This window comes from Lissotriton helveticus, chromosome 5_1 (assembly GCF_964261635.1).
Source record: "Lissotriton helveticus chromosome 5_1, aLisHel1.1, whole genome shotgun sequence".
Lineage (NCBI taxonomy): Eukaryota > Metazoa > Chordata > Amphibia > Caudata > Salamandridae > Lissotriton > Lissotriton helveticus.
Genome location: NC_136065.1, coordinates 2,041,876,140 through 2,043,029,572, shown reverse-complemented (window position 1 = coordinate 2,043,029,572; position 1,153,433 = coordinate 2,041,876,140). Strand labels below are relative to the sequence as shown.

Below are 1,153,433 nucleotides of genomic sequence, written 5' to 3'. Positions count from 1 at the left end.
TTTGTCAAAATCAGTATCACTGGAGCAGTTTCTTCTAGCTCTAATCATTTCCCCATATGGGATTGAGTTGATCTGGCTCTTAGGGTGGCAGCTGTCCGCTCGTAAAAGAGAATTGCAACTAGTCTCTTTACGAAACATACGACTGTTAAGTTTCTTACCCTCCACAAATAATTCAATATCAAGGAAGGTTAGCTTCACTTTATCATAATGTGTTGTAAATGACATATTAAGATCATTTGTATTAAGAAATTCCAGGAACATCTTCAATTCATCAGTAGTACCTCTCCAAAATAACAAACAGTCGTCAATGAACCTTCCCCAGTAGTATATATGATCTATCCATTGGCTGCCCCTCGGGCCCCAAATCCACTCCGCCTCCAACCTCCCCATGAAGAGGTTCGCGAAGGATGGAGCAAATTTGGAACCCATCGCAGTCCCAGTCATTTGCTTGTACCAGGAGGATTCAAAGAGAAAGTAGTTGTTTGCCAAAACCATTCTGGTCATCTCTAATAACATAGAGGTGTGATCCAAATATTCGGCTGGTCTTTTGTTTAGAAAACTCTCAATTGCTAGTATGCCCTGTTCGTGATCAATATTTGAGTACAAAGATACCACATCAAGAGTTACTAGGATCATATCATCGTCCCACACTACATCACTCATAATGTTCAGGACATGTTTCGTGTCTTCTATGTGCGAAGGTAAATTATAAACAAAAGGTCTTAAATATGAATCAACAAATTGAGACAATCTCTCCGTAGGCCCCCCAATGCCCGATATTATCGGTCTACCCGGTGGTTTCTGTCTATCCTTATGTATTTTGGGTAGACAATACATACAAGGGGCCCTAGGGGATTGTATCTTAAGATACTGAAATTCATCGTTATCCAAAAGACCTTTATCATACCATTCTTTCAGTTTGGTGTTGATTGTACCTTTAATCCTTTCCAATGGGTTAACAGCTACCTTCTCATAATATTTAACATTTCCAAGTTGGGACAAAACTTCATTGTTGTAGTCAATACGATTCATAACAACAATGTTGCCACCCTTATCAGCACTGCGTATTATTAATTCAGGGTGATCAGTAAGTTGACGTAGTGCCTCCCTTTCATCTGTTTTCAAATTGTCACGTTGAGATCTCTTATTTTGTTGTCCTTCTCTTTTAATTAAATTGTCTATGTCCAGAGTAACTGCTTTGTAAAAAGCATCGATAACATTACCAGAAGACAGTTGTGGTGTCCATTTTGATTTATCTTTAAACCCACTAGGAGATGCTAGACCAGGATTAATCTCAAGATCTCTAAAAAGAGAGTTCATAGTTACAGGGTCGTCTTCTGATTCAGTCAAAGACAATAATAGTTTCGTGTCACACAAGTCTTGAATAGTAATCTCAGTCAGTATTGGTTTATTTGGTGTTTTTGTAGTTACATTATCTTTCAAAGAAAAAAACTTTTTTAGTTTCAGTAAACGTACAAACTTATACACATCAATTTTGGTTGAATACCAGTCAACATTCTTGGTCGGACAATACCCCAAACCTTTCTTTAATACATTACTCATACTGACAGACAATTCCACAGATGAAAGGTTAATTACTTCAATTTCTTTGGAACTGGTATCTATTTCCTCCATGACCTCAGTCTCTCCCTCATCCCCGGGACCGCTTCTCCTGCGTTTGCCACGGCTCCCTCTCCTTGTCTTCCTGTTTGGACATTGCCAAATCTCCCTCCTGTATCTCGAATTCCTCTTTTGAACCTCTGAACCTCTACTAAAAAATTGTTAGTATTTGTGGTATCCCCACCCTGGGCCACAGGAGCTCCTACGCTACCTCCATCAGTGGATATACTGCTAGACGAAGTATTAACAACCGAGCTTAAAGGAGTCAAGTTTCTTTTGTTATTATAATTTTTTTGAAAAAGATAATCAAATTTACGCGCAAAGGTAAACACCCTACCTGATGTATAATCTAATTCGTCCCTTTTTAGTTTACGCGCTTTTCTCCTTTTGATGTCTGCTTGCAGGTTAGTCAAAATCTCATCCAACATATTGTAGTTCTTAATAGTTGCTTCGGGTAAATTTAGTTGTTTAATTTCCTCTTCACATGTTTTAATCTCAATCAAAAGTTTCTCGATTTTGCGTTCTGCATTATCTATGAGTATCCTTATTAAATTACTAGAACTGGAGGTGAGCTCCTGTTCCCATTTATCCAATAGATCAGGTTCCAAGTCTTCATAAGTAGGAATAATGGTAGATCTGAGACCTCTAGGAATGCGGTTGAGGGAAATGTATTGTTTTAGTGTAACCGCGTCCCACCACTTATTTAGTTCTGTTCTTTTAAGTTTCTCTAGCTTTACGAATTTGGCTCTTAGACCTTGGATGGAGGTAGCGTAGGAGCTCCTGTGGCCCAGGGTGGGGATACCACAAATACTAACAATTTTTTAGTAGAGGTTCAGAGGTTCAAAAGAGGAATTCGAGATACAGGAGGGAGATTTGGCAATGTCCAAACAGGAAGACAAGGAGAGGGAGCCGTGGCAAACGCAGGAGAAGCGGTCCCGGGGATGAGGGAGAGACTGAGGTCATGGAGGAAATAGATACCAGTTCCAAAGAAATTGAAGTAATTAACCTTTCATCTGTGGAATTGTCTGTCAGTATGAGTAATGTATTAAAGAAAGGTTTGGGGTATTGTCCGACCAAGAATGTTGACTGGTATTCAACCAAAATTGATGTGTATAAGTTTGTACGTTTACTGAAACTAAAAAAGTTTTTTTCTTTGAAAGATAATGTAACTACAAAAACACCAAATAAACCAATACTGACTGAGATTACTATTCAAGACTTGTGTGACACGAAACTATTATTGTCTTTGACTGAATCAGAAGACGACCCTGTAACTATGAACTCTCTTTTTAGAGATCTTGAGATTAATCCTGGTCTAGCATCTCCTAGTGGGTTTAAAGATAAATCAAAATGGACACCACAACTGTCTTCTGGTAATGTTATCGATGCTTTTTACAAAGCAGTTACTCTGGACATAGACAATTTAATTAAAAGAGAAGGACAACAAAATAAGAGATCTCAACGTGACAATTTGAAAACAGATGAAAGGGAGGCACTACGTCAACTTACTGATCACCCTGAATTAATAATACGCAGTGCTGATAAGGGTGGCAACATTGTTGTTATGAATCGTATTGACTACAACAATGAAGTTTTGTCCCAACTTGGAAATGTTAAATATTATGAGAAGGTAGCTGTTAACCCATTGGAAAGGATTAAAGGTACAATCAACACCAAACTGAAAGAATGGTATGATAAAGGTCTTTTGGATAACGATGAATTTCAGTATCTTAAGATACAATCCCCTAGGGCCCCTTGTATGTATTGTCTACCCAAAATACATAAGGATAGACAGAAACCACCGGGTAGACCGATAATATCGGGCATTGGGGGGCCTACGGAGAGATTGTCTCAATTTGTTGATTCATATTTAAGACCTTTTGTTTATAATTTACCTTCGCACATAGAAGACACGAAACATGTCCTGAACATTATGAGTGATGTAGTGTGGGACGATGATATGATCCTAGTAACTCTTGATGTGGTATCTTTGTACTCAAATATTGATCACGAACAGGGCATACTAGCAATTGAGAGTTTTCTAAACAAAAGACCAGCCGAATATTTGGATCACACCTCTATGTTATTAGAGATGACCAGAATGGTTTTGGCAAACAACTACTTTCTCTTTGAATCCTCCTGGTACAAGCAAATGACTGGGACTGCGATGGGTTCCAAATTTGCTCCGTCCTTCGCGAACCTCTTCATGGGGAGGTTGGAGGCGGAGTGGATTTGGGGCCCGAGGGGCAGCCAATGGATAGATCATATATACTACTGGGGAAGGTTCATTGACGACTGTTTGTTATTTTGGAGAGGTACTACTGATGAATTGAAGATGTTCCTGGAATTTCTTAATACAAATGATCTTAATATGTCATTTACAACACATTATGATAAAGTGAAGCTAACCTTCCTTGATATTGAATTATTTGTGGAGGGTAAGAAACTTAACAGTCGTATGTTTCGTAAAGAGACTAGTTGCAATTCTCTTTTACGAGCGGACAGCTGCCACCCTAAGAGCCAGATCAACTCAATCCCATATGGGGAAATGATTAGAGCTAGAAGAAACTGCTCCAGTGATACTGATTTTGACAAAAACATTAGGGATATGAAGATGAGGTTTAAGAACAGAGGATACTCGAATAGGGTCATCAATCAGGCTGTGGATAGGGTACATAAACTTGAACGATCAGTGACTCTTAAACCTAAAATTAAGAGGGGTACGGATACTGCTAACCAGACTATCAGAATGATAACGAATTTTGGTGTGGGGAGTAATAAGATTTTTGGTATTATGAAAAAATACTGGCATATGCTTTATGCTGATAAAGATCTTAAACCTTACCTTAAAGATAATCCAAGTATTACCTTTAGAAAAGGATTGACGATTGCCAATTTTGTCAGCCCGAGTTACCCTAAACCCAGTGTTCACCCAGGATACAGTGAATGGTTACGTGCTCGTCCCAAAGGCTTTCATTACTGTGGTAACTGTAGTTCATGTTGGTGGGCACGGAGGAAAGTTTTGACATTTGAATATAACGATACAGGTACTCATTACATAGATACCTTCATCAATTGTGATTCTAATTTTGTTATCTATGTCATTGCCTGCGCCTGCGGAAAAATTTACGTAGGGAGTACTGTAAGGAGGCTAAAAGATAGGATGGTGGAGCACTATCGGGCACTCAAGAATGGAGATACGAGATATCCGATAGCGTCACATTCTATACAACACAGCAATGATAAGGAGAACCATAAATTCTCATTCCATGGTATTGAACAGGTGGTACTTGATAAACGTGGAGGAGATAGAACACTGAAATTAAGACGGAGAGAGGCACGCTGGATTATGGTCCTTCGGGCTGTAGAAGAAGGACTTAATATCGATACAGAACTACAATATTTCTTAGGAGATTAATCAAGTTTATTGTGTAACAGTACTTGATCTGGCTCTTGTCTGTATGTATGGTATTAATACAGTGTTACAACTGAAAATCTTATTACCTAATGAAACCTGGGTACTTCAAATGCTTATGCCATGACCCCTTATGATTGTTACTGCCTGAATTTTATTAGATTTTAATATAAGAATGACGCGGGACGCTCAACACACTGTCACCACATAATCAAACTAGTTACTTCATACTTTGCTTAGTTCATCGCTTATTAACTGGATTTGATGATACCTCCAAACTATATAGATTCGTGACCCCTTTCTCAATAGTACTGTAGTAGTTAGTTAGTGGAATCTCGCTCTATTGAATAGTGATAATACCGACCAATCCAAGATGGCGGCGGAAATCAGACCTACGCGATTCATGTAACTCCGTTGTGATAATTCGGCATATTGATTATATAACTAATTTAGTTTATTTACATAATAATAATTTTCTCAGAACAAATAGTTTGATAGAAATTTGTAGATAGAGATCAGTGGCCTGGCGACCGTATACTTCTCACTCGCAAATACTACCCGTCCCAAGATGGCGGTAGGAAACTGGCAAACGCGACCGAGTATGATAGACAATGGGATATTTGATATATGGAGAAATACTGTCGTAATGCCTGTTTATTGATATATTTTTATGCCTAAATACAATGGGGCGAATAAATTATAATGTAATAGACTAACGTGTCTTACGAACATGCTTTAAGATGGCGGCTATCAATTCGGTAGTACCTTACTTGGTACTACTTTAGGAAGATGGCGGCTACTACACACGCCGGTTGTTGATACACGAGGAGTCTTCGTGACAGAGGGATATAGGTAAGAGTAATCCTCTGTACCGCTATCTAGACCAAGTATGTTTACTGATAGGAGATCTTTAATTAGTGGCCCCTCTTTGACAGACCCTGTATACCGGACTCATCTCGGAACGAGAGTGCGGGATGTCTTACGGGTGCAAGATGAGGTAAGAGAGAGTATGGCGAACTAGTATTATGGCTAATGCCTCTCACACACAGTAAGATAACTAAAAGAGGCATGTTCTGATTTTTTTGACAGACTGATTAACGTGAGATAATTTGCCGCATCAGATATAGACGCGAGTGAGAACGGAGAGAGGTATACTTTGATACTTATCGTTTTTAGAAGTTGTGAATATAATCACTTGAGATATTGAGATCAGTTTTATTATATAATCTCTAAGGGTCGTGTATGGCTTATCTGATGTACTTGGACCGAAGTAATATGGTCCTAGATGATTGTGGTGACACTGCTCAGAGCCTCCCTATGTCATTCCAGGAACTGTTGCTTGCAGAGCCAAATTAGAGCTCGAAACTGCTAGAGAATAAAGGACAAAAATTAATGGAAGAAGGTAATAAAATTAGGCGGAATGAATTTGGCACAAGGACAGAATGTTTTTTCTGTGTGTTATGTTTCTTTCACTGGGATCCACTTAATGTACATTAGATGTGTCACTATTAAAAGGGTGCTGTGTTTATGCTCTCACCTAGGTGGTGAACTTTTGTAACCTGACTTAACATCTCTTAAATTGCATTTATACTCTGGAGTATATACTTGATTATCATACTATATTATTTTGGCTTGCAGCCCTGATGAAGTTGGTTGGCATTGATAATTGCCCAACGAAACACGTGTTGGCTGGTGCTGATGCACATTGGAAGTTGTGAATTCTTGAACTTTTGCTTTGAAATTTGTTAACGTGGAACTTTGGAACTCCTCGAGTGAATAAAGAACTCGTGAGACAGAACAGAACTTTGGACTGACATTTCTATTATACTTTGGATTGATGTACTTTGAATCTGGTGCATGAAAGCCCCTGTATGGACATTGATCCTGGTGCTTTAATACTTACGAGTTGAGAAAGTGTTTAAAAATTTTTTTAATACTCTTGATTCATTGGTCTTATAATTGTCTTGTTGTTGCTGAGATATACAGCAACTGATTTTTGATTGCTCGACAGGAATCTGAATTTAGTTTTTATCTTGGAGTGTCCAAGATTACTTAAGGAAGTTTGGTAACCTTCCTTCCAGTCTTGCAGCAGTCAGTTGGATACTTTTGAAATTACAATTTAGCCAAACTTACAGCTGTGCGCCCTTTGTCCTTGTTGCCTTCTTTTTGCTGATAAACAAATCAGTATGGCACAAAAGGGTGCTGATTATACAATCCTGAGCATTGAGAAACTCGAAAGATTACCAGTGACAATGTCAGAACGACCTGTCAGTGAATGGATAATACATGGGATAATTAATATTCCAATATCTACCTTCAGGTTTCAATACTGCCAAAAATATATACAGGCTGGCATGTACGAAAAATTAGGAAAAGGGTACATTAAAACAACATGGAACTTGCCCTATTCACATGAATGTGTCAGTAATAAAGGCCAGAAAGTGTTTCTTAGTGGCAATAATTGTGCAATGTCACTAAGCGGTACACTTCTGTGTAATGGAATTAGTTTGCATGGAGCCTGTGAAGGGAACTCAAATAACCTTTCATGTCACCAGCAAGGCGCACCTGCAACAGAGATAGAACCATTCTTTCAAAGACTCTACAATGGGAGTTACATTCTAATTGTAGATCGCAGATGTTGTAGTCTTATGCCCGGGACTCCTTATCTCGTAACTACGACTGCGAAGGTCAAGTGCTGTGGACATTCATTGTTCCCCAGCTCCTTTCCAGACAGGGAGGCAAGGGCATGGCCCAACTTGAAAATTACTTCTATTCGAATAGATACTTTAAGCAGAATGAAAACAGTGCTTCTTCAGACGCCGACCAGGCTCACGTCATCAAAAGAAACGTATGATCTCCTAGTCGCAAGGACGACTGCAGAGATTCACTCTTTGTTATCAACTAATTCCCCCATACATTTCGCAGAAATCCTGAATGAAATCTTAAATATTTCTGATACCAGTGGAGTCTCACAAGTATTTAAGACAGTATTTTCGATGGCATTAACACCATTCAAAGCCATACTGGGTATTTTTCCAGATTTCGTCCATTCGATTTTTGGCGGACTTCCCCTCATTTTGGGACTAATTGCAGGAATCCTATTCTTGGTCCTAATATTTCGTTATGGCAAACCATGTCACAGACAAAACACCTGCGACAAGGGAAGAAACAATCCGAGCCATTGGATACCGGGACCGGATATCAAAAATCCTGGGACTATCCCGGCTTAGAGACCTGAACATGACTTGGTTTCTATCATTTCGACCAATGTGGCATCGATGTGTTTTACCTGTATTAAGGTGCCTGCTATGCGGAGAAGAATGCGTGTTAGACACCTGTCTGACGCTACAATCGGATGCGCCAATGGATGCAGAAACATTGTTGAGTCCAATAAAGGCTCATGCTTTGTGCTGCCCTCAACGGCTACCAATCCTGATGACGGCATTCGTGGAAGATTCACCATCACGATTAAGGGGTAGTGAAGTTCAAGATGAAAGCAGCATCGATCAGGTACGACCTTCTGTCATCAATCCAAATCAAAACGCCAGTGGAGACAATCATGCGAACGAATGCATGGTTACCCCTTTTTCCGAGTTAGTGGAACTCTCCCAGGAAGCTGTTGACAGCTTTTTCGACAGTCTAAATGATATGATGTTCTCTCCAGAGCAGAAATAGAGACTTTTGAGCAAGCTCGCACACGGCGTTCCCTGAATTTGGCCTTCAACTTTAATAACAGAATACCATGAACAATTTTCCCTCCAGTTCACGGACAGCAATTTTTTCAGCAGCCCCAAAAATATTTTTACGATTTTTTCGGGACACTTATCTTCTGCTTAAAGTAAGAACTATTCTTAGAGAACTAAAATTTCTATTTTTAGATACTTTATAGACATTAGTTGCCCGCTGGTATGTTCATAATTATTCTATTCTGTGATGGAATGGTCTCGAACCTTTTTTTTCTGTATTAAGAGCCATTTCATGTGTAAATTCTCATATACCAATTAGCAATAATGTATACAAATGCGTGATTACTTTAGCATTATTCTACAGCTTGAGTGCATATAATACATGTGACTTTTTCCGTATATTAGATAATTTCAAAATGCATTTATGTATTTTGGGGTGGTAAGGTATACACTATACTCTACAGTATGTTTTACTATGCCTAGATTAGTAAATGTGTCCATAGTTAGCGTGGAGTGGGTGTGATGTATTCCTATAGGTTCTGTATCGATCCCCCTATTCCTGACCCTATTCTGGTTAACAAGTTAACTAGCAGCCAGCCCATGATGCTGAAAACCCCCATGATGCAGGAACCGTTATCTGATAAAGCCACACTACGGCACAGGAACGTGTTATCTGATTAGGTCATAACGCTTGCCATCTAATTAGACAAGCGATATTCCTCCAGCCCCTGATAAGGCATACGGAGTTCTCAAAACAAATCAAACCTATGACAACCTGGGAAAAACCCTGCGGCCATTGTTTTGATTTCATCGAGAACTTCAGCAAAAGAATGTGCTAACGACCAAGTCGTATGACATCCTTATTGACGTATCTATGTCCATCCTTACGTCAATCTCGGCACCTTAAAGGTATAAATATTACCGATATTGCCCTATGCAAAGACACGCGGTGGTGACGAGATCGGAGCAGCCAGACTTGCCGAAGCCCAGAGCAGAGCAGACCCCGCTGCGCAGCCCCGCCTTCCTGACGCGCTGAGAACGACACGCTGCCTTTTCTCCTGCCGAGAAATCCAGCTCCGGCGCTTCCGGGTAGCCCTCGCAGGCAGCCTGGAATATCGAGACCAGAGACGAGAGATGCCATCCCTCATTCATCCTAGATTGCAGGTACAGAACTGAATAACCCCTCACAGAGAATTCTTTAGTCAGTCACTTGGCAAAACAAACTTAACTTAAACTGCTATTTTCTATTCCCGCCCACGTATTAGGCTTAGGTCAGGTACACGGGGTAGGCGTAGTTAGAAACACCAGTTGAGTACGATTAGTCAAATGTATATGTGTATGTATATATTTTATCCATTTTAAACCATCATATGGCTTAGAAACCATATCAATGTTTTTACAGTATTATTTTATACTTCTGCTTTTAATATATGCACTTTACTTAACCATAAGTATTGCAATAATATCGTTCCATTTCTCTTGTATGAGAAAAGAGACTGATCAATAAATAACATCTTTTATTGAACACGCCCGTCTCTTCCTTTTCTCTACAATCTGGTGAGACTAAGAATGCACGTACTGACTGAGTAAAATAAGTCGTCTTTTGTTTTCACACGACTCTAGAGATACACTCTTGATTAGGGGAGAGCAAAGTTGTCATGTTCTATGGTTGTCAGAAACTAAATCCCTTCTTGTCTATCCAGGGAGGTTCAACTCCTCCTTGCCTATTCGAGAAAGTTTCTAGTGAACTCTGAGCTAGCTGGCAAACCCAAAACTTTAAGTCTAATATCGACAGTAGTAGACCTAGTTAACGTCTGGTCTAGGCCTATACTATTGAAGGTATTATTCCAATGCGCAGAGCCTATTGGGATAATAGGAACTACACTACACTATTTGAGAATTGCAAAATTGTATGTATATAAAAAAATCGCTTTTTTTTTAGAGATTTCTTAAAATTCCTTAATTGCGATTAGCAAATTGCTAATCGCAATTAAGGAATCATTTCCCATTCATTTCTATGGGCCAGGAGGCCCATATAAATGAATGTGAAGTTATTCTCAATTTGTGATTCGCAATTTGAGAATCGCAAATTGAGAATATTTTCAAGGGCGTCATAAGGACACCCTGATGCACCCCTGAAATTTACATGTGTGTGCGTATGGCGCACATACATGCCCTAAGGGCATGTATGTGCACCATATGGCACCTTCACAAATGCCAAAAATTGCATTTGTGAAAGAAATCGCAAATTACCACCAACGTGAAGTTGGTGGTAATTTGCGATTTCTTAAGGAGAAATCGCAATAATTGAATGCTTGATGCATAGCATTTAAGGAATCGCAATTTACGATTCCTTAAATGCTAACGCAAAATTAAGGAATCGCAAATTTTGCGATTCCTTAATTTTGGTATGCAATTTCCTTGATACATACCATTTAGGAAATTTTTTGTCGCAAACGCTGCTTTTATGCATCTGCCCCATACTCTAGCAGTAGGGTATTCAGGGTAACTCAGTATTCAGGCAGTGCTCAAACGTTTATGAAGAATCAGACATAAAAAAGGCAGACACCATATGATTTACACAAGAAATAGAGGAGGGGCCATCTTTTAAGGTTGAAATGCAACCTCGAACCTACTTAAAGTCAGGAGGAAGTGAGGAGATTGGCTGAACCCTAATTGGTTCGATTATTAAGTGTGTTAATGTCAGTGTAAGCACAATGCAATTGCCGGATATCACGGAAATCATAAGCTATTACAAGTAGAAGAGCAGTGTGCTTAATTTGTTAATGATAATTAAAACTATTAAGAACAAGCATTGGCAAAGTCAATATGTCTGGTATCGGCAAGCATACATCTTTTTATTCAAACATATGCAATATGCAAGAATAAAATAGCAATCATATAAAAAATGAACAAGCTGTACTGCAGCCACCCACCCCCGACACTTAAAACCATTCCTAATCAGGCAGCTTTGCATTTGTAATAAGGCAAAATGCCATCACTCACAGCAGTACACAGCCAATGCTGAAGTAGGCTGACCAATGGCTCCATGCAGTGGAGTGTTGTGATCGGAAGCAAAATGTGGATGATACTTGAAATTACTAATAGATGAAGAGTGATGACTGATGTATGTACATGTACAAGTTTAAATGTCATTACTTTAAAAAAAAAAACATGGGTCTGGTCAGAGGCTAAGGTTGTCTGGAGGTCACACCTAAAAATTTACATTTGAGGACGGGAAGGTAAGATGTTAAATTGTTTCGGATTACGGAGAAATTATTAGGTTTACCATTGAAACTCGGATATCAGAGTTTTGGGCCAAAAGACCTATGAAATGCATTTTTATATAGGTCAAAATTTACCTGAAGGTATTGGAGCACTTGGAGTCAGATGTGACTTTGGCACATTGATAGTGAACCCCAGCGAGTGTTGGAGGTCCTCCGTAGTCTAGAGATGGGAGACTACCTGGGGCAAGCCCTCCATTAACAGTCAGTCATCGAGATAGGGGAAGACTGGCACCACTGATCTGTGCAGATGAGCTTCAACCACTGCCATCACCTTGGCAGGAGAGGCTGCTGACGTATTGGTGGGGTGGGGATGACAGACAAGGGTAAGTGAGGGGAAAAGGATATTAAACATTTAAAAATAAAAATAACTTACCTTTTGCCTGCCGCTCAACGCTCTTTGTGTCCTCTCCTCACTACAGCAGAGGCTCTCAGCCTACCCTGCCGCCATTACTGACTCTGCTTTCGAGTTAGAAACCAGCATCAGGATTGGCCTGAGCGCTGGGACTTTGCACTCCCAGGGAGACTGGGAGCCACTGCCTGCTCTCGCTCCTACACAACAATGCAGCTGGGTTGACAACAGCTCAGCATGTGGGTTTGGCCAGCCTGGGAAGGCCAGCCTAACCCCCATGCGCACTGACCACAGTGCTGCAAAACCACTCCCTCTCCTCACTGCACCTTGATTGCCCAGCCCCCAGGACGTAGCAGGGAAAAGTTGAAAAATAAAACAATAATACATTATTTTTATTATCGTTATATTTTTCAATTTTTGAAGGTGGCGGGGGGGGGCGACGCTCCTCCACCATAACGGAGGAGCTGCCACTGCACCTTGTTGAACACCCAAGGGGCGCTGGTAAGACCAAAGGGGAACACAGCAAACTGAAAGTGCTTGTAGACTACAGTGAATCGCAGGTAACGTCTGTGTGCAGACAAGACGCGAATGTGGAAGCATGTGTCCTGCATGTGTGCTACCATCCAGTCTCCCCGGTTCAAGGCAGACAGGACTTGAGGGAACGTGAGCATTTGAAATTTCTCCATCTTCAGGAAGAAATTGAGAGGGAACTTGTCTAGGATAGGACCGAGGACTCAGTCCTTCTTGGGCACATGAAAGTAGCAGGAAAAACAACCATAACCTCCAAAGCTGGCACCCCGTCCATAGCTCCCTTGGCCAACCAAATGCCACTTCAGACGCAAAGAGATGTGGCCTGTGTTAGCCTGTAGCAAGTCACCATTTCACAAATGGGTGGCATGAGTGGAGGAGCAGTCATGAAGAGGAGTGTGTAGCACCTTCGGACAATTCTGGAGAACCCAGCAGTCTGATGTTATCGACCTCCAGTGCTGTTGGTGATGGCATTTCCTACCCCCTACTGGATGCCAAAGATGGTCGGAGGGCACACTAAAAAGACCTGGAGGCTACGGCTGCCGTGGTGTTTGTGTGAACAGTACCGACCTCTGGCTACTTGATGCACAAGGTCTGTGGGTACCGTGTCCTCATCCAAGCAGGGGCTGGGAAGCTTGCCTGTTGTAGTGGCTGGATGGGTAGAGATGTGGCTAGAAGCCCATTCTCTGGTCACGAAAGCAGCGAAAGGCGCACACGAAAGCAGCGAAAAGCGCCATGGAAAGGCCCAAGGACCTGGTCGTAGCTCTGCTGTCCTTGAAGCACTCTAGCGCTGAGTCCCCTTGTTTACAAGGAGATGGAAGCCTGTTAATGAGAGAGGCCTGGATATCTCCCAAAATGTCAGGAGTTCTCAAAGAGGTGTGGCACCTAAGGGCCACCAACAATAAAACCGTTCTGGCTGGTGAGTTGGTTGTATCCATCCCACAGCATATGGCGAAGTTAGCTGCATCCCTTCCATCAGAAATAGCTTGGGTGAGTATGGCTCGGTCCTCCTCCGAGACCATAGGCAGCACCTGTTCAACCAAGTCCCAGAGCGAATGGGAGTATCGGCCCAAAAGGCACACAATGTTGACTGACTACAGTGTCTGTCTGGCAGAAGAAAACATCTTTTTTAAGGTATCCAGCTTCTTGGATAACCTTTCCATTAGTATGGTAGGGAATGCACCAGTATTTACTCTAGCAGTGGAGGCTCAGGGGTGGGGGCTAAGTGAGGAAGTTGGGGTCCCCTGGGGTGGGGTGATAGCAGCAGGCAAATGTCCAATTCACAGGAGCCCCTGTGCACGGCTTGGACCAGACCCTGAGTAGGAAGTCTCTGAGGGCTTCATTAAATGGGGAAGCAGTTCAGAAGGGGTGAATTCAGGCTAAAGCACTCTGTCAAGACATTCTTCTTGACATGCATGCATTTGTTGTCGTAAAGGTAACGCATTGCTGGAGTCGGGTGGCAAGCGCGACACAAGTCCAGCAATGCCTATTCCTATTGTGCTGTGTCACTCCTTAAACCTGCTTGAAGCAGGTTTAAGGTTATGACGCAGTGGCGCCGTAGAAGTGATGCAGTGAAAACTTGTAGATTTTACTGCTTCACTTTTACGAAGCTTTACGTTGTGGGAACACCCACCCTGCATACATTATACCTGACGCAGGTATAATGTGACGCAGGGCTTTCCAATCACTAGTTATCTCGAGGATTGAATATGGAAGTCCAACTTTAGCAGGTCTCCCAAAAATGTACACAGCACCACTAAAAGCATGTCTCAATGCAGCTGCAAGACTTATCACCGGATCGAGGAAATTCGACCATATCTCCCCACACCTGAAAGCATTAAACTGGCTACCCTGCGAATCCAGAATTCAGCTAAAAATAGCATGTATTACCCACAAAGCGCTCCACTACAATACACCAAGATACCTTGCCCAGAAAACTGAATTATCTGGAGGAAACAGACCAGCCAGGAGTGCCAAGGAGCTGGTGCTGAGGCCACCCATCTTCCCAAAGAAGAAAACTTATGATAGAGCTTTCTCAGGAGCAGCCCCCAGAATCTGGAACTCACTTCCTCCAAACATTAGGAAAATTCCAAACACAGCAACCTTTAAATTAAGATCTTCCTAATGGCAAGACAGTTCATCACTAGCACCGCGACATAGATGTTACCAAGACAGAACAACAATGTAAGTGAAGAGAAAGTCACCAACATTGCTGGGGATACCCTCGGTCGGCACTATACTACTCCTGACCCAGGATTGTAGAATGTAGAATGCACAGGAAAAAGACACTTAAAAACTATTGCATACTGGAAGTCCCAGTACACCATATATATAGTTGTATCCTAAATCTACCTAATGTCCCTGTATATATTTTTTGTTAACCCTTTATATTTGTTTACCCTTTATGGCTGTATACTTACGTACGTCATATTACTGTGAATCGTTATACTATACAAGACTTGTCTCTAACCTAACTCATGTAATGTGAAGCGCTCTTATACCCAAGGGTCATGTTTGTGCTATAGAAAACTATTTAAATAATTAAATAAATAAATAAAATACAACGTGTCACATCTCCCTAGATGCGTCACGTTGTAAATGTGTCGCAACGTTGAAATGTTTACGACGACGCTGCATCACAAAAGTGATGCAATCGTGGTGTAATAGTGTTGCAGGGGGCTTGTAAATCTTCCCCTGAAAGTTTATGAGCTACTTCTCATGGGGGCCGATTCCTATTGTGCTGCATCACTCTTAAGGTTTTGACGCAGTGGCGTTGTAGAAGTGGCACCGTGAAATCTTGTAGATTTCACTGCATCACTTTTACGAGGCTTTCCTTCGTGGGAACACCCACACTGCGCTCATTATACCGGACGCAGGTATAATGTGAAGCAGGGCTTTACAACGTGACATCTCCCTAGATGTGTCATGTTGTAAATGTGTCACAACGTTGCGAAATGTTTACGACGACGCTGCGTCACAAAAGTGATGCAACGGTGACGTAAAAGTGTCGCAGGTTGTTTGTAAATCTGCCCCTGAAAGTTTATGAGCTACTCCTCATGGGGGCCATAGTCAGATTTTTTCCTTGAATCCCTTCGCCAGAATGTTAACAAGCCTGACAGACCTGGCCAACGTGTGTGTGTATACATGCTTGTAAATAGGGTAGGTGAGCCTGTGTGGGTTGGGGTGTGAGAAGTTATGTGTGGTATGCGTATTTCTGTGTATGTGTGAGTAAGTATATGGGGTGCATATATGTTTGTGTGTGTGTGAATGGGGCAGGTGTATTGATGTGTGGGTAGGCGTGGGGTGTATGCTTTTTTATCAGAGTATACAGGGGTTAAGCGTGTATGGTGCGTTTGTATGAACTTATCTGTTTGTAAAAGAGGTTGGTTTGTTTATGTATGTGTAGGTCGTGTGGGAGTGTGTGCATGTATGAGTGACTGTGTTAAGGGGATAGGAGGGTCTATGGTGTGCATGTGTGTGTATACACACACTAACGTGCAAGGCAGTGTGGGCAGGTGTGCACTTGTAAATGGGGTAGGTGAGCCTCTGTGGGTTGCGGTGTGAGAAGTTATGTATTGTATGTGTATGTTTGTGTGTGTGTGAATGGGGCACGTGTACTTAAGAGTGAGTAGGCGTGGGGGGTGTATACAGGGTTAAGCGTGTCTATGGTGCCTTTGTGTGAAATTAACTAATTGGCCATGTGTAAAAGAGGTTGGTTCGTTTATGTATATGTAGGTCTTGTGGGAGTGTGTGCATGTATGGGTGAGTGTGTTAAGGGGATAGGTGGGTCTATGGTGTGTGTGAGTTTAAGTGAGCATGTATGTGAATGGGGTAGGTGTGAATGTAGTATGTCTGCGCACATTTATGCGTGTGCAGGAGGGTAGGTCTCTGTGTGGATAAGTGTGTGTGTGTGTGTGTTGGGAAGTATGTGTGTATGTGTGGTAGTTGGGTTTTATGTTTGTGAGTCTTGAGCATGACGAGAACGTCCTGGCTTTGAGTGTGCATGACTCAGACTGTATACAAGGGAAATGTGCTGTAAATAAGTTGTTGGAACTTTGAGGCTAGGATCTGGAGAGTGGAATGTAAAGGCCTGGTGTACTGGGATAGTTTTGTAAAGGTCACTTACTCTCTGGGGGCTGTGTGGTGAAGCAGCTGTATAAGGTTACTGCTAATGACCTGGGCACTTTTTCAATCAAGAAAAAAAACGAATGCCTGAAGTGTCTCCGAGTTTCCCCTTCAAAACAGTAGCCTCTTTTAGCAAAACCTAGGTTTCGCATGGAACGACCTTGTTAAATATGTGGAGAACATTCAGAGTACTGGCAGACTGTGGAGTCTGGAATGCAATATTGGACAGGCAGAAAAAAAAATCTAGGTTGGCACACCTTTCTCAAGTCATGCAGAGTATGTCTGTACCAACAACCAGAGCCTTCAGGTCGGAAATCCATCATACAGGCCACAGTGTGAGGGTACATCCAGGAGTACAGTGGAACACTGTAGGAAAGTAGGATCTGCTTTGATGGTCACCTCCACCTTCTGCTGGTATCATTCTGTTTTCTGATTAGTCTGACTGAGATACAGCTAATCAAGACCCCAGTCTCAGTGCTTCTTCCCTAAATTGGACATGGTGAGTACTTAGGTACCCTCCAGATTGGATACTGGTGCACCCTGATGAGTACCTAGTAAATGGTACTAAGGTACCCTGGACATAGGTACACCAGAGGTCTCCCATGGGCTGAAGCGTGTTTTATGCCACCGATGAGAGACCACTCAAATTGTGACGCCAGGCTTGCCATTACAGCCTGTGTATGCTTGTGCTAACGCCACTTAAGACAGATATAGGTTTCCCTATATCTGATGTCACTATAGTTAAAACTTATGTCACCCCTAAGGCAGGCCTTTTATTCCTGAAGGCAAGGTGCTGGGTCCTAAGTGTGAGAGTACCCCTGCATGAGCCAGGCATCCCTACAACCTTCGGAGTCCATTCTCCCAGGTTGCAAGTTTATCAGCCATTACGACATATAGAGTGTCCATGCGTCATTACACGATGACCATCGCTAAACAGGCTGTAACGAACCCTGTCATGTTTGATATCAAACATGTTTTATATCATACCTCCACACCGTAAATGGTGTCAGATGTATGATTCCATGCACTGTAAAGCTCCTCCGGGAGGCCATTAGTGCTCCCAGTACCAGTCTTCCAGAGCAGGACAGCAAGCTAGGGCTGCTGCCGGCCAGAGACAGGCTTCTCCCCTCCTGCTGCTGAGCCAATCTCGAGCAGGGGAAATCAGACCAATAGGTATCCTGTCACAGGGAGGTGTAACCACCTCCCAGACAGGATTTAGTGTATTGGGACAGGGTGGGGGCACTTGCCAGCACCACTGAGACTGCTTGAGGGGCACATTTGGTGCCCTCCTTGAACAAACCAGCTCATGAGCCGTTGGCTCGGGTTCTGGCGGGAAACTGGACAAAGGACATGGGAGTATCCTCCCCTTTTTACAGCCACTCCTCCGGGAGGGACCCCTGAATCAATCCCAACCCTTTCCTAGGGGTACTTAAGGGCTTACCTGAGGGTGGGTCCCTATATTCGTTGTGGGATTTGATTCTGGTTCAACTCCGCATCATCTTAAACTGTCTGGACACTCTGACTGCGTCAGACTGACTGCATTGAACTTTGCTTTGGGAACCGAAACAGCAACCGGCAAGACTCTGACTGCTCCAGGTTTCACCGTCCTGCAAGTCTGTTGCACCGTCAGTGTTCCGGCTCCATACAGGTTCCTCACAGGGCCTGCTGACATCCAAGACACACAAGAGAATCTCCCTTGGAGTGAAGGAGTCACTCCCCTGCCACTGCAGACACCACAACGTAGCTGACTTGTATGCTGATCCTGCACTTCTACGGACTCCGACAGGCTCAGTAACACAGGAGGCGGCTCTACAACTCCCTCCAGGCCTGCACTGTCTTCAGACAGAGTCTGAGGACAGTATTCCTCGTCGGCACTGATGGAACCGAGCGACTGTGCACCATGTCGACTGGCCGTTGCTAAGGCTGGGCGACTCTCGTCTCCAGAGATCTTCGGGTCCTTTCAAGGGACTTCTTTGATTCCAGTGGGCTCTCCTGCTTGCTCAGGGCCTGCTCTGACTTACCTAGTCGCGGCGAGTCACTTGGACCTTGCTGGTCCTGACACTGTACCTTCTTCGATTTCTATGCCTGTAAGCGAAAGTTCTTCCTCCCGCTCTGGCTCTGTGGATGCGTGGAATTACGGCCAGGGCAGGGTCGGCGGAGAGTAGGTTCCTTTTGGGGGCGTAGAAGAAGATTCTTTCATTGATGTACTGGGGTCCGGTGTTGTGGAGGGCTTTGTAGGCATGTGTGAGTCAGTGGAGCTCTGGTAGGTGCTGGGTGATGTGGCCTTGTCGCGGGATGCTGAGGATGTAAATTGATACTTGTATAGCGCACTACTCACCCGCAAGGGTCTCAAGGCGCTTGTACGAATACTGCTGTGGAACCCATCCTGGCGTTGTGGGGGCCGTTGTGGAGATTAAGCAAGCTATTGCCCAGAGTTGGAGAGTGGGACTCCATGATTGGAATAGGCACCGAGGCGAGAATTATCAGGTCCGTGGAATTTTGAGCCCAAGACCCGCCGAGGCGGGGAATTGAACTCTGGTCCCGGGCTAGACCTCTGCATCAGGGTCTGCCGCTCTAACCATTGAGCCACACTTCTCCACTCAAAGGATGAGTCTGGCTGCTGCGTTCTGCACGGTCTGGAGATTGTGGAGTAGCAATTTGTTGATTCCGGCATAGAGGGCATTACTGTAGTCAAGTCTGCTGGTTATGAGTGTGTTGGTGACAGTCTTTCTGGACCCGGGGGGGGGATCCATTTGAAGGTCTTGCGGAGTATGCAGAGGGTGTTAAAGCACGTGGATGATACGGCGTTGATCTGTCGGTTCAAGGTGAGGGAGTGGTCGATTATGATGCCAAGGTTGCAGGCGTGGTCCGTGGGTGTGGGAGAGCTGCTGGGGGCTGGTTGTGTCCCACGCAGAGGGGGTGAATCCGAGGATGATGACTTCCGTCTTTAGTTTCAGACAGCTTCTGCTCATCCAGAGTGCGGCGTCCTTCATTCCTTCCTAGAAGCTGTGTCTGGTGATGTCAGGTTCCTTTGTGAGGGAGAGGATGAGCTGAGTGTTGTCAGCGTAGGATACTGCGACCACTGCGCCTTTAACGAGGCCGGGTCACCCCCTTGCTTCCCACGCCTGCCGCTGCCTGCCTCCTGTTTGCCGCTGAGCGACCCAGCCGCCGCTGGGCCGCCCGGATCTCCCCCTGCCTCCCGCGCTTGAACCAGGGATCCAGGGACACCGACCCAGCCAGCCGCCTGCCGTCCAGAGGTTCCCGCCGCTGCCTCCCTGCGGCCCCGCCCACCACCAGACCATTGGCCGCCCCGCTCCCGCCACCCAGCTGACCCGCCCACCCGGCTCCTTACTTATGACGCCCCCAGAGCGACCGCGCAGCGGGAGCACCGATTGAGCGCCGAAGGTGTGCCAAAGGTAAGCCCGTCTGCGCCCGTCCGGGCCTGGCCCGCGCCTAGCGCCAGGACCCCTGGCCCCCACCGACGGAAGCCAACCCGACGGACCTACGACGCCACCGAACTCAACGCACTCAACACCGGCCGAACCCCGGGCTGCTACCGAGCCACACCGAGACGCACCCACGGACCCTTCAGCTGCCACTCCTGCAAGTTCACCTGCAACCGGACCCACGCTACACCAGCACCCACCAAGCCGAACTCCAGCAGCACCCACCTGGAGTGCATCCTGCTCAACACCCGCTCCGTCCACAGACACGCCGTCGAGCTCTGGAACCTGCTCGACACCACAGCCCCAGACATCGCCTTCCTCACGGAAACCTGGATGAACGCCTCCTCAGCGCCCGACATCGCCATCGCCATCCCGGACGGCTAGAAGATCATCCGGAGGGACCGCATCAACCAGATAGGAGGAGGCATCGCCATCATCCACAGGAACACCATCCGCATCACGACCGACACCGACGATACCCTCGCACCCACCGAACACCTGCACTTCCAGATCCACGTCAACCCCAAGACCACCCTCAGAGGCACCCTCATCTACAGACCCCCGGGACCACGCACACAATTCAGCGAAGACATCGCCGACTTCATCAGCCCACACGCCCTCCCCTCCACCGACTACATCCTCCTCGGGGACCTCAACTTCCACGTGGAGAACAACAACGACCGCAACACCACCACCCTGCTGGACAACCTCGCCAACCTCGGACTCAAGCAACTGGTGACCACCCCCACCCACTACGCCGGACACACACTCGACCCGGTCTTCTCTTCCAGCAAGGACATCGCCTTCAGCCACGCCACGGGACTCCAATGGACGGACCACAGCTGCGTCCACTTCAGCTTCAGAAGGACCACGTTCCACCATCACCAGCAACAGGTTCCCCGCAGAAGCTGGAACAAGATCACTGCAGACCAGCTCGCTACCTCCCTGAGCAAGAACCCTCCCACCAGCACAACGAACCCCAGCCAAGCGGCCACCAACCTCACGAAATGGATCAGCGACTGCGCAGACGACCTCGCCCCTCTGAAGACCCCACCGAGCAGACCCCGCAGCAAGAAAGCCCCTTGGTTTAACGACGAACTCAAGAGCTCCAAGAAGAACTGCAGAGCACTCGAGAAAACCTGGCGCAGAGACCCAACACCGGACAACATGACTGCCCTCAAGCTCGCCACCCGAAAACACCACCAACTGATCCACGCCACCAAGAAAACCGCATTTAAGGAATGACTGGACAACAACGCACACAACAGCAAGGAACTCTTCAACATCGTGAAAGAGCTCTCCAACCCCAATGCCGGAAACAACGACATCACCCCTTCGCAAGACCTCTGCAACTCCCTCGCCTCCTAATTCCACAACAAGATCACGGACATACACAACAGCTTCAGCACCCAACCGTCGCACGCCACGACCGAACCACCGCCCCCCACCACCACCCTCCGCGCCTGGACCCCGATCAGCACCGAAGACACCATCCGCACGATGAACTCCATCCACTCCGGATCTCCGACAGACCCCTGCCCTCACCAAGTCTTCAACAAGGCCGACGCTGTCATCGCACCCCACCTGCGGGACATCATCAACACCTCCTTCGACACCGGCACTTTCCCGGAGAGCTGGAAGCACACCAAACTCAGCGCTCTACTTAAGAAACCATCAGCCGACCCCACCGACCTCAAGAACTACCGCCCCATCTCGCTGCTCCCGTTTCCGGCAAAAGTCATCGAGAAGACCGTCAACAAGCAACTGGCCGCCTTCCTCGAGACGAACGGATCCCTCGACCTCTCGCAGTCTGGCTTCCGGGCCAACCACAGCACCGAGACCGCCCTGATTGCAGCTACAGATGACATCCGAGCCCTGCTCGACAACGGAGAAACAGCGGCCCTCATCCTCCTGGACCTCTCCGCAGCCTTCGACACTGTATGCCACCGTACCCTAGTACAGCGCCTCAGCAACGTCGGAATCCAGGAGAAGGCACTGGAGTGGATCATCTCCTTCCTCGCCGGAAGGACACAGAGAGTCCGCCTCCCCCCGTTCAGATTGGAGGCCACCGAAGTCATCTGCGGCGTTCCTCAAGGCTCCTCGCTCAGCCCAACACTCTTCAACGTCTACATGAGCCCCCTCGCAACCATCGCACGCCGCACAACCTCAACATCATCTCCTACGCCGACGACACCCAGCTGATCCTCTCCCTCACCAACGACCCCGCCACCGCCAGAGCCAACCTGCACGAAGGGATGACAGACGTAGCCAAATGGATGTCGAACAGCCGCCTGAAACTGAACTCGGACAAGACGGAAGTCCTCATCCTGGGATCATCACCCTCCGCCTGGGACGACTCCTGGTGGCACCCCGCCCTGGGCAGCGCACCCAAACCCACAGACCACGCACGCAACCTGGGCTTCATCCTGGACTCCTCCCTCTCCATGACCAGACAAGTCAACGCCGTCTCCTCGTCGTGCTTCAACATCCTGCGCATGCTGCGTAAGATCTTCCGATGGATCCCCACAGAGACCAGGAAGACGGTCACCCAGGCCCTCGTCACCTCGTGGACTACGGCAACTCCCTCTACGCCGGAACCACCGCCAAACTCCAGAAGAGACTCCAGCGGATCCAGAACACCTCAGCACAACTCATCCTGGACATCCCCCGCCGCAGCCACATCTCCGGACACCTGAGAGACCTGCACTGGCTCCCGGTCAACAAGAGAATCACCTTCCGGCTCCTCACCCACGCACACAAAGCCCTACACAACCAAGGCCCAGGATACCTCAACAGCCGCCTCAACTTCTACGCTCCCAAACGCCAGCTTCGATCGACCAGCCACGCCCTCGCCGCCGTCCCCCGCATCCGAAGAGCCACCACAGGAGGAAGGTCCTTCTCCTACCTGGCCGCCAAGACTTGGAACTCCCTTCCGTCCCACCTCCGCCTGACCCAAGACCACCTCGCCTTCAGGAAGCAGCTCAAGACCTGGCTGTTCGAGCAGTAGCGGACCCCCTCCCCCCAGCGCCTTGAGACCCTCCGGGTGAGTAGTGCGCTATATAAATGCTTTGATTGATTGATTGATTGAGTCCATGCTTTCTGACGATGGTTGCGAGTGGGGCCATGTAGATGTTGAAGAGTGTGTGGCTGAGGGAGAACCTTGGGGTACTCCGCCTCTGATCTCTGTGGGTACCGAGAGGAAAGGCGGGAATCTGAATTTTTGGGCTAGGCCTGCGAGGAAGGAGCAGATCCAGTCTAGGGAAGTTCCCTGTATACCTGCGTCATGGAGTCTGGCAGCTAGGGGCGGTGGAAGACGGTGTCGAAAGCTGCAGAGAGGTCTAGAAGAATGAGGGCTGCCAAATGGCCTTGGTCGAGGAGTGTGCGTATGTCATCTGTGGCAGCTAGGAGGGCGTTCTCCATGCTGTGGTTGCTGCAGAATCCAGATTGCGAGGTGTTGAGGATCAAGTTGGATTCTATGATGTTTGACAGCTGACCGATGACGATCTTCTCTGTGACTTTGGCGGCGAAAGGGAGGAGAGAGATGGGTCTGTAGTTCTTGCAGTCTGTCGCTCTGCAGAAGGCTTCTTGAGTAGGGGTTTAACTTCTGCACATTTCCAGTTGTTGCAGAATGTGCCTGTTTCGAAGGTGCAGTTGATTGTGCATCGCAGTTCCGGAACCGTGGCAGAGGTGGCCATGTGGAAGATATGCGCTGTGCAGGGGTCAGTAGGAGCTCCGGATTGTATGCGCTTCATTGTCTTTGCAGTGTCTTCTGTAGTGACAGGGGTCCAGTTGGTGATGGTCGGCTAGGTTGTAGCACTTGTGTGCGGAGGGATTTGAGAAGGAAAAGTGGACGCAGTGGTCGTCCATCCAGAGGAGCTGTGTGGTGTGTTTCCTCCTGTGAAAATGGAGTCAAGGGTGTGTCCTGCCTTGTGGGTGAGGGTGGTGATTAGCTGCTTCAGTCCGATGTTGGCGCTGTTGTCCAGAAGGGCGGTGGTATTGGTGTCGCTGAGGTTGTCGAGGTGAAAGATCCGGTCTCTGAGCAGTGCGTATTCCGTGGAGGCGAGGCCGCGGGGCGCGATGAGGTCTGTGAGGGTGTTCGTGAACTGGGCACGTGTCCGGGAGGTCAGTAGGCGAGGATTCCGTGTAGCGTCGTTCTGGGGTCAATCTTGATCTGGAATTGGAGGTGTTCCATGGAGGGCGAGGAGTTGTTAAGGATGGCGGTTGTGAGTCTGGGGGAGTTTTTGTGTATGATTGCTAGGCCACCTCCAGGGTAGTTCGGGGCGGTCTTTCTTCTAGATCTTGTACCCGATGGGGATGGCGGTTGCGATGTCGGGAGAGGAGCTCTCGTTGGTCCAGGTCTCTATGAAGTCCCAGATGTCTACTATGTGTCTGTGCAGGGAGCGTAAATGGAGGAAGATGCAGCTCAGGGGTTTTGGTGTGTTGATGTCTAGAGGGTTGGCGTTGGCTGTAGGGGCCCAGAGGTGGGTGAAGGTGCAGTGCCAGTGTCGACAGGAAAACTGGCCTTGGGTGGTGTTCGGCGTTGACAGCTGGCAGTTGTTGTTTCTCCCTCCCCCCGAACCCTACTTGATGATGGCTGCTGTGCAGCTACACCAAAGGTGTGCCAAAGGCAAGGCCACCTGCGTCGGTCCGCAACCAGCGCCAGGGACCCTGGTTCTCTGGCCCCCCCACTACTATGACTCAGCAACTCTCAACGCACTGCCTAACTACAGGACTGTGTTTTTACAGCGGGAATCTCCCACTTGTAGGAAACCACACAAAAATAGCACAAGAAGAGCAATTGGAAGCAATTGGAAGCAATGACAGGCACAGTCTGGTCACCCATATGGGAAAGTAGGAAAATTAGTCTATAAACCAGTTCTGCTTGGGGGCACCTCCTTCCTTGTTCATGTCAGAATGTAGATAATGAAGTTGGTGGCTGGCAAATGCTAGAGTCATGTTGTTTAGCTAGTTTCCAGGGATGAAAATACAGCAGGATGCACCAATTTTGGCACACACCCCACTCTCCATTGCAGTCATCAAGTCCAAGACATACCGATGTTGTATCACCATAAGGCGGATGGCTCTTAGTTCTTCCTTGATAGTGATTAGGCCAAGCTCAGTATTGTTGATCATCTTCAGCATTCTATACCTGGTTATCTGCAACCAGTGAGCATTTGCCTTTGTTTGCAAGGTGAAGAAGGGTATGGTTCCTCCCGCGTTTACTTGAGTGTCAGAAACCAGTCTGACTTCTTCTGGAATGTCCTTGTACTGAGCCCAGCAAAAGTAAACAGCAGTTCTTTTTTCTCAAGCCTGATGCAATAGAGTTGTTTTCTTCTGTAGCAGATTTTAGAACTCGGAAAGATCTTCTCCAGGAATGGCCAGGGTAGGGGTATGTATGGTTACGAGGATTAAGACGCCTTGCCATCCGGGGACCAGCTGGGTGTATGCAAACTCCCCACATTGCCAGTAGTTATCCATCTACACGTAGGTGCCCCATTGCATATCTGGTAAATGCAGTATTGCTTCACAATTCTCATTTGTGCCAAGCAGAACTGTTCCTTTCGCTCTGAAGCACAAGGAATACAGTGTACGTTTTCGTACAACTAAGGCTTGCCCCTTCCCTTCTAGCCATGTGCACCTATCTATCTCAGTGTCCCAGATTTCCTGACATGGGGTATCCATGCTGGCATTCAACCATTCCCTTCTAGACTCATTTTTCCTAGTATCATCGACGTGAATGGCCCTGCACTGGATCTACATGTCTGGGGTCCATTTGATATTAAATACTGCCCTAGATATGCTAAGGACCACCCTGGGACCACAGACAGAGGCGGACATGTTTGTGCACTGGTGCGGTGGCCTTGTTACCTCTGAGAACCTCTTCTCTGTAAAATCCCAGGGCCAAATAGTGCGCCCCCCACTATAGTGCCTCGCCTGCTCATCCTGTTTAGCTCAGTTTGAAGGTTGCTAGGCTCGAAAAAAAGATGTATTGCTGAGGGGTTGGTTTCATACCGGGTGATGTTTACCACTACTCTATGGGGTTGTACTCTACTTAGTTGGCCCTAATACTACATAGGTACAGGCGGATGAGACATTTTGCTTTTTCAGGGGGCTATTTGTTGGATAAGTAAAGTCTGTCTGTGCCCACGACGCGTGGTATTAGCAAGCAGACATAGCACGACCTAACTGATGTCAAGACGGCCATGGCGGTCATGTGCTGCTTCCATATGTTGTGCAAGAGTGCGCTGTGTAGCGCATGTGAAATACTAGTGTTTGGCTCAGTGCAAGTAAGGTGAGAGAGATCCCTATGCAAGTGCTTTAGAAATGTCGAGGTAGGCTCCATATGAATAGGCAGATGATTTCTCACTATGGATGGTTTCGGCCACACCCATGCTATGGTACAAAGGTGCAATAATAAATAGCTCTTGAAAAATTGCTGGTCTTGGGATGGTGTCTGGAGGGGTTTTCTGCAGCTTTCTTTGGTTCAGTGTAAATGTCTGTAAAAATAAGTCTGCGATCTTTGGGTCGAACACTTGGGCCTCGTTGAGGTTTGGGAAGTTGAGGCGGCAGAGGTGGCGGGCCGCGGTAAACGTGGTGCTCTCGTGCCTCGATTGCAGGCCTGTCGAATAAGAGCTGTGGGTTGTAAGTTAGCTTTGAAAAAACATATATCATCATTCAGTCTAGTGAAATTCCAGTGCCTTTCTTTTTAGGGGCATATTCTGTACATTAATTTTGTGCAACTTTTTAGTGAGTTACCAGAAGGTGGCCCAAGTTGGGGCAGCTAGTTAGGAAATGACGAGTGTTTAGTCATGGACCACCTCAGTTTAATTTTGTGGGTCATTTGGTCCTACACCCTCGCCATGACAGAGGGGAGTTGGTTCCTGGGGTGATTTTCGTGGGCGCATGGATTATTCCTTTTATTTGCCAGGAGGATTCCAGCCCTATCGCTCGCTCCTCGCTGTCTGGTTATGTATTCCTTTAGATCATGTTTCCATAACCTAATTGTCACATCTAACTTGCTAAGGACTTGAGAGTGTCAACATCTCAGTCTGGCGCATGGTCTGTTCTACATCGAGGGGCAGATTTACAATAGCTGGCGCATCCCCAGGGATGCGCCAGTTATTGTGCGCCGCAGCTCCGCCACCCATGGTGCGCCGCATTTACAATGCGGCGCACCATGGGGCAAAAATGGCACAGATGCGTGACGCTTCTGTGCCGTAAAGGTGGCGCATTGCTGGAGTTGCGTCGCAAGCATGACGCAGCTCCAGCAATGCTCTGGGGGGCCCTATCTGTCCAATGCTGCATCAAGCCTTACGCCTGCTTCAAGCAGGCACGGGGTTTTGGTGCAGCATTGGCCTAAAAGTGCCTGCGTGAAATCTTGTAGATTTCACGCAGGCACTTTTGCGAGGCGCACCTGCCCCGGAACGCCCACCCTGCGCCGAAACTCCCACATGTGGCGCAGGGCTTTACAATGTGACGCATCTGCCTAGATGCGTCACGTTGTAAATGGGTCCCAGGGATGCGCCACGTTTACGCCGCCGTTGCGTGACGCAACGGCGGCATAAACGTGGCGCAAGTCCGACATAAATCTGCCCCCTAGTATCTCCCTGTGCAGCACTCGTTTGATCCCTCACGACATACTCATGCAGTAACACCTTGCAACCACCCTGAACACCTCCTACTCTGTCGCTGTAGTGGAGGTGGAACATTCCTTGTCTGTGAAGTACTGCGCTATGTGTGTCCCAGTGCATCACGAAAGGGCATGTCATGGAGCGCCTCAATGCACAGTTGCCACAGTGGAACTTCCATTTTAGGTCTACCCCAGTGTATTATCATCTCCAGCGAGCAGTGGTCCAAGATTGTACGGGCCAAATATCCTGCTTCAGTCATTTTAGCGCATATTAGGGCAATGCAAAAAAAAAAGTCCAAGTGCATGTGCAATCGGTGTACCAACGAATAGTAGGAGTATTCCCATGTTCTGGGGTGTAGTAACCTCCGTAACTCGGGTACCTGGCTATTACCTACCCAGCACCTAAAGTGTCATGCCTGTCTACAGCTTCTGATGTTCGGCTTTGGGGGAGTGGCCAAATCCCATTACAAGTCCGGGATTCAGTTGAAGTCTCCCCCATAAGCATGGTGCTTGCCATTTGCGCTGAAGGGTCAGTTTATCTAATGATTTATGCTAGGAGCATAGATCGGTAGGAGCGTTAGTGGTTCCCCATCCAACCGTCCCTCCACTACCACACACCTTCCCTTAGGAATCTGTGACAATAGGGACCCCTGGAAGTATCCATAATATTATTATTTTTTGTGGAGTTTTATATAGCGCAAACTAGACCCGAAGGTATCAGAGCGCTTTACATGAGCATCAGGTGCGTTACAGACGGACACATTCATGTTAGGCATGAGGAGATTACGTGATTTGCCCAGAATCACAGAATGTTGAGTGTCCCTGCCGAGACTCGAACCAGGTTCCCCGGCTCCGAGGTCGGCCACCCTAGCCGTTAGGCCACATTCGTGGCCATTAGGCCATATTAGCACTCCTTGGGCATAGTGCCCACACTCCCAGCGCTTACTCCCCTCTGCGCCCCATAAACTCACATACCAAGGAAACCATGAGACAAATTCGTGGGAAAGCAGTGGTGCAGGTTTATTTTGCACAACAAGTGGAAATAAGGTGGGTCATCTTACGGGCGATCCAATGCGGCAGCCCCTCGCTGTCCCGCATGCCTAATGAGCCATTCTTGCACGGCGAGTCGATGCTCTGACGGTGCAGTCCCTTATCACTTTCTTTCGTTCACTCCCGCCCCCCCTGTCAGGGCGGAGCGATGAGGCACACCCCCGGTCGGTTCAGGCCCCCCGACCGCCCGAAGGACTAACGGGGCGCCGACGCTGTTCGCTGGAACCCCCTCGGCTCCAGGTTCTTGGCTCAGGCACCCCTACTGTGCCAGGCAGAGGTATTGACTGTGTCCTTCTGCCGCAGAGGTACCCCTACTGTCCATCTGCCTCCAGATCGCCCTGTGACTCCGCCTGCAACACAAAATTAGACCGTTAACAGTTCCAAACATGCCTGCCTGCCGCTCTGCCGCTGGGTCTGGGTCAGGGAGGGAACAGCGCAGAGCAGCCAGGAACACGACGGCAGGAAAGGCCGAGCCTCGCTGCCGCTCCAGATTTAAACCCCTTTGGGGCCGCCCCTCGCACCTGGAGGCCCGCGCCCATAGGACAAGCATGGAGGGGGGCGGGCCCGAGCTGGCGTGCGCGCGGAATGTGGGACTAAGATGCTGTCTTCGCTTAGCTCCCCTTCGCGTCGCGCGGCCAGCGGCATAGTGCCCACACTCCCAGCGCTTACTCCCCTCTGCGCCCCATAAACTCACATACCAAGGAAACCATGAGACAAATTCGTGGGAAAGCAGTGGTGCAGGTTTATTTTGCACAACAAGTGGAAATAAGGTGGGTCATCTTACGGGCGATCCAATGCGGCAGCCCCTCGCTGTCCCGCATGCCTAATGAGCCATTCTTGCACGGCGAGTCGATGCTCTGACGGTGCAGTCCCTTATCACTTTCTTTCGTTCACTCCCGCCCCCCCTGTCAGGGCGGAGCGATGAGGCACACCCCCGGTCGGTTCAGGCCCCCCGACCGCCCGAAGGACTAACGGGGCGCCGACGCTGTTCGCTGGAACCCCCTCGGCTCCAGGTTCTTGGCTCAGGCACCCCTACTGTGCCAGGCAGAGGTATTGACTGTGTCCTTCTGCCGCAGAGGTACCCCTACTGTCCATCTGCCTCCAGATCGCCCTGTACTCCGCCACAGCTCTGGAGGAGGCCCCCGTCGATGACAGAGCCCCCCACCCACCTAGCTCCTTTCGGCCGCTGTTTAGTGCACCTCTATCATAGTATCCTCCACCACCACCACCTTTGGAAAATTTCTCGGGACGGTTCTTAGGACTCGCCCTTGGTTACATAGGCCGCACCCCAATGGGGCCCGCCCTGAAACAAAATCAAATTGCGATTGACAATTCCAACTCATTTGCGCCTGTCTGTGCCCTGCTAGAACCACCAGATATATTAACCAATAAACTGTTCCAAAACGTATACCGGGCCATGCATGTACCACAAGAGCTCACTCTTCACAAATGGATGCATTCTCCATGCATACCTAGACTCACTCCGACTTAATGATGGAACTGTTAAATTAGAACTACAGCACATTTGTGACGTTGCCAGAAATGCTTCTCTTAGTTAGAAAGACACATAAGCTAGCCTGAATTGTCATACACATCGTGTATATGACCTCTATCATAGTTCCCTTTGCCACTATGGAGATATCTTAAAACCGTTCTTAGGACACGCCCTTAGTTACATAAGCCGCACCTCTAATGAGGACTGCGTAGACACGCCCTTAGTTACACAAGCCGCACCTCTAATGGGTATTGTGTAGATACTGTTCTTAGGCCAGGTCTCACTCTCACGGACTCGTTACCACAACATTGATCTTGCCACCTTGGGACCTGAATAACCCATAATTCACTGCTCGGGGCGCCCTCTTAATAGTGTACCTGGCCCAGGGCCCTCCACCTCTTGTGAATCCTGCCGTTTTTTCATTAGGCTGTTTACCTGCCAATATCTACAAGAGGAGCCGCACATCCTTGCTTAGCCCTGCTCCTCTGTTGCATTCTGCCTGTTATTTGCAATATTTTATGGATGCTAATGGAAGACCGGTGATATTGGTCCCGAGTTCTATCTGTTGCTGTCGATACATCTGCCTTTCTAACTCATGCTTACAATCGGTCCTTGTTTTCCTTCCTAACACCAATTAGCACGACAATCTCAGTGGAGCGAACTAAGATGTTAGAACACCGTAATTGGGGCAACAATCTGGTCACAATAGTGAATTGTCGTATGAGGTAAGAATTCTGGCTATGCAGGGTCTGGACTCAGTCATTTTATCACATTCCCATGCTGTACCCGTTTACGACTTCACCTCCGAGACACAAGCACACGGTAACGTGGTTGGAGGCAGGGGAAGTGTATTATTTCTGATGCCTTCTGAACACTACACAGGCTCTTACAAGAAAGAGACCCATTACAATGTTAGCTGCTGCAGTAGCCGCACACTAACATAGTTGCCCTCTTTATGACCCCCACCCCTAACACGCTACTGGGTTCCTGTTTTGGCTAAACATGTAGCTGGAAGGGAGGTGCTGGTGAAGGGTCTCAACTAAATGCCTTCAAAAGACCTCCAGGCATCCCCTGGAAGTCCTTTAAAGGCATCCAGCCGAATTCCCTCTGTGTTCCGCCTGTTAGTTCTCACCCAAATGCAGCAGGGCGATGACCAGCTGAGCTAACTCACCCGCTTAGTGACCCTGAACCCTGGCTAAACGTGCAGTATGTTCAAGTTGAAAAGAATTTGTACGAAGGGATAGGGGGCAGCGCCATCTGTTGACGTAGATACCCGCTGAGGAATGCTACATCAAGCTGAAAGAACCTCCGAACAGCCCAACAGTTTGTCCTGCCTTCGCCTAAATCAAAATACCCTTCATTGGTCAAATACACCGCATTGCCCTGGCAGGGATATGTCGCCCGCAAACCTGAAAACACCTGCAATATTCATAGCCCAGACCTAATTAAACGCGAAACAGTGTACATTGGCGGCCTCGAGCACCCAGCCAGAACCATGGTAACATATATAACTAAATAACCTTGAAAACTGGAATACGAACCACGCACTGCGTATAAGCCTGCCCAATGCCCTGCAGGTTCGTGCGCGAAACCAAACAAAGTAAAACGGTTAAGCTGGCCGTCAACTGCGGACAACGAACGATTGCATAACTAGTCGGACACCCCAACCGCCTCCACGCTTATTGACATGCCAACACCCATAACAGCAATCTGTACAACTGCCACCTAGCCACAGTTAGCTGTAATGCCATGACCTCTGCAATTACAAAATTCCTTGAGTCACACGTTTCCCGCAACCCAATAACTACCTAGCAGATCCCCACTCGCGGCCTAGCCAGCAGGCACTGTAAGGATAGAGTGCTATTTCAGAATTGCATTAATATGTCAAAACATCCGAAATGGACAATCCTAAAGTGATGTGGTTTACTGCATAATACTGCAGTGCCTTTTAGGATTACATGTGTGAGTTAGACACATTTGAATTTATGCTTGCAGGATTAATCCCCCTTTAAAATATTTTTCCACGTGTCCTACCCACCAGATCTCTTAAGTGTTATTGCTTGAAGTTACTTCGCATAGTTGGACTTCACAACAGATAGATTTTATTGGAAGGGAAGTGTAAAACACGCTGCGATGGTTTAATGTTTCATATCTCACTCTCCATCATACCGATGAAGGCTGTATCACAGATGTGTGGCTCAGCTTACAAGCCAGGGCAAGATTTCTAATCCCCGTGGCAAACATGCGTGACATATAAACAATGATGTCAGTCCCTTCACTGAGGGGATACTCAAGGCCACTCAAAATACCCGTTTGGTAAATTATGTTTACTTTGGGAGTACTCTTAATTTCGAATTTTGACCTTGTGCCGCACTTGCGAAGTTTAACGCTTCATGACATCGCTGGGCCTGTTGTGGGTGCTGACCGGTCACGCTCCACAGAGCAGCCAGGAACACGACGGCAGGAAAGGCCGAGCCTCGCTGCCGCTCCAGATTTAAACCCCTTTGGGGCCGTCCCTCGCACCTGGAGGCCCGCGCCCATAGGACAAGCATGGAGGGGGGCGGGCCCGAGTTGGCGTGCGCGCGGAATGTGGGACTAAGATGCTGTCTTCGCTTAGCTCCCCTTCGCGTCGCGCGGCCAGCGGCATAGGCCGAGTAGTCCATGCCATATATCTGTTTTATCTCTTGAGGAGCTTAAGTAGTTCCGCTTGTACTAAGTGGTTTTCCTGCAAGAAGGCAATGTGTATATGTTGGCATTGAGATAAGTGTGTACTGCCTGCTGCCTCTTTGGTGTTGCCATACCCTGTATATTCCAAGTTATAATGGTCTAGGAGGGGGTTGGGTTGTAGTGGTTTGCATCAGCATGTGGTACTTTGCTTACTCGTGCCTCTGTGTGTATAGGCCCCTTACTGTAATTTGCATGTGAACTCGCCCGCTTAGTCCCTCTCGGATAGGTTTTCAGATGACCAAGTCTGTCCGTCAATTGAGACTGTCTGCCAATCCAGGCATCAGGAGTGACCTTGCTGCTTGGTACCCTCCAAGGCCCGAAATCTCCTGGTCTCGGATGAAGAGTCAGATCCAGATTCTGATCCCAATGCTACAAAAGAGTTACTACTGCATGTGTGATGCCTGCTACCATGTGGGCTCTCGCTTTGGCTGCCTGATCTGCCATTGGGCGGTGGTGGAATTTTTTGCTCCGCCTTCTATTCGGTTTCATGTGTGTCCGTCTCTCCACAGTTGATCTCATATCCGCTGGGTTCAAGGCTCCCTTTGAATGCAGCCATGTACAGGTTTCCTCCCGGGTTTGGAAGAAGTGTGACATGTCTCCTTCTGTCACCTGCAGTTTGGGGGTGGGGGGGGGGGGGGGGCGGGGGGGGGGGGAGGACAGGAGTACATATTCAGTCCCATGCGAAGTTGTTGCTTCACAGCCGCAAACGAGTTGCTGTGTTTTTGTACCTCAGCAGTGCAGTCAGGATAGGCCACGATTGTCACTTTTTCTAGGAGCCAGGACACTTTAGTGCGGAAGAGATGCAGTATAAGGTCCCTGTTCCAGTATATCCACAAGGGGGATATTATTAAGTCTAAAGCTGCCTTTTACATCCTCCACCCAATGCTGCAGCTCCCTTACCTCTGCTCGTATGTCCTGCATTTGGGTACGCATCCCATTAAGTGTAGGACGCAACAAGCATGCAGCCAGATTCATCAAGCCAAAATCGGCTCGCAAAGGGCCAGATTCTGAGAATCTGGCCCTTTGCGAGTGCTATTTTTGCATTTGGGATTCATCATCCCAAATGCAAAAATCGCAATTCTAAAAATCGCTAAATTGCGAATAATTGCATTTAAGGAATCTCAATTTGTGATTCCTTAAATGCAATTTATGAACCATTTTAAAATTGCGAATTCGCAATCTGGGGCCGCTATTTACCGCGAAGTCTAACTATGTGGTAAATAGCAAAAACTTGGAAAAATGCACTTTAGTGCATTTTTCTAAGTTGTATGTTACACACACACATGTCCTTTGGACATGTGTGTGCGCAACACCAGTGTACATTACCATTTCAGGGGTGCTACAGGGTGTCCCTTGAAATTTCTTCCCCATTCATTCCTATGGGCCTTTAGGCCCATAGGAATGAATGGGAAAGCCATTCCTGATTTGCGATTAGCAATTAGCGAATCGCAAATAAGGAAGCAGTAGAAATCGCTAAAAATATTGCGATTTCCACATGAATACCGTTTTGCAAGTCTTTAATAGCGAATCCTTAAATTTCGCTATTAAGGACTCGCAAAACATGACCATGATAAATCTGGGGGATGATGTCGACTCTGTGTCATCCACTCAGTCTACACATTTTTTATGATACGCTCGCAGTATGTTCACATCTATGGGGACCGCATCTATTTTGGTATCCATCACCATTTTGGTTTCCTGTATCACTTGGAGGCCCCTTTTCACATTCTCCTGTGTGCTTCTCAAGCGTGGTTTCCAGCTGGGTCAACAGGTCCCCCCTGTAAGGGAGGGAGGACCTCTTAAGGCACGAAGAATGAGTGGTAAATCCCAGGAGGGGACAGAATAATGAATTGCCAGCCGCTGAAGACGTACACTTCTTAAAAGATGGGAATACAGAGGAGCAATCAAGGAAACACTCTCCCCCTTAAAGTTTGGATAGCTATTCTTTTGGGTTCTGACTGTAGATACTGCTACCTCCAACAAGAAGCCATCTGGAAAAGAATCTAGGGGCATATTACCAACAAGTATTGATAATTATCGCTAAATAGGCTTAGCGACGATTTTTTTATCGCTGCCTATCGCTGGATATGTTAGCAGAGAAAACATGCTATTAGCAACGTTTTTCTCCATTGTGCTAAAATATCCAGCGATAGCGGCGAAATGCGTGAATATCGCTGAGAATACAGCGATATTCATGCATTAGCGACGAAATACTCTTAGCCATGTTATCCACCTCCCATTGGATAACATGGCTAAGAACTGGTCTGGGCAGGTGTTTGTATTTGGAGATATCCGCGCTTAGCGCGAATATTTCCATCGCTACGCTTGCCGTGCTAATAGGCGATAGCGACGTTAGCGACTGCTTTCAGTCGCTAACTGGTTGGGTACGCCCACTTTGCATGTCATTAGCGATAAACATCGCTGACATGCAAAGCGGGCCCCAAACCGCTCGCTATCGCCTAAAAGCTGTTGCTAACATCAGTTAGCGACAGCTTGCTAATAGGGCGATAGAATTATCGCCGCTTAGCGGCCGACAACGGCCGCTAAAGCGGCGATAATTGCCTATCGTCCTGCTTGATAATATGCCCCCTAGAACCTTATCTGGCTCGAAAAAGAGGTAGGGTTAAGATTCTTATTATGACACAAAGATTCAAAATTTCGTCAATGGACGCTGTAAACGTACAAGTTGAAGGTTTATAGGCACTAATATTGTGTGAAAAAATCTCCTTTGGCGAAGAAGCAGCTGATGGTGGACTTAAGTTTTCTCACAATTGTTGCAGAATTTTTGTGAGTCCTGGACCCTGAATGCTGCCACTTCTTTCCTCCTCACCAGGATAATTAGTTGCATCATCCGTATCCTGTACTTGAGGTATTTTAGGAGGGGGCGGATCAACCCTTGCCTTGAATTCCACCTCCACAGCTGCCTCGATCTTCTGTTGTAAGTACGTCATGCTTACTCTATGAAACTGTGGAAGTATGCTCAAAAGAATTTCACACAGACAGTGCCACAGGCTGCAATCAAGTTAGTAGAGCAACAAGAAGAAGGATCAGTCTCCCACAGGCTCAGCAATCTCTGACATTCACCTGTGTAGCTCTAGGGTTCATTTGTCGCCACTAAATGGCTTTAAAATAGGCAATTACTAATGAGGCTGGTCTTTGTCCATTTGGGAATGTCGCCCCTTCAGTCATACCTTGCCTTCCCATTCACTACCCATCATTTTTTGGAAAGCGACTTTGCATGTTGCTATATTAGTTGCAAGGATGCAATAGCAACCTTTGTAACTGACCCCCTTTTTTGTTTTAACCTACAGATGGATAATGCTTTAGGCTTCTGAGGGGCTGCCATCCTACAGTCGACCAGATCCCAAAGAACACCATGAGAGTTGAATGTATCACTATCTGTGTGAGCTATTAACATGCCACTATTGCAGACTTTCTGAATATGTTAATGTATGCCCACTTGTGGTATAGTTGGCAAACTGTACCTGTACAATGTCAGTTGGAGTTCCTTCGCACACCTTTGGTGCCCCTAGGTAAGCCGTGACCTTGTAGCCTAGACTATTATCACCTTCTATTGCGCTCATGCAGTTAAAATGATGCCATCTTACAGCTTAGCATAGCAATATGTTCACTGGATTTGCATGGTGGCTCTAGTGGACTGACTTGCTCCTTTTTTGGCATCTGGGAAGCCAGATCATGGCCCCACTAAAGATTAAGATCTGCATTCCATGGCTCCATGGCAGACAGGACTGAAATTTACAGGGGACATGTGTGGTTCTAAGAGAACCCTCTGAACCACCCTCTACTTCAAAGGCACACTACAGTATAACTGCTGGTACAATACTTCAGCAGGTCAGAGATACATGTGTGGGGACGTGAGACCAGACGTCCTGAACTGCATGGTGCACACTGCCAGAGGAATCTGTAGTGCACAAGAAGGAGACTGCCATTGGAAGGGACTGTGCACCCTGCTTGAATAGTGGCTGGCCTGAGCTGACTACCATGTGCTGTATGGCACCCTGAAGTGTGGTCTCCAAGGGCTTGTTGGCTTACCCTCTGTTCTTTGTGGAGGTCTCAGGGACATCAAAGACCTCCTCTAAGAGACCTACACCATCTATGTGTCTCACCTGGAGAGCGGTGCCCTCTCAAGTGTCCACTTTGTCTACTGAAGCGCGGTGTGAACGTGGAACTAAGAATTGTGCCTGGAGACCGGAATGCCTCACTTGAAGCCCCCAAACCACGCCCGCAATAAGGAGTATGGCCCCTGCATCGTGGACCCTCAACATGCACAAGCATCTTGTTGGTGGTGAGAGGATTCAGCGGTAGAGGGACTCAGCGGGGTCCATTTTGTCATCTGTGCCGCATCTCTCTCGTAAGACACGCGGACTGCATGCTCACTGCGTGTGGTGTCTGATTCACAGGTAGCGACCCTCGGTCTGTAGTAGTGCCTCATTCTACCTTGTGTGGTACTACTGAACTTGTGACGGTGTGTGTAGGACAAGAGAGTCTGGTGTGACTCGTATAATCTAGTGCCAGACATTGTGCCTCATTCTAGGGAGATACAGCAAACCCGACCGTGGGTTGATGGTGACCGGATTGTCTGACAAGACTTGTATCATTGTGCACCCGACCTTGAGCCTCATTTCTAAAAAGGTACGACAAACCCGACCCTGGGATGATTGGGACTGGATTGTCTGGTGCGGCTCGTATCATCGTTTACCAGACATTGTGCCTCATTTCCAAGGAGGCTCGGCAAACTCAACGTTTGGCTCATTGTGACCAGATTGTCTGGTGAGACTACTATCATTGCACACTAGACGTTATGCCCCATTTCCAGGGAGGTACAGAAAATGCGACTCGTGATTCATTGTGACAGGATTGTCCGGTGCGACTCAGATCAACGCGCACCAGATTTTGTGTATCACTTTCTGGGGGGTGAGGGGACAGCTGCACTCCCCATTCCCCGAGTGTTCCGTCTTGCCCTCAGTGCGGCAAATCAACTGCCCTCTCCTCACCCAGTCCTACAAGTTCATTTTGCTTAGTAGTGTCTCCGGGATCGGGCCTGGGTGGTGAGAGTAGGTCTGAAGAACACTTCAGAGAGCGATCGGAGGTGGGTTGAAAGACAAATTGAGGGACTTCTTGATTGAACTAGGACAGTCAATAGACCATTGCTGCTCCTCATAAAATGGGTAAACTCCTGGGTGGTTGCCAACCCTCCATTTGTCGACTGTCGCCTGGTTCCTCTGATAGTTATTCCAGCCTTCTCCCCTGGGCCCCTGACTAAGTGCGACTCTAGCCATAAAACGGTATAGTAAGGGGGCGGGTGGTTTTTACTCTAAGCTGTGGGCAGAGTAGTGGGAGGGTATCTGAGCGGTGTGGATGGTATTGTGCCACAGGGTCCAGATTCATATTATCAACTGGCCTTTCTGATATCATTTGCACTGCGGTGCCGTGCTGAGTGCGTATGTGTGCGAGTGTGCCTCAAACGGACTTGCCAATATCCTTAGCACCACGTTATAGCACTGTGTGAGTGTGGGAGAGTGTGCTGCATGAGATTAACCTGGTAATAATAGTTTCACCGTGCAGCAGTGTTGTTTTACTTGTTTGGTTCATTACCTAATGAATACTCAGTTTTAACATTGGTTTTACCCGTGCAGCCTTGGCCCATGGTGCTGTTGAAAAGTGTTATAAATTCCTGTGTACACATTCCTGAAATCGTTGTGACCTGGGGTGCACCCTTGAAATGTGTGGATTTGAACTGTGTTATTAGCCAGTGTGGGCCCTGTTCTGACAACGTATCACACTGCAAAAGGGTGCTGGGTAAAATAGGGTTTTACCCAAGTGCGCATATTACTGATGTCATTTTAACACTGTTAGGCCTAGTATTGTTAGTAATATTTCTAAGTGTGATTTCTGCCCTGAATTAAATGATTGCAAAAACGGAATGTTGCACAATGGCAAAACATTCACCCCCAGACACAGATCTGGGTTTAATCCATCGTTATTTTGCTCACCACACCACCCCAGTTCAGACATGCCATATGAAAATTAATCTTGACCCTGTGCCTCATGGGAACAGTCCAGCCCGAACTGCCAAGCCATGTCTTCCCTGGACCGGAACCAAGCATCCTAGGACCAGTTTATGCAAATCTGTCTTTGACCCTGTGCCTCATGGGAACAGTCCAGCCCGAACTGCCAAGCCATGTCTTCCCTGGACCGGAACCAAGCATCCTAGGACCGGTTTGCTCAGTGGGATGGGTATGCTCATTCCAATTGATGTTTCTTTAGCCACACCCCTTTCAGAGACCCCCACCTTTTTCGTGCTACTTAGAGCAATGACAAAGGCAGTTTCCATCATGCACTGCTTGTTATTTTAGTAACGTTTGACTTATTAGTCCTTTCACGATCTAGTTAGTACAGTGTTGATTTTAATATGTGTGCTATGGGTTGGGGCTGAAATGTTAAAAGTAAGTAAATGTTAGTTCTGTCTGATTCAGTTAAAAAATATTTTGTCGACGTGCCATTCCTAAAATAATTCTGTAATAGGTAGGTAGTCGTTTCTTTTATTAGGTGAAATGCAATTTTACTTCTTCACACTAAACACCTTTTTGTGTTCTTGGAACACTGATGCATCATGTTGCTTTGCTTCCTCTAAAGGCCACATAGATATGGTCTCAAGAGGTAAAATAGCATCTTTCTGTGTACTCGTCTGTTAATCCGATAAAGGGTTCACTTTCTAAAACATAGTTGCACCATTGCTCAAGGTGCTCTCAGATAACATAATTTCTAAAGTTTATGGAGATACAGGGTTAATTTGATTAATTTAACTGTGATGCACGAGTTCTATTATTCTATAATAAAAAATATTGATTGTGATAGGGAATCCAAAACATGATTTTCTAGAGTCATAAATCACTCACCAAAAGAACAAATTGTGCTCAATACCTGAAAACATGCAAATAAAGCATTAAACTTGAAACATTGGGCAGCAGATGCAAGAGGCTTGTCAAAATTTAGGCCACGCCACTATTTCTAGAAAACAAGCAGCAAATTGTCAGCTCCTGAAAGCAAAGCAAAAGAAGCAAAAAGCATGGTAGCAGTGTGTAGCTGCCAGCCCTCAGAAATAATTTTAAAAAAAAGTAAAGCACAAGCATGAATGCGAAGACTGGCGAGTGACGGACGAGCTCGAAAGTGAGTGGGTTTGCAGCTGCTAAACTGATAGTAATTTGAAGGCGGTGCATAAATTAAAAGTGTAAGTTATAAGTATAGCTTTAGAATGTCTACTGTTTGTGTAGTTTAAATTGGGTTTGTATACAAAGAATTAATAAAGTTTTCCGATCCATAACTTATCCATAACCTTTGGTATTTTGTTTTTTAAAATATATTTTTATTGAGTTATGCAATAACAATTACAAGAGAAAATCTCAACTGTCCAACCTTTCCTCCAGCCCATGAAGGAGAGGGCTCCAATGGTGGCCTTTGAATGTCCAATAAGGTCTAGGAGCAATACAGTACATGTATTTTCTAAAAGTCCTCATATTCATATGCCGTATGACAAGCAATATAAAGCGACAGTACACATTCAAGGTTCCACCTCACCATCATCCAGTTCCACCATCAGACTGTTCAAAGTCCGCTGTTGTTGTAATGCCGCCAACTCCCATACCATCCTCTCATTCTGACCTTGCCCAGAGTAAATTAGTTTGCTTCTCACCCCACATTCAGCAAGAAGCCATCACACGTATTCCCAAACCCATTGCTTACTAGTAGGTTTTCTGGGTGTGATTCAGCGTCTAGCGATGCATTTTTTTGTACCCACCTCAGTTCAGCAATTTTTCTCTGCATGATTGGTGTGTTTGGGCCCAAGGTACCAAGCCCAAAAGACATAGGTGGATGGAGGGTGTAGGGGTAGTTCCGTAAAATCTTTCAGGACCTCGATGACATCCTACCAAAAGGCTTGTATCTGAAGATATTCCCACCACATATGGATAAATGTCCCAACTGCAAGCTTATATTTAGGGCAACTTTCAGGCTTAGAGGGTTCTATCCTATGCAGCCAGCTTGGTATAACACAATCTTAGCATCTAGGCATTTGTAGTGTATCAGCTTGAGTCTCGTACTGTGTGAAACCCTCCTGCAATTTCCGTGGGTACGAGCCTCGTCCCGTGCCTGTTGCGATCCACTCATGTCTGTTTCTCACTGCAGCCTCAATGAACCTATACAGGAGTGTCTTTTAGCAGGAGTATTGTGTATAATCTAGTAATTAGCTTACCTTCCCCTCCCATATCTTGTAGTACTTGATTGAGAAAATGTGTATCAGGTTTCTGTGGAAATCCCACCCAGGCCTTGCGAATGGTCACAGCCAACGCTGCATAAGCTGGGAAACACCCACCCCCGACACTTCCCATTTGTCTCAGAAAGTAATAAAGCTCATCAGTCGGCTATCCTCATACAGGCCCCCCAATGTGTGTGGAGAATCGCCCCCTCTCTCTAAGTGTCAGGAACATTGGCAGCATAGGACTAATTCCGATTAAACATGGTATCGGATATTGTAATTACACATAGTCATAATTTTTTGTTCTCGGCCTGATCCAGCGCATGCGCTGGTCTGGCCGAGACATTAAGTTGGGCTTTTAAAAGTGCTACTTTCCCAGCGACCAGCTTGCTAAAACACGCACAAGAGCGCGCGCGCATGCGCTTAATAGCAAGCTGGCGGCCGGCAAGGTAGCACTTGCGCACCACTCGCGTCACCACTCGCGTTTTTTTATTTTATTTTATTTTGTGCCCACGGGGCTTTACTTTTACGGCCACGCGGTCAATGTTTGTTTGGTCTCGCCTTGGCAGCGCGCATGCGCTGCAAAGGCAAAAAGACCTTTTCCGATCGCTTTGGCTTTTCAGCCAAGCACGTGCATGTGTACTATTGCCTTCAATGGCAACGTGTGCACGTCAGGAGATTCACTTGCAGGAGCGCACGCCGCAATCTGGCTGCAATTATCGCTCCCGCAAGTGAATCGCGCCCGCCCCCCTCCTCTCCTCCGTGCCGGTGAGCGGCTGGCATGGGTTAGCAGGATTTCCGGGAGATGCTATCCCACGCCAGTGTAAGGAAGATTATCAGAGGTAGTCGACTGAGTTTATTATGACCAGTAACATGGTAGTCATCTAGTAATCCTGTGTCCACTGAATGTCTTTTAGAAGTAAACGTTTTTGCTGCTTCTTAAGTAATCTGGATGTGTAAATACACGGTCAGCAACTAATTAAAATAACTGTTAAAAAATTAAATAGTCTCTGCTATTTCCCTATGAATCAGTCATCCTGGTTTTACGAATGTCTGAACATCTGCAAAGTAAATGTATTTCAAAGATTAGATTCTACTTTGCTGTCAGAGAAGCAGTTTATGCCTGACTGCCCTGAGAATATTTTTAATACAGTTTCTAGTTGCTGTCTGGTCCTGCACACGCTGTACTGCTACCATTGGGTCTTGCTGGCTAAAATCTCTTTTTACTCATGCCAGTTGTTGAGCTGTCAGATACCAATATGCCAGCCGTGTGGCGTCACTTCCTCCCCCAAGGTTCCATTTGGCGCGGGGCACCAGTACTGTGTGCCCAGGGGCATGGGCAAGGGAGGAAAGCAGATTAAAAACCTTTAAACCTGTGATGAAAGATTGCAGGAAATGTTTTCAACACGTTTTAATTATACCCGAGTCCAGGAGGAGGGGGTGCTGAATTCATAAGGAATGTGTAACTTGGGCTGGACTGCTCAGAAAGGAGATTGCAGCCTTTGGAAGGAGGGATGGTACAGTCACACGCTAGCGCTGACGTCACAGCCCTACCGACTCTGCAGACAGGCCGTTCTATCAGGAATGTTGGTGTCCCAATGTTATGTTCCGCAACTCTGTAAGGAAGCGCTCCCCAGTTTTACCTCCTGGTTCCCACGTGAGTAAAAGCTGCGAGCAGTCGTGGGCGTAACTGGGGCCTTTGCACGTGTGAACATCAGCAAACGCACATTCTGGGTTTTTACATATTTGTGTCCGACATGCCTTCAGACTCTGGAAAAAGTAGGAGATTTACTCCTGCCGAGAGCAGGAGTAAATCCCTTTTCTGGATGGGAAGAGAGACAGAAACACCCCCAAACCCGGCGTGGGCTAGGAACGTATGTCAGAGGAAAAATATTTTCTTCATGGATAAAAAAAAAATGCGCGAGAGCATTTGTAATCGCGTTGGTGACTTTCTCATGCAAAAATATGTGTGTACCTTACTCATGACAAAAAGAAATACCCAGAGTTCCCAAAGGTGTTTTCTTGAAAACCCGTGTCTGTTGTAGGTTTCCATAAATAACCTTAGAAACATTTGTTTTACCTCATACGCCATTGCTCTCCCGCTATGCTGTTCCTTTTTAGAGATTTACTCCTGCCGATGTTCAAAAACATCTGGGCCTGTATTTTTTTTAATAGGGCCTTTTGCCCTCTGGAATAAACTCATTTCTTTCACTTTCCCTCCTTTGATCTGATGTTTGAATGTCATGATGTTTGTCATCAGATGAAAGGGAAACAAGATTGCTGTGGGATTCCAACCAGATTCAGTTCTGCGCAGAACATTAACAACAAGTTAGCCAATCAGAGAGCTTCTTTGCATTTTTTTAATTGTTCCAAACATTTCAAGCAAATCAAGTGATATTCCAAGAATTAGCGCATGACTATGTGACAGCTAATTTTTTGTCTTTTTCTGGCTGCGTTAAGACATCACTATATTTGAAAAGGGCAGAATGCGTGGGACCTAAATCTAGTGAATTTTTGTTCAGTTTGCTTTTTTTAAACTTTTGCCGAGGAGGAGGATACGTATGGAAACTCCTATTTTACCCATTAAAAACATTTTTGGGGCCCAAATGTATGTAGGCTTTCCTTGATCAATTTGCTCCAAATTTGGCAGAATAGTCACATTCCAAATTGAAGTTTGGAGCAGATTGTTCAAAGGGGGGCAAAGTTTTTAGGGCTGCAAATCCGAATTTGCAAGGTAGTAATGTGCTATGAGAGACTCGAAAGTTGCCAACATGATGCACACAGCATACACACAGGCACGCACACACGCAGGCGTGCACCCCTCCTGCTGTTGTGTTATCAAAGAACTAGAGAAGGAACTCTCAGGACCTTTCAATATCAAAGCTTGGTTGAGGATGAGGAGTTAACTAGAATTCTCCAAGAGTTGGAGAAAATATTAAACCTGAAGGAGAATCCGCAGGTGGAGATTCCTGTACAATACCCATAATAAAGTGGGGGAATTCAGCTGTGGATTAAAGGTCACAACACACAAAAGAAAGGAGAGAGAGGTCCATCTCCTTTTCCGTCCTCCCTTTCCAAAGACCAGACACTTAGAGGAAAGAGGAAAAGGAGTGAATAACGTTCTTTATCAGAATGACAACCTCTCAAGGATAAATGCAAGGTTTTTTAAAATTGCCCTCACCCACTAATAGTGGCATGCTTCATCACTGGGCGTACTACAACATCCCTGCGCAGACCAACGCCTGGGATGGAGCAGAGGATAATGGGGAAGATAAACCACATATGGAGGGATCCACAGTGCAAAAATGGCCAAATTGAAACTACCTTGAGGACGTCCCTTGTTCCTCTTTAAAATTGGGCCCCCCAGATAGGATTAAAATGAATAACAGTAATGTAATGGGGATATTAGTGCCTCTTCAACCCAACTATCTGCTATCTCATCAACATGTTTCTCCCAGTTTTCATCACCCTACTGGGTCGTTCGGCCTTCCTCAGGCCTAAATATCCCTCACTTATAATCCCCCCATTATTTGTTCATTATTAAATGGGTGGAGGTATATTTCCAATACGCGGTGACCTTACTTTTCACTCCTATGTAACCACACTTGTAGTTATCCAAGGCTCATTAGGATATTCTCTGGAAGCGGGAGCATCTCCCTGTAGTCACACAGCTTTCAAGGGACGGACACCGCTCAGTCTTGCTGCTCACTGCCCTCCGAAGGTTTAAAAAACACTTGCGTTTTTCCTTGAGAGGTTGTCGTTGTGATATAAAGTATTACTTCCTCCTTTTCCTCTTTGTGTGTAAGTGATTTTATGTCAAGACCATGGAAGTTTGAGAATTTCCTTAGCTACCCAACTCTAAATCAGGTTTTAAAGGTACTGAGCACTTACAGTGCTTCCTAACACTGCAGTAATGGAAGAACTGCGTAGAGCCCTGCAGAACTACGAAACAGTGTGTGTGGAAATGCTGCAAGTGCCAACATTCAGAGGGATGCTCATTAGAGCCACGGTGGAGCATAAAAACACAACGGATAAACGCACACAAGATAGTGCGGATCAGTATTATTAGAAACAACATCTATCACGTTCCCTCTATTTTTAACATGAGTAACTGGCTGCTGTAGCCAGGTGGCATGAAAACTGCTGAAATACATCAACATCTGCAGATAGAAGACAGTGCCCCAACCCACAAATGAATGTTTGACACCCCAGTGCATGCCGGTGAGACGTGGTATATTTTTGGATTTTTGTTGCAAGGCAGTTGATATTACTAGGCAAACTTTTAAACTACAAAGGACAGGATCAGTCTAACTGCTGAAAGGGACGTGAGTCCCATGCTCTCCACACCACTGAAGTCAAGCTATCCTGGCTGAAGACGGCTGATAGCCAGAAACCGGTCCTAGGATGCTTGATTCCGGTCCAGGAAAGACATGGCTAGGCAGTTCGGGCTGGACTGTTCCCATGAGGCACAGGGTCAAGGCTGATTTGCATGTGGCCATGTCTGAACTGGGGTGGTGTGGAGTGCAAAAAAACGATGGATTTAGGCCCAGATCTCTGTACTGGGGTGAATGTATGACATTGTTCTGCATTCTGTCCATCAACTGTTGTTTTTGTAACTGCTGAAAAGTACATATGATGTGGCAGTCTCATGCAGGAGCATAAAAATAAATAAAATAAGTGCAACATGTGGGTATGAAGATAGTTTAGGAGGAAAGAAATGCAGGAGTTCCACTCAACAGGGGGTTGTGCGATCACAGTTAGAAAGATTCTGCGATGATGTTTAAGTACTAGGACCCAGCGCAATTGGAATGATTTTAAGCATCTGTAAAACAAGTTTACAACCAAATAACAAACAAAGAACATATCTAATTGGAGGGTGAGATGGGTTCCAAAGGAAAACAGTTGGGAATAGTTTTATGTATTCGGATGCCACTGTGTAGTTATAGTTAGGACCTCGTTATCATAGGAAGAACATTTGTGGGCTTGCTAATAACTTTGTTGCCCTTAGAGGAATCTTCACAAAACTTTCCGAAAAAAAGTTCATTGGCCTCAGCTTCTTTCTGGAAAGTTTTAGGGTGATTCGTTAAGGAGCAAACAAGAAAAAAATAGGCCGATTACGCAATTTCCCCATTCAATTTTCCTTAGGAAGATTGAACAGCGATACTGCGGAAACCGCTGAATGGAATTGCACCAGATTTGGTAGAATGGTAGATCTTGATTCAGAAAGCGTACTCTATGAGATTTGGTGAAAATCAGTTGAGGCATTTTTTAGAAATTACTCTTCATAATCTTTGTGTATCTGGGTGGTTGGTTTTGTAGCTGGCTTGTGAGAGACCTGCGATCATGCAACCTCAAAGAACAGAGCGATCCGATTGGCCATGGGTGCTTTTTTTCTAGGCAGCTACCTCCATCCCACGCAGTGGCGTTCGGCACGGATCTGGGCTGGCGGGGCAGGGAGCAAGGGGGTAAAGGAGTGTAAAAAGAGAAAATACACTTACCTCTTCGCCGCTCTGTCCCACGTTGTGTCGTCTCCATCGGCCGAACTGGAAGCAGCCAGGCTCCACTGAGCCTATCACAACACTGCAATGCAGAAATGCAGCATTGTGATTGTCTCACCTAAGCCAATCAAAACGCTGAAATGAAACGTTGTGATTGGTCGCAGCGCTGTAATTCAGCACTCAGATGAGGACTGGGGGCCTGGGCATGTTCTCCAACCAGGCTGTAATGCATAAATGAATGGAGAACATGCTAAGTGCACATGACTGTTTAGCCGGTCCGAGACAGCCGGCCAAAGTGTCATGCGCACTTCAGTGTGCCCACCACTTCTCTTCTGCCCTGCTCAGTGAGCAGAGCATCTCCGCCCTCATGCTGCAACCTGGACTGCAGCAGCAGGAACAAATAAATTTACAATAACATCACGTTATTATCATTTTATTTTTCCTTTCCTTCACTGCTGCAGTCCAGTGGGGCGACACTCCTCTGCCTTAGCGGATGAGTCGCCACTGATCCCATGTTTGTAATTAATTTTACGTGTAAAACATAGCATGCGATTGTGCGGGTAAACCATCTGTTTCAAAAAGCAATAAAGCAGTCAGATTGTGTGAACTGCGCAGTTTCAACTGATTTCATATTACCGATCCTTAGAGAGGGCTCCCAACTAGCACTAGTATAAGGCCAGCTCCATGCCCCAGTGCCCCCAGACATCTAATGAGCTCTCAACATGCTCAAAGTGCACACTAGCCAGTTAAGTAAGTGTGCAGACGGAAAGTTTTAGCAGGACTGGTGAATCTACGGCTAGGTCAAACATAGTCTAGAACACATGTTCTTCCCCCTCTCTACCTCCCTCTTGTCTCCCTCTCTTTTTTCCTGCCTCCGCCGTTCTTTTTCTCTCCAGCTGTCTATTGCCTCCTATTTCACGCCCGTCCTCCTCTTCACCTGCCTTCCCTCTCCCACGCTTTCCTTCCCCCTTCTTTCCGTCTCTTCTGCTCTTTCCTCTAGCTGCCTCTTCTCTTCTCTCCCACTCTTAACCTCCCACCCCCCCTTTCCAGGAGCTTAATTTTCACAGGTGTCTTACGGAACGCTTATTATCAAAAAGTATGTAAGTAATCAATAAAACATACCATCAATTGTGCGGGTAAAATATCTGTTTCAAAACGCAATAAAGCAGTCAGATTGTGTGAACTGCGCAGTTTCAACTAGTTTCATATTACCGATTCTTTTAGAGGGCTCCCACGGAACGCTTACTATTAAAAAGTATTAGCAGTTACAACCTAATTACAATCTACTCAATACAACATAAATACAACCCACATAATATCACTCAGTGCCACGTAATAACACGCCACATAATTAAACTCTACTCAATGCAACATACACTCCACATAATACCACTTAGTGCCACATAATTACATGCCACATAATTACACTCTACTCAATGCAACATAAATACACTCCACATAATACCACTCAGTGCCACATAATTACACTCCACATAATTACACTCTCCTCAATGCAACACAAAAACACTCCACAAAATACAACTCAGTGGCACATAATTATATGCTACATAATTATACTGCACTCAATGCAACATGCACTCCAAATGATACCATTCACTGCCACATAATTACATGCCACATAATTACACTCTACTAAATGCAACATACACCCCACATAATACCACTCAATGCCACATAATTACATGCCACATAATTACACTAAACTCAATACAACATGAATACAAAACACATAACAACGCTCGGTACCACATTATTACTCACCATGTAATTACACCATACTCAATGCACCATAAATACACTCCACATAATACCACTAAATACCACATAATCACACATCACAATTACACTCTATTAAATGCAACATCCATACACTCTACATACAACTCAGTGCCACATAATTACACACAACATAATTATACTCTACTCAATGCAACATAAATACACTCCACATAATACCACTAAGTAACACATATTTACACATCACATTATTACACTCTATTCAATAAAACATAAAGACACTCCACATAATACCACTCAATGCCACATAATTACTCCACATAACACTCAGTACCACATAATTACTCACCATGTAATTACACCATACTCAATGCACCATAAATACACTCCACATAATACCACTAAGTACCACATAATCACACATCACACTTACACTCTATTAAATGCTACATAGCTACACTCCACTTACTAGTCAAGTCAGTCAAAAAGATCTTTATTTCGGCAAAATGCCTTAAAAGCACAAAATAAAAAAACATACATAAAACACCAAATTACTATTACACTTTGATTTGAGCATGTTAAGACCAATACAAGTATGCTTAAGGAGGCCGCAAGGCAAAAAGAACGAGGTTGTAAGATGTGTTGAAGCCCAAAAAGCATATATATGACAATGATAAAGGGCATTAGATGCCAAACAAAGAACAGGGCAAGTATACACGTGTTTAAAATCATTAAAAACCATTGGAAATAAATAATATTAAAACCAGTATAACCAGTTTAAAAAGATAATAATTGGAAGCAGTTTTCGTTCAGGTTTACTCATGAGAGATTGTGCAAATTTGAAGTAGCAACAGACTCATTAGGTGGGCAAACTTGGATTAATCCCGAGGTTTGGTTCTCTGTAACGGCTCTATGCGAATGCCACATTGCAAGCAAGAATCTGCAAGTTGCAACGACAAATAGTGGGTGTAACTCATATTTTACTATTTTTAGTATTTTAGTCGTCTATAGGCCTCAGTGTGATCTCTTATTCCCATGTTTCTACACAACTGAAGCACCCATTTGGACCTTGGCCTTCTATAAGCAGGACAGAAGAGAAGAACATGAAGTTCAGACTCTTCAGTCAACATACACCCTGGGCAGTCCAATTTGAGGCTACCCTTCCGTTTGTAAAGACTTTAAGAGGAAGCACCCCATGTCTGAATTGCAAAAACAATTTCTTAGCTAAAAGTGGTTGGATCATATTGAGTACTGGTTCAAGCTTATATTGGAGTTTGACATCCAGAAACCTGGAGGTCAACGTGCAAGAATTGGTACTCTCCGTGAGCTGTGCTATTTTATGTTCTTTAATGGCGAGCTGAAGGTTTTTTATAGAAATAGAGGAGCAAGTCTCCTTAGGCAATAGCCACATGTTTGCCCTCCCCATTGTTTAACATGTATTACGAATATAGGACAACCATGGGATATTCCCTGCTCCCAGAATAGACATTACATCCTTCAGTTGCTTCCTATAATTTGATAGCTCAGGCGTACTCCATAAGCGAAGCCAAAATAAGAGCGGACGGGATGCTATTATATCACTAATCGGGCCGATCCCCATATCCATCCTCAGTGGTGTTAAGGGAGTACTTTTGGGTAAATTCAAGAGTTGTCGTAGGAAGGCATTCTCTGTTATGGATAGAGCATTAGAGGGGGAAATACCCCAAAGCTCAGCTCCATAGAGTGAAGCGCCCCTGGCCTGAATTTTTTAGATTTCTGCAGGTGGGCCTACCACTTTTTGGGTAAAATTTTTGTATACTTTTAATATGCCCCCAATGGATTGTGTGAGATTTATGTTTGCTTTGTTTACTTGGGTCCTCCAGTCAATCTTATCATTAAGAGTAAGACCCAGGTAATCAAAAGTAGATATCCTTTCTAGGGACTTACCTTCCATTTGTGGCTGTGGGAAGTTGCTGGTATTTGCATGGAATACCATATATGTCGTTTCTTGGAGATTTATCTCCAAATCCCTCTTCTTACTAAATTTACTGAACTCCTCCAATACCCCCTGCATACCCATTGGACTCTTGGAGAGTAACAGCGTATCATCTGCGAACAATAACGCAGGAATTTTTTGATTCGCTAACCTTGGTGAGTCTATATCTTTTATCACCAGCAGAGTCTCAATTAAGCCATTTAAAAAAAGTGAGAACAGGGTCGGTGCAAGTTCACAGCCCTGTCTCACCCCTTTCTCTACTGGAAAGGGGGCTCTCAATTCTCCTTTCTTACCATGTCTAATTCTCGCATACGTGTCCTGGTGCAAACGCTTCAGCATGTGGCATTAATACACTGGTGCTCCCATATCCTGGAGAATGCCCCATAGCTAATCACCCTGCACCATGTCGAATGTGGATTTAAGATCCACAAAAGTTAGGTATAAACTGCCACCCTCCAAGATCACTGATTTCCAGTGGATCAGTTGCAGTCTGAAAATCTGGTCAATAGTAGAGATTTTACTTCTGAAACCAGCTTGTAAAGGTGTTAAAATGTTATTTTCATCAATCCAAGACTGCAAGCGACCCAAGAGAACATTAGCAAATAACTTTTGGGTCACATCAATTAAGCTTATTGGGCGATAGTTGGCCGGGTTTAGTGGGGAGCCCTTCTTGTAAATCGGGATAATTTCTGCGCCTGCCCAAGTAAGAAGGTAAGACCATCCCTTGAAGGATGGCGTTAAATAACAACCAGAGATAGGGTGCCCACACAGAACCTTAATTTTTCATATAAATAAATCATCAGGGATTTTATCCAGCCTTGGCACTTTTGCTGGGAGCATTAAACCCAATGCTGCAGTAACTTCCTTCATAGTACAAGGAGGAGCTCTAATGTCCAGGGGTGTATTATAAGATATTGAATCCTTTACTAATACAACTTCATCCGCAGGTTTGGAGTATAAAGTTTGAAAATGCAATCTACAGACTTCCTCCCCCAGGTTCGGTTCGATTGCCGAGTTGCCTTCGGACTTCCCAGTTCTCACTAGGCTCCAAAAGCGTCTCATATCTCTATTATCTAGAGCTGATTTAATTGCTTCCCATTTTTCTGACTCCCATGTTACCTTTGGTTCGCCTACAATTTTTTTAATATACATCCCTGGTTTCTTTGGTACGTTGAATGTCCTTATTTTTAACCGCCGTCACCAATGCACACTTAGCGTCCCTACACGCGTTATTATACCAGGAGTGCCTATTTTTGGAATTTGGCCGAATTTTAGTCTCTCCATTATAAAAATACCTGGCAAGTTAAGAGAGTATTTCCTGATGGTTCTTACTTAGTTCCTGTAGAGAATCTAAGCCTTGGTCATTTGCTGACATTTGGAAAACCAATTCCAAATGGGGGATAATGTGTTCATATAGGATAGCCACTTTTTCAGGTGACTGTACAAATGTTCCCCACCGAACTCTTCTACCTCCTTCAATTGCTACCAAGTCTGGGGCAGGTTGTACAGGTAGATTCTGGTGTTGCTCAATTTTTGGCAAGATTATTTCTAACACCAGTGGGTTGTGGTCATTTTCACAGCGAGAATTAACAGCAAAATCTACAGTTCTATGCCATAATTCCACATCTACTAGTATATAATCAATAATAGATGTGTGGCCCAGCTTGTTGTAGGTAGTACTGCCCGGGCTGTCGGAGGGGAACCGACCATTACATGCCCTTAGCAGATTGGTAAGAATAAGTGAATTCATCTGCAGGACTAAGGGAGTCCAACCTCTTACCTGGTAAATGTTACATTCAGGAATTGACCAGGCCGAGTTCTCCTCGTTGGTAATATCACTCAGACTGTTTAGCGGTTCAAAGTGGCAATTAAAATCACCGCCAATGATTATATGCGAGGACTCGGGCAGTGTGTATAAAAATGTTGCACGGCAATCTAAAACCTGCGATGTCAGCCCCTGTTTCACTGGGCGTGAATATACATTAATAATGGCAATTTTCAAATTATTGGAAAAGGTAAGAAGGATGCACAGAATATCTGGGGATGGTGTATGTATAACTTTAATATTGCAACCTAGGTGTGTACCAACCCAGATACAGAGGCCACCGGAGGGTCTCCCCCTGAACAGCTGGAGTAAAGTATGCAACATACCCCACTCTATATAAAACCTTCCTGGACCAAGTTTCCTGGAAAAGGCATAGCTCATGGGTGTCTATATATGCTCCCCAATCTGGGAGACCCATTTTTGAGCTGAGCCCAGCAATGTTCCAGGATAAGATCTTAGTATTCTGTGCAGGAAACCGGTCTTGATGCACTGCTGGATAGGAAATTTGCTCATATCGCCCTGCTTCATCCTGTATAGTACAGTCTAGATTACCTAAGAGGATAGCAGGTGCTCCAGAGGAAACTTCCGGAGAAGAAATCTCAGAGAAATTTCCATACCACTCAGTGCCACATAATTACACACCACATAATTATACTCTACTCAATGCAACATAAGTACACTCCACATAATACCACTAAGTAACACATAGTTACACATCACATAATTACACTCTATTCAATAAAACATAAAGACACTCCACATAATAACACTCAATGCCACATAATTACATGCCACATAATTACACTATACTCAATACAACATAAATACAAAACACATAACATCACTCAGTGCCACGTAATAAGACACCACATAATTACAATATACTCAATGCAACATAAATACAATCCACAAAATACCACAGAATTACACATCACATAATTACACTCAATGCAAAATAAATACACTCCACATACCACTCAGGCCACATGGTTACACACCACATAATTACATTCTACTCAATGCAACATAAATACACTCACTATATTAACATTTAGTGCCACACAGGTACACGTCACATAATTACATTCTATTCAATGCAACAAATACACTTCACATAATACCACTATACTACATACGTACAAACAAAAATAAAAACATGTTTTATATTAAAATCTGTATTTAATCAGGTTGTTCAGTTGTATATAATATAAAAACATTGTTTATATTAAAATCTGTATTTAATCAGGTTGTTCAGTTGTATATAATAATATTGTCATGGTTTTTATAAAAGTAACAAAAATACTTAACACTTTTCATTATAACTTTTCAACATAATGCACATCAGCCACAATGCTCTACAACATAGCCAAAACTTCAGGATAAACACATAAGGTCCCTATTGGCTATGCCAATGCTTGTTTTTATTTAGTTCCCGGCAGCGCACGCGCGGCCAATGCTTGTTTTTCTACTGTCCCCGTGACGCCACAGTAGCCCTTTCCACCAGCTTTTCCTTGCTGTCTGTTGTGATTTGCTATCTCCTTTGTAGAACATGGAGTGCTTTGCATCATAATAAGGATGTACCATTCCAATGTATTGATGGTCAGTTGGAGAGCTGTTTCTGTTGGTGGTTGCAACTAATAAACTTGCTCTTAAAACATCATGGAACTGAGCATTTTATCATTGGCGATGACGACCGAGGCTTGATTGGGAACAAGCACTATCAACCACCAACTCCCCTGTGGTCTGCTGATTGGATTGGAGACTTTGATATTGAATTTTTTTTGAGATTCTGTAATTTGGATTCCTCAGAATCAAAAGACTACCGACTTTTACTGAGTGGTTTTACTACACCAGTGAGTGGATTTGCCATACCAGTATCACTCTTGTCTTTGCCTCGTATTTCATTTCTGGGAGAGTTTGCTTGAAACGGACTTTGGAGACTTTCGAGGAACAAGCGTTTCGAAAACATTCAAAAAAGACGTCAGCAGGTCAAGATGATTAGCGGAACTATGTGATGCATGGAAATCTTAATGGGTATTTCTTTCTCGTATTTTGACATTTTCTGTTATTTCGGACTTACTTGTTGGCCGTTTTGTTTTGCTCGTGCCCTCCCACGCTGTAGTATGTATACTTATTAATTTATACTGTTTCTTTAAGGAATCTCTAATTAGGAATCTTTCATGTACATTCTGTAATATGTCATTAGTTCTTAGAATGTGATGTTTCTAATATTACAGTTATTATAATCCTGCTGATCTTCAGAGCTGGTCGTGGGTTACCTTATCTGAAAATAAAACCTTAACTTCAAACTCTACAATATCGGGATTCCTTACTTATTTAGTATGCAAGCTCATACTACATTTATTGGCGACGTTTTTTGAAAGAACCTGATCTACAAACCCACCGACTTAAGCAAAAATAACCAAAACGGATACTGAGATGCATTTCGAATGGATTATCGATGCTTCCTGGATTACAATACCGGAATAAGCGTTCCGCTTAAGAAATAAAAACAGTGAGTACATTGGAAATACCTTAAATTGATCGCGTTGTTTAAAAGCACTCAGATTCAGTGCTCGCGATCCAACTGTACGACCTCGCGCTGATGCATGCGCACTCATCGCTTTTCATTTAACTCGCGCACCACGTCACAGCAACCGCGCTCCATAACAACGCGCGTTGTTAAGCAATTGACGCTGCTAACGTAAGCGTCACAGCACAAGCGGCCATTTTGAGATCGTATTTCCTCAAACAAACGCGAGTGAAAGTATTTATTCAGATAAACGCGAAAAGCGACATTTACTCTACATTAATCCCAGAAAGAAGGAAAACAAATATAAGAAGTCAAAAATACATCTACCAACTGAACAAGTAAGATTTGTTAAATAATTTTATTTTAAAATGGCAACATCAAACAATAATAACAGTGGAATTGTAGCACCACCTTCATTTTTAATTGCTCCTGGAAAGCCTCCAACTCCATGGCACAAATGGTTAAGAGTTTTTACTAATTACTTGGGAAGCAATAGATGCTTTGGAATACTCTGCTTCAAGGAAAAGAGCCATCCTATTTAATCACTTAGGAGACGCAGGACAACAATTATTTGATAATTTGGCTGTGGTACAAGCACCAATTGATGATGACACATGGAATGTTTACACTGAGGCATTAACACGTCTTGGCAAACAGTTTAAAGATGAACCATCAGTCATGGTAGAAAGACATGTTTTCTTCAAAAGGAAACAATTGCAAGAAGAGTCCATAGAAGACTATTTGGCAACTTTAAGAGTACTTGCATCGAAATGCGAGTTTGGAACCTATTTAGAAACTGCTCTACGTGATCAGTTAGTTTTTAATTGTTTCAATAAAAAAATCCAGGAGCGGATTTTGACCTGTAAAAATCCAACATTGGATGAAGTGATTGTAATTGCGAAAAGTATAGAATGCTCTGTAGTTTCCTCCAAGATTTTAGCTGAACACGCTTCCTCAACAACAGTGTGTAATGTTTCACAAGCGTCTAGTGATGATTGCGTTGTTAATGCTATTTCAAACCGCAATACTAGCAAAAAAGTTTATGAACAGAAATCTAATGTATTTTGTTACAGATGCGGTTCAAAGTTTCACGTGGGAAACAACCCTAAATGTCCAGCACAAGGTAAAAGATGTTCAAACTGTAAACGTATAGGTCATTTTGCGGCATCATGTCGTTTATCAAAAAATAAGACTAAGGTTAATATGGTTTATTCTGAGGAAGAAATTTGTGACGCACTAAATGTAGCTTCTATTTAGTTTATTCAAATTAATTCTTTATATGACTTCAGTATCAAAGGTCCTATTTGTGAAATATCTATTGGTATACAATCTTTAAAAGTTATGGCGGATTCTGGGTCCCCCATTACCATTTTGGATGAAAGTACTTTTCAGTGTTCTTGGAATGACAAAAAGCTGCTTTCCACAGATGTAAATCCCAAAGCATTTGGGGGTTTCGATATTACAATGCGTGGTTATTTCCCTGATAACATAGATTTTAAAGGGAGAGTAATTTACACAAAAATTTATGTGGCATTGAATGGCAGAGATATTCTAGGTTGGCAAGATCAAGCCAACCTAGGCATTGTTTTAAAACCTGGTCATCCCGAACCTGTTACTCTGGGTGATTTACCCATTTTGTCTGTTTTTGATTATTGTAATGACCCCATTCTATGCAATGTTTTAGAAAAATACAAAGTAGTGTTTGAGGACAGAATCGGTATGGTAAAAAATTTTAAACACAATATTAAATTAAAAGACAAGGCGTGTCCTGTAGTTCAAAAAGTACGCCCAGTACCTCTATCAATAAGACAAGATTTGAGGAAGCACATAGAATCTCTTATTACTCAAGACATCATATGTCCAGTTGATTCTTCAGAATGGGTTTCGGCTGCAGTCATAGCGCGAAAATCTTCTGGAGAAATTCGTTTATGTGCAGACCTTCGGGTACTTAATCGTAACATTGTTATTGATGTGCATCCTTTGCCAAAAATACATGATATGCTAGCCAACATTGGTAGTAGCAAATATTTTTCTACTATTGATTTACGCTCAGCGTATCATCAAATTCCATTATCCAAAGAATCTCAGCCTCTAACAACTTTTGTAACACCTTTTGGAGTATTTATGTATAAAAGATTACCATTCGGGCTAGCTTCAGCAGCCAGTATATTCCAAAGGTTAATGGATTCCATTTTTAATAATTGTCCGGGAATTCAAGCATTCCAGGATGATATTTTAGTACATTCTGAATCTTTGGATCAACACTACATTTTAATGGAATATGTTTTAAAATCACTGCAAAATCATGGTCTTACTGTCAACAAAAAGAAATGCAAATTTTTAACAAATGAGGTTGATTATTTAGGCCACAATCTGTCTAAGGAAGGGATCAAACCTAAAGCTTCTTTATTAGAAGCTATAAAAAATGCTCCTTGTCCTTTAGACAAAGACTCCTTAAGAGCGTTCTTGGGTTTGAGTGAATATTATGCTCGTTTCGTCAAGGGCTATGCCCTGATTGTCCAACCTCTAAGAGACCTTTTAAAAAAACATGCTAAATACGTTTGGTCCATTGAATCACAAAATGCTTTTGATTCCATAAAAAATATGATTTTGTCGGCTCCTGCTATCAAACCTTTTTCCCATGGTATTCAGAGTATTATTACAGTGGATGCCAGTTCTCGAGGTTTGGGAGCAGTCTTGAGTCAAATGATTAAAGGCGAAGAATGCACTATTGCATTCGCTTCACGATCTTTGACTTCGGCTGAACTCAATTATAGTACCATCGAACGGGAAGCTTTGGCTTGTTCATGGTCTGTGGAAAAATTTAAAATGTACATTTGGGGAACTAGATTCCTTTTATACACAGATCACAAACCGTTAATTTATATGCTTGGGGAGAGCTCCTCAAATAGAGCTTCTTCTAGGTTGGTTAGATTGTTGGCACGTCTCCAAGAATTCAATTTTGAAATTAAATACGTACCAGGTGGTAAAAATATCCGTGCGGATTGTTTATCACGTTTACCGTTACCTACACAAGAATTAGTAAAATCTGATTCGGATTGTGTATTTGCTATAGAGGATGCTCTTCAAGGAGATAAGATAACTAAACAAGATTGGTTCCATAATATGGAAAATGATTCTTGCCAAATAAATGTGAAAAAGTTTTTGATTAAAGGTTGGCCAATGGATAGAAGCATGTCTATTGAAGAGAGACATTTCGCACAAGTTGCACCCGAGTTATCTGTTTCAGGTGATATTTTATTCAGACAAGACAAGATTGTCCCACCTACTGGTATTAGACAATCTATCATTTCACTAGCACATGAAAGTCATCCAGGTATTACTGGCACTACCAATAAGATTAAAGCCACTTACTGGTGGCCTGGAATAGATAGTCAAGTAAAGTTGTTCATTAACCAGTGTCCCCAATGTTTATGCTCTGATAAACACTGGAAGTTATCCAATTCACCACTTGTACCTGTAGAATGGCCTGAAGCTCCCTGGCAAAAAATTGCAATAGACTTTTCAGGTCCATTTTCTGTTTTTAATTCTGAATATAAATTTTTACTAGTGACTATCGATTATTTTTCTAAATGGATTTATTTTACTTGTGTTAAGACTCCAAATTCGGATTCTGTTGTATCATTTTTAAAGCGTTTATTTGTAATTGAGAGTACTCCTCATGAATTAGTATCCGACAATGGTTCACATTTTGTTTCACAAGAAGTAAGTGTATTTTTAAAAAGAGTGGATGTTAAACATACGTTTGTTCCTCTTTACAGTCCTTCATCAAATGGTTTAGTTGAGAGAGCAAACCGTTTGTTGAAAGAAGCAGTTCAAACTGCTTATGCCAACAAACTTGATATTGCAGAATTTCTTGGCGAGAAAATCTGGAATTATAATTGCACTCCACACACTACCACAGGAGTTTCTCCATTTGTTTTACTTCGTGGTAGGATTCCAACTTCAAAGTTAAACCCATCTTGGTTAACTAAAAATTTCGATGTCAAGGTTGATTTAGCAAAAATTCGTGAACGTGTAAAAATAAAACAAGAATGTTACAAGAATCATTACGACGATCGTATGCATGTTACAGAAAAGCCACTAGCTGAAGGTGATTGGGTCATCATAAAAAAACCAGTTAAAATTACTAAGGGTCAGTCTAAATATTCTTCTCCTGTGAAAGTGATAAAAGTTTCTCGAACCGCAGCTCTTTTGTTTGATAGGGGTTGGTGGAATAAAAATGTTCTCATTAAAATTACTGACCAACAAGCAAAGATAATTTCCTCTAACAAAAAGGATACAGATGTAGTTGATAGTTCTAATGCAGATTGGTTTGGAGTTGCTGAACCTTCAATGAAACCACCAATAAATTCTACTTCAAATGTTAGTATTGATACTCCGTTGTTGGCTCAAGGAGATTCTGAAAATGTTCCTAATCATCCTACTTTACAACCTATTGCAAATACCATTGGTGCAGGGGATGATATGGGTGTAGGTCGTAGAATCAGATCAGTTCCTTTAAGACTGCACGATTATGTTTTAGATTAGTTTGTATATAGAAGAGTTTATTTTCACACTCATATTACTTTACTTCATTTAATGTATTAATTTAAATTTTATGTCTGATTATATTTATCTTTAGTTTAAGTTAATTTATAAAGGGAAGGATGTGTAGTATGTATACTTATTAATTTATACTGTTTCTTTAAGGAATCTCTAATTAGGAATCTTTCATGTACATTCTGTAATATGTCATTAGTTCTTAGAATGTGATGTTTCTAATATTGCAGTTATTATAATCCTGCTGATCTTCAGAGCTGGTCGTGGGTTACCTTATCTGAAAATAAAACCTTAACTTCAAACTCTACAATATCGGGATTCCTTACTTATTTAGTATGCAAGCTCATACTACACACGCGCATTGTTTTCTTTCAACTTGGTCGCGTGTGCTTGCCTTTGCTGGGGAGATCGCAAAGGACGTTCCATCTTCGCGTGTCGGTGTTGGTGAGGCTCCTGGATCAACTCTGACCCTGACGTGTGTGCACACTACGTACGACGTCAGAATTACGTGGCGGCCATTTTGGTGAAGTTTGTTTATTCCAGTCATCTGTTCAATGCTACGAGGAACGAACTGATTTCTTGATGCTGATATGTTTTCCGCTTTGCACTCATGAGGTGAGAATTCAATTGTACTGTACTTTGACGTATTTTTGGCAATGATCTTCATTTTTGTGTCATATCATTTCACTTTGTGAGACATTCTTGGATAAATTAAAGTGATCTAGGAGGAAATACATCAAGGGTAAATCAATTACAGTCGACAACTGATATCTGTCTGTTTTTGCTTGACTGTGTCTACACTTATTAACATTATGGCCTCGACTTCAAGCATGTGGCAAACCCCACCATTCCTCTCTGAGGAAGGAGAACCCATCCCTCCATGGAAGAGATGGAGGAATTTATTTGACTCCTATTTGGTGGCCATTGGGGGAGAGAAGTTTTCTGCGTTTAGGAAACAGGCAGTTTTGTTACACAATTTGGGTGTGGAAGGAATGAATACCTATGACAGTATGGACCTTATACCAATTGGTCGAGGAGATGGTGAACCTTCGGACATATATGAGATGTCCATGACCACGTTAGAACATTATTTTGGTCCCAGGATTAATGTTTTCCTTGAACGACACAGGTTTTTCACACGTACACAAGGGTCTACTGAACGTGTTGGAACGTACGTTGCTGCTCTTAAAACTCTAGGGCGTACATGTGATTTTGGAGAATTGTCTGAGTGACTTGTGAGAGATCAACTTGTAAGATGCAAAAACAGCTCAAGAGTTCAAGAAAAACTTGTTGTCGAAAAACCCAACATTGTCGGAAGCACTGTCCATTGTGGAGGGCATGGAGAATACTTCCTCCTGGGTCAAGGAAATAAGGAAGAACAAGGAGGAGGGTAATCACATTAGTAGTGACAACAAGAAGAAAAGCCATGATAATGTGCATTTGCTGGAGGATAGTGACATTATTGAGGACTCTCCTGAATGAGTGGCCAAAGTGTCTGTTAGTGCAAAGAACAAATGGGTGTAAAAAAATTCTCAGAAGAATGTTTCGGACAGCCAATCTCGCCCTTCTTCTAATAGAGAAATTCCTATGGCCAAGGAACGTGATGTTCGCCAACAACGCTCATCTGTCCACCAAAGAATACAATGTTATAGATGTGGACGTTTTTCGTACAGTTTGAATTTCCATAATTGTTATGCAAGTGAAAGCGTGTGTAATAATTGGGGTGTCAAAGGGAACCATGCTCGTGTCTGTAAGTCTAGGAAAAAAGATGCGAGTGATGCTGCTTCGGATGTTATTCGTACAGTAGTGGTATCAAATGTGAAGGTGAGTGAGGGAGAGATTGACTCGGAGCAAATCAGTATGCCTTTCTGTGACATTGGTGTGAATAATAATGTATTTAAACTCATGGCGGATTCAGGGTCTCTATTCACTCTGATAGGAAACAAAATCTGGGATGAAGTTGTGGGATTGGAAAATGTACCACTTTTACCTCCAGGCATTACCCCTGTAAGTTATGGTGGGTCAAAAATTGACATCCTGGGGTATGTGGTAGCTAGAATCACATTTAAAGGCAAGGAGACAACTGGAAAAGTATATGTAGCTGTGAGGGGTGACAATCTCCTTGGCTGGAGACACCAACATGACTTGGGGATAGTTCTCAACCCAGGGGCTAAGAATCCCAAGAATCAAGTGATGTTGATGGAATAGTTGGTTGGTGGTTTTCACTCTGATACTGTTGATATGGTGTGTGATTCAAGTAGATATTTTAATGAGTATCCCAATGTGTTTTCAGATACACTCGGATGTTTATTAGTGTTTGAGCACAGAATAATTCTTAAGAAATCCGCCAAACCATGTGTTCATGAAGTGAGGATAGTACCTAACATGATGGTTGAACCCTTGAGACTGGAGATTGAAAGGTTGTTGAGGTTGGGGGTGATTGAGGAGATCGAATCTTCTGAGTGGTTGGCTCCGGTCGTATTTTGCACCCAAGGATGGTGGTAAGTCGTTGAGGATGTGTGTGGACCTATGCGGATTGAATGAATGGATCTGGGTTGATCGCCAGCCGCTTCCTAACATTTTGGAATCCATCAGCGTTTTGAAGGGAGCAGGAATCTTTAGTGTGCTTGACCTTTCGTCGGCGTATCATCAAATTGTGCTCCATAAAGACTCAAGGCATCTAACATCCTTCGTTACCACTCTGGGGGCTTACCAGTTCTTGAGGAGGCCTTTTGAGCTAGCCTCGGCAGCGGCTTGTTTTCAGAGGGTAATGAAGTTGGTTCTTGGGAGTCTACGCAATGTAATGTTTTTCCAAGATGATATCTTGATTTATGGGAAGGATGCGTGTGAGCATGAGGGGGTGTTGAGATCTTTGTTGGATAAGTTAGGTGATAGAGGACTCACAGTTAAAAAGGAAAAGTGTTGTATTGGTTTAGAATCGGTTACATATCTTGGACATGTGATATCTGTGAGTGTAATACAACCCAAGTTGGAACTTGCTGAGCGTATTGTGAAAGCCCCTGCTCCAGAAGATAAGGAGCAAGTTAAATCATTTTTGGGGATGGCAGAGTTTTACTCTAAGTTTGTCAGAGGTTTTGAGAGTATTGTTGAACCCATAAGAGTTCTTTCGAAAAAAAGGTGTACGTTTTGCATGGTCAAACAATTGTGAGAAGGCTTTTGGCACTATTAAATTGGAAATTGGAAAAATGCCAACTTTGGGTCATTTTGATGCCAAATTAAAAACCATTTTGACAACTGATGACAGTCTTAAGGGACTTTAATTTTGTTGTGCAATATATTTCTGGACAGAACAATAAACCTGCTGATTGTTTGCCGTGCTTACCCATTGAAAGAGAGCATACCTTGGATGTTGTTGAGTGTGTGAATTGGGTTGTTGAATCGTCTGTGCCTAAAGATGAATGGTTGATGTGTGTCAAGAAGGACAAGGTCTTTCATTCTCTCAAAGGTGTTATAACGAGTGGTTGGCCTGCTTATGAAATTCTTGATGGTGATTTAAAGTTGTACTGAACAGTAAGCAATGATCTTACTTTTTGGCAAGACAATCTAATGAGGGGTGACAGGGAAGTTCCACCTGGTGATTTGAGGGAAAGGGTCGTGAATTTGGCTCACAAGGGTCATTTGGGAAGAAGTCTCACTAAAGCACGTGTCAGGGAAAGATATTGGTGGCCTGGGATGGACCGAATGGTTGAGTCAGTTGCCAAAGATTGTCATTTATGTGCTGTCAATGACAAGTCACGCACCACTAATCAGTCTCCTCTTTCGCCCGTGGAAGTTCCTGCTGCAGTTTGGACTAAAGTGGGATTAGACATTGCTGGTCCTTTTAGTTAATGCCTTCACATGAGAGATTTGTGATACTTTTGGTGGATTTTACCTCGAAATGGGTGGTCTCAAAGTGCATGGGTGTGGTTAACTCTAAGGCGGTGATTGAATTCCCTAAAGATGTATTTGTTTCTGAAGGGGTTCCTAAGTACTTAGTTACAGATAATGGGGTGCAATTTACCTCCAATGAGATGGACGTTTTTCTTAAAAGTCTTGGAATCGTTCATCAAAAGACAGCTCTGTATTCTCCTCAGGCCAATGGTCTTACAGAGAGGATGAACAGGGTTGTGAAAAGTTGTGCCCAACGAGCTTTGGATTCTAGAGTGTCATTTAGCAGTGTGTTGAGTGAAACGTGGTGGGCGCATCGCACCGTTCCTAATGCTATCATGCAGAGGTCTCCTTTTGAAGCCTTGAGGGGTAGAGTGGCCAGTTCCAAACTGAATCCGGCTTGGCTTCGAGAGAGGAACTGTGATGATAGTGTGGAAAGTGGTTTGATGAGGAAGGATGTGCTAGCCAGGTATCAGCAAAAGTACAAACAACGGTATGATGCTAGGATGGTGGTCAAAGTGCCGAAGTGGAATGTAGGTGACTGTGGGTGGGTGAAGAAACCTAAGCTTGGTCACAAAGGCACTTCTAATTTCTGTGGTCGTTTCATCATTGTTGCAATAAAGAAGAATGTTGTAACATTTGATAATGGTGGTACCTGGAACATGTCTAGGTTGGCAAAGTGCACTGATCCTAAGAGTGGTTCCATAGTTACTGATCCTAAGAGTTGTTCCACGGTCACTTCTCCTAGCTTGAGTTTGGACACTTGTGATGGTGAGAAAAGACGTAAACACTTGCCTGGAAAATTCAAGGATTATGTCATGTTTTGACTCTTTTATTGTTTTCTGTTTTTTTTCCTATGTTATTTAACTTTGTTTATGTTTGAGAGAGCGCAAACTGACCTAAATGTATGAGTGCATCACACTTACCTGTAGTAAGCACAAATCATGAGGAGAAATGCCATGAGTGCTAGTAGTATCTGCAATTATATTCTGAATGTATAGCTAATGTAGAGGTTTAAGTAGAAGTGGAACTAATACAAAAATGTGTGACACTATATGATTTTATTAGATGTGATTATTCCTGAATCTATGTCGTGTAGCTGCTAAAATGTAAGATGGCATGTGGTTAAACGCAGAATGTGGTAGGCCTCAGGGCCAGAGCTAGAAGGTGTTTCTTTTCACGACATAGATTGAACTAATGTTTTGGTCATTGCATTAATGGGCCATGATTTATAGATGTGTTTACTGAATAATAGAATAAGAGTATTAACATGCTTTAATTAATGAAGAAGTTGAATGCTATAATTATTATGAGAAATGCTGTAGGCCTGAAATGTTTTAACATTGATTTACACGTACATGTCTGGGCCGAGAAATGTTGCGAACCTTTTTGGAAGTCTATGAGAGTTGGGTTCTTGGCTGCAGATGTCTGTCTGCAAGAGAGAAGGGAGGATCCGATTATTAATAAAATGAATAGAGGTCTGTTCAGTAGACGGCCCAGACATGGAGGAGGGTTCTGGAATGTTTAAGGGGTATCAGCGGGCCGGAGAAGAGTCTGAGAAGCAAGGTCAACTCCAACGTATGAGGCCCAATACAAAGCAGCATGGAAAAAGCCAGAAGCTACACCACGTGAGGAGCGTCTCACGAGGGGCGTCTCAAATGTTGTTGACTGTTTTGTATTAGGGACAGCACCCCTGGGTGGAGTTAGAGCAGATGCCTGAGGACCCTTTAGAGAGCGGATGGGTAGGCAGAGAGGGGTCATGACTGGAGAACTATAGGTTTTCACCAAGAGACTAAGAGTGAGTGACTTCCCTTGGGGGTCATTCACTGCTGACACCTTTTGTTAGGTTGAGACTTGGTTAAGTAGGGATACCATCTAGAGCAGGGTAGGGACAGCCTAACCTGTGTGTTTTCCTCCAACTTAAATGAAGGAGAGATCTCAATATGCGTCAATGTTGATAGCTTTATTATTCTTAGAACTTGTGCTGGTAATTTCCGTTGCTCGTCTGAGGGCTTTCAGAGAGCACATGTATGTAGTTGGACCTGTGTATCTCGTGAATCTCATTCTGAGATGCCTGTATTTGCAGCTTATCCTATCCTTACAATAAACTTTTGAAAGCTAGAAGTTGTTTGTGATCTTTTGGAGCGGGGTCCTTTATTGGGTGTACTAACTTGGTAGCAGAGGCACTTTCTTCCTTCAATGACAGGCAACAAAGGTTCAGTCGACCAGATCGGGGTTTAGATCAATAGTGATAAGGTATCGATCAAAATCTCGCCCTTCCAGTTGGTAGCTATAGAGGATGGTTGCCTTCTTGAGGACGGTGACCTAGGCCAGGTTAGCTTACCCCAAGGCCCCTAGAGATTGATGATCGGAAGAACCGCCCGCCGAAGAAGATCCGGATGACGTGAGACAGAAAAAGCAGCAGTATCGGTCGAGAGTGAGTATAAAGGGTCATGCGTGTTAGATTGCGGTGTTTTTGTATTGTATCTATGTTGTAATGTCTGGCGGAGTTGAATGTCTGTAGAGTGACTGTGGAACAGGTTGTGAGCGCGCGCAACCGGTGGAAATCTTAAGTGAGAGCTTAAGTGGTTCGGGTGTATCGGACACCCAGAGTAATTGTCAAATAGTGTGAAGGGGGTCATGAGGTACCATTGATCACCCGAAAGACCGAGATAGGGGGAACGTAAGAGTGAGTGCGTGAGTAACGGACGCTGGTCGGAGGTTACTGTGTGTGTAAGCAACCTATCAGAGAGACGATAGACATTTCGTCAGTTGTGTTGACAATTACATATAGACTGTGGACGTACAGTCGAGGGAAGTGACCGCTTGGTCGGAAGTAGTCATTTTTCGGTGTATGAATGGGACGCATGCATGACCGGGAGACGAGTTGAGAAAGGAGGGGTGCTGCTGCGAAGCGGAGAAAAGTGACGTCAGGAAGTGTCGCGCAGTGATTGGCTGACCGGAGAAAGACCGTGCTGTGATAGGCCAGCTAGCAAAGACGTCAGAAAGTGGCGAGCTGGGATTGGCCGACCGGAGAAAGACCGCGCTGCGATAGGCCAAGTTAGCAAAGCCGCGACAGGATTGGTGGATTGTCATCAGGAAGTAAACAGAGTAGCGAGGCTGGATATTGTGCGCATAATTATGAAGTGTTTTAAATGGCTGAGAGCGGCGTTTAAAAAAGAGAAGCGGGGATCGGATGAAGGGGAAGAAGCCCCGCCGGAGGGTACGCCGGCTCGTTACATGGCAGTGAATGTTGGGCTGCATACGATCCTTTGGATATCAGAGTGGAGTAAGATTACGGAAGGAAATGAGGAACTGACGTTCCCGAAGTACGGGACGTTCAGATTAGAGGTGTTACATCGATTAAAATCAGTCATGACCTCAATGAGACCCTTGCCTAGACCGACCCAGTTTGAAGCCCTTGATGCATGGATTAGGGCAGCGCATGTAAAGAATATGAACAGACGACAAGAAAGGGTGAAACGATCGGTAAGGGCAGTGCAGGATGCCAGATGGGATGCGGATGCTAAAAGATGGAGAGTGCATAACATGGAAGTAAATAAACTGTACCCAGTGTTAGAGGTGCCCGGAAATAAAAGCCCCCTAGAAGAAGATGATGAGAGCGAAACAGAGGACAGCCTGATAAACAGATTATTGACAGACAGGCCACCCCCGTATAATCGAGCAGGGGGAGAGGTCGAGCATAGTGAAAGAGAAAAGGGGGGCAATGCAGGGGAGCATGGACCGCTTCCCAGTTCAGAGTGGGATCCTGAGGCAAAGAAAGAGCTGTCCCAGCCTAGTCAGGTGCAACAGGTAGTCGGGAGGTTTGTGGTACAAAGAGCGCCGGAAACGGAGTGCGCCACATCCTACGGATTACCAGCTGCACTACAGGTACCTGTTACCATAGGTCCTATAGTATCGATATATGACCCAGAGAGAGCAAGAGGGGAAGAACGGGTACGGAAGGACGGAGAAAGAGCAGAGACGGCAAGGAGGAACGATACGATCAATTCCCCAAGTCAGATGCCGATACCCAGAGAGTGGAGCACCCCGATGCACACAGCAGGGGACCCAGGAGGGGATCCCGGGGGCCCTAGATGGCCAGTGGATCTGAGGGGATCTGGACGAAAATCCTTTCAAGAGCTAAATGAGTACATGAAGAAGTGGGATGAGGCAGTGGAGGCTCACAAGAGCATCATAGCTGCAGAAGCTGAAAGGGAAAGTCAGGACAGCAGAGCTCGGACTCACTGCGGGGCTGGGGAGAGCAGCCCGGAGTGGGACTGGAGAGAGAGAGAGAGTAGGGGAGTCACCCATTGGGCCCGGAGTGGAGATAGAACGGACCTGGAAAACGGGGGCCCCGGGAGTGAAGGGGTGGCGCGCCCAATACTCAGTGAAGGGGAGAGGAGAACGCAAGAGTACAGAAACAGCTTTAAGTGTACCCACTGTGTGCCCGGCACCAGAGAACTGAATGGGAGTTGTGAGAGGTCGCACCATAGTCCCTGTGATGACGGAAATGAGCGCAGCCCAGGGAATATGGGGAACCAGGAAGGATCGTATCGGATACTGAGCGATACTAGGCAAAGGGAGAGTAGCGACCAGAGGGAAAATAACAGAGAGGCGTACGGTGAAAGGAGAGAAGCAGGAGAGAGTGGGGGTAATAGGCCCGTGTTCCATCACCTTCCAAGATCGGATGGCCGAGCATGGGACCTGGAGAGATGGGAGCAAGGGAGAGCACTCATTAACTCTCCCGAGCCCAAACGTAGAGCTCGGAGTTGGGATGGTAGGGAGACCAGTGAGCCCCCTTCGAAAGACATATTGCGAGCTGAGATAAAAGCTAAGAGACTCGATGTCGCCAGCTTAAGGTCAGACCTGGATGACATGGTAGATGGTACCCTGCCTTTAGAGAGAATGGAAATGTATGAGCAGGATGAAATACTGTATATGGCAAAGGACATCACTCGAAAAGCGAGAGCAATCCATGAGAAGTTAGTCGAACTAGCAGGCAAATATATGGTGGACCTGTCAAGAACCAAAGCATTACAGGGTAACCACAGGCTACATTATACAGATCGAGACCTAGATGAGAGGAGAACGATCGGGCTGAAAACGCACATAAGGGAACTGATCACTGGAATAAGGACATGGAGGGCACTAGATAAGTGGGAAGAGAGGTGGTCCAAGAAAGGGACCGTCAGGAGAAGCACGCTTGGTACGACACCAGGAAGGCTGCAGGGAATAGAAGCATACCCTTTGCGTGAGGTCGCAAATGGGAATTATGTACATGTCCCTTGGAGTAGGGGAGATTTAGCTGCTTTTACCACCTCCTTCCCCAAATTGCGGGAAAGCCCAGTGGAGTGGTACAAGCAAGTTGAGAGATTTGTAAAAATCTCAAAGGTCCTATGGATAGATCTGAACACGCTGTTTGACATTGTAGTACCAGGAGATCTGTGGACAGCATGCAAGGTTAGCGCTGAGTGGCCCACAACGGAGCCGGAGAGAGATGCTAAGACTAATGGGCCGTCCGAGATTGTGATGGCAAAATTCGAGAGAGTGATGACTTGGCTGAAAGAGAAGGTGCCAATGCAAGACATAGATTGGGTCAAAATAGACCGAACCAGACAGGAACCCAAAGAGACAGTCCACGAATATTATGAGAGATTGCTGAAGGCGTTTAAACAGTATAGCGGCTTGGATGTAATGGATCCAAAAGACATAGGGCAATTTGTGTCCAAGTTCGTCCTGGGACTGAGACCGGATATTAGTTTAATGATTCAGCAACACTTGATTTGTTGGCAAAATAGACCCCTAGACGAAATACTGAGATATGCCAGGTACTGCTGTGATGAGATAGACTCCAAGGCTAAGAAACTAAAAGAAAAATTGATGGTGGTACAGATGCAGGCAGCAGGGAAGGGGGGACAGCAGCAACAGCAGCAAGGAACAGGTACAGGAGGAAAGAAGCAGTACAGTCAGAACAAGGGCAATGAGGAGAGTTCCACCTTTAGACCCAGAATAGACATAGCTGCCTTGAAGAAAACGACTAGGTGCCACCAGTGTAACGAGGTGGGGCATTGGAAACGCGAGTGTCCCTACAATGTAGAGATAGGAGAACAAGAGGAAGAGGAGGAAGAGGTCCAGAGAGCGCCCACGAGAGGGGTGACGCCATACCAGGGAAAGGTGCTCAAAGGGGGGGGGGCTCCTCCCCGAGCCCAGTTCCCGCAACCTCCCCGAGTAGGGAATATGGGTAAGACCTATAGACAGATGCCCCTGTTTGTAGAAGGAGAAGAGTGCTATTATGTGGACCCATTAACAGGACAGAGAGTGGAAAGAGAAGACTGCACCCTCGGGGCAGCCTTGGAGGTGGACCAGAGGGGACCCTATGTCGAAGCAGAAGTAGCAGGGTGCCCCACGACATTTCTGGTGGACACAGGAGCCACTAGATCCACGATCAGATCAGCTGCAGTTCCAGACCTGCCCATGTCTGGAGAGACCATACAAGTGGTGGGGGTCGCAAACAGGAGAATAACCAGCCAATTGACAGAACCGGTACAGGTGAAAATAGGGAAGTACAGCGATGAGCACCAGTTTGTGGTTTGCGATTCAAGTCCTGTGTGTCTGCTAGGCAGAGACCTGTTGTGTAAATTGAATTGTACAATATACTGTACACCTCAGGGAGTGGAGGTATTGACCAATGATGATGACGCAGACTTCAAAGTTGCAAACTCAAGAATATGCGTGGAGCTGTACCCTACTTTGACAGTAGATGAGCTCCCCTGGGACTTGAGAGAGACAGTGGCACCAGAAGTATGGGACTTCACTGGGGAAGAGATTGGATTGGTCAAAGGGGTGGACCCAGTGAAAATTGTAGTGAAACCGCATGCTGAGTTCCCAAGAACACCCCAATATAAATTGACTCCAGAAACGATTGCAGGCATAAAACCCGTGATCGAGTCCATGATTAAACAGGGAATACTGAAAGAAATCGTGGGTAGTCCATGCAACTCCCCGATTATGGGTCTGCAGAAACCAAATGGGAAATTCCGGATAGTACAGGACCTTCGAAAGATTAATAACATAGTCGTTTCGTGTTGTCCAGTGGTACCGAATCCATCAGTGATACTGTTTCAGATTCCATTCCAAGCTGAGTGGTTCACTGTGATTGATCTTTGTCAGGCTTTCTTTTCGATCCCTCTGGACGAAGAAAGCCATTTTCTTTTCGCATTTAAGCTGGAAGGTCGCGTCCTAACATGGTGTCGTATTCCTCAGGGGTATACAGAGAGCCCATCGATCTTTAACCAGCTTTTGAAGAAAAATCTTGAAAGTCTAGTGCTGCCCCAGAAGTCAGTTCTGGTCCAGTACATAGACGACCTCCTCGTGGCGTCAGAAACAGAAGAAGCTTGCAGGGAGGACTCCATTGCTTTGTTAAATCACCTAGCTGCCAATGGGCACAAGGTGTCCCCGGGAAAGTTGCAGTACTGCCTGACAGAAGTGCAGTACTTGGGACACAGAATAGAGAAAGGCAAACGAAAGGTGTCACCAGACAGGATAGAGGCGATCATGAAAATGAATGCGCCTAAGACACAGAGAGAGGTCAGGATGTTCCTAGGGATGGTGGGTTATTGCCGACAGTGGATCGCGAACTTTTCACTGAAAGCAAAGCCCTTGCAAAAACTGACGCATAAGGAGGTGAGCGATCCGGTACCATGGGACAAAGACTGTTTGATGGCATTCCTACAGCTGCGAGAGGACCTGTGTCGTGCTCCGGCATTGGGAATGCCTGATTACAATAAACCATTTTTGCTTTACTGTTGTGAGAGAGAAGGTTGCGCGTTGTCTGTGTTAGTCCAAATCCATGGGAATGCCCGTAGACCAGTTGCTTATTTCTCGGCTACTTTAGACCCAGTAGCCGCAGCGTTGCCCGGATGTCTCAAATCCGTTGCTGCAACGGGTGTCAGCATTGAAAGATGTGAAAATATCGTCATGGGGCACCCGTTAGAGGTGTGCGTGCCCCATTCTGTTGAACTGTTGATGACCAGGACCAAAACACAGCATCTGACCAACAGCAGGCTCACGCGCTATGAGCAAGTTATTCTTGCTGCAGAGAATGTGACCCTCAGGAGATGCTCTGTTTTGAACCCTGCCACCTTGATGCCACTCCCAAATGATATCGAGGATGATGATGAATGTACAGACCATGACTGCCTCGATGTGACTGAACTATGCACCAAACCCAGACCCGACATCGTAGATGAGCCACTGACCGACCCAGACGAAATTTTCTTTGTCGATGGCTCATGTGTAAGAGACGAAGTTGGGCAGTTGAGAGCAGCTTACGCTGTTTGTACAATTACTGGAGTTGTAGAAGCTGGATGCCTGGAAGGAGTACACTCCGCTCAGGTAGCCGAGATTATTGCCTTGACACGTGCTTGCTTGGCAAGCAATCAAATTCGAGTCACCATATACACCGACAGCCAATATGGTTATGGGGTGGTTCATGATTACGGGCAGTTATGGTCTCAAAGAGGGTTCATGACCTCTTCAGGCTCTCCCATTCGCAATGGAGAGTTTGTGCGCCTGTTGTTAGAGGCGTTGCAATGTCCAGCAGGTATCGCAGTTGTAAAGTGCACCGCACATACCAGAAATGAGGACTTCGTCTCGAAAGGCAATAGATATGCCGACGAAGTCGCGCGGTATTGCGCAGAACAAGGGTACTCTTTCACAGAGGTGGAAGTGGGTGGAATAAATGTAAGGACTGAATTAGCCATGATATTGGAAACTGTTGATACTTGGGACGAACTGGCAAACATGCAAGAAAATGCTCCTGATTTTGAAAAAGAAACATGGGAAAAGGCAGGATGTGTAGTGGGTGAGTCCCATTTTTGGGTCTCAGCAGATGGCAGAGCAGTGTTGCCCAATGAGATGGTGAGCCCAATGGCCAGACACATACATGGTCCCGTACACCTAGGGAGAGACGCTATGCTGAGAGTGTTTAGACAGACTTGGTACAATCCTAAGTTTAGAATAGCAGCAGAAGCAGTGTGCCAGCGTTGTGTGACCTGTCAGCAGCTGAACGTAGGGAAAAGAACACCAGTTGCACTGAGTCACATAGGAAGGTCTGGAGGTCCATTCAATCGAATGCAGATAGATTTCATTGAAATGCCGAGGTGCAACCGCCTCCGCTATGTCCTGGTGGTTGTTTGTGTATTCTCCAGATGGGTTGAGGCATACCCTACACGTAGGTGCGACACCCTCACAGTGGCCAAGTTACTGCTTAGGGAACTCATTCCGCGCTTCGGGGTGCCGGCCTCTTTGGAATCAGATAGGGGAACGCATTTCAACAGCGAGCTTGTGAAGATGATTTGTGCGGCTCTGAACATAGATCAGAAATTGCATTGCAGTTACCGACCAGAAGCCTCAGGAATTGTGGAGCAGATCAATGGCACGATCAAAGCCAGAATTGCAAAAGTGTGTTCCTCAACGACCCTGAGTTGGCCTGACGCCCTGCCATTGGTCCTCATGAGCCTTCGTAGTACCCCAGACAGAAGAACGGGGTTGTCACCACATGAGGTGTTAATGGGGAGAGCAATGAGGCTGCCATCTGTCCCAACTACTGCACTGTTAAATATCACAGATGATATGATCCTGGACTATTGTAAGGGGCTGTCTGACGCCATTCATTCTGTGTCCCTTCAGGTGCAGGCTGCCGAGGTTCCATCGTGCCAGGGCCCGTGCCATGACCTGTATCCTGGGGACTGGGTCCTGGTGAAAAAACATGTGAGAAGAAGCTGCTTGGATGTTCGTTGGCGTGGGCCCTTCCAGATCATCCTGATCGCGAATACGGCTGTGAAGGTGGGAGGCCTGCCCAATTGGATCCACGCGTCACATACGCGAAGGGTTCCAGCACCTCGGGAAGAAACAGCTCCTCTCTCGGATAGACGTCCAGCAGAGGACCGAGAAGCCATAGAGGGGGCTAGCCAAGCTGTAGAGGTGCCAGCGGAAGCAGGGAACGAGTCTGACCAAGCTGAGGACGGTCAGTACAACAGTGAAACAGACGACGCTACAGAAGGAGAAAGTAGCTGGGAGTACGAGTCAGACACTGACAGGTCTGACAGAGAGCGAGAACAGACAAGAAGGAGACGGAGTAGAAGGGCACGTGGAGAAGCTAATTGGCCGCAAAGAAGGAGCTCTAGCCTGAGGTCAACTCCAGAGATAACCCTTCCTCCGATATCAGAAGACTCAGACCCGGAAGAAGGTGCTCAGGGCGCTGAAGCACCGGACCGAAGAAGGTCAAGAAGAGTGCGTGTGCCTAGCAGAAGATACTCCACCCCTGAGTGGACATATCTGGCGACAAATGTCTTTGAAACAGGAGACAGGGAGGATTCGAGCGGTGGTGGTGTCCAGTTCTGAGCCCATCGTCACCGTGGAAATACGACTGTTGGTACCCGGAGTCGAACAAGAAGGGTCACTAACATTCATGCTCCCCAGACCTCCCCGCCTCAGCAAGTTAAAACACATGTTTCTTTCAGAATTGCAATTCCCCGACTTTGGTACAACGATAACAGCCCATGAAGAGCACAATCTTCGTTTGGAAATACTGAACTTTGCTATCGAAGCTGCAGGCACAAACTTGATAGTAGATGCTTAAAGGACTTTGTAAATAAAGCGAGCAGAAAAAGAAGATTACCTAGCGCCCAGGAAGCAGAGAATATTAGGGAACTTCCCTTGAGTTGATGGAGAAGGGCTAGGGTTGTCTTTATTGAACTGTTAAAGGACCTTTTGCGAAGAAGGTTGTCAGCTTCCAGTTGTGTGGATTCTAAAGACAAAAGGAGTAAAAAGAGACTGTAAAGGAACGAGAAGAAAAGAACTGTGTGCCAAGATAAGAGAGAGCCATATTGTCTGACGAAATGGAAGCCGGCACCCAGAACCGCAGAGCTAAATGTATAATAGGTACACTAATAGTAGGAGTGATAATATTAATAGCTTTAGTGGTAACAATTTCTTATGTAAAGGGACATGAGGAAGAGGCGAAGGTAACTGATGTGAAATCTGTAGAAACGCTTACACCCACTGTTGCTGGTGAGAAAAGGGAAAACACTCAAGAGAAAGCGTTATTAGCTGCAGAAGCCCGCAGGTTACATGTAGATGAGTCCCAAGGAGACTTTAGGTCAAATGCTTATGCTAAACTCTTATATGAATACGTGGATGCCATGGAGGTTAAGGACTGTTACGTCTGCATGCAGTTGCCGGCGTCTGTAGATGAAGGCATTAGATATCATCACCTCCCGCTGACATATGGCATTACATGTAGCTTATTGCTTAGTATATTTTATGGGAGAGATAGTTTTGAATACTATTTCTCCAACTATGATTCAGTGTTGCCAGAAGTCCCAAATTATAAGCAGATGAACAAATGGGACTACTGGAAGAGTGAAGACAGACTGGCCAAGTTCTTCATTCCTTGGATTACCTTAGATACTTCACATGCCCGTAGAAATAACCTGACATGCAAAGTGTCAGAAGTCGAGAAGAAGTTCATAGGGCAGGTGGATGATCGTTACAGGAGACAAAAGATTTTGAAAAAATCAGGACAATGGAAAACAGATTGGACCGAGGAAGAGAAGGCACACAAGAGAAAGGGTAGTAGTGGTCCAATAGCTTTAGATAAGACGCAGAGAGGAAAGCTATGTCTTCACCGAGCCAAAACGTATTATGAAAATGTATACGTGGGAGAAGTCAGCTGTGAACATGCTTTCAATATAGAGTACTATACTAAAGATTTCCTGAAGGGAATGCAAGTGATTCCAAATGTGTATTTTGTATGTGGAAGAAATGCCTACGTGAGACTACCTGACAACTGGTATGGATCATGTTACCTAGCAATTGTCTTCCCCAAAATATATCATGCACAAGACTTAGAGATCATCGAGGGCAAGACATCATCGAGGGGAAGGAGAGATATAGGAGATGCAGAAATGGTTGGAGATGTCTTTGGAGCTATGTTCCCTCTTTTGGGACTAATCCTTAATGATGTTAAAATTAGACGACTGGCAACAGTCGTCGACAGGTTGTCTGCCAGCACTGCTCAGTCCTTAATGCTGGTAGAGGGAGAGATGCAATCGATAAGGGCTATGGTTCTTCAGAACCGTCTTGCGTTAGACGTCCTACTAGCAAAAGAGGGCGGAGTCTGTAAGGCTTTGAAGGTCCAGGAATGTTGTACTTACATTCCAGACAATTCGAAGCCCCTTGAGAAAGTTATTAGGAACATAACTGATATTCACAAGGAGATCGAAGACTTGAGTAGAGAAAATGTCTGGGAAAAGGTGGGCCACGGAATGAGTGAAGTTGGAGGGTGGATCTCCACCTTAGGCAAAAGCTTTGTGTGGTATATACTAAAACCTATCATCATAATATTGATCTGTGGGATTATATTGTGGGGATTGGTGAGGGTATTCAAATGGTACAGAGCAAAAAGGTCAGAAAGGGCCCAAAGAGAGCAGCTGCAGAGATTGGCTGCCATACAAGATAATCAGTACAGGAGTCTGAGGGCTCTGGAAGCGCAGAGACAAGTTATGCTAGCAATAACTGCAGTTTAAATGTTAGTGATGACCCCGAGAGGTCATCAAAGGGGGGAACTGAGAGAGCGCAAACTGACCTAAATGTATGAGTGCATCACACTTACCTGTAGTAAGCACAAATCATGAGGAGAAATGCCATGAGTGCTAGTAGTATCTGCAATTATATTCTGAATGTATAGCTAATGTAGAGGTTTAAGTAGAAGTGGAACTAATACAAAAATGTGTGACACTATATGATTTTATTAGATGTGATTATTCCTGAATCTATGTCGTGTAGCTGCTAAAATGTAAGATGGCATGTGGTTAAACGCAGAATGTGGTAGGCCTCAGGGCCAGAGCTAGAAGGTGTTTCTTTTCACGACATAGATTGAACTAATGTTTTGGTCATTGCATTAATGGGCCATGATTTATAGATGTGTTTACTGAATAATAGAATAAGAGTATTAACATGCTTTAATTAATGAAGAAGTTGAATGCTATAATTATTATGAGAAATGCTGTAGGCCTGAAATGTTTTAACATTGATTTACACGTACATGTCTGGGCCGAGAAATGTTGCGAACCTTTTTGGAAGTCTATGAGAGTTGGGTTCTTGGCTGCAGATGTCTGTCTGCAAGAGAGAAGGGAGGATCCGATTATTAATAAAATGAATAGAGGTCTGTTCAGTAGACGGCCCAGACATGGAGGAGGGTTCTGGAATGTTTAAGGGGTATCAGCGGGCCGGAGAAGAGTCTGAGAAGCAAGGTCAACTCCAACGTATGAGGCCCAATACAAAGCAGCATGGAAAAAGCCAGAAGCTACACCACGTGAGGAGCGTCTCACGAGGGGCGTCTCAAATGTTGTTGACTGTTTTGTATTAGGGACAGCACCCCTGGGTGGAGTTAGAGCAGATGCCTGAGGACCCTTTAGAGAGCGGATGGGTAGGCAGAGAGGGGTCATGACTGGAGAACTATAGGTTTTCACCAAGAGACTAAGAGTGAGTGACTTCCCTTGGGGGTCATTCACTGCTGACACCTTTTGTTAGGTTGAGACTTGGTTAAGTAGGGATACCATCTAGAGCAGGGTAGGGACAGCCTAACCTGTGTGTTTTCCTCCAACTTAAATGAAGGAGAGATCTCAATATGCGTCAATGTTGATAGCTTTATTATTCTTAGAACTTGTGCTGGTAATTTCCGTTGCTCGTCTGAGGGCTTTCAGAGAGCACATGTATGTAGTTGGACCTGTGTATCTCGTGAATCTCATTCTGAGATGCCTGTATTTGCAGCTTATCCTATCCTTACAATAAACTTTTGAAAGCTAGAAGTTGTTTGTGATCTTTTGGAGCGGGGTCCTTTATTGGGTGTACTAACTTGGTAGCAGAGGCACTTTCTTCCTTCAATGACAGGCAACAAAGGTTCAGTCGACCAGATCGGGGTTTAGATCAATAGTGATAAGGTATCGATCAAAATCTCGCCCTTCCATGTTTAATAATTACTATGTAAGGGGGATGTGTTGTGATTTGCTATCTCCTTTGTAGAACATGGAGTGCTTTGCATCATAATAAGGATGTAACATTCCAATGTATTGATTGTCAGTTGGAGAGCTGTTTCTGTTGGTGGTTGCAACTAATAAACTTGCTCTTGAACCATCATGGAATTGAGCATTTTATCACTGTCACTATAAGTCTCTCTCTCTGTGAGCCTTCTGCCACTCGGAAAACGTATTATGGCAGCTGTATGATAGGCCCCACGCTGCCATAATGCTTCGCGGTAACCCTGATTTCACCCAGCTCCGTTGTATTGTACCGTGCGCCTTGCTTGGCGCTTAGGTCTCTTTTGCCCAATTACCCGCCATTAGTGCACCATCCGCCTTTGCGATCATGATGTCATTTTCTTTTACCCTTCTTTCACCTCTCACTCTCTCTGCTTCCTGGTCAGCCTTCTATTGCCCCCTGCCCCCGACTGTTTCAAGTCCTTCTTTCTCTCTGCTCATCCTTTTTCCTTGGTGTTTTTGATTCAAGTCCCCTCCCCCCCCCATTACTGTTATTTTTTGTGTTTATTAACCCCCTCCCACACCCGACCTCCTCATTTGTTTCCTATGCCCTCTCATCTTACTTTCAGCCCCCAACAGCACTTACCCAGTAACTTTTCAGGATTCCCTCTTCGTGTGTTCTTTTCTCTCCACCTGTGTCCCCTTTCCTTTCCTCTACCCTTCTTCACGCCTGCCTGCTTCCCTTGCTGATTCTTCGATCCTTTCACTGTACCGACCTCTGCTCCATGCCGCCTCAGTACTCCTTGCTGTTCCCTTTCTCATTCTCTCGCTTCCCCTTTCTTTGCCCTGGCATTTGTTCCTGATCTGCTTTCGCTTCCTCGTGCGTCTACCTTCGCTTTCCACCGCCTTCTGTGATCCCGTGCTTCCTTCCCGGCCTGCCTTTTTTCCCTGTTGCTCTACCTCACTGCCCACCTCTTCTACCCGCGTTCCCATCGCTTGCTGTTGTCCTCTTTCTGGCCTCCGGTTTTCTCACTTTTCCGGGACGGGTTTTTGCCGTCTTGGTCCCTTTCCCTGGGGAGACCCTGCCCTTGCTACATCGTTAGCTCCTCGGGGCAAGGGTCAGAAGGGAGGAGTGTGCCCCCCACAGGCTTTCATCTACCACTTGAGGGAATATTATATAGTGCTCTCAACAATATGGCTAGAAGCTCTTAACCCATAAGGAGGCGGCCCCCCAAGGTGCAGTTGATGTAAATTCCTCACTATTAGGGTGAAGGTCCCCTGGGCTTGAGGGTGCTGAACAATAGACCCCCCCCCCAAACACCCACCACATGTGGCCCCTCCTCCGGGCCACTTGCTGCTCCGGAATCCCCATTGGCCCACATTTTCTCAGTATATGCACCAGGGGCAGCGGCTGGTTGTGCTGCAGGTGTATTGGCCCCGGATCCCAACCACTGAGGGCCCCTTTGCACAGCCATTATATATGTTTTAACCACGCGGCAGGGGTAAACGAGGCCCACTCCCATGCATGCATTCGGTACAGTGCTAGATTATGCTCTAGAGGCAGTATACATAAGACATTCCAAATATTTAAAAGGATTGTGAAGAATAACGAGGCCTTAACTGTGCCTCTGCTCGCCTCCAGGACCTGGAACACCCTCCCCCTCTATCTGCGACAAACCGAAGACCTGCTGACCTTCAGGAGACAACTCAAGACCTGGCTCTTCAACCAATAGCTGCAGCCCCCCCCCCCCCTTGGAACCATCACGGGTATGTAGTGCGCTTTACAAGTTATATGATTGAATGATTGTTTGATTCTGGACTAAGCTGGTAGGCTGCTCTCCACAGCGACCACTTAGAGAGCTTTCTAAGGTTGTCTAAGACCACTAAAATCCCCATAAGTGTGAGGGCTTATCCAGGCCCACAGTGCGAAGTCAGGGAGCATTCAGGCCTACAGTGAAAGAGCCAACTAGGTCTCCAGGGTGAGTTGCACCAGACCTTACGGTGCAGACCTTACGGTGCAGTGAGGGGGCACATGAACCCAGAGTGGAGGAACATGAACTTCAATGTGAGGGAGCGCTTCAGGCTTTCAACGCGAGGGAGCCTCTGGGCCTCCACTGTGAGGGTACATCAGGGCTTACAGGGTAAAGGAGCATTCAAAGCCTACAGTGCAAAGGCATTGTTGCTCAAATGTTAATTTACCTTGGAAAAATAAAAGACAAGAGGCCTTTGGCAAAACAGAAACGCAGCGGCCGAGAGAGCAGTCTGAAGATTGTCTCAAAGCACATTGGTTTTGGCCATCATTTTATACATTACATGAAACGTCATAAAGTAATTTTGTATATTCATTTGGAGACAGAAATCAGGGTCTTTTCAAGGGGCCATGAATCTGGGCTTTTTGATAAGAAGCGCAGATGGGTCTCAACTTTGTGTGGACACAATGTGGGGCCAGTGGGTACATGTCCAGATGTCCAACATGGGGAGCGCGTGATCACTGTGCGCATGGTGTGTTCTGATTGGCTCGGTGTTCCTAACTTAGTGTGGCATCTGACTTTATGGTATTTTGGGAACTCGTGCCCCTCTGGCCAAAAGTTTTGTATTGGGGCCAATCTCCTATCTGTGGGTTAATGTCCAGATGTCCGACATGGGGAGCCCGTGATCACGGTGTGTAGTGTGCATGGTGTGTTCTTATTGGCTGTGTGTTCCTAACTTAGTGTGGCATCTGACTTTATGGTGTTTTGGGACCACGTGCCCCTCTGACCAAATGTTTTGTATTGGGGCAAATCTCCTATCTGTGGGATCGATATGGGGTTTCCTGTTCCGCATTTGTCCAAGGGTTACAGGTAATCAGTTGCTTCAGGCATAGGCTGCATGGCCTGCCGGACCACGTACTTCTGACTCAGGGTTGAGGGGGAGGTCATATCGGGTGAATTCAACAACGGTGATGCAAGTTCCTCATTATATGTACATATATCAAAACATTCATTGATATCATATTTTCTAATATTAACATTCCCCCTTCTAGTCGAATTTTCAACTACATAATTTATCCCATACTTCATGACAGTCATAATATTCGAGGTTTGCTGTCTATTGCAGTGTCTATTACTAATTCCCTATTTACTGGAATTCCACCTAACTGGAGGACTGCGTTTTTACAGCAGAAAACTCCCACTTGTAGGAAACCACACAAAAATAGCACACGAAGAGCAATGACAGGCACAGTCTGGTCACCCATATGGGAAAGTTGGAAAATTAGTCTATAAACCAGTTCTGCTTGGGGGCACCTCCTTCCTTGTTCATGTCAGAATGTAGACAATGAAGTTGGTGGCTGGCAAATGCTAGCGTCCTGTTGTTTAGCTAGTTTCCCGGGATGAAAATACAGCAAAATGCACCAATTTTGGCACACACCCCACTCTCCATTGCAGTCATCAAGCCGAAGACATACCGATGTTGTATCACCATAAGGCGGATGGCTCTTAGTTCTTCCTTGATAGTGATTAGGCCAAGCTCAGTATTGTTAATCATCTTCAACATTCTATACCTGGTTATCTGCAACCAGTGGGAGTTTACCTTTGTTTGCAAGGTGAAGAAGGGTATGGTTCCTCCCGCGTTTACTTGAGTGTCAGAAACCAGTCTGACTTCTTCCGGAATGTCCTTGTACTGAGCCCAGTAAAAGTAAACAGCAGTTCTTTTTTCTCAAGCCTGATGCAATAGAGTTGTTTTCTTCTGTAGCAGATTTTAGAACTCTGACAGATCTTCTCCAGCAATGGCCAGGGTCGGGGTATGTATGGTTACGTGGGTTAAGAGGCCTTGCCATCCATGGGACCAGCTGGGTGTATGCAAACTCCCCTCATTGCCAGTAGTTATCTATCTACACGGAGGTGCCTCATTGCATATCTGGTAAATGCAGTCTTGCTTCACAATTCTCATTCGTGCCAAGCAGAATTGTTCCTTTCACTCTGAAGCACAAGGAATACAGTGTAAGTTTTCGTACAACTAGGGGTTCCCTTCTAGCCATGTGCACCTATCTATCTCAGTGTCCCAGATTTCTTGACTTGGGGTATCTATGCTGGCATTCAACCATTCCCTTCTAGACTCATTTTTCCTAGTATCATCGACGTGAATGGCCCTGGACTGGATCTCCATGTCTGGGGTCCATTTGATATTAAAGAATACTGCCCCTGGTATGCTAAGGGCCACCCTGGGACCACAGACAGAGGCGGACATGTTTTGCACTGGTGCGGTGGCCTTGTTCCTCTGAGAACCTCTTCTCTGGAAAATCCCAGGACCAAATAGTGCCCCCCCCCCCACTGTAGTGCCTCGCCTGCGCATCCTGTCTAGCTCATTTTAAATGTTGCTAGGCTCGAAAAAAAGATGTAGTGCTGTGGGGTTGGTTTCATACCAGGTGATATTTACCACTACTCTATGGGGTTGCACTCTACTTAGTTGGCCCTAAGCCTACTTAGGTACAGGCGGATGAGACATTTTGCTTTTTCAGGGGGCTATTTTGTTGGATAAGTAAAGTCTGTCTGTGCCCACGACGCGTGGTATTAGCAAGCAGACATAGCAATGCCTAACTGATGTCAGGACGGCCATGGCGGTCATGTGCTGCTTCCATATGTTGTGCAAGAGTGCGCTGTGTAGCCCATGTGAAATACTAGTATTTGGCTCAGTGCAAGTGAGGTGGGAGAGATCCCAATTGCAAGTGCTGTAGAAATGTCGAGGTAGGCTACATATGAATAGGCAGATGATTTCTCACTATGGATGGATTCGGCCACACCCACGCTATGGTTCAAAGGTGCAATAATAAATAGCTCTTGAAAAATTGCAGGTCTTGGGATGGTGTCTGGAGAGGTTTTCCGCAGCTTTCTTGGGTTCGGTGTGCCTTTGCTTGGCACAGTAAACACGTCTGTTGTAAAAAATAGTCTGCGATCTTTGGGTCGAACACTTGGGCCTCGTTGAGGTTTGGGAAGTTTGAGGCGGCAAAGGTGGCGGGCCGCGGTAAACGTGGTGCTCTCGTGCCTCGATTGCAGGCCTGTCGAATAAGAGCTGTTGGTTGTAAGTTAGCTTTGAAAAAACATATATCATCATTCAGTCTAGTGAAATTCCAGTGACTTAATTTTTAGGGGCATATTCTGTACATTCATTTTGTGCAACTTTTTAGTGAGTTACCAGAAGGTGGCCTAAATTGGGGCAGCTAGTTAGGAAATGGCGAGTGTTTAGTCATGGACCACCTCAGTTTAATTTTGTGGGTCATACTCATTTGGTCCTACACCCTCGCCATGAGAGAGGGGAGTAGGTTAATGGGTTGATCTTCGTGGGCGCATGGGTTATTCCTTTTATCTCCTGGGAGGATTCCAGCCCTATCTCCCTCTCCAGGCGGTCTGGTTATGTATTCCTTTAGATCAAGTTTCCATAACCTTATTGTCACGCCTCACTTGCTAAGGACTTGAGGGCTTGAGGGTGTCAACCTCTCTGTCTGGCGCATGGTCTGTTCTACATCTAGTATCTCCCTGTGCAGCACACGTTTGATACCTCACGACATGCTCATGCAGGAACACCTTGCGATCAACTTGAATACCTCCTACTCTGTAGCTGTAGTGGAGGTGGAACATTCATTCTCTGTGAAATACTGCGCTATGTGTGTCCCAGTGCATCACGAAAGGGCATGTCGTGGAGCGCCTCAAAGCATAGTTGCCACTGTGGAACTTTCATTTTAGGTCTACCCCAGTGTATTGTTATCTCCAGCGAGTAGTGGTCCAAGATTGTACTGTCCAACTATCCTGCTTTAGTCATTTTAGCGCATATTAGGGCAATGCAAAAAAACATGTCCAAGTGCATGTGCAATCGGTGTACCAACGAATAGTAGGAGTATTCCCATGTTCTGTGGTGTTCATGCTCATGCGTTCCTTGCCTAAACGCCGCGCTCTGCGCTACCACTCACCAATCTCGGACCCAGCCTTCCCAGCCTTCTGTGAGCCGCCACGCCTCGCCGGACCCGCTCCGCGGGTCCCGCTTCGTGGTTTGTGGCTTCTGTTGACTCCAGGGGTAATTTCTTCACCACCAAGACCGGCAGGGCTGCGAGGGTAGAGCGGAGGACTCCAGGGACCAGGAGTCTCCTCGCGCCCGTTTCCAGCTGGGCTCCTCTCCCTGCCGGCCACGCCCCCAACATTGCAAGTCTTAACGGTCTGAGAAGGGCTTGCCCGGCGGATTCCTTGCCTAAACGCCGCGCTCTGCGCTACCACTCACCAATCTCGGACCCAGCCTTCTGTGAGCCGCCACGCCTCGCCGGACCCGCTCCGCGGGTCCTGCTTCGTGGTTTGTGGCTTCTGTTGACTCCAGGGGTAATTTCTTCACCACCAAGACCGGCAGGGCTGCGAGGGTAGAGCGGAGGACTCCAGGGACCAGGAGTCTCCGCGCGCCCGTTTCCAGCTGGGCTCCTCTCCCTGCCGGCCACGCCCCCCCGGTGCAACCTTCAAAAGGAGGCACTAGACCCGCTGCGCGGGAGCGCGCGGGAGAAGCCCGGGACAAGGGCGGGACCGTCTGTGGCCGTCCGGGGCCGAAGGAGACCGGGCCGGGCCCATTCCCTAAAATCTTGTTAAAACCACGAATCTGGTTATGCCCTCGCCACCACCGTGTGAAACCCCATCAAGGGAGGGGGCTTCCAGTATTGGGACGTTGGACAATTACTTTAAACCTTCTAAGGGAGAGGTGGCTAAAGAGACCTCATTAGAGAAGCGTAGGGCGGAGCGTAGGCGCTCCATTGAATCTATGAAAAATAGATCTCTGACAGATATTGTTCCCTACCCAATCTCGCAAGAGGAAGGTATGCTCCTTGATAGCCCAAATCCCCTGACCCTTGAGGACTTTCCCCTTTTACTCAGGGAAATTCCCTGTCCCTCAGGGTTGGCACCTGGAAACCAACCGGTCCTAGTGGTTGATACTCAATCTGTTATTCCAGTCAACCCTGTAGCCCAATCCCCTCCTTCACAAATGGCTAAGAAGAGTAAGTTAAAACCTACTGTTGCGGTCGAGGTGCATAGGCCTCCGCCCAGCAAACGTATTAGGAAATCAATAGGGGGTGGGGGGAAACCCAAATTATCTCACCTTGATTTTGGTAAGAAACATACCAATCCACTCTTACCAGAGAAGGTGGGTGAGAAAGTGCCCACTATTCCTCTTACAAAGGCTCAAAGCCCTATTATAGAGGCTACCAACATGAACCTAGAGGCCAATCTTTCGACCAAAATCCCCCCACCCATATCCCTAGAGAGTATTGAAATTCTATTTCGCTCCCTCCTGCAGCCCATCAGCGATAGTTTAGAAAAAGTGGAGACTAGGCTCACTTCACTAGAAACATCCCTTACTACTTTGAACACCCTAGTAAGTAAGCAAGTGGGAACCCAACTCTCTGCAGGGGACCACCTGGAAGCAGGAGTTCTAAAATTAGCCAACGAAGCCCTACCCCAGAGTGTGCCTTCTGCCCCCCCTCCTCAGCCACTTATGGCTATTAAATTCCAGGCACAGCACAATAACCAAGCTAACGGGCTACCGCAATTATCAGACTATCCTCTCCAAAGATCCCAGATAGAGCCTAAGGAAAGAGGCCAGGAAACCGGTAAAGGCACCCCACATTCTCCGGCTGGGCCATCCCCAAGACCACGGAGACCAGATCTCCCGCCAGAAGCCAATAGCCTTACAGTAGTCTTAGCAGGTGCCCCCCACTTACGATCAGGGGAAAAAGAAGATTATTTATCCCTTAAGAAAAAGGTTATCAAATGGCTCAATTGGAACCGACCACTACCACCCCATTTTAATAATGAGATTATCATGGTTAGAAGGGTCCCGTGGTTAGGGAAGACCAGAAAATCAATAATAGGGGACTGCGTCCTGGTAACTTTTAAAGATCGGGGTACAGTGCTGCATATCTGTGAAGGCGTAAATAGATCCCTGGATTCCACCATCCAGACCCTGCCAGTTTCCTTCTTCTTCCCCCCTATTCGCATGCATAGGGTCCCACTGCATGATGAATGGACAAGGGTGGATCATAGACGCAGTCGTAAGGACTATAGACAACGTCAGCATTCCCAAGTGCCAGAGACACCGTATTCTCATTTTAATCGTTTCAATTGTTTGAGTGCCCTGGATGGGGTCGATTGACTTGCTGCTCATAAGCCAGATACCTGGGATAATGGGGCCAGCAGACTCCCGGCACCCTCTATCGTAGCCACTGGTATAGTCTCTGGCTTGTCGGATGATCTAGTGGCTCCTGAAATTGACACCTGTGGCCCTTTCTATCTACCTGTGGATAATGAGGACATAGCTGAGGGAAGTGTACGGGACTCTCTGTCAATGGTCAACGGCTTGCTCAGCCATTCTGAGCCATCTGTCTCTATCGCTGTTCCTGTCTTAGGCCCCCCGATGGAAGGGGTGCCCGGATCTTATGTCCCCAATCCCCATGGCTTGGCCACCGTGGCTTCTGATTATCTGAAGTTAATTTGTTGGAACATTGCGGGTCTGGCCAACAAACTGGGCGAGCCAGATTGGGAAAATTACATTAAAACGGGTGACATTTGTATGTTCCAGGAAACTTGGGCACGAGAGGACTACGGACACCAAGGCTATGCATCATTTTTTATTCCAGCAAGGTGGGAAGGCAAAGGTCGTCCGTCTGGGGGGCTTACGACCTGGGTAGCTTCTCATTTGGGCTGTGTGGCCACTCGTCGACCGCTTAATTCCGAAGACATACTTGTGGTCTCACTACTTTGGCCAAACAAAGCTAAACTTGTGCTGGTTAATATCTATTCCAGGCCGATGGGAAGGGCAAAGGAATCACCAACCATTGATGAACTTTCGAACCTTTTATCTGAACTGTCGAATGATTCATATTATGTGGTGGGTGGGGACTTTAATTCTCATTTTGAGCCATTACCCGGCCTTTTGGAAGGGCTTTCAGTGGAAGAAGATGCAAGGTGGGCAGTTCCCGCGGTGGAAGCATCTCCCGCGAAAGCTTGGTCTCCACTAGCACTACAAATTACTGCTCTCACCCTAAGGTTCGGAATCAGAGCCTGTAATGGGCGGATGAAATCCGATACACCAAGTAAAACCACCTATAATAGACGGGGGAGAGAGTCTCGTTTGGACTATGTTATGGTCCAATTAACGAGGTGGACTACAATCCGGGACTTTAGGGTGATGGAAAGGAGCGAGAGTGACCACAACGCCCTAGAGCTTGACCTGGTGCACCCAGGCCCCATAGCCTTAGGGCCTATAGTGGAAGGGAATAAACCCGTGCTCCTCCTGGATAACAGCAGGAGAAGAATTAGGTGGGAAAACATGGTCGCAACCAAGGATAAACTCCCCCTTCTATATGCTGAGATTGTCCCTATTTTGGAAGCCGTGGGGAGTTTTGACATTAAGGATAATAATATAGACTCCCAGATCAGATTGTTCAATGCCCATGAGGACCTCACAAAAATTGCGGCACTACACTTTACTAGTAGCTCACGTAAGATAAGAGAGAGGCCCCGAGGCAAAGCATTGTGGTACAATCTAGCATGCAGACGGGCTAAAACAGAACTTCTCAAAGTAATCAAGGAGGGGGTAGGAGGAGAACGCCTGAAACATAGCAGGCGAGCCTATAAAAGGCTCCTTGACCAGGCTAAATTAGAATGGGAGGAAAATCAGTGGGAAGAACTCACGAAGGCTTTAGCACTCCAAAACCAACGTTTGTTTTGGAGGATAGTGAACGGGGGTCAGGGAATCTACAATCGGCACTAGAGCCAAATATAGCACCTGGGGTTTGGCAGGCCCATTTCCAGTCCCTCTATAGCTCTGAGCCAGGAGAACTCCCTGCATCTACCGAGGTGGAGGGGCCGGGCCACCAAGGGGAGGCAATTACGCTGGGCGAGGTCACTGCTGCTATCTCGGGCCTGGCTTCTGGGAAGGCGCCGGGACTGGATAGCTTACCGGGGGACCTGTTTAAACAGGAGCCCACTGTCTGGGCACCTTATCTCGCTGCCCTTTTTAACAGTGTTCTCGGTGGGATGGAAATCCCTGGTACTTGGCTGGGGGCAGAGGTGGTCCCTATCTTTAAAAAGGGCTCCCCTCTTCTCCCAGCCAACTACAGGCCAATCAGCCTGATAGATGTACCGCAGAAACTGTTCGGCAGGGTCTTGCTGAACAGGCTTCAGGACTGGATAGAGGAGGTGGGAGCCCTCAGTCCCTATCAGGCGGGGTTTAGGAAGGGGGTATCCACAGTGGACCAGGTTTTTAGATTAAATCTAATCTATTGGAAGACAGCAAAGTTCGACGGCGGCAGTTTGTACACAATTTTTGTGGACTTACGGGCCGCTTTCGACCTGGTCCCCAGGGGGAAACTCTGGAGCGTCCTGACAGAGATGGGCGTCCCCCAGACATCCTGTCAATCTTACAGAGGCTCCATCATGGTAACTATGCCCGAGTGAGGTGTGGGAGGTCGGGGGAGCTGACTGATAGATTCCCCGTTGGCCGAGGGGTAAGACAGGGCTGTGTGCTGGCGCCGACCCTGTTTTGCCTTTGTCAACGGGGTAATCGCCCATCTCAATGCCACCGATTACACCGACGCCCCCAAACTAAACGGCCGCAGGGTGCCCGCAATTATGTTTGCGGATGACACCCTGCTGCTTTCAAAAACCCCTATGGGTATTCAAAGGATACTTGACTCCTTCACGGCATTCTGCCTTGATAGAGGGCTAGAAATTAATGCTACTAAAACCAAATTTATGGTTCTAAACCCGAGCCACAAATTGCGCCAGAATCCGCAACTGGGAACCGCGCGGCTCGAGAGAGTAGCCACCTTTGAATATCTGGGTGTGACCCTCAACGAAACTATGACCTGGGGAGCCCACCAGAGCAGGGCAAATCTTAAACTCGTACAAACCACTGGGGGCATTGCACGAATAATGATTGGCTCGACGTACCGTCCATTGGGCTCTCTAATTCAGATATACAAGGCCCAGGCGAGGGGAGCGATCATGTACGGGGCTGAACTGTGGGGGCACATGCCCTGTCATAGCCTCTCAGTAACAGAAAATAAGTTCATAAGAAGGGTGGCCGCTCTCCCCCCGAGCACACCGCTTCTTCCATTGAGGCTTGAATTAGGATTACGACCACTAGCTGATGAGATAGGCCTGAGACCCATAGCCTTTTGGCGCAGGCTATGGAGCAGCAACGATCTCGCGGATTACAGGGCAGAACTGGTCGAACTATTGAATCACCCCAAGGTGCTTAGCGTCCCTTGGGTTAAAAACATTCAAGCCACTTGCATGGACTTGGGGCTCCCTGATCTATGGACAGACCCGGCTACGGCAGCACTCAATATCTCTAAGAAGTCTCTGTCGAATCTATACCATGAACGCAAACTGGCAGGGGCCATAGCTGCCCAGCCAGATGGGTCTTTATCAGCTGTGTTCTTGCAAAGCAAGGACACCTATAGGCTCGAAAAGGCCCTGGACCCTATCTATCCCATACTTGCCAGAAAACTGTTCCTCCAGTGGCGGTATGGCACATTGCCCCTCCGGTCTTTTACTAGTTTGTGGTCGTCGGCTTCCCCTGTAAAGCATTGCCCTGTGTGCGAGGATAAGGAGGAAAACGACCTGCATGTGGTCTTTTTTTGCCCAGCCTACAGGGCAGCCAGAAAGTACTGGCTGCTTCCGCTGATAAGGAACATGGGTGGCAGGGAATATGCACCAATGTACAGGATTTTAAAAACTGATGTTACTGGCCCAACTGTTTTCGCACTTTCTAAGTTTTTTACCAATGTGTGGTACACACGAAATCGTTTTTTAAAAATGTTGGGTAGTGTCTAAACATTTTTTAACCCCTCTATAAAGTTGTTTAACCCTGTACAGAGCCTTTTACATATGTATTTAATATTTTACCTGTAATGATACCCTTACATGTGCTTTTCTTTTTGTATTCTTTTATGACCAAATGGTCGAAATAAAGATTGGAAATTGAATTGAATTGAATAGGCAGATGATTTCTCACTATGGATGGATTCGGCCACACCCACGCTATGGTTCAAAGGTGCAATAATAAATAGCTCTTGAAAAATTGCAGGTCTTGGGATGGTGTCTGGAGAGGTTTTCCGCAGCTTTCTTGGGTTCGGTGTGCCTTTGCTTGGCACAGTAAACACGTCTGTTGTAAAAAATAGTCTGCGATCTTTGGGTCGAACACTTGGGCCTCGTTGAGGTTTGGGAAGTTGAGGCGGCAAAGGTGGCGGGCCGCGGTAAATGTGGTGCTCTCGTGCCTCGATTGCAGGCCTGTCGAATAAGAGCTGTTGGTTGTAAGCTAGCTTTGAAAAAACATATATCATCATTCAGTCTAGTGAAATTCCAGTGACTTAATTTTTAGGGGCATATTCTGTACATTCATTTTGTGCAACTTTTTAGTGAGTTACCAGAAGGTGGCCTAAGTTGGGGCAGCTAGTTAGGAAATGGCGAGTGTTTAGTCATGGACCACCTCAGTTTAATTTTGTGGGTCATACTCATTTGGTCCTACACCCTCGCCATGAGAGAGGGGAGTAGGTTAATGGGTTGATCTTCGTGGGCGCATGGGTTATTCCTTTTATCTCCTGGGAGGATTCCAGCCCTATCTCCCTCTCCAGGCGGTCTGGTTATGTATTCCTTTAGATCAAGTTTCCATAACCTTATTGTCACGCCTCACTTGCTAAGGACTTGAGGGCTTGAGGGTGTCAACCTCTCTGTCTGGCGCATGGTCTGTTCTACATCTAGTATCTCCCTGTGCAGCACACGTTTGATACCTCACGACATGCTCATGCAGGAACACCTTGCGATCAACTTGAATACCTCCTACTCTGTAGCTGTAGTGGAGGTGGAACATTCATTCTCTGTGAAATACTGCGCTATGTGTGTCCCAGTGCATCACGAAAGGGCATGTCGTGGAGCGCCTCAAAGCATAGTTGCCACTGTGGAACTTTCATTTTAGGTCTACCCCAGTGTATTGTTATCTCCAGCGAGTAGTGGTCCAAGATTGTACTGTCCAACTATCCTGCTTTAGTCATTTTAGCGCATATTAGGGCAATGCAAAAAAACATGTCCAAGTGCATGTGCAATCGGTGTACCAACGAATAGTAGGAGTATTCCCATGTTCTGTGGTGTAGTAACCTCCATATCTTGTGTACCTGGCTATTACCTACCCAGCACCTAAAGTGTCATGCCTGTCTACAGCTTCTGATGTTTGGCTTTGGGGGAGTGGACAAATCCCATTACAAGTCCAGGATTCAGTTGAAGTCTCCCCCATAAGCATGGGGCTTGCAAGTTGCACTGAAGAGCTGGGGTCAATTTATCTAATGATTTATGTTAGGAGCATAGATCGCTAAGATCGTTAGTGGTTCCTCATCCAACCATCCCTCCACTACCACACACCTTCCCTTAGGAATCTGTGACAATGGGGACCCCTGGAGTTATCCATAATATTATTATTTTTGTGGAGTTTTATATAGCGCAAACTAGACCCGAAGGTATCAGAGTGCTTTTAATGAGCACCAGCCAGTACGTTACAGATGGAAACATTAATTTTTGTTAGGCATGAGGAGATTAAGTGATTTGCCCAGAATCACAGAATCTTGAGTGTCCCTGCCGAGACTCGAACCAGGTTCCCCGGCTCCGAGGTCGGCCACCCTAGCCGTTAGGCCACATTCGTGGCCATTAGGCCATATTAGCACTGGGCATAAGCAGAGTAGTCCATGCCATATATCTGTTTTATCTCTTGAGGAGCTTAAGTAATTCCGCTTGTACTCAGTGGTTTTCCTGCAGGAAGGCAATGTGTATATGCTGGCATTGAGATAAGTGTGTACTGTCTGCTGCCTCTTTGGTGTTGCCATACCCTGTATATTCCAAGTTATAATGGTCTAGGAGGGGGTTGGGTTGTAGTGGTTTGCACCAGCATGTGGTACTTTGCTTACTCGTGCCTCTGTGTGTATAGGCCCCTTACTGTCATTTGCATGTGAACTCGCCCGCCTAGTCCCTCTCGGATAGGTTTTCAGATGACCAAGTCTGTCCATCAATTGAGACTGTCTGCCAATCCAGGCATCAGGAGTGACCTTGCTGCTAGGTACCCTCCGAGGACCGAAATCTCCTGGTCTCGGATTATGAGTCAGATCCATATTCTGATCCCAAAGCTACAAAAGAGTTACTACTGCATGTGTGATGACTGCTACTATGTGGGCTCTCGTTTTGGCTGCCTGATCTGCCTTTGGGCGGCGGTGGGATTTTTTGCTCCGACTTCTATTCGGTTTCATGTGTGATCGTCTCTCCACAGTTGATCTCATATCCGCTGGGATCAACAGACTGCCTGTTTCTCTCAGTTTGTAAGCAACACAATCATGTTCACATCTCCACGGGAGCCACCATCTTGGATTGGTCAGGAATACCTGATCGGCACAATACCCAGCGTTTCCACCCCTAGCCCTTCTGTCATTTGACATGTTTACTCACGTACTTTTGTGACAAAATGCAGTTGCATCATCAACAAAATAGAAAACACACTTTTTTTGTGGGAAAGTTAATTCATATTATGTTATGCAGTTCACAGGTAGGGTTAACTTACGGGGGAACATAAGAGTACAGCACTGTTTAGGACTAAGCGCTGACACCCATTCTGAAACAATCTCCAGCATTAGATTTCTGTTTTATTATTCATCCAGCACTGTATATTTCACATTGGGTCTGCGGCTTAATGATATAAAATGGTTGCTGCACCCATGCCACAAAAGAGCGAGGTAAGGCCAACCCCCAGATGTTAGGACAACAACTGTCCCTTACGGGATGAAGGGGTGGCCGTCGCATTCTTTTCATGACCCCCTATGGCCTGAGGATCTCATATTCAGCTGCCCATTTCCACCTAACAGTGTATTCATCGCTTTTTGCATTAGGTTCACCCATTAGAATCGCCATGACTCAGGGTGGCCTCCTGCTACCCCGGGTCGCCCACCTGTGTAGCTCTAGGGTACATTTGTCGCCACTAAATGGCTTTAAAATAGGTAAGTACTAATGAGGCTGGTCTTTGTCCATTTGGGAATGTTGCCCCTTCAGTCATACCTTGCCTTCTCATCATTTTTTGGAAAGTGACTTTGCATGTTGCTATACTTAGGTGCAAGGATGCAATAGCAACCTTTGTAACTGACCCCTTTTTTTTGTTTTAACCTTCAGATGGATAATGCTTTAGGCTTCTGAGGGGCTGCCATCCTTCAGTCGAGCAGATCCCAAAGAACAACATGAGAGTTGAATGTATCACTATCTGTGTGAGCTATTAGCATGCCACTATTGCAGACTTTCTGAATATGTTAATGTCTGCCCACTTGTGGTATAGTTAGCAAACTGCACCTGTACAATGTCAGAGTTCCTTCGCACACCTTTGGTGCCCCTAGTTAAGCCGTGACCTTGTAGCCTAGACTCTTATCACCTTCTATTGTGCTCATGCAGTTAATTGATGCCATCTTACAGCTTAGCATAGCAATATGTCCACTGGATTTGCATGGTGGCTCTAGTGGACTGACGTGCTCCTTTTTTGGCATCTGGGAAGCCAGATCATGGCCCCACTAAAGATTAAGATCTGCATTCCATGGCTCCATGGCAGACAGGACTGAAATTTACAGGGGACATGTGTGGTTCTAAGAGAAACCTCTGAACCACCCTCTACTTCAAAGGCACACTACAGTATAACTGCTGGTACAATACTTCAGCAGGTCAAGGATACACTTGTGGGGACGTGAGAGCAGACGTCCTGAACTGCATGGTGCACACTGCCAGAGGAATCTGTAGTGCACAAGAAGGAGACTGCCATTGGAAGGGACTGTGCACCCTGCTTGAATAGTGGCTGGCCTGAGCTGACTACCATGTGCTGTATGGCACCCTGAAGTGTGCTCTCCAAGGGCTTGATGGCTTGCCCTCTGTTCTTTGTGAAGGTCTCAGGGACATCAAAGACCTCCTCTAAGCGACCGACACCATCTATGTGTCTCACCTGGAGAGCGGTGCCCTCTCAAGTGCCCACTTTGTCTACTGGATCCTGACTGCAGCGCGGTGTGAGCATGGAACTAAGTATTGTGCCTGGAGACCGGAATGCCTCGCTTGAAGCCCCCAAATCACGCCCGCATCTAAGGAATATGGCCCCTGCATCGTGGAGCCTCAACATGCACAAGCATCTTGTTGGTGGTGAGCGGATTCAGCGGTAGAGGGACACAGCGGGGTCCATTTTGTCATCTGTGCCGCATCTCTCTCGTAAGACACGCGGACTGCATGCTCACTGCGTGTGGTGTCTGATTCACAGGTAGCGACCCTCGGTCTGTAGTAGTGCCTCATTCTACCTTGTGTTGTACTACTGAACTTCTGACTGTGTGTGTAGGACCAGATAGTCTGGTGTGACTCGTATAATCACGTGCCAGACATTGTGCCTCATTCTAGGGAGATACAGCAAACCTGACCGTGGGTTGATGGTGACCGGATTGTCTGACAAGACTTGTATCATTGTGCGCCCGACCTTGAGCCTCATTTCTAAAAAGGTACGGGAAACCCGACCCTGGAATGATTGAGACGTGATTGTCTGGTGCGGCTCGTATCAACGTTTACCAGACATTGTGCCTCATTTCCAGGGAGGTTCGGCAAACTCAACTTTTGGCTCATAGTGACCAGATTGTCTGGTGAGACTCCTGTCATTGCACACTAGACGTTATGCCTCATTTCCAGGGAGGTACAGAAAATCCGACTCTGTGTATCACTTTCTGGGGGTGAGGGGACATCTGCACTCCCCATTCCCCAAGTGTTCTGTCTTGCCCAGCCCTACAACTTCGTTTTGCTTAGGAGTATCTCCGGGATCGGGCCTGAGTGGTGAGAGTAGGTCTGAGGAACACTTCAGAGAGCGATCAGAAGTGGGTTGAAAGACAAATTGAGAGACTTCTTGATTGAACTAGGACAGTCTCTAGCCCATTTCTGCTCCTCATAATATGGGTGAACTCCTGGGTGGTTGCCAACCCTCCTTTTGTCGACTGTCGCCTGGTTCCCCTGATAGTTATTCCAGCCTTCTCCCCTGGGCCCCTGACTAAGTGCGACTCCAGCCATAAACCGGGATAGTAAGGGGGCGGGTGGTTTTTACTCTAACCTGTGGGCAGAGTAGTGGGAGGGTATCTGAGCGGTGTGGATAGTATTGTGGCACAGGGTCCACATTCATATTATCAACTGGCCTGCCTGATATCATTTGCACTGCGGTACGGTGCTGAGTGCATATGTGTGCGAGTGTGCATCAAACGGACTTGCCAATATCCTTTACACCACATTATAGCACTGTGTGAGTGTGGAGAGTGTGCTGCATGAGCTTCACCCGGTAATAATAGTTTCACCGTGCAGCAGTGTTGCTCAGACGTGAGTCCCGTGCTCTCCATGCCACTGGAGTCAAGATATCCTGGCTGATGACGGCTGATAGCCAGAAACCAGTCCTAGGATGCTTGATTCCGGTCCAGGGACGACATGGCTTGGCAGTTCGGGCTGGACTGTTCCCACGAAGCACAGGGTCAAGGCTGATTTGCATATGGCCATGTCTGAACTGGGGTGGTGTGGTGAGCAAAAAAACAATGAATTTAGGCCCAGATCTTTGTACTGGGGTGAATGTATGACATTGTTCTGCATTCTGTCCATCAACTGTTGTTTTTGCAGAATTAAATTATGTCATGTTTTGTTAATGTGTGTGTGGAATACAAGCTTTATTTACATACACATATGGAGTCTCTTTTATGACGCTCAGTGTATTTATTGAGTGAGAGTGCTGTGCCTATGCTCAATACATTGCCTCTGTGATAAGTCTGATTGCTCAGTTCCAAGCGACCCAAGGGTGAACGCAGGTTATACAGTGAGTGAAATCACCTAACCCTGACAGGAGTGGTAGGTTCTGCCTGGCTGGGGCACTGCCTCATCCATCCAAAAACAACCAGTAACAATAACTTCCAAAACAATTTTCACACATTATTTGCACAGTTAACATTTTGTTTAACTCTTTAACAATATTGTACTTGTACTTGATAGCGCTTACTATCCGTGACGAATAGCAAGCTTCTCCAACCTAAAAGTAAAATATAAATAGTTTGTAGATTTCATTCAGTTTTCCTTGTAGGATTCGTTGTGGTAAGTTTGTTACATTTGTGCACTTGCAATCTTATGTTTGCTGTTCTGTGAGTCATCTCAATGAACCAAGAGAATACGCATATAATGCACATGAAAACAGGTTTAGTGGCATGCTGTGTCAAGCACAGGGTTCTACTTCACATGTTTTATGTCATGCCTGTACTTAACAAGATCACGCTTTTCCTAAAACATTCCAATTGATGTTTCTTTAGCCACACCCCTTTCAGAGACCCCCGCCTTGTTCATGCTACTTAGAGCAATGACCGAGGCATTTTCCTTCATGCACTGCTTGTTATTTTAGTAACTTTTGACTTATTAGTCCTTTCACGATCTAGTTAGTTCAGTGTTGATTTTAATATGTGTGCTATGCGTTGGGGCTGAAACGTTAAAAGTAAGTAAAATTAGTTCTGTCTGATTCAGTTCAAAAATATTTGTCGACGTGCCATTCCTAAAATAATTCTGTAAAAAGTAGGTAGTCGTTTCTTTTATTAGGTGAAATGCAGTTTTACCTCTTCACACTAAACACCTTTTTGTGTTCTTGGAACACTGATGCATCATGTTGCTTTGCTACCTCTAAAGGTCACATAGATATGGTCTCAAGAGGTAAAATAGCATCTCTCCGTCTGTGTACTCGTCTGTTAATACGATAAAGGGTTCACTTTCTAAAACATAGTTGCACCATTGCTCAAGGTGCTCTCAGATAACATAATTTCTAAAGTTTATGGAGATACAGGGTTAATTTGATTAATTTAACTGTGATGCACGAGTTCTATTATTCTATAATAAAAATATTGATTGTGATAGGGAATCCAAAACATGATTTGTAGAAAATTCGATCAGCAACATGCATTGCCAGAGTCATAAATCACTCACCAAAAGAACAAATTGTGCTCAATACCTCAAAACATGCAAATATAGCATTAAACTTGAAACATTGGGCAGCAGATGCAAGAGGCTTGTCAAAATTTAGGCCACACCACTATTTCTAGAAAACAAGCAGCAAATTGTCAGCTCCTGAAAGCAAAGCAAAAGAAGCAAAGAGCATGGTAGCAGTGTGTAGCTGCCAGCCCTCAGAAATAATTAAAAAATAAATAAAGCACAAGCATGAATGCGAAGACTGGCGAGTGACGGACGAGCTCGAACGTTTGTACCAGTGTGCAACTGCTAAACTGATAGTAATTTGAAGGTAATGCATAAATTAAAAGTGTACGTTATAAGTATAGCTTTAGAATGTTTACTGTTTGTGTAGTTTAAATTGGGTTTGTATACAAAGAATTAATAAAGTTTTCCGAACCATAACTTATCCATAACCTTTGTTTTTTAATTTTTTTTAATATATTTTTATTGAGTTATGCAATAACAATTACAAGAGAACATCTCAACTGTCCAATCTTTCCTCCATCCCATGAAGGAGAGGGCTACAATGGTGGCCTTTGAATATCCAATAAGGTCTAGGAGCAATACAGTACATGTATTTTCTAAAAGTCCTCATATTCATATGCCGTATGACAAGCAATATAAAGCGACAGTACACATTCAAGGTTCCACCTCACCATCATCCAGTTCCACCATCAGACTGTTCAAAGTCCGCTGTTGTTGTAATGCCGCCAAATCCCTTACCATCCTCTCATTCTGACCTTGCCCAGAGTGAATTAGTTTGCTTCTCACCCCACATTCAGCAAGAACCCATCACACGTATTCCCAAACCTATTGCTTACTAGTAGGTTTTCTGGGTGTGATTCAGCGTGTAGCGATGCATTTTTTTGTAACCACCTCAGTTCAGCAATTTTTCTCTGCATGTTTGGTGTGTTTGATCCCAGGGTACCAAGCCCAAAAGACATAGGTGGATGGAGGCTGTAGGGGTAGTTCAGTAAAATCTTTCAGGATCTTGATGACCTCCTACCAAAAGTCTTGTATCTGTAGATATTCCCACCACATATGGATAAATGTCTCAACTGCAAGCTTACATTTAGGGCAACTTTCAGGCTTAGAGGGGTCTATCCTATGCAGCCAGCTTGGTATAACACAATCTCTGTGTATGCATTTATAGTGTAACAGCTTGAGTCTCGTACTGTGTGAAACCCTCCTGCAATTTCCGAGGGTACGGGCCTCGTCCCGGGCCTGTTGCGCTCCACTCATGTCTGTTTCTCACTGCAGCCTCAATTAACCTATACAGGAGTGTCTTTTAGCAGGAGTATTGCGTATAATCTAGTAAGTAGCTTACTTTCCCCTCCCATATCTTGTAGTACTTGATTGATTGATGTGTATCAAGTTTCTGTGGAAATCCCACCCAGGCCTTGCGAATGGTCACAGCCAACCCTGCATAAGCTGGGAAACAAGCCCCTTCCAGACACTTCCCATTTGTCACAGAAAGTAATAAAGCTCATCAGTCGGCCAGCCTCATACAGGACCCCAATGTGTTTGGAAATCGCCCCCTCTCTCTAAGCGTCAGGAACATTGGCAGCATTGGACTAATTCCCGTAAACCATGGTATCGGATGTTGTAATTACACATAGTCATCATTTTTAGGTCCAGTGCATGCGCTGGTCTGGCCGAGACATTTAGTAGGGATTTTAAAAGTGCTACTTTGCCGGCAACCACCTTGCTAGAACGCGCACAAGAGCACGCGCGCACGTGCATAATAGCAAGCTGGTGGCTGGCAACGTAGCCCTTGTGGTGACGCGCGTGCGCACCACTTGTATAACCACTCGAGTTTTTTTTTTTATTTCGCGCCCGCGCTGCTTTACTTTTAAAGCCGCGCGGCCAATGATTGTTAGGTCTCGCCTTTGCAGCGCGCATGCGCTGCAAAGGCAAAAAGACCTTTTCCGATCGCTTTGGCTTTTCAGCCAAGCACGTGCACACGTTCCATTGCCTTCAATGGTAACGCGTACACATCAGGAGATTCACTTACGGGAGCGCATGCCGCAATCTGGCAGCAATTATCGATCTTGCAAGTGAATCGCGCCCGTCTTCTCTGCCCCCCCCCCCGGCGCGCGAGCCGCGGGTGTTTGTGGTGAAGTGGCACTATACAAAACTAATCTAACATACCTTAAGACACGCGCAAGTGAGCGGCTGGCATGGGTAGCAGGGTTTCCGTGGGCTGCTATCCCACGTCGGTTTAAGGAAGATTATCAGAAGTAGTCGACTGAGTTTATTGTGACCAGAAACATGGTAGTCATCTGGTAATCCTGTGTCCACTGAATGTCTTTTAGCAGTAAACGTTTCTGCTGCTTCTTAAGTAATCTAGATGTGTAAATACACGGTCAGCAACTAATTAATATAACTGTTAAAAAATGAAATAGTCTCTGCTATTTCCCTATGAATCAGTCATCCTGGTTTTACGAATGTCTTAACATCCGCAAAGTATATGTATTTTAAATATTAGGTTCTACTTTGCTGTCAGAGAAGCAGTTTACGCCTGACTGCCCTGAGAATATTTTTAATACAGTTTCTAGTTGCCGTCTTGTCCTGCACATGCTGTACTGCTCCCGTTGGGTCTTGCTGGCTAAAATCTCTTTTTACTCATGCCAGATTTTGAGCTGTCAGATGCCAATATGCCAGCCGTGTGGCGTCACTTCCTCCCCTAAGGTTCCATTTGGCGCGGGGCACCAGTACTATGTGCCCAGGGGCACTGTCGAGGGAGGGAAGCAGATCAAAAACCTTTAAACCTGTGATGAAAGATTGCAGGAAATATTTTCAACACGTTTTAATTATACCCGAGTCCAGGAGGAGGGGGTGCTGAATTCATAAGGAATGTGTAACTTGGGCTGGACTGGTCTGAAAGGAGGTTGCAGCTTTTGAAAGGAGGGATAGTGCAGTCACACGCCAGCACTGACGTCACATTCCTACCGACTCTGCAGACAGGCCGTTCTATCCGGAATGTTGGTGTCCAATGTTATGTTCCGTCCCTCTGTAAGGAAGCGCTCCCCAGTTTTACCTCCTGGTTCCCAAGTGAGTAAAAGCTGCGAGCAGTCGTGGGCATAACTGGGGCCTTTGCACTGTGAACACCAGCAAACGCACATTCTGGGTTTTTAAATATTTTTGGCCGACATGCCTTCAGACTCTGGTAAAAGTAGGAGATTTACTCCTGCCGAGAGCAGGAGTAAATCCCTTTTCTGGATGGGAAGAGAGACAGAAACACCCCCAAACCTAGCGTGGGCTTGGAAAGTGTGTCGGAGAAAAAATATTTTCTTCATGGATAAAAAAAAAAGTGTGAGAGCATTTGTAATCGCGTTGGTGACTTTCTCATGCAAAAATATGTGTGTACCTTACTCATGACAAAAAGAAATTCCCAAAGTTCCCAAAGATGTTTTCTTCAAAACCCGTGTCTGTTGTAGGTTTTCATACATAACCTTCGAAACATTTGTTTTACCTCATACACCATTGCTCTCCCACTTTGCTGTTCCTTTTTAGAGATTTACTCCTGCCGATGTTCAAAAATATCTCTGGGCCTGTATTTTTTTTTAACTGGGGCTTTTGCCCTCTGGAATAAACTCATTTCTTTCACTTTCCCTCCTTTGATCTGATGTTTGAACGTCAGGATGTTTGTCATAAGATGGACGGGAAACAAGATTGCTGTGGGATTCCAACCAGATTCAATTCTGCGGCAGAACATTAACAACAAGTTAGCCAATCAGAGAGATTCTTTGCATTTTTTTAAATTGTTCCAAACATTTCAAGCAAATCAAGAGATATTCCAAGAATTCTATGTGACAGCTAATTTGTTGTCTTTTTCTGGCTGCGTTAAGACATCACTAGATTTGGAAAGGGCAGAATGCTTGGGACCTAAATCTAGAGAATTTTTGTTCAGTGTGCTTTTTAGGTTTCGCCTGGGGCACGGCGCACCTAGCTCCGACCCAGGAGAAATCTTATGTCTCTACAGTGTACTGCTTAGTCCCGCCCTCTGTTCCATTGGCTAGCTCCATAAATGGAGGCTAGCCATTGGAACAGAGATCTGTCCGTCATGGCTGGACCAGATTCGTGGGCGTTCCCGCGATTTTTTCCGTCTCCGCCTCTGTGATGTCGTCATCGCGGCGGTGGGTGGAGTTTTTTTTTTTTTTTATTCGTTTCTTTGCCTCGTTCCATGCCAACCACGGCCGCCGGAAGAAGTACAGGTGAGTGCTTTCCGTGTGTTCCCGCACCCCCCTCCAACGGAGGAAGCCTTCCCGACCACCCCCCCGTCCGTTCCCACCCCCCCCGTCCGTGTGCTTCTCCCCGTTCCCGCCCCCCTCCTGCTGTCCGTGTCCCACTTGTAAATGCTTGTTTATTTGTGCGTCTGCCACATCCGTCTCTCCCTTCCGCCCCATCCCTTCTGCAGCCTCGATTCATTCCTTCACGGCCCCTCGTCTCTGACAGTGTTTTAGGTGTTCCATTTGTGTTCCTAGGGTACAGGGGGGGTTGTAGATGGGTTATGGAGGGCGAGGGATGAAGGCACGTCTATTAGGAATACACAAAATGGGGATGAATAATCGGGGACTGCCAAATTCCCGATGGGTGCTTTGACTTCCGTGATCTCAAGTTTCTCGTGCTTTGAGCACATTTGATTCCCATTTTCAGAGGCTAACCTATTGTGTTTCTAAGTACTCTGAGCTTCGTTTTTACCCGAAATTTGAATACTGAAATGGCACTTTGCTGGTGTTAGTGATGCCTGGAAGCCTTCTGCTGTGTGGAAACCAGCTGATCTGCTGCGCGAAGCACTCTATGGATTCGACAAATTTTCAAAACACATGCACACATTTCTTAGAAAAATGCTGCTTTTCATAGCCACGGGAGAGAATTTAATTCAGTAGCTACCCAATGAGCATTCAGCCCAGTCAGGGCGGCAACAAGGGTTGTGCGTGAAAATCCCCCACACACATAGCACACTTGCTTGCCGTTTCTCTACGAGCCGGTGTTGCACTTTCATTTATTGTTCGTAGGGGCATGACTCAGAGGCAACGTTTCGTGCAAGCAGTATTGGCTGAATCAAAAAATGTTTACTTTGGTGGCTTGTGTAATTGCACAGCATATAAGTATGTCTTCTAACAACAGATGTGTCTTCCGACGCTTCAGTAAACATCTAACAGTTTGTTTTATGAGGTGCGCCATAGGTCTGTGTAGAAGAGGGACATTTACTTTTATAAGCGCTTCTGCAGACTGTATTTTACGTTGTTCGACGTTAGTACATTCCACGCCTCCCAGAGCTTCAATCATTCAGCATTTTTATAGCGCGCTTATCACTTCGAGGGGTTTCCATGAGCTTAATTGCACTGCTTAGAAAGCTTCCTTTACGTAGGCAAGCACAAACACCCTTTAGCATCAGGAGGTGTAGCCTATCCGGCCTCAGTTGGTTACATTTTAAATATTTTAAGAATTATTACAAATCTTTCATGGCCAGGTAAATTGTGGACACTGGGCTGTCTTTTTTGCTCTCACTGCGGCTTAGTGAACCATGAGCAGACTAGCCCTTGGGGAAGCTGATTCATTGTATTAAAAATGTAACCTAAACCTTGTGAATAGCTGGTGGTTATAGGCGTTGGTCACCCATGTCGGGTATGGTTGAGTTGAGGGTACTGTTTATCAAGTAATGAGCATGGGCGGGAGGTTTTTAGGTTTCGCCTGTGTGTGTGTGTGTGTGTGTGACTGCTCCTGTGTGTGTGTGTGTGTGTGACTGCTCCTGGGTGTGTGTGTGTGTGACTGCTCCTGGGTGTGGGTGTGTGTGACTGCTCCAGAGTGTGTGTGTGTGTGTGTGTGTATGTGACTGCTCCAGAGTGTGTGTGTGTGTGTGTGTGTATATATGTGACTGCTCCAGAGTGTGTGTGTGTGTGTGTGTGTGACTGCTCCAGTGTGTGTGTGTGTGTGACTGCTCCAGTGTGTGTGTGTGTCTGCTCCAGTGTGTGCGTGTGTGTGTGTGTGTGACTGCTCCAGTGTGTGTGTGTGTGTGACTGCTCCAGTGTGTGTGACTGCTCCAGTGTGTGTGTGTGTGACTGCTCCAGTGTGTGTGTGTGTGTGTGTGACTGCTCCAGTGTGTGTGTGTGTGGGGGGGGCTCTGGGTGTGGCTGGCTCTGGGTGTGTGGGGCTGGGTCTGGGTGTGTGTGTGTGTGTGTGTGTGTGTGTGTGGTAGTAATTGCTGTCTGCTGCGCTCGTCCGTAGGAGACAATAGTTCTCACATTTGCGAGAGATTAAACTGTTGGCAATGTAAATGACAATGCCATTTATTTATCTGTTTTCAAAACCAACACATAAATACAAATTTTGTCATTTACAATGCCAATAGCTCTAACTTCTCCAAAGGCGAAACCGTTGCATTGTAAATGCTTGTTTGTTACTTTTGCTGAGGAGGAGCATACGTATGGAAACTCCAATTTTAACCATTAAAAACATTTTTGGGGCCCAAATGTATGCAGGTTTTCCTTGATCAATTTGCTCCAAATTTGGCAGAGTAGTCACATTCCAAATTAAAGTTTGGAGCAGATTGTTCAAAGGGGGGCAAAGTTTGTAGGGCTGCAAATCCGATTTCGCAAGGGAGTATTGTGCCATCAGAGACTCGAAAGTTGCCAACATGATGCACACAGCATACATACAGGCACGCACACACGCACACACACGCAGGCGTGCACCCCTCCTGCTGTTGTGTTATCGAAGAACTAGAGAAGGAACTCTCAGGAACTTTCAATATCAAAGCTTGATTGAGGATGAGGAGTAAACTAGAATTCTTCAAGAGTTGGAGAAAATATTAAACCTGAAGGACAATCCGCAGGTGGAGATTCCTGTACAATACCCATAGTAATGTGGGGGAATTCAGCTGTGGAGTAAAGGTCACGACACACAAAAGAAAGGGGAGAGAGGTCCCTCTCCTTTTCCGTCCTCCCTTTCCAATGACCAGACACTTACACAGAAAGCGGAAAAGGAGTGAATAACATTCTTTATCAGAATGACAACCTCTCAAGGATAAATGCAAGGGGCCTCATTTATGAAAAGTGATGCATCGCTGCGTGAAAACCGCGATGCTTCACTTTTCACTGCACCCTCCTTGCGACACCAATGATGCGTCATATTTACAGTATGACGCATCATGGTGCAAGGAGTTACAGATACGTCAGTATTTCTGACGTATCTGTATGGCGCAAAAGTACACATTGTTGGAGTGTGTCACAAAAGTGACGCAACTCCAGCAATGCATCCTTTCACCTGGGGCAAGCCCCATGTGAAAGGGCCTACGTCAGTCTTACGCCTGCTGTGAGGCAGGCGTAAGAAATTGACGCATTTGTGTCCTAGAAGTGGCGCAGTGAAATCTTATAGATTTCACTGCGTCACTTCTATGACCCTGTCTTGCGTCAGAACGCCCCCCCTGCATACATTATACCGCAGGTATAATGTAGCGCAGGGGTTTACAAAGTGACGCATCTAGGTAGATGCGTCACTTTGTAAATATGGTGCAACGAGGCACATTTTTTACTGCGCTGGTGCATCACAAAAAGTGGCGCACCAGTGGCGTAAAAATGACGCAAGGGCTCATAAATGAGCCCCAAGGTTTTTTTTAATTGCCCTCACCCACTAATAGTGGCAATCTTCATCACTGGGCATACTACAAAATCCCTGCTCAGACCTACGCCTGGGATGGAGCAAAGGGTAATGGGGAAGACAAACCACATATGGAGAGATCCACAGTGCCAAAAATGGCCAAATTGAAACTACCTTGAGGTCGTCCCTTGTTCCTCTTTAATATTGGGCCCCGAAGATAGGATTAAAATGAATAACAGTGTTGAAATGGGGATATTAGTGCCTCTTCAACCCAACTATCTACTGACTCATCGACATGTTTCTCACAGTTTTCATCACCCTACTGGGTCGTTTGGCCTTCCTCGGGCCTAAATATCCCACACTTATAAAACCCCCATTATTTGATCATTATTAAATGGGTGGAGGTATATTTCCAATACGCGGTGACCTTACTTTTCACTCCTATGTAACCACACTTGTAGTTATCCATGGCTCATTAGGATATTCTCTGGAACCGGGGTGGAAGCGGGAGAATCTCCCTGTAGTCACACAGTTTTCAAGGGAGGGGCACCGCTCAGTCTTGCTGCTCACTGCCCTCCGAAGGTTTAAAAATACACTTGCGTTTTCCCTTGAGAGGTTGTCGTTGTGATATAAAGTTTTACTTCCTCCTTTTCCTCTTTGTGTATAAGGTATTTAATGTTAAGACCTGGAAGTTTGAGAATTTCCTTAGCTACCCAACTCTAAATCAGGTTTTAAAGGTACTGAGCACATACAGAGCTTCCTAACACCGCAACAATGGAAGAACTGCGTCGAGCCCTGCAGAACTACAAAACAGTGTGTGTGGAAATGCTGCAAGTGCCAACATTCAGAGGGATGCTCATTAGAGCCACGGTGGAGCATATAAACACAACGGATAAGCGCACACGAGATAGTATTATTAGAAACAACATCTATCACGTTCCCTTTATTTTTAACATGAGTAACTGGCTGATGTAGCCAGGTGGCATGAAAACTGCTGAAATACATCAACACCTCAGATAAAAGACAGTGACCCACAAATGAATGTTTGACACCCCAGTTAATGCCGGTGAGACGTGGTATATTTTTGGATTTTTGTTGCAAGGCAGTTGCCATTACTAGGCAAACTTTTAAACTACAAAGGACAGGATCAGTCTAACTGCTGAAAAGTACATATGATGTGGCAGTCTCGTGCTGGAGCAAAAAAATAAATAAAATAAGTGCAAAATGTGGGTATGAAGATAGTTTAGGAGGAAAGAAATGCAGGAGTTCCACTCAACAGGGCGTTGTGCGATCACGGTTAGAAAGATTCTGCGATGATGTTTAAGTACTAGGACCCAGCGCAATTGGAATGATTTTAAGCATCTGTAAAACAAGTTTACAACCAAATAACAAACAAAGAACATATCTAATTGGAGGGTGAGATGGGTTCCAAAGGAAAATAGTTGGGTAGAGTTTTATGTATTCGGATGCCACTGTGTAGTTGTAGTTAGGACCTCGTTATCATCGGAAGAACATTTTTGGGTTTGCTAATAACTTTGTTGCCCTTAGAGGAATCTTCACAAAACTTTCCGAAAAAAAGTTCATCGGCCTCAGCTTCTTCCTGGAAGGTTTTAGGGTGATTCGTTAAGGAGCAAACAAGAAAAAAATAGGCCGATTACGCAATTTCCCCATTCAATTTTCCGTAGGAAGAATGAACAGCGATACTGCGGAAACCGCTGAATGGAATTGCACCAGATTTGGTAGAATGGTAGATCTTGATTCCGAAAGCGTACTCTATGAGATTTGATGAAAATCAGTTGAGGCACCTTTTAGAAATTACTCTTCATAAACTTTGGGTATCTGGGTGGTTGGTTTTGCAGCTGGCTTGTGAGAGACCTGCGATCATGCACCTTCAAAGAATGAATATGCTACTTACCAGTATGCATCTGTTCTTGGCATGTAGGGCTGCTGACATTCATATCTATAGCATAGATCGCCGCCTAGTGTTGGGTCCGGATGATTGCACATTGTTGTCCTGGAAGAGTCTTCGAAGTATCACGAGATAGGTGGCTCCTCCCCTGGACTATAGTGCACATGGGCATCAACTCCATCCTTAGATTGTTTTTAGCCATTGTGGCAAAGATGGAGTGCAATAGTGTAAACGATGACCATGCCCAAGAGTAAGTGTAAGAAGAAGTCTGCAACCCCTACGGGCGCCGGGGAGGAGGGCGGGCGATATGAATGTCAGCAGCCCTACATGCCAAGAACAGATGCATCCTGGCAAGTAGCATATTCAGTTCGAGGCATGTGGGCTGCTGAATTCATATCTATAGCATAGAATACATAGCAGTCCCTCCATTAGCGGCGGCTGCCCGTGCCAGTTGCAGAAGTTTGAAAAAGTGTTCTAAGAACAGCCTGTCCTACAGCTGCCTGCTGTTTGGAATGCACGTCTACACAGTAATGTTTAGTGAACGTATGTGGTGTAGACCATGTGGCTGCCCTACAAATGTCTTCCAAAGGAATATTACCGAGGAACGCCATGGAGGCCCCTAACTTGCGTGTGGAGTGGGCCCTGGGGGGGACCGTTAAAGTGCGCTTAGCTTTGTGGTAGCAAATCTGAATACACTTAACAATCCACCTGGCTATTCCTGCTTTGGAAATGGGGTAGCCTTTGTGCTGGGCTGAGAAGGCAACAAAGAGCTGTTGTGTCTTTCGAAAATCCTAGGTTCTGTCAATGTAGTACATTAACGCTCTTTTGACATCAAGGGTGTGGAGCATTCTTTCTGCTACTGTTTCAGGGTTTGGAAAGAATGCGGGCAGTTCTATGGTTTGATTAACATGAAACTGTGACACCACCTTCGGAAGAAACTTAGGGTTAGTACGAAGCACCACCCTGTTAGAATGGATTTGTATAAATGGCTCTTGTACTGTGAGCGCCTGTAGCTCACTAACACGTCTTAGAGACGTGATGGCAATGAGAAAAGCCACTTTCCATGTCAAGAACTGAATCTCACATGAATGCAGAGGCTCAAATGGGGGACCCATCAATCTGGTGAGGACCACATTGAGGTTCCACACAGGGGCTGGCGGGGTCCTTGGAGGGATGACCCACTTCAGCCCTTCTAGGAATGCTTTAATGGCAGGAACCCTGAAAACAGAGAGATGCTGCCTGTTTTGAAGATAAGCCGCTATGGCGGATAAGTGTATCCGAATGGAAGCATATGCTAGATTGCATTTGTAAAGATGTAACAAATAGCAGATGATATTAGGAATGGATGCATCTAGCGGGTTGATGTTGTGCTCTGTACAGTAAATGACAAACCGCTTCCATTTTGCTGCATAGCAAGCACGGGTAGTGGGCTTTCTTGCCTCCCGGATGATGTCCATGCATTCAGGAGGCAGATTAAGGTAGCCAAACTCTAAGACCTCAGGAGCCAGATCGCCAGATTGAGCTGTTGCGGATCTGGATGCTGAATGTCGCCATGGTTCTGCGTCAAGAGGCTGGGTGTGAGGCGCAGCCTTTGATGCGGCACCACGGACAGTTCTAGAAACGTGGTGTACCATGGTTGGCGTGCCCACGTTGGAGCATACAGGATGAGCGTCATCGAGTGTCGCTTGAGCTTTCTTGCCACCAGCGGAATGAGAGGTGCTGGTGGAAAAGCGTACGCAAATCTGCCTGACCAGTTCATCCATATCGCATTGCCCTGCGACTGTGGGTGAGGCAACCTGGCGGCAAAGCTTTGGCATTTTGCGTTTTCCTTTGTGGCAAACAGGTCTATCTCTGGATGACCCCACTGCTGGAAGTACTGGTGGAGTACTGATGGATGTATCTCCCACTCGTGCATTTGATGGCTGTACCTGCTGAGCAGATCCGCCATCTGATTGTCCTTGCCTGGGAGGTGTTCCGCCATGAGGACGATGTTCCTCTGAATGGCCCACTTCCACATGCTCTGAGCCAGATGAGACAGCTGTGGAGAGTGTGTACCTCCCTGTTTCTGGATGTAGTACATGGCCGTCATGTTGTCCGTCCGGATCAACACGACTTTGTTGCACAGATGTACTTTGAAGGACTTGAGTGCCATGAAGATAGCCATCAGTTCTAGGTAGTTGATGTGCATCTTCTTTTGCTGAGTTGTCCATAGTCCTTGCACCGTGTAGTGGAGCACATGAGCTCCCCACCCCTGGAGAGATGCGTCCGTCGTCATGATAATCTGTGGCACAGGCTCTCGAAACGGTCGGCCCTTGCAAAGGTTGTGTGGATTCCACCAATGCAGAGAGGCGTATGCCCGACCGGTCACCAACACTAGGTCTTTCAATTGTCCTTGAGCCTGAGTCCACTGATGTGCCAGGCATTCCTGGAGCGGACGCATATGCAACCGTGCGTACGGGACTATGAAGATGTAGGAGGCCATCATGCCTATCAATTGCATGAATACTCTCGCAGGAAGTGAGTGTTGTGGTCTGAACTGTTGTATGAGCGACTGGATGTTGCTTATCCTCGCTGCGTTTGGCTGAGCCGTGGCCGCCAGAGTGTCTATCGTCGCGCCCAAATACTGCCGCACATGGGCTGGCTGAAGGTGCGACTTTGGATAGTTGAGGGAAAACCCCAGACTGTGAAGAAGGTGAATAGTGTGGGACATGTTGGCGGCGCACTGCTGGGCTGACTTTGCTTGAACAAGCCAGTCGTCCAGATAAGGGTAGACATGGACGTTCTGTCTCCTGAGGTGCCGCCACTGTCGCCAGACATTTCGTGAACACCCTGGGGGCTGTGGTCACCCCGAAAGGAAGGACCTTGAATTGGTAATGCTTGTTTTGGATGGTGAACCTGAGGTATTTCCTGTGGGAAGGGTGGAGTGGGATGTGAAAGTAAGCATCCTTGAGGTCTAAGGTTGCGAGGAAGTCTCCCTGGTTTAGCAATGGAAGAACCTGTTGCAGTGTCAGCATGTGGAAGTGTTCTGAGAGAATGTACTGGTTCAGGGGCCGTAGGTCCAGAATAGGTCTGAGTGACCCGTCCTTTTTCGGGATTAAGAAGTACAGGGAATATACCCCTGTGCCGCCTTCTTCCACTGGCACGAACTCTATTGCTCCTTTTTGCAGCATGGCAAGAACCTCCTGCTGCCATAAGTGCAAATGCTCTTGTGACATAGGACGGTGTTTTGGGGGAATGTTGGGTGGAGTGGCTGTTAGCTCTAAACAATAGCCGAACTGGATAAGTTGCTTGACCCACCTGTCTGTGGTGATGGACCTCCACACTGACAGGAACCGATGGAGTCTCCCCCCGACAGGTGTTGGATGGTCGGGGAGCAGTGACAGGGAGTCACTGTTTGTTGGCGGCAGAGGAACGGGAACTGTTGTTGCCTCTGCCTCTGCCCTTGGAGCTGTTTCCCCGGTATCCTCCTCTACTCTGCTTGGGGTACGATGATTGCGCCCCACCCTTGTTGAACTGCGACTGTTGCGACATCTGGCCTCTGGTAACACCTCGATTGCCTGAGCGACGAAAAGTGTTGTCACGAAACTGCTGGGACTGGAGACCCCCATGGACTTGGCAGTCTCAGTATCTTTTTAAATTTTTTCTAGGGTGGTATCAACCTCTGGACCAAACAACCTGTCTGGGTTCACCGGCTGGTTGAGGATGGTAGTCTGGATCTCAGGCTTGAATCCGGAAATTCGGAGCCAAGCCTGATGCCTCAACATCACGATTGTGTTGATTGCCCTTGCTGCCGTGTCCGCAACGTCTAGTGCACACTTTATAGCAGCGTTGGAAATTAGCTTTCTCTCTTGGATAAGCATATCAGCTCCCTCCTTAAACTGATCAGGTAGGTGTTGCAACAGGGTCTCTAGGGTGTCATAGTATGCCCTGTCGTATCTGGCCAATAGTGCCTGCGTGTTTGAGATACGCCAGATGTTGGCCGCCTGCGCTGCTACTCTCTTCCCTGATGCCTCCAGCACTTTTGACTCTTTGTCTGGGGGAGGAGCTTCACCCGCGGTCTGTGAGTTCGCCCGTTTGCGGGCATTAGAGACTACCAAAGAGTCCAACGGCAGCTGGCCCCTTATGTAGGTTGGATCACCAGGTGCCGGTCTGTATTTCTTCTCAATACGAGGGTTAACAACCCTAGACCTCGTGAGCTCTTTAAAAATGTCGGCAGCATGCCTGAGGACCCCTTTGAGCATTGGAAGTGTTTTCACAGTTTTTTCAGCAGTTGAGAAAGTGTCAAAAAGGAAGTCAGCCTCCACAGGGTCAGCATGCATGTCAACATCATGGTTTTTAGCCGCCCTCTCAATCAAAGCATGAAATGCTGTGGAATCCTCAGTGGGAGACGTCTTGACGTTGAACACTTGAGGGTCAAGGGCTGCATGCTGATCCCCCTGATCACCAGCGTCCACCCACGAGTCCTGTTGCTCATCAGGCTCCGTGTTGGTTGGAAAATTGTACTCCTCATCCTGCTCCTCCCCATCCTCTCCATCAGAATAGGTGGCCGAGGGTGATGCACCTCGGAGAGGTTGTGCAACTATCGGCTCCACTAAGACCGGTGTGTCTTGTGCAGGCTTCTTGCGCTTCAGAGGAATAGTGTATGACTCCAAGGGCTTCGATGGCGTAATCTTCCTCTTGTAAAGCGTTAGCGTTCTGGTGTTGGCATCGATAAAATGCTCCGACTGCTCCGCTAAAGCGGGTAGTCGATGCTTCAAACCCCCAGCCGGGGGAGTCGTCTTCGATACCACCGAGTCTTTGGTCACCGAACGTGGAGCAAAGGCCTTCGGCGCCACCTTAGGCGGTAACGTGAAGAGGATAGGCGTCGAAGTCTGGGGCGTCGGGACAGCAAGCTTCGGTGCGGAAGGTGTCTTCGGTTCCGACGTAGAAGCCTTGTCCCTAAGTCGCTTGAGGGAGTCCGAGACCTGCTTCGTAAAGGAAGCGGATGGTTTTGTCGAACCGACCGACGGCCTCGGTCCACCCCCAGGGGAAGACCCGAGCGATGTCGCCTTCTGTGTTTGTGATCGAGGCGCAGGAGCATCCTTCACCGATGCGCCACGATCTTTGACCACTGTTGCTGACGTCGACGCCGACGGCTTCGGATCGGCAGCCTTGACCTTTGGCGTCGGGACCCCAGACTTCGGCTCCGCGCCCTTGGTTGACTTCGCCTCGACAAGCCTCTTGGCTTTCGGCTCGACGGCCTTGTCCGCTGCGGTCTCGACAGCCTTCTTTGACTTCGGGTCGACTGGCTTGCTCGACACCGATTCGACGGCCTTTCTTGAGCCCGGCTCCTTGGCCACTTTCGGTGCCGTTGCTGGCTCGACTGCTTTCTTCGGCTTCGAGGCCTTCGAAGACGACGGCGTCGATGGGGGACCAGACGTCTTCGGTTTCGATGGCGTGTCGGCCATCTTTGTCTTCGTCGATACCGTTGGTTTCAGTTTCGGTTTCGATTTTTACAATGGCGGCTCCGCTGAAGTGTCCGTAGCCGGGCCGGAAGGCGGGGCCGTGGATTTTGGTGGAAGGTCTCGGGTAAGGCCATGTGGCGATCCCTCGACCTGAGCCTTAGTAAAAGTACGAACGGGGTATAGCTCTTCCTCCGAGCTATCTTCCATGGCCCCGTAGGCCTCGTCGATGTCCCCTACCTCGTCGACGACTCCCTCCACGCCTTGGTCTTCAGCGTCCGCTTCGTAGTCGGACTCGACGACCACCGGTGGAGGTGAAATTTGAAGTTGAACTTGCTGCTCGTCCGCGTCTTCGTTGACGAAGATGTCCACTGGTGCCGGAGCCGATCGCCGGGCCTCGAGGCGCGCCGCGCGCCGAAGCTTGATGGGTTTCTTGGAACGAAACCTGGAACAGGCCATACAGTTGGCCTCGTCGTGGTCCGGTGACAGGCACTTGTTGCAGACCGGGTGGACGTCGATGTGTGGGTACTTGGATCCACACACGGGACAGTGCTTGAACGGACTCCGCTCCATGCCGTCGAAAGTCTTGCTGCGTTGACTGGGCCTCGATTCCCGAAGAGTCACACGACCCCCGGATATCCGACTCGATGAGTTGGAGAAGTCGGGCACCGAACGCAAACAATACCGACGGTTCGAGGAAGGCCTTTTGGTCTTGAAAAAGTTTGTTTTTTCGATTCCGAACCGGAGTTAACGAAATCACATCCGAACCCAATGGCGGAAAAAAATAATCTAAGGATGGAGTCGATGCCCATGCGCACTGTAGTCCAGGGGAGGAGCCACCTATCTCGTGATACTTCGAAGACTCTTCCAGGACAACAATGTGCAATCATCCGGACCCAACACTAGGCGTCGATCTATGCTATAGATATGAATTCAGCAGCCCACATGCCTCGAACCAGAGCGATCCGATTGGCCATGGGTGCTACCTCCATCCCACGCAGTGGCGTCCGGCACGGATCTGGGCTGGCGGGGCAGGGAGCAAGGGGGTAAAGGAGTGTAAAAAGAGAAAATAAACTTACCTCTTCGCCGCTCTGTCCCACGTTGTGTCGTCTCCATCGGCCAAACCGGAAGCAGCCAGGCTCCACTGAGCCTATCACAACACTGCAATGCAGCAATGCAGCATTGTGATTGTCTCACCTAAGCCAATCAAAACGCTGAAATGCAACGTTGTGATTGGTCGCAGCACTGTAATTCAGCGCTCAGATGAGGACCGGGGGCCTGGGCATGTTCTCCAACCAGGCTGTAATGCATAAATGAATGGAGAACATGCTAAGTGCAGATGACTGTTTAGCCGGTCCGAGACAGGCGGCCAAAGTGTCATGCGCACTTCAGTGTGCCGACCACTTCTCTTCGGCCCTGCTCAGTCAGCAGAGCATCTCCACACTCATGCTGCAACCTGGACTGCAGCAGCAGGAACAAATAAAATTACAATAACATCACGTTATTATCATTTTATTTTTCCTTTCCTTCACTGCTGCAGTCCAGTGGGGCAACACTCCTCTGCCTTAGCGGATGAGTCGCCACTGATCCCACGTTTGTAATGAATTTTACGTGTAAAACATAGCATGCGATTGTGCGGGTAAACCATCTGTTTCAAAAAGCAATAAAGCAGTCAGATTGTGTGAACTGCGCAGTTTCAACTGGTTTCATATTACCGATCCTTAAAAAGGGCTCCCAACTAGCACCCGTATAAGGCCAGCTCCATGCCCCAGTGCCCTCAGACATCTAATGAGCTCTCAACATGCTCAAAGTGCACACTAGCCAGTTAAGTAAGTGTGCCTATGGAAAGTTTTAGCGGGACTGGCGAATCTACGGCTAGGTCAAACATAGTCTAGAACACATGTTCTTCCCCCTCTCTACCTCCCTCTTGTCTCCCTCTCTTTTTTCCTGCCTCTGCTGTTCTTTTTCTCTCCAGCTGTCTATTGCCTCCTATTTCACGCCCGTCCTCCTTTTCACCTGCCTTCCTTCTCCCACGCTTTCCTTCCCCCTTCTTTCCGTCTCTCCTGCTCTTTCCTCTAGCTGCCTCTTCTCTTCTCTCCCACTCTTAACCTCCTACCCCCCCTTTCCAGGGGCTTAATTTTCACAGGTGTCTTACAGAACGCTTATTATCAAAAAGTATGTAAGTAATCAATTTTACGTGTAAAACATACCATCAACTGTGCGGGTAAAATATCTGTTTCAAAACGCAATAAAGCAGTCAGATTGTGTGAACTGCGCAGTTTCAACTGGTTTCATATTACCGATTCTTTTAGAGGGCTCCCACGGAACGCTTATTATTAAAAAGTATTAGCAGTTACAACATAATTACAATCTACTCAATACAACATAAATACAACCCACATAATATCACTCAGTGCCACGTAATAACACGCCACATAATTAAACTCTACTCAATGCAACATAAATACACTCCACATAATACCACTCAGTGCCACATAATTACACTCCACATAATTACACTCTCCTCAATGCAACACAAAACACTCCACAAAATATAACTCAGTGCCACATAATTATATGCTACATAATTATACTGCACTCAATGCAACATGCACTCCAAATGATACCACTCACTGCCACATAATTACATGCCACATAATTACACTCTACTAAATGCAACATACACTCCACATAATACCACTTAGTGCCACATAATTACATGCTACATAATTACACTCTACTCAATGCAACATAAATACACTCCACATAATACCACTCAGTGCCACATAATTACACTCCACATAATTACACTCTCCTCAATGCAACACAAAAACACTCCACAAAATACAACTCAGTGGCACATAATTATATGCTACATAATTATACTGCACTCAATGCAACATGCACTCCAAATACTACCACTCACTGCCACATAATTACATGCCACATAATTACACTCTACTAAATGCAACATACACCCCACATAATACCACTCAATGCCACATAATTACATGCCACATAATTACACTAAACTCAATACAACATAAACACAAAACACATAATATCACTCAGTGCCACGTAATAACACGCCACATAATTACACTGTACTCAATGCAATATAAATACACTCCACATAACAACGCTCAGTACCACATTATTACTCACCGTGTAATTACACCATACTCAATGCACCATAAATACACTCCACATAATACCACTAAGTACCACATAATCACACATCACAATTACACTTCATTAAATGCAACATACATACACTCCACATACCACTCAGTGCCACATAATTACACACCACATAATTATACTGTACTCAATGCAACATAAATACACTCCACATAATACCACTAAGTAACACATATTTACACATCACATTATTACACTCTATTCAATAAAACATAAATACACTCCACATAATACCACTAAGTAACACATATTCATACATCACATTATTACACTCTATTCAATAAAACATAAAGACACTCCACATAATACCACTCAATGCCACATAATTACTCCACATAACACTCAGTACCACATAATTACTCACCATGTAATTACACCATTCTCAATGCACCATAAATACACTCCACATAATACCACTAAGTACCACATAATCACACATCACACTTACACTCTATTAAATGCTACATAGCTATACTCCACTTACCAGTCAAGTCAGTCAAAAAGATTTTTATTTCGGCAAAATGCCTTAAAAGCACAAAATAAAAAAACATACATAAAACACCAAATTACTATTACACTTTGATTTGAGCATGTTAAGACCAATACAAGTATGTTTAAGGAGGCCGCAAGGCAAAAAGAACGAGGTTGTAAGATGTGTTGAAGCCCAAAAAGCATATATATGACAATGATAAAGGGCATTAGATTCCAAACAAAGAACAGGGCAAGTATACACGTGTTTAAAATCATTAAAAACCATTGGAAATAAATAATATTAAAACCAGTATAACCAGTTTAAAAAGCTAATAATTGGAAGCAGTTTTCCGTTCAGGTTCACTCATGAGAGATTGTGCAAATTCGAAGTAGCAACAGACTCATTAGGTGGGCAAACTTGGATTGATCCCGAGGTTTGGTTCTCTATAATGGCTCTATGCGTATGCCACATTGCAAGCAAGAATCTGGAAGTTGCAACGACAAATAGTGGGTGTAACTCATATTTTAGTATTTTTTGTATTTTAGTCGTCTATAGGCCTCAGTGTGATCTCTTATTCCCATGTTTCTACACAACTGAAGCACCCATTTGGACCTTGGCCTTCTATAAGCAGGACAAAAGAGAAGAACATGAAGTTCAGACTCTTCAGTCAACATACACCCTGGGCAGTCCAATTTGAGGCTACCCATCCATTTGTTTGTAAAGACTTTAAGAGGAAGCACCCCATGTCTGAATTGCAAAAACAATTTCTTAGCTAAAAGTGGTTGGATCATATTGAGTATTGGTTCAAGCTTATATTGGAGTTTGACATCCAGAAACCTGGAGGTCAACGTGCAAGAATTGGTACTCTCCGTGAGCTGTGCTATTTTATGTTCTTTAATGGCGAGCTGAAGGTTTTTTTTAGAAATAGAGGAGCAAGTCTCCTCAGGCAATAGCCACATGTTTGCCCTCCCCATTGTTTAACATGTATTACGAATATAGGACAACCATGGGATATTCCCTGCTCCCAGAATAGATATTATATCCTTCAGTTGCTCCCTATAATTTGATAGCTCAGGCGTACTCTATAAGCGGCGCCAAAATAAGAGCGAACGGGATGCTATTATATCACTAATCGGCCCGATCCCCATATCCATCCTCAGTGGTGTTAAGGGAGTTCTTTTGGATAACTTCAAGAGTTGTCGTAGGAAGGCATTCTCTGGTATGGATAGAGCATAAGAGGGGGAAATACCTCAAAGCTCAGCTCCACAGAGTGAAGCTCCCCTGGCCTGAATTTTGTAGATTTCTGCAGGTGGGCCTACCACTTTTTGGGTACAATTTTGTATACTTTTAAAATGCCCCCAATGGATTGTGTGAGTTTTAGGTTTGCTTTGTTTACTTGGGTCCTCGAGTCCATCTCATTATTAAGGGTAAGACCCAGGTAATCAAAAGTAGATACCCTTTCTAGGGGCTTACCTTCCATTTGTGGCTGTGGGGAGTTGCTGGTATTTGCATGGAATACCATATATTCAGTTTTTGGGATATTTATCTCCAAATCCCTCTTTACAAAATTTACTGAACTCCTCCAATACCCACTGCATACCCATTGGAGTCTTGGAGAGTAGCAGCGTATCATCTGCAAACATTAACACAGGAATTTTTGATTCGCTAACCTTGGTGAGTCTACATTTTTTATCGCTAGCAGAGTCTCATTTAAGACATTTAAAAAAAGGGAGAACAGGGTCGGTGCAAGTACACAGCCCTTTCTCACCCCTTTCTCTACTGGAAAGGGGGCTGTCAATTCCCCTTTCTTACCATATCTAATTCTCACATACATGTCCTGGTGCAAACGCTTCAGCATATGGCATAAATACACTGGTACTCCCATATCCTGGAGAATGCCCCATAGCTGATCACGCTGCACCATGTCGAATGCCGATTTAAGATCAACAAAAGTTAGGTATAAACTGCCACCCTCCCAGATCGCTGATTTCCAATGTATCAGTTGCAGTCTGAAAATCTGGTCAATAGTAGAGATTTTACTTCTGAAACCAGCTTGTAAAGGTGTTAAAATGTTATTTTCATAAATCCAAGACTGCAAGCGACCCAAGAGAACATTAGCAAATAACTTTTGGGTCACATCAATTAAGCTTATTGGGCGATAGTTGGCTGGGTTTAGCGGGGAGCCCTTCTAGTAAATCGGGATAATTTCTGCACCTGCCCAGGTCAAAGGTAAGACCATCCATTGAAGGATAGCGTTAAATAACACCCAGAGATAGGGTGCCCACACAGAACCTTCATTTTAAAATAAATCACCAGGGATTTTATCCAGCCCTGGCACTTTTGCTGGGAGCATTTTACCCAATGCTGCAGTAACCTCCTTTATAGTACAATGAGGAGCTCTAATGTCATGGGGAGTTTTATAAGATATTGAATCCTTTACTAGTACAACTTCATCCGCAGGTCTGGAGTATAAAGTTTGAACATGCAATCTCCAGACTTCCTCCCCCAGGTTCGGTTCGATTGCTGAGTTGCCTTCGGACTTCCCAGTTCTCACTTGGTTCCAAAAGCCTCTCTCATCTCTATTATCTAGAGCCAATTTAATTGCTTCCAATTTTTATGACTCCCATGTTACCTTTGCTTCGCCTACAATTTTTTAATATACAGCCCTGCTTTCTTTGGTACGTTGAATGTCCTTATCTTTAACCGCTGTCACTGATGCATATTTAGTATCCCTACACGCTTTATTATACCAGGAATGCCTATTTTTGGAATTTGGCCGAGTTTTAGTCTCTCCATTATAAAAATACCTGGCAAGTTTAGAGAGTATTTCCGGATGGTTCTTACTTAGTTCCTGTAGAGAATCTAAGCCTTGGTCATTTGCTGACATTTGGAAAGCAAATTCCAAATGAGGGATAATGTGTTCATATAGGGTAGCCACTTTTTCAGGTGACTGTACAAATGTTCCCCACCAAACTCTTCTACCTCCTTCAATTGCTACCAAGTCTGGGGCAGATTGTACACAAAAATTCTGGTGTTGCTCAACTTTTGGCAAGATTATTTCTAACACCAGTGGGTTGTGGTCACTTTCACAGCGAGAATTAACCACAAAATGAACAATAGTTACTTAGCTGTAATCTGTGGTTCTCCAGTATTGGTGTCTTTCATAGATTCACATGCCTGAATCATTCCCCGTCGTTTGGAGTGGGAGTCCCACGGTACATAAAAAGCAATAATATGCTAATAATTGCCAAAAAACCTTAGAAATAAACAACCAGGATGTAAAGTGGCCCAAAGCTACAGAGCAAAAAACTTCCACACTCATGACTATCATAGTAATTTTGTATAGTCCAAACTGCAGCCAATCAGGGGACAGCACCCACTAGAAAGTCCCCCCCCAGAGGCTCAGGCTCTCAGAGTTTCTCGCACAGGAGTGGAGCCAATATCCTAGCCAAAGAAGCCTCTGAGGGGAGGTGGGTGGGTGCATGTGAATCTATGAAAGACACTAATACTGGAGAACCACAGATTACAGGTAAGTAACTATTGTTCTTCTCCAGTATTGGGGTGTCTTTCATAGATTCACATGCCTGAATCAGAGTAGATAGCAGTACATAACATAATGCTCGTTAGACGCTCTTTGTATCATAGTATACATATAATAAAGAAGCATAAATAATATCATAAAACATACATAAATACATTAGTGCCTACATATGCATACTAGATTACGATATATATCAGCATGTAAATAAGCGTCTAAAAAGAGCATAGTGGAGGAGGGAGAACAGAGGGTCACCTTATTGAAAAAGATTGCGGAGAACTGCTCGTCCCACTGATGTATCTGTATCACTTGCAGTGTCCAAACAGAAATGTTTGGTAAACGTGTGTCTGCTGGACCAGGTTGCCGCTCTGCAGATCTGATGGAGAGGCACCCCAGCAAAGAGAGTGGTGGACGAGGACATCGCTCTCGTAGAATGTGCTTTCGGCGTGGTGCGTAGAGGCCTTCCCGCTTGTTGATGACAGAGACTAATCGTCGAGGACATCCATCGAGCTATGGTCTGTTTGGATACGGAGTAACCCTGACGTAGCCTCCCCTACGCTACAAAAAGTTGATTCGATTTTCTAATTGTAGCAGTTCGTTGCAGGTAGAACTTGAGACATCTCCTGATGTCCAGTGAATGTAAAGCTTTCTCTGCTGTTGTCTGAGGATTTGGGATTTTTTGTTTTTAGAATTACCGGTTCATTAAGGTGAAAATCTGAAGGAACGTTAGGCATGAAGCTGGGATTGATACGAAGCACCACTGAATTAGATGTGAATTGCAGAAAAGGTGACTTAATCATGAATGCTTGAATGTCGCTGACCCTTCTTGCTGATGTCTGCACCAGCAGCAGAGATACCTTCCAAGAAAGGAACTTAAGGTCCACCTTGTGAATAGGTTCAAAGGGGTGTTGCATGAGGTGAGTGAGCACCACATTCAAATGCCAAGATGGAGGTGGGCGCCGAATAGAGGGAAACATGCGAAACAGCCCTTTAAAAATTTGTTGAATAACTCTAGTAGAGTATAGAGAGTTAGAACCATCTTGACGGAATCTGGAGATAGCTGCCAAAAACACTTTTAACGTGGAGTGAGATAATCCAGACTTTGCCAATTGAAGAAAGAACGGTAAAATCTGTTCTAGCTTGGCCTGAATGGAATGTAAATTGATCGATTGACACCAAGTGCAGAACCGTTTCCATTTGAGCTTATATGTCTTGATTGAGGCAGGTGCTCGAGCATTGGCCAAAACTTCTTTACACTCTGCGGGAATATCTAAGTGCGCAAATTCAAGGTGTTGAGGTGCCATGCAACTTATTTCAAGGATGCTGGGTCCGGATGATGGATCTGACCCTTCTGCATGGATAGAAGATTCGGTATTGGTGGATACTGAATGGGATCGCACTCCGAGAGGAGGATAAGCTCGGTGAACCAGTATTAGTGAGGCCATCTGGGGGCAATGAGAATGAGGCGACAAGGCTGCTTCTTCATCTTGGAGATAACCTTGGGTATCAGTGGAATCAGAGGAAAGGCGCAGGCATATATTTGTGACCAGTTCATGGAAAGCGCATTCCCGCACGAATCCTTGTGGGGAAGCCAGTTTGCGAAGTATGGGCATTTGCGGTTCTGGTTGGTCGCAAACAGGTCCCGTTCGGGACTGCCCCATTCCCGGAAAACTGGATCCAATGCTGGTTGTTGCAATTCCCACTCGAGGTTGGATATCTGAGATCTGCTGAGAGAATCCGCTAGGACATTGGAAATCCCTGGAACATGGGCCGCTGTGAGAGTAATCCCGCGACATAGTGCCTAGTCCCAGATCTCCTGGGCTTGCTGAGAGTGACGGGCCTACCTTATACTGCCCTGTTTGTTAAGGTAGTGCATACTTGTCGTGTTGTCTGTCTGAATCAACATTGATGTTCCTAGTATGATTGGTCAAAAAGACTTTAGAGCCAGGAAAATGGCTCACAGCTCCAGAAGGTTGATTTGCCATGTCCTTTGTTTCACATTCCATTTTCCATTGAATGTCATTCCCTGAAGGTGGGCCCCCATCCTTCGAGGGAAGCGTCTGTCGCGAATGTGAAACTTGGGACTTCCGATAGGAATGCACATCGCTCTCGTAAGTTCTCCATCCGAGTCCACCACAGCAGTGCTTTTTTCATTCGAGGCGTTATGAGAATGATATCGTCGAACAAACCTGACACCTGTAACCATTGGATGTTGAGTTCCTCTTGCAAAGGCCTCATTCTGAGACGGCAATTTGGTATCAACGGGATGCAGGATGAAATCATTCCCAGGAAAGATTTGAATAGTCGAACTGAAACACACTCTTTTTCTTGCAACAGGAGAGCTAATTTTCAGATCTTGTGCTGCCTTTCTTTTGAGACGAAAGCCTGCGTGAGATGGGTATCCAGTGTGGCTCCCAAAAAGGTCTTCCTTTGTGATGGAAGTAGATGAGATTTTTCAAAATTGATAGAAAGACCGAGAGATTGGAACAGCGACAGACATTTTTGAAATTGTGCTTCTGTCTCCGATAAGGAATTTGCCTTGATAAGGCCGTCGTCCAAGTACGGGAAGATTTGAACACCTTCCAGGCGTAGGTGTGCGGCCACTGGAGCTAGCAGCTTTGTGAATACACGGGGTGCTGACCGTAGTCCAAAGGGTAGGACTTTGAACTGAAAATTCCTGCCAGCCACTCTGAACCGTAAGAACTTTCTGTGCCTGGGGAGAATCTGCACATGAAAATAAGCATCTTGAAAGTCGAGGGTGGCCATGTGATTCCCTACCGAAAGAAGCTGGAGGATTTCATGAAGCGTTAACATCCGGAAGGACATTTTTTTCAGGTATTTGTTGAGGGCACGCAAGTCGAGGATGGGGCGCCATTCCCCTGTCTTCTTGCGAATGAGTAGAATCCCGTTCCTTTCCGCAATTGAGGCACCTTTTCGATCGCTCCTTTCCGAATCATTACATTTATCTGGGAGAACAGCTCCTTGAGATGAGCAGGAGGTGGGCCTTTAGGAGGAGAATTTGGAGGGGTCTTGATGAATTCCAAAGCGTGGCCCCTTGCCACTATAAATAGGACCCACTTGTCTGTAGTAATCTTGGACCAGTTCGAGTAGAAATGGGATATTTTTCATCCAACCTTTGATTGAGGAACGGGCAGAGATGGTGGCAGGTGGCACATTTCATTGTTTATTGGAAAAATCCCGTCCACGATAGGAGGACCTCCTCTTTGATTGCGAGAAGTTGTTACCTCGCTGACCGTACGTTTGTTTGTATGGTTGATATCTCTGGTTACCCTGAGAAGCTTGATACAAACTTTGTTGATTGTAGCCCCCCTCTATTGGAGAAGGACCCACGTCCTTTGGCACCATGAAAGGACGACTTTCGAAACTGATAGCTTCCCAGAGACCTTGCCGTTTCCGTGTCCTTCTTTATTGCCTGCAGTGCCTCATCGACATGTTGGCCAAATAGAAATTCCCCATCATATGGCATGTCGATGATTTTTGCTTGATTCTCTTGGCAAAAGGATGTTGACTTCAGCCAGCCCTGCCTTCTTAGTACTGCTGCTCCCGCCAACTGCCTGAAACATGTAGATGCCATATCTACTGCTGCATCAATCATTTCCTCAGAAGTGCACTCCCCTTCGTGCAAGATCTTCTTAGCTTTGGATTTTTCAGGCTCTGGTAGCAGTTCATTATATGGTGAGATGTCCGACCACATCTGCATGTCGTATCTCCCTAGTATTGCTAGGGAGTTTGCAGCACGAACCATAGTTGCCGCCATAGTGGAGACCTTTTTGCCATTGGAATCCAGACATCTGCCATCCCTGTCTGGTGGCGCAGTTACTGGTGAAGAGGGGTTCCTGGCTCGTCTCTGAGCCGCTTGAGTGACGACTGAATCCGTTTTAGAGTGTCCTATAAGGCATGCAGGTGAGGTATGAGGTGCCTTATACTTTTTGTCCAAGCGAGGCAAGACAGCGGGAAGAAAATTGGGCGTTGACATGATTTTCAGCCCCTCTTTCCAGATGAAATCTATAATGGGAATTGTTCTCACTTGTTTTTGAGGGTGATCTTTAAAATCGTAAAGGAAACAACCGTTCTTTTTTGTTTCCATAGGAATAACAAACCTCTTTGTGGCTCGTTCCATTATAAGATGGAAACCACCAATATCCACAGCAGGTGGAACAGATGGGGATGGAGTTTGAATCTGACAGTCATCCCACTCCGACAAGTTAGACTTATCATTAACTTCTCTATCCTCCCTGTCGTCATCAGTGTTGAAAGCCTTCCTGGAATGGAGAGAGTGTGCTGGAGAAGGTGAACACGCAGATATTACTGCGGATACTGGTGCTGGTGCTGAAGAAGGTTGCCTTGGGGATTTGTACGCAGAAACAGATACTTGAGGCATGGGCATCGGAGGAAGTGACTCAGCCGATTCAGATGGAGGAAATCAACGATAGTAGTCGTCCAACATATATTGTAAATTGTTGAGGAGGGCTAATGGGATCTGTGCTGTAGGCACCGTAGCAGGCTCCTGAACTGCTCCTCTTCCTGATCTTCATCCTGATATTTGATGAGCAGCTCAGATGGACTCCTAGCAGTGCAGAACCTGTCATCCACATCTGACTGCTCCTCGTCATCCTCAGAGTCCAATATCTGGTCAGGTAGCTTTAGCGGGGAGAGAGCCGCTAGTGAAGAACCCCGTCTTTTTTAATAAAGTTGGTTTTGTAGACGGCGGGGCAAAGGAGATCGTAGACAGTGTAGCAGACCAAACTTGTAATTCCTTACAAGACGATAGAAGAGGCATCGACGGTTGTTCCGTCGACGGTGTCGCCGATGAAGATGGTGTGAGGATAGTGACCGCCGCTGAAACAGGTAACTTCGTCGATGGGACAATTGTCGGCGACGATGTTTTCGACGACGAGGCAATCTTCGTCGACGATGCTTTTGACGACGAGGCAAGTTTCGTCGACGATGTGGCAGTCGACGATGAGGTAGTCTTCGTCGACGGTGAGGTTGTCGACGGAAAGCTGATCTTCGTCGACGAGGAATCCATCGACAGAGGGGTCTTCATCGATGGGGCAGCCGTCGTCGAGGTGGTCTTTATCGACGATGAACCCGTCAATGAGATCTTCTTACCTTTCGTCGCCGATGTCGAAGCGTCGACGATAGATGGCATCACTTTCATTGATAAGATGGGTCGAACTGTCACAGAGACCAGTGTCGACGGAGAAGAGGCCGACGACATTATCATTTTAGGCCTCGGCGTCGAAAAGGTGACTGTCGACGTCGAAGCAGTGTTGGCGATAATTATTGTCGACGAAGTAGTCGTCGTCGATACCGTCGACGACGGAGTCATTTTCTGAGGTAAAACTTTTTCAGGAAGTGTTTTTGAAGCCAGAGACTTTCCTGACTTTCTCGGGGGCGTAACAAGTCTAGATTTTGAAGGTGGAGAAGCCTTTTTTGATGAAGAAGATGAAGGCAAGCTAAAACCCTTAGTGGATTTTGCGTTTCTCAACACCTTAGCCCATGGAGAAGAAATCTCTTCCTCAGCCATCCTCTTCCTGGAGGATACATATGACCCCGATGCCACACTTCCTACCTCAGATGGGGGTTGTCCTGATCCTTGATCTTCTGCAGCCAGAGAAGAAGGTGACCCTCCCTGTCTCTGAGGGTCTTCTGAGGGAAGGTCCTGCAGATCTTACAATCCCTCACCTCATGATCCGGGTACAGGCAGTAGATGCACTTCTTGTTGGGATCTTCTGAAAACAGCCGGAGCTTCCCACAAGATTCACAAGGCCTGAAGAGAGATTTTTTTAGAAGATGACATTCTAAAAATAGGTGAGAAAAACCATCCAAAGAGTGAAGTACTGAGCAGAGATCAGGGAGACTCCCTTCACACGACGTGCAGTACAAAATCTGAGAGCCTGAGCCTCTGGGGGGGAACATTCTAGCGGGTGCTGTCGCCTGATTGGCTGCAGTTTGGACTATACAAAATGACTATGATAGTCATGAGTGTGGAAGTTTTTTGCTCTGTAGCTTTGGGCTACTTTACTTCCTGGTTGTTTATTTCTAAGGTTTTTTGGTAATTATTAGCATATTATTGCTTTTTTATGTACCGTGGGACTCCCACTCCGACGACGGGGAATGATTCAGGCATGTGAATCTATGAAAGACACCCCAATACTGGAGAACTACAGTTCTATGCTATAATTCCACATCTACTAGTATATCATCAATAATAGATGTGTGGCCCAGCTTGTTGTAGGTAGTACTGCCCGGGCTGTCGGAGGGGAACCGACCATTACATGCCTTTAACAGATTGGTAAGAATAAGTTAATTCATCTGCAGGACTATGGGAGTCCAACCTCTTACCTGGTAAACGTTACTATCAGGAATTGACCAGGCCGAGTCCTCCTTGCTGGTAATATCACTCAGACCGTTTAGCGGTTCGAAGTGGCAATTAAAATCACCGCCAATAATTATATGCGAAGACTCGGGCAGTGTGTATAAAAATGTTGCAAGGCAATCTAAAACCTGCGATGTCAGCCCCTGTTTCACTTGGCTTGAATATACCTTAATAATGGCAATTTTCAAATTATTGAAAAAGGTAAGGAGGATGCACAGAATATCTGGGGATGGTGTATCTATAACTTTAATATTGCAACCTAGGTGTGTACCAACCCAGATACCGAGGCCACCAGAGGGTCTCCCCCTGGGCCCCTGAACAGCTGGAGTAAAGTATGCAACATACCCCACTCTATATAAAACCTTCCTGGACCAAGTTTCCTGGAAAAGGCATAGCTCACGGGTGTCTATATATGCTCCCCAACCTGGGAGATCCATTTTTGAGCTGAGCCCTGCAATGTTCCAGGATAAGATCTTAGTATTCTGTGCAGAAAACCCGGCTTGATGCACTGCCTGGTGGGAAATTGCTCATAGCACAATATCCTTGTTGCACCAATGATATTGTGCTGCAAAATTAAATACTTATAAGGTCCCACAAGCGAGACCTATTGGCTATGCCAATGCTTGTTCATTTTATTTCGCAGTAGCAGGAGGAATGTAAACAAAGCAGCCATGTCCCTTCCCCCCCAGCGCCGGTGAGGAAAGAAGACAATGATCTGAAGTGCAGCGTCCCTGAAGCGGGTGTCGTGCTGATAACATAAAAGCCGCGTGGTGTCCAAAAGTATATAAATAAACACATTTGGTGCAGTTCAAACAGCTACACACACTTCCTTTTATTTAAAAAAAAGTAATTTAGAAAATAGCTTACAACTGCAAGAGCTGCAATTAATTAACAACTGTACGCACAAGAGCAGCTGTTAAAAAAAAAATATTAAGAAGGGAAGCGCATGAACATGCGTAAACACAAGCCCGAGGCAGACCCAAAAATAGTGTGGACTAAGGAACATAAATTAAAACAAGACGGAATGGAAGGCAGAGAAGGGGAGGGGGGAGGAGAAATGGGACACGGCGGGCAGGGGAGGGGCCGAGTGGGGAGAGCGCGACAAAAATGTGAACAAATGCGTGCGCCGGGAAACTGAGCCATGAATAATTAGGGGAGGAGAAGCCTAGAAGCCGCAGAGCGCACGCTGGGCAAAGCCCGTTGATGTGCTGTGCGGCGGGCGTTAAAAAAATGCAATTAGGAGGGAGGGAGGCTGATGCGCGTGCTTGTTTGATCACGTGATTCACGTGAACTTAAACAAAACCGCAGCGCAAGAAGCCCTTGGTTTCACAAGGATTTCGAGCACTTGAATTCTCGCTCCGCTCGATGCGCTTGCGCGCATCGATAGGTCGCGAGACCTAAAAACACATAACATCACTCAATGCCACGTAATAACACGCCACATAATTACAATATACTCAATGCAACATAAATACAATCCACAAAACACCACAGAATTACACGTCACATAATTACACTCTTTTTAATGCAACATAAATACACTACACATAACACTCAGTACCACATACTTACACACCACATAATTACACTACACTCAATGCAAAATAAACACACTCCACATACTACTCAGGTCACATGATTACACACCACAAGATTACATTCTACTCAATGCAACATAAATACACTCAATATATTAACATTTAATGCCACACAGGTACACGTCACATAATTACATTCTATTCAATGCAACAAATACACTCCACATACTACCACTATACTACATAACTACAAACAAAAATAAAAATAAGTTTTATATTCAAATCTGTATTTAATCAGGTTGTTCAGTTGTATATAATATAAAAACATTTTTATATTAAAATCTGTATTTAATCAGGTTGTTCAGTTGTATATAATATTGTCTTGGTTGTTACTAAAGTAACAAAAATAGTTAACACTTTTCATTAAAACTTTTCAACATAATGCACATCAGCCACAATGCTCTACAACATAGCTATAGATAAACACGGCCAATGCTTGTTTCTCTACTGTCCCCGTGACGCCACAGTAGCCCTTTCCACATGTTTTCTCTTGCAGTCACAATAAGTCTCTCTCTGTGAGCCTTCTGCCACTCAGAAAACATATTATGTCAGCTGAATGATAGGCCCCACGCTGCTATAATGCTTCGCGGTGCACCCGATTTCACCCCGCTGTGTTGTATTGTACCGTGCTCCTTGCTTGGCGCCTAGGTCTCTTTTGCCCAATTACCCGCCATTAGTGCACCATCCGCCTTTGCGATCATGATGTCATTTTCTTTTACCCTTCTTTCACCTCTCACTCTCAGTGCTTCCTGGTCAGCCTTCTATTGCCCCCTGCCCCCGACTGTTTCAAGTCCTTCTTTCTCTCTGCTCATCCTTTTTCCTTGGTATTTTTGATTCAAGTCTCCCCCCCATTACGGTTATTTTTTGTCTTTATTAACCCCCTCCCCCACCCGACCTCCTCCTTTGTTTCCTATGCCCTCTCTTCTCACTTTCACCCCCCTCCGCACTTACCTCGTAACCCTTCACGATTCCCTCTTCGTGTGTTCTTTTCTCTCCACCTGTGCCCCCTTTCCTTTCCTCTACCTTTCTGCACGCCTGCCTGCTTCCCTTGCTGATTCTTCGATCCTTTATCTGTTCCAACCTCTGGTCCATGCCGCCTCAGTACTCCTTGCTGTTCCCTTATGGTCTGGGACTACCGACCACCCACTCCCTGTCCTGTGCACCACCACATCAAGCCTTAAAGTATTAGCCTTGCGAGGAAGGCACGGGGTCTCACGACCCCCCGGCCGTATTTATTAAAACATGAAAACAAATAAAAATTGTTGAAATAAAACATTATTTACACAATCATTAATATGCAAAATTCTGACATTAGATTTACAGCAATGTAGACAGGTATGAAAGGGCTAACCTTAACAAATGTCTAATACAGCGTGTTTCCTAACCGAATCTAACATCCTACATATGAATTTTGCATCCTAGCATTAATGGGCCTACGGCAAGGTCCCTAACCGGTGTCAGATCCTTATTATCCAGCTACACCCTCACGTATGAGTGCGCATGCGCGACAGGGCCCGGTTACCGGGAGAGTACGTCCCTCTCCTGGTTACCCCGTATGCTCCCTGAACTCCATTAAACCAAAAGGAGGGCCCTTTCACTCTGCGCCGTTTATGACGTCATAGTGTACGTGCGGGGTGGCTAACAGCCCAAAGAAAGCGTGACTTCCTCCCCCGCACCCTTTCAACCAAGCGGATGTCCTGCCCCTGAAGTTCTAGGAGAGACCATTGACCCCCCCCCTGGGCGACCCCATTCGAGAATGGTGAAGCCCCATAAGGACCTTAAATTGCTGCTCACCGATCATGAGCTTACCGCCACGGGCCAGCATAGTTGACCGTCAATCTGGCCCTCCCACAACTCCTACACTGAAAGGTCATACCTACCTCGCAAAACCCTCCAACCATGCCAAAATATTCTTTGTCAGTAACTCATTGCCTGTCTCAGTCAGGTGGACCCCATCCTGCAAGTAGAAATGGTCCCCCAAGATGCACCCATGTGGAATACTCTGTAATTGAGGTGTTTGAAATAGTTTCTCTATCTTGTTTTTGATCCTCTTTACCGAGTTATTCAACGCCCTGACAGAATCCCCCCCCTCCACTGCAGCCTAGGTATCAACTGGGACCACACTATGGTGCAGCCTGGGTATGTCTTTGCAAGCCAACCCGCTACCGAGATAATCTCTTCCAAAAGGACCCTCCAGCCCTTACCAAATTGTTTCTCCCCAGGTGTATGATAACCACTGAGGGCGGCAGGGTGTGTTTGTCGAGTAATTCTGAAAAGAACCCCTAAGCTGGCTGAGGCAGAGCCCCCCCTACCATGAAAGGAAACCTTGAAACCCTCTTGCTCCGCCCTCCATCTACATTCGCCTGAAAGGAAAAAGGGTTTAGCATGTTTAACATATGAGTGACCAACAACCCATACTACATGTGTCCTACTTCTGTCTCCTTGCGTTCGCTGTGATGATGACGGATGCTGTTGATGAACCGGTACCAGTTTCCCCCCTGCGTCACAGGCACGAGAAACTGACACATAAACAAAACCACAAGGCAGGTGTCAGGTGATTTAGTTGTACCTCACAACATGTGCAGCTGCACATAACGTTTACAACTGTTGGAAGACCATCTCCCAATCCTCTTTACACTGCCGGCATGCAACCCTCTCGCTGTTGCTTCAGTGGCCGCTCCTATTCTAAAAGAATGTGTCCCAAAATCCTTAGGGTTTAAACCCGCCTTGCTGATCGCCATTGACAGGACTCTTTTGAACTGAAACCTGGTCAATGGGGTACTGTCTGCATGTATTAACAATGCTCCCACTGCCGCACTCACCCGTTGCCTGATGAATGCCTCTACATGGGACACAGGGCAGCAAGGATTAGTCCGTGACCGGTGGAGTACCAGGTAAGCATGGGCGTAAAATCCGCTCCGCTCGCGGATTTTTCGGATTTTCGGCAAATCCGCAATCCGCGAACGCTCGCGAATTTGTCGAAAATCCGTGAATCCGCTCGCGGCGGATTTTTTGCTTGGTTGCGGCGCGCGGCGTGGTGCACGGCGTTCACTTTCCGTCATTTTAGCGTTTGCCGAGTTGTTTTTCTTTGCGAGTGACGCGCCATTTTAGATCTTGCTGCGTGTTCCCGCGGGAGTTTGTCGCCCGCGAATACGTACTCGCGGCTTGCCACCTTGCACAGCACACCTCGCGAGAGTTCGCAATTGCGAACACGTAGTTGCGGCGGAAAGGAACAATCTCGCACTTGCGAAATAGAGATTTTGCAATTTCGCACAAGAAAATCACCAGCAAACAGGATAAACCTTCAGAAAATTATGATTTTTATCAGAATCACTCCTCAGGTTGACATTTGCATGGCCTTTTTTTTTGCAAGGAGTCCATTTTGGGGGGGGGGGGGAGGAAGGAAGTGCCCCACAGTCTCCAACTTCCTGTTCCTGTCCAGCAGGCTCCTCCCAGTGCTTTGTCCATCTCCTGGTCACTTTCATTTGGATCTGGAGCTGGAAGGATTACTTTTTGTGGGTGCTGCTGGATATTTGGATTTGAGGCCTTTTTGACTGTCTTTGGATCACTTTTGGATTAGAAATCAACTTTCACAAGTAAGTTTGTTTGGGGCATTACAGTTGCTGCAAGTACAATTTTGGAACTTTTTCAGAAAATTAAATAAATTATATTGTGGGTAGCCACAGTATCCAGTAGGACCAGGGTTGGTTATGGGTGCATGATACAACTGTTTTGTTGAATTTAAACACCATTGAGGCCATGGATGGGCTGGGATTGTGCAGATTTTATTGTTTTTTGTCGTTTTTTTGGGCCTGCTGGTGTGGCCCTTTGCCCAGGGGTGGTGAGTGTTGCATGGGCCTAGTCTTTCTGTGGGGTGTCTTCTTGAATTTAAACATAATTGAGGCCATGGATGGGCTGGGATTGTGCTTATTTTATTGTTTTTTGTCGTTTTTGGGGGGCTGCTGGTGTGGCCTTTTGCTTGCCCAGGGGTGGTGGTGGTGCATGGACTGAGTGTGCCTGTGGTGTTGTCTCACTCTCTTTGATGTAAACATCATGGATGGCATTGGATTGTGGTGATTTCTGGCTGTTTTTCTGTTTTTTGGGGGTGTACTGTTGATGTGGTCTGGCCATGTGGGTGGTGGTGGTGGCCATCTTGAGTGCTGGCTGGTACAGGCAACATGTGCTTGGGGTGTAAGGGGGCCATTTTGAGGAGAGGCAGTGTCTGAGGCCTGCACTTATTTTGCCTACTTTTCATCCCTTATGCCCAGGGGTAGTGAGTGTTGCATGGGCCTAGTGTTTCTGAGGGGTGTCTTCTTGAATTTAAACACCATTGAGGCCATGGATGGGCTGGGATTGTGCAGATTTTATTGTTTTTTGTCGTTTTTTTGGGCCTGCTGGTGTGGCCCTTTGCCCAGGGGTGGTGAGTGTTGCATGGGCCTAGTCTTTCTGTGGGGTGTCTTCTTGAATTTAAACACCATTGAGGCCATGGATGGGCTGGGATTGTGCAGATTTTATTGTTTTTTGTCGTTTTTTTGGGCCTGCTGGTGTGGCCCTTTGCCCAGGGGTGGTGAGTGTTGCATGGGCCTAGTCTTTCTGTGGGGTGTCTTCTTGAATTTAAACATAATTGAGGCCATGGATGGGCTGGGATTGTGCTTATTTTATTGTTTTTTGTCGTTTTTGGGGGGCTGCTGGTGTGGCCTTTTGCTTGCCCAGGGGTGGTGGTGGTGCATGGACTGAGTGTGCCTGTGGTGTTGTCTCACTCTCTTTGATGTAAACATCATGGATGGCATTGGATTGTGGTGATTTCTGGCTGTTTTTCTGTTTTTTGGGGGTGTACTGTTGATGTGGTCTGGCCATGTGGGTGGTGGTGGTGGCCATCTTGAGTGCTGGCTGGTACAGGCAACATGTGCTTGGGGTGTAAGGGGGCCATTTTGAGGAGAGGCAGTGTCTGAGGCCTGCACTTATTTTGCCTACTTTTCATCCCTTATGCCCAGGGGTAGTGAGTGTTGCATGGGCCTAGTGTTTCTGAGGGGTGTCTTCTTGAATTTAAACACCATTGAGGCCATGGATGGGCTGGGATTGTGCAGATTTTATTGTTTTTTGTCGTTTTTTTGGGCCTGCTGGTGTGGCCCTTTGCCCAGGGGTGGTGAGTGTTGCATGGGCCTAGTCTTTCTGTGGGGTGTCTTCTTGAATTTAAACACCATTGAGGCCATGGATGGGCTGGGATTGTGCAGATTTTATTGTTTTTTGTCGTTTTTTTGGGCCTGCTGGTGTGGCCCTTTGCCCAGGGGTGGTGAGTGTTGCATGGGCCTAGTCTTTCTGTGGGGTGTCTTCTTGAATTTAAACATAATTGAGGCCATGGATGGGCTGGGATTGTGCTTATTTTATTGTTTTTTGTCGTTTTTGGGGGGCTGCTGGTGTGGCCTTTTGCTTGCCCAGGGGTGGTGGTGGTGCATGGACTGAGTGTGCCTGTGGTGTTGTCTCACTCTCTTTGATGTAAACATCATGGATGGCATTGGATTGTGGTGATTTCTGGCAGTTTTTCTGTTTTTTGGGGGTGTACTGTTGATGTGGACTGGCCATGTGGGTGGTGGTGGTGGCCATCTTGAGTGCTGGCTGGTACAGGCAACATGTGCTTGGGGTGTAAGGGGGCCATTTTGAGGAGAGGCAGTGTCTGAGGCCTGCACTTATTTTGCCTACTTTTCATCCCTTATGCCCAGGGGTAGTGAGTGTTGCATGGGCCTAGTGTTTCTGAGGGGTGTCTTCTTGAATTTAAACACCATTGAGGCCATGGATGGACTGGGATTGTGCAGATTTTATTGTTTTTTGTCGTTTTTTTGGGCCTGCTGGTGTGGCCCTTTGCCCAGGGGTGGTGAGTGTTGCATGGGCCTAGTCTTTCTGTGGGGTGTCTTCTTGAATTTAAACACCATTGAGGCCATGGATGGGCTGGGATTGTGCAGATTTTATTGTTTTTTGTCGTTTTTTTGGGCCTGCTGGTGTGGCCCTTTGCCCAGGGGTGGTGAGTGTTGCATGGGCCTAGTCTTTCTGTGGGGTGTCTTCTTGAATTTAAACATAATTGAGGCCATGGATGGGCTGGGATTGTGCTTATTTTATTGTTTTTTGTCGTTTTTGGGGGGCTGCTGGTGTGGCCTTTTGCTTGCCCAGGGGTGGTGGTGGTGCATGGACTGAGTGTGCCTGTGGTGTTGTCTCACTCTCTTTGATGTAAACATCATGGATGGCATTGGATTGTGGTGATTTCTGGCAGTTTTTCTGTTTTTTGGGGGTGTACTGTTGATGTGGACTGGCCATGTGGGTGGTGGTGGTGGCCATCTTGAGTGCTGGCTGGTACAGGCAACATGTGCTTGGGGTGTAAGGGGGCCATTTTGAGGAGAGGCAGTGTCTGAGGCCTGCACTTATTTTGCCTACTTTTCATCCCTTATGCCCAGGGGTAGTGAGTGTTGCATACTTGCATGTCCCTAGTCTTTCTGTGGGGTGTCTTCAATGTAAACATCATGGATGGCATGGGATTGTGCTCATTTTTCTGTGTTTTGTCGATTTTTTGGGGTGTATAACTGAACTGATGTTCCTCTGTCTTCCATTGCTTTTAGGTGCACAAGAAGACTCAATAGAACCACCAGTGCCAGGAAGAAGTCCTGCAGCGGTGTGTGCAGCATAACGTCACGCGACGTCACGTCTGGACACAGAACCCTCTGCAACTCGTGCAACTGCTGCCTGCTGACCTGCTCTGAAGAAGATGGCCCCAAAAAAAGTAACCCGTAGCTCCTCTAGCAAGAAAGGTGCCAGTAAGGAGCAGAAGAAGCAAGTTACCAAGGACACTGGTGTGCCGCCCGCCCCTTTTTTTGTGAGTAAAAAAAAAAGTATGCCTGCAGCAGCTGCAGCGGGATCTGCTGGGGACCAAGCTGGCAGCAGCACCCCCGCTCCATTGGGCTCAGTGCCACCACCACCACCACGCCAACTTAAGTCCAAGCCCTTGAGTGCTGCAGAGGCAGCCAGTATACTTCTTCAATCACCATCGACCAGTGATGTTGGCTCATCGCAAGAAAGCAGCAGCAATGTCCCTCAATCAACACAGGTTGTTGTAGCTCATCTGACGAGTGTTGAACAACCACAGCGGCAACAACAATCACATGTGCAAGTACAAGCCCAAGTACATGTGGAAGGAGAGGCAGCGCAAGGAGATGCGCATGCAGAGGTGCATGGAGGGTCACAACAAGTGCCCACAATAGTTGTTCCTCCCGAAGTAGGGGCACATCAGGAAATCGACAATCAAGGCGAGGTATCATTTGAGGAAGCCACTCCTCCTGATGATCCTTCATTGTCTTCCACAACCCTAGCAAGGAAGAGATCAAGGGTGGTGTCTACATCCTCTTCAAGCACACCTCCTTCTGATGATACGGATCAAACTTGGGAACCAGCACCACAGCCGTCTGAGAGTGAGGCACACCATGATCCAACAAAGGTACTTAAGCGTAAAAGGAAGCTCGTCCAAAGTCTCAGACTTATGGAGTGTGATGAGGCTCAACAAGAAGTGGCGGATACTGCTGCTGATGAAGACTCTGCCAACGACGACCCAGTCATCATAAAGGTCACTGCAGCCCCAGCGGGCATGCAGCAAACAGACATTTTGACCCTAGCCCGAAGAGCTGCTGCGCGTGATGATGATGATGATGATGTTGTCGATGAGGAGGCAGTGGAAACACCACAATCATTGGAGTTAAGTAGTACACCAACTCGTCCCGCTTCCATATTTCTTTCTGGCAAGAAGAGACCTGCGTCAACCTCGACCTTAATTAGTGGCGGTGAAAGTGGAAAACGTACAAAAGTTGGCCAATCCAGATCCTCCACTTCATCTGGCATTAGCTTCATGACCACCACCACCACCAGTATCGCCGCCTCCTCCAGGTCCCACAGACACTTCAAGTCCCCAGTTTGGGACTTCTTTACTGTTTGTCCCAAAAATCCAAGGTTTGCCATTTGTACCCTTTGTAAGCTTGCAGTTAGTCGTGGTAAGCCAGGTAGCAACTATGGTACCGGCGGCCAGAGTGGTCATCTTGACAGAAAGCACGCTGTCCAATGGTTTGCGCACCTAGCTGCGATCAAGAAAGGCCAAAATCAAGGAAACGTTGATGTTTCATCTGATGTTGACGAGCAGGAAGAAGACGTGTCAAACACTTCCCTTACACCCAGTACCCCTCTCAGCAGCACACCCAATGTGAGGCACACTAAGAGTGTTGGAGCGAGTGAGACACCAACGCACAAAAGTTCACCAGCGAGCAAAATTGGGTCAACGAAGTCATTATCAGCCCGTAAATGCTTGGTCCAGGGCAACATTAGAACAATGCTTACTTCAGAGGTGCCATATGAACGCAACCACCCACTGACGCGTCTGTATAACACTAAGCTGGCTAAAATGCTAGCTGTGGACCTTCTACCTTTTTCTTTTGTAGAAGCGGTAGGTTTTCTTGAATTAGTTGCAACGCTCTGCCCTAAATGGAAGGTTCCGAGCCGGTTCTATTTTGCCAGAGTTGCGGTTCCAGCACTACATGAAGATGTGCTGCAGGCGATTGGGGCAGCTTTGCAGAAGAGTGCTGTTCACACAATACATCTGACAACAGACATGTGGACCAGTGGCCCAGGCGATGATTACATGTGCATCACTGCACACTGGGTCTCTTTTTCAGGTGTTATAGCAAAGCTAAACGCAGGTGTTGACCCGGACCAAGTTTTCAAAGCTGCTCGGAAACATGCAACACTAGCCATGTTTGCCTTGGAGAAAAGTCACACAGCAGAAAACCTTTTGGAAGAGTTTGACAAAAAGGTGTTGTCAATGCTATCCCCCCTAAAACGCAAGATTGGTTATGTTTCCACGGATAATGGCGCCAATGTAGTTAAGGCCATGTTACAGGGTCACCATGTTAGAGTGCCGTGTTTGGCGCACTGTATCAACCTGGTAGTTCAAAAATTCTTGAGTGATAAAGAGAGTCCAGCGTTCGAGGTAATGGCCACCTGCCGCAAAATGTGCAACCATTTCAGCCATTCTTTTAAGGCCCGGAAGCATCTGCGGAGACTGCTACTTCAACGTGGAATGCCAGTGAAAGCACTCATCCAGGAGGTGGCAACACGTTGGAACTCAACCTTCTACATGCTTGAGCGTCTGCATGAGCAGTATACGGTACTCGATCACTATTTCTTGACAGAGGCTACATCTCAGAAGGAGGACCTGCGGATGAGTAAGGCGCAATGGGCCATAGTTAAAAGCCTGACAGACATGCTTCGTCCTTTTGAGTTCTTCACGCGTGCAGTCAGCCAGGAGGACTGTAATTTGGGAAAAGCTATCCCATTGTTGTGCATACTGGAGCACCAACTGATGGCGGTTTCTTCTGAGTTTGAAAAAGATGAAAAAAAAAAAAACCATTTCATTTTGTCTGAGAAATTATTACATCGCCTACGTGGTGATGAACGTCTTAAAAACATCAACTCAGATCAGCATTACATTTGTGCTACTATTCTGGATCCACGCTACAAAAAGGCGCTGGCAGACAACGCATTCTTTCCTTTCGCTGATGCAGATGTTCAAAAGTACAAACATTGGTTAGCCTGGTCAGCCAAGAGGTTTGAAAAAGAACGGCAGGTTATTGAAGGAGAAGCCAGTACATCAGCATCAGCATCAGCAGGCCATCCGCAGTCACAAGAATCCACTTCTGCACCTGTGGCTGGGGCACAAGTGACCTCTCAGCCGTTAAAGACACCGGCAACTGGATCATCTGCACCACACACAATGACAACACTAACAGTGGCTGGGGAGGAGGATTGGCTAAGTTTGATGGGGTGTGGTTCTCGAAAAAATGTCACAGGCACAGCAAAAAGTAAGCAAAGTGGAGGAACAGTTGATGACCTTGAGTCGATGGTGCAGGACTATCTGAATGACTCAACAGTGGTCTTTCTTAATGAGGAGCCATTGCAGTATTGGCATGGCAAAAAACAATTGTGGCCACAGCTCTACAACCTGGCTATAAACTATTTGTCTTGCCCACTCGCAAGTGTGTCTTCTGAACGTGTTTTCAGTGCTGCTGGTGGCATTGTAACTGCCAAACGGAGCCGCCTATCGCCCAAAAATGTGGAGCGGCTGACAATGATCAAGATGAATCAGCACCTCATACCACCAGATTACAAAGTGCGAGAAAGCACGCCACATGAAGACGATGAGGACAGCAACGTAGATGAGGGGATTTTTTCTCTGTTCGGTGCCACTGACCTCATCCAGCCTGAATTCGCAGAGTATGATGACGAAATCTTGTTCTTATTCCCTGACACCGAGCCCTGAAAATGAGACAATCAATCAAGAACTTTCTTTTTCGTCCTTATTCACTTTTATTCCTGTGTGCTTTGTGTCTCTCTTTCTTTGTTTTGCACAGTTAATTTAATTCAAACTTTAATCACCTAATCCCAAAAACAAGACCATCATCAGAACTGTCTTCACTTGTTTGCTTATTGATTTGAAGGTGCCGCAGTCTACATTCCTCAGGTTCTCAAGTTCTGAAGAACATGCTCCTCTATCCTCCTCCTCCAGACTGCGATTTCCCTCCAAGCAGAGTGCTGGATTACGCACAATGAAGAAAGACTCAGCACTTGTGGGGGTGTTGTACTTCTTTGCGGGTGAGTTGACGGTTTTGGGCCCATTGCTGTGAAGCTCTAATAATGGACAAAAGTGTTTTGGACCAAATATGAGGTGGAAATTTCTTGCCGTTTTTGCTGACTTGCTTGCCTTTGAGGTGCTCTTTGGCGGGGTTCCGGGGGTTTGTGTGTAATTTTTGGTGTCTGTCGAAGCACTGCTGCGACAGTCTAATCTTGATTGCATTTGCTTTTCAGGAAATCCGTGGTGGAAAACAGGAGTTATGATGATTGATGATGACCTAGCTGCACAGCGCGTTACTTTGGACCGAAGGCCGAGAGATATTGTAAGTATGAGATTTAGCTTTTTCGCTGTTTGGGGGTGTTGTCGGGTGTTTTTTTGCGGGTGGGTTGGCGCCGGCGGGTCTTGCCTGGGGCATTCCTGGGAAGGTCTAATACCGGATACAAGTGTTTTGGACAAAATCCATAAGGAACAGCCTTTTTTTTGCCATTTCTTCAGACATCTTGCTCAATGTAGCGTTTTGGGGGGCTTCCTGCTGTTCGTGGGTGGGTTGCGGCCGGGGTCTCTGTCGAAGCACTGCTGCGACAGTCTAATCTTGATTGCATTTGCTTTTCAGGAAATCCGTGGTGGAAAACAGGAGTTATGATGATTGATGATGACCTAGCTGCACAGCGCGTTACTTTGGACCGAAGGCCGAGAGATATTGTAAGTATGAGATTTAGCTTTTTCGCTGTTTGGGGGTGTTGTCGCGTGTTTTTTTGCGGGTGGGTTGGCGGGTCTTGGCTGGGGCATTCCTGGGAAGGTCTAATGCCGGATAGAAGTGTTTTGGACAAAATCCTTAAGGAAAAGCCTTTTTTTTGCCATTTCTTCAGACATCTTGCTCAATGTAGCGTTTTGGGGGGCTTCCTGCTGTTCGTGGGTGGGTTGCGGCCGGGGTCTCTGTCGAAGCACTGCTGCGACAGTCTAATCTTGATTGCATTTGCTTTTCAGGAAATCCGTGGTGGAAAACAGGAGTTATGATGATTGATGATGATGACGACCTAGCTGCACAGCGCCGCGTTTGGACCGAAGGCCGAGAGACATTGTAAGTATGAGATTTAGCTTTTTCGCTGTTTGGTGGTGTTGTGTCGCGTGTTTTTTTGCGGGTGGGTTGGCGGGTCTTGCCTGGGGCATTCCTGGGAAGGTCTAATACCGGCTAGAAGTTTGTTGGACAAAATCCATAAGGAAACACCAGTTTTTGCACTTTTTGTAAGTTAGGGTTCGTTAGGGTTAGCCCTAGCAGCAGGATTGCATGTGTTTAGGGGGGTTCTATTGCAACGCGGTTCTGTTGTTGTAGAGCACTGTTGGAGCGATGCTGGCTATGGATACTTTTGCTTGCAGGCAAGTGGTTTGAATACAATCCACGGTCTGTATTTGGGTCTACTGTTACTTTCAAAGTACGTTTTGTAACCATTTTTCTGCTAGGCATCGTTTTTGGAGATATGATTGGGTTCTTCTACATTTTTGCGACTGGCTTTAGTAAGGGTCTTGGTGGGAGCATTGCTGGGAAGGTCAAATTTTGTTCTAAAACACAGTAGTACACCCACCTTGAGGGGAAAGATCCGCTATAATATTTTGGCCATACTTATTGATCCTTAAAAAGGTGACTCAGACAGAGCACGCAATTTCAAAAATATTGTACTGTCTATTAGGGAAATCAAAGTGTCACTTTTTGAACCACACAGCGTACATACCTTTTATTTATTTATCAGTGGTATTGTAATAGCACTTCCTGTTTTCCGTTCAATAATTACAGGCCGGGTTTCAGTCAACATCCGCCAGGCAGGCAGTGGACAGGGTGTCTCTTCTGTCAGTGGTCACCACCACATTGATGGACGAAGCGTCAGCTGGAATGGAGGAGTGCCGCCAATAAGAGGAATTGTTTGCTGCATGCAACTTACTTACCAATTTCAACAGGACAACTCCAACAACATACGCAATACAGATACAGTATCCATTGTTGTCTTTTATTCTATGAGTGTGACTGCATGTGCTTACCTTTACTTTGTAACCAAAGATTGTCTGTAAACTCTGTATCTTCAATTATTGTTTGTCCATGCTCTGCTTTTTTTTTCTTCTCTCAACAAAACCTACCCAAAAAGAAACCCCCATTCCCATCCATTTTACAAACCCTAACCCTCTTCCCCCGGGCTGTGTTGTTTTGCTTGATGTCTGACTAAAATGACATCAATAATTCCACACACTTGCTGGGGAGGATAAGGTGATAGCAGCAACAGGCTGGTGAAGGAATACGAGGATATCTTCTAGACTTACTCAGCTTCAGTACTATATCTTCTAGTAGTAGTAGCCAATGTCAAATAAATTCAACGCAAGTACTAGTTATACTTGCAATACTTTACCATTTGTTAGGCTACATTATGGCACTGTTCTAGTGTACTGTCACCTGCTATTTTCTCGATCGTACCGTAACCGTTGTAATGCTACAGTAAGGAGTACAAACAAGGTTTCGTTTTCTTTTTTTCCATAGGCATGCAACTGCCACTGTGTCACACCACTAGTAACACCGCAATGAGGAAATGTCACCCGCCCAGGAATGACAACGTTAATCCCCATTTCACCTGGAGCCAGCCCTGGGCCTAGCCCTAATTTCTAACACAAATTACAGGTAAGATAAGCGTTTGGTGGGAGGTAGTATAATGGAGTATTATTTCGGAGTAGACAAGAGATTGACGGTTGTACTACTAAAGTCCTACGACTGTTCAGGAAAACAAAGTTACTGTTACACCCCCGCCCCCCACCCACCAGACTGAAAAGCAGTAAAAAACAGGTATGGTCAGATAAAGTAGTTGAAAAATATATTTATTTATCCCTAACAAAATAATCTCCCTCACCCACCCTAACCCCAACGATTGTCTCTGAAACGTCCCAAAACGATCCCAACTCCCAAATCCCACCCCCCAAAAGTCTATAAAAAAAGGGCAAGGGACACTCCACTACTGGAGGGTGCTGGTGCTGGTGCATGATGCGGCATGGGCATCATACTCCTTGCGGAGGGTGGCAAGCTCGGAGCGGAGGCCCTTAACCAAGGTCTTATACCTCAGGACCTCCTGCTCCAGGTTGGACATGCGGACTCGTAGGCGGCGTTGGCGTTCCTTGCAGCTCCTGTGGGGGGCAGCTGGTATTTCGGGTGCTTGGCGGTGGCGGTCGGCTTTCTTAGCCCGGCTCGGTCCCGCTGGTTTAGTCACGGAGGAGGATGCAGTGGTCACAGTCGAAGATGTTGCCCCGCTCGACTGCGTGTCCTCCTCCTCCTCCAGGGCCACCAGCCGCCGATACTCGGCGACTGTGGCCTCCAGCCTCCGTTGCCGGGCCAATCTAGCCTGCTCCCTCCTTGTTGTTGATTTGGAAGGAGCAACTATATGAAGAAAGAAAGACATAGTCTGTAACCAATGCTCCTTATTAATAACACAAAGTGATTGAGCCGAAAGTTGGGTCACAGAGTACAAGTAGCAAATTGAAAGCACAGTACATAACTATTGAGGACAGTATCTATGTAACCTCCCACTTCTGCATCCTTGCTCTAACAGTAGTGGTACTTTAATGAACTAATTCTACGACCACTATGGACTTCCATTACAGTCGACTATGACAGTACACCAGTCTTATTCTTCTTCTTCTCTCTTGTTTAGGGAAATGGGTACGTTATCTTATGCAAGCCGGCAGAATGACATGGACACAGCACAGTGAAGTTGCACCCGAGAAAAAAAGTTGCACACCATGATGATGGAGACAGACTTGCGTTACTGTACCGGTCCAGTACATGCAGGTGGTGAAGCTATTACTTTTCTATTACGGGTGGCACTGAGAATACTCTGTTACAAGGGCTACTGCTTAATTAATTTACCTTTCACCCTACAGTGCAAATGAGTACTAGAAAAGGAAACTGAAGAAGCTAACTAATTTGATTATCTATCACTTCACATGGGACGTATTTAATGACAGATGAGATGACTTTAGGTGCTTTGCTTAATATTGAGTGAACACAGTGATACACCCACACATGAATGACGTACTACAAGTAAACTAAAGTTATTAAGAGAGGTACGGAGTGTCCACCGTAATAACCAGATATATGCTGTGAATGCAAACGCAATACAAAGTACTGCTACTATTCATGGTAGTATTGGACACATTTACAATTTCTTTTCCTTGCCTTCCCTGCACTGGGACGGACGTGCGGGTGCGGTGGTACATGCTCTTCAAGGTAACACTTACTTCACCTGGCGACCATCTACTCTCTCTAGATACACATTTGCTATGTAAGAGTCAGAGAATACCATGCTCCAGGCATCCATTCATTCAAAGTATACGCACACATACAGTTTCTGTTTCACCCACCCAGGCTGCTGTCCTTCCACCCATCCTTGCTTCATCATTGACCCAGCCATGCACCATACCATATTCTTTCCTTCCCAGCCACCTCTGGGTCCAAGCAAACACATATCGTTCTTCTTTGCCAGCCATCATACAAGTTCGCGTCCCACTTACTTACACCCTTCTTTCGCTTTTCGTTCATCCCATCCATCACGTTCGTCTAAGAACTTATTGGGATTCTTCTCACCAAAAACTTCACAGCTAAGTCGAAGTACATTTCGAGGAGGCTACTACCTGGTTGATTTGTAATTGTAATACACCCGTGCAGAAAGCACACTATGCAGTCTTCAATCTCAATAAGTAAGGAATATATAGCTTACCTGTTTCCGCCACCACCGTTTGATCCCCCACAGGAACGGCCACCAGCTCTTCTAACGCCTCATCCTCCCCAGAGGCCTCCGAGTCCAAGTCCAACACAGCCACCTCCGCGCTGGCCCCGTCACCAGATGTTACACCTACAAAGTACATTTAAGAAAGTTAGAATACACCACTCACTACTATATAATATTTGGTCTAGGAGAAATGTTAAAAAAACAGAATACAATGTAATAATTTGTGACTGTCTACTCCATAGTAAAAATGTCCCATTTTCCAGGGAAGGCTGTTGTCTTGCTGCACTTTTATGCACAACTGATGAATGCTTGCTTTTGATTTTTAACACGCACCACTTTTTCTCCTAACAGACAGAAGCTTGACTCCTGAGTCCTAAGAACACGACCAGGATCAAGTTCAAAGTAGGTGAGAGTTCGGCTCGACCACAAGAAATGTGTCCAATTAATCGTCAGCACTAACCACTTTTCCGTTTACAGTTAAATAGTTTTATGACAAAGTAGATTTTAATAAATGTGTTTACTTTTAATAAAGCTTTTACACTTAAATAGACTCTGTGGTTTTTGTTCCTCTAGACTAGAGTGGATGAGCTAAAGGTTTTGGAATTTTTGCAAGCATGAGTGCCTCTGACACTTCTTGACTGTGCTGTGACTCCGTACTACTCTCTTGTCCTGCGTATGATAATCTAGAGATCATTGGGGATCTATAATCGGTGACTTCGGGAGCTGAATGACTCTGCCACACTATCTAGTCAGTAAGGAGACAGTGCATAGAGGTATTGCTGAATATAATGGGAGTCCAATGGAATTGCCAAATGTCCAATCTTAGTTAGCTACACAGACAGACTAATAAGAATAGTCTAGTAATACCACAGGGAGTCATATTCGAGGCAGGATAAGAATTTATATCCAGTCTACAAGAAGATCAAAGACGATTTAGAAAAAATCGAATGAGGAACGCTAGGAAAAAATAGGTACTGTTTAGTAAAATGTAAACTTACTGGGGCCAGCAAAGGAGCCCTCGCCTGCCCGATCCTGGCCTGCATCCTCAGCACCCTCCTCCTGTGTCCTCTTGCCCTTGGGGGGAGCTGATGTACAACATGAAAGAAAGAAAAACCATAAAACATGGATGAGATTTTTCAACCAAATCAAACATTTCAAAAGAACAATAACAACATATTTTGGAAAAATAGCAAATAGATAGACAACTATTCCACGGGATCTATCTCATGTGGTATACTACGTTATTCGTATTGCCTGATTTGCGGAACGTTGACTTAGAAAGTTCCTATGTAACTCAATAAACAGACTACTAAAGAGGTTTGCCTAGGCCTGGCACTGCAGGCAGTAGTGCGCAACACGTGACAGACAAAGTCCATCCTGCTTGCAGATCAGTGAATACTCAAACTATCAATCCACCCGCCACCACCGCCACTATTTCTTCTGATAGCCATGTGACTGTCTAAAGGAAGGACACTGGACTTCAGTCTGTTGGGGCTGATTTATAAGTCCCTTGCGGAAGTTGCGGCTGATTTTCCTCCATTGTTGCGTGCCTTTTCTGACGCAGCGGCAGAACAAAAGACTCGCCATGGTGTTGGTGCGGCGTATATATTAAAAAAAAAAACACATATGGGCATATGGGCGATGCATCACGTTGTAAAGCCCTGCGCCATCAGGGGGCGTTCCGGCGCAAGGGAGGGCGTACCTGCGCAGGAACGAATCCTAAAAGTGGCTGAGGGAAATCTACAAGATGTCAATCAGTCATTTTTAGGACAATGATGCATGACTCAAACCCTGCGCGCTTGAAGCCGACGTACGGCTTGATGCAGCATTGGGGAGATAGGGTACCCCAGAGCATTGCTGGAGCTGCGCCATCGTTGGCACGCAACTCCAGCAATGCGCTGCCTTTACGGCACAGATGCGTAAGGCTTCTGTGACGTTTTGGGCCAATGGGTGGTGGTGGCATGGCACACAATTACTGCCGCATCCCTGCTACTTTGCAGGGATGCGCCGGTAATTGAAAATATGACCCTTACTGTCTAGCATTACGCAGTTCTTTTCTTTACAGTACACTGATACATAATTTCTCAGGCCAATGAAATGCTTCTGAACACAACATACAAAACAAAGAAGCATAGTAGCAAGCAAGGCTACTGAGAAGGAGAGCAGTGCACCTGAAAATGAAATGCATAGAAGATTTTGAAATATAATTTACCTCAATGTAATCGGCAGCATTATTGCTCTTGGTAAAGAACAAAGATTTGCAAATAACAGAGCAGGATAAAACAGAGTAGTAAATGTACTACTACTACTACTCACCAAGCCCGGGGACCTCTATGCCGAGCGCGTCCAGCAAGTCCCGCTCCCGGTCCATGACATCGGTCCAGCGGTGGGTGGCCTGGTTATATGTGCGCCGGACCCCAGAGATCTTGTACATGGCCCGGCACACCTTCTCCCACCGCTGGCGGCGCTCCCGGATGCCATAGCCGGTCGCGATCTTGCCGCCTCCCAGGATCGTCTTGGGGAGGCGGCGCTGGACATGGAAGATCAGTGCCGCCACTTCCTCCGCGCTGAAGATCTCCCTCGGGACCACTTGCTCCCCCCTTAAACGCCCGCACGGGAGCCGGGCACGGGGTGCGGGACCCTTCCCCTTCTCAGGGTGCTTCCCGGCTCCCTTTACCATGGTCTGGGCAGAAATAAACTTAAATGATAAAGAAGAAATAGAATAGTGAAGAAGAAAAGAAAAGAGTTTAAAAAAGTAGTTTAAAAGTAAATAAAAGCTGCAGAAAACACAAAAATATAGAGCTAGAAAAATAGAGGGTTAGATAATAAGTAAAATTAGATCAAAAAAACTTCAAACAAGCAAAGGATGGCAGAGATTGAGAGAGGATACAGAAAGCATGCCCAGAACCATAGCAATGAATGAGAAACAAGATGGCCGCGCCCGTTCACGACCGCGTGGGTAAGTTCGCGCGAGATTTTCCTTGCGAGTACGCGCGAAATTGTACTCGCGAGCAGCACACTTTGCGAGATTACACATAGCGGGCGGAAACGGAATTACGTCACGCCAACAAGATGGCCGCGCCCGTGTACGACCGATAGGGTAACTTGGCAAACGAATAGCTAGAAGCGCCTCGCGAACACGCGCAAGATCACGCGAACATACACGTCGCAACAAAAACAATTTTGTATTCGCACGTATTCGCGGCTTCCGAAATCGATCTCGCACGGATTCGCGCCCCAAATAACGCGCGAAATTGCAAAAAAAACGATTTTAGCTAAAATGAAAGCAATGAGCAGGTGCAAAAGTTCAAACTTAACATTAGTAACATTCAAGGTAGTGCTTCCTGATGGGCCCCTCCAGAGTTTGCAACAATTCTATGACCCTGCTATGACCCAAACAGCAGGCTCATAGAATAGCACCATGAAGGTCCTGTAAAAAAAAAATTGCACTGCAACAAAAAGCAAATTACAGATAAGGAAGGAAGCAGGTGCCAGCCAGACTGGAACTTTCAAAATTACTGACACATTAATGAAACACAAATTAATTGATGGCAGTTGAAGAAGGGCAGGTGTGCTAGCTTTTTTCAACCACCATAATCTACAGTAATAAATAAACCTAATAGGTGCCTGTGAGGATGTACTAGAGGGTGGCATGGGTGTCCCAGAGGGTGGCAGTGGTGAAACAGAGGGTGCTGTGAACCTGTGATGATAAACCAGACGTAGAAACAACATAGTCGCGGCCGTTGCAAGCCGAAAAGTAAGTTCGCAATTGCGAACTTGTCCCAAAATCGGCGCGAACACGCGCCAACACAAAAAACGGAAAAATCCGCAAATCCGCTAGAGTTCGCGGATCTTCGCGGATTGCGAATCCGTAAATACGCAAGTTCGCGGATTGCCAATCCGCAAAATCCGCCCATGCTTAGTACCAGGCCATCCCCCGAGCCTCCTGATCTGTTTTTGATTTGAGTATGGTTAACAGCATTGTATCGCCCATTATTTTTGTGTTGTTGAGCCGGAGACCACCTAACGTGTCCAATTTGTTGTTAGCCACCAGTTCGCTTACTCGTAATGCCCCATAAAAGGCCAATGAAAATGCGGCTTTAAATAGGAGCACCTCACCCGGAGAGCTACAAGTGTCAGACAAGGCCTCAAATAGTGCTGTCAGCCGCTCTAAACCTATTGGTTGTCTGGAGTCAGTGGTATTCGCTTGTAGGCGCCGCCACACCCTCAATGCCTTCTGGACTATGAAACTGTTTGTGGGATCTCTGGCCCCTTTTAGCTGTGTAAAGAAAGAGACGGCCGCCTTGTGTCTGCTAGCTGTTGCCGCTGAGCGCCCCTCCTTGTGCAACATGTCCATGTACGAGGTAGAATTCCCCTCTTGATCCCACTTAACCTCCCAGTCCTGCCCCAGAAAACAGCAATAAGACCTAAACGCCCCTTCGTAAGCTGTCCCGGTCCTGGGGGCTAGGCTGGCTGCCACGAGGTTCTGTAGTTGGGGGCACCAATTTGCCAAAGTGTTGTTGGGAAGTGTGCCGGTGTAGCCTCTGCAGATGGTAGATGTTCCCTGAATACCTGCATCTTAAAGCAAGAGAGTGCGTCAGCTGCGTTATTCAAGACCCCAGGGACATGTTTGGCCCTAAACTGTACATTCAATTTCAAGCATCTCAACACAATCTCCTTCATGATGCGGAGTATAAACTTACACCGTGCTGCCTGTTGATTAATACATTCAACTATGGTCATATTGTCTGACCAGAAGATCACAGATTGATTATGCAAATGTTCAGGCCAGACCGTTAATGCAACCCATATTGGAAACAGCTCCAGAAAGCCGATGTTCGCTGTCAAGCTGCCCTCTTTCCACCAAGCCGGCCACCGTTGCGCCACCCACTTGTTTCCAAGTATGGCACCAAACCCCACACTGCCTGCAGCGTCGGTCCAAAGACCTAACTCCGCCGACGTAGTGGGGGTTCCGCACCACACTACTCTGCCGTTGAAATCCTCCAGGAATGTCATCCATATCCGCATGTCCTGGTGAACTTCGACTGACAGTCTAGTGTGATGGTGTTTTTCCCGCAGGCCCTTCATGGCCTGTGCGATTGAGCGGGAGAAGGGGCGTGCAATAGGTATAACTCTCAGTGCGAAATTCAGCTGACCCACGGTCTGCTGCAGCTGCTGTAGCGTCACTTTCTCTTTAGCCAAACATTGCTGAAGGGCTGCTCTGAATCTCGTGATCTTTTCCTTGGGTAACCTGAAACAACCCTCAACTGAGTCCAGTTCAATGCCTAAGAATTCCAAGCATGTTGCTGGCCCCACCGTTTTTCCTGGTGCCAGCGGGACCCCAAAAGCCCGCATGAGCACGCAAAATTCCTGCAATGCCCACGCACACTCCTGTGAGCCCGCTGCGCCCAGCAAAAGAAAGTCATCCAGGTAGTGCATGACATGATGGTGACCCGTTGTCTGCCTCAAAACCCATTCCAGGAAGGAACTGAATGTCTCAAAGAAAGCACATGAAACTGAGCAACCCATGGGCATACACATATCCATATAGAATTTGCCTTGAAAGGAAAAACATAGCAGGTGTTGATCTAGGGGGTGTACTGGCAGCAGCCGAAAAGCAGATTTGATGTCTGATTTAGCCATCAATGCCCCAGGCCCAAGAATCCTCAACATATCCACTGCCTGGTCAAAAGACGCATACTTCACACTACAAATGCCTTTGTCAATAGCGTCATTCAATGATGTGCCCCTAGGTGCTGAGAGGTTGTGGATGAGTCTGTACTCGCCCTTTTCTTTCTTTGGGACCACTCCGATGGGTGAGCAAACAAAATTAGGTACAGGGATTTCATTAAAGGGACCCGCTATCCTACCCAGGCGCAGCTCCTTCTCAATTTTTGTAGCCACCAAAACTGGGTTGTGCCTAACTGACAGTTGATTCCTACATTCTGGCATCCCGGTATATCCCACCGCTGGGATACGGAAGCCATGTGAGGAACCTTCCTGTAGCATCCTTGCAGCGTCATGGTCTGGGTACCTGTTCAACCAAGGAATCATAGCCAGCACATCAATGGGTGAGTGAGCGTCCTGCAAGCCTCCCCCCTATTCCTGTTTCCTTCTTCCCCTGTTTCCCGAGGTGTTACCTTTTGAGGGGCATGCTGTTTCTGGGTGGGAAGAGTGGCCACATATGTAACATGCATGCTTGAACTTACAAGTGCCCGCTGCCCTGGTGCATGTACGTCTGTTAAAATCCCAACACACGCCCTTTCGATCTCCACTGCCTCTGGCCTTACCGGCCGCTTCACCCCCTTGCGCTGGCCGAAAGGGCTGCTGGGGTTTGGAGGGATAGCCCTTGTTCCAGCTTGTGCCCGCACCCGCTGTCTGCCCGTCTGTGAACTGGCCATACCATGAAATAGAATCAACCTTATCCCAGGATAATGAGTGGTCGAACTCTTTAGCTTTCCTGAAGGCTATGTCATACTCCTTCCACCCATCTGCTCCATGCTTGTCACTGAACATTGTAATTCTACTCTGGTAACAAGCCATTTCTGCCTGCAAGTTGGGGGAACATTCGGCCGTGATTGCCATAAATACAGAGAAGGCTCTAATCCAATTAATTAGTGTCTCCTCCACCCTGAATTTAGCCAAGTTGGTCCGCCATTCGCTAGGAAACATCCATTCCTTCTGTGACTTGGCATACTCCATTTCCCTGTTATCAACCAGCAATGAAAATATATTCACATATTTGCCCGCCGAAATCAACTCCTTCACCCCTTGTGAAACATGCTGGGCCAGGCTTTCCCTCCTGGAGGGTATTGTACCTGCCCCTAGTACCGGCAAAGCAACCTCCTTACCACTTTCAGCGACTCGCGTTGGTGCAACACTCTTGTCTGTCCCCGCATCGCTGCCCGAACCTGTTTGAGGAGAAATCGGTGCGCTTGGCAGCCCACCGCCACCTCTAGCCATCATGATTTTTCCACCATTTTTGTGCTTCTGTGGACGGATCCTCCGAGGAGGGCAACATCCCCCCAATCCCCAGCCAGGGGAGTACTGCCGCTATCTGTGCCGCCAGCTCAGGGGGCACCTGGCCAACCCCGGGTGGTGCACTCACTGGGGTGGGTGATGCTGTGTCGGGCACCGGGGTAGGAGCCATTGCCACTGGTACACTTGTCGGGGTTGGCGGAGTAGGTATGGGCACTGCCAGTGGTGCGGGCACTCCGTCGGGGACCATCCCAGGTGACCCCCCTACGACTCGTGACTTGGGGGCCCGACCATAACTCCTCTTGGCTCTGCTCCGTTTAGGCAACGCATCTGGTTCCCCCCTGGGTTGAGGGGGCACTATTACCCGCTTGGGTCTCCCAGATGGCCCTGCTTGACCATCTAACCTCTGACTTATATCCGCCACGTTCTTCCCCAACTGATCCACTTTCCCTAACTTCCTGTCCATAGCTGACATTCTGCGCATTATGCCCTGCAACATGAGCTCCATGCGGGAATGCTTAGCGCCGCGCCCACTAGACAATCCCCTTCCTTTGCGATTGGTAAACAACGTACACTGAAAGCCAATGACACACCTATGGGCACGATGTGCCTTGTACCTGTATCAAGTTGGAGGTTCACAGGCTGCAGCACGCAACTGTGACCGCAACACACCAGCTAGCCTGGGTGCTTGGGCGAGCGCACTCTAGCCCGGCGGCCCAACAGAAGCAGTGAAATGCAGGTCTGCCTGTGTCCTCGGAATAGCGTTGTCCACCGCGCCACTCTCCGTCAGCTCAGTCCGCAGACCCCCTTTGTGATGGCCTACGATGAAAGGAAAGTTAGCGCACAATACTATCACTCGAGACAGAAAGTTGCCCTTTGCTGCTGTAAACCTTGGGCCCCCCTTTCTGTACCCAAAAAGTACCACAGGACCACCCCTGAATGAATGCCCATGATGAAAGGCAAGTGAGAACACAGTACTGTCTCCTGTAAGTAAAATTGTAGCTCGTAGTTGAACCCACGCCCTTGTGTTGCCCAATGTTAGAAGGCCAGTGCCGTATTAAACTACAACTAGCTCGCTTCAATACACTAGGGTGCTTGACTATCTGAGCGTAGTATTACTCAACTGTAATTTTAGCATTTTGTAAATGACACCCAGGTAGCTTTCAACTTTGGTCTCCCATCCATGTGCTACCCAGGACCGACCCTGCTTCGCCTGACTAACAATACCTAGTCATACACAGTGGTTGAGTGCTACGCAGGAGCGTTTATTTCTGGCCGACTGCAACCTCCACAATGCCCGCAGTTGCTACAGTTGCTACAGCCCCCACCACGCAACAATGCCGTGCCCTGCAATGCGCGCCCCCGAGCTCCTGCAGCAAACACGTAACCTAGACTCCGTAGCCCGTAAGTGCCCTCGTTGCCAACCGCAATTGCCAATGCGGGCCTCCCCCACCAGCTCCTGCCGCCTTACTTGTAAATGCCCGCTTTTTCTTGATTCCGCCACCACGAGCGCGAGGTAGGGATGCCTAGCCTACTGCCTGGTTTCACAACCCCCCACGAGGGAAACTTTTTTACTACACCGCAAGGAACGTCGTCCGCCGCCGCCAACCGTGAACTTTGATGAGCTCCGATGCCAGGCGAACGATACGTCTGCACGGCCTCTGGAATCCGCGAAACCTGAAAAACAAAGCAGAAAATTATTCATCCCCTAGCTGGGGGCACAGAGCGGCCATCTCCCAGCCTTTTATCTGGTGGCATACATGGGGGGCTGACCAGGTCTAGCTGGCCCACCTCCCCCTGGCCCCTCCCCTTGACCCGGAAGCATTCCTATCGCTTCCAGGTCAACGGTGAGCCGGACCAATCGGTGGTGGGTGCCCCCACAGCGTCATCAGGATGCGGCAAGTGGGGCACGCCCCACCACCGAGGATACGGGGAAGGGGGGAAACCGGTGCCCTGCCATATGTGCGAGGGGGCCAAGCGGCCCCCCTTTCCTTTCTCATTCTCTCACTTCCCCTTTCTCTCCCCTGGCATTTGTTCCTGATCCGGGTTTTTGCAGTCTTGGTCCCTTTCCCTGGGGAGACCCTGCCCTTGCTACTTCGTTAGCTCCTCGGGGCAAGGGTCAGAAGGGAGGAGTGTGCCCCCCCAGGCTTTCATCTGCCACTTGAGGGAATATTATGTAGTGCTCTCAACAATATGGCTAGAAGCTCTTAACCCATAAGGAGGCGGCCCCCCAAGGTGCAGTTGATGTAAATTCCTCACTATTAGGGTGAAGGTCCCCTGGGCTTGAGGGTGTTGAACAATAGACCCCCCCAAACACCCATCACATGTGGCCCCTCCTCCGGGCCACTTGCTGCTCCAGAATCCCCATTGGCCCAAATATTTTCAGTATATGCACCAGGGGCACCAGGGGCAGCAGCTGGTTGTGCTGCAGGTGTATTGGCCCCGGGTCCCAACCAATGAGGGCCCCTTTGCACAGCCATTATATATGTTTTAACCACGCGGCAGGGGTAAATGAAGCCCACTCCCATGCATGCATTCGGTACAGTGCTAGATTATGCTCTAGAGGCAGTACACATAAGACATCCCAAATATTTAAAAGGATTGTGAAGAATAACGAGGCCTTAACTGTGCCTCTGCTTGCTACTTCTTGTCTAAAAAAGCTGGTAGCACTAGAATATGAGTTAGTGTTGTGAATGGTAGAGAATACCACTGAATATGTTTCGAAAGACAAACTGTGGTACCAGAATATGTGTGTTACAACATCCTCTGACATAAAGATTGTGTCCTAAATATAGTTTACAAAACTATCAGCCCAGAGGAGTTAATTACAGGATAAACCTTTATTTTTGTTAATGATACTTTGTCCATGATGCTTAAGCAAGCTTCAACATTTCTATATACAATATTCTGACACACAGAACTAACGGCAAAATGCTTGAGCTTCATCGTGGATACGTGCATTGTTGTATACATCTTGTGAGCATCAAAGGAACCTTGTCAACGGCCAGCCACATGTACTCTTTCTTTAACACAGTAAGGTGTATACAGGGGATATCTGCTTAATGGAGTACCAACCCTTGAAAAGTAGGCAGTGCAAGCTTAAATCTCTACACATTTGCAGAAGAGCCCAGCACATGCTACCATTATACAAGAGCGGTACAAAAGGGGGTGGTGATGGACGGAGCATCTGAATCAATCAAACACTCACACTCAGTCAAAAGTTCTGGGTTTAATCCATCACCGTTCTTTATCCCACTCTGCCACCCCAGTTCAGACATGGCTATATGCAAATCAGTCTGTCCCTGTGCCTCATGGGAACAGTCCAGCCCGAACTGCCAAACCATGTCTTCCCTGGACCGGAAACAAGCTTCCGAGGACCGGTTTCTGGCATTCCAGCCGTCTTCAGCCCAGCTTGCTTGAATCCAGTGGCAAAGTGAGCAAGGGACTCACGTCTGAGCATACCATGCCACACTTATGGCGGCCAAAAGCGGTACAATAGGGGGTGGTGATGGACGGAGCATCTGAATCAATCAAACACTTTGCAGCGGAGTACAGCGGTGGTCACAACCGCTTACTTCCATATGCATAAACATTGATCCTATGTGTTTAAACGCAGTTCTACAGCGGAATACAGCGGCGGTCGTAACCGCGTATTCCAGTGCGTAGATTGGAGGGTTATCCTTATGCTTGGTGTTTAACCCTATAGTACTTTGATATAATCATTTATTTCTCAGCTTGCTACAATTGAGGAACTCTTGACTTTTGTTCAGAGGTGAATTCAACCCTGTACGAATAACGCTATGCTGTGGTGTAAGAAGTACAGTTCACTAGTTTTCACTCTTTCTTTATGGGTCTGCTGCTGAATTACTATGGGTAGGTGGTGACATGATTGAACAAGTTTATTTGGACTCAGAGGAGTGTATGATTGGGACTTAACGATATGAATGCTTTCATTTCAGGTCAGGTGTTTATTGTATACTGAAGCCCATATGCTTGATCTTCAGCGATTATTCGCTCAGGTATATGTTATTGTTTGGTGAGAATCAAATGAGAGTAGATTATCTTCTGTTTGTTAACCCCTATTTTTTGTTGTTTTAGGTCCTACTTCCCTGCTGTCCCTTCCCCCTCCTTTCCCTCACCTGATACGTTGAAGGCCCTGTGGATAACTCCTTATCAGGGACTTGCTAATATCAGGAGGTGGACCATACGTTCTACTGCGGCTGAATCCAGCAGAGCTGGGCCTGACAAAATTACGCGCCCACGTATTATAGTTCCGCCCAGTTCAGAAGGAAATAATGGCTACTATGGATGACGTTCTACAAGCACTAGTTTTAGTGCAACAAGAATTGGCATCCTCAAAGGCTGAAACTGCAGCCTTAAAGGAGAAAGTAGAACAATTGTCTAGAAACCCATTTGATGTTAACCCAGGAACCTCTCAGATACAGGTCACGGTCCCTCCGCCCATTCCTTTAGCCAGTCCAGAAAGATATTCAGGTGATCCAGCTAAAGTGCAAGTGTTTCTGACTCAGATAATGTACACTTCTCCTTTAAACCAACCTCTTTCCCCAACAATCACTCAAGAGTAGCATTCGCTATCTCATACTTAATAGGAGATGCAGCCAATTGGGCACTCCCTTTAGTCCGTAATAACGATGTGGTATTATCAGACTGGGCTGCTTTTAGGGCAGAGTTCAAGAGGGTTTTCGACCACAGAGCCACCACCTTTAGTGCTGACAGAGAGTTGTTGGCGCTCAAACAAGGGAGAGGTGATTTGGTTACTTATTTAACCACCTTCAATAGATTGGTGGCTGAAACAGCTTGGCCGGAGGAAAAGAGAATGTCCTTGTTTTAGCAGGGACTAAAAGATGAGCTAAAGGATGTATTAGCGCAAATAGACCCCCAGCCCCCCAATTGCACGGACATGATAAACTTGACCTAAAGGTTAGATGGGAGAATGATGGAGAGAGGGGGTGATCGACGAAGGTGGGGAAAAAGGGTCTTATAGAACAGAGCGACCTGTACGTAGATTGATGGCTAGCCCCGAAGCTCCTGCTGAACCTATGGAAATAGGAGCTGTTCGTACACCTTTGTCCAAGGAAGAAAGAGACACCCGAAGGGTACAAGGCCTATGTATGTACTGTGGAAAAAAGGCCCACTATGTAAAAGAATGTCCCTCTAAACCTAAAGCTTCAGGAGCCTGGTCCTGAAATAAAAGAGTGGCCGCATCCTCTTCCAGTTTCCCGACCCTTTCAGGGAATTCGTCAGTTAACAAAGGTTTGCAACTCCCCTCCTTGGCCACCTCTGATTTATTAGATACGGAATCACACATAATACTTCATATGGACCTTATTCATAGCGATCAGTCACACAAGGTTCATGTTATGTTGTATTCAGGGGCCACTGGTAATTTTATCGACAGTGGTTTGGTCACGCATTTTGGGCTACAGAGTGCACGCCGAAAAACAGCAGAAGTATTTGCTGTGGATGGTAAACCTCTGAAGTCCGGTTTGGTAGTTGAACAAACCAAAATCGTTCTGTTGACTTTCAACATGATAAGGAGAGACATACGGAAAGATTGTCTCTTAATATAATTGAAGCACCACAATATGAAGTAATATTGGGGATGCCGTGCATGTGTCATCACAACCCCGCCATAGACTGGAAGACTAAATCTGTTCAGTTCCTTTCAGACGAATGCCCAAAACACATAGTACCACTCTCACAGTCCCCAGCTGTGGCTTTAATACATCCTTATATAGTGGCCAAAGTGTCAGAAAAAGAAGTCAAATTGCCCTTGGATTATGCCCAATTCAAGAATGTGTTTAGTGAGGTGCAGGCTGAGCAATTACCCAGCATAGGGAATACGACTGTAGAATAGATCTTGTCGATGGAGCCACTATACCCACCTGTAGAATATATGCACTGTCTGAGCCAGAGACTAAGCACCTGCATGAATATTTGGATCACTACTTGGAAATTGGATTCATTAGGCCTTCACGGTAACCTGCTGCTTCCCCTCTTTTTTTTATTTTGAAAGCCAATGGTGATCTCATGGCTTGTGTTGACTATAGAGTGTTAAACAAGAATACGGTGCGAAACAGATACCCCCTGCCTTTAATCTCTGTTTTTCTCGTCCAAGTAAGAGAGGCTCAAATATACACACGTTAAGACCTGAGAGGGGCTTATCATTTGGTGCGTGTTAAAAGTGGGGATGAATGGAAGACCGCTTTTAAGACCAGATATGGCTTGTTTGAATATACGCCATTTGGCCTTTGCAACGCCACGGCGGCATTTAAATATTTTCTTAATGATGTGCTTAAGGAATATGTGGATGTGTTTGTTGTCGTATATATATAGATGACATCCTCATCTATACAGGATCTTCGGAGGAACATGTGGTCAAAGTAGTGTCCAAGTTGCGGACTCACAGGCTCTTTTGTAAACTCAGTAAATGCGAGTTTGGGGTAAGGAGGGTGGAATTTTTAGGCGTTATGCTTTGCCCAGAAGGACTGCACATGGCAGAAAGAGAAGTCGTAGCAGTACAAGAATGGCCAACCCCAAAAAATTAGCGAGACGTCCAATGTTTCCTGGGTATCGCGAACTACTACTGGAGGTTTATTCTCCAATTCTCTCAAGTAGCCGTCCCAATCACCAGGCTGCTCAGGAAAGGAAGTACTTTTCAGTGGACCCAGGAGGCTGCGGAAGCATTCGAATACCTGAAAAAGGCATTTGCAGCAGCTCCTGTGTTGGCTCATCCTCTCCCGAGAATCTTTTCATAGTAGAGGCTGATGCTTCCGATGAGGCAATCGGGCCATTTTGTCTCAAAGAAATTCCAGTACTGGCCAGTTGCATCCTGTGGCATATCTATCGAGGAAATTGAATCCGGCAGAGAGGAACTATACCGTTGCCGAGAAGGAGTTGCTGGCAATTAAAAAGGCTTTTGAGGAATGGAGACATTACTTGTGGGGGGCCTGTCATCCTATCACTGTTTATACTGATCACAGAAACTTACAGTACATGAAAGCTGCTCGACATCTCTCTCAAAGGCAAATGAGATGGATGTTATTCTTTGCAGAATACGATTTTGTCGCAACCTTCAGACCTGGAGCAGATAATCGTAAAGCAGATTCTTTGTCTAGATTGGAGTCTAAAGAAATCCCTCTTCAAGTCTCCAAACCAGAGGCTATTATTGAACCTGCAAAGGTGTTATGTGTGGTCAGAGTAGAAAACTTTCTTGATGAGGTAAGGAAACATCGCACTACTCAAGGCTGGGAAGCTTGGGCAGCAAATGAGAATGAACGTACATTGAGACAAGTGCTGCCAATTTAAAGAGAGAAGTTATTTCTTTCTTCCATCGACTTACAAAAGAAGGCTTTTCTGTGGTGTCATGTGTCCCCGTTAGCAGGTCATCCTAGAATAAGAAAAACACAGCAGCTGGTACAACGATATTTCTGGTGGCCTAAACTAAACACTGATGTAGCTGCATGGGTGGCCTAATGCGAGGAATGTGCCAGAGCCAAGAATGAGACTGTTGGTAAGAAAGGTAAACTCGTACCCTTGCCTACCCCACGCTGCCCAAGGCAAAATATCAGTTTAAATTTTATCACTGGGTTGCCTGTGGAGAAGGGTTATTCAGCTGTCCCAGTAGTCATTGACAGTCTCACCAAGATGGGACACTTCATTCCTTGTGGAAACCTTCCTACAGCTAGTCAAACAGCTCAGTTGCTGTTGTCTAACGTCATTTGGATACATGGACTACCTGAAATCATAGTTTCCGATACGGAACCCCAGTTTATAGGCAGGTTTTGGAAAATATGGTGCAAGGTTTTGCACTTTGAACCATCGCTGTCAACTAGCTATCACCTCCAGACAGATGGACAAACGGAGAGGTTGAATCAGACCTTAAAGAAATACCTCAGGTGCTGCGCAAAAGAAGCCCAGGAGTCATGGGTAGGCATGCTGTGGATGGCGGAACTGGCCTACAATAATGCTTGGCATTGTTCTATTGGTTTGTCTCCTTTCCATGCCACTTATGGTTATGATGCTCAGATACTACCCATCAAAATTCCCTCAGAGGTGGTCAATCAGCCCGTGGTCTTGTCCCAGGTCAAAAGGCTTCATGCTCTACAATGCAAGGTACGGAAACACCTGGCTAAGACCAAAAGAAAATACAAACAATGGGAAGATTGTGAAGGGCCTATGTACCAAGTGGGAGATAAGGTATGGTTGTCCACTAGAAACATACGCTTTAAGTTGCGTAGCATTTTCCATCCCCGATTTATCGTCCATTACATGGTTGTAAGACAAATAAACCCTGTCACGTACAAGCTGAGGTTGCCTGGATCTCTAAGGATCCACCCTGTGTTTCATTGCAATCTGTTGAAACCTGCCCTGGGGGCCCGTCGACGAGCACCATCTCCGGTGGTCTGTGATGGTGCTTTGAAATACGAGGTCCGAAGCATCCGGGATTCCAAAATACGCCCAGGGGTGCTGTGGTACTTGGTATTGTGGAAGGGATGCGATGCGGAAGACGACTCATGGGCACCCTGCCATAATGTGCATGCTCCGGTTGCTGTTCGCTCCTTTCACAGGCGTTTCCCGATGAAACCTGGACCTAGGAGGTGCTAGGGAAGGGAGATGTACTGACAGGATTTCCGGCCGTTTGCGCCTACCTCGCACTACAAAACTACATTTCCCAGAAAGCGGGCTGGAATTGTGTATTTAGGAGCGAGAGTCGCGCAGGAAGTTGCACGTAATTCTGTTCCTGCTACAGTGTTCTCTCTCGGCTGAAAGAGAAGGACGTTGCCCGAGAATCTTCAGGAGTTGGAATTCTCCTTATTCATGTTCCTGCCCAAACCGCCCATGAGTACAGTTGGGGGCCTTTCTGTTGGGAGGAGTGGAGCGGAGTACGGTGGTATTCTATTACTGCGTATTGCCGTATCCATCGATTTTTTACCTATCTGAGGATTGACGGCTTGCGGAACACAGCGGTGACTGTAAACCGCATGTTACCGTTAAGCCGATTTGGTTAAGGACTTTAATCTATTTCCACGGCAGCGGTGTACGGCGGTGGTCACAACCGCATACTACCGTGAGCTGATTTACATTCCTGGTGATCTGTGGAGTTTTTTTACATGCAACAGTTTTCGGCTGCTTTACCGCATTCTACCGAGTGCAGCAACTGTTTACCTTTGTATGGATGTCACTTTGCAGCGGGGCACAGCGGTGGTCACAACCGCGTACTTCCGATATGCATAGACATTGATCCTATGTGTTTAAACGCAGTTCTACAGCGGAATAAAGCGGTGGTCGTAACCGCATATTCCCATGTGTAGATTGGATGGTTATCCTTATGCTTGGTGTTTAACCCTATAGTACTTTGATATAATCATTTATTTCTCAGCTTGCTACAATTGAGGAACTCTCGACTCTTATTCAGAGGTGAATTCAGCCCTGTACGAAGAATGCTATGCTGTGGTGTTAGAAGTTTAGTTCACTAGTTTTCACTGTTTCTTTATGGGTCTGCTGCTGAATTGCTATGGATAGGTGGTGACATGATTGAACAAGTTTATTTGGACTCAGAGGAGTGTATGATTGGGACTTAACGATATGAGTGCTTTAATTTCAGGTCAGGTGTTTATTGTATACTGAAGCCCATATGCTTGATCTTCAGCGGTTATTCGCTCTGGTATATATATGTTATTGTTTAGTGAGAATCAAATGAGAGTAGATTATCTTCTGTTTGTTAACCCCTATTTTTTGTTGTTTTAGGTCCTATTTCCCTGCTGTCCCTTCCCCCTCCTTTCCCTCACCTGATAATTTGAAGGCCCTGTGGATAACTCCTTATCAGGGACTTGGTAATGTCAGTAGGTGGACCATACGTTCTACTGCGACTGAATCCTGCGGAGCTGGGCCTGACACCACATACGTGCAGTGAGTAGATTACAGACTTGTCTGCATTCAACATAAACCCCAAATGAGTCCCCACGTCTGTGATCATGTCATGTACCACAGGCCATGAGTGCTCGGGGTCCAGCAGGGTCAACAAAATATTGTCGGCATATAGGGAGACGGTCTTTAACCTATTCTCAACCATCACACTATCCCCCTTGTGCTTTGATCATGTCAGCCTCACCAAGGGCTTGATGACCAGAGCAAAAACCAACTATGACACAGGGCACCTCTGTCTAGTCCCTATCGCCATCGGCAAGCTGTCCAAAAACCTATAGCCCGCCTTCAATCTGGCTTTACTGTCCATGTAGAGTAGTTGTATCAATTTTAAGTAGGTGTCACTTAGGTCATAGCATCTCAGCGCACGATTCATGAATATCAATCAACAAAATTGAATGCCCAATGGGCATCCAAGCTGACAAGCGCACAAGGCTCTTCCCCTTTCAAAATCTGCTCTAAAAGGATAAATGCCTTCCTGATGTTGGTGGTGGTAGGGCGCACCCCCACAAACCCCGCTTGGTCTGGGTGTATTAGGTCCCCCACCGCCTTACCCAAAAGATGAGCTGGGATTTTCCCTGTAATTTTTGCATCCACATAAAACATGGATGGTGACTATATGATTGGCATTCGGATGCACCCCACCCTGGTTTAGGTAGAACCACTATATACGCCTCCCCGATACATGGCCAACAATGGTGCACACAATATCTCTATATATTCCTTATAAAATTCAACAGTCAGGCCATTATTGCCCGGTGTCTTCCTCTTCCCTGTATTTATGTTTTGTAACCCACTTTATATCTCACTCATCAATCGGGGCATTTAGTATCTCACTCACTGCGTCCTCTGCCACTGGTATCCACACTTCACTAGTATAGTGATCATACCCGCCTCATTGTGCCCACCGTGTCGTGTGCATAAAGTAGAGTAAAACTATGTAAAACGGTGCAGGATATCATCATGGCTTGTGAACGTCTCTCCATGTGCATCTTTTAGTGTAACAACTGCATTCTTTCCACCCCCCTCTATTGACCAACCATGCCAGTAGCTGGCTCAACATTTCTACCTGTTCATATTGGATCTCCGTGAATATCTTGTAATCATGGTGACTCAGGATTTCACATGCCTCGTCCATCTCCTCCTGTAATCTGTGTCGGTCCTCCCAGACTGCTCCTGTATGTGGTGCCTTTCGATATATGTCCCCTATTTGACGCTCCAAAGTCGTGACCCCGCATGGTAATGATTGATGCTCCACATAAGTGGTGCAGTCACTTTAATGGCCTCCCATAGGAACCCAGCTGAGGTAATTGAACCTGTATTAATAGCAAAAAACCCTCTCACCACTTCTCGGATTACCTACCTCACTCACCGCCACCACCCCCTGGACAACCCCCCACCCCTACTACCACCAAGGCAGCGCAGAAGAGGACAGCAGACCTTCATAAAACGCAGGACCCCTCACCCACACAATAGCTGAATGTTGGGAGAGGTGGGAACCAAGTATGTGTGAAGGAGGCAAGTCACCCATCAATAACAATGCACACAATGCCAAGTGTAGCGGAGATGTGCTGGAAAGACCTCATTAAGCAAAGCACAGACCTCTCCATGTGAACATATACTGCTGGTGCTTGTAGTGTTGTGGAGCAGAGTGGGCTGGTCCAATGTACACCACTGCAGCGCAGGATTGTGAATAAATAGGCCGGGCCTCTGGGTGTGGTTCACTTCTGGGAAGGCCAATGCATCTGCCAGAGCGGCGGCCCTCACCCTCCCACGAGGCAGCCGCTATGAACGCCGGCCTCCTTGACACAGGCCCCCTGCGAACCCAGCGGCACAGCACCACAGAGTTATGTCTGTACAGACTACTGCCTTTGATGTACACTGCGGACAGCAGGGCTCACAATTCAGATCGGGTCGCGATTGCAGAGGATTCAGTCCAGTAGAAAACAGACATTGCTACCAGTGCGGCCCGCCCAGAGCACACATCATCGCTGGCTGTGCACACGCTGAATGCTTCTGGTGCCACTAACTGTGCAGCTCAACTCACGTGGCTGTGGGCCCTTGTTGACCGCTGCCTCCGGCCTACACTGTGGACAGCAGGGCTCACAATTCAGATCGAGTCGCGATTGTAGATGATGCAGTCCAGTAGGCAACAGACATTGCTACCAGTGCGGCCCTCCCGGACCACGCATCATCGCTGACTGTGGACACGCTGAGTCCTTCAGGTGCCACTAACTCAGTGCACCACAAGTCACCGCCACGTAGCTTTATTGAGGCAGAATATATTAGACAAAAGACATTGCTCCCAGTGTGACCCGCCTGGACCACGCATCATCGCAGGCTGCGCAGACGCTGAATGCTTCTGGTGCCACTAACTGTGCAGCTCAAGTGAACGCCACATGACTGTTGGCCCTTGCTGACCGCTGCCACCTGCCTACACTGCGGTCAGCAGGGCTGACAATTCAGATAGAGTCGCGATTGCAGATGACGCAGTCCAGTAGTTAAAAGACATTGCTACCAGTGCGGCCCGCCTGGAGCACGCATCATCGCTGGCTGCGCACACGCTGAGTGCTTCAAGTACCACTAACTCTGTGCAGCTCAAGTCAACGCCACGTGGATGTGTGCCCTTGCTGACCGCTGCCTCCAGCCTACACTGCGGTCAGCAGGGCTGACAATTCATATAGAGTGGCGATTGCAGATGACGCTGTCCAGTAGGCAACAGACATTGCTACCAGTGCGGCCCGCCCGGACCACGCATCTTCGCTAGCTGCGCACACGCTGAGTGCTTCAGGTACAACTAACTCTGTGCAGCTTAAGTCAACTCCACATGGCTGTGGGCCCTTGCTGACCGCTGCCTCCGGCCTACACTGCGGTCAGCAGAGCTCACAATTCAAATTCAGTCTTGATTCATTAATTGCAGTCTAGTAGGCATTGTCATTGTCAGTATGCTTTATTCGGTATATATATATATATATATATATATATATATATATATATATATATATATATATATATATATATATATATATATATAACCAGGTAGCAACAGAATTACAAGACAATTAAATTGCATAGGCTAACAATCAATAACAGCAGGACAAATTTAGTCCCAAAAAAATAAAATAAGACATACTGTGCAATTTCTAAAGACATATGTGCAAAATTGGCAATAATAAGGTGCGATTTTCATCTTAAGATACATGTGCAAACCTTGCGGGGATAAAGTGCATATAGGTTTCGGACGCAGATTTAAAATTCACAATATCGCTAGTGCATCATCGTTAGTAGCCTTAGAACACATAATAAGGCCAGAAAGAGTTGTCATCTTTCCCTCTTACAATAACATAAGATCTATGTGTACTACGTGTTCATACAATAATCGATTTCCGTGCAAATATGCATTTTAAAATATATGTGGCTACATAAAAACATACATCTGGGCTCTCTAGGTTAAACATTATCTGCATTGCTGCCTTAGTGCATCGTACCTTATGTTTTACAAATATGGGTTTTAAATAAAATTTCCTAAAAGAAGTATAAAATATGCAAAACAGCATAAAATGACAGCTACTCTGCTTAGAAGGGCCATCGCAAGGGCATAAGGAGGTGCTATGCTGCTTAATCAAAGGGAATGCAACTAGGTGGTGCACTATGCCCAGGCGTAAGCGAGTTAGTACAAAACGGTGAGAGCTTCCTGTAACTACTGTTAAATAAGATTGGAAGCCTTCGCTTACATTATACTCCTGATAAAGAGTGAAAGTGCTTTGTTTCGCACATTCGGTCATCCTGGCATTCCTTTTATATTTTAAAAAAGATTCTTTAAGCTCTTTTTTTGATATAGAAGCACCCTGCTCCAGCTCTTGAAAAGGGCCAAATTCGTAGAGTAGTTTGTACCAATGTTGGATGTGTCTAAGCCATGGAATACAAGAACAATAGTCAAGCTTTAGACAATCAATTATCACATCATGGGTAAATTTGGTTTCAATTTTTGACCAAATTGATCGCCATAAGGCCAGCGGGCGCAAGGCTATAAGATCCTTGACATAGTTTAGGCCCACTTCCCTATGGATTATCTCAGTGGAGGCTGAGGCCGGAGCACAAAGCATACGTTTCAGAAATAGATTTTCCTCTTTCTGAATTACCTTGCCACTGTGAGTATGATAACCCCATATACCCGCCCCATACAAGGCTGATGACAGACACCTTGAGTTGTAGATTGACACCATCTCCTTAATTCTGCGGCCCCCAGTTTAGCAGCAAATCTAAAAACACTGTTAGTGTTCCTAACCATTTTAAAATGCACACTTTCCTGTTCATTGGCCCACCTTCCATCTCCAGAAAACGTAATGCCAAGGTAGCAGAACTTTTAACAGTTTCCAGTCTCTCCCCATCTAGATAGAAAGTCCTATTTTGTCTGGTCTTCTTCCCACATGACATTACGTATGTTTTTCCTTTATTAATTAACAATTTCCTACTAGTTATAAAAGACTGGAATTTGTTAATGAGGCATTGGAGACCATTTTGAGTGCGTGACAGGAGGACCTCGTCGCCCGCGTACAAAAGTATTGGGATGGGATTTCCATTAATAATAGGGGCATCCGCTGGGATTGATCTGAGAATTAGATGAATTTGGTTTATAAATAAGGAAAATAAAAGGGGTGCTAAAACGCATCCTTGCCGAATGCCTCTATTAATCTTAAAAAAGGGGGTACATTCACCCGCAGTGCCAAATCGGACTTTGCTAGACAAGTTTTCATAGAGTCTTGCCAGGAAGTGGATAATCTCTGTCGGTGCTCCCATTTCTAATAAAACCGGCCATAAAAGAGAATGTTCAACCAAATCAAATGCAGAACTTAAATCAGCAAAACACAAAAATAAATTACCTTCTTTTGCCCTTGTGTATTTACTAATAATAAGCTCGAGGTTTACACACTGCTCCATCGTTCCCATCCCCCTTCTGAATCCGTACTGCACTGGTGATAAAATGGTGTTTTCCTCAACCCAGGTTTCCAATCTCTCTAGGAGGACTCTGCTTAGAACCTTAATTGACGAGTCCAGAAGGGAGATGGTACGGTAATTGCATGCCTCTGACCTTGAACCCTTCTTAAATAGAGGAACAATGATCGACTGACCCCATGTCGGTGGCAAATTTTCTTCAATAGCAGCATTAAATAGGCGTGTCAATATGGGTGCCCATAAGTTCATCTCGTGCTTACAGAGGTCCACTGGTACCCCATCGGGGCCCGGGGCTTTGCCACCCTTGCTCTTTCTTAGTCCCTCGTATACCTCAGTCAAACTAATAGAAATCTGCTTTGCCTGCCATTTCGATTTGTTTTCCATAATTACATTTAAAATCAACCCATCTGAGTTAAAAATCCTAGAAAAGTGAGCTATCCAGGCACTACAACTTACATGGGAGGTTATGTCGGGAATGTTTTAGTTTTTTAAAAAAGGACAGTTAATAATCTCCCAAAATAACCTAATATTTTTTGTAGTCGCTGCCATATCTAAATTAGACCAAGCCTCGTTTTGTAATTCTTTTTTCCGCTTTACCAACGAGTTCATATAGTTATGGCGCTCCTCCCTGATTTTTACTGTATCTCTTGGCTTGGTATCTAAAGCCAATTTTAGTTTAGTCAATGTTTGGGCACAATTTTAGTCAAACCAGACCACCTGTGTTGTCCTCATCTTCCGGCTCCTAGCAGTCAATAAATCCTCAATTACCATATTTATTTTACAAAAATTAGTAAGCAAATTACCAGAGGTCACCTCATCACTCAGACAGTAGCTTATTTCTGCACTACATTTGAGTTGAAAGTCCACCAAAAGTTGATCAGGATTAATACTGACCCATTTTATTCTCATGCCGTTCGGTCTTTCGGCTTTAATCCCTCTAATGGGTCTCCCATGAATATTGGTTTTACGCCCCCAACCATACAGTGTCAGTGAAAGGCTATTATGATCACTCACAGTCTGTTCAACTACGCATAAATTGGAGTAAGCAGAACCACAAGACACGAGAATATGGTCAATATTAGAATGGGCACCCCTTCCTTTAAATGATGGACACGCTCTATTATCACTATTTTTAGCGCAGTCCAGCAACTCCAAATCCAATTTGGCAACTAAGTTGTTCAGTACATTTCCATAGTTGGTATGAGGGAAATGATTGTATGGGGCATTGTCTCTACTATCCTGCTCACCTTGGTGACCGCAGATCCCCTTTTGTGCATGTCTACAAGCTTGTATGTTGAAATCTCCTGTCCAAAAGATGACCGGTAGATCTCTGAATTGGGCTATGATTCCATCTATTGCCGTCTCTATGTCTTGGATTATCAGTCCCCTTTTAACACTGAAAATGTTGTTATAAAAATTAATTATAACCAGGTCCCTGCCTTTATCATGCTCCAAACGCAATAACTGTGCATACGGGGCAACCTCGGTACAACTCCCAAATTTAAACTCGGTCAGCATAGTTGACACCAATGTTAAAAGCCCACCTTTCGCCCTTCCTGCTGCAGGAATTGCTGCATCTACACAATAGGAGGTATAGCCCTCTACATGGATTTGTTCTCTGTGCCATGTCTCCTGTAGACAAATTATATAATACCCTTGTGTGGTAAAGCTCTTACAAAATGGGGTATTTAATTTCCCAGCAATACCTGCTATGTTCCATGTGGTGACATTAAGGCCTTCATCAAGTATGTCATGTAGGATGGTATGAGGTTGAGCTGTTACCAGACTGTCAGTTAAGCTGGCATCTGTAGCAAGATAGGTATTGCATTGGGCTATAGTTACAGTCATGTGCATGCCATCTCTTGCTAACCCCTCTTTAGTTTGACTGTCTGCACTCTTCATGCCAACCACTTCTGAGTCAGTTTCAGGTCTGGGCAATGTCTCCCTAGAGTCAACTGTACATCCCTGAGAAATCTTTCCCCTGCTATCGGCTATTACATCAACTACATGCAATGGTATAAGTTGGTCCCTAAGTCAATCAATCTCATCAATTGAATCAAATACCTGAAATCTATTGTGGGTAGGAATTGAAAAGCTGTCCCAATGTTTAGATAAAGGGGCAAAGTTATGAGCTGTAATATAATGGTTAGCTCTGGCTTGATCATTCATTTGCACTTTGAGTTTATTGCCTGACTGGCCCCTATAAAAACAATCTAATGGGAATAGAGTTGTATTGTATTCCCAGCTGGAAGGCAGAGGTGCATTTAAAATTGAGTCCCTGGCCCAGTCTGGTGTCCTGAAATTGATAATGATGCAGTCACCATCAATTTCCTTTTTACTGGGGCCCAACCAACCTACTTTCTGAGTCATGATTATCTGATTTGCCCCATACATGGGAAAACCACAGTTTCTAACAAGCCAATGCAATGTTTTATTTTTAAGTGTTTCGTGGGTTGGCTTTAGCTTGGGGACATTTGCAAGAATAGCTACATAAGCACTGCATTCAGGGGGCAGATTTATCACAGCAGGAATGGAATTATACATTTTTTGTACAGGCGCTGCCCTACTCGTATTAATAAGTTCTGTACTGCCTTTCTTCGTTTGTTGTGCTGACCCTGTATGTCCTGTAATAGTAGTAGGAACATTGGAAGGTAATTTTTCCGGTTCAGTAGCTGTACTAGTTGGTACGGGACAACTAATTTCTCTCGGGCCACCATTAACCAGGTTGTTTGTAGATCTTTCCATGTGTGCAATTTTCTGAGCTGTGGCATGTCTGGGTGCAGTTGTGCTGTTCTGATCCTCCTTTGTTAATGTAATTCCTTTCTTGGATACTTCAGCATGAGTTATGGTGCTGTATGTCTCCAAATTATTACTGAGTTTGTGTATTTCCTTAGCCATATTATCAATTTTGTCATGGATCGGTTTCATTAGCTCAATTAGTTTACGATAAATACCTTCCATGTCAATGATATTTGGGGGTACTGGGGTAGTTGATTTGGACCTTGTTGTAACCATATTTCCTTGTGGTAAGTTGTTGTTAGCCGTATTTTCACTTGTGCTTTTCAGTCCCCCTTTTTTTTGTCTCTTAGATTTCTGTAAAACAGCAGGCACAGTTGTATTAACGGGGATTACAGGGGCAGCTACTAGTGATAAGTCAGGGGTTGTAGTATTAAAATTTTGGACTCGTGTTATGAACTTCGTCGTAACATGACGATTTTGGTATCAAAAGACCGAAAATGACAAGTACACTATGCATAAGCATTTTCGTCATATTCGAGTGACGATTTCACCCCGAAATTGTCATTTTCGTTCTGAACCCTTGGGTTCCATTTTGTATACGACAGCCATTTTGTGAGTTGCCCTCACATAGGCAGATGATTAAAGCCAAATTCGATTCCAAAGGACACGTACACCCTAATTGACTTCTCTGCGACCTGGGCAAGCTGGAACCATTGCCCCAGGCTGAACCTGCCGGGCCAGTTCCTTTCCCAGTGGCCGAGCGAGATAGCATCAAGGCACAGCCTACCATAAACCTTTTCATCACACACACACCCTGCCTAATCTTGCTCACACCTGTACCTGTTCTTTTTCTCTGACTTGCTTTACGATGAGGAGGTGCCCGTTTTTATTGAGGGTCCGTCGATATCTGATGAAAATACTGGGCCTTGCCGGATAATTTATTGTGGGCTGGACAAACTGAAACATGGGCTTGTCATCATGACTCTGCTTTTCCTTTGTAGTGAAAACATGTGAATGGTATACTAAAATGTAAAGAATGTTTGCCTAAAGCATAATATTTCGTATAAAAGGAGAAGCCTGGCTTTGTAAGATTGAGCAGTCTCCTGATAATATACACACCGTGTTGTTGTACTTCTAGGACGCCTGTTACTTGGTTGCAGCCAATAAATTCGATCTTTGACTTCACCTAGAAGACTCCGAGTTTCTGTGTCTGAATCAGGTAGAACTCATGAAGTCTTAGGGTGTACCCTGACACCGCTGGGTTCCGAAAAACCCAGTACTTCAGTTGGCGCCCAATGTGGGGCGATACCAACGGTACCGGTCCAAGCCTGAGGTTCGTGAGGAGCTTCGTATGGAAATTCTGGAGGAAGGCCGCCACTTCATCGACCCCTGCATGTCGACATGGTCCGAAAGTCTTTGCTGCGAGGTTCCCCGCTTCCCGACGGCTACGAAGGACTGCTGCCCTGGCTATCGCCCTGATTTGGACCCTAGATGATTGGTAGAGCGAAATGATAGACGAGTCTTCTGGTGACGTCATCGACACCTCAGTTAAGTATAAGTGGAGCGTCTCCCAGTCCTTAGTTTGGTTCTTAGTTTGGGTATTCCTTCGGGATCTTTGATTTGGAACTTGCAAGTACCAAAGCCGAGGGACTCGTGTATTCACGAGAATATCGTATTCGATAATCCTTTGAAGTTTGAAGCTAGACTAGAGAGCGAAGATGCCTGGTCTTAGCAGACTTGGAAATTTGTTTTGTCTTGGTTGTAAGAATAGGGATTCCCGGTTGGAGGACTCCTGTCCGGTTCCTCCGATTGGAACTCCAACATATGAACTGTATGTGAAACATGGAGTAGGCCCCATCACATACAATGAAGTATGGATCAAATACACCAGAAATGATGGTGTTTTAAAATGGCCCCAATACGGTAGTTTTGACACGGAAATCCTAGATAACCTTGAGGTCAAACTTTTTAAGAAGAAAGCCCGGCCGGCAATGTTTGACTCTTTCCGCCTATGGCGTAAGGAAGCCAAACAGAAGGAAATTAAATTAGCGAAGAAAAATAAGAGAGAGAAGGGGTATATCGATAATGCAAGCTGCTATGCAGTATAAAGATAACGAAGAAGAACAGATGAGTGAGCAGTTGCACAGGCAACGTAAAATGGGAATCGATAAATGTTATCCTGTTTTGCCGCCTCTTCAGCAAGATGCAGCAAAAGACCTTGAACAAGATCCCCTAATGTCATACTTGTTAAGTTCGCCACCCCCGTATGCGCAGAATGCTACGGCACCTCCGCAACCTTTAGTTGCGCAACCTGTGGTTGTATTGCCTCCTGCTCCTCCACAATTACCAGCTGCTCTTCAGCTGGCCCCTGCTCTTCCGGTGCAGCCTCCTCAAGGGCCACCGGCCTTTACATCTGCTCTGCCTTTGCTTCCTACAACTTTGACTACTATAACGACTACCACTCCTGGTATTCCTCCTGACACTGCCTCTGCGTCTGCCTTGCCTCACTCTGCTTTTCCGCCTGTCCTTTCATCGACTTCTCCTTCTGTTCGTCAGAGAATGGCTAGTACCGTTACTAGTCTTCTGTATCCTTTCTTTGGGGCGACAAGTCCGACTCCAGTCTCTGAGCGTAAACAGTTGCGTAGTCAACTGCCTAATTCTAGGGAGAAGGAAACGTTGAAATATTTGGCACATAGATGGGTGACTGACCCGACAAAATATGATCTAGAGTCTGTTATGGATGTCTTCCATCAGTGGGAAGCATCAAAGCAGAGATACGTTTTTGAGAAAATGTGTACTTTCCTTTCTGAAGATTTAGAGGAGAATGATATGGAGCCCAATCCATCTGAGTTGTGTCATGTACGGTTCGAGTTTGGGAAAGGCGCAATTGTGGGTTCAGATGTTGAGAAAGCAGTTGCGACGTTGTTGTCGCTTAGGACTGAAGGTGTTTCTCGTTCATTGTTTGAGTCTGATTCTTCTGTCAAGAAGAAGGGAAGACAATATCCCATGAGAGAAGTTCCCCCACAATGGAGAGATGGTGACCCAAATGCTAATCCAGCTATTCCGCCACACTTTCAGCGTGTGTGGGTACATGTTCCATAGAAGCCAGCTGACGTTTTAGCCCTTAAGCAGACATTGCCTGATCCCCGTAAAAATCCTGCAGGGTATTACAAGGAGTTGTCGCAGACTGCAGGTTCATGCATCATGAATCTAGCGGATATAGACATGTTGTTTGGGAATGTTGTTCCACAGCCTTTATGGGGAAAGATTCGTCATGCGGCTCATGATCAGGAGTTAGGTGACACATGGGTTAATATTGCTGCTGCAGATGGCCGACAAGTTGGTGGTGCTAAACCTGAGCCTTTAGTAGCAGAACGTCCTTGTAAGATAATTGATTACATGAAAACTATAATGCCTGCGATGCGTGTAAATTGGGATAAATTGACTGCGTGTAAGCAGAAGAAAGACGAAACAGTGTCTGATTTCTTCACCAGGTTTGAAGAGACGTTTGTCGACCACAGTGGTCAAGATATGAGTACAGAAGGTGGTCAACGGTTGTTCGTCGATAAACTTGTGCACAATCTGCTTCCCGAGTTGTGTAAGAAGTTAAAAGATTCAGAGACTTCTTGGGCCGTTTCCTCTTCAGCACAAATATTGGCTACTGCACAATATTATGAAAATCGAGATAAAGATGAGAAAGATAGAGCAGAGAAGAAAACTAAAGAGTTAAAAACTAAAGTTCTGTTACAGCAAGCGTATCCGCCACGTGGTGGTGGAGGTGGTCAAAATAATGGTGGTCAGAATAATTATCAGCAACCTCAACAGTTCCAAAGACAAAGAGTCCAGTATACTCAACCACGTGTTCCTGTAGGTCCCAATCAGTGTTCATACTGTAAAGAAGAGGGTCATTTCAAGTATAGTTGCCCTGTTTTGATTCAACGCACGAATGGTGTCTCAGGTGCACGAGGTCGAGGTGTTCAGCAAGCGCCTAGAGGTAGAGGACGTGGAAATATCGCTCAGAACGCACGTTCCCTTCCGCCGCAAAATTCTATGAATAGTTTTGATCAGCAGAATAACGCGTCTGGTAGGACGGCTCAGTACTATGCTGATGACTACTATGCAGAAGATGAAAATATGGGAAGTAATGAATGCTAGGACAGCCATAGACAAAGAGAGGGAGTTGTTTCAGTTCCAGTAGATCAGAATGGACCCTACGTTGAGGTGATTACATCAGGTGTGTCAGAGCCTTTTCTGTTGGATACTGGTGCTACAAAGAGTTCTATTATACCCTCAAAACTCCCTGGCGCAGCTTTGTCTGGCGAAATGAATGTTTCAGTAGGTTTTTCTGGCGCCCCGGTTAGGAACCCAATTTCTAGTCCTATGTCCCTTTCTGTTGGTCCTTGTGAACTGGAAGCACCCCTTATTCTGACGACAGGTTGTGGTGAGAACTTGTTGGGATTGGATCTGTTGAAAAGATTGTATGCCACATTGTATTGTTCTCCTTCGGGAGTACAACTTACACTGGGTAAGAGAGTGGTTTCCTCAATGTATTTGTCGAAGGATAAACTCTCGACTGAATTGTCGTCCCTTCCTGATATTCTTTGGGCTACTGGTCCTAATGATGTGGGTCTTTTGGAAATACCACCATATGTTGTGACATTGAAATCCAAAGTTAAAATGCCACGCATTACCCAATACAAGATTTCTAGCGAAGGTGAGAAAGCGTTGCTAGCGATCGTTTACGATTTGATTGAAAAAGATGTGATTGAAGAGACAAGAGGCAACGTTTGCAATAGTCCTGTTCTGCCTGTTTTGAAACGTACGGATCCTTCTCAGCCACCTGTTTACCGGTTTGTGATTGACCTTAGAGAGGTCAATAAAATAGTTGTGCCACAATTTCCAGTTGTCCCTGATATCACTGCTATATTGACTATGATTCCAGCTTCCGCGACTTGGTTTTCGGTGATTGACTTGAAGAATGCTTTCTTCAGCATCTCGATTGCCGAGGAGAGTAGGGATATTTTCGGCTTCAGTTTAGGAGGACGAAGCTTCCGCTTCAAACGCGCTCCCCAGGGCTACTGTGAAAGTCCATCAATATATAGTCAAGCTCTAAAAGCACAGCTTGATATGATTGTTTTACATGATGGTGCCACCCTTGTGCAGTACGTTGATGATTTACTCATCGCTGCTGATACTGAGGAGGTTTGTAAAGAAGCCACGTTGTCTTTGTTGCGTCATCTGTGTGATTTGCATCACAAAGTGTCTCTCTCGAAATTGCAATATTGTCGACAAGAAGTGACCTACTTAGGTCATCTCTTATCGAAGGAGGGAAGGAAACTGACCCCAGAAAGAATTCAGGCAATAGCGAAATTGAGTGTGCCAAGGACACAGAGAGAAGTGCGTGCTTTCTTGGGTATTACATCATATTGCAGACAATGGATACCGAATTTTTCTTTGCTGGCCACACCTATGGTGGCATTAACGTGTAAAGATACACCGAATCCCGTTCCGTGGTCTGAAGATTGTCAGAAAAGTTTTTCTGAATTACGCGATGCACTATGTTCGGCTCCTGTGTTGGGTACCCCTGACTACAGTAAGCCTTTTACATTGTACGTCCATGAGAAGGAAGGTTGTGCATTATCAGTGTTGACACAGTTGTTTGGAGACAAGCAGCGTCCATGTGCGTATTTTTCGTCTACTTTAGATCCGGTAGCTAAAGCGTTGCCAAGTTGTTTGAGAGCAACAGCAGCAGCAGCTGTTTCTATTCGACAGTCTTCTGGCTTAGTAATGAATAATACGTTGATCGTGATGGTTCCACATGCAGTGGACACGTTGTTTAACAGAACCAAGACACAGCACTTAACTAGTGCTCGATTGACAGGTTACGAGTTAACATTGTTAGCGAGTCATGTGCACATAAAAAGATGTAACACGCTAAACCCAGCTACGTTGCTGCCGATTGTAGAAGAGTTAGACACTTCTGAACAGCATGATTGTTTTCTCAGAACAGAAGAAGAAACGAAAGGAAGAGTAGATCTTCTCGATACCCCTCTTGCTGAGTGTGATGGTACATTATGGGTGGATGGTTCATGCTTAAAGCTTCCGAATGGTGACACGACTGCAGCATATGCTGTGACGACTTTGCATACAATTGTTGAAACTGCACGTATTCCACATAATTCAGCTCAAGCAGCAGAGTTGATTGCACTTACACGAGCATGTGTGTTGTCGAAAGAAATGAAAGTGACCATACATACCGACAGCCAGTATGCATTTGGTGTGGCTCACAGTTTTGGACGATTGTGGAAAGAACGTGGGTTCCTGACTTCGCATGGAGCTAAGATACAGCATGGTCAGTTAGTGAATGAGCTTCTCGAGTCACTGACCTTGCCGCTAAAAGTTGCGATTGTGAAATGTAGTGCTCACAAGAAAGTGAATGATGATGTTGGTCGTGGTAATGCATTTGCTGACGAAGTCGCAAAAGAAACAGAAAGGAATGTGATGAGTTGAATGTATGTTGCAGGCCCTGCAAGATGGGTTGGTGATGTTGGAATGTGTGAAGACACGATAGAGAGTGTGAAGTCTATTCAAGCTGAAGCTACAGAGAAAGAGTTGAGTGTGTGGAGAGAAAGCACGGGTAGAATGGATGCAAAAGGTTGTTGGGTTGAATTGTCAGAACATCAGAGATGGTTGTTGCCCGATGCGTATGTGCTTGCAGTGGTTACAATGGCACATGGAATGGCTCATATCAGCGTGAAAGGGATTTGCAAGTTGTTGGCTCCAGTATGGCAAAATGCTGGAATTCCTAAGTGTGCCGAGAATGTGGTCAAGAATTGTATGGTGTGTCTGAAATACAATCCTGGTAGGGGAACCCCAACTCCAGCTGGTCATTTTGCACCTCCAACGTATCCGTTCGAGGTTTTGCAGCTAGATTTCATCCACATGGAAAGGTGCAACAATTTAAAATACGTACTCGTTGTTGTTTGTGCCTTTTCAAGATGGGTAGAAGCATATCCCCTCAACGACAATACTGCCTTGTCCACAGCGAAAGCCCGTGTGAAAGAGTTCTTCCCTAGATTTGGAATGCCGAGAATGGTCTGGAGCGACAATGGGAGTGAATTTGTGGGTCGAGTGATGAAGAAAGTATGTGAAGGGCTAGGCATACAACAGAAGTTCCATGCTGCAAATCACCCCCAATCAGCTGGACTAGTAGAATGCTATAATGGCACGCTAAAGTTAAAATTGGCCAAGATTCAAGCGAGCACTGGTCTTAAATGGCCTGATTCTCTACCCTTAGCACTCCTATCCACCAGAATGACTGTGCATTCGCGAGTGGGACTTAGTCCTTATGAGATTGTTTTTGGCCGTCCTGCCAACATATGGGGAGTGCCAAGGCCTACGAAATTCAGTGAGATCGAACACCCTGTACTGCTTGACTATTTGTACGAATTGACGGCTAAATTGCGTGTTTTGCACCAACAGGTCCACGACTCTCTGCCTCAGGTCTCTGAAGTTCCAGGACATCCGATCGATCCTGGATCCTGGGTGTTGGTGAAAAACTTCCAGCGAACAAAGAACGACCAGCCCAGGTGGACCGGCCCACACCTCGTCCTTCTTTCAACGAGATCAGCTGTTCGAGTGGAAGGAAAGAAGCACTGGATCCACGGAGTCCACTGCAAGAGGGTACCTTTGCCTCTGCCATTCGACCGGTGGGTCCAGGAGGGTGTCGCCGATTCAGAGACTGAAACTGTGCCACGTTTTCTGCCCTTCAGTGATGCACGTATAAAAGGAACAAATCCTGAAAAAGAGAGTGACAATATTTTGCAATCAGCTGTATCACCGTCAGTTCGATTGGACACTACAGAACCTGAACTCCTTTTCCGAGATAATACAATACCAGGAAAACAACGATATACTCTGAGGCCAAGAACTATGAACTAATAAAAGTGTATTTTTCTAAGTACTATTTTTGAAAGTGCAGCTCTCCCATCTGAGAAACTTTTTTATTTTTGTTTTTCGAACCACCTTCCGGGTTCCGCTGTTAGGGTCGCGGTTGCCCAAAGTCTTTGGGGTGCAGCTGAAGACGTTAGGTCGACAGTTCTGGTTGGTCCAAGGGAGTTGCCCTGGACTGACAGAAGCATTCCTTAGCATAGAACACCCAACCATCGCGAGCAGCATTGTATAGAGGATGGAGTTTTTCGAGATGGAGAGACCTGCCAAGGAAACGAACTTTAAAAGCAGAATATGTAAAATAATGACAAAGAAAAGCTTTTTGATATTGTGCATTTTCATGTTATTCAGTATAATGATGTTTTTAATAGGATATGTTTTATTCTCTTTTCGAGTAACATTTGCACCCACTACATCGCCCGTACCTCCTCCTACTGTTTCCTCACATTCTTTTCAACCCCTTCCTGAACACGAATCAGCTAGGAGATTAGAGTTTATTAATAACTCCTTCGTTCAGTTTTTGCACCAACACCAACTAGTAATGAACATGACTAACTGTTGGGTGTGTGGTCTTATGCCTCACACAACGGATAAAGGTATCCCTTATTTGGTCCTGCCATTCAGCCACAATGGTTCTGTGTGGGCATACAGAACGATGTTCATTTACGCACACGAAGTCTACCCCCTACGTTCTGTGAAAGACAATCCTAAGAATAGTGCTCTAGTTAAGGGTATAGTAGACATGATTAAGGAAGATATTTCCTACGAGACTACCCCGAGAGATGAGACACTAGTTTATATAGGATGGAATGTAACAGGATATGGAGCTACTCTGAGTGAGAAGCAGCAAGCTAAGAGATCTTCCCCGATTTGGATTGTACCCCATCAGGGTCATTTCTGTCTGCAAGGAAATGGCAAGAATCCCAGAGCTCAGCTAGGGAAGAGTATCTGTACCGAAACGTATGCTTTTGCGTCTCAGACTTCCCCTTCGTTTTTAGCAGCTAAGGGTACCTATTTCATCTGCCATGATAGAGCCTATACATGGTTGCCCCCTGACTTCTCGGGCACATGTTTTGTTTCATTCCTGTTGCCTCCCACCTACACCGCTGCGGCAGATTACCATAAGACAAGGATAGTTAGAGGTGTCTTGAGTAAAGAAGACACTGCAGGACAAGAATTTGGGGACTTCGTAAAGGGTTTTCTGCCGTTCTGGGGACCAATGGTTAACAGCAGGAACATAAGGCAATTGACAAGGGTGGTTGAATCCACCGTGATTGAAACTGCCGGTGCCCTTAGTAACTTGACTGCTGAGCTCTAGTCGGATCGTCTTATGAGCCTCCAGAACAGGGTCGCGTTAGACATCATACTTGCAGACCGAGGTGGGGTATGTAAATTGATCCAATCGAGTTGCTGCGTCTTCATTCCAGATAACGCTCCAACAGTGTACCAGGCCATCTCCAAACTGCATAAGATTTCCGAATCTATTCATGTGGATAAAGGAGATTGGTCGTTGATGGGATGGTTCTGGGAACTGATATCCGGCTGGGGTTGGAAAATTCTGATGGTCATTGGGGTGATCTTAGCTATCCTTTTCCTGTTTTGTCTATGCGTACAGTGTGCTCCTGCAATATGTGGCCTCTGTGCTACATCATGTGTAAGGAAACCTGTATCAAGAGACAAGCTAAGTAATAGGATGATGCTACAGCAACATCTCAATGACTTTAGGAATATAGACCTGGACTCAGATTAGCATGAGGATAGGTTAAATTGCCTATGTAAGAGCAAAAGGAGGGGCTGTAGTACTTAAAATTTTGGACTCGTGTTATGAACTTCATCGTAACATGACGATTTTGGTATCAAAAGACCGAAAATGACAAGTACACTATGCATAAGCATTTTCGTCATATTCGAGTGACAATTTCACCCCGAAATCATCATTTTCGTTCTGAACCCTTGGGTTCCATTTTGTATACGACAGCCATTTTGTGAGTTGCCCTCACATAGGCAGATGATTAAAGCCAAATTCGATTCCAAAGGACATGTACACCTTAATTGACTTCTCTGCGACCTGGGCAAGCTGGAACCATTGCCCCAGGCCGAACCTGCCCGGCCAGTTCCTTTCCCAGTGGCCGAGCGAGATAGCATCAAGGCACAGCCTACCATAAACCTTTTCATCACACACACACCCTGCCTAATCTTGCTCACACCTGTCCCTGTTCTTTTTCTCTGACTTGCTTTACGATGAGGAGGTGCCCGTTTTTATTGAGGGTCCGTCGATATCTGATGAAAATACTGGGTCTTGCCGGATAATTTATTGTGGGCTGGACAAACTGAAACATGGGCTTGTCATCATGACTCTGCTTTTCCTTTGTAGTGAAAACATGTGAATGGTATACTAAAATGTAAAGAATGTTTGCCTAAAGCATAATATTTCGTATAAAAGGAGAAGCCTGGCTTTGTAAGATTGAGCAGTCTCCTGAGAATATACACACCATGTTGTTGTACTTCTAGGACGTCTGTTACTTGGTTGCAGCCAATAAATTCGATCTTTGACTTCACCTAGAAGACTCCGAGTTTCTGTGTCTGAATCAGGTCGAACTCATGAAGTCTTAGGGTGTACCCTGACACCGCTGTGTTCCGAAAAACCCAGTACTTCAGTGGTTCCGGGGATACGCGAGCTATCTTCATCTATTCTAACCACATCTGCTTCTTGATTAAAACTAAAAGAAGCCACAGAGGCTACTGTCAGATGCGGGCTTAACTCTGTTTGTTCCCCTGGAAACGGACTTAGCCCCAGTGAGAAACGCCTTTCTATGCGGTCAATTTCTTTGGCCAAAGCACTCACTGCCTTAACTAAGTAATTGTCTATGGTGTTACAGGCACCCCCAGAAATGAGCTCTTCTCTCTTTTTCCCCATTGTTGGCAAATGACCGAGTTACCGGTGGATGAATGCAACAAAAACCACTTGCACACAAGCATACGATAACAACACACTAAGCGGTTGGCTTACCAATTAGTCCTCTACTATATAGGGCAACAATATATTGTCCATATAGGTCCTGATTGTTCCCTCGGGGAATGTACCTATAAACAATAAGGGGGGTGGCCCAGCCCAGCCTCGTCCTGCTCCGTACGGCCACAGATGGCCCGCCCTTTGCCCGGGCTTAGCCCGGCGCGGCCCGCGTGCGACCTCGTGGGGCGAAGGACCAGGCGGCGCTTTATGCACCTCCTGGCGCGTGGTATTCAGCGTCCTGCCCCAGGGGATCCTGGGTCTTGTAGGCAGCAGGACCGGCGGAGCTAAGCCCGGCCGGTAGGTAGAAGCCCCAGTGATGCAGGTCAGATGTAACAGGGGGGAGGACAAGGAAGCCAGAAGGCGACACCTCGGCACACTCGAGGAAACAGAGATGTAACAGGGGGGCGGAGCCAAGCCCGGCCGTGGGGGTGGGGGGAAGGAAGCCAGAAGGCGACACCTCGGCACACTCGAGGAAACAGCAGTCTAGTAGGCAACAGACATTGCATCAAGTGCAGCCCACCCGGACGACGCATCATCGCTGGCTGCGCACACGCTGACTGGTTCAGGTGCCACTAACAGTGCAGCTCAACTCAATGCCACGTGCCTGTGGGCCCTTGCTGACTGCTGCCTCCGGCCTACACAGCGGTCAGCAGGGCTTACAATTCAAATTCAGTCTTGATTCATTAATTTCGGAGTCCGGTACAACTAACTCTAACGTCCCTGAAACATACATATTTCATCTTTTGATCCATACGCCTACACTGCGGTCAGCAGGGCTCACAATTCAAATTCAGTATTGATTTATTAATTGCAGAGTGAATTGTACTCTATGTCCTCGGATTTTGTCAAGAGGAAGTGACAAAAAGCATTCCTCGATTTCTATGCTGATTACTGCCTTCCATCTACACTGCGGACAGCAGGGCTCACAATTCAGATCGAGTCGCGATTGCAGATGACACAGTCCAGTAGGCAACAGACATTGTTCGCAATGCGGCACGCCCACACCATGCATCATCGCTGGCTGTGCACACGCTGTATGCTTCTGATGCCACTAACTCAGTGCACCACAAGTCATCGCCACGTGGCCTTATTGAGGCAGAATTCATTAGGCAGAAGACATTGCTTCCAGTGTGGCCCGCCCGAACCACGTATCGTCGCTGGCTGCGCTCACCCTGAGCGCCACTGTTACCACTAACTCAGAGCACCACAAGTCAACACCACGTAGTTGTGGGCCCTTGCTGACCATTGCCTCCGGCCTACACTGCGGTTCGCAGGTCTCACACATATCCAATCCAATCCTGACCTGCAAGGACACGCCATCATCACTGGCTGCGCACACGCTAAGCTCTTCAGGTACCACTAACTCTGTGCATCACAACTCATGCACCCTTATCATTGACTTTCGTGCTGTAGACACCGAACGCAACAATGTCACCTCAGGCAGCAAGAATATAGCAAAGGAACATTAACAATTTCTTCACATTAGCACGCTCATCTCTGGTCCCCCTACCTCAGTGCACCACAAGTCATGGACCCTTTACGATAAAATGTTTTGTGTGTGATTTAAGATCTGGTGCCCCTATCTTAAATCTCTGTGTGTGATCCGATGATCACTGTTGTTGTTGCCAGCACCAACCATTCTCTGAGGGCTGACTTACACTCACCCAACACGCATCCAGCACAGACGTCACTGGACATTTGAGCCTGGTAATAAAAAGGAGCCAGGCACACGTGCCCGTAGCCAGTTCCACTTTCTATCTAACTGTGTCCGTGTGTTCATTATGTATGGATGATGGCCCTGGGCCCTACCACACTATATTGTGCTGTTGACTGCGCACGCAACCATATTTCCTCTGGCAGTGGGGAAGACCTCGGTTTTGTAACTTTGTCTGGGTCATTCTATGAGTACATTGGTAGAGACTGGGTGATTAGAGTACTTCAAGGAGAGTGTATGGTGTATTTGTTAGTGCTTGGGGATTGGCGGAGTGATTGGATAAGTACATATGTTGGCGAAGCCTAGCCCCCCAGCACGAGCTTGGCTCTAATTGACTGTTAACAGTGACAACCCCGGGGGAGCGTCAGGATTCCAAACCAAGCCTCGGGAGAGCCAACGCTATGCACGGAGCGTGAGTAGGCACCACACCGGTTCCTGAGGCACCCGCCTTCTTTGCTACGGGATCCCCACAGCCTTTGCTCTAGTACCCTGGGTTCCCACCCACTAAAGTCTGGGCAACTGGCTAGCGGGAATACCACTGGGATGCCTGGAAAACCGAGTCCAGGAACTTGGAATTCTCATTGTGGTATACTGCATTCTCATTCAGTGGATACCCTCCCAGGTCATTGATCTCTGGATCAAGCAATTCTGACTGTTGGATCCCCGGAGTCCCTTCCACTGGATCCTAACGGGCAGCTCCCCTTGGCCAAAAGCAATCATGCTTTGGTTCATTGAAGTAAGAGCAGGTTTTCCTACTCTCGCTTCAACGAAGCAAAGCAGGGTTTGCTCTGACAGGATGGGAGACGTGCTTCAACCCTGTCATAGCAAACAACAATGTCCCGGGGTGGGCTCCCCAGGCCCTGGGGGTGGCGGTTCCCAGGGCCATCAAGGTCTCCAGGAGGGGAGCCATGCAGCCACCCTCCCTCTATTTTCAAAGCCCCGGGGAGGTGGTGGGCCCTGGGCTGTGGAGGCCACGCAGGCCACCACAATATAATTATATGATTGTCCCCGGAACCTGGCCCGCCAGGGGACTCATTTAAATTAAGTGGGGGAGCCCCCGCTTCATTTAAAAAAAAAAATTCATCCGGATTCACGCACCCAGCGCGCATTCGGACATTTTATTAAAAAAATAAACATTTGGGCCTGGGGGTCCTTGTGGGACCCCCTAAGCAGGACTAGGGGGTCAGTGTGTTTCCACCCTGCCTCCTTTTCTTCTTTTTTAATCTTATTTTGACTGTTTTCTTGTGACTCGGTTCTATCGAGTCACAAGATGGCTGCTAACAATTCCTGGTTTGGAGTGTTGGCAGCCAATCACAGTGAAGCTCGAGGTCGGGAGGGTGCGCGAACCCACCGCTGCCCAAGATATCAAAACATTTATTTTTTGAATTTCTCAGCAACTACTGAGCAGATTTACACCATTTAAAAAATAAGCTGCTTTCTGAATCAAGCACTACCTCTTTTACCAAATTTGGTGTAATTCCGTTCAGCAGTTCGGGCTGTAGCCTTGGCTAAGGTTTCCTATGGGACATTGATTTTTTCACTTTTTTTTTAATTTCTCAACAACTACTGAATGGATTTACACCATTTAAAAAAAAGGTCACTTTCTGAACCAAGCTTTTGCCAAATTTGGTGTAATTCCGTTCAGCCCCAAACTTTCAGGATAGGAGCTGACCTGGATAGACCTTTTTTTTTGGTTGAGAATTTCGCAAACATTCGTCAAACAATGGCAAAGTTATTAGCAATCAAAATATGCTTTTCCTATGGAAACTAGGTTCTAAGTATAACTACCTACTGGCAACCGCCAGTAGGAAGGAAGGAAGGAATGAAGGAAGGATGGATATATATATATATATATATATATATATATATATATTACCTACTGGCGGTTGCCAGTAGGTAGTTATAGTTAGGATCTACTTTCCATAGGAAATCCGCAACATTCTATTGGGAATAACTTTGGCGCCGGTGGACGAATCTTCGCGAATTTCTCAAAGAAGATGGCCCGCTCCGCTCCCCTCCTTCCTTGAAAGTTTGGGGGGGATTCGTCAAGCGGGGGCCGAGATAAAAGGGGGTCCCAAAACGTGTTTTCCCCATGTTAATTTCCATAGGGCGGTTGGACTCACTTTTAGCCCGAACGGCTGAATGGATTTCCACCAAACATGGCAAAATTGTAGGGACTGGTAGCCCGATGTGCCTTTGCTATGTCTCAAGATATGCGCTCCAGTGGATTTTGAGTAATTTAGATTCTAAAAAATATATATATCTATAAGCGCGCCCCGGGGGCGCTTACCAGCGCGCTACGCGAGTTCTGATTGGCTCTCGGGTGTCTGTAAACATTCTAACAGTCCGGAGCGGCCGCCATCTTGTGTCTCGGTAGGATCAAGACACAAGAGGTGGCGAAAACAAAGGAGGAAATGACCAAAATGGGGCAGGGTAGACCCCCCCCTGACCCCCTAGGTTTGATGTGGGGGCGATAAAAGGCCCCGCGGGGCAATTTTTATTTTTTTTCGATTTTCGCGGGGGGAGCGCCAAGTGTGCGCACCGGGGAGCGTACCGGGGAGCGTACCACGGGGAAAACCCAGTGAAACAGTAAAATAATAATTTAAAGTGTTTAGAGGTAGGGTAGCTCTGCATAGAGTTGTTGTGTTGTGTGGGTGATATAAGTACCAGCATGTAAGTACCAATGCAGAGTTTTAAATTCAATGTAGACTGTCTCCTCTGTAGATAATTTGCATGTTGTTACAGATGTTATTGTGGTATATGGAATCTATACTATAGTCTGTCAGGAAAGCAGAAACAAAATGGAGGCAGGAGATGAAAAAGAGATGTCAAATACACATTGGAGATAATATAGTGGGAGAAAGGAAGTAACTATGAGCAAAATTACTATGTAACATAAAAAAGTTGCACAGTATACTATAAGTCTCACTTTATATTATATTCATTTTGGTACTATTTCATGAATTACATATAAAAATGAATAATGTGTCAAACAATTTTTAATTATTAATTATACATTTATTGTTGAGATTGTTCATAATTTAATAACACTTCCAACATTACATCATCCGGAATGTCCTCCAAATTTGTATTGCATGATTCCATATTTTCTAAACAGTCAATGAATTGTTGGTCATGCGACTCATCCATGAAGTCAAGAAAATCTTCTTGAGGAATCTCCTCAACGGTAATTTCGAAAGAAATATTGGAGGTCTGTTGTGTACCTTCCATTTTCTTGCTGTAAATTGCTTAAAAAATAACTATATCAGTAGAGTTAGGGCACTGTTGGGTTTAAGTTCAGACAGGTACTTCTGAGTTTTTAACAGTCAAGTTATCTTTGGGCAGTGTATGGTATCAGGCAGGAATTATAAATATAAAAAAGTGCATGTGATGAAGCCTAAGTAAATTCATAATTATACCAGAGAAGTCTAACTTAAACCATAAATATAACAGAGAAGCCTATCTCAATCTATAACTATAACAGAGGGACAGTAAATAACTATCAGAAAATGTTTTTACAAATTAACTTAAAGTGCCCCTTACAAATTAAGAACTTACCTGACAGAAAGGTGAAGAAGAAAAATGAGAAAATCCTCTCAAGATGTACTTCAGGTAGTTGTAGTCAAAATGGCTGTGTTTCCCTCTCATTTTTCATTTATACTCATGTACATAACCAATCAAATGTCAGGAAATAATAGTAGAAAATGAAAGTAACATTTTAATTCGTTGTAAATTCTAACACTTCATATGTGTTTTTGTCATGTAATTTACCTCAGGATATTTAGACAGGGCTACAGGCCAAATGGCTCAATGGAATTCCACCAAATTTGGGAAAATGGAAGGGACTGGTATGTAGTATGGCCTATTCTATATTTGGTGAACATCTCTACAGAGGTTTCTATGTAAATCAACGTTTACATTTTTTTGGGAGCGCTTACCGGTGAGCGCCCCGGTACGCGTACCGGTAAGCGCAATGGGAGTCCTCCATTTTGTGTTTCGGAAGAATTGAGACACAATATGGAGGACAAACCTCGTTGGGAATGGGTAAAAGGGGGTACGGTAGACAGTCCCTGACCCCCTAGGTTTTCTGAGGGGGTCTTAGGAGGCCCATATAGGCAAAAAAAACATTTTTTTTTTATTTTCGCGGGGGGAGCGCCCGGTACGCGCACAGGGGAGCGTACCGGGGAGCGTACTTTGGTGAAAAATAGTGAAAAAAGTTAGAAAAAGATAATCATTTGGAGTGATCAGAGGTAGGGTAGCCCTGAACAGAGCTTTTGGGTTGTGTGGCTGATTTAGGTACCTACAAGTAGGTACCAATGCACAGTCTTAAATTCAGGAGGAATATTCTATTCCCCTCATCTGAGAAGTGCACACCATCTCCTCTGTAGATATCTTGCATGTTGTAACGCAAGTTATTGTTGTATATTGAACCCATTCCATAGTCTCTCATGTAAGCAGAAACAGATTTATTCACATGTTTCCGGGCTTTCTCAAATTGTGGACAAAATTGGTTGGACCACTTCCATTTCTGTCTTTGGCATATATTGGAATATACCAAGGCAGTTTGTGGAAAAAGTGTCATCAATTGCCCAAAGGTGTCCTTTAAAACCATTTCCAGACCTACCCCAGTCAAAGTGCCTGGGTCATTTCCACCACAGTGCAAAATTATACGGTCAGGGTGTGGCAGATGGTGAAAGGTTTTCACCAATGGTATCAATTGATGACATCTCAATCCTCTTTGGCCAATCCATTTGATGTGCACATTTGGTAAATCAAGGTTGTGAAAATTTCTGAGAGCTGCATACCTTTGAGCCCAGTGGATGTAGCTATGTCCAATACTCCAGACAGAATACATGGTGAGAGGAGCTTCTGGTGCAGTCAGATGAAGTGTAGGAATACAATGGCAGTTGGAACAGTAAGAGTTTGCAAAAAAAAAACTGTGGAGTTTCAGTGCTCTTGAATCACAAGCAATGATTGTTGGATTCAGAAAGTTGAAAACGTAAAGTTAGGGTGCATGGTTCTGTTCTGTGAAAGAAGTAATTTGAATGGTTAAGAAAAAGTCATTTAAAGAAACATTGCACCTCATAAGCTGGTGTATTGAGATGTCAAACATCCTTGCTGAGTTCATTTGCAACATTGTAGAATAAACTTTTAACCCTGAGAGCTCAATGAGGAGGGAGTTGCTATGGTAACAGGTAGAAAGGGCTGAGGGGGGGGGGGGGGGTGTTGGTTTGAAAATAGAGAGGGAAGAGTTTTAATTGGTTAGCAAAAAGGGATATGTGTGTAGAATTAGAGGTTTTCTGTGCCATTAATGGTTGCAGTGCCTGGAGAACATACCTTTTGCTCTGCTAAAGAAATATTGGTGTGTGTATCTGACACTGTTCTCAATCTCCCAAAGCATTTTTAAAGGTGAGTTATGATTCATTCAATATAGAAAGAGAGTTCAGATTAAGAAGCACATTGAGTTTCTTTGCTGTTGGTTTGTGTGATGCTTTTTGAAAATGCATGGTTTCAATATTTGCAAGACAGAGGATTTGTATTTTGTGAAATAGTGAGGTTTCAGTAGTGAAGTTGAATGGCTGTACATATGACCTGCGCTCTGTATCTAAAATGTTAATTGAAAAACGATTTTAGGGCAAATCAATGGGTTTCATTAGTGAAAATGAATGTTTGTACATAGGACCTGTGGTCTGTTCCTAAAATGTTAATTGAAAAACGATTTTAGGGTAAATCAATGGGTTTCAGTAGTGAAAATGAATGCTTGTACATATTACCTGTGCTCTGTTCCTAAAATGTTAATTAAAAAACGATTTTAGGGCAAATCAATGGGTTTCAGTAGTGAAAATGAATGTTTGTACATAGGACCTGCGCTCTGTTCCTAAAATGTTAATTGAAAAACGATTTTAGTGCAAATCAATAAGTTTCAGTAGTGAAAATGAATGCTTGTACATAGGACCTGTGTTCTGTTCTTAAAATGGTAATTGAAAAACGATTTTAGTGCAAATCAATGGGTTTCAGTAGTGAAAATGAATGCTTGTACATAGGACCTGTGCTCTGTTCCTAAAATGTTAATTGTAAAACGATTTTAGTGCAAATCAATGGGTTTCAGTAGTGAAAATGAATGCTTGTACATAGGACCTGTGTTCTGTTCCTAAAATGTTAATTGAAAAACGATTTTAGGGTAAATCAATGGGTTTCAGTAGTGAAAATGAATGCTTGTACATAGGACCTGTGCTCTGTTCCTAAAATGTTAATTAAAAAACGATTTTAGGGCAAATCAATGGGTTTCAGTAGTGCAAATGAATGCTTGTACATAGGACCTGTGTTCTGTTCCTAAAATGGTAATTGAAAAACGATTTTAGTGCAAATCAATGGGTTTCAGTAGTGAAAATGAATGCTTGTACGTAGGACCTGTGCTCTGTTCCTAAAATGTTAATTGTAAAACGATTTTAGTGCAAATCAATGGGTTTCAGTAGTGAAAATGAATGCTTGTACATAGGACCTGTGTTCTGTTCCTAAAATGGTAATTGAAAAACGATTTTAGTGCAAATCAATGGGTTTCAGTAGTGAAAATGAATTCTTGTACATAAATCAATGGCTTTTACATTTTTAAGAAGGAATAAATAGTGTGTGCATGATTACATAAAAATATTTGAATCTTTTAGAAACATGTCACCTGTGTTACCTCAGATTAGGAAGTAGACTGAGTTTCTTTGCTGTTGGTTTGTGTCATTTTTTGGGTAATGCTTGGTAGGAATGTTTGCAAGAGAGAGGAAATGTATTTTGTAAAATAGTGAGTTTTCAGTACTGAAATGGAATGCTTGTACATAGGACCTGCACTCTGTTTGTAAAATGTTATTCAAAAATCAATTTTGGGGCAAATCAATGGGTTTTACATTTTTGAGAAGGAATAAATAGTGTGTGCATGATTACATAAAAAAATGTGAACCTTTCACAATCATGTCACCTGTGTTACCTCAGATTAGGAAGCACACTGAGGGCCTTATTTATGAAAACAGCGATGCGTCATGTCGCAAGGATTTACAGATAACACAGTATTTCTGACGTATCTGTAAGAGCAAAAGTGACGCATTGCTGGAGTGTGTCACAAAAGTGACGCTTCTCCAGCAATGCATCCTTTCACATGGGGAAAGCCCCATGTGAAAGGGCTTGCGTCAGTCTTACGCCTGCTGTGAGGCAGGCGCAAGATTTTGACGTAACAGTGTCCTAAAAGTGACGCAGTGAAATCTCATAGATTTCACTGCATCACTATTACGAGGCTTTTTGCGGGGCAACGCCCCCTCTGTATACATTATACCTGACCCAGGTATAATGTGGCGCAGCGGTTTAAAAAGTGACGCATCTACCTAAATGCGTCACTTTTTAAATATGGCGCAACAAGGCACATGTTTTATGCCGCCGATGCGTCACAAAAAGTGACGCATCAGCAGTGCAAAACTGACGCACACTACTCCAGTTTAGTCCTGTCCACTGCACTCTTGGACACAAGCCTCACCTTTTGTGCTCCCCTGGACAGGCTTCTTCTCATCTGCACTCCTGCTTAGGCCTCACAATCTTTTTTTAGTATAACATTTGAAAAACAGAGAAAAGGTCATATGTATAAGCTTTTCATTACACTACTGAAACATCGCTCATTTATAAAATACAATTCCTTTATGCACCAAGGTTTCTTTATCAATTATTATGAAGAATGTATAAGTCTCTGTTATATTCTGTTCCTGACTTACTGTATTTTTCCATTAGTCCCCTTCTAACATCCTCTCTGTCACTCATTCCTTTTTACATCCTGATTCTGTGTTATACTCTCTTATACTTTCTCTTTAACTTACTTTCTCTTACACCCTGTCTATGATTTATTCCCTTTCTCTCATTACTCCTTGTTACATCCTCTCTCTGATTTAGTTCCTTTTACACCCTGTCTCAAACTTAGTCTCTCTGTCTATCTTTTACAGCCTCTCTGTGTTTTGGTCTCTTTTACATCCTGTCTCCTTCTAACACCGTCTCTCTGTCTTACATTCTCTTACACCCTCTCTCTGTCTTACACCCTGTTATATCCTTTTTCTAACTTATTCCCTATGTCCATTTCTTTGACTGATTCCCTCTCCTTATTACATCCTTTTTCTGTCTTATAACATATTATACACTCTTTCTGTCTTACTCTTTCTCTATGTTTTTCTTGCCTCTATCTGTTTCTTTGTCTGACTCTCTCTGTCTTTTTGTGTTAGTTCCTCTAGATCTTTTTCTCTGTCTTAATCCTAGTTACATAGTTGTTGTGATATAAACTTAGATATGTTGTAAAGTAGTGTTTATATAGTTTGTTTATTGTCATTGCTTTGTTCATTGGTAATAGTGGTCTAAAATGTGTTATCTTTTTTCTTTATGACAGATTGAAATCAAGATTTGCATAGTAAGGAAATATCCCCTCAAGGCAAAGGAAAAGAAAAGATGTGAAGCGGAAAAAATCAAAAACAGCAACGGAATTAAAGCAGTCCTCTACAACAAATACTTCAAAAGACAGGAAAAAAGCTCCTGGTAAGACAACTAAGTCTTTCTTTCGGAACATATGTAGATAAAAAAACCAATGTTGATGAGAATGTTAATAAACAGAAGGAGAGAGGAAATTTGAAGAGGAAGGAGAGGTCCCCTAAAAATGTTAATCCTGCAGGAGCAGAGAATAATATGTATAAGAATAGAAGGCAAAACCAATTTAGGGACATTCGCAAACGAATGTTTCGCAATAGGGTAGTTTTAAATTTGTTAAAAAACATTAAGGGGCTCATTAGGATGGCGGACGGACGCACCCTAGAGTAGGAGGGACCGTCCGCATGGGCTGCGGCGGTCCCTCCGTGCAAATTAGGATGTGACCGCCACCCTGGCGGTCACATCCTGGATATTTAACATTGCGGTGGGTGCAGCTTCAAGCTGCACCTGCCGCAATGTTAAAAAAGCATACATTGCATATGTATGCAGCAAGCAGCAGGCACCGCGCGGTGCCTGCCGCTTGCTGCATACATATGCAGGGGGGTACCATAGGTACCCCCCATGTGCACCCCCCACCCCCCTTCACCCAGGGGGCCCGCAACGGGCCCCCGCAGTGAAGCTCCGTATGCTTTTACACGGCGGAATATCCGCCGTGTAAAAGCATTTCTTTCTGTGCATCCTAATATGGTGGACGGTGTCTGAGAGACACCGTCACCATATTACAGCTTTTCCGCCGCGGTTGTAAGCCAACCGCGGCGGAAAAGCTGCGGACGGAAACCAGGACCCACCAGCCATCCTAATGTGGCGGTGGGTCTTTGGTGGGTCCGCTGCGGTTTTTCCGCATCCTCCGGGCCGGCGGTGGATTCCGCCGGCCCAGAGGATGCGGAAAAACCGCCATCCTAATGAGCCCCTAAGAACGGTAAACAGAGAGCTGCTTTTTACAAGAAAAAGAAAAATGTAGAGAAAGTTGTTGATCAGGCTTTTGAAGTTAAGAAAAAATTATTTATTTTAGTAATTAATAGAATTAGGACACTTAACAAGACAATTGATGTTTTCAAATCAAAGAGTAGATGCAAGAGAGTAATTAATCGGACTAATTTTTGTAAAGTTTTTTCTGGAGAATGGATGCATAGCTCAAGTTGTGAGCCATTTTTTAATGAGGAGAGTTACTTTCAGGAGAATGATTTGGTGCATGCAGTTGACACCAGTGGTCGAGCATATGAGGTGAAAGATGGTTGTCCGATTGAAAAAGAGAAACTTGTGTCTAGAGATGCAGAAGAGGTGTTAGCTGATGAAGTTTTAAGGAGACGTACTAAGGGTCCAGTGTACACTTGGAAGTGTAGTAGTATTTGTAGTGTGCGACAGGAATCAATCAATTTGCTTCGTAATTTCTTACGTACATATAATAAGAAAAGTCTAAAACAGAAAATGAAGATGTTGCAAGACTTAGATCCTTGCAGAGTGAGAGAAAAGACAGGTTTGCAAGGCCATTCACTGGCTTGTCTTTCAAGAAAAGTATGTCAGAGTCTTTTTCATCATTTTAGGATGTTAGCAGTGCATCATAACAAAATGAGGAAATTAGTGAGAAGGTTGTATTATGCAAAAAGTCCAGCACTTAAGCTGAAACAGTTAAACAGTGCTCTTTTGCATGGAACTGAATTAGATGTGAAGATGATTTGTGAAGACATTGAGTTTTGTTATTTTGGTGAAAAAGAGGACAGTGTAGAAATTGACACAGTAATAGAAGGTAATGTGGAAGACAATGTACAGATTTCAAGTACAGAAAAGTTTGACCAGGAAATTACTAAGTTTAAGGTAAAATCAAGTGAAAGGCCTAATTTTACTTGTGTGTGTTGTCGACGGACTCATTATAAGATTCAGACTAGGTTAGTTGATTTATATGCAAGAAGTGAAATGGAAAATAATAGTGAATGGAAGAATTTTGCAACTTATTTGTTTGTGGAGAATTCTTTTGATTTGAGTTCTGATCAGCGTATTTGTAAATATTGTTATAAGAAATTAAATGAAAACAGAATGACTGCTAGAGCTGTTCAAAATAATTTTGAGTTGGTAGACATTCCTGCTGAATTGATGGATTTAAATACATATGAATCTATTTTGATTCAATGTGTCCATCCTTTTCAGGCTATTGTTTGCATGGAGCCTAAGATAGGGAAATTGCCTCCTTCAGATTTGCAGAGAGGATTAAAGGGAAGAGTTCTTTATTTGCCTCTAGATTTCAAGAAAAATATTGATACAATTGGTATAGAAAAAGTAGAAGAGGAACCTTTAGTTATTCTAGTTAATGGGGTTCCGACAAAGAGTAAGAAAATCTGGCAAGATTTAGTGGATGTTAGGAAAATCTAAAAGGCAACGTTGTATTTAGTCAAAAACAATGAGTATTACAAACATGTATGTGTTGGAGCAGAGGAAATAGCTGCAGAAGAAGACAGTGATTGTTCAGCCGGCCAAATTGAAAAAGTTGATGTGTCTAGAAGTGAAGAAATATATGAACATTATACTGTTCATCCTTTGCATTCCAAAGATGTAATGGGGAATGCAATTGAATTGTTTCAAATGAAAGCAGCAAAAGGAAGTCCCATTAGTGTATGGAAAGAAAGTTTGGAAGCTCGTTCTTTTCCACAGCTATTTCCAACAGGTCGAGGTGGACGATATGACGATCGACCACTTCAAATTCCTGCATCTGAATACCGGACTTTAAGATTATATGCTGAAGATCCAAGGTTTCGTCAATGCATTCCATATTTGTTTCATCTACTGTATGAAAGTGACTTGTCTGGGCTTTCTTATGCAGTAAATCATATACTGAAAAGTGGAGCACATCTGCAAAATGTTTCGGCGAGGGATTTTATGGAGAAAGTTATTCTGTAAGATAATATTTTGAAATCTCATCTAATCAATCTCATGGCATGTCAGCGTGGTACAAACGAGTATTGGTACCGTCGTCATGGGGAATTGAAATGTATGCTAAGAAACTTAGGAACTCCTACATAGTTCCTCACTCTTAGCTGTGACGAGTATGCATGGGACGACTTACTTCAATTTATACGCGAGGCAAATGCAATATACAAAATATAGAATTCAAAACACCTGGAGAACTGTGTTCTTTGGATCCAGTGAATGTTTGCAGATATTTTATTCATAGATTTGAAACTATGATGTCTTTTATTACCAACAAAAAAAATCCTCCCCTTGGAGAGGTTTTGGATTTCTTTTGGAGAAAGGAGTATCAAGCGAGAGGTGCTCCTCACATACATATGTTGTTGTGGATTAAAGATGCACCCAAATTTGGAACAGATTCGGATGAAACAGTGATGAGTTTCATTGAAGAGTATTCAACATGTGCTGTTCCGAAAACTACAGAGGAAAACAGTTTAAGGCAACAAGTTTTACGCTTTCAATCCCATCGTTGTGGGAAGTATTGTCGTCGAAAATTCAAAAACAAGGAAAAGTTCTACACAAAATGTCGTTTCGGCTTTCCACGACCAGTGATTTCTAAAGGAAGAGTAAATAATTTGATGTCTACTCTACGACATACTGTGATGAGGAAATCACCAAAAAATACATACAATTTAAAAAGAAACGAAGAGTCCAAGTACATCAACGACTACAACCCAGTGATTTTGTCCATGTGGAATGCTAACATGGATATTCAGTTCGTTGCTGACAACTCTATTGCTGTGGCTCGATATGTGACGTCTTACATCACAAAAAAAAAAGACAGAACTGAAGGAAATGTGGGAGGACATTTCACATGAAAAGAGTATAAGCAAGAAATTATACAGTTACAGTCTGAAGATGTTGTCACATCGAGAAATTGGAGCATATGAATGTTCTGATCGATTGTCATCAGCAAGTCTATATGCCAAATCTAGAACCATCATTTGGGTGAGTCTAGGTCTTGCTGCAACACGAAACCGAGTTTTGAAATCTGTAGAAGAAATAGACTATTTGGCGGAGAAAGAACCAGAAAGTACAGATATTTTGAAGACAAACATGTTGGATACATACTATCCAAATAGAAGGCCTCACCTTGAGAACGCTTGTCTCTATGAACTTCGGCAAAGGTATATTTATAAGAGAAACATCAGAGAAGATATTAATAATGGAATATATGCTGTCATTGGATGTGTAGGATGTCTAGTGAAACAGAGAAAAGGTCATTTGATTAATCATCAAAAATTGAGTTGCGAAAATTCAGACAAAAGGGAATTTTACTATTTGGCTCTTTTGCAACTCTTTAAACCATGGCGTACAGAAGAGGAACTACTTGGCGATTTTCTCTGTTACGAAGATTCTTTTAATGCAACCAAGGATACCATAGAATGTCCTGTTTTTCCAAATTATCTGCAAATGTTGAACGAAGAAATAGAGCAAGAAGCCACAATTGCTGCAGAGATTGCTAGAGACAGTTCTCAAGGCAGTCAGAGTTCTACTTCTTTGAGTCAGGATCCACTAGGAGGACCAATTATTCAAAATGAGGCTGCCACTGCCATGGATGCGGTGGAAAGAGCTATGAAACAAGCTGAAGAGGATGTAATTAACTTAGAAGATTTGGTGAAACAACTAAACATTGAGCAGAAACAGATATATGACGAAGTCACAGAACAGATTGAACATGGATTCAGTCATGAGAAAAAAGAGTGCTCATGTACATCATTTAAGCCTGTCCGACTGTACGTGAGTGGAGAAGCGGGAACTGGAAAAAGTTTTCTGATTAAAGCAATTGCAACTTATTTGCAGAAAAGGACTGAATCACCGCTGTCTTGTGTTGTAACCGCTCCAACTGGGCTGGCAGCACATAACATCAAAGGGATTACATTACATCGTTTACTGATGCTACCAGTTGAGCCTGATAATAAATTGCAATACCACAAGTTATCTGGAGATGCGTGTTCTGAAGTTTCGAGAATCCTGAAGAAAATGAAACTTCTTATCATTGATGAAGTAGGCATGGTCTCAAATCTAATGCTTGCTTTTGTGCATTTGAGAATGCAAGAAATTCTTAGAACAGACTATGATGTCTTATTTGGAGGAAAACACATTATTGTTTTTGGAGATCTACTGCAGTTGACTCCAGTGAAAGGACAACCTGTGTTCAAAATTCTCACGCATGAAGATACCAGGAAGTGCCTAGGAAGCATTGGAAACGTTAATATATGGTTAAACTTCAAATATGCAGAACTGCTTCAAAATATGCGACAGGCAAAGGATGAAGATTATAAAATTATTCTACAAGATGTAAGAATCGGAAAACTAAGTGAGCATGGGAAGGAAGCTTTACATGCACGATTAATTTCAAACTTGTATCCAGATGAAAACATTCTTCCAGAGGATATTTTTAAGAAAATTACTGACAACAAATCTGGGATATGTTTGATGCCAACTGTGAAAGAATGTTCCATGTTCAACAACAAAATGTTAAAGTTAGAAAATGAAGAGATTGTGAAACTGGAAGCTGTAGATAAAATAGAGCATATGGGAGCAACAATTATTTTGTCTGCAAATTTGAAATCAAAATTGGATTAATTAGAGAAGAGTATATCTAAAACTGCTGGTTTTGAAAAAACTCTGAATGTGTGTTTAAATTGTCGTATCATTTTGAGAAGGAATTTACATGCTGAAAGAGGTCTGGTAAATGGAGCAATGGGTCATGTTGTTGATTTTCTGAATTACAGAAATAGAGATGGAATTGAATTTCTAAAAATTAAATTTGATGGCATTGAGGAAGTACAACAAATCAGTTGTTGTTCTGCTAGATATTTGCTTGTGAAAGACTTATATGTTCGCCGAAAACAGTTCCCTATATGTCTGGCATATGCGGTGACAATTCATACATCTCAAGGTTTAAGTGTAGATAGTGCTCAGGTGAACATTGGAACTTCTGTGTTTAAAGAAGGTATGGCATATGTGGCATTATCACGAGTCAGAACTTTATCAGGATTGTACTTGGTTGAGTGTGATGAGACAAAGATTTGTGCAGATCTAGATTGTGTTAAAGAATACAATAGGTTAAGAAGAGAATATGCTCCACATTTGCCTCAATATCCTCTGTTTGAAAAACGTGTGGTAGGTCGAAAAAGAAGAAATAAGAATAATTGCAGTGAGGTACTAGCAAAAAGACAAAAAGTAGATGAAACTGTAATTGTAAGCAGAAAGAAAAAGGATTCTGTTGAAGATGTTGTTGGATTTCAGTTTGAAAACAGTTCTGGTGTCAACTGTTATGCTAATGTAGTGCTTAATGTTGTTTTTTTTCTTCAAAATTTACAAGAACAGATTGTTGAAAATCGGGATGAAACATTCTGCTGTTTATTGAATTCTGTGTTTCAGAAATGTAGCAGTGATAGAGCAAAAATAGAAAGTGTTTCAGAAATTCGAAATCTTCTAGACATATGTTCTGGTCAAAATCAATTTTCACAGAATATTCAGCAGGATTGTCAGGAATTTTTAATGTATATGTTTGATGTATTGGAAGATGAAGGAGTAGATATAAAAAATATTTTTAGTCTTTCTTATCAATGGCAGCATGACTGCGACAATTGTAGTTTATCAAGTAGTACTAGAATAGACACTGAAAGATTTATATATTTGACTTTAACAGACTGCAAATCAGTGTCTTTTAATAATCTAGTTAAAGCAGCTGATCACAATATAGTGTGTACTCAATGTAAGTCTGCAATGCTGTCTACATTATTTTTACAAAATTATGGTAAATATGTCATTTTAATGTTCCAATGATGTAGACCTGATGGAAGTAAATTGACAACTTCTATTAAAAATGTTGTTGCTTCTCAGTTATCAATTTCAGGAAGAACTTTTACAACTGTAGCTATTATTTATCATGACGGTCCTTCAACAACATCAGGGCATTACACATGCTATTTAAAATGTCGTAAAGGTTGGACCCACTGTAATGACACTCATTTGACTTTCAAACAACGTTTGCATTTTGACTTAAAAAATTCTTACCTAGTGTTTTTAGAACCAAAATTTAAGTAAAGGTAATTGGCCTATGAAGACGGGAGCAGTTAATAAAAGTTAGTTTACTGTTTAAAATTATATTGCGAGTAAAAGTGATCCAGATAATATAAATAATTGAGTTGTCATATAGGTACTGTAAGTGGGTGTCATAGTAAGTGATATCAGTATCATACAAAATGATGAACATGAGTGAGTCAGAGATGAAATTACGAATACTTAAATATTGTGAAAATGTTGTATGAGCCTTTCTTTCAGAACGTCGGAAAAACGGTAATTTCAGAGTTTCTTATAATTAATTTGAAAATATACTCATACATCTGACACTATTTGGCCTAAAGGAAAAGTAAAGGAATGAGTAAAGAGTCATGACTGAAAAAAAGGAGTATATGAAAATAATGAAAAAATTTCAGATATTCTTGGAGCTTTTCTTCTAGAAAGTCGATGAAATGGATTTTTTAGTGAACAGCAGAGTACTTTCCAACGAAAAAAGGACCTTCATGATATACTATTTGGTCTAAAGGAAAAGTAAGTGAATCAAAGATTAGTGTACATTTGTCATTTGTAAGTTTCCAAGGTTTTTTTTAAAACACAATCTTTTAGATTGTTTTTTTTTCCCGCTGTCATATGATGAGTAATTTGAACTCACTGTTTTAAGTGAAATTCAATATATTCTGAGAACAGCAAAAATAAACTATGTAACATGTTGTACAAGTTATTCTATACTTTGTATTGTGTAATTTAAATTGTATTCCCATTGTCTGACACTCACTTTCCTTTTTCCTCCCTCTTTCAGCTCTTTTTACTCACTTATAATGTCTTTCTCTCACTCTCTCTCACCCCGTTCCTTAACTCCACTTCTTTCACAACCCCTCGGTCTCATTTCAACTGTCTGCATCCCCTCTCTCCCTTGCATAACTTTTCAGCTTTCAGTCTCTCTGCTTTACTTCCCTTTTCCGTATTTTCCTCCTTTGCTCTTTTAGTAATTCCTCTTTACTCACTCAGCAGTATTGTCGCACTCTATCACTATAAATCACCCACTCTCCCTCGCTTATCTTTGTTTGCTCCTTTCTTTTGATCTCTTCTCTCTATTTTTCGTTCACTACCTCTATGTCCTCAGTGCCTCACTCTCCTTGTGTTATGTTCACTTGTGTTTATCTACCTTCTATCATTTCTCTTACAACAACTTCACTGCTCCTCTCTCATCGTTCTTGTGTCCTCTTTACTTTCATCACCGAATCATTTTCTCTCAGTACCACTGTTTTAGTCCTCTTCTCCTCTCTTTCCTTTTTTGCTCCCTTACTCATTTCCTTTGCTCACTCATTGTACTCCACTTCACTCAGTTTTTCTCTTAGTCTGTCTGTCTACTAACTTCCTCACTCCTTTTCCCTCAATCCTTCTATATTATCCTCTCTCCCTTCATCCCTTCACTCTATGACTGTTCTTCACTTACTCTCAGTTATCTTCCATTCCTCATTCTTCTAAATGCATCCTTAATTAGACTCTTTTCCGTCTCAGTCATTATGTTATGTTATGTTATGTTATGTTATATCAATCTTTTATAGCGCACGGCTACTCCAAGGAGTGTCCCGGCGCTTTTATTGTAAACCTGTAGCAGAAAACACAACAAGGAAAATAAGAGGCCCAGACATCAGAAAAAAAGAGCGTGTCTACAGAGCAAAGAGCCAAGTTTTAATGCCCTTCCTGAAAGCCAACATATTGGAGGTACTACGCAGTGCCAAGGGCAAAGTGTTCCAGAGCTGTGGCGCCAACAGCCTGAAAGACCGGCCCCCAATGCGTGCCCTTTTTACTCGCGGGACCACGGCAAGGAACAGAGACTCAGATCTCAGAGATCTGGCAGGACGGTAGAAGGCTAGCCTCTTTTGGAGATATTTCGCTCCAGAAGCGTGAAAAGCCTTATGGGCCAAGGTCAAGGCCTTAAAAACTATCCGCTTCCGGATGGGCAGCCAATGAAGTGACTGCAGGAGGCCGGAGGTTCTAGCTCACCGGTAAAGGCCAAAAATGGCCCGTGCAGCCGAGTTCTGGACCACCTGCAGCCGTTGCAAGAGATACTCCGGCAGGCCGAGATAAAGGACATTAGAATAGTCCAATCTCTAGCCAATTAAGGCCTGCACCGTGATCTTCCTGGACAAAGGAAGAAACTTACGGAGCATCCTGAGGAGGCCAAAACATGTACCCGTTAGACCCAGGATCTGAGATCTCAACGTCAGGCCATTATCGATCTTAATCCCCAGATTCTTGGCTAGCTGGGAAGAGCCCGATGGAGGAAACATGTTGACAGGCCACCATTCCTGCCAATCTGGGTCCGACCGGCAGCCGAAGAAGAGTACCTCAGATTTATCTGAGTTGCACTTGAGGCTGTTAAGCTGGAACCAATTAAAAACAGCCCAAAGGCACCCGCGGATACTCTCTCCGTCAAAATCTGCTCCTTTCCCACACATAAAGAGGAGCTGGGTACCATCGGCATAGGATACGATCTGGGCCCCAAACGACTCCGCCAGTGCCGCCAGAGGGGTCATAAAGATGTTAAAAAAATTTGGGCTCAAAACTGAGCCCTGCGGGACTCCGACTCCCAATGGCGGCATCACGGCAGAGCTAGGAGAGGCCCAGACCATTTGTCGGCGGCCAGCCAAAAATGATCTAAACCAGCTGAACACTGTCCCCCTCAGACCGATCTCATAAAGTCTGGCGAGGAGACCCTCATGGGGGACGGTGTCAAAAGCCGCCGACAAGTCCAGCATCACAAGCATAGCTCTGCCTCCTGAATCCAGTACCTCCTTGATAGCCTCCGACACCTCCAAAAGCGCCGTCTCGGTGCTTAAGTTGGTGCGGAAGCCAGATTGGGTGGAATGCAGCAAATTATGAGATTCTAGAAAATCTGAGAGCACAATATGCGCATGCTTCTCCAAGATCTTAGCAAAAGCCGGCAGGAGAGAGATGGGCCTGTAATTGGCCAAAACCTCAGGATCTAGACCAGGCTTATTGAGAAGAGGAATGATCATCGCCTGCTTCCAGGCCTGCGGGACCACCCCCCCCCCCCCCACTCAAGAAAAGATTCAGAATGGAATTCACCAAAGGATTAATGACTTCCGCCATTTTTGCCAAAAATTTGGCAGGGCACGGGTCAAGCGCCGACCCAGATTTAAGTTTGGCCATAAGTACCAAAGACGAGGGAACTGAGAGTGGCGGAAAGTCCGCCAAGACCGGATCCAGGCAAGCTGTTAAATCTGGCCCACCCTCAGTGCTGGGAAATACTCCAGCCACCCTCAGGGGGAAAGAATCCTGGATCGATTTTATCTTGGTGGTGAAAAAGTTGGCGAGGGCACTTACCCACGGCTCCGAAGGAGCTGCCTGGGTCAAATTAGTGCGTGGGGCCGTAAATTCCCTGATGATAGTAAAGATCTCTTTGCACGAGTTGGAGGCAGTCTCAATCCTCATTGCAAAATAACCTTTTTTTTCAAGGAGGATATCACGATGGTAAACTTTCACAGCCGTCCTGTAAGCAAGCCTGGCCGCGGAATCATACTGTAAGCGTCAGGCCCTCTCAGCCACCTTGCACTGCCGTCGAGATGCCGCCAGTGCTTCAGTAAACCAAGGGGCAGAAAGCCGTTTGGCTGTTTTTCGGGGGGCCATCACAGGGGCAAGATCGTTCAGCCTGTCCGTCAGCCACGCTTGGGGAGACTCTAAATCCTTTTCCAGGTCTCCTGTCATAGGACAGGGATGGTCCAGACATGCCTGTGCCAGCATTTCCGGGGTCACCCGATGATACGCCCTAGGTGCTTGACACAGCTGCCGAAGAGCAGCACTAGATGGTTTCTATGTACCCAACACATGAAATTTGACCAGCCTGTGATCTGACCAGAGCACCGGCAAAAATGCCGGCACCTCTATAAAAGTAGTAGAGAAGACCTGATCCAGGGTATGGCCTTTTTCATGCGTCGGTCCAAAGAGATAAGGGGAGAGGCCTAGGGGAGCCGTAACATCAATCATTTTAATCGTGTCAGGGTCCAATCCATCGTCCATATGGAAATTAAAGTCCCCGGCCAATACACAGTGCTCGGACCTCAGCACCAATGCAGAGACTACCGACTGGAGCTCTTCAAAAAAGGAGCCTACCGGTCCAGGGGGCCTGTAAACTAGAAGCCCTTTGAAAGATTGGTGAGGCGCTAATGCTATGGAAAAGGCAAGAGATTCAGATCCTGTGATAACATCAATAGGGATAGTGGAACATGTGGCGAGTTTCTTCACCACAAGTGCCACACCACCGCCCCTCCCCTTCAATCTATCTTGCCTGAAGATATTATAATCAGGGGGAATTGCTGCGGCAATATCGGGATTAGAAGACTCCCCTAACCACGTCTCTGTCAACATCAGACATAGAGGCTTTTCCGTGACCAGGAGATCGTAAATATCCTGCGCATGTCTGCACAATGATCTAGTATTTAAGAGCAGGCAGAGATGCTTCACACTGTCTACCTCCCAGTAAGATATAGTGGCCGGGGCATTGCCTGGCAACCACCCACAGCCAGGACACCGCCTCTTACCCCTATATCGACCCGGAAAGACTTTGTGACAGGAGCACGCAACCTTTTGCAGGGACCGGAGCTCCAGCGATGTATATCGAAGCATAATGGCGGCAGGAGTAGATATCCCAAGTAGACCAGCCCAACCCGTCGCCCCGATCGCCTCCGGGACGCTGACGGGCGCAGAAGGGCTGGACTCTGGCGTGACTCCGGCGAGAAAGCTGCGCGAGAACGCTGCGCGTAAAAGGGTCGCTTTATATGCAGGCCAGCGTGTCCTTGTGACAGCTGGTCAGCTAGCACAACTGCGTCCAAGAAAACTACCCCCAAGATGACGGCCAAAGTCAGGAGGAGCCGGGGTATCCAGCGACCCGCCAAAGTGCGGTGTACAAACAATTATCGTGCAAGTGAGGGACGACGCTGCAGGCTAAAAACAAGGTACAATGCAACCAAATAACAAAATAAAATACAAAACGGGGTCAATTAAAAACGCTACTGCGTAATTCACTGCTATGCGCTAAAATGCGCTGTTGGTAACGGTAGTTGTAGATGTTGTTAGAAAGGGAGCCCGCCTAAAATGCCCTCCTTATATGCAGGCCAGTGTGTCCTTGTGACAGCTGGTCTGCTAGCACAACTGGCGCCGCCCGGCGTCCAAGAAAACTACCCCCAAGAAGGCGGCCAAAGTCAGGAGGAGCCGGGGAATCCAGGGACCCGCCAAAGCGCGGTGTACAAATAATTATCGTGCAAGTGAGGGACGACGCTGTAGGCTAAAAACAAGGTACAATGCCCTCCTTATATGCAGGCCAGCGTGTCCTTGTGACAGCTGGTCTGCTAGCACAACTGGCGCCGCCATATCTTTTTACTTACTACGGTTTCCTGATTTCGTTTTGCTAACTCACATTGTTTTAGTATCTTTCTTACCTTCAGTTCATTTCTCTGTTCTTCTCTTCCTCTCTGTCAGTGAATCTATATGCCTTACTCTTAGTAATTTGCTCTCCTTCTATTTCTTTTTCTCTCTTTTTGTCCTTCTACCTTACTTTATTTCCCTTTCTGTGTCCTTCACTCTTACTTTATTTCTAAATACACTGTTATGATTTTTAACCTCTTCATTTGTATCTTTTAATTTAAAATACATATTTTACTAATTATAACTTATTTTTTCTTCTCTCTTTCACAGATACAAAGTGTAGTAAAAAAATGTAATTAAAGTTACATTTATTATATGGTAAGTGTGACTAAAAAATTTAGTTTGTCATCACCCTTTGCTTTAACCTCACTAATATTTTCTCAACCAACCTCACTCCTGTTTCTTTACTCTGCTTCCCTCACTTATTCTTATTCTCCATGTTTACTCCCCTTTCCCTATTTCCCCTCTCATATTCAACTTCTTTCAGTCCCCATTCTTTACTTCACTTACCCTCTGTTCCCTTCCTTTGCTTCCTCACTCATTCTCTTTTTCTTAATTATTTACTTCACTCCTACACACACACCTCATTCCCCTCCCAACACATACACACACCTCTGACATTCACCCCACACACACACCACACACACACCTCACACACACACACACCCACACACACTCCTTACATACACACACACACACACACACATTTCACACACATCCCACACACATACCCCCCACACCCACACACACCCCACACATATCTCACACACCCACACCTCCACCCACACCAAAACACCCCACACACCCACACCCACAGACACACCTTACACACCCACACCCCCACCTACACCCACTGACTCCCTATAAGTCACCCACACTGCCTTACTTACCTTTCTTTGCTGTTTTACTCAGACCCTTTCAGGCACTGTTTCCTTTACTCTCTCTGTCCTTTCTCTCTGTCACTCCCCATGTCTTATCCTAATTCAATTTTTTCACCCTCTTTCACCCCTCTTTACTTACACTCACTGCTCTTTTCTCACCCTCCCTCACCGTTGTTCATTTATCCCGGTTCCGTCACTACCCTTCATTCACCATTTTTTACTGTCCTTTCTTTTTCTTTCAACACCCACTCACATTCTCCCAGTACCTCTACGTTAGTCTTCTTCCTCTCTCTTCCCTTCTTTCGCTCCCTTATTCATTTTACTTTTCTCACTTTCACCCTATTACACCTTCTCTGTTTTTTACTATGTAATAAACAATCCCTCTGTGTTGCTCCCTCTAGCTCTCTTTCTCTTAACATTACTCTCTCTGTGTTCTTCCCTCATGCTAACTCCTTCATTCATTTTTTTTTTCGGGTGCGCGCCCCGGTGCGCGTACCCTAAGGAAAAAAGATTGACAGAGATTCTTTAAAAATATAGGTTTATTTTTATAAATTAAAGGTAGTTCTAAAAAGAACTGTTTTTTTAATTCTTTTTTTTGTTTTTTATTTTTTTTATTGTTTTTTTGAATTTTTTTACTTTTTTTGGCTTTTCTGAACAGTTTTATATTTTTTTTGTATTTTTTATGGGGAGAAACAAAAAACAGGGAATTGTAAATGGCTCAACTGGAGCAAAAAAAAATCAGGAAAAAAGTGGGTGTTTTTCGGGCACTTGTGGTTATCACCAGCACAGAGGATACGTTTTAGACTTTGCTCACCATAGCAAAGTGTCTTCCCACAAAATTTGCACACGATTTTAAAATCAGCAAACTTGGGTTGAATTATAGACATTGTCTCTCTTGCCTCTGGATCCGATGGAGTGGGTTGCTTTCTTTGGGAGGTGCTTGGTGAAGATCGAGAAGGGTTCCTGGCCATTTCTCGGACCTCTGCCCTAGCATAGTTGTTGGGATGCTTGCGCTCCATATGCCGAATCATGGTGTAATTACCAAATGAATATTTCCTATTAGGGTTCCCCCTTGAAAGTTCCATGCCACAGATTAGGCAAGTCACCTTTGGTGCATTGACTTTCTTTTTGCCCTCTGGAATGGAAAAAACTCCCATACTATGTGCTCCTTTGGCCTATATGGGGTATTGTCTTCTGGGAGGAATGTCCTTCTCCCCTCCTCGTCCTCCTCCTCCTCTTCTTCTTCTTGAACACCAATGTGATGTTGTGGTGGTCCTCTTGGTGGTGGTGGTGGTGGTGCAGATGCTCCAGCTGCTGCTGCTACTGTAGCCATTTTAAAGTGGAAAGATTAGAGACAGATCTCCAAACAGGTCTTCCTCAGTCAAAGGACAAAGTCAGAATAAGGAAAAAAGGTGGGGGCTTTCATCATTTGGAAAACAAAACTGTTCTGGACCAATGAAAAGTGTTATTTTCAATTCACATGATCCAGGCTTTCATCATTTGGAAACCAAAACTGATCTGCACCAATGAAAAGTGTTATTTTCAGATCACATGACCTGACGCGCTTACGCTACGCGCCCTGGGGCGCGCCCGTACCGGGGGCGCATAGCGTAAGCGCGTCGGGACGTTGCGCGATCGTATGAGCTCGCGTGCTTCCGGGTGCGCTTATGCAGTGCGTGATATGACGCATCACGCGGCTACGCGATACGTCACAATGTTGTTTTCGTTCGCGGCAATAGCGCTAACGGGACGCTCACCGGTACGGGCCCCGGGGCGCGCCGCAACACTGCGCTTACCGGTGAGCGCATCGGTACGCGCCCCGGGAGCGCTTCGGGCAAAAAAAAAAAACTATTACATAATTATACAATATAAAATTCGTTATAAAAAATATTACTTTTCATACCTATAAAGATTTGCTATTAAAAAAACATTGAAATTCACTGAAAAAACCATAGGTTTCACACCAGTTATAGTTAGGAATTAGCATTTAAAAAACCTATTAAATTCACTGAAAAAAACATAGGTTTCACACCAGTTATAGTTAGCTGGAAATTTTACTGGCATAAAACCAATTACATTCCCACGTTATAGTTAGTTGGACTCACTATAACTTGCGCATGCAATGCACTGCTGATGACGTCACATATTACATCACTCATGACATGGTCAGTGACATTACTCATGACATCACTGATGACACCATCCTTGTGACAGAGTGACAGACCTCCTTTCACTGTAATGTAACCCTTGAAACACATATTCAAAAATAGAAACTAAAATTTTCAAAAAAATGGAGATACCCATATCAGTTACAACAACCAATTCAGTAATTCCACCATTTATATACACATCCACTCATTCACAAACAGTTCTATATAGTCACTCATACATATACTCACTCATCATATGTAGTGATACACCTACACATCCTGTTACACACCGACAGTCATCCAAAAGTTACTCACACACATACTCACACATGCAAATAAACTATTGAGCATCCATTTATTTGCATATGGAGCTATACACACACTACCACCTTACTTCTAAGGAAATTTACACATAATTATTCTCTTAAACAATCACTTATAGAAACACATACTAATTTAAACAGGAACTCTTACAATCCCTCACTCTCACATATACTCACTTATATACATCAATATTCGCATATACTAGATTAAAACATATGTAGTTACTGATAAAGACACTAGTGAGACAGTCATTCACTCACTAACACACACATATACACACTCATCCACCCATACAGTCCTGCACATATGCTGTCTTCAAAACACATACAAAGAGAGAGTCAGTCATTAATGCATCTATGTGCTAAGTAATACCCCCACCAAACCATACAAACACTCATACTGATACTAAGAAAAACATCTAATAACCTATATACATACACATGTACCTACTCCCCAACCCATGCAGCCACGTATACACAAAGTGAAACACTAATACATATATTTAAATATTTAAACATTACTCACTAATATTTATTTTTCAAAAAGACACACATTCACTGGATGGTGTCATCAGTGATGTCATGAGTGATGTCACTGATCATGTCATGAGTGATGTAATATGTGACGTCATCAGCAGTGCATTGCACGCGCAAGTTATAGTGAGTCCAACTAACTATAACGTGGGAATTTCATTGATTTTATGCCAGTAAAATTTCCAGCTAACTATAACTGGTGTGAAACCTATGGTTTTTTCAGTGAATTTAATAGGTTTTTTAAATGCTAATTCCTAACTATAACTCGTGCGAAACCTATGGTTTTTTCAGTGAGTATATATATATATATATATATATATATATATATATATATATATATATATATATATATATAAATGTATATATATCGTGTTGGCAGTCCCCAATGTGTAGTTATAGGTAGCACCTGGTTACCATAGGAAATGGTTCTTTGTTTTGCTAATAACATTTGCGCCGCTTGATGTATTTTGACAAAACCTTTTTTTTAAAAACTAGTTATCCTACCTCAGTTGCTGCCTGGAAAATGTTGGGGTGATCAGTCAAGCGTGGGCTGAGAAAAGGGGAGGGATCACAAAATGCATTTCCCCCATGCAATTTCCATAAGTTTTTTTTATTCAGTCTGATGGAGTGCTCAAAATAAAATGTTTCAAAGTTTCTTGATGTCACCCGTGAAAGAATATAACTCATCTAATCAAAAGGATGGCAAAGAAGAAATGTTTTAGGGGCTACCCAGAGCGATAAAAGGGAGGAAAGTCAACAAATCTGGAGCATTTTAACAGAAATAGACAATAAAGATACTGAATCTAGGCAAGAGGGCGATCCAAAAACTATTCTGTGTACTATTATATTATAGACAATAGGCCTTTCAAAAACAGACAGCTAAGCAAAACACACACATCTTTAGTAGGATCTTGGGCTCACAAGGTGCCCTTCTTGGGTTTTATCATTCCCTTGAGGAGAAAGTCTCATGTGAAACTCCTGCGGAGACTCAACTTGATTATCATTGGTGCTGTCCTGAATAACCTGAATAAATCAATAGTGCATATGTTGGTTTGTGAATTACCGAGGCCAGCGCTGCCTACCAGGCGCTTGTTTCAAAAAGAAAAAGTGCGTTGTTGACCGTAATTTTGCATATCTTACTTTGAAGTCATCTTCTGGCTTTCTCTAAGAAGTCTTAGTGATCCTCGCTGAGATACCCTTGGTTTCCTGCGCCTTTCTGTCTTTGTGATACTGAACTACAGTCCTTTCTCTTCTGTAGTCCATCAGGCCCTCCCTTCTCTTTTGCCCCATCTCTTGGCCCTGTCTTCCCCCTCACCCTACCTAGGCTGCCTGGCCAGGGTGTCTTTCACTCTCTCCCTTCTCTCGCCCTACTCACTCTGCTGGCAGGGCATCGGGTAAGGGAAGTCTTCCTGTGGCATACTCTTTGTTTGGGCCTTACAGGGCCAGATAGGACTGCTGAGTCATACCAGTTGCCCCCTCTCGTTCACCTTTCCTTGAACCATGTCCTTCCCTCTTTTGTTCTCTAACCTACATGCACTCCTACCATTTAATCACTGATTGCCCAGTCTGTCCTGGTCCCTTTTTGCCACTCACATCAATGGGTCATGCTATCACCTCACCTGGGCGGTCCGAGGTGACATTTATACTTCTGTAGCATCTTTTGATTCCTATGGTTATTTGCATGTGTCACCTCATTAGCACCAGTTTAACACACAAATACAGCAATAAGCAACTGAAAGGTGGCCAATAAGTCTGTGCGAAGGACATTCCACTGCACAACAATGCCTGTGCCACATTTTGAGTACTTTTTGATCCTCTGAGCTATAAACAAATGTTTTGTTAAAATCTACAAATTATGCAGGAAATGAGGGATTGTTGGCAAATGCGGCAAATCCAAAATTATGCAGAACACGCCATGCCTGATATACATTTATTTATGTATTTATTTAGATTTATAAATTGTTATATAGCACAAACATGACCCGTGAGGGTATTGTAGTATAATGCCCATTCTATGGCCTTACGTGGCATCACCCAATCCCTTTCTTTTTTTACCCCACCCTCAGGGGACCAGAGCAGGTGTGGGTCGCAGCCCATGTGGCAGCTCAGCAGATGTCCAGGTCCAGGACAGGTGCACCCATGGCCAATGCCGAAGAAGCGCTCTTTGCCCTCGTAGAAGAGGCCCTGATAGAGTGAGGGGCTCTTTCTTTCAAAGGCAGAACAGATCTTGTCAATCCAGCAGGAAATCGCCCACCTCTGGATTGCCATGCCCTTCTCAGAACCAGCAAAACCAAGGGAGAGCTGCTCATCTTTCTGCTGTGCCCGGGTCCCATTGATGTACAAATGGAGAGCTCTGAGAGTGCATCCTTGGAGATATATATAAAGGTAGATAAAAGGTCTTCAAGGTGGACTGGACACCGAGTGTGCAGAGATGAAAATGCTTCCGTTTTTAGTTGCGTCCAGGAAAATCATTACTTAGGGCTGATGGACCCTACAAGCTTTAAAGCACTTAATTTACCATAAATGCCTCCAAAAATAAGCTCTCTGCCTGATATACACCATGAAGCACACACTGTAATTTCCGTATGTTTGCAACATGTAGTAAATGTAATGTGTGGGTAATGGGGGGAGGATTGCTACATTTAAGTTTTCTTCCTTCACTGTATTCCTACTTGTTTTAGACAAAGGAATCTCTTCGTAAGGTATGTATGAATATGTATTGTAAAAACAACAACAAAAAGATTTAAATTAACATAGCTCCCAAATAACCAAGTAATGTTTTACGATAGGTAAAACACTGTGTCAATACAAGTGTGTCAATTCAACCACAGTCGAGACAGGCAGCCCTCCGTGCGTCTCTAAAACTAGACCCCAGACACAGCTCTGACACTGCAGCTCTATCCCAGCACAGCTCTGCTACAGTACTAGACTCATGATCAGAGCACATCATGAAATTCCAGACAAATGGGCCCATGAACAACAGTGTGCATTTAGAACTAGACCCCAGACACAGCTCTGACACTGCAGCTCTATCCCAGCACAGCTCTGCTACAGTACTAGACTCATGATCAGAGCACATCATGACCTTCCGGACATGTGTGTGTCCATGAACCTCAGCGCTGACGGACAGCCCTCCGTGCATCTCCAGAACTAGACCCTAGACACAGCTCGGACCCTGCAGCTCTATCCCAGCACAGCTCTGCTACAGTACTAGACTCATGATCAGTAGCACATCATGAAATGTCAGAAAAGGACCCCAGACTCAAGAGTGCACTGCACGCCGATGCTGGCCGGCAACACCCCCCTACTATCCAGAACAATTACTGCCAATAATGCATTGCGTTTACAAGAGTGTTTCCTTTCACTGTTCTATGCAGCAGTTTGCTGCTCCAATAACGCACACAGCTCTGCCTGCACACCTCCGCCTTGGACGCAGCTCCCTCTTCCCGCCAACCCTCGCTCCCACAAGGAGGCATTGAGCCGATGCCAGGTAACCTCGGCTGCCGGGCCAGGTTTGATCTCTGGGACTCAGAGCCCCTCTGTGTCCGGCGCTCTGTAGCCCTTTCTCCAGCGGGACCCACGAGCCTACCAATAACACGTCCATAATTGCCAGCCTCCTCCTATCCAGGCTGGCACGCGCCCTGTTTTCCTTGGCGACCCCTCCTATAAAGCCCTTGACCGCTCAAACATTGTGGCCATTCACAAAGATCACACCACCTCGCTGTCGGCGCGCTGGAACTTTGAAAAACAGCTCTTGATGTCTCAGCCCGAGGGCCCTCGTTCCATCAACAGCGGAAAGATGAAGGCCTGATTAGGACGTGCTCGACTGAAACATGCGGCCTGCTACGAACTGCCTCTGAGCTGTGCCACAGGTTAAGACAGAGGTGCATTGGCAGAGCCGCGAGACAGGCTTACATCGTGCAAAGGCAGCTTGCACTGTGTAGCAGAATGCTGCCGTGTGCTGTGAGATAGTAGTAGCTCGCCTCGTTTCTCCCATCCAGTTGACAGCACAGTACAGAAGCTCGCCTGACACTGCGTCTAAAGCTCGCATTGCTATGGTCGATGAAGGCTAGCACTGCTTTCTTGATAGCATGTCAGCCTGCGTTTCATTTCTCTTCCATAGAAGCTCTCCCGACTCTGAGGCAAGAGCCCTTCACCGAAGCTTGCCCGGCTCCCTTGGATACAAACGGCCCTTACTTGGCTGACTATCATATACACCTGCTGGGTTCTTTATCACAGAAACACATTCCTTTCTAATAGCAGGGCAGCTCGGGCTCTTCAATAGAAACTCGTCCTGCTCGCTTAGAAAGAAGTGCACGAGGCTCTCTTTAAGCGACACAAACTCATATCTCTTGTAAAAATCCATAGTCTTCTCTGCTATAGAAGCTCGCCCTTTACATATAATAGATGTTCACAAATCTCTCTGTTAGAAGTTCTCCAGGCTCTCTATAATATAAGAAAAATCAGCTCTCTTGTAAAAACTCGCATTCCTCTCTTCTATAGAAGCTCGCCCTTCATCTATATAAATAAAAATGTAAATGTTCGTTTGTTCAAAATCGTAAATCTCCGAAAGTTCTTCACTGATTGCTTTGAAATTTTGTCACAACTTTGGATTTGAAAGTTTTTAATCGAAAGTCCAAACAGACACAAAAAAATGTAAATGTTCGTTTGTTCAAAATCTTAAATCTCCGGAAGTTTTTCACCGATTGCTTTGAAATTTTGACACAACGTTGGATTCGATTAAGCGCGTGTTTATATATACACAACGTTGGATTAGAATACGCGAGAGTCCAATACGAGCGTGCTTTTAATCGAAAGGCAGAACAGACCCTACCGATTTGGTTGCTGAGCAACAACTACAAGGGAGGCATAGAGAGAATAGTCTAGATATATTAGGATGGAGAGTTGGTGTCAGGATGGCAGAGCTGGAAGTGGGTGGAGGGAGGAGTTGGTTCACTTTGCAACATTAAGAAGGGACGCATAGAGACAATAGTCTACATATATTAGGATGGACAGTTGGTGTCAGGATGGCAGACTGGGAAGTGGGTGGAGGGAGGCGGGAGGAGTTGGTTCACTTTGCAACATTAGCACGTGTTTATATATACACAATGTTGGTTTGCGCTTACTCTTTTCTTTCTCATCCATTTAACCAGACTGAGCCACAGCTACGCGTGGCCGGGTACAGCTAGTATATAATAGATGCGCACAAAGCTCTCTGGGAGAAGTTCACCAGGCTCTCTTTAAGGGACACAAACTCCGATCTCTTGTAAAAACCCATAGTCTTCTCTGCTATAGAAGCTCGCCCTTCATATGTAATAGATGCGCACAAAGCTCCCTGAGAGAAGTGCACCAGGCTCTCTTTAAGGGACACAAACTCCGATCTCTTGTAAAAACCCATAGTCTTCTCTGCTATAGAAGCTCGCCCTTCATATTTTCATATATAATAGATGCGCACAAAGCTCTCTGAGAGAAGGGCACGAGGCTCTCTTTAAGAGACACAAACTCGTACCTCTTGTAAAAACCCAGATTCTTCTCTGCCATAGAAGCTCGCCCTTCATATATAATAGATGCTCACAAAGCTCTCTGATAGAAGTACACGAGGCTCTCTGTAATAGAAGCAAACTCAGCTCTCTTGTAAAAACTTGCATTCCTCTTTTAAATATAAGCTCACCATCTATGATAGCGCGTTAATAAAAGATTGCCAGCCAAGCTGTAGTTGACAACAACCCACTCTCTCTGATAGAAACTTACTGCCCTAATATCAACAACGTCAGTTGCAGCTGCATTTCAGCATCCTTGGTGCACCTGCTTATCCATGATAAAACCTAGTGTGGCTCTTTATGGCACTCAACAATAAGTATACCAGGCTCTCTGTGACAAAACCCTTGTTAGGTTTCTTTGATACAAGGCTCCTCGGCTCTTCTTGACTGGAACTCGTACTTCTCTCAGTTACAGAAGCTTGTGTAGCTGCCAGGCTGTGGGGCGCAGCCACTGCAGTTTCTAAACTCCTACAGGTAACAACACATCTGCTGTATAAGGCAAAACCAGAAAATGGAGAGATAAAAAAAAATAAAATCAGCAAAACTCTATGGAGCTTGCCAGTGGAGTGGATTCATCTTGGAATTGTACAGGGTGGCCTCCTCATTGGTGGAATGAAAAGTCACCCAACCGGCTGTTAGTTATGTAGCAGACCACAGGTAAATACAAAGGACAAACCATATTGAGACAGTGTAGTGCACAACAGAAGAACAAATTACTTACATTTGGTAACACCTTTTCTGGTGGATATTCTATATAACCGCAGATTCCTTACCTTTAGAATAACCTCCAAGTACCAGACTGGATCTGGAAGTTTTCATAGCAGTGCTCCTGTGCGCCACCAGCTGGCAAGGTGCAGGTCCCCATTGCCTTTGTTCTGCCCCAAGTGATTGAGCGGAGCTGCATATAAGTGCCATCTCTCAGCAATTGCATCAGTTTCTCGCTTGACTCTGCCTGCCCCCACAGACACAGAGCCCAAACAATTGGGAGTTTCAGTGTGAAAACTGATTTGGGATCTATCTGGCAAAAGTTGAAGTCTATGTTAAAAGGAGACTACTCCGCAAAATGGAGACGATTGTTAAAGTAACATTTGCAGCCGCGTTTGTCTAGGATTTCAGCATTGTCTGCCAAAACCCCTGCTTCAGACTGCCAACATTAACAGCCATCCGGGAACTGCCCCAATCACATTGTTGATTTTACAGCAATCGGCCTCTCCTACATGCAATTTAGGCACATCAGGATCAAAAGAATGGCTAGCATCTCTATGCATGGCATTAGATGCCATCCCTATACTATAGCCTTTTAAATAGAATATATTTTTATTATTGAGAGTTCATTACACAATTGTTCATATAATTCGTCTCGACAGAGCGAAAAAGCAGGGTGGTGACCTAGCTTGTATTCATCAGAGCACTCTCTCGGTCTCTCACTCTGAGACTTCTGCGCCCTCCTCCAGTGAATACCTCTGTCTTTAAGTAATCACATCCCCATATGCAAATGACACACTTTCTATCAACCCCCGGGGGACAATCTCTCCTTCATCGAACAGTTACTAGAAATCATCTTCGGTAATGTCGATTCCACAGTTCCCCAAATCTTCCTCGGTGATTTCAACCTTCATTGGTCTGACCCCAATGACCAAGCTGTTACATGCCTTAAATCCTTCTAAGATGATCACAAGCTCACCCAATACTGTGACAGGCCAGCACATAATAAAGGAGAAATCCTTGTTCTCATCATCTCCAAAGGAAACACCATATCTCTGGATAACATCTCCCCTTGCAACTGGTCTGACCATCACATCATCCGCTTTTACATTAACCGGAAGTTGTCCGCAAAGAAGCTTCAATCAAGGAAGCTAAAGGTATGGAAAATGGACCTTAGACAGATCAACACAGCTGAACTAGCAACCCAATGTAAACTTGCCCTTTCCGCCCAAGTTGTCAAGCCTGAGGTTCACTTACTCACGGACTTTTACAACTCTACTATTTCAAGCATCATGGTCTCCGTTGCACCGATCCGGCCTGTTTTTCTGCTTGTTGTCTTGCTGTCTGCTGCTCTCTAGCTTTGCTGAAGGAAAGCTGGACTCTACTTTCACTCCAAGCGTACTCCAAGGGTTTGTTGGCTTGCCTTCTTTTGTTTGAGACTCAGGGATATTAAAGTCTCTACCCCTGCACCTGGCTCACTAGTAGTGGCTCAGATACTTGCAATATAGACTTTGACACATCTCCTGTCTGCGTGTAGCAGAACCGGCCCATCGACCCAGTTGCGGTAGTAAAGCCGGCACATCGCATCGGAACCCGCACTCGACACATCGAACAGCACATCGCCACAGCTGCAGCTTAGAGAGATTGATCAATCCCCTCGACTGCAAACGATGCATCTCCATCAGCGCATGGAGAAAATAGACACATTCTCAACTTGCGAAACCCGCATAGACGCATCTCATGACGCATATAGCTGTTGCTCCCAGGAACGTACTTTGTTCACCGGGCCTGCGTGGGTCCTGTAAGTGGCCGGCACTCCATCATGGTGAGCTTGAACTTTGACTTTGCCCCGGTGCAGTGCGACCTCAAGTAACCTCTAAAGCGTTATTTACTTCTGAGTGCTATTTTTCGCTTATGCTTTTTGAAATTCAATATCTCAACTTTGTAACATTAGATTTTTGTTGTTGTGGTCTTGTTTTGTTCAGAATATAATAATATATATTTTAAAACCTATGTTGAGTCTTTTTGTGGTGTATTTATTTTGTTACTGTTGTCGTGCAATTTCCACCCTATGGTAGGAACTGCATGTTTGTAGACTGCACCACCGTGTTGCTGGTGCCAGACTGATTCTATGTACCCCCTCAGGATATGTTGTCCTATAAGCCAGCCAGCTCTTAGTGCCACCATGAGTACCCCTAAACCTAGGTGGGTAGCAAATGGGTTTTGCAACCACTGACCATGACAATTCTGATCCCCAGGAATTTTGGTAACAGATCTAGAACCCTTTAGTTCAGTCACTCGTGCTCTCTTATTCTCAGAGAAATATACAAGGAATACACTGTGGGCTATTTTCAATGTTAATTGAACCAACATGATTCTTGTATAAAATATATGTGCTGCAATGGGGAACCTGAGCTTTCCACTGAACTGGGAGGTTACTTTAGGGGGTTGAGGACAGCTGCAGACAGAGCGCTGCTCCTCTGACAAACCGGACCTCGCAGCCTGCCGCACACCGATCACCGCGGCGAGGCGGGAGAACTACACTACCCAGCACCCCTTGCGCCCAGGAAAGCGCGCATCCAGCATCCTGCCCCGCCCCCGGAGGTGCGCTTAAGGCGAGCGCGAGCCCCCGCGTCGCGGGACCGCGCGCGGGCTAAGCCCGGGCAAAGGGCGGGCCCTCTGTGGCCCTCAGAGGCACGAGGAGGACGGGACGGGCCACCCCCCTTGCCAATTCACTCAAAGAGGTACTGTGATTCCCCTTACTATTTCTATCAACCCATATCTTTGGAGACTCGCATCACACCATGTCTATCTGGGAGGAGCTCAATGCTATGTGTGGATCTAAATATATCCCTGACTTTTTATCCCCCATAAGCACAGCTACCAATCCTGACGATGTTAGCGCCACCCTGCAGATGTCACCTCTTTGCTCGAATAAACTCCAATCTCCAATCAAACCACTCCCGGGTGGGCTCAACATCAAGATAAAGAACGATGATGTCACTGTTAATGGGAACCGAGCCAAAACTCCAAAACTATGCTCCTGTCCCTCTCAACATCACTCCAACTTCAGCTCTGTGTCGGTGGATATGGATCATGGAAAAATGGTGAACTGCCCATCATCCCCCCAACCAACTTTATTGGCCCAGCTTGAGAATCTATTAACCTCCCCAATTTCACCACTGGTGGAAAAAATTAATGATCTGGGGGACAGGATATCTAATATTGAACTGATAATCAAAACACACATTCCATCTGGAACTAAACCAGTATTATCAGACCCTCCTATTCCCCTCACTGTCCTGGAAAAACCCAAATTGATTTCCTGCAGGAATGCGCATTCTCAAACTACACCGCTTGTACAAACAAACCACATCAAGGCTAAACCTGAACCTGTTAGAATGCCACGAATAAACTTACCCCCTGAAGCCGCCCCTTATGTGACCGTTGTCTCTGGGATCCCACCACTAACTCACGGAAAACTTGAAACTCGTCAAGATTTATTACATAAGGCTATGTTTTGGTTACAGACCAATAGACCCCTGCCACCCAACCTAGATGGGGGGATCCTAAGCGTTAGGAGGGTGGGATGGTTGGGCACTTTGCCAAAAGACATTCCAGGGGACTTGGCACTAATTAGATTCAAGCATAGGAAAATAGCCCGCTATTTACGATCCTGCAAGCATAAAGAGGGGGATGGCCCAATTCGTATCTGGGATTTACATGACTTTTATCCGAGTATTCCACCCACCCAGTTACCTAGAACACAAGGGCCAATGTAAAAATGCTGCTCTCCTTTTTTTTTAGAATTCTGCATAATATATTTTTTTACTTATGAAAACTTTTGGTTCCCCTGATCCCCTTTTCAAAATGTTAACTTTTTCCTTACAAAATTTTTATATTTTTATATTTTTATCTATTTTAATGAATTGACTAAATGTATTGTTGTATATTTTTATTTTATTATGATTGCTTGTATGATATTCTTTGAAATATCGAATAAAGCTTATTTGGATTTGGATGTGCTGCAATGTCTAATAGACAGAAGCAGATAAAAGTTATTAGAGGTATTAGGACACTGAACATAATGAAAAGTTCCTCCATGATGCTAAGGAAATGTATATATGCCGGCATATAACACAATATAGAACTCTAGCGTACTCCTACTAAACAGTCCCTAACCTAAGTGTCTAGTGTGTGTGTATGTGTGTGTTCTGCCAAGAATCCTCGTACTGGATGATCGAACCCCAGTTACTTGAAGGGAAAGAATGTAAGTCCCCGTCTTGGTCACAAGCTGGACACCATTCCCAGAGATAGCATCAAGCTGCTGGGCCGAAGCTTCAGCGTGTACAGACCTCGCCAATGATAGCAAAGCGCTCCTCCGACTAAACCTGGAAATGGTTCTTTATTTATGATGAAAAGCATCCTTGCGAATCCTTAGGCAAGCCAACATTGTTATAGATAGCTGTGTCGTCTCGTGGATGAAAAATAGAACAACAACTGCACAATGCATGTTGAGGCCTTGTACATGGGGTCAAGGAGTCATGAATAACCCTGGGCAAAGCACTACACTACGCTTGCGTAGTTTGCGAAGTTTCCGCTACTTCGCACTATGCGACCTGCACGTAGCACAGTGCAAACACGCGTAGAGTAGCGGTTATTTTTTGCTTGCTCGCGGTCCTCAACGTCAAGTTGATGACTGTGAGCAAGCAAAATGACATCCCGGCGAGACTTTTTCCTCGTTGGCGACCAGCAACATCAAGTTGCCGATCACGAGCGTGGAAAATAAACCTCCTGGCGAGATTCTCAACACGGGGAGATCAGGTTTCTCATTGCGAGTGGTCGAGTATGCTCACGACCGCTCGCGATGAGAAACTACGGTCCGCGTTGAGAAAGCTGCAGCTCAAGTAAAAATCTACTCGAGCGGCAGGAAACTACAGCTCGCACTGTGCAAGATGCCGATTGCACAGCGTCGGATGCTTATCCGCACTGTGCAATCATTGAAAGAGGCATCTTGCACAGTGCGAACAGGGTACTACGCAGTTCGCGTAGTGCTACGTGTAGCTCACATAATGCGAAGTGCACTTCGCGTAGCTATGCATAGCGCTACTTCGCGAACTACGCCCAGGGTTAATTGTGATAATGGTCTTGTATAGTGGAATCTGTTAGTGAAGCAGTTTCAGAGAAACTAATCCAGCATTGTCACACGAGCAAATATGAGTAAAAGGTTATTGTGTGTAAGAGAAGGGAACTGAAGAAACGTGTTCATGGTGAAAGATGGCCGCGTTTCCACATGGACCTAACTGAGATACATGACACCCACTCCTCAGACAAAGGGACGACCAATAAGCTATCTAAAAATAGAAAAGCTTTACAAAAACAATGGCAAATAAAGCTATGATATAAAATCATCTAAAAGTAATTTTAAAAAGGCAATCATACAATTTGAAAATCAAAGCACATAGAAAACTGTTTGCTAAAAAAAAAATGAAACCTATAAAAGTCAATTAAATCAAATTTAAATTAATTTTAGAATAAAAATCAGGCAGAATGAAAAGAGTTCCCACCAAATGGAATAGCCCATTGTTTACATGTTCTGAGTGGGTAGATAAAACATTTCTGTTCCCAGCATCTACAGATGAAGTTCCCACAGGCGCACCTCGAAGCAGGTTTATGGAGAAAATGTGTTCCCATCCAGACCCCACAGCAGCCACAGAGGGAGTGACCACAGTCTGTAGAAGGTGTGCAGAGCCAAGATCCATTTCACTAAGAACTGACGTATCCCAGGATGGCTCAAAAAATGCTTTCAGTAGCAATGGAATACACTAGGGACAACTATACAAATGGGCCTTTAAGGGGTCCACAAGTACATCAATGTCCGGCAGCCCAACCAATTGCGATCTGAGGCATAAATCCAAGGCACATTCGAAAGTGCACAGCAGACAGCGGAATACAGGTTGCACGCGGTGCAGTCAGACAGGTCCAAATTACAAGAACCAATGCTCATTCAGTTTTTGAAACAGAGGTGTACCGAAGCAATGCACCATGCGTTAACGGCACAGCACCATATGTGGTAGTGCTCGTTCAATTTTGTTTTGACCTAAGACTTCTATTACAGAGCAGTAAAATTAAAACCACAGTCCCGGCAACCAGAGCAGGACAAGCGGGAGACCTCCAAAAATGCTTCAGATGTATAAAGGATGGAATTACTCTGAAAATAATCTGGAAGGTAGAAACCAACCCAGAGCCTACAAAAAAAATAAAAAGGTGTGCTATTCCCTTCGTATTAGACATGTTAAAAAGACAATGGACCAGCTCCCCAGTGGTGTTGCAGACAATACTGGAAATGGAATGTCTAAATTGGCACAGAAATATACCTATGGGTTATCCAATCCAAAGACGGAGTGTCCGCAATGGTGAAAGGTAACTTCTCTAGATGTTCAATGTGTAACATGGTGTACTTTGCATCTTTACATGCCATGGGTATCTGCAGTTCAGTCAGGTGATATAGGAAAAACAGACTAGTTGCATTAATATGTTGCCATGGCACATGGCCAGAAGTAGTGTTTGAAGGGTCCAGCTCAATACTATAAAAGACTTATGACTGCCCATGTTGTAATGTGGGCATATCCTACTGTATGTTCTTCATTAAAGATCACACTATGTTGCCCAAACAGTATGTTCTAGAGGATAAGTTAGTCATATCGTTGTCAACCACTGCTAAAGCCTTCTCTAAATTAACTATATCAATCTCTCAGTCTTTCAGCAGCAGCCTACTGACAAACCTTCCATAATTCGTTGTATATGAAATACAAGATATTGTTATTAAAGACAAGGGTCCTTAGCTTTCAGAATTTAAAAAGAAATAAGATATAGACCATGATAGGCGACTATATGCATCACTGTCCAGCCGGACAGGATATTTATTTTCAACAATGTAAGAATTGTAGTTCATCAAAGTAGTCAACAGGCACAATCCTGTACCAAAGAATTCGGAGAACATACAAGAAGGTTAGAGAGAAATTCAAAAGTTTAGAGCAGGCAAAAGAAATGAGCAAAAATGGCCACTTTTAAATCAGTGTCAAATTAAAGTATTGCCAAAAAGGCGCCAGACACAACTGAATTAGACATAATAGTTTGGTTGTGAAGGCACTTTACAAAGTCGACGTTTCGATCCCTTGTGCTCAATTGTATGGGATCATCATCAGGACTGACATATTTTACAGCGTTTGCCTGACAGGTTAAAATACAATTGATTAACCGCCTGTAAGAAGGGGGAGAGAAAGAGAGGTAGGTAGCTTAGAAAATTATTCTGAAGGGGATACATTCAATTAGTGACTCAAACCTAAAGTAAAAGACAATATTCCTGATAGTCCAAGTACTTTTTAGAGGTCCATCACAGTTACTCGGATTCGACTTATTCGTGCATAATACAGTGTGTTTCACTCGTGGGTGGCGGGCAGGAGCCGGTCGGTGTGCCTGTGACTTTTGAATACTAATGGGTAAAAATCTCTTAAACAGATATGAAAACTTGGTACATGAATGTCTCATGCCTTACATTCGGCCTCGGAAATTAAAACGGTTTAAGGTATTAATAAAAGAGCGCCTATTTACATTTCAACTGTATTCCCGATCATGCACGTAAAACCGTGATTCTGTCATGCATTGTGCGTCGGCTGGGGCGCGGTGTGTTTTAGGGGGCTTAGACGGTAGGCCTTGCGGGTGGAGGACTTACCCTGATTGGGGTTAGGATGACCCTATTCAATAGGGTTGCGTGTTTTGGGCGCCCACCTGGAATAGAAGAGGGACCTAGTAAGTAATATCCCCGGGCGGGAGAGAGATACAGGGGTGCCATGCGTAATGGAGTCTCGGGATTACCTGTGGGAAGTCCTAGTGTTGTGCGGATGTCCACACTTCTTTTTGGATAGCGGGGGACAGGTTTAAAGTTAACCGGATACTTTTCCTGTTGGAGAGAGAAGGAATGAGTGTGCTGTTCTGTCGTGGGGACAGAAAGCTTACATATCTAGAGGGTTCCTGGATGGGACGAATCTTACCTTGTGGCGGGGCGCCCTCGTGTTGCATCGATCTGCAACAAGAAGCACTTTGGTCGTGGTTTCCGGGGACCCAACAAAAAAGTCAATGAGTTTCAGGTCATCAGATAAAAAGGACTGAGACAGTGTTGAAGTTTTTAGCCAATCAAGGCACAATTTCCCAACACTGTAAGATGTCACCACCTGAGCTACATAAAGCATTTCAGATCTATTAATCTTGAAACCCTCAGTGTTACCCAGGAATCTTGCCAGACATCCGTTAGTGTCTAGTGGCCAAACAAGCCATCCCTTCTACTTCAGGCCAGATGAATTGTATGTGCCATTACACAGCATGGCATCCCATGTGTCCTTACTGATTGTGCACATTGTTGCCAGTTTTCAAAATGTGCATATGTGGGAATTCGTTGTGCATTCAAATCTTTCATCTTGGCTATTCCAATACATGTTGTTTGTTGCATAGTTTTGTTCAGGAAAATCATTTGTTGTGGTATCATGCATGCTCTAAACAAAGCCTCTGTTCCCTGAACCTTCCAGTCTCTTGTCCCCCAAATAGATTTTACATTATGGTGTCCCTCCTTAAGTAGAAACAATGTACATACAGCTGGGAAAGAAAAAACTCAGAATAAACCAGCTTGGTGTAAGTTATCATATTTTTCTTTGCAGGTGATGGTGTGAGCCTATAAAAATATGAGATCAGGTCAGCTGTATTGTAACCTGAAAAATAAGCAACCTTCTGTGCAAATGCCTTTGAACTACCCCATGTCTTGAAGGTATATTTGTGCAACAATCAATCGATATTGCTGGTAGAATTCTTTTGCCAGCAAGCTTGAGAGCTCAACATTACAAGACTTTATTGAATCTTTATCATACACCTGTAAGAATGATGAAGTGGGGTGGCACATGATGGGAAATGTTTTAGATGCGCTATGGATAGGGCTGACATTGTACATATTTTCTATGTATGTATAGGTCTCCTTCAGCTTAGAAAATGCATTGAGCAGTTTTTGTCAGAAATTACGGGGATGGATGTACATATCTCAAAGAGGTAATGTTAACAGGAGTAGTAGAAGCTACCAAAGCGGGTCAAGTTTGCTATCCATTTAGGTACCTATTATTTATAGCAGCTGCAGTAGCACGATTATGTGTTGTTTCAGCCTGATGCCCCCTCGTTTGAGATGTGGCGTGCAAAGTTCTACAATATTTTTAATCTGGAATATAATCTGTACTGCATAAAATCATTGAAGAGGAAAAAATTGGGGGTCCAGATATGGGGACCTATGCTTGAGCATATGGGGATGGCTGTTTGAATATAATTAATCTGTTATATTGTTGAACTTAATTTTGTATTTCATTGTTTAAGTGAACAAATCTGATGTATATGCTATGAATTGAATAAAAAAAAAATGCACTACCCCATGGTGGTGTAGGGCAATGTTTCCATTGAGTGTAACTGTAGACAGCATGTGGAACACTTGCTTTATGCAAGAAATGATGGCCGCAATGTTGTAAACGGAACATGTCATCATAATTAGATGTACCTTCATACAATTCATCAGAGGAAAACACAGTTGAATGTTCTAGATCTTCTAGCAGTTCAAGCACTGTAACCATGTCCCAATCATCAGCAACAGTACAAGGGGTAAGGTAATCATTCAAAGACATTTTTAACAAATGTGGAATTCATAAGAATTCAGTGGGACCATACACATCATATGATACCCTATTCCAAAGAATCCCCTTGAGAACTGGAACAGCTGAAATGTTCACCAGGGAAAGGTCTCTTCGTTCACAGTGTGATGATGCATGTGGTTTAAGAACTAAGTTCACCATTTGTAATGCAGAGCATTTAGAAGATAATGTTCATTCAGAAACAGGAAAAAGACTGTCACCAAACCAATCAAGAGGACCAGGGAGAGTAACCCAATTGTAATCCAAAGATGTAAACAAGGGGAATTCAGCCAAAGACTTTGGTCGTGGTTTTCGGGGACCCAACAATAAGTCAATGAGTTCCGGGTCATCAGATAAAAAGGACTGAGACAGTGTTGAAGTTTTTAGCCAATCAAGGCACAATTTCCCAACACTGTAAGATGTCACCAACTGAGTGTTCAGACTGTACATAAAGCATTTCAGATCTATTAATCTTGAAACCCTCAGTGTTACCCAGGAATCTTGCCAGACATCCGTTAGTGTCTAGTGGCCAAACAAGCCATCCCTTCTACTTCAGGCCAGATGAATTGTATGTGCCATTACACAGCATGGCATCCCATGTGTCCTTACTGATTGTGCACATTGTTGCCAGTTTTCAAAATGTGCATATGTGGGAATTCGTTGTGCATTCAAATCTTTCATCTTGGCTATTCCAATACATGTTGTTTGTTGCACAGTTTTGTTCAGGAAAATCATTTGTTGTGGTATCATGCATGCTCCAAACAAAGTCTCTGTTCCCTGAACATTCCAGTCTCTTGTCTCCCAAATAGATTTTACAATATGGTGTCCCTCCTTAAGTAGAAACAATGTACATACAGCTGGGAAAGAAAAAACTCAGAATAAATGAGCTTGGTGTAAGTTATCATATTTTTCTTTGCAGGTGATGGTGTGAGCCTATAAAAATATGAGGTCAGGTCAGCTGTATTGTAACCTGAAAAACAAGCAACCTTCTGTGCAAATGCCTTTGAACTACCCCATGGCTTGAAGGTGTATTTGTGCAATAATCAATCGATATTGCTGGTAGAATTCTTTTGACAGCAAGCTTGAGAGCTCAACATTACAAGACTTTATTGAATCTATATCATACACCTGTAAGAATGATGAAGTGGGGTGACACATGATGGGAAATGTTTTAGATGCGCTTTGGATAGGGCTGACATTATACATATTCTCTATGAATGTATAGGTCTCCTTCAGCTTAGAAAATGCATTGAGCAGTTTTTGTCAGAAATTACGGGGATGGATGTACATATCTCAAAGAGGTAATGTTAACAGGAGTTGGAGAAGCTACCAAAGCGGGTCAAGTTTGCTATCCATTTAGGTATCTATTATTTATAGCAGCTGCAGTAGCACAATTATGTGTTGTTTCAGCCTGATGCCCCCTCGTTTGAGATGTGGCGTGCAAAGTTCTACAATATTTTTAATCTGGAATATAATCTGTACTGCATAAAATCATTGAAGAGGAAAAAATTGGGGGTCCAGATATGGAGACCTATGCTTGAGCATATGGGGATGGCTGTTTGAATATAATTAATCTGTTATATTGTTGAACTTAATTTTGTATTTCATTGTTTAAGTGAACAAATCTGATGTATATGCTATAAATTGAATAAAAAATAAATAAATAAATAAATAAAAATGCACTACCCCATGGTGGTGTAGGGCAATGTTTCAATAGAGTGTAACTATAGACAGCATGTGGAACACTTGCTTTATGCAAGAAATGATGGCCGCAATGTTGTAAACGGAACATGTCATCATAATTAGATGTACCTTCATACAATTCATCAGAGGAAAACACAGTTGAATGTTCTAGATCTTCTAGCAGTTCAAGTACTGTAACCATGTCCCAATGGTTACAGTACAAGGGGTAAGGAAATCATTCAAAGAAATTTTTAACAAATGTGGAATTCATAAGAATTCATTGGGACCATACACATCATATGATACCCTATTCCAAAGAATCCCCTTGAGAACTGGAACAGCTGAAATGTTCACCAGGAAAAGGTCTCTTCGTTCACAGTGTGATGATGCATGTGGTTTAAGAACCAAGTTCACCATTTGTAATGCAGAGCATTTAGAATATAGTGTTCATTCAGAAACAGGAAAAAGACTGTCACCAAACCAATCAAGAGGACCAGGGAAAGTAACCCAATTGCAATCCAAAGATGTAAACAAGGAGAATTCAGCCAAAGACGTTTGTGGTGGTGGATCCGATGCGTCAGACGAGAAGTCATCAAAGTCGATGAAGTAGCCGGAGGCAGTCTGATACATTTTTGGCAGCACGGCAGGTGTTGTAGAACTGAGATACTACTCAATCTGTGGAACATTGACGTAGACCTTATTCTTGTGTTGATTCTGAATTGAAATCTGACTTTCTGTACTATTTGACTTTACAGTAATTGTTGTGGTAACAGGTAGAAGAGATACTTCATTTTTGTTGTTTGTTGTCTCTCGTTGGAGAGAGGATGCTTCTTCAGTTATTAGAACATTGGAATGTTGGGAGCTCCATTGAAAACAATGGAGTGCTCTGGGCTTATAATGGCTGGTATAAGCCTGGAGCTCCAACATTCCAATGTTTCTTTGTTCACAGCTCTGGCTGTGAACAAAGGCTTCAGGGAGCCTGAGGAGATTCCAATCCCCTGACGCTCCCATAGGGCTTTGTTTTTTTTGTTAGAACATTCTGTCCTCTAGTGACAGAATGTTATAATAGCCTTATAGCCCTTCGTAGATGGGCTATACCGCTATTAAAGTCCCTCTCCCTTGTTAAAGGCCCTCGCCTTCGGCTCGGGGCCTTTAACGCGGGAGAGGGCCTTTAATAGCTGGTATAGCCCTCTACGGCGGGCTATAAGGCTATATTAAAGCTTCCATCTGAACTTCCTGTATGGTAGCGAGAGGAGGCAGGTAGCGACCTAGGACCCACGTGGCTTACTGTTGAGAATCGGGCACATAGTGTGGTTTGATCAGATCAACGGTGACAAATCTTTGGTCTTTGTGACCGGCAAGGGGTGGAAGAAGTACGGTTCTGGAACCTTCAACAGCCAGGATAGGTACAAGCTCTCTGTAGGATAGCCAAAACTATTTTCTGTCCACTATTTTTACCCAGACCAGATCCCCAACCTTCCAGATCCTGCCAGGCCCCGCCGGGACTACCTTCACTTCTCTAGCTGCGGTGCGGTTTACATGGACATTGCTATGTTCGTCCCAGAATTCGTTCAGTTCCTTTACAACAACCAAACATTCACTGATGCCAAATAGTGTTTCTGCCACCACTATGCTGGGATTGTCAATGTCTCGGACCCACATTTTTACCCCAAACAGGACTTCATAGTGAGTCCGACCACCCAAGGATTTTCTCAGGATGTTGTTGTGTTCTTTGGAACCCATATAGGTGATGGTCCCAAATGCGAACTGAGCATAGAACCCTTGTTTTTAAAGACTGCTTTAAGTCAAGATTTTTCCTCTCGATACACAATTTACCTCGGGATGGTATGAAGCTGAGAAACGTAGGGTCACACCCAAACCTCCCATGGCGTCTTTGTAAGCCATAGAGCTAAATACCGGATGCTGGTCGGAATGTAATTAACCTGCTGCATATGTCCCGATAAAGACTCACAGATCCTTTATAACAGTTCGGACATCAGCTGACCTCTGTGGCCATACCCACAGGAATCGAGAGCAGGAATACACTACCACCAAGATGTACTTGTAGGCCCCATCTGATTGTAGAGGGCTGCAGTGGTCCAAATAGACACAAGCCAATAGCTTGTTTGAAACCAGTAGAGGTGTCTGGGATGGCGCTACAGTGGTAACCATCATCTGCTGGCAGAAGTTGCATCTAAGGACAAAGTCCTTGGTCTGTTTGTAGAGACCTGGACACCAGTAGCACAGCTGCAACAATTGAACTCTAGCAGTCACTCTCGCATGTGCAGAGGCCCTACCCTTGTGAGCAGCTACTATCAACCCCAGTCAGCAATCAGAGTTTGGTATTACTCTATCCCTCACTCAAGGAATATGAGCATATTGTATGTTCTGTGCATCTAACATGTAGGAGTACTAGAGTGGAAAGCGTTCAGGCAGGTGTTGTCACGTTCAGCATTGACAGACCACTGTGATGCCTCTGTCTATTCTCATGCTAGAACGAGTAGGTTCAGCAATGGCAGCAGTGCAAACTGTTGCTTCTGAGATTCATCAGCCATGGAATTCCCTGCAACATGAATGCCAACAGGTTAGTGACTCAATGTGTGTATTACATGAGTCCGTGGCAAGCAATCTTTCCCTTTGCCACCTTTTCCCATAACAAATTGTACTTTATTGTGCAACCCTTTGAGTCTCTGCATCCATTCTGGCTCCAATATGCAGGTATTCATTATAAGACTGTACAAAGTAGGACAAATCTCACACTATAAGTGTGGGGAATCCATGATCTGTATTTTCTAGTGCCAGAATAGAGCCTTTAGGTCTGTCAGCTGCGCTGTGTAGTCACCAAGTGACTGCATGCAGGTTTTCTCAGAATGGAATTCACCATCGTGCATGTGCCCTTTCACAATTGCGCACGTCTCTGAGTTTTGGTGCTTTGTCCCTATGGTAGGTAAGGCAGACCCATCAGTATATATGAAGTAATAAAAGTCCACATTTGTAAAGCGCACAATCACCCGTAAGGGTCTCTAGGCGCTGGGGGCCGTCGGGAAGATTAAGCAAGCTATTGCCCAGAGTCACATGGTGCTGGGCTAACCTGCCGCTGGAGCCGGGGATCGAACCGTGGTCCCCAGATTCCAGCGTCAGTCGCCCTGGCCGCGGCGCCACACCTCATAGTGATCTTGAGGCATTATTTCATTAGGCAGAGGATATTCTTGTTCATATTGCAGAAAGGCTTGTGTTTGTAGTGTAGAATCAAATCTGTAGTCTACATCTGCTGCAGTGAGTGAGTCAGCCCATTGTATTCATCGTGGATGTAAAGCCTTACAGTTTGAAATGCTTGCTTTGGTGATAGCCTCTAAGTCGGCACTGGGGTCACGACAATTATGCGTTTACCCTGAGTCAGGGCTCGCACTTTAACCACAACAGTCTGTATTGCTGTTAGGATTGTTTCAGCAGGTGCAAAACAAATTCAGCATTAGAATAAAAATGCAATTTATATGCAATTGGTACGGTGTCACCTTTGCTGAATGTGATGAAAGTATACCTTGATGTTCCCGCATTAACGCGTATCACAAGGTTTGTTGTGTTCACACATGTGTATAAATGTTTGGAAGATATCATGTCAGCTTGTACAGAAAGCAAAATATTAGTGTTTTTCTGTGTTCAATGTGTGCTTCAGAAGTCTGGACGAATCAAGTCATAGAAAGGTTCAACCCTTTCTGCACAATCAGAATGTATGTTCTATCACAATTTACGAATCCCAATATAGATTGTAGTCTTTTCAATGTTGTTGGTGGTCGAAGCAGCGCATATTTCTCTAAGAAGTGTGTCGCAAGGCTGTTGCCTTTACATGACAGCTCATATCCCAGAAAAAGGACATTGAGATGGGCAACTTTTGATTTTTTTAAATTTAATTTGTAGCCCATGTGAGCAAACTCTACAACTATATGATCTACTTTTGTCACGTGTTCCATGAGGTCATCAGCCATCAGATATATGTCATCAACATAGGACAACGCCTGTTCATCAAAATTTTGTAGTAGTTCCGTTACTCTTGCCAAAAACAGCCTGGGGCTATTCTTATACCCTCGTGGAAATTAGCACACCTGCTTTTTAGAACCTAGTGCACTGAATGCTGTCAAATATCTGCTTCCAGGTGCTATATTTTGGCAAAACATTCGAGATATCAAGTGTTATATTTCTTCCACACAATATTGTTAATTAATGTGGCATGGTGTGCATTCTGTACTGCAAATGTGTGAGAAGCTGTATTTAAGTGTGCTAACGCGGGATTACTGGTTACTAGTTACCTTACCAAATCCCAAACTAAGTCGACTGAATCGTTGGTACCTGTCATTGAGTAAAAGGTAATCTTACAATAAGTCAATCACTTTAAGAACTTACACCACTCTAAAGGACCACTGACCAAATTTTAAGTTTCAAAGATTTAATATAAAGTCAGAGATAACTGAAGGTACAAACTTCTCAAAATGAGATTCAAAAGATAAATTGGTATCACTATGAACATGAACTTCTTGAGTAGTCTAAGTCTGAAAAACAGAATAATAAGTACAATCTCGAAAACCATAAGGGTTGTCAAAATGGATATAAGTTGCAATCTCAAAGTCATTACAGAAAAGAAAATTAAGGTTAGTCTGTCCCTACACTTAAACTAAGTGACATCCCTACTTAGCAAGATCTTTACCCCTCTAGGTGTCAGCAGTGGTGACTTCCTAAGAAGATCACGCACTTCTCTTTGTCTCTTCACTGATAATGGGTCTCTCCTGATCAGCCTATCTGCCTACCCATCCGCTTCCTTAGGCTCCCAAAATCATCTGCTCTGCTCTCCTCCCGGGTCTCTTTCCCTAATACCAAATCACATTTCTGATAGGAACGCCCCTTGGGACGCCCCTCACGTGGTATCTCTGTGCGCGGCAAACTCCATGATGGTACTCTTGAAGACCCTCGTTAAAGTTGACCTTGGTTCCCAGGCTTCTTCTCCAATGCGCCGATACCCCCTAAATTCCTGGAAACTCCTACAGGCCTGCGCAAGGCGCCACTGAACAAAGTCCCTTTCATTCGAGCTGATTAGGACCCTCGCACCTGCATACAGCTCGTCCTGCAGTGGGCCTCAAATTCCAGACTCCACCATATCTTTAAGTCGTAAAACACACTCCAAGCTCTGTGCTGGACACCTCTCGACTTCTTCCCTAACGAGCACATGGCGGTTCAAACGACATGTCATTATCTGTTCAGGCATACTTGATTTACATGAAGCAGGTCCCTGCACTCTTAAAACGTTAACTTGATTTAAACAGCAAACATTCTTAACTAGCATACGTTTCTAAAATAACACATCTATAAAGCATATACTTTTAACCCTAAGTTCAATAATACATTTGGAAGAACCACGTCAACCTTATCTCACATTATTTTAGCAGCACGTTTAGGTTTGCTGTGAATTGCCCTGAGGCCTACACATTTAACCTGGATTTCAAAATTACATTTAATTCGGACATGTTTCTTTTAACATGAGAACGTGAGGTTTCCATATTCATTTCAACATTTCTACATTAATCTCACACCGTTATAATTATAGTTACTCTACTTAACATTCTATACAGTTCGCTACTGAATATAAGACACTCTGTATTTTTCACTCCTAGATATAAAACACTCGTGTGCAAAACATGTTTAAACTAACTACGTGCTTGTAAATATGGCGCACTTATACATTTTTTCCCAAACTTGTGCTCTCTCAATCCCCCCTTTGATGACCTTCTGGGGTCATCACCATCAAGACACTAAAAATGTAGAACCCGTCAAAGTGAAGTCATGGCTGTGCCACTTCTTTTCATACTCTCTAATGCTTTCAGACTCTTGTATTGAGTGTCCTGCATCGCTGTCAACTCTTCCTCCTGTTTCCTCATAGTTCTCTGCAACCTATTTGCTCTATAACATTGATACAAACGCACCAATCCCCACAAAGTGATTACGCAAATCACAATTATGATGATGGGTTTCAGTATGTACCAAACGATACCCTTTCCTAAGTTGGCAAACCAACCTCCAACTTTACCCATTCCATGACCTACTTTTTCCCACACATTTACTTTTGCCAGATCCTCAATTTCGTAGTGTATGGCAGTGATGTTTCGTATATACTTCTCTAGAGGTTTTGAATTGTCTGGAATGTAAGTGCAGCATTCCTGGACCTTCAAAGCCTTACAGACTCCTCCCTCTTTAGCTAACAGAACGTCTAAAGCAAGTCGGTTCTGAAGAACCATTGCCCTAATCGATTGCATCTCCCCTTCTATCAGCATCAATGATCTAGCAGTACTGGCAGATAGCCTATCCACGACTGTAGCTAACCTCCTGATCTTAATATCATTCAATATCAGTCCTAAGATAGGGAATGCAGCACCAAGTACATCTCCAACTACTTCTGCTGCACCCAGCCCTCTCTTCCACCTAGTTGGTATTTCTTTCTTTGGCGTGTCTAAATTCTCAACATGATATATTTTAGGGAAGACAACAGCCAGATAGCATGATCCGTACCAATTATCTGGTAACTTCACATAGGCATTTCTTCCACATACAAAATATACATTTGGTATTGCTTGCATCCCTTTCAAAAAGTCCTTAGAGTAATACTCCAATTGAAAGGCATGTTCACAATTGACTTGACCTACATAAAAGTTCTCATAATAGGAGTAACTCCTGTGAATGCACAGTTTCCCCCGTTTCTCCTTATCCAAAGCAATTGGACCAATACTACCTTTTCTTTGATGTGCCCTTTCCTCCTTGGTCCAATCTGTTTCCCATTGTCCTGATGCCTTCAAAATCTTCTGCCTCCTGTATCTAGTATCTACCTGTCCTATAAACTTTTTCTCAACTTCTGATATTTGACAAGTCAGATTGTTTCTTCGAGCATGTGAAGTATCTAACGTTTTCCATGGAATAAACCATTTGTGTAATCTGTCTTCGCTCTTGTAATAGTCCCACTTGTTCAAATGCTTGAAATTCGGGACCTCTGGCAATGTCGAGTCGAAATTCGAGAAATAATACTCAAATCCTTCTCGTCCATAAAATATGCTCAACAATAAACTGCACGTGATTCCATATGTCAACGGAAGATGATGGTATCTGATACCCTCCTCTACCGAAGCTGGTAATTGCATACAAACGTAACAATCCTTCACTTCCATGGCATCAACGTATTCATAAAGCAATTTAGCATAAGCATTCGACTTGTAATTTCCCTGTGACTCATCTGTATGTAGCCTTTTTATTTCTGCATCTAACAACGCTTTGTCTTTATCATTGATGTTTCCCTTCTCATTAATAATGGTAGTTTTCGGTGTTGACACTCCCTTATCCTCCTTGACTGCAGTTTCATCCCCCTCGTGTCCCACTAGGAATGAAACAGTTACCACTAAAACTATAAGAGAAACCACTACTCCTAAAAGTGTAACAACTATACATTTTGCCCTGCGGTTCGGGTTGCCAGCCTCCATGTTCTCAAACAGTGTCGTTCTGGACGTTCTTCCTACATCAACTTCTTCCTCTTTTCAAACAAAGTCTTTCTCTCTTGCAATGTCTCTCTTTTGAACACTTGGAAGCTTGACAATTTGTTTCCGCAAAACAGTTCAAAGTCCAGTAGAAATTTGACAACCCTAGCCCTTCTCCATCCACTAAAATGAAACCCCTACCATTTTTTTTCTTCTTCCACTCGGCGCTAGGTTATCTTGCAAGAATTTTACAATTTCTTTTCAAAAGTCTTATTTTCGTCTGAAGTTATGTATGACTCAAGGAGGGACACTACGTCTTCACAAATGTCCATCCGAAGTAACATTCCCTCAGGTTCTGGGCAGTTCGTACCACAACATGGAAAGTCAACTTTTTCTAGGATTATTCTCCTTATTTCGCTCAAGACAAGTGGACGGACGAAATTGAGAGTTAACGTTTTTTCAATTTCTACTCCTGGTACTGTCAGTTCTACATCCACAATTACAAAGGGGTCCGTTCTAATCAAGATCACTTTCTTCACCTTTCCAGTTCTGCGCCCCTTTGAAGACATTCGTAATATGGTATTAATCCACAACAATAAGCGCTCCTAGCATTTCTACTACTCGCTCAAGCATTTCCAAACGAAGAAGAGTTCCCTCCAATATTGGATATCGTGAACAGCAAACTGGAAACTCAACTGTCTCTAAAATCAATTTTCTTATTCCGCTCAGGAAAGCAGGATGAACGATGTTGAGTGTCAGCAACCTTTCGGTCTCCGCTCCTGGCAGTAGAAACCTTATTTGCACTGTGATGATCGGGTCAGTTCTGACCAGTTCCACTTCCCTGATCCTCCCTGTTCTGTGTCTCCCAGACATCTGCAACGAGGTAGGTCCAGTCGGGAGTAGAGTATCTTCTGCTAGGCACTCGCACCCTCCTTGATCTTCTAAGACCCTCCTCGGCTTGATCCTGGATATCTTCTTCTGGATCTGAGTCTTCGGATATAGGAGCAAGCGTTTCTTCTTGGGCCGACCTCAAACTTAGCCTTCTTCTCCTTGCTGGCCAAGTGGCAGCTCCAAGCCTTATTCTCCTATTCCTTGTCCTCTCACTTGGTTCTTGGTCGCTCTGATACGGATCTGAGTCTGAGTCGTATTCACTTCTGCTCTCTCCTTCAGTTGCGTCTTCCGTCTCACTGCCGTCCTGCCTTCGCTCTTCTTCTGAATCCGTTGCGTTCCCAACTTCTTCCGACACCCCCTCAGCTGCCTCAATCCCTTCTTGCGACTCTTCTTCCACTTCCAGGCTTTCGTCTGGGATAGGAGCTGTTCCTTCTAGAGGTGCTGGAACTCTTCGAGTATGGGATGCATGGATCCAATTTGGCAGCCCCCCGCACTTCACCGCGGTGTTCGTTATCAGGATTACCTGAAAGGGCCCACGCCAGCGAACATCTAGGCAGTTCTTTCGGACGTGTTTTTTAACCAAGACCCAGTCCCCTGGGTTCAGGTCATGACACAGGTTCCTTGATGCTGGAACTTCAACCGCATGCACCTGAAGGGACACAGAATGGATGGCGTCAGACAGTCCTTTACAATAATCTAAGATCAGATCATCTGTAATATTCAGTAGGGCAGTAGTTGGAACTGTAGGAAGTCTCATAGCCCTCCCCATCAGGATCTCGTGGGGAGAAAGACCTGTCCTCCGGTCAGGGGTGCTGCGCATGCTCATGAGCACTAGAGGAAGAGCATCTGGCCAACTCAAAGATGTGGATGCCACTACTTTAGCCAATCTATTCTTCAAAGTGCCATTCACTTGTTCCACAATTCCTGAAGCTTCTGGTCGATAACTACAATGCAGCTTTTGATCGATATTCAGTGTGGAGCACAACATCTTCACTATTTCGCTGTTAAAATGTTTTCCTCTGTCAGATTCCAAAGAGGCAGGCACCCCGAAGCGCGGTATCAACTCCCTGAGCAACAATTTAGCCACTGTGAGTGTATCGCACCTACGTGTAGGGTACACTTCAACCCATCTGGAAAATACGCATACAATCACCAACACATACCGAAGGCGATTGACTCTTGGCATTTCGATGAAATCTAGCTGCATTCTATTGAAAGGCCCCCCCGACCTCCCAATGTGACTCAGTGTGACTGGTGTTCGTTTGCCTACGTTCAGTTGTTGGCAGGTAACACATCGCTTACATACTGATTCTGCTGCTATTCTAAATTTAGGGCAATACCAAGTTTGCCTAAACACTCTCATCATAGCATCCCTTCCTAGATGTACTGGACCATGTATTTCTCTTGCCATGGGATTAGCTAATTCTTCAGGTAACACAGCTCTCCCATCTGCTGAAACCCAAAAATCCATTTCACTTCGCACACAACCTGCTGTTTCCCATGCCCTTTTCTCAGTTTCTGGTGCATTCTCCTGCATTACCCTCAAATCTTCCCAGGAATCCACGGTCTCTAACATCATGCTTAATTCTGTCCTTTCTTCTGCACCTTCTATTTACACCTTTGAGAAAGAATAATTTTGTTCCGCACAGTAACGTGCGACTTCATCAGCGTATCTATTGCCTTGTGACACAAAATCTGTATTCTTAGTATGAGCTACACACTTTACTATTGCGATGTCAACTGGACCTTGCAATGCTTCTAACAACAGCCGCACAAATTCTCCATTTCGAATGGGCGAACCAGAGGAGGTCATGTAACCCCTCTGAGACCACAACTGCCCGAAATCATGAACCACACCGAAACCATATTGGCTGTCCGTGTAGATGGTGACTCTCTTTCCGTTTCCTGCTATGCAGGCACGAGTTAGGGCAATAATTTCTGCTACCTGTGCGGAATGTATTCCTTCCAGGCAAGCGGCTTCCACAACTCCAGTAATAGTACAAACAGCATAAGCTGCTCTCAACCGACCAGTATCGTCTCTTAAACATGAACCATCAACAAAATAAATTTCATCGGGGTCAGACAATGGCTCATCCACAATATCTGGTCTGGGTTTCGTGCATAGTTCAGTCACATCAAGGCAATCGTGGTCTTCACATCCTTCGCCTTCTATCACAGTGGGTAATGGCATCAAAGTAGCAGGATTCAAGACAGAGCATCTCCTGAGGGTCACGTTCTCTGCGGCAAGAATGACTTGCTCGTAGCGCGTGAGCCTACTATTGGTCAGATGCTGCGTCTTCGTCCTGGTCATTAACAATTCAACTGAATGCGGTACATACACCACCACTGGATGTCCCATCACAATACTCTCGCTCCTTTCAATGCTGACACCCGTTGCAGCAACGGATTTGAGACATCCGGGCAACGCTGCGGCTACTGGATCTAATGTAGCCGAAAAATATGCAACTGGTCTACGGGCGTTTCCGTGGGTCTGTGCCAAGACTGACAAAGCACATCCCTCTCTCTCACAGCAATAGAGTGAAAATGATTTATCGTAATCGGGCATTCCCAGAGCCGGAGCACGACACAAATCGTCTCTCAGCTGCAAGAACGCCACCAAGCATTCTTCATCCCATGGTACCGGATCACTCACCTCCTTGTGCGTCAGTTTCTGTAAGGGCTTTGCTTTCAGTGAGAAGTTAACTATCCACTGTCGGCAGTAACCCACCATTCCTAGGAACATTCTAACTTCTCTCTGTGTTGTAGGCGCATTCATTTTCATTATCGCCTCAATCCTCTCCGGGGATACTTTACGTTTCCCTTTTTCTAACCTGTGCCCTAGATACTGTACTTCTGTCAGACAATACTGCAACTTGCTCGGAGATACCTTATGTCCATTTTCAGCTAAATGGTTCAGTAAGGCAATTGAGTCTGCTTTACAGGCTTCCTCTGTTTCTGACGCAACAAGTAGGTCATCTATGTACTGTACCAGAACCGAGTTCTGTGGCAGTACTAGATTCTCAAGATTCTTCTTCAACAACTGATTAAAGATGGATGGGCTGTCTGTGAATCCTTGTGGGATTCGACACCATGTTAAAACGCGATCTTCCATTTTAAAAGCGAAAAGGTACCTGCTCTCTTCATCCAATGGGATTGAAAAGAAAGCCTGACAAAGATCTATCACTGTGAACCATTCTGCTTGACATGGTATTTGAAACAGTATCACTGATGGATTCGGTACCACGGGACAACATGAAACAACTATGTTGTTAATTTTTCGTAAATCCTGAACTATCCTAAACTTCCCGCTAGGTTTCTGCAAACCCATAATCGGGGAGTTACAAGGACTACCCACAATTTCCTTCAGTATTCCCTGTTGAATCATTGACTCGATCACAGGCTTTATTCCTGCAATCGTTTCCTGTGACAATTTGTATTGAGGCGTTCTTGGAAACTCAACATTTGGTTTTACCAATATTTTTACCGGCTCTACCCCCTTAATCAATCCTATTTCTTCTCCTGTGAAATCCCATACCTCTGACGCCACTGCATCTCGTAGGTCTTGGGGAAGATCTTCTATTGTCAGAGTAGGATATAGTTCTACACAAGATTTCGAATTGGCCACCTTAAAAGTAGCATCTTCGTCGGTAGTCTGTACCTCCACTCCTTGCGGGGTGCAGTATATGGTGCAGTTCAATTTGCACAACAAATCCCTTCCTAACAGACATACCGGACTCGAGTCACAAACCACAAACTGATGTTCGTTCATGTGGTTTCCAATTTTCACAGACACTAGTTCTGTCAAAGGACTAGTCATTCTTTTATTTGCGACTCCTACCACCTGAATTGTTTCCCCTGACATTGGCAAGTCTGGAACCACCGCTGATCTCAGAGTCGAACGAGTAGCCCCAGTGTCCACTAAGAACGTAGTGGGACACCCTGCCACTTCTGCCTCAACAAATGGCCCTCTCTGATCCACTTCTAGGACTGCCCCGAGGGTACAGTCCTCTTCACTGCTCACCCGTTGTCCTGTCAATGGATCAATGTAATAACACTTTTCTTCCTCGATAAACAGAGGCATTTGTTTAAAGACCTTTCCCCCAGCTGCTATCTTCGGTGGCTGTGGGAATTGGACCCGTGGAGCCGAAGTCCCCCCTTTGGCCGCCTTACTGCTTGGAACTGTCACCTTTTGCGTTGGGACTTCTTGGACCTGCTCTTCTACTTCTAGCTCTCCATTTTCCGGGTTAAAGGGACACTCGCGTCGCCAATGCCCCACCTGGTGACACTGATGACACTTTGTCGTTTTCTTTAAAGTGGCAAAGTCTATCCTAGGTCTCTGCCCTTCCTCATTGTCCTTATTCTGTCCGTTTGGCTTTCGTCCCATCCCCTGTTTCTGCTGGCCACCCTTCCCGGCGGACTGCATTTGTACCACCATCAGTTTCTCTTTTAGATTCTTAGCTTTAGAGTCTATTTCATCACTACAGTATCGTGCATAACGTAGAATCTCATCTAGTGGTTTATTCTGCCAACAGATTAAATGTCTCAACCCCAAGACAAATTTTGACACAAATTGTCCTATATCTTTGGGATCCATTACATCAAGTCCACTGTATTGCTTGAATGTTTTCAACAACCTCTCATAAAACTCATGCACGGTCTCCTTCGGTTCTTGCCTCGTTCGATCTATTTTTACCCAATCTATATCCTGTGGTGGTACCTTATCTTTCAACCAAGCTATTACCCTTTCATACTTTCGCATGACAATCTCAGATGGTCCATTAGTTCGAGCATCCCTCACTGGTTCAGCATTTGGCCATTCGACACTAGTCTTACACGGGGTCCACAGATCAGATGGGACCACGATGTCAAACAACGTGTTCAAATCAATCCACAATACCTTCGAAATTTTAACAAACCTCTCTACCTGCTTATACCACTCTACTGGATTGTCCCGCAACTTCGGAAATGAGTTGGTAAATGCAGCTAAGTCTCCTCTACTCCAGGGCACATGTACATAATTTCCGTTGGATATTTCTCGCAAAGGGAATGCCTCCATCTGCATTACCCTTCCCTCCGGGGTCATCACATTTGTACTTCGCCTAACCGTGCCCTTTTTCGACCACCTTTCTTCCCATTTGTCCAGTTCTCTCCACACTCTTATCCCAGATATCAACTCCCTTATGTGAGTTTTCAATCCAGTAGTCCTCTTCTCATCTAGGTCTTGGTCTGAGTATTGTAACCTATGGTTACTCTGTAGTGCCCTTGTCCTAGATAAATCTACAGCATACCTGTCGGCCAAATTAGATAGTTTCTCGTGGAATGCTCTAGCTCTCCTAGTAGTATCCTTCGCTATGAACAGCAACTCATCTTGTTCGTACAAATCGATCCTTTCTAAAGGCACCGTTCCTTCTATAATCTCGTCAAGATCGGATTTTAGACTGGAGACATCAAGCCTTTTAACCTTTATCGCAGCTTTCAGTACCTCTGGTCCAGATGTACCTTCTGCCTCCCTCCCGTCCCAGCTCCTAGCCCTGCGCCTAGGCACTGGTGAGTTAAAGGGAGTCCTCCCCTGTTCCCATCTCTCTAAGTCCCATGCCTTTCCATCTTCTCGGGGTGGATGGTGAAATACTTCCTTGTTTCTCACCTTCCCGCCTTCCCCATTCTGCCTGTTTTCACTGGGTACATAGTAAGGCATCCCATTGCTCCCCCTTTCCTCACTATTTCCCTGTGATTCTTGATTACTCGAAGTATGGCGGGACCTATCACTGTTCTCTTTCCTCCAATGTTGAACATCTTCCCCGAGTGTATGATGAAGGCACCTAAACCTATTCTGAAAAGCCCGTACCGCCTCATCTCCTCCTTTCCCCCAGAGACGGGACATTTCCTCACATTCTACAATCCTAGTATTTTGTTCCTGCTGTTCTCTCTGATTTGTAGGACATGTATCCCCTCTATTCTCTTGACTTTGGCCTTCCCGGCCCTGACTGCTTTCGCTGGCCCCACAATGAGATACAGTCCCATTACCCCTGCTTTCCCACTCTGGTTCCGTTCTTGTCCTGTTACTCGGAGATACTATGGACCCGTCCCATTCCCTCAAATCAGCTCTTAATTCTGAATAGGATCTTGGCCGCGGTCCCCTTAGATCCATTGGTCCTCTCGGACCTCCCTGTTCTGAATTGGGACCGACAGTCGTGTCCAATGGGGTATTCCATGTTACCGATCCTGGCAATTGTTTCCATGCATTTGTCACATTATTCCTTCTTTCCATCTCAATCCTTTCCCTATCCAATTGCCTTTGTTGTTCCTCTCTATCTCTCTCAGGGTTATAGATCGAAACTATGGGTCCTATGGTAACAGGCACCTGAAGAGCATCTGGCAATCCCACAGACTCAGCCCTTTCGGTGGTTGGCGTTTTCTGCACCACAAACCTTCCCACTACACTCTCTACAGTGTTGTTTTGAGGTATTTCCCCACCTTTGATAGGTGTCCATTCCGATATAGGGAGTGGTGTATACCCCTCTATGTCATTCCCATCTTCCCTTGCGAGCCCTCTATCTTCTATCATCCCCACTCTCGGAGGCGGTCTATCCATTAACAATCTGTTTATCAGATTGTCCTCCGACTCGCTTTCCTCGTCTTCTTCCATGAGGTTTCCTCCTCCTCCTGCCACCTCCCTCATCGGATACATTTTTTCCACCTCAATAGCCTGTACCCTCCAACGCTTTGCCTCCTCATCCCATTTAGAATCCCGCACTGCTCTTACCGATCGCGTCAGCCTTATTTGACGCCTGTTCAAATTTCTATCGTGTGCAGCCTTAATCCATGCATTAAGGGCCTCAAACTGTGTTGGTCTGGGCGAGGGTTTCAATGAGGACATGGTTGCTTTTAGCCGATGTAACACCTCTAACTTAAACGTCCCGTACTTCGGGAATTGCATTTCCTCATTCCCTTCCGTAAGCTTATTCCAAGCCCCAATCCATAATATGGTATGCAGCCCCACATTCGTTGCCATATAATGAGCTGGCGTACCCTCTGGCGGAGCCTCTTCCCCGTAATAATGTTCACTTCGTTTACGTTTAAAAATCCCTTTCAAACACTTAAAACACTTCATGATTTCTCTTTTCTCTGCGTTTGTTTACTTCCTGATGACACTCCACCAATCTCAGCGCCGTTCTCACTAACTGGCCTATCCGTACGCGACTTTCCTCCGACGTCACTCTAGCCGCCCAACCAGAGCGCGGCTCTAGCTAATGTCACACCAACCGCTCAATCACAGCGCGGCTCTAGCCGACGTCACCCGTCCCCCTTCGCAGCAGTTCCCCTCCTTTCTCAGCTCGTCTCCTCGGTCATGCACGCGTCCCATTCATACTCTGAAAAAAAATGATTACTTCCGTCCAAGCGATCACCTTTCTTGACTGTACGCCCACAGTCTTTCTGTAGTTGTCACCTTAACTTGGCGAAATATCTTTCCGTTTACTTCCAGACAATCGCCTTCTCCGATAGGTTACTCACACACAGTAACTTTCGACCAGCGTCCGTTACTCATACACTCACTCTTACACTCCCCCTATCTTGGATCCACGGCGGTCAATGGTACCTCGTGACCTCCGTACTATGGTCGACAACTACCCTGGATGTTCGATACACCCAAAACCACTTAAGCTCTGGCCTGAACTTAAGATTTCACCAGTTCACCCGTTTACCAGGTAACCAGCTTACCAGGTTGCGCGCGCTCACAACCTTCTCTCATTCACACTACAGGCATTCAACTCCGCAAGACATTACAATACAAATACAACACAAAACACCGCAATCTGTTCACGCATGACCCTTTGTTATACTCACTCTCTTCCGATACTGCTGCTTTTCTCGCGCCGTCTGCACCTTTCGGCACACGATTCTTCCGCTGCTCGACTCTCGACGTCTCGGGCCTTGGGGTAAACTAACCTCTCTAGATTACCTTCCTCAAGAAGATAACCATCCTCACTCTGCTACCAACTGCTAACGCGGGATTACTGGTTACTAGTTACCTTACCAAATCCCAAACTAAGTCGACTGAATCGTTGGTACCTGTCATTGAGTAAAAGGTAATCTTACAATAAGTCAATCACTTTAAGAACTTACACCACTCTAAAGGACCACTGACCAAATTTTAAGTTTCAAAGATTTAATATAAAGTCAGAGATAACTGAAGGTACAAACTTCTCAAAATGAGATTCAAAAGATAAATTGGTATCACTATGAACATGAACTTCTTGAGTAGTCTAAGTCTGAAAAACAGAATAATAAGTACAATCTCGAAAACCATAAGGGTTGTCAAAATGGATATAAGTTGCAATCTCAAAGTCATTACAGAAAAGAAAATTAAGGTTAGTCTGTCCCTACACATAAACTAAGTGACATCCCTACTTAGTAAGATCTTTACCCCTCTAGGTGTCAGCCGTGGTGACTTCCTAAGAAGATCACGCACTTCTCTTTGTCTCTTCACTGATAATGGGTCTCTCCTGATCAGCCTATCTGCCTACCCATCCGCTTCCTTAGGCTCCCAAAATCATCTGCTCTGCTCTCCTCCCAGGTCTCTTTCCCTAATACCAAATCACATTTCTGATAGGAACACCCCTTGGGACGCCCCTCACGTGGTATCTCTGTGCGCGGCAAACTCCATGATGGTACTCTTGAAGACCCTCGTTAAAGTTGACCTTGGTTCCCAGGCTTCTTCTCCAATGCGCCGATACCCCCTAAATTCCTGGAAACTCCTACAGGCCTGCGCAAGGCGCCACTGAACAAAGTCCCTTTCATTCGAGCTGATTAGGACCCTCGCACCTGCATACAGCTCGTCCTGCAGTGGGCCTCAAATTCCAGACTCCACCATATCTTTAAGTCGTAAAACACACTCCAAGCTCTGTGCTGGACACCTCTCGACTTCTTCCCTAACGAGCACATGGCGGTTCAAACGACATGTCATTATCTGTTCAGGCATACTTGATTTACATGAAGCAGGTCCCTGCACTCTTAAAACGTTAACTTGATTTAAACAGCAAACATTCTTAACTAGCATACGTTTCTAAAATAACACATCTATAAAGCATATACTTTTAACCCTAAGTTCAATAATACATTTGGAAGAACCACGTCAACCTTATCTCACATTATTTTAGCAGCACGTTTAGGTTTGCTGTGAATTGCCCTGAGGCCTACACATTTAACCTGGATTTCAAAATTACATTTAATTCGGACATGTTTCTTTTAACATGAGAACGTGAGGTTTCCATATTCATTTCAACATTTCTACATTAATCTCACACCGTTATAATTATAGTTACTCTACTTAACATTCTATACAGTTCGCTACTGAATATAAGACACTCTGTATTTTTCACTCCTAGATATAAAACACTCGTGTGCAAAACATGTTTAAACTAACTACGTGCTTGTAAATATGGCGCACTTATACATTTTTTCCCAAACTTGTGCTCTCTCAAGTGTCTGTAGTCTAATACTAGACAATACGAAAGGTCTGGTTTCAATATAAGGATTATTCATAGATGAGATGCAGCTTTCTATTACATTTTGGTATTCAAGTTGTTCTAGGATGTCCTTAACTTGTTTTTTAGCTTCATGTCTAATATGGTATTGTTGCTAAGGTTGTGCATTGTCCGTAATGGGATCTCATGATAAGGGGAACTGTCATCCCACCTCACATGGTTGTGATATAACGCAAGAGCTAGTGCTAATGCCCACTCATTGGCACATGAATGTTTTACTGATTCTAGAACGAGGTCGGAGAAAGCAGGTAACTTTACTGTTTCACTGTTTGGTCACTCCATTACGAAATCAGATGGCCAATTCTATTAATCCAAAAGAATATCGTAACTGTAAGTTAAGCCCTCCCAAAATAGAACACTGATGTACCTGGATATGCCCCCCTCCAACTGGAGTGGTATTTCATATAAACGATGGGGAACACTTACCCTAGTATCAGATGTTTCCACTGTGATATGCTCACTCAGTGCTACCGCCAACAGACAATCCATCAGAATCCGGCAAACTGTGTAGCATTGTCAATGCCCATTTCCCGCTCAGAAGCAGATTACTCAATAACTAGGGCATGCCTGACCTTTAGTCCTGCTTACTTCTTCTTTTCCAATTGAGGCTCGGAAGGTTTTGGTTTATCATGCTGTTTTAATATGAAGTCAGATGAGCGTTGTTAGTTCCTCTTCGGTTACATGTACTCCTCCAAGCTGCACTCTGCCCATCCACCTTCTCTCCCAACGTTTATCGGATCACTCCTGAAAGGAATGGAACGAACATGTATCAGTATCCTGATACCTGTCAGGTGGTTTAATATTATCACGGTTCTGAAGATTATATAGTTTTCAGTGGCTCCTTTTGAAGAGACCCACCCCATAATTTTGTCTAGTCTTTATTTTTGTTGTTTCTTCTCTGTTGAAGAGTCTGGTTATCCTCTTCAGAATTACTCTTCATTGTGATTTACCAGGGTTGGCTCCCAAATTATCTCTACTCAGCGTAGCATAGGTTTCTTTGTAAATTTTAGGTTATTAGTGCTCCTGCTGTGCAGGAGTCAAATCCTGTACGCGTTGGCATATAGCCAATGCTGCTGCTTCCCCATTTATGTTGCTTAACATAATGGCGGATACTGCGGCAAAACTGCCCATCAGTTTCATTCCCAAATCCAGGGCAGGTGCTGCTCCCACTCCTTCTGAAGCTGTTTCAGCGCCTCAGGCAAAACAGCCAAGGAAAGGGTACCATGTATTCTATTATATATAGTACAGCAAATACTGTACCCCAAGTTGTGCAGTCTTCCATAGGGGGAACCATCCCCTTAAGCAAGCAAATTGTCGATATTCTGTGTTTTTCCTGTGGGCTTGTATGAGGAAACACTGCTTTAAGCTGGCTCATTTTTTGTGCAATCCAGAACAAAATCACCTCCCATCTGATGGGAACTTTTCGATTGACTGCATTTAGCATTTGTGGGCTGATGACCAGGGTAGCCAAATGTGGTTGTATAGCTTGAGCAATCTGTGCAGGATTAAGTGTCAATGTTCACATTTTGAACTGTGTAAGGCTTCTATATATTGTTACTAAATCTTTTTTTTTGTCCTCATTTTCCGCCATGGTTTCTAGCCTCTGCGATACCCAGCAAGGGAGGAAGGCGTAAAGGAAAGGAGTCGCGCTGTCTCAGTTAAGAACTGGGTGGGATGCAGGGTAACGAGGGAAGGCCATATCCCGCAGCCACGACATACTCCATGCCCATAACAATCGAAGAGCCTCATTGCCAAGCTTGCTGCTGCCAACCACAGGGCCAGTTACTACCATTACTGTTGCCAGTCGGAAAGTCCACGGAAGGGGACAGGGAAGGACAGGAGAGCGCAACAGGAAGATTGTAGCCATGGCCGCGTAATCATCGGACCTGGGGAAAAAAAATCTTTGTATAGTCTTCGCACCTCTGCTGCTGGTAAATTATCAACATTAGGATGCGTTGTGTAACCAGCTAAGACTGGCCATGTCGCTCTATCATTGCTAAGCATACTGAATCTAAAGTTTGCTTTTGTGTGCGGTAGAACGTCTTTCAAGCAATTTATATGGTCTTAGTAAGTGAGCAGAACTTCTATTTCTGTATATGGAGAGGAACATTTGCATAATGTTTGTCAAGGCCATCTACATGGTGTTCAAGGATTCGTGATACTGGTCTCGCAAAGTGGAATCTGTAAGCGAAGCAGTTTCAGAGAAACAAATCCAGCATTGTTATGCACACAAATGTGTGTAAAAGGTTATTGTGTAAAAGGGAAGGCAACTTAAGAAATGTGTTCATGGTGAAAGATGGTAGCGTTTCTACATGAGACACATGACACTGTGTGAGTGTTTTTCACAAATACTTTACACAATGCCTCTTTCGATAAATCTGACTGCTCTGTGCCAATCTACCACATGGTGTGCATAGGCTATCTTTTAGTGTTTACTTAGCTTACCCTGAATAGAGTGTTGATTCCTGCCTAGCCTGGGTGCATACCTCAGCCAACAAGGAATTCCAATTCTTACATTGGTGATCAGCAGTGAGAATAGGACTTGTGTTTTGCAATACCATATAGTAGTTAATTGTTCACTATATCAATTTTTTTTTCAATTTTCCCTAATTGGCCTTTTGATTTTTTTCTATAAAATGATGTCTCAATCTGGAGAAGCAGCACCTGCTCCTGTACCTGAAGTCGTGAAGTTCAATCCGGCCCAGTTAGAGTCTTATACTGTGGCTCATATGAAGATCTTTTGCAAAGAGTTCCAGGTCACTTGATACCCTTCACCAAGAAGGTGCAGAGATCAAGGTTGCAGGGGACGATGACCTAGACGAGGAGCTAGAAATTCCTGAGGAGGAGGATGACCTGATTTTGGAGCCTCAGTTGCCTCTACAACTACTTGCGGGAGGCCAGCAACTTGCCGGAAGCAGTGTTGGTTCCCACAGCAGGGAGCAGTGTCTCTTCCAGGAACCTGTCCCTAGAGGAGCTCTCAGACAGGTGGGAGAAAAGGAAGCTGAATCTGGAGCTTGCTAAGCTTGTAAAAGAGCAGACTCTGGCTGAGAGGGGGTTAGCTCTGGTGAAGAAGAGGCTCTCCCATGAGTTGACCCTCAGAGAGCTGGATGTAAGAGCCCTGTAAGTAGGGTCCAACAACTGTAATGGTGGCAGCATACCTGTAGTGTCTTCATGTGTCAAGATTCAGAATTCCCAAAGATTTGGTACCCAGTTATGTGGTGGAGGATAACATGGATAAGTGGTTTGCAGCCTATGACATGGCTCTAAGAGTGCAGAAGGTCCAAGAGGAGATTTAGGGTGATAGTCTACGGAGGTATATGCCCACAGTGGGGAGGGACATTATTCTTACACTAGAGGTGGGGGAACAGACTTGGTACACTGCGCTGAAGACCATCATGGCCAGTAACTGTGGCTGACCTCTGAAATGTAGATAACGATTTAAGGCAAGCCACAAGCTATCCACACGGAGCAGGGTTGATTTCCTAAACCATGTTGGTAAGGCGCTGAAGGGCTGGGTGAGGGGCAGCAAAGTAGATGATTATTCAGGGGTATAACACTTAATTTTAAAGGAACATGTTTGCTTTACAACAGAGCCGCACCACTACCTGGTGGATAGTAAGCTTTCTGACCCCAGGAAGCTTGCTGAGGAGGCAGACATCTGGGTCAGCAAGAGTGTCCAAGAAAGCATCTGGGTGGAATTCCAAAAGGGTGGTCAAGATTCACACCAGAAGAAAGAGGGGGGAGATAAAAAGAGAGAGTTCTCTAAAGGCCCCCAAAACAACTCACAGGGGAAAGGGTCTAGTTCTCATTCCCAAACGGGCCCCCAGAAGAAAAACTACCCTATCAGCAACCCAAGCCCATTAAGTGCTATCAGTGCTATCAGTGCTATGAGTATAGAAACCACAAGGGGGATACCAAGTGTACAAAAAGAGTTCCTCCTCCCATTGGAAGATTCCAGGGGGGCTAGTGTAGGAAGGAGTTTGTCCCAGTTAATGGGGGGGAGGTGAGTTTAGTGGGGTTACCTGAGTGTCCCTGGGCAGGGCCGGACTGGGAACCAAAACCGGCCCTGGCAAAGAGCTCGACCCTCCCCCCCTTTGCCGGGGCCGGTTTTTGGACGATTTTGTTACAGGGCCGATTTTGTAGCTATGCTGCAAAAATGGCCCATTAACAAAAACGCCCCGCAGGGGCCCAAAACCGGCCCACACCCTTGCGGCGCACCGGGGGATTGCCCGGTGCCCGCAAAGGCCAGTCCGGGCCTGTCCCTGGGTGACAGTGAGGTGGTTCCTACGATCCATGTGTCATCAAATACTACAAAATATAGGCATTGGGTCACCATCAATGGGCAGGGTGTGGAGGCTCTAAGGTATACAGGGGCCAGTATGACTATGGTAAGGAGTCAGCTGGTTTCTCCAGAGCATTCCACCAGTTGTGCTGGCTGACAACAGAGAGGCTCACTATCCTGTGGCCGTTGTTCCACTTGAGTGGGTGAGGGGGGTTCAGGTCTTCCGAGAGTTGCAGTGAGTCCTGCCATGCCTGTGGACTGTTATTGGGTAATGACCTTGAGCAACTACCTCGAAGGAAATAGAGCTTTGGGTTCATGTAGAGATGTCAGGATTTCCTGATTAGATCTGTGCTACGACAAGGGCCATTGCTGCCCAGTATAGGTGTCAAAAAGCCTGAAGCCAAGAAGAATGGCACAGCCAGCTGCTAAGAAGGGAAGAGGCAGGGTGTGTGGGAAACCAGCTCCTGAATGTACTTCAAGAGAGGTGTGTGGGGCACTGGCGGTGACCACACTGGAGCCCACTGAGGAAGGCATTGCTCCCCTTGGTGACCTGCCTGTCACTGCTAGATGGCATGCAGAAGGAGCACCGGCCAAGGAAGAGTTTTGTAGGGCACCATGAGAGTGTCCAACCCGTGAGGGTATGAGGCAACATGCTGAAACCCAGAGCAGCAAGTGATTTCTCTGGTTGTCACCACATTTACTGGGAGGACAGCGTCCTTTACAGTGTGCTAAGGTTCCTGTGCATGGGACAACAAGGGCCCTGATGGTCCCCCAATGCTATGGGGCCTTCCTACTGGAGCTGGGTCACGAAATTCTTCTGGCAGAACACCTGGGCCAAGAGAAGACCTTTGCAAGGCTTGTCCAACACGTTTATTGGCCCAGGCTTAAGACTTCCTCAGATAAATTCTGTAGGACATGTGTGACCTGCCAGGTTACTGGGAAGATAGGCCAGAGGCTTAAAGCCTCCCTTAACGCACTGCCTGTCATTGCCATAACCTTTGAGAGGGTGGGCATTCACATTGTAGGGCCTAAGGATCCCCAGACTGCTTCAGGCAACAGATTCATCCTGGTTCTGGTAGAACATGCCACTAGGTATCCAGAGGCAATTCCTCAGATAACCATGACTGCACCTGCAGCGGCAAAGACCTTAATGGGAATTTTTTTCCAAGTGAATTTCCCCAGGGACATTGTGTCTGACAGAGACACAAACTTCATGTCTGCATATATGCAGTCCATGTGAAAGGAGTGTGGGGTAATTTACACGTTTTCCACCATGTACCATCCACAAACCAATGGGCGTGTTGAGAAATTCAACAAGACCCTCAAAGACATGATTAGAGCCCTACCCGAGGCCCTGAGGAATAAGTAGGACATCCTCTTACCATGCCTGTTGTTTGCTTACAGGGAGGCACAGAAGGCAGTGGCCTTCAGCTGGATGTATGACGTTACAACGCAGGCTATTACAATGCCTGCCTTTACAACGCGGTTTTTACATCGCAAACCTTTACAGCGCATAGTGCTTTTAGGCGCTGGATAGTGATTTATTTAATTTACTATTCCAACTCCAGTCCCCGTGGATAGTAGGGAAGGTGTTGGATAGTAAATTAAATATATTCCCTATCCTAGAGCGCCCCCCAGCGCAATGCGTTGTAATGGTTTGCGTTGTAATGACCGCGTTGTAATGGTAGTGCGTTGTAAAAGTTTCGTTGTAAAGGTTGTTCACCCCTTCAGCCCATTCGAGCTGCTGTTTGGGAACCCTGAATTTGGTCAAGGAAGGGTTCGGCAAGCTCCCAGGAAAACTCAACAGTATCTAGTAAGCTACATGCTGGCCTTCTGGAGCCAAATGGTGAAGTTATGGAAGCAAGCTTCCAGTAACTTTAAAGCCGGCCAGGCTGTTATGAAAGAGTGAAATTGAAACAAATTACCACTGTGGATTTGTAGCCTGGTCAGAAATTGTGGGTGATGGAGTCTGTAGAGCCCAGGACTCTCCAGGACTGCTGGACTGGACCCTATGATGTGATTGAGAAAAAGGGTGAGACCATCTTAGTTGTGGATCTCAAGACCTCTAGGTAACCTCACCAGGTGAAGCATGTCCATAACCTCAACCCCCAATTTTAGAGGTCTATGGTCACCATGCTGCTAATGACAGATGGCGAAGAGGAAGATGGGTCCGTGGAGGGAGTAATCCTTTCCCCGACTCTAACTTTTAAAAAACAGAGAGATTGCCACCAAATGTTGGGACAGTACTCCTCTCTGTTCTCCCTTATCCCTTGGACTACCCACCTGTGTATCCATGATGTGGACACATAGGACAACCTCCCTGTTAAGAATAAATCTTACAGGTTGTCAGATAACACAAGATCCAGCATTAAGTCTGAAGTGTCAAAATGCTAGATTTGGGGGTGATAGAACCCTCTAGTAGCCCCTGGTTCATTCCTGAGGTACTAGTACCAAAAGCTGCCCCAGCGTGCACCACACCGGAACTGAGGTTCTGTGTGGACTATAGAGGGCTAAACTCAGTGACAAAAACAGATGCTCACTCCATCCCCCTGGCTGATGAGCTGGTTGACCGGTTAGGGGCTGCCCACTATCTCAGTACCTTTGATCTCACATAAGGGTACTAGAAGATCGCCCTAACGGAGGGAGAAAATGGGAGATCAGCCTTCTCCACTCCAGAGGGCCACTATCAGTTTAGGGTGATGTGCTCTGGATTAAAGAATGCCCTGTCAACTTCCAGATTATGATGAACCAGGTCCTTGCTGGTATGGAGGCCTTCTGTGCTGCCTATCTCGATGACATAGTTGTCTTAAGTAGCAACCAGAAGGACCACCTCTTTCACCTCCAGGAAGTGCTTCAGGCTCTGCAACAGGCAGGCCTGACTATTAAGGCCAGTAAGTGTCAGATAAGGCAGGGGTCATTGGTGTACTTGGGACATCATGTGGGCAGGGGGAAGGTGCAATCCCTTTAGGTGAAGATAGAAACCATACTGGCCTGGCTGCCCCCCAAAACCCAGACTAAGGTCAGAGCATTCTTGGGCCTTACTGGGTACTATAGCACGTTTGTTAAGGACTATGGCACAATTGTTGACCCCTTGACTGAGCTGACTTCCAAGAAGCAGTCCATAGAAAAGATATGGGCAAAGGCATGCCAAACTGCATTTGATTCCCTGAAGCAAGCCATGTGCACAGCTCCTATGCTCAGGTCCCCTGACCTCTCCAAGGAGTTTATCACTCAGACAGATGCCTCAGAGCATGGCTTAAGAGGGTATAATCTCAACTTAATGAGGAGGGCCTAGACCAAGGTGTAGCCTTCATCTCCAGGCGGTTACTCCACAGGGAACAAAGGTGGAGTGCTATAGAAAGATAAACTTTTGCTTTGGTCTGGGCACTGAAGAAGATGAGGCCACACTTGCTTGGCACTCACTTCCTGTTTCAGACGTACCAAAGACCCCCTCAGATGGCTCACACAAATGAGGAGTGAGAATCCAAAACTGTTGAGGTAGCCCATTTCCCTACAGGGTATGGACTTCAGGGTGGAACACAGACTAGGGGCAGTACACTCCAATGCTGATGGTCTATCTAGTGTTTTCTGCCTCAGTGAAGAGAACTCCCTAGAGACTGGGTAGATCTCCCCACTTTTAGCCCGAGGGGACACGTCTAAAACCTGCCATCCTTTGGGTGGCCTTCTTCCCTAAACATGTGTATTATTGATGTATAGATGATTGGCATATTTAATTTACCTGTCGGTCCCTTGTCAGGTGGTATAGCATATCCTCAGGATCTGTAAGTTAGATGCTATGAGTGGTCCTGCAGCACTGATTCTGCCTCCAACACAAGCAAGCCTTCAAACCTGTTTCAGGCCTGCCATTAAGGGGCCTGTGTGAAGTTTACTGCAACTTCAACTTGACATTTAAAACTACTTGCCAAGCCTTAAACTCCCCTTTTACTACATATGTCACTCTAAGGCAGCCACGGCCGGTGGTGAGAGTACCTGCAGGGCGGTGACGTGGGGAGGGGGAGGAGCAGGTTGGGGGTAGTAATGTATGGATTACGGAGTTTAATAGGTAAGTAAACATATAAATAAATAAAACAAATGTTGTTGCGTGCACTGCATCACCAAATGCAATGCAGTGGGCGCAACGAAATTTGTTTTATTTATTTATATGTTTACTTACCTGTTAAACTCCGTAATCCATACATTACCACCCCCCACCATGCCCCTCCCCCTCCCACGTCACTGCCCTGCAGGTACTCCCACCACCGGCCGTGGCTGCTCTAAGGTAGGCCCTAGGTAGCTCTAAGGGCAGGGTGGCATGTAAGTAAAATGTAAGACAAGTATTTTTATACTAAACAAATGGCAACTAGGCATAAAAACAAACAACGGCTGCTCTGCAAACTGTTAAGGGAGGTAGTTAAAGCTAATTCGTGTTGGTATTACTAGGCGAGGAAGGGTCGGCTGCCAATTCCACCCCAAACAAAATCCCTTCAAAGAAAGGAACACATCCAACAATGCAAGTCCTCTTTGAGCACACGGTTAATAATAATTTAAAAGTCCCAAATGTTCAAGTCTATTTTTAATCCTTAGACTTTAGTTCAGGGACGTGATTCAAACCTAATTTGATGTCCAAGAACAGCCAACACGTGTTTTGTCGTGTGTTATCTCACACCACGACTTCTTCAGGGCTGTAATTTCAAATGTATAGTGTCACAGGAGTTGTCTTATGCCTCAAGGAGGAGCTGTCCCTCACCAGTGTATCATGCGTGGGACGGTTGTAACTTAGGTTCAGAAGAAAGATCAGTTTTACAACATTACCAGTGTAAGAGGTCAGGATTCAACTAAATCAAGAACGGGCTGGGCCAAACCTGTGCTTGTTGAAAGAGTAGATGAATATGCGATGATATTCTAAACTTTAGACAAAAGGTTCTTTCCATGCAAGAATGTCCTTCTGAAAAGACACACATTTTTACAAAGGGTTCAACAACCAGGAAAGACTATTGATGATTTTCTTGCTTTCTAAAGAATGCTAGCTGTTGCCTGAAATTATTGTGATCTAAAGGACAATGGGGCACATGCATCAACATAAGGAACTGCGGTTCCGTAAAAGCGATTATTAAGGAATCACTATTTAGGAATTGCAATTCCTTATGCATGTAGGAATTGCTAAATAAATTGCGATTCCTACACATTTCCTATTAGTGAATCGCAGATTGCGATTCGCTAATAGGGAATACGTTCCCATTCATTCCTATGGGCCCCAACGGCATGTGTGTGCGCCACATGGCACTTAGTAAAATTGAATTTTTCGCATTTTTCTAAGGAATTGCAAATTACCATCAACTTGAAGTTGATGGTAATTTGTGATTCCTTAATGCAAAGTCGCAATCTGGGATTGCTTCTTGCATTCCATTTAGGAAATCGCAAATTGCGATTCCCTAACTGCATTTGCAAAATAGGTCATTGCAAATTTAGAGATTACCTATTTTGCAAATGACTTTTGGCTTGATGTATACCAAATGGCTAATTACCGGTCGCAAAGGGGCCGATTCTGTGAATCAGCCCATTGGCAACCGGTAATTAGGTTGATGCATGTGCCCCAAAATGATTTGTGATTAAATTAATAAATAATTGATAAAACGAACAATTGAAAAATCCCCAAAACTACTAGCTACAGAAAATCCATATCTGGAGAATGTTTTCAGCACTGCTATGAGCACTGAAACCTCAGACGCAAATTTCAAAGAAATATCAACTCTACCTACCCTAAGGTTTCCTGTGCCCTAGGCCCAGGACCAGCATCTAGCTATTTTCACGCACATTCTGCACCATTTTTCCTGTTCTTCCCACCCCCCCTCCCTCCTCCAAGGACCTACTTAATGGCGGCAGCAGCGCAGGCGTGCTTCCGACACTCGTAAGGCCAGCCTATCTGCACCCGTTCGTGGCTGAACCGCGCCCAGCGCCAGGAACTGTGGCCCTCCTGCCACCCTCTGCTACACCCCCAGGGAGGTCCTGGCTCTGGATGCCAAAACATCAACTGCTGCATCTTCTCCCCGTGAATAACCAGAGGACCCTACATCTGCCACCACTGCCACTTCTCCTGCAACACAGGACCGCCTGTCCACACAGGATCTTAAGCCACGTCCGCCCACAAGACCATGTACATCTTGGTCAATGCACTATTCCTTTGCAAACACGCCACAGAAATCTGGGACACCATCACCACCCTCTCCTCCAACTTCGCCTTCATCACCGAAACATGGCTCAGCCCCTCCTCGAAACCCGACATTGCCACCACAAAACCCATCAACTACAAGATGATCCACTGAGACCTCACCAGCAAGCATGGCGGAGGAATCGCTATCATCTTCGAGGGAACAATCCAATGCATCGCCACCAACAACAACCACACTCCCCTCATGGCACACCTCAACTTCCAGCTACATACCGATGCCAAGAGCACGATAAGAGGCTCCCTCATATCCAGGCCCATAGGACCTCGACTGGCTTTCTACGACACCATCTCCGACCTCATCACCCCCAAGCCATCAATTTCTACCACTACGTCAAACTTGGTGACCTCAATTTCTACGTCGATGACCACAGCAACACCAGCTACACCACCCTCCTGGAGAACCTGAACATCAGCATCACACAACTGGTCACCGAACCCATTCACAGAGCCAAACACACACTCAACCCCATTTTCACCTACAACGACTCAGTCAATTTCAACCTTGTTACAGAACTCACCTGGTTTGACTAAACTATCATCCACTTCACCATCTCGCCCATTCAGCACACCATCACCAAACTTCTCAGCTCCTCCCACCGTGGATGGGGCAAGGTAACACAGACTCAGTGGACTCAAGCTTCCACCTCCACCCAACCCGAACCATCATCAGACCTGGAACAGGCCGTTCAGAACTTCTACGCATGGATCACCAATTGTGCCAACAGAGTTGCCCCAAGAAACCAGGTAAAACAAACATAACCTCAAAACATGGTAGCTGACACATCCCCGAGCTCAGAACCACCAAGCACAACTGATACTGACTTGAGAAACAATGGCCTTCACAAGGAACCCTGCAGAGAGAGCCGCTCACAGAACAGCCCTCAGTGACTTCCACCTGCACATCAAGGAAGCCAGGACAGAAGCCATCACAGCTGCATCTATACAGCAGCCAACCACATGGAAGGAACTATTCAAAATAGTCAAGAATTTCTCCAACCCGGAAGCCATAGAGAACACAATCCACCCCTCCCAAGAATCTGCAACACCCTCTCAGACTACTTCCACAGCAAGATTACCACACTTCACATCAACTTCGACCCCAACCCACTGCTCTTGATCTAAATGGCCTTGGCTAACCAGCCCATACCACCAGAATGATCACCACAGGGTCTCCACTCAGCGCACAGATCACCACGGCCATCAAGTCATCCATCCACTCAGGGACACCCACCAACTCCTGCCCCCACTGTCTTTTCAACCTTGGAACCGACAAAATCAGCTCAGAACCCACCAGCATCATCAATACCTCCATCTCCACTTCAGCCTTTCCAGACAGATGGAAACATGCAGAGGTCAGACCCCACCTAAAGAAACCCTCCTCCAACCCCAGCAAACTCAAAAATGATTGACTGATTTCCTTTCCCTCTAACCTGACCAAAGTACTCCAGTAGGTCACCAACCAACAGCTCATCAAATACCTGGAATAAAACCACCTGCTTGACGTGTCCCAATCAGGATTTCATGCCAACCACAGCATGGAGACGACGTTGATCGCTGCCACAGATGACATTAGAACCCTCCTTAACTGCAGGGAGACGTAGCCTTGATCCTCCTCCTCAACCTCTCTGCTGCGTTCAACACAGTATTCCACCACATCCTCATCAAAAGATTCCACAAAATCGGCATACAGAAAAATGCTCTTGATACAGCAGCCAACCACATGAAAGAACTATTCATAATAGTCAAGCAAGACTCCAAATCAGAAGCCACAGTGAACACAATCCACCGCTCCAAAGACCTCTGCAACACACTCTCGGACTACTTCCACAGCAAGAATACCACTATCCACAACAACTTCGACCCCCAACCCACTGCTCTCGACCTAAACGGCCGCTGTCAACCAGTGCACACCAGCCAAATGATCACCAAATGGTTTCCACTGATGGCACATACCACCACTGCCTCAATGTCATCCATCCACTTAGGAGCAAACACCAGCCCCTGCCCCCTCAGTCTTTTCAACCTCAGAACTGGCCAAATCAGCTCAGAACTCCCCTGCATCATCAACACCTCCATCTCAGCAGCAGCCTTTCCAGACAGATTCAAACACTTAGAGGTCAGATCCGTCCTAACGAAACCCTCCTCCAACCCTAGCGAACTCAAAAATTATTAACTGATCTCCTTGCTTTTTTACCTGGCCAAAGAACTCATGAAGGCCAGCAACCAACAGCTCATATAATACCTGGAACTAAACCACCTGCTTGATGCATCCCTATCAGGATTCTGTGCCAACCACAGCATGGAGACCGCATTGATCGCTGCCACAGATGACATCAGAACTCTCTTTGACTGTGGGGAGACAGGAGCCTTGATCCACCTCAAGCTCTCGGCTGTGTTTGACACAGTATTCCACCACACCCTCATCAACAGACTCCACAAAAACGGCATTCAGGAAAACGCCCTCGATACAGCAGCCAACCACATCAAAGAACTATTCATTATAGTCAAGGGATTCTCCAACCTGGTAGCCACAGAAAACACAATCCACCCCTCCAAAGATCCCTGTAACACCCTCTCGGACTACTTCCACAGCAAGATTATCACCATCCAAAACAACTTTGACCCCAACCCACTGCTCTCAACCGAAACAGCCTATGTCAACCAGCCAAATGATCACCACATGGTCTCCACTCACCGCACAGACCACCACGGCCATCATGGTATCCATCTGCTCAGGGGTGCCTACGAACCCTTGCCCCACCTGTCTTTTTAACCTCTGAACTGACCGCATCATCAACACGTCCATTTCCACAGCAACCTTTCCAGACAGATGGAAACACATGAAGGTCAGACCCCTCCTAAAGAAACCCTTCTCCAACCCTTGCGCACTGAAAAAGTATTGACAGATCTCCTTGCTCTCTTACCTGGCCAAAGTACTTGAGAAAACCACCAACCAACAGCTCATCGAATACCTGGAACAAAATCACCTGCTTGACACATCCAAATCAGGATTCCATGCTAGCCACAGCATGGAAACCACACTGATTGCTGCCACAGATGACATCAGAAGCCTCCTTGACTGTGGGGAGACGGTAGCTTTGATCCTACTCAACCTCTCTGCTGCTTCAACACAGTATTCAACCACATCCTCAAGAACAAACTCCGCAAAATCGGCATACAGCAAAAAGCCCTCAAGTGGATTGCCTCCTTCCTTACAGGATACACACAGCGCTCCTCCTCTCTAGCCCTTGCACACACCCGTCACATCCGTCGCAGCCTGGGGGCAGTTCCTACTCCTACATCACCTCCAAGACCTGGAACAACCTGACTCTCTACCTCTGGACTGCTCTCTGTCTGGCGGACTTTAGAAGGAAGCTCAAGACCTGGCATTTCAATGTAGACCCCAAGCTCCCAAGTACCCTGAAGGGCAACAGTGTTCTGCAAATTCTGATTGATTGATTGATTAAATGATTGATTGAACTGACATCCTTTGTTGCAACGAAATTAAGATCGAACGGGACAAAGAATTCACAAAGAAACAGTGAAACTCATACAACGATGTTGTAGGTGTGGCATTCGTAACCATACCAGCTCAGTCATAGGTTGCCCCGATTTATCAGAGACATGTTTTAAATGCAACCATAAAGGACATTTTGCAAAAGTATGTCGGTCCAGTGTGATACTTAAAGAAGTGGAGTTCAAGGTGAATGATGAATGCATGGGGAAAGAGGACAGTCAGTTTGTGCCATGTATGTCAAAGGTGATGATGTCAGAGGGTGGAGAGCGCGAACAGCAGAGTCGTGAGCAGGTGTCTCTGGTGGGAAGAACAAAAAGCATTGACATAGCCAATAGGACTTGAATTTGGGAGCCTATAAATGATTAGCCAGAGCTATTGGCTTTGCCAATGTCTTTAAGCTATGTTGTAGAGCATTTTGGCTGCAGTACAGCATGTTCAAAAATGATAATAAAAAAGTGTTATATAAGTATTATTGTTACATTATATATAACCTAGAAGACATTATGTACAACTGAACAACCCTATTAAAAAAGAATTAACATATAACATGTCTTCTAGCTTTTGTGTCCTAACAATGCTGGCAACTTCTTCCTGCCTGTTCTAATGCTTGTTTGTTAAAGCTCTTTTTTGTTATGGGGGGTGGCATAAGCAATGGGAGAGTGGAGGTTGGGAAATAGTACCTGAATTACAACACAAGCAGCAGACGGACACTAAAGGAGAATCAACAGATGCCAGATTCCGAGGGCAGACTGAGGAGGTGCTGAGTGAAGCTGAGGTGGCCGGGTGCTAGTGCGAAGGTGATGCTCAGGTGATGCTTAGTGATACTGAGGTGGTGATAAGGGATGCTGAGGTGGTGCTGATTGATGCTGGAGTGCTGAGCCATGCTTAGGTGGTGGTGCTGCTCTGATGGTCATATGGTGCTGAGCTGGAGCCCAGGTGGTGCTGAGTAATGCTGAGTTGGTGCTCTGCTGAGGTGATGCTTCACTGATGCTGAGGTGGTGTTGTGCTGGTGCTGAAGTGGTGCTGCGTTTTTGCTGAGAATGTACTGCACTGGTGCTGAGTGATACTGAGGTGGTGTTGTGCTTGTGCGGAGGTGGTGCTCAGGTGGGGCTGAGTGATACTGAGTTGGTGCTGAGTAATGCTCAAGTGGTACTGAGTGAAGATTTGATGGTGCTCAGGTGGTGCAGTGCTGGTGCTCAGGTGATGCTGAGTGATGATAAGTTGATGCTGCGCTGGTTCTGAGGTTTTGCTGCACTGGTGTGGTGGTGGTGCTGCACTAATGCTGAAGTGGTGCTGCGTTGGTGCTGAGTTGGTGAGGTGGTGCTGTGTTTGTGCTGAGGTGGTGCTGCGCTGGTGGTGGTGCACTGATGTGGAGGCCGTGCTGATGCTGAAGTGGTGATGTTGTGGTGTTGAGTGATGCTGAGTAGATGCTGCGTTGGTGCTGAGTGATGCTGTGGTGGTGCTGAGTAATACTGGGCTGGTGCTGAGTGATGCTGTGATGGTGGTGCTGCACTGGTGTTGAGCTGGTGCTCGGGTGGTACTGAGTGATGCTGGGTTTAAGCTGCAGTGATGCTGTGCTGATGCTGAGGGGGTGCTGCATTGATGTTGGAATTGTGCTGCGTTGGTGCTGAGTTGCTGCTGAGATAGGGTTGCGCTAGTGCTGAGGTGGGGCTGCGCTGGTGTTGGTGCACTGATGTGGAGGTGGTGCTGTGCTGATGCGGATATGGTACTGTGCCAATGTTGAGTTGGTGCCATGCTGGTGCTGAGGTGTTGCTGCGCTGGTTCTGTGTTAGTGCTGCACTGCTGGTAGTGCATTGATTAAGAGGTGGGGTTGTGTTGATGGTGAGATGGTGCTGTCGTGGTACTGAGGGATGCTGTGGTGGTGCTGCTGCACTGGTGCTCAGGTGGTGCTGAGTGATGCTAAGCTGGTGCTGTGCTGAGGCAATGCTGATGCTGAGGTGGTACTGCGCTGATGTTAAAGTTGTACCGCGTTAGTGCTGAGCTGCTGCTTAGATGGGGCTGTGCTGGTGCTGAGGTGGTGCTGAGGTTGTGCTGCGAGGGTGCTGAGCTGGTGGTGCACTGCTTGTGGTGCACTGATGAGGAGGTGGAGTTGTGCTAATGCTGAGAAGGTGATGTGGTGGTGCTGAGGGATGCTGTGGTGGTGCTGAGTGAAGCTGAGGTGGGGGTCGTGTGCTGGTGCTCAGGTGGTGCTGAGCTGGTTCTAAGTTGGTGCTGTGCTGAGGTAATACTGAGCTGACGTTGAAGTGCTGCTGCTTTGGTGATTAGTTGCTGCTGAGGTGGGGCTCCACTAATGCTGAGGTGGGACTGTGCTGGTGGTGGTGCACTGATGTAGAGGTGGTGCTTCGCTGATGCTGAGACGATGCTATGCATATGTTGAGGTGGTTGGTCTGGACTGATGTTAACGTGGTGCTCAGGTGGTGCTGAGTTGGTGCTGAGGTGGTACAGCACTGATGTTGGAGTTGTGCTGTGTTGGTGCTGAGTTGCTTCTGAGGTGGGCCTGTGCTGGTGCTGAGGGGGTGCTGCACTGGTTGTGGAGCTGAGTGATGCTAAGTTAGTGCTGTGCTGTAAGGTATTGCTGATGCAGATGCAATGCTGATGCTGTGGAGGTACTGCGCTGATGAAGTGGTGCTGTGCTGGTGCTGAGTTGGTGCTGCACTGCTGGTGGTGCACTTATGAGGAGGTGGGGTTGTGCTGATGCTAAGATGGTGCTGTGGTAGTGCTGAGTGATGCTGTGATGCTGATGACTGAAGCTGTGGTCGGGGTACTGCGCTGGTGCTCAGGTGGTGCTAGCTTAGTGGTGCAAAGTTGGTGCTGTGCTGAGGTAATACTGATGCTGAGGTGGTGCTGCTGCTTTGGTGCTGAGTTGCTGCTGAGGTGGGGCTGCACTGATGCTGAGATGGAACTGTGCTGGTGGTGGTGCACTGATGCGGAGGTGGTGTTTTTCTGATGCTGAGATGGTGCTGATGTTGAGGTGAAACGGCACTGATGTTGTAGTGGTGCACATTGGTGCTGAGTTGCTGTTGAGGTGGTGCTGTACAGGTGCTGTGTTGGTGCTGCCATGCTGGTACTGCACTGATGAGGAGGTGGTGTTGTACTGATGCTGAGATGGTGCTGAGTGATGCTGTGGTGACATGAGTGAAGCTGAGGTGGTGGTGCTGCGCTGGTGCTCAGGTAGTGCTGAGTGATGCTAAGTTAGTGCTGTGCTGACATAATGCTGGTGCTAAGGTAATACTGCACTGATGTAGTGGTTCTACGTTGGAGCTGAGTTGCTGCTGAGGTGGGGCTGTGCTGGATCTGAGGGGGTGCTGTGCTTGTGCTGAGTTGGTGCTGCACTGCTAATGATGCACTGATGAGGAGGTGGAGTTGTGCTGATGTTGAGATGGTGCTGTGGTGGTGCTGAGTGATGCTGTGGTGGTGCTGCACTGGTGCTCAGGTGGAGTTGATCTGGTGCTCAGGTCGTACTGAGTGATGCTAAGGTGGTACTGTTCTGATGTTGAAGTGCTGCTGCTTTGGTGCTGAGTTGCTGCTGAGGGGAGCTTGTACCGATGCTGAGGTGGGGCTGTGCTAGTGGAGGTGCACTGCTGCATAGGTGGTGCTGTGCTGATGCTGATATGGGGCTGTGCTGATGTTGAGGTGGTGCTGCGCTGATCTTGAAGTGGTGCTGCATTAGTGCTGGGTTACTGCTTAGATGGGGCTGCGCTAGTGCGGAGGTGGTGCTGAACTGTGGGTGGTGCACTGAAGAGGAGGTGGTGCCATGCTGATGCTGAGACGGTGCTGTGCTGATGTTGAAGTGGTGGTGTGGTGGTGCTCAGGTGAGGGAAACATCCTTTACCACACAACTTTTACCACGCAGTGCCTTTACAACGCAGGTTTTACAACGAAAACCATTACAACGCATTGCACTGGGGGGCGCTCTAGGATAAGTAATAGTTTAATTTACTATCCAAAACCTTCCCTACTATCCACGGGGACTGGAGTTGGAATAGTAAATTAAACTATTCACTATCCAGCACCCCCGGTTTATAATGGCTTGCGTTGTAAAACTTGCGTTGTAAAGGCATGCGTGGTAAAAGCATGCGTTGCAACAACGTACATCCCTCAGGTGATGATCAGTGATACTGAAGTAGCGCTGAGTAATGCTGAGGTGGTACAGAGTCATAATGAGGTGGTGCTGAGTCATGCGGAGGTGGTGGTGCTGCGCTGGTGCTCAGGTAGTGCTGAGTGATGCTAAGTTAGTGCTGTGCTGACATAATGCTGGTGCTAAGGTGATACTGCACTGATGTAGTGGTTCTACGTTGGAGCTGAGTTGCTGCTGAGATGGGGCTGTGCTGGATCTGAGGGGGTGCTGTGCTTGTGCTGAGTTGGTGCTGCACTGCTAGTGATGCACTGATGAGGAGGTGGAGTTGTGCTGATGTTGAGATGGTGCTGTGGTGGTGCTGAGTGATTCTGTGGTGGTGCTGCACTGGTGCTCAGGTGGAGTTGATCTGGTGCTCAGGTCGTACTGAGTGATGCTAAGGTGGTACAGTGCTGATGTTGAAGTGCTGCTGCTTTGGTGCTGAGTTGCTGCTGAGGGGAGCTTGTACTGATGCTGAGGTGGGGCTGTGCTAGTGGAGGTGCACTGCTGCATAGGTGGTGCTGTGCTGATGCTGATATGGGGCTGTGCTGATGTTGAGGTGGTGCTGCGCTGATCTTGAAGTGGTGCTGCATTAGTGCTGGGTTACTGCTTAGATGGGGCTGCGCTAGTGCGGAGGTGGTGCTGAACTTGGGGTGGTGCACTGAAGAGGAGGTGGTGCCATGCTGATGCTGAGAGGGTGCTGTGCTGATGCTGAGGTGGTGGTGTGGTGGTGCTCAGATTATGATCAGTGATACTGAAGTAGCGCTGAGTAATGCTGAGGTGGTGCAGAGTCATAATGAGGTGGTGCTGAGTCATGCGGAGGTGGTGGTGCTGCGCTGTGCTCAGGTGGTGCTGAGTAATGCTGATTCGGTGCTGTGCTGATGTGATCCTGTGCTGATGTACAGGTGGTGATGAACTGATGCTTGTGTTTTGCGCATGTGTGCTAAATTACTGCTGACGTGGGGTCGCGCTGGTGCTGAGGTGGGACTGTGCTGGCACTCAAGTGGTGCTGGTGCAGAGGTGGTGCTGCGCTGATGCTGAGTTGGTGCTGCACTGGTGGTGGTGGTGCACTGATGAGGAGGTGGTGCTGTGCTGATATGGAGGGAAGTACAGTGTGTATTTGATACATTTCCAGGCTGTCTTCATTTATTCAGTGCCCTTGATGTCAAAACTGTGATCGGAGTGCCTTGGGGTCAGAGGTCACTGAGTGTGCTGGCATGGTTAAAGATGTTGATAAAAATAAAGTCTTCCTTTTGTGTATTTACAGTAATTTAAGTGCATTATGCTATATGTGGGTATTAAACTCGTACTTATGAAAAGAAATATGCCAGGACAGTGTTTCACAAGTGTAAAAATTGCAAAATAATACACTAATGCTATCACAACATGTACAGCATTATTTAGCATAAGTCACCTTTGTTTGCTGCAAAATGTTGTTAACCCTGCTGCATAACTGGCCTTCTCCTGCCACATAATTCAAGTGTTCCTGTTTATAGTGCTATGACGTCCACGTCTGTGGCAGAAAGCACTGTAAATATGTAAGTCATTATTTTAAAATAGTATTTCACATAGTTTAAGCTGGGCTGCTGCAAATTGATTCAGTGTTTGAGATAAAACAAGTTTTTACAAAATATAGTTTTTAGTAATAAGTAATCAGACTGTATCAAATGCAGACATTTTTTATGTCTCCATTATTCCAGAGCTCCACTGATAACACCCCAACATTATACCTCGAACAGAATAAATAATTGCCACCATGAAGCTTTAAGCAGAGCCACTAGAATTATTCAGCAGGATAGGACCACATTATGCAGCATGGTTGAAAAAATTATTTAGCAAGAAAAGATAAATTATGCGGCACAATGCCGCACATTTTGTGGCTAATATTACTTCATTATTTTGACATTTTAACTCATGGTCATGCTGTTAGGAAAAATATTTCACCTCATTAGTACCAGTTCAACACCCAAATACAGCAATAAACAGCTACAAGATTACCAGTCAATCTTTGCAAAAGGCCTTGCACTGCCCCGGAACACTTTGTCACGTTTTGAGTAACTTTTGTTTCATTTGAGCTGGAATCAATTATTTGGGGGCTTAATTCTGCAGATTATGCAGCAGATGATGGATTATGTAGCAAATGCGGTAAACTCATAATTTGGTGGAAAACGCTGTTGCTGCAGAAACTCATAATTCCAGTGGCACTGGCTTTAAGTGACTAAATCAATTAAGGCTGGCTTCTTCTTTAACTTTCTGCACTACCACCACACCCTTCACTTTCAGGCAGAGGCACCTCAAATACAGAATTAACTGTTCAGAAATAATTTTTATTGTGATAGCTAAATCCATTGGGGGGAGGGGGCAGGTAGAAGGTCAGCAGGGTTTTATTCAGATGCAGAGCCCTAATCCTCTCGATCCCTGGGGTCTCACAGTAATGGTCAAGGAGATTGAGGAAAGGAGCAAGATTCATGGGTGTTGTCAAATAGAAGGCCCAGAATTGACAGCACTGTATGGGGATTAATATTTATGTTTACAAATGGCCAGAGACAGCTTCTTCAGAGCGATACCCCCAAAGAAAGGGGCAATATTTATCCTTTTCTTTTTTTTTAAAGGGCCATTCATCAGTGCAGCAGATACTGCTGGGAAACATCCTTTACAATGAAACTTTTACCACGCAGTGCTGTTACAACGCAAGTATTACAATGAAAACCTTTACAACGCATTACACTGGGGGGCGCTCTAGGATAGGGAATAGTTTTAATTTACTATCCAACACCTTCCCTAGTGTCCACGGGGACTGGAGTTGGAATAGTAAATTAAACTATTCACTATCCAGCACCCCAAAGCGATATGCGTTGTAAAGGTTTGCGTTGTAATACTTGCGTTGTAACAGCATGCGTGGTAAAAGCATGCGTTGTAACGTCATACATCCGATACTGCTACCAGGTGTGCAAGTTGCCACTCTTGGTTATCATTAATGAAGCAGCTGCAGAAAATCTGTGGCCCAGGGGTTTGAGAGGCCCACTGCTTCACAATTATGACTGTCTACCTTTAAAAAAGGGTCATGGGAGATTGTTTTCCTTTCTAGCATTATGACCGAGGGCACCCTTGCAGCAGAAAGGGATACAACGTGGGAGCTCTTTTTTTTCCGAACGGGACAGAGAGCCTGTTTAAAGATTGGAGTGATGGTCAGGCATGATGGGGAAGAGGTGAAAGATGCAGAGGAGATAGCCTGCTACTCAGGATTGCAGTTATCATTAGTACAGTAGGTGTAGTTGCATTGGGGCCCAAGGGTGTGAGGGACTCACAAACAAAGCCAATTCTGGGGAGCAGTGTTTGGGACAATACATGTTTTCATTTGATGCATTTGCTGTTGTATAAGTCTCATAGTCAGTGTGGTTTATGAACTATAGAAAAAGTACTGCTGAAATCATCTCATTAGCCACGCCTCCTGCACGCAGCCATGTCCTTCCTGCGCTCCCAATCTGTGCCATAAAGTTTTGGAGAGGGGCCCGACCTTAAAATATTTTGCTCAGGGGGGCTCAAAGCACACCAGTTTGAAGACCTCTGCTATAGATACATGTATATAAGGAAGGAGATATATTTCAAGGAAGGAAGGAGATAGATTTCAGGTTGCCACACAATATGGTTGGGTCCCGGCATGGAGGTTATGGATTTAGTGTTTGGGAAAGGCAATTTTGTCCGTAGAGCCACTAAGCATGGTGGAGCAGGGCTTACATTTTTGGTGTATATATATATATATATATATATAACCCCTGGTGTCAGGGAGCAACAAGTAATCACTTTTTTATCCTCCCCGATGTGTTGGGTACTGTTGTGACCGGCTGTCTATGGAAGTTGAGGGATGTAGTTTTTTTAATAAATAAATGTATTAGTTCCTGATTGTAATAGGATCGGTGTTGTATCTGTTTGGTCATGATCAGGAGGAGAAGATTCTCAGATGGGGAATGAGGTCCTCCACGGCGTGAGACCTACCCACGTGTGGACCAGGGACAGACTGGGAACCGAATCTTGCCCTGGCAAACTGCTCTGCCAGCCACTCCCCGGGGGCTGGGGCAGAGATGCTGAGCTGTTTTCTAGGGCCGGTTTTAGCCGATTTTGTTACAGGGGGGTGATGTTGCCGCCCCCGTTAACAAAAACAGCCCCCCAGGGGCCCAAAACTGGCTCACACCCTGGAGTCCCACCGGGGAAGCGCCTGGTGCCCGCTACAGCCAGTTCATCCCTGGTGTGGACAACAGCGGATGTTCTGAGTTGCTCTTCCCTCGTCAATAAGCGAGCATTGGGGTTGTATCTACATCCCCTTCTAGGTGTTCTCCAGAAGGTAGACTATTATGTTTGGTATACTTTCACTTTCACACAGGACTACAATACAAGTCTAGACTATAGGGGACGTGAACTTTCTCTTCACATCCTTGACCGTCCCTATTAAAGTAGATGAGGATCTCCTGGTCCTGAAGAAATGCCACAGATCCTTCTGGACGATTTAGGGCATGAAACATGTCGACCATCTCCACCCTACACATATCACTTTGAGCAGCAGCAGGTATAATTTTCCTTACCAGCCACGACTTTAAAAGTCAGTTGTTTTTATTAGTAGCAGAGGAATCGAGCAAATAAAATAGATTTTGGAATCTCCTAGCTATTTTTAACTCACACCTTTTGTTTCCCACTTCTACTCACTACACATACGTCCCCACATCACTCTTTAGCTTCATGTTAGCAACCAGAAAAGACCTCAAGGTAAGAGCACCACCGAGGGGCCCGTTGGGCATTACAGCACCGGCCCAACGAGGAGCTGCCCTATGATGATCTCTATCTATATCAGATTTTATTTTACGGTTGAACTCCTGCTCAATTGATCTAAAGTTTACATCTAACTATGACAGGGAATCTGCTGATTTTTTGGATCTAACTATTATGGCATATGATGTAAAATTGACAAGCAAACTGTACACCAAGCCTACTGCACGGAACACCTTGCTGCAATATCAAAGTAACCACCCTAAAAGTCTGAGAGATGGTCTACCTTTTGCCAGTTTCTTCATATTCGAAGAAACTGTAAATTCAGAAATGATTACTTCCGTGAGGCAAATATCCTAGCGAGGAAACTGGAGGCCCGTGGATACCCTTTACGCTTAATTAAGCGGTCACAAAAAAGAGCATGGTATAACCAACAGGAATTTCTACTTGAACCACGTCCTAAACAACCAGTCGAAAGGGTTGTTTGTGTCACTATGTTCTGTACTCAGAGTAATTCCATAAATAAAATCATTAAGAAACATTGGCCTCCGATGACTTGCCACTGTTTTCTTTCAAGAGGGGTCGTAATATCAATGACCACTTGGTGCGAGCAACCACACCAAGAATAAGTTCCCCCGATTTAGCAACAGCAAAGGGGTTGAATAAGATTGTTGGGCACTTTAAATGCGGCAATTGCATTGCATGTGAATATACAATGAACACAAAACTATTTTCACATGCTAATTTTGTACATAGCTCGAGGGATCACCCAAACTGCAATTCACAACATGTGGTCTATGTAATCTGGTGCCCCTGTGACCTCATTTATGTGGGACAGACATCTCAAACGGTTAAGAATAGAGTACTATAACATAAGCGTCGCATTCAATGTCGTACTCAGAATGGCCCAATAGTGTCCCATTTCCTCGACTCAAAACACCATGAAGATGAAATTAAATGTTAGGTTATTGAGCATGTGAAAAGACCAGTTAAGAGGAGGCAACATGCAGATTTAGTATTAGGAGAGGCCTGACCACATTAGAGGAATGTCATTCTTTTCACCCTATTTGATTTTGTACCAAACTGTTCCTTAACCTCTTGCATGAGTCGGACGCGCGGGAGCTGTCCGACGCATAAGTGCTCATGTGAGTCGGACGGCTCCCGTGCGTCCGACGCCATGGCACAGGAAATTCCTCTGGTGCGGGCACCAGAGGGATTCCCTTAACCCCCCTAACAGCCTCGGGACCTGGGAAAGAGCTTCCCCTGGTTTCCCTGAAATGACGTTCCAAAAAACGAAAGAGAACCTCTCCTAGAACTTTGTATAACAATAGGTAATATATCCTTCAATTTATATAGAGCATCATTGTCCCACACAAGAGATTTTATAAGAACATGAATATTTATTGTTACGAATACATCAAACGGCAAAAATTCATCAAAGACATAAATATATATAAATATACAGTTCAAGTTAATCAAATAAACACAGCGGGTAGCCCCCAAGCAAATTCACACATTCGGACATCATCTCGACCATTCACAATCACAGCATCATACACTACAAAACACAGGACAAAATAGTCAACAGACTATTCAGATGTTATTCCAGCACGGGTCATGTCGCTTTTAAGCGACGATCTGGGTGTGGGAATTCAGCAGGTGGTCAACCTATCCTTGAGTACAGGGGAAGTTCCCCCTGACTGGAAGCATGCTCTGGTGCGGCCTTTACGGAAAAACAACTCCATTCCATGGACTGACTTGACTAACCTAAGGCCCATCTCTCTCCTTCCTTTCTTGGGGAAGCTCACTGAGAAGTTTATAAACCAACATCTATCTAAATATATTGAAAGGGTGGGGGGACTAGATCCATCTCAGTCAGGCTTTAGGCCAAGGCACAGTACTGAGACTGCCTTGCTGTCCGTCGCTGACGATCTTCATTTGCTACAGGATAAGGGGTACTCCGTTATCCTGGTGCTCTTAGATCTGTCAGCGGCGTTTGACACGGTGTCACACGAGATCATGACCACCAGACTAGTTGACATCGGTGTGGGAGGCAAGGCACTGGCCTGGTTAAGGAGTTTCTTTACAGGACGTACCCAAAGAGTCATATTGGGCCCTTACCAGTCTGAGGAGATGGAGATCTCTAAGGGGGTGCCACAGGGCTCCTGCTTGAGCCCAACGTTATTTAACATCTATGTGGCACCCCTAGCTAACATCATGAGATCCCATGGGTTTATCCCTGTATCGTATGCAGACGATACCCAACTCCTCTTCCCCTTTAAAGTTATGACTCCACAAGTACGTAGCTCCTTTGCCCTGGGGATGAAGGAGGTGGCACATTGGATGTCAGCAAACTTCCTCCAGTGCAATGTCTCCAAGACAGAGGTGATGCTCTTTGGGGAAGCCAAACGTTTGTGGACCCCTGACTGGTGGCCTCAAGACCTAGGCCCAGTCCCTGAACCCAAGGGGGTTGTGAAAGACCTGGGTGTTAAACTAGACCAGGAACTCAATCTTAAACATCATGCCAATCAAGTGGTGAGTTCCTGTTTCCATGTAATTGGGCTTCTCCGACGAGTATTCCCATTGCTTCCAGATACCACCAGGAAGACCTTAGTTCAGTCGCTCGTTTTGAGCAGACTGGACTATTGCAATGGTTTGCTGTTAGCTGCGAATGAGGGGGTTACTGCCAGACTGCAAGTGGTGCAGAACACGGCTGCTCGCCTTGTTCTCAATGCTCCAGCCCGTGCTCCCTCTAAACCACTGCTAAACAAACTCCACTGGCTCACGGTGAAACAGAGAGTGTTGTTCAAAACTGGGTGCATCATTCACAAGTGTGTCTCGGGTAATGGTCCCCAGTATTTGTCACAAAAATTTCATCCTTACACTCCCTCAAGATCTCTGAGATCTGGAGATCGTGAACTGCTGACCGTTCCCAGGTTCTGGAAGACAAGACAAGGGGGAAGAGCACTATCAGTAGCCGGTCCAAAGTTCTGGAATGAACTTCCTTATGAACTGAGATCATGCAGGGAACTCCTCCCCTTTAGGAAAAAACTAAAAACTTTTCTGTTTAATTATTAGTCTCTGTTGGACCTTTTTGAAATCATATGATGGGATAATGCTCTGAGATGTTGCCAAAGGCGCGGAGATACTCCTTAGGGAGTCGATTCCTAGCGCGGTACAAGTGTGCAAATAAATAAATAAAATAAATAAATACATCAAAAGAAAAAATTACAAGCAAAAACAATGCGCCGACGCGCGTTTTGGAAAGGACAATGTGTCCAAAAGTTCCTTCGTCAGGGCGCAATCGGGGCCAATAAGTGTACATTAGTTTCTTCCAGATGGAGGATTACTTGAATATTTTCAAAGAACATAGTTTCTTTAGAACAACATTTCCATGACAATATCTTGAAGTGGATATACAAAATATAATCCATTATCAAGAGGAAGGTAGATCACGCTACCTCAGAATTAGCCCAACGTATTGCGAGGTCCAGAGATAAAATTTTCCAAAGTAGGATGAAGAAGAAACTAGGTAAGAACAGGGGCTGCAGTCGTCCAATGCAAAAATACGATGTGAATTATAATAGCGGATACTGGGGAAGGCACCGATGCCCTGCCGATAATTCAACGAGCCTCTCAAAGGTAGCGGGCACTCTAAATGTAATTCCCCACCACCTGGTGAAGTCCTAGGGGAAGGAATACCCAGGAGGAGGTAGCCATCAGGTACGAGTTTTGCGTGGCTGAATGGATAAGCGTCTGCATCCGACTGTAGATCTTCTTCCGACGTGAGGTGCTGAAATGACGATCGGCGCGCATGTCATGCTGACGTCATTTCAGGGAGACCAAAACTGAAATGGCTCAAGAGGCTCATTTCAGTTTTGCTTTCTGTGTGCTCAGGTGGCTCGCTATGCCCCCTGAGCAGGTAGAAATAAGGGCGAGGTATCTCTGGAAAGGGGAGAATCTCCCCTTTCCAGTGGTAGCCCTCCCCAGGCAGTCACCCCCAATCTGCCCTCACGGGGGGTAAAAAGCCCACTAGATGCCAGGGATTTATTTTGGGCAATTGTAATTAGGGTGGGGGCTGCCCAAAACCGGCATGCCAATGACCCCAATCCCCTTAGAAATTACAGTCTTTCTGCTCCCCCTGGGGGGTGGAAATCCCACTAGACGCCAGGGATTTTTTGGGCAATTTTACTTAGGGTGGGGATGCCCAAAACGGGCATGCCAATGACCCCACCCGCTAAAGTTACAGCCATTCTGCCCCCCGGGGGGCAAAAAAAAAAACACTAGACACCAGGGATTTATTTTGGGCAATTGTAATTAGGGAGGGGGCTGCCCAAAATGAGCATGCCAATGCCCCCACCCCCCAAAAGAAATTATAGTCTTTCTGCTGGCCCTGGGGGCACATTGGGGCAGTAGCCCCCAATCTGCCCCCCGGGGGGCAGAAAGCCCACTAGAAACCCATGGGTTTTTGGGCAATTTTACTTAAGGTGGGGGGTGCCCAAGATGGGCATTCCAATGCCCCCACCCCTCCCAAAAAAATTACAGTCTTCCTGCCACCCCTGGGGGGCACATGGGGGCAGTAGCCCCCAATCTGCCCCACCAGGGGGCAGAAAGGCCATTAGAAACCAGGGATTTTTTTGTTTATTCATGTAGGGGTGAGGACTGCCCAAAATGGACATGACAATACCCCCACCCTCCCAGAGGAATTCCAGTCTTTCTCCCCTCCCGGGGGGCAGATGGGGGCAGTCAAGTCACCCGGTCCTGAATTCCCCTGGGTGTATAGTTTTCAAAAATGTATAGGTTTGCTAGGTTTCCTTAGGTACCGGCAGACCTAGGTTCAAAACCTGCAGCTATGCACTTGGCAAAAAAAAGGGTCCACTTTCACTGTGAAAATGTGGTGTGTCCACGTTGCTTTTTGGGCCGCTTCCTGTCACGGGCACAAGGCCTACCCACACAAGTGAGGTACCATTTTTCTTGGAAGAATTTGGGGAACGCGGGGTGCATGGAATTTTGTGGATCCACGCAGATTCCAGAACTTTCCACCACAGAAATGTGAGGAAAATGTGTTGTTTTTGACAAATTGTTTGGTTTGCAAGGGATTCTGGGAAACAGAACCTGGTGAGAGCCAGTCAAGTCACCCCATCCTGGATTCCGCTAGATGTCTAGTTTTTAAAAATTTATAGGTTTTGTCGCAGGGATCCTGTTCTCACACAGAACTGTGCATAGAGACTTGGAACCTCAGTGAATTAGGGTGTACCAAAACTCACCTTAGTACCCAAAATCCCCTACCAGACTAGCAACAGTGTCTCATTGGTTCTTACACACTCCCAATGTTTAGACAAACCAGAACATGGACTTAGACCACCTCAGGTACCGTGGAGCACATGAACACTCTTTCGTTTTACAACCATATCAATCCAGAACGAGGAGTAAATGAAGACACGTGCGCATTTGTAATGTTTATTTTCTAATGCAGTGTTCTCTAGCGCAGTATCTTAGCTAATACAAGCAAACATTTTATAAGAAAGAAAGTAATCAGCAAAGTTACTAGTCCATAGAATACAAAGGGAGACAGCATGTTAAAATGCTAGAGGTAAGAAAGCTAAAAGAAACCTAAATCTCACCCTCCCTTGCTAGTAAATTATATTATATCTAAGAAGGTCTCTTTAGGTTTCAGCAGGGCGGCCCCATACCCCTGATCCTAGTGGAAAGGGATCACATCATCTTCCACCAACTCTCTGCATGTGAAGCATCATCAAGTGTGTGTGTATGCTCTGTGCAGTGCAATATAAAACGCGCCTAAAGCCAGAGTTGGCCGCAGCTGCATGTATGTTATGTCTAGAACGTGCGAAGATCAGACCTCACAACAACCACTGTGTTGAAATCCTGGAAGGCCTCTGCACTCACTGTACAGACATAGCTTACCAAGCAAAGCTAATACAATAGCAAACCATATTCTTGTGTGAAGCAAAACATTCTACTAGGCTCAAAGCTCTAATAACAATATGTGCCGTGTGCAGAAGCAGCAGAAAGGTAAACTGGCATTTAAACTCCTAATAAGCTCATGCTAACTTAATACAGTGTGAAGGCAAGGCATATCTATATGACAGTTTTCTAGGTTTCCCTAGGTGCTGGCAGAGTTAGGGTTCAAATTCTACAGCTAGGCCCATTGCAAAAAAAGGGTCAGTTTTCACTTTGTAAATGTGGTGTGTCCATGTTGCATTTTGGGCCATTTCCTGTTGTTGGCACTAGGCCTACCCACACAAGTGAGGTACCATTTTTCTTGGAAGACTTTGAGGAATGTGGGGTGGGTGGAATTTGTGGATCCACGTAAATTCCAGAACTTTCCACCACAGAAATGTGAGAAAAATTTGTTTTTTGGGACAAATTTTGAGGTTTGCAAGGGATTCTGGGTAACAGAACCTGGTGAGAGCCAGACAAGTCACCCCATCCTGGATTCCCCTTGGTGTCTAGTTTTAAAAAGTGTATGGGTTTGCTAATTTTCCCTGGGTGTCAGCAAAGCTAGGGTTCAAAATCTACAGCTAGGCACTTTGCAAAAAAAGGGTCTGTTTTCACTGAAAAAATTAAAGTGTGTCCACATTGCATTTTGAGCCGTTTCCTGTCGCGGGCACTAGGCCTACCCACACAAGTGAGGTACCATTTTTATCGGGAGACTTAGGGTAATACAGAAATTTAGAGCAACTGTTATTACCTATTGACTTTCGATACATTTCTGCCTTCCAAGTGAAAGACAATGTGTGAAAAAGAAGTCCCTTTGAAAAATGTCTTATAATTCTCATGCTAGTATGGGTACTCACAATTTCGGAAATGTGCAAATATGTACTGTTTCTAGACTCTATATTTTGTACCTATTTCAGAAATACATAGGTGTCTTTCATACCGATGTTTCCATGTATATATTTTCCCAACTTAATTGCTATATACCCGGTACATAATAAAAAACCATTGCAAGACGCTGCTCAGTTATTGGCTCCGAGTTCTTGGTGAACCTACATGTCCGATATAACCCCCAACCAGAAAGGTCCAGTGGACGTAAAGGTATATTGTTTTCAGACATCTGTCATATTTAGAAGAAGTCACTGGTGAAAACGTTGGCACAAATGGCTCGTCCCTAAAAGCTGGGAAAATGGTGATTTCATCCCCACAAACCCTTTTTTGATACCATTTGCAGGGGAAAAAACAGATGCTTTCATTTGCAACACTTTTTCCCAAAAATCCACCCTAACTCCTGGGTCCCCTCCAGGGGAATCCACAAACCCTGGGTACCTTTAGAATCCCCATGATGTTGGAAGAAAAGGACACAAATTTGGCGTGGATACCTTATGTGGTCAAAAAGCTACAGGGGCCTAAGCGTGAATTACCCCAAATAACCAAAAAAAGGCTCAGCACAGGGGAGGGAAAGGCCTAGCAGCGGAGGGATTAATTGTGATGTCACTGTTATTGTGACCTTTTTCGATTATCAACATTTGCTTACTATGTATACTAGATGTGTAATGAGGTTGCTCAATGCAATTTACTATGTATTTATTGTACTATTATCTTCCCAGTGTTAACATTGGTTAACTATGTGTTCTGGCTGTGTGATACGTTTTTTTTTAACATACTTTAGTTTTTCATCACTATTTATTTTGTATGTATTATACCATTCTCCAGTCACGGCCAGCATGACTTGCAGGTGTGAGGGAAGGGGCCGTGCGGGGGAGAGGGTTTAATTTAAAAAAAAAAAAAACGTACCTTCGGTGGCAAGGTCCTGCATCGTCGGTCCTGTGTCGTCCTCTGCAACAGGAAGCAGGCAGCTTCCCTCCCCTCTCCTAAGCCAATCACAATGCTGCAATGGCAGCGTTGTGATTGGCTGAGACACCGACCACACATGCGTCTATGGGGAGGCCATTTTCTCCATGTAGGCTGCATGTATCCTACATGGAGAAAATGGAGAGTGCGCCTGACTGATTTGGTCACCCCAGAGGGCCGACCAAACATTCAGAGCCCACAGCTTTGGGCTAGCCACTCCTCCCCTGCTCTCGAGCAGGCCCACTCACCTGCCTGCCCCCAACCAAACCCTTCTGCTTTCTCGCAGTATGAGAAGGAGAAACATAAAATGGTATTTATTATACCATTTTATGTTTCCGCTTCTCGCACTGCGAGAAAGCAGTGGGATGACACTCCTTCACCCACATAAAGGAGCCGCCCCTGCTATTCACCCTAGTAAGGGTGTCGTAACACATTATTGGATATTTAATTGTGACAGGCTCTAAGTTTGAGTGAGCCTATTTTATGATATGGTCTTGTTTGTATTGCATGCCTTCTTTTAGGCTGTTGAGCATAATTGCTGATGCAAAAATACCATCTGACATTTATTAGTGACCTCCACTGCATCCTAGTTATCTTGGGTCTGGTATGTTGTATTGTATAATATTTTTCTTGTGTGATTTCATGTTTCTACTGACTATTTGTTGGTTGTAATACTACCAATACTGTTGTTTTCTTTTCCAGTATTAAATGATCAGCTATTTTATATGAAGATCTCAGGTCTGTGGAGCCTGTGCACTTAATTGCTCTGTTGCAGGTTCCGTTTAACAGTGCTCCCGCTGTGCACATGTGCACTGGAAAGACCGCTGAGTTCAGTTAGTATTCGGATTTACTTTTAATTTGTAATAATTATTATCATTTCCTGTAAATTGTGGGTCCGATAGGTAAATAATCCTATAATTGCTTGGAATTGGAGGGTTTCACTATTCCGATAGACTTTCCTTGCTCTTTATGGGTGGGCACTGCTGATTTAAATGCGCGGCTCTTTCACCGCATCCATGTACTTCGGAATGCGGTGATACTCGAATCGCTGTTCCATTTCAGGTAATTAGTTATTTGTACTTTTGGATTAGCCCCTCATTGATGCTACGGCCCATTTTTTGCCAGGCTATGTAAGTATTCTGACAGCTGTCCTTCTTTGTGCCAGATTCCAATGGTTGGACTGGACCTGGAGAGGAACCAAACTAACCATGTATTCAATTGCCTCCCCGTCTTTCCCAAGGCCTTGCATAACTGTAATTGGCTAAGCAAGTTCTGTCTTGCCTCTTTTACAGCGCACATGGAAAGGGGCGACCGCTCGGTCCCCCCGAACGTATGGATGGGGGCCCGAACCTCCCGGGAAGCCATTTTGGGCGGGGTGGGCGTGGCCCGGCTGGTATGCCCAAAGCGGCGTAGCCGGAGCGCGCCTTCCCCCGCCCGAGAGGGGTTGTCCTAGACACCTCGAAGGAAGACCACGCCCAGTAGGCGTATCAGGGACGGGTACACGCCCTCCCGCAGAAGGATAAAGGAGCGGGAACCCAGAAGATCGTCCTCTTGTTCCTCGGATCGGAAGGCTGCACCCACTCGTTGCTCGTGAGCCCTCGACGGAACAAGCAGCAATTTTGAACGTGGTAATCCTGTTTTTCTCTTTCAGTTCAACACGGTTTTTCAGGACCTCGTGGATCGACCAAAGGCGGAGGACTCGTAACCATGCCTAGCAAACAAGCAGGAAAGGGTTCCGAGATGGAGAAGATGTTGCACCTATTGTCGAACCGGATGGCTTGTATGGACCGAAAGCTCGGTCAAGTCCAATCGCTCGGTAGAGGTTTGGCGGAGGTAAAGAAACAATTGGCGACAATGAACGACCCAGGTCAGCCGAAAAAGGTAATAGGCCCGGCCTTGCCGGGAGTGGTTCCCGGGTTAAGAGGGAAGCGGATCAAAGAAAGGGCAGTCTCGGGGGGGGTCCCGGCACCAGAGGTGCCACCCATCGTCCCCCTAGTACCGGCTGGTGTCCCGGTTCAGGAACCAGTGTAAGGCCAGCCTATCCCAGTGGTGATCACCTCGACCGAGGATGATGAAATGCCCCCAGAATTGGCCGCACAGTTGACCGCATGGCTTAAGACAAAGGTGGGGGGCACAGCGACCCCGGGAGATCCGGCCGAAGAGGCCAGAGTGTTAATGAAGCAGTTGCGGCAATCGAGAGATGTCGCGAAGGCGAGTGTTCCTCTTGTTCCCCCACAGGTGGCGCCAGGAGTACCAGCAGCTGGTCAGGAGAAGGCGGCGGCAACAATAGCCGATCCGGGTAAGATCGCATTGCCAATGGTGGGGGAGGGCTCGATACCCTCAAGGCGGGAAAAGGTTGCACAGCACGTTCCCTTGGCCACAAAAGAGTTAATATGGGGAGACAAGTATGTCAACATGTTTTCATTGTTAACGGACCATCGTGAGATGGAGTATGCTAAAACGCAGAAGGATTTGTGGCACCCTAGTGTATGGCGCGCCAAGATGGCCGAGTTCAGGGTGGAAGAGACAGTGACGAATTGGGTTAAGGCCTTCTCTATATTTCCCGCAGTTATGTGAGAACGTAAACCTGATGTTATGACTGAGTTGGTTTGCTATCAGAATCGCATTATGGATTTTTATTCAATGTATGAGGGGGAAGAATGGAAAGGCTATGACATGAAGTTCCGAAAAGCAAAGGAATATGATGCTTCTCTGTCTTGGGATTGTTTGGACTCGGTGTCATGGCACAAGCAACTCCTGCCAGGGGCGACAGGTACGTCCTCGCCAGGGGGGAGCGGGTCCGGAGTTGTCCGCCAAAAGCCCAGGGTGCCCTTTCGAGCAGGCACAGGTGGGGGCTATCAGCCTAGAGTTGGCGGGAAGGGCGGACAAGGAGGGGTCTGTTGGGGCTTCAATCGAGGCAATTGTAACAGACCGCAGGGGACATGCAAGTTTAAGCATGTGTGTGCCGGCTGTGGGAATTCCTCACACCCGGAAAGTACATGTAGATCAAAGAATGGCGGGATGGGTGGAAAAGGAGGACCTAAGCAGGAGTGAGGTGGACCTTTGTAACCGATTGCCTACACCCGTTGATCTAATGGTTATGATTCCGTGGTTAAACAAATACCCTGATCATGTGTCCGCTGGGGTGTTGAGGAAGGGATTCTTACATGGCTTCCACATCCCGGTGGGGGAAGTTCGGGGGAATTCCTTTTGTAAAAAGCAGTTATCGGTACGGCACAACCCGGGCGTGGCAGAAAAGAAAATAGCAAAAGAAGTCAGTTTCGGCCGAGTGGCTGGCCCCTTTTCATGCCCGCCGGTGGCCGATTTCATATGTTCCCCGTTAGGGGTTGTCCCGAAGAAAGACCCGGGGGAGTTTAGACTCATACATAACCTTTCTGCTCCAAGGGGTTACTCGGTAAATGACGCCATAGACCCAGAATTTTGTTCGGTACGATATGCATCGTTCGACGATGCTGTGGCCATATTGAACCACCTAGGCCGTGGGGCGCTGATGGCGAAATGTGATATCGAATCAGCATTCCGGTTGCTTCCGGTGCACCCGCAGGATCAGCGCCTGCTAGGTTTTGCATTTCAGGGAAAGTATTACATGGATAAATGCATGCCCATGGGTTGCTCCATTTCATGTGCATATTTTGAGATGTTTAGCTGTTTTTTGGAATGGGCATTTACAGAGGCCACAGGGCATAGACATGTTATGCATTATCTGGATGATTTTCTGTTTTTGGGGGCAGCCGGTGATATGAAATGCGCACAGGCGCTGTATGATTTCTGCATCCTCATGAATGAATTCGGTGTCCCTTTGGCACCAGGTAAGACGGTCGGACCATCTACTTCACTGGAGTTTCTGGGTATTGAGCCCGATTCTGTGGAGGAGTGTTTCCGACTACCAGTAGACAAAGTGATCAAGTTCCGGGCTTCCTTGATGCAATGCCTGAGTGGGGAGAAAGTGACCCTGCACCAGTTACAACGAACAGTGGGTCAGCTTAATTTTGCCTTGAGGGTGATTCCTATGGCCCGCCCGTTTTCGCGCTCTATCGCGCAGGCTATGGGTGGTCTCAAAGAGGCTCACCACCGTACGAGACTGTCTGGAGAGGTTCGCCAGGATATGCGTATTTGGTTGGCATTTCTGGCGGACTTCAACGGGCGAGTCGTCTGGAACTCCCCGCCAGAGTCTTCGGAGGAATTAGGTCTATGGACCGACTCGGCGGGGAGCGTGGGTTTCGGCGCCATCTTAGGTGATCGATGGTCGGCACAAACATGGCCAACATGGTGGCACTCCGACGGCCTCACAGGTAACATTGGATTTCTGGAGTTATTCCCCATCTGGGTTGCTCTGATGACATGGGCTGATGACTTCAGGGGACGCTCAGTGGTGTTTTGGTCCGACAATATGACTGTCGTAGATTGCATAAATCAACAGGCAGCACGCTGCAAAATGATTTTGAGATTGTTGAAACAGATTGTGCTGCTGTGCATGAGATTGAATGTACTGTTCAGGGCAAAACATGTGCCAGGTGTACTGAATCATGCGGCTGATGCACTCTCTCGTTCACGTATGCAGGCATTCAGGGGTTACCTGCCCACAGCAGACTTAGAGGCAGCACCATTCCCAGAAGCAATGTGGCTAATCGGTGCCTCGGATTACAAGACCTCGTGGCAGCGAGTTTAGCCCCCAGGACAAGGAAAGCATACAAAGGAGCGTTTCGTTCTTATTGCACATATTTGGGTCCTGTGGGGAGTCTGCATTGGGGGCAGGAGGAATCCTTCCTGGGGTACCTGGTTGCACTACACAGGGAGGGCCGATCAGTGGCAACGGCCGGTAGGCATAGGGCGGCCATTTCATTCATGGCCCAGGTACACGGCATAAAAGACCCTACGGGTTCCTTTTTGGTGAAGAAAGCCCTTCGCGGCTGGCAGCGCCTTGAGGGTTGCAAGAGAGATACGAGGCACCCGATTGGCTTAGACAGACTGTCTCTGCTTTTAGCAAAGCTGGACGAGACGTGTTCCTCCCATTACGAAGCAGTTCTGTTCCGGGCAGCGTTCACACTGGCATTTCATGGGGCCATGAGGGTGAGTGAACTTGTCGCGAGGAACAAGAGAGATATGGAGGGAGGTTTGTGCAGGGATCACATCCAGATAAGGGGTGATTCGATGGTAATCATGATAGCCAGGTCCAAGACCGACCAGGGGGCTATGGGAGATAGTGTGGTCGTACAGCGCAAGCGAGGGTCCCCCGTCTGCCCGTTGAAGTGTGTGGAAGACTATTTGGCGCTGAGAGCGGCCGCCTGGGGGGGGAGCTTGCTCCGACACAAGGATGGCACCCCACTGACGAGATTTCAGTTTCAGAGGGTGCTGGCACTGGCAATCGCTGACGCGGGCATGGACCCGTGCGATTTTGGGACCCACTCCTTTCGGATAGGGGCTGCTACTGAGGCTACAGCCAGGGGTCAGAGTGCCGAGGAAGTGAAACAATTGGGCCGTTGGTCCTCGAATTGCTTTAAGAGGTATGTGCGATTGCACATGTTGTAAGTGATCAATTGACATGCACTCACGTTTTCTGTCTTTTGTTTACTTTGCAGTTTCGCGGGCCTGCCATGCAGGGCGGAATTGGAGGTCGACCCTACATCAAGAGACCAGCGGTCAGAGATCACCGACTGGGGAGAGGATGGTATGGGTCGTGGGCCACTCATACGTGAGGCGCGCCGGTGACGTATTCAAGGAAGGTGACGCGATTCACGCACCTGGGGAATACGGGTTCAGAGTGGCTTTCCATGGGAAAGGTGGGCTCGTTTTTGACCAATTTGAGTCATATTTCGAGGGACTTTTAAGGCGGCATAGGTCACCGCCATCTATAGTCATAGTACACCTGGGTGGCAACGATTTGGTGACACTGGGTAGACGAGTGTTACTTGAGCAAATCCTGTCGGCTGTTAGCTGGTTGGCTAAAAGAGTCCCGGGGTGCACGATTGCCTGGTCCCACATGATTCCTAGAAGGAGGTGGCAGGGGGGCCTTTCGGTGTCAGCTCTGAACCATTCAATTAAACGGGTCAATAATAAGATTAATAGACTGTTCCGTTCTGCACAGTTGCATGTCATTCCTCATGGGTGTATCCGGGGTGACCATATGTATCTGTATGATGGGGTTCACCTGTCCAGGGAGGGGAATGATTTACTAATAGGAGATTTGGTTGCATGGCTGAGAGGTTTGAGGAAGTATGACCAATAGGAGGAGTTGGGGGGACCGGATAGTCGGTCAACTATCCGGTCTGTGGCGGTAAGGTCATGATCGGTGAGCAGGAATTTAAAGGTCCCTAGAGTGGGGCGCCACCCACAATGGATGGGAGCGCCCGGGGGAAGACGGCCATTGGCCCCTTCCACGGGGAGGCGGCACCCACTAAGGATGGGGCGCCTAGGGGGAGATGGCCATGGGCCCCTCCCAGGGGGGGAGGCGGTTAAATGCCCCTCCTGACTAATTTCCCGGGGGCCGGATATCCGCGGCGGCGGATAAAGAGTATGGGGTGGGGGGGAGAGTCCACGCTGTCCTTCCTACAGAGACCTCATACGGGAACTCGGACGACCCTTAAGATGGCGTCGAGTAGAAAGGGGGCCCCCACCACGACAAGGGAAGTTACAGTTGGCAATGAGGGTAGAGCCCTCTGCGCATGCGCCGCTCACACGGTGAGGGCGGGAGTTTGGTAGTAGGGATCTGACACCGGTTAAGACCTTGCCGTTGGCCCTTAATGCTAGGATGTACAATTTGAATTAGAGTGTATGCATTTTCAGGATGTTAGCCAAAAGTACATGACTGCATCGAAATGTAATCAATGTCAAATTGTACATAATGCATAATGATGAAACTTTTAATTTAATGTTTTAAATTTTGTTTCATATTTTAATAAATACGGCCGGGAGGGTGACTCCCTCCCGTCTTCCAAAAGTTCAACAATTGTCCGACTTCCCATCCTTGGGGATGTGTGTTGGGAGGGGTTGGCGGGCATCCCGGCCATATGGAAAGGGGCGACCGCTCGGTCCCCCCGAACGTATGGATGGGGGCCCGAACCTCCCGGGAAGCCATTTTGGGCGGGGTGGGCGTGGCCCGGCTGGTATGCCCAAAGCGGCGTAGCCGGAGCGCGCCTTCCCCCGCCCGAGAGGGGTTGTCCTAGACACCTCGAAGGAAGACCACGCCCAGTAGGCGTATCAGGGACGGGTACACGCCCTCCCGCAGAAGGATAAAGGAGCGGGAACCCAGAAGATCGTCCTCTTGTTCCTCGGATCGGAAGGCTGCACCCACTCGATGCTCGTGAGCCCTCGACGGAACAAGCAGCAATTTTGACCCACCCACCAGCCCCTGATAGCAAATGTTTGGAGAAAATAAAGTTTTCTGAGTGATGAAAGTATAGGCCTTCTTTTTCCTTGGTAGAGTGAATAAAGGAATGTTGAGAAGGTGAATATGGTTTGCATTGGAGAAGTTTCTTCTTGCAGAAATGATCAGTAATGAACAGTGATGATGCTGATTTTTTTCTTTTTAGTAGGTAAACAACTGTCGTATTTATTTGTCGGGCGGTAAGGTCATGATCGGTGAGCAGGAATTTAAAGGTCCCTAGAGTGGGGCGCCACCCACAATGGATGGGAGCGCCCGGGGGAAGACGGCCATTGGCCCCTTCCACGGGGAGGCGGCACCCACTAAGGATGGGGCGCCTAGGGGGAGATGGCCATGGGCCCCTCCCAGGGGGGGAGGCGGTTAAATGCCCCTCCTGACTAATTTCCCGGGGGCCGGATATCCGCGACGGCGGATAAAGAGTATGGGGTGGGGGGGAGAGTCCACGCTGTCCTTCCTACAGAGACCTCATACGGGAACTCGGACGACCCTTAAGATGGCGTCGAGTAGAAAGGGGGCCCCCACCACGACAAGGGAAGTTACAGTTGGCAATGAGGGTAGAGCCCTCTGCGCATGCGCCGCTCACACGGTGAGGGCGGGAGTTTGGTAGTAGGGATCTGACACCGGTTAAGACCTTGCCGTTGGCCCTTAATGCTAGGATGTACAATTTGAATTAGAGTGTATGCATTTTCAGGATGTTAGCCAAAAGTACATGACTGCATCGAAATGTAATAAATGTCAAATTGTACATAATGCATAATGATGAAACTTTTAATTTAATGTTTTAAATTTTGTTTCATATTTTAATAAATACGGCCGGGAGGGTGACTCCCTCCCGTCTTCCAAAAGTTCAACGATTGTCCGACTTCCCATCCTTGGGGATGTGAGTTGGGAGGGGGTGGCGGGCATCCCGGCCATATTGATTGAAGTGTTCACTCACTATGTGATCATTGGTTTTCCGTAGGTATCATGTTTGACTCACTGAGTGACCATTGCATCCCCATGTTGCCAGAGTTTTTCTTCAACCTCGGTAATCCTTTGTCCTATGAGTTTTGCATGGAGTTTCTTTTTCACGGGGTGCACTCCATATCCCAATAATGTTGTGCACATTGTAGACAAATTAGTCATTCGTTTTGGCTGGATTTATATTATACTAGCTTACGTGTTGCTGCGATCTCGAAAGAAAGGAAATTCAAGGAAACTCGTTATGATACCATTCAATTTACATTGGGTCATTTTTATTGAAACTTATTCATTTTAATTTTGAAAACATTTCAAAGTGTGGTTTTAATTCTATTTATTTATTCGAGTGCTTGTGGATAAACGATTTTTTGTTTTACCGTCTGGTGCGTACATCAGTATTCCAAAGATAATGTGGGCCCTGGGGGGCCGATATTTAAAAAAATGTTATGCCAGAAACCTTCGCGGGAGTGTACTCAACAGCTTCCCAAAGTTTCCTGGTGTTCTGATGAATGCTGTTTTAATTCTATTTATTTATTCGAGTGCTTGTGGATACACGATGTTTTGTTTTTCCGTCTTGTGCGTACAACAGTATTCGAAAGATTATGAGGGCCCTGGGAGGCCGATATTTAAACAATTTTTATGCCAAAAACCTTCGCGGGAGTGTACTCAACAACTTCCCAAAGTTTCATGGCGATCGGATGAATGGTGTTTTAATTCTATTTATTTATTCGAGTGCTTGTGGATACACGATTTGTTGTTTTTCCATCTGGTGCGTACATCAGTATTCGAAAGATTATGAGGGCCATGGGGGGCCGATATTTGAAAAAAAATTATGCCAGAAACCTTCGCGGGAGCGTACTCAACAACTTCCTAAAGTTTCCTGGTGATCGGATGAATGCTGTTTTAATTCTATTTATTTATTCGAGTGCTTGTGGATACACGATTTGTTGTTTTTCCATCTTGTGCGTACATCAGTATTCGAAAGATTATGAGGGCCCTGGGTGGCCGATAATTAAAATATTTTTATGCCAGAAACCAGAAACCTTCGCGGGAGTGTACACCTTCCCAAAGTTTCATGGCGATCGGACGAATGGTGTAGTAATGCATAAAGGACAAACAGACAGACAGACAGACAGAAAGACATACATCCGTTTTTATACATATAGATTATTTTCTTCTATTAGTCTCAGGTTGGTTAAGGATCTTCACTCAGGTTCTTTGGGTCTTTTTAATATGAGTACCTTCTTTCTTGATACTCTATGTATTGATTACAATCAAAAAATAGGATTCAGTGCACTTATTCATGACAATTATTTTCCCCTTTCCTAGTTTGAAAGATTAACAGTTGCTGCCTATGTGTTTTTGTCCTGATGATGACCTGCTAAATGACTATGGTCGAAACGCCGTAGATGCCTTCCTTGGCAAAGAATCAGAGGAAGCATTGAGTGTTTTTTGTTCTTGTGATTCTACAAACCTGTTTCAGTATATAATTTTTCCTTCTTTTGCCACTATTACTATTATTTATGTTTACACTAAAGTTTGTCTTTGTTATTGATAAATGGCTGTGTAATTCTAGGAGCATTTTTTGTATTACCGTGTATTTCTACAAAAACATTTTCTATTATAGAAAAAAAAACATTTTTGATACATTTCTTAAGGGTACCATTTCATTATTTCTTCAATCATTGATATGAATCATTTAAAGGCACTAATGTTTGTATTTAACTAAGAATCAGAACCATTGTAGCTCTTATACTATGATAAAGCATGACACCCTTTGGGGTGTGGGAGGGCCCTTGATCCGTTTTGGAGCTGTTCCAACTATAGTATCCATTCAAGACCGAGAACACCGCACATCCATATGAGCAGTATCCGACAAAGTTCTTTCTTCATTTTCCGGAACACCCTTGGAATTAACAGAAACGGAGTAAAAGAGTAAGCATATACCTTTGACCATTGGATCAAAAACACATTCCCCCAAGATCCCTGTTGGGATAACCAACTGATAAAGTACTGGCATGTGCGGTTCTGAATGGTTGCAAACAGATCCAAATTGGTATGCAATATCAAAAGTAGACTAGGACACTTGTAACTACGTTACACGAAGTAGTATAGAAAACCCTCATAAACGCTATGTCTTTCGTAAGTGCGGTGTATCTTAGTTCTCCGCCCCACATAGACGTTCGTGGCATTTGTCATCGGGTGATCTATTGTGCTACATGCCAGCCTCAAGCCTGAGGACCACTCTGGAGCAGCGTAGCAGTGTCCAGAGATGAATTTAGGTATCACCACACCACACTTTTGATATTGAATATCTCATGTGGGGAACTGACTAGACACATACTCCTCCTCCCTAATCTTGATCGATACCAAATTGGTATGCACCACAATCGAAAAAGGAGCTCCAACGTTGGTTGGTGCAGTTCCCACTCTTGGCTGACATAGCGTGCCCTGCTCAGGGAATCTGCAAGAATATTGGCCACTCCTGGAACATGTTCTGCTGTTAAGTTTATCTTGTGTTGAATTACCCATTTCCATATTTGCTGAAACTGCAGAGAAAGCACAGTCAATCTTGTCCTGCCCTGTTTGTTTAGATAGTGCATACTTGTAGTATTGTCTGTCTAAATAAACACTGATGCTCCTAAAATTTTTGAAAGAAAAGACTTCAGAGCCAGGAAAACAGCCTTGAGTTCCAACAGATTGATATGTAGGGACCATTGTTGGCTGTTCCATTTGCCTTTGACTGCTAAACCTTACAGATGTGCTCCCCAGCCTTTGAGAGAGAGCTCTGTTGTAATTACATATTGCGGAGAGTCTTTCAAGAAGGAGCGGCCTGTGGCTATGTTTGGGACGTGAGTCCACCATTGAAGCACATCTTTCATCTGTGGTGTTATGATATCCTCGAAAACCCCTGAGATCTGTAACCACTGACTGTCGAGTTCTTCCTGCAGCGGCCTCATGCGCAAGAGGCATTTGGGAATGAGGGGAATGCAGGAGGGAAGCATTCCCAGTAGCTGAAATTGGCTTTTGCTCGAGGAGTAGAGCTGCCAACATTCGTATCTTTTCTTGCCTTTCCTGTGATGCGAAGGTCTTTGCCTGTAGGGTGTTTATAGTTGCTCCTAAAAACATTCTGACCTTTTAGGGAATTAGTTGGGACTTTGGAACGTTGATGGACAGCCCTAGAGACTTGAAAAGAGATAGACACTCCTGTGTATGTCTGCTTGCCACTGTGGAGGAGTTCGGCTTTATAAGGCAATCGTCCAGTTAGGGTAACATTTTAATCCCTGTTTGTCGTAGATGAGCTGCCACAGATGCAAATACCTAGGGGAACACTCGAGGTGCCGAACGAAGGCCAAACGGCAGAACCCAGAATTGATAGCCTGTGCCGGCCACTCTGAAGCATAAAAACTTCCTGTGTTTGGGGTGAATGGGGATGTGGAAATAGGCATCTTGAAGATCCAAGGTAGCCATGTGATCTCATGGATTCAAGAGGTGTAGCACCTCCTGAAGAGACAACATACAAAGCCTTTGTTTTTTCAGGAATTTGTTGAGGTGATGGAGGTCCAAGATGGGGCGTCAATCCCCTGATTTCTTTCCTTTGAGGAAAAATCTTGAATAAAATCCTGACCACTTTGATAGCTCCCTTGCGCAACAAGATGTTTATCTGAGACAGTAGTTCTGTTAGATGAGAAGGTGAAGGGCCCCGAGGTGGACAATTTGGAGTAATCTGTTGACATTCCAATGTGTGACGGTTGGAAACTATCTCTAGGACTCATCTATCCGTTGGTATCGTAGACCATTTGGGTAGGAAACAGGAAATCTTCCCAGCAACTTCTAGGGAAGTGGTGTGATTTGTAGCTCACACCAGGGGTGCGTCACTGCTTATTGGAGGTGGCTCTGCCTCTGAAAGATATTTTTCCTCTATAGTGTTTGTAGGAGGCGCCAGCTGGTTGATTGTATGATTGTTGATGTTGTTGTGATGATGAGTATCGGGATTGTCCCTGATACGACTGAAATTGCTTGTACTGGTTGTAACCTCCAGGAAAGAAAGACGAGCCGCGGTCCCAAGCTCCACGAAAATGCTGTCTTTTGAATTGCAAGGTGCCTAACGCCTTTGCTGTGTCTGTATCCTTATTTATTGCTTGTAGAGCTTCTTCAATGTGTTGGACCAAACAGGGATTCGCCATCATACGACATATCGATGTGACCTTAGTTTGCACCTACTGGTGAAAAGAAGTAGCTCTTAGCCATCTCTGTCATCTTAGTACTGCAGCCCCAGCCAACTGACAGAAACCTGTTGATGAAACATCTACAGCACAATCAATTATCTCCGCTGAGATCCTTTCTCCTCCCTGAAGGATCCTCCATGCTTCTGCCTTTGACTCGTCAGGCAGCAGATCAATAAATGGCGAAATGTCCGACGACATTTGGCCGTCATATCTTCCTAATATTGCAAGTGAGTTTGCAGCCTTAACTGTAGTTGCTGGAGAGGTGTGGCGCCGCGGCCAGGGCGACTGACGCTGGAATCTGGGGACCACGGTTCGATCCCCGGCACCGGCGGCAGGTTAGCCCAGCACCATGTGACTCTGGGCAATAGCTTGCTTAATCTTCCCGACGGCCCCCAGCGCCTAGAGACCCTTACGGGTGATTGTGCGCTTTACAAATGTGGACTTTACAGTGGAGATTTTCTTGCCAATGGTGTCAAGACGTCTCCCGCCTCTGACAGGAGGGGCAGATAGGGGTCCAGCAGGATTTCTGGCACAACATTGAGCCACCTGGCAAATCACTGAATTCAGCTTTGGCTGCCCAATGAGGCAGGCAGGAGAGTTGTCAGGTGGCTTGTATTTTTTTTCCAGCTTAGACAAGACTGCTGGAATGGAAGCACTGTGTTCACATTTCCTTCAGGCCTTCCTCCCAAATGAAATCCACTATGGAAATTGAACAAACTTGTCTCTTAGCTTGTTCCTTAAAAGCATACAGGGAACAATCAGAATGTTTGGCAACTGCAATCTCTTTGCCACCCTTTCCATTAGAATATGAAGGCCTCCTATGTCCTCCAGTGGTGGATCTTCGGAGGCGGGGTTGACGGAGATGGTGCCTGAATCTGGTAATCATCCCATTCGTTGGAAAGCGATACTTCTTCCTCTCTTTCATCGTCAGTTGTCTGATGCTTCTCCACCTGCGGATGCAGTGTTGTCGGTGGTGGAGATAGAGGAGGTGACCCTGAGATCAAAGATGACTTAGTGACCAGAGTGTGAGGGATTGAGGAAGCCCGTTCTGATGGTGGGAATGTGGGGTAGTAATCTTCCACCTTGTGTTGCAGAATTGACACTAGGGAAACAGGCATCTGAACAGTTTGCTCCCTCTGTCTATCTTGTTGTTTGAGTTCATGAGAGTAGTAATAATATTAATCGTCATCCTCTTGACATTTTATCCTGAGGTCGGAAGGACTGTGTGCCACACCAAAAATGCCCTCATCATCAGAGTCCTCATCCTCTTGTCACCACAATCAAAAAGTTCTTCTGGAGGACTGGGGGAAACCTTACTAGGAGAGGTGTGAGTAGGTGAAATAATTTCCTGTGAAGATCTTCGTTTAGGCTGGGAAACTGCATATGAGAGAACAGTGTCCTTGGCTGCTTGTACCTTCGTTGATGTCAAATCAGATCCATTACCTTGTGCCGCAGGCAAGATCGTCGACGGTCTAACCGACGACGGAATAGTCGTTGTCAAGCAAACCGTCGACGAGTCTGTCAAGACAGAGCCTTTGCGAACGACTTCCGTCGTCTTTGTCGTCGATGATGTTTGTCGACACAGATCTGCGGTCGTAGGCCTTTGGTCCGTCGACGGAGTCACCGTTGACTATGTTGCCATCAACGCGAAATTCTTGTGTTTGAGGGCCATAGACAACTGCAGTGGCGACGATAGAGCCGTTGACTTATCTTTCAACAGCAGTCCTTTTTTCATCATTGACTTTGTAGATGATGTTGCTGTCGCCGTAGCAGGCCTCTCTTTTACAGAAACTATGGTCGACGGAGACGTAGACGAGGACATTATAAGTTTAGTCTGAGGACATGAGAAGGTCAACGTCATTGTAGTAGTAGTGGTGATGGAAGCTTTCGCCAACGAGGGCGTCATCGACGTGTTTGACGGTACCTCTTTCTGAGGTGATGAAATAGTCTCCGGTAAAGACCTTGAAGTTATTTTTACCTTAGAGGAGGTCCTAAAAAGCATAGAGGGCACAGAACGACCCTTATGAGAGGCAGACTCCCTTCTGGAGGAGGAGGGCTGATCATCAGCTTTCGATGAATGATGCTGCCTTTTTTACACCTTTGCAGCCTTCAGGTAGACAATTTTTACATCACTTGTCCTCTTTTTTGAGGCAGTAGTTTTGAGGAATTAATCGGTGTCGTCGTCAGAGAAGGGATTGTCCTTAGTTTTTAACTTCTGTAGCACCAGAAGAAGCCTTCCCTCTCTATGTCATAAAGTTTTTTGAGAGAAAGTTCTACAGATATTACAATCTCTAACCTGCTGGTCAGGGTGAAGGCAGTACATACACTTTTGTGGTGATCATCCAAGTGTTGTCTGAGCTTCCCACGGATATCACAGTACCTAAACAAGGATCTCTTAGTCGAAGATACTATTCCCTCTAGAGTGCGTGCCTGGGCGGCCGCGCACATTGTCGTTTATTGCCACATAGGGGGCCGTTCAGAGCGCGCATTTCAAAGGGTCTTTCTGCTGATCAGCAGGAGAGCTCTTTATCGGCATCTGAAACTAACAAAGATACGGGCGCCCGCAATAAGAAGGACAACTCATGGCAGGGAAACCTGGCTGGCTTTAGTTAAAGCACAGCAAAATGGACTATATTTGACCCCTTTGGAGGCTAATTACTGTGGGCTGCGTCCAAATGTTGTGGCATTTTTCTGTTGTGCTACAGTAAAGACTAGAATTGAATTAGGGAAAATAGAGTAAATCAAAGGGTTTAACACATTACAAAGAGTTACTTATTTCAGCAGAGACTATACTTAGTTTCTACCTGCCTAAATACAGTTTTCATACCCTATTTTAATTTTAGCTCTAGCCCACTGTTTCCTGAAACTTGATTTATGGTGATACGTCCAAGCTGTACATCAGGATGTCTTTGAATTCTGTGTTTGTTTTGTCAAGTTTGCTGCACGCTTCAAACACGTAGGTCAAAAGTCAGGTAATGTTGTTTGCTGCTTTTATTTTTTTTACACAGAAACAGTGTTTTTAAACTCCTCTCACACTGCAGTGAGGAGAAAGAATAGCAAAGCGAATTATGTGCCAATCTTGCTGGGGTATATGAAGTGTGAAAAATGGAAAGGCTGTAGGATGTCGTTTTTTTGTGGCACAAAGCAAGCATGCTAATACCTGTAAATAAACTGTATAACTTCAGCAGCAATGAAAGCAAAAATAAAGCACATTTCTGAATAATTCTGAAGTGTGATTGAAACTGATTTTAATAGGATTGGAACAAATCAAGACCCTCAAATAATAAATACTCACTGAACTCCGATTTCCACAATTCCACACATGTATGTGCAAAATAGTTTAAAACTGTATGTCTGTGTAAATTTTGTGACCATTTCAATGGAAATGTGCTATCTGTAAATGAAAATGCGCTAACACACCATCCTCTAGCTACATTAAAAAATGTGATCGCCTCAAGTCCATTAAAGTTAGGTGGGCTGAAAAAGTTTGTTGTACTAAAAAGTGGGCTGTGGTTCTAAAAGGTTTGGGAAGCGCTGCACTAAGCACAAGTGATGGCATTTAATGTACTCCCAGAAAGTACTATTAGTAAATATCTTGTCTACATGTATGAAGCACTGGTCACAAAATACTGGTCGCACTTTGCAACCAGTATTTTTGCAACCATTGTGACATTTTGCGAACCGACTTATTTATTAATAGGTTGGTTAGCAAAATGACAAATTGCAGTGAGTCACAATTCAACCTACTTCATGAATACTAATAAGGTAAGTCAAAATTAGACCAACTATGATTCACAGCCATCATAGGGAGAGTGGCCTGCTTGGGGCAGCAGATTACTATGACTGTGAGTGCTTTCAAATAAAGCAATAACATATATGTTTTTTATATGCAGCCCATTTTCCTAAAAAGGAAAACGGTATGCATTTAAAAGAAAACCAAATTAAAGAAAAGTTTAAATATTTTTTTTTCAAGAGTCGGGAGGAGACCACCACTTATTCTAGGAAATGTTTTGTAAACATTAACGAAGGGTTACCATGAAATTTGCGTAGTCATTAATATATGAATGTTTTTAACCTGATTTTGGCTGCAAAAATATTTCATACCATTTGAAATTGGTATTTAAAAAGGAGGCCCTAAATGTACCATTTACAAATACTGATTTGCTATTCAGTGGAAACCCCAAATTGCGATTTGATAACGTGTAACTGTTTTGAAATTTGAATTTGCTACATACCAAAAGGTATTTTTGAAGGTCCAAACAGTCCGATATTGCAAATCGGACCTTTTGTGAACCCAAAATGCCTTTGCATATCTGGCCCTTGTTCTTGTTAGCCCTTTCTTCAATGTCCACCGTTTTCAATTGCATTAATAAGAAAGTTGGATTTTCATTTAACAACCTTGTGCATTCTAATAATTGTGCTCTCGATTTATATGGGTTGATCCATTTTAGCTAACACACCAGGAAACAATTTTCTTCCCACAATTTTATATTGTACAACCCAGGTCCAAGAACCTTGGATGGCTTTAAATGTGCACCTGAAAATGTTACTCGTTATTTAGGTTATGCCTAGGACAGGGCATGCAAGATCTCTTGTTTTATATACAGTGGGCTTGGAGGCCACATATTACTTACCATTGGTTGGCTTTATTGTCAATCAACTTTGCTTGCATCTTATTTGTCAGCTTCCATACGTTTCCATCCTCTTCATTTGTTTGTCTCTCTCCTGGAGTATTGATGCAATACTTGCATCCTTCCACTGCTCATTTTATTAGGTGCTACTTTTTTTTATAGGTTGTAAGCTCTCTACCAGAGTGGGTCTTTTAAATCTGGCTCCCTCAGGCAGGGCCGGCTCTAGAGCGGTGCAACTGATGCCGCCGCACCGGGTCCTGGCTTTCTGGGGGCGCCGTGTTTGCAAGTTTATTATGTTTTTAAGCACTTGCTGCTGCATTTCTTTCCCCTGGCAATTACCAGGCATCGCAAAAACATCAAGATAACTCCTGTGATTAATGTTCTTCCTAGACAGAGATAATTAAGTATATTTGCAGTTTTGACTTAGGTGAAGGTAGTGCAGAGGGTTAATATGCCTGCGGCAAAGGACGTGTACCATGTAGATTACAGATTGCATATAATGTAACTGGGTCGGCAGGTTACTGCTTTTAAAAGAAACATCGTTTTGTTACTAGCAATTTATAACTTAAAGTATTAATATAAAACAGTGAGCTATTAACTTTCCTCATAGAACTGCATACACACTGCAAAGTATACATTAGATCATAGATTAATGTTGCAAAAAGGGTTCATTTGGGTAGGAATCAATTCTTATTATTAAGGAAAACTCCCTACTATGCTGTTTCTTTTTCGATTCTGAGTTTGTTTGTGCTTCTCTACACCAAGCACTCCTAAACAAGTGACTCCTACACTTCTAGACCTTTGGCTTATGTAACAATTCCTATGCACTGATTTACATACATTTGATTGAGTGTCTCAGTGTAATGTGTCTGTGATGCAAAGTGTTCTAATACATCCTTTACTGGTATGAGTTCTGCTATATAACTAATTCAATGCATCTGAGAGAAAGTGGTTATGGAGACTTGGTCACTGTTAAAGGGTGCTAGTTAGAGAATCCGTGGTGAAGGTGGTTATTGGGGGCGCGAACTAACATTGTCGCACTGGGCGCCACCAGTGTTAAAGCCGACCCTGCCCTCATGTACTTCTCCCCTTCCCTGCTTTCTCCAGCCACTGTTATCCGTGTTGTAGCTTGTCCCCTCCCACTTTCCTTCATATCTCTGTGATGTTGCTTGCTACCTCCCACTCTCCGTGCTGTTACGCGCTTGTCTCCAAATGCTGTCCGTGTTCTTGCCGGTCCCTTACCACTCTCTAAATTCTTGCTTGCTCCCTTCCTCTTCCCTGTCGCTGTCCATGTTGCCCCTGCACCTGCCATATAAAAAAAAGAAAGGATATGATGCTGCCAATGATGGCTGCATCATAGCACATATTTAAAAAGCAAACTTTAGGCACTGCACCCCTCCTCCCATGTTATCCCAAAATGAAAGAGAGGTGTTGACTTTCACCTTTTTTAGAGGTGGCACGCTCACTCCTGTTACGACTCAGTTCCGCACACAGCTCATAAAAGTGTGCACATAGACACTCTATTGCAGCACAGCAAAACAAATTATTAAAGGGAACATTAGTCGAAGACATGCTGTTATAAAGTAAAAATCTTGTCAAGCAGGCCAAAAGAGAAAAGTACTGAGCAGAGCTCAGGGAGACACCCTTCACACGATGTTCAGTAGAAAATCTCAGAGCCTGGCGCCTCTGTGGGGAGGATTCTAGAGGGTGCTGTCACTTGATTGGCTGGACTTTAGGCTATTCCTAATGACTAGGACAAGATATTAAAGTGAATGTTTTTTCTCCATTTACTTCAATGTTAAAGTCATTACTTCCTGCTTTTAATGTACTGTGGGACTCCCACGTTTACGATGGGGAAAAATTCAAGCATGTGACTCTATGACAGATCCAATGCCGGAGAAAGAACAAGTTTACCTAGTCCCACTGGGAACAAATCTCTCAAGAACAGAACTTGTATCACTCTTAGAAGCTCAATGCTCTATAGCATTTCCAAGCCAAAAATAACAGACTCTGGCCTCGCACTCTTGAACAGAAGCTCAATTGGGTCTGTATGACAGAAGCTTAACTGGCTCTCTTTGTTTGAAGAGCACACTGCATCCTACAATAAAATAATTATAACATGCATTAGAAGCACACCCCGTACTCTTACACAGAATCTGATCTGCACCTTTTCCAGAAGCTCATCCAGCAGTTTTCCAGAAGCTTGTAAGCAGTCTGACAGTGAAACTCATCTGTTAAACAGCACTGTTAGACAAAGGCGTGCACACACTCCTGCCGAAGCTTTTCAGCACTGTTAGAGGCTCGTACACACTCACAGCAGAAGCTTGTCAGCACCGTTAGAAGCTTGCACACACTCCTGCAGAAGCTTGTCAGCACTCTTACAGTGATGCTCATATGTAAGACAGCACTGTTCGACAGAAGCTCGCACACACGCCTGCAGAAGCTTGCCAGCAGTTTTACAGTGAAGGTCATCTGTTAGACACCACTGTAAGACAGAGGTTTGCACACACTCCTGTAGAAGCTTTCTGCACTGTTAGAAGGCTGCACACAGTCCTGCAGAACCTTGTCAGTACTGTTTGAAGCTCGCACACACTCCTGCAGAAGCTTGTCAGCACTTTTAGAAGCTTGCACATGCTCCTGAAGAAGCTTTTCAGCACAGTTTGAAGCTCATGCGCACTCCTGCAGAAGCTTGTCAGCACTGTTAGAAGCTCACACACCCTCCTGCAGAAGCTTGTCAGCACTCTTACAGTGAAGCTCATCTGTTAGACACCATTGTCAGACAGAAGTTCACACACACTCCTGTAGAAGCTTGTCACCGCTGTTAGAAGCACACCCACTCCTACAGAAGGTTGTCAGCACTGTTTAAAGCTCATGCACACTCCTGCAGAAGCTTGTCAGCACTGTTTGAAGCTCGCGCACACTCCTGCAGAAGTTTGTCAGCACTTTTAGAAGCTTGCACATGCTCCTGAAGAAGCTTGTCAGCACTGTTTGAAGCTCATGCGCACTCCTGCAGAAGCTTGTCAGTACTGTTAGAAGCTCACACACCCTCCTGCAGAAGCTTGTCAGCACTCTTACAGTGAAGCTCATCTGTTAGACACCATTGTTAGACAGAAGTTCACACACACTCCTGTAGAAGCTTGTCCGCGCTGTTAGAAGCACGCACACACTCCTACAGAAGGTTGTCAGCACTGTTTGAAGCTCATGCACACTCCTGCAGAAGCTTGTGAGCACTGTTGGAAACTCGCGCACACTCCTGCAGAAGTTTGTCAACACTGTTAGAAGCTCGCACACACTCCTGCAGAAGCTTGTCAGCACTTTTAGAAGCTTGCACATGCTCCTGAAGAAGCTTTTCAGCACAGTTTGAAGCTCATGCGCACTCCTGCAGAAGCTTGTCAGCACTGTTAGAAGCTCACACACCCTCCTGCAGAAGCTTGTCAGCACTCTTACAGTGAAGCTCATCTGTTAGACACCATTGTCAGACAGAAGTTCACACACACTCCTGTAGAAGCTTGTCACCGCTGTTAGAAGCACACACACTCCTACAGAAGGTTGTCAGCACTGTTTAAAGCTCATGCACACTCCTGCAGAAGCTTGTCAGCACTGTTTAAAGCTCGCGCACACTCCTGCAGAAGTTTGTCAGCACTTTTAGAAGCTTGCACATGCTCCTGAAGAAGCTTGTCAGCACTGTTTGAAGCTCATGCGCACTCCTGCAGAAGCTTGTCAGTACTGTTAGAAGCTCACACACCCTCCTGCAGAAGCTTGTCAGCACTCTTACAGTGAAGCTCATCTGTTAGACACCATTGTTAGACAGAAGTTCACACACACTCCTGTAAAAGCTTGTCCGCGCTGTTAGAAGCACGCACACACTCCTACAGAAGGTTGTCAGCACTGTTTGAAGCTCATGCACACTCCTGCAGAAGCTTGTGAGCACTGTTGGAAGCTCGCGCACACTCCTGCAGAAGTTTGTCAACACTGTTAGAAGCTCGCACACACTCCTGCAGAAGCTTGCCAGCACTGTTTGAAGCTCACGTGCACTCCTGCAGAAGCTTGTCAGCACTGTAAGAAGCTCACATACCCTCCGGCAGAAGCTTATCAGCACTCTTGCGGTGAAGCTCATCTGTTAGACACCAATGTTAGAGAGAAGTTCGCGCACCCTCCTGTAGAAGCTTGTTCGCACTGTTAGAAGCGCGCACACCCTGCTGCAGAAGGTTTTCAGCACTGTTTGAACATCACGCACACTCCTGCAGAACCTTTTCAGCACTTTTAGAAGCTTGCACATACTCCTGAAGAAGCTTGTCACCAGTCTTACACTGGAAGCCCATCTGTTTGACACCACTGTTAGACAGGAGCACGCACACACTTACACTGAAGCCCATCTGTTAGACACCACTGTTACACAGAAGTTCACGCACACTTCTGTAGAAGCTTGTGCATGCTGTTAGAAGCACGCACACACTCCTGCAGAAGGTTGTCAGCACTGTTAGAAGCTTGCACATGCTCCTGAAGAAGCTTGTCAGCAGTCTTACACTGAAGCCCATCTGTAAGACACCACTATTAGACAGAAGCTCGCACACACTCCTGTAGAAGCTTGTCCGCACTGTTAGAAGCTCGCACACACTGCTGCAGAAGCCTGTTAGCACTGTTTGAAGCGTGTGCGCACTCCTGCAGAAGCATGTCAGCACTGTTAGAAGCTTGCACACACTCCTGCAGAAGTTTGTCAGCACTGCTTGAAGCTCGAGCGCACTCCTGCAGAAGCTTGTTAGCACTGTTAGAAACTAGAACATGCTCCTGAATCCCATCTGTTAGACACCACTGTTAGACAGAAGCTCACACACACTCCTGTAGAAGCTTGTCCACACTGTTAGATGCTCGCTTACGCTTCGAAAGAAGCTTGTCACCAGTCTTACACTGAAGACCATCTGTTAGACACCACTGTTAGACAGAAGCTCTCACACACTCCTGTAGAAGCTTGTTGGTACTGTTAGAAGCTCGCACACACTGCTGCAGAAGCTTGTCAGTACTGTTTGGATCTTGCGCGCACTCCTGCAGAAGCTTGTCAGCACTGTTAAAAGCTTGCACACGCTCCAGAAGAAGCTTGTCACCAGTCTTACACTGAAGCCCATCTGTTAGACACCACTGTTAGACAGAAGTTCGCCCACACTCCTGTAGAAGGGTTTCAGCACTCTTGCGGTGAAGCTCATCTGTTAGCCAGCACTGTAAGACAGAAGCTTGCATACACTTCTGCAGAAGCTTGTGAGCACTGTTTGAATCTTACGCGCACTCCTGCAGAAGCTTGTCAGCACTGTTTGAAATTCGCACACGCCCCTGAAGAAGCTTTTCACCAGTCTTACACTGAAGCCCATCTGTTAGTCAGCACTGTTAGAAGAAGCTTGTGCACACTCCTACAGAAAGTTGTCAGCACTCTTGCGGTGAAGCTCATTTGTTAGACAGCCCTGTTAGACAGAAGCTTGCATACACTTTTGCAGAAGCTTGTCAGCAGTCTTACAGTGAAGCTCATCTGTTAGACAGGTGTGCACATCCTCCTGCAGAAGCTTGCCAGTCTCTCTTCCATGTCATTAGGCCACTCGTAAACAAAGTCACCCGGCACATTTAGACATAGGAGTGCCAAACTGACTTCCATTACATCAGTTTGCCAGCCTCTCTTTAACAGAGTGTTGCCACGTTCAATGTATCGATAAGTTCACCTGCCTCTGTGCCAGAAGCTTACGTAGCTCACGCGGCACTCTTGCAGACGCTCACCCCCCACTCTTACATAACCTCAGCATTCTTTGACCGAGTCGGCCTGCAGTCCCCCATTATTGAGGCTTTGGCCAGGATTCGAGCGTTACGCGTATCCTGGATGGCGCCAGAACTCTTGCAGGGCCCAGAATTCCTCCTCTCTTCTGTTTTCAGCATGTGATGATGACAAAGTCTGCGATAAATAAACATGGCCATATTTAAAGCTTAGGCGGGGTTTGCTGCAGATGTTTGGCCTGCAGATGTTCAGCTAGGCTTTGTTTCAAAGGTCCCAGGCCTCAGAGGATCACTGCACAGTGGCGTTGCACAAAATGATGGCCCCCCCGCAGCATGTGATAAAGGGCCTCTGAGGCTCGCATATCTCACGAAATCGCATATGCATTGAGCGGAATGGGGGTCTCCCGAAGGGTGCCCCCCGTGTGCCGCAGGTGCTGCAGTGACGCGCGCTACACCCCTGTTGATGAAGTCCAGTGCAGTACAATGAGTCCGAAGCGAGTGCCATGGGTGAAAACACTGGGACATGTGTCCAGTGCGGTACAGTGAGCCCTGCACCAGTGCTGTAGGTGAAAACACTGGGACATGTGTCCAGTGCGGTACAGTGAGCCCTGCGCCAGTGCCAGTGCCATGGGTGAAAACACTGGGACATGTGTCCAGTGCCGTACAGTGAGCCCTGCACCAGTGCTGTGGGTGAAACCACTGGGACACATGTCCAGGGCGGTACAGTGAGCCCTGCACCAGAGCTTTGGGTGAAAACACTGGGACATGTGTCCAGTGCGGTACAATGAGTCCGGCGCGAGTGCCATGGGTGAAAACACTGGGACATGTGTCCAGTGCGGTACAGTGAGCCCTGGACCAGTGCTGTGGGTGAAAACACTGGGACACGTGTCCAGTGCAGTACAATGAGTCCGGCGCGAGTGCCATGGGTGAAAACACTGGTACATGTGTCCAGTGTGGTACAATGAGTCCGGCGCGAGTGCCATGGGTGAAAACACTGGGACATGTGTCCAGTGCGGTACAGTGAGCCCTGCACCAGTGCTGTGTGTGAAAACACTGGGACATGTGTCTAGTGCGGCACAGTGAGCCCTGCACCACTGCCATGGGTGAAAACACTGGGACTCGTGTCCAGGGCAGTACAGTGAGTCCTGTGCCAGTGCCATGGGTGAAAACACTGGGACATGTGTCCAGTGCGGTACAGTGAGCCCTGCACCAGTGCTGTGGCTTAAAACACTGGGACACGTGTCCAGTGCCGTACAGTGAGCCCTGCACCAGAGCTGTGGGTGAAAACACTGGGACACGTGTCCAGTGCGGTACAGTGAGCCCTGCGCCAGTTCCATGGGTGAAAACACTGGGACATGTGTCCAGTGCCGTACAGTGAGCCCTGCACCAGTGCTGTGGGTGAAACCACTGGGACACATGTGCATGGCGGTACAGTGAGCCCTGCACCAGAGCTTTGGGTGAAAACACTGGGACATGTGTCTAGTGCGGCACAGTGAGCCCTGCACCAGAGCTGTGGGTGAAAACACTGGGACACGTGTCCAGGGCGGTACAGTGAGTCCTCCGCCAGTTCCATGGGTGAAAACACTGGGACATGTGTCCGGTGCGGTACAGTGAGCCCTACACCAGTGCTGTGGGTGAAAACACTGGGACACGTGTCCAGGGCGGTACAGTGAGCCCTGCACCAGTGCTGTGGGTGAAAACACTGGGACATGTATCTAGTGCAGCACAGTGAGCCCTACACCAGTCCCATGGGTGAAAACACTGGGACATGTGTCTAGTGCGGCACAGTGAGCCCTACACCAGTGCTGTGGGTGAAAACACTGGGACACGTGTCCAGTGCGGTACAGTGAGCCCTGCACCAGAGCTGTGGGTGAAAACACTGGGACACGTGTCCAGGGCGGTACAGTGAGCCCTGCACCAGTGCTGAGGGTGAAACCACTGGGACACATGTCCAGTGCGGTACAGTGAGCCTTGCACCAGAGCTGTGGGTGAAAACACTGGGACTCGTGTCCAGTGCGGTACAGTGAGCCCTGCACCAGAGCTGTGGGTGAAAACACTGGGACACGTGTCCAGGACGGTACAGTGAGTCCTCCGCCAGTTCCATGGGTGAAAACACTGGGACATGTGTCCGGTGCGGTACAGTGAGCCCTGCACCAGTGCTGTGGGTGAAACCACTGAGACACATGTCCAGGGCGGTACAGTGAGCCCTGCACCAGAGCTGTGGGTGAAAACACTGGGAGATGTGTCTAGTGCGGCACAGTGAGCCCTACACCAGTGCTGTGGGTGAAAACACTGGGACACGTGTCCAGGGCGGTACAGTGAGCCCTGCACCAGTGCTGTGGGTGAAAACACTGGGACATGTATCTAGTGCGGCACAGTGAGCCCTACACCAGTGCTGTAGGTGAAAACACTGGGACATGTGTCCAGTGCGGTACAGTGAGCCCTGCACCAGTGCTGTGGGTGAAAACACTGGGACATGTGTCCAGTGTGGTACAGTGAGCCCTGCACCAGTGCTGTGGGTGAAAACAGTGGGACATGTGTCCAGTGTGGTACAGTGAGCCCTGCACCAGTGCTGTGGGTGAAAACACTGGCACATGCGTCCAGGGCGGTACAGTGAGCCCTGCACCAGTGCTGTGGGTGAAAACACTGGGACATATGTCTAGTGCGGCACAGTGAGCCCTACACCAGTGCTGTGGGTGAAAACACTGGGACATGTGTCCAGTGCGGCACAGTGAGCACTGCACCACTGCCATGGGTGAAAGCACTGGGACATGCGTCCAGGGCGGTACAGTGAGCTCGCACCAGTGCTGTGGGTGAAAACACTGGGAAATATGTCTAGTGCGGCACAGTGAGCCCTACACCAGTGCTGTGGGTGAAAACACTGGGACATGTGTCCAGTGCGCTACAGTGAGCCCTGCACCAGTGCTGTGGGTGAAAACACTGGGACATGCGTCCAGGGCGGTACAGTGAGCCCTGCACCAGTGCTGTGGGTGAAAACACTGGGACATATGTCTAGTGCGGCACAGTGAGCCCTACACCAGTGCTGTGGGTGAAAACCCTGGGACATGTGTCTAGTGCGGCACAGTGAGCCCTGCACCACTGCCATGGGTGAAAACACTGGGACTCGTGTCCACGGCAGTACAGTGAGTCCTGTGCCAGTGCCATGGGAGAAAACACTGGGACATGTGTCCACTGCGGTACAGTGAGCCCTGCACCAGTGCTGTGGGTTAAAACACTGGGACACGTGTCCAGTGCCGTACAGTGAGCCCTGCACCAGAGCCATGGGTGAAAACACTGGGACATGTCTCCAGTGCGGTAAAGCAAGCCCTGCATAAGTGCCGTTGGTGAAAACACAGCGACACATGTCCAGTGCGGTACAGTGAGTCCAGCGCCAGTACTGTGGGTGAAAACACTGGGACACGTGTCCAGTGCAGTACAGTGAGTCCTGCGCCTCTGCCGTGGGAGAAAGCACTGGGACACATGTCCAGTGCGGTACAGTGAGTCCTGCACCAGTGCCTTGGGTGAAAACACTGGGACACAAGTCCAGTGCGGTACAGTGAGTCCTGCACCACTGCTGTGGGAGAAAACACTGGGACACATGTCCAGTGCGGTACAGTGAGTGCTGCACCAGTGCCTTGGGTGAAAACATTGGGACACAAGTCCAGTGCGGTACAGTGAGTCCAGCGCCAGTGCTGTGGGTGAAAACACTGGGACACGTGTTCAGTGCGGTACTGTGAGTCCAGCGCCAGTGCTGAGGGTGAAAACACTGGGACACGTGTCCAGTGCAGTACAGTGAGTCCTGCGCCAGTGCCGTGTATGACACACTGCTACACGTGTCCAGTGCGGTACAGTGAGTCCAGCGCCAGTGCTGTGTATGAAAACACTGGGATACGTGGTGCGAGACACCCTTTGTTTCAGAATTTGCTACATGGCTAAGCGACATAAATGACCATTTTTACAGATGTTATGGGTCGGGAGGAGAGAGACCAGTGGTTGCTTCAGGGAGTCGCACTAGCTGTTGTCACAGGGAGTGACTAGGGGAATCTTAATATGTAGGCTCATTCTCACTATCAACATGTGGGTATCCTGCCAGCTACCTCGGATGCCAGACATCGCATTCGTAACTTTTAATTCGGAGTTTTCTGTGTCTGCAATGCACGCATGCCCCATCACACGCAGAAGGACCCACCCCGCGCATTCACCAGTTTCCTTATTGAAACAAGCAATGATAAAAGTAACTGGGCCAGTCACCAGCGTCAAGAACCACCCAGGGGAAGGAGGGAGAAATGTGAGCAATTAGCCACAGAATTGCAAGGAATTTTAACAAGCACGCATCTGGTTGCGGCAGCCACACAACTCGTTCTGGTGTTGTGGACTGCTAATCAGCTGCTGTAGTGGAGGAGGGAAGGGGGGCAAGTGGGAGCCTGGCACAAGTAGCTGGAAGAGGCTTTTGCCGGTGAAGACGTGTGAGGAGCATCAAATGGGCAAGCTGTTTAATGAAACTAGAAAGCACAGTGCGAGCTGTGTTTAAAGAGACGCGGGAGTGAAAGTGAAAGCGATGACACGGCAGGGCGGCGAGACGCGCTCTGTGGTGGGGGAGGGGGAGGGACAGTTGTGAGAGGCGCCATGAGCCATGACGAAAGACAGGAAAAGCAAGGCAGACGGTAGATGGCCGCGCGTGCACCGCACGTGCACTCAAGCTTGTTCACCTCTGTTTGAGACCAAGCTTCACATTTTCTAGTCTCGTCTTAGTAATCCGCATTCCTGATAAAAGAAGAAGTATGGACTGAGTCATGCTGTGACATTTCACAAAATGTAATCAATGTCAAGAGAACAGTAGGGTGTAATCCATTTGGCGACTGTTTTGGAAGTGGTGGTGTGCGAGGCGGATGGGGTGGGGGGCAAGGGAGCAGGGGAGCAAGCGAGTGGGAGGGAACCAGCATATGGGTGTGAGTGAGGTCAAGCGCGCGCTGGCGAAGCGTCACGCTTCAATAGATCACATGCATTGGGAGGAATACGCTTGGAATCCGCTTGGTCAAAGAGTTTGTTTCAACTACTATACTCTCGTCTATTTATCCCTGCGGGATAGAATAGTCGAGACCTAAAAAGGAGCCAATCGGGGTGATTTGATCAATAGCTGAGAGGTCAAGGGAAGGTACTAATATTTGGAAAGAGCCTACAGAACAAGACTGGAGTCATTCATAAGTATACCATGATACTCAGGGCACAAGGTCCGCACCGGCAGATTGCTTTCCCCCTGTCGCCCTTGCTGTTCTCCTTGGCTATGGAACCCCTGGCCATGATTCTCCGGACACAGGGAGATGGGTGGGGAATCCCAATGGCGGATGGCCTCCATGTGGTCTCGCTATACGCCGACGACCTGCTATTGTATGTTAGGGACCTAACCAATGTCCCGGAATCTCTCACTGACATTTTCCGAACTTTCGAAGATATGTCGGGACTACGGATCAACTGGTCCAAGTCGGGAGCCTACTCCTTCAGCCCGGATACGCCTGAAAGCGATGTCCGCCTGGGTGGAAAAAGGCTGCAATGGTACCCCACCACATTCCGCTATCTGGGAATCCATATCTACAGGAACCCAGCAGATGTCCTGGAAGGGAACCTTTTGGAAGACCCTGCCCCTCAATGTGCCTAGTCGTGTCACACTAATCAAGATGATAGTCTTACCACGGTTATTGTACTATTTCTCCAATATCTCGACATACGTCCCCAATAAAGCGTTCCGGGACCTTGAGGCCCTAATTCGAGGCCTTGTCTGGAACACGGGCAGGCCCCGTGTGGCACTGACTAAGCTATACATGATCACTGCCTCGGGAGGCCTGGCGGTCCCCAACATGGAGCTGTACTACTTAGCGGCACAGCTGCAATGGGTGTCGGGATGGCTCTGTGGTAAAAACCTAGGAGACACTGCCTCGGACTACTGTCTGGACCCAGACGCAGGTTTGCGCATTGTTCCATCCTCTAGCTCGGCCCACCTGCCCTTCTCAACTGCACCTAGCGGTGGCACGCAAGTGCTTCCTTCGATGACTGCGGCTTACCCGGACAACGACACCCTATGCCCCGATACTCCCTCTCCAGGGCACACCCGGGGCGGCAGGAATGTTGACGGAGGCCCAACTGACCAGCTGGACATGGGCGGGAGTGGAGACGCTGGGTGACTACGCTGACGGTGCGCTGCTCTCTTTCGCGGACCTCGCTGCAAGCACGGACCTCCCAGCCGGGTAATTCCTACTGCATGCGTCCATAGTGCGCACGCTGACCGCCTCCTGGGGCGATGTGTCGGGGGAGTTGCCGATGCATCAATTCATGCAATATTTGCATGTCATGGGCAACGGCTCCCATATAATTCACTGGCTAGTGCAGGCACTGCTGACCCACACGCAGCCTTCCACCTTGCCATTGCGGGAGAAGTGGGCGGCCGACAGAGGAAGGGACTGGACTGACAAGGAGTGGGAGATGATATTAGTGGGGCCAACAAACGTCCCATGCAACCCCCGGTTTAAGCTCATCCAATTTTACATCCTACATCGAGCCTATCTCACACCCGACAAAATTAACAGATATTTCTCACTCACTGACGCGGCCTGCCAGCGTTGCTCCCTGGTGGAAGCGGATCTCCTACATATGCTCTGGCACTGCCCCAACATTCAGACGTACTGGGACGATGTCACAACAATACTCACACAATGTACCGACGAACGAGTGCCACGGACATGGGAAGCCTGTATCCTAGGGCTCTACAAACGCACGAAGCGGAACAAGGTGCTGACACGGTTTTGGGATATGGGTCTTATCACAGCTAAACGCTTACTTACCAAACATTGGAAGGCCAGCAATCCCCCGCACATCCGGCACTGGCACACGTCCTTCATCAACTGGGCACGAGCGGAGAGCACAGTACTCCTCCGGGAGGAAACAGCGGGCCTTCGGAAGTTCCCCATTGCACAACTCTGGGACGATCTCCTTAAATCCTTCCAACAAGCCTGCCAGGAACAGGAGATAGCTTGAGGTGCGCTGACCCACTGCTACCGCGCTGACGAGAGACATTGCGAGAAACCACAACGCTCGCCTCTCCCCCCCTCTAGTCGGAGACGCATCCATACAGATGTTAGCGCTCCTATCTTACACCCGCTTTGCACGCGCTTAAGCCGCACCATACCCACACCCATATTCTCGCCCCTGATCGCCCATAACACACACCTCGCCGCTAACAACAGGCAGACTTCTCCTCTACACCCTGACACACTTCCCGCGCACCAGGTCCTGTCCATGCCCCTCAACACATACCCACTGTCCGACTCCTGGCTGCACACTGGACACATCGTTTGAGGGCCCCTACTTGAGCCCCCCTCACGCCCGCGGAGTGGCCCCGCCGCGTCCCGCCCCAGGACCATAGACCTCATTGCTAAGATTGCAAAGACTCCCCATCTCATGACACGCTGACAGGCGCTCACGTTCTCGTATTTCCCACCCTTTGTTGTTCCATTATTATATTGGTTCATGTATTAGTTCAATCACCGGTCACGTTCTCCGACCGGGATTATTATTGCTGTAGACAACGGCATTCTACATGCCGTGACAATGCTGCGGGACGTCACGTACCTGCTGACACAATGCACTCCCGATACAATGACATGCTACAATCTCCTGCACATTCGGACTGCAAACCACGATTGGGACGGGTGCACCCCCGACACCGGAAGACCGAACCTGAGTGCTGCTTCTTACCCCTGACGCACACGCTTCCGTGGCCGCCATTGGGGGGTTCCACACGCATTAGGCCATCTGTCATCTTGGTCTTGGCTGCCACAGTCATAGCCTGGCGCTATCGCCTATGCGAGCCTGCTCCCCTGCATTAGTGAGCTATACCACTATACACCTGTTCACGTCATAACGGCATCTCAAACACAGGATATTTAAGACCTAACAAACACTACTGCTAACTGATGCTCCTTGTGGATATGGACTGTTGCTCATTTGCTGCAGATGCCGGAGACACATTGATGTACCTACACTAACGAATGTAGTAAATGAAAATCTACTGACCTACTTGTTTACCGTGCTATGTATTATAATATGTCTAAGTGCACTATCTATATTGCGCCGCCGGACCCCAGGGTTGTCGGCTAAATGGCTGTGTTATCTCGCCCATACTTCCTTTGATCGCCAACCCGCGCTGCCGGACCCTGTGGTTTGTAGGCTATGTGCTGTGTATAAACGAAACAAACTGTCTTAAGCAATAAAGGTCTTAAAACATAAAAAAAAAAAAAAATTATACTCAGGGCACAAGTCCTAAAAAAAGAAGTGGGGGGACTGACCTAGTTTGGCAGTATACAAGTGACATCACGACATGCGACATCACAACGCACAACATCACAGTGCACGACATCACACATGGCATCAGAGGAATTGGAAATACAAGCCATGACACTTTACAGGAAGTGGCATCACAAGAAGTAACATCAGATCTAAAGCCCTCACATATATGTTTAGCAGGTCTTTCATGTGTACGTTTGAGCGCATTGCGAGGATAATAGCACAGTGAGCTTTGGAAGATGATATGTGCCTTCTACACCTTGCAGTCCCCCAGTTTTATGTAACACATCCTGTACATTAATTTACAAACGTAGATAATTTATTGTACATGTAATATGCATGTGTTGATGTAAAGCGCTCTGAAACCCAGCATTGGAATGAGTAGGGTTATACAAGAAAAAATAGTGCTACTTAAATTATTTCAACGCCTCCTCAGGGGAAGTAAGATCTATATAAAAGCAATTTGCTTTGTTTAAATACTGGGAAAGACCAACACACCTGATATTCGTACAGTGCATGCATATCTCCTAAACAGGGACTGAACAAAGTGAAAAGCTGCCTCTCTTAAGTATGTGTGAAGTGTGTGAGCCTTTGTTTCCCCTTTGCTGCATTTGCATCAGGTGCGAGACTACAACAAAAGGAGGCCTGATGACCCCTCAAATTCGGCCTTTGTTATGGGGCCAGCAAGTCTTAAATAAGAAAGCCCTGTACCCGCCTGCACGTTGTTGCATATGGAAAGCGGACAACAACGTGCAGGTGCTGCTGAAAGTGTCCTGGTGTTTGGAAATTACACTGCGACCAGTACAACACATTATTCAGTGGGACCCAAATTCATGGCAGGGTGGACGGGGTTCACCCTGTGAAAAAAGTGGGTGGACGCCGTCCACCCGCGTGTACCAGAAAATCGTGGGATTCCTAGCTCAGCCTACCTTCTGCCATCAGAACCAACGCTGCTGCTCCTAGAGACAGGAGCCTCTCTGTATCTTTGAGTCCTTCTTCGGCTTCCGCCTGGGGCAGAGGCGGAACCTTTAGTGCACAATAGCTCCTCACCACTGAACGTACCCACGTCCTGGCGCTTTCTGGGTCCAGTGTTGCACTACGGAGAAAGCCTTCTCTACCTGACTGGAGTGAGCATCGCGTGAGTGTGTGAAGGAGGATGGGTTCTTCTGGGGAAGTCACTGGGACATCTTAGCCTTGGTAGAGGCCAAGAAAGCATGCTTTTTCTCTCAGCTAAAACATCTCCTCTTTGACTGAGGGATAGGAGGCTCCAGCTGGAAACCAGGGGTATAAGGATCATCTAGCCTTTAAAGACTAGTAAAAGGAGTAAAAGATCTCACTTGACCAATGCAGCTTGCAAAGCACAGCAGAGGGCAGAATATAGTGCACACAAGGAAAGTTTCATCACGATATAACTTTTTTTTTTTTTGCGTAAGACCTTTATTAACACAAAGCAAAGTACACAGCATGAGCCTACAACCCTGGGGCCGGCTCGCCACTATACGATGGATATAAGCAACAAGTTTGCCATGAAGAGAAGTGTAGAAACTACAGGCAGAGCCGCCCTGCACTTCCTCCGTAGGTCTCTTAGCAGACAGTCGATATGAGTCTTACATTTTGTCTTTGTATAGAAAAGAAACAGTTCAACATTCCCCAACTTAAGACCTTACATTGCCCTCACACCCAACCTAGACAGTGAATGTAACAGTGGCACCGCTCCCCCTTAAGGCAGCCTCCATCAGACAAGCACTCACGCACCAAACATCTCCCTCGCCAATATATCCAGAAAACGAGCTAGTCCTCCTCACTTTCCTGCAATGCGCTTAGGTAGTCTGTTAAGAAACACCATATGTCCTTCGGTCTTGATTTCACAGGTAAGTGCTCCTCATAAGTTTGCAGTTTATCCCGGCATGTGGACATGTCATGGAGCCACACTTTTTTCGTCGGTACCCTACGGCTGTGCCAGCATTGCGCCACTTGTCTCTTTGCTAACAACAAGGCGATCGCACAGAACTTGCGTTTCAGCGCTCTGAATTGGGGTACTATACCCAGCAAACAGACCCGTGGCGTGCACTGCACCTCCTCCTCCAACATGACCGTTAGTGTGGCGGTGACCTCCTCCCAGTATCCCGCTACCCTCGCACAAGCCCAGGCCAGATGCACAAAGTCCGCACCCTCCCTGTTACAACGCTTGCACCTGTCTTCCTCCTGCAACCCGAATTTAAGCAGTTTTGTCGGTGTGTAGTAGGCCTGGTGTATAAACTTGAAATGAATAATTCTCAGATTTCCGTTTGGCGTCAGTATCTGCGTTAACGCGCAGGAGCTGTGCCATTCCTCATCTGTTAATGGAGCATCCAGTAGCGCATCCCACCGCCCCTTAGCCTTAAGTGTGTGCCCCGCTATCTCTGATTGTGCAGCAGTGTACAGTCTGGATACCAAATGTGACAGGTCCCGTGTAGTAATCAGCAGTTGCAGAGGTGCTAGGCATTCCGGTTCCGATGGGAATGTCGGGTAATGTTCCCTCAACGCCCTGGTTAGCCTATAGTACGTGAAGCGAAACATAGGAGTCTGGTTTTGGATATAACCCAATTGGTCGATGCCTAGGAACGTGCCTCCTTGAAACACGTCACCCAACTTGTCTATCCCAGCTCGAGTCAGCAAAGACATCCCCACCTTTTCGTTAGTGACGGACAGCGCCTGATGATACTGCAATGGCATGTCCGGCGCGTATAATGGGGTTTTGTGAGCCAATTGCCCAAGCTTGTTCCATGCTTTAATCGTGGTGTCTACAGTGTTTATATCCTGCGTATGTAGTGGTGGTCTGGTGTGCGATAAGATCGCCGACAGGGGGACAGGATGGGCATCACCCTCCTCAATAGCCGTGTGGGTGAGATAGGGGACCTCATGGTACCAATACGCCGCATACTGCGCCTGGGCACAGAGGTAATATAGGAGAAAATCAGGCACCCCGAAGCCGCCCTTCGCAAACGGGAGCGTCAGTGTCTGCAGATCAATCCGGGATTGTTTACCCGCCCATATCAGGGTCAGCGTCAGGGATTTTATGCGGCGGAAGACTTCTCGCGTTGGCGTGATGGGTACGTTATTAAAAAGGTATAGCAGCTTGGGCAACATGTTCATTTTGACGATCGCGATTCTATCCGCTAGCGATAGAGGCAAATGGATCCAACAACGGATCTTATCTTCCAGTTTAGAGAGCACCACCCCATAGTTTGCTCGCATGACTTCCTCTGGATCCCTGTGAAACATGACCCCCAGGTAGCGAATCGGATCTTGCTGCCACTCTAGTGGGTAATCCACTTCAAAGGGAGTTGTAGCATCGGTGAGAGGTATGATTGAGGATTTGGACCAATTGATCGCTAACCCCGAGTGTCCCCCGAAGCGGATGTATTCTCTTAGTAGTGGGTTTAGATGAGCCTCAGGGTCACGAACATATAGCAGCATATCGTCTGCGTAGAGCGATATGTGGAGCGGTCTGGCCGCAAATTGCAATGCTGATTCCTTGTAGTTTTGTCGCACTATGCACGCTAGGGGCTCTAATGCCAGCGCAAAGAGCAGGGGGGACAGGGGGCAACCCTGCCGCGTGCCCCGCTCGATGCCAAACGGAGCCGAAACATAGCCATTAATCCGGACCCTTGCACACGGCTGCTTATATAGCAAGGAGATCCACTGGGCAAACCGTTTAGGGAAACCCATCCTGTTAAGGACGGCGAGCATATAACGCCATTCAATTGAATCGAACGCTTTAGCGGCGTCAAGCATGACAGCCACCGCCCTAACCGAGGGTCGCAGATAGTGTGCGAGTGCAAACAGGGTTCTGGTATTATGCGAGGTGGACCTGGTGGGAACAAACCCCGCTTGATCCGGAAGGACCAAGCGGGCCATCAAAGGGGATAGCCGAACAGCCAGCAACTTAGCGAGGATTTTCGAGTCTACGTTTATCAGGGACAGGGGTCTGTAGGAATCGCATTCCTCCGGATCCTTAGATGGTTTCAGGAGTGCAATGACCAGCGTTTCCCGCAGCGTGGGGGGGAGCAATGAGTTCTCGAAGGAAGCACCATACATGTCCACCAAGTGGGGGGCGATGACTTCCACAAATTTCTTATAAAATTCGGACGTGTACCCGTCAGGGCCCGGTGCCTTACCATTTGGCAGCGAAGCGATCACCTCAGTCACCTCCTCCACCGTGACGGGCCTAGCCAAGTATTCCCTTTGTGCGTCCGATAGCCAGCCAATCGCCACATCATGCAAGTATTCATACGTTTCCTCCACTGTCGCCGAGGGCTGTGATTGATATAGCGTGCTAAAGGAGTCCACAAAGCATTTCAATATGTCCGTGGAGTGTGTTTGTAATACACCCTCCCCAGATTTGACTCGGAGTATCGCCGATTGTCCCCGTCCCTCACATATCTTCCGCGCCAGTACACTCCCTGGTCTACCCCCCTCCCCAAACGCTCTAGCCACATGCTTGCGGTCCAAGTACTTAATTTCTGACGCCATAAAATCTGCATGCTCAGAGTGTAAGTCGCGCAACGTGGGCAGCAGCGAAACATCTTGCGTTGTATCATACAGCAGTTCTAAGTCCCTCATTTGCTTCTCGCAGCGGCGAAGCTGGCACCTGATGTCTTTGAGTACCCCTATGGTAGTGCTTATGCAGACACCTCTGATTGTGGCCTGGAAGGCCTCCCAGAGGAGACATGGGTCCTCCGTAGTTCGTGAATTAATATCGAAGTAGTCCTTTATCGCCTTTGTCAAGGTGTCAACATATATCGGGTCTGCGAGGGCCTGGGAATTAAATCGCCATTGGAATGGGGGGGTGTGTAACGTGGAATGTCTAACTGCAGCAGGACCGGGTTGTGGTCCGACAGTGTGCGTGGCAGCACCTGCAGTTTTCGAACCCACAGCGCCACGTCCCTAGATCCCAACCAGTAGTCCAGCCTGGACCAGCTATTGTGAGACGCGGTGATGTGTGTGGCGCCCGGCGCGTCGGTGTGCTGTAGCCTCCAAAGATCCGCTAAGGCCAGATCCCCCATCATGTGACCCACCATCAGTCTTGACTGCTTGTGTTGCTCTAATGAATGTGTGGAGCGGTCCAGTCCGTCCTGTAATGTTACGTTCCAGTCCCCCCCACATAACATGTGTGTGTTGGCATGTTGCTGCAAATGCCCCCAAACGTCCCGAAAGAATTCTGGTGCGTCAGTATTCGGTCCATATACATTAAGGAGCGTCACGTGTTGGCCTCTAAGTGTACCTGTTACAAGCACGTACCTGCCAGAGGGATCCTGTGTCACATGCTGTGCCTCAAAGTTGATTCCTTTCTTAATTAAAATAAGTACCCCACGGGAATAGGAGGAGTATGAGGCCCTGTATGATGACCCTGCCCATCTCGACCCCAATGTAGCGTGGGTGTTTGGTGCGAGGTGTGATTCCTGCAAGAATGCTATATCAATGTTCCATCTGGTAAGGCTAGTAAATACCTGTCTAATTTTCTGAGGGCGCGCAAACCCACGTATGTTCCAAGTAAGAACGTTTAAGCTCAGTCTGCTCTCACTTTCAGAACCTGGCATCCGTAAATAATGCAATACCACTCAACCCTTCACATTCAAGTGTCATACCTGATGCCTTTCCACACTCAGTACAATGAACATATGTATTAACGTTAGTCCCTCTCCGTGGAGAATCTAAGAATGTGTACATGTGCAATGTCTTCGGTCTTCGTAAACATTTAAACTCCTCCCCCCCCAATTCCCTCCCACTCCAGCAACCCCAACCTGCCGAAGCCACATCCCCTCAGAGCACAAATCCCACAACTGCATAACCAACAACTCAGTGCCCATTCTAAGAACTAGTGGTGGGTACTACCCTCATGGAGGACCGCCAGGAGCACAACCCTTCACCCGATGGACGGGCGCAGGCGATACTTGGAAGACTGAACATATTCGCTATACATGTGTCCATTGATCCACAGTCCCCATGTACCCTCTTCAACTCCCCATACGTGTGCAATTAGTGGTGTAGACATAAGGGAAAAGTATCCACATCTCACAGTCAACAGATGAATATGTCAGGAATTAGTCTCGTATCGGCCAGAGTGTGGCTCGCTCTACTGACAGCAATTACAGGACCCCATAGAGCCAGGGAACGGAGGCTGGCAGGCACGAGCTCACATCTGCAAGCCTACACCCCGCAACGTGGTGTACAGCGTAGTGTAAATTGTTCTCCCGCCTCCTTCACTCCCCTACACCCAACAGGAGGGCCTGCGAGCTTACGTATGTGGAAGGGCCTGACCAAACGCCCCAGTATCAGGAAAATGTACAGTCTAACGTGGTCTTTTGACCAACTACACAGTGGGGGGAGCGTGGTAGCAAGGGCCAGCCTCGGGTGTAGGCCACAGTTCAGGACAGGAGTGTATTCCAGCCCCTGCCACCTCAACAGGTCACAACCCCTCCAATGCCCATGGTTGAGTAAAAGCGTCCAACCCCTGCCCTCAGGAGTCTCGCACCAGTCAGCGCAGCCCAGTACGGCTGAGTATGGCCATGTAGCAGTCTCATGTTAGCCATGTTTACAGTAAAACTCACCGCCGGTCAGCGATGGACACCACCAGCAGCTTCAGTCCGAGTCTCCGTGCTGATCGTTCTGGGACTCCGACCTCGCCTCACGCTGTATCTTCTTAACAAAGTCTTGGGCCGCTTTGGGTGTCGCCAGCACGACCGTCTTCTCCTTCCATACCACTCGAAGTCGGGCCGGATATAGCATAGAGTAGCCAATGTTCAACTCACGCAGCTTAGCCTTCACTGCAGTGTATTCCTTGCGTGCTTGCTGAACAGCGACCGTGTGATCCGGGTAAAACTCCAAAGAGTTGCCCTGATGGGTGATTTTGCCCTTCTCCCTTGCGAGCCTTAGGATCGTGTCCCTGTCTCGATAATTGAGAATCCGTGCCACAATCGGCCTAGGTGTAGCGCCGGGCGGTGGCTTGGGGCCCAACGACCTATGGGCCCGCTCCACAATGAAGATCTGCGACAGGGCCTCCGCACCAAATAGATCCTTACATAGACCCTCGACGTAGTGCTCCATCCGCCCAGTGTTGGTCGATTCCGGCAGGCCCGTGATCCTCACGTTATTGCGCCTCGAGCGCGCTTCCAAATCCTCCTCCTTCGCTTTAATCACCTCCAGGATCCGTTCCATTCCCGCGCATTTGGTGGTGGAGGTACGCGCTTCGTCTTCAACGGCCGATATCCTCGTTTCCGCCTCATCCAGACGTTCGCCATGTTTTTCCTGTCGAGCTGCCATGCCATCCATCCTGCATGTCAGATTGTCCAGCTTACCATTTATGTCCTGCAGATTCGATTGAATGGCTAGCAGAATCTTCTCTATGTTGTTATTTGGCGGCGGTTCCGAAGGTCCGCCGGTCTCCGCCATGTCCTCAGCAGGCTTCGTCGCCTTTCTGTTGTCAAAGGAAAGTTTTGGCTGCTGCTTATCTGGCTTCCCCATAGTGGCTGCCGGTGAGTTCACTTTCCGCAATGTGGGCCCAGACGCCCTCGTTATTCTTACCGCTGTCGCCGTGATTCCCCGGCAGTGGTAGCAATCAGCTGCACGTGGAGTTAAATCTGGGACTGTTCAGATGTCGCCGGAAGCCCTGCGCCAGTTCATGCGGGTAATGGGAGGGATACGGCCAGATGATGTCAGCTGCCGCGTGTACCCAGGTGTCAGGGCGCCTCTCTGCCTCCGGGGGGCCCTACCGCGGCCAGTCAAGTAAGGGAGCGCGACCTCCTCCTCGCGATCTCCTGCTGCCGGAGCTTTCCGTTAGATCAGGAATCCACCCCCCGGTGTGCCAGATGGAATGGTGACGGGACGCCGATAGTGAGCACTCCCTGCGCCCTTACGCCCAGCAAGGCTATGCCCAGCAGCTCCCTTCGCCTATCTGCCGGTCAGCTAGTCCGGCACCGCTGAGCTCGTGATCACTGGCGCGAGAACGAAGCTTCCGTTGCCGCAGCCAGATGGGCCGCCATGTTGTCAGGCGCGCTACTTGGGGTGATGGTAGATGCAGCCGGCAGCACCCGGGGGTGAGAGCGACGCACCACATTCACTCTGGGCCAGGCAGCAGGTTCTTACCCCCGGGCTGTTTACGCTGGTCTAGCAGGTCGGCTCCATGCTGAATCCGCAGTGTACGCCTGAGGTCCGTAAGTCGCCGTCGGCCATGTTGTCAGGCAGGCCGTCCTCACGACAATCGCCACGGCAATGATCCCAAAGGCAGGGGTAGTGACCGCGTCTTTCCAGGTCCGCTGATGCCCCACATCTTCCCCCACCCGCGGATGTCCATAAATGCGTGTTAGCGGGGCTGAAGCGGCAATGGATCACATTGTAGGTGATCGCCCGGCGGAGCTGCGGTTCAGGCAGCCATTCCGCTGTGCGCCCCCTAGCGCCTCCCCAATCATCACGATATAACTTCAATGAGCCCAAACATACTCTGAAGAAAAGGTTTAAAGTAGACAAGAAAACGAGGCAAGCATTGGCAATACGAATTGGTCTGTCTTATGAATGCACTGTCAAGCCAGGCAGAAAAAATCCATGTATGTTAAGGGCTGCCAGCTACTATCTGTGCTGCTGCCAGAGAAGCCCTAATACATTTTCTGCTTATCTAATACACTTTAATAGTATCACAATGGCAGGATTGTGCCCCTGTTAGTTCACTCTCAGGCAGCTGGAAAAATAAACAAAAAGATCGCAGCTGTATGGAAGGCCAGCACTTTTTCTGTGGAAGCACACAACTGCTGCTTACTCGAAAAATGTGTTCCTGGCTTCCAACATGTGGGCGGAGCCAAAGCCCCTATCCTGGTGATACTCACATAATTGTCTGATGACAGCTGCACTCTCAAGCCAGACCATTAATAGGACTCTTTTGCCGGTCTGCTTCTCTTGAACTTCCCAATCCAACAGCAGCTCTAATTGGGCAAAATACTGTCACTCATGATCTTTTTTTTTTTTTGTTTAAGAAATTTTTATTAGGCATTTAGTAAGTAATACAAAAAACAAGTCATGAATAGTAAGTAAAAAGTACAATGGTAAATAGCAGTTACATGACATGAATAATCAGAAAAAAGAGCTAAAGGTGAAGAAAAGAAAGAATAAAGAAAGAGAAGATAAGAAAGAGGGAAATGAAAAGAGAGAAAGAAAGAAAAGAGCAAAAAGGAGAAAGAGAGAAGGAAAAGATGAGCAAGAATTACTACGTGGGATTAAAAGCACGTAATAAGGGTGGAGGATTAGAAGAAAGGTAAGAAGTGAAAGGAAGCCAGAGTAGATCAGATTTAATTTTTAAAGGGACAGAGGTGGATGATGCAATAGAGATTCTGTGTTCGTCACAGATAAAGTTCCACCAAGCGTGGACAGAAAGCTTAGAGTTATCCTTCCAACACGATAAAATAACTTTAAACGCAAGAGCAATAAACAGGTCTAATAACTTAGCGGAAGAAGATACAATGTCAATATCATCAGATAAGGAACCTAGAAACACATTCAATAGAGATAACGGGGAGGAAAAGGAAAACATTTGCATGCAGATGTTCCAAATTTCATTCCAAAAGGATACAACAGGGGGAACATTCGTATAGTTGGTGTTTGAGAGTACCAGGTTCCTTGGAACATGACCAACATAGAGGTGAGGAAACTTGAGAGAACTTATGGATACTAACCGGGGTAAGAACCACTCTATGATAAATAAAAAATAAAGATTGCGTAATACGTGCAGCAACAGATATTTTAAAAAGTTTGGACCATAAACGATCCCACAATGTAATAGATAAGGAGACATCCAAGTCAGTCTCCCAAGCCATCTCTACATTAGATTTAGAACGTTCTGAAACAGTAGACAACAAAATTGAATACACAAGTGCAGCTTTAGGAAGTTGAGTAGAGAATAAAGGGTATAGTGGAGTGGTGGGGGTGAAGGGAGAAAAGGAAAGAGATGGGTAGAGGGAAGATAGATGGGATTGGATAGAAGATGTGATAATGGTATATTCAGTAACAAACGATGAAGGCAAATGAAATACAGTTTGCAATGTCGGGAAGGGAATAAGGGAAGAATCAGTAAAAAACTGATGTACAAATAGGATACCCTTTTCTTTCCAGTGTTTAAAGTAAAATGATTTACCTTTGTATCTAATGAATTTGTTGTACCACACCACAGAGGCTAGGAAACATTGAAGAGGGGATAAAGTAGAAGAAAAAACAGAGTGTAGTAGAAACTGGGAATATTTCAAAATGGGACATTTTGACAGAAAAGTACAATTGGACATGAACACAATATGCTGAAATGAGAAATCCTTGAGAAGGGAGCGTTCCAGGAGAACCCACTTAGGAGCAGGGATGTCAACAAAGTCATAAGCTAGGGAAAAGGACTGTTTAATAAGAAAGGCAGAATGGTATGATTTAAAATCAGGAAAGCGAACACCACCTTCTTGTTTAGGTCGAATTAACTTGTGAAGCGCAATGCGTGGATGTTTGTTACTCCATAAAAATGTTATACACAAAGAATTAATACGTGTAAAATAGGATTTAGGAATTTTAAAAGGGAGCATGGAAACAGTGTATAGAACATGAGGGGTAATCATCATTTTAATAGTATCTAATCTACCCCACCAGGAAAGAAATAATGGGGACCAAATTTGAAGGAGGGATTGAATTTTATTAAGTAAGGAATCAAAGGTTAATTTAAGGGTGTCTTTCAGAGAGGAGGAAAACCAAATGCCAAGGTACTTAATTTTGGTGGGGCACCACGAAAAATCAGTATTTTGAAACATGTATTGGAAGAAAAGTGGATTAAGGGGTAGAACTTCTGTTTTTGATAAGTTAAGCTTATAACCTGATATGGAGGAGTACAAACTAACCTCATTCAAAAAATGAGGAAGGGAGGATTCAGGGTTGGACATATATATCAGAACATCATCCGCATAAGCAGACAATTTGGTGTCTGTGGAGGAAAACATGAGGCCAGTAATATTAGAGTTGGAACGAATACGCTCTAAAAAAGGCTCTAGACATAAAATAAATAACAAGGGGGAAAGGGGACATCCTTGTCTCGTGCCTCTATTCAATGAAAAAAACCTGGAAAATTGGTTATTAACAAATATACTGCCACGAGGGAAAGAATAAAGTAGTTGAACCAAGGAGATGAAAGAGGGTCCAAAACCAAACCATTTGAGAGTACCAAACATGAATTGCCAATTAATACGATCAAAAGCTTTTTCAGCGTCCCTAATGGGACTTTAACATGTTTAGCTTGTGCAATTACATTGGAAAACAAACGAGCATTATCAGCAGCGAGTCTGCCCTTCACAAAACCCACTTGATCTGTTTTAATTAAAGAAGGAATAATAGAATCTAGACGAGAGGCAAGGATTTTAGCAAAAATTTTGCAATCATAATTAATTAATGAAATGGGTCAGTAGTTTTTACAGTGCGAGTGGTCTTTATCAGGTTTAGGAATAATGACAATGAGAGCGTCCAAAAAGGACCCAGAGGCTTTGGCATCCGAGATAAATGAATTAAATAATTGGAGGAGCTTAGGTGCAAAAAAGGATTGAAAAGAAGAATAGAATTCAACAGGCAAACCATCAGGGCTGGGGGCTTTCGATTTTTTAAGATGGTTAATGGCTGTAATAATTTCTTGAAGAGTGATTTCCCGTTCCAATAGAGCGAAATCCATCGGAAGGGAAGGGGGAGCTGGGAGGCCCTCAAAAAATGTCGATAAGTTTGCCTCAGAGGGGTGTGTATCATCTGAGTATAAAGCCTGGTAATAATTATGAAATACCTCAGCAATGTCTTCATCAGAGGTGACTAGTTTGTTTGAAGAGTCATTAAAGATCGGACCAATCGTTTTACGTTCAGATTTAATTTTCAAATAATTTGCCAACATTTTCCCAGCTTTATTCTGACCTCCATGGAATTTGGATTTAACTTTAAGAAGAGTGTGACAAGCTTCATTGGTGATAATTTTGTTAAGGTTAGTTTTGGCTAGGATTAGCTCCTGAAAAGCCGAGGAGGACTTAGAGGAAAAATAAGAATGTTCAAGAGGTTTGATCGTTTTGAGCTGATCTTCATATTTTTGTCTATTGAGCTTTTTCTTTTTGGAAACATAGGATATAGTAAATGCTCTAAAGGAAGCTTTAAAAGCATCCCAAGTAATGGGAATGGAAGTGTCCAGAGGGTTATTAAAGGTGAAGAACTCTTTGAAAAATGTCGCACTCTCTTTCATAAAGGTAGCATCAGATAAAAGAAAAGAATTACATTTCCAACGACTGAATTTAGAGGAGATGAGGGAAAGATCCAGGGTATTATATACAGGAGCATGATCAGAGATAAAAATAGAGCCAATGACAGACTTTTGAATGGAGGGCAAAAGAGACTTACTAACCATAAGATAATCAATTCTTGAGCGGGTATGGTGAACATTAGAAAAAAAAGTATATTCAAGCAAATCTGGGTTGCACAACTTCCAAGAATCATATAAAGGACGACAAGCAATGGCAGATTGAAAACTCTTATGGGATTTATCAGGTTGAAATTTACTAGAGGATAATCTATCTGAAAAAGGGTCTAGCCATTGATTAAAATCACCGGCAACAATAAAATCAGGGCAGTCTATGGACGAAATTAAGACTTTTATATCTTTCCAAAATTTTGGATCAGGGCGAACAGTGTGATGTATTCCTATAGATTCTGTATCGATCCCCCTATTCCTGACCCTATTCTGGTTAGCAAACTAACAAGTTAACTAGCAGCCATCCCATGAGGCAGAAAACCCCCATGATGCAGGAACCGTTATCTGATAAAGCCACACTACGGCACAGGAACGTGTTATCTGATTAGGTCATAACGCTTGCCATCTAATTAGACAAGCGATATTCCTCCAGCCCCTGATAAGGCATACAGAGTTCTCATAACAAATCAAACCTATGACAACCTGGGAAAAACCCTGCGGCCATTGTTTTGATTTCACCGAGAACTTCAGCAAAAGAATGTGCTAACGACCTGGTCGTATGACATCCTTATTGACGTATCTATGTCCATCCTTACGTCAATCTCGGCACCTTAAAGGTATAAATATTACCGATATTGCCCTATGCAAACACACGCGGTGGTGACGAGGACGGAGCAGCCAGACTTGCCGAAGCCCAGAGCAGAGCAGACCCCGCTGGCGCAGCCCCGCCTTCCTGACGCGCTGAGAACGAGCAGCTGCCTATTTCTCCTGCCGAGAAATCCAGCTCCGGCGCTTCCGGGTAGCCCTCGCAGGCAGCCTGGAATATCGAGACCAGAGACGAGAGATACCATCCCTCATCCATCCTAGATTCCAGGTACAGAACTGAATAACCCCTCACAGAGAATTCTTTAGTCAGTCACTTGGCAAAACAAACTTAACTTAAACTGTAACTTTCTATTCCCGCCCACGTATTAGGCTTAGGTCAGGTACACGGGGTAGGCGTAGCTAGAAACACCAGTTGAGTACGATTAACCAAATGTATATGTGTATGTAATATATTTTATTCATTTTAAACCTTCATATGGCTTAGAAACCATATCAATGTTTTTACAGTATTATTTTATACTTCTGCTTTAATGTATGCACTTTACTTAACCATAAGTATTGCAATAATATCGATCCATTTCTCTTGTATGAGAAAAGAGACTGATCAATAAATAACATCTTTTATTGAACACGCCCGTCTCTTCCTTTTCTCTACAAACTGATGAGACTAAGAATGCACGTACTGACTGAGTAAAATAAATTGCCTTTTGTTCACACGACTCTCGAGATACACTCTTGATTAGGGGAGAGCAAAGTTGTCATGTTCTATGGTTGTCAGAAACTAAATCCCTTCTTGTCTATCCAGGGAGGTTCAACTCCTCCTTGCCGATTCGAGAAAGTTTCTAGTGAACTCTGAGCTAGCTGGCAAACCCAAAACTTTAAGTCTAATATCGACAGTAGTAGACCTAGTTAACGTCTGGTCTAGGCCTATACTATTGAAGGTATTATTCCAATGCGCAGAGCCTATTGGGATAATAGGAACTACACTACAACAGGACCACATATATTGAGTAATACCATCGTTTTGTTTTGAATAACAACCTTAGCCATTGCCCAACGTCCTTCAGCATCATTACTAGAAGAAACAATTTGAACATTTAACGCTTTATGAAACAGTATAGCAACCCCTCCCTTTTTATGAATAGCAGGTGAAAATACAACCTGGCCCATCCATTGTCTTTTAAGCTTAAGAGATTCAGCATCAGAACAATGCGTTTCCTGAAGAAAAACAACCTGTGAATGCAATTTAGATAAATGAGACATTACCTTTTGACGCTTGACAGGATGACCAAGACCTCGCACATTCCACGAGACAAAATTACACATGGTGGTGAGAGGGGAGGACGGGTGACAGCTGAAGGAAACACTTGGTAAGGAGGTCACTACAGAAGGGAAGACAAAAATTGCATGAGTAAGCAAAAGAAAGGACTCCCAAAACGCTCACGACACTAAGACCATAGAAAACCATGAATATAAAAAATGACAATATGAGAAACAAAAAGAGAAGTAGAGATCGCTCAGGAATAGCACAGCATGGAAAATGAGAAGAAAAGCAAAAAAAACAAAAAGAAAGAGAAAAAAAAGAAAGAGAGAGAAAAAATAGAGGAGAGCAGAGAGACAAGAAGTAAACAGATCAAGGCACAAAGGCCTGAACGGAAAAGGAGAAAATAACCAAAACATCTGAGGCGAAGCTGCGTCAGCGAGAGAACTCAGCCCATGAGCTACCAAAAGACAGGACAGTTACAAGAAGGAAAAACACAAGGATGTGGGGATAGAACCTCAAGGAATAGATCCAGAATAAAGGAGACAAAACAAAAGAGGTCAAAAAGAGTCAAAGAACAACAGTGAACAAATGGAAGAAGAGAAAACACTAATGAGCAGTGTCCATATTGGAAGGAGAGACACTCAGAAGATATTCGTGCAGTTTTTGTGGATCATCATAGGATCTGGTACTGCCATTATGCGTGATCTTGCAGAAACAGGGATGTAGGATTCCATATTGAATGTTCAGTTGTCGCATTAAAGGTCGCAGATTCAAGAACTCTTTGCGTCGTGCGTTCGTTGCCGAGGAAAGGTCCTGTGAGATGAAAATGTTATGACCAGACCACTGAAGACAACGTTTGATCCTGGCAGCTTTCAGGACAGACATTAATTCTGTGAATTCGAGAAAGAGTAGAATGATGCCACATGGTTTGGAGGAGTTGGAGTTAATACGCCCAAGACGGTGGGCCCTCTGGATATTAAGAGGGTGCGCAGTTGGTTGAAGATCCAAAAGTTCCTGAAGAAATTTACGTATAAAGGATACCATATCAGGACCCTCCAAATTTTCCGGAACACCATAAACGCGTAGGTTGTTCCTACGGTTACGATTCTCCAAATCCTTGGTATGGAGTTTGAGTTTGAGGATCTCCTGTTCCAACAATGGAATTTTAGTTGAGACATCTTGAATATCGCTCACACGTTGTTCCAAATTCAAAACTTTGCCCTCCATAACAGCCCAGCGCTCTTCAATTTGTTGAAGTTTTGCATTAGTAGCGGACATAAAAGGTTGGAGACCACGTACCTCTTCAAGAATGGAGTCCAAAACAGGATTAGAAGAAGCCGTAATAGGAGAAGGCGGGTTAGTCTTAGGCCTCTTAGGCGTGGTTCCAGTTTGTGACATTTTAGGAGAGGTGGAATTATTTGCCATATTGATGGAGGCCTGTGAAATTGCCGTAAGCCGATAGGTACCAACAAAGAACAGCAAGGACCAAAGAACTGGCTTAGAGATACTCAGGCAGTAAGAGGGGCATACAGGGCGTGGCTTAAAATTAATCCGCAATAAGGAGCATCCAGAAACGCACTACTCTTGAGTGCTAATACCCTCACTGGATTATGAGTATCAAGAGAAAACTAGCAATACTTTGTAAAAAGAACCACAGCATAAAAATGAGAGCATCAATGTAAGCCAGTACAAATAAATGTCGGTAGTTGGTATAGGCAAAGGCACTTGAAAGATGTTGTCACCAAAGGAAAATAGCAGAGGCACAATGAAGACTTAACCCAGTAGCTCCTAAAATGGCGGCCGTGGTTTCTCCACACAAAAAGGAAAAAACAAGTCCAATATAAAATTAGAGAGCTGGAAGACACAGGAGGCAAAGGATGTGAGCTCAGTTGGAAAATAAGAGCAAAGAATTCCAAGGATAATGTCTCAGAAGTAGGCACATGAGAGACCCTCAAAAAGACGTGAAGCACTGCACATCGATGGAACCTAAAATGGCGGCCATATCTCGTCAGAGAGAGTGAACTAACAGCAAAAAACCAGAAGCAGAGTGCAGTTGGAACTCAAAAAGGGTTAAAGCGCTGTTAAAAATAAGGAAGCCATGCCATAAAGATTCGTCAAAGTCACCAAAAGTAGGCAGGAAGAGGCGCAGCATTAATGCAGGTGGAAGGAGACACTCGCGGCAAACAGGAAACAAAATGGCGGCCGCCCGAGTTGAGTAGACAGCTCAAATTACCGGGTGAAATATCTGCCCGTCCGTCGTTGGTAGGCACTGCACAGCTGTTTCCCCATATTCTGTATCCCTTCCGACGCCACTGCCGCTGAGAAAAGCCGCTCGAAAAATGGCTGGAAAGGACCTCACGGCATCCGCGGTTTTGTCCAGAGCGGAGCTCACGGGAAGTCCGTCCTCTGCAGCTGACGCGCAAGCCACGCCCCAGTCACTCATGATCTTAAACACCCCAAGCAGAGCATGGCTGCCCAGTTAGCTGATCGGCAGTGGCTCCTCCGATATGAAGGAGGAGCGCCCCCCCCTTACCCCCTCCCCCCCCCTCCCTACCAAAAACGGGAAACATAAAACAATAATAAACCAGGATTAAAACCTGTTATATTGTTTTATTTTTCTTCAGTGTGCGTACTCTTCAAGGGCCGGGCCTGGGGGGGGGGTGGGGGGGGGGGGGTGACAGGGGTGAATGGTAGGTGCACTGCCTTCACTGCGCATGACGATTTGGCTGGCTGTCTGAGGCCGGCCAAACCGTCATATCCAGTGAAGGTGTCTCCAACCCGAGCTGCGTTGCCGGGTTGGAGACAGCAGGCACAAGCTCTCAATCTCACTGGGAGCACAAATCGAGGGCACTCAGACCAATCCTCACACTGTAGTGAGAGCAGTGTCAAGATTCGCCACTGGGGATTGTGGGAGCCTGTCTGCAGAGGAGCAGGAGATAGTGTGATGCAACTGGCTAAAGGTAAGTTCTTATTTCTATTTTTGTATAGTCCATTGTCGTTGTGCTCGCCACCCTGCCGCCCCGCCACTCAGCCTTGACACTAGCCACCACTGGAGCTGATACAATTGTGAACAACACTGGCAATAGAGCTAATGGCTGAAGGGGGCTATTTTGTGAGCTGCTCCAACATATGAATGACACTCCAGCTTAGCTGTGGCTGAAGCCCGAGCCAAGGCCATTTTCTCTAGGTCGTATGCATATGATATATTCGTTTTTCGGAAATCAATAGGGTTCCAGACCTAAAAACCATCCTTCCTCTTGAGGAGTGAAATCTAGTCTTAGAGGCCACTGAGATGAGGTGCACAACACGGAAGACAAATCTGAAAACTGCAGATGTACAGAAGAGTAGTGAACTTAAGTTCAAACTAGCCACAGAACGGAGATACTCGCTAGTCAAGCAAGGAAGACATCTTGATTAGGGCATGGAAAGTGTTCATTCTGCGAAAAGAGTCTTGCATAGATGAGAATTAGTGGCCTTCTCTTAGTTTACAGATATTCCTGCTTTTCCTACATCTGCACCCTTACTTTTTTCCATGCAGACTGGCAACATTTTCTCACAGGTACTAGTTGGCACTGAAAATGGATGGGCCAGTTTGTCATGAGTAAACATTAAAATAGTACCACGCATTCGCAGAGCCACCGCCGGAGGAAGATCCTTCTCCTACCTGGCGGCAAAGACATGGAACTCCCTCCCCATCCACCTACGGATGACCCACGACCATCTCTCCTTCAGGAAGCAACTCAAGACCTGGCTTTTCGAGCAGTAACGGACCCCCCCCTCCCAGCGCCTTGAGACCCTCCCGGGTGAGTAGCGCGCTATATAAATAGTTTGATTGATTGATTGATTGATTTTCTGTGCGATTTTGAAAGTGGATAAATATTAGGAATCTTTTTTTTCTAAAACCAACTGGTGGTGAGAATTACCTGACTTTAATAAGAAAATCCATATGCAAAAAGCTTTGCAAAGTACGGGTACTAATCATAGTGTTTGTCGAATTACAAAAAGATCTTAAGAGAAAAGCTTTCCTATCTTATCCTCTGAGCTTTACTCTATCACTACACTCACTCACAGCACTATCACCGTTCACATCCAGGCTGAATTCTGAGCTCTGAGTACTTATAAGTAACTAGTATTAGTAACCTAGTAACTACAAATAAATTACTTAGATATTATATACATTTAAAAAATATATAATAAATACATTTAATTTAAAAATATGTAAATGTACATATATAAAATGTAATATATAAATTTATATTTACTTTAAATTAATTAATAAACGAATACCTTTAATTTATTTTAGGATATTATAAATATATAAAAATGAACTATAAAGTATATATATATATATGTATATGGATTCACCTACAATATAAAATATCAAAATAAAAACATTATATTATAAAATAAAATACTAAAATATTTATACATTTTTAAACTTACATTTTGCACTCCATTGAGTGCAACAGTAGGAAAATTATTGAATTGCATAAGGGTAAAAATTGACTATTCCCACTGCAATTACTGCAACAGCAGGAAAAGTGTTGGCTAGCGTAGGGGTACAAATTACTATTCCCACTCCAGTGAGTGCAACAGTAAGGAAAGTGTTGGATAGCGTAGGATTAAAATGAATATTTCCCAAAAATTAAAATTAAAAGAACAAAGAAAGAAAATACCAACTACAGTAGAAAAGTTGTTAATAACACAAAAAGAAAAAAACATTCAAAAAATTACAAAAGCTTGAAAAATATTTTTATGTTATAAAGTACTCAAAATTAACTACAAACATTAATTTATAAAAGTTTTAAAAAACATTTTAAAAACAAATAACTATATTTAATATAAATATATTATAATCAAAAAATGTATTAATCATTTTTTTAATAAATTACTTCACACCATAATCCCTCATAAATGCACAAACAACTCCTACATAATTGACACAATTAACATATTTACCAATTAATCAATTATAATTAACAAACAATTAATAATGAATTAATAAGAAATGAATTACCACAAACAACACAATAAAATCTTAATATGAAATAGATAGTAATAAATAAAAATTAATAATTACTTTATTCAAATTACATTACTTCCCACCCTATTCCCCTATAAACCCACAACCCGCTCCTACAAAAAACCAAACAATTAACATAATTAACAATTAATTAATTAATTAATTTTGATAACCATTTAATAATTAATTATTTAAAAATAAGTATAAATACTAATAAATAAAAGTTATTAATTACTTCGTTATAATTAAATTACTTCCCACCCTATTGCCCTATAAACCCACAACCCGCTCGTAAAAAAATAACACAATTAACATAACGATCAATTAATTAAATTAATAAATATTCACCCATTAATAATCAACTAATACAATGTTTTACTAAAAATACTAACAAATAAAAATTATTAATTACTTTATTATAATTAAATTACTTCCCATCCTATTCCCCTATAAACCCACAACCCGCTGCAGAACTAAAATACGCAAAATTTCATTAACATAAAATTAATCACTTCTAAAAATTACACACATACATTTAAAAAAACAGCTATACTTATACTAAAAAAATTAGATCGCATACTTTTAACATACCTACAAAAAGACAGAACACTAATATAAGTATCGATATTATTAACAACGATATTTTTACAAATGATATTACTAACTTTGATATTACAGAAAACAATATTTCTTACCTTCAAGTCGATATTCTGGTCAACGATATTCTTGAAGTTGATATTGTGCCACTTCAATATTCACTGCTTGATATTCTGGCACTTCAACATTTGGAACTCAATATTCTGTCTGTAGACCCTTCAGAACACGGAACTGGTTCTGGAACTTACATTACCAGGGAGAGGCCTCGACCTCTGCATGCACAAAAGATTAGCATCACACCAGTGCAAATAAAGGTCAGGATATTAGTTTCACATTCAGTTGTGCACTCAAGGCAGGGGTACGCTCGTGTTCACATACAAGGTGGAGTTGAATTTGTAGCTGTCTCCCTCTTAGTGGCGTGAGTACAAATGTATTAATAAAAGATTGATGTTAATTTTGGTGTGTTTAAGTTAGCATACGTAGGCCGAAAACCAATATACTGGTCCTTGGCCTGGTTACACTGGCAAGTAAAAGAAATGTGGCTTTTAGTAATTGCACCATGAGCATGTTTTCATTTATTCTGTGTTTTTAATTCCATCATAAAATATCAAAATTGTGCCTGCTTGCCTGTTGGAGGAACACACACATAGGGGCCGATTCCGATCTCGGTTGGAAAGCTTTCCGACCGAGCCGGATCCGGGGTGTTTTCCGACCGATCCGGACTCCTTCAGTCCGACCGAGCGAGTACGATGCGGCCGTATGCTGTCGGACTCGGTTCGGTCGGACTCCCATAGAAGTCAATAGAAGCCGATCGTACGACGCATACATAGGCTCCCATTGACTGAATGGGTACGTTGCGGACAAGTGCGCTCCCTACAGTGGGTACGCGTTGGTGCCATCCGCACCATACATGCCTGTGTTGGGGAGACCCATGGGTCTCCCCCTGTGTCCGAGTCGTAAGGCTGCGGGTAACAGGGGGTCCGATGCCGACCCCCAAAGCCCAACTCCGGTAGCTATTGCGACCGGCTGTCCGAATTGAGCATCGTACTTGCTCGGTCGGAGTTCGCCTCCATTGTGCGCCACGGTTAGCTTACTGCCGAGACGTACGGAGCGGTTCGGACCCGGAAACTATTCGGACGGAGATTTCGCGCTTGTTCGCATCGTACTTGGACGTCAGGACCGTGTACGAACCGGACGGAAATTCAGCCTCCGAATCCGATCCGCTAATGCCGAACCCGATTCGGTGCCCTTCCGACCGAGATCGGAATCGGCCCCTTAATGCTTCAATGGTCAAGGTTGATGTAGCTTGCTGGCTAAACTGTGCCATATTCATATTTTCAAGCAGCAATGAAATTTCCACTTGTATGTAGGCGAAAAGTCCTGCTTGACTATTCATTTGGGGAATTTTCTAAAGTAAGCCAATTTTAATTGAAGCAACTTCTAAAACGTTGATTTGTTGTTGACATTAAGTATGGGCGAATTTTGCGAATTCGCGGTTCGCAAATACGTGCGAATTCGCAAAAAAATCCACGAATTTGCGGATTTCCCCGTGAAATCTCTGATTTTTTTGCAATTCCACTATACTCAACTGGAGTACTTTCTACTGGCTAATCAGTAAGTGTTACCTCGTTGGGTAAATGTATATTGCTTTTCCTACCCTGCAGCTGCGTAAAGGGCCAGAAGATTTGCACCTGCTTTATTTGTATCTGTAAGTGCTTCCTGCTGAGGTTTAATTTTTGTGACAGGAGCCTCGTTGCCTAATTGCAACTATTCTCTGACCCTGCTTCGAGGGTCAGAGCTGACTTTGAGCTTCAACTCGGCCACCTGCTTTATTTGTATCTGTAAGTGCTTCCTGATGAAGTTTAATTTTTGTGAAAGGAGCCTCGTTGCCTAATTGTAACTATTCTCTGACCCTGCTTCGAGGGTCAGAGCAGGGTCAGAGAATAGTTACAAGTAGGCAATGAGGCGCCGCTCAGGAAGCACTTACAGGTTTACAGCAGGTGCCCAAGTTGAAGTTAATTTCTTTGTAACCCTTTTGTAAATGGTTACAAAGAAATTAGGTTCAACTTGGGCACCTGCTGCTGTAACCCTGTAAGTGCTTCATGGAAAATTCGTCCCGCTCGCGGATTCGCAGATTTTTCTGCGATTTTGCGAGGTTCGCGGATCGCGAAATTGCAGAAAATCCGCAAATTCCGCAAGCGGAACAAATTTTTTGCCCACACTTTGTTGACATGCAAATTGTACTGGTATGACCAAGGGTGCCACTTCACATTATGCAAAGAGCATGGTTTCCTTCTTGCTATAACCTTTATAATGTGCTGTTCTTGGGATGTAACCCATGAGCTTTTTCCTTATTCTTTAGAGGTAGATTTCATGTCAGTGTTCTCACTTATTTATACTTACAATATTTAAGAAAGTTTATGATTTGACTATTAGAATATTTTTGGAGGTTGACCTTATGTAGTCTTCTTGCTGATTTGAATTGTTTGACTAACTAATCTTTTTGCCTTAAGGAAGGATTCTTAAAACTTTTATTAAACTTTCATGGTTTGCACTATGAATGTTGTCTTGTGAGGATTTTCCTCTGAGGGTTGTCCTTGTGAGGATTTTCATTTATTTGCCTAGGGCCATCTTCCTGTGGGACTCACAGGGCCAAGTCCACCCAAACAACCCTTTTATTAATAGGCTATGCAGAAAGTGGTAAGTACTAAACCCCCATGAATGAGTAAGACTCTACTTGTCTTGTCATGTGAAGTCGGAGAAACCGACCCTTTTATAACTAGGAGCCCGGGACTGTTATCCAGCCTGATGGCTCAAACTTGGGTAATTGGGGCTCTGAGTAGCAAGGCTATCACAAAGGAACAAGTATAAAGCACTTAAAAAGCACAAAAAGAATTGAAGAATTCGAAAAGACACTCAAGAAATCCAACACCAATTTATCAAAATAGACTGTATTTTTATGTATTTTAGTTACCACAACGTAAAAGATTCACAGAGGGTTCGGAGATATAGAATTTACAAGGTATAGTAAAGTGTTTCACTCAAACGCGAACAAGCACTGGCAAATTCAATGAATTTGACAATTGGAAACTTTTTCACCAAAAAGAAGGGCCAGTTTTGTTCCGGTCACTTAAAGTCACTGTAGGCGAGCAACTTCTGTAGTCAGCGAGGTCCAGAGAATCAGTTACCTCCACAGGGCAAGCAGGCCCCAAGCAGTGCAATGGATTCCTATGGAAGTGGTCCAGATACAAGGGACAGCCAGTCTATCTGATAGACATAAGTCTAACCCCTCGTTTAGTATGTCCATTGATCACCAAAGGCAGATGTATAGCACAGCAGAAAGAAGGTGGAGGAAGAGAGAATTTAAGGAAGACACTGCTTGCTGTAGGAAGCCCCAGCAGCTTCATTACTAATTGGAAAAAGCAAAAATATGTATTATATTACTATTATACTATAATATGACATCGTGCTGCTAGGGGGTTCGGTTAGCATACTCATCCATCAGGCCTCTTCCTGATGGTATTGCCTTCACAGAGTTTGGTGATCAACTGGGACTCTTGCCTCTCAACACAAGATCATTATAATCGGGCACAAACTATGAATATTCTCTAGTCAGGAATTCAAATTATTTCTACCTATCTCACTGGGTGAGGCACTATTGGATCCTCGCCTAGCAGCGTGTCATGGTATCTGCCGCTGTTATGGCAAGAGGGTGTTATCTCACAATAGATTAAGCCAGCTGTTTTGCCTCCTCACCTTAAAAAAGAAGGTCTTCCCATGGATGACTGACAGTTTTAGACCAAGTTCTTATTTGCCAGTACTGACCAAGTGTCGGAGGGAGTGGTACATGAAATGATCCAGCAGCATGTTTGTAAGTTTTACTTACTCAGTAAATGTTAATTAGAATTTCAACTGGGACATGGTACAGAGACAGTCATTTTTTTGATTGAACCTGTCCGTGTCCTATGATACAAGAGACAACACTGTTCTTCTGGAAAGGGTGAATTGTTCCCTATGGATTTGAGGTACAAAGCTTGGCTGTAATCAGCTTTACACCAGGTTTAGTGATTAAGATAATTATTCCATGGTAAGGGAGCTTTGTTTGTACGCTGCCACAATGTTCTTCAGTTTATCCATTGTTTTCTAAAGGAGATATCTGGACTTTCAACTGGACTGGCTTTTCAGAACTAGACAGATGACACCCAAATAAGGGTTCATCTGGAGGAAGGTAGTTGCCGGGGTCTGTTCCCACATTCGGACTGGTTCACAGAGATTGTGTCCTCTCGTTGGCAACACTTAATCATCGAATCATTGCCTACATCCAAGAGCCTTCATCAGCAACCATACCAATCACAGAATTAGCTGTTGTTTCCACATGTATTCGTGTCAGTAAACAAAATACAGCAAAAGCCTTTAAGAAAACTCTGATTACTTGAACATGCTCAAGTATCTGTACACTTAAAAATAAGTTTAGCTCTAACTGTCAGTGTTCCACAGCATTTCTTTGTAATATAGAACCTCTCATGGTCATCTACGCATCCTCAATTGTCCTCTTGTTCACCACTGCTCCACATTCTTCTCCTTGCCTACCTCTCAGAGTGTACTCTCTCACCCCTTTAGATGGCCTACAGTCTTTCAGTTCGAGATGGTCCTCTTTGCCTTTTCAGTGCCAGTGTGCTACTTTTCTACTCGCCTAGTATATTTAGCTAGGGTCAGACGGATACCTTTATTACCAGGTATTTTCAGATCAGCATTTCAACTAGCAGTGCGTCACTCCAGGCTTCTGGTTTCTTTGCCAGGTCGACCAATTTTACGGCTGGTCAACTTTACTGCTGATTATTATTTCACTCCAGGACTATTCGTAGTGGCAAGTTCAAAGATGCAATCTTAAAAGGCAGAAATTAGACAGCCATCATCATGAGGCTTGGTGCTGCCTCTTCTTGTAAATCAATAAGCATGCACCATTTTAGAGCGAGGGTTGTTGTATTCTATCCCCTCATGTCTGACAATAGAGAGAGAAAACATAACAGCTTCTTGTGGGGAGGAGAGTAGGTAAACCAATTTTTACTGGCGTAAAAAAGGAAATATCACAAAATGGAGTGGCAATTCCATCTTAAACTCTGTTTTCTAGGCCGGAGTTCCTTACGGCAGCATCATGAACCAGCTCTACTATTAAGAACGTGAGAGTCTATATTGACCATCAACTCTCTTAGCGTCAGGAGACTCCGTTAGGAGTGGCAGTTCGCGCTTTATAAATTCTCATTTCATTTCTTCAGTTCTCAAAATTAGGACAGAAGTGAGAGTTATAGTCCTTACTGGCCTGAAATCTTCTTCCATTCCTGGGCTCAACAAAAAGAGATGCATTTATGAAGATTATCCTTTTACTTTATATGCACTATTACAATGTCCTTCAAGTCAAGATAACTTCTGGACAGATTTACATGTTCCAGGGGGCTTAATACCAAGCTGTGGGATTGATTTACAGAGTGAAGAAACCACGTTCTGTTGTGCTCCATAGAATTAAAGGTACTATGTTTGGCCCATAGAGCTATTTATTACAGAGGCCATTTGTGCCTTAAAAAGTCATTAGAAGATACTGCCCCAGAAGACATTTGAGATATTCAGCGCCAACGAGACCTATCGCTCTGAGATACTGTAAAAGTCATTCAAGTTGAAACTTCTTTGCCATCTTCGTTGTTTCCCTATGTTACATATTGCCTTCGGATAACTAGGCAACTGAGAAACTGTTTACAAATAGTCATTTCAAGAAAATGTATAGCTAAGGATAAATTATTGCTCTACCGAGTGATGTTGTTCTTCGTACAGCAGCCAACACTCTACATACATACACATCCCCATAATATAACACCAGAATGTTGATCTATATTTGTAATAGGACATGCTTACATTTTTCCTTTGTGTTGTACTCCTCTGCAAGTTTCCCCTTCCTATAGCTATTCTACCCCTCTGTGTCTTCTGCTACTAATATTTTACCTCATGTGGCCCTCTCTTTTTACTGTCTCCTTCACGTCTTCCCTGTCTTATGGTTCTCCTCTCCCTTTCTGTCTCTTATCTCACCCCTCTCCTCTGCCCTCTCTTCCATGCATTTTTTCTCATCTCTCCTCCACTGGGTTGTCTGTCTTATCCCCCTTCCATATTACTCATCTCTGTGTCACCTGTTTTCCTCTCTCACTTCTACCTCTCTTTTCTCATGTCTCTTTATCATACTGCTCCCTTTCTCTATCAGTTGTTTCTTGATTACATATACATCTCTTTATTGCCTCTTTCACCCTTCTCCCCACACTTGCTCAGCTATCTCTCACATTATTATCATTTAATTACCTCTTTTCTAACTCTTCTCTGTTCCTGTCAAAGTCAAAGTAAAAGGCAAGTCATGTCTCTTTGTATCATGCCTGTCTCTTTATCAACTCACTATCTTTCCCACCCCTCTGCTCTCTTTCTAACCTGTCTCTGTAGCAACATATTCTCTACTATCTCGCTGCTCTCTCTGCCTGCCTCTCAGTTCTTTCTCATCTGTATCTGTCTCTTGATTTACCTTGCTCTCTCTCCCCAATATCCCTTTATCACCTGTCTCTGATCATGTCCATATCACTTCTCCCCTCTTTCTCCCTACGTGCTGCCCCATTCTCACCTGTCTGTCGCTTAATCACCTCTTTTAGCTTGTCCCGTTCTCCCATCTCTCTCGCTAACCGGTATGTCTCTTTCTCATCCCTCTCTTTTGTGACTACTTATGAGCTCTCCTCTTGGCTATTGCTTTCTTGGCTGTCTCTTTATCACCTCTCTCATCTGCTGACCTTTTTTACCTCTCTCAGTTGTCTTTCATCACTCTTCCTCTCTCTCAAATGCATGTCTCCTCAATATCTCTCTCTGTCTGTCTGTTCTACTTTGCAGTCCTTTTTTTCATTTATCTTTCTTAATCATCTACTCTCTCACTTACTTGTATTTCCCTCCCAGACCTTCTCCCTCACCCATGCCCCCACTGTGTCCTTTAAGCTGTCTCTTTCCGTTATGTCTCTATGTGTTTATCACCTCTCACACAAATCTCTCCTTCCATATCTCTCAGCTGTGTTTAACTTATCTCCCTCCCAACTGTCTCTCTCTTTCTTACTGTTCTAGCTCTATCACTTTTCTCGCCTTCTGATTATAACTGTCTCTCACTTGTCTGCTATCTCTGTCACATCTGTCACCTTCACACTGTTATCCTCAGTTGTCCTTTATAACATGCAAAAAGATATGCATTTGTTCTCACATAGTCACAGACGCTGACAATATTTGCAACAATACTGAGCACAAAGTTACATACACACACTGCAATGCACACAAGCTCCTATTCATATGTACATGCACTTGTTTGTGCATATAGACTTGTACACAAAGGTGTTTCCTCTACACATATACATAAACACAAAAACACAATTTTTTGCAAATACTTGCTCACCCACTCTTTACAACACACACAAAACAAAACATATATACTGCTGAATATTGCACCAAAATTGGCCATTTAAAAAAAAGGTCTTGAGGGAAATCTCTCCCAAACCTCCCTCAGAACAATCAGGCTCACTCACTTTGTTTGCTTGTATGCAATAAATTATTAATTGGTCTTGCGCCCAACCACTTTTAAACTCCACCAGTAGCCACTGAAAACACCATTGCCACCCAAAAACACATACCCACCCTCAGCTCTAAAATTACCCTTGCCACCCCAAACCCATACCGACCCTAAACCCTAAAAACCCTTTAGCACCTAAAAACCCATACCTGCCCTAAGCCCAAAAAATACCCTTGCCACCCATAACCCATGCCCACGCTAAACCCTAAAATTACTCTTGCCACCCAAAATCACAAACCCACCATAAATCCTAAACATTTCCTTGCTCTCAAGTGTACTGAGGTAGGAGACTTCTTTCGAAAAACCAGCAGCATCAGTCCACAAATGTGGGGGTAACCATGTAATTAGAGGCATTTCCTCACACTTACCTTGCTTGGTATTATAGATAGAGCAACATCATTGGCTTTTAAACACAAAAGAGGTTTTAGTACAGCGCACATCCTGAACTCCTGTATTAGAAGGTACTCTCATATGTAAAACTGAACAAAAATGAGGCTTGGTAAAATATTGAATTTGCCTAGGATTATACAATGTTGTCAAGCAGGAAAGTCTGGATTGATTTAAGATTTTCCAGTTTCAGGCTGTGTAAATCAGCCACTAAATGAGTATTTCTTTCTTACATCAAAGACTAATGATTTGTCCTTAATTCTTGGAGGATGACATTACAGTGTGGGTGACAGACAGGACCACATTTCTAAGTTGGGCAGTTTCACATAGCGCAAACCTTTCTAACGGAAATACGAGAGCTTCACAACAGACACAGACAATCGTACTCATTTTTCTATCACAGGACATTTTCTGAGATTCACAGAATGCTGGCCTGATGCCAGGATTCTAACCTGGTCCCCCACGACACCTGGTCGGCAGCTATAGCCGCCAGGTCATTGGCCACTCTCTGAAAGCTCGGCTTGTTTTGCGCTCGAGGTTCTAAGAGAACCTTGAGCTGAGCCAGAGCAAGGCATCTCAGTTTAGCCTGGCTTGAGCTTTCAGTGGCATACCACTTCTAGGATTAGCCCAGGTGTTGCATCTCGTTAACAATGCGCTAAGTAGAAGACACAGTCATACTAAAATGAATGGCCCTGCCCTTTTGAGAGTAAAAATCCATTCATCCAATTAAACCCATAAAATAAAAAACCGGTAGATTAATACATCTTCTGCAGAGATCTGTGTTAAACCTGCTGGTCATGCTTTTGAATGCATACAAAATAAGTTGTTTTCTATTTACTGTACAATTCAGTTGATAATTGACACCTAGTGGCGTCACAGGGCGCTCTGTATCCCGCACGGATGCAATTGTGTGATGTATTCATAATGATACCCCGAAGGGAGCTCGGTAAGCTGCATGGATGCAGTTTTGCAATGTTTTAATATTATACCCAGGAGGGCGCTCTGTTTCCTACTCGGTTGCAGTTGTGTAATGTGTTCATATGATAACCCAGAGGGCGCTCTGTATCTCACACTGTCACAGGTCCACTTACAGACCCACACACACTAGCAGTCTGCCAGATGCAATCAACAGCTTCAACAGCTGGATCACTTCCTGATTCAACAACCCAGCACCCTTTTATAGGGATTATATTTATTCTCCATTTTAGTTTTTCTTTTTAATTTAGCATCTTTTTAAGATTGCGGTTTGAATATGTTTCTTCAGTAACACGAGTAAATGCCATGCATGCATTTATTTTTGGTAGGAGGTTGTTCTGTAGTTTGCACTGTTAGTTCTATGGACACACATACTAGAATGTGATGTCCATCCATTATTATGTACTCTTAGGAGAAGCCTCTTTTCCTCAGACTAGGTAAAGATGTTATTCTGCATCTCTAATATTATGAGATAAGGCCGGTGTTTTATTGTTTAAACAGTGCCCATTTTGAATTAGGCGAGAGGCGCTTCACAACAGAGTTATCATGAATGCTGCAGAGAGCTGTGATTGAGATGCAGCTCTTCAGGCCTCGACATTCAGCCTAAGAATGAAGATAGCAGCGCAACCAGAGATTTGTTCAGGCTTGCACACTGAGACAGAGGGATCCAAGTTAATTCGGCTCCCGGAGACATTACACTGAGGTATGGGGATAGATCATTCCAACTGGGTCTAGCTGAAGGGAATTCCCATCATGGTTTCGTTAGAGTACGGGTATTATTGACAGATAAGAGTAACGTTAGGAATAATTAACATGGTTGAATTGTTTGTCTTTCACCATTCTAAGGACTGGACTGGTCATAACTGGCACCGGGAATTTCCCCGGGAGGCTGAAGGGTAGTTTCTGGTTTTACAGTTGTGGGTGCCGTTTTTGTTTCTGGGGGCTGTTTTTTTAGCGGTGTCGTAATATCGACCCCCAGTAACAAAAGCAGCAGTGCTTCACACTTGCAACCCCCACCCCCCTCCATTGGGCAGGTCCATACAAATTGCCAGGGCTGCTTTGGGTTCCCAGTCCAGCCCTGGCCATTCTAATAATACTTTTTACAATGATTTGTCTCATCGGTCTAATTAGCGCAGTTCAGGTTTTAATTACAAGGATTAGATCTTTTCAATAAACTGTATTACTGTCTCTTCTCTTTGTGAAACTTTGGGCATGCAAAAGTGACAAATGAAAGGGTTTGATCTGGTCCCACCACCTCCCGCAGCAGGTCCCCCGCAGAAACTGGAGCAAGATCACCGCCGACCAGCTCACCACCGCCCTCACCCAGAACCCACCCACCAACACCACGGACCCCAGCGAAGCAGCCCGCAACCTCACACAGTGGCTCACCACCTGCGCCGACGACCTCGCACCACTGAAGAACCCTCCCAGCAGATCCGGCAGCAGGAAAGCCTCGTGGTTCACCAACGACATCAAAAACTCCAAGATCCAAGAAAACCTGCTGCACCCTCGAGAAAGCCTGGCGCCACGACCAGACAACAGAAAACATGACAGCCCTCAAAAACGCCAACCGCAAACACCACCAGCTGATCCGCACCACCAAAAGGACAACATTCAAAGAACGACTGGACAACAACACCCACAACAGCAAGGAACTCTTCAGCATCGTTAAAGAGCTCTCCAACCCCAGTGCCTGCAACAACGATATCACACCCTCGCAAGATCTCTGTGACTCACTCGCCTCGTTCTTCCACCGCAAGATCGCCGACATACACAACAGCTTCGGTGCACAGACCACGCACCCAACCACCGAACCAACGCCCCCCACCACCACCCTCTGCACGTGGACCCCTGTCAGCACCGAAGACACCACCCGCCTGATGAACACCATCCACTCCGGCTCCCCGACCGACCCCTGCCCACACCACATCTTCAACACAGCCGACTCCATTATCGCACCCCAGCTCCGGAACATCATCAACAGCTCCTTCGCATCCGCCACCTTCCCAGAGAGTTGGAAACATGCCGAACTGAGCGCCCTCCTGAAGAAACCCACCGCGGACCCCACGGACCTCAAGAACTTACGCCCCATCTCGCTCCTCCCCTTTCCTGCCAAAGTCATCGAGAAGACCGTCAACAGACAACCCTCTGCCTTCCTCGAGACCAACAGATCCCTCGACCCATCACAGTCCGGTTTCCGAGCAAGCCACAGCACCGAGACCGCTCTCATCGCAGCTACGGACAACATTAGATCCCTGCTCGACAACGGGGAACCTGCTGCCCTCATCCTCCTAGACCTCTCAGCAGCCTTCGATACCGTATGCCACCACAACCTGATCCAGCGCCTCAGCAACACCGAATCCAAGGAGCGGCCCTGGAGTGGATCATTTCGTTCCTCGCCGGAATAACCCAGAGAGTCCGCCTCCCCCCGTTCCGATCCGCGGCCACCAAAGTCATCTGCGGCGTCCCGCAAGGATCCTCACTCAGCCCCACCCTCTTCAACGTCTACATGAGCCCTCTCGCTGCCATCTCACGCCAACACAACCTTAACATCATCTCCTACGCCGACGACACCCAGCTGATCCTCTCCCTCACCAACCACCCCGCCACCGCCAAAGCCAGCCTCCAGGAAGGAATGAAAGACGTCGCGGAATGGATGAAGATCAGCCGTCTGAAACTGAACTCAAACAAGACAGAAGTCCTCATCCTCGGACCATACCCTTCCGCCTGGGACAACTCCTAGTGGCCCCCTGCACTGGGCACCGCACCCAAGCCAACAGACCATGCACGCAACCTGGGCTTCATCCTGGACTCCTCCCTCACGATGACCAAGCAAGTCAACGCCATCTCGTCTTCCTGCTTCAACACCCTGCGCATGCTCCGAAAGATCTTCCGGTGGATCCCCACCGAAACCAGGAAGACGGTCACCCAGGCCCTCGTCACCAGCCGTCTGGACTACGGGAACACCCTCTACGCCGGAACCACAGCCATCTCCAGAAAAGACTCCAGCGCATACAGAACGCTTCTGCACGACTCATCCTGGACATTCCTCACCACAGCCACATCTCTACCCATCTGAAAGACCTGCACTGGCTCCCCGTCACCAAGAGGATCACGTTCAGACTCCTCACGCACGCACACAAGGCTCTCCTCGACATGGGCCCAAAATACCTCAACAGCCGCCTCACATTCTACACACCCACCCGCCAGCTCCGATCCGCCAGCCTCGCCCTCGCCTCCGTCCCACGAATCCGCAAATCCAACGCCGGAGGAAGATCCTTCTCCTACCTGGCGGCCAAGACATGGAACTCCCTCCCCACCCACCTTCGGATGACCCAGGACCATCTCTCCTTCAGAAAGCAACTCAAGACCTGGCTGTTCGAGCAGTAGCGAATCCCCCCCCCTCCAAGCACCTTGAGACCCTAGCGGGTGAGTAGCGCGCTCTACAAATTTGCTGATTGATTGATTGATTGACTGACAAGACAGAAGTCACAATCAGCAGCAAGCACACCTTGCCATTGGCCTCCACCCAGTGGCTGGCATAATTGGGACCCATGCCCAGCACCCACACCAAGAACCTCAGGCTGGCCAAAGACAGCAAACTGTGCAGGACCACGCACGTCAACGCTGTCACAGCATCTTGCTTTCACACCCCAAAGATGATAAGGAAAATCTTTAAATGACTCCTGAACATCACCCGCAAAATTGTCACTCATACCCTTGTTACAAGCACGCTGGACTACGGGAACACCCTCTATGCCAGACTCAGCAAACAACTCACCAGAAGACTACAAACCATTCAGAACACGGCAGCCAGAATCATCCGCAACCTCCCATGCAGCACGCACATCACGCTATACCTCAAGGAGCTCCACTGGCTCCCGATACACAAGCGTGCACTGTTCAATCTCCTCACTCACACCTTCAAAGCACTACACAAAACAGGCCTGGGCTACTTTAACAACTTACCAGACGCCTCTGCTCAGCTGGACTCCGACTTGAACACATCCCACGCATACGCAGGACCAGAGTTGGAGTTCGGACCTTCTCTTACATCCCTTCTAAAACATGGAACGACCTCCCACTACAGATAAGAGCTTCAGCCTCACTTTTTGAGTACCACAATAAGCTGAAGACCTGGCTTTCCCAATAGCTCCCTGCTCACCATAGGTGAGGCTAGACCCACAAGTTCAGTGTCAGGATGCTCTCCCTGTTGATTGAGCGCTCTACAAATTAACATAACATAACAAGACATAACATAACATGACATAACATAACATGACATAACATAACATTACATAACATAACAAGACATAACATAACATGACATAACATAACAAGACATAACATAACATGACATAACATGACATAACATAACAAGACATAACATAACAAGACATAACATAACATGACATAACATAACAAGACATAACATAACATGACATAACATAACATGACATAACATAACATCACATAACATAGCAAGACATAACATAACATCACGTAACATCACGTCACATAACATAACAAGACATAACATAACATAACATAACATCACATCACATAGCATACCATGGATGCAGGTGTGTGATACCCCGGAGGGCACCTTGTTTCCCTCATGGATGCGGTTGGGTGATGAGTTCAGTTCACAAGTTAAGCCCGAAGGCTCTCGGTACCCCGCGAGGATGCGGTTGTGTGATGGGCTTATAATGGGAAGCACGGGCCCGAAGGACAGACGGTTTATTGTGGGTTTACAACAGTTTCATTACATTAAAAGCCACAGACATTCCTGTGGCCACTGAGGTTTCCTCATATCCCAGTGTGGAGAAAGTTAGAGAAACAGCAGCATCAGGCTCTCAGCAGAGAGAGCAATGTGTGTGAGGAAGGGGGCAAAGGAGATCCCGAGCAGGCATCAGCCTGTCAAGATGAACGAGAGGCCAGAGAACGGATGGGGGATGGGAGAGAGGGAAGGGTGAAGACATGAAACGAAAGAATGAATGATGGATAGAATGAATGAGTGAAGAAAATACAGAGTGGTAGAAAAGACACCTTTAAGAATGAGTGAATGGATGAAAGAAGCAGCAACCAATAATTAATGGCGGATTACATACATTATTGTATGAATTAGTAATTGGATCAATCAAAGAATTAATAAGGGAATGGATGCACCATTCAAAGATAAATCAGTGGCAAACAGGCTTCCCGAAGTAAAGAAAATCGCTGAAAATCAATGAGCCAACGATACTAATGAAGCAGACGAAGGACTATACTAAAAAAATGAATAAACCTATCACTGAACGAATAAACGAACCAACGAAACAATGGAAAATGACACATGTTGCACATGAGATATTATCTTACGTCTGAAATACCAAACCCATTGCAAAAGCTAATGGTGGAATTAGTATTGAAAGAATTGTGTGAAAGACAAAATCAGAATACATAAGGGTCCCACATATTCCCAATTACAACCAACAGGCTACATCTATGCATGCCGAATGCAACAACTGAAAGGTGACATCTGATCAACGGAATAAACAGCAGACCGCAGGTGTAATTACAATAGTCTAATACTTATGAAGAAAAATAACTTTGCAACAAAAGTGGGCGGAGTTTTTGGATTACGAAATGTACTGCAAATTCCCAATCCAGCAAACATACCAGCAGGCAGGTGGGTGGGATATTACGCAGGAACTGTTTGTGACAGCAGCATGATGGCCACACAGTGGATGCAAAAACAGTCAATTACAGCCCGAAGATAGGAAGCCAAGAGCAGAGGAGGGTTTCTCAGCCGCAGCATTGAACAGGCAATTAACCCTTTGCTGAGCAATAAAGCTCCAGATCCTAAAATGATATCTCCTGAATGTTTTCACCAGTTAGTAGAGTGGGGCATTACACTCCGTAGGGGAGCCTTTATAGCGTTCACCGCAGCTCAGGAAGGTACATCCTTTTGGCATGAAAGCCTCAATTTATAAGAAGGGAGAGAAATCCATTGCAAAGATCCGACCTGAAATATATACCAAACGTTTTCTGTTCGATTTACAACATTAGAAGGAGGAGGGAAACACACTGACTAGGTGAATTTAGGAAAGGCCTGTCCACTGTCGCTGGTCTTTTCGTATTGTTTCGTCTGACAGAAATGGCAGTAGAGAGACAGTAACGCCACTATATCTGACATTCATTCACTACAGCCCCTGACATTCATTTACTACAGCGCAGAGTTTAATGCCAGAAGCTGCGAGACATTATGGGCAAAACTGGAGAAACAGGAGCACGGCCCAGTTATGAGGTGAACTACATTCAAGCTGTATTCGAACAACACAGCCCCGGTCGAAGAGCAAGCGCTTAAGCAACTGGGGCGTCATTTATGAGGCCTTGCGTCAGTTTTGTGCTTCCGATGCGTCACTTTTTGTGACGCATTGGCGGCGTAAAATATGCCTCCTGTTACGCACTATTTACAAAGTGACGCATCTAAGCAGATGCGTCACTTTGTAAACCCCTTCGCTACATTATACCTGAGTCAGGTATAATGTATGCAGGGGGGGCGTTCCCCCGCAAAAAGCCTAGTAGAAGTGACACAGTGAAATCTATGAGATTTCACTGCATAATTTCTAGGACGTCATTGCATCATAACTTTGCGCCTGCCTCACAGCAGGCGTAAGACTGACGCAGGCCCTTTCACATGGGGTAAGCCCCATGTGAAAGGACGCATTGCTGGAGTTGGGTCACTTTTGTGACACACTCCAGCAATGCGTCACTTTTGCACTTACAGATAGGTCAGAAATACTGACGTTTCTGTAACTCCTTGCGACATGATGCGTCATACATTAAATATGACGCATCAGGGATGTCGCAAGGCGGGCGCACTGGGAAGTGACACATTGCTGCTTTCACGCAGCAATGCATCACTTCTCATAAATGAGGCCCCAGGAGTGTAAGGCGAGGTTCACTTTCAGCTCCACCACTATGTAATCTATACTCTAATGACATCTAACATACAACGAAGATGCTCCAAAAATCAGAAAGGAAAAGATTCTGATACTGTTGTTAGTGAATGACCCTGTGCTTCAAGCACGACCTCAGAAGCACGGGGTGTCTCTTGAAAGAGACAAAACTACTGTGCACACAAAAAGACGAATCGAATAAAGACTAGAATGTACTATATGAATAAAAAATAGAAAGTCGACAGAAAAGAATCCATAAAAAAACAAATCAAAATTATTATCCCTTTACCTACATGAAAAGAGTTAGTGGGTGAAGGGATGAATGAGTCCATCAGCCAATGAACGCAACGATTACAAAGACTGAAAACTGGAATGGATATACAACTGAAAGAACGGATACACTATGGACTGAATGAATTAATGTATTCACAGCACATTTAACTCACAGAATGAATGATGGAATGAACACTGGTGTTAAAAATGTGACACACACAAACACATGACAACAAACGGATCAAAGTGTACCCAAAAACAATTATATTGCTTAAAGAAAGAAGTAGACAAAGGTTGAATGCTGAAAATAATGAAAGAATGAATAGGTGAATACATAACTAATGAGGTGTTCGACATCCTCGCCACTTGTGGCTGTAAGATGTTTTGATGATCTGTTATTGGGTAGGATTGAAGAGGACTATGAAATCTATGATTAAGAACATGAATTAATGATAGAAAAGGACATGTTACTTACCTTCGGTAACGCCTTATCTAGTAGAGACATGAACCAGCTGTAGATTACTTACCTTTGAACTACAAAGGCATCAGACTGGATCCAGAAGATTTTTCTTGAGCAGTACTCTGCACGCCGACAGGTGGCATTGATCGACTCCGCGTGACATCATCAGCATTGTTTCCCTCATCGTGACGTCCGCATCGTCAATATAGGCGCTCCCTCCGCGTGCTGGCACCTGCTCTTTTCGCAACTTTCCACACCAGAAGCACGGAGCCATGACGTTGACTGACAGTGGTAAGTTTAGACAACTAGAGCCCTGAAGGGCAACAGCCCTAACAATAAAAAATGATCCACAGTGCTGGGAGGAAGGGTGGGTTGGTATGCAATCTGCAGCTAGATAATGTCTCTACCAGATAAAGCGATGCCTAAGGTAAGTAACTTGTCCATCTGACAGAGTAACCTAGCCGCAGATACCTTACCTTACCAAGCAATGCCGTCCCCGGAGGAGGAACTGTGGAAAGGTTTACACCAGAAAGTCCTGTAGGACCGAACAGCCAAAGAGGCCCTCCCTACAGACCTGATTGTCTTGGCAATAATGCTTGGAAAATGTGCACAGGGATGCCCATGTAGCCGCCTGGCAGATGTCGAGAACCGGGACACCACACTGGAGAGCCATGGTGGCTGCCAAAGCCCTGGCAGAATGGTCTCTGAGGCCTTTGGGGGCCATTTCTTTGCCAGAGCGCAACATATCTTAATGTAGAAGATAACCCTTCGGGAGATGGTCTTCTTCTGTGCACCTTGTCCCTTCTTTGCTCCAACGTACCCCACATAGAGTTGGTTGTCCTCCCGAAACTCTTTAGTGTGGTCAGGGTAGAATGATAACGCTCTTTTTGAGTCTAGATGATGGAGACATTCTTCTTCCTTAGAAGGATGCAGAGGAGCATAGAAGGTGGACAAGGTGACACTACTTTAGGCAAAGAAAAGCCCTAGTGCAAATCACTACCTTGGCTGGGAAGACAGGCAGGTAAAGAGGCTTATAAGAGAGTGCCTGCAACTTTCTCACCCTCCTGGCAGAAGTTATAACGACTGAGCAGGCTGTCTTAATGGTGAGCAGCCGGAGGGGCAATTGTACAGTGGCTCGAATGGGGCACACATGAGATAAGTCTCACAGGGGCATGATGAAAGGTGAAGAGGGAAACAATTGTGCAAGCCCCTTCAGATATCTATGTACAATAGGGGACTTGAAAAATGACGGTTAGTCTGGCAACCACAGAAAAGCAGAAAGGGCTGACAGGTAACCCTTCAGAATGCCCAGAGCAGAGCCCTGCTGGGCAAGAAACAGGATGAAAATAGATAAACCGTTCTGTGCGATATTGAAAACATTTTTGCCATCGGCAGTCATATATCGACCTAGTAGAGGGATGCCTGGCTGCACGAATAGCATTGCATACTTCACTTCAAAAGGAAGGTCAAATGCTGTCAACTGTCGCTGCTCAATCTCCACGCAAGGAGGCGGAGATTTGGCAGGTTCGGGTGGAGGACCTTTCCCTGCTGCTATGACAGATGATCCTCCGAAAGGGGCAACCTGGTTGGAGGATCTATGCTCACATGCAGAAACTTAGGATAGGTGTTAGACTTGGCATCTTTGGCGCGGTTTCCCCTCACTTTTTGCCTCTAACTCATGTATTTGATGATTCTGTGCTGGATTTCGTTTTTGCTGGCTTATATGCTTTGGGCACTTTGCCACTGCTGATCAGTGTCAAAGTGCAAGTGTTCCTTGTATACATTGTTTTTACAATTGGTTCTCCCTGATTGGCATATTTGATTTACTGGTAAGTCCCTAGTACAGTAAACTGAAGTCTGCCAGGGCCTGTAAATCAAATACTACTAGTGGTCCTGCAGCACTGATTATACCACCCTCATGGGTAGCCCTGAAAAGGGATCTCAGACATGCCACAGCAGTGTCTGCATGCAATCTGGAACTGCCATGTCGACTTGGCAAGTGCACCCACTTGCCAGGCTCTAACCTTTCCTTTTCTTATATGTAAGGCGCCCCTATGGTAGGCCCAAGGTAACCCCCTGGGCAGGGTGCAGTGTATGTGAAAGTAAGGACATGTACTGGTGTGTGTGACATACCCTGTTAGTGAAATACTGCCGATTTTGTTTTTCATTATTGAAAAGCTATCTTGCCCTATAGGGTAGAATGGGAAATGCTTTTTAACATTTTACAATTATAACTTCCCATTGGTACAAGATAGAGAAATAAAGTTTAGGCTCTCTGAACTCAGAATTTAATAACACATCGTTTAGTAAAGATGGTTTCTAAATTGTGCATTTGAATATGCCAATTTAGAAAGTAGGAATTGTCTGGTTTAACCATACGGAATGCCTCTGCCTGTTTGTGTACTGACCGTCTGGTTTTGGAGTGACAGAGGCTTGGGATGTGCATTCACTGTAGATAGCCATTGGGGGGCAAGTGGGTGGTTGAGGTGTGTCTGGCCCTTCCTGGGTGACCCAGAGCTGAGCTGAATGGGTCGTGGCTGCATTTAGAGTAGTAGGGGGAGATTTTCTTGCACCTGAATAGGGCCTGTCTCCCTTGCACAATGCTGACTCCACCCCCTGTGGTCATACTCCACCAGTGACAGCAGAACTGGTTTGGACTGGGCTCAGAGACCCTTGCACAAAGAGAATAAAAACATTTTGGGGTATAAGTATTAGACCTAAACCCCCAGAACTTTAGACTACTTCTGGAATCAAGAGGAACCTTGGTCAAGGAGAAGAGCTGGAGAAACTGGAGGAGGAGTACTGCCCCTTTGCTGTGTGCTGTCTGGGGTTGGCCTGCAGTAGCTGTTTCTGCCAAGGAAAGGTCAAGGACTTTGCTGTGTGCTGTGTCCCCCTGCTTGAGGAAGATTTCCAAGGGCTTGAGTAGAGCTTGCCTCCTGTTCTCAAGTCTCATGAACTGGGCAAAGATTTAAACTAAAATCTTCCCCCTGAATTGGACCAACGCCTGGAGAAGGGCATAGCGCAATTATCAGATGTGATGTAGGGGTTTGGAGTTTTCAATGTTTTGGATAACCGAGCCAATCGCTAATACCCTATTGCATGCCATTTCTCAGCTGCGCATAACCAGAACCCATATCTATTGAAATGTTATGTTCTGGACTGTATTCCAGCAAAAGAGAGGGGAGGAAACAGACAGAGTGAGTTAAGGAGGTTAGAGTCCAAAATTATTATCAAATACGACACAATTGTCCCGGAGGTCTTAACCTTGATGAGGAACTTTCAGTTCATCAGTAAATATAGCGGATGTATGTCAGTACAACGCGATCTTTTAGATCGCGGTACTTTACAACGCTGCCATTACAACGCAAGTCGTTACAACGACTTGCGTTGGATGGCGCGGATTGTGTAATATTATAATTTTATATTCCAACACCAGTCCACGTAACAGTAGGGAAGGTGTTGGAATATAAAATTACAATATTCCTTAACCAACAGCACCATCCAGCGCAAGTCGTAGTAACGACTTGCGTCGTAATGGCAGTGTTGTTAAGGTAGTGTGGTGTAAACACCGCGTTGTAAACGATGTTTCCCAATATAGCTGTAGTGAAACCATTTTTGAGCTGCCTTGCCAGAATGAAATCTTGATTTTAATTGTTTTTAATTATTGATAGCGCTGTTAATTTTGCCACTAAAAGTTGCATTCTTTATTTTCATTTTAGATGTGAAGAATGAATAACATGTGTATTATGGATCGCTTATGCCCACTGGGGCCGAATTGGCTTGAAAGTCTACAATTTATAAATGTTTTGAGATACAGCATTTAATTTTGGTTTAGTAAACACGAAGTGTCCACAGTTACCATTTACTTCAATGAATGGCCAGCCCACTTGGGCAGACTTGTTGTTTTTACAAGACAGTCCGTTTTGAAAGGACATATAGAGATGGTTGTACCACTCGCGTCCTTTTTAATTTTGCCATTTCGTATAAAAGATAATAATGAAAACTGCATTTATAATTTGATTATGCACTTCGTAATAACAGAATACACTGTAATCTTTATTGACTCCGAATCATTGACAAGAATGCCACCCTAATGTTTTGTTTATGTCTATTATCACGTGCGCGTTTTGTAACAATGTGATGTTTCTTTGAAAAAGAATGGCTAAAATGTTACCTCACCCGTGAGAAAGAAGTGAGGAAACTTCGAAACGCGTTGGGTGTTTCTCGTGCAAAATAAATCACGCTGAGCACTAAATTGTGGCCACGGCTCTGGTTTTTCTTTCCCGGACAAGGAGAAGTGTTTACCAGGAGTGGTGTGTATTTTCAGCGGGTGGCGACCCCGCCGCGTGCCCGCCGTTTCGAGCGGCTCTGACACGCCAAAGATTTTGACTGATATATATATATATATATATATATATCGTTTGAAAACCAAAACAGACTTAGGAAGCACGCTCTCAGGACAATGAAAAGGTAGACACCGGAATTCAAGAAGTGCTGTTTATTACAGCACTTCTTGAATTCCGGTGTCTACTTTTTCATTGTCCTGAGAGCGTGCTTCCTAAGTCTGTTTTGGTTTTCAAACGATTCAAATTGTCGGCTTCACTCCGCCGACGTGCACGCCACCTTTCACGGGTCGCTGAGATCCAGAAGGAGTTGCGCTGGTTGTATGGATATATATATATATATATATATATATATATATATATATATATATATATATATATATGATGAAACTTGCCGCTTGATATATATATATCGAAGCTCCAGCTTGTATCCCACAGTTGAGAGGCACACGAATAGACAACAAGGAGCTCCAAGCTTGAACTCCTTTATTAAAAGGTATGAAGGACACCAGCCAGCCGATCTCTTTCACAGCCGGTCCGCCGCTGCCTGACGCGTTTCGAATGTCTAATTCTTCCTCAGAGGCTCACAGTGAAAACGGAAAAGGCACAGTCCGGTCCCCGCCTTTTAAGTACATGTGATTGCGCGCCCTCCAATGGGCCGTTCATGATGATGCTGCGCAAGTGCTTATGGGAGTTGGAGTCCCGGTAGGAAATGCGTTCCATTTGAAGTGCCTACAATGTTCTGCTGAAATATTTTAAACCCGCTGATGGGTCTCAGCGGGCGGGTCTCCCTCTAAATCCTTTGTCGCCACTCCACAAGTGGGGGGTAGTAGATACAATCACCAATGGCCCCCTGTGTTCCCGGGGTGGTGCTCTCTCGGTGGCTGGACCGCCACCTAAAATCGAAGCTCCAGCTTGTATCCCACAGTTGAGAGGCACACAAATAGACAACAAGGAGCTCCAAGCTTGAACTCCTTTATTAAAAGGTATGAAGGACACCAGCCAGCCGATCTCTTTCACAGCCGGTCCGCCGCTGCCTGACGCGTTTCGAATGTCTAATTCTTCCTCAGAGGCTCACAGTGAAAACGGAAAAGACACAGTCCGGTCCCCGCCTCTTAAGTACATGTGACTGCGCGCCATCCAATGGGCCGTTCATGATGATGCTGCGCAAGTGCTTATGGGAGTTGGAGTCCCGGTAGGAAATGCGTTCCATTTGAAGTGCCTACAATGTTCTGCTGAAATATTTTAAACCCGCTGATGGGTCTCAGCGGGCGGGTCTCCCTCTAAATCCTTTGTCGCCACTCCACAAGTGGGGGGTAGTAGATACAATCCCCCATGGCCCCCTGTGTTCCCGGGGTGGTGCTCTCTCGGTGGCTGGACCGCCACCTAAAATCGAAGCTCCAGCTTGTATCCCACAGTTGAAAGGCACACGAATAGACAACAAGGAGCTCCAAGCTTGAACTCCTTTATTAAAAGGTATGAAGGACACCAGCCAGCCGATCTCTTTCGTTCAAACTTGGAGCTCCTTGTTGTCTATTTGTGTGCCTCTCAACTGTGGGATACAAGCTGGAGCTTCGATATATATATATATATATATATATATATATATATATATATACATATATATATATATATATATATATTTATATATATGCGCAAGCGTGCACATACACACATGCACGCTCACTTGTATTGATAGTCGATCTGTGCTAGCAGGTAAATCCAGAAATTGTGGTGCTTTTAGACTATGTGTGAGCCTGACCCACCGCGATTGATCAGTATGGCCTGTGAGGCTCATAAACACAAAGCTGAACTCACACAAAATGAACTTTACAAGATGTGTGAACCTCACCCACCATGACTGATCAGCACAGTCCATGGGGCAGATTTACATGCCCTTGCGCCCCTTTTGCGTCACTTTTAACATGGGAAAAGTGACGCAAAAGTGGCGCAAGGGGCTTGTAAATCTTCCCCCATGAGTTTCTGCTGGAAGCTGGCCAACATGGATGCACAGCAGGGTCTGCGAGTCTCTGCTGTAAACCGAACTCACAACAATGAACAGGCAGCGTGGTCTGTGAGCCTTTGATGTGTGTCTGGCAGGAGGGGACTGTGCCCCTGTAGACCCACGGAACAAAACCTACGTTGACGCTCATTCACTGTGTGGCTTCGCTGCTGAGACTGCAGACATAACTACCTAACTCCGTGAACATAGTGATGGTTTGAACATTCTTCGTCTCTATCTTCTGTACAACAAGGTAAGAAAGAGTGGAATGTTGACAAAAGCATACAAAAGCATACAAAAAGTGAATACAATTTCCTCTAAACGTCCTTTGGGCTTCTCCATCCTGATCTCGAAACTGTCCTTGCCTTTTCTCTTACAGTGCCACTACTGGAGGACGGGTGACCCAGCCCCCCAAACATATCCTCACTCACAAGTGCGACCCAAGTAACACCCAAAGGAGCCTCCCGCCCCACTTTGGGACAGTGCGCCAAGCCTGTCGCCGCGCTCTTCCGGTCCTCTTTTTCCATCACTGTGACATGTCGCAGAACAGAGGGCCAGGGAATGACTTAGGAAGTGTGTGGAGATAGTGCATCGACAACTGTAAAAACAACTCCAGAGCTGGGCTATCGCCAGCGGCTGGGATCGTTCGGGCCAATTTCCTCCCACCGTCTCTGCGCCCTGCACCAAGTGAGACAATTCTGCCATTTCTCCGTGTTTCTGGGTCGGCGGGGCGGGGGGAAGAGGAATGCGCTCCGTAGGTGCGGAGGCTTTGTCAGCGGTGACATCACCGATGACATCATGACTTGGATGCTACCTCGGGCTCTCGTGCCCCTCTCCCTCTCTCCTTTCCATCCTTAGCGCTCTCCCGCGCGCTCCCCGGCTAGAGCAGGGGTGCACGTGCCCCGGTAGGACGCAGCGCACGCTCTCTTCTCGCGCGCCTAATTTGTAATTTCGGAGTTGGAGGCTGGAAGTGCGACAGTCGAAGTCCGACAGCGGGAGCAGGGGTCGGCGAGGCGGCTGTCAGAGAGAGGGGCGCTGCCTTCGCTGGGCAGGAGGCTTCCAAGGCAGGTAAGGGCTCGCGCCATCATCCCACCTGTCTACCGTCGCAGCATGCACCATGCTCTCAGTCAATCAACTATCTATCTATCAGCTGTCATTTATTGCGAGAATAGAGGCACATCTAAGAAGGGTGGTGATACTGCGAATGGGACAGATACAAGAATGGTGGTGATACTGCGAATGGGACAGTACTAGCACCTCTCAGCAGGGCTGTGATACTGTAAATGGGACAGATCTAAGAAGGGTGGTTATACTGCGAATGGGACAGATCTAAGAATGGGGGTTATACTTCGAATGGGACAGTACCAGCACCTCTCAGAAGGGCTGTGATACTGTGAATGAGACAGATCTAAGAAGGGTGGTGATACTGCGAATGGGACATATCTAAGAATGGGGGTTATACTTCGAATGGGACAGTACTAGCACCTCTCAGCAGGACGGTGATACTGAATGGGACAGATCTAAGAAGGGTGGTTATACTGCGAATGGGACAGATCTAAGAATGGGGGTTATACTTCGAATGGGACAGTACCAGCACCTCTCAGAAGGGCTGTGATACTGTGAATGAGACAGATCTAAGAAGGGTGGTGATACTGCGAATGGGACATATCTAAGAATGGGGGTTATACTTCGAATGGGACAGTACCAGCACCTCTCAGCAGGGCTGTGATACTGTGAATGGGACAGATCTAAAAAGGGTGGTGATACTGGGAATGGGACAGTACTAGCACCTCTCAGCAGGACGGTGATAATGTGAATGGGACAGTACCAGCACCTCTCAGGAGGGCTGTGATACTGTGAATGGGACAGTACCAGCACCTCTCGGCAGGGCGGTGATACTGGGACAGTACCAGCAGCTCTCAGCAGGGCTGTGATACTGTGAATGGGACAGCACCAGCACCTCTTTATTGGGCGGTGATACTGGGACAGGGATATATGACGTTACCACGCGTTCTTTTACCACGCAGACCATTACCACGCATTTTTTACAACGCAGGACCCTTTACCACGCATACCATTACAACGCTGGTATTTACAACGCAGGTACTATTACAACGCATACCATTACAACGTAAGTATAGGTAAGTAAATAATATGGTAAAATAATTTATTTATTAATAATATTTTTTAAAATTAATAAATTATTATTTTAATATTTAATATTTTAATTATTTATATTAATATTTATTTATTAATTTTTAAATATATATGTTAAAAATACCCCTGTACCCCAAAACCCAAACCCAGCCCTAAAACCTAAAAATACCCCTGAACCCCAAAACCCAAACCCAGCCCTGAACCCTAAAAATACCCCTGTACCCCAAAAACTGAAAACTGACCCTGAACCCTAAAAATACCCCTGTACCCCAAAAACTGAAAACTGACCCTGAACCCTAAAAATACCCCTGTACCCAAAAACTGAAAACTGACCCTGAACCCTAAAAATACCCCTGTACCCAAAAACTGAAAACTGACCCTAAACCCTAAAAATACCCCTTTACCCAAAAACTGAAAACTGACCCTAAACCCTAAAAATACCCATTTACCCAAAAACTGAAAACTGACCATGAACCCTAAAAATACCCATTTACCCAAAAACTGAAAACTGACCCTGAACCCTAAAAATACCCATTTACCCAAAACCCAAACCTAAAATATTTTAAATAAAATTATATACTTACCAATACTTACGTTGTAATGGTATGCGTTGTAAAGGTACCTGCGTTGTAAATACCAGCGTTGTAATGGTATGCGTGGTAAAGGGTCCTGCGTTGTAAAAGTTGCGTGGTAAAGGTAGGTCGTGGTAAAAGTTGCGTGGTAAAGGTTGTATACCCTGGGACAGTACCAGCAGCTCTCATCTGAGCAGTTAATACTGTAAATGGGACAGTATTAGCACCTCCAAGGAGGGCTGTGATACTGTGAATGGGACAGTCCCAGCACCTCCCTGCAGGGCTGTGATAGTGGGGAATGAGACAGCACCAGCACCTCTCTCGAGGGCGGTGATACTGGGACAGTACCAGCACCACTCTGCTGAGCTGTTAATACTGTAAATGGGCAGTATTAGCTCCTCCCAGCAGGGCTGTGGTACTGTGAATTGCCCAGTACCTGCACCTCTCCGCAGGGTGGGGATGCTGTGAATGGGACAGTAACAGCACTTCAATGCGGGGCTGTGATAACGTGAATGGGACAGTACCAGCACCTCCCAGCAGGGCTGTGATAACGTGAATGGGACAGTACCAGCACCTTCCAGCAGGGCTGTGATAACGTGAATGGGACAGTACCAGCACCTCTCAGCTGAGCTGTTAATACTGTAAATGGGACAGTATTAGCACCTCTCAGCAGGGTAATAATACTGTCAATGGGACAGTACCAGCACCTCTCTGCAGGGCGGTAATACTGTGAATTGGGACAGCACCAGCACCTCTCAGCAGGGTGGTGATTGCTGTCAATGGGACTTTAACAGCACTTCTCTGCGGGTCTGTGATACTTTAAATGAACAGTACTATCACCTCCCTGCGGTGCTGTGATACTTTTAATGAACAGTACTAGCACTTCTCTGATGGGCTGTGATAATTTTAATAACAGTACTAGCACCTCCCCGTGGTCTGTGATACTTTTACTGAACAGTACTAGCACCTCTCTGAGGAGCTGTGATACTTTTAATGAACAGTACTAGCACCTCTCTGATGGTCTGGGATACTTACTAGCACCCCTCTGAAGGGATGTGATACTTTTCATGAACAGTACTAGTACCTCTCTGATGGGCTGTGATACTTTTACTGAACAGTACTAGCACCTCCCTGCCGTGCTGTGATACTTTTATTGAACAGTATTAGCACTTCTGTGATGGTCTGTGATACTTTTAATGACCAGTACTAGCACCTCTGTGATGGGCTGTGATACTTTTAATGACCAGTACTAGAACCTCTGTGATGGGCTGTGATACTTTTACTGAACAGTACTAGCACCTCTGTGATGGGCTGTGATACTTTTACTGAACAGTACTAGCACCTCCCTGCGGTGCTGTGATACTTGTATTGAACAGTACTAACACCTCTCTGATGGGTTGTGATACTTTTCATGAACAGTACTAGCACCTCTGTGATGGGCTGTGATACTTTTACTGAACAGTACAAGCACCTCTCCGACTTTGCGTGATACTTTTACTGAACAGTACCAGCACCTCCCTGCAGTGCTGTGATACTTTTAATGAACAGTACAAGCACCTCTCCGACTTTGCGTGATACTTTTACTGAACAGTACCAGCACCTCCCTGCGGTGCTGTGATACTTTTATTCAACAATACTAGCACCTCTCAGATGGGTTGTGATACTTTTAATGAACAGTACTAGCACCTCTGTGATGGGCTGTGATACTTTTACTGAACAGTACTAGCACCTCCCTGCGGTGCTGTGATACTTTTACTGAACAGTACTAGCACCTCCCTGCAGTGCTGTGATACTTTTACTGAACAGTACTAGCACCTCTCTGCGGGGCTGTGATATGTGATACTTTTAATGAACAGTACTAGCACCTCTCTGATAGGTTGTGATACTTTTACTGAACTTTGCGAGCTGTGCTACTTTTACAGAACAGTACTAGCATCTCCCTGCGGGGCTGTGATACTTTTAATGAACAGTACTAGCACCTCCCTGCAGGCTGTGATGTGTGATAATTTTAATTAATAGTACCAGGACCTCCCTTCAGGGCTGTGTTACTTTAAATGAACAGTACTAGCACGTCCCTGTGAGCTGTGATACTTTTACTGAACAGTACTAGCAACTCCCTGTGGGCTGTGATACTTTTACTGAACAGTACTAGCATCTCCATGCGGGACTGTGATACTTTTACTGAACAGAACTGGCACCTCCCTGCGATGCTGTGATACTTTTAATGAACAGTACTTGCACCTCTCTGGAGGTCTGTGATATGTGATACTTTTAATGAACAGTACTAGCACCTCTCTGATGGTCTGGGATACTTTTAATGAAAAGTACTAGCACCTCCCCGCAGGGCTGTGATACTTTTACTGAACAGTACTAGCACCTCTCTAATGGGCTGTGATACTTTTAATGAACAGTACTAGCACCTCTCTGCGAGCTGTGCTACTTTTACTGACCTTTACTAGCATCTCCCTGCAGGGCTCTGATACTTTTAACGAACAGTACTAGTACCTCTCTGATGGGCTGGGATACTTACTAGCACCCCTCTGATGGGCTGTGATACTTTTAATGAACAGTACTAGCACCTCTCTGATGGGCTATGATACTTTTAATGAACAGTAGTAGCACCTCCCTGCAGGGCTGTGATACTTGTTCTGAACAATATTAGCACCTCTTTGTGGGGCTGTGATACTTTTAATAACAGTATTAGTACCTACCTGCGGGGCTTTAATACTTTTAATGAACCGTACTAGCACCTCCCTGCTGGGCTTTGATACTTTTAATGAACAGTACTAGTACCTCTCTGATGGTCTGGGATACTTTTAATGAAAAGTACTAGCACCTCCCCACAGGGCTGTGATACTTTTACTGAACAGTACTAGCATGTCCCTGCAGGGCTGTGATACTTTTACTGAACAGTACTAGCATCTCCCTGCAGGGCTGTGATACTTGTAACGAACAGTAGTAGCACCTTCTTGCCGGGTTTTGATACTTTTAATGAACAGTACTAGTACCTCTCTGATGGGCTGGGATACTTACTAGCACCCCTCTGATGGGATGTGATACTTTTAATGAACAGTACTAGCACCTCTCTGATGGGCTGTGATACTTTTAATGAACAGTACTAGCACCTCCCTGCAGGCTGTGATGTGTGATAATTTTAATTAATAGTACCAGGACCTCCCTTCAGGGCTGTGATACTTTAAATGAACAGTACTAGCACGTCCCTGTGGGCTGTGATACTTTTACTGAACAGTACTAGCAACTCCCTGTGGGCTGTGATACTTTTACTGAACAGTACTAGCACCTCCCTGCAGTGCTGTGATACTTTTACTGAACAGTACTACCTCTCTGATGGTCTGGGATACTTTTAATGAACAGTACTAGCACCTCCCTGCAGGGCTGTGATACTTGTTCTGAACAGTATTAGCACCTCTTTGTGGGGCTGTGATACTTTTAATAACAGTATTAGTACCTACCTGCGGGGCTTTGATACTTTTAATGAACCGTACAAGCACCTCCCTGCGGGCAGTGATACTTTTACTGAACAGTACTAGCACCTCTCTGATGCGCTTTGATACTTTTAATTAACAGTACTAGCCCCCCTCTGATGGGCTGTGATACTTTTAATGAACATTGCTAGCATCTCCCTGATGGGCAGTATCAGTACCTCTGAGCAGGGCAGTATCAGCACCTCTGAGCGAGGCAGTATCAGATCCCCTGAGCGGGGAAGTGTCATCACCTCTGAGCGGGACAGTATCAGTTCCTCTGAGAAAGGCAGTATCAGTACCTCTGAGCAGGGCAGCGTCAGCCCCCAGAGCAGGGCAGCATCAGCACCTCTGAGGGGGGCAGTATCAGCACCTCTGAGCAGAGCAGGATCAGCACCCCTGAGCGGGCAGTATCAGCACCTCTGTGCAGGGTAGTATCAGCACATCTGAGTGACGGGACAGTCTCAGCACGTCCCAGCAGGGTCGTGATAGAGTGAGCAGGGCAGTATCAGCACCTCTGAGCGGGGTAGTATCAGCACCTCTGAGCCTGGCAGTATCAGCACCTCTGAGCGGGGCAGTATCAGCACCTTTGAACGGGGTAGTATCAGCACCTCTAAGCAGTGGGGCAGAATCAGTACGTCTCAGCAGGGTTGTGATAGAGAGAGAAGGATAGTATCAGCACCTCTGAAAAGGGCAGTATCAGCACCCCTGAGTGGGGCAGAATCAGCACCTCTGAGGGAGGCAGTATCAGCACCTCTGAGCGGGGCAGTATCCAGACTTCTGAGGGGGGCAATTATCAGCACCTCTGACCGGGGCAGTATCAGCACCCCTGAGTGGGTAGTATCAGCACCTCTGAGCGGGGTAGTATCTGCACCTCTGGGCAGGGCAGTATCAGTACTTCTCATCAGGGTTGTAATAGAGTGAGCAGGGCAGTATCAGCTCCTCTGAGCGGGTCAGTATCAGCACCCCTGAGTGGGGCAGTACCAGCACCCCTGAGCTGGGCAGTGTCAGCACCCCTGAGCGGGGCAATATCAGCTCCTTTGAGCGGGGCAGAGTCAGCACCTCTGAGCGGGTCAATATCAGCACCTCTGAGATGGGCAGTATCAGCACCCCTGAGCGGGGCAGTATCAGCACCCATGAGCTGGGCAGTATCAGCCCCTCTGAGCAGGGCAGTATCAGCATCCCTGAGCGGGGTCGTATCAGCACCTCTGAGCGGGGCAGTATCAGCACTCATGAGTGGGGTATAATCAGCACCTCTGAGCGGGGCAGTATCAGCATCCCCTGAGCGGGGTAGTATCAGCACCTCTGAGCGGGGCAGTATCAGCACCCCTGAGCGCGGCAGTATCAGCACCCCTGAGCTGGGCAGTATCAGCCCCTCTGAGGAGGGCAGTATCAGCACCCCTGAGCGGGGTCGTATCAGCACCTCTGAGCGGGGCAGAGTCAGCACCTCTGAGCGGGGCAATATCAGCACCTTTGAGCGGGGCAGTATCAGCACCCCTGACCGGGGCAGTATCAGCACCCCTGAGCTGGGCAGTATCAGCCCCTCTGAGCAGGGCAGTATCAGCAACCCTGAGCGGGGTTGTATCAGCACCTCTGAGCGGGGCAGTATCAGCACCTCTGAGTGGAGCAGTATCAGCATTCCTGAGCGGGGCAGTATCAGCAACCCTGAGCGGGGCAGTATCAGCACCCCTGAGCTGGGCAGTATCAGCCCCTCTGAGCAGGGCAGTATCAGCACCCCTGAGCGGGGTCGTATCAGCACCTCTGAGTGGGGCAGTATCAGCACCCCTGAGCGGGGCAGTATCAGCACCTCTGAGTGGGGTAGTATCAGCACCCCTGAGCTGGGCAGTATCAGCCCCTCTGAGCAGGGCAGTATCAGCACCCCTGAGCGGGGTCGTATCAGCACCTCTGAGCGGGGCAGTATCAGCACCTCTGAGCGGGGCAGTATCAGCACCCCTGAGCGGGGTAGTATCAGCACCTCTGAGCGGGGCAGTATCAGCACCCCTGAGTGGGGTAGTATCAGCAACCCTGAGCGGGGCAGTATCAGCACCTCTGAGCGGGGTAGTATCAGCACCTCTGAGCGGGGCAGTATCAGCACCCCTGAGTGGGGTAGTATCAGCAACCCTGAGCGGGGCAGTATCAGCACCTCTGAGCGGGGTAGTATCAGCACCCCTGAGCGGGGCAGTATCAGCACCCCTGAGCGGGGCAGTATCCGCACCTCTGAGCGGGGCAGTATCAGCACCTCTGAGCGGGGCAGTATCAGCACTCCTGAGTGGGGTAGTATCAGCACCTCTGAGCGGGGCAGTATCAGCACCTCTGAGCAGGGCAGTATCAGCACCCCTCAGCGGGGTCGTATCAGCACCTCTGAGCGGGGCAGTATCAGCACTCCTGAGTGGGGCAGTATCAGCACCCCTGAGCGGGGCAGTATCAGCACCTCTGAGCAGGGCAGTATCAGCACCCCTGAGCTGGGTCGTATCAGCACCTCTGAGCGGGGCAGTATCAGCACCCCTGAGCGGGGCAGTATCAGCACCCCTGAGCCGGGCAGTATCAGCACCCCTGATGGGGTAGTATCAGCACCTCTGAGCGGGGCAGTATCAGCACCTCTGAGCGGGGCAGTATCAGCACCTCTGAGCAGGGCAGTATCAGCACTCCTGAGTACACACTTTTAGAGGGATGGTGACCACTTCTCAGCAGATCTGTTATGCTTTGGATATGACAGTCCCAGCATTTCTCGGCACGAGTGTTCTGTGTTTAATGAGGCTGTACTGTAGCTTTCAGCAGGACGCTGTTTTTTTATTGGGATAGAACTTGATGCACTGGTTCTGGTGCTGCACTGATAATGGTACTGTGAGTGTGCACACACTTCTAATCAGGGTGGATGCTTCTCAGCAGAGTCGCTTCTCCTTTCATCGGCAGTACCTGCCCTTTTCAGCAGGGTGGCGTCCTTTTAAGTGTACAGTATCTGAATGTATGGATGATGGGGTTGTGCAAGCTCCCGAATCATGGCTGCACCCCTTTAGATTGGATGGTGCGAGCCCCTTTCAGTAGAGTTGAAAGGGACGGCGTCAACACTTCTCAGCAGGGCTGCTATGCTTTTAAGGACAGAACCACCATTTTTCACCAGACCCATTTAACATTTAATGGGATTTTGCCAGCACTTGTCTGCAGGGTTGTTTTACTTTTTTATAGGACATTTCCAGGACTTCTCAGCAAGCCTACTGAAGTTTTAAAGGGACAGTACAGTCAATTGTCAGTGGTTGTTTATTTATTTATTTTAAAGTTTTATAGAGCGCAAACTTGACCCGTGAGGGTATCAGAGCGCTTTACAGGTTCAAAGAGTAATACAGAAAGATCGGTTGACAAATGATAGCAATAAATCGGGGGGATATGCAGAAACAAGGGTCATATGGTAGGCAGGGAGTCAAAGGGGTATGTGCAAGGAGGGAGGGGGTGAAAAGGTACATAGGAACATTTTACAGAATATATGGTCATACATTAGGGAGGAAAGTGCATGGGTGCTTTACATTACGAGGCTGGCAAAAAAAAAAGAAAAAAAAGAGAACTATAACACGGTGATCTTTACAGAGTAAAGGATCATACAATAAAATAGGGTATCACAAAGGTAATAAGTCTCTCGGTGCTTGTGGAGCGGGTTAGCCAAGGAATTTAGCCGTGAGGAAGGATTTAGCCTCTTTTTAGGTTTCGACTGCAAAAAGCTGCGCAAGCAGCTTTTGCGCAGGAGAAATCTTATGAGAACTGTAGTGTGGCTTTGGGTCGGCCCTCGTCATTCATTGGCTGGCTCCATAAATGGAGCCTAGCCATTGGACGAGGGGCCTGTCCATCAATGCCGGACCAGATTCGGGGGCGTTCCCGAGATTCTTTGGCTTTTGCCGACGTCACGCGACGTCAGCCGGGAACGCCCCCGAATCTGGTCCGGCCGGGCCGTGCTTGCTGCTGTCCTGCCTTACTCTGTGTCCCTCCTCCCGCTGTCCCCCCTCCCCGCTGTCCCCCCTCCTCGCTGTCCTGTGCACGTTTCCCGTTTTTCGACCACGGCCGCCGGAGGAAGCCCTGGTGAGTGCGTGTTAAATCTTGCCTTCCCGCCCCCTACTCCCCCTCCCCGTTCCGCCCCCTCCCCGTGTGAAAGGGATTTGTTTCTGGAGCTCGGCTCGGGTCCTTTCCCGCCCGCTTCCCGCCCCCCCCCCCCCTGTCCTGTGCCCGTTCCCGCCACCCTCCCTCCCTGTGCTCGTGGTGCTTGTTATATCCATGAAAGACGTGCCTGCAGTAGCTTCACTAGCGTCTTACTATCCAATTGTACGAGTTTCTGGGTTGATTGACGGCAACACACTGGGCCTTCGTGCTGTGACTCCCCCTCCTGGGACTTCCGAGGCAGAGAGATGCAGGTAAGTGTGAATCGATTCTTTTTATGTTTGGTGCATGCGTGTATATTTGAATTTTTGGGAAGGAGTGTTGTGAATGATGTGTGTGTGTGCACGTGTGTAAATGTATGGGTGTGAATGAGTGTATGTGTGCGTGTGTGTCCCGTCCACCCTCCTCTCTCCTAAAACCCTCCCTGGTCCCTGATCTAAATACTGGCTAGGGAGTGTAGTAGGGAAGACTGTTGCCCTAGGCTGTTGTAGAATCCTATTTGGACCTGAAAGCAAGCGGTGTGCTTGACACTTCAAGGCACTAGTCCATAGCTGCACGCCTTCGAGCGGAATTCAGGACGGCGCCTGTCTATTGGGATAGGAATTTACATGAATAATTCTGTCTCACTGACTCCGCCTCTCATCATTCACTACACGCCTGCTTACAAGCTGCAGCGACTCAGCCTCTCATCATTCACTACACGCCTGCTTACAAGCTGCAGCGACTCAGCCTCTCATCATTCATACACACCTGCTTACATGCTGCAGCGACTCAGCCTCTCATCATTCACTACACACAACGCACAACTTGCACTACGCTCAGCGGTGCGTGTTTGCTGCTTTAATGAAGTTAGTAACGTATGATTTGTGTTGTGCGCACAACTGTTTATTTCACACATCGCTCCCCGCGCTAAAGTGTTGCTGGTTTCTTAGCGAGACTTTTTTTGTTCTTTGGTTTAGAATAATGCCAGCGGTGTAACTCCCACGCACGTTTATCGATTTTATCATGATATTTGACATTTCTTTCCTCTGAATTGTTAATTGTGTTGTGTACTTTCTGTGCTGCTGTATGCGGACGTTTGGCCGGACAAACAGCACACCTGCCGTGTCTGTGTTGTCCTTATGCCTCTTGTGCGGCACGCGCTGATGCCCTTGCAACTTTGAATGAGAGAGCATCTCTGGCACTTAACAGTAGGAAACGGGAAGTATGGTACAGGACGTGGCGTTGTGGCCCGAGCTATCGCCGCGAGAGCCAGGATCGAATTAGAGGGGGAGGGGGAGGGGGAGGGGTGACCTTGTGTTATGTAACTTATGCTCTCCGATACCTGCGGGTCGAGCTCGCGCTATGTGCCTTCTCTGCTGCATGCCATCGCTGAACACTCGTTGCCCTCTCTGCCATTTCTGTTCACAAACTGCCCCCGTTCATACACTGCCTCTCTTCTGGGCCCCATCTGAAGACTTAATGCTGTCTCCACTCGCAACCACTTCTGCTCACACACTGCCCTCACAGCTCCCTGTCCCTTCTCCTCACACACTACCCCTTCTCCTGTGCTCCTTTTTGTCTCTGATCAATCACTGCCCTCGCAGCTTCTTGACCCTTTAGTTCACACACTGCCCTGCCCCTCGCTTCCTTAGCTCCAGGCTATATTTCAAAAACATTAAAACCAGCATGGCATTTAGATGTGGGAAAAGTATTTTCCATTCATAAATATCACACCATTATTCAGCTAGGGTGACAGATTTTCCAATGTTGTGAATATTAGTTATAGCCTAGGTTTGGATAATTTTAGCATGATCTACCTACCCCCCACAAATAGACGAATACTTGCAAACATGTAGGCTTGTATATTTTTAGATTTCTTCAGCATGTGGGCTTGCACACAGTGCATTAACACTGGGTTGCTCTAGTGAGAGATACAGGTGACTTTCTTGGGTGAATGGAAGACGCTTGTCTCTAACAGAGGCGTAGGTGAAGCGCTTTTCCCTGGGGAACCATATTCTTTCTATGGAAAAAGTACAATTGTTACATTTACAATTTCACATGATATTCTCTTGTTTTCCACCTCCTGGAAAGTCTGCACGAGTGAGTTGTGCAGGTTTGAGCTTTAAAGAAATCTATGATGGATTTTATGGAGCGATTTACGGAATTTGTGGTGGGAGAAATAATCCACTAATTTGCCATATGGGTGAAAGCTGACCATTTTTCAAATCACTGACATGCAAAGCAAAATTACGGTATAAAAAATGCATAAATTGACTGCAAGTAAACCTTGAGAAGCAGGCAGAATTCAGGTGTTTTGGGCAGCTCATGTATTTTATTGTGGGTCTTCCTGGCAGCAGGATCATGGAGACTCACGCAAACAGCACATCTTTTACAAACTGCCCACAGAATAGGCACTTGTTTGCAGTCTCAGACCTTAATTTGTACCTATGGCAGGCATACAAATATCAGCACGGTGTGATCCGGAAAAAATGTCTGGCCTTAACCACTTTTCCTATTCTTTGTATAGTGTCAATAAATATTGCTGTGCTCCTGCCCTTGCTGTTGCCTGTTACTGAAGCTCGTTGAAACATTTTCAGTATACTAAAGTCAAATGCCTGATGGGAATGAAATAATGTACTCCAGTGAAACTGATGGACAAGGTTTTAATTTAGTATTACATGTGGCTCAAGCAGTAACCAAATTGGTAATGGAGTGGACCATTTTGTAACATTTAAAAACAGAGCAACACAGTGATTGTATGGCACAGGTGACTACTTAAGGTATTGATTGCTGTACTTTTCAGTCCACATTTACAATGTTAAAAACACAAGTTCCGCAATACGAAATGCTGCTACATGAAAAGCCAGCACTGCCTGAAGGCAGGGAATCTCACAATAGGCCATGTGATAACTTTGTTAAAAGTATTAAAAACAAGTTTCAGTTTGTGACTTTAGGCCTTTATTCTTGAAAGCAATCAATTATCGAAGTGGGAAACAGGCATAGATTAAAATTCTAGTGTAAGTCTTGATAAAACATTACTCCCTAATGCACTGAGACCCTCTTGGGTTCTGACTAATGTTATATAGCGCATCCTGCAACTCCCACCGCTCATGTACTTACGCTGCAGAGAAGCAGCAACTGACCGACTCCGAGCAGAATACAGCAATCATGTATGAAGTTTCGTTCCTTAGCAGTTCCCAAGCCTTTAATGTGCTTTAAACTGCTGCAAAGTGGAGCTAATCCGCTGAAATATTGATTGGGCCCCACAGAAGTTGGCGCCCATGTTCAGGGCATGCACACATTTATCTTTACACATGACCAGGTGACTCCGGGCCTTTATTGGGGTTACTTGAATGGGTGTATTTCTATGCAGTTCTTGTTTTGGGCTGCTGTATAACCACCATGTGTTTCTGTTCTGTATACTGCTGGAGTATGCTGTTCTGTTTGCGAGGGTTTACCTTCTCTGAGTGAGTTCTGATGTACATACTGTAGTTCTTCATACAGACTTCATCTTTGTAAACCGCTTGAACCCACTCTTATGTTTTAGCATTTGCGCTTTTGACATAGCAAGCTGTTTGGTATACCTTATTTGCTGTTTTGTCGTTGATTTCTCCCTGCGCTGTGTCACTTTTTTCTTCTTTACACAGCAGACTGCTAAATGTCATCGTACGACGACATTGTAGATCTTGTGTGAATGGTAATAGATTTTACTGCATATTTGTGGCTTGGTGAGCACCAAGCTTCGGTGCTATGAGCATAAAAAAAATCATTACTAGAACACCATGGTTTGTAGTAGTATGAGTGGAGGAAGTGTTTGCGTTCATGCTTTTGTACATGTACATGTATGCACACGTTAGTGACGCCATGAGTTGTTGTGGTGCCAGGGTATGTACCTGTGGAGTTACATGTTCAGTCTGGGCATCCACTTTTTTGTTTTGACGTAGCAATTACATTTATTCCCCATGTTTACATGATTTTTACTAAACTCATTTTCCTGCAAGCCTGTCTGTGAACACCCTTAATAAGACAGTGGTAGTACTCTTCGGAAAGGACTCTCCACTCTGTCCCCAGCCTGCTTATCTGAACTTGGACCCATCCCGTGCTGCTAGGCCAGGAACCTGGGAATCATTGTAGTCAACAAACCAATGTCCAGTCACCTGATTACCTCTTCCTACTTCCACAAGACTTCCCTCAACACCCGTATCCAAATCTTCAGATGCTTTCCTTCTACACCCAGGCACCCAACCAGATTACCATCCAGGCGCTCAACAGCAATCTAGTCTAAAGAAACACGCTGTATGTCAGATTCTCCACCCAGCTGACCAAACTGCTCCAGATCATTCAGAATGCAGCAGCCAGGCTCACTCAACCACACTCCACTCGCCTCAATGACCTCAGCTGGCTTTCCATGCACACTAGTGCACTGTTCAAATTACACACACATATAAAGCACTGCATAATCTAGACTCCTCTTACCTGAATAGCCACAGCAGCTTCCACACCGCCTCTAGACACATCTGCTCAGACAACCTTCTACTTGTTGCTGTCTCGCATCCGACGAGCTAGAATGGTACCTGGCTCCTAAAGCCTGGAACAAACTCCCACCTTCATATTAGGGCTGCTAGCTCAGTCCTTGAATTCAGGAAGAAACTGAAAACATGAATCTTCACGTAGGCCCTGTTAGACCTGGCACCATTGGCCTGGGTCTTCCTTCCATTTTTGTTGTTGCCCCATGTATTTTTGCTGGTATTAGATGCTTTGGGCACTGTGCCACTGCTATTCAGTGCCACAGTGAAAGTGCTCCCTATTGTAAGTTGATGTACTAATCGGTGGTTCCATGTTTGGCTATTTGGTTTACTTGTAAGACCCCAGTCTAGTGCGCTGAGTGCCCAGGGTGTGTAAATCCAAATGCTGCTGGTGGGCTTGCAGCACTGGTTGTGCCACCCACGGAAGCAGCCTTGTAAAATGTGTCTGAGGTCTGCCATTGCAGAGCCTTCGTGCAGGCTGGTACTGTCATGCTGACTGGGCAAGTGCACCCACTTGCCAGTCCCTAAACCTTCCCTTTTCTTCATATCAGTCACCCATATGGTAGGCCCAAGGGCAGGGTGCATTGTAAGTATAAGGTAGGACAAGCCCTGATGTGTGTGGCTCTGTGTGTGTGGCTCTGTGTGTGTGGCTCTGTGTGTGTGGCTCTGTGTGTGTGGCTCTGTGTGTGTGGCTCTGTGTGTGTGGCTCTGGGTGTGTGTGTGTGGCTCTGGGTGTGTGTGTGTGGCTCTGGGTGTGTGTGTGTGTGGCTCTGGGTGTGTGTGTGTGTGGCTCTGGGTGTGTGTGTGTGTGGCTCTGGGTGTGTGTGTGTGTGGCTCTGGGTGTGTGTGTGTGTGGCTCTGGGTGTGTGTTTGTGGCTCTGGGTGTGTGTGTGTGGCTCTGGGTGGGTGTGTGTGTGTGTGTGGCTCTGGGTGTGTGTGTGTGTGTGGCCCTGGGTATGTGTGGCTCTGTGTGTGTGTGTGGCTCTGGGTGTGGCTCGGTGTGTGTGTGTGGCTCGGTGTGTGTGTGTGGCTCGGTGTGTGTGTGTGGCTCTGGGTGTGTGTGTGTGTGGCTCTGGGTATGTGTGTGTGTGGCTCTGGGTGTGTGTGTGGCTCTGGGTGGGTGTGTGTGTGTGTGTGTGTGGCTCTGTGTGTGTGTGTGTGTGTGTGTGTGGCTCTGGGTGTGTGTGTTGAGGTAATTGAAATTTTTATGGTCAATTGTGTCCCCTAACGTGTACCCCAACGGCTCCATGTACGTACTTCAAGTACATGTAATTTCCCTCCACAACCGAATCTGAAGACGCAAATACATTTGCGTCCAACGTTAACATGTCCTCTATCAGATCCACCATGAATGGATCGATAATTCAGTTCCTAAGTATGCCGTGCCACCGTCTTTACATGGTGCACTTTCACGTTTTTTCCTGGCTCTGCCGAGCTAGGCCCTGAATTCTGTCTTCAAGCCACTTCTGTCTCTGCCTCTGAAAGCTGCAGCATGGAGATGCATCCCTGACCTCTGCCTTACTTCCTGCCAAGCGAGCGGTGCCCGGCTCAGCCTGGTCTGCCTGCCAAAAACAGTATTTTACCTTCAAGTTATCAGCGTAGCCAGCTCAGCTCCTCAAACACATTCCAGTCTAGTGATTTAGGTAAACATATCCCCGACTACAGAGCAAAGAGCAAGTCTTCCTGTCTCCGTGCAAGTAATTTACGGTTCCCGTTACCAGAGTAGGCCCATGGCCCCGCACGTAGACACGCAGACACCTATGCACGCACTGACATTCAGTATAGAATAGCCTCTGCCCAAGAGACCTTTTACTCTAGAATAAACATCCTCTAAATACTAGATATCAGATATGTTATAAGGACAGGTCGATCTGACATGCCAGACTTCTGTCTCCTCTACTAGTGCTAAAAGTCAGACCCTTAGCTTCCTCCAGATGCACGTCAATCACACGTCATATTAGCTGCGCGCGCATTCAGGTCACAGGTTTCAGCTGACTCTGCAAGAATTCTTTATGCATCCACCCACTTATGACACTTTTCTGTGACGTTTCTAGTATACGCCTTCGAGCACACCCCTGTTCACGCCTTTTTGCTACGCACATGTGTTCTTACCATATACATTTCACTTGTCACGCCTACTGTATTCACTGCTACTGTGTCATTTTACTATATATGTCATGTACTGTTAATAAATCGTTGACATCTTTCCTGCCATCATTGCATACCCGAACCCTTGTATTGATGGAATAGATTTCCATGACTCGAGTCATCCTTTATGATTAAAGCCCGTATGACTCTGATGCCACGGACTCTGCCTCTCATTTGATTGAGCTATTTCTTTACTTGACCGAAATTATCTGGCAAACTCGTATACGGTAAAATATTTACCACAGTGTGTGTGGCCCTGGGTATGTGTGGCTCTGTGTGTGTGTGTGTGTGTGTGTGTGTGTGTGTGTGTGGCTGGCTCTGGGTGGGTGTGTGTGTGGTAGTAATTGCTGTCTGCTGAGCTCGTCAGTAGGGTACAATAGGTCTCACATTTGCGACAGATTAAGCTAATGGCAATGTAAATGACAATGCCACTAATTTATCTGTTTTCAAAACCAACACATAAACACATAAATACAAAATTTGTCATTTACAATGCCAATAGCTCTAACTTTTCCAAAGGCGAAACCATTGCATTGTAAATGCTTGTTTAAAGCGTGCCAGGGAGTGGATACTTCTAATGTCAGGCGGGAAAGCGTTCCATATTCTTATCACCTTTAATGCGACAGTACACGCAATTCTCGCAATGATGTTAGACTTTTAATTGGAAGGGACCAGTACTTCTCAGTAGGGCTGCTATGCTTTTAATGGGTCACTGCAGCTGGTTCTAAGGGCCAGTACTTCTAGCTGGATAGAGTCAACAGTTCCCTGCTAGACTGCTATATCTTTAATGAGACAATAACTGACAATTCTCACAGTGATGTTAGATCTTTAATTGGAAGGGGGCAGTACTCCTCAGTAGGCCTGGTATGCTTTTAATGAGTACTGCAGTCGGCTCTAAGTGCCAGTACTCGAAACTGGACAGATTGCACACTGCTCTCCTAGGCTGCTATATCTTTAATGAGACCATTCTCACAGTGATGTTAGACATTTAAACATTTTTTTACAGAGTTTTATATAGCGCAAACTTGACCCGAATCGGGTATCAGAGCGCTTTACATAGCACCAGTTGCATTACAATAGGACCTTTAATCGAAAGTACCAATACTTCTCAGTAGGGCGGCTATGGGACTGCAGCTGGTTTAAGTACCAGTACTTCTATCTGGACAGAATCAGCACTTCAATGCTAGACTGCTATATCTTTGAAGAGACAGCTCTGACAACTCTCGCAGTGATCTAAGACCTTCAATTGGACAGAAGGACCAAGACTTTTCAGTAAGGCCTCATGTCTTCTATTCTTTTAAAGGACACACAGGAATATTGTCCAGCAAGGCTGGTATATTTTGAATGGCAAACTAAAAGCACTTCTTAGCAAATGACTGCAATGTAATACTATAATATAATATAATCCACATTTGTAAAGTGCGAACAATCACCCGTAAGGGTCTCCAGGCGCTTCGGCCGTCGGGCAGATTAAGCAAGCTATTGCCCAGAGTCACATGGTGCTGGGCTAATCTGCCGCCGGCGATCGAACTGTGATACCCAGTTTCCAGCGTCAGTCACCCTGGCCGCGGCGCCACACCTACAGTATTGAATTCTCAGTAGCTACACTTTGAACAGGACTGTAACAGTACTTCGCACCAGGGCTACTATGTTTAAAATTTGACTGTATCAGCCCTTATCACAAGGGCTGCAATCCTTTCAATGTGAACGTGATATCACTTATCACCAGGAATGCTATACCTTTAACAGACTGTAGGGGCACTGTTTTTCTTAGACGGACATGACCCGAATGTCTCATTTCTGCAATAATGAGATAGTGCAGGCACTTAGTAGCAGAACTGATTTACTATGAATTGGATATTGCTTTCACTTCTCAGCAAGGCTAAACTCCCTTTAATGGTACCCCTTCTTAGCTGGGTGCTGTTGTTCCAATGGGACAGTACAAAGATTTCGCAACACTGCTCCCAGACAAGTTATGGGAAACTACCAGCAGGGCTACTTTACATTTGAATGGGACAGTAGGAACACTTCTCATCGGGGCTGCTTTACTTCTTAATGGAAAAGGATCAGCGCCTCTCAGCACACTGCAGTAAATATATTAGTAGAGTACCAGAATTTCTCAGCAGGGATGGTTTACGTTTAGTGGGACAGTACCAGCACTTCTCTGCAGGCTGCTGTAAATATATTACGACAGTAGCAGAGCATCTCAGCAGGGATGCTTTACTGGCAGTGGGCAGCAGCAGCACGTTTCAACTGGGCTACATTTTAATGGGACAGTGCTAGGACGCCTCGGAAGGACTGTTTTACGTTTTAATGGGACAGTGCTAGAACGCCTCAGAAGGACTGTTTTACTTTTAATGGGACAGTGCTAGGACGCCTCAGAAGGACTGTTTTACTTTTTAATGGGACAGTGCTAGGACGCCTCAGAAGGACTGTTTTAATTTTTAATGGGACAGTGCTAGGACGCCTCAGAAGGACTGTTTTACTTTTTAATGGGACAGTGCTAGAACGCCTGAGAAGGACTGTTTTACTTTTTAATGGGACAGTGCTAGAACGCCTCAGTAGGACTGTTTTACTTTGTAATGGGACAGTGCTAGAACGCCTCAGAAGGACTGTTTTACTTTTTATTGGGACAGTGCTAGAACGCCTCAGAAGGACTGTTTTACTTTTTAATGGGACTGTGCTAGAACGCCTCAGAAGGACTGTTTTACTTTTTAATGGGACAGTGCTAGAACGCCTCAGAAGGACTGTTTTACTTTTTAATGGGACTGTGCTAGGACGTCTCAGAAGGACTGTTTTTACTTTTTAATGGGACAGTGCTAGAACGCCTCAGAAGGACTGTTTTACTTTTTAATGGGACAGTGCTCGAACGCCTCAGAAGGACTGTTTTACTTTTTAATGGGACAGTGCTAGAACGCCTCAGAAGGACTGTGTTACTTTTTAATGGGACTGTGCTAGAACGCCTCAGAAGGACTGTGTTACTTTTTAATGGGACTGTGCTAGAACGCCTCAGAAGAACTGTTTTACTTATTAATGGGACAGTGCTAGAACGCCTCGGAAGGACTGTTTTACTTTTTATTGGGACAGTGCTAGAACGCCTCAGAAGGACTGTTTTACTTTTTAATGGGACAGTGCTAGGACGCCTCAGAAGGACTGTTTTACTTTTTAATGGGACAGTGCTAGAACGCCTCAGAAGGACTGTTTTACTTTTTAAAGGGACAGTGCTAGAACGCCTCAGAAGGACTGTTTTACTTTTTAATGGGACAGTGCTAGAACATCTCAGAAGGACTGTTTTACTTTTTAATGGGACAGTGCTAGAACGCCTCAGAAGGACTGTTTTACTTTTTAATGGGACTGTGCTAGAACGCCTCAGAAGGACTGTGTTACTTTTTATTGGGACTGTGCTAGAACGCCTCAGAAGAACTGTTTTACTTATTAATGGGACAGTGCTAGAACACCTCAGAAGGACTGTTTTACTTTTTATTGGGACAGTGCTAGAACGCCTCAGAAGGACTGTTTTACTTTTTAATGGGACAGTACTAGAACGCCTCAGAAGGACTGTTTTACTTTTTTATTGGGACAGTGCTAGAACGCCTCAGAAGGACTGTTTTACTTCCTAGTGGGACAGTACTAGCACTTCTCAACAAAGCTTCTTTACTTTTTAGTGGGACAGTAAAAACACTTCTCAACAAGGTTGCTTTACTTTTTAATGGGACAGTACAAACACTTCTCAGCAGGCCTGTGTTATCCATTAACAGGGCAGTCACAGCACTTCCCAGCAGACTGTTGTGAATATATTAAGAAGATGCATGAATATCTCAGCAGGGAGTCTTTCATTTTAGTGGAACAGAATCAGGACTTCTCAGGTGGCTTCTTTACTTTTAGTAGTACAGTAGAAGCACTTCTCAGCATTGCTAGTTTACACTTTAAATGGACAGTACAACAACTTCTCAGCAGGGCTACTTTATTGTGTAATCGGACAGTAATTATCAGCGGACTCAGCAGACTACTATAAATCTATTAACCGACTGTGCCAGACCGTCTCAGCAGGGATGCTTTACGTTTAATGGGGCAGTGCAATAACTTATCAGCAGGGCTGCTTTACCTCCTACTGGGACAGTTTCAATCCCGTTCAGCAGACTGATGTACATATATTAAAAGAGTACCTCAACTTCTCAGCAGGGAGGCTTTACTTGTAGTGGGTCAGTACCAGCATATATATGACCAAATCCGCTATACATGTAGTCCTACACATGCTAGCACTTCACATTATGTAATGCCTGCCACAACTTTAACTGAACAGAGCTAGTACCTACTTTCAAAGAACCCACATTTTCTGGCCTTATCTGAATGGAAGACGAAGGATCGTTTTAGCAAGAGGCATTTGGAAAGACAGAGGAGAAAGCAATGGAGCTAGAAAGAGAGAGGTAGGGAGAAAGAGAGAGAGAGAGAGAGAAAGAGTGGGAGCAGAGAGAAAAAGAGGCACAGAACTAGAGAGTGAGAGGTGAGGGAGAATGGAGAGAAGAGAGAAAATTCGAGATGACAGAGATGAGAGGGAGCAGAGAAGACAGAGAGAAAGAGAACGAGAAAAAGAAAATTAGAGGAAAGATACAGTGAAAGAAATGGAGAGAAAGACATGTAGAGAAAACGAGAAGAAAGAAAGAGTGAGGAAACAGACAAAAAGAGAAAGACGTGAGAGAGAAAAACAGAAGGGTGAAAGAGAGAGAGAGAAACGTGGAAGACGGGAGATAACACAGGGAGAGGAGAAAGGAGAAAAATCATGAGAGACTGGAGAAAGATAAAAGGCGAGAGAAAGGGGTGGGGGGGAGATACAATGGAGAGAGAGAAGCAGCCAGAGAGATATACAGAGTGGTTGAGCAGGGTGAGAGAGAAGGAGAAAGAAACTGAAAAAAAGGAAATAGGACATATTTTCAGTGGACTGTTTACTAATGATGTTATGGATACCAAAAACTATGTTGACTTTAAGAGGAACAATATCTTAAATAATGCATTTACCAATCGCAGTAGCCATATGAACATCGCTACCCGTGATGTCGTAATACTACAGCAATAAAGATTAGAAGGTAACATTTTCTGTGTCCACAAGCTCGTTGTCCTCTCTGGTTAGGTCTGGAATAAACAAGCTGATGCTGGCACCGCCTCTGGGTTCACTGAGGGGAGTATCAGTTCTTCTGTACTCTAGGCAGGACTGTGAATTTAGTACTGCTAAAAATGCAATGGAAGGAGCCTTCTGGGGCTCAGAGCATTCCTCAGCCCTGAGGTCTTCCTTACAGCCTGCCAGTGAGTCTTGTCAAGGCAATCAGAGGAGGAAAAGGGAGTTCAGTCTCCATGACCATTCAATCGATGGCCTCTGTGTGCTCAGCGCGTGCACAGCTAGAGGGGGAAGCTGTGGTAAGGGTCCATTCACACACTGGTCTCCCTGTGTACTCAGCGCCAGTAGTATCTGTGGACAGAGGCCAAGAGGGGAGCCTCTGGCAGGGCACTATTCACCTTTACATGTGGAATCTTATTTGAGAATGGTATCAGAACTTAGAAGAATGCACATATTCACCCCCACCCCCCCGCTCAGCGAGCTCAGAACCGCTCCATAGATCTGTCTGTAAGCTACATACCAACCTGACGTCACTGTACACATTCTGAGTGACGAAAGCTTGCCCCAGCATGCCCCGCTGGATCTGTCTTGCGCATGGGTACGCTTTCCGAACAGATGCACTGCAAGATGCAGACCTGCCAATTTACGAACAGTTTTTACCATGTGAGGAAGAGGCGAGGCCTCGAAGAGGACGTGGCTGTGGCTTAATGCTGATTGTAGCCAGAGGCACTTTTTAGCTCACCACCTCCCACCTCCAGCACAAAACAAGCATTTGCAATGCAATAGGTCTCGCATTAGGAACGTTTGAGCTATTGGTATTGTAAATGACAATTTTTTTATTTATGTGTTGGTTTCGAAAATAGCGAAATTAATAGCTTTGTCATTTACAATGCCAATAGTTTTAACTTTCACAAACGTGACACCTATAGCTTTTGTATTGCAATATGTGTTTTTTAATAATTAATACTTAAATACAAGTTATTGTAATTTATAATGGCAATAGCTTAACATTTTGTGAATAACTTTTGGAAAGATTATGTTCAGTGTATTTTATTGTGATGAAAATCCAAGAACAGAAGTGAAATATTAACATCTTTTTGTGACATTTGTAATAAAGCTTGAAACATTGAGAGAACATATGAGAACCAGTTATTGTTGAATGGTTGAACAGAGTGATGCTGTGGCGTTCAGTGGTGCTGAGTGATGCTGTTGCCTTCAGTGGTGCTGAGTGATGCTGTGGCCTTAAGTGGTGCTGAGTGATGCTGTGGCCTTCTGTGGTGCTGAGTGATGCTGTGGCATTCAGTTGTGCTGTGGCGTTGAGTGGTGCTGAGTGATGCTGTGGCGTTGAGTGATGCTGTGGCATTGAGTGATGCTGTGACGTTGAGTAATGCTGTGACGTTGAGTGATGCTGTGGCGTTGAGGGATAATGTGCGCTGAGTGGTGCTGTGGCGTTGAGTGGTGCTGTGGCATTGGGTGGTGCTGTGGCGTTAAGGGGTGCTGTGGCATTCAGTTATGCTGAGTGATTCTGTGGCACTGAGTGATGCTGTGGCGTTGAGTGATGCTGTGGTGTTGAGTCGTGCTGTGGTGTTGAGTGTTTCTGTGGCGTTGAGTGGTGCTGTGGCGTTGAGTGGTGCTGTGGCATTGAGTGGGGGTGAGTAATGCTGTGGCGTTCAGTGGTGCTGTGGTGTTGAGTGGTGCTGTGGTGTTGAGGGGTTATGTGGCGTTGAGTGGTGCTGTGCCGTTGAGTGGTGCTGTGGTGTTGAGTGGTGCTGTGGTGTTGAGTGGTGCTGTGGCGTTGAGTGGAGCTGTGGCGTTGAGTGGTGCTGTTGCGTTGAGTGGTGCTGAGTGATGCTGTGGCGTTGAGTGACGCTGTGGCGTTGAGTAATGCTGTGGCGTTGAGAGATGCTGTGGCGTTAGGGATGCTGTGGCGTTGAGGGATGCTGTGCGCTGAGTGGTGCTGTGGCGTTGAGTGGTGCTGTGGCATTGAGTGGTGCTGTGGTGTTGAGGGGTGCTGTGGCATTCAGTGGCGTTGAGTGATGCTGTGGCATTGAGTGATGCTGTGGCGTTGAGTAATGCTGTCGCGTTGAGTGATGCTGTGGCGTTGAGTGATGCTGTGGCGTTGAGGGATGCTGTGCGCTGAGTGGTGCTGTGGTGTTGAGTGGTGTTGTGGCATTGAGTGGTGCTGTTGCGTTGAGGGGTGCTGTGGCATTCAGTGGTGCTGAGTGATTCTGTGGTGCTGAGTGATGCTGTGACGTTGAGTGATGCTGTGGCGTTGAGTGGTGCTGTGGCGTTGAGTGGTGCTGTGGTGTTGAGTGGTGCTGTGGTGTTGAGTGGTGCTGTGGCATTGAGTGGTGCTGTGGCGTTGAGTGGTGCTGTTGCGTTGAGTGGTGCTGTGGCGTTGAGTGGTGCTGTGGCGTTGAGTGGCAAGGAGAAGTGTGGCTCACTGGTTAGAGGAGGCAGACACTGAAGCAGACGTCAGACCCGGGACCAGGGTTCGATTCCCGACGCGGCAGAGTCTTGAGCCCAAATGTCCACGGACTTGATAATTCTCGCTTCGGTGCCCACTCGAATCACGAGTTCACACTCTGCAACTCTGGGCAATAGCTTGCTTAATCTCCACTACGGCCCCCCGCGGCGGGATGCCTGGCTTTCACCTTGGGGATGCCCAGTACGGGTTATCTCACAAGGAAAAGCCAGGACGGGTTCCCAAAGCAAGCGCCTTGAGACCTTGTGGTGAAAAGGCGCTGTATAAGAACCTTTGACATGACATGACATGACATGAGTGATGCTGTGGCGTTGAGTGATGCTGTGGCATTGAGTGATGCTGTGGCGTTGAGTGGTGTTGTGGCATTGAGTGGTGCTGTGGCGTTGAGGGGTGCTGCGGCATTCAGTTGTGCTGAGTGAAACTGTGGCACATTGACAAAGCCAATAGGTTTCACAATTGTATTGTGCAGTTTGAGATACTAATTTGTGGACTCCCCGCAAGACCGATGTATTTGAAACATTGATGTTGCTTTTCTGTTGCATTTTTTTTGTTTTTGTTTTCCTCATGTATTTTTGTCCATGCTTGCTCTCTCTGCTCCTGGGACAAAGTAAAATAGTACCTTATGCATTCGGGTGGGGTGCAAGGACATACCTAAATAGGCAATAGAAAAAGCTGACACCAAATACTCCTGTTGACTGATCTAAGATCTCTTAGACATTGTCACGATCTAGGGGGTTGAAGGTTCCAAGGCAAAAGCAGCCAATGGCGGACGGAGACTGACCCAAAGGCCCTTGAAGGGAGTATAGGTTGCAAAGTGCTTGCCGTGAATGGTGTAGGGGCTGGGAGGACTGTGACTGAAAGTGACTGAGGCTAGGTGGTATGTTCCAATCGGCCAGAGGGAGGAATTCCAAGCCACGAACAAGGCTGTAGTCAGCAGCCTGTGACGATCCTGAGAGGAGACAAGCGGGGATGCGAAAGCGCCGTGGAGCCAAGCCAGAAACGGCGGGGGGTGGGGGAGCGGATTCCTTTGAAGTTTTACCATACAGAATGAAAAGGTACAATATTTTCCAGAAGCAAGCTATTTCTTTCTGGAGTGACGCACTCTGCCACCGTGTTCAGCAGCAGCACAATCAGCCCGAAATTTGATTGTGGTGACACAGGGATTCCCCATTAAATTGTTTTATGCCGTGCAAAGACCTGCGAAGTACTAGTCCCGAGTCACCTATTCACTATAAATAACTGAAAGGTGCGTTCGCGATCATGCGACAACCGCCAAATGTGGGTGAGTTGACCGTATGCTGGCCAGCATAATATAGTCATGGCCATGCAACTCACAACCAGGCTCCGTGATAGGCAATTAGGCATGAGGGTTAAACCAAGGAAGGGCACCACATGGGGCTCACAGTGAAGACGGGGGCCTCATTTTTTAAACCTTTCTCTGCTGCATGCGTAATTTAAAAAAATAAAACTAAAGCCCTGCGCAGCTGTAGTGGAGACGGTGCTGCGCTGGGGCAAGAATAGTATAACGGAGCTCAGAGCGGAGCAAGGCAGTGAAAGTAAACTAGTTAAAAATGAAACTGATGTCATTCAGCCACGCTCTTAGTGCAGTCCGAGCAAGCAGCGCTTGGTTTGTTAACATAAATAAATACATCACTAAAAGCGTACAGCGTTCTGCGATGTCATGGATCAAATAGAAAAACAATCCACATGCACCGTGATGTAATCCAAGCAGCGCTTGGCTTGCTAAGATAAATAAATACATTACTCAAAGAGCACATCGTGCTGCGATGTTGTGGGTCAAATAGGGGAAGCTCATTCCGACTTATAAAGCAGACCATGCAAGGACCCAAGTAAACAAGTCGGGTGGGGGGGAGCGGGGGAGCAGGGGAGCAAGTGAGTGGGAGGGAACGTGCATGGTGGTGTGCGAGGCTTCCTTTCAAGTCGGATGGGGGTGGGGGGCCAGGGGGAGCAGGGGAGCGAGCGAGTGGGAGGGAACAAGCTTATGGGGTGTGAGTGAGAAGTGAGGCCAGCGTGCGCTGGCGAAGCGTCGCGCTTGACTACCTCACATGCATTGGGGAGAATCCGCGCTTGGTTAAGAGTTTCTTTTGCCTACTAAATACTCGGCTATTAATCCCTGCGGGATATAATATACGAGACCTAAAAAGCCTTTGAGGCAGCAACCAATGTCCTAGGGAGGTTTCAAACCCTGTAATGGGCATCCACTGCTCAGAGCATACAAACAATTAGCTGATAACCTGCTCTCTGCAGGGGTGTCCAGCTAATTGCTTGAACACCGTGTGATAGCGGTTTCTCACTGGGTGAGTGATGACCATGTGATGGGAGCCAATATCATGTCTGCCCTCCAGTACCGACCTATATTGCTTGGCACACCGCAGCCCCTTCCAGAACATACTCACCCCAGGCCCCCAAAGAACACTCTTCATCGGAGCGGCCTGTCCCGCCACGGACTCTCATGGACTTCTTTACTTTTTCTTTTGTCCTGGCCGCCATTTTGCTGCTGTTCTCAGCTGCTTTTCTCTGGACCCTGACCCGCCATCTTGTCCATTCCCTCGTCCTTTACCCTTTTTTCTCGTTTCCCCTTGATGATCCTCAAATGTTTCTTCCTTTTTCTGTTTTGCCTTTTCTCCATACCCTTGTATCCCTCCCACCCTCCCTTGGTGCTGTGACTGCGTTCCCCCTCCGACCCCACTTAATTGGAACTCGGCTCTCCAGTTTGTTTGTTTTTGGATCTTGACCTGAGAAAATCTACTATGTGTATATATATATATATATGTAGGTATATCGAGTTAACTCTAATCACTAGTATATGCAGTAGACCTTTGTACTCTCTACCATCCCTCTGTGACTCCTAGAGTATATCCATTTGTATCTCTTCCTTTAGTGACTTTACTACTTGTACATTTGCAATTTTTCTTTCTGTCTGTATGTCTTCTTTGTGTGACTGTACATCTTGTACATTTGCAATTTTTTCTGTTTGTATCTTTTATGTAGCGCATGTAATCCTAAGTCCTTATGTTTTGCAACTGGTTCTTATGTAAAGCGCTCGGACACCTTCAGGTAAAGTTTGCGCTTTATAAAATCTCATTAATTAAATAAAATAAATAAATGCCAGGTCTGCCATTGTCCTGCATTTTTCGTCCCCCCCTCTTTAACCTTTTCAAGGAGCAAGCAGCTCTTTTTTTCTTTTTTTTTAGCCCTTTATGAACTGTAAAAGAGATATACCATTTGTTTGGGCACTTCTCCACTTCCCCCAAGTAATACCTAGTCCATTTTTTAACCAGTCGGTTACTAGCAGCTTTTACACTGATTCTAAATACTGCCAAACTTGACAAAAGAGAGAAGAATAAGTACAACAGTGTTTGCTTACACGCTTCAGAACACTGTGTTTAGTTATGGCACACTTAAGTGAAGTGGTAATGCTGATATTAGATATCTGGGGCCCTGGTTCCATGGCTCAAATGGACCAGGTCCTGTGGCGGAAGGTGGTTATTGGACAGTATGTGTGATAGATACTAATATTTACCATTGGTGTTGCAAATATTAGGATTATTTCATTCTACTTGTTAATTTTCGAAACGTGTTTGTCTCCCAAAAGTTTCAATGGTGAATGTTTACTCCAGGAGATGATACAGGGATTAGACCTCACATACAGTATGAAAAGTAATCACGCTCAATAACCTGAATCTCTGGCCAGATGATAATAGCGGTCAGCAGTAGGAGTTACTGCAGGGCGGTGACGTGGGCAGGGGGAGGGACAGGGTAGGGGGTAGTAATGTATGGATTACGGAGTTTAACAGGTAAGTAAACATTTAAATAAATAAAACAAATTTTGTAGCGCGCCCTGCATCGCATTTTCCGATGCAGGGCACGGAACGAAATTCGTTTTATTAATTAAATTGTTTACTTACCTGTAATCATCCATATTCCAGTGTTTATCACCCCCCACCCTGCCCCTCCCCCGCCCCGCCTCCCTGCCCCACCGCAACTCCCTCCACGGGCCGCGGCTGGCTACTGCTATCTGCCCCATACATAATCTTTGTGTTAAGGAAGGTTCAGCTGCTGCTGTCTGTGTTGTACCTTTGTTGTATTGTGAAGCTCGGTATAAACCTTTCCGACACAAAAGACAAAACGATTTGCATTGCCATTGCTTGTTTTAATGCCTGATGCATTTAAGAACACTCACAAAAGATGTGAGCAGAGTTTACTTTTAATTTTACATGTGAAACAAGCCGTTTTTGAGATGGGCTTTACAACTTTGTACATTTTCAAATGGAACCTACAATCGCTCTATGTAATGCATATGTGTCTTGTCTATTCTGCCAGTTCTGGCATTTTAGCTGACAGCACTTTTCATGTTGCCATTTTGAGGCCGAAATTATTTATCAAAGCGAGCATCAGCAGCTGTGTCTGAAGAGACACCGAGAGAGGAAAGACACTGGGCCCGATTCACAGAACTAACTTAAGACAACATCCTAAACTTACTACCATTTTGGTATTCACAGAAGGCCCTTACTCATTTTGGTATTCACAGAAGGCACTTACTCATTTCGGTATTCACAGAAGGTAGGAGTCCTAGCTTTAGGACTCCTAAATGACTTCTGTGAATACTGAAAGTCTTAAAGTTAGGATTTTTCTCAGTTTAGGAGTAGTAGAGTTAGGCCTCCTAACTTTAGGACTCCTAAATGCCTTCTGGAAATACCGAAAGTCTTAAAGTTAGGATTTTTCTCAGTTTAGGAGTAGTAAAGTTAGGACTCCTAACTTTAGGTCTCTTAAACTGAGAACAATCCTAACTTTAAGACTCAACTATACTATACTTCTACAGCTTATAAAACACTCTATACAAGCCCAATTTACCACTTATCTTAAAAGGAAAACTGGCATCAAGGCACGCATATTACAAGAGCTGATAAATGGTATGGGTTTAGGACTGCAAATACAACTGTTTTAGGACCTCTCGGCATATGACAGACTAACTTATTTTATGCTATAGATTGTTATAATCACAAAATGTGTTTTAATGCAAAATTAAATGATAATGATCTGGTTTGGAATTATAAATGAACACACTATTCACTTAAACATATGATTGTTCAATTACCAATCGTTTTTGGTTGATTTGTGGAATGGAATTAATAAAAAATATTACTCACCATTACATTATGACATTTTTATGTATATGTTACAGGCTCTCAATCCTACATTCCTGATCTCTTAGTCAAAGCAATTTCTTATTTTAATACTCATGCCAGTTAAATTCAATAACAGTAATTGGAAAATGGCTGCCAAACGTTCTTTGCACACTCATTGGCCTTTGGAAAGGCTTTTGCAGGTGAAGTAATTGTTTACATTATGCTATAAATCTATATTTTGGGATTATATCTGTTGAAATTTGAATTTTATTGAAAGTTTAACTCTACTTTCATAATTTATTTGAATTTACAAATGCACGTTACATGATATACTTGATTAGGTAGTTCACCAAGTTAAATATGTTCTCATACTTGGATTGTGACATACATTTAACTTAATTGTATATTTTATGTGGTACAGATGGTAAAATGCTTTGTTTGTTGACATTTTATTAATTCCGATATTTTATCGTATTATAAGAACTATTGTCAATAAATAATTGTGCAGTTATGATTTCCATTTTTGATTGTAAGTGTCTTTGTATGTCATGCCGTACTCCAGTATACTTTAATAAAGACCATTCTTTAACTTAAAGCAGGATGATTTGTTAAATATTGAAGTTGAAGATGAGACTTCAGCGAGGCCAAGATTGAGGGAAAGCACAGAGAATGGGAAGAATAGGATGAGGGATAGAAAAACATATGGACAGAGCAACGAGAAGAGGAACAGAGAGAGCGAAGGTCAGAGTGCAGTGAGGAAGGGGGAGTGCCAAGGAGGGACAGGGAAGGAATAGAGAAGGGCAAACAGAATAGAGAGAAGCAGGGTTAGATGGGTGTATAGAGAGAAGAGCGAGTAAAAGGCTGACGATTTGAAGGAGGATAAGAGAGTGACTATGAGGTGGTATAGAAATAGTAAGATTTTTTTAAATGAGATACAAAGAGGAAGGAAGGGATAGAGTGAGGACAACAGGGATAGAGACAGGCAAATACAGATAGAAAGAGAGAGTAGGGAAGAGAGGCCGCAGATAGCAAGACCAAGGGATAGAGAGGGAAGGTGTGCTAGAGAGGGCAATAGGGTGGATATTGAGAGGGAGGGCCGATTGTGCGAGGAAGAGATAGAGGAATGGATAGACATTGAGAAAGAGAGAAAGAGAATGGGAGAGGGATGGAAGAGTAAGTGATAGAGGGAACGGATAGAGAGAGAGAATGAGAAGAGAATGTTGGGGATCGATCGATAATGACATCAGATGCCTCCTCGACCCAGGAAAAACAGCAGCCTTCATCCTTCTTGACCCTTCGGCAGCCTTCGACACTGCATCCCATCACACCCTCATCACCAGACTCCGCCACCTAGGCATCCAAGGCAACGCTCTCAACTGGATCGCCTCCTTCCTCTTCGACCGAACACGGAGGATCCACCTACCAACTTTTTTCTCTGAACCCAAGAACATCACTTGACCCCAGGACTCCTCCCTCAGCCCCACCCTCTTCAACACCTACATGACACCTCTGGCAGACATTGCCTGCACCCACAGACTCAATATCATCTCATATGATGATGAAACACAGCTCATCCTTTCCTTCACAGAAGACACCAACACCACCAGAACACCTTGTCCGACGTTGCCAGCTGGCCTGCCTGAAACTCAACTTGGATAAAACTGTTGTACTCATCTTACAACCGACCCCTTACTCTGGGACAACTCCGTGTGGCCCATCACACTCAGCCCTACTCCTGCACCATCCAACCATGCACGCAACCTCGGAATCATTCTAGACAACCAACTAGCCATGAAGAACCAAGTAAATGCAGTCTCCTCCTGTTTCCACACCCTCTGCATGCTCCACAAGATGTTCCGCTGGATCCCCATATCCACCAGGAAACAGTCACCCAAGCCCTCATCTCCAGTCGCCTTGACTAAGGCAACGCACTCTACCCAAAAGCCATTGAACAACTTCTCAGTTGCTTTTAGACCATTCAGAATACAGCCGCAAGACTCATCCTCACCCCCCCCCCCCAGGGGAAACCAGCACCGCCCCCATCTCAGAGCCCTCCACTGGCACCCCGTACAGAAGAGATGTCTCTTCAAGCTCCCGACTCACACCTACAAGGCTCGCCACGATTCCAGGCCCACTTTCATGAACCTAACGTACCATCGATCCACCAGGGAACTCCACTCCACCTCCCTGGCCCTGGCCCACACCCCATGCATCTGCAGGAACCGCTGCAGAGGTCGTTACTTCTCCTACCTCGCCACCAAGTTCTGGAATTACCTCCACCTTCACCTACGCACCTGGCGTTCACTGGTAGAGTTCAGAAAGAGGCTCAGACATGGCTCTTCGACCAAGGACGTCAGGACTTCGCGCTTGGAGACCCCCACCGTGGTGACAAGTCACACTCTACTAGAACCCTTTGATTGATTGATACTAAACAGAAAGAGAGAAAAATTAGGAAAGGGAAGGGGAGATAGAGAGATTGATGCAGGAGGGATAGAAAGTGAGGGTTACACAGGGGGAAGAAAGAGTAGATTACATGAAGGAAGTAGTAGAGCTATGGAGGTAGTATGGGGTATGGAGCAAGTGATAGAGAACGATGGTGGGATAAACAATGGGAGAGGTGAAAGAAAGAGGGTTAGCGAGGAGCAGTAGAGAGAGAGAGAGAGGGGTCGGAATAAAGAAATGAGAAGATGGCTAGCAAATCAAGGAGGACAGGTCAGGTGGAAGAAGAGAGTTTGGCATACAGATATGAAGGTGATAGCAAGAAGGAGGGGTTGAGGGTAAGAGATTGTAGGAGGGAGATATAGACAGGTAGTTTTAGAGATGCATAGAGAGGGAGAGATAGTCAGAGTTACAAGGGAATGAGGTAAAGTGGAAGAAAAAATACACCAGGGAAGGCATGGGGATACTAAGAGACAGTATTATGGATACACACAGGGAAAGATATATGTAACCGAATAGAAATACTGTAGCGAAAGATAGGTGGGGAGGGGTTAGTCAGAGAAGAGTTAGAGAGAGCAAAGTAGGGACAGATACAGTGGGGGACAGAGGGAGTAGGGGACGGAGAGTGGTGCGGCTGTAAAAAGGGTGATATACAGAGGGGCCGAGGGGTAGAGCGGGAGGAAGGGATATAGAAAATGAGGATGGAACATGGAGATCAAATTAGAAAAAGAGGAGTGGAGAAGGACGTAAAGAGAAAGAGAAATCTGGAGTGCGAGAGATGAGAAGAGGAAAGGAGTAAGGGATAGAACGATTGTTGGAGAAAAGGTTGTAGAGTGTGAGTGATGGAGATATTTAGGATAGAGAGATGCTGAAAGAGGGATGATAGTGATATGAATTGCGGAATGGAGAAAGGGGTGGTAGATAGTGCTCTATATTTAGAGAGAGATGCAGAATGGACAGCATTTTTGATCAAGAGATGAAAGGGGAATACACAGAAGGATACCAATAGATGAATGGAGAGTGATGTTGAAGGCTGGAGGGAAAAAGAATGAAAGCAGGAATCGAAAGAGGGAGGAAGACAGAAGAGGAAGAGGTGGTGAGGAGGGATGAAGAAGATGCCATTGCTAAGCTGAAGGAGTGAGAATCAGGATGCACATTTTCAAATAAAGTGGATTATTTGGAAATAGTGCCTGAAAACAGCTTCCCAACATTTCCCAGAGCTTAGTTTTGCAATTCATTGCTACCACACAGCATTCAGGATTCTTCAACCTTGCAACTCAACGTGATCATTTCTAAACCAAGAACACTAGGGAGCAGATGTGATGTGGTCTAATGGTCAGGCCATAGCTTGACCAGTAAGACGGTGCGGACAGGATACGCTCTAATCTGTTTTTCAATACAGAAAGAAATTAGGAACGGGTAGGCGAAAGACTCAGAGAAAGGAATTTTACAGTATCACATTAAGCCAGAAATGCTGCTCCAGAGCATTACAATGTACTGCAGTGACGGTTTCCTCAGTTATTTGGACAGCTATGACAAAGAAGCCATCTTTTCTTATCACAATTCTCTTGGCTTATTAGGGAGGCATGCAGGTTGTTGACGAATCAAGCTACTCATGAGGAAGTTGGAATACATGTAGCTAAATTTTCTTTCTGGGTTTTCAGTAATATTCACAACAGCGTAGAATCCAGTCTGCATGGCACATTTTTGAATGGAACCACAACTGGGTTCAGCCGCTCCCTCGTCCTGTAGTCTTTCAGTGTAAGACTGACCTCTCCTACTAGAGGAATAGGGGGCAAACACATAGAGAAAACCATCTAACTAGTTAATCAAAGTATTTCCATAGGATTTAGGTTCATAAAACCAACTTATGACGAATGGATCTAACTGTGAGGTCCTACCCTGCACAAAGATTTCTGCTCAAAACTTGTTTTTGATGACCCAGGAATGCTTCTCTGAGAGATATCTGCTAAAGAAGTCTACATTTACAATTCCCACACCTTATTTATTTATTTATTTATTTATTTATTATAGAGTTTTGTATAGCGCGAACAAGACCCGTGGGTATCAGAGCGCTTAACATCGAGGAAGGTTACACATTGACAGTACTGCATCAATATAAGACAAACAAATATGAGATAACACCGACTATGGCTATAAAGGGTGTCTAACTATATATATTCCAAACACATGTGCAATTAGCAATAAAAGGTGAGAAAGGCCTAGCTTATATCACGATCCTTATCAATCGATAAGGTGAGGTAGACGTTATATAGTTTGTATAGTTTGGCGGATACAGCCGAGGCTTGTGTGTGGAGTCAGTCTCCTGTCAGTGATAGTATTCATGAGGAGGCCACCCTTCAGCTGATGCAAATGTTCATACCAGCGATCCGTCGGCTTCCCTATGCAAGGTATTTACTCATCATTAGGCTTTTCATTTCCAGTTTGAATAGTACAATATTTTGAATCTTCCTAATGCTTGGGGGGAGTGAATTACAGACTCTGGGGGCAGCTCCGGAGAATGCTCGGTCATAAGTCTTTTTCTTTCGGAAGAAGGCTGGTCTCAACAGCAGCTCCTTGGAGCTTCTCGCTGGTCTGTTTCCTCCCGATAGCTTAATTTTCTTGGCTAGATATCCTGGCGTGTTATAGTGCACCGCTTTGTGGGTAATACATGCTATCTTCATTTGAACTCTGGCCTCATAAGGTAGCCAGTTTAGTGCTTTCAGGTGGGGAGATATATGATCAAATTTCCTAGATCCAGTGATGAGTCTTGCCGCAGCGTTGAGACAGGCTTTTAGTGGTGCTGTGGATGTTTTAGGTAGGCCAGTTAAGGTAGAGCAACCATATTCGATCCTGGATATCACTAGGGATTGTATAGCCAATTTTAGATCTGCCTCTGAGATGAATGGTTTTAATTTTCTTAAGTAGCTCAGATGGAAGCGGGCACTTTTCGCCATTGAATTAATGTGGGCTTTCATGTCGAGATTCTCATCTAATGTGATTCCTAGTGATTTAGCTGAGTTGACTAGGGTTGGTGTGCAGTTTAGCGCAGTCACCAATTTGGTCCATTCCTTTACTTCAGGGTGGCTCCTTGGAGGTGAAATTAGCAAGAATTCTGTTTTCTGGGCATTTAATTTCAGATGATTCAAAGTTAACCATTGCAAAGCCATCTTTAGTGTCTCATTCATTAGATCTATGTCATCAAGGGAGGCGATCTTTAAGTATATTTGCGTGTCGTCTGCATACATGTGGTAGGATATCTTTGATTTCCGAAGAATGTCTGTGAGGGGTTCGACATACAGGTTGAATAGATCTGGGGATAGTGTTGAGCCTTGCGGGACCCCAATTGCATTAGGACAGGGGGGTGATATTCCTTGGTTAACCAGGAATCGTTGAGATCTGTTTCTTAGCCTTGGAGATGTATTGCTGTGATCTGAAAGCGTTGGGACCAGGAGTCGATGGCGGTTTAGTTGAACACCCCTCAACAGCTTCCAGGATCTTCTTCCTCTCTACTTGCTCAGATACTAGATGGTGCTGTTGTGGCGGTCTGCCCCACTCCTGCCATAATGTGAGTGAGGCATAAAGGAATCCAGGGATGGATGGACCTACAGTCCTCGGCTGTTAATGCAATGTAGCTTTTCTCTCTGTGATCACGTGGCATGCTGGTCGCCCTTGTGAGCTTGCCCATACCATCAGGGAAGCCCGAACGGTGTAGAGGTTGCTTCAAAGATGCTACCTCTTTTAACATGACTTTTTCTCGAAGCAGCATGGATGGGCTGGTAGAACTATACTTGTAAATGTTAGACTGTCCTCCTAGCTCTTTGTCTTCCAGCATCTTTGACCCACAGGACTTTCCTCTTACAAATCGTGCTGTAATGCATGCAGTACAGTGAAGACGCAGAAGTGAAAGCCCACTGAATGCCAAAAAAATGAGATATCTCTTGCATTGTGTTAAAGCGTTGATTGTATCTGAATATAGCCTCAAAATCATTTTTCAGCCTTCATGGACCCCACACCCACAGAGTTGAAGACTGAACTGAGGGATGTCACTGCAGTAAGTACATTGTGGTGTTCTGAGGTAGCCTACCTGCTCTGAAGTACCAGAGTCAGATTTCTCTCTATGAGGCAGCTGCCTAGGTGCTTCCTTTCTATTTACTGTTTTGAAGGGAAGATCATAAAGAGGCTTAAACAGTCCACTTTCTAGAGAGAAAGTAACTGTTGATTCAAACAGATATTTCTTTAAAAAACAAGGTGTTTTTGTGAGAGAGATTTCTCTTGATGAAATTCACTATATAATCTAGCACATAGCCTTACTAATTTTTGCCCTCGATCCCCTGAATGCTCATCTCATGATGGAAATGTTGTGAACCAGAGTTCCATCAGTACCATTTGACTAGTTTTTTACTTTTACAGGTGTAACCTATGAGGTCTTTTGCCTTGCTAGTTCTATATAAAATGTGCCTGTCGTTAAAATTGTCTTTCGAATACAACCCATCATTATTTTACCCTTAACAAGACAACTCAATTTTAGACAAATGTGCAACCCTAACCTTCGATTTCCTCAGAGATGCAGTTTTTATGGAGAATGGGCCTTCCGTCCTGTTACAAATTAAGATCAGGGTACCACTGGAAGGTGGCACATATTTATTAATCCACCGCATAGTAGCAGGTAGAGATTTCCAATTCTCACCTCTACCAATCATCTCCAACTGCCTTAAGTACACCAACCCACACATAAATCACCTCCAACATTGCACCCACATTATTACATTTTTTAAACCATGACAGCTGAGGACACCTTCATCAACTCCCACCATGAAACCACTCATGGGGAACTCACTGTCTAACTTAATACACTTCTCTGCATTATATTACTTTCTTCAAACAGGCGCTCTACTTCCACATGTGTCCCCCTACCACTCTCCCGACATTGTAACAAACCTCTATAAGCCTACCAGGGTGAGATCACACAACATCTTTACCTACATTTACTCTTACGCACAGTCCCACTTTAATGGAATTCAAAGGTTTCCTCTCATTTCTGTTCTTCATTTAGGACTTCGTTTTGTCCAACACTTTGTTTATTTGGGATGGCTGGCTTTGTTGTAGCCAATTTTAGGGAGCAGGCTCCATTCAATGAGTGCTGGCTTGATGTGGATGGGCTTAAAGAGCATGTCACATGGCTGGGGTGGTTTGCTTCAGTTTCTGTGATCTTAGGGAGCCCGAACCCATAGTTGGGGAGTTACATAAACATAGGCAGCACTTTCTGTAGCTGGGATAGCGGTCTTCATTGTACGCGATCTTATGGAGCATGGTCCATGCATGGAGTGGTGGCTTGGTGTGGATGGGCTTAGAGAGCACTTTACATAGCTGGGGTTGTTTGCTTCAGTTTCCGTAGGGAGTTCACTTAGTATCCGTGGTCTTAGGGAGCACAGTCGAACGCTTGGGATGTTTTTTAAAGGGTTTCCATTATCGTAGGGAGCAGGTTCCATGATACTTGGGACAGTTGGCTTGGGTCTGCATGATCTTAGGAAACACTTGTGTAGCTGGGGTGGCTTGCTTCTTGTGCATAATCTTAGGAAGCACGTGGGGTGAACGGCTGGAGTTTGACTACTCTTAGGAGACTCATCTCATAGCTTTGGAGTGTACCGCCTTCGGAAACAAGTTCCGGAGCCGGGGTCCCTGGAACCTTTAATCACAGTGACATCCGGTAAATAGAATGCATAGGTCTGGTTCATTCATGTTTTGTAAACAGAGCATGGAAGACATCTGCTGTGTTTATTGAATTGTGTTTCTGCTCTAGCTGTTGGGGCCTTGCCCTAGAGCTCAGGCAGGAGGGGCTGCAACATTGCAAGGGCAGCAGATGGATCAGCTAAGAAATCCAGACTTCTTGGCTGCTTAGCTGACTCCTTTGGGATCTGGGACCACTGAAATTCATGGAAGGTTAGAACAGCAGACCCCATGCGCTAACAGAAGGCACGTGCGCGCATGGATAAAGGATAGAGAGGAGCCCTCCAGCAGAGAACCAAGAAAAACAAGCATTGGGCAACTAAAGAATGTTGTCCTTTGTATAGTTAAAGAATTCACCACTTTTCACTAAAACACAAGGCTAAAGTAACATGTGGACAGTAGCAATGCAAGCTTCTTCAACACTCAACACAGAGAGCAAGCACGGCATAGGGGGCTGTAGCAAAATAATTTCATATACACTGAGCGGGTACTATATGGGAAACAGCACTGCAGGCTTACCTCACACATTCAATAATTACCCACACACGTTTCAGAAAAAGCAGCAGCAGTTCAAACTTCCCTCACATACATTGATCAGTTACATTAAATACAGCAGTGCACACTTCCCTCATATACAAAGAACACTTACAATAAAAGCAGCAGACCAAACTTCCCTCACATACACAATGCAAAAGTGCAAACTTCCCTCACATACACTGATCAGTTACATTAAATGCAGCAGTGCACACTTCCCTCACATACACAGAACCCTTACAATAAAGGCAGCAGTCCAAACTTCCCTCACATACGCTGATCAGTTACATTAAATGCAGCAGTGCACACTTCCCTCACATACACAGAACCCTTACAATAAAGGCAGCAGTCCAAACTTCCCTCACATACGTTGATCAGTTACATTAAATGCAGCAGTGCACACTTCCCTCACATACATAGAACCCTTACAATAAAGGCAGCAGTCCAAACTTCCCTCACATACACCGATCAGTTACATTAAATGCAGCAGTGCACACTTCCCTCACATACACAGAACCCTTACAATAAAGGCAGCAGTCCAAACTTCCCTCACATACGCTGATCAGTTACATTAAATGCAGCAGTGCACACTTCCCTCACATACATAGAACCCTTACAATAAAGGCAGCAGTCCAAACTTCCCTCACATACACTGATCAGTTACATTAAATGCAGCAGTGCACACTTCCCTCACATACACAGAACCCTTACAATAAAGGCAGCAGTCCAAACTTCCCTCACATACGCTGATCAGTTACATTAAATGCAGCAGTGCACACTTCCCTCACATACATAGAACACTTACAATAAAGGCAGCAGTCCAAACTGCCCTCACATACACAATGCAACAGTGCAAACTTCCATCATATACACAATGCAGTAGTGGAAACTACAGTCACATTCACAGACCAGTTGCGTGAAAGGCAGCAGCAGTGCAAGCATCTTTGAGTTGAGTCTTTGGGCCATATGTATCAAAAAGTCAATTTGCGATTCTCAAATAGCGATTTTTTGCGAATCGCTATTTGAGAATCGTAAAATACTATGTATGTAGGAATTGCAATACATTTTGCGAATCCTACATATTCCTTCATTGCGAATCTCAAATTGCGATTCGCAATTAAGGAATACCTCCCAATTCATTCCTATGGGCCTTGAGGCCCATAGGAATGAATGGGAAGACATTCTCAATTTGCGGTTAGCAATTAGCGAATCGCAAATTGAGAATGCAATTTCAAGGGTGCAAGGGTGTCAAAAGGACACCCTGTTGCACCCCTGAAATTAGCATGGGTGCACATTTGCCACACATACATGCCCTAAGGGCATGTATGTGCGTCACATGGCACTTTGAAAAATGCAAAAAAGTGACTTTTTGAAAGAAATCGCAAATTACCACCAACTTGAAGTTGGTGGTAATTTGCGATTCCTTAAGGCAAAATCGCACTTTTTTGGTGCTTCTTACATTGCATTTAAGGAATCGCAAAATTTGCGATTCCTTAAATGCAATCGCAAAATAAGGAATCACAAATTTAGCGATTCCTTATTTTGCACGCAGATTTGCTTCATACATACCATTTAGCAAAAATGCGATCGCAAACGCCGAAAATTGTGCTTGATACATATGGCCCTATATCGGATAACCCCTAAGTAGGCAAACAATGTGGCAAGAGTGTAGGAAAAGCAAGCTGGTTGAGGTTTGGTGAGATATCTAAAATCAGGTAAAAGGAGAGCTTGTGTTGCACAATGTACACATATTACAGCCTCAGTTCTCCCCACAGTGTTGAATAGCTGACCTGGACTGCTTCTAGAGCTCCACTGTTCCCCTGTAGAACTGCTCCTCTAGAAGCCGCCTTGGACATATTATGTCTCGATTTTAAGGTCACATTTGGAGTGTGCGGTACAGTTCAGGAGCGATCATCTGGAGGATGTTCTTAATATCTGCAGAACGGGCTCCAGTTCTTGATACTGCATAATCTGGAGTCCACCTTTTAATTTCGTGTTTGGTACAGGAGTACGGATGTCAGTTGTGAAGGAAGGCAGCCTCTGCCACACTGTGTAACATTCTGGGGTCCAAGCTGGAGTCTTACATCAAGTTGGGAGGACTCCTTTGGAGTATTTTGTCCAGTTCTAGAGGGATCCTCTGTAATATTGTGTCAAGTGCTTCAAGCTGCCTCTGGATTGGAACAGGATCCATCTCACAAAGTGATTTTTAAGCTCACCACGGACTTTCAGATAACAGCCCCAAGGGGCATATGTATCAATCTTTCATGCATCGCAACGCAACATGCCACCTTGCTGCGCTGCTCTGTGTGAAAGGGCAAGAATTATATGGTGCATTCCTGTCTTTTCCTAGTGCTAACTTACTTTTGGCTGCCTAGCACCCCGCAGCCACCACTGTGTCATACAGAATGTAGAAGGAGGAAAAAACGAGGAGAAATAAAGATATTTCTCCTCCATATGCCTCAACTGGGGCGGCGTAGTATTTTGACACGTTCCAGGATTACTAATGGTGATAAATCTGAATATGCACCAGAATCCATGAGTGGATGAGAGGGAACACATGACATTGCTACATTGTCCCCATTGTATTGACCCTTGACAGAGTCAGTCCACCTTTCTATGAATATCCAAGAGTTCCTTGACGCCATGGCTAATGCCATACTGCGCCCCGTCAAGAGGTTAACTCAAATCCACTTCTTTGCTTTAATTTATATGCTGGGACTTCTTAGTTTCAACAGAACCAACAGGACTAACACAGAATCGATTTATAAAAGCAAGAGGACAGGACTGGGTACATGGCGCTCCTCTGAGATGGAATGATATGGCAACCTTTCAGTAAACTGGCTCTCCTCCAACGTCGCATACCAAGCTAATGAAGAAGGCCTGGCAGTGGAGGCGTACACAGCGGCAAATATTGATCTTGGACTCACCTGTGAGCCCGGAAATGCCTCTGAGCCATCCATTCCAACCCCAATGAATACTGATGGACTTTTCCACATTCCACCTCAATGGTCCAGAGGTTTGGCACCAGTACATACATCCCCGTAACGGGCATAAAGCAAAACAAGCCTGGCTCACCCATGCCAGCTATTTCATTTGATTTGGAAGAGGTGGAGGTAGGAGGTTCTCCCCACCTGCTATCACTGCCAGTCCCATAGTAGGTTTCCACTACAGGATAGAAAGATTTCTGATTTTCTGTTCTGCCTTGTCACAATCAACAAGATATGATTGAGGGGAAAACCTGTGTACCCACCTATGCACCAACTTCTTTGCCACTCCTTCATACCAACGGAAGGGAAAGTTCAGCTCTCTGAGGACTGAGCCAGTGAGACTGTTACAACCTTATTGATAGGCTTGCTGACCGAGGCTGGAGAGGACAACATCCGTACAACCTTAGAGATAGCTCTGGCATTCGAAGGCTGAGCCGGTATGGTTGTTGCATGCGAAGCACATCTGAGGGGCAGTTCTGGATGTGACAACTGAACCTGTAGACTGGCTCTACTGTTTGACACCCGCGCCTGTGTAAGGTCTGTACACGGACCGTTCAGAAGTCTGAATCTGTGTGAAGTATCTAACCTGAAGCATAGTTGTGCTGTCTTCGGACCAAAGCCTGTTAGATCTGTGCTCTCTGTGGGTTGTCCGTGATGTAGAAAAGCTGCAATATAGCTCTAGCGAAGCTTGAGCTTGTGTGACCTGCTGCATAGCTTTGGTGTCGGCGACCTGAACCTGGGTGCACTGGGTGTTCTCTGGTCTGTGCGATATATATAAGCTGAAACCTAGTTCTACTAAAGCCTCAGACTGTGTCACCGTGATCTGTGCTCACAGATGGATCTGACATCTGCACTTGGCAAACCTAGATGACACAGTATTCAGTTCAGTACTTTAGGGCAGGCACAGTAAGGGATTTACCCTAGGTATTGTTTCCAAATGTATAACAGGCAAAATATTTCTGTACATGAGAGATCCCACAACACATTTCAACAAACAAATGTTTCCAGAAAAACCTGCCCACTTAGGCAACATTGGCTGTCTTTTTAGTCAAAGAGCCAAACTGGAATACAAAAGTACATTTGGTTGAAATCATTACTGCGTTATAAACTCTATTATGAATTACTTAATTAAGCAGTGTGGTGAAAACATGACCCTGTCACTTTTCCAGAAGGATACTCTATGTCCAGTGGGGGAGAAAGTTACTTATAAAATGTTGAGTCCTGAATACTATTGCGACAATAGGCCCAACTTCAAAACTGTGCGCAAAGAGGAAGGAAGGAGGTGCCTTTATGAGTTTGGAGAATAATTCCCGTAGTAAAGAATTAGGATTACAGGTAAATAATTTACCCTTACCTTGCTGATAATCATAAATAGAATAAAGTAGTACGCTAACCGAACATTACTCACAACCATGGCTCATGGTGAACACATTTTTGCTTAAATGGTTACGATGAGAAGCCTGACCCTCTAGATTGTCTGAGAAGTCAAGGTCCACACAGTAATGCTTGGCAAATTTGTGAACCAACTTCCAAGTAGCAGCCTTACAAATATCAGGAATGGGGACATTTCTTATCTGTGCAGCAGTGGCTGCTTTCCCTCTTCTGAATGGACCTCAGGTTTACCAAGCCAAGGCTTATTAGCTTACTCATAGCAAGTAACTAAATAAGAGACAATCCATCAACCTATAGTCTGCTTGGATGAAACTAGACCAATCCAAACAGCACCATAATTTACAAAAAGCAGTTTGACTTCACATATATGTTCTTAATTCTGACTAGATAATAACGTAAAGCTTTATGCACATCAAGAGCAAGCAAAGTCCTCTCAGCCAAGTAGTGTAATTCAGGAATAGAATTACTAAATAAATGGTTTGTTTGATATGGAAATCTGAAACAATTGTAAAAAGAAAAGATGGGTGAGTTCGTAAAGATACCTTACTTAAAACAAAATGGGTATTGTTCTTCAGAACAAAAAGCTTCAAAGTAAAGTACCCTTCTAGCAGATGTAGTAGATACTAAGAAATCAATCTTCACAGAAAAGTGTCATAACTCAGACCTGTGAACTGGTGCAAAGGGATCACCATTAACTTTGGAAGGTCAATATTAAATTCCTAAGGAAGAGTAAACAGCAATAGCAGCAGTCAAATGCTAACTAGATTTTGCCAGGCAAAGAGGGTAAGGTAGTGCAGTTTCTTCCGGCCATGATTTGGGGTCCAGCTACTTACAGATACACTAGATGCAGAAACTCTTCCACTTGATGGTATACGATGATCTTGTGGAAGGATGTTTCAAATCCTTGAAGATGGTCACGCATTCATCAGGGAGGTTCAAGTGTTCATACTAAAAGATCTCAGGAGCCAAGAAGTACAGTTCAGTGATCGACGACTGGGTTGAGAATTCTGCCTGGCAGCCTGGAGAGCAGATTTGGCCTGACCGGAAGTTTCTTGTGCGGAAGCTGAGACATCTGATGAAGTACTGGGTACCATGACCGGCATGGCCTAACTTGAGTAATCAAAATTGTCTTGAAATAGCTGTGTCTGAAATTTGCAATCATTTTGAGAAGGCGAGAAATCAGCTGAAAAAGCATACTGAAACCTTCTTGCAGGGCTTTAAGTGCGGGAGGGGGGGTCTGTGGGGATCTGAGCCCCCCCAGTGGGTTTTTTTTTGGGGGGGGCTCAAAAGGGTGCTCTAGGGGTCTCTATTTTCGGGCCTCAAAGGTCAAAGGTAGGGTGACCAGACGTCCCGGTTTTTGTTTGGTGTTACTAGTGTGGGTAACATGTCTTGATAGTAAAATACTGCCAATTTCGTTTTTCACTATTGAAAGGCTATCTTGCCCATAGGATAACATGGGGAATGCTGTGTTACATGTTTACCTGCATATTTTCCCATAACGGCAAGATAGACATATGGAATCTGGGATCCCTGAACTCGGAATTTAATAATACCTCCTTTAGTGAAGATGGTTTTTAAATTCTAAGGGCCTTATTTATGAGGCCTTGCGACAGTCTTGCGCTTCCATTGCGTCACTTTTGTGACGCATCGGCAGCGTAAAACATGCCTCCTGATGCGCCCTATTCACAAAGTGACGCATCTAAGCAGATGCGTCACTTTGTAAACCCCTTCGCTACATTATACTTGTGTAAGGTATAATGTACGCAGGGTGGGCATTCCTACGGAAGTAAGCCTCGTAGAAGTGACGCAGTGAAATCTACCAGATTTCACTGCATCACTTCTAGGGTGTAAATGCGTCAATATCTTACGCCTGCCTCACAGCAGGCGTAAGATTGACGTCTGCCATGTTAAAGGTCACATTGCTGGAGTTGGGTTACTTTTGTGACACACTCCTGCAATGCGTCACTTTTGCGCCATTCAGATACATCAGAAATACTGACGTATCTGTAACTCCTTGCGACATGATGCGTTATACAGTAAATATAACGCATCAATCATGTTGCAAGGAAGGCGCACTGTGAAGTCATGCATCGCTGCTTTCACGCAGCAATGCATCACTTCTCGTAAATGAGGCCCTAAGTTTGGAAATAGCACTTTTAGAAAGTGGCTATTTTCCTGTTCAACCTTTCTGTGTGCCTCTGCCTGGTTGTGTATTGACTGTCTGGTTTGTGAGTGACAGGGGCTGGGGGCGGCTCCAGGAGGCTGGCTGAGTGAGCACAAGGCTGAATAGACCCATCTGGTTGAACTGTACATGCAGATGGGCGCACTCTGCAAGTGCACCTCTTCTTCCTTTGTTAGTGTGGGCCATGGCCATCAGATGCACCGCAGGAGGTGGACCCAGCATTGTGGCAGGCAGGCACAGCCCTATTGAGACCCAGGTGCTACTTCTCCCACCACACTGGTAAATTGTTTGGTATTTTATGGCTTATACTTAATAAATACACCTTTTTGCCTATTTTATTATCCTTTGCTGGATGCAACTTCATGACTTTCTTAAGCACACAATGCTAGTTATCTTGATTTAGACCACTCCCCTACTCTGATAGGCCACACCCCTTTACGAAATTTGCCATGCACCTTTTAGAGCACCACCAGTTTTTTTCCCACTTAAAGCCCGGTTCTTTAACCAAGTCACTGAAATGGCACTTCCCAGACAGCAGGGCACCTGAAACTTGGGGTGTTAATGGTGCATGTCGCATTTTCTTCTGTTACAAGGAGATAGATCCCCAGCTTTTCAACACCATCATTTAATACCCATTCAAGTTGTTGTAACAAATGAATACTTAATTCACTTTTGTATTTCGTCTCATAGAATATTGTCAACAAACTGGTTAGACACACCCCACAATGCACCACAGGCTGAGAACACCAGCAGATATCTGGAACACATTCCTTTGCGGTGCATTCTATTTCCCGCCCTCTTGCTCTGGAGGACTGGATCAACTTGAGCCTACTTTTTTCTGTACAACTGGACACACTTATAAAAGAGCTTGGAAAATCTCCAGCATTGGTTTTAAAATCACTTTTCCAAAAGAACTATTGAAGAGAAACGACATTTGTGCTTTACTGCAGCTTCATTAGAAGGTCTGTAAAAAGAGAGGAGGACATCAATAGAAGTAATTCACAAAGAAGCAGAGATTCTGCCAATACTAGTGATATAGCACGCAATCTGTAAAAGAGATAAAACCAGGCCCTCAAGTAGAATCGTTTCACAAGGAGGTTCACTAGGTCCACTTCAGAAGCGTCCATGACAAGAGTGCTGTTTAGAATCAATGGGCCATATGTATAGACACATTTTCCCATAGAAACAAAATGGGTAAAACACTTTCATACATTTGGCCCAATATCTCTACCCCTCTTGAGTGAAGATCGAGAAGGATACTAATTTCTGGCAGGAAATTGCACAGGAACAGGTGTCAGCCTGTAGTACCACGAGTCTTAGCTGGGAGCTGTAGGTTATTTCACAGGACATTTCATAGAAACCAAAGGATGGGTTACTGTTAACAGGACAGAAACCTTGGCTGGTAGCTGGCAAGGTTTGTAATCTGTAATGAAATACATGTAATGGAAGCTTGCACCACAGTCCCTTCTTTTCAGATGTTAATAGCCACCACATCATCCGTTTATGGTGAATCTGGAGGTGACAGGCCTCTCCAGGCACTATGAGGTCTCCAGGCCTTACAGGAGGAAATCAACCCAGTCCTCCAGTGGCATACCGAAACTTGAGGGGCCCTCCCTGCATAAACGTAATTTATACCCACACACACTCTCTGTTACATAAAAAGACTGTTAGCGGCAAGCACGCTGATGACATACATTTAAAAGTATTTCCTACTTACCTCAGCTGCGGGTGAGGGTCATATTCCAGATAATTGTACTCCATTCTTTATTACACTAATACTTAAAATATTGTATTCAGTATTAGTGTAATGAAGCATTGACAGAAAAAAAGGAAAGCGAGCCCCCACCTGACATCCATAAGGACGAGCTGCCCCTGTGTTCCTAGTAGTGATTTTGCCACCTATGAGGTCAGGGGTACCAGGTGTAGCAAGAGGCAAGGTAGGGGTTGCAGCTTGGACCCCAGGCGCCCCCAAATGACATCCATGCCTCCCTGCAAAGTAAATGGAGGGCCCCAACTCTCCGGAACCAGTCAGGAGCTCTCAGCTGCCGCCCGTGCATAGTGCTGGAGGGGTGCCCCCTGGAGGTGGGGGGTTAAGGGGCTATTTTTATGCCACTGCAGTCATCATTGAGAGGGTGAAACTCAGAGACAAAAAACTTTCCAACATGATATTCTTCTCTGTGGAGAAATGCTATGACATCGACCTCGAGTGTTCATAACCCCTTGACTTTGAAGGTAGACAACACCTCAATGTTGAATGTTTTGATGACAGCTGATGTTCTAGAGAGCTTCTGGACGTCGACCAGAAACAGGAGTGCCAGTGATCTTAAGATGCTGCCCCATACCTCCAGAAGTGGCAACAGCTGTGTCAGGAGAGGGACAGATGGGGAAACTGCCCCCCTCACCTCAGAGGCAACTGTAAATACCTCTGCTGAAATACTCTTCTTAATGTATCCCCTCTTAGTCCTGACACAAATCCCCTCTTCACACACATACACCTGCTCAGCGCCAGGATACCCTTGCAGCGGAACTGATACAAATACACATAACCTCAGACGTTTTTCTAAAATATTATGGTCCTTGCTGGAATTAGGTTCAAGGAAACAGAGCAATCATACATCATGGTCGTGTTTTCTACACACTTTGTCACCACCGGCTAGATAGCTATCAAAATGATTTTCCAGGAAATTAAAGGAAAAAAGTAAAGAATGCTGAAAAACGTTAGTGATGGCAAAGAAAAAAAACTGATAGTGGAGTTTCGAGCCAAAAAAAGCCTTGAATAAAGGCAGAGAGTTTAGAAATCTTACTCACTTGGTGGAAACGAGCTGTCTCCCTACTGGAATGATGGCATAGTATATACTTCCGTAAACCGATAAAGGGCCGGGTCACAGCTCACCTTAGTTAGGAGCAGGACACCAAACCTTGACTGTATCGCTATCTTTCACCTTGTACTTCACCCCTCTTTCTTTTGGCCAAGTTTGGAGTATAAATGCTACATAATTACATCCTATTTTCTGCTGTTTTTTCTTTATTTGTTTAATGAATCCTTTTATTCAGTTTAGTGAATTATACAAGAGATTTCATGTAATAAATAAAAGATAGAAAATGTGTAGACTAGATATTACACCCTTTATCCATGTATGCATGTGAGTTACATTGCTAGAAAGTGTGGAATATCACCTCCGTCAAAAAGAAGCAGTAGCGTGGTTGGACCAAGGCCTTATGCAGGATCCTCAAAGATGCATATTATCTATATTATCCACGGGGGCCTGGTGTCTGGGGCTCCCTTGGGTTTTGAAGCAGTGCCGACCATTCAGCTACATGGTCCTTGGCCTTTCCATCTTGCCTGCATTCCTTCTGCCAATGCCCATTCCAACATATCTTGCACCCATCCCCTAAGGGGCTCAGCCAGTGTGTGGTCATCCTTCCTTTAGCCAGTATGCCCCCGTGGCCTCCATTTCATCGCACTCCTACGAGGGGCAGTCCCTGCTCGGCAAACAGTGCTTTGGTGTTAGCCCCCGTGCTCAGCTGCAACAAGCCCACCTCGTCCGAGGGGGTCTTCTCTCTCCTTCGACATCGTAGGCAGCAGCTGGGGAGCGCCGGTGTTAATGAGCTATGCGGAGGTGGTTACATTGAACTCGTTTGAGTAAGCTGCGTATTGCTGGGTATTCTTTTGAACCAGTGACAAGCGTTATCCCATAAGCGGATCGCCCTAGCCTGCAGCACAGCAGCCATGGGCACTGCACTGCACATCCTCCCGTCTCTTAATTGCTTACCCGTTCGGTATACATCACATCAGCCTTTAACCTTCGACGCTGCACTAATGTAAAGACCACAGTTCCAGTCTGCGTGGTCTGCGAGGCACTGTGGACTGTTCGCCAAATCTCTCGTAAAAGACCCGGGCCTCTGCAAACGTGGCAAATCTCTTCCCCAGGTACAGGCCTCTCAGAGCTGGGCGAGCACCCTCCCCCCACCTCACTGCAGCCTTATCCCGCCGTAGGACCTGCTTAAAGGGGCAGGTGCTTCACAAAGCATCCAGGCCGCTAACCGTGGACGTTTCTTAATGACTTTTAATCACCCTTCCCGGACTCTACACAACTGTCCAATCATGTTTGGATGAGCCCTGGGGCATTCTTGCCCGTTCCTGCCCATCATCATCAGGCCATGGACTAACAGGCTCTCTTGTGCCAGCTGCAGTAGCGTTTCTTTCCGCTACTGTCTTCATTGAACACTGCACATCGTGTTGCAAGTGGGACGCCTCACATTGCTCTGTACCAGGGATCTCCATTCACCCTTCTTCTATGGCTACCCCAAAGTGTACAGCTAGACCCTATTCCATTTCCCAGCCCACAGCAGAGTGACACACACTTGCTCCAGGTTTTTAAAGGCAGTTTGAGGGATTGGATGAATGGACCCCTGGAGAACATAAAGGCATTGAGGCAGAAACACCATTTTAAAAGGCATGGCCCTGCCCATTACAGACAATGGCAATGTATTCCAGAATGCAGTAGAGTTCTTAATTCCGGTCATGACACTACCCATGTTCAGAAAATGTTGAGTTTCAATATCATGTGAGATCTGAATGTCCAAGTAGGGGCCCATAGGACTACGTTAGGCCAATATCTGGGTAACCGCTATCTTTAAGTCCTTTGAGCCAACCTATTGGAAACAGTTAGGATTTTGGACTTATTTGTGGGTAATCCAGCTATCTTCCCTTACGTTGTCATATTGCATAGAAGATTGGGCACAGGGAGCCCCAGATCCTTTAAATACCCAGGTGTGTCATCCAGTTTAGTTACACAGCATGATACACACTATATATCTTGATGTCTCCGTCCTGCAAGACAACTCATGGGCAACTGACCAGTGGTTCCATCACCAATGCGAACAGTAGAAACGAGAGGGGGTGAACCGGTCTAATTCCCCGCATTCAGTCTTAAAATGGGCAGCGGGCATTGCATATAACTGTCCTACTCAGTCCAGATACATTCACCCTATTCCCATGTGTTTCAGTATGCTGCACATGTATGTCCAATCCACAGTGTCAGACACCTCTTCGGTATCCAATAGTACCAAGGCCTCTTCCTCCAGACTGTGGACAGCATGGGTACGACAACGGCGTTACACAGTATAGTACTCAGTAGTATAAACCCACACTGATAGCTATGTACTAGTTGTCAAGGCACAAGTCCTAAAAAAAGAAGTGGGGGGACGCTGCCACCGGAAGTGATGTCACAACAGGAAGTGACGTCACGAAAGGTGGCTTGCACCATCGGGCTCGTTGCCGCCCCTCGCTCACCGCTTAGATGCGATTGCATCTGAGAAGTCAGCGCGTGAGCAGTGTGCTGTGAGCTCCGATCTCGTCCCAGAGAGGCAAAAGAGTGAAGTCCAGCTCTTTGGCAGGGGGGACGGCGTCCACCCGGTAAAATAAGAGGGGGGACGCCGTCCATCCGTATGGTACCCCGACTCGAGTCCTGCTGGTTGTTCTATCACTTTTAAGAGTCTGTTGGACAGGATTTTGTCCCTGCACTGACCATAGACAATGGCGGATAAGACTTATTATCTGAGGGATCTCTTTCAGATTTTGAAACAAGGCCAAAAGCAATCAGCAGGCAGCTGCTTGCTTTTATATGCTACTAGGGTGACCACTAGTAATTTGCCCAATATCCCCATGCATGGTTGATACAGGTCAATGGGAAAACTGTCATTGCCCGATGTTTACCTTTTTGCATTTCCTGCATGGCTTCAACCACTTTACCCTTTGTGAATGGAGATTTGCTCTACAGTGAGACACGTTAGGGGGAGGCCATCTAGGTACTCCTTCATACATCTGTCATCCTTTTGGTAAGGCTGCGTATAAAGCTCTAAAAGGTGGGAATAAAAAACAGCATTGATACCTGCCTGGGTTACAATCTTGCCCCCTACTGTCTTTCAAATGCACACTGTGAGCAGGCTCTTTAATGACGAGGCCAACAGTCTTTCAGTTTTATCAGTCTTCCTCCAAATGATGCAACTCCTTCACAAGTAATAGGTCTACAATTATTATTTTGCTGGAAATCAAGTACTCCATTGTAGCACTTGACTCTCACTTGTAACGAAATTAAACAGTTTAAGGCCTACTATGGGGAAGGGGTTTGGGACCGTAATCCCAATTAGCTAAAAAGCAATAACACCACCCAATAAAATATTGTCCAGTAAGTACTTTTTCTTTAAAAAAAAAGATAACTTACTTTTATTATACACATACTACTGAATACTATGCATTATATTACAAAAATATACATTAAAGTAGATGGAAGTCCTTTTGGTTACACTCTCATATCACATTACATCCCTAGTGGGTCCTGAACCCCATAATCACAATATCACCATTGATACCAGATGCAACATCACAATATAAGGGGGTGTCACTTTGAAATCAAGCAGGCCTATTCGCTTTGTCAGGTTGTCACCACAGTAGCAACATGCTATGAATCACATTTGTATCACTATAACAACCAATTGGAACAACAATCACATTCCAATGCATTCACAATAAGTATAAACTATACAATATTAATCAAGAAGACTAATATAAAACAATTTAACAAAGCATTTCAATGCAAAGCAACCATAAGGGTGTCAGAGTCTTTCTTTATAATCTATAGGCCACATAGTGAAGCCACGGGACCAACCCCAAGGAATCCCACACTCCAAACCACATGAGCAAATGCTCCAGGAGTGCCTTAAAGATATAAACTTTTTTGGGGCTTAAACTTTCTTTGTCCCCATAGACTTATGGATTTAATTTATTTATGCCATCTGGCAGGCAGCTGCACTACCCGTTGCCCCCCTGTGGTAAATAAATAATTAATTACCGGTTCTATTTTTCAGGATACTCTAATAACAGATAGCTCAATAAATAAGAGTCAAGATTCGAGGTAGCTGAAGTATACAGGCTTTAATCAGGCATAAAAGGACAGGAACAGGACAGCCTGCATGGGAATAGGATGGCAGCTGCCGGGGGCAGGATCTGGGAAATTGGCTAGCAAACTTTAATATCGGTGCACAATATTTATAGTTAAAACAATTACATTACATTCAATACAGTAGGCGTAGCAGTAGGCGGGGTTTGTAGCAGTCGCGAAAGATAAGGGCAAAACTGATGCAACAAGAAGGCGTGTACATAGACATGTGATGCAAATGTAACAGAATATGTCATAAAAGGGGCGGAAACATGGAGGGGGCTACCTGAGCAGCTGGGACCTCTAACCTAGTGGTGCGCGCAAATTGGCAATGACGTGTTACTAGGGAGAACTGGGGCTATGACTTCTGCACTAGAAGAGGAGACGAAAGTCTGGAGGGTCAGAGCGACATGTACCTAGGCATATCTAGTATCTGGTGTTTAGAGTACATGTTGATAGAATCCAAAAGTTATCAGGGCAAAGGCTAACAGACACTAAGACTGGTGCATGCATAATTCTACTTGTATTGCGTGTGTGAGGAATATTCTATGAATATTAATACAGTATTTCTCTTACATGGAGACATAAAGGCTAGACCATGACGGAAACTATTGATGCGATTCAGTAACTTAGGAATGCAGAGAAGGAGGGCTGAACTGATAACTAGAAACATAACATACTCTTGGCAGACTGGGAGGCAGAGCCAGGCCTAGCCGGGCACTGCGAGGCATGAAAGTAAGTGAAGGGTCAGGGATACAGGTGGGGGCTGTATCGCTCCTCGGAGAGTTCAGGAAACAGGAGCTGAATCTGAGTCCGGGCCCTTTTGAGGCCTAGAAACGGGGACAATTCAATGAATTAACGTGCACACTGTAAAACGTGGCAACGTAGCTTTACATAGGCCTGATATTCGTTATATTCACGAAAACTGGAAACTGGCATACTAGAGATGGACACAACTGTAATTGCGTCTTTAATCGATCAGAGGGGAATACATGCATATCGATCATGCACATATAACATAAGATGGGGAACACCTAGGCACATATGACATGGCAAAATTTACTTTTCCACATTCCCTCCTTGTGCCCTACGTTTCCATCAGGAAACATCAATATTCATGATACCATCTATCATTTCATATAGCATCATTTGCTCGTCTCGAATTGTCTTGGAACGGGATTTAGGACTAGGAATACAAGAGGTAGCACAAATGCCGCAAATCGCAGGGCCACATTGTATACAGAGGCAGCAACTGAATATGATCATTACTGCAATACCTAGAAATGACAATACTTTCCATCCCCAGGCAGATATAATACTCCAGAGCCAACCGGACCATGTCCAGGTGCCTGGATTCTGGTGTAACTGATGGGCAATTTTGTGAAGTCTGGTTATAGCTGAATAAACAGACGGCGCGTTATTAGGAATGAAAATGCAGCAACTAGATCCGATGACTCTACATGCTCCTCCTCTATCGGCCAGTATGACGTCAAGAACGAGACGATTTTGGAGCACGACAAATCTCACAGCAGATTGCTCTTCGGTTAAGTTACCTAGAGCAGAAGTAGTCTCATTCACTACTGCTTCAAGGGTTCTGGTTAACCTACGGATTAACTTACTATTCTGGATAGGTCCTATAAAGAAGAAGAAACCTTTATTGAAGTCTTGATACTGTTCTAGAGTAGTTTCAGTTTGATCGACAATTGGGGACTCAATCTCCCTTCTATGTCTGACGTGTACTAGATGTGTGTTTCTGTGATAATCAGATGGGGCTAGAAAAACTGGTGGCAGTAGGAAGGCAATGTAACAGGTTCCATCCCAATCGAGGGGCAGACGAACATATGCGGTCTGACCACAAACAAAATAAGAATGACGTGAGGCTTTGAAAATAGATTTCCCACTGTCACTATACTTGACAGTAGTAGTACAATCACTATGTCCTACATGTGCGGAACCATTCTTTCTGACACATAATTCGCCTTTGACTGGTAGTACTGAAATAGCAGGTAAGTCTGGAGTAGTATCAGACTGAACATTCAGGACCATAAAATTCGAAGAATAATTACCTAAATCATATACTTCATTTTCTAGATCTAACCCTGTTCTATGGGGGGAAACCTTGCTTGTCTGGAAAACATGTTCTATTCAGAAGGGACATATCATGGGAGGATGACGTTAACATGGACCATGCTCCACACGAACCATTATGTGAAAACGGATAAGGAAAGAGTGGCAGAACTCCCTTCGGTGTCTGGAAAGGGGGGAGTCGACCACACACCCAACAATTAGTAGCATTGCTGGTCTGGTGTGAATATTGTAACATTCGGATGAATGTATTATTACGCATAGCAAGACGATAGGATAGCTCGTGAGGAGGCAGATCACTAAATGTGTGCTCTACTGTAGCATTAGAAAACTTGTTTACATGCGAAATTGGAAAACATAAATGCAATGCATAACTTGTGCAGGTAACCATCAAACTTAGAAACAATAAGAAACTTAGAAAAACGATACATCGGATAGAGTTTTGACTAACTCTCTCACTATGGGGGTCTATCTCATACATGTCAGAAACCTGTCTAACCGTTTCACCCGAGAGGGACTTAGACAATTAAACTGGCTGACTTATTTTACTAGACCGGAGCTTTAATTTATACTCCTGTTGCGGAGTTTTCTCTAACAGAGGAACTTTTAATTCAGATTTAAGTTCTGGTTTCAGGCAGTTTTTAGTAATGGAACAGTCTTTGGAATTGTTCTTGGCAAAAGTTTTGTCACGGAGTCCATGAAATATCTTGACATGCGACAGATGGACCCAACCCTTGCGGCCCTCCAACTTCACGGCCGTACGGGTGGTCAGGAGGACAAGTCTCGGCTCCTTCCAACGAGGCTCCAGCGGACTTGAACGATCAAAGTTCCTTACAAGTACAAGATCCCCTGGAATGACCTCGTGCGGTTTCACTTCAGTATTGTCTGGAAATGCAGCGGCAACCTGTGAACGACAAGAGTGTAGGGCAGACATCAAGGAAGCTAGGTAATCTGTCAACATATTACTGGAAACATCTGTAATACTGCGGGGTCTAGGTGTACCCCACATGTTTGGGGGGTGGCCGAATACGACCTCATAAGGGGACAGACCGGATCTGGAATGTGCAACCATCCTCATGAAAAATAAAGCAACTGGCAGGGCAACTAGCCAGTCTACACCTTTCTCTTGACATATCTTGGCAATACGGATTTTCAGGGTCTGATTATGTCTCTCTACGAGACCGGCTGCTTCAGGATGGCGCACACAATGGAACTTCCACTGGTACCCTAACAAAAGGGAAACATGTTTCATTAACTCGGATGAGAATGGCTGGCCGTTATCAGAATACACAACCCTAGGGAGTCCATAACGGGGAAAGAATTCACGAACTAACTGCCTGGCAGTGGTCGCGGCTGTATAATCTGGAACTGGATATGCTTCTGTCCACCTGGACAAAGCGCATACAACTACGAGAACATACTTGAAACCTCGACATCGCTCCATCTGAATATAATCCATCTGGAGGACTTCAAAAGGGTGGTCAGGGGGTTGGAATCCACCTTGTTCCACCGGGACACTTTTACCTGAATTGAATTGACAACATATCATACAGGTACGGACTTTCTGCTTGGCTGCAGCTCGTAAGTGCTTGTTGAACCAAAGGTTCTGTATACTGTCTAACATAGCTTTTTCTCCTAGATGTGCTGGACTATGTGCGGTATTGATAATGACTTGAACCATGGAGTCGGGGAGAAACCATGTGGCTTTTCCCTTCGTCACCCATCCTTGATCTGTCTGGACCCCTCCTTGTTCGGACCATTTCTTGATTTCTTCAGGAGTAGCATGTAACTGTATGTCTATGACATCTTGTGTAGGGTCCTTAACTGTCATACAAGTAGTCGGATCTGGGGTGAGTGTCTGTGTCGTGTTAACTGGAATGTCTGGAGTCTGAGCTGTAAGCTTGGCTGTTCCATCTGCTAGATCGTTACCTTGGGAAATGATATCAGTAACTTTCGTATGTGCCTTGCACTTCATGATAGCGATAGCTGTCGGTAAATGTATTGCATCTAACAGAGCTTGAATGAGGAGACCATGCTGAATCTTGGTTCCATGAGAAGTCATGAAACCTCTCTCCTGCCAGAGTACTCCAAAGTCGTGTACAACTCCGAATGCGTAACGTGAATCTGTATATATGTTTACTTTCAGGTTCTTGGCACGTATGCAGGCTTGGGTCAGAGCAACTAGCTCTGCTGCTTGAGCAGACAGGGTGTCAATACGGTGTGTTTCAACAACTTCAGTGTCAGTAGTCACTGCATACGCGGCTACTAGTTCTCCTGTATTAGTTCTCATACATGAACCGTCCACATAAAGTGTCAGGTCGGGATTAGGTAATGCAATGTCTGTCAGGTCTTGTCTTGGCTTGGTCATAGTGTTAATGACTTCCACACAGTCATGTGTGGCAGGATTTGAAGTAACTGACGGTAACAGTGTAGCAGGATTTAGAATGTTGCAGCGTCTGATTTCTATGTGTGGCTGGAACAGTGTCAGTTCATAACCTGTTAAACGTGCAATGGTCAAGTGCTGAGTCTGTGTTCGGTTTAAAAGAACTTCCACGGAGTGTGGAACTTGTACTGTCAAGGAATGTCCTAATACTATGGAATCACTTTGTCTGATTGCTAAAGCTGTGGCTGCAACTGACTTGAGGCACGCAGGCAGAGCCTGGGCTACTGGATCTAATGTGCTCGAAAAATAAGCACAGGGTTTGTACTGACCTGCTTGATCTTGTGTGAGAACAGATAATGCAGTACCATCACGTTCTGTGACAAAAAGTGTAAAAGGCTTACTGTAGTTCGGTGTAGCTAGAACAGGTGCTTGGCATAAGGCTTTCTTCAATTCATTAAAATTAAGTGTATGTTCAGATGTCCAAGGGAGGACAGTCGATACGGCTGCCTCCTGTGTCGTTAACTGTATCAGTGGCTTTGCTAGAAATGCATACTGAGGAATCCATTGTCTGCAGTAAGAAGTGAGGCCATTAAAAGCTCGTACCTCCTTCTGTGTCTTGGGCTGTGGAAGACTCGCTATTAACTGGATACGGTCTGGTGTCAACTGCCTACCCCACTTGGACAGTAAGTGGCCTAAGTAGATCACTTGCTGGACACAGAACTGGAGCTTCGAAGGGGACACCTTGTGCCCCTGCTCGGCTAGGAAATACAGAACTGTAAGTGACGCACGCTCGCAGTCACGTTCAGAACGGGCTGTGATCAGTAGATCATCGACATACTGGAGCAGGGCAGTGTTAGTTGGCATGTGAATATTGTCTAGTTGTCTCTTAAGTGCTTGACTGTAAATACTAGGACTTTCTGTGAAACCTTGAGGAGCTCGTGTGAATTTATAGCTCCTTCCATTTAAACAAAAACCGAAAAGGTACTGGCTGTCTGGATGAATGGGGACACTGAAAAATGCATTCTTGAGGTCTATTACAGTAAAAAATGTAGCTTCAGAATCAATGGCTGTCAATAGGGATGAAATATCTGGGACTACTGGATACTGGGGTATGATACATTTATTAAGTTCTCGAAGGTCAATCACTAATCGATATACTGGAGGTGCATTTGGATCAGTACGTTTCATGACTGGAATGATAGGAGAATTACATACATTGGAGTCAGTTTCTACAACCACTCCTTGAGCAATAAGCTCGTCAATAATTTTGGATAAGGCTGTTACAGCCTCAGGTGGCAATCTGTACTGTCTGATTCGTGGCAAGACTATACCTTGCTTGAGAGTCACACGATGGGGTGTGATTTGCATAAAACCTACATCAGTTGGACCTTGCGCCCATAAATGCTGTGGAACATTTAGTAACCTTGGATCAAAATCACGTAATACATAGTGACCTTTAAAGTCTCTCAAAAAACAATCGGACTCCTTCTGGGGAGCAGCAAATTACTGCACCTAATTCTTTCAATGTTTTAATGCCTAACAAATTTTCTGGACATGATTTCGTAAGTAACAAATCAGTAGTTCGGGACAATGGACCAACTTCTAGAGAAACTGGTTTTGAAATCTCGTTCACAATAGGCTTTCCTGAAAATCCAAGGGAAACATTTTTAGAGCCTGAGAGCGGAGCCCCTGGAACCTCGTCATGACTGATAGTAGTCCTACTTGCCCCTGTATCAATCAAAAACTTTCTGTCTTTCCCTAATACTTGACTGTGTACATAGGGACCCTCTTGATCTACAGGTATCTCGATGAGAGGCAAGCCTACCTCCCTCTCTAGGCTGTTTCATGAATACTGTTGATACTCTGGATACTCTGTCTGAGCATACTGGTACATTTGCTGTGTAACATGCTGTGTTGCAGTGATAGGCTGCGGTGCTGGAACTGTCTGTTGTGCATTCTGTGGTAACTGGGAAGTCTGTGAAACTTGTTCTTGTCTGGGCGGACGTGGTCTTTCTTTAGTCTTACCAGTTGCTATGTTGTGTTTCAGAACTGCACACTCGTTTATAAAATGACCTGGCCGTTTACAATAATTGCATGTCCCTTTAACGGGAGCTGCAGGATGACTGGCTTGATTCGGACCCCTCTTCTGACTGTCTTGTGGAACAGATTGTGCAACTAATACTTTCATTTTCGTGTCTTTCATACGTCTCCTTTCGTGTTCTTGCTCTTCCCTGATTCTGTTCTGGTGATACTGGAGCATTTGGAGCATTTGTGACGGGGTATTAGCTTGCCAACTACTTTCGACTTTCAAAACTCGATTTTTAACTTGTGGACTTGAATTCTCGACTAGTTTAGTAACAAAAAGATGAGGGTATGACTCACTACCTGTCTTCAAACCACTGTTAATTATAAAACATTTTTCAAATCTAGAATAAAAATCACTAGTATCTTCGTCTGGTTTCTGTTTACAGGCTGAGATTGCATCCCAATCTTCCTTTTTCGTGGCTAGTAACCTTGGCAAAACTTGTATCAATAACTCGGGCAATTCTTTACATTTGTCCCCAAGACCGGTATTTTATCTTCAGCTTCTAGAGCTGTCCAATCAATCTTTTTCTCTCCCACCTCCCATTCTTTTTCCTTGAGTTTTTCATATACCCCTGCGGGCAACAGGACCTTTAGCATTTGAATAATATCTGGATACGTGTATTCTCCCATTCTGAGCATGTCTTTTAATTCTCGATGGAACCCTGCTGGATCTTTGTCGTGACAGGGAATTAATTTCTTCATCTCTAAGAGTTCCATCTTGGTGATAGGGGTGTAAACAAATACTCGTTGCATTTCACCACCCGCTGTCCTAACTGGGTGTACTTCTCGTAACGGATGCTGTCTATCTATGTAAAATGGTTTACTTTCTGGAGGTGAGACGTGAACAAAATGCGGATTCAGAAATGTTCGATATTTGTGGCGCTGTTCTAGAATGACACTAATTAAATCGGTACCTAATCCTTTCCATCTATACTGGAGTAACTCGTTCAGAACATCATGTAACGGACCTGGATCAGAATGTTGACCCTCATACAGTGTAATGAGGTGCTGGATCATATACATACCCACCAGTCGCTGCTCGGCTGGGGGCAGTTTCAGAAACATTTGTGCCACTATTTCGTCTGGAAAAGTGGTAGAATCAGTAGTCCATCGGACTGCTGATCGGGCTAGTCCCTATTCGGGCGCCATTATGTGGTAAATAAATAATTAATTACCGGTTCTATTTTTCAGGATACTCTAATAACAGATAGCTCAATAAATAAGAGTCAAGATTCGAGGTAGCTGAAGTATACAGGCTTTAATCAGGCATAAAAGGACAGGAACAGGACAGCCTGCATGGGAATAGGATGGCAGCTGCCGGGGGCAGGATCTGGGAAATTGGCTAGCAAACTTTAATATCGGTGCACAATATTTATAGTTAAAACAATTACATTACATTCAATACAGTAGGCGTAGCAGTAGGCGGGGTTTGTAGCAGTCGCGAAAGATAAGGGCAAAACTGATGCAACAAGAAGGCGTGTACATAGACATGTGATGCAAATGTAACAGAATATGTCATAAAAGGGGCGGAAACATGGAGGGGGCTACCTGAGCAGCTGGGACCTCTAACCTAGTGGTGCGCGCAAATTGGCAATGACGTGTTACTAGGGAGAACTGGGGCTATGACTTCTGCACTAGAAGAGGAGACGAAAGTCTGGAGGGTCAGAGCGACATGTACCTAGGCACATCTAGTATCTGGTGTTTAGAGTACATGTTGATAGAATCCAAAAGTTATCAGGGCAAAGGCTAACAGACACTAAGACTGGTGCATGCATAATTCTACTTGTATTGCGTGTGTGAGGAATATTCTATGAATATTAATACAGTATTTCTCTTACATGGAGACATAAAGGCTAGACCATGACGGAAACTATTGATGCGATTCAGTAACTTAGGAATGCAGAGAAGGAGGGCTGAACTGATAACTAGAAACATAACATACTCTTGGCAGACTGGGAGGCAGAGCCAGGCCTAGCCGGGCACTGCGAGGCATGAAAGTAAGTGAAGGGTCAGGGATACAGGTGGGGGCTGTATCGCTCCTCGGAGAGTTCAGGAAACAGGAGCTGAATCTGAGTCCGGGCCCTTTTGAGGCCTAGAAACGGGGACAATTCAATGAATTAACGTGCACACTGTAAAACGTGGCAACGTAGCTTTACATAGGCCTGATATTCGTTATATTCACGAAAACTGGAAACTGGCATACTAGAGATGGACACAACTGTAATTGCGTCTTTAATCGATCAGAGGGGAATACATGCATATCGATCATGCACATATAACATAAGATGGGGAACACCTAGGCACATATGACATGGCAAAATTTACTTTTCCACACCCCACCCCCACAACACATGGGCAATTTATTGGGGCTGTCTTAGCTAAGCCTGGGGCTACCACAGGCCCCAGAAAATATGCAAATTGGCCTGCTCAGGGCATTACGGGGTGCTCCAGCCACCGGATTTTTGCAAAGCTGATGGGCGGCTTGCTTAGCTCTATTCCTTTTGTTCTGCAGTTCAGCGTCACATTGTATCTTTTGCTTTGGGTGCCTTGGTCCCACCCAGTGCAAAAAGAACAAATGATGGATCGAATGCTGAATCAATCGAACATTCACCCCCCACTCACAGATCTGGGTTAAAACCATTGTTTTTATGCTTGCCACGCCATTCCAGTTTAGACCCAGCCATATGCAAATCAGTCTTGACCCTGTTGCCAATGGGAATAGTCCAGCCCGAAGTGCCAGGCCAGGCCCTCCCTGGAGCAGAAACATGCATTCTAGGACCAGTTTCGGGGCTTCACCCCTCATCAGCCAGGATCATTTGAATCTGGTGTCGTAGTGAGCACGGGACCCACGTCTGGGCATACCCTTCCTATTTAGGGGAACAAACCCAGCCATATGCAAATCAGTCTTGACCCTGCTCCCCATGGGAACAATCCAGTCCGAACTACCAGGGCACACAGTTGCCTGCTTTCATGGTGGGGGCCACAGGACGAGAAAGGCCAAAGTCTCTGTGACCCTGGCTGGCTTTCTTTGAGCCTGGTCAACTCCAGGAGCCAGTGTGGGGGCCAGCCACTCTTCTTTCTTCTGCCCAAAATCCACATGGGTGAAGTGCAGACTATAGTGCAACCTACAATCCCCGTCCTCAAGGACAAGGGTATGAGGGCAGAGGACTTGCGCCTCACTGCTCATGGGGTTCTTGTCACACTGGGAGCAGTAGGTTGAGAATGCAATAACACTCCAGGCTGTTTTTTGATTTTTCTTATATGTCCTGGGAATGGGGTCCCAAGGACACTGATGCTTAAATGGCCCCAGGGAAAAAAAGTGACTCAGGGAGGGGGCCCCAAGGTAGCCGCTCTCCCTAGGAATTAAATAAAGTAGCGCCAACCTCACAAGCCCTGACCCAACTGAGGGTAATCCTAACTATGGTGGCAGAGAGCAACACCCTCATTTTCTTTTCAAATGAAATTTCTTCATGTGGGCATTTCTCTGGACCGTAAAATTGAATCTCTTCATCTCTGGCTTGTTTTGCTCCTAGAGGCCACCAGTGCTGTCTCTTTTTAAGCCAAGGACTATATCCCTAGCTCTGTACCACATCAAACAAAATAATTGAGGGGTCACCTTACCCACAACTGCTTGTGGCATGCTTCATCATAGTCTACCCTCCACACCGAAGTAGGACAGTGCCACTTCAGTGGACTCAACCAGAACCTGAGAGATCTTAGATATTTTCTGAAACAGGACAATACAGGGGTCCAGATGATCTCTAAAAATGACTTAGGGTATAACCTAAAGTATCCTTTTTTGATGGGGTACCTTGGATAGGATTAAAACAACTCTTAATGCTAATGGTGGTTTCTAACAATGTTAAGTCAGACTACCATTAAATTTGCCAACATGTTTCGACCTTAAAAGAAGGCCAAACCTTGTCTTAAGGTCTGCAGACTCCATGCCTAACTAGTGCATTAAAGTCATGTACGAAAGGTGAGGCCTAAGGCTCTCCTACCTGATACCAGGACAAGTATTTTGTTTGGTGTCGGGCAGAATTATAGTCTTTGACTTAACGAGTGACAGGACACAGACCGAAGCATCTTTTTTGTGATATGTAGTATAGTTAAGAGTGTGTGCTTGAGTAAGTCCTTTTCCCTCTGTCTTTCCCCTAATGTTAACAGGCCAGGCCTAGCCACCAGGACCATTTTTATGAGACCTTCTGTTGCAGGGATTCTGCGCACACACAAAACTATGTGTAAGATTATGGGACCTTAGTGTGTAGGGACTGAGTCATCCTACCACCTTCGTACCCATGAGCCCAGGACCAAATAGTGCCTCATTTGCTCTCCTACTCACTCAGAGAGAAACAAGTAATTAGACACCACAGAACACAACACTCCCGACTCTCTCAGGAATCGCAGTTGCAAGACACACCCTTTCCCTTTCGCTCGCACTCTTGTACTTATCTACAATAAGATCTGACAGAGACACGAACCAGTTTAAAACATTTATTTTAATTAACGTGCTCTGATATGCAGTATACTAGCCACAACAAGCAGGAAAATGCATAACACAAATATGGTAAGAAAAGCAATTAGTCTGTAAATCATGAAAGGAGCTGTCAAAATAAAAAGACAGTGCAGCCTAATCTCCCTCCCCTTGTATAAAAGCAGAATGATTATATAACAGTAGATAACTGGGAGTTATCTGCAGACCTCAGTCTATAGATGGTAAATCTATATCGTAGGTGCTGTCTTGCTCTTCTCACTGGTCCCTCTCCAAGTTGGTGCTACCCATTCGTGTATTCCAATAAGACCAAAGTACGTATTCCCAAACAACAGCTACATCGGTATGTTTTGTCTGAGTGTAGGGCCTGACCAGAACAGAATAACAAGGAACATTGTTGTTTGACCTTGTTCACAATGTTCAGACTAAATCCAAGGAATCTGCAGAGTGTGAACACAGCAATAGGTTCTCATGTGAAACTAGCAAAAGAGGCATTTGCAAAATAAACTTGTGTAATAACTGGCGCAAAGCAGCGGACAATCTGCAGCATGCTCAGGCTAACTTAGAGAAGGCGACAATACCCCCATGGCTCATGTGACACCCTCCCCATGGTGAGGTCAGTAACCCTGGACTAAAAAAAGGGAACTCAGAGGTAAGTCAGACGCAAAGCGTCTTGAAGGAAGGCCGAAGTGTCATTCAAATCCAAAGTGGAATCTCGGTAATGACTGAAAAATTAAACGAATGAAGAGAGAAAAAAAATGGTGATGCTCAACTAGATATCCATTCACAGCATATCATCTGGGCCAAAAACTTCACGGGAGAAGTGGAACGCCATAAGCTCCAACAAGCTGTCAGAACCTTCAGTACTAAAAAGGTATGCCATCCCATTCAGACATGCTCCTCATATCCAAAGGCAGTCAGGAGCATTTCAGGGGAACCTGCGTCAAGTTTGATGAAACTCCAATCGAAGAGGCACTGTGTACGAGCACAGGTACTTAAGTCTGTTGATGGTCCAAGCGTAGGATCCTACACAAAGCGCCTACCCACAGAACAGTCCTGGTCATGGGTCATCTATTGACACATCAACAGTGCAGGCTGTGACGTATTGGAGAGGCAGGCGTTCAGGGCCCATTGAAAAGGCACCGGAGGCAGTAGAACACAGGTTGCATGCAGGTGAAGTAGGCATTGCAGAAGGTCAGCCAATAATCGATGTTAAGAGCTTCTAAAGGCATTACACCAAAAAGTTGCAGCATCCGATCATGGTACAGCTGCAGCTGGTACCGGCTTGGCAGTACCACACATCGAGCAGTCATTATGGAGCAGCAGTAGAAGTAACAGAGCTCCACAAACCAAGAGGAGCAGTAATGGAAACCCTCCGAATACCCTGGAAAAAATAGAATGAATAAAAGCTGGGATTACCCCAAAAATAGTCTGAAACGAGGTGACAAGGCCGGAGTCTATGAGCTTAAAAAAGTGGGCCAGGCTTGTTGTATCCGACGCATTAAATATTTGGTGAATTATTTCCCCAAAATGTAGGGGGAGATTCGTATTCAGCAATGACTGAATCTCACTTGATATTCTCGCCACCTGCAATTCGAAGGACTCACAAGCTGATGTGAGAGCCACTTCTTGTTGAAACAATAGAGCTTTTAGTCTGCTTAGCTTATTGAAGTTTGTTTTCTAAGTTGGAATGGAAGACCACAGAGAACTATCTACAATCCTGTGTGGGGCGGAAACAGGACGTTGCTACAACATGTAACACGCTGGGAAACCGTTACTATATATGGGATGCCAGCCCGTAAACCACAGCAGTTTTGGTTAAATCGGATAATATAATTATTGTTAGAAAGCAGAGTGTGGAAATAATAGAAGGGACAGGTGTCCCCTTTCAAAAACAAGCCAAATTAGAGGCCGAAACGTTGCAGGTGCCGTGAAGTTTTACTTGTTTACAGACAAGGGAGTGTCCTACTGTAGAATCACAATCCTCCCCTGTATGGAAAACATCCTTGTCCACCCGCTGACAACAAAATGCGAACGGTAATGACCATAATTCATGAATATAACTACTCCCAAGTGGCTCATATCTACCTACAGGATAGTGTTTCATGCATACTGAAAACCGGAAAAGTGGGATGGGCAAGGAAATAACCCCATGTATTAACCACACTGCTGAATCAGTTTCTGCCACAGAAAATTGTAATTGTTCTAGTTTCTCAATGTGTAACATAGTGTATGTTGCATCTTTCATTGACATAAGTTTTTGTTTATCCGTCAAATTAAATGGTAAAAGCAATGCGGAAGCGTTCAAATAATCCCATGGTACTCTCTCATTTTTTCAGTGTTTGCAAGGTCCAACCAAATTGCATAACCGAACGCAGCTGATTCTGACCATGATACAAAGTAGACACTTTATTTTGGACAATGTCAATAACAGATGATACAATATTATCTAAGGAATATATTCAAGAAGACACAGTATTTATACTGTTGTCAGGCACAGCAAGAACTTTTTCTAATTTATCCTGATCAATTTGACGTAAACATATTGCTGCCTCCATTTGAAAAAGTTTCCAAAATACATTATATGCTGAATATACAAACTGTTTAGTGCGAGGAAATTTGGGACCTAAAAGAAAATCAACAAGATAAGTGTCACCCAACAAAAGGGAGAGATGTTTTATAGACGACAGTGTAGAGTGTCCCAACCACTGTTGACCACCAACAGAATATGTAGTGACTGTATGAGATTGGGGGGTAACGAGGGTCAGGTCCACTTTGAGCGAACTCTCTCGTTGTATTAGTAAAACTCAAATGGCACGCATTGGTGTTCGTGGGCCACAGCAACCAACCTGAGGGGAAAATAGGAGATGAATTAAGAGTACTGTTTAGAAACATAGCAGTCAAATCCTCAATTGTGTAGTTGGTATGTGTTTGCCATGTGTGATAGGCATCCAAGGTCGGAATTGATGGAGTATTTATATTCTTAGCAGTCGCCAACCCCCCACTCACAGATCTGGGTTAAAACCATTGTTTTTATGCTTGCCACGCAGGTAGTCTGCTGAATCGTCTGATTTAAAAATATTAGCTGAGACGGTATTAAACGGTATAAAGCATTAAATACACTGAACCTGCCAACTTTCTGTACCCCAAATAGATTTTAAATCAATTGTGTCCTTCCAATAAGCATAACCTTTCAGGGACGGCTCAGTTAGGAAGGACGACGAATAAACCAATTTAGTGTGGGTAAGCATGTATTTGTTGCGGGTCGTCATATTTAATTTGAAAAAATAGGACCTCTGGTCTGATAAATTATAATCAGTGAAATATGTAAACTTCCTTTTGTGTGTAATTGAACTCCCCTTAGATGGTATTGGGCAAGGCTCCCATTGTGTGTAACTAAATTGCGGTCTCCATGTATTGGTCTTGTGCAAAAAGTGATGGCCATAATGTTGGTAGCACAATAAATCTGCATGATTTGCAGAATTTAAATAAAAATCTTCAGTATCAAACACAATGTAATATAGTAAATCAGAAAATAGTGAGTAAACAGCGTTGACATCCAAATTGTCAGAGTGCATTCCAGGTAACTTGTCATCCCCCAAAAGAAACTTGGAAGATGTATAGAATTTCCAAAATATACATCAAATGGTACTTTATCCCAAAAGATGCCATCAACGACTAGAAAAGATGAAATGTTAACTACTGCTTGATTTCGTTTCATTTTATGAGACGAAGTATGTGGGGCCAGAACTCCATCAACCAAGTCAACAGCAGAGCGTTATGGTTAGTATAGGCCATTAATCAAAAGGAAAAAGACAGTCATGAAGCCTACCCATATGAAGAGGAATAACATCAACAACATAATCCAGATGTACGTCCATGGCGGGACCAGATAAGTTCTTTTTAACCAGGAGATGAAAACACAAATCCGTTTAGGCAGCTCTGCCACAGAGAAGTACAATGAAGATGTATCTAAAGAAAAGTTATCTGGGTCCATATAGTAACCACTGAAATCTAGTTGAAACAATGGGGGCTGTTCTTCATTGGAAGGTGAATGAATGGTACTTTCAGTAACATCAACTATAATTTCAACTGGAGGGGAAGCAGACTCGTTTTCCACAGTTGCAGATGTAGAAGGCAAAACAGGCAATAAATCCATTGTAGTCTCCACATCCAGTACTTGGGGAGAATTCGAGGAAACAGGATGTATTGAATGAAGAGAAACATCCCTCCGCGGAATGCTTGCCGGCATACTATTGAGTATCGGCCATATGGTGTAACTTGACATGTTCAATGGAACCAAATGATTCTCCTTGCGAACAGGTAGCGGAGTAAGATCACAGTACAGGTGCCTTTTAAACCAAGGACTGGAACTGGTGCACGGTACATTGGACCAAATTATTTCTTGTTCTCCACCTTTTCTTGGACCAGTTCACCAACTTTAGGAAGTCAGCCTGTAACCAGGAACAGTACTTCAGCATTTGTGGATGTGGGAAAATGAGCTTTAGCAAGAGCAGCCCGATTCTTATGTAGATCCTGTAACATGTTCCAATGGTTATCTACGTCAAATGTTGTGTCAGCCCCCACAATGTCTAGTGCCGCAGATGTGCCGAAGGTGTGCCAAAGGCAAGCACGACGGTGCCCGTCCACGTCTGGACCATGCCCAATGCCGTTTCCCTGACCGTTCTCATTCAGATCCACATCAAGGGTTCAGCTACTCTCGAGAAGCATTGCTTGATTTAAAGGCTACGAGTAAGTCATCCTCTGTTAAACATAGCAGCTATGATTGAACCATCACCGATCTTCTGTCCCATGTGCAACAGTAATTTTCTGACTGTGCATCCACCCATGGAGGGCCCTATTCCTGAAAACTCCTCCATTAGTCTTGAGCTTTCAGCTGACCAGCCAGCCAGCCATCTTCTGTGCCCTTTTCAACACCAGATCGATGGTAAAACACCATATGGAAGTATCTGAATTCATCTTTAACCAGCGCTTAGACCTGGTGTTTGTAACACAAACTTGGACAGATGACTCATCAGGCCCTGAGGTTAGAGCGGCGACACCTGATGGTTATACCGTGTTCCGTCTCCACAGACCTAACAAAAGTGGTGGAGGACTAGCTATTTTCTATTGAGAACACTTGTTAGTGACTGTCAACCCTGTCACAGCAGACGGTATGGAAGCAGTCATATTTAACATTGAAGTCACAAAGACCCAATCATTTAATGGGGTGCTAATTTATAGTCTCCCTGGTCCAAGAGCAACATTTGTATGAAATCTCAGCCAGCTACTGGAAATCCTTCTATTAAAATCTAACCGCAAGGCCATTAGGGATTTAAACTTTCATTTGGATAATCGTTCAGACCCAGAAACAGAATATGTCTTAGATACGCTGTCAGGTCTTGGCTTACCCCAAGTAGTGGAGGAGCCCACCCATCATGCGGGCCACCCGCTAGATGGGCTTTTCACCAACAACCCCAACATTAAGTTTGTCCACTCTCTGCCACTAATCTGGACGGATCATTTTGCAGTATTGTGGAACATTAAATTACAAGGTAGCTCTCTTTCAATAACACATAAACTGCGCCAGACCAATTGAGCGTGGCATAAAGTCCAAGCCACTGACCTGGACCATCGATTATCACAATCACTTTCCTCAAAATATACCAATCCAGTTCAGATGGCAGAGAATTGCTCTAACTGGATCTGCTTGGCCATTAATGTTATTGCTCCTATTAGGGTTCCAGACAACAAACAAAATAAAGATGTCTCAACCCTGGTTTGATGAATCCCTTAGGACTATCAAATAGGAATGCCAAAGACAAGAGCACAAATGGCGCATGGAATAAAATCTGCCTAGGAAGTTATAAAAAAGGAATTCTTGCCGCCAAATCTAAATACTACACAGAACAAATAAATACAGCTAACGATGTACCTTAACCCCTTTTTCAAACTATAAAAAAATTAACTACCACCACAATAATTAATATAGCAGTCAATAACCAAGATGTTTGTGATTTCTTAGCCTGTTTATTCCATGAAAAAGTTATGAACATCCATAAAATTTTCACTATCAGCTGCTCTGATAATATATCTACAAGTCAGTCACTTTTGGACATTTCAAGCCCCCTTCAGTGGCTCAGATTGCCGAACTTATCATAAAGATTAAAGCAGGGTCTCCACTCGACCCATGCCCCCAGAAGATTGTCCACCTGCTACCAGAAGGTATAGCGCATTATCTATTTGTTATCATCTCTACCATGTTTAACACAGGGATTTTCCCCACTTTCTAGGAATCAGCCTCAGTGCTTCCTCTGGTAAAGAAGCCCAATCTTAATATTCTGGACCGAATAGCTATGGACCCATAGCTCGGCTTCCTTACCCGGCCAAACTAGAAGAAAAATTGATGAATCATCAACTTTCCTTCTTTATTGTGGATAATCATCTTTTGGATGATACACAGTTCGGTTTTACAGAAAATCACATTACCGAAACTGCTCTGCCTACCGCTGCAGAGGAAATCAGAACATCCCTTGGCAGAGGGGGCAATGCAATCCTTATTCTGCAAGATCTTTCAGCAGCTTTCGATACGGCCAACCATGAGATACTGGTAGACTGTATGCAGGACTTGGGATTAGTGACACAGCCTAGGCCTTATTAAAATCCTTTCTCTCGGGACGCCGTCAAATGGTGTCACTGGGCGAATTTAACTCAGATCCATACTTACTAACCTGTGGGGTCCCACAGGGCTCCTTCTTATCCCACACCCTGTTTAATCTTTATGCCACACCACTTGCCTCCCTGATTAAAGCCTTTGGAGTGTCACTGGCGTCATATGCCGATGACACACAAATGATATTATCACTTGCAAGAAGCGAAAATTATTCTGGGAGCACAGTCAATAACTGCATGAGTGCAGTCAGCAGATGGATGGATAGCAATTATCTGAAGCATGACTCCACAAAAACAGAGGTCATCTTGTTCCGCAATAATCTGCCCATCTGGTCTTCGAACTGGTGGCCATCGGATCTGGGCACTCTGAAAAGTAAGGAATTTAGGGATCCTGATGGATAGGGAGCTAAAAGACAAAGACCAAGTCAACAAGGTCACTTCCTCTTCATTCCACTGGTTTAGAACTGTCAAAAATAGTAAAATATTTCTTCAAGGCAGATCTTCTGAAATGGTAGTCATTGCCTTGCTCTTATCACAATTGGTTTACTGTAATATTGCAAAGGGCCCATTTAAGAAACTACAGACTCTTCAAAATGAGGCTGCACGATTCCTTCAAAAAAGTCCTACATTTCAAACAGCTAGATTAGCCATTAGACAACTGCATTGGCTCCCGATTAGCCATCATATCACCTTTAAATCACTCTGCCTAGCTCACAAAACACTCTACGGGAAAGCCCCAGCCAACTTTAAGAAAAACCTTGAGTGGTATATACCTGGTAGAACTCTGCACTCCAGTGCAGCTAGACTGATTAAGGTTGCTACTTTCAAACGTGCCACCTGGGCGGGAGAATCTTTTTCAGAGTTACGGCTCTTTAATGGAACCACTTCCCACCTGAATTGAAAGCAGCGTCCTCACTTCCTGTCTTTAGGAAGCAACTTAAAACCTGGCTTTTTAATCAGTGATCTGATTATATCAACATTCAGGACTCGGACAGATCATCTCTGCTCCACATAGTGCCAAGACGCCTCCGAGTATTCATGCGCTTTAAAAGTTATATCATTTATTCACCCCGATACATCTGAGATGAGAAACGTCAGAACCTATTTTTAGGAAGGGATTAACACCGTTGTTATTCACCATGTAATCTGGCTTGCTCTCAGCCGCGGCCCGTGGAGGGAGTTGCGGTGGGGCAGAAAGGCGGGGCGGGGGGGTGCTAAAAACCGGAATATGAATAATTGGAGGTAAGTAAACAATTTAATCAATAAAACGAATTTCGTAGCGCGCCCTTCATCGCATAACTTCTCATAAGCAGTCCTTGAAAAGGTCTGCCTGACAGCGCCTCTACCCTAACTTGCCAGGTTGGGATCACAATTACACCACTCACTAACGGGGAATGGTCTGACAGGAACCTCTCCTAATATAGATCACCACTATACTTATAGCGAGATTGTCTTTAATCATAATATAGCCCAATCTACGAAGGGTGCTATACGTAGAAGAATAACATGAATATACGTAATCTGTTGGAGTTGCACTTTCCTCAGACCTGTCTCCTCCATCATTTTCACTGAGATACTCATCTTGGAAGTGGAAGGTGTCTATCCAGAAGGCTGGTTATCACACACTTCAGGTAACCAGCCCACACCAGCTAATTACCTATGTAACGTATTGTCACTTCCAGTAAGCCATTGTTGACAACGTTCGGTGCAGAAGACTCAACAAAGCATATATACTGGCCATCTTGTGCATCATACACGAGTATGTACGCTCCCTTGGGTTCAGCATTGACTTTTTCCACCTTGAAAGGGACACCTGCTGCACCCCAGGTCAACAACTGCTGTGCATAACTAGAATAAAATGACACAAACATCTGCCCCTCCATCTTTTGTGTGTCTTCCCCCTATTCTCTCCTGGGATATGTGTGCAGCATTGCGATCCCTATGGCACTTCTTTTCAAATAGGGTATTGTGGTAAATAATAGTAGCGTAGTCCTTGAAGTTACTTGTAAGTAGTTTATTTAGGTAAAATGGTAAGATTAGAATAAGAGGATAATCCCACCAGGAGCAGCCTCCTGCCGCTCAGCAGAAGGAATAAATACAAGTATATTTTGTAACATTTATAGTTCTTCAGACCCCTATCGTTCCATGTTACAAATCTCCATTTTCCGCCATTACAGTACAGGGTCAGTCACATCATTATTTTCCTACACGTCAAATGAATCCAAATGGTTACTGGCATACATTGATGTCCACGCTAGAAACTGTAACAGGTGAAAACTGATGTTCCCTATATCCCCTACCCTCAGACAGTACCCTAAAGACAATGATATTCCTCCCAACACCGAAACTAGGGCCACTGGAATTATGCAGATTTACAGATTTGTTGCATAATACATTACCTACTGCATAATGTGCAAATTTTTACCAAATTTCTAGCTCAAAGGCTCAAAAGTTACTAAGAATGTTGCATTTACCAGTGGAGCAATAAGTCCAGCAAAAGCCTCCATTGGCTTTGCTCCGCCGCTCTCTCACGTGCTGCGGGTCATACCGCTTGATCTTGCTTTTGAAGATAGAGGTCAAGGAGTGGCCAAGACGCTACCAATAAACGGAGAATGGTCATATACATCCTACTTCAACCCTATCAATCGGGCTGTATTCTTGGCTGTGCTACGAGACACCACATACGGCGGGTGTCGGATGCCATTGCCCTTTTGTAGAATCATTTACAACAAGGGGTGGTGATGGACAGAGTCTCTGAATTAAGCAGAGTACTCTCACCCAGTCAAGAGATCAGGGCTAGATCCAACACCGTTTTTTAGCTCATTGCACCATCCCAGTTTCAGAACCTGGCTGTATGCAAATTAGTCTGTCCCTGGCCCAGTGCATCATGGGAACAGGGCAGACCAGACTACAAAAGCCAATTCTTACACTGGGAAGGAAACAAGCTTCCGGGGACCGGTTTCTGCCATTTCAGGCGTCTTCGGCCCGGCTTGCTTGAATCCTGATGGTGCAATGAGCAAGGGACTCACATCTGAGTATACCCTTCCACGCTTAGGGTGGACAAAATTATTTACAACAAGGGGTGGTGATGGACAGAGTCTCTGAATTAAGCAGAGTACTCTCACCCAGTCAAGAGATCAGGGCTAGATCCAACACCGTTTTTTAGCTCATTGCACCATCCCAGTTTCATAACCTGGCTGTATGCAAATTAGTCTGTCCCTGGCCCAGTGCATCATGGGAACAGGGCAGACCAGACTACAAAAGCCAATTCTTACACTGGGAAGGAAACAAGCTTCCGGGGACCGGTTTCTGCCATTTCAGGCGTCTTCGGCCCGGCTTGCTTGAATCCTGATGGTGCAATGAGCAAGGGACTCACATCTGAGTATACCCTTCCACGCTTAGGGTGGACAAAATTATTTACAACAAGGGGTGGTGATGGACAGAGTCTCTGAATTAAGCAGAGTACTCTCACCCAGTCAAGAGATCAGGGCTAGATCCAACACCGTTTTTTAGCTCATTGCACCATCCCAGTTTCAGAACCTGGCTGTATGCAAATTAGTCTGTCCCTGGCCCAGTGCATCATGGGAACAGGGCAGACCAGACTACAAAAGCCAATTCTTACACTGGGAAGGAAACAAGCTTCCGGGGACCGGTTTCTGCCATTTCAGGCGTCTTCGGCCCGGCTTGCTTGAATCCTGATGGTGCAATGAGCAAGGGACTCACATCTGAGTATACCCTTCCACGCTTAGGGTGGACAAAATTATTTACAACAAGGGGTGGTGATGGACAGAGTCTCTGAATTAAGCAGAGTACTCTCACCCAGTCAAGAGATCAGGGCTAGATCCAACACTGTTTTTTAGCTCATTGCACCATCCCAGTTTCAGAACCTGGCTGTATGCAAATTAGTCTGTCCCTTGCTCACTGCACCATCAGGATTCAAGCAAGCCGGGCCGAAGACGGCTGTAATGCCAGAAACCGGGTCCCGGAAGCTTCTTTCCTTTCCAGTAAAGAATTGTCTTGGTAGTTTGGTCTGCCCTGTTCCCATGATGCACTGGGCCAGCGACAGACTAATTTGCATATAGCCAGGTTCTGAGCTGGGATGGGGCAGTGAGATAAATAACGGTCTTTGGACTGGGTAAGAGTGGTCTGCTTAATTCAGACACTCTGTTCATCACCACCCCCTTTTCTGTATCGTTTTTGGCCACTATAGGTGTGGCAGGGTATACTCAGACATGAGTCCCTTTCTCACTGCTCCATCAGGATTCAAGCAAGCCGGGCCGAAGAGGCTGAAATGCCAGAAACCGGTCCCCGGTAGCTTGTCTCCTTTCTGGTGAAGAATTGGCTTGGTAGTTTGGTCTGCCCTGTTCCCATGATGCACTGGGCCAGGGACAGACTAATTTGCATATAGCCAGGTTCTGAGCTGGGATGGGGCAGTGAGATAAATAACGGTGATGGATCAAGCCCTGATCTTTGGACTGGGTAAGAGTGGTCTGCTTAATTCAGACACTCTGTTCATCACCACCCCCTTTTCTGTATCGCTTTTGTAGAATCATCATGCCGAAAGCAATTCTTGCAGGTGGACCTTTGCAAAGCTTTCTATTCCGTCACTTGGTCTTTTTTGTTCACCCCCCTCTCTAGATTAAACTTTTGCCTCCCAATTTAATAGCTACGTAAAACTCATGTATTTGGCCACATCCACCCCCTTTCCGGTTGAGCCTGTAGCTCGTTAGGGTTGCTCCCTCTCCTCACTCTTCTTTGCTTTATCCATCGAGCCTCTGGTGGGTTGTATCCGAACTGACACTCAGGGGCGTGAGTTTAAGTGGGGTCCTAGGTTGGAGGAGAGGTTTTCATTATATTTGAATTTGAATTTGTACTTGTAAAGCGCACTGCTGCCCCAGCAAAGGGGCGTCCTGGCGCTGTACTCATACCGCTGTGGAACCCTTCCTGGCTTTTTCCCTGTGAAATGTCCACTCCTGGGCACCCCCAAGGTGAAGCCAGGCATCCCAGCGCTGTTGGGGCCGTTGTGGAGATTAAGCAAGCTATTGCCCAGAGTTGCAGAGTGGGACCCATGATTAGAATAGGCACTGAGGCGAGAAAATCAGGTCCGAGGAAATTGAGCCCAAGACCCGCCGAGGCGGTTATTGAACCCTGGTCCTGGGCCATGTGCTCATCTTTCTGACCGACCTTCGAGAATCAGGACCATGGGCACTCCAGATCCTTGATATCTGTGGGCGGGTCTCGGGACTCTGGGTTCACCCTGGCAAGTCCTTGGCATACCCGGTGAGCGCGGGCGTGGCAGATTTGTCCGGAGCATCAGGACTTCAGATTCTTTCCCAAGTGTTCCAATATCTGAGGGTTTTTATCACCACAGACGAGGCGAGGCCTAAGCATGGACATCCAACATACAACCACAGTTGGAGCGGCTGCTTTCCGATCTGAAACACTCGGCGGCCTTACCCCTCTATCTTCTTGGCAGATCTGCTATCTTCAAAATGGTTTCCCTCCCCAGGATACTGTATCACCTCCAAAACCTCCCGTTCCCTGTGCTTCTTTTCTGTTATGTTATGTTATGTTATAAATTATTTATAAAAGTGCAGCGTACACCGGGTAGGTTTCTTGGCGCTAGAGGGCGGGGCACTACAGCAAGGGTGAGTTAGTTGAGGTAGGCGGACGTGAATAGCCAAGTTTTAAGCTGTTTCCTAAATTGGAGATGATTATCAGTGAGTCGAATAGAGAGAGGGAGCGAGTTCCAAAGTTGGGGAGCCAACGTCGCGAAGCACAGCCCGCCGTGTTTGATTCGTTTGAATCTTGGAGTGCTCAGGAGACATTGGCAAGATGACCGGAGATTGCGAGAAGAAATATATTTCTTGATCTTGTTAGATATAAACTCTGGGCCGCTGTCCAGCAGAGCTTTGTGTACAATACAACCCAATTTAAATGCACTGTGTTGGCTCACTGGGAGCCAATGGAGTTGCTTCAACAGGGGTGTAACATGATGACGGGAGGAAAGTGAAAAGATTAGCCTAGCCGCGTGATTCTGTATCAATTGCAGGCGTTGCACTTGTTAAGCTGGAATGCCAGCGTAAAGTGAGTTTGCATAATCCAGTCTGGAAATGATTAATGCCTGGACTACCAGGGTGGATGCTTCTTTTGTGAGAAATCTTATTATCTTCTTTATTTTCCTTAACATGAAGAAACAGACCGAGACCACTGAGTTAATTTGTGGGTTCATGGATAAGTCCTTACTTATCGTGATCCCCAAGCTCTTTGCTGTTACGGCAGGAACAGGAGGAGATCCCAAGGAAGTTGGCCAAAAGTTGGAGTTCCATGGGCTGACATTCCCGCCTGTCAGGATCAGCTCCGTTTTGTTTGGGTTTAATTTAAGCTGGTTCAAGTTCATCCAAATGCTGATGAAGATCATTATGTCACGCAAATAGATTTCAGTTGAGCAGTTGGGATGTAAATTAAAATATAGTTACAGATTGTCTGCATAATTGAACACCAGAACATTCATCTCCCTCAAAGCCGTGATCAAAGGTTGCATGTAGAGATTGAACAGGAGGGGGGATAGGGAAGAGCCCTGCGGAACTCCGCAGGGAAGTCTGCCTTTCATGGAGCAATATTTGCCCAGACGGATGGATTGGAACCTGTCTGACAGGAACGACTGGAGCCATTTCAGTGCTCGACCCCCCACACCTGCACTACGGACACGGTCCACCAAGATGTTATGGTCGACCGTGTCAAATGCGGCCGATAGATCGAGGAGGATTAGAGCCTGGGAGGAGTTTTGATCTGCTCCTTTGCGAAGTTCGTCCATGACTGAGAGAATGACTAATTCGGTCGAATGAGCAGGTCTAAAGCCGGCCTGGTTGGGTTCTAGATGAGAAGAAGCTTCAACAAAGGAGCTCAGACAGCCGGCAACATGGGCCTCCAAGATTTTGCTGAGATAAGGTAGGAGGGAGATAGGACGGTAATTACTGATGACCTGAGAGTCTGCACCAGGTTTCTTCAAAATAGCAAGAATCTCTGCCACCTTAAAGGAATCTGGGACCAAGCCACTGATGAGTTAAGAAGAGATATGGGGGGTTCCAGGCAAACTGTGAAAGCTTCCCGCAAGATATGGGGGGGGCACTGTCAAGAGGAGAGCCTGATTTGACTTTGATCATTAATTCAGAGAAGGAGTCCAAGGTGATGAGGGAAAATTGGTTAAGAGCCACAGGAGTCTGGCAAGCTGGACGTGGTATAGTGAAAGTAGTCGGTTGAGGGATGCTCATTTTTATTGCAGTAATTTTATCGAAGAAGTAGTGGTTTAATGAGTCACAGAGCTGCTGAGATTGCTCAGGTTGTGCAGTCACTCTCGCCGGACCTGTGAGTTCCTCAACAATTGAGAAGATCTCTTTAGATTTGTTGGCTGAGTTCGCTATTTTTACGGAAAAGTACTCCGTTTTACATAAGAGAATAGAAGATTTGTCTTCTCCACTTCCGTTCAGCTTGTCGAAGTTTTAATTTGGTTTCTTTAAGTTCTGAGGAAAACCACTTTTGGGCATCATGGGGTCTACGTGTTTTAATATATTTTTGAGGGGCGACTATGTCACATGCGTTCTCCAGCCATATGGTGAGGTTTGCAGATTGGCTGGAGGTGGAGCGGACTTGAGTCTGAGGGGCTGTGTTAGCTAAAGTGGTGTGAAATTTCTCAATATTTGCTCGGTTCCAGTTCCTGGCTGTCATACTGCCAGGCTTGGAAGTGACAGCTACGGTTATGTTGAGTCCCTTTGCAGGGCTTTCAATGGACTTCAGGCCTGTAGCGCATTGCCCTCCCCAAGTGTTACTTTTGATGGTGGCACTGCCACTCAGGACGTGAGATCCTACAATAGGGCAGCGCAGCTGACTGTCCTAAATGGGTGGTGGTTTGGGGGCTTTACTGATCCGACCTATGCGCTCGAGGGGTGGGTGTTGGGCTCACTCATCCTGCTACACCTGCTGTATGGGTGTCTGATCCTTCTACCTCTCCCTCCGGCGACTGAGTGGTACTGGAGACGTGGAGGGTGGGGTCTCATTGAAACCCCCCCCTTATGGGAAGGTACAGTCCTTCGCTAGGTGGCCGGATAGCCCGGCTTCCGTCGCATGGGACTTCATAGGTGTCTAAACCCTTTGCCGTCCTCCAGGATGAATCCCAAGTCCATTGGTTCCCATTTTATAAATACCTGCAGCTTTGTCACAAGCTTATGCCCTACTCGTCATAGACAGCAACTATCCTGGAATACAGCCCGTTGGAGGCCAAAATACTACTGACCAATATCCCACAACACAAAATCTCGGTCATCTGCTACTCACTGGTGGTCAACAGTAGGCACACCTTTCCAGCCCTTAGAGAGGCTTGGGTTCACAACCTCGGCCCCCTGGATCACGATGACTGGAAAGAGGTGCTGGCCTCCACACATGAGGCGGCGATTGCTTCTCAGTACCGCCTCATTCAACTGTTGTACTTGCATAAGGTCTACTACACCAGGAATGGACTACAGAAAAGGGGCCTCATTGCTTTTACCGAATGTCTGTGTTGGTTTACTACACCAGGTGACTTTTTACATATGGACTGGGGCTGTTCCTGTGGCATCCTGGTTCTCTGTGTCTGTGCTGCATGACATAGCTACGCTGATGTCATGGAGCACTAGAATCACCAACACATCTCATAGAATGTTATGCTTTGTTCAGCAGGCAGTTACAGCCAGGCTTGGATACTGAATGGATGTTCACCTGTGGATGGGATCTTTATTCTTAATAAACTACTACTTATAATCATCATCTTGTGGATGTCTATTTTACATTTGGCGACGGAGGACGGGATTTACAAGAAGAAGAAAAGATCTCAACACCTATCTCCAAAATAAAGAAGAAATGTTTCCACCTCTACTTGGATAATATCCTTGACTCTATTTGGAAAAACTTCTTTGAAATACCGGTAACAACATCCAACCTAACTGGATTACAGATTATTCACTAACTTTTACTTCAAAGGTCCGTTTCATTCGACTTCAGAGAGACTTCAGCTTCTCCGTTTGTGGTAAGAACGAACAAACTTAATTAAGTGGAAAAACGAACCCTTTGTTTTCACTTTCTTCTATGTGCTGCGTTTTCACGATCGCTAAATCTGACACTTTTGCGTTACTCAACGAAACGCCTTTCTTCTATGTGCTGCGTTTTCACGATCGCTAAATCTGACACTTTTGCGTTACTCAACGAAACGCACTCAGCGATCTGCATCCTTCAAAAGACGCCTACCTGCCAACGTCTTCACGAGCTGGCTCCTCGGGGACGCCATTGCCTAGCAGCGTCTTCACAACATCGGAACCCCGGGAGGATAATCAACGAGATTCTTTCCTCTTCACCTCCACTCGCAAAGCTTCCTGGGTAAGACGCAAACGTCCCGCAAGGTACTCTGGGTATCACGTAAACGTGGCCGCCATTTTGAATTGGTCACTTTCCCTTCGCAACACACTTTGCGTTTTAGCGCAGTTCGTGACTCAAACCACCGCTAATCTCCACCAATAAATTACACTGAAGTCATTTATGGATTAAAATACACTGAAGTTATTAATGGATTGAACAACTTAAAGGTACTGTTCGCTTTTAAACATTATTTCACCTTCTGTGACACACTTGTGGATGTCTATTTTACAGTTCCCTCCTTGCCCCATTTTGGGAGAGGGTGTATTTTCGCTTTAAGGAGGTGTCAGGCCTGCCCTTGCCACAATCACCGAGGTGTGCTACACTAGACATTTCAGATGACATTGATGGGAACTGTCATTGACAAGCACTTTTGTGGCTGGGTCTTACGGTGGCCAAGCGCAACATCACTAGTGCTCCCGCCCTAGGTGATTTGGAGGGAGGATCTAGACCACTGCATGGGCCTGGAACATCCTATATACTTGGCCAGGGGCTGTCCGAAGAAATGTTACAAAAACTGGAAATGAGGTGCTGACTATTTTATTTATTTATTTATTTATTTAGCGATTTATAAAGCGCCTGGTGACCCGGAGGCATCCCCGCGCTAATGATACAAGTGAAGACCAGAGGGGGAAGGGGAGCTTATTTGGGGAAAAGCAGAGTTTTCAGTTTTTTACGGAAGAGGAGGTGGCAGGGTTCCAGTCGCAGGAAGCGGGGGAGTGAGTTCCATCCTGCAGACGCTTTTACTGCGAACCGTCTACCGCCAGTGCGTGCCTTCCTGAATCTCGGGACGGTGGCCAGGCGTTCGTTGTCAGAGCGTAGGAGTCTAGGGGCCTTGTAGGGGGTGACCATGTCTCTCAGGATAGAAGGGCCAAGACCATTGAGGAGTTTGTGGGCAGTGCACATCGCCTTGAATTCTACCCTCTGCCGCACTGGAAGCCAATGTAGGGCCTTCAGCGCTGGTCTGGCAGAGGTTCTGGAAGGGAGGTCCATAAGGAGCCGGGCTGCCGCGTTTTGAGTTCGCTGGAGTTTGGCCAGGGTAGATTTAGGGGCTCCCAGATAGACAGCATTGCTATAGTCTAGCCGGGCAAGGATCAAACCTTGAATCAAGAGTTTCCTAGATAGGGGCGGGAGTAGTGGGAGGATTTTACGGATGGAACGCATAAGTCCAAAGCAGGTGCCTGCTGTTTTGGCTGCCTGGGTCTTCATGGACAACTCCGGTTCAAGCCAGACTCCCAAGGTCTTGATTTCTGGTTTCGGGGAGGGCACCTCACCGAAAGCGTCTGGCCAGACCGAAGGTGGGATGGTGGACCATTTCTTGCCCATGAGCATGACTTCGGTTTTCGATCCGTTGAGCTTCAATGATGACTCGCACATCCAGTGGTGGATTTCCTGGAGGCAGTTCAACAGATTGTCCGGGTGATTGTCAAGATGAGAGAGTGAGACGACCAGTTGCGTGTCGTCCGCATAGCTCACTATCTTGATTCCGAAAGGGGAGACGACATCCTCAAGGGGGGCCATATAAGCGTTGAACAAAGTAGGGCTTAATGACGACCCCTGGGGAACTCCACTAGTGAGGGGGAAAGGGGCTGAGCGGGAATTGCCGTCCCATACCTGGAAAGAGCGGCCTGATAGGAGAGATTCTATCCACGCAAGCGCCGTGTCCGCGAGTCCCGCCATGGCCAGCCGGTGGAGTAGGACACGGTGATTCACCGTGTCAAAGGCTGCACTGAGGTCCAGGAGGATCACTGCCACTGACCCTCCTGAATCCAGAATGCACCTAGCCTCCTCGATGACAGCGAGGAGGGCGGTGTCTGTACCGTGGCCAGGGCGGAACCCAGTTTGGGACCGACGTAGAAGGTTGTTTGATTCAAGGAACTGGGACAGTTGGACGTTTACCAGTTTCTCGGCTATTTTGCTGATACTGGGGAGGAGCGAGATTGGCCGATAATTGGCCAACTACTGTGGGATACAACCATGTACCCAGCTAGAAGGATCACTAGAGGCTGAGATCAGAGTGTTTACATCCTAAGTGCTGCTTGGGAGGTGGGCAGGGGAAAATGGGTAATGTGGAGCATGTTTTTTCTTCCTTTCCCCCTTTTTAGAACTATGGCTGGTGGCTGTGCTAGCAGTGGAAGTGTTGTTGTTTTTGTTAATGTAATGTTTGCTTTTTGTCTTATTTTAATTTTAGTTTTTGTAGTAATGTCGATGAAGATTATAATTAGCCATGTGATTGAGGTGGAAGACTCTGTTATGTTAACCATTCTGTGGATATGTCTCTTATCACTTGATTATTACCTTCATTGTATTGGTTTTCTTATTTAGGCAAAACTAATAACACGAGTATGGAGAAAAAATGTTACTAAAAATGCAGCAACACATGTTGACGTGCAGAGAAATGCCATTTGGCGCAACCAATGCCCATACAGTGTTATTAAAAATGTGCCATAGTAGGCTGCATAAGAAAAGAAGTTCCTTACCTGTAACTGCAGTTTTCCAGTATTGGTATCTTTCATAGATTCACATGCTTGAGTCATACCCCGTCGTTGAAGTGGGAGTCCCACGGCGCCATAGTAAAGTAGTATAACTATGGTACACTATAATGGCACTAGACCATCAGTTTAATGGCCTATCTATATCCTTTTAAAAAAAGGACCAAACTTGAACTATGACCAATGAGGGGCTAGCACTCTCTAGAACACTCTCAAGAGAGGCTGAGTCTATCCGATTTTCAAGCACAAGTGGGAATAACACTCCTAGTAATAAGATGGGCCTCTCAGGGGAGGAGAGTGAGTCACATGTGAATCTATGAAATATATCAATATTGGATAGCTACGGTTACCAGTAAGTAACTTATTTTCTTATCCAGTATTGGAGCTTTCATACATTCACATGCTTGAATCAGAATAGCAAGCAGTATTATAGGTAATTTAAGTACTCTTAGAGGATGGTGGGTGACAAATAAATGCAACTTTATATTAGTCTATGTATAAATAAAATATATACATTACATGTATATATGAATATATATAAATGTATAATATATACAAATATTGAGATTGTAAGCATTCAGATCTATAAGTTTAGCTCAATAAATGTTAATAGAACAATCAAGTATTAATATATATATATATACACATACATAAATGGTTTGTAACCATTTGTTGCAAATAAAGTTATTTGGAAGCATCCCGGAGTGTCCTGAGTACTTTCTGAACTGGGAAAGTTTGGTTCGAGTTATTTCCAAAAACGCTGTTTTTTTTGAGGGACCGCCGCGAAGTTAAAGCCCTGGACTACCGGCATCAGTGGTAACACATATATATATATATTTACTCGATATGGGCAGATGCCCTATTAGTAGGCACGCATTATGAGGACACCTGAACTACTACTACTATTTAGGGGAATACCTGATGACCTTGTTTCCTGAGACCAGCTGCTCCTGGGGCCAAACATTTGGTAAATATGCCAGGGGCAGACTTGAGGCTGAATGGGAGGACTCTTAATTGGGAATGGGTACCAGCTACAGTGAAACTGAGATAATTGAGGTGTTTGGGATGAATGGGGATATGGAAATATGCCTCTTCCAGGTCTGGAGATGTCATGAAGTCTCCGCTGTTAAGGAGGGGAAGGATGTTGGCGAAAGTATTCATCTGAAAGGATTGCTTGCCGAGGAATTTGTTTAGCTTCCTGAGATCTAGGATGGATCTCCATTCCCCTGATTTCTTGTGTATGAGACAAAAATGGGAGTAGAATCCTCTTCCCTTTTGAAAACCAGAACCTTCTCTATTGCTCCCTTAGCAAGCATTATGAGAGCCTTCTTTCTCAATGAGTGAAGATGAGTATGTGTGCTCCCCTTGGTGGAGTATTTGGTGGTCTTTCTGTAAACTCCAGGGTATGGCCATAGGTAACTAGGTCAATACCCATCTGTCTGAGGTGATGCTTTCCCAATGATGGAGGTAATTGGAGATATTAGTACCTACGGGGTGATAAGAAGGTGATGATGCCGGTACCTGGATGAGGTCACTGTTTGTGACCTGTGTCCTGGCTTTGAGGTGATGGCTCTCTGTGGGAGCCTTGCTTAGAGAAACCTGCTGTGGATGGTTGACGGTATGCTTGCTGTTGGTAGGCAGACCTGTATTGGGGCTGGTAGGACTGGCATTGCAGGGAGCATTGGTAGCCAACACTGTAGGTTGAGAAACCTCATCCACGTGCCCCCCTCCTAAAAGGACAGTTTCTTGTACTGGAGGGTGCTGAAGGATTTGGCTGTGTCGGTGTTGGCAAGAAGAGTGCCATCAATGTGTTTGCCAAGCAGTTTGTCCCCATCATACACCATGTCCAGTATTTTAGATTGGACTTCAGGCCTAAAAGAAGTTGGTTTAAGCCATCCCCGGGGAATTAAAACAGCTGCGCCTGAAAATGTACGGAATTCTGTGGAGGCGATGTCCATGGCGCAATCTACAATCTCACAGGAGGTACGTTTGCCCTCTTGTAAGATCTTCTTGGCTTCAAGTCTTCTGTCTTCCGGTATGAGGTTAATGATTGAACCGATATCTAACCACATCTCCCTGTCATAGCGACCCAGAATAGCCAGGGAGTTGGCCACTTGAACTGTGATAGCAGACATGGTGGAAAACCTTTTGCCAATGTTGTCTCAGTGGTGCCCTTCTTTGTCCGGTGGCGCAGAGATAAGAGTGAGCAGGTTTTTGGATCTAAGTTGTGTGGCTTGAGAAATGGCAGAATCGGGTTTGGGGTGTCCTGTCAGGCATGCAGGGGAATCCCTTGGGGCCCTGTGCTTCTTGTCAATATGAGGCAGAGGCAGGACAACCGTCACTGTGGCAGGGTTCTTCATTATCCTGACACCCTCTTGCCAGACGTAGTCGATGGGTATAGCTCGGACTGAATTTCTTGTCTGGTGCTTAAAATCATAAAGGAAACAGTCGGACTGCATAACTGATACAGGGAGGTGGAACCTGGTTGCCGCTCTTTCCACGAGGCTATCAAAACCTCAGATTTCCTCTGTAGGCGAATCAACAAGGTGTTGAGGAGGTGTGGACAGTGTGGGTATGACGTAGTCCTCCCAGTCATCTAGTAGAGGCTGAGGAATCTCGCCTTCCTCTCTTTCATCATCAGATGATGATGGATCGTCCCTCAGGGGTGCCGCTATATGTGGGAAGCATGCATCATGCAGAGGGATAGGTGCTGCATCAACAGGAGACACAGGTTGTGATGGTGCCACTGGTTGATCCTCTGGAGGTTGCGGAAAATGTTTCCTGTAGTTAGTAAGCATAGCCTAACGCTCCTGGACCAAGGATCTAGGCATTGGTACACCATCCTGTCTAGGTGGAGGATCAGGGTAGTATCTGAAGGGCTCATAATGTCTTTGAGCAGGAGGAGGATAATAGTCCTGCTAATACAGTCCTTTCTCATCAAAGTCATCATCTTCTTCCTGGCATTTTACCTGCAGCTCTGAAGGGCTGTGAGCTGTTCCGAAAGGACCGTCATCTTCCGACTCTTCATGGTCCAGTAAATGGCTTGGTGGCAGAGCTGACACCTTGCTGGGCGAAGAACCTCAGGACGTAATGAGGACTAGATTATCCTTGTAATCTTGATCATCATCGAAGGTAGCTTTGACGGAACTGTGGGTGACGGAGTAACTGTTGATGGGATCATTGTCAGCGGGGTGGTCATCAACGTGGTCATCCCCAACAGGGTTATCGATGAAGTTATAGTCGATGGTGGTAGCGTCGACAAGGTCGTCATAGATGGAAACGTCAACAGGATCTTAGTTGATGCCTCAATTTTGGCCGGCGTGTTGGGAGCGTCTATGTATGCTATCGTCATCGCTTTAGCTGTTGATGGCCTCAACGACGAGCCCGTTGTAACAGTCGTCTTCAACGACCTTGCTGTCGACGGTGATGGTACTGGCGACGGGGTTTTGACAGAGGATTTACGCCTTGTTGGCGACAGGTCTGAGGAGGAGGTACGAGGGTGATCTTTATCCCTGTTAGAAGGCCTTGATGGCGCAGCTAAGGGTGTCTCTGAGAAGAATTGGTTTTGCTTCTCCTTTTTCTGAGAGTACTTAACCTGAGTCTTTAGGAATTTTCTACTCTCCTCAGAAGCCTCCTCATGGGATCTAGCTCTCTTGTGAGATCTAAAAGATGTTCTCAGAATGTTTGCCTTTTGAAGCCACATGAGAAGCCTCCCCTCCCTGTCCTTTAACATTTTTGAGGAGAAGGTCTGACAAATCTTGCACTCTATTACCTTGTGCTGGGGTGGAGCCAGTAAAGGCAATCCTTCGTGGGTCATCCACAGGTACCCTTTTCTTCCCACAGGTGTTACAGGGACAAAAAAGGCCTTTTCTGCCAGACATTGTAGTAGCAGAGAAGCTTTCAATAGTCTTCTTGAAGAACAACACTGAGCAGAGTTCAGGGAGACTCCCTTCACACATGTCGTGCAGTGAAAATCTGAGGGACTCAGCCACTCTTGGTTGTGTTCTGGAGGGAGCTAGCTCCTGATTGGTAATAGTTGAAGTTAAAATTTTTTTTATAAAGGACATAGATAGCCTATTAAACTGATGGCCTAGTGTCATTATCGCCTACTTTACTGCGGTACCGTGGGACTCTCACTTCGACAACGGGGAATAATTCAAGCATATGAATCTATGAAAGATCCGCTGGATAATTTGCCTTTTCTTGACGCATAATTCACTCAACCGTTTCACATAGTTTGTCCCTCTTCTGCCACATAATTCCAGTGGTCCTTACCAAATTATAGGAACCTGGCTAACTGGCCCCTGCTAAAACATGGACCCAATCTCTAGCAAACTTCAACCAAGTAGCTGAGTACAGCAGCCAACCAACCTCATGATGCCCGGGCCAAAATTCTAAGGCAGGTGCTCCCAAGACTTTGATATTAGGCCCCTTAGCTTCAACCCGCTTCCTCTCTTCCTATCAGAACTACAGCACCATTGCTAGGACTGCCTTTATGTGTTAGGTTTTGTGACAGACCTGCAACAAAACAAAAACCTGAGGATTGTGTGAGGAGGGGCCTGGGCCTTGGAGGGGACGAGGCCTGGTGCAAATAAGTATCTGAGCCACCAAACAACCACCTAAAAAAAGGAAGATGTAGATGTTCTGGGGTGTTTTCACACCCCTCAATGGCCATCACAAAACAAGCTGTAAATTCACTCTTTGCAGTGGTTTCCAGCTCGTTTTTCCTGCCACCGTGTAATATCAACTCCTCACTAGGTGACTGTGAGGTGAGCTGATATTGAGTGAGACACAGTGGCACAACGTGAGCACGTCTGAGAGGGAGTTGATACCCAGCTGCCATTTTCAATTTTCAGTCAATAATTTGTAACACAATTTAACCTGTGACTTACTCTATCCATCGGCAGTAGCATAGCCTTAAGGTTCAAGCATACAAAGTTTATCGATCATCTTCCAATCCCCGCACTGCCACACGTTAACAGCCGAGTTGGTGATGCAGCTTGCGCACGGTAATTTTTTAAATTTATTTAATTACTTACCTTACTAAAGTCCGTTATACATTGTACTGCACTAACCCCCCCACTCTGCCCTCCCCCACCTCACCGCCCGCAGCACTGCCTCAGCGTGCCGCCACTGCTCAAACTGGAGTATGCAAGGAGGGCACCAAATGGGCCCTTCAAAGCAGTCTGGTGGGGCTGGCAAGCACCTCCACCCCAGCACAATAAACTCAGTCACACCTCCCTGTGACAGGAAACCTATTGTTCTACCTTCCCTTGCTCAAGCTTGGTTCAGTAGCAGAATTGAGTCTGTTGTCGGCACCAGCAATTAGCTTGCTGGCAGGCCCCAAAAGGCTGTTACCAGGAGTACTGGGTGGTACACCAAGGGAGCCCCCCAGTATATGGTATCATACTTCAACACCGGAATCAGTGTTGGGGGTATGAATCCAACATATTTGATACCAAGCATGACCTGGTTTGGTGCAGCCACTATATAGTTAGACATCTCGTAATGACTGATGCCCACTATATGTATTAAAATGGCTGAACCCACTTACAAAACCTGGAGAATCGACCCCGGGGTATGTAGGGATGTCCTACTCATTCAGGGGCACCTTCACACTTATAACCAAATGCCCTTCCTTCAGAACTGAAGAGCCTGCCGTAGGGGTGATTTATAGGTAGGCTGTCCGGTGTTAGGTTTCAACCTATAATACCTGATAAAACCCCACTGGAAGGGAAATAGCCCTCACCAGTGTAAACATATAAACACTGAAAAAAACCTGCTCAACCACAAACTAAATGCCATTCAAAGAAAGGAAACGGAAAGTGAAAGAGTAATTTTATTTCTTCCTGAAGGGGTCAATACAATGTAACTTTGTTATATAAGGTAGCAGTAAGAAAGACTGGGCTAACATTATTCTGCTTGTGTTTTGTTGTTTAGGGATGTCACAAAAATATTGTTTCTTCTTCCTTTTTTCAGTTTTGTGGTCTTTGGTCTAAAGATACAGGGGTTAGAAGCATGTTTTAGGTGTTGTTTATTTATTTTATAAACTGTAGAGCATCAGAAAATATCAAAATCGCATTTGATTTTTTGGCTATGCTTGAGTCTTTCACTGATAGGAAAAATGTAGGTTTCATAGGAATCTTTCCCAATATGAAACATCACATTTACCCACAGACGATTTGTAAAAACCCTTGATACAACAGCCCCCTTTTCTAGTGAGTCAGTATTGATAGTAGGTGAATTGCCAAACACCCCAGGCTTTAAACATTCCATGCAAGGTATAGTGACAGGTAGATGTGAAAAGAGTGCAATCACAAAGCATCTGGGATACTAGTGAAAACATGACACCAGACTTTTAGAAAACATGGAAGGCAGTGTCACTTGGAATGCTGCTGCAAAAAGTTCTTACTAAGTTCAACAAAGATTGGAGTGATTTTGTTTGTATCTGCAGTGATTCAGCTACATATATGAAAAAGTTGTGTGATGACATGTCAAAATCGATATCTGAGCTGAAGTGCTTCCCTATAAGAGATCCTTGCCACTTGTTAGATGGTATGCTGAAAACATCTTTACAATCTTCAGAGTTAATGAAGAATGCTATTGACTTCTTAGTCCATACTGGCGCACTGTTTTGTTATGCACGGAAACTAAAACGCAAATATTTCTAATTTTGTGCATTGTGTGGCATCAGCGAAAGAGTCATCCCAACTGTGCCACTTAGCTGATGGTTCTCAGTTCTAGAGGCCATGCATGCTATATTATCCACGTGGCAACCATTTACAGAACTTTTGCTGAGTGATGATGCCAAAGGCAAGAAATGTGAGGATCTGTGGTCACATATTGATAGTGATTTGAAAAAAAGTACACTCTACTGCATTCTTAGATTTTTACAGGAAAGCATGACTGCTGTAGTGGACCTAATAAAACAACTAGAGTCTGAAAACACTCTTGTCTACCAAGTGTTCAGCATAATTGGTGTAGATGTGAAACATCTCCTTGAGAGTAGGCTGGGCAACACTTTTTAGTGACTTTGGCACTGCAACATATTCCATTTTAGAGTCCTTGCTACTTGGTAAGCAAAGAAACGTTGAGGAGCAAGTCAGGTACTTTTATTTAAAAATGTAGGCGAAATAGCCCTTCACCAACCATGGCATTTGATGTCAATGAAGCCTTACTGTGGTACTCTGCACAAGGTATAGATCCCTTGGGTAAAGGGAATTTGTTTCCAGAGTTTCAAAAGGGCTGCCTCATTTTTTACCACTTCAATAACTCAGAGGTCATATGTGCCCAGTTCAATGCACATGTTGCAGAACCTGTCGCAGAGAATCACAATCTTCAGGTGCACCAGTATTGGCATGGAAAGATATGTCAGTGGCCGGAGTTAGCAAATTGTATACTGGCTATTTTGGTGTTGCCCGTCTCAAGTGCCAAAGTTGAGAGGACCTTTTTACAGATAAAAGTTTACTTGGGAAGGAAAGAGTGAGCATGCACTGCCAAAGGACTCACTGAAGAAGTATTGTATGGTGTACTACGATAAGTTTGATTTGTAAAAATGTATTTGAACCTCAATTACACCTTACATACACTGTCCATATACCATGCACTATCAGTGCAGAAAGCAAACAATAATAAAAGCAAAAAGTTCCGTAAACACCTGAAAAACACTGTTTCTATTGTTTTTGATGGCGTAAAAATGTGTAACCACTGATAACCACTGCTTTTTTAAGGTATTGAAATCATTTGAAAACACTGAACAAATCCCACCAGAATTTACCAAAAATAGAAACTGAAAACAGGAAAGCCTATTTATAGGTTTAAAGTGCATATGAGTATGAGTGGCTACATGGGGTCAATGAGTGGCTGTATGGGTCTGTGAATGGATATGTGACTGGCTGTATCGGCTACTAAGTGGCTGTGTGAGTGGCTGTATGGGTGAGGTACTGTGTATGTAAGTGGCAGCATGGGTGACTGGGTGGCTGTTTGATTAACCTTATTGGTGTCTGTGTGGCTGCATTGGAGGAGGAGTGTGTGTGAGTGGTTGTATGAGTGAGTGAGTGGCTCTGTTGAGAGGCTGTATGAGTTAGTGACTGGGTGTGTGAGTGGTTGTATGGGTGAATAAGTGGGTAGGGGAGTAGCTGTAAGGGAGAGTGAGTGGCTGTGTGTGTGACTATGGATGTCTGTCAGTCTGCCCAGGAAGCTGTCTCAGCCCAGGCTGACACACACGACCGGGGGAGCTGAAGTGCGTTGAGCCCTATGGGCATTGCACGCCTGGCTACCAGTAACCTGCTCCTGCAGGCCAGTGCACAACATTTTAGTCACGCTCTCTCTGCCTGCCATAGCGCTTTCTCCATGCTCCCGACAGGTAAGGTAAAAAAATATATATTTTCACTTAGTCCCAGTACATGAAAATAGACCAAATTCAGTCCTCAATATACATCCCCAGTATTTTTTTTAAAACCTCCCACTTTCCCTTTCTAAAATGTTGGCATGTATGATAAATGTTGTAATGAAATGAAAATAAATATGTGGTTAACATCACACTGTGCGTCCCGGAGAGGGGGGCATGCAGGCGCCAGGGCTTGGAAGTGGCCAGCATGAGTCGAACACACAAAGCTCTGCCTTCAACAGACACACACATTGCGATTAGCCTGACCCGTTCCAGCGCTCGTAAATGTGCTTGGAATTTGGATTATTGCACTGTGGAAATAAAACGTCGAAAAACACAATGTTTAATTTCCAAACTGTCAATTATTTGTTAGTTCTGAGTTCTTTAGTGGTCTGACATAATTGTAGTCTGGACAAGGATAACCGCAAGGCACAGATAAAGGTGATTCGAACATCGTTAGCCCCCTTTGCTATAGGGTATGTGTATGTATGAAATGTACTTGCTGCATTATGCTTACTTGGGATGCGGCACGTGACCCGAGTGTCACGAGGGACTGGGAACATGGAATGTTGCGGAGGTTGAAGTGCTGGCGGTTACAGCAACTGTGAGCGGACCAGTCTAGGCATGGTGTCGGAAGAGGATTTGATGGGCTCTGATCAGTACATTGTACTGTGAAATAAACGTACATGAAAACAACAATGACAAATGGAGAGCATTTGTACATTGTACTAATGACACACTGGACCCAAGGTCTCTCTTCTCTACTAGAGTAGGCGGCAGGGGCGCAACTAGAACCGAACTTCTTTCGAGGGTTGGGGGGGGCTAACACTCCCAACCAGGCCTGGCCCTAGTGCTGGTTGCACACGGTGCAACAGTCTTTTTTGGCGTTCCCTTCCCCATTGCCTCCTTCTCCATGAATTCCCTCACTACCACTCACCAAAAATGCACCTCGTCTCTCTATAGCACCTTTCTGACAAACATTTTTTTTTGTAGCACTACTCATAGTTTTACTCACACTCAGTTCTGTGATCTGCATGGTACTCGTTCTTTGTAGCAGGCATTAACCCTCTGCTCTATGTGGGTGGCTGGAGTGCACAGGTGCGCACCGTGGCAGAAATCTGGCTGGCCCTCTCTCTCCTTCCCTCTCCCTCCTTCCCTCTGTCTCCCTCTGTCTACTTCCCTCTCCCTCCTCCCCTCTGTCTCCCTCTCCTTCCTTCCCTCTCCCTCCTTCTCTCTCCTTCCCTCTCCCTCCTTCCCTCTCCCTCCTTCCCTCTCCCTCCTTTCCTCTGTCTCCCTCTCTCTACTTCCCTCTCCCTCCCTCTCCTGCCTCACTCTGCCTGCCTCCCTCCCTCTGCCTCCCTCCCTGCCTCCTCTGCCTCCTTCCCTCCTCTGCCTCCCTCCCTCCTCTGTCTCCTTCCCTCCTCTGCCTCCCTCCCCCCTGCCCCCCTTCTTCTGTCTCCCTCCATCTGCCTGCCTCCCTCCTCTGCCTCCCTCCCTCCCCCCTCTGCCTCCCTCCCTCCTCTGCCTCCCTCCCTCCTCAGCCTCCCTCCGTCTCCTTCCCTCTACTTTCCTCTGCCTCCCTCCCTCCGCCTCCTTCCCTCTGCCTCCTTTCCTCTGTCTCTTTCTCCTTTCCTCTGTCTCCCTCTCTCTCTCCTTCCCTCTCCCTCACTGAGGTCTGCCTCCCTCACTCTGCCTGCCTCCCTCCCTCCCCCCTCTCCCTCCCTCCCTCCCCCCTCTGCCTCCCTCCCTCCTCTGCCTCCTTCCCTCCGTCTCTCTCTCTCTCTCTCTCTCCTTTCCTCTGTCTCCCTCTCTCTCCTTCCCTCTCCCTCACTCTGAGGTCTGCCTCCCTCCCCCTTCCTTCTGCCTCCTTCCCTCTGTCTCTCTCCTTTCCTTCCATCTGTCACCCTCACTCACTCTGAGGTCTCCCTCGCCTCCTCTCCCTCCCTGTTTCCCTCTGCGCCCGGGCTGAGACACACACACACACAGTTGCTGCAGGCAGAAGTGCTGGAAAGCAGGGACAGACACAAAACGTGACAAAGTCGTGCATTTATTGTAGGGGAGGGTAGAAGTACTGGAAAAACCAAACGTTTCATGCAGTGAACGCAGAGGTGTATAAAAGTACTGAGCGCTGTGTGGTTAAGGCAGATGGAGTGGGACGGTCATGCAGTTTGTGAGGTGAAGCCGGGAGGTTTGGATGACTCCTACATCATGTCAGGAAGCAGCAGAGGGTGCATGAAAGCACGGGTGCTGTGGGTGACAGTCGAGGTACTGTCAAGCGATACTTTCTCTGAGACGAAGACAGAAGATAGGTATTGTGATGTCTACATTGAGCTCTCAGGAGTTTTGCGAATAGAACACGTTTCCTATGACAACATAATACCTATTGCTTTTATTTTAAAGAATCAAAGTAAACCCCCTGTTCTGTGAGTGTCATGGAAGCTGCTTCAGAGGCAAACAAATGTGTACACAGAAATAGTTGAATGTGCAGTTGGACTAGGTTTGATGCCTTATTTATGAGGCTGTCACAAGGGAAGCTCCTGTACATTCATCTGCATTACAGGTTCCGGTCAATGCGCTGCTTCTGTGTGCTTCTGACGTCATGCTGCTGTCTCTTGCGAAGCATTTAGTGCGGGATCCGAATTGGTTGCATTATGGAAAGCCACTGAGCTCATTTTACCCACAACTGACTGACCCCTTTCACCGCCGGCACACACCGCAGTCAGTACCCTGGTAGTCACCGAGGGCTCTGCTAATATCTAGGTGCCGAACAAATGTGTTTTTCTGCATGAATTCTTTCACAAATATGCAAGTTGGCATGTGCTGAAAGTGGCATGGAGGCGAATCTAGAAGGGTCCTCGCCTCCCCTTCAGGGTGTGCTGCACCAACCTTCTGTAGCCCTGCTGGGTCACACCTCGTCTATCGCACGTGCCAAACCCCACATCGAAGGGGTGCAGTTCGTTATGTGATGAGGTGTCTTCCGGAGGCTTTATATTAGTTTTTGTGCTGCTGTGTAAGATACTTCTGTTCAGGACCACACTGATTAGATTACAATAGCATGATTATATATGTGCAGATAAACACACTCACACGCACGCACGCACACACACACAGACACACACACACCACCGAGTATTTCACAGGTCTTTAAAAGACCATTCGCATGTTGATGAGGCTTTGTTCACCTCTTAGCGCCCCTGCAGCCCCACTCTGACTATCACAGGAATCGCCTGGTCCCCACAGAGCTGCAGTCTCAGTCGCGCTGGCGCAGGGGTGTTTCCTGACACTCTAAAAAAAAAAAAAACTGTAAAACACGGGTACGATGTCTGCAAGGTCAGCGGCCGCCAGGGAAGGCTTGCCAGGCCGCTGGCGGCCCGCGGGCCGTACTATGAGTACCCCTGGTCTAGAAGGTTGGTGCTGTCCATGTGTTGAGTAAGTTGGAGGAGAACACATCTTTCCAGGATTTTAGCTAGGAGACGGAGGTTGAAGACGGGCCTGAAGTTATTCAGATCGTTTGTGTCAGAGCCTGTTTTTTTTAGTAAAGGCGTGACTTGGTCAATTATGAGACAGTCAGGCATGACTCAGGTTCTCAAGGAGCTGTTTATGATCTTGGTCCAGAGTGGGACTAGGGTGAGTTTGAGCTTCATGGCCAGTTGGGTAAGGTATGGGATCCAAGACGCGTAATGAGGGTTTGGAGCTGGAAATCATTTTGATGACCTCTGCTTCGGAGATGAGGTTAAAAGATTTCCAGTAGTTTGGGGGGTGCTTGGGTGTGATATCTTCTGTCCTTGGGGGCGCGTTACTTTAGGGAGGACTGTGATGATCATCCAGGGAGAGTTCGATCTTGGTGATTTTATTGTTAAATAAATTGGCAAAGTGATCACACAGGTCTTTGGAGGCCTGAACTGATGACGAAGCGGGCCTGGAAGTTTGTTGCATAATGAGATTGAAGAGTTCTTTGGGACTGTTTTTTGCGTTGTCTAGAGCATTACAGAAGAAGGAAGATTTTCTTGATGTGTTTATTATATTTCCTGCGTACTGATTTGAGTCGATCAAGGAGGATTGTGGACGGGTTGTTCAGCCAGAATCTTTCAGCAGCTCTTAGTTTTCTTCTTTCAGAGTTTATGTCTGTGTTGATCAACGATCTAGATTGAATGTTCTGGCTCTTTTTTGTTTCAAGGTGGCTATTTGGTCCAGAATGGAAGTCATAGTAGTATTGTAGTGGGAGGTGAGTTCTGCTGTGGGCAGGTCATCTGTGAAGTGTGGTGGAGAGAGCTGATCCTTTCCTCCAGGTAAGAGAGGGGAATCAGACTTAGATTTCAAACCCAGTGGGGGGTCCTTGGATTGTTTGGTTGATGAGGAATAGAATGATATGGTGGTCTGACCAGTCAACAGGCAGGGTGTGGTCTATCGAAACTATGTCTGCCCGAGCAATAATCGCATCCAGGATTGAGCCTCTGTAATGGGTTTCCTCTGTGCAGTGTTGGGTAAGGTTGTTATTGCTTAGATGTTTGTTCAAGGTTTTGATCAGCGAGATGTTTTCCTCATTCCAGTGTAGGTTGAGGTCGCCTAGGATTATGTTGTTGGAGTCCCGGAGTGAGCAGTGCGTTATCAGGTCGGACAGGTGTTTTCCGAATGTGGAGGTGTTGCCTGGCGGTTGGTATAGGTATAAATAGTGGACCCTCAGACCAACTCTTCAGTACACTCTTGGACCTGCAGAAGAGTACCACAGGACAGCCTTGTACTCCAAAGGACTGCCCTGCTGCTTGAGGTGGGGCTTGTTTCTCAGAAGTCTGCCCTGCAGCTTGAGGTCTGCCTTATTTGTCAGAGGATTGCCCTGCTGCTTCAGGCCTGCTTTGTTCTTTTGACGACCGCCTTGCTGTTTTAGGTCTGCTTTGTTCTTCAGAAGACTGCTTTGCTGCTTTAGGCCTGCCTTGCTGCTTGAAGTAGAGAGGACAATCCCCTTGAACCCAGGAGTACCAGAGTGACTCCGAGGGTGAGTTGGCTGACCTCCTGTTGCGAGCTACAGGGACACAACAAACTCCAAAGGCCTACCTGCAACTGTCCAGCTGACCTGCTGCAATGCAACTGGCCCTGCCTAGACCTGCAACTGGACCTGCCTGAGCCCTATCACCCTTTGCTGGAGTGAGTTCCTGATCCCCCAAGAGGTGCCTTCTCAAGTCCTGAAACCTTGGCTGGGACCAGTTGACCTCGTTCTGTGAAATCATGATGTTTCAACTATGCGTGCTGTACTTTGAGAAGCTAACTTTTCAGTGGGACTAACCTGCTCCCTGTATCCTGGCCTCACTCCATTGCCGTCATGCTGAACTTGTGACTTTGACCTGATCTAGTGCGACCAGATACTCATAGTTAGCGCTTTCTGCTTCTTTGCAATATTTTACTTAAACCAATCAAATTACATATCTCTGGTACTCCTGATTGGATTTTAGTCATTTTTGGTTTTGTTTTACTTATTAAAATGTAAACTATTTTTCTAAATTGATTTGTGATTTTTATGGTTTGTGTTGTCTGTGTTTTAACTGTATTACTGTTTGTCTCCTGCATAAATATTTACACTTTGCTTGCCAGCCTAAAGAACCCCTCTCCGTCCATGACCATGAGTTTTAAAAAACTGGCAAAAGAGATGCACTTTTCAGATCTCACAGGCATTGCAAAGTGATTAAGGCCAGATGCATCCCTACCCTAACCTATGGCTCCCTGATATTTAAAGACAAAACTGAGCCATGGCTGGATAAAGCACAAAACAGATGTTACAGAATTCTGTTTTCTCTCCCCGTTGCCACACTATCGTCTCAAATACAATTGGAATTAGGAGTAAGCAAACAATCAACCATGCAGAAAGCTCGCTTCTTTGGATATTGGACCAAGTTTAAGGCGGCTCCTAAAGGATCTCTGAAAGATTTATTAGGGCTCGGCTTTCAGAAAAAGAAATTTCAATGGGGACCTTATGTAAGAACAGCAACTGAACTGTTGGTAGCCAAAAACATATTCAAACAAAATTTCCAACTGACGCTGATGTCCAAAATGCTAGCCAGAAATCCAACAATTAAATCGAAGGAAGAAGACCTGCAAGAGCTAGCTTGAAAGGCCCATGCAGGTCTCTGTACTACTCTCTACCAAGCCCCGGAAAAAGCATAATATCTGTCCAGCCCCATGAAACTGGCGCTCAAAAAATATACCTTTAGGATGCGATGCGGGCTAATCCCCCTAAAAGCATATAAATGTGGGTGCTGGAAAGGTTCTATTAATCAGTATGGTTGTTTGCGTAACTTTAGGCAGGAATCAGTGATGACCATTATCTGTATCTGCCACAAACTAAAAACGTTAATGGTGTTACTGGTTAAAGCGGATATTTGGTTATCTGGGTATCACTCAATGTAATAAAGCAGTAACGATGGCTCAGATGTGCAGCTTTCGGCCAGGTGCATGAAGTTCCTTAGGGAAGCCTTTCAGTTACTGAATCCATGCACTACAGACAATTAAAAAAGGCAGCTGTCCAGTGGTACTTAAGTTAGTACACAGCTGTTTTTAGTGAACAAATGTTAAGTTTTACATTTCTATGGTAGAAATCCCCCTAAATTAAATAAAGCCAATGGGCTGGAACAAACCGTGAAGCATAAAGCTCCTTGGGACATTTTGACCTAATTGACTCAAGTACGATTTTATTAATAATAACATCACTGAATTTTACAGTGTTTTAAATTGCTTAGGTGTTTTATGATATATTGTAATGGTTTTAAATAAGTAAAATCAATAAAAATGTATCATTTATGTTTACACATTGTCTTTAAGTTAAGCCTGACTACTTTTGTTCCATACTACCAGAGGGTTAAGCACAGGTTAATTTTGTGACTTTTGTTGCTCATCCTGACAAAGATTCTGGTTGTTGCTTGAGAAGGGCTAACAACCCCTCAACCAAAAACTCAATTTTTTACACACACCTTCTGAAGTTAGGGCACTCTTAACCCAGTCCCAGGCGCTTTCTGGGGTGTCAAAAAAAGAAAGTCTTGTCCCAAAAGATAACCTTGAGACGAGCAGGGAACAGCAACATGTATCTGAGGTGCAAGACCCTCCTTTTTTTGGCCCTCAATTTTTGCTTCAGTTCTAGAAAGGAATGACGCTGCTCTTGGACTTTCATCATGTAGTCAGGAAAGATGAAAGATCCCAATACAGATGCTATTGTGCTGCGAGTGACCCACAGTGTTTTCTGCGTGTGTCTCCAACTGGTGGACCGCTACCCAGAGGTTAGTGATTTTGTCCTAGAAATGCTGGAAGATGTCCTCCGCTGTCAAGATTTGACCCTCTGTCTTTGTCACCCTGTCTGCAGAGTGATGAAGATCCCAGAGGAGTCGATCTAAGTCTATACAGAACTCATCAATCTTCCCCTTCAGGGACAATCTAGAGTTTTAATGGCCGGTAGGACTGAATTTGTTTGGTCCAGAGATGGTGTCTCTTGCCCGGCGGCAGTGTCCAATGGCTCCTTTTTGGCTGTGAGGAAGTCTTAGTGAATTTATCGATCCGCCCTGGATGAAGTGAGTCCATTAACATTCCTGAGATGGCCCAGAGAGTTGTCCTTTAAATCCCTCCGCTGTGGATGGAGCCAAGGCCAGTCAGTGGAAGGGGAGGGGCCCCACATCAGGTGCATATACCACATTCACCAACAGGCCACCAGTGACCACCGGTCAATGCTACCAAAGGAAGATCTCCAATGAGCGTTACGCTCCTCTGAGGGACCCTCCCAGTGGGCGGTGGCATGGCCAAAGCCCCACGAACAATAGGGGTTCCATATACTAAACAGCTAATAAAGTGGCGAGCAGGCGGGGGCCAAACCCCTCACAGTCAGGAATGATATTCCCCTGTGAGTCGTCAGTGTCCAGGCTAGTGGCAGGTAGCAGCAGTTGGGCATGACCGCCTTCTCAGCAGGGTCAGTGCAAAAAAATCCTAGGGCCGGCCTAGAGACCCTGTCAGGAAGAAGAGAAGGTATGAAGAAGTGATAGGCGGACAGTCGGGGTTAACCTCCCCAGCGGCCCAGTCCAAAGCAGGGCCACCACTCAAAGTCCAGAGCAGAATGAGTTGGGCTGCTTTTCAGTCACCTAGTGCACAGTTCAGTGGGTCTAAATGGGCACAAGGCAGAAGTACCTTCAGGGAGAAAGCCAGGTCCCCCAGAGTCCAGTCCGCAGGTCTTCAAGGCCATCCACGGAGCTAGCAGAGCAAGGCGGCCAACACCACTCTTAATCCAGGCCAGCAAGGACCTCTGGTGGTTGCCACAGATCTTCAGGGGTGAGGAGGGAGCCAAGACCGCTGCACTACATGGCCATACCGCTCCCCTCACCGCCGCTGCTCCAGCTCATCTGTCAGGCAGGCAGACTCTTGGCCTGCTGCTATGCCACACCATCGCCATCGTGACACGTACTACACGGGGAAGGAACCATCCCAGGTTCCCGAAGAAGCGGGTGGCACATCCCCAGGAGTCGGGCAGTCACCTGCAACCCTTTCCCTGTCGCGTTCAGGGCTGCTGTGCTCGGATTGTGTCAGATGATAGTGAGGGTGCGGCTGCCATCTTCAGTGGTTTAACCAAGCACCATGCAGTGGTTTAGCCATGCACCACGTAAAAAAGGTAAACTTTTTTGTGTTTGATGTAACACTATGCCCAGGTGTGGGTCCTTTGCTCACTGTGCCACAAGATACAAGCTGCATCTCACTGACAAAACTGAGTTGGTCTTGATTTGCTTGTGTTCCCTTCCAGAATAGACCTTGGCTGTCAGTTCAGAGTGGATTGTTCCATTAAAGTGCAGTCTCCGTACAGATTTGCATAATGTGGACCTCTATTTAGCCTGGCACAGTGGGCAAAAAAGGATGAGTTGAAATGCCTCTTACTGCAATTTCCAGTGGTTTAGGCTATACAAGCTTCCCTCCCATCACCTTATGGATGTTTAAATGCAATAGAAAACCCCCCTGCCTAACCACCTGGTTTGACTCTTCAGACTGCAGCTCTGGGCTTCAACATTTGAAACCTATCGAACTAGAGGAGCTGTCCCCATTGCTCACATCTGTGAAGTCAGTTTCTCCGCTTAACCCAGTATCACCCTCCATTCTGGATCCTGGTGTGGAAGCTGTCTTGCCCATGCGCCATGAGATACTCAACAGCTCCCTGGCAGCGGGCTGGCTTCCTCAGCGGTGGAAGCATGCGATGGTTGTCCTACTCCTGAAAACCCCATTATTGTGCTGAACCAAACCTGATAACTACCGACCCTTTTCGATGCTACCTTTTTTTGCCAGTGTTACATAGAAGCATATCAGCCAACAGCTCTTTGCATTTATTGAGACCAATGACCTACTTCATAGGACACAGTTGGGGCTCCATCCCTCCTATATCATGGATGTGGCCCTGCTATTAGCCACTGAATCCATATGGCAAATCTTGGACGCCGGCGACACAGCACCTCTTCTGATGCTAGACCTCAGCAAGCCATTCAACACCGTGTCTCACAACTTGCTGATCGTACGTCTGTGATGATGCAGTGTTGGCCACAAAGCCTTGAGGTGGGTTGCCCTTTTCTACAGGGGCGCACTTTCCAGGTGTTTCAAAAGCCATACCATTTTAAAGTGTTCGTCATGCAGCAGGAAGTGCCACAGGCCTCCTCCCCGAGTCCAACCTTATTTAATATGTTCATGCGGCCCCTGAGCTCATTGAACACCACAGTTTCACAGTTAGCACATACATGGATGACACTAAGTTCATCATTACTCTCGCTTAAGATTCGCCAACACGGCTGCCTTGCTACGGTCTTGTGTGGAGGAGCTCATGGGATGGTGGATGGATCAAAACTGCCTTAAGTTGAATGCAGGGAAGACCGATATCTTGATCCTGGGCAAACAACCCAACATCTGGTTGACCTACTGGTGGCCTGATACTCTTTGCTCTCTACCCAACCCCAAGCCCAGCGTTAAAAACTTGGGTATCTGGATCAACCAGTAGCTGTCCTTTGATAGCCAAATCTCAGCTCTGGCAGGAAAATGTTTTGGGACCCTCAAAAAGACCCTCTGCTTTTTGCAAGAATCCCCAAAAAGAACAGTGGTCCAGGCCTTAACCATGCCCAGGCTTGACTTCTGCAACTTGTTGTACCTTGGGGTGTAAACAAAAAACAGGAGAGGTCCCCTGACTAATCCAATGCGGGACTAGGGGTAAATAGGTAAAAAAAAGTTAACATTTTGTGCCTAGGGGTGTCACCGGCTCTTATGAAGCGACTCCGAGTGCAGAATGCGGCAGCCTCCCTGCTGAAATCTCCCCTACCGCGCCTCCATGGGGTCTGAACTTGCCTAGCTACATTGGCTTCCAGTGAAGCAGGGGTTCTCGTTAAAAGCTCTTGCAAATAGTGGGTCCCAGTATTTGCGATGGGAGCCCGTGCAAGCATCATCCGCGGGCGCTGCCAAGTGAGAGGCGGTCGCGGCCAGCAGGAGCGCTGGTCCCCAGCGGCAGCCAGGACTGACGGGCGGGGGTCTTCGGATGACGCTCAGCTGGCTCCGGGCCCATGGACAGGGCTCGGATGTCTGGGACCACGGCCAGGTCTTCCTTAGACAACCGCTGTTTATCTCAATTGGATCATTAATTTCCTGGGGGCCGAGTTGTGAGTCTGCTAATTGGAATCCCGTGCTCGCGGGGAGCAGGCGCCTTTGGACAGGCTCAAGTTGTTTACAGGCCGACCTAGGCATCTGTGTGTGCGATGTTGAAAGAGGAGCAGAGGCGGCGCAGAGGAACATTGTGCGAGAGCAGAGCGCACAAACACAGCTTGGAAAGCGACCCCCGGCACTGTGGGCAACACTCCGCGCCTTCGGACCATTCCCTGCTCGCGTGGGATGTGCCACTGTGGCAAGGCTGCTGCTTGTGCATGCTATCTCACACTGGGTTGCCTACACTCAGTGATCGAAGTGGGCGGGATCGGCAGGGCACGGCGTGCCCCTACTTCTTTAATTTAATTAATTCAGTTACCCTACTTTTTTATTTTAAAAATGCGTCACAGGACGCCATAAATAACCAAGACTTACAGATAAGATCAGCAGTTTGGGGACGGGTGCGGTGGGCGGAAAAGGACTCTGTATTTTCCTTCTTGACCAGAGAAGACAAGGACTGGGTCCACTTCTCCTTCTCTGCCGCTGGCAGCTGTGTTGCTCTCTTTCTGTCTCTGTCTTGCTCCTCCTCACTTGCTAAAAACCCTGACTAAGAGAACGCGTACTCTGTTTCCTCTCCTTTCCTTTATTTGTTCCCCAGTGAAAAGGATTCAAAAAAGAAAAACACTTGTGCTGGAAATGTCTTTTTCTGACATTTTTCTATTTCAAAATGCAGCCTCGGGACGCAGTTAAAAAAAGGTTCAAAATACAAAAAAATAAATAAATAACTGAATAAAGCAAGACAGAGTGCCCAAATTGGTTTCATTCACACCTGCCCAGATTAGTGCCACTTTACAGAGTTTGCCAGTAAAGCGTTCATTTTGTTTCCTTGTCTTTCTTTGAACAGCATTGTTTTCCCTAGGTGGGGAAGTGCACCATTACTAGAGGTACTGCAATGCTTGGTGAATGCGTAGAGTGGAAAACATTTAATGTGATTATTATCAGCTGTTTTCCTTATTTTAGTTTATAAAATGTGTACTGTGACTCTGAGTTCAGGGATGTGGTCTTTACAAACCATACTACTTTAGTTTTGTAAGCATACTAACAGCCTGTCCCGACGTTGTCCGGGTATGAATTGCTGCCGGCCAGTAGTATATAGTTTTGTAGGATTTCGTTTTGATAGCATTTCTTATCTGTGACAGGCCTGTGAAACGCTCCAATTCACAGTGCACTGCTGATGCACTTAAGAGTGTGCGTTCAGTAGTGTGTGAACTCGAGTTTCCCTACTTTATTTTTCCTTGCAATATTATATAGCGCGGACACGACAACATGGCATGAGCACAAATTACATTACAGAAGAACACATTCATTTGTGGTAGGCACGGGGAGACAAAGCGATTTGCCTGGAATAACAGGATGTTGAGCTGATGCCGAGATCCGAACGTAGCTCTCCAGCTCTAAAGTTCGCAATTCTAGAACTTGTGGCGGCAGGTGTGTCTAAAAGTGTATGTCGGTGCTGGCCATCAATGAGAGAGACCTGTGCATTTTTCAAATCGGTGGTGAAAAAATATGAGTATAGTGCTGGAGATGTGGGCCGCCGTGCCACCAATGTACTTACCGGGGGAGGGTAAACACCCATTATTCCGCAACTTTCTTTCCACATACCATCACTCCGCATACTTTCAATACGAAAGTACCATGACTCCGCAATGCCATTATAACGCATGGCATTACATTGTATATGCTTTCACCACGCATACATTTACAACGAAATTCGTTGTAAATGCATAAATGGTAAAAGCATGTCTTTTTTAAATGTTTGGATAAGGTAAGTATGGGTATAGGGGTATATGTTTTGGGTTACAGAGGTATATGTTTTGGGGAGTTTGGGTATTTTAAGCGTTCAGATATAGTTTTGAGTTATGGGGTACAGGTGTAGTTTTAGGATTTAGGGATAGGTATGGGTTTTGGGGTACAGGGGTATTTTTTAGGGTTCAGGGCTAGGTTTGGGTTTTGGGGTATAGGGGTATTTTTAGGGTTCAGGGCTAAGTTTGGGTTTTGGGGTACAGGGGTATTTTAAGAGTTCAGGGCTAGGTTTGGGTTTTGGGGTACAGGGGTATTTTAGGGTTCAGGGGTAGGTTTGGGTTTTGGGGTACAGGGTTATTTTTATGGTTCAGGGCTAGGTTTGGGTTTTGGGGTACAGGGGTATTTTAGGGTTCAGGGGTAGGTTTGGGTTTTGGGGTACAGGGGTATTTTTAGGGTTCAGGGCTAGGTTTGGGTTTTGGGGTACAGGGGTATTTTTGGGGTTCAGGGGGTAGGTTTGGGTTTTGAGGTACAGGGGTATTTATAGGGTTCAGGGCTAGGTTTGGGTTTTGGGGTACAGGGGTATTTTTAGGGTTTAGGGATAGGTTTGGGTTGTGGGGTACAGGGTATATTATAGGGTTAAGATGGGTTAGTGTTTAAGGGTGTTGGGGTATTTTAAGGAGTAAGGGTGGGTTATGATTATGGGGTGCAGGGGTATTTAAAGGGAGCAGGGTGGACACCCGGAGGCGGAATGTACAGAACCTGGGAAGAAAAAACAATGAAATATTGGGCACAACGCTCGCTTTTTTTTCTCCGTAATCCCGCGCCCCGCCCACAGCACAAGATATGAGACATGGCATGAAGGGCGGAACGTACCACACGCCCCCAGCGTTTGTCACGCCCCCAGCACACACCCATAGCACAAGGCAGACACGCCCACAAGGGACTACTTTGCTGGCACGGTTCTTTTACCTTTTAAATGTATATGGTGGGCGTCTGCATAGCCTATGTCCTTCTGCTGCAACTGCCCTTTCCAACGCTGTATTGGGTGTTGTGATTGGTGCTGTGGTTCCTGAGATTACCCGTCTCAAAGGTTTTGGCTCTCTCTTTATTATATTAGTATAGATAAGCAATGGGCATTGAAACCTGTCCCTTCCGGGCCCTGCATTCATTCCTTAACTTCTCAGGCAAAATCACCCATTGATTTCTGAATAATAAGAGTAAATGCGTTAAGGTAACAATGTTGTCTGTAACCCTGGGCGCCCGAATCGGCTACGCCCACGGAGTAGGCGTAGTGTTGCCTCCTACGCATTTTGCGTAGACAGCGTAGCCGGCAACACTACGCCCACTCCGTGTGCGTAGCCGAGTCGGCCGCCACCCGCCTCCCTCCCGCCCTCCCCTACATACAATATCTAAGCAACTACCCTTAATAAAACTGTTTTAAAGCACTTACCGTGTCCGGGGGCTCGTCCGGGGCTCCCTCTGGGAATTGCGTCCTTTCCTGGATACCAATGCGCATGCGCGGGCGGCCGCGCATGCGCATTTCTCCCGAGAAATGCGCATGCGCGGCCGCCCGCGCATGCGCATTGGTATCCAGGACGACGCTATTCCCAGAGGGAGCCCCGGACGAGCCCCCGGACACGGTAAGTGCTTTAAAACAGTTTTATTAAGGTTTGTTGCTTAAATAATGGATGTAGGGGAGAGCGGGAGGGAGGTGCGTAGTGGGGCTACGCGGAGTGCGGGAGTGGGCGTAGCTTCTCGCCCTCTCCGCGTAGCTCCGCGGAGCCCCACTACGCCCACTACGCCCAGGGTTAGTTGTCTGTTGATCCTGCTTACATTTCAAATGCTTTACTTGCATTCTCTACACGTGTTTGCTTTTTCCAGGATGTTACTTTTTTCAGGCAGCATATTACTCTTGTATAGTGGATAATTTGAATTGAGTCGCATCCAGGTGTTTATAGGGGGCGCAATTGGGTTGTATTTGAAGGCACTACGAGGTTCTCTCAGTGGGGCAGTATGGTGTTCAGTGGGGGAGAGGATGTTGCACTACGTCCATAGCGGCCTAATTTGGAACTGGGGTACCAGGTTCAGCCTTCATGACCAGTCCCCCAGACCACTCTCCTGAGGGAGCACATTCCCATGATAGACCTTAGAAAGCCCAGTTAGACCATAGAAGCTCTGGTGTCTAGTAACAGCAGGTGGACCCTAGAAGTGGCAAGGGTGGGTTAACCTTGAAGGCCTCTCCACCACAATCCATACAGATATTAATATTCAGACGTGCAGGCATGCTTATGAAGCAGCACACCCTAGAGCAACAGTGACCCTGTCACTCAGGTCACAGGACCCTTAAGGCCAGTCCGCCTCACCCACTGGTACCTCCATTGGCCTTGTTTCAGCAGTAGTATTGCAACTCACCAGGGATCTGCAATGCAGTATTTACACGCACAGCAAACGAAGGGCCAGATGTACGACTGTTATTTGCAGTCACAAAGGGGATTTCGGCTCATTTATGACCGCAAAATAGGTCAGCCCAATGTATTTACCCTATTTTGCGAGTCGCTAACCTATTAGCGACTCGCAAAAAAGGGTTAGCGACTCGCTATTAGGAAGGGGCTTGCCAAGGGCGTCCCTTCCTAATATTGAGATCTTACCCAATGTATGATTATTTTGCGAACGCAATTGCGGTCACAAAACACTCGCAGATTACCACCCTTCTCAGGAGGATGGTAAGGAATTCGCAAACAAGGATGGGTCCCCAGGGGACCCCTTGCCCTGTCTGAATGAATACACAAATATTTTTAAGAGCAGCAGTGGTCCCAGAGACCACTGCCTGCCCTTAAAAAATAAAAGTGAAAAGATTCATTTTTCTTTTTTAAATGCATCCCGTTTTCCTTTAAGGAAAACGGGCTGCATGTTTTTAAAAAAAAACAGCTTTATTGACAAAGCAGTCCCAGAAATGATGGTCTGCTGACCCCAGCAGGCCACCATCCCTGGGAGTGCCAGCCATTCCCAACGGTGTTGCAAATTGGGACAGCCTCATTAATATTAATGAGGCATGCAATTTGCAACCCCATTGGGAATCGCAAACAGTGTCTGAGACACTGTTGTACATTGAATTTTGCGATTTGCAATTTGTCTCAAATTGCGAGTCGCAAGATTCAATGGTCATACATCTGGCCCCAAGTTTGCAAAAGTATTTTTAATGTGCTGCCTGCTTTGTGGCCATTGGAATTATGCAGCAATTGAGGACAATATTATGCCGCAGTGTTGACTAAATAATGCTGCAAAAATGCTGCAGTGTAATGAGGTATATTTTCTGATACTTTATTATTTTGACAGTTTTAAACATACTAACCGTCTCTATAAAGATGTTGCCTCATTATTTCCTGTGTAACATACAAATGCAGCAATGAGAAAAGTGACCAGTCAACCTTTGCAACGGGCCTTCCACTTCGCAACACAAGTCATCATTTTCTGTAACCTTTGAGCCATTAGCGCTGCAAACAATTTATTAGTTAAGATTATGCAGCAGATGATGTATTATGTGTCAAATATGGCAAAAAAACATAATTATGTGTAATACATTTGCAAACTAGGATATTTTTCCATTCTTGTTTGAACTGCTCTTGTGGAAAGGGGGAGGAGAAGTGCTGATGACAGAAAGTGCTTGGCTCGGCGAGAAACAACACGTGATTCAACTTTTAAGAGTATTTGGGACATTCTATGATTAGAAACGTGTCCCACTTTGTGAATGTATTTTAATGTCAATAATTTATATTAAACCTTCAGTAAACAAGTGCATCCATTGGTTGAATTAAATAATGTAATAAACTGTAACTGGTCAGTGAAATGCCAAACAAATACTAAAATTGGGATGTTTTGCTCTTTCTGATCACACATCTGACTCCGCCCATTGACCCAATCCTCGGGTTATCCCCGCCTACTGATTCTACACCCACAGTTCCCCTACTTTTTTTCCCCCACTTCGACCACTGCCTACACTGCATTATTCCCACAGCAACGGTATAGATTTGATAATAAAGAGAGCACTTTTTATATGGTAATGCTCTGTATTATGGTGCAGTGTTCCCAAGAAAATGCTGACAAGTTAATATTTGAATTTATGTTTATGTGTTTAGGTTTAGGATTTGTAAAGCTTCCCAGCGCTGGTGAGTGCTCTTTGTAAAGCTATACTCCTAAATCTACTTAACAGGAAAATAACCAAGTCTTTAAGTATTTTCTGAAGGTGGTTTCATTCGGTAGGGCTCTGATTTTGAATGGAAGGGCATTCCACAGCCTTGGTACCAGATGGACAAATGATCTGCCTCCCCATCTTGCCCTTTGGCTCTGGTTGTCTTGAGGAGCTGTTACTGGGAAGATCTTAAATATCTAGTTGGGGTGTACCTGGATATCAATTGTCTGAGCTTTAGTGGACCTTTTTTGTTAATGGCCCTGTATGCCATACAGAGGGATTTGTACTTGATTCTGGCTTCAATGGGCAACCAGTGAAGCTGTGTACGTGGTTCTTTAATTGATACGCGGTAGGAAATTTTTAATAAAAGTCTGGCTGCCGCATTCTGCACCACCTGGAGTCTCTTTGTTACATATTTCGGCAAGCTGACATAGAACAAATGGCTGTAGTTCAGGGACTCGGCTAACGAAACTCGATGGTGGCCTCCCTGCAAGTCACCCTCTGGGCTCAATCAGGAGCTCTGCAGCCAGAGTGCTGTGCTGAGGGGGCCCCCTGGAAATTGCCCCCCCGCACCGCAGGGGCTGCGGGGAACTGTGTTTCGTCCCTGAGTCCAGGCATGAAATTATAAGGGACTGAATTACCGCTTTTTTCAGGTGAACAGGGATAAATTCAATAATGTTCCTGATCATTTCGAGTAACAAGAAGCAAATTCCTGATAGTTTCTTTGCAGTTTTAGATAGCAATGCTATGGACTGGGCACACTGCAGTACAGTGTTCTTCAGGCAATACTGTGCAGTTCCCACACAAAAGTGCAGGTTCACTATGGGAATAACGTACTATTGTGTGGCCAGTCACAAAAGTTCATTTTTCTCATATTGTGGTGTTGTCGATTCCCATAGTGCAGTCCTCCCATGGTAATGCTGTGAAATATATCACACATTGTGCAGTTTATACTGGAATGCTGTGGATTGGGCACACTATAGTACAGCATTCCCTCAGTAAATCTATAAATGTTATAACACAACAGTGCAGTGTTTCTGTAGTAACGCTATAGTTTGTATAACATGACAGCGCAGCATTTCCATGATAACGCTATAGATTTTATAACACAACAGTGCAGTGTTTCCCTAGTAACGCTATAGATTTTATTACATGACAGTGCCGTGTTTCCACAGTTAAGCTATAGATTGTATAACATGACATTACAGTGTTCCTGTAGTAACGCTATACATTTTATAACACAACTATGTAGTGTTTTCGTAGTAAAAAACGTATTACGTAACAGTAACTCTCGTTCTCCACTATTGGTATATTTTATAGACTCACATGCTTGAATCATCCCCCGTCGTCGAGGTTGGAGTCCCTCTGTACATTTCAAAGCAGTAATAATAATCAATATAACTTACAATGGCATTAAGACACTGAATTTAACAGCGTATCCATATCATTTCAAAAGAACCAAACTCCAGCCAATCATACGGTAGCACCCATAGAACACTCCCAACAGAGGCATCTTACCTCAGATTTTTACCACACATCGTGTGAGAAGGAGTCTCTCTGAGCTCTGCTCAGATCTTCTGAATTGGTGGTTTCGAAATTGCTTCATTTGTGTTACAGTATGTCTGAACTTGTCAAGACAGGACTCTTTAGACCTTGTGCCACCTGTGGTAAGAAAATGCTTCACTTAGAAGATCCCATAGAAAGTGTATTTATTGCCTTCATCCCTTCCACAAGATGAGAGACTGCAAAATCTGCAGAACCTTTTCCACTAAAACCCTCAAAAACTGCGATGGAAGACTTAAACTATGATTGCAGAAATTAAAATCAAAAACAGCTGTAGTTTCTGAGGAGGACAGTAGTGAGTGCTTTACTTCCTCACATACATCTAAGAAGAGGGAGAGCTCTCACCTTGAGTCGCCTCAAAGGATCAAAACAGCCTTAAAAAAGACCCACCATGGATCTTCGCAAGGCTTCTCTCATGAGGAAAAAAAAGGGGCTTCTGCAGACTCTAAATCTGAGCCTTCTACTCCATTTACAGCCCTTCCATTAAAGCCTAGATCCTCCTCTGAACCAGTTTCTAAACAGAGCAAACTAACTGGAAAAACATTGTCGATGACATCAGCGCAATCGAAACCATCATCGACGCCACCTAAAATTAAGAGATCGACGACGGCTGACATACCGTCAATAATCTCACTGTCCCGTCGATGACTGTATCCACATCGACAAAGACCACGTCAACAATGTTCACCTTGTGGACTATGGCATCTACAAGAACTGTTCCTTCACCCTTGACGACTACATCAACGTCAGTACCACCGTTGACAAAGACCTAGTCGCTGCTGATAATGCAAACTACAGAGAAGTCCTCATCATCATCAAAACTAAAGCAAAAGAAACCGCCCACGTAAGTTTCGATGACCGTGTTCACAAGACTTTATCCTCGTCAGAAAGTGTTTGTCCTGAATGCACATCACCTAGTAAGGTATCTTCACTACCACCCAGCCTCGTGTTGGATCTTGAGAAATACGAGGATCAAGGACCTTTTGGGGCAGCTCATAGTTCTTCTGAGTTGCACGTAAAGTATCAAGACGAAGAGGAAGAAGATGACTATTATGAGCCCATTTATTAAGGTCCATCATTATGCTCCTCCACCACCACCACAAGGACTGGTACAGGTTGTAGCTGTTTTCACACAGTATGGCTTCTGGAAGTACCAATCTACAAATAAGCATTGGCAAGACCAATAGGTTTAGGTTTAATAGGAGACACACAGGAGGGAACCAATAGAAGCAGCAAAAAGGACTATAATCGGAAAGAAGTCCCTACATTCAGTTCAATGCAAGCACTGGAGTGAAGGCAGTAAAGTACACATAAACAATACCATTAGGTGAGAGACGCATACTCCACTGGGCTGAGCCAAGACATGATTGACAAGGTCTCACTCCAATGGCTAAATGAGCCTGGTTGAAGAAACAAAATGGATTAAAGAGGCAGACCCAAACCCCTCTCTATGTATATTGTTAGCAGTAAGTATGTTAGACAACTCTGCTGTTAAACCCAGGCCTAAAAACACAGTCCAGAAAAACTGCACAGTCCTTTAACTATTGCCTTTGGAGCATTGCCATGAAAACCTGATCTAGCACTAACTGTGAAACACACATTTTAATAACAAAGATGAGCCATTCATTCTAACTTGATTGAAAAATATTTATATATGTAGGACAGACATAAGCACTTCTCTCAATCTGTCCATTAGGGACATTGACAACACCTGGGAGAAATATTCCCATGATAGTGCTACATACAGCAATGAAAAGGTGAAAGGTGGTGAGTAAACATATACGTAGTGCTTGGTGTTTCACAGAAGTCAATGTGCAGTTTACTAGTAATCTGACAATTGTTCAGAAGCTGCTGAATTATGTGGAACATGCAGTAAAACCATAACTGCATGTAGGGAAACATCCTTTACAACGCAACTTTTACCACGCAGTGCTATTACAACGCAGGTTTTACAACAAAAACCATTACAACGCATTGCGCTGGGGGGCGCTCTAGGATAGGGAATAGATTTAATTTACTATCCAACACCTTCCCTAGTGTCCACGGGGACTGGAGTTGGAATAGTAAATTAAATTATTCACTATCCAGCACCCCAAAGCGCTATGCGTTTTAATGGTATGCGTTGTAAAAACTGCGTTGTAACAGCATGCGTGGTAAAAGCATGCGTTGTAACCTCATACATCCCTGCATGTATTCCCATGGTAAATCTGTGAATCTGACACATTCCAGGGAAGTGTTACATCTGGCACACTATTGTGAAGTATTTCAGTGACAGTATAGTGGAACTAACAACACATACTACAGGCTTCCTACGACAAAGCTATGAAATCTAGAAGACTAAAGTAGAGTATTCATGTGGCAGTGTTGCGACTTTAGCCCATTAATGTGTAGTGCCCCTAAATTATGTGTGTGAATTTCGCACATTGTAGTGCAGTATTCGTACGTTAACATACTGAGTTTGGCAAACAGTCTTTAGACATTCCCATGTTAATGCTTGGCATTTGCCACACTATAGTACAGTTCTTCCTTGGTAATGTTGTGGTAACAGCACAGTACAGTGGGGCATATCACCAAGGGGGCTATAATTCTATCGCCCTATTAGCAAGCTGTCACTAACAGCAGTTAGCGACAGCTTGTAGGCGATAGCGAGTGGTTTGGGGCCAGCTTTGCATGTCAGCGATATTTATCACTAATGACATGCAAAGTGGGTGTACCCAACCTGTTAGCAACTGAAAGCAGTCGCTAACGTTGCTATCACCTATTAGCAAGGCAGGCGTAGCGATGGAATTATTCGCGCTAAGCATGAATATCTCCAAAAACTAACACCTGCCCAGACCAGTTCTTAGCCATGTTATCCAATGGGAGGTGGATAACATGGCTAAGAGTATTTCGTCGCTAATGCGTGAATATCGCTGTATTCTCAGCGATATTCATGCATTTGGCCGCTATCGCCGGAAAATTTATCGCTTTGGAGATAAACGTTGCTAATAGCAAGTTATCTCAGCAATAAATTCCGGCGGTGCTCAGCGATAAAAAAATCGTCGCTAAGCCTATTTAGCGATAATTATCGATACTTGTTGGTAATATGCCCCAGTATTCTTTAGATGACGAGTAGATTAACCATAGTAAATTGCAGTATTTTCATCTAAGTGTAGTGGATTTTGCATGCTGCAGTTTTTTACTCCTATGACAGGGCTGTGTTTAACGGTAGACGTGCGGTATTCATGTAGCAATGTTGTGAATTTGCCCGGTTAAAATATTGTATTCCTATTCTCGTTCTGTGACTTTGGCACGTTGTAGCGCAGTATTCCTGTTAATATTGAGCACTGGAACACTATATTGAGAGAATCCCGGCAAAAGCTGGGGGTCTGGCACCCTGCAGTACAACATTCTCGTGGTAATGCAGTGGTTTGGCCCACGGTAGTGCAATATTTCCTTCATAATGTTGTGGCTTTGGCACCCATCAGGGCAGTATTTCCTTAGTAACACTGTGGTTTTGGTAAACTGTAATCACAGTATTCTTATGGCGGTACTCGACAGAGTAAGGTCGTTGAGATGTCACATATAGTGCTTAAAGACACTAAAGGTTGCTTCACAGAGCTAGGTGAGATAGTAAAGGAAAGGAGGGCATAGGGGGCTGTCTTTTGAGCAAAAGCTCTCTCCAGTGTGCTCTACTTATGGAGGGGAGGTCCGACGCCCTCCTTGTTTTGGGGTGCAGCGGCCATGCTAGCAGTATCAGGCCGTGCACTGGTGAGTGAATGCTCAGTGTCTGTCTGGGGTTCACTCAGCGGGAGTTACCTTCACTTTCCAAGTTGGCAACTAACCGGATAGTTATTTAAACCCAGAATCTGACCAATGGCTGTTGACCTTACGCCACCCCCGGTGATGACAAAACCCGAGAGTGAGCAGACTAGCAAACAGACCCACTGTGAAGTGACCACAGCAGAGAGACCCTAGGTTTGCAGGTCGAGCTCTTTTTGATTGCATTTTAATGGATCAGGCAGGTCAGCGCCCATCTAGGATTTTAATTCCTCTCTTATGTTTAAAAGCGAAATTCTTTTTTAGCGCACAAACCAAATAAAAAATTAATGTCCATCGATGTGCACAATCCAAAGGCTTCTCTCCGTGCTCAAAATTGAAATCTGTGATTAGAACCTAAATTACCTGCTATGCTGAAAATCCAAATGGCCTACGCACAAAATCCAAATGCTTCTCTGTACTCAAACTCTAAAGGGCCATCTATGATTAAAACCCTAATCTCTCAGTGCTGGAAATTCTCATTCCACGCTATGTTCAAAATTGACATGCTTTTTGTCTCAAAATCCTAATCCCCTCTCTCCAAATCAATCTAAATGGCCATCAAAGTTCAAAATCCAACAATATTGGAGATATTTTGATTGTAATCCCCGGAAATGTACATGTGCGTCCTTATCCTGGATGTAATGGAAGCAGTGTTTAATAAAAAATAAATGAAAATAAAAACGTTAAAATCCTAATTCCCTCTCTCCTCCAAATCAATCTAAATGGCCATCAAAATTCAAAATCCAAATTCCGCTCATTGTTCAAAATCAGAGTTCTATTTTTACCTCAAATCCTAATCTGGCTAACCTCAAAATCCAAACGCTCTTCTGTGCTGAAACTCCAAAAGCCAATCAACACTCAAATCCATAATTCCCTCTGTGCTCAAGATCCAAATTGCACACTATGCTCAAAATCTAGATTCATGAAAGGGCCGTTTTGCGAGTCTTTAATAGCGATTCATAAGGAATCGCTATTAAGGACTTGCAAAACGGGATTCATGTAGGAATTGCTAAATAAATTGCGATTCATACACATTCCTTATTTGCGATTAGCAAATTGCTAATCGCAAATAAGGAATAACTCCCCATTCATTCCTATGGGCTAATCGCAAATAAGGATGCGATTTCAAGGGTGCCAGGGGTGTCCAAAGGACACCCTGTAGCACCCCTGAAATGAACATTTACACAGGTGTTGAGCACACACATGTCCAAAGGACATGTGTGTGTGTAACATGCAAAAGAAAAAAATGCACTACAGTGCTTTAATCTATTTTTTCGCTATTTACCACGAAGTCAGACTTCGTGGTAAATAGCGGCCAAATATTGCGAATTCGCAATTTGAAATCGGTTGATGAATTGCATTTAAGGAATCTCAAATAGAGATTCCTTAAATGCAATTCCTCGCACAATAGCGAATTCTATAATAGCGATCATTGCATTTGGGATGATGAATCCCAAATGCAATAATTGCGCTCGCAAAGGGCCAGATTCTCAGAATCTGGCCCTTTGCGAGCCGATTTTCGTTTCATGAATCTGGCCGTAAATGTATTCTGGCTCAAAACCTCAATTCCCTTGTTTGCTCAAAATCCAAATGCTCTTAGGCTTTTGGTTGGATTCGGCTGATTAATAGTTGCCGAAGAGACTGAGGCCCTCTCAGTATTTTGCCCCCGCACAGGGGTTTGTCAGGCTGCATTGTGCTACCTGAGATCCGACTCAGGGGTTGAAAGTGAATCCAGTGCCAGGGCTCTCCTGCAGAGAGATGGGTGCAGCAGCCCCTGTGACAGAGAGTGAACAACTCACGAGGCTAGAGGATTGCAGACCAAGCAGTTGTATACAGAATTCAGGGCCCAGCCTTGCAGAAGAGAAGGCATGCTGGAAATTAAATGAAGCCCCCAAACTGGGAAAAGATTTGAGTGCAAGAGGACAAACTCAACAACTTAAGATACCAGACAGCCACTGAGCCTGCCTGCAGTATAAGTGGACTTTCTTGGCTCATATTATTCACATTTCAGGTATGCGATGGAATTTCGCCCACCATAACACAATATAAGTCATTTCTAGGCGCACGCACTACGTCTTCTCTGATCTGTACCCCAAAGACATCCCTCCCTCATCCAATTATTTCTGCAGGAACACAGCGAGCAAACTGGGATTCCTCACCCCAGCCCCTGCTGTTCTTTGGTTTTTTGGATGATAACTTAATTTTGTGTTTCTCATGTTTTAGGATTTTTGTACTGTTATTACACATGGTTTTTGGCAAAAACACTCGGGCTGAGTGCGATTCAAAACCATTACAATGAGAAGCGCTGAGGTCACTGGATGCAAATAATCCCAACAGAAGTGGAAAGAAAGCGAGGTGTGACATTTGGCCAAGGCGCCTAGTTGTACTGGTTCCAACCCATGGTGATCTCCCTGTGCTCCCTCACCTCCCCTGGCTCTCTCTCCTTTTTCCTCTCTCTTTTGCTGTTAGACTTCCTCTGTTTTTTCATTCTCTCTACCTCTTGCTTTCCTTCTCATTTCTCTTCCCCTTTTCTCTCTCCTCCGCTTTCTTTGTCCCTCCCTCTCTTCTCTATTTTCTTATCTCTCTCACACCTGTTTTTCATTTTCTCTCATTCCTTTCTTTCTTCTCATTTCCTCATCTCCACCTCTCTTCTTCTCCCTGCCACATTTTCATTCTTCAGCTCTCTTTCTCCTTGTCTCTTGTCACATCTCTCGTTTTTGTTCTTTATTCTCACCCTGCCTCTTTCCTCATTCCTATGCTTCTGCCTTTCTCTACTCCTCTCCTGCTTTGTCTATCTATTATCCTCTCAAATATACACATGCATTGCCCCCTATTCTCTCTTTTTCCATATCTCGTTCTCACAGACCTTCTATTTCTCTAACGCCTTTCCTTCACCCATCTTTCATTGTTCCTTGCTCTTTTTCTTCTTCTTCTGACTCACTCCTTTCTTCTTTTCTCCCTTTTTCCATTTCTCTACATCTTCGGTTAATTCCTCTACTTGTTAATGTGATCCCTTTCTTTTTAGTTCTTCCACCACTAACACCCAAACTTCTACCTTCTATTTCCATTCTTCTTTCCTTCTCACACTTTTTCCTGCTTCCTCTATCGTATATATTTTTACCTGATGAAATTGTATTATTGTTTATGGTGGGTGACTACCTACCTCAAGGGATAATCCCAAGCCTTGTCACGGTAAACCCAGGGTAAAGTCACTAAAGTAACTTCAACTCAACCCCTTGTAGCTATGGCATAGAGCAGACAGGCTAAAACTAGGGCAATATGTGAAGTATTTATGCATGACCAAAACAGTAATAAAGTCAAAATGTTATCCAATAAAAATCCCAAATCAGATTAGGAAAACAGAGTAAAATATATCAAACCAAGTGACAAAAATCCAACAAGGGCATCTGGAGTTGTGATTTTTCCAAGTTTTAAGTAAAAATAGGGCCAAAAAGCACAAAGCGTCATTGATAGTAAATGGTTGTGGTACACTGGGACCTAGGCGCAATTTGAGATAGACCAAAATGGAGCCAGGTTTGTCACGGTCAAAAAATATACCTTCTTAATTAGCCTTTTAATTACAATCTACCACACGAATGCACTAAATCCCCCAGGATCTTCCGGGAGGTGCTTAGAGACTCACAGAGTGTCAGACAGCGGCCAACAGTCCAGGTCCAGTTGCCACTGGTCAGCTGGGTACTTCCAGGAAAAGATATCATTGTTGTATCCCTGTAGCTTGAACAGGAGGTCAACCTTATGACCCTTGGAGACGACTTCCTTTTCCTGGGTACAACATGGAGCAGGTCCAGCTCTTTAAGGCTACTCTGAAGTGACAAACAGAAGGTCCAATCCTCTTTTAATATTGAGCAGGTCTAGGCAGTGTTCTGATGCAGGTGCCAGATGTATGTATGGTGCTTTTAGTGGATGGGAATGACTCCTGTGCATGTCCTAATCAGTGGAGGAAAAGTTCCCAGTGCCAAGCCTTCTCACATTGGGCATTGTCAAGATGGGCAAAGTCTTTGACTACCCTAAACTTTGGCACTGAGGACTGGGTGGGTGGATGGGAAGTGAACTAATTCCTGATAGTGTCCTCCTACATCTAACTCTAAAATCCAGTTTGAGGCAGCCACTGTACCTACAATAAACCTAAAGACACAAGTCTGGCAGGGCAAAAGCAAAGTCCCTCAGTATCCAGACAGTGGAGCCACAAGAATTGTCTTGGTATCCTGCTTTCACTCCTTTCAAGTGTGCCCAAAGTTTATAAGTAAACCCATCAGACCTGTTAAGCAGGATTTGATAATGTAGTGTCAAAGAGGTTGCTCGCTGCCATGACCCTCCAATTCAGGGGCGTTCAAAGGAGTCATCTTTGTCCATTCAGGTCAGCCTATTGTTTGTTCCTGGAAGGCATTTCAAAGCTCCTAAAGGCTAATTGCTGGCTGGGAGCTGGCAGAGGCCTATGTTAATTAGCCTCCTGCCAGGTCAGGCAGGTAAAAGGTAACTTTCTAAAAGTTACTTCTCCTCAAAAAGTATTTAAAATCTGACTTCACCATTGAATTGGATTTTTAAATCTAGATTTATTTGTCGTACGGAACCCTAAATGTGTACCTGATTGTGAAGCCCTAACAGAGAAATACATTATGTTAGAAGCTTTATTATATCAGCTTCCAGGCCCTGCAAGTAGCTGGGTTTCAGCAATAGCTATTGCACCTTATGTTATGAACTTCACCATTTTAGGTGATTTTAATATTCATTTTGATGAGCCTAACAATGGTTTGGGTACTACTTATCTGACAACTTTCGTATCATTCGCCTACTGACTTTAGTGAATTTTCTAGCCCATTCTGCAGGGCATATACTCGACCAGGTCTTCTCTAATATAGACTCTCTCTCAGTGGCCAATCCTATATCTCTACACTGGATGAGCCATTATGCAGTCCCCATGTCATTTCAAATTCAAGGGATAATACAGCCCACATCTCGCCAGACTAGGAGCTCCCGACCATGGACAAACTTGAATGCTGAAATGTTCAGTGCTTATTTACAGGAGGAATGCCCTATCACTACCGGCACTTTGATGAGGATGCTGTTGCTATTGACTCATGGATTTTCGCCTCCCTTGATAGGGTCCTGTGTTTGGTCGGCTATCCCAGGCTGGCCAAAGCACACATACGCACTTAGGTTTCTCCAACCCAGCTGCATTGAACATCCGGGCTGGAGAAACGCCACAAACTCCATGGTCTGAGCGGTGCGTCTTTCCAGCCCTCTCAGTCCAATTCCTGCGCTGCTCTGCAGCATGGGGATTGGATGGCAGTCTGTCCCAGGGGATGCTGGGACCGGGAAGAAAACAGGAGGCGCAATGCAACGCGGGAGGCGGCTTTAGGTACGTTATTTTTTTATATATATTATTTTAACACCCCTCCCCCACGTAATCCCAACTCCCACACTCCCTCTTCTGCGTTCCCTCCACCTGCCCCACCACCCTTTGTTTGTGGCAGCTGCCACTGGTTAGAATGAGCATGGTGCAATACCTGTGGTGTAGAAGCTAGAACTAAACTGAAGGTAGCTGCTAAGGAGTACTCAAAAGCCTGTTGCAACACACAGGTGCACCACTGCTCTAATAATATCTCTAACACCCAAAACTCATCTAAGGAGCGTTTCGGGATCGTTAAATCTCTGTTAGACCCTGCAAGTTTCCAACCCTGGCTTTCTCTCTCAGTCTAATTATAAGGCTATTGCAAAGATTTTTCATGATAGGATAGCTAACACCTATTTCGCCTTGGCAGCCTCTGGAGAACTGGGGCAGAGATCAGATGCAAGTATTCTCATAAGCTCAGTCTATTAACGTTAACATTTAACATTAACATTATCAGACAGCCTAAGTTTAAGTCATTAGGCGAAACCATGCTCACATTCCTGTTAAACTCTATTAGATCATGCTTCCCCTGTGATCCCCTTCTCCTCCTGAGTAGATGAAGAAGATTAATAATGTGCTTGACCCTCATCTACTGTTGCTCCTTAACTGTTCACAAGTAGAAGGCAGAGTTCCTTCAAAATGGAAATATGCTATGGTTGTTCCTCAACTCCAAAAGCCTACTATAGATCCTTAGATCTGGGCTAACTTTCGCTCAATTTTGCTGCAACCAATTTGGACTAACACTGTAAAAAAGCCTGTAAACATCCAGCTTTCATGCTATCTGGAGACCCATGGTCTGCAGCATCCCTCTCACTCGGGATTTCGCTCGGCTTAAGCAGAGAGTCTGCTCTTCTGGGAGCAGTAGAGCATCTCAGGAAACAATTTGATCTTGGGGGCATTGCTGCTCTCATTCTTTTAGACCTCGGTGCAGCCTCTGACACAGTATCTCATTATGTTCTCTATCAAAAAACTGTCAGGTATTGGCATACAAGATTCCGCCCTTTTCTAGTTTTCCTCATTCCTTCAGGATTGTATCTTTCAGGTTTTCTCTAAACCGTATGAGTCATCTATATTTTTCCTTCCGTGTAGTGTGCCGCAGGGCTCTTCATTGAGCCCTACACTTTTTTAACCTTTATTAAAAGAATAGTACAATATCACATTGTGATTGTCATAATTGCACATTCATTACTTCCGTACTGGTGACAGTCCTCCAACTAAACATTACCTCCCCTAAACCCCCCCCAACTTGTACCCCCCCCTTGCGTACCACGGCATCACCATGTGTAACAGATATTAGCCACAGTCAATATCTCGGAACTTGGTATTTAGTTCTGCAGGTATATAAATGTCTCTTCCAGACTTCCAAAGGTTCTGAGTCTGCTTTCTGCCGTTCTCTCTTGCAACAGCTCAACATATGGGCCAGATGTAGGTAATTCTATTTTACCGATTCATAAATACCGAATTTTACCGATTCGGTATTTATGAATCGGTAAAATAGAAGGTGGGAGATGTAGGTAAAATTAAATTTTTAATTACCGAATCGGTAACATTCGGTATTTACCGATTCGGTAAATACCGAATCGGTATTTCCTATTGATTCCTATGGGCTGTGAAGCCCATAGGAATCAGTGGGAAATACCGATTCGGGAATTACCGAATCGGTAAATACCGAATCCTGCCAGGGTGCAGGGGGTGTCACTTTGACACCCTCTAGCACCCCAAATACAGGCATGTGTGACATGTGGCACACAGACATGCCCTAAGGGCATGTCTGTGTGTCACATGGCACAGGTGTGCATGCACAGATGTGCATGCACACCTGAATTCGGTATTTTACCACCCAATAGGATTGGGTGATAAAATACAGACTCTTAAGGGCCTGTGGTACTCCTAGGAGTGTCACCTACATCTGGGATTTACCGAATCGGTAAAAATACCGATTTGGTATTTTACAGAATCGGTAAATTTACCGAATCTGTAAATTTACCGATTCTGTAAAATGTTGGCCCCTACATGCCAAATCCTAAATACCGGTCGGTAACGGCCGAATTCGGCCGTTACCGACCGGTATTTTGTGACCTACATCTGGCCCTATGTCCTTTGTGTAGAACACTCACTTTTTAACATAAATGTTACGCCTTTGGCTGATCTGGTCGAGGGCTATGACCTGTCGCTCTTCATGCATGCTGATGACACTCAGATTATTGTAACACCCAGTGCTGAGAATGGGAAGGGAACTACCAATTTTCGCCCCTGTCTTGCAGTTGTAGAGATGAGACTTAATTTCCTTAAGCTGAATGGTGACAAGACAGATATGTTGGGAGTGAGTAATCAATCCCAGCCTTAACAGAACATAACATGTGTATTTGTAAAGCGCACATTCACCCCTAACGGGGTATCTTTGCACTGAATAACAGATGTTTATTGTTACCCAACTCAATGGTACTCATTTTATTAACCTCAGTTGGATGAAAGGTTGAGTGGACCTGCCGGGATTTGAACCTGTGACCTTGAGGTCAAATACACACCCATGCTGTGGATGCATTAGTTCACTGAGCCACCAGACCCAGCCTTAGGGCCCTAATTGGTGTCCAGCTGATCTAGAGCCACTCCCCGATCCTTGTAAAGCAGTTAATAGCCCAGGCTTCTGGCTGGACCACAGATTTTCCATGGATGTTAAAATATCCCCCAAAAAACCAAGTTACTTACTTGTACACTGTGGTTCTCCAGTATTGATATCTTTCATAGATTCACATGCTTGAATCTTCCCCGTTGTTATCGTGGGAGTCCCACAGTAACAGCAATAGAAAAGCAATGCTAATACATAGGCCTTAGAAAACCCACAGAAAACAATTGAAATTGTTAACCCATTGACCTTATTTTAAAGCATCCAAACTTCAGCCAATCTGAGCAGAGAACCAGAAGCACTCTTCCCCTGCAGTACCACCATACTTTAGATTTCTTACCGCACATCACGAGATAGGGAGTACCCATGAGCTCTGCTCAGTCAGCTTGGGCCTTTTGACCTGTCAGATATTTGGTGACTTATGAACCTCCAGCTACTTCCGAGGTACAGTGTGAGAGATTACTTCTCAACATTTAGGACATATCTGAGTCCAGAAAAAGGCATTTTAGGCCTTTCAAATCTTGTGGAAAATCAAGGCTTTTGCCAGAAGATCACCACAAAGAGTGTTTATATTGCCTATACCCCCAACACAAGCCAAAAGGAGGTAAGCACTGCAGCACTTTTTATGGAAAGACTTTAACAGACAGTGAGTCGAGACTACTTCTCTGGCTCCAGAGAACAAATAAGGCTCAGTCAGACTCTGATTCTGACTGTGATGAAAAAGGACATACATCCTCTAAAATGCGTAAAAAGAAGGACTACCTCATCTGCCAAAGATCCAAAAAGGGCAAAATCCCATTCCAGGGAACCAAGTACTGGGAGGTCGAGTGACAAAGAGCCTCCTAGAGCATTTCACTTCCTCAGATGATCACCATCTGCTCCTCTTTCAGTTCCTGTGATTGCCTTCAAAAAGTCAGCTACTCTAAAACATTCGCCCGACTACGGATTTGTTGATGACCATCGTTGGTGGCTTCGTCATTGAGAGCATCAACGATACAGTCAACTTCTATGCCAGTTACCACTGAGGTGTTGACAACATAGATGACGAGAACGTCGACGACCACCTCCTCATGGAAGGCTCTTACGACGACTGCATCATAGACGAGACCGCAGACTTGCATAGTGTATACAAGAGAAAGGAACACTGCTGATGTATTACTCTATTTCAAGCATACTAGACATGGTATGAGTCTGAAACTGAAGAGCATTATAATTCTGAAACTTGAATATACGTCATGACGTTACTTTAAAACTGAGCGGACAGTCAATGGTTCTGGTAGACAAGTAGCGCCTTTTACTTACACTGGTGGCCATCGTAGTGCAGGTCTGAAACTAGTTGATGCTTCTGAATCTGGGGAGCATGCCACAAATCGGCAACTGATGGACATTTTGTGTTGCCCATAAGTTTGATAAAGATCAATTCAAAATGGTCAGGCGATTTCAGTAGATGTTTCCTAAGTTAAATTTGCCCGGCGTAAAAACGCCTCTAATACCATACGAAGTTATTCAATAAAGAGGCAGGCGCTGGAGACAGGAAGACAGGAAACAAGTTTATTCCGACGGAGTAGAACACATCAGATCAGACAACAAGGTATCGTCTCGAGGTGCTCTCTCAGCCTCTTTGAGACCTGGTCTTTTATACACTGGTTTAAGACATGTGGACGTTCTTTATTACAACAAGGACATTGTGAAGTATGAGAACGACATCCCCGGCACCCCCCAGTTCCGGCCCCTTCCAACACATGACAACAGTAGAGGCCCTTTCCCCTCATATGATTGGGAGGGGCTATCACGCAGCTGAGTGTTCTGCCGATTCCTTTGGAATGTGTGCGCCTGATCGAATCTCAGGGGTTGGGGAGGTCATGATCAATAGTGGCTCCTTTCAGGAAAAGCGAGTGCATACAGTAGTGGCCAATAAACTATATCCTCGGGCTAAAGGATGACCAGCGGTTCGTACAGGCAGTCGGGCTCAGAGGAAGGGGTCATCAAAGGAGGGGTATTCATGGACGGAAAGGAGGTGTTGGTCAGGCGCGGGGTGGATTCCCTGAGACAGAGTCATGGGAGGGGAGGGTTCATGACTTGTGCATGTGAGTGAGGGGGCAGCCAGGGTGCGCGGGGAAGGCTTGCAAGGTTCAGGGAAGTGTGCTGATGGGCGATCGAGAACAGGGAGACCATGGTACCTAAAATGGCTGTCGTGTATGCTCATACGTGAGTCTGCAAGATGGCGTAGATGATGTTCAGTACACGAACTAAAATTCCACAGTCCTCCCTTTAACATGTCTCGCCAGCTTGTCAGTTCGGATCGATCCCCATGAGACCACGCACCTCTATCTCATATAGGGGACTCATGTGCTCAGTTTTAAAGTTCAAAGTCTTTGGGCACATACAGTTGGAAATGAGTGCACATAAAGGTGGTAAACATTGAATACCCAAGCAACACCCACACAGTATCATGATTGGTATCAATAAAAATGTGAACAATCTCCATCCCCAGTTCTTCAAAGTGTCCCAGAACCAGCCTCCAAGCGACCATCCTTCCTGCTCCTGGTGAACCTCCGAGGACAGTCTGTGGAGGTGTTCGATTGCTTTGTAGACTGAAGGTGAGTTATCTGGCACGTAGGTGCAACAGCTGGAGCCGATGATGCGGCATGCACCTCCACGGTCGGCCAGAACCACATCTAGAACAAGGCGGTTCTGAAGAGCCACCAGGCGGACTGCCTGAAGCTCAGCCGTGTTGTTAGCAAGGATGCCAGCGGTGATGTTAATGGTTGTTTCTACTGCCTGAGTCAGGTGTCGGATAGCGCGGCTATTTGCCATTGGTCCCCACAGAGGAACAAGTCCCTTTGCTGCATCCAGGAACTGTGCTCCGGTGGAGTCGGCTTGTTCAACATCTCCTGCGCGCCTTTGCCGGTGGTGGTAGGCTGAAGCCACATACGTGGGAGGAAGAATGAAGGCGATGTAGCACGTACCCCTCCAGCCTTTTGGGAGCCAAATGTAAGCTTTGGTGCCACAAACAAAGTACATATTCGGAGAAGCAACAAAGGAGGGGGGGTCAGCTGAGACCAATGTTTTGGTGATGCGACAAGAACTGTGACCCACCAGCTGCGTTCCTTGTCCTTCGAGGCATACGAGTCCTGTGACATTGATGACAGACAGGGCCACGGTCAGGGTGGCAGCCGTTTGTTTCCGCAGGTGGGAGAAGGTGGGTCTGGCTGGATTGTGGAGCACTTGCATTTCGACCCTTTCTTTGGCAGGGATGTTCGTAAGGAAGGTTGAACCTGAAATTGCAGGACAAAAGGGAGCAGACATCTTTCCTGTTTTGTTCAGCCAGAACCCATAGTAGAAGTGTGACACTGTTTGACCAGAAGTGGCGTTGTCCTTGTGGCTTTCCTGCATGAGGATCAACCAGGCGAGGCAGGAGCCGTGAACTGAGAAAGGAGAAGGGATGAAGGGGATGGAGTGTCCGGTAGCATGTGGGAGCAACCCACAGATCCAGCAGTTCGTGGCATTTGCAGCAAGGTTGTGCTGGTGCAACAGTTGTACGAAGGAATTGTTCCAGAACTCCTTACGCCTTTCTCGGAGCTGAGGTGAAAGGGTGATCAGGTGGTGCTCTTTCATGGTGGTTGGCTGGACAGTGGTTGGCAACATCTGGTGAGCGGGTGTGCTTTCCTCCAAGATCCAGAAGGAAGTCATGAGGAGGAGGCAAAAGAGGAAGACAATGAAGAAAGCGATTGTCTTTGATTTGTGCAAATTATCAGTCTTTGGGTTTCTGTAGCGGGTATTTCCTGTTGCTTCCGACGTCTTCCTATCTGGCGCTTCCATCATCTTCTTATCTGGCGCTTCCATCATCTTCATCTTCAAGGTGCTCGGTAGTGGGCAGAACCACAGACTTTGTTTAGCTTCTCTCCGGGTAACCCTTGGTTGCTTTGGGTCACCGTTCTGAGATTTTTAACTTAGTCAGTGGCCTACTTAGCCGAAGCTCCCTCCTTTCGACGCAGGAAATACCCTTCTCGGGAAGGCACAGTGGGATCAGAGTGTTTTGCAAGTTCAAGTGCCTCGGTATCAGGATAGCAGTTCAGTGATGGTCGGTCTTTGTTCAGGAGCTCTTCTTGGGTGCTGACGTTGTCTGTCGTGGCCAGGGTCGAGGAAACCTTTTTGCAGTGGTGTGCGTGCAGCCAGTTCTTCTTCCCCTCCACTCGAAGAGCCGTCCGAGTGGTGATCAGTACTTGCCAGGGGCCCGTCCACCGGGGTTCCAGACTCTTCGCTCGTTGAAAGTTCCGGACTAGGACGTAGTCCCCCGGTTGGATATCGTGACCGGGACCCCTGGAAGCATCGGGGATGGCCTGCTGCACCTGTTGATGAATGACAGACAACGTTTTAGTTAATTTGTATAAATAATCTGACAGCAGGACGTCGGGGACGTCGTGAATGGAGGTCGGTTTGGGGGCAGTCCAGAGGTTCATAGGCCGCCCAAACACAACTTCGTAGGGGGTCAAGTGGTGCTTAGTGGGAGTGGAGCGCATCAATAGTAATGCCAGTGGAAGGGCATCTGGCCACTTAAGTCCTGTGCTGGCCACTATTTTTGACAGTTTCAGTTTCAGTGTAGCGTTGTGTCGTTCAACCAGGCCAGCGGATTGGGGGTGGAAGACTGCATGGAACCTCTGTTTTACCCCCAACCCCTTCAGGATTAGTTGGATAACTTCAGCTATGAAGTGGGCGCCATTGTCGCTCCATAAAATTCGACAAAGGCCGTAGCGAGGGAAAAACTCTTTCAGTAGTACTTTGGCAGTAGTCATGGCAGTGTTATCCCGGGTCGGATAGGCTTCCACCCATTTGCTGAAGGCACATACAATGACTAATACGTACTTCAAGCCTTGGCACCTCTCTAATTGGATGTAATCCATCTGGAGGACCTCAAAGGGGTGGTCGGGGATCCCAAACCCTCCCCGGGGTACCACAGTTCCTTTCCCGGGGTTGTGTTGTAGGCAGATAAGGCACTGCTGGACTAGGCGTTTGGCCGAGTCGGGGATCTTGTTGTTGTGCCAGACTTTGGAAATGAGTTCAATCATGGGGGCAGAGCCTATGTGTGCAGGGGAGTGTGCCATTGTCAGTATGGGGATCAAATATGCATCAGGCAGCAACCATTTGTTCGTGTCCTTTGTCCGCCAGCAGCCTTCATCGTCCCTTAGACCCACCCGTGCCCATTCAGTCAGTTCGACAGGTGTGCTGGCCGATTGGATGTCCCTGATCGTTTCCCTAGCGTCGGTCCATTTTTCTGCTTGTGACCTGGTCACATACATGCGTGTCGTTGTCCTATTCTCAGCTATGGTTCGGGCAGTGATGTCGGCTAGTGCGTTTCCCTGTCCAACTAAATCTGTCACCTTCTTGTGTGCCTGCCATTTGATCACTGCTAATTGTTTGGGGAGAAGAACTGCTTCAATCAGGGCGGAGACTAAATCTCCGTGAAGGATGGGCGTACCGTGGGACGTCAGGAATCCCCTTTCCCTCCACAGGAGCCCAAAATGATGCACCACCCCGAAGGCGTACTGGCTGTCCGTGTAAATGTTTGTTGTGGTTCCTGCTGCTATGATACATGCTCGTGTGAGGGCAATTAGTTCTGCTGCCTGTGCGGATCGTTGTGTGATGCGAGCTGTTTCAACTACTGTTCGAGCTGTCGTCACCGCATAGGCAGCAGAAGTGGTGCCGTCTGGGAGTTTGATACAAGAGCCATCTACCCATAGTTCTCCATCAGGATCTGTAAAAGCAATGTCTCGGAGGTCAATTCTACTCCTAGTCTGTTCGTCCGTGAGGGTCACACAGTCGTGTATAGGGGGCACATCGGGGTCATTTTCGGGCAGGGGTAACAGTGTAGCAGGATTCAATGTCGTGCATCTCTTCAGGGTGATGTGGGGTGCAAGTAGAGTCAATTCGTACCCTGTCAGTCGTGCACTAGTCAGGTGTTGAGTCTTGGTCTGGTTCAAAAGGGTATCAACTGCATGGGGCACTAATACCGTGAGAGAGTTCGAAAGCACAATTCCCTCACTCTAGCGGATAGAGACAGCAGCAGCGGCTACTGCTCGAAGGCAGGCAGGTAAGGCTCTGGCGACTGGATCAAGAGTGGCAGAGAAGTAGGCACAAGGGCGTTGTTTGGCGCCGATGGGCTGAGTTAGAACAGACAATGCGCATCCCTCCCTTTCGTGAGTGAAGAGGGAGAAGGGCTTGGAGTAATCTGGTGTTCCTAGAACGGGTGCCGAGCAAAGGGCATCCCGAAACTCCTTAAAGGATGCTTGGCATTCGGGAGTCCAAGGGAGTGGGAACGGAACATCTTTGGCCAACAGGGAAAGTAGGGGTTTTATAATGAGACTGAAATTTGGTAACCATTGTCGGCAGAAAGAAGTAAGGCCCACTAATGAACGGACTTGCTTCTGTGTTTTTGGAATGGGGGTGTCTAGGATGGTTTGGATTCGGTCGGGCGTATGTTTCCTCCCTTCTTTGGACAGGAGATGGCCTAGGTATGTCACTTGGGGCTGGCAGAACTGCAGTTTCTTTTTGGAGACTTTGTGGCCATTCTCCGCAAGAAAGTGCAAGAGTTGGATAGTGGCTGTGATTGCAAGTGGAGTGGTGTCGGCCGCCAAAAGGATATCATCGACATATTGGATCAACACTACTCCATCTGGTAGCTGGACGGCGTCCAGCTGTCTTTTGAGGGCCTGGCTGTAAATGCTGGGACTTTCAGTGTAGCCCTGGGGAGCTCTACAAAATCGGTATGAACGGTTTTTTAAAGTGAAGCCGAAGAGATAACGGCTGTCTGGATGGATGGGGATAGAGAAAAATGCATTTTTAAGATCAATAACGGTGAAGGTGGTGGCAGTGGACGGGATGAGAGTCAGAATGGTGGCGATGTCTGAGACTACGGGGTACTGTGGCACCACCACTTTGTTGACTTCTCGCAGGTCGATGATGAAGCGGTACGCTTTCTCATCTCCCTCACCTTGCTTCTTAACAATGGGTAGGATAGGGCTATTGCAGACATTACTAACCACTTCCTCTACCACTCCTGCATCTACCAAGGACTGAATAATCGCTACCAATGCCTTCTCGCCTTCGGGCGATATCCGGTACTGTGGGAGTTTCGGGAGTATTGCATCTGGTCGAACAGTTATGTGTACAGGATCGATCATCATTCGTCCTACATCCGAGTCGTTTCTGGCCCATAGGTACAGGGGTAGGGTATCGAGCAAGGATAGGTCAGCATCTGTTATGGCGTACATATGTCGTGCGGGGTAGGGTCTGGACATGCTCGGGTTGTCGTACAGGATGACTCGGACTCCATCCGGGGAACACCTAATAGTAGCTCGGAAATGTTTCAGTAAATCAATACCCATAATGGCGTCAGGGGAGTTGGAGGAGAGCAGAAACGTGGTGTCAGTGGGATTGTTTCCTAGGTCAAAGGAGATAGGTACAGACAGGGGATTAGTGGAGGGCGTTCCATCGAAACCTATCGAGGTAATGTGTGAGCCAGACAAGGGTGCCCTTGGAATCAGTCGTTTTGATAATACACTACGTGTCGCTCCAGTGTCTACCAAAAATGGAGACTTTGTACCCAGGACCTTAGCAGTGACATAAGGACCTTGCTGGTCAACACAGAGCTCGACTGGATCCCTCCCTTGCCCCTGGCAGTCCTATGCAGAGTCGTGAGCATTGTTACAGTCGGACTGTTGGCACTGATTCTGTCGTGGGCGGTCAAATGTGTTTGGTCTGCCAGGTCGGTCATTGGTGGTGTCGTAGGTCTGCCCTCGCCCCTGCCCTCCAGTTTTTGGGCCATTTGTCATGTCCCTTGTCTCTTTATTTTTAATCATTTCCCGAAGGGCCGGGCATTGGGACTTCCAATGTCCAAATTCTTTGCAAAATGCACACTGGTTCTCATCGAGGTCAGTTCGTGGAGCACCGGGTGTGGGGTTGCGGTCTCTAGTGGGCGGATTCCTAGGGGCATTCGACTGGTAGTTCCCCCTATATCGTTCCCTTCCTGTAGTCACTCCCTGTAATTGAGCAATCATCACTCGTTCCTTTAAGTCCTTTTTCTTTCTCTCAGTCGCCCTCTCGTTCTCATTCTTTTGGTGTTCGTAATACTGAGCCATCTGAAGGATAGCTGCAGGTTTGGAGGCTCCCCAACTACTCTCACTCGTCTGTAACTTTTGGGAGACCTCTTGCGATAGCCCTTTTACGTAGTTTTGCACGAATAGGTGTTGTCCGGTTGCGGTGGTCATGTCTTGGCCACTGTAGTCGGAGAAAACCGTCTCAAATCGGGAGAAGTATTCTGATACGTCCTCCTGAGGTTTCTGGCGGCAAGCCGTGACTACCGACCAGTCTACCTTTTTTTCTGGGATCAACGTCTTTAGCTTCTGCACTATTTTGTCGGGGAGTTCCAGTATGTCCTTTACGGGTTTCTTTCCGGGCTCTCGCTGCCTATCTAGTTCATCGAGTTGTTTCCAGGTGTGTCCGAACAGGTCTGTGTGGTCGGCTTTCCGGATTTGCTTCCACACATCAGCCGGCAGACACAACCCAAAAAACAAATCAATGTCCGATAGAGTCATTATGGTTGAGCCCAAGGCTGTGCCTAGTTCGGTATAAAATGCTGTAGGGTTCTTTCTTAAATCGGGCAGGGTTTGCCTAAAAGTTAAAATATCTTGCCGATCCCATGGTTGGTAAACCCAGTTGTACACAACCCTCCCTTTTGCATCTGCGTGGTTGATATCATCGTTTGTTCCCTGACCTCTTGGGGGAACCCAGTAGGGGGCGGCTTCTCTGATAGGCATCATAGTGTTGGCTGCTTCTAATGAGGGCTCAATCGTCTCAGGGACTGTGATCTTGACCTCTGGTTTCTGTTCCGCGAGGTGGCGGAAGACCTCAAGCGTTTGCATGAAGAGGTCCGTCACATCGCTCTCAGTCCCATCTCCAACATCGACCCTTCTATATAGAGTCGTCAGTTTTGCAGGACCCTTATTCTGGTACCTATCCTCATATGCGTTCAGGGTGTGGTAGCTGAACCGTAAAATGAAATGCCGTCTGTGACTTCCGGCATGTGAATTATGCATATTCATCGTATATTCTTCGCTCTCCTTCCGTTCTACCAGGGTCTTTGCTATCTGGTCGATTCCATCCCGCTCATCTTTGCTCAACCTATTTGGCCTGGCTGTTAGCTGTTTGCCAGTCTAGAGTTCATCTGGTGTTGTTACCAATGCGGCCGGTGCGAAGGCCGTAAGAGTCGGGCACTAGCGCTATGGTCACCCTCGCCTACATTTTGAACTGGTGAGTGTTGTGCTAGAGGTTGGCTGGGAGCATAAGGAGGGGGCATGTAGATAATTGGAGGACCGAGCAGTAACTCGTCATTTGCCCGCTGTTTGGAGGGCATCTCCGGGTAGAGCGTAGGGGTGGTCCTGACAGGGCATTGGCCTGCCAGTCCTGATTCTTGTGTTTGTTTAACTTCCTCTCTTTTTCTTATTTCTTCATCTAGTTCTTTTGCGGCCAGATGGGCTGCTTTTCGTAATTCTTTCACTATTTTTGCTTCTTCTCTTTTCCTTCGCTGTTCTGCTTCTTTGCGCCACATGCCAATACTATCGAGCATAGTGGGCGTTGCCTTATTTATTTTTACAGCTGCTTCTAGTGTTTTTATTTTATTTTCATCAAAAGAACCTATCAGTGGCCACTGACTTTCAGGATCCTTTTTTGTATATTTATGCCATAACTTACTATAAGCTATAGCGACTAGTCCTTGCTTAGTAAACATGTCCTTATTAGGGGTGCCTTCCAGTGGAGCTGGATGGTTCATCTCTAATAAGCGGTCCGGGTTGACCCAACTACTAACCAATGGGGAGAAGATAGGCATGACGGATTACAATGGGGGGCAAAAGCCTGCACTACCTATCTTTTCACTACTTGCAAAGACTGGACAGAATATTCTATTCTACGCTATTTGCAAATAGAGAATACCTCCAGAAAGAACCAATTCCAAACAGTCAATGTTTGGACAAACAATCAATCAATGAGGAATGAAATAGGTACGACGGGTTAAAAGCTTGCGTTACCTACCCTTCACTATCTGCAAAGGGAGAGAGAATATTCCTATTCTTCCCCGTTTGTAGGCAGAGAAGATCCTTAAGAGAACCAACTTCGAACAATTCAATGCTCGATTCAATCAATCAATCAATGGGGAGAAAAATAGGCACGGCAGATTACAATGGGGGACAAAAGTCCGCGTTACCTATCCTTCACTATCTGCAAAGACTAAACAGAGTATGGCGATTCTGTGCTTGTTTGCAAATAGAGAATCTCTCAGAAACAGTCAATAAGTAATACTAGTATTTTCAAACAATCAATCAATCAATTTCACGATTCGTCGTGTGTCACGACCTTACCCGGACCGCATGGACAGTTTCTCGTCTTCCGCTTCCAGCGCCCGATCGTCCTCTACTCTCTGTTGCTATCGCGGCACTCCTGGTGGTTCCCAGTCAGGACCGTAGATCACTCGGGAGAGGTCTGCTCCGAATCAGTGAAGTTCAGATGATCGGCTGTCAGACGAGGGTCTATTGGACAGGAGCTCTCCCGATCGTTGCAGTCGTTCACTCTGTCGTCGGGACCTCTCCCACTGGATCCACGTGTCGCTGATGGGCCCCACGTTGGGCGCCAATTGATAAAGATCAATTCAAAATGGTCAGGCGATTTCAGTAGATGTTTCCTAAGTTAAATTTGCCCGGCGTAAAAACGCCTCTAATACCATACGAAGTTATTCAATAAAGAGGCAGGCGCTGGAGACAGGAAGACAGGAAACAAGTTTATTCCGACGGAGTAGAACACATCAGATCAGACAACAAGGTATCGTCTCGAGGTGCTCTCTCAGCCTCTTTGAGACCTGGTCTTTTATACACTGGTTTAAGACATGTGGACGTTCTTTATTACAACAAGGACATTGTGAAGTATGAGAACGACATCCCCGGCACCCCCCAGTTCCGGCCCCTTCCAACACATGACAACAGTAGAGGCCCTTTCCCCTCATATGATTGGGAGGGGCTATCACGCAGCTGAGTGTTCTGCCGATTCCTTTGGAATGTGTGCGCCTGATCGAATCTCAGGGGTTGGGGAGGTCATGATCAATAGTGGCTCCTTTCAGGAAAAGCGAGTGCATACAGTAGTGGCCAATAAACTATATCCTCGGGCTAAAGGATGACCAGCGGTTCGTACAGGCAGTCGGGCTCAGAGGAAGGGGTCATCAAAGGAGGGGTATTCATGGACGGAAAGGAGGTGTTGGTCAGGCGCGGGGTGTGATTCCCTGAGACAGAGTCATGGGAGGGGAGGGTTCATGACTTGTGCATGTGAGTGCGGGGGCAGCCAGGGTGCGCGGGGAAGGCTTGCAAGGTTCAGGGAAGTGTGCTGACGGGCGATCGTGAACAGGGAGACCATGGTACCTAAAATGGCTGTCGTGTATGCTCATACGTGAGTCTGCAAGATGGCGTAGATGATGTTCAGTACACGAACTAAAATTCCACAAGTTGGTGGACAGTTAAAAATCATAAAGCTATTTAAAGGCAGCCGAGCCTCTCGTCTACTTCTACCCAAACATATCTTTCATTTCAAAAATATACCCAGCAATTGTTTTTTTTAAATGTAAGTATTTGGCTGTTGACTTCTTGAGAGTATCCTAAAAATCCTAAACACTTTTGAGAGGCTCACTGTGTGCCAAAACATGGGCACAATTTCATTAGGATTTGGAGTGATATAATTGAGGGTCGTGTTAACTGCTTCAGTGGGAGTTAAAAAATATTTCAGCAACTTTTCACTGAATGTGCCTGTTTCGAACATTCCCTATAAAGTCATTACTAGTGAGGCATTGAACCAAATGTTATGTGATGTCACTTTCACAGTCCCTATGATTCAACATAGCGAATCAACTCTGTGCCTCTCTACTCGGACTCTTCTTTCTGCCCTGTGCCATTCTCTGCTCTCCCATGCCTCATCGTCTCTGTTTTGTTATACTGCTGCCATCCCTATATTCTCTGCTTCTTTCAGTCTTTAATAATTTCCATTTTTCTTTTATTAGTATGAAATGTCGGGGTCGCATGCCAAAGCAAATTTATGAATTAACTAACATGAGGCAGTTTTTACGATATGTTTCCCGTAAGGCTGATTACCTCTGGTCCAGAGACCACTCACGTTTTTCCAGTGTTGTTGGCTGTGCCTAGCAGAGAATCATTTTATTATTTTTCCAAGAATTCCTTACTTTTTCAACATCGAGAACTTGCCTAGTCTTTTGAAATGTCCCTAGTTGTCTCCAACAGAGGGTCACTCTCAAGGGAGTAGCCAGAAAATGTAAATATCCCCCACTTTGAACTAAAGCACTGATGCCACCATGCAAGTGAAGCAAGTGAGCCGAACCCTACCTAGAAAAGATGCTTCTTTGTCTCTTCCATTTCTGCAGAGCCCCACCCCACTGTAGCTGCTAAAGCAGGAGGTTCGGTACGCCCCTGGTCACTCTGAAGATGCCCTAGGTCTGTCACAGAGGGTCCTTGAAATATGTATGTAGCAGAAGACCTCTGAGGCCCTTTCTTGAACCTTACCAGTACTTCTAGTCTCTGCTGTTGGAATGCCAGTTCCAGTATTCCTTGTTCTATACTCAGAGAGGCCCTTCTCTATAAACAGCTGGAGATCTGGGAGCGAATCGCACCTGTTGTTGGGAAACTGGAACATGGGGAGATGGAAATCTGTGATGCAATCACACCTGGAATTTTACAATTTGAGTTGACTACACTTGATATCGGATATCTGAAGATCTCTGACCGCATGGCACTTTATATGGGGCATGCCTAGATCTGGGAACGTACAGAGATCTGGGAGTTGCAATGGACTTGGTGTAGCTGCAGTGGCACAGCCAGTGCAGGGAAAGAAATGGGTTCCCTGTTCGAAATTTGCACTGTAAAATACAGCAATAATTAGGGTTCTGTTGCCCCTGCGGCCTCTGGGTCATGGTGCCACTGCACCTGCTGCAACAATGGAGGCTACACCCCTGGGTAGCTGGACATCTGAACTGATCACAACTAACGTGGAACAAGTGAAGATCTGTGAACTACTCACACCTAACATGGAACAGCTTGTTTGCCAAGACATAGTTCCAGTGCTCACAATGCCATAGGAATCAAGTGGAACCTCACTCATGAAGCACAACAGCAAAACTAGGCTGAGGTAGCTTGTGTTCCTATCTAGTGGGAACCTGGCCTGGCCGTTAGGGCTGGACTGGTCCTAGTGCAGCACAATTAAGGGCCTGATTTAGATCTCGGCAGATGGGTTACTCCGTCGCAACGTTGTTAGATATCTCGTCCGATTAAATATAAATCCCATTCTATCATAAGGTTTTTATATTTTGATGAATGGAATATTCCTCACTGTCGTGACAGAGTAACCCGCCCGCATCTGTTCCTCGCTGGGCTGACACAGTGAGCAAAAAATTATAGACTGGATAGTGGCTTGAGCAATTGCCGGTGGCTGAGACTTTTGTAAATTTTACTTTTGTGTTTCATTGTGACTGACACTTAGCATAGTGCAGCTGAAGAACACTGGGCTAATAGAGCCGCTGATCTAAGAATTACTAATTTTGTTACTCACGACCATCGCGTATTGCTCACAAAAGCTACAGAACCAAGCAAAGGGCGAAGTTACATGCTAATGAAAATTGGTACAAGCTCAATGTTTTTAGTATTGTATACTCTCCTCTTGGCCACTTTGTATGCGAGTGTTGAATGACTTACCTTTCTTCTCTGAGTGTGAAATCCTGCTCAAGGATAAGCCACGCAATGTATGCTTTCTGGGACAAAACATTGATCTTCAAGCTCTAATCTACAGATTGTCACAACAGGAGTTAAGTGAGGGTGAAAAGAAAAGTTATTTTGAAATTTGAGGCGCTGCTTTATTGAGTACAGGAGCCTGAAGATCAATTGTGTGGAAAACTAGGTTTGAACGTAAGGGAAGCTAAAGCTGGAAACTGTATACCTACTTGGAAGGCTGGGCAGGAGCTTTGCAAACCTCTGCTTGTGAAATTAAAACATGTGCACACCCTAGTTACAAGCCATGTTGGCTGTGACTGCAGCACTTACATCACCTGTAGGAAAGTAGGATCTGCTTTCATGGTTACCCCACTTTTTGCTTGGTCTCAATGTTTTTGACCAGTGTGACTGGGATCCTGCTAATCAGGACCCATTCACTGTGCTTTCTCTCTAAATCGATCATGGTAGGTACTCCTGTACACCCACAATTGGCTACTGGTGCACGCTTGCAAGTCCCAAGTATATGGTACTAAGGTACCCAGGGCATAGGTACACGAGGGGTCTCCCATGGGCTTCCGCATGCATTGTGCCAGTGCAGCCTGTGTGAGTTGGTGCTTGCACCCCTAACGGCAGATATATGTTTCCTTATATCTGAAGTCACTGCATGTAAAACCTTTAAGTCACCCCTAGGGCAGGCCTTTTAGTCCTAAAGGCAGGGTGCTTCGTTTTAAGTGTGAGGGTGCCCCTGCATGAGCAGGCCATCCCTTCAAACCCTGGAGTTGATTATCCAGGCCTTGTAAGTGAAGTCAGCCATTTTAATGAATATAGTGGATATCAGTCATTACGAGATGCTAACTTATACTGGCTGCACCGAACCCAGTCATGTTTGGTATCAAACATGTTGAAATCATACCCCATCACCGATTTCAGTGTTGGAAGTATCATACCATGTACTGGGGGGCTCCCTTGGGGAACCCCCTGTACTTCCGGGTTACAGCCTTTCAGGGTCTGACAGCAAGCTAGTATCTGCCTCCTCTGGGAGAGACCCCTAAGTCATTCCAACCCTTTCCCTGGGGTACTTAAGGGCTTACCTGTGGGTGGCTCTTCAGATTAGTCGTGGGAAAATACTCTGACTGAAACCACGACACTCTTCGATCGTCTGGACACTTGGACTTTGCTGGACTTCGCCTGGAACCAAGACTGTATTGAGAAAGCCTCCTGCTGCTCCTGGTCTCGCTGTGCTGTAGCTCTTCTTCACCATCTGAGTCTGTGCTTCTTCTTACCCGAAGTAATCTCCCTTGGAGTGAAGGAGTCACTCCCCTGCATCTGCAGGCACCGCAACGAAGCCCGATGGGTTTGCTATTCCTGAAGTCCCACAGACTTCGAAAGGCTCAACCACATAGGTGGTGGGTCCTCAACTCCCTTGAGGCCTGACCTGTTATCTCTGCAATTTTGAGGCCATTATCCCTCATCGAAATCGCTGGTACCAAACCCCTATGCACCGTGTTGTCTTGCCGTTGCCAATGCTTATTGGCTCTGCACTCCAGAGATCTTCGGGCTACAAGAAGCTCAAGCATCTCATCCTGCCAAGTACAACATCCTCACCACATCCTCTGCACCGTGAGCCTTCCTTTTTGGTGAACTGCTTGAGATCCTCTTGCGACTCCTGTGCCTTCGGCCTATGGGTTCCCTTGAGGGGCTTCTTCAGCTCCAGTGGGCTTCCCTGCTTGCTTAGGCCCTGCTCTGACTCTCCTGCTTATGGTGAGTCCCTTGGACCTTGCTGGCCCCAACGTTTCTCCTTCTTCATGCCAGTTGCAGCTGCCAAGGCTTGTTGGTGCTCCCACCAGGCACCGATCCCCTGTTTCTCGTATTCCGACATGGGACAGCTTGTGCACAGCTCCTGGTTTTCCTCAACGCTGCCTGGTCCTCGCAGCGACAAGGTCATCGTTCAAAATCAGTGGGCATTGCTCTTCTGTGCCTCCAAGTCACCTCCGAGTGGCATAGACTCTGTCCCTTCTGCTTACAGGTTCTTCACTTCAAGAATCCACCCTTGGATTCTACCTGACTCTTGCACAGACTTCGCCAGTGGCCTCTTTGTTGAAGTCCTCCATCGAGGTCTACAGCAGTTTCCGACGTCACTTCTCACCTATGCACTCGGCTTCCCTGGTGTAGGTATCCTGTTTCCTGGGGAATCCATGGATGGGGTGACTCTCCAACCTTCCTTCTTCCCCTTTCATGTGGAGTTCCACAGGGCTCTTCTTTAAGCCCAACGCTTTTTAACGCCTATATGGCTCCACTGGCAGAGATCATATTGCCCTATGGAGTAAACATCGTAACATATGCTGATGATAATCAGCTAGTGGTTTTGCTTAACCATCCCGATCCATCCACATCTCGTCTTTGTACCTGTCTCGAAGAAGTGGCTAAATGGATGCATTACTCCCATTTGAAGCTGAATGGGGACAAGTCGGAGCTCATGCTCCTTGGTAATCCCTCATTATTTAGACCAACTGAGATGTGGCCGACGGCAATGGGACCAGTACCCATTCCTAAAGCAAATATAAAGAGTTTGGGGTTCTGGCTGGACTCAGACCTTACTCTTAAAGTCCAAGCCAGAAAGTTGGTCGCCACCTGTTTCAGCATGCTTAGAATGCTACGCAAAGTACTGCCTCTACTCCCCTTTCAAGCCAGAAAACTTGCAGTCCAAGAGCTTATTCTATCACGCTTGGACTTCAGCAACGCACTCCACCTGGGTGCTCCAGAGGCAGTACTTTCTAAACTTCAAATGATTCAGAACTGTGCGGCAAGAACCCTCATGGGAACTCCTTATCGACAGTCAGCTAAACCTGCTATGAAAGCTTTACACTGGCTGCCCATTCGGGAGAGAGTCCATTTTAAAGCTCTTTGTATTACTCACAAATTGCTTGGAGGGAACGGACCTAAGATCATCTCCCCTTTAGCCAAACCTTATCAAGCCAATAGGCCTCTTAGATCGGATGAATTGCACTTGGCCTTTGTACCAAGGATTAGAAGAGCTAGAAGCGGAGGTCGGCTTTTTTCTTATAACGCCACCAAGCTTTGGAACTCTCTTCCTCTCCAGCTGCGGAAGGAAACTAACCATCTGATCTTTCGCAAGCTGTTGAAAACCTGGCTCTTCCCCAGATAAGCTTTAAAGGCCTCTTTTATTTCCACGTGCTGGGATGCCCATGGGTAGCCATGCGCTCTATAAAAGCCACTTCTATTCTATTCTATTCCTATTCACAAAATATTAAAAGTGGGCACACCTATTCACAAAATATTAAAGGGTGGGCATGCCAAGTCAAAAAATATTAAAAGTGGGCATGCCTATTCACAAAATATTAAAAGTGGGCATTCCTATTCACAAAATATTAAAGGGTGGGCATGCCAAGTCAAAACATATTAAAAGTGGGCATGCCTATTCACAAAATATTAAAAGTGGGCATTCCTTTTCACAAAATATTAAAGGGTGGGCATGCCTGTTCACAAAATATTAACAGTGGGCACACCTATTCACAAAATATTAAAAGTGGGCACGCCTACTCACAAAATATTAAAAGTGGGCACGCCTATTTAGGACAATACAGTGCCAATGTCTTTTCGCACAGGATGCTACCCTAGCAAAGGCCGGCTCTGGAAGCATGAAAGCATGAGTGCACTTGTTCCGTTTTGAAGCCTAGCCAGATTCAGCTCTGTAGGCTATCTCACCTTTCGAAACCAAGGACAAGAGGCCGAAGGGAGCTTCTTGTATCTTTGCACTATCTTCTCCCACCTACTTCCCTTTGGCCACATGCTGCAAATGACCTGTGGGAGGAGAGGCGAGCTACGGCCCCAGAGCGGACGCTATCAGACCACAGGTATGCGGACACAGCCTTTCTGCAGCCTGACAAAAACCTGCTCCTTAGCAAAAACAGACCTGGGCGAAATGTGTCTTACGCTGGCGTAATTAATGTAATTTCACGTAACCCTTAGTATGCTTTTATGCCACATCGCGTAGGGGGAATACTTTCCTTTAATATCTAGCTTGCCCCGCTAACATACACTGAGCACCCAATCTCATGTGGCAGCATGCAGTTTGGGGTGACTTGTTAATGTATAACAATAGGTTTTTCGACATGGCAGATCACTTTTCTCTGATATTAGTTACAATAATGTTTTAAACTGCAGCCAAACAAGCCACAATGGTATACTCGGATCCACAGTTTTCAGTTATTCACGCGGATGCTATCAATATGCACTACAGCTAATACATGACACTTAGCATCCATGACACTGGCACACTTCCTGTGCCAACTTACCAAAGCCTTACTATAAAGTTAAACACTCATGCTAGATATAGTCAATATTACCTCATGATATATGGACAGAGCACAGAACGCAGTGTCACCATCCAGAGCCAAAAAAGAATCCCAAAAAGTGGAGGAGCCACTGAAAAACAGATGGCTTTCCACAAAACCATAAATGAACACATGATCAATTATTCCGGAATGCCTTGATCCTGCAAATAGGGTCACATGCTTTTAAAAAATGAGAACTGTCGATCCAGGGTTCCATCGTGGCCCCTCCCATGTAAAATGGTTTTGCTGACGTGTTAGCACCTCTCTTTGAGGAATCCTGAATTCAGAGTGCTCCCGACCTTTATTGCACTGTTTTCACAGTGTCAGCAGAACCGTATGCTGTGCCCAAAGCAAACGTTGAAGTTCCAAATGCAAACTACTGGGCACTGCTAGATGTAGAAATATACCCCATGGACCAGGGTGGTACGGTGGTCCAAAAATGGCAACTGATGATTTTTCCATGCAAAGGGAAATAATTCTGTTTCATATGAGAATTGTTGGCAATCGTTTTATATGTACATGATTTTCCACACTAGTGTCCAAGTCTATCTTGGACAGCCTTTCTTTATATTTCTTACCCAAGATGCTTTCCCGACCTTTTAACCAGTGCGACCCTAATGTGTCCTTAATTGCTATGGTTTTGCTTGACACGACAATTAGTTCTAGCCTGATCATCTCAGCGAGGTTTGCTGGTCAAACCTTTGATAACTTTAAAGCCATGCCTAAATTGGGGAAACATGGAGCTCAATCAATTAGAGCAAGGAAGATATTTCATTTGAAAAACCTCCAAATTTAATACTAAAGGTGCTGAGGGCGCTCATCGGACAGGCCGCTTCTTCCCCACAAGGTCTATCTTAGATGCTTATCAAAAAGCAAATCTAGGCTCCCATATGTTTTAATTATCTCTTGGGGAGTGAATACAAGTTTCCAAGTGAAACTCCTGGTGAGTTTCCAAAATACAATGCACAGAACACTTGCCCCCTCACAGTCATGCAGAATGTGGATCTTTTTACATCCAGATGTTGTTAGTTATAGGGAACACCTATAAGTGTCCGAGGTTAAACAACAGCCTTGAACACAAATATCTGCAAAGATTAGCAAAGACACATTCTTTGTAGCCTTGGTCGAGCATCCAAGAGTTTCTGAGTGCGCGGGGGAGTGGTGTAATCGTTTGTACCAGATACCCTGTATTATTTACTTGGCACACTGAGTAGCAGTCTGGTCGGACATATGTATTTTCCGAAGCACTTATCTTTTACATATATGTAGATCAATAGATTAGTTAATTAACCCTGGGCGTAGTTTGCGAAGTAGTGCTATGCGTAGCTACGCGAAGTGCACTTCGCTCCTACAGTTAATGTGAGCACCAAGAGTTCCATCCGGAAGTATCTAGGTCTTACAGCTTCTTAGAGAACACAATAAATAAGCTGAATGAATGGGCCAGGTTTGCTGAATTCATGGAAGCACTAGGAATCACAATCGAAGTGAAGACCACTGGCATCAGGTCTTTGGGTACCCATAGAGCTGGGGATTCAACTAATTAACAGGAAGAGCCGAGCTACAGCCAAGCCACTGGTCATGCCAGCCTCCAAGAGCCACTGCACAAGCTAAGCCCTGAAAATGTTTGACAGATAAATCATGCAACAAACATGTGAAAATATGATAAAGTGTAAATAAAATTCTAAAAAGTGAATTTGCACCTTAGTACATCAGATTATAGCACCGCATAGAGAGGTATTTATTAAAAGTGATAGGTTTTAAACAAGACTTTAGAAATATTCTTGCACCTCCACACCCTGACGAAAATGGCATTAGTGAACTAAGAAGCAAGTCAGTTGTTATGCACACCCAAAATGTGGTCTAGATTCGTATTATACTTGGAGTCACATTATAGTATATTAAATCAAACACAATAGAGGTTTTTGTACAACACAAATCCTGAACTCATGTTTTCTGAGGCTTTCTCATATGCAATAATGACGATAAAAAAGGAAGAGCTCGGTGTGCTAAATATTAGCCTAGGATCACACGATTTGGTCAGGCAAGGAAACAGGGAATGATCACCGGTGTTTTGATTTGTCATTATGCAATTTAGGCACTAGATGAAGCATCACCCTGCTGCTCAAATCCAGCATTTGAAAAATAAAATGATAATACAAAATGTGAGGTTTTTTTAAAGTGACTGACTGAACCCTGCATGTGTGTGGGAGGTGAACGGGCCTTGGCAGGGAGCATGATTGATAGGAACTGTAAGTGATCAAGTCAGTTTGGGCAGCCTTCATAGGATGGCCAAACCGACATGCACACTTAGGTTTCTCCAACCCAGCTACCTTCCATAGCAAGGTGGCGAAATGGTACAGACTGCCTGTGACTGAGAGAGCGTCAAACCAGCCTGCTCAGGCCAATACCAGCGCTGCTCTCATAGCATGAGAGCGGCAACTGGATTGGATGGGGAGCCTTTAATGGTGTCCCAGGCACTGCCGGGAGCAGCAGGAGTGCAGAGGAGTGCAGAGGTGCGAGGCGGCCGGCAGCATCAAGTAGTCTAAAAAAAAAAATACTTATTAATTCCCCTTAACTCCGCTTCCGCCGCCGCCCTGCCACTGTATATTTGCAGCAGCCGTGACTGACTAGATGGGTATCTTTTTCTCTTTTATATTGAAGGTAAATGGCACATGAGCAAAGCTTAATTTGAGCCGGTGGTAGGAGGTGAGGTCCACAGGCACTAATGTTTGGACCCAGCACCTATTTTATCACAACAGACTTTGATCAAGAACAAGAGAGAAAAACATGAAAGGGGGAAAGAAGAAGGAAGAGAAAGACAGAAAAACTGGTGTTGAGAGAGAAAACATGGATGAAAAAGAATTTGCAAGAGTGAGATAAAGAGGCAGGAAGTGTCTGGTGGTGTTTTAAGGAGGCATCAGGGTGGAATCTAAGCTATGCAGCATTGGTGTTTTGGCACCTTGACCTCCAATAATGCCAGTCACAGCTTCTAAACAAAACCTTTGGCCCAAGCACTTATTCTTTTACAAATTAAGCACTGCACATGAGGTTGTTGGCACATGAGAGTAGGTGTAGGTGACAGGAAGAAGCAACATAGAGGCTCAGGTCCTTTTTTAGCTTGAGGGTCCAAGACGACCTCGAGCTGAATCAGAGCCAGGCATCTGGCTGTAGCCTCCCTCGGGCCTTCAGTAGATCGCCCACCTCTTGCAATTCACTACTTCTGTTAGCAAATTGGCAAAAGGTCAATGGGCCAACTGCAAAGTTCTGCAGCTATTGTATTACTGAACCTCTGTGGTACTCTTTGTACGGTTATCACCAAGGATATTTTTAGCCTAATTGCAGTTTGGTCAACTATACACTATAATCTACTGGCCTTGAATTTGGTTTGTTAGTGGGCCCTGTTATAGAGGTGGCCTTTGGGACTACAACCCACAATGACTACCTCATAAACCCAGTTAATCTAAATAAAAGCCTCCCTTTCATGATCAGCGATATAACATACACAGGTGGGGGGCAGAATAATCTTTCTTAGGGGAACTAGAAGGTAGGTGTGTTTCTTAACACTCAAGGACTTAAGGAAATTCTTTAGATATTTCCAAAGATGTCAATTTTCCTATCAGTACTGCACTAGGTACGCTCATGTTCCAGGTTGCTCAGGCCCATAGAACATTCTGTCTACAGGTGGAAATGGGAGCACTTCTAATGGGAAATCCTACTTAGAGCACCCATCAATTCTCTTTAAGGAAACTTTATCATTAGCTACTTCAAAAACTACTGAACAAAAGTCTATCAAATCTGGAAGAGAGCTCACGTTTAATTTCTTTTGTTTCATTTGTCATCTTTTGTATAAATTATGAAACTGAGTTCAGTCGTTTTTAGGTCTAGCTAGATAGCGCTGCTGACACAGACCTTATGTAATGAACCTAAAAAAGAGCTTTCATGAATACTGCAGAAAAGGGCCTCTGGGCATCGCCCTCATGTTGGTAGACAGGAGTGCAAATTTTGATTTGGCATAAGCTATATGCTTTCACTATAAAAGTGCTTACTCTCCGAGAGCTATAATAATTAATTTATCATGTTGCATGTGTCAGTGCTCTTTATTATGTCTAACTGATATCGTTATGGTGTTTCTTCTTCGCTGGCAGCAGCACAGATGAGAGGAGGTATATGCTGCTGTACTAAAAACTCCTCCACCTCCTCCTTCCATCATCAAATTCAGAGAATCCTTAACATGGCAATCCTTGAGAGAATAGTGTTTGTCTTTCAAATGGGTAGGTTTAAAATTAGTGGGCTAAGCTCCTTGGTGCCTAAAAGGGAATTTATGTCTTAAATGTAATTTACTATATAATGTTTAAATATTACATTTCAAATATTATACTTAATTTACTTTAAGTTTCATATTTTTATTTTAAATTAGATTAATTGACTTACTGAATACACTCTAATTTAAAAAAACCTTCCCTAAATCCTAAAAAACCCTTACTACCCATTAATGCTACCTTTCCTTGAACCCTACAAAATCCATGCTATTCGTGAACAACTACCCTACCCTGAACCCTAAACATTGCTTACGATTCATTCATGCTAATTTCTTTGAACCCTAAAGCCTAAGCACCCCTTACTATTGCTTAACTTTACCCTTCCCTGAGACTTAACCCCCCATACTACAATCTGCTTACTTCCCCTTAACGCTCACTTGGGACTATGCCTTCTGAAAGCAGAGGGAACCTAAGGATGAATGAAATACTAGGAAGCGATGGAACTCAATTTACAGCCCTCTAACTCATCATTTCTAAGGTGACCCTGAAGGTCCCAATGGTGATCCATGTTTCCCCCCACACTACCTCCCTCCTTCCCCAAAGTTATCAGTATCCCTGGTATCGGAAACTTTGGGGAGAAGTTACAGGGTGATAGCAGGGATGTCATTATATGGGTATTATTGGCGTCAAGCAACACAGAACAACTTACATCTTTAAAGAGTTAGATGAAAGTTTTTAGTACAACAGTGGAAGCACTTTCAGGACTGCATTCTGCTGGTTGTGTACCGCGGAGCTATGCTGCATTGCCATTTGGGAGCAATGAGCATTGCCCCACTAATGGAGTCATTTGCAGAATGTCTGATGTTGTCCTGTTCTACCACAATTCGATAAAAGCATTACCACAGCCAGTTATCATTTAGAGATAAATGTGCAAGCATTGTTTCTCTGTTATTTGGTGCAAAATTAGCAGCAGCGTTTTGCTGGTACTCTGGTACTAACAGGAACAGGATGCCGTACTTTTCAATTAGTGAAAAAAAAGCATTAAATGCACTTGACCAATTTTCACACATTTCACCAGATTTTTTTTACAGCTTCCTACATATTGTAAATGAGCCCTAAAACAGTATTTCCGTGAATTACAACCTACACCAAATATGAGTGCATGACTTTTCAAAGATTTTCTCAATAATAGACTTTCTTGGTAAGGTTAACTTTACTTTTTAGGTCTGGCTTGACAGCCCATGCCGTCTGGCTGACATATTTTGAGCATTTCCTAAAAATAATCATAGAGTGGGCTTTGGCTTGGCTTCACCCAGAGGAGTATTACTCTCACCCCTGCCTGGGTGCCATGCCAACCGGCGCTGCCTGAAGGTATAGGTAAGGCACCCCTCTAGCAGGCCTCACAAAGGACGGCACACTAAATCACAGGTAAGGGCATGAGCAGATATGCCCCTACAATATTGGGGTCCATTCCTTAATATTGTAAGTGCCAGTGAAGGCATGAAGAATACATGGGCTGGAAACTCAACAACCTGAGCTCCACGGCACCAGGATGGTTTCACTGAACCCAGGAGTGTTTGGTACCAAACTACTCCTCTCAATAAATCCACACCGAGGCCAATGTGTGATTTATTGTACCATTTACCCAGAGGGCACCTCAGAGGTGCCCCCTGAAAACCTACCAATCCTGGTGTGGTCTCTGACTGGCTGTAGGCAGCCAGCCACCACCAGACATATTTCCAGACCCTGGGTAGAGAGCCCCTGCTCTCTGGGACCAGATACAATGCACATCCTGGGCAGAGGTGTCCCTCCTTTGTAATGCGACCTTTGTAATGCGACCCCCAACCTCTACTGCTAGCAGCAGATGGTAGCTCTAGTTTACACGCCCACTTTGGGTAGGAAAACTAGCAGGAAAACTTAGGAGAGTAGGAGATGTGCCCCCCTCTGCCAACTCCACCCCTAAGGTGGGGGAGGTGAGGTGAAGCATATTGTTCACTCTCTGCCATCTTGAAGATAGGAAGACTCCTCCTATCAGGGCTCAGTCTATGCCCCCTCCCACAGGACGGTGGCATAATAGAGGGTTTACTAAATGAGAAATAGGGCGCACTACTTTTTTAACAGTCTTCTAGTTTGTGTGGTTCTCCGGGGTATCACTCTCCGCTACGAGTGTACAAAATAATCCTCTGGTTGCATCCCCATATGCTTGGGGTATGTCCCCCGGGATCCTATGGCCCTCCTGTATCGAGGTTCAATAAGTTCATGCCATAGTTTGGTTGTTAAACTCGATGTTTTATTCAGGTTCCAAATCCATTATGTGGATCTGACATTTATTTTTAATCATTCCATTCATGAGTAAACGTTTGTGTTTATACGCTATATATTTCACTTCTCCCAATGCATTTCGGCATGTAGAATGCCTTTTTCCAGGGAATATTTCTACAAATCAAAAAACGAAATAATACAACATTTACTATCTGTTTCCCAAATGACTATATACACAATTCATCATACGTAATTCTTAATGATCCACATCACTTGCTTAAACATTCTAATTCACATGGTCTTTAACCTTATGACTACTGTAACAAAGATAAAATGAAACAATGCTAACCGAAACAATATTTAGTATTTAAAACTCAATTCTCGTTCACAAGGATGTTAAAAAATTAAATACGTGACTCTCTGTAACTAATGCCTGAAATTGTGTGACTTACTGGCGTTTACTCGAGAAGCCTAACAAAATTAATTCGGCAGATTGCCGAGGGTATTAACCGTCTGAATTCTTGAAAGTACCGAGGCTGTTATGCACTCGGAAAAGTGGGCTTACCTAGAAATGTTTGTGTTTCCCGCAAATAAATCTCCTGCTCCGGAAGCATTAAATGAAATGCTCCGGAAGCTAAGGCTTTAAAGGACGGGTGTTGCTAGGTAACGTGCAGTGGCTGCATAAATGGTGCGTAAAAAAATGGAAAAACCCTATACTGACAATCTCGGTTGAGAATAAACGTGTGCTAATGATGTCTATGAACACTATGCTTAATGGTGGGAACGAAAAAAGTAGTGTGTAAAAAAACGATAAACATGTAAATTATCAGGTGAAATTTAATAGATCCCATAAGGCGCTAAAAATTGTCTGAAAATGTGATGTGGCTTCAAAACTACTCTATGAACACTGTGCGATATTAATTCCCGTTATGTCAATTGGAAACCGATGCTCTTATGTACATGTTCACCCATCGCTTCAAAGGAACAATACACGTGATTACAAATAACAATTAAATTCCATACGGTCATTAAGACCGTGTGGGGTCATGCTGTTCAATAAAGAAATCCAATAATTTTCTCTTTGTAGTAGTCTTTTTTTATGGTCTTGTCCTTCTTTTCTTTGGACATTTTCAAGAACACAGTATCTGAGTTGGCTGATGTTGTGGTTCATTTCCACGAAATGTTGTGCCACTGATGATTTCAACTGTTTAGTCCTGATGTTCGACTTATGTTCATTGAGTCTCGTTTTAATTTTTCGATCGGTTTGTCCCACATATGTCTTTCCGCAAGGACACTTTAACATATAGACTACACTAGTTGAATCACACGTGGCTGTGGCTCTTATCTGAATTTTATTGCCCTTCATTGGATGATTGATGGTTGTGCCTTTAATGACACAGTTACAGTGGTTACAGTTCCAACAGGGTATTGTTCCCTTGTGACTCATTTGCTCGCTGGGTGAAGGTTTCAACCGTTCACCTAAATTCTTTGCTCTAGTGTAGGCAAAAATGGGACCCTCATCAAAGATATGTTGAAAGTCTTGTTCAATTGTCAGGATTTCCCAATGTTTCATGATGATGTTTCTGTATTTGTCGCTTGCTGTTGAAAATTTTGAGACTACCGTAATGGAATCTTTAGCTTTGCTTGTGTCTTGATCAATAATTCTGTTCTATTTTTAGTCTTGATGCGTTCTTGAGCCTGATGGAGGATATGATCAGGATACCCCCGTTTGCTGAACCTATGTATCATATCTCTAGATTGTTCTTCCAACATACTGGGATCTGAAACTATTCTTTTAACTCTTAAGAGTTGACTGTATGGTAAATGTTCTTTCAATGGTTGTGGATGGAAGCTAGAGTAGTGCAATGTATTGTTTCTGTCTGTACTCTTTCTGAATAGATTCGTCTGGAATCCCGTTGAAGTTTTTGTGACTCTTACATCCAAAAATGATATTGACTCCTCTTGTATTTCATACGTGAATTGAACTCGTGAGTCTATGTCATTCAGTTGTTTCAATTGTATTTCCAAGATATTTTTGGGACCTGCCCACAGTAAAAAGATATCGTCAATGAATCTTAGAAATAGTTTAATGTGATTTTTCCAGATTTCTTTGTTCAGAATATTGTCCTCTTCGAATCTACTCATGAAGATATTGGCATACGCCGGTGCTGCTGAATTTCCCATTGATGTTCCAGTTTTTTGTTGATACCATTGATCGTTCCATGTAAAATAGCTATGAAATAGCGTAAATTCCATGAGTTCCATTAGAAATACCTTAAAATTACTTTCCAAATCTGTTCTCAATAAACAGTATTCTATGGCTTCAATTCCTTTTGAATGAGGTATTGAGGTATACAATGCTGTAACATCGATGCTGCATAATAGTATATCATCCATGTTTATTGGCCCTAGCATTTGTAACTTCTGAAGAAAATCGGTGGTGTCCTTGATGTAGGTTTGTGTTGATGTGACGCTTGGTTGTAGATACTTATCCAAGAATTTTCCAACTGGTTCATGTATGCTACCGACCGTGGAAACTATCGGTCTGCAAGGTGGAGCCATTAGGTTTTTATGTATTTTTGGTACCAAAAAGAACTTCGGGCTTCTGGGATGTTCTTGTGTGAGATATTTTTTTGTTTTATCTGTGATGATTGCCTCTTGTACTGATTTCAAAAGAATAGTATCGATGATTGCTTTAAATCGTGTCGTTGGATCTCCTTCTAATCTGAAGTAAGTCTCTTGATCCGAGAGGTGTAGAATTGCTTGACTGTTGTAATAAGAGGTGTCCATGATTACTATTGCCCCTCCTTTGTCCGCTTTTGCACTCGTTATATCAGGATTCTGGGCTATGGTCTTAAGAATACTCATTTGTTTCTGAGTGAAATTCTTGTGCTTTGATGCTCGTTGCCAGTTCATTTTGTTGATGACGCTTTTAACCAATGTTTCAAATGTGTCTAAAGTTTTGTGAGATATTGGAGCCATATATGTACTTGTGGGTCTTAATCCTCTCAATTGATCTTCTGTTGTATCCATGGGTGTTTGAACTACATTGCTGAAAAAGTGACGTAAACGTAGCTTTCTCATTAATTTAAAGAAGGAAATGTCAATCTCAAGTTTGTTCGTGTTGGACGTTGGAACCAATGATGTTCCCTTTTGTAATGTTTGAATCTGAATTTGACTGAATTGAAAATCCGAAATGTTAATGACTAAACTTTCGCTTATTTTATTGTCTTGGGTTTGTCCTTCTTGGCCGTGACTGTCCATGTTTGTGGAGGTTCTTTTGTTTTTTCTTTTGGCCCTCCTGAGTCTTCTTGTCTGTCTTGGCCTAATTCTAAAAAAGGATCTACAGATGTTGATGGTGTTTCCACGTTTCTTTGGGATGTAGTAGTAATCGTTTCTGTTCTCGATGGTGGGTAACGATTAGCTCTTTTTTGTTGTTGGTTAGAAGTATCACCTTCTGAGGAGGAGGTGTCAGTATTGGCTGTATATGGTTTGTTTTGGCGACGTTTGGCGTATATATCCGCCCACGTATAGACTTCTCCCATCTTGTAGTCGAAGGTATCCCTTCTTAATTTTCTTATCTTTCGTTCACTTACTTCAGCTGTGTGCTTAGACAACTGCACTTTAATATCCTCCAAGATTTTAGTTAGTTCTTCCGGTGTGTAGCTGTTTTCAAGTTCTGATTTTATGTTACTAATGTCTCTGGCCAGTTCTTCCAGAATGCTTGATAATTCTTCGACTATTAAAAGTATTAAGTCTAGTGAGCATTTATTTAAGATCGCGAACCATCTATCCTTGAATTTCTGAACATTTTTACAAAGTGATGGCTTAAGTGGTATCCTGAGGCCTCTCGGTATCCGTTCAGCCTTATGGTACTTGATCATAGTGCTCGCATGCAGGCGTTGGTTTATTTCTTTTTTTGACAAATAAAGTAATTGCCTTATGTTTTGTTCCTTAGTGCGATCGGTGACAATGTCTGTTGCTTCTTCGTTGATGAGAGCATATGTCCTGGAAACTTCGTCCTCCTTATATGCAAATGTTTCCGCTCTATTATCTGTCATGCTGAAAATATCCTCATGTTGCATTTTCACGGTTGTGTGCGTTCTTGGGGGTGTGCAGCCCTTTGTGGAACAGATAAATCGTACTACTAAATGAGAAATAGGGCGCACTACTTTTTTAACAGTCTTCTAGTTTGTGTGGTTCTCCGGGGTATCACTCTCCGCTACGAGTGTACAAAATAATCCTCTGGTTGCATCCCCATATGCTTGGGGTATGTCCCCCGGGATCCTATGGCCCTCCTGTATCGAGGTTCAATAAGTTCATGCCATAGTTTGGTTGTTAAACTCGATGTTTTATTCAGGTTACAAATCCATTATGTGGATCTGACATTTATTTTTAATCATTCCATTCATGAGTAAACGTTTGTGTTTATACGCTATATGTTTCACTTCTCCCAATGCATTTCGGCATGTAGAATGCCTTTTTCCAGGGAATATTTCTACAAATCAAAAAACGAAATAATACAACATTTACTATCTGTTTCCCAAATGACTATATACACAATTCATCATACGTAATTCTTAATGATCCACATCACTTGCTTAAACATTCTAATTCACATGGTCTTTAACCTTATGACTAGTGTAACAAAGATAAACTAAAACAATGCTAACCGAAACAATATTTAGTATTTAAAACTCAATTCTCGTTCACAAGGATGTTAAAAAATTAAATACGTGACTCTCTGTAACTAATGCCTGAAATTGTGTGACTTACTGGCGTTTACTCGAGAAGCCTAACAAAATTAATTCGGCAGATTGCCGGAAGAACAGTATGTTGGAAGAACAATCTAGAGATATGATACATAGGTTCAGCAAACGGGGGTATCCTGATCATATCCTCCATCAGGCTCAAGAACGCGTCAAGACTAAAAATAGAACAGAATTATTGTATGGAATTTAATTGTTATTTGTAATCACGTGTAATGTTCCTTTGAAGCGATGGGTGAACATGTACATAAGAGCATCAGTTTCCAATTGACATAACGTGAATTAATATCGCACAGTGTTCATAGAGTAGTTTTGAAGCCACATAACATTTTCAGACAATTTTTAGCGCCTTATGGGATCTATTAAATTTCACCTGATAATTTACATGTTTATCGTTTTTTTACACACTACTTTTTTCGTTCCCACCATTAACCATAGTGTTCATAGACATCATTAGCACACGTTTATTCTCAACCGAGATTGTCAGTATAGGGTTTTTCCATTTTTTTACGCACCATTTATGCAGCCACTGCACGTTACCTAGCAACACCCGTCCTTTAAAGCCTTAGCTTCCGGAGCATTTCATTTAATGCTTCCGGAGCAGGAGATTTCTTTGCGGGAAACACAAACATTTCTAGGTAAGCCCACTTTTCCGAGTGCATAACAGCCTCGGTACTTTCAAGAATTCAGACGGTTAATACCCTCGGCAATCTGCCGAATTAATTTTGTTAGGCTTCTCGAGTAAACGCCAGTAAGTCACACAATTTCAGGCATTAGTTACAGAGAGTCACGTATTTAATTTTTTAACATCCTTGTGAACGAGAATTGAGTTTTAAATACTAAATATTGTTTCGGTTAGCATTGTTTCATTTTATCTTTGTTACAGTAGTCATAAGGTTAAAGACCATGTGAATTAGAATGTTTAAGCAAGTGATGTGGATCATTAAGAATTACGTATGATGAATTGTGTATATAGTCATTTGGGAAACAGATAGTAAATGTTGTATTATTTTGTTTTTTGATTTGTAGAAATATTCCCTGGAAAAAGGCATTCTACATGCCGAAATGCATTGGGAGAAGTGAAATATATAGCGTATAAACACAAACGTTTACTCATGAATGGAATGATTAAAAATAAATGTCAGATCGAAATAATGGATTTGTAACCTGAATAAAACATCGAGTTTAACAACCAAACTATGGCATGAACTTATTGAACCTCGATACAGGAGGGCCATAGGATCCCGGGGGACATACCCCAAGCATATGGGGATGCAACCAGAGGATAATAGAGGGTTTAGTCACACCAGGTAAGGTGCCCATTGGCCCTAACTGCTACTCCCCTATAATGCCCCTAAATTTAGTATATAGGTGGCTCCCCAGACCTAGAAAGCAGATCTATGATGATCTAAGAAGAAAGAAGATATCCCTGCAGACAAGACTGAAGACTACAACTGAATTGGCCCCAGCCCTACCGGCATGTCTTCAGCATCTGCAAATCTGCGATCTGTCTTGCAGCCTGTAACCTCTGAAACCCTAGGAGGACTGCTGCCTTTGAAAAAGACTCCAATCTCCCTTGGACAACGGACCTGTCCAAAAGAAACCAACTCCAAGGGCTCCTGATTCAGCTGGAACTGCGTTCGCTGCCCCCTCTGCACCTGATGCCTACGGGCCAAGTCTAAGTGGCTCACCTGTGCAGTAAAGTCTCACCAGCTATCCTGACCACATGTCCAGTGTTTGCTGGCCTTCCTGATTTCAACAGCGGCGCCTGCAGTATGAATCCCGAGGCTCCCCCTGACCGCGACCGGCCCTGGTAAGAAGGCTCCAACGTCGAAAGGCACCCCTGCACCAAAAGCCCCATTGCCTTCGTGAACTGAACTGATGGTGCCCCTACAACCCCCTACATTTCAGCTTACCTCTGCTGTTATTGGTTTCACTCCTGCAGCCTCCTGTGCATCGTCTGCAGTCTGTTTTTCAAAAGAAGAAACTCATTGGATCTCGATGCTGATTTTGCACCATCGACCTGGTCACCCCTGTGCCACTGGTGGTGTATGTTTGGTACTGTTTTGTGGCTCTCCCTGTGCTTGTCCCAACCCTCAAAGCTAAGCTTGGCCCCTTCAACAGATTCACAAGCAGTGTGGATCCAGGCACCCCCAGTCTCCATTGAAAAACACTGGGCCAAGCTTCAACTTTGACCTCTGCACCCGGTCGCCCCTGTGCTGCTGGTGGCGCAGTTTTGGTCCTCACCTGATCCTTGCTCCTTGCTGACCTTTGAGCCCGAAGACTGAATTTGTAAGTTTGATACTTACCTGTTTAACTGCAATATTGTTTTCCCCAAGTTTCTAAGTGTCGATTTTTCAAAGTGAAAAGTATTTTTATTTAAAAACGTATTTACTTTATGGTGAAACATATTTTTTTTTAATCGGTCTAGATCTCCTTCTCGAGTCGTGTCTTCATTATTGGTCAATGTTTTGCAATAAATGTCTAACACTCCTCTGTGTTGGGCCTATGGCTGCTTGCCTACACTACCACTAATAGAGCACTTTGGGTTTTACATTGAGCCCTGTGCACGGTATAACCACCTAGTGAAATATCACATATAGAGCCAGCTTCTTACATCCATTCCCTTTTTCGCCTATGTGCAGCTGCTTCATTTTATGAACCTTCATTTTTACTGTGTTGTTTTTTTACAATAAACTTGTAGAGGAGTTATAAGATTTGGTTATGCATTGTCAGCATTTTAAAGGAATGAAATAGTTTACCTATCTTTGTGGAAATAATGCACACAAGGGCCATCAAGCATCCAAATTAGCTACATATCGGTTGAACAGGAGGGGCGTTAGAAACCATCCCTACCTGATCCCGCAGTGAGTGTACATTTTTGGAGAAAAGGTGCCACTGATTGCAGTTTTCATTCTCAATCAATTAATCAATCAGGGAATTTGTAAAGCGAACTACATACCCGTGAGGGTCTCAAGGCGCTGGGGGGGAGGGGGGCTGCTACTGATGGAAGAGCCAGGTCTTGAGAAGTCTTCTGAAGGCCAGTAGTCTTGGGTCTGTCGTAGGTTGGTGGGGAGGGTGTTCCAGGTCTTGGCGGTGAGGTGGGAGAAGGATCTACCGCCGGCGGTCATTTTAAGGATGCGGGGGACCGTAGCGAGGCTGGCTGAGCGGAGGCTGCGGGTGGGGGTGTAGAAGCTGAGTCGTCTGTTGAGGTATGCTAGTCCGGCGTTGTGTAGGGCTTTGTGTGCATGGGTGAGGAGTTTGAAGGTTATCCTCCTGTTGACGGGGAGCCAGTGTAGGTCTCTCAGGTGGGGGGTGATGTGGCTGCGTCGGGGGATGTCGAGGATAAGTCGTGCAGAGGGGTTCTGGATGCGTCGCAGCCGTCTCAGGAGCTTGGTTGTTGTTCCTGCATAGAGGGCATTTCCATAGTACAGCCTGCTGGTGACGAGGGCTTGGGTGACGGTTTTTCTCGTTTCGGAGGGGATCCACTTGAAGATCCTGCGGAGCATTCGGAGGGTGTTGAAGCAGGATGCGGAGACGGCGTTGACCTGCTTGTCATGGAGAGGGTGGAGTCGAGGATAACTCCTAGCTTGCGTGCGTGGTCGGTGGGTGCTGAAGCTGGTCCCAGGGAGGTAGGCCACCAGGAGTCATCCCAGGCTGAGGGGGTGGAGCCGAGGATGAGGACCTCCGTCTTGTCAGAGTTAAGCTTCAGCCTGCTGTCCTTCATCCATTCGGCGATGGCCTGCATCCCTCTGTGAAGGTTGGCTTTGGAGGTGAGAGTGTCTTTGGTGAAGGAGATGATCAGCTGGGTGTCATCGGCGTAGGAGATGATGTTGAGGCTGTGCTGTCGGGCGACGTGGGCGAGTGGTGCCATGTAGATATTGAACAACGTCTGGCTGAGTGAGGATCCTTGTGGTACGCCGCAGATGATCTCGGTGGTCTTGGAGCAGAAGGGTGGGAGGCAGACGCTCTGGGTTCTGCCCGAGAGGAAGGATGTGGTCCAGGCCAGAGCCTTCTCTTGGATTCCGGCATCATGGAGGCGTGCTATTAGGGTGCGGTGGCAGACCGTATCGAAGGCGGCTGATAGGTCCAGAAGAATGAGGGCAGCTGTTTCTCCTTTGTCCATCAGGGTCCTGATGTCGTCGGTGGCGGCGATGAGGGCGGTTTCGGTGCTGTGGTTGCTGCGGAAGCCAGACTGGGATGGGTCCAGGATGTTGTTGTCTTCGAGGTAACGGGTCAGTTGTCCGTTGATGATTTTCTCTGTGGCTTTCGCCGGGAACGGGAGCAGGGAGATAGGACGGAAGTTCTTGAGGTCCTTGGGGTCCGCCTTGGGTTTCTTGAGTAAGGCGTTGATCTCGGCGTGCTTCCAGCTCTCCAGGAAGGTTGCTGTCTCGAAGGAGATGTTGATCGCTTTCCGGAGATGGGGGGGGGCGATGACTGTGCTCTCCCAAGACTCAGTGAATAAAGCCTCTGTGGCCTGTAGCAAAGGCAGTGGCGTAATGCAAAATAATGCCCCTCCCCCTGCAGAATGTGATGACCCCCACCCGAGTCTTCCATATCTCACAGCTATTCATTAGCCTTTGGCTGAATAGCGCCCCCTTGAATGTTTGGTGGCCCCCTGGTAGGTTGGGGGCCCTCCTGCGCCGCAGGGCTGAACAAAGGTTTGAGCACTCCTCACTCGCTAAGCTATCTCCAAAGTAGACAGCAGTCAAACGCAAGTCTGAGATCCACAAAGCAGGCTAAGTAATGTTTTGGAGCTGACTGAATGCTTCACAGTCATGATCCAAGCGAGTGAGTTGTCCAAGGTGCCACTCCTCAGTAGCAACCAAGTTTAAAATAAAGAAAAATTAACTTAGCTGAGTGTACCCAACTTTTTAATTTCTTCAATGTCCCTCTTGTACAATCTTGGATTCAATGTATGGGCTAAGGGTTCAGTAGATTGATGAATTCGAGCCTTGAACTTTGTTGTAAACCGTGAAGCGCTGAAGCTCTCCAAAATTCAGATGTCACTGCTAGCATAAGGTAGAAACGCTTTGCCCACACATTTGTGTCCTCTTTAAGAAAGTTAGTGGGAAGTTTGTTGAGGTTTGGGGCACCATCCAGCATACTTATTATAATTATTTCCCATCTCTGTATTGTATTGCAGATATGTTCAGTTGAAAGATCTAATGGAACCTCAACCCCCATGTGCTGAAAGCTAACCATAAAATGAAGCAGGGTATTCCAGATTGCAAGTCCAACATTATTATGCTTGGGTTTTGAGAAGCAGTTATCAAGATTGCTGATATAACCATACGGGCTTTAAGCATTCTTAGGACATATTACAAATAATTCTACCCATTCTGAATCTAAGCTTGAATTTCACATCCCAAACAGCTTCCTTATATTTCTTTCTCTGTTTCAAAACCTATTTTATCCCAGTTTGAGCTAATTTCCTTTTCCACCGTGTTATTTTGAGAAATTCATAAGTCTTTGAGCCTGATCTAGATTTAAGATTTTTTTTTAAAACACTTGAGATCCAAATGCATAGAAACATGCAGAGAGAGTCTATCAGTGCCAAAAATATCCCCTTTCAGCTTATTATTGTTCATCTAGAAAAGCACAGCAGTAGATGGAGAAGCCACGTTTAATTTAGGTTTTAAAGAACAGCTTTTCCCTGGCTGCTGGCAGCAGGCACTGTGACATCAGAACTCAACTGTAATAAGTTATCACAAGTGAGCGGCTATGTTACTCCCAGGTACTATTAGTGAATTATATGCTAGTGCACTGGTAATAAGGCTGGCAGGATATCTGTCACATTTGTGATGGAGTACCCGTCCACAAAATTCTAAATAAGGCCATGAGTCTACTGTACACAAGTGTTCCGCTCCCTAACCTGGTGACCTGCAAAGAAATGCTCAGTAGGGCGTGAGGATGTGGAAAGACGGAACACTGAAGATTTCTCATCCAATTCGTATCTCTGAGAAAACCAATAGCATTTTGCCAGTGTTTGCAGTACCACGTGATTAAAAAGAAGGAAATAAACATCATTGTAATGTGTTAACTGTTAAATATGTCAATCGAAAATAAAAGATAATAATAAAAAACAATTTGTGTCAAGATACCTTGGACTATATGTAAATGATTTACCCTAAAAGTCCCTTCACGTCTCACTTGTAGTAGATTTGTAATTTCAAACACTGGATTCATTGTAAGAAAAACAACTCAGGGAATAATTTGGGAGCTTTCTTTCAAGATACCACTTTTTGTTCTAACTTGAACTAGTCACTCACTTGTAACATATCACACAGCCGCGTACTGTGATAATTTGGAAAGCACTACTGGATTTCGGTCTTTGTCTATAATTCTTAGTGGAAGTACCATTAAAGTCCACTGCAAAGATTTAGCCTGTACCTACATTTAACATTTTACAAACTGTGAGAAAATTATATGATGTCATTTTGGGATAATAACTGAAATATTTTCCATGAGTTTGGAAGATGAAGTTAGTGTGAGCTCATTATGAAAACATGTGAAAACCACTACTTTAAGGCAAACCAAAAAATAAATCCTTGTTAGTGGCACGCATATTGTGTTTTTAGTCACTTGGGAATAGGCAGGAAATAAGGTGGAAGTGTTACTTAAAGATCACTGAGTAAAGCAACATGTCGTCATCCACTCCTAGAACACCAATAAGGTTATGTAAAAGGGGTGTCCCATGAAACTATATACCGAGTAGAAAATACATTGCATGTGTTTACATTGCAGTAGCCACTTCCCATTTACCAAATAAGGAAAAGGTTCCAACCTCACAAATCTGAATAGATACTCAATAAAAACAACAAAGTTCCTTGCATTAGAAAATATCAGAAAGTCTATTTATGAAAGAATAGAAAATTCATACAATTTTATAATTTGAACACATCTTTTGAAGGCGTTAACATTTTGTCCAAAGAACAGTTAACATGTGAGCCCCCATACTCAACAGATACATGGAAAACACGCACAATGAAGGCAGTAGGAACTGTCTCAAGAGACCACCATGGTACTCCATCAAAACACTGCATCTACACACTTCCTTGTGATGATATTTCAGCATGCCACCAGGTAACGGTTGTCTTCTTCTGAACAAACAGCTGGTTAAATACAATTGATAGAGAATTCAGTACACATTTAGAAACTGAAGAGTCAGGATAATCTAAAATATTTCCACCTTTTGTCAGTAATCGCAAGGGTGTATTTTACATGATTTAGAGAGTAATGAAGAATTCCTGCTAAAAACGTAAATAAAGCTTCCCTATGGATAAGGGAGGTGTGCAGAGTAATCTTTTTTTGTCAATTGCTGCGGCCATTAAATTACTCACCCTTCTCCATACTTACTCAATGGTGGTCACAATCTAAAATAGTCCTAATTTGTGACCACCAATATCCTTTAAAAGACATCTGTCTACATCGAAATTATCAATCTGTCACAATTGTACGAGTTAGTTTACAGACTACTGGATAACACTGCCACCAGAACAAGTCAATTGTGTCTTAGAACCCTACTATATCACCGCCCTATGGTCCAGACCCCAATGGGAATCGTGGTTTGGTTACATGCTGGGGCCAGATAAATCAAATATAATCCTTAAATTGTATAATTTGGGCTACAAAAGGGGACTCGTCAATTAGAAAATTGAGGCTCCATGCTTGTTATCTCACAGAAACGAAACACCAGTAGTGTATGCAGACCCCCTCAAAAGGGAACAGGTTATGCAGTCCCCCTTATAACTGTCCAGTTAGAATTTAAAACATACCTTGATCCCCAACATATGTACACCTTTTACAACACAGTGGCTTACACCTGCAAAAGTGAATAGATTTGAAGTCTCAGCTGCTTTATTCACTTTTGACATATGCTAGTTAGGTAATATATGTTTAATGGTCTTCATATGAATATGTTTGTGAGTGGGCTAGCACTGCCTCAGGCTGCGAATCTGTCAGGTAAAGGGTGCTTGCTCTGATTTATTCATGGACTGACAAATGTTTATATCAATAGACCAGCAGAGCAAGGATAACACATACAAACTCTGGAAGGGGATAATGAGCTTCCTGATATATACTGGGATTTAAGTCTTATGGTCTTACTACGAGTTTGGCGGTCCCATGGATCGCCGTATTGGCGGTGGTGGTCTGAGCGTGGAGAGTTCGGCGGTCCGTCCGCCGTATTACAAGTTGAGTGATTCACCTTTTTGAAGTCCGCAGCTGGACCGCAGCTGCACTGCTGAGACATCCAGCAGACCGCCAACCACTGGGTTCACGATCAGGGAAAGGCACCCGTAAAGGGGAGCTGCACCGCTGTCCGTATTACGAGTTGCCTGTTCCACAAGTGGACCACGGCAGTCCGAACATCTGCTTGAAGATGGCATAAGGAATTGGGGTGCGTACTCCCCCTTTTCTTGTTCTTCCAGGCAGATTCCGATGTGGATCCCTTTCTCTAGGTACCCCCTTCACAGCAGGGTCTCATGCCGAGGATTACAACCCTGTTAACAGCAATCTACAGTTAACCCCTTGAATGCTCATGACGAGCTCTGCTCGTCATGAGCCACGGCGCTCATGTGCTCATGACAAGCTGAGCTCGTCATGACCGTTAAAACGCTCGCACGCTGGGCAAATTCCCTTGCTGTGCGAGCGTTCTATGAAAACGGGTGTGGTCATGACGAGCTCAGCTCGTCACGAGCACACGAGCACTGTGCCTCATGACGAGCACCGGGGTGCTGCGCGCGCCCCTCCTCCCCCCAGCACAGCGGGGGAATATGTCCCGCACGGAAGGGGTTTCGTACCATGTATCCATTGCCAGGACTGCCTATGGGCTGAAACCATGGGTAGATGGTATTTTTACACATATATCATGCATATGTGTGCATCCAACACATCTGCAGTCGAAATACACACACAGGCATCGATATATTTGGGGAAAGTACTCACTACTGCTGCAAGATCCCCCCATTTACACCGCTGGCCCTGTGGTCAACTCGTAATACAATGGTCTTTAAACCGCCAGCGCTGGGGGGCTGGCGGGGACGAGGGCGGGTGCGGTCCTATGGCAGTCAGACTGCCAAACCTGTAACAAGGCCCTTAGTTATTGATTTACCACTAATGACTCATCCAGTGTGTTCTCCTGCCTGGTAGACAGACACTTGTATCAGTCCTTAAAACATACACCCATATCATCCAGAAACTGCAATGCCAACAGTCAAATTCACTGACTACTCAGTTGACTGGGATGCAAGGCCCTTAACGACAGTGATAAGGCACTGTCAGACTCGCATGAATAGAAATGTCTTAAGTTATTAAACTTTACCTACTCCAAATTGTCAGAGTTTAGGTAAAATTTCACATTCTTGGTCTATGCTTAGAATTCTTTACTTTTACAAAGTTTTTTGCTAAAAATATTAAGTTATTTCAAACTGTTAAAATAACATTTTAACCTAAATTAGATGAGATTGTTAAATATCCATGGCTGTTTAAATCATGTATCTTAAGTTTGGTGAAAGTCTTTGGAGCGAACTCTGCATTCAGTTGGAACCATTTAACCAATGAAAAAAGCAAACATAATTTGCTTCTGATACACCGCCTTAATTTATATTACATGTTAGAAATCATGCATTTACAAAACTTTCTCATCTTGTCAACTGTGCTGAACCAGACATAGCGGATACCTCATTAACCACCTTTGACTGCTCAAGGAACTGGTGACCTTCCCCACAGCCATGTTCTCACTTGTACGTAAAAGGTGTCAATCACTTCTTTGGGGGTGTCCCAATAGGAGGGAAATGTCAGTAACAGCAACATTTGAAAACTAATGACTAAAGAATATTAATTGCACACGGATGGAATATGAGGCAAGCCATTAGCTACACTGAACCAAATACAGAAGGAACAAAATAAATGCAAAAGATTCTCTGGAGATCTGCAAAGTAAATACATAGACAAAAAAGCAGAATTAAGGGGCGATAAATGCAATGAAAAATAGGGACTTCAAATGACACATCCACTACTAGTGCTGGTTTTCTTTTACATGACCTTAACATGATCATGATAGGTAATGATGTTACAGGAACTCTAATGCAACCATTTTGTATTATTAAAGTTTACTATGTAAGTATGAAATGGCGGCCATATTGGACCGGGTAAAATGTGTTGATAGGCCACCCTATGTATAATTACCATGCCTTTGAAAACAATTTGATTTTGCATAGGCAACCAATGCAGATGCTTTAAACTGAACGATGTTTTTTAAGCCAGTTAAACGTTGGGCTGCCACATTATAAATGAGCTGAGAGGAGCTAGGAGATTACTGGGGGCAGAAAGATACATTGCATTCAATAGTCTAGCCATGACTGCACCAGCACGTTTACTACTGTAATGAGCAGACATTCATTAATAAATAGTAAAAGAATGCACAACAGTTTCACCAGAAAAAATCCTGGCGATCTCTGACCCTGCTTGCAGGCAGTTCGCTCCCCACGCCACCACACGGCCGCCAGCTGCCTCGTACCTGCTCCCTGCCGCCTGCCTGATTTCCCGCCGTTTCCCGCTCCTTCTCGCCGCTACGTCCTTGCGGCCCCGCCACCCTGCTTCCCATTGGCCACCCCGCTCCCGCCTCCCAGCTGCTCCTCCCTCCATATCCCCCCCTCTTATGGAAGCCGCACAGCGACAGGGCAGCGACCGCGCCGCTGGCGCGCCAAAGGCAAGCCCGTCTGCACCTGTCCGCGCCTGGACCGCGCCCAGCGCCAGAACCCCTGGACCCCGCGAACGCCACAACACCAGACTCCGCTACGACGCCAGCACCCTCTACGCACTCAATGCCAGCCGAAACCACACCTGCTTCCAAGCCGCCCCAAAACGGACTCACGGACCTTTCTCCTGCCACACCTGCAGCTTCACCTGCGACAGAACCACCAAACCTCCAAGGACTGTACCCAACCACCTCCGCTGCATACTCCTCAACACCCGCTCCACACGCAAACACGCCGTCGAGCTCTGGGATCTGCTTGACACCTCCGCCCCAGACGTGGCCTTCCTGACCGAGAACTGGTGGAACGACTCCTCGGCGCCCGACATCGCCATAGCCATCCCGGACGGCTACAAGATCACCCGCAGGGATCGCGCCAACGGAATCGGAGGAGGAATAGCCATCGTCCACAAGTCCACCCTCAAGGTCGCCACCCACGCAGACGACACCCTCAACACCCCCGAACACCTGCACTTCCGGATCCACACCGACCCCAACACCACCCTCAGAGGAACACTCATCTACAGACCCCCCGGACCCTGAGCTCAATTCAGCAACTCCATCGCCGACATCACCAGCACCCACGCACTCGCCTCCACAGACTACATCCTCCTCGGGGACCTGAATTTCCTCCTCGAGAACAACAACGATGCCAACTCCTCCACCCTGATCGACAACCTCGCCAACCTCGGCCTCCGACAACTCGTCACCGCACCCACCCACGCCGCTGGCCACACGCTGGACCCAGTCTTCGCCACAGGCACCCACGTCACCTTCGACCACACCACCGAACTCCACTGGACCGACCACCGCTGCATCCATTTCACCTTCAAAAAACCAACCACGCACCACCACACCCAATAGTTACCTCGCCGCTGCTGGAGCAAAGTCACCAAAGTCCAGCTGATCACCATCCTCGCCCAAAACCCACCCACCGATCCCACCAACTCAGACACCGCAGCCCGCAACCTCAGACAGTGGATCGATGACTGCGCCAACACCCTCGCCCCACTCAAGAAACATTCCAACAACCACGCCAGCAAGAGAGCCACCTGTTTCACCGACGAGCTGCAGACCTCCAAACGCCATGCCGAAAACTGGGGAAGATATGGCTCCACGAACGCATCCGGACAACCACGAAGCCCACAAGGACGCCACCCGCAGACATCACCACCTCAGCAGATTAGCCAAGAGATCCTCCTTCAAAGACCACCTGGATAACAATGCACAAGACAGCAAAGAGCTTTTCAGCATCGTAAAGGAACTCTCCAACCCCAACGCCAACGACATACCGCCCTCACAAGAACTGTGCAACTCACTGGCCATCTTCTTTCACCGCAAGATTGCTGACATCCATGAGAGTTTCAACACCATGACTGCCCCGACTACGCCAGACCCCACCTCCCCTGTTAACACCACCAGCGCAAACCGCCTGACCTCCTGGTCCAACGTCAATGACGACGAGACACGCAAGGTCATGAAATCCATCCACTCAGGATCTCCGTCAGACCCGTGCCCACACCACGTATTCAACAAAGCAGACGCTGCCATCCCACCCCAATTATGGAAGGTCATCAACATCATCTTCGAAACAGCGACATTTCCGGAAAGATGGAAACACGCCGAAATCAACGCCGTCCTCAAGAAGCCCAAGGCGGACTCCAAGGACCTCAAGAACTTCCAGCCCATCTCCCTGCTCCCGTTCCCGGCGAAGGTCATCGAGAAAATCGTCAACATGCAACTGGCCCGCCACCTAGAAGACAACAAAATCTTGGACCCGTCCCAGTCCGGGTTCAGACGAAACCACAGCACCGAGACAGCCCTTATCGTCGCCACAGACAACATTAGGCGCCAACTAGACAACGGCGAAATATCAGCCCGCATCATCCTGGACCTGTCAGCCACCTTCGACACAGTCTGCCATCGCACTCTAAAGACACGCCTCCTAGAAGCCGGAATCCAAGAGAAGGCCCTTTACTGGACCACGTCCTTCCTCTCCGGCAGAACCCAGAGCGATCGCCTCCCGCCCTTCCGATCCAAGGCCACCGACATCATCTGCGGCATCCCCCAGGGCTCATCCCTTAGCCCGACGCTGTTCAACATCTACATGGCCCCCCTCGCACAAGTGGCCCGCCAACACGACCTCAATATCATCTGCTATGCTGACGACACTCAGCTCATCCTCTCCCTCGCCAAGGACCCGCACACCGCCAAAACCAACCTCCACGAGGGAATGAAGGCCATCGCCGACTAGATGAGGAACAGCCGTCTGAAGATGAACTCAGGCAAGACGGAGGTACTCATCCTTGGACCCACCCCCTCAGCCTGGGACGACTCCTGGTGGCTGACCACACTGGGAACAGCACCGACACCCACCGACCATGCACGCAACCTAGCATTCATCCTTGACTCCTCCCTCCCCATGTCTAAACAGGTCAACGCCGTCTCCTCCTCCTGCTACAACACCCTCCGCATGCTTCGCAGGATCTACAAGTGGATCCAGACTGAAACAAGAAGAACCGTGACACAGGCCTTCGTCAGCAGCAGACTGGACTACGGCAACACACTCTATGCAGGAATCCCAGCCAAACACCTACGATGACAACAACGCATACAAAACGCCTCCGCCCAACTGATCGTCAACGTCCCTCTCCGCAGCCACATCACACTCCACCTGAGAGACCTACACTGGCTCCCCATCGACAAGAGGATCACCTTCAAGCTCGTCACCCACGCACACAAAGCACTCCACAACGCCGGACCAGCCTACCTGAACAGCAGAATCAGCTTCTACACCCCCACCCACCAGCTCCGCTCCGCCAGCCTCGCCCTCGCTGCTGTTCCCCGCATCCAACGAACAACCTCCGGCGGCAGATCCTTCTCCTACCTCGCCGCCAAGACCTGGAACACCCTCCCTACCCACCTACGGCAGACCCAAGACCTACTCGCCTTCAGAAGAATCCTCAAGACCTGGCTCTTCGAGCAGTAGAGGCACCCTCTCCCCTCAGCGCCTTGAGACCCTCACGGGTAAGTAGCACGCTTTACAAGTACTCTGATCGATTGATTGATTGAACTATTGACATTAGAGACCTGAGTAATCACATCCAGATTAGAGTCCAGGTATATATCTAGACTTTTAACTGAGGGCTCAGGAGTACGGGGAGGGCCTACGATAGGTGGCCAAAGCAGATCGTCAATAGTAACATTTTATGAAGTCAACAAAAACATTGTTTTTGGTGGGTTTCAGTTTACATAGTTTGAGGACATCCACCAATGTGTTAATGAGATGCAAACTGCTAAAAGAGAGGTATTAATGCCACTGTTATCAGAAGAAAGGTGTACTCTAAAAATAATTTAGGAATAGTTGACGTGCAAATAGAACTGTCCTCCAATCTTGCTTAACATAATTGCCAGGGAACACATATAAATATTAAAAAGTTCTGAGTTGCTCTCTGAAGCACACCACAGTTGAGAGACTATGGTTGAGAAGTAAAAAGTAGAAAAGTTATGAACTGCCAACGGTCGAGTAGTACTTACATAAGTCAGTCAAGCAGATTGCCTTGCATGCTTATCAGCTCAATTTTGGAAATAGTTCATTGGAATGAAAGGCCAGCAAAAGGGCTAAAAAGATCAGAGCCCCTGACCCTTTAGCGTCGGCTCAAAGATCAAGTCCTGAAAGCACGAGCAGCAAGCTGTTTTCCTCCACAGATGTTTTTAGTTGAATAAAGCTTTTCTCTTTGACGTGTTCCCAACAATAATTTGTGGTGTGAGCTCCTAATCTTTAAGACACGCATCCATCAAGATTGGAGCATCTCTTTTAGCTGTCTACACCGGTGTCACCCAGAAACAGCTCAGGAAACTACAGAATGTCCAGAACGCCGCAGCCAGACTGGTCCTCGACATTCCCCGCTGCAGCCACATGACACAACACCTCCGACAACTCCACTGGCTTCCTATTAACAAGAGAATCACCTTCAAGCTCCTCACACATGCCTACAAGGCCCTCCACGATGCAGGACCAGAATATCTGAACCACTGCCTCGCTTTCCACACACCTACCAGACAACTCCACTCGGCCCAACTTGCCCTGGCCTCCATCTCTCGGATCCACAAGACCAAAACTGGAGGAACAGCCTTCGCCTACCTCGTCGTCAAGACCTGGAACACCCTATCCCTCTACCTCAGGCAATCTGTGTCATTAACCCAGTTTGGGAAGGACCTCAAGACCTGGTTCTTTGACTGACCCTCCATACCAAGACGGATCAGCTGCTACCCCTCCCCCCAGCGCCATGAGACCCTCACGGTTGTGTAGTCGCACTTTACAACCATTGATTGAGTGATTGATTGAGCGCAGTGTCACTGTTCAATGTAACAGGAGATTTGAGTTTAAAACTTTGATGTGTTATAGTCTCATTTAATAATACTGTGTTTTTTAATGGTATTTTATTGCTTTTATGAAGACACAATGGGAATGGCAATTGTTGTTAAGGACTAATTAAGTTCAGGTAAGCAATTCCAAATGAGGTCGCACACTGCTCGTCCCATCAGCGTGTGACACCGGAGCATGATGGTCGATGTAGTAGGTATCAGCGGGTGCGCTTCTACCCGAGTCTTGAGTCTTGAGGGTATTTACTTGATGTGCTTGGCATCCCTGGACACGTGTTTCGCAGTTATTACCGCTCGTCAGCAGGGATTAGGCGTGTGCACGGAGTTGCTGCGTGGGCTGCCTTAGGGGCGATCCTGCTGGTGTGTGAGTAGTGTGCGACCCCACCCCATTTGTAAGTTCAAATAAGCATAACTGAAATTTAAAATGTATCTCTCCAGGAGCTTAGACCGGCAGGCGAGATTGAAATAGGGTGAAAGGTCAAATCAGCTGGCCGAAGATATTTCTTTTTTTAGCAGAGGTTTAACAAACCTTTCTTCCAAGGACTGAGAGCTATTCCTAAATATAGGGAGCAGATAAAACTGATAGCTCATCATGCAGAGACACAGCAAGCCTTTGAATATTTCTTATAAGGGTCTAAGGGCGAGCCTGTCAGTGGGTTTTGATGAACAACATCCAAAAGGATAGCAGAAGTAATACGAGCACATTTTTCTAATTTTATACCGATCAAGGTCACTTAAGGCTGGTTTGGACATTAATTCAGCCTGGATAAGGAGCAGAGCGTGGCCCGACGGAGCAGGAATAGGAGCATGGTTTCCGGTCTCTGACTTCTATTGATAACTCTGCCTATGGTTCGATTACCTTTTTTTTTTGTATGACTTGATATACATACCCGGAGGTTGCTGGGCGATGGATGGAACTCTTTCCTCCTCTAGGGTTTCTTTTTGTAGACTAGTTCGATGTTAGGGCGACAGGCACACTACAAGTTGGGGTGGCTATTTAGGGCCCGATGTAGGTCGGTCGGTAACGGCCGAAAATCGGTATTTTCGGCCGTTACCGATCGGAATACAGACAACGGGATGTAGGAGGCCGAAATCCTGCGAAATCGGCGATTTTACCGATTCGGAAAATCACCGAGTCGATCGGATACCGATTCGGAAAAATGTAGGAATCGGAAAAAATCTCCGAATAGGTAATCTACCGAATCGGAGATTTTTTCCGATTACTACTTTTTCCCGATTCGGAATCCGACCGACTCGGTGACTTTCCGATTCGGTAAAATCGCCGAATTGGTATATATTCCGATTCGGTGAAAATCCGATTCCATGCGAAAACCCTAAGATTGAGATGTAGGTAAGCACAGAAATACCGATTTTGCTCAAAAATCGGTATTTCTGACTCGGAATTTACCATGGATTGGAATCAGGTGGTAACCAGGTGCAACCTATAAAAAATGACCCAAAATGCAGTTCTACTTGCAACATGGCAGCTTTCTATGTCATAGCTAGACGGCTACGGCTACAGCAGGAAGGTGAGAGGGAATGGCTGAGACAGGAGCAGGTGTACAGGCAGAGGGTGACCCTGTGCATGCTGACAGATCCAGAGATCCTACAGAGGTACAGGCTGGAGGCAGACACCATCAGAGACCTCATCAGGGACCTCCAACCCCTGTTGCAGCACCCCACCCCAAGGGCACATGCAATCCCTGTGCAGGTGCAGGTGCTATGCTGCCTACATCTTCTGGCGTCTGGCAGCTATCAAAGTGTAGTTGCTGTGGCAGGAGGGGTGACCCAGAGCAGCCTGTCAAGGTTCTTCCACAAGTTCCTTGATGCCATGATCCAGAGGATGGCCCACTACATTTCCTTCCCTTCCACCCATGCAGAACTGGCACAGACAAAAGCTGAATTCTATCAGATGGCAAGATTCCCCCACATCATTGGCTGCATAGATGGCACACACATACCGATTTGCCCCCCTGCTGACACCGAATACGTATACCGCAATCGGAAGTCACGGCACACCATAAATGTGCAAGTGTGATGCAATGCCAAGTGTGTGATCACTGACCTGGTTGCAAAGTTTCCGGGAAGTACCCATGACTCCTATATCTTCCAGAGTAGCGGGATTTATGCACGGCTGATGGCAGGGGAATTTGGCGAAGGATACCTCCTAGGTAAGACACAGTGTCAGACCCCCATTACCAAAATTGCAGTGTGTAATACATGTATGCATGTGAGTAATGTTACCCCTTCTCCTTCCAGGCGACAGTGCATATGCCCTACGCTCGTTCATTCTCACACCTTACCTCAACCCCTCAACACCCAGCCAAAGGAGGTACAACCGTGCACACAAAAGCACGAGGAACGTAGTGGAAAGGACCTTTGGCATCTGGAAGAGCAGGTTCAGATGTCTGCACAAGAGCGGAGGTGCAAGGCAATATACCCCCATCACCTGCTGCAAGATTATTGCTGTCTGTGCAATGTTGCACAACCTTGCAGTCAGGAAAGGCACTGAGGTAGAGTTATCCGACTACGAGGACCCCGACGATGACAATGCTGTCCCACTACCACTACCTGCTGGAGTCTCTGCACCAACTGACGGCAGATACAGGCGTCAGGAGATCACAGACAACTATTTCTGAGTGAGTACAGATGCACAAACAGGTCAATGTATGTGTTCAGAAATTAAATTTAATAATGTTGCATCAACGTTACTGCACTGATGTGCAACAAAAGAAAAGTTTAACAACAAGGGGTAGGAATGTCCAATGTCTGGGTTGCCTCACCCGCAGTGGCAGTCCTATTTTTTGCTGCGCTTAGCAGGCCCACTGGGATGAACCTCACCCCCTTCAGAATGCCCTGCAGCCTCAGCTGAGCGCCTGGTGCTCCGGCGCGGCTCTGACGCAGCGCTGGCCGGGCTGCTGCGGCTGCTGCTGTCCCCAGCCTCGCCCAGGACGGGATTCACTGCGGTGTTGGAGATGAGTAGTGTCTCCATGGCTGTTGTTATACGGCCCATGCCCCTAGTGACCTCGGACATGGACTGTGTGAGGCTGGCCTCCATGTTTGCCCCACGTTGGCATGACTGGGCAGTCGCAGCCGCAAGGCGGGTGAGTGACCTGTTCGTGACTCTTGCATCCCTGCGACGACTCAGCTCATGGTCATCCAACCTGGTGCAGAGCTGGGTGATGGCAGTGGTCATTCGGCCAATTGATGTTGCTATGTCCTTGTTGCTGTCAACGAAGGTCTTGAAGCCCTGTGTCATCTCACCCATCTGCAGGTTGTGCAGGCGCAACTGGCGATGGCAGGCCAGGATGGATTTCGCCTGCATCCTCTGTATTGTGACCATGCTGGTCTCCAGCCCAGCGAAGACGCTGCCTCCCGGTGCTGGTATTGGGCTGCTGGTAGCACGTGGCCTACGTGGAATTCTGCTGCCCTGCTGTGTGTGCTCTGGTGTCGCTGGTGTCACGGGGTCTTGTGCAGGAGCCTGACCCGCTGCCCCCTCCATGATGACTAATGGAGCCACTATTCTCCTCCGGGCCGGGGAAGTGGCAGGTGCAGGGTGGCTCTGTGGTGGTGTGTTGTCCGGGGAGAATACCAATGAGGGCGACTGAGACTGAGACAGTCGGGGGGAGTGTGGAGTTGTGAGGGAATGTCCTGTGTCCTCCTCATTTGCCAGGGCACAGCTGTTGTCCTCCTCCTCCTGTGCTGCTGCACTGGTGCTTGCCACTGCCGCACTGGCTGTTGGTGCTGGAGCTGGTGCTGGAGCTGATGCTGCTCCCCCGCCTGATGGTGCCCCTAGGTACAAAGAAGCATTTGTCAAGTGGGTGCTAATGTGTTCCAGTCACAACTATTAAAGCATTGCACATCTCATTACAAACACGTTGATGCTGTATTACAGTTATTTATCTCATGCTTCTGCTGTGGCATTATTGGTAACTTTTGCTGAGTACATTTAGCACGATGCATTGCTCATGTCTGTTGCTAGCTGTACTGGCCTGGGGTTTGGCTGTGCATTGGGTCTGTAGGGGAGGTGTCTGGTATGGTGTGTCAAGTTGCGCATGCTTCTTACCTGTAGCTGTAGCTCGGGATGAGCTATCCAGGTCCCCAATGCCCACGACACTGGCCCTCTCGATGGTCGTCGCCACTAGTTCCTCCAGCTGAGTGAGGGGTGGCGCACGGTTTGGTCCTCCTCCAGTGAGTCCAGCCTGCTTGTGCAGGTCGGCCAGTTTGCGCTTGGTCACGCCACGGATGTCATAAAACCTCTTCTTGAGGTCGTCTAGGCTCCTGTGGGTGACACCAACTGCATTGACTTTCTCCCCGATGTCGAGCCACAGCCTCCTCTTGGTGCTCTCCGGGACAGTCAGGGACTGCCTGCCATATAGCTGGGTGTGCACCCTCACCACCTCCTCCACCAAGGTTTGCAGCTCCATGGTGCTGAATTTAGGATTGCGCTTCCGCCCTGCCTTCTGGCTCTCTGTGCTGGTGTCCATGTCTCTCAGGGATCCTGCTCACAATGCTGCTCTCTCTGTGTCTGCTCAACTCATGCAGCTTTCCAGAAAGTTCTGATGAGTTGCACCTGCCTGGGTTGCCACACCCTGTGGGGGAGGGTGCTTACAGCTCATTGGCTGATGTCTTCAGTGTCACTCAACCAGCTCGGCAAAACGGCATTCTCCGAATCGGTAATTTCCGATTCGGTAATTTCCGAATGTGTTCGGTAAATACCGATTCGGAATGTATAATGCCTTCCTATTGGCCTTTCGGCCCATGGGGCTTATTTATTATTCCGATTCGGCGTTTACCGAATCGGTTGGTTCCGCATTTTTTTTTTTTCGATTCGGACTTGTCCGACCCGGCCTATACCGATTCGGTAGTTGGCGAATCGGTACGTATCGACTCTCGATACCGAATGCTACCGAATCGGTATTTTTCCGATGATTATTTCCTACATATCATTTTCCGATTTTGAAATACCGAATCGGTACGGATCGGTATTTTAAAATCGGTAAATGCGTTTTACCTACATCGGGCCCCAAGTCTTATACAGGAGTGCAGGGTGGGGGGATTTGTAACGGGTTTCTGGTTTGTGGGTGGGGGGTTGTTTGCATGGGTGTGTTTTGGTTTAGTGCCAGGCAACATATTGTTCTGTCAATTGATTGGGATGCTGAGTCCCAGGGAGGGTTGGATCCGCTTTCACTTTCAGGATGGGGGTAAGGGATTGAGACTAATGAGTTGGAATGTGAATGGGTTGGGGGACAGGATAAAGTGAGGGGTTGTGTTGCAACTGTTGAAGCGACTTTCTCCTGATGTCGTATTGTTACAGGAAACGCATTTGATTGGTAACACTTGTCATGCCATGAACCGTAGAGGATATCGCCTGGTCGCCCATGCGGGGTTCTCCTCTGGATCCAGGGGGGTGGGTATTCTAATTAGGAATTTTCTCACCTTAGCAATTGATGCTACACTTTTAAATGATAGGGGGCGCTATGTAGCTTGGAGGGTAGGATTATATCCTTACTCTCAGTTTATGTCCCCCCTGGTCTTCAGTCGACAACCTTTGCAGAACTGGGACGGGTATTATTGGGGCTTCCTGAAAGAATTTTGATTGTGGGCGGAGATTTTAATTCAGTTGTTTCTGGTAGGGAGGATCGACACCCACCCAGGGACCTTGCAGGGTCGCAGAATTGGCTTAATGGTTTAATAGACACACTGGGGTTGGTGGACTGCTGGAGATTGCAGCACCCGGCCAAGAACCAATACACTTTCCACTCGGGTGCACACGGTAGCCTTTCCAGGATTGATTACATCTTGATGCCAGCTGCGCATGCCCCCTCTGTTTCTGAGGTTCGACATCTAGCTCTGGGAATATCCGACCACTCCCCTTTGTGGATTCGGATGGAGTTGCGTGTAGGTGCAGAGGGGCGGGTAGCCCCAATTAATCTGTGGTATCTCCGTACCCCTAAGACCCGTGCGGCGCTGATTAAATCCCTCAACCACTATTTTGTCGAAAATCAGGGATCTGTGTCTTCCGCGGTGTCGCTCTGGGAGGCCTTTAAAACGGTCATCCGAGGCCAGGCGTTGTCACTGACAGCTGGCGCGAAGAAGAGTAGGAATAAGGAGGTGGTGAGACTAGAGACGGAGATCACCGAATTGGAACGTACTCTGGAACAGGGCGTCACCCGCGAAAAGATGCATGTTTTGCGTCTTAAACAACTTGACTACAGGTCGCTGGTCACGGATGCAGCGAAAGTCATGGGCAGGGAACAACAGGGGCGATTGTATGATGTCGGGGATAAAGCCGGCAAGCTGATAGCATGGTTAGATAAAAAAGAGAGGGCTAGTCGCGTGGTTCCCGTGATTGAGAGCGTGAATGGTATGCGTGTGACTGATCCCGAGGTGATTGTCCAGAGTTTTGCGGAGCATTTCCAGGCAGTGTACTCCCCCGTGTCGGGTAGACCGGAGGAAGACTCCCATTTCTTGTTGCGCAATATAGCACTGCCCAGCTTATCTGACTCCGATAAAGAGTTGCTGGATGCTGTAATAACCGCAGATGAAGTAGCTCTCGCTATACGCTCCATTCGTTCGGGAAAAGCGATGGGCTCTAATGGTCTCCCCATTGAACTTTATAAACTGCGCCCCGATACAGTAGCGCCGTTTCTTCGTGACATGTTCTTGGAATCACGGGACAAGGGTTCTCTTCCCTGTGATCAGCGTCTTGCGACCATAGTGGTGATTCACAAGGAAGGGAAGCCAAGGGACCGCTGTGCCTCTTATAGGCCGATATCACTCCTTAATGCAGAGCCCAAGATCCTTGCTAAATTGATAGCTAATCCTATAATAAAGGTGATTGGTGACTTGGTTCATCCAGATCAATCCGGCTTCATTTCTCATCGGAATACGGCTATGAATCTGCGACGGTTGCACGGCGTTCTCGTGAGGACTTCGTTGTTGCGTGAGCCGGCCATCTTAGCCTCCTTAGACTCCACTATGGCCTTTGATACTGTTGAGTGGCCATATTTGTGGGCCGTATTGGCTAAATTCGGTTTTGGTCCTGGCTTTATTAGCTGGGTCAAGCTTATTTATGAAGATCCATTGGCTCAGGTTGTGGTAAATGGTCGGGTTTCCAAGCCTTTCGTTTTTGGAAGAGGTACAGGACAGGGTTGTCCATTGTCTTCACTCTTGTTTGCTCTTGCTCTTGAGCCCTTAGCTGCATGGATTAGATGGGAACCATCGATGAAGGGTGTTCAATGGGCCCAAGACTTTGAAGACTGGAGTTCGCTCTATGCGGACGATATACTGTTGTACTTGACGTCGCCCCAGAAGTAATTAATAGTTTTGTTTGATGTCCTTACATCTTTTGGTAAAAATTCCGGCTTAGTTATTAACTGGACTAAATCTTATTTATATGTCCTTTCGGGTGAAGTCCCTCCTTTGCCGCACGATTGTCCCATCCAGGTGGCACACTCGGGTTTTAAGTATCTTGGGATATACGTGTCGCTGAACCCGACTGTTCGATACGAACAGAATTTGCTCCCACCGCTGAACCGGTTGAAGCTGGATGTGGTGCGCTGGCGCAAACTACCGCTTTCACCACTCGGCCGTGCGGCGCTTTTTAAAATGATGTCATTGCCACGCTTTCTATATGCTCTTCATAACACCTTTGATGTAATCCCCGCAAATTATTTTCGGGCTATTGAGAGTCTCCAGAGGAAGTTGATTTGGGACGGGCATTCGCGTATCGCCCTTGCCAAGCTGACGCTACCATGGTGCGATGGCGGTATTGCTCTCCCCGACATTAAGCGATATTACTGGGCGTCTCAATTAGGGGCCATTAATCATGGTATGTACGGCCCCGAGTTGAACCCCGCTTTTGCAATGGATAGGTGGTTGTTACCAGGGGGAGATTATTATAGAGCGCTTTACTCCAGACTAGATGACGGGAGACTCTCGGGACCCACAAAGATTGCAGTACGGATATGAAACTGCACAAACAGTGCGATGGGTTGGAAAGATCGGCTGACCCGGGCGACCCCGCTTTTCGCTTCCGAGAGGCTGGGTAGCTTGTGGAAAACGAAAGGATTTGAGAAATGGGATATGATTGGGATCAGTAAGGTGAGTGACCTCTGGGTCAAAGGCAAGTTTAAAACTTTTGAGGAATTGCAAGTAGAGTTCCAACTTAGTAAGATGGAATATTTATGCTATGCCCAGGTCCATCATGCTTTGCGGTCGGTTTTTCCCGAGAGTGCTAGTATCCCGGAATCCTCTCCGCTAGAGGATAGAATACTAGATGGGCATGTGCCGGATAGCACTATCTCTTTGATATATAAAAAACGAATCAATGGTAGAACTGACCTGTTAGTGCTCCTCCGAGACCTTTGGACCCGAGACGGTCTTGAATTGGACGACGAGGACTGGCAATCCGCGATGTCTTCTCCTAAAGAGGTCGCGATCCCGGCCCGTCTCCGGTTGGTGCAACTTAAAATTTTACACAGAGTCTATGTGACTGGTCCCCGCTTGATTAGAATGGGTTACTCCACAGATGGTCTTTGTAAGCGTGGTTGTGGGTTGCTCCGGACTTTGTTGCATATAACTTGGGAACGTCCCGTGGTTGCTGCCTTCTGGATTGGGGTGCACAATAAGATGGGAGAGGCTACCGGTGTTGCTCTACAACCTGAGGCTAGACGTTGTCTCCTGAATGTCTGGGAGCCAACTGATTATAATGTCACACAGACGCAGTGGGTAACCCTGGGAAATATGGTTGCTAAGAGAGACATAGCACAGTTGGGGGGTTCCCAGAGGCCACCCATAGTTGAGGCCTGGATGGAAAACATGGATTGGTGCATGTTTAGGGAGAAGACGGTGTATGTGGTGCGGGGGCGACCCAGGAAGTGGGGTAAGGTCTGGGGCCATTGGAACACTTATCGTGGGGATATTTGCACTCCTCCTCTTCTGGATGTCACTGAAGTCCAGCTTTCCCCCTGACCCACCATTCCTGTAATGTAGACTGATTAATTGCTTTGGAGCTCATCTCTCCCCTGCGTCCTCCCCCTGATATAATTATAAACGTTACTGTATGATTATTTTGCTTTTCCTTCCTCCTTCGAACTATATCCTATTGTACTGTATTTTTTGCCTTGTTGTTATTTACCTTTAATAAAAAGATTTACAAAAAAAAAATTCAGCCTGGATAGTATTTCTGATAATAGTGGTTTTATTTTGAAAAAAAGACCACATTTTCACATAAGGCAAAATAAGTGTTTTTGGTTATTTATAATCCTGCTAGATTTTTCAACTTTTTAATGATTCTAAACAACTCTCTGGACAGATGCGGCTAACTTGGCATGGCTTTTGTATTTTTTAGCTTCCACAGTATAGAGGAAATTAAGGGTCTGTGAGTGTGATTTGCATCATTTACATTCCAATTGATGAATTTCGAGTTTTCAGTTTGTGCGCTCAGGTGTAAACCAATGTTACATGTGTGCAGTGCTAACCACCACTGCTGGCAAAATCTGTTGTTTTGTTGGTGCTTGGTTGTGGGTGATTAAAAGAGTTAACACAATGTTGAGTTTTTTTCTTGTGATTTAGTGTGAAAGTAAAATGATTTTCAACTAGGAGGATTTTTTGTGTGTTTTAATTGTAACATGGTGTGTACCGAATATCTTTCCTCAACTGGGGATGATTCATTGTCCATTGCTCAGCCAGAGTAAAGTGCTTTCTATATGTGCATTAGAATCCTCATCAGTATATTATGATATGAAGTTGTGAATGCAAGGGTTATGTTTCTGCTAGATTTCTGTTAGGTTCTATGGTGTGCATTGGTGTGTGTGGTGTGCGGCAGTGCCATTGGTTTGGCAACTTAGTTGGTATTTGAGTGCAGGGGCATCGACTACTCTCTGACCGTGTTTGTATCTTAGACGATTACATTACCCCCACCCCACTCCCGCTCACTCACACATACACACACAACCGAGTCGGAAACAAAGGGAGCAATTAACGCTCATTAAGACCTGATGACCTGTTAATATTCCGAAGTGATGCTATCCCACACCCCCTCATCACATAACTTTAAATGGAGCCTTGCACTCAATACTGCTGTCTGAGCAGCACCTCAAGTGCTGGCAGAATAATGTTGCTACTAAAGAGCCATGCTGCTGCTCCTCGGACACAGGCCTTCCGCGGCCTACATTCCGGCACCCTCTGCCGTCCCTCCGCCACACCACCAGCAGTACCGGCCGCTGATCACGACGGCAGCATGCTTCTATACAGCTTTTAAAATGGCAGTTGGGCAGTTTCTAAGCGGTCTAAATTAAAGGAGTTACTGTTAAACCGTGTCATTGTGCTCAATGTATCGACCTCAGAATGATGAAAGGCTGAGTTGACGCTTGTGGAATTCAAACTCGTGAGCTGCAGCTGCAGGTCACCCAAAGTTATGCATCGTGGAGACATCTTACTGCATGAAAACCTATAACGTCCATGCACGAGGAAGGTCTTGTCAGCAAGATGGCCTGGTGCACCACGCTGAATGCGGCACCGATGCGACGCCCACTGATCCTCGCCTACTGCACCCTACGCTGGCCTGCGCTCGTCCAGGGAGTCCATCAGCTCAGTCGCTCTTAGCTGCTGATACCGTGTGATGCATGTGTTACTGGAACCTACAACCCTAGCAGCTGCATGGACTCAACTGGCACATTCAAAAACTGTCGCAATCCGAACAATTGGCCGATAGCTTGAGCGGTGAGACGTACCTCTTCGTAGGGCTTACAAAGTCTCTCTTTACTGCTACAAAGGATGGTGAAGATATTGAGCGGGGGGTGTTAAGGAGGAGTTACGCAGGCCTCCAACATAGGAAGCACCAAGGCAAGGGGGCCGGACCTGGCAGGGACTCACAGCATTCTCTTCATTTGACAAGACTACTGCACTTCAGGAGGGAGGGCTGGACATCACAGGCGGCTTCAGGGGACTCTCGGTATCGGATTTTAGTTCCACACGTGCATTATTATTATTATTTTTTTAAATGAAGAGACAATCTTTGAGTTGGGTTCTGGAAATAATATCTGGAGTCCTGAACTAAGTTCTGGAGCGCAGGTCAATAGTGGGCGTCTTAGAGGCCAGCTCTGGATTATTATAACCAGCAGTGAAGTCCACATCTGGAGCACTGTAGGGCGTTAATCGGAAGCAATGTATAGAGTACTGTACGCAGTTCGGGAGGCCACAACTGGAGCCTCACATTCAGTTCTGGTCGGCACATCTGGAGCATCTTTGGATGCCCCTCTGTAATATTATGCCCCTGTGCTGATGCATCCAGTTCTGGAGTTCTCATTTAGGATGCTGTGCTGGGCTGTGGAGGTTTCATCTTCTGGATGATGACAGAGACAGACAGCTGGTGGGAGCTGCCAAGGTGCAGGCTCTGAGCCAGGAAGGGCACGTGGGCAGAGATTCATACCAAGTTACATCAACCATCAGTGTAACGTGATGACAGTGCATGCCTGTGGCAGCTTGCCCTCAGTGGTCCTCCACTTCCACTGCTGTCAGTCTGTCATCAGCCTGGCATCGCATCCCTTCCAGCAGACCAGGGGCGACTTACCAAACAGTTTCAGTTTCCATGGCAGCCTGGAGGTTGGATAGATTAGTGGGGATGGCTGTCAGTAGAGTGAAGGACAGACCTTTGTTGGGGAGTGCGTCAGGCTGCGGCACAGAGGCAGGTGGGTCGGTTGGCCATACCAAGGTTGTACACGTCCCCGTTGCCTGGCGGGTGCATATTTGTGACCCGCGCTGCTTGTGGAAGCGTGTGCTCCTGGATGCCTTCGTAACCTGTTAAGTGCAAGTTTCAACAGTGCTGAGAGGACGATGTGTATGATCAGTGTCCGTATTTAGGCAGCTGTGAACGTCGTGTGGTAGGAAGTGTTGTGTGAACGGTGATGCTGGAGTATGTGCTGTAGCTATTCTGGTGTGTGTGTGTGTGTGTGTGTTGCTGCGTTGTGTTGTGCCCAACAAGTGGTGCATGTAGGGTGACCAACTGGCATTGGTGCAAATTCAGGACGGTGAGTGTAGAAATTCAGGACAGAGGGTCAAAATTCAGGACACAAATTCAGGACAGGAGGTCATAATTCAGGACAAAACTTCAGGACAATAGGTAAGTTTTACAGACACATCAGAGGTCGCGCAATAGTATATAATTAAGCCCAGCAATTTCCAAACATATTCAACCATTTACAAACCTATCCATCATGTATCCTTCCATCTATCATTTAACTTATCCAACCCTTCATCCATCCCTTCATCCATTCTTTCACTCATCCATCCATTATCCATCCATCCACCCTTTCACCCTATCCATCTGTACACTTATCCATCCACTCTTCATCCTATCCATCCATTCACTCATCCATCCAGCCATTTACCCGTTCACCAATCCAGCCATCCTTTCACTTACTAATCCTTCCACCCATCCACTCTTTTAGTCATCCATCCTCCCTTTCTCTCTCCATCGACCCTTTCACTTAGCCATCCTTCTTTCCATCCATCCACCCACCCATCCATCTACTAATCCACTCATGAATCCTTCCATTGACCCTATCACTCATCCATCTATCAGTTCACTCCTTCACACATCTATTCATCCTTTTGTCCATCTACCCTCCCTTTCACTCACTCATCCATCCTTACATCCACCCTTTTACTCATACGTACATTAATTCACCCTTGCACTTATCAATCCATCAATCCATCCATCATTTCACTCATCCACCCACCCACCCATCATCCACCCAACCATCCACCCACCCACTCATCCATCATTTCACCCACCCACCCACCATCCAATCCACTCATCCATCCGTTCACCCGCCCACCATCCACCCACCCACTCATACATCCTTTCACCCACTCATCATCCCTCCATCCATCCTTTCACCCACCCTCCATCCATCCTTTCACCCACCCACTCTCCATCCATCCATCCTTTCACCCACCCACTCATCATCCATCCATCCATCCTTCCCCTCATCATCCATCCATCCTTCCCCTCATCCATCCTCCCCCTCATCCATTCATCCTTCCCCTCATCCATCCATCCTTCCCCTCATCTATCCTTCCTTTCATCCATCATCCATCCTTCCCCTCACCCATCCATCCATCCATCCTTCCCCTCATTCATCCATCCTTCCCCTCATCCATCCTTCCCCTCATCCGTCCATCCTTCCCCTCATCCATCCATCCTTCCCCTCATCCATCCTTCCCCTCATCCATCCTTCCCCTCATCCATCTTTCCCCTCCATCCATCCCCTCATCCATCCATCCTTCCCCTCCATCCATCCCCTCATCCATCCATCCTTCCCCTCATCCATCCTTCCCCTCATCCATCCTTCCCCTCCATCCATCCATCCATCCTTCCCCTCATCCATCCATCCTTCCCCTCATCCATCTTTCCCCTCATCCATCATCCAGCTACCCTTCCACCCATACATCCAGCTATTTACATTTTTCTCTCGTCCATCCTTCCCCTCACTCATCAATCCATCCATCCTCTCTCATTATCCATTTATTCAATCTTTCATTCATCCGTACACCCTTTCACTAATTCATCCAGCCATCCACCCATCCCTTCACTTACTTACTCGCCCACCTTTCCATATTAATTTGAGCTGAGCCCTTTGAGAAGAGGCCCATCAAGAACTTCACGACTGGGACAGAAGCCACCCAGGGCGGAGACAGGAGCCATCACAGGCGGAGGGGGGGGGGGGCAGGGGGGACAGGAGCCACCACTGTGGGGGGACAGAAGCCATCACGGGGGGGACAGGAGCCATCACAGGCGGGGAGACAGGAGCCATCAGAGGAGGGGGAACAGGATCCACCAGGGTGGACACAGGGGTGGGCATGCAGTATTCTAGTATCATCTTGGGCTCCTCGCCCCCTCCTGCACAAGACAACAAGAAGACAGGCTATCTGTCCAAAATGCCAACCCCCACTGTGATGTACAGTACTTACAGGAGATACTCTAAGAGAACTGGTTTAACTAATTGTCCTCCATACTTTGTTATTCAGTGTGGGTGCGATTGTGCCATTTCTTAATTTTATTACAATATAGACTGCATGTTTGAAGAACCAAGGTTTGCTTACAATTTAGTGACGGTAATTAAGCTCTGTGAAGAGACCCACGTGCTGCCTCAGTGTAATCAGGGCCGGTTCTAGGATGCTTGGGGCCCTGGTCAGAAATGGAATGTGTGAGGCCCCCCTCTAAATTGCAGAGACATGAGGCATTCAGGGCTGTTTGCATCTGAATAGATGCCCCTGCTCCTGAACCTGCAGCCCCTCCCTCTCAGTCACCTTCGAGCACCTCTTAACAGCTCATCAAGGGCTGAAGGTGTGAGGGTGGCCATCCCGCTGTGCCTCTCCAATGCTGCTGAGTATCTGAGCTTTGGAACAGCATCGGAGTCAAAGAGGGAGGTGGGTGAAAGCTGTGCCTGGTTAAAATAACGGACAAATGGCGTCCGTTAAAGAATCCTTCACGGACAACGGACAGACGTCCAAAATTACGGACTGTCCGTGAAATTTACGGACGGTTGGTCACCCTAGGTGCATGGTATACTAACAGGTGCTTGATTTGGGACGTGTGCTCTCGTGAGAGCCTTAGTGTCCCATAATTGATGAAAAAGGGTTCAGGCAGATCAGGTCGTTTACCCCTTTTCTAGGTTTGCCCGGCGTTAGCCGCTTCTCACCCAACTCACGATTACCCAAATAAAGAGGCAGGCGCTGGAGACTGGAAGGCAGGAAACAGGAGTTTATTTCCGACGGAACAGAACACGTCAAATCAGACAACAGGGTATCTTCTCGAGGTGCTCTAACAAGTTTCTCTACGGCTCCGTCTTTTATACACAGGTTTATGATGTACAAACATTCCTTATTGCAATAAAGACACTTTGAAGTACAAAAAGGGCATGTTTGGGACCCCAGCTCCAGGCCCATTCCCATACTGACGCTCTGATGTTGTTTTCCCCTCCCAAATGTGACATGTGATTGTAATCTGCAGCCGGACATTCCAACAGGGCACGAGGGCAGGAGGGGGTGGTCAGATCTAAGGTTGGGCGGGCGATAAGATCATGTTTCGCTATGCGGGGCCAGAGGGGTACATCCACGAGACCTAGTTTTATGATGTGGGACTGGGTCGAGAGGCCAGGTGTAGCCGGGGGGGGCCACCAGAAGAGAGGAAGGGTGTTCCTGGGAGGGATGCGAGGGGTGTGAAGGCCTTGATTAATCACCGCTCCTCTGAAGTGAGGCGAGGTCCTACTGTAGGAAGCAATAAACTGCATCTGTTGGGCTAGGTGATGGCCTGGGATCAGGCCGGGCAATCGGGCAGGGAGGAAGAGGTTACCAAAAGGGCCCGTTCTATGAGTAAAATGAAAGAGCGAGGGGCAGGGGTTCAGCACGGAGACAAGGTCGTGTTTAGCGGTGCGTTTATGGCCCGAACAGGAGAGACCGGGGGCTGTCGGGGCGCGGGGTGCTTGCGGGGCTGGAGAGAGAGAGAGAGAGAGAGAGAGAGAGAGATGATGGCTATCGGCAATGGGCAGGGAGGTCATGACACAAAGATGGCTACTATCTATGTTCGTGATGGAGCCTAAAAGGGAACAAGATGGCGGGGCCACTGTTTCGTGACTTTCTTTACCTTCAACAGTGGCGAGGGTGAACACAAATGAACGCCACTTATGTACATATACATTTTGTCATTTTCCACAGTCGCCGCTTTTTACATAAGATAGATCATTTCCGTGTTTATCATACATATAGTCGTGTGTAGTCAATGAAATAGCGTTTGTCAATATTGGTAGACTTACATATAACCGTGTGTAGTTGATGCGACATACGAGGTGGAATACATATAAATTTACATTTGTCGTACTTAAAAGTGACCGATGAAACATTTTACAGGCAAAAGTGATTGAGGGAGGAATTTAGTCCAATACAAGCAATTAGTCAAGGGGTGTAGAAAGTTCCGAAAAAGGGGGGTCTTCGCCACAGTGTCTTTATTAGTAGCGAGTCATCACTGGTAGGTTCTGGTAGTTCGTTTTCTTCCGTTGGCGCTGTTGAGCACCGGCGGTGGAGCTATAGGTCCAGCTCGGATCCTTCTTTACACGTCGCAGGGTGTGATCTGTCCTTAGGCCACAGTCCTGTTTCCTAGCTAATCTCTCTTAAGGGTGCCTTATGCTGGGCACCTGCATTTCTTTCTCGGAGTCAGAATCCACGTGGAAAGGATAGAAGGGGTTTTGTCGGATAATCGAGGGAGGAGAGGGCGGGGTGGGACCGGATCTTTGAGACGGACCAGGGGAGCAAAAAGGGTGATGCGCAGGCAGGTCCATCAATCGGGCTCAAAGGGGCGGGGACTTCTGGCACGCGTGGGTCAACAAGTAGAGGGCTTCAAGGCAGCCCCCCATTCCTTCGTTTTCTGCGTTTGAGAGTGGTGCATCGTCCCGCGTCCCGTTGCTCTGCGGCTCCATCTTAGGTCGAGGTCACACGCGCCTCACGATCTGTGGCCAGGCTGTGCGTCACGTCCAGCCCCTCTCCTCCGGTGGCTGTGTATCCTTGAATGGGTACAAAACAGGTTTTAGCGAACTGGCAAGAGAAGGCATTTATACATTTCAATTCCGTCCCAGATCTAGGTAGCTGGGGGTACGTTTCATCGGTCACGGTCAGAAGTTATCACTGTGGAGTATGTATACAGGCGTGTCTACTGATTTTGAACTAGGTCTATTTGGCGTTCATTCATGTCGCATGTGGCTTTCTGACCCTAGCCCTGGCAGTCTTTTATGATCATGAGAGAGGGGTAGAGGCTAAACACTCTTTTCTCGGGGAGCAACAGTTAAGCAGGGTCATCAGTTATACCTCGAGTTTACGGAGCTGGGGTCAAGCGGGAGGAACGGGGATGTTTTGGACATCCGTACTTGGGTGCGGAGGGGTGGGGCAATCTGGGCCTAGGAGATTGTGTTTCTAACGAGCTGAGAGCAGAAGGCCACTGACGTATAGTCCTCCTATAAAAAGGGCCAGATTAGGGGGACATCAGTCATCTTACCTGTCCTTTCCTTATAGCCAATTCGAGTTCTGTCATTTTTACAGAAAAGGAGAGGTAGTAACATGGCAAATTACAATTGTTTTAGTTTCTGGCAATTTTGTCGATCACCTTTGTGTTCGAAAAACCAATTAGGCTCGTGCCGGCGGGGCACAACATTACCACACAGAGGAAGAGGGAGCAGGGGTCGTTCGCATTTTAAATGAACTATTCGGTACACGTACAACATGAAGGGAAAGGACAAGAGAGAGAGAAACGTGTACAATAATAGGCCATTTTGATGCGCACAAAACACAAAACAGTAGGGGTCATATTATATAGAAACACAGACTGAGGGACAACGTAAATCCATATACCACGTACACATGAATTCAGGCGAGGGGGGGGTACATGCATTTACATACAGAATTCAAGACAAAACATAGAACAGTACTTGGCCAAAGACATTTCCTCCTGCATGCTGCGCATCCTTAGTTTCCTATTTAATTCGCCTGGCTGTCTTTTGCTGTTCGTCTCTGTTGCAAATACTTATACTTTCGTCAATTGTTCGGGAACTATCCTGGTCGGGCTAGTACTTACGGTGGGATCTTTGAATCATTTTTAGCGGACGGGTATCCAGGCCAAGGCAACGGAGGGTGTTAGTTGGGGGAACAATGGGCAACTTCGAGTTTCATGGCGTAAGAATCTACTCGTAGGTGCACGTCATTCTTGGTTGCATTATTGGAGAGATGGTCGTTTCTAAGTAAGGGTGCGTTATATCTATGTCTGTTCATCGTGTATAGGTGCTATGTTCAGACCCCCTTTTTCCCCATTCCATCGGCCGTCCAATCATCACTCAAGTCGTACAAAAACATCTCTCTTATCAGGTCAACGCGTGCAACGTATATCCAGTCGAGTTACACACATTCGGTCATACACACATGCATTCATATCACCCAAATCCGCGTTGCTTAGGTCTTCTCCACACTTTAGTCGATGTTCTGATGCGACCTGCAGAAAGAAGGGGAAGAAGAAGGGGTGGGGGCGGCGTTTAAAGACACATTCGCGCGCATAAACCCAAAAGGCTTTTTACTTACTACGTATTTCGACCTATCTCCGCGGGGTGCAATCCCTTCCATCTCGGCGTTTTAAGCCCCGTGGGACTGGTGGTGCGGGAGGCATAATCATTTATGGACTGCACATTGCATAGATCGCCCACGTGTGGTATTGCGGATCTTGTGTGGGGGGGGGTCGAAACAAAAGGGCAATCAGGGTAAAGTGGGTGAACTCGTGTTCTTCTTCGAGGAGTCGGGGTGGTCTACAGTGGTACCGGGTCTGGTTTAGGGGCATCTGAAACAATTTCCCTGAGATATGTGGCATACAAAGTAAAACAGAACATCGGGACCTTTATCGATTGCCACACGCAACAACTTGGATCGTTCACATTTTCAATATTCCTAGGTACTTTGCTTTTTAACCTTTCAGTAATCGACTTGCTTTATTTCGCCTATATTTTACGTAGATCGGAAACAAGGGCTATGTATTCAAAACTTACCAATCCAAAAGCTTACGACTATTTGTTTGTCACAAAATCTTTATTTAAAAAATGTTGACGTACAAATGCAGGCCTACAACCACGTGGGCCAGCCACGGAGCAGACTGGAACTGTACATGAGGGCATATTTATCTGCGGAAAACATAACCGAGTCGGTGGTTGTTTTATTTCATCAAGGTACGATAAGTGCAATAAAATCATATCGAAAATTCATTGTGGGTAAGTACCATCAGTGTCAAAAAGATTCGAACTTTCAATAATACTGTAATCAATGATGCGTCAGAACTTAATATCAAATTCACTGTTCGAATGTTCGAGCAATACTCATCCCCTCCCGCCATGTGCTTCAAAACTGCATACATATCTCACGATATCAAGTCTGAGCATCCGGAACACAACGGGGAATTGTGAGTTTCGTTTGTACCAGCGCCATTTTGGGTGGGGGCAGGCGGGTCCAAGTAAAGTCAAACTGTCTCTACCAACTCGTGGTTGGACCAGAACTTCTTTTCGGCAGTCCAGAAGTTGCGTTAAGGGGCAACAGAAGGGACCGGTGACATGAACCATCAATCAAAGAAAAGGGAGGGGCAATAATCTTTCCTACCGGGTCGTACTGATGTTCCACCGGAACTGATCAAATCGGTAGTCTGCAGTATCTTGGGTCATTCAAAACTGAGGCTGGCGCCAGCATGAGGGCGCCGACGTCTCGTGGCTACGTCTTGGTCGTTCTGCGGGTGATCATGGCAGTTATTTCCCATCGGTGGCGGTTGGGGGCCCGCGGAGGTCGAGGGCCCTCCGCAACTCTCGTAGAATCTTCAAAGCTGAGGAGAACGTTTCTGAACGGAGGACTCGTTTTTCTAGCTGGCCAGCGACTAGGCCATCCTTGCACGTCAGGTTCGTTCCTGCAAGGTCGACCGCCATTTTTAGGAGTTCTGCAGCTACCGGCAGTCACTGGGTCAAATGAGCAGACGGACTCCAGCCTGTTGGGTGAGGCGTCGTAGCACCGCCACAGTGGACGAGACCCTGCTGGGTGTGTGGAGCGTCCCTATACTGCAAGAGTGGACGAACCCTTTGCCGGGTGCGTGGAGCGTCCCTGCACCGCAAGAGTGAACGAACCCTTTGCCGGGTGCGTGGAGCGTTGGGGGTGCAGCTGAGGGGCCTCCACCTGGGGAGGCGGGAGAGGCTCGTCCGCGCCGCCTCTCCCTCCCAGTGCACCCCACGGCGTCACGCTGACATTTGTTATGGCCGGACCAGGCGATGAAGAAGAGGGGGAGGGGTCGGAGGCATATGCCAGACATCCCCCCCCCCGTGGCCTGCAAGGCGCCGGGAGAAGAAGGGAATGGGAGGACCAGTTCATTCCGGGTCGGGCCCATGCCTTCGGCGGCCGGCCGTTCTTTGCCACGGCCCCAGGAACGGGTCCCTTGGTTCATCCCGGGGACAGGCCTTGGCGCGTGGTGTCGCCTCCGGACTATTCGCGTAATGGTTCTCCACCCCAGGCCGCCGGCGACGGCTTTTGTAGACTTTCTGACGCCCAAAAACCTACTAGAAAGTAGCCCAAAGTAGCCCGACATTGCTACTTTGGGGAAGGAGGGACAGGAACGGCGTCAAGCAGACGGCGAAATGCATTGTGGGTTTGTTGTTGCAGCCGTTTGCCGTGTAAATAGTTGTTTAATATATTTTTGTTCAAAATAAAAACGTTTTAACCTGTTACTTTGCTATAGTGTTGTATATTTCTAATATTTGCCTAGGGTTTGTCGTTAATTGGGCGGGGTGGTCGGTGGAGCCGAGCTGTCTCGCAGTCAACATGGCGTTGAGTTCGGCTTTCCTCACTAGTTTCATACTTCCTGAGGGGTTGTTCCTAATGTTTCCATTTCAGTAAGGTTGAAAAGAGATCTCATCAGTGGCCTACTGACTTTACTCGATTCCTTTTGTTTTTCCTAATGATTCTTATGTTCTTTTATTTGCTAGCACGATACCGCGGCTAATCCGCATTTTCTTTATATATGTCCTTTTTATTAGGGGTGTCCTCCGGTGGAGCCAGATGGTCTACCTTTAATAAATGGTCCGGGCTGAACCAACTACTGAGCAATGGGGGGGGAGATAGGCATGACGGGTTACAACGGGGACAAAAGTCAGCACTACCTATCCTTCACTACTTTGCGGAGACTAGGTAGAATATTTCTATTCTACAGTATTCGCAAATAGGGAATACCCAAAGAGAGAACCAATTCCAAACAGTCAAGTTCGGACAAACAATCAATCAATCAAATGAGGAATAAAATAGGCGCGACGGGTTACAACGGGGGCAAAAGCCTGCGCTACCTATCCTTCACTATCTGCAAAGAGAGAGATCTTCCTGTTCCTCTCTGTTTGTAGGCAGAGAAGATCCTTTCCAAGAACCAATTCCGAACGATCAAGGTCCGGTCAAACAATCAATCAGTGGGGGATAAAAATAGGCACGACGGATTACAACGGGGGCAAAAGCCTGCGTTACCTATCCTTCACTATCTGCAAAGACTAAACAGAGTATGGCGGCCCTGTGCTTGTTTGCAAATAGAAAATGATCCAAAAAGAACCAATTCCAAAACAATAAATGCTTGGATAACAATCAATCAAATGGAGAGGGAAGTAGGCGCGACGGGTTACAACGGGGGCAAAAGCCTGCGCTACCCACCCTTCACTATCTGCAAAGGGAGAATACTCCTATCCTTCCCCGTTTGTAGACAGAGAATCTCTCAGGACAAAACAATCAAAAATGCGTAATACTAGTATTTTCCAATGACAATCAAACAATCAATTCGCAATTTGTCGTGTTTCCACGACCTTACCCGGACCGTATGGACGGTTTCTCGTCTTCCGTTTCCAGCGCCCGATCGTCCTCTATTCTCCATAATTGCTGTGGCACTCCTGATGGTTCCCAGTCAGGACCGTAGATCACTCGAGAGAGGTCTGTTCGGAACCGGTGAAGTTCGGATGATCGGCTGCCAGACAAGGGTCTATCGGGCAGGAGCTCTTCCCGATCGTTGCAGTCGTTCACTCTGTCGTTGGGACCTCTCTCACTGGATCCACGTGTCGCTGATGGGCCCCACGCTTGGGACGCCAATTGATGAAAAAGGGTTCAGGCAGATCAAGTCGTTTACCCCTTTTCTAGGTTTGCCCGGCGTTAGCCGCTTCTCACCCAACTCATGATTACCCAAATAAAGAGGCAGGCGCTGGAGACTGGAAGGCAGGAAACAGGAGTTTATTTCCGACGGAACAGAACACGTCAAATCAGACAACAGGGTATCTTCTCGAGGTGCTCTAACAAGTTTCTCTACGGCTCCATCTTTTATACACAGGTTTATGATGTACAAACATTCCTTATTGCAATAAAGACACTTTGAAGTACAAAAAGGGCATGTTTGGGACCCCAGCTCCAGGCCCATTCCCATACTGACCGCTCTGATGTTGTTTTCCCCTCCCAAATGCGACATGTGATTGTAATCTGCAGCCGGACATTCCAACAGGGCACGAGGGCAGGAGGGGGTGGTCAGATCTAAGGTTGGGCGGGCGATAAGATCATGTTTCGCTATGCGGGGCCGGAGGGGTACATCCACGAGACCTAGTTTTATGATGTGGGACTGGGTCGAGAGGCCAGGTGTAGCCGGGGGGGGGGGCACCAGAAGAGAGGAAGGGTGTTCCTGGGAGGGATGCGGGGGTGTCGGTCAGATCGAGGGGTGTGAAGGCCTTGATTAATCACCGCTCCTCTGAAGTGAGGCGAGGTCCTACTGTAGGAAGCAATAAACTGCATCTGTTGGGCTAGGTGATGGCCTGGGATCAGGCCGGGCAATCGGGCAGGGAGGAAGAGGTTATCAAAAGGGCCCGTTCTATGAGTAAAATGAAAGAGCGAGGGGCAGGGGTTCAGCACGGAGACAAGGTCGTGTTTAGCGGTGCGTTTATGGCCCGAACAGGAGAGACCGGGGGCTGTCGGGGCGCGGGGTGCTTGCGGGGCTGGAGAGAGAGAGAGAGAGAGAGAGAGAGAGAGAGAGAGAGAGAGATGATGGCTATCGGCAATGGGCAGGGAGGTCATGACACAAAGATGGCTACTATCTATGTTCGTGATGGAGCCTAAAAGGGAACAAGATGGCGGGGCCACTGTTTCGTGACTTTCTTTACCTTCAACAGTGGCGAGGGTGAACACAAATGAACGCCGCTTATGTACATATACATTTTGTCATTTTCCACATAGCAAGCAGTGCTCCACAAGCACTTTACTTCCCAGTCCAACCCAGGGTGGAGGACAGAATCGTAAGAGTATTCACAAAGACGTGAACCGTTCTCAGTGTGAGAGCAAAGATAGAGTTGGCGCCTAAGAAGGATGTATGGTGAGGTAGCTAGCGCACAAACTAGGAAGTCTGCCGCCCATATCCTTGCATCTGTTCAATTCTCAAACGAGACATTAAAATATTTTGAGGAAATGCTTTCCCAGCTCCCTCTCCCTTCACGTCCCCTCGCCTTGATAGCTCTCCTACTGAGCACAAGACATCCTGAACCACTTGTTCCTAAAAACAGTAACACAACAATAAGAGATGCACCTGTTCAGGCGCCTGGCTGAAGGCTTGTCTCAGCTTCTGGCACGGGTCCTGGCTACAAAGGTTTGCATTGCAGCCGGAGTGTGAAGCTAGCTCCCCAGTAGGATGGTCACTCCATACCATCATGGAAACGGGTCTAACCCTGGGTTTTTCACCTTTATATAATTGCTATTAGGTTTGTTAGTCTAACCAGGTCAATGAAAGCCAACCAAGACTTCAGTATGTAGAATGCATTACATATTGCTGCCATGGACTAGAAAGAATACTGTGGAACATGTGGCGTGAGGAGTCTACCCTACTGGCCAGTATCACCTTTGCTAAATTTTCACCCTTGAACATCGAGTCCACATGTAGAGGAAGTGGGCAGACTTCTTTAAGACAGTAGTATGTCAGTCGACTATCTGTACCGGCTATAATTCCCTTTCTAAGTACAACATTTCTGGGCGACTCTTTGAGGCACAGGTACTACTGGTGTTAGAGAAGCATGACAAATTAGCAAGTTTTAAGTGTACACACTTTGTGCACGGTTCACAAAGGTAAACGGAGACAAAAGTCTAACTTTATGACTTACGGTACTCACAAAGGGCCTTTACGATAAGTAAAGTTAGACTTTGTCTCAGTTAACTTAAGTTTTGGTTTTACGTCTAACTGAGACTAAAATTTAAGTTAATCTGAGGCAAAAGTCTAACTTTACTACTTGTAAATGCCCTTTGTGAATACCATAAGTCGTAAAGTTAGACGTTTGTCTCAGTTTACTTTTGTAAATCGGGCCCTACATTTGGAAGACAAAGTGCAAAACTCTACGGGCCCAATGCACAAGGGCAATCTGAGACAAAAGTCTAACGTTTCGACTTTTGCTATTCACAGAGGTAATTTACAAGTTGTATCGTTACATCCGCAGTCGGGCCGCACTCACTCTACATCATATCCCAGAAAAGTTTGCTCCTTTGCATCATGGTACATACACCCACAATTTGCGCTCCCCTCAGTGTTGACTGTAGTGTCAATACTACAGTCAACACTAAGACTAAGTATACTACAGTCCACACTTAGGGGAGCACAAATTGTGGGCTGCATTTACCATGATGCAAAGAAGCATATTTTTCTGGGATATGATGTAGTGCCCGGCCACATCCTTTTCCCTGCCCAAACTGATTTTCATGACCTCCTCTACTATTTATCATATGTTCCTAATGTTCCTTTTTGTGAAAATTGCATTCTGGCCCATCGATAACACTCCATCTAGCCCAAACTGGAGAGTACGGCCCGACCCGGAGAGATTACAGCCCAGGGTGAGGAGGGTATGGCCCAAGCCGGAGATTCTGGTTTGATTGCAGACATAAAGAAATGATTCATAAATGACCTCTATGTTTACCAAAAGTAGTAAAGTTTGAATTTTGTCTCAGATTGCCATTGTGAATCGGGCCCTACATTTCCTTCAAGAAAAACGTTCGTAAAGTTTTGGGATGGATCCTCCAAATAACCGCTTCCAGGCAACTCCTCACAGGACAGGCTGAAGAGAACAGTAGAATCTAAGATAAATGCTTCTTTCAACACAGGCGCACAAAACTATTTATCTGTGGGCACAAATGTTAGATCACGATCTAAAGAAGCTTGACTTGTGGGCATTTATAAAATTCATTTCCTAGTAGAAAGGAAAAAACAAGTAACCTGCTACTGTGTATTTCTGAAACAGAAGCATCAGAATTAAGGTGAACAGATGGATGTTTGAATTCTACAGTGTAAAAGATTTCCATGACTACTTCTGGCGATTTTTATAAATCCTTTTTGTCAGAATTACATGAAAGTCTTCAGAAAAAAATTGGCAGGGCACAGTTTTGTTTTATTTGTTTTTATTTTCTATGGGATTTTTTTGTATGTGGCACAAGCCTATACAGATAAAATCTCAGAAGAAGATGTACAAGCCTTAGGCAGAGCCGCCAGAGTCTGGGCCGCAGATGGGAGAGGCTGGTTTTAGGTATCTAACTAGAAGACCCAAGTCCTCACATGTCCTGCACCAATCTGCTTGTAGGCTAATCAATGTCTGGAAGAAGAAATGAGTTGTTAAAAGTTTGTTAAAAGTTTTCTGAATCTCAGAAAGTCATTTTCCAGTCTCAGATGAATGGTGACTGAGCTCCAGATGAATGATCCCTGTGTATAAAGGATCTTCAACAAAACTGCTTGATGCAGAATAAGCAAATCAGGTGCACTTTCTAGTTTGTAGGTCTTGGACTGCTGGTGGGAATGGCACTGGGTGTGAGTTATGGGGCCTTGCCTATAGAGCTTTATAGATGGGCAGAGTGCCTTGAAATTTGCTCTGTCCTGTATAGGGAACCAGTGGATGACTTTTAAAGCACACATGTTATTATCAAAGCAATTAAGGTCAAATAGGAGTTGAGCGGCTTGTTTTTTTTTTAACCCGTTGGAGGTTGGCGACTGATATATTCAGCATACCAATATACAAGCTATTGCAATAGTCAATCTGAGCTGCAGCTCACAATAACAAGGTTAATGGCAAATTTGTGCATCAGGTAGAAGAGAGGAATTATGTTATGGGGCAGACAAAAGGGAGGAAAAGCGGTTTTAGTGACAGTGTTTTTCTGTGTATGAAAGTGAGCTCAGTGTCTAACACTGAGACAGATTGTGGAGAGCGTAGGAGCCTTGAGCCAAGTGAAGAGCGGATGCTGAGGGTTGGCCATTCCCATGTGGTGGATCTCTGATTCATCTCCTTTCAACAGAGCCAGTTCTCTTGCATCCATTGGTGAAAATAGCACATGCAAATGATTCCGCAAATTGGTTGCCAGAATTTCCAACACTTTTCAGATGGAGGTGTGTGCCTTCTGAATACAAATGGTAAACAATTTCATAGCAATGAAGAATCTTGGTGAGAGAATACACGAAGAAGCTGAAAAGCAGTGAGCAGAAACCTGAGCTTTCCGGCACACCACAAGTAATATTGGTGGTCCTGGAGAAGAAAAAGCCCCATTTTACTTGGTGGTAGCGAATGGATGGAAAGAGCTGCAGGAGGTGACTGCAGTTGCAATGACACTTGCTTAAGGTTCTAACCTATTGATAAGCATTGATTGATTGATGAGAACGAATTCCCCAGACAAGTCTAGAACTATTAAGGCACAAGGTGAGTCATTCTCCATTGAGCTTAGAAGCTTTACTCTGATATTGTGTCGCATGGTTTTGATTCCCCCTCTTCGTTGCAAGCCTTATTGGAAGTCTCTGAGGAGGCTATTTCCTTCTAGGTGGGAAGAATGTTCTCAAAACAGGATAAGCCTGAGATAGATCTGTAGCTGGCAAAATTCTCAGAGTGCGCGGAGGATGTTTGGAGCGTTGGGCTAATATAATATGTTTGAAAGGCTTTTTTATGAGAGAGTTTCTGTGATTGAGTACTTGAATGTGAGAATCAGTCAATAGCTGGGCGGATGAGTGAGACCATGGGTGAATGACTGAGTGAGTACACAGGTAATTATTGGGTAACTGCATGCATGAATGGAGGAATAATTCAATGAAAGCATGGGGGGAGAGTTTATTTACTCAGCACACGCATGGATGAATGGCTGAGTGAATGGGTGTTCGAGTGTACACATGAATGCACACAGGCTATAACAATCTTATAGAAGAGGCCTCAAAGAGCAGTAATGGTAATATTATACAGTATGTCAGTGAAAGCATTACATCAGGATGGGCACCTCCAAGCCGAAAATGTCAATAACATATGAAGAAATACCACCATTATGTATGTATCAGGCCAGGGATGGGCACCACTGTTCCAAGTGTGTCTACAATGGGGTAGAAACCTCCGTCATTATGCCAGTGCAAATATTACACCATGCCAAGAAGGCCCACCTTTTATCAAGAATTACCGCTATTATGACAGGTCGGGGCAAAGGTTACACCAGGAATGGCAATACTGTGCCCCGACCACCTAAGATATGTAAAGAATTACCACCGTCATTTCAGCGTTATTTCAGGGCAAGCATCGTGGAGTGATGAGCATCATTACAGAAAGAATGCCCACAGTGTGTCAAAAAATTCCAACACTACGCATGCCTGAATTTGCCCCATTGCTCAGTATTCCATCTTGCATTTTCAGATCCATAACTTCCCTCAATAATCCTTAGTGCATGCTCAGATTTCAATTTAGATATGTGCAGTACCATCAAGTATTGCATCATCACCAGTTGCACGACCATGTTTGCGCAATCACGCATTAATTTGTAGTGCATTTTCAGATTTGCATCATCACTCAGTAATTACAGTAGTTTTTCAGATTTGCACCATCACTCCGTAAACACAGTAGGTTTTCAGATTCACACCATCCCTCAGGAATCACAGGTTGTGTTCAGATTAGCATCATCAGTTTTGCACCATCGCTCAATAATCACATTTGGTGTTTAGATTGGCATCTTTGCTTAGTAATTACAGTAGATGTTCAGATTTGCACCATCGCTCAGTAGTCACAGTAGATGTTCAGATTCGCACCATTATTCAGTAATTGCAATAGGGGTTCAGATTCACATAATCGCTCAGCAATTACAGTACATGTTCAGACTCGCACCATCAATCAGTAATCACAGTAGTATTCAGATTTGCATCATCAGATTCGCACCATCACTCAATAATCACATTTGGTGTTCAGATTTGCATCATCGCTCAATAATCACATTTGGTGTTGAGAATTGCATCACCACTCAGCAATTACAGTAGATGTTCAGATTCCCATCATCGCTCAGCAATTAGAGTAGATGTTTAGATTTGCATAATCGCTCAGCAACTACAGTAGATGTTCAGACTCGCACCATCACTCAGTAATCACAGTAGTGTTCAGATTTGCATCATTAGATTCGCACCATCGCTCAATAATCACATTTGGTGTTCAGATTTGCATCATCGCTCAGCAATTAGAGAAGATGTTCAGATTCGCATCATCGCTCAGTAATCACAGTAGGTTTTCAGAATGACCCCGTCATCAATAATCACAGTAGGTGTACAGATTCACGCCATCTCTTAGTAATCACAGTGGGTGTTGAGATTTGCCCGTCATCAGTAATCACAGTAGGTGTTCAGATTCACATCATTTATTAGTAATCACAGTAGGTGTTGAGATTTGCCCTGTCAACAGTGATCAGAGTAAATGTTCAGATTCGCCCCATCAACAGAGAGAAATAGGGCTTGAACAGCAGTTCTAAAGTCACATTCTGGAAGAAACGGTGTAAGGATATGGGCCATTAGTTATGTGGAAAACACAAGTAATGGGTCCACAATCACCCCTTAATTGGGAACCAAACACCCCATTGTAGGTAGCACTTGACTCTTTCAGGATAGCGAAGAAGAATGCCAACTTAAGGGTGGTGTTTTGGGCTAGGAGTCATCAATCACAGGCACCCAATAATAGCACTCAATACATGATAGTTCAGTCTGGGCTTTTTCTTTAGAAAAGGAAAATACATTTATTAAACACACCATTTAATACTATGCAGAAATTTGCAAATGTACATGAGGCTTGTGGAAATGACTTTAGCAACATTATATTTGACCCCTAAAGGGTCACAACCTCAAAATTCAGAGTACCCCCTACCCCCCTGCACAATAAAACACATAAACAAATAGTAGTGTCAATTTCAATAATATCAATGTTACTATACTTGGGGCCAGGTGGATGACGGTTTTAGCGCTCGCAAACCTAAAATCATGCCGTTTGTGAGCGCTAAAAAGGGTTGTAGCATGTACAAACCCTATTTTGCGAGTCGGTAACTTATAACTGACTCACAAACTACCGTTTGCGAGTCGCTATTAGGAAGGGGCATGACAAGGGAGTCTCTTCTTAATAGGGAGTCGCAGGAAGATGTACAAATGATTTGTGACTGCAAACGTGGTCTCAAAGAAATTGTAGCTACCACCAATTTTGAATTGGTGGTAAGCCAGTCGCAATCAAGAAGGAGTCCCATTCTGGCACCCAGCATGGCTCCATCATTGAGGAAAACTCTGGAAGCCCACCTTGGCGGCCCCTGCCTGATTTCTGGCCAGCCAACATTCTCCTTCTGCCACTTTTTTCTCCTGTCCGCTCCTGTTGGCAGGGTGTATCCTCTCTGTGGTGGTCACCATGTTACGCCAAGACAATGGAGCAGGGAGCATGGTTTGGGTCCACCACAGCTGGGAGAGCACAGCAGTGCTCCCCCTCGATCCTTTTTAGTCGAGGGACTGGAGCTGGGGTCCCGGGCATCTCCTCCTCTTCTTGGGGGAACATGATGGTGCTTCCCCTCCGCTACTTGCATCGGGGGACCTGAGATGGGATCCCAGGCACCTTTCTTCTTTGTTACAGAAGGAGCGCACCGGGGCTCCCATGCCTCCCCTGTTTCTTAGATGGTGGTGGGCACAGAGGGCGGTCTTGGGACCTTGTGTACATAAACCGCCCCGGGGATTGTGATCCACAGGCCCCCAAAGTTCTGGGGAGGGGGGCCCATGCACACTCTATCCCTGGGTTTTTAACTGATAAACGCTCCTTACATTGACACGGCCCAGGTGTCACGGCAGAGCTCCACATGCTCTGATCCTGGGCTGGGGAGGGGCGGCCCATGGTCAGATACTTGTTTTCTGGATATCTCGGGTCCCGTTGGGCTGATTATCACAATCTTGGGCTCATATTGCTCCAGATGGAAAGCCCTAGCCACCTGGCACCTTCCCTCAGGTCTTCTGGTCGCTAAAGTGGGACACATTGTAGGGAGCTGGTACCACTGCCTCCCAGCCTTTCTCCTTTTGCTTGCCCTCTGGAGCTTCTCTCCTCTCGTGTGGACTTAGAAGTCCAGTTCTCCTCCAATCTAGTCCCTGGTCTTGGAGAGAGACCTACTGGTTCTGGTGTCAACTGTAGCAGCCTTAGTCCGAGAGGGCATCTGGAGGTTTCTCCTTCCAGTTGTTCTAGGCTGCCGCCATCCATTCCCAATATTCAACTGCAATTAAAATACCTCTCTCCCTCTTGTGCAAGAGTTTATAAGTAGGGGAGGAATGTTCTGAAAGCCATACCCCTCTAACCAATCCTGGGGGGCTATCTTACCTCCCCACCCCTGTCCCAACCCTCCAGCACAGCATGCTTGGACAAATCAAGATGGTACCACCCAAGAGTCACTGCTCACAACACCATCTTGGAGGCCTCAGCTTTGCACCTCACTTGCATCACTGTCGGGCCTTTCCCACCAAAACCTCAAAGAGGAGCCTCCTCCTGTGTTGTCTGCATAAGTTTGGACTCCCTACTTTGACCAGTGGGCCTGGGCTGTACATCATTGGTTCAGTATGGCAGCTAATCAACAGATGCAGAGTTTTCCCAATCCTTCCTCTGCATGAGCTGAGTGAAGCACTGTTAATTGATCCCTTTGTGTGGGGAGGCCTTTTTTTCCTTCTGCTGAAGAACAATTTAATTAACTGGGCCCAGGAGGACAACAGAAGGACTGGGCTCTGATCCTGAACTGAGCCAGGGAAATATGACAATTCTGGATGCCCATAAGGTGTACATATATCTGTTTGGGACTTGCATAATCCATCTTGGCACACATTTCCCCCCATTTTGATCTCGTGATGGATTTTGTAGGTTGAAGGGAAGCAAGACTGCACTCTAACACAGATTTCCCCCATGTATATAATAATGTGTTACTGCAGTCAAACCAGGAAACCACACTGAATTTACAAAGAGTGTCCACTGATATTATAAGGTCTACGCCGTCACTATCTGACCCTACAGAGTCCCCACTGCTCCATGCTGCCTGGGCACAGTTACTGAGCTGCACACAATGGTAGTCTCACATGTGAATCCCTCACACGTGTGCACATGTCACAGGCCAAGTGCCTCCTACACTTGCTGCATTGCAGGGGCCTTATCTTAAAAGATTAACACTAGCGGTAAACACATTCATTTAGCAAGTGTTAATCGTTGGCGAGTCACCATGCAGTGAAGGTTGTCAACGTTAAAAAGTCCAAAACCAGATGGTCGAAAAGGGAAAAATCTAGACAGATTAAATGAACTGAACCCATTTAGCTTCAAATGGTTTGCCTATCTTTAGAAGAGAGCTCTGTACCAGGTCATCTTTATGTTTTGGCAATGTGTTAATTGAGAAAGAGGTTAATGTCCGGTGATTTGGCACAGTACAGTGTACAGTTTTACCTCTTTATTAATGTAAAACAAACATATTATGTTTTGGTATTGGCCAAAAAACTACTGGTATTGGCCAAAAAACTACTGCTGCCCATAATTTCAGCTCCTAGATCAGGAGCTGAAAAACACTTACTCACCCTCACATATGTGAAGGATGCTTACGAGATTGCAGGTATGTAGGTTTTCTCACAAAAGGCTTCTGGGAAAAGGTGCAAAAAGAAATACTGAACGAAATGGATAAAGGTATACATATTACATATAAACAAACAAACTGGAAAATCACAGAGGAGGAAAGTCTCACTAGATGTAAAACATTACTTTGTGTTCTGGGTTTCTGGTTGCGAAAGAAACGTCAAGATATATTAGGGATGGGTGGTGTGAGAACAGAATAGAATGGAATAGAAGAATGGCGGAAAAGAATAGAGGAAGGGAAGGGATATTTGTATGGCAGCCAAAGAAACTATAAATGAAGTAAGAAGGTGACCATATTGTAGTGTAGTTCCTATATTCCCAATAGGCTCTGCGCATTGGAAAAATATATCCTATAAATTAGACGTAGGACTGAGGTCGACTGAGTCTCTATCGAATATACAAAACTTAATTGTGTGTGCCAGCTAGCTCAGAGGTCACTGGAAACTTTCTTGAATTCACAAGAAGGGATAAGTTTCTGACAACCACATAAACATGACAACTTTGTTTCCCCAAGACAAAACGTATCTTCAGAGTCGTGGAAACAATAGATAGACATTTCACTCAGTAAATCGTGCATGCTTTGTTTCACTAGAGGTGCAGAGAAAGTACGGGCGTTTTGAATAGAAGGTTTTATTGAACAGTCTTCTTTCTCAAGCATAAGAAATGAACTGCTACAATCGTAAAACTGTTTGTAAAATATAATGCGTACAGTATAAATAGTAGAATAAAATAATACTGTAAGAGAATTGTATGGTTCCTAAACCATATATAAATACATACATATATAACAGAGGCTAAAAGTACTCAACTGGTGATTCTAAAATACGCCTACCCCGCTGTACCTAACCTAAGCCTAGTACGAGGGAAGAAGTAAGTGAGGTATAGCATAAATGTAGTATTCTAATATCTGCCCAAGATTTCTCTAAGGGTCTAATCAGCTCCGTACCTTAGTTTAGAATGAAGAAGGTCAGGCTCAGGACACGATTTCCCAACAACCCGCAAGGGTAGCTTAGAAACACTGGAGCTGGATTTCTCGTCAGGAGAAAAGACAGCGTCTCTCTCAGTGCGTCTGCTGGAGGGTCGGCTTCCTTCGGCACTTGCTGTAGGAGGGCGAGTCGGGCAAGTAGATAGTCGAACTGCTCCAAACCACCGTGTGTTTGCTTGGGTGAGTGTCGGCATATTTATACCTTGAAGGTGCCGAGTTTGACGTACAGTTGGACATAATAACATCATCAAAGAGTCTCAGTTCTTTGAAAACTCCATGAGTTCTGGGACAAATCAATATTCAAGCAAAGGGAAGTCCCCGGCTGCTGAAGCTGAGTTGTCCACGAAATCGTTGTGGATTTTCGGAACTAGTGGAAGTAGCCCTGCCGTATTTGGACTGCATGAGCTATGCCTAAATATGGTTATGATTTCTATGCCTATATGAGGATATGGTGATTTATACCTATATAAGGGTATGAATCGGGAAACTTACAATAGGGTCCTAAAATAATACATAACAATATAAATGTCAGAAAATACGAGGATCTTCGAGGGCACTCTTAGGGCTGCCAGCGGGAGAACCAATTTAGGAGTGGGGCATAATTAGAACAAAGGAAAAAACATAAAAATATTCAAACGTAATAATTTCTAGCCCAGTACTGTGGTCTGTAGGAACAGGGGAGCAGAGATACTTCATTTACACGATCTTAAGGAGTTGCAGACTCAATTTTAAGGGCACATCAAGTATTAATTGCTTGAACAATGGTGTCGGGAACCGATTGGAAGATGGCTATCTCCACTGACATATATTCTGTTTGGGCATATTTTAGAGATATTACGGAAAGTAAGTAAAGTGTTATAAACACTACAGCTCACAAATATCGACCAAATGCATGAGCATATGGATCTAAATTTGGGAGTGTGAGCTAGAAGATGATGTATTGCAAATTATTCAGTGATGCATTGCATTTCCTTAATAGCAGATACATCTAAACTATCTTACAATGACCCCAGGTTTCTAAAGCGTGTTATGTCTATCCACAAAGGGTCATCTGGATTATCAAGTTATATACATGGGATGGACCCTGCAGTATACTACAAGAACAGCATATATAACCAGTGGTGTTTATATCCTCAAATCACTGGCAAATATTGTGTATACATAGCAACTCTACATTGAAGCAGTGAAATCTTAAGAGAGATGGAAATTTGAACTTGACGGCTGATTTAGAGGTTGACATTGGATGAAGGCATCTTTGCCGGGCCTGCAGATTTAGTGGGACTGTTGAGGGGCTAGAAAAAGGCAAAAGGTAAAGTGAGATCACTGGAAACAAGCAAATTACATCAAACATTCAGAGACCTTAGTTCGGTTTCATTTCTGGAAAATTTGGTCACAAGATGAAGTTTGAGAAAGTTGTTAGAACTATTCTCACAACCTCGAGATCTCAGTTCTTAGGCTCAAAAGTAGTGTGTGCGTGTGTATGTATGTATGCGGTATTTCTATGAGGTGAAGATAGCAAAAAAGGCAGCGGAGACATGCACATGGTCAAAAACATATGCAAAAGAAGATAGAAAGAAAAGGGGTTTGCCATGTCACTCAACGTAACCTGAGCAGTGCAACAGGAACGCGAAAACTGTGAAAATCGTGGGGACAAATTAGTGTACAATACAGTAGCGCAACAATGAAACAATCAATTTTCACACTGGAAAATTAATTTAATTCTAACAAAATCAATTTGTTAATATCTAAACCTGGCTATGCAAAGATTTACGTTCTGTATTAATATTTTGTAGTCCCTGATACTGATACAGCAACAGAAAAAGAATCAAACTCATTTTTAAATTCTTACTCCTTGCTTGCGCCCCTTTGTATGAAACATTTCAACAATCAAAAAATTACCTCAAAAGAGACAGGCTGCATTGCATTCGGGTTCATTGGAATCCAGCTAATTAAATCATTCACAAGAAAGTGCAAAGGTGCAAAAATACCTTCAGATTGAGTTTGCACTACACAAAACTGAAAAAGAAATTGCCAAAAAGCTCGGGATGGTCACAACAGAGACCATATTTATCTAGATGATTCAAAACATCGGACACTGTCTTAAATGTTCCTATCCTCTTAGCTTCTGTTCTCCTTAATAGGTCTTGAAAAGATCTGCCTCTCTGGTTATTTTGATTCACGAAAAGCAATGACCAACTAATCTTATCCTCTGAAGTGTTCATGATGATGTAGTGTTCAACCATGGGTGCCCAATGGACTTGACATTTAATCCGAGATCTATGTTGCAATATGCGTGTTTTCACCAGTTGTGTTGTTTGACCTATGTATAGTTTCTCACATGGACAGTTTACATAGTAGATCACGTTCTTGGCAGCGTTGGGGCATTCCTGATTAATGAATTCAGGAATTTTGTTCTAGATTCTAAGTCCGTAGATGGAAAAGACATATTGCCTTGTTTTTTCTTTTTTACATTTAGAAGTCTGCACTTGGTGAATGGTGTACAGAGTTACTATCATTCAGATGCAAGATTACAAGGACTTTAACAATGGTTCTGAAGACGCATCCTGGAAGACACTGTTTCACTTTCTTTAGAAGAAAGAGCTGTTACCAAGCCGTCTTTGTTTTTGGCAATGTGTTCTAGTGTGTCCAGGGTAAATCCAAGTATCTTGACAATTAGTGAACATATGGGTTCAAAGCCATGACAGTTCATGTCACAGAGAGAGGTGTGTACTGTTTCTTGTTTGTTTTTCTTGGCAAATACCAAACATGATGTCTTGGTTGGGTTGAGCTTCAGGTAGGCACTGGACATCCAGGTCTAAATGATGTGCAGACAGTGTTTGATGTAGAAGAGACTTTCAGTCAGAGTTGTGTATCATTGGCAAATTGGTGAATCTTGATGCTGCTGTTCTGTGAGTGGAGCCCCAAGAGACTCCATGGAGAGGATGAAGATGACAGGGGGTCATATGGAACACTGGTGAGCACCGCAGGTGGTAGTGATCTTTTTGGGTCCTTCAGGTGCCCATGTGAACAAACTGGTGCTGGCTGAAAACGTAGGAGAACAAGTAGGACATTGCCGGCAAATCTCATTCAAGACACCAGCATGATTATGTGGGTGGGATGGTCAACTATGTTGAAGGCAGCTGAGGGGTCCAGGAATATCAGGAGGCAGCATACTTCTTCATCTGTGGTCAGGAGGGCATCATCTATGATGTGTAAGGTAGCATGCTTCATGCTGCAGTGTGATCTGAAGCTGGGCTGAAAGTTGTGCATTAGAAAGTTAGCATTAATGTGTTCTTGGTGTTTTACATGGACTGCTTTTTTAATGATCTTGCCTCTGTAAAGTAGGTGACTGATATGCTGGTAGTCTTAGGAGTGGGAGTCTTGAGAGCTTTTTAGAAGATTGCTTGAGTAAGGGAGGCATTGACAATGGTGGGGAGGGGCGAGAGAGCATTCCAGGGAGGAAACATCTGACATGCCAAGGAGTGAGGTTTTGAGGACCTTCAATGTGCACTCTGTCCTGCCCAGAAGTTCCACTCAATTACAGTTTATATTTCACACAGTAAAATGTTTTGGCCCTTCTTGGACATGTTGAGGATACTGCCAGGTCATTCTGCGTGGTGTCATGCTGAGGTGCCTGTGTAATTAATATTTTTTAAGTTTTGGGTTCATGGCCCTGGTGTCACTATTTCCCTGAGATCGTCATCTTTCGTAAAATGTGTACGGTGACTTCTATTCTCATGAAAAAGGTGTTCTGCAACACAATTAGAGTGCTACAAGGCAGAGCGTCTCTATAATTCTACATAAATCTGCACAATTTGGAAGCAACATTAATACAGAAAAGTCATTGGTGTTAACGCTTGCTAAGTACACAACTAATGTATGTTAGTAGTGCTGATAATGTAATATTGGAAGAAAGAACACTGAAGTAAAACCATGCAGGACATCAATCTGTTTAGAAATGTGCTGTTTGGGGCTTGATCTGCTGCTGATGCCTTCACAATTTTCTGGGAGAAAACCTGTTCTCATAGAGCTTCAACTCAACTTCAACTGATATCGCTCCTGAAGCCTGGTGTGCACCTCTACGTAACTCTTTTCTTATAAATACAGCAAGGAGATAGCAATTAGAATGTACACGCAGGGGTGGAAGGGGGAGATGTGTCAAAACCTGTTTTTATAATATAGGAGCAATACCTCACCACAGTATTTTGCTTTTAATATTGTGCTACCATAAACTCCAAGTAAAACTGTCAACGACCAAAATATTGATAGTACATATAGGTAAATATAGGTTTCCTATGCTTAACTCCATTTATATGTACAGTGACAATATATATCTGTAAAGGTTGATCATTGTTTTATGCTAAATATTTCTGCAAAAGTTGCAGATTGAGATACAGGAGACTGAAGTCCCCTACATAAGTGCCATGCGCACCTATAGTTGTGGGAATTGCTAAATTATGCCTGTCCTATTGGAAGCAGAGGGAGAAGGGGATGGTGTCCTTGTATTGTGTGTGCTACAGAAGATGAAGCCTAGGACAGGAAAGCGCAAGAAAACTTCCCTCCGCGGGGTTCTACTTACTGTTTCATTGCTGCTTTCTGATAGAACTCGGAAAGGTGTTACTTGCATTAGAATATATTAACAGACTGCAGGGGAGACCCATGCATAGCTGTAGCTGAAAGGCATTGTGGGGCATATTACCAAGCAATAGCGATAATTATCGCTATTGCTTGGTTAGAGACAAACTTTTACCGCTGAGCTGCGGCGATTTTTATCGCAGATAAACCTTGGTATTACCAAGGTTTATCGCAAATGCGATAAAAAACGGCCGCAATGCATGAATATCGCTGAGAAGTCAGCGATATTCATGCATTACCGAACTAATGCTCTTAGCCATGTTATCCACCTCCCATTGGATAACATAGCTAAGAACTGCTCAGGGCAGGTGTTAGCTTTTGGAGATATTCGCGCTTAGCGCGAATATCTCCAAAAGTTGGTAATAGGAGATAGCGATGTTAGCGACTGTTTCCAGTCGCTAGCATCTTGGCACGCCCACTTTGCATGTCATTAGTGATAAATATCACTGACATGCAAAGTGGGGCCCAAGATGGTCGCTATCTCCTACTAGCTGTCGCTAACTGGTGTTAGCGACAGCTAGGTAATAGGGAGATAATTTTATCTCCCCTTTCTTGGCTTTTAAAGCCAAAAAAGCGGAGATAAACCCCCTTGATAATATGCCCCTGTGACCCTTATCAGAGTATTAACATTTTCACATTAAACAACTATGCACGAAGACACTAGTTTTTCTTCTGGAAAACTACCTTGTTAAAAATACATACCAAGTTTTCCCCCTTTTGTTTTAAGCCATTGTCATTTAGTATCACAAAAAATAGATCCACACCTTAATATGTGGGTGCAATGCTGCATGTGTCTTTAAAATAAATACATGCTCTTTCCACATTCGTTGGTTTTCTATAGTGCGAATACAATCAGCTTCAAAGCACTAGCAGAATCAGGACATGATCACAAAACCCAGAGATTTCTGGAGACATTTCTATGCCGGCATCTTCAACCAGCTCACAAAAAACTCCATGCCATCCAAAATACTGTCACCAGACTCATCCTAGATGTCCCCAGAAGCTCTCAAGTCACTCCCTACCTCATAGAACTACACTGGTTACCTATGCAGAAGCGATGCCCATTTGAGCTGTTCGTCCACACCTACAAAGCCCTACACAAGACCGAACCTGCGTACCTCAATGACCATCTTCAACCCTACCATCCAAAGAGATATTTATGCTCAGCTCACTCTCCTTCACACAAGTCCCCCGCATCAGTCAAAGCAAGTCAGGAGGACGTTTCTTCTCCTACGTTGCCGCCAAGACCGAATGAGCTCCCTCAACAGTTCAGGACCGCCCCTTCGCTACTCAACTTCGGGAAGAAACTGAAGACCTGGCTGTTCAACCGAGAGCTCCGCCCGACCAATGTTCCTACACCAGTGCCTGGATACCTTCACAGGTGGTAAGTTCTGCTATACAAATCGGCCTAACATAATCATTACATACCATAACACAGGCCTCGGAAAATCATATAAATGTTATAAGACCTGCTGGTCTGATGACTTAAATAGTCTCCTCAACTTCATTATAATGCTCTTGACCCATAAACTGGTTTCAAATTATATGATCCTAGGCAAATATTTTAATACGTTGAGCCGCCATTTTCTTCTTTATCTCCTAAAAGAGCACCTTCACATACACGAGTTCATCATGTCTGCTGTCCAAAAAACACTTTTGTTTGATTTAATAGACTAAACTTTTGCACCATATATAATACTACGCTTGAGAAGAAAAAATACTGGCACTGGCCATGAACTGCTAGAATTGTGTATAGAGCGAATAACACTGAACCACATTGACCATGATGCAAAGAGGTAATTCAGCTGTGACGTGTCAGTGGTGTGCTCCAACCCCCTTTTTTGACTGTTTAAAATGGCTCTCGAGAGCCACGAGCTGACAAGCTCAAGGGCACCTGCATGCTGAGAGTAGTACTATTCCCGAGGAAATTGCAGCAGCACGTCTAGCAACCTATGAGTAATTTCCCTACTGATGAAAGAGGAATCTAGAAACACGTGTCTAGGGATACGCTTGAGAACGAAAAAAATACTGGCACTGGCCATGAACTGCGAGAATTGTGTATAGAGCGAATAACACTGAACCACATTGACCATGATGCAAAGAGGTAATTTAGCTGTGACGTGTCAGCGGTGTGCTCCAACCCCCTTTTTTGACTGTTTAAAAGGGCTCTCGTGAGCCGCAAGCTGTCGAGCTCAGGGGCACTTGCATGCTGAGAGTGGTACTATTCCTGAGGAAATTGCGGCAGCACGTCTAGCGACCTATGAATATTTTCCCTACTGATGAAAGAGGAATCTAGAAACACGTGTCTAGCGATACGCTTGAGAAGGAAAAAAATACTGGCACTGGCCATGAACTGCAAGAATTGTGTATAGAGCGAATAACACTGAACCACATTGACCTTGATGCAAAGAAGTAATTCAGCTGTGACGTGTCAGCGGTGTGCTCCAAACCCCTTTTTTGACTGTTAAAAATGTAATACAGAATTTTCAATGTTAACCTATGAGAGAGAGTAGGCTTCGCAGTAATAAAATACCAATGTGGGTGTTTTTCATTACAAGGACATGCAAAACTTAAAAGTGCATGTCCTACCTTTTACTTATACTGCACCCTGCCCTATGGGCTAACTAGAGACTACCTTAGGTGTGACATGTGTGTTTTAAAAGGAGAGCTTCAGCCTTTGCAAAGAGTTTTAAATGCCAAGTCGACATGGCAGTCGACATGGCAGTAAAACTGGATATACAAGCTCTGCAGTGGCAGGCCGGAGGTTTACAGGGCTACCTGTGTGGTTGGTACAATCGGTGCTGCAGGTCCTCTAGGAAAATGAAATTTACAGGCCTTAGGCACAGGTAGTGCACTCTACTAGGGGCTTACAGATAAATGAAACATCCCAATTGTGGAAAAACCAATGTTACCAATTTTAGGGGAGAAGTACATGCATTTTAGCACTGGTCAGCAGTGTTTAAGTGCCCACAGTCCTAAAGCCGGCAAAAAGACGAGGTAAACAATCAAACGTATGGCTGACAGGATTAACATTACCATTACATAACATAACAATGATGCACTTATGTCGTACAGATCACCCTCATTTCCTTGGCACATATGCATGCACTTGAGACGATACATTATCCATGATATTTATGTAAAGATTTGCATATATAAAGAATGAGAGCATAAGACAGCATTGCTTGAGAAAGTAATACGTCATTACTCAATCTTTATTGTATTGCATAGCATGTATGAATTAATAATTCAAAATGCACACGATTTTCTTCAAAGGGCTTCAGTATTGCGTGTAACATACACATCTGCTTTGCACTGATAGACAAAAATTACATAAATGTATGATTTATATATAAACCTGTGTACTGTCTTTCACACATATATGATCATGTGCATATAATGTATTATTAGCGAAGTTTGAACTTTGACTGGAGCATATGTCCATTCCATTCAAGTGGAAGGTACATAAGCTGTGTCATTTCTTGTAGAAATAAGGCAGTTTCATGGACATCACCTGCGATAATTAGCCCCCACCTATACTTTGGGATTGTTCCTCCTGTCCAGGACTAGGGTAGGAAAACTTGGTTTCAGGGTGCTTTACAAATATAAAGCAACATTAATAAATTAGTGTTTTTCATATTTCAGGGGACGTGGTAAAAGTTGGGATCGCAGGTCTTCTGAACTGGAAAACAGGCCCACGGTTCAAGTCATTCCATGGGGAACACATGTGACTTCGATGGAGGGCATATGACCTAGTGACAATGATCCCTTTGGAGATTAGGACAAGAGTCACAATGACAAGACTGTGAGAATGGGGGAAAGGTTGATTTGTTCAAGACAGGCCAAAACTCGCAAACACTTCCTGGCCCCTTCAACTTACACATGAATGCAACCCCACAAGGCAAACTGTTACATGTATATATATTTATAGCTCCACCCTAGAGAAACTCACCCACCAACAAGTCCCCAATGCCTCCTTTTATCTCTCGACAACATGTCTAGCCTCTTTTTCTCCTTCTTTACTGGACCTCCCTTTTCCCTACCCAGTCTACTAGGTACCTTACATATTTGTTGGCCCTTCCGGTCCTTAGTTCACTTGACCTATTATTGATCTACCAGCCAATCTTCCCCTTTCAGTGGACCAAACTGCCATATCTATTACTCCTTCATCTAAAACCTGTAATTGGCTTAATATCCATCATATAAACATTTAGTCCAAACTTGGACTCACCTGGTGCTATCTTCGCCGCTTTCCTCAAATAGGAGCGATGTGCCCTGTTTTGGCAGCACAAATCCAGACACTTTGAATATGATTTATTTGCTTTTCCACCAGGAACCCATCTTCTTTTGTGAAACCCTGCCACCTCTTTTAACCTATTCCTTGCCTTCTTTATGTTACATCTGGATTCATACCACTACTAGTGCTTGCTGCCCCCTTACAATCAGGGCATCCCTTTTAACCAGTTTGTGGAACTTGTTAACATTGGCTAGAGTTGCTATGACACCGGGGTTGCCATTTGTTCTGCCCCGGTGCCAGCCCACGGAATGTCACCCCTGTGAACGAGACAGGACGTCAGCTCTTTAGTTATTCAGCGGAACAATGTCCTACGCGCAGCACAACATGTTCATTCTTAGACACTGTAGCACCAACGCCCTCTGCACGTCTTTCGCTTCTACACTGCCGTCCATTGCCTTGCAGTCTGCAGCAGACGTCACTCTTCTGTCAGCCAGCTCTGCCCCCATAAATGTACTGCCAATGCCACTGGGAAGAATTCTAGGAATGCCAAGCTGTGCCTCGTCATCCCCCACTGTCTCGGCCAGCCCAGGGCACACGTGCTTTGGAGACTGAAGCTCTTGTGCAGCGTCATCACATGCCAGCACATCCACGTGGCCACACGGTGGTGTTAAGTCTGGATACCCGCCACACCTCCGCATTCCATCCGCTCCTCTTCCCATTATCTCTACTCATAGGGCTTTGAAAACCCGAATAAGCATTGTGTAATTTATGTAGCGCTTCGTATCCTCGAGGACGCTGCGAAGCACTTCAATTATCATTGGGTTCTGGGGAGACTGGTTCAGAGCGCATGCTTGGAAGGGCAGTGGGGTTGTAGTTTGTCCTATATGGGAGTTGTTAGGTGTTGTGTGCGAGGATAGGAGACAGGTTTCATTGTATTGCAAGCTGGTATTTGCACTCAAGCACTGGGTGTAGACGCAGTGGTGCTTGTGAGGATCCACCTGGTAAATAAATAATTAATTACCGGTTCTATTTTTGACTGGATACAATATAAACAGATAGCTCAATAAATAAGAGTCAAGATACGAGGTAGCTGGAGTATACAGGCTTTAATCAGGCATAAAGGACTGGAACAGGACAGCCTGTACGGGAATGGGATGGCAGGGGCCCGGCAGCTGCCGGGGCAGGATCTGGGAATGGCTAGCAAACTTTTAATAACAGTGCACAATATTTATAGTTAAACAAAATACATTACATTCAATACAGGGGGCGTAGCAGTAGGCGGAGTTTGTAGCAGTCGCGAAAGATAAGGCATAAAGTGGGTGTAACAAGAGGTGTGTACAGGGCGTATACATAGACATGTGATGCAAACGTAACAGAATATGTCATAAACGGGGCGGAAACATGGAGGGGGCTACCTGAGCAGCTGGGACCTTTAACCTAGTGGTGCGCGCAAACTGGCAATGACGTGTTACTAGGGAGAACTGGGGGCTATGACTTCTGCGCTAGAAGAGGAGACTAAAGTCTGGAGTGTCAGAGCGACATGTACCTAAAGCCTATCTAGTATCTAGTGTTTAGAGAACATGTTGATAGAATCCAAAAGTTATCAGGGCAAAGGCTAACAGACTCTAAGACTGGGGCATGCATTATTCTAAATGTATTGCATGTGCGAGGAGTATTCTATGAATATTAATACAGTATTTCTCTTACATAGAGACATAAAGGCTAGACCATGACGGAAACTATTGATGCGATTCAGTAGCTTAGGAATGCAGAGAAGGAGGGCTGGACTGATAACTAGAATCATAACATACTCTTGACAGACTGGGAGGCAGAGCCAGACCGAGCCGGGCACTGCGAGGCATGAAGTAAGTGAAGGGTCAGGGATACAGGTGGGGGCTGTATCGCTCCTCGGAGAGGGTTCAGAAAACAGGAGCTGAATCTGAGTCCGGGCCCTTTTGAGGCCTAGAAACGGGGACAATTCAATGAATTAACGTGCACACTGTAAAACGTGGCAACGTAGGATTACATAGGCCTGATATTAGTTGTATTCACGATAACTGGAAACTGGCATACTAGAGATGGACACAACTGTAATTGCGTCTTTAATCGATCAGAGGGGAATACATGCATATCGATCATGCACATATAACATAACATGGGGAACACGTAGGCACATATAACATGGCAAAATTTACTTTTCCACATTCCCTCCTTGTGCCCTACGTTTCCATCAGGAAACATCTATATTCATGATACCATCTATCATTTCATACAGCATCATTTGCTCGTCTCGAATTGTCTTGGAACGGGTTTTAGGACTAGGAATACAAGAGGTAGCACAAATGCCGCAAATCGCAGGGCCACATTGTATACAGAGGCAGCAACTGAAAATGATCATTACTGCAATACCTAGGAATGACAATACTTTCCATCCCCAGGCAGATATAATACTCCAGAGCCAACTGGACCATGTCCAGGTGCCCGGATTCTGGTGTAACTGATGGGCAATTTTGTGAAGTCTGGTTATTGCTGAATAAACAGACGGCGCGTTATTAGGAATGAAAATGCAGCAACTAGATCCGATGACTCTACATGCTCCTCCTCTATCGGCCAGTATGACGTCAAGAACGAGACGATTTTGGAGCACGACAAATCTCATAGCAGATTGCTCTTCGGTTAAATTACCTAGAGCAGAAGTAGTCTCATTCACTACTGCTTCGAGGGTTCTGGTTAACCTACGGATTAACTTACTATTCTGGATAGGTCCTATAAAGAAGAAGAAACCTTTATTAAAATCTGTATACTGTTCTAGAGCAGTTTCAGTTTGATCGACAATTGGGGACTCGATCTCCCTTCTATGCCTGACGTGTACTAGATGTGTGTTTCTGTGATAATCAGATGGGGCTAGGAAAACTGGTGGCAGTAGGAAGGCAATGTAACATGTTCCATCCCAATCGAGGGGCAGACGAACATATGCGGTCTGACCACAAACAAAATAAGAATGACGTGAAGCTTTGAAAATAGATTTCCCACTGTCACTGTACTCGACAGTAGTAGTACAATCACTATGTCCTACATGTGCGGAACCATTATTTCTGACACATAATTCGCCTTTGACTGGTAGTACTGAAATAGCAGGCAAGTCTGGAGTAGTATCAGACTGAACATTCAGGACCATAAAATTCGAAGAATAATTACCTAAATCATATACTTCATTTTCTAGATCTAACCCTGTTCTATGGGGGAGACCTTGCTTGTCTGGAAAACATGTTCTATTCAGAAGGGACATGTCATTTGAAGATGACGTTAACGTGGACCATGCTCCACACGAACCATTATGTGAAAACGGATAAGGAAAGAGTGGCAGAACTCCCTTCGGTGTCTGGAAAGGGGGGAGTCGACCACACACCCAACAATTTGTGGCATTGCTGGTCTGGTGTGAATAGTGTAACATTCTGATGAATGTGTTATTTCTCATAGCAAGACGATAGGATAACTCGTGAGGAGGCAGATCACTAAATGTGTGCTCTACTGTAGCATTAGAAAACTTATTTACATGAGAAATTGGAAAACATAAATGCAATGCATAACTTGTGCAGGTAACCATCAAACTTAGAAACAATAGAAAACTTAGAAAAACGATACATCTGATAGAGTTTTGACTAACTCTCTCACTATGGGGGTCTATCTCATACATGTCAGAAACCTGTCTAACCGTTTCACCCGAGAGGGACTTAGACAATTAAACTGGCTGACTTATTTTACTAGACCGGAGCTTTAATTTATACTCCTGCTGCGGAGTTTTCTCTAACAGAGGAACTTTCAGTTCGGGATTGAAATTAATGTCTGATTTAGAGTCTTGTTTCAGGCAGTCTCTAGTAATGGAACAGTCTTTGGAATTGTCATTAAAAGTCTTTTGTCTGATTCCATGAAATTTCTTGATATGCGACAGATGGACCCAACCCTTGCGGCCTTCCAACTTCACGGCCGTACGGGTGGTCAGAAGGACTAGTCTCGGCTCCTTCCAGCGAGGCTCCAGCGGACTTGAACGATCAAAGTTCCTGACCAGTACTAGGTCACCTGGGATGACCTCATGCGGTTTCACTTCAGTATTGTCTGGAAATGCAGCGGCAACCTGTGAACGACAAGAGTGTAGGGCAGACATCAAGGAAGCTAGGTAATCTGTCAACATATTACTGGAAACATCTGTAATACTGCGGGGTCTAGGTGTACCCCACATATTTGGGGGGCGGCCGAATACGACCTCATAAGGGGACAGACCTGATCTGGAATGTGCGACCATGCGCATAAAGAATAGAGCAACTGGCAGGGCAACTAGCCAGTCTACACCTTTTTCTTTACATGTCTTAGCAATACGGATTTTCAGGGTCTGATTATGTCTCTCTACGAGACCGGCTGCTTCTGGATGGCGCACACAATGGAACTTCCACTGGTACCCTAACAAAAGGGAAACATGCTTCATTAACTCAGATGAGAATGGCTGGCCGTTATCAGAATACACGACCCTAGGGAGTCCATAACGGGGGAAGAATTCACGAACCAACTGCTTGGCAGTGGTCGCTGCTGTATAATCTGGAACTGGATATGCTTCTGTCCACCTGGACAAAGCGCATACAACTACAAGAACATACTTGAAACCTCGACATCGCTCCATCTGAATATAATCCATCTGGAGGACTTCAAAAGGGTGGTCAGGAGGTTGGAATCCACCTTGTTCCACCGGGACACTTTTACCTGGATTGAACTGGCAACATATCATACAGGTACGGACTTTCTGCTTGGCTGCAGCTCGTAAGTGCTTGTTGAACCAAAGGTTCTGAATACTGTCTAACATAGCTTTTTCTCCTAAATGTGCTGGACTATGTGCGGTATTGATAATGACTTGAACCATAGAGTCGGGGAGAAACCATGTGGCTTTTCCCTTCGTCACCCATCCTTGATCTGTCTGGACCCCTCCTTGTTCAGACCATTTCTTGATTTCTTCGGGAGTGGCATGTAACTGTATGTCTATGACATCTTGTGTAGGGTCCTTAACTGTCATACAAGTAGTCTGTTCTGGAGTGGATGTCTGTGTCTTGTTAACTGGAATGTCTGGTGTCTGAGCTGTAAGCTTGGCTGTTCGATCTGCTAGATCGTTACCTTGGGAAATGATGTCAGTAACTTTCGTATGTGCTTTGCACTTCATGATAGCAATAGCTGTCGGTAAATGTATTGCATCTAACAGAGCTTGAATGAGGAGACCATGCTGAATCTTGGTTCCATGAGAAGTCATGAAACCTCTCTCCTGCCAGAGCACTCCGAAGTCGTGTACAACTCCGAATGCGTAACGTGAATCTGTATATATGTTTACTTTCAGGTTCTTGGCACGTATGCAGGCTTGGGTCAGAGCAACTAGCTCTGCTGCTTGAGCAGACAGGATGTCAATACGATGTGTTTCTATAACTTCGGTTTCAGTGGTCACTGCATACGCGGCTACTAGTTCTCCTGTACTAGTTCTCATACATGAACCGTCCACATAAAGTGTCAGGTCGGGATCTGGTAATGCAATATCTGTCAAATCTTGTCTTGGCTTAGTCATAGTGTTAACTACTTCCACGCAGTCATGTGTGGCAGGATTTGAAGTAACTGACGGTAACAGTGTAGCAGGATTTAGAACGTTGCAGCGTCTGATTTCTATGTGAGGCTGGAACAGTGTCAATTCGTAACCTGTTAAACGTGCAATTGTCAAGTGCTGTGTCTGTGTTCGGTTTAAAAGAACTTCCACGGAGTGTGGAACTTGTACTGTCAGGGAGTGTCCTAATACTATGGAATCACTTTGTCTGATAGCTAGAGCTGTGGCTGCAACTGACTTGAGGCACGCAGGCAGAGCCTGGGCTACTGGATCTAATGTGCTCGAAAAATAAGCACAAGGCTTGTACTGTCCTGCTTGATCTTGTGTGAGAACAGATAATGCTGTACCTTCACGTTCTGTGACAAAAAGTGTAAAAGGCTTACTGTAGTTCGGTGTAGCTAGAACAGGTGCTTGGCATAAAGCTTTCTTTAATTCATTAAAACTAAGTGTATGTTCAGATGTCCAAGGGAGGACAGTCGATACGGCTGCCTCCTGTGTCGTTAACTGTATCAGTGGCTTTGCTAGAAATGCATACTGAGGAATCCATTGTCTGCAGTAAGAAGTAAGGCCGATAAAAGCTCGTACCTCCTTCTGTGTCTTGGGCTGTGGAAGACTCGCTATTAACTGGATACGGTCTGGTGTCAACTGCCTACCCCACTTGGACAGTAAGTGGCCTAAGTAGATCACTTGCTGGACACAGAACTGGAGCTTCGAAGGGGACACCTTGTGCCCCATCTCGGCTAGGAAATACAGAACTGTAAGTGACGCTCGCTCGCAGTCACGTTCAGAACGGGCTGTGATCAGTAGATCATCGACATACTGGAGCAGGGCAGTGTCAGCTGGCATGTGAATATTGTCTAGTTGTCTTTTAAGTGCTTGACTGTAAATACTAGGACTTTCTGTGAAACCTTGAGGAGCTCGTGTGAATTTATAGCTCCTTCCATTTAAACAAAAACCGAAAAGGTACTGGCTGTCTGGATGAATCGGGACACTGAAAAATGCATTCTTGAGGTCTATTACAGTAAAAAATGTAGCTTCAGAATCAATAGCTGTTAATAGGGATGAAATATCTGGGACTACTGGATACTGGGGTATGATACATTTATTAAGTTCTCGAAGGTCAATCACTAATCGATATACTGGAGGTGCATTTGGATCAGTACGTTTCATGACTGGAATGATAGGAGAATTACATACATTGGAGTCAGTTTCTACAACCACTCCTTGAGCAATAAGCTCGTCAATAATTTTGGATAAGGCTGCTACAGCCTCAGGTGGCAATCTGTACTGTCTGATTCGTGGCAGGACAACACCTTGTTTCAGAGTCACACAATGGGGTGTGATTTGCATACAACCAACATCAGTTGGACCTTGCGCCCATAAATGCTGGGGGACATTCAGTAATCTTGGATCAAAATCACGTAATACATAATGACCTTTATAGTCCCTTAAAAACAAAGGAACTCACTCTGGGGAGCAGCAAATTACTGCACCTAATTCTTTCAATGTTTTAATGCCTAACAAATTTTCTGGACATGATTTCGTAAGTAACAAATCAGTAGTTCGGGACAATGGACCAACTTCTAGAGTAACTGGCTGTGATATCTCGTTTACAATAGGCTTTCCTGAAAATCCAAGGGAAACATTTCTAGAGCCTGAGAGCGGAGCCCCTGGAACCTCGTCATGACTGATAGTAGTCCTACTTGCCCCTGTATCAATCAAAAACTTTCTGTCTTTCCCCAATACTTGACTGTGTACATAGGGACCCTCTTGATCTACAGGTATCTCGATTAGAGGCAAGCCTACCTCCCTCTCTAGGCTGTTGATACTCTGGATACTCTGTCTGGGCATACTGGTACATCTGCTGTGTAACATGCTGTGTTGCAGCGAAAGGCTGCGGTGCTGGAACTGTCTGTTGTGCATTCTGTGGTGACTGAGAAGTCTGCGAAACTTGTTCTGGTCTAGGCGGACGTGGTCTTTCTTTAGTCTTACCAGTTGCTATGTTGTGTTTCAGAACTGCACACTCGTTTATAAAATGACCTGGCTGTTTACAATAATTGCAGGTCCCTTTAACGGGAGCTGCAGAATGACTGGCTTGATTCGGACCCCTCTTCTGACTGTCTTGTGGAACAGATTGTGCAACTAGTACTTTCATTTTCGTATCTTTCATACGTTTCCTTTCGTGTTCTTGCTCTTCCCTGATTCTATTCTGGTGATACTGGAGCATCTGGAGCATTTGTGACGGGGTACTAGCTTGCCAGGTACTTTCGACTTTCAAAACTCGATTTTTAACTTGTGGACTTGAATTCTCGACTAGTTTAGTAACAAAAAGATGAGGGTATGACTCGCTACCTGTCTTCAAACCACTGTTAATTATAAAACATCTCTCGAATCTAGAATAAAATCACTAGTATCTTCGTCTGGTTTCTGTTTACAGGCTGAGATGGCATCCCAGTCTTCCTTTTTCGTGGCTAGTAATCTTGGCAAAACCTGAATCAATAACCCGGGTAATTCTTTACATTTGTCCCCAAGACCGGTACCTGGTACTCGTGCATTATCTTCAGCTTCTAGAGCTGTCCAATCTTTCTTTTTCTCTCCCACCTCCCATTCTTTTTCCTTGAGTTTTTCATATACCCCTGCGGGCAACAGGACCTTTAACATTTTAATGATATCTGGATACGTGTATTCTCCCATACGGAGCATGTCCTTTAATTCGCGATGGAACCCTGCTGGATCTTTGTCGTGACAGGGAATTAATTTTTTCATCTCTAAGAGTTCCATCTTGGTAATCGGGGTGTAAACAAATACTCGTTCTAGATCGCCACCCGTTCCTCTAACTGGATGGACTTCTCGTAACGGATGCTGTCTATCTATGTAAAATGGTTTACTTTCTGGGGGTGAGACGTGAACAAAATGCGGATTCAGAAACGTTCGGTATTTGTGGCGCTGTTCTAGAATGACACTAATTAAATCGGTACCTAAACCTTTCCATCTATACTGGAGCAACTCATTCAGAACATCATGTAACGGACCTGGATCAGAATGCTGTCCCTCATACAGTGTAATGAGGTGCTGGATCATATACATACCCACCAGTCGCTGTTCGGCTGGGGGCAGTTTCAGAAACATTTGTGCCACTATTTCGTCTGGAAAAGTGGTAGAATCAGTAATCCATCGGACTGCTGATCGGGCTAGTTCTTGTTCATGCATGGTACTAAGTTCACTATAACCGATTCGTGATTTCAGGATTTTATCGGTAGCTTGGAATACTTGTTCTAGAGAACCTTGTTCTGGTGCTGGAAGAGGAAAAACTTTCTTGTGTTCTCGGCGTGAATGTCGGTCGGGAAGTCTAGTTCTACCTACATACGCTATTCTGGTGGGATTCTCGTCGTCTACCTCTTCGGTAGAAGAGTTGTCTTCTTTCTCACTTACTTGTGCTGCTTTACGATTGTCGTGTAACCTTATTATTTCCTTACGAATTTTCTTGTACATACTTTCTATACTACTGAGTGTCTTGTGTCTACCCTCGGCTATATTATCACTCCACCTTGTCAGGACTTTCATTTCGGTCGGATCTTTAGTCGGACAATCTTGTTCCCTTACTAAACAATTGATTAGAAACTTTAATAGCATGAGCTGGGTCTCAGCTTTCCTTAGAGACATGATTTCGCCAATACTTTCTGGATCGTCTCCTGTACGGATGAAACGATATATTCTGTCTAGATCTTCTTTCATATTCGGTAGGGTGTCCAAATACTCGGTCACCCGCCTTACACGCAATGAATATATAACCATATTATCATCGCCTGGGACCGGATCATAACGGCATTCGGTGAGAGCTCGTCTGATATCTGCAACGGACTGATATTTGGGCGTACGCTGTAACGCACGTTCATGTAACTCGACTAATGTTACACGTTTGTGTGGCGGCGGGGTACCAGGAGGACCTCCCCCCGCGGCCCCTAAACTGGAATCGTCGACTGATACTCTTCGTGCTGGCAGAGTGACCGATGTAGCGGGAACTTGTACTATGGGCTGGACCGGGGGTACCGTAACAGGTGCTGTAACAGGTGCCCCGGTGGCTGGAAGAACAGGAATTACATTATTTACAGGAGCTGGCGGAGCAGGATTTGCATATTCTGGGACTGTGTCGTCCAAATAGGACGAGAGAAAAATATCAGCTGCGGTCGGTTTGTGACGTAGCTTAATCGGAACTAATGGCGGCGGAAAATTACATGGTGCTTCCGGGGTTGCTTTTGGCAAGCCCTCGGCAAGAAGAGGATACATACCCTTAATGAGGGCATTTCTCTGTCTGTCTGACTGTTCGGCTTTAACTCGTTCACCTACTTCGATTAATTCCCTTTCTTGGGCTCTTTCTGAGGATTCTCTACTTAATTCTGACTTTCTGATTTCTTTTTCGGTTCTTTTATGAGATTCTTTGCGCCATAACTCGATGGCATCTTTCTGGGACTGTCTGGCTTTCTTTTTCCATAATGCTTCTTCTACTCGCATGATGCACTCGGCATCCCACGTACCTGATACGGGCCATCTATACTTTTCTTCTAATTCTTTGGTGTACTCCACCCATAAGTCTAGATATAATATGGCACTTATGCCATGCTTTTGATACATAAAATGACCTGGACTGTCCCTAGGCGGGACAGGAACTGCTTCCTCGAGCAGACCTTTTCTAGTTTTTAACTGGCGTAACTTTGAGAACAGAGGCATGACTGGACTGGAGTCTAGACACAATACAATACACAATAAACACAATAATAACTGTAATACGAATCATTCATACCACGACATTGAAAACACATGAAATAACATTTACAAAATACTACCTGGAATACTGAGAACAGAAACACATGAATTTCTCGAGAACAGAACTTACTAGAACAGACTAGATGCACTGCTAAAACAGTACGAAACTTACCGGTCTCATAAAGAGACACGTCAGGACCCGCATCCACCTAGGTGGACACTTCGTGTTGGATTTGCGTACCCAAACCCACGGACCAGAGACAAATTAATTGACCCTGTCTAGATACTACCCCAGCAACGGTACTCACCGGGCAGCAAGAACGGAAGGCCTCGGACTGGACTGGACTGCTACGACGACGGACGGACGAACTTCGGACTTCAGTTACAGGTGGGCCTCCGGATACCTCGGACCTTGGACTCTCGGCTTGGGCTCTGGTCGGGACTCGCCGCGTTCCTCCACCGCCTCGTCTGGATGCTGGACCGCAACCTCCGTCTCCTCCGTGGGCCTGAGGGATACTTGAAGCAGAAATATCTGCACGTGCACGGTATGGTTCCGTGACGGCTGCAGAGGATCAGGGGGCCTGCGTGGCTTCTCCGGCGCGTGGGGAAAGGGCAAGTCCCTATTCGGGCGCCATTATGTGGTAAATAAATAATTAATTACCGGTTCTATTTTTGACTGGATACAATATAAACAGATAGCTCAATAAATAAGAGTCAAGATACGAGGTAGCTGGAGTATACAGGCTTTAATCAAGCATAAAGGACTGGAACAGGACAGCCTGTACGGGAATGGGATGGCAGGGGCCCGGCAGCTGCCGGGGCAGGATCTGGGAATGGCTAGCAAACTTTTAATAACAGTGCACAATATTTATAGTTAAACAAAATACATTACATTCAATACAGGGGGCGTAGCAGTAGGCGGAGTTTGTAGCAGTCGCGAAAGATAAGGCATAAAGTGGGTGTAACAAGAGGTGTGTACAGGGCGTATACATAGACATGTGATGCAAACGTAACAGAATATGTCATAAACGGGGCGGAAACATGGAGGGGGCTACCTGAGCAGCTGGGACCTTTAACCTAGTGGTGCGCGCAAACTGGCAATGACGTGTTACTAGGGAGAACTGGGGGCTATGACTTCTGCGCTAGAAGAGGAGACTAAAGTCTGGAGTGTCAGAGCGACATGTACCTAAAGCCTATCTAGTATCTAGTGTTTAGAGAACATGTTGATAGAATCCAAAAGTTATCAGGGCAAAGGCTAACAGACACTAAGACTGGGGCATGCATTATTCTAAATGTATTGCATGTGCGAGGAGTATTCTATGAATATTAATACAGTATTTCTCTTACATGGAGACATAAAGGCTAGACCATGACGGAAACTATTGATGCGATTCAGTAGCTTAGGAATGCAGAGAAGGAGGGCTGGACTGATAACTAGAATCATAACATACTCTTGGCAGACTGGGAGGCAGAGCCAGGCCGAGCCGGGCACTGCGAGGCATGAAGTAAGTGAAGGGTCAGGGATACAGGTGGGGGCTGTATCGCTCCTCGGAGAGGGTTCAGAAAACAGGAGCTGAATCTGAGTCCGGGCCCTTTTGAGGCCTAGAAACGGGGACAATTCAATGAATTAACGTGCACACTGTAAAACGTGGCAACGTAGGATTACATAGGCCTGATATTAGTTGTATTCACGATAACTGGAAACTGGCATACTAGAGATGGACACAACTGTAATTGCGTCTTTAATCGATCAGAGGGGAATACATGCATATCGATCATGCACATATAACATAACATGGGGAACACGTAGGCACATATAACATGGCAAAATTTACTTTTCCACAACCAATGAAAAGAAATTGCCAGAAGAATGCCAGATGCCTGCCGCAAGCTCTCAAGGGCAATCCTAACGCAAATGCATAATTTAGGTGCTTCTACAGTTCTTGCACTTTTCACAAGTAAGCGTTGTTTTTTTTTTTTCCCTCGACCACCGGAAACTTAGGGGCATGTTTACAATAACTGGCGCATCCCTGCAAATCAGCAGGGATTTGCAGGGATGCGCCAGTTATTGTGCGCCACAGCTCCACCATCATGGATGCACCGCATTTATATTGTGGCGCACCATAGTGCAAAAACGGCACAGATGCATGACGCATCTGTGCCGTAAAAGTGACGCATTGCTGGAGTTGTGTCGCAAGTGCGACGCCGCTCCAGCAATGATCTGGGGGCCCTATCTAGTTAATGCTGCGTCAATCCTTACGCCTGCTTCAGGCAGGCGCAGGGTTTTGATGCAGCATGGGCCCCAAAGTGACTGAGTGAAATCTTGTAGATTTCACTCAGCCACTTTTAGGAGGCGTTCCTGCGCCGGAACGCCCCCCCCCCCCTGCACAGGAACGCCTACATGTGGCGCAGGGCATTACAATGTGACGCATCTCCCAGATGCGTCACGTTGTAAGTACCCCTGCACCATGGAGCAGAATTTGTGCTGCCGCTGCGTCACAAAAGTGACGCAACAACGACGTAAATGAGGCGCAAGGGGCTTGTAAATCTGCCCCTTAGTCTTCCAAATTTGTCTTAGGGTAATGGAGGCTAATGCAAGGGCTAAAAATGTTAGCCCCTGCCAGGGCACCTTGGGCATTACCGAGCCTAGTAAATACTGAGCTGAAACTGGGTGCTGCTAGCCTCATTCACAGGTAGTGACAGAGTAAGTGGCAATAGAGAAATTCAGGTAAGAGAAGTGAGGACTAGAGTGGGTCACAAGAGACTAGTGACCCGGAATGCTTCTGCAGTGAAGAGGCCCAGTATCCCAGCACTGCTCCGAGTTGTAAACCTCTCTTCTACAGACCCTTGTGCAATATACTGCAGCACATCTCACCACTCCTGCAGACTATGACTGCCAGTATATGCCACAGGCCAAGGAAGATAACCATGTGCTGTAGAGAGACCAAGAAGCAGCATCTCCAGGGAAGCCTGTTCCCAGACCATACCCAAAAAATACCCTGGAGTGGTCCTGCACTGCCGCAGTGAGATATGAGACTTTCAGCAGTATACACCAATACTGCAGCACATCTCACCCCTCCTGCAGACTAAGACTACCAGTATATGCCACAGGCCAAGGAAGATAACCCTGTCCTGTAGAGAGACCAAGAAGCAGCATCTCCAGGGAAGCCTGTTCCCCCACTATCCCCAAACAATACCCTGGAGTGGTCCTGCACTGCCAAAGTCTCCTATGCAAACCTCTTTGATTCAACATCCCTTCTCGGAAGTTTCCAGAAAAAACCTTTACTTTACCCTCTCTCTGAAGAGACATCTCCTACGCAGACTTCTCCTAATGAATATCTCCTTCACAGACCTCTCTGGAGGGAGAACTCCTTCATACATCTCTCCAGAGGATCATCTACTTCTCAGACCTCTCTGGAGGAAAATCTCCTTCGCAGACTAGTCTCGCAGGGACCTCTTGCTTCATTCACAGGACCTTCACTTGCCCAGCATGTGCTCATGCCTGGCCCAGCTCCACAGGTGACCTCACAAAGGCAAATATTTTTTCCAAATTAAAAGGAAATTCTTAAATATGAACATGAAATGAAACGTCCTGGTCTTGGAGAGGTTGTAGCAGAAACAGGTGCAGGGATGCCAGTGCTCCTGAAAGCCAAACACATGGACCTAAGACCAGAGGCAGGTCTTGAGAGGCTGAGGCCCACAAACAGGGCCTCCTCTGTGAGCACAAGGGTGCGGGAGGCGCACGGGAGAGTACGTGCACCTTTACTCTTTGGAGATGTCTCATTCTATGTACCCTTTTGTGTAGCTGTATGTGTGCATATTAATTGTACGCAGTACGCGTCTCCCAATCTGATTCTGCATGAATGTGGCTGTGTGAATTATTGTATAAGACACATTGTAGATTGCAAGTTTGTGTTTGCATCTATGTTTGCGTATTTGGTGTCGCAGGGCCATTCTTGACAGCTGTGGCAGGAGGTCCTTCAGTCGTCATGGCAGACCTGTAGTCGCAATGGGGGCGTATAGTTGTAGTGGCAGGCCTTCCAGTCTTGGTTGCTGCAAGATGGTTGTGATGTTAAGTCTAATTGTGTCGAGGCAAAAGGCAGCCTGCTAGAAGAGCTGCAGCTTCAGTCTTATCCAGGCAGAGGAAAACTTCTAACCTGCACTAGAAATGTCACGGTCACCCGAGTCTTCGAGATACTTTCTTATCTTCCTTCTCGTTACAGATGTCTCAATGAGCCATCTATAAAAGAGGTGTGGTGTTAGATGACCTCTGCCAGGGGAAGTGGCGGGGATGTGGGGGAGGTGCACCGAAATATTAAACAAGCATCGGCAAAGCCAAAAGATCTCTCCTTTGTGACCTATTGGCTTTGCCAATATTTGCCAATGCTGTTAAGCATTGGTAAAAATCAAACACATACCACTGTGAGAACATTGTTGATTTACAAATCCAAGATGGCAGACGCCATTTAGATCGGTAAATAAAAACCAAATAATTTAGTAGCATGAACACGCTTTTCTTGTACTGCAGAGTGGCATGGTGGCAATTGGCAGCTGCTAGGCCCTTCAAAATAAAGTAAGATTATTAAAAAGAAAATGTTGTGGAATGCGAGAGATTCGGGGGGTATAGACGAACATTTGGGGGAGACCAGATTGGAGGAAAGTAATGTGGAGCAGGCAGGGGACAGAGAGAAACAGAAATACCTGATGCTTTCTTAAATCAGTTTTAGCCACACTGCAAAGCATCTGCGCTGTTGTACAACATGGGTACAACACATTGCAAAATCCAATAGCTCTCATATCCAAGACCTAACAGTTTTGCCAAAGCTTCTTGAATTAAAGGTATAACAACAGGGTACTCCGTGAAACAAAGTTTTCAAAGGGAGCAGTATAAATGTATGTTGATAGCTCTGTGCTGAGGCAGTGCTCCCCTGCCCTCCAGTGAACCAGGCAACTAGCATAGGATGTAAATTAAATATGCAAGCACACTACCATACAGTGGGAATAGTGGATAGAAGCTGCCAAGTGAAAGGATTCAAGACATGGCTAGTGATAAAAAGGTGGCCTGCTAGGGTGGAGTTTGTGGTTGGCTATGCAAGTGAAACTCAAAACGTTTAGCAAAGGAAAGCACATAAGACCCTTAACAATCTACAAAAAAAGGTGATGAACACAAAAAGATGGGAGATATGAAAACATAATTTGGTCCGTTTAAAGGGCAGCAGGAAACAATTTACTGTTAACATTCATCATAGAGGAGAAGAAAATAAGTTACTTACCTGTAACTGTAGTTCTCCAGTATTAGTATCTTTCATATATGCACATGCTGAATCATTCCCCATTGTGGAAGTGAGAGTCTCACAGTACCTTATTAAAGCAGTATATATCACTAACATAGGCTATAATGGAAAGAAACAATTACTTTAACAGCCTATCTAAGTCCTTTTTAAAAAATGACCAAAATGTAACTAAAACTAATCCGGCGACAGCACCCTGTAGAATAATCCCAAGAGAGTGTGAGTCCCTCAGATTTTCAAGCACAAGTGGGAACAATATAATCTGTAACTATAAGGTGAGCCTCTCGGGGGGGAGGGTGTGTTGCCTGTGAATCTATGAAAGATACCAATAGACGAGAACTACAGTTACAAGTAAGTAACTTAATTTCTTCTCCAGTATTGGATCTTTCATAGATCCACATGCTTGAATTAGAATAACCAGCAGTTAACATTTGCAAATATCAACATACAACAATAATGTGGATAGTGGCAAGGAATAAATTAGAAGTGGCTCACCTTAATGAAATAGATGGCACAATACAGATTGTCCCACGGCTGCATCAGCTCTATCACCAGCGTCCAGATAGAAATGCTGGGTAAAGGTATGTCTGCTGGACCATGTTGCCGCTCTGCATATTTGGTGAACTGGCACACCAGCAAACAGAGAAGTGGATGTAGAAATGGCTCCTGTAGAATGAGCTTTAACTCTACGAATTAAGATCTCTCCAGTTGCATTGTGGCAGAACTGAATGGCCATTGCAATCCATCTTGCAATTGTTGATTTAGAAACTGGTAATCCTTTTCTTAAGTTTTCGTGGGCCACAAATAACTGGCCTGATCTACAAAATTCGATTGAAAATGTAATGGACCTTTTAATGCCCAAGGTGTGTAGAGACCTCTCTACAATTGTTTGAGGGTTAGGAAAACATGTTCTTAATACAATTGGTTAGTTAAAGTGAAAATACAAAGGTATTTTCAGTATGAACTTGGGGTTAGTTCTTAAAATAACCATATCCTTCTTGAATTGCATAAATGGTTCTTTTACGGTGAATGGTTGTAGTTCACTAACTCTTCTAGTTGATGTTAGTGCTAAGAGTAATGCCGTCTTCCAAGAAACATTTTTTACGTCCGCTTTGTGGACTGGTTCAAATGGGTCTTTCATTAAGTGGCTTAGTACCACACTGAGATGCCAACCGATGAGAGTTTCCCTCACAGGAGAAAAAGCTCTAAAAAGTCCCTTGATGAACTGTTTTATGATTCTTGGCAACACAATAGAGGGTGATTAATCTGATCTCCTAAAGGGAGCTATCGCTGCTAAATGTACCTTTATAGATGAATGTGCAAGGCCAGATTTTGCTAGTTGTAGAAGATACGGCAAGATCTGCTCTGGTGTTGAAGAGAACGGATGTAAACCTTCATCTTGACACCAAATATAAAACTGTTTCTACTTGAGTTTATATGATTTGTTAGTAGAATCTGCTCAAGCTTTAGCAAGAATTTCTCTGCAATCTCTAGGGATATCTAAAGTTTCGAGTTCATTGAAGTCAGAAGCTAGGCTGACAAATGTAGAGAAGTCAGATCTGGGTGAAGCACCTGGCGCCTGTCCATTTTGAGTAAAGTTGGAATGTGTGTCAGCTGGATGTTCTGAGAGGAGAAGGAGTTTTGTGTACAAGAACTGTCTGGGCCATTTTAGATCAATGAGGTTTATTCGGCATCGCTCTCTTTCCATTTTCCTGAGAATCCTCAGGATTAAGGAATCACGGGAAAAGCATATCCAAATATTTTTGACCATCTGATCAAAAAGACATTCTCCCATGATCCTTTCTGGTGATGCCAGCTTGCATAATATTGGATCGTGGAGTGCTCAAACACAAAGGAAAAAGTTACTCCTAAAACAGGAGCTGTGGATGGACATAAGAACTTGGTCCATGCTCGAGGAGGGAGCTACAAGATGAAGCATGACGTATGCATGCCATGGACAAATGGGGACAAAGTATATGACGGTAGGATGGAGCAAGCAAATGGTAAGCCTACGGGCGTCTGAAGTCCACCGATTGAAAACAACATGTCTCTTCGAGACAGCACATGTGCTGTCTAGCCGAGACCTAAAAAAGTACAAGAAAGTAAGCTACTGAATAAGAACCATGCAAATGAGAGAGACAATAAAGGCAATCAATTGTTAAGAAATGGGCAGAACCATGTAGTTTTTGCTAAATTGGAGAAACCTAAAAAGGAGTGCTGTAGACAAGCGCTGCAGAACCTCAAATAACACTCTGATGGTAGATTGGTGGGAACTGCTCCTAACTTGTAGATTGTGGTTCTGGAAGTATCATGTCTATTCCAACAAGCTACTTCATTTTGTATTGAATAATGTATTCAATTCAGTGTGAAAAGCAAAGATAATTCGAAGATTGGTGAAAAGGGAAAGAAATGTATGCATCACTGTTACATTTATCAGCCTGCCCGCTGTAAAAGAATGGTACTGCCAAACACTATAAGTGACCGACATGATCTAAACTCATTATCTATTAGGCTTTGAAGAAAATAAAATATTGTTTCACCGAAATTATCAAAAGAAGGTGTAATTTCCCCATTCAGGGTTGTGCCAGAGGACGGAATTCTAATTATAGTCCACATGTCTCCACCAAGTAAGAACAATAAACAGAGGAAGAGCAATCTCCAACCCACCAGTTCACAATAGCGTGGAAATAGGGATTGAAAAAAGAGAAAGCATACTGTAGTAGACGTCACATCTTTCAGGGGTTTTATGTTTCCTGACTCGGGTTTGCACTCTCTCCCTTAGAGGTCTTAAAGGATTCACACACGTCAAGGATACAGCAAGTCTGACTATAATGGCAAAGGCAGATGGTAATAACTACTGTGATGTGAGGGTCATTAGTTTTTGCTTTTTTAAAACAAATCCCTGCTTTGCCTTTTTTAAATTGTTGTACCAACAGAGGGCCTGATTTAAATCGCAGAGTATGGTTTGAACCCCATGGGGGTGATGGTGCAAAGTACTCCATCGCGACACAGTACCTATCCTCTGCATTTAGAGACGTCCCCCTGCCCTGCAGACATCACTAATCGCTGGCGGGGTGGTTCCTGTCAACGTGTTAAAGGTTTGATGCAAGGCTTCCTCAAACATGACAGCTGCCCTTCAAATGTTCACGTTTAAAAAAAAAAATCCAAAAGTGGGATTTTATTTAAAAAAAAAAAATGCAACCACTAAGGGCTAGGAGTTGTTTCATACGGAGTAAGTAGGGGGCTTTTTCTGTCCTTCACAAAAACCTAACGGTGACAAACAGCAAAATAAAAAAGATAACAATGTCTACTTTAAATCGAGCAGACAGTGTTATACGTAAACTTCTGATGGCACATACTCCATCAGGCAGCTGGAGTAGTCCGACCGTCTGCAAAATCAGGCGGGTGGACCCAGGGATTAGTGGAGAAAGTACTCTGTCACAGTTGTGCTGGAGTCCTCTGAAACAAACTGTAAACCAGGCCCTGGCTATTAAAAAAAAAATAAAAAGATTCTAGTTGGCCTCCCCAAAATGTTCCCAATCCAGGCATTAATAGTACATGTACCCAAACTGGGACATGTGACAATCTGATTCTCAGTGCCTTTTTGACCCAATTAGGACAGTTTAGACAATACCGGCCTGCAAGTTTGAACCTTCAACCAAAGTGGATAGACTATAATACTGTAATATTCCACTCCTCAAGCCAAAGCCATTCCTGCAGCAAGTAGCCCAAAAAACAGCATAAAAAACACTAAATTAGCATCTGATTTAAAGGTATATTCTGGACCCCAACTAGACTTAAAGCACACACACGCACACCCCAAACAACAAGCATTGCAGCACACAACCAAACGTATATACTCAAAGCATTAAACAGCTCACACTACTGATTATATCACTTATTCAGAAAACAAACACCGAGCTGGTGTCTGGGACTGAATCCCAGAGACGTGGGTGTGCAGGTAACCACCACCGATAGTGCTGCGAGCCCATACTTATGGCAATATGGCTCACCGCTGATAGAAAACGGCGGGGAATCGCCATCCCAGCGCCTTGCTCTGATCACAGGCCACACCCCCTTCGGAGGCCACCCCCACTGCTGAAAAGGGACGCTGAATACGAGCGTCACCACTCACTGTTACTCTGCTCCTGAGGCGGAAAGCCGGGAGAGTGCTCTATTTTTAAACTTGTTTATTGTGTTCTCTTGATTTTAAAAGCTCACCCACCCCAGTCACTTTACCTGACAAGCGGGCTCACCGCTGATAGAAAACGGCGGGGAATCGCCTTCCCAGCGCCTTGCTCTGATCACAGGCCACGCCCCCTTCGGAGGCCACGCCCACCGCCCATCCACTCACTCCCCCATAAAAATGTGCCTCCCAGGAAGCGCAGCGGACGAGCGCAGCGCGCACGCCGATTGCGCGCCGAAGGCGCGCCTAAGGAAAGCCCGTCTGCGCCCGTCCGCGACCGAACGAGGCCAGAGGCAGGTCACTCTGCCCCTCCTATCCAATATTCCCGCTCGCAGCTGACCGAGCTACAAGGCAAGTGGCCATTGGCAAATGCCGCCGTCAACCAAATTACCAAACTTGGCCTCTCATCCCCCCAACCTTCATCTCAACCGAAGGCCCGCTCTCTGCCTCGCGCCAGCTGTCAACCAGTCTCGTCTTCCACTCGCCACCGTCCTTCTACCATCTCAGCAATGTATCTTAACACCCGATCGGCAGTTAAACATCAGCTCGATCTCTTCTCGCTATTGGAGTCCCACAAACCCGACTTACTATTCCTTACTGAGACTTGGTTCTCGGACAGCTCTCTCCCCTCCCTACTGGCTATACTCCCACCATCCTATTATGCTATCCGAGTCGATCGTTCTTCCGGAAAGCCTGGTGGAGGGGTGGCCCTGATTGCCCGCAAAGAACTTACGTTCCAATCCTTAGCATTTTCCTCCCTGGGTTCATCAGACTGTTTAGTTGCTCGTTCACTTTCCCTGACCCCTCCTCTCACTTGTGTTCTCATCTACCGACCTCCATCTTCCCCGCAATCGTTCCTTTCAAACTTCCAAGACCTGATGGCGACCCTAGTTGTTAACCATTCCTCCATCTTAGTCCTTGGAGACTTCAACTTCTGGCCCTCTGACCCCGCGGAATGTGCAACTTCCAAGGAGTTCTCAGACTCACTCTGTTCGCTCAATTTTATTTCTGCGGTCCAAACCCCTACTCATAGGCTGGGACATATCCTTGACCAAATTTGGCACCGAGACTGTCCGGTCACCTCACTTTCCATTTCTCCCTGCGTCTGGTCGGATCACTTTTTGATCACCTTTTCTCTATGTCCCCACTCACTCCCCAAACCTTTCCCCGTCAAAAATGTCATGGCCCGATCATGGAACCGCGTCGATGTATCGGCTTTGTCGGCCACATTCTCTTCATCCAGCCCCGACCTCTCAGGGCTACCATCCTCAGCACAGGCAGAATCTATCGACAACTGGCTACGGGATGGCTGCGATTCCATCGCCCCTCTGAAATGCATCTCGTTCAAACGCCTCAAAGATGCCAACCAATGGTTTTCCAACGAGCTGAAGACTCTAAAACTCAATCTCCGCCAAGTGGAACGCCTTTGGAGACGAGACTACTCCCCCACCTCTAGACTCCAATACACCACCCTACTAGCCCAATATAAGAATTCCATTCTGGAAGCCAAAAAGGCTTACTTCTCATCCAAAATTCAACTTGCGGAGAACCGGCACAGAGAAATATTCTCCATCGTCCAAGACCTGGCTTATTCTGAAAGAGCTTCACTCAAACCCCTTCCTTCTCAATCACTTTGTGACTCTCTTAATTCCTTCTTCCTTGACAAAATCAGCATGATCAAGGCCAAGATCCCTCCCCCATCCCCCTCTTTCATCGATCCCTGCTGTCCTCCTGCTGCAGCTCGTCTGGACTCGATTCCCCCCCTCACGTCTGATTCTTTCACCTCCATTCTTCCTATGGTTAAATCCGGCTCCCCCCTGGATCCCTGCCCTGCCCATATCCTGAAGCAGATTTATACCCATTGCCCCACTCCACCTCTCTTGTTTCTCAACAGCTCCTTATCCCAGGGTGTTGTTACCCCTTCACTCAAATCGGCGGTGATTGTACCTATTTTAAAAAAACCTGGCGCAGATTCCTCAAACCCAGCAAATTACCGCCCCATTTCCCTCCTGCCCTTCCTGGAAAAGGTACTGGAACGCCATGTGGTCAGAACCTTAAGCCAATTTGTGGAAAGATACAGTGTCCTGGCCCCAAGGCAGGCTGGATTCCGCCCCGCACACTCAACCGAGTCAGTAATCATATCGGTCCTGGACAATCTTCGAGAAGGTATGGATTCCAGTCAGCCTCAGGCCTTGGTCCTTCTTGATCTCTCCGCCGCATTCGACACGGTGGACCATACCATCCTACTTTCACGTGTCGAGGCGGCTGGAATCGGAGGGACTGCCCTGCTATGGCTTTCCTCCTTCTTGAGTGGGCGCACTCAAGCAGTCCGCCTGGGCGAGTACTCAGCTGACTTTCGCCAAGTCCAGTGTGGGGTCCCCCAAGGATCTTCCTTGTCCCCTCTGCTATTCAACCTTTACATTGCCCCCCTTATTTTTGCGTTACAGCAACTGGAGGTCTCTGTTTACAACTACGCGGACGATCTCCAGCTTATTTTTTCTCTCTCCTCCTCCCCCCAGTCAACATCTAATTTTCAGTCCATCATGACTTTTATCCAGGACTGGATGAACTTCAACCACCTGAAACTCAATCCCGACAAAACGGAATTGGTGTTGACGGGTGGTTGCTCCAGTCCCTGGTCTTCCTCCTTTTGGCCCCCTTCTCTAGGTCCCCCACCCACGCCGGTCCCCTCTGTCAAAACTCTTGGATTCAAAATCAACAATCAACTCTCCCTCCACTCTCAAGTCAGTGCCGTCGTCTCCTCAGCCTTCCTCTCCCTCAGAACAATCCGGAAAGTATCACGATTTTTCTCCCCATCCGCCCTCAAACTAATACTCCTGGCCATGGTGATGTCTCGCTTGGACTACGGCAACGCCCTCTACCATGGCATGCCTGCGTACCTTGTGAGGCGCCTACAATTAGTTCAAAACCAGGCGGCCCGACTGGTTATTAACTTACCCAAGTCGCAACATGTCACCCCCCTCCTCAGATCCCTCCACTGGCTCCCTGTCCGGCAACGCGCTCTTTTCAAGCTTGGCTGTACCATCTTTAAAGCCCGATCCGGCACTGCCCCGGCTTTTATCAACACAGCCATTCAAGACTATATCCCTCCTAGAGAACTGCGCTCCACAACCCAGCAACTTCTGGTGGTTCCTCGCTTCAAACGGAAAAAGTGGGGAGGTTCCAAATTTTCTACCACGGCCCCCGCCTTTTGGAACTCTCTCCCACTCCAACTGAGATCTTGCTCTCAGTATCCCTTATTCCGCAAAGGCCTGAAAACTTTCCTCTTTACTGAAGCCTTCAAATCCTAAACCACCTTGATCCCTCAGCTGTCACGCCCCTTGAGTAGTAGTAATTACACAGCGCCAAGAAACCGCCGGTGTACGAGCGCTTTACAAATTCTTTAAACTCAAACTCAAACTCAATACAGAACTGTCCAAATCTCTAAAAACAACATATTTTCATTCACATCAGTTTGAGTTCAAATGTTCCTGTGTGTCTGACGAGATGCTTGAACTATAAAATATAGACCCTGTCCTAGTGCAGAAAGATCCTGCTGGCCCAGTGTTTAATTTGAGGTGGTTGGGCTGGTGCTCAGCACCAGCACTTAATTGTCAACACCCACTGATGACAGTCTGCCACAAGGTGGAGCCGTCTGGCTAATTTAGAGAGGACCACAACAACATCTAATTATTAATTCAATATACATCCAAAATTACTATTACCTGACGCCCAAGCAATTCTTATAGCTTTGATGGGCTGAAATAGTCCGAATTGTCACACTTGTAGAAGTGTGATGGTGAGTAGTTGTATTGTTACTATCAGTGGCAGCATGGCAGGGGCACTGTGTGGTGCAAGCTGCAGTGGCCGCCTCGCGAGAGTTCTGCGACTTATTTCTTTACCAATTAGGCACTGTAGCTGGCCTAATTTCAGACATACATCTTTAAATCCTTCTGTGTGTCAAAGTCGCGCTCCTTCCTAATCCGAGAATGACTGCCCACTTTTACTTGGTTGTGATAAAAGAATACTGAGCTCTATTACTCAGCAAAGTGGCATCAAGTAAAAAATCTGACAAATGTCCAGGTGCTTCCTGTAATAGCTAAGTAGCGAGTACTGGGTACAGTACAGTGCTCATAGCAGTATTTTTGTGGTAATGATATTGGCCAGGAACCCTGCAGTGCGGTGTCATCGTGACAAAAATGTGTGTATCTTGCACAAAAACGGGAAATGCTGTGGATGTGGCACACTATACTGCAGCATTCCTTTGATAACATTGCCGAAGTGTCATATAATAGTACACTATTATGTTGTTTAAGCTGTAAATATGGCACTATTATGGTGGGGTATGACCACCATAATAGTGCTGCAAGCTGTAAATGACTGCACATCACTTATTTGGTAATGCTGCGGACTTACCACGCAATAGTCCAGTAATCATTTTGGGAAATCTTTGCTTTCGCACAATTGGTAAAAGCTCGGTACTGCTTTGGTAATGCTGCGTCTTTCACACACAATGGTGCAGTGTTTCTTTGGTAATGAGGTGGCTAAGGAACACGAAAGAGCAGTATTCCTTTGGTATTGTGGTTGACTTTGCACACTGAAGTGCAGCAAAGTGTTGGTAATGCAGTGGCTTTGACAAACTATTGTGCAGTGTTGCTTTGGGAATACTGTCAATTTTGCACAGTGAAATGCAGTGTTGCGTTGGCAATGCTCTGGTTTTGACACACCCTTGTGCAGTATTGCTTTGGTAAGGAGGTTGGTTATACCCACTAAAGCTCAGTATTGCAATGGTAGTGCGCTGATGCTGACATACCACAGTGCAGTGTCTCTTTGGTAATGATGGGGCTAACGAACTATAACGAGAGGTTTTCCAGGGGCAATGTTGTTAATTGTGCATATTTAAGTGCAGTGTTGTTTTGGGAAGGATGTGGCATTGATAAACCATTGCGAAGTATTGTTTTGGGAATGTTGTGGCATTGATAAACCAATGCGCAGTGTTGTTTTGGGAATGATGTGGCATTGATAAACCATTGCGCAGTGTTGTTTAGAGAATGGATTTTCTCTGGGGAATCAACTGGATTACTCAAGTCACTCATGGTGACGGCTGGTGATCTTTGAGAGTGGGGGAGGGCCTAACACTTCCCCCAAATTACAGCGAGTCCACTTGACTTCTTCTAGGGCAGTTCACAGAGGTTCTCCCTCCACTTCCAAAGAAATATGTGAAACAAATTAAGTCAAATAGTGCATTTTAAAACATAATTTTCGCATAAAAGAGTCAAAAAGCAATTGACTGTGAAGGGGCTTCCATTAAATATCCAAGCACTTACGTGGTGTCCCACTGAAGTCTGATGGACCCAAGGAGCAGTCCACATTTATTTTAAATATGGTATAAGTGACCCACCCAATACGTCAATAATTACTTTCAGTGTGCCAGGACCAGTACACTGCTATGGGTGCCCCCTTATGTCAAAACTAATCCAAAATAAGCTAGTAGAATTTGGCACCCTTATGCCAGCAATTGCCTACAGTATTGCAGTGGCAACATTTTTCGTGGATGCCGTCCACATACCGCGGTGCCTCATATATGAAAAATTAACTCCAATATGGCAAGGTCAACATTTTGACATGTTTATCCGGTCCCTGACTCCCGTATGACATGGCTATCCCCCCCTTATGCCAAGGATTACCTCCCATATGGCAGTGACAGAAATGTGTTGTAGGTGTCATGTGTATTAAGAATTACCTTCACTATGGTAGCACCAGTAAGCCAAAAATGACCTCCAGCATGACAGTGCCAGTCACAAACTCATAGTCTTACACAGTCATGCACTCTTACATATTCGCATGATCAAAAACTGTCTCAGTCAGCCTCACGCTCATGCTTATGCACAACACAGGCCACTGTCATGCTCATTTGCATGCTTACTTACTGATTTACGCTTACATGCTGTCTCCCATAGATGTTTACAGTCTCATTCAATTGCTCATAAACTGTTTCACTGGCATGTTAACCCTTTCGGCGTGGGGCTAATTCCCCCTCGGAGCGGGGGGAGGGGAGCCGTGCGCGGCGCCGCGTTGCTCAATGGAACGCCCCGCACAAGAGGGGAATTATCCCAGCGTGGGCGTTCGGCGGCAGTCATGACAAGCTCAGCTCGTCATGAGCACAGCTCCACTGTGCCTCATGACGAGCTGAGCTCTTCATAAGCGCCGAAGGAGTTAACTCACATGTTCACTCACTCTTAGTCTAATTCACACTCACTCACAATGCCTTGCTCTCTCTCACTCACACACATTGAAACAAGTATACACTTGTATTGCATGCCTGGACACCAGGCGCGGTGCGTCCATTAGGGCGCTTGGGTGTTGCCTCCCCTACTGAGCGTTGCCGTCAGCGTCAGTCACTCTCTCTGACTCTCGTCTTGCTCAGTCACACAATACAATCATTCTATCCCAGGCCGCCGAAGCAAGAGGCAATCGGCTCAGAAGGGTCGGGGCAGCACTACAGGAGTTCAGCTGCTGCAAGTGTCTGAATCATGAATGATTCACATCCACATCCATGTATCATTCACAGATGGTCAGTGGAGCGCACAACACCAAGAGTGTGCATGCTCTGTTTAAGTTTCATAAACTTTGGGCCAGCCCGAACATGCGCACTAGGCGGTGCTCACTAGAAGAGCGAGGGATGTTCCATGCCTTCTAATGAGCAGCCTAGTGCGCATGTCTGGGCTGGTTGCAAAAAATGTTATGCCCTAAACAGAACATGCGCACTACTGCTCAAGCCAATCCTGGCGCTGCTGCTGGAGCAACGTCTGGATTGGCTGCGACCAACGCAGGCGGTACTGGCCAAGCCGCCAATGTGGGAATCGGAACCCGGACCAAGACTCAGAGGACTCGCAGTGGTGGCGCGGACCCGGTAAGTTTATTAGTTTGCTTAATAATGCTGCTGCTTTATTTTAATCTTCCCTGCGCGTGACCCCCAACATCCCCCGCGAAAATTGGAGTGCGAGCTCGACTGCGTGGAACAAAAGAAAAGCCTGCTGCTCTTATCTGTTATAGATAAGGAGGATGCTTATATTCAGTCCTGTCTTGTAAGCGTCAAGGTGCTCCAGGAAGCGGCGGACAGGCCCTGGTGCGGGGATATCTCGCTTGACGTTGCCATTGCCAAGAGGCGACAGCGGGGCTTTAAGCTCCCACTCGAGGCTGAGAGACAGAGGCAGGCCTGGGAGGGAGGGCGCAGAGTCAGTTATTAATGGAGGCACTACTAACTTACACCCCTCAGTGCGAGGCATCATCGGCCATATCGCACGCAAACAAGTGGAAAGTGACATTGCAGATAGCTGCCTGGCATTTGCCATGTCTTGTAGGCTTTGCAGGCCAGGCGTAAGCGCTTCTTGAAATCAGGTGTAAAAGTCATGCAGGAATCGCTCAAGTGGCAGAGAGGAGTGTCTTACATGTTACGAAATATATACAGACTTACCCCCAGATGTATAAAGCATCCATTTTGCGATTCCTTATTAGTGAAAAATAAGGAATCGCTAATAAGGAATAGCAAAATGCTATGCAAGAAGAAATCACTTTAAAAATAGCGATTTCTTAAAATTCCTTAATTACGAGTCGCAAATTGCGTGTTGCAATTAGGAATACCTCCCCATTCATATGCCCATAGGAATGAATGGGAAGACATTCTCAATTTGCAAATCGCAATTAGCGAATCGCAAAATGAGAATGCGATTTCAAGGGTGCAGGGGTGTCCAAAGGACACCCTGTGCACCCCTGAATTTGATCTGTGCACATATGTTGCGCACACACATGCCCTTAGGGCATGTGTGTGCGCAACATGAAACATGAAACTTTGAAAAATGCACTTTAGTGCATTTTTCAAAGTTTTACCAAATTACCATGAAGTTGAACTTCATGGTAATTTGCGAGCCCTATTAGCGAAATCGCTATTTTTTAAACTTTCATGCATTGCATTTAAGGAATCTCAATTTGAGATTCCTTAAATGCAAGTAATCGCAATTTAGCGAATTCTTAATTTGCGATTTTTGCATTTGGGATGATGCATCCCAAATGCAAAAATACCGGTCGCAAAGGGGCAGATTCTGAGAATCTGCCCCTTTTTGAGGGCGGATTTTAGCTTCATGCATCTGGGCTATAGTGAGAAAATCAGATGTCACACTGGATTTTACTCTATTTTTTATTATTGTAGGATTAATTTTTTCTTCATTTACAATACCAGACGTTGTTTTGAGACTGTGGGATGGTAGGTGTACTGCTTCCCGCAGCAGCGTGTTTATATGGACATGTGCGTTACGTTGTATTATGCTACTTTGAACCTACATTTGCTACTCTGCATGCAATACGTTTGTGCTCTGCATTATGCCGTTCAACGTTGAATAGATTGCTCGTAAACTGAACAGTGCTGAATACAGTATTCTCTCTGCAAGGTGTAAAATGTTGGGTAATTTTGGCAAATGTATATTGTCCTTTAAAAAGCACCTGCTACCGTGTTCCTGGCCTCCTGCAATTATCGGGCATCAATTAAAATGTCAAAAAAACTCAGGGGATTAATGTCTCCAGGAAAGAGATGGATGTTTGTCTAGTGGAAGTTTTGACTCAACAAAAGGTAGCGCAGTGGGTTTAAATGACTGCTGCTAAGAATGTGTACCATGCAGATAAAGGTCATGTAATGTAAATAGGTCAGCGGGTTACTGCTTCTGTAAGAGAGCTCCTTTTGTTACTTGTCGTTTGTAAGTCTAAATCGTAATATAGAACATTATGCTATTAACTGCCATCAAACAGCTGTGTGTATACTGCAAGCATTATCTTAGATTGATATGTTTTTTTGCCTAGTCTTTCATTATTCTAATCTTGCCAAAAGGGTTCAGTTGGGTAGAACACAATTCTTGTTATTAAAGAAAACCCCTAACAATGGTGTTACGTTTTAAATTCAGAATTTGTGCTTTTCCAGAATATGGACTCTTAAACTATATTGCCTACCAGTATCACTAACATGTCATGGAACTGATGATAGTTTGACGGGAGGCAGTAGCCTGTTTCTGTTTAGCACAGCGGCTTCCGAAAGTCTTGAAAATGCACCATTTCTCCACTCATTTTTCAAAATGTTCTCAGGGGAGAACCCCCACGAACCCTCCTTAGGTCGTTTGGGCTCACTCGCTACGCTCGCTCACCTTTGTGTGCTCCACTACTAATTTTAGGCCCACCACTTTCAAATGTCACCAGCCGCCCCTGCTGGACACCACATGCAAAAGCATTTTTTACTGACCCTTAGCAGCCTCCATAGGTATTGCTCCAGCTCCTCAGCTGCCCCTGTTCAATAGACACTCCGGATAGCACACATCTCCTTCCTGGTCATAGTATTTACGTCAAATGGAAAGCTGGAGCCTGAAAAATGGCCAGATCCATGATGTTGCACTAAGCCAGGCAGCAGCTTTTGGCATCTTGCTTTTTTACCCCATCCTTTTTTAACTTGTCAGACAAGTTGGGGAGCACTGATTGGCGTGAAGTCCGGGGCACTGCAGGAATGAATCCCAATGCATCATTGGCTACCTTTACCAGTGGCACTTCTGAGAGTCACCAGAGGGGATCACCCTGAGAGGTGGCAGACCCCTGAGGCCAGGGCTGGGAGTTTGCCAGCCCTGAAAAATCAGTTGGATGGCTGATGCAAGCGTGTTCAATAGCATACTCAAGCCATCACACAGATGTTATGTTATACTCTTTTGTATAGCGCTCGAATCACCATGAGGCATCACTGCTTCAGACCAGTTGACCCTCGCTCACAGCAAGGACTGGCATTTTAGTTGAATATTTAGAATAGTTCACTATATCATATAAGTATAGTTGAAAAAAAAGAGAGGGTGGAGCTCCAACATCCATATTAGTAAGCTGCCACTGGCCATGCTACCAAGATAAGCTAGGTCACTCCGATGGGAACCATTCACCTCTATGGGTCAGGTGAATAACCATTATTAAATGTAAATGAAAATGTAGCCGCACTTGTAAAGCACACTGATACTCCTGAGTGTCCTGGCACTGTACTCATACCGCTAGGGAACCCTTCCTAGTTTTTCGCCGTGAAATGTCCACTCCTTGGCATCCCCAGGGTGCAACCAGGCATCCCTAGTGCTGTAGGGGGCCGTTGTGGAGACTAAGCAAGCTATTGCCCAGAGTTGCAGCTTGGGACCCATGCTTAGAGTAGGCACCGAGGCAAGAAATCAGGTCCGAGGAATTATGAGCCCAAGATCTGGCGAGACCAGCCAAGGCAGGAATTGAACCCTGGTCCCGGGCCAGACCTCTGCATCAGGGTCTGCCGCTCTAACCATTGAGCCACACTACTCCTCAATATTTATCATCTGACATAACACTATTTAAAGAGAAGACTGGTTATTTAAAAACTGCCCTCATGGTGCCCAACGAGGAGGTGCCCAGCATCAATACATTTCTATTGTCAGCTCTATTTTATTCTTGTGGAGTGACAAGCAAGTCTTGGCAGAACACACAGGACACAGAAATACCCCACCACAATGGAGGTCATTTGGATGGTACTGAGACACATATCACTACATTAGAATATCAGCCCACTAGAATATCTTCTAACCCAGCAGCTGAGCACCAGATCACCATTTTCTTATAGTCACATTCATCATTTGCCACCCACAGACAAGTAATAACCCTGGGTGCTGTGCCAGGCCCAGAAGTATTGGAATTATTTCACTAATTCTATTGAGAAGTATGTATAATACCTACAGCGTTATACCCATTGTATCTAGCATAGTGTACTATAGAATTGTCTGATGCAGTTTTGAAACACAATTCTTAGGGGATTCCCTTTAACCTGCTGAAGAAGTATGAGCTCACCTGCTGGGTTCACTCAGTGCAATACTGGGCTGAGCTTGAGAAATGTTAAAGGCCCCATTTCTGTAACGATCACATGATGTCTAAAAATGGAGTAACAACCAGGGAGTCTGGCAACAATGTCAGGTGATAATAGTGTAGAACTCCTAAAACAATAATGTAATATTCCTGTAGTCATCATGCGCTATGCGATACCATGCGTAAATCTGGGCTCTAACCTATATCCCTGTCTTTTCATCCCCTGCAGAGACCTTGGGCATTTGATTCGGTGACCTACAGCGAGTTCTTCAGCATCTTGAATGATGGCGAGCCCCGCGCTCACCGTCGCCCTCCTCCTGGCCGCACTGCAGCTTGGTCCCGCGAGCGCCGGCCTGTTCACCAAGCGCTTTCGCCTGCCACGTGCAGCCGGCGCCAACGCCACGTTCTTCAGCCACGTGTACAATATCCGGATGCCGCGCTGTGATTCCTGCGCCGCTGACGTAGCCGTGCCCACAGCAGCACTGCAGGAGGCGCGAGGCGAGATGCTGCAGGAGGCGCGAGGCGAGACGACGCAACAGCAGCTGTACGAGCACACCCTGGAGGGCGAGCAGCAGATGGTTTTCACCCACCGCATCAACATCCCGCCACAGGCCTGCGGCTGCCCCAACGCTGACACCATGCAGAGGCTGCTGAAGCGCCTCGAGGCGCTGGAGGCGCAGGTGGCGACCTTCAGAGACCAGTGCCCGGGCGGGACCTGCTGTGCAGCGACGCAGGCCGGAAATGGTAGGTAGCTTGGGTTCTAGAAGGAATGTTTACAACATCATTGACATGAGTGGAGAAAGAGAGTGTAATGTCAAAGATGACTCCCAAGTTTCTGACAAAAAGAGTGAGGTTGTGAGGAGGCCAACGTTTGGGGGACAGGTAGAGGTTAGAGTCTCTATTTGACCTACTCAGTGAAGAGGCCAATGTTTGGGGGACAGGTAGAGGTTAGAGTCTCTATTTGACCTACTCAGTAAGGTTGTGAGGAGGCCAATGTTTGGGGAACAGGTAGGGGTAAGAGTCTCCATTTGACCTACTCATTGAGGTTGTGAGGAGGCCAATGTTTGGGGGACAGGTAGAGGTTGGAGTCTCTATTTGACATACTTTGTGAGGTTGTGAGGAGGCCAAAGTTTGGGGGACAGGTAGAGGTTAGAGTCTCTATTTGATATACTCAGTGAGGTTGTGAGGAGGCAAAGTTTGGGGGACAGGTAGAGGTTAGAGTCTCTATTTGACATACTTTGTGAGGAGGCCAAAGTTTGGTGGACAGGTAGAGGTTAGAGTCTCTAGTTGACATACTTAGTGAGGTTCTGAGGAGGCAAAGTTTTGGGGACATGTAGAGGTTAGAGTCTCTAGTTGACATACTCAGTGAGGTTGTGAGGAGGCAAAAGTTTGGGGGACAGGTAGATGTTAGAGTCTCTATTTGACATACTTAGTGAGGTTGCGAGGAGGCCAAAGTTTTGGGGACAGGTAGGTTACAGTCTGTCAGTTTTCATGCCACGAAGGCATCGTTTGCCATTCATTTATGCACTTTAGTGATGCAGTCTAGGACTTCTCTACGACTTTTGGGGACCCTCAAGATTTTTAGGTGAATCTGAGTTGATTCAACGTACATATAAGGATCAACATTGCTGTTCGTGAGGGTCCGTGTGAGGAGGGCCATGAAAGTGTTCGCAAGAGAGAGAAAAGATCACTGGGGGATGCTGCGTTTCAGATTTTGATTTTTGATGCAAGTGAAACACGATTCATTTGGTGAACACAGTTGACTAAGATCTAAACAATGAAGAATAAGACCTGTAAGACTAAAGGAGAACAAAAAGGAGAACAAGCAATCTTGGGTCGACCACATCAAAAGTACAGAGGGATCCCAAAAGACTAGTTCACAGCTTCCATCATTCTCTGAGGCAGAGAGTTATTCTTCTCTGATGTTCAGAGCTTCTGATTTGGTTTCTCTCTGAGATCAGAAGCTTGACTGAAAGTCGGGGAGGATACTGTTCTCTGAACAATCATAGTGATGAGAGGTTACCACTGTGTCTAGATTGTACCCATGGTGTGGAGGCTAGATAGTGCTCTGCAGCTGGCAAGCACCTGAGTGTCTGTGGAGTGTTTCTTAAAGAGAGGTCTAAAACCTGTGTTTGAGTATGTTGGGGGCATCCCCTGTCAATAGGGATGCATTTACTAATCTGGGGATGATAGGTTCAAATGCAGATTGACAAGGTTTATTGGTTTTTGCACTATAGATATAATTCTGTAACCGCTGGCTTGAGTTTGTCAATTTTCTCTGTCACTAGAGTCCGTGAATTTCTAGAAGGTCTGTGGTTATGAGAAGATCTGGAAGCCTTCTGTGGCCAAAGAGGATAGAGACACATTGACTAGGAGCTTAGGTCCAGATGTATCAAAGAGTTTTACCCATTCTGTGTCTATGGGAAAATGTGTTCATACATATGGCCCTTAGTGATTTTATCGCTAAAGAAAGCCAGGTGTTCACCAGCATGTCATTGTGACTGTGGCAATAAGGAGGTAAAGGAAGGGTGTGGTTTACTCCCGCTTCGGCCCTAGGGGTGCATTCAGAGTAGGATGAGTGCTTGGCATTATGCAGCACTGTTGAGATTTGCCGCTATGTTTCTCCAGTATGGCTCCATTCAGTGGCAACCCTGCTCTTTATATGCCATTCTTACACATAGTGGCACCTCTAATCGACCCTCCAGGATATTTGGACAAAATATTAAGTCGAAATAATGTGTGAACAAAATATAGTGTCAAATATATCAAGGATAAGAATATCGTGAAGGTAAGTTTCTATTGATATGCAAACTTTTACAATACTTAACTCCACGTATGTGTATCTTGAGGGTATATATATCTTGAAGGTACATATATGAGGAGTTAAGAATAGCAGATCTATACTTACCTTCTTGATATTGTCATCCTTGACACTTTGGCACGATATTCTGTCCACCCAATATTTTTGTCCTCAATATTTTGTCAGTGATCTGTCTGTAAATTCTTCTCCACAGTTTTCTTGTGTTCACTATAACACATCACACATGAATGTCATTAGACATTTTAAGTGCCCTATCTTTAGTATTTGTCTCGTCTCTGGGCACTGATAGCAGATGCTAATTATTGCCCAACTGTACTTATTCCATGGACCTGAAAATAAAAAGGCTGAACGGACCAAGCAGCAGGATTTAATCTTGTGACTGTCTGGTGACACTTGGATCTCTACAATGCACACATTGGCCAGCTGTATTCCCCTACCCCTATAAGACGCTTCTAATTGTAAATATAGTTTTCAAAAACATTATATTTCTAAAGGTAATCAGAATGTGTCTGGGTCACCAACCTTAAAGCTTTGGAAGCAGCAGCTCTCACACCAGAGCCTTGGCCACCCGGGGAATACTGGCATCTGTCCACATGCCCATCATAGCAATATGAATATCATGTTCTGGGGTCCACACGGTCATTTCCATCTCCCTGCACATGCTGATGCTTCCACAGGGGCAAAGCTAGCAATGGTGCTGTGGGTGCAGTAGCACTCAGGTGCAGAGGCCTGTGGGTATTATGGACCCTACTTATCATGCTACTTTATTGCGTGTTTGGGTAAGGGAGCATTTCCTCGCCTGGGCGTAATTCGCGTAGTAGCACTACGCCTAGCTACGCGAGGTGGACTTCGCACTACGCAAGCTATGCGTAGCTATGCGATCTGCGTAGTGCGGTAGGGAAAATGCTGTTTGCACTGATTGCACAGTGCCGGATGCTTGTCCGCACTGTGCAATCATTGCAAACTGCATCTTGCACAGTGCAAGCGGTTGTTTTCTGGCGCTCGAATAGATTTGTCCTCGAGCGGCAGTTTTCTCAACGCGGACTGGTAGTTTCTCATCATGAGCGGTCGCGAGCATACGCGACCACTCGCAATGAGAGACCTGACCTCCCAGCGTTGAGAATCTCACCAGGAGGCTTATTTTCCACGTTCGCGATCGACAACTTGATGTTGCTGATCGCGAACGAGGAAAAAGTCTCGCCAGGATGTCATTTTGCTCGCTCGCAGTCGCCAACTTGACATTGAGGACCGCGATCAAGCAAAAAATGCCCGTTACGCTATGCGTTTTTGCACTGTGCTACGTGCAATTTGCGTAGCGCGCAGTTGCGCAAACTACGCGAGCGTAGCGTAGTCCTACGCCCAGGGTTAAGGCATAGGGCATCCATATTACTCCACTGTTCCTGCAGATTCTTTTTCCATACCCCTAAAACCACCTCTCTTCCCTAATTACTGAGGAGCCATGCTGGTCACCGCTAGAAAGAAACACCATGCAGGCAAGCAGGCGAGATGGAGTTGTGCGTAATGAGTGACATGATTTTAATTGGTCGAGTGCATAACAATTAGGCTGAGTAGATAATTCAAGCCTGATGATAATTAGGGATTTTCATTAAAACAGCACTTTTTTGTTTTTTTTAAAGTGCCATGTGGCACACATTCATTCCCTTAGAGCAGATCTGAATTCCCGTAGACGTCAGCCAGAGTGAAGAAAGACTGTTTGAGTCCCTGTGAACAACCAATCTGAACAACCAACCCTTCTAAGACAAGAACCAAGACTTACAAAAGCATATTGAGATATGAAGAGAAATTTTAAAAATTAGATGGAGCCACAATATCCTCAAAGATGGAAGAGGTAGAGGTGTGGCGCCGCGGCCAGGGCGACTGACGCTGGAATCTGGGGACCACGGTTCGATCCCCGGCTCCGGCGGCAGGTTAGCCCAGCACCATGTGACTCTGGGCAATAGCTCGCTTAATCTTCCCGACGGCCCCCAGCGCCTAGAGACCCTTACGGGTGATTGTGCGCTTTACAAATGTGGACTTTAAAGACATGGAGGACATATTATAACTGCAATATAACGCCAGTTTGGATTGCAATCAACCTAAGGAACTTTTTCAATTGAAAAGAACACACCTATTAGGGAACTACTCTTTCAAAGAATACTGTGATGACAACGACCTGGACTACTTAGTACCTTTCTGAATCAGAGACACTTCCATGTCTTAAGACGCATATAGACTCCCAGACCACTATACGGATGAAAAGTATATTGCTCTCTTGGTCCAAAGGAAGGTGATATAAATCAGTTGCTTTCACCGAAACGTGCGTATCTGTGTGGTATAATTGATGGTATGTGTGAGAAGACTGAAAGGTGAGAATGGAAGGATGATGGTGCAATTTTGGAGGATACTATAATTTGTTTCAAAATTGAGAGAACCTAACTTGGGTTTCTTTCCAACTGAAATGTTGATTTTATTGTGTCTCATTTGTAAATGTTTTTATGAATATATGAGTCTAATATAAATTCACAAAAGAGTATCTGAAAATACAGAAATTAAAAAATATATTTTTGATAAATATATAAAACTAGAAAGAATTTAGCTTTTGTGCTGAGATTTTGTCTTTTGGGGAAATGTCCAGTTTGAGTAATTACCACTGTAGAAATTAGACAGGCCAGAAAAGAGGTTGTTTGTATTGTGCGCCACATGTACACACATGCACATTTCAGGGGTGCAACAGGGTGTCCTTTTGACACCCTGATTCAGAAAAGGGGGTGGTGATGGACAGAGTATCTGAATTAAGCAGAACACTCCTACCCAGTCAAAAGATCAGGGCTTGATCCATCACCGTTTTTTAGCTCACTGCACCATCCCAGTTCAGAACCTGGCTACATGCAAATTAGTCTGTCCCTGGCCCAGTGCATCATGGGAACAGGGCAGACCAAACTACCAAGCCAATTCTTTACTTGAAAGGAAACAAGCTTCCGGGGACCGGTTTCTGGGATTACAGCCGTCTTCGGCCCGGCTTGCTTGAATCCTGATGGTGCAGTGAGCAAGGGACTCATGTCTGAGCATACCCTTCCACTCCTATAGTGGCCAAAACGAATCAGAAAAGGGGGTGGTGATGGACAGAGTATCTGAATTAAGCAGAACACTCCTACCCAGTCAAAAGATCAGGGCTTGATCCATCACCGTTTTTTAGCTCACTGCACCATCCCAGTTCAGAACCTGGCTACATGCAAATTAGTCTGTCCCTGGCCCAGTGCATCATGGGAACAGGGCAGACCAAACTACCAAGCCAATTCTTTACTGGAAAGGAAACAAGCTTCCGGGGACCGGTTTCTGGCATTACAGCCATCTTCGGCCCGGCTTGCTTGAATCCTGATGGTGCAGTGAGCAAGGGACTCATGTCTGAGTATACCCTTCCACTCCTATAGTGGCCTAAACGATTCAGAAAAGGGGGTAGTGATGGACAGAGTATCTGAATTAAGTAGAACACTCCTACCCAGTCAAAAGATCAGGGCTTGATCCATCACTGTTTTTTAGCTCACTGCACCATCAGGATTCAAGCAAGCCGGGCCGAAGACGGCTGTAATGCCAGAAACTGGTCCCCGGAAGCTTGTTTCCTTTCCAGTAAAGAATTGGCTTGGTAGTTTGGTCTGCCCTGTTCCCATGATGCACTGGGCCAGGGACAGACTAATTTGCATGTAGCCAGGTTCTGAACTGGGATGGTGCAGTGAGCTAAAAAACGGCGATGGATCAAGCCCTGATCTTTTGACTGGGTAGGAGTGTTCTGCTTAATTCAGATACTCTGTCCATCACCACCCCCCTTTTTGAATCGTTTTGGCCACCACAAGTGTGGAAGGGTATGCTTAGATGTGAGTCCCTTGCTCACTGCACCATCAGGATTCAAGCAAGCCGGGCCGAAGACGGCTGTAATGCCAGAAACCGGTCCCCGGAAGCTTGTTTCCTTTCAGTAAAGAATTGGCTTGGTAATTTGGTCTGCCTTGTTCCCATGATGCACTGGGCCAGGGACAGACTAATTTGCATGTAGCCAGGTTCTGAACTGGGATGGTGCAGTAAGCTAAAAAACGGTGATGGATCAAGCCCTGATCTTTTGACTGGGTAGGAGTGTTCTGCTTAATTCAGATACCCTGTCCATCACCACCCCCCTTTTTGAATCGTTTTGGCCACCACAAGTGTGGAAGGGTATGCTCAGATGTGAGTCCCTTGCTCACTGCACCATCAGGATTCAAGCAAGCCGGGCCGAAGACGGCTGTAATGCCAGAAACCGGGTCCCGGAAGCTTGTTTCCTTTCCAGTAAAGAATTGTCTTGGTAGTTTGGTCTGCCCTGTTCCCATGATGCACTGGGACAGGGACAGACTAATTTGCATGTAGCCAGGTTCTGAACTGGGTTGGTGCAGTGAGCTAAAAAACGGTGATGGATCAAGCCCTGATCTTTTGACTGGGTAGGAGTGTTCTGCTTAATTCAGATACTCTGTCCATCACCACCCCCCTTTTTGGATCGTTTTGGCCACCACAAGTGTGGAAGGGTATGCTCAGATGTGAGTCCCTTGCTCACTGCACCATCAGGATTCAAGCAAGCCGGGCTGAAGACGGCTGTAATGCCAGAAACCGGTCCCCGGAAGCTTGTTTCCTTTCCAGTAAAGAATTGGCTTGGTAGTTTGGTCTGCCCTGTTTCCATGATGCACTGGGCCAGGGACAGACTAATTTGCATGGAGCCAGGTTCTGAACTGGGATGGTGCAGTGAGCTAAAAAACGGTGATGGATCAAGCCCTGATCTTTTGACTGGGTAGGAGTGTTCTGCTTAATTCAGATACTCTGTCCATCACCACCCCCCTTTTTGAATCGTTTTGGCCACCACAAGTGTGGAAGGGTATGCTCAGATGTGAGTCCCTTGCTCACTGCACCATCAGGATTCAAGCAAGCCGAGCCGCAGACGGCTGTAATGCCAGAAACCGGTCCCCGTAAGCTTGTTTCCTTTCCAGTAAAGAATTGGCTTGTTAGTTTGGTCTGCCCTGTTCCCATGATGCACTGGGCCAGGGACAGACTAATTTGCATGTAGCCAGGTTCTTAACTGGGATGGTGCAGTGAGCTAAAAAACGGTGATGGATCAAGCCCTGATCTTTTGACTGGGTAGGAGTGTTCTGCTTAATTCAGATACTCTGTCCATCACCACCCCCCTTTTTGAATCCGTTTGACACCCTGGCACCCTTGAAATAGCTCCCGGTATTTGCGATTCTTTAATAGCGAATCACAAATAGTGAATATCTTCCCATTCATTCCTATGGGCCTCCTAGCCCATAGCAATGAATGGGTAGGTATTTCCTTATAAGCGAATCTCAATTAGCGATTCGTTATTAAAGAATATTAAGGATTCGCTAATATTTCAATTTTGCGAGTCCTTAATAGTGAATTGGTAAAATTCGCAATTAAGGATTCGCAAATTTGATTTTACCTACATCTGGCCCTAAAAAGCTATGCACAGGGCTTTAAACTTGATAAGTTTTGCAACAGGTAGCCATGTAGCTGAACTAAGGTTTGGGATGCTGATTTGTGTCTAGGGATGCCAAGAAGGAGGAGGGCTGCTGAGTTTTCGAGGGTCTAAGCTTGTTTAGGCAATGTTTTTGTGAGCTGCTGACGAGCACATTACAGTAGTCGAGTCTTGAAGATATAAGTGCCGTGACTACCGTTTTCTGGAGGGCTGAGGGAATATAGGGGAGAACCTTCCTAAGAATTTTCTGAATGTCTGAATGAAAAAACAAGCGGATGTAATATGATTAATCTGTCCCTCAGAGGATAGATTAGTGTCAAAAAACCCTCCCAAATTTTGGGCTTTTACACTGCAGAGGGAGCACAGCTGACAAGTTCACCAGTTGGAAGACCAGAAGGAGTGCAGACTTAACCTATTACTTTCTGTGGAGACTCCTGGCTTCTTCCGGGTAGAGGGGGGAAGAACACACAACCCTTTGTTGCAGTTCATCCGTGTCAGCGATGCCACCTGACTTAGTGCCCCGGAGGAGCCACGGTTGTCTCTTCATAAAGTTATAGGTAAAGTCTGCACCTATAAAAACAACGTCACAGAGAGATCAAATGAGCTCAGTGTCGAAATGGGGCAAGTGAATTGACTTACTCTCTTTAAGCAATTAGACAAACAAGTCGCTATCACGCCGGTCCTGAAGAAGGCCCCTCGACCCGTAAGGGAAACCATGGGCTGAAACATGTCAACCAATCACGATCTCACTTTAGGTACTGTGGACCATTAACACATCCACATAAGCACCATTCCTGTTTTAGTGTTACCCCTTTCCTGTATAATAAAATACAATACACAGGCACAGAGATAATTTTAAACCCACTTTTTTTGCCGCACCACGTTTCACTCATGGCTGTCATAAACCAGACGGTCTTCCTCCAGGTGGAGGAAAGTAGATCGCCCGGAGTACACGAAACTCAGGCAAAAAAGACCCCATGATGCAACAACTCACCTAATACACAGGGCGGAGAACCAACATATATTGTGCACCCGGAGCTAGTGTGAATGAGTGTCTTTGTAAAACAAACATTTAAGACCCTGGAATATTAAGACACGTGATGCATTCCCTCTGATTATGACCATAACCTCATGGAAGCTGAATGAATCTCTGCTTCTCTCTCCCTCTATATACAAGATGAGGATCATTTCCAAAGCCACCACAACCTGCAACCCTGCTTATATGTCTGTCGAGTTTGTCATCTTTGGAAGCTCTCTATTTATTTATTTATTTATTTTGAATATTTGTATAGCGCAACTGATACCTTGCAGGCTTCCTGGCGCTGAAGAATACTCTGTTGACGGTTGTGAGAAGTTGGCCTGATGTGCAGTGTTCACTATTCTAGTGATCACTATATATCAGTCCAAACAACCCTTATTGATGATTGGTTGTAAGTCAACCTTATAGACCAGCTATCCTAGTAGCATGGATACGAGCAGTCTAAGGCTAAGACTCTAGAGGGCGTGTTAAGCCAGCTGTTTTACCATCACATTACCCCTTGAACACCCAGTGAAAGGACACCACACAAGTGTTATGAAAATAAACAGTGTATTTATTAGAATCACAACAACCCTGTACTCTTTATGAGGACAGGGTGCTAGGCACACAACAAAACTCTTACGAAAATACTTAAGTTAGCACGTTATACACAAATGCCCGAGGGGCACGAAAAACCATATACTTAAAAAGTGGAATGCGAAATTACTAGCAGGTAAGTACAGTACTAATAGGCTTTGGAATCGCTAGGACTGGACTAGGGAATCGTTAGATTACTACTAGGAGACCCAGGGGACTCGGGTGCAGAGTGTGCACTCTCACGCGGGATGCGGGACAAAGTCTATGGAGGCTAGTAAAGGCAAAGTTAGTGTTCACGGGCGAACCCGACCTGGTAGGAAGAAAACGACAGTGGATCCTGACCCTAGGATAGTGAGGCTATGCTGGGACACCGAAGTGCCGAAGTTACCTAGCCCAGGGGCTGCAGCTGCATAGGTCTGAAAAGACGTCGGGGATCTCGTTGCCGGACCAGGAGCCTGGAAGGAAGAAGTTGCTGGCAGGCGACCAGTGAAGAAAAGTTCGATGGATCCAAGCCTGGATCAAGGAAGAAGAAAACCTGAAAGCAGAGGGGACCAAGTTCTTGAATCACTAGCCAGTGATTAAGTGGGCACCAGGATGGCACCGGGCGAAGTCACCGCAGTCAGGTGAGTGGGCGCTGCTGGGCTCTGCAGTCTCTCGGACCAGGAGGCGTTGTCGGCGACCAGGATGGAGGTGCGAGCTGTCCCACGAAGGTTCTTGCTGTCGACGTCGCTGGACCCAGGATTGGGCAACAAGTCTTGGCAAATGCAAGGCCCACGCGGTGGACCTAAAATGGCGTCTTGGGCGGACCAGGAGGGTCCAGGGTACTTCTCCGATGGAGGGAAGCAAGGGCCAGTCTGGAGCAACCAGACCAGCAGCAGAAATGTCGTCGGGCGTCGTCAGGAAGGCCACAAGCCAGCGGGCTAGTAGCCAAACAACGCGGTGAGCAGTAAAAAGCAGAAGGGCCCCACGCAGATCGTGGAGATGCTGGGGGGCTGCTCTTCGGTGCTGGAGCTGCTCAGGGTGGGGGCTTCTCGGACCCCAAAGCACTCACCAGGAATTCACTCGGCGGGCTTGCTGGAAAGAAGTCGTGCAGTCTTGAAGATGGCCGGTCCCTCGAGGTCTCGTCACACCCACGAATCTCAGCGTGACTGATGATGCAGGTAGAGGTCAGAGGTGCCAGGGAAGCCGGTTCTCGTCGAGCTGGGCAGTCGGATTCCGGAGGAAGGACTTGCAGCAGACCGCAGTGTTCTTAGATGGTGCCTGCGGATGCAGGGTGACTACTCCTTAGTCACAAGGGAGAAATCTTAGGAAGAAGTCTTGAGTTCCTTTCGTGGAAAGTAGTTTCAGGATTCAAAGATGATCTGATCTGGAAGGGGGCCAGTCTCTACCTTTATCCTGTAAAAGGGGGCTGGCACGCGACTAAGTCCTGCCCTATGGGTGGGACTAGGAGGGGGGTGGTTACACCCACTTCCTTGGCGGGCTTTTCCCCAGCACAGGGTCTGGAGTGACCCTGGAACTGGTTCCAGCCAGCCTATGCACAGTGAGCACCGGGGTGCCACGTGCAGTCACCTTCCTCTAAAGCCCTGCCTACCTACAATACACAAAACCCTGTCTGGGACGGTGCTGGCACCGCCCCTGGCAGGAAACCCTTTGTCCTTATCTCCTGCTCTGGGAGGACTCCCAGCAGCAGGAGGGCAGACTTGTGTCTCGGTGGCAGCATCCATTTTGTGGATGCTAAGGCTCTGTCTGACTTTAACCGGGGTTAGGGGTTACATACATGTCGTGTCCCTCTAGAAGGGTGGAATGCTAACCCCGTCGCCAGAATTGGCGAGGGGTTAGTATTCCAATTCGTATGACACCTTACTCGACATGTTTTGATAAAGCGATACCAGAGTTGGCACATAACCGCGAGGATTATAATGCATTTAAGAGTATATGGTATGCGATATCATGGAAACGGCTAAGGGATGGATCCCGAAAGCCGCAGACAGGCTCAGCTCATGCCAGAGCACCATCTCACACGATTCCAAGCACTCTGCCTTCAGGATTGTTAAGGCCTGCCATAGGAGTGACTGATAGGAGATCTGTGTGTCCATTTTTAGGGTTAGATATAGGTATACTATATCTAAAGCAAAGGGTGAGTACACCACCTTGCCCCAGCTGTCGTGCAGCCAGTTGTGTCAGTTTTAGTTAGTCAATCCAGGGGTGGCACAATACATGCTTCAGCCCCTGGGAGACTTCTGGGTGCACCTCAGCCCTGGGTACAGGGACTTGGAGAGGGCCCAGGGCCAATTCAGTACCTGAGTACAATTTGGATAGAGAGAACAGCTAGGCTGTGGGTCTGATTAGCAGGCCCACAGCCAGGGAAAGTCGTAAACCAGTGCAGCAAAAAGCAAAAATCTGGGTGATCATAGGATTGCAGACCCTACTCTCCTACATGACCCCCCCCCAAACTTTGGGACAATAAACTAACCTTGACCAGGTGAGTCTTCTTGCTCTAAGTGGAAATACCTGGAGAGCCCATCAGCATTGCTGTGATCAGTCCCAGGTCTATGCTCCACTGTAAAATCCATCCCCTGTAGGGAAATGGACCACCTAAGCAGTTTGGGGTTTTCACCCTTCATCTGATTTAGCCACAAGAGGGGCTTATGGTCTGTCTGAATGGTGAAGTGAGTGCCAAACAAGTAGGCCCTCAGCTTCTTCAGGGCCCAGACCACAGCAAAGGCCTCCCTCTCGATAGCTGACCAATTTTTCTCTCTGGGTGTCAACCTCCTACTAATGAAAGCAATAGGCTGATCATTACCATCAAAATTCAGTTGAGACAGAACAGCTCCCACACCCAACTCAGAAGCATCTGTTTGGACAATGAATGGCTTGGAGTAATCTGGACTCTTGAGGATAGGTGCTGTGCACATGGCCTGCTTTAGGTCATTGAATGCTTTCTGACAGCTTGCTGTCCACTGAACTTTCTTTGGCATCTTCTTGCTTGTCAGGTCATTAAGGGGGGTCACTATGGACCCATAATTTCTGACAAACTTCCTATAGTACCCAGTCAGGCCCAAGAAAGCTCGAACCTGAGTCTGGGTGATTGGAGGAGTCCAGTCCTTGATGGCCTGTATCTTACTCTCCAGTGGCTGAACCTGGCCTCCACCTACAAGGTGGCCCAGGTATACAACCTGTGACTGCCCTATCTGGCACTTTGTGGCCTTGATAGTGAGGCCTGCCTTTTGCAGGGCCTCTAACACTTTCCTCAGGTGGACCAGGTGATCCTCCCAGGTGGAGCTAAAGACAGCAATATCGTCAAGATAAGCTGCACAGAAGTCATCCAGCCCAGTGAGGACTTGATTCACCAACCTTTGGAAGGTGGCAGGTGCATTTTTCAGTCCAAAGGGCATTACCACAAATTGATAATGCCCTCCAGGGGTAGAAAATGCTGTCTTAGGTTTGGCTTCCTCAGCTAACCTGATTTGCCAATACCCAGCTGTCAAATCAAATGTGCTTAAGAAGTTGGCAGAAGCCAATCTATCTATAAGCTCATCTGCTCTTGGTATTGGGTGGGCATCAGTCTTAGTGACTGCATTGAGGCCTCTGTAGTCCACGCAAAACCTCATCTCTCTCTTACCACCCTGGGTGTGAGGCTTTGGCACTAGAACTACTGGGCTAGCCCAAGGGCTATCTGAGGGCTCAATGACTCCCAGCTCCAACATTTTCTGCACTTCAGTTTTGATGCAGTCTCTAACATGATCAGGCTGTCTGTAGATTTTACTCTTGACAGGCAGACTGTCTCCAGTGTCAACATCATGGGTACACCAATCAGTTTGGCTGGGTGTCAGAGAGAACATATGTCTGAAGGATTGCAAGACTTGCCTGCAATCCTGTTGCTGATGTTCAGTGAGGCTGCCACAAAAGACAACACCATCAACTGATCCATCATCAGGATTCTGAGTGAGCAGGTCTGGGAGAGGGTCACTCTCTTCCTCCTGTCCCTCATCTGTGGCCATGAGCAAGCTCATGTCCTTCCTGTCAACATATGCCTTGAGCCTGTTAACATGGAGCACTCTGAGAGGGCTCCTGGGAGTTCCAAGGTCCACCAAGTAGGTAACCTCTCCCTTTTGCTCAATGATGGTGTGGGGCCCAGACCATTTGTCTTTCAGAGCTGCTGGGGCCACTGGCTCCAGCACCCACACCTTCTGTCCTGGCTGGTACACAGTCAGTACAGCCTTTTGGTCATGCCAAGCTTTTTGAAGTTCCTGGCTGGCCTCAAGGTTTTTAGATGCCTTTTCCATATACTCAGCCATCCTGGAGCGGAGACCAAGTACATAGTCCACTATGTTGGTTGCAGGCTTTCTGAGAGGTCTCTCCCATCCTTCCTTCACCAAACACAGGGGTCCCCTTACAGGATGCCCATACAGAAGCTCAAAAGGGCTGTAGCCAACCCCCTTCTGTGGGACCTCTCGGTAAGCAAACAAGAGGCAGGGGATCAGGACATCCCATCTTCTCCTAAGAGGTTCAGGTAGTCCATGAATCATCCCTTTCAGGGTCCTGTTGAATCTCTCAACAAGCCCATTGCATTGTGGATGATAGGGTGTGGTGAACTTGTAGTTCACACCACACTCTTTCCACATGGCAGTCAGATATCCTGACATGAAGTTTGTACCTCTGTCAGAAACGACCTCCTTAGGGAAACCCACTCTGGAGAACACTCCAACTAGGGCTCTTGCCACTACAGGGGCTGTAGTGGTCCTAAGGGGAATAGCCTCAGGATACCTGGTGGCATGATCCACCACCACCAGTATAAACTTGTGTCCTGATGCTGTCTGGGGTTCCATTGGACCAACAATGTCAATCCCCACTCTTTCAAAGGGAACCCCCACCACAGGTAGTGGTATGAGGGGGGCCTTTGTTGTGCCACCTGACTTACCACTGGCTTGGCAAGTGACACATGAGCGACAAAACTCCTTGGTATTCTCATTCATATGGGGCCAGTGAAAGTGTGAGACAAGCCTGTCCCAAGTCTTTGTCTGACCTAAATGACCTGCAAGGGGAATCTCATGGGCCAAGGTGAGAAGGAAACCTCTCAGAGACAAGGGGATGACCAGCCTCCTGGTTGCACCAGGCTTGGGGTCTCTTGACTCAGAGTACAGGAGTCCATCTTCCCAGTATACCCTGTGGGCACCTGTGGCATTCCCTGCAGCCTCCGCAGCAGCCTGCTGTCTGAGGGGTTCAAGGGAAGGGCAGCTCAACTGTTCCTTCCCCAGGTCTGTTCTGGAGGGTCCCCCTGAGCCCAGAAACTCAACTTGATCAAGTTCAAGCTCTTTAGGCTCAGTTTCCCTCAGCTCTTCTAGATCAGCCTCCTCAGAGACTTGATCCTCAACCTGGGGCAAGGGGGAAGGCAAAGCCTTACCCTTACTGCTCTTCTTCTTGGGAGGTGTCTGGTCCATAATTTCAGGATCCAGCACCTGTTCAGTGGGGCATCTTCTGGCCTGTGACCTAGTCACAGCAAGCACATGTGCTGGCAAGCCTAACATCTCCATGTGAGTCCTCTGCTCCACTTCTGACCATTGTGATGACTCCAAATCATTGCCCAACAAACAATCAACTGGGAGGTCTGAACTGACTACAACTTTCTTTTGTCCCTTCACTCCACCCCAGGAGAAAGCCACAATTGCCACACTATGACTAGTAGTGACATTGCTGGCATTGGTCACCAGGAAATCAGTACCTGGCATGATCTGTCCAGGGTCCACAAAGTTAGGTGTCACCATGGTGACACTGGCACAAGTGTCCCTATAGGCCTGAGCCATTTTGCCATTTATCAAAGGTGTCTGCCTGTATTTGCCCAAAGTATTGGGACTTATTTCAGGGGACATATCCATATCCCCTGTACAGACAAGGACAGCCTGAGTGAGTGTGCCAACTAAGTTGTCAGACCCCTCAGTACCCAAGGTTAACCCAACTAATGCCTTGGGAGTGACACTACCACTACTGACTGTACTAGGGGGTGCAGTTGCTTTAGGAGCTGTAGTGGCAGGAGTTTGTCCTCCTCTTTTGGTGCACTCACTAAACCAGTGAGATTTACTTTTGCAGTACTGGCACCACCTTTTTGACTGGCCTTCTTGAGTCTTCTTCTTCTGGGAAGCCTGACCCCCACCCTCTTTGGTTTGTTGGGGACCTGGTGAAGACTTCTGGTCATTTTGCTCATTCTTAACATTACCCTTCTGGTCTGCTTTCTTCTGACCACCCTGGTTCTGGTTCTGGTTCTGCTTGATCCTTGTCCTGACCCATTTGTCTGCCTTCTTTCCCAATTCTTGGGGAGAGGTCAGATCTGAATCAACAAGGTGCTGGTGCAGCAACTGGTTCTGACAATTGTTCAAAATTTGTTCTCTCATCATTAGATTATACAATCCTGTGTAATCTGTAACCTTGCTACCCAGCAACCAGCCCTCCAAAGCCTTAGTGGCACAATCCACAAAATCAGACCAGTCCTGAGACTGAGTTTTCTGGGTGTCTCTGAACAGCAACCTGTACTGCTCAGTGGTTAAACCAAACCCATCAACCAGTGTGTTCTTCAGGACCTGGTAATTGTTAGCATCCTCCACTCTTGTAGTGAGGAGCTTATCTCTACCTTTACCATCAAAGGAGAGCCACAGTATAGCTGCCCACTGACTCTGGGGAATGCCCTGCACAGTGCAGGCCCTCTCCAGAGCAGCCATCCATTTCTGGATATCATCCCCTTGCTTAAAGGGGGGCACTATTTTAGTCAGGTGTTTAGTATCTAAACCCTTCTCTCTATCTCTTGGGAGATTGCTGCCACCAGTGGGAGCTAGCCCACTCATCTGCTGCTCTCTTGCCAGGGCAAGCTTCTCTTTGGCCAGGGCAATTTCTTCCCTTTCAATCCTCAGTTCAGCTTGTCTCATCCTAGCCTCATGCTCCCTTCTCTGAGGGGAAGTAACTCTCCTCTGTGGAGGATTCCTTCTCCCCTGAGAAGAGGCATTAGAGTGCAGAGATCTATTGGAGTCCCTAGAAAGAGATCTATCTCTCCTAACTCCAAGGTTAGGCCCACTTCGGGTTAGTACTGGGGGGCCCCCAGATCCTAGCCCAAGTAAGTCTAAGTTGGTCCTAGTTAGCCTTCTGACTACCTCAAGACCCTTGTCTACCTCATCCCCAGAGAGTACCTCCTGATCCTCCTCCTCAACTGCTGAATCAGTGTTGTGGAGATCTGGATCCCCAGAGGTTCCCTCTAAGGCTGGCATGTTCTCATGTAACTGAGAAAGCTTTCTGGCATCATATGTCTCTAAGAGACCTATCAGAAAGGGAGTGGTGGGGTTAGACCCCTGCTTCAGTTTCCTGGAGACACAGATTTGTCTCATCTCCTGAAAACTGAGAGCTGCATATCTTGAAGTGACCTGTGGAGGGTCAACACTGACCAGGGGAGTCTCAGTAGAGTCCCCCTGAGTCGACATGCTTTTCTAGTGAGGTGTAAGTGGTGCACTTACCTACACTATATGTTTGCCTACTGATCCCTTGCTAGAGTTGTAGTTTAGGGTGTGCTAGGCCCTAGGAGCTACAACAGCTGGTTCAGTAGAACTCAGAGTATTCTAAGCTAAGTTATATGTACCTTTAGTACTTATGTGATCTTTCACAAGATATTCTTAGGGCATGTGTGGTAAAACAACAGCAAGCTCAAATCCCAACCGCTGCTCACCAATGTGAGAAGTTGGCCTGATGTGCAGTGTTCACTATTCTAGTGATCACTATATATCAGTCCAAACAACCCTTATTGATGATTGGTTGTAAGTCAACCTTATAGACCAGCTATCCTAGTAGCATGGATACGAGCAGTCTAAGGCTAAGACTCTAGAGGGCGTGTTAAGCCAGCTGTTTTACCATCACATTACCCCTTGAACACCCAGTGAAAGGACACCACACAAGTGTTATGAAAATAAACAGTGTATTTATTAGAATCACAACAACCCTGTACTCTTTATGAGGACAGGGTGCTAGGCACACAACAAAACTCTTACGAAAATACTTAAGTTAGCACGTTATACACAAATGCCCGAGGGGCACGAAAAACCATATACTTAAAAAGTGGAATGCGAAATTACTAGCAGGTAAGTACAGTACTAATAGGCTTTGGAATCGCTAGGACTGGACTAGGGAATCGTTAGATTACTACTAGGAGACCCAGGGGACTCGGGTGCAGAGTGTGCACTCTCACGCGGGATGCGGGACAAAGTCTATGGAGGCTAGTAAAGGCAAAGTTAGTGTTCACGGGCGAACCCGACCTGGTAGGAAGAAAACGACAGTGGATCCTGACCCTAGGATAGTGAGGCTATGCTGGGACACCGAAGTGCCGAAGTTACCTAGCCCAGGGGCTGCAGCTGCATAGGTCTGAAAAGACGTCGGGGATCTCGTTGCCGGACCAGGAGCCTGGAAGGAAGAAGTTGCTGGCAGGCGACCAGTGAAGAAAAGTTCGATGGATCCAAGCCTGGATCAAGGAAGAAGAAAACCTGAAAGCAGAGGGGACCAAGTTCTTGAATCACTAGCCAGTGATTAAGTGGGCACCAGGATGGCACCGGGCGAAGTCACCGCAGTCAGGTGAGTGGGCGCTGCTGGGCTCTGCAGTCTCTCGGACCAGGAGGCGTTGTCGGCGACCAGGATGGAGGTGCGAGCTGTCCCACGAAGGTTCTTGCTGTCGACGTCGCTGGACCCAGGATTGGGCAACAAGTCTTGGCAAATGCAAGGCCCACGCGGTGGACCTAAAATGGCGTCTTGGGCGGACCAGGAGGGTCCAGGGTACTTCTCCGATGGAGGGAAGCAAGGGCCAGTCTGGAGCAACCAGACCAGCAGCAGAAATGTCGTCGGGCGTCGTCAGGAAGGCCACAAGCCAGCGGGCTAGTAGCCAAACAACGCGGTGAGCAGTAAAAAGCAGAAGGGCCCCACGCAGATCGTGGAGATGCTGGGGGGCTGCTCTTCGGTGCTGGAGCTGCTCAGGGTGGGGGCTTCTCGGACCCCAAAGCACTCACCAGGAATTCACTCGGCGGGCTTGCTGGAAAGAAGTCGTGCAGTCTTGAAGATGGCCGGTCCCTCGAGGTCTCGTCACACCCACGAATCTCAGCGTGACTGATGATGCAGGTAGAGGTCAGAGGTGCCAGGGAAGCCGGTTCTCGTCGAGCTGGGCAGTCGGATTCCGGAGGAAGGACTTGCAGCAGACCGCAGTGTTCTTAGATGGTGCCTGCGGATGCAGGGTGACTACTCCTTAGTCACAAGGGAGAAATCTTAGGAAGAAGTCTTGAGTTCCTTTCGTGGAAAGTAGTTTCAGGATTCAAAGATGATCTGATCTGGAAGGGGGCCAGTCTCTACCTTTATCCTGTAAAAGGGGGCTGGCACGCGACTAAGTCCTGCCCTATGGGTGGGACTAGGAGGGGGGTGGTTACACCCACTTCCTTGGCGGGCTTTTCCCCAGCACAGGGTCTGGAGTGACCCTGGAACTGGTTCCAGCCAGCCTATGCACAGTGAGCACCGGGGTGCCACGTGCAGTCACCTTCCTCTAAAGCCCTGCCTACCTACAATACACAAAACCCTGTCTGGGACGGTGCTGGCACCGCCCCTGGCAGGAAACCCTTTGTCCTTATCTCCTGCTCTGGGAGGACTCCCAGCAGCAGGAGGGCAGACTTGTGTCTCGGTGGCAGCATCCATTTTGTGGATGCTAAGGCTCTGTCTGACTTTAACCGGGGTTAGGGGTTACATACATGTCGTGTCCCTCTAGAAGGGTGGAATGCTAACCCCGTCGCCAGAATTGGCGAGGGGTTAGTATTCCAATTCGTATGACACCTTACTCGACATGTTTTGATAAAGCGATACCAGAGTTGGCACATAACCGCGAGGATTATAATGCATTTAAGAGTATATGGTATGCGATATCATGGAAACGGCTAAGGGATGGATCCCGAAAGCCGCAGACAGGCTCAGCTCATGCCAGAGCACCATCTCACACGATTCCAAGCACTCTGCCTTCAGGATTGTTAAGGCCTGCCATAGGAGTGACTGATAGGAGATCTGTGTGTCCATTTTTAGGGTTAGATATAGGTATACTATATCTAAAGCAAAGGGTGAGTACACCACCTTGCCCCAGCTGTCGTGCAGCCAGTTGTGTCAGTTTTAGTTAGTCAATCCAGGGGTGGCACAATACATGCTTCAGCCCCTGGGAGACTTCTGGGTGCACCTCAGCCCTGGGTACAGGGACTTGGAGAGGGCCCAGGGCCAATTCAGTACCTGAGTACAATTTGGATAGAGAGAACAGCTAGGCTGTGGGTCTGATTAGCAGGCCCACAGCCAGGGAAAGTCGTAAACCAGTGCAGCAAAAAGCAAAAATCTGGGTGATCATAGGATTGCAGACCCTACTCTCCTACATGACCCCCCCCCAAACTTTGGGACAATAAACTAACCTTGACCAGGTGAGTCTTCTTGCTCTAAGTGGAAATACCTGGAGAGCCCATCAGCATTGCTGTGATCAGTCCCAGGTCTATGCTCCACTGTAAAATCCATCCCCTGTAGGGAAATGGACCACCTAAGCAGTTTGGGGTTTTCACCCTTCATCTGATTTAGCCACAAGAGGGGCTTATGGTCTGTCTGAATGGTGAAGTGAGTGCCAAACAAGTAGGCCCTCAGCTTCTTCAGGGCCCAGACCACAGCAAAGGCCTCCCTCTCGATAGCTGACCAATTTTTCTCTCTGGGTGTCAACCTCCTACTAATGAAAGCAATAGGCTGATCATTACCATCAAAATTCAGTTGAGACAGAACAGCTCCCACACCCAACTCAGAAGCATCTGTTTGGACAATGAATGGCTTGGAGTAATCTGGACTCTTGAGGATAGGTGCTGTGCACATGGCCTGCTTTAGGTCATTGAATGCTTTCTGACAGCTTGCTGTCCACTGAACTTTCTTTGGCATCTTCTTGCTTGTCAGGTCATTAAGGGGGGTCACTATGGACCCATAATTTCTGACAAACTTCCTATAGTACCCAGTCAGGCCCAAGAAAGCTTGAACCTGAGTCTGGGTGATTGGAGGAGTCCAGTCCTTGATGGCCTGTATCTTACTCTCCAGTGGCTGAACCTGGCCTCCACCTACAAGGTGGCCCAGGTATACAACCTGTGACTGCCCTATCTGGCACTTTGTGGCCTTGATAGTGAGGCCTGCCTTTTGCAGGGCCTCTAACACTTTCCTCAGGTGGACCAGGTGATCCTCCCAGGTGGAGCTAAAGACAGCAATATCGTCAAGATAAGCTGCACAGAAGTCATCCAGCCCAGTGAGGACTTGATTCACCAACCTTTGGAAGGTGGCAGGTGCATTTTTCAGTCCAAAGGGCATTACCACAAATTGATAATGCCCTCCAGGGGTAGAAAATGCTGTCTTAGGTTTGGCTTCCTCAGCTAACCTGATTTGCCAATACCCAGCTGTCAAATCAAATGTGCTTAAGAAGTTGGCAGAAGCCAATCTATCTATAAGCTCATCTGCTCTTGGTATTGGGTGGGCATCAGTCTTAGTGACTGCATTGAGGCCTCTGTAGTCCACGCAAAACCTCATCTCTCTCTTACCACCCTGGGTGTGAGGCTTTGGCACTAGAACTACTGGGCTAGCCCAAGGGCTATCTGAGGGCTCAATGACTCCCAGCTCCAACATTTTCTGCACTTCAGTTTTGATGCAGTCTCTAACATGATCAGGCTGTCTGTAGATTTTACTCTTGACAGACAGACTGTCTCCAGTGTCAACATCATGGGTACACCAATCAGTTTGGCTGGGTGTCAGAGAGAACATATGTCTGAAGGATTGCAAGACTTGCCTGCAATCCTGTTGCTGATGTTCAGTGAGGCTGCCACAAAAGACAACACCATCAACTGATCCATCATCAGGATTCTGAGTGAGCAGGTCTGGGAGAGGGTCACTCTCTTCCTCCTGTCCCTCATCTGTGGCCATGAGCAAGCTCATGTCCTTCCTGTCAACATATGCCTTGAGCCTGTTAACATGGAGCACTCTGAGAGGGCTCCTGGGAGTTCCAAGGTCCACCAAGTAGGTAACCTCTCCCTTTTGCTCAATGATGGTGTGGGGCCCAGACCATTTGTCTTTCAGAGCTGCTGGGGCCACTGGCTCCAGCACCCACACCTTCTGTCCTGGCTGGTACACAGTCAGTACAGCCTTTTGGTCATGCCAAGCTTTTTGAAGTTCCTGGCTGGCCTCAAGGTTTTTAGATGCCTTTTCCATATACTCAGCCATCCTGGAGCGGAGACCAAGTACATAGTCCACTATGTTGGTTGCAGGCTTTCTGAGAGGTCTCTCCCATCCTTCCTTCACCAAACACAGGGGTCCCCTTACAGGATGCCCATACAGAAGCTCAAAAGGGCTGTAGCCAACCCCCTTCTGTGGGACCTCTCGGTAAGCAAACAAGAGGCAGGGGATCAGGACATCCCATCTTCTCCTAAGAGGTTCAGGTAGTCCATGAATCATCCCTTTCAGGGTCCTGTTGAATCTCTCAACAAGCCCATTGCATTGTGGATGATAGGGTGTGGTGAACTTGTAGTTCACACCACACTCTTTCCACATGGCAGTCAGATATCCTGACATGAAGTTTGTACCTCTGTCAGAAACGACCTCCTTAGGGAAACCCACTCTGGAGAACACTCCAACTAGGGCTCTTGCCACTACAGGGGCTGTAGTGGTCCTAAGGGGAATAGCCTCAGGATACCTGGTGGCATGATCCACCACCACCAGTATAAACTTGTGTCCTGATGCTGTCTGGGGTTCCATTGGACCAACAATGTCAATCCCCACTCTTTCAAAGGGAACCCCCACCACAGGTAGTGGTATGAGGGGGGCCTTTGTTGTGCCACCTGACTTACCACTGGCTTGGCAAGTGACACATGAGCGACAAAACTCCTTGGTATTCTCATTCATATGGGGCCAGTGAAAGTGTGAGACAAGCATGTCCCAAGTCTTTGTCTGACCTAAATGACCTGCAAGGGGAATCTCATGGGCCAAGGTGAGAAGGAAACCTCTCAGAGACAAGGGGATGACCAGCCTCCTGGTTGCACCAGGCTTGGGGTCTCTTGACTCAGAGTACAGGAGTCCATCTTCCCAGTATACCCTGTGGGCACCTGTGGCATTCCCTGCAGCCTCCGCAGCAGCCTGCTGTCTGAGGGGTTCAAGGGAAGGGCAGCTCAACTGTTCCTTCCCCAGGTCTGTTCTGGAGGGTCCCCCTGAGCCCAGAAACTCAACTTGATCAAGTTCAAGCTCTTTAGGCTCAGTTTCCCTCAGCTCTTCTAGATCAGCCTCCTCAGAGACTTGATCCTCAACCTGGGGCAAGGGGGAAGGCAAAGCCTTACCCTTACTGCTCTTCTTCTTGGGAGGTGTCTGGTCCATAATTTCAGGATCCAGCACCTGTTCAGTGGGGCATCTTCTGGCCTGTGACCTAGTCACAGCAAGCACATGTGCTGGCAAGCCTAACATCTCCATGTGAGTCCTCTGCTCCACTTCTGACCATTGTGATGACTCCAAATCATTGCCCAACAAACAATCAACTGGGAGGTCTGAACTGACTACAACTTTCTTTTGTCCCTTCACTCCACCCCAGGAGAAAGCCACAATTGCCACACTATGACTAGTAGTGACATTGCTGGCATTGGTCACCAGGAAATCAGTACCTGGCATGATCTGTCCAGGGTCCACAAAGTTAGGTGTCACCATGGTGACACTGGCACAAGTGTCCCTATAGGCCTGAGCCATTTTGCCATTTATCAAAGGTGTCTGCCTGTATTTGCCCAAAGTATTGGGACTTATTTCAGGGGACATATCCATATCCCCTGTACAGACAAGGACAGCCTGAGTGAGTGTGCCAACTAAGTTGTCAGACCCCTCAGTACCCAAGGTTAACCCAACTAATGCCTTGGGAGTGACACTACCACTACTGACTGTACTAGGGGGTGCAGTTGCTTTAGGAGCTGTAGTGGCAGGAGTTTGTCCTCCTCTTTTGGTGCACTCACTAAACCAGTGAGATTTACTTTTGCAGTACTGGCACCACCTTTTTGACTGGCCTTCTTGAGTCTTCTTCTTCTGGGAAGCCTGACCCCCACCCTCTTTGGTTTGTTGGGGACCTGGTGAAGACTTCTGGTCATTTTGCTCATTCTTAACATTACCCTTCTGGTCTGCTTTCTTCTGACCACCCTGGTTCTGGTTCTGGTTCTGCTTGATCCTTGTCCTGACCCATTTGTCTGCCTTCTTTCCCAATTCTTGGGGAGAGGTCAGATCTGAATCAACAAGGTGCTGGTGCAGCAACTGGTTCTGACAATTGTTCAAAATTTGTTCTCTCATCATTAGATTATACAATCCTGTGTAATCTGTAACCTTGCTACCCAGCAACCAGCCCTCCAAAGCCTTAGTGGCACAATCCACAAAATCAGACCAGTCCTGAGACTGAGTTTTCTGGGTGTCTCTGAACAGCAACCTGTACTGCTCAGTGGTTAAACCAAACCCATCAACCAGTGTGTTCTTCAGGACCTGGTAATTGTTAGCATCCTCCACTCTTGTAGTGAGGAGCTTATCTCTACCTTTACCATCAAAGGAGAGCCACAGTATAGCTGCCCACTGACTCTGGGGAATGCCCTGCACAGTGCAGACCCTCTCCAGAGCAGCCATCCATTTCTGGATATCATCCCCTTGCTTAAAGGGGGGCACTATTTTAGTCAGGTGTTTAGTATCTAAACCCTTCTCTCTATCTCTTGGGAGATTGCTGCCACCAGTGGGAGCTAGCCCACTCATCTGCTGCTCTCTTGCCAGGGCAAGCTTCTCTTTGGCCAGGGCAATTTCTTCCCTTTCAATCCTCAGTTCAGCTTGTCTCATCCTAGCCTCATGCTCCCTTCTCTGAGGGGAAGTAACTCTCCTCTGTGGAGGATTCCTTCTCCCCTGAGAAGAGGCATTAGAGTGCAGAGATCTATTGGAGTCCCTAGAAAGAGATCTATCTCTCCTAACTCCAAGGTTAGGCCCACTTCGGGTTAGTACTGGGGGGCCCCCAGATCCTAGCCCAAGTAAGTCTAAGTTGGTCCTAGTTAGCCTTCTGACTACCTCAAGACCCTTGTCTACCTCATCCCCAGAGAGTACCTCCTGATCCTCCTCCTCAACTGCTGAATCAGTGTTGTGGAGATCTGGATCCCCAGAGGTTCCCTCTAAGGCTGGCATGTTCTCATGTAACTGAGAAAGCTTTCTGGCATCATATGTCTCTAAGAGACCTATCAGAAAGGGAGTGGTGGGGTTAGACCCCTGCTTCAGTTTCCTGGAGACACAGATTTGTCTCATCTCCTGAAAACTGAGAGCTGCATATCTTGAAGTGACCTGTGGAGGGTCAACACTGACCAGGGGAGTCTCAGTAGAGTCCCCCTGAGTCGACATGCTTTTCTAGTGAGGTGTAAGTGGTGCACTTACCTACACTATATGTTTGCCTACTGATCCCTTGCTAGAGTTGTAGTTTAGGGTGTGCTAGGCCCTAGGAGCTACAACAGCTGGTTCAGTAGAACTCAGAGTATTCTAAGCTAAGTTATATGTACCTTTAGTACTTATGTGATCTTTCACAAGATATTCTTAGGGCATGTGTGGTAAAACAACAGCAAGCTCAAATCCCAACCGCTGCTCACCAATGTGAGAAGTTGGCCTGATGTGCAGTGTTCACTATTCTAGTGATCACTATATATCAGTCCAAACAACCCTTATTGATGATTGGTTGTAAGTCAACCTTATAGACCAGCTATCCTAGTAGCATGGATACGAGCAGTCTAAGGCTAAGACTCTAGAGGGCGTGTTAAGCCAGCTGTTTTACCATCACATTACCCCTTGAACACCCAGTGAAAGGACACCACACAAGTGTTATGAAAATAAACAGTGTATTTATTAGAATCACAACAACCCTGTACTCTTTATGAGGACAGGGTGCTAGGCACACAACAAAACTCTTACGAAAATACTTAAGTTAGCACGTTATACACAAATGCCCGAGGGGCACGAAAAACCATATACTTAAAAAGTGGAATGCGAAATTACTAGCAGGTAAGTACAGTACTAATAGGCTTTGGAATCGCTAGGACTGGACTAGGGAATCGTTAGATTACTACTAGGAGACCCAGGGGACTCGGGTGCAGAGTGTGCACTCTCACGCGGGATGCGGGACAAAGTCTATGGAGGCTAGTAAAGGCAAAGTTAGTGTTCACGGGCGAACCCGACCTGGTAGGAAGAAAACGACAGTGGATCCTGACCCTAGGATAGTGAGGCTATGCTGGGACACCGAAGTGCCGAAGTTACCTAGCCCAGGGGCTGCAGCTGCATAGGTCTGAAAAGACGTCGGGGATCTCGTTGCCGGACCAGGAGCCTGGAAGGAAGAAGTTGCTGGCAGGCGACCAGTGAAGAAAAGTTCGATGGATCCAAGCCTGGATCAAGGAAGAAGAAAACCTGAAAGCAGAGGGGACCAAGTTCTTGAATCACTAGCCAGTGATTAAGTGGGCACCAGGATGGCACCGGGCGAAGTCACCGCAGTCAGGTGAGTGGGCGCTGCTGGGCTCTGCAGTCTCTCGGACCAGGAGGCGTTGTCGGCGACCAGGATGGAGGTGCGAGCTGTCCCACGAAGGTTCTTGCTGTCGACGTCGCTGGACCCAGGATTGGGCAACAAGTCTTGGCAAATGCAAGGCCCACGCGGTGGACCTAAAATGGCGTCTTGGGCGGACCAGGAGGGTCCAGGGTACTTCTCCGATGGAGGGAAGCAAGGGCCAGTCTGGAGCAACCAGACCAGCAGCAGAAATGTCGTCGGGCGTCGTCAGGAAGGCCACAAGCCAGCGGGCTAGTAGCCAAACAACGCGGTGAGCAGTAAAAAGCAGAAGGGCCCCGCGCAGATCGTGGAGATGCTGGGGGGCTGCTCTTCGGTGCTGGAGCTGCTCAGGGTGGGGGCTTCTCGGACCCCAAAGCACTCACCAGGAATTCACTCGGCGGGCTTGCTGGAAAGAAGTCGTGCAGTCTTGAAGATGGCCGGTCCCTCGAGGTCTCGTCACACCCACGAATCTCAGCGTGACTGATGATGCAGGTAGAGGTCAGAGGTGCCAGGGAAGCCGGTTCTCGTCGAGCTGGGCAGTCGGATTCCGGAGGAAGGACTTGCAGCAGACCGCAGTGTTCTTAGATGGTGCCTGCGGATGCAGGGTGACTACTCCTTAGTCACAAGGGAGAAATCTTAGGAAGAAGTCTTGAGTTCCTTTCGTGGAAAGTAGTTTCAGGATTCAAAGATGATCTGATCTGGAAGGGGGCCAGTCTCTACCTTTATCCTGTAAAAGGGGGCTGGCACGCGACTAAGTCCTGCCCTATGGGTGGGACTAGGAGGGGGGTGGTTACACCCACTTCCTTGGCGGGCTTTTCCCCAGCACAGGGTCTGGAGTGACCCTGGAACTGGTTCCAGCCAGCCTATGCACAGTGAGCACCGGGGTGCCACGTGCAGTCACCTTCCTCTAAAGCCCTGCCTACCTACAATACACAAAACCCTGTCTGGGACGGTGCTGGCACCGCCCCTGGCAGGAAACCCTTTGTCCTTATCTCCTGCTCTGGGAGGACTCCCAGCAGCAGGAGGGCAGACTTGTGTCTCGGTGGCAGCATCCATTTTGTGGATGCTAAGGCTCTGTCTGACTTTAACCGGGGTTAGGGGTTACATACATGTCGTGTCCCTCTAGAAGGGTGGAATGCTAACCCCGTCGCCAGAATTGGCGAGGGGTTAGTATTCCAATTCGTATGACACCTTACTCGACATGTTTTGATAAAGCGATACCAGAGTTGGCACATAACCGCGAGGATTATAATGCATTTAAGAGTATATGGTATGCGATATCATGGAAACGGCTAAGGGATGGATCCCGAAAGCCGCAGACAGGCTCAGCTCATGCCAGAGCACCATCTCACACGATTCCAAGCACTCTGCCTTCAGGATTGTTAAGGCCTGCCATAGGAGTGACTGATAGGAGATCTGTGTGTCCATTTTTAGGGTTAGATATAGGTATACTATATCTAAAGCAAAGGGTGAGTACACCACCTTGCCCCAGCTGTCGTGCAGCCAGTTGTGTCAGTTTTAGTTAGTCAATCCAGGGGTGGCACAATACATGCTTCAGCCCCTGGGAGACTTCTGGGTGCACCTCAGCCCTGGGTACAGGGACTTGGAGAGGGCCCAGGGCCAATTCAGTACCTGAGTACAATTTGGATAGAGAGAACAGCTAGGCTGTGGGTCTGATTAGCAGGCCCACAGCCAGGGAAAGTCGTAAACCAGTGCAGCAAAAAGCAAAAATCTGGGTGATCATAGGATTGCAGACCCTACTCTCCTACATGACCCCCCCCCAAACTTTGGGACAATAAACTAACCTTGACCAGGTGAGTCTTCTTGCTCTAAGTGGAAATACCTGGAGAGCCCATCAGCATTGCTGTGATCAGTCCCAGGTCTATGCTCCACTGTAAAATCCATCCCCTGTAGGGAAATGGACCACCTAAGCAGTTTGGGGTTTTCACCCTTCATCTGATTTAGCCACAAGAGGGGCTTATGGTCTGTCTGAATGGTGAAGTGAGTGCCAAACAAGTAGGCCCTCAGCTTCTTCAGGGCCCAGACCACAGCAAAGGCCTCCCTCTCGATAGCTGACCAATTTTTCTCTCTGGGTGTCAACCTCCTACTAATGAAAGCAATAGGCTGATCATTACCATCAAAATTCAGTTGAGACAGAACAGCTCCCACACCCAACTCAGAAGCATCTGTTTGGACAATGAATGGCTTGGAGTAATCTGGACTCTTGAGGATAGGTGCTGTGCACATGGCCTGCTTTAGGTCATTGAATGCTTTCTGACAGCTTGCTGTCCACTGAACTTTCTTTGGCATCTTCTTGCTTGTCAGGTCATTAAGGGGGGTCACTATGGACCCATAATTTCTGACAAACTTCCTATAGTACCCAGTCAGGCCCAAGAAAGCTTGAACCTGAGTCTGGGTGATTGGAGGAGTCCAGTCCTTGATGGCCTGTATCTTACTCTCCAGTGGCTGAACCTGGCCTCCACCTACAAGGTGGCCCAGGTATACAACCTGTGACTGCCCTATCTGGCACTTTGTGGCCTTGATAGTGAGGCCTGCCTTTTGCAGGGCCTCTAACACTTTCCTCAGGTGGACCAGGTGATCCTCCCAGGTGGAGCTAAAGACAGCAATATCGTCAAGATAAGCTGCACAGAAGTCATCCAGCCCAGTGAGGACTTGATTCACCAACCTTTGGAAGGTGGCAGGTGCATTTTTCAGTCCAAAGGGCATTACCACAAATTGATAATGCCCTCCAGGGGTAGAAAATGCTGTCTTAGGTTTGGCTTCCTCAGCTAACCTGATTTGCCAATACCCAGCTGTCAAATCAAATGTGCTTAAGAAGTTGGCAGAAGCCAATCTATCTATAAGCTCATCTGCTCTTGGTATTGGGTGGGCATCAGTCTTAGTGACTGCATTGAGGCCTCTGTAGTCCACGCAAAACCTCATCTCTCTCTTACCACCCTGGGTGTGAGGCTTTGGCACTAGAACTACTGGGCTAGCCCAAGGGCTATCTGAGGGCTCAATGACTCCCAGCTCCAACATTTTCTGCACTTCAGTTTTGATGCAGTCTCTAACATGATCAGGCTGTCTGTAGATTTTACTCTTGACAGACAGACTGTCTCCAGTGTCAACATCATGGGTACACCAATCAGTTTGGCTGGGTGTCAGAGAGAACATATGTCTGAAGGATTGCAAGACTTGCCTGCAATCCTGTTGCTGATGTTCAGTGAGGCTGCCACAAAAGACAACACCATCAACTGATCCATCATCAGGATTCTGAGTGAGCAGGTCTGGGAGAGGGTCACTCTCTTCCTCCTGTCCCTCATCTGTGGCCATGAGCAAGCTCATGTCCTTCCTGTCAACATATGCCTTGAGCCTGTTAACATGGAGCACTCTGAGAGGGCTCCTGGGAGTTCCAAGGTCCACCAAGTAGGTAACCTCTCCCTTTTGCTCAATGATGGTGTGGGGCCCAGACCATTTGTCTTTCAGAGCTGCTGGGGCCACTGGCTCCAGCACCCACACCTTCTGTCCTGGCTGGTACACAGTCAGTACAGCCTTTTGGTCATGCCAAGCTTTTTGAAGTTCCTGGCTGGCCTCAAGGTTTTTAGATGCCTTTTCCATATACTCAGCCATCCTGGAGCGGAGACCAAGTACATAGTCCACTATGTTGGTTGCAGGCTTTCTGAGAGGTCTCTCCCATCCTTCCTTCACCAAACACAGGGGTCCCCTTACAGGATGCCCATACAGAAGCTCAAAAGGGCTGTAGCCAACCCCCTTCTGTGGGACCTCTCGGTAAGCAAACAAGAGGCAGGGGATCAGGACATCCCATCTTCTCCTAAGAGGTTCAGGTAGTCCATGAATCATCCCTTTCAGGGTCCTGTTGAATCTCTCAACAAGCCCATTGCATTGTGGATGATAGGGTGTGGTGAACTTGTAGTTCACACCACACTCTTTCCACATGGCAGTCAGATATCCTGACATGAAGTTTGTACCTCTGTCAGAAACGACCTCCTTAGGGAAACCCACTCTGGAGAACACTCCAACTAGGGCTCTTGCCACTACAGGGGCTGTAGTGGTCCTAAGGGGAATAGCCTCAGGATACCTGGTGGCATGATCCACCACCACCAGTATAAACTTGTGTCCTGATGCTGTCTGGGGTTCCATTGGACCAACAATGTCAATCCCCACTCTTTCAAAGGGAACCCCCACCACAGGTAGTGGTATGAGGGGGGCCTTTGTTGTGCCACCTGACTTACCACTGGCTTGGCAAGTGACACATGAGCGACAAAACTCCTTGGTATTCTCATTCATATGGGGCCAGTGAAAGTGTGAGACAAGCATGTCCCAAGTCTTTGTCTGACCTAAATGACCTGCAAGGGGAATCTCATGGGCCAAGGTGAGAAGGAAACCTCTCAGAGACAAGGGGATGACCAGCCTCCTGGTTGCACCAGGCTTGGGGTCTCTTGACTCAGAGTACAGGAGTCCATCTTCCCAGTATACCCTGTGGGCACCTGTGGCATTCCCTGCAGCCTCCGCAGCAGCCTGCTGTCTGAGGGGTTCAAGGGAAGGGCAGCTCAACTGTTCCTTCCCCAGGTCTGTTCTGGAGGGTCCCCCTGAGCCCAGAAACTCAACTTGATCAAGTTCAAGCTCTTTAGGCTCAGTTTCCCTCAGCTCTTCTAGATCAGCCTCCTCAGAGACTTGATCCTCAACCTGGGGCAAGGGGGAAGGCAAAGCCTTACCCTTACTGCTCTTCTTCTTGGGAGGTGTCTGGTCCATAATTTCAGGATCCAGCACCTGTTCAGTGGGGCATCTTCTGGCCTGTGACCTAGTCACAGCAAGCACATGTGCTGGCAAGCCTAACATCTCCATGTGAGTCCTCTGCTCCACTTCTGACCATTGTGATGACTCCAAATCATTGCCCAACAAACAATCAACTGGGAGGTCTGAACTGACTACAACTTTCTTTTGTCCCTTCACTCCACCCCAGGAGAAAGCCACAATTGCCACACTATGACTAGTAGTGACATTGCTGGCATTGGTCACCAGGAAATCAGTACCTGGCATGATCTGTCCAGGGTCCACAAAGTTAGGTGTCACCATGGTGACACTGGCACAAGTGTCCCTATAGGCCTGAGCCATTTTGCCATTTATCAAAGGTGTCTGCCTGTATTTGCCCAAAGTATTGGGACTTATTTCAGGGGACATATCCATATCCCCTGTACAGACAAGGACAGCCTGAGTGAGTGTGCCAACTAAGTTGTCAGACCCCTCAGTACCCAAGGTTAACCCAACTAATGCCTTGGGAGTGACACTACCACTACTGACTGTACTAGGGGGTGCAGTTGCTTTAGGAGCTGTAGTGGCAGGAGTTTGTCCTCCTCTTTTGGTGCACTCACTAAACCAGTGAGATTTACTTTTGCAGTACTGGCACCACCTTTTTGACTGGCCTTCTTGAGTCTTCTTCTTCTGGGAAGCCTGACCCCCACCCTCTTTGGTTTGTTGGGGACCTGGTGAAGACTTCTGGTCATTTTGCTCATTCTTAACATTACCCTTCTGGTCTGCTTTCTTCTGACCACCCTGGTTCTGGTTCTGGTTCTGCTTGATCCTTGTCCTGACCCATTTGTCTGCCTTCTTTCCCAATTCTTGGGGAGAGGTCAGATCTGAATCAACAAGGTGCTGGTGCAGCAACTGGTTCTGACAATTGTTCAAAATTTGTTCTCTCATCATTAGATTATACAATCCTGTGTAATCTGTAACCTTGCTACCCAGCAACCAGCCCTCCAAAGCCTTAGTGGCACAATCCACAAAATCAGACCAGTCCTGAGACTGAGTTTTCTGGGTGTCTCTGAACAGCAACCTGTACTGCTCAGTGGTTAAACCAAACCCATCAACCAGTGTGTTCTTCAGGACCTGGTAATTGTTAGCATCCTCCACTCTTGTAGTGAGGAGCTTATCTCTACCTTTACCATCAAAGGAGAGCCACAGTATAGCTGCCCACTGACTCTGGGGAATGCCCTGCACAGTGCAGACCCTCTCCAGAGCAGCCATCCATTTCTGGATATCATCCCCTTGCTTAAAGGGGGGCACTATTTTAGTCAGGTGTTTAGTATCTAAACCCTTCTCTCTATCTCTTGGGAGATTGCTGCCACCAGTGGGAGCTAGCCCACTCATCTGCTGCTCTCTTGCCAGGGCAAGCTTCTCTTTGGCCAGGGCAATTTCTTCCCTTTCAATCCTCAGTTCAGCTTGTCTCATCCTAGCCTCATGCTCCCTTCTCTGAGGGGAAGTAACTCTCCTCTGTGGAGGATTCCTTCTCCCCTGAGAAGAGGCATTAGAGTGCAGAGATCTATTGGAGTCCCTAGAAAGAGATCTATCTCTCCTAACTCCAAGGTTAGGCCCACTTCGGGTTAGTACTGGGGGGCCCCCAGATCCTAGCCCAAGTAAGTCTAAGTTGGTCCTAGTTAGCCTTCTGACTACCTCAAGACCCTTGTCTACCTCATCCCCAGAGAGTACCTCCTGATCCTCCTCCTCAACTGCTGAATCAGTGTTGTGGAGATCTGGATCCCCAGAGGTTCCCTCTAAGGCTGGCATGTTCTCATGTAACTGAGAAAGCTTTCTGGCATCATATGTCTCTAAGAGACCTATCAGAAAGGGAGTGGTGGGGTTAGACCCCTGCTTCAGTTTCCTGGAGACACAGATTTGTCTCATCTCCTGAAAACTGAGAGCTGCATATCTTGAAGTGACCTGTGGAGGGTCAACACTGACCAGGGGAGTCTCAGTAGAGTCCCCCTGAGTCGACATGCTTTTCTAGTGAGGTGTAAGTGGTGCACTTACCTACACTATATGTTTGCCTACTGATCCCTTGCTAGAGTTGTAGTTTAGGGTGTGCTAGGCCCTAGGAGCTACAACAGCTGGTTCAGTAGAACTCAGAGTATTCTAAGCTAAGTTATATGTACCTTTAGTACTTATGTGATCTTTCACAAGATATTCTTAGGGCATGTGTGGTAAAACAACAGCAAGCTCAAATCCCAACCGCTGCTCACCAATGTGAGAAGTTGGCCTGATGTGCAGTGTTCACTATTCTAGTGATCACTATATATCAGTCCAAACAACCCTTATTGATGATTGGTTGTAAGTCAACCTTATAGACCAGCTATCCTAGTAGCATGGATACGAGCAGTCTAAGGCTAAGACTCTAGAGGGCGTGTTAAGCCAGCTGTTTTACCATCACATTACCCCTTGAACACCCAGTGAAAGGACACCACACAAGTGTTATGAAAATAAACAGTGTATTTATTAGAATCACAACAACCCTGTACTCTTTATGAGGACAGGGTGCTAGGCACACAACAAAACTCTTACGAAAATACTTAAGTTAGCACGTTATACACAAATGCCCGAGGGGCACGAAAAACCATATACTTAAAAAGTGGAATGCGAAATTACTAGCAGGTAAGTACAGTACTAATAGGCTTTGGAATCGCTAGGACTGGACTAGGGAATCGTTAGATTACTACTAGGAGACCCAGGGGACTCGGGTGCAGAGTGTGCACTCTCACGCGGGATGCGGGACAAAGTCTATGGAGGCTAGTAAAGGCAAAGTTAGTGTTCACGGGCGAACCCGACCTGGTAGGAAGAAAACGACAGTGGATCCTGACCCTAGGATAGTGAGGCTATGCTGGGACACCGAAGTGCCGAAGTTACCTAGCCCAGGGGCTGCAGCTGCATAGGTCTGAAAAGACGTCGGGGATCTCGTTGCCGGACCAGGAGCCTGGAAGGAAGAAGTTGCTGGCAGGCGACCAGTGAAGAAAAGTTCGATGGATCCAAGCCTGGATCAAGGAAGAAGAAAACCTGAAAGCAGAGGGGACCAAGTTCTTGAATCACTAGCCAGTGATTAAGTGGGCACCAGGATGGCACCGGGCGAAGTCACCGCAGTCAGGTGAGTGGGCGCTGCTAGGCTCTGCAGTCTCTCGGACCAGGAGGCGATGTCGGCGACCAGGATGGAGGTGCGAGCTGTCCCACGAAGGTTCTTGCTGTCGACGTCGCTGGACCCAGGATTGGGCAACAAGTCTTGGCAAATGCAAGGCCCACGCGGTGGACCTAAAATGGCGTCTTGGGCGGACCAGGAGGGTCCAGGGTACTTCTCCGATGGAGGGAAGCAAGGGCCAGTCTGGAGCAACCAGACCAGCAGCAGAAATGTCGTCGGGCGTCGTCAGGAAGGCCACAAGCCAGCGGGCTAGTAGCCAAACAACGCGGTGAGCAGTAAAAAGCAGAAGGGCCCCACGCAGATCGTGGAGATGCTGGGGGGCTGCTCTTCGGTGCTGGAGCTGCTCAGGGTGGGGGCTTCTCGGACCCCAAAGCACTCACCAGGAATTCACTCGGCGGGCTTGCTGGAAAGAAGTCGTGCAGTCTTGAAGATGGCCGGTCCCTCGAGGTCTCGTCACACCCACGAATCTCAGCGTGACTGATGATGCAGGTAGAGGTCAGAGGTGCCAGGGAAGCCGGTTCTCGTCGAGCTGGGCAGTCGGATTCCGGAGGAAGGACTTGCAGCAGACCGCAGTGTTCTTAGATGGTGCCTGCGGATGCAGGGTGACTACTCCTTAGTCACAAGGGAGAAATCTTAGGAAGAAGTCTTGAGTTCCTTTCGTGGAAAGTAGTTTCAGGATTCAAAGATGATCTGATCTGGAAGGGGGCCAGTCTCTACCTTTATCCTGTAAAAGGGGGCTGGCACGCGACTAAGTCCTGCCCTATGGGTGGGACTAGGAGGGGGGTGGTTACACCCACTTCCTTGGCGGGCTTTTCCCCAGCACAGGGTCTGGAGTGACCCTGGAACTGGTTCCAGCCAGCCTATGCACAGTGAGCACCGGGGTGCCACGTGCAGTCACCTTCCTCTAAAGCCCTGTCTACCTACAATACACAAAACCCTGTCTGGGACGGTGCTGGCACCGCCCCTGGCAGGAAACCCTTTGTCCTTATCTCCTGCTCTGGGAGGACTCCCAGCAGCAGGAGGGCAGACTTGTGTCTCGGTGGCAGCATCCATTTTGTGGATGCTAAGGCTCTGTCTGACTTTAACCGGGGTTAGGGGTTACATACATGTCGTGTCCCTCTAGAAGGGTGGAATGCTAACCCCGTCGCCAGAATTGGCGAGGGGTTAGTATTCCAATTCGTATGACACCTTACTCGACATGTTTTGATAAAGCGATACCAGAGTTGGCACATAACCGCGAGGATTATAATGCATTTAAGAGTATATGGTATGCGATATCATGGAAACGGCTAAGGGATGGATCCCGAAAGCCGCAGACAGGCTCAGCTCATGCCAGAGCACCATCTCACACGATTCCAAGCACTCTGCCTTCAGGATTGTTAAGGCCTGCCATAGGAGTGACTGATAGGAGATCTGTGTGTCCATTTTTAGGGTTAGATATAGGTATACTATATCTAAAGCAAAGGGTGAGTACACCACCTTGCCCCAGCTGTCGTGCAGCCAGTTGTGTCAGTTTTAGTTAGTCAATCCAGGGGTGGCACAATACATGCTTCAGCCCCTGGGAGACTTCTGGGTGCACCTCAGCCCTGGGTACAGGGACTTGGAGAGGGCCCAGGGCCAATTCAGTACCTGAGTACAATTTGGATAGAGAGAACAGCTAGGCTGTGGGTCTGATTAGCAGGCCCACAGCCAGGGAAAGTCGTAAACCAGTGCAGCAAAAAGCAAAAATCTGGGTGATCATAGGATTGCAGACCCTACTCTCCTACATGACCCCCCCCCAAACTTTGGGACAATAAACTAACCTTGACCAGGTGAGTCTTCTTGCTCTAAGTGGAAATACCTGGAGAGCCCATCAGCATTGCTGTGATCAGTCCCAGGTCTATGCTCCACTGTAAAATCCATCCCCTGTAGGGAAATGGACCACCTAAGCAGTTTGGGGTTTTCACCCTTCATCTGATTTAGCCACAAGAGGGGCTTATGGTCTGTCTGAATGGTGAAGTGAGTGCCAAACAAGTAGGCCCTCAGCTTCTTCAGGGCCCAGACCACAGCAAAGGCCTCCCTCTCGATAGCTGACCAATTTTTCTCTCTGGGTGTCAACCTCCTACTAATGAAAGCAATAGGCTGATCATTACCATCAAAATTCAGTTGAGACAGAACAGCTCCCACACCCAACTCAGAAGCATCTGTTTGGACAATGAATGGCTTGGAGTAATCTGGACTCTTGAGGATAGGTGCTGTGCACATGGCCTGCTTTAGGTCATTGAATGCTTTCTGACAGCTTGCTGTCCACTGAACTTTCTTTGGCATCTTCTTGCTTGTCAGGTCATTAAGGGGGGTCACTATGGACCCATAATTTCTGACAAACTTCCTATAGTACCCAGTCAGGCCCAAGAAAGCTCGAACCTGAGTCTGGGTGATTGGAGGAGTCCAGTCCTTGATGGCCTGTATCTTACTCTCCAGTGGCTGAACCTGGCTTCCACCTACAAGGTGGCCCAGGTATACAACCTGTGACTGCCCTATCTGGCACTGTGTGGCCTTGATAGTGAGGCCTGCCTTTTGCAGGGCCTCTAACACTTTCCTCAGGTGGACCAGGTGATCCTCCCAGGTGGAGCTAAAGACAGCAATATCGTCAAGATAAGCTGCACAGAAGTCATCCAGCCCAGTGAGGACTTGATTCACCAACCTTTGGAAGGTGGCAGGTGCATTTTTCAGTCCAAAGGGCATTACCACAAATTGATAATGCCCTCCAGGGGTAGAAAATGCTGTCTTAGGTTTGGCTTCCTCAGCTAACCTGATTTGCCAATACCCAGCTGTCAAATCAAATGTGCTTAAGAAGTTGGCAGAAGCCAATCTATCTATAAGCTCATCTGCTCTTGGTATTGGGTGGGCATCAGTCTTAGTGACTGCATTGAGGCCTCTGTAGTCCACGCAAAACCTCATCTCTCTCTTACCACCCTGGGTGTGAGGCTTTGGCACTAGAACTACTGGGCTAGCCCAAGGGCTATCTGAGGGCTCAATGACTCCCAGCTCCAACATTTTCTGCACTTCAGTTTTGATGCAGTCTCTAACATGATCAGGCTGTCTGTAGATTTTACTCTTGACAGGCAGACTGTCTCCAGTGTCAACATCATGGGTACACCAATCAGTTTGGCTGGGTGTCAGAGAGAACATATGTCTGAAGGATTGCAAGACTTGCCTGCAATCCTGTTGCTGATGTTCAGTGAGGCTGCCACAAAAGACAACACCATCAACTGATCCATCATCAGGATTCTGAGTGAGCAGGTCTGGGAGAGGGTCACTCTCTTCCTCCTGTCCCTCATCTGTGGCCATGAGCAAGCTCATGTCCTTCCTGTCAACATATGCCTTGAGCCTGTTAACATGGAGCACTCTGAGAGGGCTCCTGGGAGTTCCAAGGTCCACCAAGTAGGTAACCTCTCCCTTTTGCTCAATGATGGTGTGGGGCCCAGACCATTTGTCTTTCAGAGCTGCTGGGGCCACTGGCTCCAGCACCCACACCTTCTGTCCTGGCTGGTACACAGTCAGTACAGCCTTTTGGTCATGCCAAGCTTTTTGAAGTTCTTGGCTGGCCTCAAGGTTTTTAGATGCCTTTTCCATATACTCAGCCATCCTGGAGCGGAGACCAAGTACATAGTCCACTATGTTGGTTGCAGGCTTTCTGAGAGGTCTCTCCCATCCTTCCTTCACCAAACACAGGGGTCCCCTTACAGGATGCCCATACAGAAGCTCAAAAGGGCTGTAGCCAACCCCCTTCTGTGGGACCTCTCGGTAAGCAAACAAGAGGCAGGGGATCAGGACATCCCATCTTCTCCTAAGAGGTTCAGGTAGTCCATGAATCATCCCTTTCAGGGTCCTGTTGAATCTCTCAACAAGCCCATTGCATTGTGGATGATAGGGTGTGGTGAACTTGTAGTTCACACCACACTCTTTCCACATGGCAGTCAGATATCCTGACATGAAGTTTGTACCTCTGTCAGAAACGACCTCCTTAGGGAAACCCACTCTGGAGAACACTCCAACTAGGGCTCTTGCCACTACAGGGGCTGTAGTGGTCCTAAGGGGAATAGCCTCAGGATACCTGGTGGCATGATCCACCACCACCAGTATAAACTTGTGTCCTGATGCTGTCTGGGGTTCCATTGGACCAACAATGTCAATCCCCACTCTTTCAAAGGGAACCCCCACCACAGGTAGTGGTATGAGGGGGGCCTTTGTTGTGCCACCTGACTTACCACTGGCTTGGCAAGTGACACATGAGCGACAAAACTCCTTGGTATTCTCATTCATATGGGGCCAGTGAAAGTGTGAGACAAGCCTGTCCCAAGTCTTTGTCTGACCTAAATGACCTGCAAGGGGAATCTCATGGGCCAAGGTGAGAAGGAAACCTCTCAGAGACAAGGGGATGACCAGCCTCCTGGTTGCACCAGGCTTGGGGTCTCTTGACTCAGAGTACAGGAGTCCATCTTCCCAGTATACCCTGTGGGCACCTGTGGCATTCCCTGCAGCCTCCGCAGCAGCCTGCTGTCTGAGGGGTTCAAGGGAAGGGCAGCTCAACTGTTCCTTCCCCAGGTCTGTTCTGGAGGGTCCCCCTGAGCCCAGAAACTCAACTTGATCAAGTTCAAGCTCTTTAGGCTCAGTTTCCCTCAGCTCTTCTAGATCAGCCTCCTCAGAGACTTGATCCTCAACCTGGGGCAAGGGGGAAGGCAAAGCCTTACCCTTACTGCTCTTCTTCTTGGGAGGTGTCTGGTCCATAATTTCAGGATCCAGCACCTGTTCAGTGGGGCATCTTCTGGCCTGTGACCTAGTCACAGCAAGCACATGTGCTGGCAAGCCTAACATCTCCATGTGAGTCCTCTGCTCCACTTCTGACCATTGTGATGACTCCAAATCATTGCCCAACAAACAATCAACTGGGAGGTCTGAACTGACTACAACTTTCTTTTGTCACTTCACTCCACCCCAGGAGAAAGCCACAATTGCCACACTATGACTAGTAGTGACATTGCTGGCATTGGTCACCAGGAAATCAGTACCTGGCATGATCTGTCCAGGGTCCACAAAGTTAGGTGTCACCATGGTGACACTGGCACAAGTGTCCCTATAGGCCTGAGCCATTTTGCCATTTATCAAAGGTGTCTGCCTGTATTTGCCCAAAGTATTGGGACTTATTTCAGGGGACATATCCATATCCCCTGTACAGACAAGGACAGCCTGAGTGAGTGTGCCAACTAAGTTGTCAGACCCCTCAGTACCCAAGGTTAACCCAACTAATGCCTTGGGAGTGACACTACCACTACTGACTGTACTAGGGGGTGCAGTTGCTTTAGGAGCTGTAGTGGCAGGAGTTTGTCCTCCTCTTTTGGTGCACTCACTAAACCAGTGAGATTTACTTTTGCAGTACTGGCACCACCTTTTTGACTGGCCTTCTTGAGTCTTCTTCTTCTGGGAAGCCTGACCCCCACCCTCTTTGGTTTGTTGGGGACCTGGTGAAGACTTCTGGTCATTTTGCTCATTCTTAACATTACCCTTCTGGTCTGCTTTCTTCTGACCACCCTGGTTCTGGTTCTGGTTCTGCTTGATCCTTGTCCTGACCCATTTGTCTGCCTTCTTTCCCAATTCTTGGGGAGAGGTCAGATCTGAATCAACAAGGTGCTGGTGCAGCAACTGGTTCTGACAATTGTTCAAAATTTGTTCTCTCATCATTAGATTATACAATCCTGTGTAATCTGTAACCTTGCTACCCAGCAACCAGCCCTCCAAAGCCTTAGTGGCACAATCCACAAAATCAGACCAGTCCTGAGACTGAGTTTTCTGGGTGTCTCTGAACAGCAACCTGTACTGCTCAGTGGTTAAACCAAACCCATCAACCAGTGTGTTCTTCAGGACCTGGTAATTGTTAGCATCCTCCACTCTTGTAGTGAGGAGCTTATCTCTACCTTTACCATCAAAGGAGAGCCACAGTATAGCTGCCCACTGACTCTGGGGAATGCCCTGCACAGTGCAGGCCCTCTCCAGAGCAGCCATCCATTTCTGGATATCATCCCCTTGCTTAAAGGGGGGCACTATTTTAGTCAGGTGTTTAGTATCTAAACCCTTCTCTCTATCTCTTGGGAGATTGCTGCCACCAGTGGGAGCTAGCCCACTCATCTGCTGCTCTCTTGCCAGGGCAAGCTTCTCTTTGGCCAGGGCAATTTCTTCCCTTTCAATCCTCAGTTCAGCTTGTCTCATCCTAGCCTCATGCTCCCTTCTCTGAGGGGAAGTAACTCTCCTCTGTGGAGGATTCCTTCTCCCCTGAGAAGAGGCATTAGAGTGCAGAGATCTATTGGAGTCCCTAGAAAGAGATCTATCTCTCCTAACTCCAAGGTTAGGCCCACTTCGGGTTAGTACTGGGGGGCCCCCAGATCCTAGCCCAAGTAAGTCTAAGTTGGTCCTAGTTAGCCTTCTGACTACCTCAAGACCCTTGTCTACCTCATCCCCAGAGAGTACCTCCTGATCCTCCTCCTCAACTGCTGAATCAGTGTTGTGGAGATCTGGATCCCCAGAGGTTCCCTCTAAGGCTGGCATGTTCTCATGTAACTGAGAAAGCTTTCTGGCATCATATGTCTCTAAGAGACCTATCAGAAAGGGAGTGGTGGGGTTAGACCCCTGCTTCAGTTTCCTGGAGACACAGATTTGTCTCATCTCCTGAAAACTGAGAGCTGCATATCTTGAAGTGACCTGTGGAGGGTCAACACTGACCAGGGGAGTCTCAGTAGAGTCCCCCTGAGTCGACATGCTTTTCTAGTGAGGTGTAAGTGGTGCACTTACCTACACTATATGTTTGCCTACTGATCCCTTGCTAGAGTTGTAGTTTAGGGTGTGCTAGGCCCTAGGAGCTACAACAGCTGGTTCAGTAGAACTCAGAGTATTCTAAGCTAAGTTATATGTACCTTTAGTACTTATGTGATCTTTCACAAGATATTCTTAGGGCATGTGTGGTAAAACAACAGCAAGCTCAAATCCCAACCGCTGCTCACCAATGTGAGAAGTTGGCCTGATGTGCAGTGTTCACTATTCTAGTGATCACTATATATCAGTCCAAACAACCCTTATTGATGATTGGTTGTAAGTCAACCTTATAGACCAGCTATCCTAGTAGCATGGATACGAGCAGTCTAAGGCTAAGACTCTAGAGGGCGTGTTAAGCCAGCTGTTTTACCATCACATTACCCCTTGAACACCCCGTGAAAGGACACCACACAAGTGTTATGAAAATAAACAGTGTATTTATTAGAATCACAACAACCCTGTACTCTTTATGAGGACAGGGTGCTAGGCACACAACAAAACTCTTACGAAAATACTTAAGTTAGCACGTTATACACAAATGCCCGAGGGGCACGAAAAACCATATACTTAAAAAGTGGAATGCGAAATTACTAGCAGGTAAGTACAGTACTAATAGGCTTTGGAATCGCTAGGACTGGACTAGGGAATCGTTAGATTACTACTAGGAGACCCAGGGGACTCGGGTGCAGAGTGTGCACTCTCACGCGGGATGCGGGACAAAGTCTATGGAGGCTAGTAAAGGCAAAGTTAGTGTTCACGGGCGAACCCGACCTGGTAGGAAGAAAACGACAGTGGATCCTGACCCTAGGATAGTGAGGCTATGCTGGGACACCGAAGTGCCGAAGTTACCTAGCCCAGGGGCTGCAGCTGCATAGGTCTGAAAAGACGTCGGGGATCTCGTTGCCGGACCAGGAGCCTGGAAGGAAGAAGTTGCTGGCAGGCGACCAGTGAAGAAAAGTTCGATGGATCCAAGCCTGGATCAAGGAAGAAGAAAACCTGAAAGCAGAGGGGACCAAGTTCTTGAATCACTAGCCAGTGATTAAGTGGGCACCAGGATGGCACCGGGCGAAGTCACCGCAGTCAGGTGAGTGGGCGCTGCTGGGCTCTGCAGTCTCTCGGACCAGGAGGCGTTGTCGGCGACCAGGATGGAGGTGCGAGCTGTCCCACGAAGGTTCTTGCTGTCGACGTCGCTGGACCCAGGATTGGGCAACAAGTCTTGGCAAATGCAAGGCCCACGCGGTGGACCTAAAATGGCGTCTTGGGCGGACCAGGAGGGTCCAGGGTACTTCTCCGATGGAGGGAAGCAAGGGCCAGTCTGGAGCAACCAGACCAGCAGCAGAAATGTCGTCGGGCGTCGTCAGGAAGGCCACAAGCCAGCGGGCTAGTAGCCAAACAACGCGGTGAGCAGTAAAAAGCAGAAGGGCCCCACGCAGATCGTGGAGATGCTGGGGGGCTGCTCTTCGGTGCTGGAGCTGCTCAGGGTGGGGGCTTCTCGGACCCCAAAGCACTCACCAGGAATTCACTCGGCGGGCTTGCTGGAAAGAAGTCGTGCAGTCTTGAAGATGGCCGGTCCCTCGAGGTCTCGTCACACCCACGAATCTCAGCGTGACTGATGATGCAGGTAGAGGTCAGAGGTGCCAGGGAAGCCGGTTCTCGTCGAGCTGGGCAGTCGGATTCCGGAGGAAGGACTTGCAGCAGACCGCAGTGTTCTTAGATGGTGCCTGCGGATGCAGGGTGACTACTCCTTAGTCACAAGGGAGAAATCTTAGGAAGAAGTCTTGAGTTCCTTTCGTGGAAAGTAGTTTCAGGATTCAAAGATGATCTGATCTGGAAGGGGGCCAGTCTCTACCTTTATCCTGTAAAAGGGGGCTGGCACGCGACTAAGTCCTGCCCTATGGGTGGGACTAGGAGGGGGGTGGTTACACCCACTTCCTTGGCGGGCTTTTCCCCAGCACAGGGTCTGGAGTGACCCTGGAACTGGTTCCAGCCAGCCTATGCACAGTGAGCACCGGGGTGCCACGTGCAGTCACCTTCCTCTAAAGCCCTGCCTACCTACAATACACAAAACCCTGTCTGGGACGGTGCTGGCACCGCCCCTGGCAGGAAACCCTTTGTCCTTATCTCCTGCTCTGGGAGGACTCCCAGCAGCAGGAGGGCAGACTTGTGTCTCGGTGGCAGCATCCATTTTGTGGATGCTAAGGCTCTGTCTGACTTTAACCGGGGTTAGGGGTTACATACATGTCGTGTCCCTCTAGAAGGGTGGAATGCTAACCCCGTCGCCAGAATTGGCGAGGGGTTAGTATTCCAATTCGTATGACACCTTACTCGACATGTTTTGATAAAGCGATACCAGAGTTGGCACATAACCGCGAGGATTATAATGCATTTAAGAGTATATGGTATGCGATATCATGGAAACGGCTAAGGGATGGATCCCGAAAGCCGCAGACAGGCTCAGCTCATGCCAGAGCACCATCTCACACGATTCCAAGCACTCTGCCTTCAGGATTGTTAAGGCCTGCCATAGGAGTGACTGATAGGAGATCTGTGTGTCCATTTTTAGGGTTAGATATAGGTATACTATATCTAAAGCAAAGGGTGAGTACACCACCTTGCCCCAGCTGTCGTGCAGCCAGTTGTGTCAGTTTTAGTTAGTCAATCCAGGGGTGGCACAATACATGCTTCAGCCCCTGGGAGACTTCTGGGTGCACCTCAGCCCTGGGTACAGGGACTTGGAGAGGGCCCAGGGCCAATTCAGTACCTGAGTACAATTTGGATAGAGAGAACAGCTAGGCTGTGGGTCTGATTAGCAGGCCCACAGCCAGGGAAAGTCGTAAACCAGTGCAGCAAAAAGCAAAAATCTGGGTGATCATAGGATTGCAGACCCTACTCTCCTACATGACCCCCCCCCCAAACTTTGGGACAATAAACTAACCTTGACCAGGTGAGTCTTCTTGCTCTAAGTGGAAATACCTGGAGAGCCCATCAGCATTGCTGTGATCAGTCCCAGGTCTATGCTCCACTGTAAAATCCATCCCCTGTAGGGAAATGGACCACCTAAGCAGTTTGGGGTTTTCACCCTTCATCTGATTTAGCCACAAGAGGGGCTTATGGTCTGTCTGAATGGTGAAGTGAGTGCCAAACAAGTAGGCCCTCAGCTTCTTCAGGGCCCAGACCACAGCAAAGGCCTCCCTCTCGATAGCTGACCAATTTTTCTCTCTGGGTGTCAACCTCCTACTAATGAAAGCAATAGGCTGATCATTACCATCAAAATTCAGTTGAGACAGAACAGCTCCCACACCCAACTCAAAAGCATCTGTTTGGACAATGAATGGCTTGGAGTAATCTGGACTCTTGAGGATAGGTGCTGTGCACATGGCCTGCTTTAGGTCATTGAATGCTTTCTGACAGCTTGCTGTCCACTGAACTTTCTTTGGCATCTTCTTGCTTGTCAGGTCATTAAGGGGGGTCACTATGGACCCATAATTTCTGACAAACTTCCTATAGTACCCAGTCAGGCCCAAGAAAGCTCGAACCTGAGTCTGGGTGATTGGAGGAGTCCAGTCCTTGATGGCCTGTATCTTACTCTCCAGTGGCTGAACCTGGCCTCCACCTACAAGGTGGCCCAGGTATACAACCTGTGACTGCCCTATCTGGCACTTTGTGGCCTTGATAGTGAGGCCTGCCTTTTGCAGGGCCTCTAACACTTTCCTCAGGTGGACCAGGTGATCCTCCCAGGTGGAGCTAAAGACAGCAATATCGTCAAGATAAGCTGCACAGAAGTCATCCAGCCCAGTGAGGACTTGATTCACCAACCTTTGGAAGGTGGCAGGTGCATTTTTCAGTCCAAAGGGCATTACCACAAATTGATAATGCCCTCCAGGGGTAGAAAATGCTGTCTTAGGTTTGGCTTCCTCAGCTAACCTGATTTGCCAATACCCAGCTGTCAAATCAAATGTGCTTAAGAAGTTGGCAGAAGCCAATCTATCTATAAGCTCATCTGCTCTTGGTATTGGGTGGGCATCAGTCTTAGTGACTGCATTGAGGCCTCTGTAGTCCACGCAAAACCTCATCTCTCTCTTACCACCCTGGGTGTGAGGCTTTGGCACTAGAACTACTGGGCTAGCCCAAGGGCTATCTGAGGGCTCAATGACTCCCAGCTCCAACATTTTCTGCACTTCAGTTTTGATGCAGTCTCTAACATGATCAGGCTGTCTGTAGATTTTACTCTTGACAGGCAGACTGTCTCCAGTGTCAACATCATGGGTACACCAATCAGTTTGGCTGGGTGTCAGAGAGAACATATGTCTGAAGGATTGCAAGACTTGCCTGCAATCCTGTTGCTGATGTTCAGTGAGGCTGCCACAAAAGACAACACCATCAACTGATCCATCATCAGGATTCTGAGTGAGCAGGTCTGGGAGAGGGTCACTCTCTTCCTCCTGTCCCTCATCTGTGGCCATGAGCAAGCTCATGTCCTTCCTGTCAACATATGCCTTGAGCCTGTTAACATGGAGCACTCTGAGAGGGCTCCTGGGAGTTCCAAGGTCCACCAAGTAGGTAACCTCTCCCTTTTGCTCAATGATGGTGTGGGGCCCAGACCATTTGTCTTTCAGAGCTGCTGGGGCCACTGGCTCCAGCACCCACACCTTCTGTCCTGGCTGGTACACAGTCAGTACAGCCTTTTGGTCATGCCAAGCTTTTTGAAGTTCCTGGCTGGCCTCAAGGTTTTTAGATGCCTTTTCCATATACTCAGCCATCCTGGAGCGGAGACCAAGTACATAGTCCACTATGTTGGTTGCAGGCTTTCTGAGAGGTCTCTCCCATCCTTCCTTCACCAAACACAGGGGTCCCCTTACAGGATGCCCATACAGAAGCTCAAAAGGGCTGTAGCCAACCCCCTTCTGTGGGACCTCTCGGTAAGCAAACAAGAGGCAGGGGATCAGGACATCCCATCTTCTCCTAAGAGGTTCAGGTAGTCCATGAATCATCCCTTTCAGGGTCCTGTTGAATCTCTCAACAAGCCCATTGCATTGTGGATGATAGGGTGTGGTGAACTTGTAGTTCACACCACACTCTTTCCACATGGCAGTCAGATATCCTGACATGAAGTTTGTACCTCTGTCAGAAACGACCTCCTTAGGGAAACCCACTCTGGAGAACACTTCAACTAGGGCTCTTGCCACTACAGGGGCTGTAGTGGTCCTAAGGGGAATAGCCTCAGGATACCTGGTGGCATGATCCACCACCACCAGTATAAACTTGTGTCCTGATGCTGTCTGGGGTTCCATTGGACCAACAATGTCAATCCCCACTCTTTCAAAGGGAACCCCCACCACAGGTAGTGGTATGAGGGGGGCCTTTGTTGTGCCACCTGACTTACCACTGGCTTGGCAAGTGACACATGAGCGACAAAACTCCTTGGTATTCTCATTCATATGGGGCCAGTGAAAGTGTGAGACAAGCCTGTCCCAAGTCTTTGTCTGACCTAAATGACCTGCAAGGGGAATCTCATGGGCCAAGGTGAGAAGGAAACCTCTCAGAGACAAGGGGATGACCAGCCTCCTGGTTGCACCAGGCTTGGGGTCTCTTGACTCAGAGTACAGGAGTCCATCTTCGCAGTATACCCTGTGGGCACCTGTGGCATTCCCTGCAGCCTCCGCAGCAGCCTGCTGTCTGAGGGGTTCAAGGGAAGGGCAGCTCAACTGTTCCTTCCCCAGGTCTGTTCTGGAGGGTCCCCCTGAGCCCAGAAACTCAACTTGATCAAGTTCAAGCTCTTTAGGCTCAGTTTCCCTCAGCTCTTCTAGATCAGCCTCCTCAGAGACTTGATCCTCAACCTGGGGCAAGGGGGAAGGCAAAGCCTTACCCTTACTGCTCTTCTTCTTGGGAGGTGTCTGGTCCATAATTTCAGGATCCAGCACCTGTTCAGTGGGGCATCTTCTGGCCTGTGGCCTAGTCACAGCAAGCACATGTGCTGGCAAGCCTAACATCTCCATGTGAGTCCTCTGCTCCACTTCTGACCATTGTGATGACTCCAAATCATTGCCCAACAAACAATCAACTGGGAGGTCTGAACTGACTACAACTTTCTTTTGTCCCTTCACTCCACCCCAGGAGAAAGCCACAATTGCCACACTATGACTAGTAGTGACATTGCTGGCATTGGTCACCAGGAAATCAGTACCTGGCATGATCTGTCCAGGGTCCACAAAGTTAGGTGTCACCATGGTGACACTGGCACAAGTGTCCCTATAGGCCTGAGCCATTTTGCCATTTATCAAAGGTGTCTGCCTGTATTTGCCCAAAGTATTGGGACTTATTTCAGGGGACATATCCATATCCCCTGTACAGACAAGGACAGCCTGAGTGAGTGTGCCAACTAAGTTGTCAGACCCCTCAGTACCCAAGGTTAACCCAACTAATGCCTTGGGAGTGACACTACCACTACTGACTGTACTAAGGGGTGCAGTTGCTTTAGGAGCTGTAGTGGCAGGAGTTTGTCCTCCTCTTTTGGTGCACTCACTAAACCAGTGAGATTTACTTTTGCAGTACTGGCACCACCTTTTTGACTGGCCTTCTTGAGTCTTCTTCTTCTGGGAAGCCTGACCCCCACCCTCTTTGGTTTGTTGGGGACCTGGTGAAGACTTCTGGTCATTTTGCTCATTCTTAACATTACCCTTCTGGTCTGCTTTCTTCTGACCACCCTGGTTCTGGTTCTGGTTCTGCTTGATCCTTGTCCTGACCCATTTGTCTGCCTTCTTTCCCAATTCTTGGGGAGAGGTCAGATCTGAATCAACAAGGTGCTGGTGCAGCAACTGGTTCTGACAATTGTTCAAAATTTGTTCTCTCATCATTAGATTATACAATCCTGTGTAATCTGTAACCTTGCTACCCAGCAACCAGCCCTCCAAAGCCTTAGTGGCACAATCCACAAAATCAGACCAGTCCTGAGACTGAGTTTTCTGGGTGTCTCTGAACAGCAACCTGTACTGCTCAGTGGTTAAACCAAACCCATCAACCAGTGTGTTCTTCAGGACCTGGTAATTGTTAGCATCCTCCACTCTTGTAGTGAGGAGCTTATCTCTACCTTTACCATCAAAGGAGAGCCACAGTATAGCTGCCCACTGACTCTGGGGAATGCCCTGCACAGTGCAGGCCCTCTCCAGAGCAGCCATCCATTTCTGGATATCATCCCCTTGCTTAAAGGGGGGCACTATTTTAGTCAGGTGTTTAGTATCTAAACCCTTCTCTCTATCTCTTGGGAGATTGCTGCCACCAGTGGGAGCTAGCCCACTCATCTGCTGCTCTCTTGCCAGGGCAAGCTTCTCTTTGGCCAGGGCAATTTCTTCCCTTTCAATCCTCAGTTCAGCTTGTCTCATCCTAGCCTCATGCTCCCTTCTCTGAGGGGAAGTAACTCTCCTCTGTGGAGGATTCCTTCTCCCCTGAGAAGAGGCATTAGAGTGCAGAGATCTATTGGAGTCCCTAGAAAGAGATCTATCTCTCCTAACTCCAAGGTTAGGCCCACTTCGGGTTAGTACTGGGGGGCCCCCAGATCCTAGCCCAAGTAAGTCTAAGTTGGTCCTAGTTAGCCTTCTGACTACCTCAAGACCCTTGTCTACCTCATCCCCAGAGAGTACCTCCTGATCCTCCTCCTCAACTGCTGAATCAGTGTTGTGGAGATCTGGATCCCCAGAGGTTCCCTCTAAGGCTGGCATGTTCTCATGTAACTGAGAAAGCTTTCTGGCATCATATGTCTCTAAGAGACCTATCAGAAAGGGAGTGGTGGGGTTAGACCCCTGCTTCAGTTTCCTGGAGACACAGATTTGTCTCATCTCCTGAAAACTGAGAGCTGCATATCTTGAAGTGACCTGTGGAGGGTCAACACTGACCAGGGGAGTCTCAGTAGAGTCCCCCTGAGTCGACATGCTTTTCTAGTGAGGTGTAAGTGGTGCACTTACCTACACTATATGTTTGCCTACTGATCCCTTGCTAGAGTTGTAGTTTAGGGTGTGCTAGGCCCTAGGAGCTACAACAGCTGGTTCAGTAGAACTCAGAGTATTCTAAGCTAAGTTATATGTACCTTTAGTACTTATGTGATCTTTCACAAGATATTCTTAGGGCATGTGTGGTAAAACAACAGCAAGCTCAAATCCCAACCGCTGCTCACCAATGTGAGAAGTTGGCCTGATGTGCAGTGTTCACTATTCTAGTGATCACTATATATCAGTCCAAACAACCCTTATTGATGATTGGTTGTAAGTCAACCTTATAGACCAGCTATCCTAGTAGCATGGATACGAGCAGTCTAAGGCTAAGACTCTAGAGGGCGTGTTAAGCCAGCTGTTTTACCATCACATTACCCCTTGAACACCCAGTGAAAGGACACCACACAAGTGTTATGAAAATAAACAGTGTATTTATTAGAATCACAACAACCCTGTACTCTTTATGAGGACAGGGTGCTAGGCACACAACAAAACTCTTACGAAAATACTTAAGTTAGCACGTTATACACAAATGCCCGAGGGGCACGAAAAACCATATACTTAAAAAATGGAATGCGAAATTACTAGCAGGTAAGTACAGTACTAATAGGCTTTGGAATCGCTAGGACTGGACTAGGGAATCGTTAGATTACTACTAGGAGACCCAGGGGACTCGGGTGCAGAGTGTGCACTCTCACGCGGGATGCGGGACAAAGTCTATGGAGGCTAGTAAAGGCAAAGTTAGTGTTCACGGGCGAACCCGACCTGGTAGGAAGAAAACGACAGTGGATCCTGACCCTAGGATAGTGAGGCTATGCTGGGACACTGAAGTGCCGAAGTTACCTAGCCCAGGGGCTGCAGCTGCATAGGTCTGAAAAGACGTCGGGGATCTCGTTGCCGGACCAGGAGCCTGGAAGGAAGAAGTTGCTGGCAGGCGACCAGTGAAGAAAAGTTCGATGGATCCAAGCCTGGATCAAGGAAGAAGAAAACCTGAAAGCAGAGGGGACCAAGTTCTTGAATCACTAGCCAGTGATTAAGTGGGCACCAGGATGGCACCGGGCGAAGTCACCGCAGTCAGGTGAGTGGGCGCTGCTGGGCTCTGCAGTCTCTCGGACCAGGAGGCGTTGTCGGCGACCAGGATGGAGGTGCGAGCTGTCCCACGAAGGTTCTTGCTGTCGACGTCGCTGGACCCAGGATTGGGCAACAAGTCTTGGCAAATGCAAGGCCCACGCGGTGGACCTAAAATGGCGTCTTGGGCGGACCAGGAGGGTCCAGGGTACTTCTCCGATGGAGGGAAGCAAGGGCCAGTCTGGAGCAACCAGACCAGCAGCAGAAATGTCGTCGGGCGTCGTCAGGAAGGCCACAAGCCAGCGGGCTAGTAGCCAAACAACGCGGTGAGCAGTAAAAAGCAGAAGGGCCCCACGCAGATCGTGGAGATGCTGGGGGGCTGCTCTTCGGTGCTGGAGCTGCTCAGGGTGGGGGCTTCTCGGACCCCAAAGCACTCACCAGGAATTCACTCGGCGGGCTTGCTGGAAAGAAGTCGTGCAGTCTTGAAGATGGCCGGTCCCTCGAGGTCTCGTCACACCCACGAATCTCAGCGTGACTGATGATGCAGGTAGAGGTCAGAGGTGCCAGGGAAGCCGGTTCTCGTCGAGCTGGGCAGTCGGATTCCGGAGGAAGGACTTGCAGCAGACCGCAGTGTTCTTAGATGGTGCCTGCGGATGCAGGGTGACTACTCCTTAGTCACAAGGGAGAAATCTTAGTTCCTTTCGTGGAAAGTAGTTTCAGGATTCAAAGATGATCTGATCTGGAAGGGGGCCAGTCTCTACCTTTATCCTGTAAAAGGGGGCTGGCACGCGACTAAGTCCTGCCCTATGGGTGGGACTAGGAGGGGGGTGGTTACACCCACTTCCTTGGCGGGCTTTTCCCCAGCACAGGGTCTGGAGTGACCCTGGAACTGGTTCCAGCCAGCCTATGCACAGTGAGCACCGGGGTGCCACGTGCAGTCACCTTCCTCTAAAGCCCTGCCTACCTACAATACACAAAACCCTGTCTGGGACGGTGCTGGCACCGCCCCTGGCAGGAAACCCTTTGTCCTTATCTCCTGCTCTGGGAGGACTCCCAGCAGCAGGAGGGCAGACTTGTGTCTCGGTGGCAGCATCCATTTTGTGGATGCTAAGGCTCTGTCTGACTTTAACCGGGGTTAGGGGTTACATACATGTCGTGTCCCTCTAGAAGGGTGGAATGCTAACCCCGTCGCCAGAATTGGCGAGGGGTTAGTATTCCAATTCGTATGACACCTTACTCGACATGTTTTGATAAAGCGATACCAGAGTTGGCACATAACCGCGAGGATTATAATGCATTTAAGAGTATATGGTATGCGATATCATGGAAACGGCTAAGGGATGGATCCCGAAAGCCGCAGACAGGCTCAGCTCATGCCAGAGCACCATCTCACACGATTCCAAGCACTCTGCCTTCAGGATTGTTAAGGCCTGCCATAGGAGTGACTGATAGGAGATCTGTGTGTCCATTTTTAGGGTTAGATATAGGTATACTATATCTAAAGCAAAGGGTGAGTACACCACCTTGCCCCAGCTGTCGTGCAGCTAGTTGTGTCAGTTTTAGTTAGTCAATCCAGGGGTGGCACAATACATGCTTCAGCCCCTGGGAGACTTCTGGGTGCACCTCAGCCCTGGGTACAGGGACTTGGAGAGGGCCCAGGGCCAATTCAGTACCTGAGTACAATTTGGATAGAGAGAACAGCTAGGCTGTGGGTCTGATTAGCAGGCCCACAGCCAGGGAAAGTCGTAAACCAGTGCAGCAAAAAGCAAAAATCTGGGTGATCATAGGATTGCAGACCCTACTCTCCTACAACGGTTGACCGGGAAAGCAGTCAGACGGGCATTTATTGGGGGAAGAGCCAGGTCTTAATACGTCTCCTGAATGGCAGAAGCTGAGAAATCTGACGTATGTCGGTGGGCAGGCTGTTCCACAGCTTGGCCGCTGCAACCCTGAAGGATCTGCCCCCTGTTCTGGTTTTATTGAATCTGGGTACCTTTCTCTCTCTGCAAATCGCAGCAATATGGATACAAAGAAGTGTAAAAAAAAAAGCAAGGCAACAGGCCTTTTACATCTATCTATACACCTGGGATGTGAAACAACTTGCTATATGCACCAAAACCACCCTAACCCTGCTCCAATTCAGGAAAGATTTCAAGATGCAATCCTTCAAAAACTCTAAATGATGATGCAGCAACCAGCTAGATCTCAAACCACTTACTGACGGTGTCATTGCCTTTGACCCTGTACTGCGCCTCTCTGCCTTTGGCTTGGTGTGTGCTATCAAAAATACCAAATACATACTTACATGCACTACTACCAGCTTCACCTCAGGCAGCATTTTCACAAATGTCATTCCTTTAGAAGAAAGTAAATTATTTGCATATAATAAATAGTAGGGCATTGCTCCTGCTTTTAAAGGCCATGATTTGCTGTATCTCCGAGCGGCATTACAAATAGCGTTTTATGATAATGCAGACATTGAGGAACAACTGCCATTTTTTCATCACCTCTGGATCCACAAATCAAACCAAATCGCGGCCAGAAACCAGACAAGATTTCCATAAGACGCATAGCATCACCAATACCTTATATATTTCCAACCTTTTTGCAACAGCAGTGGAAGGCAAATAATTAGTCTTCACCCGACCTCCAGGAAAACTAGGAACAGAAAACAAGGCTCTTTCCAGATTTCCTCCAGTTTAAAAGGCCTGAGAGGTAGCGTTCATCAATCCCCTGGAGGGTCCTCAAGTCTGTTTTCCTAAGTCTGTTTCAAGTGTTTCATTCACGTAACTAGGCAGCTGATCGGTGAAACTGTGTGCTCAAATCGCAGGAGTCTCATTCATGTGGACGAACAGTGTCTGGCTCTATTATGAAAATTAGGAAAAACATATTTCGAGAACAAATACAGTTGACAGGCTCCTGGTATTGAGGGGGGGGGGGGGAAGCAACTTTTCCCAGATTAAATTCTTCACTAGTCCGATAATATTTGGCAGCCATGGTTGGGGCAAGGATCACCCAAGAAACAAATAAAAAGCGCACAGCTGCTCCCTGTTCATTTCCGTCCAGATTCCACCCACCCTTCCGCCACAGAGTGCTCTGTTCCAGTCCCATCTCTTTTTTTGTTTACCGCCAGTTACTGTGCTTCTTGATCCGTTTCATTTGCTGGACCCGTCCCAATTTGTGAAGCAGTGAAGTAGTCGCCATAAGAGCCCTCTGCTTGCCGGGATCCCACGGCACACACTTTGTATCCCTCAGGCTTCCTAAACTCAGGTTTTCTCCAGCAGAACTCCATGAGTAGCTACGGGCTCAGATTAGACCTGATGTTCTGCAATTCAACCATGGTTACTAGCAGCCTTGGCCCCATGGGCTAGAAGAGATCAGGCAAGGGCACACCAGTTTAGTTCACAAAGTAACTATAATCTACGATTACACACATAAACCAGTTCATTGGCGATGTGGGAATGCAGAGTGGAGATTAGTAATAAAATCTACAAACCTCGTGGTGTGTGACTAGTGTGACCAGCTGTAACTGCTTGGGGTCCTGCCAAAGGATAGTCAAAAGTGCCAGAAAGGGATCTGACATCGAGCCAACTTCTGCTGTATATTGGCCATTGTTAGCCTACTACACACATATGAAGCACACTCTATAAAACCGTGCTTCTGTACATACATCTTTACATGCAGTTGCTGTAGTCAAGTCTACTTCATTCCTACATTGCATAAATATTATAATTGTCATGCCAATGGTTATGTACTTCTCAGCAAGAAACAAGAGATTTGGTAAAAACCACCGACTGCATTTCACACTATCATGTTCAGTTGTAAACTATCACCAGCATTTAACATATTTTTGTTAAGCAGCTCAAACACCATTCACAGAAAGTATACTGATGTACTACAGAATTTGTAGACTTATGACCAACACCCCAGTCACATACGCCGCTTATCATGTTCTCACACCTACTTTGGAGGCTGCCACATGGAAAGCACCCTCATAATATATAGTTATTTGTCTGGACTACTCATTCAAACCATTCTTTCAAACCACTACATTACGAGCAGGGTCTCTGGCACCAAGGAAATACGCAATCTGCATCAAGAAAAATAAAACAAGAGAATCGTCAAACAAAGCAGACTAAACAATCCAAACAGGGCCAGTTCCTTGAATTTTTGAGGGTAGGCAAAGTAGATCAGTATATAGCAGAAACTCAGGAAGTCCAAGAAGCATAGGAGGTAGAGGTAGCGCCCACCCCATACACACTAAGTGGCAGTGAGATCTTCTATATTTACGACATATATGATACACGCAGAGACAGTGGCACCAGTGTCTCATGAGGCAGAGGTAAAGACAGCCCTTTCTAGAAGCTCGTCCAGGGTCGAACCGGCCTCACCTGCTCTCGGTAGCGACACAAATGGTGTCTCCAACAGGAAACATCATTGGTGTCATCTGCATTCTCCATGCTGTCTCAACATGACTAGCCCCTTGCTTTTCAGGTAAACTAATTTTACCAAAAGTGTTTGATTTTCATGGAACAAACTTTTCTCGAACTCCATTATCCATAACAAACTAACAGCCTGATTCATCAAGGGGCCGTTTTGCGAGCCCCTAATAGCGAATCATAGCGATTCGCTATTAAGGACTCGCAAAACGGTATTCATGTAGGAATTGCTAAATAAATAGCGATTCCTACACATTCCTTATTTGCGAGTAGCAAATTGCTAATCGCAAATAAGGAAAAACTCCCCATTCATTCCTATGGGCCAAAAGGCCCATAGGAATGAATGGGGAGTATTCCTTATTTGCGATTAGCAATTTGCTACTCGCAAATAAGATAGCGATATGAAGGGTGCCAGGGGTGTCCAAAGGACACCCTGTAGCACCCCTTAAATGCACATTTGAACAGGTGTTGCGCACACACATGTCCAAAGGACATGTGTGTGTGTAACATGCAAAAAAAAAAAAATGCACTTAAGTGCTTTTTACACTATTTTCGCAATTTACCACCAAGTCAGACTTGGTGGTAAATTGCGACCAAATATAGCAATTTCGCAATTTCTAATTGGTTGATGAATTGCATTTAAGGAATCTCTGTTAGAGATTCCTTAAATCCAATTCCTCGCAAATATGCAAATTCTTAAATAGCGATTTTTGCATTTGGGATGATGAATCCCAAATGCAAAAATTGCACTCGCAAAAGGCAAGATTCTGAGAATCTTGCCCTTTGCGAGTGCAGTTTAGCTTGATGAATCAGGCTGTAAGGCTCTTTTGGCACTTCTGGATCACCTGGATTACTAGACGGTTTGGAAAACAGCACACCCTCTCTCAGCTGAGGGACGGCTCCCTAGATAAATCATTAACAAAATCAAATAAATGTGACACACCGATATGGTGGGAGGCCATGAATAGTTCCTTGGGGGCAATTGTGACAGATGGACATAATGCAAACGATGGTAGCATATATGGCATCGACTGATACCAAATGAAGTTTGCTAAATGAGCTTGTGCACTGGTGACAAGGTGAGAAGCCAAAAGAGCTCATGAGGCCTGCTATGTGCCCCAATACTTCACAACCTAACAACACTACGGAAATGATGGTGACCCTTATTCAAGACCTAAAGCAAAATACAAAGAACAACCAACACATCAACGGCACCTTACAAAGATAAACAACCAAAAACAAGTATGAACACATCTGAGCTGTCCAAAAAGAGTATCTGGTACCACAAAATAAGGAAAATCGAACAGATATGAAGAGACCAAAAGATAAGCACAGCTCCAAAAGGGGTTTGCCTTCCCCAGAGTTATCTCCATTTACTGCAAACTTGACTTGGAGCCATAAACTGCAGGTATACAATAGAATAATAAAAATTACTTAAAAAATGAAACAAAGAAATTTGACGCAAGACGGAAGTTATACCCAAGCTCCGAAAAAATGTCCACCTCTCCATTTCGTCAAGAACCTGCATTCCCACAATGTTCCTACCTTTGATATCAATAAAAGCATTGTTGTAATGGCCATGGCGACAAAGTAAAGGATCCACTAGGAAAAAACATATTTTTTTGGTAAATAATAGAATAGAAAGTTAAGGAAGTCCCGGAGTACAGATGCATCCAAAATGACAAAGAAAATATGGGAATAGGAATTGTTCTGGAAAACAAGGTGAACCGAAAAAATCTATCATAGAACCTAGCAAAAGAAGTCATTTACATGGTCTCTTGCCAAATATCAGGGAGTATCGCAAAAATGAAGATGGAGGCATCTATGAAAATGGCGTGCCCAAGATGGGCGGTGTTCAGCAGTTACATCAATTGCCAAAGGTTGATCAAGTGATCAAGAAGCATGCCACACTAGAATCAAAACACCAAACAGTGCCGACCAACAAAAGCAATAAAATTACTGAAGTCCCCTTACACTACTAAGATGTACACCTCCCTTAACACCTTTCAGACATGTATTCAGCTTGTAGATCTACATGATCACAATGATTTAATATGTGAGGAAGAACAAATTCTGATGTTCCTTGGAAGGGCTAACCTCAAACAAAGCGAGTCAAACACTAAACTTAGAGCCTGATTTAGATCTTGGCGGACCAGCTACTCCGTCACAAAGGTGATGGATATCCTGTCCGCTGAAATGAAAATCCCATTATATCCTTCGGGATTTATGTTATGTTATGTTATGTTAATAACTTTTATTCAGCGCACAGCTGCCCCAGCGAAGGGGCGTCCTGGCGCCTGATCATGTACAGTAACATAACAGGTCAGAGCTGAAAAGGGAAAGAATCAATTAACCGAAGAAAACAAGTGGGTTTTAATGGCGCGCCTGAAAAGAATTAGACTATTTAAGGCACGAATGTGAACAGGAAGGGAATTCCACAGATCAGCCGCCAGAACACGGAAAGATCGTCCACCCATCCTACTCAATCTGAACCTAGGCTTAATCGCCAGATGGTGAGATTCAGACCTGAGGGACCGTGCGGGAACATACGGAGAGATAAGGCTCGCAAGGGCAGGAGGGGAGGAGAGCTTCAGGATTTTAAATGTCAGACAGAGAGCCTTAAATTTGACTCTCTGTCTGACCGGAAGCCAATGAAGGGAGGTCAGGACAGCGGAGACAGAACACCGTCTCGGAAGGCCCACAATGGCCCGTGCCGCCGCATTCTGCACCCTCTGAAGCCTGGTAGCCTCAGCCTGATTAACTCCCAGTAACAGAGCACTCCCGTAGTCCAGCCGAGAAAGAATAGAGGCCTGAACCACCAGTTGTCGCGTGGGAGGGTCGAAGAACTTGAGGATAGGTCTCAGTCCTCGCAGAATACCAAAACAGGTAGCTGCTGTCTTCTTTGTGTGACTGGTAAAAGAAAGGTTAGAATCCAGCCAGACCCCCAGATTTTTAACTTCGGCCGCTGGAATGGGGGACACTCCCAATTCGGGAGGCCACCACTGGTCTCCCCAAAGTTCCGCCTGCTTCCCTAAAATCAGGACCTCGGTTTTCTTGGTGTTAAGCTGTAGGCAGTTGTTACGCATCCAATTAGCCACAGCTATCAGTCCTGCACGGAATCTGGGCGCATTCACCTCAGGGTCCCCACTAAGTGTCACCGCCAGCTGCGTGTCGTCGGCATACGATGTCATGGTAAGGCCACATTGCCTGACGACAGCAGCCAGCGGTTTCACATACAGGTTGAAAAGAGTGGGGCTTAAAGCAGAGCCCTGAGGGACTCCCAGACCCAGAGAGTGGAAAGAGGACTGGCCAGGTGGAATAGCTACTTTGAAAAACCGGTCCGAGAGGAAAGAGTGGAACCACTGAAGAGCCTTCCCCGCAATACCCACTTCCTCCAGGCGCCGCATCAAAATATCATGAGACACCGTGTCAAACGCGGCGCTCAGGACTAACAATAGGAGCGCCGCAGTCTGCCCCGCATCCAGCACTGACCGCAAATGCTCAGACATAAAGAGCAGCGCAGTTTCAGTGCTGTGTTGTGAGCGAAACCCATTTTGACTCTCGTCAAGAATGTTATTACGAGAGAGATGGGCAGACAGGATTGAATTTACGTGTGCCTCAGTGACCTTGGCGGTCCAAGGCAGAAGGGAGATGGGCCGGTAGTTCTCCGGGAGCAAGGGGTCTAGGTTGGATTTCTTCAAAATAGGGCTGACCACCGCTTGCTTCCAGGAGGAAGGAACCACGCCCTCACTGAGGGAGAGGTTGATCAGGTCCAAAATGGGCTCACGACAAAGGGGCGGGAGGAGGGTAAAAAGCTCCGATTTCAACGGGTCTAAGGGAGAACCAGATTTAATTTTGAGGCTCAGAGTGTCAAATACCTCTTTAGACATGGCCGGAAGGGAGGACAGAGTTTCAGAGACCGAGACCTTCACAACACTAGGAGCATCTCCGGGGCCTGATGGTATAAATCCTCGGTAGATTGCCTGCACCTTCTCCACGAAAAAAGATGCCAAACTTTCGCAGTGCGAGTCCGTGCAGATTTCTAGCGAGGTGGCCCGCTTCCCCATCAGATCTTTAAGTACTTTAAAGATTAATTTGGAAGGGTTGGGGCTGTTGGAAAACTCAGCTGCGTAATAGGCGGCTCGGGTTTGACAGATAGCTCTGTGGTAGATCTTCAACTGGGCAAAGTACAGCGATTTTAACGAGGAGTCAAAGGATTTCCTCCACGCCCTCTCAGCTCGCCGGCAAGTTCTCTTGAGCTCGGCAAGAGTCTCATTATACCAAGGACTGCGGGTTTTGGCATGACATTTAGACCAGCGCAGAGGTATAAGAGAGTCGAGGGCAGTAAGGACCCAGTTACAAAACTGTTCGTATCCCTGTTCCACATTCTGCACTTTGCCTAGAGGATGTGCCTCCAGTATCCTAACAAACTCCTCCAACTTGAGTTTGTGCCAATTGCGCTTTAGGATCTGTTTGTCCACGGGTTTAAGTTGTGGGTTATCTAAGGGGCATGACACTTTAACCAACATATGGTCCGACCAACCCACCACCATCGGGTCGGATGTTCTAGCCCGGACTAAGGTGGTAAAGAAGGGGTCGAGTATATGCCCTCCTGTGTGGGTGGGGGAGGTGACTAGTTGGTTAAGTTGCAACGCTTCAAGGTCCGCTAACAGAGAGCTGATGGGAGGAGATGACGTCTGATCAAAATGTATGTTAAGGTCACCTACTATATTAAAGTTGGCACATCTAGGAGCCAACGAACTAGCCACATCAGCGAGAGCGGCCTTGAAGGCAGTGTCGTTCCCAGGTGGACGATAGATAAGTACGCCACTCAAGGTAAATTGGTGACTAACCATTACCTTAAAAGAGGCGCTTTCGCACATCGGAAGATCTAGAGCTTTCCACTCTGCCGGAAAGCAGGATTTAGTAGCCATGGCTATACCACCTCCCCTAGACGAGCGATTCAAGGTAAACACCGTATAGGTAGAAGGGAAGGCCAGGTTTATTATGGCAGTGTCAGCGTCCTGCAGCCAAGTTTCAGTAAGAAAGATAATATCCGGAAGGTCCGTATCTATCATATCCCGGAGTGACTGATAGTGCTTAACCAAAGATCTAACATTCAAGCTCCATATATTAAGTACTCGCTCGGTACCATCTATAAAGGAGCTGCGGGCAGTCACCTCAACAGGGCGCACCCCGATGGGGGGGCCCAAAGTGAAATAACCACACGTACACTCATAAGGTCCCGAAAGAGGAGGGACAGAGGCATGGTTGCACACACGTAGACTGTCTCTTATAGAACAGAGATCAGCGCGATCATACCTGAATGTCGCTATGTTGCACATGATGACATAAATGCAAAAGGCCAGAGTCCATAGCCCGCGCCCGCTACCTCGACGCGGACGAGCGCAGACGGGCAGGACTCTGGCACGACTCCGGCAAGCGACGGCGTCCCACTGCGCGTTCCCGCGTTGGCAGATGGGATATCTGTCACTGTTGTGATGGAGTAACTTGTCCACCAGGATCTAAATTAGACCCTTAGTTTCTATCCAGGATACCAACATCGGGTGAAAGGAGACATCCTAAACAGAGGCAACTTCCTTAAAGTGTTTAAAGCTCTTTCAAATGCACAACGAGTTTAATGATACAGCAATTGTTGCTTTTAAAGCTCAGTGTCTGGAAGAAAAGAACAGACAAAGGATGTGACTTTCACTAACAAAGAGACTGGAAGACAAATAAAGGATCAACATGAACAACTACAGAGCTGGGGAATCAATATAATAACACCCCAAAAATAGAAATACCTGTACATGGTGGAAGGCAACTCTCATGAATAAGCTTACACTGCAAACTGCTCGAGCTGAGCAACGCAACACATGGAAAGGATGCATGACACTCTTAAGGGGTGTGAAGAGTACTGAGGGTCGCTTAACAACTACGACCACCAGCTAATAAAAATAAACGTTGAAAACAAAGATAGAAGAAACAGTCACATTAAAGCAAATTTGGTGAAGACTGGATATGACTGCTATAAAGCAGCACTCCTCAGAAGAGCACCTCCTTCGTTCAATGGTTCTTTGACAGTTTGCTCTTGCATTGTAAGAGGACTACAGATAACATCCTCAAACCCAGAAATAAGAAGTATATAGAATTATACGACATCATCTGCCTTCAAGAAACATGGTCCTGGAATGCATTTCCATTGTCCAACTTTAGTGAATAATCCAACTTTGCTTTGTTGTGCTTCTTGGGACTTGCAATATACATCATGAAGCGCCCAAAGCATTATATTGGAAGGGAATTGTCTGCTTCTTGTCAAGTTACCAAGTCAAGTGGAGAAGTGTGGCTCAGTGGTTAGAGGCGGCAGACCTGGAATCTGAGATCGACCGTGGACCAGGGTTCGATTCCCCGCCTCGGCGGGTCTCGGGCTCATAAATTCCACGGTCTCGACAATTCTCGCTCCGGTGCCTACTCGACTCACGGGGTCACACTCTGCGACTCTGGGCAATAGCTTGCTTAATCTCCACATGGGCCCCTCGCGGCGGGATGCCTGGCTTTCACCTTGTGGATACCCGGCTTTCACCTTGTGGATACCCTGCCGGGGTTTCTCACAGGGGAATACCAGGACGGGTTCCCTAAGCAAGCGCGGAGATGCCCCAGGGTAAGTCCTGCGCTATATAAGTTTCATACATTTAAGTTTCATACACAAATCAAAGGCCTTTCAGAACAATACACGCTTAATGCTAGTATATATCAATGCGACCTACAAAAGCGAAAGGGTAATTTCATAAGACATACCCAGCATCTTAAGTGATGTATTAGCTATTTATAGTAGTTCCTTGTGGATATTAACTGACGACTTCAATGCAAATGTGTTTCCAGAGTCTGAAATCCAAGATTATCACTCAGTAGAGGTCCAGTTCTGAACAACCCGCCTATCAAGCACTCAACACAGAGAATGGGCAATATTGTATATGCTTTAATAGTGGATTTGCATAGCTTTGGATTTCGTCTATTTAATGGAGGTAAGAAATGGATCGCCCGCCTCTCTTTCGTTCATATTTGGAACCAACGACAAGCAACTTTGGAGTATACTCTGGCCCCAGCTTAATTGTTTTCAGCTAATAAGCATTTATAAGATTATTCAAATCCTAGGCTGTGATCATTTTCCTCAACATTGCTCTGTCACCTTCCAACACACACAGCATGATCCACTGCCTCACAGAGGGTCTCCGGGTCTCCAGCTGACACTGAGCCAATAGTTAAAAGGAGAAGTAGGGAAAACGAATGCCTTAGCTGAGCAGCTGATGCCTAAGACAGAAATGCTGGCCCATAATAAAAATCTTGTCTCATTTGAATCATGGGCTGCTTCTGTTTCGACTCAAAGTGGGATTCTAAATGGCTCAGAAGACATCTCTACCAAGACTATGAACGCAAAATGGATGGGAGACCTTTAGGAAATAAGGCTCTTAAAAACAAGCTAAACAGAGTGCTGAGGCATTATAGGAGAAGGAATTTTGACCTCGACCTTAAAAAAGAAGCAATGTCAATTAGAACAGTATACAGGGAAAACGCTTAGAAGAAAACCACAGAAAAGAAGGGCCAAGAAGGCACGAAACACTTGCACATTTTAAACCTTAGTAAATAAAAGTTTTATCTGATAGTAAGACAGGCGAGATAAACAGTGGCCTGCCTAACCCGTGGTCAATCTACCTTAAACAACTCTACTTTTCCTGGAGATTCTAAGCACTTTGAATCAAAAAAAGCAGTGGCGGCTGTCACCGAGTAGCATGGGTGAGACAGGGGTGGAGGGGGATTGACAAATAAATAAAAAAGTTACTTGCCTTTGTGCCGGCCGCCTCCTAACGACTGTCCTCTGCTGTTCCTGCTTAAAGCAGGAAGCACACACAGGCTCCCCAAAGCCACTCACAATGCTGTAATGCAGCGCTGTGATTGGTCTGAGTGCCGTGGTTTGGCGCTCAGACAGGAAATGGGAGCTTAACATGGGTAAAAATAATGCTATTTCTACATCTAATCATGTCAGAAAAGATTTATATGAACACAGGTCTAAAGCAAGGCTTTGTCCTAGCACGGCTATGATTTAACTTCCATCTTTTTGGCTTACCTTCGGAGCTCACCTCTGCAAACCTCTGTTCGAAATTGGGTTTCTGGTTGGCAGATGTACGCACCCTGTTCAAGCAGGAACCACACTCCTAGCCAGGGTAAGATACACACTAAAAGATAACCTGTGCCCACCCCTCTGGTAGCTTGGCACAGAGTAACTAGGCTTATCTAAAGGGGTAATGTGTAACGTTTTGTGCAACAAACACACACACACACACACACTAAAGCAATGAAAACACCACAAAAAAGATTCCACACTGATTTAGAAACAAATAGACATTACTGTTATGAATAAATCAAGATCAAAACTACAAACATCCAATTAGTAGAAGTCAAGATATGAATTTGTAAAGAATAAAAAGAGTTCTAGTGCTTAGAAACAATAAGCGCCAATGGGGATTATGTGGTAGAGTTGCACCAGAGCAAAGTAAACAGTTCAGGCTGACCACAATAGAGCACTGGATGGGGACAAGAGCTACGCAGTCTCGGTGAACAGAGTACCTTGATCCTGGATCGCAACAGCGAGAACCGGGCTGCAGACCAGCGATGCGTCAGTGTTGAGCCTGCAGTCGAGTTGATGCATTGATTTTCTTCATGCAGCAATGCATCGGGTCCGTTGAGCAAAGTTTAGGTTGTGAGTGCGGAGGTTTCAAAGGTTAATACACGATGGAGGGGCGAAGCATCAATCTTCTCCACACAGGATGTGATGCAGCGGTACTAGTGCAATGTGCCGATTCTACTCCTGCAACAGGGTTGATGCATGGGTTCTGCTACACAGACTCGAGATGCGTCAATTTCTCTGGTGCAAGTATATGGGTCCACTTCGAGTGAACCAGGCACAGGAGCAGAGGCTTTGATAGCCCTGAATCTCAAGCAACAGGAGGTAAGCCAACTAGCTTTGGAGATCACTTCAGTTGGAAGGCTGAGTCCAGCTATACCTCAGCAGGGTCAGAGAGCAGCAGGCAGCAGGGCAGCACAGCAGAAAAGCCTTCTAGTCCATCAGTGCAGCAGGGTGTCATTCCTTGATGCAGCGGGAAACATCCTTTACAACGCAACTGTTACAACGAAGTACCTTTACGACGCAACCATTACAACACAACTTCTACAACGAATTGCGCTCAGGGGCGCTCTAGAATAGGGAATAGTTTTAATTTACTATCCAACACCTTCCCTTCTATCCACGGGGACTGGAGTTGGGATAGTAAATTAAACTATTCACTATCCAGCGCCCCCCAACGCAAGTCGTTGTAACGACTTGCGTTGTAAAAGGTGCGTCGTAAAGGCATGCGTTGTAATAGCATGCGTTGTAACGTCATACATCCGATGCAGCACAGCAGTTCTTCTGACCGAGAGTTACAGCTCCAGAAGTGTCCGGTTTGGTGGGGTTAGAGACCCATTACTTATATCCAGTGGTGCCTTTGAAGTGGGGGTGATTTTAAAGAAGGGTCTTTGAAGTGCCCAGAGGTCCTTTCTTGCCAGGCCTGGCTATGGACTATCAGTAGTGGGTAATCAGCCCTTAGTGAGGGGGAAGGGCACTACCTATTCTAGTGTTAGCTCCCCCCCTTCTTGCCCAGGAAGAGCCATCAGAATGCAGAAGAGTACTCAGACACACTTATCTTTCCTGTCTTAGTGGATTAGGAATGTTAAATCCAACTTTACCAGAGGATTTATCATTACCATTCCAAAGATATAAAACATGGCACAGCTATTCCTTTCTAATCAGGATTTACAGCTTAAAGGTGTAAGAGTAGAGAAGATTTAGGTGTGTTTTCACTACTAGGACATGCACAACTCAAAAGTACATGCCCTACCTCTTACTTACACAGCACCCTGCCTGACCTATGGCCTACCTTAGGGGTGACTTATGTGTAAGAAGCATTTGCAATACAATCGGTCTCGCCTTTTGGATCTACATATTTAGCTATGCAGCACATTAGCCTTGGTGCTGAAACATCTGTTCTTTAACATGGAGGTAAAGTAAGCACCAAAATGCGTGCCACACCAGGTATGGGAACACATGGAGAGAAATATTGCCTCTCAACGGGAAATGGTATAGTCAAAAGCTCTGTTTTTAATACAAAATCAGGGCTTTCGGTCATAGCACTGAAAATACAAGATTTGAAAAAGATATTATTGTCTACTGGTGCTTGTAAAAGACAATTTCTATGGACTGGAATCTAGAGAATGCTAAAGTGAATCTGGTATTTTACTGACCTCTGCTGTTCGTTTTCTATCCAGAAAGTTAAATAGAGGCAGTCACCAGAAAAATAAAAAATATATAGTCCCTCAGCAGAAAGCAATTCTGGTATTTTACTGACCTCTACTAGTCGTTTTCTATCAAGACAGTTAAATAGAGGCAGTTGAATAAGCAGAAAGCAATACTGGTATTTTACTGACCTCTACTGGTCGTTTTCAATCAAGAAAGTTAAATAGAGGCAGTTGAACAAGCAGAAAGCAAGTCTGGTATTTTATTGACCTCTACTGGTCGTTTTCTATCAAGACAGTTAAATAGAGGCAGTTGAACAGAGAAAAGTCCCTAAGCGAAAGCAGACAAGTCCTAGGGCTGATCTCCAGAGCCCACAAAGTACATACACATAGAAGTATATACTAAAGTATCTACAACAGGTCTTGAATTCTTGACCTAATAAAGGAGGAGTTTAAGGCTTGGCAAAGGGTTTTAAATGCCAAGTCAAAGTGGCAGTAAAACTGCACACACAGGCTCTGCAGTGGCAGGCCTGGGCTATATTTAAAGGGCTACCTGTGTGGGAGGTACAAACAGTACTGCAGTCCCAATAGTAGCATTTAATTTACAGACCTGGGTATAAGGTATACCACTTTATTTGGGACTTACCAGCAAATTTAGGGGCCGATTATGATGGCGGACAGACTTGAGTCCGTCCGCCACCATAGAGTAGGAGGGACCGTCCGCAGGGGCAGCGGCGGTCCCTCCATACAGATTAGGATGTGACCGCCAGGGTGGCGGTCACATCCTCTATTTTTAACATTGCGGCGGGTGGAGCTTCAAGCTGCACCCGCCACAATGTTAAAAATGCATGCACAGCATTTGGGTGCACATAGCGGCAGGCACCGCGCTGTGCCTGCCGCTTTGTTCACGCAAATGCAGGGGGGTACCATAGGTACCCCCCATGTGCACCCCCCTTCACCCAGGGGGCCCGCAACGGGCCCCCGAAGGCAATCTCCGTATGCTTTTCCACGGCGGAAAAGCCGCCGTGGAAAAGCATACTTTCTACGCGATCATAATATGGCTGGCGGTGTCTGATAGACACCGCCAGCCATGTTATTGCTTTTCCGCCGCGGTCGGAAGGCGACCGCGGCGGAAAAGCTGCGGACTGAAAAACGATCCCCCAGCCATCCTAATCTGGCGGGGGGTCTTTTTCAGTCCGCAGCGGTTTTCCCGCATCCTCCGGGCCGGCGGTGGCTTCCGCCGGCCCGGAGGATGTGGGAAATCCGCTATCCTAATGAGCCCCTAAATGTGCCAATTACACCAATGTTGCCATGTTTTTTCGGGAAGCACATGCACTTTAGCACAGGTCAACCGTGGTTAATCAATCAATCAATCAATCAATCAGGGGATTTGTAAAGTGCGCTACTTACCCGTGAGGGTCTCAAGGCGCTGAGGGGGGAGAGAGGGGGGGGCGATGCTACTGTTTGAAGAGCCAGGTCTTGAGGAGTCTTCTGAAGGCGAGTAGGTCTTCGGTCTGACGTAGGTGGGTAGGAAGGGTGTTCCAGGTCTTGGCGGCGAGGTAGGAGAAGGATCTGCCGCCGGAGGTAGTTCGTTGGTTGCGGGGGGACGAGGGCGAGGCTGGCGGAGCGGAGCTGCCGGGTGGGGGTGTGGAAGTTGAGTCGGCTATTCAGGTAGGCTGGTCCGGCGTTGTGGAGTGCTTTGTGTGCATGGGTGAGGAGTTTGAAGGTGATCCTCTTGTCGACGGGGAGCCAGTGTAGGTTCCTCAGGTGGGGGGTGATATGGCAGCGGCGGGGTGCGTTGACGATCAGTCGGGCAGAGGCATTTTGGATGCGCTGGAGTCGTCGTAGGTGTTTGGCTGGGATTCCGGCGTAGAGTGCGTTGCCGTAGTCCAGCTTGCTGCTGATGAGGGCCTGTGTCACCGTTCTTCTTGTTTCGGCTGGGATCCATTTGTAGATCATGCGAAGGGTGCGGAGGGTGTTGTGACAGGAGGAGGAGACGGCGTTGACCTGTTTGGACATGGAGAGGGTGGAGTAGAGGATGAATCCCAGGTTGCGTGCGTGGTCGGTGGGTGTCGGTGCTGTCCCCAGAGTGGTAGGCCACCAGGAGTCGTCCCAGGCTGAGGGGTTGGGCCCGAGGATGAGGACTTCCGTCTTGTCTGAGTTCAGTTTCAGACGGCTGCTCCTCATCCAGTCGGCGATGGCCTTCACTCGTCGTGGATGTTGGTTTGGCGGTGCGTGGGTCCTTGGTGAGGGAGATGATGAGCTGAGTATCGTCGGCATAGGAGATGATGTTGAGGTTGTGGTGGCGGGCCACTTGTGTGAGGGGGGCCATGTAGATGTTGAACAGCTTCGGGCTGAGGGAGGAGCCCTGGGCGACGCCGCAGATGATGTCAGTGGCTTCGGATCGGAAAGGCGGGAGGCGGACGCTCTGGGATCTGCCGGAGTGGAAGGACGTGGTCCAGTCGAAGGCCTTCTCTTGGATACCGGCTTCATGGAGGTGAGTCTTTAGTGTGCGATGGCAGACCGTGTCGAAGGCGGTAGATAGGTCCAGGAGGATGAGGGCTGATGTTTCGCAGTTGTCTAATTGGCGCCTGATGTCGTCTGTGGCGGCGATGAGGGCTGTCTCGGTGCTGTGGTTTCGTTTGAATCCGGATTGGGATGGGTCCAGGATGTTGTTGTCTTCTAGGTGGCGGGTCAATTGCATGTTGACGATTTTCTCGATGACCTTCGCCGGGAACGGGAGCAGGGAGATGGGCCGTAAGTTTTTGAGGTCCTTGGGGGTGGTGATTTCGGCGTGCTTCCAGCTTTCCGGGAAAGTCGCGGTTTCGAAGGAGATGTTGATGACCTTCCGTAGTTGGGGTGCGATGGCTGCGCCTGCCTTGTTGAATATGTGGTGCGGGCACGGGTCCGTCGGAGATCCTGAGTGGATGGAGTTCATGACCTTGCGTGTCTCGTCGTCGCAGACGTTGGACCAGGAGAGTCAGGAGGTTGGTGCTGATGGTGTTCGCAGGAGGGGTGGGGTCTGGTGCGGTCGGGTCGGTCGTGGCGTTGAAGCTGTCGTGGATGTCAGCGATCTTTCGGTGGAAGAAGTTGGCGAGGGAGTCGCACAGTTCCTGTGAGGGCGGGATGTTGTTGGCGTTGGCGCTAGGGTTGGAGAGTTCTTTTACGATGCGGAAGAGCTCTTTGCTGTCGTGTGTGTTGTTGTCGAGTCGGTCTTTGAAGGAGGACCTCTTGGCTGATCTAATGAGGTGGTGGTGTCTGCGGGTGGCGTCCTTGTGGGCTGCATGGTTGTCCGGTGTGCGGGAGTGGAGCCATCTCTTCTCCAGTTTCCGGCATGCGCGCTTGGAGGCCAGGAGCTCTTCGGTGAACCAGGAGGCTCTCTTGCTGGCGTGGTTGTTGGGGGGTAAAGTGCTCTGAGTCCTAGGGGCCAACAAAAAGAATACGCAAAAATAGGAGGTGAGCAGGCAACATTTTTGGGGACCTAAGACCACCCTAAGGCTGACAGGTGTAACCCAGCCTACCCCCCAAAATCGGTCATAAGTTAAACCTCCTACAATATGCAGTCGTGATTGATAAGACCCCAGCTAAATTACAGAGACCATTAACAACACTGAAACATTATTGCCTGCGAAACAACATTAGGCTAAATTAAAATACAATGAAGACAATGATCTTCTGTCGTAAGACAATTGAAAAAGGTTTCTGGAGTCTAGAGGGAACGACTCTGGACAGAATCAGACTCAGAATTGTTTTTTCTTTTACAAATATTTAAAATCTTTATAATGTATTACAAACATTCCCATCATTCCTCTTAGGCTACTTGAGCTATAAATGCTACCGGACAAAGAAGATGTACATTAAAATTACTTTGTTAAAGAAACTTACAACAATCCTTTCTTGCTTTAGAACCTGCAATGTGCAGTGAGACTTAAAATATTGGTACCCATCATTTAATAAAACTTTAAAAGAATCCCTAGGATGATTAGAGGATACTGCCCACAGCAGAGCTAGGATGCTGTAGATAATGTTTGATGCTTTGACAAAGACTGGGGCCAACTGGCACTATTGTCCAGTTCCAAAGTTGCTGGTTGGCCTTGTCATTGCCCAGCCTCGCCACTTCGCGGGCCCCCGCCATGAGGACAATTTAAAGTGCCTAGTACAGTAGATCAAGGAATGCTTTGGGTGTCCGCTAGTTCATATAGTGTCGATTTAAAATGCCATGTGCCACAAGTCTGAAATACCAAGGATCCTCCACCATGGAGCTAGCTGAAAGACTGTGGACAGAGTTAATAGCTACAACTGTCTAGTCATCTGGGTTAGAGAGCAGGAAAGTTATGCGACCCATCAAGAGGCACTAAAGATGACTTCACTGGTCCTTGACAGGCCCGAATAGAGCAGCAATGTTGCAAATTGTGGCCAGAAAATGAATGCCCACTCTTAGTTATGGATTGATCCTTTGTTGAGAAGCTATTTAAATAGCTGGAATCAAAGCAGTTCTGAGCATTCCATATGCCCGATAGTACCTTCCAGACATGATTACGATTTCATTTGCCAAATCGATCACATGCGCTACTAGCAACATTTGTGTCCTACTGTGCAAAGTAAAAGATGCAACACCAAGCTATTTGAAAGCAATATTGTGGCTATCCATAGCTAACAAAATGACCTACTTGCAATTTGAGGCGATCTGGAACAAAGGGCTTTCTAATTCCGAGTCAACAGGAAAATTGATTGAAAAAACACAAGCACAGCTACTATCCTATCATGATTTGTTTAAATCTTTTTATTGTCTTTTACAATTTTAACAATGCACTACAGCAATAGATCAACAACAACACATGTCAGGAGCGGATACAATAGCAAATCATATGTTGTGTACTCCTAGGTTATAGCACATGCGTAATATGACCAACATATGAGATGAAAAAAGTCGGCATCATTAGGGCACTTGAGTGAAGACGCCAGTGTATATACTCTGCCATTGAGTTGAGCTTTTCATCACTGATCTATGCATGGTGCAGGGCATCTCTGAACAATGGACAGAGAGTACAACACAATGAGGACAAAATAACTCTACAAAGGGAAGGGGGTAACTGCCCATGACCCAAGGCCTCAAGGTGTTGCATCAGTTGAGAAACTGCTTGTAGTGAGTAGTACGATTCTTTGATACACCTGGCGGGGTAGAGATTAAGGGACGGCGTCCTACCTGAGGCATTGTAGCTGTGACAGATATATGTGGCATCAGAGCAAATTAGGCCTCTGACTCACCCTGTGCATTCTTATTATTTATTTATTTTATTTTATAGCACTTATAAGGCGCGCAGCTACCCACAAAGGGTTTCCCGGCGTCGGAATAGCAAAGCACATAACACAACTAGAGAGAGAGCAATCAACAGGCAATTATTTGTCGAACAACCAACTTTTTACGCTTTTCCTGAATCTCATATGGTTTTCTTCCTTGCGTATATGGATGGGCAGTGTGTTCCAAAGAGTTGGACCCAGATATGAGAAGGATCTCCCGCCCATTCTAGCCCGTTTGTACCTAGGCACCGCGAAGTTCGCTGCTGTACATGAACGGAGGCTGCGATTGGGGAGGTAAGGCTTAGCAAGATCTTGTAGGTACCTGGGGGCAGTACCAGCTTTGATTTTAAACAGATAGTTCAGGGTTTTAAAGCGGATCCGATTTTCTACCCTGAGCCAATGCAGGTCCCTAAGATGTTTGGTGATCCTGGCGGATCTAGGGATTCTGCAAAGCAGTCTGGCAGCAGCGTTTTGCACGAGTTGCAAGCGTCTTATTACTGCTTTGTTTGAACCCAGGTACAGGATGTTACCGTAGTCAAGCCGAGATGTAACTAAGGCATTGACTACGGTCTTCTGGGTGGTAGGTGGTAACATCCAGACAATTTTGCGTAGCCATCTAAGAATGGTGAAGCACATGCCTGCCACTTTGTTGGCTTGCTGTGTCATAGATAAACTGTCATCTATGATGACCCCAAAGTTTCTGACCTGGGAAGCTGGTGGCGGGAGCTTACCTAACGACGCCGGCCAGTGGGGATCACTCCAAAGATCTTTACTATTCCCTAGGAGGAGGATCTCGGTTTTCTCCCCATTTAGTTTAAGTTGGTTAGCCGACATCCAACTAAATACTTCGTGAAGGCCTATTTTTAGTGCAGATGGAGCAGACGGATCAGATTTAGAGAGTGAAAACAGAATTTGAGAGTCGCCTGCATAGGTCATTAAAGTAAGGCCATAATTTTCTGCAAGGTCGGCAAGTGGATGTAGGTACAAGTTGAAAAATAGTGGACTCAGGATAGATCCCTGTGGTACACCATGGGGGGAGTAGAATACATCGGAACATGCCGAGGAAGAGGCGATCTGAAAGGTGCGGAGGGATAAGTATGATCTAATCCACTCTAGTGCCCTGCCCTCGACACCATTCTCCTCCAACCTGGCAAGCAGTCTGGAGTGAGAAATGGTGTCAAAGGCCGCACTGAGGTCCAACAGGACCAATGCTACCGTTTGGCCATCATCCATAAGCTCCCTGATCTTTTCTGTGACCCCGAGCAGGGCAGTCTCGGTGGAGTAACCACTCCTAAAACCAGATTGGGACGAATGAAGCAAGTCATTGTTTTCCACATAAGTTGAAAGAGCCTTATGAATGTGCCTCTCCAAGATTTTGGAAAAAGCAGGAAGTAACGATATTGGGCGATAGTTGGCCAATATCGTGGGGTCGGCGGCCGGCTTTTTGAGCAGTGGACTGACCATAGCATGTTTCCATAAAGCAGGAACTGTGGCCTGTTCTATGGAGGCGTTAAGTATCTCTGCTATGGAAGTCATGGCGGAGTCCTCCAGCTGACAAATGATACTGATAGGAATGGGGTCACGTGGGGAACCCGATTTGATAGATTTTAATAGTTCCTTCAGTTTGTCCAAGTTAATGGGGGGCCACCCTGTGCATTCTTAACTGGTGCATCTAACTTCTGCAGTGTGCTTACAATGGGCCCCCAGTCGATGGCTAGGGGAAAGTTGCAAAGTCCCAGCAGGTCCTCCCTCTGCAGGGCTGCACCTTCTGCTTTGGCCCAGTTGAGTAAGGAGCGATGCCAGGCCAATGCATGGGGTGCCACTAGCGCTTTCCATATTTTAGTAACTAGGCACTTCTCTGTGACCAAGCCCCGGTCTAAGAATTGTGAGGTGACCTTGTGTTTCCTACCCCTCTTAAAAAGGTGTAATATATACACCTCCCAATGAAAAGGGATATCACGCTGGGTGCAGCGGGCTAAAGTGGTCGCTATGTCAGTCCAGTACTCTCCCAGGGCAGGGCAATGCCAGAGCATGTGCAGTAAGTCTGCGTCTAACAAACGGGGCATTCGGAATCAGCGCTGTGGAAGTACTTATTGATCTGGGCAGGGGAGAGATATGCATGATGGAGATTGAAGTATTGGATCTGCCGAAAGTGCTGGTTACGAGGGACTCGTGTAGGGCTTTCCAGCATCGCCACCCACTCTCTCTCTGACATGGCCCGCCCTAGGTCCTCTTCCCAGTGCTGTCTCAGGGAGGTCCGTGGGATAGCTGTGTGCTGATGGAGGGACGAGGCAAACCAGTGTATCTAATGTCCCCCCGAGCCCATTATATGTAAGTATTGCATTAGGAGATGTGTAGGAGGTTCCGACCCTAAGCTACCCCACCTAGATGACAGTGAAGCTATGAGCGCACAATGTACTAGGAAATTCCCGTGGGGAGACCACCCTCCAAGATGAGATTCACATATGGGATTAAAGCACCGTCCCTAAAAATGTCCCCTGTGTCATGGCTGCCAGCCGCTTCCCATCCCTGAATGTCCGCTGCTGTGACAGGTGAACCACCCGTTGGTGTTCCCCATAGAGGAATAGTCGGGGCATACAGCGTGGTGCTATGGATGATGTGGAGGCTTCTGCAGTAACGTTTGTATGCTGTGGAAAATAGCAGGGAATCCGCTTTCCTGGGCTTTGAGCAAGGGTGAAACAGGTAAAGTAGAGTGTGAAGCGCCATTTGGGGTTGCAGCGTGGCTGCGTCTGACAGGTGACGCGAAGCTAACCATCTGGCCACCCATTGCAACTGTGCTGCTAAGTATGAGTGCTCAAAATTGGGCACTGCGAGCCCGCCCTGACCTGCTGCCAAATAAAACTTCCTAATAGAGACCCTGTGCCTAGACGTTCCCCAGAGAAAGTCCCTGACCATTGCTTCCAGCTTGTTGAAGTATGGGCGGGGGTTGTAAAGAGGCATGGCAGCGAAATAGTAAAGAAGGCGAGGGAGGATTACCATCTTCGCAAGGGCCACTCTACCTGAGATGGACAGCGGAAGTGTTTTCCAGATTGCCATCTGCGAGTGAATAGAAGAGGTGGCTCTAGTGATATTCCCATCAAAGAGGTCAGTTTTGGTGTGATATATGCGAACACCTAGGCAGCGGAAGGCATCAGTGCACCATGTCACAGGAACCTCCTGCAGCGTATACCTCTGGTCTGGGGTGGACGTTGAGAACGGGAAGAGAATGGATTTCGATGCATTGACCCTCAGCCCTGATATCCTTGCGAATTGCAACAGTGCTGAGTCTAGCGAGGAGGGTATGGAGTGAAGGTCTCTTGTATACAGCAAGATTTCATCGACATACAAAGAAATTGTATGTGTACCATCTCCCAGGGGAATACCCATATCCACCCGGGCCTGAATAAACTCTGCCATTGGTTCCACTTCTAGGGAGAAGAGGAGCTAGGAAAAAGGCAGCCATGACAAGTCCTACGGCCCACGCAGAAAGAGTCCGAGATGTAGGCACCAGTTTCAACACGGATCGTTGGGCGTTTATATAGTAACCGGACCATGTTGAGGAATGAAGGGCCTATGCCAAACCTTGGCAATACTGCAAAAAGGTAGTCCCACTCAAAGGAATCAAATGCCTTCTCAAGATCAAGCACTAGGTAGCCCTAGCCTGCCCAGCCCAGTGGGATGTATTCTGCCACCCTAAAATAGCAGTGAACGTTCAGCGAGGTGTTCCGGGCTGGGACAAATCCATTTTGATTGGTGTGGACCAAAAAGGGCAGGGCGGAGCGAGTCGGTTGGCTATGGCTTTTGCTGGGATTTTATAATCATTGTTTAGGATCGCTAGGGTTCTGTAAGACCCCAGAGCCGTGGAATCCATGCCTGGCTTCAATAAGGATACCACATTTGCAGCGCAAAGAGAGGTATGTATGGCTGCGTCATTGAGCGCCGATGTGCAGAGTGTGTGTAGGCGCAGTACCAGGGTCTCTGAGTATGTCTCAGTAAGGAACCCATCTGGGCCATGTGTCTTACCCGATGCTAGTGACACAAGTGCTTCCCGGACCTCCTCCACCGACAAAGGGGAATCCAACTCCTGGAATTTATCAATGGATAGGGTAGGCAGATAACAGAGTCAAGCAAAGAGGCTATTTGGTGGGAGTCACCATGCGTGCTAGATGTGTAAAGAGTAGTGTAGTGCTTGGTCATGGCCTCACGTATATCCTGCTGTGTGTATCTCATTTGCCCCAGCTCATCCCTAATGGCGTGTATGGGATGGTGAGGGTGTTCCTGTCTGATGAGAAAAGCGAGCAGTTTACCAATCCTGTTGGAAGAGGAGTGGGCTAGGTAGTTATGACAGCACAGTTTTTGTAGAAGTTCTAGTAAGTTCGCTTGCAGAGTATCCAGCTGCGCCCACGCCTCGGGGTGTGTGGCCGACAATGTTTTCCAAAGTAGGAGCTTCAGTTTGATGGAGGCAAGAGAGGCACCTAATTGCCTGCGGATACTCCTGGTCAGACTTAGACAATGGCCTCAAATTGTGGCTTTAAAGACCTCTCACTCTATCAGGGGGAACCTGTAGAGCCGACATTGTGCTCAAAATATCCGAGCAGTGCTGCCTCCAAGGAGCAGCGGAAGGCCCGATCCTCCAGCGCGGCCGTCTGCAGCCGCCAGGTCGGGATCGGGGGGATTCTTGCCCCCCCAGCTTAGCAACATGATCTGTGGATTGTGATCTGAATGGGTCCGCCCCAGATAGCCAGTGTCACGAATTAAGCGGAGCAGTGCTACCGATGCCAGGATGTGGTCCAGCTGAGCATGGCGATCATGTACAGATGAGTAAAAGGATTCTCCAGTATTGGGCTGTCTTTCATAGATTCACATGCTTGAATATTCCCCGTCGTCGGAGTGGGAGTCCCATGGTACATAAAATAGTAGTAAGAAATCACATATATAAAAATATATATCATAGTAATAATAATAATAATAATAATAAAATAGAATGCTTGAAAGTACCATAGAACATTATTAACACATAAGGAAGCATTGAGGGAGAATCACTTTACTGGCATATCCATGTTGTTATGATATTCCAAATTCCAGCCAATCAGGCTGCAGCACCCTCTAGAACCTTCTCCTCAGAAGCTCAAGCCCTCAGATTTTCGACCGCACGTCGTTTGAAGGGAGTCTCCCTGAGCTCTGCTCAGTTTTTTCTTCAAAATTTCTACTTTCTGCAAGTATTTTTACTTTTCTTCAAAGAAGTCTTTATTTTTCAACACTGCTTCACCTGTGGAAGGCTTCGCCTTTTTTCCAAGGACCCTCACGATCGTCCTGTTTTTTCTTTCTGCACTTGAGGTGAGTCGCCGTGGGTTCTGTGGAACCCTTTTTCTCAAAGGACCTTTGAGAACGGAGAGGCCCGTCTCCTTCTGTGGCTACAGAGGTTGTAGACTTTCAGACACCCCTGTCTCTGACGTGGAGTGTTTGTTCTGGACATGCTAAGTCCTCTCTAGGTGTGGGTGTGGAACTGAGATTCCTTCTCCTTGGCCTCCAAGGATGAAGTAGGATCCTCTGGATATTGTTCCCCCACGGAGTCTGCTGGCCTCCACGCCTACGGGACCTGGTCTCTGGCGTTTCAGACTCTTACTGCCACCTTTACACTTTGAAAGGTGCCAGTCCGTCGACGGGCTCGTCGACACGCCCGTCGACGATGGAAGACTCCGTTGTTGTCGTCACTTCGTCGACGAAGACTTTGAGTGTGTCGACGAGTCTAAAGGCCATCTTCAATTTTTTAGTTGTCGTAGACGGCCTCGTCGATGGTGGCCTCGTAGACGGTGGCCTCGTAGACGGCCTCGTCGACGGTGGCCTCGAAGACGGCCTCGTCGACGGTGGCCTCGTAGACGGCCTCGTCGACGGTGGCCTCGTAGATGGCCTCGTCGACGGTGGCCTCGTGGACGGCCTCGTCGACGGTGGCCTCATGGACTACCTCGTCGACGGTGGCCTTGTCGTCGACGGTGGCTTTGTCGACGACAGTTAGCAGGACAGTATAAGCCTAATCGACGGCCTCGTCGGCGGTGGCCTCGTCGTAGACGGTGGCTCCGTCGACGACCGTGAAAGGCCTCGTCGACGGATGGCCCGTCGACAGTGGGCTCCCGTCGACGGATGGCTCGTCGACGGATGGTTCGTCGACGGATGACTCGTCGACGGATGGCTCGTCGACACATGGCTCGTCGACAGTGGGCTCGTCGACGGTAACTTTCGTCGATCATTGGCCTCGTCAACGATTAGCTTCATTGACGACAGAGCTGTGTCAATGGTGGGCTCGTCGACGGTACCCTCGTCGACGGTCAGCTCCTTAGACGTTAAACTTCAGCAATTACTTGGACTAACAACTTTATCCAACAATGGACTTTGTCGACGACGGAAAGCTTCATCGACAGTTGACTTCGTCGAGGGTTGGCGTTGTCGACAGTTAGCTATGTTGATGCAGATGACCTCATTTACGGGTGGCCTCATCGACGGTTGACCCAGTCAACGGTTGGATTCGTCGACGGTTTACCCAGTTGACAGTTGGCTATATGCAGTGCTCTTGTAGCCTATTTATTAGTCGTAAACTGTTTTTCCGCTACATCCATGTGATGGCGTGATGGCTCCTTACTCAACGCCATAATTTCTTGGACTAACTAAAACTTAGCCACGGGTTCCTCAAGACCAGAATTATGTTTTTCTGACGACGAGGCTGCCATGTCCTGTTCCATGGCGAAATTATACCCTCTCTTACACCTAAATCTCCATTACATTACCCTCCGGTGGATATTGGAAGATCAAACCTCCTCATGGAGAGAACGGCGACTCCCTTTCATCTTCCCCTCGTCACGAGGAAAGAAGCAGACCGTTTTTTCTCTTTGATTTTACAATTAACTACGGACACAAGTTCGTTCAGTTCCTGATACCTTTTATTTGACAAGAGGTCTTTGACTCTCCCTGAGCCCAAGACCTGGCGGTTCTTTCACGCCTCGAACACAAATTTAAAACGCCAGACAATCCACCTGCTTGTCTTGTCTTTCTTTTGATGTTTTTCTCCCGACCGGGAAGGTCGATGCCTCCTATTATTGGGGAAAAAGTTCTCCACAATGGCTGCAACCACAGTTTGAGCAGGCAACTCTTTAGCCATTTTAGGCACGTACCACTGCCAGAGGTAGTCTGGCATGTTGGCGCAGGTAGCCCTTATTCCCGAATCCTCCTCGGCTGACGCTTCAAGGATTCTGCAGAAGAATGAATTAAGTGCATCAGAAACAATAGACCATGCAGTGCACATTGCGTCTCCAAGTTTTTAAACAGCTCGCAGCAGCGGCAGTTTTGCAAAGACAAGGTTGGCTGGATGCTCTGTTTTTCGCCCAGAGGTTCAGACTGAAATAATGGACGTACCTTTTATGGGTAATCCCTCTTGGCCAACATGTTGAGCAGACACTGCCCGCGCTTTTGGTTCCGTCCAGTACAGGAAGCAGCCCTTTCGTGGTGCCCAAGGTTGCAGCTCCACATCCTCTTTTCCAAGGAGTTCCACCCAGTATCACTCCTACAATCAGAACCAACTGCATTATTTGACTCTAAATCTTATACAGTCAAGTCAAGTCAAGTCAGAATTTATATAGCGCACTACATACCCATAGGGTCTCAAGGCGCTTGAGGAACCGGGGGGGAGGTTTACTTATCAAATATCCATGTTTTAAGTTGTTTTCTGAAGGCTAGGTGGTTTTGAGTAAGGCGGAGGTGGATGGGTAGGGAGTTCCAGGTCTTGGCCGCTAAGTAGGAGAAGGATCTTCCTCCCATGGTGGCTTTGTGGATGCGCGGAACAGCGGCGAGGGCTTGGTTGGACGAACGCAGCTGGCGGGTGGGGGTGTAAAAGGAAAGGCGCATGTTGAGACAATCAGGTCCAAGTTCGTAGAGGGCTTTGTGTGCGTGGGTGAGGAGACGGAACGTTATTCTCTTGTTGACGGGGAGCCAGTGAAGGTCTTTCAGGTGAGCGGAAATGTGGTCTGTGCGGGGGATGTCTAGTATGAGTCTGGCTGACGCATTTTGGATGCGTTGGAGTTTTTCTGCAGTTTTGCGGTGGTACCGGCGTAAAGGGTGTTTCCGTAGTCCAGACGGCTTGTAACCAGTGCGTGTGTGACCGTTTTTCTTGTTTCGGTGGGGATCCAGTGAAATGTTTTTTTGAGCATGCGTAGGATGTTGAAGCATGAAGATGAGACGGCGTTGACTTGTCTGGTCATCGAGAGTGAGGAGTCAAGGATGATGCCCAGGTTCCGTGCGTGGTCCGTCGGTATGGGGGCTTTTCCTAGGGCCGTTGGCCACCAAGAGTCGTCCCAGGCGGAAGGGGATGAGCCTAAGATGAGGACTTCTGTTTTGTCCGAGTTCAGTTTCAGACGGCTGTGCTTCATCCACTCGGCTACTTCTTTCATCCCTTCGTGTAGGTTGGTTTTGGCGGTGGTTGGGTCTTTGGTGAGTGAGAGGATCAGCTGAGTGTCATCGGCGTAGGAGATGATGTTGAGGATGTTGAGGTTGTGTTGACGTGCGATGGTTGCGAGGGGGCTCATGTAGACGTTGAAGAGGGTGGGGCTGAGTGATGATCCTTGCGGGACGCCGCAGATGACTTCGGTGGCCTCTGACTTAAAAGGGGGGAGGCGGACTCTCTGAGTTCTTCCAGCGAGGAACGAAATGATCCAGTCCAATGCTTTTCCTTGAATTCCGATGTTTCGGAGGCGTTGTATCAGGGTGCTATGGCAGACTGTGTCGAAGGCTGCGGAGAGGTCAAGGAGGATAAGGGCGACTGTGTCTCCGTTGTCCAGTAGTGTTCGAATGTCGTCTGTTGCTGCGATGAGGGCGGTCTCGGTGCTGTGTTTGGCTCGGAAGCCAGACTGTGAGGAGTCGAGTGATTTGTTGATTTCGAGGAAGGTGGCGAGCTGATTGTTAATGGCTTTCTCAATGACTTTGGCAGGGAATGGGAGGAGCGAGATGGGGCGGTAGTTTTTGAGTTCGGTGGGGTCAGCTGTGGGTTTCTTCAGAAGGGCGCTGAGTTCGGCGTGTTTCCAGCTTTCTGGGAATGTGGTGGAGTTAAGGGAGTAGTTGATGACATCTCGGAGATGGGGTGCGATAATGGAGTCTGCTTTGTTGAAGATGTGATGGGGACATGGGTCTGTAGGGGATCCTGAGTGGATGGAGTTCATCAGGCGAATGGTCTCTTCTGTGGTGATTGGGTTCCATTCGAAGAGGATATTCGGAGGAGGTAACGGTTCGGAGGTGAGTGGGGTGGACTGGTTTACAGGTTGGTTGTCAAAGCTGTTATGGATGTCGGCGATTTTGTCATGAAAGAATGAGGCAAGGGAGTCGCAGAGGACTTGAGAGGGGGTGATGTCGTTAGAGCTGGTGGTGGGGTTGGTGAATTCTTTGATGATGTTGAAAAGTTCTTTGCTGTTGTGGGCGTTGTTGTCTAGTCGGTCTTTGAGTGCTGATTTCTTAGCTGTCCGGATTAGTTGGTGGTGTTTGCGGGTGGCGTTTTTGAATGCGGCTTGGGTGATAGTGTTTGGGTCTGTTTTCCAAGTTTTCTCAAGGGAACGACAGAGTTTCTTGAATTTCTTAAGGTCATCGTTGAACCAGGGGGCGTTCTTGCTTCCTTGCTTGATTTGATGTTTTTTCAAGGGTGCTAATTTGTCGGCGGTTTGGGTTAACCATTGTGTGAGGTTGATGGCGGCTTGGTTAGGGTTCGTTGAATAGGCAGGGGGTTTTTGAAGAAGCGATGTTGAGATCTGGTCGATGGTGATTTTGTTCCAATTTCTTCGCAGAGTTGGTTGAGGGTGGTTGTGGATCGAGGTCTTATTGTAAATAAAGTGGATGCAGCTGTGGTCCGTCCAGTGGAGGGGTGTGGTATGAGTGAAGGAGATATGCTTGCTGGAAGTGAAGATAGGGTTGAGTGTGTGTCCTGCATAGTGTGTGGGGGTGTTAACAAGTTGTTTGAGTCAGAGATTGGCGAGATTGTCCAGAAGGGTGGTGGTGTTACTGTCGTTGCTCTTTTCCAGATGGAAATTGAGGTCTCCCAATAGAATGTATTCTTCCGAAGGGAGGGCGTGTGGGGTGATGAAGTCAGTGATGTCTTCGCTGAATTTTGTACGGGGTCCTGGTGGCCTGTAGAGGAGGGTGCCCCTAAGTGTTGTCTTGGGGTCGGTGTGGATCTGGAAGTGAAGGTGTTCGGCGATAGCGAGGTTGTCATCTGAGCTGGTTGAGACGCGGATGGTGTTCTTGTGGATGATGGCGATGCCTCCTCCTGTTTGGATGGGGCGGTCCTTACGGATGATCTTGTAGCCGTCCGGGATGGCTATGGTGATGTCTGGAGCTGAAGAGGCATTCATCCAGGTTTCTGTTAGGAAGGCGATGTCCGGAGAAATGGTGTAGAGTAGATTCCAAAGGTCGATGGCGTGTTTGTGGACCGAGCGGGTGTTGAGAAGGATGCATTTGAGGTGGATGGTGTTGGATCGCTGTTTGGTGTTTGTGGATTTGGTTTGGGACTTGACGCAGGTGAATTTGCAGGAGTGGCAGGTGAAGGGTCCATGGGTGTGTCCTGGTGCTGCTTGGGCGCAGTTAGTGAGTCGGCCGTGGTTGAGTGCAAAGAGGGAGGAGGGGTCGTATGTAATGCGGGGAGGATGGGTGAAGCGGGGACCAGGGGGTCTGGCTCTGGGCGCGGTCCAGGCACGGACGGGCGTAGACGGGCTTACCTTTGGCGCACCTTCGGCGCTGCCGCAGCGCGTGGACGCTGCGCGTACGTCCATTCGTCATAAATGGAGGATGGAGGGGGGTGGGGCGAGGGGGGTGTCAGCAGGGAGGCGGGAGCGGGGTGTAGAGGCGGTGCTGGGAGGCAACAACAATCAACAAAATGGCAGCGACCCCAAAGCCAAACAGAACGAGGCTGGGATAATAATATTTGGACAGAGAGGAAGCGTCGCAATAGGCAGCAAAAACAATTTACACAGTCACAGGCAGCAATGCACAGACAAAATCAATCACAGTTAATTAGTGCCCCGCTCAGCGTCTAAAATCGCGCTACGATGCAGTACTAATGAGGCACAATGAATGAATGAATGCAGGGGTCAATGCGAGCAAAGGGCAGTACTTTTAAAATGCTTTTTCAGTCTGGCAATGTGGCGATACGATACCAGCTTGGGAGCAAGGGAGCGACCGCTTCTGAAGAGGTTCAGGACGGTCACAGCGCTAGTGGCCGAGGGAAGAGGCTATCCTTTCTGTGGGAGGTGGGTGTCAGCTAGGAGGCGGGAGCAGGGTGGAGAGGCGGTGCTGGGAGGCAACAACAATCAACAAAATGGCAGCGACCCCAAAGACAAACAGGACGAGGCTGGGATAATAATATTTGGACAGAGAGGAAGCGTCGCAATAGGCAGCAAAAACAATTTACACAGTCACAGGCAGCAATGCACAGACAAAATCAATCACAGTTAATTAGTGCGCCGCTCAGCGTCTAAAATCGCGCTACGATGCAGTACTAATGAGGCACAATGAATGAATGAATGCAGGGGTCAATGCAAGCAAAGGGCAGTACTTTTAAAATGCTTTTTCAGTCTGGCAATGTGGCGATACGATACCAGCTTGGAAACAAGGGAGCGACTGCTTCTGAAGAGGTTCAGGACGGTCACAGCGCTAGTGGCCGAGGGAAGAGGCTATCCTTTCTGTGGGAGGGGGGTGTCAGCAGGGAGGCGGGAGCAGGGTGGAGAGGCGGTGCTGGGAGGCAACAACAATCAACAAAATGGCAGCGACCCCAAAGCCAAACAGGACGAGGCTGGGATAATAATATTTGGACAGAGAGGAAGCGTCGCAATAGGCAGCAAAAACAATTTACACAGTCACAGGCAGCAATGCACAGACAAAATCAATCACAGTTAATTAGTGCGCCGCTCAGCGTCTAAAATCGCGCTACGATGCAGTACTAATGAGGCACAATGAATGAATGAATGCAGGGGTCAATGCGAGCAAAGGGCAGTACTTTTAAAATGCTTTTTAGGTTTTGCCTGGCGAAAAGATGCGCTCTGCGCATCTTTTTCGCGCAGGCGAAAACCTGATGAGAACTGTAGTGTGGCTTTGGGTCGGCCCTCGTCATTCATTGGCTGGCTCCATAAATGGAGCCTAGCCATTGGACGAGGGGCCTGTCCGTCAATGCCGGACCAGATTCGGGGGCGTTCCCGAGATTCTTTGGCTTTTGCCGACGTCACGCGACGTCAGCCGAAAGCCGGGAACGCCCCCGAATCTGGTCCGCTTTGGGGTGCTTTTTTGTGACGATGTTGCTGTGTAATGAGGATCTTGGTCCGAGTTCTGCTGCTCTTCTCTGTGAAGCAGTTTTTTTTAAAATGCCGCTTTGGGGTGCTGTTTTGTGACGATGCTGCTGTGTAATGAGGTTCTTGGTCCGCAGTGGTGCTGCTCTCCTCTGTGATGCTGTTTTGTAACGATGCTGCTGTGCGGCGGTGATCTTGGTCCGCGTTGCTGCTCTCTCCCCCGTGACATGCTGCTTTGTGATGCGGTTGCTGGACGACCGCTCACATCCTTCCTTATGATTCGGCGTCTCTGTGACATGCTTCTCTGTGATGCTCGTGCGTTTTAGAGCGCGCTGCTCCGAGGCCTGAGGTTGTTGAGTTCTGCTGCTGCCTCACCGGCTGTGCGAGCTAAGGTCTTTAAAGCTGTGCTCACACTGCCCCCTGCTGGAGCTACACCAAGCCTTCCGTGTCTGTGCAAAGTGTTGTCATGGCCGTGTTAGTATAGCTATAGACAAGTAAAACGCTAGAATTACGTGTGAGCTGTAAATATATTGCTTTATGTGACAAGGAAATCTAAAATCGTAGCCGTCACCCTAAAACTGTGAAATAATCTTCACAAATATGAAACAAGGTTAAATCGGTGTCTCCACATACATGCCAGGGAAAGGGCTTTGCACTGAGGGCACATATAAGTGTTTTCAATGAAAGCACGCTACGAATTGAATAACACTGCTAGAAGGACTACGAGAGGAGTGATGTTACCGTAGCCATGGATACAACCATCCAGGAAGTGCCAACACCCATTCTACCTGCGTGGATACTCTGTGTGAACGGCCGACACTGTAAATACGCATAACATTGAATAGGCGAGTTCCTGCATGTCAGCCTGACGGTTTTCCTATGCACTTTGTATCTATACCAAAATTTACATTTTCTACCAAGGCATGTCCCGATTTCCCTCCGGGCACCATCATTAAAGATGTATCTGGATCTCCATACCCTGACACTTCCACAATCCCTTCTGCGTATCTGGGTACTCTGCGGATATGTCTCTGTAAATATGCACATGCCTGTCTATATACGTACCTTGTTTGTAGGCTCAAGTCAATCTTCAGATCATGTTATCTTAAGTGCTGACTGTTCAGTGTAATCCTAGGCAGCTCTGCATAGCAATGCATAGCCACAGTGCTGCTACCTTTCTTTCTGGGTAAATGGGGCCAGAAAGTTGCATAAAGTAACGCAAATCAGCCCTATGCACTACTTTGCGCAACATTGCATCAAGAGCGCGTTCCATAAGTGGTATATGGGTGTTTCCATGCAAGCACCCATGTTTTTTGATAGAAGGATCTAGGTACTAACATTTTTAGACAGGACTTTGCATAAAAAATATGCCTCCTTGAGGCAGGCGTCAAGTAGGAGAAAAGTCTTGTTGCACTCCGGCACTTAGGGGCCAGAGCCGCAGGGCCATATCTAAATAGATAAGGCACTATCCTTCGCTGTGCCTGAGCCGGCAGACTTTAGGCTGCCATGCGCCAATGCACTGCAAGCGCCAACGCAGTGCATGCGTGTGTGCATTCTGTAAGGAATCATTTTGTACTGAAAGGGTAGCCTTCTAGTGCAAACATGATCCTTTAACCCTTGCCCTGCTTTGTAGGTGTGCTGTACAATACAAAGCAAAAAAAACAGGGAGACATTAAAACATTTATCCTCGTTACACCTGCCTTGAGGAGGTGTGAGATTGTGGCTCTGTGTGTGTTTGTGTGTGTCATTTGCGAGAGATAAAGCTAGTGGCATTGTAAATGACAATGCCATTTATTTATGTTGAAAAAACATAAATAAAAATAATGTCAAGAGCAATGCCAATAGCTCTAACTTTAACAAAGGCAAAACCATTGCGATGTAAATGCTTGTTCAGTCTGGCAATGTGGCGATACGATTCCAGCTTGGGAGCAAGGGAGCGACCGCTTCTGAAGAGGTTCAGGACGGTCACAGCGCTAGTGGCCGAGGGAAGAGGCTATCCTTTCTGTGGGAGGGGGGTGTCAGCAGGGAGGCGGAAGCGGGGTGGAGAGGCGGTGCTGGGAGGCAACAACAATCAACAAAATGGCAGCGACCCCAAAGCCAAACAGGACGAGGCTGGTATAATAATATTTGGACAGAGAGGAAGCGTCGCAATAGGCAGCAGAAACAATTTACACAGTCACAGGCAGCAATGCACAGACAAAATCAATCACAGTTAATTAGTGCGCCGCTCAGCGTCTAAAATCGCGCTACGATGCAGTACTAATGAGGCACAATGAATGAATGAATGCAGGGGTCAATGCGAGCAAAGGGCAGTACTTTTAAAATGCTTTTTCAGTCTGGCAATGTGGCGATACGATACCAGCTTGGCAGCAAGGGAGCGACCGCTTCTGAAGAGGTTCAGGACGGTCACAGCGCTAGTGGCCGAGGGAAGAGGCTATCCTTTCTGTGGGAGGGGGGTGTCAGCAGGGAGGCGGGAGTGGGGTGGAGAGGCGGTGCTGGGAGGCAACAACAATCAACAAAATGGCAGCGACCCCAAAGCCAAACAGGACGAGGCTGGGATAATAATATTTGGACAGAGAGGAAGCGTCGCAATAGGCAGCAAAAACAATTTACACAGTCACAGGCAGCAATGCACAGACAAAATCAATCACAGTTAATTAGTGCGCTGCTCAGCGTCTAAAATCGCGCTACGATGCAGTACTAATGAGGCACAATGAATGAATGAATGCAGGGGTCAATGCGAGCAAAGGGCAGTACTTTTAAAATGCTTTTTCAGTCTGGCAATGTGGCGATACGATACCAGCTTGGGAGCAAGGGAGCGACCGCTTCTGAAGAGGTTCAGGACGGTCACAGCGCTAGTGGCCGAGGGAAGAGGCTATCCTTTCTGTGGGAGGGGGGTGTCAGCAGGGAGGCGGGAGCGGGGTGGAGAAGCGGTGCTGGGAGGCAACAACAATCAACAAAATGGCAGCGACCCCAAAGCCAAACAGGACGAGGCTGGGATAATAATATTTGGACAGAGAGGAAGCGTCGCAATAGGCAGCAAAAACAATTTACACAGTCACAGGCAGCAATGCACAGACAAAATCAATCACAGTTAATTAGTGCGCCGCTCAGCGTCTAAAATCGCGCTACGATGCAGTACTAATGAGGCACAATGAATGAATGAATGCAGGGGTCAATGCGAGCAAAGGGCAGTACTTTTAAAATGCTTTTTCAGTCTGGCAATGTGGCGATACGATACCAGCTTGGGAGCAAGGGAGCGACCGCTTCTGAAGAGGTTCAGGACGGTCACAGCGCTAGTGGCCGAGGGAAGAGGCTATCCTTTCTGTGGGAGGGGGGTGTCAGCAGGGAGGCGGGAGCGGGGTGGAGAGGCGGTGCTGGGAGGCAACAACAATCAACAAAATGGCAGCGACCCCAAAGCCAAACAGGACGAGGCTGGGATAATAATATTTGGACAGAGAGGAAGCGTCGCAATAGGCAGCAAAAACAATTTACACAGTCACAGGCAGCAATGCACAGACAAAATCAATCACAAGTTAATTAGTGCGCCGTTCAGCGACTAAAATCGCACTACGATGCAGTACTAATGAGGCACAATGAATGCATGAATGCAGAGGTCAATGCGAGCAAAGGGCAGTACTTTTAAAATGCTTTTTCTGTCTGGCAATGTGGCGATACGATACCAGCTTGGGAGCAAGGGAGCGACCGCTTCTGAAGAGGTTCAGGACGGTCACAGCGCTAGTGGCCGAGGGAAGAGGCTATCCTTTCTGTGGGAGGGGGGTGTCAGCAGGGAGGCGGGAGCGGGGTGGAGAGGCGGTGCTGGGAGGCAACAACAATCAACAAAATGGCAGCGACCCCAAAGCCAAACAGGACGAGGCTGGGATAATAATATTTGGACAGAGAGGAAGCGTCGCAATAGGCAGCAAAAACAATTTACACAGTCACAGGCAGCAATGCACAGACAAAATCAATCACAGTTAATTAGTGCGCCGCTCAGCGTCTAAAATCGCGCTACGATGCAGTACTAATGAGGCACAATGAATGAATGCAGGGGTCAATGCGAGCAAAGGGCAGTACTTTTAAAATGCTTTTTCAGTCTGGCAATGTGGCGATACGATACCAGCTTGGGAGCAAGGGAGCGACCGCTTCTGAAGAGGTTCAGGACGGTCACAGCGCTAGTGGCCGAGGGAAGAGGCTATCCTTTCTGTGGGAGGGGGGTGTCAGCAGGGAGGCGGGAGCGGGGTGGAGAGGCGGTGCTGGGAGGCAACAACAATCAACAAAATGGCAGCGACCCCAAAGCCAAACAGGACGAGGCTGGGATAATAATATTTGGACAGAGAGGAAGCGTCGCAATAGGCAGCAGAAACAATTTACACAGTCACAGGCAGCAATGCACAGACAAAATCAATCACAGCTAATTAGTGCGCCGCTCAGCGTCTAAAATCGCGCTACGATGCAGTACTAATGAGGCACAATGAATGAATGAATGCAGGGGTCAATGCGAGCAAAGGGCAGTACTTTTAAAATGCTTTTTCAGTCTGGCAATGTGGCGATACGATACCAGCTTGGGAGCAAGGGAGCGACCGCTTCTGAAGAGGTTCAGGACGGTCACAGCGCTAGTGGCCGAGGGAAGAGGCTATCCTTTCTGTGGGAGGGGGGTGTCAGCAGGGAGGCGGGAGCGGGGTGGAGAGGCGGTGCTAGGAGGCAACAACAATCAACAAAATGGCAGCGACCCCAAAGCCAAACAGGACGAGGCTGGGATAATAATATTTGGACAGAGAGGAAGCGTCGCAATAGGCAGCAAAAACAATTTACACAGTCACAGGCAGCAATGCACAGACAAAATCAATCACAAGTTAATTAGTGCGCCGCTCAGCGTCTAAAATCGCACTACGATGCAGTACTAATGAGGCACAATGAATGAATGAATGCAGGGGTCAATGCGAGCAAAGGGCAGTACTTTTAAAATGCTTTTTCAGTCTGGCAATGTGGCGATACGATACCAGCTTGGGAGCAAGGGAGCGACCGCTTCTGAAGAGGTTCAGGACGGTCACAGCGCTAGTGGCCGAGGGAAGAGGCTATCCTTTCTGTGGGAGGGGGGTGTCAGCAGGGAGGCGGGAGCGGGGTGGAGAGGCGGTGCTGGGAGGCAACAACAATCAACAAAATGGCAGCGACCCCAAAGCCAAACAGGACGAGGCTGGGATAATAATATTTGGACAGAGAGGAAGCGTCGCAATAGGCAGCAAAAACAATTTACACAGTCACAGGCAGCAATGCACAGACAAAATCAATCACAGTTAATTAGTGCGCCGCTCAGCGTCTAAAATCGCGCTACGATGCAGTACTAATGAGGCACAATGAATGAATGAATGCAGGGGTCAATGCGAGCAAAGGGCAGTACTTTTAAAATGCTTTTTCAGTCTGGCAATGTGGCGATACGATACCAGCTTGGGAGCAAGGGAGCGACCGCTTCTGAAGAGGTTCAGGACAGTCACAGCGCTAGTGGCCGAGGGAAGAGGCTATCCTTTCTGTGGGAGGGGGGTGTCAGCAGGGAGGCGGGAGCGGGGTGGAGAGGCGGTGCTGGGAGGCAACAACAATCAACAAAATGGCAGCGACCCCAAAGCCAAACAGGACGAGGCTGGGATAATAATATTTGGACAGAGAGGAAGCGTCGCAATAGGCAGCAGAAACAATTTACACAGTCACAGGCAGCAATGCACAGACAAAATCAATCACAGTTAATTAGTGCGCCGCTCAGCGTCTAAAATCGCGCTACGATGCAGTACTAATGAGGCACAATGAATGAATGAATGCAGGGGTCAATGCGAGCAAAGGGCAGTACTTTTAAAATGCTTTTTCAGTCTGGCAATGTGGCGATACGATACCAGCTTGGGAGCAAGGGAGCGACCGCTTCTGAAGAGGTTCAGGACGGTCACAGCGCTAGTGGCCGAGGGAAGAGGCTATCCTTTCTGTGGGAGGGGGGTGTCAGCAGGGAGGCGGGAGCGGGGTGGAGAGGCGGTGCTGGGAGGCAACAACAATCAACAAAATGGCAGCGACCCCAAAGCCAAACAGGACGAGGCTGGGATAATAATATTTGGACAGAGAGGAAGCGTCGCAATAGGCAGCAAAAACAATTTACACAGTCACAGGCAGCAATGCACAGACAAAATCAATCACAGTTAATTAGTGCGCCGCTCAGCGTCTAAAATCGCGCTACGATGCAGTACTAATGAGGCACAATGAATGAATGAATGCAGGGGTCAATGCGAGCAAAGGGCAGTACTTTTAAAATGCTTTTTCAGTCTGGCAATGTGGCGATACGATACCAGCTTGGGAGCAAGGGAGCGACCGCTTCTGAAGAGGTTCAGGACGGTCACAGCGCTAGTGGCCGAGGGAAGAGGCTATCCTTTCTGTGGGAGGGGGGTGTCAGCAGGGAGGCGGGAGCGGGGTGGAGAGGCGGTGCTGGGAGGCAACAACAATCAACAAAATGGCAGCGACCCCAAAGCCAAACAGGACGAGGCTGGGATAATAATATTTGGACAGAGAGGAAGCGTCGCAATAGGCAGCAAAAACAATTTACACAGTCACAGGCAGCAATGCACAGACAAAATCAATCACAGTTAATTAGTGCGCCGCTCAGCGTCTAAAATCGCGCTATGATGCAGTACTAATGAGGCACAATGAATGAATGAATGCAGGGGTCAATGCGAGCAAAGGGCAGTACTTTTAAAATGCTTTTTCAGTCTGGCAATGTGGCGATACGACACCAGCTTGGGAGCAAGGGAGCGACCGCTTCTGGAGAGGTTCAGGACGGTCACAGCGCTAGTGGCCGAGGGAAGAGGCTATCCTTTCTGTGGGAGGGGGGTGTCAGCAGGGAGGCGGGAGCGGGGTGGAGAAGCGGTGCTGGGAGGCAACAACAATCAACAAAATGGCAGCGACCCCAAAGCCAAACAGGACGAGGATGGGATAATAATATTTGGACAGAGAGGAAGCGTCGCAATAGGCAGCAAAAACAATTTACACAGTCACAGGCAGCAATGCACAGACAAAATCAATCACAGTTAATTAGTGCGCCGCTCAGCGTCTAAAATCGCGCTACGATGCAGTACTAATGAGGCACAATGAATGAATGAATGCAGGGGTCAATGCGAGCAAAGGGCAGTACTTTTAAAATGCTTTTTCAGTCTGGCAATGTGGCGATACGATACCAGCTTGGGAGCAAGGGAGCGACCGCTTCTGAAGAGGTTCAGGACGGTGGAAACAACGACTTGCCTTAGAACCCATCCGTATCCGTCCCAAAAAGGGCTGACAGTGGAATTCCTATCTTTTATTCCATTTGGTCAACGATGCCATTTGTCTGTTGGGGGTTCTAATGGTTGTGTCGAAAGGGCACGCTCTAGAATTTGGCAAATTCCCTCTTGCTACACCTTCAAAAGGGACCTCTACCTCCTCATCTACACGAGTCGTTTGCACAAATGTCTATATTCATACACACAAGGACCGTCGGAGTGGTTCAGAATCTCCAAAAACAGAGTTAGGGTTTACTCTCAGTTCCTCATCATCAAGCAGGTCCGGAAAGTAGCACCTGATTTTAGATCTTCTGCAAAATTTTCAAATGTTGTACCGCAAGAAGGTCCTAAAGTTCTACTGCCAGAACAACTTTATAATTACACTCGACCTCCAGGATGTCTATTTTCATGTGCCAATCCTTCCAAAGCACAGGAAGTGGCTACACTTTACAATAGGTACAAAACTTGTTCAATTCAAGGTCCTACCTTTTGGACTTCAGTCCGCTCCACGTGTTTTTATGTGGATCCTAGCTCCAGTGGCAGCCTGTCTACGTCTGCAAGGCTTACAAATTTATCATTACTTAGACAACTGTATAATAAGGGCTCGCTCTTATCAACAGGCAATCCAGCACACCCAGACTTGTCAGTCACTGTTTCAAAACTTAGTTTTCAATAAATCATGACAAGTCCCAACTAGTCCTAGCTACGATATGAACATTTATCGAAGCATCAATCAATACAAACCTAGTAAAGGTGTTTGTTTCACATGAACGACAGGCCTGCATCTCCCACTTGGTGGTTCTTCTACGTATTTCCGTTTCAGTAGATCCTCAGTCATTCCTGGCCACGGCCTCCATCTGCATCCAGTTGGTTCCCAACTGCAGATTACTCATGAGAAAAATGATAGAGGAGCTAGCCAAGCAGTGGCGACAGCTATCTGGCTCATTCAACAACAACATATTATTTGCCTTTCGAATGAAGACACCGCTGGGCTGGTTGGCCCACGCTCCCAGTGTAGCAACAGGCCGCTCCCTCCTCGACGCTCCACCGCTCACCCTTACCAACGATGCCTCTCTGGAAGGTTAGGGAGCGCACCTTCAAGGTTTTTTCCATCAAAGGTAGATGGACGCCTCCAACGCACGTCACACACTAACCGCTTGGAGCTGTTATCCAGTTTTCCTGGCTCTGAAAGCCTTCCGCTTCCTAGTGCGAGAGGAATCTGTGTTAGCGTGTACAGACAATACTATCACTATACACTATCTCAACAAGCAAGGAGGTACAGGATCACGGTCGCCCAAACAAGCACAACATATTTGCGAATAAGCCATTCACCATCTCGTTGATATTTCTGCAATACATGTTCCAAGGGTCTCGAACATCATGACGGACTCCCTCAGCGGATCCGCCTAGGACAACCACGGCTGGGATCTCCACTAACAGACCCTGGACCACATCTTATGCCTGGAGGGGCCAACCAGGCCTGGATCTGTTTGCAACGCCTCTCAAACGTAAATGCCTATACTATGCAATCTGCCTTCCCCACAAAAGATCGTGCGGAACTGCATTCAAAGAACTCGTCAACAGTATTTGCATTCTTTTTTCCGCTGATTCCGTTTGTGCCTCGTCTCCAGCGGAAAATGAAGTGCTTACCATGTCACATCCATCCCATCATTGTGCTCAGACGGCCTCGCCGACCGTGGTGCACGGGTCTCCTCCTACTACCTTGCTGCGAACCTATCACGCTTCGCCCTCTGCTGCACCTTCAGACAGTGCAGTACGGATGGACTCACCATCCGCATTCCTCAGGCCTCAAGCTTACGGCTACAACCTGAGCACTCTGAATTTGCTCACTTGTGCATTGCCTCAGACTGAAGGGAGGTTTCTCGCGAACGCAAGAGCCCCTCCACTACTTAGACAAATAAACTAAATGTAAACGCTTTGGTATCTGGTGCGACTCTGTCTGCATCAATTCCGTGCACGCTACACCAGAGCAAATCCTACCTGTTTTTTTCTCCATATGGCAAAGTCAGCCATTTTTTCTAAGTTCTTTAGGGCCTCTACAGGATGTGCCTGCCCATCGGGCGTTCTCCGCCTACTTGGCTCCTCAACGTCATATTGCCCCAGCTTCTCAAAGCTTCTTTGAACCAATCCATTTCACGGATTCGACGGTTCGAACATAGAAAGTTTCCTTCCTACTCGCTCTCACGTCTTTTCGACGTGTGAGTCCTATTCAAGCTTTTACCATCAAACATATTTACCTTCAACTTCCATATGACTCTCTGGTGCTGTGCACCAATCCACTATTTATGCCACAGGTTCTATCTGACTTTCACCTTTATGAACCAGTCATCCTATGAAACTTTCTTTCCAACCCTCAGTCTTCAGCTGAGCGCACTCTACATTCTTCAGATTCTAACGCTGTATTAAATTATACATACAACGGACAGCTGCCTTCGCAAGCCAGACCACCGTTCTTATGTATGAGCGGATGCGTTTAGTGCATCCAGTGACCATACAAACCATGGCCCCATGGTTTGACATCAGCTATCTTTTTGTCATACAAAGATTGGCAAGCCCTTACCTACTTCGGTGAGGGCACATTCGACAAGGGCAGTTTCATACTCCACTGCCCTATTCGCTGGAGTGCCTCTCCATCAGATCTGCAGATTGGCGATGTAGCCCAGCAGACGTATGTTTCACGAGGCACTACGGTCTGGAGGTAATTGACAGCGCAGACACTGCTGTGGGTCAAGCGGTGCTTCGGAATGTTTTTCAAGTAAGGTGAGCCTCTGTTGCTTCCCTCCTCCTGCCATAAAAGGTTTTGCATTTTCGCATCAAGGTACCATTAATAGTGTTTGTTTAAATATGCGATATGTTCATGCATTACAGTTGTGACCTTTTATGGATATATTGGCTACTGCTTGCTATTCTATTCAAGCATGTGAATCTATGAAAGACACCCCAATACTGGAGAAGAACAAAAGTTACTTACCTGTAAACTGTGGATCTCCAGTATTGGTGTCTTTCATAGATTCACATGTGACCCACCCTTCCTCCCCTCAGAGGCTCTCTTCTCCTCATGCACTCTTGGTCACTTTGGTGCTACGAAAATCTGAGGGCTTAAGCTTCTGAGGAGAAGGTTCTAGAGGGTGCTGCAGCCTGATTGGCTGGAATTTGGACTATCATAACAACATGGATATGCCAGTAAAGTGATTCTCCCTCAATGCTTCCTTATGTGTTAATAATGTTCTATGGTACTTTCAAGCATTCTATTTTATTATTATTATTATTATTATTATTATTATTATTATTATTATTATTATTATTATTATTACTATGATATATATTTTTATATATGTGATTTCTTACTACTATTTTATGTACCGTGGGACTCCCACTCCGACGACGGGGAATATTCAAGCATGTGAATATATGAAAGACACCAATACTGGAGAACCACAGTTTACAGGTAAGTAACTTTTGTTCATATACCCTTGAGTCAGGGTTGCGTGCGCGCCACTCATCTGTTAGGGACCAGTGCCCCATCCAGTTACATAGTGCCTGAGCGTTCGACGGAGCAGGGGTGTGGGTGAGGGGTGGTGGGGCGGCGGTCATATGAAATATCTAGAACCGCTTTGAAGTCCCCGCCCAGTAGCCACGGACATCTCCCCAACTAGAGAGTGTGGCGGAGAGGCTGCCAAGGAATGTGTCCTGATCTGTGTTGGGAGCATAAACTGAGTCCAGCAAAACAGCCTGCCCGTTGAGATAATCACTGATGCAAACATAGTGCCCTGCAGGATCAACCACTACCTCCTCCTTCCATGGGGTCCCCACCTTCACTCATATCAGGAAGCCTCTAGCCTGAGATGAATGGTTAGTGCTGTACACATGTCCACACCAGCGACCACGAAGCCTGTCAGCCTCCATGCACGTCAAGTGCGTCTTTGGCATATATGGAATACCTGCGCGCAGGGGTGTGAATGCCCCTGATGTCCCAGGAAATAATGTTAATGTTCTTTATGTGTCTAGTGCGGGTTTGTAGAACCCAGCTGGTGTAGCAGCTGCGCTGTGTGGATGTGTTAGGGGAGGCTTCAGGTCACTAGGCAGGACAACGTCAACTCAGGGTAAAACAATAGTACTTAATCTAGGGTGAGAAACGACATGAGAGCAAACCCCAAACAGGGATTGACCCAAACAGGTATGCCTAACCATGGCGATTAATACGTAGTCAGATTAAGTCCATAAAGAGGGGGGGTTGTGAGCAAGGGTGGGATTGCTCCTAGTAACGTGTCCCCAGGTACATAGCGCCAAGAATTGGCATGCTGAGGTGTTTCTACTTATGTGCAACGTGACAGTTGTGTGGAACGCTAGATGACCTAATGAACACCTAAAAAGGTACATGACTTTACAACGCCTCTATTAATGTCTGTGGTGAGAACTGCTTCAGTCCATTCTATTAAATGATATTGTCTGATGTTTGAGGCGTAACGACTGGAGGGCGAGGACAGTCGTGACTGGAGGACCATGCCTGTGAGGAATCAGCATCCCCTTTGGAACTGGAAGGCGATGAAACTAACTCCGAAAACGATCTGGCTGAATGAAGGGCAGAGACAATAGGTATTGCGTCCTGGCAATAGGATCTGTTCTGGTCTGGGGCGTTGATCGGTGAGTCACGTCGCTGTGACCCTCTGCCCCTGCCCCTCCGACGTCCGTGCCTGTACCTCTTCTGTGCCATGGGGTTTTCCTGAGGCCTAGAAGTTGTTGCTAGTCAATTTTCCTCCAGCCAGTCCCATGAAAAAACATGTAGGGCCCTTATGGATGACCCAAAGACGGGCTGGAAACAGCAAAGAGGATCATAGATCTTGAGCTCTTCACTGCTGCTTCACTGCCCCAAAATTGGCCTGCCTCCTCTGAACCTGAGCGGTGTAGTCTGGGAAGAGGGAGACCGAAAAGTTTTGTATCTGGGGGCCCAGGGCTCTGCCCACCTCTCTCAGTATCGCATCTCAGTCCTGAAAGTTCAGCAGGCGAATCAGAAAAGGACGTGGGTTAGCGCCGGGAGACGGTTTATGAGCAGGGACCCTGTGCGCCCACTCAACAACAAACTGGGTGGAGTGTCCCGGGGGGGGAGCAGCTCCTTTAACCAGGTCTCCGCATATTTCACCGCCAGAAGGCCTATTACTTGCACATTATTTCAAACTGAGCCCCTCTCTGCGTCGTCCAGCTTCTCTTCTAGTGTGCAGCCCCGGTCGACCAGATCCTGCAAAGTTGCAGTGTGATTGCGGGTTTTAGGTTGCAGTTCTGCTAATGTGATCTCTGTCACTTGCACTCGCTGCGAGAGCTTTTAATGATCTGTGTGCAGGACCATGAAGTCAGATGTGATAATGTCCATTCTGCCCTCGAGGGAGGTGCGGGTTTGATCCAAAGCTGTGCCTATCCGTTCCACCGCAGCCAGCACTGAGTCCAGCTTCATCGAGAGTTTTGATCGGTTTGAGTCTGAGGCCCTCCCTACTCCACCGGGCTTCGCCCCGGCTGTGCTCTGTTGGGGGCCATCCCGATGGTTGGTGGTGCGGAGTTGCCCCATGACTAGCTGCTCCACTCTAGACATAAAGAGCTGTTGGCGCGGCAATCTTATCCGTCACAGCTGAGGGTGGGGACGTCACCCGCGGGCCCCCGAGTATTGAGGGAGGATCCTTGGATGACCGCACTCGAGGCCCAATTGGAATGCTCCAAGGGAAAGTATCCACAGGTTGTGGGATGATAGGGGCGCCGCAGTAGAACCATGAACACCTAACCCTTCAATTCACCTGTTGCAATATGGACGTGCAATTAGGGGCTACAGGGAGTCCTAAATATTGCCACTGGAGTCAAGCTATCCTGGCTGATGACGGCTGATAGCCAGAAACCGGTCCTAGGATGCTTGATTCCGGTCTAGGGAAGACATGGCTTAGCAGTTCGGGCTGGACTGTTCCCATGAGGCACATGGTCAAGACTGATTTGCATGTGGCCATGTCTGAACTGGGGTGGCGTGGTGAGCAAAATAACGATGGATTAAACCCAGATCTGTGACTGGCGGTGAAGGTTTTGCCAATGTGCAACATTCCGTCCATCATCTTGTGTGTTTTGCAGTTCTAAGTATTGTTAATGCTGATCACAGTGCAAAGGATGCTCCTTCGTTTTCTCTGAGAGGGGAAGGGGGCCAGATTAGTTCAGTGGGGTCAGAAGTGACTCCAGGCTTTGCCCCAGGAGCTGTCCCTCCACCCCGAGCCAACCGGGCCAGTGCAGCAAGGCGTACCAGGCCAGCGAGGGGGCAGACAGGCTCCAGCCAAGATCTCAGTCTGTGCAGGTGTTTAATGTGAGGGGGGAAGAGGCCCGGGCCCGATGTGAACCTCGGACCGGATCTGCACAGTCCGTAGTGCAGACCCACTGTCCCCAGTGCTACTATGTCACATGCTGCCTGATGCCACCAGGAAGATCCAGGCTCTGTCAGCACCCGGACCTTTCCAGCTTCATGAGCCCAGTGGTCAACACAGGCTGAGGGAGGGACAGCTTAGGCACAAAATGACCCTTGTGCTGCCAGCAGCATAATAGGACACTCGTTTATTTACGCATCTTGCCCGCCTGATGGGCCTAGGCCCAACCGACCTCTGTGCCCCCCCTCCCATGGCGGGCACCGCAAGTACGCTGTGCAAGCCTACCTTCACCTCCGTATTAAAATCAGCAGTCCTCTTATTCAGCAGCAGTCCATTGAGGTTTGCAAAGCTGCAGTAAAGCAGGCCGCACCCCCGGCCATGTAAGTTCCAAGGTTCCTCTGCCGGGTGCAGCCGACGGTCGCACGCACCATCTGGGGAAGCGGTACAAAAGGAGGTGAGTGTTTGATTGGTTCAGATGCTCCATCCATCACCACCCCCTTTTGTACCGCTTTGTTCGCCATAAGTTGGCAGGGTATGCTCAGTGAGTGTTTGTTTGGTTCAGATGCTCCGTCCATCACCACCCCCTTTTGTACCGATTTGTTCGCCATAAGTTGGCAGGGTATGCTCAGACGTGAGTCCCTTGCTCACTTTGCTACTGGATTCAAGCAAGCCTGGCTGAAGACGGCTGAAATGCCAGAAACCGGTCCTAGGAAGCTTGATTCCGGTCCAGGGAAGGCATGGCGTGGCAGTTAGGGCCGGACTGTTCCCATGAGGCACAGGGTCAGACTGATTTGCATATGGCGATGTCTGAACTGAGGTGGCAGAGTGGGCGAAAGAACGGTGATGAATTAAACCCAGATCTGTTGACTGGGTGTGAGTGTTTGATTGGTTCAGATGCTCCGTCCATCACCACCCCCTTTTGTACAATCTGGGGAAGCAGCGGTCACTGGAGGACTGCAACCCAGCAGGCACCATTCCCGGCCGTCCCGTGTCCGGTCTGCTCCACTCCGCCAGGCGATACTGGCTTGGAGATGTCAGGCCTGGAGCCACTCAATCCAGACGTGCCCCGTGAAGTGTATGTGAGACTCCCCGGTGTGCAGCCCCCAACGGCTGGTCCGTGCTCCAATCTCAGGGCGAAAGCAATGTGCAGAGTCCTCCATCTGGGCTGCAGCTCCGAACGTGCGCAGGCCAGGGACAGCCTCCCATGGGAGGTAGGCCGCGCCCCTCAAGGTGCTGCTCCCATCCCCAGGGAGCCCTCCGGAGGGTGCAGCAGACCTAGACACACTCCATCCGTGCATTTAATTTTGTGCTAGGTCCGCTGGAGGCAAGGATGGCCAGGATAAACGGGAGATAGGGTGTGGAGCGCAATCAAAAGGCGTCCGCCATCTTAGGTGCTTGGCCACGGCCTGCTACTATCCTATCATGGTGACAAGGTAAGTGTTAACATGAAGAGCCACATGTGGATGGTGGAACTATCCTATGAATTTCAGAAAATAGAAACATATCTGAACGTACTATTTTACATGAAGCAAAAAAAGGTCTTTGATTAGGTTTGGCTTCATTCCACTACAAGGGCATTGTCGTGATAGACACTATGAACTGATTCCACCTACCATTTTTTGTGGTATGGCTAATGAATCACTTACACATTTAGTCTGCACTTTCAAAGCCCTGATCACTTCAAGAAGAATATAGCTTTGATCATTTTTTTTTTTTTTTAAACATTCTATTTTATTTAGAATGAAATTTGCAATACATTCCACATAGATATAAGAATACTTTAATCAACAATCCCCCAGACACTCTCCTTCCCTTGAAAGAAAAAGTGGGTCGCAGACAGGCTAGAGATAGACGAGGAAGAATGGTCGCATGCTCTCGCCTCACCGAGGGAGGTAGCGATCTCGGCCCGATTAAGGTTAATCCAGCTGAAAATCCTCCACAGGGTCTACATCTCATGTACCAGGCTGGCAGCGATGGGGAGGGGTGGAGAAGGGCTGTGTAGACGGGGGTGTGGAAGGACAGGGACCTTCTTCAACATACTCTGGGAATGCTCAAAAGTGCAAGGATACTGGAGACGGGTGGTGCACTGCATGCAGGAGGTCTGGGAAGTTGAAATCCGTCTTGAGGCTAAGAGATGTCTCCTGAACATCTGGGAACCCACAGACCTGTCGTCCAGGGGGAGAACTTGGGTGACTCTTGGGCAAATGGTGGCAAAGAGGAATATTGCGAGACTGTGGGGTGCCCCCAATCCACCAAAACTGAGGGACTGGCAAAGCGACATGGATTGGTGCATGCTGCAAGAAAAGACGGTATACACTGCAAGAGGATGCCCCCGTAAATGGGGAGAAATCTGGTCAACCTGGAACGAATTTAGGGGTCACATTTGCGAGCCTCCCCATGTCCCACCGGTTGGCTCCGAAGACTTAGATTAATCTGTGTTTTTCCTTTCCCTGTAAGCGCTACCCGCATGCAATGTACATTACAGAAGCATTACTGGTGCTGAAACAGACTCGAGTCTGATGCAACTCACTGACCACTTTCTTTCTTATACCTGACAGGAGGGGGGTTGTTGGATGTTGGGAGTTGCTAAAACCAAAAACTCTGTTCTACTGCACTGCATCCTGCCATATATGTCCTGTTTCACCACGCGAGCTGACAGGCGCTTCTTGAACATCATTGTTTGACGCCACCGGGCCCCCGGGATGCCGGTTCCAAGGCTGTGTACACCCGAAGTTCGCTTCCTAATGATTGCACTTGCCGCTGCCGGCCTCCGGGTTGTAGGCGTGATAAGCAGTGTATTGAATATGCGATGCAATAAAGCAGTTTGAAAAAAAAAAAAAAAAAAAAAGAATACTTAGAGAACATCTCATCGGGCATTACAATGTACAGTGATGGGCAAATTTCACATTTGCATTCACTACATCTCTTCGTCCGAGCCATGGCCTATAACGGGGGGGGGTACATATATAACCTCTGTATGCATTCCATTTGTCCCAACCTCTCCCCCATTTCTTGGGACACCCTCTGTGACATATGTAGCTTTTTCAGCAAGCATGATCATGTCAATGTCATTACACCAGCCTGTCACAGTTGGGGTCTGCGCTGCTCTCCAGGTCCGAGCTATGTTCTGTTTTGCTACCATCATCCCCATTGTTGCCCACTGACTGTCTGCATGGTTGAGGTCTGTCGGCTCCCATTTGTTCAACAGGCAGCATTTGGCAGAAAGCGGAGCTATGTTCCCGCTAACTTCTGTGATGGTATCCATTACTGCTGTCCAGTACAATGTGATCTCTGGACACTCCCATAAAGTGTGATAGAATGTGCCTACTTCCTCACAGTTGTGCAAACAATACTGGTCCGAGGCTCTTCCCATCTTATGCAGTCACTCTTGTGTAGTAGGTCCTGTGAAGTATTTTTAGTTGGACGAGGTGCATTTTGGGGGAGATCGCTACGTCCCATGGTGATGCTATCGTGTCCTGCCAGTCCGAGTCATCCACGTCCCCAACCTCTGCCTGCCAGATCACTTGTAGTCGCGACAGGGGGTCTATCTGGTTATTAATAATTTTCCGGTATGATTGCCTTCTTGTGCAAATATTCTGTCAGTAGTCGGTCTTCCAAGGGGGGAGATTCAGGAAGTATGTCTGCCACTGGAAGTGCTGTTTCTAGTGCATGTTTTACCTGCCAGTATCGAAACCGTTCCCAGGGGCCATCTCGTATTGTTCTTGCAGGTAAGTAAAGGTGACCACCTTGCCCTTCCTCCACAGATCCCCTTTCTGAGAGATTCCTATCAAGTCCCATTTTTGAAACCCTTCAGTGTTTCCCAGGGTACCCAGTCTACCAGTGTCCCATAGTGGAGTGTTTTGCGTAAGCTTATCGGCCCACCCGAAGTGTTGTGTTGCTGTGTGCCAGACATGAATCATATGTGCAGACGGTCCCGGGAGCCCCTTCATTTTCCTCTTATTGTATAGCATCCTATTCATTCTGCCAGTTCCCAGGGCCACCTTATCTAAGCGAAATGGTGGGTGAGTATCAGGCACATGGAGCCCCTGATTGACTGTCGTCAGTTACGAGGCCCAATAATATGCTCAGACATCGGGCAAAGCTATGCCGCCGTTGTACCAGCTCCTAACGAGTTTGCACATGGCTATCCTCGCATGTTTATTGTCCCAGAGGAGATTAGTAACTTCGGAGTTTATTGCCTTAAAGTAGGAGTCGGGCACATGATATGGCGTGTTGTGAAGGGTATATAAGAATCGAGGCAGAGACATCATTTTGAAAAGAGCCGCCTTATCCAGCAGGGTGACTGGCAGCTTCTTCCAGTGCAGAATATCTCGAAACAGCCTTTGCAGCTGTCCGTTACCATCTTGACCATACAGCCTGGAGTAATTTATGAAGGTGGGCCATACATAATATAGAGAACCGACTTTTCCCAATTAACCGTGTATCCCGACATCAATCCGAACGCCCAGCAGATATCAAGCAGCGGGAAGCTATATGTATCAGAACATCATCTGCGTAGAGGGAGATCCGGTCCTCCCACCCCTCCCTCCACCTTAAGCCTTGAATAGCTGGGTCTCTTCTAATCCATGCAGCCAGGGCTCCAGGACCAGCGCAAATAGGAGTGGCGACAGTGGGCAGCCATTTCTCGTCCCTCGCACCAGAGTAGATTCCGATGATATGTGTCCATTGGCTACCACAGCGCGATAGGGTTTGTGTATAGGAGACATACCCACGAGCAGAATTTAGACCACGACCCCAAGTGTTGGAGGACCGCCGAACAGGAATACCCATTCCACAGAGTCAAACACAATTTTCGAGTCAAGAGATAAGATTGCTGCGTTCTCCCGGATTGTATGCTTCTGGCCCAAAACACTGTGGAGGCGGCGGAGGTTCAAGGCAGTAGTCCTGCCCGGCATAAATCCTGATTGGTCTGGGTGGATCAGTTTAGTGAGATATCGGGCTAGTCGAAGTGCCAGCGCCTTGGCGAAAATCTTGGCCTCCGCGTTGAACATAAGGAAGTGTCGAGATGCAATCATAGCCTGCTTAAATGGAACTTACATATTATTATTATTATTATTTAGGTATTTATAAAGCGCGCAGCTACCCCAACGGGGTGTCCTGGCGCTAGTAGACAGACAGCACGTGGCACAGGACAAGGGCACACCTAATCCTGGCGGCAGAATAGCCAGGTCTTGAGAGACTTACGAACCTCAAGTTCCAACTGGATCAGGCGGCGGTGAAGCGGAAGTTTGTTCCATCGTTGGGTGGCACCCACCTCGAAAGATTTACCTCCTGATCTAGTTTTTTTTCATCTGGGGGTGACAAGCAGATGCTTGGTGTTAGATCGTAAAGCTCTAGAATGATTGTAGGGGCGGAGTCTCTTTCTAAGGTAGGCTTGTCCTAGACTTTTAGCTGCCCGGAAGGCCAATGTCAGTGCTTTGAACTCGATTCTTTTGGTTATGGGGAGCCAGTGCAGCTTCCGCAGAAAGGGGGATATATGTTGTCTGAGCGAGATGCCGCAGACCAGGCGGGCTGCAGCATTTTGGACCGTCTGGAGTCTGTGGCGCAGGCCCTCTGACAGACCCAGGTAAAGTCTATTCGCATAGTCTAGGTGCGCGTAATAAGTGCATGGACCACAGTTTTGCGAGTATCGCTGGGCAGGTAGTCAATTAATTTTTTAAATCATTTTAATTTTGCTAAAGCAGGCGGCAGAGACTGTCTGAACCTGAGTGGCAAAGGACAGACAGTTGTCCCACCTGACACCTAAGTTCCTGACCGACTCTTTGGGAAGAGGGGTAACGCTCAATTCTTCCGGTCACCATAGGTTGGAGGCAAGGGGAGATGGTTGGTTAACGAATAAGACCTCGGTCTTATCCGCATTGAGTTTTAGGAAATTGCGGTCCATTCAGGCCGCAATATTCCTGAGACATTTTTTGAGGGGGTCAAAGGTAGCAGCGGATACATCATTATAGGTGAATAAAAGCTGTGTATCGTCAGCGTAGGATGTTATTTTCATTCCCGATTTCGAGATCATTTCGGCCAACGGGGTGAGGAATACCTTAAAAAGAAGCGGACTTAATGCTGAGCCCTGCGGGACGCCCCATTTAAGAGGTCCCACAGTGGACATGTAGGGATGGGTTCGAACCTGCTGTTTGCGGTCCGAGAGGAAGGAAGATAACCAAGACAATACTGTGCCCTGGACTCCTATGGACTTCAGGCGGTTCAGGAGGATGGGATGGGAGACGGTGTTGAATGCTGCAGACAAGTCTAACAGCACTAACACCGCTTTAGAGCCTCCATCTAAAGCCCATCGTATTGAGTCAGCCATTTCAATAAGGGCTGACTCTGTACTGTAACCGGAGCGAAACTCAGATTGAGAGTCATGGAGGAGATCTCTGAGCTCAATAAAACTGGCCAGTTGTTGATGGACCAGCTTCTCCAAAATCTTGGCTGGCGCAGGTAGTAGGGAAATGGGCCTATAGTTACAAGGGGCCTCTGGGTCTGCGTTAGCTTTTTTTAGGATGGGTACTAGGAATGCGTGTTTCCACGCTGCCGGGTAGATACCCGACCTCAGCGATGAGTTCCAAATAGGATTGAGATGGGGATTAAGAAGTCCTGCCAGGGCCTTATATTGTTTAGCTGGCCAGGGGTCGCCAGGTGAGCCAGACTTGCATTTTTGTAATTCCCGAAGAGAGGTTTCCTCTGAAATTTCAGTGAATTCTGCAAGTACCGATAAAGGGGTCTGTTCCGCCATTTGTTCTTCAAAGGTCTGGGGGTCGTCATGCAACTTGGAAAAGGAGTTTCAAATCAGTGCAATTTTATCTTTGGAAAATTCAGAGAGTTTGTTACATAGAATCTGTGAAGTAGGATGAGTATGAGTCAGCGCCTGTGGATCGGTAAAGGATTTGACAATCTTAAAAATCTCTCTGGAAGAGTTCCTAGCATTATTAATCCTTTCAGATAGAAAGGTTCTTTTGTTCTTTATGAGTAGTTGCTTTCTACAGAATATGTGAGTTTCCAGCTGCGTTCAAGAACCTTACAGGCGGACATTTTTTGTCTAAGCTCCTCAGAGTACCAAGGTGCTGAGGGGGAGGATCTGGGGGATTTTACCAATTTCTAAGGTGCTAGGGAGTCGAGAGCTGTGCCCACCCACTCATTTAAATTCGAGATGCTAGACTCAAGATCGTGTGTCGGGGCCGGTTTAGAATCCTTCATGTAATTGGATAATGATTCTGGGGAGATTTTGCTCCAGTTCCTCCCAAACTCCTTAGGGATCGAGGTGGCTTTATCAGTATGTGTCAACTGAAAATGAAAGGAGATAAGAAAATGATCAGACCAAGTTACTGGCCAAGGAGCCTGGACCGTTATGTCGGGAAAATTAGAGCATATCAGATCCAGCGTGTGGCCTGCTTTATGTGTGGGGAGGGAAACTAATTGCATGAGGTTGCATCCTGCTAGGGTGGCAATAAAGCTTGAACTGCATGGGCAGGATACGTTGTCCACATGTAAGTTCAGATCCCCCAGTATTGTGAAGTTAGCGTACCGAATGCATGCTTGAGTGATATAATCGGCCAAGGCAGGCAATTGGGTCGGGCTAAAGTTAGTAGGTCAATAGAGCAGGAGGCCGGAGCAGGAAATGGATGCGGAAAACTTGATGCAGAAAGAAAGGCCTTCTATACAATCAATCTGCTCAAAGTGAGGTGATGTGATCCCCCATTTAATTTTGTAGACGATAGCCACACCTCCCCCTGTTTCCCGTTTTGTCTATTTGCACACAGAATACCGTAGTCTTCGGGAATAGCCAACTTCAAAGTTGGATTAGTGTCATCACGAAGCCAGGTTTCTGTCAGGAATAAGATGTCCCAATCGTTATCTTTGATGGACTGCAGGATGTCAAATGAGTGTTTAACCAAGGATCTACAATTTATTAACCCGGCCTTTAGAGATACTGTCAAAGAGGAAGAGGAAGAGTATATGGTATGGGGTGAGAAGCTTCTGCCCAGACTAGAAATGTTTAGAGAGAAACCACAATGCATGCATACATATTTCATCTCAATCTCTCCAAGTGTCTGGGTCGTGAGGTGTGGGCACAGATTAGGCCTAAGAGCAGTCATATCAGTATGGCTATAGGTGATCCTGCGAGGAGTAGGGTATCGGGTAGCATCTCTGGCCCTGGCCGCGGTCCGGTCGCGGACGGGCGCAGACGGGCTTGCCTTTGGCGCGCCAGTGGCGTGTCCGCTGCGCGCGTCCGCTGCGCGTCGGCGCCAATATGAGTTTTAGTAGGAGATGGCTTTGCGAGACTAGAGCGCCACCCTGCCACAATGGCCGCTCTAGGACGCAAGTGCCGGAAGTGAGTTGACCAGCCTCGAAGGTACTCCCTCCACACAATCAGCACAGGTTAGCTGCGGTGGACCGGGGAGACCAACTTCGGGCAAGAAGCGTGAGTAGCCATAAAATAGTGCAATCTGCAGTTCAATTTAAGTTGTTTTAAAACAAAGGTTAAAATACCGTAGTAAATAGCAGCGAAGCGCTAGCCCAGCTAGGAGCCTTGTGAGCCTCAGGCTGACTGTCTGCTGCGCGTCGGCGCCATGATGAGTTTTAGGTGGGAGATGGCTTTGTGAGACTAGAGCGCCACCCTGCCACAATGGCCGCTCCAGGACACAAGTGCCGGAAGTGAGGAAAAACGTCCTGAGTTGACCAGCCTCGAAGGTACTCCCTCCACACAATCAGCACATGTTAGCCGCGGTGGACCGGGGAGACCAACTTCGGGCGAGAAGCGCGAGTAGCCAGAAAATAGTGCAATCTGCAGTTCAATTTAAGTTGTTTTAAAACAAAGGTTAAAATACCGTAGTAAATAGCAGCGAAGCGCTAGCGCAGCTAGGAGCCTTGTGAGCCTCAGGCTGACTGTCTGCTGCGCGTCGGCGCCATGATGAGTTTTAGTAGGGAGATGGCTTTGCGAGACTAGAGACTCATTTGGGATGGTGTAGCCTGTGTAAATACCACCCCACACAATTCATAATCTGGGCATGAGGCTACCTTATGACTCTATGGAAATGGTGGTAATGAAGATCAAGAAAGGAAAATGCTACTTACCAGTGTGCATCTGTTCTTGGCATGTAGAGCTGCAGATTCTCACACTGTGCATTAGATCGCCACCTGGTGTTGGGCTCGGATGATTGCATGTTGTCGTCTTGGAAGAAGTCTTTGTAGTCACGAGATAGGTGACTCCTCACTTGGACGATAGTGCGCATGGGCATCGACTCCATCCTTAGATTGTTTTTCGCCATGATGGGAAATGATGGAGTTAGTAGAAATAAAGAAGGGATGTCCATGTGTGTATATTTAATTAAGATTGAACTGGAACAGATACAGGTCCCGGGGAGGCGGGTGGGCATGTTAGAATCTGCATCTCTACATGCCAAGAGCAGATGCATACTGGTAAGTAGCATTTTCCGTTCGAGGCATATGAGCTGCAGATCTCACACTGTGCATAGATTGTACAGCAGTGTCTCCCCTAGCGGTGGTTACCTGTATCTGTTGCAGTAGTTTGAAAGAGAGTTTTGAGGACAGCTTGACCTACAGCAGCTTGCTGCTTGATTTGCACATCAACACAATAGTGTTTAGTGAAGGTATGTGTTGTAGACCATGTTGCTGACTTACAGATGTCTTCTAGGGGAATGTGCCCTAAGAAGCCATGGAGGCTCCTAGTTTGCGTGTGGAGTGAGCTCTAGGAGGAACTGTTCATGTACGCTTTGCCTTTTGATAGCATATTTGTATGCATTTTACAATCCACCTAGAAATTCCAGCTTTAGAGATGGGGTTGCCTTTATGTGGTGGTGAGAAAGCTACAAACAATTGTTTTGTTTTTCGAAAGGTTTTGGTCCTGTCAATGTAATAGAGAAAGGCTCTCAACGTGTAGCGTGTAGCTCTTTCTGCTACAGAGTCTGGGTTTTGAAAAAACACTGGCAACTATACTGATTGGTTTAGATGAAATGGAGTAATGACTTTAGGAAGGAATTTTGGATTTGTTCTTAGGACCACTTTGTTATGGTGTTGCTGTAAAAAATGGTTCTTGTATAGTGAAAGCTTGAATTTCACTTACTCTCCTGAGAGAGGTAATAGCAATAATGAAGGCTGTTTTCCATGTGAGGAATTGCAGTTCACATTTGTGTAAAGGTTCAAAAGGGGGTCCCATGAGCCTGGTAAGAACAATATTTAGGTTCCACACTGGAGAGGGTGGTAATCTAGGAGGAATGATTCTTTTCAATCTTTCTATAAATGCTTTAATTGCAGGTACTCTAAACAATGACAGATGTTGTCTATTTTGTAGGTACGCAGCAATGGCTGCAAGATGACGCCTTATAGATGAATATGCTAGATTGCATCTTTGTAAGCGTAGAAGGTAGCAGATAATATTCTGGATAGAAGCATCCAGTGGATCAATTTGATTATTGTTGCAGTAAATACAAATCTCGTCCATTTTGCTGCATAGCAAGCTCTAGTAGTAGATCTTCTGGCTTCTTTAATGATATTCATACAGTCTGGTGGTAGGTTAAGGTAACCAAACTCTAAGACTTCAGGAGCCAGATCGCGAGATTCAGTTGATTTGGATCTGGATATCTGATGTCTCCATGGTTCTGTGTTAGCATGGATGGTGTCAGGCAAAGCTTTTGGTGTGGAACTATCGAGAGTTCTAGCAGCGTTGTGAACCACGGTTGGCGTGCCCATGTGGGAGCTACTAGGATCGTTTTGAGAGACTGTTGTCTTAGCTTGCGCACTACTAGAGGTATTAGTGGGAGTGGCGGAAAAGTGTACGCAAATCTGCCTGACCAGTTCATCCATATTGCATTGCCTTTGGACAACAGGTGTGGAAACCTGGCGGCGAAGGTTGGGCATTTTGTATTTTTGTGTGTGACCAACAGATCGATGTCTGGATGACCCCACTTGTGAAAGAATGGTAGGAGAACTTGCTGATGTAGTTCCCATTCGTGAATCTGTTGTGTCTGCCGACTTAACAGATCCGCTATCTGATTGTGAACTCCTGGAAGGTGTTCTGCTAGCAGATATATTTTTTGTGGAATGGCCCATCTCCAAATGTTCTGTGCAGGCCGGGACAGTTGCAGAGAGTGTGTCCCCCTCTGTTTTTGAATGTAGTACATAGCTGTCATGTTGTCTGTCCGGATCAGGACAGATTTGTTCTGTACATGTACTTGGAAGGACTTGAGTGCTAGGAATATTGCTAGCAGCTCTAGGTGATTGATGTGGAGCACTTTTTGTTGAGTGGTCCATTTCCCTTGAGTTGTATGACGTAGGAGATGGGCTCCCCATCCTGTTAGGAATGCGTCTGTTGTAAGTACTATTTGTGGAACAGGCTCGAGGATTGCCGCCCTCTGGACATGTTTTTGGCGTTCCACCACTGCAGAGAGCGATGTGTGCGGCTGTCTACCTACACCAAGTCTGTAAGTTGTCCTTGAGCCTGGTTCCACTGATGTGCTAGACATTCTTGCAATGGGCGCATTTTCAGTCTTGCATATGTCACAATAAAAATGCAAGATGCCATCATGCCTATTAGTTGCATGAACACTCTGGCTGGAAGAGAGTGTTGTATTTGAAACTTTGTGAATAAGGCCTGAATGCTCTGTATCCTGGCTGGACTGGGATAAGCTAGAGCTGCAGCTGTGTTTATTGTAGCCCCTAGGTATTAATGTACATGAGAGGGCTGAAGATGTGACTTGGTGTAGTTGATTGTGAACCCTAAGTTGTGCAATGTTTGAATCGTTTGAGATGTGTGTTGGACACACTGATTGAATGACTTGGCTTTTATGAGCCAATCGTCTAGGTATGGGAAGACATGGATGTGTTGTCTTCTGAGATGTGCTGCTACTACTGCTAGGCACTTTGTAAACACTCTTGGTGTAGTTGTTACCCCGAATGGAAGGACTTTGAACTGATAGTGCTGTCCTTCTAGTACAAACCTTAGATACTTCCTGTGAGAAGGATGTATGGGAATGTGGAAGTAGGCGTCCTTGAGATCTAGTGTAGTAAGGCAATTGCCTTGTTGCAACAATGGGAGCACTTGTTGTAAAGTAATCATATGAAAATGATCTGAGTGTATATATAGATTTAGGGGCCTGAGGTCGAGAATTTGTCTTAGTGTCCCGTCCTTCTTGGGTATTAGGAAATACAGCGAGTAAACCCCTGTTCCTTGATGTTGTAATGGAACTATTTCTATTGCGTCTTTTAGAAGCAATGATAGAACCTCTTGTTTGAGCAGCGTAAGAAGTTCTGTAGACATTGGACGCTGTCTGGGTGGTATTTGTGGAGGGGTAGCTGCAAGTTCCAGGCAGTAGCCATCCTGGATAATCTGTCTTACCCACTTGTCTGTTGTGATGGAGTTCGAGACAGGTAGGAAATGTAATAGTCTGCCCCCTACAGGAGTGGAATGCTGTTGGGGAAGCTGAAGGAAGTCACTGTTTTGTGTTGGGAGGGGTTCGATATTGTTATTTCCTCGACCTCTTCCCTTGTTGTTGTTGCTTCTAGAACATCCTCTAAAATATCCTCTATTGGAATGTTTGTGTATTGGTTCTAAAGGAAGCTGTATTGTCAGCTCCAGCTTGTTTGGAGCCTCCTCTGTAAAAGGAGCGACGAAAGGAGCCACGTGCTTGGATGGACTGCAGAGCTCCCATAGATTTGGCTGTTTCAGTGTCTTTTCTTCATTTTTACAAGTGCTGTGTCTACATCTGGACCAAACAATTGTTGTTGGTTGAATGGCTGATGGTTGTTTGCACCTCCTGCTTAAATCTTGAAATGTAAAGCCATGCATGTCATCTAAGTAGAACACTAGTGTTTATGGCTCTGGATGCAGTGTCTGCTACATCCAGTGCGCACTTGATTGAGGCATTTGAGATTAGCTTACCCTCTTGGATACGGTCATTTGCCTGTGCTTTATATTGGTCAGGTAGATGTTGTAAAAGTGTTTCTAGCTGATCATAGTGAGCCCTATCTTATCTTGCGAGGAGGGCTTGTGTGTTAGCTATGCGCCATGTATTGCTAGCTTGGGCAGCTATTCTCTTGCCTGAAGCGTCTAATATTTTTGATTCCTTATCAGGAGGTGGTGCTTCACCTGATATTTGGGAGTTTGCTCTTTTTCTGACGTTTGAAACGACTAGGGAATCTAAGGGTAGCAGCCCCTCCTTAATGTAGGCAGGATCCCCAGGAGCAGGTCTGTACTTTTTTTCTATTCTTGGGTTTATGATCCTAGCTCGTATAGGATCTTTAAACACTTCTGGAGCATGCTTAATGACCCCTTTAATCACAGGTAGTATTTGAACTGACGTTTGGGAGTGTTCAAAAGTATCTAGCAAAAAATCTTCTGCCTCATCTGAGTGCATTGTGACACCATGATAGATGGCAGCCCTATTGAGTAAGTGTCCGAAACCAATATTATCTTCTGGAGGAGATGGTTTGGATGGATATGTATGTGGGTCAGAGATATCTGGTGCATCTTGTGGGTTTGGGTATTCCCAGTCTGGTGCATCACTTGGGTAAGGAAAACGCTCATATGGGTCTTCCCCGTCCCCTAGGTTATACTCTTTATCATTCTGAGGAGGTTTATGTGGCGGTGAAGAATGACAAAGAGAATGTTGAGGTGAATTTTGAGGTGAAATGTTAGAAGGAAGAGGAGGTGAAAGAGAAGGTACAGGAGAAGAAGGGTGCATAGGTGATGTGGCAGAATCCTTCTTCTTGACAGGCACTGGAGTTGTGGGTGCTGTATCTAACTTCCTCTTTCTGTGTGGCATAGTAGAAACATGTCCTGCTTCTGGATCCATGTAGATCTTTTTTGCAAATGATCAGGTTGAAAAAGCTCCTCTTATTGAGGAACCGCTTTCGGCGCAGTGCATGGTTGTTGCTTGTCTTTAGCCTTAGGAGCTGTTATAGAGTCCTATGGTGTAGGTTTCGGCACCGAAGATATTGTCTTTGGAGTCGAGGCCGGTTTCGTGGGCTTGGAAGCATCGGAAGCAGGCTTTGTAGGTTTCTGCACCGAAGATTTCTGGCTGGAAGCTGTTTTGGTCGACTTGGAAGCGTCGGAAACAGGCTTCATTGCTTTTGGAGCCGTCTTGTCTTTAGGAGTCGACGGTTTCTGAGAGTGTTTCGGAACCGGGACTTCTTTCGGTTTCGGTGCCGAGGGAGCTGGTATCGGCACGTGAGGTTTGCTCGGTATGGAGCTACCGGAAGCCTTTAATATTTTCTTCGGAGCCGAGCACAATGGCGGAGCTTTCGAAGCAGTGTTTCGGTCATGACTGGGCCCCGGAGATGGAGTTTTGACCTTTGCCTTCGATTTAGGTGTTGGGGCTGGGGTATGGGCATTAGTACTCACGCGTTGACCCGAAGGTATGAAGTCAACGGAGTCGTCTGCCTCTGATACGATTTGGAGATCATCGGAATCTTCCTCTGGGACGCATGGACCTTCGTCGAAGATATCCACCGGTTCCGGAGCTGATCTCTGCATATCACGTCGACGGGCCCTTTGATCTCGAATGGTGTTCTTGGATAGAAAGGATGCGCAGGCTTTATAGCTCTACTCGTCGTGTTCTGGCGATAAGCACAGGTTACACACCTCGTGATGGTCACTGTGTGTAAATTTTGCTCCACACTCGGGGCATCTTTTGAATGGCGTCCTTTCCATGAGGTGTAGGCCTCATGGCATGAATAGGCCCAACGGCCCGCATCGACGACCGTAATCGAGCTGATGAAGTCGAGTCTATTTATTGATATCGAAAGTTGTTTGGTAAAGTTTTAACGCGTTGAACTACTTAAAAAGTAGATTTCGAACCGGAGCGGAAAAAATGCATCCGAATCCAGTGGTGCAAAAAACAATCTAAGGATGGAGTCGATGCCCATGCGCACTATCATCCAAGGGAGGAGTCACCTATCTCGTGACAACAAAGACTTCTTCCAAGACGACAACAACATGCAATCATCCGAGCCCAACACCAGGTGGCTATCGAATGCACAGTGTGAGATCTGCAGCTCATTTGCCTCAAACACATAATTACCTGGACAAATTTAAATTTTGATTTAAATGATAAAGCTGCCTTCAGGATTAAGCGACCCGACAATGCTAAACTTACAGGCACATGCATCAATATTGCTTTTTGCGATTCCTTAATTGCGAAAAATAAGGAATCGCAATTAAGGAATTGCAAAATGCAATGCATCAAGAAATCGCAAAAAAAATTGCGATTTCTTAATATTCCTTAATTGCGACTCGCAAATTGCAAGTCGCAATTAAGGAATACCTCCCCATTCATTCCTATGGGCCTAGAGACCCATAGGAATGAATGGGAAGACATTCTCAATTTGCGATTAGCAATTAGCGAATCGCAAATTGAGAATGCGATTTCAAGGGTGCAGGAGTGTGCAAAGGACACCCTGTTGCACCCTTGAAATCAATCTGTGCACATATGTTGTGCACACACATGCCCTAAGGGCATGTGTGTGCACAACACGAAACTTTGAAAAATGCACAAAAGTGCATTTTTCAAAGTTTTCGCAAATTACCATGAGGTTCAACCTCATGGTAATTTGCTCCCCCTAATTGCAAAATCGCAATTTTTTAAAGTTTCATGTATTGGACCAAGTCTGTCTGTGTCGGTTCCGGGTGAATTTCAGATAAGCGAGTTTGCCTGAGTATTGGGGATGAGGTAGTTGACATGGTTTTTAGTTCCATGATTAGGTTTTTTTCAAATTTTGTTATTGAGCAGGATACAGAGAGATATAAACTTACCTTATCTTTGTGGGCAGAACTGTTCCTTGGTGCTTCTGATTTATCCTCTATGTAGTTAATAAACGCAGTGACAAACAATAAACCTCTCAGTGCCCTGGGTCTTATTTCCAACATGGGCATTATTTAATACTTGAGAATCGCATCATTCCTGTTCAGCGGTAGTATGCAGTGGAAGCCCTCTAAGAGAGCACTGTCACGCATTCTGCAAATACATTCAATCCTGTTTGCAATCTGAACGATTTCAGCGGCTGAGATGAATTCGAGCATTCCTTCCAGCACTTTTTTGTCAGTAGCACGAGATAACACCTACAGCTAACGTCGCTTGCATTGCCATCCTCGTTGTCCACCTTTTGGTGAGCCTGCGACAAATAGGCCCACCTCTAACCTCTTAGTAGGACATTAACATAACGATTTGATTCTATCGAATTAAGGTCACGTATTTAGGCACCAGGGACACCATATAGCTAATATCAGAGGAATCCCGGGTAGGTGTTTTTAAAATAAACGAATCACTATCGTGCGTCACCTTTGAATTAAACCTCTTTTACAAATCAAAAGAACAGCTTCATACAAAGCCTGACTCAACAAGGTGTCAACTCAAGTCTCAACATGCCATCAAGGGATCACAGACTCTCTTGTAGCAGTAGCTGGCACCACAATGATCCTTGGGTGAAGCACATACATAATTTACACAGGCACAGCTCAATCACAATGTTGAACAATAACAATCAGTCATATTTTTTTTTTTTTGAAGTTCAACAAAAATCTTTATTGTCATATAAGTGCCAAAATGAACACAGCCAATGGCCTACAACCCTGGGGCCGGCCGCATTTAGTAAGTACACAGGATTGTCTACCACACAGCCCTTTAACCGGCAACCCGGGGGTCCGGCGGCATATCTGAAACAATGAGATGGCCTTATACCGTGTGGTACAGTCGCAATTGTCCATGTTGTTTATGTATGACTTCATGTTTTTCAATTTGGATGAGAACATATGGAACAGTAAACCTAAGAACACCAGGACAATACTGCACTCTGTCGCCACCTGTGCGCCTCATGACTTGAAGTACGTTATAGTTAGGTCTGATTCGTCATGTTGTGCTGAGTGTGGTCAATTCGTGCGGAATCATAGTCGACCACTTTCGTCAACAACCCTTTATTCAGCAGCCTCATCCTCCTCAGTACTCAGTAAGTAGTCCGACAAATAGCACCAGTAGTCTTTGGGGCGTGACCTGCTGGGTAATTCTTCTTCGTATGTGAGCAATTTGTCTCTGCAATACGTCATGTCTTTGAGCCACGTCTTGAGGTTCGGTACATTTTTCCCCTCCCAGCACCTGGATATCTGCCTCTTAGCTATTAACAGTGCTACTGAACAGAACTTCCGTTTCCCCGCCTTGACATTTGACAACAGACCCAGAAGGCATATTTTCATGGTACATAGTATGTCAACTCCCACCATCTTACCCAGCATGGCTGTGACGGCCCCCAATAGGTATGTATCCTTGGGCAATGCCAAGCTAGGTGCACAAAATCCGCCTCATTATGTCCACATCTTTTACACCTGGCATCTTCGCGTAATCCATATTTATGCAGTCTTAGTGGTGTGTGGTACGTTTGATGCAAGTATTTCAGATGTGTGATACGTAGGTTCCCATTTGGGGTGAGCAGTTTAAGGAGTGTGCAGGCAGCGGACCATTCCTTCTCTGTTAGTGCTTCTGGTAGGGAAGCGTTCCAGCGCTGCATTGCCTTATCCGAATTATATGGGATTTCGCTTTGAGCTACCGTGTATAGTCTAGATACCAGATGGGATGTGTTAGAGGACGTGATAATTAGTTGTAGCATTTGCAGAGTTGGTGGCTCCGCTGGATAGTCTGTATATAATTCTCGGATTGCCCTTTGCAGTCTATAATAAGTAAATCGGAAGAGTAGTGTGGGGTTGCTTATATAAGACAGGTCCTCTTTTCTGCGAAAAGTTCCTTCATGGTACAGATCACCAAATGTGACTATGCCTATGTGTTTCAGTATGTCCATGCCTACTTGTTCGTTCGATTCAGAAAAGGGGGTGGTGATGAACAGAGTGTCTGAATTAAGCAGACCACTCTTACCCAGTCCAAAGATCAGGGCTTGATCCATCACCGTTATTTAGCTCACTGCCCCATCCCAGCTCAGAACCTGGCTATATGCAAATTAGTCTGTCCCTGGCCCAGTGCATCATGGGAACAGGGCAGACCAAACTACCAAGCCAATTCTTCACCAGAAAGGAGACAAGCTTCCGGGGACCGGTTTCTGCCATTTCAGGCGTCTTCGGCCCGGCTTGCTTGAATCCTGATGGAGCAGTGAGCAAGGGACTCATGTCTGAGTATACCCTTCCACGCTTATGGTGGACAAAATGATTCAGAAAAGGGGGTGGTGATGAACAGAGTGTCTGAATTAAGCAGACCACTCTTACCCAGTCCAAAGATCAGGGCTTGATCCATCACCGTTATTTAGCTCACTGCCCCATCCCAGCTCAGAACCTGGCTATATGCAAATTAGTCTGTCCCTGGCCCAGTGCATCATGGGAACAGGGCAGACCAAACTACCAAGCCAATTCTTCACCAGAAAGGAGACAAGCTTCCGGGGACCGGTTTCTGCCATTTCAGGCGTCTTCGGCCCGGCTTGCTTGAATCCTGATGGAGCAGTGAGCAAGGGACTCATGTCTGAGTATACCCTTCCACGCTAATGGTGGACAAAATGATTCAGAAAAGGGGGTGGTGATGAACAGAGTGTCTGAATTAAGCAGACCACTCTTACCCAGTCCAAAGATCAGGGCTTGATCCATCACCGTTATTTAGCTCACTGCCCCATCCCAGCTCAGAACCTGGCTATATGCAAATTAGTCTGTCCCTGGCCCAGTGCATCATGGGAACAGGGCAGACCAAACTACCAAGCCAATTCTTCACCAGAAAGGAGACAAGCTTCCGGGGACCGGTTTCTGCCATTTCAGGCGTCTTCGGCCCGGCTTGCTTGAATCCTGATGGAGCAGTGAGCAAGGGACTCATGTCTGAGTATACCCTTCCACGCTTATGGTGGACAAAATGATTCAGAAAAGGGGGTGGTGATGAACAGAGTGTCTGAATTAAGCAGACCACTCTTACCCAGTCCGAAGATCAGGGCTTGATCCATCACCGTTATTTAGCTCACTGCCCCATCCCAGCTCAGAACCTGGCTATATGCAAATTAGTCTGTCCCTGGCCCAGTGCATCATGGGAACAGGGCAGACCAAACTACCAAGCCAATTCTTCACCAGAAAGGAGACAAGCTTCCGGGGACCGGTTTCTGCCATTTCAGGCGTCTTCGGCCCGGCTTGCTTGAATCCTGATGGAGCAGTGAGCAAGGGACTCATGTCTGAGTATACCCTTCCACGCTTATGGTGGACTTGTTCGTTCGTCACCGAAAGAGCAGGGTGGTGTTGCAGCGGTAGTGCCGGGGCATATATCGGTAGCTTGTGAGCCATCCTCCCTAGTGTCTTCCACGCTCGAGCAGTGGTTCTATCGTGTTAATGTCCCTCGAGTGTAATGGTGGTCTCTCATGTGTTACTATCGCAGTTAATGGTATCAGTAGTGCGTCTCCCCGCTCAACTGTTGTGTGTGTCAGGTAAGGGGTAGGGTGATACCAATGTGCCGCATATTGGGCCTGTGCGCACAAGTAGTAGAGCCTGATGTCTGGTACGCAGAAACCGCCTTTTTCGTAGGGCAACGTTAGTGTGCGCAGGTCAATGCGCGCTTGTTTGCCTGCCCAGATAAGTTTCAACACCAGGGATGTTATATTTTGAAAGACAGCCTTGGGAGGTGTAATTGGTATGTTGTTGAATAAATAGAGGAACTTGGGTAGGACGTTCATTTTGACTATTGCAATCCTATCCGCCAAAGACAGTGGAAGTTGTATCCACCTTGCCACTTTCCCCTCAAGTTCTGTAAGTACCCTGCCATAGTTGGTCCTTATCACCTCCTCAGGATTCCGACTGAACCAGATTCCCAGGTATCTCGTAGGGTCAGTTTGCCAGTCCAAGGGAAAGTCAGGGACATGTGGTGCGGTGGAGTTGGTAAGTGGAATGATTAGTGACTTCTCCCAGTTTATTTGTAACCCGGAGTGGCGATCAAACCTCACATATTCCCGCAATAACGGGCTAAGATTCTGTTCAGGGTCTCGCACATACAGGAGCATATCGTCAGCATACAACGAAATGTGTAAGGGTCTCCCAGGGAAGTGCAGCGCCGAATGGTTATGTGTCTGTCTAATTACGCATGCAAGCGGCTCCAAGGCCAGGGCAAATATCAATGGTGACAGTAGACACGCTTGTCTCGTTCCTCTAGCTACACTGAATGGTTCCGAAATATACCCATTGACCCTTACCCTCGCCTGTGGGTTCTTATATAGCAGTATCACCCCGGTTATGAACCTCACCGGAAACCCCATTCTCTGCAATATCGTGCGTATATAGGACCACTCGATGGAGTCAAACGCTTTGGCCGCGTCAAGCATCACCACTACCGCTTTAGTCTGAGGAGTTAAATAGTGAGACAGTGCAAATAACGTTCTTGTATTGTGTGACGTGGCTCTCGTAGGGATGAATCCTGCCTTATCTGGTAGTACCAGATTCGTCATCAGGGGTTGTAAGCTCTCAGCCAATAATTTGGCCAGGATTTTTGAGTCTACATTTAAAAGGGATAGCGGACGATATGAATCGCAGAACTCCGGTTGTTTACCTGGTTTTAGGAGGGTGATGATCATCGCCTCCCGTAATGACGGGGGTAATGTCGCCTGATCGACGGCTGCGCCATACATTTCAACCATATGGGGGGCTAGCAGGTCTACAAATTTTTTATAAAATTCACACGTGTACCCGTCAGGTCCCGGTGCTTTCCCATTGGGGAGCGCATGTATTATTGCGGTCACCTCCTCTACTGTTATGGGTTGAGCCAAGTATTCTCGTTGTTGATCTGACAGCCATGCTATTGCTATGTCCTGTAGATAACTAAGTGTTTCCTGCGATGGAGCCGGCATCTGAGAAGTGTATAGTTCTGCGTAGTTACGAACAAAACTACCAAGTATTCCCTCAGGTTGTGTGTGCCATTCACCGTCTTTGTCACGAATTTGTGTAATTGTCTGTACCCCTCTCTCCTCGCTAACACTCTTGCGGGTCGCCCCCCCCTCCCCAAACTGTCTAGCTTGCGGACGTTTGGTGACATATTTCAGTTCATCATCCGCATATTGCTGATGTTCAGTGAGTGTCAGTTTAATCTCGCCCAGCAAATCCACTCGTCCTGTGCGTGCATACTCCTGTTCCAGGCCTGTCAGTTTGTGTTCAAGTCTGGTTATCTGCGTTCTAATGTCTTTTAGTATCCCTGCGGAGGTACTGATGCATACCCCCCGAAGTGTCGCCTTAAATGCCTCCCAAATGATACAGGGGTCCTCAACCGTGCCTACGTTTAAGTGGAAGTACTCCTTAATGGCTGCTGTCACAGTAGTGACATATGTGGGGTCTAATAGTGCTTGTGCGTTAAAGCGCCAACTGAATGGAGGGGGTGTGTGGTGAGGCACTTGTAGTGTGAGCGCCACGGGATTGTGGTCAGACAGTGTGCGGGGGAGCGTTATAATCTTTGTAGCCCATAGTACTGCTGTATCTGTCCCCAGCCAAAAATCTATCCTCGACCAACTGCCGTGTGCCATGTTAACGTGTGTTGCTCCCGGTGTGGTTGGATGTTTCACCCTCCAAATGTCTCTGAGTGTCATTTCTTCCATAATGTCCCACAGTTTCTCCCTGGCTTTCTTGTGAGGTTCCGTGGATGTTGCGGATCGATCTTCAGTGTAACGCAATGTTACATTGAAATCACCCCCTCACACTAGACTCGTACCACTGAACTCCAGCAAATGATCCCAGAGTTCTTGGAAAAACTCTGGGGCGTCAATATTCGGCCCATATACATTCACTATCATTACCCTTTGTCCTCTCAGCTTCCCCGACACAATTACATATCTACCATTTTTATCTACGATTGTGCGTTCAATCCTGTAATCAGTGCCTTTCTTAACCAATGTCATGACCCCCCTAGAGTATGAGGAGTAGGCCGCCGAGTAGCATGACTCCACCCAGCGTGTTCCAATAGTTCTGCGCATTTTAGGGTCTAGGTGGGTTTCCTGCAGCAGCGCTATATCAATATGGTGTCTGTCGAGACAGGCAAATATTTGTCGAACCTTTTTAGGGTTGGTTAGGCCTCTCACATTCCACGTTAATAGATTCAAATTATCTCTGTTCATGATGTCAGCTCTACCATCTTAATACACAATTTAGCACAATGTAACTCTCCTAATCTCAGCACATCAGAGTATAATATTATGACATTTGATTCTGACCAGTTAATATACATTCCAAAGCGGCGTTCAGCAGTGCATCTCAATCGTCCAGGTAGTTAAAAAAACAACAAACCCCAACCAACCCATGCCCCACACACTCCAGCAACCCAATTCTGCCGAAGCCATTTTACCCTTAGAATATCAATTATCAACATAACTGTTCGGGGACCGCCCTTGTAGAGGTCCGCCGAGGGTGCACTACACCATCCTAACTAAAGGATGTGGGCAGATCTATAAGTTGTAAACAGACCACAGTGGGTCATATATTAACATTAACATAGTGAGACGTTTCCAACGCTTATGTTGTCCAGTAAAGTCATAATCTCCATGACAAGAGACATTTATCCCTCTAAAATAGTGTGCATAGGTGACAATCAGGGCTGCATGAGACGTATATATATCCTTGCACTATGGCCCCTCCTATCAAGTAGGACTAACCGGGCATCCTCCCAGGTAGATAGGCAATGTCAATCCGTAGCAGGCCATCTGCACAGCAACGTGCTTCAATGTCCACCTCCCACGTTTCCAGTAAGTGTCACAAGGCCATATTGGCAGTTCCTGGGCACCATGACATTCCCCTCCGTCACACAGAGTTCTTTGTGATATCAGTCGGTTAAGGTCAGCATACTTTACATCAGAGAGTCTTACCTTCAGTCGGAGTCTGTGTGTCTGTCTCTACGATTTGACCTTTTACCTTTGGTTACTGTTGCCTTGATGAAGTCCATTGCAGCCTTGGGCGTTGACAGGAATACCGGTTTGTCATCCCACGTAATTTTTAGTCGCGCAGGATACAGCATGGCGTAGGGAATCTGAAGGTCACGAACTTTGGCTTTGACGTCATTGAATTCTTTACGCGCTTGTTGCACTGCAAACGTGAAGTCCGGATAGAATTCTAGTTTGTTTCCCTGGTGCTGGATTTCACTTTTTTCCCGCGCCATCCTCAACACAGCATCTCTATCCCGGTAGTTTAGGACTCTTGCCACTATAGGTCTGGGCGGAGCTCCTGGTTTTGGCTGCGGAGCTAAGGATCTGTGTGCACGTTCAATAATGAAGATAGACGATAGGTTATCAGCGCCAAACAAGTCCTTACATAGTTGTTCCACATAGGGCTCCATTCGGCCTGTATTGGTTGATTCCGGCAGTCCCGCTATTCGTATGTTATTTCGCCTCGATCTGGCTTCCAACTCCTCTGACTTGGCTTTAATTACTTCGAGGACCTTCTCCATGCCCGCGCATTTGGTTGTTGTGGTGCGTGATTCATCTTCTACCGTCGAGATTCTGGTTTCCGCCGTGTCAAGTCTTTCACCCTGTTTGTCGAGTTTCGCTGCCATGTTGTCGACTCTGCCAGTTAAATGGTCTAGTTTGCCATTAATGTCCTGCAAGTTTGCTTGTATGGCTTTCAGTATATTTTCCATAACGCTCCCTTCTTGAGGTTCTGTGTCCGTGTCTTCCTCCGTTGCCCCACTTTGGCCCCGAGGCGTTTTCCGCGCCTCGAAGGTAAGTTTAGGCTGCTTGTTATCCGGTTTCCCCATTATGTATGGCTTAGAGTTATTTATAGGAACACCAGTGGCATGCATGACGTTGCTGCGAGCACGACACAGAAGTGTGTGTCGCTTTTTCTTGGACCGTTTATAGTCTGCCCTATATTTTTCTCCACTATCAGTGTCCTGTAAGTCGCCCTTAGATTCTGGGTTCCTCGATTGTTGTCCGGCGGGCTTTACCTGGCGATTAATGGCGTCAGAGCGGTCCTGCGATATATAAATGCCGGCACAGATCTGGTGTAGGACGTTCGTGCGGTGTCTTGCCTTGTTGAGAAATCGGAGCAGGTCCGGTTTACAGTTGTAGGTCTGGACCTCCGCGTAACTATTCAGCGGTGCAATCAGCGGTGCAATCCTAGGGCTTCCGTATTGTTCTTCTCATGTAACCCTGCCAGACGAGTCAGTGCCCAACGAGGAAATGTCAGGCTGCACACATTTGATAGATCCGGTACATGCCACCAGCGTCCTCGTTAGCCGGGGTGTATTAGCAACAGTGGTGTGTCCATATAGTAACTCAGCGCTTCATTTTGCCAGGGAGTTAGCCTGTACTCTCCTTCGGTCTTGTTCGCTGTTGCGGGTGTTTATAGTCCCTGGTGTTTTTCGCGCCTTTACAACTGCCCACCTTCAAATGTCGGATCACACCGTTCAGAGGCGCCACTCTTAGCTGAGCACACATGCGCCACCTCACCTCTCAGGGCACTCGTTGGATGTCTGGCTAGCAAGCGTCGAGGTGTCGCTCATGCCCAATTACACTCTTATGCTCAAGTTTGCGGTATAGAGCGCTCCGTACTGGGCCGCACATGGGCTCGCCATTTTGTTTCCTTCATTGTCGCAGTAGACAGAGATCGATCCGTGTAATAATGGGGAGAAATGTCACCATGCCATGCATTGATTGTGCTTCAGTTGACCCCAGAGGCACGCAGGGTGCGCGGTGTTCTGATCGCTACCCGGGCGGGGGGTGCTTGCTATCGGCCCAATTTCATACCTGCAAAGCCGCCATTTTGACAGTGGGAGTCCTTGCCATATATAGTCAGTCATCCATTCCGTAGCCCGCTCTGCTGTTGCGGTTATCGTCCGCTCAAATCCCCGACCCGAACCATAGGCCCGCAGTCCCGGGGTACCTTAGCTAGCCTCCGTTTTCAGCGCTGTCGGAGTCCGCCGCATTTCTTCAAGTCGGACAGAGTGCTGGCCGCCATGTTGGTCTGCGCGTGTGTTCGTATCTTTCAGCTGTTGCGTGGACACCCGTACCTCAAGATTGTTCTTCTACCATCCCGTCTGTGCTCAGCACGTTCCCATCCACACTAGTATGTTCGTTGTCCCGCCGTGATCCGTTTTTGCGTGGTTTTACAGCGATATTACGATCCGCCCGGCGGAGATGCACAGCTAGGCAGCCATTCCGCTGTGCGCCCCCTAGCACCTCTCCCAACAATCAGTAATCTGATTAAAAAAAAAAAAATACATTATACGTCTAACGCAAAATTAAGGCACTCCCTATGCAGCCTATTTATTATTCTGCCGAGCAAGTAACCTGACAATACAATTCACATCTGCCACAAGCCCACTTGCCATTTCTCCCAGAGGCAAAATCTGGGGTTCTCTCATTCACACGTCCTTTACCAGCCTTTGCAAGCTGTAGATGAAGTGATGGATGTAGAATGGTTTATTTGCAGACTTCATCATTTCATGATGTAAAACAGCTAAAACGAATGCAGATGTATAGCAGGTTACTTTAGTAGCCTTCCTTTCAATTCTGAAATATAAATTGTTGCATATAATAATTCTAAGCAGCTTCTTGCTAAAGGGCTGCAGCGGAGGCACACGTCTACTGTGAGACGGCGAGGACATAGTAGTGGAAGCACATTTACAACCGATACCTATATCACTTTTCTTGGCTCGGGCAACTCCTTCATTGACATTGAAAATGGGGATAGGCTCCTTCAAATAAATGGGAAGGGCTCGTAAAGAAAGAGGGAGTACTTTAGTCACGATTAAGAGTGACCGACTAGCATCGACACTCAGTGGGAGGAATCGGCATAAATTATAAATACACTGAATTGTTGTGTGCCACATTAGAGTTACATCTATTTATTGAATAGCCATATTAAGGCACACTGGTCAGATTTCCTTAGAGTGGTCCTCCTGGACTTTATAAGGGGACACTCGCTTGTTTTTGTGGGTTATGTTATGTGTTGTATTGTGTATTGGTCTTATGTATGTGTCATTTATTGTATTGTGTGGTCTTTTTCCACTGCTGACGGGCACTATTGCCTTTGTGGATGTATAAGACATATTCATGATGAACAATAGTCATCTTTGAGAGAGTAATTAATTGTACTCGACTCATTTATAGTTTCCTGTATTATTTCCTTTGAGAACACTTTTGTTTGTATAACAATTTGGTATTTACCAGGTATCGAAGGGTTATTTGGGTATACCCCTGTTGTTTGTTCATCTTGCTAAAGATTCAGAAGGTGGGCCCAAGTATCACAGCCACAGCGTTCATCCTATGGAGTGTCCACAAAGGGTGAAGTTGAGTTTTTGTGGTAGTTGGTTCAATGCAGATGAATAATTTTGGTGAGTAAATTCTGAAAAGTGGGTGATCAGGGGAGGGGAATTCCCATCACTCTGCATCCAGACCATATTGTTGGGGGTCAAGGGCAACACGTATTTAAGTTTATTTCGTCCCCTGGGAGAGTAGGCACACCACTGCTGCAACACAAACATTTTGGCTGCTATTTTACAGCCTGCCACTAAGGCAGTATAGATATCACAATGTGTAAAATGCAAAAAGTTCTATATATGATTCATTATTGCAAAACCTATAAAATGCTGGGCTACAACATTACCAAACGTCTAGGAAGGTACGACAATCACTATAGCACAGATATGGTGAATAAATACATTTAGAGCGGAGAACAGTGCTGTAGTTGTATTTTAAACTCCTAAAATATAATTAATCCAGTTAGATTATACTGAATAGACTGATCTTTAACTGTTGTTTATAGTTCATTGCATCGATCTCATTATAGGTCACCCTCCATTTCCTCTCAGCTTGTCTAACCAGGAGTCTAGACTACTTTAAGAAATCAGAATGCATAAGTGAGATTCGGATTTACGACAAATTTTTATAACATTTTTAGGTAATTCTTGCTCTAAAATATTTAAGCCATCTTTATGGAAAAACCCCCATGCATCTATAAGATTTGCATTTCAGGGCATCTCCTGATGTTTTGCATAGGCTATGGAAGTAGGGAGGAGGGGCGTGCTGCATCACTCCCACAATTGGCATGCTGGAGATCAAAAGGCCAATGAGCAATAAAGATGCCTTTAAATGTTGTTTTTTGTCTTGTCACATTTGCTGTGAGTTCAATTGCAGAGGTCAAATGTCAGGCTATGCCTTTCGACAAATTGCTGCTTATTCTTTTAATATGGAGACTGGTATTTACTTTTCTTTCTCTAAAATGCAGTTAGAGGATTTTTTTCGTAAAGTGAACTATCTAACACTACTGCTGGGGTACGGAAGTGTGAAAGGCTGTAGGATGCCATTTTTTCTGACACATAACATTTAAATACCTCTAAACGAACTGTACAATTATTTCTAAATCTAGCTAGAGTTAGCAAAATCACAAATGAATACATTTTTCGTAATTCTGAAGTGTGACGGAAACAAGCATTTTAATAGGATCAAAATAAATCAAGATACTTAGAGATAGATGTGCAAATGATAAATTGCTGCTGAAACTCGATTACCATGCATTATTTGTGTGATACATAGTTTTATCAGTATAATTACAGGTAAGTGCGAATTTCGTTGCCATTTCAATGAAAATTAAAAAGCTGTAAATGTCAATGCATTTCCACACGACAGTGTGCTCCAAAATGTACCACCGGCTACAAGCCACAACCATAGCACTCTCCTGCTGATTGGTCGTGTCTCACTTGTTTCACTTGTTCTTTGTCTGGCATTCAGATTTTTCACAATCCCTACGGTATTCAGTGATGTAACATTGTGTGCAGCACACCACTCCGAAAACTGTTGCAACACCGGTGATGCGTTGTATATTTTTGCAGATATTGAGTTGATATTGAGCATGTTCCAAGTCAGGCACATCCTTCTGGCCCAGGTTTACAGGAGGGTTTATGAAATTCCGCATGTATTAAAAGAAAAATAGTTCTCTGTACATGGCAAGATAAATCTTGAACCAATGGCGATCAGACCACCTGCTGGCATGATCTGAGAAGCTATTAGTAGGCGTTGAACACAATGAGAATGCTGCCATAGTTTGACTTCTCAATGCAGGCACTTAATGGAACAAGCATTTACAATGCAATAGGTCTCGCATTAGGAAAGTTTGAGCTATTGGTATTGTAAATGACAATTTTTTTATTTATGTTTTGTTTTTGAAAATAGCTAAATTAATAGCTATGTCATTTACAATGCTAATAGTTATAACTTTCGCAAATGCGACACCTATAGCATTTCTAATGCAATATGTGTTGTATTTACGCGACTTAGATGTATTGATATTACAAATAACAATGGCTGTTAATTTTTACAAATAATTAATACTTAAATAAGTTATTGTAATTTATAATGGCAATAGCTTAAACTTTTGTAAATAACTTTTGTGAAGATTATGTTCAGAGTATTTTATTGTGACGAAAATCCAAGAACAGAAGTGAAAATTTAACATCTTTTTGTTACATTTGTAATAAAGCTTGAAACATTGACAGAACATATTTGAACCAGTTGTTGAATGGTTGCACAGAGGGTGAGGGGGTGTGAGGGTTAGGGGGTGTGCAGATGAGACGCTGTGTGTTTTACTTGGTAGGGCTGCTTCTCTTTTGGGTAATGTAAGAAGGGCAAGTCCAAATGTTCTTTCTTGGACATGCAAGATCCTCATGCCCCCATGGCATTTGCTCGCTCATTTGTCACATTCATCCGCACCTGATGCACTGCCTCATCTTTGGGACTAGATACCTTAAGACACTGAAATCTGATGTTCAGTGGTGGGGCAGGTGGAGCGCAGGCGGTGTGTGGCGGCAGCGGGGGATTTAAACATTAAAATAAACAAGTGCATGGGTGGGGAGAGGAGGCAGGGGAGGACGGGTGTGCATGTGTTGGTTTTGTTAATGCTAGAAAAAAACAGCTAGTCCCTTTATATTGCTTAGGAGGCGGAGGGGGGGTTAAAAGGCCAATAAAGATGATAACGGACGAGAGGGGAAATGTGCTGGAAGGGGTGGAAGAGACGGAGGAGAAAGGAGGACACGAAGGGGTGTAACGTGAGAGGGGGAAGCAAACAAGGAGGAGGTGTAAGAGGACTGAATTAGCAAATGGACTGGAAAACACGAGCACACGGACGTACCCTGCGCTCTGACCTTGCTGCTGTTCCCCTGTTTGGCGGAGTCGGTGCAGGAGCTGAGGGCGCCCAACAGCAGGATGTTGGTGGCTGCATGGCCGTGGCGGGAGCTGCCCTGCTGCAGCCCGCCCGCCATGCTGCATCTTCCCCCTCCGCCTTCCTCCAACAGTCCTCAGCTGGCTTCCTCGCTCCCCGCGGGCAGGCTGATTGGATAGAGTGTGTCAGAGCCACGTCCGGAAGGAGGGACAAAGGGCAGGAAGTCTCGGGGCGTGGCTATCATGTAGTGGCCGGAGCCGAAGGGAAATACACGGAGAGCCCCTTAGGGACCGTTAGTGTGCGACCTAACGGGATGGGGTGGGGGTCGGGGGGTAAAAGGGCCGGCTGGAAGACCTGGACACGCTGGCCACAGTGGTGCGAGCCTGGTAAGGGGGTGGTGGTGTTTGCCTGTATGTCTGTGTGCCTGCGTGTGTGTGTGTGTGTGTCTGCCTGCGCGCGCGAGTGTGTCTGTGTCTGCGTGTGTGCCTGTGTGTGCGCGTGTGTCTGTGTGTGTGTGTGTATGTATGCATGCATGGGTGCGTGTGTAAAAAGATCCGATGACTGGTGGGGGGATGTAAAGTGAAAGTAAGCAGCGCGCGTGTGTTTCAGTCTGTGTGGTGGCTGGCTGTGTGCGCATGCGTGGACGGAGGCGACGTGCACGTTCGCGCACCCAAATCCGCCCGCTTTCAAGCTCGTAACACCCTCTTGTCCTTCCTACCCCCGAGACAGACAACATTAGGTCTCCAGCTGGACACCTGCATCCTTTGGATGCAGTTTACCAGCTCGACCTAAAAAGGTGATTAACATAGATTGATTCTATTGTGAATTGCTCTGATATCTTTGGGTAAAGTCTGCACTATATAAAACTGCATTAAATAAAATAAAAAATAAAATAAAGATGGAACGCAGATCAACAGAAGGTAAGATGTGGGTGTGAAGAGAGGGGGCGATGTGAGGGCTCGAGGGCAGACAGGAAAGTGTGTGAGAGGGAGGATGAGTAGGATGCATGTGGGAGGGCAGGGGTGGGAGCACGGGGGAGGACGGTAGCCAGAGGCCAGGGGGGCTTCCGGAGACAGAGATGGTCCCTGGGGCCCACTCTGGGGCCTCTCAGAGGTAAGTTGACCCCAGACCCCCCACTCCTTTAGAGGACTCTTAAAGATGAGGTGGTGTCTGCGCTCCCACTCACGGACGTGGAGGTGAGACGGTCCCCCCACCCCCCTCCCTCCAAGGCCTCTTGGAGTTAAGAGGCCCCCGGGGTGTCACCGCTCAGGGCTGACACGCCATGAAATCCGAAAAGCAGCCTCTCTGCAGGGCTGATCGGAAAACCATGTGGGGACCCGGGGTGGGAGCAGGGAGGGGGGGCAGTCCTCGAGGGGGGAGCCTTGGCGGGGCTTCCAGCAGCAAGAGCACGCGCAACCCTCCTCTGACCCGCCACCCCCTCCAAAAAACATTCCTTCATCCGTGCACTTCTCGGTGACCCCCTTTCTGCAGTATTTAAGGGGCAGTAGAAGTCCCAGAATGTAAAAAAACAAACACACCGGGGTGAGCGAGCTGTCGCACCTGACATGGGCACGTCACTCATTATACTGGGCGCTTGAAGATAGTTTTCTGGCTTTGAGGCGCTGTTTGTGACAGGTGACTGGCTCAGTACCAACCGTGTCACCTGTATAAAATGAAGGGTGAATTCACCTGTGTAATAAATGCAAGTGTCGCTGGTCTCACACAAGGGCCTGCAGTGGTGCATTAACCCGCTGAGCTATTGCACCCGAAATCAATCAGATATTAATAGCGAACCGCTGTAGACTCCCCGGCTCCCAGTGCAGAGACCCCTGGTCTGAACGGAGCTCTCTATTCAGTATAGAGCTCCAGTGAGAGGGGGAAGCAGACAAGGAGGAGGTGTAAGAGGACTGAATTAGCAAATGGACTGGAAAACACGAGCACACGGACGTACCCTGCGCTCTGACCTTGCTGCTGTGCCCCTGTTTGGCGGAGTCGGTGCAGGAGCTGAGGGCGCCCAACAGCAGGATGTTGGTGGCTGCATGGCCGTGGCGGGAGCTGCCCTGCTGCAGCCCGCCCGCCATGCTGCATCTTCCCCCTCCGCCTTCCTCCAACAGTCCTCAGCTGGCTTCCTCGCTCCCCGCGGGCAGGCTGATTGGATAGAGTGTGTCAGAGCCACGTCCGGAAGGCAGGAGGGACAAAGGGCCGGAAGTCTCGGGCGTGGCTATCATGTAGTGGCCGGAGCCGAAGGGAAATACACGGAGAGCCCCTTAGGGACCGTTAGTGTGCGACCTAACGGGATGGGGTGGGGGTCGGGGGGTAAAAGGGCTGGCTGGAAGACCTGGACACGCTGGCCACAGTGGTGCGAGCCTGGTAAGGGGGGGGTGGTGTTTGCCTGTATGTCTGTGTGCCTGGGAGTGTGTGTCTGCATGCGCGCGCGAGTGTGTCTGTGTCTGCGTGTGTGCCTGTGTGTGCGCGTGTCTGTGTGTGTGTGTATGTATGTATGCATGCATGCGTGCGTGTGTAAAAAGATCCGATGACTGGTGGGGGGATGTAAAGTGAAAGTAAGCAGCGCGCGTGTGTTTCAGTCTGTGTGGTGGCTGGCTGTGTGCGCATGCTCGTAACACCCTCTTGTCCTTCCTCCCCCCGAGACAGACAACATTAGGTCTCCAGCTGGACACCTGCATCCTTTCGATGCAGTTTACCAGCTCGACCTAAAAAAGGGACTTTTTAACCAGATAAATGTAGATTTCTAAAGCATCTAATCTCTTTGTCGCAATATATATATATATATATATATATATATATATATATTACAAAATTCCACACACCTGGCGATCTCATTGAAACGAAGGGTAACCACCTTGTAGAGTAACATGGTTGTCTGACCTTAACTTTACTACCAGACAGACCGCTACTATGCTAGACCGGCTTTAGACATTAAAGGTCTGCCATGAAGGTCTGCTTAGTCCTGGTCTCTCCCTTTGGACAGGATTATTGTGGGTTTGTGCAGAAGATGATTCATCTCCATCACTCCAAGACTGGGCTGCCATTATTCAGGCAGCAAGAGCTGGATAGTGTTGTGGATTTAAACCAAAAGGCCAGAAGTATACATGGCCGGCACTATTACGGATAGAATTTCCACGCGACTGAGAGGCTGTGGGTACCACACACCAGGCAGGCTGCTAGCCACTAGAAACCACTCCACTAGATGCTGCCCCAATTCCAACAGCTCTGCTCAAAATAACATTTGCTCTCAGCTAACATCTACCTGAGCAATGCACGTGGCTTGCCCTGGAGCAAGCTAGCTCCTACAAACGTTACTTTTAAATGTCATGCTACGTATGCAGTTTTGTGTGTTACTGTTAAATGTTTTACTTATTTTCTTTTTCTTTCCCACAGGCCAGACTGACATCCAGGGGCTCTGCAGCCAGCATGGCAAGTTCGACTTTGGCAAATGCCTCTGTGTCTGTGAGAAGGGATGGGGTGGTCCCACCTGCTCCGAATCATCCTGCCCAGACAACTGCAATGACCGTGGCACGTGCTTGGACAGCGAGTGCATATGTCACGATGGCTTCACCGGGGAGAGCTGTGAGATGACCACCTGCCTGGATGACTGCAACGATCAAGGTCGCTGTATTGGGGGCAAGTGTGTCTGTTTTCCTGGTTATACCGGCCCAGCTTGTGGAGACCAAGCCTGCCCAGACAACTGTAGAGGCCATGGAAAGTGCATAAAGGAGTCGTGTGTGTGTGATCCTGGCTACACTGGACCTGACTGCAGCGCAAAAGCCTGTCCAGATAACTGCGGAGGCCGAGGGAAGTGCTTGATTGGAAGCTGTGTCTGTGAAGTCGGCTTTGGTGGTCCAGATTGTGGCACAAGGACATGCCCTGAAAATTGCAGAAACCGAGGAAAATGCATTGATGGAATATGTGTTTGCAGCCCCGGCTATTTGGGGCCTGACTGTGGGTCAAGATCATGTCCGGAAAACTGTAAGAACCGAGGACAGTGTATCAACGGGAAGTGCATTTGCAATCCTGGCTTCACCGGCCCTGCCTGCGGTGCTAGGTCTTGTCCCGAAAACTGCCACGACCACGGCCAGTGTATCAATGGCAAGTGCCTGTGCAATCCGGGCTATTCTGGGCCCAGCTGCGGGTCACGAATCTGCCCCGACAACTGCAATAGGAGAGGAGTGTGCAAGGATGGAAGCTGCATCTGTACACAGGGGTTCACTGGGCCCAACTGCGGTATTCGAACCTGCCCTGAAAACTGCCAAAATCGAGGCCGCTGTCAGGATGGCCAGTGTGTCTGTCAAGCAGGATATGCTGGGCCCAACTGTGGGACCAAGACATGCCCAGATAATTGTAGAAACCTAGGACGATGCGAAGATGGCAGATGTGTCTGTGATGAGGGTTATGCTGGGGCCAACTGTGGGACCAAGACATGTCCAGACAACTGCAGCAATCAAGGAAGATGTGAAGATGGCACGTGTGTCTGTGAGACTGGTTTTACAGGGCCCAACTGTGGAACCAAGAAATGCCCAGATAACTGTAAGAACCAAGGCCGATGTAAGGATGGTCGATGTGCCTGTGACGAAGGGTTCACTGGATCCAACTGTGGAACCAAAACATGTCCAGACAACTGCAGCAATCAAGGACGATGTGTAGATGGCACGTGTATCTGCAAGACAGGCTTTACAGGGTCCAACTGTGGAAACAAAACATGTCCAGACAACTGTAAGAATCGAGGCCGATGTGACAATGGCCGATGTGTCTGTGACGAAGGGTTCGCTGGGTCCAACTGTGAAACCAAAATCTGCCCTGGCAATTGTAGTTCCCTTGGCCTGTGTGTGGATGGTCAGTGTGTCTGTAAGGCTGGTTATGGTGGCCCAAACTGTGGCACAAGAACCTGCCCTAACAACTGCAATAGCCGGGGACGATGTGAGAATGGCAAATGCAAATGCGACAAGGGCTATGGAGGGCCCATATGTGGCCTCAAATTGTGCCCCAACAACTGCAACAATCAGGGTCGATGTCTGAAAGGCACATGTATTTGTCGACGTGGCTACACTGGCCCAGACTGCAGAGAAGTGACCTGTCAAAACCAGTGCCAGGGTCGAGGGATCTGCGTGGACGGCCTCTGCCAGTGTCAGGCGGGGTATGCTGGGCCTGACTGCAGCGAGAAGACATGTCCCAACGCTTGCAGCGAAAAAGGAAGGTGTGAGGACGGCAAGTGTGTGTGCCAGGACGGGTTTACAGGAGAGGACTGCTCCATAGGTAACATTGGGTCTGTTGGTCTTCATTGTTTGTTGTTGGTTAACTGTGAGAGGGGGTGGGTTTGCTATGAACAAAATAAGCACAAAATATGTGTAACATCCTGCGAAGCTATACTTTCCCACATGCCACTTCCTGCCAACTAATTTAGTTATTTAGTCAAAAGAAACAATTGCCTTGTCTGTCTCTGCCCCTCTGACCTAAGACCTCCCTCTATCGCACACACGGATTCCCTGTAGTAAAATCATTTTCCTTAACAACATTTTGCTAAAGTGTGTTACAAAACATCTTTTACAAACACCTTAGGGCTCATTACCATAGCAGTAGGACCGCCACCGCCAGTCCTTCGGTGTTAGCCCCTCGCCAATCGTAAGTGCTGATCAGACCGTCACATTACGATGGCGATCGGATCGGTGGCGGTCTGCAATCCGACCGCCACCATTCCGACAGTCGATTGAATCGACTGCCAGTCAGACCGCCCGCATAGCCCAGAATGGCGGGGTTGCCTGTCAGGCACCACTGGTCAGATTAAGATGTCAATCCACGCCAGCATTTCCACGGCGTTTCAACCGCCATGAAAAGGCTGGTGGGGGATGGACACTGGGTGCCCGTAGCAGGGACCCCTTCCCCTCTGGACCTTTCTTTTGGGTTTCGGGGAGCACCAATGGTGCCCCCTACATATCCCTGTACCAAGTGATAGGCACCGCATGGTGCCTGTCACGTAGTGCAGGGATGTGTATAACATCCCTTTTTAACATTGTCACGGGTGCTGCAGCCAGCAGCACCCGCCGCAGTGTTAAAGGTGGGTGATGCGACTGCCATAGTGGCGGTCGCATCCTAATTATTATTGTGGATAGGAGATGATGGCGGACGGACTGAAGTCCATCCATCATCGTAATGAGGTCCTTTGTTTTTTATGTATCCTATTATTTCAGACAAAACATTTTTTCATAAATGTTAACATTTACAGAATGCATTTTTATTTAATTTCGTTTGTCTCTATGTTTTTTCAATATACATATAACATTTCTCTTACTTATTGGCAAGTAGTCATTAACACTAGTAATTATTCTAATGATTATTTGTTTTATGTTTCTAGTCCCAATTAAAAGTGTAAAGAAATATCACTTCATATTTTTAAATATGAGGCTTAAAATATTTACAAAATATTCTTACTGCTAGTTAAGTAGCTAAGTTCTGAAACTGTTACCAAATTGTAAATGCATATTTTAGGCTTCATTTTGTCTGCCCGAGAATGCAAGTGAAATTTGGTTTAAGATTTTACAGGAAAAACAACGTTTTGTAAAAGTTGTTTTCAAAAAGTAATTTTTTGCGAAAAATTATTATGAAAATAATTTATCACATGCTTCTGCCGCTCATATAATCTACAACACAGTCGGATTTATCTCAGGGTTTGTGATTGAAAGGTGGAATCCTTGAATCACATAGACCATCCCATAGAACAAAAATATACTTCAAAACAAAAAACAGGTGTCATCTTCATCGATGCTGGAAAGGCAGACATTGCAATTAAAGGAATTTTTGGTGGCCATTCAATTAACGTACAGCACAACACCACTCACTAGGACAGTTCCGTCTGCCTCCCCAGCTCCATTGGGTTACTGAAAAACCTGCTATGAAAGTTAAGTCCCTGGCAGTCTTATTTGATCAGTGGTATCCCTGAGGAACATGTCAGTGGAGTGGATAGCTCCGGTTGCACTTGCTTTACATTCTGAGGAAACATCTCACCTTCCTTTCAAAGTCTAACCTACCTCCCCAAGTCGCATCCTGTATCCCTTGCGCATGAGCCTTTTCCTGCTCACATATCTATTGGCGACACAGCAGAGAATTCAAAACATGGATGTCCAGACAGTGCATAACCTCCAGATATTGATCAAGTATGGGAGTCTTGTAGAGAATTGCATTAGGTGGCAATTCTACAGCCTTAGTTGTAAATAGAGACTTTAAGTTGTGGGAAATCTGAATTCTAGTAGCAATGTATCCATCTCTGTTTCTTGAAATCATAATGTCTGATTTTGCTGCACATCCCCCAGTTTAGGAGGCTGCTTTCAAAAGAGCACTCTTTCCATTTTAAGTATAAGAAAGGTCTCAAATAGTATTTTCTGTTAATGTGGTTGTTTCTTTCTTTTGCTTGTATTTGGGCCCTGGCATTCTGGTATTACAGAGCCATGGAGCCATTTAAAACTGATAAAATAAATAAAAGCTTTCATCGAATGTCACAAAAAGCTAACAGGCATATTTGCAGGGTACATGTTCTGCCACAAGAAGGTCGTTTGGTAATTTTGACACTTAACAGATGTTTATAGCTAACCAGCAGGCCAGCAGTTCTCATTTTGGTGATAAGAGGATGAAAGGCTGAGAGGACTTCAAACCTTTCCCTTTGTAGTGAAACAAAGTTCTCTATACTGGATATATATTGGTTTCGGGATTTAGGGAGCCACCCCACCCTATGGCTCAATGGGAATCCTATCTGTAAATTTCAAAAAGGTCTGGACAGGGGGCTTTCCAATTCCTAACTCCCCTCCTCATCTCTTGAAGTTACAGCTTCCTCCATCTTCTACTCAACTGCACGTCTCCTCTCACTCTCATCAATATGCCACAGAAATTGGAAACCATGAGTGGAATTTACGTGTAACCATTACTGGATGTCTGCCAAGAGAGGAAAATTATTTTGAAATTTCTTTCCAGGGAAACACCACACTTAGAAGCCCCATTTCCTGCCTCTTCACACTCCATTTGGCCATTCACCCTTTGTGTGTTACCAACTAGACTTTGCTTCATCTCCATTGGCCTAAGGTGCAACCACAGGATGTCGCCCCCTCCTCGGCTCTACAGCCCAGCTGTTGGCAATGTCTGTCCTAACCTCCCAGGTCCCTCTTCTTGGGCCCTCTGGCTGCCCTTCCGAGCGAGGCTACTGTTTATTCGCTTTATTCAAAGACCGTAGTCCTCTGGGATAGATAAAACTAAATAGAAAAAGCAAAGGGAACTTGTTTAATGACTGGGCCATGGGCTTATGAGTTGGCTTGGTTTATCATTGCTATAGACAGTGTGTACATCATTACTTGATGAACCAGGTTGATCTTCCCACTGCGCTTTCATTATTATAATGATAATAGTAGCTGTTCAGCGACAACAGGAATTAATATAGCCCAGTTGCAGCAGTATTTCAGAGGTTTGAATAAGAAAAGGGTAAGTAGGCTCTGTAAAATGTTAAACTTCTGACCTTCAAGTTGCACGCAGATCACTGAAGGAGACACTTAAAATTAGCTTTCCCGTCTTGTGTGTATAATCACCATCGCCACTAAGTGAATCATTGCTGACCAATAAGGTACCTTTAAAGAGCAACCGGTGCTCTACAAGGTGCTCATTTTACCTCTAGAACGGATCACATTTTAAGTACTGTGAGGCAACAGTATAATTTGTGTGTTTCTCTCACATCCCATTCATCCATCAAAGCACCAGGCAGTGCGTCCCATAATACAATTACCGCACCTTGGAGGTCACCACGTACAATTTGAAACATATCCCACACAGGCTCAAAGACAAAAACACCCTTTGACGGATGCAGCGTTTTCTGCATAATTATGGATTGCTGCATTTCTGCCACATAACCCATCATCTGTTGCATAATCTGCAGATTTCGGAAAAAAAAAATTGTAGCTCAAACAGAACAAAAGTTACTAAAAACATGGCAACGTGTTGCCGTGCAATGGAAGGCCGTTCACAAAGGTTAACTGGTCACTTTTCTGTTTATATCTGTATGTGGGCGTCAAAGTGGTTCTAATGAGGTTAAATATTTGCCCAGAAAGTGTTTACGTGTAAACATGCCCAAAAACTACTTATACAGAATGTGCCACATTACGGCACATTCATTTGCCTTTTCTTGATGCATAACGTAGTTAACTCTCCACATAGGAGCCAATTAAGAGTCTGGCGGTCCGCAGATCGCCAGACTAGTGGGGGCACGGCAGTCTCCCGACTACCCTATTATGATTAGGGCGGTCGGGCTGCCATTGTCCCACGACCAGTAGCGGCCGTGGAGGGAGTTCCGTGAGGCGGGGTGGGGGAGGGGCATTTTGCGATGCAGTGCGCGCAATGAAATGTTTTGTTTATTTAATTGTTTACTTACCTCCGTTCATCCATATTCCAGTGTTTACTTCCCCCCAAGTTGCCCCTCCCCGCCCCGCCTCACCGCCCGCGGAACTCCCTCCACAGGCCGCTAATGCCCGCGGCAGCCACCAGGTAACCACCATTCCATGGTGGTGTTGCGGGGGACAGGAGGCATCAAAATGGTTGGCGGGACCGCTGCAGTCCCGCCAAGCATATTTGGAGTTTCCTCTCCCCCATTGTTTTCATGGTGGTTCCTCCTCCATGAAAACCCTGGCGGACAGGAAACGCCCACTTGTGGCTCTGCGCCCTGGGGTGTATGCAGGGGGGCACAACAAGGGCCCTCTTGTGTGCATGCACCCCAGTTCCTGCACGGCATAGACATTTCAGTCCATGCCATGTAGGAACTGTTTTTGGCGTTCCCATTACGGTGCCCATTTTGAAAGGCACCACCGTGGGAACGCCCAAAAAAATCCCGCGAGATAGGAGGAAACTCCCAATCTGGCAGGCAGCCCGATCCCGGATTTGGAGGTGCGACAGACCAGGCACCACAACGCCAAAGTCATAATCAGGCCAATAGGGTCCTCTGCTGCAGAATACCAGTGACCCTGAATACAATAAACTAATTTAAATGAAATACAATACACTCATTTCAGCAACAGCATACCCACGCATGTATTGGTGTGCTTTACAAATTCACATAACATAACCTAATATTCCATAAAACACGATAAAGTAACTGAAATGAATATGCGCTTTTAAAATATTGTGTGTTTTCACAGCTTTAGTGACACCCACCATGCCGGCTCTGGATTGGTGGGATTGGACTTTAATACAAAACCATTGCGTAAGTGCTGCTGTCCTCGTAAAATAAACACCAAGTGGAGTAGTGTTAGAAAATTAAAGTCATTGGAGATGGTAAGTGGTTTATGCCGTTTTGACACCAATTTCATTCCAGGGGTCAGGCCCCCTCCACTCCAAAGTGCGCCCGTGGTGTCGAGCGCTGGATCCGCAAAGTATGCGGCGGGACTCCTGCTGCGGCCGGACTAGCCGCTTTACATACAAAAAACCAAGTTGCCCACGTGGAGTCATCACTCTTGGAAGGGAAACAGCACACAGCCCCCGGCAGTATCAGCACAGCAATCATCCTGAGGACTACATTAACCAGCATGCTATGGGCAACGCCCACATGGGCGGTAACAATAAAGAAAATAAAAATGGCTACATAGCACCTTCCTGCTGTTTCGTATATCTTTGTGCAAGCCAGTGATCAAGAGCCAACTGGGCTCGAAACGCGTATGGCAGTTTGCAGGTGAAATGGCAATGGGAGCGCTGTGCTGATACTGCCGGGGGCTGTGTGCTATTTCCCTTCCACGAGTGATGACTCCACGTGGGCAACTTGGTTTTTTGTATATATATATATATATATATAGATACAAATAATATCAAATCAACAATCAATAATATTAGACAGATTTAAACAATATTAAAATGAGTATTGACCACTTGGTATAATATATATACTAATCTAAATCCAGCCTGTGCAACAGTAGTGAAATCATTAGACTTTGGAAGGCTAAAATGTACTATTCCCCCTCCAGTCTGTACAACAGTAGTGAAAGCGATGTACTCCAGAGGGGTAACATTTACTATTACCACTCTAGTCTGTGCAACAGTAGGGAAAGTGTTGGACTTCAGAGAAGTAACATTTACTATTCACAATCCAACCTGTGCAACAGTAGGGAAAGCGTTGGACTTCGTAGAGGTTAAAGTTTCTATTTCCACTCCAGTCAGTGCAACAGTAGGGAAAGGACTTCACTTCAAACACATTACATATATGAAACATAACCCTATTAATTTTTAACAAATATAAAACGCTTCATAAATTATCTTTATTAATTAATCCAAAAAACTAGTATCTAAAGAAAAAACATTAACATGATTTTTAACCCCTTGCATGCTTCGGAAGGCCTCTGGCCATCCGACGTCATGATGGAAGTGTCGAATTCCAGCAACTAATTAAATCGCCCGCACAGCGCGAAAATGTGAGCAGCATGCAAGGGGTTAAACAATTTAAATAATTAATTATCAATTAAAAACTGGCCATTATTTATTACGTAACACCACACTATACCCCCACAAACCTAGCAGCCCTCACTTAAAGTACAACTAAAATAAATGTAATACAATTACCATAATTTATAACTAATTAAATACTACTTAAGAACTATTGTTACTTACCTGTAAACAGGTGGTTCTCCAGTATTGGTGTCTTTCATAGATTCACATGCTTGAATATTCCCCGTCGTCGAAGTGGGAGTCCCACGGTATATAAAAAATAGCAATAATGCTAATATAACATAAATGATAATATCATATAATAATAAAATAGAGATAATACACTGTAAAAACCTCTACAATGGAAACTTCCATAGGAAGACAGTATAAGAGAAAAAACTCATTTGTAACATATCAGTGTCATTATGTTGGTCCAAACTGCAGCCAATCAGGCTCACGCACCCTCTAGAACCTTCTCCTCAGAAGCTCAAGCCCTCAGATTTTCGTAGCACTAGTAACAATAGCGTATGAGGAGAAGAGAGCCTCTGAGGGGAGGAAGGGTGGGTCGCATGTGAATCTATGAAAGACACCAATACTGGAGAACCACCTGTTTACAGGTAAGTAACAATAGTTCTTCTCCAGTATTAGGGGTGTCTTTCATAGATTCACATGCTTGAATAGAATAGATAGCAGTAACTCCTTAGCACTGGGATTGCAAGCATCTTCACAAGAAGTAAACACATAGCTTAAAAGCATATAGCAATCACAGAAGAGAAAGGAGGAGGGAACAGAGGCTCATCTTATTTAAAGAGATGGCGAAGCACTGCTTGCCCCACTGCGGTATCCGCCTCGTTGATGGAATCCAAACAGTAATGTCTGGTAAAGGTGTGCCTATTCGACCACGTTGCCGCCCGGCAAATCTGGTGTAGAGGCACTCCGGCAAACAAGGCGGTGGAGGACGCCATCGCTCTCGTCGAATGTGCCTTTACAGGACCCTGTAAAGGCTTGCCAGCTTGTTGGTGACAGTAGGATATGGCTGCTGAGAGCCATCTTGCAAGTGTCTGTTTTGTCACTGAATGTCCCCTTCGCATTCTTCCATATGCTACAAAAAGCTGATCTGATTTGCGGAAGGGGGCAGTTCTTGAAATGTAAAACTTTAGACAACGGCTGATGTCTAAGGAATGAAGGCGTTGTTCTGCCGGTGACTGTGGATTCGGAAAGAAAGTCTTCAAGAAGACAGGTTCGTTCAGATGGAAATCTGTAGGCACTTTTGGCAAAAAAGAGGGATTGGTCCGAAGAGACACCCCATCTGTTTTGAATTGCAAATAAGGAGGCTTGATTGTGAAAGCATGAAGATCGCTGACACGGCGAGAAGACGTTAGGGCCAAAAGCAAAACGACCTTCCAGGTAAGAAACTTGTTGTCTGCTCTGTGGATTGGCTCAAAAGGAGGCTTCATGAGCTGTGACAATACCACGTTGAGCTGCCATGCCGGAGGCGGGCGTCTGATAGGAGGAAACTTCCTGAAGAGACCTTTAAAGAATTGTCTGATAATTCTGGATGAGCAGAGAGAGGTTGAGCCATCATGCCTGAAACGTGAAATAGCTGCCAGAAAGACCCTCAAGGTGGCATGAGAGAGGCCAGACTGAGCAAGGCTTAGAAAGAAGGGCAACAGCTGTTCTGGGGCAGAAGTGAGTGGGTGGACATTTGCTTCTGCGCACCAATGGCAAAACCGTTTCCACTTTAGTTTGTACGTTTGAACAGTTGAGGAAGCTCTAGCAGAAGCCAGAATCTCTCTGCATTCCTGGGGCATCTCTAAATTCGCGAATTCGAGGAATTCAGGTTCCATGCCCATAACTGAAGAGTGGTCGGGTCTGGATGGCAGACTTGGCCCTCGTCCATGGACAGAAGATCTGGACGTGGATGCAGACGAATGGGCGTGCATTGGGACAACAGAAGAAGTTCCGAGAACCAAGCCTGTCTGGGCCAACGAGGTGCAATCAGTATCAAGTGGCAGGGTTGCCTGCGCATCTTCCACAACGTCCTCGGCACCAATGGTATGGGAGGAAACGCATAGGCGAACAGGCCGCTCCAGTCCATGAGAAGGGCGTTGCCGCTGGACCCCGGATGAGGATGCCAGCTCGCAAAGGCGGGGCACTTCCGATTCAGTGGAGTGGCAAAAAGGTCCATCAGGGGACGACCCCAACGGCGGAACACCATGTCCAGAGTTTGTTGATGAAGCTCCCACTCGTGGGTAGACGATGTGGACCTGCTCAACGAATCCGCGAGGATGTTTGAAACCCCCGGCAGATGGACCGCCGTCAGGGAGATTCGATGATGAAGAGCCCAGTTCCAGATCTTCTGAGCTAGCCGAGACAAGGGCTGAGATCTTGTGCTGCCCTGTTTGTTCATGTAGTGCATGCTGGTTGTGTTGTCCGTTTGAACCAGCACGGACTCTCCTTGCACTACTGGCAGAAAAGATCTGAGAGCAAGGAAGATCGCCAGCAGCTCCAATCTGTTGATATGCCATGTTCGTTGTGACGGTGTCCACTTCCCTTTGATTGAAAGGTCTAGGAGATGAGCTCCCCAACCCTCCATGGATGCATCTGTGGTCAGCGTCAGATCCGGAGGAAGGGCCAGAAAGGAAACTCCTTCGTTTAGGTTGGATGGTTCTCTCCACCAAAGGAGACTGTCTTTCATGCGAGACGAGACTCTCACTAGATCGTTGAAGGATCCTGACACTTGGCGCCATTGCAGGTCTAGTTCCTCCTGAATAGGGCGAGTGCGGAGCCTGCAGTTCGGAAGCAGAGCGATGCAGGACGACGCCATCCCCAGAAAGGACTTCAACATGCGCACAGAAACTGACTGTTTTGAACGGATGAGGGTGACCAGACGTACTATTTTCACCTGTCGTTCTTGGGAAACGAAGGCTTTTGATAATTCCGTGTCGAGAATGGCACCCAGGAAGTTCCTTCTTTGTGATGGTGTTAAGTGTGACTTGTCCACGTTGATGGTCAACCCCAGTGACTCGAAAGTCCGCAGGCAGAGACTTGTGTCGTGAGCCAGCTGAAGAGGAGACGGAGATTTCAGAAGGCAATCGTCCAGATAAGGAAAAATCTGCACTCCTTGAAGACGTAGATAAGCCATGACTGGGGCCAGGACCTTCGTGAAAACACGAGGTGCCGAACGCAGGCCGAAAGGCAGCACCTTGAATTGGTAATGGACAGTGCCCACCTTGAACCTCAGAAATTGGCGATGTTGTTGCAGAATCGGCACATGAAAATAGGCGTCTTGCAGATCTATCGTGGACAGAAAATCTCCGCTGCAGAGAAGCCGCAAGACTTCTGACAATGTGAGCATGCGGAAAGACTGCTGTTTCAGAAAGAAATTGAGCGCCCTCAAATCCAGTATAGGCCGCCACTCTCCCGTCTTCTTGGCAATGAGGAAAAAACGTGAGTAGAAACCTGTCCCTTGTTGTGATATAGGAACCACTTCGACTGCACCTTTTAGTATGAGAAGACGAACTTGATGTTGCAATTCTAGAAAATGGGGAGGTGGCGGGCCTGATGGCGGAGAATGAGGAGGAATCTCTGTGAACTCCAAGGCATGACCCTTGCGAACAATGTCCAATACCCATTGGTCCGATGTTATCAGAGACCATTGGGAATAAAACTGCGAGATTCTCCCTCCAACTCCTTGTGTGACATGAGAGTCACTGGCGTTTGTTGTTGGCACCCCTATAAGTAGGTTTTCCTTTATAGGGTCGTGACTGATTTTGGCGAGTAGACTGCTGAGAGGAGTAACGTTGATTGCCTTGGTTGAATTGGCGGTACTGAGTGTGTCCTCCTCGAAAATTCGTGGAAGACGAACCTCTTCCACGGGCGCCACGAAAGGGCTGCTTCTTAAATTGTAAGGAGACTAGCGATTTTGCTGTATCGGTGTCCTTTTTAATTGACTCAAGCGCCTCGTCAATGTGAGCGCCAAAAAGTGATTCACCGTCATAGGGCATGTCGAGTATCTTCGACTGGACTTCTTGCCGGAAAGAAGTGGATTTAAGCCAGCCCTGGCGGCGGAGAGCCGCAGCACTGGCGAGGATGCGAAATCCCGTACTCGCCACATCAATCGCGCAGTCAATCATTTCCTCTGACACCCTCATGCCATCCTGGAGAACTTGCTGGGCTTCCGCTCTGGACGCTTCTGGAATTAGAGAAACGAATGCGGAAATGTCCGACCACATTTGCCTGTCGAAGCGACCTAGAATGGCCAACGCATTTGCAGCGCGTACCGATGTAGAGGACATGGTGGAAAATTTCTTCCCAATGGCGTCCAAACGTCGACCCTCTCTATCAGGTGGAGTAGTGAGAGGAGTCGCCGGATTACGGGATCGTCGCTGTGCCGCCTGTGTGACAACCGAGTCCGGTTTGGGATGCGACAGCAAACAAGCAGGTGAACCCGCAGGAGCCTTGTACTTCTTTTCCAGGCGAGGGACTTGTGCCGGCAAGGAGTTAGGAGAATGCATAATTCTTATCCCTTCTTTCCATACAAATTCTATGATTGGTATGGTGTGAATTTGTTTGTATGGTTTGTTTTTGAAATCGTAGAGAAAGCAATCTTCTTGCCGTTGTTCTCTCGGCAATTTAAAGCGGTCCGCCGCTTTATTCATCAGCACATGGAAGCTTGCTGTATCAATGGTAGGCGCATCACCCGCCTCTGGCTGTTGCGGAGAAGGTGTCTGTATCCGATAGTCGTCGTAATCCGCCATATCTGGATCCTGATCATCGTCAGTATCCTGGTGTAATTCCCCTTCTTCACTGTCCGACTCATCCACCCCGTGCGCACCAGGTTGCGGAAGAAGAGGGGGGTGAGGGCGGGGAAGCTCTGTCAAAACAGGCTGCTCCAAAGACTGTGGATGGGTGGCAGGGCCGGAGTCCTCCGCAGGAGCGTGGCTTGGAGTACCCTGAGGGGTAGGCGGAAACCTTCTGTTGTAGTCATCCAGCATATGCTGGAGGTTTGAAAACAAAGAAACTGGAAAAGATGCCATAGGCAACTGGACAAATTGGTCATCCGGTTGGACCACTTCCTCCACGTCCTCCTGGTCAGAACTGGAGTCTTGACATTTTATAATCAATTCTGATGGACTGTGAGCTTCATCGTCATCATCTTCCCCCATAGATCCAGTCTCGTGATCAGTTGCCATCAAAGGCGAGGGTAATTGGAGATCAGGAGGCGGCAGCTGCATAGAAGAATCCCTGCCAGAGGTCAAGGAAGGCAGTGGTACCAGAGGCATGGTGGCAAAAGAACCCGATCCTGACGAGGATCCTGAACATGCCGCTGAAGAAATCGCCATCGTCGACGAGGTAGGGCCCACTGAGGGATTCGTCGTCGACGGTATCGTCGTCGACGGAACGTGCGTCGACGGAGCCGTCTTTGCTGGAATCTGAGGAGACGGAAGCCTCGTCGACGGTGTCTTCGTCGACGGTATCTTCGTCGACGATACTTTCGTCGACGGTATCGTCGTCGACGGTACCTTCGTCGACGGTACCTTCGTCGACGGAACCGGCGTCGCCTTCTTCGACGACGACGCCGTCGTCATGGAGCTGGTCGACGGAGCACTCGACGTCGACGGGGCTCTCGTCGTCGGAACCATCGTTGCCTTCTTCGTCGACGATGCCGACGTCGACGAGGTGGTCGACGGAGAGGCTGACGTCGACGGGACCTTCGTCGACGAGGAATTCTTCGACGTCAAAGAGGTTTTCTTCGTCGACGGCAACTTCGTCGCCGACGAGACAATAGGGATCGTCGACGGGATCGTAGGAGTTCTCGTCGACGTCGAGGATGTCGACATCACCGTCGTCGACGACGAGGAAGCAGACGTCGTCGTCACAGAGGTCGTCGACGAAGACAGCAAAGCCAATCTTGTGGACGGAACGGTCGTCGACGAGCCCGTCGACGACCTGGGAGTCAGGACTGTCAGAATACTGATAGAGCCTGGACAAGACGCCTGAGAGCCAGGTCTCGTGGGCGTTGACACAGAAGGCATAGAATTTGAAGATTGTGCCACAGGCAAAGCCAGCTTTTTCTTTTTCTGAAGAAAAGGAGAAGGCAAGTCTTGAACACTCCCACGCTTGGAAGGAACAGTGGAACAGCCTGACTGAAGACTTACTGCGTCTGACAGAACATCTTCTTTATCTTGGAGGCGCTTCAACCATATAAGAAGGCGACCTTCCCTGTCTCTGAGAGTCTTAGAAGGAAGAGCTCTACAGATTTTACATTCATCCACCTTGTGGTCAGGGTACAGGCAGTAAATACACTTTTGGTGGGGGTCCTTCTCAAACAAACGTAGTTTCCCACATGAAGAGCAAGCTCTAAACAAGGACTTCTTACTTGACATTCTTGGAAAAATAATTTGAAGAGACAAACTTTGAAGAAAACTGAGCAGAGCTCAGGGAGACTCCCTTCACACGACGTGCGGTAGAAAATCTGAGGGCTTGAGCTTCTGAGGAGAAGGTTCTAGAGGGTGCGTGAGCCTGATTGGCTGCAGTTTGGACCAACATAATGACACTGATATGTTACAAATGAGTTTTTTCTCTTATACTGTCTTCCTATGGAAGTTTCCATTGTAGAGGTTTTTACAGTGTATTATCTCTATTTTATTATTATATGATATTATCATTTATGTTATATTAGCATTATTGCTATTTTTTATATACCGTGGGACTCCCACTTCGACGACGGGGAATATTCAAGCATGTGAATCTATGAAAGACACCCCTAATACTGGAGAATAATAATTATGAATTCATTAGTTACTTATTAATTAATTATTGATTGTTAATTAATCAATTATTAACTTCTCACTCAATACCTCTACAAACCCAGCAACTCGCAACTAATTTTAACGTAAAAAATATAATTATTAAACAATTTACATAATTTCATTTTATTTCATTTCATTTAATCTTTATTTCGGTCAATTACAACCATAAAAGACAGATTAAAAATACAACATTTTTTTTCCCCCAATTACGATTAATACAAGAGTTGGGGTACCAAGAAGGAAAGTGACAAAAGTTGATGTACAATTTATATGATCGGCTACAATACGCCATAAAACCTATCTAATATCATGAATACACATTAAAAAGCATTTAAAAGCTAGGCATTTTATCATTATAAAATTTATACACTATATAAAAACAAGAATCACAGAAGGAGATGAGAGAATAATCACGGGATTTTAACCCAATTGGAAAGTGCTAATGCAATATCTCTTCAACTTAATATTCGGATTCAAAGCGAGTAGATTGTTTAACTCTAGAGCTTTAACCCAGCTTTCTTTCTTATCAAGGATACATTAAATAGAAACCTGCTTACACAAAAGACAATTATTTGTGAGATGCCAGTTTTTAAAATGCGTTCGGCATCACTACAGCTTCTGACACCTAAGTGCCTACAGAGAGACCTAATCCAGCTTTTCCAGGCAGAGTTATATGCTGTACAGAAAAAGAATATGTGAGCGTCATTTTCCTTAACTTCTTCTGTACATAAGGAACACAAATCACTTTTCTTGTCCACCTTGTTTCTGCCCCATCTAGATACGTTCACAGTTGTTTGTAAAATCCCATATCTAAACTGCAGGAATAGGGATTTCGCTAACGGGGGTTCTATCTCGTCCAGAAAAGGCTCTAGACAAGCAACGTCTTTAAAAGCTAGAAACTTCAAAGTTAAGGACCCAACAGATGAGCTATATAACATGTATTTTGCCACATAGGTTCAGTATGTTGACTTTAAGTGTTGCTTGCACAGTGCCGTCAGCTGTAGAGGATCCTCCCAATAATGGGATAGGCCTAACTTTTTCATCCATAATGTAACATGTTTTAACCAGGGAATATCCTTACTTCGAACTGTCTTTATGATTTCCTCCAGGCCTTCTCTATAATGAAGCAGATCTGGATTCGACCAAATCCTAATCCAAAATAGTAATGGCCTCAACACAGCATGATGATCTGTACGTTTTAAATTGAGATCCATGCATACTGGGATTAAGGGCGTCCTAATTGGAAGTTTTAGTAGTTTCCTACAAAATTTATTTTCTTCCCGTTCGAAGTTCTTCTTGCAATGTGGCCCCAAATCTCTGCCCCATAAAGTGCTGCCGATTGTGCTTTAATTTTATATACTTCCAATGCAGGGGAAACTGCCTTGGATGTGCTAGCCTCACGCTTTTTCAGTATAGGTAATGAGTTTTGGAGCAGCATTATCCTACTCTTTTCTAGTTGCCCCTGCCAAGACAGTTTACTATCCAGGGTAATTCCTAAATACTTAAAGCTTTCCATATATTCCAACTCTTGGTTATTTAAAACAAGGTTATTTTTAAATAATTTATGTGGGTTTATAGACATGTATTTAGTTTTACTTGAATTGATTTCAAGGCCCTTCGATGTGCAGTAAGTATTAAAGGAATCCACTAGGCATTGGAGTCCCTTGGTGGTTTGCAAAATTAAAATTGTATCATCAGCGAATAGTAATGCCGAGATAGCTTTGCCCCCAAGTTGAGGGGAATCGTGCTTACAGCTTGCTAGATATTTGGGGATGTCATTTACATACAGTGAGAAGAGAGTTGGTGCCAACACACACCCCTGTCTTACACCTCTTCTCACTGGTATTGCCTTAGAAAATTCACCCCTCGTCCCCATCTTACTTTTGCAAAGTTTCCTGAGTGTAACCTAATCAATTGCACAAGTAATTCTTCTGGCACCCCAATATTTTTTAACGTGTCCCACAATTGGGTACGTGGGACCAGATGGAAGGCTGTCCTTAGATCTACGAAGGCAATGTATAAGTTGCCCTTCCTTAAAGTAATATATTTCCAATAAATACATGTAAATCTAAACACTTGATCAATGGTACTTGTTCAAGTTCTGAATCCCGCTTGATACTTAGATAAAATATCTGCCTCATCCATCCATTCTAATAATCTATTTAAAATATGCCTAGCAAAGACTTTCTGTAAAATATCAATTAAACTAATTGGGCGATAGTTAGCTGGATCATAACGGTTGTCCTTTTTAAAAATTGTCACAATCTCTGCCCTTTCCACGTGTCAGGAATTGGTGTCCCTGCAACTATCGAATTACATAAAAAGTTTACGTAGGGGCCCCAAACTTCCAAATTGTGCTTCAATAAGTCTCCTGGGATTTTATCAGGACCGGATGCCTTCCCCGATTTAATTGCCAATATCGCTTTTTTGGTCTCTTTTAAGCTAAAATGCATATCAACAACCGTTGCTTCTATTTCCAGTTCTTTTCCTATTGCACAAGTTTCCCCAGTGTTGTCAAGTTACTGGCGGGTAAAATGATCGACCCAGGTTTTCTCGTCTAGATAAAGGTCTTTGACACTTCTTCCAGTCCTATTTCCCTTCGCAATTAAGCCCCAAAAGGTGGCCTTGTCTTTTTTTGCATTTACAAGTATCCTCTTATAGTTTTGCCTTCTCGCCCTAATTTCTAGTATGTTCTTGCTTTCAATTGCCTGGATTAGAGCAGTCTTTGCTGATCTACAATCTTTACTGTACCAGGGGTTTTCTATCTCTCTTTGTTTATTACTTCCCCCATCTTTCTCTTTGTACATACTACTTAAGAACGTAATCAGTGCATCTACCAAATTATTGTGCATATATGATACACTACCTTCTCCTACTGTTAGATCTTGAAATGGTGTGACAATATCAGCAAAAGCGTTGTAAATATTTGTCATCACTGCATCTTTAGCTAGGATGTAAGGCCATTTCAGATCTCGTCTATTATTACTTGTTAAAAGCTCACTGGTTGCTAAATCAGTCAGTTCGGTCCCAGCTGTGGTGGACTTAAAGGGCTGGGATTCTAATGTCAATTGTAAGGGATAATGGTCACTCTCCACTCTGGGTATAATTTTAAAATCGGTGGTATGGTGCCATAGATTTGTTGAGACCAAAATATAATCTATCTGGCTACATGAGCTGCCTCTGCAGAATGTGAATGCTCCAGGTCTGTCTGAGGGTAGGCGCCCGTTACATGCCCGCAAGTCATGTCTTACAGTAAGCTTTAAAATTTGTGCCGCTGCAACAGTGCACTTTACCTCCCTGCTACTATCTATAGTTGGGATATTATTAGCCCTATCTTGTTCTACAAAGAGATCATTCAAACCCATCATCGGTTCATATTTGCAATTAAAATCACCAACAACAATTACACAGGACGTGGGCCCTACTGTATCTAGGAAGGAGTCAAGTTGCCCTATTACCAGTGATTCTTTGTTAATTATACTTGGCCTATTATAGATATTAATTAAGTATAGGTCCTTGTTATCTCGTGTGATAATTTTTACTCCCTGCAGGTCCTGGGACTGAATATACAATGGGGTTATGTCAATTTCTAGGGTAATCCCTATCCAAATGACCAGACCCCCAGATGGTCTCCCTCTAACAGGCTAACTAGCATTCACGCTAAAGGTTTTATATCCTAGTCTGTGGGGGATTTCCAGTGACCAGGTCTCCTGTAGGAGAATTATATCACTCTGGTTCACATAATCCCTCCATACCCTATCCACTAGGTTCTTAGTAAGGCCTGCAATATTCCAAGAGGTAAGCTTTACTTCCAGGCTACTACTTACCCTAGTTTCATGCTCCTCTTGAACATCCAGGTTTGTTGGTGTGTTTTCAGCTTCCATGAGTCCTATTTGTAGGTCACAGCTCGGTATTTGTAGAGGCAAGACAACCACTGGTCCTCCCCCCCAGTCTGATACGTTTATCCCCAATGCAATCGATGTTATCTCTACTTTTTGGATGTGGTTTAATACCTAACATTCATTTACGCTGGGTACTGCAGGATCAATTGGTCTACTTAGTCAGTCCAAATCATCCAATGTGGAGAACCCAGCAAATCTGTTAGCTAATGGTATATGAGGGGCCAGACCTCCACTGTTACTTCCAGCAACTGATTTGTAGAAGTATCCCAGTGGAAGGGTACTGATACACGTGCTCTGATAGGGAATCTCTTCCTGGAATTCTAATATTCTCCTGGCTAGCTGCGGGCGTCTAAAATTTATCACCACACAGTCGCCTCTAATGTTTTATGGTGACTCCCCCACCCACCCGACTCTACGAGCCATCAAAATGTCACCAGTATTTACCGGGTTGAAGCGTTTAAATTTAATGAGCCAATCCACTGTTTTATTCCGTAGATTGGTCCAAGTTTCTTTTTGTTCTCTTCTTAGGGTCGGGACTCCAGTTAGCACAATCACATATGGACAAGATGCCGGTGGAATCTGTAAAACATCCTTATTGGGCATTAAATCAGTGCCTTTAGGGCTATATGTTACTGTCCTATCGGGGTATGTGCTTGGATTATCAGGGGCTATTTGTATTTGCGATCTTCCGGCAGAAATACCCCGAATATCGTAGGTAGCCTGATGCCCCCCCCCCCCCCCTCAGTAATCTCTGTGCTTTCCCTAATGGCATTATCGAGCAGTGTGCTGGTGTCCCCCCTTAGATCTGATTAGGGATGTGCATTTTCACTGCCCGGAGGAACTTTTTGGTCAGTGTGAATATTTCCCCTTACATCATTCCCCAGTAATTTGCACAGTTGCTCTACCCTATTTTCCAGCTGGCAAAATCTTGTTCTCATACAGTCTTCTGCTTTGTGCATTCTATCCTTAAATGCAGTTACTAGGGTAGATTTTATTTTAATCTCCAATTTCCCAGACATTTCTTCTAGCCAATGGGCATATGGTGCCTGTTCAGGCTCAGTTTGTGTACTAACTGATTTCCTTGACAATGTTTCGATCACCCTCTCGCTAACTGACTTATTCGTATCAAGTTCCCCCCCCTATTTTCCTAGATTTGGAGTTACGTGGAGGTGGGTTTGGTTTCTTTTTTGGCCCACAATCTTGGCCCTTGTTCTCCAATACTGGCCTTTGTTTGCGTAACCTTGATGGCAAAGCAGGGCTGGTTACACAATTTAGGACATCATGCGCATTGGTTGAAAACAAAATGGGGGTAGTGGATAGCCGTGGGGCATTTGAAACGGTTACTGTAGGGCTCAGTGGGACTATGTGCAGAGCATCTGTTTGCCTTGGTGACTGGTCCGAGGTCGGGTAGCTGGAAGCGCTTAAATTTAGCTCTTGAATTGTATCAGTTCCTGGGTTTAGAACAATTGTGTCTATGTTGCCTAGCCCCAGGTCCTGTTGCTCTATGCTTGTACAAGCTAGCGATTGTGGAACTACTACTGGGGATTTGACTCTACTTATAGCTCCTAAAGATGATCTTTTATGCCCGATGGGCCCCAAAGATAGCCTTTTTTCCGTTAAAATAATTTCGTATTGTAAAACGGATTCAGCCCTATTCAAAAAAGCATCCAGGGTTCCGACCACACCGCCCCCCCAGCCCTTTTTTCATTTTAGCTGCCATAGTGACCACTTGCAGTAGATATAGCTATAAAAGTCACTAACCAGGTCCTTGCCAGTCTCGATGCTTCGGGTATTCGAGTAAATGAAAGGGGGGTGGCCCAGCCCAGCCACCTCCTGCCTACGACGGCCTTAGACGGTCCCGCTCTTGTCCCTGGCTTCTCACCGCGCATCCCGCGTTGCGTGGGGGAAGGCAGCGCTTTAAGCGCGATGGCAGCGCCTCCCCCAGCAGCAGCAGCTGTAGACAATTAGGCACTCCACCAGAGGCAAGGGCAGTGCGATGTACCCTGGGACCACAAGTCCCACCAGGGCGTCAGGCAAAGGGCAGGCGAGTTCTCTCCTCGTATCACGGGAGTCTATCCACACAGGTCACAGAACACCAGGTAAGGGTGAATAAACAATTAAATCAGTGTGAATGAGTTATTAATAATAAAATAATAAATAATAGGCACATTTATAAAGCGCAATGGTTACACTATGACCAGTGTGTCCCCGCGCTGCGGTAACATTGCCCAGAATTCTACCACCCTCCTCTACCGCCCTATTTATCCCGGGGGAAGAGATACGTGGGCGTCGTCCCCAGATTCTGGGGCCACCACGCAGAGGACCACACCGTCGGGGCCCTTTCCACCACAAGCACCTCCGTCTTGTTGCCATTCAACTTCAGGCAGTTCTTTGCCATCCATGCAGCCAGTTCTTGCAGGCATGTAGTGAAGTTGGAGGTAGCCGTCTCTGGTGCCTGAGTCAGGGAAACCACCAACTGAGTGTCATCAGCATAGGATACGACCCTGATCCCAAACTCATCAGCAATCTCCGCTACGGGAGCCACATAGAGATTGAACAGGCTAGGGCTCAGGGTCGATCCCTGCGGTATACCCTGACTCAGCTTGATGACTCTTGAATAGTGATCGCCCTGTCTCACCTGGAAGCGCGCCCAGACAAAAAAGATTTTAGCCAGCTCAGGGCACTGCCCGACACCCCTCCATTCCTCAGACATTGCACCAGCATGTGGTGCACCACAGTGTCAAAGGCGGCACTTATATCCAGCATCCACAAATTGCCTGATGGATTCCGTGGCAAAAAGCAAGGCTGATTCTGTAGAGTATCGTGCTCGGAAACCGGGCTGGGTGGGATGAAGAAGATCGAATTCCCCAATATGTGCCGTCAGTTGTTCATTCACCACTTTTTCTGCCACCTTAGCAAAGTATGGCAGAAGTGAGATGGGGTGCAGATTGTCCAGTTGTTCTGGACCAATATGCGGTTTCTTTGGGAGTGGAAGGACCACCGCTTACTTCCAGCAGCTGGGTACTATACAGGTCCTGAAAGATGTCTCCACCAGATGACTTATGTATGGCTCCAGGCTCTCCAAACTCCCTCTCAACCTTTTGGGTGGTGCCGGGTCCCTGGGAGATCCTGACTTTATACCACTGCAGATTCTAATTAGCTGTTCCGGAGGGGCATCAAAAAATTCTTCAGCCCCTCTCCCTCCTCGACATACTCTATCTCCTCCATCCCCTCCTCTCCTACTCTGGCCGAGTCAAGGAAGGTGGAGTAAATTGTCTCCACATTATCGGAGAAAAAGTCGGCTATTCGATTACATAGCTCCTCTGAGCCCACCGCCGGTGCAGATAGAGTTGTTACGGAGGATATCTCCTTGTAGACCTTAAACAGTTCACGAGTAGAGTTACTAGCTGACTCAATTCTCTCCAAATAATGTGCTGCTTTGGCCCCTCTAATGAGCCTATGATAATTCCTTAGTGCCTCTTTAAACTTCCCTCTCCCCTGGTCTGAGAAGTCTACCCTCCAGCGCCTTTCCAGTCGTTTGCACCCAGCTTTCACTACTCTCACGGCGTGTGAGTACCACGGGCCGATTTCTGAGCTCTACCCGGTTTCCTCCATGCCCAGGGGGCAGTACAGTCCAGAGCCTCCATGATCCGTCTCTCCAGGTTCCTACATGCCTCTTCGGCATCTACACCACCAGGAGGGCCCTCCTGTACAAGGGCATTGCTGAACTGTCCCTGCGAAAATCCCCCCTATCTCCGGCAAACTATGGTCTTTTTAACAATCTCCCGTCGCTTAAACCCAGAGCGTATTACCCGAAAGGGGACCAGGGAGTGGTCTGTCCAAGCGACAGGGAGAGGGGGGGACGACTACAATGTCCTCCTAGCAAACAGGGAATCCAGCAGATGTCCCTTTATATGGGTAGGGGAGTTATATCTGAGCCTTAGTTGCAATGTGGCCATTTCTTGGCAAAGTTCTTTGGCCGCGGTACAGGCAATATCCTCAAAATGCAGATTGAGGTCCCCAAGCACCATGAATTTCTCATACCGCAATGCCGGTTGAATAAGATAGCCCAACAAGCTTGCCGAAAAGCCCTTGGAGTGGCCAGGCGGTCTATAAATCAGGATCCCCTTTTCAATATAGCTCGGGTCCACCTTAATCGTAAAGATCCCTGCCTCACTATCGGCAATATTGATATCTTCCAAAGTGCATTGAATGGGGTGTTTGTAGATAATAGCTATTCCGCCCCCCCCTACCGGACCTTCTATCTACTCGACTAACCGCATAGCCCCTAGGAACAGCCTCTAGAATCTCTGGGGCTGACTCCTCGTCCAGCCAGGTCTCAGTAAGAAACATGATATCAAACTGGCCGTCTACTAGCTGGTCATAGACCTCCAGTCTATGTATCCTAAGGGACCGGCAGTTCAATAAACAACAGTTCAACCTAGGAGTTTTCTCCTCCACCTCCCTCTCCACTCTAAATTTAAACTAGCAGTATCTGCAGCCCCCACTCTTGCTGACACCCGCTATACTGTGTTTGCACCGGTCCTTGGTATGAGGACGTAGATCATATAGTTCCTGTAAGCAATAATGGCGTTCTGCTCCACCACGGCCAGGGGTTCTGGCCCGGGCCCCGTCCGGCCACGGAAGGGCGCAGACGGGCTTGCCCCTGGCGCACTTTCGTTGCTAATTCATTATTAAATAATTATTACCTAATTAACTTTCCACCCTTTACACCAACACACCCAGCTGCCTGCACATAAGATATCATTTCAAAATATAATTATTACACAATTAACATAATTAATAGTCAATTATATAATGAATAATACATTAAATATTTAATTGTACCTAATTAGCTTCCCACCCTACAAACCTAGCAACCCGCTACGACAATAGAAATTATTATTAGCTATTCAAATAAAAATGCTAAAATACTTAAATTTACAAACTGGAGTTACAAATTTTATTAACAGTTATACAAACAATAATAACCCATACAATTAATATATAAACTAACACACATAAAGATAATTATAAAACAATATAATATTTTTTTACAACAATAATATTGAATACAGTATTATTATTATTATTATTATTATTATTATTAATTAAATTTATTCAGCGCAACAGCTACCCGAAGGTTTCCCGGCGCTAGGAACGCAAAAGGAACAGATATCTCAGTGCGAGTAAAAATCGGATATACGACATTACAACGCATGCTTTTACATCGCATGCTTTTACAACGCGAGTTTTACAACGCATACCATTACAACGCATAGTGCTTTGGGGCGCTGGATAGTGAATTATTTAATTTACTATTCCAACTCCAGTCCCCGTGGATAGTAGGGAAGGTGTTGGATAGTAAATTAAATATATTCCCTATCCTAGAGCACCCCCCAGCGCAATGCGTTGTAATGGTTTGCGTTGTAAAAGCTGCGATGTAAAAGCACTGCGTGGTAAAAGTTGCGTTGTAAGTGATGTTCCCCGTAAAAATCTATTGATTAAAAAGCCAAGTTTTTAAATCCTTGCAGAACTTCTGATACTGAAGCAGAAGAGGCATTGTATTCCCAGTATTGGAGCCCGATGGGAGATAGAGCGTCCACCCATTCTGGTTCTTTTAATCCTCGGAATTTGAAAATACTGCTGATTGGCAGATTGAAGGGAGCGCCTAGGTCGGTATTGATGCACTAAGGCCTGAAGGTAGTAAGGTGCTACTCCAGCGTTGATCCTATGCATATAGCATAGAGTTTTAAATTTAACGCGGTTCTCAATTTTCAGCCAGTGGAGATCACGTAATGCGGCTGAAACAGATGTTCTAGTAGGAAGATTGCAAAGCATTCTGGCGGCAGCGTTTTGTACCACCTGTAACCTGTGTAGCACTTCCTTGCCCACTCCCAAATACAGAACGTTACCGTAGTCCAGTCTAGATGTTATTAGAGCTTGAACTACCGTTCTTTGAGTGGGCATAGGAAGCATCCACAGGATTTTTTTCAGCCATTTCAGGATGACAAAGCAAACAGAGTCTACCTTGCCAGCTTGTTGTCTCATGGTTAGTTGGTCATCAACCATAAATCCGAGATTCCGGACAGATTATACAGGAATCAGGGTTGGCCCCATCTGAGAAGGCCAGTATTGGGGGCCCCAGAGGGTTTTATTTTTACCGAAAAGGAGTAGCTCGGTTTTACCACCGTTTAATTTTAATTTGTTGTTATGCATCCAGTCTGCGATGTTTATCAACCCGGCTCTCAGCACAGAGGAGTTGTTGTTTGATTTGGTCGAAAGTGAGTAAATAAGCTGGGTGTCATCTGCGTAAGAATACACCGTGAGCCCAGCTTGTTCCGCAATAGCAGCTAAGGGGTTGACATAAATATTAAAAAGCAGAGGGCTCAATATGGATCCCTGCGGAACTCCATATTGAGACACATGAACTCCAGATTTGGAGGAGGTAGAGAAAACTTGAAAGGTCCTATTTGTCTGGAAACTGGATAGCCACTCAAGAGCTGAACCCGTGATGCCACATGATTTGAGGGTTTTCAAGAGGATAGGGTGAGAGACAGTGTCAACCTAGGGGTCATGCTGAACCATGGGCTCAGCATGGACACCCATGTACAGAAAACATCGGCTTGTTGCTTTGCCATCCTTCGCTCACTTAGGAAGGTTCTGCCCCTCTTGCCCCTCCATGCTCGTGCCCAAGTGATTAGATGTACCATCTTGAGCAGGTTGGACTACTGTAATGCCCTCCTGCTCGGGTCCCCTGAGTATCTACTGGATAGACTCCAAAGGATCCAATCTGCGGCTGCTAAATTGGCCTTGGGGCTGCCGAGAAGATCTCATGGACCATCTGCCCTGGCAAAACTACATTGGCTTCCTCTTAGACAGAGGATCCAATTTAAGGCCCTCTGTATAGTTTTTAGGGCTCTCCACGGGTGCGGTCCAGCCCCTCTAAGATCCAAGTTTGTTTGGTATGCCCCTACCAGACAGCTTCGCTCATCTGATGCTAAACTGGTAGTTGTTCCCAGATTTAGGAAGGTCAGATCTGGTGGTAGATCCTTCGAGGTGACTGCCGCCAGACTCTGGAACACTCTCCCCATCGAGATTAGGGCCACTAATGAACTCTTGCAGTTTAGGAAAAAGGTGAAAATCTGGCTTTTCCCTGGCTAGCCTTCTCCCTCGGTATTTCTGCTTTCTCGCTTCTCTTTGGGTTCTGTTAGCGCCAGGATGCCTGCAATGGTGACAGCCGCGCTTTATAAATGTTTAAAATAAATAAATAAAATGCGGCACTTAAATCAAGGAGAATAAGTGCCACGGTTTCACCTCTATCCACTTGACGGTGAATGTTATCAGTGATGCCTAGTAGTGTGGACTCAGTAGAGAAGCCTGCGCGAAAGCCAGACTGGGAATTATGCAGGCGATTGTGTGTCTCAAAGAAATCAGCAAGTTGGACATTGATATGCTTCCCTAAGATTTTTGAAAAGATTGGGAGAAGGGGAATAGGGCGGAAATTAGATGGTATTTCCGGATCCAAATTCGCTTTCTTCAAAAGAGGCATAATCATGGCGTGTTTTCAAGTTGCTCGAACTTTAGCCTCCAATTAGCAACTATATTCTTGAAAAAGATATTGCTTACCGAAAAAATATGATAATCTCGACAACGATATTTCTGCATCCTGATATATTTGTATCACAATATTTTTTTTAACGATATTTCTGCAACTTATATTAAAAATTCGACAATTTTGCCAAATATCCCAATAAAGCAAATTTGGAATCGAGACCAGAGTCGCAAGTGAGCTTCATCTCATCTCTTGCAGTAAAGTGTTGTACTCTGCATTGCATACTTACAACATATCATGACCAGTGCTGCACCTGGGCTCAAACTTTGCGGCAGTTTTTTTTGGGGGGGGGTCAGCGGTGGGGGTTAATATGTCGATCAATGCAGGTGGAGACATCATTCGAGCCAAGTCAAAATTAGCTGTAGGTGGCTCCCTGCACTGTTCTGTTGCGTAAACACAGAGTAATTCTTCAAGACTGCATGTGGCAAATGGAAAATGCTACTTACCAGTATGCATCTGTCGTTGGCAAGTAGATCTGCAGATTCACACACTATGCATAGATCGCCATCTGGTGTTGGGCCCGGATGTATGCAGTTTGTTATTGTCTTGGAACAAGTCTTTGGAAGTCAAGAGATAGGTGACTCCTCCTTTGGACAATAGTGAGCATGGACTCCATCTTCAGATTGTTTTTTTCGCCAAGAAGGGAAATTATGGAGTTTTGTGAGAACAGAAAGAGATGTCCATGTATGTTGTATCTAAGTAAGATAATACTGGAACAGATAAAGGTAGCCGGGTAGGTGGGTGGGCGTGTTTGAATCTGCAGCTCTACATGCCAAGGACAGATGCATACTAGTAAGTAGCATTTTCCGTTCGAGGCATATGAGCTGCAGATCACACACTATGCATAGATTGCATAGCAGTACTGTCCCTTTAGCGGTGACCACCAGTATCTGTTGCAGTAGTTTGAAATTGTGTTTTGAGTACAGCCTGGCCCACACTAGCTTGTTGTTTTGATTGCACATCTACACAATAGTGTTTTGTGAATGTGTGCGATGTAGACCATGTAGCTGCTTTGCAGATATCATCTAAGGGAATGTTTCCTAAAAAAGCCATGGAAGCGCCTATTTTCCGAGTGGAATGAGCTTTAGGGGGAATAAATAGTGTACATTTTGCTTTGTGATAGCAAATTTGTATACATTTGCGATCCACCTTGCAATTTCAGACTTTGATATGGGATTGCCTTTATGTTGTGGTGAGAAGGAAACAAAAAGTGGTTTTGCGAAAAGGTTTTGTTCTATCAATGTAGTAGAGAAGTGCTCTTTTTACGTTTAGTGTATGAAGAGCTCTTTCTGCAACTGTTTGTGGTTGCAAGAAGAATACTGACAACTCTACAGACTGGTTGAGATGGAAGGGAGTGATAACTTTTGGAAGGAATTTGGGATTTGTTCTTTGCTATGATGCAGTTGTAAAAATGGTTCTTGAATAGTTAGTGCCTGTAGCTCACTGACTCTCCTGAGAGATATGATAGCGACTAAGTAAGAAATTGTAGCTCCCATTTATGCAGAGGTTCAAATGGAGGACCCATTAACCTAGTGAGGACGATGTTTAGATTCCACACTGGAGAGGGTGGTACTCTGGGAGGAATTATTCTTTTGAGGCCTTCCATAAATGCTTTAATGGCATCTACCTTGAATAATGATAGATATTGTCTATTTTGCATATAGGCGACTATGGCAGCGGAATGTAATCTGCTTGATGTGTGTGCTAGATTACATCTTTGAAGATGCAGCAGGAAACATATGATGTGTTGAATAGACACATCTATAGGATTAATTGTGTTATTGGTACAGTATATTACAATCCTTTTCTACTTGGCCGCATAGAAAGCTGTAGTGGTGGGACGCCTAGCTTCTTTGATGACATTCATACAATCGGGCGGAAGATTGAGATTACCAAATTCTAGGACTTCAGGAGCCAGATCGCTAGGTTGAGCTGTGCTGGATCTGGGTGTCTGATCTCTCCATGGTTCTGTGTTAACAGTTGTGGGGAAAGATGTAGTTTTTGGTGCGGGACTACTGATAGTTCCAGCAAGGTTGTGTACCAGGGTTGACTGGCCCATGTTGGAGCAACTAGGATCAGTGTTAGTAACTGTTGTTGCAGCTTTTGTACCACTAGTTGAATGAGTGGGAGAGGCGGAAAAGTGTAGGCAAGCCTGCCTGACCAATTCATTATATTGCATTGCCTTTGCACAATGGGTGTGGATATCTGGCGGTGAAGCCTGGGCATATTGTGTTTAAATGTGTGGCGAAGAGATCTATTTTTAGATGTACCCACTTTTAGTCAAACGATTGGAGAATATGCGGATGAAGTTCCCACTTGTGAATCTGTTGTGTCTGCCGACTTAACAGATCTACCATCTGGTTCTGTATTCCTGGAAGATGTTGGGCTAAAGGGAATATGTTTTGAGGAATAGCCCTTCTCCAAATGCTCTGTGCTAGTTGAGAGAGCTGCAGAGAGTACGTCCCTCTCTGTTTTGTAGATAATACATCGCTGTTATATTGTCCGTCCGAACTAAAACAGCTTTGTTTGACACGTGTTTCTGGAATGCTTTTAATGCCAGAAATATTGATAGTAGCTCCAAATGATTGATGTGGAGTAACTTTTGCTGTGGTGTCCACCTGCCCAGTATGGTGTGATGTAGTAGATGAGCTCCCCAGCCGGTGAGCGATGCGTCTGCTGTTAACACGATTTGTGGAACCGGCTCTAGGAACGGTCGCCCTTTGGAAAGGTTTTGGGTGTTCCACCACTGCAGAGAGTGATGTGTGCAGCCGTCCACCAACACCAGATCTGTTAGCTGACCTTGAGCTTGGTTCCACTGACGTGCTAAGCATTCCTGTATGGAGCGAATCTGGAGTATTGCATGAGGTACTATGAATACTACTAGTTGCATAAACACTCAAGCTGGTAGCGAGTGCTGCGGTTGGAATTTTGTTATGAGGGCCTGCATACTTGCTATCCTGGCTAGATTGGGATATGCAAGGCCTTTTGAGGTGTCTAGTGTGGCTCCTGGATATTGTTGGATGCGGGATGGTTGGAGGTGAGACTTCGGGAGATTTTTTGTTAACCCTAAGTCGTGAAGTAGTTGGATTGTGGTGTGTGTGTGATTTACACACTGGGTATGTGACTTGGCTGTTATCAGCCAGTCGTCCAAATATGGGCAGACGTGAATTTGTTGTCTTCTTTAGTGGGCTGCTACCACTGCTAGACATTTTGTGAATACTCTGGGTGCTGTGGTAACTCCGAATGGGAGAACTTTGAATTGTTAATGCTGACCATTCACTACAAACCGAAGATATTTCCTGTGAGCAGGGTGAATGGGAATGTGGAAGTAGGCGTGCTTGAGATCTAAAGTGGCAAGGAAATTGCCTTGTATGAGTAAGGGAAGGACCTGTTGAAGAGTGACCATGTGAAAATGGTCTGATTGTATGTATAGGTTTAATGGTCTGAGGTCTAAGATGGGTCTCAGGGTTCCATCCTTCTTTGGGATCAGAAAATACAGGGAGTAAACTCCTGTGCTTTGATGGTGAAGTGGAACTGGTTCTATTGCATGTTTGTGCAGTAGGGAAAGCACCTCTTGTTTTAGAAGTGTTAAATGTTCTGTTGCCATTGGACGCTGTTTGGGTGGAATGTTGGGGGGAGTGGCAGTGAGCTCCAAGCAATAACGTGATTGGATGATTTGTCTCACCCACCTGTCCGTGGTGATATTGTTCCAGACAGGTAGGAACTGGGTTAATATTCCCCGACTGGAGTATGATGGTCCGGGGGGAGCGGCGGGAAGTCATTGTTTGGAGGTGGGGCAGTACGGATATTGGTAGTCTTGCCTCTACCTTTGGTGTTATTGCCTCTGTAGCCCCCTCTGTAATAACCTCTGGTAGAGGAGGTCTGTGTGGGGATTTTATATGAAGTGAAGGAATTATCGGTGTTAAAGCCTCTAGAGGCGCCCCTATAAGAGGAGCGACAAAAAGAACTTCAGGGAGCTTGCAATTGCAAGGCTCCCATTAATTTGGCGGTATCAGTATCTTTTTTCATCTTTTCTAAAGATGAACCCACCGTAGGTCCAAATAAGTGTTCTTGGTCAAAGGGTTGGTTCAATTCTCTATAGGTTTCGGTGCTGAATGGAACCAGGCTTTGGCGCAGATGAAGACAAGGGTTTCTCTTTTGTCGGTGCAGAGGATGGAGTTTTGACACCGATGGTAGGCTGGCTCGATCCCGAGTGGCCTGAAGGTTTATGTGTAGACTTCATTGCCGGGCCCGAATGCGTGGCGTGGGAAGTTTTATCCCGGTGTTCACCCAGGCCCGAAGGTGAAGGTGTTACCGAAGCCTTTCAATGGGTGGGTGGGGGGAGGGGCCGACTTCAGTACTTACGACCCGTTGCCCTTGGTGGGATGTCTTTGACGTTGGATTCCTCGGCTTCGGAGGCGCTGAAGGTGCCTTCTTCCCTCCGCTCCTGCTCCGGCACATGATGCCTTCCTGGAAGATGTTGTGCGGTATCGATGTCGATGATCGAGCCATGCTTCTTTGAGCTCGACGATCTCTGATGGTTTTCTTGAAGCGGAAAGGGGCGCAACCCGGAGACAGTTTTTGGCCTCGTGCTCAGGTGAAAGGCAGAGGTCACATACCTCATGCAGATTGCTGTGTGAAAACTTGGATCCACATTGAGGACACTTTTTGAAGGGAGTCCTTTCCATGAGCTAAAAAGGCCTGAAGGCCTGCTTCGACGACCGTAACTGAAGTAGAAACTTGTAGAGATGTGCATCGAAAGGGAAAACGCGATCGAAAACAATACCGAAGAGGGTAAGGATTGAGCATCGAAAGTTAATTCGTCAACGATACCGAACTGGAACGCGTCAAACACATCCGAGCCCGATGGCAGAAAAAAACAATCTGAAGATGGAGTTGATGCCCATGCGCACTATTGTCCAAAGGAGGAGTCACTTATCTTGTGACTTCCAAAGACTTGTTCTAAGACAATAACAAACTGCAAACATCTGGGCCCAACACCAGATAGAGATCTATGCATAGTGTGTCATCTGCAGTTCATATGCCTCGAATATTACATTTCTTTAATTATTGTTCATGCTTCATTTACCTGCAGACAATAATTTGATGTCATTTGTAGAATATGATGTTGGTATAGCAGACAACAGTCTGTTGCTGTCTGGGGGAAGCTGCCTCTTATCCACGCTCCATAGCACATAGAATGTTGAATATATACATTATTTGATACTTTGTGACAACTCACACCAAATATTCTTGGATTTGAAATACTTGGGTAGTTATTTAGCCTGAAACACAACCCATGTTAATACAATCTGTTCTAATAACATGCATTATGAATACAAACTGAGCACAGAATTGTGATTTTAAATGATATCTCTACATCACACATGAACTTCAATTTGGTGTTATCGAGAGTAGGAGCTGTTGCCTTAGTTTTCCATTTGGTACTCTTCGCACTGAAGGTACCCCTTGCCTTAGTGTAAGCATCTGAAAGTAAACAGAGCTTTGTAAAGTCCTATTCCAGTCCCTTCACCAAGCCACTGGGCAACTAATAAGTAACTGTTGCAGAGGTAATCATGGTTCAAGGAATCAACTTGTGATGCCACTTCAATTACTGCTGGCAGTTTAGTAAATGAATGCCATGCTCCGGACTGATATTCAAAACCTACAACATACCCCTGAACACAAGTAGGGGCAGATTATTAGAAAGTAATACCATTCATGAAAATATTTCACAATAGAGTTCGAAGAATCACTTGTGTTTACTGATAACACTGCGTATATACATTGTAATTCTTTTGTCAAGCAAAATACATATGAAATATGAAATCATGGGCTGGAAGTTCAGTGCAGCCTGCCAAAGTAATCCCAGAAAGAGCTTTGGTTGCATGAGCCTGTATTCTAACAAGAATGATGGGCGTAAATTAGAACAATTGCAAAAAGGTTTTCGACAAAAAGGACTAATCATAGTCTTAGAAAAAGTCAGAGTAGCTGTCAACCTCGTCTCTACTGTGTTGTAGCAGGCAGGAAATTAGGCACAATTGATAGGGCCCTGCAAACGTAATCGCAACCTCAATTTTCCACATAAACCATTGTTGAAGACAAGGCAACTCTAACCATGTTGCCTTCTGTCCTCAAAGAAGCCCATCTCTTCATTCCGCATTCCCTCCTGCTGTCTCCTCAGCTAAATATTACTATTACAGAGAGGCAATGAGTTTGCCTGGAAGTCCTATGAAGCAGATGGCTTCCTGCTTCCCAGGGGCTCTTCTTCGCCTGCCCCATTATCTCTTAAACAATTCATCCTTATTTGTAACTCTATGCTATTCTCATTCCTCTCACTGTCATCCTTCACTCTGAAAATGCACCACTTTTTAGGTCTCGGCTAGTAACGCGCTGAAAGCGCGTTCTCGCCAGGAACACCGAAGTGAGACAAGACCTGGCCGCGCGCAGCGTTTCGCCATAGTATAACGTTGTGCGCGCGGCCAGGTCTTGTCTCCACAGCATGGCAATGCAGCCCGGATCGCGTCGCGCGCCTCTCTGGAATGCAGGGGGAGTCTGCATACCACCGCGCGGCGCTGATAACACACACATGGCTGCCCCTTCAAGCAGGCTTCTTTTCTTCATCCGCCGCCTACGCTGGTAACGTTAAGCCTTTGAAGTTAACCTGAAAAATGTACAAGGCAACCCGATGGGTATTTAATGAGGTCTGTGACGTGCATTCGCTGCAGGCTCCTGGACTCGGGTACTGTGGGCGTAAAGCACTCAAGGCTCCTCTCCGTCTCTGGGCCAATGGGTTTCTTACTCAGATCTTGGTGATGTCACCGAACCGTACGGAGCTGTCAAACAACTCTTTCATGATGCTGCCAAGAATTCAGATGGACGGCTAGCAATGTTACAGAACTGTCACAAAACTCTTGCTGATGTCACAAACTTTTAAAGAACATCACAAACGCTCCAAGTTACATCGCACCCCTCTCCTGACACGCTACACATCTCTTAGGTGATTTCAGACAACACTGCTGGGTAGTCAAACTTTTTTGTGATGTTAAATCGCCCTCTTGGAATTCACGCACTATAAAGATCTTGCTAAAAACCTAAGTTGTACAGGTGTACCAAAACTACTGAGTTCCTGGGAGTTACCACAGAACTCTGCTGAGATGTCCCACACACTCTGGTGATGTCATGAAGCCCCGCTGATGAGCTGCTCAGCTGTTTGGGCACGTTAAATGGCTGTTTTGACTCATCACGTGACTCCATGAAAATATCACTGAGCTCCGATGAGGTGTCATAGAACACTTTATTGATAATATACATGTGCACAGAGATGTCACGATGCTCTTTATTGGTGGCAAATAGCTTGGTTGAATTGTCACACCACTATGTAGTGATGACGCATGTCCTTCCTGAAACGCCACTCAGCTGTTTGTGTCTGATGATGTCAAGTAGTTCTCCAGAGGTGTCACGTAGCCCTTTGGTGACACCGAATATATGACGTTACAACGAATTCTGTTGCAACGCATGCCTTTACCACGCATGCGTTACAACAGAATTCGTTTACCACGCATAACATTTACCACAATTACTAGCGTGGTGACGTCATACGTCGTTAAGAGAAAATGGAAGTTTATTTTCCGTTTTCTCGACGTGACTTCAGGTGAGACCTCCCCAAGCCCCCCTTTTTTTACTTTTTACCATTACCACATATACCTTTACTACAAACCTCGTAGTAAAGGTATGCGTGGTAAAGGCTTTCGTGTTAACCACGCATGCGTTGTACTGCATGCGTGGTTAATGATTTCGTTGTAAAGGCTTCGTTGTAATGGCTGTTTCCCGTGACACCACCGGTCTCTGGTGAGATGCCACAACTCTCTTCGACCTTACAAAGGGTCTAGTGACATCTACCAAGATGTCACATGCATGCTGTGATGTCACAAGCATTGATTCTAGCAAGCCCTTTTGTGGTCAGTAAGACCTGTCCTGATGTCACACAGGTCTGACATATTACAATGAGACTTTGTTGCAATGTCATGGAGGTCTGGCTATATGATGTCATAAATGATCGTTGCTATAAGGTTACAAATATCTTGTGTTGTTTCACCAGTACTGCTGTGACGTCATCCACTTTTGTGATGAAGTCGAAGAACATTATTGTGAAGACCATTTTTGTGACATCGTGATCCTCATTATTTAATCAGTGTTTTGGGCTTTCAGAGCGTCATTTTGATGCTAGAGATCTGTATCTGATGACACCAGGCATTGTTATGATGTCATGAAACCGTCTTGTGATGTCACAGTAGAGGTCTATTGTGATGTCACAGTACTTTCTTCCAATAAATATCTCCTGTCCCTCCCCGCCGGAGCACGACCCCATCCCTTCCTGCTGCACCTCGACTCTGCGGGAGCAGCCGCATGCCCAGGCCGGCAAACTCTGAGAGGAGGGGGGCAGCATGTGGAGTAGGTAGGTATGTCATAACATCCTTGCTGCCTACAGCCCACACATCTTCGCTCAAGTTCGGCAACATCTCCAAGCGCAACTTCAACGCTCCGCCACAGACACCCGGTAGCACACTTACACAGCAGCATACCCGTCGCCAGAGAGGGCAACAGAGCTCTCCACACAACTCCCAGAGCCGAGTGCACACCACAGTCCCTTAGCCGTGATACATTAACAGAGCCTCCTACCCAATATGACGAGCGCCGACACACGCCTACGCCCAGCACATCCCCACAGACCTTAACACATCACCAGGCTCCGGTACCTGATGCCAACATTCCCTACATCCGTGCCAAAGCCCCACAGCTACATCACATGTCCATGGCCACAGCTCACCCCTCTCTACAGCCACATCTCATTCTTATAACCACCTCACGACTGCAACCATTTTATTCTCAGTCACGTCACCACATACCGACAGCAACATCACATCTACACCACACATCGCATCCCCCTGACACAGCACAACCCCACTGACCCCAATGCATTCGCAAAGAGCAATGCCAATAGCTCTAACTTTAACAATGCCGAGACCATTGCATTGTAAATGCTTGTTCTCTTTTGATCCTGCCTTCACCCATCAATTCTGATTTGTCCTTTGCTCTCGACCTTTTGGCATGATGCCACATGTAAAGCATCATTGAACAGCCTCGTGAGATACAAATGTCTTGAGGAAGTCCAGCTATATCCTCAGTCTTATGTACAACCTTCTATCTTCCATGTTTCTTTTTTTCAAGTCCCTCGCCCTCAGTGCTTTGAGGCAGCTGTGAATGTTGTGACACTAATCTGTGGTTTCAATGCATTTGTATTTGATTTGTTAATAGGTATATGAATGAATTTATGCTTTTAAGACTAAAACTAGTTTCCGCATCCTACTGCCACCAATGATTAAGACTGTGAATTATTTAGAAACACTGTGTTTGCCAAGTTTTAACTGACATCTCAGCATCTGCTAACAATGTAATACTTGGCCGACAATCTATTATCTTGTTTAATATAATATATGACTAAATAGGGCATCTCCTCCCAACATGACCATGTAGATTTAAGCTTCCATAGTTAGGTTAAGTTAATAGTGTGTGTGCAATTGTGTTCACTGTACTCACAAGAGATTTGCAGCATTACCACGCATTTCTCCTTAAAAATATCTTCGTGTGGTTTTGGGTTGTCACAGAAACAGTGTATGGGAATACAATATACTTAATTTTAAATATATATCTAGGTCTCTGAATCCCAGTTTTATGAAAAAGGTAGGCACCCCCTTTTTCCTTAGATGCCTTATGTACAAGTATGTACGTGTAGCATTGAGCTGGGGATCATTTATGTCATCAATGAAAGCCTTTGACCCCTCAGGCATTTATGGAAGCTGAAACATGGCAGTATTCAGATATATGTTTTGAGTCACAGCACTCGATACATTCCAAGTTGTCTATTTTCATCTTACCCATGGGACCCTTAATAAATAGAAAAAAAAAGTATTGGGTTTACCTTGGGGTAAATTGAAAATAATCCTTATCTCTGTTTATGTCCAGTAACCTGCTATAAAGAACTCCCTCAAGAAGAGGTTGTATCTGTCCTGGTAATAACAACTTAAAAGGACAGAGTACTGTTTCTGAGAAAGAAAAAACCCACAAAATATGGGCTGGGTATGTGTTGAGCACTCTTAGGGCCTTATTACAATGTCGGTCCGAGGTGCCTCCGACCGACACCGTCGGGGTCTCAGGACCGACCGACCTCCTGTTGGCGGTCCTGACACCTCACTTACAATGCGACCGCATATGGTGCAATAGCATACCCTCATTTCTCAATGGGAGCTCGTGCTAAGGCCTTAACCCAGCCGTAGCACAAGTTCCCATAGAGAAATGGGAGATTGTATTCATCTCTGCAACGAGTGGCAGGCCCTTAAGGTGCCTACCACGCGTTGCAGGGTTGAACAGGGGAGCACTATAGGTGTTCCTTTGACTGCCAACCGAAGGCTGCAAGGAGAAGGGGGCCCTGCAAGAGGTCCCCAAACTCGCTTTCCGGCAGGCTTTCCATGCCGGAAAGCCCCGCATGGAAAGCCTGTCGGAAACTGAGCATCGTAATCCCAACAACAGAAATGCCGTCCATTGAGATTACGGGGTGATCTCAGACAGGCCGATGGGCTCTGTGAGCCCGTCTGAATCCAGCCGGAATGACTGGTCGGTTTCAAATCCAACTGCCTAGATTGTCATTAGGCGGTCGGTAGTGAAACTGACGATAAGTTCCGGAAAGCCTCAAACCTGAGGTCAGAGGCTTTCCGAAACTCATCGTAATCGGCCCCTTTGAGTCATCATATCTTTGGTGATATTATGTACAAACAGGTAGGAGATGGTTCCTCTCTGTCCCTCACTCTCCATTTGTGATTTCTAGAACTTAATAACACCCCATACGAAATAATAGTAAAATAATGTAATTATTTACACTCTTAAGTTATATGTATATTTCTTAGCATTAATAAAGTAAATACGATGAATAATTGAATATATAATTATTGGAAAAAAGAAAATAAGTTAATTACCTGTAACTGTAGTTCTCCAGTATTGGAATCTTTCATAGATTCACATGCATGAATTATTCTCCGTCATCGAGATAGGAGGCCCACAACGGGGAATTATTCAAGCATGTAAATCTATGAAAGTTCTCCAGTATTGGAATCTTTCCACAATGTACATATACAAAGACAACACTTATATCTACAAAAAAATCATATGTGCAAAATTGAATATAAATTGTTCAGACTTTTTAACATTTATACGTACTTATATCACATGTGTGACCAGTCCCTAACTAGAATCAAAAACACTAGGCGGAAAGTTTAATATTCTCCAACTGAATGTCTGTTGTCTCCTGCCAGTGTATTTAGCTCTGGGAACTCTGATTTAAAGTGTTGTCAACAAGAGAGTACTTTTAATGTGAAATCTCTCCTGGAACATACTGCGGGTATCTTATTCCAGACGTTGGGGTCCACATATGATTTTTTGCAGATATACGTGTTGTCTTTGTAGTTTGTATATGTATATTGTGGAGAAATAAGTCGCACAATCAAGTGTTGCCCTTTATGTTGACATGACTAAAATGCATCTCACACTCTTTTGAATAAGATGAAGAAAAGTGAAATAAATCACATGGGCTTGTGAATTACCGACACATGCTTGTTTATTGATGAAGTTTTGGAAAATTAATGCAACTAGATACCAAGTCTGTATATAAACTTATTTGAAAAAGACAGTATCCGACCACAATCCACTAGAAATAATGCTGTCATGGGTCCGAGGCCCTTCCCTGATTTCCATTTGGCGCCCACAGCCCAACCTACTCAAAGATGTGGTATTCTCGGATCCACTTACTACTTGTACTGATACATACTTCTCAGAGAATTCGGGCACGGCTTCCTCCCCTTAAGTGGAGTGGGAGGCCTTTAAGTGGTGATTAGGGGTGCAGCTATTGGGGCAGTGGTGAGGGCCCGTAGTGACCCTATTTCAGCAGGCAACATACAAGGAGCAATCAAAAAACTCTGGGGTCCGAGGGCCTCCCTGTTGAATTTTACACCACCCATGGAACAGGATTGGTACCTCAATTAGAATTTATTTGTATAATTCCTCACTAGAGAATGGCTCCCTCCCGCCTACCATTAAGGAAGCATTAGTGACCTCACTGCTGAAACCTGGTCGAACACCTTCACACTTCACTTCATGAAGACCCCTGTCCTTGTTAAATACCGAGTATAACATTTTGAGTAAGATACTAGCGCGTAGACTACTAACGCTGCTCCTAGGGTTACTGCATACAGATCAGTGTGGCTTCGTTCCACGACGTAGCACCTCCCTCAATATCCGTTGCTTGTTTCAAATAATGGATGCTGCTCGAGGGCAGAACCCATGTGCTGGCTGTGTGTCCCTGGATATCCGCCACGCTTTTGACACACTGGGTGGGATTACATGATAGCCCCATTGACCAGATTTGGCATACCCCAGGCAATAATTAGGTGGGGGAAATTATTATATACAGCACCCACGGCTAGGGCTCGTATGGTGCCTTATATTTCTGACACATACAATTTCTCGCAAAATATACGACAGGGCTGCCCCCTTTGGCCGCTCCTTTTAATGCTCGCCATAGAGCCTACTGCACAACGAGTCAGACAGGAAGCAGGGGAGTGGGGGATACATGGCCTCACGCTGCAGCTTGGGACCCCCTTTATACCTGTGGCTCCACATACATTCCGATATTTAGGGATTCAAATCTATAGAGACGCAGGACCTCCTTGAGCGATACCTCGTCCACACAGTCAACTTGTCGTGTTCCCAAATCAAATTTTGGACCACATTACCTCTATCAGTAGTGTGGCTCCTGGCGCTGGCAAAGAAGGTCATGCTGCTGCGTCTGCTATACTATTTTGTGAACCTACCAACTGTAGTGCCGGTGTGGGTGTTTAGACTGTTGAACCCCATGCCAGTGGAGCTCGCACAGGGAAGAGTGCGCCCATCAAATAGGCCTTGCGAAGTTACAATTACCGACATATGGGGGTGGTTTGGGAGACCCTGATTTTAAAGCATACTGCCTGGTTGGGCAGCTACAGTGGCTGTCTCATTGGTTAGCTGGCTGTAACTTGATGGAAATCAGATACGTGAAGTATAGGATTGGACAGGGTCATCTCCACTCACCAGTGTGCCGATGGGCTCCCTACTGTTGTACATAGCCCTAACATATTGGAAGATGGTAAGTAAGTACACTAATTCCATGATTTCTTCCGCAGTAAACATACAACTGTGTGGCCTTTCCACACCCTCAGGTACAATGTACAGCATACAACCTGGGCCCCTGGGAGCGGGAGGGGGTACTTACGGTAGGCTCCTTGTTTCAAGATGGCGTACTGCTATCACGCTCTGATTTTAAGCACACACACAGGCTGCCTAAAGACCTCTTTCTTACACATGCCAGCATTCTTTGGTATGTAGGACGATACTATGCACCCAAGAACCAGAGACGTATGTACGACTTCAGGCATTATATACTATGGGACATGGCAGACACCTAGTACGTTGGCTCTACCGTGGTCTCCGAACCAATTTCATGACCCCACTCTCTTCCCTAAAAGCTAAATGGTAAGCAGATCTATCCTGTGACCTTTCGGACAAGGACTGGGCCACTCTGTTGGTGTATCCCACAAAAGTCTCTTGTGACTCGAGATTTAAATTAATTAAGTTCACCATTCTGCATAGAGCATACTTAACTCCTCATTGAATCAGCTGTATGTTTCCGTCGCCCTCTTCATCATGCCCTCGCCATCTTACAGTAGATGCCGACCTCATGCATATGCCATGGACCTGCTCATTATTGTTAGCTTATTGGGCAGAGATTTCGACAACATTAACAGATCTGACTGGCATCACACACTGGGATACCCCGACACACTGTCTCTTAGAGCTATATCCAGGCCAAAGAGTTCCAAAGGGGCAATACGCTTTATTGATTTGGCCCTTTTACTGGCAGAGCGCCTAATAAATAGATGCTGGAAAGTCCCTAGAGCTACACAGATAATTCTATGGCTTTGAGGAGCTCATACACTGGGGACAGCCAGAAGGTGGAGCGATACGGTGGGCAATATATAGGGGATTGCGTAGGAGGCCTATCTCACTCGAATAGGATGCCCTCTTAGAAAGGTTCAGGCTAAAGGACGAGGAGGAATAATGAGCATGAGTGTTCCCACTATACATACAATAGATGTCTGGCCTTATCTATTATTTATGTTATTATTTATTATATTATATTATTTATATCTAATCTATTATATAGAGGCTCTACCTCCTCCCTATCTTACTATTAGTCTTGGTACACAAACTACTCCTTTTGTGCACTAATGCCTGCTACTATCCCCCCCCCCCCACACACACACACACACACATGCACACACAGAGAACCGGTTATACCCTGGTACTTTCCCATTACTCGGCAGCCACTGCAGCCACACACGAGCTTCCACATATGAGTCTTAATGCACCAGGACCCTCATGTAGGTGACATGGTCTACTTACTTTGGGGGGTGGCAGGGTAGAGTTTGTAATGCATTACTATGCAGCAATGGTTTCCTGAACAGTGTACTGCTATATAACCACACTATGCCCCGTATGTATAATAGACTATTATGATATGTATTGCCTATTATATGGACGCAACGGTGATAACTGCAATTTGAATTAATTAAATGCAATAAAGTTTGTAAGCCTGCAATTGGGTGAAAATTCATACTAAAAATATTGAATAGGCTAAATGTGTAGATTTACATCAAGGTGTAGGAGTAGATTTACACATTCACGTGTGAATTTTTTTTTGTGAATGGGTCATAGAGATATTGGATGCAATGGTAACTGCCCAGCGAAACCCAGCAACTCAGGTTTCCCCAGGAAGTCATGTGTAGGAAGACCGATGAGTCACCAACCGATACATTTAAATTACTAAAATTAACCACTTTGGTGGATTTAAAAATGCTTTCTAGATCAATCAGCAAATTGACAGCTGCAGTTGCAATTATACGGTGATAGGTCACAACTACTCTACACTTCAAAGCGGTTGAAAAGAACACTTGAGTACCAGAAATCAATAAATAACTGAAAAATAGACTTTCTAAATTGAAGAAATCAATTTCTCTCTAACCAATAGTATGATGCCTGCACCAGCAGGAGTAAAGTTTGTTCTGGCTGCCTTACCAATGTCAGCCATGCAGGTGCATACTAGTCGTCTTCTGTAGTCTCAAAATTATTGCTGGATTTGCACATGGTTGTGTTTCTTCTAGCAGTAGCTTTGTCGTAGCAGCATTTAGCCATTACAAGGGAGTCTATTTATATGGATCTCCCATCCTGAATTTTTCTTTATCTGCCAAGGTAGGGGTAAAGTAGTTCATTTTAGTTACGACAAAATAAGATACTTCAATAATATTGAACAACATACATATTTCTCATTCAAGAAAACTACTTACATATTTCTGAGTCATTGTTAAGCGGTAGTTTCTCAAAGCGTTGTAGTGTTGTGAAAAGCACGGACAATGCTGCTCTTCCTAGGTAGGTTTGCAAATAGATGTGTTAGCGAGGTTACTGTGCGCAAGGTCCGGCCGTTATGGTCATGGCATTTATTTTTTTATGTTATCTGTGCCAGAAGCCACACAGGCTTCTAGTATGATTTATGTACCATTTAAATATTGTGAAACGTTGAGCAATGTAATTTGAAGTGTCACAGGTTTCAAAAATTGAAAAAACCCTTCCTCTTCTTCGTCTTACAATGTTAATACGTATGAGAAGGAACTGCAGCAGAAGGGGCGTGGAGAGATGGACCAAGCTGTGATTGTGAATTCAATGTGGACTCGGGTGGGGTGCACATCCCAGAAAGTCCCTGGGGGCTACCGAGAAGCTGTTTTTTTAAATGAGAATTCAATTAAATGTGGACATTTTTAACCTGAGGCTGCAAACGTATATAAAAAGTACTATAGTACAAATTCATGTTATACATATATGTATACTTTCTTCAAAAGAGTTTGGTGATCCCCACATGTGGGCGGGACTATTCAGTGCTTGTGTCTATTGATGACATCCCCTGGAAGAGAAGCTCCGGATTTCCACAGAGATGGTACAGTTTTGTTGCATTTCACTGCATCTCCTTTGTTAGGTCTCAGCTTGATCGAGCGCATGCGCTGATCTGGCCAAGACATTTAGTAGCTGCTTTTAAAAGTGCTACCAAAGCGGCCACCAGCTTGCTATCACGCGCACAAGAGCGCGGCTGACATGCACAGCTGGCATTTGGCTTCTTTGATCGCGCACGTGAATGCCCTCCCTTCTCCCATTCCCTCATTAGCTTTATGCTAATCGCAGCACCCGCGCTTTACTTTTAACATTAAAAGTAAAGCGCGGGTGCCGCGATTTCGCGCTTTACTTTTAACATTAAAAGTAAAGCGCGGGTGCTGTGATTATAGCAAAAGTAAATAAATAGAAAAAAAGTCTATTTCTTTACTTTTGCTATAATCGCGGCACCCACGCTACGCTGAGGAGCCCGGGCAGCAGAGAAAGAGAAAGCAAGGATTCTTCAGTGTCCACCCCCCACTCCCCTTTACCCTGCATGATGTCATTATTGAATCAGCTCTTTAAATGTTTGTTACCAGTGTCTACCGTGCAAATAATGAACATTGTCCTGGTCATAAGCAGCGTCCTGCAGATGTGCTGGTCACAAGCAGCGTCCTGCAGATGCTACGCGCACACCCTGACTCAAGAGACATTTACGTGTTTTGTTCATTAAGTGATGTGACAGGAATCACAGGGTGTTGAGCCGACGCCTAGAATCACAGGATGTAGCCATTTTGAGGCCTAGATTCAAACCTGCTCCCACAACCCCCCTCCCCAGCAGCTCTAGCCATTACACCACATGCTCTCCCTACTTTCATGTTCAGTAGATAGGTGCGCAGTGCGCCTGACCAGTGCTGTAACGAGACGAATGCTGGTACAGGCACAACCAGCTTGCTTTAAGACTGTAAGTTACACTCAAGTCACTTACGACACGCACCCACGGGAGCCTAGGAGCCCCACATGGCATCATCTCAGCCCCTCGAGTGCATGCAGGCAGTCTACGGAGCAGAGACACTCTTACTCTATACATAGACTTCAGGCACACTCACAGACTCACTCACAGCAGAATTCCCAACACACCTCAAAGCGGGGCTTCGAGTCTCGGCAGGGACGCTCAACATCCAGTGACTCTCGGCAAATCACTTAATCATTCTCTGCCTAAAAAAATGAATGTATTTGTCTGTAAAACAACTGGTGTCAACCTGGGTTAAGTTCGCGCTATTTACTCAACAAAGTGGGGGATGCCGAAGCTGGACAGAAAACAGCACATTTGGTAGCGAATTTTAAATTACTTTTCTATGCATGCGGAGGTAAGCAGCAGGAGTGGACAAAATATATCATCATAAAATAACCTTAAGCTAGTTTTCCGTATATGACTAGGCATATTTTAAAAAGTAGGTGCTCGGCTTAAATAACCAAGACATCAACTTCTGTTGATTCATACTTGTATGCAGTAGGTCTTACATTGCGTCATAGATACTTTCATCAGGCTTGAACTAATCAAAGGTTTTAGCCTTATTCTGTTAGGCTTGATAGCATAGTTCTTGGCAAAACCTACTTTTAATAATGCTTTAAAATATGCAAACAGTGTTCTTTGGCGCCCCCTTGAGTATTTCTCACTCACCTCAGAGACCCTCCCCCCCCCAGCATTGACTGCCTAAACAGCATTTGTGCATGCAACACATATAAACTTTATTTGTCTGTGTTTACATGCGACAGCGCATTAAACCAGAACCTGTGGCTTTGCCAATGTTTGTTATAATTCTCGTATGCCTGTGCTGCCTGAATTTTAGGTAGGGTCTGGGCGGCTCCAAGCACGTGGACTTGCTTGTTTCCTGAGAGGTGAATGTGACACTTTTTCAGCAGAAAGAGGCAGAACCAGCTGTTGTTGCTCTACCGCAGTGCTCAAAGTCAGAACCAGAGCTGCTCTACACACCAGCAATCACTGCTTCTCCTATGCTCTAAAGGAAGCACACCATTTATCTACCAGGCTGAGCTCGGCTTCTTAAGGGGAGGTACTGGCACCTCAATCCAGGGTTACTATAGTTGTATTAGCCAGTGCTAGCGCGTCTCTGTATCTCTACAATAATTTCTAAAGGAGAGCTGCCTGCCACTCCCATCGGGCAGGGAAGTTTCTGCAATTTCTGACAAGGCAGCTATAACTTTTACTGAGACAGTGAGTGATGTCATTGGGTGCGAACCAACCACATTCTGGTTCTAGCAGATGTTTTCTTGAGCCGGAAGTGGGTCCCAGGCTGGTCCCAGTGCCGGGCTTTAACCCCTTCAGTGCTGCGCGAATTCCTCTGCGGTGCTGAATGTTCTAAAGAACCTATGGACTCATGACGGAACGGTTCCGTCATGAGCACAAGCCAACCGACGCTCATTACGGAAACGTTCCGTCATGAGCACTGAAGGGGTTAAGTGGGCTGGGTCCCTCCAGATCTCAGACTCCGTAGTAATTAAAAAGGGACGGTGAAACGATTCCCATCGGGCCCTATATCGTGTATAGTGTACACTTTGAACTGAGTCTCCTCCAAGGCCCTATTACACATAAGTAGAAAAACATACAATATCCCAACAGGTAATATTTTGTAGACAATTAAGCATGTATGCAGCAAGCATTACAGGTGCAGAAATAAAGAAGACTGTTATTCAATTAAGTTTAGATGGTGCCCAAGTATGTACAAGTGAAAAACGTGGCGACGCAAGTGACAAGGTGAACAGCGTGAATGGCGCAAAGTGAACAATAGTGTAAATATTATACAGTGGATGGCTCAAGAAAGATAACAAATTGAAGTGACTGTATGGGATAATTCGCGATTTGTATTGAGCCAAAGTAGAAGATGGGCCTAGTATTGCGCTGTAAAGTCGACGGCGTTTCGATCCTCATCAATTGGGATCGTCTTCAGGATGAGGTTGTCTGGTTTTCAGGGTGCTGCGGGACGAAAAGGACAGTTCAGGGGGGGGAGGGAAAGGGTAAAGGCGGGAAGGGGAGGTTGGTGGGCGCGGGGGGCATGAACAGAACCAAGGATAATGGACTGCGTGAAACTGGCAAGATACATGGGGGGGTGAGTTGGTGTGGTGGGTGAGGCGATGAAAGGCCTTATCAGGGTATTGGGCGGTACAAGCACGATGTGTGCGGGACGGGGTGAGTCAAGGGTGGGCGGTGAAGGTGCCCGGCGCGGGCGCGGGATGTGAGCGCAAGGCATGGACTGCGTTTGATGGCTGTGTGCGTGTCCAGGAAGGGGCACGGGATATGGAAGTAAGGCAAGGGGAGGAGGACAGGGGTGGCCAGGTATGAGGAGGCGGGGGAGGTGTGTGGATACAGAGGGGAAGACCAAGCTGAAGGCGAGAGTAGGCATACCTGGAGGATACGTGGACATGAATAAGTAGATCCGTGGTGAGGGAGCGGGGAAGTGTCTTCTGGGATGACTCTAAAACGAAAGTGTAACGTTTTGCAGTGAGAATAAATTGGGAATGCGGGGGCGGTGTACACGCAAAGGTAGCGGCAGGTATACTAACATTGAGATGTGGTGAAAGGATCGCTGTCAATGGACGTCTCCAGGGTAGCAAATCCGAGTTGTTCGCATGAGCGAGGTTGCAGATCCTAGGGAAGGAAAGTAAGGGGAGGAGCAGCATGCACAAGGCCAACAGGGACTGAAGGCATCGGGGCGGATGGGCTGCGCAGGCGGTATGCACGTACCTGAGTGAATCCAGGTATCAGCATGGGAGTAGATCTGAGGGCTGTGTTAATCCAGCAGCAGGCGGGACAGGAATGGGCTTCCAGGATTAAGCAGGGGAGAGGTTAGTCATGTGATGTGTGACGTGTACGGAGGGGCGTCAATCAAGACGCAAGGGAAGGGGCGGGGACAGCGGTGGGCGGGGAAAGAATTAAAGGTGCACGTTATCCATAAGGGAAAAACTTTAACAAACTATCGTAGCACAAAAAACTTTAACGGTGGCATGTACACAGTTATTAGTGACAACTGTGGAATCTCACATGGAGTGCCATGCATTCATATTGCATAAATGACATGAGAAAGCACAGTGATAGCGACGGTGATTATTGATGGCTGGTAAAGTGGCTATCGCAGCACAAACAGTGTCTATGGTGGCATATACATGTCTAGGAGTGACAATGATGAGAGCTCGTATGAAGTGCCATGTATTCATATTGCATAAATAACTGGAGAGGGCACGGAGATGACAAAGGTAAATCAAGACAGCTGGTAAATTGGCTACAAGGGCACACTGGAATACAACAAGGAACAGGATACGTGTACAACAAATTTGTAAATCAGTGACAATGTGCGGGATCAAGTAGGCCGACATATACAAAAAGACATCATAAAGCATATAAGCATAGCATATAAATGAGTTACTAGAAAGAATACAGAAGGAATGATCAGCGTATGGAGCAGCGGTTGGATGAATATCAGGGAGGCTGCCAGTGACAGACATAAATGGACCGGGGGAAGGGATTCAGTCAGGGAACGCAAGGTGACAAGGTGTGCCTAACAGGAGGCAGAGAGAGAGGGAGCAACAGATTATGTTGTGACTGTAGTATTCCACTCATCAATAGTGTGTTGAGACCCTGGTTGACGGAGTTGCAGAGGGTCATCCATTTGCACTCTGCCTTGTTCAGAAGGAATTTGATGTCGCCACCCCGAGTGGGGAGGGTTGATTTCTCAATCACTTGCCATCTAATGTCTGTGTCAAGGTGTTTCAGTTCAAGGAAGTGTGCGACCAGTGGAGCTGTGAGTACCTTGCAGTTGATTCTGCTTTTGTTCTGAATGATGCGTTGTTTTAACATCTGTGTCATTTGCCCGATGTATGTGAGGTCGCTTGGGCATCTGATCGCACAGATCACGTTCTGTGACCTACAGTTGGTATGGTTTTTCAGTTTGTGTATACGGCCATTGTAAGTGAAGTCCTTGGTATTGGAAGTGAGTTCACAAACGCTGCAATTCTGGCATCTGTAGTGCCCCACAATGGGATCCAAGCCCCAGGCTGCAGTGATGGTGTGTCTGTCCGTAGGTAGTTGTGGCCAGGTGATGGCATGAACAAGATGGCTGGCGAGATTATTGCCCCGTTGGTAAGAGAAGAGAGGTTCGTCCTGGAATTGTTTGTGCGAGCGTAGCATTGGCCAGTTTTTCTTTACGATTTTACATATCTTGTTGCTGTCAGGGCTGAATTTAGATACAAAAGGTATCCTTGTCTTTGACTTCTTTGATTGGGGTGTGAGGAGGTGCTCGTGGTGGCAATACCAGGCTCTTTTTCTTGCTCTGGTGACCAGGCGACGGGGGTATCCTCTGTGAATCAATTTGTTAGTCAAGATTTCAGCTTCATGGAAATAATCCTTACGCCATTTGCAATTGCGTCGGATGCGTAAGAACTGTCCATATGGGAGCCCATCCCGCAGGCCCCGCGGGTGGTAGCTAGAGTATTGCAGTAGAGTGTTTCTTTCCGTGGGTTTGCGGTAAAGCGAGGTTCCCAATTTTTCGTCTTCCGCATGGATGGTGACGTCCAAGAACGGGAGGTCATTGCTCTTGCAGTCACTTGTGAATTTCAGATGCTCTTGTGACCGGTTAAGCCAGTCGATGAAGGGGTCCAGTGTTTCAGTTGTACCATTCCAAATAAGCAGGGTGTCGTCGATGTACCGACGTCAGAGGTTGATGTATAATATTTACACTATTGTTCACTTTGCGCCGTTCACGCTGTTCACCTTGTCACTTGCGTCGCCACGTTTTTCACTTGTACATACTTGGGCACCAAGTGCTATCCGGTTGTCATATGATTTCTCTCATACAGTTCTGCTATAAGTGTATAAACTTGACTCTATATAATTTTTGTTGAAATATAAGATGAATAACAATCTAAACTTAATCGAATAACAGTCTCCTTTATTTCTGCACTTGTGATGCTTGCTGCATACATGCTTAATTGTCTACAAAATATTACCTGTTGTGATATTGTATGTTTTTCTACCTTTCTACCCCAGTCCCGACGTGGTTTATGGGTCACACTCCTGTAACTTTTCACTATTACACATAGGGGATCACTTACCCTGTTAGTGCCACAGCACATCTTAAAAAAGCATTGGCATAGCCAATAGGTCTCGCATTTGGGACCTTATAAGTGTTTAGCCATGAAACAGTTGGTGTTGTTGCACCAAGAATATTCTGCTGCATAACTAAATAATATGCCAATGCTTGTTCTTGAATGCAACCCTTACCCCACGGCATGAAGCGCTTCTAGCAGAAGATTATTGATTCTCTGTCTGTCCTATCAAGTCTAATAAAAATGACCCCTTATGGTGTCAGCGAGCTGAGGTTGTACAGCCAGGCACACATCAGTGTAGAGTCGTGGGTATTTCCTCTTGCCCATGCTTGTAACTTGACTGGGACTCCTTAGAAGGTATTTGTTCAACCAAGAGCCCTGAAAAAGTGACACTGGGTCACAAAACACACTTTGGCGGAAGCAGCTACCAATATTAATTCACTGTGTTACTAATCAAATATTTATTTGGGTCTTGAGAAATTGCAATTTGGTAAATACTTTGCGTTTATCCTACTTTGAAACTGAACAAATAAATGAAGAATCCAAAAGTAACAGCATATTTAGTTGCTACTTAGTTAAATCTTATTTTAGGGTGCCTAAAAATATATTTTTTGTTTTTGCATTAGTTTACCAGTACCTGAGAGGTAATAAAGCGCTCCAAGTGCCAGGCGCCCATATCACTTTTATTTTCTGAAAAACAGGTAGATTATACGTTTGAGTAAACGTTGGTGTAATTTGATGCAGTTTTGAGAAATTAGTACTTTAGGAGTTCTAAAAACATAATAGTGTGGAAAAATGAGCTTCATACACACGCCATTTCTCCTACAAAAACCTTGCTGTATAACAAATGCTAATGGGAAAGAGAGCACAGTTAGGGGAATGCTGATGGGGAGAAGTGCAATAACGTCTATATACTCCTCCTCAATTTATCCTATGAATGGCTCATTAGTTTTCAACCCTGCAGTTGTGTACAGCCAACATGAGGCTGACGGAAGAGACAAATTGAGAAAGAGAGATCCAGAAAAAGACTGAAAAAAGGAGAGCCAGAAGGATGACAGAAAGACATACAAAGAAAAAGACAGAAACCTAGAGTTAAAGCAAGAGAAACCCCATAGTGTTTGAAAGTAAACACTCTCCTATATAATTCCCCCAATACAGTAGTGAAGCATTCATCACCACTGTCAGCGCTGGGTGGGGAAGAAAAAGTGGCCTGCCACACCACAGATTGTAAATAGTCAGTTATTGCTGCAGATCTTGCACCAACTCCTAGAGACATGGGAAATGACAGAAAGGTGGCAGTCACTGGTAGGCCCCTGGGGCTTTCGGTGCCAATACTGGACTGTCATGCCATCTGGGGTAGTTGACAAGGAGGCTAATGTGCCAAGAAGCCACTAAGCCTCTGTCATCAGGATCTAGAATTGAACCTGAATATCCTGGACTCGCTGCGGCAAAGGAAAAGCCCTGAACTCCACCTTATCCTGGATCACCTCAATGAATTGAAGCCTCTGTGATGAAATCAAGTAGGACTTTGGCTTGTTTATGATAAAACCTAATGATGTCAGGATTACAGCTGTCTCCCAGAGCTGGTCCTCAACTGACTGCCACAAGCCTGCCTTCAGTGACCAGTCATCGAAGTATGGAAATACAGACACTTCTGACCGCTAAAGATGGTCAGTGACCACCACCATTACTTGTGTGAACACCCAAGGTGCTCTGGTGAGGGTGAAGAGGAGCAAGAAAACCGGAAAATCTCTTGCCCTTGAATCTGCAGGCTTGGCATAGGAAGTACACATTCTGCAAGATGAAGGACACTGTGTAGTCTTCTGGATTAAGGGCAGAAAGGATCTGAACCAATGTGAGGATTCTGAATTTGTCCTTCTGAAGGCAGTTGTTTAGTGGTTGGAGATCCAAGATAGACCTGAGACCCTTCTCCTTTTTCAGGACAAGGAAGTAGCAGAAATAACAATCACAGCCTTTTCTCCAAATCTAGTACTGCTCTATGACATCCTTGGAGAACAATAGGTATAGGTCTTGCAGCAGGATGAGCAAATGCTCTTCTGAAATTCGTTCTGGTGCTAGAGGAATATTGGGTTGGGAAGAAAAGAAAGGGTACAGCATAGCCCTGGTAAACAATCTGCAAGACTCATCTGTTGGTCATGATAGATTGACAACCAGGGAGGAAGCTCTGAATCCTGCCCCCCAGCAGTTGTGCTTTAGCTTTTGAAGACCTGTTCAACTGGTTGTTTGGCCACTGTAGGAAAGAGCAGCTAGAGGACTGATGCCCTTGCTGACCCACTTGCTGTCTGCTGGTTCCAGCTCTGTGGGCCTGAAAGGACTGGGTTGTCTGCTGCATCACTGGCTGTTAAGGCTACATCTGTCTAAATGCCAGCTCCTTTGAATAGCCCTTAAATGTTTGGAACTAGTGGGTACATTGCTTTGTAGGGGTCAACAGCTCCAATGAGCATACTATAGGTCTACTATCTTTAAAGTGTTTGAAACCAGAGTCTGCCTTCTGTCAGAAGAGGAGAGAAGCAAAAAAGAGTATATCCATTAGTTATGCCAGATAATTTGTTGGATCTCATTCCGGCATGTCTAAGAAGCACAATACTGGTACCAACTGCCCTGCTATTGCAGTCTGTGGTATCCAACCCTACACAGATGACGTGGTTGGCTGCATCCTGTCCATGTAGCTGCAAAAATAGGAGTCTACTGTTTTCTCCATTATGCGTCTGCTTCAATGCTTGCTGGCCTCTGAACAGGCAAACATCCAGTACAGATCATCTGAAATTGTAAGAACTGTCAGTTTCTTTCTACTTGAACCAGAAAGAACCCCTTACCTAACCAAGCATCCAACTTGGGACAGACCCCGAGGCATCAGAGTCTGCTGAACCACTGCCTTACCCACAGTAGTCTTTGGATGGTGTCTATCCTTTCAGAATGTTGTGCTGCACTTCCACTTTTGGATTCCTGCTAAATGCAGGAATCTCACCTGCAATTTAACATGTCTGCAACCAGATCCAAACTATATGAGTAGGAATTCATTTCAAGGTAGGACAGACTCCATTGGTCCCCACAGTTACTATGCACATACTTATTGTAGGATCTGCTTTCATGGTTACCCCAACTTTTTACTGGTGTTATTCTGTTTTATGACTAGTCTGACAGGGATCCTGCTAATCAGGACCCCAGTCACGGTGCTTCTCCCTAAATTTGACAGTGGTAAGTACCTTGGCAGCTTTCCAATTGGCTACTGGTGTACCCTTCTAACTCCCTAGTATATGTTGCTGAGGTACCTAGGGCATAGGTACACCAGGGGTCTCTCCTGGGATGCAGCATGTATTGTTCCACCCAGGAGTGTTCCCTTAAACTGTGACTACTGGCCTGCAGTTGCAACCTGTGTTAGTTGGTGCTTGAACCTCTCTCAGCAGATATAAGTTTCCTTATATCTGAGGTCACTACACTTAAAAGGTATAAGTCACCCCTATGGCAGGTTCTTCAGTTCTGTGGGCAGGGTGCTTGGTTATAATTGTGGGAGTGGCCCAGATTGAACAGGACATCCCTGCAAACCCCGAAGTCGATTCTTCAGTCTTTGTAAGTGTGGTCAGCCATTTAACACATATAGTGGACATCAAGTCAATTACGAGATGTCCAACTATATATTGGCTGCACCGAAACAGGTCATGTTTGGAATCAAACCTGGTGGAATCCTACCCCAACACTGATTCCAGTGTTGGATATAGGATCCCATATACTGGGGTGCTCCCCTAGGGTGCCCCCTTATATTCCCAGTACGAGCCTTTCAGGGTCTAATAGCAAGCTAGTGCTGCTGCTGACCACAGACCAGTTTCTCCCCTCCTGCTACTGAGCTGAGCTCCAGCAGGGGAAGGCAGAACAATAGGCTTCCTGTCACAGGGAGGTGTGACCACCTCCCAGACAGGACTTAGTGTATTGAGCTTGAGTGTGAGCATTTGCCAGGTCCACCAGACTGCTTTGAAGGACACATTTGGTGCCCTCCTTGCTTACTCCAGTTTGGGCCAGTTCAGGGAGCCCTGGGCTACTGCTCTGGCACGAAACAGGACAAAGTGCATGAGAGAATCCTCCCCTCTATCCAGCCCCTCCTCTGGGAGGGACCCCTGAATCGTTCCAACCCTTTCCCTGGGGTAGTTTATGGCTTACCTGTGGGTGCCTCTTCAGATTTGTTGTGGGACAAGATTCAAACCAGAAACCACTTCAACGATTGTCTGGGCACCTGGACTTTGCCTGGAACCGATACTGCTCCAAGGAAGACTCCTGCTGGTGCCAGTCTCGTTTGTCTCCAAGTCACATGCTGTTTCTTTAGGTTCAACTGGGAAGGGTCCTTCTTCTCTAAAACTGCAACCACAACTTTCCCATTAACTTGCATTGAGTACGCAGCTGTGTTTCCACCCCTCACACAGCCTCTGTGGGGTACCTGGGTACTCACCGTGGGTGGTTCCTTGTTTCCCCAGCTCTTCTGAGTCTCCTGGTCCAAGTCCCGATTTCGGTCACAGTTCGCATTCCACTTCTATAGCATATGGTTTGGTCTCCCCTGGAGATCATTGTGTATTGTGCTTACTTACTTCTTGCAATTTAAGTTTTACTGTGTATTTCTAATATTATTGCAGGCTAGGAGATATACCAATGTGTTAGTGAGTGGTGTGTAATAAATAGACATATTTTTATGACTACCCTGTGTGGTTCTTTTTCGTTTAACCTACTTTGCATAATTCGATCTGGTTCTAACACTCTTTCTGGACTAAGACTGAAGCCTGCTCTCGACAGCTTCCACTTAGAGAGCATTATGTGGTTGTCTAAGACCACTAAAATCACCGTAAGGGTTGTCTGGATTAGTGCAGGGTGCTTCACTTAAATAAGTGTACACCATATACTAAGCCAGCTTCCTACAGTTATTGACAAAGTGCTTGCAATAACCACTGTTTTCCTCCAAGGTTAAGGGATTAAATAATGTTTGTGCAAAGTGCATAGTTTGTATTATAAGTAGAACAAGCATCATTTATGGCACATGGTATTGCCAGAGTTGCACCGAAACCTCTTTCTTTCGGGTGCCCTGTCACATCCATGCTCCTACTGTGAATCCCACTGACACTGCACATTTATTATGATGGTGGTGATCCATCCACATACCTTTCTTCCAGTTGCTGTTAGCCCTGTTGCTTCTCCATGACATGGCTCATGTCACTCCTGTTTTAATACGCCATCCAGTTACTCTTAGAGAGGTTGGTCTATTATGCATCCACATTGCTAACAGTGCCCAAAACCCAGCAACTTTGCAAAAACTAATTCAGTTTGTGGTGTGTATTTACAAATAGACAAAAATATTATCCACGGGGAAAAAAATATTGTTGCTTGTATTTGGGCTCATATTTTCCCACTTTAGGAGAGGCCAGGTCTAGTGGTTTAATGGACTAAAGCGTCCGCTGTAGAGGCCTGTGTTTGACCTCATTTACAGGTTCAAGTAACGGCAGGCCACTCAGCCTTTCATCCTTCGGAGTTTGATACAATGAGTACTATTGTGTTGGGTAACAATAAGCATCTGTTATTCAATGGCTAGATACCCAGGGTGAATGTGCACTTTACAAATACTTGTTATGTTATGTTAGGGTAATGGAGAAAAGAAAATGCGATGTTGGGAGTTGGGTGCGAAGAAGATGGGTAGATTAAGCGTTAAAACAAGTTTCTTGCATGTGCGCTGTGGTTCTATAGTATTCGTAGCATTCATAGATTCACATGCCTGAGTCTTTCCTGTCGCTGAGGTGAGAATCCCACGATAAATATAACTAGTTGTGTAAAATATTCAATTTAGATAGACTATAATTACAGTTCCGCATACAACTGAGTAGCCATCCAACTTGTTTTGTACACAACCAAAGTTCAGCCAATCAGAGCAGAGCTTGGACCCTTTTCCTCCTCTACAGTGGCTTGATACCTCAGATTTCGAAGCACAAGTGCATAACATTGCCCATGATGTGAGAGAAAAAATCCACGAGGTGAGCAACTGAAGGAGAGGTGGGTGGGTCGCATGTGAATCTATTAAATATATCAATATTGGAGAATCACATTGTATAGGTAAGTAATTCGTTTTTTCTACAGTATTCTTTTATAGATTTACATGCTTGAATCTGAATAGCTTTATGAAAAAGAAAAAGGAACCCGCACTTCATAACATTTCACACCATTCAATTTAGGATGAAAGGATAAACAAAACTTAATATGTTTATCTTGGCGATTAGTTGCGCCGTTTTATTCATCAATTTTATCAAAAAGCAACTTTTGATGGATATCACTTAAGTCAAGAGAAATACCACTGTCTTAAACGTACTGACCATAAACGTCGTGATGCCCAATAATTGCAACACAGAACTTAGATCAAAAATACGTAACTACACAACAACTTAAAACAACATACATATAAATTGGGAAGACATGTAACCAATAAATAATGTACAAAAAAGTCTGATACCATTTCACAAAAAAGGGGAAAATGTCAACGTATTTTTCCGTAACATCATTATGAGCACTTAATCACAAAAGAACAATATTTGACAATATTTGACCAAAAAGCAGCCTTTCAATGAGTCTGCATGAGAACAAAACGACCTCTCGGTAGAAATGTTAGTAGGCTTTAAGTTCCTAAATGTTTTATCTATTTTTCAAGACTTAGGACTTGATCCTGTTCGCCTACGCGTTTCGAGTTTGGGAGGTTTCTTCTCAAACTCTCTTCAGGGCCAAATGAATTCCTTTCCCTGTTTGTTAAACCTAATGGTAAAGACACAAACAAATTGTGGACACTCGTTACAAATTGCTCCCCTCAACCTGCTCCATCCTTCTCCTATGTACAACTTTTAAAATGAAACGTACCTCTGGGGACTTGAGGTAAGTTCAGTTCATCCAAACCACTTGTATTGATTTGTCGAGTCTGTGCGTTTTTCTAAAAAAACACGGGATTTTTCATGAAGTGCCGATTATATAAACTTATTTTGCAAATTAAATGAACGGTAGAAAAAAGGCCAATTTTCTCATACCTGGATATAAGGTAAGAGGAGAACCAGGTTTTTGCTGCAATTTTCTGTTATGAAGTTTTTCGTTTTTCGTTTTTCACATAATTCACTGCAAGTAAAATAAGCATATTACTCGCTTTTTCCATAATGGATTTTGCTTGGCCCCAGAGTGTTGTGTGCAGGAGCAAATAGTCACTTACTGAGTTTCTTTCTGACCGTCCAGAGTTGTAGGTGTGGGCAGCTTGCAAAAAGTTTCAAAGCCGCCTTCGTTTTCCAAAGGACCGGGTGTGTGCCGGTTCCCCTTCTAGAATGCCATCAAGTTCCGTGGTTCTGTTTAAAGAAACACGGGCGCTGACTAAAAATCATTCAGTAACTCGGCTTTTGGTTATTAAGACGAAAACCGCGCGCTGGATTGTTTACAAACGGCGCGGCGGCGCTGTCAGAGCCAATTTTATGGAAAAGGGGTTTATAGAAACGAGGGCTCAGTCTAGTTAGTAGATAATATGTAGCCTGATTCTCTGCTACCAAGGCACAAACGCTGTTGAATACAGCGTTGCCGCTGACTCGCATTCTGTCATGTGGTCGAAATATCTGCACGTACCTTTCAAATTGGCAGCGTGTTCCACTTCCTCATTCCATCACACGAAGTGAATAGGATTCAGTTCCCTCGGCCTCTCCAAGAGGCCTGCTCCTTTTTGTTTGACCAATCACAGATGGGATGTTTTGCTCTCCCACACTGTTGCATTGTGGGACCTGAAGTCTAAGTGACTGTGAGCCAAGCTTAAAGCCTGGTGAGTTCGCTAATTGAATTGAGGCCAGTGTTAATGGTATCAAAACGAAGTATCAAATAGGCCTCTTTACGCAACAGCGCCTTCTCAACATTAGGCGATCTGTGCTGCGGGTCAATTCCAGCTAGAACTGTCCATGTGAAGTCTGTTTCTTTGTGGTTCGCAGCCAAAAAATGCTCGACCATTGGGGCATTTTGCACTTTTTTCTTTAGTCGAGAGCGATGTTGGGTTATCCTGACATTTACTTGCTGGCATGTTTTTCCTATGTACAATCTATTGCAAGCGCACAGAATCCCATAGATGACATTTTTGCTTTTACAGTTTGTATGTAGACTGTGTCTCCATTTCCTGCCATTATGGCAAAATTCATCTCCTTCTACAACATTATTGCAGGCCACACAAGTACCACATTTATGGTGGCCTGTGATGGGTTTGAGGTTTCATTTTGATATCAAATCACTTTTTGGTTTTTCTGTATGTAACTGTCAGCTCTAATGATCTGTTGGCCGACGCTCAGATTTTTCTTCATGGCGAAAATTGGCTTTTGCAATCTGAATAGCTAGCAGTATACCATTAAAAGAACAGTGAGGTATCAAAAATTCTATGCAGAGGGGAGTCACGAACATAGATATTTAAGTATTTACAATGTACAGTATCAAATAGTAAACTTTATAAATAAGTACAAACAAGCTCACCTTATTGAAACAGGTTTCGAAGCACTGCTTGACTTATCGCGCATCTTTATTGCTAGAAAGCAAAAGACACACAAGTGATGGACGGAATGCAGAACAAATCAAAACATTCACCCCCAGTCAAGAGACCTGGGTTAAATCCATCATTCTTTTGCTCACCATGCCACCCCAGTTTAGACCTGGCCATATGCAAATCAGTCTTGACCCAGTGCCTCATGTGAACAGTCCAGCCCGAACTGCCAAGCCAAGTCCTCCCTGGACTGGAAACAAGCATCCTAGGACCAGTTTCGGGGTTTCACCCCTCTTCAGCCAGGATAGTTTGATTCCAGTGGCACAGTGAGCCCAAGACCCACGTCTGGGCATACCTGGTGCACTTGGGGTGAGAAAGCAAAAGACACACATTTGATGGACGGAATGCAGAACAAATCAATGTCATAGATCAGACCAAGCTAATGATAGAAGGTATGGTGGAACTTGCATTTGGCTCATAGGAGAAAGGATTACAGTCATTGGCCACATACCAGTTACAACATTGTAGCCATTTAGCTTTGTATGACATGTTTGTGGATTCTGCTCTAGCTTTTGCTGGAATGGTTGCATTGTTGTGAAATATCTAGCTGATGGATTTGATTGTATTCAGGATCATAGCGGCTAAACTGAGAGATTTGGGGTTCAGATGTATCACTTGTCAACCGTTTCTGTAGAGCAAACCTAGGACTGGTTTGAGTTGAGTGTGTTGTTGTTCTGACACTATGAGCAGGTCCGTGAACCAGAGCTGTCTCTCAGCCTCGTCGGTAGTAGGAGTTTCTGCTGGGCGGTGACGTAGGGAGGGGGAAGGGCAGGGTGGGGGGTAGTAATGTATGGATTACGGAGTTTAACAGGTAAGTAAACATATAAATAAATAAAACGAATTTCGTTGCGCGCATTTGGTGATGCAGTGCACGCAACAAAATTCGTTTTATTTATTTATATGTTTACTTACCTGTTAAACTCCGTAATCCATGCATTAGTATCCCCCGCCCTGCCCCTCCCCCTCCCCACGTCACTGCCCTGCAGAAACTCCTACTACCCTCCACGGCTGCTGTCTCAGCCACGGGAGGGCTATCAGGATGATCCAGCATGGCTTTCGTTTCATCTTGTTCAGTATGCGTGGGATTAAAGGTATTGGCAAGAAAGCATACGCGAATATGCCTGCTGAAGACATCTGAAGTGCATTTCCCCAGTATCCCTTGTACAGGCATCTGCTTGTGTAATGTCGACACTTTTTGTTTGTTGGAGTTGGTTGATGCAATAACGGTTCTCCTTGTGGTGCCTCAGCTTGCCCCCTTTTTGAAGGCATTGTTCCCTTAGAGGGAATCTTCCAATGATAGTCCTGCAACATCATGCGAAGATCCATCACCAAAACTATGGGGATTTACATAGTAGGTTCCTGTGATTGTTGCGACTCAAAGGCATCATCATATAGGTCATATTCTAGGAATTCTTCATGAGTCTTCTCTTTTCTTTCTCTGTCCTTAAAAAAAATCACCTTCCATGTATCTTGATTCCTGCTGTTCACCATCATCCGAGACTTGACACTTTACATGGAGTTGAGACAGGCTTGTGGTGTTTCCAAAAAATCTATTATCATCATCATCACCTTCTCCTGTGTCCCCCATTTCAAGAAGGTGCACTGGTGGCAACAGTGAATCCTTGCTAGGTGAGGTGAGCTCTGGCCTCAGAACTGGTACGGCGCCGGTGCCGCAGGCGAAGAAAGTGGTCTCTGTTTCAGCTGTGTCGCTTTCCCTGTCTGAGAAAGTGTCCTCGTCGAAGTTGCCGTTGTTGCATCTGTCGACTGTCTTGTCGATGGCACAGGTATTTATTTATTTTTTTTTTTTTTTTGGAGTTTTATATAGCGCGAACTAGAACCGAACCGAATCAGTTATCAGAGCGCTTTACATAGAACCAGTTACGTTACATGAGGACACACTTTCATTTTTTTTAGGCACGGGGAGATTAAGTGATTTGCCCAGAATCACAGGGGGTTATTGGCGTCGTTACCGAGACTCGAACCCGGATCCCCAGGTCCGAGGTCGAGCGCCTTAGCCGTTAGGCCAACCCCTCTCCCAATGTGTCAATGAAGGTCCCATCTTCGAAAATCTTGCCTTCGACGAAGATGTCAGCGAAACTACATTTACTGTTAACGAAGCAGAAGACACCATGATCATAGGCGTCATCGATGTAGCCATCCTCGTCGTCGAATGTGCCGTCTGTGGTTTAATCGGTGAATTAGTCTGGTACTTGCCTGATTTCTCTGAGGCAGGTTTCCTGGTGTCGGCGGAGGCTAATGCCAGTCAAAAGGTGTTGATGGCTCAGAAATTAATGCTTTTTCCACTTTATTTCTCATTGGGTCTTGGATAAGTGGCCTTTTTCAGCATTGGCTTCCTCTGATCTGTCTTTTTCTGGGTCTTATTGGCAGTCCAGTTAGGTCTTTTTCAGATCTTTCTTTCTTTAGAGACTACTTCACATTAAGGGAGAGTCCTTCATCTCTAGAATTTCCTCTGAAGCCAAAATAAAAGCCTTGCTTCTCTATCTTTGAGAGTCTTGGCTGAAAACGTTCTGAAGTATTTGTAGTCTTTGGGTTTATGGTGGGGGTGCAGGCAGTACAGGCATGCCTTGTGAGGATCTTCAGAGAAGAGGCTCAACTGCCTACAGGTCTTACAAGGGCGAAAGAACCCCCTTTTGAGTCCTCTTACATGGTGGTAGAATCTTTTCAAATATATAGTAAAGGTCAGATAAATATTTAAGTTCGCCTGGAGGTCCCTAGTTTACAAAGTCAGGTTCTGATGAGGAAAAAACTGAGCATAGCTCAGGGAGACTCCCTACCCACGATGTGTGATACGAAATCTATGGTGTGAGTCACTGCACAAGAGGAAAATGGTGCAAGCTCTGCTCTGATTGGCTGAGCTTTGGTTATGTACAAAATGATGTGGCTTGCTACTTAGTCCTATTGGGAAATGATATTATAGTCTATCTAAATAGAACATTTTATACTACTAGTTATATTTACAGGTGGACTTCCACAATGGCTATGGGGAAGATTCAAGCATGTGAATCTATGAAAGATTCAATACTGGAGAAACAGATGAACCAGTTAGTGTTGGGAAGTGGCTATCGAAAATATTAGAGTAGAAATCAAAAATGTCAGACAGTGGAATTGTGAGAGTGGAATCATGAAGTGACAGTGCAAAAAAGAGGTGTCAGCAGGTGAAAACAGTAATACGAGTGGCAAGAGATGTTACAAATCGGAGACAAGAAATGTCCAGAGGGGAAACAAAATGCCGCAGAGCGAAAGTCAGGATGTGTCAGACAGTAGAAATAAGAAGAGTCAGAGTGGAAACAGCAAGTGACATAGAGTGCACTCCGTGAGTATCAACGAGTGAAAACAAAATGTTTTACTGTGAGAAAAGGAGTAGAGTGGATGCAATAACTGTCAGAGAATGGGAGCAGAACCGGCAGGGCAAATGGGAAGTGTTTTGGAGACAGAAAGCAATACAAAGTGGAATTATGAGTGGAAGCAACCATTTTGAGAGTGGACCTGGGCAAAAAAAGAAAGTGTTACTGTTGTATTTTGTTTCCTGGAAAGTTGTACTGCTCTGAAAGTAATGTTGTCTCTTGCAGAGGTACCAGCAGTGCGAGACTTCAGGATGAGAGTTCGGGACGAGACGTCTGTAATCATGGAGTGGGAGCGTCCAACAATTCCAGTGGATGGTTTTGAGATCTCCTTCCGCCCTACAGTAATTATTTGTGTTTGCAGAACCTAAAAGTAGAGTTATAAATGGTTGTGCTTGAGTAGGCTGATTGAGGTCTGTGAAACTGCATTCAGTTACATTAAATTCACGTTTACCTATCAAGGAATAATTTTTTTTATTTGAACTGAGAACTGCCTGGTTCTGGAAGTTCGTGTGGTTTTCCCTATCTAAACTGGGCCTAGCGAGAACCACAAGAACAGGGCGGTTTGTAGGTACTCTGGTCCCCATCCACTCACCTCTTTCAGTAACCTCAAGAAGGCCGCCACTTTCTCACTCCAACCTAGAACTTCAATTCAATAGCAAAAGTTAATCATGTAGTGATAGCAAACTTACAACCTTATTCAATGCCATAAACATATTATCTGATACTATTAAGGCTCTTTCCAGGGAAATGAACCAATAAAATCTCTAAATAGAACTCATTGTAATGTATGATCTTAAATTCACTATTAGAGACAGATACACTACTTTAATCCTGTACAGAAAGAACAAATCAATGTGTTGCCAGAGTTAATAGCTTGGCCTGTTCAGGGAGAATGACCCATTTCTGCAAACTGAAGAAATTAACACCTTAAGGACTGAATATCACTTCCAAATAATGTAGGAATTACGACCCTAAAATTAATAAAGACACAGTAACATCTGTTGATTCCAAAAAGTGGCATATACTCCCTCAATCTCAAAACATATAGAGGGGACTTCCCTGAACTGGCTTTTCAAGCAAAACCAGAGAACACAGAAACCATGTTGATACCCCTTACCCCTTATACATTAACTTCTGCCTACAAGTTACAGTGTTACTTCATCACAGCAGACCCGCCGTCAACCACAAGTTAGGGATAACTTACTCAATCTTGGATATAGACCTAGAGCTCATGCTCCTGAATGAGACATGGACATGGAAGGCAAGAAAACTACAACCCTAGTTTGGACTTACTGACCCCACCTGAATTTGCTATTGTTGGTCTGGATGGGAACGAAAATCTAGTGCCAGAGTGGCTTTAGTACATAAAAAGTCAACTACCTTTAGACAGATAGGGACAGAATAATTTCCCACATTTCAGTGCTTCACTCTAGACATTAAATCCATGGCAACCAAATCTCATAGGCTATTTGTAATGTACCCTCCACATCTGAATAACAAGGCATTCGTTGAAGACTATCTGGACTTCATCACTTCAAACTTATCCTGTCCACCAATAAGCATATTCTGCTGTGTGACTTCATTCTACCATGGGGCAGGGGAACAAATTCCTAAAGATAACCCACATCAAACATATTTTTAATTTCTGGCAGATAATAACTTGTTCCAATACTCCCAGAAACCCATACACATCAAATATTCTACTTGAGATTTGATTATTGCTGAAAACAGTTTCTTCCAAACTGCTGCCCCCATATTCCAGTCAACTCTTCTGATCACGACTACATTCCATACAGTGTATTTGTCTCTAAAACTTTAACTTTTAGACAAACAAACAGACCAAAAACCCAGAATATCTGCATCAAAACATTAATCATAATGCCTGGAGGCATGCTTGACATACTATCTCCCTCATTCGATGGAGAACCAGGACCTTAATGCAGCAACTGACTGTTAGCACCTTAGCTGAGATTATTGGATGAAGTCGCTCCTCTCAAAAACAACGAGAACCTATACATGGTATACAAAACTATTCAATGAAGAGAAACATTTTCTCACACCGATTAAACACTCCTGGTGGCATAAGCTCAATAGGAATCATTTGGAACACCTACATAGCTGCAGAAGAACAGTTAAATAGTAAATTGGGCCATTCAAAAACAGGTCAAAAAACATACTGAGATAGTCAAGGCTGAGACAAAGCCCATCTCCAAGCTCAATCCTTCATGTCCTTCATGTCACTTCTCAGGTCTTTTACCTGCTTATCTGGCTAAAGAGATATGCTGTGCCCTAGTTCAGCAATAGTTTCACCTAGTCAATCCATCCCTACAACAAAGGATATTCCTGCACTGCCAAAAAACGGGTCACGTATCGCCCCTACTAAAAAAGGGATCTCAATTTTTACAGTTGAGTCCCTGAACTTCCATTTCATGCCAAACTTTTGAACAGCTGTGAAAATCCTCAAGTAAAACAATTTATAAATGACAATAACCTCCTTGATGAGTTTCAATCTGGGTTTAGAGGCAGCTGACATCAAGACAGTTAACATGCAAGTCACTGATGATCCTCTTCAGATCTTGGACAACGAGGACTTCTGTCTGCTAATTCTACTTTTGATACTGAGAACCATGACATCCTTATTCACAGCATGAAAGATCACATGAGTTTTGAAGGCAAAATTCCTGAAATCTTTCAAATCCTACATGGCCAACAACATAAAATAAATGTAAACGAATCCTGCACTGTCTAATCCGGTAGCTGATTCTCAATTGGTTTGTTTTAAGCTCCTGTCTTATTTAATCCTTATCTTGAACCTATATGTGATATCTTGAATGAATATGCCATATTCTATCACCAATATGCGATAAGCACCCAGCTACACTGGTAAGTGCCTTCTCCTGGTGATGTGCCCCGAATGGCTTCAGCCATGGATAACATACCGTCTTGAATTATAATTAACCATCTCAAGTTCAACCTGCAAAAGATAGAGTTCTCATTTCACCTCAGGCACCACCTATGCCAGTATTAGAATGGCTAGAATCCACAAACATTCTGGAAAGCTCCACCTCTCTCACTGGCAGCACAACAAGCCGTTTTCCTGCCATTCCTTTTAGATCCCCTGTACCCGAGTTGGTACTGTGGATCTGAGAAATATGTTTGGCTACTACAATGGAAATTGAGTTTTTTGTGGCAGCCGTTACAAATTGCTGGGCAGTTCCTGTGTCCTTCAGGAAAGGGTATACAAAAGGCAGAGCAGGCACACTCAGATCCCTAGGCCATTGTGGGTGATGCCCGAAGCCCTTCCTACTTTGTTTAAATAAAACAAAGAAACAAAGGAAAGTTGTGAGAATAATATTCCATTGTGAAAGCCAAATCCCAGTCACCTAAATGGTGACTGGGGTACACAGTACAAAGACAGGTACTGTTCATCCAATCACCCTTTTAGGCTTCAGGAATTTGAAGTCAAAAGAGAATTGCCAATCAGGAGCAGGCGTTAAAGGCTGAAGCTTAACTCAAATTCACAAATATTATTTAAAATGTTCAATACCTCACACCCCACCCAAAAAAATTAGAAGGCTTGATCATAGACCAGGGTCATTTGTGCTAACCCTGAAGCGCTGTGAAGACTGGCCACCCATGAAGGCAGTCGCGGTCGGTAGTGGGAGTACCTGCCGGGTGGTGATGTGGGGAGGGGCAGGGTGGGGGTAGTATTCTATGGATTACGGAGGTTTACAGGTAAGTAAACATATAAATACATAAAACGAATTTCGTTGCGTGCACTGCATCGCATTTGGGGATGCAGTGCATGCAACGAAATTGGTTTTATTTATTTATATGTTTACTTACCTGTAAACCTCCGTAATCCATAGATTACTACCTCCCACCCTGCCCCTCCCCCTCCCCAGGTCCACGCCTGGCAGGTACTCCCATTAAAGACCGCGGCTGCATGGACTCACTTCCAGGATAAAGGCCAGGCCCTGCGTCCAACCCCTGGTGTGCAAGGCCGAAGGCTATGCACAGTGGTTATTGAGCGCATGGCCAGGCTGTCTAGCTCTAAACCCCCGAAGTGCATGACTGAGGTCGTGCACAGCAGGGTTGGGCGCCAGTGGCCTAGCAACAGGCCATGTGAAAAACACTAATTTGCTATTGAGGCAGAGGCACAAAAACAGTTATCAGAGTGCAGCATGGCGGGTGGTGCTAGTTATGGTGTGTGCTGTGTGCATTGAGCAAGTACTATAACCCAGTTTTTTTGCTGTGTGATATAGCGTAAATTCAATTTATGCATAGATACACCAAGTTTATGGGACATCCAAGAATGGTTCTTAGTTCTTTTTAGGTTTTGATAATTTATGCTACTTTTCATATTTTCTTGAGTCCCTATTTCTTTTACTACTTTGCAGAATTTGCATATGGGTATATATTGTGTGTGTACAGTGCTCAACCGCTCCAAGGCTTAGCACGTGCTATATAAAAATCCACAGTAAATAAACATATTGACCTAATACCTATAAATGGGTCCTAAGAGCATTCCTATTACTATGTTAAAATAATGTCAAGGTGATGGGGGCTGAGCTAGCTCCTCAGTGACTGAGCTCCAATTTCAGATGAGACCATTTCTCTCTGGTCTTTTAGAGTTCTCATTCTATATATTCAAGTGTTCAGTCTGTGGTGCCACACATGTTTAACTAATCTGTTGGGTCTGCTTCTCTTACAGAAGAAAGATGATGGGGTTCTCTCAAGCCGACTGAGGAGCACTGTTACTACATTCAACCAATCGGGACTAGTCCCAGGCGAGGAGTACTTGGTCACAATCTGGACTCAGAAGGACCAGACACTAGGACCAGAAACAACAAAGACTGTGACAACAAGTAAGGGCGGGTTCAGTATATAGTGTTAATTATATGATCTGTTAATCTAGAGGAACTTTGAGAAAGGCTGTAGATTTTCTTCATCTGTTATTCTGCTGATGTTAGTGTACAAATAAACCAATGCTTGCATATTATTGAATTATTGAGGACCAGTAGTCACTGTATGTATATGTGTAAGAAAATGGTATTTCTAGAAGTCAAAGACATGCATAAGCTCAATGAGTGATAGGCGAGGTAGCTGGGTTGTAGACGGGTAATGCATACTGATGCAATGTTCTTTAAAGAGGTGAGTCTTCAACTCTTTCCGAAATTATATTAAGATTGGGGCAGTCCTCATGGATAAGGGGATGTTAGTTATGGGTATTCTTATAGCACCCTATCAAGTGTGAGGGTATCCTCTTGGTTTTGCAGGTGTAAGAGAAGCCTCAAGGGTACTTACTCAAAAGTCAGATTTTCAGCATCTAGTGGCAATCAATAGGAGAGGAGGAGGTTCTAATGTGGTGTGGGAGGCCGTTCAACACTTTGAGAGTATGGGACATGCTAGTGAGACTCCGGCTGAGCGAAGATGCCTTCGTGGGGTCAGCAGAAATGTACGCAGCTCTACAGATAGTCTTGGCCTGTGTTGTCTACTGTTTTGCATATGGTGATGTTGTTCCAGATTCTGGGTACATAGATGGAAAAGGCCAGTTGCACTGTGTTTATTTTTTACACTTCCTAGTCAGCAGTGTGATGATGTCCTGGTGGTGGTGTGCTGAGAACCACTAAATCCGGTGAGCTTGTCTTCCTTGATAAGCAGGGCACTGGTTGTGATGGCTTTGAAAATTACGCAGCTGGTTTTGAAGATGGTGTTGACTGTTAAAGTCAGCCAAGGGAGTTTCATCAGGATGAGAGTGATGTTATCCTGAGGCCCTGGGAATGGTATGTAGTATGCATTTGAGGGGTTCCATTTTGGACTCAGAGTGGCAATGGAGCAGGGTGTTACCAGCATCCAGATGCCGCAGCTCCGAAGTCGCTTTATGAAGAAATGGTTTCACTTTGAAGAGAGAGGTGGTACCAGGTCATCTTCGTGTTTTTAGCAATGTGTTCCTTGAGGGAGATACATACAAAGCAAGGCCCTGTTGGTACCAAAATCAGTTCTCTAGAACCTACATTTATTTAAGGGGCCCAAAGGTATAACTCAATACACAACAAAAGGGAAAACAAGGAGAAGAAAAACACATAGGTAGGGCAGAAATTACTGCACACGACATATATTATGTCCAAGATACATTAGACAATCTATGTACATGTCAATGAAAGTTGCTCCAGCATGTGCAGAAGTGTAACATAAGTGCTCATGCTGGGTGATATTTGAAGGATTATGTGACTAAAGGTAAGTTGAGCTTTTGTCCAGACAGCTACAGAGCCTCAACATTTCAACACCATATTTAGCATGGTCTCATGTATCTTGGGCATAATATATGCTGTGCAACAATTTGTGTCCTGGCTGGGAAGACGGTCACCCACACACTCATCACCAGCATATTCGACTATGGCAACGCACTACGCTGGCATCACCGAAAAACAGATCAGGAAACTACAGAACGTCCACAACGCTGCAGCCAGACTGGTCCTCGACATCCCCCGCCGCAGCCACATAACTCAACACCTCCAACAACTCCACTTGCTCCTAGTCAACAAGAGAATCACCTTCAAGCTTCTCAAACCTGCCTACAAAGCTCTCCACGACGCAGGACCAGCATATCTAAACCACTGCTTTTCATTCCACGTACCGCCAGACAACTTTGCTCCGCCCAACTTGCCCTGGCCACAGTCCGACAGATTCACAAGACCAGGTTCTGGTCTTGTGAATCCGTTGGTTCGGAGGAAGATCCTTCTCCTACCTCGCCACCAAGACCTGGCCCTCCACCTTAGGCATTCCCTGTCACTGACCCAATTCAGGAAGGATCTCAAGACCTGGGTCTTCAACTGAACCTCCACACCCAGACAGATCAGCAGCCCCACCCCCCCTCAGCACCTTGAGACCCTCACGAGTGAGTAGCAGCGCTTTATAAACCCCTGATTGATTGATTGAGTCTAGTCCGGGTCCCTTGAGATTGTTGCTTGCTGAGAGAGGTGGGCGAGCCAACAGATTAATAGGGAGAGCAGACCCAGAGCCGATCCATGTGTATAGCTCAGCTCTTAGAGTCAATGCATGAGCCGAGCCCTGTAAATCATACATTATGTAAAATATGATAAAGTCTCTTAAAAATTAAAAACAATTGTATTTCTTTAACATGTGGAGGCTTTGACAATAATAAGTCACATAATAGCTCCTCTGAGAAGTCCGTATTAAAACTGATTTTCAACAGGAACCATTAGTGAGCCAATAGGCACGTCAGTTGTCATGTAAACCCTGTATGTGCCCCAGATTATTATAGAGCAACAATATAGTCTATTAAATCAAACACAATAGGTGTTTGTACAACTGGTATTCTGAACTCACAAATTTGAAACTGCTCTCATACACGATAATGAAGAAAAATTAGTTTTGTTGAAATAAAATATTTGCCTAAGATTACACAATTTAAGCAGGGAAGCAGTGATCTGTCTAAGGTTTCTGGTTTCACTTTGTACAAATTATCCACTACATGGGTGTCTATTTGTCTTTCCATTTTTTATGTTAACGATTTGTTTTGACATCTTTGTACATTTTTCTGCAGTTTTTATAAAGCACAAACTCGCTGGGCTTTACATGAGTACAGGCTACATTACACAAGGTTGCATTCATGCTTTATAGGTATGGTGAGATTAAGTGTTTCACCCAGAATCACAGGATGTTGAGCTGACACGAGACTCAAACTTGGTTCCCCAGGTCCAGATCTACAGCTCTGGCCGTAATACCACATCTTAAGGAACAGGGCCGGACTGACTACCGGGCGATTTGGAATGCTGCCGAGCTGGGGGCTGATTTCACTGCGATGGGGTCTGATTTCGTTCATGGAGACCTGCGTGTACTTCGAAATAATTCAAGCAAAACGAATTTCGTTCAGTACACGCAGGTCCCTATCAACGAAATCAGCCCCCAGCTCAGCAGCATTCCATAACGCCCAAAGCCAGTCCGGCCCTGCTAAGAAAAGCGAAGGTGCCAGGCAAAAGCCGCTTGGATAGTTATAGCTCGAAGCTCTAAAAGGACCTTGAGCTGAGCCAGAGCCAGGTTTCAGGCTTGAGCTTGGCTTAAGTTTTAAGTTGCTCGCCCAACTCTGCATACCAATGCTTACTCAACCGTAGGTTGAGCGCATGCAGCCCGTTTTCTTCTTCCCTAGTGTGCTGCAGCATTCTGTGTTGTCCTGCGACCCAGTGCCTGTCCTATCAGCTGTGCCCGAGGGCTGTTTCATTTTTTGGTGTATAAGTGAAGGTCTAGTGCTTCTTCAGTCTTCTACCTAAATTGGCCGGAATACAGACTGGAGATCAGTCTAGTCACCTTCGCCTTGGGAGATCTAACAATAGTGAGTTAGACCCTTGTTTACTGTAAAAACGCCAGCTACAGGCAGGTCTTCACATCTGCATTCTGGTTTCTTGGCTAGAGCATACAGTATGGGAATTCTTTCCGCAGTCCCAGAGCAATTGGGGATACTGAGCCTAGATTGTGACAATCGGAGGCATTTACGGCTGATATTCTGGACTTAGTCTTATTATTGAGGCCAAAACTGAGCACCAAGTACACCTCTTTTGCACTTGACCAACTACATTTTAGTAATCATGCTAATACCAGTGATGAAGTAGCTATGCGGTTGTAGCACATGTTGCAGTTGGGCGAGTCCTGTCTTGGGTTCATCCGTGGTCCCGGACACTAGCCCCCAACACAAAAAGAGCTCAAAACCCAGCTTGGTTGCAATAAGTCAGGCAACATGGGCGTCCTCATCTGTGAACATGAGTGGCCGCTTCCACTCTGTGCAGAGCTCAGACTGGTGAAACTCCTGTGCACAGGCCTAATATGATGGGTTTCTCTTGCTTCTAGATACCACCTTCCATTAAGCACTTTGTGATTCTTCAGGAAAGGAATCAACCTCAGGCACTTCCTTAGTACAGTATGTGCTCTAGGTGCACTTGGGTCATCTGGGCCTCACCCGTCATTATTTGTGGTGCAGATCTTTAGAGGACTACATCAGCCATCATAGTCTCCCACCTATTCAGCTCCTTTCTTGTTTTATTGTAGGGCTCTCTGAATGCCCCTTCTCAGAAGTTTGTTGACTCCTTCCTAGGCTTCAAAAGGGTCCTATGTCTCCTCACCTCAGCACACAAAAAGTCTCACCTACTACAAAGGATCCCTGGAATGTCCTGAAGAAGGCCTGCAGTGTACATCTGCTGTATGGGCTCTCTCCAGCCCTCCATCTTAGGTACCAGTGAGAGACAGTAAATGCAAAATAGATTTTAGTATGGCTATATCGATCGGTGTCACACACATGCATTCTCTACCCAAGCAGACCGATTAACCCATGTAACATCCATATCCCACAAGGATGGGCAAAGGATAAACTACATAAGACTGGCAGACCTCTTTAAAAAGTTGGGAGACGCCAGTAGGTAATTTCCCCCAGCAGGGACAGTTAAAAAGGACGATTTTGCCACCAGAAACACTTAAGCTGACAACACAGTCAGTCCTATACACCCCGGCAAGCTTGCGGTAGTCACGTTCAATAAGGAGAGTGCACATGGGATGCCTGCCCAGACCTCAGGGTCCCACTCTTGGTCTCAATCTGCGTCACACAAAAACTTCCAGTACAAGCATGATCGTTGTGTGTTCTGAGGCAGGGTTCTAAAAAAATACAGCTAGCTAGGATGTTATCGAGGCAGAGGTGCATGCTCACCAGAGACATGCAAGGAATCTTTCTCTCTCCCAAAGCTCAGGCACTGACTGAAGGGGGCCAACAGCTGTGATCTGTATCTGCAGTGAACCCGTGTGAAAGAGGCACCAAGAAAAGCAAAACAAAAAGTTAGTTACCTGTCTCTATACTTCTCCTGTGCTGGGCTCTTTCACAGATGCAATTATTAACACAAGGAGGTACCCCTGAAATGTATTACAGGGAGGGGGGTAATCACAACCAAAAGAAATTTTGTATCCCTGTTGTATGGAAAGCGGATTTCATTCGTTAATTTTGTCATAAATGGAAATGGTCTAACTTCAGTGGGGTCTAACTATCTATACCCATGTAAATTCGGGAAATATAAGGCAAAGTGGACAACTACACCAATGAATCAACTTAAGTAAATATACCAAGAAAACAATAATTATAAGAAAGGATACCAAACATTTATTTGTACCTCCCAATTGGGTTACAATCTAAAACACAATCAAACACAAATTAAAAAGGTTAAAAAACAACCACCATCGGTGGCATTACAATGAAATTTCCAAGCAGTCAAAGTTAAAACAGTCGACGCGGCGTTTCGGTGCTTTTTGGTTCTTGACACCTTCTTCAGGACATTAAAAACATTTGACTCCGTATCTACAAATTAGAAAAATATTTTCAGTATTTTATGCAATATTTACGTCAACCCACTTGCCTTACAAATACTTATTAATAACTTAAATCCTGGCCTATTCTAGCATATACTAATAGCTCTTTGTTTTATACTACTGAAGCTTTAGACAGTTCAATTATAAGTAACTCACTGAGTGTTAAAATTTGGTAGATTGTATCAATGACATAATGCTTCGATATACAGTTTGCCGGTTCCCTTTGCAGATTGGGACAATAAAGTGGGTCTCATACCTGTAATTTTAACAGAACTTCTTTAGAAGCGTTTCAAATGGCTTCCAAAGACTGTTACGACTTTCTCAGGATTTTCATATTTCCCTTGGTCTATATAAATACAACAAATATAGAAGGGCTCAGTATCTGGGTTTATCTGCTCACTCATATGTCTGCAACCATTATTGATAGTATGAAATTACCTCGGATCCCCAGAGCTAGAATCTTCTGTGCGCACGGAGGGGCCACCGTCAGTTGTGGAGGGGAAATAATTTTCCTAGCTCTTTAGACCTGGGTGTATAAAGGTCATATTTATCTGCAGTGTTCTTTGGTAATGTTGAGAACTCACTACATACCGTTAATGATTTAACCACTACAATCTCATAGTATACTGACCTGGTTATATGTAGAGAGGTTCTTATTATGCTCTATGCTTTATTGGCATAATATAAATTTTGATGATTCTTAAGATCTTCTCTTCATTGATGGAAGAAGAAATCTGTGAACAATATAGTAGTCTTAGGTGGGAAACTAAACAGAGGTGCAAGTTCATTCAGGCATAATATGGGTGAAAGGACTAATCTGTTCACTTAAATGGAGTGGTATAGATTACAAAAAAAAACCCTTTACCATTTGTGACTTGAGTTTAACAGTAATGGTTAACAGATATTTACTGCCTTTAACGTAAAATATTTGTTTATAAGTTGCACCCGGTTTACTCGTTACACAGAACATACTATCCGGCGAAATCCATGACTTTAATAATGCCAAGATTCGCGAAATTCTAAAAAACGGGCGGGGGTTTTAGCTCCCATCTATCTCCCGCTTTCACAGGTATTGCTCGGAATTCTAAAACAACGGGCGGGGGTTTTAACTCCCATCTATCTATCGCTTTTACAGGTATTGCTCACCTTGTGATAAAGTTGCGGCCTCCCTGCTCCTCCGTGCTCGCGTCTTCATGGGGATTCGAAGAGTGGCTTGAACTAATTATGGCTCTTGTTTATATGCTAACGCTTCCTCTTGTCACCCGGAAGTAGTACCCTATGGATTTTGGAAATACGGATTTGGACAGAGCTTGCTACTCCTTAAATTATTTTGGAGACTCGTATGTGCTGTCTGGCATATTTCAAACAGCATATATATCTCTTTTATCTATTTAGAAAATAAATAACGGGCACTAGCACGGAAGTAGATCCCGACATCGTGAATTCAGGAAATGTTATTTATCTATAATTTGTGGCTTCTAATAAAAAGGGGTTTAAATATCTTTTTTACGGAATTCTACTTGGGTCATGATATGCTCAATACCGGTTATCTACATTGTTAATTTTTGGCGAGTTATGTTTACGTCGGCCATCTTGGATTGGGCACAGTTCCAGAAGCTAGTAATCGAATACAGTTTGAACAAATACAACTGATACTGAATGTCCTTCAGTTATTTATACTTTGTAATTGCATTAATCTTACACATTATTATGTGATCATGCCTCTATTCTTGTATCTTCTGTTTAGTTATACATATAAAAAATGATCAACCTGCTTGATAAGTAATAAAGATACATATCGCCATAAAGCCTACTTTCTAATCTATATGTAGATACTCATTACATCCTATTAGTAATAAACATTATTGTGCACAGATGTCAATTCGCTACTGTATATCACTACAAAGGTTTACAAATGAAGTATGTACACAGTTACACAATGTTCAGATTTAAGCATCGTTATACATTTGTGCTGGTCTTATCATTTAAGCTGTTTGATTTAGCTATAAAAAACAGATACACAGAAATGATAATTGAAAAAACATAGCATCATAAGGTATACTTCATACTGTGTCTCTCGGTGCACATATCGTGATGTTAATAATCAACATTGGTATGCAAATATATTGGTTCACTAATAAAATATTTTTGGTCTGTTTCTTTTCTGTATCTCAAACTAGAGAGTCCAAAAGGATGGAGGCCTTTATACCATTTTACATTCATAATGCCTCGAAATATGGACAATACTCAATCAAGGGAATAGGATATACAGTCCAGAGAGTAGTAGCTTGGATTACTTTTACATTCATAAAATTAATCTCTCCCATTCCTCTCTGTTATTTAACCCGGTACGGAAGGTATTAAATAGAGACATATAGAATTGTTCTCTTTTTTTACGTTTATTGTCCATATTTCCACCTCTGGTATTGTGTGATATTACTTCAACAACACACCATTTTAAATCATCTATTTTGTGGTTGTGTGTTAGCCAATGTTCTACTAATGGAGCAGATCTCTTTTTTGTTCTGATTGCTGATTTGTGTTCTGTTATTCTAGTTTTTATTTCCCTAGCCGTTTCTCCAATGTAAGCTTTGTTACACGGGCACTTGATCATGTAGATCAAATTTTTTGTTCTACAGTTTACAAAGTTTCTTAACTTGTGTTCTACTCCATTGTACGATATTACATTGCCTTTGATAAGTGATGTGCAGTTTAAGCACATGTTACAAGTAAAATTACCAACTGGTAGAGGGGTATTATTGATGGTGTTTTGGGTGATCCGTGTATTTTCTCTAAAAGTGTGTACCAGGCAATTTTTAATGGTTCTGTTCCTACGGAAACTAAACATCGGTTTAGGAATATTCTCTCCAGGTCTTTCGTTCAGTAATGACCAGTTCCGGTTTATGATGTTTTTGATTTTATTACTGGCTACACTGAAGTTGGTTACAAAGATTAGTCTATCTTTGGTGTTATCATTTCTTATGGTGCTTTGATCCCTATCTTTGTTTTTATCAAAGAGGGCCTCTCTGTTGTAATATTTTGCGCGTTTATACGCACGTTTGATCAAGTTTTTGGGATAACCTCTGTTCCTAAGTTTGGCAGATAAGACATCAGCATGTTTGTTATAGTCCTGTATATTAGTACAATTACGTCTTATACGTAAGTATTGTCCAAACGGAATGTTGTTCTTTTGGCTACTAGGGTGGTTACTCTTGTAATGTAACAAAGTGTTACGATCGGTTGGTTTGGTGTAAAGGTCAACCCCTAGGACACCATTTTCTGCTCTAATCATGATGTCCAGAAATTCTATTGCATCTTTGTCAAGGTTGGACGTAAATTTAAAATTTTTGTCGCCCAGATTTAGCCAATCAATGAATTTGTTGAGCGAATCCTTGGTGCCGGTCCATATAAAGAAAATATCGTCGATGTATCTCGACCAACAGGTGATATTTTCACTAAATGGAGCTATATTATTAAAAATATGTTTTTCCTCGAAGGCTGCCACGTATAAACAAGCCAGACTTGGGGCACAGGTGGCCCCCATGCTGGTCCCTTTTATTTGCTTGTAAAAATTATTTTTAAATAAAAAAATATTGTTTTTTAAAATAATTTCAGCACATTCCAAGATGAATGTTGCATGTTGATCTAAGTCATCTGTCTCATTTTTAAGGAGGCCCTCTAACATCATGATGGTGTCATCCTGTGGGATGTTTGTATAGAGGGCCTCTATATCCAGTGTTACCAACCATTGTGTATTACAATCGTATGGTAAACCTTCAATTTTTTCGATCATGAATGTTGTATCCTTTATGTATGCCTTCTGTTTGGTTACTATGGGTTGAAGAAACTTATCTATATATTTACTTAAGGGTTCTGTGATAGAATTAATGGATGACACAATAGGTCTCATTGGTGGGTCGATTATGCTTTTATGGACTTTGGGGAGCCCATAAAGGGCAGGAATGATTGGTGACTCATTTTTCAGGAATTTATATTCGTCTATGCAGATTACCTCGTCTTCTTTGGCAAAATCAAGAAGTGTATTAACCTTCTGAATCAAGGCGTTCCATTCTGCTCTATTAGAAGAACAGTAGTGTTCAGTATTATTGAGAAGAGTCATTATTCTTTTTTCATAGTCTTCGGTATTCATTACAATAATACTGCCTCCCTTATCTCCGGGCTTAATAGTTAAAAGATCATTGTTTTCAAGGTTTTTCAGCGCTACTCTTTCATCTGGACTTAGATTGTTTATACCTACTAGTGGGTGCGTCAGAAGTTCTGAAATGTTACTTTCCACTACTCTTTCAAACAAATCCACTTGTTTGTTAACCATCCCAATATTGGGTGTCCAGGTCGATCTGGGTTTTAGACCCGATTTGTTAGTAGGGCCATCTTTTGCAGGTTTGTCTCTAAAGAAGTCTTGTAATCTGATTTTTCTAAAAAATCCCTGAAGATCCCTTTCTAAGTTGTATTTATTAACAAGGGTACTGATGGCAAAACCTAAACCTTTCTCGAGGACTTCTTTTTCTATCTTAGTTAGAGTAACATCAGAGATATTTATTATTGATGCTTTCTGATTTAGTCCCACTTTGGTTGGCTCCTCGTGTAATATCTCCTCTGTTGTTGAGGTTGAGGGAAAAACTTCCCTCTCCCATTGCCTCTCGGGCGGTTGTGGTGGTTTTGGTTGTTCCCTCGACCCCGTTGGCCTAAAAAAGGTAGAGACTCTCTATTTGGGGTTGAGGTAGATTCTCCTGTCCTATTTTTATCTGTAGTTTTATCTTGTTCGGAGTCTGTACTAGTATACGATGAGTCCAAAAAGGACACTCGTTTTTTGGGGTATGTTCTCCAAGGTTGTTGCCACTGATTTCTAGTGGGGAAATTTTCTCTAGAACGGTCAAAAAAGTCTTTTTGGGTATAAGGATAAACAGTCTCAGTGTTGTAATTAGAGACATCTTTGTTGAATTTATTAGTTTTTTTACCAAATAAATAATCCCTATAGCCAGAAACGTCCCTTTGAATGTCCTCTAATTTTTTCTTAGCGTCTTCAAGAATGGAAGTGTCTAATTTTGCTTCCAACTCTGCTATCTCTTTTCTTTCTATAATCAATATGGAATTAGCCGTTTCGATTATCAGCAACATCCAGTCCCTGCTGCATCTGTTGGCAATCCGGGTCCAGTTTTCTATAAACCCTGCGTGGCGTATAAACACCCCTGGTTCATTTTTAACCTGCAGGCCATTGGGGATTATGCCTTTTTCCATAATTATGCCGTTTTTCAGGGCATAATCCCACATAGTGTACCAAATCCTCACAAATGGACACTTTAAAAACCAAAGGATTCTCAGAAGAAGAATTCAATAAAATTGTAAATGGCACATCTAAAAATTATACTTCCATTACGAACACCAATAATGATGAGGAGAGATGGCGTGAATTGTGGAACAACAAAAAGAAATTAGTGCGTACAGAATTACACGCTGATTTTTTGATTGATTACCTGAAAAAAGGCATAATCCCCAATGGCCTGCAGGTTAAAAATTAACCAGGGGTGTTTATACGCCAAGCAGGGTTTATAGAAAACTGGACCCTGATTGCCAACAGATGCAGCAGGGACTGGATGTTGCTGATAATCGAAACGGCTAATTCCATATTGATTATAGAAAGAAAAGAGATAGCAGAGTTGGAAGCCAAATTAGACACTTCCATTCTTGAAGACGCTAAGACAAAATTAGAGGACATTCAAAGGGACGTTTCTGGCTATAGGGATTATTTATTTGGTAAAAAAACTAATAAATTCAACAAAGATGTCTCTAATTACAACACTGAGACTGTTTATCCTTATACCCAAAAAGACTTTTTTGACCGTCCTAGAGAAAATGTCCCCACTAGAAATCAGTGGCAACAACCTTGGAGAACATACCCCAAAAAACGAGTGTCCTTTTTGGACTCATCGTATACTAGTACAGACTCCGAACAAGATAAAACTACAGATAAAAATAGGACAGGAGAATCTACCTCAACCCCAAATAGAGAGTCTCTACCTTTTTTAGGCCAACGGGGTCGAGGGAACAACCAAAACCACCACAACCGCCCGAGAGGCAATGGGAGAGGGAAGTTTTTCCCTCAACCTCAACAACAGAGGAGATATTACACGAGGAGCCAACCAAAGTGGGACTAAATCAGAAAGCATCAATAATAAATATCTCTGATGTTACTCTAACTAAGATAGAAAAAGAAGTCCTCGAGAAAGGTTTAGGTTTTGCCATCAGTACCCGTGTTAATAAATACAACTTAGAAAGGGATCTTCAGGGATTTTTTAGAAAAATCAGATTACAAGACTTCTTTAGAGACAAACCTGCAAAAGATGGCCCTACTAACAAATCGGGTCTAAAACCCAGATCGACCTGGACACCCAATATTGGGATGGTTAACAAACAAGTGGATTTGTTTAAAAGAGTAGTGGAAAGTAACATTTCAGAACTTCTGACGCACCCACTAGTAGGTATAAACAATCTAAGTCCAGATGAAAGAGTAGCGCTGAAAAACCTTGAAAACAATGATCTTTTAACTATTAAGCCCGGAGATAAGGGAGGTAGTATTATTGTAATGAATACCGAAGACTATGAAAAAAGAATAATGACTCTTCTCAATAATACTGAACACTACTGTTCTTCTAATAGAGCAGAATGGAACGCCTTGATTCAGAAGGTTAATACACTTCTTGATTTTGCCAAAGAAGACGAGGTAATCTGCATAGACGAATATAAATTCCTGAAAAATGAGTCACCAATCATTCCTGCCCTTTATGGGCTCCCCAAAGTCCATAAAAGCATAATCGACCCACCAATGAGACCTATTGTGTCATCCATTAATTCTATCACAGAACCCTTAAGTAAATATATAGATAAGTTTCTTCAACCCATAGTAACCAAACAGAAGGCATACATAAAGGATACAACATTCATGATCGAAAAAATTGAAGGTTTACCATACGATTGTAATACACAATGGTTGGTAACACTGGATATAGAGGCCCTCTATACAAACATCCCACAGGATGACACCATCATGATGTTAGAGGGCCTCCTTAAAAATGAGGCAGATGACTTAGATCAACATGCAATATTCATCTTGGAATGTGCTGAAATTATTTTAAATAACAATATTTTTTTATTTAAAAATAATTTTTACAAGCAAATAAAAGGGACCAGCATGGGGGCCACCTGTGCCCCAAGTCTGGCTTGTTTATACGTGGCAGCCTTCGAGGAAAAACATATTTTTAATAATATAGCTCCATTTAGTGAAAATATCACCTGTTGGTCGAGATACATCGACGATATTTTCTTTATATGGACCGGCACCAAGGATTCGCTCAACGAATTCATTGATTGGCTAAATCTGGGCGACAAAAATTTAAAATTTACGTCCAACCTTGACAAAGATGCAATAGAATTTCTGGACATCAGGATTAGAGCAGAAAATGGTGTCCTAGGGGTTGACCTTTACACCAAACCAACCGATCGTAACACTTTGTTACATTACAAGAGTAACCACCCTAGTAGCCAAAAGAACAACATTCCGTTTGGACAATACTTACGTATAAGACGTAATTGTACTAATATACAGGACTATAACAAACATGCTGATGTCTTATCTGCCAAACTTAGGAACAGAGGTTATCCCAAAAACTTGATCAAACGTGCGTATAAACACGCAAAATATTACAACAGAGAGGCCCTCTTTGATAAAAACAAAGATAGGGATCAAACCACCATAAGAAATGATAACACCAAAGATAGACTAATCTTTGTAACCAACTTCAGTGTAGCCAGTAATAAAATCAAAAACATCATAAACCGGAACAGGTCATTACTGAACGAAAGACCTGGAGAGAATATTCCTAAACCGATGTTTAGTTTCCGTAGGAACAGAACCATTAAAAATTGCCTGGTACACACTTTTAGAGAAAATACACGGATCACCCAAAACACCATCAATAATACCCCTCTACCAGTTGGTAATTTTACTTGTAACATGTGCTTAAACTGCACATCACTTATCAAAGGCAATGTAATATCGTACAATGGAGTAGAACACAAGTTAAGAAACTTTGTAAACTGTAGAACAAAAAATTTGATCTACATGATCAAGTGCCCGTGTAACATAGCTTACATTGGAGAAACGGCTAGGGAAATAAAAACTAGAATAACAGAACACGAATCAGGAATCAGAACAAAAAAGAGATCTGCTCCATTAGTAGAACATTGGCTAACACACAACCACAAAATAGATGATTTAAAATGGTGTGTTGTTGAAGTAATATCACACAATACCAGAGGTGGAAATATGGACAATAAACGTAAAAAAAGAGAACAATTCTATATGTTTCTATTTAATACCTTCCGTACCGGGTTAAATAACAGAGAGGAATGGGAGAGATTAATTTTATGAATGTAAAAGTAATCCAAGCTACTACTCTCTGGACTGTATATCCTATTCCCTTGATTGAGTATTGTCCATATTTCGAGGCATTATGAATGTAAAATGGTATAAAGGCCTCCATCCTTTTGGACTCTCTAGTTTGAGATACAGAAAAGAAACAGACCAAAAATATTTTATTAGTGAACCAATATATTTGCATACCAATGTTGATTATTAACATCACGATATGTGCACCGAGAGACACAGTATGGAGTATACCTTATGATGCTATGTTTTTTCAATTATCATTTCTGTGTATCTGTTTTTTATAGCTAAATCAAACAGCTTAAATGATAAGACCAGCACAAATGTATAACGATGCTTAAATCTGAACATTGTGTATCTGTGTACATACTTCGTTTGTAAACCTTTGTAGTGATATACAGTAGCGAATTGACATCTGTGCACAATAATGTTTATTACTAATAGGATGTAATGAGTATCTACATATAGATTAGAAAGTAGGCTTTATGGCGATATGTATCTTTATTACTTATCAAGCAGGTTGATCATTTTTTATATGTATAACTAAACAGAAGATACAAGAATAGAGGCATGATCACATAATAATGTGTAAGATTAATGCAATTACAAAGTATAAATAACTGAAGGACATTCAGTATCAGTTGTATTTGTTCAAACTGTATTCGATTACTAGCTTCTGGAACTGTGCCCAATCCAAGATGGCCGACGTAAACATAACTCGCCAAAAATTAACAATGTAGATAACCGGTATTGAGCATATCATGACCCAAGTAGAATTCCGTAAAAAAGATATTTAAACCCCTTTTTATTAGAAGCCACAAATTATAGATAAATAACATTTCCTGAATTCACGATGTCGGGATCTACTTCCGGGCTAGTGCCCGTTATTTATTTTCTAAATAGATAAAAGAGATATATATGCTGTTTGAAATATGCCAGACAGCACATACGAGTCTCCAAAATAATTTAGGGAGTAGCAAGCTCTGTCCAAATCCGTATTTCCAAAATCCATAGGGTACTACTTCCGGGCGACAAGAGGAAGCGTTAGCATATAAACAAGAGCCATAATTAGTTCAAGCCACTCTTCGAATCCCCATGAAGACGCGAGCACGGAGGAGCAGGGAGGCCGCAACTTTATCACAAGGTGAGCAATACCTGTAAAAGCGATAGATAGATGGGAGTTAAAACCCCCGCCCGTTGTTTTAGAATTCCGAGCAATACCTGTGAAAGCGGGAGATAGATGGGAGCTAAAACCCCCGCCCGTTTTTTAGAATTTCGCGAATCTTGGCATTATTAAAGTCATGGATTTCGCCGGATAGTATGTTCTGTGTAACGAGTAAACCGGGTGCAACTTATAAACAAATATTTTACGTTAAAGGCAGTAAATATCTGTTAACCATTACTGTTAAACTCAAGTCACAAAAGGTAAAGGTTTTTTTGTTGTAATCTATACCACTCCATTTAAGTGAACAGATTAGTCCTTTCACCCATATTATGCCTGAATGAACTTGCACCTCTGTTTAGTTTCCCACCTAAGACTACTATATTGTTCACAGATTTCTTCTTCCATCAATGAAGAGAAGATCTTAAGAATCATCAAAATTTATATTATGCCAATAAAGCATAGAGCATAATAAGAACCTCTCTACATATAACCAGGTCAGTATACTATGAGATTGTAGTGGTTAAATCATTAACGGTATGTAGTGAGTTCTCAACATTACCAAAGAACACTGCAGATAAATATGACCTTTATACACCCAGGTCTAAAGATCTAGGAAAATTATTTCCCCTCCACAACTGACGGTGGCCCCTCCGTGCGCACAGAAGATTCTAGCTCTGTGGTCAGAGGTAATTTCATACTATCAATAATGGTTGCAGACATATGAGAGAGCAGATAAACCCAGATACTGAGCCCTTCTATATTTGTTGTATTTATATAGACCAAGGGAAATATGAAAATCCTGAGAAAGTCGTAACAGTCTTTGGAAGCCATTTGAAACGCTTCTAAAGAAGTTCTGTTAAAATTACAGGTATGAGACCCACTTTATTGTCCCAATCTGCAAAGGGAACCGGCAAACTGTATATCGAAGCATTATGTCATTGATACAATCTACCAAATTTTAACACTCAGTGAGTTACTTATAATTAAACTGTCTAAAGCTTCAGTAGTATAAAACAAAGAGCTATTAGTATATGCTAGAATAGGCCAGGATTTAAGTTATTAATAAGTATTTGTAAGGCAAGTGGGTTGACGTAAATATTGCATAAAATACTGAAAATATTTTTCTAATTTGTAGATACGGAGTCAAATGTTTTTAATGTCCTGAAGAAGGTGTCAAGAACCAAAAAGCACCGAAACGCCGTGTCGACTGTTTTAACTTTGACTGCTTGGAAATTTCATTGTAATGCCACCGATGGTGGTTGTTTTTTAACCTTTTTAATTTGTGTTTGATTGTGTTTTAGATTGTAACCCAATTGGGAGGTACAAATAAATTTTTGGTATCCTTTCTTATAATTATTGTTTTCTTGGTATATTTACTTAAGTTGATTCATTGGTGTAGTTGTCCACTTTGCCTTATATTTCCCGAATTTACATGGGTATAGATAGTTAGACCCCACTGAAGTTAGACCATTTCCATTTATGACAAACTTAACGAATGAAATCCGCTCTTTCACAGATGCACATGCTTGCATCTTCCTCATTGCGTAATTGAGTAGGGAGTTCCTCAGAACTTATAGAATAAAAGTACAATTTTAAGAGTAGCCTGGAAGTCTTTAAACTTAGCCACATTATTATTTTATAAATTATTTTCAAAAAGACACAAACTTCAGCCAGTCAGGTGAAGACACTGTGAGCTCCACTCCCGGTCAGGTGAAGACACCGTGAACACCACTCCCCCCTAGAGGCCACTATCGCTCCGATTTTTGTGTGAAAGAATTATATTTGGTAGGCGAGCCGTATGTGAGAAACAGTGTGGGTTGCATGCTTGTGCTCAATACTATAAAAGTAATGAAAAAAATAAAAACAATGGGAGATAAGGGTTCTCCACATTGAATTGAAACACCAGAACTGTAGGGGACCCAAAAATAAAGAAACAAAGGTTGAAACTGATAAAAGCAAACAATAATGTAAATGAGTTCAGCACTGAAATCTATATATTTAATTAACTAGATTATGAAAGAGAGAAGTGATGTAAGTAAGCGGAGACAAATTGAGGGCTATTTGTTGGCCTACTGTATGACACAAGGGGAAAGGTTAGCAGCTGCACTCACTCAGTTGGGGTTTGAGGCAGAAGGAGTAAATAGATGATTGACAAGGAAATATCTCCTCCTAGAAATCCATAAATCTATTCCTTGGGCCACTGCAGAGGCCAAAAGGCATAGGGCATGTTTCAGCTCTGTTTCAGGAACCAACCAAACCAGGCAACATGCAAAGAGCACATTGTCTTCATATGGTCACAGTTTTCATCCACTCGTGTCAAGGACAATTGGACAATAGGCCCAACCACACAATTAAGGAACCATTTTTATTGGGAGAGGTATGGTAATGCTGGATGGTAGGGATTTTGTTGATACCCACATATTCTGGGCTTTCCCCTCCGGTTCAGACCCTGAGTCGAGGCAGCCTTCTTCTGGAGCCAGGGGAGCAGCCTGCCCTCCATATCCTTAAGGCTTTTGGCTGAAAATGTGCGGCAATATTGGCATTAGCCGAGTCTGGTGGCTCAGTGGACTAATGCATCCTCTTTAGGCGTCTGTGTTCCACCTCCTTGTCACAGATTCAAATCCCGGCGGGTCCACTCAGCCTTTCATTCATCGGAAGTTGATAAAAATGAGTACCATTGAGTTGGGTAACTATAAACATCTTTTATTCAACACCAAGATACCCTTCTGGGCGAACGTGTACTTTACAAACACACGTGTTATGTTATTCCCTGGCTTTATAGTCAGGGTAAAGGAAATATAGATTTTGCCGCTATCGCCTGGAATTTTATCGCTTTTGAGATAAACGTTGCTAATAGCACGTTATCTCAGCGATAAAATCCGGTGATGCGCGGCATTAAAAATATTGCCGCTAAGCTTACTTAGCAATAAATATCGCTATTTGTTGATAATATGCCCCTCTGTATCTTGAAGATCATGCAATACCATCCTAGTGCAGCTGCAGTTCTTGCATTGTGCCATTTGAAAAGACTGATTCCTCGGGTACTTTTTCAGATGCTGGGGATATAAACTGGCTGTAGTCTGGGTCTTTCGAAGTGTTTAGCCTTTTCAGACCTTTGATGACGGATTAAGCTATCTGAAGGTTTCCCTGGGTCTCCCAGTTCGACATAAGGGAAAGATTCAAGCAAGTGACTTTATGAAGTGGAGATATAACAGGTATTGTTGGAGAATTAGCCATCATTTTCTTCTTTTCTATTGAAAGAAACTTTTATGTTGCAGCAAGCATTAAAACTTTCACTAATGTTTAGGCAAACCCTTTTCTAAGACTTCATGTAATCTAATATGAAATCTACATATTTGTATGCAAATTAGTATTATTTTTTGTGAAAGCCTTGGATACGGTCATTGTATGACATGCGTCGTACAATAGGACACCAACTGCATTATTGATTCAACCCTCAGACTAATTAGAACATTTATATCTCATGATCCACGAAACAATAATTTTATAGCAATGCCCTAGGATTAAGAATGTCTTTTCTTTTACATGTTTATTGACTCAGCAGCTGTATTTTCTCTACTGAAATTAAAACCACTAGACCACCTTTCAACCTAGCCACTAGACCAATGGTCAGTCTTAACACTGGATCAATGCTTCACATCTCAACATACCCATACCATGAGGCCTTGTCTCAACTTTGCCACTAAATATGAGGTAGAGAGTTTTCATACTTTACAGAACATCCTGCCCTCTACTTTCTTTGGAATCCTGCTGTCTCCTAAGTCCCAAAGACTGCATAAAAACAAGCAACACTGAGAACAAGAAACATGCCTGGGCGTGAGACTGAGGCAGATGGGCTGTAGAAAATGAAGAGACGAGAAACTAATGACCCCAGGAGGCTCACCGTGAAAATTTGAATGTGAATGTTCCTCGTGGGGATGACGCGTGACATGTTTTGCTTTGTCTTCTATCTTCAGGGATCGATGGGCCCAAGAACCTCAAGGTGACTGAGGTGACACAGGCGTCAATCACACTGCACTGGGATAGGCCAGTGGCCACTGTTGACCGCTACCTGGTAACCTATGCGTCAGAAGCTGGAGTGGCCCGTCAGCTCACGGTCCCGGCAGGAAGGAAGGAAGCCGTCACACTCATGGAGCTCGATAGTGGAACCGAGTATGCCGTGACGGTGACGGCAGAGAGAGGGAGCGAGTCCAGCATGCCTGCCTCCACTACAGCCTCAACTGGTAGGTTCAGTACCGAGAGACCTGCATGGCAGGCCGATCCAAAGGCAATATCAGAAGTTCCTGTACATAAACCCAGCAAGCGTCTTCTAGTTATCTTTTGGGGGTGATCCAGGGGTAACATGCATTGCAAAACTTAACGTCTTCCCTTTCTTCACAGCATTGGACCACTCGAATCCATCTACATTAACAGTTCTTTTTCTTGTCTACTGGCTTCACAGGGACATTGAAAGGAGAGCCCATATTTCTGATGAAGGGTCACTTTGGCCTGTCACAGCCAGGCCATAAAACTCCAGCACTAGTTGTGGTTGCTGCCACCTCTGTTGATCTGTTGTCCTCGGCTTCTCTCTGCGGCCCAAACCAGGAGAGCATAGTTACTGGCCCTAAGGAGGGCGGATAGAGGAAAGAAGACTCTTCAAATTCTGTTTATCTGGATGTGTCTATGGTTGAGATTGGAGGCTCAGATACAGGGCTCCCTAAATGTAGGCCAGAGTAGCGGCACAGGTTAAAAGCAAAAACAAACAGAACAGAAAGGACAACGGCGGGAAAGGGGAAACAGGTTTTCATGATAAAAAGAAAGATCTTGAGTGGGTATAGATGAAAGTTAGAGAAAGTGTTAGGGAAGAAGGAGCATTTAAAAGAGGAAGGAGACAGAAAGTGAGTAAGAAATGGAAGGGGTTAGAGATGGGAGCGAGAGAATCGTCTGGAAGAGAATGAAGGCAGATGAGAAAGGTAACAGACAGAACGTGAGAAAAAGAAGGAAAATGTAAAGCTCTTGCATAGGTAGGAGAAGAGATGTACGAGGGACAGAGATGATGAAGTAAGAGAAACAGGGTAAGTTAAAGGGAAGAGTGGAAGGAGAACATAAAGAGGTATAAATATATATATATATATATATATATATATATATATATATATATATATATATATATATATATATATATAATATATATATATATATATATATATATATGCCATTGAGTTGGGTAACAATAAACATCTGTTATTCAGCGCCAAGATACCCTTGGGTGAACCTGCGCTATACAAATAAACGTTATGTTATGTTATATTGAGGCATTAAAGGAGCAAAAGATTGAGAAAGGAAGAGGATAAGACACCGAGATTCATGCTGACAGGGAGAGAAAGAAAGACTATGATGTAGGAGAAGAGAGAAAGTAAGGCTATGACGTAAGAATTAGAAGGGCACCCAGGAGCCAATTAGAACAGAAACAGAAGGTGGAAGCAGAAAAGAGAAGGGGGGACAGAGAGACAGCCCAAAAACTAAAAACACTGGAATGTCAAAGAGTCTGAAATGGTAGACTTACAAAAGAATGTTAAGACTGAAGGAGAGCATGAGAGGAAGAAATATGGGAAGAAGTACAGGAGAGACTGGCGGGCAAATAGGAGAGCCGAAGAGATGTGAGAGATTTCAAGCAGACGAGGGTCAGCAAATGTGTGTGCACCATTGTCTGTAACCCCACTCTCACTCACTGCTTCCAGAAACTTTATGACGCTTTTAGTGTTCTGTGCACAGTACTACTGACTGCACATTTGAATTTACAGATCACGTGGCTTGATTTGCATTTAGAGATTCTCTTCTGATTCTGGCCTGTGGGTACATTTTAGGGGTTTCCCAACAGACAAGTGCCTCTGAACAGCTGGAAATGTCAGTCACTTGTCAGGTTCAGGCTAACGGGACTAAAGGGAACCTCCTGAATTCTACATAGGCCAGTCTTCTGCCACTTATAACCCATTGATTATTTTCTCCATCTTCCTTTTTGGCTTCTAGCTACCGAGTATGTATTATGTTCTGATTTCTCTCAGCAGGAAGGCCTTCTAACCCACGACAAGGAAATCCAGATGTAAGTCAAACACTGGGTCCTAATAATGAGAAAACTGACCATAACTGTGGTTAGGGTTGCCGAAAAGGAGAGGCCAGGCTAAGGAGGTCCATCAGTTCATGGTTTATTTATTTTTCTAGGCAAGACTAACAAGAGGTCCCTTTTTATTTGCAACCCTAAATGTGTAGAACAAAAGCGTTAGCATGTCAGAAATTCCAAGCCCAAAGTCCCGCAAAATGTTGAGGGAACGATTTCAAAATAGCCCTGAGAATCCAGTCTGTGGTCGGCTCTAGCATGATGGCAGAAGGTTAGTGATGAAAAGACGAACTAAATCACAACAGTTAGCCACTTCAACAGAGTAGGCATCAACATTCTCACATTTTATTCGAGAGATGGAATGGTGATTTCTATCAGAATGTCTTTGTAATGTGATTAACGTTTGACTCAAAGTAGTAATATACGGGAATGATATCAGATATAGGACAGTGCTATGGTTAAGATAGGTACCTCAAAAGGGAACCTTGAATCATATCAGCAACTTTCCCATATATGTTCCCCTGTGGGTGCACGACTGGGCCTTGGGGAATTTGGCCGAACTCTTTCACAGAAGTGCTTGCATCAAGACTTTGATAGTTCTAATGCCTCCCTAAAGGAATTCCATAGCGCAAAATAGGGACCAGGATTGTACAAAAGTTTTCTCTTTGACTCCCAACATTCCAGACAGGTGCATGATCAAACTCAAAACATTCTTGCAGTCTTATACAGAGAAGTTAGCTTTCTCCTGAAAGATTATTTTGGGAGGCTAGAGTTGCCTTGTATTCACCCACTGTGATAGTGATCAACACGAAAAGGGACATGGCTTTTATTGTAATTAATTTGAAAAAGATTTTTCAGAAAAAGAATCGATGTAGGAGGACGTCTCTTTGCCAAGCCCAACAATGGCCTGTCCCATGGGGCTTAGCCCATCTGGTTAGGAGTCAGCAGAATCACAACGATATTTCCCAATCTCGCTGCAACAATGACCTTGAGTTTTAGGGATCAACGTTCATTAAAGGTTGAATCTAATCTGATACAAGTCTTCTTTCCGTGGTATTTCCTCTCCTTATATTAGGAGGTATAGCGCAAAGATCTAGTGCCAAATCAACGGCACATTTTAACTACCACCACTGAGGTGGCAGAATTGCTGGTTTAATTTTTTAAGCATCCCTTGTGTCTTTGAATAAGCAAAGCTCTAGAAAAGAAGAAAAAAATAGGTACAATTTACAGTGGTTTAGTACCAAAGATGTAAGTGTCTCCCTTAAGACTGTTTTCTGAAATTCACAACTAACTTTTCAAGTTTTCTTTTTCAGAGACCGCAACATCGTTTGCATCTCTATGCACTCTCTCATCAACTGATAATGACAGAAAAGGGCATGTTAATTTAAAATGTTATATTTCGATCGGTAAAATATATTGATTTAACATATATCATCTTAGCAAGATACTTTACAGTTTCGCAATCTGCTGCAGTTCTTTATTGAAACAGTCAGGGCTGTAAGTGCAGAAGTTGACAAGTTACCTGTTCTCTTCGCTGATTAAAAATCACTCATACTTTCACCTTAGCTGCAGCGGATGGTGCAGGTGGACCAAGACAAGAGCCTACGGTGGTGGGTGTTGCTGATGAAAAGACCGCTGGCTATAGCCAGGTGGTAAAGAAGCTGTCCCCGTCCTCACCAACTCCCAAGGTCAAGGTGACAGATCAAGCCGGTGGCAAGTCACCTGAACAAAGGCCACAATTGACTGACGGAGAGAGAATCGTCACTACAGTCATCACTGGAGAGGAACGCCAGAAAGTGCTGCTCCTCAGCAGGCGGCCTTCCACCAGTGAAGAGGAATTAGGAGTCACAAAGGTTATCGCTGAAGGGGAACGCCAGAAAGTGAAGCCTCCCAAGACACACTCATCAATGTTCAAAGAGGAGCGAGTGATTACAGGAGTCAGTACCACACAAGAACCCCCCAAAAGCAGCGGCCCTAATCTAAAACCAGTTGTCATCAAAAAGGGAAGAGTGGTAACCACTGTCATTACCAGACACAAAAACGTGGTGCAAACAAATGAAAAACATTTGCTTACCAAAGAGGAAAGAGTGGACACAACTCCCCAAACAAGGGGACAACTTCCACATGTGCCAACTTCCAGTGGAAGACCTTTGGTTTTGAGAGAGGAAAGAGTAGCGAAAAAAGTGTTGACTGGAGAAGGAACTTCACCAGTTGTGTCAACTGGCAGAAGATCCACAGGTATGAAGGAGGAAAAAGTGGTTACAAATGCAATCACCAGAAAAGAGTTAAAAAAAGAGGTATCAGTCGATGATAGATCTACATTGACCACAGTGGAAAGAGTACCTACAACTGGTTTCACTGAAGAAGTGTCCCCTAAAGGAATGTCTACTAAGAGACCGTCAGTAACCCGAGAAGAAAGTGTTATCACTACTGTCCTCACTAGGGAAGGAGCTAAAAACAAATTGCCAACCCATGGGAAACTACACACGAAAGATGGGAAGTTTGTAACAACCGTGATTACGGGAGATCAGTTCCAAAAAGTTATGTGGCCTACTAAGAGCCCTCCACCACTTACTAAAAAAGAAAACATTGTTACAAGTGTCAGTGGAAGGGAAGGTGCTAAAAAGATTATGTTAACAGATGAAATATCTCAGGTGACAAAAGACACAACAAGAAAGGATATTTCACCCACTAAAAAGCCACTAATCGAATTGTCCTCCATTACCCCCAGTGAAGAGTCTCTAGAGGTTGTGTCCTCTGATAAAAGAATCCCATACGATAAGAAAGTAAGAGTGATCGCTATTAATATAACTAAGACAGGACATCAAACAGACTTATACTCAACTACGAAGCCTTACGTTCCAAAAAAGAATAAAGTGGTCTTGGGTACTGTTACCAAGGAACAACCCGAAAAAACGGTATCCTCTGAAACAAAACCAGAAGAAAGAGAGAAGACCAAAGTGATTTCTGAAAAGCAATTGCCCAAAGTAGGACACCAGGACAAAATGCCATCCCAGATTTCAAAGGATAAAGTGAGAGAGATTCTCATCACAGGAGAAAATTCACGAGAAGTTATGTTACCGGAAAAAAGGCCTACGCACTCCAAGGATGAAAAAGCTACCATATCAACAGTGGCCAGAAAAGAACAAATGCCTGATGTTGGAAAGAAGCCAGCCACAAACGGCAATACGGAGATCACACGTTTGAAGAAAGTAGAAGATACCTACAAAGTTGTGTCCCCCACTAAAAAGCCTGGTGCCTTGAAGGAAAGGGTTGTCACATCAACTGTAACTAAACAAGGGACACGGAAAGAGAGTTCCTCAGACGCAAAACCGACCCCAAAAGTGAGAAGTTTGGTGCCAACAGCAGTGACCAAAGTTGTTGACAAAAAAGTGCCTGCAGCTGAAAAAAAGCATCCATTTAAAAAAGATGGGAGCATGATCACGAAGGCTGTTGAGAAAGAGAAACATCAGAAAGTGAATGAGGAAGTGACAGTAGGAAGACCAACAACACTTGACAAGAAGGGTCCTGGAAGGGAGATTGCCACTGCTTCAAAAATCAGAATGGAGTTTTCCAACCAAACAAGTTCAGTGGGCTCACGAACAAAGTTTCTTCCAACAAATGACCTCATGTTAGAGACCGTGATTCAGAACATCTCGGCAAAGCTCTCGCCATTCAATGGAACCCTGCTGCAAAGACTTGAAAGCTACCTTAGGGCTACCTCCTATCCCCTGCGAGAGAATCAAACCATTAAGTCAGTGGCTAAGGCGATATTTCTCTACCTAATAAACAAGAAGCCAAACAGTGTTAGAGAGATTGTGTATGATCGCTTGGCTGAAAAAACTCCACCTGGAGTAACAATGCCTTTAGCACGTCCCACCCTGTCCAGTGGTAGGGTTAAAGCCCAGGGGACTAGAGTCACCCCTTTAGTAATGCCAGGTGGAGACTCAAACTCAGATGGAAAGCCAAAAGTTGCAAGAAGAGCAGGGCAACAGAAACACACAACAGGTGGTCCACCAACTATGGAAACCAGAAAGGAAGCCAACACAGCTAATAATAGACTACTCAAGACCACGTCAGTTTCGCAGGAAGAAAGTTATAGATCTCGAGATGCCCTGCATGTAGAGCAGACAGCACTTAACAGGACCACAATGGACCACAAGAAGCATGTCCGACCTCAAGTTGTGACCCGTTTACCAACAAGCATTGTGGTGTCTCTGGACGGCCTCAAGGGCCACTCCAACAGTGTGGTAATTTACTACAAAGACATTAGGGCAGACTCCACAGGTCATCGATTGGTATTTCCTGGTGACGCCAATGTGGCCAAGATCTCTGGGTTGACGCCCGGGGCGACGTATCGCATTGACCTTCATGGGGTCTTCAAGGGGCAGTCTTCCAAGTCGTATTCCATCGTCACCTCAACCTCAACAGGTAGTATTTCTCTCCCTCTCTCACTGGGATGACATCCTGCTCATCCCTGAGGCATTTAAAATGCCGGAAGCTCACACATACTCCAAGCCGCATCACTGCACGCTTTTTGCTTGTTCTTGGAGAATGATGGGGAGCTGTCCATCCACAGCTTCGATGGCAAACATCGTGCGATCCTCGATGCTATGAACTGCCACCATTAACTCTTCATGTTTTCTTGTTGTTCTTAGACTAACACATGGAGCAAAGAAGGTGATGCTCGTGATTGAGGCGGAGCTTTTGCTGATGACTGTGATCTTTTCACATCATAGAAAGGGTGAAACTCTTCTCCCACCCTCACGCTTCTTCTTATTCTGCACTTTAACAGCCACTGTTCTGCTTTCGGAAGCGTCGGAGACGTGCTTGTGTTGGGTATTGCCATCTTGGATTGACACTAACGCTAAACAGGAGCAGTCACATTATGGCAAGTGCACTGCTGTGCCTCTGCCATATTGAGCTACCCCTTCACCTTGCTCACAAGACGCACGCAAGTGGAAATACGCATGTATGCAATGTTTCCCCTCAGGGTGTCCACAGCTAATGGCCTGACCTCTTCAGCTCTCTGGCGGCAGATGGGCCATGATGCCCTGCATTCAGTGCAACAATAACTTCCCATCCAAGAGAATGAACTCAATCGTTCCAATGCAGACACCCTGACAGGCTTCATTGTACTTGTAATCCAGGTCATAGGAGAATGTGGTACCAGATGTAAAGGGTGTTTTTTCAAAAGCAACACAATATCAATTTTCACTGAAGGTTAGTGCTATTGCACTACACTGCATTGATAGAGGCTAACTATGTAGTTATGAGCCTTGCTGTTAAGTTATATTCCACCTGTGAATCCAGAGTCTCCTTGTGAAATTTAGACCGGCCCTTAAGGTTTCAGCCTGACTGACTGCAAAGTTAGAAACAGACTGTGAAGTTAGAGTGCAAACATGACTGTGAGCCTGATTGTGCAGTTATTAAGCTAGAGTGTGGAGTTTGATCCACGGCATGGTGTAGGAACCACATAGCAAGGGCATAACCATGTTAGAGCCATACAGTAAGCACATAACTTACAGTGAAGAGAAATCCTGGTAGGGGGGTTAAGAGACTGATTGGGGAGGAAGGTTAAAACAAACTAAAAGTTAGAGACAAAATGTGAAGTTAGGTACTAGTTATGAAAGTGGAGACCAAATTGTAAAGTAAGAGAAACTAATCGGTAAGTCACAACCTCACTGAAAATTAAGAGCCGGATTGTGAAGTTAAAGAGCTGAACAGCAGCGTTAGATCCCTGTATTGTTACGAGAGCCATACTGGAAAGGTATAACCTACAATTTATTTATTTATTTATAACATTTGTAAAGAGCGCTATTACCAAACGGTGTCCTGGCGCATACAAAGAAGTCAGAACCTGACCTGGAGTTTTAAACTTCACTGTAAAGTCTTAGCCAGAACGAGAAGTAAGAACCAAACTGTGAAGCTAGATCCTGATTATGAAGTTATAGATCCCAAATGAGAAGTGAGAGTCCAACTGGATGGCAAGAGTCTAACTGCTAATGTAAAGCCTATTTTTTAAGTTGTAGAGATTGACAGTGGGATTACAGCCTGTGTGCAAAACTGGCTGTCTGCTGTCTAGTTAGAGAACGACTGTGAAGCTGGAGCCTAATTATGAAGTTAGATCAAGGACTGCAAAGTTCACCACACACCGTGAATTATATTCTGACTGGGAAGTTAGAACTCGAACAGTGAAGTTAAAGCTCAACTATAGATTTAAAGCCTAACACTGTGAGGTTGTAGAGCCCAGCTCGGAGGTTAGAGAGCCCTACGGCGCAGCTGGGAGTCCTCATGGAGATGTCATCATGCTCCAATGAGCGATCACTGAGCTCTTTTGTCATGCTAGTGAGCTTAACTGTAATGCAATCTGTTTGTTGTTATTTGAGGAACATATGGCCTGGATTATAATTATTCTTATGTATACATCCATAGCCACATACTGCATATTACATGATATATGAAAATAACATATACATATAACATTGCAAATGTATGTGCGCATGTATGCATAGGCACCCTTAGTGACATGTGTAAGAAACTGTGTAACTTTTGTGTTCATGCTTGCCTTGATATACAGGATCTGCTGAATACCTTCCTAGAAAAGTTTATTTCACATTTTTACGTTGGTTTCCGGGAAAGGCCGAGACTTAGAACCTTTTGCTGCTCTGCAAGATTTTAAGTCCTTCAAGTGGTTACTTGGGAGGGGAGAAATTTATGAAAATATTTTTAAGAAGAACACATTTTCAGGGACATTCCATCAAGTAGTTTACATTTCACCTTATTTTTTGAACCTCAAAATAGATCTCAGGGCATTAAAAAAGCTAAAATAATTTACAAATCAAAAGCATAGCATTTCATGCACAATTAAATTCAAACGTAATAAAATGTGCACCTGCTGGGTGAAATGTTTCAAAGTTCTTCAGGAATTGGGCTTGTAAGCTTAAAAGGTATATATGGATTTCATAAAAAGTTGGAGATTTAAGTAAATAAGTCATATCATTAATATATGAATAAAAGAAAACGGACCTATCTCATGAACATTTCTACAAACTATTTATGAGTTTCATAAAATGGCAATTGTTCACTGAAAGTGTTGAAGCTAGTTAAAATTATTTAAATGTTGTAGTTCTAAATACTATTTCAAAGTATTTATTATTCATTTTTACAAACACTATATATTGTTATTAAAATTGTTACAAATATGTGGTTGTAAAATAAACTTTGCACATGAAAGCTGCCTGCTACCCTTTCGGACTCCATGTTATATAAATTATCTTATTAAAATAAACATATCTTCTAATCTGAACTTTTTCAACTATTTATGTAATAAGTCTAACTACTTTATTCTTAAATAATGTGTATACATTTTAAGTAGGTATGCACACTATTTTTTTAAAACAATAAAACACATATACAACTACTGAACATTTTTAAGAAACACTCAATTTTATTAAACTTTTAAAAGTTGTTGCAAAATATTAAGAGTTTTTAACATGTTGGAATTAAATCAGTTTAAATGTTTTGTGGGAGTTTACAAAAATTGTGCATAAATCAATAATACGTTGTGAACAAATGCATGGATTGAACGGGATTTCTGATTTTAGGTAGTAACTATTACACTTCTCACAAAAAAATACATTTATGGAGAAGAATGATATCTCAGAATTATACTTTGAGCACAAAATAACGAATTATTTAGCTGTCTAAATTAAAAATAAGAGGGTAATTCATTTCTTTTAAATTCATGACATTCCTACAAGAATGTAAACATGTCAGTTTTCACACTGGAATTGCTAGCGGTGACAGGAAGGTGGTACTGCATATGGGATGCCAACGCTTTCTCTGAGAGATGGAGTACCCACTCAACTAGAATTTTAGTCCATATCATTCTTTAAGTGACATCTAAGGCCAATGTTGCAAAATGTATGTGTTCCCTTTCCACAGCAGAGACAATTGTAAGTGCCTCTCTATGAATAAAAGGCAGGCTTGTGACTCCCATTCAAAGTCTCAGCCCTCATTATATTAGCCCTATTGGCCATTAGCTCATATGGAAGCTAATGCCATACTCTGACCAGTCACTAGGCATCACTGCAGCTGATGGGAGATTTTGGCAGCTACTGCGAGCTTGCGAGTCAGACTGATTATCCATTCCAGTACAATCTGTTAAATAGGACAAATGGGGTGTTACGTAATACTTTGCCAACCAAATGTAAAATAAATACATTTTCTGGGAATATATATATATATTTTTTGCACCGAAACGCGTCATGGCGGTATGGTGATGAGTAATTAAAAATCACTACTCACATATATTGGGTTTGCCTCGTCTGTTCTGCTGCTGCATGCTACTGCTGGACGTCTTTATGCCGAATATATATATATATATATATATATATATATATATATATATATATATATATATATATATATATATATTCACAAATATATATATTTGTATGTGTGCTCTGTGAGTGTGTGTATACATACATGTGTACATGTATGCAGATGATGTGTGTTTATAGACTATGGTGCTGAAATTAAGTTTAAACTTAAGTGACTTTATAGAAATGTTTCATGTTTTAATGTTTTACACTTTGTATGTTTTAATGTAGTTGAGACAGAGGACATCATTTGTCCTAACAACCCTCTTTTTAATAACACTGTGAGGTGGTAGAATAGCAGTTATCCATAGTCTGCCCTACTTTGAACCAAGATCAGCAGCTGAAGAGAACTTGTTAGTATTCTCAGAGGAATTTTCAGGTACGGGATCAGCTGTGACTCATTTTGGACATGTCAGCACATATCTTGCACAAACTAAGCATAAGGTACTAAATGCCATTTTACAAGGAAGAGTAAGAAAACACTGCAAGGGGGCAATGTTTGACTAGGCATGGAGAGTTAGAAATGTCTCATTCAAATCCTCAAGGGTCTGCTTCTAGAGGGCCAAGGGCAGAGTGGACATGAAGACTGAACTCCTTTCTCATATCCTGAAAATGATCTCATCAAGGCTAAAGAGGCCAGTTGTTGAAAGGGCTGGAGAGGAAGCTTTCTTTCATCTCTAGGAAAAGATCCATCCAAGGACACAGACCAATCAAAATACAGGCCTGATGTTGGTTTCTTTTCCAGTCCCTGATGGTATTTTCTTAAGGTCAGGCATGAGGTTTACTGGAAAGCCCAAGGTACTGTACATGTTTTTGCTTTATTTTTTAAACCACTATGGCAAATGTAGCTTATGCTTCGCTAGAATATCACCTCTGGATCTGGCCGTGGCTTAAATCGTGTCTTATGAGAAATAAAGTGTGTGAGACGAATACATTAAGTCGACAGCAAGCCAGAAATAGGGATGATTGTTGACATGCAGGATATTCCAAAGGAAAGTGCAGTCTTCAAGCTAGATAATCTATTTGAACCAAGAACACGTTAGAGATAGTTGTAAACTAGATTAAGAGCGTCCAGTACAAAGACAATGGGGCCTATTCACAAAATGCATTTTCTAGTACATTTAGTAGTACTACAATAGTACTGCTAAACGTCCTGCAAAATACTGTTCACAGACCCATGAGTGTAAATCTCTACCTCCACCTCTCCTTTCTTTTCTAAGGCAGATCCTCACACATGCAAGATTATTACTACTTAGCAATCAATGTAGGAGGGACCAGGGGGAGTGGCAAGAAAAAGGGTTCATACTTATTTTAAAGAGGATGAGTTTAAGGAGTAATGAGGTGTGATTTAGGGAGAGACATGTAACCACTCACATAAAAGTAAGTTCATTCCTATTTTCCAAACTGCACTTCTACAGTTACTGTAGACAAAAAATGTTCCAAAACAGTAGTAAATTACTCCATCTCAGTACAGAGCAGGACTGTCCACCACCACTCATGGCCAACCACTGGTAAGTAAGTAAATTTTTTTCAAAACAAGCATATGCCAAGGTGTCTTAGCGCTAAGCATTCCTGAAATGAAAATACCTATCTACTGGGAGTGAACACAGAAGAGCCAGGTTTTTAATACTTTTCTAAAGGAGGATCTGTTGGGTTGGGATCTCAGGATCAGAGGCAAATAGTTTCACAGCCTGCAAGCTAAAAAAGAAAAACTTCTCCCACCACATCTTGCTTTCTTTATTTTGGGAACCGCCACTAAGTTTGCAGTGCCAGATCTGAAATTACGTCTAGGCACATGCCAGAAAAAAAAAATCCTAAATAATGCGGGACCTCCACTATATGGGGCCTTGTGAACAATACAGAGGGCCTTAAATCTGAAACGTTCAGTCACCAGCAACATGCTGTCATAGAAAATTATGAAGGTAGGGACTTAAAACAAAAAATACATAGGAAATAATGTTAATTTAAATACGTTATGCAATTTATTATTTCATAACAAAATATTTTAACATCTTTTTTAATTTATAAATAAATATAACAATTATTGGTATTAAAATATAACTAAAGTACTCTTAATTAATTATTTACATCACTTTTAAAAGTTATTAAAGCATAATACCAACAATTATTGTTTTGATTTAAATGTGTATTTATTTTTGAATTTAAACACCAGAAAATTGTGTTTTGTTTTATTCATTATATTTAAATTATTTATAGATAATTAAGATAATTGCTGTAGCATATTTATTTTTATTCTACATTTAAAATAAATATCTAACATTAACTTACATGAATATTTAACATACAAATATGTATGTAATAACTATTCTTTTATTTTTTTTAAATGAACTTTTTTACTTTCTCGGTACTTGTTCAGAAGGAGCCTTCACGTGCTATGGTAAGGTATAGGAAAAACAACAAAAAAAAGGTTTAATAAACATAATAAATTAGTAAAAATATGTATATGTTAACTAATAACATAAGCTAATTTTACATATTTATTTTAAATGTAGAACAAATAAAAAATGCCACAACACTACTAACCATGGGGCCTATTACGATGGCGGTTGGTCGGACGACCGACTGCCATCGCAGCGGGAATGGAACCGCCCGGCAAGGTCCCACCTGCCGAACTACAATGGGCCTATAGCACAGCAGCTGGAAAAGTGCTCAATAACACTGTGGCTTGTGCAGCGATCCTCGAAAAGCGGCCCAGCATAAATCTGCAGTGTTATTGAGCTCTTTGTGGACATTCATGCACCGTGTGCCAGGCACCATATGGTGCCTGGCACACGGTGCATGAATGTGCATGGGGGCACTGCATGAGCCTCCAGGGCCACATTCCATTGGGCCAGGGTGGGCGGGGCCAGGCTTGTGGCCCCCAAATCCCTTTCCGACAGCCTTTTCATGAAAAGGCTGTCAGCAAGGGACTTCGTAATCTTTATGGCCTTCATTGTAGGTCAGGAATATAGAACAGATCAGGAAGAGATATTTTATTAGATGTATCTTAAGGATAAAAAGGTTTTCTTGCACAAGGACCATCTCATTCCCTTGAATTGGGAGCAAAAGGCCATTAGCTCTAACTTTAAACACCTTAAAGATTAGCTATAACTTTCCCCACATGCATCTTAGTTGTTGGCAAGATCTCTAGACAGCTTTGATTAACCTACATACAGGGAGGAGTCCTTTGACTTTCACTAACCTAGTTACAGACAAGAGCTCTTTAAATGCAATTAATTTAAAATGGATGAGAGATCTGAGCGTGATTAGGCTAGAGATAAACAACAGCTCCTTCACTTCAAGCATCGTAGCAGCATGTAGGAGCTTTGCTATTGACGTATATTATAACCAAAACCTTGTTGATTGCAAACATATTAGGGACTGACAAGAGCTCTTTGAATGAGATGATCTAAGATGAAGAAAAATGTTGGTCCAAAAACTTAATCTGCACGAAAATATATTAGGAGCGCTCCAACTGTAGTTATTTTTAGGCTGGAAAAGAGCTCTACTACTGGAAGTATCTTAGAGGCAGGTCCACGTTTTTCAACTGCAACAATCTTAGTGGTACACTAGAGCTCTACTACTACACTTATATTAGAAGCAGGCAGACACGTTCAACAAGTGTTTTATTATGTAGACAAGAGGTCTTTGTCTAAGATTATCTAAGAAGACAAGTGCTTTTAGACTACAGTCAATTTGGATATAGCAAGAGTTCTTTAACTATGATGTACACTAGAGCTCTTTAGTTCCGATCATCTTTTAAGCAGACAACAGCTAATATACAGAAGCCTATTACCTGAAATTATCTCACGTTAAGCCTGCTCTTCAAATATGATTATGTTTGAAGCAAACAAAAACTACATTGTCTCTTCAAATGCGTGCTGCAAACATCAACCAGACTGACAAGATCAATTAATCTGTAGATATTGTAGAGGCAGACAAGAGCTTTTTGACTCTGATTATTTTACCAGAACATTTAGGCCCTTGTGACCATGATGAGGGGGTATTCAATCCAGAGGATAATCCCAAGAAGCATTCTCCACTCGCCACTATAAGTGGTCTGAGGTCTCCTGGCTCAGAATTATCGGGCCCACATATTCCAGTCCCGGAGACACCAGTCTAGGTTTCACCGGGTGAGGTAGATCATTTAGTGAAGCTGCTTCAGCAATAGGACTGAGGACAGTAGCAGAGCCCAGGTCCTGCAGCAGCCTAAATTGAGCACACAGCGCCCGTAAGGAAGGCCAAAGAGTTCAGGGTCGACTATTCATCCGTACATCCCCCTGCTAGAAAGTCAAACTTGAAGAGCCTGACACGCATCTGGGCATCAATCACAAAACTGGTACCAATGATCACAAGAGTATCCTAGCAGAATATTGTGATATAAATATTGTAATGCCAAAATATTGTGGCCAAAATATCAACTACCAGAACATTGTGATGATAATTATATATAGATAAGTGTAAGTTTACTGGATTTAAGTCCACACACACACATACACCTACTTTGATGAAATACACATAACTCCAAGATACACAAATAACAAGTTACTTACCTTCTGTAACACTCGTTCTGGTACAGACTAGTTACAGATACCCTGCCAATTGAATATTCTACAGGCATCAGACTGTATCTGGTCAAATTTTCGGCAGTACCTCGGTGCATCGTCAGGTGCAGCCATACGACTCCGCACTGACGCCGTTCCACTCTATGCAGGGCCCATACAGATGCCGCTGCTGCTAGCTGACGTCAGTTGCTTTCGAGGCTGTCCGACCCCACAGAACTCGAAGAGCAAATTGGTCATGAGAAGTGTGTAGATTCCTGAACTTGGGATCTTATTAATGAATAGAGTCCAATCATAGAACAGGAGGATGGGAGAGTAGGCGATGAATCTGCAGCTAGATAGAGTCTCTACCAGAAAGAGCATTACATTGCCTTGAGACCCTCACAGGTGAGTATTACGCTCCACAAATCCCTGATTGATTGATTGATTGATTGATTGATGGGTTACCAAAGGTAAGTAATTTGTTCTTCTGACAGATACTACTAACTGCAGATGTTTCACATTATGAATATATGAATAGGTACCAAAGCACTACCTATTAGAGATAAGTCTGTGAATGGACTCCAACTAGAGAGACCTGCATGATTGAGCGGTGAAAGTGTCCCTCTCAGTGAAACTGGCTGTCCAGAGAATAGTGCTTGTGAATGTATGGAGTGTCACCCACGTAGCTGCCAGGCATATGTCTAGGACAGGGATTCCTCATGCTAACACAATGGTAGCAGCTTTCGCCCTAGTAAAATGAGCATGCTGACCCTCTGGAGGCTGCTTTTTGCCAATGCGTAGCAGATCTTAATGCAGAGTATAATCCAGCAAGAGATGATTGCTCCAGCGAATCCCACAAAGAGCTGTTCGTCCACCCAGTGTACTTTTTTATGATCTGTGAGGAAGCTTAGCGCTTTCTTGGTGTCCAAGCAATGGAGTCTCTCTTGCTCCTTAGAGGGGTGAGGTAGAGCATAGAAAGCTAGAAGGGGTGGTGGTCTGGCTGACAAACGGTGTCACAACTTTAGGTAGAAAGGATGCCCAAGTCCGTATTACAAGTTAGTCTGGGGAAAAAGGTGATGAATGGTGGATTAATACAAAGAGCCTGAAGCTCACTGACACGTTGTGCCGAGGTGATGGCAACGAGGGACACCATCTTGAAAGTAAGGAGCAGTAAGGGAAGCTGTTCAGCGACTCAAACTAAGTGCACATCAAATAAGTAAGGACCAGAAGAGGTCCCATTGAACATCAAAAAAGGAGAAGGGAAACATATGTTGACCCTTTCAAAAACCACATCACAACCCGTGACTTAAACAAGGAGGGCTGATCTGGCAACCATAAGAAAGCCAACTAATCTGTACCAGAACGAGTGTTACAGAAGGTAAGTAATGGAGTTATGTGTATTTCATCAAACAAGAGAATGTCAGATAACTTAACCTGGAGGGGGGTTACTCTGGTGTGTGACATACCAAGCCGCAAATCTGTCCCAAGAACATGCGTACATAGTTTTCGTTGAGGGATGTCTGGTTGCTAAAATGACATCAACTTCCTCCAGAGAAAGTTCAAAGGTGGTGAGCAGTTGCCGATCTATGTCCAAGCATGAAGTTGGAGACTGCAAAGGCCTGCGTGCACAATCATCCCTGGTTGCTACACTAGCAGGTCCTCCTACAGGGGCAGCCTTACTGGAGGGCAGATGTTCAAGCCCCGAATTTCTGGATACCATACTCTCTGTGCCGTATCAGGAGCCACTAGGATGACTTGGGCCCAATCAGTCCTGATCTTCTTGAGAACTCGGGGCAGGAGTGGTATATGCGGCAAGGTGTACAGGAGTCCCGAATTCTTCTCAAGGTGGAACAGGTCTCTGAGCGAGGCACCTTGGAAACTCAAATGGGCCGAAGTGCTGCCATTGCGTTGCGATGGAGAACACATCAAACAAAGGTTCTCCGCATTCACGGAAGAGACCCTGAGCTACCTTCGGGGTAACTGCCACATGTGACACATGAGGCATTGAATGGCTGAGCATATCCACCTAGCATTCAACAATTCTGCCAGGTGAGGTGGTTCACCATCAACAATATTCCCTGATGGTCCAGCCCTTTCCAGAGGCACAAGGCCACGAGGCACAGGGTCCATCAAGTCACCCCACCCAGTTTGTTGAGGTACCACATGGTGGTGGTGTTAGTCCTTTCATGGAGGAAAGGAAGGCTTCAATGCCAAGCCTCAGCTCCAGCAGGCTGATATGGAACCGGGACTCTGCCTTAGACCAGAGGCCTTTGATCTCTACCTCTCCCAAGTGACCACCCTAACCCAGAAGTAACGCATCTGTCACTACTGTCAGCTCTGTGTGAGAAAGGGCGAAGGATCTGCAGCTGACCCGAATACAGTCCAGCCACCGCAGATCTTTTGTATTTTCCTCTTAAATCTGATTGTGGTTGGAGAGGTCCCCTTGAAGTTCGGCCCGTAACCATACCATGTCCAGAATTGCTTGGTTGAAAGGGAGGGCCTGAGAAAGAGTCACACGTGACTTCGGCACATTAATAGTGAACCGCAAAGATGGAAGTAAATTTCCCTTAGTCTGGAGGTAGCTAATGATTGCATGGGGCAAACCTGCCTTCAAAAGCCTGTTGTTGAGGTAGTGGAAAACAGGCACCCTTGACCTCCCAAGGTGAGCTGCCATCATCACTTTCGTGAAAACCCGAAGAGTACTGGTGGGACCAAAAGGGAACAACACGTCAAACTGAAAATGCTCCTGTCCCATCACAAACCGCAGATAGCATCAGCGGCCGGCTGGACAGATATACGCAAATAGGCCTCCTGCAGGTCCAACACCATCATCCAATCTCAAGGGTCAAGGGCTGACAAGAGCTGGGCTAAAGTGAGCATTTTGAATATCACCTTCCAGAGGAAGGTACTGAGAAGTAAAATAGGTCACAGGCCTCCATCTCTCTTGGGCACCAAAAAGTGGTGGGGATAACGACCACAACCTATTTTAGGCGCCGGAACCCTACTGATAGCCCCTTCAGCCAAAAGGGCTTGCACTTCTTGCCACAAAAAGGAGGGATGGTCCTCCGTCAGGTGCTGGTAAGACAGCGGAAGATGCAGCAGAAAGAAAGAAAGGGTAGGTTGTAAGCCCTGTGGAAATCTACAGAACACTCCTGTCTAAAGTTAATGCTTGCCAACCAAGGTAGACTCAGTGGATTCTGTCTTGCACCAGGTGGCTGTGCTCCTGTATGGAAAGGCTAAAGAGGTTGAGCAGATGGGATTCAGGAGGAGCAGTAGACTGGGCAGCCCGTTGGCCTTGGCTGAGGGTGGAGTGGGCACCTGCGCCTTGACTGCGAAACTGCTGGGTTTCTTGTGGAGTCCAAATCTGTGAAAGAAGCAGTGGAATTGTTGCAATTTGTGAGATGGGGCAGAAAGGCCCATAGAGCGAGCTGTAGCCCTGCTCTCTTTAAAACATTGTAAAGTGGAATCAGCCTTTTCCCTGAACAGGTGAGTCCCACTGAAGGCCATCTCCATCAGGGAGGACTGGAAATCGCCTAAGAACCCAGCATTTGCAGCTAAGCATATAGACGAATGGCAACACTGGTGGCTACGGCCCACCCAAATTGAATCAGTGTAGTCCAAGCCAAATGAACCATGAACTTGGCATCATCATAACTATCTTGAATCGCCTGAGTGTGAACTGCTCAGAAGGTCTATAGGCACACTATGGAGGACTTGTGCCACCGAATTCCAAAGGGTGTGGGAGTAGCATTTCAATAAGCAAATAAAGTTAACGGAGCAAAGGGACTTGTAGAAGAAAACACGTTTTCCAAACATTTCCACCTGTTTACATTTATTTGATGGGGGTGATGGAAAATATGATGGAATTAGATTGGCTCCTGGTGGTTTGCACCACTAGATTTTCGGGTGCTCTGAGAGAAAAGCGGGGTCGACTGGTGCAGAATAAGGTTTGGCTCAATCGCTGGTAAGGTATCCATAATGCCTCATTAAATGGAGGAAGGGGCTCAAAAGATGTGAGCCAGTATTGAAGGACTTCTGTTAATACATTGGTTTAACATCCAAGGTGGGGAGCTGAAGGTCAAGCACTATGGCTGCTAAGCATTACCATGGAGTAGGAAGTGTATTACTTTCTGGGAAGGTATCCAGACCACTCGCCCCCTGTAAGTCTGTGTACCAATTATCATCCCAGTAGAATTGAGCAAACTCATCACTGGGTGAAAGTCATTAGAGTCCGTTCCAAAAATGGAATGCAGATTGTTTTGTCTCCCTTAATAATGTAGTAAATCTAGTGGGGGGAAGTGTCTCATTGGTCGGAACCAGCTGAGAGGACTACTGGGATGTCCTTCTCCGGTGTCGATGGAGCTGGCATCGAAGTACCTGGTGCCAATGTAGATCGTGGTGCCAGAAGCGGGGGCAAAACTGGAAGTGGAGTTAAGATGGTCTCAGAAAAGCCAAACTGCAACCCGCCGGCGGTATTCCAGATGAAAGGCCGCTCGGCTCCTTTAGACTTAAAGGCATGCCAGACGAGGTCAGTAAGAATACAAAGATCCAGAACATGGGTGTGTGGGACTCTTTGATTTAATGTGGGGTGGCAGGTGGCCCTGGAAACTTGGGTTGTGCCGGCACTAGTTGGAGGCTCAGCTCCAAAGTCAGTCTGCTTCAGGAGCGAGATCAAGACGAATGGCGCAGCCTCCGTGCCTGCTCAGGTAAATGCGCGTGCCACAAGGGAACGGAATCCCACTTCGATTTCTTATGCTTCTTTTTTGAGTTACCTAGAAGACGATATCAGAATGTGAAACTATACTATACATATTTACCTTTAGGATGCTCTGGTAGCTAGTATTATGGCATGTCCATTATTTTGGCGGCATTCTAACATACAAACGATTGGACCTGCAACCATATGCTATCATGGCATCATCGAGCTCGGCTATACTACTTTGAATGGACCATCTTAGAAGTAGATACATTCCTTTAAATTAGAGCCATCTAGCAGATTAATAAGAATTCTGAGGACAGCAGCATGCTAGAAAGATTCCATGGGCCATAATATACCTAATGCCCCGGGGTGCAACAGTCATCTGTGCCTGCTTTGTGCAGCCCCGGTGCATAATGGCATATGGTTGTGCCTCCCCTTTTGTAATACTGATAGTGCTGGCGCACAATTAGCACCAGCACTATTATGAGAGGATGTTCCCTCATTTGCATGGGGGTGTTGCCTCATGCAAATGAGGGAATCTAATTGCCTTTGTGCCCTCACCACATTATGGACAGGGAAGAGCACTGAAAGTGCACCACAAAAGGGTAGTGCGCTTTCAGTGTGCCTCCTAAAGGCAGCCTTCTGGAGGCTTACTGCATCCAACTGCAAGGGGATCTCTTTCCCCTCTTCAGTCTGTAGGTGGGATGTTGCCTGCCCTGTGAAACATGGAGCGGCTTTGAAGTAGCTACTCTGTATTTCACTTGAATGCGCTGCCCCCATGGCAGCACCAGTTTCCAGCTGTTCTGGGGGCAGCGAATTCTTTGCAATATGGAGCGATGTCCCTGTTTGCCTCCGGCGCAACTTTTGAGGTATGCCAATGGCACAAACAATCAATCAATCAGCAGAATTTGTAAAGCGCGCTACTCACCCGTAAGGGTCTCAAGGCGCTGAGGGGGGAGGGGGTCGCTACTGCTCGAACAGCCAGGTCTTGAGTTGTTTCCTGAAGGAGAGATGGTCCAGGGTCAGCCGTAGGTGAGTGGGGAGGGAGTTCCATGTCTTGGCTGCCAGGTAGGAGAAGGATCTTCCTCCGACGGTGGACTTCCGAAATCGTGGGACGGAGGCGAGGGCGAGGCTGGCGGATCGGAGCTGGCGGGTGGGTGTGTAGAATGTGAGGCGGCTGTTGAGGTACTTCGGGCCCGTGTCGTGGAGAGCCTTGTGTGCGTGGGTGAGGAGTCTGAACGTGATCCTCTTGTTGACGGGGAGCCAGTGCAGGTCTTTCAGGTGGGCAGAGATGTGGCTGCGGCGAGGGATGTCCAGGATGAGTCGTGCTGAGGCGTTCTGAATGCGCTGGAGTCTTTTCTGGAGTATGGCTGTGGTTCCAGCGTAGAGGGTGTTCCCGTAGTCCAGACGGCTGGTGACGAGGGCCTGGATGACCGTCTTACTGGTTTCGGTGGGGATCTACCGGAAGATATTTCAGAGCATGTGCAGGGTGTTGAAGCAGGATGACGAGACGGAGTTCCCTTGCTTGGTCATGGTGAGGGAGGAGTCCAGGATGAAGCCCAGGTTGCGTGCGGGGTCCGTTGCTTTGGGTGTGATGCCCAGGGCAGGGAGCCACCAGGAGTCGTCCCAGGCAGAGGGAGATGGTCCGAGGATGAGGACTTCCGTCTGTTTGAGTTCAGTTTCAGACGGCTGATCTTCATCCATTCTGCGACGTCTTTCATTCCTTCCTGGAGGTTGGCTTTGGCGGTGGCGGGGTCGTTGGTGAGGGAGAGGATCAGCTGGGTGTCGTCGCCATAGGAGATGATGTTGAGGTTGTGTTGGAGAGCGATGGCTGCAAGAGGGCTCATGTAGACGTTGAAGAGGGTGGGGCTGGGTGAGGATCCTTGCGGGATGCGGCAGATTACTTCGGTGGCCGTGGATCGGAACGGGGGGAGGCGGACTCTCTGGGTTCTTCCGGCGAGGAACGAGATGATCCACTCCAGTGCCGCTCCTTGGATTCCAGTGTTGCTGAGGCGCTGTATAAGCTTGCGGTACAAAAGGAGGTGGTTCAGATGCTCCGTCCATCACCACCCCCTTTTTGTACCGTATAAGCGTGCGGTGGCATACGGTGTCGAGAGGTCTGCTGCTGAGAGGTCTAGGAGGATGAGGGCAGCAGTTTCCCCGTTGTCGAGCAGGGACCTGATGTCGTCGGTAAATGCGATGAGAGCGGTCTCGGTGCTGTGGTTTGCTAGGAAGCCGGACTGTGAGGGGTCGAGGGATCCGTTGGTCTCGAGGAAGGCGGAGAGTTGTCTGTTGACGGTCTTCTCGATGACTTTGGCTGGAAAGGGAAGGAGCGAGATGGGGCGGAAGTTCTTGAGGTCCGTGGGGTCCGCGGTGGGTTTCTTCAGGAGGGTGCTCAGCTCGGCATGTCTCCAGCTCTCCGGGAAGGTGGCAGTTGCGAAGGAGCTGTTGATGATGTTCCGGAGTTGGGGTGCGATGATGGAGTCAGCTTTGTTGAAGATGTGGTGTGGGCAGGGGTCGGTAGTGGAGCCGGAGTGGATGGTGTTCATCAGGCGGGTGGTGTCTTCGGTGCTGACAGGGGTCCAGGTCCGGAGGGTGGTGGTGGGGGGCGCTGGTTCGGTGGTAGGGTGCGTGGTCTCTGTGCCGAAGCTGTTGTGTATGTCGGCGATCTTGCGGTGAAAGAACGAGGCGAGTGAGTCGCAGAGATCTTGCGAGGGTGTGATGTCGTTGTGGGTGTTGTTGTCCAGTCGTTCTTTGAATGTTGTCCTCTTGGTGGTGCGGATCATCTGGTGGTGTTTGCGGGTGGCGTTCTTGAGGGCAGTCATGTTTTCTGCTGTCTGGTCGTGGCGCCAGGCTTTCTCGAGTGTGCGGCAGGTTTTCTTGGAGTTTTTGAGGTCGTTGGTGAACCACAAGGCTTTCCTGCTGCCGGGTCTGCTGGGATGAGTCTTCAGTGGTGCAAGGTCGTCGGCGCAGTTGGTGAGCCACTGTGTGAGGTTGCGGGCTGCTTCGTTGGGGTCCGTTGTGTTGGGGGGTGGGTTCTGGCTGAGGGCGGTGGTGAGCTGGTCGGTGGTGATCTTGCTCCAGCTTCTACGGGGAACCTGTTGCGGGTGATGGTGGGTCGTGGTTCTCCTGAAGTTGAAGTGGATGCAGCTGTGATCTGTCCAGTGTAGTCCGGTGGAGTGGCTGAAGGAGATGTGCTTGCTGGAGGAGAAGACGGGGTCAAGCGTGTGGCCGGCGTAGTGGGTGGGGGTGTTCACCAGTTGCTTGAGTCCGAGGTCCGAGGGGAAGTGCGCTGTGTACATAATGCAACACCATATTTTAAAGGATAGGAGTACATTTTATATAGATTAGAGCTAATTAAACAACAAGTTGAAAAACATACCACAGGTCTCTCAGATCTGATGCATCTGTTGAGAAAAATGAGCGATAACCTTTCAGTGAAGTAAGACTATCACATATTTACAAACTGAATCACTTTAAGGTGTACAGAAAGGGGTACCTATAATATTAAACATGCAGTAGTCATCGGAAGACAACAAAAGAAGATTTAGATAGTGGTGAAACAAGAACTAAGTGCCCATGTCCAAGTGTCTGAAGTGGAGGTGTGCCTTTCGATTCTTGTGGAGAAGAATGTGTTACATCTCTGTCTGAACGAGGTTGGGATTTTTTGTGGATGTGTTCTCGGTGCAAAGGTTCCTGCTTACGCTATGCAGTGCTTGCCAATCCTGTTGATGTTTTTAGATGAAAATGAGTAAACACAAGCTGGGAGTTGGCTGATCCCTGGTAGTAGCGAGACATTTTGCTTTAAACTTAGGCTGATATTGTGCCTGAAAGGCATTTCAAGATTATGCAAGGCATATCTAGGTTTTACTCACTATTTTTTAATGGATTCTGACTGTCACAGAGAGCTAGTAAAAGCTGCTGATGGAAGTCTTAACCAAGTCCCTGTTTTGTATTTTTGGGAGACAGTACATCTGGTATTAAGGAGGCTTGCTACAGTACACATAGTCACATTTATTTTACAGAGTTTTATATAGCGCGAACTTGACCCGATTTGTGTATCAGAGCGCTTACATAGCACCAGTTGCATTACATGAGGACACATTCATTTTTGTTAGCACGGGGAGAGTACGTGATTTGTCCAGAATCACAGGATGCTAAGCGTTATTGCCGAGACTCTAACCCAGTTCCCCAGATTCGAGGTCGACCGCCCTAGCCTTTCGGCCAACTCCTCTCCCCTACTTGTCTGCTGACTGCTCAATTGTGTAACTGCCTGAAGGGGTTGATGTGTACCTCTATTGTTTTGTGCATGAGGTGAAGCTGGCTGGACATAGAAAAGGTAAGGTGGTTATGGACAGCTGGCTGTCTTTTTGCATGTGTTGTTGTGACTGAGGTGGAGGATTTTGGTTGTGGGGCTGTTTAATTTTAGACAACTGGCTCAACAACGTTTCTTGGACATCAAGAAATGTTGCTGCTTTAAAAGGGCATTGTGTAGTATGGATTGTCAAGTACATTTGTGTTTATCCACTTAGGAGCAAGACATAAAGATGTAGAGCTAGAATGTGTACCTGAGGGCCAATATCTGTGGGCTGAAACAATAGAGAGTGTAACCCGCCCCATGCAGTCAACCATACGCTACGGGTGGCCTTCGACCATGAGCAGCGGAAGGGATTGGCTGTAGGGTCTGGCCTGCAGCCAACTCCGCTCTGCCAGGCCAAGTTACCTTAGCACACAGCCCCACTCCAAGGGCCTACTTGGGCTCAGGGGACCCCATCTCCTGAGGCCTAACCATATTCCAAAGTGGGAGGGGGCATGCAGCCCACCTCCCTATTTACATATATCAGCAGGCCCCAGGTGATCGAGTCCCTGGGTTCAAAATTGGCCCGGGGAAAGGAGTTGCATACCCTCCACACCCTTTGTTATTAAAGCCACGTCCTGGGGGATGGTGTCCTCGGGCCCTGCTCCCCTTATTTAGCAGCCGGGCCCTGGGAGATGGGGTCCCCGGGCAAAAATAGGCCTGGGGAGGGGGGCTATGTGCTCCCTCCCCCTGGGCCCCAGAAATGGGTTCACTGGGTCTGAAATTGGCCTAGGAGCAGGGGCCATGCGGCCCCCCTTTTGGAAATCATCTAGGCCCCTGAAGCCGAAACTGGCCTAGAGAGCGGGGCCATGTGCACCCCATTCCCCAAAGTACTCTTTCTGGTCTAAAATCTAGCCTTCTGCCAAATTTGGTGTCATTCCATTCAGCGGTTCGAGCTGTAGTCGTGTCTAAAATCCCTATGGGAAATTACATGGGGAAATCGTGTTCTGGGAACCCTCCCTCCTTTTTTTCACGGCCCCCACTTGGCAAATCACCCTAAAACTCTCCAAACAGCAGCTGAAGTGAGTGCCAAATGAGTTTTGAAAATATCGTGAAGATTTGTCAAATGGCGCGAAACGCTTTTTCTATGGAAACTAGGTCCTAACTATGACCACCTACTGGCAGTAGGATAGATAGATAGAGAGATAGATAGATAGATAGATAGATAGATAGATAGATAGATAGATAGATAGATAGATAGATAGATAGACAGATAGATAGATAGATAGATAGATAGATATAAAACAATACTCCTTAAGGCATAGAGTGACACATAAATTATGCAAAAAAGAAGCAGAGAGCACTTGGCTGTTCTCACGTTTAGGTGGAAAGCAGCTCCTGTATAGATCACCCTCAACACCAGCGACACTCTACATCTGCTCACCTCAAATGTCTGCTTTTCTATCAAAGTTTTTAAGCATAGGATTAGCACAGTGCCATCCACACTGAGATAGAAAGTCTTTTGCCATTTCTACAGCAAAGTCTTTAAGCATAGGAATAGCACAGTGCTGTCCATGCCGAGCTGTAAAATGACAAAGCATTTTCCCGCTCCAGGCACCGTATTACAGCTTTGAATTGGTAAAATACCAACCAAGCCAACCTGAAATTAATAAAAGCAACCCCTGACACGTGTTTCACTCGGGGTGATTCATCAAGCTGGAGATGATAAAATGGGGTAGGCGGAGGGTGGGGGGGGGGAGAATTAGGAAAATTAGACAGTACTACAGCCAAAACGGCTGTACGGAATAACACCAAATTTAGCAAAAAGTTAGATTTTGGCCTAGAAATCATGCTTTTTGTGATTTGATATGAATCTGTTCAGAGGTTTTGGAGAAATTAGGTTTCAAAATATTAAATGTTTCACACCGAGGAGGATCCGGGAGCGGACACATCAATTTGATTTGCAGCCACCATTTCAACAAAGATATGGCAGAAGCTACTTTAGGACACGGAGACTCTGTCCCCTGCCCTGATAAAAAGTTTTTTTTAAAACACATGGTGGGACAGAGTAGGGATACCTGCCCCTCTAAGCTGCGGGCCCCCTGCAGCCAAAAACATCGTTTTTTTAAGGGAGCAGCAAATTTGCAATGGATCTGTGGTCCATTAAAAAAAAAACCAGTGGCCTGCATATTAAGAAAATAAGGCTCCCGTAGTGGTCTGGGGCCCGGGGGGCCAGTGCAATAGTATTTTGGGAAGGGAAGCACCTCCTCCCAGATTTTTCTAGGCCCCGAGCAGATCTCACGGACAGCTAGATTTTAATGGGATGGTGGCATGGCCCCCAACCACTGGGGTAGAAGGCAATTTTGTAAGTGGGGAGGGGGTGTACAGCCCCTTTCCTTGAGACATTTTTAGAAGACGGGGGCCCAATTCCACGGTGCGCTGGCATTTTTGTAAATGGGCAGAGGGATGTCATGCCATCCTAAGTCTCTGAGGATCCCATCCCTCATGCATGTTGGTAGAAGTGGCCCAGGGACCCCCATCCCCGGGACATTAATGTTTCCTTTCCAGGACACAGAGGGTATTCCCTGCCGGCACTCTCTCGGGGCAGCAAACACAACTGTGCTCATGCCGGGGTGGGCAGATGAGAGCTTACACACAAGGAGCAAATAACAAAAAGAAAGATCTCTAGAATCAGAAGCATCTTAAGGATAAATAGGTTTTTGCAGCAAGTGTCTTTTAGCAATACATGGGAGATCTTAGATCAAAGGCATTTTATGGACCATTTCTTGAATTAAAGGCATTTTAGGGAAATAGGAGAACTCTTAGAAAAAGGGTGATCTTCAAAAAAGAGGAGAGCTCTAGGATGAGACGCAAGTTAGGAGTAGAAGAGAGGTTTTAAAGAAACAAAATGTTAAGATTACAAAGGAGCTTAAAGACAATTAGTACGTAAGAGGTAAAGTGATATCTAGGAACTTGAGCATTTAAGGCATATATGGTGTATCAAAAACACATCAGAAATACACAGGAGATCTACAAGCTAGACAGTGAGCAGAATATTGATACATAGGAACTCTTATACAAGTAGCAGATCAGAGAAGAGTTGGCACATTCTTAGTGGCTATGACTATCTCACAACTACGATTTCCTGCGCCTGACATATTCTAGAGCGAGGTCTGAGCTACTAATGAAAAACCAGGGGGCATATTACCAACGTTAAGCGATATTTATCGCTAACGATGCTTAGCAACGAATTTTTTACCGCTAAGCATCGTCAGAAATTATCGCAGATAAACCTTGCTATTATCAAGGTTTATCGCAAATGCGATAACAAACGGCCGCAATGCATGAATATCGCTGAAAAGTCAGCGATATTCATGCATTACCGAGCTAATGCTCTTAGCCATGTTGTCCACCTCCCATTGGATAACATGGCTAAGAACTGCTCAGGGCAGGTGTTAGTTTTTGGAGATATTCGCGCTTAGCGCAAATATCTCCAAAAGTTGGTAATAGGAGATAGCGATGTTAGCGACTGTTTCCAGTCGCTAACATCTTGGCACGCCCACTTTGCATGTCATTAGTGATAAATATCACTGACATGAAAATTGGGGCCCAAGATGGTCGCTATCTCCTACTAGCTGTCGCTAACTGGTGTTAGCGACAGCTAGGTAATAGGGAGATAATTTTATCTCGGCTTTCTTGGCTTTTAAAGCCAAAAAAGCGGAGATAAACCCCCTTGATAATATGCCCCCTGGTCTCTTTATAGTAAACTGTGTGACACAGGCCAGACGGTCCTGCAAAATTAGTGCAAGTACCTGGAGCCAGAGACAGGTATGACCTAGGTGAACTTCATGTACATAATCTCATAAAAATGTACCTAGTTAATTTACCTCTTGAAAGACACCATCTTTAATATTGATGTGTATGTGATCTTTCTTCTAAAATGCTTCAGAGCAATTATAATTAGATGTGTTCCTCCTTTCATCTAGTCTGTCCTTCGGATTGCTTCAGGAAACTATCACTAAGTGTTCACCAACGTAGTCCATGGAAACAGTTACAATGACTGAACAATGAGAGAGCTTTTATATAACATATACTATTGTAAAGTAGAATGAATGACCCAGTTGCCTATTCTGCCATTGCACTAGATGAAGAAAGGCTAGAGAGGATAAGCGGAGAACAGTTTGACATTTATTGGTTCATTATTATAGGTAGTGTTGGTTTACAGCTGCTAAGAAGCCCTCTGCAAGCTGTTCACACAAGTGTCTCATTTAGTCAAATGAGGCACCTTATTGGAAATACTTAAGAAATAACACTACATCTCCAAAACGTGTCCCTAGTAGTGGAGAGGAAAAGTGTATGGTAGATTGTGGGATATCATACAAAATAAACATAAGTGACATCTCATTGTGAACATTAAAGTCTGTAAAAGCTTTGGTCTCCTGGTTCCTAATGCTCTTTATTGTGTCAGCTCCAGAACCCACCTCAAAGTCTACAGCCAGTGATGAGTCCCCAGTGGGTGCACCATCCACCCAGACATCCCCCAGCAATTCCATGGCAGGCCTGCCCTCTGTCGGAACCGAACCCGACTTCAGATCCTTGGGCAAACTCTTTGTGGCAAACATCACCTATGACAGTTTTTCACTTTCTTGGAGTGCAGACCCCGGAGTCTATGACCACTTTGTCGTACGTTACAAGGACTCTGCAGCCACAGAGCCAGTAGAGGTACTTCTTTCTGGTGACCAACGCACAGCAACACTGTCACATCTCCTCCCAGGCACGGAATACGAGATAGAGGTCCATGGGGTGGTGGACGGGCTTCGTACAATGCCACTAACAACTACAGCAACCACAGGTAAATTAACCACAATGCATCTCTTTATCTTTTAGGTCCAGTGGCAATTTGCCAGCCAGAAGGAAGTCTTTGCTCTATTCTTTTCTCCCATCATAGATATAATGTTTACTATCTCTTGCAGTTTGAAACAGCAGAGTTCTGAGACTACAAATACAAGTCACCTCTATTGCATTTCTACTGTTTAATAATTGTTCATAAAATCTATTTTTTCCTTATATTTTTCACATGGCGGGTGGGTGCAGGACAGGTGCATTTGCTACTGCGCTAGACAACAACTTTTTCATAAAATGGCTTCACATAATTGTGGTCTTATTGTCGGGTATCCTTGCAATGGCATCAACATGTCTAGTCCTGACAATTATATGATCTGCAGTGAGACTGTGCTGTGGTGCAAGATATGATGTTTTAATGTGAAATTCGTAATACGGTTTATCCACACAGTGTGGGCGCTGTTGAGAAAATTCTTGAATGCAAGTATATGATATTTCTATAGCCCCAACCTAACCACAAGCACGTGGAGTTCTGCACATGGGCAAGGACAAGCATAAAGTAAACGAGTAATAGGAGAGTAAGGTGGGTTATGGGTGCTTAATGCATTATGAAGTAGCATTTTTTAAAGAGGTGAGTCTTCAACTCTTTCCTAAATTGGAGCATTGTTGTAGCAGTCATGGTGGAAATGAGGATGCAGTTCCAGATCGTGGGTGTACAGAAGTAAAAAAAAAGAAACTTCCTACTATCTTGTTTTTTCTTTTTTTACACTTCTTAGCCTGCAGTTTGATGTTGTCCTGGCTGCAGATGTGCTGAGAACCAAGAGAATTGGTGAATTTGTCTTCAAGATAATGAGGGGTGCTGGTTGTGATAGCTTTGTAAATGATGCTAGAACAGGCTGGATAGGGAAGCCAATGGAGTTCCATCAGTATGGTGTGAAGTTATAATATTTCTTCAGGCCATGTGTAAGACGTGCTGTGGCACTTAGGATGCCCCCAAGGGGTGCAAGTGTGGAGTCTGGGAGTCCTCTCCCACCATACAAATGCGAAAGTGCAATAGATTGAACAGCAGTTCTGAAGTCGCATTCTGGAAGAAATGATTTGACTTGCTTTAGAAAAGAGATGGTACCAGGCCATCTTTGCTTTTTTGACAATTTTGACAATGTGTTTTGAGCTGAGGTTGGTATCCAGGGTGAATACAAGTGACTTACTATCGTGTGAAAGTTGGGGTTCGAAGCTTTAAGGTTCATGTCATTGAGCCAAGTATGTGCTCTTTCTTATTTCTTGTTCTTGGCAAATTATAGCAATTCTGTCTTAGAGTTAAGCATCACTGGACAGCCAAGTCTGGATAATCTTCTAGGTCTTTGCACAGATACATTCTTGCTCTTGTACTTCTGAATGCCCTCTTACAAAAATGTGACTTGCTTTGTTGGTATTTACATTAATTGTATTTATTTAGAGTATAATCTTCACTCACTCCAATAAATGTGTTGCTTTAAAGAGCAGCAATGCACTACAGAGATAAGGGCCTAATTAAAAGTAATGATCAACAGATTAAAAGAAACAGAATTATGTCACATAGAAAAAATGATTCTGGGTCAGGAAGGAACATATCGAGACTTGGAAAGGACCCTGGGTCTCTCCACTTGGTTCCACAAACAACGATATGCTCCAGAGAATGTGCATCTTCCCAACATAGCATGTGAAACGCGTTAGGAAAATTAAATAAATTAGAAAGGCTCTGAGGTAGAAAACGTACTCAATTCCTGCAAAAACAGCGACTCCAGCGAAAATAAAGAAAGGTCGATACAACTCTTTTGTGAGCAAATCAAGCATGGCTTCATATAACAAGCATGACCACCTGAGCCAGACACTCAAGAAGGGTTCCGAGTGCTGACTCTGGATCACCATAGAATGAGATAAAGATCAGTGTGCCATCAGCATAGGAAACATAGTCTACATGGTGATTAGAGTATTCTTAAAGCCTTATTATGAGCAGCACATCATTTGGAGCGTGGGTACCAAATTTCTGTTTCCGGCTGATATTAACACAAAACATGAAGATTTAACATTCAGACTTTGGAATACCGATTCCTTTACCACCTTCATTCCCAGTTCCACGTCCAGTAACAGGCCATTTACCAATGTCCTTTGCTATTTGGCCGGTGTTTGTAAATGGCAGCAGCAGGAGTCTGGCACAGCAGGACAGTGCTGGCTGGGGTGTTTTCTGCTCTCCTTATGGTGTAGGAGTGAGAAGGCCGAGGGCAGGGCTGCGCCTCGGATTCACCCACAGTTAAACCAGTGTTGGTGCTTCTGAATACTAGAGTGCCATCTCTGGACACACCTGGCCACTTGCAGATATTCAACCCCATCTCGCCCACCGATACTGCTGCAGGCCACTCGTAATGAGGTCCTAAGCCTCTCCCTCCTTTACAACTGGTTGAGAATAGCCTTCAGCTGGCACAGCCAAACAAAGATTCCCGAAAAAAATGATGCCACTTTAAGTCTCTAACAGAGCTTCCCTTAAACCGTGGCACGCCCTTCCCATTTTTGCACCATCAACTATCCCTGTCCGTTTCCTGCATGTTTAATAAAGACCTACAAGGTTAAAGAGGTCTGAAAATCATGTGATTGCAATGTGCTTCAACTGATGGTCCTATGAGGCAGAGTCGAGTATAATCGACCCACAGACACTTGTCTTTCAATCTAGGTAGGATGCAAAAAGGACAAAGTGTTGTTTTGGTGAACCAATCTCACACCTGTGTTTAAAGCAGGAAAAAGAGAATGAGCGTGAGCCATTTTATGCTTTTTCACATCCAACATTAGCTGGATTACCCATTTGGATTAGAACCCTGTTCCTAAGAATGAGGCTAGAAACTACTTGAGACCTAAGAAGATTGCGCTTAAAAAATAACTCTCCCTCCCAGCAGTACTTGACTAACTGCTTGAAAGGGAGCACTAATTAAAAGGTTTGTTTCTTAGGTCCCACCACAAGGACAGTCTAAGATCTGGCTGGAGATGGAAATCCTCTACTGGGTCCATCCTCTCTGATGCCAGAGGAATGACAGATGCTTTTGACGTATTTTCCTCTTTCCAGCACTTTGGATCAATTTTAGGCGAAGGGTTACAGATCTCTGAAACCACCATTCAGCAGTTGGTCCAAGTATACTGAAGTGGTGAATCATCGCTTTCTACTGAATTCAAATCAGATTCCAGTATGCTCATAAATTGATTGACCTTTGATTATAAGATATAGCAGAGGTCAGAATACTTCGGTACCTTGTTATATTAGGAGGTTGTTCTGGAAAATGACACACTTTCACAAACCTATCATCAGGTGCAAAATTGACATGGAGTAGTTATCTAATGCCTTCTGCTACAAAAGACAGTCTTAGAAATGTTGGTGTAAATTACCATCAGTATTAACTACTTAAAAAGAAGCTTTGTAAGGCAAGAGAAATTGCCTTCAGCTGTTCTAATTAATTTATATAAAGGTATGAAACAGAACAGCCACACAAAGTCCTTATGCAGAGCCCCCATCCATGCTCAGAAGTATGTGATGAGACTGATATCTGCTGACATAGAAAAATGAAAGAAAGCTGTATCAGTATGCTGGCAGAATGGTGCCACAGTGTCAAGCATGAAACCGGAGATGGGTGTACGGGGGCTGGTTGTAATGATCTCAGATTTCTGTCAACGATCGTAATACACGCTTGGCACAAGGAACTACCCCGTGTAGGATGCCTGCAGACCCAAAGTAGTCTAGAACCTCCAGGCTGTCATGGATCGGCACAGAATGAAGAGATCAATTTTCTCAGTTAGGAACGTATTCTATCTATGCAGGAGGTAGTCCCATGCCCAGAATGGCCCGTACGACCTCCTAATACCCTGATGGCACCAAGCTCACAGTGAAACCATGGTCGTAAAGGATGCAACCTTCTCCTGCTAGGATTCCAGTACTAGTTAGGCATCGAGGTAAGAGCAACAATCGGTCTTCGGCAGTCACAGGAAGGCACACAGTGGAGCTAGCCTTTTTTGTGATTATGCATTCATACCAAATGGCAGTTATCTTTATTGGTAATTATAATCCCTCACAGGGAATATGAAGAACTGCCAGTGGAGTACATAGTCCGGAATATATATGTATCATGTAATTCCACAGACCATTGTGCTCAACTGCTGACAAAAGCTGGACTAGGTAACCTCATGAACTTCAGATGGACTAGGCACAGGATTAGACTGTATAATCCAGACTGGTGCTGGCCACTCCAACGGATTTTCTTACCAGAGGTAGGGGTACCTGTAAGGCTCCTAATAGAAGTCTTTTCACTTCCTCTAGACGTTCAAGTGAAACCACTGAGCCAAAAATGGCATTGTTAAGGACACTTGTGGGAGCTGTGCAGCACGGTCATTGCAAAACACTCAGGAGTCAGTTATATGAGGTCACTGAAGGTACTAAGAGCAATCCTCATCTGTACTGGAGAGCTGCACATCTCTTTAGGTGGACAAAGGATGGAGCTTGGGTACAAAAAAGTCAATGGGATTTTTAGGTGTCCTTCAGAGAAAGGCCTAGCTTTCCCCTTAAAGTGCCTCCTATTGGGGTGCAAGATCTAGGCGCAAGACAAGCAGCCATGCCTAAACGTGTATGGTAAAATGTTGTTGCCACTGTATTACCTGAAAAATACTGCATCATGGAATGGAAGTGAGTTGACCAGTACCATTGGACTTTACTGTCTGTCATCGTCCACGTTTTCTAACGCAGCAGTACCTCATTTGTTGAAAAAAACAAAGAGATTTTTGTCAGTTGTCAAGTCAATGACTGCCTTGAGTTTCTCGCTTTAAGTCCGAAGTCTTCAGCCAATCTCAGCACCCCACTGTCAGACTGGTGTTCATAAACAATGTAAAGTGTAAACTTGATACACAACATAAGAAACTCCAGCTAAACTGCCTCGAGACAGAGTTATTTTGTCCTTACAATGGTTCAGAATGTGCAACAATTACTAATCATATCATAACACATGTAAGAAGCAGTAGAATTAAAGAAGAAAAATTATAAAAAAATAATAAAAATGAAAAAGCTTTGGCCCATAGAAGAAAAAATTATAGAAGGAATATCTGTGTAATTATAGAAAAAGTATACAAAATGTATTTAAATTTAAAAAGTTACATGAAGCTCAGACATATTGCCGGTACAAAAACACAATTACAATACATATAAAACCAGACAGCTGGCATACACACAGAGGTTACAAGAACACAAGAGTTCTAGAACCATACAAGAACTCTTATAAACAAAACAATGTGTCCTCCTTGAGTTGTGGCCACAATAGCGTCAACGGCGTTTCAACCGTTGACATTAGTACATGGTCATCCTCAGGACAATAAGTTAACTGAGCGTGTCAACAACCAATTTCCACGCTATTAAATCGCGGGCAAGCAAAACCAAAGGGATGCAGTGACATGTTTGTAAGAGGAAACTTGAGGGAAGTTCAAGAAAGAATCTGTGCACTGTTAACTGAAAAGAACGTTTAATGAACCCCTTTGCCGTCAACTCTGGGTAGATCCTAAATAGCACTGTTATACCAACCTGGGGTTCTAGCTGAAACACAGTGCACTATGTGACTGCAGTCAGGTCTACCAATAGATACAGCAATACGCTGGGGTTGAACTTAAACTGGCCCTGCGTTGACCCATGAGGCCTGACATTGCATGTTATGCCCACAGCACAGCCCTATGCAGATTTATATAGACTATTGAAAGGTATGTTGAGAATGATTTCCCAATGTGACCCTCATCTTTGTTATAACCACTTAAATTTTTAATAACCTGCGAATGTACTTTCTAAATAAATGCTGGGTAAAGGACACTCCTCTAAGGGAAATAAGACAACTTCCATAACAGCTTGGAAGCATATCTAAAAAAGAGATTATACGAGGGACTAGACTTTATAAAGATGCGTGGGCCTAATTGATGGCACTGAAGAGCATCTGGGAAAGAGGGGCCGCTCTCTTTGCTTGACTATAACTGATCTTTGTGTGATCCCATTGCAGCCCATAGAAAGCCCAAGGAGCAGCCTAGTCTTTTGGGAGGCCTGGCAATCACCAGTATAGCAGAGGATGGTTTCGGCTTGACGTGGAAGGCCACGAAAGGAGTGTTTGATTTGTTTCTGGTGCGCTACGAAGATGCCGGAGGACAGTTTGGTTCCCAAGAAATCTCAGTCCCCGGAGCCCAGCGGGTCACAACTATCAGGGGCCTGGACTCTGCCACTGAATACATCGTCTCAGTCTATGGGGTCCGCAGGGGACAGCTCTCACGTGCCCTCAAGACCAAGGTGACAACAGGTACACACCTCTGGAAACTACCGATATTCTCACCCTACACTAAACCTAAGGTACCTCATTTCTTTCAGGTTTAAGTCTCAGGAGGGCTTTTCTCAGGTTGCACAAGCCTAACTCATTCATACATTAGACAGTATAGCTGTGCTTGAAGTTACAGTATTCTATAGATTCAGGCCTGAGAAAGAGAGCTATCCCTAAACCTGCACGTTACAGATTTCCCTACCTATAGGTTCTGATTTTAGAGCTATGCAGGTACACAGCCTTTACTAACTCAAGCTTAACGCAGCAGAGCTATGTTTCCGGTTGCATACATCTTACAGACCATGGCAATGATTAGATTCTGTATGAAATACGGGGGACTATCTATCACAACCAGCAGTGATCATTAACCCATACTGAGGCTTTTACTGGGTGTGATAAAAACCTTTTATTCTTAGCATCCAATTGGGAAATTAGGCATAATGTACACAATTGGAATTTCACACACCGAATTCCGTATGCTCCGCTTTTTGCTCCAGGCCTCTGTCGAAATACATTTTGGCATATGTGGTCTGCTGAAATCTGTAATGGGGAACAGTCCGGTTTGATAATTACCTTACACCATGGAATTCCAAACCCTGTGCAACTTCTCTGGGATCAAAAGGAATGGTTTCTAACCTGTAATCCCAATTCTCTCTCAGGGGAATCTCCATTGAAGTCATGAGCACTGAATAGCCCCGCCACACGCAGGGATCCCAGAGCACTTCTTTTTAATATCTCTTTTTAAGTGTAGATGTTCTCCTTTCTTCAGTAAGGCCGGGAGAAACACTGAAGACATTAATGTTCTGCAGCCTATAAGTAAGGCTACATTGGGCAGTTTTTTCAGATTGCATAAAAAAAGGGATATACATATATATATATATATTTTTTTTTTTTTCGATATATATGTGTGTGTGTATATATATATGTATAGTCATTTGAACCTCCCATCGGTGGGTGTGTTGCATATAAAATGGAGAAGTGGGTCGGAGGTTGTGCACACCGCTTCCGTTAAAGCCCCTGAAGAGAAGCATATGGAGCTTCGAAACGCGTCGGGCAGATCCCGTATGGAGCGGCGTCTACGAGTGGATCCCCGTCCTCACCTATACATAAACCAAGCTGCTGTTCGCGTGCTACTCAAAGGTGGACACCTTCGGCTTTGATATATATAAATATATATACATATATATATAAAATGGTTATCGAGATTGGGGCTGAGGGTTACGTGTGAGGATCCCAAATCCCTGACGAAAGAAGCAGTACCTTTTCTAAAGGCGAAGTTCTGGCCTACATTCAGGATTCCTGTTTAATGTTGCCGTACTGGGTACCCTAACTGGAAGGTTCCCAGATTTGAAATGTATATTTTTATTTGAGGCTGTAATAGATGAGATTGAACTGCCACATGCATGTGCACTTTATTTACAATTTAGGTATGGAACCTGGCCTCTGAATTACAGTAGAAGTAAATGGAAGAAAGCTACTGTAACTCCATTGTGCGCTGTAGGTGCCCTTAGCTCTGATTCAATAGACCACTTTATGTTCTTCTGTCACTCTTATGCACAGGTTAGGAAAAAGAGGCTTATACTGACATGTCGCCTTTTATCCTTTACGCTACCCGCAGACGCTCCGCGACTTTTAGGATCAGACACTACAAAATGGTTAGTGTTCGCACTACCACAAGCTTTATGCCTGGCGCATTAGGATTAAGTTACTAGCCTCAGGGTAAAATACTGGACGTTACAGGCTAAGGGTTCTCATGCCAAATGATACACTGATTCCTTCGGCATAGTTCAATTTTTAGCGTTGATGATTACACACTTTTAAATACTTTTTACCATCTCTACTCTAAACATTTATGAACTTGTTATGCTATGTCTACTTTTATTATTGTATAATTCATTTTCATAAGGAAGACTGTTGTGCATGTTTTTGTGAATGATCATTATTTGGTCGAATAAAGAATTAAAGAATGCCAATATGTATATATATATATATATGTATACATAAAGGCTCCAAACAAGCACCAACAACGAGTCACTCGAGCAGCGGGTGCCGTTTTTCGCGGTGGTGCCCCGTGACGTTTAACAGCAGCTCAATCTTCCCAAATAATCCCAGCCGGGTTAGAAAAGATACAGCACTCACGGGGTTCCAATATTCAGCAAAGGGGGTTTATTATCCAAACAAACGCGTTTCGGGAGACACTCCCTTCGTGGGAGTGTCTCCCGAAACGCGTTTGTTTGGATAATAAACCCCCTTTGCTGAATATTGGAACCCCGTGAGTGCTGTATCTTTTCTAACCCGGCTGGGATTATTTGGGAAGATTGAGCTGCTATATATATATATATATATATATATATATATATATATATATATATATATATATATATATATATATATATATATATATGCAGTATATGCAGTTAAACGCCTCGTGATTCAAAAGAAAGAGATGGAATCAGCCCTCCGAAGGCTTTTTCTATTATATATATTTCAGGCAACTTACCTGGAAAAGTGTTATTTGACTGTTTAAATCTCTTTCAGAAACCATTTTTAAAAATAGAAAGATTAAGGACGTGAGGACAGTGTAGCCCTATCGGATACCATTATGTAGATGTGTAAAAAAGCATCTATACCTTTAAAGGTCTAGGCCGGTCGAGGGGCCTGCTTTCTCTATACTGCCGGGCGCCGAGAGATCTCCTTGGGGATGATTCGCTGCGCCATATAAATGTTAAATAAATAAATTATCCAATGGGATATAGACTGTTTGAAATCCTGAAGGACTGCCTTAATTTAGATCACTGGAACAAGATCCCCTGGCTGAACTATGTTGAGCAGTTGTGTATTAAGCTAGGAAGGCCTGAATTGTTCCATAACCCCTCTGCCCTCGTGAAGGCAGACTTGAAGTGGACAAAGAACATCTTTTTGTTGTACAGTGGAATGAATAGGGAAAACAGGGAGTTGTTAAAACCCTCGGTTAGGTCGCATCAATTGATTGTTTCCTCAGACCATGATCCGGAACTGTACTTGAAGGTCGTAAACAACCCAAACCATAGGTACCTTCTTACCAAGTTCCGTCTGAATAAAGTTCACTTGTTAATCTCTGGCCGCCCTGGCTGGACCAGGGACTCGGAACTGAATATATGTACTTGTGATGGACACTCAATTATGGACACTGCCCACTACTTGTTCTTTTGTATCCACTTCAAATCTATCAGGGAAAAATTTATTATTCCCCTGCTAAAAGGGAGGGGGTTTAGGCAGGTTAAACCAGCTTTACTATACCTTCAGATGTTAAATGATATCTGGGAAATCTATAACGTGGCCAAATTTTTAACTGTTGCAGTCAGATTGGGTAAAAAGATTAATTGGGTGTAGAATACCTACCTACAACAATCATGCTTACTGTAAAATTGAATCTAGTTTTTTAAAAATTGTAATGTTTTTATTTGATTGATAATTGTAACTTTTTTAATGATATATTGTGATTTTTGGACCATTGTTTATGTGTGTCTTGTACTTTTATGGTTTTGAAAAATTCGAACCGAATAAAGTATTTCTTGACTTGACTTGACTGTTTGGACGTGGCAAAACATGTACGGACCAGTCCATAGTTTACAAACAATTAGTCGGATTTGCAGATATTTCTTGTTTTGTTCAGATAAAAGTTCAAGACTTGTCGGACATCTAGAGTATGGAGAGTCCTTTCAGCTGGTGTACAAGGGTGCTGAAAGAAAGTAGGCTAGAAAACGGCCTGGTTAATGTGAAAATCCAAAATAACTTTTGGCAAGAATTTTGAATGAATCATCATAACCACCGTACTACTATGCAGCACAGTGTATAGTTCCCAATAACATAATGACCGAATCTAACTAACCCAACGTTCTGATGTGATAGCTACAAGGAAAGCAGCTTTCTAAGAGAGGTGTTCAATGAGGGTTTATGTTGGGCTCAAAAGGGACCAGCATGAGGCCTGCATGAGCCGTAAAAGGACTATGTTCACCTCCAAAAGAGGGGCACTGTATTGAAGGGAAAACTTTTGTCAGACCCTCTAAGAAGTCCTTGATAACAGGAATTTTGAAAAAAGAGGTTTGTGAAGGATGTTGTCTGTAGGTAGTAATTCCCGCCAAATGAACTTCAATAGAAGAGAACTGTAAGCCTGATTTAGCCAGGTGAAAAAACTATGGAAGAATCAGTTCTTCTTGACAGCTCGTTGGATCAAAGTTCTTGTAAAAACCCCAGATACAGAATTATTATTATTATTATTATTATTGACATTTGTTGAGCGCACAGCTACCCCCAACGGGGGTGTCCCGGCGCTGAGGAATGCGGATCCAGGGGGAAAGAAATTAGTAGCCCGAATTGAGATTCGATGTCAATGAGACAGAGGCTAATGGGAAGGGAGTTCCACAGTTTTGATACTGCCACTGCAAAAGCTCTGCCACCCTTTCTCGCAAGGCGGAATCTGGGGGTGAGTAGAAGGCGAAGGTGGTTAGACCTAAGGTTAAGAGAGGATTGGACTGGTTTTAGTCTGTGTCTCAGGTATTTTGGGCCTTTTCCGTTGAGAGCTCTGAAAGCTAGGACCAGGGCCTTAAATTTGACGCGAGCAGTGATCGGGAGCCAGTGCAGTTTCCTCAAGTGAGGAGAGATCGAATGTCGATAGGGGACTTTGCAGATCAGCCTGGCAGCGGCGTTCTGCACGATCTGCAGCCTGTGAAGAAGATAGGCGGGAAGTCCCACATATAGGCTGTTCGCGTAGTCCAAGTGCGAGGTGATTAAGGCATGCGTCACTGTCTTCAATGCTTCCGTGGGGAGAAAGGGGGATATTTTTCTTAACATGTGGAGTTTCCCAAAACATGCCGAGGTGACTTTCTGTATCTGGGTTTTAAAGGATAATTCATTATCGAATTGGACTCCAAGATTGCGAGCCACCTTTACCGGAGAAGGTGGTGGGTTGAGTTCCACGGGCCACCAGGTGGCGGGAGACAAGGGAATCGTTTGATTAAAAAATAACACCTCAGTCTTATCCGTATTACGTTTTAACGTGTTTAAGGTCATCCAGGCAACAATATTGGTGAGACAAGTTCTAAAGTTTTCGAAACCCAAGGAAAAGATAAGCTGCGTATCGTCAGCGTAGGATATCACTCTTACCCCCACAGACTCAATCACCTTTGCTAGGGGTGCAACGTAAATGTTAAAAAAGAGGGGGCTGAGGGCAGATCCTTGGGGCACCCCACAACCAAGAGGTTTCCTATCTTTAGACCAGAATGGTCGGCACCAAACTTGTTGTGTGCGGTCTGTAAGAAAAGAGGTAATCCAGGCTAGAGGGGTGCCACAGATCCCCATCTCGAGGAGTCTGTTCAAGAGGATGGCATGGGAGACCGTGTCGAAGGCTGCGGACAAGTCGAGGAGCACAACATGGCTACCTCTCCCCTGTCCACAGTCTCCCGCACGGTCTCCGCCACCTCCAGAAGTGCTGTCTCTGTGCTATATCCGGTCCTAAAGCCGGATTGCGAATCTTGTAAAAGATCATTGCTTTCAAAATAGTCCGAGAGTTGTTCTTGGACTATTTTTTCCAATATTTTGGCAGGTTTTGGTAGCAATGATATCGGGCGGTAGTTACTGAGAACCGCAGGGTCTGCCTCAGATTTTTTTAAAAGAGGGATGAGAATTGCCTGCTTCCAAGTCTCCGGAAACTGGCCTGATACGAGAGAGGAGTTCCATATCGATAGAAGGGGTTGTACAATCGCAGGAGCAACTGTAGAGAAAACTTGAGCAGGCATAGGGTCTAAGGGTGAACCTGATTTACATAATTGGAGTTTATTCAGTGCCATGTCTAGGGTGATAGGTTTGAACGCCCTAAGCCTAGTGTCCTTGGGCATGAGATCGATAGGGGGTATGCCCTCTGTGTCAGGACTATTCGCTGCATTAAAAGAGGCATAAATGAGATTAATTTTCTCATGAAAGACATTTGATAATTTATCACAGAGTTCTTGGCAGGGCTCTGTCTTATGCAAAAGGGCAGCGGGGTTGGTGAAATCTTTCACAACTTGAAAGAGTACCTTGGCTGAATTATCTGCAGATTTAATTTTACTGGCAAAGTATTTCCTCATGGTAATTTGTTTGAGTTTGTGGAAATTTTTTAGTGCCCCTCTGTAAGTTGTTTTGGCGGCTGGATCATAGGTACGGCGCCAAAGGCGTTCAAGCCTTTTACATTTACTTTTTTCTTCCCGCAACAGCTGGGAGAACCAGGGTGCAGAAGGCTTGGTTCTGGCTGAGGAGAGGATAGTAAGGGGGGCTATGTTTTCAATGGCCGTAGTGAGGTATTGATTTAGATTAGCAACGTCCTCATTTATGTTCGTGGAGGGTTGCCATTTGAGCTTGGCTAAAGCAGGCTCAAACTCGTCCAACGTTACTTTGAACCACTTTCTTCCCGTCCTCTGTGTCCTACAGACTGGGATCAAAGTAGGTGGGAGTTTAAGATTAAAAGGAATAATGAAATGGTCAGACCAAGTCACAGGGAGAGTGGCCAAGGTGGAGAGGCCAGGTGAATTCGTAAAAATAAGGTCTAACGTGTGACCGGCGGTATGTGTGGGGCCCACAACTTTCTGAAGAAGGTTGATGCCCTCCATGGTCTCTACCAGGGAACACGCCTTTGCACAGTTACTGTCATCTACATGTAGATTAAAATCCCCCAGGACAGTAAAATGCGGATGTTTTAGTGAGAGGTCAGCCAGGATCGTGAGTAAATCCGTAGTGTGGATGGGGGGAGTGCTAGGTGGGTTATAAATAAGTACCCCTGCACAAATAAGGAGAGCGGCCTCGGAGATACTAAAATACATGGCTTCAATGGGTCCCAGGTTATCTAGTTTTCTTGAAGAGATTTTCCAATGGGATCTGAGAATAATTGCTATTCCTCCCCCTGCCTTTGATCCAGGTCTATTAAGCCCAACAAATTGATAGTCTGGAGGGACTGCTAGAGCGATATCTGGGTTCGAGACATCTTTTGTCCAAGTTTCCGTGAGGAACATCAAGTCCCAGGCATTCACTGTGAGGGAAAGCCAGATGTCGCTAGCATGTTTAGGCAGGGAACGGCAGTTGACTAGGCAGGCCTTTACTTCCCGCGGGGGAGTGAGGGGGCGTCTCTCTCTGGTATCCCTGCATGCATGAAGTGGCGAAGAACGCAAGGAAAATTGGCAGTTTGGGCAAGTGTAACGTTGCTGGGCTAGCGCAGGGTTATACCTTGTATGGTTGTCAGCTATTGAAGGTCTTAGGTCTAAGAGACTTTCTCTGGACCAGCTACGTCGTTCTGTCAGGCCAATTTGGGCATAGTGACCGGCGCTGGGCGGGGGAAAGGCGCGGACGGGCGCAGACGGGCTTGCCTTAGGCGCGCCTTCAGCGCGCCCGCTGCGCGGGCGCTGACACATGGGATATGTAGAAAACGGAGCTCGAGATCAGCTCCGCCCCATGTGCTGCCGGAAACGCCCTGCCCGTTCTGGTGCCGGTCTCCACGCCCTCCACTCAAACAGCACACAGCTGCGGGGACCGAGGCGGGAGCTAAGAGGTAAAAAGTGTTTATGTGCAAAATAGGCAAGATCATATGTTATTAAAATCGCTAATCATTTTAAAACATTTAAAAACACTGCTAAAGTTAAGAGTAATGCCCAACACTGCTCAGTACATCGAGTAAACATCAGGTGGTAAATCTCAAAGGATGTTGGTGGGGTCAGGCAGCCGCCTACTCACCGCAATCCTCGGCGTGCAGTGAAGCCACCTAACTTATGTAATGAGCGGAGCTCGAAATCAGCTCCGCCCCATGTGCTGCCGGAAACGCCTTGCGCGTTCTGGTGCCGGTCTCCACGCCCTCCACTCAAACAGCACACAGCTGCGGGGACCGAGGCGGGAGCTGAGAGGTAAAAAGTGTATATGTGCAAAATAGGCAAGATCATATGTTATTAAAATCGCTAATCATTTTAAAACATTTAAAAACACTGCTAAAGTTAAGAGTAATGCCCAACACTGCTCAGTACATCGAGTAAACATCAGGTGGTAAATCTCAAAGGATGTTGGTGGGGTCAGGCAGCCGCCTACTCACTGCAATCCTCAGCGTGCAGTGAAGCCACCTAACTTATGTAATGAGCGGAGCTCGAAATCAGCTCCGCCCCATGTGCTGCCGGAAACGCCCTGCACGTTCTGGTGCCAGTCTCCACGCCCTCCACTCAAACAACACACAGCTGCGGGGACCGAGGCGGGAGCTGAGAGGTAAAAAGTGTATATGTGCAAAATAGGCAAGATCATATGTTATTAAAATCGCTTCCATTTAAATGAATAAGCGGTACGCGTTGAAGGTCATTCAGTCCCCTTGAGAATGTTCACGCATTCATGTGCAAGGTTAAAATGCTCAAATTTGAATAGCTCAGGAAATGCTGCCAAACTCAAAGAGGGGAGGTTGGGATTAACCATCTGGCCTCCAAACTTCATGAGTAGGTCAAGTCTGCGCGGCAGCTTGACATGTGGATTCTCCAACATGTGGAGAACATCTGTGTATCACTGGAAGGTAACAACCTAGGCGGAATTTTTTTTAAAATTGCCTACCCAATGGCCACAGGACAAAAATGGGGAAAAGTGCAGTTTCCAATAAAAGTTGTACTATTTATATATATACTAAATAAATTTTATTTTTAAGCAAAACAATATAAAAAATACATATATTTCAATACAATAAAATTACAATTCATAAACAACAAATTAACAATAAAAAACACATAATGTTTTCTTTTACGAATTACGAAAGATGGTGTGTCTAGTTGTATGTCAACGCGTTTCGGCGTCCAGCGCCTTTATCAAGACAGAAGACACTTTTCTGCAGCTGTGAACTGCTCACAACAAGTTAAAAGGGGTTGTTGATGCTTTATTCTGTTTAGATTCTTTAAAATGATTTAAGGAATCACGCAATATTGTCAGCGAAATTCTGCATAATTGCTTTAGCTTGATAACTCGATAAACCTGATTTTAAGACAACCAATGTTCCACCGCCTCCACAGGATATGATGAGTCGCACTGGGTAAAACGTTCAAACTTTCAATTGCACCCAATTGTTTAACTAATTCTGTTGATATATATAATGTTTAAATGTTTCTCGCGTTGTCCCTGTTATTTCAGTCGTCGGGATGTCTTGTTCCCGTTTCAAAAAAAGCCAGCTCGATATCTTTTCTGCTTGTTGCCTGTAGACGATTATTCTGACTTTGCTTTAAGGGCGTTGCCTCACTGCTAACAACGGCCGGTGTCGGACACCTTTGGAAACCCGTCCAGTGAAGACTACCGCCTCCACGCGCAACACCGAAAAATATCACCGGATATAGATAAAATTCAAACACCCATTTGTTCGGCCGTTGTTAGCAGTGAGGCAACGCCCTTAAAGCAAAGTCAGAATAATCGTCTACAGGCAACAAGCAGAAAAGATATCGAGCTGGCTTTTTTTGAAACGGGAACAAGACATCCCGACGACTGAAATAACAGGGACAACGCGAGAAACATTTAAACATTATATATATCAACAGAATTAGTTAAACAATTGGGTGCAATTGAAAGTTTGAACGTTTTACCCAGTGCGACTCATCATATCCTGTGGAGGCGGTGGAACATTGGTTGTCTTAAAATCAGGTTTATCGAGTTATCAAGCTAAAGCAATTATGCAGAATTTCGCTGACAATATTGCTTGATTCCTTAAATCATTTTAAAGAATCTAAACAGAATAAAGCATCAACAACCCCTTTTAACTTGTTGTGAGCAGTTCACAGCTGCAGAAAAGTGTCTTCTGTCTTGATAAAGGCGCTGGACGCCGAAACGCGTTGACATACAACTAGACACACCATCTTTCGTAATTCGTAAAAGAAAACATTATGTGTTTTTTATTGTTAATTTGTTGTTTATGAATTGTAATTTTATTGTATTGAAATATATGTATTTTTTATATTGTTTTGCTTAAAAATAAAATTTATTTAGTATATATATAAATAGTACAACTTTTATTGGAAACTGCACTTTTCCCCATTTTTGTCCTGTGGCCATTGGGTAGGCAATTTTAAAAAAATTTCCGCCTAGGTTGTTACCTTCCAGTGTTTATTTCCCTGACCTAGGGGTACATGTTTCATTTGTGTAAACAGGGAGCCCTTGTTTGATGCAAGTGAACATCTGTGTATCGCCATTGTCGGGCCACTCCAGAGCTATCAAGATCATTCTGGCCCTTAGGAACTGCTGAGAGAAATTTGCCAGGCCAGTCCCGGTCTCTCGGGTTTGAAGTACCTCAAGGTGAGGTCTGGATATTTTTTTGTTTTCTGCGGAGGGAAATAAATCGATGTGGAGAGTGCCCCAAATGCTTTGCACATCGTCGTCGTTTTAGCCACTTGTTGTTTACCTGAAGAACCCTGCTTAAGGAGTCAGCTTGTGCATTTCCAGCTCTTGGAAGAGGAGTTGCAATGATGCGCATGTCTCTGGCTATCAACTGTTTCCAAATTGTCTGGGCATCATGAGACAATGGCTTGGACCTTGTTCCCCCGTGCTTGTTCAAATAGTACATGGTTGTCGTGTTGTATGCCTGAACATGCAGAGATTTCGTCTTGAAGGATGGTAGAATAGCCTTCAACGCGAGGTGAACCACTTGTAGTTCCAAGAGAATGATGTGACATGTAATTTCCCACAGAGACCATGTTCCCTGTATATGAAGATGATCGATATGCGCTCCCCAACCTACCAGAGAGGCGTCTGTAACTAATTTCTGACAGGGAACATTCTGATGAAAAGGCATCCCTTGACCTAGGCTTCTCGGAGAACACCACCATTTCAAGGAGTGTTTTGCTTTGGAAGAGAGTGTGATTTTGTCCTCCAAATTGCCGGAATATTGATCCCACTGATCCTCCAGACATTCTTGAAGTAGTCTCTTATGGAGGCGGACGTTTGGAGTCAGCAAAATGCACAAAGCCATTGAGCTCAGGAGAGATGACACTTTTCTCACTGTGGGGTGAGAGAGTGAGATTTGAGACGGATTGATAATCGTCGCTCCTCAGATCGATACACTCTTGCTTGTATGCTGTTGATGGTGGCATCAAGGTAAAGGAGAAACTTGACTGAAGAAGAGGTTGATTTGTTGTGATTGACATGCAGTCTTAATTAGTGGGGAAGATTGCTCGTCAACTGAAAATTAATTTGGGCGTCTTGTGGTGTTGACGCCTTGATCAGCCAATCGTCTAGATATGGATAGACGAATATTCTGAGGGTTCTAAGTTGTGCAGGGACCCACTGCCACGCAATTTGAGAAAGTTCTGGGGGCTGATTTGAGGCCAAATGGAAGTTCTTAGAACTGGCATTGATCGCGACCTACAACAATCCTCAAGAATTTGCAAGGTTTCCTGGCTGTTGGAAAGTGAAAGTATGCATCCTGGAGGTCTATCGAACAGATTCTGTCTCCTTGGTATATTTGGGAATGAATCTGATGCAATGCAAGAATCTGGAAATGTTCTCTCTGAATCCATTTGTTGGCTAGTTTCAAATCTAGGATGGTTCTGAATTTGTTTTTTGGGGCCTTTCTTTTTACTTAAAACCAACAGGAATCGATCCCTGTGCCTCATTGTTTGGGAGGAATGAACTGCACTGGTTGCTTTTGTAGAAGGATATTCATATCTGATCTCAGCATCTGCAGATGTTGAGTCGATGGATTTGGTGGGATATTTGGTAGAGGGCTGGTAAACCTCAGACAATATCCATTCTGTGCAATATTCAGAACCCAGGCGTCTTTTGTGGTGTGTTGCCACTCTGTCAGGAACTGAGAGCTACTTCCCCCTACCGGAGCAAGTAACGCAAGAGAGGGTAGCAGAGATTGATTGCTTGGAGCCTGCAGGAGGTTTTCCTTCTTGGGAAAGCTGATGGGCACATCTTCCTTTAGGAGGACGGCGTTGGTGCAGCTTCAAAGGTCCTTGTTGTAGTTGCTGATGGTGACCTTGTAACCAATGAGGGTTTTGAACCCTTTGAGGATAAAAATGTCTACCATACAGTTTGTAAGTGTGACTGTTTTTAAGGTCTCCATCCGGTTTTCATCCTAGCCATTTCATCATCAGTATGGCTGCTGAATAAGGTGTTGTCTGAAAAGGGTAGATTAAAGATCCGCTGCTGGGATCCTTGCTTTAGTGCTGTTGAACGAAGCCAAAAATTAGTAGTGAAGAGTCTGCAGCAGCACTAATGATTTGGTTGGAGACTATCTTGCATTATTAACCACCTCAAGAAAATCCTCCCTTCTGTCCCTCGGAAGGTGATCAGAAAACTGCTGCAAGGAGTCCCTTAAAGCTCTGTGTACGTGCCCAGCAGGGCAGACGCACTTGTTGCCTTCATTGTAGCGGTCACCGTGCCACATATTGTATTGTTTTGTATTGTAATTGCATTTGTGTAGCTCTTACTACCCCTGACAAGAATTACGTTTTTTACACTCGTTGTCCAGAGGAACTGTAGACGACAGAGTGGTAGAATGGACTTGTTTGGCAGGTAGAATTACCACAGAATCAATGGGAGGGTCAGAACAGAGGAATATTGAGCCCTGCTTCGGAGCTTTATATTTGGCTGCAGACGGTGTTATGAAGAGTTTCATTGCTGGTTCCAATAACCGCAGGGCTAGGGATACGAGGGGTATGGAGGCTGCTCGTTGGTGAAGAGTTTAAAAAAATAACAGATATTGATAGTGCCCAGACTCCTCTCACGAGCACCTCTTGAAAGGTGTTAATGTGATCGATCAGAGAGACCCTTGGCTGAGGAGAATCAGACAAGGTAGGCAAATATCTTCCCTCGCTGAAGGAAGAAGTCGAATAAGGCGATCTGTTTTGTGACCTTGCCCTAGATTTAGATCTGGACATAGGACGATAGTGGTTGGAATGCCGAAGAAGATTGCCTTGAAGAAGAATGCTGAGACTGGTGATGCTGCCTTGAAGGTGTTAGTGCTCATGACTTATGTCGAGATCTGGAGAGATCTCAGAGGAGCAGTAAAAGGTCTCGCCGGTGTAGGTGCTTCCACAGGTGTTTGTGGTTGTGGAGGAGGAGCTAGTGAAGTAGGTGAAAGAGACGCTGAGGAGGTGCCGGAGGCGATGAAGAGTACAGATGCAAGATAGGCGACGATGGAAAATATGCCATCGAATAGTCAAAGCCAGAGGTGGGTGGTAGACGTCTTAGTTTTGATTTTCTAACTTTTTCTACAGGTCTTCAGTGCCTTGACATCGACAGACTGCTCAACATAGATTTTCTCTTATGCCCCGACATCAACACGTTTCTCAACGTCAAACTTCTCTTATGCCTTGACGTCGTGGTATCCCTCAATGTCGATCTCCTATGCCTCGATGTCTAATGTTGTTTCCTCTTCAATGTCGATCCAGCTCTTGACTGCGAACATGTAGGGACAGTACCTTGTCTCGACGACATTTTTGATGTTGTCTTCTCTTTTTGGATCTCCCATGCCTAGAGTCCTCAGAGGAGGTGGAAGAGCCCTGTTAGAGGGCTGACCCTCTCCTCGCTCCCGTGACCCCCCCCCACCTTCAGATTGCACCTACTGGTCCCTGCGGCACTCCATGAAGGCAAATGTTCTCCCTTTCCCTTAGGGTGCGTCTGGAAAACATTCTGCAGTGTGAACACCTCTCATGAATGTGACTCTCAGGAAGGCAGATGATGCAGACATCATGAGGGCCTGACTTTGCCTTCCTTTTTTCCACAGGCAGGACACATGCTAAAAAAAAATTTCATTTGTCAAATAAAATGCCATCACAAAATGACATAAAAACACAGGTACTGATGAAATCTGCTGAGTGAAGTAGTTGTCAAAAATGTCCTAGTAAAAAATGAAAGAAAGCCAAAAAGGCTGAGCCCAGTGCTCCAAGAGCCACAAAAAAAGAACTAAAGCAACTGTCACCTGCAAGGCATTATTGGATACTGGTGGACTCTGAGCCCATAAAGGCACCAACACTCTTTTCACATTTACATAATGACATCCTATAGGGCTACCCTGTCCCCAACTTCCTGCATCTTTCAACTTTTAAAATGTCTTTGTGAAATAGATTTAAACAGTCAAATAACACTTTTCCAATTAATTTGCCTGAAATGTATACATATATAGATATTTATTACCCTGTTTTAAAATGCAATCCAAAGAAATTGGCCAATGTAGCCTTACTAATAGGCTGCAAAACACTAATGTCTTAAGTGTTTCTCCGGGCCCTACTGAAGAAATGCGAACAGCTACACTTAAAAAGACATATTATAAAGAAGTGTTCCGGAAACCCCACACGTATGCAGGATTATTCAGTGCTTATGACTACCAATGGAGATCCCCTGAGGGAGAATGTCACCTGCAACCCGTAATTACAGGTATAGACATTACAGGGATAGACCCAACTACAAGTAAACTATATAAAAAGTGATGGATGGAATGACTGAATTAATCTCAGCCACTAGTAAATATTCGGGGCTGCATCCCAGTCCATTGTTATTTTGCACAACATGCAACTTCACTTTGGAGCCAGTCATATGTAAAGCAGTGCTGACCCTGCTCCAATGGAAACAGTCAACCCGATTAGGCTAAATCTTTCATGAACCGAAACGCAAGCAACCTGGGACCGGTTTTGCCCTGATTAGGGCTCATCAGTCGGGTATAGCTTGGTTCCAATGACTCAGTGTTGCATGAGATCCATATCTGGGTATACCCATCCCACTTACGGTGAAACACTGAAGGATACAATAGTCTTGGATGGAATGCTTGAATTAATCTCAGCCTCAGGGCCACATATGAGTCTATCGTTATTTTGCACACCATGCCATCTCAGTTTGAACCCAACCATATGCAAATCATTCTTGACCCTGCTCCAATAGGAACAGTCCAGGCTGAACTGCCAGTCCAGGTCCTCCCTGAACGGTAATACAAGCAACCGAGGGCCGTTTTCACCCTAGTTAGGGCTCATCATCAGCCAGGTATAACCTGGTTCTAGTGACGGAGTGTATGCACGGGACCGGGCCGTACTGAGAACATAAATCAGCCCTGGCAATTTTATTGGACTGGCCTTGGGGGAGGGTCAGGGATGATGTGGGGGATGCAAGTGTGAAGTGACCTCCAGCACTGCTGCTTTTGTTACTGGAGGTAGATATTGCAGAAACCGGCCCCGGTAACTAAACCAGCCCCCACCACTCTAAAACAGCCCCCGCCCTTCCAGCCTAACAGGGAAATGCCGATGCACGCTACGGCCAGTCCGGCCCTGCATGGGGCCGATGTCTGTAAATACCCGTCCCACCACTGACTACATGTAGGCTATATGGGAATGAGGTATTACTGCACCCTGTAAATACCATTACTCTTAAGTGTAGTATGTTGTGAGTACAGTAAATACCTCCTATCTGGAGTTATTAAAATTAGGTGCAGCTTTCAGAACCAATATTTAACATACCGAATTCCACATGTTTTTTTTTTTTTTCAGACCTTTTGACCTAATATATCTCAGCAGCTGTGACCTTTTGGAATCTATCAGTGAAAAACGGTGATAAATATCACATGATGTGTCATTCTGATCCCTGTGCAAACTCCTTTTCACAGGGATCAGAATTTAGCTCTGGAGCTGTAATCAGGGCATTAGACGTTAGGCAGCATACGCAGCCCTCAAGTTACAGGTGTTACAAACGTACCCTAGTTTACATATCTTACAGATTCTGACTTTAGAGCTACCGATCAATTCTGCTTTGCTGTTATTGAAGCATGATGGGCAGTATAGCAATTTTGTGTATTTTTCTCAAACAAACCTCCAAAGGACGTTTTTTTATAGGCAAAAACTCAGTAACACTGACGTTCTGGGGACACTGCTTGCTGTTCATGCCAAGGACACAGTAGTTCAAGGCAGGAAAAACATTGCTGCAAACCGTGTCATAAATGGGTCAGTCCTTCAAAACGATTTCCAGAAAAAAAGAGCCCTCGAACCAGAGGGCATCTGCCTTTTTTTGGCAGGTGTCTCAAACAAACTGCCCTCGTCTTAATGATTCGGCATCGCTTTACACCGAAGGTAACCTTTCCAATGTGATGGCTCTTACGGCTCTCTTTAAATAGTAGACTCATTTTTCTGCCTTCTAAAACCTCATATGTTCAGCACAACACCTATATCTTAGAAGATTCGCGCTTGAGACCGCATAGGTGGCCTGATATGTAACTAAGGGCCATATGTTTGAAGCAAATTCGCATTCGCAAACGCTGAAATTCGCAAATTTGCAAAATGGTATGTATAAAGGAAAATCTGGTGCAAAATAAGGAATCGCAAAATATGCGATTCCTTATTTTGCAATTGCATTAAGGAATCGCAAATTTTGCGATTCCTCAAATGCAATGTATGAAGCAAAAAAAAATGCAAATTGTCCATAAGGAATCGCAAATTACCACCAACTTCAAGTTGGTGATAATTTGCGAATTCCGTGAAAAATGACCATTTTTGCATTTTTCAAAGTGCCATGTGACGCACATACATGCCCTAAGGGCATGTATGTGCACCACATGTGCACCCATGCTTATTTCAGGGGTGCAACAGGGTGTCCTTTGGACACCCCTGCACCCTTGGAATTATTCTCAATTTGCGATTTTCAAATTGCGAATCGCAAAATTGAGAATACCTTCCTATTCATTCCTATGGGCCTCCTGGCCCATAAAAATGAAAGGGAAAGTAAGCCTGATTCATCAAGCTAAATTGCACTTGCAAAGGGCAAGATTCTCAGAATCTTGCCTTTTGCGAGTGCAATTTTTGCATTTGGGAATCATCATCCCAAATGCAAAATTCACTATTAAAGAATTCGCACATTTGCGAAGACTTGCATTTAAGGAATCTCTATTTGAAATTCCTTAAATGCTATTCATGAATCATTTTAAAATTGCGAAATTGCAATTTTGTGCCGCTATTTACCGAGAGGTCAGACCTCGTGGTAAATAGCAAAAACTTAGAAAAATGCATTTAAATGCATTTTTCTAAGTTGCATGTTACACACACACATGTCCTTTGGACATGTGTGTGCGCAACACCAATGTAGATTACATTTCATGGGTGCTACAGGGTGTCCTTTGGACACCCCTGCCCCCTTGAAATCACATTCTTATTTGCGATTAGCTAATTGCTAATCGCAAATAAGGAATAACTCCCCATGCATTCCTATGGGCCTACAGGCCCCTAATTGCTAATCGCAAATAAGGAATAACTCCCCATGCATTCCTATGGGCCTACAGGCCCATAGGAATGCATGGGGAGTTATTCCTTATTTGCGATTAGCAATTTGCTAATCGCAAATAAGGAACATGTAGGAATCGCAATATTTTTTGCAATTCCTACATGAATCCCGTTTTGCAAGTCCTTAATAGCGATTCCTTATGAATCGCTATTAGGGCCTCGCAAAACGGGAGAATGATGAATCAGGCTGAGTATTCCTTAATTGCGATTTGCAATTTGCTAATCGTAGTTAAGGAATAGTGGCCCACATGCATCAAGCATTTTTGCAGTCGCAGACGGTGCGATTCCTTAAAATCGGCCATTTGCGAATGCAAAAGTGCTTGTTGGGATGCATCATGCCATTTTAGAAGTCGCATCTTTTTTACGATTTCTAAAATTGCGTTAGCATTTAAGAAATCGCAATTGTGCGATTTCTTAAATGCTATGCATCATTAAAGAAAAATATGCGTTTATTTAAATTGGAAGTGCAATTTACCACGAAGTTCAACTTCGTGGTAAATTGCGAAATTGATTCAAAATGCACAAAAATGCATTTTTTAAACTGTAAAGTTACACACACACATGTCCTTAGGACATGTGTGTATGTAACTTATGCTGAAAAGTACATTTCAGGGGTGCATGGGGGGGTCCTTTGGACCCCCCCCTGCACCCATGAAATTTTCTAAGTGCCACTCGCAATTTCCATTGACTCCTATGGGCCTTTTGGCCCATAGGAATCAATGGGAATTGCGAAAATTAAGTTAAGAAATCGGTATTTCTTTGGGATTCGGTAAAAAATGCGATTTTTACCGAATCCCACAAGAATACCGAAAATATTGATGCATATCATTTTGCATTTCTTAATTTGCGATTCCTTATTTTACGCAAATTAAGAAATGCAAAAAGACACAATGATGCATGTGGGCCAGTAAGAATTCGCAAAAAAATGCGAATTTGTACATACATACCAATTTGCGATTCTGAAATAGCGATTTCTTAAAAATGGCTATTTCAGAATCGCAAATGGGTACCTTGATACATATGGCCCTAACTCTCCCCCAGCCCTGCCGTACATCCACAGGCGCTGTCGGTGGGGAGTCACAGTCTGTGTGCCAGGCCTAGGAGGAGCCCGCATGGGTCTGGTTCTGTCTGCTTCCCTGCGCGTCCGCACATCAGGAGAGTCTGTTTTGCAAAGGTGCCGAGAGGCCCATTGATGCGATCCAGGCGCCAGAGCTCAGGTATGAATGACAGGCTCTGTGCGACCGTGGCGTCGTCCTGGTATTTTTGATTTCCTGCCTTGTCGGTCGCTCCTCACGCGACCCTTTCTTGCTCCACTTGCCAGCGCTCGTGGTCTGGGGGAATGCATCAGAGCTCACTTCAGTAGCACGCATCAGTTGGTGCCAAGCATGTTCTGTACTGGTGTGCCAGGGCTAACAAGACACAGAGCAATTCATTGCCGCGGGTGTTAGAGGTGCCCCAATTACAGGAACACGGAGCCCTGAATCGCGCACTTGTGTGTCCTTACTGGCCTTGCCCATTTTATGGTGCGAGTTTACCCCTACGCTACAGAGCCTTAATTTAAACTACGTCTGTCCTGAAGCCTAATGCCAAGGAAATGCCATAGAAAAAATCCTGCATTAAAACCGACTCACAGCGTTCACATTAAACTTTCCATAAAAACTGCTGAAATATGGCTCATACCTTGCTTCCACTTCAATCAACCAATCAGAGCGCAGTAAATCACCCATGAGGGTCTCTAGACTTCAACTCAGAGTTAAAAGATTCTCACTCAAACTAGCCCACAGTCTGCAGATGACTCGACCCAAGAATGAACGAGTCTCCATTGCTATTTGGAGTAAAGTAATCCCAGTGTATGAGATACCAATTAAATTCCATGTTCTGCTACAATCTAGCCGAGTTTTCTAAATTTTTCATCCGCGGCACGTTTTAGAGTCTGGGAGTAATGAAAATCCTCTGATTTCTAGGAGGAATTATAGGTCCGGAAGAGACACACCCGATTAAATTATTTCTATCATACTATACCTATGCGGAGGAAACTTCTTCCGGTGTTGTCTTGTCCGGGTTTAGCATCTAGAAATCGGTGACCTTTTCATTACCACCAACCTCGACTTCAGCCCACAGGCCCGGCGCATAACCTGATGTAACTAATCAGAATTGGATATTCCAAATAGTAAACAATACATATTCAACTTCAGCATATACATTTTTACATTCAAACTTGGTCACACACCGCAATCACACAAAGCCAGTGTTATGAGATGCTACATTTAAACTGGTGGATAATACTGCTGCGACACAAGATTAGGGCAGCAGGAAATCCATGTAGAATGCACATTCCTTGCTGTATGCAAATCCATGTAGAATGCACAGGCCCTGCTGTAGGAAAATCCACGTAGAATGCACAGCCCTTGCAGTATGAACATCCATGTAGTATGCACAGCCTCCGCAGTATGAATATCCCATGTAGATTACATGGCTCCTGCTGTGTGAAAATCCATGTAGAATGCACAGCCTCTGCAGTATGAAAATCCATGTAGAATACACAGCCTCAGCATGGATAGGTTGAGCTCGCCCAATCTAGCCCCAGTAATTAGGCAATTACTTACTGGTAATCTTAATTTCTGATTAGCACTGGCCAAATAGAGCACTGACTGTGAGCGACTGTTGTGTTTATTGCAGCCTCTGCAGAGGGAGATGGGATGCCCGCACGAGTCGAGGATCTGTCAGCTACTGACATCCAGGAGGATTCCGTCCACCTGTCCTGGACAGTGAATGATGGAGATTTAGACTTTTTCCTCATTCAGTACAGGGACACAGATGGCCAGACTCAGGAGATGACCATCCGTGGGGATCTGACTTCTGCTAACATTTCTGGTCTCCAACACACAAGGAATTACACCTTTGTTCTATATGGCATCACTGACGCTGTGCAAACCAAGCCTATCTCTGTGACTGTGATGACAGGTACCAGTACTCCTTGAAGGCGCAAATCTAACCTTCCGATCTGCTTTGCAGAATATCTACTCATTGCTGAAATCTTTCACAGAAAGAAGTTTCGGTCAGCACTGCTTATCAATGTCTTCTCCTTTTCATCTAACATTTGTCTTGATGTTATGTAGTATATTCGTGCTGTGCCAAAGTGTGCTCATCGACAGGTTAAGGGGCAACTTAACATGCCCTTGTTCAGAGAGACTACTTTGCTGAGATTGGCAAAATAATCACCCTTAAACAATACTCCTCGGGGATTGTTTTGGAAGTATTAAAATAAAGGAAGTAACCATCTTGATAAATTAATTCCTCTATTGCCGAAAGTCTGTTTTCAGCTGGGTTCAAGCTCTGGGTTCTTGTGAGAGATGATGCTACACATAAAAGCAGAGCAGGTTCCTGGGCAAGCCTCAGATTAGTTGGTGCCACCTAGCACCAACTAATCTGTACTAGTTAGGTCTGTAACCAAGGATAGTCCATGCGCACCAGTGTCCAGTGTAGACTTCTCAAGTGCTGAGAAACATGCATATCTACTTTCTGGCTCTCTTCACAATAATTCACAGAAGGGGGTTGTAAAAATTGTAAAAATCAAAATGGATTTTTAGCTCAGTAAAAGTTTCTCTTTCAACAGAAGCATTTCCTTATGTTTATTAATCTCCACCAAAAAGTGGATAGTTCCAAAGCCTTCGTAATGATCACAGTGGCCTTCAAAATCCCCTGCTCTTTGTTTGAAACCTCCAACAGGCATATGGCATCAGCAAATAAAGAGGAAAAACAAACAAAACGAGCTATCCATGCAAATGGGTTGCCTTTTCCCTTGAGCGTTGTTATTAATGCCGTACGCTGTTGGCCTACTGTTTCAGAGTGCTTGTAGGGTAATTTTGAGCTCAATAGGCCTGGGCAGGTTGTAGTTTTATACCTAAATCGTACAACAGCTTTACTGGTTAGACTGGGGTCAATCATGAAATAGGTAGGTTTATGAGCTGGGTTGGGAATTGTGGGTTGCCAAGGTGGTCTGTATAAATCCTATTGGAGGCTGAAGGAGTGATTTACTCTACAAAAAGGAAGCCTCTGCCCTACTAACCTCATACAGGAGCAGAGGTTCACCAAGTGGCTAACTGAGGGATGGGACAATCGCTCTAGTGAAAGAAGTGGATAAGGAAAACAGCAAAACATAAATGTGAGAGCTGTCACAGGTATAACCTTCACCGAAGTCCTCAATCTCACTGCAGGCTTTGAGATGTTGGGCACATCGTCAATTTTAGGAAAATGGTCACTAGTGTCAACAATCTCCCAAAACACAACCATTAACATTGTAACTGGCTTTCTGTCTCGCCCATTATATGTCTATCCTTCAGAGATGCATTGGCATGTCATAGTGCATGGCTATGGTGTCTGGACTCAACAGCGAATATTTGTGTAAAGGCAATTTCCCTCTTGCTCCCACCTGCATACTGTGGTGCACTGAACCCCTGTAACACTCACACTTTCCTCATTGCAGATGATCATCTATTCCCCTGCGCCCGAAAAAAAACCCACCTACATTTGAATCAGCACCATTTTGTCTTTGTTTATTCCAGCTCCACTTACCCCCAGCTTGGGAGATCTCTCAGTCTTGGACGCCACTCAAGACTCCATCCGGCTCTCATGGAGCGTCCAGGATGGGGATTTTGATTCTTTTCTTCTTCAATACAGGGACCCACAAGGAAGGTCCGAACAGATGCCGGTGGATGCAGGCCTTCATGAGGTCACAGTTTCTGGTCTTCAACCTGCAGAGACATATATGTTTGAGCTTGTTGGCATTTCCACCGATAAGCAAAGTGAACCAGTCTCTCTGGTGGCCAAGACAGGTACTGACTAAATATTGTTTTCTTCTCTCTAGGCATTCACTCCCTCTATCGTACAGGCTTCACTCAAGTCAACGCCCTAACTCTTCCTTGAGTCCCAGTGTATGGGTAGTCCCGCCTATATAGTCTTTTCTCTTACTTTACTCCAAATTTATTCTCACATTCGAATACAGTTGGTATTCCCAAATTTAGCTGCACCCTCTGCTATGCACTGAACTCTTCTTCAAATCCCAGTGTATTTCTGCCCTCTACCTTTACTCCACCGTGTATTTGTGCTCTCCGCTTCACTGCCTTTGCTGCTCTTTCTCCCTAGTACTATTGATAACGGATGTATGACATTACAACGCATGCTTTTACCACGCATGCCTTTACAATGCGGTATTTACAACGCATAGCGCTTTGGGGTGCTGGATAGTGAATAGTTTGATTTACTATTCCAACTCCAGTCCCCGTGGATAGTAGGGTTGGTGTTGGATAGTAAATTAAATCTATTCCCTATCCAAGAGCGCCCCCCAGCGCAATGCGTTGTAATGGTTTGCGTTGTAAATACCGCGTTGTAAAGGCACTACGTTGTAAAAGTTGCGTTGTAAAGGTCGTTCACCATTGATAACTTACACTACAACATACTCCCCAATGTATTGAACTCTCTGCTCCATAGTCTTACTCCTCCTTTACCTAAGTATCTGTCTGTCGGCTGCACAGTAAACTTCTCCTTTACTCATAGGTACTGCACCCTTCAGTCCATGACCTTTCCAATTCGTTTACTCTTGTGTTTTGTGCCATAGCTTTGCTTATCTGCTTATCTTTTAATCTGCAGTATCTTTCCCTCCATTTCATACCCTCTGTACTTCAAGTACTCTTCAATGTCTTGCACACTCGATGTTGCTTCTTTACTCCGCAGGGTAGTCACGCTTTTGACTCCACAGCTTTTACTTCTCATTTACTCTAACATATGTGCACGTCCTACTCCCTGGCACTCCTTTAATCACTAGTGTATTGAAATCCACTATTCCAAGTCTTCGCCCACACTTTACTCCTCAGTGTTCTCACTCTTTTACTCTACAACCTTTATACCTCTATTACGGATGTATGTCATGACAACGCGGGCTTTACCCCGCGCTGCCATTACGACGCATCCATTACAACGCAAGTCGCTACAATGACTTGCGCTGTAGGCGCTGGATTGTGGAATAGTTTAATTTTCTATTCCAACTCCAGCCCACGTAACAGTGGGGAAGGTGTTGGAATAGAAAATAAAACTATTCCTTTACCAAGAGCGCCCTCCAGCGCAAGTCGTTGAAACAACTTGAGTTGTGATGGCAGCGTCGTAATGGCAGCGCAGGGTAAAGCCCGCGTTGTCATGGCTGTTTACACTCTATCACCATCCAATGTCTTTGCTCTTTCTGCTCCATTTCTTACTTTCTACTGCAAGTACCCTTCTGTTCTATGGCTCCTCATCCCTCTTTAATCCCTAGTGTACATCCATGCTCGCCTGATGTAAGGTACCAATGTACCTGATCTTTGCATTCTGGGGACTTCCCTTACTCTTTGTTCCCCAGTGTCATGCCTTTGCTGCTCCTTTGCTTCTTAGTGTACTGGCACCATATAGCCTTGCCATTTACTCTTCCTTTACTCTTAAATGTCTATTAACCTCCATTTACTCTATACTTCAACACATGATCCACTCCTTTAATTCCTCTGTACTTGCACCCTTACTTTCTGGCGTCCCCATCTCCTTTATAACAGCTGTTCGCCACCCTCTACTCCAACTCTATAATGCCTATTTTGGACGTCTGGGTATTCATAAGCTTTTTTTCATTGTCTCTGCACCTCCTTTGGTCACCATGTAATATGTTTCTCCTTCCAGGGCTACCAGATTATATCACCACACCACTGTTTCATGGAAGAAACGATTTAGTCACTCATTTCCTAACTGCTTTTAAAAAAAATCAATATCAATTGTTCTAACTGTTAACTACCAATTCTCACTGCAAAACAGGCATGTCTTGTTTTTTTTTTTTTTTTTTGTAAACCTTTATTTGTACAAAAAGGATATACAAATCTGGGCCTACAACCAGACCGGCCGGCCACGACACAATAGAGTAGTCAAAAAATACAGGAGAAAAATATACAGAAACAATCAGGATGATGTGCAATCAATACAGTTCAAAAAAGGAGAGGAGGGGGAGAATCTGGACGGCCCACAAACAGGAATAATGAAGGTTAATGTTATAATATTACAATAAGGAGTATAACAGGCTCGGATACAGCATAAATGAATCCAGGTTCCCAGAGCAAACCATAGGCCATCAGAAAACTAAAGGGGCAGAAATGCGGAGAATTGTCACTACAGTATACATCAGTACGAAAGCAGAGGCGGTCAATTCAAATCAACATACAAGTAGACTCATCTTATGCACATCCACCACCCAGTAGTACATCGGAGATAGAACGAGGGAACCGGAATACTAACATCACTAAAGCCAACCCGTCATACTAACCTTAGGGAGAGAAAGAGGGAGAAGGGGAGGGTAAGGAAAAGGGGAACAAGAAAAATACAGACTGCAAGAGAAGAGCGCCGCGCCGAGACAAGCATCCCGTAGTAAGGACACAGAAAGAGCAGGAGTATTAGCAACAAGGAGGGGATGGGAATCGCCATTGAAATGCAGCATAGCCACAAGAAGGAGAGAAGCGACGATACAAACCCCATCCCCATCATACCACGGGAGGCAGGGACAGTCGCGGCGCTCCTATAAAGGGATACAAAAGGGCCATAGAAAGAAGGAAATTAAACCAACAAAGAAGACCCACCCCACCCATCCCACCCAGCACCCCTGCAGAAGGCTACGGCCTACCCCCCCAGCAGCGTGCCTGTCGCCCTAATCCCGAACCCGAAATGTAGTAAACACGAAAGAGAAGAGGAATAAGGAGACAAAAAGAAGGACATGAAGACAAAAGAAGTAGGAGGGAGGAGTGAGGGAGCAAAGACAAAACGTTCGGCTTCAGCCCTCCGTCCAACCATTCAAACGTAATACGTGTAAACGAAAACGATACAATCTCGAGCGTCATAGAACTTACAAGGGGGTCACCCACCGCACTATGCATATGGGAAAGCTCGCCACGGATATGTACACCAGCAATCCACCGGGAGCAGTGTATCTCACCACAGGCCAGTCTTAGCCACAATTAACATCCCACCGTATGTAAATGTAAATGTACAGGAATTTATATAGCGCAAATCACCGAGCGGTTTCGAAGCGCTTGCTTAGGGAACCCGTCCTGGTATTCCCCTGTGAGATAACCCCGGCAGGGTATCCACAAGGTGAAAGCCAGGCATCCCGCCGCGAGGGGCCGTTGTGGAGATTAAGCAAGCTATTGCCCAGAGTCGCAGAGTGTGAACCCGTGAATCGAGTAGGCACCGGAGCGAGAATTGTCGAGTCCATGGACATTTTAGGACTCAAGACCCCGCCGAGCCGGGAATTGAACCCTGGTCCCGGGCTGACCTCTGCTTCCAGGTCTGCCTCCTCTAACCAGTGAGCCACACTTCTCCACCGTATGACAGCGAGAAGTGAGCAACTCGGTGCGGGGCAATCACACAAACGAAAAGCAGTCCGATGAAGACGTAGGCCAGGGAGGTCAATCCAGAAGCAAGAGAACAAAAGTCCGGATATACAGTTCAAGTGTCCCAACAATGTTAACAGGGGCAGGAAAAGACAGGAGTCCAGTCTCGTCGCTCGGGAAAGCGGGGGTTCCCCTGCAGAACAGAAATACGACCTCATCAAGGCAAAGATATGTAGCAAGCCATCATGTTTCTCGGATACTCGAGTAGGATCGGACCCCAGCACGACATCCAGGCCCCCAAACTCCAAACATTGAAGCGCAGGAGGTCCCAAAGCCACTCGCTCGCATACCTGTCGACGGCCAGCGGCAGTAGCTCTCAGCGCGGCCGAGGGGGGCGAGGCAGAGGCATCACCGAGACGAGAGAGGACTGTGAGGAACCGGCCATCTAAGATGGCGGCGGACCGCACCGATCCCCCAGGGGCATCGGGGGTCAAGGTCGCATGTAAGGACCGCAGTGCTTCCAGAACGTCGCCAATGGTGGGCTCACGCACACATGTCCAGGCCCCCGTGCAGTCCAGTAATCCAGGTCCGCCGTCAGGAGTATATCCACGGCCTATCTCGACGGCCGCCATTTTGTAGATTCAGCCTCGTCACCACCTCCCGGGACTCCCGGATCAGGCCCACAGATGCGGACCTCCACAGAAACCAAGGGGGTCCCACTAATGCAACCTTGGTGCAGAAAGGAGAGCTGCCAAAGTCGGGGTTCAGCCTGCAATATCGTTGGCGTGTTCGATGAACAGATCTCGGGCGCGAGGCTCCGGGGTGGATGGACGGAGCAGCGGCAGGGGGACCCCTTCACACGATCATCCCTCGGTGCACCGCGCCCCACACCAGCCTCACGGCCGCCAAGGCAAGGCCGGATCAGGACCACCGGGATGTTCGCACAACGGTCTCCCGCCAGCAGTTCACTCTCTCGGCCGGGGCCGACGTGCACACCAACGCCAGGCTGGGTCCAATAGGCGAGGCCCCGGTTTCATCACCGCGGAGGCCCCGGTTCCTCAGGAGGCACAACTTCGGAGCCGCGGCACGCAGGAGCCTCCGGACCAGACGGTGAGTAAGAGCAAGACGTTGCGGTTCAATTTCTGCTCGAGTGTATCGTCCCAGGGCAGGATATGTGGCAGGATATGCGAGTCAGGCCGGAAGGCTGACGGAGCCGAGCTACAGAGCGACCATTCCGATCGCGAGCTTGGCTCCTCCCTCATGTCTTGGTTTGTTAATGCATTACATATGCCATCACAGCAGAGGCAAATGAGATCAAAGCATTTACTAGATCCAAAAAATAAAGCCAATACTCCAAAGGTTGGTCAAGTGGTCTTGACAGAAACAAGCGTTCCATAAAAACCATACCAATCTTTTGCTGTAAATCAAGGCAGTCACCAGAGTCCCTTTCAAATACTCTGGTAGGTCTGAATTTGAGCAAACGCTACCTCCATTCTTGTAAAGCTTGCTCATGTTTTGTCCAGCACAATGAGGGCAATATTTAGCATAAAGGCATTACAGGATTTTCTGGTTGAAAAATCCCTTCATTCAGTCTCTTCCTTGAGCGACCAGTGTAGGCGGAACAACAGTTACAGTTTTTCTAGCAGAGTAACTCCAATACAGAAATCAGGGAATGGGGTGGAGAAATAGGTTGTGAAGCAGCTTAGAGAGAGGAAGAGATGAGAACATAAAGGTGAAGCAATTAAAGAGTGGCAGCAGCAGGGCTTGATGAAAAATGGCACTTCCTGGAAGTGGCAAAAGTATTTCAAAGAATCGATGAAACTGCTAAGAATAGTAGGAAGGCAGGACTATGCCTGTGATATCTAGACCTTTATCCTTCTAAGACGCCCATGTTTGCATTTCTGGGAGATTAGCTACTGTTTCACCTAATTTATTAATTCTACAGTGCATATTTGCAGGTAGTCAATACAACATAAAAAAGATTTTCTTTAGATCTCGGACATGTTCTAGAGTAATTTTGTTTCTACCTCAGCGGATTAGTGCGGGCTGGGTACTTGATTCTTAAATTGATTGTCACTGTATTCTGCCAATCTGATTTGTTCCTCGGAAGGTAAACATGAATGGATTGGAACCACAACCTCCGAGTTTAAGATACAAGCTCATGATTTATAGTAGACCGCATGACACACAGCGTCCAGCAACATTTGATGTTTTTCTGTGCACACCTCTGTGAATAATAATAAGTGCCAGGTGTATCAGCTGTATCGTATTGTGACAATACATAAGGATCTACATAAGGATCTGTTCCTTAGATCATGAATGGAATCGCTAATATTGCTCAGAGAATTATATTTGCAGTTACATAGAAGCTGGTTGAGCAGCCCCATTAATATGCCCAATATTTGCAAAAAAATATCTCATAGAAGAGATCTCATGTTTGGCAAGTCTACAGATAATCCTACCTAGTTTAAGAAACTTGCCATTGATGAACCACTGAGAGTGACACACTCATTAACGCAGCCTGAACTCAAATATGTTGGAATAGGTTTTATACTGCTGTGCAATTAAAAAGAAACTATGAGCTAACTTAGAACAGCACTAAAAACATGCAGGAAATTAACATAGCAGTGCAAGCGAACCAGAGCAACTTTGTAATGGTGTAGCAATGACAAGAAACTATGCGATATTTGTACTGATTATCTATGAGCTCAGTTCATATAAGTGCAAAATGAGTCTCATTCTTATCACTATGACGGAAAGCCTATTTATAGCACTATGAAGAAACCCAGTCGTAGCACTATGAAATAACTATTTGGTCTTACTTCAAAGCAGTATAAGACAACAAGATAAATATATCCAATTATAATGGAGACAGTTTTTATAACTCAGCTAACTTTATAGCATGGAGCGAAACTCTGAGCTCTGTAGGGGAACTTCGTAGGAATAGGACGCTCTATATGTAAATAGACCTACCTTACCCCGCAGAAGACTACAGACTTCGTAGCAGCACAATGATTCTCTACTTCATAATAGCACAAAGGAAATGTAATATCAAAAGAAGGAAAATACGAGCTCACTTCATATCGACACAAATACACTTCACTAGCTAAATTCATAGCAATAAATAGAAGTAAACTCCGTGAACTGCAAGACGAGGAAAGTCAAAACCTAATTTGGTAGAAGTGCACAGAAATTCTATGAAAAAACACCGTAGCATGACAAGGAAAACGTGCATCTATCTTTACAGTTTTATTGGCTATATTCCCGAACATAACATTGATTTAGACTTTCTCCATCTTCTAACGTGGGGTCTGGTAGCAGCAGATCTCGCCCAGGTCTCTATGGACTCCTGCAAATTACCTGAGTGACAGTAAACGTAAGTGCCACTTACTACAAAGAAGTTCTCATCCTGACCCAGCAAACAGGCAGCCTCCTGATGTAGTCCCCATAAAGCTGTCTTAGTGCAAGTGTAGAAATCTCCCCAGACTCGTTAAAGTACTGTCAGTTTTCCCAAAATTTACAGGAGTCTCAACTGTGGCTCAAAAAACATTCTTTCATTTGTTTATGTTACCCAAATTGTTTTGATTCTTTAGCTGTCCCACTCACTGGAAAATGACTAAATGATGAGCTGCCAATTGTGTCGTAGCTCCCCAGTGTAAGCTGCGGTGAGGTTGTCCAGATACTCCTGTAAATATGAGGCCTATTTTTTTATTTGGTTACCACCGTTGGCATTTTGCATACATCAAACACACCTAAAAGATGCTGAAAGGGAAGTCCTGCGTAGTTGTAATTCAAGTATTACTTACAGTGGGTGGGAATGCCCCATCCAAACTTGAGTCTGAAAAGGGTATTGCATGATCTTCCTTCTATAAAATATGACTATTTCAAAATGGCATTTAATCAATGTAATTTCGTATTTGTTCTTATCTAGGTCATCTCTTCAAAGGAGACAATCAGAATGGACGCCTGTTAATTAACAATTTCTATTTTTATGCAGATTATGCTTTGCCACCCTCCGACCTTCTGCTACAAAGTTACATGTTTACTTCCTATTCTTCTGTTTTAGCTTTGCCTGAAAAGACTGCCCCCCACTTGTTCAACCTCTCTGCCACTGAGATCACTCGGGATTCCCTGCAACTCTCCTGGAATGCCTCAGCTGAGGACTTTGACTCTTTCCTCATTCAGTACAGGGACGCAGAGGGCAAACCCCAGGAGCTAGCCGTGGACGGGGACCTCCGCAGTGCCACTATCTCAGGCTTGAGGCCTTCCAAGAAGTACACGTTCAGTCTGCATGGTGTCTCGGGGGACAGGAAGGGGACAGAAATATCAACAGAGGTGACTACAGGTACCCAACCGCAAATATTACCACTGTTTCCCCAAAATAGGTTTTACTTTGCCCAACTGTTTTCAGTGCAGATTCCCAACACAGTTGTGGGCGCACCTGAGCCTTTCCCTCTATGATAGGCTTACCTTTCAATTGGCCATTGTCAAATGATAATTCAGCTTCAATGATTAGTATCAGGCGGACAATCCATGGACTACGTTGGTGACAGGTTAATGGGCACCAAGGTGAATCAACATTTGTTGGCCTTGTGCAGCAAGTCTTTTATGGGTCTGAACCAGAAGATCAGATAATGATTTTTCGTAGTAAAATTTGAAAAGAGTATGGTGGCCATAAATTTGATTTCAATGGTTGTGTTATGCCCATCCATTTGGCACATTTGGAATATGTCAGGGGCTTGCACAGACTAGAAAGGTAAGAAACAATAGGGATGGTAAGCAAATGTCATTACTATTCTCATCCTTATAAGGGCATATCTCCATTCGGTGGTTTCCAAAGCAAAGAAGGTAGACTGGTGGGAGGGCACTTTCTGAGAGGGTGCGAAAATATATTCATGATGTACCGATAGTGGGGGGATTAATGGTTCACAGATTTCACTATTTAGCTGTGTGGTGCAGTGGGTGAGTGTATGAGGACTGATTGTTGGTGTTTTTAAATCCTCTATCACCTTCCTTTTCCATGAACCAGTGCTGTCAAGAATAGAGAAACATCTGTGAGCTTATGGGGCACCTCACGGTTATTTAAAAAAATCTGCTGTTCTCACAATCACCAACACCATGTTGAACGAGACATTCACCGCTTTGATTAAGCCACATGATTCTACTAGCACTTTTAAGGCCTAAGAATTCAGCTGAACTTATGTGTGGTCTGGTGGGGCTCCAACGATAGATGGTATCGTTCATAAAAAGGTCTAATCGGGAACGAATTGGGGTTTGCACAACAACATGTAATGTGCAAGTGCCTTGACTTTGCCACTTCGTTAGCACTTATCTTTAAATGTGTTAGGAGTTAGAGCCAACTGAAGTTGCAAAGGCCTCAATATCGCTACATTTCACCGGTAGCTGAAATTCACCAGAAACGTTTTTTTGCAACAAAACAACTTTCTGCAGGATTTGTATCCAGCTATGTTTTTAGGCTTCACCTGCACAGCGCTTCTGCTGATTGCGAAATCTCTTGTAAACCAAAAAAAAGGTTAATATTGGGTTTAGAGACGGCCCAATACTAACCATTAATTACCACTAGTTGGCTCAGATGTCACTTGTTTCCTTGCTTCTAATTGGGCAGAGCCTCCTCCTTGCCTAGGCTTCCTCCTGGGGTCTGCTGCTAGTGTCCTTCCACTGACTGTAGGCTCCTGCAGGTACTCTTTTTTTCTTCTATATTACAATGCCCCCTTGTAGAGTGGTCTGCACTCTCTACCCCTCACTCTCCCTTTCACCCTCCTCCACATGTTACTGCCCCCTCCCTTGTGTTGCTTTCCCCTCGCCCTCCTCCCACTGTTGTTTCTTTCATTCCCCTCCTCCAGCACGCTGTGTTTTGTTGCCCTAGCTCCTGTCCTCCTCCCGCTGTCTCTGTTCTATTGTTTCCCACCCCCTCGCCTTCCTTCCGCTGTTTGTGCTTTGCTGTTATACTCCCACTGTCCATGCTTTGTTTACTACGCCCACCCATTCCAAGATTACCTCCTATGCATAAACATTCATGTACATTCTTTAACACTCATGCAGTAAAAAGTGCTAGTGGGCATTTTGACAGGGTAATGCCAATTAAAAAAAGCATTAGCAAAGCCAAAAGTTCAGCTTTTTAGACCCAAGATCTATTGGCCTTGCCAGTGCATGTTAGTAATTGCTCCCCATCTTGTGATTAAAGATTGCATTTGTTTGTATGAATATAGGTATGCATGTGATATTTCTATAGGTCAAACCTCCCTGAAAGGCAGCAAAGAGCTGTACAGGTCCAAAGGCAAATATTCAGTCAACCAGTGACTGAGGTGTGGCTGATTTTAGTGAGTAGAAGTGGACTGCTATTGCATAGTGATTTAATGTTCTTTAAAGAGGTATGTCCAGATATTTCATAAATTGGTGTAGGGTCGGAACGGTTAGGATAAGGGGATGTTGTTCTGGATCCTGGGTGCAAAAATTGAGAAGGCCTCGTGCCTTATTTTTCGTTTTTGTACTTTTTCATTTCCTGTTTGATAACCTCCTGGCTCTGGGTGTACAACTTGACTAGAAACTGTCCATCCCTGTCCAAGAAGGGGGTTCAGTGTCCATGCTTCTTCAACCAGTGGCCATACCAATAGGAGATACATCTTTAGTGGAATACATCAGAATTCACTCTCCATGCTTATTCAAACATCCAGAGCATCTTTCTCGCATACTTCACTACAATGCCTGTTAGCACACCTTTAATGGATAAGACTTATTCAGTGTCCATGTTTATTTATTCTTCGTCTCTCTATCGAATACTCACAAGGGGTGAGATTGCAAGTCACTCTATCTATTTATACTTCTTTGTTGTTTAAGGGATGGAGCATGAGTGCCAAGTTCAGTATGTGTCCCTCTTATCCATGACCTTACTGGAGTGGGTCTCTCCATATGGTGTACCCTAAAAGTAAAGGATGGATTAACGTGGCTGATCTGGCATTGCTCTGCTGTCCTGCCAGGCACACATGCTTATCTCTAAATCAGATGATTCCATACGTGAGACATCTTTCCTAATAAGAACCCACATATATGTGCCCCAAGTACCACGTTTAACGACATACTACTGTAGAATTCTATCAAGCAATAGAATACGGGTTTGTTACTAGATAAAAGTCGTGAATCAAGAGTTGAGGGTAACTAGCCCCCAATTTCAGAATATCACACACACCGATAATTGATTAACTTCATGCTTGAGTTTATTTTCAAAATCTTACTCCAAGAATCACGAAATAGATGTTTATCAAATAAAAAAACAAACAACGTGTTTTCATATCTTGTAGCTGCTGCGGGAAAGACCCAAGTCCCATCCAGGATGGGTGAGCTCGCAGTCTCCGATGTGTCCCGAAATTCCCTCCGGCTGTCCTGGACTGTCCAGGGCGGGAACTTTGACTCTTTCCTCATACTATACAGGAATGCAGGGGGGAACCCCCAAGAACTGCATGTTCCTGGAGACATGCGGACAGGCACCATCTCACAGCTGAAGCCATCTAAGAAGTACAAGTTTCTAGTCTATGGTATCACTGCATCAAAGAAATCAAAACCGGTGTCAGTTGAAGCAGCTACAGGGAGGGTACACTTTTGTCTTTAACTGGTAGTGCTGGATGTCCAGCTGTCAGTGCTGACATTTCTGCCATTGTGCCTTTTTTGCTACTGCTTTGTGAAAACCATTCCTTGAGAAGATGGTTTTCTCATTGACTTATCAGGCTGCACTTTAATGGGCAATACCAGGAGATGTACATGAACTAGTTTCCAAGTCAAGCTTAGGAATTGACCTGTCTGATTTTGGATAATCTAGAATTTGAGGGGAGGCCTCAAGGATATCTTCCATTTCTAGGGAACATAAGAGGCTAGAAAGATCTGGCTTTAGCACCAAAACATCTTAGCAACCCCAAGCCCTCACGACTGGCTTCAACCCAAACAACAAAAGATACAGGTAGCACACCCCCTGTGCTCTTGTACACTGCTAGTAGAGGGTTCAACATGCCTGGGCCAAAGGACTTTCCTGGAAAACCGCTTTTTCTTTACCTCACTTAGATGACAACATGGTTTCATGATCTTATAAACCATGTGTGAGGATACTTTATGGCCAAGGGACATTCAGCTTTCACATATTTTCTCAGTTACTGAGCAAGCCTTTTGATTTCTTATACCAGGGGTGAGACCAACTTCTTCTCAAACTACTTATGGTTTGCAGGTGTCACATGAGAGGGTGTTAGTGAACACCTTACAACTAAATGTATGATGCACTAGAGGAACAGCTCTAGTCACTAGTATAATTGAGATAACTAATGAAAGGTTGGAGCGGTTAGTTTAGTCAGCCGACCAATAAAAGAACACCGAAGAGGTGTTCTGAATGTCAGATCTTATCTTCCCAACAAATATAAAGAGACACGGACAGTGAATTTCAGATCCGAGTTTACATCGACAGCCCTTTAGCGTAACAATGAAAGTAGTTTTCTTCTGACGGTGGATGATGTCATCACTTGATTTATATGGTTCCAGCTGGCAGGCCCTTGGATAGCTGCTTATATAATTTTGTATGTCCTAAATAAGGGAACCTATATTTAAGAGTATGTGTTAAGTTTTCGTGGTTCACTACTGCCTGCTCGACTTTCCCTTAGAAAAGCTATTGCTTCTCACAGATCCATGAATGGTTTTACCTCGATTAGTGGTACAGCAGGCTTCGAAGATATCAACTACCAAAAACTGCGCCTAAAGCAATATCAACTCCCCAAAACAGCGCCTAAAAGTTATTAAACTTAAGAGAGTGCATGACACAAGTACAAGAAGCATAAGCATAAAAGTTGTACGAATATGTAGAGAAAGCTGCAGACCCTGTATTTATGTATTTTGATCAATGATGTTGGAGGTTCCTTTTGTGAGAAAGTCTGAATTTAAACCATACCTTGTAGATTAGATCACTTTAGGAAAAAAAAGATTGAAATTCTTTAAGCTTTCCTTTGGATCAGTGGTAGCCGTCGAAGCAGTGTTCACTGTGGAACGCCAATAACACAAATGGGTGAAAGCAGGCAAGTACAGCCCACATAACTAGAACGGACTCTACAGCCAAGGACAGCATGATAAGCTTCGAGGTAGGTGTGAACTGGTATGGAGCACATGTGGCTTGGAACACAAGGCACCGTGGGTATTGTGCTCAAGGCAGGGCACTCTCTAGGATGGGGAAACGTTTTGTAGGATGACAAGATGCCAGTCTTCTTAGGTTAGAGACTTTAGGGGTGTAAGTATAAATAGTCAGATTGTGAAAGGTTGCGTTGGTAATTTCACATATTTTTTAAGCCCTGTCATGAGTGTCAACGTGCGGGACAAACCTTGTCAGGAACGAAGTCAGCTTGCATTAATCAAGTGTGGATTGAAGATAATCGATAGTGCGACTTTGGGAAATTACAAGCGAACATTTAAGAACCTTGGACCCGATTCATAGCACATCTAGATTGCACTTAGTTGGACCAATGGCTGGTATTAGGATTAGGCCTGGGCAGTGAACTACACTCCGTTCGCCGAGTTTGCAGAGTTTTTTGCACTCCCGGTAGCTCGCGGAGTGCAGAAAATTCAGCTTTGCGGTGGGCAGCAGAGTTTTTTCCCCGCAAACGGTAAGTGCGCGAGCGGCCGCTAGTGTAGAATTTCTACCCGAGCGGCAGGAATACCAGCACAAAATGCAGTTTGCACTGCACTCCGACACTCGCGGAACTTCGTGGAGTTTTTTCATAACTTCGCGGAGTTCCGCGTAGCAAAACTCTGCGAACTATGTTCAAGCCTAACTAGGATACTACATCACATATTTACAAAACTTCCAGGTTCAAATTCATCCGGAAAGCCAAAACTTAAAATCACTTATGCAGCATCATTTACTCACACGCAACATTATGTGCTCACATGACGGTTAAATGAGCTTTGCCTGCTGCAGCAAGTGAACATCCCAAAACTTGCAAGTTTGTGAGTATTACAAATTTATCACAGGCACGTCTCACAATAAGGTCAGAGATTTACTACTGTTAAGGGCATAAGTAGCTTTCTCTCCAGGATGGGAATAGTAACAGTCACCCCCGAAAATGTAACAAACTCACCATTTACAGTTCCACCGCACATAAACCTGTGAACATGCTTTTGCATATGAGTAAGAAAATAATTTACTTATCCAGTATTATGGGTGTCTTTCATAGATTCACATGCCTGAATCATTCCCCATCGTCGAGACGGGAGTCTCCAGTACATAGAAAAGTAATGTCTTATAGAGAATAGTAGGCATAAAGGCCTCACCTTAGTAACATATCCATGTCTTTTTGTAAAAAGGACCAAACTCTAGAGAAGAGCCAATCAGCTATCACCTCCCTCTAGAACCTTCCTGGCAGGAGCCTCAGTCCCTCAGATTTTCTACCGCACGTTGTGCTAAGGGAGTCTTCTCTGAGCTCTGCTCAGATTCTGTGTTTTTTCACTTCATTAAATGACTTTGTTGTCAAGGATTCTTTTCTACTATGGATTATCTTCAAATACATTCTTTAAAGAAGGTCTGGTAAGGAGAAGAAAAGATTTTTTAAGAGCCTCTGCAACTTGTTTCTAGAGGTTGCTCTGCTCTGATCCTCACACGGACCGCATGTACTTTCTTTACCACAGGCCAAAGACTGCAAGGTATGTCGCACTTTCTCAAGTAAGTTTTTGAGAGGTCGTGAGGGGTGATTTTTAATATGGTGTCAAACACTAAGACCAGAAAGGAGGCTTTTTATTTTCTCCAGTGACCATGATGAGGCGTTATCCTTAACGTCTAGGAGACCTCAAAAGAGAAGAGATTCTCCTCAGACTCATTCCTCAGGGGAACATCCTGAGAAGGCCCTCAAAAAGACCACTCATGGGTCTTCTGGGCGCAGTTCTTAAAAATCCCCTCACTCTGTGGAAAAGGAGATAAAGGACTTGCTTTTGGAGAAAAATCATGTAAAAAAGACGACTTCTGAGCCGTCAAAATCACCTCCTCTGGTCATAGGACCCTTCAGGAAGGCGTCTTCTATACCTTCTGAGGTAAAGACTGAGAAGCAAACATCGTCAACAGGATCGTCGACGAAGAAACCATCATCATTGCCTATTACAGCCTCTTCGTCTACGATGGCCTCGTCTACGATGGCCTCATCTACGATGGCCTCGTCTAGGATGGCCTCGTCTACGATGGCTTCGTCTAGGATGGCTCATCTACAATGGCTCGTCTACGACGGCTCGTCGGCGATGGCTAGTCTACGGCGGCTCGTCGACGATGGCTCGTCTACGACGGCTCGTCGACGATGGCTCGTCTACGACGGCTCGTCGACGATATTATGTTATGTTATTTAATCTTTTGTAGCGCGCTCTGTTACTACAGAGTATCCTGGCTAGTCTACGGCGGCTCGTCGACGATGGCTCGTCTACGACGGCTCGTCGACGATGGCTCGTCTACGAGGGCTCGCCGACGGCTCGTCGACGACGGCGGCCTCGTCTATGGCTGCTCGTCTACGATGGCCTGTTTACGGCATCGACGACGGCCTCATCTACGATGGCCTCGTCTACGATGGCTCATCTACAATGGCTCATCTACAATGGCTCGTCTACAACGGCTCGTCTACGACTGCTCGTTGACGACGACGGCCTCGTCTATGACTGCTCGTCTATGACGGCCTGTTTACGGCGTCGACGATGGCCTCGTCTACGATGGCCTCGTCTACGATGGCCTCATCTACGATGGCTTGTCTACGATGTCTCGTCTACGTCTGCGTCGTCGACGGCCTCGTCTATGACTGCTCGTCTACGACGGCCTGTCTATGGCGTCAACGATGGCCTCTACTACGATGGCCTCATCTACGAGGGCTCGTCTTCGATGGCTCATCTACGACGGCATCGTCATCGACGGCTTCGTCTATGACTGCTCGTCTACGATGGCCTGTCTACGGCATTGACGATGGCCTAGTCTACAATGGCTTCGTCTTCGATGGCCTCGTCTACCATGGCCTCATCTACGATTGCTCCTCTACGATGGCTCGTCGGCGACGGCCTCATCTACGACGGATCGTCTATGACGTCGCCTACGACGGCCTCGTCTATGACTGCTCGTCTACGACGGCATAGTCTATGACGCCGATTTCGTCGACGGACTCGTCGACGAGGGAAATTCCAACAATTCTGAAATCTCTTATAATGTGGTAGAGAGGGCTGCTCAACGTTTTAAGGTCTCAATGGTCTCTCAAGAACAGGTCTGCTTCTTGTATGACTTCACAGAACCTCTCAAGAAGGCAGTAAGGTCAATACCGATTATCGATTACCTATAGTCAGAAGGGGTAAAGGTCATGCAGAACCCCTCCTCTGTATCACCAGTGATCCCTCAGTTGGATAAGAAGTATAGGGCGCCAGATACAGCACCGGCGTGTTTAACAGGACATCCTAAGCCGGAGTCCGTGGTGACACAGGCGGCCCAGAAGACCTCCAGGAATCCTTCGGCCCCTTTGTCGCTTCCTCCTGATAAGGAGGTAAGAAGAGTGGACAACATTGGGAACAGGTTTTCCTCAATATCGGCAATGACGGTAAAGGCCGCAAACGCCCTAGCGCTCTTGGGACGCTATAGTAGGCAATTGTGGGCACACATAGCCCCATAGCTGTCGGAATTGCCAGATTCATCCAAAGAGGAAGTAAAGAGGATTCTGCTAGATGGTGAAGCATCTGCGTCAAAAACTATAGACTGCGCGATGGATATTGCTATGACAGGGTTCCGCCAGTTGGCTGGAGCAGCAGTCTTGTCTTGTGGCTCCAAGGATGGCTAAAGGCAACCTCTTTCCGTCCTGAAGTGCAAACAAAGATTTTGGACCTGCCATATGTTAGCCAGTTACTATTTGGCACAAAAAATTGACGAAGCAGACACTGCGAGAGCTTTGGGCACTCTTCAGTATAAGAACCAGTCCTTTAGTAGAAATAGAGGAAGAGGACAGTCTTCCTACAGAGGAAATTATTAATACAAGTATTCCTGCCCTTCAGGCCAGAGTAGACCGCAATACCAACAGCGCCAACAAAAGCAAAACATACAAACCTCTATTGGGAGGTCGTCCTTTCAAGGTAAAGGACAGCGGAAATAACAAAAATCTACGGCTGCTTCTATGAGAGATCTCGATTATGCTGCAGAAAGGAGCAATAGAGAGAGTACCTCCATCTCAGAAGGGAAAAGGATTTTATTCCTGCTTCTTTTGATCCAGAAAAAAGACAAGAAGTGGAGACCAATCTTGGACCTTAGGTCCCTCAACAAATTCCTGAGAAGCAGTTGTTTCGCATGGAAACGATCCAGGAGGTCTTGCAACTACTATAACAGCAGGATTTTAGGGCGTCCCTAGACATACAGGACACTTACTTCCATATCCCAATTCACAGGAATCACAAAAAGGTACTTGCGATTTGCAGTAGCGGGCAGACACTTGCAGTTTTGCGTTCTGCCCTTCGGGCTCAAGTCTGCACCGCGCATATTCACGAAATGTCGTACCCCGGTGGCGGCATAGCTCAGACAGTGCCATCACCAAGTCTTTCCGTATCTGAATGACTGGCTGGTCAGGGCTCCATCCTTAGAAGACGCATCCAGGTCTTCCAACGCCTGTTTAAAGCTTTTCGATTGCTGGGGTCTCACCCTCAATCAGGAAAAATCGGTCTTACAACATTCTCAGTGCATCAGTTTCCTAGGGGCAACCCTGGACGCACGGTCAGCAAAAGCTTTCCCATCCAGAGAGAGGATGAACAAGACCCTTGCACTAGCTGCTATAGTAGCCTCGAAGAAAGTCTTGACAGTCCGTCTCTTCAAATCCCTCCTGGGGATGATGTCAGCGTGTATCCTCCTGATTCCTCACTGTCGACTACGAATGAGGAATCTGCAGGAGGCGCTCTCGAAGCAGTGGGTCCAATGCACAGGGTCATTCGACGAACACATAAAAGTGAATCCTCAGATGGTCGGAGCCCTACAATGGTAGATGTCATCTCAACACCTGTCTCAAGGCTTGTCATTCCTGCTTCCGGCTGCTCCCGCCAGTAAGGATGTTGCCACCTACCTGGCATCTCAATGTGGTTCTTAACCAGCTCATGAAACATCCGTTCAAACCAGTACACAGAGCTGACCTAAAGTATGCCTCGAGGAAATCAGCACTCCTCCTGACGCTCACATCTGCAAGGGGGGTCAGTGAGCTACAGGCGTTTTCAATCCAGGATCTTCTTCTACAGTTTAATAACGACAGAGTAATCCTGAGAACCAATCCTAGGTTTATCTCAAAAGTCCCATCGGACTTCCACCTAAATGAACTTGTGGTTCTGCGTTCCTTCTTTCCAAACCCAAGCACGGCAGCTGAGAGATCGCTGCTTTCTTTGGATCTCAAGCGATGCTTGAAGTTTACACTGACATAACGAAAACATTCAGGAAATCTAACCAGCTATTCGTAGCTTACAGCAGACCTATGAAAGGTCTACCGCTTGCCAAGCAGAGCATCTCCAGATGGATTTCTGCAGCCATTGCTTTCTGTCATGACCAAGCTGGACAGCCATTGCATTCCAAAGTGAGAGCGCACTCCACGAGAGCTATGTCCACTTCTATAGCTCTCTTTGCAGGGGTGCCAGTCATTGACATTTGCAGGGCGGCAACATGGAAGTCGCCGCATACCTTCACTAGGCACTACTGCCTGGATACGGAGCTGATGAATGATGCAGCAGTGAGACAATCAGTGTTACGCCATCTTTTCAGTAAGGTGAGCCATCCTCCGTCCCTCCATCCTACTCTGGTGTGCACATTTCTTTAGTAATACTTATTGTGGAGGTCTAATGATGGTTCATGCTCGCATGAGGTGTCTTATCTAAGGACTTGTATATGCTGTTCCATCAGAAATGTGCACTCTGCATTGCTTGCTACTCTGATTCAGGCATGTGAATCTATGAAAGACACCCATAATACTGTATAAGAAATGCTTTACTTACCTGTAACTGCAGTTATCCAGTATTGGTCTCTTTCATAGATTCACATGCAACCCTCCCGCCTCCCCTGGATGGACTCACCTAACTCTCTCAGTGTCACGCCTACTTAGCTTAGTGCGTACGAAAATCTGAGGCACTGAGGCTCCTTCCAGGAAGGTTCTAGGAGGAGGTGATAGCTGAATGGCTCTTCTCTAGAGTTTGGTCCTTTTTACAAAAGGACATGGATATGTTACTAAGGTGAGGCCTTTAGGCCTACTATTCTCTATGTATGTCTATAAGACATTACTTTTCTATGTACCGGAGACTCCCGTCTTGACGTCGGGGAATGATTCAGGCATGTGAATCTATGAAAGACACCAATACTGGATAACTGCAGTTACAGGTAAGTAACGCATTTCTTACCAGTAACTGCAGTTCTCCAGTGTTGGTATCTTTCAGAGATTCACATGCTTGAATCATTCCCCGTTGTTGAAGTGGGAGTCTCACAGTTCCATAATAAAGCAATACGTATTACTATCATAGCCTATAATGGCAAAGAAAAAGTCAGTTTAATAGCCTATCTATGTCCTTTTTAGAAAAAGGACCAAACTTGAAATATATACTAATCAGGCAACAGCACCCTCTAGAACACTCCCAACAGAGGCTCAGTCCCTCAGATTTTCAAGCACAAGTAGGAATAAATAATCCCGAGCTACAAGGGGAGTCTCTCATTCGCATTTAAATCTACGAAAGATACCAAAACTAGAGAACTGCAGTTACAAGTAAGTAACTTAAGGCCAGATGTAGGTAAATATCATTTACCGATTCTAAAATACCGAATTTTACCGATTCGGTATTTTAGAATCGGTAAATGATATGTAGCTAATGATTCTGTAAATTTTACCGAATCGGTAAAATTCGGTAAATACCGATTCGGTATTTACCGATTCGGTATTCCCCATTCATTCCTATGGGCCTGGAGGTCAATAGGAATGAATGAGAATTACCGATTCGGTAAATACCGAATCGGTAATAGGGGGTAGACTTACAAGGGTGGACTTACAAGGGTGGCAGAGTGTCACATTGACACCCTGTTGCACCCCTCTATAGTGCATGGGTGCACATGTGGCCCTAAGGGCATGTATGTCTGCCACATGGCACTGTGAAAAAAAAGCACAAAATTGTTTTTTTAACGGTTTTCGTTATTTAGCACCAATTGCAGTTGGTGGTAAATAACGAATTCTTAAATGTGAAAAGCACTCACTTGAGTGCTTCCTACAATAAGGATTCAGTAATTTACCGAATCGGTATGTTAAGAATTTGGTAATTTACCGATTCCTTAAGCTACCGATTCGGTAAAATACCGAATCCTACAATCATGCCACCTACATTCCAAATGTCAAATACCGGTCGGTAACGGCTGAAATTCGGTAATTTCGGCCGTTACCGACCAGTATTGGGCGACCTACATCTGGCCCTAATTTTCTTCTCCAGTATTGGATCTTTCATGGATTCACATGCGTGAATGAGAATAGTAAGCAGTTCCTGTATTTGTATATCTCATAATATTAGCGCAAATAGCAGAATGTGGGTCGAAAATATATACATAACATTCATATGCAATTAAATAAATGTGTGTGTGCATATATATATATATCATACCTTACAAATTGCATAAATACATAAGCAAACACATAGAATTAAAAGAGGCTCCCCTTTTTGAAATAAGTGGTGTAGTAAAACCTGTCCAACCACTGCATCTCTGCTCTGTGCTTATCCCAGATAATAATGCTGCGCGATTATATATACACACTCTTCCAAGTCGCAACATGACGTATCTTCTCCTGAGGCACTTCCGCAAACAAAGTGGTTGAGGTGGAAACTGCCATAGTTGAGCGCACCCTGGTTTTCCCTGTGAGGGGCTTGCCATCCTTTCAGTGTCATACCTGGTTTGCAGCTCAATTTCATTGAGCGATGGTTGCCATCGTGACTGGTGCACCCTTACGAGTGTGTTCATCTGAGTTCAACAGTTGGTCTGATCTCATGAGTTGTTTAATACGCTGCAAGTAGATTTGTAGGTATCTTTTGATACCTAGCATATGAATCGACCTCTCCGCTGGTAATGTTGGGTTCAGGAAGAAAGTCTGAAATATTATGGATTAATTGAGGGAAAAATCCGAAGGGATCTTGTGAATAAATCTTTGGATTGGTTCTGAGAAGTACTAAATTGCCTTGAGGTTCTCCTGGTCGGAAGGGAGTGCTAGTAAAAAGGTGACCTTCCATGTGAGAAATATGAGGTGTGCTCTGTGAATTGGTTTGAAAGAGTTGAGATAGAACTATGTTCAGGTGCCATTCCGGGGAAGGAACCCTTACCGTAGGAATAAATTATGAATAATTATTTCATGAAGTGTTTGATGATTCTGCTAGAGCAGAAAGAGAGAAAATTTGTTGAGCATCTATATCTTGATATTGATGTAAGCCGTATCTTAACAGTTGCATTCACCAACTGGGACTGATCTAGTGAGAGAAGATAGAGTAGTTATCTGCCAGATTATACTAGTAGAGGATGTAGGTTTGATTTCTGATGCTATAGGCAGAAACCTTTCCTTTACTGTTTACATATCTTTATTGTGGCTTCCACCTTGATTTGGAGAGTACTCACCTGCAGTCCTGAGGAATATTGAGATCTTTGAATTCATGAAATTTAGGACCATGCCCATAAGAGAAGAGAGGTCAGGTCCAGGATAAAGGAGGCACCTCCCTTCACACAATGTGCGGAAGAAAATCTGAGCGACTCAGCCTCTGTTGGAAGTGGCCTTCGACACAGTCTCCCACTGCACATTAACACATAGACTCGACAATGCAGGGATCCGGGACAAAGCCCTCGACTGGATTCACTCCTTCCTCTCTGGCAGAACGCACCGGGTCAGACTCTCTTCTTTCCTCTCGGACCCTACACCAACCACCTGCAGAGTCCCCCAGGAGTCCTCCCTCAGCCCCGCGCTCTTCAACGTCTACATGGCTGCGCTCGCCCCCATCGACCGAACCCACGGACTCAACATTGTGCCATACGCAGACGACACCCAACTCATCCTGTCCCTATCCAACGAACCCAACACAGCCAAACACTACTTTCAAGAAGGCATGGAAGCTGTCGCCAAATGGATGAAAAGTAGCTGTCTACAACTCAACACAAACAAAACAGAAGTACTCATCATGGGCCCAAACCCCGATACCTAGAACAACACCTGGTGGGCCCCGCCCTCAGAAGCCCACCCACCCCCGCGGACCACGCACGCAACCTTGGAATGGTCCTGGACTCCGAGCTCAAAATGGACCACCAGATCAACTCCGTCGCATCCTCCTGCTTCCACACCCTCTGCCTCCTACGTAAGACCTTCAAATGGATCCCCTTCGAGCACAGAAAGACCGGCACTCACGCCCTCATCACCAGCAGACTCGACTATGGCAAAGCACTCTACGTCAGAATAAAAAAACCTCACCTGCAAGCTACAAAACATCCGGAACGCTACTGCAAGACTGGTCCTCAACCTGTCAAGACACTGCCACATCTCCCTGCGCCTGCGCACACTCCACTGGCTCCCCATCAAGGCTAGAATCACCTTCAAGATTCTCACCCACTCACACAAAGCCCTCCACAACACTGGATCAGCATACCTGAACAGCTGACTCAAATTTCACGCAACCCAAAGGACCCCACGATCAGCCCAACTCTCCTACACCGTGGTCCCCCGCACCAGAAAGACCAGATCAGGAGGCCGCTCCTTCTCTTTCCTCGCGGCCAGAGCCTGGAACGCCCTATCACTCCACCTCAGAAAGACACCATCATTCCCCATCTTCACAAGAAACCTCAAAACTTGGCTCTTCGACATACCCCCTCCTTGATGGTCTGGCACCTGCACTCCTCCCCCCTCCCCCCCCCCCCAGCTTCTTGAGATCCTTACAAGTGAGTAGTCGCGCTTAACAAACGTGATTGATTGATGTATTCTTCTAGAGGGTGCTGTCATCTGATTGGTTATAGTTCAAGTATAGAAATATATAGGGAAATATATATAGATAGGCTAGGAAACAGACACCTTTGTTGCCATTATACCCTGTAAAAGTGATACATACTGCTTTATTATGGTACCTTGGGACTCCCACTTCGATGACGGGGAATGATTCAAGCATGTGTATCTATGAAAGATCCAATACTGGAGAACTATGGCTTGACCAAAGAATACTCCACAAAGGCTAACATTACAATGCAGGAGTAAACCTACAGGAATAAAAATTACAATCTGTTTAAGAATCGTCTATTTAATCTTTAAATTCGTAATCAAATCTAAAAACATTACACGACAAGGCACAAAAGCAGCATAAGCCATAGTCGTATTTTTGTTGCAAATGCTCTTAGTGGAACCACCATAATATGTTATTAATTTTAAATGCATACTAGAGCAGGACAAACTCAGGAGAGTCAAACGTAACTACCATATATGTGAATATAACTTCTCTGCAAGACATAGCAAGAACCATAAATGAAAGGTCATAGAATGTCCCACTGACCTCAAACATCTTGATATGAAGTAATTATACGTCTATGAGCATTTCTCTCAATTGGTCATGTACCAACAATTTCACAGATTGTTCTGGGTAATCATTTCGTTTTCTAGTTGATGCACACTATGATCACAAGTATTAAAAGCCAAAAACATGGGAAATATGAGACGTTGAGGGAAGTGATCACTCTGCAATCATGTCACTATCCCGTAATCTTCAAATGTCTGCTTGCACAAAGGCATCACTGATAGAAGATTTGGAAGAGGAAGAGCACATTGTAGGGGTAAGCAGAATATCATCTAGTCCAATTCTGCATAAATATCTCCCTGCATTACCTTCCTAGACCAAGAGATTGGGTCTGAGATATTCAGGCTAAAAGGCCTCATTGTCCTCCAAATCAGTAACAAAAATGGGAGGGGGGGGGGGGGGGTAGAACTTAGTCTCTACTTCCTCTAAATCAGTATTGGAATAAGAAATTAAACCAATTCGTAAATATATCACTGGAATATTTATCAAACAAACAAGTGATCTAGAAACAAAAATACTTGTTAACATCATGTATAATTCATAGATGGTGGTATCAAGGTCATGATGTCTTGCTTCATGTCCAGACATATCAAGATTCTGTTATCCAGAAATGAAAAATACTCATTTGAAATATTGCTTCAAATGTCTTGAAGCTATCAACACCATGGTCTTTCTTTTGCACGATGACCATTGTTGTGCCAGAGGTGAAGCTAGTCTACGCAGTCTAACCCTTAGTCTCCTCCTCTTCCTTTTAGCAAGAGGACAGTTCAGATGATCCAGACATGTAACAGACTGCACCAGGTGCTACCAATTCAGAGACACCAGCAGGTCACGAGATGCTCCAATTTCCATTTGCGTCAGCCAGTGTCTGCTCCAAACTCTGCTTATAATGACTTACCTTGTGGTAGATGAACTATGCATCTAAGCATCTGGTTCATTCGTGTGCATTCACAGTGTCCACTGCTTCTGGATATGAAAAGAAGCATTCCTGGACCCACGTTGGTACCACCACATACTGCACTTGTCAAATGTTTTGTGTCTGATTTGTTTTTCTTCATGCGTCTGGAATATTTAAATAAAATATCTATTGAAATGAGTAAGATTATGTATTTTCGTGTCTTGTAGCTACCGCAGTGAAGGCCCAGATCCAGCCCCGGCTGGGGAAACTCAACATCTCAGACATCTTGCAAGACTCACTTAGGCTCTCCTGGACTGTCCAGGGTGGGGACTTTGATTCTTTCCTCATTCTGTACAGGGATGCTCAGGGGAATACCCTAGAGCTGCCTATCCCTGGGGACCTACGGATTGCAACCATCTCAGGGCTGAAGCCATCCAAGAAGTACAAGTTCCTACTCCATGGTATATCTGCATCCAATCGTTCAAAACCAGTGTCAGCTGAAGCAACTACAGGTAGAGTAGGCTTAGCTTTCCCGACAAATGCTAGTTGTTAAGCCTTCACCGCTAGTGCTTTTGCCATCACGCAATTTCTGCTTTTGCTTTGTGAGAACACTTTAAAAGAAAATGGTTCTCTCGTTGGCTTGCTGGCCTAGCTGATAAAAGCAGGAGCCGAGGAGCATGGCTACCATTCTACTTCAAGCTTAGTGATTGTCTCTTTTTTGATGTTGAACAAGATCACCTTTTACTGTCTTTGTGAGAACACAGAATTCAGGAAAGTCTAGTCTGATCAGGGTCTCTCTGATGCCAACATCTGAGGAAGAAGAGGTATACCTGGGATGCTCTACTGCCTATGCATGGCATATTTAAGCCCCGGCCTTCCAGCCCAGACCCAGATAAATCAACTGTTACAAACAGAAACCCAAGAACAATTGACTCTTACTGTGTGGGCTGCCGTTCAGCTTTGTTTAACATTGCCTCAAGATATCAGATGCCATCAGCCAAGTCGCTGCCGGTTTTTAAGGCTACTTTGTGTCCAAGATTATTCTGCTTTGCAGATCTGCAGCAGAGAGAGCCTTGAGATTTCATGGAAATGATCACCTCTCGATGAAAATGCTTCATCAAATATCTGTGAACAACTGCCTGGCCTTTCTCATAATTTCATACTGCTTGTGTTAGGGCAGAGTATGGCAAACATTTACTTTGAGTGTCCTTTATTAGCAACATTTGGTCTCATTATTGCATCTCATATGAAAGAGTTCCCCTTGCTTCTGAGGAAATTTCTGAGTTGATGACCATCACTTAGCTGTTCTCATAAATTCGTCCGCTATGGGCGAGACTGCGCCCTTGTTAATTTTTTTTCAGTTTATGGACCTATAAATAGGTTCCAGCGTTTTTCTAAGCCCCAGATGAAGCCACTGTGTAGATAAGACATATCTGCCTTATAGACATCGCCATCATCCACAGAGACACCATCCGCATCACGACCAACACCGACGACACCCTCACCACCGCCGAACACCTACACTTCCAGATACACACCAACCCGAAGACCACCCTCAGAGGCACCCTGATCTACCGACCCCCGGGACCGCGCACACGATTCAGCGAGGACATCGCCGACTTCGTCAGCCCGCACGCTCTCCCCTCCGCCGACTACATCCTCCTGGGGGACCTCAACTTCCACCTGGAGAACAACAACGACCGCAACACCATCACCCTGCTCGACAACCTCGACAACCTCGGACTCAAGCAGCTAGTGACCACCCCCACCCACCTCGCCGGACACACACTCGACGCCGTCTTCTCATCCAGCAAAGACGTCACCTTCAGCCACGCAACAGGACTCCACTGGACGGACCACAGCTGCGTCCACTTCACCTTCAGAAGAACGACGATCCACCACCTCCAGCAACAGGTTGCTCGAAGAAGCTGGAACAAGATCACAGCCGACCAGCTCACCGCCTCCCTGAGCCAGCACCCTCCCGCCAACTCAGCGAACCCCAGCCAGGCCGCCGACAACCTCACGAAGTGGATCAGCAACTGCGCGGACGAACTCGCCCCTCTGAGGACCCCGCCCAGCAGATCCTGCAGCAGAAAAACACCATGGTTCACCGACGAACTCAAGTGCTCCAAGAAGAACTGTCGAGCCCTCGAGAAAGCCTGGAGAAGGGAACCAACGACGGACAACATGACCACCCTCAAGCTCGCCACCCGGAAACACCACCAACTAATCCGCGCCACCAAGAAAAATGCATACAAGGACCGGCTGGACAACAACGCACACAACTGCAAGGAACTCTTCAACATCGTGAAAGAGCTCTCCAACCCCAACGCCGGAAACAACGACATCACCCCGTCGCAAGACCTCTGCAACTCCCTCGCGTCCTACTTCCACAACAAGATCACGGACATACACAACAGCTTCAACAACCAACCAACGCAAGCCACAACCGCAACGACGCCACCATCCACCACCCTCCGCACCTGGACCCCGATCAGCACCGAAGACACCATCCGCACCATGAACTCCATCCACTCCGGATCTCCGACTGACCCCTGCCCTCACCACGTCTTCAACAAGGCCGACGCTGTCCTCGCACCCCACCTGCGGGACATCATCAACACCTCCTTCGACTCCGCCACCTTCCCTGAGAGCTGGAAGCACGCCGAACTCACCGCTCTCCTCAAGAAACCCACAGCAGACCCCACCGACCTCAAGAACTACCGTCCCATCTCGCTCCTCCCGTTCCCGGCCAAAGTCATCGAGAAGACCGTCAACAAACAGCTGGCCGCCTTCCTCGAGACGAATGGATCCCTCGACCCCTCACAGTCCGGCTTCCGAGCGAACCACAGCACCGAGACCGCCCTCATCGCCGCCACCGACGACCTTCGAACTCTGATGGACAACGGAGAAACAGCGGCCCTCATCCTCCTGGACCTCTCCGCGGCTTTCGACACTGTCTGCCACCGCACCCTAGTACAGCGCCTCAGCAACGTCGGAATCCAGGAGAAGGCACTGGAATGGATCACCTCCTTCCTCGACGGAAGAACACAAAGAGTCCGCCTACCACCGTACAAGTCAGAGGCCACCAAAGTCATCTGCGGCGTACCCCAAGGATCCTCGCTGAGCCCAACCCTCTTCAACGTCTACATGAGCCCCCTCGCGGCCATCGCACGCCAACACAACCTGAACATCATCTCCTACGCCGACGACACCCAGCTGATCCTCTCCCTGACCAACGACCCCGCCACCGCCAGAGCCAACCTGCACGAAGGGATGAGAGACGTAGCCGAATGGATGACGACCAGCCGCCTGAAACTGAACTCAGACAAGACGGAGGTCCTCATCCTGGGCTCCACGCCCTCCGCCTGGGACGACTCCTGGTGGCCCCCCGCCCTGGGCACCGCACCCAAACCGACGGACCACGCACGCAACCTGGGCTTCATCCTGGACTCCTCCCTCTCCATGTCCAGACAAGTCAACGCCGTCTCCTCGTCATGCTTCAACATCCTGCGCATGCTACGTAAGATCTTCCGGTGGATCCCCACCGAGACGAGGAAGACGGTCACCCAAGCCCTCGTCACCAGCCGACTGGACTACGGCAACGCCCTCTACGCCGGAACCACTGCCAAACTCCAGAAGAGACTCCAGCGAATCCAGAACGCCTCGGCGAGACTCATCCTCGACATCCCCCGACGCAGCCACATCTCCGGACACCTGAGAGATCTGCACTGGCTCCCGGTCAACAAGAGAATCACCTTCCGGCTCCTCACCCACGCGCACAAAGCCCTACACGACCAAGGCCCGAGCTACCTCAACAACCGGATCAACTTCTACACTCCCAAGCGCCTCCTCAGATCAACCAACCACGCCCTCGCCGCCGTCCCCCGCATCCGAAGAGCGACAACAGGAGGAAGATCCTTCTCCTACCTGGCCGCCAAGACCTGGAACTCACTTCCGACCAATCTGCGCCTGACCCAAGACCACCTCTCCTTCAGGAAGAAGCTCAAGACCTGGCTGTTCGAGCAGTAGCGGCACCCCCCCCCCCCAGCGCCTTGAGACCCTACGGGTGAGTAGTGCGCTATACAAATGACCTGATTGATTGATTGATTGATTGATAGACCTCGATTAGTGGCGTCCCTTGCATCAGGATTTCTTATGCTAAGTTTCAGCAAAAATACTTCAGGTTTGCAGTCCTTGCTTAGCCAGGTAACTGTGCCTTCCAGCCTTCTGTGTCCGGCATCAGCCAAAGAGATGGCCACTTTCACACCACTGCTGATCTCGGAGTATGAAGGAACTAGGTGTAGTTGATAAAGAATCATTCCCTGTATCATGCTGCCTGTTTGCTATTTTGGGGAATGTCTTTCTCCACTGTGGCACGTAGTCTATGCTTTTTCTGTACAATGGCGACATCCTGACCAACCAATGATGCTATCTTGCCAGCAGAAGGTAACAGAAAGTGAACAATGTTTCATTGATCGCAGGGGTGATTTAGAAGAACTGACACACTCATTATCTTTAGATAGTACAATTCATTGAAATCTTAGCTCACGAAACCTCCTCAATGAACCGATTGAATGAGCAGGGTTTACTTCTTGTCTAGGTCTGGCCAGTTTAGTTAGTCTGATGCTCTTCCTGTAAAGAGAGACCTGGTCAGTAAGCTGGCAGCTATAGGCTATAGCAGAAAGAAATGACTACTTGGAAGATGGAAATAGCAGGATTAATACTAGGAAGAACTATTTTATTTGTTAGTAAACACAGACTATCGAATTGTGCACAGTTGGAATAAACATGACAACAGTGGGAGAGCCTAGTGGCATTCTACAAAACCAGGTGCCACCCTTGTGTTGTTTAACAGTTGTAATCATTTCTAAACAGTATTATGTTGTATGCAGTGACCCCTGTGTTGTGCTATCACTGTTTCTGTGTGGAACACACTGGCCCACTACTGTAGTGTCTCTGACTGAACTTTAAGTTGCACCATCACCACTTCTGGGAGGACCCCCTAAACCTGCTATTGTGGAGTCTCTGGTAGGTTTTTGGACTACGCCATCCCTGCTTCTTGAAAGGAATCATAGACCCATTACAAAGGAGTCTGGTTATATCTGTGTTCCTTCATACCGCTGCTGGGAGGCCTTTTACATCCACCACTCTGGCTATTCTTGTTATCCTCAGGTTGTGCCATCTCAGCACTTCTGCATTTCTGACCGAACACTGTCTTTTCTACAGTGATCCATATGTTGCACCATCAATTCTTCTGGGGGCACCCCACAGACCCCTACTGTGGTGTCTCTGTTTTATCCTTGTGTTACACTAGCTCCATTTCTAGGTGATACCAACCGATCCAATACTGTGGTGTCTCTGGTTAACCTTAGCTGTGCCATCTACGCTCCTGAGCTACTACTGTGGTTTCTACAGCAATCCCTGGGTAGCATCTTCACAATTTCTGGTTGGATTCCATTGACCCTTACAATAGTCTCTATGGTAGTTATCGCTAGGATGCTCCGCTGCAGATTTTATATGGATTGATCCCTGCTTAGCAGCTTCATATCTCGCTGCCAACTTGATAAGTTAGTCATGGTAAGTATACACAAATGTGAATGTATCCCTCAAACATTTCTGTGTTACTCATCATACTTAAATACTGATAGCAGTTTGCAGTGGTACTGACTTCATAGCAATTACATTTTCTTGCTGCAGTAAAGTGGGGAAACCAGTACCCTTTCTGGCACGTATTAGTCTAATTTCTGCAAAGAGGTCAGGTTGCTCCTTTCAATGCTGGACATCAAAAAAAAGGTTCTATTTTAATATGCACTACTGTGGCAGTACCTTCTTAGCTGCTTGCTTTGCTGTTTTGCTGCATAGTCTGGAGAAATGATAACAAACTCTTCATGGGTGAGGACACGCTTTATGTCCATTTCCTATTGCAGCTGCGCAAAAGAAAACAGTGGCCAAGCTTCCCAAGGTGGGAGATATCTCCATTTCTGAGGTCCAGAAGGATTCCCTGGTGCTCTCTTGGGCAGTCTCGGGTGGAGACTTCGACTCCTTTGTCATACAGTACAAGGATTCCGAGGGCATCCCACGGCAGCTGGAGGTTGATGGGCACCTCCGAACCACTAAAGTCAAAGGCTTGAAGCCTTCGGAGAAATACAAGTTTGTCCTGTATGGTGTATCGGAGAACAGGAGAGCCCAACCCGTGTCGGCTGAAGCCATCACAGGTACGGCGATGGTCACAGCGTGCACAGGAGCTTTTTCCAGGAAAAGCTTGCCGAGTGGCCATCCCTTTGTCTTTTCAAGTGTTACTCGTCTTCTCTTGCCTGTTTACTCAGTTGGGACTATGTTTATTACCATTTTCTGCTTTTATACTTTTTCTATAATTTCTACCAAAATCATGTGTACCTGCTCGAGGAAAGAGACCAGGAAAAAACTAAAAGTGTTCCTCCTCAAATTTTCTGACCACCATCCTAACTGGATATCAGTGTGTTAGAAACAGTGACCCCTAAACTCTAAGGCAACTATATGTCAATTCTGTTTTTCACTTCAGGAGTAGTGACTACTGTAAGTAAGATATATTTTCTTACCTGTAACTTCAGTTGTCTCATAGGGGTATTTCTATGATAGTCATGAGCATGCCTGCAGGGGACCCTGGAGCACTTTTTTCAATATATCTTCTTAAGTTCTGAAGGTTTTTCTTTCTTAAGGAAGGCCTTAAAAAGTCACTTAAGAAAGTCATAATGCAGCCTAAGGACCAGGCTACAGTGATCAGAATTCTTCATCTTGGAGTGGCAGAAGAAGAGACTGCAATGAAATATGCACTCAGTGCATTTATAGTTTTGAAGGGCACAGAAAAAGAACCTTCACAAACCCTTTTGCTACGAGAGAAACCGAGACGAAGAAGTGCAGAGCAATGTATCCCATAGGCTGCCATTATAAGTAAAGAAAAATGAGACTTGCCTTCAAGAGCAGAGACCTCCAGCACCCTATCATGCTCAGCCAGTGGCAGTTACCTCAGTTCTTTTTTCTGGCTCCTGCTGACAGGACCCTCAGGTCATTGAAATCAACCTTTTTAGCTTTTTTCTTCAAAATAGAACTTTAAAGTTCCGTGTTTTTTGCTTCACTCAACGTCTTTTGTCGTTCTCTATTGATGAAGTGTTTTCTTGACAGAAGAAAGGCAATTTTTCTTTTTAAAATGCCTTCTCTCTTCGATAAATGTATTTGCTGTGGCAGGAAAAAGGCCAAAACAGATCTCAGCACTTGAGAAGGTATATTGGAAAAAGTCCCCCGGGGTCCCTCGCAAGCAAGCAGGACTATTCAACGCTTATGACTATATATAGAAATCCCCTATGAGAGAAAAGAAGGGACCAGTTTGACACTATTCAATGATATGTCCTAACTTCAGCTTTTTGTCTTTTATCCCAAAGGATTCTTGAGTTTCTCCATCAGACCATGTGCCATAACAAACATTTGCATTGTGCATGTCCACTGAGACAATCATTCCGCTATTTGTAGTTTGGGAACACTCCTGAAGAGCATTAAGAAAATGCAGATATTTAAACCCAAACTATCCCAATGATATAAGTACCAGAGCCACATAGTTATTTGCAACATGACTGAAAGATGAATCTGTTGCAGGAAACTCCCTAACCTTCATACACTACAAACAGAGCAGATGATACTTCCTTCTGCAAACCAGATTTATTCCTGCTAGCTATGTATTTGGGAGGTCATCTGTTGGCGTAACTCTTTGAAGAGCGTCGGACGACTAGACTTTATTAGGTAGCTACGCGGCAACAAGAGACCTGCCAACTCACATGTTGCCACTATGTGTCACACAGTATCAGCTCCCTTCACATGGTAACCCAGTGGGGAGTCGATATCGCACGGTGGCAGGCAAGGTGAGCTAGAAACCACTGCAAGAGTGGATTTCCACCTCCTCTTTTGAGGCTGCAAGCAGCTAATTTCCATTAGGAGTTGTGAAAACACCCTAGGACATTGGCGGCAGCATCAGCAACCTCTTATTTGTGCATTTTTTTTGGGGTGGGTGGGAGGCGGTGGATGGGGGAAGGGGACGGAGGCATGTGTGCCTCTTAGGTGGTTCTCGGCATAAAGCCCCGCCCCTCCAAGCCACACCCCTTCTCACATGGCACATTTTATTTTCAAGTTGGTAGGTCTGCAATAAGTGAAAACCCCAAAGGATTGTGCAGAGGCATGAACGTTCTGCTGGTCGTTTCCATCCCAAAAACAGATAAATTACCTCAAGTGATAGTCCTTCTCGTCACATTCATAAAGAAATTAGGTGACCTGCCACTAGACAGAGAATGTAGCACACTATTTTTGTGTCCTTCTTCGATTTCACTGACTGCAATATAGAAGAATGGACCTCCCATCTCCCTTCCTCCTCTAACTTACAAGTCCGCTGATTGGAGGAGCAGCGTTGGGAGGAAGGGAGCTGACTGGGAGGAGGACTAGGACTCAACATAGTGGAGTTAAACGGTAAGTAACTAAATTATTAAATTTTCATCTTTCTCTTCCTCGTACCAGTCAAAAAAAAATGAGGACGTACCAAGCCATATAAACTGTACCACGAACCAAGTGATGCTATAATTATATTTATTTGGTTGAAAATTGCTTAATTGACAATCTCAACACAGCTGAACTAAAATTCAAATCATCCTCATCAGAAAGAATTAGTGTCTGATGCGAAGACCATGCCGCACCCCTACAAATCACTTGCAGAGATGCCCCACCTGCTTCAGCCCAATTAGCTTATATTGTACCTCCCTTGAATGCTAGATAGAGATACCACATTTTGAAATTTATAGGCTTGTGAGATCGCTTGGTGAACCCATCCACTAATAGTCTGAGTTGAGGCCATTCTGTCCTTTTTTTCTGTTCCTTAAGATACAAAAAGAAATTGTGAACGTCTAAATTCCTATGTCCTATCACATACATGGACAACGCCCCTCTCACATCAAGAGATGTCAGAACATCTTAATCCCCTTTTGACCAGAAGGCAGGCAAAATTAGTATTCGAGAGAGATGAAAAGTGGAATATACGTATGGGACAAACTTTAGGTCTAACCTCAGAACCAACCTGTACGGAAAAAACTTCAGGGAGTGAAAGGACACAAGCAAATCTCCCAACTCACCCAACCACAGTGGTGATTTAATGGCAACCAAAATGACGCATTACATGACAATCAATTCATGCTTGCCTGTTCAAGAAGTTCAAAGTGCAGCTGTCGCAACACCTGTAGAACTATGGTCAAATCCCATACTGGAAAAGGGGATGAAACCCCAGGTCTTTTTAACGGAAAACCTCTAAGAACCCTTTGAACCAAAGGCATTGTTTGTGCACTACATGCTGCACCCTTAAGGGCCTTAATGGCTGACCACTGGGCAGACAAAGTAGAGGGTGCCAACATAATGAGATACGCCTGTCTGAGACATTCCAGGATTTCAAACAAAGCAAGGAACATAGATCCAACCCTTTAGAATCACACCACTTATAAAAGGCTAACAATATTTTTTATTAGACAGGTAGGATCGTTTTCTGGAGGCTTGGCTATCCTGGCCAACCTCTAAGAAACACCCCGTTTGTTGTGGGCCTGTAATAGACCGTCTTTTAATGTGAGAACTCTGGGCATTCTCCAATTTCTATTACTTCATCCATAGTGGGCGGCATCCTGATATTGCAGCACCCACAGAAGATGTAGCCTCCCGTTGGTTGTAAAAAGAAATATCGGACAACTGTATCTCAATGTCCATCTTTGTCAATATAGGAGTCAAGTCAAGTCAAAAATAAAGTTTATTTAGACCATGGGTCTTTAAACCACATAAAACATTACATTTTATATACATATTCTAAGATAATTACAAATTCATCATCCCATACCATTCTGAAAATCTGATTTCCATAAATTTCCTCTCCTTTTTATCAAGACGCTCCATTCATAAATTGTATACGCGCGCATATCACATACATATTCCAAATAGTACTAAAATTCTATTTTATATATTTTAAAACGATAAACGTTTTGCTAAAATCCCTATACATCATTGTTTCAACCTAACTTACAACCAGGCATTTCCTATTCCATAAAAACCTTTTTACAGCCTGCATATACTTTGCAATGGCTATTGCAATTTCAAGATTTACCATATCAGTGAGAAGCTCAATTGCTTGAAAACACGACCTAGTATCAGAAAATTGGGCATAAGGAAATACTACTTACCAGTATGCATCTGTTCTTGGCATGTAGAGCTGCAGATCCACACTCTATGCATAGATCGCCATCTGGTGTTGGGCCCAGATGTTTGCACTTGTTTTTGTCTTGGAGAAGTATTTGGAATTCACAAGATAGGTGACTCTTCCTTTGGATGGGCATTGGTTTCATCTTCAGATTGTTTTTTGCCAGCAGGGAAATGATGGAGTTTTGTGGGAAACAGAAAAGATGCCCATGTATGCTGTATCTAAATAAGATAATACTGGAACAGATAAAGGTAGCCGGGGAGGCGGGTGGGCGTGTGTGGATCTGCAGCTCTACATGCCAAGAACAGATGCATACTGGTAAGTAGCATTTTCCGTTCAAGGCGTATGAGCTGCAGATCACACACTATGCATAGATTGTATAGCAGTACCCGTCCCTAGTGGCGACCACCAGTATCTGTTGTAGTAGTTTGAAATAGAGTTTTGAGTACAGCTTGGCCTACATTACCATGTTGTCTTCTTTGCACATCTACAAACTTTGTGAATGTGTGCGGTGTAAACCATGTAGCTGCTTTGCAGATGTCATCTAAGGGAATGTTCCCTAAGAATGCCATTGAAGCCCCTATTTTGCGGGTCGAGTGGGCTTTGTGAGGAATAGATAATGTACGTTTTGCTTTGTGATAGCAAATTTGTATGCATTTGACAATCCACCTTGCAATTCCAGATTCTGATATGGGGTTGCCTTTATGAGGTGGTGAGAAGAACACAAAAAGTTGTTTTGTTTTACGAAAAGGTTTTGTTCTTTCAATGTTATAAAGGAGTGCTCTTTTTACGTCTAGAGTATGTAGAGCTCTTTCTGCGACTGTTTGTGGTTGTGAGAAGAAAACTGGCAACTCCACAGACTGATTGAGGTGAAAGGGAGAAATAACTTTAAGGAGGAATATTGGATTGGTTTTGAGAACCACTTTGTTATGATGGAGTTGTAAAAATGGTTCTTGAATAGTAAGTGCTTGTATCTCACTTACCGCTATATGTATCAACAAACCATTTTGCATTTCCTAAATAGCGAATTTTAAGGAATCGCTATTTAGGAAATGCAAAACGGTATGTATGTACAAAATCGCTTTCCAATAGCGATTCCTTAGCATTCCTTAATTTGAGATTAGCAAATTGTCAATCGCAAATTACCCCTTCATTTCCATGGGCCAGGAGGCCCATAGGAATGAAAGTGCAATTTGCAATTAGCAATTTGCTGATCGCAAATTAGGGATGTTTCCAAGGGTGCAGGGGTGTCTCAAGAACACCCTGCTGCACCCCTGAAAAAGACATTTGGGGGCATATGGCGCACATACATGCCCTAAGGGCATGTATGGGCGTCATATGGCACCTTTGGTTTTTATCAAAAAAGATTTTTGATAAGAATTCGCAAATTACCACCAACTAGAAGTTGGTGGTAATTTGCTAATCCTTAATGGCATTTTTTGCATTTTATTTGTTTGATACATTGCATTTAAGGAATCGCAAAATTTGCAATTCCTTAAGTGCAATCGCAAAATAAGGATTAGCAAATTTTGCTATTCCTTATTTTGCATCAAACTAGTTTGATACATTCCATTTGTCTAATTAGCATTCGCAAAGGCCGAAATTCGCCGAATTTCGGCCTTTGCGAATGCTAAATAGCTTGATACATATAGCGGTAACTCTTCTAAGGGAAGTAATGGCCACAAGGAAAGCGACATTCCATGTAAGAAATTGTAACTCACATTTATGCAGATGTTCGAATGGAGTGCCCATTAGTCTTGTGAGAACAATGTTCACATTCCATACTGGTGAGGGTGGTATCCTTGGAGGAATTATTCTTTTGAGACCTTCCATAAATGCTTTAATGGCAGGTACTCTGAATAGCGATAAGTGCTGCCTATTCTGTAAGTAGGCTGCTATGGCAGCAAGGTGTAACCTAATAGATGTGTATGCTAGGTTAGACCTTTGAAGATGTAATAGATAACATATGATGTGTTGAATAGACAGATCTAGTGGATTGATATTGTTGTTGTTACAGTATATTACATATCTTTTCCACTTGGCTGCGTAGCAGGCTCTAGTGGTCGGACGTCTAGCTTCTTTGATAACGTTCATACAGTCAGGGGGAAGGTTAAGGTAACCAAACCTCAGGATCCAGATCACTAGGTTGAGCTGTGCTGGGTCCGGGTGTCTGATCTCTCCACGGTTCTAGAGGTGTGGGGAGAGTTGTAGTTTTTGGTACGGGGGTACTGACATTTCTAGCAATGTTGTGTACCACGGCCCATGTTGGAGCAACTAGGATAAGTGTCAGTGAGTGTTGCTGCAGTTTGCGCACCGCCAGTGGAATGAGCGGGAGATGCAGAAAAGCGTACGCAAATCTGCCTGACCAATTCATCCATATTGCATTGCCTTTGGACAATGGGTGTGGATATCTTGTGGCGAAGCTTGGGCATTTGGCGTTTTCAAGGGTGGGGAAGAGATCTATGTCTGCTTGTCCCCACATGTAAAAAAACGGTTGAAGAACTTGCGGATGAAGTTCCTACTCGTGCATCTGTTGCGTTTGACGACTCAACAGATCTGCTATATTGTTCTGGACTCCTGGAATATGTTGGGCTAGGAGAAAAATGTTCTGGCGAATAGCCCATCTCCATATGTTTTGCTGCTAGTTGGGAGAGTTGTAGGGAGTGTGTCCCGCCTTGTGTCTGTATGTAGTAAATTGCTGTCATGTTGTCATGTGGACTAGGACAGCTTTGCATGATATTTGTTTCTGGAATGCCTTTAGGGCCAGGAATATGGCTAGTAACTCCAGATGGTTGATGTGGAGTAACTTTTGTTGAGGAGTCCACCTGCCCTGCATGGTGTGATGCAATAGATGAGCTCCCCAGCCGGAAAGCGATGTGTCCGCTGTCATGACAATCTGTGGAACTGTCTCTATGAACGGTCGCCCTTTGGAAAAGTTTTTGGTATTCCACCACTGCAGAGAGCGATGAGTGCGACCGTCTACCAACATCAGATCTGTTAGCTGACCTTGAGCCTTGTTCCATTGTCGTGCTAGGCACTCTTGTAGAGGACGCATCTGGAGTCTTGCGTGAGGCACTATGAACATGCAAGAGGCCATCATCCCTATGAGCTGCATAAACACTCGAGCTGGAAGAGAGTATTGAGGCTGAAATTTGGTTATGAGGGTTTGCATGCTTGCTGTTCTGGCTGAACTGGGATAAGCAGGTGCTTTTGAGGTGTTTATTGTGGCGCCTAGGTATTGTTGTATGTGGGACGGTTGTAGATGAGAGCTTGCGTGATTAACTGTGAACCCCAAATTGTTGAGTAGTTGAATAGTGGTGTGAGTGTGATGGACACACTGACTGTTTGAGCTGGCTTTTATTAACCAGTCATCCAGCTATGGGAAGACGTGAATGTGTTGTCTTCTGAGATGAGCTGCAACTACCGCCAGGCACTTGGTGAATACTCTGGGTGCTGTGGTGACTCAGAATAGGAGTACTTTGAATTGGTATTGTTGACCGTCCACTACAAACCTGAGGTACTTCCTGTGAGATGTGTGAATGGGAATATTAAATTAGGCGTCCTTGAGATCTAAAGTGGCAAGGAAGTCGCCTTGTGAAAGAAAAGGAAGAACCTGCTAAAGTGTGACCATGTGGAAATGGTCTGAGTGTATGTACAGGTTTAGGGGTCTGAGGTCTAGAATAGGTCTCAGAGAGCTGTCCTTTTTAGGTATGAGAAAATACAGAGAGTAAACTCCTGTGTTTTGTTGGTGCGGGGGGACTGGGCCTATTGCACTCTTTTGTAGGAGGGAGATGTTTTCCTGCATTAGTAGCGATAAATGTTGGGTGGTATGTTGGGGGTTAGAGGTTAGTTCCAGACAGTAACCTGATTGAACGATTTCTCACCCACCTGTCTGTGGTAATGTTGTTCCAGACAGGAAGGAACTGCTGTATTCTTCCCCCGACCGGAGAAGAATGGTCCGGAGGGAGCGGAGGAAAGTCATTGGGTAGGGTGGAGGCAGATTGGGTATTGATGGTCTTGCCTCTACCATTGTTATTGTTGCCTCTGTAGCCTCCTCACCTTCAAATATTCACAAATGGTGTAGAGTTTCTTTCTTGTTGCTTTGGCCCGTTTTAGTTCACTAAACTGAATCTCCTTCATACACCATTGGGACACTTTCGTATCTTCTCCCATTCCCAAACGTTTCCAAAATCTAAGTAGACCCACTTGCACCTGAACATTCTATGAGGTCATCCCTAACTCCAATCTAATTGCCTGAATCATCGAGAAGCTAGGAAGGGACAGTAATGATTTTATGCATTTACCTTCCTCATTATCCCAGGTACTTTTACCGCCTAAATAGAGAATTTCTGTTACATACTGAAGTTACAGGGGAATCATTGCATTATAGGCCATCAACAGTGATCTATGGGACATATCACCATAACTACGATTGAATTTTTTTAGCCCACATACCGATACTTGGGCTTTTACTTTCTGTGCCTCCAAATGCATACCCCACTTTAGCGAATTGTCAAACCATATTCCAAGGTATCTGTACTCACTGATAATATCTAATTTGGTTTGTCCCAAATACCAATTAAACTTCTGGTCTCTCTTCCCAAAACACTGGATTTTCGTTTTATCCATGTTTATTGTAAGTCGTTTTGCCACGCAATATATGCTAAACCCATTTAGCTTCCTTTGTAGCCCCATCTCAGTCTGATCTAAGATTAATAGATAGTCGGCATACAGCAAGCAGGATAAATGCTTCCCATTCACTTTTGGGCTGGCACTTCTAACAGTCTCCAGAGTAGATGGCAGATCTTCTAAAAATATGGCAAAAAGAAGCGGGGACAAAACACAGCCGTGTCTTAGGCCATTAATAATTGCTATTTCATGTCTTTAATAACCTGGGCCCAATTCTGATTGTGCAAGTCCTGAATTACTATTAGGAGATCTTCAGGGACCTCATAGCTTCTCAGGGTCTCCCATAGGCATTCCCTATCCACCAGGTCCGAGGCCGAACAGAAGTCCACGAAGCAGCAATACAACTTACCTTGCTGCTCTATGGACTTCCGTGCCACTGCCCATAGGGCGAAGCAGTGGTCAATCGTAGAATGTCCCTCCTTGTTCCGCAGGCGCAATCGCCCGCTGCTCCACCAACTCACCCACTCCTTCAATCTGCCAAGGATTATTTTGGAAATAACATTCACTCCTATATCCAACAGGTTAATCAGTCTGCAGTTGTTTGGGTCCTTCCTATCACCTTTCTTGTGCAGTTGTTTGATAACCGCCCCTATCCAGGATTTTTGGATATGGCCTGAGTCTAATATAGCTGCGAACATATGGGACAGGAATTCTTCCCACCAGTTTAACTGTGTTTTAATTAAATTGCCGGGCCCTGCTGCGCGAGTTAAATTTGGCTTCATAATGGCTTCCTTTAGTTTTTCTGCAGAAAATGCTATTTTCAAATCTTCTACAGCCCCTCCCCAGTACGTTTTTGCCTTACAGATACTTTATTTGCCTCATAGAGTTCTCCTAAATACTCCTCCCAAGCTCCCTCATCAACTACGCAGCTCATGGTTCCCCGGGTCCTACCCGAAGCATCCTGTATCACCCTCCAAAAATCTTTAAATTTTTTAGCTTCTATTGTTTCCAGCAGCTATTCCCAACATTTTTCTTTAAAGATCCTCTTCTGATTCCTCACTAAAGATTTGTATTCTTTCCTTAGTTTAATCAGGTTAGCTAGACTATCCTGGTCATATCTTATCCTCAGACGTATCTCTATTCTCCGTATTGTCATTTTTGTATTCTTACACACTAGATCAAACCACCTTGATTGCCTTCATTGTCTCGATTGCGTGTCGGCAGCATAATGTTTCTTACTTTTTAAGTGAACTCTAAGGCATTGTACAACCTGTTCCATTTTTTCCCACAAACCATGCTATCTTCTGATCTTTAGCACACTCAACGTTTAATTTTTGTTGGAAACTTACCAACTTGCCAATTTCTCTAAGTATTCATCTGTTAGTTTTGTAGTAATACCAATTTTTGAGGAAGGGCTATTTCTCAGTAAATTATTGGCCCCCTTAATAATTCACAGTACAGGGCATTATGATTACTGTCTTTGCACCAGAATACCCGGAACCTTTTTACTGTAGCATAGTTCCAGGCATGAATGAATACGTAATCTATAGGGCAAGATTGATTACCTATTCTAAAGGTCTGTTTAGCTGGACGATCAGGTTCCGTCCTGTCATTCACGCAAAATAACCCCTTTGATCCTAAAAATTTACCAAGCGCTTCATCTTGTTTGGTTGATGTACACATTAGCAAATCAGCTGTCCTTATATCATAAGAGCTCAGTATTTCCTCAAACCAGGATCTTTAGTTTATGGTTAAATTCTCCCATTATGACCATCAGATCATTTTCATACTTTTCACTTAAAGTATTCATATCATCTTTAAAAAGCCCCATTTCCATTTCGTACTCTTCTTGGGAACCCCAACCAGGTGGACATTCTTCATTTCAGTAACAACTTGTGATACCTTACAAACCAACAACCATTTACATGTTGTATTTATTAACTTCACCTTTCTCGCAATCCTGGTCATGATCACCCTGGATAGTCCTCCAAATCTTTTTTTTTTACTAGCAGGCTTATGAATTTTAACAAAACCTTCAATTACAGGGGTGTTGTCTCATAGCCATGTTTCCTGCAAACAAATAATAGCGGCACACTGTGTGACATAGTTTATACTTTCCACTTTTATTTGCCCTCCAAGCCCATTTATGTTCCAAGATATCATTTTCAAGCTATGCGACAACCCGGTACCCTAATCAATATCGCCGAGACGACCAGGCTCATTCAGATCCCACGAGGATGTACCTATTTAGCTATTTCCAGGGCTCCAGTTGCCCCAGCTTTTACTGGACTCCGGGTTCTCGACTGCTATGTTTATGTTTTCTTTCCCCGCATGGCCCAACTATCAATCTCACTTCCCTTTTCCCCAAGCCTGTATGATTTTTTAAAAAGGCACTCGCTGGTATACCCCTACCAATTCTGCTTCTGACATTATCCTTATCCCTTCTTTTAATATCTCCTTTTCAGCTTTTAGGATTGCCGCCTTTACCAGCCCTGAATAAACTTGTACCTTGGTAAATTAATTGCCTTTATTAATGAGGCTAAAACCTACACGCCTCAGATCTTTTGAACCAATTTCTTTCAGGCTTGGGCATTTTGCGAAAGAGAATAAGAGTTGGGAATGATTTAGAGGTGTGATCTTCCTTTGTTTTTTCCTCCCCTTCTCTATTTCGGTAGGTTCAAAGTATAGCCACATCTTACTGCTGGATTCTATTGCTTTTGTATAGGAGTCGATACATCTTTCTCTTACGGACAGTCAAAGAGGTTTTGGAACTCTTTCAGCAGCCCCTGTTGCATTTGGTGCATACATCTCTGCTCTTATGGCACAGTTGGAAGCTGCATACGATCTTTTGAAGGTTGCTTCCACCTTTCAGTCAACCTCCTCCGGTAATGTTAAGTCCTAGGATGAGATGTCAACGAAGAGGAAGACGCCATTGAGGCCAAAATTGTGTTCATGTTTGATGTGTGGAAACTTTTCATCAAACCTTTGAAGGGCATAGCTCATATCCTTTATACCCAGTCCCTAATCCTCAGTTGTAGTTCTTGTGAGAACTCAGGTATTAAATTTAGGCCCGGTGTCTCCCTACTCCCGACAGAGTACTCAAGGAGCCTCAGAGCGGCCCGTGCAGAACTGCTTGTCTCTAGCAATTGTGCCAAAGAAATATAAACAAAGTTCAATGCAGTTAAATTTTACTTAAACAGATATAAAAGCGTGATACTTTTTCCTAACAGAGGAGGTAATTTCTTTTAATCATGATCAGTGAGAGGGAAGAAGGACAACAAAATATAGCATGCTGCATTCTCTGTTCAGAGGAGCTTGGCTTCATTTTTTTAGGACTGGGACGAAGAGGACAAGACAAGAGGGTAATGCCCCCTCCTCCTAATCAAGATGCCTCCTTTCTGGCTCCCCTTACAAGCACAGCCAGACATTCTTTGATAAAGATTAACCTCCTTGCTGGTGTGTTCCAGGGTCCCTGGTGAGGCATAGAAGCTAAAGCACCGAAAGGCATCAAGAGCAACATTCTCTAAAAATCATAAATAAATGTATAGTGCTGTACACGTCTGCGCGCACTGCACATATAGTGGTGCAAAGCTCACCAGACTAGTGACACATTGAAGATCGTTGCAACATGGACAATTTCCTCTGATCCCTCAGCAGCCTAATGTCTTAGATTAAGTTATTCCACAGGTTTATAGTAACCTGTCTAAATAAGCATTGGCAAAGCCAGCCGGTCTTGTCTGAGTAAAGGAGTGTCATAATAGTGCCAAATGATGATCTGGAATCGTTTATAAGATCAGCAACAAATGTGTCTGCATCCTTCGTCGTTTATACATTATTACTTATCTCTCAAACAACAAGGACACCAATGAGGGGGAGACTGCAATAACTGGAGAGTGAAAAGATGTTGGAGGGCAGACACACTTTTTAGGGGGACGATCTTATTCAAGAATACGGGAGTCATTTTCATAGTTTAGAGGTGCAATGCCTATATGTCTCGGTGTTCCTGTATCTGAGTGATTCTATCTACTTGTATGAGAATGCGTGTATGTGTATTTGTGTCTGCCAATACTTGTGTACGTGACCATGTTCTTCCTTATGTGTTGATGACACATGCGTATACTGCTGCATGTGATTACACAAAGGTAATTTTGACGATCAATTATCAAAGTTAATTGTAGTTCTGCTTAGATAATATTTGTTGTACAGCAATCGTTTAATGATAGTAACAGGCTGCACTGCAAAGTTCACTTGAATTCAGCAGTGGCCCGTGCATCCTAGTTTTGCTCCCCTGCAGGTTGGTCCAGAAAGGGCCATCGTAGGTGGAGAGGACCCCTTCTGTATTTATTGTCCTCTGGCGTTAGCAGGAGAGGAGTGAGGCCAAAAGAGGGTCCTAGAAGGAGCCCTCAGACAGTGTTGAGCCTCTTTGTTATTGTGTTAACAGAATGCCATCTTGTTGGTAAGGGAGGATGTTTGGCAGAGGGTATCGGGGAGCATTAAATGTCGGTAGGGTCACAAAAAAAGAAAGATACCTACAAAGCAGTAGAGTGAAAGAAGTGTGCTTGGTAGGAGCCATCCTATGAAGATAAAAGAGTAGTTCTCATTAGCCAGTCTTGCATCAATAACAATTACAACAATAAGCATGCTATAAGGTTTTTGTGTTTGATGATGACTGCTTGGGTCTTACAATAAATTTAGGGCTCCTGATATATTCGTTTTTTTTGTTTTTGCATTTCAATCTTTATTTAACAATGTTTATTTTTTGCAAATTTTATCTGAATTTATCCATATTCATTTTGGATTTTGTAAAAAAAAAAAATAAAGCTGAAATTTGTATATTTTCTCATTAACGTAACCAATAAATGTGCACTCACACTTGAACGTCTGACAGGTTTCAATGATATGAATACCCACAAATGAACCAATACATGACGTGCAAATTTTAGTATTGCCTTGTGCATATTTACTATTTTCTAAGCCTCATTACTAAACTTTCCTTCTTTTTAACCACGTTACCCACAGTTATCCGCCTAGCAGTCATGACTGACAGCATTTACAATCACTTAAAAAACAACCCGATTTCCTTTTTTATCTATATTTAAAAACTAGCAGCCCGCCTCGACCTTGTCCGGGAGCAATCAGGCTTCCCCGCCCCCGCCCGCCCCAACATAGCAGCCCGTCCCGAAATGAGTGTTCAAGGCCCCCGTCCACCCCGGCCCCCGCTCGCCCCCCGCCATGAGTGTTTAGGGCCCCCGCCCGCCCTGGCCCCTGCCTGCCCGGACCCCCGCCTGGCCCGACATTGCCCCCGGAGCCTTACCTCAGCCGCCGCTCCTCCCCCGCGCTCCTCAGTTCACTGCTCTGCCGCTCCTCGCCGCTGGTCACCGCTCCTCCCCGCCTTTCCGCCGCTCCTCACCGCTCCTCCTCGCTTGTCCGCCGCTCCTCCTCGCGCTCCTGGACGCCGCTCCTCCCCGCGCTCCTGACGTCAGCACGCAGGTCGCGGCCGGCGCTTCTTCCACGGGACTACTTTTTTTTCGCTAAATCTTTTAAATAACGAATATTTTTTAACTTTATATAGCCTATGTCCATCTGCACACCCTGACGATTACAACGATGTATCGGGTGTGTGGATTGGCGCTGTGGTCCCCGAGTTTACCCGCCTCAAAGGTTCAAAGTTCTTCCTTTGTAATAGTAGTATAGATAAATACAGAAAGGAAAATAAGTGTTTTCCTGTCTGTATTTATCTGTACAAATCAGTGAAAATTAAAAACATAGAACCTAAGATATATTACATCATTCACTAGATGACTCCTTTAGTAGGCGTGGGTCAAATCAGAAAGAAAGAAGTTAAAAGAGTGAGAGCTAGGCTTTAAGCCAGATGGATTTGTACGCAGAAGGATTTGAACCGTAGGATCTTATCAAAGACAACACCAGCAGAAAATTGCTAGACATAGCTGGTGGTAGTCTGACCAGCTAAGATTTAGGGAAGCTCTTGACCGTAAATGATTTAGGAAGGACAAATAGAAGGTAGGAGCCGCCAGCAATAAAAACAACAGTGATCCTGTAAAGAGGTGGAGACGCATTAGAAAGGTCAGTACCTCTTGACTGATTTAATTTGGTTTTAGTAGACAACTAGATTTAGATCTCTTTCGCTTCTGAGTGAGGAAATATGTACAGGTGATGAATGTTACTTCCTGGTAAATAATGGCTCACAAGATATACAGGACGGCTGACAAAATTGCTTAAACCTAAATTGGGACCTAAGCTCAGTAATAACCAAGCCCACTATAATGCTCACTTGCTTTTTCTCCTAATACCCTACTGGTCCTGCCATTATCCTCTGATTTAATACTTTTCCAGGCTTCCTGTGTTCGCCTCAGTTCTTATATTCGAGTTGCATGTGCAATACAAAAATTAGAAGCAGAAAATCCAACCACAGGGTTGGGCAGTTCAAAGCCCAACAAGATTAGTTCCCTCTCTGCCGACTTGCTCTGACTGGAAGTCTGCCAGGTTTAAGAGTTAAAATAACTGAACATATCTTGCTACCTTTTGCTTTTAAGTAATGTGCATGGTATGCTGTAAAGTGGTTTTTTTTGCACTGTGAATTTAGCATTTCCATATTTTATTAAAGTGGCAGTTTATTTCCCTTCAAATGGGGGGTAGAGGGTAGAGGTGTTGCAGAACTAAAGTGATCATCAGAGTTCGCTGCTATTGCTTGGCAGTAGGTAACATATGAGTGGGCACTGTAGAGAGGGGTGGCGTCCCTAATCCTGGGAGTAGATTATGGTACACTAATTATTTTATGAGAAGATTTGATCACTGAATAGTCTGGGCAATCCGGAGTGAGTTGGCAGCCCACCCCTTTTCGACTGGGGCTAATATTTCTTCTCCAATACTTGCCAAGATACGGTACTCCAAGGGTCCTTAATAGTGCTGAAATTGAGAGTTGAGTCCAATGAATTGGTGTCTCATGAAGGGACGGAGAGTTATCCAACTGGGTAAGGCCTTGCCATCTGGTACTACAGCATCATCACTACTTTACAGACATGGTCCCACAACTGGGTAATGAGTGCTGAAGCCAAGCTAGTATGGTGTCTGACTTCAGGTTCGTTGGCAGGAGCGCTTGAGGATTGAAGTAAATACAGGACCAGAGATACTAAGGGCCTAATTACGATGTCGGGCAGACTTAAGTCCGCCTGCCATCATTTCAGTACTGGGACCGACCTGTCAACAGTTCCGGCCAACCAAATAGGATTTGCACTCCTATTCTTTACAGTGGGAGCATTTACAATGGGAGCATGCATTCCGACCGGAATGCATGCTTTCATTGTTAAATGGTGAGGTGAAGCTCGTCCCTGCACCCCAGGGTCGGCACCTTGAGGTGCCTGCCCCGGGATGCAGGTATCAACGGGGGGGGGGCACCGTAGTTGCCTCCTCGGGCTCCAACCGGAGGCCATGCTCCCATGGGGGGTAAACATCCTTTACAACGCAACTTTTACCACGCAGTGCCTTTACGACGCAACTTTTACCACGCAAACCATTACAACGCATTGCGCTGGGGGGCGCTCTAGGATAGGGAATAGGTTTAATGTACTATCCAACACCTTCCCTACTATCCACGGGGACTGGAGTTGGAATAGTAAATTAAACTATTCACTATCCAGCGCCTAAAAGCACTATGCGTTGTAAAGGTATGCGTTGTAAAACTTGCGATGTAAAGGTAGGCGTTGTAAAAGTATGCGTTGTAATGTCATACATCCCCCATGGGGGCCCCCAAAGTCAACTTCCTACAGCCTTTCTGTGTCGAAAAGGCCGGCACAGAAAGGCTGTAGAAATCCGACATTGTAATCCCTCGGGCGGAAAGAACCGCTCTTGGCATTACTAAAGTCACTCCGACTGGCGGACGGGCTCTCCGATGAGGTAGGAATGGCTTTCAGCGACGATCAGAGCCATATCCTACCGCATCGTAATCAGCCTCTAAGTGTTAATCTTTACTGTCACACCAATTTACTCAATAGTTTGTTGCAATTCTCAAATGGACAGACATGAATTCTGGAACACTAACCCAGGGAAGGTTTAACTAAATGCTAGTAATCCATCAAATGTGAGTTATGTTTCTTAGAAATGTAGTCTGCACAGTCAAATATGTAATATTAGTGCAGAGCACAACACTTTAGCAGAATCACTGTTTATGGTGTATTGTTCATTTGATGACTTATTCAAACTCATTACTATATGGAACGTATATAAACGATATATTTTTAAATTCTGTATGACCAAAGGAATCTACTGGTGGAAACCAGACCTCCCATGCTCTCACTGCCTGACCAGCAGAATATCCTGAAAATTACGTTTGCCTCCATCATGCAGGAACACAGCCCTGCCAAGGCTTGATCCTCCAATGTTGTACCTCTGGGCCCTCTAAACATTGGGGTATCAGATGTGTATGGTTTTTTTATGGTTGAATGTGCCCATAGGCAATTAACTGGGTGAAGTGAATCTTTGAAATATAGAAAGAAGTAGCAAGCATAATGCCAGTTAAAGCTACCTGCCATTTGGTCGCAAGTATCACCCTATTTGGATGTCCGGGAGATTGCATTGAACGTGCTCTTTGTCAGATTTTTTCGCTTTGTTTTCCTCAAAGCTTGGAAACTCCTTCTAGTCTCCTTAGTGCAGAACCATAACCCTGCCTAGGCTTGACCTCCAGCTTTGTTCCTCTAGGTTCACTGAATGTGTGGTACAAAATGTGTATACGTTTTCTGTGGGTACAGGGTACCTACAAGCAGTAAACTGGGTGTATTGTATTTTAAAAATTGGAAAGTAACTGCTCAAAATGCTGTATGGTCATTTAGTCTCTAGCATCAGCCCTGAGAAACATATCACAGCCATTTATTTTTAACACCAACACATTCGAAGGTTTCTTTTTTTTTTCTTCTTCTTTTTTTGTGTGTTATTCCTCATATACCATTGATGGGTATACCAAATGGGGAGACCCCTCTCCTCTCTCCAATGTAACGATGTTCCGCCCTCAGTTATGCACAACATAGGAGAATAGGAGATTGGGGATACCCCACTGGTCACAACTGCTTGCTTGCTCCACTCCAGCCCTTCGTGTATCCATGGCCCTCTGTTTAACTGGAGGCTAAGCACCAACAGCGCCCAGGTGAAATCATCGGAATATAGTTTTATCTCATCTATTCCGCCACGCCACTAGGGCCGCCCAGATTTTATCATGGCTGGTGCTATCACAATCTATATCCGACTCCGAGATGTAAATGATGTATTTAAGACATTCAGCAAAGACAGGTGGATTAATGTTTTTCCAGGCCTTACATATTTCCCTTCTTGCTAAGACCATTACATAAAAAACAAATTTGGTCTTCAAATCTTTAAGCTGGTATTCTGGAATCAGCCCAAACAAAACCGTGTCAGTAGTAATTGAAAACTGTATGTCTAACACTTCTGCTATGAACCCTTCTATTTGTGACCAAAAATTTATGAGCCTAGGGCATTCTACAAACATATGTAGGTCATCCGCGTCAGGAGCTTTACATCTTGGACAGAGATATTCTAAATTTGCAATCTTGGCAAGTTTTTTGGGTGAAAAGTATACTCTATATAGAGTGAATAGGTGATTCCTTTTAAGGGGTGCTGCCTTTACTATTGCATGTAACATCATAAATTAATCTTTCCACAGGTCTTCTGATTTATTACAGTCCAAGACCGCTACCCCACTCCATAAATTATGGAGTTCTTGTTGCGTAATTCCCTCTTTCTCCAACATAGCCTCGTACCAATAGGATACCTCTCTTTTCCACCTCCCCTTCCTATTTACCAAATCCAACTTACATGCTAGATCCTCCGGAGCCCACGATATTGTAGCCCACCAGCTAGACAGCTGGTAGTACTTAAATTGGGTTAAGGTTCCTCCTGTCAAATTAGAAATGGTCTCCCAGCCTAAGAGCTGTGAGTTATTTTGGAGATCTTGCCATTGTGAAATGCCCGCCATTCTAAGGGGAATCAATAGTTGATCTTTCAGGCATTCAGGTGTCCCTGGGGAATCCCATATTGGAGCCTGAGGCAAATAATACGGGATTCCTAACTTTCTCCTGAAGAATACCCAATTCTTCAGGGCTGTGCCCAATATCTTCAACCTCACTTTTTTGTAGAATCTAGGATCCCCAAATTTAAACAGGAAATATTCATGACCTTGGGGAATACCCTGCAATAGCGCCTGAAATAACTGACCCATTGAGGATGTATCTGCTTTATCTGCCATTAATCTAAAGTTTTAAAAATGAAATGAATGACAGTAGATTAATATATCTGGCAACGCCAGCCCTCCCATTCTTAATTTTCTCCTCAGTTTTTTCCAGGAGATGCGAGGGGATTTTGAATTCCATATAAAGGAACCTATTTTCCCTTGAATGTTCGCTATATCCTTTGGGCTAAAACTCAGTGGTATTGAATTAAACAGAAAGGTCACTTTGGGCAAAATGACAATTTTTATCAGGTTTGCTCTTCCAAAGATATTTAACGGAAGGCCAGACCAACGCTGTAAGAGCCCACATACCTCTTTATAAACTTTGCTAAAATTAGTTCTTGATATCTCTGAGATATCTTGTGTCAAGAGAACTCAGAGATATCTCATCTGTGGCTTATCTATGTACGTTCCTGGTATCTGATTCCACTGCATAATCTCCGTTTTATCCTTGTTTATTTTATACCCTGAAATTTCACCAAAGGTCTCAGCTTGATCGAAAAGTCGGGGAATTGCAATTTCAGGATTGGTGGTGTACATTAAAAGATCATCTGCATATAATGCAATTTTTAAAACAAGTTCATGCAAAAAAAATGGCATAATTAACATATCTGATCTTAACTGGGTGGCCAACGGTTCAATGTATAAATTAAACAATAAAGGGGACAGGGGACACCCCTGTCTTGAGACCCAATCTGTGAGAGTGCCGTTAACTAAGATTCTGGCTTTTGGGTTTAGGTACAGTGTTTGGATTGAAGATATAACTTTTTTTGGAAACCCAAACCCAGTTAATGCTTCCCAAAGGTATGGCCAGCTGACTTGGTCAAATGCCTTAGCGGCATCTATTGCCACTATTGTTAACGGGAGTTTCTTGTCGGTGGCATGATCTATTGCGGCAATTGCCTGGAAAGTTCATTCATTTAACTGCCTCCCTGGCATGAACCCCCTCTGATCCTCGTGCACAACCGATTTAATCACCTTCGCCAATCTCGCTGCCAACACCCCTGCAAAGATTTTATAATCCGTGTTAAGCAGCGAGATCGGCCGGTAGGACTCGATAGACAGAGGATCCTTATTAGGTTTCAAGACCAATGTAGCTGTAGCCTCCAACCAAGTTTGAGGGATAGGTTCTCCTGTCAAATATATTTTATTAAATAAGGCTGTAAGGACAGGCACAACGATATCTGAACCTACTTGGTATATTTCAATTGGAAGCCCATCTGGGCCTGCTGCTTTTCCCTTTGCCATTTTACTCAGCTGGTTATATACCTCTCCCTCCTTGATAGTAGAACTCAGAAAGGAACTATCTGACGCTGTTAGTTGTGGTAGATCAAGTTTTTCCAACCAATTCCCGGCACCTTGGGGTAAGGGGTCACTATCCCCTGCATATAGCTTTTGCATATACGTTTTAGCCTCTTCGGATATCTGGTCATTATTAAACGATACGGTACCTGTGCTATTAATTTTTAACCCACTTATTTGGTTTCTGGCCCTATCTGTCCTAGCCTTCCATGCTAAGAGATGTCCACACTTTTCTCCGTACGAGAAATTCTGCAGCTTACTCGCATCCCATCTATCTTTAATGATCTTATCAAGGCTAGCCTGATATTTAGCTTTTAATCCCTCCAATTCTTTCTGAATAGAGACCAGATTCTCCTGCTGATCTAACGATGCCGTCTGCAGCTGCTGTTCCTTTTGTTTTATTAAGGATACAGAGTCCTCCTCCGCTTTTCTCCTGGCCTTATTCCTACTGATCATGACAGTAGTAAAGTAACCCCTTAAGTATGATTTAAAAGCTTCCCACACTATTTGGTCGGATGCAGTGGTACTATTAAACCTGAAATATTCAGCCATCTGCTTCAAAATACCATCTTTTAAATCGTCTTGAAGAAGTAGGGATCTATCTAGAGTCCACCGTCTACTCTGCGTCCCCTGCTGAATTACTATCTCAACCATTGAATGGTCAGATAAAATAGCTGGGGTACATTCTAAGGTTTCTATCGCTGGACGTCCGACAGCCTCTCCTGAGTGGCTGGCATGGACAACACACTGAACAAGACGTATGTCAGATTTTCAGCATGTTTTGCCAAAACACTGTAATTTCCTTCAGCCTTCTCTCACTGGACAATCCATGACCAAAATCTGTGTTCCCCTATATTTTTTTTAGTGTAGAGTTAACAGATGTGCAGGTTTTACATGCATCTGAGTGGTCACCCAGTCACTAGACACCAGGGAATATTTTGGATGGGGTGAGCAATGTCTGCATAATTTGTGCCTGTGGTCAGCTGGCACCAAGAGAGACCTACCAACCCAGACATTTCTGAACCCTAGAGACACATGGGGAATCTATTGAGATGTGACTTTAATAAATACCAACACTTTTTATCACCAGAATGTTATGGAAATGTCGAAGCATGGATTAAAAATCATTTAAATAAATTAACTTTTCTATGATAGAAAATGTCAAACCTCCAATGTTACACACTTCTCCCACTAAAAATGGTACCCATCTTGATTATACCGGACATGAATAGGCCAATATTGTGGCTGTGTGAAGACCACATTAACATTATACACTTTAACACGGTCACAGATTTTGCATGCTCCTGTCAGTTACAAGAGACCCACCAGCACTTGACATAATGTGTATTAGTAAAAGTGAGAAAACACTAGGTGTGAGAGTTTTTCTGATGAGGAAATCATTTATTTCAACCATTTATCCCGATCAGGGAATCCTGGATAAGGAAAACTGATGTTTGTACCCAGCAAAGAGCCAGGCACTGTTTGGCTTGTCTTTACGATAGGAAAAAATGGTGAAGTGTCTGGATTCTTGCTGGGGCATGGAGCATAGTGTATTTGCCCCATAAACGAATCAGACACTATTTGGCTTTTTTCTTAGATAAAAACAATGTCTAGCTCGTTACTGAGGCACAGACACACAGCCCCTTCTGGTAAAAATGATTCTCTTGGTCAGAGAGGCATAGGGAGATGAAGAAGCTGTGTGAAACATTCAGGAATTGGAGATTAGAAGGTGGGTACTAGGAACAATTCTAGTCCATCCTATTCCAATCTCCAACTCAGATTTGTTTGTTTTGAAGGCGGGATGGGAGGGAAGACTAGAGATGAGCTAAGGCAGTAATCCATGCCTATAACCCCTCCAGTAGACCTACGGGCCAGCACGATCCTAGTAAAGACCTAAAAAGAGCTAGGGAATTCCTCGTAGGTCCTTCCTATATGTGTATAAAGCCACTCAGGAGTATGGCAATGTCCATAAAGATTTGGGAACCAGTAAACGCCTTTCTCCAGTATTAGGGGTGTCTTTCATAGATTCACATGCTTGAATATTCCCCGTCATCGAAGTGGGAGTCCCACCGTAATAAAATATCAAAAATGCTAAATACATATATATATATATATATATATATATATATATATATATATATATATATATATATATATATATATATATATATATATATATATATATATATAAAAACATAATACGTAATAAAAGAGGAAATACAACTGAAAACCTCCAAAAGATTCCTACATAGGAATGCATGGTAAAGAGAAAAACTACCTGTAACACGTTAGTGTCATTATGTTAGGCCAAATTACAGCCAATCAGGCTCCAGCACCCTCTAGAACCTTCTCCTCAGAAGCTCAAGCCCTCAGATTTTCTACCGCACGTCGTGTGAAGGGTGTCTCCCTGAGCTCTGCTCAGTTCTTCACCTCAAATCTACTAGTTCCAGTTTGTTCAACATGTCAAGTAAGAAGTCTTTATTCAGACCTTGCTCTTCTTGTGGGAAGCTGCGCCTTTTTGAGAAGGACCCCACCAGAAGTGTATCTATTGTTTATACCCGGATCATGAGGCTTGCAGCTGCAAGTTCTGTAGAACTTTTTCTACTAAGACGCTCAAGGACAGAGAAGGCCGTCTTCTCCTTTGGCTTCAACGTCTAAAGGACAAAGATTCTGCCCTGTCAGATGTTGAAAGTTTTCAATCTGGTCCTTCTTCAGCAGCCTCTAAGCGTGGTAAAAAAAAGAAGAAATTGGCCCTGCCTCTGGCTTCTGTGGTGTCTCCTACCACTACGCCCACGAGACCTGGCTCTCAGGCATCTTCTACTGCCTCTCGGGGTGTTTCCACGCCTCTTAGAGTTCCGTCATCGACGGGAGCGTCTACGAGCGTTCTGACGACGAGAACCGCAATGTCTGCTTCGTCGACGACGACGCTGACGACGACATCAGCCTTTACTTCGTCGACAACGATCTCGTCAACAGCCTTCACGTCGACGAGAGTTTCTTTGCCATCTAAGCCTGTCCCGTCAACGATTCCCATCACCTCGTCGACGAAGAAGAAAGAATCCTCGTCGACGAAAGTCTCGAAGAAATCTTCGTCGTCGACGGCTCTGTCGACCAAGGTCTCGTCGATGAAGACTCCGTCGACCAAAAGCCCATCGACGAGGACTCCGTCTACGGAGGTTCTGCCTGCGTCGACGACTGCACCGTCGACGGCTGCACCGCCGACGACCGTACCGTCGACGGCTTCATCTACGATGGATCGCCCGTCGACGATGACCCTGACGACAACTTCGTCGACGGCCATACCGTCGACCATGAGTTCTTCGAAATTGTCTTCGTCGACAGCCAAATCAGCTCCGACCACGATAGCGTTGACGGCGCCGTCGACGGTGGCATTGGCTTCCTTTGCCTCATTGCCATTAGTGCCTTTGAAGACTTCAGGATCATCTACTGATACATCCCATCGTCGCAATAAGGCTCCGTGCCGACAGATCTCTGCCCCAGAGCAGCAACCACCTTCTCCAATATTTGCCACTACCTCTGAGCATGACACTGACTCTGAAAATGACGGTGACACGTTTGGGGTGGCCCATAGTCCCTCTGATTTGATTATCAAATGTCACAAGTCTTACACTGACGAAGATGGCGGAGACCAAGACTCTCACCAGGAGGAACAGCTGGTCCAAGTGCCTATGGCTACGATACCATTAACCTTGATCTCTAATCTCCAACATATGCTGGATGATTATAACCGTCGTTTCCCAGCAACGCCGCAAGATGCTCCTGTGCCATCTCCTGCTGCCGTTGTGTTGCCTCCACCGTCTCTTCCGCCAACATTACCACCCACGACTTCGTCTCAGGTTCAGACGTCAAACAGAATCCATTCTACAGATGATGAGGCGGTCCCAGAACGTGAGGACGGAGAGGTCCCTGACAATTTGGACGAAGATGCAGGCGACCAGGATATGGCGGAATGGGACGATTACAGAGCGCAGACGCCCTCTCCTCAGCCAGGAAACTCTGGTGAATCATCTCCTGTAGATATCGCCAGTTTTCATCTACTAATGGATAAAGCGGCTCAGCGTTTCAAATTACCTAGATCGCAACGTGAAGAGGACTGTTTCCTCTATGATTTTAAAGACAAGCCTTATAAGCAGGTCCACATGATTCCAATCATCGACTTTGTGTGGAAGGAGGGGATAAAACTCATGCAAGCTCCAAATTTGTTACCTGCTCAAATACCGCGCCTTGAGAAAAAATACAAGGCACCAACTGGTTCTCCGGCTTGCTTGATTTCTCACCCTAAACCGGACTCAGTAGTAACTCAAGCTGCACAGCGTCGAGCCCGGAACCCAGCGTTTCCAATCACCGCACCTCCTGATAGAGAGGGTCGACGCCTAGACGCTATTGGCCGTAAGTTTTCAACCATGGCTTCCACTTCTGTCCGAGCGGCTAATGCCTTGGCCATTTTGGGACGCTATGACCGGCAGATGTGGTCGGACATATCTGCATTGATAGATCTCATACCTGATGCTTCCAGAGCGGACGCTCAGCAGATTCTTCATGATGGGCAGAGAGCTACGGAGGAAATGATCGACTGTGCAGTCGATATTGCTAATACAGGTTTCCGTCTGCTTGCAAGTGCAGCTGCCCTCCGACGCCAGGGTTGGTTAAAATCCACCTCCTTCCGGCAGGAAGTCCAATCCAAGATACTTGATATGCCGTATGATGGTGAGTCGCTCTTCGGATCTCACATCGATGAAGCCATGGAGTCCATTAAGAAGGACACCGATACGGCTAAGTCTTTGGGCACGTTGCAATTCCGGAAGCAGTCTTTTCGAGGTGCACGCGGACGCGGCACTTCTTCCAATTTTCGAGGAGGGCAACAATACCGCTCCTACAATCAGGGCAACCAGCGTTACGCATCCACTCAGCAGAATCGTCAGCAGCCCTCCAGACCCTATAGGGGAAAGTCCTCCTATCGCGGATCCACTCCTAAGCGCCAATGACTTTTGTCATCCCCAAACTGTTGGAGGTCGAATCTCTCTGTTTTATTCTCGGTGGTTCTCCATCACCTCGGACCGCTGGGTTTTGGACATTGTACGGCGGGGTCATACCTTAGAATTCGTCAAGATTCCTCCTCGTACTCCACCTTTTGGCCCGCCTCCTCCACACCTCGAGGAGCTTTACCATCAAGTCCGTCTTCTTGTTTTAAAGGGTGCAGTCGAAGTGGTCCCGAAACATCAAAGGGGAGAGGGGTTTTACTCTCGATTCTTCCTCATACTCAAGAAGACCGGAGATTGGCGACCCATTCTGGATTTGAGGGCTCTCAACCAATTCCTAAAGTGCCAATCCTTCCGCATGCTGACATTGCTGGAAATCCTGCGTCTTCTATCCAGCGAGGATTTTATGACCACCATAGACCTTCAAGACGCGTACTTTCATGTCCCAATTATCCAACAACATTGCCAGTACCTGCGTTTCAAGGTGGGACAAATGCACTATCAGTTCAAGGTCCTGCCCTTCGGGCTGCGATCAGCTCCTCGTGTGTTCACAAAGGTACTGTGGTGGCTCACCTGCGTCTCCAAGGAGTTCAAATCTTTCCATATTTGGACGATTGTCTCCTCAAGTCTCAATCCCACCATCAACTCTGTCAGGACACTCGCCTTTGCCAGCAAGTGTTTCAGTCACTGGGGTTGACCATCAATGTCGAAAAGTCACAGCTTGCGCCTCTGCAAACCAGAAACTTCTTGGGAGCGATCTTAGACACGAAACTTTCAAAAGCGTTCGTCTCGCACGAGCGGCGACAGAAGATCCTTCGTCTGGTCTCCCGCATTCGAAAAAGACAGTCCGTTTCTGTTCGGACGTTAAAGTCATTCTTGGGGATGGCATCATCTTGTATCGCATTGATCCCAAATTGCAGATTGCGAACCCGTCCCATTCAAGAGGAACTGGACTTACAGTGGCGTCAGGTCTCCGGGTCCTTCAACGACTTAGTTGCTGTCACAGCCCGCATGAGAAAGAGCTTGCTTTGGTGGGCGCAGCCCACCAATCTGGAGACGGGAACGTCGTTCCTCGTTCACGCACCAGATCTCACGCTCACGACGGACGCCTCTCTGGAGGGGTGGGGCGCTCATCTCCAAGGCCTATCCATCAAAGGCAAGTGGACTCCGCCCCAACTCACGTGGCATATCAACAGGCTGGAGTTGATGGCAATCTTCCTAGTGCTCAAGTCATTCCTTCCTGTAGTTCACGGAGAGTCAGTGCTTATCCAAACGGACAATATCACCAGCATGCACTACGTGAACAAACAGGGAGAGACCAAGTCTCCACATCTGTCTCGCTTGGCCCAGTCGATCTGGGATTGGGCTCTCCGTCATCAGATCACTTTGACAGCTGTCCATCTGCCGGGCGTGTCCAACATCCTGGCGGACTCTCTGAGAAGGTTCACTTCCTCAACACACAAATGGGAACTGCACCAGCCGACTCTGGATCTTGTGTTCCGCCGATGGGGTCGCCCACATCTAGACCTCTTTGCGACACCGGAGAATTGAAAATGCCCGTCTTACGCAAGTTGGCATCCCCACCCCGGGTCGTGCGGGAATGCCCTTTTGATCAATTGGTGCGATCTATTCGCTTACGCTTTTCCGCCGATCCCATTAGTACCGCGGGTGCTGTGAAAAATGCTGAGGCAGCCCTGCCACATCCTATTGATCGCACCTCGTTGGCCCAGACAGGCATGGTTTTCGGAATTGCTTCTGCTGTCCCAGTGCGAGCCCATTCCTCTGCGTCCCCGTCCAGACCTCCTAACGATGGACAGGGGCCAAGTGTGCCATCCGGACCCCTCCACGCTACAATTGTCGGCATGGAACCTGAGCACCTTGAATTCGCAGACTTGAACATATCTCAGGAATGCAGGGACATCCTTGCTCATGCTAGGGCTCCGTATACCATCAAAACTTACAAACTCAAGTGGAAGAGGTTCTGTCATTGGTGCGTGGCAGCGAATGTCCATCCCATCCATTCCACTCCGGAACAGCTTCTTCCGTTCTTCTTAAGTCTTGCTCAGTCAGGACTTTCACATGCTACCCTGAGGGTTTTCCTAGCTGTAATCTCTCGTTTTCGACACGATGGCTCTTCTTCCCTCTGTTCGTCCAGAATCATACGTCAATTCTTCAAAGGGCTCTTCCGAAAATACCCACCTGTTCGGCGCCCTCCTCCATCTTGGCACCTCAATGTTGTCCTCTCTCAACTTTTGAGCCTATCCACAAGGCTGATATCAAATTCCTCACCTGGAAGGTTGCGCTGCTTTTGGCTTTGAGTTCTTCTCGTCGCGTGAGCGACCTTCACGCTTTTACTGTCCAGCCGCCTTATCTCCAGTTCAAACCTAACGGAGTGGCGCTCCGCACTAACCCTTCTTTCCTACCTAAAGTGCCTACGGATTTTCATCTGAATGAGCCTGTGTTCCTACGAACTTTCTTTCCGGACCCAAGGTCTCCGGCGGAGCAGCGCTTGCATTCTTTGGACAACAAAAAATGCCTTAAATTTTACATTGCCAGAACTGCCTCCTTCCGCAAGTCCGATCAACTGTTCATTGCTTACGGACGACCGCGTAAAGGGGCATCCAGTTTCCAAACCTACAATTGCCCGTTGGCTTTCTTCAGCCATTACCTTCTGTCATCTACAAGCTGGCAAACCATTGCAGTCTTCAGTGAGGGCTCATTCTACGAGGGCGATGTCTTCATCCACCGCCTTGTTTGCTGGTGTGCCACTTCATCAGATCTGCTGTGCAGTGAAATGGTCCAGCAGGCATACCTTCACCAAACACTTATGTTTGGATGCCATCAATGAAGCGGATACCGCAGTGGGACAGGCAGTGCTTCGTCATCTTTTTCAATAAGGTGAGCCTCTGTTCCCCCCTCCTTGGTGTTTTTGCTGTGATTGCTACTGATGTTTTACATGACTGTATTATTATTACTGTCTTGGCTTTTTCCATATGTGCCTAGCAATCTCAGCTTTCGGAGATTACTGCTTTCTATTCTATTCAAGCATGTGAATCTATGAAAGACACCCCTAATAATGGAAAAGAACAATTGTTACTTACCTGTAAACAGGTGGTTCTCCAGTATTGGTGTCTTTCATAGATTCACATGCGACCCACCCTCCTCCCCTCAGAGGCTCTCTTCTCCTCATGCACTCTTGATCACTTTGGTGCTACGAAAATCTGAGGGCTTGAGCTTCTGAGGAGAAGGTTCTAGAGGGTGCTGGCGCCTGATTGCCTGTAATTTGGACTAACATAATGACACTAACGTGTTACAGGTAGTTTTTCTCTTTACCATGCATTCCTATGTAGGAATCTTTTGGAGGTTTTCAGTTGTATTTCCTCTTCTTTAATATGTATTATGTTTACATATATATATATATATATATATATATATTTAGCATTTTTGCTATTTTATTACCGTGGGACTCCCACTTCGACGACGGGGAATATTCAAGCATGTGAATCTATGAAAGACACCAATACTGGAGAACCACCTGTTTATAGGTAAGTAACAATTGTTCTTCTCCTGAGTGGTGGCCTGGAGAGCTTTTAAAACTGTATAAATTGATTTTATATATATATATATTATATATATATATATATATATATATATATATATATATATATATATCAGTTCCAGTTACCCCGTAAGGGGAGTTAATTCTCCATGCACTCCTGGATATTTTTTTCAATTACAGCCATACATCAAAATTAGTAGATCGGTTTTAAATTTATTTTCATTTTCAGCAAGCCAGCAACACCTGACGCGTTTCGGTCTCTACGGAGACCTTGCTCACAGGAAGGTCTACTACTCATCCGGTGCACTCATAGGCCGGTGCGGTTCGCGGCCGTGGACAGCCGCAACATCTCCATCTTTTCACATCAGGCTTCTTTATTATGTTCATAATAAAGAAGCCTGATGTGAAAAGCTCCCCATGAGTGTGGTTTTTCTTTCGAAAAGGTAAAGAAATTGAGCTGGGTATATATATATATATATATATATATATATATATATATATATATATATATATATATATATATATATATATATATATATATATATATATATTGTTGTGCAGACACCTTTTTAAGTTATAAAAAAATACATAATTGGGCAGCCTAGGAGTGAGTGAAAGCATAGTAAGGTTAGCAGACCTTCCTTGCACGAGATTATGGAAACATCTGTTCTACACATTACCCTTAATGGCACACAAGGGAAGAGACTGGGAGCAGACAAAGTCTTTTCTAAGAGCTAAAGGAACATCTTCCCAGAGTTCTGACACCAGGTACCAGCCAGACAAAAGGATTGCAAGCCTTAACAAGACGATGCATTATTTCTTTAGGAACGCCAGGCACCAGGATTACCTATGGTTGGTTGAAGCAAATTATGCCTCCACACAACCCTACAAGAACTTAGATGATACTGGTGACCAGTTATTCTTTAAAATGGTTGATGGGCCTAAAGGTGGATAGATATTAATGTTCTGTGTTCTCTTTAGCTGCCCTTGAAGTCCCACCAACTTCATCCCCCTGGCTGGGAGAACTCACTGTCTCTGATGTCACTAAAGACTCTGTCCGTCTATCTTGGACACAACAGGGTGGGGACTACGACACCTTCCTCATCTTCTACCGGGATGCGGATGGCCGGCCTCAGGGACTGCCAGTCAAAAAGGACCAGCGCACTGCTCGCGTGTCTGGGCTGACGCCTACCACAAAATACACATTTCTGCTGTATGGGGTGAAAGGCAGGAGACGCAGCACACCAATAACTGCTGAAGCCACTACAGGTATCAATGGCACTATAAAATATACAAAATGATATTGGGGCGAGGGCCTGATTTTTTTCATTTGCAGGGAACAGTTAACCAAAGATTTTTGAGTTTCAGGGTAATGGGGATGCTAAAACCTTTGATGTTACCTGGTTTCACATTAACCACGTTTTATTTCCCCTGCTGCTACCACTATGTGTTATTTAGGAAATAGAAACTGGAAATCTGAGAAGCTAAAACATTTAAAAGCACCAGGTTTCCGCACTTGCTTGTATGTAAGAAAACCTTATGTTGTTACTTAAATGAGTAAGTTCGGTTAGAGAAAACCAGAGACTCCTTTCAATCTAACACTGTTCAAAAGCAAATTCAGGCCGTCTCTGTGGAGGCATCATATCACCTTTGAATAACTCATAGCTATCCTTGTCAAACTTTTGAATGAAAAGAGTAATGTTGCTTTCTTTCAGGACCAGACATGGTACAGGCTCCGAAACCCACTCTGGCAAACCTCGCCATTTCTGAAGTCACTGAAGACTCTTTACAGCTTTCCTGGGCGGTCCAGGGAGGGGACTTTGACACTTTTCTCATTCAATACAGGGATCCAGAGGAAAACCCCCTGGAAGTGGAAGTCGATGGGAACCAGCACACAACCACAATCTCTGACCTGGTTCCTTCAAAGAAGTACACATTTTATCTCCAGGGTATCATCGGCACAGAACGTGTTGGACCAATATCTACTGATGCTGTTACAGGTATTGATCAGCCAGTGGCAGTCTGCATTCTCACGTGGCGCTTGCTTTTAATTTCCCACTCTTTCTACAGATTGACAAAGCTGATCTATTCCAACATTTCCAGTTAAACTTGCCTCTGTATCCACTAACCATGTTTTCTCTTTAGAACAAAGGACACACTCAATGCGAGATTACATTTGTCTTCCCACTGTAGCTTCACCGTGGAAAACCCCTAACCATCTGCCTCATTTAGGGGATCTGTGTACCTCCGATGTCACTGACCAGTCAGTTCACCTTTCATTCCTTGATGGGCAGTTTGACGCTTTCTTCATTCAGTACAGTGATTGTAATGGGTAGCCACAGTGGGTGATGATGGATGGGAACCAAAAGGATACCACTATCTTAGCTCTAAGGTTATCCATTACTCCTTTGTCTCCCAACGGTATATCCCATGTAAGGTGCTGTAATCCCAACTCAACAGAAGTTAAACTGGACTGCCTTCTTCTCTCCAGGGCAGAGTGTGTGGGGCCAACTCTATCTTGAGTAAAACACTTAGGGGTCTATTACGATGGCGGGCGGACTTTACGGTATGCGGGACCATCCGCCAGGGGTGCAGCGGTCCCGCACCTGCAATCAGGATGCCACCGCCACCGTGGCGATGGCATCCCCCATTCCCAGAATTGTGGTGGGCGGTGCTCACAGCACCACCCGCCACAATGCTGGGAATGCACGTTGTGCATTGGCATGCACAAGGTGACAGGCACCGTGGAGTGCCTGCCACCTTGTCCATGTCAATGTTGTGAACTGGCCACGCCCCCCCAACATCCTGGGGGCCCACTACGGCCCCCCTACAGCGAACACCGCATGGCTCTCCGCCGGCATGTTAATATGGATAGCGGTGTCTTGCAGACACCACCACCATATTAAGCCCCTTTTCCGCCCGGTAAAATCTCTGTGTAACAAGAGACGCTGTCCCTCTGCACTTAGAACTGTACTCACATTTCAGTGATAAATTGCAAGTAATGAAGAGACAGCCCTCAGTGTGCACAGATGTAGCCTGGAAAACTGACCATGAGTGGGTAAATGAGATGCCTGTAACCAGGTAGCGATTTCCAGAAACAAATGTGGTTACGTGTAACATTATGAATATAGGTCTGAACACAGATAGCAGTACCCAAGCCTTCCACACCAAAGGGAGCTCTCCCATACATTGAGTTGAGACTTAATCTGTCACGAGCACTCAAAAGGTGGCATTCTCCTGATAAACTTTGAACTACCTACCTGTATACAGCTGTTGTTTCTTAACGAGATAGCCTTCGAAAACCATACATTGAGACTTTATGTACCCTATGTACATTTCCACATAAAGAGGCATCATTCTGTCACAGTGACTAGTCCATGGAATGTGACTCTCATCCCAAATATGTTGCTCACCACATTTATTTACAAATTAGGGCAAGCATGATCATGAAAATTCTGGAAAAGAGATCAGGGAGACACACGGACTGTGTTTGAGGTTCTAATAGGAGGCGTAGTGAGTAGGTGTGGGGGGGATTTCTCAGTTACTGGTGGTGAGTCTTTCCTCCTACATACTGTATAGTACCGGCCATCTCCACCAAATACTATTTTGGAAATGAGACCAAATTGGGTCAACCAAAACAAGCATTCACTTATCAACTTCCCATCCTGAAGGCATCCCGCATAGAGACTGCTGCAGGGCTTCCTGGATTCCTTAATGTTCTTATGGTGGTGAAGGTCTGGGATCAAGTCTTCTCCTCTGGCCTATTTTTTCTTTCCATCCATTGCATCCAGCTCTCTATTTTTAACAAAAACTACTTTTTCCCAGGAAGAACCACTCCCATTCATTAAAAGGACATACACTGAGTAAATTGTCGCAGGAAGGGGGCGGATGAGCACTGTTTCCATTTCAGGTGATGACATTGTGCAGGTTATGTTGCAGGGCCATGGATATGGCACATTCTTGTTTTCATTTCTAGATGCAGAGCACATGTTGGACCCATGGGACCTCTGGGTAGCTGTCTTGTTCACTAACAGGCTTTCACCGGGTGTCTAGAAGAGAGTGGAACTGTACCTTCCTATGATCTGGAAAAATGGGTCAAAAGATTCACACAATATTACTTTTTTAAGGGCTTTTGTGCAGGAGGGCCATCAAATACAGACACAGACTCCACGAATGATCTGCCTTTGAATGATAAATTTCTGTGTATTTCAGAGGGAGTTTTGTAAAGAAAAGGTTTATCAATCAATGTGAAAAAAGACCTGCCAATATATAAAACCATTTTTTCATTCAAGTATGGCATTAAATATTAAGAGACAAAGGGGCTAATAAGCGTCTATGTTAGAAACCTTTCTCATGGGCTGAAAACAAGCAGCGTTAGTGTTGTAGATCAAATATTTGTTCAGGTTGAGTGCAAATTGAACCGTTTAGGTTCAAATCAACAATGGCATTTATTTATTTATTTATTTTAAACAATTTTTTTATTGATTTTGTGCACACAACATACATACATGCTTCATAGGTATCTCAATCTGCAGGATGTACAGTGAAGCAACATCAAGAACAATCCCAACCAGCAAAGCCCTATCCACTGAAGCCCACCTCCCCCACTACCCCCACCCCCCCCTTGTCAGCGTGCCTCCATCACCCCTCCTTCGGCATGTCATAACCATCTTGGTGCAGCAGGAGGCCCCCCCCTACCCAATTCCATTCCCAGTTCAACAGCCATATGGAAGTCCAGGTGTTGTACAGTGCTGCGTGTGTTATCCACTCCGCCCATGACCATATGCGACACATGCAATCCGTCCCCGCTCGCTGCAGGTCACACTGTCTAGCGCCCCTCCTCCCCAACCACTGCCCCCACGCTCTCTGCCCCTGTGGGCCCCTCCTGGCTCGCCTGCGCGCCGTCCCCTCCACCCTCCTCAGCCTCCGAGAGTGATTGTAAGTCCGTCACTAGCGCACTCCACGCCCTTGCCGTATCTAGGGCTTTATCGTTGGTGGTGCGCCTGGCTAATTGCAATCTAAGAGACCCTTCACTCGCAGCCCATTGCAGAAAGCACCCCCGCCACCTCAGGAAGTTAGGCCCCCCTCTAGTTTTCCAATGCAGTGTTAGTTCCCTCTTGGCCATAATTAACCCCAAGTCGAAAAATTTGCTGGTAACCTTCGTGGCTGGAGTATGAGGAAACCAGAGCAGCAGGCAAGCCCCCGCGTCCGCGTCGATCTGGCGACCCGTAACCGCATTCAGGCAGGATATAACTTCAGTCCAGTAGGTGCCTAGCCCTGTGCACGACCAGAACATATGCTCAAAGTCAGCACCTTCCGCGGCACAGCGGGGACATATCGATTGCGCGCCACCGAAGATCCGTTGGATTTTGGCCGGCGTCCAGTACGCCCTATGTAGAGTGTAGTACTGAACCAGTTGGAACCTAACATTGCGCGTGCCCTTCCAGGCCCTACGTACAAGCTGAGGCCAGGTCGTCTCCGGTATCTGCCGACCGAGGTCAGCCTCCCAGCGCTCCCGCAGCCTGTCTAGGGGGGGAGGTTCAGCCAGCGCCAGTCTCCGGTACAGGCAGGTGATGGCCTTATAAGTGCCAGCTGCCATCACAACGTACTGGCAGCCCAGTGACGTGGGCGGTTCTACCAGCCCTTTCCTCCAGCGCTTCTGAATCCCAGACACCAGAGCTGCATGCAGCAAGAAGTCACCTCTCGGGAGATCGAAGGCCTCTTGCAGGGCGCGGAACGACAGCAGAGCACCATCCCTGGACAAATCCCCTATCATGTGGACCCCGCAGTCCTCCCAGTTGGCCAGTGCCGACCAGTCCCCGCCATGCGGGAGGGCCGTGCACATACCCAATGGGATCCCCGGCGCATATGGAACACGACATCCCACCCGCCTGTGGCCACGTAGCCAGCACCGGCAAAGAGTGTGCTCCTCGAGAGTCAGCTGCTCCGTCCGAAGCTCCTGTTGGAGCACGATGAAGGACAGGACATGGCGCTGTATAATCCGACCCTGCCGGCCGTCCGGGCCTCTAAACTCCCGTGCCACAGCCTGCGTGAGCCACTGTAGCTGTGCAGCCAGATAGTACCATTCAAAATCCGGCACCGCTAGGCCACCTTCTTCTCGGGACCGAAGCAAAGTATTCAAAGCCACACGTCTCCTACCAGTACCCCATATAAACCCTATCACCATGGATCGCAACGTGCGGAAAAAGGAAAGCGGGATCCACACCGGCAGCGTGCGGAAAAAGTAAAGCAGGCGCGGAAGGACCACCATTTTCAACAACGCTATCCGTCCTGCCACAGACAGCGGAAGAGTGCGCCAAAACCCCATGCTGCCTCTGATGCCCCTCAGGGCCCTGCCCACATTCCCCTCATATAGGAGCGAATGGGTGTGATAAATGTGGACTCCAAGGTACTGCAGGCAATCCGGTTCCCAGCGCAGTCCATCAAGCATCTCAGGCTGGACACAGCGGGAGGCCAAGGGGAATAGGCAAGTCTTAGACCAGTTAACACGAAGCCCCGACAAGTTCCCGAACTCCTGGAGCAAGGCCCGTGCACCCGTCACCGACGTTTCCACATCAGCCAAGTACAGCAAGAGGTCGTCGGCATACAAGGAAATATAATGCGATTCACCGCGCAGTGAAACCCCCTCATAGCACCGGCCTTGTCGGGCCCATGCTGCCAGTGGCTCAATCGCCAAGGCAAAGAGGAGCGGGGATAGCGAACAACCCTGTCGGGTGCCTCTTTCCACCGAGCACGCCGCAGATATCGAGCGGCCCGTAGTGACCCTGGCAGTAGCAGACTCGTACAACAACCTCGTCCAGTGGACAAAGCCGTCCCCAAGCCCGAACCGAAGAAGCACGCCGAACAAATACGGCCATTCCACACTATCGAACGCCTTTTCGATATCCACAGAAAGCACGGCTGCACCCGCGGGACCCTCCCCTTCAACGTCCATGACCCGTATCAAGCGCCGTATACACGTCGAGGTGTTCCGAGTGGGGATAAAGCCCGACTGGTCTGGGTGTATCAGAGAGCACATATGGACAGACAGACGCGTTGCCAAGATCCTACTCAACACCTTATAGTCCACAGTGAGCATCGATAGCGGGCGATACGCCGTTCTAGCCGTGGGAAGCCCGCCCTTCTTCAACAACGGCACTATGATCGCCTCTCTTGCCGACATCGGCAGCCCGCCCTGCTCCCAGGCCTCCCCATACACCTGGTGTAATCGGGGCGCCAGGAGATCCACATACGCAGCGTAAAACTCCACCGGAAGGCCATCACCTCCCGGCGTTTTCTTCCTGGCCATATGTTTAATCGCCGCTCTGATCTCCCCCAGTGTGATAGCCGCCCCCAACGCAGTGCCCAGCCCCGGGTCCAGCCGCGCAACTGAGCCTCTTCCAGAAAGGCATCCAGTTCCGCCGGTTGCGCCGTCATTCTGCTCCGATAAAGTTCCGCATAGTAATCCCGGAACTGATCATTGATTTCTCGCTGTGAGTGGACCAGATCCCCGGTCAGAGTGGTCAACGACAGTATTGGCGTGCCTCTAATCTCAGGATTGGCCAGCCACGCCAACAGCGAGCCGACTCGATCCCGCTCCGCGTGCGCATGGACCATGTATTCCCGATAATCATGGCAGCGGAGCCTCTCCACCTGGGTGGCAACCCGCTCTCGAGCCGCCAGCACTTCCTCCCTATTGCCCCCTGGCACATGACCGTTCCTCTCCGCCTGCCGCAGGGCGGCCTCCTCCCGCTCGACATCGTTCAACAACGTCCGGCGTACCCCCGACGAGGACGAGAGGCACGCGCCTCGTATCACCACCTTGAAGGCGTCCCATTCAATCGCTCGAGTGGTCGCAGTACCCGAATTCTCATGGAAGTAGCGTTCAATGCACTCCTGCACTTCGGTGTGAAAGACCGGGTCCTCCAACGCCAGCGGGTTCAACCACCACGTGGGGACCGGCTGCCGCTGTCTGGTCCATAGGACCGTAAGCAAGCAAGGGTTATGGTCCGATATGGTCCTCGCCAGGTACTCACAGTTGCACCAGAGCTCCTGGGCCCCCGCCGAACAGAGAAAGGCGTCGAGGAGCACATGTAGGTCATGAGGCGCAGAATAAAACAAATAGTCCCTATCGGTGGGGTGATACGTCCGCCATGCGTCCACGAGCCCCCATCGCTCCTGCCAGTCCCTCCGAGCCTTAGCCACCCTGCGCACTACCGACTGAGCCAGCGGCGGGTGGGAACGGTCCATCTCCACGTCCGCCACAGAATTAAAGTCCCCCCCACGAACACTGTGCCCACTAACATAGGTGCCAACCTCCTCGACAGCGCGGAGAAGAACGCAGCCTGATCAAAGTTTGGGGCATAAACGCAGCAAAGCGCAACATCTCGGCCATCCAACCGCCCCAACACTGCCACAAACCTCCCATCCGAATCCACCCTCGTCGTTAAGGGCTGAAAGGGGGTACCCGCCCGCACCTAAATCAACACCCCCCATGCATGCGCAGAATAAGTAGTATAGAAGAGTTGCCCTCGCCATCGCCGCTGCAGCGCCTGTCCCTCTGCCAACGTTAAATGCGTCTCCTGCAGAAAGGCCACCTGGACCCCCCTGCGGACTAAGTATGCATGCACTTTGTATCTCTTTCTCATGGAGTTGAGCCCCCGCACATTCCAGGTGATGCACTTCAGTTCTAATCTAGCCGCCATCAATGGGCACATATCGGAGTCCAATCCCTGACAGTCCCATCGGCACACTGACATTCCCCAAAAACCCGTAACAACCCCAACCAACCCCAATCCCACCCACCCCCAGAACAGGCACCAAACAGTTGTCACCCATCCAAACCCTACCCCCGAATACGAGGGAAACTCTGGTAGTTACCAGAGACTCACAAGTTATGTGAGATCGAGGGGGTGACTCCCCACCAGCCGGCCGGACAGCAAAAGACCCACCACACCAGGAGAGGTTGATCCCGGCAAAGAGTAGACCATCCCCAATCCCCCACCCAGCAGCACCGCCGCCCCATCAAAGAGGCCAGGGACCTTGCGTACCCCGGCACTAACCCCAGTAAGCAGATAACAACTTCAGTCCCGCCATCCCAGACTGCAGGACCCCATCAACCCAGGCAGTGCCATCCCCACAGGTCGAGCGCACCCCCTTACTGTCCGCAGGTCAGCTGCCTGGACATCATTCGTCCATTAGTCCATCGGCAGTCTGCGGGGTGACCTGAGGCAACTCCCCAGGTTCCTTGTCCGATCCCCCATCTGAGCCTCCTGGTTCCGCCTCATCAGAGCCCAACCGGGAGCCCGAGTCCACCGCTGGGGTGTCCGGCACTGCTCCAGAGATGTTCGACACCGCTTGTAGGGCAGCCTTCCTCTCCAGTTCCGTCTGTGACACTGATGGAGACCTCCTGTTCTGCTCTCGCCTCCGATTACACCTGCTCCTGCGCGGTTTCGGCCGGTCCTCAGCAGCCTCCGTCCAGGTACCTGTGCCGTCTATGCCTGCTCGATACCGCTCCAACCACTGCCAAGCGTCCGCCGGTGTGTCGCAGAACGTTGCCACTCCATCCACCAGTACCCTCAGGCGTGCTGGGAACAGCAATGAATACTGCACCCCCTCATCGCGGAGAGCTCTCTTGACAGCGACGAAGGAGAAGCGGCAGCGCTGGACCTCCTGGGAGTAGTCGGGAAATATCGACACTGATGCATTGTCCACCTTGTATGGGCCAGCCAACCTGGCCTGCCGCAGAATAAGGTCCTGATCCCTGAAATGTAGCAGCCGGGCTATCACCGGCCGGGGGGGACGGCCCGGGGAGCCGGGACCCTATGGGCTCTCTCTAGGGTATAGAAGTGCGTCAGACCCTCAGGGACCACCACATCCCGCAGCCAGTTCTCTAGGTACGCAACCATGTCGTCTCCTTCAATATTTTCGGGCAGACCCACCACACGGATATTATTGCGTCTGTTGCGCCCTTCCGCGTCGGCCGCTCTCCGCTCCAGTTGCTGCAAACCTGCGAGTTAAGGCCTCCAACGCGTTGTCCGACGCTTTCTGGGCCGGTTCCAATGTCTCTATCACCAGTTCCGCAGCCTTGACGCGGTCTGCAAGCTTGTTATGGTCCGCCTTCAAAAGGCCAAGGCCCGTGGAGACTTGGGCAATGTCCTGGCGCAACGCCTCTCTCGTGTCCCCTACGGCCTTAAGGATCTGGTCCATCTGCTGCTGTTGCAACCCCGTCACCTGGCCTTCCGTCGGTCACAGCTCATGGGTCTCAAGGGGGTCCTCAACCTGGTCCGGCGGCAACGCGCCCGCCCCTTTCCGCGGTTTCCCCATGGATAGTCACTGGTAAGCGCACTGGCGCCAAGTGCCGCAGGTCCGCCCCAGTGGACCCTCCAGACGATGGTGGGAGCCTCCGTCCCGCAGCCCGGCCAGGCAGGAGGTGAGGGTCGCACTCACAGAAGAAAAGACCTCCAGCAGGCGTAGCCAGGTCCAAGGCACTCGGTGCTCCCGTGGGGCCTCTTCCGCTACAGGTCCCACAGTCGTCAGCAAGGGCCACCAGCGACACCGCGATCGTCGAGGTGCCAAAACGCCAAATCCCGGGAAGGCAGTAGTGCGTTCTCAGGCCCCCACTCAAAACAAGGGGGCCGCTCCGGGAGGTCAGCGGTGCTCCCAACACCCGGAGTCCAATGGTGCTGGCACCAATATCGCCACCGCTGGTGTCCACACTGGGCCAATGTTGGGGTCCCCCCGATCGATCCAGGGCACTCCTCCAACACCACGGCCTCCAGCCACTCACCACCACGATCACTTCCCGGCAGGCCCCCAGTAGGCCAGGCGCCCTCCCAGCTCCTGCGTGGGTTCCACTCATCAGCTAAGCCTGCCGGGCCGGTGCGCCAAGCGTCTGTCGCACCGCCGACCGCCGAGAGGGGCCACCAAGGGGCACTCCCGACGGGGCCGCCGTGCACAGGGCCTCCATCCAAGACTGCTCCGCTCCCCGGGTCTGCGGTGAGGACGTCACAGCCCCCGCACTCCAGCACCTCCGCCCGTCGTTTCCGGCCAGTCGGGACCCCAGTTCGCGGTCCGCTGGTCCAGAGACCAGCGTCCTCCCCGGCAGTGTCCTCCGGTCGCCCTCGAGGATCCGTTCGCCGAGCAGCTCCTCTGTAATTGAGGCCGGGGATCGGCCGTGCTCCAGAGGCCCTGGCAAGATGGCCGACCGTCGCCGTCCCGGCTCCCTCTGAGGAGCAGATTGTCGAGCGTCCGCAGGTCCCCACTCACAGCTGACCGGTGCTGGCGTGCCCCGCGCCAGTCAGGAATCAAGCCTGGTCGGTGGTGCCGCCGAGGGGGTCCTCGGTCAGGATAATTACCGAGACCGACCCGGAGCTCGGGGCTCAGGCGACCATGCTCGGTAGTGTCGTAGCCACGCCCCCAACAATGGCATTTATAGTGGTGAAATAATCAGTTCTCCGTTGAAGGAAATAGCTAACATTTCCACAATTATTACCCTTTTTAAAGAAAAAAGACACCTTGTTTTTAATTAAAAAGGCATTCATGGAAGTTTTTTTAACAGGCTTTGCTAACGGAGGGCACAATTAAAAGGGGATATTAAGTCACATTCAGGAAATCAAACTGGTAAATATTATGTGTACTAGAGCCAGATAAGAGACTCCAAATCAGATGATAAAACAAATAAAAATGTCTAAGAGTAATATACTATGTTCAGACCCTGAGGTTAAATATTGCAGCGGAACTGGACTGAAGAGAGTCAGAAGACAGACGGCGTATTCAATATTATAATTCATTGAAGAAAAAAACTAATGCTTTGGTGCATGGACATGTATTGATGTATGTATGTGGTATACTAAGAGCACTTGTAGCAAACCTAGCCAAAAGGTAGAGGAGCACTATACACGATCAAAGACAAGCAAAACGTGAATGATAATAGGAGAGAGATAGCTGATTTGTTAACTGTTCATTTTGGGGTGTGTCTATATATATTTTTTTTGGTTTTTTTTTGGTGTATTATAGAGCGCAAACTTGACCCTTTAGGGTATGAGAGCGCTTTACAGTAATCATAGGATTGTACAAAAAGACTTAGAATTACAAGAGTAAAAAATTAATTAGGAGGTGGCGGGGTGCATAATACATAAGAGATAGGACGAGTATTTAGAGATTACATTCACAATTACTCAAGACAAGACCACAGGTTTCTTGGTGGGGTGACTAGGAAATCCGAAAGGAGGCAATAGCCAGACGTATATCAGGGTCATAGTGGTGGTTGATGGCAACATTTAAATGAGGAATTTACCCATAAGGAAGGTTTTGGTATCATTTTTGAAGCAAGACAGAGATGGGATTCTTCTGATGGCAGGTGGGAGTGAGTTCCATATTCTAGGAGCGGCCCCAGAGAAAGCATGATTGTAGGTTTTTTGTTTCTGGAAGCAAGCAGGTTGTAGCAGGAGGTCTCTGGCGGACAAGGACTTTCTGATACCTCAAGAAATCACATGTTTCCGTGCAAGATATGCAGGGGAGTTTAAGTATAAAGCCTTGTGTGTAATGCAAGCTAGTTTAAGCTGTATTCTTGCCTCAAGAGGAAGCCAGTTCAGAGCTTTCAGGTGTGAGGAAATATGGTCGAATTTCCTTGTGCCGGTAAGTAGCCTGGCGGCCACATTGAGGCATGCTTTTAAAGGTGTCAGGGAGATCTTAGGTAAACCCAAGAGGGTAGAACAGTCAATCAAAAAATCAATTATTTGTAAAGCATACTACATACCGCGAGGGTCTCAAGGCGCTGGGGGGGGCGCTACTGATCGACCAGCCAGGTCTTAGGAATCCTCCTGAAGGTAATCAGGTCTTAGGTCTGTCGTAGGCTCAGTGGGAGGGTGTTCCATGTCTTGGCGGTGAGGTGGGAGAAGGATCTCCCACCGATGGTTGTTCTTCGGATGCGCGGGACGGTGGCGAGTGAGAGGTCGGCGGAGCGGAGCTGGCGGTTGGGGATGTAGAAAGAGAGCCGTCTGTTAAGGTAGGCTGGGCCTGTCTTGTGGAGTGCCTTGTGTGCGTGGGTGAGGAGCTTGAAGGATATCCTCTTGTTGACGGGGATCCAGTGCAGGTTTTCAGGTAGGGGGTGATGTGGCAGTGGTGTGGTACGTCGAGGATCAGTCGTGCGGAGGCATTTTGGATGTGTTGTAGTTGTTTGATGAGCTTGGTCGGGGCTCCCGCGGAGAGGGCATTTCCGTAGTCGAGTCTGCTGCTGACGAGGGCCTAGGTGACTGTCTTTATTGTATCTGTTGGGATCCATCTGTAGATCTTGCAGAGCATGTGGAGCGTGTTGAAGCAGGAGGAGGAGACGGCGTTGACTTGCTTGGTCATTGACAGCGTTGAGTCGAGGATGATTCCCAGGTTGCGTGTGTGGTCTGTGGGTGTCGGGGCTGCCCCCAGTGCTGTCGGCCACCAGGAGTCGTTCCAGGCTGAAGGGTTGGAGCCGAGGATGAGGACCTCCGTCTTGTCCGAGTTCAGCTTCAGACGGCTGGTCTTCATCCAGTCGGTGATGGCCTTCATTCCTTGGTGGAGGTTGGCTTTGGCGGTGATGGGGTCCTTGGTGAGGAAGAGGATCAGCTGCGTGTCGTCGGCGTAGGAGATTATGTTGAGGTTCAGTCTAGAGATGACTAGTGCTTGGACTGCCATTTTTAGGTCGGGATGGGTCGGTGGAATGTGGTTGATCTGGCCATTGAGTTGACATGGTCTTGCATGTTCAAGTTGCTGTCCAGGGTGATTCCCAAGGATTTGGCCGAGTCCACGATGGTCGGTGGGCAATTTATGGCTGAGATAGCCTTGTCCATATTTGCATCTCAGGGTTGGTTTTAGGGGGGAAATCAGGAGAAATTCTGTCTTCTTTGCATTGAGTTTGAGTTGATTGGAGGCGAGCTATTGGACAGTCAGTTTTAGGGCTTCGTTCAGGGAGAGGATCTCCTCAAGAGATGAGGTTTTGATGTAGATCTGAGTGTCCTCAGCATACATATGGTAGGAGATATTGGCAGTGCATAGTATTTCGGCAAGCGGTTCAAGGTAAAGGTTAAAGAGGGTGGGGGACAAGATTGATCCTTGGGGGACTCAAACCGTAACGGGGAGGGAGCAGATAGGTTGCCATTGATTAGGAATCTCTGTGATCCGTTATTGAGGAAGGATCTAAACCATTCTAGAACAGAGCCTTCCAATCCCATCCTGAGTTTGAGGCTTTCGAGTAGTTTTTCATGGTTGACTGTGTCGAAGGCCGAGGATAGATCTAGGAGGATTAGGAGACATGTTTTGCCTTGGTCAAGGGTTTGTAGGGTATCATCAACGATGTGGAGCATGGTGGTTTCAGTGCTGTGCCCAGGTCTAAATCCGGATTGGAAGTCATTGAGTAGGTGGAAGTTGTTGATGTGTTGACTTATCTGCTGTTGCACACCCTTCTCCAGCACTTTGGCTAGGAGGCGGATGTTGGAGATGTGTCTGAAGTTGTCGGGCGAAGCAGGATCTAGAGTCGGCTTTTTCAAAATGGGGAGGACTTGGCCGGCTTTGAGAGAGTCAGGCATTGATCCCTGCCAGAGAGAGGCGTTAATTATTGCAGTCCAGCTAGGAATAATGGATTGGGCAACGGCGGCTAGGCAGTTGGAGGGGAGCGGGTCATTAATATTGTTGTTCAGGTTTAAGGTAGATAGGATTTTAGAGATGGAGTCTTCGTCTTAGACTTTGAAGTCGGTCCAGTGAGCTTGATTTTTATGTGAAATCTGTGGGGAAGTTGCGGCAGGAGGAAGCAGGTCCCGAAGGAGTTGAGAGTATGTGGCGGGACTGAGTTTGTTTCCTAACGCTATGATTTTGTCCGAAAAGAAGGAGGAGAATTCCTCGGAGGATAGTAGAGCTTTGGGGGTTTCTTTAGATGTTTTGTGTCAATTTATGTTTGACCAGTTCGAAGAGTTTGCGGGGTCTGTTCTTGGTCTTCCCTAGTTCAGATCTGAAGAATTCTTTTCTGAGTTAAGGATGTTCCTGTTGTAGGCATTTCTGGCCTGGCAGAGAAGATTTAGATGTGCGGCAGAGGGGTGCTGCCTCCAGGTTCTTTCAGATTGCCGGAGGGATCTCCTTTCATTGTTGAGGGATCCCGTGAACCAGGGGTTTCTGTCTTTGATGTGGGTTCTTTTCAGTTTTAGTGGGGCAAGATCATCCAGAATGTTCTATATAGTCGCAGAGTAGTGATTGTTGAGGTCACTGACTGTTGTGATAGGGGGGGGTCAGATTTGCAGCGAGCCTCAAGTTTCCTATGGTCCAGGTTCTTGGTGTCTCTGATCCAGCATTTGGCGATCACCGGTTGAGGTGCCCTTGTGTAGTGGGTGCCAGGTAGTAGGAAGGTGATGGCGTGGTCGTCAGACCAGTCACAATGGTCTATAGAGATAAGCTTGGCTGCTGATTCTTTAGAGATGATCCAATCAAGAGTGGCCCCTTTCGAGTGAGTTAAGAGTGAACAGGTTTGGGTCAGGGCTTGCTTGGCCAGGAGGTCTTTGACGGTGATGACATGTGGATCCTTGGGATCGTTCCAGTGCACATTAAAATCACCAAGGAAAATGTCTTTAGTGTTGGGGTAAATCTTAGCTGCGATGATTTCCATGAGGTGGTCAGTGAAGGAGTCGTTCATGCCTGGGGGGTGGTAAAAGATGTGCAGGTTGCACAGTTGGGTGGAATTGCTGCAAATAGCGAGGGCGATGTATTCGCAGGATTCAGTGGTATCCACCAGGAGTTCCGTATGGTTGGAGCGGTAGATGCAGGCGATGCCTCCTCTTTTCTTGTTAGATTGCCTGTCCAGCCTTGCAATGTTATAGTTGGGAGGGACTAGAATATATATATATATATATATCACAGAAAATCACCACTCCTTTTTGAATGACCCAAGGACACAGCGGGGATTCTTTCGGGAGTCCTTTATTCACAAATTGCGCAGCGTTATGCATTTCGGCCTGTGCGGCCTTCCTCAGACGCCTTTACAATTAAATGGTGCCGTCTCCCTCCTTCATTTATTTATACAGTACTCCCATTGGTGGGAGAGCAGCTGGCCCCAGTCATTTTGCTGCAGCTTTGATTAAATACGAGACCACAGCTCCCAGAGTGCAATATGCTGGCAAGTGCATTGACCGGAGAATGAAGTTCCGAGTTGACGCTGCAATTCCGTGTGAAGGGGGGGCCGTGTAGTGGCAGGAAACATCCTCGCATTAAAGTGTCAGGGCTCCCTCGGGTCCCCAATGCCCCAGCCCTAAGTTCAAAGCAAAACGGGCCGTAGAGAGCTCTACAGTGAACCCTCTCTCCCGTGTAGTCACGGTCTGCCGTCTGGCAGCAGCCACAGAGTTGATCCGTTCTCGAGGCGGTCCCGGCAATCACCAATCCCTTGGTATCCATAGGAACATTGCCAGCAGCATCCAGGACTCTTCGCAGGACGGGTCCTTGTACCGCGATTCTGGCTTACGTGGAAAATATCACTGAAAATGACCACTCGTTTTTGAATGACCCAAGGACACGGCGGGGATTCTTTCGGGAGTCCTTTATTCACAAATTGCGTGGCGTTATGCATTTCGGCCTGTGCAGCCTTCCTCAGACGCCTTTACAATTAAATGTGCAGTTTGCACAGTTGGGTGGAATTGCTGCAAATAGCGAGGGCTGTCACAATGTGCTCCTCCTCGGGATCAGGGTGATGCTGAAAGGGGTCCACCTCCTGATTTCCCCACACTCTGACTGTAGTATAAACACAGAGCGTAGAGGTAATCAAGCGAGGGAAAAGTCAGGGAAGGGTAAGGGAAGGGACAGCAACGGAAGGGATAGCTGAAACGAGAAGAAGAAAGAATTAACACATCATTTCTAACTACTCTCATTCAATTCTCGCTAATGAACCAATACCTACCCCAGTAATCAGGAGGTGACCTCTGCCTCTCTATGTCATAGATACTTCTCTATACATTAGTGCTTCCTGTAAGAAAACCAATGATTACTATTGGTTTAACAACACATGTAGAATGCATTTATGGACAATCATACAACACACCTACCCATATCTCACTTCCCCTAAAAGTATAACAACTCTCTCCAGTAACCCAGTGAGGGATTTCTTTATATCCTTGAAACGTCAGATCAAGCCACTGGAGAAGAAGGATTCAGTAAAGTCTTTCAAACGATACCAGTTCATCCATGGACAGAAAAATAACACCAAATAGCATTCCTAGCTGGGCCCAACTAATAATGGAATACTAACAAAAATAGGAATAAAAGTTTCAACCTCCTCCGAGGCTTACCAGCTGTCGAATACCTTAGGAGGCACCTTTTAGTCTTTTGTCAGGAGCGGGTTCTCGCACTCCATATCCCAGGTGTCCTTTGCTGCACAAACCAAATCCTTCCTCGCGGCAGCCGCACGCGGGAAAGAAACGAAAGTCCAAGAAATACCCCGAAGCAGGTTTCCTTTCGGTACCACTAAATCCAAATCCCAACCGTTTCCCGGTCAGAACACAAGAGCGATGAATCCTCCCTCGCGGCAGCCGCACGCGATAGGGTAGTTCAGCAAGCACGGAGACACTTCCTCTTTGTCCGCAGTCTACAAACCAAGCTCCTTCGCCGAGACCCGCTTTACTTTGCTCGCGGCAGCCTCCCGCAGGAAGAAAGGACGAAGAAAAGTTCCTTTCCTGAATAACTTCACCAAACGGAATCTTCATGCATCAGAAAAGCCTAAGTTCGCAGGCATCTATTCTTTGATCCTGAACAGCCGTTCCCAAACACGGAACTCGACACTAACACAACCAGGTTCAGAAGAGTAATCACTTACAGCGCCCCCTGGTGGACGCTGAGAATATAAAGGTTAACCTTCAACCACCTCTGCATTCTGGGATACGTAGTCATGTAGGCGCAAGTAGGCAAATCATGACAAGGGCGATGTATTCGCAGGATTCAGTGGTATCCACCAGGAGTTCCGCGAGGTTAGAGCGGTATATGTAGGCGATGCCTCCTCTTTTCTTGTTAGATTGCCTGTCTAGCCTTGCAATGTTATAGTTAGGAGGGCATAGAATATACATGTATATATATATATCCGCAATACCTCGCGGCGCTCCACCTGTTTAGGCGTAAAAAACGAGGCATGGACCACTTCTTTGGTGCAATCTGTTTATTCTTCCCAACAGCGAGTCACTTATATATACACACTGGTGATGGTTGTAATACCAATGGATTAAACAAGCCTTGTAAAACAATCACCTGGAGTGCGAGTGAATACTTCTCTGGTGATCATAATAATTGCGGATCTCGATTCCCTTGCCACTTCACTCGCACTGATCGTGCGCATGCTGTCAAAAGGAACCATTTGGTGGCAATATTTATCTGCCGGGGAAGGTGCTTTGATATATATATGTGTATATATATATATATATATATATATATATATATATATATATATATATATATATATATATATATATATATGTGTATATATATATATATATACAAACCAGTCCCACTCGAAAAAGAAACGGGTCCGACACATGCTCAGTGGCTCGTAAAGGATTTATTGGAAGGTTTCCCAGTGATAAGTCTTTTGTGATCGTGAATTGAGGGCAGACGCGTTTCAGTCTTTCGACTTTCCTAAGTGCCCGCTTCACCTGGATACAGTTCTGCCTGGGGGCTCGTTTTTAAAGGTAGATGGAACTTCCCTTATTAGAGCACGAAACTCTTGGCCACGCCTCCCACAGCTTGCCACTCCACCTCTCCTGCTGAGATCCATTTCGGGTTTTGGTGTCCCACGCTGTATACGCAGATGCAGTGATCTACTCGAGCAAACACACAGTGGTGTCCCATTCCTGGCTGCGTGTTTCACTCCAGCCGTCGACAGTCTCAGCAGGGATCAATGCTGTCATAACCATTTTGTGCCGCCTCAAGCAGCATACTGCTGCTTCTTCACTCCCCAAGCGGTCTCCAACTCAGGTTATATATATATATAAGGCCTACTGCCCTGTGTGTTCTTTTTGATTCTTAGTCTGCAGTCTGATGGTGTTGAGGCGGCAGGTGTGCCAAGAACCAGCGTAGATGATGAGCTTGTCTGCAAGATAAGCAAGAGTTCCGGCTGTGATGGATTTGTAAATGATGCAACTTGTTTAGAAGATGATGCAGGCTGCCAAGGAAGCAAAGGGGTCTGTCTGAATAGGGGTGAAGTAATATTTCTTTAGGCCCTGGATAAGACATGCTACTGAGTCTAGGATGATGTTAAAGGTGCCAGATACAAGTGTGTGAGAGCTTGAACAGCTGTTTTGAAGTTGCCTTGTGGAAGGAACGGTTTTATTAGAATAGAGAGCTGGTACCAGGTTGTCTTTGATTTGTATTTACAGTATGTTCCTTTATAGCAAGGTTGGGGTTCAGGGTGAATCCAAGTGATTTAGTCTTCAGTGAAACCTGGGATTTGAAGCCACTATCTATTATCTGCGAGCAGAGCACTAAGCTGCTCCAATAGAAGTTGACAATGGCAGGATATTTTGGGACCTGGAGGTGCCCATGTGAACAAACTAGTGCCAGTGGAAAATTAATAGGAAAACCAGTGAATACCATTTGAAAATGCAGGGTGAGCATGAGGGTGGGACGATTGACTGAAATAAAGGCAGCTAAGCGGTCCAGCAATAACACTCGGCAAGGGTCATCATCTGTGGTCAGGAGGGTCTTATCTATGATGTGGAAGGCAGTGATCTCTGTGCTATAGTGTGACTGGAAGTCAGGCTGGTAGCCATGCAGTAGAGGGATAGCATTCATTTGATCCTGAAATTTAACGTAGACTTCTCTTCATTGATCTGGCCAATGAATTTTAGGTGAGTATGGGACGGTAGCTGGTGAGGTCATCAGGGTCGTAGGCTTCTTAAGGTATGGGAGGATCTGGCCTTCCTTGAAAACTTCAGGGAAGATGCCCTTAGTGAGGGAGGTATTGGCAATGGGGGGAACTGGCCTTCCTTGAAAACATCAGGGAAGCTGCCCTTAGTGAGGGAGGTATGGCAATGGGGGGAATATGTGAGAGAGTCTTCAGAAAGAGCTTAAATGATGGACTAGGGCAAGACATCATCTTAATAAGAAGTGCCTTTTATATATTTTAACTGAAGAAGTGGTTGATGTTGCTGCACTTTTGTTTGGAATATGGAATGGGTGAGTTCGGCAAAGGGGTTAATACAGTACCCAATTGCATAGAAGCGTTCTGATTCTGTCTGTTACTTCTTTATTGGTGTTAATATAGTACTTTGCTTTAGTTGATGCGATGAGTGCGATGAGCTATCTGGGTGTTGTGCGGTGGGACTCAAGTATCATGAGGTCTTCAGGAGTATTGTTTTCTTCTATTCGTCATCAATTAAGCCCTAGTGGGAGAATGGCATTTGTCAGGCCCAGGATCTCTGAAAACTTTCCCTTCCAATGACTGGTGTGCAGTGAGTTTGAATTTTGTAACAGTGTAAATACATAAATGGTAATAAGAAAGAATTTAGGGCAATACTTTCAAATCTGAGCCAACTGTATCAAGAGTTTAATAAAATACATAAGCACAGGAAACCCAAAATTTCAAATAATAAAGTCATGAATCTTATCATACCAATTTGAAAAACTGAAAATCACACTTGTGGAAAAAACACACATATAATTTCTGCTAAGTGAAAAGTAATACTTTTTATTCCTGTCTTATCCTAAATGTAAGGGGAAATTAACCCACAGAGGGAGAGGGTGTACTTCCCTACTGGTTCATGCTTCAGTAGTGTGTGATGCAATCGTGCCAGAGACCCATGGGGTCAAGGGTGGATGTGATAACATGTGGCCCAAAAACCTCTGAAGGTGCTTCCCAAAGGTACCTAATTCTGTTGCGTACACCGCATACTCTTATAGAAAGATAGATCACAAAATTGAAAGCATAGTTTGGAATGTCCATGCATGTGACATTTCGTGTGTGTACCAGGTACTCCATCATGAGAGTCATTAGGTATTATTCAGTTGTATCCATAGTAAATTGTCATTCAGGCCCATGATGTGTGCTTTCATTCAATACACACACTGCTGCTCTTTTCTAGTGGAATCTTACTTAAGTCCTTGTGGTTGTAAGCAGGTTGTAAATTCTTTAAAATGACCCATTCCATATTGTTTCCTTTATTGCCTATTTCTATTCAATGATTGATCATTTTAGTAGCACTCCATCCATCTGCACCTAATGTTACTGTGTTTCTCCAATTCTATTAATGGTGTTGCTGGTGTTCATCCCAATTTATCTCAAACCACGCAGGAAATAGATCATATAAGTTAAATTGTGAGAATTGCAGTTAGTGTGTTCAGTTAGACACCAAAGATTGAGGTAGGTCTAGATCCAGAGCCTTTGTGGTATTGGACATTGGTAAACCACACCAAGTTGTTTCGATAACAGTGATATTTTTCAGATTCGGATGAATGTGTCTATCAGCATGTCCTGCTGACTGGAACCCTTTTCGAAGCAAAAAGGCAGTTTTAAAAGTGTCACCTTTCCTGTGTCTAAAATTCAACAATTCTTGTTAATAATATATTTCAGGTGGCTGGAAATTGTGTTATAAGTTGTGATGCAAGTTAGTCTCTGAGATTGTATGTGTGAATGAATCTGGAGTTAGGCTTCTTAGTTGTTGTTGTGGGCACATGTTCTTGCCCAAATGGTTAGAATGGTTGCATAACTATGAATTTTACGTTTTTCTGTGAATTTCTTAATCATCCCTGGTAGACTAATTATGTCGTAATCTGAGAAACTGACGCACTGGTAGGTTCTCCCTAAATACCCTAGTGTGGACACTATCAAAAAGTAGGAGGCTACTCCTATCAATCGGTATGTGGTAAATATCTGTTTGCAAAATGCTATTTTATGTTATGAGTCTGGGGTCCAAAATTTGTAATTTTAATTAGTGGGTCTTTAGTGGGTTTACAGTTTAGAATTTTATAAATGGCAGTATCCCCCGGTAGTCTTAAGCACTCCTGCCTACAGGCAGTCGCTGATTGCAGGCTGATATCCCCACCTTTATCAGTTGGTTTTCTGACTAAATCAATGTTGCCTAATTCTATAGGACTTCTCTCTCAATGTTAGTCAGGTTATTTAAATTCCTATCTCATTGGTATCAATAGAGTCAACATCCATAATAATGGCTTGCTCAAATGACGCCAATTTTAGTTCATTACTCTGCGGAGGTGCTAGAATGTAGATTTGTTATATAATCTTATATTGGTCATATCAGGGGGGAAAACTGACTGCCTAAAAAAAAAGCAAAATCGCCGTCTACAATTCAGACAATTTGCACTTTACACTAAAGAAATCGGCTCAATGAGTCAGGAAAAATCCCAGACCCTTGCATAGGATCTCTGATTGAGTTTCAGTACTATTCATATCTGCAAGATTCACAACTAAGTTGTCCTGTCACTCTGGCCTGGTTGCGGACCTCTCATTATGCTTCTGGTTACTCTCTGGGAAATATCTTCCAACTGGAAATTTGGATTTTCTTTTTTTTTTTGCATTTTCTGTGCCCTCGGATACCTCCTAAAAAAGTTTGTGTGTTGTATGGGCAGAGCACCATTGGCGCTGGCAGACTATACAGGTTCAACCAGAATATCTAGAGACTTGGTGGTCGTGGGGCAAAGCTTGGAGTGGTGTTCTCTATTGGCCTCAATCTCCATTAATTGTAATTTCCACTACTCCAATCATCAGAACTGGAAGATCAGCTCTGAATGAATTTCCTTTGGATTTTGTTCCTAAGAGGAGCTTGTGGTAATGGTTGTATTCATCTGAGACCTTCAGATTTGTGGCATCATGTGAAAACCTTTAGGTCTTTTGTAATTTGGAAATCTTCTGCTAGATTAGGATTTCGCCTATCTGTGACAAATATTTATTTATCTCATCTAGTCTTCATTTTTAATAGACAGTAATCTGAACAGTGGTTTTAATATGATTCTCACTGCTTTGTATTTGTACAAGCATGGGTCTGAATGTCTTTCAGTGGTATAGATGATCAGTACCAACCAGCTCCTGAAGATCAACTGAGTACCAATCCCTTAAATTGCCTCCCATTGGGAAGACAAAGTTGGTGAGGACAACCCTTGAAAACACTTTGAAAACCCCTTTGAAGAAACATAAAAACCTTGCAGGGATCAACTGAGACTGCCATATAACCCTTACCTTTGCACCATTTCTCATAACTACCCCAGTGTTGTTTATACACCATTAACCCCTTGCATGCTGATGACGGCCCCCAGCCGTCATGCACTACAGTGCTCGTGTGCTTATGACGGCTGGGGGCCGTCATGACCACACCCACGCTTGGAATGTCCAGCACAGGAGGAGAATCACGGCAGCATGGAAGGGGTTAAGGTAGATGGCTTCTTTGACTGTTGTATGGCTACTGCAACCTCCCTAGAACAGTCTAATGGCTGTTCCCCCTTCAATTTCCAATCTGACAGGCATAGAACTCCCAATTAATCAATCAGTCAGAGATTTGTAAAGAGCGGCAAATCACCGTGACGGTCTGAAGGTGCTCAGGATGCTCATACTTCATAGGTGCTCAGGATGCTCATACTTCATAGTGGACTGTTCATTCGAACAGCCAGGTCTTGAGTTCTTTCCTGAATTGCTGGAGCAATGATGCGCACCTGAGGTGCAGGGGAAGGTTGTTTCATGCTTTGACTGCCAGATGTGAGAAGGAGAGTCCTCCGCTGTTGACTTTGCTTATTCAGGGAGTGTCTGAGAGGGAGGCAGATAGAAGGAGTCTGGTTGGATGGTGGAAGGTCATGCATTTGTTGATGTGCTGGTCCTTGGTTGACATCTTTTCTGGATCGGAAACAGTGTAGTTTCTTGAGGTGGGGTGCGAATGTGGGTGCGACTGGGGAGGTCGGGCACAAGTCTGGCTGCTGAGTTTTTGCATTGTCTGTAGCCTCTTCAGGAGGCACGCGGTGATTCCTAAGTTGAGTGTGTTCCGCTGCTGGTGATTAGGGCCTGTGTGACGGTCTTTCTGGTGTTGATTGGAGCCAGGTTTTTTCTCAGTTTAGGAGTAGTAAAGTTAGGTCTCCTAACTTTAAGTCATAAGTCAGATGCTCTTATAGAGCGCACTTTCACCGTGCGGTCTCAAGGCGCTTAGCAGCGAAGAACACACACTTGACAAAGGCATGGTTCTGATACAGTACTGGTTATTTTGGGAAAAGCCAAGTTTTTAGGTTTTTGTGAAAAGATAGGTGATTGGTGATCGCCAGTAGATGCGGAGGTAGTTTGTTCCAGAGTTGAGGGGCAACATAAGAAAAGGACCGACAACCGTTATGTGACGTACGTACAAGTGGCTGAACCAAAAGAAATTTAGAGCTGGATCTTAATGATCTTATGGGACGATACCAGACCAGTTTATTTGCAAGATAGGTAGGACCGACACTATAGAGTAGCTTGTGGGTCAGACTTAGCACTTTAAACTGGCTTCTTTGGTGGATTGGGAGCCAATGCAGTTTCCTAAGACTAGGAACAGAGGCTGATCTGGGGGGAGGTCTAGAACCAGTCTGGCCTCAACATTTGCAGCGTTTGCAGCTTAGAAAGTAAATTCTCATTAAGTGTTGCGAACAGTGCATTGCCATAATCCAAGCGGCTTATGACTAAACCCTGCACCGGTGGCTTTCTGGCTTCTAAGGGTAGCCACTTGAAGATTTTTCGTAGCTTATGCACAATCCCATAGCAAACGCCTGATACTTGATTATTATGGGTCTTCATGGAGAGAGAGCAGTCTATGGTAATTCCTAGGTCACGTACTGCCTCCTTAGGGGCGGGCATGGTCCCAATTCTGGGGGCCACCAGTCCTGTGACCAGACTTCTTTAGCTTTGCCAAACAAGATGATCTCCGTTTTACTGCAATTCAGTTGGAGCTTGTTATTCCACATCCAGTTACTAATATCAGTCATGCATTTTCTGAACCTGGAGCAGGTTTCAACAAAACTGGAGTTGCAGGTGATAAGCAACTGAGTGTCGTCAGCATACGATACTGTTGTGAAACCATGGGATTTTATAATTTTAGCCAGCGGCGTAAGGTACAAAATAAATAGCATGGGGCTGAGGATCGACCCCTTGGGGACTCCTACAGTGAGAGGACGACTGCTAGATACTAAGGTGTCAATTTTAATGGAGGTGAGGCGGTCCGCAAGGTAGTTTTCAAACCAGGAAAGGGCTTTTCCTCTGATACCTATCTCCCACATCCGATGTTTCAAAGTGCTGTGGGAGATGGTATCAAAGGCTGCAGATAGATCTAGCAGGACAAGAATTGCGGAATCGCCTCTGTCTAGCGTTAATCTGATGTTATCAACAATCTCCATAACAGCTTTTCAGTGCCACGTGCAACACGGAACACCGACTGAGAGGAGTCCAGGAGCCCGTGTAATTCAATGTAGGCGGTAAGGCGCTTATTCACCAGAAATTCCAGTACCTTACCAAAGTAGGGAAGAAGGGAAATGGGGAGATAATTTGTCAGGAGAGTAGGATCACTAGAAGGCTTTTTTTAAATAGGTTTAACCTGGGCATGCTTCCAACTACTGGGAATGGTGGCTAGCTCAAAAGAGGTATTAAAGCTATTATTGAGAGAGCTGGCCAATAGCGGAATTATTTCCGTGCAGTTGAGGGGGGAGAAAAGGTCGAGAGGGGAACCAGATTTAATTTTTCTAAGACCTTCCAAGACTTCAGTGGTGGTTGTAGGATCAAATTCTATGAGGGACGGTGTCCCAATGGATTCAATGGTGGGGACATTGCGATAAAGATCATTACCATGTTGTAACAGATCTTGACTGCTTTCAGGAAAGGCGGAATACATTGATTTGATTTTATTATCGAAGTAGGAGGACAGAGAATCAACCCATTCCTGAATAGGGATAAACACAGATTGTTCAGCCGGAGGGGAAATAAATTCATTTAATATTTTATAAAGTTCTTTGCTAGAGTGGGCCGCTTTGTTTATCCTTTGAGTTAGATAGTTTGTTTTGCACATTAAGGTAGAGTGTGCCCGTTTATAATCCTCACGATTCTCCAGTGTATTCGTTTTTCTTCATAGGCGTTCTGCTATTCTACTAGTCTGCTTATCTTTTTTCAGGGCGGCAGTAAACCATGGGGAAGCAATGGATTTTACATTGACACTAGTTTTGGGTATAATTTTATCCAGAGTTTTCACAATGGAAGTTTCTAACTGAGTTAGCATTTGTTCGACATTATTCGTTTGCGCTGTAAGAGGTTTAAAATGAGTTAAAAAAGCCTCTGGGGTCATTTTACGCCATGGTCGAATTAAAGCTGTTTTTTTCTTCTAAGATTTGTCATAATGTGTTTTGGAAGGCTACATTTTAAAAGAAAGTGATCAGTCCAGATCATAGGAATTGGGGCTTCGTTAATTATATTAGAGAAATTTGTAAAAATTAAATCAAGGGTGTGGCTGGCCCGGTGCGTTGGTCCGGTTACCCTTTGAGTTAGACCTAGGGTTTCCATAGTGGTGATCGGATGACTGGTGTCCGGGTCCGAGAATAGTTCTGCATGATGATTAAAATCTCCCAATAAAATAAAATTATCGGTTGCTAACACATGTGAGGCTATAGTTTCTAAAAGATAATTAACAAATTTGGCTTTTGAGCCAGGTCTATATACCAGAGCTACTCTCCCATATGTAACATTATTAAGTCTGACGTTGATGATCATAATTTCCAGTATAGAGTTGGAAAGAGACTCTAGCTTAGTAATCACAAAGGGGGCTTTTGCTGCTGCTGCGATACCTCCTCCTCGGTTACCTTCCCTATCCAACCTAATCAGGTGATATTCCTGGGGGAAGGCAATTGTTATATCTGGTGAGGCTTGGCTGTGGAGCCATGTTTCTGTAAAGAAACAGATATCACGTTTTTCAGACTCTAAAAGGCTCCACAGCTCCAGTGCATGTTTAGGTATTGACTTAGTGTTAAGGTAAAGAGCAGAAAAGGGTTTACCATCCATTTTAACATTGGTAATCAACATTTCAGGGGAATAAGATTTAGGTGCATTTTCCGAATGCATTTTAAGGGTAGTTGTAAGGAGGGTTTTTGAGAATTCACTGGAGGGTGTAGGTGGCAGGGATTGAACCCCGAGACGTTCTTCTGACTCCGATGCAACAGAAATGTTACGGGTATTTAAGGAGATTAACTCCTGTCTGGTGTGGCGCAACATTGTGTAAAGACCAGCTTACCCTAAATATGTTGAGAATTACCCAGGGGGTCAGGCGGCAGGCGACGTCCAGACGCGGACGGGTGCAGACGGGCTTGCCTTTGGCGTGCCGCTGCGCGCGTCCGCGCTGAGGAGGGTGTTAAGTAGGGAAGAAGGCGGGATCAGCACCGATGACGCTGCCCAATGGAGGTCTGCTTCCTGTCCCTCCGTACAATCAGCACTCGCCGTGACGGACCGGGGACCCAGCAGAGAGAGATATGTGCACAGGTAAGCTGATAGTAGTCTTTTAGTCAGTGTGCAAAAGGCAAACAATTTACAATCAGTGAGCAGCAAAGTATTTAAAATAAATATCAGGAGTGAAAACGAACTTCAATAAAAACGATACCACACATTAATTGCTAAAGACACCATTTCTGTCTATATTTTCAGCAAACTTTGACCATTTCCTGGACCTACACTGAAAAAGGTGTAAAACACTACTCAGAGTCATTAACATTTACACTCATCCTTTTATCTGTTTTAGCTTCACTGGAGAAACATAGGACTCGGCCTGCTCGACTGGGTGACCTGTCCATTTCCAACATCACCCAGGATTCTCTTCAGCTTGCTTGGACCATACAGGATGGGGACTTTGATTCTTTCCTCATTCAGTACAGAGACGTAGACGGCAAAGTCCAGGAGCTGCCCGTGGACAGGGAACTCCGCAGTGTCACTATCTCAGGCTTGAGGCCTTCCAAAAAGTACAAATTCATCTTGTATGGCCTGACTGGGGATAGACGAAGCAAATCAATATCCACAGACGGCACCACAGGTACTAGAAAGTCCCAAAACAAGCTTCCTCATTGGGTTTATGGTTCTGATGAAAAACATTGATCACCAAAGATTCTACAGTCCTAAGGTCTTGCACTTAAAATAGACTTCCAAAGCAATCCAAAGAAATCATGACCATAATAGGTCAGCTGAGCACGACAGACACTGTCTCATCCTTAATTGAGCATCCTTTACACCCCCTCTCCCGAAAACACCAGATTCAACACATTCACAGCGTTGGACATTAGCCACCACATTCTACTTGGCCTATCTGAGCTTCAACTTGGAATGCCTCAGAGAACTTTGTAGTAACTTCATGATGGGGCATGCAGGAGAAAACTGCTTCTGACACAACAACATGCTTTCCGTGGGAGTAGCATTACTCGAAAATGCCATTTCCAAAGAACGATGTATACTGACCAGAATGGGATCATGGCTGCTTCCGAATGAATTCAGTTTCAGATTCCAAAATTCAAACTATGTTTGATGGTTGTGGAGGCAGAGGCACTTTGTAATTCTATTGGTCGAATCCAACAGGCGAACATGATTTACTCCTACCATAGTAAAGTCCTTATTTGGCCTGAAAGCAGTCTCGTTAAATCCATGGTGTATTTGTGGCTTGCTTATTGCTTCCAGTAAATTGTCTGGATTATTTATATATATCAGTGAGTGGTCAGGCACCGCAACAGTCCCTCGGATAAACAATTACTGAACAGAAGGCCCCATTGTGTCCTTAGTAGCAATATTTCCTTCATCATTTCAACATATCAGAGATCGAGTGAGGGAGCTGGGGCCACAACACCCGTGCGCTTGGCAAGAGCAGAAACCAGGGTCCCTTGGAGCAATGAACTCGTTGTTCATTCTCACATAATGGGTACAGTATATTATAAAAGACAGGATTCAGAAGAAGGAATTGAGACCTGCTGTTATAGAAAAATATGTTTTGACAAGAGCCTCCTGGTCCACTCATCACTTGTAAATGTATTTTTCCACAACTGCAGTAGACACTCAAACCTAATAATACCAACCAGAATCAGGAATACATTTCAGGTTTTTTATCTTTTAAGCATGGTTAACACAAAGGCAGATGTTTTTAATAATGGTGTATTCCTGTTCACTGCCTATCAGAGACAGCGGTAGGAGGAAGGTAGAGTTCCCTGGTTGTGAGGGAACAGATCAGTCACCATTACTGAGTTTTGGCTTTCATAAAAGTCTTTCTATAGGAAAATAAGGGGTCCAATAAGTGAGACATAACTGAAGCTCACCAGGCTGATTGGGCTGCGAACGAGACTGTTTGTAATATTTAAATGGTTAAAATGGTCTCCATTCTGGATGTGAAGGAAATTATCTTCGATGAGTAAGAGACCACGGACATTTAACAAATTACTGACTTTGCTATTGCAGAGACTGCCTTCCCATGAGCAAGTCTGTGGAAGTTTGTACGAACACCGACTCTGGGCATGAAAGAGACTGTCTTCTGATGCCAGATTCTCCTTGGAAAACCATGGGGTTTTTCATCCTGACCATGTGTGAGACTGTTTTCCGATCAGAGATAGTCCTTGAGATATGGGTTCACTGAGTTTGGTCATGTGTGAGAATGTGTTCCAATAAGAGATTCTCCTTGGAAGACCAATGAGTAAATGCGACTAGCCATGTGTAGGACGGTATTTTGATGAGTGAACTCTATGACAGCCTTTGAAACCACTAAGTTTGGCCATGCGTGAGGCTGTCATCAGATGAAGGAAATCCCTTGTGATGATTAAAATACATTAATAAAGCTCACTGCTGATCTACAGTAGCATTGCTTTTTACAACAAAGGGAGACTAGTTTTTGATGAGAGAGACTGTAAAAGTCGCTATGGTCACTGAGTCTGGCCAGGCTGTAGACCTCTTCTTATGACTGATACACTGATTCCAATTATGAGTAAATCTTTCTTCTGTAAGCACGGTCCTTTGCAGTGATTTTGATGCAGATACTGAGAATGAACAGACCATTAAAGAGCTATTTATGGAAGTCTATATGGCCAGCAAAGCTGGTGAAGAGTGACTTCCAATTTATTTCTGTTTTTATAAAACTCTCATACACCAATAATGGATTCATTTCACTAGTCTTTGGAGGTAACTGGGGTTGTCAATAAATCTTTGAAGCTTTGTCGCAGCTAGGAGCAGAACTTGTTCTAGTCACAGCGGACCTCTGTGACCATAGACCTGTGCCTCCATCATACAAAATGGGGAATTCACTCACTGCTGTATAGTGTAATAGATTTACACTTTAAGCCAGCATTTCTATTCCTTGGTAGTCATTACCACTATGGCTATACCCTAGCTGAACTCTACCGGTTTTGTAGAAAGTTCTTTGCTTTGTGCTCCAGGCCCAATAAACACGTCTGGTCATAACAGAGCTTATTAGATTTTTTTGTTAGTAGAGTCACTAATTCTCGGCAATAACTTTAACATCCATTGCCTTCATCCACAGGGATAGCACAGGCACAATCATTCTCATAACATTCTTACCACACTCGTTGATTTGGAAATCAGATTTTCCTCAAATTGGGAATTCATATTGTTTGGTCCAAAACAGATATTTTTTACACAGATATTTTTTCATGAGATCAACACAAATAAGTAACACTTCTCGGCCGACTTAAATGCTTAGGGGACCTCTATATAGGTCACTTAACTATTCCAACTCCAACCAAACTTTATCAACTTTTACTTTTACTTACCCCATTCTAGTGCCGTTTGAAAAAGTAACGACGCGGTTACCCAGGTTGAGTGACCTCTCAGTTTCTGACATCACCAAGGACTCCCTCCAGCTGTCCTGGGACGTTGAGGATGGAGTCTTCGGCTCTTTCCTTATTCAATATCGAGATGCAGATGGAACACCCAGGGTGCTCACAGTGGATGGGGACTTCCGTACTGCGAGGATCGTGGGCCTCAAGCCTGCCAAGAAGTACAAGTTCAGCATTTATGGGGTCTCTGGAGACCGGCGCACAAAGGCTCTAGCGACAGAAGCCATCACAGGTATTTGTCACCCTATGCAGTCAGCTTCTTCATGGAATTCTTCCCATAGCAGAGCAAGACTCATGCTTGGCAAAACACCTTCCACAAGAAGATGTTTCTTTGCCCGCTGCTTATTGCTTGGCTGCCCATGCTGCTTTTCCTCTAAAGCGAATGTTATTAAGGTTTTCAGGCTAAAACATTGATAACATTTGAAAGCTGTCAGAGATTCTGATACTGTGCTGACTGTGAAGTGAAAACACACGAGGTACAAACTTTATTGCAATCAACAGGGTTAGGATTTGCAGAGAGTGGTGTGCCTGCTGAAAGTTTTCATCTAACAACTTCTAAACTAAATAAGATTTTTTTTCTTGAAACATGAGAACTTTGTTTTTCAGTCCCTGAAGTCAAAAATATTTCTTCGCTCCCAAACCAATTTTAATCAGACATCTGTCTTTTGGCATCACCTTCATCCTCCATAGCGGTATATGGTGGGAACTACCAAATACCCGGGTATGTAGTATTTTTGAATAGTTCCATGCATCATCTGATTTTAATCCAAATTTTGTTTCTGTAATAAAAGCTACAGATAGTTGTGCTCTTTTATTTGGTAAGGGGGGTAAAATATAACACCTCCACAATTGTACAAAGCCCCTGAAACAATTCTCCAAGCTTTGCATTAGCAGTTCCTTCTTTAGAGGCTTGAAGACTGAAAAAGGCTGCTGTTGTTCTTTTGCTGCCACCTTGCTGAAACATAGGCTCGGCTTTCACATTGGCTATGACAGCTCTTACCTCACTAACTACAATTTATTTTCTTCAGGTTCATAAATTGGAAACCATCTCAATCGTGTTATGATGACATCATTTGTATATTGGTTTTTCTTTTGTTGCTTCTGGTTTGAGTTATAATGCGGGTTATAATGAGTGGGCAAATTCAGTGATACAGAAAGTTCACTAACAAATCTGGTTGCGTGCCAACAGGGATAACCACAATCTATGCCCTTCTCAAAGAAGGTTCCAAATGAAGCAGGTTTCACATTTCCTTCACTACGGTGCTTTAGATGCACCCAGTTGCTCTCCTAGTTTTCTTTTATCGTTGTCCTTTATCTGGTCTTATTTTTTAGACTTATTTACACGCTTTAGTCATTGTTTTTTGCCTACTTCGTTTTTCACGGTGTTCGTCTCGTTCTTTATTTATTTTGTCTTTATTTTCTGTGTTATTTCTCAATGTTCTTTAATGAGTTTTTTTTTCTGTTCCTCTCGTTGTCTTTGTTTCCCCTTTGTTTCTCATCCTGCACTTAATTTATTGACAGTTTTGTTAACTTGTCTTGCTCTCTGTTTTTTTAATCTTAGTTTTTCTTATCACTGCGCTTATTCTTACCTTGATTCTGGCTACCCATTTTATCTTTCCCATTTTTGTCAATATGTTCATTACTATTACGTGTCTTGCATTCTCAATTACAAGCATTCTGTTTGGGAGAGTATTTCCACCACGTCATTTTCATGCATTCTACGAATTTGTGGTCGAGTGGCTTGGGTGCCATTATGTATAGAAATATTAGGGAATTTACCTGCTTGCTTCCTTCCTCCTTTCGTCATCTCCATGTCTCTTTCCATTTTCCCTCCCAATTTCACACTAACTGTATTGTCTTGTTTTTTCCCATACTTCACTCCTTCATTACATCCTGCATTCAAAAATCTCCTAAAAATACCAAGAGTCCGTTCGGTCAGAAATGGAGATAGGAGTTTCTCGAAGGTAGGCCCTATGGCATGGAACTCCCTGCCTACGGTTTTAAGAGCAAATCACAACCACAAAACCTTCCGGTGAGAACTCAAAACTTTACTATTCAAGGCAACAGTATAACATCTCCTCTCTCTCGCTTTTTCCATACCCTCTGTCAGCGCTGTGAGAACTTATGGTGAAATGTGCGCTTCATAAAAAACAAATACATACATACATAAATCCCTACTCCCTTTTCTTCTGTGTACAAACATATGTGGATTTACATCGTTTGGAATCGCATACAACACAACAGACTGCTGTAGAAGTAGACGTCAGCATTACAGAGATGGAGGGAAGGGGGAGGCAAGCAAAAGAGACAAAGGGTGAGGACACGTGGAAGGGCATGGAATTGGAGGGCTCAGGGGGTGCCTGCCAGGTTTGGGAAATAGTGCAGGGTTTTTGAGTATCTATCTAGACGCATGATGATCAGGTGTTACATAGACCAGATGTGGCAAATTGATGAGATGTTGTTTAAAGAACAAGGCCTTGCGCTATTTATGTGAAGCAGAGCATGGATGGAGCTCGTATATCTGTAATGGGAGTTCCTTCCATAATCTGGAGGAAACGCAGAAAGAGGCCTGCCGTTTTGTTTCTTTTTTTGCATGTTCCGGATTTTGTCGATTTATCAGACCTTCTGATATCCTGGCTTTTAAACTTACCTCACCTTCCTTAGCAGTATGATACCGGAATGACCTCGACGAAATATTGTGATATAAAATACTGAAAACAAAATATCAACTCCCAAAATACTTCAAAGACAAGTAGATTTAGTTAAATATAGATTTACTATACTTAACTCCTGTTATATGTACCTTGACACTGTATCTTCAATATAGGTGGATAGGGAGTTAAGAATAGTAAAGCTACACTTATATATAAATACTTACCTTCAGGATACTTTTATTCTTGATATTTAGGTCACAATATTTTTGTATACGAGATTTCTGTCCTTGATATTCTGACATAGAACCCTTAGTTGAACTTTACATTTTTCCCACTATAATTTTCTGTGTCCCCCCCCACCCCTAGCTTTCCCTTTTGACCAATTGGGTTCCTCTTCTCCCTTAATTCCTTACTTTATCATTCTTTTTAATTTCTCATTTCTGTTTTCTCTTCAACACCTTCTTTAGTCATCTTCGCTCTGTCATTCTTTCTCACTTGCCCTTACTTTCATTAACTTTTGTCTCTCTGTTTTACTGTCCTCCCCCTATTTGTTCTGCAGCCAAAGTAAATTGCTAACAGCGGACTATGTATGCATCCCATAAGGGGATTTATTGTTCAGTATTACATATTTTGATTTACTCATTGAATTATGACTTGTGCAACCTTTTTCAGCATGTCTCATGGACGGTTCCAGCAGTGGACAATGTTTCTGTTAATTCCTTCTGGAAAAAATGCTCTAAGTACAAATAAAACCATTACATAAGAGGATCACATAAGAAAAAAGCATAACTATTATTCATTATTTCAAGATCGTGTTTTTTAGGCATAATGGAACACATATCACAAACAGCAAGTCCGTTATTTCTCACTGTAACAGAATTTTTTTACATGAAACTAAAGTAAGAGAAGAGAACTGAGTGGGTTTGGTGTTCACTTTTTCCTCTCAGTCTCGAGACCTAAAGTTTGAAACTGGACATAGTGAGCAGTCAACTGGGACAAACCCTGGGTTGGAAAACAAAATTTAACTCTCTGCTCTTTCATTACAGCCCCACCAGAGAAGGCCATTACCCACTCACCCAGACTGGGGGAATTCTTCGTATCTGACATCACCAAAGATTCCTTGCAGCTGGCCTGGACCGCTGAGGGCGGTGACTTTGACTCTTTTGTCATTCAGTACAGAGACACCGATGGGCAGACCCAAGAGGTGGTTGTGGACGGGGACATCCACTCCACTACGATCACTGGGCTGCTGCCATCGAGGAAGTACCAGTTCAACCTCTATGGCATTTCGCGGAATAAGCGCACTAAACCGATATCGACCGAGGCAACGACAGGTAGACCACTGCCAAAGGGCATTAACACATTTCCTCCTTTTTTATCCCACAGGAGAGACTTTGTTTGTTAGACCTATTACAAGGCTTCACTCTGGTGCAAACTCTGGTGTAGATAGGTTTTGAGGTCTTACTTTCTATTTATTTTTCTCCAGTGACATTTGTATTTATAGTAAGGCCTTTTGTCTCATATGCAGTGTCTGAAATTGAGCTACTTTTTTCTTTGCTTACTAAAAAAAAGACTGTGCAACAGGGCTCAAGCTGCAACTCACTGATACGGCCCCTCATGGCCGAAAGTGGTCTGGTGTTGCTTATTTTACTGTTAGCATGGGATCTGGCCTGGGCGTCTGGTCCGAGCTGTCACTTGTGGGGTGCCATAAAGACCAGCTTGCATGTAGCTGGAGTCCATCTATAAAGCACAGGGCTACAAAAACAATGGGCTAGAATGTAGCTGAGTGACTATCAAAAGATGAAATTAACTGAAGCATTCAACCGGTCTCTTTCTGCTGTCCATGAATGTGTAGCAGTTAAATTACAATGAAGAGAACAATCTAACTGTGTCCTTCATTGAGTGTAATGTCTCGCAGCAGGCTCTAAACCTTGCAGACTGTGCACTTGCCGCATCCTTGCAACCATCTTGCTGATGGCAAATGCTGTAAAGCAAACATGTACAATTCCAAAAAGAGATTTCATTTGCAGTGTGTGCATGGCAGGCATGGCGACTGCGCAGTGGGTACAGTACCCATTCTGTTGTACTGTACTGTAATATATGAGCTTGCTATCCCCATGTGAGGCACTGAAGCACTTGCCTTCTTGGGCAGAGTGTAGTTGGATGTGTGTTGTCTTTATTATGGATCATATGTGGAAAGTGACTCTTTATTGTACAGGCATTTTTGATCAGCTCTGCGGTACCTTTGTGGCATTTTTTATTATCACAGTCCTCTTAACTGGTTACCGCACATAGTTGCCTATTTTGAGTTTTAGTTTGTGTTTATGGTTCTGTGCAGCAATAGGTTGGAGTGAGAGATGATCAGGAGATCTGCTGTGATTGACTTTGTAATAGTCAACCCTTATATGATGGTAATGGTGAGATGTCAAGAAGCCGTCTTAGTATCGTTAGTTGGGATCTGCTTCAGGGGACTAAGTTAGAGTTTTCAGGTGGTCAGCCATATGTTGTAAATCTCTTCAGTTACTGCAAGCATGTTCAGTTAGTGATGGGTGGGGTGTTGCTATGGACTGGTACAGCACTGTGTGATAGAAGCGACCTTTAGCTGTTCTGTCTTACGTAAGAATAAGAGAGCCAAGCAGCATAAGGAATTATTATGCAGCCTATCTGCTACACAAGTGTTATGGCATTAACATTAGTGAGGGTTATGAATGACTGTAAATTACTATAATTCCCGGCTAGACAAAGGTCAGCCCTTCATAAATACCCTTACTTAAAAAGATGTATGCCGGTCAAGCGGTTCCATATCTGTAGACTAATCACTGTACTTGAAGTAGCGATTATTGTTCTGGGTTCTATCTCAGGGTTGTGGGATGATGCAGTTATCCGGGAAACAGCCTGTGTGATACATGTTGTCGGTTTTCACGCGCACGAAGATTCAAAATGTGTGCGTGAAGACCAGCAATATATTATCAAGGATTGGACGGGAACTGGTTTACCCTCATCGTGGGGTGCCATCGTAACAAACTACACGTGCAGACTAGAGATAGATATACATTTTGTGTCTTAAACTTGAGGACTTCGGACGTACTGTATTGAATACAAATTGAGTGACTGTTGACCTTGAGCGGGGAATCAGTGTTTCCTTTGCTAACATTTGAGCCCTGATGAAGTTCCCCCAGTGGAACGAAACGCGTTGGCTGATGTTCATCTTTTAGTACCAATTATAATAAAGTGATATTTTGAATATATTTGGAGAAAATCGACTCTATCCTTGGTGCACCTTCCACTTTCTACAATGATTTGCATATAATCTACATTTATATTTAATTCAGCCGATAGTTTGCCGTTGCTCCTTCCTTTTTTTATTTCATCTTTACCATGACTTCCTAGATGATTTTTTTTCCTCTTTCATTGGTTGCTTCCCCAAGCTCTCTGCTGCAGTCTGGAGGGAGAAGTCTATTCAGTTTGGCATGGGGTTATGCCTCTTCGATCTTCCGCTAACTTTCTTTTACTCTTTAGCATCTAAATAGTCTTACCTCAGGCAAATGAAGGCGAAACATCTCCGATGTGGCAATCTCTTTCTTGATTTATTCCCACTCACTCCCTTTCACTGCTACCTCCCCTATATACTTCTAATTCTAATTGTTTTTATTTATTATTTGGTCCTTATGGCTCTTCTCCTTCCTCTGTTATGTCCTCTATTTCGTTCTCCATTTCTCCTCTTGCATTCTCTCTACCCCTTTATCACTTTCTATACTCTTTAATATGTTTCTTTCGTCTTTCCACATGTCCACTTCCACATGTACCTTTTCGTCTCCTCTTGCCTACTCGGTCTTTCACTCCCTGCTCTCTCCTCCCCTCCTCGCTACCTTCGCTTCTGTGATACTTTCTCCTTTTATCTCCATCTCCCATTCTCTTTTTTCTGCAGATTTTTTCATGTGCTCATTATTTTCTTTTGGTTTGCTTTCCCTCTCCTTATTTATTAACATTCACTGTATTTGTTACCTCCCCTCTTTATATCTCTTGATGCCATTTAGTCTAAGCACTCTGCTTTTCACTTCTCTTCAACCGTATTTTTGTCTGTTCGCTCGTGTTGTTACTCCACTCTCTATCTGCTTCTCTCTCCCCAACAGCTGTATAATTCCTGTGTCCCAACAGCTGTATAATTCCTATGTGTTCTCCCTTGCCTAATTTCCTTTCCCCTTTATTTCCAACTCTGATCGTTTGCACACTCTTTTTTCTCTCACTTTTTCCCCACTGTTCATCTCTTTGGTCCAGTTGGTTTTTCTACTCCAGCATGACTTCAGCATGGCCCTATCTGCGTGGGAGGCGCCACCACTGTCGATTCCTGCACTTCACTGTGACAAGGTTGCAGTAGGACGGCCTCCTGATATCTATTTTATATCTATCCTCAAGATACCTTTGCCCGCCAGCTAGTATTTTAATTTAGCTTTACTAGTCCTGTAAATAAACGTTCTAACATGCTATCTCTACTTCAACCTCTTCATTGTCTTCTTTCTTTCCTTCATCATTCTTGGATACTTTAAAGATTTCTGTAATCTCTTCTTCGCTTTCATTTGTGTTTCAACATGTGTTCTTTTTGTTTTAATCCTAGCACTATTTAGTTTTTCCACATATGCTTCATTCCATTCCCTTTCTTCATTTGCATTTTCATTGTTTCCCTCACTCCCTTTTATTCTTGTATTCTATTTCTTTAATCTTTCAATGTTGTTGTTTTATTTGTTTTCTCAATCATCCAATGTTTGTGCTTTCTCCTTTTCTGTGTTAATGTTTCTACTTTCCATCTTTCACTAATTTACCGTCTGCATATCTTTTGCCACCTTTTATTACCTTTACTTTTACTTTCCACTTTTTCGGCTTTCATATTCCTTCTATTTTTCCCTTTTAATCTTTAGCATTTACCTCTTTTTTCTTAGCTTCAATTTGTTCATATTTTCTTTTCATTGCTACTTTTTCTCTCCCTACATTTGTTCCTTTTTCTTTCCTGTTTTTTGTTTTTATTCCGTACATACACTTGGAATGTCGACGACTTTCCCTGTCTACATTCACTTGACAATTTCCTTTTACTATCCCCCTACATATCCGCATGCGCAGCATTTCCAGAGGCGGTGGGTCAACAGGCAGCCATGCTCGATGACCTCTACCTGTCTGACGTGGGCCCTCACACCGGCCAGCTATCCTGGGAAGCCTCGGAGGGGGCCTTTGATTCCTTCCTGATCCAGTATGCAGACTCTCATGGTGTGGCCCCCAAGAGTGAGATGGTGATGGCCGGAAACGCACGGACGGCAATGATTGAAGGCCTGGAGCCGAACACTGAGTACACCTTCACACTGAGTGGCCTTCACAGAGGGCAGAAAAGAGCCAACCTCAGCACCGTAGGACGTACAAGTAGACTAGGTAATTCTACTTTTCATATGTCCAAAAACTCTGAAAAAGGATGTATGAGTGCTCCATAGCTACCGTCATTACATTTTATTAACTTTTAAAACTACTCATTTTTTTGTTTAGATGAGCTAAAAGAAAAACTCTAAAAGCAAACTACATCATTTCCTGAAATAATATTAGGGTTTGCTTCTAAAGCTAAAATGTGGGCTTTCAGCAGTGAAAACCTCTGTACTCATTCCCTTTCTAGTGTATCAATTCAGTAGGGGTGTAATTTGTCACAAAGGCATATGGTACTAGGGCGTTTCATTTCTGATGCACATTAAAATTAGGTTTTTCCATCATATTTTGTCACCTTGTCACTGCCTCTGACCCTCTGGGCCGGTCACACCATGCACCGCGCACACTCCCCGTGAGTGAGCCCAGGCTGCCCCGATCCTGCCGAGTGCCGCCGTTGCCCGCAGCTGTGCTCCTGACCACTGGTGTGCTCCTGACCACTGGTGTGCTCCTGACCACTGGTGTGGTATCCGCCTCTGTAGCGCAGCGCTGTTCTTACCCTGCTGACTGTTGCTTTCTCCTCTGGTACCCGTATCGTGCCCAGCCACTGTCTCCTGTTATATTTAGTTTGTTTCCCCGCTGACTGTTGCTTTCTCCTCTGGTACCCGTATCGTGCCCAGCCACTGTCTCCTGTTATATTTAGTTTGTTTCCCCGCTGACTGTTGTTTTCTCCTCTGTTGCCCGTATCGTGCCCAGCCACTGTTATCTGTTATATTTAGTTTGTTTCCCCGCTGACTGTTGTATCCTCCTCTGCTGCCCTTACTGTGCCCAGCCATTGTCCTCTGTTTATTTAGTTGTTTCGCTGTTTTCCCTCTTGCTGTGCCCCCGCCACGTTTCCCGCCACCTCCCGCTCCCCGCCGCTGCTCCCCTGCGGACCCGCCCCCTTCCCGATCAACACCGAAGAAACGCAACGCACGATGAACTCCATCCACTCCGGATCTCCAACCGACCCCTGCCCCCACCACGTCTTCAACAAGGCCGACGCCGTCATCGCACCCCACCTGCGGGACATCATCAACACCTCCTTCGACACCGCTACCTTCCCGGAGAGCTGGAAGCACGCCGAACTCAGCGCTCTACTGAAGAAACCATCAGCAAACCCAACCGACCTCAAAAACTACCGCCCCATCTCGCTCCTCCCGTTTCCGGCCTAAGTCATCGAGAAGACCGTCAACAAGCAGCTGGCCGCCTTCCCCGAGACGAACGGATCCCTCGACCTCTCGCAGTCTGGCTTCCGGGCCAACCACAGCACCGAGACCGCCCTCTTCGCAGCCACCGATGACATTCGAGCCCTGCTCGACAACGGGGAGACTGCGGCCCTCATCCTCCTGGACCTCTCCGCGGCATTCGACACTGTCTGCCATCGCACCCTAGTGCAGCGCCTCAGCAATGTCGGAATCCAAGAGAAGGCGCTAGAATGGATCATCTCCTTCCTCGCCGGAAGGACACAGAGAGTCTGCCTCCCCCCTTTCAGGTCAGAAGCCACCGAAGTCATCTGCGGCGTTCCTCAAGGCTCCTCGCTCAGCCCCACCCTCTTCAATGTCTACATGAGCCCCCTCGCGGCCATCGCACGCCAACACAACCTCAACATCATCTCTTACGCCGACGACACCCAGCTGATCCTCTCCCTCACCAACGACCCCTGCCACCGCCAGAGCCAACCTACACGAAGGGATGAAAGATGTAGCCGAGTGGATGATGAACAGCCGCCTGAAACTGAACTCAGATAAGACGGAAGTACTCATCCTGGGATCATCACCCTCCGCCTGGGACGACTCCTGGTGGCCCTCTGCCCTGGGCAGCGCACCCAAACCAACGGACCACGCACGCAACCTGGGCTTCATCCTGGACTCCTCCCTCTCCATGACCAGACAAGTCAACGCCGTCTCCTCATCGTGCTTCAACATCCTGCGCATGCTACGTAAGATCTTCCGGTGGATCCCCACCGAGACCAGGAAGACGGTCACCCAGGCCCTCGTCACCAGCCAACTGGACTACGGCAACTCCCTCTACGCCGGAACCACTGCCAAACTCCAGAAGAAACTCCAGCGGATCCAGAACGCCTCAGCAAGACTCATCGTCGACATCCCCCGACACAGCCACATCTCCGGACACCTGAGAGACCTGCACTGGCTCCCGATCAACAAGAGAATCACATTCCGACTCCTCACTCACGCACACAAAGCCCTACACAATCAAGGCACAAGATACCTCAACAACCGCCTCAGCTTCTACACTCCCACACGCCAGCTCCGTTCGGCCAACCACGCCGTCCCCCGCATCCGAAGAGCCACCATAGGAGGAAGGTCCTTCTCCTACCTGACCGCCAAGACGTGGAACTCCCTCCCGACCCACCTCCGCTGGACTCAAGACCACCTCGCCTTCAGGAAGCAGCTCAAGACCTGGCTGTTCGAGCAGTAGCGGATCTCCCCCTCCCCAAGCACCTTGAGAACCTCCGGGTGAGTAGCGCGCTATAAAAATGCACTGATTGATTGATTGATTGGGGTAAATAGAGAGTATTCATTGTGCATGCCTGTCACGAAGAGCTTGTTGAAGACAGAGCCTCACCATCTGGAGCTCTTTGTTTACAGTGAAGCATAGATTACCTCCACTTACAAACACTAAATGCAGAATAACCCTACAGAATAACAAACCCTAACACTAAGCCACTCTGCAACTAGGCAGGGACAGTAGAGCAGGCACACTCTTGTTCTCTATAAACTGATGAATCAGTTTTCGAGTGTGACCGGGAGTATAAATAGTATTTTCAGGGCACTGGGCACAGTAAAAAAGAAAACACAAAAGGTTACGACAGTCAGATGAAAGCTACAAAATAGTCTTTCTACACTAAAGACTACATCTAAGCAAAGATGTATTTGCATAGCACAGAATATTTAGACCCTACAATGGGTATGAGGGTTTATAACAAGTTAAAGATGACCTATTTATTGTTAAAGATAGGGGAGCACGAGAGGACGTCACGCTGAGATATAGGAGAGAAGGGAGTGGAAGAAAAAATAACCCATGCCTCCAAGACTGTGCAGAGACATTAAAGGGGAGAATGAATGAGTCATGCTTCCAGGACTCTCCCAGACACAAGAGGGGGAACGGAGTGTTCCCACTCGGCAATATAGACTCCTCTGTTGTGGAACCCCTCTAGTCTTCACTGTTTCATGAATAGTTACGCACAAACATTTCAGTCTTTTGATTTTGCAAAGAGGTGGGAGAATGCTGACTTTCTAAAATTACTTTGTTCAGTTGTTCCTCAACCCCATATCAGTAACTGTACTGAAATAGAAGGGAAAAGTAGGTTATATATAGGAAAGAAATTGAGGGACACATACGGGCTAATGGATATCAAAGCTCTGGCCAATGTTGGAACAAAGCATTAGGAAATGCAGATGAAGTTCGCTGCACTTTTTTTTAAGTTCAACTTCTTGTCTCATTAACGTTGGTGAATTGATAGCCTCTCTAATTCTTTATCTTTCCTCTAGATCTGGAACCACCCAGAAACTTGGAGTTTCGTAACATTAAGGAGACATCCTTAATGGTCACCTGGACTCGTCCTTCTATGCCAATTGACACCTTTAAAGTTTCCTACCAACTGGCAGATGGTGGTAAGTTGACGTTCTAAGCTTTTATCTCAAATCGTCCATTCTGAGTTATGAAAGCACGGGCATTCCAACTCCTGGGGTCCCACAGAAAATCTGGTGTTAGAAATCAGGACCTGTTTGCAGTGCCCCCCCTACTTTTTGCCCCATTTGAGACCCCTAGATGCTGGTTTTCTAACTCTGAGAGTGCCCTGGGCTCTGCTACGCAGGCCCAGGACCAGTGCTATGGTGAAAACCTAACTAGAATACAGTGAAAACACCTACGTAGACTGGGGTACACTATGGGTTAGGGTACCCCTATGATTGACATGACCTCTACTAAAAGGCTCTAGTACACATTAGGACAGAGGAACTAAAACTACCTTTAAGTCCCTAGTATATAACCGGGTATGCCACTTTAGAGGCCAGCAGCATTTGTTGCACTTGCATGTGTGCAGTGTTGAGCGCCTGAGGTCATTTTAAAAGTCAGCCCTGTGTTGCAGAACTGCTTTTAAACGTAAATTGTGCCCAAACTTGACTTTGGTGTTAGGGGCATTTTAACATTTATAAACTACAATATTGTGGCATATTAGGTATCCCCAGGGTATCCCCTATGTGTCCCAAGGGGTATGGGGGTCAGGGACTTTTAAGGAAGATCCTTATAAAATAGCTTTTATATGCCTTGCTGATAGACATGTTGCACATTTCCCTTCCCTCATTGTAGTAAAGTGCTTCCCAAAATCGACCTTTGTGCTAGGAGCACTGTGGGGTGAGAACCTATATTATTTTTGGATAGACAGGATCCCTAAAGTCTCCCCTAGGTGTCCCAGGGTAGGGGGTCATGTAGTGATAAGCAGGGTCCTTATAGAAGCAGTTTTATAGGCCATGGTGTTGGAGAAATGAGACATTTAATTTTCCCCATTGTAGATCCCCAGCCACATAGGTTAACATTGCAATAGTTTATTAATTAAATAACTACGTCGAGGAACAACCAAATAATATCATTGGTCTGCACTAATTGGTCAGTTAAGTGGATTAGCCAGGCGGCTTTGGTGAAGTGATAAGTGGCACCTGGGGTGAGGAGCTATCTGGGAGGAGAGGGTACTGTTGCACAGGAATGCCAGGGCAAAGGGAAGGGGTCATACAGGGGACAGGCAGAAGAAGCCAGGTCCATCTGCATCCATATCCTCTGAACCTAGCCAGATGTCAGGTTTAAGGAAGGAATGTGCAGACGCCATTGGGAGGGAGACTATGGAGATGAGCCATTCTGGAGGATGGTTTTGCTAGCTCTTCCCGCTCTGCTGAGACTTCATTACTAGTTGCCTTTTCTGCAGTATGAGCCCTATATCAGCACAACTGCAATACAATAGCTGTGGAGTAGGGAACTGAAGAGCTACTGTGATTCAGCCCTGAAAGCCACAAAACTCAATTAGAGGGCATGTAGACAGACCTCAAGGAAGGGCTTCTGGTAGTAAGGATAACATCGACCACCTCAGGCACCACTTCAGACACGTTCAAATGTTGCATTCTATCTCAATGTAAGAATGTATAAGTTGTGGAGATAGGTGCAGGGCACTGCCCTGCTGCGTGGTCTGAGGTGACATAATCAGCCTCAGAGGTTCTAGGTACCACAGTCTCCTGGCCTCAACTGGCGTAATAAAGTTACTTGGGCTTAATCTTTCTTTATTTTCTTCAGAACCCAAGGCAGGAGGGGAAACTACAGGAAGATTATAGCAGTCCCTCCCTCTATCCCACTTAAAAAGAATCCCCCTAAGGAATGCCTTGGGAAACTCCACGACACAACATTTCTGACACTGTGCATTTCGAACTCTGGTAAACAGATCTAGCTGTGGTATGTTCCTAACGAACAAGTTACTACCTTCGGTGACGCTTTTTCTGGTAGATACTATATCTGCCTGTGGATTCCTCACCTTGTGAATATCCCCCTTGCGTCAGCAACGTTCGGAAATTTTCTTCGTAGTACGCCGACGTGGGCGACGTCACAGGAGCACGGCATCGCGCGCGACTCCGTCTGACGTCACCGACCCCATATCAGGCCCATGCCGGCGTGATGACGTCAGTTCCGCCCTTTTTTCCGTGCCTTCGAGGCACACGGACGGACCAACGATAGCAAATATGCAAATATACAATGTACACAGTACATATAGAACAAAATCAATACAATAGTATAAACCATATATACAGAAAGACCAGGTATAGCAGAGTGGACAACGGGGAGGCGGGTGGGTCAGTGAGGAATCCACAGGCAGATATAGTATCTACCAGAAAAAGCGTCACCGAAGGTAAGTAACTTGTTCTTCTGATAGATACATCTGCCGTGTGGATTCCTCACCTTGTGAATAGATTCCCACAGCAGTCCCCACTCCCGGAGGAGGGTGTCCACTCTGCTACACCAGGAAATCTTGGAGGACAGAGCGCGCGAAGTGGCCATCCCTCCTCACCTCGGTATCCAAGCAGTAATGCTTCGCGAAAGTGTGGAGGGAGGCCCAAGTCGCGGCCTTGCAAATATCCTCAACAGGTACACCCCTAGACAAAGCAGATGTTGCAGACTTTGCTCTAGTTGAATGAGCTCTAATACCCTCAGGAGGGTCCTTACCCGCAAGTGAGTAGCAGATTTTGATGCACAGGATTATCCACCTGGAAAGAGTGCGCTTGTGCACCGCTCTGCCCTTCTTGCAGCCAGCAAAGCCAACAAACAGCTGGTCGTCCATCCGGAAGTCCTTAGTCCTGTCCAGATAGAAAGACACCGCCCTCTTAGGGTCCAGGCGATGCAGTCTCTCTTCCTCCTTAGACGGGTGAGGGGGAGGATAGAAGGTAGGAAGGGTAATGGACTGCCCAAGATGGAAAGGAGTCACCACCTTAGGCAGAAAAGCAGCCCTGGTCCTAAATACCATCCTTTCAGCATGAATGGTCAGGAATGGGGGTTTGGAACTTAGAGCTTGAAGCTCACTTACCCTCCTTGCCGAGGTGATTGCAACGAGGAAGATAGTTTTAAAAGAGAGAAGCCTCAATGGACACTTGCGCAAGGGTTCGAAGGGAGAGCCCATTAAGAAGGTCAGCACAAGATTCAAATCCCAATGAGGAACAACAAAAGGAGTAGGAGGGAACATATTTATGAGACCCCTCAAGAATCTCAAAACCACCGGAGATTTAAAGAGAGATGGCTGATCCGGCAAACATAGAAACGCCGATAAGGCTGAAAGATACCCCTTGACCGTGGCCACAGCCAAACCTTGCTGCGCCAGATAAAGGGCAAATTGTAAAATATTAGACAAATGAGCCTTCAAATGGTCAACATCTCTCTCCCTGCACCAAGAAACAAATTTTGACCACCTATAGGAGTAAATGGACTTAGTGGTATCACGCCTGGCAGAGAGAATGACATCCACTACCTCGTGAGGGAGAGAAAAAGAACTCAAGTTGCCCCGTTCAATCTCCAGGCATGAAGGTGTAATGTCTGGAGGTGGGGGTGTAAAACCTGCCCCTCCATCTGAGAGAGGAGGTCTGCCCTGTGAGGGAGACGGAGCGGCGGGTGAGAGGAGAGGTGGAGTAGGTCCGAATACCACACCCTTCTTGGCCAATCCGGAGCGACCAATATGACTTGGGCCCGGTCTTGACGAATCTTCCTCAGAACCCGAGGAATCAAAGGTATGGGAGGAAACGCGTAAAGGAGTTGATCTCCCCAACTCAACTGAAACGCGTCCCCCAATGCTCCTTGCATTGGATACTGGAGGCTGCAGAATGACAGGCAGTGCGCATTCTCGTGAGTGGCGAATAGATCCACCCGAGGAGTCCCCCACATCTGAAAGATGTCGTGAACAACCTCCGGGTGAAGCCTCCACTCGTGGTCGGCAGAGAACTGCCGACTGAGACTGTCTGCACGAACGTTCAGAACTCCGGCCAGATGATTTGCCACCAGACACATCTGATGGTCCTGAACCCAGGACCAGAGACGCAGAGCCTCTCTGCAGAGACACTGCGACCCTACTCCTCCCTGCTTGTTGATGTACCACATCGCAGTCGTGTTGTCCGTCAGGACTTGAACCGAACGACCGCGAAGGGAAGGGAGGAAGGCCTTGAGCGCCAAACGTATCGCCCTCAATTCCAGAAGGTTGATGTGAAACAACCTTTCTTCCGGAGACCAAAGACCTTTGACCTCCAGGTCTCCCAGATGAGCACCCCACCCGAGAGTGGATGCATCCGTTATCACTGTGGCCACTGATGGAGGCAGTTGAAAAGGCTTTCCTTGCGACAGATTGCCTTCCACGCCCCACCAAGACAGATCCGCTGCAGCTTCTCCGGAGATCTTCACTGACTCCCTGAGATCTCCGTTGTGCTGATACCACTGCCTGCGGAGGCACCACTGGAGTGCCCTCATGTGCCAGCGTGCATGACTGACCAACAGAATGCAAGAAGCCATCAGACCGAGCAGACGAAGGACCTTCAGGACTGGAACAACCGCTCCATTGTAGAATAAGGGAATCATCTCCTGAATGTCGTGAATCCTTTGAGGTGGAGGGAATGCACGACATACAGTAGTGTCCAGTACCGCACCTATGAACAGGTTGCGCTGGGAGGGCACCAGGTGAGATTTGGGTACGTTTATCGAAAAACCCAATTTGTGTAACAACTGAGTTGTCTCTTGCAGATGATGGAGCACCTTCTTCGGCGACTCTGCTTTGATCAGCCAGTCGTCTAGATAAGGGAATACAGGAATCCCTGATCTTCTGAGATGCGCAGCCACCACTGCCATCACCTTGGTGAAAACTCGAGGCGCAGTAGTAAGTCCAAAGGGAAGGACCGCAAACTGGTAGTGTTGCGATCCCACCGTAAAACGGAGATACTTCCTGTGCGACTGCAAGATTGGGATGTGAAAATACGCATCCTGCAAGTCGATCGACACCATCCAGTCTTCTTCCATCAGCGCCAGAAGAACCCGAGCAAGGGTGAGCATTTTGAACTTCTCCTGTTTGAGATAGAGGTTCAAAATCCTGAGATCCAGGATCGGCCGAAGCCTGCCATCCTTCTTGGGAATCAAGAAATACCGGGAGTAGCACCCTTGACCCCTCTCCTGCTCTGGAACCACCTCTATTGCACCCTTTCGAAATAGAGCCAGGACTTCCTCCTGCAGGAGAAGCAGGTGGTCCTCCGAACAATAACCTTGGCAAGGAGGGTAATTGGGAGGGAACTCCTGAAAAGGAAGTGCATACCCATTCTCTACGAGATTGAGAACCCAAAGATCTGATGTAACCGATTCCCAATCTCGTAGAAAATGAGTAAGCCGACCCCCTACTGGCCCGACATGATCCAGAATGGTGGATCTAGGGCTGCTTTGCTGATGCGGGCGGGGGTTGGGCATTATTGGAGGAAGTGGAGGAAGAGGAGACTTGACGTCCACGTCCACGACCCTTCTGTCTACCTCTATAGGACTTATATAGAGGGTTCTGCTGCTGCTGCTGTTGCTGTTGGCCCTGCTTGAAGGGAAGAAAAGAAGATCTACCGAATCCTCTGAATTTTCTAGTCGTAGACCCTCTCATTTGCAGACCCAAAGATCTTGCGGTGGCACGGCTGTCCTTAAACCTTTCCAAGGCTACATCAGCCTTCTTACCAAAAAGGCCAGTTCCTTCAAAAGGTAAGTCCAGCAATGTAGACTGCACATCCGCAGAGAAATCCGAGGACTTTAACCATGCGGCTCTCCTGGTCGCAATAGATGAACCCATAATTCTAGCAACAGAATCCACAGTGTCCATGCCGCTCTGAATGACCATGCGGGCAGCAGCCTGAGTGTCAGAGATCACTTCATTAAAGTTCTTCCTATCCTCCTCAGGAAGTTTTGATGACAATTGCTTCACTGAGTCCATTAGTGCATGCACATACCTACCTATAAGGCAAGTAGCATTTGATGACTTAAGAGCCATGCTCCCAGAAGAGAAAGTCTTCTTCGCAGACTGATCTAATTTCTTAGATTCTTTGTCAGCTGGCACTTGAGGGAAAGAGCCTGCAGCCCTATTAGAGCAAGCCGCCTGTACCACAAGACTTTCTGGAGATGGATGTGTAGAAAGAAATGCAGGGTCATCAGGAGCCACCCTATAGCGCCTCGCAATAACTCTTGAAACTGCAGGAGCAGATAATGGCCTCTTCCAAATATCCTTTATTGGATCCGTCAAGGCATCAGTAAATGGCAGTGTAGGCTCAACAATTGAAGAGGGAGAGTGCAAGACTTCAGTGAGGATGTTGGGCTTGTATTCCACTGTGGGCAGCTTTAAGTTAAGAAGATCAGCAGCCTTCCTAATAACCACGTGATAGGGTGCCACATCCCTAGACGGAGCATCAGAAGTCGAAGGTAGACCCCACTCGGGAGAGAGTTCCAGACCACTAGCATCCCGAAGTTCATCGAAATCATCATCATGATCAGGAAGCTCGCCTTCTTCCACGTCAGAACTTTCATCATCTCTTTGCTCGAGAAGACGCTGAGCTCTTCGCCTCGACCACTCCAATCGAATCGAAGTCGACGGATCCGGTAACCACTCCGACGGAGCCGGTTCCGACGTCGATCGAGGAGCCGGAGCAGTAGGACGAGAATCATGAACAGGTGTGGTACCTCGATCTCGACTACGAGGTCGATCCGGAGTCGGCGAAGCCGCATGCGGAGTCGAAGACCTCGGTGGAGCCGTACCGAGCCAAGGTGGAAGAGGCGCCGGCATGAAAGGCATAAATGGAGCTGGGGCGTACGACTGAGGAATACCCAGATTGTACGATAATGGACCCATGGGACCAACAGGCGCCCCAGCGGGGTACATTGCCCTAGAATATACTCCAAACATCGCATTGAGAAAATGCGAGGGATCCTGACCGGGACCAGGAAAGGGAGGGTACGGACCTACCGGATGTTCCAATGGAGGCCGTTCCGACACATTCTCACTCTGACCTTCTGGGTCCACAGGAGTCTCCATTGGAGCCGGATCTTGAGGAATCACCTCTTCTTCCTCTTCATGCTCCGAAGGATGCGAGGATACCGGATCCGGCGCCGGAGTCGGAGAACCTTCTTTTGACAAGGCAGGCGAAGGAGAGACAAAGTCTTTACGGTGTTTGTGAGACTTTTTCTTCGAGTCAGAGGATTCCTTGTCCGAATGATGCTTCGAACTGTGCTTCCTCCTCTTATGCTTTCTCCTCGAGGAGCTCGAAGCGTGACCTGAAGCCGACTTAGATCTAGACCTAGATCTTTCTCTGGATCTTGACTTCGCTTTAGATCTCGACTCCTCTCCAGATCTCGAACCCGCTCTGGATCTCGACGCCGATCTCGACTTCGATCGAGACCTTTGCTTCGACTTCGATCTTCGTGACGTCGATCTCGAACATCTTCCAGTATCCTGTTTTACTTTCGCCAAAAGTAGTTTAGCTTCACGCTCCCGAAGCGCCTTTGGATTCATTTTAAAACAGGAATTGCAGTTTTTGACGTCGTGACCCGAACCAAGACACCACAAACAATCCTTATGTGGGTCAGTGATAGACATCATGCGGGCACAAGACCTACATTGCTTAAAGCCTGTTTTCCTCGACGACATCTTCGGTGAAGAATCAAGTCGCAAAAGAGAAACAGTGACAAATAATTAACAGCTAGATACTAAGTATCGCAGAAGATCCCGAAAACCGTTAGCGTCGAAGACGCGGAAAAAAGGGAACTGACGTCATCACGCCGGCGTGGGCCTGATATGGGGTCGGTGACGTCAGACGGAGTCGCGCGCGATGCCGTGCTCCTGTGACGTCGCCCACGTCGGCGTACTACGAAGAAAATTTCCGAACGTTGCTGACGCAAGGGGGATATTCACAAGGTGAGGAATCCACACGGCAGATGTATCTATCAGAAATGAAAATATGGGAATGTTTCATGTGTTCATATCCTTTATCTTGGCCAGGCCCAGGTAGGATTTTTGTTGCACAATTTTTTTCAGGCAGAATATTTGTCTTGGTATAAGACATACTCTAAACAAAGCCTTGAACTTGCCAGTCTTTTTACTTTAAAGTATTTTTTATTGATTTTCAACACACACAAACAACCCCCCTCTTATATGACACATTTTCAAGGGGGCGCATTTTCTGTTGCATTGCTGGAAATGTCACTGTCTGCTTTCGGGCTATACGATACCACCCCTCAGCATAGTGATCCCCAAACTTGGTGCCCCCCGCATACTCTTATCCCTCCCTCCCTCCCCCTTCCCCCAACCCCTCCACCGGTGTGCTCCTTGTAATCTAAGCAAGGATAACCAATCATCAGCATTGTGCTAGGTTGGGCGTGTCTCCAATATTATCTGGACTGTACTCATACTGTCTCCGCACCTACCCATTTTCCCTCACATTTCCCCCAAGCTTATCTATTCTCTGTGCTCTCTGACGTTTTCCTACGGAGCCCCCCGAGAGTCAGTATCCGAGTCCTGCTCTGGGAGATTCAGCAAGGTTACCAATGCTTCCCATGCCTGTGCAGTTTCCATCGCTTTTTCGTTGTTCGCTCTCCTGGCCTGTTGGAGCCTAATCATTCTCTCGCTAGCCGCCCAATTCTCGAATTCCACCCTCCAGTGCGCCACGCTGGGCCCCTGCTGGGATTTCCACTTCCTTGTTTGTACTCGTTTGGCTAACAATAGCCCCAAATCAATGAATTTGCTTGTGATCTTAGTTCGCGCTCTATGCGGAAACCAGTGCAGTGTACATGCTCCCATGTCGGGTATTATTTGCCTAACCGTCACTCCACACAGGACCCCAACTACCTCCTGCCAATGTGTCCCAAGCCGCGGGCAACTCCACATCATGTGTTGGAAGTCTGCTGCTTTCGTATGGCACCTGGGGCAGCATGCAGAGTCCACATTGAAATATTTAGTTACCTGCTCCGGGGTTAAACAAGCCCTGTGGAGAATGTAAAAATGGATGAGTTGGAATCTGGCATTCCGTGTGCCTTTCCACGCCCTTTCCACTAGTTTAGTCCAGGTTGTTTCAGGAATATCCTTACCCAAGTCCACCTCCCACCGTTCACGCAAGTGATTCAATGGCTGCAGTCCCTCTTCCACCATTCGCCTACACAGGCACGTTACTGCCTTTACCGTCCCTGCTGCCATCACAACATATTGACATGTCAAGTATGTCTGTGGTTCCAATTACCCTTCTTCCCAAGGTTTCTGAATCGCAGACACCAGGGCAGCATGCAGCAAAAAACACCCCTAGGCAAACCATAACTGTCCTGTAGTACCTGAAAAGGCAAGAGGGTCCCCTCCCCATATAAGTCTCCAATCATTTGCAACCCCAGGTCTTCCCAGTCTGCTAGCGCGGCCCAGTCTCCTCCATGCGGAGGGCTGCACACATGCCTAGGGGTATCTCCGGTGCGTACGGTCGAGCGACGCCGCCCCTGCACTTGTATCTATTCTAACATGCTTGAAGTGTTCTCTCCTCATTCGTCAATGAGTCAGCTCGCAACCGCTGGCCAAGGCCAAAAACCGACAAAACGTGCAGCGGCAACCATCGGTCCTCTGGACCATCCGGTTCTCTAAACTCCCGAGCCACCGCCTGCGTAAGCCACTGTAGCTGGGCTGCTAAATAATACACTTCAAAGTCCGGGACTGCCCATCCTCCCTCTGCTCTAGGCCGCATCATCGTAGTCAGTGCCACTCGCCACCTGCCATTCCCCCATAAAAATCCCCCTATCATTGACCTAAGCGTCTTAAACACCGACCCTGGGATCCAAATCGGCAGCGTTCTGAAATAGTATAAGAGTCTAGGCAGTGCTATCATTTTCAGTAGTGCTACTCTGCCTGCTACCGAGAGTATCAAAGTGCTCCAAAATACCATGCTCCCTTTGACCCCTCGCACTGCTCTTGTCATATTGCCCGCCAATATATCCCCCTGCTCGTGGTAAAAGTTGGTCCCCAGGTATGGCAGGCAGCTGGCCTCCCATCCTATTCCCTCCAGTCTAGCAGGAATTTCCATGGCCCGACACACCGGAACAAGCAAGTCTTCTCCCAGTACATGCGCACCCCTGATACTTCCCCAAGCGTCCGCAACAGCCCAGTCGCTCCTGTGAATACCTCTTCAGGGGTGGCCAAAAACATCAGCAGATCGTCTGCATAAAGCAATGTGTAATGCACTTCTCCTCACATTTCCAACTCAGCATAATGACTCCCTGATCTAGCTTGCGTCGCTAGTGGCTCGATTGCCAACGCAAACAGAAGTGGAGAAAGTGAGCAACCCTGACGCGTCCCACGGCTCACTGAGCAGGGCGATTACACCGTCCCACCTGTTCTTACCCGGGCCGTCGCTGAGTGATATAATATTTGAATTCACCTCACAAACTTTTCCCCCAACCCCAGCTTGCGCATTACTTGGAAGGGGTACGGCCATTCCAAACTGTCAAAGGCCTTCTCTATGTCCACTGAAAGAATCAAGGCAGTCGAAGTCGGATCCTGGCAGCCCTCCAAAATTCGCAATAATCGTCTCAAATTAACAGACGTGCTACGCTTACGAATAAAACCCGATTGATCCCGATGCACTAACTGCGCCATGAATGGAAGCAGACGGGCTGCCAGAATCCTGATCAGGATTTTGTAGTCAATTGTCAGCATCGATAGAGGGCGATATGCCTTCATACCTGCAGCTTCCCTCCCAGGTTTCAGGAGAGGGATGATAATAGCCTTCCTAGTCGTCTCTGGCAGCCTCCCTGGTTTATGCACCTCCTTGTAGACCACTTGTAATTGAACTTGCCAGTCTTTAGTTCCCCAAACAGACTTCAAATCAATATTGTCTTTCCAAAAGTCATACCCTTGTATTGACAACTGGGAAATACAGGGGGCTGAATAAAGTAGCGTTGTATTTGTTAGCATAATTTTTTTCATCAGGGAATGGAGATGATTATAATAAGACTGGGTCTACGGGGTTATTGGAAGAAAAGCATGAACATTTCTGTGAAAATGTTTAGGAGATACCCAAAGGTGGTGTAGGGCATTCTGTGTAATTAAATACTGCACATTGAGTACTAGCCGTGTGTAAGTAATGGTGTGCATAGCGGTAAAAATAAAACATTTAATCATAATTAGACGTCCCACTATACATGTCTTCACATTCAAATGCATTATACAGTTATAGCTCATTGAGCATAGATTTGACTGTATGAATATCCCAATCATCAGAGATGCTGCTAGGAGTTATATCATTCAGTGATATTTTAATACATACAGTATCTGTAAAGTTTCTGGTGGTCCAAAAGTACCATATGGTACCTTATCCCAAACAATTCCATCATGTACCAGAACTGCTGAAAGACTCACCAGGGACAGGTCTCTTCACACTTTGTGTGATGACGAATTAAGCCTCAATACCTCTATTACCAGTTCAACAACAGAGCATTCTGGAAGACAGTGTCCATTCAGAAGCAAAACGAATACTATCACAAAACCAATCCAAATGAAAAGGAAGAGCAATGAAATGGAAATCCAAATGTAATCCACTTTAGATCAAAATATGTATTTTTGTGCCAAAATATAAATGCACGAATTCCATGTGGTGGTGGGTCTGATGAATCCGAAGAAAAATCATCAATGTCGGCAAAATAGCCAGAGGCAGTCTGTGCAAAAACAGGTACCTCACATAGTGATGCTGAACTGGTAGTCGATTCTAATGGTGGTTCATAATAAACTTCCCTGTTGGCATGTGGTGTTGAAGCCTGTGAACTCGCATACGGTGATTGTGTGGTGATGGTAGATGTAACTGGAAGTAGCAAGACTTTAGAATCAGATATCCCCAGCCGAGGAGTAAAAATCTCAGCGTCGGTAAAAGCTTGTAGTGGAATTTCCTGTACGGCTTTGATAGGAGGCAGGTAACTATCCAGGAGCCCTTGTGGCCAACTACGTAGAACCGGCCACATGGTGTGGTTTTACGAGATAAATCAATACAAATCTCTTGTGTTTACAACCAGCAAGGGATGGCAAAAGTACAGTTAAGGTAACTTCAACTGTCAGGACAGGCACAGGTGCTCGGTGTAAGTAGCCGGGGAGCTATAGTACAAGTAGGTTCCAGCAGGGCAGGACCTTTGATGAATGTGTGACTACAAGGCCTCCCTCCTGCGCTCCCTTGGGAATCTTTAGCCTTGAGTTGTTGGGGTAATTCATCATCCAGACCAATGGCAAGTATTAGGCTTGTTCCAATTTTTAAAACACTTACAAGTGCCCTTGGAGGGGAACCAGAAATTAGCCAAAATACAGCCAAATTTTGTTTTGTGGGGGAAAAAATGAAAAAAAGTGCTGTAGATGAAAGCACCAGTTTTTTCCCTGCAAATGGTATCAACATAGGGTTTGTGGTGCCGAAATCACCATCTTCCCGGCTTTCAGGACCAGACTGACTTTTGTCAGAAAACCAAAATATTTTACATGGTTTTGGCATTTTACTGGGACATAGCCTATTATTGCTATTTGCTTTTTTTTGTGCTTTCAACCTCCTTCCAGTTAATGGTACAAATGGGTATGAAAGCAATAATGGATCCTGGAAAGCTATCCATTAAAAAAAGTAGACAACATTCTGAATTCAGCAAGGGGTCATTTGTGTAGATCCTTAAAGTTTTTTTTAAATAGAAACTAGTAGTTGAAAATAGGAAAAATTGAAAATAAGTTGAATGAAACAGCCATTTGTACCAACGTTTTCACCTGTAACTTCTTTTAAATATGAAAGATTTTTTAAAGGAATATACCGTTACATCCAGTAAACTCTTCTGGTTGTAGGGATATATAGGATTTGTAGGTTCACCAAGAACCCGACGAACCCAGAGCCAACAACTGAGCAGCGTCTTACAATGGGTTTTTTATTGTACACCGGGTATTGAGCAATTAATTTGGGAATATATAAACAGTGAAAAATTGGTATGAAAGACACCTATGTATTTCTGAAATGGGAACAAAATATAGAGTTTAGAAACAGTTGCTATTTGCACATCTCCGAAATTGTGGGTACCAATACTAGCATGTGACTTATAGGATATTTTTCAAAGTGATTTCTTTTTTACACATTGTCTTACATTTGGAAGGCAGAAATGCATTTAAAGTCAATAGGTAATAACAGTTGCTCTTCAATTATGCGTTTCCCTAAGTCTCCCGATAAAAATGGTACCTTACTTGTGTGGGTAGGCCTAGTGTCCACGACAGGAAACGGCCCAAAATGCAACGTGGACACCCTACATTTTAACAGTGAAAACTGACCCTTTTTGTGCAAAGTGCCTAGCTGTAGATTTTTAACCCTAGCACTGCCTGCACCTAGGGAAACCTAGCAAACCTATACATTTGTACAAACTAGACACCCAGGGAAATCCAGGATGGGGTGACTTGTCTGGCTCGCACCAGGTTCTTTTACCCAGAATCCTTTGCAAACCTCAAACTTTGTAAAAAAAAAAAACACATCCCACATTTTCCTTATATTTCTGTGATGGAAAGTTCTAGAATATGCGTGGATCCACAGACAATTCCCCCGGTCTCCCAATAACATTTTTATTTCACTCTTGTGGGTGGGTCAAGCACCCGCGACAGACAAGGGCCCAAAACATATTGTAGAGACATCATAAATACCTATCACAAAACGATCTGCTTTTGCAAGGGGGAGTCCCATGAGTTGTTTGTCCCGGGTTTGGTGGACAGCTAGGGAAACCTACCAAACCCACACATTTCTGAAAACAAGGGGGCAGAAAGGCTGTCTGGCAAAATGTAATGGGGGAGCAAAGGTCCTTGCCCAAGGGGCTGCTTCCCCCTCCCTGGTGGCTAGTGGGTGGATCCCTGGAGGTTGATCCCCAAGTAGTGATCCACTAGGGAGGGGTACCATTGAAAAGGTGAGATTCTCTCCTTTCCAACAATACTTCTCCCAAGTGTTTCGGTGCTTGGGGGGCTGAGATATCTCCACAAGCACCGAAACATTGAAACTGAAACTAAGTTTCAGTTTTGTTTTCAATGTAATGATGACAGCACGCCATCGTCATTATTTTGCAAATCAGCAAAGGGCCTTGGGAGGTTGGGAAAGCTCTTTCCCACCTCTTGAGGCCCCCCTTCCCCCAAAAGAAAATCCCTCTGCTGTTTGCAGCAGAGGGATTTAGTGCCCCTGTCCTAATGACAGCATGGTTCTGAGCACAGGAGCACCGGTGCTCATGACGGAACCATTCCAGTTCCATGAGCACTGAAGGGGTTAAGGACATAGTCTTTGGTCTGTTTGTATAGACCACCAGAATAGTTGCTGTTGGAGTGAAACTGGGGCCGCCCCACTAAAGTGTGCAAAAGATAACCCCTCATGTGCTGCTAAGATTAATTCTGACCTGCAGTCCAAATTTGGTATCACTCTATTGCCCACTCCAAGCAGACAAGCAAAGGGAATGTTTTGCACACTTAGTAGGTAGGAGTATTTTTCTGGAATTTATTTAGTTAACGGGTGTTAGAACTGGCTATTTCTGGTAGGCTAAGGCTGACGCCAAAGCCAGGCAGGAACCACCATTCTAGTCAGGGCGAGGGAGTCACACGCCAAGATAACCCCTACTCACCCCCTTGGTAGCTTGGAACGAGCAGTGAGGCTAAACTCGGAGGCAATGTGTAAAGCATTTGCGCAAGCACACAACAGCAACAACATACTAGGCACACCACAAAAGGAACTCCACACAAGGTTATATGAAAATAACTTCTGTATTGTCAAAACACATTAGATAGAAATCACACATGTACATTGTGCCAACTGGCCCGGGCAATATTCATAAGGGATTATTTACAAGACAGGGCCACATGGGCCACTGTCAGCATCAACACTTTTAGAAATAGAAATACTGTCAGAAATTAGAATAAAAGGATATAAACTCACTGTAGCACAAAATAACAGTTAGAAAGAACAACCACCTAAGAATAAAATACACTTAGGGGTATCAGCAAGAACACATTACACATGATGCATCAAACATTCAGCGGTGTAGGGAAAAAGGTAAACACATGATGCATAAAACATTCAGAGGTGTAAGGAAAGAAAAACACATGATGCATCAACCAACACATTCAGAGGTGTAAAATCAAGGAGGACACATGATGCATTCAAAACTTTCAGAGGTGCCAGGAAAGAAAACACAACTCAATAGCGCAAAAACACATGATGCCTAAACATTCAGAGGTGCAAGGAAAAACCACACAATTGCGCAAAACCTTACATAAGCCACCACCTGTGGCAGTCCCTAGGCCAACTGGCCTTGTTGGGGCTAGGACGCCCTGTGTCTCAATGTCAGGGCCTAAACGGTGCAGCTGCCCACTAATTGCTGGGCAGCTGGGATAACAAGCAAACTAGGGCATGGGCTCTCACTAGCCCTTGAACAGTACTGCGCCAAACGGCAGGAGCCCCACAGGCTCTTGAACCAATATGCCCCCATGAACCTCCCTGGTTCATCTGCACCTGTATTATCAGGAAGTTTCTTGATAAAAAATAGTCTCAAGTCTCTAGCATCAGTAATAATGCTAAGGCTCCTAAAATGCCCTTAATATGCAATGTTCAAATAATGCCCGCGTGTGATTTGCTTCTGAATTCCCACCTTCACTTCTATTACGCCCACACAATGCGGGCGCGCCTCACCAGCGAATTCGGGCGCACCGCGCCGTTCAGAACAGGCTTGCTTCAGCCCCCGGCACGCTCAGCGCGCCTCTCCGTTTATCTGCGCACCTTCGCGCCAGCAATGCAGACTTTCTCTCTGCCCCGGCGGTCCCAGCAGCCCTCCGCCCGCTCTCAGGTCCTCGGGGAGCAGCGGGGAGCTGGCTCGGGCTCCAGCGCAGGGACGCAGGCCAGGGGCAGAGATCACACACACGGGATCCCTCGGCGAGGTTGGGTCAGTCTTCCCCGGCTTACGCCCCTCTCTTACGGCTCGCGGTGGCTTCCTGAAGGTCCCGGTCCCGCCAACCAATCCTGTCGCGGCTCTACAGACGAGCCTCCGGATGACGTCACGTAGCTTCCAGGAGTCAGCCACTCGCAGCGCGGCTCCTGGAACAAGCTCCTATGACGCGGGGCGACTCGACCAATCGGAGCGCGGCTCTCGGGGCAGGCCTCCGGCAAAGGGCCAATCAGAGCGCGGCTCTCCTCGCGGCTTGGCCAATCAGGTCGCGGCCTCTTCGTGGTTGTCTCTGTAGCTCCGGGAACACTCGGGTCAGTTTCAGGCCCCCGGGCCGCGGCGGTGTATTGCGGGCAGATGAAATTAATGCGCCCAAGGACAGTAGGGCGATCTGAATATCGCGAATCCCCCACAAGGATTCCTTCGTCCTGGAAATGGTTTCGGGCGCACTACCACCACTTCCCACGTGCCGATGAGCACGTCGATATCCCGGCACAGCAGCGGATGGGCAGGCAATACACAGCGCGGCGCTCTCAAGCCAGACAGAGGGCAGCCAGCGCTTCACACGGGCAGATGATCGATAGTCTAGGCAAACAGCTCACGATCTCTGCAGCACACAGCAGGGCTTTGTAGTCTTCGGTAACCTTTCTGTTCCTGAGTTACCAAACAGGAGGCCAGCTCTTCTCAGGCCCTTGGAGATTCAGTTTAGGAGACACAGCACACAGCAAAGTCTCTTAGAGTTCAAGTAAGCAGGGTCACATCACACAGCAAAGTCTCTCTTCTCCTCAGCTTCAGTTGGTCAGCAGAACAGGTCAGCCCTTAGAGCACACAGCAAGGTAATCTTCCTTCAGTTCTTCAGCAGTCCTTCTTCCAGCAGAGGTTCCTCTTGATTGTAGAATCTAATCCTTCTGTTGTCAGGGGTCCTTCTCTTGTACCCCAAAAAGTCTTTGTAGTCCTTTGAAGTCTTTGTGCAAGTGGGCCCTGAGCCCGGTCTAAACCAGTTCTGGGTGTTGCTGGAGCACTGGGGCTTTCCTGGCTTCCTTCTTCCTCTCAGTATCAGGGACAGAGGTGACAGTCGCCCAGCAGGGAGATGGAGCCAGCATTGTGGTCAGGCAGGCACAGCCCTATTCACTATCAGGTGCTATCTCCTCCCACTTCCCTGGCAGCAGATGCTGCCTTTCATCCACGGGCTGACTCAGACAACCTCCTGGGGGCTCTGCAGCCCCTGTCATCCTCAAACCAGACAGTCAATCCACAAGCAGGCCCAGGCACTCTGGGCCAGGCTCACCAGCCAATCACACGCCAGCCACAGACTACACAAATATGCCAACTTCTAAAAATGGCACTTCTAGACTAGACACAATCATGCCGCATACACCATTACACAGCATTCAATCTCACGAGTTTGCACATATCAAACTCGACCCTGCACTCCCCACACATCAGGAACTACCATGGGCATACATATTACCCATTCATTCCTATGGGAGGGCAGGTCACTCATCACACATACACAGAGAGCTCACACACTTTACACTGTACCACAGTGAAAAAGTGCGCAAAGGCCTAAAACCATCAACACTAGGTTCCAGAAACAGGCTAGGAAAAAGCAAAAAGTTTCGGGGTGAACCTGCCAAAAAGGGCCAGGTCCAACACAACCCCCTTCCAGCCAAAACGCAGGGTAGACCAATCACTCCACTGATGGGCTTCCTTGCTTTGGGCGACAAAACACGGACACGGGCCCGCACGGCAGGGACACCTTCCGGTTCTACGCCACTCTGAACCCACCTGGTTACCTCCAAACCAGAACTCTCTGACCCAACTAGGGTACCCCACTGGTACACACTAGTCATCCACAGCCAGGACCAGGCCCTAGGCCATCCAAATATCACTGGTCCTGTCCAAACCACAGAGTGGGGGGCAGTAACCCCTGGTACACAATAGCCACTCTCCACTCTCTCTCTCAGGGTAGCTACAACTACCACTGATCCAACAACCTAGGGTCCACACCCCCAGGCTGACCAGAGGTCACGGGCAAGAATGCCCCACCCTACCTCTACTTCTGGGTTTCCGCACCCTCACAGGGAAGCACCCACCAGAATACAATTCTCCTACCAGATCAGGACCTCACTCCGTCACTGGTCTACCACCTGGAAACCATTTCACTCCTGAGGTACAAAGCACACAGCACAGTTCCTCTTCAAGCAGGTGGGGGGACACAGCACACAGCAAAGTCCCCTTTCCTCTACCTTAGTGGAAACAATAAACTGCAGGTGAGCCCCAGATCACACAGCAAGGGCAGCCCCCTCAGTCTCTTCAGCTGATCCACTTTGGTAGAGATTTCTCTTGACCTGGAAGCTTCCTAATCTCCCAACCTAGGATCTAAACCCTCAGGTTGCACTGGGGTCAGAAGTAAGGACACCGTCCCTCTGCACCCCCTTCCACAGTTCTGCACCCTCCCACCTTGGAGTGGTACCCCTGAAAGCCAAACACCAGGACCGCCGGAGTTCTGGTTACAGACACTCCCCGTCCTTTAGACACAGAAAGATCCTCCTCAAATGACCTGTAAGTACAGCCTAGGCCCCTGACCTGGCGCTCCCTTAAAGAACCCTCCAGGCCCTGAGATAGGGTTTCGGGCCAACGTGGGACACACCGTCCCACACTCACTCCGCCTCCACTGAGACAGGACGTGAGCCCCTACACCCCTACCATCCTACTGGGACCTAGCTGGGCTACACATGAACCTCTTCACCTACACAGGATCATCAGATACACAAGCCACTACTTTTAGAATCACTCCCTAATGCCTCTGCAAGACATCTAGCACACCGCCAGACATCCACCTTCTTGTCCAGTGCCTCTGCAGGACTTCCTACACACCATCAGAGGTACACCTCACTTGCAAGCTCCTTAAAAAAAACTCACACCAACTCCTCCACTTCAAGACACCACTCATCCACACACTCCCCCTCCAGACTGGTGAGACAGTTCCTCACTGCCCCTGACTCTCAACCTGTACCCCTCTTACTGAGCACCAGGCACCATACTCTGGGAACTGGGAATGGGACTTCACGCACTGGACACATTTAAGCTGCCACCACTGGATCCTACCATACTGGGGGATCCAGACACACACACTACACTCAGGGGATAACCACCCTCCCAAGCAAGCCATTTCTCCTCCACACTCCCTCTCTTCCATCTACCCACACAGGGACAGGAACAGGATTGGCCACTGGACCCAGCAAGGGATGCCTAATCTATGGGAACCTCCCCCTCTACTGGCGTCCCGCCCTGTCATTTTCCCTCATCTGCCACTAAACATAAAGCGCAGGAACACCATCTGAAAATGACACTTTTGAGGAAAAACAAAATCAACAACAATAATCCCAAACATGTGACTATCTGAAAAATGCAGAGTTTTGTAATGTAGCCAGTTGTCGCTGTGGCACTGCGCAAACACAAGTCCAAATCCGCACTGCTGACCAACAATGTTAGAACTGGCTATTTCTGGTAGGCTAAGGCTGACGCCAAAGCCAGGCAGAAACCACCATTCTAGTCAGGGCGAGGGAGTCACACGCCAAGATAACCCCTGCTCACCCCCTTGGTAGCTTGGCACGAGCAGTGAGGCTAAACTCGGAGGCAATGTGTAAAGCATTTGCGCAAGCACACAACAGCAACAACATACTAGGCACACCACAAAAGGAACTCCACACAAGGTTATATGAAAATAACTTCTGTATTGTCAAAACACATTAGATAGAAATCACACATGTACATTGTGCCAACTGGCACGGGCAATATTCATAAGGGATTATTTACAAGACAGGGCCACATGGGCCACTGTCAGCATCAACACTTTTAGAAATAGAAATACTGTCAGAAATTAGAATAAAAGGATATAAACTCACTGTAGCACAAAATAACAGTTAGAAAGAACAACCACCTAAGAATAAAATACACTTAGGGGTATCAGCAAGAACACATTACACATGATGCATCAAACATTCAGCGGTGTAGGGAAAAAGGTAAACACATGATGCATAAAACATTCAGAGGTGTAAGGAAAGAAAAACACATGATGCATCAACCATCACATTCAGAGGTGTAAAATCAAGGAGGACACATGATGCATTAAAAACATTCAGAGGTGCCAGGAAAGAAAACACAACTCAATAGCGCAAAAACACATGATGCCTAAACATTCAGAGGTGCAAGGAAAAACCACACAATTGCGCAAAACCTTACATAAGCCACCACCTGTGGCAGTCCCTAGGCCAACTGGCCTTGTTGGGGCTAGGACGCCCTGTGTCTCAATGTCAGGGCCTAAACGGTGCAGCTGTCCACTAATTGCTGGGCAACTGGGATAACAAGCAAACTAGGGCATGGGCTCTCACTAGCCCTTGAACAGTACTGCGCCAAACGGCAGGAGCCCCACAGGCTCTTGAACCAATATGCCCCCATGAACCTCCCTGGTTCATCTGCACCTGTATTATCAGGAAGTTTCTTGATAAAAAATAGTCTCAAGTCTCTAGCATCAGTAATAATGCTAAGGCTCCTAAAATGCCCTTAATATGCAATGTTCAAATAATGCCCGCGTGTGATTTGCTTCTGAATTCCTACCTTCTCTTCTATTACGCCCACACAATGCGGGCGCGCCTCACCAGGGGCTTCGGGCGCACCGCGCCATTCAGAACAGGCTTGCTTCAGCCCCAGGCATGCTCAGCGCGCCTCTACGTTGATCTGCGCGCATTCGCGCCAGCAATGCAGACTTTCTCTCTGCCCCGGCCGGTCCCAGCAGCCCTCCGCCCGCTCTCAGGTCCTCGGGGAGCAGCGGGGAGCTGGCTCGGCGCTCCAGCGCAGGGACGCAGGCCAGGGGCAGAGATCACACACACGGGATCCCTCGGCGAGGTCGGGTCAGTCTTCCCCGGCTTCGGCCCCTCTCTTACGGCTCGCGGTGGCTTCCTGAAGGTCCCGGTCCCGCCAACCAATCCTGTCGCGGCTCTACAGACGAGCCTCCGGATGACGTCACGTAGCTTCTAGGAGTCAGCCACTCGCAGCGCGGCTTCTGGAACAAGCCCCTATGACGCGGGGTGACTCGACCAATCGGAGCGCGGCTCTCGGGGCAGGCCTCCGGCAAAGGGCCAATCAGAGCGCGGCTCTCCTCGTGGCTCGGCCAATCAGGTCACGGCCTCTTCGTGGTTGTCTCTGTAGCTCCGGGAACACTCGGGTCAGTTTCAGGCCCCCGGGCCGCGGCGGTGTATTGCGGGCAGATGAAATTAATGCGCCCAAGGACAGTAGGGCGATCTGAATATCGCGAATCCCCCACAAGGATTCCTTCGTCCTGGAAATGGTTTCGGGCGCACTACCACCACTTCCCACGTGCCGATGAGCACGTCGATATCCCGGCACAGCAGCGGATGGGCAGGCAATACACAGCGCGGCGCTCTCAAGCCAGACAGAGGACAGCCAGCGCTTCAGACGGGCAGATGATCGATAGTCTAGGCAAACAGCTCACGATCTCTGCAGCACACAGCAGGGCTTTGTAGTCTTCGGTAACCTTTCTGTTCCTGAGTTACCAAACAGGAGGCCAGCTCTTCTCAGGCCCTTGGAGATTCAGTTTAGGAGACACAGCACACAGCAAAGTCTCTTAGAGTTCAAGTAAGCAGGGTCACAGCACACAGCAAAGTCTCTCTTCTCCTCAGCTTCAGTTGGTCAGCAGAACAGGTCAGCCATTAGAGCACACAGCAAGGCAATCTTCCTTCAGTTCTTCAGCAGTCCTTCTTCCAGCAGAGGTTCCTCTTGATTGTAGAATCTAATCCTTCTGTTGTCAGGGGTCTTTCTCTTATACCCCAAAAAGTCTTTGAAGTCCTTTGAAGTCTTTGTGCAAGTGGGCCCTGAGCCCGGTCTAAACCAGTTCTGGGTGTTGCTGGAGCACTGGGGCTTTCCTGGCTTCCTTCTTCCTCTCAGTATCAGGGACAGAGGTGACAGTCGCCCAGCAGGGAGGTGGAGCCAGCATTGTGGTCAGGCAGGCACAGCCCTATTCACTATCAGGTGCTATCTCCTCCCACTTCCCTGGCAGCAGATGCTGCCTTTCATCCACGGGCTGACTCAGACAACCTCCTGGGGGCTCTGCAGCCCCTGTCATCCTCAAACCAGACAGTCAATCCACAAGCAGGCCCAGGCACTCTGGGCCAGGCTCACCAGCCAATCACACGCCAGCCACAGACTACACAAATATGCCAACTTCTAAAAGTGGCACTTCTAGACTAGACACAATCATGCCGCATACATCATTATGCAGCATTCAATCTCACGAGTTCGCACATATCAAACTCGACCCTGCACTCCCCACACATCAGGAACTACCATGGGCATACATATTCCCCATTCATTCCTATGGGAGGGCAGGTCATTCATCACACATACACAGAGAGCTCACGCACTCTACACTGTACCACAGTGAAAAAGTGCGCGAAGGCCTAAAACCATCAACACTAGGTTCCAGAAACAGGCTAGGAAAAAGCAAAAAGTTTCGGGGTGAACCTGCCAAAAAGGGCCAGGTCCAACACAACCCCCTTCCAGCCAAAACGCAGGGTAGACCAATCACTCCACTGATGGGCTTCCTTGCTTTGGGCGACAAAACACGGACACGGGCCCGCACGGCAGGGACACCTTCCGGTTCTACGCCACTCTGAACCCACCTGGTTACCTCCAAACCAGAACTCTCTGACCCAACTAGGGTACCCCACTGGTACACACTAGTCATCCACAGCCAGGACCAGGCCCTAGGCCATCCAAATAACACTGGTCCTGTACAAACCACAGAGTGGGGGGCAGTAACCCCTGGCACACAATAGCCATTCTCCACTCTCTCTCTCAGGGTAGCTACAACTACCACTGATCCAACAACCTAGGGTCCACACCCCCAGGCTGACCAGAGGTCACGGGCAAGAATGCCCCACCCTACCTCTACTTCTGGGTTTCCGCACCCTCACAGGGAAGCACCCACCAGAACACAATTCTCCTACCAGATCAGAACCTCACTCCGTCACTGGTCTACCACCTGGAAACTATTTCACTCCTGAGGTACAAAGCACATAGCACAGTTCCTCTTCAAGCAGGTGGGGGGACACAGCACACAGCAAAGCCCCCTTTCCTCTACCTTAGTGGAAACAACAAACTGCAGGTGAGCCCCAGTTCACACAGCAAGGGCAGCCCCCTCAGTCTCTTCAGCTGATCCACTTTGGTAGAGATTCCTCTTGACCTGGAAGCTTCCTAATCTCCCAACCTAGGATCTAAACCCTCAGGTTGCACTGGGGTCAGAAGTAAGGACACCGTCCCTCTGCACCCCCTTCCAGAGTTCTGCACCCTCCCACCTTGAAGTGGTACCCCTGAAAGCCAAACACCAGGACCGCCGGAGTTCTGGTTACAGACACTCCCCGTCCTTTAGACACAGGAAGATCCTCCTCAAATGACCTGTAAGTACAGCCTAGGCCCCTGACCTGGCGCTCCCTTAAGGAACCCTCCAGGCCCTGAGATAGGGTTTCGGGCCAACGTGGGACACAGCGTCCCACACTCACTCCGCCTCCACTGAGACAGGACGTGAGCCCCTACCATCCTACTGGGACCTAGCTGGGCTACACATGAACCTCTTCACCTACACAGGATCATCAGATACACAAGCCACTACTTTTAGAATCACTCCCTAATGCCTCTGCAAGACATCTAGCACACCGCCAGACATCCACCTTCTTGTCCAGTGCCTCTGCAGGACCTTCTACACACCACCAGAGGTACACTTCACGTGCAAGCTCCTTAAAAAAACTCACACCAACTCCTCCACTTCAAGACACCACTCATCCACACACTCCCCCTCCAGACTGGTGAGACAGTTCCTCACTGCTCCTGACTCTCAACCTGTACCCCTCTTACTAAGCACCAGGCACCATACTCTGGGAACTGAGAATGGGACTTCACGCACTGGACACATTTAAGCTGCCACCACTGGATCCTACCATACTGGGGGATCCAGACACATACACTACACTCAGGGGATAACCACCCTCCCAAGCAAGCCATTTCTCCTCCACACTCCCTCTCTTCCATCTACCCGCACAGGGACAGGAACAGGATTGGCCACTGGACCCAGCAAGGGATTCCTAATCTATGGGAACCTCCCCCTCTACTGGCGTCCCGCCCTGTCATTTTCTCTCATCTGCCACTAAACATAAAGCGCAAGAACACCATCTGAAAATGACACTCTTGAGGAAAAACAAAATCAACAACAATAATCCCAAACATGTGACTATCTGAAAAATGCAGAGTTTTGTAATGTAGCCAGTTGTCGCTGTGGCACTGCGCAAACACAAGTCCAAATCCGCACCGCTGACCAACAATGTTAGAACTGGCTATTTCTGGTAGGCTAAGGCTGACGCCAAAGCCAGGCAGAAACCACCATTCTAGTCAGGGCGAGGGAGTCACACGCCAAGATAACCCCTGCTCACCCCCTTGGTAGCTTGGCACGAGCAGTGAGGCTAAACTCGGAGGCAATGTGTAAAGCATTTGCGCAAGCACACAACAGCAACAACATACTAGGCACACCACAAAAGGAACTCCACACAAGGTTATATGAAAATAAATTCTGTATTGTCAAAACACATTAGATAGAAATCACACATGTACATTGTGCCAACTGGCACGGGCAATATTCATAAGGGATTATTTACAAGACAGGGCCACATGGGCCACTGTCAGCATCAACACTTTTAGAAATAGAAATACTGTCAGAAAGTAGAATAAAAGGATATAAACTCACTGTAGCACAAAATAACAGTTAGAAAGAACAACCACCTAAGAATAAAATACACTTAAGGGTATCAGCAAGAACACATTACACATGATGCATCAAACATTCAGCGGTGTAGGGAAAAAGGTAAACACATGATGCATAAAACATTCAGAGGTGTAAGGAAAGAAAAACACATGATGCATCAACCAACACATAGAGAGGTGTAAAATCAAGGAGGACACATGATGCATTAAAAACATTCAGAGGTGCCAGGAAAGAAAACACAACTCAATAGCGCAAAAACACATGATGCCTAAACATTCAGAGGTGCAAGGAAAAACCACACAATTGCGCAAAACCTTACATAAGCCACCACCTGTGGCAGTCCCTAGGCCAACTGGCCTTGTTGGGGCTAGGACGCCCTGTGTCTCAATGTCAGGGCCTAAACGGTGCAGCTGTCCACTAATTGCTGGGCAACTGGGATAACAAGCAAACTAGGGCATGGGCTCTCACTAGCCCTTGAACAGTACTGCGCCAAACGGCAGGAGCCCCACAGGCTCTTGAACCAATATGCCCCCATGAACCTCCCTGGTTCATCTGCACCTGTATTATCAGGAAGTTTCTTGATAAAAAATAGTCTCAAGTCTCTAGCATCAGTAATAATGCTAAGGCTCCTAAAATGCCCTTAATATGCAATGTTCAAATAATGCCCGCGTGTGATTTGCTTCTGAATTCCTACCTTCTCTTCTATTACGCCCACACAATGCGGGCGCGCCTCACCAGGGGCTTCGGGCGCACCGCGCCATTCAGAACAGGCTTGCTTCAGCCCCAGGCATGCTCAGCGCGCCTCTACGTTGATCTGCGCGCATTCGCGCCAGCAATGCAGACTTTCTCTCTGCCCTGGCCGGTCCCAGCAGCCCTCCGCCCGCTCTCAGGTCCTCGGGGAGCAGCGGGGAGCTGGCTCGGCGCTCCAGCGCAGGGACGCAGGCCAGGGGCAGAGATCACACACACGGGATCCCTCGGCGAGGTCGGGTCAGTCTTCCCCGGCTTCGGCCCCTCTCTTACGGCTCGCGGTGGCTTCCTGAAGGTCCCGGTCCCGCCAACCAATCCTGTCGCGGCTCTACAGACGAGCCTCCGGATGACGTCACGTAGCTTCTAGGAGTCAGCCACTCGCAGCGCGGCTCCTGGAACAAGCCCCTATGACGCGGGGTGACTCGACCAATCGGAGCGCGGCTCTCGGGGCAGGCCTCCGGCAAAGGGCCAATCAGAGCGCGGCTCTCCTCGTGGCTCGGCCAATCAGGTCACGGCCTCTTCGTGGTTGTCTCTGTAGCTCCGGGAACACTCGGGTCAGTTTCAGGCCCCCGGGCCGCGGCGGTGTATTGCGGGCAGATGAAATTAATGCGCCCAAGGACAGTAGGGCGATCTGAATATCGCGAATCCCCCACAAGGATTCCTTCGTCCTGGAAATGGTTTCGGGCGCACTACCACCACTTCCCACGTGCCGATGAGCACGTCGATATCCCGGCACAGCAGCGGATGGGCAGGCAATACACAGCGCGGCGCTCTCAAGCCAGACAGAGGACAGCCAGCGCTTCAGACGGGCAGATGATCGATAGTCTAGGCAAACAGCTCACGATCTCTGCAGCACACAGCAGGGCTTTGTAGTCTTCGGTAACCTTTCTGTTCCTGAGTTACCAAACAGGAGGCCAGCTCTTCTCAGGCCCTTGGAGATTCAGTTTAGGAGACACAGCACACAGCAAAGTCTCTTAGAGTTCAAGTAAGCAGGGTCACAGCACACAGCAAAGTCTCTCTTCTCCTCAGCTTCAGTTGGTCAGCAGAACAGGTCAGCCATTAGAGCACACAGCAAGGCAATCTTCCTTCAGTTCTTCAGCAGTCCTTCTTCCAGCAGAGGTTCCTCTTGATTGTAGAATCTAATCCTTCTGTTGTCAGGGGTCCTTCTCTTATACCCCAAAAAGTCTTTGAAGTCCTTTGAAGTCTTTGTGCAAGTGGGCCCTGAGCCCGGTCTAAACCAGTTCTGGGTGTTGCTGGAGCACTGGGGCTTTCCTGGCTTCCTTCTTCCTCTCAGTATCAGGGACAGAGGTGACAGTCGCCCAGCAGGGAGGTGGAGCCAGCATTGTGGTCAGGCAGGCACAGCCCTATTCACTATCAGGTGCTATCTCCTCCCACTTCCCTGGCAGCAGATGCTGCCTTTCATCCACGGGCTGACTCAGACAACCTCCTGGGGGCTCTGCAGCCCCTGTCATCCTCAAACCAGACAGTCAATCCACAAGCAGGCCCAGGCACTCTGGGCCAGGCTCACCAGCCAATCACACGCCAGCCACAGACTACACAAATATGCCAACTTCTAAAAGTGGCACTTCTAGACTAGACACAATCATGCCGCATACACCATTATGCAGCATTCAATCTCACGAGTTCGCACATATCAAACTCGACCCTGCACTCCCCACACATCAGGAACTACCATGGGCATACATATTCCCCATTCATTCCTATGGGAGGGCAGGTCATTCATCACACATACACAGAGAGCTCACGCACTCTACACTGTACCACAGTGAAAAAGTGCGCGAAGGCCTAAAACCATCAACACTAGGTTCCAGAAACAGGCTAGGAAAAAGCAAAAAGTTTCGGGGTGAACCTGCCAAAAAGGGCCAGGTCCAACACAACCCCCTTCCAGCCAAAACGCAGGGTAGACCAATCACTCCACTGATGGGCTTCCTTGCTTTGGGCGACAAAACACGGACACGGGCCCGCACGGCAGGGACACCTTCCGGTTCTACGCCACTCTGAACCCACCTGGTTACCTCCAAACCAGAACTCTCTGACCCAACTAGGGTACCCCACTGGTACACACTAGTCATCCACAGCCAGGACCAGGCCCTAGGCCATCCAAATAACACTGGTCCTGTACAAACCACAGAGTGGGGGGCAGTAACCCCTGGCACACAATAGCCATTCTCCACTCTCTCTCTCAGGGTAGCTACAACTACCACTGATCCAACAACCTAGGGTCCACACCCCCAGGCTGACCAGAGGTCACGGGCAAGAATGCCCCACCCTACCTCTACTTCTGGGTTTCCGCACCCTCACAGGGAAGCACCCACCAGAACACAATTCTCCTACCAGATCAGAACCTCACTCCGTCACTGGTCTACCACCTGGAAACTATTTCACTCCTGAGGTACAAAGCACATAGCACAGTTCCTCTTCAAGCAGGTGGGGGGACACAGCACACAGCAAAGCCCCCTTTCCTCTACCTTAGTGGAAACAACAAACTGCAGGTGAGCCCCAGTTCACACAGCAAGGGCAGCCCCCTCAGTCTCTTCAGCTGATCCACTTTGGTAGAGATTCCTCTTGACCTGGAAGCTTCCTAATCTCCCAACCTAGGATCTAAACCCTCAGGTTGCACTGGGGTCAGAAGTAAGGACACCGTCCCTCTGCACCCCCTTCCAGAGTTCTGCACCCTCCCACCTTGAAGTGGTACCCCTGAAAGCCAAACACCAGGACCGCCGGAGTTCTGGTTACAGACACTCCCCGTCCTTTAGACACAGGAAGATCCTCCTCAAATGACCTGTAAGTACAGCCTAGGCCCCTGACCTGGCGCTCCCTTAAGGAACCCTCCAGGCCCTGAGATAGGGTTTCGGGCCAACGTGGGACACAGCGTCCCACACTCACTCCGCCTCCACTGAGACAGGACGTGAGCCCCTACCATCCTACTGGGACCTAGCTGGGCTACACATGAACCTCTTCACCTACACAGGATCATCAGATACACAAGCCACTACTTTTAGAATCACTCCCTAATGCCTCTGCAAGACATCTAGCACACCGCCAGACATCCACCTTCTTGTCCAGTGCCTCTGCAGGACCTTCTACACACCACCAGAGGTACACTTCACGTGCAAGCTCCTTAAAAAAAACTCACACCAACTCCTCCACTTCAAGACACCACTCATCCACACACTCCCCCTCCAGACTGGTGAGACAGTTCCTCACTGCTCCTGACTCTCAACCTGTACCCCTCTTACTAAGCACCAGGCACCATACTCTGGGAACTGAGAATGGGACTTCACGCACTGGACACATTTAAGCTGCCACCACTGGAGCCTACCATACTGGGGGATCCAGACACATACACTACACTCAGGGGATAACCACCCTCCCAAGCAAGCCATTTCTCCTCCACACTCCCTCTCTTCCATCTACCCGCACAGGGACAGGAACAGGATTGGCCACTGGACCCAGCAAGGGATTCCTAATCTATGGGAACCTCCCCCTCTACTGGCGTCCCGCCCTGTCATTTTCTCTCATCTGCCACTAAACATAAAGCGCAAGAACACCATCTGAAAATGACACTCTTGAGGAAAAACAAAATCAACAACAATAATCCCAAACATGTGACTATCTGAAAAATGCAGAGTTTTGTAATGTAGCCAGTTGTCGCTGTGGCACTGCGCAAACACAAGTCCAAATCCGCACCGCTGACCAACAATGTTAGAACTGGCTATTTCTGGTAGGCTAAGGCTGACGCCAAAGCCAGGCAGAAACCACCATTCTAGTCAGGGCGAGGGAGTCACACGCCAAGATAACCCCTGCTCACCCCCTTGGTAGCTTGGCACGAGCAGTGAGGCTAAACTCGGAGGCAATGTGTAAAGCATTTGCGCAAGCACACAACAGCAACAACATACTAGGCACACCACAAAAGGAACTCCACACAAGGTTATATGAAAATAAATTCTGTATTGTCAAAACACATTAGATAGAAATCACACATGTACATTGTGCCAACTGGCACGGGCAATATTCATAAGGGATTATTTACAAGACAGGGCCACATGGGCCACTGTCAGCATCAACACTTTTAGAAATAGAAATACTGTCAGAAAGTAGAATAAAAGGATATAAACTCACTGTAGCACAAAATAACAGTTAGAAAGAACAACCACCTAAGAATAAAATACACTTAAGGGTATCAGCAAGAACACATTACACATGATGCATCAAACATTCAGCGGTGTAGGGAAAAAGGTAAACACATGATGCATAAAACATTCAGAGGTGTAAGGAAAGAAAAACACATGATGCATCAACCAACACATAGAGAGGTGTAAAATCAAGGAGGACACATGATGCATTAAAAACATTCAGAGGTGCCAGGAAAGAAAACACAACTCAATAGCGCAAAAACGCATGATGCCTAAACATTCAGAGGTGCAAGGAAAAACCACACAATTGCGCAAAACCTTACATAAGCCACCACCTGTGGCAGTCCCTAGGCCAACTGGCCTTGTTGGGGCTAGGACGCCCTGTGTCTCAATGTCAGGGCCTAAACGGTGCAGCTGCCCACTAATTGCTGGGCAGCTGGGATAACAAGCAAACTAGGGCATGGGCTCTCACTAGCCCTTGAACAGTACTGCGCCAAACGGCAGGAGCCCCACAGGCTCTTGAACCAATATGCCCCCATGAACCTCCCTGGTTCATCTGCACCTGTATTATCAGGAAGTTTCTTGATAAAAAATTGTCTCAAGTCTCTAGCATCAGTAATAATGCTAAGGCTCCTAAAATGCCCTTAATATGCAATGTTCAAATAATGGCCGCGTGTGATTTGCTTCTGAATTCCCACCTTCACTTCTATTACACCCACACAATGCGGGTGCGCCTCACCAGGGGCTTCGGGCGCACCGCGCCGTTCAGAACAGGCTTGCTTCAGCCCCAGGCACGCTCAGCGCGCCTCTCCGTTGATCTGCGCGCCTTCGCGCCAGCAATGCAGACTTTCTCTCTGCCCCGGCCGGTCCCAGCAGCCCTCCGCCCGCTCTCAGGTCCTCGGGGAGCAGTGGGGAGCTGGCTCGGCGCTCCAGCGCAGGGACGCAGGCCAGGGGCAGAGATCACACACACGGGATCCCTCGGCGAGGTCGGGTCAGTCTTCCCCGGCTTCGGCCCCTCTCTTACGGCTCGCGGTGGCTTCCTGAAGGTCCCGGTCCCGCCAACCAATCCTGTCGCGGCTCTACAGACGAGCCTCCGGATGACGTCACGTAGCTTCCAGGAGTCAGCCACTTGCAGCGCGGCTCCTGGAACAAGCCCCTATGACGCGGGGCGACTCGACCAATCGGAGCGCGGCTCTCGGGGCAGGCCTCCGGCAAAGGGCCAATCAGAGCGCGGCTCTCCTCGTGGCTCGGCCAATCAGGTCGCGGCCTCTTCATGGTTGTCTCTGTAGCTCCGGGAACACTCGGGTCAGTTTCAGGCCCCCGGGCCGCGGCGGTGTATTGCGGGCAGATGAAATTAATGCGCCCAAGGACAGTAGGGCGATCTGAATATCGCGAATCCCCCACAAGGATTCCTTCGTCCTGGAAATGGTTTCGGGCGCACTACCACCACTTCCCACGTGCCGATGAGCACGTCGATATCCCGGCACAGCAGCAGATGGGCAGGCAATACACAGCGCGGGGCTCTCAAGCCAGACAGAGGGCAGCCAGCGCTTCACACGGGCAGATGATCGATAGTCCAGGCAAACAGCTCACGATCTCTGCAGCACCCAGCAGGGCTTTGTAGTCTTCGGTAACCTTTCTGTTCCTGAGTTACCAAACAGGAGGCCAGCTCTTCTCAGGCCCTTGGAGATTCAGTTTAGGAGACACAGCACACAGCAAAGTCTCTTAGAGTTCAAGTAAGCAGGGTCACAGCACACAGCAAAGTCTCTCTTCTCCTCAGCTTCAGTTGGTCAGCAGAACAGGTCAGCCATTAGAGCACACAGCAAGGCAATCTTCCTTCAGTTCTTCAGCAGTCCTTCTTCCAGCAGAGGTTCCTCTTGATTGTAGAATCTAATCCTTCTGTTGTCAGGGGTCCTTCTCTTATACCCCAAAAAGTCTTCCAAGTCCTTTGAGGTCTTTGTGCAAGTGGGCCCTGAGCCAGGTCTAAACCAGTTCTGGGTGTTGCTGGAGCACTGGGGCTTTCCTGGCTTCCTTCTTCCTCTCAGTATCAGGGACAGAGGTGACAGTCACCCAGCAGGGAGGTGGAGCCAGCATTGTGGTCAGGCAGGCAGAGCCCTATTCACTATCAGGTGCTATCTCCTCCCACTTCCCTGGCAGCAGATGCTGCCTTTCATCCACAGGCTGACTCAGACAACCTCCTGGGGGCTCTGCAGCCCCTGTCATCCTCAAACCAGACAGTCAATCCACAAGCATGCCCAGGCACTCTGGGCCAGGCTCACCAGCCAATCACACGCCAGCCACAGACTACACAAATATGCCAACTTCTAAAAGTGGCACTTCTAGACTAGACACAATCATGCCGCATACACCATTATGCAGCATTCAATCTCACGAGTTCGCACATATCAAACTCGACCCTGCACTCCCCACACATCAGGAACTACCATGGGCATACATATTCCCCATTCATTCCTATGGGAGGGCAGGTCACTCATCACACATACACAGAGAGCTCACGCACTTTACACTGTACCACAGTGAAAAAGTGCGCAAAGGCCTAAAACCATCAACACTAGGTTTCAGAAACAGGCTAGGAAAAAGCAAAAAGTTTCGGGGTGAACCTGCCAAAATGGGCCAGGTCCAACAACGGGGGTGCCACAACATGAGGCTGTGACAGTCTTCATGATGTCTCCATCTATCCTCGTATTGGAACGAGTCACTGCAGCCACAACAGCAGTTTGCACTGTTGCCTTTGTGGTTTCACCAGCCAATAAATTTCCTGCAACATGTATTCCTACAAGTTGATGGTTCAGTTTGCGGTTAACATGAGCCTGTGGCAAAGTTGTTTTAAGATTTGGCACTTGTTCCCAAAGCAATTTATGCTTGATAGTTTAAACATTTGAATCTCTGAATCAATTCTGGCTCCAATAGTGTACATACTCATTGTAAGACTGGAGGCAATAATATGAATCATACACAGTAAGTGTGGGGAATTCTTTTCAGCATTGGAATATACATGTATTATGTGGCTACCATGATAGTTTGTACTACACACAAAATATGTGTATGTTCTGGTGCCCAATGTGTGCTTGAAAAGTCTGGAGGGATCAGTTAATAAATTGGTTTTACACATTGTGCATAATCTGGTATGTATGCTCTATCAAAATTTAGAAAACCCAATAAGGATTGGAGTCTCTTTAATGTGTTTGGGGGTTGTAAGAGCACATACTTCTCTAGGAGGTGCGTCACTAAGCTCTTGACTTTATTTGACAACTCGTATCCCAAGAACAGGAGACTAAGATAGGCAATTCTCAAATTTTTTTTATTGAATTTTTAGCCAATATGAGCAAATCCTAGAATTATGCGATCTAATCTGGCCAGATATGTTTCTAAATCATAATCTGAAAGATATTTCATACACATAGGACAATGCTTCTGTCTCAAAGCTCTGTAACAGTTCTGTTGCCCGGGCAGAGAACAAGCTTGTGCTATTCTTATAACCTTGTGGCAATCAACAGAAATATTTTATGACCCAAGGGCGGTATTTAAATACCTGCTTTTAGGCACAATGTTGTGGCAGAAAAACCCATTTGAAATTTCTAATGTGGTTTTGTATATGTACGCACTATATTGTTCATTAGTGCTGTGCTGTGTGCATTTTGTAGTGCAAATGTGCGTCTGACTGTGACTGGTTTCATTACTGGAAACAAAGGAGTGTTCATTGGTCAGCTGCAAGTTTCATTTAAACCTTGATATTCAAGTTGCGCTAGAATTTCTCTAACCTGTTGTTTAGCTTAATGTTTGATGAGGTATTGTGGTAGCACTTGTTTACTGGACCTTAAAGGTAGAATATGGAAGGGGACTCTTCATCCCAGCCCACGTGATTGGGGTATAACGCTGGGGCACGTGCAAGGGCCCACTCCTTGGTGTATGCATGTTTAATTGATTCTGGAACGAGGTCGGAGTAAGATGGTAATATCACACTTTCCCCTCATGGGACTTGTCCAAAAAATTCAGGTGGGCAATCCTTTTTAATTTCAAAAAGGGGGTGGTGATGGACAGAGTATCTGAGTTAATCAGAACACTCCTACCCAGTCAACAGATCAGGGCTTGATCCATCACCGTTTTTTAGCTCACTGCACCATCCCAGTTCAGAACCTGGCTATATGCAAATTAGTCCGTCCCTGGCCCAGTGCATCATGGGAACAGGGCAGACCAAACTACCAAGCCAATTCTTCACTGGAAAGGAAACAAGCTTCCGGGGACCGGTGTCTGGCATTACAGCCGTCTTCGGCCCGGCTTGCTTGAATCCTGATGGTGCAGTGAGCAAGGGACTCATGTCTGAGCATACCCTTCCACACTCATGGTGGCCAAAATAATTTCAAAAAGGGGGTGGTGATGGACAGAGTATCTGAGTTAATCAGAACACTCCTACCCAGTCAACAGATCAGGGCTTGATCCATCACCGTTTTTTAGCTCACTGCACCATCCCAGTTCAGAACCTGGCTATATGCAAATTAGTCTGTCCCTGGCCCAGTGCATCATGGGAACAGGGCAGACCAAACTACCAAGCCAATTCTTCACTGGAAAGGAAACAAGCTATATTGTTAAATATTTTGGGCAATCCTTTTTAGACAAGAGAATATCATAACCAAATGATAAACTATCCCTAAAAAGAACATTAATAGTAGAGGTATTTCACACTCCCTTTGGAGCTGTAATTCATGCAACTGACTTGGAAAACTTAGTCTCTGGTCTGGTGTTTCCAGTTAGATGAAGTCACTGGTTGCTACTGCCTCGAGACAATCTTGAAGATTTTGATGAACAATGGTGACTTCTGCCGCGCTGTCTGGCTGAGCCTATTCCCCATTCAGAAGCATAGTCTTCAATATGGGTGGCTTGTCTAGCTTTTATTCCAGGTACTTTCTTATTTAAATTGAGGCTTTTGCTATGAACGTTTTTCTTCCTTTTTATTATGAAGTCAGAATAGCATTGTGAGCCCTTAGTCAGTTTACATACTCCTTTGTTCTGTGCTCTGATTGTCCTCCACTCTTCAAGCACTTTTCGTAGGACTCCTGAAAGGAACAAGAAGGACGTGTATCAGTGTACAGATCAATATCAGGATGATTAATTATTTCATGGTTGCACAAATTATACCTTTTTTTAGGGGACTCCTGTAGGGTAGATCCACCCTGTGGTATAACTTCTTCTATACATTTCTTATTATCCCAGCGTTATTTAGAAGACTCAGATGTCTACTTCGAGTTATCCTTTTCAGTACTACCTTTTAGTGTGGTTTATTTAGCCTGGCTCCCAAATTATCTCAACCTACTGACGTATCGGTGTCAGCAATCATTTTTGGCAGTTCTCGCGCCTGATCCACTAATAGAACTTGTGCGAGACGTTGGTGTATTGCCAATGCTGCAGTTTCTCCTTTATTATTACTTAAAATGATTGAGGAGATGTGAAATAATTGCCGATAAGTTTCATCCCATATTCATTTTGGACCTATTTTAGAACTTCTGGCAAAACACCAAGAGATGGTGTACCAATCTGTCCATCACCACCCCTTGTTGTAAATATTTTTGTCCACCCTAAGCGTGGAAGGGTATACTCAGATGTGAGTCCCTTGCTCATTGCACCATCAGGATTCAAGCAAGCCGGGCCGAAGACGGCTGAAATGCCAGAAACCGGTCCCCGGAAGCTTGTTTCCTTCCCAGTGTAAGAATTGGCTTTTGTAGTCTGGTCTGCCCTGTTCCCATGATGCACTGGGCCAGGGACAGACTAATTTGCATACAGCCAGGTTCTGAAACTGGGATGGTGCAATGAGCTAAAAAACGGTGTTGGATCTAGCCCTGATCTCTTGACTGGGTGAGAGTATTCTGCTTAATTCAGAGACTCTGTCCATCACCACCCCTTGTTGTAAATATTTTTGTCCACCCTAAGCGTGGAAGGGTATACTCAGATGTGAGTCCCTTGCTCATTGCACCATCAGGATTCAAGCAAGCCGGGCCGAAGACGGCTGAAATGCCAGAAACCGGTCCCCGGAAGCTTGTTTCCTTCCCAGTGTAAGAATTGGCTTTTGTAGTCTGGGCTGCCCTGTTCCCATGATGCACTGGGCCAGGGACAGACTAATTTGCATACAGCCAGGTTCTGAAACTGGGATGGTGCAATGAGCTAAAAAACGGTGTTGGATCTAGCCCTGATCTCTTGACTGGGTGAGAGTATTCTGCTTAATTCAGAGACTCTATCCATCACCACCCCTTGTTGTAAATATGGTATAGAATTCAGCAAATCTGTGCCCCAAGAGGCGCAGTCATCTACTGGAGGAATCTTCCCTAACAGTAGGCCTATTGTGAGAATCCTCTGTTTATCTTGCCCGTATGGGAAAATACTGCTTCAAGCTGGTTTGTTTTTTGTGCAATCCAGAACCGAATTCTCTCCAGTCTGGTGAGAACTATTAAATTGATAGTCACTGGACTAAATGCCAGCATTGCTAAAAAGCTGCATGAGCTTGTGCTGCTTGAGCATTCCTCGCTGGGTTTATTTTAATTGTTTGCATATGTATTGTTTCATGCATCAGTATAATCCAACTAGACTTATGTATAATGTATGTTGCTCTGGTGCAGCAAGGTTTGGCTGTCCGGGCAAGTTGTGTAACCCGCCAAGGCTGGCCAAGTTGCCCCTTCATTGCTGAGGGGTCCCAGTCTAACTTCGTCTCTTGCATGTGGTTGGGCACCTTGGAACCAATTATGGTGTTCCTGTAATGTTAATGGTATTTCAAGCCCGCCACACACTGTGCAGTTGTTGGGAACTGCAGCTATGGTATAAGTGTGAAAATGTCTTGATTGTGCATTTGATGTTGGAAATGTTACCCATGAATAGAATATGGGCAGAAATGGACACCAAAAAAACAAAGATGTCATGCTGTGACTGGAAGCTATAGAACTGGCACCAATGCCGTCAGCATTTGTATACTTGTCTACATCGAGGATATAGTTTTGAAAGTAGCAGCTCTAGAAGTCTCAGCAGAGGTGTGGGAACTCTGATAGAAAATTCTCAACTTAGCATCTCACTGAAAGTGGCCAACCTGCCTTCCTGAAAGGCTTAATCAATTCGAGAAGGACCCCAGAGTGGAACAAGCTTCTTTACAGTGGGTGCCAGTTTCGAAGATGAAGCATTAGACACCTCCTCCTGGGCTTTGAAAAAGTCTGCTGTAGTGTGAAAATAAGGAAGAGCGCTGTTTGAACTATGCACTACAGCAGAACTGAATGAGTGCTATATATCTGTCTTATTTCGGGGTACACATTTTGTCATCTTTGGAAGAATGAAAGGTTGAGAGACCCACCGTTGGTATTGAAACCTGTAACCGTGGGGTCAAACACAGATCCCTGCATTAGTCCACTGAACCACTAGTGAAGAGTTATTCTACAGACAGTGCATCAAAGTCTGCTTAAAGTTTGCTCAGTTTGGTTCACCTGGTGGCTGATCGTGCAAGGAACCAAGTAACAAAGATGGCAGATGTACTTGTACCATATTTAATTTCTAAGTAGCTGTGACCCATGGCATTGTTTTACATAAGCACATATTTTCTTATGTACTTGTTTGGATTACGAGCAGGCACAAAAAAATACCAAAGAAATAGTGGGATAATTATTCGTATGTTAAATACGAATCTTAGAGGGAAAGATTGAAGGTATATAAAATGAGTACCACACAGCACCTATTATGCAAGCAATAGAAAGCAAATCAATTTGCAGGTGTTACTTTAGTGTTCATGTCTTAAATGGGTTTTTTTTCAGGAGAGCCTCAGAGCTTAAGTGTGGACGGAAAGGCTACCAAAGTACCTCTCAAAGGGCTCACCCCTGGTGCTCGCTACGAGGTGAATGTGATGTCAATACGAGGATTTGAGGAAAGCGAACCGCTGACTGGCTACGTTACCACAGGTAGGGCATGTCCTAATTTTCTGCAGACGGATACGGCCATAAGGCCTTTGTAAACACTCACACATAGCGCAGAGTACAAAGGTAGTTGATAAGGGGAGGTGTGCTTCAGTGCTGGACAGCGAATACACCATTTTGCTCCAATGGAATGTAGTAGTAATGAAGTGACAAGAGTGGAATTACAATGCCATTTTACAGAGTTTGTGTTTGAGGAATTGTGAAATATGCAGGCACAGAGCAGTTTCTCTGGATTCTGCATGTGGTAGAATTAGGAGAATATTTATGAGTCCCTTGCGCTGCCATAGTGTTACTTTTTGTGGACTCTGGTGGCGCAAATCACAAAATCATGTTTCTGAGGTCACGCAAAGCCACTTTGTGTGGCTTTGATTGGCCTCATAGATATGGAGTAAGGCAAGGCAGTGCAAATTGCAGCGTTGCTTTACTCTGCGTTAGGGAGACGTTCCTTGGGCGCTGCGGTGGGTGTTCCCAAGCAACACCAATGGTTTATAACGCTCCAAAATGTTACACCTTCCCAGGGGAGGCGCAAGAGGAGAAATAACTTTATTTCTCCTCGTTTTTTCCTCTATCCATGGGTGTTTCCTCTTTCTCTGCGTGCTGCATTGTGCAACACACATAGAAAGAGGAAAAAGCCTCCCAGGATTGTTTTTGTGCAGGAAAGTGCCCTTTGTAGCACAAAAACAATCCTGCAGACAACACAGAAATCCTTGCCCCATGGTGCAAGTGTTTCTGCATTGGTGCTAGCGAAAGGGCACCAGCATTGGGGGAAAGGACAGGAATGCACTGTATTAGATAAATACGGTGCATTCCTGCCCTTTTACTTTGACGTAGGACAGCGCAGCAAGGTGACCTTGCTGCGCCGCCCTATGCCAAATCCCCATAAATTAGACCATTAGCGCAAATACTATAATGAGATTTAGCAAGCAACGCAAGTCGCTGCCTTGCGTTACTCTACCACAAGGAGGCATTTCATGGTGAATCGTGGATATTTGCATACTTCCACCCATGGATTCTAAAGCATTACCAGATTTATCAACACTGGTAGACCTGGGAATGCAGCAGAATGTTAAGCCTTTCCTGGGGAGTCGTTAAGAGGATAAATATCTTTATTTCTCCTTGTTTTCCTCTTTCTACGTGAGCTGCATTCTGCAGCATATATAAGAAAGAGGAAAAAGCCTTAGAGGATTGTTTTTGTGCAGGAAGGTGACTCTTCCTTCACAAAACAAATCCTGCCTGTAGAGCAGGCAACCTTGCACCAGGGTGCAGCGGTGCCTGCTTTGGCATTAGGCAACAGTTTGTATGGAAGTGCAGGCAGGAAGGAGGAATGTGCCAGACTTGATAATTATATGGCACATTCCTGTCCTCTCCCTTTCACGCAGCGCATCGTAGCAAGGTGTCTTTCGGCGTGAAATATTGAAAAATATGTCCTTACACTGGTATCAAGCAGTTTGTAGGGCAGATCCCCCATATCTCAATACTGTACAGCTTACTTTCAGAGGATACACGCTGCAGTTCAGGTTTGAACACAGTAACTCGGGTATGCTCTTACTTTAACTCCAAGCAGTTCAGTGTGGAGTAGCATTTCTGAAACAAGCTCAGAGTTTCATTTCTATTCCGTATTTCCTTTTGTTATTTCCATTAAGTTCTCGTGGTTATGTAACTTAAACGCAGAGTGCTCATGCCCAGTATAGATGTTCTGTTATTTGCGTTACATTATACAGTTGTACTGTATAGCACCCTGACGCAATAGGTGGCTAGATCATCGTTTTTGTGCTGAGAACAGGATGATCCTCAAAGTTCTCAAGAAGGTCAAGTGATCTTCCACTTAGACTGATCTGTGATTGTCTTTCACCAGCTGTTTGTGTCTTAAACTTGAACAGCCAGAAGGTAAGCTTTCTGCAGGAAAATAAGGCATGCATTCCTGGTATCAGACAATCTGGTTTAATCCACATGAGCACGGTACACTATGTAGCAAATCTTAAAAATCATCCACTGTCTTCCAGGTTTTGTGTGACTCCACTTCAATCAGGTGCTAAAAAATCAAACCCACGGTGGAATTATAGTGTTACTCAGTAAAATGTGACAGTGTAATTACATGGCTACCCCAGAGTACTGAAGTTCGGTGCAGTATGTCTCAGGTATACGTGCCAAGTAATTCCTTTGTATCCAAGTACTGACTGCAATGCAAAAAAGTTAACTATACAGTGTAACTGTAGCATAGGAACTTGTGGAGTGGTAAACCTGCACTGTAATGACGGCAGGCCTTGCTGAATTTATGCCGGTGGTTTTGGTGCTCGGCACCGGCACTTAATTGTCAACCCCGGCGCTTATGCGAGTATGCCACATGGTAGCACTGTTTGTCTCATTTAGAGACGAGCACAACAACAGTTGTTTATTAGTTTATATCTGTTAAAAATTATTCATACCTGCTGCCAAAACCATTCTTTCTTACAGCTCTGGGGACCTGGAATAATCAGAATTGTCCCAAATGTAGGAGTGTGATGGTTAGTAGTTGTGTTGCTAATGTAGTTGGCGTTGCTGACTGGCAACGGACAATGCAGCCGGAAATAACGTCCTGATGAGGATTCTGGCACTTATGTTTTTTTTTAACAAATTAAGTACTGAAGGCATCGTCAGTGAAATGTAGCAAAACTTGACACGCCAGCGAGGTTCAAAGCTGGATAAAATACATGCAGTGCTGTCTCCCTGTAGTGTAGTATCAGAGCTACTCCAGCAGCGTTGAGTTAATCAGTGTCAATCCATCATGAATACCATCGGCTTTAGATCAGCGAGGAAACAGATGAGGGTCTTTAATATTTAATAATTTCTGTCAGTATTTTCAAAGAGCAGTGACAAGTATGTCAGTTATATTACATAGGATCAGTATATCTGCTAGACATTGACTGTTTCTTCAGTGTGTAGACCTGTGGCTCTGTACTTTAGGAAAATCTGTCTTTGCCCACATTACTTCTCTAGTTATGTACTGTGCAGTTTCACTTCACTGGCTAAATAGCACAGTTCAGCACTGGGCTCTGTTCCTTCAGAGGTTGAGCAGTGACTTGTTATCTAGAGTACAGACTATTGGAATTCACAGACTGTGTGAATTCGAATTGTGTCATGCCATGTTTATTTGCATAGTGCATGACTCACCCTGGAGGGTATCCTGGCGCTGAAACAGGAGCTGTATGTGCCAAGCTAGGGTCAGGGCTAGATGAAGAGCCAGGTATGGAGTTTCTTGCACATTCAAGAACTGAGGAGGAGGCTGTGATGTGCAGGGACAGGTTGCCCCAAGATTTATGAGCGAAGTAGGAGAAGGCCTGATTGCCAGATCTTGTTCTAGGGGGATCGGATTGTGTTGGCAAGTAGCTTTCCGGCTGAACGGAGGTTTCTAGTAGGTTTGTAGATGTTTATGCCAATGTTGAGGTATATGGGTCCAATTTTATGTGAGGCTTTACATGTGTGTGTGAGGAGTTTGAAATGTGCTTGTTTGTGAATAGGGGGCCAGTGGAGCTCTTTGAGGTGTGATGTTATGTGAGTGTTATTTACAACAAGGGGTGGTGATGGACAGAGTCTCTGAATTAAGCAGAGTACTCTCACCCAATCAAGAGATCAGGGCTAGATCCAACACCATTTTTTAGCTCATTGCACCATCCCAGTTTCAGAACCTGGCTGTATGCAAATTAGTCTGTCCCTGGCCCAGTGCATCATGGGAACAGGGCAGACCAGACTACAAAAGCCAATTCTTACACTGGGAAGCTTGTTTCCTTCTGAAACTGGGATGGTGCAATGAGCTAAAAAACGGTGTTGGATCTAGCCCTGATCTTTTGACTGGGTGAGAGTATTCTGCTTAATTCAGAGACTCTGTCCCTCACCACCCCTTGTTGTAAATAGTTATGTGAGTGTGGGCTGGGAGGTTGAGGGGGAGCCTGGCTGCTGAGTTTTGTATGGTTTGGATTCTTCTGGTCAGTTGAGTTTTGGTACCAGCATACAGTGCATTGCTGTAGTCCAGCCTGCTGTTGATGAGGGCTTGGGTGATTGTTCAGCGAATTTTGGTGGGGAGCCATTGAAGACCTTCTTGAGCATCTTGTGTCTGTGGAAGCAGGAGAGGAAGCCTGCGTTCACTTGGTCTGCCTTGGTTTTGTTGGTTATCGATTACTATTCCAAGGTTCTTGGCATGGGTTGCCAGGAGGGGTGTGGGTCTGAGTTCAGCAGGCCGCCAGGTGGAGTCCCAGACTTCGGTGTATTTGCTGAAGATTACTACTTTGGGCTAGTCTGTGTTGAGTGTGAGGCATTTGGTTTTCATCCACCTGGCGACTTCGGGCATGCAGGCAGAGAAATTGGCCCAGGTGTTTGGGTATTGTAATCATAAAATATGATGTCTCTATGGGTGTCGGGGATGCTGTCAAGAGGGTCCATGTATGCATTGAATAGAGTGGGGCCGAGTGTGGATCCATGTTCTAGCAGTGGGAATTCATCCCACTAGAGGATTTCCTATCCCAGTATGGCCGACCCCAAGGTCAGTTCCTGACCTATCAAGCTGTAGTGAGAACGTTAGGAGATTTATGGCAGAGTGGTCGGCAGGAACCAAAGACTCATGGGGTCTTCCAGGCACTGGTAACACAAGGGACAGCTAGGCACCTTGTGAAATGGCTTTACAGAGCGCAGTTAGAGATGGTCAGGAAACCTTTAAATGTGTAAAAAATGGGGCAAGATAATAGGGAGAGACCTATTGGACAAGGAATGGAGCCAGGTACTGGGGAGCCCGAAGCAGGTGTCCAGAAACACCAAATTTAAGGTAATCTAATTTAACTATATACACATGGCATATCTGACCCCTCACAGGTTGCGCTTCATGTATGAGGGTGAAGACTGCTGCTGTCCTAGATGCAGTGAGCAGAATGCAAGGGTTTGCCCACATGATATGGAGATGTACAAGATTGTGTGGCTTTTGGGAGTCAGTAATCGCCCTCATCAACATGGCACCGGGTCGCACACTCCCCTGCTCGACTGAGGTCTGCCAGTTGGACCTATTCCCCAGATCCAAGTCAAGAAGAAAACAAGTTACTTACCTGTAACTTCAGTTATCCAGTATTGGTATCTTTCATAGATTCACATGCCTGAATCATCCCCTGTCGCCGAGGTGGGAGTCCCAAGGTATATAAAAAAGCAGTGCCAAAAGTAAATTACAGTAGTAGGCCCTATGAGAAGGCCTGAAGCCTAGATTGTAGTAGCATATCTACCTCATTATGCTAAAAAGACCAAAGTCTTTGCTCCAACCAATCAGCTCACAGCACCCTCTAGAACCCTCTCTGCAGAGCCAGTTCTCCTCAGATTTTCGTTTGCACAAGTGGGAATGAGTATCCCAAAATTAGAGAACTGACTCTCCGGGAAGGAGGGTGGGTGCATGTGAATCTATGAAAGATACCAATACTGGATAACTGAAGTTACAGGTAAGTAACTTGTTTTCTTATCCAGTATTGGGGTATCTTTCATAGATTCACATGCCTGAATCAGAATAGCAAGCAGTAAGCCAGGCAAAAGTCGGATGGTGGGAGACCTATTGTGGTGCACCCCCATGAACTTATATTTAACAACCAACAATTGCAAAGTAAATGATCTACTAATAAAACATGACTAAATTCAGACGAATAGTCATATAGAATTCCACAGGAAAGGAATATTAGCCTAACAGAAACAAGCAGTCTGCAATACATGCACTTTTTTATATCAACAGAATACTGAATAGTATACACTCATTATAAAAGGAACCAAACATTGTTACCTGAGTATGTTCTAATGGAAACAGGTGACGTAAACCGCTTGACCAACTGCCGCATCCTCTTGGTTTGTTGATTGCAGGCAGTAATGTCTTGTAAATGTGTGGACTTTTTTCCATGTCGCAGTACGGCAAATGTTGTCTAGTGTCACTCCTGCAAACAATGCTGTGGACACTGCTACAGCCCTTCTAGAGTGAGACCTTACAGTCCTTTGCAGTGGTCGGTTAGCCTTAACATGGCAGAATTGGATCGCAGAGGCTATCCATCTGGAAATTGTGGCTTTAGTGACCGCTTTTCCCAGTGTAGTTTGGCATAAGCCACAAATAGCTGATCTGACTTCCTGAAGTTCTTTGTGTTTTGAAGATAAAACTTTAAACATCGTTTAATATCCAAAGAATGTAGTGTTCTTTCAGCCAGGGTTGTAGGATTTGGAAAGAAAACCCTCAATTTCACTGGTTCATTCAGATGAAACTGAAAAGGCACTTTGGGTATGAAAGTTGGATTCGTTGGAAGAGTGACATATTCTTGAGAAAAATGTAAGAAAGGTTCTTTGATAGTGAACGCCTGAATTTCTCTTATTCTCCTGGCAGAAGTGAGGGCTAAAAGTAGGGCGACCTTCCATGTCAGGAATATGAGGTCGGCTTTGTGGATCGGTTCGAACGGGTGCTTCATCGCTGTGAGAGGACTGTGTTGAGTTCCCATTCTGGTGGTGAAGGTTTAACTGGAGGATAAGTCCGGAAAAGACCTCTCATTAACTGTTTTATTTGCGATGAAGAGCATAGCGATGGAGTATTAGCCACCTTCCTGAACCTGGATAAAGCCTCTAAGTGGACCTTTATCGATGAGAAAGAAAGACCAGAGTGAGCCAAATGCAAAAGATAAGGAAGGATCTTTTCCGTTTGAGCTTCAATAGGGTGTAAAGAGTTTGAAGCACAGCAGGCGCAGAAACGCTTCCATTTGACACGATACGTTTTTAATGTGCTCTGGGCTCGTGCTTTCTTCAAGATGTCTCGGCAGTCTTGAGGAATTTGGAGGTGTTGAAATTCTAAGAAGTCAGGAGCCATGAGTGCAATTTCAGCGATTGAGGGTCTGGGTGAAGTATCTGATCCTCGCTGCGTGACAGTAGTGTTGGTGTTGGCAGAAGTTTGATCGAAGGGTCTTGAGATAGTAACATGAGCTTGTGAAACCAAACTTGACGAGGCCATCAGGGAGCAATTAGAAGGAGATGGCTGCTCTCCAACTTCATCTTGCGTAATACTCGAGGAATCAACGGGATCGGATGAAAGGCGTAAGCATAGATCCCTGACCATCGCATGGACAGGGTATTCCCTTTTGATCCCTGTTGAGGGAATCTGCTGGCGTAATACCGGCATTTCTTGTTCTGCTGGGTTGCAAATAGATCCAACATTGGGTTGCCCCAAGTCTGAAACACCTTGTTCAGTTGATTGTTGTCCAACTCCCACTCGTGGCAATCCGACGAGGACCTGCTTAGTTTGTCCGCTAGGGTATTGTGGAGGCCCCTGACGTGTTCTGCCTTGAGAGTTATGTTGTGAAGTGTCAGCCATTCCCATAACTCTTGGGCCTCTTTGGACAGTGTAGCTGGCCTTGCCCCTCCTTGCTTGTTTACATAAAACATGCTGGTGGTATTGTCCTTTCGGACCAGAACTGAGGACCCTGCTATCCTGGGAAGGAACGCTTGTAGAGATAGAAAAATGGCTCTCAACTCTAGACTGTTGATGTGGCATCGTCTGTGTTTTTAAGACCATTTGCCTTGCACCTGTAAGTCTTGGAGATGACCTCCCAGGCCTTCATAGACGCATCCGTCGTCAGAATGAAACCTGGAGGAGTTTGCAAGAATGTGAGACCTTGTTTCAGATTGTGTAGTTGTGTCCACCATTGAAGAGCCTCTACCATGCGTGGGGTGACTGTAATGGTGTCCTCGAAAGAGCCCGTTGCTTGCTGCCATTGAAGATGTAACTCTTCCTGTAGAGGCTGCATTTTGAGAGGTGCCAATGGAATGAGATTGATGGCTGAAGAGCAAATCCCCAGAAGTGACGCGAAGAGGCGAACTGAAAGTGACCTTCTTCTTGATAGTTTTATGGCCAATACTTGTAGACGGAGTTGCCTCTCTTGAGACAAGAATGCCTTGCACTGTATTGTGTCTAGACAAGCTCCTAGGAATAGCAGGATCCTTCTCGGAGTCAATTGAGATTTGCTTTTGTTGACCGTGAGGTCTAAAGATGCAAAGAGAGTGCGGCAGAGTGCAATGTCGTTCTTTACTTTGAACTTTGACGGACCTTTGACTAGCCAGTCGTCCAAGTACGGGAAAACCTGGACCCCTGATGAGCATAGTGCTGCCGCCACCGGAGCCAGGCACTTTGTAAAAATCCTTGGAGCCGACTTGAGGCCAAATGGAAGTACTTTGAACTGATAATGGGCGCCAGCCACAGTGAAACGGAGATACTTTCGATGTTTTGGGGGGATTGGGATGTGGAAGTATGCATCTTCCATGTCCAAAGAAGCCATAAAATCTCCCTCGTTGAGGCAACTTAAAATGTCAGAAAGAGTGACCATTCGGAAACCCTGCTTCTTGAGATATTTGTTGAGATTGCGCAGGTCTAGGATCGGTCGCCATTCCCCTGATTTCTTTTTTATGAGGAAAAAACGGGAATAGAAACCTGTCCGCCTCCGATGGATTGGAACTTTCTCTATAGCGTTCTTGAGGGGCATTGCATGAGCTTCCTTGAACAATAAGTGAAGACGGGGGGGGAGAGGGACCCCTGGGCGGAGTTTTTGGAGGTTTGGTGATAAACTCCAGGGTGTGTCCATGCTGTACTAGGTCCAACACCCATTGATTGGTAGTGTTGTGCTGCTACTGTTGTTGGAAGGCAGATATCATCGCGCCCACTGGGAGGGAAGGAATTGAGGTTGGCGCCCAACTGACCTCACTGTTTTCTGTGAGCGTCTCGCCCATGATTGTTTGTGCGCTTTCTTCCTCCTTGGCGAGAGAAACCAGCTGTTCCGGACTGGCGATAAGAGGATTGATAGTTCTGACGATATTGAGGCTGGTATTGCCTGCCTTGTTGATAGTAACCGCCTCTGAAAGATCCTCTTTTATACTGCAGTGAACCCAGGGATCTTGCAGTATCAGTGTCTGTTTTGATTGCTTGTAGAGCTTTGTCGATATGCTTGCCAAACAGGGACTCTACATCATATATATATATAGCAAGGGAGGGGTGAAGACGGATCAAGTGTTGATCCTAAGGCTCAGATTACCACTCCAGGAAAGAGGAATGGAAGGTCCAGCCAGATTCAGAGCCCCAACGTCCACTAATGAACAAAAACGGACTCGGCTGTTCCTAAAGACTCTACATCATATGCCATGTCCAGTATTTTCAATTGAACCTCGGGCCAAAAGGCCTTTAGCCAGACCTGACATCTCAAAACAGCAGCTCCAGCCAGCTGTCTAAAATTCGTGTTCGCAATGTCTAATGCGCAGTCAATAGTTTCTGCAGCTGCGGAACAGCTGTTTCATTAGAATCTTGCGAGCCTCTTGTCTTCTGTTCTCCAGATCTATGAGCCCAGCCATGTCGGACCACATTTGACGATCATAGCGCCCTAAAATCGCCAAAGAATTTGCTGCTCTGATGGATGCTGCAGCCATAAGGGTGAATTTTTTACCAATAAGGTCCAAACGCCGTCCCTCCTTATCTGGTGGTGTAGTAATGGGGGTGGCTGGGTTCTTCGACCTTTGTTGCGCGGCCTGTGAAATGACCGAATCCGGCCGGGGATGACCAATGAGGCATGAAAGACTACTGAGTGGGGCACGATATTTTTTGTCAATTCGTGGTAACACGGCAGGCACAGAAGCAGGATTTTTCATCACCTGATGCCCTCTTGCCAGATGTAATCTATAATAGGAACGGCTCTAGACACCTTCCTAGTTTCCGCTTTAAAATCATGAAGAAAACAGCCTGCTTGCTCCACCGTCACTGGAAGCTGAAATCTATTTGCAGCGCGCTGCATAAGATTATGGAATCCACCTATATCTTCAGGTGGCGAGTCTGAAGGTTGTGGAGTTGGTGGAGACGGCATAGGAATAATGTAGTCACCCGATGGAGGTATGTTAGGTAACTCTCCTTCCTCTACTTCTTCATCCGAAGGTCCGGGGTCTGTGTAGGCAAACCAGGTTGTGGAGTTTCCATGACTGGAGTAGGCGGTGGAACTTGAGGTGGAGGAATCGGGACAGCAGGTTGAGCTGGTTGCGACGGAAAACGTTGTTTATAATCCGCGAGCATAGCCTGTAAATCCTGAATAAGGTTTGGCGATAAGTGACTGACCTCTGAAACCTGAGATCGCCTTCGGTATTCCGTATGATGAGGCACTACAATGTCCTCCTGATAATAATGTCCTGAATATGTATCATCTTCGTCATCATCCTGGCACTTAATATTGAGTTCAGATGGATGGTGAGCCACTCCAAAACTCCCTCATTGTCGTCATCCTTAAAATCCTCTTCTTCATCATCAGCGTAAGATTCTAGCAGATGAGAAGGCATGAGCGGTGAGATATAAGATCCTTGTTGCCTCTGGTATGATACCAGCTGGAAGGTTTTTGAAGAGAGTGGGGTAGAGAAAGCCTGTTTTGTAATGAAAGGCTTAATTGAAGTAGGATCCATTGGTCTTGATGGCACCAGTGACAATGGTGATTTTGCTAGCTGTAGTGACACAGTCGTCGACGATAGGACCATCGTCGACGAGGTCGACGACAAAGGAATCGCCGTTGATGGAATCGCCGTCGATGGACTCGATGGGGCCGTCGTCGATGGACTCGACGGCAACGGAGCCTCCGTCGACGGGACGATCGTCGACGGGCTCGACGTCGACGGGGCTGCCGTCGATGGGCTCATCGTCGATGGGCTCATCGTCGATGGATGCTTCTTCGTCGACGAGACGGTCGTCGACGGCAGCGTAAATGACTCCGTCGACGGGTGCTTGCTTCTTTGTCGTCGAGGCTGTCGTCGACGAGGGTTCTTTTGTAGACAGAATAGGAGAAGTGATGGCTGTGGTGGAGATCATAGCCATAGATGAAGAAGTCGAAGTAGAGATGGTAGTAACAGGTGAGGAGACAGAAGAGCTCTTACTCACGGTTTCCTTTCACGAATCTTTGGTGGCTGAGGCTCCAGAGATAGTATGTGGGGATCTCTGTGAAGAGCCTGAAGTGGAGTGGGAGGTTTTAGAATGCTTTCTCCCCTCACTTGAATTATCCTCTTGAGACCTCGCTCTCTTACTGGAGGTAGAGGCTCTGTCTTCATCATCCGTAGAAGAGGATTTTAGCCACAAAAGGACTCTGGCCTCCCTATCCCTTAAGGTTTTAGAAGGGAAGGTGCGGCAGATCTTACAATTTGTAACCTCATGTTTTGGGTAGAGGCAATAAATGCAGTCCTTATGTTGGTCATCAACATGGACCCTTTTCTTCTCGCATGTTCAACAAGGTCTAAATAAAGCCTTCTTGTCAGACATCCTGAAGCTTTGAAGAAAAGTCAAGACTCGGGGAGACTCCACTTCCACAAGATTTGCAGTGAAAATCTGAGGAGAACTGGCTATGCAGAGAGGGTTCTAGAGGGTGCAGTGAGCTGATTGGTTGGAGCAAAGACTTTGGTCTTTTTAGTATAATGAGGTAGATAGGCTACTACAATCTAGGCCTCAGGCCTTCTCATAGGGCCTACTACTGTAATTTACTTTTGGCACTGCTTATTTATATACCGTGGGACTCCCACCTCGGCGACGGGGGATGATTCAGGCATGTGAATCTATGAAAGTTACCCCAATACTAGATAAAGATGGGATCAAGATTTGTCGACCTGGCCCTGGTCCTAGATTGAAGACAAATAGTGCTGACATGGATGGCGGCTATGAGCCCTACAGTGGCGGCATGGGTACGAAACGTTGACATTTGGGCCAAAGCAGAGGAGAGGACATTATTGATAGAGGACACTTGAAGGGTTCATCGCCGCCTGCTGGCAGGACTGTAAACTGGAGTCCTGAGAGCCTGGGATAGTAGAAATTATGTAAACTCGGATGATAGTGTGGATGCAACCCAGAGTAAGCAATCACTCCCTGAGGCACTGCATGGACTATGTGAGGCATGTTGGGTGGGGGCGTCAACTTGAATGTTGTGCCCCTACTCCTGCCATAGAACCACAATGATCCTTCACTCAGAGATATGTAAGCTTCCCCCCAGATTTGAGATCAGATCCTACATAATGTATGACAGGTAGACCCACTGGACGATACGCTGTTAAACTGTTCACAAAAGTTCGGTATTTATGGTTTTTGTATTGTCTGATTCATATGTCTGTAAAACATGGGAATACTTGTGACTCCCAGAGGGTCACCTATATAAGGAGCATAACATGCAGTGGTTACGAAGTGCATCAATACAAAACACATGAAGTGCGAACATGGAAACATAACATAGATGTATTTTGCATAACTGCGTAATAACAACAAAATGCGATAAGCTATTACTTTACCAATTTGATTACTGCTCTTGTGAATGCATAAAAGTATTTGAATAAAAAAGCTAATAAAGAAATTTTTTTTTTTAAAAAGAGTGTGGATCCATCTGGAACTCTGCAGATGAGAGGGACGCCATACAAGATGACTGGGGCCAGGCTGACTGACTGGGTGCAGCCTTTCTAGAAGGAGCAAAACCAGCAAAGTGCAGGACCTTAGAAGCCTGCTTCATGCAGTTGTTGGATAAGGATGGGGTGGGAGACAATGTTAACGGCTGCAGAAATATCTAGTAAGATGAGGGCCACGGTGTTACCTCTGTCCGTGATCATCCGGATGCCTTTAGTGATGGCAATGAGGGTGGTCTCTATACTGTGTGTTGAGCCTGAATCTTAATTGAGTGGTGTGGAGGAGGTGGTTGACAGTGAGGTGGGTAGCTAGGCATTTCTTTATGATCTTTTCCATGATTTTCGCAAGGAGATAGGCTGGTAGATGGCTAGCATCTTTTGGACTGCTGAGGGTTTCTTGAGGAGGTGGAGTACTGTGGGGTGTTTCCAGGCATCCAGATGGGTGGCTAAGATGATTGAGTTGTTCACAATGAGGGTGATGGCTGTGCTGATGGGATCTAGTCCCATGAAGATGTGGTGAGGGCAGGGGTCCGAAGGTGCTCCAGAGTATATGGAGTGCATGATTGTTGCAGTTTTGTGACTGGTGATGATGGCCCAGATGGTCAGGGTGGCCTCTGGGTGTTGGGCAGGAGGGTCCAGTTGGGGTAAAAGTTTTCATAGATGCTGGTGATCTTATTTCTGAAGAATAGGGTCAGCTGAGTGCATAGATCCTGAGAGGGGGTTATGCTGGTGCAGCTTGGTGCCAAAGAGGTGCCGTTTTTCACTATTGCAAAGATATCCGTGGCGCTGTCGGTGCTTCTTTTGATGTGGTCATTGAGCGCGGAGTATGTGATGACTTTGATTTGCTGATGGTAGCGGCTGAGGGTGGATTTGTATGGACTCTTGTTGGTGTCGTTCTGAGTTCTGCGTTCAGGTTGCTTGCAGTTGCATTTGCAGAGTCTGACTCTCACCACTGGCTTTGAGAAGGGTCATGGCAGCTGCGCAGGTGGTGATCCAGGGGTTGAGGTTGGAGATGGATTCAGGAAGGTTGTTGTGTCGTGGCCAGTGGTGTAGGAGTTCGAAAAACCAGAATGATTCCGAGCTCGTACAGTTGTGTCATGAATACTTTATGATTGTGTTTCTGGGGCGGTGTACAAAGGGTATGCTGAAGTTGATGGGTGTGGTCGGACCAGAGGGTCATTGTGGGTTTGTATACAGTCATATTGCAGATGCTGGTGAAGATGGAGGCCAGTAGCTGACCAATAGCGTATGTGGGGCCTTCCACACGCTGGGTGAGTCTGAGTTGAGGAGCGTGGTTGTGTTGGGATCCGTGAGGTCTTCAGGTAGTAGTTGAGGGCGCTGGGGAGAATGAAGGCACTGGAGACAAGGATCAAGGAGGGTAACAAAGTCAGTGATAGTGCTGCCTAAGTTGGTGAGTGGTCTTTGAGGGTGATAGACAAGGGTGCCGCTCAGGGTGTAGTTGGGGGTGATGAGGAGTTTGAACGTCTAGTGTTTCATGTTGCTGGTGTTGCTTTCTGAGATGGTGAAGCATTGGATGGATTCTTTGAAAATGATAGGGCTTCTGCCTGCAGGTCAGTTTATCCTGCCCTGTCTTGTGATCTAGTATCTAGGGGGATTACAATAACGATGAAGGGGCCCAATGAGAAAGTCAGGAAGAGCAGGTCTGGTGAACAGTTGTGTAGCAGATCTCAAATTGTAGTGGCGTATTTCACGAGGGAGCAAATGTTGAGGAGTATGCAGGACAGGGAGTGGAATGTTGAGGAGTATGCAGGGCAGGGAGTGGGGGTCGGGCATGTGTGTTCGAGTGTGTTACATGTGCGAGGTGCTTCGGGGGCGGAGGTGGGTGTGATAGGGTACATGTGAAATGGCAGGTGACACAGGAGAACGCACCTTCATGTTGGGCAACAAGGTGTGGCGGCAGCACTGGGAATTGCGACAGGGCACAAAGGGTCATGGTGGAGTAGTTAGAGGTGGGTGGAAGGAGGACCAGGAGTTTGGGCGCCGTTGGCACACCGTAGGTGCATTCAATATGCATCCTTGTTGCAGCCTCCATTAAGTGAAGACAGTTTGGTGGGAGACCAATGATATAACTTCCTGTGCAGATGGATGATAAATCCAGTAATGTCACTGCCTGTGCAGATGGAGAATGGGAAGTTTCAGTGTGGTTAACATGGAACATAGTTTCTGTTGTAATGTGACCATGTGCCTTTAGTATGCAACAATGTATCACTAGAATTCTGTGTATATATTTACATGTTTCACTGTGGTCATTGGGATTGTACAGTGACAGATCTCGGTAAAGAATCCCCTCTTGTCTTACAGTCCCTGACGGGCCGACAGATCTTAGAGCAATCAACGTTACAGAAACGTCAGCACTGCTGTTGTGGAGGCCAGCACTTGCCACCATTGACACCTATGTAGTCACGTTTAGCGCACACAATGGTGAGTAAAAGTACCTAAACCTTTGTGCACTAATTGCCGATTAGTATGTATAACAGATTTTACTTGGCGAGAATTAATCTTTTGCTGAGGAATGGCAGAACCTCTTGTCGAGCATCTGTATTGATATGTTGAGTTTTGCTAAAGGTTAACAAGTATCACTGATCAACCATAGCACAGCACATCTACCTATTTACCTTCTCAAAATGGACATGCATCTTTTGCAATGCTAAAAAATAATTATTGATATTGTACAATTTACTATTCAAATGCCAATTAAAAATACATGAAACAACAATATTCAATCATTAAAACGTTTCAAATACACTATTGTAAGTCTAAAGAAACATCAATAAGAAAAGCATATGTTTAGCAGGATCAGATTTACTATTCTAACTACAATCCAAGAAACACTGGGGAGGGGAGTCACATTTTCTATTCTTACTCCAGGCCAAAAAACAATGGGGCTAGTAAATATACAGGGAGAAGGAAGGATTTATAATTTTAACACCAGTCTAACACATATTGGCAAAACTGAATATATGTTTGGGGAGCCTACATTTAATATTATAACTCCAGTCCAATCACCACTGGAAAAGTGCATATATTGTGTAAAGGGGGTTTATATTTACAAATATTGCTCCAGTCCAACAAATGTTGGATAAAATCCAAATATTTTGGTGGGGATCACATAACCCTGTGATACGGGGGTGTTGAATTGTTACATTTATTATTCTTACTCCAGTCTAAGAAACATTTGGGAAAGAGCCTATATCTGAGGGGGAGACCAGGGTTAGATTTAATACTCAAACTCCAGTCAATAAAAATTGGGATCAGTGCATATATATAACATAATTTACCATTTAATTTCAGTACAACAAACATTTGTGAATTTGTTGGAGGCATCATATTTACTATTCTGACACCAACCCAACAAACATTGAGTAAAGTGCCTACCATGACGGGGTGGGGGAGTATTGATTTCCTATTCTAACTCCTCAACAACGACTAATATTGGGGCAAGTGAATACATTTGGGAAGCATAGTCAATATTGTAACTGCTGTCGACAAACATAAATTATACTCAAAATAATCAAATCAATTAACAAACAAAAATTTTCAACTAAGCGTAATGTAAAATGTAAAACTCTTATTTACCTACATATTTAAATACTATTTTTAAAATAAACATTTTATGAATAAGTTGAATTTAAACATTATAAAAATTTAAACAAACAAAATATCATACAATTTAACATTCATTATAAAACATATTCTCAAAGAATGAAACTATTTCTGAATGATTGACACAATAACTTAAAAATTCCAATTTTAATAGACCATTAAATAAAATATGTAAAATGAACAAATATATTTCAATTGTAAAATGACATATCAAATTATTAAATCATTTGATAAAAAAAATATTTCCCTAAAGCCCTCAAAAAGCACATATACCTGAGGAAAATAATATAAACCACTATGATGATAAAACACAAAAACCATAAATATGTTAGAGAAGTACATTTTTACATTAATAATAATTAAACACCCACTCATTCATTGGAAAATATAATATAAATCTATGATGTAATTAAACAAGTTAAAAAATAAATATTTTTAAATGTTTTAAGACTTTTAAAACAATTAGAAAAATTAGTTTCCAAAACACTACCTCCTTATTCCTACACACCTTACATCCCCAAATAGTATATTAAAAATTATTATTATCAGAATAATTAAACATATAAATAAATAATTACTGATTACAAAATTAAAGCAATAATCAAATAACGTCAATGAAAGTCTATAGTAATAAAAACTATTCAATCCCCCAATAAACCCCAGAATCTGAAAATAAAATTACTAAAACATTTACAAAATAATTAAAGAAGTAAACCATTAAAAACATATATATTGACCAGTTAACGTTAATTAAAGTACACTTTAAAAAGCACTCACCACTCATTCTGACAATAGGTACAGGTACCCCAAAAGAACAGGTATTCTTTACTAGGATTAAACCATAAATATATACACAAAAAAAACAATATCATAGTAAATGATATTTAAAATACTGTGAACAATATATACTTTCCTTCCAAATTTCTGTCCATAATATTTTTGAAGTGGTGAGTGATGATATTTTTACCATGTCCTTTCCAAGCTCCAAGGATAGCTCACTAGCCCTCAATCCTGCCCTTGCTCACAAAGCTAGAATTTAATTTGCCTCTCTATTGTTAAGTATTAAGGTGAAATGAGTACAGGCACATGGAGGAAGGACTGCATGGCTCCGAAGGCATATCTGAAAATAGTGTTGTTGTTCCAGCCCATGGCTAGGTCCGGGCTACCTCACCATGGGCCCGATTCACAGAATGAACTTAAGACTAAATCCTAAACTTACTACTATTTGGTATTCACAGAATGCACTTACTACTTTCGGGATTCACAGAGTGAACTTACTACTTTTGGGATTCACAGAATAAACTTACTACTTTCGGTATTCACAGAATAGATTTAAGACTACTAACTCTAAGTCCGAAATCGGGGAGTAAATTCCGGCCCGGAGGCGGAGCTTCCGGCCCAGAGGCAGGGCTTCCGGCCCGGAGTCGGAGCTTGCGGCCCGGAGTTGGAGCTCCGCCTCCGGGCCGTAAGCTCCGCCTCCGGGCCGTAAGCTCCGCCTCCGGACCGGAATTTACTCCCCGATTTCGGACTTAGAGTTAGTAGTCTTAAATCCATTCTGTGAATACCGAAAGTAGTAAATTTAGTCTGTGAATCCCGAAAGTAGTAAGTTCACTCTGTGAATCCCGAAAGTAGTAAGTGCATTCTGTGAATACCAAATAGTAGTAAGTTTAGGATTTAGTCTTAAGTTCATTCTGTGAATCGGGCCCCATGTTAATTCCAGAGGGGTCTAAACATATATGAAAACTTGTTGGAATTCACCTTATTTTTCAATTTTGTATTATTTAGTCCCAGAAGTCACCAAAATCATTTCTGGCAACACAGCTGAGCTGCAACTCAGAGGCCTGAATATTGACACAGAGTACACGGCCACGATCCACAGCACCAAGGGGTCTAACCACAGCTCCCCTGCTATTGCCACCTTCACCACCAGTAAGTCCAGTCAGAAGACTTGAGTTGTAACAGTATCGAACCAGAGCGTTCAAAACTGGATTTTCTCCCATAGACAGCCTAAATAGCCATAGACAATTTAGTGCATGCAGCTCAGATTTCCTAATGAGCTTTATTTAATGCTTTACTTTGTTTCTAAGGTTTTCCATCATGGCACAAACTTAGAATCGGCCAACTGAGTATGCATGCTTTAAGATGATCAAAGGAATACAAACAATGTAATGTTCCAGTGCTTTCTAAGCTTACCAAACAATCTTCATAAACTACATAATGACCTACATAAAATGCTAATGCATTTAGCACAATATTTGTGGAAAGAATTGATCTGTAACAAAGATTGCTTTAGTTTGTTCTACCTTTCAAGTTTCTTCTGCTCTAAGAATAAGCATATTCTGTGAATGATATTTTCTACACTTCAGTTTCGTATTATAAAAAAAGGGGAACGTTGAGGCAAAGGGGATATATACCACGTTAAAGGCCTCATGAACATGGATATTGTTGCATGGTTCAATAGCATTATTGCGCAGTGCTTGCACTAGAGATTTGGTTTAGAAGGGGTTGGGAAGTTTCTTTCCAGAAGTGTTCGCAAATGTGCTAGGGGAAAACAGGTTAATCAGGTTGTATGAAATGCCACTGTCTGAGATGGCAGCTCTGACTCACCTGCAATACTTGACAGCTTTGTGAGATAGGCTATTGTGCTGAGGATTTTGTGAATTAGGGTTGCTACTCCATTTCCCCCCTTCAGCTTTACTTCCTCAACCCAGTTCTTCCAATATTTTCCGATTCTTGGATACAGGTGATACTAGATTAGAGTTCTTTGAAGTGGGTGAGTATTTTGTGTCTTCTAATAGGATTGTTTCTGCCCTTCACATTCCAATTGGCACACTTAATGAACATTTCAGGAGAATCAGTTGAGTGCTAAGTGAGAGGATCGGTCAATGGACTCTGTTAGAACGGTGTTGCTTAAACTCGTAAGTAACTTCGGGAGGGAGTTAATTAACAAGTGGCTGGCAATGAAATGAGGCCGTAGTCCAATCACAGCTAAGTACTTTTTGGATATATGTTAAAATAATGTGTGCTAGCGTAGAGAGACCGAAAGTCAAGAGAGGGAGGTAGCTGAGTTGTTTAGACAGAGAAGCATACTAGGTTTGGTCTCGTGCCTAATTTCCATGCAGTCCCAGATGTCCGAATTATACGTAACTAAGACAACATTTCACCTTACCGTAAATACTTGTCCTTCCCTCCACAGCCTACAGTTAATGACAGGTGTCCATCTTAATGCAGCATTAGGATTTCCTCACAGAGGATCACAATATATATGTTCTCTACTACAGAAGTAGGCACCATTCCTATTTTCAAGAAGTTAGGCAAGACCGTGCCCATCTTCTTGAGCTACAGAGCAATTCCTATAACCAGAGGATCTGGAAACACTGAACCTCAGATCATAATGTGTGTGCCCTGATTTTTATAGTAGTTCCTGCGATGCTTTGTCCTCTTATCCAGCACAATTCTAAGTTATGCAGGTACATGATACAATATATTGAATTTGAGGTTTTTAAACGATATACAAGCTTTAACTTACTGTCTTTACATAGATCATTGAGAATATGTATTCATGTATAATAAAGGATACTGTTTTATGGAGAAGTGTGGCTCACTGGTTAGAGGAGGCAGACCTGGAAGCAGAGGTCAGCCCGGGACCAGGGTTCAATTCCCGGCTCAGCGGGGTCTTGAGTCCTAAAATGTCCATGGACTCGACAATTCTCGCTCCGGTGCCTACTCGATTCATGGGTGCACACTCTGCGACTCTGGGCAATAGCTTGCTTAATCTCCACAACGGCCCCTCGCGGCGGGATGCCTGGCTTTCACCTTGCGGATACCCTGCCGGGGTTATCTCACAGGGGTATACCAGGACGGGTTCCCTAAGCAAGCGCTTAGAAACCGCTTGGTGATTTGCGCTATATAAATTCCTGTACATTTACATTTACATTTACATAATTACAAGGAGAAAGGGTTGCTTACCTCCTGTGAAGTACATTCATAGTTCACACCTAGGTGACATGCCTGTATCCCTGTGCAAGTATTTATAACCTGGAAGAATGAACACAAGGTTACTGAAAGCTAGCAGATGTCTCCTGTAACATGTTCAAGTGCTTTCTGTGACGTCCTGCAGGTGCTGATGCCCCCCGAGATCTGACTGCCAGCCGAGTATCCCCCCGAAGTGCAGTGCTCTCCTGGACACCACCGAAGGCAGTGCCAACGGGCTATATCTTGACCTATGAGGCGCCATCTGGGGAAACAAAGGTATGTGTAATCTGAAAGAATAATAAAATACTCTACAAACCCAACACAACTAATGGTCTTCCACTCAATGTTTAAGATCGACTAGAAAGTGATAATCCATTCACTGATGCGTCTGTATCCACTATACTAACTCTCTATTACTCAAGTTCTGTATTTGTAAGAGGAGGATAGAAGTTCCTGCAGTGCTTGAGCTCTCTACCAATCTTGTTATCCTGTTCAAGCTGGTTAGAAGAGCTAAAAAAAGAATATCTAATTTCTATTGGCTCAACTTTGGTCAAGTTAGTGAACTGGAGGGCATATGCTCTGCAAGCCTGGGCTAGAAACAGTTTAGCATAACAAAACATACTTTGTTCCAAAATAAAAGGCTGAGCACAACAGTATTCACTAAAATTACCCCTAGTATTAAAAATCACCTTTAAAGGCAACTTAAGTTAAAAAGCAGTAACCAGCTTTACTATCAGGTTTAAAATAATACTAACTGGTCATTAGGGAAATGGTTCAGAAGAAGGGCTGGCCTTGCCATTTTGCCCCTCTGGTAATTTTACGGAGGGCTGCAGGCTAAGGGACTGGCTTGAGGGGAGGACGGGCTGCCATTACATAATTTTTCCCCATAGACGATTCTATACACCGCTTCCTGCAATGTGGGGGATTGGTTTGAATATTTGGACAGGGTTAATTTTATATTCCAATCCAGCCCTGTTTCCATGGGGATGTGGTAAGTGTAGGTGTGAGAGCTGTGACTTCGTAATCTCTGCCGTGCTCTTCAAGAGGCTTCATTTTAAAACTTGCGTGATAAATTACAGGTTTATGATTAACCACCATTCTTCCTCTCTGGCCAAATTCATACAAAAGTCCCTTATGGATGAACTCTTCCCAAACCAAAGACAGAAGCCTTTACATCTGGTATGCTGTCTGGTCACAGCATACAAAGAGGAAAGTGCTCACTCAGAGGGAATGTTTTTTCAGACCCTGCCACTAAGCTAATTTCTACGACTGTAGATGTTCAATATTTTTTACAAAATTGCCCAGCAGATTACATGGATCTGCAAATCTGTGGTGTGCCCCGAGTGCAAACTTACCTAAAGTGAAGAGTGCCTAGTGGGCGAGCAATGGTTGGGAACAGCTGAATGTAGTGTAGGGGCACGTCTTTTTACCTCTAACTCTCCTGGCCACATTTTGTGTGAATAGGAGGCTGTGCTGATGGTGTCCTAAGCAGGTGGTTGCCTTTAATTTGTCTACGTCCATCTTTTGACATGACAACCTACATGCTACTCCCCATAGGCTCTACTCCACGGATCCAGTAAATGTCAGGGCTACAGGAACAAACATTTTCAATTTGCCAGACAGAATATCTGCTCTATAATAGTGGTTTTGGTTGGGTGAATGCATATAAACCGACTGCTTGTTACCAATCAATGCCCTTCCAGAAAGCCGGGGAGATGCACTCTGGAATGTTTTTATTTTAACAGCAGCTTGTCTATTGGCTGGTGATGGCTTCCCTATGGGGTCTGGAAGGCCACGGAGCAGGGCACAGATGAAAGAGTACGAGGGCTTGAACAGCAGTTTTGATGTTGCTTTCTGAAAGAAACAGTCTGACTATCTTTTAAAAAAAAGGCTGGTACCGAGCCATCTTTATTTTTATTTTGAATAATGTGTTCCTCGAGGGTGAGGTTAATGCGAAGGTGAATCCAAATGACTTGGCATTCGGTAAAAGTTGGGGTTCAAAGCCGTCAATGTTCATATCACTGAGCCAAGTTTTGTAATGTTTTGTGTTTGTTGTTCTTGGCAAATAACAGGAACTCTGTTTTTGTTGGGTTGAGTTTCAGGTAGGTGCTGGACATCCAGGTACAGATGACGTGCAGACAGGGTTTGAAGCTTTGATTGTCTTATTAAAGGAGACTTTCAAGTGGAGTTGTGGTATCATCGGCATATTGCTAAATCTTGAAACTTATCGGTGAATAGAGCATCAAGCGGCTCCATGTAGAGGTTGAAGATGACAGGAGACAATGTGGATTCCAAGGGGATTCCACAGGTGATTGGCATCTTTTAGGGCCTGGGGGTGCCCATGTGAACGAATCACATTCAAGACTCCAGGTCGTGCTCAAGGATGGGATGGTTGACTGTGTCAAAGGCAGATGAGAAGTTGAGCAAAATCAGGTGGCAGGGATTATTTTCATTTGTGATCAAGAGGCCATCATCTAAGAAGTGTAAGGTAGGGGTCTCCGTGCTACAGCATGATCTGAAGTCAGACTGGTAGTAGAGGGTTCGATATGATGTGATCTTGGAACTGAACATAGACTGCTTTTTCAATGGTCTCGCTGATGAATGTAGGTGAGTGATGGGCCAGTAGTTGGCAAGCTCATAAGAGTCTTGAGTCAGTTTCTTTAGGAGTGAGTGGATCTGGCCTGCCTCTTCTGCAAAGATGCCTTGGGTGAGGGAGGCATTCACAATGGTGAGAAGTGGTGAGAGAGCGTTCCCACAGAGAGCGTTGATGAGAACGAGCGTAACATATAACTTTCATAAGAAAAACCTTTGAGGGAGTTACGAATGCTGATGAGTTTTCCATGCGGGGTTCTATAGGAAAAGGTGGATACAAGAAAGGAAGCAGGCTTAGTGTTGGTAGCCTTTTGTTATATCTTCTGTATTTGATCACTAATAGGTTGATGGCACTACACTTTTCATGGGAATTAGACACAGGTGGGGATGATGCAGTTCTGGATTGTCTTGAAAAGTGTTCTGTTGCTGGCTTCATTGGTGTTAATACTATACTTTGGCTGACTTGAAGTGCTGCCTACATGTTGTGTGGAGAGACTTCAGTATAATGAGGTTCATCTCCCGGGTGGCCTCAATGTATTTCTTCTAAATCCTCTTGTTATCTCACTTTCAGTCCTCTTTCTCACACCATCTTCTAAATGTATTGACGAGGTGTGTGTGCCTCATTCTGTTTATTCACCAGATCCCTGTTTACCATGATCTCTTTTTACTTATCTCACACTGTGAATAACAACTGCATTTTCTTCTCCGTCTTCCTCCACCCCCATGACCTCCTTCTGTACCCCTCTTTCTCTCTGGTTACATTTCATTTCCCTGCCTTTCACTCTTATGTATTTACTTCATCCCCAGCCCATTTATTCTGATGTTGACTCCTTTTCAAGTTGTTTTATATTTTTATGTCCAGGAGATTCAGCTTGAAGCATCTGCAAATTCTTACACACTAAGTGAACTCATCCCATCTAGCCAGTACCGAGCACGGGTACAAGCCATGAGGGGCAAAGTCAGAACCGCACCCACCAGTACTATGTTTAATACAGGTATGTAAAGCTTCACTAAGCACCAACTAATATCAATAGACCAACACTCAGAAAACCAAACCATCTCATAATTAAAAAAACTCAAAGCCCGCAACACTGACTGGTAACATTATTGGAATCCAAATAGCACCATACGCTGACTGCCAATAAAAAGGAACTCCTCATACCTCCCTACACCAGCAGATAACAATAAGGGAACTACCGAACCTTGCATACCAACTGGTTACAATAACAGAATTCACAGACCTCTCAGAAACAGCTAATAAGGGAATCATTAGATCACTCAACACCAGCAGATAACAATATGGGAGCCATCAAAGCGCTCAACACCAACTGTTAACAATAACGGGATCTTCTGAGCACCTATCAGCTGATACTAAGAGAGTCCCCAGAGCATCCAACACCAGCTAAGAGCAACCAGGTAACCACTACCACACCCAATAACATCCTTTAAGACTTGGCGCCGATTCACAGAATGAACTTAAGACTAAATCCTAAACTTACTACTATTTGGTATTCACAGAATGCACTTACTACTTTCGGGATTCACAGAGTGAACTTACTACTTTCGGGATTCACAGACTAAACTTACTACTTTCGGTATTCACAGAATGGATTTAAGACTACTAACTCTAAGTCCGAAATCGGGGAGTAAATTCCGGCCCGGAGGCGGAGCTTACGGCCCGGAGGCGGAGCTTACGGCCCGGAGGCGGAGCTTACGGCCCGGAGGCGGAGCTTACGGCCTGGAGGTGGAGCTTCCGGCTCGGAGGTGGGGATTTTTGCCATGCTGAAATCTCCAACTCCGGGCCGCAAGCTCCGACTCCGGGCCGGAAGCCCTGCCTCCGGGCCGGAAGCTCCGCCTCTGGGCCGTAAGCTCCGCCTCCAGGCCAGAAGCTCCGCCTCCGGGCCAGAAGCTCCGCCTCCGGGCTGGAATTTACTCCCCGATTTCGGACATAGAGTTAGTAGTCTTAAATCTATTCTGTGAATACCGAAAGTAGTAAGTTTATTCTGTGAATCCCGAAAGTAGTAAGTTCACTCTGTGAATCCCGAAAGTAGTAAGTGCATTCTGTGAATACCAAATAGTAGTAAGTTTAGGATTTAGTCTTAAGTTCATTCTGTGAATCGGGCCCTAAGAGAACAGCCAAGTTCTCAAGAGTGGCTGAAAGCAATAAGGACTGTGGTGCTTCCCAACAAAAGGTGACACTATTAGGCAAACCAACAAAGAGTACCCTACACCAACTGCTAACACTATGGGAATGCCCAGAGCAAATAATACCTGCTAATAATAATAAGAACAGGCTCACCAGAACACAAGATGATAATAATTATGGATTCCACAAAGTACCCACCAGCCTCTGATAACAATAAGGTAACCACCAAAGCATCCAACACTAGCTGGAAACAATAGTGGGATCCCCATACGATACAACTCAAACTCCCTCCCTAGTTCACACAACACCAGCTCATAACATTAACACCAGCTCATAACATTAAGGTAATTTATGTTGGTAAGACAGATTGTAAAGTTATTCACCAGATGGCTACTATGGGAACTGTGGAAAAGTCCCTCACCTGCGGACTGATTAACAGCCGGTCACTAGTCAAGCACTATGCGGAGGCTTGAGGTCTGATTGAAGATCTGAAGCTGGACGTACTGTTTTTAACAGAGACGTGGACTAGTGCTGAGTCGGTGGTGGAAATAGGACTTGCTTGTCCTAATGGATATAAAATCCTTCATAAGCCTAGAGCAGCGGGCAGAGGTGGAGGACTGGGAGTGATTTTTAAGGAGGAGCTGAATCTTGTGTCTCTGATGATAGATGAGGTGGTGGGGACAGAACGTATGGGTTTCTCGTTGCAGGCACCCAGAGGTAGCCTACTCACAGGATTGTTATGCTATAAGCCCCCAGGATGCACTATGCAATACCAAACTCTCTTGGATACTATTACTAACTTAACTTTGGCACACTCCAGAGTGATTATATTAGGAGATTTTTATCTAAGGGAAGACGGGAGTCTTAGCAGCCACTTGAGAGATTTGAGGCACATATGCGCAAATTTTAATCTATCATAACTGGTGGAACATACCACCCATCGGGGGGGGAGGGGTCACACTCTTGATTTATTGTTCGCCAATCAATCTACAACTAAAGTACTAAATATAATACCCCTGACCTGGACTGACCACCATCTAATTCATTTTAATATTAGGCTACCTTGTCCAGAGGACAACACTAGTCATCCAGGGACTTATCGGAGAGGCAGGGAATGGGCAAAATTAGGTAAACCTAGAACCCATGTGACCGCCCCAGATGCTAACCACTTTACTTCCATCGTGACAGTAGAGGAAAATTATAAAATCTATTCCAGCTATATAACCAATATTGTGGACCAGGTAATTCCAATAAAGAAGCTAAAAAACAGGAACAAAATGATGGCTCCCTGATATAATGAAGAACTGAAACAGTTGCGTGTGATCCGCAAGAAGGCAGAGAGGAAGTGGAGAAAGAGCTACCTTGAGGAAGACAAGAAAGACTTGAGATTAGCACAGTTGAAATACAAAGAGCTAATCCTCAAGTCTAAAGCGGATTTCTACGCTACATCTATTACACAAGCGCAGAATGGGACAAAAGCGCTTTTCTAGATTGTTAAGGATCTTTCCTCCCCTACTTGTTTGAGTAATAAAGTGGCAGCATCGCAAAAATTGTGTGATGAGATTGCCTCTCATTTTCAAGACAAGATTGCCAAAATTGTCGGTACACTCCATCTTAGTAATACCGATGATCAAGATAATTCGGATCAAATGCTGGATGAAGACTCACAACAGCTAACGACCTTGGATAATTTTCAGACCCTTACTGATGATGCTTTTATTAGTCTGGCGCACATTGTGTCCTCGGGCTCCCCACTTGACCCCTTCCCCCATAAAATCTGGAAGACATTTGGCCAAGAAACCTCCCACTGGCTGCGGCAGATTTGCAATCAGTCCTTAGAAGAAGGAATTGTCCCGGAGGGCTGGAAGCAAACGGTGGTAACTCCACTGATTAAAAAGCCCTCCCATGACCCGTCAATCTCTGCAAGTTTCAGACCCATCTCACTCCTGCCATATCCGGTTAAAATCCTGGAAAAGGCAGTTAGCTGGACACTATCGTGCTTCCTGGAGGACAACCACTTGCTTGATAGAGACCAATTTGGCTTTCGCTCAGGTCATGAGACTGAGAAGGCTCTGGCCACCATGCTGGACAATCTGCGCATACGAGCCGACAACGGGAATGCTACTGTTCTAGTGCTTCTCGATATGTCGGCCGCATTCAACACGGTGAGCCATTCAATCTTAGTGGAGAGATTGGAGAAGATAGGAGTGAAAGGATGGGCGTTGCAATGGCTGCAGTTCTATCTAGTGGGAAGACAGCAGGTGGTAACCTTGGCACCGTTTTCCTCCAGCAAAGACCGAGGTGGTGTACTGCTCCTCTGTCAGGATGTCTAAACATCTACCATTTGAGTTTAGACTTACTCCTGAGGAAGAACAGCTGACTCCGGTCAGCAAGGTACGCAATTTGGGGGTTCTGATGGATGACAATCATCAGATGAAGTCACAGGCAAATAAGACAGCCAGTGTGTGCTTCTCCCTAATGCGTATGCTACGCCAGATACTCCCACTATTGACAAAAGAGTCGCGCTCCCCGGTAATGAGAAGCACAGTGTTAAACAGGTTGGACTACTGCAATTCCCTGTATTTGGGAGCTCCACAATACATCATTCAGGGATTGCAGAGTCCAATCTGCAGCAGCAAAACTGGTGCTTAACAGGCAGCGGCGATCTTCTACCGCACTGGCCCTGAGAGACTTACATTGGTTGCCTATCCAGGAAAGGGTCCACACACAACCACACACACACACAACCACACACACCTAACCACACCCATACACAATCACACACACACACAACCACACAGACACAAACACACACAACCACACACACACACACACAATCCTACACACAACCACAACCTCACACACAACCACACATACAAACACACACACACAACCACACACACACCACACACAACCATACATACAACCACAACCCCACATACAACCACACACACACAACCACACACACAACCACACCTTCAGTGCACACTTTCACCAGGCACAGACACCACCAGAGGTCAGTGCACGCTTTCACCGGGTGTGAGAAGTTGGCCTGGTATATGATGTTCACTATTCTAGTGAGCACCTTGCACCAGTCTAAACAACCCTTATGGTGATGGTTGTATAGTCAACCTTATAGACCAGCTATCCTAGTGGAAGCATGGACAAAGCAGTCTCAGGCTAAACTCAAGAGGGCATGTGAAGCCAGCGGTTTTACCATATGTAATCCTTTTAATACCAAGTGAAAGGACACCACACAGGTTGTTTATCAAAATATATGTATTTATTACTAACGCAATCCTCTGAACTCTTTATGAGGTCAGAGACACTATCATATAACAAGATACTCAATTATAATACAATAAGTTGCACAAAATACAGTAATGCCCTAGGGGCACTTCGAACCATATACTAAAATAGTGGTATGAGAACCACGTCACGAACAAAGGATAGGTCTAGGGCCTAGGGAATCGCTGGGGCTAAACTGTACTACCAAAGGATATGAAGTAGGAGGCCCACGGGATGCACGTGCATTGTCTTTACATGCACGCAAGTTACCATAGAGTTAGAATGGGAACGAAAGAATTGGAAACTAGTTCTTTTAGGACACTTCCGGATGGACTAGGGAAAAGCTACTTGAAACTAGGACACTAGGATAGTCAATACCCACAGGAGTACCGAAATACTCGCGTTACCTCACCCACTGGAAGCGGGGGCATAGGTCTCAAAGTGTGTCGGGTTTCGTCGCTGATTTCTATGGAGCCTTGGAGAAAGATGCTGCAGGCGACCAGGAGAGAAGTGTCCGGTTGGATCCAAGGGCGGATCGAGGATGAAGAGTACCTGAAAGCAGAAGGGACAGAGTCTGGGTCACTGGCCAGTGACCAGGAAGGAACCAGGTGATGTTTTGAAGCTTGTTTTGCAGCCACGTGGACCAGGAGGTGTCGACGACAACCAGGAGCTGGATACGGACTGTCCCACGAAGGCTCTCGCTGTCGGCAGTGTCGGCTTCCGGATTGGAGTCAACAAGCCTTGGCAACGGCAACCCACACAGGAATCGAAGATAGCTTACGGATCAGACCAGCAAGGTCTGATGGACTTCTCCTTTTCAGGGAAGCAAGGGCCAGTCTGGAGCAACCAGACCAGCGGTGTAAATCAAAAGGTTCGTCGTCACAGAGGCCACTAGCCAACGGCAAGTGACCGGACAGACGCATCAAGCAGGAAAATGCAGAAGGGCCCCACGCAGAACTCGTGGAGTGTGGAGGGCTGATCTTCGGTGCAGTTGGTGCCCGGGGCTGGGGCTTCTCAATCCCCAATGCACAACTTCGAGGGTGCCTCAGAAGTTCCACGGAAAGCAATTCGCTGGCTTTCCAAGATGGCCGGTCCCACGTCTCTCGTCGCCTCCATGGGTCTCAGCTCTGCTGTGACTGTGGATCGGGCTGTTGGAAGTCTGGAAGTCCGGGTCTTGTCAGGCTCTGTTCTCGGGCTCCGGCGGGAACGTCGACAAAGCAAACCGTTGATCGCTTGATGGTGCCTGCTTGCACAGGGTGGTCACTCCTTGACCACAAGGGAGATTCTTCAGTATTCTATCTTCAGGTAGAATGTCGAAGGTCCAGAGTTTCGTTTCAAGTTTCAGTCAGGATAAATCTAAAGTCTTGGGACTCAGCTCCTACCTATATACCAAATTTAGGGGCTGGATTACCTGCTAGGTCCCTCCTATGAGTGATCAGCCAGTTGTGTCAGTTTGGATGGCCAGCTAGGGGTGGCATAAGATATGCTGCAGCCCCTGGTAGGCCTTGGGTGCACCTATGCCCTGGGTACCTATTGTACACTGTACAGGGACTCACAAGAGTGACCCAATATCCAATTAGGTATGTACCTAAGGTACATGGAGTCCATTCTATAGAGAGAGCAGATAGCCTGGGGCCCTGATTAACAGGATCCCAGGCCAACTAAGTCGAAAACCAGCTAAACACAAGGCAAAAAATCTGGGGTAACCATAGGCAGGTATCCACCTTCCTACACCGGGCACAAACACCACCAGCCGTCAGTGCACGCTTCCGCCAGCACACACCACCAGACGTCAGTGCATGCTTTCGCCAGGCACACACTCACTACCAGCCATCAGTGCACCCTTTCACCAGGCACGCACTCACCACCAGCCGTCAGTGCATGCTTCCACCAGTCACACACACCACCAGCTGTCAGTGCACGCTTCCACCAGGCACACACACCACCAGCCGGCAGTGCACTCTTCCACCAGCCATCAGTGCACAATTTCTACAGGCACACACACCACCAGCCATCAGTGCACACATCAATTGTTAACGCATTCACAATTAACTATTGTAGCAATCGCAGTATGGCGCACTTTACTTTTAAATGCATTCAACTAAAGCACAGCATGCCACCATTGCTACAAAAATAAATGCACATATTTTGTCCTACAATTTATAGACTTTTGCTGCAATTGGTGTTGCAATATTTAGCAATGCCAATAGCTCAAACTTAATTAATGCGAGACCTATTGCATTGCAAATGCTTGTTTGTGTATCCTGCTGCTCCGTCTTGTACTGCTCCAGGTGCCACAAGCTGGACCATGTGGAGGTTAAGGAGGAGTTTGTATTGCTTGTAATAGCAGGGGCACTCCTGTTGTCCACTGGATGAATTTAGCGACAGAATAAATTGTGAAAGGTTATTTGGGTTCTAAGAAGTGTATTTATTGCTTTATGTCAATTTTGTGGAAGCCACATTTGTTTTTTCTGCTCAGTCATGCACATATGGAGTTGAAGAACCCTATAGTCATTTGACTGGTTTATTATTCCTGTCACAGCTCGGCTGAGGTATCCTTTCCCCAGGGACTGCGCAGAGGAGAGGTTGAATGGGGCCATCCGCTCACAGCCCATGACAATCTACCTCAAAGGTGACCGTAGCCACCCAATCAAAGTGTTCTGCGATATGGATACAGATGGAGGAGGCTGGATGGTGAGTGCTTACAGACTGGCTTGGGCTTATGTTGTTATAGTGGATATAACACGCATGTGTCACCACAATGTAGCTTCAAAGAGCAAGTTAGAGAGTATGATAGGGGGTGCAAAATTGTATGTCTGTCCCATGCTCATGGGTAGTCCTGGTGAAAAGCCCTATAAAATAGCCGAATTTTCAAATTATTGTGTGCATTCTATGGTAATTTTCTTTCAGTAGCATGGATTTACTGTAATGGCCCTCAAATCTGCACTGGATGAATGTGGATACAAGCAACAGTCAGGCATTAGGGGGGGCGCTAGGTGGCGCACGACCAATATGGCTGCACGCCGGTGAGGCTCCAGTCCTGTCAGCTGTGTACTATCCTTTATGTCCATCCTACCTTGCTTTGAGGAATAACTGACTTCACCATGAGTTAGCTGATGACCTAAGGACTCTGGAGATACCTTTTTCAGGTGGCCGGTCCAGAGTGGAGCTGCGCTTGGGGCTGCCGGCTGGTTGCTGCGTCTCGCTCCTGAGCCTGTGAAGCGGGGGAGTGGCTAAGAAAGTCCGAGGTCGCGGTGGAGAGGCAGCTGCGGGCCGGAGGCGCGGGGTGCAGTGCACTACCCCTGTTGGCCCTCTGCACCGGAGACTGCCCAGTGAGGTGGGTTGCTGCACTGAGAAGCTGGTAGTACCCAGAGACTGGTGGTCGCGGCTTGCGGGAGCGCCGTGCCGCGGACGACTGCTGGAGGGCCTTCGCTGAGGAGAGGGGCAGGAGGGGCCCCGGTGTGCTCCCTGGCGATGAGCGCTTCTGCATCTGCCCCATGGCCAACGGTAGCGCGCTCTCTTGATCTACTTGGTTGATGCGCCTGATATTGGGGACCCTTTCGAAATTCCGGGCTTTAGAGGAGACGGCCGCCATTTTGTGTACCCGTGTGGAGGTTGCCTGGGGCTGCTACTCGGAACCTTCTTGCAACATTAAACGGCTGTGGTCCATGGGGGCTCTCAGCTTGGGCTAGGCCCTTCACCACCTGACCCTACATGCGAGGCGCGCACTGCCCGCGCCCATTTAGCTGCTGGAGCTGGCGCGCACTCTATGATCCTTGAGTGAGGAGGCTTCATGGCGGCTGGCCACATGTAGACTTTGTGGCTTGGCTGTATAATTAGGTCCAGAAGGGCCAGCTTGGATTATTTTAATTGCCTGAGTCCACTTACAGCATCCTCGCTATCATTCAGCTAGGCACCTTGCTTGTTTGGTACGACAGCCCTTGAGAGACTTGGCCTGGAAAATCCCGTGGCCTACTGCTGTTTGCCTTTCCACGCGGGCAAGACCCTACCAGTTCCCTGCTATTCTAATATGCCTGCAGAGCCCGGCGCGTCTTGCCTGTAGCCCTGTGCCTGGTTCTGAGGGAGGCCGAGGGAGAATCTGGCTTGAACCTCTGCTCTACTCTGGTTGGTAATATGGGGCATACCGACGCCAAGCAAACTAAATCCCCTTTGAGGCGCGCAAGTCGCCTCGATCACAATCATCACATCACGAGGACTTGGAGGCCCTGGACGCGTCTGAAGATGACTGTAAGGCCCTCCTACTGGGTATGAAGCAAAGCCTCACATCTATAGATACCAAGATGGACACCATGAACAGGAGGATGAAGGCCATGGTCAACAAGCTGGACCAACATGACGAACGCTTAAAGGAGGCTGAAACCAGAGTGTCAGATCTGGAGGATGGGGCCACTGCGAGCAGGGGGCAACTGTCGCAAATGGCAAAACTGCTCAAAGTTATCGCAGATAAAATCGAGGACTAAGAGGCGCACTCCAGAAGGAATAATGTCCGCGAGCTGGGCCTTGCGAAGTCGACAAATGTGGGCCGCATGGATGACTTCATCGAAAAGTTGCTTGTGGACCTCTTTGGCAGAGAATCTTTCTCTGCCCATCTTATGGTAGAGAGCGCATAGATCCCTGGTGGCCCGGCCTCCCCTGGAAGCGTCGCCAAGACCGGTCAATACTCGCTTTCTTAATTACCGTGATTGGGATACGGTCCTACGCTTGGCCCGTGAACGGAAGCAAGTCCACTATGAAAATACCACCTTGGCATTTTTTCCAGACTTTACACCGTCAGTCCAGGAGACCAGGCGCAAATACACTGTGGTAAAGAAGAAGCTCCAACAGCAAGAAATAGCAAATGCCATGCTCTATCCAGCCAAATTGAAGATCACGCATCATAGTAAACAAAAAAAAATTCAGAACCCGCAGCAAGTTGAAGATTATCTTAAGAAGCGCCGCAAAGATGCAGCTAGAGAAGTGGGAGAGCAGCGGCGCTTGAGATCCCAGTCTCCACTGTCGGACCCGGACTGAATTGCACCATGCACATTGGCACTCCTGAGACTTACACGGACACTCTACTATTAACAAGCTACTGATATTGGTGATGTATAATTATACTTTGTATACTGTGTAACCAGTCCAGCTTGGCAACTTCCCTCCGGCCCGCTGTAACTGACCGCCACTCGCGGTGTAGTAGGTGGGTGTGAGTATGGAGGAAGTGGGCGAGTCGTGGGCCCCTGGCGGCCTCCACATGTGGGCTTACCCCATTTTTTGCTATAGGGGAGGAAAGTTCTTGTAGTACTTTGATGGGCATTGGGTTAGGGTGGGGGTTAATACCCGGCAAGTTGGGTGGAGGGAGGATGTTTTAAACTTGTTGACTTTCCTATGCATAATTATGGTCAACACATCTAGGTCAAGTCCAGTCTTCAACAGTGGAGGAAATGGCAAAAGGCACACGTAGAACTCAAAGCCTTAAGGTAGTGTCATGGAACGTCCGGGGCCTGAACAACCCCAGGAAGAAGAGACAAATACTGGGTTATTTAGACAGACATCCTATTGAGGTGGCCATGTTGCAGGAAACCCCTTTGAACACTGGTTCGGACCCCCAGTTTGCTTCCCGCTGGGCCTCGCACCGCTGTTTCGCATCTTACTCTAATTATTCACAGGGTGTAGCCATATTTTTTAAAAGAGGAGTGCCCTTTGTACTAGGTGGCACTGCGACTGATGGGGGAGGTAGATATTGTCTGATATGGGGGAGACTATATTCGTACGATGTGACCTTTGCCAGTTACTATGGCCCAAATACTGATGATCCCCAAGTTCTCCTCCAATTATGGGACAAAATTCAGGAGGTAGGCACTACTGATGTTATCTGGGGTGGAGACTTCAATACAGCGATGCAGCCCCGCATGGATAGATCCCATGTATCCCCGTCTCATTTCACAGTCACGCAGTGAACACTGCAGGCTCACGTAGCTGACAATTACTTACTGGACTCATGGAGGTACACACACCCGACGATGCAAGATGGCACACAGTACTCTGCAGTCCACTCCTCTTGGGCTAGGTTAGGTTATATATTCATATTTGTGGGAATGTCGCACTGGCTGGGTCGAGTAACTCATCTGGCCCGTACGTATTCCGACCACTCCCCGGTTTTAGTGGACATTCATGCCCCCATACAATATTCTCCATATAGTAACTCGCCTCTCAATCCCTTGCACTTGCAAGATACACTATTTAGGGCAGAGGTAGAACAGGAGATCCAAGATTTTTTTGAGCGCGATACCGCGTCGGTTCTCAGCATTACCACGGTATGGGAGGCATTCAAAGTTACGGTTTGGGGCCTGTGCATAGCTAAAGGAGGGGGTATCCTTAAAACGTTGCGTGGGGATCTCTTAACCTTGGAAACTGAACTTAAAACTTTGGAAAGAGATATAAGCACCTGTGCAGATGACTCTGCACTCAGAGACCACCATGCGCAGCAAACTGACGGAATATGAGGAGGTAGCAGATAGGGAATGTAAATTCAGGGGGAAACCACACATGGCGAGAGTGTATGGTGAAGGAGACAGGCCAGGGAAGGCGTTAGCTGCAGCGATCAGGCCCCCAAGATTCTCCAACTATGTAACAGAGATACAGGATGCTCGGGGTAATGTACACAGGAATCTTCCTGATCAACTGAGCACATTTCGAGACTTTTCTAGTTCATTATACTCATCTCAGAGGGGTACTCCGCTCGCCTTATCTGAATATTTTGAAGACACAGGTATGGTGGTATGACGCCTCATCACACCCTCACAATCGCCACGTTTTCCTCAACTGTAGTGCCCTGGGGCATGGTGCCGATCTTGTTGTCTATACTCGAGCTTGCCAACACAGTTCCCCGCCCTCTTTGGTCCGTAGCGGTAGGCGGGGCCTCCGCTGCCCGAGTTGCGTGCTGTGCGTCTCGGCTTGGCCTCCCACTATAGCCCTGTGCCGCAGCAAGTCGCCTGCTCTAATGGCGCAGTTCCTTCCGTCAAAATCTGTCCATTTCTTCGCCGATTGTTGGAGACATATCAAATGATGTATGACTTGCAATTATTTAGCGCAGTTTCCACGTTTTTAGTGCAGGATGAGGATGATGTTGTCGGGCCCCCGGAGGAGCTCGTTCACCGTGCGGCCATTTCGTTCCGCGGCTAGCTCCGCCCCCCGGTCAACAACCAACTTATGGCCCATTTGGAAGACGCTAGTCTCCTTCATCCCTCACAATCGGGATTCCGGGTTGGCCACACTACGGAAACTGCTCTACTCCGTGCTACGGAAACCCTCAGACAAGGGGCTGATGCGGGACACACCATGGCACTGATTATGTTAGATATCAGTGTTGCTTTCGACACTGTGGCACACTACACCTTACTACAGTGTCTGAACAAGGGTGGTGTCTCGGGTGCGGCCCTAAAGTGATTAAAAGCTTTTCTAACTGGGCGTAGTTTACAGGTCAGGCAGGGTGCACACTACTCCGAAGATATTAAACTTGGCATGGAGTTCCTCAGGGTTCTGCCCTCAATCCTTCCCTGTTCAATTTATACATGTCTCCTTTGGCGGAGATTGTGCAGGCCTTTGGAGTAGATGTAGTTTCATATGCTGACGATACTCAGCTACTGATCTCCCTTTCCCAGGCGCCTACAGTTGCATCATCTAATTTCAGAGCTTGTATGCAGGAGCTTGCCTCCTGGATGGATAAGAACTGCCTGAAATTGAATGGCAGCAAGACGGAGGTGCTGGTGGTGGGAGGCAATAACTCTAGCTGGACCTCGGAATGGTGGCCTCCGAGCCTGGGTCCTACCCCTACCCCATGTACCGTGGCAAAAAATCTGGGGATTTGGGTTGATCCTACTTTCTCATATGATGGACACATCAGACGAGTAGTGGTGAAATGTTTCGGTGTATTAAAAAAACTGCGGGAAACACTGGATCTTCTCCCATTAGGTGCTAGGAAGATGATGATACATGCACTGATTACATCTAGTTGACTATGGGAACATACTCTATCTGGGAGCCACCACTAAGGGCCTTGGGAGACTACAGGTTCTACAGAATGCCGCCGCTCGGTTGGCTCTTATGCAGCCTAGGAGAGCAGCGTCAAAAAGGCACTTGACTCATTGCATTGGCTCCCAGGCAAGAAAAGAGTGATGTTCAAAGCGCTCCTTATCTGTCACCGTATATCGCAAAATGTGGGCCTGGCCTATCTAAGAGACCTTGTTACCAAGTATGTTCCTAGCAGGTCTCTTAGATCCAGCGGGACAGGGCAGTTGGTAATTCCCAAGGTAAAGAAGGCCAAAATGGGAGGTCGTTCCTTCCGGTTTCTGGCTGCTCAGAATTGGAATAGACTTCCTATCAAACTTAGGCTTGAATGCTCTGAAACAAAATTTAGAAAACTGCTAAAACCCCACCCGTTCACTTTCTAACGCAAGGTGGTCCTCTGTTATCGGCTTTCTGTCACCTCCCTCTCACTTAGCGCGGGGACACGCCGAGATGGCGTAACCATGCGCTTTATAAATTTTATTATTATTATTATTATAGACTAAGACGCCCATTTTTCCTAAATAGGAAATTTCCCAAACTGCATTGCAGTAGTACCCTGAGTCCGCTGTAGCACAAGCGTAAAGATCTTGTATTGAAAATGGTCTTTGGCCAACAATACCCTCAGGAATTGTCAATGTTTCGTCGCAGTTAGCATACAGAAAAATAATTCCCAAAGGTCTGCAGCACACATCCAGTCTCCCTGAAGCAGAGGATAGATTTGGTAGATGGCTAACATTCTGAATTCATTCTTTATCCATTTGCTGGATACACTGATGTCGGCAATGGGTCCTAATTTTGAGCATGGGGCCCTTTTTCGAACTAGAAATTACTAGGAATATATTCACTTTCCTTTTCTTGAACATTCTGCACGGTTAGCTTTTACAAATAAAACTAAACCTACTGCTGTAGTTGTTCCTGACGGAAATGATTCAAACTTTTAGCAGAATCAGGCGTTGGAGGAGCTCTGAAGTTTAAAATGTAGCCACTTATACATTTTTTAACGATATCTAGCACCCATCTTTAAGTCGTAATCTTTTACACATCTTGTAAATGTTTCATGATACTTCTCCCTCCCAGACTGACAGACAGAGAGAGAGAAGGAGCGAGTCCCTATCTTCCTGCTGAAGGTTTCTCAGTTGCCACAAAGAGATGGTGATGTTTTCTTTTGGATGGTGGCATGGTTGCTATTCTTCCCCTCTATTGCTGTTACTGCTGAGGCCGCTAATGAGTTTCCATCCTCTGCTGAGAATACCAAAAGATCTGATGCTTGAAGCAATACTTATATTCTTTCTTTCTTCTCAGACCAACAGCTTTCAACACTCTATTTCATTTCAGACTATTGTATTGAAAGAAATGTTGCCAATGCACAGCTGTATACACAAATTCAGCTAGGAGAAACACCAAATTGCCAATCCATGACACTATCTGTGTGTGGCCAAATCGAATGAGTCTGCAGCTGTACCAAATATTTGATTCAAATCTATAATCCTCTCAGCGATTAACTCATTGACATCCTATCTCTTATCTCCTGGAAGGACATCAGAAAATAAGTCTCTACAGGCAGTCCAACTGAGATCTATTATACCTTCCAAGTAGGACAGCTGCGCTTGCAGCTTTTACTGACATAGACATTTACTATACACTTTGTGCCCCACCGAATCCAGGCATTTGGTCTCTCTGTTTGAATACACTGTAAACAAAGGTGCCATAGCATGACCTTTCCTTGCTGCCAAAAGGATGTCAGAATCAAAGGGATGAACAGCTCTGAGGTTTCTGTTGAGGTGGTCTGTAATTCTCAAAAGGCATACTGGAGCTGCCCTAGCCAACTGCCAGAGTCAGGAAAAAGTCCTGAGGTCCTAGTAATAAAGGAAGCAAATGAAAAGAAGTACATTTTTGGTGTAGGGCCATTGGTTTTAATTGAAACAAGTCACATTCAAACTACAAATCCAGCTCTGAAACTAAGCAGAGCTGCAGATACAGATAACATCCCAGCGGGTATCATTACATCAAACAGTGACTAGTGGGCAAATATTTACATATGCTTGTTCCAATGGATAATTAAAACTGACTTACAACCGAACTTGTCAAGAGGTTGTGTGATTAAACCGAATTTCTAAAAAAGGTGATGGAATCTTAGCCACAAATTACAGATTAATAAATGTGTTAACTGTACCAGATAACGTTTTCTCCAAAATCCTTTTGTCTCACCTAGAAGAGTGGGTTTCATATAAAAGTCTTCTTCCCATTTAACATGGGGGGGGGGGGGTTCTGGGAGGCCACTCAACAACCATCCATTGTTTTGCCTTATGGGGCAATTATTTAAAAAGATCTCTTGAACTGAATCAGAGACTGTGCTGTTGCTTTGTTGACTTCCAAACAGCCTTTGATACTGTTGAGAGAGGGAGAAAATAAGAGCATGGGAATAGTCTAGAGGCTTCTTATCCTTCATACAGGCATTGTACAAGCCTGCTGCCATGATCAGGATAGAGTTGGGATATTTGCTCAGGGCATTGTTTAGTGGGTATTCAAAATCTTCCATCCTAAAGAGTTTATCTTTATGAGTTTATATACTTTTAGTTCATTGCTATTGAACATAACTCCACAATAGACATTTGGATTCCAGTTGAGTCCATAACAACTTCAGAAAGTCGTTTTAACAGTCCCCCAGATAATTTCTGGTGTAGGGCCATTGGTTTTAATTGAAACACATCACATTCAAACTACAATTCCAGCTCTGAAACTAAGCAGAGCTGCAGATACAGATAACATCCCCGCGGTTATCATTACGTCAAACAGTGACTAGTGGGCAAATATTTACATATGCTTGTTCCAATGGATATTTAAAACTGACTTATGACCGAACTTGTCAAGAGGCTCTGTGATTAAACCGATTTTTAAAAAAGATGATGGAATCTTAGCCACAAATTACAGATTAATACATTTGTTAACTGTACCAGATAACGTTTTCTCCAAAATCCTTTTGTCTCACCTAGAAGAGTGGGTTTCATATAAAAGTCTTTCCATTTAACATGGGGGGTTCTGGGAAGGCCAATCAACTACAATCCATTGTTTTGCCTTATGGGGCAATTATTTAAAAAGATCTCTGGAACTGAATCAGAGACTGCTGTTGCTTTGTTGATTTCCAAACAGCCTTTTATACTGTTGAGAGAGGGAGAAAATAAGAGCATGGGAATTGTCTAGAGGCTTCTTATCCTTCATACAGGCATTGTACAAATCTGCTGCCATGATCAGGATAGAGTTGGGATATTTGCTCAGGACATTGTTTAGTGGGTATTCAAAATCTTCCATCCTAAAGAGTTCATCTTTATGAGTTTATATACTTTTATTTCATTGCAATTGAAACATAACTCCACAGTAGACATTTGAATTCCAGCTGAGTCCATAACAACTTCAGAAAGTAGTTTTAACAGTCCCCCAGATAATCGACCCCTCCCCGGTTTGATCTAGTTCTATTGATGGCTATAAAGCCATTTAAGTTGATGTTCTCTCCCAACCAAGTTTCATGAATGTTCCAGGTTAATATTTTTAGGATACAAGAGAACTGTGCATTCTACAGATCATCTGCTCCAGAAACTCAATCGTGAACATCCAGATACATTGTCAATAGGGCACAGCGGTTTTTTTTTTTTTAAATGGTAGCTGGCATTGTGCGTGCTTGCAGTGAAACTTGTTTCCTGTAACAATCCTAAGGTTTTCATTTATCAATCAATCGATATTGTGATGATAAGGTTAAGGTAGTTTAGAGCGAACGGTTTTACTTGCAACATAAAATAAGACTAACTCTGTCTATTCTGTCCTCATACCTTATAATTCATCTGAATACTGGATGTAGTTTTTATAACCAGACCGAACGCCATAATCACTTCTTCTGCTTTGTGTATAATATTTACTGTAAAGGGTTCTCTTCCATCCTCGGCTGCCTGAAAACCTAGATCATCTCATGATAGCTCGGATTTGTTTAAAATTCTAGAGCAATTTTGACATATTTAATGGGCATAGTTTGTAAGCTTTTCCCCCCTTGACATTTATGTCGAAGAACAAAATCTGACCTGTTGTTTTGAAAGAAATCCAGTATTTGGTGGAATAAATTAATAATTTGGCTCAATAGATTCAGCAGATTCACTTTTCTGTAACTGTTTGGAATTTGGATTAGTACAGTCTATTAACTGTGCTTTTCGAGAATTAACTTTTTTAAGGAGAGACGATTTGTTAGAAGTATTAACTTTTCCCAGAGTGGGCAATACTGTGGGGCTGCTTGATGTCAATAGGAACTTGCTCTTTATGGGACCATCTAACCGCCTCTTTAATATCTGTGCTTAACTATCATTGGGTAGCGAGAGATGAACTCTGTACTAGCTGTACGTTTAGGGTATACAACGGTAACCACGCATTTTTTACAACGCGGTACCGTTACCACGCTACTTTTACCACGCAAGTCGTTACCACGACTTGCGCTGGGGGGCGCTCCAGGATAGTAAATAGATTAATTTACTATCCAACTCCTTTCCCTAGAGTCCACGGGGACTGGAGTTGGAATAGTAAATTAAAAAATTTACTATCCAGCGCCCCTCCACGCAAGTCGTTGTAACGACTTGCGTGGTAAAAGTAGCGTTGTAACGGTACGCGTTGTAAAAGTACGCGTGGTACCGTCATATATCCTACGTTTAGAGCTGCCTAAATGTCTTTTTCTCATTTGTCGATCTAACCAACAATGTATTTCCCTCAATGGGTCTTATTATTTGTGGAAAAATAAATGTTAACTTCCTTTAGAAAGCTGGTCTGATTTTCTTGGTTACATTTTCCTACGACCAGGGCTTCTAATATTCCCTGCAAAGATTTTTGCATTCACAAAACAACATCAAGTAAAGCTGATGTTGGTGTAGAATTTACATTCACAGAAGAAAACAAAAGACGGGGTTCTGATTCAAGCGGCTCCAGGCAAATGTTCCCTTACAGGCAAAACAACTGGAGTTGGGGTGGTTGGCACACTGATCATAATCTGATATGTCTATTCGTCAGCAGAAGAGTATACAAATGGGGATGATGATAATCTGTGACTTTTCTATAAATCTGTTTAAGTAAATTCAACCACAGAACCTTCAAGGATTTCGCTATATGAAGCAGGTTTGCTAGTTTCTAAAATACTTTTCCTGTTTTTTGCTGAAGTGACATTTAAAACTAAATCAAAATGTTTAGCTACAAAGTTCCGTATTGATTTGGAAAATGGAGAAATATTAGTTAGTAATTTTTCCTCTGAGGTGATTGACTTTTCACCAAATAAGGTTCTACGGGGCATATTATCAAAAAAGGGCGTTACATTATCGCCAATTTTATCGGCAGGAAACTGCCGATAAAGCGGCGATAATGGGCTTGATAATATGCACTATGAATTCCAATCGAAGCCCATAATAGATGTCTTGACATCTAACATCGGCTTCGATTGGAATTGGAATTCGTAATGGCTGAATGACTTCCAGTGCCGAGTTGGGTATGCATCTGTGTTTTGAGGGCATGGATGGAGGGTATAATCCAGAGCAGGGGCAAGGGCACAGGATGGTGAAGGTTCCAAAGACAGTGCGGGTATTCAGAGCTATTGAACTTGCAAAATGCAGTAGCATCAAGGAGATGCGGAAAGTGGTTGAATGTTTGATTTGGGTAATTGAACTGACCAAGCCCTTATCGATATGTAATGGTGTTATCTTCTGCTTTGGATAATTTTGGCAGTAGGGACAAGGATTATAAGCGCCTATGGACATAGCCAATAACAGCCAAGAAAACGTTTGGAGCCACCTCTGACCCTGCTCGCAGGCAGGTCGCTCCCCACGCCGCTGTACAGCCTCGGTGCACTGGTGTTACTTTGCTGCTCATTTGTTCTGCACTGCCTGTTATTTACTACTTAGTTTGCTGACTGCTTGACTGTTTTTGTTTCCTGCTGTTGCCAGCCTGCCTAATTTCTTTTTCCTCTCCTGCCAATGTTTGTTCCCCACTTGCCTTCTGTCCCCCCGACGTCTTTCACCTGCTCTTTCCTGCTCTACTTGCTGCTTCGTCCCTGCGGCCCGACCCCCTGCTCTCCCACTTGCCGCCCCGCTCCCACCTCCCAGCTCCTCCTCCCTCCCAACTCCCCTTTTATGGAGGACACGCAGCGGTGAAAGAAGCAAACTCTGACCCTGCTCGCAGGCAGGTCGCTCCCTACGCCACTGTACAGCCTCGGTGCACTGGTGTTACTTTGCTGCTCATTTGTTCTGCAATGCCTGTTATTTACTACTTAGTTTGCTGACTGCTTGACTGTTTTTGTTTCCTGCTGTTGCCTGCCTAATTTTTTTTCCTCTCCTGCCAATCTTTGTGCCCCACTTGCCCTCTGTTCTCCCCACCATCTTTCACCCGATCTTTCCCGCTCTTCTCACCGCTTCATCCCTTCATCCCTGTGGCCCCGCCCCCCTGCTCTCCCACTCGCCACCCCGCTCCCGCCTCCCAGCTGCTCCAACCTCCCAACTCCCCTCATATGGAGGGCGCGCAGCGGACGTGCGCAGCAGGTGCACCGCTGGCGCACTGAAGTCACAACCTAAGTCAAGCACGTCTGCGCCAGTCCGCGCCTGGACCGCGCCAAATGCCAGAACCCCTGGCCCCCACAACCGCCATTACGCCCGATGCAGCTACAATGCCAGCACCCTCCACGCACTCAACACCGAACGATCACACACCTGCTTCCTGGCCACCCCGAAGCACACCCACGGACCCTCACCTGCCAGAACTGAAGCCTCACCAGCATCTGCCCCGCCAAGCCGGCGACCAGGGAAGAACCCAACTACCTCAGATGCAGCCTCCTCAACACCAGTTCCGCCCACAAACACACCGTTGAACTCTGGGACCTACTCGGCTCTACCTCCCCAGACATAGCCTTCCTGACGGAGACCTGGCTGAACCCCACCATTGCCGTCCCGGAAGGCTACAAAATCACCCTCAGGGACTGCACCAACAGAGTAGGAGGAGGAATCGCCATCATCCACAGGAACACTCTCAGAGTCCCGACCAACACTGACGACACCCTCAGCACCGCCGAACACCTGCACTTCCAGATCCACACCGACCCCAACACCACCCTCAGAGGAACCCTCGTCTACAGACCCCCCGGACCCTGACCACAGTTCAGCGACTCCATCGCTGACTTTGCCAGCACTCACGCCCTCGCCTCCACAGACTACATCCTTCTTGGGGGCCTGAACTTCCACCTCGAGAACAACAACGACTGTAACTCCACCACCCTGATTGACAACCTCGCCAACCTCGGTCTCAGACAACTCATCACAACACCCACCCACTCCGCCCACGTCTCCTTCAACCACACCACCGAACTCCACTGGACCGACCATCGCTGCTTCCACTTCACCTTAAAGAAGCCCACCGCGCACCACAGCACCTAACAGATACCTCGCCGCTGCTGGAGCAAAGTCACCAAAGATCAGCTAACCACCACCGTCGCCCAGAGCCCACCCGCCGACCCCACCGACCCCAGCACCGCCACCCGCAACCTCAGACAGTGGATTGATGACTGCGCCAACATCCTCTCCCCGCTCAGGAAACCCTCCAACAATCACACCAGCAAGAAAGCCAGCTGGTTCACTGAAGACATCCAGGCCTCAATGCAAACCTGCCGAAAATTGGAGAAGAACTGGCTCTGTGAACTTACACCGAACAGCTACGCAGCCCACAAGAATGCCACCCGCAGACACCATCACCTCATCAGATCCACCAAAAGGGCCTCCTTCAAAGACCGCCTAGACAACAACGTACACAACAGCAAAGAGCTCTTCAACATCGTGAAGGAACTCTCCAACCCCACCTCCAACACCAACGACATCCCACCTTCGCAAGACCTGTGCGACTCACTGGCCACCTTCTTCCACCACAAAATCGCAGACATCCACGACAGCTTCAATGCCACAACCGCCCCGACAACCACCAAGACCCCAGCCCCACGACCACCATCTGCACCAACTGCCTGCTCTCCTGGACCAACATCACCGACGACGACACCATCAAGATCATGAACACCATGCACTCCGGATCCCCGTCCGACAAAGCCAGCACAGCCATCGCACCCCATCTCCGGAAAGTCATCACCATCTCCTTCGAGACAGCAACCTTCCCAGAGAGCTGGAAGCAAGCCGAGATCAACGCCCTACTCAAGAAACCCAAGGCGGACCCCCAAGGACCTCAAGAACTTCCGGCCCATCTCCCTGCTCCCGTTCTCGGCGAAAGTCATCGAGAAGACCATAAACAAACAACTGACCCGCTACCTCGAGGAGAACAGCATCCTGGACCCTTCCCAGTCCGGGTTCCACAGCAACCACAGCGCCGAAACTGCCCTCATTGCCGCCACCGATGACATCAGACAACAGAGAAACAGCGGCCCTCATCCTTCTGGACCTGTTTGCCGCCTTCGACATGGTCTGCCACCGCACACTACAAACACGCCTCCACGACACCGGGACCCAAGAGAAGGCCCTGGACTGGACCACCTCCTTTCTCTCCGGCAGACCACGCCTTCCCCCCTTCCGCTCCAAAGCCACCGAGATCATCTGCGGCGTACCCCAGGGCTCATCCCTCAACCCAACGCTGTTCAACATCTACATGGCACCTCTCGCCCACATCGCCCGGCTGCACGACCTCAACATCATCTCCTATGCCGATGACACCCAGCTGATCCTCACCCTCACCAAGGACCCCCACACCGCCAAAACCAACCTCCACTAAGGAATGAAGGCCGTCGCTAAATGGATGAGGAACAGCCGACTGAAGCTGAACTCGGACAAGACGGAGGTCCTCATACTCGGATCCTCCCCCTCTGCCTGGGACGACTCCTGGTGGCCGACCGCACTGGGAACAGCTCCAACACCCACCGACCATGCACGCCACCTAGGGGACCACGACTCCACCCTCTCCATGACTAAACAGGTCAACGCCGTCTCTTCCTCCTGCTTCAACACCCTCCACATGCTCCGCAGGATCTACAAGGGGATCCCTACCGAAACGAGAAGAACGGTCACCCAGGCCCTCGTCAGCAGCAGATTGGACTATGGAAACGCCCTCTACGCAGGAGCCCCGGCCAAACTCCTGAGACGGCTGCAACGCATCCACAACGCCTTTGCACGCCTGATCCTCGACAGCCCTCTCGCCGCAGCCACATCACTCCCCACCTGAGAGACCTGCACTGGCTCCCCGTCAACAAGAGGATAACCTTCTAGCTCCTCACCCGGGCACACAAGGCACTCTACAACACCGGACCAACATACCTCAACAGACGACTCAGCTTCCACACTCCCACCCACCAGCTCTGCTCCGCCGACCTCACCCTCGCCACAGTCCCCCTCATCCGAAGAGCGACCTCCGGCGGCAGATCTTTCTCCAACATCACCGCCAAGACCTGGAACACCCTCCCCACCCACCTACGGCAGACCCAAGACCTACTGACCTTCAGAAGACTCCTCAAGACCTGGCTTTTCGAGCAGTAGCAGCATTCCCCACCCCCCAGCACCTGAGACCCTCAAGGGTAAATAGGGCGCCTTACAAATGATATAATTGATTGATTGATTGATTGGATATAGCCTTAAGAGCCTGCCATAGCAAGCTCTACCAGCCATTAAAGGCTCCCTTCAGTGTTAAAGGCCCGAGCCAAAGGCGAGGTCCTTTCACTCGGGAGTGGGACTTTAATGACTGGAAGAGCCCGCTACAGAGATCTGAAAGGCTATTTGAACATTTCGCCCCTAGAGGGCACAATGTTCTAATTTGTAAAATAAAGGCCTCATGGAGCCCAAGGGGATTGAAGTACCCTCGAACTCCGTGAGGCCTATGTTTACAACAATAGCTGTTGCAGTGAACAAACATTTGAATGTTGGAGCTCAGGGCTTCTACCAGCTATTAGAAGCCCTGAGCACTTCATTGTTTTCAATGGAGCTCCCACCATTACAATGTTCTAATTGGCAGTGGTGGGAAAGTTCTGTATTAGTCAAGGAAGATGGGATGGGCAATGATGAGATGTAAGAAATCTCTAGTGGCTTAGAAGACCAGTGATAAAAAAAAGACAAAATATTGTGGGTGAGCAGCTGATGCAGATGATTTCAAGTTCCATTGTTTGTATGCTCTGGTAGCTGTGGGGCATTTGCCCATTAATGTGGATCAGGCATGAACTCAAATAAAGTTTTGCTTGCGGCTGAGGAGGACTCATCTGGAATACTGTATCCAGTTTCAAAACCTTTTTCTACATTAGGCCAGTTCTGATTACTAAAACCCTTGAATTCAGAGGCACAGTGGACATGGTTGCATACACTTTACTGTTTGCCAGATTGGATTGTAAAGTATGCTTTACTGGGCAGCACAGCCGGGATAGAGGAATTCTACAACTCATCAGCATACTTTTCTAATGCTCAGTGTTACCTATTAAATGTTGAGAATCATTAGTAAAAAAGAGGAATGGGAAAAAAGCGAGAGGAGCTGATAAGGAGTTTGGAATCTTAGGTCGGGTCTAAATATAATCCCTTCTTCTTTCATAGCAGAAGTTAGTAAATGACATACCAATGTCAACAGCATACCTTGCATAAATGGCATTTCTCAGTTGGAAGAGTTTGTGTGGTACCCATTTTATTCTTCCTCAGTCCCTTTAGCTGGTGTTTTTTCCTTCAGGATGATAAAATGAAGGGGATTTGCTCCATGTCACTGGAGTATAGAATGTTTGTGGCAGACTGTTTGCTATTCGCAATAGACAGCGCTTTTTGATAGATGCTGCTCAAGCACTGAGACAAGAACACCTCTGCGGGATGCAGATACATGTGTCCCATTGGGGTCCTACACAGGTGATGGCGCCTCACTAACAGCACAGAGCTTCTTGAGCTGAAATCTGGCCATTCCATTAACTGTGTATTTTCTTTCCTCTTACTCTGTCCTTGGACTGTTTAGGTGTTTCAAAGGCGAATGAACGGCAAAACAAACTTTTGGAGGAACTGGGATGAGTATGCTGCAGGGTTTGGGAACCTGACACAGGAGTTTTGGCTTGGTGAGTTACCAATCTTTCTTGTTAAGTAAAACCACAGTAGTTCACAGCACTCAGAGAATTTACATGTCCAGGCAGGAAAGAGATAAGGCCTCTTCAGAAAGGAGACATAGGGCCATATGTATCAAGCCAAATTGCATTCGCAAACGCCGAAATTCGCAGAATTTCGGCGTTTGCGAATGCAATTTGGCCAAATGGTATGTATGAAACAATTTTGGTCCAAAATAAGGAATCGCTAAATTTGCCATTCCTTATTTTGCGATTGCATTTAAGGAATTGCAAATTTTGCGATTCCTTAAATGCAATGTATCAAGGAAAAAAACATTAAAAAATGCCATTAAGGAATCGCAAATTACCACCAACTTCTAATTGGTGGTAAGTTGTGAATTCTTTCAAAAAAGCATTTTTTTTTAAATCAAAAGGTGCCATGTGACGCTCATACATGCCCTTAGGGCATGTATGTGCGCCATATGCGCACACATATCATTTTCAGGGGTGCAGCAGGGTGTTCTTGAGACACCCCTGCACCCTTGAAAATATTCACAATCTGCGATTAGCAAATTGCTAATCGCAAATTTCCCCTTCATTCCTATGGGCCTCCTGGCCCATAAAAATAAATGGGAAATTTGCGATTAGCAATTTCCTAATCGCAATTTAGGAATGTTAAGGAATCGCTAAAAAGAAGCGATTTCCTACATACATACCATTTTGCGATTTCTAAATAGCGATTCCTTAAAAATCGCTATTTAGGAATCGCAAAACGGAATGTTGATACATATGGCCCAAAGTGCACAGTAAGATCTGTTCTTGTGGCACAGCGCAGCGATTCAGAAAACTGCTGCATGAGCCACAAGTGAGAACCATTTATGAGGGTTTTAGACCAAACAGCGGTGAACTCGACCATTAAAGTGCTCGACTCAGTGCTGAAGTTGGGTAAATCCACCTAATGAATACAGATTAGTGGGGTATGAACTTCGAACTGTCCTGGACAGTGAGTTTTAGGACCGATTTCTGTGCCCACTGTTCTTACCATTTGCAGAGCAAGACAAGCATCACTTCAAACACTGTTCCTGAAGCAGAGATATCACGAGTATAGAAATGTTGACATTATTCCTGTTACTTTGACACAACACAACAGTGATTAACAGTTTGCATCAGAAAACATCAAGCTTATTAGTGAGGCCACTTCCTGCCATGTGACAGATTTGCAGATACAGAAGTAGTCATATTATCTTTTCCAGGTATTAGGAATGGGGGGTCACACCTCAAAGTCAGTGATTATATTAAATCTTGTTTTTTTTCTCACTATACCGCGGAGTCCTATGGCTGTTTGTTGCTAGTAATTAGTGCAAGATGTTTATTTAATAGTTATGTTGCGATGGATCTACTGCTCATGCTGGATAGTTTTTAGGGTTGACATCTAAAATCTGTATTTGGCTTTTTATCAAACAGCACTTTGCATTCTGGTCTTTTGGGCTACTGCCTTTAACAGAGATGTGATCTAGTCATGAAAGTGAAATGTGAGTGGGAGAGGCAGCAGAGCAGTATGAATTTAGGGACTGATGTGTCTGTTTCTTTCAGAACTATAACTTGGATAGGAAAAGATCACTTAAAAACCCCTGAATGCAAATTGTTACCTTAAAAACATGTCACACATGATACTGAGATACTTGGCAGCTATGAAATGGGATATGGTCTAGTCATTACTTTGAAATGGGAATGTTTGCTGACTGGGGACATTTTGCTGACTGGGTGGGGAACAGAGATATTTGTAGGGCAGAGATATGTTGACAGTGGGGTCAGAGGGATGATTGTAGGCTGGGGAGGGAATGTGTCCAGGTGTGTGTCATACATTGGAAGTGCAGGGATTGCAAGTTCTCCGATGTCAGATATGACTAGGTCATCAAGTGTTTTGAAGAAGGAAAACAGGAAAAATGAAGAAACACACGTTGCATGGGAAAACTTGCCAGTCTGTGCAGGTTGAGTAACCCTTTCAGATTCCATCTATCATAAAAAGGATAGTTTAGAAGGGAAAGAACAAAATGATCTAAGAATACCTTGCGAGCTTCCCCATTAAACATCAGTTCCTGGGAATCTGGAAGGTATTACAAATGCAGCTGCTAGTACACAATCTATTGTCACCATTCTCCACCTCAGAGGTTGTTAATGCACATTAGGATGTTCAACCACCTACCACAGCAAGTGAATAAGTGTGCAGTGGCTTTCAGGATTGCATGAATCCAATCAAAGATTGCAAGAAACAGGCTCAAAGGGCACTTGTGTCATGGTTAACCTGGAAGAGAATATGGAAATTGACCTGTACCAATGCAGAGTTCCCCATTCCGCACAGTTTTAAGCACAACAGGCGCCTGCAATCCTTGCAAGACTGTCATCAGCTAGCTTACAGTGTGAGCGACTTTATCACTACAATGCTTCCTCTGAATACGAGAGGGAGGAACAGATATAAAGATGGGAGAGTGGGGTTGAGTGAAGTAGAGCGAGAAAAAAAAGAGAGAAAAGAGCCTACGTGTATCGGTTGGACCTGATCTACAGCACTTTGCAGCCCTCCCAGCGTGAGGGTCCTTTTGAGAGAAGGGAAGAGTATACCTAGGTGATTGTGATTCACTCTGCTTTGAATTCTTAGGTAACGAGAACCTGCATAAGTTGACATCTCAGGGAGCCTATGAGCTGCGAGTTGATCTACGCACTAAGAATGAATCCGCCTACGCAGTCTACGACAGTTTCCGAGTGGACACACAAAACAACCACTACCGGCTACGACTCGGAAAATACAGTGGCACTGCTGGTAAGAAAGACACTATGGTGCACAGAAAGGCTCGGGGAAGTATGATATAGAATTTCTTTACTGGGGATAAGAATGTTTAAATCTGTACACTAATACCAGGAAGTGAGGACTGTCCGTATCCAAATGGAAGAACAACTTTTACTCTTGACATCAGACTATGGAAGGGTTCTACCCACATCTTAAAAATCGATTTAGGAGATTAAGTCCCCCACTTTGGTGAAATGAATAGTTAGTCATTCTTCAAATCTTGATTTCTCCTATTACTTGAGCCGAGATTTACACACACATAATTAGTATACCTGAAAGAAAGAATAAAGTTCAGCTACCTTCTGTGATCTAGAGACAGAAGAATTTCCCTCAGGTGCATTAGGCCATATTTTAATGTACTCATTTTTACACTGCATGATTTGAACCCTAAGTTGGTTGACAGAACACATCACAGAGACATAGGTATTGTAAGCAGTGTGTTAACATAGATAAAGAGGGTGCATGAAATAATTTGATGTTTAGTGTAAACGTATGAACGAATGAGCTTTATAGTATAAGAAATTTGATGCATTATAGAATATAGGCATAATCATCAATGGAATGTCTCAAAGCCATGTATGATCAAGCACAATGCATAGAAGGTACGTATTTAGTGTTGTTCTGATCTTGTTTAGAGAACTATCAAGGTGAAGGTAGGCTGCAAGAGAGTTCTAAATCTTAGGGACATTATTAGGAAAGGACTATTTCTATGTAGAGCTAGTATTGAACTTGGGAGTTTGAAATCAGGCAACAGATTACTCACTGATGATCTGTTCAGTTAGAATATTATCAGTCTGTGTGACAAGTATTCAGTAGTGCCCAAGAATACTTCTTTGTAGGGGAATCAGTGGTATTGTAGGTGCTATGAGCCTCAATGGGTAACCAATTCAAATAGGATGAATTTATTGAAAATTCTGATTAGAGTAGTGCAGAAGGAAAGGCTGCAAATCAAACCCAGGGAGGCCTATTACCACATTCAGCCATTAAGATTAACCTTGTTCCCAATATAGACATTAGATATTTCTGGAAAGAAAGCGACTAATATATCTTACAACTTTCAACAGGTAACGTGCAAGGCATAGAGTGCCTGCTAGCAGCTGCCACCCTATCAACTACAGGAATGTCTTTAGTTTCTTCTTTGACCTGATACATGCTGCTTCTTCCTGCCTTAGGTGATTCACTGAGCTACCACAACAACATGATCTTCTCTACAAGAGACCGTGATCGCAATAAACACATTATGCCCTGTTCCATCTCATACCGCGGGGCCTGGTGGTATAAGAATTGCCATTATGTCAACCTGAATGGGCTCTACGGGAACAATAAAGATCATCAGGTGAGAATGAACCAAAATAAAAGTTTCAAGTATAAAACAAAAAGTGTAAACCTTTTTGCTGAAAATCTGTTTCTCCATAAATGTGCATACCAATGCTTCTTTCACAATACAATTAGGAGCCGATTACGATGTCGGTTGGAAGGCCTACAACTGCTAGTTGGAAGCTTTCCTACCGTGTTGGAGACTTTCCGACAAACTTGGTTGGTTTTTGGTCCGACCACCCGATTACGATGTTGGCGGTCGGAACGTAAGCCGGCCAATCATTCCAACTCGGTTCCAACCGACGCTCGGAGAATTCCTGTCGGTCAGAACCGCACCGCAATCCCCTATGGACGGGGTTTCCGCCATTGGGATTACGATGTCGGTTTCCGACAGTCTTTCGGTGCCGACCCTTCCGACATGCAAAGCAATTTAGGTGGTCACTAGCCACTGTGGTCTACAGTTGGTGGACGAAGGGGGGCCTAGGGTACCCCCTGTGAAAATCCGCAGTGTGTGACAGGCACCATGGGGTATCTGCCATAGGGTGCAGGTTTTTACACACAAACCCATTTGTCTATAGGAGCCTGTATTACGGCCAGTTTATGGCCGTAACACAAGCTCCCATAGAGAACAGTGGGAATACAACCGAACAGTGTCCGAGACGGTGTTAGTCAGAGGCAACTCCAACCAACATCGTAATAAGCCCCCCTGTGCTGTGAACAGGTGCCTTTGGCTTGCACGCACTGTGTTTGAAAACACATGTTCAAATAAGACTGAAGTCAATATCTGATTACAAAAATTCAGAAGTACTGAAAGAATTTTGATGTTTTGCATGGGGAAGGAAAACAATATTGAGGACACCAAAATGGTATTATAAGAACACGTGTAGTGCTCTGGCAACTCATTTAGAGATCATCTGAGCGGTCCCTGGTAAGAAAGGTAAAGTATGTGAAAGACATTATGCCAAAATTTAAGGAACCTGTGGCACACTGCAGATATATGAAACGATCTGCATGGGTTGACTGGCATCCAGTGGCGGCTCACACAAGAGCAGTGGGCGGTCGGGCGGGGTAGTGGAATTTGAGAGTTGACTGGCTAAGTAATATTAAATAAATAAAACCACGTACTTTGCACTCCCCACATCGCCGGTGCTGAGGTGAATGCAAAGTAAGTGTTTTTTAAATTATTTATTTAATATTACTTAGCACGCCATCTGGCGATTTCCACCACTCTGCACCCCGCCTCACCAATCTTACCTGTGCAAGCCACTACTGCTGCCATCAAAGACATACAAACTGCCCTGCGCTCTACAGTGTTTTGATATGTGGTGGTATAAATGTCAAGTAGGGTCTTATACTATTAGACCTGTTATTTTGTAATGGTGATAACTTAATATATATGGTGGACTGACTGTTTAAATACAGCATGGGATTCTGATTACGAAAGCCATTCATCTGCCCACTTCACCATATCTGGTATAACTTAATAAGAATTAATAGAAATTGGTTATAATACGCGCCAATTTGTTTTAAAAAATTAATTAGCTGTGATCGAGGACTGTTCCATGTCTTATCAGGATCTGACAAAAAGAAATGTCTAATTTGAAGAAATCAAATAAATTCATTTCAAGGTATACATTATTCATTTCATGGTATACAGTATTGTTCTTGAATATTTAAAAAGCATTAAAACTGTCCATCCAAGTACTGTTGGTAGATTTACTGCAATGTATTCTTCCATAATTTGCAGTCACTAGATGCAGAGATTAAAGGAAAACCATTATAGCCATAATTGGAGTTTAAAATTCTATGCAGTGCTTTGTCTGAATTAAGCCGTCTGACTACAATAATATCTAATAGTACATGTACTTAACAAAAGGAATGGCTAATGATTTAATACAACACTTAATAGTTTATACCACAGATGAGCGAGAGATTCCAACATCAATGTTTTGATAGATGTTGGCCTACAGCAGCTCAATAATGAAACCTAAAACTAAGGAAAGCACTGTCACCTTGAGTAAAAAGTAAGAACAATAGTTACTTACCTGTAATCTGTGGTTCTCCAGTATTGGTGTCTTTCATAGATTCACATGTCTGAATCATTCCCCGTCGTCGGAGTGGGAGTCCCACGGTACATAAAAAAGCAATAATATGCCTATAGAAAAACCAAAACCTTGGTAATAACAAACCTGGTAGTTAAATAGCCCTAAGCTACAGTGTACAAAACTTCCACACTCATGACTATCCTAGTCATTTTGTAGAGACCAAACTGCAGCCCATCAGGTGACAGCACCCACCAGAATGTTCTCCTCAGAGGCTCAGGCTCTCAGATTTTCTCGCACAGGAGTGAAACCAAAATAATTGCCTGAGGGAGCCTCTGAGGGGAGGTGGGCGAGTGCATGTGAATCTATGAAAGACACCAATACTGGAGAACCACAGATTACAGGTAAGTAACTATTGTTCTTCTCCAGTATTGGGGTGTCATTCATAGATTCACATGCCTGAATCAGAGTAGATAGCAGTACAGAAGAACATCATGCTCATTAGACGCGTATTGTATCATAGTATAGAAGCATAAATAGCCAAACAATAATAACATGTTAGAAGCGTCTAAAAAGAGCATATAGGAGGAGGGAGAACAGAGGCTCACCTTATTTGAAAAGATTACAAAGAACTGCTCTTCCCACCGAAGCATCTGCATCACTGGCCGAGTCCAAACAGTAGTGTCTGGTAAAAGTGTGCCTGCTGGACCAAGTTGCAGCTCTGCAGATCTGAAGAAGAGGCACACCCGCGAAAAGAGCGGTGGAAGAGGATACCGCTCTTGTAGAGTGCGCTCTTGGTAAAGACTGTAAGGGTCTTCCTGCTTGTTGATGACAGAGTCCAAATGCTGAGGAAACCCATCAGGCTATAGTCTCTTTGGATACCGCGCATCCCTGGCGCAGTTTTCCATAGGCCACAAACAGTTGGTCTGTTTTGCGAATAGTGGCTGTTCATTGAAGGTAGAACTTGAGACATCTCCTGATGTCTAAAGAGTGTAAAGCTTCTTTAGCCGCTGATTGTGGATTTGAAAAAAATGTCTTGAGAATCACCGGCTCATTAAGATGAAAGTCAGATGGATCTTTGGGCATGTACCTAGGATTAGTACGTAGCACCACGGAATCTGAAGTAAATTGGAAGAAAAGAGATTTAGAGGTGAATGCTTGAATGTCACTGACCCTTCTAGCTGACGTCAATGCCAAGAGTACAGAGACCTTCCATGAAAGGAATTTGAGGTCAATCTTATGAATGGGTTCAAAGGGGTATCGCAAGAGTTGAGCGAGCACCACATTCAAATGCCAAGTTGGAGGTGAACGTCGAATTGGAGGAAACATACGGAATAGTCCTTTAAAAAATTGCTGAATTACCCTTGAAGAAAAAAGAGAATTTGATCCGTCTTGACGGAATCTGGAAATGGCTGCCAGAAATACCTTTAGAGTTGAATGCGATAAACCTGATCTAGCCAGATGAAGGAAGAAAGGCAAGATCTGTTCTGGTCTAGCATGGATGGGATGTAGATCAGCAGAGCGACACCAGGCACAAAAACGCTTCCATTTGAGCTTGTAGGTTTTAATCGTGGCTGGCACTCTAGCATTGGCCAGAACTTCTTGACAATCTGAAGGGATGTCTAAGTGGGCGAACTCATTGTGTTGAGGACCCAAGCTGATAATTTCAAGGAAGCTGGGTCCGGATGGCACTCTTGGCCCCCTTGAGTGGTTAGGAGATTCGGTATTTGAGGCAGTTGGATTGGACTGCACTCCGAGAGTAGCAGAAGTTCGGTGAACCAATATTGTCGGGGCCACCTTGGAGCGATCAGGATTAGTCGACATGGTTGCCTCTTCATCTTCCTGATGACCTTGGGGACTAAAGGAATCGGTGGAAAGGCGTATGCAAATATCCGAAACCAGTTAATCGAAAGGGCATCCCCGCATGTGTTCTTGTGGGGAATCCAGCTTGCAAAGCATGGGCATTTCCGGTTCTGATTCGTCGCAAACAAATCCAGGTCCGGGTGACCCCACTCTCGGAATACTCGATCCAGGATTGGCTGATGGATCTTCCATTTGTGATTGAATACAGCAGACCTGCTGAGGGAGTCCGCTAGCACATTGGAAACCCCTGGAACACGGATCGCTGAAAGATTGATGTCGTGATCCAGAGCCCAATTCCAAATCTCTTGTGCTTGACGAGATAACCGGGCCGACCTTGTGCCTCCCTGTTTTTTCAGGTAATGCATGCTGATCGTATTGTCTGTTCGAATTAGAACCGTGGAACCCTCGATGATTTTTTTAAAAGGACTTCAGAGCGAGAAAAATGGCTCGTAGCTCTAGGAGGTTTATGTGCCACTTTTTCTGTTGTACGTTCCATTTTCCATTGATTGTCATTCCCTGGAGGTGTGCGCCCCAGCCCTCCAGAGAAGCAATAACGATGAATCTGGGCACCTCTGTCAGGAATGCACATCCCACTTGCAGGTTGCTCGTTTGCATCCACCATTAAATGGAGTTCCTCATCCGAGGAGTTATGTTGATTATGTCCTCGAAGGATCCTACCACCTGAACCCACTGAAGACTGAGCTCTTCCTGCAATGGCCTCATTTTTAGACGACAGTTGGGGATGAGAGGGATACAGAACGAGATCATCCCTAGGAAAGACTTGAACTTGCGAACAGAAACGCACTCTTTTTTCAGCAATATGTAAGCCATTCTGTGGATCTTTATCTGTCTTTCGTTTGAAACAAAAACTCGGGCAAGTTGCGTGTCCAACGTTGCTCCCAAGAAAGACTTCCTTTGGGATGGAGTCAGATGAGACTTTTCGAAATTTACTGAGAAACCCAGGCTCTGGAATAGTGAGAGGCACCTTTGAACGTGAGCTTCTGCTGTGACTAGAGAACTGGCCTTGATAAGGCAGTTGTCCAAATATGGGTCAATTTGAATTCCTTCCAATCGAAGATGAGCTGCTACCGGAGCTAATATCTTTGTGAAAACTCTGGGGGCTGAACGCAGTCCAAAAGGGAGAACTTTGAACTGAAAGTCCCTGCCAGCCACTCTGAACCTTAAAAACTTCCTGTGTCTGGGAAGGATGGGCACATGGAAGTATGCGTCCTGAAGGTCGAGTGTTGCCATGTGATCCCCTTCTGAGAGAAACTGGAGGATTTCTTGAAGTGTTAACATCCGGAAGGACAATTTTTTGAGGTATTTGTTGAGGGCACGTAGGTCGAGGATGGGGCGCCATTCCCCTGCCTTTTTGCGAATCAGGAAAAATCTCTAATAAAATCCTTTCCCTCTTTGCAATCGAGGTACCTTTTCGATTGCTCCTTTTCGAATCATGGAATATATTTGGGAGAACAGCTCTTTGAGATGAGCTAGTGGTGGACCTTTTGGGGGAGAATTTGGAGGGGCTTAGACAAATTGTAGAATGTGGTCCCTGGATACAACGTCCAGGACCCATATGTCCGTAGTAATCTTGGACCAATTTGATAAGTAGTGGGATATTCTTCCTCCAATTTGTAAATTTGGCTTGGGTAGAAGTGGTGGCAGGTTGTACGTCTCACTTGCTTTTGCTGGTGTTTCTTCCTCGATAAGAGGATTTCCTTCTTGTCTGGGAATAATTGTTTCCTTTCTGACCGTACAATTGTTGTCTGTACGGTTGGTATCTTTGGTTACCTTGCGTGTTGTTATATGAACGCTGCTGCGAGTAACTTTCTCTGTTTGAGAAATTGCCTCTTCCTCTTGCACCACAAAAGGAAGACTTACGGAATTGCAGAGTTCCCAGCGATCGTGCTGTTTCCGTGTCCTTCTTTATGACTTGTAAAGCCTCATCCAGGTGTTGCCCGAAAAGGAACTCTCCATCATAGGCCATGTCCATGATCTTAGACTGGACCTCCAAGCGAAATGATGTAGATTTGAGCAATCCTTGTCTTCTCAGAACAGCTGCACCCGCCAGCTGTCTGAAACCTGTAGCCGCCAAGTCCACTGCAGCATCAATTATTTCAGCCGATGCACATTCACCTTCGTGCAATATCTTTTTGGCTTCAAACCTCTCAGGCTCCGAAAGCTTCTCAATGTAAGGCGCTATGTCTGACAACATCTGCCTGTCATACCTCCCAAGTATCGCTAGGGAGTTCGCGGCACGGACAGTAGTTGCCGCTATAGTCGAGACCTTCTTGCCTATTGAATCAAGACGTCTTCCCTCCCTATCCGGGGGAGCAGTGATTTGCGAGGAAGGATTTCTGGCCCTCCTCTGAGCCGCCTCGGCAACAACTGAATCTGTTTTAGCTTGACCAATAAGGCATGCCGGAGAAGTGAGAGGCGTCTTATATTTCTTATCCACTCGAGGTAGAACTGCCGGGAGAGAGTTTGGCGTAGCCATTATCTTCAAACCCTCCTTCCAAATAAAGTCAATCTTCAAAATCATACAGAAAGCAATCATCCTGTTTAGCCTCCATGGTGATGAGAAACCTTTTAGTTGCCCTGTCGATGATTTGATGAAAAGTCGCAATGTCTACCGGCGGAAAGTCCGCTGTAGGTGGACCAGCTGCAGAAGGAATTTGCGCTTGATACTCATCCCACTCCGACAGTACTGACTTGTCGTCTACCTCGCCTTCTTCTCTTTCCTAATCAGAAGTAACATCATCCTGGGTGTGATGAGATGGTACTGGCGAGGGAGGTATTGTAGGTTGTGTCTCCGAAGTTGGCAGCGGAGAAGATTGTCTTGGTGGTCTTAATGGTGCCGTAGATGTTTGTGGCATAGGCGTTGAGAGGCGTGAATCACCTGATTCTGAAGGTGGGAATCGGCGATAATAGTCACTCAACATATACTGAAGGTTATGTAGTAGATCCAATGGCATCTGCGCGGAAGGCACCGGCACAGGAGCCCGACCAAAAGGCTCAAGGAATTGTTCCTCTTCGTGTTCTTCATCCTGGTATTTTATAAGCAGCACAGATGGGCTTCTGGCTGCACGAAAACTTTCATCCTCGTAGGATTCCTCCTCTTCCTCCTCAGAGTCTAACAACTGCTCTGGCAATTTTAATGGAGATAGAGCTGTTAGGGATGATCCACGTCTTTCTAGCAATGAAGCTGTGGTAGACGGTGACGGAAAAGGAATTGTAGACGGCTTGGCTGACCACACTTGCAGTTCTGTACAAGCTGACAGTGGAGGCGTCGACGGTACCACCGTCGTCGTGGACGGAGAAAAACCAGTATACGTCTGTGGAAAAGCAATGTTCGCCAACGGTGTGTCTGTCGACGTTACCATCTTCGTCGACGGTGACGTCGTCGACGGGAGTGTCTTCTACGTCGACGATGACTTTGTCGACGGGAGTGTCTTCTTCGTCGACGATGATGTCGTCGACTGGAGTATTTTCTTCGTCGACGGTAACGTCGTCGGCGGGAGCGATTTCTTCGACAACGATGATGTCGTCGACGGCAGGGTAATCCTCGGAGGGTGATCTTCGTCGACGATGAGCTCGTCGACGATAAGACAGTCGTCGACGACAAAGTACTCGTCAACGGTACCTTTAGAATCTTGATCGATGGCTCTATCTTCATCGACGAGATGGGACGAATTGATACCTGAACCAGCATAGACGGTGAGGAGGCTGCAGACATCACCATAGCTGGTCTTGGTGAGGAGAATGTCACGTAGATGTTGAAGAAGCGCTGACGTGAAGAGATGTCGACAGTGGAGCTGTCGTCGACGCTGAAATAGACAAAGTCTTACTCTGGGGTAAAATTTTATGAGAAGCTGTCTTGGACGATGAAGATTTTCCAGTTTTCCTTGGGGGCGTACCAGGACCAGATTTAACAGGTGGAGAAGCCTTTTTTGAAGTAGAAGGCACGCCAGAATCCTGAGAGGATTGGGCTTTCTTCAACACCTTTGCCCCAGGAGAAGCCTTCTCAACCTCAGCCTTCCTCTTTCTAAAGGACCTAGTAGACCCCGAGGCTATACTCCCTATCTCAGAAACTGGGTTATCCTGGTCCTTGATCTTTTGGAGCCACAGGAGAAGACGACCCTCTCTGTCCCTGAGGGTTTTCTGAGGAAAGGTTCTGCAGATCTTACACTCCTTTACCTCATGATCTGGATATAAACAATATATGCACTTCTTGTGAGGATCCTCCTTAAACAGCCTCAGCTTCCCACAAGAATCACAAGCCCTAAAGAGGGATCTTGAAGTAGACATCTTTAGAAGGTAAAAACCCAACCAAAGTAAGAAGAAACTGAGCAGAGCTCAGGGAGACTCCCTTCACACGACGTGTGGTGGGAAAATCTGAGAGCCTGAGGAGAACATTCTGGTGGGTGCTGTCGCCTGATTGGCTGCAGTTTGGTCTATACAAAATGACTAGGATAGTCATGAGTGTGGAAGTTTTGTACACTGTAGCTTAGGGCTACTTTACTTCCTGGTTTGTTATTACCAAGGTTTTGGTTTTTCTATAGGCATAATATTGCTTTTTTTTGTACTGTGGGACTCCCACTCCAACGACGGGGAATGATTCAGCGATGTGAATCTATGAAAGACACCCCAATACTGGAGAAATATATTTCACCTTGGTGCTATTTAATGTTTAAATAAATCACATTTACTATAGAATTACCTCCTTGGTGGTGCCATGTCCTTCTGTGCATGACGGGGTGGATGCTGTGCGAGGGGCTCTGACCGCTGGTTGAAGAGACTTTATCACACACACACACATATATATATATATATATGTTTGTGTATATATATATATATATATGCATATATATATATATATCATTTCAGAAAAGAGAGTTGTCCCCTCGAAGAAGCCACACAGAGGAGGTAATGTTCTTGCTTTAATAGGAAAGCTGCCGCATGGAATACAGGACGCTCACCCAGTCTTTAGAGCCCTGACGCGTTTCGTGCTCACTCGCACTTTCTCAAAGGGCACAGGCATCTGGTAATCACATCGTGTTGCACGGGGCACTGAATAAAGTTTTCTAGTCCCGCCTCAAGGGGCGTAGTCAGGCTCAGTGCCTGATGGTTCTTGTAGTGCTCCCAAATCCATCTCTAGTGAGTCGCGGTGCGTTACTCCATATTATTGCCATATTTCCCAAGTGGGTAGTGAGGGTACCCTGTAAACTCCAGGCGGCAAATAACATCTTCCCTCGCAGCCTTCTCTCCACAACAGCGAGGCGCCCCTGGGCGCCAGCATGGGACCGATGATAACGGCGGGGTTCCTTCACGGCAGGACTGGCCGTCATTAATCATTTCAGAAAAGAGAGTTGTCCCCTCGAAGAAGCCACACAGAGGAGGTAATGTTCTTGCTTTAATAGGAAAGCTGCCACATGGAATACAGGACGCTCACCCAGTCTTTAGAGTCCTGACGCGTTTCGTGCTCACTCGCACTTTCTCAAAGGGCACAGGCATCTGGTAATCACATCGTGTTGCACGGGGCACTGAATAAAGTTTTCTAGTCCCGCCTCAAAGGGCGTAGTCAGGCTCAGTGCCTGATGGTTCTTGTAGTGCTCCCAAATCCATCTCTAGTGAGTCGCGGTGCGTTACTCCATATTATTGCCATATTTCCCAAGTGGGTAGTGAGGGTACCCTGTAAACTCCAGGCGGCATATAACATCTTCCCTCGCAGCCTTCTCTGCACAACAGCGAGGCGCCCCTGGGCGCCAGCATGGGACCGATGATAACGGCGGGGTTCCTTCACGGCAGGACTGGCCGTCATTAATCATTTCAGAAAAGAGAGTTGTCCCCTCGAAGAAGCCACACAGAGGAGGTAATGTTCTTGCTTTAATAGGAAAGCTGCCGCATGGAATACAGGACGCTCACCCAGTCTTTAGAGCCCTGACGCGTTTCGTGCTCACTCGCACTTTCTCAAAGGGCACAGGCATCTGGTAATCACATCGTGTTGCACGGGGCACTGAATAAAGTTTTCTAGTCCCGCCTCAAAGGGCGTAGTCAGGCTCAGTGCCTGATGGTTCTTGTAGTGCTCCCAAATCCATCTCTAGTGAGTCGCGGTGCGTTACTCCATATTATTGCCATATTTCCCAAGTGGGTAGTGAGGGTACCCTGTAAACTCCAGGCGGCAAATAACATCTTCCCTCGCAGCCTTCTCTCCACAACAGCGAGGCGCCCCTGGGCGCCAGCATGGGACCGATGATAACGGCGGGGTTCCTTCACGGCAGGACTGGCCGTCATTAATCATTTCAGAAAAGAGAGTTGTCCCCTCGAAGAAGCCACACAGAGGAGGTAATGTTCTTGCTTTAATAGGAAAGCTGCCGCATGGAATACAGGACGCTCACCCAGTCTTTAGAGCCCTGACGCGTTTCGTGCTCACTCGCACTTTCTCAAAGGGCACAGGCATCTGGTAATCACATCGTGTTGCACGGGGCACTGAATAAAGTTTTCTAGTCCCGCCTCAAAGGGCGTAGTCAGGCTCAGTGCCTGATGGTTCTTGTAGTGCTCCCAAATCCATCTCTAGTGAGTCGCGGTGCGTTACTCCATATTATTGCCATATTTCCCAAGTGGGTAGTGAGGGTACCCTGTAAACTCCAGGCGGCAAATAACATCTTCCCTCGCAGCCTTCTCTCCACAACAGCGAGGCGCCCCTGGGCGCCAGCATGGGACCGATGATAACGGCGGGGTTCCTTCACGGCAGGACTGGCCGTCATTAATCATTTCAGAAAAGAGAGTTGTCCCCTCGAAGAAGCCACACAGAGGAGGTAATGTTCTTCCTTTAATAGGAAAGCTGCCGCATGGAATACAGGACGCTCACCCAGTCTTTAGAGCCCTGACGCGTTTCGTGCTCACTCGCACTTTCTCAAAGGGCACAGGCATCTGGTAATCACATCGTGTTGCACGGGGCACTGAATAAAGTTTTCTAGTCCCGCCTCAAAGGGCGTAGTCAGGCTCAGTGCCTGATGGTTCTTGTAGTGCTCCCAAATCCATCTCTAGTGAGTCGCGGTGCGTTACTCCATATTATTGCCATATTTCCCAAGTGGGTAGTGAGGGTACCCTGTAAACTCCAGGCGGCAAATAACATCTTCCCTCGCAGCCTTCTCTCCACAACAGCGAGGCGCCCCTGGGCGCCAGCATGGGACCGATGATAACGGCGGGGTTCCTTCACGGCAGGACTGGCCGTCATTAATCATTTCAGAAAAGAGAGTTGTCCCCTCGAAGAAGCCACACAGAGGAGGTAATGTTCTTGCTTTAATAGGAAAGCTGCCGCATGGAATACAGGACGCTCACCCAGTCTTTAGAGCCCTGACGCGTTTCGTGCTCACTCGCACTTTCTCAAAGGGCACAGGCATCTGGTAATCACATCGTGTTGCACGGGGCACTGAATAAAGTTTTCTAGTCCCGCCTCAAAGGGCGTAGTCAGGCTCAGTGCCTGATGGTTCTTGTAGTGCTCCCAAATCCATCTCTAGTGAGTCGCGGTGCGTTACTCCATATTATTGCCATATTTCCCAAGTGGGTAGTGAGGGTACCCTGTAAACTCCAGGCGGCAAATAACATCTTCCCTCGCAGCCTTCTCTCCACAACAGCGAGGCGCCCCTGGGCGCCAGCATGGGACCGATGATAACGGCGGGGTTCCTTCACGGCAGGACTGGCCGTCATTAATCATTTCAGAAAAGAGAGTTGTCCCCTCGAAGAAGCCACACAGAGGAGGTAATGTTCTTGCTTTAATAGGAAAGCTGCCGCATGGAATACAGGACGCTCACCCAGTCTTTAGAGCCCTGACGCGTTTCGTGCTCACTCGCACTTTCTCAAAGGGCACAGGCATCTGGTAATCACATCGTGTTGCACGGGGCACTGAATAAAGTTTTCTAGTCCCGCCTCAAAGGGCGTAGTCAGGCTCAGTGCCTGATGGTTCTTGTAGTGCTCCCAAATCCATCTCTAGTGAGTCGCGGTGCGTTACTCCATATTATTGCCATATTTCCCAAGTGGGTAGTGAGGGTACCCTGTAAACTCCAGGCGGCAAATAACATCTTCCCTCGCAGCCTTCTCTCCACAACAGCGAGGCGCCCCTGGGCGCCAGCATGGGACCGATGATAACGGCGGGGTTCCTTCACGGCAGGACTGGCCGTCATTAATCATTTCAGAAAAGAGAGTTGTCCCCTCGAAGAAGCCACACAGAGGAGGTAATGTTCTTGCTTTAATAGGAAAGCTGCCGCATGGAATACAGGACGCTCACCCAGTCTTTAGAGCCCTGACGCGTTTCGTGCTCACTCGCACTTTCTCAAAGGGCACAGGCATCTGGTAATCACATCGTGTTGCACGGGGCACTGAATAAAGTTTTCTAGTCCCGCCTCAAAGGGCGTAGTCAGGCTCAGTGCCTGATGGTTCTTGTAGTGCTCCCAAATCCATCTCTAGTGAGTCGCGGTGCGTTACTCCATATTATTGCCATATTTCCCAAGTGGGTAGTGAGGGTACCCTGTAAACTCCAGGCGGCAAATAACATCTTCCCTCGCAGCCTTCTCTCCACAACAGCGAGGCGCCCCTGGGCGCCAGCATGGGACCGATGATAACGGCGGGGTTCCTTCACGGCAGGACTGGCCGTCATTAATCATTTCAGAAAAGAGAGTTGTCCCCTCGAAGAAGCCACACAGAGGAGGTAATGTTCTTGCTTTAATAGGAAAGCTGCCGCATGGAATACAGGACGCTCACCCAGTCTTTAGAGCCCTGACGCGTTTCGTGCTCACTCGCACTTTCTCAAAGGGCACAGGCATCTGGTAATCACATCGTGTTGCACGGGGCACTGAATAAAGTTTTCTAGTCCCGCCTCAAAGGGCGTAGTCAGGCTCAGTGCCTGATGGTTCTTGTAGTGCTCCCAAATCCATCTCTAGTGAGTCGCGGTGCGTTACTCCATATTATTGCCATATTTCCCAAGTGGGTAGTGAGGGTACCCTGTAAATTCCAGGCGGCAAATAACATCTTCCCTCGCAGCCTTCTCTCCACAACAGCGAGGCGCCCCTGGGCGCCAGCATGGGACCGATGATAACGGCGGGGTTCCTTCACGGCAGGACTGGCCGTCATTAATCATTTCAGAAAAGAGAGTTGTCCCCTCGAAGAAGCCACACAGAGGAGGTAATGTTCTTGCTTTAATAGGAAAGCTGCCGCATGGAATACAGGACGCTCACCCAGTCTTTAGAGCCCTGACGCGTTTCGTGCTCACTCGCACTTTCTCAAAGGGCACAGGCATCTGGTAATCACATCGTGTTGCACGGGGCACTGAATAAAGTTTTCTAGTCCCGCCTCAAAGGGCGTAGTCAGGCTCAGTGCCTGATGGTTCTTGTAGTGCTCCCAAATCCATCTCTAGTGAGTCGCGGTGCGTTACTCCATATTATTGCCATATTTCCCAAGTGGGTAGTGAGGGTACCCTGTAAACTCCAGGCGGCAAATAACATCTTCCCTCGCAGCCTTCTCTCCACAACAGCGAGGCGCCCCTGGGCGCCAGCATGGGACCGATGATAACGGCGGGGTTCCTTCACGGCAGGACTGGCCGTCATTAATCATTTCAGAAAAGAGAGTTGTCCCCTCGAAGAAGCCACACAGAGGAGGTAATGTTCTTGCTTTAATAGGAAAGCTGCCGCATGGAATACAGGACGCTCACCCAGTCTTTAGAGCCCTGACGCGTTTCGTGCTCACTCGCACTTTCTCAAAGGGCACAGGCATCTGGTAATCACATCGTGTTGCACGGGGCACTGAATAAAGTTTTCTAGTCCCGCCTCAAAGGGCGTAGTCAGGCTCAGTGCCTGATGGTTCTTGTAGTGCTCCCAAATCCATCTCTAGTGAGTCGCGGTGCGTTACTCCATATTATTGCCATATTTCCCAAGTGGGTAGTGAGGGTACCCTGTAAACTCCAGGCGGCAAATAACATCTTCCCTCGCAGCCTTCTCTCCACAACAGCGAGGCGCCCCTGGGCGCCAGCATGGGACCGATGATAACGGCGGGGTTCCTTCACGGCAGGACTGGCCGTCATTAATCATTTCAGAAAAGAGAGTTGTCCCCTCGAAGAAGCCACACAGAGGAGGTAATGTTCTTGCTTTAATAGGAAAGCTGCCGCATGGAATACAGGACGCTCACCCAGTCTTTAGAGCCCTGACGAGTTTCGTGCTCACTCGCACTTTCTCAAAGGGCACAGGCATCTGGTAATCACATCGTGTTGCACGGGGCACTGAATAAAGTTTTCTAGTCCCGCCTCAAAGGGCGTAGTCAGGCTCAGTGCCTGATGGTTCTTGTAGTGCTCCCAAATCCATCTCTAGTGAGTCGCGGTGCGTTACTCCATATTATTGCCATATTTCCCAAGTGGGTAGTGAGGGTACCCTGTAAACTCCAGGCGGCAAATAACATCTTCCCTCGCAGCCTTCTCTCCACAACAGCGAGGCGCCCCTGGGCGCCAGCATGGGACCGATGATAACGGCGGGGTTCCTTCACGGCAGGACTGGCCGTCATTAATCATTTCAGAAAAGAGAGTTGTCCCCTCGAAGAAGCCACACAGAGGAGGTAATGTTCTTGCTTTAATAGGAAAGCTGCCGCATGGAATACAGGACGCTCACCCAGTCTTTAGAGCCCTGACGCGTTTCGTGCTCACTCGCACTTTCTCAAAGGGCACAGGCATCTGGTAATCACATCGTGTTGCACGGGGCACTGAATAAAGTTTTCTAGTCCCGCCTCAAAGGGCGTAGTCAGGCTCAGTGCCTGATGGTTCTTGTAGTGCTCCCAAATCCATCTCTAGTGAGTCGCGGTGCGTTACTCCATATTATTGCCATATTTCCCAAGTGGGTAGTGAGGGTACCCTGTAAACTCCAGGCGGCAAATAACATCTTCCCTCGCAGCCTTCTCTCCACAACAGCGAGGCGCCCCTGGGCGCCAGCATGGGACCGATGATAACGGCGGGGTTCCTTCACGGCAGGACTGGCCGTCATTAATCATTTCAGAAAAGAGAGTTGTCCCCTCGAAGAAGCCACACAGAGGAGGTAATGTTCTTGCTTTAATAGGAAAGCTGCCGCATGGAATACAGGACGCTCACCCAGTCTTTAGAGCCCTGACGCGTTTCGTGCTCACTCGCACTTTCTCAAAGGGCACAGGCATCTGGTAATCACATCGTGTTGCACGGGGCACTGAATAAAGTTTTCTAGTCCCGCCTCAAAGGGCGTAGTCAGGCTCAGTGCATGATGGTTCTTGTAGTGCTCCCAAATCCATCTCTAGTGAGTCGCGGTGCGTTACTCCATATTATTGCCATATTTCCCAAGTGGGTAGTGAGGGTACCCTGTAAACTCCAGGCGGCAAATAACATCTTCCCTCGCAGCCTTCTCTCCACAACAGCGAGGCGCCCCTGGGCGCCAGCATGGGACCGATGATAACGGCGGGGTTCCTTCACGGCAGGACTGGCCGTCATTAATCATTTCAGAAAAGAGAGTTGTCCCCTCGAAGAAGCCACACAGAGGAGGTAATGTTCTTGCTTTAATAGGAAAGCTGCCGCATGGAATACAGGACGCTCACCCAGTCTTTAGAGCCCTGACGCGTTTCGTGCTCACTCGCACTTTCTCAAAGGGCACAGGCATCTGGTAATCACATCGTGTTGCACGGGGCACTGAATAAAGTTTTCTAGTCCCGCCTCAAAGGGCGTAGTCAGGCTCAGTGCCTGATGGTTCTTGTAGTGCTCCCAAATCCATCTCTAGTGAGTCGCGGTGCGTTACTCCATATTATTGCCATATTTCCCAAGTGGGTAGTGAGGGTACCCTGTAAACTCCAGGCGGCAAATAACATCTTCCCTCGCAGCCTTCTCTCCACAACAGCGAGGCGCCCCTGGGCGCCAGCATGGGACCGATGATAACGGCGGGGTTCCTTCACGGCAGGACTGGCCGTCATTAATCATTTCAGAAAAGAGAGTTGTCCCCTCGAAGAAGCCACACAGAGGAGGTAATGTTCTTGCTTTAATAGGAAAGCTGCCGCATGGAATACAGGACGCTCACCCAGTCTTTAGAGCCCTGACGCGTTTCGTGCTCACTCGCACTTTCTCAAAGGGCACAGGCATCTGGTAATCACATCGTGTTGCACGGGGCACTGAATAAAGTTTTCTAGTCCCGCCTCAAAGGGCGTAGTCAGGCTCAGTGCCTGATGGTTCTTGTAGTGCTCCCAAATCCATCTCTAGTGAGTCGCGGTGCGTTACTCCATATTATTGCCATATTTCCCAAGTGGGTAGTGAGGGTACCCTGTAAACTCCAGGCGGCAAATAACATCTTCCCTCGCAGCCTTCTCTCCACAACAGCGAGGCGCCCCTGGGCGCCAGCATGGGACCGATGATAACGGCGGGGTTCCTTCACGGCAGGACTGGCCGTCATTAATCATTTCAGAAAAGAGAGTTGTCCCCTCGAAGAAGCCACACAGAGGAGGTAATGTTCTTGCTTTAATAGGAAAGCTGCCGCATGGAATACAGGACGCTCACCCAGTCTTTAGAGCCCTGACGCGTTTCGTGCTCACTCGCACTTTCTCAAAGGGCACAGGCATCTGGTAATCACATCGTGTTGCACGGGGCACTGAATAAAGTTTTCTAGTCCCGCCTCAAAGGGCGTAGTCAGGCTCAGTGCCTGATGGTTCTTGTAGTGCTCCCAAATCCATCTCTAGTGAGTCGCGGTGCGTTACTCCATATTATTGCCATATTTCCCAAGTGGGTAGTGAGGGTACCCTGTAAACTCCAGGCGGCAAATAACATCTTCCCTCGCAGCCTTCTCTCCACAACAGCGAGGCGCCCCTGGGCGCCAGCATGGGACCGATGATATATATATATGTTTGTGTATATATATATATATATGTATATAATCGAACAAAGCCCTAAAGCAGATTTCGCGGGCACACAACAGCTTGCCAGCCCTCCGGCATTCCTCTTCACAACATGCCCCCAATACTCATGTCTATAACTTGCCGACACGTTTCGAAGCAAAGACGCTCCTTTCTCTGGGCAGGGAAATCATGCAGGAACTCGCACCCCCCCCCGTGTAAGGCGCCGGCTGCCTGACTGCCCGCGGGGCATGCGACGAGCCCTGGGCCTGCATCTAGAAACGAGGTGAACGGGAGCCTACCCCGCACCGCAAGAACTTGCCTGCGTGAGCCCACCCCCTGCGTGGAGAGCAGAGCGAGCTGACCGGAGCCCACCCGTATCGGCCGCAACCGAGTGGCCCCGCATCGAGTGAGCCGAAGGTGAGCGACTGCAGAATGGCATGAGGCCAGCAGGAGCCCACCCTGCATACGCGGCCAAAAGGGAACATTGACCCGTGTGATGCCCCGCAGCGCACAGGCAGCGGCTCTACCCCCACCCCGTGCAGCATAGGAACTGAATGAGGGTGCTGCTGGTGAGAGGGGAGCAGAGCGGGAAAAAAAAGAATGGTGACCAGCAGAGAGCTGCCCGCTCCCAACGCCAGCTGATGCCCAGCGAGGGAGTGAAGAAGGCTGCGGCGACTGCTGTGGGTGTAGGCACAAGCGAAGCCCACCTGCGATCAAGAGTGCCCGGTTAATGTAGCACGGAAGCAGGCAGCCCCGGGAGAGATAAGGGCCATCCCGGAGGGAAACTGGTGCGGAATGAACTGAGTCCGCAGGATCCGGCGACAACCCCAGCCCCCCGCGCAGCGTGAGAACTATGAAAAGCTGCTGCGGTGGGGGGAGAGGCCGGGAAAAGAGGCAGCAAGGCAGCCCGCCTCATGATCCAGAGCCCTTAGTTAAATGCCCGTAAAAGTGGCGGGATGCCCAGAAATTGCCCACCCCGCTTTGTAAGCTCCGCAATGCGCTGAATGCCCGGTAGTCTGAGGGCGTGAGGAGAGACCAGAGTCAAGTGACGGTGTGCGGCCCGCGGCCGTGGAGACAAGGAAAAAAGCACGGGGCAGCCGGTGTGTCTTCCCCCCCCCGCAGCCCGTGAAAAGGAAAGGTCTGCTGCGAGGGGCGCCGACCCTCCCCCGCCCTGCGCAGCGTGTGAACTGAGGGAATGCTGTGGGCGGGGAGAGCGCAGAAAAGACAGCTGTGAACTGAGGCCCACAGCGTGAGTAAAGCTGCTGAGGCCCATCAGGGCACAGTGGGGGCAATCTCAGCCCAGGCAGGCTTTGAACCAGAAGAGCCGAAGAGCATGAAAACTGCTGAGCAAGTAATTAATTGCAGCTGCACCCATCGGAGGTGCACCAGTGAAAAGAAAAAAAAAACACTCACTGCATTGAGGGGAGCTGTCCCATAGCCTGAAGGGGACTGGTGAGGGGGCTGAGCAGTGGCCATCGGTGAAAGTGCCCAGTCCAGGAGGGGTGTGAGCATTGAGGCCCGCAGCGTGGAGAACCTGCTGAGGCTCGTGAAGTGAGAATTAAAGACACACTGCCACCGTGTGGCCATTCCGTGTATGGCACCCGGGAAACAAAGCATGGTGCAGAAGAATCAGCTTTGCAAATGAGGAAGCAAGCATCTGCAATAAGAGCATAAGTACTCTAACCTGCCTAAAAAAACTAGTGCCCAAGCTGGCTAGGACAAGCAGTCAAGCCCCACAGAAGGAAGGCACAATTAGGGACAGCGAACTGGGTTTGAATGAAGGGACTGGCAAAGCAACCCTGAAAGCAAAACTGCATTCACCCCAGCGAGCAGTGTGCAGGGCACTGGCAACCAAGGACCAGTGGAGATAAAGGACAACTGGAGAGCGTCCAAGGGGAAAGGCAGCGCAGGAGCTGCAGAACCCACCGACAGCGAAAAGAGTATCGGCTAGTAGGGAAACCTGAACACAGTGAAGCAAGAGGCGCAGCGGTACCTGGTGGCCACAGGTCATCGCTGCAGCGCAGGAAAAGGCAGGAGCACCACCAGAAACACAAGAGTGATTCAGGAACCCAGCACCAACAAGTGCACAGCAACGCAACGACAGCGGCTACAGCTCCAGAAACAGAAGTCTACAAGACAACCGCCCAAAGCAGCAAGTCACTGAAGGGACCGGAGAGCGCAGTCAGAAGTGGGCCGAAACACTGCGATTACGGAGAGGCAAAGAAATGGTTGCGCAGGCCACCCAGTTGGTCGCAAGGGAGAAGCCAACCACCCCGCTGGCCGCATGGAGGAAGAAGCCGACCACCCCGCTGGTCGCAAGGAGGAAGAAGCCGACCACCCAGTTGGTCGCAAGGAGGAAGAAGCCGGCCACCCAGTCTGGTCGCAAGGAGGAAGAAGCCGATCACCCAGTTGGTCGCAAGAAGGAAGAAGCCGACCCGCCAGTTTAGTCGCAAGGACGATGCTCACCTGCAAGAAGTCAGCGAGCGAAAAGATCTGACAAGAACGGAGAAGACATCTGCGAAGAGAAAAACGTAGATGTCCACAAAAGGACCGGGAAGAAGACTGAAGCAAAGTCTAACGACATTGTTGGACTTGGCCCGCAGGGCTGGTTCACCCCTGAACTTTTTGCCTTATGTGTGACCCTGTGTCAGTGATTTTGGGTCTCTGCGCACTTTTCCCTGGGTCCCAGAGTGAAAGTGCGTGCGTGTAGCATGGCTGGCCTGCCCTCCCATAGGAATGCATGGGGAATGTGTGTGTCCCTGGTAGTTCCTGATGCGTGGGGAGTGCAGGCTCGAGTTTAGTATGTGTAAACTCGTGAGAGTGAATGCTGCGAGATGGTGTCTGCGACATGTATGTGTCTAGTTGGGAAGTGCTACTTCTGGACATTGAGATATGTGTGCGTGTGCAGTGAGGGTGCTGGAGCGTGATTGGCTGGAGCTGGCTGGCATGCCAGGCTCCAGGAAGTCTGGATGGGTCTGCCCGGTGGTGAGTGGGAGATTAGCATGAGTGATGTGTGGGAGGAGTGTACCTGTGTCCTGGATGGGCTGGGTTTTCCCCACACAATGCTGGCTCCGCCCCCCTGTGGTGTGTCTAACGACCCTAGCCTCCCCAGTGAATGAAATGGGTGGTTGGGCCATTAAGAGTGCTCCAGAGCCAGCTGAAACTGGTTTTCCCCCCACCCTGCACCTTGAAACAAAGGATTTGTTACTATAAGAAGGGGCTGTGTCCCCTTAGAAAATGTTCTGCTTTTGGATCCTGCCAGAGGGGGCTGTTGCTGCTGCTGGGGCCAGGAGGACCGCCACTTGGACTGTCTCCCTGCCTGGAGACCCAGTGTGCTGGCGCTGGCCCAGCCTTGCCCCCCTGCCTGCCTCCAGCCCCTGCTGGAGCCCTGTCCTGTCCTCCAGTGCTGGGGAGCACTGAGGACTTCATTGCCTGCAGCCTGAGAGCGCTGCTCTCTGCCCTTCAGCGCTAGGAGCTCTGAGATCGCCTGCCTAGCGCTTGGAACCGCTGGATTTTACCCCCAGCGCCTGGGAGCGCTTTTTGCTGCTGTTTAGCGCTTACGAGCGCTTATTCGTGCCTGCAGCGCTTGGGAGCGCTGTGGTCTGCAGAGGCCGGTGCCCACCCGGCCTCCGATCGCCCCGTGTGGTGGTTGGACGGCGCGGGTGCCACCCCGCTCATTGCCGTATTATTTTGCCCAAGTGCCGATTTGTTGGATTCACGAGGGAGCCCACTCCTCGGATCCTGGGAAGCCGCCTGCCTGCCGAAAACGGGCCGCCGCGCTGCCCGCGACGACCCGGAAGCACTGGGCCGGCTGGCCAATCAGAGTGCGGCCCCAGAAAGGCCGACCGGAAGTCCCGCCTCCCCCGCCGAGCCGCGAGAGAGCCTGCCGAGGCTCCCCGAGAGGAGAGGAGAGCCCCGGGAGCAGCGGGAGAGACCCGCCGCCGCTGGAAAGCCCAGCGCCAGACCGGTAGGTGCCTGCAGAGGAGGGGGGGAGCGTCGGGACACCTTGCCGGTGTCCGCCCCGCCCCCTCTCTGTAGCGCGACCTCGCGCCTATGTGTTGTTGGAGCCTGAGGGCTCCGGGGGCATTTCTTTACTTCACGAGCCCTGAGAGGCTCTGAGCGCCCCACAATCACGTCGAGTCCCCAGAGGGGGGACTCCCAAAGAGAGGCGCCCGTGTGTTTCGAGCCTGAGGGCTCAGGGGGCATCTCCACGTTTTGGAGCCACGAGGTGCCCCGGGGGCACCAGTTGGTTTAGAGCCCAGCGTGGCTCTTGGCGAACATCACTGCTTTGGGTCCCCAGAGCGAGGGACCCCACAGCCCAGCGAGGCTGCACCTTTTGTTGCTGGAGCCCTGAGAGGCTCAGCAGCCCCCTTACTTGTGTAAGAGAGCCTGAGAGAGGTTCACCAGTGCCACAGTGGTGGTTCTTTGAGCCCAGAGAGGCTCCAACTTTGCGCTAACTTTCCCTGCTCCAGTTGCCCAGCACTTTGTGGGCAACTGCCACGTTTAGGCCCTGACATTGGGACACCGGGACAGTCACAGGTGGTGACTGGTGAGTTTGGGGAAATTGGTATTTGCTCTGCACCTCTGAATGTATTGATTATGCGTCATGTGCCTTTACACCTCTGAATGTTACGGCATCATGTGTTTTGCTTACACCTCTGAATGGGTAGATTATTCATCATGTGTTCTCTTTGTCCTTTTACACCTCTGAATGTTACGACATCATGTGTGTTGCTTTTGCACCCCTACAGGTAGTGTGACGTGTAGGTGGTTGTTTTCTCCCTAGTACAGGTGGTGCTAGTGAGGCCCTGTTACCAGTAATTACTGGTTGTATGCTATTACTGAAAGTATTGCTTTATTACTGAAGGTATTGCTAAAGTGCTATTACTGAAAGTATTGCTGCTAAAAGTGTTGATACCCTTGACAGTGGTTCAAGTGGCCCTGTCCTGTACAAATATCCCTTGTAAATTCCGCCCGTGCCTGTTGGCACAGTGTAACAAGATGTGTGTTTTATCTGATGTTTATTTATTATAATACAAAGGCTATTTTTATATAACCTTGTGTGGAGTTTCCTTTGTGGTGGGCCTTTGGTTGTTGTTGCTGGGGTGCGTGCGCAAATACTTAGCCTACATCGCCTCCAAGTTTAGCCTTGCTGCTCGCGCCACGTTACCTAGAGGGTGAGTAGGGGTTATCTTGGCGTGTAACTCCCTTGCCCTGACTTGGGTGTGGTGGTCTCTGACTGACTTTGGCGAAAGCCCTGGCCAGCCAGGGATCCCATTTTCAACATTGGCGGCAAGCGGTGGGATAAGGATTTGTGTTTGCGTTGTACCACAGTAGCGACTGGCCGCACTTCAAAGCTCTACATTTTTAGATAACCACATTTTGGGGATTATTGTTGTTGGTAAAATTCCATTGTTTCTTCTCCTGAAGAGTGTCATTTATAATTGTGTTCAGTGCATTTGTCCCCCGCCCTGCTTCCAGAGTTTGGTACCTGTGTCACTTTTGGTCAGGTTGAGAAGTCAGGGGTGGTAGAAACTGCCTTACCGATCCGAGGGGAGGGTGTGTGTGGATGAATGGTGTGTTTCCCTGGACGCATGAGTGAGTTCTTTTTTTAAGGAGAGTGTGGAAGTTTTGGAATTGTGTACTCCTACTTCAGATTGCTAGATCCCTTGTGTTGCACGTGTCTGTGAGCATCCTGTCAAGATGGAATCTCCTTTTAACCTTTGTGGCCTGTTTAAGTACAGTGTGCATGAGTTGGTACGGTTATGTAAGGAGAGAGACATCCCAGTGAGTGAGTCAGACACCCAGTCCAAGCTTAGGGATAACATGATCCTGTGGCAGAAGAGTGACTGGGAGCGTGAGCACAGTGAGAGGGAGAGGGCCCGGACCGCACACCATGAGGGTGGTGGGCCTGAGGGGAGCCCTGAAGAGTCTGATGTGGAGAGTGAGTTTGACAGTGGGTGGGCGCCAGCAGAGAGTGAGGACCCCCTAGATAGGGAGTCCCTTGCTGGGTCCAGTGTCAGGTGTAGCACCCCATCCCTTTCCCTGTCCCCAGAGGAGTGGGTGGATAGGAGAGAAGAGAGGGAGCACCAGCTGGCCATGGAGAAGCTCCGGTTAGAGTATGCCAGAGAGATGGCGCAGCTGGGTGTGAATGAGCGGACTGCAGAGGCTGAGAGGGCCTTGGCCAGGGAGAAGATAGCCCTAGAGTGTAGGTTATCCCCTGAGCGCAGTCTTAATTTTCTGGATCCCCCAGGGAGGGTTGAGTCCAGTGGTGGCAGCTATTTAAATCTAAGTCTAGAAAGTCCCAGTTCCCAGAGTATGGTTCCTGTTTCCCCAGAGGAGGAGAACAGGTTGAAGTTCAGGAACCATAGGAAACCGCCTCACCAGAAGTGGGGGTATTTTGTGGATGACTGTTCTGATGCAATGGAGGATTGGCTGGCGGCTAACCCGGACGATGAGAGGGACGGAGTAGTGAGTATGTTCCTCAAAGAGCAGTTGCTCAGTGTTGTGTGTCCAGAGTTGCGCCAGCACCTGCTGAAGTTGAAATGTTTTTGTCCTTGGGACCTTGCAGAGGAAGCAGACCGCTGGGAAAGGGCCAGAGGCTCTGTAGAGTCATTGGTGAGTGACTCCGAAAGTAGTGGGTCAGGGATCTTCCAGCCCAGCGTGGTGGAAGAGGCTCAGTGTAGCTCAGCTAGGTCCCAGTATAGTGAGAAGGGTGTAGGGGCTGACTGCCTGGCTCAGTGGAGCAGGAGTCAGTGGGTGGCTGAGAGCCCCCAGAGGCCCGAAGCCCTGTCTCAGAGCCTGGGTGGTTTCTTGAGGGAACACCAGGTTGGGGACCTAGGCTGTCCTGTTAGCCCATTTGAGGAGGATCTCCTAGTGAGTAGAGGACCTGGAGCGTCTGTAACCAGAGCTCCTGTGGTTCCAGAGGCTGGCAGTACCGCTCCGGTAGGGAGGGTACAGGAGTCCAGCGTGAGGAGTGATTGGGGGATGAGTTTCCCAGTGGATGCACCAGTGGACCAGAGACTAGCCAGGTGGGCTAGATCTTCTTGGAGGGACCCGGGTGGCACCACTTCTGGTCTGGGGGATCGTCACGCACTGTCAGGTGGACAGAGGGCGGGAGATCTGCGCCAGACAGACAGTCACACAACAGATGTGTCATTTGTTAGCCTCAGAGGGATTGTGTGTGAGTCCCAAGAAGTCCTGGAGTGCCAGGCAATTGTTCCACCAAAGGTTTTAGACCGGAGGTTGGATGGCCAGGTTCAGGATCAGCCTGACCTGAAGGGTAGGACGACTGTAACCAGTGTCCTGACCGGTTCTTCTTCCAGAGGAACTTCTCCAGGTGGGAGAGGGCAGACCTCTGGAAGGGGGTGCAGAGGGTGGGAGAGCCCAACTCTGACCCCGGTGCAACCTGAGGGGTTAAACCCTGGGTTGGCATGGCGTTCTAGGTGTCCCCCTCGCACGGGGAGGAGGAACCCTAAAAGAAGAGGTAAGGGGAGGAGAGCCTTCCCTGAGACTCCTGGTCCACCTGAGGTTGTAGACCCTAGGCTGGAGAACCAGTGGCAGTCTAGCCCTGTCTTGCAGACAGGAGGAGTGGAGAATGGCTACTATGGGCCTGGGGTTACTACCCCCCACTTCGTGAGTAGGCAGGAACCAGTGGCACCTGGGTGGCCTAGGGCCTGGTCCTGGCCGCGGACAGCTGAGGAGTACCAGTGGGGTAGCCCAGCTGGTCCTTACAGTAGCTTTAGAAGGAACCCTAGGGGTTCACCGTGGCATAGAACAGGAGGGTGTCCCGGCAGTGGCGGGCCTGCGTCCGTGTTCTATCGCCCCAAGCAGGGAAGTCCATCACGGTGGTGATTGTTCTCCCCTGCGTTTTGGCTGGAAGGGGGTTATGTTGGACTTGGCCCGCAGGGCTGGTTCACCCCTGAACTTTTTGCCTTATGTGTGACCCTGTGTCAGTGATTTTGGGTCTCTGCGCACTTTTCCCTGGGTCCCAGAGTGAAAGTGCGTGCGTGTAGCATGGCTGGCCTGCCCTCCCATAGGAATGCATGGGGAATGTGTGTGTCCCTGGTAGTTCCTGATGCGTGGGGAGTGCAGGCTCGAGTTTAGTATGTGTAAACTCGTGAGAGTGAATGCTGCGAGATGGTGTCTGCAACATGTATGTGTCTAGTTGGGAAGTGCTACTTCTGGACATTGAGATATGTGTGCGTGTGCAGTGAGGGTGCTGGAGCGTGATTGGCTGGAGCTGGCTGGCATGCCAGGCTCCAGGAAGTCTGGATGGGTCTGCCCGGTGGTGAGTGGGAGATTAGCATGAGTGATGTGTGGGAGGAGTGTACCTGTGTCCTGGATGGGCTGGGTTTTCCCCACACAATGCTGGCTCCACCCCCCTGTGGTGTGTCTAACGACCCTAGCCTCCCCAGTGAATGAAATGGGTGGTTGGGCCATTAAGAGTGCTCCAGAGCCAGCTGAAACTGGTTTTCCCCCCACCCTGCACCTTGAAACAAAGGATTTGTTACTATAAGAAGGGGCTGTGTCCCCTTAGAAAATGTTCTGCTTTTGGATCCTGCCAGAGGGGGCTGTTGCTGCTGCTGGGGCCAGGAGGACCGCCACTTGGACTGTCTCCCTGCCTGGAGACCCAGTGTGCTGGCGCTGGCCCAGCCTTGCCTCCCTGCCTGCCTCCAGCCCCTGCTGGAGCCCTGTCCTGTCCTCCAGTGCTGGGGAGCACTGAGGACTTCATTGCCTGCAGCCTGAGAGCGCTGCTCTCTGCCCTTCAGCGCTAGGAGCTCTGAGATCGCCTGCCTAGCGCTTGGAACCGCTGGATTTTACCCCCAGCGCCTGGGAGCGCTTTTTGCTGCTGTTTAGCGCTTACGAGCGCTTATTCGTGCCTGCAGCGCTTGGGAGCGCTGTGGTCTGCAGAGGCCGGTGCCCACCCGGCCTCCGATCGCCCCGTGTGGTGGTTGGACGGCGCGGGTGCCACCCCGCTCATTGCCGTATTATTTTGCCCAAGTGCCGATTTGTTGGATTCACGAGGGAGCCCACTCCTCGGATCCTGGGAAGCCGCCTGCCTGCCGAAAACGGGCCGCCGCGCTGCCCGCGACGACCCGGAAGCACTGGGCCGGCTGGCCAATCAGAGTGCGGCCCCAGAAAGGCCGACCGGAAGTCCCGCCTCCCCCGCCGAGCCGCGAGAGAGCCTGCCGAGGCTCCCCGAGAGGAGAGGAGAGCCCCGGGAGCAGCGGGAGAGACCCGCCGCCGCTGGAAAGCCCAGCGCCAGACCGGTAGGTGCCTGCAGAGGAGGGGGGGAGCGTCGGGACACCTTGCCGGTGTCCGCCCCGCCCCCTCTCTGTAGCGCGACCTCGCGCCTATGTGTTGTTGGAGCCTGAGGGCTCCGGGGGCATTTCTTTACTTCACGAGCCCTGAGAGGCTCTGAGCGCCCCACAATCACGTCGAGTCCCCAGAGGGGGGACTCCCAAAGAGAGGCGCCCGTGTGTTTCGAGCCTGAGGGCTCAGGGGGCATCTCCACGTTTTGGAGCCACGAGGTGCCCCGGGGGCACCAGTTGGTTTAGAGCCCAGCGTGGCTCTTGGCGAACATCACTGCTTTGGGTCCCCAGAGCGAGGGACCCCACAGCCCAGCGAGGCTGCACCTTTTGTTGCTGGAGCCCTGAGAGGCTCAGCAGCCCCCTTACTTGTGTAAGAGAGCCTGAGAGAGGTTCACCAGTGCCACAGTGGTGGTTCTTTGAGCCCAGAGAGGCTCCAACTTTGCGCTAACTTTCCCTGCTCCAGTTGCCCAGCACTTTGTGGGCAACTGCCACGTTTAGGCCCTGACATTGGGACACCGGGACAGTCACAGGTGGTGACTGGTGAGTTTGGGGAAATTGGTATTTGCTCTGCACCTCTGAATGTATTGATTATGCGTCATGTGCCTTTACACCTCTGAATGTTACGGCATCATGTGTTTTGCTTACACCTCTGAATGGGTAGATTATTCATCATGTGTTCTCTTTGTCCTTTTACACCTCTGAATGTTACGACATCATGTGTGTTGCTTTTGCACCCCTACAGGTAGTGTGACGTGTAGGTGGTTGTTTTCTCCCTAGTACAGGTGGTGCTAGTGAGGCCCTGTTACCAGTAATTACTGGTTGTATGCTATTACTGAAAGTATTGCTTTATTACTGAAGGTATTGCTAAAGTGCTATTACTGAAAGTATTGCTGCTAAAAGTGTTGATACCCTTGACAGTGGTTCAAGTGGCCCTGTCCTGTACAAATATCCCTTGTAAATTCCGCCCGTGCCTGTTGGCACAGTGTAACAAGATGTGTGTTTTATCTGATGTTTATTTATTATAATACAAAGGCTATTTTTATATAACCTTGTGTGGAGTTTCCTTTGTGGTGGGCCTTTGGTTGTTGTTGCTGGGGTGCGTGCGCAAATACTTAGCCTACATCGCCTCCAAGTTTAGCCTTGCTGCTCGCGCCACGTTACCTAGAGGGTGAGTAGGGGTTATCTTGGCGTGTAACTCCCTTGCCCTGACTTGGGTGTGGTGGTCTCTGACTGACTTTGGCGAAAGCCCTGGCCAGCCAGGGATCCCATTTCCAACAGACATCAAGCAAAAGCCATAAGTTATCAAGCGAGAGAAGGTCGCGACGACAGGTCCAATCACAGAGCGAGGTGAAGACAGTGTCCGAGTGTTTGGACAAGACCAGGGGGAAACGTGTGGAGTGCACGCTGCACGGAGAAGCCAGGTCAGAGCGAACAACCAGATAGAAGACCAGACCGCGTCGCGAAGAAAGGATGAGAAGACCAATCCTGAGTGGCACGACACCACGACGAAGGAAGAAGAGAGGAAAGGAGAAGAGCAAAGAGGTGTGCGTGACAGTCCAACACAACACACACCAGAAGGAGAACACCCGAAGAGGAAAGGAGAAGAGCACAGAAGTTTGCGTGACGGAACACCACAACATACACCAGAAGGAGAACACCCGATGGGGAAAGTGAAAGGATGCAAGGACATCCAAACACAACACCTGGAAAACATCAGCACCACTGGGAGTACACATCTACGTGCAAACCCGAAGGTCACCCAGGAACGACAGAGGCGAGCAGGCCGGTCCGTTGGTAACAACCACCCCTGGGATGGAACGGACACAGGACCGTGGATATCCAAGGGGCAAAGGCCTCAGGGACACCGGTGGCAGCGGATCCCAAAACGAGAGATAGACCGTTGAAGCAGACTCTGGAGATCCAGGGAGAACAACGGTAGCAAGCGACAGAACAAAGTGCCAACAACACCCTTTTCAGGTGGAGCTTCGGACATGGAGAAGGGACCCGCAGCGACTCCTCCAACGCGCTTGGAGCGACAAGGCGGCAGCCCACCGGTCCAGTGGAAGCATGGCAGCAAAGGGCCTCCGGGTCGTCCAGTGAGAGGGGACACCCACGAGAGAGGGGTATCAGTGAGAGTGATATCCTGCAACTGCAGACCCTGTCAGAGACAGCCACCAGTTGGAGAAAACCCCTCAACCAGGAGTATACAGTGGACAGCAGAATACCAGTGATCCACCATCATTCCATCTGCACTTTTCACCGACTGCAGTGTCGGAAGAAAGGAACTGGAAAACACACTTCCACGGCGCAAGTACACAAAGGAGCACGTCCACAGAGCACCAGAACATTGTGCCAAGGAGAACTAATGGTCCCTGCTGCAAGGACACCCTTCGCCGGCAGATGACCAGCAGTGAAGAGACTATGTGGAAGTCGTCCACATTGAGTTATGTTTTGGTTTGCAATTTTGTATTCTCTCCCACAGGTTCGGACTTCATTTTGTTTAAACCTTCATTAAAGTTTGGGAGGGATGTAGTATCGTGGGATACGTTCTAGTGTTCCAGCATGTTGTATCACACACTGAACACCCACCCACCACAGGCGTCATCAGTCAGATGACCCTGCAAATAAAAGGGGCTGAGCGCACGTGCTCGTGGCCAGTTAACTAACCATCTACACTGTATCCGTGTCACCTTACTTTTACTAGTATGAGGGCCTAGGGCCCAAATACCACAGTCTCCTCAAAAAACGTTGTCTCCTAGTCCTTAGGTATTTTGTTGAGACGGTTTAAATGCACCGTTTTTGCTCCTTCCTAGCTTCCTCCAGACACTTGTCACAGTTCATTAGCCTCAACCTGTTCACTCGTCATTGTTGTGGAGTGTGCCAGTACAGATAGAGCACTTTCAGGAAATATGCCCTCAGTGCTGGGGTTAGACAAAAACAAGCAAAGCGGCTAACAAGCTAAAAGATCACGCCAAATTAAAGAATCAAAGCGACAATGTGCGACGCTAATGACAATTGTAATATTTACTGAAAGCCTCCAGTACATTATAGGCATCTTGAATTGTAAAATATCACGGTTTGCTCTGCCAGTAAATAAAAACATAGTAAAGAAAATCAAACGTGAAGACGAGCAGATGGTGGCTCTTATGCTAGTTATTGTCACTCATATTTCATTAGGAACGGAGGTCAGAGGCGAAAGGCATGCCGACTGCTGATACCCCTCACACGTTTTCTATAGCCCTTACCTACCTGCATGCTGGCGCAGAACCTTTGCTATGAATGAACCCCAGAGCATGTGTCTTTTGATGAACTGAACATATTACATTGGCATTACAGGTTATCAGGCTCCTCATCAGGCTCCTCTCTGAGGAAGGGGCACTTTTTAAGAGAATTGTTATACTGTGTTCTATCCCCCTGTAGTGATGCGTTCTAATTTCTAGAAACATCTGCTGACCTATTGTTTCATTGCGCTCAGTGTCTGCTGGCAGGATGGATGGGTGGATGAGTGAATGGGAGAGTCTCTAGAAGGATGGATGAATGCATGAACAGATGAATGCAGAGGATGACGGAAAGAAACATGGATGAATTAATTGGGGATGATTGTGTGAATGATGTATGGGCTGAGCGTCCTTATGTCGGCTGGACTCGCTTGCTACAGTAAAATTCATGACCAGCTTTTACGCCCCACCACTTTGAAATGTGACCAGCCACCAATGCCATCTGTGATGTGTAAAGTAGCAGTCTCCGTGCTGAAGAGTGATCTGAAACCAGATTAGTAGTTGTGCAGGAGATGCTTGGCATTAATGTATCCTTGGAGTTGAGCGTAAACTGCTTTTTCAATGAGCTTGCCAATTAATGGTAGGTGAATGATGGGCCTGTAGCAGGCAAGGCCATCAGAGCCTAGTGACTCTTCAAAATACCAATGAGATCTACTTATATTGTAAATGCAAATGGTTACATGAGGTGATTTATGTATTGCCAATGTTTCAACATGTCATTCAACATGGTTAGATGACTTATGGCATCTAACAGTGCCATGAATAAGGGGGCATTATTCAGATTTCCCCAATCCAGCATTACGGAGGCTGCATTGGTACCTATGTCCAGACACAAACCCATAAGAAGATTATTTTATTAAGTTTGTGGCTAATATTCTAGCCTATATTTTGATGTCTATGTTCAATAGTGATATAGGATGATACAATTTGCAGGGTTAATAATGATGAGAGGGGAGATGCCATATCCCAAATTTTGCTGATTGCCATGAACATTTAAAGAAGACAAGTTTCTTGAAGGGTCTGATATTCCGGGGTACTTTGTATATTTTGTCCTAAATTCCTCACTTCTTGTTTAAGGGTCTGATTTTCCAGGGTTCTTTGTATATATTGTCCTAACGTCTTCCTTAATTTGGAAAGCCAACCTCTGTCTGTGAACCATAACCGCTTAAGTGCCATGTGCAGCAGGGGTTGGCTTCTCCCCGGGGGTTTGGATCAGGTTGCCCAAGGGTGTTAGGTGGATCTCTACTTAAGAGTATCAAAACGCTGAAATGCTCTGAAAAAAATAAAGGTTACAATGACATTACAGTTAGGTTGTGAAATGAGATACGAACTAATGTTTAAAAAACGAAACTCCTCTTAAATTCTAGTGACCTAACTATAACTTGTGCCCCATCATGCAATGCTTATGACTTCATATAGGGCCAGATGTACGACCATTTGCTTTTGCGACTCGTAAATTGCAAAAAATTGCGAGTCGCAATTTGTGAGTCGCAAAAGCAAATGTACAACAGTGTCAGAGACACTGAGAGCGATTCCCAATGGGGTCGCAAAATGCAAGGCTCATGAATATTAATTAGCCACTCGCAATTTGCTACCCCATTGGTAACGGCTGGCCCTCCCAGGAATGGTGGCCTGCTGAGCTCAGCAGACCTCCATGTCTGGGACTGCTTTTAAATAAAGCATTTTTTTAATGCAGGCTGTTTTCCTTAAAGGAAAACGGGATGCATTTAAAAAAAAAAGAAACAAAAAGAAACGTTTTCGTTTAATTTTTTAAGGGCTGGCAGCGGTCCCTTCCCGTTTGCAAATGCTCTACCACCTACTTGAAGTAGGTGGTAAATTGAAACTGTTTTGCGACCGCAAATGCGGTTGCAAAACAGTCATACATAGGGCTCAGACTTGCTACTAGGAAGAGTCGACCTTGAAACGCCCCTTCCTAATAGTGAGTCGCAAATCCTTATTAGCGAGTCGCAAATAAATCACGGCTTGCTAATTACGGTTTGTACATGGTCCTTAGGTATTGTTGCATGCCAAACGGGTCGCAAACCCGTTTGCGCATGAAATAAATGAAATAAATAAGTCTTACATCTGGCCCCTAGTGCCTAACTCACAACATGTTAAATGACCTCACCTACGACATCATACAATCACTATGAAAGTGTCCTATTGGTTTCTGGACTTCAAGTACAAGCTACACTCGAGCCCAGTTTTGTATCATCAGTCAAGTGATAATGAACGAACTGGACATATGGCTTATCTGCCTCCTCCCCCACATTAGGTGAATGTTACCCCCTAGTATTCTTCCACATAGCAAACAAAATGCTTCCATAGATAGATATTAATGGGAAAACACACTTTATAACCTTAAACACCCTCCAAGAAAGAGTTTGTTTACTATTCACCTTAATGGGATCACCCTCTTAAAGACAGAGGGGCAGATGTATGAGGCCCTTGCGCCACGTTTACGCCGCTGTTGCGTCACGCAAGGCGGCGTAAACGTGGCGCATCCCTACGAACGATTTACAACGTGACGCATCTAGGCATATGCGTCACGTTGTAAAGCCCTGCGCCGCTTGTGGGCGTTCCGGCGCAGGGTGGGCGTTCCGGGGCAGGTGCGCCTCGCAAAAGTGGCTGAGTGAAATCTATAAGATTTCACTCAGTCACTTTCAGGCCAATGCTGCGTCAAAAGCCTGCGCCTGCTTGAAGCAGGCGTAGGTCTTGACGCAGCATTGTTAAGATGGGGCACCCCCGAGCCTTGCTGGAGCTGCGTCGCGCTTGCGACGCAACTCCAGCAATGCGCCACCTTTACGGCACAGATGCGTCACGCATCTGTGCCGTTTTTGCCCCATGGTGCGCCGCATTGTAAATGCGGCGCACCATGGGTGGCGGAGCTGTGGCGCACTGTGGCGCACATTAACTGGCGCATCCCTGGGGATGCGCCAGTTAACATAAATCTGCCCCTTAATATGACCCGCAATTTTAAGTCAAGAGGCTGACAGGTATACATTAGCCACTGATAAGACACCCTCAACCTGGCCCAAAAGAAAACTGTACATAGTTTGGTAAAATACACTGCATACATTCCTTGTGATGATCAGATTGAATGAGCAAATATAAGAGCCATACCTACAACCACAGAGTGAGTTAAACCATCTCTAACTGGGGCACCCTTACATTCTACATTATTCAACAATATGCAGGGTCACAAAATCTTCGGCAAAGTTATACAAATAAACAGCCATATAAAACCTTATAATGCATAGAATTTGCCCATTGCATATTCTAACAACTATTTAACATGAGCATGTGCCAAGACATCAACAAGGAAATAACAAATTGTGAACTGAGGCTTTGGCTTTTCTCACAGTTCTTTTGCCACAACCTATTTTGAAACATGCCTCGACAACCCACATCAAATGGGCACAGCCTTTACCCTATTGAACATGGAGGACTACTTGTACCCGAAACGTTGGTAAACTGAGCACCATATAACTTTAACAGTGCACCCACATGTGTACACACAGTAATACTGTGCTTTATATGACGACAGTCCTTTTTCTACAAACTTTCGTTTTTAAAAATATGTAAGAGTTTACACAGTGATGTAAATAATAGTTTCATGGTTCATGTCATCAGTGATGTCATCAATGTAATTTGAGATGCCATCAGTTATGTCATCAATGATGTAATTTAACATGTCAAGAGTGATGCTGGTTTAGGTCACAAGCAATGCATGACGTGGCGCACGCTACAGTTAGTTCATTAATCCATAAATGGTGAATATCGGTGTTTTTTTGTTTTTAAACGTTGGATCTTACCTCATTTCAGCACCTAACTGTAATGCAATTTTAACCTTTGTTTTTTCCAGTGAATATATTATCATTATTATTCAGCGTTTATTGAGCGCATAGCTACCCTAAGGCACCCTAACGCTAGCGGCCGAACAGGAGGGAGACTGAGAAATTAGAAGGCAGAATGTTGAAATAACCGTGATTTAAGAAGTTTTCGAAAGGGAAGATGGCAGGATTCCGAGTGAAGGTGTGAGGGCAGTGTGTTCCAGAGTCTAGCTACATTGTAAGAAAAAGATCTTCCTCCACTTCCTACTCTCTTGATTTTGGCAATGACTGCGAGGTTAAGATTAGACTAACAAAGTCATTTGCTGGGGCGGTAGAAGGTAATGAGGGAGCTATTAATTACTCGGCCCTTTTCCCATAGAGTCTTATGGGCTATACAAAGAGATTTTAATTTTACTCTTTCCAGAACTGGCAACCAGTGTAGGGTCTTCAGGGCTGGCTTGGATGTCTGAGTTTTCGGAATCCCAAGCAACCGCCTCGCAGCTCAGTTCTGCTCGACTTGGTGCTTCCCTGTCATTGCTTTAGGTGTTCCTTAGTAAAGAGAAATGCTGTAGTCCAAATGAGAGAGGGCCAAAGCCTGGATCAGGATTCTCTTTACCCCTATAGGAAGGAGAGGAAGAACTTTCTGGAGCAGTCTGAGAATGCCAAAGCAGGCCCCTGCCTGTTTCACTGCTTGGTGGTCAAATTTAAAGGAGTTATCCAACCAAACGCACAGGCTGTTGATATTAGTGTTGTGGAGGTTGGGGTGGGGCCAAGGCAAATGAGCCATGTCTGTTTAAGATCCATGCTAGTGGCGTTGTCCAAGAACATTAGTTCAGTTTTTCCTCTGTTGAGCCTGAGGCAGGAGTGTTCCATCGAGGTGGCAACTTTCTCCAGACAGGTTTCGAAATCAGATGGAAATTTCTGAGTACCATTAAGGGCAATTACCAGCTGCGTATTGTCAGCATAAGTGACCATTTTAATCCCATACAGCAGGATGATATCAGTAAGTGGTCTCACATACACATTAAATAATGTGGGGCTCAATGACGAGCCCTGTGGAACTCCGCAGCTGAGCATTAGGTTCCTAGATGCGGACTGGCCTGAGAAGACCTGGAATGTTCTTTTGACTAAGTAAGATTGGAGCCAGGTAATTGCAGCACTTGAGACACCCACCCTCTAAAGTATATTTAGTAGAATGTCAAAATTAACCGTGTCAAATTCCGAGCTTAGATCATGGAGGATAATAGCTACTGCTCCTCCCTGATCAAGGATTTTCTTAGATTTCTCGACCACAGCAGGAAGAGCTGTTTTGGTTCCATGCCGAGGGCGAAAACCGGTCTGAGAGTAATGCAGGAGACTAGGGGTTTCTATAAAATCAGAGATGGTAGACTTAACATACTTTTCCAAGATCTTAGCCATCGCCGGAAGTAGAGAGATGGGACGGTAGTTGCCCAAGTCGTCTGCATCTATGCTCGTTTTTTTGAGTAAAGCCGCACCATGGCATGTTTCCAGGGTTATGGGACAAATATAGATATGTACATATATAGCGGTTTATTATACGATTGTCTTTCATGATTTTGCAAATTTGCAGTTGCCCCTTTCATCTAGTTTATGCCCTACATCTGTCTCGAATTGGATTGGATTGGATTTGGTTTTCGTAGAGCGCGATAGCTACCCGCAGGCGTCCTAGCGCTAAAGATTGACAAGCGTAGGTGAGGAAAGAGACTATGATTATCTGCTAAACAGAAGAGCATACAGATGGACATATTGAACACCATTTAATCTCACTCGTAAGGTGTTATGAGTTAGTGCGCACACAAACAAATGGGTAGTTGCTTATGGCACAGGGTTTTTTCGGTTTATCTGAACGATACTCATGGAAAACAAAATTTGCAATAGCTCATAAGTAAAAAGCACTGATGATGCTGTTTAGGGCTTTGCAGAGAGGGAAATTAGGATGTTGTCATCCCTGTCAAACTCCTAAAATGCCTATTGGCGAGTGTGAAAAGTAAATGTACGGCTATCTGCCACACTGCATCCTGGCTTATTATATTACCGAAATAAGGAGGTTAAACCGCCTGAACGATTCTCAAGAACCTTGAGCTTACCCAGTATTTCAGAGACGTATTGACTAGCTAAGCAGATCTCTGTGGTGTGTTGTGTCACAGTACCTTCTACCTCGGTGTGATTATTTGCTTTGTCTCTGATAGCAGTAAAGTGTGCCTGGAGGAAACCAACGGGTGACTGCAAGTAGGTACTGATTTTCTCAGCTTTTTGCTAGTGTGATCAAGTCTCTCCATTGAGTAGAGTAAGTATATATTGTGGCAACTATGGGATGAGGCTTCATATCAATACTTTCAATGTTTGGAATTTTCTTAGCACTGAAGTGGTGCCTGAGCTCTACTTAAATTGGAGATGATTGTAATTCAATTCGTTTTTTATGTTCCTCCTCATGTTCCTGTTCAGCGGCTGCTGGTTCTATGTCCATCTGTATGCTCATGTTTGATTTCCAAGGCGTCCGTACTTGATTTACTAGAGGCATCACATGATAATTTCTACGTCTAGCCTCAGGAATAGTGGGGTTAGTCATGCCCGTTTATCAGAAGATTTAAACTGGATATTTTAACCTGGTCCTCCTAAAATTTCAGACTCAATCATATTAAATGTTGCAATTTTCTTTACCTTCAGTGTTGGCTTATTTCGTTGCCCAGCTCTGTGTTAGGCATGAATGTAGTATCAGATTATAAGAGCCCAGCAGCAAGGGTTTACTTATCCTACTTTCACCCTCCAATATGGGCCTTCTCAGTACCCCAGGACGTGGTAAATTCACTTCTAACCTTTGGTAAATATTTTGGTTTTGGTACAAATCTTAGGGCATGCTTCACCTACTATGCCAGACTCACTAGACTGCTTCAGCACTGCAACCTTAAACTGTGTCTTACGAGCATCTTCTGACCTATTAAAGTACCAAACTTCAACCTAATAAATTATAGTATGCCCTGTGAGATATGGCTAAGAGAGAGGAAAGGCTACAATGGGGACATTATTACTTTAGTATTGCATTGTATTAATTTGTAGTATTTGTTTATTCTCACTGTAACCCCTGAATTTCAAATTGTTCATACTGGCTATTCTCACTGGGTCAAGCCCCCGTACCAGTGAATGTGGTGAAAAATCTCAAAATAAAAATGGATTCTGTGCTGACTCAAGTATGAGAGGAAGAGAAATCTTGCCTTCCGTGCACCCTGAGATAAATGCTTTATCTTTTCGGCCCAACCGAAAGGTTTCAAATTCTGAATTACTTTGTGTCCCATCACTTTGATTACTGTAATACTGTCTACCTGTGTGTAAGAAATTGGGTTGTCAGTTACTGGGGTGTGAGCCCTGGTCAAGCAGCAACCACAATCCTTGAAAGGGTGAGGCACAAGCCAACCCTAAATAAACCTGTGCTCAGCCCCCTAGTAGCTCGGCATATGGCAGTAAGGCTTAACTTAGAGGTAATGTGTAAAGTATTTGACAAACACTTCAAGCAGTAATAAAAACAGTAATAAAAACACCACACAAAAAGGATCCGACAACAAGTTAGACAAATAAAGTTGCTTATAATAAATAAAACAAGATTACAACAAAAAAAATCCAATCACTAGAACCGGAGGTATGCAGTTTTAAAGATTACAGTAAAGAGTGCCGAAAAGCGCAAAGTGGCAACTGTGGATATCTGGTTGCATTGGACCTAGACAAAGTCACAAGTTCAGGCTGACAGCAATGAAATGCAGGCCGGCTACAGGGACTCAGATACACCTGCTGAACAGAGTACCTTAAATAGTGGTTTATGGTGCATTGCAAAGAACAGCGTCTCAGATGCTTTGCTCTGCCAAAGCAATGCGTCGGTTCAGAGATTCGGCGAGGCTGTGATGTGAGGGCCTGTGTGGGCATTGAGGAACCAGTCGGTGGGGGTGTGCGATGCGAAGTCTGGCATCAAGGATGCCTCCTGCAGTCGGGAAGATGCATTGTTTCTGAGGAATTGAAGGCCTGTGATCCAGAGCCCTGCATTGTCGTCGGGGCAGTTGTCGATGAGGCATGCGATGGCCAGCTCCGAAGATGAATCAAGCAGCAGCAGTTTTGAAGAGGCTGCGAGGGCAATGAGGGTCTTTGTGACTGCTCCGATCCACGCAGCAGCAGCGATGCCTTAGTTCTGCTCCTGGTTGCAGCGCTCAGCGAACAAAATATATCGGCACCATTGTACCCACAGAGGCTGGCAGAGCACCTTAGGCCCACTTCCAAGGGTCTAGGACTGGGGTGGCACCACTAGACAGGGTAGACTCACAGATGGCAGAGTCCAGGTGCTGTGGCCGAGGTTGTAGGAGCCTTGTGTCCCTCAGGCTCACGTCAGGAGGCGAGTCAACTATCCTTTGGAATCACTTTGGGGTCCTGTGTTCAACAGATGCAGGTCCAGTCCTTCTCACCCAGGCAAGAGGGCATAAAGTGTTCTGAAGAGTTGGTGTCTGAGTTCCAATATTTATTCCCAGCTATGACTCTGAAGTGGGGAGAAGCTTCTGGAGTTTTCCCTCTGAAATCCCAAGACTTCATGCCTTCCCTGCCCTGGCTCCAGAATAGCTACAGGGGAGTTGTGGCCCTTTGTGTGGAGGCAGGACACAGCCTATTCAAGTGTAAGTTGGATGTGCTTGGCTCCACCCTCCCATCCTGCCAGTGATAGCTTGTCCAGGCACACCTAAGCTCTCTATTGTGAGTGGCTGCCTAGGAGGAATACACAAAGCCCAACTGTCAGCTACACCCAGTGTTGTGATCCAGTGACAGGCTACAGGTCCTAAATGGGTAAGGCAGGAATATTGTACATTTAAATCCGACTTCACCATAAGATAGGATGTTTCATTACAATTCCAAAGACGCCAAACATTAACTGGTAATCTGCTCCCATTGGGAAACTACAGCTTATTAAATGCAATAAGGTAACTCACATGTTATACTATGGGAGAGGTAGGCCTTTTGGTGCTGAAAAATTAATTTAAGAGTTGTTTTCTACCACGACAAGTAAAAGTTAAAAATACATGTTCTACTTTTTAAATAAACTGCAGCTTGCCCTCTGGGATGTCCTAGGGTTGACTTATGTGTATTAAAAAGGAAGGTTTAGGCCTAGTAAAAGATTGACTTTTTCAGGTCACAGGGATGTGTAATTCCTAAAGCCCGACGCCCAGGACATATTGTTTGGGGTCAAGGGCAACAAGTTTTCATGTGCATTTTGTCCTTGGGACAAGCAGGCCCAACCCCCAGCAGCACAAACCCTTTGGCAGCCAGTTTACAGTACTACATTAAGGATCAGGGAAGGCACTGTCTGCAGTTAAGTTAATATTTGTGTGCATGTGTTAATGCTGTTCAAACTTGTATTTATGGTTTATTAATTGAAAGTCTTTATTATTAGGGGGAGCGCTCTAAGTAAATGTAAGTTCTGACTGCACTACTGACAGGGGTTCCAGTATAAAAATGTGGACACACGGTTTCAAAGTATAGCAATATGATGCTTGGCATAATGCCCCCAGAATGCTTTCTAATTAGATGCCAATATTTGTAGAAGCTTGAAACCACGATTAATGAATATTTGCCTTCAATATAAAATGTCCCTAAAAAAATGAAAGTAGGAATTTGTTTTTGCTAAACTACTGTAAAATTTCAGGTACTGTTTCTTTGCAGCATCATTTAGTAAAATGTGTTGATGCATGCTAGTATTTCCCAAAAATATTCACATTGAGAAGTCAGTGTAACCAGTTTCAATAAGATTATGGGAAACATACAAATAAACAAGCATTGGCAAAGCCAGTAGGTCTGAAATGGGTGGTCAGCTTTTTAGTTTTGGCAATGCGTGACTTGTTTTGACATTAGTTACTGGCACTGAACAAAACTAAGAGAAGAGAGAATAGATTAGAGAATTTTAATGAACACAAAAGGACATGGTTAACGCCAGACCAAATTTGGGGCCCAATTATTAAAGAAAGTCTCAAAAGTGCACACTTGTTATATGCCCTTGCATTTAGTGCAGCTATATGGCTATCGTGGTATGAGCCCTGGCATAATCAGAGGCTATACAAGAGCTCTTATATAATGAGATTGCTGCCATAATTTGTTGCCGCACTACATGGCACCAAAGAGACAAGTGGATTTTGTTACAGGACAAATAGATTTATGAAGCAACCTGCCCCATGGACAAGTAGATATTTTAATAAATTCCACACCCCTGAGGTCAACATGGTAGTTTAAAGCTGCAGACATAGGGTGTAATGGCAGAGTTTAGACATGTTAATAGTGCTACTTAAGTGAGTGGCACAATCAGTGCTGCATGCCCACTAATAGCTTTTAATTTACAGGCCCTGGTCACAAGTAGTACTATTTTACTAGAGACTTACAAGTAAATTAAATATGCCAATTGGGTATGACTCAATTCTACCACGTTTAAAGGAGAGCGCACAAGCACTTTATCACTGGTAAAATGTGCAGAGTCTTAAAGCCAGCAAAAACAAAGAGAGCAAACAGAAGGGCTGAAGGCAAAACATTAAGGAAGTAATCAACACCAAGGATGCCAGGTCTAACAGGTGTTCCCCACCTCCCAGCTGAAAGTTGGGAGAACTACCCAAGCCCTTTGGAGCTCTCTTCACTAAGGGGGAAAAACCTGGAAAGACCATCAGAGTTGATGTCGTCTGTTCCAGTATGGTGTTCTACCGTAAAGTCAATTGCCTGTATGGAGACAGACCATCTCAACTATTTGGAATTCTCACCCCTCATCTGCATTAGCCATTTGAGAGATCTGTGGCCTGTATGAATTCAGAGGTGAGCACCAAACAGGTATGGTCTCAGCTTCTTAAGAGGTACAGACCACTGCAAAGGCTTCCCTCTCTATTGCACTCCACCTCTGTGCCCAGGGAAGTAACCTCTTACTGATGAAGGCTACAGGTTGATACATGCCCTGAGGTGTCGGTCTGTAAAATGAGCTCCTTGGAGAAGTCAGGGACCTTAAGCACGGGTGCTGTGCACATGGCCTCCTTCAGGGTGTTAAAAGCATTCTGGCATGCCTCTGTTAAAATACCCCGTTTGGGCTGCTTCTTAGAAGTAAGTTCTGTCGAAGGGTGCAACAATGGTGCTACTGTGGTGACACAGTTGGTCTTCCCAATTAGAATCGAAGAGCACTGAGGCTCTCCAAGCCAGTCAGGACTTAGTTGATCAGCTTCTGAAAAATGTGTCAGGGGCGTTCTTCAACCCAAAGGGCATTACCCATAACTGGAAGTGCCCTATGGGGTAGAGAACACATACCTCTCCTGGATACTTTGTTTAAGAAAATCTGCCAGTACCCAGACGTTAAATCAAACGTGCTGCGGAACTTGGCAGCTCTTAGCCGATCTATGAGCTTATCAGCTCAGGGAGTGGGGGTGCGTCAATCTTGGTGACTGCATTGAGCCCCTGTTAATCCACACAGAAGTGCAGTTCTGGGTTGGCACCTGGAGGAGCATCCTGACTGTTTTAGGGCTCAATGACACCTACCTCCAGCATGCTGGCCCTCACCATGTCAGTCAGCCTGTAGATTTTACTCATCACATGCATGCTGTCCCCAGTATCAATATCATGGGCATACCATGTAGTGAGTCTTGGGGTAAGGGAGAAGAGTGAGGCAAACTGCCCTAGCAACTGATGGCAGTCTCTCTGTTGATCTAGGGTCAGGATAGGGGAGAGGCTGACCCCCTACACTGACCCATCCTGCTCCTTGGAAGACAGAAGGTAGGGGAGAAGTACACTCTCCTCTTCCACTCCATTATTTGTGACCAGGAGCATGGCTAACCTCTTGAAGTGGGGTTTGAGGTCACTGACGTGCAAAACCCTTAACGGGTTACTTGGATCTTGCGGTCTACCAGCTAAGTGACCTCACTCTTGCACATTTTCACCTCGCAGGCCCAGATCACTGGTCTTCTTGTGCTTCTTACTTCCATCACCCACACTTTTAGGCCAGGTAGAAACTCAACTAGACTGCCTACTGGTCATTACATTTTATGACATTTTGGCTGGCCCCTAGATTCTCTTTGGCTTTCTTCAAGAAGTGCTTCACCTGGGTACGGAATGCTAGCATGGAGCTGACCACATCCTGAGGGGTCTTCCTGGGAGCTTGCTACCAACCCTCCAACACCAGACTGAGGCGTCCTCTCACAGGGAGCCCGTACAGAAGTTCAAAGGGGCTGAAGCCGACCCCCTTCTGTGGTATCTCCCTGTAGGCAAACAAAAAGCAATGCAGGGGGACGTCCTACTTCCACCTCAAGAGCTCTGATAGGCCCATGATCATAAATTTTAGGTTCTTGTTGAACCTTTCAACAAGAGCATTAGTTTGGGGGTGGTTAACAGTAGAGAACTTGTAGGTTACCCCATACTCCTTGCACATGGACTTCATTTACGCCGACATGAAGTTGGTACCACAGTCAGATACCACCTCGTTAGAGGACACCATATGAGTAAAGATCCCTATCAATGACCTAGGCACTGCTGGCGCAGTCACCTTCCTCAGAGGTATAGCCTCCGCGTACAAGGTGGCATGGTCCATCAAGATAAGGATGAACCTGTTGTCAGGGGCTGTCTTGGGGTCCAGAGGGCCCGAAACCCCAACAATGTTGATGCCCACTCTTTCAAAGGTGGTGCCAATGACAAGAAATGGCTGAACGGGAGCCTTGCGCTTCCCTTCTGACTTGCCACTGAACTGGCTGGTAGGGCATCTCCTGTAGAATGTATCTGAGGCCCTCCTCATCCAGTGACAGTAAAAGTGGGTGAACAGGCTTCTCAAATGTCTTGCCCTGCCCTAGATGACCTGCCAGGGGAACATAATTAACCAGCTCCATTAGGAAGAGCCTGTAGCACTGAGGGATCGCCAAGATACAGGTTGCACCAGGCTCAGGAACCTTACATTTGTTATATAGGAGACCACTCTCCCAAGTAAATCAGGTGTTCACAATGAGGTGTTGCCAGGTGTGTTGGCCTCTGCCTGCTGCCATGGGCCCCCAAGAGGAGGGCACACCATGTGCGCCTTGCAGAACTCCTCCCTGGTGGGACACCCTTCCTGCTGCCAGTTGACCAGCTCGGGTAAGTTCCCCAGAGTGGGAACATCCTCCCATGTAGGTTCCAGGGTGTCACCCTCTGACTTAACCTCCTCCCGGACCCTGGGAATTTCAGAGGCGGGTTTCCCACACTTCTTGCTCTTTCTCTTTTTAGCAGCCACTGGGCCATTCTTCTAGGCTCCACGACCTCATGACTACCTTCTTGGGCAGCCATGGACCATGCAGCCAGGCACACCCACTCAAGCAACAGAAACAACTCCAGTGCGACCTGAGCTCCACCTCCATCCATATGGTGTGCTCTATATCTATCAAGCAGACAATCCACATGCATGGATGGTTTCACAGTTACCCTCAAGTAACCTGTGAAACCCTTTCCGCCCCCCCCCCCCACACTCAAAGGGAGCCAGAGCCACTGGGTTGTGACTCTCATGGTTGTTGGCAACAACTTGCTTAAATGCATTAGGGACTACCTGCTCTGAGGTCAATAGATAACATCTGACAGTTGTCTTGCTGTTTGTTTTGTATTTGTAAAAAGGGATAGGTGGCCACTCACACCAAAGCAACAGGGCACTACAGAACATGAGAACATAAGGCTTCCCCTCTGGACCACAGCTATTATCTCGTAAATATACCAGACATTCAATCTGCCCAGTTGACTTCCAATTCTGCTTATGCCAAAGGCGCACTAATTTGGGTTTGAGCAGGGATACATTTTAAGCCAGTACATACACTGATGGATAAGGATGGCAGGTATGTGCTCCTGAAAGGGAGATTGCTTGGACGTGAGATCCTGCTGGGTAGAGTATATGTCCCATATCAGGATAAGATAACCTACTTACACAGCCTCTTCCCTCACATGGCTGCGATGGCAGGCAATGGCATTCTTATGGTTGGGGATTATAACTGCGTAACAGACGTTGACATGGATCGCTCGCACCCTTCCTAGCCTGGAACTCAGGGGCACCGCATAGCAGCAGGGTTTTGGGACTGGATTGCCCACTAGGGACTGATGGACATATGGAGGACACAACACTTAGACGATAAAGACTATTCCTGTTTCTACACTTTACACTAGTTACACACACATAGAGAAGTTCCTTTGAACACCCGAGCTTTGGCAAGTGATTTCACATGCAGAAGACCTTGGGCGCACTTTATCAGACAATAGCCCGTTAACATTGACTATGCAACCGGAGGGAAGACGCCCCGTGGTCCCGCTGTGGCGCCTTGACATGAAGACAACTGCTTTAGGGAAACTTTGGGATCATCCATAGATGCATATTTTTACATTAACACACACACACAGTGACTACAGCGCTGACAGAGTGGGAGGCCTTTAAAGTGGTGATGAGAGGGATCTGTCTGGGACAATCCGTGGGAGCACAGCACGAACTGCACCTAGAAGTCAGACAGCTAGAAGATAAGCTGTATGGCTTGGATAATACACAAAGACAGGACGAGACACACATTAGTGCCTGAAAGACACACAAAAGCTGTACCAATTGACTCTCGAGAACTTAAGATGCTATGACTATAGGGGCTATCTTGCGACAGTGGAGGAAGAGGAGGGTAAACCGGGCCAAGTTTTAGCTTGGCTGATGAAACCAGAAATCAGAGACTCCCCGATCACTCACATTCTAACCGAAACGGGCCACTCTGTTCATGATCCAGAAGCCGTCAATGCCCTCTTTTCAGAGTACTATGCAATATTATATGACGTGCCCCCCCTCCCCATACTGCACGACAAGCGGAGAACCTTTCTATCTCTGGCTCCGCCTAAATGGCCGGACCAGCAATACGTGGCAGACTTGGGTGGTCCCATTGACCCTCACGAAATACATGGGCTATCAAAAGCCTGGCCAAGGATAAAACTCTGGGCCTAGATGGGCTACCAGCAGAATTTTACTCCGCCCTCAGACTAGTCCCCCGTCTGGCATCTGTCTATGCAGAATCACTATCACTCTGTTAGGGATGCACTAGTCGTCCCCCTCCCTAAAATCGAGTTAGAAGGCCTATGGGTTCGGGATTATCGCCCTCTCTCCATACTCAATATGGATTTTCAAATCCTCAGTAAGCTGCTGACCCAACGTCTGCTCCCGCACATGTCCACACTGGTCCACACAGACCACAACAGCTTTAATCCAACAAGAAGCACCTCCCATAATTTACGTTGTCTCTATCATATATTATACCACCGTACTATACAGCTTCTCCCCAATGCAGCACTCCTGGCAATAGACCTAGCAAAAGCATTCGATTCGAATAGATGGGACTTTCTATTTCATACCAAGCAACACATGGGTCTTGGTGAGGAGTCGTTAAAATGGGTTAAGCTACTTTATTAATGACCTACTGCCAGGGTCAGGACGGAAAGGGTAGTCTCCAAGCAGTAACATATCTTTCCGGCATGCCCGAGTGGGATGCCCGTTGTTGCCACTCCCATTTGCTTTAGTGATAGAACCGCTGGCTGCACTATTCTGCCAGGGAGGTGAGGGGCAGGGGATAATAGTTGGTGGCCACACACATATTATCTCGATATATGCGGATGATCTCCTGATATATCTTGACTTCGGCACTCAATATCTTGGATAGGCATGAGCGGGTTTCCGAGCTACGTGTCAATAAAAGCAAGACCTATCTGTTCCCTCTGGTGCCGGATGCTCCGCACCCAGCGGACCTGCCTATAGATCTTAGTTGGGCTCCCCACACCTTTAAGTATCTGGGTTCCATATATTTAATTATTTGGAGGATAAGAGAGAAGGAAATCTCGGAGGCGCACTGCGTTCCTTTTTGCATCTCCCGATCATGGCAAGAATCTCCCTATCAAAGATGGTTATGCTATCACGCTTACTGTATTTCTTTGTTAACCTACCATTAGTAGTGCCCCCTAGCTAGTTTAGACAGCTAGACACCTTACTTTGAGATCTCATCTGGGATAAGAGCTGCCGGAGGGTGTCCCTGTTAACATTACAGCGCCCAGTTGAGGAAGGGGGACTAGAAGTGACGAACTTCGAGCACTACTATTTGACCTCCCAACTACAGTGGCTGGCACAGTGGATAGAGGGCGTGGGGCCTGAGGGCACTGATACGATTGATACACGGGACCATACACCCTTGCTAAAATGCTAAACCTTGCTGTGGTGATTCCGCACCAGTCACTGTTGCAAACCACAGCATTACAGTGCTGGTGACGCAGTGTGGCCACACGGGTGAAGACTTCCCTATATGCGCCTGCCCTACCCCTGATAGGCCTACCACACAGCGTCCCTAAGAGGATATTCACGCCTGATCAAATGTCTCACTGGACTGCGGTAGGGTTGGAGACTGTAGGGGATTGCTACCACCAATCAGTGCTGGTTCCAATGGGGGACTTAGTTGAAAGCACTGGATTACAACAGGGGCAAATCCTTTTATGCTAAGACCTGATACGCACATTCCGTAAACTGTGGAATCGTGGACATGAGGACCCCGAGACACATGGACTGTTACAATCCATACATACGCTGGGCGGGGCGTGTCGCCAAGTGAAATGGTTCTATACTGCACTACAACAGCTGTCACATGCCCCACTCCAAAAGTTATGAGACTAATGGATAACTGTCCTGAACGGGGAATGGAAAAAGATACAGGCGTATCACAAAATGGTCTCCTGAAACACTAGATTCAAATTTATACAGTTTAACTACACACACAGGACATACATGACACCACATAAGATTTGGGTTACATTTAGGGGAGAAACACACAACTGTCAAAGATGCAACTATAACGATGCTGATTTCACTCATGTGGTATGGAGCTGTACGATAGTAAACAGATTTAGGTGTGAAGTTTTAGAACAGACGGGGACAACAGTAGGGAGCACGCTCAAACTCACAATGGAGACCTGTATATTGGGACTATTCCATAGACCACCCAAACGGAAGGTTGGCTCCCGATTTGTAGATCTGGCATTAATCCTAGCCAAAAGGAGAATAGCATTAGCATGGAAATCAACAATAGGGCCAGCTATAGCAGACTGGAGAAGAGATGTGACACATTGGGCTTTGGCCAGGGAGGATGTTCTAGGACTGAGATGACATCCCATGGCGGGTCCTTGGAGAGAGGTCCTAGGAAATTGGGAACACCCTGATGGACACCGTCACATAGAGGAAGAAGTTGATACTAGCACACACTCAGATAATGCGAGTCGTACCAATCTGTAGGTTAGGAGCAAGAGTGACACGGAAATTGACCCTTTGAGTTGTAACGCCCGCCCCCCAACCCCTGAGCATACCTTCACCTGACAGGACAGACGAATAGGTACGAGACTGTAGGCCCATTGCTGAGCCAAGCCTTCTCTCCCTCACAAAATATCACTGATGAAAGCTTAAACTGACTCAACACACCGCACAGTTATAGTTACTTGGTTTATTGTTATTTTATTTTTTCTCTATTATTATGGTAGTTTGATCCTCCTTCTGTGGTATACCCTATTTAAAACATGATGTGAGACATATAGTCATAAATACTGAGACACCCTCTCGCTTGATAGACTGGACTCAAATGTGTCACATACCACATATCAAAGCTTAGACCCTTCCCTTATCATAAAGTAACAGTAGACTCTAACTCAGTGATATAGCCCAGCAAACTGTATTGATATGAAGGCAGCAAATAGATTTGTGACCTGTGAACCAATTGATGTTACCCCCCAGTTTGGAGGAACGCAGAAAATTGTAATGATTAACTGCAAATATTTTGCAAGCCGAATATGTTTAGATAAAGACCTTGTTTGAATACCCAAATGCTAATAAAAATATGTTATAAAAAATTGAATATTTTTGGGAAATTCTAGCATGCATCACCACATTTTGCTAACTGATGCGTCAAAGAAATGGTACCTATAATTTCACTGTAGCTTAGCAAAATGTTTATTTCCATGTTGCATTTTTTTACTATTTTATTTTGAAAGCAAAGAATCATCAATCTTGCTTTCAAGCTTTTGCATATATTTGCATGTAATCAGAAAACATCCTGGAAGGATTATACGTAGCCTTATACTGTTAAACTTTGCAAATGTGTTGAAATATTTTTATACTGGAACCACTGTCAGTAGTGGAGTCTGAACTTACTTTTCCTTACAGCACTCACCCTAATAATAAAGGCTTTGCACTAATGAACCTAAAATATAAGATCGAACATTGACATATGCGCACAACTATTCCCTTGACTGCCGACATTGTCCTTCCCTGATCCATAATGTGGTAGTGTAATCTGGTTTGCACTGCAGGGAGTTGGACCTGCTTGTTCCAAGGACAAAATAAACCTGACAACTTCTTGTGCTTGACCCCAAACAATATGTCCTTGGCTTCGGGCTATGGAAATTCCACACCCCTGATTAAAATTAGAAATCCTCATGGATGAGTACAAAATATCGCCATTCTTTTTTGTGTAAGTCTTTTAGAGGGCTGACCTCAGAAAAATATTAAGGATTGAAAAATAACCCGGAAGGTTACTACACTTCTGTGTATAATTTATTGAAATAAAAATGCCCCCCGTTGATAGTGAGTTTACATGCCCACTGGCAACAATAAGAGTGAGTGAGTGAGAATGGAAGGAAGAGTGTACTGATGGATACAAGCATGTTGCTTAGGCCACAAAGTGGGGGCGAGTAGCATTTATTTGTGGTTAGTGGAAGCCGGTAGGAGGATTCTCCAGTTCTTTTTAAGCTGGGGGCCCTATAAAAGTGAATCATGGCTCATTCAATAGGAATGAGAAAACGAAATTAAGAGTCAGTGAGGCATTTATAAAGCGCTCTTATGCCGAGGCGTCTTGGCGCTATAGGACATAATAGAAGCAGAGAGAGGTTACGGCAGCCGGAAGAGCCAGGTCTTCATGGCCCTTCTGAACCTCGCTAGGTTCTTTTCTGAGCGCAGTGTAATGGGCAGGCTGTTCCATTGCTTAGAAGCTTGGTAGGAAAAGGATCGGCCGCCCCAATGGGCCCTTTTTATTCTAGGAGTTTGAATGAGATCAAGGGAGCTAGATCTAAGTGCACGCGTCGGCACATAACGGGGAAGAAGTGCAGAAAGTTGCCTGGGGGAATTTCCGTAGAGAGATTTATGGACCAGACACATGGCCTTGAATTGGATTCTACGCCTGATTGGGAGCCAGTGAAGTTCCCTTATGGCTTTAGAGGTAGGATGTCTTTTGGGCAGGTCAAGCAAGACTCTAGCCGCTGTGTTCTGAATTGACTGGAGTCTAGTGAGCTGTGTTTCACCAGCTCCAATGTACAGGGCGTTACAATAATCCATCCTGGACATAACCAGAGCTCCTACCACAGTTTTCCTAAGGGTAGAAGGTAAGTAAGGCAGAATATTCCTAAGGATTTTCAATGAGAAAAAGCAGGCTGAGGTGACCTGACTGATGTGAGCTGTACAGGAGAGATCTTTATCCATTATGAAGCCTAAATTTCTGACCTTATTAGTCGGAGCCGGGCAACTGCCTGCTTCTGGGGACCACCATAAGTGCCACTAAGGAGGAAGGAAACATAAAGGTCAAATAGATATTAAGGTTCCTGGTGCTTTTTATTGAAGCTTTTAAATGTTGTTTTTATTTGTTGTTGTTTTTGAATATTTATTGATTTTGTTTCTTTTTCACAAAAGAATATGTCTATTCGTTTTTTAGGTCTCGTGACCTATCAATACGCATGCGCATTGAGCAGAGCGAGATATAAAGGGGCTTAAACAGAGCTTACCGAGATCGGGCGATTCCATGCAGTGCCCGTGAAAAGCTCGCTCAATGCGCATGTGCATTGCCATAAAAAGCGTGTGCACAGACACCAGCCTCCCTCCCAAAGGCATCCCCCAGCGTGCGCTGTGCCAACAAGCCTTTGAAGTAAAGCTTAGCTTCACTTCAAAGGTATCCGCTACCCCCGCCCCCTGCTTCACGCGTTTCTCGCATTTCTCCTTCCTCCCTCGCCTCCCTCGCCCTTCAGCATGCCTTTTCCTAATGTCCAAAGAGTCTGCGGCTACGTTTCTCCTCAATGTCCTTCCTTCTGTTGTTCACCCTGCTCCCTTTCTTCCTTCGTTCTTTCCTTTCCTTCTTTTGGCCCGTCAGCCTCAATCCTTTCTTTCCCTCTTCCTTGTTTTCTTTGGAGATATTATATGCAGGTGATTGCAAGTTTAATACATGTGTGCAAACGTGGGTTTACATACAAATATACTTGACACAGTTATCATTTTTACTACGAGTTGTAGGTCTTTTTACAGTGTCTGTTAACAGTAGACTGTTATGATGGTGGCATCAGGCACCTGTGCATGTTTTATTTCCGTCCCTAGTGCAAACAGTGAAGGGATTTAGTTGAATCTCCTCGCATTACCAATGTGGGCCTTATAAGAGCTGCGTGGCTACTGCACCCCACAGAGGGAGGTTGCAGGGCATGGCAGTCCCACGAGAGACTGCTGCATTCTTGTGACTGCAGTTCTGTCACCAGGTGTGCGCATTACGTACGTGTTAGTTATAAGCAAGTGCTGCAAGCCGAGCACACTCGGTCGGGCCGTGCCACAGCTGTTCTTTTCCACTGAAGCTGTTTGCATCTTCAGCCGTAAAAATGCCAACTGGTAAAGCCTGAGAGCAGTCGCTGTGTTTCCTCTTGGCAGCGCAGCGCATCGCACCGCACCGCACCGTCCAATGACCACTAGGGACATAGTTTGACCCTCAGCAAAAGAGAGAACAAGCATTTTCAATACAATAGGTCTCGCATTTATTCGCGTTTGAGAAATTGACATAGCAAAGGACACTGCCTCTTATTTATGTTTTAAAAACAAAGATAAAAGGCATTATCATTTGCATTGTCAATAGCTTAAACTTGTATAAATGCGAGATCTATTGCATTGCGAATGCTTGTTAGATTATCCATTCATGTAACGAAATTTCCGTGAGAGATTGATAGCCGAGTACTATTGTCCTGAAGACGGTGGTGTGTATGGTTTTAAGTACACTGAAACGTTTCGACGCTGAGCGTGACTGAATCGAGCCATAAGGGGAAACTGGGATGAATTCTATAAACTTCACCTGGACTCCATTCTGAAAGTTATTGCTGGATCAGCATATGCAACGGAACTGTACACACTGTGCATTAGGGTTCTCCTGTGAGCTAGTAGTATTGATTATTTTATGTGCATTTATGTGTTAGCAGAATTGTTGATTACATATGAAACTAGAATTCTTTATTAAGTAATGGATTAATAGATGGTTTTTAATGCAGAGTAGGAAATAGAGTAAGATGTCTTTTCATTAATTACAATTTTTGATGTGGCATTTATCTCTCAAAACAAAATCACATATATCTGTCCTCTCCAGTGCCTACATCATTTTTCTATCTCGCTACCAATGAGATGAGTCTCCTGCAGGAAAGCGATTTGTACTCCCCTTCTTTGCAAATAGCAGTCTATGTTTGCCGTTTGGTAGCAGTCCCCAACCCCTAATATTCCAGGACATGAGTTTTAATATATGGAATGTGGACACCATTGGTAAGAATGCAAACTCTGAACCCTCTTCTCAACCCTCCCCAATTCTATAACATTTCGTATCGCCACACCTGCCAGGGTGTAAGCCTGACAACAAACAAACACATAGCCCCAACAACTCTGAACTCCCTCTCCCAAGAGCAGCCCTGCAACGGCCAACCGCCCAAACTGTAAATAATATATCATGTTCCTAAGAAGGACACTACCAATCACTGGTGTGGGCCTCTGCTCGGGGGTGGTTGTGGCCGTCCAGGCCGACCCAAAGGGAAAAGATGCTCAGCTTATGCTGATCTTTGTGACTGCAAAGCGTTCAGATATACAGGCACATAGTGTCCAATAACCATGTCTTCAAAGTCTAAGATCATCTGCCGCCCTCGGAGATGTGACCGGCAATCGGACGCTGTCTGTGTGGAAAGAGACTGAACCTGATCCCTCAGTCACTCTCCCAGAGGGTGAGCCATCTTCAGGCAGAGACCTCCTGGGGTGCGTGAAATCCACTACTGCCTGTATGATCGCTTCTCTTTCTCTGTCTATGATGGATTCAGGCGGTTGGTCGTTTTTCATTTGAGTCTCTTACGAGTCTTCCTTTTGGGGGAGAGGATTTTGGCTCCCATTGGGGCGGTTCAGACTTGTGAAGGGCCCTCCTGACTTATAGGCTTCAAACTGTTCCCATGCTCTCTCAGGATCTTTACAGAAGTGGGACTTCCCGTCTAACATCACACGAAGTTTGGCTGGGAATATTGCAAGACCTACTCGCGCAAGGCCTTCTTCACCTCCAGGAAGGACTCCCTTCTTTGCTGCACCTCCAAAGTGTATATAGGAAAGATACGACACCCTGCTGTTATTGATCATAAAGGGTCCGTCTGAGCATGCCTTCTGTAGCAGGGTATCCCTATCCCGGAAGTGCAGGAGCCGTGCCACTTTCTTGCAAAGCTTTTATTCCAGGAAATAACAGCATGTCTATGCCCTCTGTTCCCTCTGGCAGCCCGACTATGCGAACGTTATTCCTGCGGTTACGCCCTTCCACATTCTCTGCCGTACATTCCAATCCATGCACTCTGTCTGAAAGCTCTTCCACTGTTTTGCTCAGTGTGTGTTGCACTGGTTGCAGCTCTGCAATGGAGGTTTTCGTTGCTCCCACTCTTTCCACTAGCTTCCGATGCTCTGCCCGCAGCAGTCCCAGTCCAACAGAGACTGTACTGATGTCCTGGTGGAGGGTGGACTTTATATCTGCTATTGCCTCCAGGATTTTGGCCAGCTGTTGCTGAATCAGGTCTAATGTGCACTGGGGTCCTGTTTGCTGGGCAGTTGTCTCCTCATCATGGTCCGCCAGTAGGCTGGTCGTTTTCGCCCTGGGTTTACCCATTGTTACTCCCACCAGCCTCCATGGCGACTTGGATCCTGCCCGTGGCCAGCATGTGTTGGGGTAGCAGATAGGTGTGGTAGCTATATTGTTCCCCACAGTCCCCATAGACTCTCAGATCTCCATTTGAGCCTTCCGAAGACCAGTGTCCTCTATCCCAGCATCCAGGGATTGTTCTGGCTACAGGATAAGGAGATATTACTTCTTATTCAGTTTGACAAACAAAATAATTACCATCATCTTTCGCATAACTAGCGTACTTATTACTATGCATAAACCGTGTTTGCAATGTGCTCTAAAGACATTTTAAAAATCTACAGTTAACAGAATTAGTTAACCGTCTTCTAAAAAGGTTTTAAAACTTATTTTGATGTTTTAGAACCGGAAAAAATACTTTAAGTTTTATTTTTACATTTACATTGAAACTCATCTGTGCGTGTTGTATCCTTAGCGCACTAATCTGTTATCAACCCCACAACATTACATGTCTTTTTAAGGAGCTCACAGTTAGGACTACTAAACTTACCGACAACGCTGTTGAACGTACCCCTCCTCTCTTTACTTGACTCCCTCTTTCCCGAAAGCCGTGTTCCCCAACATTCCACCCGTCAGGGGCTATTTCGTAACAGCCGTCCACTTCCGCTGTTGACACGGTACAGGAGTTGGGAGTACGCCGCTGCCCCTAGCTGGCATTCACGAAGAAGGATGCTTGCATTTTCACTTTTTTTTTATATTAAGTCCTGTACAGTGACCTTATGTGTTGGAGCTCAACCTCCCTCGTTCCGTATCGAGGTTTTCTACGGCTGTTATCGGTAACTTTTACGTATCCCTCATTCGCCCCCTATAGCACATAGAGGCTGTATCAATAAAGGTTTTATCTCCACTTGCCTTACACATTCTTAAAACCCCTACCTCTTACCTGACTTCATCTCCAGGTTCAGATAATTTTCTCATCCGCACAGGAAAAGGGGAACCTTTAATGTGCGCTCCCTTTTCATTCTTTGCCCGCCACTTCCGGCCCTGCAGATTTTGTATTTCAAATGCAAAATGCCCAGATGTGTCATCTTTAAATGGCTCTTTTGTTCTTCCGATTTACATGCTTAGTTAAAAATGTAACATGCACATGCGTGTCTCCGTATTTGTAACAACTTCTTATTTAGTGTGGCTTCTCCACTCTCTATTGTGGTTCTCTGGCTGCATCCTCAAAGAGCACTAGCTTTTACTATATTTAATATCCCTTTCGCCCATGTGAATCTCACACCCTAGATGCAACGGCAACGATCACGCCAACTTATACACCCGCCTTCATTCTTAGGTTTACAAATCAGGTGGCAATTTCTTTTATAAGTAAGAGGCACAAAATATATGCGGTTATGACTGTCTCAAAAAGCACACTTCACTTCCCCTTTATGATTCCGTCCCAGTCTTCCCTGCTATTTAGACTTTGTCTTATTATGTCAAATTTTATAATGTACCACTGTTCCCTAGTTTTTCTTTTTAACTACATATTTCCACCTCTTCTAGTTCCTTGTATTTTTTCTAATTAAACCACTGTATATCGGTTGGCCCATGGTTATTCTCCTTATAGTGGTTCACTAAGGGAGCATTTATCTTATCTGTTCTAAAGGTAGATATATGTTTGCAGAGTCGTTGTCTGAATTCCCTGCTTGTCTCCCCTAAATATCCAAGATTGCAGGGGCACAGAAGGATAGACTACATTTTTGCTTCTGCAATTTTTAAGGGTTATTGGTGCATGTTTTACTCCATTGTGTACCACGTCCTGGGCTATCAGACAAGATTCACATGCACTACAGTTACCACACTTGTGGTTGCCCTTTGTTCTGCCTCCACTCATAGTGCCCTGTGTTTCATGTTGGTCTTCCCTATATGTGTGTACCAACGTATTTCTAAGATTCTATTATGCAAGCCCGATTCTAGAGGGTGGGCCAGGCCCAACCCAAGGAAGATTCTGGCCCACTCAGGCCATGCAGAAATGAAAAGTTGGCCCACCACATACCTGGGCTGACTTTCTTGCTAGCGCACAACAGGAAAGGCTGCTGCAGTTTAGGCGAGTGTGACTGAGAAAGCCAGAAAATCAACCCAGATCATTGTCATGTGCAGAATATAAATGGCCAGTGAATAGTCACAGCATGTGGTGCACCTCCACCCATCCCAGGGCTCAGGGGGGAACTGCTGTTTTAGCCATACAATTAGCAAATCTTGATGTGGAATGTGGACTTAATCCCTCGCAGTATGCCACAATGATTTGCTGAAAAAACTACGGGTGCCTAGTGTCAGCTTTCTTGAGTTAAAAACTGTGCAATGACATACCAGATTCAGACAGAGATATTCATTCTAATGAAATTCCATCCACTTATGGCATGGGGAGGATGCTGTACACATCTCAAGAGTGGTGGAACTTCAGAAAAAGCACGAATAACAGAAATATCTTTACATTTAAAGAAAAATATTACTAGAAACTGGTCAAACGAAAACGTAATTTCTTGACATTGTTGCAATGAAACAACTCTTTTACCCTCTCTCGGAGCAAAAGGAGGGGTTAAAGCAGAGGAGAGAGAGACAAAAGGAAACGAGAGACGGAGTGGGGAGCAGAAACAAACGGGGAACATCCTTTAAAACGCAACTTTTACCACGCAGTGCCTTTACGACGCAACTATTACGACGCATGTTATTACAACGCATAGCGCTGGGGGGGCGCTCTAGGATAGGGAATAGTTTTAATTTACTATCCAACACCTTCCCTACTATCCACGGGGACTGGAGTTGGAATAGTAAATTAAACTATTCACTATCCAGCACCCCTTAACGTTATGCGTTGTAACAGCATGCGTTGTAAAAACTGCGATGTAAAGGCATGCGTGGTAAAACCATGCGTTGTAATGTCACACATCCAAACAAACGGATAGGAAAGAAAAGAAAAGGGAGAACAAATTGAGGGAGAGAGAGAAGGAAAAGGGTATAGAGGGAAATAATTCTGGATAAGCCCACAGAGGGAGTGAGAGAGGGAAAAGGCCAAGAAAAAGATTAAGTGACCAACGAGATTAGTATAGCTATGGGAGGCTAGGAAGCAAAAGTGGAGAAAAAGGAGAAGGCAAAGGGAGAAAAAGAACAGTACATGACAAAGTGAGGGATGGATGCAAAAGAGAATGCTAGAAGTTTCCAGGTCAGTTAAAGAAAAGGATGGATCAAGGCCTCAAATACACTTCATAGTTCTGACCTTCTTTTAGCCCATAGCTTAAATTTGAGGTTGGCACTACATAGAGGGAGTGCCTAATCTGGAATAAAACCAGTGCTTCATTTGAGCCAGTGGTTTCTGGGGCTCAGCACCGGTACTTAATAGTCAGCACTGGCACTTATGACAGCTGCCACATGGTGGCTCTATTAGTGTAATTTAAAGATGAGCTACACAACAGCTGTTTAATATTTCAATACACATAAAAAACAACAACTAATACCTGCCGCCCAGGCCACTCTTATGGCTTCAGGGGCCTTTAACCATGAAAACTGTCACACTTGTAACAGTGCAATTGGTAATAGTTTTGTAGGTACTGTTATTGGCTGCGCTGGCAATGGTAATTGGTGGTGCAAGCTGCGGTGGCCTTCTGACTAGAGCCCTGGCACCTATTTTATTTTTCACAAATTAAGCACTGAGTAAAACTCACCTGTGGAATTTCAATTTCCTTTATAAAGTGATAATATGATAAAATAATTGCTTGGTAGTTACAAGAACTCAAAAACTACCCTTTAATTAGTATCTCCAAAGCTGAAACTGCTTACAACTGTAAATGCGGATTGTCATGGCATTTTGCCTGCATTATTTCCATATTTGGTTATTACTGAAATATGAACATTTTGCAGGGACTTCATGGTTTTCTTTTGTAATTTTGATACGAAAAGTTATCACGTTTATCCCAGGATAGTAGCTGAAATTTGACAAACTTCATTAAAAATGTTCAAATGTTTAGCCAAAATTGGATTTAGATACTCAAATGACATACATATTGGTAACTGTGTAATATGGCCCATATTGCCATCAGGATGTTCTAGTGACCTCATAAATCACGAGGCCAAAGGCTGGATGGTTTGTAAATGCCACTAGAACCTTGAGAAGGCAATACAGGACCATATTACATGTCGTGCTGTTAAGTATTTTTTAAATTACAGGTTTGTTTTGGGAGGAATTAGCTTGATAAGGTGGATTTCTTCAAAGTTCTGCTAAAAATGGACGCTGAGGCGTATTAGAAGGTTTAGTTTGCATTTCTTGACTAAATTGTTAATATAACCATCAGCAATGGTGATGGTCAGTTGATCACTGAAAAATCAGAGTTTACAAACTAAGTTACAGTTCTTTCACAAATGCGGAAAATCTGCAGAAATTTGCCACTTATGCATGCAGAGCCCCTCCCCTTCAGCAAACTTGGACGCTCAGCAGGGAAAGCAAAGTATGTAACTAATTGAGTGGTAGTTATGGTGTTAGAATGTCAAGTGAACAGCTGTTCGTATCTAAAAATATTAGATCTGTGCAATACTTTGTTCCTTTTTAGGCACTGCCCATTCAGCCTTGTCAGGGTGGTACTAGCCATAGCGGGCACAGGGCGTTTTCCCGGTAGGTTGGAAAGGTGGGGGCAGGTTTTTGAGAGGTGGGCGCCGCTTTTGTTACAGGGGACTAATTTTGCAGCAGTATCTCAATATCAGCCCCCTGAAGCAAAAGCAGATGCAGTGCTTCACGCTAGCACCCGCCACCAACCTCTCCCTGCCCGTCACCCCTTCCCCTCCCAGGGGGGCTGTCCATCTGAATTTTCAGGGCAGGTTTGAGTTCCCTGATCCTTGTCAGAGGCATAGCTAGAGCCAAATTTCAGGGGGGCGAGGGGAAGGTACAAATTTCGGGGGGAAGGGAGGGGGGCTAATTCTTCCAGCCATAGGCAGAGATGCAGGGGCTCTAAGAGCGGGTGAAAACCCAACAGCCTTGTTAACAAGTTAATGGGCAGAGAAGAGATGCAGCTAAGGAGTGAAAACACAACTAAGCCTCGTTAACAAGTTAATGGTCTTTTAAAGACCAGTAAGGTACTCGGATGCGGCTGGCAGCTCAAATACTGTCTGTGTGTGTGTGCCCGAGAAGCTGTCTCAGCCCGGGCTGACACACACGACGGGGGGGCTGAAGTCTTTTGAGCCCTATGGGTGTTGCGCGACTGACCCTTGTGGCCCAAGGACTGCCTCACGACACCCACCCATCCATGTTTCTCACCCTTCCAAGGCAAGAATACTAAAGTAGGGCCTGGTATTAAGTAGGGTGTCATGGTACGGCAATTAAATCTAACTGTGACAAGACTTGAGAAAGACTGTAATTAAGAAAAACAGGCATAAGCCTCGCTTACTTGAAAGACTAGTAAAGTTCTTACGGCGCACCAGTAGGGCGTCACTAACCAAGGACTCCCGCCTGCAGGCGCAGTTACGAAAATGCGCAGGGGCGGAGCCACATTCCGACCGTTCGTGTGACAGAAACCAACGATTCCCGCCAGCACGTGCTCTTACGAAACTTGCGCATCCGCAGAGCCGCACCCGGAATTGTGTGCCGGTGACAATTTGCGCATGCGCGTCATTGCACCTCAAGTGCGTCATGCGCAGAACAGGCCTCGTCCACGACGCAGGCGCAACACAGACTCTGAAGTAACAAAAGTAAAGCAAAGGGTCATAATTGGGAAAGTTAATGCAATTGAGCTTACAGTTCAAACCGCTCACATAAATTGTGTAATGTAATTAAATATAAATTAACACTTTTGTAATATGGCTCCCTTTAACTTTAAAACAAGCGAACAGGTTAAATAACAATGATAAACGATCGGGCGCCGTGCTACTGGAACTTCACAAGATAAAAGTGGAAAAAAAGGTTTTTAACCCCTCGTTTTTTGAGCGTGATTGCCGAAATTGTCTGTATAAAATAAAAAAAAGCAGTGCATATAACATAACGTCACAACATGCAATTTAAATAAAGTATCAGCGAAGAAAGGTCGCTTAAAATTGTTTTTACTAATTGTTACGGCTCTAACGTCCTTTCCTCCCCTTGTCCCTCTCTCTTATCCGTCCCCTCCACCCTCTTGTCCCTTCTCAGCTCCCGTCCCCTCTCTGTCCGTCATTTGCATACATTACGTCAATGGCTGTTCCTTGCCATATGACAGTTGAAGGAACGGTTGAAGTGACAGTTGCAGCTGTCATTGATTGAGCTGGTGATCGGGCCCTCCACCCGGTGTGTCGTGTTACTTATAATAAAGAGACATCTTAAAGAAACACCTGGTGTCATCTTTACAAAATTGGCGACGAGGGTGGGATGCCGGTGAACCCACCACATAAGAATTTCTAAGAATTCTTCTTGAAGCGCTTTGTGTTTTTTCACACGAAGAATACGAGTTGAGGAAAAGGAGGAGCCTTCGTAATTCCAGCAATATTGAAATTTGAGTGAGTTACTTATGAAGTCCCTTGAACATTAAGCTAATTGAATGTAACCAGGAAAGTACAGTATTAATTTTGGGCGTTCTCGCTATTTGAAATTTGAAGGAAAGTAAGACCCAAGTGGACTGCACTGGAACCTAATTGAGTTCAAGAGGTGAATTTGAGAATATATGAGCGGAGCGGAGGACAAGTGTTATCTGGTTCTGCATTTTTGAAGTTGATGTGAATCGGCGATCTGACAATTTCCGAGGTGTAAATCTCTTCAGATCCCTGTTGATCTTTAAGCAAGCGTTATAACGCACTGCCATCTAGTGGCCCTTGTTAATTGTTAAACCTCTCTTAAATCATCAGTTATTGAGGTAAGACTTTTGACAACTGAATTAAATAAATTTGAAACGAAGGAGCGAGAGCATAACAGTGTTAAGAAGACTAAGCAATTCTGTGAAAAAAGGGTTTAAAAGTATACAGTGACATTATATTCTGAGTTGCAAACTGGAAGCGTGAACAGGAGCGCTGAAGTTTAATTTGAAGTATCTTACGCATCGAAATCTAAACCCGTAACTTGCTAGTCAGTGTTTGACATATATAATGCACTGAAGCCTGACGATCTGTTTTAAGATTGATCTAAAGGGGGGTTATACCCAGAAAAATCCACATGGGACCTGGGTGCTATATGGTGTAGAGAAGAAGGGTCCCAGTGGAACTTTGTACGTTTGCTTGAATTTATTGTAGAAAAATCAAATTAAATAACAAAACAATGTCAATTAATCACAATGAATGAACCATATCACTTGGTAAATAAAAGTGCCCCAAGAAAGGAAAGGGAAGTGGGATAGCGTGATGCTGTGAAGGAGAGAACGGTGAGGAAATAAGGTTGGTGACAATTTAAATATTGCGAACTTAATTCAAAATGAAATACACTTTCATGGCTTCGGATCCCTGAGCCAAAGAAACAGGGGATCGTAGCATATCCCAAAGATTTTAAACAAATATATTCACGTTGACACAAAAGTCTTTGAATTAAATGCGGGAGTGTCAACTGAACAAGAGATGGAGGTAGCCGTCGACGTTTCGACCCCACGCTACATTTGTAGGCGTGTATATTGCCTTACATCGGGGTCTTCATCAGGACAGGGTAAGCAACAAGGGAGCACTACAATATCTGAAAATGTAAAATAATATGGTATAAATTGAATGGCCAACAATCAATGGCACGTTACCGTAGTGAACGGTAGAAACATTACTAATACTATTACCATGGTTATATAGAGGCAAAACATTGCAATTATTATGAATAATGCATTATGAACAAAGTGAGAAAAATCAAAGCTTTAGTGCATTACTGAACCTTTCAGATAATTTATACAACCCATAATTAATATCTTGCCTTTAAGCGTATGTGAGCTGACACACATAAACACAGGTTTCCTGACTCGGCCGGAGGAAACCAAATTGTCCAATCAGAATTATGTAATTCCATAGTGTCAAGGAGTCTATCCAATGAGTGACAATTGGGCATCAGTAAGGTCGGCTAGAATTGCAAGAAGTGGATAAGCCACTCTAATCACGGAGGACTCAAATCACTGACAGAATTAGAACAACGTTAAAAACAAGGAGAACATACCTGCTCAGTTCGAGCAAGTGACATGGCTATGTCCACATTAGTCCCGTAGATTGAGCATGCTGGATCTGTGAATAAGGGGACGAGTATGTAATAGATCAAACACAATTTCGAAAAGTCAATAAATGCCCGACATCATGTGGGAATTGGGGCTTACCTATAGAGCCCGCAAGGGTTGGGAGTATCTTGTTTCACTAGCTTATATCTCCTCGCCGGCAGTGCGTCGCTAAGGATCGCGTCAGGTTTGCCGCATCTGTAGATAGTACAACAGGAGGAGGAGAGGTGGTAAATAGAGACCGACTAATTGGTAAGTGGGGGACCGCTTGTCGGGAGGAAAGCGTCTCACCTTTTACGAAAAACAGAGGGCTCTGAGTCGCAGCCTTCCCGCGGTTGCTGATTGCAAACAAGTGGGCGTGGCCAGTTGGAAAGGTTTATAAAGACAGAGGGAGGACAACGAGTCGGGAGCGTTGCTAATGGCAACCTACTGCTCCGAGAAATCTTCCGGGTCTGTCATGAAGACTAAGAAAGGACACTAAGTCCGGAGCGTTGCTGGTAGCAACCATATGCTCCTGAGGGCTGCGGAGATTATCGGCAAATACCACGACATGGGCATAGGGGTACCACCATAGTCAGGGAAAAATGTGGGTACAATATGGCATGGGTAAAATAGCGGCCAGACTATGCGACCTGGTCAATGCACAATAAATAAACATCCGGATATCGATACAAAATATGTGTATGTAAAGAGATGCACCTCTCAAACACGAGGGTGAAGATCTCTTTCTATGCATCTAACGTTGAATTACATGCTATGCACCAGTGTCTAATTGAAAAAGAAAATGTTAAATACATTTATCAAAGGTCACTGTGCAGTAAGCAAACATCAAGGTATCTACACACTCAGTGTAAATTATGTATTCGTGAAGAGATGCACCTCTCAGACACGAGGGTGAAGATCTCTTTGTATACCTCTACCACTGAGTTACATTATATGCAATATTGTCAGGATTTTAAGGAATCTGTCTATGGACATTTTGTCAAAGGTCACTGTGCAATAAGCAAACATTAAGATATCCACACACTTTTTTGCAAGATATGTATTCATGAAGAGATATGAAGATATGTATTCATGAAGAGATTACATTATGTGCAATATTATCAAAGTTTTAAGGAATATGTCTGTGGAGGTGGTCAACAGATGTACCTCTTATAGAAATTATGCCTTATGTTACAGACGGTTTCACAGTTTAGTTGATCCGTGCTCAGGACCTCTCGCACAGGAGGGTCAAAAGAGATCAGTTATAGCAGTCACATGAAATACCATTTTGGGCAGTGGCAGCGTGTATCTATGGTCCAGTTCTCAGACCAAAGTCAGCGACCAAAGCTGGCTAACTGAGCATGACTACTCTCTGACTCGTTTAACCCATTTTGAATTGTATCCAAAATGGTCATCCATTTAGATTCTCTCAAGGTCAGGATTCGTGCAATGTCCCCACCCCTGGGGCCCAGATTGATTTTTTCTAGTACTAGCCATTGGAGAGTCTCTGGGGTATGGCTTTTCAGAGTGCAATGATCCACTAAGGGAGCACCCTGTACTCTGCATCTGATTCTGCTACCGTGTTGTAAAATACGGGCTTTGACCTTTTGCTGGGTCTGGCCTACATATGCCAAATCACAGGGACATTTGATCCAATAAATTACATTCGAGGAGTTGCAGTTAGTATGCGATTTTAATGCATAGGTTTTACCTCTGTACATCAGATCTTTAGTTTGGATTGTGGTAGCACATGCCGTGCATGAACCACATCTAAAATGTCCCACAATTGGAGGAAGGTGCCAAAGTGATTGAATGGTAGAAATCGGAGGTTGAGGAAGAAATGATTGTACAACCTGGTCCCTGATATTCCGTGATCTTTTGAAAGAGTGTAATGGTGGTGCTTGTTGTCCAATGTCATCCGCTACCAAACACCAGTGTTTGTTAATGATTTTCTTGATATCATTACTGCGAGTGGAGAATGTGGTTACACAAATGATTCGACCACCAGCTGAATCCTCTTTGCTTTCGCAATTCAGTAGATGCTCTCGGGGGCTGTACCAGGCTCCTTTACGTGCACGTTTTACTAAACGCGTGGGGTAGCCCCGTGCTGTTAGTCGGTCTGTAAGGTTTTGAGATTCCAACATATAGTTCTCTTTGGACGAACAATTTCGTCGGATTCTCAGGAACTGTCCGACAGGGAGGTTATCTCGTAACCCCCTGGGATGGTGGCTGTTGTACTCAAGTAATGAGTTCCGCTCAATGGGTTTGCGAAACAAAGTAGTTTCCAGTAATTTAGTCTCAGGATTTACAAAAATGGTTATGTCCAGAAACGCAATCTTCTCCTGGTTGGCTTCGAGGGTAAATTGTATGTCTGTGCTCTGTGTATTCAGCCAACCATGGAAGGACACGAGATCTTCTTTGGTGCCATTCCACAGGCATAGCACATCATCAATGTACCGGACCCACATATTCAAGTGGTGTCCGAATGGGTTCCTGTCACTGAAGATGACCCGGCTCTCATAATCGTCCATATACAATATAGCCAGATTTGGGGCAAATGTAGCCCCCATCGCTACTCCCTTGGTTTGGAGAAAGAACTGTTGTTGGAACACGAAAAAATTCTTCATCATGGCTATTTTCAGGAGTTCTATGATGAAATTCGTGGGTACTGGAACTGGAGCCGTCCTGGTATCGAGGGCCTTTTCCATAACAGCGATGGCGTCAAGCTGAGGGATACTAGTGTACAATGACACTATGTCACAGGTTACTAACAATTGGGTATCTGGATCGAAAGGTCTTTGATCAATCAGATTGATAACCTGGGTTGTATCCCGGAGGTATGTCTTAGTTCTTATGGCTAGAGGCTTTAGGAAGAAGTCGATATATTGATTGAGTGGTTCCAGCATTGAACCACAACCGGACACTATTGGGCGTCCGGGGGGATTGTCGAGGCCTTTGTGCACCTTGGGTAAGGTATATATGGTTGCTAGCCGTGGATGACTTTGATTCAAAAATTTGAATTCTTGCTGTGATAAAAAACCTTCCTCCAGGCCATTTTGTGTGATTTGGAGTATCAATAAGGCTAGATCTTTCGAAGGGTCACTGTGAATGAGTTTATAGCTAACTCCGTCATTCAGCTGTCTATAAATTTCCTTTTTGTAAGCAGTGGTGTCTTGAATCACGATCGCCCCGCCTTTGTCGGCGGGCTTGATGACTATATCGGCATTGTCTTTCAAACTCTTAAGTGCCAGTTTTTGGTTTGCACTTAGGTTGAATCGGATGTATTTCGGCTTGTTGACGGTATTCTCCACTTCATGGATGACCAAATCTTCAAATGCCAGAATTTTGTTACTGATTGCGTAGGAGGGGGGGAAAAAAGTTGATGGTTCCCTCAGTCCAGTAGCAGATGATCTCAGTGGAGTGGTCGCATGTCTGAAGAAATACCTGAGACGAATTTTTCTGAAAAAGTTGTACAGTTCTGTTTTCAATTGAAATCTATTCGGAAGTGTGGTTGGAACGTAAGAGAGACCTTTGCTCAATACTTTTTCTTCTTCATCAGATAGGTTGTATTTGGAAATATTTACTATAGGGTTGGTGGAATGTGCAGGTCTGCTTGTCACCACCGGTAGGTGTTTCTCCTGGTCGATATTTCGCCATGGTTCTCGGGGCGGAAGGTTACTTGTTTCTGGGCACGTCCCCGACCCGCATTCTGATTGCCCGTGTTGGATTGTTGTCCACGTTGGGGTCCACTGGACCAATTGCCCCGACCTCGGGGGGGTCTCCATTGCATCTGACCTCTGCCTAAAAAATGAGGCGGCGGAGGTGGGTATGGTGGGTAGTTGTAGTCTGAGTAAGGATAATTGTATGAGGGGCCAGGTGTTGTAGGTTCAGATTCACTTCCGGAACTGTAGGAAGAGTCGGAGAACGTAGTGTATGCTCTCCTACCTCTGTACCCCCCTCTACCTCGGTTGGCAAAGCGGCCTTGGGTGTCTTGTTTGTAGTAGTCGGGTTGAAGATATGGGTAAACACTTTTTTTATCAAAGGCTCTAAGATCCTTGGCTAATTTTTCTAATTTCTTGGTTTGAGTGGTGATATCAAAGTCTTTTAGTGTGGCGTCTAGAGACTCCAAGGCAGATTTAGCATTTGTCAAAGTGCTGTCCCCAAGTATCTCGGCTCGTAGGGACGCGATCTCTTTAGTGAGAGTCTGTACCTGTTCGGCAGCGGTCTCGACTCCCAACACCATCCAGTGTCGGGAGCAATTGTTGGCGACGTAACTAAATCCCTCTTTGAATTTAGGTACGTCGACAAAAATCGCTGGCTCTATTTTAATTTGGAGACCTAACGGAATGATGTTCTCTTGTAAATATTTTGTGAACAAGTAACCGTGAAGTCTTGTCCTGATGAGCTTTTTTTCAAGTCTCTCTAGTCTGGTGATTTTGTCATTCAAAGTGACATCTACTTGCAAGTTGGTATTGGACAGAAATTGGTTGTTCTGGTCTTGCAGGAGTGTGTTGATGTAGTCTTCAGAATACGAAAGTAGTTCACTCTCTACCATGGTCTCGAGAAAGGAATTCTAAAGGACTAAATTAAAAACCTAAAGTAACCTCGCAGGTATGCACCTGCTCAGATGATTGATCTAAAGGGGGGTTATACCCAGAAAAATCCACATGGGACCTGGGTGCTATATGGTGTAGAGAAGAAGGGTCCCAGTGGAACTTTGTACGTTTGCTTGAATTTATTGTAGAAAAATCAAATTAAATAACAAAACAATGTCAATTAATCACAATGAATGAACCATATCACTTGGTAAATAAAAGTGCCCCAAGAAAGGAAAGGGAAGTGGGATAGCGTGATGCTGTGAAGGAGAGAACGGTGAGGAAATAAGGTTGGTGACAATTTAAATATTGCGAACTTAATTCAAAATGAAATACACTTTCATGGCTTCGGATCCCTGAGCCAAAGAAACAGGGGATCGTAGCATATCCCAAAGATTTTAAACAAATATATTCACGTTGACACAAAAGTCTTTGAATTAAATGCGGGAGTGTCAACTGAACAAGAGATGGAGGTAGCCGTCGACGTTTCGACCCCACGCTACATTTGTAGGCGTGTATATTGCCTTACATCGGGGTCTTCATCAGGACAGGGTAAGCAACAAGGGAGCACTACAATATCTGAAAATGTAAAATAATATGGTATAAATTGAATGGCCAACAATCAATGGCACGTTACCGTAGTGAACGGTAGAAACATTACTAATACTATTACCATGGTTATATAGAGGCAAAACATTGCAATTATTATGAATAATGCATTATGAACAAAGTGAGAAAAATCAAAGCTTTAGTGCATTACTGAACCTTTCAGATAATTTATACAACCCATAATTAATATCTTGCCTTTAAGCGTATGTGAGCTGACACACATAAACACAGGTTTCCTGACTCGGCCGGAGGAAACCAAATTGTCCAATCAGAATTATGTAATTCCATAGTGTCAAGGAGTCTATCCAATGAGTGACAATTGGGCATCAGTAAGGTCGGCTAGAATTGCAAGAAGTGGATAAGCCACTCTAATCACGGAGGACTCAAATCACTGACAGAATTAGAACAACGTTAAAAACAAGGAGAACATACCTGCTCAGTTCGAGCAAGTGACATGGCTATGTCCACATTAGTCCCGTAGATTGAGCATGCTGGATCTGTGAATAAGGGGACGAGTATGTAATAGATCAAACACAATTTCGAAAAGTCAATAAATGCCCGACATCATGTGGGAATTGGGGCTTACCTATAGAGCCCGCAAGGGTTGGGAGTATCTTGTTTCACTAGCTTATATCTCCTCGCCGGCAGTGCGTCGCTAAGGATCGCGTCAGGTTTGCCGCATCTGTAGATAGTACAACAGGAGGAGGAGAGGTGGTAAATAGAGACCGACTAATTGGTAAGTGGGGGACCGCTTGTCGGGAGGAAAGCGTCTCACCTTTTACGAAAAACAGAGGGCTCTGAGTCGCAGCCTTCCCGCGGTTGCTGATTGCAAACAAGTGGGCGTGGCCAGTTGGAAAGGTTTATAAAGACAGAGGGAGGACAACGAGTCGGGAGCGTTGCTAATGGCAACCTACTGCTCCGAGAAATCTTCCGGGTCTGTCATGAAGACTAAGAAAGGACACTAAGTCCGGAGCGTTGCTGGTAGCAACCATATGCTCCTGAGGGCTGCGGAGATTATCGGCAAATACCACGACATGGGCATAGGGGTACCACCATAGTCAGGGAAAAATGTGGGTACAATATGGCATGGGTAAAATAGCGGCCAGACTATGCGACCTGGTCAATGCACAATAAATAAACATCCGGATATCGATACAAAATATGTGTATGTAAAGAGATGCACCTCTCAAACACGAGGGTGAAGATCTCTTTCTATGCATCTAACGTTGAATTACATGCTATGCACCAGTGTCTAATTGAAAAAGAAAATGTTAAATACATTTATCAAAGGTCACTGTGCAGTAAGCAAACATCAAGGTATCTACACACTCAGTGTAAATTATGTATTCGTGAAGAGATGCACCTCTCAGACACGAGGGTGAAGATCTCTTTGTATACCTCTACCACTGAGTTACATTATATGCAATATTGTCAGGATTTTAAGGAATCTGTCTATGGACATTTTGTCAAAGGTCACTGTGCAATAAGCAAACATTAAGATATCCACACACTTTTTTGCAAGATATGTATTCATGAAGAGATATGAAGATATGTATTCATGAAGAGATTACATTATGTGCAATATTATCAAAGTTTTAAGGAATATGTCTGTGGAGGTGGTCAACAGATGTACCTCTTATAGAAATTATGCCTTATGTTACAGACGGTTTCACAGTTTAGTTGATCCGTGCTCAGGACCTCTCGCACAGGAGGGTCAAAAGAGATCAGTTATAGCAGTCACATGAAATACCATTTTGGGCAGTGGCAGCGTGTATCTATGGTCCAGTTCTCAGACCAAAGTCAGCGACCAAAGCTGGCTAACTGAGCATGACTACTCTCTGACTCGTTTAACCCATTTTGAATTGTATCCAAAATGGTCATCCCTTTAGATTCTCTCAAGGTCAGGATTCGTGCAATGTCCCCACCCCTGGGGCCCAGATTGATTTTTTCTAGTACTAGCCATTGGAGAGTCTCTGGGGTATGGCTTTTCAGAGTGCAATGATCCACTAAGGGAGCACCCTGTACTCTGCATCTGATTCTGCTACCGTGTTGTAAAATACGGGCTTTGACCTTTTGCTGGGTCTGGCCTACATATGCCAAATCACAGGGACATTTGATCCAATAAATTACATTCGAGGAGTTGCAGTTAGTATGCGATTTTAATGCATAGGTTTTACCTCTGTACATCAGATCTTTAGTTTGGATTGTGGTAGCACATGCCGTGCATGAACCACATCTAAAATGTCCCACAATTGGAGGAAGGTGCCAAAGTGATTGAATGGTAGAAATCGGAGGTTGAGGAAGAAATGATTGTACAACCTGGTCCCTGATATTCCGTGATCTTTTGAAAGAGTGTAATGGTGGTGCTTGTTGTCCAATGTCATCCGCTACCAAACACCAGTGTTTGTTAATGATTTTCTTGATATCATTACTGCGAGTGGAGAATGTGGTTACACAAATGATTCGACCACCAGCTGAATCCTCTTTGCTTTCGCAATTCAGTAGATGCTCTCGGGGGCTGTACCAGGCTCTTTTACGTGCACGTTTTACTAAACGCGTGGGGTAGCCCCGTGCTGTTAGTCGGTCTGTAAGGTTTTGAGATTCCAACATATAGTTCTCTTTGGACGAACAATTTCGTCGGATTCTCAGGAACTGTCCGACAGGGAGGTTATCTCGTAACCCCCTGGGATGGTGGCTGTTGTACTCAAGTAATGAGTTCCGCTCAATGGGTTTGCGAAACAAAGTAGTTTCCAGTAATTTAGTCTCAGGATTTACAAAAATGGTTATGTCCAGAAACGCAATCTTCTCCTGGTTGGCTTCGAGGGTAAATTGTATGTCTGTGCTCTGTGTATTCAGCCAACCATGGAAGGACACGAGATCTTCTTTGGTGCCATTCCACAGGCATAGCACATCATCAATGTACCGGACCCACATATTCAAGTGGTGTCCGAATGGGTTCCTGTCACTGAAGATGACCCGGCTCTCATAATCGTCCATATACAATATAGCCAGATTTGGGGCAAATGTAGCCCCCATCGCTACTCCCTTGGTTTGGAGAAAGAACTGTTGTTGGAACACGAAAAAATTCTTCATCATGGCTATTTTCAGGAGTTCTATGATGAAATTCGTGGGTACTGGAACTGGAGCCGTCCTGGTATCGAGGGCCTTTTCCATAACAGCGATGGCGTCAAGCTGAGGGATACTAGTGTACAATGACACTATGTCACAGGTTACTAACAATTGGGTATCTGGATCGAAAGGTCTTTGATCAATCAGATTGATAACCTGGGTTGTATCCCGGAGGTATGTCTTAGTTCTTATGGCTAGAGGCTTTAGGAAGAAGTCGATATATTGATTGAGTGGTTCCAGCATTGAACCACAACCGGACACTATTGGGCGTCCGGGGGGATTGTCGAGGCCTTTGTGCACCTTGGGTAAGGTATATATGGTTGCTAGCCGTGGATGACTTTGATTCAAAAATTTGAATTCTTGCTGTGATAAAAAACCTTCCTCCAGGCCATTTTGTGTGATTTGGAGTATCAATAAGGCTAGATCTTTCGAAGGGTCACTGTGAATGAGTTTATAGCTAACTCCGTCATTCAGCTGTCTATAAATTTCCTTTTTGTAAGCAGTGGTGTCTTGAATCACGATCGCCCCGCCTTTGTCGGCGGGCTTGATGACTATATCGGCATTGTCTTTCAAACTCTTAAGTGCCAGTTTTTGGTTTGCACTTAGGTTGAATCGGATGTATTTCGGCTTGTTGACGGTATTCTCCACTTCATGGATGACCAAATCTTCAAATGCCAGAATTTTGTTACTGATTGCGTAGGAGGGGGGAAAAAAAGTTGATGGTTCCCTCAGTCCAGTAGCAGATGATCTCAGTGGAGTGGTCGCATGTCTGAAGAAATACCTGAGACGAATTTTTCTGAAAAAGTTGTACAGTTCTGTTTTCAATTGAAATCTATTCGGAAGTGTGGTTGGAACGTAAGAGAGACCTTTGCTCAATACTTTTTCTTCTTCATCAGATAGGTTGTATTTGGAAATATTTACTATAGGGTTGGTGGAATGTGCAGGTCTGCTTGTCACCACCGGTAGGTGTTTCTCCTGGTCGATATTTCGCCATGGTTCTCGGGGCGGAAGGTTACTTGTTTCTGGGCACGTCCCCGACCCGCATTCTGATTGCCCGTGTTGGATTGTTGTCCACGTTGGGGTCCACTGGACCAATTGCCCCGACCTCGGGGGGGTCTCCATTGCATCTGACCTCTGCCTAAAAAATGAGGCGGCGGAGGTGGGTATGGTGGGTAGTTGTAGTCTGAGTAAGGATAATTGTATGAGGGGCCAGGTGTTGTAGGTTCAGATTCACTTCCGGAACTGTAGGAAGAGTCGGAGAACGTAGTGTATGCTCTCCTACCTCTGTACCCCCCTCTACCTCGGTTGGCAAAGCGGCCTTGGGTGTCTTGTTTGTAGTAGTCGGGTTGAAGATATGGGTAAACACTTTTTTTATCAAAGGCTCTAAGATCCTTGGCTAATTTTTCTAATTTCTTGGTTTGAGTGGTGATATCAAAGTCTTTTAGTGTGGCGTCTAGAGACTCCAAGGCAGATTTAGCATTTGTCAAAGTGCTGTCCCCAAGTATCTCGGCTCGTAGGGACGCGATCTCTTTAGTGAGAGTCTGTACCTGTTCGGCAGCGGTCTCGACTCCCAACACCATCCAGTGTCGGGAGCAATTGTTGGCGACGTAACTAAATCCCTCTTTGAATTTAGGTACGTCGACAAAAATCGCTGGCTCTATTTTAATTTGGAGACCTAACGGAATGATGTTCTCTTGTAAATATTTTGTGAACAAGTAACCGTGAAGTCTTGTCCTGATGAGCTTTTTTTCAAGTCTCTCTAGTCTGGTGATTTTGTCATTCAAAGTGACATCTACTTGCAAGTTGGTATTGGACAGAAATTGGTTGTTCTGGTCTTGCAGGAGTGTGTTGATGTAGTCTTCAGAATACGAAAGTAGTTCACTCTCTACCATGGTCTCGAGAAAGGAATTCTAAAGGACTAAATTAAAAACCTAAAGTAACCTCGCAGGTATGCACCTGCTCAGATGATTGATCTAAAGGGGGGTTATACCCAGAAAAATCCACATGGGACCTGGGTGCTATATGGTGTAGAGAAGAAGGGTCCCAGTGGAACTTTGTACGTTTGCTTGAATTTATTGTAGAAAAATCAAATTAAATAACAAAACAATGTCAATTAATCACAATGAATGAACCATATCACTTGGTAAATAAAAGTGCCCCAAGAAAGGAAAGGGAAGTGGGATAGCGTGATGCTGTGAAGGAGAGAACGGTGAGGAAATAAGGTTGGTGACAATTTAAATATTGCGAACTTAATTCAAAATGAAATACACTTTCATGGCTTCGGATCCCTGAGCCAAAGAAACAGGGGATCGTAGCATATCCCAAAGATTTTAAACAAATATATTCACGTTGACACAAAAGTCTTTGAATTAAATGCGGGAGTGTCAACTGAACAAGAGATGGAGGTAGCCGTCGACGTTTCGACCCCACGCTACATTTGTAGGCGTGTATATTGCCTTACATCGGGGTCTTCATCAGGACAGGGTAAGCAACAAGGGAGCACTACAATATCTGAAAATGTAAAATAATATGGTATAAATTGAATGGCCAACAATCAATGGCACGTTACCGTAGTGAACGGTAGAAACATTACTAATACTATTACCATGGTTATATAGAGGCAAAACATTGCAATTATTATGAATAATGCATTATGAACAAAGTGAGAAAAATCAAAGCTTTAGTGCATTACTGAACCTTTCAGATAATTTATACAACCCATAATTAATATCTTGCCTTTAAGCGTATGTGAGCTGACACACATAAACACAGGTTTCCTGACTCGGCCGGAGGAAACCAAATTGTCCAATCAGAATTATGTAATTCCATAGTGTCAAGGAGTCTATCCAATGAGTGACAATTGGGCATCAGTAAGGTCGGCTAGAATTGCAAGAAGTGGATAAGCCACTCTAATCACGGAGGACTCAAATCACTGACAGAATTAGAACAACGTTAAAAACAAGGAGAACATACCTGCTCAGTGACCAGGTCGCATAGTCTGGCCGCTATTTTACCCATGCCATATTGTACCCACATTTTTCCCTGACTATGGTGGTACCCCTATGCCCATGTCGTGGTATTTGCCGATAATCTCCGCAGCCCTCAGGAGCATATGGTTGCTACCAGCAACGCTCCGGACTTAGTGTCCTTTCTTAGTCTTCATGACAGACCCGGAAGATTTCTCGGAGCAGTAGGTTGCCATTAGCAACGCTCCCGACTCGTTGTCCTCCCTCTGTCTTTATAAACCTTTCCAACTGGCCACGCCCACTTGTTTGCAATCAGCAACCGCGGGAAGGCTGCGACTCAGAGCCCTCTGTTTTTCGTAAAAGGTGAGACGCTTTCCTCCCGACAAGCGGTCCCCCACTTACCAATTAGTCGGTCTCTATTTACCACCTCTCCTCCTCCTGTTGTACTATCTACAGATGCGGCAAACCTGACGCGATCCTTAGCGACGCACTGCCGGCGAGGAGATATAAGCTAGTGAAACAAGATACTCCCAACCCTTGCGGGCTCTATAGGTAAGCCCCAATTCCCACATGATGTCGGGCATTTATTGACTTTTCGAAATTGTGTTTGATCTATTACATACTCGTCCCCTTATTCACAGATCCAGCATGCTCAATCTACGGGACTAATGTGGACATAGCCATGTCACTTGCTCGAACTGAGCAGGTATGTTCTCCTTGTTTTTAACGTTGTTCTAATTCTGTCAGTGATTTGAGTCCTCCGTGATTAGAGTGGCTTATCCACTTCTTGCAATTCTAGCCGACCTTACTGATGCCCAATTGTCACTCATTGGATAGACTCCTTGACACTATGGAATTACATAATTCTGATTGGACAATTTGGTTTCCTCCGGCCGAGTCAGGAAACCTGTGTTTATGTGTGTCAGCTCACATACGCTTAAAGGCAAGATATTAATTATGGGTTGTATAAATTATCTGAAAGGTTCAGTAATGCACTAAAGCTTTGATTTTTCTCACTTTGTTCATAATGCATTATTCATAATAATTGCAATGTTTTGCCTCTATATAACCATGGTAATAGTATTAGTAATGTTTCTACCGTTCACTACGGTAACGTGCCATTGATTGTTGGCCATTCAATTTATACCATATTATTTTACATTTTCAGATATTGTAGTGCTCCCTTGTTGCTTACCCTGTCCTGATGAAGACCCCGATGTAAGGCAATATACACGCCTACAAATGTAGCGTGGGGTCGAAACGTCGACGGCTACCTCCATCTCTTGTTCAGTTGACACTCCCGCATTTAATTCAAAGACTTTTGTGTCAACGTGAATATATTTGTTTAAAATCTTTGGGATATGCTACGATCCCCTGTTTCTTTGGCTCAGGGATCCGAAGCCATGAAAGTGTATTTCATTTTGAATTAAGTTCGCAATATTTAAATTGTCACCAACCTTATTTCCTCACCGTTCTCTCCTTCACAGCATCACGCTATCCCACTTCCCTTTCCTTTCTTGGGGCACTTTTATTTACCAAGTGATATGGTTCATTCATTGTGATTAATTGACATTGTTTTGTTATTTAATTTGATTTTTCTACAATAAATTCAAGCAAACGTACAAAGTTCCACTGGGACCCTACCGATCTGTTTTAAGAAGCATACAAAGTAAGCGGCATAAAGTACCGTCTAGTGTCTGTGGATAATCATTTCAGTAGTGAAAAACACTAAGTTGAAAAGAAAACCCTTTGACACTTACTTTGCCGCTTAACTGTGTGAGGTAGTACATGAAGGGAGCTTTGTGAGGAAAGTGTTAACTGCGCACCAGCACGTGTGACGTCATCGCGCAGGGCGCCATCTTGAGTACTTGAGTTATTTGGAAAGGAAAAGAAACACGCGCAGAATCTTTAGCGTGCAAAGGGCGTTACTGAAAACCAACGGAGGAAGTTACCGAGAATAAAAGTCTGTATCCTTTTATGAGTAAACACTTATAACTGTGTATTGTGTGCGATGGAATTTCGAAATTAATAAGGGAAGCGACATACGCATATCCTTCCTGTTAAAAGCTGAATGTACATCTTCATGTGAAAAAAAAACAGAGCAATGATAAAACGTGCATCCAAGGTTTTTCCTGCACAAAAGAAACTGTAGTCGCTCAGGTTTCGGTGGAAGTTTTTGTTTTTGGAATATAGTAGACTCTAACAGTAATAAACAGACATACAGTGGTAAATAGGGCGAAATTTATAAAACAAATAAAATGAATGGAAACAAAATGTACAATTTACCGCCACCAGAATCGTTTATGGAAGAGGAAGGTACAAATAAAGTAGGGTGGAGTGAGTGGAAAGAGTACTTCGAGAATTATATATCCTTAGTCGATGAAGAGATAGAACCGTTGAATCCTGAGGAAAAAGCTGAAATATTACTGCTCAGTTTAGGTGCTGGTGGACGTGAAATGTATTATAAAATAGAAAAGGGAATCTACAAGGGAACTGACCGAAACATATTGGAGAACATCATGAATGTACTTGATGAGCATTATAAGCAAGTGGCATTGGTTGAAGCACAAAGGTATGAGAAGTTCATGGATGTAAAGGTTCACAAAGAGAAGGACTACAAGTGTACAATAAACCCAAAGTGTGCCATCATAGTGGGGGGGGTAAAAATTGAAATCATAGCAGATTCAGGGTCACACTATACTGTTGTTAGCGCGAGTATGTGGAGTAAAAAATTTGCTAAAATACATGGGAACGATTTAAAAGTGGCCAACGTATCCCTGACATCGTACACGGGGGAAGAAATTAAATTAATAGGGTACAAAGTGCTGGATTTATGCTACAAGGAGAGAAGCACTAAGAGTGCTATATACATTTCAGATAACGAACTATCCGTGCTTGGGTGGAATGATCAAAGGAAATTGAGAATATCTCTGAATCAAAAATGGAATGAACACCAAAATGAACTGGCACTTAGCAAAAGCATACAATTGACGAAGTATGGATTGGGGAATGCAAGACCGCCACCATCAAAAAACGTGGTTGTCAAGGAGGGAGCTGCTAGGAGGAAGATATGGAAAAAAGAAGCGGCTGAGGACAAAGTCTATAAGAAACAAGAGGCTTACATTGTATTGAGGGATGAGAGGAATTCTAGCAAGGGGTGCGAGAGAAAAGACAGTGAAGGAAAAATTGGAAAAAAGGGTAAATGTGAGAAAGTAAGAAAACAATATGTTACACAACCCAAAAATGCAGAGTTAGTAAGAAAATATGAGAGTAACCTCTTCAATTTAAGGGCGGTTCGGCAAAGAACTGCATTCGCAGGACTCGAGACTGACACAAGAGATGTGTATAGGGATTGTATGGCAAAGGAAAGGGAAGATGGTTTGAGTTTCGTTGACTTGAAGCCTAGTCACAAAGCAAATTATTCTAAATGGTTAAATTGTGATATGCTGATGAGTAAGAGTAGGGAAGCACAAGAACTCTTCCAATGTTCTCAAAATAAAGTTGCATCAGGGAAGAAGAATGTGCTCGATGAATACCAAAGGAAACATGAGTCATGCAGTCCAGTAGAACCAACGGAGTTTTCCCGCGGAAGTCATTGGAGGGAACTGGAGGACGGACTGTTCACGGCTGAGGCTAGTACTAATGTAGCAGAACGGTTTGAAGTGAAAAATAATAGTGGCTTTGAAAACGTTCAATACCAAGTAAATGAAGCAAGAAGTAGGTCAAGACCTGACACTGATGAGGACATTGGAATGGTGACCGGTTGCATTAAAGGGCATAGTAGCAATGTTGTGGATAAGGAAATAGCCCACATATCAATGCAATACTTACACCGTGACAACCCCCAAGGTGCTCACTGGGTGCGTAATGGCGTTACAGGAGAGGATGTGTCCCGTGGATCAAAGGTCTCAGCAACATCCACTAGTGAATGTCGTTCATCCAAGATGGAGGATGGACTGGTCACTGCTCTGACCCTTGCGGAACGAATGAACCTCTTATTCCACAATACCACCAGTGATTCCAGTACTGATAATAACTAGGGGTTTATTTAGGCTCCGCTAAAGTCGACTTTTGAATTGGAATACGCTTTTATTTGTACATGGGCTTTTCCATGGTCAGATTGTTTGTTATTTTTAGTCAATAAGATTATACAGTGTTTTTTCATCTGTTTTCCTCCTTTCCCTTAGGAAGGAGATGTGTTACGGCTCTAACGTCCTTTCCTCCCCTTGTCCCTCTCTCTTATCCGTCCCCTCCACCCTCTTGTCCCTTCTCAGCTCCCGTCCCCTCTCTGTCCGTCATTTGCATACATTACGTCAATGGCTGTTCCTTGCCATATGACAGTTGAAGGAACGGTTGAAGTGACAGTTGCAGCTGTCATTGATTGAGCTGGTGATCGGGCCCTCCACCCGGTGTGTCGTGTTACTTATAATAAAGAGACATCTTAAAGAAACACCTGGTGTCATCTTTACACTAATCCTAATTAATTTTACAACAGACACATTTAAAAAAAACTTTTCTTCGCTTTATTGATTTGCTGCTTTGGTTTCCAGTGAATAAACTAGAGGATGACTGAATGTGAAATAACTGTTCGTTTTATCCATCCCCTTACTGGGGGCTTGCGTTTAGCAAACCATTGTAGCCTTGTGAAGTGATCAGCATATCTAAACGCTTGTGTTTTTTTTTTCTTTTTTCTTTTTTTCCCTTTTCTCTCTTTTGTTCTCTGTTGTTTCATCTTTTCCCTCTGTTTACTTCACTGAATGTTTCGCCGTGTGCTTTTCACTTACTCCTCTCTTCCTTCAAAACGTTCTTTCTCTTCTTTTGTATTTTCTTATTCTCCCCATTACTCCCGCATTATATCCTTTCTATGTTTGCTTGCCCTTTTCCCCTCACATCCTCTCCCATTCCTGATTATTTCTCACTGCAACTTGTCTTTCCCTTTATTGCCTTCACGACTAAACAATTTACTCTTTGGTTCTATTTTCCTTTTCTCAACATCTCTTCTTTCCTAATCTCCCTTCCATTCCATCTTCTGTTTCCCATTTACTTGCACATCTCCCTTATTTTTCTGCATACCTTTTACATTATCATCTCCCTATCCCGTGCTGCTTTTTTCCATATCTCTTCTTTCTTTTTACATCCCCTTTATCTCCCAACATATGTTCCATCTACTTTACCATTCTGCTCCCACATTTCTTCCTCTCTTATTTCTTCCTCCATTATTTGCTTGCTGCTCTCACATTCCCTCTCTATCCACATATTATCTCTTCATACCTTTCACTTTTTTTTGGCCCCTCCCTCCAACTCTGCCACTCTTCTTCTTCTTGACTCACACTCTCTTTTTCACACCCTTCTCTCTACCCACTTCCTCCTTCCTCCAGGGTATTAACTGGTACAACTGGAAGGGCTTTGAGTTCTCCATTCCCTTCACGGAGATGAAAATGAGACCCAAGAACTCTGTGGCTCTGCGGAGGATCTAAACCCCACACCATCGCCCGCCCTTGAAAAAGAAAATGAAATAGAACTAGCGCTACAGTGGAGGAGAGGCTCTAGGACTTCCGGAGTGGCGGAAGGAGACAGCAGTGAAGAGGACAAAGCAAGCTTCATCCCTCCATCCGTGAAGAAGCGCCTGTCAAAGAAACAGAGACCTTATTCCTTGAGGTGGGAAAAGGAGACTATGATTCTGCCTCAACAGTAAACCCTGCAGTGTAGGGATATGGGGAAACCAATGCTTCTCTGTGGGGGCAGAGCAATGTGGAGAAAAAGTGGGAATCCAGAAAAAAGTGGGTTTTACAGCTTCGCCTCTGGGTTCACAAACCAAGTCGCTTTATTATTGGAAACCTGAGTTCCAGAGTATTCCATGTTCATGTACATGTCTCGCTATAATACCTTTTTGTAAATTTATCAATATTGTAAACATTTCTCCCCTATGTTTTTGAACCCCTGTTGCAATAAATCACCTCATCAGGAGGTTTCGGAAAACAAATCTGGCGTTCATGCTTTTCTACGGAAGTTCCCGTTTTCCCTTTTGAGTAAAAGTTGTGCCATTTGTGGTTTCTTGTGCATATGTCTGCATGCTTCTGGTTGGAGTGCCTGACTAGTGTGTTCTTTGTTAATCGTGCTGTATGGTAAACACATGGTAAACACAGATGTAGGCTAGCAGCCCAAGGACTAGATGACTGTACAGTGTTCCATACATACCTACTTACATACGTAACAACTGATGCAAGTACACAAACATGGCTGTTTACGTATGCAAGGTCAAACAACAGTTATGAGTCTCCTGGTTGCATTGATAATTCTAGTTTGTTTTTTATTTTGTTTTTTTTGCAGTTTTGTGTATCACAAATTTGGTCCAAGGGAATCAGAGTGAACAATAGAACCAGAGTACGCAACACCTTTTTCTATTTTGGTGGGTGCTTGGGGGGTAGGGGTGCACAGGGAGGTTACCTGATATGTCCAAAATCAGAGCATAATGATTCAAGCCTTGTTTCCCAGTTCCAAAGTCGGCAGGTCTAGCCATATGCCTCCCTGTGTTTAGGCCACAATCCTTAACGCACACAAATGTATTACTAAGATTCACAGATATGCTGAGAAGCAAATAGTCGTTTCTCAGTTGAGCATTAAAGATTGCAAGGAGGTAATTTGAAGTAAAGACTTGTCTGTGAGAGAAACAAGGAGGGGCAAAGAGTGAGATCCGTCCTTGCATAATTAAATCCATGAGAAAAAAAATAAACTACCACTTGCCTTGGAAACGTGGTTAATGGGAATTATGAGATTCGCAGCATCACAATTATGGTGGAAAGATGTCTCAACTACTGAAAGCGTGAAACAACAGGCAACATCATGATGGATTCGGTACTGAGCACCCATTCTAAATATTATTCCATAACAATTTGTAATCCCATTTATTTCTTCATCAGCAAAGTTACAGAAACCTCTGTTAATATTCGTGGGGAATGGGGCACTTGTAATAAGGCCCTAAAGAGCAGGTGCAGATTCTACTTTCTTCGAAAAATCTTCCTTTATAGATCTATGGAAAGAAAATGTAGGTACATACTACTTAAAAGTCGAGTTGGTATGTTCCAGCGGTAAACTATTGTAGTAAATACGTAGAAGTCTAAACATTTTAATGAGGATCCATATGTAGGTCTGGCCTAGTGACATCTTGAGTTTTTTTTTACCACACTCGTGTAAACAAAATAATAATAATAATTAAAAAAACATATAAACATAGATTTGAAGGACTTTTGTCTGGCCCTCTTTATCCATTGGTCTGTTTAACTGTTATTTACATTATGCTTCTCTCATATCTGCATAAAGCATGTTGGAAGTGGGCCAGCCCAATTTTAGCCACTGGCTGTCTTAAATGCCTTATCACAGGAATGCACCCACCTAAAAAGAAGTATAATCCACTGCACAAGCTAGTGAGCTAAAACTTTACTTTGCCAAAACCCTTTTCTTTATTTATCCTTTCTGAATTATTTTCAGTCACCCGTGTGTTTGCAATTTATAACTTCAGGTTAAAGTGCTCCAATGACAATACCTTTAATGGTTGCCTGAACACATTTGGAGACAAAACCCTTCCCCCACAAATCTTGCCCTATTCAGATCCGCCAGGTTCAATTACAAAAAGCATATCCTTAATACTAAGGCTGCCTTCTTCCGTTCACAATTGGACCGGGCCAAAAATAGACCCAGGGAACTATTCAGCATTATTATAAACCAAACCACCTCTGCCCCCCGCCCTCCAAGGTGACGGCCAATATCGAGAGATGTGAGGAAATTGCAACTACTTCTCTGAAAAAATCTCCAAAACCGATCACTCCTTTGTCTTAACTCCCCTTCCACATTGCACACATCCCCCACAAGATTTTTCCTCAAATCCTCCGGCTCTCTTAACTTCTCCTCATGACCCTTCATCTGTAGTCGTTTCTCTTCCTGAATCCGACCCCACCAAACTTGAGAATAAAAACAATGCTTCCTGGAATCACTTTCCCCCGGTTACTGAGCTCGAAGTCCTCAATGTCATTGCCAGACTTAAACCATCCTCTCACACCTGAGACCTTCTCCCTGCCAACCTAGTCCAAGATTTAAAACACATCATTGCCCCTTTTTGGACCTCTATCATCAACTCTTCCTTTGCCACGGGGTGTGTCCCTGTTTCCCTCCAACTTGGAAAAATCACTCCCATCCTCAAAAATCCTGCTGCCGACCCTAATGACCTAAATATTCTTTGGCCTATCTCTAACCTTCCCCTTCTCTGTTAAGCCCTTGAAAAATGAGCCTTGCGCTAATTAGACTCACACATTTAATCTATTGGACTCATTGCAATCAGGTTTCAGAAAGGGCAGTAGCACGGAAACAGCCATGCTCAATATTATTGATGACATCCATCACTCCCTCGACAAGGGCGAATCCTCTCATCTCATTCTCCTTGATCTCTTTTCTACTTTCGATACCGTGAACTACTCTAGTTAGCACTCTTAAAGATCGTTTTGGCCTCAACGGTTCAGTTCTCAAATGGTTCTCCTTTTTCCAACACAGAACCCAGCAAATTAAAATTCACAACTGCCTTTCTAAACCAATGTCTGTCTCGATGGGTGTCCCCCAGGGCTCTATTCTCTCTCCCTCTCTTTTCAACCTCTTTATGGAGCCCCTTACCCTTATTCTTAAGCATGCAGTAATCAAGTATCACCTCTACGCCAATGACACTCAACTTTATCATAAGATTGAATCCCGCTCTGACGTGTTACACCTCAATGATATCTTGACTAAGATCCAAGCCTGGTTCCACCTCAGCCACCTCAAACTCAACCCCAAAAAAACTGACATCATTCTTTTCTCCCCTAAAAACATCTCGTTCCCCATCCAATCCTGGATCTCGACCTTACAGCTCTCAACTTCTCTCTCACCATATCAAATTCAGTTAAATCCCTTGGAATTAACATTGACCAGAACCTTTCTCTTATCTCCCACATAAAAAACTCATCCAAAAGTGCTCTCTTCACTCTCTTTCACCTCAAGAAACTAAAACCCTTCATTCCTGCTGATGACTTTAGATCTGCTGTCCAATCGCTGGACCGGTCTAAAATAGATTATGGCAACGCCATTCTCTCTGGCACACCTAAAGTACACTTAGGCCCAATCAAATCTCTTCTTAACCTTGCTGCTAGGCTCATTACCAACCTCAAACGGTTCGATCACATCTCCCCTACGCTTAAAGCCCTCAATTGGCTTCCCATTGAAGGCAGATCTTCCTATAAGACCGCTTGCATTACGCACAAAGCCCTGCATCAATATACCCCGCAATACCTCGCAGATAAACTCCTCAAAGCGGGCTGCTCTCGAACTCTGAGGAGCTCAAACACACTCGTTATTGTCCCTCCTCTGTTTAACAAGAATTCCACTTAATCACGTTCCTTCTCCGGAAATACGCCTACCATCTGGAATGCTCTCCCTAAAGAACTTCGTTGCAACCCCTCCTAATTCAGCTTCAAAAAAGACCTCAAATTACACCTGCTCGGCAATTTCTGGGGTCCTTAACCCCTTCCCTGGGCTCACATCCCAACCCGGTTACCTACTTGATAGGATCCCCCCTTCAGTGCTCCCGACGCCCTCTCTCCATCCTCTTTTCTTCACTTTGTTCTTTTCTTCTCCCTCTTTCTCAATATTCTTTTTCTCAGGCTGATACACTTGATGCTTCCTTACCCCCCTCACAGCCTCTCACCATTCTTACATCCTGCCCCCCTATTCTCTATCCCCCCCTTCTCCACAACAACCTCTCTTGTCTTGCTGTTGAATATCGCGATTTGCTATTAACAGATCGCATTAATTAAGCTGTTACCTATTGATTTAATTTTACTTGTATGCTACCTCACTGTATTTTTTGCTATTTTTATATCTTCCCATGTGAACCTTGTAAAGCGCTATGATACCCTTGGGTCCAGCCAGCGCTATATAAAACATTTAAAATAAATACATTAAATGTATATTAAATGTAACAGTTAATTGAAAAAAATATAGTTCTATTATATTAAGCACATGGTCACCATGTTTAGGCAGCAACATGTTTCCTTATTTGTATTTTTGTGGCATATGTTTGCAGCAAAACAAAAAGAGCATCTTGCAAAATTATTGATAACCATTTTTAAGTCTGAATACACACATCTTTGGCTTCCAGGTAAGACCTTGTTTCGCCCCCACACACTGCACAACACATTCTGCAAACAACACACCCCACACTACATACATAGAGAAAGGGACTTTGGGTCAGCCCTATTCAGCTGTTGGGTTGTTTTAGGCGATCCTTTTCAGACATGGGTTCAGTGGTCTACATCTCACATTTTCGATCAGCCCAAGACATTTTGCAGATATGTACATTTTTGAATAACATAAACATAAGTAGCTGCAGTCTAGATTGCGGTCTCCTTTTGAGCAGCTTTGTAGGCATTATTCATTGCAGAGCTCAGCAGCATAAGCCCTTCTCTTGCCAACATTGCTAGCACTCCCTGGAGGGCGAGTGGAATAGCATTAGCACTTTGCAGTGCCTGTTGCCACCCTGCCTCTACACACGTCACTGCCGGTAGCCATATCAGCGCTGTGTGGCAGAAGGAGCTGCTGGCCTGGCTCATCCTCCACCATCAAATTGAAAACTAATACAAAGCCATGTTTCCAACACATGCTTTTACACAGTAACTGCAGGACCTGCGCATGTTCCAGTAGCCAAGGGGGCAGATTTACAAGCCCCCTACGCCACCAGTACGTCACTTTTTGTGACCTACTGGTGGCGCATATTTTCTGCTCCATATTTACAAGGATAGGAAAAGCCACCCTGCGTGGCTTTTCCTATTGTAAATATGGCCCCTTTACACAGCACTTTGCGTGAAAGGGGCGTCCCATGGGTGTTGCTGTGGGTGTTCCCACGCAACATCCATGGAACAAGACACATTTACAGATTTACGAGGAATTGTGAATCTGGAAATGCGTCTGAAGGCTACCCCACCCTAGAGGTGGCGTAGCGAGGCACAACGTTGAGGAATGTTTTCATTTCTCCTAGTTTCTTTCCTCTTTCAATGCGTGCTGCATTCTACAACACACATTGAAAGAGTAAAATGCATGTACTGATTGTTTTTGTGCAGGAAGGTGCTCCTTCCTGCACAAAAACAATCTCCCCATGACGCAGGCATCCTTACACCATGGTGCAAGGGTGCCTGCGCCGGCGCATGGCAGCAGTTTGTGTGCCAGTGGAGGGCAGAGCACAGGAATGCAAAATAATATTATCAATATGTCGCAGTACTGTGCTTTGGAAGGGCTGCAGTGTAGCGCAGTCAAAGGGCTTGTGTTGCTGCGCTTTGGCACTTCCTTGTAAATGTGCGCCAAGGTGTTTACTCTGGAGTTACAAAATAGGTAGATTACTGCACAGTTTTAGCACTAAGCCCAGGCAGGTATCTGTAGTGATGCTAGCTCCTCAGACATCATCACCCAGAGCACTCATGAAAGGGGGTGTTTCCCTGCATTCCCCGTGAACGTCAAGAACATGGTTGCACCTGGTGTTATATGTCAGGCAAATAAAAAATCAAATCCGTGTAGGGAGGGAGTTAAGTTTCAATAGCACACAGCATTCAGTGTTCATGTCATTATTACTGCACATGCTAGCTCCCTGCTACACTGGCGACGAGGAGGCCGCACGGACCCTCTGTATGCTCCGGCAGGTTCTATATATCTTGCTCCTGACTGGCGCACTGCCTCCTGGCCTGTGGGTGTGGCACGCTGCACGACCACCCATCTCCTCCTTAGGTGGGCCTGAGGAAGCGCTGCCAGCTAGGGCACAAGTCCTAAAAAAAGAAGTGGGGGGACTAACCTAGTTAATCAGTATGCAAGTGGTATTGCAGTGCGCGGCATTGCAGCCTGTGACATCACGGCGCGTGACATCAGCGCATCACATCACAGGAACTGGCATTACAAGAAGTGATATCAGATCTTAAGCCCTCACATATATGTTTAGCAGGTGTATCATGAGTACATTTGAGCACATTTCAGGTATACTTGCAAACCCTCCTGATTTAGGCAGAAGATTCACACTTTTGTAAGCTACATATAAAACAATGTTACCTTTTGTCAGCGTTAAGCTTTCTATAGCCATAGTGCTTTAAAAGAAATAGTGATATTTAAATTATTAGAACGCCTCCTCAAGGGTAATAAGTGTATTAAAATGCAATTTCTTTTGTGCAAATCCTGGGAAAGATCAACACATCTGACGTTATAACAGTGCATGCAAATCTCCTAAACAGTGCCTGTGTGAAGTGCTAACAAGGTGCAAGCCTTTGTTTCTTCTGCTGCATGTGCATCAGGTGTGAGGCTTCTGACTGCTGCCAGCCAGGAAACACCAACAAAAGGAGGCATGATGACTCCTGAGACTCGGCCTTTGTTATGGCAGAGTATTCCAGCAGGAGTCAGGAATAAGAGAGCCCCGTCCTCGCCTGCACGTTGTTGTGATCGAAAGCAGACAACAACGTGCAGGCGCTGCTGACTGTGTCCCGATGTTTGGAAATTACACCGGGATGAATTCAGCATCTTTTTTAGTAGGGCCCAACTTCTTGGCAGGGTGAACGGCATCCACCCTCTGAAAGAAGTGGGGGGGACACCGCCTACCCGCATGGACCCCCGACTCGTGCTGTGCTGCAAGCGCTGGAGGCTTTACAACCAGCTGCCAGCACTGCTAGAGCCCGCTCAGACTGCCTGACCAGAGCAGCACTCATTGACGCCTGAGATGGGAGAGCCTCTCCCTTGCTCGAGGTGAACTGCCCAGCGGCCGCCTGAACATCACCCCAACAGATATGTACTGGGTGCCGTAGCTTCCCCCCAGCTGTCTCCCATGGCCGTGCAGCCCATAAGATAGATGCCTGCTCACTCAGCAAGAGGCCCTGCCACCACACAGCTTTGCCTCTAGCCGCTGCTGTCAACCTGCGGGTTACAGTTGCACAGTGCCAAGCAGGTTTTCTCTGCTGATCATTTTGAGGGCCAAGGGTCTCCAGGCATCTCCTCTAGTGCTTTGGGTGGCCACCTACCACATCTTCTGCCGCCTTTTGTTCCTGCCTGTAGGGTTCCTGAAGTCCATTTGCGCCCTGCCAGAGAAGATATGGTAGAAAGTCAAGTGACCTGTGCCTGATTTCACAAGCTATGCCCAGCATGATGTCCATTCCTGCACTGAAACTCTTCACTGTTACCCGCTCCACCAACACAGGCCACCTGCTAGGAAACCTGGGTTGAACTCCTAGAGATATACTTTGAAATCGTGGACATCAAGAATGGCAGGAGAACATAGAAACCTTCTCAGGGGTCTCCTGATACTTGGTCCTTTCAAACCAACAAAGAAGAAATTGGCACAGAAGCTGAAACATAAACAGAATGCATTTATTCACCCCAGATGAGGGAGACTACGTCACACAGAAGCCTTAGCAACTGAATGAGGCAGTCTAAGGAGTATAGAAAACGGGGGCCTTATATATGCTTAGGGTTACATAGTCAGCATAAGACCTAGGGGCAGTTCTGACACATGTAAGCATGCAAAATGCCTAATATGGCATACAAGATCTGCTTTCTCAACAAAGTGGGAGGAGAGTTACTTCTCCCTACAGCAGCAAATATAGCCTGACAGTTGTAAAGGAAGAGCAGGTGCATTCTACTAGCTAGGCCCTTCTGAGCATGTGCAAGGCTCTGAAGAGGGAAACAGCCCACGGCGAGCACATGGTTAACTAAAATGGCTGCCAAAATACAAAATGGCTTTCAGCTCATGCTAATCAATCCCTGCAATATTTAACAGATAGTCCTTTTAGCATGAGCTAAAGACATTCCTATGATCCAGTAGGAACACAGAAAATATTTGCACATTAATTTTCATAAATTTATCAATATCCTAATTCATTGCTAGGTGGGCATTTTCCATTCTAAACATTTCATTAAGCGGGTATATATGAGGTATAAACAGGAATACAAAGGGAACAAAGCATCGGGTCATCATTAACATACAGATAGCAGGAGAATGTAATGACCACTATTACAAACAGAATTATCATTTTTCTAGTCCTAAGCAAATTTTTAAACTGTCTAGTAAAAACATTTTCAGGGCTACTTGTCCATTTTCCTTTTATGAGGGCTAGAACATCAATTATATTTGGGACCAGGAGGACCACACAGGGCCATAAGAATTAGGATGAAGAGCTGCAAAGGGCTGCTCCTCCTCAAAAACGGGACATCCAAAGGGGTACATTATTGACAAAAAAGAAGAAGTCCTTGGGGAAATTGAAGCCGCTGTACAACCAAGCCAGAGGGGAGTCTGCTCCCTGTGTCCGTTTGAGCCTCACAGGCAGGCTCTTGTTATTTCCACGGTCAAGCTGCACAACTCACAACTCAAGAATCACAGCACAGTTTCAAGGGAAAAAAGCCTCTTCTTTCAGGATAGGGCAGTCACCCACCACGGCAAATGATCTTAGCGATCCTGTCCAGTGTCTCAGGCAGTGAACCAGTTTTCTTCACTTCAATCTAACAGGCACCAGAGACACAACACCTGTACCCTAAACTCAAGTCCTTCCCTAACTCCTGTATTGCTCTGCTGGCTCACTGCTCATTCGTTGGGGCCACACATTGCATCCAGTGTACCCAGGTATCTCTTCACCAACAAACAAAGGAGCAAACTTGCTTTCACTACGGGACCAGGATTCAGAGGCCTGATGCTAGGATCTCTGAAGCAACCCTTGTTTCAAAAGGGGTCACCTCAAGCAAAGCCTCTGTGACTCTCAGCTGGGCATCAAACTTGATACACAATTTCTCCTTTCTGGTTTGTGACCCCGTCTTTCGCCCAAGACAGTGGCAGGGGTATACACTTCATTCCAGGGCTTCCGCTTTCACTGAGGTCCTAGTTGCCAGCAATGCCTGTGCTGGTTACCTTCACCTTGGCTTCAAGCTTGACTGGTGCTGACGCTGACTCCCCAGGCTGAATCTGATGTTCGGGCCCCTCTGGCAATGGTTGTAAGGCAGCAAATATCTATTGGTGGACAGAACAAAAGGTCTTTAGACAAGGCACAGAAACAGTCTATCAACAGAGAGGATAGTCTTAGAATACTTCCTAGTCGTGGGACGCCCCATATATTAGCAAGGCACCCAAGAACACTTTCATCTATGTATGAGATAGTAAAAAACATCCTGGATCTATTGGCAAGTATAAAAGGAACGCTTTGGTGAACTGACAAAAGTAACACATCACCCAATCCCAAGCAGCCAAGGAAGTCTGTTCATTTACTAAATTGTGAGGAAAAGAGAAAAACAACACAGACATACCCTAAATCATTACATTGGTGTATTCCTGTGTACTAATCTGAAAACCCTCAAAAAAAGGAAATGTTCTACACTTTTGCTCATAAACTTTACATTACTTGTATAGGACTGCAGACACTTCTAAAATGATTTCTTCTTAATAAAAGCTCCTACATTGTACGCATAGGACCATGCTCTCATGTTATAGGAGCAACAGGAAAATCTAAAACTGCTAATTTAACAGGGTTTCTTATCTATAAAACAACATTTCCTTCAAAACATTTTTTGCTAAGGATCACATGGGCATCTTCCCTGCGTTCTACTTTTCATGATCCAAACTATGCAACATCAGCTCTAATAAGGACTGTCAGTTTCTTTACACAAACTAGCTAATAAAAACTAGCAATGCCCTTGCAAAACTATGTAGCATGAGAATAACATAAAATAATGGTGTTATCACCTAAGACTTGTAGAACAAAAACTACCCACATCTAGTTCCCCTTAAAGATCAAAATAAGGGAACAACAATCTAGACTATTGATCCTGTCATAATTTCATCAAACAGGATGGGTAGTAACATAACATATATTCTTATTCATTTTATTAATGCTAACAATGTTTAAAACAGTATTACTGAATAGCCAATTAAATGTCTCATTGCTATTTCACAGACAACTTAGACAGGCTAAGAAAAATTGAGAAAAAGAGAGAGCAACATACATTTTACCTAGCCTTAATTGTTAGAGGAGCTAGCCTCCTTCCTCCATTTTGACAGTAGGAAACCTGAAACAGGTTTCACTTCTGTCAACACTATCAACCCCTATTTGTAACAATTGGGCTTAAACAAAGTCATAGGAGGTACATAGCACTTTTGAGAGAGTTAAAAAAAAACATGAATACCCAAACCTCAATCCTTTTAGCAAATGTACAAGTGAAACATGAGGGCGAATGAATTCAAACTAGATTTCATTGCCTCAGCTTTTTGAATCCTCAGACTAAAAGCATTAGTGCTGTATATATATATATGGCAACACTTTCTGTTAATCAAAAGTTCACATATACCATTATATAGTTTTCTATCATATGAGTACATAAAGTGCTTGCTTTTGCCAAAAAAAGTTAAACTTCTCCTTCTCTCCCCTGTCGTCTTTCAAAAAGTTTCAGAGATCAAAATGTCAAAGTAGACCTTGCTCTGGGAGCCTTGCCAGGCTCCTAAATATAAAACTGACTTTTAACCCTTCCCAGCTGTCCTATTCAGTGTGCAATGGTTTCCCTGTGGCTTGCCCAATTCAAAGTCACACTATTTGTCAGTTTAATAACTTCAGCTGGTTTGACACATTGTTCAATTATAAGCAGTGTGCAATATACTTGTCTAACCATATAGAAGTCAGCTATTTGTATTATACCTAAATGTATCCATTTACTGAAGCATAAGGCATTTTAAAAGCTGCTCTGAATTGCAGAATTTGTTTTTAATTGAGTGAATTTTGCCTAATTTCGACTTTGATATTTGGGGCACTTAGAAATGAATATCCTATAATTTTTTTTTTCTCATAATAGTCATCCTCAGAATGTTCTCTACAAATTCCAGAGATTGGGCATCAGAAATATCATATATACCCCTATAAAATTAGTTGTTTACGCCTGCGCAGAGTGATATTTCATATGCAAATTTCCTTATTATGCGGTACAGCACAACTTAAATTTAATATTGATGCTAAGAGGTCACAGTATGAGTATTAAGCTTTTAAATATTAAAAAAAAAATTTAAAAGCACTTATTTTTTCATATTTTTTTAAATAAAACCAATCATTTTTAATAATACCACATATGAAAAGCAAGCTGCATCCCTTGCCTATCATATTTAGACACATTTATTCATAAGCCTAAGCACAGAAGCCTAACTTGAAACATGAAACGTTTTGCGCCACTTTTTAAAAGGACAATTTATTTGACATCAGAACCACGTTATATGCTTATTAAAAAAGGCTTTAAGAAAGGAAATCCTTACTTTAAATGTTTCCCTGCTATCCAAAATAATGAACCTGATTTTTGTAACTTTTTAAAACAGCAGTTTGAAATGCAGGGTTTTACACCATGTTTCCAGTTAGCTGAGTCAACAGCCCTGTCTCTTCATGGCCTACAATAAAAACAACAGCTGCTGCTCAGGGGCAGTTAAAACACAGCTGTTGGAAAGCTTTTCTTAGTGTTGAAATGTAAGCACTGTGACAGTCTATTTAAAACTGAGGCATTTCAATGCATGTTCTATAATATGTGTTTTAGTTCAGCAAAAATTTACTCAGATGATGTGTTTGCCTGTTTATATCTAACACAATGTATCTAAGGAACATGTTGTAACATTTTATAATTGTTTATTTATTGCAAAACACACAATTTCGTTTTTGAGGCCTATTTTATTCCTATTCAATGTGAATTCTAATTTTATCTTTTAAGCATTGGCAGTTTGTACATGTGCATAGTTGCTTGCTCTATAAATTTAATAGTAACATGCAGGTATTTAGCATATCATATGGTTCATTTCTGGATTTTTATTTAATTTTTATTTAATATTAATTAAATGACATTTTGCATAACAGACTGATGACACCAAGAAAACACAAACACACACATTCAATCAATCAATCAATCAAAGCATTTATAGAGCGCGCTACTCACCCGGAGGGTCTAAAGGCGCTGGGGGAAGGGGGGGGTTGGGGGGGGTCCGCTACCGCTCGAACAGCCAGGTCTTGAGCTGCTTCCTGAAGACGAGGTGGTCCTGGGTCAGGCGGAGGTGTGTCGGGAGGGAGTTCCAAGTCTTGGCGGCGAGGTAGGAGAAGGACCTTCCCCCTGTGGTGGTTCTTCGGATGCGGGGGACGGCGGCGAGGGCGTGGCCGGTCGATCGAAGCTGGCATTTGGGGGCGTAGAAGTTGAGGCGGTTGTTGAGGTATCCTGGACCTTGGTTGTGTAGGGCTTTGTGTGCGTGGGTGAGGAGGCGGAAGGTGATTCTCTTGTTGACCGGGAGCCAGTGCAGGTCTTTCAGGTGTCCGGAGATGTGGTTGCGGTGGGGGATGTCCAGGAAGAGTCGTGCTGAGGCGTTCTGGATCCGCTGGAGTCTCTTCTGGAGTTTGGCGGTGGTTCCGGCGTAGAGGGAGTTGCCGTAGTCCAGACGGCTGATGACGAGGGCCTGGGTGACCGTCTTCCTGGTCTCGGTGGGGATCCACCGGAAGATCTTCCGTAGCATGCGCAGGATGTTGAAGCACGACGAGGAGACGGCGTTGACTTGTCAACGCCGTTGACATTGAGCTCATTCCAGACATATACAGAGGCGTCATACACTCAGAACACATGATACAGCGCGCTTAAGGCTAGCAATCCTTACACAAAGAGCGCAATCGCTATTTCCTCACAGAAGTATCACTAATGGGAAAACCACAAACCACATAGACATTTAAACACATGATTAACCCACAGATCAACACTTAGGACAGAAACAAAGGAAAGCCCACAGACTGTACTTAAACCAAACCATTTGTAAATACTAGTTGTAAGTCATATTTACAAGAAGAGCTTCTCAATAGTATTCCAAAAGACTGCAAAAAACATCCCAACAGACTGTTTTATTTTCAAGTAACCAAAATACACTCAATTCCTTAGCTTTGGCTGGCAGAACACCAAAAACATCGCTCTGCATATCTCCATTTTTAAAAGTGCGCAGAAAAGGATCATTGTTTGTATTATTGTCATATTTTAATTCCATGGGGATACAGAATCACCAAGGAAGAAATATGTTTTTTATACCTAAACCTATTTAGGTATTCCCTCAGGGGAGCCGGCTAATTCACTTCACATCTCACTATGGTACCTCCAAAAAGAAACACATTCTTCGATGTGTGCTTGAAACAGGCATGCCAAAAATATTGCAACATATGCAAATATTATAATCAAAGTAGCACTTAAGGTACTCTTGTACTGTGTGCCGTTCAAAACAATTCAAAACAGAGAAAAATCTCCTCATTACCTGCCTACATAAATTGAAATTTATATATTACATACATACAAATACAAATATTGGCCAATCATGCACATCAAAAGCCACAGTAAGTGTTACTAAACTACCTTACCAATCCAAGGCATCAAAAATCAACAGCAAGTGCTGCAGAACGACTCTTACCAATCAAATGGTGTCCAAATTCTAACTGCCAAGTTCTGAATGACCTAACGGTCGTTTTTACTTTTTTAGAATACTCACGCCAAAAAGGTTCTCAGTCAGGAGTGGTAAACATCACATGGAGAATCAAAATCAGGAAGATCAGAACTATACTGGGCTACAGAGACAGAGAATCCCCAGAATCTCTGTGCACAGAGTACGTCCTTAGTAGAGTCCTGTCCTGTCCTCCTCAGTAGATTTCTGTCTCCTGACAAGATCACTCCCTTAGATAGCCACTTCTCTGATGAGTCCCACGTTGGACACTATTTGAAGAACATAGAAACCGTCTCAGGGGTCTCACTGATACTTGGTCCTTTCAAACCAACAGAGAAGAAATTGGCACAGAAGCTGAAATATAAAAAGAATGCATTTATTCACCTCAGATGAGGGAGACTACGTCACACAGAAGCCTTAGCAACTGAATGAGGCAGTCTAAGGAGTACAGAAAACTGGGGGCTTATATGTGCTTAGGGTTACATAGTCAGCATAAGACCAAGGGGCAGTCCTGACACGTAAGTATGCAAAATGCCTAATATGGGCATACAGAATCTGCTTGCTCAACAAAGTGAGAGGAGAGTTACTTCTCCATACAGTAGCAAAAATAGCCTGACAGTTGTAAAGGAAGAGCAGGTGCATTCTACTGGCTAGGCCCTTCTGAGCATGTGCAAGGCTCTGAAGAGGGAAACAGCACATGGGGAGCACATGGCTAACTAAAATGGCTGCCAAAATACAAAATGGCTTTCAGCTCATGCTAACCAATCCCTGCAATATTTAACAATTTGGGCCAAACCAATGTGTACAAGATTAAGTCCATAGCCAAAGCAGGCACACCCCACACTTTCACAGTGCTCAAGGATGCCATTGATGCCCACTTTGAACCCTTTGCAAACCCATACTATGAACACGTCCTCCTCCGCCAAGCATGTCAGAACTCAGACAAATCGTGGACTTGTTCCACATAAAACTGAAAGACCTGTCAAGCACCTGTACCCTGCCAGATGAGAAGAATGAGGTGAGGGTGCAGTTCATCCAGGGATGCTCATCCATAAAAACTAGAGGACGCATTCAGCAAGAGCCCTTCATTCTAAGGCAAGGGCGGCACACATGGACACAGCACTGGAGGTACCAAGCAAAGAGAAGCCCATCAACACCATCAGCAAAGAGACCCAGAGGACAAAGTCGAAGACATCCAAACCCAAGCTGGCTATCCGACCATGCAGGTGGTGCGGTAGTCCCTACCCCCACCAAGGAGACTGCCAAGCTTGGGGTAAGAAGTGTGCCACATGAAAAAAATTGATTCACTACCTCTAACTGCCAGAGGAGTTTGTGTGTCTTTCTATAGTTTGGATGGGTACTAGTTTTACAGTAGCTGTCCTGGGGAGGGGGAGTTGGGGGTTTCTTTTAGATAAGGGATTAGTTGGGAACAGGCATGTCACCGGGAAAGATTGAAGCGGAATATTGTTTGAATCACTACAAAGGGTGTATTAGCTGATCTAAAATGTACATCATGGAATGTCCGGGGAATGCATTCAATGTTGTGCCGCCATATAATCCACGCGTATTTAGTCTGTAGGGGGGTACAGATTGCGCTGCTCCAGGAGACTCACATACATGCACAGGAAGGGGCAGCATTGCAGCATCGTTGACGAGGTCATGTGTACTATACTAATTACTCAGTGTTTGCTAGGGGAGTGCTGATTTGGATGCAAGCGAGTGTCCCTTTTCAGTGCACACAACAAATTGCTGACCAAGAAGTCAGATACGTTGTGGTTGCTGGGAAATTGGATGGCAAGTACATAGTCTTCGCAAGTATTTATGCCCCCAAAACTGAACAATCCACATTCTTGTCACAATTCTCTGGGAAGTTGGCCCCCTTTCTTACAGGTTCAGTTCTGATTAGGTGGAATTTTAATTGCATCTCTGATGTAGCTCTGGATCGCTCCCACCCTCGGCTCCCTGATGCACCCAGTCATAAAGTAGCAGAAGCGCTGTGTAGTTGGTAGGGGCGATGGGGGTTGGTGGACTCTTGGAGGGTGCAGCACCCAGGGGTTCGTGACAACTCCTTTTCTTCTGGGTTGCATGACCTTCATGTTAGGTTAGACGCGATCCTATATACCCCGGATGTACATGCGGGGGTGCAGAGTAGTAAATGCCTTACTAGGACCATATCAGACCACAACCCCCCGCTCCTGAGGATACAATGGTCTCGGTCGAGGCCTAGCATACCCACATGGCGCCTCAACCCTGCAGTGCTGGAAGATCAAGTCTTCAGGGAAACAGTGGGCACCGGCTTCGCTCACTATTTCCAAGAAAACATTGGCACAGCAGCGTCTTCCTAGGTGGAATGGGAGGCTTTCGAGAAGTACAAGAGGCAGACCAACGCCTTTGTGACGTAGAGAGTGAAGGCCCAGAGAGGCCCAATAAGCAGGGGGAACTCATGGAAGCGAAGGAGGCTGTAGCGGCACAAACATAGCGATTACGTTGCTTTGACTGTAAAAAATATATGCCAACAGAGACAGATCTGGGGCCCTCTTGGCATGTTTGGCCAAAACCAGCTCGAAGGGGTACAATGATCTTAGAGATCAGAGATCAACACGGGGTGGCTTGCTGTACTCAAAAGGGTATTAACGCGCTGTTCCTTGAGTATTATGCAGACTTGTACACATACAAGGTGACCCTAGCAGAGGAAGACATGGATAGCTTTGTGCAGATGGTGGAGCTACCTAGGTTGGATGGGGTACAGGAGGATACACTGGGCCAGGATATTGAGTTAGGAGAAGTGAGGGGGGCTATTACGCATATGGCTAGGAACAAGACGCCGGAGATAGACGGGCTGCCGATTGAATTTTATTTGACTTACATTGAGCAGTTCGCCCCTAGATTGGTGACTCTCTATAATGATGCGAGACAGATGGGGCAGCTCCCTGCAAGAAGAGGCTGTTATTATTCCTCTGCTTAAGACTGTAAAATTGCCCTGGGACAGAGCAGTGTATCGCCTTCTGTCCATGCTTAATACGAATTACAAGATCCTGAGCCGTATCTTAGCTACTCACCTCCTTCTCTATATGAAGACTCTAGTGCACAGTGTCTGGGTTTATCCCAACCAGGAATACGGCTATTGACATACGTCGGCTCTTGCAGATCCTGGAGGCTGATTCTTATCCTAAGGATGAGGCAGCTGTCTTTGCAGTGGACACTGAAAAAGCTTTTGATAGTCTTGAGTGGCCCTACTTGCACCAAGTGATGCATAAATTCAGAATTGGGGAGAAATTCATAGCATGGACAGCCTTGTTGTACAAACACTCTACAGCGAGGGTAAAGACGAGCGGGTTAATTTCTGACACTTGTGCAATTGGCCGAGGAATGAGACAGGGTAGCCCGCTATCTCCTCTCCTTTTCGTGCTAGCTGTTGAACCGTTGGCGGCAAAGGCCAGGACAGAGCAACACTACCAAGGCCTTTATGTCAGAGGACAGATACACCATATTGCGCTTTATGCAGACATCCCTGCTCATGTTCCTGGCGAACTCAGATGCATCGCTTCATGGGGCGAGGAACCTGCTCCGTGACCTTGGCAAAGTGGCAGGGCTTAGGGTGAACTGGACAATGTTGTGCCTCTTCCCAACTAAGGTCGATAGAATTGGTCCACAAGAGACTGCCGGAGTGAACTGGGAGTATCACTGTTTACCATACTTAGGGATGCAAATATACCATGAACACGGGCATCTGTTGGAATGCAACATTGGTAGGGCAATAAGAAGCACAAAACGCAATTTAGACTTCTGGGGGTCGTGCCCTTTGTCCGTAGCGGGCCGAGTTGCCTTACTTAAAATGGTGACCCTGCAGAGATTGCTGTATTATTTTCAGACATTGCCGACCAGGATACCAGCAAGATATTTTACTCAACTTAAGTCCATGATAACAGGCTTCCTCTGGGGCACTAGTAGAAGGAGGGTGGCACTGGGGGAGCTAACAAGACCGCGGTCGGACGGCGGGTTAGCAATCCCTGATTTTGAAACCTATTACTTAGCGGCTCAGTTACAGTGCCTCACGCAGGCGGTTGCGGCTCGACTTAGGGGAGGGGAGGGGGTGCGGGACAGAGCTCCATCACTGGGAATGTTTTCCCTAATCTCCCTGAGGCTGCCATTCCGCACTCATGATCTTCCTAGGGATCTTAAAGTAGCAAGGCAGTGTTGGAATAGGGTCCGAAACTGGCTAGTTTTACAGTCCCTTATGCGCCTGACATCCTGCTGTCCATGTGCAAGGCACTGCCACATGGGGGTACCTGGAGGGGACCACCGTGCTGGGGAGAAAAGGGACTGACCACTATAGGAGCTTAGTATGAGGGGGAAAATTTGCTTCCCTTTGAGGACTTGCGGGACTGGTCTGACTTGAGTTGGGGGACTTTTTACTACACTCGGCTCTCACTGCTGCAATTCGTAAACACTGAAAGGAGGGACTCACTGAGCTGAATACACCAATGTGGTGTCAATATTTACAGGTGGCGTTAGGAACTTTTAAAGCGGCCACATGCCTTTATAGACAAATGACACAGTAAATGTTGGAGCCTCTAACAGCTCTGCAACTCAAATGGGAGGCGGATGTGGGGAACGAGATTCCGGCAAAGACCTGGGCTGACCTAGTGGAGCGCGCATGGAAGAGCTCCAGGAAAGCCCAATTTCAATTAGTGCACTCTTATATTTTACACAGAGCCTATCTCACCCTAGCAGAAATCAACAAATACTTTAACACCCACACGGCAACAGGCCCGCGCTGCAAGTCGGAGGATGCGGATTTCCCCCACATGTTATGGGGGTGCACGCATTTAGACACCTATTGTGTTGAAGTGGTTGCGTTATTGTCCGAGGTCAGGGATAGGGAGCTTGAACCGACTATAGGGCTATGCCTTTTGCACTGGTTCCCACACAAGGCCAAAAATAAAATTACAAGTACATTTGTAGACTTGGGTCTTCTATTGGCTAAGCGAGAAATTACTATACATTGGAAAGCGCAGAGGGGCCCTGACATAAACAGATGGAAGAAGGAATTAATAAAGTGGGCGAAGTGCGATGGGCTAGTTAGGTTGCAGCTAGCCAGAAGAGCGGGTACTGAGAGGGCCCTGGAGGCAGCAAGGGCGTGGGAGGCGTTGGTAGCGCTCCTAAAGATCCCAGAAGATGCTGGTGATGACACTTCCCTGATTGCAACAGCTGAGGTAGTAGATCAGTTAGCTTATCCAATTGATAAATATGCTGTGAGGCTCAAGATAGCATGGTTAGTGCGCCCGCTGACACCGCAACTTACACCATACTCTATGCTTTTAGATACAGTTCCACACCCACACTGCTGATAGACCCAAATTGCAACCCACAACGCCGATAGTACGAGACATGCTTGGTAGGAGGGACGGGCAGGGGTAATATTGGTTTGTGATAAGTATTACTTTGAATTATTCACTGCCTGACTTTAAAATAATGTAGAATTCTTGTGGGGCCGGAGGAGGAGGGTAATTCCTTTAGGGGTATTGCGATACCCCAGGGGTGTGAACAAGAATATTAGCTATGGAATCTACTGTGGTTATTTTGCAACTTTGTATATTCAGGGTGGAAATTACAATTAAATTTGTTTACAAAAAGAAATGCACAAAACTGATTCACTTCTCCAAAGTGTGCTGCTCTGCCCAATGACAGCCTCTACCCAGTCAAAACATAGTGACCACTCTGTCGATGCACACTCTGACACGCCTGTGGAAAGCGAAATGGACAACGATGAACAAGAAGTCATTCATGTGGTGCAATTAGTTGAGCAAGCACACTCCAGTCTGCACCCACGTGCCTCCTTGAATTTTCATCCATGCAGCTTGCTGGAGTCTTTCATGCTGAAGTCACTCGTCAGATCACCTCTGCCAAAGCCAAGATCTATGTTTTCCAGGGAGGTGCTGGCTTCCTTCTGAGCTGCCAAACTGCCAGAGAGCTCAAACTAGTTCATTTTGCCTTCTGTACCCACACGAGATATCAATAAGCTCACGCACAAATTTCCCCCCCATTTGATGGCATTGGGTGTCTCAGGGGCAAAGCCGTCCAAATCACATCGACGGCCGCCATCTTAGGTTGGGCCAAGGTCAGCGCTCTAGGCATTTTCACCACCACCCTTAAAAACGGGGCTGGCGCGACCACGCAGCCCTGATAGCTCCTGAGGCGTGAGCCGGGAGCAGGTTGCTTTGTACACTTATCTCACTCATTGCTGTCACTGCCACTCGAAATTTACTGTAACAGGGACCCTGGGAGGCGGGGAATAGAATTGTTGAAATGTTATCCTTTTTTAATAATTTACCAAATTGTTTATTAAATCGAATTTTACTTACTGACACTGGTACGACACAGGCGCTCACTTAAAGGGTCGTGTTCCAGTCTATAGAAGGCATAGGAAGGGGGGATTGTTGAATAGCGCTCGCCCGGACGGCCGCCATCTTAGGTTGGGCCAAGGTCAGCGCTCTAGGCATTTTCACCACCACCCTTAAAAACGGGGCTGGCGCGACTGCGCAGCCCTGATAGCTCCTGAGGCGTGAGCCGGGAGCAGGTTGCTTTGTACGCTTATCTCACTCATTGCTGCCACTCGAAATTTACTGTAACAGGGACCCTGGGAGGCGGGGAATAGAATTATTGAAATTTTATCCTTTTTTAATAATTTACCAAATTGTTTATTAAATCGAATTTTACTTACTGACACTGGTACGACACAAGCGCTCACTTAAAGGGTCGTGTTCCAGTCTATAGAAGGCATAGGAAGGGGGGATTGTTGAATAGCGCTCTCCCGGACGGCCGCCATCTTAGGTTGGGCCAAGGTTAGCGCTCTAGGCATTTTCACCACCACCCTTAAAAACGGGGCTGGCGCGACCGCGCAGCGGACGCGCGCAGCAGGCACACCCGCGGCACGCCCGTCTGCGCCCGTCGGCGCCGGTCCCGCGCCTAGCGCCAAGACCCCTGGTTGTGAGGCCCCAGGTAGTTCGCCACGTAAGGTGTATGGGCGTAATTCTCTTCTGAGCCTTAATGCGGGGAAAAGATTGACAGGCTGTAAGTCCCTGAGGTTGGATGAGAGCCAGCAAGGAGGTCCTTATGTCTGTCACGTCTGTCAGGAATATACCCTGGACATCTTGATGAGTCAAATTAAGGCATCAACCTCGACAAGGAGGAACACGGAGGAAACAAGGAGGAGAGATTTTGACTGCCTGTTGATCAATGCCAGATCATTGGTCAAGCATAGTTTAAAGCTAGTTGAACAAATTAAAGATCATGGAACTAAAATAGCATTTGTTACTGAAACCTGGACGGATGCGGCGCCCGGCCCGGACCTAGTAAAGGCTATCCCAGCGGACTACCTCAGTTACACACTGGATAGGCCGAAGAAAAGAGGAGGAGGCCTTGCGGTCATATATCATATAAAGGCAGCTTCCTCCCCATAGTGTCCGACTCTTGTGAGGCCCTAGCATTTAATCTAATTCTATCGGACCATCAATCTTTTAAGGGCTGTCTCATATATAGACCACCGGGCACCAAAACTAGGTTTTTGGGGGCAGTGGTTAACTTTTTAGAGGAAGCACTGTGTACAAAGGCCTACACTGTCCTAGGGAATCTTAATTTCCATCTGGATTCCAGTCAGGACAGTGACACAGTGGCATTAAAAGATCTAATGGAAGGGCAGGGGCAAATGCATGTGGTCACTGGGCCCACTCATAAAGCAGGCCATACCTTGGACGGGATCTTTACGAGTCACCCAGACTTGCAATTCTCCCAGTCAGAGCCCGTAGTCTGGTCAGACCACGCTGTGGTAAGGTTTATTATTCAAGGTGCGGCAGTACATAGGGCAAGACGGAATAAGAAGGAACTTAAGGTTAGCAGAGCCTGGACTAAAATAGATGGGACAGCCTTGGAGGAATCACCACCCCCTTTTGTACCGCTTTGGCCGCCATAAGTGTGGCAGGATATGCTCAGACGTGAGTCCCTTGCTCACTTTGCCACTGGATTCAAGCAAGCTGGGCTGAAGACGGCTGTAATGCCAGAAACCGGTCCTCGGAAGCTTGTTTCCGGTCCAGGGAAGGCATGGCTTGGCAGTTCGGGCTGGACTGTTCCCATGAGGCACAGGGTCAGACTGATTTGCATATAGCCATGGCTGAACTGGGGTGGCAGAGTGGGCTAAAGAACGGTGATGGATCAAACCCAGATCTTTTGACTGGGTGTGAGTGTTTGATTGGTTCAGATGCTCCGTCCATCACCACCCCCTTTTGTACCGCTTTGGAGGAATTGCTGGCATCCTCCATGGGGCCTCTGCCTGCAGGAACAGAGGAAGCCGCAACTACTTATGCCAACTGGATCGACCAGGCCTGCACTATACTGGCTCCACCTAAAAGCTGGCTTCCCACTTGTATGGCTCCATCAGCCCCCTGGTTTACAGAAGAACTCAGGGAGCTAAAGTGCGAGTGCAAAAAGCTAGAACGAGTCTGGCGCAAAAACTACAACGAAGCCGAGAAGAAGACATACAGAGCTAGTCAGGGAAAATATAAAGAGAGAATAAGACAACTTAAGGAAGCCTACTTTACAGATCGCATCCTTGGGGCTAAAAACTCGTCCAAGGAACTCTTTCACACGGTAGCAAGCCTGGCCACGCCTAAATCTGCAGTTACGCCTCCAAGCCAGGAACTCTATGAGAATTTGGCTCAGTTCTTCTCAAGCAAGGTGGAAAAGATTTTTGCGTCTCTGGAAGCCCCGGTGTCACAGAGCCTGCAGGCATCCAGATCTAGGAGCCAGACGGCAGCCAGCCAGGGCACTAAATTGCTGGGCTTCGTCCCAGTGGAAGGGGACGAGATCAAGAGACACTTGCTGAGCTTAAAATCTGGCTCACCCTATGATCCCTGCCCAGTAAAAGTCGCAAAGCTGGCAGTAACCCCCATAGCCAATGCCCTAGCAGGATTATTCAATCAGTTATTTGAGATGGGGGACTTCCCATCGAGCTGGAAGCAGGCGTCCATCAAGCTGCTATTAAAAAAGCCTAACTTGGACATCTCGGACCCCAACAATTATCAGCCAATTTCAAGACTTCTTATGCCGGCCAAGATCATAGAAAGGATTATGAACATCCAGATTAGTGCACACCTAGGAACCACTCAGGGGCTAGACATCTCACAGCATAGGTTTAGACCAGGCCACAGTACGGAGTCCGCCCTGATCAAGTCAACAGAAGAGGTCAGGAAGGTGATGGACTCCGGAGGTTGTGCGGCCCTGGTTATGCTGGATTTGTCGGCGGCCTTTGATACGGTCCACCATACCATCCTGGTGGACTGGCTGGAGGAATGTGGGGTTCAGGGGAAGGCCTTAGACATTTTGAGATCTTTCCTGACCAATAGGGTCCAGGTAGTCGCACTGGGGGACTTTGAGTCGAAACCCTTTCAACCACCTTGTGGGGTTCCTCAGGGTTCCTCACTTAGCCCTACCTTGTTTAATGTCTACGTCTCTTCCCTGGCCCCAGTCATCCGCTCCCATGGGTTTGAACTTACATCTTACGCAGATGACACACAGATTGTGGTTTCACTGCTACCAGGGAGGGAGATTGACGTGGCCAGCAAGTTCCAGGAATGCATGAAGGCTGTGTGCAAATGGATGGCCGGAAACTGTCTAAAACTCAATTCGGCTAAAACCGAAGTGATACTGTTTGGCTCTACGGTCAATTTCTGGGGCCCGAGCTGGTGGCCAGAAGAGATGGGGACTCTTCCTATTCCCGTCAATAAGGTCAAGAACCTGGGGGTCATTATAGATGACAGACTCTCCTATAGACCTCAGGTAAATGCCTTGGCCTCATCCATCCACTGGACATTGAAAATCCTCCGGAAGGTTCTTCATTTTCTCCCAGGGGAATGTAAAAAGACAGTTGTGACGGCCTTGGTGCTCTCATGATTGGATTACTGCAACAGTTTGCTCCTTGAAGCCCAGCAAGGAGTACTTGACAAGTTACAGATACTGCAGAATGCAGCAGCGTGCCTACTTACAGGCTTGCCTAAGTTTGCGTCCATCTCTCATGAACTGGTGAAACGACATTGGTTGCCAGTAAGGAAGCGGATCCTATTTAAAAGCATGTGCATTGTCTTTAAGGCGACCCATGGTATAGGTCCAGCATTCCTGGGGAAATACTTTCACTGGTACAAACCAGGTAGACTTTTGAGGTCAGCTACTCTGGGACTGATCAAGACCCCACATATCAGAAAAGTGTGTTGGGGAGGCAGGAGTTTTAGCCGAGGGGCGGCGGTGGCCTGGAATGCCCTTCCAGTGGCACTCCGACTGTCCCCTGAGCTGATGACCTTTCGGAGAAAGCTAAAAACTTGACTTTTTGTAAATTAATCCGGGGATTTAGTTTCAGGAGCTATCAAGACAGCGCCAGGACACTTTACGGTAACAGTGCGCTTTACAAGTGTTATAAATAAATAAATAAATAAATACATAAATAAGTCTATTGAACCTGTGGCACTCCCCCACAGACTGATGGAGTTTCACTTTCACACCAAGGTGGAACAAGAACTGAGGCACCTGAAGAAGCCAATATAATGGAGAAGGTAACAGGACCTACTCCGTGGCTTTCCCCATCATAGTGGCTAAGAAGCTCAAACAGCCAGATTCCATACAGATCTGCATCGACATGTGAGTGCCTAACCTGACCATCAAGCGAGAATATCACCTGAGACCCACCATAGACAACATCATCGGGGAGCTGACTGGCTCAAAGTGGCTCTCCAAAATGCACCTCTGGTCAGGCTATCAATGGATACTGTTGCACCCAGGCTCATGGTCTATAACCTACAGTTACAGGAATTCAATTTTAATGTAGAGTACCTACAAGGCACCCGGAATCCAGCAGACTTTTTGACAATCTATGCTTGACCAACGACCCTTCTAGAAGACCAGGACACCAAAGGCTACATCCGCCTTGCTAGAGAAACATACAGACCAATCCCCATGTCCCTGTCAGATGTCGTAGAAGCCACGGAACAGGATCACTGCCTGCAAATCATCATCACAGCAATGCGAACTGGTGACTGGGACACTCTTCGCTGCCATTCTACACATCGCACAGAAGAAGTGAAGCGTAGGCTCCAATCCTTATACCATGTTCGGCAAAAAGTCTTGGTGACAGCAGAAGGCTGAGACATCAAGCAGTCTCTTGGCTCACGGAGCCAACCAAGGGGTAGTGGAGTCCAAAAACAGGCTTAGAAGCCCAGTCTAAGTTCCCCAGCCTGGATCAACAAACTGAGGAAGTCATCAGTAACTGTCCCACATCGCCAAGCAACAGGCCAACATGAACCTGCAGCACGTGTCATCACAGAGGAAGGGCCCAGCACCACCCTGTGGCAATGTGTTAGCGTGGATTTCAGCCCTCCCTGCCAGCTTGTACATGCTCATACTCATAGATGACTTCTCCCGATACCCAGAGGTGGAAATAGTGCCATCCACATCTACATAGTTGATTGTTTTTAATTTAATTTTTTTTTATTTTACAGAGTTTTATATAGCGCAAACTTGGCCTGAATCAGGCATCAGAGCGCTTTACATGGCATCAGTTGCATAACACATTGTTCAGCGTCATTGCAGAGACTCAAACCCAGTTCCCCAGATTCGACGTCGACCGCCGTAGCCGTAACTCATAAGATCATCCTGAAAGAAGAGAAAATCATGGCCACCCACGGGCTGATAAAGGAAATATGCACTGATAATGGGCCACTTTTCGACAGCAGGAGTAGGCTGATTATCTCTAGGCACATAATATCAAACATTGACGCATCACGCCGAGGTGGCCCTAAGCAGTGTTTGTGACAACTTTGACGAAAGTCATCCACATAGCCGTTGCAGAATTCAAAAACTTGGAGGGTGCTGTTTACATGCTTCTAGAAAACTATCGACTATCGCCTCACTCCACTGCCGGCATTGTCCATAGCCGCCTATGCCTCGGCTGGGCAGTAAGAGACTCCATTCCCCACCACCCCCGTTGGGTGGATCCCCTGATCCTTCAAACTGCTCTGATGCCCAGTGATTGAACTACAACGCGTATGCATCATGCCAGTGGTGAGTCAGACGTTTTTCCAGGAGACCAGGGGCCAGATGTAGGTAAAAAATATTTACCGATTCTTAATTACCGAATTTTACCGATTCGGTAATTAAGAATCGGTAAATATGAAGGGTGGACATGTAGGTCCATCCAGATGTGTTTTTTACCGATTCGGTAAATATCTGTATTTACCGAATCGGTAAATACCGACCGGTAATGCCCCATTCATTCCTATGGGCTTTGAAGCCCATAGGAATGAATGGGGCATTACCGGTCGGTATTTACCGATTCGGTAAATACAGATTTTGACAAGGGTGCAGGGGGTGTCACTTTGACACCCTCTAGCACCCCCAAAAAAGGTTCGGGTGCCATGTGGCAGGCATACCTGCCCTAAGGGCAGGTCTGCCTGTCATATGGCACAGGTGTGCATGCACACATGTGCATGCACACCGGAATCGGTATTTTACCATCAAATTGAATTTGATGGTAAAATACCGATTTTGTAGGCCTTGTGGGACTCAGAAGAGTCCCACCTACATATCAATTTTACCGAATCGGTAAATATACCGGTCGGTAAATTTACCGACCGGTATATTTACCGAATCAGTAAAATTACCGATTTGCCCTGTTTCCGTGCCCCTACATCTCAATAGCCAAATACCGGTCGGTAACGGCCGAATTCGGCCGTTACCACCGGTATTTGGCTACCTACATCTGGCCCCAGGTGTCCGTAAAGGACTGGCACCCAGGAGGCAAGTTCCACCTACAATTCGAGGTAACACCATAGACTGTCACACAACCATCTAGGGCACGATGATAACTGACAAGAGGGGAGAAGAGACTGTCACCAGGAACATCTCCCACTTCAAAAAGGCACCAGCAGGATGCTGTAACAACCTGCCAGGCCAGTACTCATTGGGGGACATCCCTCAGGGTAGTCCAAACACCTCTGAGAGAGCAGCTAAAGAGAGGCAAGAGGATGTACCGGTTTGTACTCTACTCTACTCCACGAAGCACTGAGGAAAACCCTTGCATCATGGGTGGCCAAAAGTAGGCGAAGCCGCCAAACTCAGAAAGGAAGTACAGGACGCTATCACCTGAGATCCAGCCCAACACTTTTCAGCAACATGAAGACTTCATAGTGGACTGAAAGAGGGCCATGGGAAACTTTCCCGTGGATCGACCTGCCCCCATTTCGGCCAGGTATGTGTTATTCAGTGACTCATGTTAATGAACATATGTTTTGTTGTGTTTCTACCACTCTTGAGTACGGGAGGGATGTAGCGTTTGCAAGCTCCTCAGACACCATCACTTTAGAACACTCATGAAAGGGGCGTTTCCCTTCATCACCCCATCAATCAATCAATCAGTCCATTTGTAATTCACACTACTCACTGGTGACTGGTGAGGGTCTCAAAGCACTGGGGGTGGTGGTGCTGCCACTGCTCGAACAGCCAGGTATTGTGAAGTCTCCTGAAGGCCAGCAGGTCCTGTGTTTGTCGCAGGCAGATGGGGAGGGTGTTCCAGGTTTTTGCGGCAAGGTGGGAGATTGATCTGTCGCCGGCGGTTGCTTGCCGGATGCGGGGAACTGTGGCGAAGTCAGCGGAGTGAAGCTGGCCGTTCCATGCTGAGGACCCACGTGACGGTGGACGTGTGCGGAGGCCCCACCCACTGATTAGAATGCCCGCACCGCGGTCAATGGGTTAAGGTGATCCTCTTGTTGACGGGGAGCCAGTGCAGGTCTTTCAGGTGGGCTGTGATGTGGCTGTGGCGGGGGATGTCAAGGATGAGGCATGCCAAGGCGTTCTGTATGCTTTGTAGTCGTTTCTGGAGTTTGACTGAGGTTCCCGCGTAGAGGGCGTTGCCGTAGTCCAGCCTGCTGCTGACGACGGCCCGGGTGACAGTCCTTCTGGTTCCGGTGGGGATCCATCTGTAGATCTTGCGGAGCATGCAGAGGGTGTTGAAGCTGAAGGAGGAGACATTGTTTACTTGCTGGGTCATTGACAACGCTGAGTCTAGGATGACCCCCAGGTTGTGTGCGTGGTCAGTGGAGGTCGGTGCTGCTCCCAGTGTGGGCAGCCACCATGAGTCAGCCCAGGCGGAGGAGGTAGATCCGATGATGAGGACTCCCGTCTTGTCCGAGTTCAGTTTCAGTCGGCTGTTCATCATCCATTCGACGATGGCATTCAATCCTTCGTGGAGGTTGGATTTGGCTGTGGTGGGGACCTTGGTGAGGGAGTGGATCAGCTCGGTGTCATTGGCGTATGAGATGATGTTGACGTCGTGCGATCGGACGATGTTGGCGAGTGGTGCCATGTAGACGTTGAAGAGTGTCGGGCTGAGGGGCGATCCTTGGGGTACGCCGCAGATGATCTTGGTGTCTTTAGAACGGAATTGGGCAGGCGGACACTCTGGGTTCTGTTAGTGAGGAAGGAGGTGGTCCAGTCCAGGGCTTTGTCATGGATCCCTGCGTTGTTGAGGCTGTGCGGAGGTTGTGGTGGCAGACGGTGTCGAAGGCGGCCGAAAGGTCCAGGAGGATGACGGCTGCAGTTTCTCCATTGTCCAGCATTGCCCTGATGTCGTTGGTGGTGGCGATGAGGGCTGTTTCTGTGCTGTGGTTGCAGCGGAATCCTGATTTGAACGGGTCCAGGATGTTGTTCTCTTCGAGGAAGGAGGTCAGTTGCCTGTTGACAATCTTCTCGATGACTTTCGCTGGGAATGGGAGTAGGGAGATGGGCCGGAAGTTCTTGAGGTCCTTGAGGTCTGCCTTGGGTTTTTTGAGTGAGAAGTTGATCTCAGCGTGCTTCCAGCTCTCCGGTGAGGATGGCAGTCTCAAAGGAGCTGTTGATAATCTTGCGGAAAGGGGTTGCGATGGTGGAGCTTGCTTTGTTGAAGATGTGGTGCGGGCAGGGGTCAGATAGTGAGCCGGAGTGGATGGTGTTCATAATTTTGATGATGTCGTCGTCGTTGATGTGGGTCCAGGAAAGCAGGGGGTCGATGTGGCTGGGGGGCGGGTAGTCTGAGGTGTCGGTGTCTGTCGGGTGGGCCTGGTTGTTGAAGCTGTCAGGGATGTTTGCGATCTTGCGGTGGAAGAAGGTGGCTTTGGAGTCGCAGAGGTCTTGTGATGGCAGGATGTCGTTGGAGTTGGAGCTGGGGATGGAGAGTTCCTTCACGATGTTGAAGAGCTCTTTGCTGTTGTGTGCGTTGTTGTCAATGCTCTCTTTGAAGGAGGTCCTTTTGGCGGTTCTGATGAGTTGGTGGTGTCTGCTGATGGCACTGTTGTAGGCTGTGTTGCTGTCCGGTGTCAGTTCATGGTGCCACTTCTTCTCGAGCCTACGGCAGGCCTGCTTCGATGCCTGGAGGTCGGCGGTGAACCAGATGGCTTTTCTCTTGGTGCGTCTGTTCGAGGGTTTCTTGGTCTGGGCGAGAGTGTTGGCTCAGTCGTCGATCCATTGCCTTAGGATGTGGGCGGCGGAGTCGGTGTTGGCAATGTCCGTTGGTGGGTTTTGGGTGAGGGTGGTGACTAGTTGGTCTTTGGTGACTTTGCTCCAGCTGCCGCGGGGGCCCGTTGTGAGCATTGGTGCGTGGTAGGCTTCTCAAAGGGGAAGTGGATGCAGCGGTGGTCGGTCCAGTGGAGTTCGGTGGTGTGGCTGAAGGTGACGTGGTTGCTGGCGGAGAAGATGCTGTCTAGTGTGTGTCTGGTGGAGTGGGTGGGAGTCGTGACAAGCTGGCGAGGTTGGTGAGCAGGGTGGTGGAGTTGATGTCGTTGGTGTTCTCGAGGTGGAAGTTCAGGTCTCCAAGGAGGATGTAGTCCGTGGACGCAAGGGTGTGTGTGCTGACGAAGTCGGCAATGGAGTCACTGAACTCTGGCCGGGGGCCGGCGGGGGTCTGTAGATGAGGTTTCCTCTGAGGGTTGTGTTGGGGTCGGTTTGGATCTGGAAGTGAAGGTGTTCGGCGGCACTGAAGGTGTTGTCAGTGCTGGTCGAGATTCTGAGGGTGTTTCTGTGGACGATGGCGATTCCTCCTCCTGCTCCGTTGAGTGCGGTCCCTGCGGGTGATCTTGTAGCCGTCAGGAATGAATATTGAGATGTCGGGTGCCGAGGAGGGGTTCATCCAGGTCTCTGTCAGGGAGGTGACGTCCGGGGAGGAGGAGTCGAGTAGGTCCCAGAGTTTGATGGTGTGCTTGCTGGCGGAGCGGGTGTTGAGTAGTATGCATCGGAGGTTGTTGTGTCCTACCCCAGTGGGCCTAGTGGTGGTTTGGAGGCTGGTGTAGCTGCAGTTCTGGCAGGAGAAGGGTCCTTGGATGCGCTTCGGGGTGGCCTGGAAGCAGGTGTGTGATCGGCCGACATTGAGTGTGAGGAGGGTGCTGCCGTCGTAGCGGCATCAGGTGTCGTGGCGTTCGTGGGGGCCGGAGGGTCTGGCGCTGGGCGCGGTCCAGGCGCGGACAGGCGCAGACGGGCTTGCCTTAGGCACGCCCATTGTGCGCGGCCGCACAGCAGCCGCCATAAGAAGGCTAGGTCCAACCATGAACGTCAAGAGCCTAGCATTGAACGTCAGGCAAATAATAAATAGAACCCGTCTATGCGGAGAGTTACCTTTCAATAGCACCCAGCATACAGTGTCTGTGTCACTAATACTGCTCATGCTAGCACCACGCTATAGTATCCAGCTATCTGCTGCTCATTACTTTAATGCAGCTGGTTTTCTTTCAAGTACAGCAGAGCCATCCTTCTGATGAACCGTCTATTTCATGAATGTAATTACCAGTGCTTTAAATGGAAATGTATAAGTGCCTGCACTCAAAATTCCAGAATACCAGCTTGAGAAATGCTGGTACTCTTCTATTCAGAATACTGTACCAGTGCTGAGAAGTGCTGGTGCTTGCCGTTTCAACTTAAAGAAGTGCATATATTCAATAGCTGCCCAGTTAAAGCACTGACATTCAGCTTTCTAGGATCGTAATAACAAGACTAGCTGCAACAGATTGGTGCCTGAAAAGTTTCACCTAGTCTCTTTTTTATTTCTACATACATGCTTGGATGGTACACTGGCAGTCTATGCTGGGTGCCACATGTTGTAGACCTTAGGTCACTTGCATGACTGGATTGGGAAATGTCAGATGTAAACAGCAGACACAGGTGAGAGTGGAGAAGCTGTTTATTCAACCAGGATCCTCAGGCACCAGCTGGCAACTGAGGCACACTAACATTCTAAGGTGAGCTTCACTCTAACATTCTAAGGGAGGGATGTACCAAAGAGGAAAGGAGGGGTGGAACAGGTAGGGAGAGAGGAAAGGAACAATGCGAGGCTGGGGAGATAATAGCTATAAATAAGGTAGATTATACATGTGGATTACAAGACATTAGATTGCAACACACCTCCCTTTGAATAGGGAAAAAAAGCACAGGCAATATAGTTAAAACTATCACCAATGAAACTTTCACCATACACTGTAATTAAAAAAATCGCATTACATTTCATAGTCCTCTTGCCACTGTGGTGGATGGCGAGTTCTGACATCCATAGGTTGTTGCGTGTTAGAAACCAAATCGTCCTGACATTCCCTATTAGTAGACATTGGGAGACACACTTTGGGACAGCGAGCAACTTTGTCCATGCTTCAGGTACTTCCGTCCTCCAATACTACTGAATTACTATTAACACATTGGATTCTAAGAGCTTTGGAAAATGATGACTCTTTGGAACGACCTACATTAGGTCTTTGATGACCACCCATTGACCTTTAAACCATTCCTTACTGGTAGTTCCCCACTTCTGGTCGTATTTAGCTTTGTAATCACATTGATGATGGCCAACTTTCTCCATGACTGACTCCCTATCTACCCAGACAGGACATCCACCATTTAGCCAATTGGGAGTGAGTTTAGAACCAGAATTCCTCTCTTTTAGAGACACAAATGGGGAAACCCCAGATATGGCATTGGGTGAGGTGTGATAAGACCATAGCATCTGCCTCTATTGGTTCATGTGATGTAGGAGCCAGTTGAATGGTGTTCTTTATCATTCTATTGGCCGTTTCCACCAGACCATTAGCCTTAGGACAATGTAGAGGAGATTTAATATGAGGGATAGCTAATTTGGATAAGAACTGCGTCATTTCTTCTGATGCAAATTGAACACCATTGTCTGTGACCAGGGTACTGGGTATGCCTTCTTTAGAAAATACTTCTTTTAGAAATTCAATAAGTGAGGATGTAGGGGCATATGTATCAAATTCCGTTATTGTGATTCTCAAATAGCGATTTTTAGAGAATCGCTATTTGAGAATCGCAAAACAGGATGTAATAAAAAATTCACAAATATTTTGTGATTCCTTGGCATTCTTTAATTGCGATTAGCAAATTGTGAATCACAATTAAGGAATACCTTCCCATTCATTCCTATGGGCTAGGAGGCCCATAGGAATGAATGGAAGACATTCTCAATTTGTGATTTGCAATTAGAGAATCACAAATTGAGAATGCAATTTCAAGGGTGCCAGGGTGTCAAAAGGACACCCTGTTGCACCCCTGAAATATGTATGCATGCACATGTGGCGTACATACATGCCCTACGGGCATGTATGTGCGCCACATTGCACTTTGAAAAATGCAAAAAAGTGAATTTTTCAAAGAAATCGCAAATTACCACCAACTTGAAGTTGGCGGTAATTTGGGATTTCTTAAGGCCAAATCACACTTTTCTGTGCTTCATACATTGCATTTAAGGAATCGCAATTTGTGAATCCTTAAATGCAATCGCAAAATAGAGAATTTCAAATTTTGCAATTCTCTAATTTGCGATGCCCTTTTGGGAAGATACTTCCCAAAATGCCTTTTCTCGCTCGCAAATGGGCCAATTCTGAGAATCGGCCCGTTTGAGAACGGAAAAAGGGCTTGATACATATGCCCCGTAGTGATAGAAAAAAACATTTTGGTAGAGATCCAGTGTGAATGATAA

At 46.0% G+C, this 1,153,433-nt stretch overlaps 1 protein-coding gene and 1 pseudogene across 11 annotated transcripts; one reads left to right on the top strand and one right to left on the bottom strand.

The window, feature by feature from the left end:
- The first annotated feature begins 345,800 nt into the window (after positions 1-345,800).
- On the top strand, positions 345,801-1,120,855 carry TNXB (tenascin XB). Of its 11 annotated transcripts, none has more exons than XM_078645868.1 (31): positions 345,801-346,215; positions 582,132-582,646; positions 710,946-712,817; positions 771,695-771,810; positions 776,184-776,337; positions 795,444-795,710; positions 799,151-802,015; positions 823,983-824,360; positions 830,398-830,688; positions 850,656-850,940; positions 852,542-852,811; positions 860,436-860,714; positions 877,070-877,354; positions 882,773-883,060; positions 912,821-913,108; positions 913,555-913,839; positions 939,568-939,855; positions 942,591-942,878; positions 946,347-946,634; positions 950,416-950,718; positions 954,255-954,377; positions 991,773-991,916; positions 1,006,674-1,006,793; positions 1,009,761-1,009,904; positions 1,012,096-1,012,226; positions 1,015,405-1,015,537; positions 1,022,519-1,022,670; positions 1,039,018-1,039,114; positions 1,041,756-1,041,917; positions 1,043,117-1,043,280; positions 1,120,251-1,120,855. In XM_078645868.1, exons 2-31 carry the CDS (start codon positions 582,184-582,186, stop codon positions 1,120,347-1,120,349), a joined length of 11,022 nt encoding a protein of 3,673 aa, XP_078501994.1. In that variant the 5' UTR covers positions 345,801-346,215; positions 582,132-582,183; the 3' UTR covers positions 1,120,350-1,120,855. The 11 variants fall into 11 exon arrangements, with proteins under 11 accessions (XP_078501994.1, XP_078501993.1, XP_078501996.1 ...); XM_078645867.1 differs by having other exon boundaries at positions 823,977-824,360; XM_078645870.1 differs by lacking the exon at positions 850,656-850,940 and having other exon boundaries at positions 823,977-824,360.
- LOC144752865 (uncharacterized) lies at positions 409,413-410,521 on the bottom strand (annotated as a pseudogene).
- Positions 1,120,856-1,153,433: the final 32,578 nt, after the last annotated feature.

What these genes read in the sequence shown, in the direction of transcription:
- TNXB (XM_078645867.1), top strand. Translation starts at nt 582,184, where the DNA reads ATGATGGCGAGCCCCGCGCTCACCGTCGCCCTCCTCCTGGCCGCACTG. An exon ending in ATCTACTGATGCTGTTACAG is followed by an intron (nt 913,840 to 939,567) that starts GTATTGATCAGC and finishes TATCTGTTTTAG; the next exon opens with CTTCACTGGAGAAACATAGG. An exon ending in AGGACGTACAAGTAGACTAG is followed by an intron (nt 950,719 to 954,254) that starts GTAATTCTACTT and finishes TCTTTCCTCTAG; the next exon opens with ATCTGGAACCACCCAGAAAC.